At 36.0% G+C, this 1,153,433-nt stretch overlaps 1 protein-coding gene and 5 long non-coding RNA genes across 12 annotated transcripts; 2 read left to right on the top strand and 4 right to left on the bottom strand.

Moving 5' to 3' along the window:
- The first annotated feature begins 108,337 nt into the window (after positions 1-108,337).
- On the top strand, positions 108,338-118,367 carry LOC137476659 (uncharacterized). Its single transcript, XR_011000506.1, has 3 exons — positions 108,338-108,562; positions 114,055-114,233; positions 118,176-118,367. It is a non-coding gene; the product is annotated as an uncharacterized lncRNA (long non-coding RNA).
- A 254,659-nt stretch (positions 118,368-373,026) lies between these two features.
- Positions 373,027-859,673, bottom strand: LRRC4C (leucine rich repeat containing 4C). 7 transcript variants are annotated; one of them, XM_068193738.1, is made up of 7 exons: positions 857,902-859,673; positions 658,498-658,587; positions 579,840-579,979; positions 470,941-471,078; positions 426,087-426,219; positions 376,527-376,627; positions 373,027-375,678 (listed from the first exon to the last, which is right to left on the bottom strand). In XM_068193738.1, exon 7 carries the CDS (start codon positions 375,634-375,636, stop codon positions 373,720-373,722), a length of 1,917 nt encoding a protein of 638 aa, XP_068049839.1. In that variant the 5' UTR covers positions 375,637-375,678; positions 376,527-376,627; positions 426,087-426,219; positions 470,941-471,078; positions 579,840-579,979; positions 658,498-658,587; positions 857,902-859,673; the 3' UTR covers positions 373,027-373,719. The 7 variants fall into 7 exon arrangements, with proteins under 7 accessions (XP_068049839.1, XP_068049840.1, XP_068049836.1 ...); XM_068193739.1 differs by lacking the exons at positions 376,527-376,627; positions 426,087-426,219; XM_068193735.1 differs by lacking the exons at positions 376,527-376,627; positions 579,840-579,979 and having other exon boundaries at positions 857,902-859,667.
- Positions 859,674-877,448: 17,775 nt separating this feature from the next.
- On the top strand, positions 877,449-879,880 carry LOC137475895 (uncharacterized). Its single transcript, XR_011000118.1, has 2 exons — positions 877,449-878,266; positions 879,643-879,880. It is a non-coding gene; the product is annotated as an uncharacterized lncRNA (long non-coding RNA).
- Positions 879,881-993,579: 113,699 nt separating this feature from the next.
- On the bottom strand, positions 993,580-997,381 carry LOC137476658 (uncharacterized). Its single transcript, XR_011000505.1, has 3 exons — positions 995,998-997,381; positions 995,761-995,847; positions 993,580-993,660 (listed from the first exon to the last, which is right to left on the bottom strand). It is a non-coding gene; the product is annotated as an uncharacterized lncRNA (long non-coding RNA).
- Positions 997,382-998,507: 1,126 nt separating this feature from the next.
- Positions 998,508-1,000,164, bottom strand: LOC137476657 (uncharacterized). The gene is made up of 3 exons (XR_011000504.1): positions 999,902-1,000,164; positions 999,516-999,750; positions 998,508-999,396 (listed from the first exon to the last, which is right to left on the bottom strand). It is a non-coding gene; the product is annotated as an uncharacterized lncRNA (long non-coding RNA).
- Positions 1,000,165-1,001,757: 1,593 nt separating this feature from the next.
- LOC137476655 (uncharacterized) lies at positions 1,001,758-1,073,853 on the bottom strand. The gene is made up of 5 exons (XR_011000503.1): positions 1,073,773-1,073,853; positions 1,007,494-1,007,582; positions 1,005,843-1,006,137; positions 1,004,825-1,004,927; positions 1,001,758-1,002,581 (listed from the first exon to the last, which is right to left on the bottom strand). It is a non-coding gene; the product is annotated as an uncharacterized lncRNA (long non-coding RNA).
- Positions 1,073,854-1,153,433: the final 79,580 nt, after the last annotated feature.

The raw sequence follows: 1,153,433 nt of genomic DNA, 5'->3' as shown, positions 1-1,153,433 counted from the left end.
AGGCGAAATAGTAATGAAACAGAGCTAAAATCAGAATGTACTATGAAACATCCTACAAAAGAACACAACTAACCACTAATAGAAATTGTATTAAAGAATTAGAATAAAATAATTCAACACATAAGTAATATTTACATTTTTTGAATCATTTCACAAATTACTTTGGAAATTAACAGAAGCAATTATGTGGCTGGGGAATGGAGTATTTTTATTAGCTAATATTGACAGTGCCCATGTATGCTCTGTTCTCCATATTTTTACACATAAAATTCCAGATAAGCAAGGGGAAAAAAGGTAAGATTCAAATGATCAATTTTCCAGTCGAAATAGGGAAATAAGGTCAGTAATTTCTCTGCTACAAGATAATGACAGTTCCAACAAATAAACTTGATTTTCACATCACCCAACTCTGTGCCTTCCTTTTTTGAATCCAAATCACAGCATTGTAAAAGATGGTATGCTGTTAAGCAACAATTCAGTTAAACAGGCAAACCATCTATCATCAGCACTGAGTGATTAAAATGTCCTTGTTATCAGTGCTATCATCCATTAATTAAATTCAAGATCTGTTTCAACAGAGGAAAATCTGCAAAATGAGTTACAGCAAATTTGATAAACCAACTCCTAATTAACAGAAGCTGACATTTATTTTTTATTCTATTTTATCTTTTGTTTTAAAAAAGGGAATTCAAAATAAGATACTATGGAAATACCTGAAGATGAAAATAATAGAAGACTGGCAATAATATGCTCACTGTTCAGTTTTTAAAGCTGTCATCTGACAAATTTTAAAAATTTGTCATCTTTTGTGTCTTGGCCTTTTCTTAACATTTTGTGGGAAGCTTGAGATGTGCACTTTGTCTGAGATTAAAAAAACTGCTTTCTTCACTAAATTAAATCATATGGAAGTACTAGAGCATGCCATGTGGCAATAGTACCCTAAAGAGGAGCAGTAGTATCCAAAATCCAGAAGACTTTTAAAGACAGTAAAATTGTATGAGAACATAATCTTGAGATTTTGCTCACCACTGCAGTGTACAGAACAAAACAAGGAAGGTGCATGTCCATTAGATATAACATCTGGGAAGGTGAACAAGGTTTAAGGAAAATGAACTTTTCCTTTATTTACACCTACTCTGTCAATCCAGTTGTACACAAAGGAAAATACTTGGATGTATAGAATAAGCTTTTTCCAAATTTTTTTTACCAGTCTTTAGATTTTATTTTCTTTGAAGACAAGACTTTTATTTCTATCCAGAGACACAGAAATAAAACTAGCAAAACATTTGATAGATTCCCATTTCAAGTGCTGATTTATCTTCAAGAAATATTAAATTTTAATCAAATTATAATGATTAAATACTGTCAGCTGTGTTACATGTTCCCTTATTGGCATTTTTAGTCTTACACAGGGGTGTTATTTTTAGGCTAATGAAATCCTAATTTCTAAATCTTTGTCTTAATTTCCAAGTTAGCTTTGAATGCTGTGGCTAGTTCACATTTAACTCAAATTAATAAGTGATTAGATGTGAGGATGATCAGCCACAACACTGGGTTGAGTGAATTGTATTACGAAGAAGACTTTTCTTTCTTTAAATAACAAAGGTTTTACCTGAAGAGTACTTCAAGCATACTTTCTTTAAAAACTTTGTCAACTTCCTACAGTGAATTATTATTTAGAGGAAGACAGCTGTCTTCCATTTTGGATTGCTTTCCACATCTGTGAACTTGTGCATAATTGCATTAATATATATAGATAAATCTATAATATATGCATCCTAGCTGAATATGTTTCCTGTTTAGATAAGTACATTATCTTAATCTTGCATTTATTTAGTGTCTTAATGTCCAGGAATTTGATGTGAAATTCCTACAATTATAAGCACTTGCAAATAAATCAGGTTTTCCTTCCTAATTTCATAGTCATTAATTAATCTCACTCTAAGAGCAACTTTGTTCTACCTGAAATGCTTATATAATACCAATTATTGAAAGCACTTCCATGGAAAAATATCTGTGTCTACAGATTAATGACAAAATCATGGGCTTTTACTTTGCAGTATGATCTGTAATGAGTAGCCAAAACAAATTTGCCTGTCTAGGAGTTCTAGTGTGGGATTTTCTTCTTCTGTTCTCCATTCCTTTTTCTCTCCCTCTCCAGTCACTATTTGCAGTGTCAGATACTTTAATTTCCTAACTAAAAATGGCACTAAAAAGGAAAGTTCAACAAAAAGAAATTGCTTTGGTGGAAAGCAGATATACTCTTACAACTTCATAAATATAGGGATCTACTTCTACTGATGTAGAATACCCTATTTTTTTATGCTCACTGTCCTGCCTCCCCAGGAGGCCAGTGTGCCTTATGTAGTTGTCATGTATGTCACTCTTACTGCAGATCTCTCACTGTGGGTAGCATGTAATGTTAATCACAACATCTCCCTCTCCATTAGAGTAATTGTTTGTCTCTCCCTCCCTCCTGTGGCTGTTTATTATGCCTACAGTCTATCTACATAATTGTTATGGGTTGTAAATGAACATCTTCTCTCTTGGTAGCAATTATATGTGTAATTCTTCACCTAGTTCTCATCATGCTTATAATGGGATGATACTTTTGATGAGAAAATCTTGGTAAAAAAAAAAAAGAGGAAAAAAGGAAAAATATTTTTGATAAAACAAGTATATCAGATACTGTTTGGCCTTTAATGGTTGCTTCTGTCAAAGGAAGCAAGTTGGTCCCAGCTGTGGATCCTTCATGGTTTTAATTCTTTTAGGGAAATTGTTTCCATTAATGCCTATTTTATAAGAACCTGCTTAAACTTCCTGTTTCATATCATTATTGAGATAGGGTTTTATATATTTTTTTAATTAAAAATATCATAGCTATTTTATGAAAGAGATATTATTAACTAAGAAAAAAATATTTCCTCTTTGATATAATCACTGATTCAAATCCACCAAATTGAAAAGTCATAATTATAACAAAGCTATAGAATATGATTTTATGGCCACTCATTAAATACTACATAAATGTCGTATAAATTTGTCACATGGATAATCCCATTAGTAAAAAGAAAAAAAAAATCATCCCCGTGGTTTTAAATGTTTTCTAGTTGGCCAGAACAAAAGTCAAGGCTAAAGAAGAAAAGAAAGTGATCAAAACAGCAGTAGAGAAGGAAAAATCTCTACAGCTATATATGTGCAGTTCTGTTGGAGTTTGCCAACACTCATAGTAATGGAAGTAATTGTAGACAGAACTATGTGTGAAAATAGAACCACACATCAAACAGAACTTTTACTACAAAGCATATTCTAATAATTAACTTTTTTTTATTTTAACTAATCTGGCTAGAGGCAAAGAGAGAAAGAAAGACCCAATTTATAAGTAACTTACCCATTGCTTACTGTATTCTTTTAGAATAGGTCCTTGTTTTCAAACTTGGTTTCAGCTAGCTCTGACTTCTTTACTGTCAAGAACTTTAGCCCAATACCTTGGCAATTTCCTTTCCATCACTTCTCAGTCCTGTCTATTGGTTTTCTCCAGAATGTCTCACTATGAGTGTCAGACTTGTAGCTCCTTTATATGAGTTGTTTATACTTATGAGAGTCCTGTGTCTCTGCAAATTCCCTCAAGATGTGCAGTACCCTGGAAAGAAGAAATGGAACCCCTCATTCCAGAAGTACCAATCTGACCTAATAATTCACCTTTCAAGAGGAAATTGACAAAACACTCACCAAACAACAGAGAAAACCCTTCTGCTTCAGACTAGTCAACTAAGCTTTTAAATGCTGAACCTTTCTAGATTTTTGACTAAGCAAGATGTCCCACAGTCAAGGATTTAAACTAATCCTTTTTTTTTTTTCTTAACAAAGCACACAGCTTTTCAATGACAAGGATTGCTATCCCAAAAAATGTGATTGACAGCATAAAAACATTGTGGAACAGGAAATGTAGTCACTGCTGCAGTGTCTCAGAAGTCATTAATATATAGATTGTCAATCCCATGTTACATTACTTGAAAGCATATTTAAGTAAATAAAATCTCAGTTTGGTAATATACAGTGTAAATATTAAGCTAAATCAGAATTTTAATCTGTATTCTTGCTCTATGTTCTCTATTTAATTTATTTTCACTTGCAAGAGTCCATGAAAAATATAGAATTTAGTCTATATCTCTGCTATGAAAATATTTGCATTGTAATCTCTCATATCCCTGTTACATCCTGCAAAGTGACTAAAACTAGTTTGGCTTCACTTCCAAAAGCATCTATAAATGAAGATTTTTACTGAAAATTACATGAGATTATGAATAGATCTATAAGATAAGGAATTTAAGACCATAATTAGAAATAAAACAACAATGTAAATTCTGCTTGCCTCTATATTGTGTTAAAAATCCCAGTTTTGCCCCCTTGATCCTGACAAAACTTTTTAAAAAATGTTAAGTTTTATTAAGGGACTTCATACTTCCAGAATGGTGTGGGGGGCAGAGCAAAACAGAAGGACAATGAAAGGAAATAAATAACCATACTCCAAGTCTTCTTTATCAAAATCATATCATTTTTAAGTGTTGTGGAATGTAAGAGTTTGTTAGCATGAAAATGTGCTGTATCTAATTTTACCCTTGTACATATCAGTAGCCTAAAGACAGTGCTAAAACTGCATGTGTACAGTCAAAGTTTCAAATAAAGTTATTCAAATCTGCTTTTGTGTTCAAAAATGAAATCAGAATGGCAGTGGTTAGGAAGACCTGCAGGATTAAGATGGAATGAAAGCGTGAATTTCAGGTTTAAATTCAGGAATCAGGTGTTCTAAGTGAGTTGCTCCTCATTGAGACAATAAAATGGAGAACTTTGAAATAGTGCTGACATGTTGGCCTCCTTAGCTTAATAAGAATTTTCTTTTTTACTCACATATAAGTATATAGTTATTTTCAGTTGTAAGACTTACATATCATTAATGACAGACACATAAAGTGACATATTTATCACATGCCGTGATAAATTTTCCACATATTGATATTAATTAAAAGTAATATCTGCCTAAGGTACTTGTTAAATATTTGAAGTCATGCCTGAAAAAAGACTCAGTGCAATGTGTTCATATTGCTATGCATATTGGAACACACTGAGCTTTCTATAAAAATAGCTGTACAAAGTTATTAAAAAGCAATGTGTATCAGATATCTAATTCCTCATGAACTATAAAAATTTAGACCAAAATGCATTAATTACTTCTGTAGAGCCTTTTGGTTTTGTTTAAACTATTTTTGAGATTATTTTAAGAATAATAAGGGGAAAAAAAACTTTACAACTTCATATGATTTTTCATTAACCCTTTGGCAGAAATGTTTACCTTTTTATCTTTGTTTCACATAATTTTATATAGGAAAAAAAAAAAAAAAAAAAAAAAAACCTTGCCACAAGATAATCAGATACATATTCAAAGGCTAAAAAAATTTGGTTTTTTCAGCCTGGAGAAGAGGAAGCTTCAGAATAACCTTATAGTGGCCTTCCAGAACCTAAAGGGGACCTACGGGACAGATGGAGAAAGATTATCTACGGGAGCATAAAGGACAGAACAAGTGGGAATGGCTTTAACTGTAAGAGGTCAGCTTCAGATTAGATGTTAGAAAAAATGTCTTTACTGTGAGGCTGGTGAGGCACTGGAACACTTATGGCTGTCCCATCCCTGGAAAAGTTTAAGGCCAGGTTGGATGGGGCCCTGAGCAACCTGCTCTAGTGAAAGGTGCCCCTGGTCATGGCAGGATTTGGGTCTCTTCCAACCTAAGCCATTCTGTGATTCTATAACATTTAAGCCCATTAAGCCTTAAAACAGCAAGTTTACAACACTGTCTGCAGTCCTGAAGAGATTAGATGCCATTATCTACAAAATAACCTCCAGCAGAAATCTACCAGAGCTTCATTTCCATAAAGCAAATTGTGTAATATATTAAAGTTCATAAGAAAACTGCCATACAGAGTCTCAGATGATGCCTATCAGACTCTGTCATTCCATACATTTTGTGATCCAGTGAAGTTTGCAAACACCTATGTTTTAAACATGCATGGGAAATTTTATGAAACAGTGCACAAATAGGACTTCTTTAATGGAGATTCTCTACCCTCCTGCCCTGTGCTCTAGTCTAACAAGCCAATAGGTTAACAACATTGGCTCTGACAACTGTGCAAAGCTACTTAATATTCTTTTCATGTGGAAGCTGTTGTCTGATCATTAGTCATGTTTAGTTGCACCTGCAATTATTTTTTCATATATTTAATATGCCAATTTTATTGCAGTGACTGCTCTCAGGAGGTTTATAGTAGTGATTAAAGCAATGTTAATTGTTGCGTTCATTTCAAGATTGCTTCAATGTCAATGTGATCAATGGTGATATTGGGAAATGTCAAAATTTCCACAAGTTTAGAAAGCTTCAATTAGAAGTTGCTAACCGTTTTAAAACTTTGATTTCCAGAATTCAGACTCCATTTCTCTCGAGGTCTCCCCAAAATATCCTTTCATTAACATCCAGTGGTTTTTTGCAGTGTAAAGAATTTCCAAAGCTTCACATATTGTACAGGTTTATAGGTGAGCACATATGTCCAAGGACATTGTCTATCCTTGCTGTTACCTTGACATCATCTTTATTTCTTTAGAAGTCTGCCTCTTTTCCCCTTGAAGGTTCCTTTACAAAGAACTGATAACATCTGAGCATAGTCAGTGGCTGATATAGTAAAATAATTGATCGTGTTTGGAACTCAGGCATTTAGTGTTGAGAAAAAAAGATTGAAGGAAGAGTGGACTGTGAGAAAGTATTAGCTTTACACTGAATTTTGAGTATTTCTTGTAACATCAGGGCCTCAAAGGATTTTTTTGTTTTTTACTGAACAGGCCTCAAATTTCTTGCTAGCTGTACAAGTCTGCACACTTACTTTTAAAGAAAGAATCACTCAGACAGCCTAGATGATTGCTACAGAATGCAATAGATCTCTCAAAACTGGCATTTGAAAATAAAAACAAATATTAATGAACACTCTTGTTCCAGGCAGGCTGTCCAGAGCCATTTTTCTATAACATTTTATAATACTGTGCAATATAGATGTGTCAGTTCACCGAGGACCTCTCTGAAATTTGTCCTACTATGAAACTCAACTGATTTATGGGGGTTTTGTGGTGGCAGTCTGAATTTTATTTCAGCTTCTAACAGACCATCATTATGCTATGTAATGACAGTCACAAGGACTTAGGAATTTCCTAAAAATCCACTGTCCATTGCCTCAGTTAAGGGGTTTTTTTTTTTTGAATTTGTGACTAGAGCAGGTCAATATTAACAGCAGATTAATTTTCTTTCAGATTAGGCAGTTAGAATGGAATGTGCTGAGGATGATCTCCCACATAATTTTTAACTCTGACCAGAGAAAAGTAAAAGCCTTGAAAGAAATGAATTTGTTAAATTGGTAGCAGAGACAGCTTTATTGCAAGTGCGCAATGTAATAAAGGATAATTCTTAACAAAGTCTGTAGATAAAATGAAATTAATTATCCAGTCATCTATTTAGGGAACCTGATGAGGATATTTCAGTGGACCTGATTTAGTTTCTCTTTGTTTAGGTTCTTCAAGGCACAGTTTGTCTGTTTAATTGACAAATTTCACTCAATTTACGTCCAGATGAGAACAGCATTTATTGAATTGATTATACTTAACTGTCTTTCCCTGAAGAGGACTAAAGTCCCACAGATTCTTCATTCGCATTAGCTTTTTCTCTCAGGCTAGCAAGTATTTGTGTCCAGCAAACGACTGCCTTCTGCAGTTATGATGGCAATTTTATGGTCTATTTACAACAATATTGCATGGCGAAGTTTTGGCAGCAGTGGGGGATGCAGGGGTGATTTCCAGGAGAAAATGTCAGCAGCTTCCCCTGTGTTCAATGGAGGCAACACCAGCCAGCACCAAGGGGAGACTGTAACCAGCCAAGGCTGAGCCTGGCAGTGATGGTGGTAGTGCCTGTGGGAAAAGTATTTAAGAAGGGGAAAAAATGCTGCACAACGGCAGCCAGGAGAGAGGAGGGAGAATATGTGAAGGAAAGAGCTCTGCAAACACCAAGGTCAGTGAAGAAGGAGGTGGAAGAGGTGCCAGAGATGCCAGAGCAGAGATTCCCCTGCAGCCTGTGGGGAAGAGCATGGTGAGGCAGCTCTGTCAGTGTGTCAGTGACATTGAGCCTGGAAAGAACAGAGAGGTGGAAGGAAAGTGGTTTAAGATTTGTTTTTTACTTATTATTACCCTTTTATGATTTTTTAGCAATAAATCAGATTCTCTGAACTGAGTCTGTTTTGCTCAATCATTGAGTGATCTCACTCTGTCCTTACCTCAGCCTCAAGCCTTTTGTTATGGCTTCTCTCCCATACCCAGTTTAGGAAGGGGAATGATAGAGTGGCTTAGTGTTACCTAGCATCCAGCCAAGGTCAGCCCAACACAGTGAAAAAGAATATTTTATCTTCCTTTTAAATGCTAAAGTGCATATTGGTTTAAAGAATGAATTTTTTTTGGCAGATTACCTTATGTAGCTGGTTTATCCAGGTAGTTGGGACATAAAAATCCACTAAAAATCAAGAGTGTTTATTTTGTTTTTCCCTCCATCATATTGTATGAACTGGTTGCTTGAAAAGGTAGTGGAATGTAATCTTTCAGCCTATTGATCCCTCTTAAATTTTATAACTATATCCATCAACTGTGCTGGGTATCTTGGAGACAAAGACTAGAAGGAGGAGAAGGGGATGAGTTGGAAGAATGAGAACAGGGTACAAATATGGATACGGTGGTTCAATGGTGGTTTGTATTTTGATTATGCAGACACTCCTTTCTTCACATACTTACACACACAATGCAATAAAATTCTCTAGGAGCTGGGTGACAAGCTTATGGATATCTTTGGCCAAACCATTGTGTGAAATGTAAGGAAAGGTTCCAAGAAAGGTATAGGCCACAAAAAAATGCTGTTCATTGTCCTTTTAGGAGTCTTCACAACATACCTTGTGTTCCTCAAGAACGGAATGTGCTAATATTTCTTGCCAAAGGCAATTTTGAAAATTTTAATGGACTTTCAACACCTTTAAGTGCTTTTTTTTTCTCTTGTTGCTTGTATGGCTGGGTTTTTTTTGTTTGTTTTATTTGTTTTTGGGATTTTTGGTGGGTTTTTTCAAGTAAATGAAATAAATTTGATTCAACACAAATATATACTGACAGAGATGTGTCTCACAAAAAAAAATGTTAAAGTTATAGAGATCATCCTGAGTGTGAAGCTACCCTAATCTGTAACCTTTTGAAGAGTCCTTATTGTAAATTAATGTAACAATTTTAAGGGAGAAAAGAAAATGTCACCATATTTTATGCTGAATGTACACCTGTGTCCCTTCCCCTACAGGCTCACTGCAAACATGTTTTGAATTTAGGCTGTGAAATAAAACAGCTCCCCTGGAGATGTGCTTCTGCTCCTCAGTTATCTCTTGTCTAAACTTCAGAATAGACCTTGACAGCTGACACAGAAGTATTTCTAGCTCTAAAATACTGATGATTTAATATACACAAATATGTGATGTAATTTGAATCTTACACTTTGTCAAAATTTATCTGATTGACAATTTTCTGAATACATTCAGACACATTTCTTCCATGCAAACTCCCTAACTGAAGCCAGAAATTAATTCCCTCTGAGAAATGGTACAAGTAGATATTTATATACAGTTTTATTGAAATCCCATGCTAGTGTCAAGAAATTATTATTAAAAACCTAGGACAGGAGAGTCCCTTAGTAGTTTGGTTTTTATCAAACACAAACAAGTCTTTTTCTTCTAGTCTTGGAAAAGCTGGTCATCTGCTCTTTAGGCTTTTATATGAACTCATAATGTCAGAGTGCACTATTATTCTGAGTAGAAATTCACTTAGCACAAGTAGAATAAATGTCTTCTGGAAGCTACAACACAATAACAGTTTCCTTTTCAGCTGAGCATTGGATATGGATTGTACAGAAACATAATATGAAGACTATTAGAAGTCTCATTATTTACAAGCACTTGCTGTTCTAAAATGAAGCATCTTGACACCTTTCTACAATTTGGAGCTCCTTCTCTCCTATTTCCCTGATTTCTTGTCTTCATAACAGAAAATATCACAAATACTATAAGGTTAAAACTGTAACTGAACAATAACTGTATCTGAGCAGTTAATCTATCCAATCCAGCAAGTAAACAGTTAAGGAGGTTAACTATTTTTAGCAATAACTCTAATATAATTCTTATTTATTTTCTCATCATTGAAAGAGTGAAACTACTTTTAATTGCAAGTCAGTGAGACTCCCTTTAATTGCTGTTTCCCCCCATCCTCTGGAAGAATGACTAATTTATTGTCTTCACAGGTGCTTTTAGCAGGGAAATGTATCTCATTTGCCAACTCTCTGAGGACTTTGATGCAATGACAGTCAGCTGTCAAACCCAGCCTGTAAGGTGAGAGAGAAGTTAGTTGCCTTCAGGCTCAGCTTCATTTAATATAAAATTTGTGATGGTGGAGGTTGAAAGAAAGTATTAGATTTGTTTTTGATGAACTCAGTAACTACTTTACATTTCTGTTTTTCATATTGTAATTGAACTTTTTATTTGAGCTTCTCAGGAAGCAGCAGTTCTAACATTCTGATCAAGTTCTGCATAAATACTTGATCTTAAATGAATATATACAGGTAGAGGATGTCATGTTACATGTAGAAGTCTCCTTGGTCTCTTTGTTAGCTTGCTTAGGGAATGAATGAACTGCAGTTCTGGAACTTTGAAGTGAGCATGGCTAGAGCTCCTGGGAAAAGATTATACAATGAAGATAGCTATCTTCTGTCCTTGGACTTGCATCACTGATTGACTGAAGGTAGGTTTAGAACATCTTCAACTTTCGGTAGTTAGTTAGGAAAATTAAAGAAGACATGAAAGTCCTAGAGATATTAATTTATTTGGATAATCTTATTAAGTTTAGAAGGCAAAACACTTGAAGAAATACTTTAGAAAAACTCTGACTGACCAGAGCCCTGCAGATAAAAGCTCTTAAGTCATAAATGTGTACATTTTCAGAACATATGGTTCCATAAAATATGCAGGAGGTATAAATGCATCTTTTGATAAAATAGAACAGTTTCCAACATAAAACAGACTTTAGCATTAAATATTCTTAATAGTGCTAATTATTTTGAAAGATACTTAATGAATATCCAGTATTGGATATGAAGCCCAGTAAGTGGCAAAGAAAATGGGACGATAGCTGTAAGAGAAGATGAAATTATAATCAGAAATATCAGGGATCACTTTAATAAGACTGGGACAAGGCAATGTATTAAATTATTAATTGTTTCTATCAGTCATATTGTTGCCTGGCTCTTAGCTGTTGTCTTCTGTGGTTTTTCTTGCTACAGAACCCTCTGTGATATGAAATCCATTGTCATCATTTTATTTTATCACCAAGTTCCCTTGCCATCTCACATTGCTAGGTCCTCACAAGATATGTGCAATTGTGAAGAATCCCATTTCATTTCTGGCTTGTAAAATAATCTTTATATGAAATTCAGTCTTTTTGCTCCTCATGGCTGTTTACTGTCTTTTCAAAATCAATTTACTCATCATACCAGGTAGCTGAGAAGCATATGCAAATGTGAACATATTGCTACAGAGGACTTGCAGAAGTAGTTTTATTTGTGTATGTGCCTTTTGAGTTCATATAGCAAATATTTTGATGGGTAATAAATTAGTTTGCAAAGAGCTTTAAGAAAAAAAAAAAACAGCAGGAATGCAACTTGCTGTCACCGTTCAACTGCTCTTTTGTGTTGATATTAGCAAAGAACAGGAAAGACATGCTCAGGCTCATACCTGATCTTTGATTGTAATTGTGACTGTATTGCTCAGTATTTCCAAAAGTTTTAGCTAGCTTAGGAAATATCTGTTTCTTACAAACATAGCACATAGTATATCTTCAGCTGTGCTTGATAAGAACTTCTCATCTCTGCTTGAATAATGATTAATTTATAAAAAGGAAGAGCTAAAACTCAGGAGTTTTGAATACTTTCACAGTAAAGCACTGTGATGTGCCCTCATTTCAAGTAAAACACCTCAGTAAGAGTCTACATGCTGGCAAATATCTTTCCTTTTATTTCTCATTAGCAGTAAGAATGAGCGTTAATTGTTCCTAATTTCATTTTTGATGGATCCTTACCTAATTAGCATGTAAAGAGCTTTTACAAACATAGAAAGATGTCCTTATGCAGAGACAGAAGATGACTCATTGCCATTTTTACATATCAGCACAAAGGCATTGTAATAACAAAACAACCCATTTTCATATTCTTTTCTGACCTATCAAACATTGTGATTTGAAAGCTTCATTCTTGGAACCTGATATAATGTTAATGCAAGATATGTGGTTCTATTGTGCTGACTATTAATTAATCTTTATAATTATAGAATCTTTCAACAATAATCATGACGATAAGCTGCATTATAACAGTTGAAAGGAAAGAAGTGCCTTCATCTGCACTTGAGATTGAAATGCCCTCACTTGATGGGTGCTGGGGAAAGAGAGATATCAATTTACGATAATGGACTTATTCTTATGAAGACTGAAGTGTGACTTCACCACATCCTTTTTCTTGTTCTCTATCCAGCTTTTTCAGAGAAAACATTAATACCTTATTATAACAAATCAGCTGGAGAAAATCTTTCAAATTGAATCCTTGACATATACTACATGATGCTATTACTTTTCTTTCTTCAGAGAGAACAAGAAAAAAAATTCAGCATGTCAGTATAAAGACAGTACTAGTTGTCATAGATCCATTTAAAATAGTAAATCCTTTTTGTATCTGTATTTTAACTACTATGTAAGCCTATAAGACATCAGACTTTCCTAAGTGAATAGTTTTTTATTTCTTTTTCTGATGAAAAGTCTATTAATGCAGGTGTTACTGTATATGTTTGGCAGATAGATCTGTCTCCATCTGTCCACATCATACTTAGTAATTTTCATATTTTAAGCCTGGGTTATATTTGACCAGACTGGAACTTATTCCTTACATGAGAAACATAATGAGTGTAGATATTGGCTGTTTAAGTCTTGCTACATATCACAGCTGAAATCAATACTTGGAAAATTGTCTAGCTTTATGCATAGTGACATAGTAAAGAAAGTATTACATCTTTCCACTGCTAGAGGTAAATTAGGCACAGGGAAGAATTTGATACAATGATGCCTTGGACTTGTTTGTGGGGAAATTAAGTATATTTAGACTGATGTAACTGAGACTTATAACTGAGTTATATTCCACATAACTCATCAGATAATATAGATAATGTATAACAATTTATACTTTTAAAAATGTATAAATCCTTATACCATTTATAAGGAATTTGTAAACTTGTGTGTATATATTTATATGCATATATATATATATACATGTATGTTACCATGATCTTTCCGTTGCTTTCTCCAGCCCTTAACTAATATCTATAGCAGTTGAAAATTTCTTTACAGATTGCATTTAATCTTCAGAGTTGTAAATGCTACTGAAATTGGAACCACATGTTAGGATGAATTACAAATTCTGTAAAAACACTAGATTTTCTCTTCTGTGTTTTGTGTTATCCTCTACATAAGGCTGCTAAAAAATGCCAGCATTTTTCTTCTCACACATTTCAAAAGTAGTTAAAGTTCTTGGCACAAGTTGTGTAACTTTTAATGTTTCTTTCTATGTTTAAATGATAATTTAGTGGTGTCAGGTACTAATACTTTACCCAAGGAGGTGAGAAGAGGGTAGGAGATAGACTTATGTAAACTGGAAAACAGTCATTCTGCTATTCCAGGCTGCTCAGGGAAAAAAAAAAAATGGACTTTCAGCACAGTGTACAAAACCAAATGGTCCACAAGAGTTACCATTTTGCAGAAATTATCCAGCTTTGCGAAGAGAAGTTTTCATGCTGCCTTCTGGTTTAATATTGTGCACAGAGACTTTAGAAAATATCAGCAAGTAGTTGCACAAATTAGAGCCTGAAAGTCTTTCATTTATGGTTATTTATATAATCACAAATTTAAAGTGTTTAATTCCTATGGAAGGAAATAGACTAAAGAGACTGAAAGGCAAAACACTAGATTTCAAAACACTATTAGAAAAAACATGCTTTTGCTAAATATTAGTAGTGAAAACTCCTTTGAATTTAAAACTCTAGTGTTTCATGTTGCCTTTTTTCTAGTGAGCAAGGTTAGTATCAGACATAGACAGCATTCTTTCTTTTTCTTTTATTAATGTCTTAATTTTAAAAAAAAATTATCATATGAGTGATTACATTCACAGTTTGATAAAAAAATTTTGGAGGTCATAGTTTAAATATTTTTTGTTTCTTACTATTTCAGGATTTTTCATTCTAATTGAGCCATGTTATTACAAATATTCACAAAATCCCCCCCAACTCTCTAGTGTCAGCTGAAGCTGCTTAGGCATTTTGTTTCTCATTGACTCAGAGCAAACAAGTGGTTTGTGGCATTCACCCATTTGATGTGCAAGAACTTATTTTGTCACAATTATTGTTGTTTGTACTCACACAAGCTACTGATAGTCTTTGTTTTAAAAAGCCTCAGTGAAAGAAAAAGTAACTTTTGAGTCAAGGTGTGATTTTTAGAAAATTCCGTATTTGGTGTTTTTCTTAAATTATTTTTAATTAAAGAATGGGTAATTATTTAACTATAAATTCCACAAGCATATATTCTATTTAAAATTAAAAGACAACTATGCTGAGAAAATTAATATATATTTCAGTTATCCTTAAGCATCTGAATCTCATTGTGTTTCCTACTTTGCATTATGCTGTTTTGTTTTTGTTCCCAATTTTAAGCTACACTTATCTTTTATATGAAGGAGATAAACTGATATGTAAAGGAGCTTCATCTATATCATAATTTTATACTCAGACACTGAAAAATACAATATAATGCTTTTAGGTATCATTCCTGACCAAGGAGCATTCATTTTAATCCTAGTAGAGTTTGCCTTTTATTTCATGACTTCATCTTATTTTGGAAGCTGATTTGGAAAGTGGTTGCTTTTCAAAACACATACAAGACAAATGTCAACAATTTTGCTATCACAACAGTTTAACATGTGTTCCTAATTAATTCTTAAGCAGATAATCAGCTGCAAGTATGTTGTGAAACCAGATGGCCTAAGATTTCCAGGATATCTGGCAGTAAGGAATGCTTCATTATAAACCCTGTGTTGAATGCAGGCCTGCTCATGGGCATGCAGTGTGTTTTCTAATTGAAGGTGAACTAAATAACTTGGAAACATGAAAAATGGAGAAAAACATGATACATTTTCAGAGATTTTATTCTCAAGTATGTTGCTCTTTACTTTTTCCCTTAGGTAAAGTATGAAATGAGTGTAAGGCATTTCTTCTATGTCAAAACTTTTTTACATGTGTTTTTCAAGAATGCTAAACACATCCCCACTAATAATACTTTTATAGATATTCTTTAAATCTATCCATAGATAGTATTTCTGCCTTTAAAGTTAAGAAGCCATACCCAGCTGACAAATCAAAGCACAATACAACTGGCAGCAAAACAATTATATCAATTTACTATAAATTAATATAAACATCTATTTGTTACTAGCTGGAAGAGAATGGAATAGGCAATGATTGTACTTTTTTTTGTAGATTTCTTCCTAATATTTTTTTTAGATTTCCTTTTCTCTCTTCTTTTACTATGAAAATACATCTGCATACTGAGAAAAAAATATCTTCAGATTTTATGGGAATTACTGACAAAAAATGAGCAGTGACTAAGAAAAACTTGCAAGAAATGGTGAATAAAAGTGAATAAATAAAAGTTAAACACATTTTGCAGAGCAATACATTACAAGTCTGAATGAATTCTTACTCTGCTTAACCAAAAAGAGAGGGAGGTGGAGCCATTGCTGATTTAGCATTTAAAGCAATTTCTTATGTCATATTGTCTCTATTTTAAAAGTCTGATTTAATATATCCTCTATAAATTTACTTCAGTTTATAGCAGTCAGATAACAAAAATATAGCAATATGAAACAGTTTTTAATTTATGGGTAAAATCTCTCTTCATGTGGTTTATTGGAAACAGAGGTCTTTACTGGCAATTATTTTGGAGAGCAAATGAATGAAAAAAGATTAAGTGAATTTATTATAAAAATAAATTATAAATGGAGCTACTGTTGAACAATTACATTATATTATTGTTGTTTCTACAGTTCAATTAACTTCAATCCATTTATTATTTAAACAAAATTACCTGTTTGTAGCTGGTGGATCACCTAATTTGAACATAACGCATTACTAATATTCTATCAGTCATAGAAGAACTAAAATAAAATTAAAATAGAAACCCAACTATTCAAGAATGTATTAGGTAAAAGGCAACTTATATTTCAGTTCTCAAGGGCATCATGTTATGCTAAGAAAAGGCGAATTTATGCACTAACAACTTGGTACTTCTAACAGGGTGAGTAACATGCCTAATACTTATTGAAATGGCAGGAGTGTAGGTTCCTCCAACTTGAGTACATGGAACTTAAACACTGTATTTAAAGAAAAGTACTGAAATTATTTCTATTTTAGTGCTAATTTTGCACCAGATAAAATAAGAAGGATAATAATCAATATTTATGGAAATTGTTTCCTCACGATTATTGCATTGGTTTTAATCTCACAAATGATGTTATAATTCAAAAAGAAAATCTGGATCTGGGAGAAGGTCTGTGTGTAGTTTGGAATTTGCAATAGCTGAGGGGTTTTGAAATCTTTCATTTCCTAAATGAATGTTTTAACTGCAGAGCTGTTCCATATGGGGATAACTGTTCTAGAAGCCTGAATACTGACATAAGAAAAATGATACAGCCCGAAAGCCAACCCCATCCTGGTCTGCATCAAAAGTGTGGCCAGCAGGTCAGGAGGTGACTGTCTCCCTCTACCCCTCTCATGAGACCCCACCTGGAGTGCTGTGTCCAGCTCTGGGGTTCCCAACACAAGAAGGATGTGGACCTGCTGGAGCGAGTACAGAAGAGGCCATGAAGATGATCTCAGGGCTAGGGCCCCTCTCCTGTGAGGATAAGCTGAAAGAGCTGAGTGGGGTCGCTCAACCTGGAGAAGAGGAAGCTCTGGGGAAACCTCATTGTGGCCTTCCAGTCCTTAAGAGGGGCCGAGAAGTAAGCCAGAGAGCGACTTTTTACAAGGGCATGTCAGGGTGAGGGAGAATGGCTTCAAACTGAAGGAGGGCAGGTTTACTTTAGATGTTAGGGAGAAATTCTTTACAGTTCCCAGGGAAGTCGTAGATGTTCCATTCCTGGAAGGAAATTACAGCAGTGCTTGAGGAGTTGAGAGATCTGGTTTAGGCATCTCACTCCAGGACCAGTCACCATCTGAGCGGACAGTTACTGAGTTCTAAAATGTACTGAGTCTGTGTGTAGCAGCAACTAAGAACAAAGACATCTGAAGAAGAGGAATCTGTTAATTCAGAAGAAATAAAGAAGAAAGAAGCACTAAGAGTTCTCATACTTCCAAAACTGAAAATGCCTACAGATGCAAAAAGGGACTGGCTCGTTCCTCAGTGCTTTTCCATGGAATATCTGGTTTTCAATGAAAACAAGTGGAGTTAGTGTATTTCCTAATATTTGTGTTGTTTGTATGGGCATCACAAATTCTTCACATTAAATAAATGTTCAGTATGGTGGTGGAAAGATCACTGCTTCTCAAGACATGGTTTAAGACCCCTTTTTACTTAGTGTGTAATGTAAAGAAAATACAGTACTGGTTTCAGAAATATAGTGCGTCTTTTCTTCATCTTTGCTCTGGTCTTGGGCAGCTGGGGCGCGCCTGGCTAGGCACTGCCTTTTGGTGAGACCGGGGCTGCCGCATGTCTGGAGGCTCTAGGGCTGAGTGCTCCGGGGTGGGTAATGCAGCTTTTGTAGCCACACACTGAGAGAAAGCAAAGGGAGAGAGAAGGCACACCTTGTCCCGCCTGGCTGAGAACTGTTTATTTCCCACGTGGCCACTGCGGTGGCCGGAGTGGCGTTCCCAGGTCATACGTGTGACAAAATGGCGATTTGAACAAAGGGAGCATGGGGTTAAATAGGGGGCGGGCAGACAGGGGCGAAAGCCCCCCTTGCCCAATGGGGACAGACGACAGGGGAGTGACATGGACCACGGCATCCTATGGGAACATTACAGAGTTGGGTACAGCGTTCTGGGACAAATAGGATTACAAGGATGGTGTGACTGACATGGAACTTTCAGGAATAAACAGGGGTTGGCTATAAGATGGACATGTAAAAGCTCCTATGGTAGACAGCTTGGAGCAGACCATTGTGAGGGGGAAATAGGGGTACAGAGAGCCAGCCTAACTAAGAGTTATTAAAACCCCTAACTGAACCAACCCGGCATACAACAATGTAGTCTCTGTGGTGTTTCAGCATCTCAAAATTTAACAGTGAAAATGCTTAGCTATTCGTAAGTGGGGCAAACCAGTTATTTTATCTGCCTGATTTCTGACACTGGCCAATGACAGATATTTCAGAGAACAGCATAAATTGTAATATATAAAATACCTGCAGTAGTTGAATTAGCAAAAATTGTAGAGTTTAAGTTTAAACAAAAAGAGGAACATTTAGTTACTAGTCAGTAGGTAACCAGCTGAAACTAGACACTGAATCTTATTGCTATGCTTTGCCATAAAACTTCTGACTAATTATACACCATATCAACAATACTAATTTCAAGAGAAGTTGTTTTTCATTTAATCTACTGATTTAAATGCAGAGATAAGTGATTTCCTGATTCCTGATCTAGCATTCCTTCCTTTAATTTTAATCTAGGAAAAAACACTTCATTGCATCATCCCTTCATCACCAGCTGGGCAAGAGAGGGGATTGTCCTGCTTTGCTCTGCACTGACGCCACTTCACTTTGAATATTGTGTGCAATTTTGGTCACTGTAATGTAAGGATATTCAACTATTAGATACCATCCAAAGAAGGGCAAGGTAGATGGTGAAGGACCTTGAGGGGAAGCTGTGTGAGGAGCAGCTGAGGTCACTTGTTCAGTCCATCCTGGAGAAGAGGAGACTGAGGTGGGGGGGGATCTCATTGCAGTTACAACTTCCTTGTGAGGGGAAGAGGAGGGGCAGACAGACACTGGTCTTCTCTCTATGGTGAGCAGGACCCAAGGGAATGGCCTGTAGTTGTGTCAGGGCAGGTTTACGTTGGATGTTATAAAAAGGTTTTTCATCCAGAGGGTGTTTGGGCTCTGAACAGGCTCCCCAGGGAAATGGTCACAGCACCAAGCCTGACAGAGCTCAATAATTGTTCAGACAATGTTGTCAGGTACCTGGTGTGGTTCTTAGGGGTGTCCTGTGCAGGGCTAGGAGTTGAACTGAATAATCCTTGTGGGTCCCTTCCCACTCAGCATATCTGAGATTTTGTGTGATTCTTCTGCATTATTCATAGAAGACAAAATTATTTCCAGATTAAAGACCTATGGTATTGATTTTTAACTCATTTTTAACATCTGCAGTAGAAATTTCAAAATACCTCAAAGAAAAAAAGTAATGAAGGGTGTTCATCCGCAATACATATTCGTAGTATGGATAAAAAGGTAGGGATGAAAACACTAGTTAATTATCCATTGTCAGAGAAGAATTACCCTTTTTCAGGTTTTCCAGAATCTTTTTGCCACCTTACCTTTTGCCTGTTTATATTCTGATGCCTCAGTATATACTCCAAATAAGATTTACCTTCATTACTTTATTAATTTATTACTCAGGATGCCTGAATGGTATGTTACATTGTTGACTACAGATACTTTTTTTTAATGATTTTTACAAGCTGCTGCAGTTTTTCACACTAGTGAGGCTCAAGCACAACCTTGGCAATAAATGCACCACCCTTCTGGAATGCTGCCACTGCAGTGCATTTGTGTTGCTTCAGTTCTGACAAAAATTTACAAGTACTTGACCTTTTCAGCTCAGAAAAAAAACCTTACATTTCTGAATGCTTTTGCACATACGCTAATTTCAAATTCTGTTTTATAACAGACTATGAAATTACATGACAGAAACTAATGACATTAGCAATATTGGATTTGTACCAGATGAAATCTAGACCCTGACTAACTGTATTATTATGTATGATACATGAAAAAAAATATCAGAAGTGAGCACGAACTTGTGCTTTTTGGACAAATATAAAAAAAGGGACTCTGAGTAACTGTAACTGGAAATTATGCTTTGAATATATTTGACAAATTTGTTACTTTTTTGGTAATGAATATACAAAACAGCCTTCATGATTGCAAATGCATGTATATGATCCATAAATATTCTCTGAAGAGCTTGCATATGCAATTGTGGTTCTGTGCAAATTATTATTATATTATTATTTGTATTATTGTCACAATATTTAATGTAGTGATTTTCTGATTTTTTTTGACATGAGTGTGGAGATATCTCGGAGAATGTATACTTATTCTCCTTCTTCTGGATTTGCCTAAAAGCAGAATTATTAACAACAAAATTATTGCAGAGGGTTACTTTTTTCCCAACTGCACACAAGGAATTCACATTATTTCAGAAGGAAACTTTAGTCTTTGGGACCTCTGGAGCTGTAGAAAGCATATGGAAGGTAAAATGCATATCCACAATTAAAGTCAACACTGAAAACAGCCTCTGGATTGCTAGCAGTGTTACTCAGTGGAACAAGCAGAAGGGGGGCTGAGGCAAAATTCTGGAAGTCCTCCAATTGTTTCTGCTGCAGCCACTGTTGTCATCCACAAAGAGGAGCTGGAGACCCATGACAGTGGGGTGTATAAGGTGGTGTCTACTGCAAGGTGCCCAAAGAAAAATGAGGAATGATATTTTGGATATTAAAGTATTTTCTGCAGCTCTTCCTGTAACTGCAGTAGTGTTAATATCACATTATCCAAGTACAGATTAACTTCCCATCCAGAGGGCATAAAGCCTTTCGAGGAATTCCGAGCTGGCTGCATTGGCAACAAGCCTACTCACGGCAGTAACCCGACTGAAGGAATGTTGACAGGAGTATGTTGGTTTAGAAACATTACAGCATGGCTAGACTTCAAATCTGCAGTACAAAATAAAGTGTGTCATATAGTAGCCCTGTCTTCCACGGCAGCTAAATCAGATCCTCAAACCCTAAGGATGGGAGTAATTGTCCATCAGTCCCTGAACTGGGCTCTGAATTTCTTATATGAAATAGAAATAATTCTATCAGAAATATTTTAGTAAAGAGATTGCTCCTATTTCAATAGGTGAGTAGATTTGTCCTATTCTCTTTTCCTGACTAAAGAGGGAAGAAAAAATTCTCTTGCCTCATATGAGACCTAATAAAATTATGTCAGCCTTGTAACTTCTAAGCTAGATCGTCTGATTTTTATCCTGCTCTCATACTCCCTTTGTGTGGCTATGTGGTAACCCCCAAAACACAGATTTTTGATGAGTAGAAGAGTGAATTTCCATTAGTAAGAATACTTTTTTTTCCTTTTAAAATAATCCCTTTTTCCATCTAATAAAAATTCATGTTATATTGATGTTCATATTATGATGATTTTATCTCCAATAACATTGGTTTCTAAATGGTCAGAGATCACAAGTTTTGGAAAGAGCTGTCACACTCTTTTATTTCCTTTCATTTCAGTGTCATTGTTATTCCAAGCCTTTTGCTTGGTTAGCACACTGAATATGAGCACACAGATTCACAGGTTAATAACAGTAATATATTACTCTTTAGTGGTAATTAAGTAATTCAAGAACTAAAATTGTTTGGCCAATATTATTTTAATAATAAACTTTGCAAAACTTGCTGAGTATGAAGCATGAGACCTTTTCAGTAAAATCTACAAGTAGGCTGAGCATTATTTGCTTTCCGGTGGTGTTATACATTAAGCTTATAAAGAACTTGTAAATAACACTGAGTGATTCTGTCCAGAAATGTGAGGAAAACAACATTTTAAATAAATTATAAATTATAAAATTCAGAAAAATTGCAGAAGCTCTTGGAAACATCTGTTTGGATATTCTTGGTATAATTGGGTTATCTGGTTCTTAGAAAGCAAGTCATAAATTTGAGGCCATATATTTGTTTACATCTAATATATATGAAATTATTTCATATGAAGTTAGCTTTATCTGGGTGAAAAAGAAAAATTCTCAAAAATTTCCTAAAATGCATGGCAGATAATTCACAGCGGGATCTTTGTAAATAACAGGCTCATTCCCTTTTACCTCCAAATCAGATTATTTTATTTTTGGGGCATAACATTCACTACTTGTTGTTCCTACGTACCTTATCTGTGAGTTACTACCAGATGCTTAATCCTTGCATTCGTCTACATTTGTGTGAGAATTTGTTTTGAATTAATTCTGTCACTGCAGCTATAATTATCCTGTGTTCTCTTTTTTTCTTCCTAAGAGTCTTAATTAAGTTCTTTAGATGTAATTTTATCTCAGACAGGTGCTTCCTTCAAAAAGAGGGGCCTGTTTGTTTCACAAAGATTCCAAATATTTGGAAAAATTTGCAGCATCGATGTAATAATTACAGAGGGAGAAGAAAGAGAAGAGGGCAGAAAACTGAAGGCAGAATAAAGAGGAAGGAGAGGACTGCAAGTATGAATGGAGGGAAATGTTAAAGAGAGGTTAAAATGGAAGGTTATAAGGAAGACAAGACAGGCGAAGGGAAAGGAAAAGGGAAGAAGCTCAGTACTGACTTTCTAAAAATTCCTACATCGCCTTAGGTTGGTTTTGCAAATATACAGCTATTAAAAATTTGTGAAACTCAGGTGGTATACACTTGAGAAATAAACTGGAATAATAATGAAATTTTAAATGTTGTAAGGAATCTTAATTTTGGGAATCCTAGCTGGATTTTTTAACCTATCTAAAACACATATAGCATGAAGATCAATTTACAAACTGACTTTGCCTCTCTTGGAGCTCAATATGCTACAAAACTGATTTTAGATGCCAAGTGAAATATTTTATTATATTGGCTTAAAAAAATATTAAGATAACATTTCATAGTCTGGAGTTTCTTGAAGAAATCATATGAGCAGTAGCATGAGTTGGTCTCTAAGGAGGCAACACCCATTTGAAGATGAAACAGACAATCAGGTGCAAGATAAAACCTGCGCAAGGTGGAACTTATGGGAAAGGTCCAGACTGGTCTCAGTTCATGGAACAGTTTCATATAAACACTGAGGATACAGAGTGGAACTTGGGGAAGAAAGAGTAGAGGTTTTAACTTTGGTTTTAACTACCCTCTTTGAAGATGACTTGAATGAGCCATCTCAGTTACAGGCTGAGAACATCAAACTCTGTGGGTATCAGAGTCTGTTGGAAGCAAAAAATATTTTTCCAAGGGTCAATTAGGATTCTGGATTTAAGTATGATTTTCAATTGTTGATAGAGTACCTGGTAATTAAATATACATATAAGTAAACTCATGCCTAACATTTTAAAATTTGTTTGGTGTTTCAGTCTCCAAATAGTCCCATTGCAGCAGCTTCCACTCCATGGCAGAGTGATATGGTTGTAGTCTGCTGTGTTTCATTCCAGGGACAGCTGTATCCATGTCAGCTGGTGCATGGTGGTGTTTGGATTTGTGCTAGAAATATAGTGTGGATAACAAAGGGATGTTTTCATTATTGCTGACCGGTGCTTACACAGCCGAGCTCTTTTCAGTAGCCCTTTCAGTGAGGACATCAGGAGGGGATGACAAGAAGCAGGGAGGGGGCACAGCCAGGACAGCTGACCCCAGCTGACCAAGAGGACATTCCATGCCATATGGTGTCATGCTCGGCATATAATGCTGAAGGAACATGAAGGAAGGAAGGACCTTAGAAGCTTCATTGCTTGTCTTCCCGAGCAGTCATTACACATTCCAGGGATGACTGAATGACTGCCTGCCAATGGGAAGTGGTGAGTTAATTTAATATTTTGCTTTGCTTGTGTGTGTGTTTTTTCCTTAACCTATTAAACCATCTTAATGTCAACTCATGAGTTTTCTCACTTTTATTCTTCTCATTCCCCTCTGGTTCGTTCCTCCTGGCAGGGAGTGAGCAGGAGCTTAGTTATGGGCTGGAGTTAAACCACCATGACCAATTGCTACTTTAGACAGCTTTAAAAATAATATACAATGTTGGTTGGAAACCATCCAGGAGAAGCTGGTCCAATAATATGGAAAAAGTCACACCATATTTTTCTCTTTTATTCTTTTCTATTAATTTTCTGTATCTACTAAAGCTTATGTGGAATTCCTCACTAAAAATAAAAAATTAAAAATCTTCCTTGTTTTTTTTTTTTAAACCGCAAAAATTAGTCTCATAAGTATAAAGCTTCTATTTATATTACATTTTGGGCTGCTTGAAAAAGAAAAAAAATTGCTGAGATAACACAGTAGATGATCTAGAAACAATTAGGATTAAAAAAAAGTTAATTAAATCTGTCCTGAGATTTCCGACATCGATGAGCATCTGTTGTCTGTTCAACCATTCTGGCTGAGCAAACATGGGTCTAAATTTCTTTGGAATATTAATTGATTTGAGATTGTAAATTTTTACTATTCTTCTTTTCTCCTCCACTAGTTCTTACTTAGAAGACCCAAGCATAAGTCATTACAAAAAGTGTAAACAAAAATTTGTTCCTCACCAACAGTAAAAATATCTATCAGGTTCTTTGACTGAGAGCCAAATGAGTACTTAATAAGGTAATTCATGCCAGTCTTTTATTCAGTAGTGAATATTAGTGCACAGTAGTTTCTAACTTTCATCTGAAAACCAAATCTGTTTGTCTTCTTTCCAGCTGCATTGGCACCTAATCATCTCTGACAGTGAGAGCTGAACAACACAAAATATCTCTGCAGGTCTGAGCTGAGGAGGCCCAATGCTGCCTCAGCCCATTACAGAAACAATGGCAGTATGTAAAGACTATCAGGGGACTTTACCAAATTTAGATCCAATTATCTGATCCTAGCATTTGCATACTACCGCTAATTAGATTGAAGCAAATACTGTATTGAGGGTCATGACATATGTGTCTTACTTAACATGCCTTTCCTAGCAAAGCTGAGAAGCCTGGGAAATGCACAGAATTAAGAAAGCAGTTTTATCTTTAAGACAGGTAAATTCCAAAAACAGTGCTACAAAGAGAGACATGTGCCAAATAATAACTAACCATAGCTAAATTACTCCAAAAGCAAAACACTGCAAAAGATAAACACAGTTTCTAAACTGTATTAACATTGAGCTAATATTGGGAGAAAATTTTTATTCTCATGTGGCTCACATCCCAAATGGTCTCATTACTTAGTAAGATAACAGTTAATAGCAGTAAGTTGTAGAAGGACAGATTTCAGATTAATTCATGGCTGGGTAGTACTTGGCAGGAAATTGGTTTCCTTTTTTTAGGCCTCAAAGACAGCCCACTCCTTTAAAATCTGTTGTTGCCATAGATGGCATTTCACACACTGGAGAGTAAAGTGGTCAAACTCAGTCAGCTTCCCATATGAGTTTGTACCAGAGAAAAAAATCCCAGTTGCTACTAACTGGCATCTTTACTGGCACTTGTAGGAAAAATTAAAATTATCCCTTTTGCAGAAGCAGCAAAGTTTCTTGAAAATAAAGAATGTTGATAAGCCTAAGGCAAGGATAACAGTAGATAACAGTGAAAAATTTTGTACATGGATGCCTGAGACTTAACTAATGCAGTGCAAAGATTATCCAAAAGGCAATTTATCCAGAAAGTTATAGTTAAATATTTTGTCTGAACTTCGTGACACATACCAGTGTTTACAGTTCAAAAGACTCATCAAAAGCTAAAGACAGCTGAAGGTGTTATTTAGTACTTATTCTGCCCTTCCAAAAAAACAAAGCTAAAATTAATGGTTTCATGGTCTGTAAAATGATCTGCATCTCTGAAAAAGGCAGCAAAATAGAACAGGATGTAAAATATCTACATCCACTTGGTGAAGGATTTTGATGTCTTTTTTTTGCCAGTCCAGTGTTTTAACAGCACCAAAATAATTTGATCTCTGGGAAAGCAATGAGTTAATTGATATTAAAAATTCCTCTAGCAAATGTATTTCCTAATTTCCTCAATGAAAGATGCTTTCTTTCATGCAAATCTCTGGACAGATAGCTGAGCACACCAGAAGCTATTTCCTTTTAATTCATATTTATAGTGTATTTGTTGCAGATGGCTAAACAGGTAGTACAGTATTTTAAGCACTCATTTGTACATTTATAAATATGCTAAATTCTGTGTCCAATACAATATAAAATAGTGTGTATGTTTTTTGAGCTGTCTGATATCTTGCTTCCTGGTACTTCTCCCTATCTTTTAAACAGGAACTGCTGATTCAGAAGAAAATGACATTTGCTCTTTTTAGGTGGCTCTGAAAGAATTATAGTATATTCTGGCAGTAGCAAATGGTTAAAGAAAGTCTGTAGTGTTAATTACAGATAAATTTGACAAGTTCCACAGTTTGTTCATGCCAGAGCTATTGAATCTGCTTCATCGACAACTAGATGGACTTTTAAAAAATGTGTTTGATGTTTGAATTTGTTGTGCAAATTCATTCAATTTTTTTTTTATTTAAAACAAATTTTCACTGGTAAAAGCTGGTAGCACTTATATGGCCAAATTAGTAAAATTATGCATAAGCTTATATAATTTTAGTAATGAAATATGCACAGGAGGATAAAAGCTACAGCTGGTGCAGATTTTCTATATACATCCTTTTTACTAGTTATTCATGCAGCAATGATTTACAATTGGGCCCACTGTGCTCAGCGATGCGTTGTTATGTCACCAACACATGGTTGCAGAAATGACAAACATATTTTGTCCAATGAATGCATTGAACAAAGTTGCTCTGTAGAAAACTAATAAAAGCCACATTTATATGCCTGTGATAATCTATGTAGAAGGGATATTCCAGCTTGTTCCTTGTTCTTAAATTCTTAGTTTACTGTGTTATATTGCTAGAAGAGATATATACATCCCTTCTTTTACAAGAACACAGTATTTCCTCAAAATATTTCCTTTCTAGGCAGAACACAATATTTCCTCAAAAAACTAATAGATATGATACAAGCTAAATTAAAAAATTACAGTTTGACACTTCCTAGACTTTTAATGACAAGCATAATCAGACACTGCCCACAAAACTTCCAATCATTTGTTTTTAGAGCTGCTGTTGTACACTAAAAGTGCAAGAAGAAGCTATGCATGCATACCACTGATCACCCTGCTTTAAATAATAATAAATGATCCATTTTCCATGCAAACAATCCCAGGAAGCCATGTATCAAAAACACTCCAAAAATCCAAACTGTGCACTGTTGTGTACAAGTGGGAGAGTTGGTTCTTGTACATCTCTTCTCTGAATATCCACTCTTTCCAAATTCCTGTCTGCAGCTTTCTCAGCCATGATATATGGTTGTTGAGGAATACTGTCACCAGTCCCAAATCAGGGACTACAAAGCCTACAACACAGGAGCATTGTACTTCCACTTCTGTGGTTCTAGTGCCTTGCTGTGCCAAGGTTTCATGCTTATTAAAAGGAAAATAGATGGCTTACTGGCTTTGGACTCATGCTATCAACACAGGGACTGCCCCTGTATATGGCTGTACCAGCTTTGCTCAGCACTTGCTGAAGGATCTTTGTGCAGTGCAGACATGCCCTAGGTAGGATCCTATCCTAATTTTAAGGAAACAGCATTAAAGGCTAATGAGGATTTTCATAATGTAGATTGTTAAAACGTTAAAGCTTCAAGGCTGAGCTGTCAGTACAAGTCAGCTTCCAATTTTTGCAATTTTTACTACATCAGCCTTATCTTTCCTGGATTCTTGTGCTTCAACCTCTTCATAAATTCAACTAGTCTTAGGCTTATTTTTTCTTTCTTTTTTTGAATACAACTAGATAGATTGGACCAGTAGGATGTTGAAGCAGTAGTACAATGCTGGTCCAATTTAAAGGGTCTGTTGTGAGGACTGTGTTCAGCAGTGCATTGATGATGTGCTGGGTCATGTTAAAATAGAAGAATTGTCATTCTTGAATGTCACCCTGTTTTCTTCCTAGGGCTTTCTTTGGTTTTGCATTCTCTCTTCTAGTACCCATGTTGTACTTCCCAGTTTCATTTTTCTTTCTTCATTTTAGGGCTTGTGGTATTACTACCCAAGGATCTCTTTTTTCTCTGTATTTTTTCCTCCAATCTAAAACCTGCTGTCCAACACTTCTTTCTAAGAAGCTAAGATAAATTTGAAAACTTTTCAAATGAAAAAGAGTCACATTTTATAATAATGTAGACACCTTATAAATGAAGCAAAACAGCATTTATCATAATTTACCAGGATGAATTAATTATGGAGAATCAGAATAGTATTATAAAAACCCATTTTCCTGGGAGGACAGTACCCTGAGAGCAAAGTTTCAGATTCATCGTGTTAATTGCTTTTGATGCAAAAATACTGATTTTTAATTTTATGTGCATGCAATACTGTTTAACTCTGTACAGTTAAGATGGTGAAGTCTGGCACTTCTAGGAAATCTCTTACCCAAGGAGCAATAATCTGTGTGTTGGTGTCCAGGGCTTTGATATAAAATTCTGTATACTTATGTCACCTACCCGAAAGTGTCATTCATCTATATATTTTTGAGGCAATATCATCACTAAAATAACTATAATTTTTTTTATAAACTTGTTTAGTTTAAACCAAAGAAAAAACCAAGAGCAGGCACCCAAAAGCAGCATAATTTATTATACCGGTGTGATAATTTATATTAGAAAGGAGAAAAAAAGATTTATTACCAAAAATTGATTGCAACTTTTGAAGTTAGAAACACGTATGTGTTTAATTATGAATATATTAATTTTATGAAATTGACTGTTCCTGACTTTAACAAGAAATTTAAGCTTTTAAATTTTTGATTCTTCACTTAGAAGCAGGTTATTTTTGTTTAAAAACAATTTTCAATATCTTTTCAAAGATATTGGAATAGACTATATTCTGACCTTTACCCCAATAAGTGGTTATCTATTCTGTATAACAACATAGCTGAATGTTATATTACTTAATACACCTATTAACCTCTTTGTTTCTGAATTTCTGATAATTTCTAATTATCTGTTAATCTCTCTGTGAAGGAGGGGAGTCACTTTCCCAACATTATTGAATAAAATTTGTGTTTATGGTATTTGTGGATGAAAAGACCTACAGGAAGAAAATAGTGTTCTTGGAACAAAATTGCATAGAGAAAGTACATTCATTTTTAAAAATTAAAATATTTTATAATTATTTTTAGATCAAATGGTTATCTTATGTCTGTAACTGGGGTCATGATTGGATTGGGAATACTTCTTTTGACGTGTTTATACAGGATGTATTTAATATGATCCTTCCTCTGATGTATTAACCATAATTAGAGTCATAATATTAGCCTGTAAATGGATTGATATCTTTATTTGTCAGTGGAGAGCCATTGAGAGTGTTTATTTTGTGAATTTTTTAATCCCATTTTGAAATCACTTGTGGTTCTAGCATGTATAAATTCATGAAGCAATTCAATTCTAGAAAAAAACTATCTGTACTATAAAAAAAAATTCTTTGGTTTACAACAACTTGAATTCAAATACATGACAAGTTCATGGATGTAGCTAATTAACTGAAATCAAGATATGAAATCAAATATTAAAAAGTAGGATGACTCACAATACAATTCCTACTCCTTCAAATACCTGCCCTGTCCTATGTTTGCAATCTAGGTCTTGTAAAGGGGTCAGGAATAGTGGCTGCCTTTGAAAGATTTTGTGACTCTTGTAGTCATGATATTTTGTTTAGTAGCCTTGAGTCCTGGCTCAGTGTGCAAGGTGGGGCTATTCATCATCATACCCTAAGGCATAAGACCTTTATCATGTAATAAATCAGAATAAAAATAATATTACAGGAATAGGAATTGGCAATTTTGTGTAAATAATGAGAACCTAAGTTTATATTCATACAGGCAGTTAAACTCTAAGTTTAATTTGATGTGAAAACTTAGCTCATATTTAGATTGACTTGCATTGAAAATATTTTTTTTCTTTAGATTATGTACAGTACACAATATTATTAACAGCAGAATTGCTGCACTACATGTTTTCTTCAACAAACATTTAAACAGATATTAAGAACTCAGTTATCAGATACAGAGAAACAGCTACCAGGTCTGTTAAATGCTTTCTCTGTAGTTCCTGTAGATTTCCTTAAAGCCTTAAAAAGTCATTCATGTTGCAACATGCATAGAGGTTCCTTCAAATCAGTGTCAAGAATGTCAGTAAGCCAAGAAATACAGGAAATAATTACATATATCCTCTGAAATGATCTTAATGACCATTTCAGCTGAGGAAACAGAATTACAGTATTGAATAAAGGAATTGCATCTCAGTGTAAGAAAATAAGACATGGCTATCAGATTCCTATTAATAAACCTGAACGCTTTTTAAGTTCATTAGTAACTGCAGTCAGATAGAACTGTTTCTTCTCATTTGTCCTCATTTTGGTTTTGCCTTCTCCTTTGTCAACTGGACACCTTATGGAACAAAATGTACAGTCACATGACTGTTTTTAACTCAGCATACCTTTGTAACAGCTTCAGAGTTTTGGCTTGTTCAAACAAGCATTTCTTGCTCTTAATAAAAAAAAAAAAAAAAAAAAAAAAAAAAAAAAAAAAAAAAGATTTATTCAGAAATCCAGGGTAAGATGCTTAGCCCAGTTATGGTCATTTTGATATAAACCTGTCAGAGATTTCAAAGGTACTTCAATTTTGAAAATTTTGTTCTGGTTCTTGTAAAGTCATAGCTTGTGAGCTTATGTAGATCTACAGATAGACGTATACATGGTATAGTTCTGTGTTACCTCCACTGTTAGGGCTGCCATCTGGAAAGTGGCTGGGGAAAGCAATCAGAAATGCATTTTTGCTCAGGGCATAGATGGTAAACTGGCAGAAAACTCAGACTAAACTGGCAAAAATTCTTGGAATAATTTTGGATAAATTTTAATTTATTTAAAGAATAATTTTCAAAAAGATAATAAGGCATTGGTTATAAAAATTTCTAAGAGAGACCTCACTCCTTGTATTTTGAATAGTGAAATATTTCCCATGCAGTAGTTGCACTACTACAAAAATAGTGAAATATTTTTTCTGAGCTGCCAGAAAAGGACCTAAGGAAGCAACATCAAGAGAGTCTCAATATCACCTGATGTATTTGTCTGTCACTGGCCCCACTGGAACAGTTTAACTGACACACTTGCGCACTTGATTTGTCGGAGAGGGGCTTGAAAGAAATTTCATCTACTTCAAAATACAGCAGGTAGAGACCCAGTCTCCCTTCTGAGAATAAGCTTTAGCTTCTTGAACACACAATTGAGTTTGAAAGATACAAAGTAATCTCAAAAATAGGGTTCTGTTTCAGACCTATCCCATTTCTGATTAGACTGGAAATACTGTGAGATTATACCTTTGTTCAACAGTAATCTTTTAAGTGACAGTAAATGAAAATGAAGTAACATAGGATTCATTATATGAACTGTAATGAGACTTTCTCACCAAGTTCTGAAAACTTAACAAACTGCAAAGGATGGTAACTTTTCACTGAAGCCCTTAGCAAAATTAGAGTTTCCTTGTGATTAATGTGCAAAAGTTTCTCTGGAATTACAATTCAACAAATAAATTTGCTTCCTGTATAATTTGATTTGATTTTAAAAGGTGCATAATCAGTACTAACCATAATAACCAGATATCTGTAACAGTTTATTATGTCTCCAAGGAAGATCACCTTTTTGACTCACAAATCTCAGCACTGTTTGATAACAATGTCATTCATGGTTAAGAATTCTTAACTTTCGTTTTGTATTGAATTTCAAAGAGCACAATATTAGCCATGAACTTCAAGAAATGGAAAAAGGGAAGGGCAAGGGAGGTGAGAAGAAGAGAGAGGCATTATGAACATTCACTATTTGAGACTAAAAATATTGGACATTCAGAAAGTAAAATTCACTGTCCTGAGAAATAAACCTGAGAAATAAACCTTTCCTTCTGCATATGAAAAACTTCCATTTTTTGAAAAAAAAGTTTCTGGAACTGAAAAAAGTTTCCACGTCTATTAACTTGACCAGCACTACTGGAGCATGCATCTCTAATTTAATTCCCATAAATCTTTTTGCTTCTGTTTCATAATTACACAATGTAGAACATCTCTTCTGAGGGTAGGATAGAGGATGGTTGTTGTCTGCAGTCATTTTAAGCTTCCTGCATTTTCTTGGTTTTATCTAATCAGGTGTGAATTTTATCCACAGAACAACAGTACTCATAATACAAAATCAGAACACTGATAAAGGATTATATTCTAAGATGAAAAATTTCTTAAAGGAAAATTAAATCAAATAGGATTCCCCTTGTGTTTCTTATACTTGATATACAAAGACCTGACAGAACTTAATTCTTGCTCATTTATATACTTGGATGAGTTTTCTTCAGAGACTGTATGAAACTTGAGTTGCAGAATGGAAGTTTATTTTTGATAAAGCAGCACAATAAAACAAAACAATGTCTTTCCAAGAGTCTTGATAGTTTTCACATGATGTTATAAAAGCTTTCCATCCTTGCCTTGTCTCTTGACATATTCTTCCTTTGCTAAAGTTTGATCTATTATTTATATTAGTGGTCCCAAGACACTGTCTCTGCAAGAGAGAGGGCTGAGATTTCAGAGATGCCTTTGGAGACTAAAGAGCTTAAGTGTTTTGACAGTGACAGAATGCCCCAGGGTCCCCACACTTCTGCCACAATAAAAAGCCTACTACTGCAATCAGTGAGTAGCTTCACAGTTATCTATCCATTACACAGAAAGAACAAATAGTATATGTGTGCACTCATTGCTTCTTTGCTAGAGACTATGAAACTATTCAAAAACGTGGAAGTGAGTTTTTCTTGTTTTACTCTCCTGAGATTAGAAAAGCATAAACAGTTGATTTTTACTCTTCTTCTGTCTTTTTCCATTCCCTCCCCATCTTTCATACTAAAATGATTTATAAATGAGCTAATTAATTTATTTTAAAAAAGCACATTCCTTCAGTGTTCTCCTATGGACATGTGTTGTGACTGCAATACTAATTACTATACAGTATTTATTGTGAAAAACCTCAAATAACTATAGTTCAGAGATAGCAACAACAGGTAGGGGAAGGAAGGAGAAAGAAGCAGACTTCTAAAACCTCTAGATCCATAAAGAGCTGCTATGAGGTATGGCCAGTCCTGTAGGTGATGAAGAAAAAAGGCTCTGAAATGAGGGGAATGTCCTATAACTGGCAATTGCATTGAAAGAGGAAAGGAGGTGGGGAGGGGAAGGAAAATTCTTTTTTGTATTAGTAGTAGGACTCAGTGTCAAGAAACTGGTTAAAAAACCCTGACACAATTTAGAAAAAAAAAAAAAAGGGACAGAAATAGTAAAATACCTATAGAGAATAAATCAGTAAAAAAGTCATAGACTGCATATAAAGAAGAAAGATAAAAATGTCTATGTAGCACACAGATATATGGATTCCAAATTCAAGGTATGAGAGTATTTACTAGAATGAAGTCTACTACCTGTGTAATGTTCATGTAGCAGGCCTGTGTTTTATGTTTTTGGTGCCTGCAAGGAAAAGGAAAGAAACAGTTTTGAAAATGTGATGATTTGTGACTCATAAATGTTTGTTATTTTAATCTGTTAAGCCCTAGATCATTAAAGCGATTCTTTACCAGAATTTCCCAAATACAAAGCAGCAACTTTCAGAAAAAGATTGATGACTTACATTTCAAATTTGATCCTTCTCATAAGAATTTTATTTAACTCCAGCTCATGTGTCTGAAGATACCTCTCCAGCTCACAGACAAAATCCTTGCATCTTGAAGCTTTGATGTAAAATGTGGGATAGTGCTGAAAAGCCATTCAGTGACCATGTCACTCTTCAGAAAGAGACAGAAATGCTTTAGTTTTACAAAATTAGGTAGACTTTTCAGAATCCAGTTGAGCAGTCATCCTTTTTTTTTTTTTTTCAAAAACAGGCATTACTACTATTAAAAAAATGTACATCAGCAAGATAAAGTGCAAGTACAGTATGAGAATATTCCTCCTAAGATGTGTAAACTGGGGGAACAAAACATATGAATCAAGAAAATAGTAAAATTGAGAATTCTTGACTAGGTACAAAGAGCAGACCCAAGAATGAGTCTCATGGTACCCACACAAAACTTCCTTAATCAAAATATTTCATTTTTATTTAGAAACTGAAGTTTATGCTTCAGCTTCTAAATAAATTTCTTCCTTTTTTCCCCCCTCTGTTCACTGTTCACTGTTTAGTTCACTCTTCATTGTTAAGGTAATTGAAAATTCAGTCATAATGTGCAGTTTGATAAAAAGTATTAGATGAAGCAATATCTATAATTTCTGGTGAGGCCTTGTACTGTGACTTAAATCAAGTGAAAAGCGAAAGAGATTAGCTTGTCTAAGTGTTCAGTTATCAGTGATAAGTGTTTAGAAAATCAAAATAGGTATTAATATGTGTTTTGAAAGACAGTAATAACTTTACTGTCATTTGTATATCAAATGTCTATTCATGACAAAGTTCTATGAACTCTGAAGATTACTTAATATCTGGATTTCATGAACATTTTTGTTTAAAGACAGACAAGTGGAAATTTGTTCTACCAATTGTATGTGACCAATTATATATGAAATCATGTAAACAGACATTACAGAATGCTTCTCATTAATTATTCTGACATGCTCATCTACCTTTTTTCAGCAAGTTGGTTTTAATCTTTCATGATAGTAACACAATACTCACACACTAGAATTTAGATCCTTAGACAATCCAGGATATTTCAGTTGAATAAGTTTCTGATAAGTTTCTTTTCCCATAAACACAATGTTCTGCCTATATGACTACATGTGTCATTGGTAGATTGGTTTGTCATTAATGAGCAAAGGAAAGCTGAAGAAGCTCTTGTAAACAGCTTTTGACATGAGAAGGCAGAAAGAAGCATAAAACCTCTAAGAACACTTAACATTCAAGTATATGAAAGCATTCTTACAGCAAATGAAAAAAAAATACAAATCTAAAACACTCTCTATAAATTTGCCTGTATGGTTTTTTTGCATAATATTTTGCAAACTAAATTTAAAAAAAAGTTTCAAAATTTAAGATTTTAATGTACCTGCCCAAATATTAGTACATTCTTTGCAGGGAATAAGTTAAAAATCTAAATACACCTACACATCAGCAAAATTTCTGTATGTAGAGGTTTCTTTTCAATAGCATTCACCACTGAGTGATGAATAACTGGACGTGGAAACAGAATAATATTCTTTGTAGATGGTGAGAAATTAATATACTCTCTCCAAACAGCCTCCAGCTCTTATAGCTGATCTATATTAAATGTGCTTTGACCTAGAACTGTGGCAGTAAGGATATGAGCCTTCTCTGTATCAAGCTCATTAGAAACAGAGAAAAGAATGATGGCCACCCTACAATTTATTGAAAATTTACATGTGCTGACTAAACTGACTGTTGGAAATGAATCAAGATAATGACCAGATGAAGGGTCAGCCTAGATTAAAGCAGCACAGATCAGCACTTTAACACTGGTTGATTACTGTGTTTCTTGTTGTCCAACATTATCAGTGCCTCCACTTACCTGCTCCATTTGACTTTTTGCCTTCCTCCTGAATAGGATACTTAATTGAGCTCATTATGTGAAACATATAAGATCAGATTTGATGTTGAGAAGCACACTCCCACATTATGTTTACCTTCATATTTATCTGCTCTTTTCTTCCATGGTAATTGCATCTGTAATATCTGCACATGCCTACATGTATCTATTTTAGGTTTTAAAATATCCTAATAAAATCACTTATTTCATATCTGAAATAAAGGAAGTCTAATTGGAACATAGTGTAGTAGCCCCAGTTCAAAAAGAGAAGACAATGTTCTCCAAGGCTGTCCAGGACCCAAACTGCCACAAAATAAAGGGAGAACTTGCTTAGTGTAAATTTTACATCTAAAACTGTACTTGACTCTTCTATCAGCATTTTTAGATCTGCAAGGTTTTTTTGCACTTCCAGGAAAATGTGTGGGCTTGCTGTTACTCATACCCTTTTAAAACAAATACATATTCATTTTGTCTATTAATTTTTATTCTTGCCTATTTGAAGGTTCTTGTGACAATTCTCTCTATCTGGCATTTTCCCATCCAAAATCAGAAATTTTTGTGGCCTTTGGTTTGGTTTCTTTGAGCCATATGTTGATAGAAATTTCTGGTGAAACATCACTGACTTTGATGATTGTCTCTTCATAAATAGATTCATTCAGTAGGATTCTTTTCCCAAATAATTTATGCTTACAATTTGAATGCGATTGACATAAAAGAAAAGGAAAGAAGATTTTGCTATGGAAATAATAAGACATTTTCTTCTTTGGACTCTGAATATATCTTGTATGGAGAATAAGAGTGAGCAAATTACTGTGGAATGCTTTGGTCTATGATTACCTCCAGAAAAAGGTACCTGGGAAAGACAGATGTGTTTCTGATTGGATTTTGAAAATGAAATGCCACAAGAGAAGTGTCCTGGTTTCTGTTGTGGTAGAGTTAATTTCTCCTCAGTAGTTTTCACAGTGCTGTGTTTTATATTTAGAATGATGTTGATAATACACTGATGTTTTTGTTTTTTTTTTTTTTTGTTAAATCATGTTTATCCTATGTAATTTTTTTTCATTCTTTTTTCCTGTCTTTATTTCCCCTCCTTGTCTCATGCTCTGCCAAGTGAGGAGGTCCACAAAAGACACTGGGAGAGAGTATAGCCAGGAAATGTGCTGCAAACTGACCAAAGGGGTATTCCAAACCACAGAATATCATGCCCAGTGCATAAACTGAGGGGGGGGGGGTCACCCAGAAGTGAGGCCGATCTGGATTCCGCAAGAGGGGTCTGGCGCCATTCAGTGGGTGGTGAGCAACTGCATTGTGCATCACTCGTTTTTTCCATTATTATTACAATAATAACAACTAATTTTATTATTAATCATTATTATTATATTTTACTTCATTTTCAGTTATTAAATTGCTCTTATGGCAACATACAAGTTTTACTTTGATTCCCTCCCCATTCCACTGGTGTCAGAGGGTTGTCGAACAAGCACATGCATGGTGTTTTATCTCCAGCTGGGCTTAAAACCATGACAAGGAAATGCTTGATATAAGGGACAATATGGATTTTCACCTTCTAAACTATTACAGCTGTAAGAATTATGCATGTATTTTTTGGAATTAAGTAGCACATGTGACCTTATGGTTAGAGCAGAAAGCCCACCTAGTGAGGGGTCCCATAGAAGTCATGGTCATTTGCAATCTGCGAGAATTTTGCCATCAAGTTCAGTAAAACAAAGATTTTGTTCAAGGAACAAGTCCTAAAATAACTTCTTTCTCTTTATGTATTTCTTGTGGCTGACTTGATTCCACAGACTTGTGATACAAGAGTATTTTCTTGGCTTAAAATTATAGTTATACACTCTGCATTCTCCCACTGCAGAAGTAGAAAGTACAGCAATTTTACTTTGAAATTACAATAAGTAAGAACAGTTCTGTCATTCTGAAGGATGGCTGGTTCTTTTACTTCCTTTGATAAAAAAACCCTGAAATTCAAGTGATTTTAAATTCCTATGTGAAAACTAGGCACTGGACTCAAAGTTGTTGATAAATTTTTCTCTCACCAGGGCATCCAAATATGACAATATATGTGGGACCTTTTCTAAGTCTCATGCAAGCATAATAAAGGCATGCATGATATGTATATATGTACATACATAATATGTATCTACATATTTTCTGTTTGCTTTATCTTCCATCACTTACATTGAAATATGAATGTTTATAACCTGTCCAGAGATATTTAAAAGACGCCCTTATAGGAAATATAAGGTTATATTCAATATTTAGTTACCTATATCGAGGTAAGATTTTTAGGATTGGCTTTTCTGAAATCCAAGAAAAATTATGCATGAACTAACAGTTCCTATATAGAGCAATAGAACAATTTATAAAAAATAACATAATTCAGTATTTTTGCAAGTTATAAACATCTATGGCAATCATAATTACTATGAATGTCTAAATTTAGGATTATGCAACATTTAGCAACGTTATCAGAATATGTTTATATTGTAATTGATGGTAAATTTGGGTGTAAGCTGCTTAACAGAGTAGAGTTATAATGAGATGTATTCTGGAAAAATGCATTCAGTCTTAGCAGTAATAAATTCTATTTTCAGGCTTCCTATGCCAAAGAACAAACCAAACAGCCGCTATCCTGCAGTGATGTAAATAAGTAGCTTTCTGCTCCATATGAGGCCATTTTCCAAAGTCAGGATGTTTTTTTGGCTCATGATAGAGAACATATTTAGTGCTTATATGCACATACATAAGCCTGCCATGAAAAATGAAAGGTAAAAAAATTCCACACTAGTTACCCACACAGTTTTGACAGTGAGGAACTGCAATCACTTCCCCCTAAGTTAGTTTACCATAGAAATTTGCTGAAAAGGAAGAAAATTGACAACTCTGTAAAAAATATGGAAACAAAGACACCAAGTTGTTGTAGGTTGGGTTGGTTGGTTGGAATTTTAATAAATGTTAGTTAGGTTGGTTCTCCGTACCCCTATTTTCCCTCACAATGGTTTGCTACAAGCTGTCTATCGTGGGAGCTCTTACATGTCAATCTTGTAGCCACTCCCTGATTCTTCTTGAAAGTTCTGTATCAATCACCCCACCTTTGCAATACTATTTGTCCTAGAACACTGTACTCACCTCTGGTATGTTCCCATAGGTTGTTATGTTCTATGTCACTCCCCTGTTGTCTGTCCTCATTGGGCGAGGGGGTTTTCCACCCCTGTCTGCCTGCCCCCTATTTAACTCAATGCTTTCTTTGTCCCATAGCCATTTTGCCTTGCACCGCGCTGGAAACGGTTGCTCCGACCACCGCTGCGACCACATGGGAAATAAAAGTTCTCAGGCTTGCAAGCAAAATGTGCCTCTCTCGTACCTTCACTTCCTCTCAGTGTGAAGCTACCAAAGCTGCGAACCCACTCTGGGACACTCCGCAACCTTGGAGTGCCCGTCCACGTGGCAGCTATGGTCTCTGCAAGGGCAGCTCTAGCCAGGCTTTCCAGCTGCTTGAGGCCGCAGCAGGTGGAAGCCGCACCAAGTGATCAAGATAGATGGATAACTGACAGTGTGAGCAGCAAACAAGCAACCATACTGTACATATTTTTATTGCTCAATGAGAAGCACTATTACCCTCAAGAATAAATACATAGAAGCCTGGCACTATATCAGAATAAGAAAGTATGGGATTCACTTATACGTGTTAAATGGAGTTATTGCCAAGTGCACGCAGGTTACCACACCTGCTCACAATAAAGCACTGCTAAACAAGAAAGGAGGCTTGCAGGGTTTATGGAGGGGAGATTTGTGACTTGGGTAAGGCTGCAGCTGACTGAAAACCTACTAGAAAGAGAAGTGCAGTACAGTAATCTGCCTTATCATGAGGAGAAAGACCTGGCCCTTTGGTGGAATGAGGAAAGGAGGCCTTCAGAAAGGTGAGTTTCAGGCTTTCTCTGATATAAATCTTTACAGGTGGATGGTTTTCTTTCTCTCTGGGTATCTGCAGTGATCTATTTATATCTAAGGAAGAAAAAAGCTCTTTGAAGTTTAAAGGGGAGGATTGGCAGCTTAGTCTCAGACGAAAGTCTCGGAGGTGAAATGATGCTCACTAGGTGAAATAGTTAAAAGCCCTTGCTTTTATTATTACACTTTTATTTTAAACTTTTATGCAAAGAGTATGGGTTTCCTTATAATCTTTACTACCCAGGAAACTGGACTAAGAAGGAAGTTCTGAGACCTGCCTTCAATTAGAGTTACTTGAGGCAGATTGATTCACACATCCTGGGGTAGCAGGCTCTGGAAGGCATTCTTCTGATCCTCCTAGGGAAATTTAGTTGGTCTAGGAGCAGTAAAAGCAAGCAGATCATTGTTTTTTAAGAAGTTATTTAGAAATACACTTTTCTAGATGAAAATCAGTCCAAAGAATAAAATATATATTTTGACTAGTGATCACTTCCAATCAATACATTACCACCAGATCTTGTGATATTTGCTTGCACTTTGATTGCATCTCTGAGCTACTTCATAGCATTGTGTTAAATCAAAAAGGAAGAGTCTCTACAAACAGTTGAAACTGATCATATATTGACAGTTTGCACTGTTGGTGCAAACATTTTGCACTGTTGGTGCAAACATCTATAAGAATTCTTGCATTCATTTTGGTAAAATTTCATTATGAAATAAAGGATGAGGAGACAAAAGTTACTGATACCTATTAATTGGATGGTAGCTGATGATCCTCAAATGTCTCAGCTGGGCTATAAGTGCATATAATATTTGATTTTTTTCTTTGCTGGATTACTAAATGCTGAAATCAGAAGGTTTGTAACCTCCAAATCTATTGTTCGGATAATAAATTAAAAAAATACCCTTTCTATTTTTTCCTTTGTTCTATAACATTACATGGTAGTAACTACAGGATGCACATATATTCTTTTTTGACCGAGGGCATGTTCTAAAGAAGAGCTGGACCCTTAATTTCACTACAATGCTAAAATAGTAAACACTGATAAATTATACATCAACAGAAGGAAAATAGTAAGTTGTCTGAATAGACAATGAGACATGTTTATTGTCTGTTCTCCAGGGATGGATTCCTAGAACATCAGCTCATACCTGTTGGTGATGTGTGAATAGAGTTGTAGATTAATGCCTTATCTAGCACACTTAGTGTTGTAAACTTTTCACTTGGTGGAAGAGAAAATATCTATTTTCACCGACTCTATAGAAAAGCTCCTTTCAGGCTCAGCAAATAGCAAAAATATTACTTATTAAGTTATTAAGAGGTTATTCAATACTGCTCTTTTTTATTTTATTTTTCAATTTTCAATTGATAAACAATAGGGAAATATTAAGTATATTTTTCTTAGATTTTAGAGTCTGTGTGTTTGTTTTGAAAGAAAAAATGCTTATTTGTTTACCTACACCTTACGTGGTCTGAAGAGTTATGCATGTAGGTAACATTGCTCATGGGAGTGTTTTGGGGAGTAAGTAGATGCTCAACGAACAACCTTTGCAATGTTCACTGTTTTGTCTTAGACCCTAATCTTCAGGATAGCCAGATGTCTTTTTGCATGAGTTATTTTAATTTGTAGTCATGAATCATTGTCCTCTGGTGACTCACATTCCCTCATTTAAGCAATTAGAGAGACCAAATTATACCAAGGAGACACTCATACTTACACTAGGACCATTTATTTAGCAGACCAGTACAAAAGCTTCTTTCATCTTTGGGACCCATAGGTCAAGAATCAAATTTGACAATGGGACTGTATTTGCTGAAAAAAAAGGTGAACCTATGTTAAAGACAGATATTAGAAACACCAAATAGTACAAAACCAGAATGTTAACAGTGTGACTATTAGGAGAAAAGGAAGAAAAGATGGTGAAAAAAAATGATAAGCAGTATCTGAAGTATCTGAATGTCAGCACCTACAATAAAAAATCATGAAGGCTTTGTTACATATTGCAATATTTACCATATTGCAGCTAATACAAGTTTTCATCCATTGGCTGGCTATTCCCTTCTACTCTGTAGTATTATTAGTAATGAATGGGCTACAGGCTTCTCTGGATTGTCTTAGGAAAAATCCCTCACCAAACTATTTCAAATACCATTGTTTTTATTTATAAATTTTGAGAACAACCAATGCACAAATTCACTATCTTGACTTGGAGAAATATCAGTAGGACCTGAATTACTAGTTCAAATAGTATAGAAAAAATTTATGCATTCATGGTTAAGTAATTTGACTTTAAAAAAAACCATTAAAAATTCTTGATCAGATATTACATTAAGATTGATTTTTTTTAATAAGAGAAAAAATATTTTTAAACTCCTTTCAGGTTATATTTTAATTATTTAGACTTTTTTTATCTACCTTCTAATCAAATATCATAAAGTATAGAGAGCCCTCATTAACAGATCACTTTATGAAAACTAATTAATTTTGTGACTATCAATCCTAAATCACATACATTTGGAGGACTTCAGAGTTGAAGAAGCTATCTGACATCTGTGAGTAAATACCTAATACCTAAAGCACTATACTGTTGCATCCTAGGTTAAAGTAAAGAGCAGCCGCGCTATTCTGGTAATGTTAGTTAACATGAGAATGTTTAACTCCTTGTGGATTAACTGGCCTCTTACACAGTGAAAACAATGGATTTGTCACTGGCCAAAGGCTATTTTTTTCAATTATACCTAGAAAGCACATTCAATTTCTAAGACAGTTTTTCTTGTTTCATTAATATCCTATTTTAAACTGGGATCACTAATCAGATGTACCAGGACCCTTACTTTCTTGACAAATTTTGATAATGGTGAATTTTTAGGGGTTGAATTTAGAACAAATAATAAGGTCTTAGTGAGGTTGTTTTAAATAACACACTGCTGAAAAGAGAAAACACTAAGCTCATGAGTGTGCTGAGAAATAAACTGGTTTCTTATCTCTGTTTTTTTATTTCTTAAGATAAGATAAGTGTAAGTTCTTATCTTAAACTGGATTCTCATCATTGATTACCTGGAGAGTATATGAAGAGTCACTGGAATTAACATAATTAATGTCTAAGAAGGGAAAATAACACTGTTGATTTCTGTGTTTGTTCATTTTTATTATCAACGCTGTGATTTTTGAAGGGCATCAGCACTAAGAGAAATCAAAGATGCACTAATATTTATGATGATGCATTAAACTATTGTCATTAAACGAAGATCACTTAGATTCTTTCTACCTCACAATTTGTCTTGTGGTGCCCCCCTTATGTATGGAACAGTGTCCAGGCTTCAGTCATACATCCTCTTGTTCTACCAGTTAAGCCTTTGAAGCTAGTTTGTGTCATTAAAATGGGCCAGAGTTATGTCCACAAAGTTAGGCATAGGCTGCATGGCAATTACAGCAGCTGAGATGTTAGGGAGCTCTTCATACTCATCCTTTCTTTACTAATTATTGTAGTTTAACTGAGAGAGTACTGTTCTACGCCGTGACAGAACAAAAGATGAGACTAACGCTGAAATAAATTCCTGTCTTAGCTAAAGCTTGCACCTGCCTATGAAAAGACTGTCAAAACTTGAGACTTCCTGGATTAAAATTCAAGATGCATGTTATTCTTCTGCCATTCATTTGAAATTCCATGAAGATGAAGGATGTGATTCTATAACTACTACCATCTAGCCAAAGGTTTCTTGAGGTCCAAAGTAATAAGCCATCTGAAAAAGAGTTTGCTTCTTTGTTTCCAGAGCTCAGTGAAAACTGGTTGCTAGGTCACATATGTTGTGGGACAAAACCAGAAATCTGTATACTTAATTACTGGTGTTTTGGGTTTTTTTGTTTTGTTTTGTTTTGCTTTGGGTTTTTTTATGTTTGTTTGTTTTTGTTTTTGTTTTTTTTTTAAATATAGTAGGGTGATAGAAAGCAGAGAGATTAAGTATGCTGAAAATGCTTTCTTAAAAATCTTCCTGTCTGTTTTACAGAGGGCTTGCTTAATCTAAAGGTTCTAGAACAACAGATGTGTTTCTAATTACATTCTCGAAATGAAATTCTGTTATTTAGAGTCTGCAGCACAGGAAATATCCTTCAGCAAAGGGCAACAGCTGCAAAACAAAGAGATGAGCTTTAAACATTTATCCAGTGATTGGCAGGTTTTTTGCCCCCTTAGGCCTTATAAAGTTTATATTTATTCATGTAAAATGTAAAAGAGGCTTTTTAGCTGCTTTAAAATGCACTAAACCATTTGCCTATTCATATAGAAAGTGGCCTGTAATCAAAGAAGACAGTGGATAACCTGCAGTACAAGCTGTTGTGATTTAAATGAACAGTGTATTTTCAGGTAATAAATGTCTCAGTCACCCAAATACTCCTGTAAACAACGATATGCTGACATTATTCATCTGAAGAGATTCAATGTTTCTATATAGACAGTCTAACTTTTTTAATACATCCATAGTGGTCATTGATTTTGAACAAAGGTGACAAAAATATTAGTAGAATTAGAGACTAGCCAAAAAATTATACCCAGTAAATTTACATGTGTGACTGGTTATGTAACCAAGAGAAAATCTTCTGTGCAAAAGATATTTCTTGGTCATTGCAGTAAATACTTCCTGCCAGTTTGAGAAATAAAAGGTTTTCTGTATCAAACAAAACACCAGTTTTCCATTCACTTATGATTTCTGCTCACTACTTCATGGTCTTTGTTGTACTTTTTTTTTCGTGTTTTGTGAAAGGGAAAGAAATATATCTGTGTGAAGAAAACATTCTCTTTTTCTATCATTAGAATGAATAGATGTTGAACTAATTCCTGCAAGAACCATGTTTTAACTGTTCTCTGGAATGTCATATGGGATTGTTTCAAATACTATTTGTGGTTACTTGAGAAAGGTAAGTATTGTAAACCCAGATCATGGTGATCATCCAGTCTTTTGAAACACAGATTATGAAGAATCTGATATAATTTCTAGTAATACTTCATTGAAGATTTGTGGTAGAAAAGGTACTGGTATTATAATAGTATTATTATTAACTCTATTGAAGCAGATGACTTCTTTTCATAAACATTTCTCTCCCCCAACTCTGTCACCACAGAGTTCAAAAGAAAGGAAGCTTTTTGAGACTGTGGTAAGGCAGAAATCTGTAAGGCACAGAAGCTGTATTTTCAATATTTGCAAAACTAATTTAGTTGCATATGTTTTACAGTTGTATAAATTACATAGCAGCAATATCTAGTCTTAAGAATTTTCCATTTGAATGGTTTATTAAATTTCTTATGCACATATGCGACATATACTTCCTAGATTTTACTAAATACATATTATTGATGATTCAATGGCTATGAGATACAGAGAGATCACATGATTTTCTCATGCATGTCTTCTGCTAGGAAAGGACCACATCAATATCTTTTGTCTGTACAGAATTCCTCCCCCTTGCAACTTCAATTTTGCTCTACCAATACAGGATTAGAAATGTTGGACTATTAAAATAAGTACATAAGAGATTTGTGATTTCTGCTTCATTGGACTAAAATTATGTATTGCACAATCCATTTTTTGTGAAGCAGATAAGGAATATCAACTAGTTTTATTATGGGAAAAAATGCAGAGAGATCAAGTGAAAAATAAATTATTAATTACTTTTTAACTTTAGAATATAGTGTCTGAGTACCAAAAATACCCCTGGAAACAATTCTCTTAATAAAAGAAGCCTGAGGAACAGATGATGTCATTGTTTTGCAAAAAAACATAAGGAAATGGAAGAGTCTAAGTTGAAAATAGTGTAGAAAGGATGTGGGCATGTTCCTCTGTAAAACACATAATTTAAAAAAGGATACTTTCTCAGTATCTAAATTCAAAATTTAATCTTCTGCCTGCATAGGATTATATTGGCACTAAACTTTAGGAGAGGATGTTGGACAAATGCATGACACTGGAGAGAAACAAATAAAATATTATCTCCAAAGAGCATGTCAATGTCAGTGGTGCCCTGCACACAGCATTCAGGATGGTCACTGGTGAATAGCTGGGCTGGACACAAACTGCAGCCCAAAGAGCTGCCCCCCTCTTCCCAACTCTTTTACCTTGCCCCAGGCTCCTGGATCACAGATTCTGGAGGCTCGTCTTGCCAGTGAAACGAATGCAAAGAAAGTGTTCAGTATCTCTACCTTCTCTGCATCCTCTCTCTGACACCAGATCCCTGCTCTAATTTATTAATTATCCTTAGTTTTCCTTTTGATACTGGTTTATTTGAAGAAGCCCTTCTGGCTGTCCTTGACAGCCTTGGCCATATTTAATTCCAAATGAGTCTTTGTTTTTCTTGTCTTATTTCTACTTTGAAAATGTCTCTATATTCATTCCAAGTTTCCTGTCCCTCCCCCCACCTTCTGTGTATCTCCTGCTTGTGTCTGAATAATGACAGGAGTGTTCTTTTTAATCCAAACAGGTCTCTCTTTTCGTTTTGCACACCAGTTTCACTGGTGTGCAGTATCATGGAGTTACAAATTCCTGTGCTGGCTCACATTTAAAGATAACCTAGAAATAAATATCTGGAGGCAGGCAAAAGAGAGTTGTTTAAGACAGAGCTATCACCAATGAAACAATTTATAGAATTATACACTGCTTTCCCTTAAAAGAGTTCAGACTTTTATTGGCCACTGTATCACAGGTGAAATTTAGTATTTAATTTTGAAGGTAGTGACTCACAGTACATTTGGGAATATTTCTCCTCTTGTCAACATATATAATATTATTATATATATATGAAATCAGAGCTAGTACATATACAGCACATATACAGCCTTACCATGCTGCTGATTCTTTCTTTAGAAGTCACTTTAAATTATAAGGGTGTATATTAAATTATACCCTTTGCATTGCCATATTAAATGGCACAAATTCATGTAACATTTTGCAGTGGTGATTCATATTATTAAATTAAAACAGGAAAAAATGCTCTTTTCTTCCTAGAAACCTGGTAATTTAGTTATCATATAGTCTGTTTGGCCATTGCCCATAAATGCTTATGTTTCCTTGCATTCACCAAAAGATTTTTTTTTGAGATGCCACCAACTGTTATTTATCCTCAAGACATCTTTTTTCACCTCCATACTCAGAGAGACGTGTCAATGCAAACAAATCCTCACTGAGTATCATTGGTGTATTTGTGTTTTTATGAAGCTTCTGCTCAGATCACCTCTGATGAATTAAAATACCATCAGCCTTCTGAATAGCACAGTACATAGGAGCAGCCAGAAACTTGTGTAATCATAAGTCCTTATGTGGCAGACAATTAATTTTGGTGACAAAAGGCAAACAAATATTAGGTGTAACTACACTCATTGTAGGCTAGTTTGATGGGGTAACTAGAAATATTTTGAAAAATTGAACTTGTTTTCTTTAAGGAGAAGTTTCTTCAGAAGATCTAAGATTCTTTTGACTTTTTTGCTTTGGTGTTAATTCAAAAATGGAGTTTTATTAAAATATGAGTATATATATATATATATTGTAAAACAAAATTATTTTTCCATTATCGTGAAAAATCCAAATTAAAAAATCATGACTTTGTGCAAGGATGAGAAATTGCTAATAAACCAAAAGTAATAAAAGAAAGAGGTTGGCCCCTTTCCACTGTCTCATCCATGGGAATTCTGAAGAGGGTACAGAGGGTGAGAACAGAAGGAGAATATTCAGCATCAGTATTAAAATGTGATATTAATGTAAGCAAGTTCTCTAGAGTAATGACGATCTCACACATGATTTATAAAGCATTTTTCATCCCTATATCTCCTGTATTGCTTCTTTTTATGAGGAAAAGGACAAGAATATAATCTGCAAATGACATATAGTAAAAGGATACAAAACAATAGTAGCAAAAAATAGTAGCTGCAAATCTTACAGCCTGGGAGCACAACTCTTTTCTTTAAAAGAGAAATTAAAAGTTGAAAAAAAAAGCCTTTAGATTTGTGATAACTGTGGGTCCTATACTTCCCCAAACTCTCCTGAAATGCATCTACATTTTGTTTATTTTGTTCTGTGTTTTGGTAACAAATGGTCCCTCCACTTGGTCTTCCACAATTGCATTAAATATTCTTAGGTCTTGCACAAGATTGAATTGAACATTCTGATAATTAATACCATAAAATTAAAAATACTCTCAAGACTCAAAGTGGCAATCAGTGCAATTGCAAATGTGATGTAATATAATTGACTCATCATATTTTCCTTAGTTTCAGTGGCTCAAAAAATATTTCCTTTTATGGGTGGCTGGGCCATTGAAATTCTGAAGAAAATAAAAATTCATGACTAGTTGCAGACAAAGGCAAGAAAACCTATTTTTTTCAAGATAGGTTCCCATCTTACACTTTGAAACAATTACCTGCTCAACTTCCATTTTATCTCTTTCAATTGCTTTTGGAATTCACAGATGTCCATTATTCTAGATATCTCCAAGTAGCCTGGAAGATTACATCCTTTTTTTTCCTTTTTTTATAGTATAGACCAATATATAGTTTTTTGGGGCTGTCCATGCTATTAATCAGCCTGCGTGGAAAAGTAGAGAATGCTAAGTCTCAGTAATCTCTTCATACTGTTTTCTATAGCTATATTTCCTTTAACAAGCTCAAAATAATAATTCGTATTTCATCCTACATGTTCAAAAAGTAATTAACTGTTCCAGAGTCCTAAATTATTTATGCCAAAACTGTGGTGTCTTCTCTATATAGGAGATTCATAAAATGATTAAGAGTTAGATCTTTCAAAATTGCCTCCCCATCAACACTTCAATACTGAAGAGTGTTCATCATTTCTATTTACATTCCTTGCATTTCTAAATTTCATATTTCAGTAAAGTTGGAGTAACTTTATTCTTTAGCATATGCAAGGACATGAGAAGTAATATGTGTTTTTGTGTTAAGGAGGCAAAGTTCATCTTTTGATTACCATCTACTAACCTCAGCTTCCCCTGACACAACTTCAGGTCATTCCCTCAGGTCCTGTCTGAAAAGAGAAACCATTAATATCATTTTGAAATGTAAACTGAACAATTTTCCTCAAGTGAAAAGTATTTAAATTTGTTCTGATTTTGCCTATGTGTAAAAATATGTTTTCTTTTGTGTTTATTTGAAGAACTACACCTATCCTTATCAGAAGATTAAAAGGATAGATGAGGCAGCTGGCATATTCTGCATGGAGATATATAGATCTGTATGCATTTCTATGAATACACATGTATATATGTCTATTTTTATTATTTTCCTGAAAAGGTGCCAAATATTTATAAATATTTTATATTAAATAATTATTACATCATACAGTGAAAAAAATCTGTAAGAAATTTAATTTCTGTTTCTTCATTGTCCTATCTTGAGGTTTTTATGAGCAAGATGGAAAAGTGGAGACTGTCATTGTGAATATTAATTATAAGTAGCTCACAATTACTTCAAACTTTACCCTGCTTCAGTGTGTAGGGAGATTTTTAAGGAAATTTTCTTACTTTTGGAGATTATAATCCATGAAAAAAATGCTACCTAATTTTTTTTAACCTTATTTTTCTTTCCAACATTGGATTTCACAAATAATATCTCAACTTGCTCCAGTCATGCGAGATAATTTTAATCTGTGATTGAGTTTTGTGGAACTAGAGTGTGTGGGTTCTATCCTACAGTCTATGAGCATGAGCCCAATTTAACTGTTAACTAAATATGTTTTCTGAAATTTACCCATTGTAATGCTTAATAGTAAGTAAATTTTTTTAAAACCTCCCTTACATTATGTTAAATGACCAAGACTCTACACAAAATTTCACGTTAAAGAGTTATATTCAGGTCTTTCAATGTAAATTTCTTCTATGGAGACCTTAATGGCAGAAAAAAAAAATTATTTCTCACTTTGAGAGAAATGTGGATGCACTTTGAATTGGTTTTGGGTAAAAACAATCAGTGCTTTGTTAATTCTTGTGCTGCTAAACTGACTGGATTAATTCTGTTGTTTATGTATGTGTCTCACCTCCTGAAGCCCTCAAGGACTTTCTGCATTCATTTTTAAATACCCAGCATTTATAAAACATACAAAATACAATACAAAATAAGTATTATTTATGAATATAAACAAGATTTGTAGCTAAGTCCTAGAGATAATATGCCATCAGGGATTTGGAGGAATAGTATAACGTATGGTAATTACATGAAGTGAACCTCAAAGAACTGGCAAGTTTAAAAGGACCAGCAAGAGAACTTCAAAGTTCAACATTTACAATTGAGGTTGAATTTTGAATATCTCGTGTTCCACCATTTAGTCAGTTTTGTATAACAGCTAAAGGAAAAGGTAATTAAAAAGACATTAGGTTCTGCAAACATCTCTGATATTTCAGAAACAGTTTTCTATTATATGCCCATTTCTCTTATGATCCTAAGAAGGCTACTCTCATCTGGGCATTTATTTACTTATTTATTCCCATAAGAGTATGTAAGAGGGGCAGTAGAAAACTGGTCCCATTGAATATCTACTTATTTCTTTGTACTTGAGACAGAATAAGTACTGAGGGGAAAGAAGGAAAACCTTAGCCAAAGCATAAGTAAGAAAGGGATGTGTGTGACAGATAGAAAAAGGCAAGATTATAGAAAACAAGAAAAACCTGGAGAACAGGCAAGGTTACAAAAAAGCTGGAAGCCCTTGAATTTGCCATTGCTATATATTCTCAGGTTGTGGATCTAACAGTACTTTGGAAGCTCTTTTTCTCTCCTATCTTCGCCTTTTATTTTCTTCCCCAAATATTATATTTAGCATCTCACTTTCTCAACCCTTTTTTTCTTTCTATTATAATTTATCTGTTTTTAAGGCTCAAATCTTATAATCACTATGCTAATACAGCTGCCTCAAGTTTTACAACTCTTAAAAAAATTGAGCAGAGAATATTAATTTTATTTCATCTACTCTTCATTTCTACAAGGGAACAATTCAAGTAATCTGTTCCATTCCATTCAAAATGCTAAACTAGCTCTTACTCAAATTAAATGTCAGCAGAGATATATAGCAGCTATATGTTAGAAAATTATACTTTTGCACTTTTGTTTTGTAAGCATTCAAATATATTTTTATAAAAGATGCAATAATCGAAATTAATGAACACGCTGATAAGTATGATGGCCATAACTCGTCTCTGAATTACAAAATTCTGTTTCATTGATAAATGAGGACCCATCCTTTCTTTCAGATTGAAACTTTCACTGTTAAGATTGATTTTTTAATGTAACTATTTTGTTTAGAATTTTTTCTCGTGTGTGCAAAAATGGAAGTGCTGTGAATAGAGAAAGAAAACTCCATAAAATTATTTAATGAATGTTGTGTGTATGCTATTGAAATTTATTCCTGCACTTATTAAGTGCTCCAGTAAGTGAGTGAAATAGTGCGCTAATGGCATTCAGACTTTAATTTTAGTTACCTGAACTTAAAAACTTGTGCAAACAAATTACTGCATGCAAAAGCACAGTGAATTTTATTTAAATGGCTTCTGAATTTCTGAGTTTTAGTGGTTTATGGACTCATGATGGATATTGCTGCATTATTACCAATTTTGAATCCCCAGCAGCACCTTGCCAAGAAAAATCTACATTCCCTGTGCTTGTTATGGGAGCATACTAAAAGCTAGTATCTCTTTCCTCCTCACAGTAAAGACAGACTAATATTAAAGAAGTTTTAAGTGTTTAATAGGAAAGGAAAGCTGTTATATGTTGCATCACGGTTTGGGGTTTAGGTTAGGGGTTCTGATCTGTTAGCTAGCCGTGTTCTGTGTACCCCCACACACTCCCTATGTTTGTTCCCCTTTCCCCCCTCCATGGCTGTTCACTCTGGCTCCCTGGCTGTTAGAGCTTCTGCTGTGACCAGTCGCCATCCTGCCCGGAGGGTTCAGTGCCCCTCACTCCGAATTCCCATCCCCCGTCCACCCCAGAGCCCCGGGTCTGCCCCAGCCGTGTCCCTGTTGGGTGCCATGGTCCACGTCATCGCCAAGGTGCCTGCCCCCATTGGGCGGGAGGGTACCTGCTCTCCTCGCTCTCTCCCCAATATAATCCTGTGCTTCGGAGTGCCCAAGGCCGTATTTCCTCATGTGCAAGCTGGGAGCAGGTCGCGGTGCCTCAGTGCAGCTCCCTGCGAAAATAAAGGACTTTCAGCCTTCCACGCGTGAGGAAATTCCTTCACTCTTTACTGTTGTCTCTCACTCGCAGTGGCAAGGAATCCGCTGGCATGCCCGCCCGGACTGAGGCATGGAGCCGAGCCCAGAAACACGCGGTGATCCTGGGTCCCAGAGAGAGGTGACACTGCTCTAGGTGCCGGAGCTGCCCAGGGACAGGGAAAACACAGAGAGACGCCGCAGTTATATCTAGATCTTAAATTGTTATTAATTTTATTAAGTGGAAATGATCTCCCACACTCTTCACTGTTAGGCCCTGTGTTTGTCTGTCCTGCAACAGAAAAACTGTCCTGGCTCGAAGGTCCCAGTGGGACATTGAATGGAATGGAATAAATGAGAAAAGAAATTAAAATAAGGAACTTTTCTAAATATTAATTAAGATCAGAAGATGGTCATTGTACTGCCATTTATGGTTTCATTTTTGGATTATAATTTTAGCAGTGACAATTATTTTTATTTTTTCTTCTCTTAAGATTAGGGACAGTTTATGCCTTACTGTACCTGTAAAAAAAATTTATTTATATCCTGTCTACATTCTGTCCAGTACATGTCCTGTGGCAATTACATTTAACGGTATGATTTTATTCATCAATGTTTATGGATATGATGTAATTCAAGAACAGCACTCCTATTAGTGTGTGTAATAAAGACACAGACAGACAAATACTGTTGTGACTAGTGCTGTGAAGTGAGCTGTCTAAATAGAAAGGAGAAAAGCAACACTTTTTAAAGCTAGAGATTTTTATATCATTCACATAACCTCTGTGTCTGAATTAAATTTCAATGGATCCAGGCTTTCTAAATGGATTCCACAAACTTAGTTCTACCCACTCAGAAGCCAGGCATGAGTGCGTGGCAAGTGGAATGAACAGAGCCCATCCCATTTGCTGCACAAGTTATCTATCCTTTGCATGTGGCTTTTTGAGACAAAAAATAAGAAGCCCTCAAAGTTCTGTCTCTGTTCACATATAAGATATTGACATGTATTCCATCATCTCACAGGCATAACAATTTCCTTGAAAAAAGACTGTTGGCTCAAGTCATCAGTAAGAGGAAGAACAACGTATAGTTGAAATCAATGTTCTCTTTGGAAAACCTGATAAATGTATTCAAAACAGATTAGAGGAAATTAATAAAGCCCTCCAGTTGTCAGGAAAAGTTAGCAGTTTAACGGTAAGGTTTTATGTCCAGGTGGGTAGTCAGTTTTCAAATCCTTCTGACATAAATTATGAATTATCTGAATACTTTATCATAATGCCTCAAGAAAATGTTTGCAACTGTGAATATGTTTTTATAAACATTGAAAAATTGCCTTTTGTTAGCTCAATAGCTCCATTAAGCTGGGAATTGTGAAACTAGAGTTATTTGCATACTCATTTACTAGCAAATGTATCAACTTAATAGTTATGATGCTTTTCCATAAGTTAAAGACACCTCAATTCATTTACATACTTTTCAAATCTTGATTCTGCTATACCCATAATCAGACTGTTATAAAACCTGTTCTGAGTCCCAATTGACATTAAGAAGTTTGTTACAAGAGAGACATATGTAATTAGCTGTGTACAAGGTAGCATTTCAAACGAACTTTTGGCAATGAGTATGTAGACATCATCAGGACATTACTGAGAAAAAAAAAAATTAAAGCAGCCTTTATGATTGCTCAGTAATTTAAAGACAAAGGGTTTGGGGTTTTTTCCAGTTCATCATCTATGCTTTTGGAATATGTGGAGGTTTGGTGCATTTCATCTTAATTTTTTTTAAGCATGTGAGACTCAACAACTAAGTGAAAGAGACAAATACATGGTCTTCTCTTCTTCCCCTACATCATACTTGTATCCTCAAAAACTAGAAGCTGTTGGTATTGACCATGTTTGCCAAAGAGAGTGGAATTAAAAATTTATATTCCTTCAAGTATGATGAAGTTGATACCTGGTTAGAAGAGAGATAGGATATCTAGTTCTTAAGTTCATAGCTAAAGCACATACTTCATACTTGCATACTTGAATATGTATGGAGCAAGAAGAGACAAGTAAAAACTTCTGAAGTGTACCTGGGAGTGAAGTGATAGGAAATGCTTGGAAGAACACAGGGGCACAACACAAACCTAAAAAACCACTAGGTTTTGCTCATTCTACTATTGTAGCAGAATGACTTATGTGTCTTTTTTTTTTTTTTTTTTTTTTTTTAATTTTAACAATGAAGACTATGAGTAGCTATCCAAACTATGTTTTCAGAAATACCAGAGATGAGCCATGTATGCATTATGCTGTTTCTAGAAGAAGGTATTATGGGCAAGATTTATTTTATTTTCCATCCCAGGCTCTTTAAATAAATTACTACTGTGTATAAAATATTTTACTACCATATAAGGATCACAGTTGAGCATTTCTCTTAATATATAGACATTGTGAGACAATTTTTACAGTGTGTCTTATAAGTCCATCACTTAATAGAAAAAAAAAAATCTTGTCTCATGGCATTTCTTCTTTTTACTGACTGAAGTCTGTCTTGTGCATTCAGAAATATTTTTAAACCCCTCCCTTTATTCCAGAAGAAAACTTGTACTAACAGGAAGAGTTTACATATCCAAATTTAATTGAAAATTCTAGCCTTTGTGGATTTTAGCTGTGGGATGCAAGTGTGTTATAATTTTCTGCTGGTGGGTGTTTTTGTTTTTTTTTAGTGCTGTACCAACTTTACTGCATTCCTCCTTCTTTATAACAAAGCGAGGAAGTCTGGTTGTGTTGGGTATAAGCACAAACTTAATTTGGAACCATAGCAAGGCACCTTCCAAATTAGTCTGCTTTTACCTGTGCAAATTTTCACTTTTCTGTGTTTTCCTCTGAGTAAGGCAAGTGCATATCAGGCAAGTGAATATAGTAGAGTATAAATAATAGAGTGTTTGCCTGCTGCTTGCATTTATCTTGGTAGAGCTACAATAATATTGGAGAAAGAGATTGCAGCAGATTACTTTTGTATTGCCCTTTAAGCAGTATGACTTTGCATAAACCATGCATTTTGGCAGAATCTGCTAGAGGCGTCAGCTGGAAAAAAATAGATTAAATACCTTTAAACTTAGTGAGGATCTTTGTTGCTTGTGCAGAATTTTCCTGCTATTGGCAGAAGTTTCATATCGGCCTTTGTTTCAACAATAAATCATGTGCCAAAGTCTTTTGTCCTCATACAGGAGTGTGGCTTGTGGCTGGCTGTCCTTGCATCTATGACACCATCCTCTGGTTCACTGAGAACCAGGATAAGCTTTGACATTAATTTTGTAACGCATACAAAAGAAAGGTAAATATTTCTTTAGATAGATATTAAGGCCCCAAGAAGTTTAATTTACTATGGGAGATGAGTATTTAGCCAAAGTCTGTTTAAAACAAGTAGTGTGAGCAAAGAGGATTGTTCTCCTGTCATCAGTGATAAAGGGAAATTTAGGACCAAAAGAGTAGGAAAATTGAAGACTAGAATTTGAAAGACTATAGTTTAAACTCAAATGTCTCTTACTTCCATTTGATTTTATATTATTAAGGGACAATGAGCTATATGAAAACAGCTATATTGTTCCTCCAAATTTTAGTTTTATTCTTCTCATTTTTCTGAGTTCACTCTAAGAGAAAGGAAAACCTTTTGAAAATGGAGAACTCTGCTGAAACAGGAAGTTCTTCTTTGTTCTTTTCCTGTTATTAACCCAGCTGTTCTAATACGAATCAAAATATGATTAACAGGTCTAGTGGGCTAATCCAAGGCTTCATCCATATGTGAGTTCTTAGATGAAAATCTAGTCAGAGATTTTAAAAAATCATTTCAAACAATATGTGTTTACAATTATAATTTTTAAAGAATTATCTTTTTTTTACCATTATTAATTTTGATTTTTAAAGTGTTTTTTTTTTCTTTTTGGTAATGTAGAGAGTGAGAAAACAGTTATGAAACTTAGTCAAGTATATTTTGGTTTCTTTGTGTTTAGGCAAGCACAAGAGACCTTTTAAATATGCATAGACATCTATTGACTCCTGAAGATAAATTTGTTTGAGATATCATTTCATGTCACGAGGACTGAAAACAAACAGTACTAGAACTTTAGTCATAAGAAAAGCTTTAAAAATATCAGCTTTTGGCTCCATTCCTCATTTACTATGAAAAGGTGAATTGCCTCACATTGCAGGCACACTCTCACTTTCTGGAGTACAAATATATTTAGTTTAAAATGACTTAAATCACAAATCTCGATGGATTTTGTATGGCCCTAACCAGTTACCTCTATATTACTGTGTTCAGCTTTGGCAAAAATGTACCATTGACTTTGAAATTCCAAGAACAGATGATTTATGTTAGAAGTTATTTCTGATGTAATTTCACATCTCTATTCATACAGCATGAGGTCATGACAGAACTACTTTCATCTCTACAGAATGTTAAGATGATTATTACCTTGGGATTTTGAAAGTGACAGATATTTGTTTCTTCTTGCTTGTTTTATTTAAGTGGTCAGGCTGAAATAAATATAATCTGGAACATTTCTGTGTTTTCTCAGCCAGGCATAAAGTAAAAGTACATTTATGTGTGAAGTATACAAATATGTTTATGCAATTCCTCAAAGGTTTATAACTAAGAGAATGTAAGGTTTCAATTTTGCCTTAACTAACTTTTAAAGCTAAGCTTAATTTTAAAAATGTCTCTTTGTATCTGGTATTTATATTTATACTAGCTATTTGGATTAAACAATGTGAAAGCAATGAAAGCTTAAAAAGATAAGAACAATTTGTTCAGAGATGAAGATAACCAACAAGAAATCTCTTCTAAAACACAATTTAATCAGTAAGTTATTGTATATTTAAGGATTTAATATTTAATAAGATAATGAGCTCACTTGCCATTTGATGGTGTCACATTTGGAAAGTGCAGTTATTTAGACCTTTTTGAAGCAGATTTTAATTTTCTGTGAAATTCAAAAGAATGTAAGAAATAATATTATAGAAAATCTTGGGGTTTTGGTTGATTTTGTTTCATATTTAATTCAAAGCTTTAAAAATGCATTAAATAAGTAGATGTTACCACACCAAAATATATTATCACGCCTACAAAGTTCTTGAATTTGGTGGATTGACCTTGGCTGGAAAACAGGTGCATATCAAACCACTCTACCAGTCCTTCTTCACAGGAAAGAAGGAGCAGGAAATAAGGGGGAAGAAAACACACATGAGTCAAGATAAAGGCAGTTTAATAAAGCAAAAGCAATGGTTGCATGCATAAAAAGAAAGGAAAACAGAAGATTTTATCCTTACTCCTGATCAGCAGGCAATGCCCAGGCACTTTCTGGGAAGCTGGTTTTCAGCACACGTAGTGATTGCTCTGGAAGACAGGCATCATAAAAAATGAATATCCTCTTTCTTTCATTTAGATTTTACTGCTGAGCACATGTCATAAGGTATAGAATATCCATTTGGTCACTTTTGGGTCAGATGTCCTGGCTGTGTCCCCTCCCAAGATCTTGCCCATTCCCATCCTTGCTGGTGTGTGTGAGATGAATGCTGGGAGGACAGAGCTGCTCAGCAGTAGCCAAAACACTGGGGCGTTGCCAATGCCTTTCCAGCTACCAAGACACATCACAATACTCTAAGGGCTGATGTGGGGAAAATGAACTCTATCTCAGCCAGACCCTGCAGGCTGAACCAAAAAAAGAGGGCACATTCACCAACAAAGCGTAGAGTAGTCTGAAAGACATAGTTTTTCTCCATTTAGAAACTTTGGAGAAGGGAGAGAGCTGAATGTCCCTGAGCAAATTGTTTTGTAATTTCTGACTACTCTTCCTCAAACCTTTGCACCATTCCTTGCAGTTGGTATTTCTGCAAGCAAAATGCTTGAGAACAACATAGATACACAGGAGAATGAAGCAATAAAACAATTTCCTTATTGAGAAACCACATCACAATATAGGAACTTCATGTCATTGCTGGCAAGAGGTATTTGTCAAGCAGTACCAAGAATCTGGGGTATTTTTCTTTATTTTAGTGATTCAAAAAAGCTACTGAAATACTATTGTGGCTCAAAGGAGCAATCATGTTTAGTACAATGTTGCTTGTCCTTGGAAATTCCAACCTCATCTTGATGGCTCTTGAAAGCGCACAGAATGAAGGTTTGTTGAATGAAGTACTTCACTTGTCATTTGTGCATTTCTAGAAAAGCTGAAAATATTAAAAATTTCTAATCTTAGTAGGATAATCATGAGAGACACTGTGAAAATATAAAACAAAGACCCATATCTCCAAGTTTAACAGAAAAGAGTGAATTGCTAAAATATGTCTAAATGTCATTGAACATTGGAATTTTATGGGATTGTTGCTGTCTTACTGTAGATTCTTTGTTTATTTGTTTGAACTAGACTTTTTCATTAGATTAATGACATATTTTGTATTCCATCATTATTTCTTGTGAAATAAGTGAAATTGTCAACCTGTGACAGTCAAAGACAAATAGTTTATAATATCCAAGAATTACTGAATTCTGTTTAAAAAATCCCAAAACTAAATGACTTTTAATTCTGAAAAGTGAGATTTTAGTACAAGCAGTACTTTTGTGAAAACTTGCATTCTTTATCCTTCTGCATTTGTCTGATAGCATTCTCACAAGAACAAACTGAAAGCTCACATGTGAAGAGCATGCCTCTGTGTCAGTAATTTCTGTTTATATGGAAGGAGACAATTAAAACTTGATGCATAAAATTATTTATAATCATCCTGGAAGTTACAAAACGTTCTATGATCTTACATGCTGCCATAAAGCCTTATGATATTTTGTAGTTCCCAAAACTTGAGGTCACATAGTCAGCAAAAAAAACCAAAAAAAAAACCCCAAAAAAATCCATTAATGTTGTATTGCAGCATTTTGAAAAACAGACAGATTCAATTTCAAATAATATTGATTCCTTGGCTACAAATAAATTAGTTTAATATATATATTTGGACAAATTACTGAGATAAATTAACATGGACATTGCATTTCAGATTACAAAGCAGAAAAGAAGAATGTGATAAATAATAACTCTGCTGTGCTTTTTCTTTTTTAGCGATTTAATTATTGCAGTGCTGCTTAATGCTCAATTTAATTGTCAACGCTTTAAATTAACATGTAAAATTTAATCCAGCAAAACAAAATTCAGCAAACTGGATGAACCCTGCTCTCTTGGTAAAGATTGTTTTCCATTTTAAAGTACAGAGATTGTCAGAAAATCAAGGGTTTGGGACTTTAATTTATTTGTTTTAGCTTATTTAGTTTAAAACTTAAAGTGAAAATAAATGCACTCTTGTGTCTCCAAATTTTTTTTGTGTGTGTGAAATAGAGTTCTAATAAATTTTGTATAGTTCTGACCAGTAGTGTTATCAGTGCAGCATATGCTCCCAAAACTCTCCAGCAATGCTACACGATACTGATGTTCTTCCTGTCAGGGCTATAAGTCACTGCCCCTGAAAAATAGTCAAGAAATTGAGAAGTGATTCCTTAAACCACTGATCTGAAAAACCTGCAAATTCTGTCACCCAAAATCTAGGTTTTTTACTAGGACATACATTTTTCTTCTAAAAAATATTTTCCTTAGCAGGAAAATGCAATTTTAGGTCAGTAAAATGACATCCATTATGTAATTTTCTCAAGAAACCCTATAAAAGAAGATTTGAAATTTTCCTACATTGTTTATTGGTGCACTTGGTATTCCAAATGGGTATCTTAGTTGAACTGGATTTGTTTGTATATTTGTTTAACAGGGGTTAATGTGGTAGAAAAAGGCTCAAAAATGAGTTAAAATACCCCAAACCTATAAAATATTCAAAGGGCTTTCTTTACATTCTCCTCATTTAAGCCACCAAATAGCAAATTAATCAGTGTTGCCTATGCTGTACCTTAGAATCTTTTATAGATTTCAGTACATTATTCTATCAGAGCCTATGCAAATCCTGAAGCTATCTGTAACAGAAGTTGCCCAGATCTGTATTGTAGAGAAGGAAGCAGGGAGATCAAAAGAATAATCATTGTAAATTCAGGAAATAAAAGCAATTATCTCTGGATTCCCATCACTAATATGAGATTAGTTTAGCAACTTTTTCTTAGATTACGTTGTATTTTATTTTCTCAGCTCAAAACTTGGTCCATTTTCACAACAGTGTTTTTTTCCCTTCCCCTTTGTACCTCCCTGCTGACAGGTTAATCAGGTTACTTACATTAGCTGTGCTAGCATTCCACCCCATTTGACTGTGTTCAGGCTTCTGCAAATACCTAAGCTGGATTTTTCAAAAATACTCAGTGTTAACTTCATTCCTCTTCTGAAACCAGCAGATAATTGCAGTAGTGTGTTCAGTGGAGCAGACTTGAGCCAAAGTGCCTAGGGTTTCTGAATAAAATATTCTTGATATTGAGCAAGTTTAGAAGTTTAATGCCGCATTACAAATTCTCCACTGATACAGCATTTCATTTATATCGCTCTTACCATGCCAGAAACACAATGTTCATTCTTATTCTATTTCCTTAAAAGCTCTTCTTCTCAAGGTCTTGCTGATGTTTTTCCTTCCTTTCCTCTTACCTTTTCTGGTACTTCCAAGAGCTTTCCAGAAGAGAACACTGTGACTGCAGCACAGCCTTAACCCTCAGAGACCATGACTGTCTTTGGTAATTTTCACTCTGCCCAACACTTGATTGTCTGTTTCTCTAAATATGCAGCAAAGTGAATCTCACCAAACCAAACCAGTTTTACTTGGAATGTCAGTATCTTAAAAGAGGAAGAGCTGGAGAGGTGTGTCTGCAAGTTCTAAGTGGGATTTATATAAAAGTAGCCTCCCACTCATTTCTCTTCCTTTCAACCTTTAAGCTTTGCTATTTGTAAATGAATCTGAAAGCTAGACTGTAAAAATGGCATTAGAGGAAAATATTCCAGGAAATGAGAGTCATTCTTTTACCTCTTGAGTTCCAAAAGTGTGCAAAGCATCTAAAATCACAGCTTCCAGGTATCATTCCAACCACCACTTGGCAATGGAAAACTTACACAAATATCTGTATTATCACACAGGTATTTGCTGGCACAAACAGCTCATATGACCTGAAGCGGGAAATTTTTAAAACCTTCTTACTCATAGAAACCTCTTTAAAATATGTATATTTTATTTTACACTTCCCACAGTCTTTTTGTTTCTGTAAAAATCCCACAAATTTTGGGCCACATTTAGTGCCTATTTTGAGCTCAGATTTTTTAAAATTATTATGGATAAGTTAACCTAAAACTAAATTTAAAAAATGAAGGGTAGCTAAAGTGTTATGAAATTTTAAGAAAACAGAAATTCACCCCAGAAGGCAGGTGTAAAGCTTTTTTATGTAAAGCTGAAAAAGCAAGGTGGGAAAGATTCAAGAAATTGAAAATATGACATGGAATTGAATGCTGTCATGTTGCATTAGTATTACATAAGCATTACTGATGTATTTTCATAAGAATTATTTAATTAATTTTATTTTAGTAGATTCTGATAGAGTAGAATTTTTTTTAATTACCATTCTATAAAGAAAATTGCTTTTTAAGTTAGCAAAGCTGTCAACACCTTTTTCTTTTTTTTTTTTTTTTCTTTCCCAAAGATGCAAAGAAGGATTTTTCTCCTAGAATAAACTTAATAAATTTTCTAAACTGGAGTTAGGATTTAAATCAGTTTGCTAGTGAGAATTTTGTCAGAATCCAATTACAGAACAAAATGAGAAAAAATTATATTTGTTCTTGTTCAATTTACACTTTTATAATGCTTAAGCATTTATAATACTTGTGGAATCTGAGCACTTTTACCATAACAGAACATTGTAGCTATGATTTATCATAGTCTATTTGCATTCAGCAATTTCTTTGTAGTACAAATTTGCAAACTTGCAAGCCAGTCCATGAATTTTCTAATATCCAGCACTGATAATTTTTATGAAAACAGAAAATAAGATTTTTACCTTTTTTTTTTTTGATCTTACATAAACAATGACTTCAGAACATATCTCATGAGGCAGCTGGTGATACTTGATGCAGGATAGAACCCAGCTCACTCTGGGAGTCTGCATCTCCTGTTATTAATGAAGTTCACAGCAATTTGGAGCCTAATATTTTTAAGCTTGTTTCAGGTCAGCTGTTGACATGGATGAAGCAATGAAGCAATTAGGTAGTTAGGTTACATTACTCATGCAGGTTGGTGATCTTTTTTTGGCCATGATTTTTCTTTCCTACTGTCAAGCAGGGCCTGAAATCTGCTACTCACAAGCAATTGCAACACGGCAGAAGTGATTTAACACAGCAAACGTATCTCTGCCTTATGGTTGGAGTACTGAACTATGCTTCTATATTACCAAAGAGATTCAACTTTAGGGTTGAAAGTTTTCAGATCTCAAGGTGCTCTTAAATTCCCAGATAAACTGCTAGTTCAACTTTCTCATCATGATGCGACTTGAACTTCAAAAAAAAATCTGTTTGATACAGTTCTATTTGCTGGAATTGTCTGATGTGACAGTTTCTGTATTTTCCAGATATGGAATCCCCCAAAAGTGCAGGGAGATCCCAAAACTAGAGTGACTTTTGGTGAATCCAATTATCACATCTCATTCCAGAAGTGATTTGTATTTATTCACTCATGAAAATGATACCACATTTCTATCCTCACTGGCATCAATGATGGGCAATAATACCCCTTCTGAGTGATCCACCACAAGAAATGTGTTTCTCTAGTATTGTAGAGATATAATAAAAATATAAATATTATTTTTAAAGAAATTTTATATATATAAAGTGTTATCATTATATAATGTCTCATATATATAAAGGGTATGGTAAATATGTGTGTCTATATATACACACATATATATATATATATATATATATATATAGACACACATATTTACCATACCCTTTATATATATGAGACATTATATAATGATAACACTTTATATATATAAAAATTATATATATATATATATATATATATATATATATATATATATATATAGACACACATATTTACCATACTGTTTTTCAGTTCCTTTGAGAGTTTCATCTATTATATTTGAGGGTTATAAAACAGTGACTTTTCATCCTGCAACATTAGCTTCTATTGTCTTTAACATCTTTCCTGAGTCTAAATGCTCTAAATGCTGTCATCTGTGCCCAAAGAGGAAATTACATTAAGGTAAATAGCAAAAAAGCTCTGTATAGGCTCTTTAATTTATGAAAATAGACATGTGGTGATTGTTAAGGAAACAAAAAATGTCCACAACTTTGACCATGTACCTGAGACATTATCAAATCATTATAGACCAGAAAAGGAGATGAATATAAATATTTCAGTAACATGATAGGAATTTTCTGCCCTTTTCTGGAATCCTTTGAATGTACCTCTAATGGGATTTTTAATACTGAGTTTCATTTTGCCACAGAAGCATGTCTGTGATACATATTCACCAACTTTTTGATAAATATCCATACAGATTTATTAGTGGATTTGTTAATGTCTCTGCCAACTTGGAGTAGATCATGCTTCATTGTCAAGAACAGATTTAAATCTCATTAATATCCTGTGAAACTGTGGGAGATCTATCAGAAATACTGTGACCTACAACTAGAGTAAAACCCTTAGGAGAGCTGGTTTATTTTTGTTTTGCTTTGGCTCCACCACCTCATAGGGTAATAGCAAGTAGTGAGAATTGTTGTAATTTGTAACTTTCATTCAAAGGAAATTACAGGCATGCACAGCGTGCTGGCTTTGGTGCTCATTTGGGTTTTTTTCTGCAGCTACTAAAATGCTCCATTCTTGCCTGCTTCAGAAATCTCTTATTAAGAATCTGGTGATACTGAGTTTGTTCTCTTAAGAGAGTTTTGGATACCATTAAACACATTTAGCAGGGGAAAGAACTGGCTTCTAACAGTGATGTGCAATCCTCATTTCCTAGATAATAATCTAAAAGGGAGTTGTTTCAGAGCTATGAGGATTATAAAAGTGCACATATTTAAATAAACAGTTATGTCCAATTAGTGAGAAACTTGGAACATATACCTACCTTACCAATTTTGAACACAAATTAGCCATTAATATGTTCAACTAAGTTAATATTAAAAGTAACAGACTTCAAAGTTTCTATCACTGTTTTTTCCCCCTCATCTCTTTGTTAGTATCTGACAGTTTCTTCATTCTCAAATTATTTAATGAATTTCACATCAAATTAAAACATTTACTATATCCTTTCTGACATTGTAGTGAAAAAGAAGCAGGCCTGATGAAACATTCTAAACATGTATTGAACACACAAAACAAGCCAAACATACAAGCCTAATGCTTTCACTTTATATTTAAAGAACCATCTCCTTATTATGGTACAAAAATCATCAATTTATTTGTATTAAACCCATGGAACTAGAAAATGGTGTGTTTTGACACTTTCTGAAGTGTAAATACAATACATACCTGTCAGTCACTGAAGCGGGTTTTAAGACTAGGCCACAGCAATTACTCTAAAGACCGGATTAAAATACTGATTAAATAGATGGGGAAGTGGTTCCTCACAAAAGGCTGAAATTTTCTTTTTAACCAATAACAAATGGCTTTTTTTTTCCAAGCTTAAAAAGACAGTTTTTGTGATTTTGCTAATTTTTCTTTTTGTTTTCCCTTGGTTTTCATTCCATACAGATGCATCTAATATTTTTTGGAACCATGAAAAAATTAAAACCAGGTCAAAGGAAGAGACTTAAGATGTTGTGGATCTAATAAGCACATACACACTTTCTGTGTATGAAAAAATAAAAAAAAATCTTACAGATTACATTTCAACATATATGAGGGTTCCAATTCTGTTAGCCATACAAGAATAATATTCTCTTGATATCAGCTGTGAATTCCTTGTTCCTGAACTGTGTTTTGGATCTACCTCAGGAAAAAAAGTGACCTAAAAGTGCAACAGATTAATCAGATTAATTCAAAATTCTTTAATAATTTCCAAAAAGGGAACAAATAAATTTGGATTTTAAAAAAAAGTTAAAACTTTGAAGTGCACAATTTCAATTTTTCTATTCTGTGCCCTTTCCTTTGTGTAGAAATAATCTAAAACTCATTGCAAACTCAAAACAGTCTTTATCTCTTATTTTTTACCTCAATCTATACTAAATAAACATACAGACGAATACTAGAATTGATTTTTTATTGTATTCTCCTGTGTTCCATAAACCTGAATGCACTGAAATTCCATGCTCATCTGGTATAATCTTGGTGGAGAAATTCTAACAGGTCATTGCACTGTTGCACTGTTTATATAAAATAATTGAAATATTTTTATTTATTTTTCTTTCTGTTTTTTAATTTGAGGCAATAATTAAGCTTTCACTATAAACACTAAGTAAAGACCTTAAATGAACAGTGGATACCACATGCAATCAAAGAATTACAGTTCACCATTTTGAATCCATTGCACCCATTGCTTAGGTCAAAGTAAACTGGAGAGGAGCTAGATTTTCATCTGACAAATATACACCACCAAATGGGCTCTAAACTCAGCACCTTCATAGACCACTATGAAGGCCTTCTGTTCAAAGGTAATTATGAATAGTCGTTAATTAATGCAATATAGGACATCTGCCCAATATTTTATGAGTCAGATACCCATGACTTAAAAGGTGGTGTAAAATCATATGGGCAAAATTATCAGAAGTCTGACTGTTTTTGTAGAGGTGATTAAGAAGATTGAAGACTATCTCAAAACAATATGAATAAGGATGAACAGGGTAAATGCAATTATAAGTAGTATAAAGAATGTAGATTAAAAAAATATTCCAGTGACAACTACAAATCCTTTTAAGATTTACTCTGGTCCCAAGTTATGTGAAGTACATCCTGATTACTGAAAATTAAATACAGCAAGATTAAAATAACCCTTTAACATTTTGAAAGAATGGTTGGTACTACTGGGAATTAACAGGTAGAAGGGAAGAGTGTATTTTCCTATTTTTAACTTCTCTACCTTCTCCAGGAGCATCTGTCCAGAGGCCAACATAATGGATGGGCAATGGGTATAATTACTACATGAACAAAGGCAGAAACCTTGAAATCCAGCACTGTTTCCAACAAGGATTGTTAATAGATGGTTCAAAGGAGATACAAAAAACCTATTTAATCAGCATGAGTAAGTATGAGTAAAAAAGTTTGAATATGACAGTTATCTGTATATAAAATGTGAACAGAAATAGGTTTAAGGAAAAAAACAAAAGGTGCTCTATTTCATATCATTCAGCACTTCATTTAAATTGTTTTTGTTAAAATAACATTACAAAATTACATAAGAAGAGAAATAAAAACCTGGTCCTGAGACAGTAGAGGTAGTGGAGTCTTATAAAATTAAGATAAATAATTTATCCAAACAAGATTTATTTTATAAGCCAGTTAAACCAGATAAACCAGTTAAACCAATTTAAACTCCACTGACATTTGGGTCTTGATGTCCGATGGAGTTAACCGTACCTGATGGAGGCAAGAATTCTTGAGGTGTTAGAGAAGGAACCCCAGCACCTGCCGTGTCTCCCGCTCAGGTGGGGCCTCAGCCTTGGGGGGCTCCCTGCGGCAGCACCTGGCCCAAGGGGACAGTCCCCGACCAGCCCCGCTGCTCTGAGGGGAACAGCCCAACCCAGCCCCCAGCAGGGCTCCTTTAAACCCAGCCACAGCAGGTCTGGGCTCAGACGTGCTCACAGAAGCCCTGCCTGACCCAGGGACCTGTCCCTCTGCCCGCAACAGCCGCCCTACAGACACCATGAGGCCACACACCTGAAGCCTTGGCATGGCCGGGGTTAGGCACAGGTCACCCTCTGGAGAGACTGGACCCCTGCTGGGCAGGGACCTGCCAGAGACCACCCTCCTGTGAGGCTGGCTGCCCCAGGCCCCAGTACCCTGCAAACCCTACTTTCCCTGTTTGCAAATTTCCCGACTGCTTGGCTGCTGTGCCCAAAAAAAAAAAAAAAAAAAAAAGGATTTTGGAACGCACTGTCCTCTCTCAGCACTTCACTGATCTGGGAAAGACTCTGTTTCAAATCAGCAGATTACACACACACAGAATTTTATTACAGGTAATGGTATCTTCAGCATCTCCATATTAATGTGGCTGATAGTCTTTAAATGTCATCAGAAAGGCTTTTTCTATTGTTCTTTCAATGAGAAAGAATAGGAATTCAAGAGGAAATGCAGCCATGGTGATCAAATAAAATGTGCTACTGTTATAATAAATTCTGATCCAACAAGGATTAGAATAGATGAATAGATAAGCAGTATTTTCTGTAGTGCATGGGGACACCTATTTTCCATCACTTTCCTCACTAGCCTGTAGATTTTTGCTTTCAGTTGATTGAGCCAACTGAAAGACAAACAGCTACTTCCTTTGGCTCTTAAAATTACAGATGATTTGATCTAAGGAACAAAAATAATTGCTTTCACAAAACAAATGTTGTCTGCAGACTAAGCTATTCTACAGGCTTATGACAGTCTGTTTACTTTGATTTATAATCAAGATGTTCTTATTACCTTCATGCTTGCTTTCTGTCTCTTATGCTCCAGCTTGGATTAAGACCAAGAGTGATAGGGAATGATACAATGAAAGGCTAAAGCCTGGAGAAGATTGAATTATTTGGCTTCCACGGATGGGAAAAAAAAATAATGTGCTTATAAAAGGAGTGAGGCAAATGCACTGATTATTTTAATTATATTTTTATTTATGTGTTTGTTAGGTCAGACCTAAATTAAGACCAGTTACAGAACAAGCCTAAGGTCACTGAAAAACAATATTACATATTCAGAAAGACAAATTGTTATTGCAAATAGAACCTAAAAGGGCATAAATGAAAAGTCACAGTGAGATTTCTTGGTGCTGTAAAGCAGAGTAGTGTGAAAATGCCATGCCATTTGGCTGTATTTGCTTTGTTACTGTAGGAAAATACAGGCAAAAGGCATAGTATTCAATAACTGTCAGGAAGGCTGGAGACCAGGTATGAAAGTGTACCCCATGATGACTAAGGAAAGTTATATTTCATACTGGGGCTTATAGAATAAACTGCTATTAACTTACTCCTTCTCAGGTCTACTCCTCATGAAATGTCGGTGAGCTGAGAGCTGATGCTGCTCTTTGTATGTTACAAGGCTAATAACATTGGAGTGCCCTGCAATTTATGTAACGTGTGCTTTCTGTGGCAATAAAATGTCACTGAAATGGGGTTTTCTGAACAGTACAGTGGTGATCAGCAACAATCAAATCTTTTAAGTCCTTTGGAAAAGAGCTTTTTGTTTTAATTGTGTAAGGCAACACACAAACATAAATCCCACTGTGTTCTCTATACATTAGCTTGAAAATAGAAAAATGCACGCAGAGATATGGAAAAAGATAGAAACAAAATGTTAAATCTAACAGTGTAGGGCTGTATTCCCTTTCATGAATATAAGTTTAAACAGGATTTATGTATCCAGACATTGTAAGTCAAAGAAGTTCAAGAAACTCATGATTATGCTGACGTAAGCTTTATGCATGTAGAACAGATGTAATAAAATAAATTCCTTCCTGTAAATTATAGTGATTTGGTTTTTTAGCAGTTTTAGTAAAGAAGGGCATACTGATATTGTTATATAAATACTGTAACTCTCTACCAAAATCACAGACTGCATTCCAGTTATTTATCCCCTGAAGGGTGGACTTCCATTTCTCATGGGCAACATAGGTTGACACTCTTGGACTGATGCCTTGAACCGATTAAGCCAAGAAAGCCAAGCAGGTGACATTCATTTTTGCTTTGGAATCAGATAGAAATGAATGGATTTCCACTGATTAGACATTGCGATTCTTTTTTCCACTGTATCTTTAATACTCTCTGGTATACCTCCATGATGATTTTTTTTCTAAATTTAAATCTGGATGCCTATTAGTAAGTCTCTTAAAAGAAATGTTTGATTTTGAGGGGATCCAAATACTCACAAGCACACTCAAGAAGCAAACTGGCCTTTTTGAGTCATGCGACTCTTCTTAAATAAGTATTTTCTTATGATAAAGTTTCATCTATGTTTTTATGAGGTTATGTTTCTTTTAACAAGTTTGATTTTAAGTATGATGTTCTAAAAGAACACATTCAAAATATAAGATAGCAAGATCATTTGTGTCTATTAGCTAAATTAGTTACATGACTTACATTGAGTATGATTAGAAATATAGTAATAAACACCATATGTCACCAATACTGCAGTGGAAGAAGATGCAGGATCAAAACCATAAAAAAAACATGTGAAATGTATTAAATTAAAAAAAAAGAAGCAGAAATACATCTGCTTTTCAATTCTGATTTCATGAAAGACACAAATTCAGCAGGACAAACTAAAGGGAGTTTAGAGCAACAGGCCCAATCATGTGCCTAAAGCCAATATTGTTCCCTCAGAAAGAAGGATGAATAGAAAAGCTGAAGTTGCAGCAAGCTTAATGACACAAATGCCTTAACTACCATGGCCAATATTTACTTCTAAGTGTTCACTCTGCCATGTGCAGAAGCATTGTGAGATCAGAGAACAAAAAAGTCAAGGTCTAAACCAAAACTTTTTTCCAAGAATTATGACCTCTGTGCCTGATGGTTCTTTCCTTGATCACCTTCTGTATCCAGGGTGATGAGAAACCGCAATGTGGTAGCAATGAGGTCCAACATATGCCACTTAGCTGAAAAGTTATCTATAGAACTTTTCTCTAGTTTTCCATAAGCAAAACAATATCTACATGTAAAACAAAGAAATCTGTCATTATTTTGGTAATAAGAGATTATATTGGTTTATCAGAAAGAAGAAAACTACTCTCATTGTAACTAGATCAATACCCTAATAAACAACTCAGTATCTCAGAAGGCAAATAAGGATTTTGTTAAGAATCAGCTGTTTTCTGAAAGATTACACCTGTGTAGAGGAAATAATAATTGTCCATAGAATCAAAAGTGAAAAGAAATAAGCCTGTTTTTAATTGAAAGGACAGCAAGCAAAAAAATTCAAATGTAAAGTAGATAATTTATAAATCTCAGATCTTTGTTCATGCTGTCTATTAATTTAATTTCTCAATTTATGTGTACACTGAAGAAAAAGTTATGTTTTTCAGTCTCATTTGATTAAGAGAGGAAACACAGGCAGTTTCTAAATTGTTTGTTTTGGTAAGGGCTTTTGTGGGTTTGTTTTTTGATTGTTTGTATTTTTTTTTTTGTTTGGGGAACATTTAGCATTCTTGAAAGGGTTGTAATGAGAGTAGATGGTCATGGTAATCCCCTACATAACCAGATTGCTGTTCAGTGAATAAGATTGTCAGCTTTCCCTGCAGTTCAGCCATTTGTTAAATGCATGCATGACATTTCCTTAAAATCTGTAATGACACCCATTAATGCACTTTGTTTTAATGTATGTGCTCTGGGGGTAGACAGGAAATAGTAAACTTTAGATTTATTCATTGTTTCAGGTATAAAGTGAAAATTTAACTTTGAATGGAAGATATAATGTTTGCATTTTCAAATTTATGTCTATTTTGACACCCTCTGGGCCGTGACAAGTACCAGATGCTGTCAATACAAATTATAACACATAATACTCTGGTATACTTGAGTGAATTCAAGCATCCATCTCTACTTACTGCCTCTTACAAGGGCAACCACATTTCACATTTTCCCTCTCCCTTCTCATATTATCATCACCTTTATTTAGAAAAAAAAAAATTAATATATTACCTGTGAAAATCCCTTTTCTGGAATGTAATAGGCAAGTAACTTTGCTTTCTCCTGGAAGTTCTGTGCATGAAAACCCTTTATTAATCTTATGGATTTTGGTCCTAAAGGCAACCATGCAGTGAGAGTGGTACATTTCAGTCTTGCCTTTAGAATCCATTTATTTTATTGAGAATTTTTCCCTTTTTTCAATGTTTCAACCATTTAATTCAGTATTGCACTCTGATCATACCTATTTGCCAGGAATAATATGGTCATATTTTGCTGGGTTTGAAATTATATACAAGAAAATAGGTACCTTTCCTTAGTATTTCATTTGAAACAAAATGTAAAAGAGACTAACGGAACAAAATAAAAATATAAGCATCCAGTGATGCAACCTTTTGCACAGTACATTTATATTCACTTACAGATAATGAGAAGAGTACCATTAAACTATCAGCAATAATCAGGATGATGGCTATGGTGGGAGGTTTTTGGCTCCCTAATGGGAGTAGTACTGAGCTCAAATTGAATTAAATACAAGAGAGGGATAAAAAATGGAGTAACTTTTATGACAAGGTCTGGAATTTACCTGTATTCACCAACTACTGCTTATCTTAAATAGTTAATATCACTCTCCAAATGGCTTACCTTAATCAATGCAAGAGTGTCTCAAGACACTTGTTCCAAAGTTTTGAAGTCATTGGCCAATAAAAGAAAAACTCATTTAAGACAGATGGTTAAATGTGCCTGAGGAATGAAAGCAGAATTGAATACCATTATTATGAAATTCATTAGCTTAAATGGCTTAGTTGGTTTGAGGTTTTTGTTTGTTTGCTTGGTTTCTTTTGTTTTAACTCAAAGAAAGTATATCTGAAAAATATATATTTTTCTTAGGAGTCCCACCAGTACTTTGTGATAGACTTTATATAATTCCACCAGGAATTATAATTTGATTTTTTTTTTTTAATTATTCACTTTTCCTAAAAGTGTATGAACATAAGACATATACAGATAATTACTCACATGGATGCAAGACACACGCAAGCCCTGTCAGCCAGGTGTTCAGCTGAAGTTTTTGGAAGCAGCTGCTAGAATTTATCTACAGCATCATCCATGATGATAATGCAAATGGTGTAAGGGAAGCAGTTGGAAACTAAGATACCAGACTCCTCAAAAAAAAAAAAAGGAATAAAAATATAGAACACTGATGCTGCTAAAGGGCAACTTTGTTCCAATATTCCCACTCTTTTGCATAAAGAACAGCTGAAATTTATCACAAATAATTCCAGGAGTTTAAAGCCCAGTTAGTTAAAGAATTCTGGTCTTAAAAAATGTTCTCAACTGTGGGCAAATGAAAAAACTTTGTCTCAGTGAATACTGTTCAAAGGGCAACATACAGGATGATTTTAATTTCTTTGTTTATCAAATTTTGAATTGTTCATGTTTGTCAAAATATCTCTGGACCACTGGAGGATACAGAAACTTGCTGCAGAATGTTCTTGCTTATCTATGTCTATGTAAGTAGAATCACCAGTCTCTCCAAACATCCCTGTTGAAAACAACTGGAACATCTAGAGGCAATGTATGCTCTTCTTTAACTGGTCAGGAATACTTCATTTGAAAACTCTTCCTCAGATTTTTTTTTTCCTCTTATTAACTTCTGTTGTCTTTTTCAATACACTTTTATGTAGTTCACGAGTCTCTTTGGCTCTGTTTCTGTATTTCCATTCCAGATACCATTTTTATGTTTCTCCCATATTGTTTCAGGATCTTCTTACCAGTTTTGAGAAAATATAAAGAACGTGAAAGTTCTCATCTGATATGAAGTCTGAGCAAGCTATAAAATTATTATTTTTTTTTAATGTAAGCAGATATTTTCCAACCACAGGAGCTCAGTTTTACATTTATTCACATTTAATATCACCAGCAGCACACAGTGGAGCAGCATTATGGCTGAGTAATAACTCACTACAGGAACCTTGTCTCTACTAAATTCTTTCAGTACATATTTTCTTCTTTCCTTATACTACAAGGCCTATTATTGTAAAACACAAGTAATTACAGTCCAAATTTTCATGTCAAGTGCTCCCAAATAAAGTAAATATTCATTAGTAATGGGTCCTTAACTGCAAAAAAAAATAGTATACATAATAAAATAAATAAGGACTTATAATTTAGGGAATGACACCTAAAATTATCATGGTCAATTTTCATACAAGAATTGCAGACACTTAAGGACCTCCTAAATACAACCTGGCAAAGACAGCACAGAGTTAGCCATTAAATGGCACTCTGTAGGGCTGTATGGCATACTGGGAGACTGGACATCCCAAAACAGTATTCTGTGCCAGTGAGTCCCTCCCATCTCTCTCATGAAGGACCAAGCTTTGGAAGGGCTGAACACCAAAGGGTATTGTCTTACAAAGGGTCAAATTACCACAGAATATTACCAGGAGAAACTTGTCTGTTTGAAAGGCAGCAATTCTTAGATCTGTGTTTTTGTTGTCATACAGAAACCCTGTAATCTGGAAAAGACAAAAGTCAGTCTAGCAACCTCTCTGTGAAAGGTTTTCAACCCCTATACTAAGCTGGACACACAGAGAAAACCTTACACGAAAAAGAACCTTAACTACCAAACTTTTTTTTTTTTTTTTTTTTTTTTTTTTTTTAGGTCTATCTCTCATGCAGATATTTTTCTGCAGTATTATCTGCAAATATGCCTTAACTGAGACACATAATAGTGCAATTGAGTGAATTACAACCACCTTACTATTCACAATATGAAATTTCTAATGTGTTTTCAACATATTAGGGCACTGGATTAACATTTTCTATATACACATCTTCTGTTTATACACCCCTACATATGTATTTAATGTCAGAAAATAAATTTGGTTGTTACATTCTAAATAGTAGGAAAGGGATATATTGGACTAATGAAAATATTTCCTTTGTGACAGTGGTTGTCTTGTTTCAGCATTGGTAGTCACAAGGCATATTTCTCCACCACCATTAACATTCTTTTTCCCTGTTGCTAATTTCATTATTCCTTCATAGTTCTACTCACCTTTTTCTGTGTAATCCACTTCACTGATGTGGTCGGTGATATTCCATATTACAGAAATTCCTCTTATTTAACATATTAAAAGTTCAGCATATCCAGTCTTTTCCTGAAGCCCTCCAGGGATGATGACACCCCCACCTGCCTGGACAGCCAATTCTAATGCTTAATGACACTTTCTATGAAGGAATTCTTCCTGATGTCCAATCCGAACTTCTCCTAGTTGCCTGGGAGAAGAGGCCAACCCCCACCTTTCTACAACTTCCTTTCAGATAGTTTTAGAGGGTGATTAAGGATCCCTGAGCCTTCCTCTTTCCAGGATAAACAACCCACCTTCCTCAGCCATCTCTCATATGATTCACTATCTAGACCCTGCAGAAGGTGGGCTCTTATTAAAAATTTAATATTATTTTATGAGTCGACATATGCCTAGGAAATGTAGCTCCTTGGTTCTGCATGTTACTACTTTTTCACATTCGATTGTTTCTACTTCCAAACTTCTGAAACTGAAACTAAGATTAAAAAGCTAGCCAACTGCTATGCTTTCCCTTTGACAATGGAAAATAAAACCTATCTCCATATAGAAGACAAGAGAGTTCAAAAAGCAATGAGATTACCTGCAGAAGTGCTTCAAACAGTCAAAATGCCAATGAAGGCCATATTTTGAGCAGAATAAATAAAGGACCAAAATATGTCTGCAGTCTCCTTGATGGTTTCTCTCCATTTTGCAGAACATACCTGCTCAGTTCTCTTGCTCTTTTGAGATGATAAAATCCAGTATGTTTGGTATTTATTTTTCTGAAGGGACTGGGAGCACGAATATTCTTAAACCTTAAGAATCCAGAGTGATTTGCTGCTCAGGCAGCAGTTTCAGTAGACATAAGCTGAAATCATCATTTGCATTGTACAAGAAATTTCACCATGGAGGGCTGTTTCTTTAGATACACAGCCTAGAATTCAATGACCAATTCAGTAATAACTTGAATACAGCATTAATAATTCTAAAAGCCCATCCTACATATCTGTGTGTGTCTTAATAATAACGTGCATAGTTTTGTTATTGAAGAAATGTTGTGAACTCCATTGGATATCAGTTAAAATAATGGCAAATGAAATGGATATTGCCTTTGAAATATGAATGTGTTCTCATGTGGTTTTTTGTGATAATTCCATCTGTATCTAATAGAACTGCTATTTTAGTATCAGCATTTTCTCTACATAGTTCTGGACGTGCAATAAGATGATGTTATAGTATATTCAAACACATGCACATACCTAACACTCTTAGGAAACATTTAAAATTAAAAAATATTCGAGGTGCTAAAATAAATCTAAATGTAGATCTCTCACTTCACTGTGGAAATTTTCATTCATCTTGACTAAGGCTACTTTTATCCTCCTCCAGGTTAAAACTTCTAGATGTTAATCTCCTTATGTACCTTAATATGCATACCTAATAGCAAATTTAATTTAAATGGATGCATTTTGTGGAGATTAATGTCTCCAACAGCCCAATAACTTCCAAGTGTAAGCTGCCGTTCCTGCAAATAGAAGCTTAAGTCCTATTCAACACTATGATAAATAACTCATAAAAAGTAGTAGCTTGAAGAGAAAACCCACTGATTACATGTTTTCCCCACTCTTTTGTGGATGACTGCTCAATCTGTTTCAGGGCAAGACATTATTCTGACCAAACATTTGTAGATCTTGGCTTTATGTTGACAAGCTTTCCCAAGCTTCATTAAATTGTAGCCAAAAGCTTATTAAAACACATGGATAACAACAATTAACTTCAGTGTGGTTTCAGGCAAGATTTGAACTGGATTTCAATTGTAAAGCCATCAAAGCAGCTGAACTGGGAGTTACCTATAATGCACATCAGAAATGTAAATGTGCTTCACAGAATTCTATGAAATAGCCACATTATTTATCATATTTAATGCATTTTAAAGTCATAGAAAAATATAGCAGCAATAAAAAGTCATAAAGTGGTGAGATACAGTGCAGTCTATATTGCACAGTATATTGTTCAGAACGACTCTAAGAGGCTAGCAATAAGTCATAAGGAGGAATAGGCTAAATGACCCAGAAAAATTAAGTTAGTGGTCCCCATCAACTCAAGTACTTCATTCTCAGAAAAAAATGTTAAATCTTCCCAGAAGTGATTCTAGACCAAACTTTTCAGAAAGAATAAATTCTGAGTTAATTTATCATTTTTTCCCTATGCTCTGAGGTATAATCTTTATTCTGTGCTATGATTCGAGTGTTATGCTGTACTCTGAGCTGACAAATTTGAGTTTTTTTCATGTGTTCCCTATTCAGATTTATGTCCTTTGTCATTTAATATCCAGAAAATGGATCCTGAAAGTACAGATGTCACAATGCAGTAGTGTGCATTCATATTAGTTTAATAGCCTTTAAATTGCATTACTTATGAAAGAGTAAAAGAGGTTGACCTGTATGGTTTTAAGGTAAAGAAAAATAAATTAAAGAACCATAGCCTAATAATTAAAATTCCAATCCCTGTTAGATTTTGCAAAGCATCCAGAAGTAAAAAAAATCCCTATATTTTGGCAATTATCCATAGTATATTTAGGGTTTTTTTTAGTCCATCTTAATTTTTTTAACAACCAGCAAGTACACTGTTCCTCACCACTGTGCCGTGACTGAGACAGGGTCAGATTGCAGCTAGACTGCAGAATCCCTGGGAGCTGGGAGCAGAGGGGGCTCGACACTGCAGCTTCCAGGACCTGTCCCACTGTCATACTACAGAGAACAAGACTCTCCTAGCATAAGAATTCCAACATGGAGTATATATGCCTATATTAAGAATTCAGTATAGCAAACCTGTTGTTAATATTTTAGAGTCATAACAGTGAATTTATTCATCTATTAAATTGTGCTTGATGTTATGTGCAATTTATGGCAGAATTCTTTCTTGTTATTACCATGAGTACTCCTTTTATTAGCTGTAGTTAGAGGAATTATTTTTAAAATTAATATTAAGAAAACTACGAGCAGAATGGAATTTTAATTATTTATAATTAATAGCTTGTGTAGTTAATAGTTTATACATTCAATAGTTCTTAGTTAATTGCTAATAGTTTAAAGTTGGCAGCAAGGACACTGGCACCCTCGGCAAGGCTGCTGACACACAAAATCTCTGTGGTGTGCTTGACCAGTGGAGGGAGGGGATGCTATCCATGGGGACCTTGGCAGGCTTGAGAGGTGGGCTTGTGTAAACCTCATGGAGTCTGCTGAAAACTTTGTTGAAATTAAATATATTTCTGCAATTAATCTAATGGTGCTTTATTTAATTTAATTTTCAGGTACATTTCAGAATTGAGTTTCCAGCTCAAAACAAGGAGCAATGGGTGTCCTGTGATATTGTACAGCTCATCACTGATGACTAAATGGCAAGTTACTGAAAATAGCCATCATTGTACTCCCTTTATAGCAAGCCTTTGCTTTGAATGTCATCTAACATTCCTAGCAATAACATTCTGTATATGTTTTGATGTAAGATAGCAGAGCTCAATTGCACCGAATGACCTTTTGAAAATAATGATTTGGTGCTTATTCATGGTGCATCGTGCTCTTGAAATTACTGGTAATATTTGTATTGCTATCTCTGAGCCTCCAATATTGCACTGATAAATGTACAAAGTTGTACTGAGAAAATTTCTCCCTGAACTCTGGGGCACCCCAAAGTGACAGCAGATTATGTAGGTAGAGTTAGAAATAATAAAGAGAATGTCAGAATATCATCTTCCTCTTTTCACTTACCTGCCACAACCAGACTCTGCATTCCTCTTTTTCCTGAATCAGCTACCCTTGCACTCAGTTGGTGGATACTTTTCAGAAGAAACAATTTTTTCAATCTCTTTAAAGAAAGCCAAGGAAGAGAGTTATGATATCCATTACCTCAGAGCACAGGGTGTTTTGAGAAAAAACTAAAGGAAACATTTCTAATTCTGCTCCGTGTGCATGCAAGTCTGTATTCAAGAAAAATATTGCTCATTGTAACTGAAAATATAACTCCTGATGTCCATCTTGCATGGCAGCATTTGTCAAAGATGCAGTTTTCTCAATGATGCAATGATTTTGAAACAAAATATTTGGTTGGTTTTTGTTGTCATTTTCATTCCTATTTATGACATTTTTCTGCTCTTTTTCTCCAGGAGGAAGAGTTATGTGATTCATTATACAGATGGTGGGGTGAAGTAGTGCATTAGATTTGTTTGGGATAGGAATTATTCTATTAATTCCCATTTGCATAAAACACTCATCCCAAAAGCAGGCTTTTTCTTCAGTAGTGTACTATTGCAAATCAAGATGTCCAGGATGGTTCTGTGTGGCATTCGCATTCTATAGACAGAGAGACATAATTCTGTCTCTCAGGAGAAACACAGAGAGAAGAAGAGAAAACAATCTTTATCTCTGCTCCTTTGTTTTCCCCATATGGAATTTGGTATGGAGATTGTTTACCTAAAGTGATTACTTAATTAGATTCTAGTAAAGGTTGTTTAAGTTCAATGACCAATTGAATCCAGCTCTGTCTCAGACTCTCAAGAGAGAAGTCACGAGTTTGTGAGTTGATAGTTAAATAAGTAAGAAGTATGTATGCAGAATAAGATAGTCTCTCTTTAAATAGTATATTAATGTAATATAGTGTAGTTTTAACAAAGCTATCATTCAGCCTTCTGATCTAGAACCAAACGTCATCATTCCTTCTCAGTTGGGGTTGCCTTTTTTACTATAGTTCTGAGTTTTGCTTGAGACCAAATAAGGAAACATGGAGAGACTGGCATGACAAACTTTTCTTCTGTGACTATTTTACCTTCCCCCTCTCTTTCACCATTTGACTGCTGCTTGAGATTATCATGTCTCCTATTGTCTGACAACAGCAATGTAGGAAAAACAATGTAAGTAAACCCAGAGTTCCACAGGCTATTTTATCCTCACTTTACAGCTAGCATGAGAGTAGTTTTGGATAAAATGGAAATATGTTCTGAAAATGAGTCTTGAGGTCTAAGACATCTGATGTAGTAGGAAGGAGATATAAAATTATGCATTTTGCTTTATCCTTTGGCCAAAGGGAAGTCAGTCACACCATTTAAAAATTGAGTCTTAAGGAAGATAATTGTTAAATTTCTAAACCAATTTATGTGTTTAGTATAATTTATTGCTCATAATATTTAATTGCACAAGGCTAAAATTAGACTATTTTTAGAGTAACTTACGTAAATTTTCAGGCTTTTGAACAACATGCTCTGAGTGTACATCTGTGTGACATATTCACGAAGCACATCCAACTACCTTAACGAGCGCTCGTCTTACTGTCAACATGTTTGTGCCTCTAAGGACAAGCTGATGTTGTAGATGTTGCTTCCAGGAATCCTAACCCCATTTTTAACAAGTGCAGTGAATGACTTCATGTCTTCTGAGTTGAAATTTGTGAAACAAACCCACGTCCCTAAAATACGGCTTTAATTTAAAGCAAATTGGCCCTACTGTGCAGTGGGAAATTCAAGTCCTCCTTCTCCTGAATTCTCAATGGGCCAGGTGAGTTAGATAATGGATACAAAATTGTTTTTAAGGATTCTGTTCAATGTCATCCTGCCCTTTCATATGCTATTCTTCCTGTTTGTTCAAAATAAACAGGCTTTTAAGCAGAAAGGAAAAATCTATATCTGAATCCATTTCAGAATAAACTATACTCCCTTCTATGAAAACAAACTTTTTAGTTTATTTCTAGAAACTTATATTGTTCCACAACTACTCTTAGGAAGCCTAATCATGATAACAGTTTATTGCTAAGTTAAGTTTGTACATTTATTCATTCCCTCCTTTGAGTAGTTTTACTTCTTATGCCTGAAAAAAATCACTGAAAAAGGTAAAGTTTCAAACAATTCAGAAGTTATAAATGTTTCATAGTTAAAATATAAATATGATTATTTTGAACATATTTTTCAAATATTATGATGAAAATAATTTCTTGATGCTTAAAATATAACTATTAAAATAGCATTCAAGAAATCAGTGCTATATAGAAAGGGCATATATGTGTTATTTAATCTTCTTTAACCTGAAGGGATTAAAATATTTGTAACCTTATCTATGTAATCTAAGAATGATTTAACACAGTTATTAAAATATTTTCCAGAGTTGAGACATTATATTGTATTTCAAATCCCACTTTTAACCACAATGTCAAATACCAAGAATGAATAAAATATAGAAAGATTTTTTTTATTAAAAATAATTTTCCATTTTAATAAAATATCAATTGTTCAAAGAAAAAAAAAACCCTCAAAGGCCAAACTGCTGTCTTAAGTTGCACTCAGTCAAAACCCACTGAAATCAATGTACTATGAAATAATTGAAACTGATTTTCTTACCTGCTTTTCCTTAGTTAATAAGTCTCATTTAATTCATATCCATGAATTCTTCTCTGGGAAAATGTTCTAAATGTAGTCCTGTGACATATGTTGATATATTGATTAACTGAATACTGCCGAAGTTCCAGGAAGAGGGCGAGTGCACAGGAGTACAGGAAATACAGGCTTTGCTGGTCACTTAGACTGGTGTGCTGTGTAACCCTGGCACTCATTTTACTATTCCATACCTCTTTCTTTCTTTCCTTAGCATGATCATAGTTTTCTTTATTATGTTTTCTAGGTTATTATAAAAAAAAAACACCAGAACATAGAAACAGGAAATGCACTGATTTTGTCTGCTTTCATTTTAATGTACCTCTGGACCCACAGTATTTTATCTGGTGGATGTCATTTGATTCGGTGTTTGTAAACACGATTCTTCAAAGTTCAATGGAGAAATTAATTGCCAAGGTTTTAGCTTTCTTATAGGAGAGATAAGTACATGAAGGCATAATTTAAGTAAGTCAAAATATGCACAAAAGTAATTTCTACAGATTTCATCAAATTTATTTGATTCTTAGCTGTAACATGTCATTAAGGTGGTTTATATTGAAGTTTTAGAATACTGATAAAACTGAGGGTGCTAGATATTGTGCAAACAGCAAGAAAATTATCTGACATCAAAAAATATGCACACTGATGTTTGATGATGTTTTTAAAGTTTTAATTCTGTCTATTGATTGACTTTTTAAAATTTCTAATTCTGTCTACAGTTGATTGTACACTTGTCTGCTTAGGGCCTGCTTAGGTCTTTCTAATATATTTTTTGAGATAATTTTTTGTCTTCATTTTTCCAAAATCATATATCAAAACCTGATTTCATGTGAAATATAAGTTGGACACCACATATTTCAAGAATGCAGTTTGCTGCTCCTTGAAGCATTACCTTGTGCCGATAAAAAATTATAACTCGGGCTTTTGTCTTAAAATTCATTTTCTCAGGTAGAATAAGTAAAATTTAACAGAAGTTCTTATTCTTTATGGATGATTAACAAGACATGCCAACATACCACATATGCACTCAGATACTGACAATATTTTATTCATGACTCTACAGGTTCGGGAATTGCATAATTTACTGTGTTCATTAGTAACTTAATTATGATTGTGTTTATTTAGTTAGGTGCATAAATGTAGCCTACCTAAGTGTCCTTCACCAACATTAAACCAGATTTTTTTTTTTTTTTTTTTTTTTTTTTTTTTTTTTTTTTTTTTTTTTTTTTTTGTGGACTCCCAACCCCTTGAGCTGCGCAAGACCTGGCTGGATGGGAGCCACCTTGTCTAGTGAGAGGAATCTCTATCCATGACAGTGGGGTTAGAACTAGATGATCATTAAGGTCCCTTCCAGCACAGGTCATTCTATAGTTCTCTGATTTCATATGCTCTTCTGCACGTTAAAATTATATCAGGAATAAAAAGTTCATACTAAGCTCTGTAAAGGACGATGGTTCAACTTTCATGTAAAAGTTAAATGTTTCCTCCAGCCTTCTCTCCATGTTGCACTCACTGACTTGCTGAAAGGTGCCAGCAGAGGTTGTCAATGCCCTGAAAGTAGGAGGGGAAAATCAGATGGCAGGGCAGGAAGAAAAAGAGGAATTGTAAATGCTTTTCTTCAAAGACAGTTGACAGAGAACTTTGATCTAGTTTATACAAAAATGGAGCTTTGAAGAGCTTAGATATTCCCTACCTAATTGGGTGCCAAAGTTCATTATCATTCTCACAGTCCCTGACTATTCTAAAATTTGATATTTTTTTCCTAATGTTGATTTTTATCTAAAAAGTGCTGCAATGACTTTCCCAGAGGCAAGTTCCACCTTCTGGAGTACAAAGCATTGTTTTTGATTTCTAAAAGTCGTAAAATACAGTATCTTTTTCTCTTTGTCATTGAAAGCTTTGGGTTTGTTGTTTTTTATTTTTTGTGGATTTTTCTCTGGTGAGATAGCATTTTAATTATGTTTTAAATCTGAATTGCTAGGGGAACTTCTGCAATATGACTGTGTTTGCAATGTGTTTTCCAGCTGAGAAAGTGAAGTGGGGTGACAAGTTTTAGGTCACAGAATCTGCTGTGCAACTTAGACTTCAGTTCTGCTATAATTGTGTTAAATAGAAATTAAAAAATAATAGCTTGTAGTTTTAGGTGTCTCGTATCTGGGTCCTGCAGGGGAATACCATCTCCTTGGTGCTCTCTTCCACAGGCTGCAGGAGAATCTCTGCTCTGCCTGGAGCACTTCCTCCCCCTCCCACTCCTTTGCTGACCTTGGTGTTCATGCTGTTTTTCTGTCGTTATTTTTGCCTCTCCACTTTGCTTTCTGACATTTTTGCATTTTCTTAAATATGTTCATACAGAGAGTTTGTTCCTCAACTCTTCTGGGAGTTGCTTTTTATTTTTCAGGCCTACAACTACAATTATTTTCCTTGTTCTTGTTATTTTCTGAGGTTGTTTTGGGTCTTTTTACATCATTCTGTTTTTTACTTATCCTTCAAGATCCACAATATTGTCCCATCATGTCTATCAGAAATTATTTTTCCCAATCAGTTCTGATTTTATCCACTTTCTTTTGGCCTCATTAGTTAAAATCTAAAATATTCACCTTTTGAATTAACCTATCTCCAAGATCATCTGTGCATTTTATTCCATCAGAAATAATGTCTTCCTTTCAAGTATGCTTTCCCTTACATCTCTGCAAGGGAGGATTTTCTCTGAAATACCCTACTTGCTAACTCTCATGTTTAGTGTCTTGCTTCTACATGACACCATAAAAACTAGAATGTGCTTCCAAACTGGATTTATGGAGACAGAGGAGGAAGACAGCCTCCAAATTTGTTATGGTTAATCAGTAAATACCACTGCATAACCCTGTGATTATTTACAGGATTTGGTAATCTTCCATTTTGATGTGCATTTGTCCTTGCCAAATAACAACAGTTCACATATATAAGTCATTTGCTCAAACTCAGACAGGACTCGAATAATAGTCTTTAAAATTTCTTATTTTGAACCAAGAAAGCTGCTGTTATTTTGCAGAGTGATTTTTAAAAAAAACCCACATAAATAAATTAATTCATAAAACTTGCTTGTTTCCCTAAAGTAAATATCAATGGTTGTTTAAGAAAACTTCCATTGAGGCTAAATTAGTAAACAGTCCCATTTCAAAACTACTCATTAGTGGTTGGGATTAATTAGTGTGAGGAATAATGAGGTATCTGAACTAAGAGTACCAATAATTAAATTGATTGCATGAATTCTTGGATTAATAAAATCCAATTATTCTCATATGTAATTGGCACAAATTTTATTTGTACCTCCTTTATAATGTGTTTGCTAATGCCATCAGAAAGTAAGCAAAACAAACTAATTGTAAATTAATATGAAGTTCAATTAAACCTCCAAACCCTGCCAAGCCAGCTTTGTGTACAGATTAGTTCAAAGTCCTTATTTATCCATGAATGCATTCAAAGCTAATGGACGCAACAATATTCATTTGTGAGTGCATGACGTGGGGAAATTGGAACAGCATCTTTCATGTCTGGAGACAACTAGGTTTCTGGGTTCTGTAATGTTGCACATTTTTCAGATTGTGAGACCACAGAACTTTACTTTTTATATGAGGAACTATAACTGATTTATCAAATACCTAAGATTGATTGGCAGGAGCTGAAGCCAGTTTACAATATTCCAAGAGAGCAGGGGATATTTTTAGTTTGATTTCAAGAAGATTATGAAATCTTTGTTTCTGACAACAGATTCTGTATTGCTAATCATCATTGGAGAATGAGAAAGATCAAAGAATGTTTATAACAAGAACAATCTGTCCTAGAATGAAAAAACATCTCAAAAAATATAGATATGGAAGACAAAGAAAAAAGTCATGTTCAGCTCTCTCACTGTGATGGTAATCAAGAAGGAGGAGGATATCATGGTAAGTTTGATTAAAGAAATATCTGTTCAGGAAAGTGATGAAAAATGTGTTTGGGTTTTTTCTTCTAACTCACTACAAGAATCATTCACAAAGTAGGACCTGGAAATAATAGAAACGTTTAATTATTTAATATCTGTTAGCAAAGTAATGTTCAGATAACTTGAGATGATCTTGGAAAATCTTGGGATCAGCATTATCATAAGCTGTGGAAAATTATCAGAGAAACTGGTTTTTATTAAATTTTGATCTAAAGTGCTAGAATAACAGCAGAAATTATATTCAACTGTGTGTCTGATTTTATTGCTAGAAAGAAGTGATAGTAAAATGAAGACAATGGAGAAAAAGTGGATCCCAAAGACCTGAGGAGACTCATTGTTAGGGACATAGGACACTAATGGAAAGGATAAAGTGTTGTTGCAGACCTGACGGATATTGAAAGGAACTACATTAATTCAGCAATGGCAAACTGTTCCACATCAGGAGAAAGACAAAGATCCTAGTGAGAGATCCATAGGGCTGCCTTAGGAAATCTTGAGCTTACTAAAGTTAAAGATTGAGAAGACACATGAAAAAAAGGGGAAACTATTCAAAGTAACTCAGTCTTAAAGGAAGGAAATAATAAAAAAAAACCCTCAGGCCTAATACATGAATTTACATGCAAGAATAGATTTAAAATACAACAATAAGATGTATAGAAAATAAAGAAAATATGTTTATTCCTAGGTAGGAGGATATAATACTGATTAAGAGAAGGGTTAGGTCTTTCCTAACTTAATTCCTGTCAAAATATGTTAATTATAAACACTAAATTAATGGAATTAATTTTAGCAGAATAATATAGGATGAAAACGCTTATTGGTTTTCTTACCATATTGGAAACTCAGGTTTTATTAACCAGTACCACAAAAAAATGTAACAGTCTGATTACAGCAAGAAAGCAGCAAGAGAGGCTCTTCCATTTTGCAGTTTTATGGTATATTTCTAAAAATCCTCCTTTTTAAATTTGCTTTTTAACAGACTAATGTTTATGTCTTATTTGAGGATATCCAGTTGTAGTCTGCACTATCATAAACTGAATTAGTTACCATTTTTTTATGTGTCAGATAAAATTGCTATTATTACATGATTGTTTTGTTCTTATTCAGTATTTGTGGGTGGCAAATCATAAGGGGCTCCATTTTACCTTTCCAAACAAGAAATATCTAACCACAGTCTATTCTCTGAAATTTTTGCTTTTAGTCATTTGACAAGTTCATTGCACTCATATGAATAAATACATATAAATGTAAAAGTTACTGTTAAAAAAGAAAGAGTGAAGGAAAAAAGAAATGCCACCTTTTTTTTGGATGAGGAATATAAGGATAAAGTATACATAGGTAGCTTTTCAGGTTAACACTATCCCTTCAGGCTCTTTTGGGTTTTTAAAGTATTTTAAGTTTGTATGAAATATCTATGATTAAAAATAAAAAAAAAATCTGCTCTAAAATACTGCATGTCCAAATTGTCTGAGACTGTTCCTAATGAATTGTGGTGAAAATAGCAACCACAGATGTTTTGATCTGCTCTTGCTTTGTCTACTGCTTTATTAATTCATAGATATTATACCACAATTTTGTTGTTTTCCCACTGCTGCTGTTCAAATAAATTCATTCCTTTTTCAGATTTACTTTCTAATATGGAAAAATACCAAGTTTTTAAAGTTATCACAAATGCCTAATGCCGTCCTGATCACTCAGAGTCCATGGAAAAAAAAACATAATCCTAAACAGAGATGGTCTGATACTCTGCTAGAAGATATTACTGCTGCTAAGTTTAATAAAATAGGATTGACTTGCTCTCTTTATCATGATTAAGATCACATTCTTATAACAATCCAAAATGACACATTAAAAACTGCTACTGAAATGCAGAACTTGGAGACTCCATCCTCAGTTCAGTAAAAACCCTTTGCTGAGAGCCATTTGCTCACTCTGCTGCACTCAGAGCACAAACTCTCTTTTCTGTGTCATCAGGTTGAAGACACATTTCTAACTCTTTGAAATAGTCCTCAACATAACTTCAGTGTCAGAAAAAGCCCCCTTGGTTTCCTCCTGTCGATCACTACACCTTCAGTAACTGTGATATTGTCTCAATCCTCCAAAGAATCCATAGAAACTGTGCTAAAACTCCTGGAATTCCTGAAGAAATAATTTGACCAAAAAATTTGCACTGATTCATGAAACCTTACCAAAAAGAAGCAATGTTTATTAATTAACTGAAATACACCATACAAAGTCCTGATGTTTTCAGAATCACGCCCTACCTTAATTTGGACTCACTTACGAAAGTGATTCTGCTTTTCTTTCCCAAAGAATCTTCATTTCTCTGTTCTGATTACTGTAAAAATTAATAGCTGAACTGTTCACACTTGGATCCTAGGCTTCCAGTTTTTAAAATCATGATGTCCACTCATTGTTACCCAGGATGGGTGGGGACCTCTTCATTTCCATTCAGAGCAACAGAAGAAATAACATTCTATTACTCAGATTTTCAATTTTCTTGGACCTCTAAAAAAAAGGAATGCTCCCCAAGAAAGATTTAAGGTGGGTAATTTTACAGGCAGGTAAGTACATTCACTCAAGGACCTTGTTCAGAAAAACATTACAAAACTTCTCCATATTGTACATAAGAATTGTAATTTTCCATACAGAAAGGAAGAAGTAAATAATCTGTTTTATGATGAAAAGTTAAAAAATGAGAGCTCTAGAAATTCAGCCATTAAAGGAGCTTCTAAATGTTTAAAGGACAGACTATATTTAGCTTCTTGAAATTTCTTGTAACCTGAAAAATATCTTGGGAAATCACGGAGATCGATTTTTTTTATTTTGTATCATTTTCAGTTAAAGCTGAATTTCTCATATTAAGCTTGAGCACAACTTTTAAATCCATAGAAAGTAAAAATTAGGTTCAAGTCACAAATTGAATGTTGACAATATTCACCTATCATTTCTCTCTTTTTTTTTTTTTTTTTTTTTTATTAGGATTTATTCTGATGAGTCATACAGATACAATCACATGAAGGTTTATTTTCCTGGTGATGTATTCTTGTGGAGGCACAAAGATATCTATGCAGCCATCCATAACCCAAGCAATATTAATGGGACATTTGGAACATAGTACATCTGAAATACTGAGGCAGAGTTTATCACAAGTTGCCATGAATTTGGCAAATTTTTGGTCTTCCATTTAAATGAGGTAAAAATAATTCATAAGGCTGTATGATAAATAAGCAATTATTCAAAAGCCCAAAATATTTCTTTTTTGTTTATCTATTATTTTCCACTTACTAAATGGAAGCTGCCTTTGGAATACATAATTTATTAATTTTAAAAACTGTACTGATCATCTGTTGTACTCTCTGGTTGGCCACATACACACAAATGCTTTCTCCTCAAGCTGCAAAACCCAAACTTTCAGTAGTTCTTTGAAGTTGTTATATTTGTATAAAGCCAAGGTTTATCAGTCATAATTCATGAAGTATCTTTCAGAGTGGTAAGATGCAGAGTGTCAAGTAGAAAAATATAAAGAAAACACAGTTTGAGAACAAAATGCTTTTTTAATAAAGGATACCAACGATAATATAACAACGATGAGAACATTCTTTTTCTACTAAAATCCTGTCCTTCCACTTTTCTTGTTGCTCTTCTGTTCCCAATCCATGCAGCTTTTCAGTGAGCATTTGTTTAGTCCTGAACATTGAAAATAACACTCTAATGGCAGCATGCCAACTATCAGCTCCTCATCCATTCCAAAATCAGGATGCAAGCTCTTATCTCCAAGATCCCACTAGGACCAGCTCCACTGTGAAAAGTAGGATTTTAAGCATTATACTAAAGCTGCTTTGCAGTTAGGATTTAACCAAACACCTGATCTAAGTAGGCCCAATGGTGTTCTAGTGTTGGCTTACTGAGAAAACTATAAAATACAACATCATACACATTTATAAATTAGTCATTTGGGCTGAATTTTCCACTGATATCCAGAAATAGAAAGAGAGAACATATACTATGCAACCTTTTGGCAGAGCCCTCAAAAAATCCCATGCTGCACTGCTTGTTTTATCATCATCTACAGTGAAATGTGACTTTAGCTAAAGTCTATGACTTAGATCATCCTTTTTCACTAAAATCTGAGCAGATAAGTTTTTTGACATATTCTTGAAAACATAGGAAATAAATAACATTATTTTATATCTCTAGACAATATGCTTTAAAATTAAATTCCAGGAATAACCTTTCTGCTCCATGCCTTTCTCCTTCCCCTCCACAAGCCAACCACTTATTTTTATTTACTTATTTACACACACAGAGACTTGATATTGCACAGAGTAGGGCTCTGCAGGCCTTCCATTCGGAGTTACATTGCGTTAATATATCTGATAATTGCATGTTTTCTTCAGTCATTCAAGGAGTTCACAAGGTCTCATGAAAAACACAAAATATTTGGTGTGATGTTTTGATGTTAGACCAAATAACAGGAGAGGAAAAACATAATTTTCTATTTAGAACAGTGTTAACAGACACAAACAACTTCAGTCACCTGTTCAGACTACTAACCAATTGATAAAAAGTCTCAAAAGAAACAAAACACAGACAAGGAGCCCTCTAAGACAGCTGTTATGTCTAAATGAAACCATGGAAGTAGAAGGTTTGAGAAAATTGTGGCGTGCAGCGTCTGAGTTATTGTTAATGGAGGCCAGTATTAGAATTTAGATTAGTGTTATCTTTTGATAACACAGCAGAATGTCTGTCAAGTCATAAGCCAGACCCTGATCCTCCTAACAGAGGTTGTTGATATTCCTGCAGTAGGTCTCAATTAATACCAGTGGGAGGATAACAATCCAGTTTGTTTTCATTCAGGATAAATTGCTAAAAGGCAGATTTAAACAAAACAAAATTTTTTTCTATATTTGAAATGAGAACCACTTTATTCTTCCACCTGAAAGTTTCCCTTGTCTTCCTACCTAAGCTTGTAAAAGTCAGAGTAAATCATGAGGACTTTCTCTGTAAATATTCTGGCTTGGGAACATTTTCCTAGGAACTACCGGACACTAGTTCTAAACTTCCCTCATTAAGTGCATATGCATTGCTTCCCACATGATCACATCTAACTTTCCTTCCTGAAAGGGATGTTCAGTTAAAATGTAGGTACATTAGACTAAGGTACATTCACAGGACTCTAACTTAACATTTATAACTTTCAAGTACACAAGGTTATATAAGGACCCAACTCCTTAAAGCAATGACTGTCTTCCTCAAGGGCTGAAAACGCTCAGCTCTTATTCAAAAAGAACATTCTGTCATCATAGAACTGTTTGTATTGGAGGGGACTTTAAACATCATTCTGTTCCAACCCCTTCCTTGGGAGGGACACTTTCAACAGACCAGGTTGCTAAAAGCCCCATCCAACCTGGTCTTGGACATTACCAGGGATGGGACATCCACAGCTTCTCTGAGCAACCTATTTCTGTGCTTCACCACACTCACAATAAAGAATAATGAAAAAATATCTTGTTTTTATCATGAACAGAAACATAATACTAATGTTTTAGTACATAGAGCCAGTCTACAGAACGTGTGACTACACTGACATGTATTCTGAATATACTCCATACCTTTACGTTTCTGTTGGTACAACACACTTGACAGCAAGGTGAGTATTTCAAACATAGCTGTTAACAGAATTGATGATGAGACAAAAGATACCAATAAGTTACTAAAATATAGCAATGAAAAGATGAAGACTTCAGCTAGATGATGTGTATAGCACTAAATCTGCAATCCTCAAATCCTCTGTCTGAGATAACAGATTACTGTAAATCAACAAGGCAGGAAAGCATGCAAACATGATGTGCATTCCAACACAGATATATTCTCTTTGCTGTCTTCAAATCTTCCATAAAAGGGAGGGAGGGAGGGAAAGGAAAAAGATCCAACACAAAACCTGCCTTTAATTCTACTTCCAGCCCTTAGAACAGACATTAAAAGTAAATCCCTGATGAAAAATTGATGTGTTAATGACATTATAAACTATTTCTTATAAGCAGCTTGGTCCTTCTTTATATTTCAGTAAGCTTTTCACATGAATCGATGTCTGTTGCACCGGTGGAAGTTATATTAAAATTTATCTGGTGCATTTCTTTTATGTACTGTGAAAGAACTCTGTAGTGTTTCAACAAAATCCTTTAGCTATTTTCTGTTGAACAGACATTGGTGTCCTCTACAGAAGGAAAATTTCATATCCATCACATTGCCACAGCAAGCTATTGTGGGTTAGTTCACAACTTAATACTTCAGAAGAACTTAAACCTGTTCTTTTTATGCTGAGTTACCCCAAATGTGCTCATCTTAAATCAGTGAAGTACTGGGTAGAAAATAAGTATTTTTCCTCCTCTAGTCCAGTCAGAATTTCTCTAGCAGCAAGGACAGAAAGACATGACACAAATCTGGCACTAAAAATTATACACAAGGTGTGTTCACCAACACTTCTCAAAGGTGATAGACTTTGCATTCAATGTTTAGAGCCCATGAACACCTCGATTGGAAGAATAGAACAGATCATCTTGATATCTCTTGCACACCTGTGTAGGTACACAGTTTGTGGTAATTGGGAGTGGGGCTGTGGCCCAGCCTCATCCCCAGTGGGCACAGCTGTGAGAAGCAGGTGAGCAGCATTGACAGCAATGAGCCATGGAGTGCCCAGGTGCACTGAGCAACCACCAAAGGGAACAGAGGGCACACGGGTGCAATGCATGAACACGAGGGGTATGAAAGGCTGGGCTAAAGAACAAGAAGGGCAGGTACCTGAAGCCTTCTGGAGTGGTGTGGTATTGCTCTGTATAGGTTAAGCTTTCTGATAGTGTATGGTGATACTCTGTGGATTGTGGCTGTCTCAACTGTGGTATGTGTGGTGACACACCTATGCGCTGTAAATTTTGCTGTTCCCTGGAGAGGATGCAGCTCGTGTATTTTTTGGTGCTTCAGACTTAAGGTAAGGCTAAGCCATACAAAATAACAAGATATTATTTAAATAGAGCATTCTAAATTATGTTGCCAGTTACACTCTGATAGTGTTTGTCTCTCTATATAACCTATACTTGTGGTCAAAAAGCCCTTAGACCAGAACAGTTTTAGGGCTAATCTGTGCTCAATTCATTAATTAACTCTACCAAGTTTTAGCTAAGGCATCAGCTCTAATGATTCTGAGAAATGGCTAGTTATAGTTAAGAAGGTCAGAAACATGAAGTGACTAGTATCTTGCATTACTTGTGTATGTAAAGTTGTGTTAGACTCCTTTGAGTACCTCTGAAGGACTTTCATGTATGATCTCCCAGGACTGCTTTCCTGTCCTTGTCTTAATAACTTATATTTTTATATTATACCATGTAGAAATGTTGCCTAAGTTGATTACAGAGTATCCCTTTCCTTTTCTTATTACCAATTTCTGCTTTCTACTCAATTACTAGAGAAGACAGGTTCCTTTCTAGCCAATATTAGGAAGTTAAAAATGAAGTTTATTGCTTATTGGAATCACCAATGTAAAGAATATTTGTAAATTTTTGCCTATGTAAGGAAAATTAAATAACTTCTTCATATGCAAAGTAGAAACCTTTGTCTTAATTACACAAGACTTCACAAAGTAAAGACATGACACTGGCTGATCTTTTATAGCCACTGTTGGCTTTTTCCCAGAAATAAATGAAATGGATTCATTTCACATTCTCTTTCAAGATGAGACTATCAGCATCCAACCCACACACCAGAAAAATCTCTCAGAAAACACCAAATCTTTCATGGGCAAACAACAGCATGGGTATAAAGCAGTGGAGTATTTACTTGACTACTTTACTTCTGTCCTCTGCCATAAATCCCCATTAGTTGCAGCAAGGTAAAGAGCATCTTATTTGATGTAATGAGGAATGTTATAATTTCTTAAGTGTAACAAATGCAACTGTATTTATTGCAGCATTTGGCTTTACAAGTATCTCTTCTGTTTTAACTGATAGTACTGTAAATCTTGGAGCCAAAAAAATCTTTCTTCTTCTTCTTTTTTTTTACCACTTGCTTGGATTGATAAATTTGAATTTAAAAAATGGGAATAAGAGAGAAAAGAGCTGTCTGGCTTTGTGTTGCTGTTACAAGTACATCAAGTTGCAGCTAAAGTATTTAAATTATTTTTATTGGTATATCCTTGCATAATAATATATATATATGTACATATAAGATATAATTTCATAATATAACTATGTAATTAACATATTATAATGACATGTAGCATAATTTTATATATTTATATAAAATATATAATACAATACATATCCTGGTTATAATATAATGTGCAGATGGGAAAAAAATATTTACCTCAGTGAAAAGCCCCTCTTTTCAGAGATTGTGAGTTTCTTTACTTCTTTTGACAAGGACTGAAATTGTGATTCCTTGAGAGTTCCTGAAAATCAAAGTTAGGCACAAGAGGGATAACTGATCTCTTACTTATGTCTTTAACAAAAATACTACTAATTCCAGCAAGATCAGAATTTGGCTTTTAACCAGCAGGTTTGGACCTTCTGTAAATAGTCCAATTTCTCCTATTTAATACTTCCAAATAAAAGGTTAGTCATGCTCCAAAAATAATGTAAATGCAACTAAATGTTAATCTTCCTCTCAGGATTACATTGCCTTAAGGTTACACATTCAATTTCTTTAAAGATGTCTTCAGGCATATGTAACCTGGCTGTGCTTGGAAAAAGATCTGGAAATAGTAATCTAAAGTGGCTAATGCATTATTAATTCCAGAGACTAGATTAGAAAAATAAGGTAGCTTCCTGAAAAATTAAACTGAGATATACCTTGTCTTCTGTACTTTGTTCAAAGGATTTAAGAGAAATTGGCCAGAGATGTGTAATGCTAACAATTATATAGGGAAAACTATCATTAAACTGGTTTGTGTTCCTTGGAAACTATCCTTAATAAAGGATAAAATGTTTCTGTTCAGCTCCCAGATTGCCACTGGAGAATTGTCAATTGCTCCCTTTACTACTTAAAAATGGCAGCTTTGCAAAACTGAAAGGGATTTGAAATCAGTTGTCGTTTCTTCTTACAGTTTTCTCCATTCACATCCGTGTATCCAGGATGGCCTTACACACTGAGACAAGGGCTTTAGAGTGAAGTAATCTTTTCTTGAATAGCAGAAAAGGTGTCTGCAGTATAACATGTAACTTTCTCACAGGATTTCTGAAAGTTCAAATTTTTTCAAAATATTTTGAGACTCTTTATATATAGTTTCCTTGGAACTACAGCATTTCCATTGTCATATTAAAGCATTCATTACCTCTTTTTCCCTTGTACATGCTTCTCTGTTATTTAAAATATTTGAGGGGGATTATGAACACTATGTAAAATAACAACTGTCTGTCAGCATCTGCAGCTTGATGGTAATGTCTGTGTCAGCTGCACAGAAAGCATTTTGCAGGTGGCTGTGTGAAATCCTGCTATCCAAAAGGGAGCTGAGTCCTCCCTGGTTTCAGTGTTCCTGCACAGCTGATTTCAGTTACAACATTTAAGCAAGACTCGCAACATCAGACCATATGTTTGATAACTGAAACATTTGCAGCAGGGCAAAGCCTGGGTGTGTGTTGATCGCTTGGCTGCTGGGCTCTACATCTGCTGTAACAAAGAAAGTACATGATGAATGCTGCACCTCATCCAAAAGGAAAATTAGTACTTCTGAAGTGGTAATGGTCTGACAGTTTGTCAGATATTTTAAGGGGTGCTGCCAAAATCTGGTCAGCAGAGGATCTCCAGCAAGGATCAGCTTTAATGGGGTTGAAGTTACTTGTTACTGAATAAGAAAACATTGCAGCCCTGTATGTCTTATAGCACACAAAATTGGAATAATGTCCTTTTGTAAAAAAAGAGGAACTGCATGCCACATTATGAAAAAATAACCGTGCTTTACCCATTATAGCATCTTTCTTATAAGGATTAAAGCATGTTTTAATGATCAATAAAGAAGTTTCACCGTACCCTTCCTGGAGTCAGGCCTTTAAGGAACAGAGGGAGAAGAAAGTAAAAATATTTGCAAAGCTACATCAGGGACAAAACAAACATACTGAATCAGTACTTTCTGAGTATGGGAGCTTGTTTTTTTGTTGGTTTGGTTGGGTTTTGCTGATATTTTTAACTTAAAAAAATCTCATCACAATTTTTTTACATTTTTCATTATTAAAACAAAATAATAAAGTAGAAGTACAATTTTATTTAATGCCTAGTTCTGAGACTTTCTGTTCATTTAAAACCACATACTTTCAACAGCTTTCTCTCTCTTTTTTGTTTGTTCTTTACTTTTTAAGTAATTCAGATTTTGTTAATAAGGTAAATTAATCTACACTGTACAGTTATGGCTCTTCTTTCATTTATAACAGACACAATTGCCATATGGACTTTAAATTTTGTCATATTACAGAAGACAAGTTCAAGCCTATTATAGAGTACCTGTTTTATTTAAATTCTATTACATAGTGAACGAATACTTCAGAGGCTGATACTGTATACTAGTGCTGAAAAGAACTAAGAAATACTTGTTTAAAATGTAGAAGTACCACTTCACCCCATGGAAAATAATTTTAAATCACTATTTACTTTGCATGACAAATAATAGAAACACAAGTTCAGATGTTATAGATAATATTATATAGATCATATCCTTGTCTAACATGAACACACCCATAGCTGTTAAAAAGCTTAAGCATTTGATATTTTTGAACATTGTATTAATTTTTCTCTGTAAGTGCCTCTAAGGAAATTGTTAGCTTAAATATGGGTTTTGAGAGCAGAAAGAAATCCCACTCCTCCTTCAATATTACAAAGTTAGAGCTCTAGATTGGAGCAGAGTTTAGAAGCCTAGCTAATTTTTTTTTTTTTTTTACCAAAGGCACATTAATTTTTTGGGATTTCTTAGATATTTACCTAACAACTCGTAAAATTCTCCAGTCATGGTGTTTGTGGGTTTTTTTTTAGGAATTTGCTTCCTTATTAAAACAAATGAAACAACAGCCAAACCTCCTATTAAAGACTTATTGCTAATCTCATCTTATAGGTGCTGCATGTGCAGTGAGGGCACAAGGTCATTCAATACCTTCCAATATTTTCTTACTAAAATTTAATTACTTTGTGTCTGGCATTAATTGTGCTGCTCATCACTTCTGGTGAATATGCAGGCAGTTTTGAATATCTGCATTGCAGAACACCAAGCGAAGGGGCAGTTTGTAATTGACTCAAAATGAAATTTGCTTAGTTATCTGTGGGATGCTATTTGGATCTGTGCTATATTGCTCAGTAAAAAGGAATACCAGTGAACTGACAAAGTTTGATGATAAAAATTGATTCGGAAAACCAAAACTAAAACTGTCATGAGTTAGTCTTGTACTGACTGATTTGGCAATGAAATCCAGTGTCATTAGTGGTGAAAATAATCCTGTGAAGCACCAAAGTAGGGGTTTTTTCGTTTGTTTTTTTTTTTGTTTTGTTTTGGGTTTTTTTGTTTGTTTGTTTCTTTACTTGCTTAAAAGGATAATTTGATGTGTTACTGTCAGCTGAAAATTCAGCAATGTTAAAAAAGAGGTCCCAGACTGCAATTATATCAGCAATTATTAACAAAGGAATTGAGAAATGAACAGCAGAAGTGCACTTCTGACTGAAGCAAAATCCAGGGTATTGCATGCAGGTCTTTCAAAATGGATAAAATAGAGCTAGAAAGTATGGAAAAAGCCAGTAAAATGCTGAACTTATGGAAATTCTGATGTAAGAATTAAGAGCTATTTAACAGATGAGGGAACAGGGAGACTAGTCATGAATAACTTGTAAAAACAGAGCATTTTCCCAAAATGGAAGCTGCAAGGAGAAGGGTGCAAGTATAAATGTTTAGTGTTTCTTTTAGAAGTTTAAAGATTTATTTTTCCAACAGTATGCAACAGTGATTACTGCAAATCACTGGCACAAACATGTTTTTCATGATTACATGAATGGGTCAAAAATCCAAAATAGACAGTCTTCTTGAAGGAAAGGGAGTAGGGATCATTAAGTGTAAGATGCATTGATGGGCATATGACCTCACGTTCTCCAGAATGTTTGTCTAATTAATCTTATTTGTCTGATAGGAGTTTAATATGTACACAGGAAAAGAAAGCTTGATAGGTGTGTGTTGCCTATTTTTATGGGAACAGTAGACATTTGTTGTGAATGATGGCATGCGACAGAAAAAGAGAAAACTCTCTAGGTTCTTTCTCCCAAAAGATGGTCTAAACTTAAATTGGGTACCCTGTAAAAAGAACTCATGGCCAGATTATATACAGGTTATGTTAAGCAGAAAACTGCTTAACATGGGAGAATCAGTGGACAAACATATGTGTCACAATTATGTGAGGGAAGGGATTCAGTGCATATTCTGGATTTTTGAGACCTCCAGGTTTATTGCCATTGGTATTACTGAGAATAAAATTCAACCAAATGCGTTTTAAGAGGGACAGTTTAATGCCTATAGGAATTCCTTATTCTATTAATAACAAATAAATCTTATACCAGTTGCAGAAGGTCTTCTGTTCACAGAAAAAAATGTTTTGTCCTGTCAATAGCTAACTCTTTCTCTGCTCTAATCACCTTCATATTGCACACATAGTACTGGATTAATTCTGTCAGAGCGAATGAAATATTCCCCAATTACTGCATGTGTCACCAGGGCCAAGAACAATGGTCTCTGATGGAGCTGAGAGAGTTTTGCAGAAACCTGCTTGGCCGGCAAGTGTGCTCTCCCTCTTTATAGCTTACTAAGCTCATTATGTAAAGATGCAGAATGATCTCAAGCAAAGAAATTTAAGACTGAACACTACAAAAAAATTCCTATGATGATAATTCTGTGAGCTTCCTGAGAGAAATATGAAATATGTGCCATTGGACTAGGTAACAGATTGGTAAATGTGACCCAGGAACATCTGTCCATCTCTCTGGTATTGAAAGATGGTCAGATATCCCAAAGTGTCTTCTTCATCTCTTATTTCTGTGATCACAAGAAACCAATGGAATAATGCTCCTGAACCCTTGTTCATACATCTTGAGCTATTGCAAAATGCTTATTTGTTGTCTGAATGAGGACTTGGGGCCCGTGTTACCACACAGTTGTCCATTGTTGTGGTAAATGCCAAAGGATTTTAAGGCAGGGGGATGGGAAAACAAGACAGGCAGCAATAAAGATCAGTATAAACTGAGCCTGCCTGATTTGCTAAGCCCAGACTGCTCAGGAGAGCTTCTGCAGCTCCCTCTCTGCTCAGGGGAGGCAACATAGCAAGAGAAAGGAAGGCTGTGCGGTGGTAAAAGCATAGCTTAAGTGCTAGTGAAAAGAACGTGTGATGGTGGAGAATGTCTACGTCTTTTTCGTAGCTAAGCACTTGTTCAGCAATGAGGGACATTTTGGAGATAATGGATGAACTCATCGTGCCTGCTTATACGTGGAAATTCCAGGAGAAATTACCTGTTGGAGAAGAGCACAGGATATGAGAGTGGTGGTCTGGAAAGTTCATAGGCACACAAATGAAGGGAAAGGTTTTGGCGAGAAAACTTCAAAGGACAAGGACCAGGGTTAAGAAACAGTTATATGGGTTGCTATTTTGTGAAGGCTAGACGGTGTGAAATGGCAAGTGGGTGCTACTGTGAGCACCGATGCCCATGGTACTGAGCATTACTGTTTCTCCTGTGACTGTGGAATTCTTACTGTGGACATGTAACCAAGCCCACTAAGGTTGCTGCCATCTTTTTCTAGAATCTCATAAATTATGAGATGCAAAACTTCTAGAAAAAATTTTAGTTGCAGGCTTAATTACAAAGTTGTGAGTGCATTTAATTTTATCATTGCAAAAGACATTGTCCAAGTTTAGAAATGGCAAGAAAGGAAATCCCTTTTAGTAAATTTTTGGATCTTCTTTTCCTGAGGATTGGATAGAATTCTGCCACCCTCACCTTCATACCTATTAGCATATCCTGGGAAATTAGTCTCATAAAGTCTGCTCTCCCCATCATATTTTTCCATTTCTTTGATGTAATATTTTCTCCCTTTATTCCCATGAGTAGTGTCTGCAAAGAAGTCATAAACTTCTATAATTATTTTTTTTATTTTCAATGCCACATATATATAATCAGATCTTGACTATCTTAAGATGTCTTGTTTTCTGTGGCGCTGTTTTCTGATGGGTTGCAGTTATGTAAATGAGAACACACGAATTGTTAAATCTGGCTTGATTTGTTCTTCACAGATCAGTTTAGAATAATAGAAGTAAGCTGCTCATTTTGCAGCCACTAGATGCCTCATGGTAAGCTAACACCAGGACCTTTTTAATTTGAAATTCATAGCTGTGTCAGGCAGAAAGATGCTTTTATTTAACACAGGAAAACAATTGGATGCTGGAGGCACCTGTGTTCTATTTTCTCATCTGTCATTAATTCACTATGTGTCTTAAGCAGTTCACTTAAACCAAGCTGTTTACACTCGCTCAGCTAAATATACCTGAATAAACAGCAAAATTTTGCAATCTTTTTAGTGTATCAAAAAAATTACACTTCACCATTATGTGCTTTCATGCGAATTTGGATTCTTAACTATTCATAAATTTGAAAAGTTTAGAATGACAATGATTTTTCTCTTGATTTCAAATATGTTTCATGGTTATAAAATATTCACATTATAGACTGCTTTAATAAATGCTTGGCTTTCTACGGGGATATAATACCTTCAGATAAAAATATTATCTAGAAATAAAATACAATAATATTCATGGAGAGGGAAAATTTTTAGGGTTTAGGAAAATTTTGGGAATTAGTAGGAGCTAGCCATGGAGTTCTCTTCCTCCCTGTTCCATCTACCTCCCTCCAACAAAACCAGGAACTCATATCCTGTTTCCTAATCCCTGATTCTCATTAGTGATCAAGCTCAATGATGATTTTCTGTTCAGCAATGTTGAATGTTGCATCCGGGCACCAAGAGCTGGATCAATTTCAAACAATCCAGTTATTTGCATTTGACCAATCCTATAAGCTTACAAATCAGCGCAAGTTAGTTTTTTTTAATGAAGTCTAAAAATTTCTAAAACATATTTTTGGATCAGAAACTAGGCTTTGGGCTGGGCTGAGGCATTGGGTAATACATTCAGATTCTACTTGCAACCTTAGTCTGCATGCATTTGAAAATATTTTCTAAGCTCAGCTATATTTTAAATGAGGATAGTAAAAGTCAAGAATATCTTTAAAGCTTGGATTCATTCTGCTGATGTTACAAAAATATGAAATAAAAACACCAAACTTGAATTACACTTGTGTCAAGAGATACCATTTACTAAGTGCTGATCATACAACCTGTGCTCTGGCTACCACAAACAGATGGGATTAAAAAGCCCCTGTATAAACCCCAAGGAGCAGATGGATATGAGTACTCAGATCCCATTTTTCTTGACCCATCAGCAATTTCTCATCTCCTACCATGAAATTAAACTGACATGACCTTTTGGGTTTGACCCACTCGTCTTCAAGTCACTAGTTGTATGCTGTGTCTTGAAAATGTTTTCTGGCATAGCAACAAGTGTTGCAAAGAAAGAAAAGTGTTTCCACAGGCAAGAATGTTTAAAGCACATTTCTCTATATTATGTAAGCCTTTTTATATTGTTGTATCTCCAGATGGCAAGTTAAAATAGTCTACAAAAACCTAAAACTGTAAAACATATCTGTCACTTTTATTTCATTTTTGCATTTATTATATTTTCTTTTTTTACTTCTTTTAACTAGTTTATCAAGCCTCTTAGTTCATTCAATTTCATACAAGATTTGATTGTCCAAGACCAATACAGATATGGCAGATGTAGCTCCAGTGAAAAGACTGAGAATTCGTTCCACAAAATAATATATGTATAAAATCTGTAACAAATAATAATTTTCTTAATCAAACCTTACCCAAACTAGGGAATTTCTATTTTATTTTGTATCTATTTTTATTGTATCTGCCACTACAAGTTTAATTACTGTTCCAATGTGGACAGAAAATTTAATCTTATTCTTCCTGTGGACTTTAGAATAGGTGTCTCAAAACCACAAACTACTTCTTCTCCACTGCCCATAATACTTATTATCTCACCAGGAATCCCTTCAAGAATAATTCTTGGTGCTTTTTTTCTAAGAACATGTCTTTTAAGTAATCAGATCCAAGTATTTCTGTTGATTTTTTTCTAAAGTCAGTATTTTTCTACTTTTTGGTATCTCCTTACCTAAACTGTCTTGAGTCTGAATTTGTTAATCCTTCTGGGCCCATAGTGTTTGAAATATTTTCAAATCCTTCTTAATGGAATGGTATTGCCTAAATCTTCATTCATTGTTTCCAAAAAACTCTCCAAAAATTCCAGGAACTGTAAAACTTACTTCATATATTCGAGCCTAATAATTTCTTTGAAAACCAGAATTGATCAATTAACACCCAGCAATTTTATCAAAGATCAAATAAATTAGCATGTTCAGCCTTTGAATACTTAATTATGTGTAGGCATCTCTGTGGTTTTTTGTTAATTTCAGTGTAGACTGAGATAGCACTTCATGTACTTGTTACACAAATAATTTCTGTTTGAATTGGAGAATGAGTCTATTAGTCTGCCTCATTATGCAATCTGAAGAGCATGGAAAGGAAACTTCTGAAAAAAACATAAACAAAGAATCATGATTATACACTTATGATAGGTCCCAATTATGTTATGTCAGATAAAAGGGATTTGTGTCCTGAAGTTATATACATGTGAACTGGAGAAGTCTTTCAGCTGAGCACACACCGTCCCCATTCTGGATTTCATTATTTCCATGATGCCTTTCCAACATCAGATGTGTACAGCCACGGTAAGCCTTATTGGCTTTTCATACTTTTGAAATGATCCTTCAAAACCTGTTTTCTTCAAGTACATTCTGCCTTTCATAACAAAGGGAGACTTCTTGTGACCTTTCTTTTTTCCCCTGCTTCTGATTCATAAGCTAGATGATTGCTTCTGATTTACCCTTGACTGATCTTTAGTGTTACCTGTACTCAGCTGGCAACTTACAAGTTAGCCATGAAGCTAACCCAAACATCACCATACAGCAGAGTTATCCATTTCTGCCTCTTGGTGGGTAAAATTAGAACAATAATTCTTTTGCTTCTAAGAAACAGACAAAGATTTGGGAGGATTTTTTGTCCTTAGCTACAGTCCACCTAAAGTTAGTCATCAATCTTTAAGGAGTAGAACAAAGTATTTTATAGTAGTATTCTGACAACATTTATCAGCTAATTCTAAATGTTTAGACAATTCTACAGTGACTTGCTGTATTTCTGTAATACGCTGTTGAAACTGAGGCAATTTCAGTCAAAATATTGTATAAAGAAAATGTGTTGCCTTCTAACTTTGCGAGTTAAACCCAGGGCTCTATGGAAAACCCATGAAAAACTCCCAGCATCACTATTTAATGACCTATTCTCATTCTATATTCCTAGTTTGGTCATATTTTGAGTGAATGTGAAATAAAAGTACTGTTTCTCAATACTGCTATCTCTGGTTGGTTGAGACCATGAGGTTTATTTCCTAATTGATAATAAACCTTTTGGCTGATACAGCATGGAGTCAGATAGGGACAAGATTGAAGTCAGTAACTAAGCAGCAACAAAGGAACATAAAGTTTGAAAATCTTCAGAAAATTTATATCCATTATTTCTGACTTAAACTTCCTTAACCAGGAAGTTTCACATCTTTGTATGAGGATACTGATAAAAACCAAAAAAAGGAAAAACAAGGAAAAAAATAAAATCTCCCCAAAAAATCAAAATAATTTTGCATGTGTTAATGAGGCTCTAGAATGATCTCGCATGAGTTTGTGAAAGGTATTTCACAATATATATGTGTGGGAGGCTTAGGACGTGCCAGATACTTGCTGTCTTCTTTATGGTTTTATTTACCTCACAACTAGTGTTTTCACTTTAGACTTGACTTGTTATTCTTCTGCACTGATTATGTACTGTATAAACTGCAGGGGGAAATGATCTTTGATGGATGATTGCAATCAGGCTGATAATATATAATTTTGATTAACCAAGAGAGTTTGATTAATTTTGATGTTAGAATCTGAATAATCCTATGCTGGAAGAAAGAGCTGCTTGCTGTCATTTAAAAAGAGTAATAACATAGATAGAAGATTGTTTATTTACAACTCATCCAAATACTGAGCTGCAGCTTTCCTAAATTTTATCTGGAAAAGGTAAACAAGACAGTGCTGTAAAGTGAATTCGATATCAGTGATGTATTTACAAGAATATATGTTGTACACATTGTCTGTTTGCCTGAGCTCTCTGGAATAGCCCTCATTTATTTATGTTTCGTTTCTGAAAAACCTACAGTGACTATTATGTTCAGTATCATTCTTTCTACATTTTTGCCTGTGCTACCTGTGGTGCCATTCCCACAAAAGTCACACTAAGTGCAACACTGTCCTCTTTATGGTCTGTTATGTACTGTATGCATGTGTGAGAGTCAGTTTTAACTGGCAGTCAGATCTCTCTATCTATTTTTGTAGATTTTTCTTGGAATTGTTGAGGGTCATATTGCATATTTATTTCATCAATCTTTTTTTGGCATAATTCCATAATATGATCTTTCTATGCCTTTAATAAATAAAACAGCTATGTGTAGTATTAAAGACCAGGAGAAACAGTATTGGGCAATGCACACTACATTATGATAAAAAAAAAAAAAATTAAGGAAAGCAGCCCAAAAAGTTATGATGGGCTGCTGGCTATCATTTAAATCAAAACATGACCTTTTATTCCTATTAATTTGAGAGAAACTAGTAGGATAAGTGGTTATTCAAATAAATCAGGAGAGGTCCCTAACTTTGGAGCTGACACAGATTGTGGTCGAGTAAAGGGCTACAATTTTAATTGCAGCACATGTTAAATTCACATTACAAATTGCATTTATTTCTCCTGTATTCTCCTGAATTAATTCTGTGACAATAATTAACTTTATTTAAAAAATCAATATTCCAGTGCCAAACAGAATTACATCCACTGTGACAGAAAGACACTTATAATGCATTTAATGCTGTTTTATTGATTTAGTTGCTGTTTTCTACTGTAAATTTAAGCAGAATTGCCAGGGTTACAGAGACCAGAAGAAGTGATAAAGATACCTTTCAATCACCTTCTGTGCATTCCTGGATAGATTCAGGACATGGAACATATGTTCTAAACCAGATAGACACAAAGTCTATTATGAAAACAAAACCTAATAGTCCCTTCTGGCCTCAGTGTTTGGTCTGGCATATAGACATTCTCATCTCTATTACACAGAGCTGGAAAAAGTACACTGAAATTCTGTTATGGTAATATCAGCAGTTGCAATTGCAGTTTATTGGAACACTGCTAACTGTTGTCCTTTAAGGTTAGCCTACAGTGAAAAATAGAAGTACATTTTCACTGCTGCTGCTCCATACACAGCCAAAGAACACTGAAGGTTAAATACAAGTTGAATCACAGGCACGAGATATGAAATGCATTACAAGTTTTATTACTGCTGTAATAACAGTGAGGAACATTCCAGTTATAATGGATAAGAAACACTTCAAACAGGTGAGAAGATGCTCCTAAGGATAAATTTTAAATTAATTTGCTCATAGCTTTTGGCTGCAACACATGCATGTAAATACAGTGGCTTGCAGCAAAAAAATGAGCCTGCATTAGTAAAATTTAAAACCTAAGTAGTAAATAGTTATTATGAATTCTTAAGTATTGTTTGGAATGCCTTTGTGCCTCATTCTGAGGCTTGCCTGCCAGGCATTCCCACCTGCCCTTGGAAGTATGATATGAGGATGGCTGTAATCAACATTCCCCTCGGAAATAAGAAGCTTTGGATTGCAAGGTCTCAGTCAATTCATTCACTCCTTAGAATTCTGTGAACTCTCAGAGGTACTTTTCAGTATAAGCAAATAACACAGAATACTAGACTGATTAATACAGCACACAGAAAAGCTAGAGAACCATTTTCTAATTTAGATGCAAGAAAAAGCATCACATTTTTGTCCTGGTTTATAAAAAAAAAAGTTCTACAGTTCATTTTTATGGTTTGTAAAAGTTAAAGGATATTTTGATTAGACTATATTAATTTAAAATGCTGAAATCATGAGCTTAGAGACTGTGCAAGCTAGAACAGTTTAAATACTTCTTAAAAGCAAACTAGAATAGTTTAAATGCTTCACAACCCACTATAGTTATACATAATTTGAACCTGAAAAAAATCTCTTAGCTCTTTTTGAATCAAATCAGTAAAGATTGTGAGGGAGTTAAAAGCCAACTTTAAGACAAATATCACTAAGTAGTAACCATATAATGAATCTGAAAACATTTCTCTAAAATTTGACCTGTGATAGCAGGAATTTTGAAGAGGGGAAAAAAAAAAGCAAAACAGGCTTTTTTCTTTTTTTTCTTTCCTTTTGTTGCTTCAATTAAAAAAATCAACAAAATACAAACACATAAACAAAAAACCAAAAAGACTCCACAAACAAACCAAAAGAACAAGGAACCACCCATATTGTTACAACTTAAAATAGAAGTATAATTTTGTTTTTACTTATTTTACTCTCAGTACCAAATTACTAGTTCATATATACTAAAAACCACCATGCTGCATTTTCTGCACATTCTGTTATAGCAGGAACTGAAGGCTGCTTTGGCAAGAAAATTTTCTACTGTTTGAAGAAGTTTGTACCCTTGAGTTTCTTTTATCTGAACACTATCAGCATATCATGTCTCTGAGTAGCCAAAAAACCTCATACAAAAACGTTAAGGGGTGGTTTGAAGGCTTTTTAATAAAACCCATCTAATCAGATTCAAGTTACTAACTGCCTAGGCAAGAGTATGTTTATTTATTATCTCTTGCCTGTCCAACAAAGATCTAAACTTCCATTTTTCTGTTGTGAATTTGAATATTTTAAAGGAAATGAAATAATTTGGATATGATATAGCACAAAAAAGTCTAAGCTCTCTTTGCTAATGCAGTGAGCTGCCTTGAAATGCCCAGAAGTCAATGTAAACATTGACAGAGGCCTCCTAAACTTATAAACTACTCACAGAGCATGGAAAGCCTTTTTTCTAAGAATGCCAAATGAGTTATAAAGGAATGCTTTATTTTTATGTTTTCATGGGCCATTACATCTTTTTTGAAGCAGTGTTATTTTGAATGAGTAAGTTTTGAATGTATGAAAATACAGTAAGCTGAAGTTTATACTGAAAAAACCCATTTATTATTCAAATATGTCTTCATCATTCATTCACTAAACAGTATTAACCTTGGTCTTAAAATTGTGAGCTATGCTTCCACAATTTATTCAGGCAAATAGGCCTTTCAGGTTCTGGATGCAGTTTTAGACAAAATTTATCCATACAGGCATTCTTATTAGACTCTTGCTGTTTAATATAGCGTTAGTGATCTTTTCCTCCTTTTGCTCCATTTTTTAACACAGTTTCTGAAATATAATGGTGCTCTATTGTCAGGGAGAGATCACAGCTGCAAGTTCTGTTTTGGGTCTAAACATTGCAGAAGAAATAATTGCAGTGGAAATAGTTTTGATACAGGTTTACTTTTTTGAGAAAACCGTTGCTTTTAAGTCTGTTACTCTTGGAAGATAACAATGAGCTACTGGCTTCCAGATCCTGCAGCACTGAGAAATCAGAATCAACTGGTTCCCACCTATTACTGAAGTCCCAAGCAGTAATACCTTCTTTGAACAAATGCATGATTTTGTCACCATGAATGTTTGCTGCTCTGGCTGAATTCAGAACTAAAAATGAGCTTTAATGACCAAAATTTTGTTCTTTAAATATAGACAAGGTACCTGCAATCATCTGAAATATCTTCTTGTAGCTCAAAGGTGTAATAGTAGTGGCTAAAATATTATGACATGAGATTGCCGAGAAAGCTCAGGCTCTAAAAAGATTTATTTGAGAAAGCACAGGTGAAATAAGTCTTACCATTTCTTACATGTGCTGAACCGAAGGAAAGAGTTTTAGTTAGAGCCTTGCTCAGAATGACACTTTATGCTGTAAGCTAAAATCTGTGCCAGAACTGGGATGTGCAGCTAGTACTCTCAAGGTCTCCTTTTGACATTTAAACTTCAAGGATAAACCTTCATTTTATTCTCTTCTATGCTAGAAGGATTTTATTTACTGGAAGCAAAGCCTTATTCTCCTGTTAAGGCTCAGGGCAGCTAGTGTGGTTTCACATTACAGAAAAGCAGTAGGATTTTTTCATCTGTACAAAAAGGTACACACCTTTTCCTTTGTATCCCAGAAATGCACTACAGACTCCTCATGGTATTACACTTCCCTGTAGCAGGGCTGAACTGGAAAGGAATCAGGAGCACCATTTCTGGTGTTGCCTTGGTTGCCAGCTGACCACAGCCAACAATGAAGCATCAAAGTATTGCCTTCCCACCCCTCTGTCCTGCTTCACCCCAGCTGGATGGGGGAGAGCAAAGGTGAGAAAAAATTGTGGTTCAAGATAAAGATGTTTTAATAAATAAAGTAAAAAAACTTAAGGCATCATTCACCACTTTCCACAAGTAGGTCAATGTCCAGCCACTCTCAATGAAATGGTTACTTTAAAATATTAGCCTCTATTTTTCTGCATTGAATATGAAAAATAGAAATTATCACCAACAAGCTCTGCCACCTTCCTTGTTTTTGGGAGTTTTAGTATTTTTTTTTATTATTATTTCCCTCTGCCCCTCTGATCCTTCTCCAAAGGACTTACATTAATAAAATAAAATCTGACCTTATAAATTTTGTATTCAGTTTTACAGATCATGAAGTTTGAGCTATTCAGATAATGTCAGCAGCTATTCTTAATATGTTTTACCCAGTGTGAACTGACCCTGAACTGAATGTTTGTCACTAAGAAATAGAATGTTTTAATGAGTTTATTATTCATTGTTAAAACTTCTCTTTTTGGAATTTGTTTTCATACACATGGTTGAGAATGCTTTACAACACAGTAACTCAGAATGTGCAGGAGGGGTCAGTTTTTGTTGTATTAGCTACTTTCATGCAAAATACTGTACTTCAGGTCCTTTTTAAGTGCAGAGAGGGTTGTAGCTGAAAGAGATTTTAACTTTTGCCATCTAGGACTACTTCATCTTGTTAGTTTAGCCACTTGACACAAGAAGCCTGAACATATTTACAGAGATCATAAAATTTAAATAACCATTCTTGGGAGTGTTTTTTGTTCTAGATTACTGACATCTAACTTAGCCTGAGAGTTTAAACAAGTCACCTTTTCACTGTTCATTTTCTAAAAGATGGTGAAAAACCCATATACCTGAATGTTTTGACAGATGTCTACCTCAGGCATGTAAGTTTTTATGTTCTAAGGCTTTTATGTTCTAATACAAATGGTTTAAATTGATTTCCTAAAACATTTGGGCACATTAGAATTTTCTTGGCCTAAAATTCATGTGTGACAACTTCGCTTTCAAAACATCAGTTATTAACTTTAAGGCATAAAAATGTAGCTCTCTGTATACATTGGATTTTAAGATACAAAACTTATTTTATGCTTACTGCCCAAATATTTGGGCAAGAACAGCTGTTCTCATAGCTTTACCTTACAGTTTTCTGTGGGTCTCCTTTGTGTCTCTCAAAATTACGACACAAGAGGCTCTTGCCAGGGAGCAGAAAAAAGTGGCTTCTCTGAGCAGAAAATGGAGGTGGGAGCCAAGGAGAAGAGACAGGGCCAGTGCCCTCCCACGTGAGGAGTGCAACCCCAGTGTACCTGACAAGAAGGGCAGGGCAGATCTGGAGATCAGCCAACACTTCAGTGCTCAGTGAACAAATCTGCACTGACAGAGCAAATCTGAGCTCAGGCTCAAAGCTGAGCACAAACACAGCTGCCACTGGTAAGGATGAGCCTTCTTAAGGGTCAAGGGGAAAAGGTTGGGTTTAATGCAGCTCCCAAACAGGACAGTATGGGAGAACGTAAGCAAAGCTTCTAAGAGTTCTTCTGATGGAAGCATCTTCCAAGGTCTCACAGCTGCACCATATCAGACTACGGCCCAGAGGGAGAAGAGATTGCAGGCTCTGCTGATATAGGTAGAAACCTTACAGCTGTGAGGTACAGTGAGTCTTATTTAGACAGCGTAGAAGTGAAGGCTTCTCATCTGTTTAGGAAAATTTCAGGATCACTACAGTGTTAGAGTAGATTTGGGTAGCAGAAGATGGATGAGTGAAACTTTGATGTAAGGTAATGTAGCTCACAAGATATAGCAGGAAGAGGTTCTTTGCTTCTTGCACTCTCTTCAGCTGTTCTACTACATTGCTTGGTCTGGGCTATTTGCTTTCAGCCTGGGTTTAAATATGCCACTGTGAACAACTGAAGATTTTGTGCATTGAAAATGAGCAGCACCTGGTTATGCTGCATCATTTAGCAAAGCCATTTCTACTCAAAGATTACTTTCAGTTGTAAACACATGAAGAATTAATGAAGGAATGGTTATGAAAAAAAAATAATTCTTCATGAAGATGTTATTCTGACAACGTTCCGCGTGCCATACCTAGTCCTTGCTTGCTTACATATAAAGTCTAACTTCAAAAGGCTAAGTTCAGTGGATTTGAAGGTTGTTTGCTTTTTGTTTATAAGAATCAAAGAACGATTTTCTAAACAAAACCTTGCAGTATCAAATAAAATGTGAAATGCATTTGCTCTAATACTACATTTTTAATTCCCTTTTTTTTTTTAAATTCACTGGAATGCAGTAAAAGTACTGCGTCTTCAAATGCACAGTAAGTTCAAAACTCTTGCCTGGACCACAGGTGGCAGTACATGTTTAAATATGAACATATCTAAGCATCTTTTGTCAGTATAGAAGGAAACTTGATTTTTGCTTGTTCTGGTTCAGCTAAGGGAGATCAAATATGCTTCTTAGACTGTGAAGACAAACCTGAGTTGAAAAGTTGAAATATATGTAGTAAAGTAACATTGCACCATATGAGAATGTTGTAAAGTAACTGTGATTACAGAAAGTGATACTGTAGAATAGGAAAAGGTTCTGTTGTTTGTTCTGAGTTCTGACCAGCATTTTTTAGGCAGATGAATTACTTTATTAAAGCTAGACATGGATTAATTTATTTGTGGCCACATTCCTACATGTGCCTATAAGAGCTTGAGCATTTTTCTGATCTGCTTTGGATTTGTTTGCATTTTTCCTAAAAGTAGATAGTGATGGCTAACAGCTTTTAATATAACTACCAGAGGCTGACTCAAGATTTCAAGATTCTATTATTCTAAATTAAAGTATGCTAGAAAAACTTAGGGAGCTATCTGTGACCAATAAAAAAGCATTGGTTTTGTCATCTGAAGTACTTAAATAATACATCTGCACCAATTAAATACTTCCATCATTGTAGCACCTTTTACCATAGGTGGTCTGATAAATTCTGAGATATAAAGTAGTTAAAATGTTCATAGTGAAATCAGAAAATGGAAAAAAGTACTAAGAGAAAAGCTTTTAGGCTTTATTTTTACATTTGAGATTCATCCTTCATTAGCAAGGCAGCACCTAAGCATTCAGTAAGAGTGATGATGCAAGGTTTTCTTTTACATGCTAATCTTTCTAAATGGCCAGAGAGCATTATCCCATTACACCATTATCCCATATTCTTCCAGATATAATTTACTATTTCATTTTATAGTGTCAGGAAATAAGGGGAAAAAAAGTTATGTTTGCACGTATGAAAATAGCTGTAATATATTTTATTGTCTCTAACAGGAAAGGATCTTGAATTAAATTTCTGAAAAATACTTAAAAATCATTTTATTGCAAAAGTTTTTGTCTTATGTAAAGAGAGGCTGGTTTTTTTTTCAAGTGTGAAGAGAGTATCTGGCTCATAAATCTGTTTATAAAATGCCATCATGACACTACTTTCTGACTCCAATGACTAGCTTACTAGAAAACTAAATTTTAAAAGTGTTTATAGTGAAGAGGTTTTGTACATTTGTAATCTAATTAGGAAAGATTTTTTTTCGCCCTCCCCCCCCCCCCCCCGACATTTATGCAGAAAAGTTTATTCCTCTTCTGTCCTTATTTTGGAAGGTTAAAATAAAATGAATGATGATTAAAATAAAATGAGCAACTCTCCAAAGACCATATATAGGAGCCTTTCCTTAGCATTCTCTTGATTAATTCCTTTTTCTTAAATATATGCATATATTTTATGTTGGTATAAATGAATATATATGTGTCTGTGTGTGTGTATATATATACATATAAGTTGAATACAACATTACATTAAAACTCCTATCAATTCTCTATACAATGTATTTATCAACTTACCTCCTTTGGAGAAAATATCTTACTAGAAAATGCACAGTATGTCCTAGGACTGCATTTACCTTCTCCACAAAGCTTGACATTCAGTCATTGATTAACTGGTATCCTCAGGTTTTTTCTGGCTCTTCCACTTCCAATTCATCATCTCAGAGAAGTACTTTAGCTGTAGTGTCTTCAAGTGCTGAACTTTGAATGCAATATCACTACTTTTTTAACCTTTGTCCTTGTAGTATCAAGTCACCTCAAAGGTAATTAATTTTTAGTTGGTTGATTTTTTTTTTTTTTTTTGCTAGGTTTGTTTTGTTTTTCGTAACAGTGCTGCTGCTATTTTTAATCCTAACATATTTCATTAGTACTCCTGGCCTTTATGCAAACACCATTAATGAAAATGTGCTTAAAAAAAATCTCCAGATATAAAGATCTTGTGTAGATGGGATGTTGTGTTGTAGTAGATGCCTAGAAACACCAACTAGAAGAGTTACATGAACTTGTGTATAGCCACAGTGTTATGTTGTACATAAAGTCTCCACAAATTCTGATGTGTATACTTCAAACAGCGTGCCATTAAAAACAGTAGATTTTTTTTTTTTTTTGACACTGGGAAAGTGATTGGGAAACACTGGGAAAAAAAAAAAGTTTGAAATAACCAGTCCTAGCGCTCCATCTATGCAAATAGCTGTGTGCAAGTTTAAGTGGTTTTGACCTCTACTTACCGTTTTCCTAATTTTCTCAACAGAATGCATATTCTGGCAAGGATGGAACTCTTCCATATGTGTGATAGAGATTTTATTACAGCATAAAGTCAGCCTTGCAGTATAAGATCATCTCTTTTGAACACTATGTACCTGTGAAATTACTTTATTTTTACTCCAGAGTTTTTCTATGAACTAAGGAAATATTCTACATCCCACAAATTGCAGGACTTTCACATATTTATTCATGTAACATTCTATATCATTAAAAATATAAGTTCACTTTTTTTTTAATGTAAAGGGTGCAATAGGCATAAGGCATTTGATATCACATTTTAATTGAGAAAAGAATGGAATAGTCTGGCAATTAATAAATGTATCTGTAGAGTTTGACCTAATGTTAGTGAAAGTAGTTTAAATATTGAGATTTTAGAACTTCATTAATGCTGTGCCCCACTTCAGATGGTATGAGAAAAGAATCAATAACCTTTATTAGTGTGCATATATCTAAGAATCCTGCTTTAGGGGGGGTTTAGTCACATTTAGATTTTATTCCTATTGTCATATCATCAAAATAAAAAATGAAAACCTTTCCATTATATTGAACTTATGGCCTGGAGTTGTTTTTATTATTATTATTACATTTATCTTGATTATTGCAAATACAGAAGCACTGAGAAACCACTACAGCCAAACAATTAGTAGTACATCTTGAAGGGAGGTTTGATAAAAAATTTCATAATATAGGCCCAGTAGAAGAAAATTTTATAGCTGAAAAGTATCTGCTAATACAGGATATTGTTTAGTTGCTTTTATTTTAAAAATTAAATTAAAACCTAATCAATATAGAGACAGAATTTAGGTTGGTTTAGATTTGCTTCTACATTTTGAAATTGTTTGATGTCCACTGAGTAACTGTACTTTACTGTATTTCATGACTAATATTTCAGATTCATAATTCTGAATTACCTTCCTTTGGAAAAGTAAAATAATTTTTTCTTTCATTCATCTTACAACTAAAATATTACATAAATGCAACACACTAGAATGGTGCACCACAAACTTCTGTGTTCATAGATACTAGAAAAGCTCCTTGAGTCACCTACAAATCCACTTACATAAATACCTAAGACTGTCATAATCCCTCAGCCTGTGCAAAAGCCTGAAACTTTAGCCTGTTGGAGTCAGAAACTGTCCATTCTTCTACTTTATTAACCTGAGAGGGCTCTCAGTGCTGTGAAGGGGTGGTTTGAGCGCCGCTGATTACACCGCTGTGGGACTCGGTGGAGCACAAAGCTTGCCCTGTAATCGCTGTGCTGACCTGTGCTGCAGCCAGAGCTGGTCCTGGTGATTGCACAGGTGCTGCTCTCTGACTGGGGCCAGGCTGCCCCTGCCTCTCCAAAGGGCTGGCTGCTGCAGGGAGGAGCACATAAACACTGCTGGCAGCTGGAGTAAACAGAAAAAGGCTTGGAATTGATATTTTAGCTGAAAAGCACCGCTGAAATGTGCAAAAACTGAGATTGTAATGGCTTATATTAATAATGAAATAAGAGTATCAGATATGCTTTTTCTTTCTAGAAATAATTTCTTAATGAAATTTCTTTGATTTGGTTAAGCACCTTACACATGGTTAAGGGCCTAGTCATTAAAATTCAAGACTTCTCTCTCTACACTCATAGAGGTACAGTGGATACTGCCTAGAAGCTCTAATGTTTCACTGATTAAATAAAAAGGAATACAAAAACTTAGGCTATTTCATACAGTTTTTGATCTGTGTGCATAAGTGTTTTTTCCTGACATCCTAATTGTAACCAACGTCATTAATATCCCATTTACGAAGCACAAACTCGACAACAAAAAATAGTAGATGTTGAACCAGGAATACAGTTTACTGTATTTTTATTTTTGTAACTTCTTATAAAGAGGTAATTGCTGACCAAGCTCAAACATCTTTTACACGTCTAAAATCCAAAAAATACAAAAAGAAGACCAATGTCAAACAAAATATTTCGGGGTCAATGAGTAGGAACTCTTCTCCTGCATGTTTTATGGTTCCTTTCATGATTCAATGCAAGAGTGAAAAAGATCAGCACCGGGGAAAATGGAAGACTTAAAAATACTGCATTTTTCTAGTCCTGCTTGGTATATCTTGTTAACTTTTTGGCCTGTTTATGCATCTCTTGATAGAAGGCACAGTTTCTTTGTGGCATCCTATTTTATTTAAAATGTACTCATTTTAAGTTATTGTTTCCTCTGCTGAAACTTGTTACTGCTCACCCTCTCTGCCCTTCAAGTGAGAAACAGTAATTCATTAGACATAACTGTGATACAATATTGTGTATGCAAAGTAACTCCTCCTACCAGTGAAATTGCATTCCATGGAGGTGTTTTCATGGCAACCTTTTTTGAGTGACAGAAGAAGAAGAATACTCAACTAGCTAAAAAAACATTCTGTTGTTTAACATGCAATTTTAATATAGTAACAGCTTGCAGAAGGAGTGTTGTTTTCCAAAATGAACTAGATTTGTCACTTTTTAGGGTCTAACTGTACTTTCCTACCTCGTGAGATTAAGATGTGGTACCCCACCATATTGCCTATTATTTGTAATTCTTGTTCTGAATCTCAAATACAGAGCATGAAGAATTCTATAGCTTTTAAGTCATGCCACTTTCGAAAATGCTAAGTCTGGCAGCTGAGCTGCTCTCTTCTTTAGTTCTTCGTTCCAGGGCTGGAAGTTGATACTGAGTAAAAGCTGGATGAGGGAGAAATGATCGCATCTTTCTTCTGTGTTACTGACACAAGGAACTGAAGAGCAGCTAATGGGGCAATGGAAGTGATGGCACATTCTGTAATGGCAGGCTGATGAAGCTGCTCAACTTCAAATTACAAAAAGTCAGTCTGATCTCTCCAAAACTAATTTTCATCATTTTTTACCATCAAATGTCCAGAAAGCAACAGGTGTCAGTCTGTATTTAGAATGCCAGCAATCTCCAGAGTCAGTGAAAGGTGTGATAGTGAGGTGTGGGCTGCTGTAACAGGGACACGAGTGAATGAGAGTGAGGAATGCAACCAGCTGTCAGCATCCTGCCAACATGTAGCACAGAAATACTGCTGTCTACTGGGGAGTTTGTAAGCTACCGTCTCAGCCACTGAATATTAGGTGGTGATTTCACCGTACTGCTGAAATGAGAAGGAAGAAAAAGAAAAAGCTTTTCCTTTCCCAAATGTTCACGTAGTGCCACTGCTTCTAGACAGAAAGTAACAGGGACTGCAGTGACTGAAATTTCTGCCTCTCTTCCAGAGAAGTACAAATTCTGCTTCTGTTGGAGTGTCACTTAACAGTGAAAACTTTTCAGTGCACTTTATATGTTTTCACTGCCTTTAAATGATAATCGATGTCAATTGCCAGCTCATTACAAAGTTTTTCATGGATCATCAGAAATGCAGTACCTGGGGGCTGGCCTTTCTTCTTCCACTGAAAACCAATTGTACCTACTATTTACTTTGAGGTACAAAAATGTAGTCTACAAACTAGCAGACCAAAACAACGACTGCATCAGACTCTAATTATTTCTGTTGGAAAATTTTACTTTCTCTATGGCCATAAAATTCTCTAATGATTTTTATCAAGAAAGAATTTAGCGATGACAGTCTATCTAAAGGAACATCATGTTTAGATCTATGGGGCTTTTTTTGCTTTATATCACGAATCTCAAATAAAGGAAGAACATTGCCTTCTCTTTCAAACTCATGCCATCCTCAAAAATAATTACAGCATGAAAATTGGACACCTTTACTATGAACAGTTTTCTGCTTAATACATTTTGCATAGCTTAGTGGGTTTCTTGTTTTTGAGTGGTAAGTTTTTTCCTTTGTAATTTTGTTGTTTTTCTAGGACATTTACAATTTGTTTATGTATTAATTGTCTTGATGAAAATTGAGGTCAATTCCTTAAACTGTGCCTTTGAGCAGCCAAGAAGTTCAGATGAAGTCAGGAAAAAAAACCAAAGATGCATTTATGAACAGTTTATGTGGTTGTCCCCATATTGTAAATCAAAACAGTTCTATGACTTACTCAAGGTTGCACAGTATGAGCCAATTCACTGTGGAGTTGTCTAGCACTGAAGTGCTCAGTCATGGTTACAAAATACCTGCTCCAGCCTTAGGTATTTTTGAGAGCTTCAGATGCTGATAATTTGAGATTGTTCTGCTCATTCATTGATATGTGAGGAATTAAAGCTCACTGTGAGAAATTCCCAAGCTGGGGGACCTAAACTGTTAGGGTTTTTGTGTTTTGTTTTGTTTTTCTGGTGTAAGAGCAAATCTGTGTCTCAGATGCAGTACATATTCATTTATCATAGCAGAGGTCTGAGGTTTAGGAAGCCTGAGCTCTGAGAAAGAAAATATTCCTGTTCTGTGACAGCTTTATGAAACAAGCACGTTGTCATGCATTATTACTGAAGTATGCTTTAGTTCAACATGAATGCCATAACCCAGGCCACTCACTCAAATATATCAATGGATAGACCTGTTGTTTTCTGACTGCAGCCCTCTTTTTAGAAAAATTCCCCCTTGTTACTGAAATTCTAAAGCAGAAAGTAGCTGTGCCAATAACTGGAGCAGAATAAAATTTAAACAAGTAAAATTCACATATTTTTCTTATTTCTACTCCCCTCTCCTTTTTTAAAAAATTTTCTCTCTCTCGAGGCAGGAAGAAAATGAAGTTGTCTACCATTAAGCAAAGGACATAGTGAGTCTTGACTGTCATAGGGATCAAAATTAAGCCTCTGCTTTAAATAGGAGACATTGGAAATGCCTGTCTTTTTTGCTCGTTTCACACTGCAAATTCATCCTTCTGATTACTTACCACATGTTCTTCAACTAAGCCTGAGCTATGTATTTCTTTTTTAAGAAATATATGTAAATACATACATGTCAATTGAAAAATATCAGCAGTGGAGTTTTATGTTAATTTTAGTTTTAGTTTTTCTTTGTTTTCTTTTTTTAGTGGAGGAATTGTTGGTGGTTTTAGGGATTTTTGTTTGTTGTTCTTTTGTTTGTTTGAGGTTCTTTAAAGAAACAGTCTTAAAATTTGGATGAGAAATAAAATTTGAATTTAATAAAAGCATATGGTTGTACTTATATGTGGAGTATAGATTGTACAATAAAACTGTTGAAAGAAGTTTTAGTAGACTTTAAATGACAAGACTGAAATTTCTTCTTAGTTTTTGATCTGTGTAACGAATGGTAATTCAAATTGTATTTTTCATCACTGAATTTTGAAGTGTTTATTCTCTAGGCATCTCTTAATAGAAGTTATGTCCTATAATTCCATGTGAATTAATAATGAAAGCTTTATATGGCACCATAAACCAGAGTTTAAGAAATAACAAAGAGCAGTTAAAATCTAGAAAGCAGATATAAGGGCAACATGAAAAGAGCAGCACATATTAATTGAAGTTTTATAAAAATAAATCATATTCCATATGTTAGCTGTGGCTTTTCAAAGCCTATTTCTCAAGCTATCAGATAAACTGAAAATCTATAAAACCTCACTTGAATTGCTCTGGTTTTAAATGATGCTTTTCAAGGGGACTCTCCAAATACTTCAAGCCTTATAATGATTTTCTTCACAGTTCTCAACAAATTAGCGTGTTCTTTTGATAAGTAATCAATGGTTCTTACATGTACTGTACAAATAGAAAAAAAATGCTGTTGTATTACTGGAAAGGTGGTGGTTGTTTAGGGGTTTTTTGTTTGTCTTTTTTCCTCTCCCTTTAGACTTAAAAAAAAAAAAAAATCCATGATAGCAGGATTCCCTTTAGCTTATGAATTAATTTCATAACTCATTAAAATACCTAGAAAAACATCAGCTTGTATTCCTTGGGATATTTAGCATTGTTCTGCTTCCAGCAGCACCTTCACAGACTTGCAGAACTTTGGCATGGTCTTTAGAATGTGCTGTTTGACACCTGAGCGAGCAGTGCCAAATGAGATATCTCTGGTTATACCCATCCATGAGTTAGAAAATGCTTGAACACTGAACAGAGATCCCTGTGAACTCAATAAATGCTTTCTACTTGTTCATACTTGTAAAGTATTCATATTGATATATCCTGCATGCAATTGCAGATAACCCTTGGAAAATGCATTCTGCTCTGCTTTTTGCTTCCCACTTTTTTAATCTCACTGGGCCTCTGTGTTCTTCTCCAATATATTCTTGCTTCCTGGTGACTGCAGCCTTGGCCTCTGTCTTTGGTCAGAACTGCAAAGCTGTGATTGTGGAACTGAATAAAATGGTACAGCACAAAGGTGATGGCATTTGCATTTCCAGATTTGATGTACCTCCCAAGGTATGTCTGCCCTGCTTCCATTTCAGTTCTTGCTTCTATGGTACCTGTGAGTTAATGAAAATAAAAGAAGAAAGCTAATAATATATTCAGGAGACAAGAAAATAGTATGAATTCTACAAGGTGTTATTGTAGCTTTTTTGTTCTTTATTTTCAATTCTACCATTAATGAGGTTTGATATTCCCTCTAGGCAATAACTTGACATAAATCAAAAGAATTCTAATTACACTCTGAGAGAAGATTGATTAGAGCAACTTTTTCTTTAATTCCATGTTTGTTCATTTAGAATTTAATATGAATTTTTATTTAATTACTTAATGTTTAACTGGCTTTAGAGGAAGGCAATGAGAACAGTAGAAATCAGTTTGTTTTACATGGATACAGCATACACAGTCTGTGAGCAATCCTTTAGCTTCATTTTGAAGATTTATATTAGATAAAATGTATTTAATATTTTGCCATAATTAATTTTTCTTCTTTAAGGGCAATTTGAAATGGAATTTTTGGCTTCAGGGAACCAAATTGCAAAACCTGAGACAAAACCTGAGGCCTCCTTTTCAGATACTTCTATATGCTACAATACTGCAATTAGAGGACAGAACTCTTCCTCATGAACTGGTAAATGTGCTAAGAAAATTATTTAAAACATGCACACAGTTACACACTCATACACACACATGTATATTTATACACATACATATATATATATGTGTGTGTGTATACAGTAATATCTGATGTCTGCTGCTAAAGCTGGATCATTATAAGTGAGATTTGGAAACCTCAGTGAAGAACTCACTATGGCAGGATGTTCTAACTATAAATAACTTTTAAAATAATATATTGGAAGTTTTTCTTAAATCTAGTAATTTGTTGAGGAAATATAGCGAACATTCGTCCAAAGCCACAAAGAATGTTTAATTTATGGGGGTATTGAACTGGAATTTAAGAGTTTTAGGCTTTGACTTTCAGTTTCTTAATGTAATTTTTGTTATTTCTTCTGTACTAGAACCAGTACTTGCATTCGTCAATACAGACAATACTTAAGAAGGCATTGAGCCATTTTCTACTTTATATTCTAGCTCTGAAAGAACTTACATTTTTGATGTGCCTAATTCCCATGTTCTAATGATTTAATTTCATTTCAGACATGACTAATGAAACTTAGGAATCTGTATTTCATATTTATAGACTACAATCAGTTCAAATGAAAGAGTTTTTCTATTTACTTCCAAATTATGTATGAAGAGGTTTATTTATCCGACAGTATTTGAGGCAATTTTAAAAAAGTAACATTTTTCTCCTAGCAACATTAGTCTTTTGACTTTTCAACAGTGGACTAGTCAATTGAGTCAAAAAATTTTTACCTGAGTTGTTAGTTGGGAAAAAAAATTCCAAGGAGAAGCACTGGATAGACCATTATTTTCACAGATATCAATAAAAATGAAAATTTATAAGGGGGGAAAACCTCACCGTACATCAGTGTCAAAACTAGCATGGAAGTCCACAGTACATGTAGAATAGTGTAGAAAACAAAGTTGGTTTTGAGAGTGAAAGAATTTCTATCTGTCCTCAAAAACTGAATTTACAAGTAAACACCATTGGCAATTCATGCTGAAGTCACATTAACTCCAAATTAATTCATCTTGATTAATGTTGCTATGATGAATATCAAAGACATTAAAAATGATTAACCTATTTATTGCAGCATCTTGCAACCTGGAATAATGTTTTGTAGAACTGGCACTAGCGTTGTGCATCTGTCTTTTCTATTTATGTAGACCTAGATGCAGAATAATTTATAGGACAACTGCTATAGTTCTAAAAATGTAGGCTTCATGAGCTTGGCTGTCTCCACGCCTGACTGCAAATTCACTGGCACATGCCAACAGGCTTAGTGAATACCAGATGTGTTTCTGTTTCTTTGTTTTGTAAGCATGTGGTGTTATGTATCAATATATTCTTATTCCTGACTGCTAAAAAGTGATGAGCTTAATTTACATGCTTTAGGTTTCTTTTCCAAGGGTCATATATTAAAAGAAAAAAAAAGGTATATGCTAACCACCTTTATTCCCATTGCTCACCACTGGACTTCAAAAGATACTTTTACCTCTTTGAAGTTATCTAGCCCACTCAATAAGATGACTAGATACAGAAAAAGTTAGATATACATACAACTCTACAAGTTTGAAATCCTAAGGTACTATTTTCTATGATGTCAAAATTTTAATTACTTCTCAAAAGCTCCCCTTGGTGGAGAAAACAGTAGGGTAGTTTTTCAGTTGTAACAATACCCAGAAACAACTGATTTTTTTTCTTTTTTGGGAGATCATACAAATATTAAGGACTAACATCCATGAACACATTTCTAATAGAAATTAGTTCAGGAGATGTGATTTTACTAAAATAAATAGATGTGAAGAACAAAATATTTTTCTCTGTTCTTTTGAAAAAAAGGCTTATAAGAATATGGCATAGAAACAAGTAAACATTATTTATGAATAAAAGAATAATTCAGAAAAAAAAATGTCTGATGGCAAAGTAGATGAACTCTAATTATCACAATGAAATTTTTTGTGTTGGACATCAGGAAGAACATGACATATATTTTGGTTTACCATTTCTATAATTAAATGTGTTTTGGAGGTGAGGAAGTAGTGCCATACAGCAGAGAAATAAGTAGAAATGTGCTCTAGACAGCTGTGAAAGTTGAAGGGCAGGGAGGGTTGTTTGCTAATTTGTTTCTTAATGCAGGATGCTGTATTTGGGAAATGTTCATAAGAAGGATTACTTCTTTTCTTCAGCTTTAACTCAAGCACAAAATAATAGCATGTTAGAGACAATGTGTGTTCCATTAAACAATTACATTGCTTTACAGTGGGAGGAATTTTATATTCACATGTGCAGTTTTAAGGATTTCATCTGCTAGGGCCTGATGTTTTAAATCTGCAGTCTAAATTATTCAGGAAAAACAAATTTGTAAAGAATGTAGAGCTCATTAGTGTCCTTGGGTGCATCCTTGCTGTATTAGGTGAATAATCCCTTCACACTACTCCCACAAATCCCCCAACACTGGATTGAGAAAGCACAGAAGACATTGAAATTTCTTTCTGTTATGACATTATTATGCTACTGAAAGAAGCATGAAGGTAATCCATGTCTCAGAGGTGTCTGAGACACCTCAAAGCATTACTATTCCTGTAGTTCCTCTAGAGTTTAGTTAGCCTCACTGTTTTAGGGGAGGATTTTTTTTAATAACTTACCAGTAATTTTTTTTTGGGGGGGGGGGAGTGAGTAAGGGGTGGACACAATAATGGAGCATTTTAATAATGTGAAATGAAATACTCCCTGACCCACCTCAGGATCAGCTGTGCCATATGCACTGTGTACATGTCCAACAGCAAAAACTTGAAGTGAAAAATAAATAGGGAACATGAAGGTTCTTTTCATTAATTTCTTTCACCCATTAGATTGCCTTTTGATAGTTCTGACTTTGAGGAGAGGTCTATAACCCACACCTCCCATTTCACTGATGCTTGTCTGTACTGTAGCAGGGGAAGGGAGGCACTGTGAGGAGAAGTGAGAGATGTACAGGATTGTCTCCACATTTCACTAAGAGTGTCCTGGCAAAAAATGCTTTCTTAAAATGACCCCTTTAATAAAAAAAAAAAAAAAAAGAATTAGAAGAGTAATAAAGATAGTGAGCAAATGCTGCATTACTTCAAAAGGTAAGCATCTCCCATTTGTGCAGATTCAGGCAAATCATGGATGGATTTTCCCGTGGTTTGCTGCACAAAAGTCGATGATGTCCATGGAGAAAAGCTGTCCCTTGTGGTTAATATTGTGACCTATTATGCAATTACCTTACAAGAAATCTATTCCTAAATTATGTTCTTATAAGAACCCCTTGTTGCCCTTAAAATAAAGGTAAGGCCATGGCTGGTACCAGATGGGAGATGCCTGCTGGCTCCTGTCTTACAATGAGCTGGCTGAGGTTACTCTGCAGCCAAATTATATGTGCAGCTCATCACAGGCCTGAAAGCCACCCTGGATGTGCAGCCCAGCACAGACCTGCCCTTGCTCAGGGTTTTCTTAGATTTTATGTGGATCGCCAGCTCTGAAACCTGCAACAGTCTTCCAGTCAGGATCTATACTGTATCCATTACTAAGGAGTAAAACTTTGTCAATATTGTAAAAACAGAAAGGTGAAAATATGTGGGGTTTGGGTAACTCTAAAGTTGGCACGTATGCTGGGAAAATCTGTAGAGCTCATAGGACCTTATCTCATTCTGAATAGGACACCAGTCCTGTAGAGACATAGGCAGACAAGGCTGGAGAACAATTGTGATAACTGAATGTGTTCTAGAGTGCCTGGAGGCACAGAAGAATAAAATAAAAGTTTACTTTTCTGAGAGCAATTTTTTCTGCCTTCAAAAAAGGAGCTGTAAAAGGTAGTAGGAAAGAAATCCACTTAGTTCATACTGTATTTGTGCCACTGGACTTTGTAACCTTTCATTGACAGCTTCTCTTATTAAATCTTTTTCTAGCTTGTCTAACACGCTTTTTGGCAAATCCTGCATCATAAAAATCTGTAATCCAGAAGGTGCTTTGTGAGATAGATATAGCAGGTGCAGAACTGAGGTGCAGAGCTTGCTTTTGTTTGCATAGTCCAGGGTTGTTTCCTTTTTTTTCATTACTGCTGGAGGTAGAGAGGGTTACACAGGCACAAGGTGTGATTCTTGGGGATGTCCTCTGCAGGGCCAGCAATTAGACTTCAATGATCCTTGTGGATCCCTTCCAACTCAGAATATTCTGTCACTCTATGATACAAGTGTTTACTGCAAGTGAGAATATGGGCATCTCAGGAAAACGGGCAAGTTTAACGAGCTTTTGCTGAGATATATATAAAGATAGACACTTCTTTAGAACTTGTTTCATTTTTAAATCCTTTAATAAATGGAAATATGCCCTATGCAAAGTAATGCTCTATTTTTTTTTTTGTTTGTTTATTTTTGATTCCTCTTTTGATGAATCTGAATGGATTCCTGTTTGAACAGGAGCTTCTTTTGAAAACAATATTGAATAAAAATACACAATTACAAGAAATTCACCATAACAACAGTGAGTTTTTCTAATAGCTAATATGCACTTTAAACAAGGGGGATTTTGATCTAGTCTGTATTAATCAATCTACACTAAGTGATAACCACTGTAGAACAAAGATAACCTGGTTGATGGCTACCAGATCACGAAGCCCTTTCTTAACATTTCATTTCCAATTTTATGTTCCTTTTAGGATGCTACAGTAGCTCCTTGAGCTTCTTTTATTGTAAGGTTCTCTTCCCATTATCAACATTTGCTCTGATTTATTAACAACATTGTTACAGCACTAGTGAACAAATGTCAAATGAAAGATTATATGTTCCCTTTAATCTTACTCAGTGTTCTCCTTTTTGCCTATTCAAGGATACCATTTTTTATTTTTGACACAGCATAGCACTGAGAGTTTATTTTTCATTATCTGTGAGTCCTTTTTGGAATCATTGTTTCTTGCAGCAAATTTTACCATGGTAGGTTTTGTGATTATGAACCTTTTTTAAAAATATTTCTGTTATGTGACTTTAAATATGAATGTGTTGTAATCATCATTTATTAGTCTTCTATGTTTAGATTTCCAAGATAATCTGAAGGAAGGTCCTGAGAGCCAGCATCCTCCAATCTAATACTCATACTATTACTAATGCTAATGGTAATACTCTCAATCAGCAAGAAGTTTTCTCCCATATTTCTCAGGCATCATCCCAGAAATCTCTTTTGACTTCAGCCAAATTTGATACCTGGAGCTTCAGTGCAACATTGATAAAAGCCAGAGAATCTGTTAACCTATTTCTGACAATAACCCACTCCATATATTTAAAAATCTAGTCAGCAGGTGGCATAGCCAATAAGCAATAGATTTGTAAAAATAGAATGGGTGGTGATAAGGACTTGGCATCCACAAGGCAAGTGATTGGGTGCAATCTATTTGAGGTTTGCTTTAATTATTAGCAATAAATGAAGCTGACATTTTTGATGATACCACGTGACTCTGATAAAGACATGCTATTTAAGATGAAAAAAAGTTCTACATTTTCCTACTTCTTCAGTAACCTGCAGATAATCATAACTTTTAAAGATTTAAATTATAATAATTCAAATCTTCCCAAGAGCTATAGATAATATAGTCTAGAATATATTCTTATAAATAGGGCATTCCAAATTTTATCAAAATGATATCTTTATAACATCTTAAGGTGAATAAGTGGACCATCATTTTCCTCATATTTCTTTCTTCTGGTTCTTACATAATGTACATTAAATTAAGTTTAAACATTTTGTCTGACTATTTGGAGCTATTTACTTAATGTACTTGATTCTCATATGCTGTGGACTGAGTAATTGATTTTCTAGCTGAATATTTTCACTGGTGTCTATTCCATTCATACAACTGGAACGGTAAAAATGTCTGCAGTTTCTGTAATGGAAGATGCTAATGGCTGGATAGCTTCTGAGCATTAGAGTCCCCTCACCCTAATGTCACCTTCACATCTCTCGTACTGCTGGAAATTACTGACTGACAGGCAAACTCCATTACTCTGTGACCTTTTGGGTATTTTCATTTTTCCTTGAATCACAAGTACTAATATTCCTCACACTACTCATAGATTCCAGGACTGGAGTTGATCAATAGAGTTATTGCTACAATCAATCTGTGTGTTATCAAATTCATCTCCCTCTGGTAAAGTTTAGGTCTCCCACTCTCCTTCCCACTGACTGGCAAAGCTACACCTGGAGTAACCTTCCATCCTGAACATGTATTTGAGCTAGGAAAAGTCTTTCAGCACTGAAGCAGGAGAGTTTGGGTCTCACCAGAGGTTTGCTGATGTTATGAGGGGATGCACTGAAGGCATCTGACAGGCATTGGTATTTGCATGTACAGCAGTTTTTCAGTCTAATTCTGAAAACATCTATGTAATAGAAATTCCAAGAAGTCACAATGTGGCTTAAAAATAGGAATATGGAAATACATTCATTCCTCATAAAATTAGATATGATGTGCCCAAGGCAGCATTTCATTTGCAGGTTTTTTAATTTTCTCTGAGGGTGAATTTTTTCCAAGAGATCCAAGGTGCCTTTGTCTTACCTTTCAAGTATTTAAAGCAATACCTTTACAAAGCATCACCTTGCATGTGTTCTTCTACAGTCTTATATGGTATATGGCTATTTCTTCCCTAAACCCTATCTTTGTAAATTCTTCTTTGGACACACTAATAATTAGATTACCTAAAACAAAACATTTCTCTAGCTGTATCCACACATGGCAAAGGTACATCACCTTCTTACAGCTCTGGTGTTTGATGATGTGGCTTTGTGCTTCATTTCTTCTTCTTGCACTTTTAAGGGATGTAAATGGCCTAAGTCAATAAAAACATGAAACAGGGCAGGTGGACAAAGAAGAGGGCAGCATTGTGCCAATCTGCTAGTACAGTGTTCTTATTTACTGAATTATACAGATTGGATTAACATTTTATTGTGTGTCTTTTTGGTGGTTGTCTTTCTCAGATCATCATTTATATTTTTCATTATACTACTGAACCATCGTCAGCTTTGGGGCAAATTAATGATGTTCAATAATATGATTATATTTTGCTGCTTCCTGTAAAAGAAACTGTGCTAGCCAATTTTGAAATGTCAGGGTAGGAATTCACCTTTCCTGGTCATGTGTGCTACAGAGCATAACTAATCTCTTGAATATTTGCAGGTTTAAAAGTGTATTGTTCAAAAATAAGCTGATTTTTAATATCTCTTCCATGGTCAATAGAGAGATCTCTACTGATCTTAAATACTTGGAATGAGCGGGAATATTCAATATTCCTCAAATACTCTGGAACTACCCGTTTCACATCGTTAATTAGAAAGGGAGGCAAAGCAAACAGCTGTCATTTAGCCAATTAACCTTCAGATAGCTAACATCCTTTTTTATTGTGAAAGGTTTTGGGCTTTTATTTTTTTTTTTCTTCAGGAAAGCTAAATATATTATGAACTATATCAGCTATTTTGGAGGTACATGTGGATAAATCAGAGGATTGTAGTTTGTCAGTGTTAGAGATGCTGATTTTCCTATTGAGTTTATAAGTGATTTTAATTTCCATAATTATTGTTCCAATATAATTTTTGTTTTTCACCTGAAGAAAACAGCATTTTGAAAATCCCCAAATCTTTCTACTGGCTCTCTAGAAGACACCTAATCCTCCTCTGGTGTGGTTGGTGATTTAATCATACCCATCTCCAATAGTCATAGTGTATTCAACACCTCTTGTTAGCAGTGCAGAATTCACAAAAGCACAATGTGCAGAAATAAAGTGCTGGTGACTCCCTCTTAAACCATTCAGATAGTATGAGATAACAAATAATTGACTTAGCCAAATATTTGACATCACATGTACAAATGAACTAGTTTATCATGGCTAGTCCTGCTGTGTTTTCAGAGCAATGATTAATAATTATTTTGAAAGCAATTAAATCTTGAGGCATAATTTCAGTATTGACTATTTTCTCTCCAAACACAAAGAAAAAAACTTTTTGCTTTGCTGTTTCTGATAAAAGCAGGATGTTGTTTCATGCTGGATGCTGTTGACCACTTAATTTCAGCATCTTTACTGAATCTTGGTTAGCATATGATGTGAGATGAGAAAAAAATAATTTCCTCTTTCTTTAAAATATTTTAGACATGTCTCTTATCACCATTTTACTATTTTTCTTGGTGTTAAACCCAGTCTCTAAGGTGTGAAGCTCAATAAATTCAATTACTATACATGCCCAACATCAGTTATCAATAACTGAAGTCCATGTTTGTATAACTTTGTCCTTTTCTGGTGAGATGTTTGCTGTGAATATGACAAGACATAAACTTGTAAAGTCAGATTAATTCTCTTCACCTTTTCTAGAACTGCAGCCTAATCTGTGCAAAGTCTGATTTACTAGATTTGAACCCTTTTCAGTTCTTGAATATCCTCTTCTTCTAGCCAAATCCTAAGAGCATAGCCTTTGAGATCTTTGAACATTTCAGAACATTTGGGAGTGCTGTTTTGGTAATAAATGAAAATTCATCTTCCTAAGTTAACCTAAGTGCTAAATAACCAGTGCACTTGTTACGGACTTTCTATTGCCTATTTTACTTGCTAATTGATTTGGGGTCCATTAGCACTGCTTAGCAGACCTACATAACAGTGTATTAATAGATAAAGCATAACATTATATTAACTGATAATAAAAAAGGTGAATTGAAGCACATTTAGAACAGCTTAAGGACAGCATTTGGATGATTTTGGAAGTTTGTTATTCACACCTGTTGAATATATACTGATTTCTTTGAAGTTTTAAAAATATATCTAAGTACTTCAAACATTATTTTAACAAAAGTAATCAATTATTTTAATTTTAAAACAGCCTAAAAATGCAGCTAAAATTATTTACATAAAATTTTAGATACCATTAAGACAAATTAATTCATCTTTTTGCTAAATTCCAGATTTTCGGCATCTCTGATTAAGAGCTAAAAATAGAAGTCAAGAAACCATTTTGCTACATAATGAAATAATTAGTACTTCTGAAATAATTGTGTCATAATACTGCTGCTACTGAACATGATCTGCCAAATCGTTCTTTTTTTTCTTGAAGCTTCAGAATGAATGGTTTGTCTCAAACAAACAAACAAGTTATTCATTCCACAGGCTATAAGAAACAGCTGTGATTAATATATCTTCTGCAGCTCCCAGTAGTTGCATATAACATTCCAGGGAAAAGCAAAAAAAATCTTAATGCCTGAGGTGCTGTCGAAAACAAGGTCCTTTGAGGGGATCAAGTGAGCTTGATAATAACTGAGGAAAGCTGTTCCTGACTGGAGTGGAAGAAGTAACAATGGAGAGTGCAGAGATGAGAGAAAGAGTATTACTGATTTTCATACTGCTTTTATTCCCTTTCTGTCTGAGTTCCAACCCTGAGTCTGCACCTCTTTCTCTTTTTACATACGTGTGTGTGATAGGGGGCACATGTGGTGGACTTTTTTAATCTTTTTAAGATCAGTAGGTTTTTATTTTGTTGTAATGTATTTTTGGCCAGCTATCAGCTTGATGCACCAACTGGTAAAGGCCAAGTGTGAACTTGCTTGCCAACAGAGCTTATGCATTTCTGTCAATTTTTGTCTGCTGAAAATACTCTTTTCTGCAGCAGCCAGCAACAGCAAGAGCAGAAGCCAAGAATCAGTGATCAGATCTTTCTTTCCAAATTGTATCGTGTTGCACAGTTAAAACCTGGAGGGGAGGCAGATGATGTATCTCCATTTTTAAAAGACACTGAGACTTGTGTGAATTATTTTTGTTTTATTTCTGATTATTTGAAAATTTCTAAGTAGAAGGCAAACTTCATTGTTACAAACATGATGGCAAACAAATCACAGTCTGAACAAACTGAAGTATATGTTTTTAATTTCCTCCCAGTAAACCACTGATCTTTAGATTTAAAGCTTTGAAATGTCAGCTTTGCAAAGTTAGTAAATATTCTCATCTAATTATCACAGAGTAGATTGAGGTATGTCCTACCTAAATGTAAAAACATAAGATGTAGCTCTGAATTTGAATGAAGCAGCTTGAAAATATACACTTATGAAAAAAAGATATATCTAAATCTACAGAAACATTTGCACAGATTTCTGTGAATCAGGACTTCTGTATGTGGTGTCCTCAAGAAGTCATTTTATGTCATAACACCTGTTATAGATGTTTCTTCTTAGGAAAACTGTCTTCTAAATATAAGATGAAGAAAAAATATGTGTTATTTAATACTGATGACCAGAAAATTGATAATTTTTCTCTTTAGTCTGGAAAGTGGGGTTGTTTTGACTTTCAAGAAAACACTAAGGAGGTTAGGTCACACCCCCTTAAATCAGTTATGTTTTCATTTTGTTCAGAGTATACCCATTAAATTCTAAAAGAACTTAAAGAAAAGATAAAGTAGTAGTAGAAAATGACTAATCCTTTGATCTTGAAGCAAATTGTCCTAAGAATTGCCTAGAAAGTATAAAATATGAGTTTTTCTTTTTTAATCTGAGATGGCTTAGGCCAGTCTTCATCCCAGAGAAGTAAGTGATGTAAGCTGAAGCTGTTTTCCATCCCTCCTGTGCTACTGGACATTCAGGATTACAAGTTTCCTGGGATTCAGAGTGTGCTCATGGGAGCTGAGGCTTATAGTCAATTTGACACTCTCCTTTGAGAGTTCTTGTCCTTTTCCCACTTTTATGTGTTTTACCTAACAACAATTTAAAGCAAACACATAATTGAGACTGTAGAATTTAAGGTGATCAGATGAGATTTTTACAGTTAAGTTTTATAGCTCTCCATGAAAAACCAAGCTACAGTCTAGTGCTTCCCCTGGGCCCAATTAATCTTGGTTTCCTTTTTAGCAAGTGAACAACTCCAACAAGAGAGGTGCATACAGGTTGTTTGTAAAGGTCCTCTCAGGGGAGGTAGGAGATGCAGATTCTACTCTCCTGGGCAGGAAAGAAAACAACCTAAAAATCTTCTGCATCCTACACACACTTGAACTGCCAGACAGCTATAAAAAGGTCGAAACCATCACTAACAATTTCCTTCTTAAAGAACTTATGCAGAAATTGCCTAGTTTCGTGATCTTGCTAATGATTACATATGAGTTTAGAACGAAGATAATTAGCCAAGTCAAAGCTGCTGTAGTTAGAAACAAGATGGAAGCATAATTCTAGGTGGTAAATCTTAATACTTACCTTAACCAGATATTTCAGCATTTTTATTTTATTTTTAAAATTCCATGCAGGTCCTATTAATGGCTAATCTGTATGTTTTAATCTACTATTAATAAAAAGAAATGGTGAAATGAAGTTATAATTTAACCAGCTGCACTCATTTTGAATCAATGAATTTTAACACATTTAAAACTTCAGAAAACATTTCTGTGATAATGTTCCTTAACCTGTACACTGTAATGTATGGATGTGGAGGCTCTAAGAAAACTATGCAGTGACATTTTTATTCTGTAAGGCAAAGAAATTAAAAAAAAAGAAAAAGAAAAAATAAAATAAAAGAAAAGGTCATCTCCTCAGTCCCAATGGAAAATGCTGAAAAGTTCATGTTGAATATTTACATGTAAATCAAAATTTGGAAACTTTTGCCCTTCTCAAAAGATACATGAGTCTAAACAAGTCATTAACACAATTCACTTATTAAGATTTATTTGCTAATAGGGAAAACACTTCTGCAGCATTACTAACTGGAGGGCCACATCTGAGATTAGATGGATGTGGGATAATAATCATTAGTGCTCGCTTGTTTAGGAGTTTAAAACAATATGCATATATAAGTGACAGATACAGAAGAGCTAAAACATGAGTTATGAGCAGAAGCAGAGTACATACAAATGCTGTAATTTTCATAAAGCACAGATGAATACAAATATTTCAACTGTCATTGCTCTAAAAGCAAACAAAAGTACTGCTAAACATTTGAAGAAAACAATTTTTAGATAAATTAACTTTCCAACTAATAGATATCATTGCTTTCTAATTTCTATTGCCAACTGTTTAGCAGCATGCTGTTTATTACTTATCATAAATAATAATATTTTACTAATAGCTTTTTAATGAGCAATAAATAATAGCTTTATTAATACAAAGTGCTATAATTTGTTGTATTCTTGGATTTATTCCTCTGCTGCTTGCTATGCAATATTTTTTTTTAAAGTGGTCTTTGAATTTCTTTTAAAAATGCAAGCAATTCTACCTGACAGATATTTGCTGACAGACTGATACTTTAATGACATGAAGATCATGCAAGTTCTTTCAGTTTATAACTTTACTTTATCAAAATGTTTACTTTTTTGTTTGTTTGTTTGTTTGTTTTTTTGCATTGAATTTAGATTTTATTTGCCACATTCATTGGGATGGAAATAAAAAAAAACAGAGTGCAAAATATCTACTTACTAGGTCAATTCTCAATGGATGTCTAGCTTGCATAAAAACTACCATTCCATGAAAATTATTAAGTGTATGGGGAGAAATCACAGATCAAAATCCATAAAATTCAGAGGTTGCCTAATAGTTAAAATATCTGGGAAAATAAATTCAAGATAAAATTACTGTTATCATAATGAAAACCACATAAAATATGTTGAGCTTATTCTTTTTTCCCCTTCTCCATTGTGTCCATTTTCAATCAGTCCTCCCTCCAAAATAAGGCCCAATAATTTTGCATTTTATGCATAATTCCACTAATTCTTCCTCCAGTAGCTGAACACATTTAGGAAGATTTCATATCCTTTAACTGCAGCTAAGATACTGGCTGAGTGAAAGTTGAGAATAAATTAAATAAATACTTCAGATTCCAGTTCATGAATAGGATTTTCTCCCTAAAGTAGAGGAGAATCTGGGTGCATATTTTCTCTGAGATTAAACTTGAAATTCCAGTGGTCTTAACTATTATGCAATTTTTGACCAAGCTCTATGCAGAGATAAGAGTCTTTCTTATGGAAATATATTTTAAGGTACACTTAAGATGTAGGTATAGAATACTCTTCAGTTTTAAGCTCTGAAAACATCATATAAGATGCACATTTGTGCTATAGTTGTATTAGTATTGTCATGTTAAACTGGTAGCTGTCCTCAGTGGTACAGGATAATGACATGCAAAATTTTGTGTGTATTCTTCTTCTTTTCTGAGGAGATACTGTGTCTCCAATGAGACTTCATTTTCCAGTATTTTTATGCCTATTTAATTCTCCTTGTGACACCAAATGCCAATTTAGGAATGAATGCATGCCTGTGATAATAATTCTGGTTTTGTTTAGGGACTTTCTGTGGATGTTTTCCCCCTGCTCATTTGTGGGTTTTTTGGTTGTTGTTGTTATGTAAAATAATATACTATTTTCTTTTTATTTCTAATAGAATGCCCTTAATCTCACCCTAAATTATATTGTAGAAATTGAACATGTTTCTTCTGCTGACTGAAATCTTCTGGTATTGACACAAGTCTATATATTTAAAACTACCCTCTGGGGTGCACAGGAATTTTGACAGATTTACTGAATGAAGGCCCTGATTCTGCCAGCTATTTGGTACTTTGCTTTAGCTAAATAAAAAAAATTCCAGTGGAGGGCCACAGGGGTGACTAAGTGAATAAAATGTCTCTCTTATGAGGAGAGACTGCAGGAGCTGGACCTGTTTAGTCCAGAGAAGACTGAGGAGGGGATCTAATTAATGCATATAAATATCTCAAAGTCAGGTACCAAGGGGATGGTGCCTCCAGTTTTTGTGGTTTCAAAATCTCAGTGATGCAAATACTGACAAAGATAGTATGCCATATATATCAACAGATGTTTACATTAAGAAATTTGCATGCTTCATTACAAAACATGGCAGTATGTGAAGAGAGATGCTCAGGGCTTAAAATATCCCCTCCAGGAATAAGGAGATCTGTAAATCCCATGTATGTGAACCATGGTTTCTTATATTTTAGGTAAGTAGCCTAACCATCATTAGATATTTGTATTAAAGTATATCCTATCAAATATTCTTCAGCAAAAATTCTGTTCAGCATATAAAATTGATGCAGCCCAAGAAAAATAAAGCAACACTTAATATCCTGAACATACTTAGTGATCAGAAAATTGTTTTCTTATAATTCTTCTTATTATTTCCCTAAGAGATGCCTTAAAAGAATGTTGCTTTAGAACATGCAATTCAAATTCTCTGTGCACTCCTAGCATGGCTTTGTGATTGTCGAGGTACTGTCACAGATGGGCAAAATGCCAGACTGCAGTGCAGGGAGCATAGGAAGCAATGTGAGGACAAATATTCAGACTTATAAAGTTCAAGATATTTACTGAATTGACACCTTCATAACAGTGTCTCTAACCATAAAATACATAGCACCTGGAGGGGAACAGAACATAAGTGAATTTATCAATGTTTACCCTGGTGTCAAGAAATGGTGTTTTATTTATTTAAATGTTCACACAATCTCTTTTCCAATTATTTAGTTCAGACTGCTGGTGTCAATGAGTAAAATATCAGAAACCAGAGCACTATTATGTAATTATCAGATTAATTTAGATGTTTAATGATAAATATTAAATTATATTGCATCTTCACTTTCCCCTCTTCTAATTTAATCTTGCCTTTAAGAGTAGATAGAGTAAAGTTTATTGGCATCTCACTTCTGAGAGTACTCTGCAAATATAATTTCCTTCAATACAGAGTGAAATTAGATCACCCACATGGCTTCACTGAGTATTTGATTGAGATAATTTGATTTTAGATTATTACTTTTAATATAGAATATCTTGTTTTCTATTAAAATTGTATTATTAATAAATTGTAGCACACAAACAGAATAGTGGAAACAATTCCTGGATCTTCTAGGTGAAAGTGTATAATTTCAACACCTGGTATGCAGAATTCAGACCATCTTTTCCAAAATCTTTCCTGTGACTTTTTCAGGCATTCCAAAAAAGAGTATTTCAGCTCTTTAACTATCATACATTCTACATATATTATCATGTTTGTTCAACAAAAACTGTATTAAAATTCCAGGCATGCAAGATTCTTTAATCATCAACTCAAACCTTCCTAATTAGAATATTCTAATTAAAATAATTAGTCCCTCTCCCGAAGGGCTAACACATTGATCTGTATTACTTCTATATAAAGCCTTGAACTAATGCCTTTTCCAAGATGATGACCTATCAATAATAAAAGACCAAGAAGTAAATGCTGATTAAAGAGCTTTCTAGTTCTGCATGTAATTTTATTACCAGGTGTGTGTATTAATATTCTGCTGTTATTTTATCTTTCATACTCACAATCTGCTCTGTGTCTGCATCTACCTAATGGCTCACTATGTGTCTGCTTTATTTGGTGCACAGAAGTGTGTCATAATGTGGATATCTCTCATTTTCTTTCTCCTCCTCCTCTTTCTGGCCAAACGAAAACCCACTAGCCTGAAGGAAAATTTCCAAAATGGAAAGTGTCAGGAGAAAATTTCAGACTGGACAATTATTGTTTGGGAACTGAAAACTATACAGCTAATGTTAGGCAAATTTAATTAAAGACAGAGCTTGCCCTTCAGCATTTGTGTTCTGTGGGCTGAGCCACCATCTGTGGAAGGTTACATTTCAACTCACTGCACATATATTAAATCAAGTAATAATGAATAAAACAGCTGCAATACTGGGGTGTTGGGGTGGATGCGTTTCTCTCTGCCACTACAAAAGTAGCTGGACATGAAAATGTTCCAGGAAAAAAAAGAAGGGAGAATATTCCAACCTGCTCATCTCTGCTCATTGTTTTTACAGCATCTGAATATTAGAGAATTTTGACTTGTGCAGGTTTAACACCCTTCTAACAGCATATTTATAAATGTCTTTATCTAAATGTCAACATTCATTTCAGTGAAACATTAGTTTGATTTTTAAGTCTTAATCCTGGGAGTCTGGTACCTTGTGTCTATTTTTGTTTTTCTGAAGAATTGCTTCCTGGTTTGCACTCACTCTTTTGAACAAAATACTTAGAGACTTCATATATATTCCTAAATTCAAGGGTAAGCAACTCACTGTAGAGTTTCCAAAAAAATTTACAGACCTGAATCTTCTTTAATGAACCTAGAAAATAATCTACAACATCGAGTCAACACTTATAAAGGGAGAAGGGTAAATTTTCTTTTCTATATTTTTCCAGGTTATCACAGGATGCTCCACTTTATAAGGAAGGTAAAAAAATGCTTTTATTTTTCTTGATAAACAGCTTGTTGGCCAGTGTCTTTTTTCTGATTATCAGTATATCTGAAGCAGATGTGTTTTTTCCAACTTAAAATTATTTTAAACAGAATGCTTTTATACTATAAATATACCCTTTTCTTAAATTCAATAAAGTAGTATTGCAAACAATAATTTCTGTCAGTGAGAGCAGCCAGTACAATAGGTCTCCACTACAATAAAGCAACCATTATGGAATTTGTCTTTAAAATCTAAATAATAATTCATCTGTTTGAAAAGGAACACTGCCACCCTCTGTGCACACATTAGCTGGAGAATCTAAGATGAAAAAAGTGTATCTTTCCTATGCACAATCAGAAGCTCAGAGGAGAGGAAAAGCAGCAGAATGAAAGCAACTCAGGTCAGAGAAAGACTGAATATAAAGAAAATGTGGGAAAATATTAAACAGAGTTTTTTTTTACAGCTAATTCCATGAAAAGCAAGAAAAAATTGGCTTCTGTCTTTCATTCTGAATCTACTCTGCTGGTCCTCGTCTAATGCCGTAAATATTGTAATGTAGATATTTCTTGAAAAATTATGGAGAAGTTTCCATGTAAATCTGCAAGAGAATTCAACAGAGAAATTCAGATTCTTCTCACTTACAGTACAGGTGGTAGGATTCTTTCCACGGCCAAGGAATCATCAGTATTTAAAATGGTATAGTAGCAGCTGAAGCAAATTTCTTCAACTTTACTGAATTCTATTTTTTCAAATAACATCACTCATTCTACTGTTCCTTGTGTTAAGACAGTAGGAAAACATCCTGAGTGCTTTTGAAATTAATGCAAGTTGCAGGCTGTGCAGAGGGACTGTCATGCTGGTGATAATCCATGTAGGAATATTTTCATATGAAAGACATTATTAAAGTCAAAACAAAGGACATGTAGAACTGTAATTAAACTTTCTATAGTCTTGAATGGGAAAAAAACAAATTTATAGGATCAATATTTTCTGGCAAAGTAATTTTAAAAATTTATTTAATGATTTCTTTTATGCACTGGTTTGATGTGTCTATACTTTACTTTTAGAGTTATATGGTGGTAAGATTTAATTTAGAAACAAAAGTTGTTTTGAAATGAAAGCTTAATAGAGTTGATTCCATTAGAAAAACCCACTTTATTCATGGAGATTTTTCTTAGTAAGGGTTGAATGTTCTTCTTATTAGAATTTTAAAATTCTTAAAATGAAAGCTTGATAGAGCAAAATTAGGTTTTATTAAATATCTTATGGAAAAAAATGTTTTTTTCCCTTTCATGACAGAATTGTTAAAGAAACCTCTTGCGGACCTTTAAGGCAGTTTTTCATAGAGTACACCGAGAAAAAGGTGTGCTAAATTGAATTCTTGTCTCATGTGAAAATAGAATTTTTCGAATGGGAATAAATCTATGTAGTACGTGGTATTTTTGCAAGACTGAGCTGAAATCCCCTGCCATTATGAGAACAAGACTTACACAGAACCATTTCTGCTTCAGACAGTCCAATATTGCAAAATTTCAAAAAATATGCAGATAACAGCAGAGCAATAGTGTAACTTGTAGAAGCATAAAATCTAGGGTAAATATGCCTTCCCTGAGATTAAAGGTAGCATTTATGATTGTCTCTGGAGTTATGCTGCACAGAAATCTGTGTAGTCACAGCTAGAGTTCTCATCTGTCAGGGGTGCAGGCAGTGTTCTCTTACATCTTCCCAGCTGGAAGCTTCTTCCAAGAAGAAGGAGATGAGCAGAAGGAGTAAATGTCAATGTGTGCACAGTGCCACACTCAGGCCTTGTGTTTCTGTGATCTGGGACACACCTTAGATAGGCCAGACATGTTAACATTGGATGGGCCATGCCTGACCACATGGGGCAAGGCTGTTCTAGGTTGCAACCTGGCTGGGTTTATTAGCAGGGCTTTAGACTAGATTTGGTGAGGGAAGAGGATGTTGTTCTGAGTGTCAGAGGAAGCAGGAATCAACAAGGAAGTACCTGTAGATTATCCCAAAGGAGTTAAGAGAGGGCTCCCCCACCCCAAGGTGGAGAGGTCGATTTCCCAGCTGAAGTGCCTCTGCACCAGTGCACGCAGAGGGTGGAGTCCCTGCCCTGGGGGGCTAAGGGAGGTTGCAGCTAGGTCTTACAGGTCTCTTCCAACCCACACCATGATCCTAATTACACCATTGTAAATCTATTTATATCACTGTTTGTGCAGGATTTCTCTGCTGAAGTATTACAAATATTAGAAGATCCTCAACCCACAGTTCTGCAATTGGAAAGTTGTGGTACATTAATAAAAATTCTGTTTAGTGGTGATACTGCTGTCATTACACAGGGAAATTTTGACTCATGGTTGTCTATGAATTGGCATCTATTCTAGCAGCACATGTTCCCCAGTGTGGTGGCTCATCTCCCCTGTGTGCTGTCAGTGTGTTACCACTTGAGCCTGATGAAGGCTACACAATGCATGACTAGATGCCCTTTGTGCATCTGGGAGCAATACTATACAACAATAATTCTGTTAATAGAACATACTTTCTATTAATTTGTTTTCATTTTTAACATGTGTAACTATATTAAAAAAATGACAGCAATAAGAGGAAGAAGAATAATTTAATATGGGTAAAAGTGCAGCTTAGTCAGAAATTAAAATCATTATATTGAAATCACAGGTAGATAAAAGCAGTGCTTACTGCTTCCTTTATTCTAGTTTAAGTAATTTACCAGCTCTGTATCCTATTTATTGATTCTCTGAGCATGTAGAAGGAAAAGGAATTGAAAATATTTGATGCACTTTCCTCTATTTTTATCAAATTCATGATATTCAATTGATCCATTATTTCAAATAGTAGAAGCAAATAATGTTTGCTCCTTCTCCCTGATGGAAACACTACAGAGTACATCAATACAATTCTTTAGGAAACCTGGCATTTTTCAGAAGATAATTAATTCTTCAGATAAGACATGGAATTTGTACCATCCTTTAGCCTAGATTGAATCTTCAGGAGCATGGTGATTATGTTCTGCCACAGTAGGCATGATATTGTAATTCCAAGTCAGAGTTTTTTCTGTACTGCAAAATAGAAGTATTATATCTTTATTCTTCCCTTCAATTACCTCATTATTATTTGCTAGACCTGCAAATACACTAATGTGGGACAAAGTATCAAAAAAAAAAAAATCCACAAAAATTGTTCCCTCACTTCTTACCTCTTCTGATCTTTATAGGCTGTTTAATTCTTTTTTGGCTTTTCCTAAGAGGAAGTTCATCATGCTCTTCCCTAACAGAGGACATGCTTAAGATAGTGGTGCACAGGAGATGAGATGGATCTTATTATTCTCTATTTCCTCTGAAGTGTCTTAAAGAGAATCACAGTCAATTTATCAGGTTGCTGTTTGCAAGAACTGGATATTAACCTAACTACCTTCATCAAAATTACATCTGGATTTTTGTAAGGTCTCTGTTTACATTTAAGCATCTTGTCTGTCTTACTGAACATAAGCCTTCTGCTACCACAAAACTGTGTGCTTTTGCTTTGAAATGCAGCAGTGAAAGAAGAATCCCCATGCAAACAAAGAAAAAAATCCAGATTAAAGGAGAAATGAAAAAATTACATATTAGTTTGGTGTCTTTGCAAGATTTGAACATTGAAATAGCAGAAAAAATTATTCTTCTTGTATTCACCGTTGCTAAAGTAAAAGTTTTCAGGTGGGAACCAAATCCTTGGATATTATCTATCAATTGCATTGAGTGTAAAGAAATTACTCTGACTTACACAGGCTGGAGGTGTCACCCCGATGATTTCAACAGAAATGGAATAGATCTCTCATCACCACCGAGTAGCAATTTTTCTATTGGTGTCACAGTTTACCAGTCTAGAAGAATAATACTGGCCATCTTGCAGATACAGGGAGAAGAGTCCTAGTTTTCTTTTGTAGGACTTCTAGCAGCCTTGAGTGTATTACGCATGTATCGCCGTCACCATAACAACAGAAACAAATGAAGGTAGGTAGCAATATGGAACTTTTCTCTGTCTGAAGGAAACACAAAGCACATTTCAGAGGATAAAGCCTTGGCAGGCAAAAAAAAAAAAAAAAAAAATTCCTATGTCTACTCAGAGCTCACTTGAACCAATAGCAGACTGAGTTATTAGCTGAGAAAAGTTTACACTTGGAAGGCCTGAAGACGAAAAGTGGCTTATTTTTAAGCCACTTTATTGGTCCCCCAATACTGCAAATAGCAGCACTGTGCATGGAGTGCCAATTTAGCTTCAAAGAAACCAGGTATCACATCAAAAGCACTGTAGTCATAGCAGCACAGCAATTGGCAGAGAAAAAATAAAATCCTAGTAAGTAGCTTATTTCAAGGTAAGAAGAGCACAAGGAGTCTTTCTGTGCTGCTGTGCTGTACACTAAGGAGATGCCTCTTGGTTTGGGTCACTACCATAACTGAGAGTATTTTCTGTGGCACTGGGGGTCTGGTGCGGGATGGAGACAGTAACTTTTTTGTGACACATTCTCATTGCCTTCACATACTTGACATGTTTTGTATAAGAAAAAGTTGGAATTTGGGTATTTGCATTTTAAGAAATAATATTTCACTTCCTGGAACATTTTGATACACAGAGAAAAATGTCTTCTGTTAAAATCTATTTCCTCTAGTATTTGTTATTCTGCAGTTTTACTGTTTAAGACTCCTTACAGTTCTAACTCAGATTTTCCATCAATAAACACCAAATAACATGTGTTGGAAGTAATTATATAAGCTTTTTCTCACCCCTTGGTTCTTCTGAAATGAAATCTTTCAGATATCCTCTCAGGGCAGATTTGTTTCTTTTATCTCTAAACAGTGCCAAGCAGCTGGGACACAGAGCTAAGTAAAATAACATTTCTTATTGTATTGTCAAAACAATGCATAAAACTTAGACATTAGCATGTCATAGATAGAAAAAATATGTGCCATTTTGATGTCCCCACTTAAGTATATAAAGTATACTTAAGTATATAAAGTATACTTAAGTCTATAAAGATTTTATCCAGCTACATTGAAATATAAGATTTCAAGGCCCATACACAAGTTTTGGGTACTGTAGAATACTATAGATCTTATTGACTCCCCTTGGGAAGCTATGCAAAAAAAGTTCATTCAGGTAGCAATATTTTTGCTGCTATTTTATAGATTAGACGTATTTCTGTATATTTTTCAACTAATTCCATCAATTCAAATTTAGATTTTTCTCACAAGAAATAATGAATTTAAACTATGGAAAACTTTTCTGAAATATCCTTTCAGCATGTCAAATGTCAATAAAGAAAATAAATTGGTGTGGCCTTAATTCCAGTGAGGTTGAACTAAGTCAGTAGTACATCATTAAAGACTCAAATTATACATCAGATGATTTAAACACACAATTGCCAAGTCCAGCTCTAATTTTATCTTTTATTAAAAAATCCAGAACCCAAAATGCTCAAAAAACAAAAATAGCATATCTTTTTTCATTCTGCTTTCTCATTTTCAAGGAGAAACAAAGAATCCCTCTTTCTTTACCTCCCTATACATCCCTACCTTCATGGAATTGAAAAAAAAAAAAACAATAAGAATAAAAACAAACCATAGAAAAATTACTTCTATTGCTTCTCAGAGATTTCAACGTTGGTATAAGAGTTTCAGATTGAACAATATAATGCATGTAGATGGAACAGAATGGTAAATGTTAACTTCAATTTTTAACTTCCCTCTCCTGCATTCTTTTTTTATATACTTCATATACCTGAAAAAAAGGTTGAGAGAGAAACCACAGCTATGTCTTTTTATTAGGGGCACTCCATTTTTATTCAATTTGTATGAAATGAGAAGTAAAATCTTCATGTCACTCAAATAATTTCACTAGCCAAACTACACGCTCATAAATGTCAATCCTCCTGACAAAATTTTTAAAGCACCTTTTCATTTTGTTTAATATAATTTGTATTTTATGGAGCCTTACAACTATAAAAAAAGTACAGGCAGTTTTTATTATTGAATCTCAGTGATTTTTTAAGTTAATGAATTCCTACAGCAGTAACCTCTTTACAAGACTGGAATTTTTCCTTAGTGTCAGTATGTGTTTCTTTTCTTCTTGGTTATATAGTGAATTTTCAATGAATAATTTTCAAGAAGCTTTTCTTGTTTATTAAAATAAATTGGCACATGACTGTTAATTTCTTTGAATAAGGATACGACTGTAAATTTTTTCAGGTGACAAGATTTTGAGCAGCATGTACCTTCTAAATTATTTCTTCATTAATAACTAAGAAAGAGGAAATGATGTGCAGGTCTGTTAGATTTGACATTATCAACTTGCTGACTGATTTTGAGTGGCATTTACAGCGTGTTCTAGGAAACCTTTCATCACTTGAGTATTTTTTACTCAAAACTTGCTGTATTAGAATTACCCCTTTTTTGAACTGGATTGCAACTGGCCCAAGGGCTTTTGGGAATGCAACAGGATCCATTCCGTGAGTTGAACTAGCTGGATCTTTGTGTCATAGAGAAGATTGTATGGCTTCTGTATCTTATTTGCCCCTCAGAGATTAAAGATGTAAGAAGAATGAGGAGAGATGGATCTATTAATTCTAACGGCCAAATCACTGAAATTGGTTGTAGTTTAAAAATTATTGTTAATTTCTGTGTGTGGCGGAGGGTTCCAGAGGAAGTTAGTTCCTAGCTTAGGATTTGAGGATCATGCCTCAAGTTGCTGAATCTCAGCTATTTGCTCCGAGAAAAGGTGTACAATTAGTTATCAAATAAATACATTTAAAACATTTTGAAAACCACAAATGAGAGATGATTCTGTTACCTTGGGTAGACACAAATGCAATTCTCTTCATTGCTTCACTTTCTTTTTCTAGCTGCAATATTTGTGTGGGCCATAGCATTTTTAAACACCTGGCAAATAACAGTTAATGATTGCAGTATGCTACGTGCACATAATTCAGCTCAAAATGTTACCAATACATCCTGCCCTGTGTGGGCTTTCACCTTCCATAAAGGTTAATGCTTGGTCCATAGTCATGGATAGGTAATTTTACCTCATGGAAAAGGAATGAGACCCAAAATGAAAGGGTTCAGGGTGCAATGAAATCTTGGTCAGTCCAATGAATGGGGTGAATTTAAGTGTTAGATTCATCTCTGTGCTGGTACTGATGTGAGACAAAGGAGAAATGCATTTGCTACACAGAATAATTTAGCAATACAGCATAAGGTTATTGGTGATGAACACCTCAGAATGCAAGCCTCCTTCTCAGCCCATGATGGCTGCAGCAAGGACTTTAAACTGGGCAATTGGGTCATAGAACTCTAATTATCTCATGGCTCTCATTCATCTCAGTATGGATTTTCCTCCACACGAACTTCAACTCTTTGTCTTGCTTATTCTAAAATGTGTGCTTTCTGCATGTTTTGATTGGACCCTACAGAGCTTGAGAACGGTGTTTTTCTCAGAACTAATCTCTAAATTACTACACAGAAAAAATCTCAAATTTACTACACAGAAAGATAATGTTGTCACTCTGAAATGGAAGAGATATACAATTTAGGAGTAGGAACTTTAAGAAAAGGGGGTTTTTATGAGTCAGATATTTCAGAACGTGGAATAAGTAATTTCTTACTTGATTTAATAATCAGTTCAAAGTTCATGGATTACTCATTTCATTTTGGTGTGTTTTAATTATATTTTATGTAGTATAATACTAGTTTGAATAGACAAAGAGCTTTTGACTCTTTTGCTTTATCTTTCTTAGGAATTTGGATTTAAACGTTCCAACTTTACCTATTTCAGCAGGCCTTTGTTCATAGGCAATGTGCAAATATGGGCTGGAATAAGGCCTGACCTTCAGATGAAACCAATCAAAATACTTTGAGACATGAGCAAGGGTAAATTCTTGTCATTGTGCTTCTTCATGGTTGGTTCTTTGGTCCAAAATAGCATGGTGAGTTTGTGGCAAGCAAAACATAATGGCCATTATTCTGCATTAAAAAAGCTGCTGGATTTTACTGTCCTCTCTGCTAACTAATCATGGGTAAGCCATGACTGTTAACTAAGTTCTTAGTTATAATACGGGTTCTTGCTTTAAACAAGAAATTAGGTGCATTAGGTGCTTGGAACAAAGAGGACATTAAATTAAGAGTTATGTAATCTTTAGTAAAAAAGATACCTCTTTAGTCAGACATAAAAGTGCTTAAGCCAGCTCAGTGCCTCCTTGAAAGGCTTAAAGATCCCTGTTAAGCATTTCAGATTGTGTGCATGACTAGCATAGTTTAGTTTTAAGGTTCCAGGCTTTTGGTAAAACACCCTTGTGTTTCCTGTGCAATACTGGAATGGGGATTTTAGCTATTTAAAATTTGGTGTTCTGGTGGTTTGATGTTGGCTAGATGTCAGGTTCCCCCAAAAGCCACTTGGTCCCTTCCCTCTGGAGCTGCACAGGGGAGAGAATATATAGGTTCTAGAAACCAAAAAAGGAGGAGTATTGTAGGGAAAAGCACAATAATGTTAATAATATTATCATCCATTCTATAAATGCTGCAGAAGTGTTACTTCTAGGTATGTAGGAATATTATTTCTCTTATTCTTAATAATATATATCTAAATAACACGTCAAAAGCTGATTTTTGAATGGAAACTATTTCCCATTTAGAAGTATTTCAAAAGTAATTCCATTCCAATAGCCAAAGATTTTCTCTTCTCTGTGAAGTCTGCAATTGATAAAAGCCTAGAAAACAGGGAAAACAATTTTTTACTTTTGAAAGACAAAACCATTTTAAACAGACACACTGAAAAAGTATGAACCAGATTCTCAGGTTTTCAGAGTGCACACTTTGTGCTTTCAGATACTCCTCCTGAGTGATGAGGTTACAGTCATGCTTTCATGAGAAAAGTAGCATCACAGCTGAAGCAACTGCTAAAGCTCTGTGCAGATATTCCCTTTTCAGATCTAGAGTAACCACCAAATGTAATGTTAAAATATTAAAATCTACAGAAGAATTTAAAATGTAAAAGAGAAACCTGAATCTGGTCTTCAAGAAGTTGGTGGGCACTATTCAGGTTGCTAAAGATATAATGATTTGGTGGATTATAGAAAACAAAATGAGACACTTGGGTTTAAATAGCTCCCCACCAGTGTGATTTTGGGCTGGAGATCATGAGGGTTATGCATAATTCAAAGACACAGTTCAAGGAATTCATAAGTTTCTAGCAATGTCCACAGTATCACAAAATAGATGTTATTAAATTATATGTTATAGAATGTTTTTAATGTTTTTGTTGCGTTAAAAATAAGCATCCTTAACAATGAAGACAAAAGAGCAGAACTCTGAATTAAGATCAGGTTTTGCTTTACCTATAAAATAGCTTTAAGATTTGACTATCAGTGTTTGCTTCATCTAAAGGATTTTATTTGTATTGAAATTAAAACAAAATTACATATAAATATAATTTCTGTAAGAAATAAGTCAAACCAATTAATTGAATAGATTTGCAACATGGCAAGTTATCAAGAAAAAGAAAAAGCTGAAAATGAGAGAAAAAGGTTGTAGCAGATGAAGTGGAGACCAAATTTTTGACTTTCATAGACATTATTTCTGTTTGAGTTTGAAATCCATCCTGCAATTATACCAACATACTGCTTTTGTTCAAACAAAACTTTGAGATGCCAAGACCATACTGCTTATGTACATCATTTATACATGAAAGGGCTGAACCTAACATCTGAATAATCCAGGTTACGTCCAGCTCAGCAGCTGGTGCTTTATGTAACATCTTTGCTGGCATGACATGGGTCTTTAGCTGCCCCTTGTCTTCTTGTGTGTTACATTTTGTGATGAGTTAAAGAAATATGATAGCTTCCACCTGATTTTGTGAAAGACCAACCTAGGAGATAAAACTACAGGATATTATATTTCACTGAGTCTGGTATCTTCATCATCATCATAAACACCAAGTAAAGAAAAATGCTGTGGATTTTTTGTAGGGTAGTGACATTTACAGGGCTCCATCTATCATTCAATCTCTTCAATAGACTTGCCAAAAGCACAGGGAGCAGAAAAACACACTAAGCATGTAAGCAATATTTAAGGTCTGAATATACAAGAGCCGTAGTGCAGGATCAGAAAGGTAAGAGTTTCTGTCATTGGGTTCAAATGCCCAAAAGGTATGACAAGTTTCATCTGAATAAAACTGTGAATCAAAGGTGAAGTTTGATAAACTTTTGATATACCCTTGTGGAAATAAATTTTCTTTGCATGTTTAGGTCTAAGTCCACATCCATCCTTTGCTCTGGCTTTATAGTAAACTGTATATTGACTGTAGTAAATGCTGTAAGGGAGGCCACTTTGATTTTGGTTTTGATTGGTACTACTATGGACTACAAATATAGACATAAAAACCTTAGAGTTCTTTCATGGACATGACTTCAAAATTGTTCTCATATCTGTCTATTTTGCAATGAATTAATTTCAAATTTTGAAAAATTATTAATGACCACTGTCCCAACTGTTTATTGTCACTTGCCAAAACAAATTTTAAACTGATTTCAAACATTATTTTTAAATTTTAAATTGCAAAAACTGTTGAGGCTTTAAACTACACAAATTTTGTAACAAAAAATTGTGCCTCTGGCACTGTTTGATATTAGCATTAAGGAGAAATTTGACATGTTACTCATGCAAAATTTCTACTTGAATAAATATTCAATATTGCTAATAAGGAGTCAAATCTTAATTTGAAAAATATTCCTGTACTGTCTTTGATTTTTTTTTTCCTTCATGAAATGTTGAAAGGATAATTAATTTTTGGGAAGTGTTCTTTGCTCCGTTTTTTGGTTTGGGGTATTTTCCACACTCTTTGGAAGTTACTAGCACAAGTAGTTTTGCTGCTCTCTATAAAAATTGTTTCTTCTCACTTCACAAAACAGAACATAGTGCTAATGAGAAAACAGATTTTACAAGATCACCGATTGCTATTTTACACATTCATATTAAGCTTCAGAAAAACAAGTGACTTGTAAGCAACACAGTACACCTCCCTTAACTTATTCTCTACTTTTTTCCAATGAACATATGAAGATTGCCTTGCGCAGGGAAAATTTAAGAAGAAAATTCCTAATTAAACTACTTCACCAAGTGGTTGCATTAAAAAAAAAATAACATGGAATCATTAGCTTCTATAACTTTTCCACCATTCTTTTAGATAAATTGGTTAATCTTTATTTTCAATCACCTTGGTGGCAGTAAAGAGAAGAGCCTGACCGACCTGAATCTAACTAAGTACTGTCATTTTTGGTATGGTTAATGTAGAGCAGAGCTGTAATTTATTTTGAAGAATATGTATTGCTATCTGAATTTGCTAGTAATGTTATTTATGAATTGATTTTCATCAGTAAAATTTTATTAACTGAGATTGCCATAAAGGCGCATTATAGGAGATAGAGGGTTTTTCATAAAAAATTGCAACTGTTACTGTATTTTCTTCTCTGCTTCTTCTTTGCCAGCCCAAACCTGTCCCAGTGATGTCAGAGCACATTCAGAATTATCTGAACTAAGACGTGACAGTAGTTTTCACCATCATGAAGTGTTTCCATGATAGAATATATATCTGGCAGATACCTAAAGGGATCAAAAATCTAAAGTAAATGGTAAACAAAAGTAAACGTGAATTGCCAATACTAGTTTCTGAAAGCACACTTAGGAAATCCTCTAGAAATTGTAGTGTCAGATTAATTTTAGTACCTAAGCAAATCTGGTATTTGTATCTCTGGAAACATCAATTTGGTTTTGGGGAGATATTGTCTTCTGTAAAACAGACTGGGGAAATAATCAATGTATTGTCTCCATGGAACTTGCAAAAGTGATGTCTTCGTTTCCTCTGTCACAATTCAGTACATTTCCCATAGGGTTATAGTTAATAGGGTGAATTTCTGTAAACAAGCTTTAGCCAAGCTTAAGTATTTGCTACAAATACTTCCAAATACAAATACTTCAAAAAGTGTTTTCTACAGAAGCTTCAATTTTTACCACCACTACCACTGGTCATGATCAGTTGAAAACCTGCCACATCCCATAAACTGAAATGGAGCCATGTCTGCACCTGGATAGGGGACTTTGAGCTGCCACCTTCCCATTACAGCATCTGAATATCACTGAATGAGAATATGACAGTCTTTTCTTTGGCTTGTCAGTGAATGTTTGGCTAAAGGCCAAAATATACCTGGAATTGCAGATTTGTTGGATGAGCCATAAAGGGCTTGTAAGAAAATTTTACTCTGCTTTTCTTTACAGCATAGTCATTTAAAACCTAATATTTTTTACTAAGTGCTGACTAACATCTCTTTTCTTCCTTTAGAATCTCTACCAGAACTGTCAGTAGTTAGTAGTATCGTAAAGGTGCTATGCCATTTGTGGTTCCAAACTCTTGAATAATTCCTGACTTCCTGTTGTAATAAAAGCTGCATTCCAACTTGAAATGGCTCTTTAACACTAATGGTTTAAGTTATCCCTAATATAGATCTGCACACAAAGTTTTTTGGGCAAATATCATAGCTGGTTATGATTCAATTTCATATATTAATAAATATTGAACATGCATTGTACTTATATTCATTCATATTTGCAATGAAGTGCCAATGAAAAGAAGCTTAAGGAACAAGACTCTTCAGAGATTAAACAATGAGATATAACAAATACTACTTAAGAAGGTAATAAGTTTAATTCACTTATATGGCTGCTTTATTACCAGACTGTTGTTTTGTGATCTGCATGAAATGAAGGTCATGTTGTTATAGTTTGGTGCCTACACCCCAGCAGAATACCAGAGTTCAGTAATTGGGCTCTACTTTTGGCAGGCCCAGATGATAGCTTGGCTTTGCTTATAAATAACTGGCCCATTTTCTGGACATCCATAGTAAATTCCTCCAGAACCAAGAAGTATTTTTTGAAACTGGAATTTGCAGTGATGTCGTTTTATAGATGTTGAGTTAGTGAATAAACTATTGAATTCCTGGGCAAAACATACATCACACCTTCCATTAGCTCTAAATGTATAAAGGATTTAAAAAATTTTACTACTGAATAGATTTGGCTTCATAATCTTTTTTCCTTTAACCTTTATAAATTTAAACGATGGCAATTGCAACTAAATACTTATTTGCTCTTGATACCAAAGTTCTATCTGTAATCCTGCTCAAAATCTCTGATGTGATATATTTGACATTTTCCCATGGCTCTCATCAAGTTTGAAATTTGTTCCAAACCTATGCCCTTATGTTTTAGTTGTTTTTTTTTTTTTTTTTCTGGTCGTTGTTCCTCCTCTCAGCCCTTGGTGCCAATGAGTAATTGGCAGGGTTCATTGGTCTTCTGCACTAGCAGTTACAGGGTTTGCTTTCCCAAACTGCTTTATTCCTCTCTTGGCACAGGACAATGTGTACCCTTGGCCCTCCACACAAAAGCATGGAACAGCACCAGCAGCAGGCGCCGAGGTGGCAGCAGCCGGTTTGGCACCAGAAGAGGCAGCATCAGGAGCCTCAGCAGGAGCAGAGAACACTTTTTGTGCTCTCACTGCGTCACAAAGCCAACATGCTCTCAGCTTTCATGTGCGAAGGAGGTACTTCTGGTTTGATTAATTCTGTTTCAATTTCTCTCCATGGAAATTCTTATTTAAAGAAGGAAAAGAGGATGAAAGCTATTTTTTAATGTCTTTTTAAAAATGTATTTCAATCCTGCTATGCAGGTTTCTGTTGCAGAAGTACTTTGTAAGTGGAACCCACACACTTCTTTAAATAGATCAACCACACTAAATGAAATTAATTAAGTAGAACAGTACAAAAACAGAAACTGGAGATGAAAATAACAGTGTAAAATACTTAGTGCTTTCTTTTAATGAAAGAAAATATTACAGTGGTTTTTCCAAGCCACTTAATATTTGCCAAGTGAAACAACTCATTGCACTTCCCTAGTGAGATTGTTCTCTTATTTAACAGATCTCAGGAAATGTGTATTTGATATTCACTTTGTATTTTCACCCTCAATTTTACCATAAGCAGTGCTTTTACAAGCTTATAATGTTCCTATGTAGAGTGAACCATTTAAAAATTTAAAGCTTTTGCCTCATTCTTTTTAGAAAAATTATTTCATTACAGGAAAATTCTGATGGAGTAATAGGCTGAATCAAATTCCTACTGTAATAAATTTATATGAGTCATAAAAAGAATGAAGACTGCTGATGACAGCATTCCATCAATTTGTATAAAACAGTCAGTATTTTAAAAAAAATCAAGTAAATTTTCACATATTATGGTTATGTTGTGAATTACTCAAACAGTGATGTCTTTGGTCTTTCACCAGATCTAGATATTTTTACCTTCAGTATTCTTCAAAACAATTTCCAGCATTTCTACTTCTGTATAATAAATGCACATTTATATGAGTTAAACAGTTTGAACCCAAGTGAGAAATAACTGAAATGCCTTCAGTCTCAGTTCAGTCTGAAATCACTCCTACCTATAATTAATTACAGGTTTGTTGTATCATTCCTTCATTCTACCACTGAAATATGTTGAGCAAGGTCCCACCTGAGAATTTATAAGAAAAAAACAATATAAGTATTTTTACCAGGATCAAAGGTTACTGTATAAGTGAGAATAAATTAATTCTACCGCACCATCAGCACCAGCATTTCTAGAACATTACTTAAGGTGTGTTAGGGTGTGAGGGAGGTCTCTTTTTCTCTTACAACACAAAAAGTAGTTGCCACCTGTGTCTTGCAAGATATCTGTAAATTACAGCTTGCAGCAATTATGTTGGTGTTCTGCCATGCAATAAAATGAAATGCAGCAGTGAGTAGGACTTATAGCAGAACACACCGTTTTGGTTTCTACAGCTGATAAACAGAGAAGTGTCCATTATTAAACTGCATCACAGTTTTATGGAGAGGAAAATAATCAGGATTTGCTTGCACAAAACAAGAAAGCAGTGTCTAGCTTTTTATAATGATATTTGCTTAACAGAATGGTACATTTAAAGGTCAGCTTGATAATGGAAATAAGATTTCAAGAGAGAGCTGTTCCTTTACCTTTGTTGTACCTACACACAGACAGTGGAGTATTGAGTTTTGAGTGAAATCTCACCATTACCATTTCTTCAAATATGAGTTAAAAAAAAATCAAACCAAGCCAAAACAATTCTTTAGCATATATTCTACAGAAAAAAATAATTAAAAATCAACAGTTTTCAGAGGGTGAATTTGCAAAGACAAAACCAATAAAGAATCAGATCACATGTAAGTTCTAAGGGGATCTTTTAATATTGCGTTTATAAATAATAGTAAAGCAGAACTGACTTCTGGTACTCCTTTTTGGGTTTTATTTTTAGGTAGGTGGAAATTAACTTAAAGAGTATTTGCATTTTTCTCCATGCTTCTGCCCTTCCTTCCCCCTGTTTTCAGTTCGTTGGAAAAAAAAATCAGAGATGAGTAGATATGAACATTTTTCTTTTTGTATTTCCAAAATGAAAAAACTTCATGTTTTTTGTCAAGACAGATGTTTAGTCTTTAGCTCAGTTCCTATGGTTACAAAATTCTTCAGCATCTTCTGTAACAAACCAATATCAACTGTGAAAGTCTCAAAAATAAAGTACTTGACTGAAAAAAGATAGCACAGAAACAGGCCTAGGGGCATATCTAGAGCTACAGTTTCAGGAGAATAATTTCTTGAGGTCGACAAGACTAACATGAAACCTCTAGGTACAGTAAGCAAAGCAAATAAAGACAAGGGGGAATAAAATCAGTGACTCTATACCTGCTGCTTGACTCTTGCCCTGTATTTCATTCTGTAAGAATACTGAGAGTTATCTTGTTAAAGCAGTGAAGGATACTGGATCTAAGATGATATGGGTCAATCAGGAAAGCCTCTCCATTTTTACAGAGCTGGTAGTAGTCTGGTCTGTTCTTTCATGCTGATCCCTGGGAAAGAAATTATCTTGCCCTACTTCTTGAAGATTTCTTTGCAATTGCTTTACTGTCTGCAAGGACTAGGATTTCACAGTTTTCTCTGTTTTTCCCTTCAACATTTTATCTTTATAAGCATCCCCAGTACTGATGTTTCTTCATGGAAATATCCTTGCTGAATTTCTTCTGCTTAGAAAGGGTTTTTTCCCTTCTCTTATCTAATCTCAGTATGTTTTTCTTTAGCATAGGGGTCATTTCATCTGTTGTAAGACATCTTAACTCAGCCTTTAATAAGAACAGAAGTCCTCATTCTATATTACCATCTCTCAAGGTTTCCTTCAGTGCTAATGCTGCTTTCCCTCATTCCTTTCTTTTCTCTAAACACAAGATGTTCAGTTCCTTTTTGCTTTATCAAGAGCCTGAAGTTCCAAAGGAAGGAGAACACAAAGAAATTCATATCTGAGTCACTCAAAACTATTTCAGCACTTTTACAAATACTGCATTCAGTCTTGTTAGTTAATGATGACAGCCTCAGTTCTCTTTGTGATGGCCTTTCACTGCTTCTAGAATTTACATCAAACATTTGCAAATCTTCAGAAACAGATTTAAAATATTTACAAGGCTTTGAGTGTTTTACATTTACTGTCACCTTGTAACATTATTGATCTTGAATGTGGGTGCTTGCCTTGATTTAGCAATGCTTAAAATATTTAATGCCTATAGTTTGCTTTGAGTATAACAAAATGAAAGAAAACGTCATAAAGGAATAAAGAGTAAATTAACATGTTTCTAAAGAAAAACAACTTACCTCACAGCATGTAATAGAGTCTCACATAATGCTCACTGAACAAGCCTTTAGAAAGATTTCTTGGGAAGATAAATTTAGGAGCACAGAATGAAGGAAGAATATGTTAAGAATGCAGAAAATCTCTTCCAATAAGCAATGGACAAGAGGTGTAAAATGTAAAGGATTCTAAAGGATCTTGTAGTTGTGCTTTCATTAAATCGGAGTTTTTAAAGATCACAGTTATAGGCTTCCCTTGTTTATATTATTACTACTGCTTGTCTGTATTTAAATAGTAAGGATAAGATTGTTGCCCATGAAATATCTGCCAGACAGGTATACAATCACCTCTGTAGTACTGTCTGCATATGAGACACACCAGGTACTAAATCTGGAACCAGTTTGTGCCCTAAGCCCTTTAATAACTTGCAGAAGAATGCAGATAAACTGTGAAAAATACCTTTGTCAAAGTATTCCTCTCCTCTAAATCTTAGCAATTAAGGTAACCTGTTGCTTCTAATGTCATTAGAAATATTGGAACAAAACTTTTCATTTTGGTATCTATATGGATTTTAAAATTGAACATGCCTACATTCTTTGAAGCCTGAAACCATTTTTGCTATACCAGAGCAATTGAGCTTAAGGACCTACACCGTTCCTCCCTTCTGCTTTCATGTCATGTGTAGAGCTGAGGAAAAAGTGATCTCTGCAAACAGGAAACTATCTAGACTTGGGAGAGCACCATAATTTAATATGTGCTACTACAACATCCTCCAGCTTCATGATTTTTCACTCTAGTTTTATATATGGGATATAGGAAGCAGAAGTTCAAGTTCCTAGTGCTTGAATCACTAGTTTATTATCCACTTGTTAAAACTGATCGCAGCAGTGATGTTTTTATTTTCTTCCAAACATGGAAGATTATATTTGAGTTTATACCCATCATGACAAACAAAAAATCGTGAAAGTGGCAAAACCTTCCATGAAATATCTCTTCCCCTATTTGATTTGTCAGTCTATCTTCTTAGGGTCCACTTGAAAGTCTCAGAAAGAGATTGGAATATTTCATGTGTGGTAGAAAGTAGGCTATAAAATTATGAAGTTAGGAAAAATTCATTTCTTTTCTGTTAGCTTGTAGATCATTGAATCTCATTATTCTTCTCATTCTTCCAGTATCCATAAATGGTGAGCTGTGGCAACTACAGGTAGGATTTTAGAATTTTTATTATAATGCTTTTAGCATGTGTTTAAAAGTACAAAACCATAATAAGACTGTTTTAAGACCATAGGCAGCTTAAAGTGGTTCTTATTGTCTTTAGAAAACTATAACTTCCTGAAATGAAAATCAAACAGAAGAAAAAAAGAGCATAAATAAATAAATAAATAAATAAATGACACTGAAGTTAATGCAGCCAGGATCCCCAGACTGGTGTTTTGCTATCCAGTCTATCTATCAATCTACAAGTAAAGGCTAGCAGAAAGAAGTTGGATTCATATTTTCAAGTGTTTTTAAAAAAACATGTTTTAACAAGCATATTTGATGAAAATTTTCTACAACAGGTTTATTGATTTCTGAGTGATATTGTATCAGTTCAAACTAATCCATCATGAAAGTAGGGAGAGCTGATACTTCTTTTATCCTCCAGAAGGGTGTGCATGAATCAGTAATTACAAAGCATTGCTGAGCTCCTCCATTTATTTTCATCTTGTGAAGAGATTAATAGCCATCCTTGAGACACCACCTGCTTCCCATTCTTCAAAGGGATGCCAGGGGCTGGGAGGTCTGCTGGATGACTAAGGGCAAGGCAGGGTTTGATGAGCTAGCAGCACCTTTGGACTCAGGGAGGAAGAGGAGGAGAGACAAGTGTTAGTTTGTACACTGGATCCTCCCAAACATTCCATCCACTCCTTATTTTGACAAAGGTTTCCTGTCCTTCTCAGCTTAGCTGGTTGTCCAGAGCTAAGACAAAGAGATTGTGCTGTTTCAAAGAACTGTAGCTTAATTTCCTTTGAATGTGTCTCTCTTTGCTCACTTGTCACACCTCAACAAACAATATGTAAAACTTATTGCAAGTATAGTATTGTGAGTCATGAAATTTAAATTTGGAGAGCCATTTTGCATTCCATATCTCTATTTTCTGTGACTGCATCAGGTTCATGCATCTTTCAATTTCAATTTAACTTTAGACATGACATGGTTCTATGTCTTCTGTTCAAAGTCTCCCCAAAGTCAAAACCAAATGTTTAAGTACTGTGTGGTGTTTCCTTTGGATTTATTTTTAATTTTATTTGCTGTTGATGTTTCTTTTTTGCCATTTCTCAAATATGGGCAAAAGATTGAATATCTTGGGTAACATATTAAATGATTAATCTACAGTTCATGTCTTATTTATATTTCTCTGGATTATTGAAAGGATTGTTCTTCATTATCCTAAAAGGACATGAATTTAGCTCTGTTCTCAGCTGCAGTGAAGATGGTAACATTGGACCCAATAACTTAAGAATTCTGAAAAAAGGATTCTTGCAGAACATTGAAATTACTTATGGTTTACTATTGATGTTAGTAATACAGAGAAAAGATTTAAAAATTTACATTCCTATTTCGATACAAAGAGACCCCCACTTGGCTTAGTATGCTTGAGATTTTTGTCGAGTTTTCTATATTTATATTCAGTAAGGTGCACAAAATAATGTCTTGAATATTTTTTCCAAATTTCCTAGTTTTCATTCTTTAGTTACAGTTCAGCTACCAGGGTTGAGCACCACATAATCCTTTATATATTCCCAAAGAGGAATTTAGTAAAGTGCTTGTTCTGATGGTTAAAATGCATCTTTTGAAGTTCATCTATCTCACAATTTTATTTCATCAGTGGGGGAAAAAATTGAAGTTATAATGTACAGAATACTATTTTCAAATTCTTATAGTTGTTTTCACAGATGAAATTTGCATTGTGTTATTCTGGTCATGGTATGAAAAGAACTCTTCTCTGCACTGTGGAACTATTATCTGTTACTTCGACAGAAGCAGAATATTTTTTCAAAATATGATTACTGATTATTTTCTGCAAGCAGCCTACAGTGAAAATTGCTGACAAAAATTATCTGGCAAGATAGAAAAATAGATAGTTTGTTTCATAAGCTGAGAAATAATCATGAGTAGCAGAATAAGTAAAAATAATTAGTATTACACTTTTCAAGATTAGTCCAGTTCTAAAGGAACTAGCACTTTTTTTCCTTTTTAATACATTGTGAAACTTGACATGCAATAGGATCTTAAAATAAGGCTCTCCAAAGGTAGTCAATTTGGAATAGTAAAGTTTTGCAAGATTCATTTCTTCATAAATTATTGTTACTCCATTAAATCCTGAACAAATATAAAGATTTATTTTATTCAAAAGGTACTTTTCTAAGGTTTCTTACCTGTTTTCCTGCTTATGAATAACCTTATAATTAGCTGGAACACAGCTCTTATTTATGTATTTTAAATGACTCGTAGCTGTGACAGGAAACTTAACAATAGGGAAGACTAATTTTGTTTCCTGTATTCTGGTCATGCACAATTCACTAGCGACTCAGTAGACCCTTCTAGAGCCTTCCTCGTGCCAGGAGTTTTCTCTTGTCATGTTGATGACTTCCAACCTGTTTCATGGGGTTTAGGATCTGTGTTTTTTTTTTTTTATCTAGTATACTTTCTTCTTGGAAATAAAAAGACAAATGAGGTAATTGTGTATAATTTTGCTTTTATTGTTATCCGTATTGCATTATAGTACATCCCTGGGCAATACAAGTACTTACATCATGTGGATAACATTGCAGTGAACTTTCCTGGGTAAAGCATAGATATTATTTTCGTTATAGTTGATGAAAATATTATAGATTATTATTTGGTCACAGAAATCTGAGACATAGGATTCCTGCTTTGAGTAAAATCAGCCAAAGCATAAATCTGCAGACAAGTGATTTGGTAAATTTAGATTTTTTGCTTTTCTGTAACATGTGGAAAAAACTTCATTCTTTTTTCTCCTGTTGTACACAACAATTAAAAATTTTGTATGAAGCTGTTTCTATGAGCTGAAGGAAGTAACTGTGGGGAAGTGACATGTGATTATTTCCTTTGGCTGTGTCTTTGGCAACTGTAACATCAGTAAGATATTTATTGGGTGTGTGGGTACTAATATTTCTTTTACTTGTTTAACTCAGAGATTAGTGTTTTCAGTTTAGACACATTAAAATCACTGGTTTTGCCTCTCCTTCTGGAGTTATTAATTATTCAGATGTGCAGTCCAAGGAAGAACTCCACATAAAACAAAATGTTGCTGGAAACCTGAAATTTTGCTTGCTCATTAATATTTAGCACATAAAAATAAAAATATTTAGGGAAAAAAAATACCTATAGAAGTGAAAAGAGATTTGGAGCCTAGATATAGAGTATAATGATCTTTTTGTACAGGTCCTGTTCTGGACCAGATTACCAAGTATATGATCCAGCATCTGAATTTGTGGAAACTCTTGGCTTTAAAGCATTTTGAAGCACTGTATTCACTGTAAGAATATAATTTTGAAGCTGAAACAGGTGAAACTATTCATAGAGTTAAGTAGAATTTTTCAAATTTCAGCCTAAACAAAAATGACATGATAGCGCTAAAAGCGACATAGAAAAAAACTGGCATATTGCAAAATTAGTTATTTGCTACCCTTTTGTTTCAGGTCATTTCTCTCAAAAAACAAATAAATGAGCAATTATATCAAAATTATAAAGGTGGATAGAATGCAATTATCTTTATTCATTAACTTTGAATGCTCAATAAAAATGTCTGAAGACCCAAGAAATATTTACTGGATATCCTTAGAGGAGTTTGCAAATAGTCCTTCTACAGAGTTGGTATACTCCAATATAAAAATGTATATGGTACCTGAAATACTCATCAGGTTTCAGAAGTAAGCTATTAGATGTAATCACTCTAATATGCAGTGATAAAATGCTCACAATGAATAAATGTGCTTTCTGTTCAACTCTCTTCTTCCTCGGAATCAGTGGATTTTGGCTTGTCACACTTGCACAGCTGCTCTGTTTGCCTTCTTGTGCAAAGCTGCAACCACACACCATCAGCAGGGCACCACAACAAGCAATAGATGGTTAAGCCAGATCCATACAATGCAGAAATATTTTCCTTTTTAAATTACAAGCTCATTATTCCTTGTGTATGTGATAACAGTGTATGTCCAATTTTGAATGAACATGACTGCTCAGGTAATAGACTTCATCCATATTTTTATATGTCTAAGGACAATCTGGCCTATGGTATTGTTTTTGGGTAGTTTCTACATGTTGTTACACAACTCTAAACAAAGTAAAATTTTGTGGCCCCTACACAATATTGCCTTTCAACAATAGCAAGGTCCTTTTTCTTTAAAACACCTGTAAGAGTGCAGCTTCCTAAAACATAACTAAAGGCTTCACTGGCACAGCTGAGCCATAGGTGTGTCCCGCTGTGGGGGCTGACCTTGGCTGGAGGCCAGGTGCCCACCCAGCTGCTCTATCAGTCCCCCTCCTCACCTAGACCAGAGAGAGAAAATAAGATGGGAAACAACCTGTAGGTTGAGATAAGGCAGTTAACTATAGCAAGAGATTGTGTTAGATGCTAGCTCATTCTTTGCCTTTACTTAGAGATGAATACTAAGTCTTTTCTGTGTACTATTGTCTAAATATTCCTATGTATTTTTTTTTCCAAGTCCAATATTATATTCAGTTCAAAACATAATGTATAAGTTTTTTTTTTTATTCATGCAGGAGGATTACAAGCCTAATGAGCAACGTGAGTAATGATTTATAATTTAATACTGGTTTGAGGTTTATACTGAGTGTTCTAGTCACATAAGTTTGGTTTCATCTGTGCTCTTACCAATTATTTTTTCATGAGGATCCTTCACAGTTGCAATAACTTTGTCATGGGCAACTACATTTCTGCATTTTTACCTCTGCTAAAGAATAGAACTGTGGCCCTATAACTTAAAATTAAATTAGTTCAGAGCTAATTAATTATTTTCATAGATAAGAACTACTTATTATTTTTAATAACATTTATAAAGACTAGTTACAAAGAAGGACACATCCTAGTGCTATAAAACCCTCCCAGGGAATTTAGGACTGGGGAGTAGTAGAACCTGCAAGTATATATTAGAGGGTCTTTCTGCACTAGTTACCAGTTAAAATCCTCTCCTGGATTTTCCTCTAGGAGGAAATTGTTGGTGATCATCCAGGCTTTTGATCACATTAAAAAATTCTTTTATGGAAGGCATGCTGAAGATGTACACTATAATGCTACAGAAATTGTAAGGAGTGAAAAAGGAGACTTTGTTCTATATTCCCTTTGAGCAGACTCTGGCTATTGATTGTAATTAATGCATTTAAGAGAGTGCAAAACCTGGTTTTGCTACTGCCCATTATTTCAATGATCATGCACATTTTGGCATAGCAAAGAGGATATTCACCTTCTTCTGACAAAAGCACTTTATCTTTGTGATTATTCACATATGTCAGACTTCATTTGAAAATACATTATCATATGCATATAAATGATCCAGAGTAAAGCTTAGGAGAGGAATGTAGAAAATTCTACTATGAAAAAGAGAATTTGGGGAAAAATATTCAGAGAAAAAAATAATAAAAATTTGCACTTTTTTGCAAATCTCTCCTCTCTTACGATTCTTATATCCTCGTGACAATAGCAACACTTTTTTTTAATTAGGAATTTGTATGGCTCTAATTTTGCCCTTTCATAGAGAAAAGCTGACATGTTTGTATCATTTCAATTTTGGTGATAAGAACCCTTATTGTGTGGACTTTTTTCCCTTTGTTTTTCATCTTGCTGCCTTCTGGGAAATATATTAATACATGAAGCACTGGGATTAAGGCAGCTGCATTCTGTCTTTTGACTTTCTGCCAGCCTTTAAAAGTCCTAGAGTCCACAGAACTGCAGGCTGTTGTGTGAGAATAAGGCCACTATTCAGGATGAGGGATGATTAATGTCCCTGCACTGCTGCCCCAAGGAACTGACCTTTGCACGGGTGAAACCTGGTTCAATGCAAAATGCCTAACGCATTTTTCATTAAAATTACTCCTCATGGCTACAGAGTGACCAAGATATTGAATGGTTAAGTGAATCACAAAATGATCATTTTATGAATAAGTGTAAGCTCTCCATGTATGGTTTTTACAAACAGGAGCTGTGTAGGAACTGGGGCAAAGGAAATGTGTATGAGAAGGAGAACAATGCATAATGTATCGTTATTTTTCCTTTCTCTTTTATGTGTTCTTAATTCTCTCAGCTGTAATATTAGCAATTACATGAATCATGCTACTTGATGTTAACCTTCTCAGGTGTTATATAACAATAGTTTAGGAGCTTTATAAATCACTTTCATTAGGGCTGTGAAACTGTTCAATTATTCAATTTTTTAAGAACAAACTATTTTCTGGGTCTTCTTTCTATTGCTTTCTGCAAATTATCCCAGCAAATCTATCTATCATGCTCTGGCACTTCTACATCTTAACAACAATGCAATTAGAGCTCATTACATTTTTTTTAATTCCTTGTGATGTTTATACCTCATTCCCTAAGCATCCACTCTATGGGCTTCCTCATAAGCAAGCTCTGCGTGAGCAGTGTCTGTGTCCAGTATTTTCAGAATTTGTTTCTTCTATCATTTCTGGGAAAGTTTCTATCATCTAAAGTCAATGAGGGTAAGAAAAATATGCAGTAAAAAAGACCCTCAAGTTAGGCTAGCCTATCAGGTTTAGTCAATACCAGAACAGCCAATGGCAAAAAATATTAATGAATTTAATAGTTCAAATGGAATCCCTAAAGGTAGCTGTGATATTGATAAATTACTTAACATAGAATAGACATATAGAAAGGACAGCAGTCAGTAGCAAGGTTTCATTGTTGTACTTTTTCTCCAATCAAAAAACTCTATTTGATAAAATGACATTTCAATATACTGAATTTTAAGTTTCCATTTTAAGGAAGTCTTGACTCCCTGTATTCTTATAGATATGTGACATAATAGAGTTAGCAATAGGAAAGGAAGAAGCTCTACAGAGATCTAGGTTCTAAACACTGATGGCAGCTTGCGTGATTTTCTCAACTCTGTTTTCAGTAGCATTTTAACATTTGTGTCACAATGGAAAAGTAAAAGTTAAAGAATTTGCCTATTTATATTTAGGAGAGTAAGAAATGAATACCAAAGTTGTTCAAACTGCATTTTTAAACTAGAGCTGGGCTGCCTGAAGATTCCAAAGGAATAAATAAACACCTATATCAAAAAGCATAAAATCTTAAGGAACTTGAAAAAGCATAGCCTCAGAAGACTGCTGGGAGAGATCATGCTGCTTTTTGGGACTTATATTGAAATTCTGATAGCTTTTTTTTTCATGATAAATATTCTGTGAGATTTGCTTATTTCTTTCTACAGAAAAGTAACAACAAAGTTAACATTTTTTTCAGTAATTTTCAGTGTCATGTCTACTTGTGTTCCAAACTGTAAGTGTTCTGATGGCTGCAACAGCTCTGACCGGTATTTTAAATTAATATAAATTAATTTAGTTTGAACAGAAATAGTGTGGATGTAGACTTGATATAAGGAAGAACATTTTTCCTCTTTTTTTTGTTTGTCTGGTTTTGTTTGGTTGGTTTTTATGAGGAAATCATTGGATATTCTATTCTTTCTCTACCTTATCCAGAGATTTTATGAAAACCTACAAATATTCCATCTTTTTCCTTTACCAGAAAGTCCACATAATCATTCACCTCATTCCATGTTGATCACTAATTAATTCTAGAGTGAGTTCAAGAAAAGAAAGATATTGAAGGAAGACAGACAGCTGTGCTGCCTTGTGGCTCAGAATTATGAGTTCAGTGCCTAAAGTGCTGCTCTGAACTCTACCTAGGCTTTGATTAAGTGCATATGCTATTCACTTACTTGCTTTTCTGCAATAACTTTTTGAACAACTGTGCCTTTGTTTTCTCCCAAGTTGAACAATTATTCCCTGTATGATGAAAGAAGGAGAAACAGTCACAAAATTTGGTTTGCAATTTGACATTGGTACTGACATTGTGCCCTCACACTGCAAATAATAGTACTAGATAAACTGCTTAATTAGTCATGAAAAATAAAGGTCTCTCCAGGGACTTCACTTCCTATCGATTGTTTATAGTCACATTTATTCGCTCTAGTCTTTGTGAAATAGACAGTTACAATCATTATCTGAAACATAGGAAGCATATTTACTTTTAAAATGAGTATTTAATAATTTAACAGTACTCTAAAAATAAATTTAACACTCAAGAAAAGTGTTGACAGCCTTATAAATTGATTTGTGTCTTTCTCTACTGAGGCCACATCACTAACTGAAGTATAAGCTTCCATCATAATTGTCTAAAAATAAAGGCAGCTGAATTATATGCTCTGCTCCCTTACTGGTCTTTAATTAGAAAATTATACAGGAAGAAAGATTATACAGCTTAAATCTTCATGAAAAGAGAAAGCAGAGATGGAGGGGAAGAAGGAAAGATAACTGACAACACTTTCCTAATTATTAGATTTCATAATTGTTTATGATTAATTTTGTGGGTTTATGAATATACACAAGTTAACAAAATAGCTTAATGAAAGACACAGGATAAAATAACTTAAACAATCCTAATTTTTTTTTTTTAGTAGAACATTATTCTTGCCCCTAAATATGGTTTGTTACTGATATAAACAATATTCCATCCATATTGTTTACCTGTGTCTCAGGTTATCTATATCAATATACTTTTCAGAAATCCAGGATCTGGGTATTTCAGCTCTGGAGACAAAGCTGTATTAGCTGTACATGTGTTCCACTGAGTTTCAAACTAACCAAGTGTTTGTGGTTTATTTTTTTTTTTCAGTATAAACCACGGCAGAAAATACATTAATTTATATAATAGCTAAGAACACTTTGCTCTTTACTTTTAAAACCAGAGATTTGCAGTGGAAGAATATAGTTGGTAGCAATGTAGAATTGAGCAGAACCCCAGCTCTAGAACTTACGTACCAAAGAATTATCCAATGGCTGAGTTGACCATGACTGGCTGCTGCGATAGGACAAAGTTTAAAATCTGTAAGAATGAATCAGACCTTCAGAGACTCATTTTCCCCCAAAAAACTTCAAAAACTATCAGACAGTAACAGTTTTTATTCACTTCCAAGCCAAGAGTACATATTCTTAAAAAAAAAAAAATCCCAATTTATTTATTTGGTTATAATAAATTCACTTAATGGTGAAATATAAATACACTTAAAAAGACAATTAACTGTTTAGAGATCTTGATTCATAATTTGAAACCCTATTAAAATCCACAGTTATCCAACCAATTATTTAGGTAATTATTTTGACCTATATAATTATTGCATTAAAAAAGGATTTAAGCAAAAATATTCCTCAAGCAATTTAATTTTATTAGTGTAACATAATAAAGTAATCAGAGATGATAACAGCAGCAGTGACTTTTTCACTTAGGGTAAATAAAATGGACCTTTTTAAAATATATAAAAGTACAGAGTTAGCATTTATGATTATGAAAAATGAATTATAATTAAGGACCACATAAGAATAAATATATGCTTCCAAAGCACATTTATTTTGCACTTCTCTAAGCCTGTGGTGGTGGTTTCAAAAATCATAGCAGTACTTCTGTGAGACATGCTGTGGCCCATGGGAAAGCTAGGATGAGTTCTAGAGTTTTGAAGGATGGGAAGTGGTAGGCTATAAAATGGGAAGATGAGTTCATCTGTATGTTTTTGGGCAGTGATTATGCAGTTATACATATAAAAGCTTCAAAATTTACTGTAGGAAAAAAATCTCATTCTTATTAATTTTTATTTTATTATTTTATTTAATTTAATTGGGTTTTTTTTTTCAAAATTAGTTCCTCTAGCTTGTCTGTGAAATTTTAGATTCTGCCCCTTCTGGAGAGCAGTGGAGAACATATGACTTGGGAGCATATGGACTTGGGAGAATATCATAGGTTACACAGAAAAATATTCCAACCCACACATTGTAGCTACCCAGCAAAGTAAATGAGTAAGACCTGAATACTGTAAAGAGCTTTGCTTTGTCCAGAAGAGTTTAGGTCTTGAAAAGCCACTTTATATTTTTTTGTGTATATGTAAAAAATGAATGTAAGCTGTAAATGCACATGCAAGTACATCCGTAGAGAAACTACTTGGTAGAAAAGCCGTTTTCTTGAATGCCACTAATGATAATAATAATTTGTTTTAGAATAAAGCTCTTGATAAAGCAGTGTTTTAAGAGGTTCTAACTCTACCAACTTTCTCTTGATCTCAATTTTTACTCTATTACTTCTATTAATTCCTCCAGTGTCACAGTGAATAGAAACAGAATATATCCAGAGACTGCCTTTTTTTTCAATTCATTTCAAATGCTGATGCTTTCTATTTGAAGTAAAATTGCAGAGGAGCCTCTGCCATTTTAGTTTTCATACTTTTCACTGCTAAAGTACTGTGCAAATTTATGGTAAAATTTGTTAATGTTCCCAAAAGTAAATTTTTCACTTTAGGGAAGCACAATATTCTTCATCTGGGGACTGACTGATTGATATCGCCTGGTGCTTTATTCCCAAGCTGGAAAAGACAACATTTTTCCCTCCGAAGAATCCTTGTTTTCACTCTTAAAAGTAGTTATTAACTTGTAAAAAGAGCTGTCACTGGTGATTATAAGATGTCCTACAAATACTAACAAAGTATTTGTAGGGTATCTTGTAGAGGAATATCACAAATATTAAAGAAAAAGCAAGACATGAAATAGGAGATAAATAGTAGGAGACAGTTTCAGTCAAAGCATACTTGCAATGAGAGATGAGCTCACTTTCAGGCACAAGTCCTCATATTTAAGAAACTCCCTTTTATTGTAACAAGCAGTAGTAGCTTGTCTGCCCAGTCCATCTAAAGAAATGGATTTACAGGGAACTTAGGTTCCAGCTGATACTGAAGTTCCCACATACATTTGTAGGGAGTAGAAAGATTTCATATGGCCTGTACTATCTATCCTTGAGGAGTGATGACTATTCTAGGACAAGTCAGATTATCTCTATAAAAGTTAATTTGGTACAGTTCTCCTTTTGCAGATTCATGTTAACGCAATCTGGGGACTGGGAGACAATAGAGAAGACAATAAGCTGACTCTTGTGGGGGGAAAAAAAAACCCAACAAAATAAAACATAAAACAACTCTGATAAAGAAGCAGTCTCCTATAATGTATATTGAGAATGACTCATAAGGAAACTAGAGATTGATTTTTCTAAATGATTCCATACATATCTAGGTGTACTTCCATGCACATTGCCTGTTGCAGTCTATATGAAACCAATTTGGTTTTTAGGGCTGCTTTTGCATTGCGTTCCTTGTCAAAGCCCCAGCTGAAGATAAAACCCTGTGTAGGATCTTAAACCTGACTTGCTGTTACATTTTTTAAGTGGGCAAAGGTTGACTAGTTCTGCAGAGGAGTAAACATTGAACCTGCAAGTAAATAAAGAAGGAAATGACGTGGCCGGGCTGCTTGGAGAATTGCATCACTGTTCCCATGGTTTATGATTTTGTATCATGAAAAGGCATGGGAACTCCTTTTGGGTATGAGATAATAATCAGTTACAACGTAGTTTATGGAGTGGTTTACTTTTCTGAGGAAAAAAAAAATAAGGTAGTGCTGTGTACTTAATGATGAGCTGATGGTGATGTAGCTTTTTTAGATCTCTTGTACTTCGTAAAGCTACAATAAGAACAAATCAACAACCCCAATAAAATCATGTGCTATTTTACAACTTTTCATAGCCCCATATATGAAAAAAATAGAATGGCATAATTTTCTTGTCTCCCTCTTGCTATCTGAATAGTACATAAGTTATTCCCTACTGATATATTACAAATTGTCTGGAAGAATAGGGTAACCATGTTTACAATGGCTTCTGAGGCAACATAACTAATTTTTAAAGAGAAACTGAGCGATTTATTATCTACCCTGTCTACCTTGTATGTTCAGTGCACTTCTACACCATTAACTCATTTCTTTAAAAATTTATACAAGCTCCATGTTTAAATGAATTATAATGAGTCTGCCCCCCAGAAAGCCATCATGTAAACCTCCTCTATTCTTATTTTCATTTTTGATGTATTACAAAGGAACAACAAAAATTAATAGTATTACTCTGTCAGATTAAGTGAAAAGAAATATTAAATTTAACACATTATATTTTTTTACAATTTGAGAGAGAAGTATTTTGCTATTATCTCAGAAAATGAGTTTCAAAGTCAAATTATTTTGGTTTTCATAAATAATTTTAAAGACAATTATAAGAATGCTAAGTGACAACAATCTAACTAGGTTTGTCATGGATTGAAAACACCACTTTTTATAATATATTTTATAAAGTATGTCCTTAATAGTTTACTCAATCATAAACACAAATATCTTGAAATTCTAATTTTTTTTTAGAGAAGTAAACTTTGAATTTTCTATGTTTCAGCAAGAAAGTAAACTACTAGGCGGTTTCAGAATCAGTGAATCTGTAGTTGCTATTTTGAAGACCTCTGGTCTTTATGAAGACCTTTGTATTGAAAAAACCAAACCAAAAAACTTAAACCAAAACAAACAAAAAAACTATAAAGGGAATGGCAAAAGAAAAAGAATGGAGATTTTTTTTTTTTTTACCCTGGTTACAAGTGGACACTGAAAAAGATTTGAAATTGAAGGAATTCCAAGAACAGCTTGAAAAGACTCCCCCAAGCACATAAACACCTATAGAATAAAATCCTGCGTATTTTCCTAGGAAGGTACAGCAGAACTAAGAAGCACAAAAAAGAATGGAAGGAATGAGAGGAAAGAAGACTAGTTTTCCTCTTCCAAAAAAAAAAGACATAAAATAGGGGAAATATGATAGATATCCTTACAGTGAATTATATGATGAAGATAAAATCAGGTTTTGCTTTTATATTGAAAGAAATGAAAGTTACTTAGTAATGTCCTATGGTTTAAAAAAAATTAAAAATCAGTGCTTTTCTTTGTTTCTGCCTTAGAAACTCATTGCTATGGGCACTTTGGCGGCCAAAAGCACAAACAGATGCGAAGAAGGCTTATGTAAGTCTATAAAAGACACAAATATTGATCAATACAAAGCAGAACAATACGGATGCAATCTCAGTCAAGGAATTTCTAATCATGGATTAATGGAAGACAACACCTTAGTAAATATGATACTTCATATGTCTTGGGTTTTTTTCAGCCATTTTGCCTTAATTAGTATAAATTTCCAGAATAGGAGACTAGTCTGTAATTAAATTTTATCTGACAAGGAGTATTAGTTCTAAATTTCATGTAACTTCTACTATACATTCTTGAGACATGATCGTGCCTCATAGGTATGTGGAAAATTCCCTGAAAATAAATCCACGGCTTAGGAGCGTAACAGTCATCTATGTCCATGATTCATTCAAACACTTTCTTTTAAACTAATAATCTCTAAGGATTAATTTATTCAATGAGAACTGAAAATCCTGGGCACTGTACAGACAGCAATTAAGCATGGAGGGAGTGTTTCTTTTCATTCCCTTCTCAGACCCTTGGCTGGGAATCAGCATATTCAGAAGATCTTTTGTAGCCATCACATCAGAGAGAAAGATTTCTTGCAATCACTGGTTTCTTACAGAATATGCTGGTAGTACTTTACAGAGATTTGTGGGGTATAGAGTAATCCCATACTGAAAGCAAAGTAAACCAAGAACCTTTCCTAGTGAAAAAAAAAGGTTGCCAGACCATTTCTGAACAAAGAATTTGAAAAGTCTTTTTCTGTGAAGAACGGTTCTTGTCTGTAAGTTCTGCAGCACTGAGGATGTCCAGTAATGAGTAAGAAAAACTGAGGGGACTTTGCTTGTAGGGCTTCCTGGTGTTTCGACATTTCTTTGTAAACAGCCAGGCTGTTCATTGCCTCTATCAGCTTGAAAAAGCTGTAACTTATATCTTCTACGTTTTTTACCTTTTGAGAGAAAGGAAATTTGCAAATACCCCTTTTGTAGATGATGGATTTTGCATATGTGTTTTCTTCCTCATCTTTTAAATTTTTCCATCTGAAAAGCTTATCTACTAAAACTGCAGTTATGACTGACAGCAGTGAGACTTACATATGCCCCTGTTGGTCTTAAATGTTGAAGGTTCTGATTTTTTTTTGCACACCAAACACTTGTTTGTAAAGCAGAAAAATGAGTAAAATGCAGCCAGGCCATCAGCTGTTAATTGTTGCTCAGGTTTGAGGGAAACATGCTCCATCCAGAAGCACAGCAGAACAAATACACAGAAGTCTGCTTCTGTATTTGTATGTGAATTTTAAACTATGCTAATTTTATACATAACAGTTGTGCCAGGCAGACTCTATTTACATTATTCCTGTAGTTAGCAAGACATTGATATTTGCTGGCAATGAGTGTTTCCAGAAGAAAACCTGCTATTGTGGTGCCTCATTCCCATGCATCAGTCATATGTTATTATGGTTTGGGAATATCAATTAAATACAAGAACTGAAATTATAACAAATTACAGATCTTTTTCATTTCTCAAAGCTAGAAATTTGCAAAAGAGAAGTATAAAACAAAGCATGGTGAAAGGAGCTAATACATAACATTCAGATATTATGAGCTTGAACCGCTTACAATGTGTGGCTTTTCATGACCATAAGCTAAGATCTTTCTGTCACATGAAAGAGAAATAAAGAAGGTCTGATCCTTTTTAGTCCTAGCAACAGGCTAAATTAAAAGAAATCTGTAAAATTTATGCTACAATAAAGTGGTGAAGATGTGGTGCTTAATCTTTATAATCAAGTCCTGGATTTGATTGCATTTGGCTCCCTGTGTTTGTCAGAGACATTCTTCTTGTGGTCTTTCATTGCACAAAGACTACTTTTTGCAAAGTTCCTTCTATGCTTATAAAAGCATAAGAAATCTATTAGTTCAGCAATGCAGACCAGGACAGATGCAAATGTGGTGTGATTGGATACAAACAGGAAAATGACAAAGTTCAAAAGGAAGAATTATGAAGATCACATAACAGGAGGAAACTATCTGAAAGCTACAAATAGATTCACCATGGCACCAAATTTTAGTTGTGTACTTACATTAACAATTGCTGAGAATTTAAATCTGTGGAGTGAGACACTTTCAAAATGCATTTATGATCTCAGGTTGGATGAGTCTGGGCACTAAAATAATCATTCAGAGCTTTCATTTTGTATGTGCACCACAGACCCTTTATAGAAACATAGAATGTGTAGTTACAAGCCTACATTTTATCTGAAACTGCAAATCTAGAATTCTTAATAAAAAAAGTGACACTTCATATTCTTGTTTTTACTATTACAGGTGTGGGTATACCTTCTTCTCTAGCGGAGTGGTCTAACTTTTATTCACACACAGAAAGACAAGTATCCCTCTCAACATTTTCTTACCACATTGCGAACTGCATTTATCTTGGATTAACCACAGATTTCACATTTCAAAAAAAATTTTTCTTTCTCTTATTTGTATTTCAATACAGTTCGGATTTAATCAAGAGCTAGGCTTTGATCCAGAGGTAAGAACATCATTGGGGGTTTTTATCCTGGATTTCAACTCAGAATATTCCATGATTTTGCGATTCTGTGATTGCATTTCTAAATGGTCTTTAAAAAGCTGGCCATAGAATCGCTAAAGCTTCAAGAGACCAGAACCATACTGAAACATTCCTCGCCATAAGAGTTGAAAAAATTTTGAGAGTTATAAGAATTATTCAGGTAGATCAGAAGCTGGTAAGAGAGTTGCTGGAACAATGCCAGGAGGGGTGAGAATTGCCTACAGTTTCCAGGAAGAGACTGGTAAAGGAAAGACAGCTTTCTCAGAGGCTAGGTCACTTAAAGCTGATTAGCTATGGAGTAGATGGGGAGTAAAAAACAGCTTAGGATACAGAAAGAAGTCAGCAGGGCTGAGCCATGGAGAATAACTAGAAGAATATTATGACACAAAGGTAGGAAGAATCATGCAGAGATGAAAAATGTAGGTAGAAGTAGCTTGTACACAGATGTGACAAGATATACCTTGGTGAATTATTCATAGGAAGAAAAAGTGATGCACAGCTTATCAGCCTTTGATATGGGGAAAATGATCCATTATTGGATTCATGGATAATGGAGTACTTCATGAGGGCATATGTGTAAATTCCCTGGTAAGAAAATGTTTACTTTGTGTGATGTGACTATAGTATTGTATGAATGTTCTCCACAATAGTTATTCCTAGGTGATGTTTGCAAGACTCTGCTTTTAGTACTACAAAATATATTATTTGTTTACTATTTGTTGTTAAAATGCCCTATTGTCTCTGTTTTCTTTTTAGTGTTTCAATAATCTACAACAGCCCCTACAAATCACTGAAAAACAGTTCAAATAATCATTAGCAGGAAAATGGTTAGTTCAGCTAAGATGTAACATTTTTATTACAAACTTCTAATATTATTAAGGGAAATGGGAAAGGTACAGCTAAAAACTAAAAAAAAATTGCATTAATTTTCTGAAAATTTAATGCAAGTACATTTATCGAGAGAAAATGATGGTGTGTAAAACACCCTCCAGTTATACTATGCAATAAACTGAGAGAAAATATTATGCCTAACTTCACTTTTGAAAATTTACTCTCATGATGATCATAATGGAGACTTTCAATAGCTAAGAGTAATTTTTGCTTATGCATATTTTGTGCATTTCTATGAAACTGCTTTTTATTATTTATGAATAATCTATGTTTTGTGGCAATATTGTTAAAATACAACCAAATAAAATTCTTTCTTAGCATTTATTTCAGTCTTTAGAAATAACCTGGCTATATTTTATTATGTTGGGTACTATTAAATTAATTTTAGACATAGTAGAAATGTAATTTTTAAAATGTAGCTTATGTAATTTTTCTTTCTTGCCACAGAGTGACTGAGTATCTTGTAATACCACTAAACTGTCCTGCATCTCATAACAGAAAATTAATCGTTTAGCAACTTTATACTTATTTGTACTTTTACTATTCAACTGTGAAGTGACTCACAAAATTACTTCAATGTCGCAGTCCTCTTGTCTGACATAGAAATCTCAGTGGAGAGACAAAGGGTGTAAGGTTAATTCACTTTCATATGTGAATGGGAATCCTCCCTTTATTGTCAGTGATAGAGTTAAAAAGAAAAGCCATGCTATATTTAAATGTTGTAGTTGTAATATATTCATCAAATTGTTTGTAACCAAAATATCTTACTTTAAACTCTGTGAGAGTGCCTTGATAAAGGCCTCCTTTGATTTATAATAAGCACATTTGTTTTCTACAACTGCATTTAAAAAAAAATAATTAAAATTATCTCCAATATTGAGGAAATTCCCCTGGTGTTATCTTCCTGTTGGGGGTGGACCATCACTAAGGTGTCACTTTTGACTGTTCCTAAGGTGTGGTCTCATAAGGCATTTAAGAATATACATGCAGGAAAAGAATAATTAACTGAGAGTTTCTTAAACCACTGATATGCTGTGCTGAGGTCAGCTTTATACATTTGCTTACATTGACTCTACAGATTCTTTATGGCATCAGATGCCATTTGGAATGTGGTTAGAATTAATAACCATTGCAGGAATGGTTTCCATGATCCTTAGAAATTGTCTATAGTCACCTAAGTGTAGAATTTATATTTTTAGCTGGAATAAATTAGCTCATATTGCCATAAAAAATCCAGTAATACAATTAATCTTTGGAGAAAGTATGCTCCTTTGGGGAACATACAGCATATGAAATCCAACAGTATCTTAGAGAATCTTGATAAAAGATCCAAGAGACATTGTTCATAAAACCAAAGGAGAATGCAATTAAAGGCTGAAATTCCTATAAAAGAAAGCATTTCATGGGAGGATATAAGAAACAAGAATAACTTGGGATAACCTTTGATTGGTCTGGAGCAGACTTGGTTGTGAAAGATAGAGCTTAATAACGTTTTCTCTTGCAAAATTTTGAAGTTATTTTTTAAAAGTAATTTTCAAATATTGAGCAAAACAATTGGGGTCTTGTGCTTTGAGACTGTGTTACTGAATGAAATGTTTTCTTGAAGCCTTGGTTCCATTTGCTAGCACATTTTAGTGGCATTTCCTCATGGATTGTAAGGATTCTATCAGTACTATGACTTTTTGCTTCATTGAGGTGTGCTACCTTCCAAATACTCTCAAGTTACTGATGATCTGAGCATTATTCATCCACTAGTCCTGGATTTATTTATTCACTAATATGTCTATATGACATGGTAGCAATTTCAAGACCTTTTTTATTTATTTTTAATTGTTATTATCACTTAAATTAATTTTTAAGTTGTTCTTTGCAGTTTATCCCATGTTCCCAAGATCCAGGCAATAGGATCTAAAGACTGTGGCTGTTTGGAGCAGCCCTTCAGTCAGCCTACCATGGTCAGAAGTCCTGGAGGACATCACAGATGGAATGGTAGATGTAGCATGAAGTCCCTTGTCCAGAGGTATTTTTCTCATGATAATGTCCACTATATCAAGTAGAAATTCTACAGTAACATTAGGTATCCATTAGCATGACCTCTGAGATAAATAAGGTAGGCTTTTAAGACAAGCATGGTTTGTCCAAAGGCATAATTATAGAGTGCACTGAAGTGCCCTTTCTGATGACATCTGTTTGCTGATACATTTTGCTGCATCTTCCAAGTGGGCAATATTGTCAACATAATTATTGCTTAGGCAAAGAGGAAACTACTTCCATGCTAATCTAAGAATTATTTCATACTTTATTTTGTGGAGGCTGACTATACTGGCCCTCAGTTACCCTTAGATCGTTTATTGATATTCTGTGTTGCAAACCTGCAATTAGTAACTGTATCTGCTGAAAAGCAAAGACTAATTGACATCATTGGGTAAGCAAGAGATCAGCAGGGAATTTGCTAAGAAACTGATATTGTGACCTCCATCTTGGAAGAAAATAGGTAATAAGGAAAGGTGATCACAGTTAAAAAAAATTAGAATCTGTTTAAGTGGATCGAAACAAACCCTATGGAGAAGGATTGGTGGGTGCTCGTTGATGAGTCCAACATGATCTGGCAATGTCTTCTTACAGTCCCAAAAGCCAGCCACATCCCAGGCTGCATCAAAAGAAATGTGGGTAGCAGGTCAAGTAAGGTGACTCTACTGCTCAACTCTGCTCTTGTGAGATCTCACCTGGAGTGCTGTGTCCACCTCTGAGGCCCCCAGCTTAAGAAAAACATGGACCTGCTAAAGACAGTCCAGGGGAGGGTGACAAGTGTGATCCAAGGGCTAGAGCATATCTCCTGTACAGACAGGTTGAGAGAGTTGAGATGGTTCAACCTGGAAAAGAGAAGGCTCCTTCAGACCTTAGAGCAGCTTTCCAGAATCTAAAGGGGGATTAAAAGGAATCTGGAGAGGGATTTTTTACAAGCATCTGAAGTGATCGGACAAGGGAATGGTTTCTAATTGAAAATAGGTTTATATGAGATATTAGGAAGAATTTTTTTGCTTAGAGGGTGATGAGACACTGACACAGGTTGCGCAGAGAAGTTGGTGATGCTCCCTCCTTGAGGGTGTGCAAGGCCAGTGCTCAAGGCTTTGAGCAACCTGCTCTAGTGGAAGGTATCCCTGCCCATGGCAGGGGTGTTGGAACTACACGATCTTTAAGGTCCCCTTCAACCCAAACCATTCTATGATTCCATGATTCTCGAAATAAGACCTGGTATGTCCCAGGCACAGCCCCACCTCCACAGAAAATTTTCCTCAAATTTTCCTGTCTCAAACCAAAAGCAGGACTTACTCAAAAAGACAGGACAATAAAAACCATTTTGCAGATGGAAATGAACAGAGGTTGGAAAAGAAGGTGTTAAATATCTCATCCTTTTTCTCATTCTTTGTCACTATTTCCTGCCTGCCCCTTCTAATAAAGGATGGAGAATCTCCTCCTTTTCTTGCAAATGTACTTATAGACACACTTTTTTGCTTTCTTTCAGGGCAGAAGCCAGATTAAGTTCTAGTATTATTACCATAATACTTATGTTCTGCTGTCTACAGCCCATTTGAGTCCTGGGTAGAATTTTAAAATTTTCATAGTTTGATAAGTCACAATTTTTCTCATATTTAATGGTGTTGCACCTCCATATAATTGAATATTCTGAAAGAAGTCAGAACTGAAAGTTAAATTAACAAAAAATGTCTCTATGAACAAAATCAAAATATGCTCTTTTTTTTTCTTTTACATGATTAACTTTGAAATAGTTGTATTTATTTTACCATAAATACTAACAGAATTTTTATGATTGGCAGCACTGAAAAAGCTCAGGGACACCTACCTTAGCAAATATGCCATCTAGAGTCAGTTAGTATCCAGTTTGTAGGTAGGTGTGCCCTCTTTCATTCGGGGTTGTGTTTTCTGAGCTAAGAAAGAAATTTTATATCAATGTAAGTAGACCAGTAAATAATAGTAGACATTTTTTTTTTTTTATAACTAGGAAGCAAAGAAACATTTGCAGCATTTAATCATAAGGTCTTTGCTACAAGGATTTGCTAATTGACATTCATATATTTCTCACAAAATAATTTTGATAGCATTGGGTAATTTCAGGTCTTGTACAAAATGTGTTTTATGCATGATCAGATAAAGACAATCAAATTTTGTGCTTTGAGGTATATGCAGAGCAGTGTAAGAGCTGAAAAATGTACAAAACTCTCTCTCCTCTCAAGATAGATACCTTAGTGTCTATCACACTACTGGTGTCCCATTTTCTTTTGATAAAATTGAGGGTGAGGGGGAAATGAACAGCTGGGAATTTCCCCCTTTCTGTGTTAGTTATTGACCTAAGATTGTGGAGGAATGAGTTCGGGTACTAAATTAGTTGTCAAGATGTTATGGCATATATTGTGTTAGCACTGGAAAATAAAAAGGGAAAGTATAAATAAAATGACAAGTTTGATTAGGCAAAAGCTTAATACAGTATAAATAAAACATAAAAGCATATTTCCTGACATTTGATTCTACTTAAAATATTTTAACTACTTAGAAGTCATATTGCCTTATAACTATATTCTCTTTCCTTATGTACAGGAAAAATGAATGTCTCTCTTTTTCAATAACGGAAATCTGCCTTCTCCTCAGATTATCATATTCTAGCAGTAGTCGGTGGAATGTTATCAGTAAAAGAGAATTTAATGATCTCAATTCATCTGTGTTTTCTGTTCAAATTAATGCAGTGTTGGAGGAAGTAACCAACTTTAAAAGTACCAACTCAAATCTCAGCCTGTTGTTTCTTCCTTTGAGCCCAAGGTGTTAAATGTTACTCCCCCGCTTCTTACAGCTTCAGTGATGTGAAGAAATGTATTTTCATATAGAGAACACAGGATCCCAATTATGTCAGTCAGCTAAGGTATTATAAAGCCTTGAGTCAGTTGCAAATAACAGATAACAACATTAAAGTCAGTCTGTCTCATTACTCCAAGAGCATATGATGTGTTCCCATTCTTATAATTAAGTTTCTTCCTTTAAAATATTCCCTGAAATCTTTCAGTGGCATCCTCCTTAGACAAGATAAAACCTGAATGGTCAGAGTATCCTAAAGTATCTTTAGACCTTTTTCATAGTACTGTCTTATTGCTCTAATTAAAAGGCAGAGCTCCAAGACTTCTTATGCTAATTCAATTAAGGTTCTGGACTTATACTGAGGAAATTTGAGTTCATTTCTAGCTTTTCAAAGCCCTCTTTCTAATCTTGTCCTCAGATCATGCCTAATTTTTTACAATGATATGGTAGAGAATGATTGCTATTCATCAGTCTCAGATGATTCAAACTTTCATGTACTCATGCTGTTCAGACAACGCTGGTTGAAGCTACAGAACATCATATCTGTTAAAAACATAATTTATATGTTGTAGAGAAGTTTAAACAGCCTTTGGTGGTGGGAGGGTGGTGCCTAAACTGAAACCAGTATTGCCTGTTGTTTGTAATCCCAACCCTCCACATTTCTGGGCATGTTGAGCTATCTTCAGAATTAAGCATTTATTTCCTTGTTTTACCTCTTCCATTTAACAGCCAATGTATCTGACCACAGCTACATGCTTTCCAAAATCCATAGTGAATTACACCTTTTTTTCTCTTTGACATATGACACTCTTAGAGTTCAAAAATCACTGCAGCTACACTGAGTTTATTCATGGAGGGGTGAAGAAAATGATTTTTTTTTTATTGCTATGGTTTATATGATTCATGCAGTAAAAAGTTCACAAGACTGTGCTGTGTAAATACTGAGTTTGAAAGTACTTTTATCTTTCATCAATGCTTAAACATGTTTTCCTTAAATACACAGTGATATATAAAGACTCTACCAAAATTGCTCAGGATCTCAGTGTCTCTGCTAAAGCAGCATTTCAAGAGAGATGGTAGCCACAGCAAGTCGATGGCTAAATGCCAGTTAGAAAATTTTATTTTGAAAATACACTTCACAGTTCATTTCATAACCATGGACAGACATGTCTCCTGCCTCTAGAGGCAAAAAAAAAATTCTAGGCTAAGGAAACGGGAAGTATTCTATAAAGGCAGATGAAACCCTTTTTCTAATGTTTTATTTTTCAGTAGCTATTGCTCTTATTTGTGCAAAAATCTCTACAGATAAATTTCAGAACACCTTTCTTCCATAAAGGTCTACATTACATAATATATAAACCACAATCACTGTAACACCCTTTAGAGTGCCTTTTTTTTCTTGTCATTTTCTCTCCATTTTGTTCTTTGTTCTGTTTTCATTTTCTTCTTCCTTTCTTAGCTGAATATACTCTTCATAATGTTGAAGATATTAACATAATATAATGTTAACATAAAACATAAGGTTTTAAAAAACAGGTCAAAGGCTGCCAAAAGTTTAAACACTTACGAAGGCAAGTGCTACAGATATTCCAAATCATAATGTTCATACTACTAAAATTAATGAAATTTATGCTGAATTCCAAGTTTTGTAAGAATGCTTTTTGATATATCTGTGTTGTTCTGAAAATATCAAGGGATTCATCACACTCAGTAAAACCCGTATCTGTTTAAATTTTGTCTTAAAATTACACTAGCTCTGAGTTTCAAAGGCACAGCTGTATTTGTACAGCAGTCAATGAATATACAAAGTAAGGAGAAAGAACCAGGATCTCTGTGTCTGTCATTAGAATTTCCTCAGAAGATGGGGGAGAAGTAGAGCACTGACTTTAATTGTTTGTGCTGCAATAAAATAAATAAATACAGAGAAAATAAGATGGCCAGAAAGAAAGAACAAAAGTGAGCAGCTTACTCAAGAGTGAAGCTGAAACTATTCTTTTTTTGCCCTCTCTAACCTTGGTTCAGCACTGTAGGAGCATTTCAGCTTTTACAGCCTGTGACCAGGCTGCCAGCCCCAGCTCAGTTCAATGTTTCCATCTGCTTGCAGTCTATGGGTTTTCCACATCTCTATATATGTTGCTTTTCAGCTGAGTTTTGCTACAGTGTAGCCTGCTTTTGTTCTCTTTTGTGCACTGACTGAGGAGGAAAAGGAGTCAGTTTAATTAATTTATTTATTTTGATTAAAAGGCAATAGAATTAAAAATGAGCCAAAAAAAAAAAAAAAAAAAAAAACCACAAAAAAAACCCCAAAAAAACCCCAAAGCTTTGACTCCTATTATCAAGAGGAAATCAGTTGTGTCCTGGTCTCTATCTGGTCCTTTTATTAAGGTCAAAAGAATGTCTGCATCCAAGTCCTTCTGCCCTTCACTCTTGGGAGGTTAGACCCCTCTCTTTAATAATACCATCTTTTTTTGTTTGTTTGTTTTTGTTTGCTTTTTAAATACACAGAAGGAAAAAAAATATAATCTCCTTGAATAGAAAATATCATGCTTGACAGAACTTCTTTTTATGGTAGGGAATAGGCTGCTGTGACTACCAAAGAAATCTAGTTTCATATGCTGTAAGTACAGCCAGGAGAGATCCTGAAATAGGATATGCTCAATAGGACAGTCCCACTGCACTGAATTTCTGTTCTGCCACAGTGTGCATTGTCAAAAGTCTTAGTGGTTTCTTTTGAAAATATAGTAAGCCCTGCAGGGGCTTCATCACTCTCATTCCTTTACAAAAAACCCAACACACCCCCAGAAAAAACCCAAAAAGCAAAAAAAGCCAAACAAACCAGCCCCTTCTTCCTTCTGCCATCACAGAATACTTTAGGGAAAGATGATGTCCCTTTTATTTTTATGCACTGCAGAGTTTATTAACGAAAGAACTAATTCCTACCACCATGGCACCTTTAAAATCTTAATAAATTACAGCAATAATTTTCTGTTAGCCATGCTACTGATCCCATTTGGATTTAAGGTTATGGCTCGTTATATTTAGCATCTGCTTTATGCACACAGTTTTCTCATTATGAATAAATCAATAAATCAATTAGGGGCAGTGAGCTTTGCAAAGGCTTGCAGTAGAAAAAAATGAAGATTGTGTTAGTTAACCCGTGATGCATCAAGTAACTGTTTTCCTACTACAGGCCTATCCAGAAAGGAGAGAATACTGATAGTGTCAGGAGATGAAAAATAAGGTATCCCACACAACAGGGAAAGAGTTTGGCATCTCACTGAATAAGACTTTCAGGCTACCTGGAAGTTTAAATATGCTTAGGGATAGGGATCCTGGGATGGTTAACTCTTTTCTAAATCCATGCTGCTTTCACCATCCGAATGGATAAGAAAGTATGGGAAGATTACCTTCCTCATCCCTACAGAGGACCGGTTCCCCCTTTGTTGTCAAATTCTCAGGATTATGCTGGTTTCCATAGATGCCTATGTGATGGGAAAATACTGAAGAAATAATACTTAGAATTTTTGTACATCTCACATTTCCAGAGATGCAAAATTCTCACAAAATTACAGTTTGTGGGTTGTTTCTCCCACTTTGCCTCCTACCTCACAGAGAACATTTAGGTTTTTTCCCTAAAACCCATTTACAATTTCAAAGAAACACATATAGAGTTTTAGGGGTAGTTTTAATGTTCATAAAATGAAATTTTGTTTGAAATTCACATACAAAAATACCAAAAATAATCCATTAAAACCCTTTATAGTTGAAACTGAACAGTCCCCTGATAGTTTTCTGTACTTTCCCTGTCACTTCTTCCCTCTGCTCAGGTGACATTGTGTTTCCTTGGAACCAAGAAGATCAAAGCAACTTGCGACCTCAGGTGGTTCTTGTGTTGTGAATTATGGAAACAACTACAGCTGCCTTGGAGGCTTCCACATAGCCTGGAGTTTCAGCTGTAAATTTAGCACAATAGCATGATCTTGAGAGTCAAGGAAGGAAAAGCACTTCTGGGAAGAAGGGAGCCTGTGAATTTATAAATTGTCTAGAATGTACTAATACATTTAAATACTCATGAAAGCTTATCCTAGAGCTAATTTTTTATAGGCTTTTCTTTACATAAAATATAATGTATTTTGCTGTTCTTCCCCAAAAGGGCAAGAAAGTGAGTTGTCTAATTTGTTTCTGTTCTTCCTATTCTGTCTTTCATGTATAAACCAGAAAATAGTTCTTTTGATGTTGGTTTTTGGTTGTCTAGAAATGTTGCTCTTTCTACATTTTTCATTAAGCTAATAGTTGCTTCTCAACTCCTAATCTTATAAATTACGTGCTTCTACCTTAGAAAAAGAAATAAAAAATAGCCCACAAACAAAAAAACAAACCCGTAAACCAAGAAAACCCGAACCCAAATCTCAAAGCATTTCACTTGGAAATAATTTCTCTTTATAATATTACTTAGGTGTTGAAGCACTGGGACAGGATGCCTGGAGAAGCTGTGGATGCCTCATCCTTGAAAGTGTTGAAGGCCGGGTTGGATGGGGCTACGAGCAACCTGGTCTAGTGGAAGGTGTCCCTGTCCATGGCAGTGAGGTTGGAACATAATAGTCTTTTAGGTCTCTTGTAACCTAATTTATTTTCTGATTGTCTACAAGAATTTACCATAATTTTTTATCAAAGAAAACCAAAAGTAAATAATTTAAAGCAAAGGAAAATTTACCCATGACATTTGGTTTTGTTAGAATTTTGATTTTTTTTTAATCAATGATAATCTGCTATTTTAAAATATGGTAATATTTTGCATGTTCTTTGGATGTCAACCTTTGTCTTCCACAAAATATGATAAGTTTCTCCAGTACAAGAGCTTCTATAAAAACTTCACTCATTGTCATAAATTCTTTCTGTAAGTATGAAAGCCTTCATTTGTAATATTGCTTAATTTTTATGTTTATTTAGCTTTCTCTTTTTTAGTGTTAACTTTTATTCAGGACTTACTTTGCTTAATTTTTATGTTTATTTAGCTTTCTCTTTTTTAGTGTTAACTTTTATTCAGGACTTACTTTGACCATGTAGTAAAAAATTGAACAGAACTGGATATTCTTCTGTTCTGCTCCTTCTGTTCATATACCTGAAGTGTTTGACTCCAGTTCCTCAGAGTGTCTTTGTGAAAAAAAGATAAAATCTTTACACATTTTTTGCAGAATATGTGCACTACTTTAAAAATTATTTTTAATGGTAATTAAGGAACAGTGGCCTCAAGGCTTTGAAGATTTGCTGATTTGCTCAGGGCCTGGACTAAAAGGTTAATTTGTATACTTCTTCAATAAATCAAGAACAAAATCTCTTGCAGGCAAGTCTCTAAAGATATGTGATTTGTTTCTAAAACAGGTTGTATATCATGGTCATTTATGCTTGGAATTTGCTCCTGAAATTGAAGCTTTAGTAACACAATTCAAATAAAACAAATAAAGAACCAGAGGAGAAATAAGACAAGTTTTGAATTAGAAACTTTTTTGGAAATAGGTGGCTGATGTTTATATGCTTTGGGATGCTATTGCTCCCAGCACTTGAATTGCTGTGTCCAGGTCTTCCTGCTGGGATTTGTCTGTAATATGCCTTTGATAGAATTAGGCTAATATTCAAATAGATTTCCTGCCAGTATTAGTTCAACTTTCAAGTATGAAACCTAGAAATTCTTTAGTCCCATATGTTTCTTTTTAATTGCAACTCAAATAGTTCCAACTTAGACAATAAAAGCAAAATTTAATTATAAACTGGAAATATTTTTAACATATTTTTGCAAACAAACAAAACCAAACCCAAGCCCAAAACTGTTGACTTTGAATTGAGTGATGTGCATTTGTGCTCTGGAAAAGTTCACTTTTTGTGTACTTTTTTTTTCTAAAAAAATTAGGAACTCCCACAAATGTCTGGGATTCAAATTTTCTCTTTGGTGGATGAAAAAAATGTATTGTCTGTGAATCTATATTAGCAAATCTATTTATTTTTACCCCTTCATAGTATGACTTTCCAATCTGGAGGGATCAGACCCCTTCCTAGATCTCAGCTACCATGGTGCAGCAGAGCCCTGTAGCAGCTGACCATGAGATTTACAAAAACAGAATATATATATATATATATATATATATACATATATATATATATCCTATTTCTCCCAGATTTTATATCTATAAATATATATATATAAATACACACCCACTATTTTCAGGGAAGATAAACAGGACTACAGAGGGAAACAGGAGACTGAGATATAAGAGGTGCAACTCTGTCAAGGCTTTCAGTGACATGTCAAAACTGAAGTAACCAATTTTTTAACTCTTTTAGCTCTTTGGTCAGCACTCAGATGCTTTCAAAGGACAGAACGGATCCAGCTAACTCCTGAATGTTGCGGTTTAGGCAAAGGTAAAAAAGAATTTGTTCAAGCCCAGTGAACATTTTGCTAAATGAATTTTGCCCTGGTTTCAATATATAGAGGTTAAAACTACAGTTAAATGGACACAGTCTTTTGAAAATAACAAATCCAGCCATCTAATATTAATAAAACTGTTTCTTTTTTTTTCTTTTTTTTTTTTTTAATGTAGCATCTTGTGAAATAAGTGCTTATTAAGCAGGTGAGTATACATTTCAAAAAAATTCTAAGGCTTTATCTTCAGCGTTATCTGACTTTTAAAAATTGAGAATTTTCTGTTTTCTGAAAGTCAGTGTCTGGTAATAAAAGCACCATCTCACCTATTTTCTAGTTTCAATTTTATCAAATACTTGAGAAATAGAACAAACAATCCAGGATGTGTCAAAAAAAAATGCCCATGAGTTTATTTTTCAAATCAATTTGCACAGGAAATTTTGCATGAGTTAATTTGAGAAAATGTGCAAAAATTTTGACACTAAGAAATGGAATGATACTAAATCCATTGCATAAAAGTTATCTACTTTTAATATAAAGGTTATTTTACATTTTAATTTGTCTGGGTCACAAATAGACGTGGAAATCTGCTGCAAAATCTTTCTGTTATTTTGTTAAATTATTATTTATCTTCATGGATTCACTCTCTTCTGCCTGTAAACATCTGACAGGCATATTTCTATCTGATTGTGGCTTTAAAATCAAAGAAATTATATATCTCTCTTATCAGTTTTAAGTAACATGAGAAAAATATTATGTTAATAATAATGATAATAATAATAGTAATAGTCGTAGTAGTAGTAGTAGTAGTCATCCTGGGGTTTTTGACCAATATATCTGATATGGGTTATGTCTTCTTCACTTCTGTAGTCTGAATGATAGCCATGAAATATTAATCAGCAGCTCTGAGTACTGATGAATAATAATCATCTTTCCCTCAGGAGATGCTCATTCATTTCTTCATGCTGTCTTTATGCTGACATGAATCAGCGCTTGTTTAGAAAAGAAAGACACTACAGGAACCAACACTTCCAATTGTTGGAACTCACACATTCCAAATTAGTGCATGCACTTTTCACAATAATGGCAATTAAATACTGGAATGTCTACAAAGGTAGTGGATTCAGCACCTTTTCAGGTCTTTTCAATCCTGGATACTTTTCTAAAAATTTCAATATCAGGGACAGTTAAGTGAAAACATATTGGTTTGTGTAGTAGAAGAGTCAGCAGAAGGTGGTTCGGGAATTTCTTCCAGCTTCTTTTGGCAGAAAGAGTGTCTTGTGCTATGTCACATGAAGTTTTCATTGCACCATTTCATAGCTTAAGTGGAATCATTGGTGAAATTCTGGCAGCCCTCTAGGGTTCCTGAAGCTGAAGTCACCATATTCCTGGAATAACAATTCTTAAAGATTTTTATATTGCTACTTAAAATCCTACTAATTTCAAATTCACTTTTGTTCCCTACATCACCAGCTCAGGTGGAATTAGAAATTCTCAAGGAAAATAACTCTACAAACTTGCTGACCTTGTAGTCAGTAAAATTTTAATAAATAGCATGACCAGAATTTAATTTCCTCCCAGGATTGTTATATATATATATATATTATTTATTTCGAAATAAATCAAGCCCAAAGTTTGTAAGAGACAAAACATTTGAAGCATCAATATTTGATGTGAAACAGGACACAGACTAATGAGTTGTGACCCTTTTTGAACAGTAATGCCCATATGCCTCTTGGTTATGTCCTGGATACTTCAATATCCATTGACATCTGAGGATCTGGTAATTTTGGCTGAAACAGAGTGAAAACATGACCATTATAATATTATACATATAACCATATTAATATATTTATTCAGTAAATGTAGGTTTTAGTAACGTTCTTATATTTCCTAGATTTTTTTTGCTTGATTGTTTTCTCATTTCTTTTGGTAAAGTTTGTTGCAGAATAATCTAAATTCAAGATGTTCAATATCTACTTCTTTCCCTTTTCAAGATTATCATTAGAATGATACCTCAGTTTTTGGAAATTCTCAGCTCTAGTCAGCTAAGTAGAGAAGGTTCTTCTCTCCATTATTTTTATTCCCAGGATTCTTGAAACAATCTACATAGAATTCTCAATGATCTCTTTGATCTCTAAAGTAATTCCAAATCTTTAAAATCCTCCTAACCCATTTCTCTTCTTCAGACATCATTTAACTGTCAAGTTATTTATAGCATATCTCCTGACAGGAGCTCAGAAGCAGCTGTCTGTCATAAACCATTGGGAGGCTCTGGAGAAGCTGTAGAGATTGGCCTAGTAATAACTCCTCTGTTTTGGTGACAGCAAATTTGGCTCTAACACTGAACAGCCCGGCCAGGCTGTGATTGCTCACGTGGCTGTGCAGTCACCTCCTCCTGAGGGATGGGGACAGTGGCTGCACAAACACTCCAGCAGTGACATGCAAGGGGACAGGAGCAGTCACAGCACTGCACACAGAAGGAACAAGTCAGGCAGACACCTACAGACTGCCACCTTCTTAAGAGACCCTGGTCCTCAGAAGCAAAAGGTACATAAGTGTCAGTGCTGCTCTGTGAATCACAGAATTCCCCTCTTCTGCTCTCTGTGAAATCAGAAAATAATGTTATGCTCTGGCCTTGGCTCAGCTCAGCTAAAGGAATTTGTCATTTAAATCAAAGCAATAAGTTGTCAGTAACTGGCTGCAGAAATAATGAAATAAAATCCATTGTCTCTGTTGAAAACTTTGTGGTAATCAATAAAACAAATTTGATTTAAAAACATTTAAAACAAGAAAAGAAAAAAGAAAAGAAGGTTTTTCTCCAGTTGACTATTTCAACAAGGCATTGAGTTCCATTTTCGCAATCACTGGGTAGTAAAATTGATATACAATTAGAACCAAGGATTTATTGGTAGCATAACTAAAATCTAAAGTTCTAACAAATTACAGTTTCAAATTCAGCAGTACCTTTCCCTAGGAATTATCACTGAATGAACAGAGCCTGTTTACAGATATATGAAAAGTAAATAGTCCTTACCACATGTGCATAATTTTCTGTTTATTTTCATGGTCATTTTTGATGGAATGTTACTGTTACATCTTTATGCTTGCCCACCTCAGTTGCTTCATAATTCTTTGGCTGACATTCTGTGTAAACCTGTTTATTATAAAACCCCAAGCTCTGTCACTGATGCCCTTTGTGCAAGCTCACTGGGAAGTAAGACAACTGAAAGCAAGGCAGCTGACACACTGTGTTTTTGCAATATGCTTTACTTTTCTTGTGTTGATGCTGTTAAAAAAATATTCCAACACCTAAATATCTTTTGGGTAATACTAATTTCCAATATTATTAAATATTAATTTTCCCTGAAATGAGAATGGAGTGAAACATGGTGGAAAAACTGTTTTTAATAAACAAACCAAAAATTATGATATCTCTGCCTGTTTTCGTATACTAATTTGACCTTTGCTTGACAAAAATTTAAAAAGTGCACGGCAACTCTTTCAGTTTAGCAGATGTGGTATACACAGACACTGTTACTGAGCCTTAGGCTTGATAAATTCAAAATGTTCTATTATTTTTCTTGAGGTCACCTTTATTCATTTCTTAATTTCTTTTAGTCTCTAGGAAGAAGACACATAATAAGAGCTCTTCTTCTCTGACTTTAATTTTGGAAAGGGAACTCTAGGCCTCCTTTACTACAGTAAGACTTTCTCTCCTGATAAGGAATCTCAAAGTTCACCAGGTCAGTTTTATTTCCAAGGAAGTTTTGAGGTGCTGTAGGGCAAATGACAAGAAAATTTTAAGTTTAATTTATATGTGACAGAAAACTGATCTACACAGAAATAATTTTCATATAATGTAACCAATGTTTAAATGGTACTATACAAAAATATTTTTTTTCAATTTGATTGGAAAGGTTGTAATGAAATACTCATTTCAGGAGAGCTCTACAAAGACAGTTTATATCCACTTTTCTTGTTTTCAATGATTTTTTGATCTTGTGAAAACAATTCTGAAGTTCAGGAACTTATTGACTTACAATAGTGCAATTTGAAACTCAAGGTTTACCTTGAGTTTTACAGAAAGTAAATAACCTGAGAGTATGAAATTGAGAAACAACTGTTAAGATATAGACAATTTTTGTTGGGGCTTGAAAATATCTGCTGAGTTTTAGCTTGTTAGTTTGTATGTTTGGATTATTTTGCTTAACAGAGAAGTACCTCTTACCTTAATGGTGCCAGCTGAACAGCAAAGCATTTAAGCTTCAGCTCCTCTGACATTTTGAAAATTAATGGAAGTTTCAACACATAATTTCTGCTGGTTTAGATATGGTTGTTTGTATAGTCTAGATAAATTTCAGATGAGTTCCCAGATCTCAAACATTTATCAATATCTGTCAACAACCCAAAGTTTCAGCACACTTCATTTCATTTATAAAGCTGTTCTGGAGCACCAGTGTTTGTTTGATCCAGGTGTTTTCTGAGTGTTGTAATCTATGTTTTCATCACAAGGTTGAGCATTTTATTACATCAAATGCTCAACAGAATGGAATACTAGTGAAGCTGAAATACTGCTGTATTACATTTGTCAAAAGAAATCTGTTTTAATGAGGGAACTGAATCTATAGCCCTTGTTCGTTGTTTAGTTGACTTAATAGATTTTTCATATGGAAGAGAGTTTGTACTGAAAAATGTTGATTGCAAAAAAATCCCCACAAAACAAAATAATTTCAAGAGCATGCTGATGGTTTTGGGTTTTTGTTTCATTTTGTTTCCAGGGTTTGTTGGGGTTTTTTGGCTTTGTTGGTTTGGTTTTTTTGGGGTTTTTTTTTGTCTGTTTTTGGTTTTGTTTTGGGTTTTTTTTTTTTTTTTTTTGTTTGTTTTTTTTTTTTGGTTGGTTTGGGTTTGTTTTTGTGTGGTTGGTTTGGTTTAGTTTTTCAACAGTGATAAAATCTACATTTCAAAATTCCCCTGGCTTCTTTGCCATGTATGTCAGCCTGACAAAACTAGTGAAAGTAATGCCCAGCTCTCTCCTAATCTGCAGCCCCAGAGAGGTAAATGGCCAAAGAGTGCTGAGGCCATGCTTTACGCTGTCACTGAGCACTGGGATTTGAACTGCTCATATGGTGTGGTTTAGAATTAAGAAAAACAGACCTTAAAGGACTTTTACATACTCTGCTACAGAAATAAACATTTGGAAGACCTACAAGTAGTAAATTCTTCCAGGGTCATACTGTTGCAAACCTCCCAGGGAATTCTGATGTTTGGTTGGATTTCTGTGGCAGTTGGAAAGCAAACTATGAAATCATCTTCAGTAAAGATTGAACAGCCTGTCGACTCACAAAAGAGCATTGTTTAATGATGAAGCCTAAAAAACTATCTAAACCAAATACTTGTAAATTATTGTCAGCTATAAACCAAAATCAGGTGGTTTTTTTTTTGGTTGGGTTTTTTGTTTGTTTGGTTTTTTGTTTTTTTGTTTTCTTTAACCAGTCAGGTTTTTCAAACTAGATATAGAGCATTGTATGGTCTGATATTTCAGAATTGAGATAGGTGGATAATATTCAGAAAAAGTGTCACTAGTATTTTCCTATGAGCCCTGCAATCCATAGGATTTTATATTTATGAAAATTCATAAAAAAGTAATCAAATGGGGCACCACTTATGGATGTTGAAAGCCAAGCCCCAATAGTTTGATTGCCTTAAAATTTTTTGGAGAGTTCCTTTAAGACTTTGGACTCTCTGTATGAACTTCGGGAAATGTGGTAAAGCTGCCACTATCATCTGTTGACATTTAGAAACAAAATATTCTGTGTCAGTTCTGGATTTGACAGAAACAGGCTAGACACCTTGATTATCTTAAGAAAGGCTAGATTTGACACTATTGATAATCCTCTTTGTATTAATATTAGATACTATTACTGCAGAATAAACAAACAGGAAATGGCTCAGAAAAGACAAAGCTCTTCAAATACAAACATTTAATTTATTAGAAAAGGATAGAAAAATATCACCAATTACCATATGACATTTTTTTGAGTGAGGGATATGTGTGTATCCTTGTGCTGGTTTCATCTTCACTCACATGAAAGGAGGTTTTAAAGTGTCACACCAATGAACATGTAATATAGTGAAAAATAGTATTTTGTTTAATCACTTGTTCATATAAAAGTTGCAAGACATAACAACCTTTTAAAAGAAAACAAAATAGTCTAGTCCTCCCAGCTATTTTGTAACTCAGTCTTTTTCTTCTACATAAAGAAGTTCCTGGGATTTAGAGAATCCCACAGTTTATTTAGCCAAGTGTCTTTGCTCAATGGTGACTAATTTCCCAGTGTATGCCACTCTTTCAGAACTTGCAGCAGGGCTACCACCTTGATTTGGCACTCAAAGCCTTTAGCATTAAGGTAAAGGAAATAGTTTTCTAACTTTACAACCTTTGAGGCAAGCAGCTGTTTTCCAGGGTACATCTGAATAAGATATTCACTGCTGTGAATCAGATCTCCAATATTATCTGACATTTACTGTGCTCATTAAATCAGCTCTTCATCAGGACAACAAGCAATCTAACTAAAAACAAGGAGACAAAAAGCAGCTCTTAGAAATTAAAACCAGTAAAAATCATATCATTCTCTGGTTAACTTGAAGGCCAGTGGAGCTGTGGGAATTGATAAGCATAAACAAGCTACTGTTGCTGAAGAACTAGCTGCTTAAGTTTCAAAGATGGACAACATTTTGGAGTAAAAACCAGAAGCACGCAGATGCACCTTCTTAATTTTGTTTAATTTCATCAATTTGAAGTGCTATGTTGTCTAAAAGGGATGACCTATCTTGCTGAAGTAGCTGGGAAAGTACTTAATGCTAGGCAGAAAGACCAGGAAGCAGCTGTGTGTTTAATTTTAATGTGTTAAAGTGTTTAAATAATGTGTTAAAGTGTTTGGGGAGTTTATGTGTTGTCTTTTTTAATGTGAGCAGTTGCAAGCATTCAAATTGCTCTCACACAAAGAAGGTATAAACAAAAAATTTTCTTGATAAATTTCAACTGATATAGGCAACTGCTAAAATTTTTGGTAGCAGGTACTCATGAAAGGGTCTGTTGCTTTTTCCAGTATGAGAATTATCCTTCCTTTCCCTTTCTCAAACATTAAGGGGACTGTCCAATGTTCTGGCCTTCATAAGATAAGCAAAATGTTTCTGGTATTGTCTCTGGCTTGGCTATTCTGGTCATGTTAACATTGTCCATGGCAGAGTTAGAGGCTCACAGCTTCTGTCTGACAGGTGGAAGGATTTTGCCAGCACTGGGGGAAAGGATAACTCTGCACAGTGAGTCTGAATGGATTTCTATTTCATTTTAGGCAGATGGAAGAGGTTTAACTACATATTACAAACACAGCTTTCAAGAGCAAATTTTTTGGAAGAGACTACTCCAGTTTCACCTGCGGTGACTTTTCAATGTAAGAATACTGTTGCTGTTGGCAAGACAGCTGTATCAGTATTAACAATTTTGGGAGCCTTGCTAAGATGACATTTTCAGCGTGCAAAGTTAAGGGGCAGAGGTCAGAAAGCAACCAGCAGAACCAGAAAGCTACTTTGAGTATTGGTGATGGTATTAAATGAGTGGGAGAACCTACATGGTAACTTGGTTATACACGTTGATATATAGCCGCACTTTAAATGGCCTTTATTTCAGATCATGGAATGCAAGAGCACAGGGACGATGATTCATATAATGAATAAATTCTAAAAGTATCAAATGTTGTTTCCCTGTCATAGGTGCAGGATAAAATTACTTGGTATTCTAAATTCAGCTAGTAGTGGAAAATACAATATTAAATGACTAGCAACTAGTCTGGCAGTTTGTAAAAGGTGAAAAACCTGAATGATTAATGACAGATGAACTGTCCTTTAACGCACTGAGTTTATTTTCAAGGTAGACTTAAAGAAGTTTGGAGAGAAATTGTAGAAACAGACTTGTCATTTTCTACTTCTTCCCTGTGGAGAGAAACTTTTCAGTCTGGCACTTTTACAAACTCTCATGTAAAAGTCTTTCAAAGCTGCAGTCCTGAGACATTCCTAACTTTTTGACATTGATAAAAGGAAACGCTTTCTTAATTATTTATCCATATGTCAGAAATATGCAGAAAAGTACAGAATTATCATTTCCCATAGAGAGTGTTTTATTCCAGTGATCAAAAAAAGAAGATAAACAAGAGTTTTTCCATCTCCTGGTACTGCAGTTAGTATATAGACAAAGAGAGCACCTACTATGCCTTTGTAATAGTTTTCATACATTAGATGTTAGGCATCAGTGACAGGATGCTGCTGCCTCCTTGTCCAGGGACAATGGGACAAGGCATTTTTCTTTCATAATGTTTTCCACTTCTCTTTCTTCTCTTATAACATCAGATATTAACTGGATATTACAAAATCCAGCTTAATTGCATGATGCGTAATATCATTGAAAACTTAAGAGAAATGTGTTAAAAAGGACAAATTGGATTTTTTCCAAGTTCTAGTGTTCAGCCTCTGGTGCTCTGAGCATAAAACTGCCTTTGAGACTCTCCCCTCTCTCTCTCTGCCTTCTTATCCTTATTCTTGCAAGCACACAATATGGTCTTCTCTGGCTAATCTACTTAAAGTGTTATCAAATTTATTCCACTTATTGTAGCTGTTTCTGCCTATTATTTGTAACATCAGAGATATATGACCAGTTTTCAATATACGGAAGTCATCTTTATTAATTTTAAACAAGTCCTTAGCAATCCCTTTTGGATTTCTGTCCCCTTCAAGCTTTAATGAAAAGGAAAGGTACAGAAATATATGGCCATCACCCTGCTCACAGAAAGCTTAAGCTGCAGGGCTGGGTGCAGACTAAGGTGGGATTTCCAGGCAGCTGAATGCATTCATCAGGGCTCCAGGGACATTATCAGTCCCTGCAACATCTACCCCTGGCCCTTCTAGGAATAGAGCTGCATGTGCTACCCCAGCTCTAAGCTGTCACAGCTCAGTAAACAGCACACCTCTGTGATGAGATGGCTGAGAGAGAGCTGTGAGGAGCCTTCTTGGGGGCTGCTGCCCAGCCCCTCTCCTGTAGAGCAACATTTAGTCCATCCCTGAGTGTCATGGCGGATTTTTTGAGCCTGGCTTTGTCTCTTGCACCTTACATTGAATAATAAAATTATAGAATGGCTTCATTGGAAGAAACATTAGGGATCATCTGGTTGCCACCGCTTTGCCATAGGCAGGCACACCTTCTCCTAGACCAGGTTGCTCAAAGCCTCAACACTCTCTTCAGCTCTCTGACAGGAGGTTGTAGCCAAGTGGAGGTCAGCTTCTTCTTCCGAGCAACCAGCAACAGGATGAGAGAACACAGTCTCAAGCTGCACCAGGAGAGATTTAGGCTGGACATTAGGAGGAATTTATTCACAGGAAGTGTGATTGGACATTGCAATGGAATGCACAAAGAAGTGGAGGAATCACAAGAATTACCAACTTTTGAGGTGTTTAAGAGCAGACTGGGAATTCAGTGCCATGATCTAGTTGACAAGGTGGTGTCTGAAGATCTCAGAGGTCTATTCCAACCTAAGTGGTTCTGTGAGTCTGTGAAAGCCTTTTCCATGTCCTGGATAACCAGGTGTCCTGTTTCCCTCTGTAGAGGGCCCACATATTCCTTACCCTTTCTTTTATCACCAATGTACCTATAGAAGTTTTTTGTGTTGCCTTTGACATCCTTGGCATGATTTAATTCTTTATTGTCCAGACATAGAAGCCATTCCATGTCTCTGCGATGTCAATAAGCCCTGTAGGCACATGCATCTCTAACTCCTCCAATTCTCCTTGCTATGTACATTTGCATAAAGGTATGTAAGTAGGATCCCAGTGAAAGTGACTTACTGGCTGGTGTGACAGCAATTCCTTTGTTCTGCTCTTCAGATGATCTCCTGCTGACCTGCAGTCCCTGTCCAGGCTCTGATCATTGCTTGCTGTCCCTGGCACTAAATTAGTAGGAGAGGGATGCATCCAGGTTCCCCTCCCCTGTCAACTGACCCTGGGACCATCAGGGAGTTGAATCAAACCCAAGGGTATCTTCCTGCATCTGGCCTCAGTACTCTGCTCCAGAAATGCTTTTCTGTTTGGCTGCTCCTGGCAGCAACAACACCCAAGGCTGAAGCCAGAAATGATGGCAAACAAATGGCAACAGAGATGCTAGATATGTAGAATTCCCTTTGGCAGACAAAGTCCTCAGGGACTAGTTGGGAAACATCTATGTCACTGTTCTTGATGACAGGACCTCTGGCCTGAGGTTTTGAATATCATTAGGAGGTTTGGGTTTGTTTGTTTTTGTTTTTTGTTTGTTTGTTTATTTATTTATTTATTTTCCCTACAGAAGCTGTATGAGGCTCTGAAATAGAAATATTTGGTGTTCACACTAATATAAATAATAGTACGCATCACTGTACATGAATGTTACGCTGCAGTTGGGTATTGGCTATTCATTACTTATCTAGTGGTAATGAAAGGGCAAATTTTGTTCACATTCAGTGATAAGGGGGAGTGGGAGCTGTTTAATCCAGTGGCAAAAATAAGTAGAATGGGATTTACTGTTACCAGAGGGTATTTCTTAGAGGCTGACTGTTGTTTTTTTTCTTTATGCTTTTGCAACGTAAGGGAAAACTGCTGAAATGAGAGGGACACTGTTTCAAGGTCATTGTAAGAGTAGATTTAATACTAACTTAGAATGTATATTGCACACATTTGAAGTGGTAGGGATAATGAGCCCTCAGAACAGTCTCTGTTGACAATTCACTTGACAACACAAACCACAGGTTTGCTTTACTTCTGTGTAATATTATGGATTTTCTGATTTTGATTAGAGTAGCCAGATGTGGTGGGTCACACCTGGAGCTGATATGAGTACTTGAACTGGCTATTGTTTGAAGTAACCTTTAATAGCTGACACCACCTGGTGGTTTAATGATTAATCTGTGCGCTTCTAGCTTTCCATGGCCATGGATTATTTAGTTTAAGAGATTGAAGGAAGCCATGTTCAGCCTTGATTTTTGAAAAATATCTAGCTCTGAAGACCAGTAATGAGCTAAATCTCCATTTAAGGTCAAATTTTAAAGCTTTCCAAAGCCTTTAATGACAGACCCATCATCATATGAATTTTTTTCAGCGTTTTGTGTTTAATTGCCTTCAAACTGGATTCACATAATCTTCTGGCAAAAACAAAATAACTCAAAAAACATTACAGCTGTCAATGTTGAAAGAAGTGCAAAAGAGTAATATGTCTGTGAATGAAGGGAAATATTCTGAAACACACTTCATTATGTACACCACAAAACCGCCACCATTATTGTTGCCAAAGCTCAGTGAATACAAGTTTATCAAAGACCTGAATATCTCTTGCAAAGCTCAGAAAATTTGCTTTTAAAATATTCTTGATCTGTTTTGCACCTGTTTTGAATTCTGATTTTACTTATTCATTTGCTTGTTTGTTGCAGGGGCTTTTTCATTTGTTTCTAAATAAATCTTTAAAAGAAAGTGCATTAAAATTTTAAATTTGTAGAATCAACCTAGAGCTACAGAATTCAGAGCCTAACCCTAAGCTTGCTATGTCCCTATAATTTCTCTGAAAGCATTTTTTAATTTCAAATCATTATCTTAGTTGTAGAAACTTCTTTAGCTTACTGTTGCTTGATAATATGTGGCAATGAGCTTGTTTTGGGAGCTTTGAAAAAAACAAAAACCACCTTTTAATCCTAAGCTAATTAACAAATATGAAACACCTCCTCCAGACAGAACCTTGTTAAAGATAGAGGTCACCAAGCCTTTCTAATTTGCTTGTGATAAAACTGAAAAGTATCACATTTGGATTTGCTTTATTTTTCAGAATTGCATGTTCACATTGAAATAGATATTATATATGTGTGTGTGCAAATGTATTTTGCACATACTTGTGTGCTCAGATGCATATATACACATATTCATTACATTTCTGTTAGTAAAGACAAAACCGTTTGTTTCTGAAATGAAGAAACAGGAGTGTAATCCACATCCACCTTCTCAGGTTATGTTTGGATTCTCATAATCACAGTTCTACAATAGCTTGATATAATGAATGTCAAAGAGGTCATTAAAAAGCTACCAAGTCTAAACTTAAATATTGTGGAAAATAAGTTGAATTTAATTGCAACACACATTTCATTTGAAACATTTCTTGCTAAATTTTACTTATTTTTAGAAATCAGAGATAAAACAGCAACTCATAAACATAAAAATGCAATTAAAGTATCTGGCAGAAGTATCAGACGTATACAACTTACAATCAGTACAACTTGAGTGAATAGAAAAACATCACAAAATTTAAGTTAGTTTTGCACAGGAAATCAATATGGTACACAGGATATTAAATAATATTATTTTGTATGTTTTTGTATTAGATACAGGCAGCTAATTTAATGAAAAAGTTCCAAAAGTCAGAGTGGAGAAAGAGGGGAGAACACTTTAGTTTTTTTCCAACTAACATCTTAGCTTTTCTACAACTAGTTTTTCCGAATTGTAAGTATTAGATTTTCTTCACTTGGCTATAACCACACATTTGTCAGTGATAAATAGGAAATGTAAACTCTATAAACTTCAGTAAAAAAAGCTCATTACCTCCATCAAACAAGTGTTATGTTCAATGAAATAAATCCACTGCTGGTAAAATTCAAATTTAATGATATACATTAGAGATTAATTTTTTTTATGGTTTCAAATACTCTTAAACTGGATGAAGTTATAATAGAAAGCTCTTTGCTGAATTGATACTTCCTACAAAACATGTAATATGTTTTTGTGGTGTGTTGACCTTCAGTGGCTGCCACATGCCTACCAAGCCACTCCATTACTTTCACCTCAGCAGGGCAGGGGAGAAGAAAATGAGATGAAAATTAACTCACAGGTCAAGATAAAGGCCGCTCATCACTTTTATACTGTGTAAAATTTATCTAGAGATGGATGAGATACCTATTTGTGTTTAGTGTTTGTATTTTCAACCAGTACTTCAAGACTTGGAAGCTAAATTGTCACCACTTCCTTTATCTTCTCATGAGAAAAAATTACCATAAAATTTATCTGAGCTTGCAGATTTTCAGTCTTGTGAATTCTGGAGCTCAAAACTGTTTTTTCTGCATTTTCTATGCTTTCAGTGTTTAAATATGTGATTCATGCAAATTATTCAGTTTAAGAGACTTCACATAAGAGTCTGTGAAAGTCTTGGGTTAAGTTAATATCAATCCCTTTTGGCAAAGTAAGCAAGAGGTTATGGAAATATTGACAAGGATGGATAGATTTTTATCAACTGTGTTTTCAGTCCCTTAAAAATAAAAATCTGTTTGGAATAAAGCTCTTCCTAAGTCTAAATTCTTGCAAGATGTGGAAATAGAAAAAAAAAAAAAAAGGACAGGTTTTTTATTTAATGTGACTTTTCTGCAGATGTTAACATTTGTGTTAACATGTTAACACAAATAATGAAAATTAAATAACAGAGAAACTGTTCAAATATAGTGAGGACATTTCATTATGTCTCCCTAACCAGATATAATGAAATTAAAATTTCCTGTATGTCTTGGCAGAAGCTATCTTTTGACCTTTACAGCACAGCAAAACTCTTATCTATTCTTTAAAAGTACTTACTTGAAGAAGCGGCTCACATTTTGATGGTGAAAGGACTGTGAGCTGGGGTGTTTTTCCCCTTCCTCTACTGGAACAGAAGACAAAAGTATCAATTTTGTACTTTTATGTATATTACACATTTTTGAATGTAAGGTGGTAGAAATGCAATAGATCTCAGAGCTCCCTTGGATATGTATTTTTAAGTTTACTTTGAGACAAAATCTGATTCACAGAATCAAATGTTTAAACTGCTGCTTTTGCATTCACCTACTGTCAGCATTTATAAAGGTACAAAGAACATATAAAAGGTTTTTATTCAGCTTTTTATCTGCATAACTTTTTTATTCACATTGTATAATGTTGTAAAAGTGAAAAAACATAAAAGGAACCATAGAAAGAAAATATGAAGAAAATATTTAGATAAATTGTTATTTTATTCTTCTAATCTAGAGTCAAACATTGGACCACACAAGGCACCAGAATTTCTGAACAAATTAAATTTTATCTGTAAATGAAAAGGAGTCACCTGACATGGTTTTTAAGGCACTTTAACAGTGTTCTTAGTAATATTATTTTACTCAGCCATGAAGTGGTCAGGCAGTTAAATTGGATGATACTTGTAGGTCCCTTACAACTGAAATATTGTTATCTACATTATTTGCTTCAATTCAATTTGATGTGATTGAGTTCCACACGGTATCTTACCCTGTTATATATACACTGTTATTTATACTGATTCTGATTTTTCAAGGAACAGTATCATTAATGTATTACCTTTTTTGCTATTTTGGTTTTCTTTAACTTCTGTGGAAAGCATCCCATTCTGCATTTAATCATATAGAGATGTCTTCATGCACACAGACCTCCTCTGTACTGACACAGCAGAATTGAAATCTTAATTTGCTTTTGTTTCAAGAGAGCTATATATCTCAGAATAAGAATGCTACATAAAGTTCCATCACAAAATATTTTTTTAGATAACCCTCACAAATTTCAACCAATGAGGTTTCCATTGATTCACTGAATAACAATACTATAATCTGTTAAAAGTCACCACAAGAAATTAAGGTTTTTATGTGCTTTGTAGATTACCTTCCAAAATTATGTATGTGTGTACCTAAATCAAAATATGGTCTTCTCTAATGATAATCAGATCATTTTCTTTAGCTTATTTATCAGAAGCCAAAATAGAGATATTAATTTTAACCACCAATTAATATGCTAACCATTAGTCAGGAAGACCTAATGACCTAATCATTGGGCCATAATTCTTTAATTTATCACCTCATTCCCTGCAGCTGTTCACTGCAGTCTGCTAGCAAGGCACACACAGGCTGCTGCCAAGGCCAGCTCTGGGTGGCAGTGGAAGGCCCTGGGGTCAGGCACCACAGACTTCACAGGCAGAGGACACAGTCCTCCAGACATTTCTCTAGCACTTCTGAGATCTTTTGCCTGTGTGTAGTAGAAGGCTTCTTATTTCCTTATATTTACACAGTGATTTGCAATGTTAGGATTTAGGAGCATTTCATATTTTCCAGGAACCTGCTTAGTGGCTGCATTTCAGAGACTTAGAATCAAAACAAAATCCAAGTGTCCTCTGAGGACAGATCTGAATCCAAATTATGGATTACATTTCCTAAGCTTCAATACCTTTTTCTGCTCTATTTTAGAGTTTATTCTGATGAGGTAATAAATATTTAGGGTTCAAGGACAGAAAATTGGTGTTCCTGTTGATTTTACTGAAGTGATCTATAAAGCCTAACTGGTTGTGGTCATTACATATTCTACAATATTAATATTCATTGAATGTAGATACTGGACACTTCAGTGATGTGCCAAATTATTAAGCAAATAATTATTAAGAAAATATATACCATCAAAGATTAAAAATCAAAATGTAGTTTTTTTTACTACTGTTTTGCAGTTAAACAATCAACAAATGAAAGAAATGTATGTAAAGACCTATTAAACACAAAGTTGAAGACAAAGTTTAACATAAGATACTAAATTCCAAGTTGTTGGAAGTCTTACAGTATAAATTTCTCCGTTCTGATACAATTTTTTTTTTCCTAAGCATTCACAACTGTTTATTTTCAGAAACATGATACTAGGCTAAAGGAATTTTAATAGCTGTTCCTTACATTCTTTGGCTGAATAAATCAGTCTTAAAGAGAAAATTTTTAACATATCCGAAATGCAGCCTTCCCCACCATTAGTTATGCAATTGATACAATAAATGAAAGCAATTGCTTAGTTTGAATCTACAGAAGAATGTAAGTTAATGTGTTCTTTTTTAATTAATTCACCTTGAGATTTAATCAGCATACTGGATTCAAAAAAATTATTCGTCAAACACACAAACGGGAAGAAAAAAAGAGAAAAAAGTGTATTCTGTCCTTATCATTCCTACATTTTAAAATAGTATGAATTCTAAATTGCAGAGTTGTTACTTTCTGGTGTACTCAATAGTCATCTTTTAAAAGTGAGAACATTGCAGAACAGAGTCAACATCCTTCCATTTGATAGTGGTGGTAAGTGGCGCTGGAGTGTTTATATTCTTCCCCTGCATGTTCAACCTTGCATCTTTGACAAATGTGAGCATCCCAAGAGGGCACACAGTTCTTGCAGACCTGCTGTGATTTTCCATATATCCTGGAGCAGTAATACTCTAAATATTATGTGAAGCACTTACCAAGATATAGAATTGAATGATACAGGGGACCTTATGGGTTCAGAGTTGAAGGGTATAGATTCTTGGGTACCTCTGAATGACAGTATTTACATGAACATCCTGTGGCACAGGTAGAAAGTGTTTATGAAGTCCTGAATACTCCTGTAACCTAAGCTGTAGTTTTGCTCTCCATTCCCAGCAAACAATTTGCTTATTGTTGATATGGCATTCTGTTTCTTTGCAAATTTTTTCAAATGTCCTTTAAAATTTGCATGCATTCTCTGACTCACATCTATGTACTATTCATTTTTTGAATAAGCAAACTCCAGAGATTCAATTGGCAAAACCAAGGCCACATGAAATAAAAAAACATGGTTACACCTTCAATGTTCAAGTGATATTTAGACATACTTGCAGAACAGATCATATAATCTCTCTATTGGATCAATCAATCTCTGTATTGGGTATCAAAAAATCTATTAAAAAATCTGCATCAATCTCTATATTGGGTATCAAAAAAATTAAATCAAATAATTTAAACTGAGCAAAATAACTTATCTCTTTCACTCTATCATCTGTAGAGTGAAAGATTACTGTAAGAACACTTAAAAAATAAAATCAGGAAATGCCACCTGAATTTACCACTGATGATGATGCTTTACAAATCTATCTCCACTATTCAACAGTGTAAGTTTTAGCAAGTCCAAATTCTTTTCTTAAATAATTCAGCTCTCCTGCCAAAGTAATTTACATTGTATTTAAATTTTATTTTTTTTATTGTATATTCTAAGATTTATTCCATGGTTATTAAGACTGCAAATCTTATGTCATTGTCATTATCTTTTGCTATACTGTAAGCATATGGTTTCATAAGGAGGTAGAATTGTTTTATCTTTTCCATTTGGTTTTATGATCTGTGTTTCAAAAACTCTGCTAGAATTTCCTTATTCCTTTCCTCTAACTGTTTTGCTTTTCAGAATGCAAACTACAATCTACACATTTCCCCTTTAAAAATGTAATTCCTGTAAACAAGATTGAATTTACACTTTGAAATGTAAACATCACAAATTTTGGTTAAGACCATCTGAATAGTGTATTTCTGAGCTCCATTTCCTTTCACTAGCCAAGTGCTTAAAAGTAAACAAATGAAAATAATAGTTTGAAAATATTTGTTAATGATTTGGTTAACTTATTCCTGGAACAATTTAATGTTTAACTACTCTTATTTTTCTCTTCTTCCGTGTTCTTTGATTCCAAACAGACATGAAACATGGGATTTGTCTTGTCTAGTTTCAAATGTCTTGAGGATTGTCTCAATCTAAGCAAGAGCTGTATAAGCTCTCGTTATTGAGAGAAGTAGACATTGTAGGCAGACAGTTTGTCTAAGCTGTCTCAGATGCTCATCTTCAGTGAGATGAATCACTCCCTAAAGGTGTTTATTTCTCGCCATTGACTAAAAAGGAAGACTAGATGACTAGTTTAGATGACAACTTTTACTTGTCTGATGTTTACTTAGGCAGATCCAGCACAAAGCGCCCCGAAGCATTCTCATTTATGAGGCTCTGGAGTATTACTTCTTAGAATACCAGATTTCCAACAAAAATAGTCTTCATTTCCTGAGATGGACCACCTTCCCCTGCATTTCTTGAACTTAATTTTTATAATTTAAAAAACCAAACAAGCAAAAAAAACCAAACCACAAAATGACTTATTAATGGCTTGGCACAGAAGTATAATTTTGCCCAAGAATTTGGATTCAGTATTCTTAAGCCATATTGTAGAGAAATAAGTATTGTGAATAGAAAAAAATTAAAATATTATAAGAATACTGTCATATATTATAAGAATACTGCCATATTTTCTTGTCGATAGTCCCCTTCTGGGTCAAGGTTATGATAATACTGAATAGAGCAAAACTGCCTTACTATTTGCCACAAACTCACACTTAATCTTAGCTCTCAGTCACCTACAAATCACCTTTTTATATACAGCTTTTAAAGTTCACACCCTGTATTTCTTCTGAAAGTGATGGGTTAAAATATACATCCATAGAAGTAACCATTAACCAAAAATTCATTATTTTTTGTCAGTGTTACAAGGTTTAAATATTTCTCCTGTAAGTTCTTATAATTGCAATAATATGCTCATGGACAATATGGGAGTGCTCATCCAGTGCTGGCATGAGGCAATTTCAGGAAAGTTTACAAGTGTCTCTGGCAAAACACACACTTCAGAACATATTCAGGAAATTATGAAGACTGACAAAACTCCCAGAGCTCTTGCAAAGGGCTGCTGAACTTGAATTTCAAGCATTGTTAAAAAAAAAATCAAAAGAAAACTAATCAAAAAAATTAAAATACTACAGCAAAGATCAAACAAACAGCAAACAAAACAAAACCCAGCCTCTTGACTGGTTGTTTTTATATTAATGGGATTCATATTAGCCTATCTTTACATTACTGTAACTTTTCAGGTATCAACCACCTTCAATTGAGAATAAACTAAACCACACTCACTAGCTCATTTGACAGAATTATTTCATTATTCCAGGTCAAATCAGCTTTATCTGGTGGTCCAGTAACAGACTGATACAGCATTATTATAAATTTTAGATATTAATGTAAGTAAAATCATGACCTTAAATTTATCTTAGGGTGTAGAAGACTAGTTCACATCAATGTTTACTATTGACTCATAACAATGTTAATGTTTGTTCCCTTTGCAGAAATACCAAAGAATGCGCTAAGGAAACTGAGTGTCCCCCAGAGCAGAACAGGGGATTGTGGTCTCCAGGGAGGTTTCCTGAAATGGTGAGCTGCTGCAGAAGCACAGCCAGGGCCTGAGAGGATGGCACCTGCTCCCAGTCCCATAAGAGGTGGCTCTGGGGAACCTCCTCTGGCAGCTTTCATGGAAGGAGGATGGGGAGAATGCCTCTCTGAAGGTGGGGCGTTGCTTTGTCTGACTGCAGAGGTTCAAATTGGGCTCAAGACAGAATGGTGGGCACCTGAGGCAACTGTTAGAAGAGGTGGCTAGGTCACTATGCATCCTATTTGAGAATCATGGATTCCAGTGAAGTTCTCACTGACTGGAGTAGGGGAACTATTCCCCCATTTTTAGAAAGAGAAATAAGGACCTGGGGAAGGATATAGGCCAGTCAGCCTCACCTCAGTGCCTGTCAAAATCATGGGAACTATGCTAAGGCACATGGCAAACAAGGTGATTGGTGATAGTCAGCAAGGCTTCACTAAGGACACTTCATGCCTGACAAATTTGGTGGTCGTCTATGACAAGATGACAGTAATACTGAATGAGGCAAGGAGGATTGACATCATCTACCTGGATTCTTGCAGAGCATTTGACACTGTCCCACATGATATCCTCGCCTCTAACCTGGAGAGATGTGGATCTGATAGATGAACCACTCAGCAGGAAAAGAATTGCCTGGAAGGTTGCACTCAAACAGTAGGGTCAATATCTCAGTGTCCAAGTGGAGATGAATGACAAGTGGCATTCCTGAGGGATCAGCCCTGGGACCGACGCTGTTTAACATCTTTGTCATTGACATGGACAGTGGGACTGACTGCATCCCCAGTGCATTTGCTGACACCAAGCTGTGTGGTGTGGTTGACATGCTGGAAGGAAGAAATGGCATCCAGAGGGACCAAGATAGGCTTGAGAGTTGGGACCATATGAACTTCTTGAAGTAATTAGAAGTTTTACTTGCCTTTTCAACTCTAGGTAATACTCTCGTGTCATTTTACGTTGGTATTTCTGTTCTCTGGTCTGATAGGTCTGAAATGAATAACCTATAATATGTTTTGTTTTGATCAACTTGTCACCTTTCTCTGAAAAGAAAATACACCAAAATTACCTAAATTAAGGTATCATGAGCTGATGCCTTACATGAATTTCCAAAATGTTTAATATTCACCAATTATTATCAAGGTTATTGATTTTATTGCTAGTAAAAAGGCATTGCACTTTGATATAATGATGGGAAACTTGATGTTTGTAGTATTAGAAGATTAAAAATAATGTTCTTGTGTGTGAACTGTACTCTTGTTGCATACTTCAGTTAATTGAAGCATAGTAATAGCACTCAGAATAGCTCATTTGTTAACAAGCTTCTAAATAAGTTATAAACTCTGATGACCATTCAGTGTAATGTCTCATTAAAGCATATTGTTACTTTGATTTGGTTAATTATCAAAAATCAAATTTACAATCCAAATCCCTGGAGGCATTCCTATCTTTTTAGGTGCAGAAGGATAGAGGTTGCTATTATGTTTTCCTCAGAACCTTGCAAACAGCAGTTCATCAGGACTAACCTTTAAGTTATATGATGAAATAGATTGCACCCCTTGTCTTTCCAAAAGCAATATGAGCAGGTAATATTCTCTGTTATGTAACTGTAAAACAAAAAACAGGTCAGCATCTGCTCAACTGCTTTAATAATTACATTTGAAGCACTTGTTTAAGTTTAAAAATACATATCAGTACAACATACTAAATCAAATTGTACGAGTTCTGTTTTCACCCAAAGCAATAAGGTGACTCATCTATAGTCCTGCTGATGAAAAATGTGAAAGTTTGCCATAACCCACAAAGATTATAAAATACAGTCCAGAAGATAACATTTTAAGCACTACTTTTCTATTTCTATCCTCTACAGGGAAATAACTTGAACATTATTGAACACAATTCTGACAGCTTACTTTCGGTGTCCCAGGGGAAAAAACATTCTGCAACTGAACCAAATAGATGTATTTTAGGCCTGTCATACTATATTTTGGGGTGTGGCCTGTCAAGCAGATGAAACCAACATCCTGATCAATGCTTACCTGCAGTCATCAGGTAGAATATATCTCATGTTGCATGGGGAGATTGCTGGCTTTAAGCACTGAGCACAGGGAGATAACAGCACATATATACATGCATATATGTACATAATACCACACACATATGTATATGATGCCAAACAACATATACTTAAGACACTTTGTGATGGTGCATGTTCTTATGCATACTTGTAGAGTATTTAAAGGTCTATTTGCACAGTACTGAGGTGAATATGGTCCAACATTATTGCAGAATTGTAATGAACGTCAGTGAACCAGCAAACGGTCTGCTTAAGATCCACCTCAGCCTTTCTGTACAGCTGCACTCTGAAGAGATCCTCTCCATTGTGGTAGAAAGTGGACAAAATTTCACTTCCTCTGCATGAAGCTGCCCAAGGAGTCTTTATCTAGCTCCCATCAGGAAGCACACTGGCTGAATATGCAACCTTGAAAAGCACAAATGTAGCTGCTTGGTATTTAAAATTGAGGCACAGGAGAAGGTAAAAGTGGTTGTGCTTTACCATTGTGCTTTTCTAGGGATTCTAGCAATCAGTCCAGTCTGTCACCCCAGTTCATCTACCATATATATGTTAAACCTCGCTGATTAAAAAAATGCTAAAGTCCTAAAATTTTGGGCTTGAGGTCCTCCCTTCAAAGGAACTTAACCCTGAAAAGGGGCCACTTGAAGCCTCTCTTTCTAGTCACAGTGAAACACCTTCAAGAGCACAATCCAAAACTAGTTTCAATAGGTACATTTCAGTTTTTCTCTCGAACAAGCCCAGCTAATCAGATTCGTCTTTTTTTCCCAAGAATGAAACCCTGAATAAGCATGAATGAAGTACAAAATCAGAATAAGGTGTCCCAGATAACTATAAAGAGAAATTTCTGTGGAGTATTATCCAGGAATAACAGAGGAGAAAAAAAAATGAATAAAACTACTGTCTATAGAACTGAAATTTCTCTAAGTTTTAAAAGATGCCTATGATGCTGATCACTGTTATAATTGCACAAACTTTAAACATTCCTGCATTCAGTCAGTCAACACCCCTGTGAGGTAAGGGAATATCATTATCCTGAGTTGATAGACAAGGAAAATGAAGCTCACATAGCCCTATCAGAGAGACTCAGATCTTGTGTTTGGCTTTTAACCATCTTCTAAATTTTCCTGATAAAGAAAAGAATCACTGGTGAAATGTTAGACATTCTGAAGAGTGACTGTCAAAGCATTTTTCCTAATGATTAATTTTCCTTACTGTGAGGGGCATGGGTCAATCTCCATTATGGTAATACTGGTATCCCAACATCTTCTAAAACAGATCTTTTTTCTTCCAGAACCTGACTGCTTCTTGTAAAACTGACTTTTTTCCACTTTCTAGTGAAACTCTATCAAATTTCCTCAGAAGTTTATACGTATATTTATTGTTGAAGAGCCATAATCTTCAGAATGACAGAAATCACATTGTTTCAGTATGTGGAAAAAGGGGACAATCCTCTCATAGCCCTTGTCATTTCTGATAGATGATAGCACAAAGCATAACATGCTGAAAGAGAGGATTGCACTATTGGCCTTTGTATCTCCTGTTGTCATCCTAATTTTCTCTGAGACCACCACAGACATGACGTTTTGTATGGCTCACAATCCAGGAAGAGAAATATTCTGGATATTGGTAGCCAGACTTTAATTTTGCTGCATCAATAATTTCAGATAAAGCTCATAGTGATTAAAATACATTATTACTTGTAGACTGCTCTTTCTTAATGAAATTGGTTTCTATCCATTTCTTAATAGAAAAATATTAATCTAGTTTGAAAAAAAAAGTCATTACAATTGGCACTAAATAGCCCTTTTCAAGGCTGGAATCACCATGGTAGAAAGACATGACAAATACATTTGTTCCTCAAATCAGGAAAAATTGAGGTGTTTGAACATGTCCTTGGGATGCCTGGCATTGGCAATGCATGTTTACCAGAATGAAAGGAAGAATTAAAGGAATACGAATATCCACCATGCCATCTCAAACTGTGCTTTTCATAGACACAGACTCAATTCTCCTCTTTTGAAGTATAATCTATTTCTTGTTAATAGCATGCAAATACAGTAAATACAGCTGCTAATGTGTTATTCTGTAGTCATTTGTTGCACCTGATTAGGGAGAGAAATGTAAAAGGTTAATTTTCTAATTGCATACTCCCCCTAAATTATGCATATTATCACACCCATTGACACTCTATAATGGGCACTTTTTATTGCAGAGTGATTCGCTATGAAACTGTGTATCTTCATATGTTTTATTTTTAGTAAGCAAGAAGATGGAAGGAAGGAAAAAAGAATATCCATCCTACCAAAATTTCTTAACTCTGTCTGGAGAGCTTGCTGACAGGATATTAAAGCATTCCAAAAATATCTCTTCTCCCTTTCTTCTCACAGCTCATTTTTAATTTCCATAAAACTGTAATAAATTGAAGAGGAAGAATGAAACTGAGCTAAAAGACACACTAATGCTGGATGCCTCTCTGTAAAATTTTGAAAAGCAGCAACATCTGAAATGCATATTAAACAAGAATTTCCTCTGGATACAAAAGCTTGTCCTCCATGACAGAACTGCCTGAACTCACCAACTATAAAATCTTTTAACTGCCAGCCAGGTGATGACCACACCTAATCTGAGTCTTTCACACTCCTTGTGCTTTCTAAAGCAGGGTCAGTGCATTAAGATCAGTTGTCTCCAAAAGATGAAAAAATATTGTTTTGTTAGGTTACTAGCTATAACTGCCAAATACTATCTGAAATGGTGGAACAGAAAAGCAGTATGGACACAGGTGATTGCTAGTCATTTAGGATGTCTGCCTTTTTTCAGTCTAAAATCAAGTGGTTTATATTTGATAAATTTGTAATTTATTAAAGATAATAAATTAAACTGGGGAAAACAAACCTAAAAAGGGAAATGAGATAAAAAATTATGCGGATGTTTCTCTTTGTGTTTTTCCCAATCTCAGAATTAAAGTTGTTAAAACTAGAAGTATGTTAAAAGAGTAGAGCAGGGGAATGTTATGCTTTCACATAATTTGAGTCAAACTCAATCATAATAATATAACACTGTTATATATATATATACATGTACATGTGAATGTATACTTATATTTTTATCAAAAATAATTTCTAATCAAAAATTGTTTCAATAAAAATTTTCAACTATCTCTAATGAGTATATTAGCATAAAATAGAAATATTTAGTGATTGTATGATCCAAAGCTATGTTGTTCTAAAAATTTGCTAAACAAAATCCAGAGGACTGAAAGTAATATAAAATTTTGAAGTGGCAGATTAGACAGAGGAAAAAAGCTGGAAAAGATCTCTGAATTAGTGGAGATCATAGCCTTTTTTCATTCCCATTGACAATAATCCATTTTTCCTGTGGCACTGGCACAGTAGCAGTCCTGTTCTCCTTCCCAGACTCTAATATAAAGAGGGTTTATGGTCCTTTGCTACTATGTAACTTGTGTATCTCTTCAAACTTTAAGCTCTTCAACTATAAGGTGTGTCTGGTGTAGGCAGTGTATTTACTATATCTAGTCTTATGGAACTGAAGCAGGATGAACAAAGTGTTTAGTGTGTCTGAAATGGAGCTACTACTAATGGATACAGAGCGCTCTACTGAAACTTAGTTGAGTTACACCAATAAAATATCTGGCCCTTGCATGCTTTTAACATCAAGCTAAATCTCTGTTCTTTCCTTTTCCTTCTCCTCTTCAAAAAGGAATTCTGAAGAATAAACTCTGAAGTTTCATTGACTTTATTCCTGCCGTGTCAGTTTACCAAAACTTTAATACAGGAACAAAACTATTTCTTTCCAGCTTTTGATGTTTTGTCTTATGAAAATCAGCCAGTATCCTTCTCTCTGCTTTCTGGTGCATAATTCTCAGATTAGTCAAACAGTGGAAAAAAGGTGGTAATTCTAAGCTGATAATGACTGATGAAGGTAAGAGGACAGAAGGACAGATCTCCTCAAGCTATAGAAGATCAGCAGCTCAGGTGAGAAAGAAACCAAAGGGACTTTTCTTTGTTTTCAATTAAATTAAAGTTACATGAAATGCAAGTGTCAAAGCCTAAATGAGGCTTAATAATAACAACCCTTAGGAGTGTTTTTAAAGGGTTTCTACTCTATTACACTAATCAGTTGTCTAATTAATCCCAGTTGGGATGAGTAGTTTTTCATAAGCGAGTTTGGGTCTGTTCCAGTCTTTCATTATATGAGAGCTCTCCTGTGAGTCCAACATATTTTGGATAAAGCTAACACAAAAGCAAGCAGAGGTCATCTCCTTTTAGATCTTGCCTTGATATTCACTATGCTATTGGTAAAATGATCCCACAGTATTTCCTACATATATATGTGTGTATATATATGTGTGTGTATATATATATATATGTGTGTGTATGTATATAGCTATATCTATATATATATGTATGTAAGACAGAAAGTGTCCAGAATGGGAACTGCATCAAAAGTTAGATGAATTTATAGAATTATTAACTGACTTATTGAGACAGAAGTTTCAGGGAAAGTTTGCTTTTTAACATTCAACTTTATTTGTTGTCTTTTGGCTAGGTTGTGTTAGTTTAATACCAAAACTGGCTGATAACAGATAAACCCAATGAAGTGCATTCAAGGAAAACACTTTTTGGATGGTGATAGTCCCTGTGATTATGGGTTTATTATTCCTTTGTTGGTTCAAGAATGAAATTGATGTTGTATTTTTGAAGAGAAAAAATGGCCAAAAAAGAAATATAAATACCTACATTTGTTCTAAACAGTGTCAAAGAGACCACTACCCAATTACTGAATGTCTAGTTAATTATTTATAAATCAAACTCTTTTCCCCTCTGCCATGAAATTTCTTTGTATTTCACATTTTAGATCTTTCAGGAAGACAGATACCACCATAATTTACTGCCCTTGTGCGCACTTACTCACCAACTACTTTGATCCCTGGAGTAAGCACATTCATTCTAATGGAATTAGACAAAGCATGAATTTGGCCTGCATTATTTATTCATGCAGTAAATGCTGTGACTGTTCACCCATCAAATCAAACCCAGGATTCACATACTCTCCATTCCCAGTGCAAAGATTGCTAAGCAGCTGGTGCAAGAGGGGTGACTGAAGGCCAAGAACCTCTGATATAGCAAGGTTTATATGCAGTCTCCTGTGACTTGTATAGATTAGCTGGAAAATCCTAGAAAGCAATAATCAGCTACTGAAAATGCCACAAGAACGGGTATCATTACAGAGAAGAATCTGATGCCTTTCTTTAAATCTCTTGACATTATTTTGAAACAAATAAAATAGATGTCATATAATGCAAATGTGGATTGCATATATACAAAACATGGAGGGTCTTTCTTCCCCTTTATGATGTTGAATATTAAATTGCTAAAATTGCAGCTGTGATCATATCATAAAACTTTCTTGTTTTCTATCTTATTTCAAAGCTCTCAATTTTCTGTTTTCTCCTGCTGACTAATTTTAAAAATCCACATGAAAAATCCATTCATCTCTCCTGTATTTTTTTCTGTGCAAAAATTTCAAGAAATGAAGTCTCTAATGTATTTTGTTTCAGCAGCATATGAAACAAGATCACTGCTGAAGCTATTGACATATTTTTAAAAATTTCATTAAAACCTGTTCTTGATGCTTGCAATGCACAAACCAAATCTATTTGGTTCATGGAAGTTTAAGTAGTGATAGTGAATCTTAAGAGCTAAAGGCTAGTTGCACTGTTCTATTAGATTTCACAATACAAGATTTATTGCTTGTATTTACTATTAAAAGTGTTTTGAAAAACTTAATGTCTGTACCACCTTATTTAAAATAGCATTTAATTCTAATGAAGCCCATTTTATGCTGGTAGCAAAGCATACCTTATAATTTGTCATTTGAAGCTAATCTACAATGATGCAAGAAAAAGAAATAATACAGATGAGAAATAGAGGTCTTTTAATTTAGCTAAAACCATGGGTCACAGCAAACTAAGATTCCAACGCCTTTTCTGAACTTAAGGTTCAAGCATTTTTTCTCATACCTAAAAATTTGTTGGGTTTTTTAATAAGATTACATGATTATTTGTGTTGGTTTTAATTGATACAATCATCACTCAAAAGAATCTGAAATAAGCCTTATTCTAATGCTAATTTCATGTCTCATGAGTTTTAAATTGGCTGAGGATTTCAGATTTTGTCATCAAAATTTAAATCTTCTCACATGATTATATTCAGCAAATATACATTAATGATGCATCACTTTATCAAAACTGGCTTGAAACTTACTGCTCATCAGTCTTGCATAAAACTTCAACCTGTGTTCTCTGGGCCATCTACCACCATAATCATCCTGATGCCGTTAGAGTATAACTGCAACCTGTTGAATGGTTTTAGGGTTTAAATTATTTGATTTTTTTTTCATTTAGGGGTTTTTGAACATGAGTTACACAGATGAACAGGAATTTTGTTTCTTTTGTGTTAATGCTTTTAGTGACTAAGCAGTGTTACATTTCCTTGATAACTTTGATCACACAATCATATGCCTGTGAAAGTTCTAACATGGTTTGCTGCAACTTGAAAAGATAAAAAACAAGGATAACTTTACATAATCCTTTTAAGACTAGGAAGAAAATAAAGAAAGAAAAAAAAGGAAAAAGAAAAGAAAGAATTACTTTTTTTTTCCTGCAGATTTGATAAGAGTAGGTGATAAAAATTTCTTCCAGGCAACTTTCAGGAGTAAAAAGATTTACATCAGAATTTAACAAAAATTCTCAGACATGTCCAGTATAATAAGGAAATTTAAGCTACAGGTAGTCATCTATGTGTTTCCTTTACTAAAGAAATAATTTCTGCAGTAAGATAGCACAGTGTGTTATGCTTATCAGCTGCCACATGGGCCTGAGGAAAGAAATTTAAACCATTTCAGAACTTAATAAAAAATGTGTTTAAATACTTGTAATATTGTAGGAAGAGCAACTCTTGGATGGGCTTTTTTTTTTTTTTTTAATGAGTCATTAGCAGCTTTTGTTAAGGGAATGTTTTGGATAAGCCATGGAAAATGTTGATGAAGTTTATTCAAGACTAAAGTGACGTAAATGGCTTAATCCAACACAATGGTCCCTTAAAACCTCTGCTGGTGAATGTTCACTGGATAGTGAGTCTCCTATGTATTTGATTTGTGGCTTTTTCCAGCTACCAGAAAGTTTTGTATCTTTCATTACTGCATGGTTATCCAAATTTGTTTGGGTTTGAAACTCAGGCAATGAGGAATACATTTCTCTTTAATTCCAAAAAGAAAACATTGCTCTCTGGGATTATGTGATGATGGTCAAGTAGTTATTGAAATTTCAACAGTGTTCAGTAGTACTTTGAAGTCTTTTGTTTCAGTTTGTGTGGAGAAAATTGTTTGTTTATCCCATTTGCATGTTTGGAAACATAAATTAGTATCAATTGTACTTTCTGGTTAGTGTTTAATCTAATTCAGGTTTACCCCCATCTCATTCTGGAAAGATTTGCTGAGTCAGAAGATACCTGAAGATATATGTCTCTCCAGTTCATACTATTTTGAAAATGAGGTAGAAGAATACACTCATTTAATAATAATCTAATTATACATTTGGCTTGATTTGTAAAATGCAAGAACAAAAATGTATTTTAAATTAAGTTACTAAACTTTTAAGATCCTTGAAAAGCTTCAATGTTTATTTCAACTTACTCCTCAGACTCAGTTGACTCTGAAGCACTCCACTTACTTTCAGTCTTCTTTTAACTAAAAGGCTTCCTAAATATAGAACTGCTGGCAGGAATGTAATGGTAAAATGTCCAGTATGTCTTTAAATATCATGGAGATATTCTTTGTTTAGCCCTGCCAAGTGGCTGATTGCTGGCAGCTGAAACAAGGGACAGATGGCCGTCCAGCACTATCTGCACCCTATTGAGATGAATAAGTGACAATCTGAAAAACACTCAGAACTAATGTAAACTGGTTTAACCTCAGGAAACCCAGGAGCCCCTTAGGTTTCTTTGGAGATGTGTAGGCAGATTTTGTGCTTTTTGATGCAGTGTTCTTTGACAAAGGTCTCAGAGGTCTTCACACAAATGCAGCCCATTGTGGCCCAAGGACAAAGACAGCAAGCTACTGTGAAAAACCTGCAAGGTCAGTGCCATGCAGAGTTTGAGAATGCACCCATTCAAAGGCATTCACCAAACACATTGTTTTAAGATGGCACAGTACTGTTACTTTCTTAGGCCATATGTGGAACCAAACCCTGAAAGTTATCAGGCTGTTGTCCTAGGCATCTTGTCAGAAGAGATGGAAGTGGAAGACCGAACGATAACTGAAAGAAAAATCAGTAACATTAATGAGTGTAGGTGTATCAAATTTGAACTCAGAATTATTTAACAAAATACTTCTACCAATGGACTGGCACAATTACAAGCAGAAATAAAGGCTCTCAAGAATAGATTAATAGGAGACCTGAGGACAAGGACTTGAATTTTTGGTGGAGAAGAAGCTTAACATGACCTGGCAATCTGTGCTTGCAGTCCAAAAAGCCAACCCTGAGCTGCATCAAAAAAAGCATGACCAGCAGGCTGAGGAATGAGATTCTCCTCACCAGCTGCACACTTGTGACACCTGGAGTTTGGTATGATAGTGTACGTCCATGTTAGTTGTTGTATTACTCTTAAGTCTCAAACTAGTCTGTACTCCTGAAAATGAGGCTTCTTTGCTGGTAAAATAGGAGTATTAAATCCAGATTGACACTATCTAAGCAATCCATACTTCAAGAAAGTATTTATCAAGGACTCCAATCCTTTATGTGCTTTCAGTCTAATAAGATATTGGTTTACCCTCACTGACTTTGCTAGTAGTTTGAGTCCTGTTTTAAGTGAAGTCACATTCTTTCCTTTACCTCATTTCTTTGATACCCAGGGAATTACCACATTTAATGCCACATCAGAGATATCATCCTCAGGCTCTTCCAAGGTCTGGCCCATTGGTCAGTAGATCTGAGCCTTCCATTGCATTTCTTTTAGGATGTGTAGCTGCACAGAGTTTTCACAAGGTATTTCATGTTAACAATGGAAGAGGACATTCTGGCATATATAGAATGTAAAAACTCATAAATCAGTTTAATATGTCCAGTGGTACATTTTACAGGTTGTAAGAATGGCCACAAAGTTCTTATTCCCATCACTGTAACAACTGGTATTAGTGGGCTCTTACAACTACTTATTACTGGCTCTGCTATCTATAAAGAAAAAATCTATTGTTTCATTTCCCAGTTTTATTGGAATTAGAGGATTGACTGGGGATACCATCATATTTTCCCTGGTCTTTCTCAGTCATTGTCTGAATCCTCCAGCACCATGACATTAATGTCCTCTGATTGATCCTTCCCTTCCCTACTAGAGCATTAATTTTTCCAATGTCCTTGCTGTCTACAAACAGCGCATTGATTCAGGTCAAAAGGAGATGGCTTTCAGACCCCAAAACCTCTGTATATCCCTTTAACTTGTACTAATCTTTTTTCTTCTGCAGTAAAAAGGCATTCAATATAACCTGCATTTCCCCTCAATCAGGGCTATGAGGCAGCATGATATTTTCCAAATGTTGATAATTTCTTCCAGGATTCTCCCCATGTGAACCAACACATCATTTCCAATTCAACAAGACTGAAGTAGTAAATGTAACATGTGGTCAACCGTCTGACCTCACTGCCTGACTTAAAGACGCCTGTATTTTTTCTGTTTATATGTATGAAAAATATATATGTACATATATGCATATACCCTATATCACTTGTACTCATCTCCAAATTCATCAGCAAAGGTTCATGTTCCCTCAGGACTGAGCACCTACATGGGAAAAAGGGCTTCCACCATTTTTTACCACTTACTCTCTGCTCTGATGCATCAAAGGTACCTTTTCCTCTGATATCAAGCAGCTACCTGGTAGAAAAAAAATTCTTATATAATTTTTTTTTGTGCACACCATTGATTATTTCCCATGGAAGAAATGAAATATACTTGCCAGTCAAGGAATTCACACCTATTTTGTCCTTGCTCATGTCTCCAGAGCTTTGGCCCTTTGAGTCACTTATCACCTGGACACTGGAGAGAATGAGGTGGAGCACCTGATAAACTGGTTGATGTGCATGGGAATCCTGTCTGATCCCAATCTCCACTGCCTGGGACAGTAGGATGATCTGTTCAAGGCTTTATAGTTGTACAATCTAGGTCACCAAAACTGTTGTCCTTAAAGCAGGGCCCTTTCATATGGTGTGTGAGCCAATCAGCACCCTGAGTCCTGGGGGTCTTGGTCCAGCACATTATAATATAATTTACATACACAAATTACTCTCAGGCATATGTTTTTAAACATTATAATGATCTAAGGTAATCCAAGGTAGTATTTTCTTCCTATCAGCCACCACCAAGTTATTATCTAACTTTATATTAAATTCTGTTTGAATACTTCTGAAGAATTAATTGTCAACAAAATAAAAACTTAATGTATTTTTTTCTCCTGGGAAATCTTCACAGCTCCATTGCTCTGGCACCATATTGTCACGACTTCAAGACCTACCATAATTGCTGTGAGACTTTTTAAGTTCTTCTAACATCAACGCCACAGGCAAACCTCACTGTTAGTCATACCACTGATCAATTTATCTATTTATACACTGGTTTATCAATAAGGCATTAGTACAGAAAAATCTACTTAATACATGTGGGTTGCACCATGAAAAGTTATTAGCATTGGGAATTTCAATGAGTATAAATGAATATTTTAGAAATATGGCTAAGTACAAGCCAATTTCATCCTCATTGCAGAAGAACACTTGGAATTATAATCACATAAAAGTTTTCTGAATATATTTTGTCCTTGAACAAACTTGATCACCTGTTGCTGACCAACTTTAGCAAAAAAAAGCCACAGGACAATACACCTGAATATGGGATAAAACATTTTTACTCCAAGGGGTGTTGAACACAGGAAAAGGTCAGGGAGGTTGTGGAATTTAAATCCCTGGAGATATTCAGTTGACTGGCAGTCTTTGGCAGTGTGCTGTAACTGATCCTGCTTTAGCAGGGGTCTGGAAAAGAAGAATTCAGGGTGTCTCTTCCAACCTCAATCATTCTGTGTTTAGTAACAAATAATGACCTTTTCATTGTTAGTTACACAAGCAAAAAGCTATTTGACAAAAGAAATCATAATGACTGTGAACTTTGTCTACCAGGTTTACTCCTTCAAACTCCTTGTTCAAATGAAGGGCAAAACCAAATCAATTGAAAATATATTGCCCAGGATCCCTTCAATTTTTTGTGCATACCTGAAATATATTAATAAATACAAATATTTCAGAAAGGATTCATGTTCCCTGAGCACTAAAAGCTAAGGATTTTATGTAATTTAGGTCATTGAGATTGTCTAAAATCAGTGGGGAATTGTTTTAAAGTGAAATTAATGTCAATATAGGTGGAATCAGAAATAATCTCTGCTTTCTGTGGAAAGAGAAAAGACCAGCATAAAATCTATAATCTTGAAATTTCAATGCTTTTAGAGGACCAATGTTATGTCTAAATTTTCTTCCTACTGACCCGCCCCTGATGTTACTGTGCTTTTTTTGTCATTTGGTTTGGATTTTTACTGCTTTCCAACTTTTAAAAAATCAGAACAATCCTCTTCTTATTCAGAGTCTATATAAAGATAAAATTTTTATCAAATCTCTATTCATGTGTTTTCTACTTTAAGTCTTTGCTTCGTCTTAAAGAGTTTTTCAATATGATTATGTAGTCTACTATTTTTAATGTGCAGAATGCCTGGGAGTATATTCAGCCTGAATTCTTTGAATACATAAAAAGAAGAGACAATATTTTTATAATTCTTCAGTACTGAAAAGCACCTCAGAATTGCTGGGAGAGTGAGTGTGTTAGTGTTTAGTATTAAGAATAAGACTGCTAATGCTGCTCAAAAACTGTTTTAGGTACACAAGTAGATACAGGTAGGAAAATATTTTTAATTAAATAATTTTAATGAAGTAAAATTTCCCAAAATATTTTATGCCTTCTGTTTTGAGTTTATCCAAGCATTAGCATGAAAAACTAGAATGAAATTGTAAAAGCCTTAAGTTGTTCAAGTGTGTCAAGTTAAATGGTTAGATTTGGACTATTGTTCAAGTTACTTAAATATTATTTTAAAACTTTCACATTTACTTGACGTTTTCTAATTAGAAAATGTTTGAATTGCAAGTAAAACTTCTGTGAGGTTTTTTTTTTTTTAATTGTTATTATTGGTACAAACATGTATTTTAGACTTCAAGTAACTAGTCATGGTTTAAATAGTAATTTTCCTGAAATAGAGTGTTTATGCAATCTCACCATCAACAACTTTACAATAATTGTCAGCAAACCTGAGATACATATTATTTACATGGCTTTATCATTCTGGATCTTTAAGGATCCTCTGGCAAACGCTTTGATGAGTTAATAGATGATTTGTAAGGAAATGACTCATGTTAAGCTTTAATTTCACTTATAACAATAGCATAAGAGATTACATTGGTATTGCTTCCAAACAATGGGTAAATGCCGTGCTTAGCATTGTGTGCAAGCCTATTCAGAGTAATTAACAGGTGTGAATTGTTGTTTGCTGGGATAAGCCTCCCACTGCGCAGCACTTTTGCTGGCTGCAGGCTGCTTTCCTGCTGTATTACTGCTTCTAAACGAGTCAATCTCACTTTAATGTAAGATTTTACATATGTTAGTTCTTTGTACACTTGTCTGTTTTTAAAGTAGTTGAGGCAATAACAGTGAATCTTTTCAAAAAGCCTGTATTTCTGCAAGCTTCTGTTTACTTTGCATATCTCCAGCCTGTTTTGTTTCTCTCTTTTCAGCAGGGTTTTATTCAATTAAAAGGAACTGTTGTAGGAATTTGTAGGAATATCAGTATGTCTCCTTAACTGCAAGACTGAAGCCTGTTCTGTGGTTTATAAAATCAAAATCTGCTGCACTGGATTCTTAACCATGAGTTATATAAGAAAATTACAGAGATTACATACAAGCCTACAGACTTCTGTATCTATGGGCTCTCACATAGAATTTTTAATTTTGGTTTTGAAATTCTCATATTTTTTGCAAATTCCAGCGGGGTTCATCAGTAAAGACATAAAGGAAGTCCCCAGTTGTAAAAAGTTTGATGTTTTAGAATTTCAAATAAAAAGGCCCTCAACATTTTTGCAGTTTTGACATTAATTAATATTTCTTTATTTAAATTCCAGATTAAAACTTGTCCATAATGATTTTCTACTGTTTGTGTTCTAAATTTAGTTGAGGAATGGCAGGTCCAGATATAGAAAACACACAAACTAGTAACTTTCCCCATGTCCCTCTTTCACATCAGAATTATGTCACAGAATTGTTTTAAATGGTTTTACATTTCTATAATCTCATCAAAAGAAAAATTAGTGTCATACTAGTTGAATCTGTTTTTTTCATTTAAAACAACTAAGGTGTCAATTGATTTAAGTTATTGTAAAAATAACACCTTTACCACATTTTATATTTTGGTCTTCCTTGTTAGTATAGGTCTAAACACTTCTAGAGGTTATAGTTCATGTTTTTAACCAAATAAACTGTTAGGTAGTCTGACCTCGTTTATACCATCAATAATTTCAACCTCATAACTGAAAAGTTGGCCTAATTAGGAGATATGTGTAAATTTCTTTTAATGGGACCTCGGGACAATCACATTTCCTTGAACTTTCTGATACTGACTCACTGTGCTGATGACTTTTTCTGCCACTTTGGAAAATCCAGTTTGAAACTTACAAGTACAGATAAGTGATATGATTTGGTTTTGGTTGTTTTTTCCCTGAAGCCAATCTAACACCAGTACTTTATGGTGGCTGAAAGCTTGATGTTTTTGCTGATGTGTGGGCAGATCCCAGGGCATCAGTTTTCCCCTACTATCTCTGGCATCCAAGAAATACTGTTTTCCTGTTTTTAAACTGTGTATGTTTTTTCTGCACTCTAGTGTAGTCAAAAGGCTTTTTTCTTTCCCCTTTCTCCATACAAAGACTATTGTTATCTCTGAAATTCTCTGAAAAATATTGCAACAACTTAAATGTATTGTCCCTTCTCATATTTTAGTTCAGATGTCATTACTTGTTTTATACAAGAAAGAGCAAATCTAAATTACTACTACCCTCAGATTCCTTCCTCTGGAGAGAAAAATATATTTATGACACATTGTATTTTTTTTCTTATTTCTATTGGAGTGCTGGGTATCTTTGGTCATCACATATTTTGGACACACATTTGCTAGAAGACTGTAATCTGGACAAAGCATCCAAAGCTCCTTAGGACAGTTAAAGTGTTGATCTAAATGAGGCCAAAGAGATCCAATCAGGGTGTTGAACTCCATTTAAGGAAGAAATAATAAAAACCTTTGTTTTCTTTTGTTAGATGAGTGTGATTGTATTGTTAGACTGTTTAATTATTTGATAATATGGAATCTAATTTAAAAATGCATGGGATAGCTGTTTTTCCACCACCTCTATTCCAGAGTTCAGTTTAGTAACTAGCATTATTCTTTAGTTTTTTTTCCTAACTGCATCTTACAGTAATTCATCTGTTCTTACCTGAATCCTGTGGGGAATTATTTCTTAAATTGTGTTTCAGCTTTAGAAGATTAATGCAATGTCTCAACAATTTCACATTTGCACTGGTAGAGTTGAATAATGAAAAGAGCTGCTTCCTGAGTGTGGGCTCTCAGTGTGCAGCACAAAGTCAACACCAAGGCAAGATGTTTCTATTTGTAATTCCAATTTGTGCAAAGAGGGGAGCTGGGTGGGAAAATCTAAGAAGAAAATCTGAATCAATCTACTGCTTCTTACATTCAAGGCATAAATCAGTGCTGGAGGCAGAAGCTGAAGGGATACTCAGCTCAGGATTTTTGCTTTTTCTGGCTTCTGTGGTTTTTAATATGGCTGTCAGGTATCATGGTGATGAGTTCATTAGAGAGAGAAGGAGAGGATGAATTATTATTCCATCTACTAAAATCCCTTGACATTAGATGGAAATCTCTACTTTTCATCAAACAGCTTTACTAATATTATTGGACAGTGCAATATAAAATCCTTGTTTATAACACCAGAAAGAGCTCAATGTGTGACCGATGTTACATATGTACACCTCACCTTTTCAAATTGACCCTGGCTACTTGCTCTAAATAAGAATACCCAATGCAATGTAGTCGCTGCTCCTATGTGATTTCTGCATTACAACATTAATTTCTGGAGGAAAAGGCCCTCCTTTATACCCACTGAAATACCTTCATTATAAATTGAGAACATACCTTTTGCAATCTTGCTTTATTGAGAAAATAAAATTTCATGCATTTCTGTTTCTCTTTTTGAGGACATATGCTCCATAATGAGATGCCTGCACTTTCTTTAAGGCCAAATGTTTTGAACTCCTGAAAGGCTTTTATGCTGAATAGATTTTTTTTTAATCCTTTGGAAAGTTCTGTGTTTTGAAGCACATTGGACAAAGCTTTTGTAAATGTGCCTTCACTCAAAATAGAGATTCTCTATGTAGATTTATTACTATTCTTCATTTATGTTCATAACTGTTAATAATAACACTTCATGTATTTTTTCAGACAATGTACACATGCTGATAATTTATACAAACTGGTTAGAAAAAAAGGGGAAAGAAAGCTGTCAGAAGTATGTTCCTTTTCTTCTTCACTTACTTTACTCTCTCAGCAGTTTTATTCTCCTGTTTAAAAATGTGAATATTACATGTCAATTACTACAGAAGAGATTTATGAGATTTATCAATATTGGCTGATAATAAAAAATAAAATAAAAAAAAGGTTAAAATTATTTAGTCTACCTTGATCTATATGTTGGTCTGGATCACCATGAGGAATTATTTAATGAAATTATTTCACTGCCTGAAATATTTTGGAAAATGTCAGATGTAGACCTGTAGACAAAGTCATACTGAACAGTCAAAAATATTTAAGTAAGCAATAATTCAATCATTAGATATTTTTTCCAATCTCATGTACTCTCTCTCTCACTCTCTCTCATGTCAATTTCTTCTCGCTCATGTTAATTACCCAAGAGAAATACAGAACAAATACCTTTGTCTTAAACAGAAGAGATTGCTTTTGTATTTATTTGTGCATTGATAAATATTTTGCTGGTTTTGCAGATTTTGAAAGAAAATGTGTGTATTGGGAAATGGATCCTCTTTGTTAAGTGTGCAAAAAATAGACACTGACTAGTTAAACACTGGCATTAAGCAAAAATATGCTGCATTTCATTGTTATCATATTACATTCTCAACATATATTTAATTTTAAATCTCATTCTCAATTTTTATTCTCATTTTCTCATTATGTTTTAATCCTACTGCACCCTGGAAGACAAGATAAAAGTTGCTGCCAAGTGCAGTCATAAAAAGTGAGAAGGGATAAAGCATTTTTATTTTTCATTAAGAGTCTTTTCCCAATACTTAATAATGTCCTTTATATCCATCATCATACATAGCTACTAAGACTGGACACATCTATTGGCAAGTGGCTAATACCTGGATTTAGAATATGATATTCAGGGAGAGTGGAAATAGGCTAGCTGGAACATATCTCTGTAAAGACTGAAAATCCTTTCAAGAATCTCAGTAAGTTACCAGCTTGTTGTCATATTTGTAAATAAACAGAATTATTTTTGTAATAATTCAGCAGTGTGTGACATTTATTTTAGCTAGAGATCTGAAGAACAGCTTTAGGGCTGAGCAGTGACTATATAAATATAAACACTGAGACAAGCAGACAGATTTCCTCTCTATATCATGAGAGCACATGTTGTATCAATGCCAAGCCAACAAGCTTTATATACAAGAGAATGATTTCAAAAAAGAAAAAATAGAAAAGCAGCACTGACCTTATGAGCTTCTGGCATTCTCTCTTCTCTGATGAAGAGATGTTTCCTATCTGGACAGCACAGAAAAAGGTTTTATGAATAATTGCTTGGCATACTCATTCTTTCAAGTTGCCATGTTGTGCTGGGGTAATCGAGTGTCCCATTTCAAGTTAAGCTGGATTTATTGGGACAAGCAGAATTATTGACTGTAAGAAGAAAATTATAATATTTTCCATTGTTATGAATGCAAATAAATTTAATTTTAGAATATGTTTAGAATAAAATTTTGGTTTGGGGGAGTTTTTTGTTTTCTGTATTATGGCAGGGATGTGTTCTCCAACAAATTTAATATTTCAGGCATTGAATCCTGTAAGCATTACTCCTGAGTACTGTGAAAAGACTCTCATCTTAGTTCTGATCCAAATATTCTTGGATCAGAATATTTTTTGACACTGGCAGAGTCAAAAGAAGCTTGAGGAAATTCCAAGACGCTCAACCCATTTTTAAGTTAAGATTGACTTTAATGATTATTGCTCATTAAAATACCAATGTAAGTTTTCAGAAACACAGTTGGCTTTTATAACAATGCATACCCATATCAGTGAAAAGAGGGTATAGTATGTGGATATGTTTGACGTAGAGCGAGTGGTGATAAGAGTAAGGGGAAAGCTGTCTAAGTGCCAAGCCCTTCATGAGAAAAGCTCAGAGTATACTTCAGACAGAGTGGAAGCATTCAGCAAATTGTTGAAACCCCTGGTCTGGGACATCCCATATGTGTCTGCTGTCTAGCTGCAGAATTGCTCCAGGCACATTCGCCTCCCATGTGGACTGCCATAAATACCTTGTCAAGGCATGCAGATACCTTTATAAATTATGTCACAAAATGCTACTCCTATAGGAGAACCCCAAGGGCAGCAAAGCTTGAAAATGAAATCAAAGTGTAATGGCAGCCCCAGTACTGGAAAATCAAAATCAACATTAATGGATTTATAGAGAATGGAACAGAATAGTTATACAGCTTTTTCTCAATCTATTTTTTTTTGTCTTCCTGAATGCTTACTGGTGTATGTCTAATGAATATCTCTTGTACTCAGTAAAAGATGGCAAACCGTATGTGTCAGGACGGGCCAGCATACGGCTTCTTTTTTAGGGAGGTATATTGGTTTATTGACAAGGACTTGCTTGATTTTTTGCACAGGGGCAATTGATTGTTAGAAAGGCTGAAGATCTCTGTTCTATTCATATCTAGGTATATTCTTTAACAAAAAAAACTATCAGATATGAAAAAATATGTTTATCTTAGGCCTAGAGACATACACTTCTAAGCAGTATTCTGTAGCCAATCTGCTTCACATAAATCCCAGGATGTCTCGGTTTTATATGGCACAAAATTTATTTTTGTCTGAGTAGCTGGCGTAGTGTTGTTTTTTTTTTTTTTTTTTTTTTTTTTTTTTTTTTTAACTTAGTATAAAATAATGCTGATTACACCCTGAAATTTTGCTTTAAGATAAGTAGTGCTTGTCCTAGGTCAAGGACTTTTCAGCATCTTGTGCTCTGACAGGGAGGAGCTGCACAAAAAGATGGGAGGGAACACAGCCAGAACAGGTGACACAAAGAGGCCAAAGGGATATTCCATAACACAGAATGTCATGCCTAGTATATAGACTGGGGGGAGTTACCCAAAAAGGAGATAATTGCTGCTAGGTAGTGGGCTGTCAGTCAGGGGATGGTGAAAAATTGTATTGTACATCATTAGTTTCTCTACACTCTCTCTCCTCAGTACTACAATTACTATTGTCATTGTTGGTATGATCAGGTTGTTGTTGTTGTTGTTACGATTGTTACTGTTATTATATTTTGTTTCAGTTATGAAATTGCTCTTCTCTCAAACCTTGGGCTTTAAGCTTTCCCTCCAATTCTCCTCCCCACCAGGACAAGGTGGAGTGGAGTGAGTGAGCAGCTGCCTGGAACTTGGTTGCTGTCTGGGGTTAAAGCACAACATAAGGAAAACCCTAAGAGGAATGACTGAGTTGTGACACCAAATAGAAAGATTTAACACATGAGCAAATTTCTGTTCATACCATCTGCTGAAAAGGACCCAACAACCTCAGAATTTGCAGTGGAATCCAAAGTGTGGTTCATGGAAACTGTTTTTCCATAGGACACAGGGAGCTGAGCTCAGACCAGTGAAGCAGTATCTATAAAAGATTAGTTACAGAGCAACCTTGCTTTCTCTATAGACTATAATTCCTACACACATAAAGTAATAAAAATGAACATAAGAATGTTTCTGGTGCTTTATGATTTAGTTTCCTTTTTTTAGTGGAGGGAGGGAATTATGCCACTGATCAAAAATGTAGGATTGTTACTGCAAGGCAATGAAACTGCAGTTTTGCATTTACCATATCCAGGCAGCATCTAGTGAAACCAATTTTTTCAGGGCAAAATTATAATTGGCATTAAATCTTCATAATTTAGCATAGCAACCAGAAAACTAAGTCTTGATGCTTACCTCAAACGCTTAGATTTTTTTATTTGCACTGTTTGAATTGCAGTGCAGCCAAGGAGACCTGTGACATCTATCAGTTGTAAGCATTTCCACTAAGTAGGAAAAAATTACTAATAATGTGCCTTGAACCTAAATATAAGCATCCTAAAGTAATTTTAACTAACAACTATATACAAGTACTTCATAAAACTGTCATAACATAGCCAGACACAATGGATAAATGTTTTAAGTGAGCATATGAGCAGAGTAAACACCAGCAAGTGTGAATCACCAAGGACCACACATCTGGTCATATAACATTCTATACTCACACCTACTTTAGAATATAAAGGTTTTGTGATGAGTGAACTTGGTAAATTTTATTTTAAAATCTGATGTTAATGTGATGTATAAGTCCTCTACACTTCCACCACAGTGATATCTAATTCCCTGATTCATGCATTGTCTAACATATTTGCTTGCAACAAGAACGTCACGAGACATTTTGTTCGGTTTCCTGTTGAACCAGGTATCCTTATTTTTACACTGGGTCATTAATGTGAACACAACTTAGAGTTGTGGCCTTTTGGCATGGTCTTCCCATTTCTTTATGGCATATGGATGTTTCCTTCCCTTTCAGTAACACAGTTGACTAAAATAATAGGTTTTACCAAAAGCAGAGCAGCAAAAAGATATTCTCTTATCTATCCTGCAGTGTGGAAGAGGATAATAAGATAGAAAAAACTGTTAATTAGTAACAATTCTGTCAGAGGTCATTGCGGAGTTCCATTCTTTTCCCCGGCCCCGTGCAGTTCTGGTGCCTGGAGTGGCACCGCCTCTCGGTGGGACTCAGGCTTGCCGCTTTTCCCCAGATGTGCCTCCGTTTTGCGGTCCGGGCGGGGCTGGCCGCGGTTTCAACTGCCACGAGCAAGGGACTTTGGCAAAGAGGCGAAGAACTGTCCAATTCACCCACGAAGGAGGCTGAAAGTCTTTTAATGGCTGCGGGAGCTGCAGCAGAGAAGTCGCGACCTGCCTCCAGCGCCCACGTGGGGGAATGTGGCCCCGAGTTTCGGGAGGTGCGGGGTTTTATCGGGGGCAGGGCGAGGAGAGCAGAAGCCCTCTGGACAATGGGGACAGGCGCTGTGGCAATGACGAGGACCACGGTGGCAATGGGGACGCGACAGGGGCGGAACCCGGGCTCTGGGACGAACGGGGTTGCAGGATCAGGATGACAGACACCGAAGTCTCCGGACGGGACGGGGAGTGGTCACAGGAGTGACGGGCTGAAGGTCCAACAGTAAGAGACCCAGAGCGGGCTGCCACAGGGGTGAGAAACACGGGGGGTGCGCGAGGGTACACAGAGCTCGGCTAGCTAACATAGATTACAACCCCTAATCTACACCCAAATCCGGGATGCCACAGGTCATCTAGGTCAGGATAGTGCTGCTGTCAGATTTCTTAAAGAAAGGTTTCCTTTGAGTAAAGAGTTTTTATTCCTGTACATGGGAAGGGAGGTGACTGTTTCTTGCATCTCTGTGTTAGCAGCTATGAATGATTACAAAACATGAAGGCAAATAAATAGGAAAGTGGCTATTATGTAAACACAAGGGATGTGGAATTCTCTCTCTCTAGAGCTGCAGCTGTTTGAAAAATGTGTTTAATAAAGCCTCACACATTTTTAAACTGACTAGTATTTTAAGGCAGAGCAAGAGTAAGGTCCAGATCACTGTTCAGGTTCTTAACTAAGTCATCAGTTGCTTTAGAAAAGTTGTTGGAAGGCTGTACAAAACAAGAAAGTATTATTTTTTATGTCTCTTTGTCTTTCTCAAAATATGTGTATGCCTATGTGTATCTCATTACCTGCTACTGAACAGCATGACCATCCTATCAATGGTGTCATTTTACCACCTGCTTCCCTGTGATCACAGTTTATTAACACTTTAAGCATAGACTCTGTGGTTTAAATTTGCTAGTCTGCAATATGCAGCAATCCAGTTATCTATGTTTCAGAAATGTTGCTTTCCAAGTACCCAATGATTAAAAAAAAAAAAGAAAAAAGAAAAAGGAAAAAAAAAAAAAAAAAAAAGAGGGAGAGTGCCAGGCCATTTATTCTTTCTCCCGTGATTTTCTTTACATGGAAAGGCCTGACATTTTTATGCTATTTGCTCTCTGCTTCCAAAACATGGGTTCTCTTTCCATTTTTCTTTCTTCATGTAGATGTCCCACCAATTTGCAATCCATTTATTTTCTCTGTTTGACAACTCCTGTCACTTGTGTGCCTTCTGTGTAAAAACACACCTTTCTTTTCCTATTTGTTAGTCACATGCTCACGGTTATGCAAAATGTTAATAGATTCTGGGTGGCTATGCCATCACAGTGTTGTAAAATACTTTTATAGACTTATTTGCAACCTATATTTATGTTTGTCTTCAAGGCTCAGTAATACCAGTATCACCCTACCTAATGCACGTCATATTTATAGGTGTTGCAAGTCAGCTTTGGATGCATTCCTGAAGCCTTTTTATTTCCCAAGGTGTTAAGATGCCTAATATCTCCTGAGAGATGTATTTCAAAAGCATGTCTCTTTTGCTCCACTTTTCCAATAAGATTTCTTTTTTTAAGCACTAAATGATACTACATATTTAGGTAGTTATCCTAGGATTCCTCTGGCCTAACTTTAGCTTAGATTTGATGTCTTATTTTTAGATGAATATTCTCCTGTGCTTCATCCATAGTCAAGAGAAAGAGAGGCACAACAAGAAGCGATTAATCTCTTCCTAAAATAGATGTTTCAAGTAGGTGGGCTTCATCACAAGTAACTAGCACTTCAGCTGTAAAAAATTCAATCTAGATTTGATTAAAAAAAAGACATAGCTATCCATAAAAGGGAATTTATAAGGTTTCTACCCTTTCTCATGCAAACCATAAAAACTATAAAATTAGACTTTGGTTATATCATTCTCTATCATTCAATGTATGCTAATGCTCAATTTTCATTTTTACACTGAATAAATTAACTGCTATGCTATTGCAGGAAGCAGATGAATGATGCTGCTTTTTAAGGCCTATAAAATGGATCCATAATTACCCCTTACACAAGGTACAGACAACGTGCTAGGTAAAAAGTGACTTACTATTAAAACAGTTCAAATTTCACAGTAATGCAGAGATTGAAAAAGTTTGATTCATTTGTTGTCTTGCCAGTACTACTGTTGCTACAGCTACTGGTATCTTTGATAATCTGAAACATTTAGAAAAGGTTTCACAGGGCATCTTTTTAACTTAATGATTATCATGAAGCCTTGCTAACATTGCATAGGGGTGACAGAAGAGGAATATATTAATTAGTATCCAATGTAGCCTTGGACAGATGATTCATGCTCTATCAGGATGAAAGTACTTATGCTATTATTGTCTTTTAAAACTTGAATAAGAAAAATTTGTAAGTTCTGTTATCCTATCATGCAGTTCTGTAGTTCAGCTACTGCATTGCAAAACCTGAATTCTGCACATTTCATATTGTAATCATCTATGACCATAACTTATCAGAAAGAAAAGCAAGTATCTTCTAATTTTCCTCCTTAGAGATGATGGTAAAACTTCAGTTATTCAGTTTCTCTTTGCATTCCCTGACTGCAGTCCTTTCAGATTGCAACATGAATGTTTTTCCAGGTGAGAGCAAGCAAAGATTTTTTAGGTGCTACTCTGTAAAAGTATTACAAGCTGCCATTACCACACTCTGCTTTCAAACAGGGGAAAATTCTTCAGTTCATCACAACAGTTTGACATTTTTGAGTTTCATTTATGTTTTACTTTTTCTGATGACAAATCCGCAGTCCATGAAAGTTTCCATTGAATCTATTATGTGAATTCTACAGAACTGAGCAGATATTCAATGATCAAATGTGGTGACTTCCCTACCTGGTGATAAAATCCTCTTTAGGAGGTGTTTATCCTTGACTTTGATATGAATTTTATCCTTTTAGCTCTTACTGGCATGGAGATTTGTAGTATAACCACTGGGGACAGTATGAACAGAGAACAATTTGAAATAGCAGGGCATAAAAGCACAAGGACAAAAGGCAGAAGGCTTTGCTGGCACCCAGACCAACAGAGTAGTAGGGGCACAGGATATGCACAGGCAGCTTCTCAGGACACAGAACTAAAGAACAGAAGAGAAACCCAAGAAAAAGGGTCAGCCTCTACTGTGCGTTTTGTTTCTTTCACCTAAGAGTTTTCTCTCTGAAAGTCTCGTAAACATTTTGGGATTGTTTTTATTATTTTTTTTAAGGTGACTTTTTTTTTCCCCATTGAATGAATTGTTTGTAGGCAGATAAGGCTTACACCAATCCCAGACAAGCAAATTAAAAATCACATTTAAATATGGCATAAAACTAATCTTCTTTTTTTTATTAGTATTATTAGCTATATTGCCTATGACCTTTTGGGAATTAATAATGGCCAAATTGTATATCTTGGGTTGGTATAAGTACCCAAACCATCTCAAATTCTGTTTAAATATATGACCAAGTTGAAAGTCCTGAAGGCAGTTACATGAATATTCATTCAATTTAGAAACAACAAGGGTAGTGTCCATTGTTGATAAATAATTGTATTATGTAGCAGAAGTGGACAAGTCAAGTAGTTTAGTTTCATATTAGGCTGTGCACCTACTGTACTGTTGATTCTAGTCCAGATTCCTGCTTTATTGAGGCTGTAGAAAATTTGGAACACTATATGACAAACACTTGGAAGGCACTGGAAGAGTATTGATGCCTTGAGAGGCTGACCTAAAACAGAGACTAGACAGAGTTAAAAGAATAAAGTAGGTATTTATTAAAAGGCCTTGAAGGATACACCTTGGGTAGTACAAGAGCCCAGCCATGGCTACAGACAAGTTGGACCCAAAATGGTCACAAAATTGACAACCCATCACAAGGTTTCAAACTTTTATAAGTTTTTGGTCTATTTGCATACTGGAGTTAATCGTCCAATTACAGCTTCAGGTTAAGAAGTCCCATCCTCTCTGCTCTCTTCAGTTGCCCATTGTTTATACCTTTTGGCCCGAAGCTGTAATGGTTGTCCTTGGTCTCAAGCTGGAAAAGGATTGTTTTGGGTACCTACCCTGTGAAGAGAACTTGCTAACACTCATTATGAAGCTCAGAGCTACACACCTAGGCAGCACAGAACCTGAAATATGTGAAAGTGAAAACTTAAGGCATCCTGGGTTTGAAGTAACGTGAAGCTGCGCATCAGTATAACAGGGTCAGTATGTAGCTAGGTGGGTCTGGATTAAACTGGAGAGCTCAACTATCTCTCCCTGCCACCTACTTGCCTTGTAGATGCTGAGTATACCTCCCTTAAATCTCAGGAATGTAATGCAGAGTTTCTAGCCTCCTATTTGAGTAGGAAGATATTCCATGAAAAAGGATGGCATGAAGGGATTGAGAAGAGGCTGACCTACAGGCAAAAGAGTGGAGGGATGGACAAATACACATTACAAAAGAAGATAATTCAGTGTGTGACAGGTTTTTAAGCTGATTTTTCCACTCAGGTCTCATGAAAGACGTATGAAAAACAAAAATGATAAAAAAATTTTTTTCTGACCAGAGCATGATCCATATGGTAGCTTCTTCTTTGTCTTTTCTGCCAATGTTGCAGATGATAAAAGACTTTAATATTATTTTAAAATGTTGACATCTGGACAGCTCAAAGCATACAATAAAAAATCTCGATGTAGTTACTAAGTAAATGTTCTTACTTATTTCACTTTCTCATGTAAAAACAAAAAAAAGAAAGAAAAAAAACTTCTTGAAAATACTACATACAGTTACCATGGCAACAAAAGTTGCTCAAATCACAGGAGTCTCTGTTAGAATCTTTAAAATATATAATTTTTAACTCTGGCCAAGGCTCTTTACATATCAATTTTAATATAAAGTGATTATTCTCTCTCCAGTACTACAAGAGTAATAAACTGAGATTTACCACTAGTATATACTGAAAAACTAAGTGTACTACATAAATTTAAAGGAAAAAAGGGAAGAAAACAAGCTGCCTTGTCACAACCTCACATAAAGTGTTGGCTATTTTACTTAGTAAATGGTTCTAAAATACCTCAACAACCTTCTATAAAAATAAGATTTGGCATGGTACTAGACTGATGTTGGAAATCTAGGCCTCACTCAGTCACCAAACAACTGATATATATTACATTTCTGAATCATTCTTTCAAAAATCCACACAGTGCCATGGCATAGCACTTAAAATTATATTTTAGGAAACCTGACATTTCATTTGTTTTTACCGAAACTTTTCCCAAGACTTTGCCTGTTGCATCCCAGGTTTGGGTTCAGATTAGGAGTTCTGATATATGTTAGTTAGTCGGTTCTGTGCACCCCTGCTTACCCCCATGTTCCCACCGTGGTGGTCCGCTCCGGGTCACTTATCATTGGAACATCACCATGTCAATCCTGTAACCACCCCCCCTGTCCACTCCTGAGAGTTCTGTGTCTGTTACCCCTCTCCTGCATTCCCATTCGTCCTGGAATCCAGCATACACCCCCATCGTGTTCCCATCGGTTACTGTAGTCCACATCACTCCCCATTGTCTGTCCCCATTGGGCGAGGGGGGTTTCTGCCCCTGTCGGCCCACCCCCTATAAAACCCCACATGTCCCTTTGTTCGGGGCCACTCCTGCCCATGCTGGTTTGGGAACAGCTGCATCGTCCACCGCTGCAGCCACACGGGAATAAAGAGTTCTCAGCCATGTGAGCAGGGTGCACCATTCTCTCACCCTTTGTCTCGCCTCAGCGTCTGGCTATGGCAAGGCAGACCCACGCGGAGTCTCAGCCCTAGAGCTCCGCACACACGTGGTGGCCCCAGTCCGGCCCAGAAGCAGTGTGCCAGCCGGGCACCCCCGCTGCCTGGGACCGGGGGGAAGAAAAGCGAAATGTCGCATTTGCCAAATCCTGTTCTTCAGTATTTCTCTCAAAACAAATATCTTTCCTATCTAGCTGAGCAACTCTCATGTCACACAGATATTTCAGTCAAGGAAAATTTGATGTTTCTACAGTTTATCTCAGCCACTGCAGTTTAGGACACAGAGGATTCTGATTTTGGTTTAGTTCTTACAACAAATATTCCCGATACAAATTAATTCCAGATATATTCATTAAATGCTGTGATTAGGAACATTCATAAAATGATAGGTATCACAGATGAGGACTTGCTTACATGACAGCTTGTGCATTTGAGCAAAAGGTAAAGAAAGAAGGAAATACTGCCATGCAACATCAAAGCAGAGGTAACATTGTCTTTCATACTTAAACTGCCTATCTGTGAAGTTTAGAGGTAAAAACAGGAAGTGAACTAGATGATCTACTAAAGTTTCTTCTAAACTTTTTCTGTGATTGATCTGCTTTAAAATTTTCTTTCTGATCTGTTCCTCTAACACCTTTCTGTAAGTGTTCTACATACCTTGTTTCTTATTCCCTTGGATGTTCCAAAGGAAAAAATACAGTCCATTCAAACAAGAAGAAAAGTTACCACCCATTCAATTAAAAGTGTATTTGAATGTAAGTTAGGGAACAGGTTTTGCCCTTCTTCAGCTGAGAATAGATGAAAAGTTCATTATGAAATTGTCATATTAATGATGTCCTTGTTCCATATATATTTTAAAAGCGAGAAAGACAAAACCTCTGACAACATAATTCCATCAGAAAATACCTTAAAAGAATTTTTTATCCTCAACCCACACCTCTAAGAGAATCAATCTTTCTTTACCAAAAGACCTTGTTCTACCTAGTAATATTATTTTTGTCCCCAGGGTAGTCTCTGACTTTCAGAGTCTGACAGCTTCATCAAAGTTTTCGAATTACATTTTTTTCTCTGTTTCAAAGCAGAAGATTTTTGCTAACCTCTAACTGGAACCAGGGCACCAGCACTTAACCACTGGAGCCTGGTGATGATGACGTTTTTATGCTAACCCTTTCACATCAGTATTTTGTATTGTCTTTATTTTTAAACTATATTCATTACAATAGATGTAGGTGTTTGAGTCAGAAGATTGTGTAGGCATGAGTGGGATAAAAATGAAAACCATGTGATTAAATCATGGTTTTGGAGAATTCACTGTTGCATATAATGTGCTAGACTCAGACAGAAAAATGCTACTGCTGCTTTAAGGAGTATATGGAACAACTTCTGATTGCTTTGTGTCTGCATGTGTATGGAAATCACATCAGTATGACTCAGCCTTTCAGTGAATTTTAGCTGCTTGTGTTCCACTGCATAGACACAATATTTAAAGATGTAATTTAAATAAAACTGCAATTTTTCAAAGTCACAGAAATTAGACACACTTGGACATGGTGGCTGTTTTTCTTGGCCAGTTAAACTGGAAGATATCTGGTGCAATTAAAGAAATCTGTTGTGTTTTTAATGACTAAAAATCATGCAGAACACCTGTAACAGAATTTAACTTGAGTCAGACCACGACCCACAGTCCAGAACTTGGCTGTTCTTGGAGTTTAAGATGAGTGGGGTAAAATGGGGCAGGAGTAGAAACACCATGTCAGACCACCTACAAGACTGTTCACAGCTCCTGCTAATATACATGACAGGTAATTTGTGCTAAACCAAATACGTGTCATTAGAAAGGCTCAAAACAAACCATTACAGTACAAACCAGACAGTCTTTCATTCACAGAGAGTGTAGATATTCATGGTTTTTTTTCAAGCCACTGCCTTTGTAAGTGTTGTAAAGCTACTGTTTTCTGTCACATCTGCAAGCAAATTAAGAAACACTTTGAATGCATAAGCCTGAACATATTTCATATGAACTTTTTCCATAACGGGAATCATTCTAACATGCACGTGAAAAATAATGAAAAGCTAGTACACATATTTGCAATAAAAAACCTGTATGCTCAAAATAGGAGGTAAATATTTGAAAATAAAACTTCTTGGTATTTGTAATAATCTTCTTCCCCTATCAGTCTATAAATTCATCCTTGTAATTCCTTTCTTCATTTCCTTCTTTGCCATCATATTAAAGCTCTCATTCTCACCTTCAAAGCCCTGTGGAATATTATGTGACCTTATATCTCAGTATATCCCTCTTCATTTTGTTTGTGCTGCTGTAGTTACTGATGCCAATATTCCTATTCATATTTTCAGGCTTTCTACCATACATTTCCACGTATAGAAAACAATTAATAAAATTCAGACTTTGCACAGAGACTCAAACTCTATGTCAAAGAGAACTTTTCTGTTGTAGGTTGGGTTGGTTTAGTCAGGGATTTTATTAGTGTTAGGTAGGCTTATTTCTTGTACCCTTATTTTCCCTCACAGTGGTTTGCTCCAGGTTGTTTACCAGGAGAGCTCACCTGTCAATCTTCTCACTCCTCCCAAGTTTTCTCCTTATTTGGTTCTGTCAATCAGGGGTTGTCACTCCTTGTTGGGGTCAATCTTGTAACCACTCCCTGCTTCTTCACAGAAAGTTCTGTGTCAATCACCCCACCTTTGCATTTCTATTTGTCCTAAAATGCTGTACCCACCACTGTTATGTCACCATTGGTTGTGAAACCATATCTCGGTTTAACCCCATAGGGTGAGACAAGTTTCCACCCCTGTCCGCCCACTCCCTATTCTATCTGCTTCAATCTTTTGTCCATGGCCATTTTGCCTTGCAATGAGCTGAGAGCCATTCGCTCCGACCATGCATAGGAGAATGAAAGTTCTGTTTCACAGGCAAAGTGTCTTCCTCTCTTCCCTTTGCTTCCTCTCAGCGTGAAGCTACCAAAGCTGCGTTACCCACACCGGGGCACTCCGCAACCCTGGAGTGCCCGCTCACGTGGCAGCTATGGCCTCACAAGGCAGTGCTAGCCGGAGCTTTTACTGCTTGAGGTCGTAATGGGCAACCGCCGCACTTTTCTACATGTAGAGATTTTGTAAGAGAAATATAAGTATTATTAAATTTCAACTCCAAGCTGACAAATGTCTCAGCATGCTCACATTTTTTTTATTTTTATTTTTTTGGCTGAAATCTTTCTGTGTAAATCCTGGTAATGTATATTTGACAGAACACGTGCCAACTGGAAACTAAATTTCCATAGTTGAAAAGAGAAGCCCATTACGTTTTTTCCTTTAGCAATGCAGAGCTTCATTGAGGACTGAAACACAGTTTAGAACTCCAGTGCCCCTTACACATGTATGTGATGCAGTGGGGTATTACCTTTGTCTCTGGATCTACCTGTTGGTCCTGACTTTATATATGATCTTGGTTTAGTAGTGTGGCTATAGATAAAAATCACATGCTGTGGAGTATTCTTATGTTAAATCCAGACCGAGAGATTAATCTACATATGTAATTTCTGTTGTGAATAAAAGTGAGAAATTCTTCTGAGCTCAAATTCATAGTAAGTAAATGAGTTTCTGGAGGGCTCTAACTTTCTCTTTGCTGCAGAGGAAACTTATAGCATTACCAGGCTAAAATATACTCACTAAATAAGGAATTTAATATTAAAAACCTTCTGATTTTCCACCAGAATTGCTATTTTAATTAATGAAGTTATCAGCTAACACATTTTCATATTTCTTTTAAACCAGATCCCACTGAATATACAGAAATTTCATTCTGATAACAGTGTGTCAAAAAGGCTTTACATTGGTAGCTCTAGATTGGGGGTGGTAGCTTGTATAAAATTAGTGCAACTATCACTCATAAACACTCCAAGATTATAGGGGAGTGGAAAAGTCAGGATGAAATTGGGCTAGGATTCAACAGGAAGCATCAATTATGTGTGTCATCAGTGCCTTTTTATAAGCTAAATAAAAGTAAGCAGTTCAGTTTTGTTTATTTGTGTGCTGTTTAGCTGGTCACAAGTCAGAAATGGTAGAGCAAGAACCACCCTCCTCTTCTGTAGCAACAGTAACCTCTACTTCTCCATACTTGACATTGGAAAATGTTCATAATAATGCAAACACCAACAGATAGCAAAACAAATGCTGAGTCACTTTAGTTATTTATTCTTCATCCTTTCCAGAAGGTCTCAAGTAACAATCCACTATCTGAATCACCATCTTTGTAGCACTAAGTCAATAACTTGAAATGGTTCAGTGATCTGGAGCAGTACTTAGACTATTCAGCTGCAAACACAAATTACCTCATTAGTAATGATAAAACCAAGAATAAACTGAAATTTTGTGTGTATTCTTCAGCCAGTCCTTCATGGTATAGCAATTTGGTTGATTTCAGTTATTATTTCTGTATTAGATTCAGTTTGTACCTGACCAGGTTAGCATCAGACTAGAAAGCCTGGACTATCAGAGCAGACTCAGAAGAGAGAGGACAGCTGGTTGCAGGCTGCTTGTTCCTGCTTCTAGAAGTCCAGCAGGAAGTGGAGGGCGCTAGCACAGAAGGAAGTTGTGAGGATTATGTCTGCATGATGACAGGAGCTGTTTCTGGCAATCAAACATGAAAACAGCTGGACCACTAGCTGGTACAAACCCTCTGCAAAACTGATAGTTTCTTATACATAGTCTATCTGGTAAGTCCCTGAAGTTATTCCCTTAAAAAAATCCCTGGACTCTGAACCCTAATGACAAATTTGGGTGCCCCATGGCCACACTGGGTGCCATGTGCCCATTCCAAGTGCCCCATGGTAGCACCCTCTATCCCATTACCATGTTGGGTGCCCATGACCACAGCCACCTCAGGGATACAGCTCTGTTTAGGAAAGCACTGTAAGGTGGGGAAAAAACATTAAACCCTTTCCACACAAATGTTCTTGTTGAAATCACAGTTTGACTTCTTCCTTCATTATATGTTGCACCATTTCAGGGTTGCCAGGGAAAAATGTGCCACCAGGGGATTGTAGTATATCCTTAATATCCCAAGGAAAATTGCACATGGTATCTTTCATGTTTTTCTCACAGATGGCATCTATTATTGTGGTGTTTTTAAAAATTCCCTGAGGTGAAAATGGATGACAGCATCATCCTTTCAAATTGTCAGAAGGATAAAATTCAAAACATTTATAATAAGTGGATGAGAACTTTCTTATTTGTTGTGCTGTTGAAATTTGGTTTATCTAAATTCTACCGTACAGCCATCGCTGGGACCAACCCATGATATTTTCTGCATTGTCCTCGTGTGCTCAAAGCTGAACCCAATTAGCGAGTTCTGATTTAAGGGGCTTTTTACAGGACATTTTATTCTAGTTTCTCAGTCTCCATGTTATCAAAAATTCATATTCAAATTAATCTGAATTACCTCTAGAGTTCTAATACTCCAGTGCTAAGAATCTGGCAAGTTTTAAAGTCAGAACTTTGTATTTCAAGATTGCTAGCCTGCTAAAATCATGAAAGTTGGTGAGATATTAGACTAGGCTAGGTAGAAAGGTAGATTCACTGAATTCACATTACGTTTGCATTGCAAAAATTGTACATGCCTGCAGTATGAGCATCTCATATTTCTTAATTATAAATGGTGAAATAATTCATTTTATATATGTAGTACATTATTTTCTTTTCTTATTTTTCTCTCTTTCCCGTCTGCATACCATTGAACAAAGATGGGATCGGCCAATTTGTTTTTATTTCTTTTGTGATTACTGTTACTGTTGATACTAAAAGACTCAGTTGTTATGACTGACATCGAATCCTCCCTATTCCTTGTTTTATTTTATCCATGAGTTATGCCCTAGCTAACAGACAATAAACAGTTTGGGAATGGATTATTGTTCTCAGCCAGTTTGTACATAGCCCTACACAACAGGCCTAGAATTGATTGTGACAATTAATATTCCTGTGATGGGAATACTTAGCATATTTAACATTTGTAGAGCTATAAAAAAGGTCAGTTTGGAGGGATTTTTTGTTTGGTTTTGTTGATGTTTTTGTTTGTTTGTTTTTTTGTTTCTGGATTGCTGACTGAACAAGCCAAACAAAAAAAAGAGAAGAGGTGGAAGGGGGGAAATGAGAGGGGTTTCAGGTAAAACACTGCAACCTGAGAATCAAGTGCTTAGACTGAGCAACATGTGCTCCATGTACAATAACGGGAAACAGGTTTATTCAGAAGATGATTCATCCTAATTCTGTGAACAGCTATATAAAGATGAAAAATATTTAGAAATAAGTCTCTCACTTTTCAGTAGCTTCAGGGCTTGGAATAAAAATAAGTGCTCCTAGAGATGCAGATAGATATCTGAACATTATTATTTATTTGGCCAAAGTTAAATGCAGTAAATCCCATTTTAAATACATGCCTTAAAGGGTGTGAACATAAGTTATATTTATAAATAAAATACTATTTAAGCTGAAAACCATCTTTATTTTTTGGCCAAACTGATTTGATAAAAAAAAGCCAAAACCAAAAGCAAACCTTGAATACATGTTTTATGTGGATCATAGGAAAATTTTATCCAACTCTAGTACTTATTATAATTCCTGTCTTATTGCAGGTGTTAATTTTGTTATAGCTGATTGATTGATTCTTTCCAAACAGGATTCTGTTTTCTCATATATCATTATCCTCATGACATTTACATAATAGAGTCCAAGTATTTATATATGTGTGGCAGACTACTGAAGAAACAAAGATGGTATTTGGAATGAACAATGTGTATGTCTGGTATTGTGCTGAATTTTTGAGATAATTTTAACCAGCACTGCTCACAAGTGTGTGAACTATGTGTTTCTGAATCTGGGCTCTTATACACGTCTTCAAAAACATTTTGAGAAAAGTACTGCTGATGGCAGCTGCCCATCTATGGCTATTTTGAGCTATCAAAAAACTAAATTCTTATTAAAAGTCCATTTCCACCTACAACACTAATTGGACATGGGGGATTTATGCACAGATTTCTAAGGTGACAATACTTTCAAGATAAGGGGTCTCCAAGAACAATACCCAACAGACAAGATACAGTTTGCCCTAGATCCCTAATTTCTCAAATACAGTCTCCTGCAAGGCTGCTGATACAGGAATGCCCAGGAAAAAAGGAAGCAAGTGAAATCAGCTTTCAATTATAAATCCCTGTTGTCTGCATACACATGATGGAAAGGGTTGACATCATTGCTTTTTCAGTGGCATCTACCTCTGCCTCCAAAATAGCATTGCAAAGTCTGGAAGCAAAACACAAAGGCATCAGCAGCAATACAAATGATGGTGCACAGATGATCACATGGCACTTTGTGAAATTTTCTCTGTACTTAGTAGTTGTTGTAACTAATAGAAGCTCCAAAACTTGGTGTTCAGCTTGGACAATCATCCAGACCAGACACATCAATTTTGCGGCCAACTTAGTGTTTTTGGCATTGAAATACAGCAGAGGAATCCGATGGTTTTCTTTAAAAGTATTCAACAAATTGCCTGAGCACTTCAAAGATTCCTTTTCTGTCAGAAAATACTACAGTGATAGAGAAATATTGACAGTACTTAAGACAAACCTTTAGGATCTGGAAAATTACATTTTCCCTTTAGAATGTGAATTGCCTTTCACATCTCACATTATTTTTGAAGGAGAAAAAAAAGCAACAATTAGAATACAGTGTTCTAGACTGATCTCTCATGGAGGCATTAGCATAATTTCTGAGCTTTGGGCCCATCTCTAGAAAATTATGTGTATTTTAGTATTTAGGTGATTAGGACTATCATGAGAGATGATTAAGCACTAAAGAACATCAGATCTTAAGAAAATTAACTTGTGACAGCTTCCTTCTCATTACCTTTTTCATTCTGTGTTGTCAGAGTACAAGACAAACTGCATGAGTACATTTAATCACAATCCCTGCTCCTTGAGGTTACTGGTGGCCAGGTGGCAATGAACATGAGGGCTTTACCAAACAGGCATAAAGAAGGAGCAAACAAGGGTCTTGAGAAAATTCTTCATTAAATTATTCATATCTCCTGGACAGTTGTATTACAAGAGCACAACAAAATCAGCACACTGGTGGTATTTTATATTTTCTTGAAGGGTTTGGGATATACACTTAACAGTGGCACTATCAATAAAATCCGTGGAAAGGCATTAGCATTGGAGCCAACTTAAGTGGCTTTCTTAAAGGCAGCTCACTAAAGGTAAGAGGGTCTCTCAATAGGCCTGAATAACTCTGCCAGAACAGTTTCTCTCAGCAATACCAAGGGTCATGATGCAAATGTAAACATTTGTTTACTTTTTATTCTTGAAAAAGGCTAAAATGATCTTATTCTAAAGGGAGCAAAAAGCATCACAACACATGAAGCATCTAGTTTACAAGATAGAAATTATCATAATGATAAGGAATAAAGAAGCTGGAAAAGCAATATCATAGCAATAATTGCATCAATGTATATGCAGTATAGCAAAGGCATTAAGAGAACTGCTACTGATCACAATCCTGAATAACATGGCTATGAATTATGTGAGCCAGTAAAATGTCATTGCATTTCAACACTGTCATTGCTCAGGTACCTGCTAGAGCAGAATAGATCTAGCACATTATTCTCACCAGGTCTCAAAAAACAAAAAACTAACTACTCTCAAAAGCAAATTTGAACATATTGGTGATTTTTCTCTTTTTCTTGCCAAGGATTTCTCCTTCCAATCCCTTTAGTTGAACAGCCAGATTCCAGAGTGCACAATCCAGCTCGGTTCCAAAGTAAATGTTCTATTTTCAAAGAGGTATACTCCATAGTCTTTAGAAACTAGGAAGTTAAGGAACTGTTCACTCTTCTTATTATATGCAATTTTCACTTTGTAGCAAATTTAAAGCAGATTTCAGATTTCTCTGGCTAAAGATCAACATCTTGGTTACTTTGGTGTGATGGTGAAGACAATTAGAGTTAGGTTAAAGTTTACTTAAATTAGTATTTCCAAGATAGGAATTTGATCCCAATATCTTCTCTGTAGGAATTGCTTAAGCAGGAAGATTTTATAACATGAATGAAAATTTCTACACAAAGGATTGATTATGTAAATAAGAGGTTTAAGATACTGTCCTCAAACTGTTACCACCTGGTGTCTCAGAAGGAAATACTTTGTAACCGATGACCTTCTAAATTTAGAGGACTTTTTTTATCTTTTAACAATCTCCAATGTTTTAATGAGTAAAGTATAACAAATGACATTTTTGGTTGCCATAGCGACATAATTTTTCTTTTATGTTCCTAGGCTGAATGCCTTTTTCCTTTCCTTGTGCTTTGTTTTAGCAGGATAAAGGCTATAGCTATAATAAATTCAACATCATTATTCTCTATTACACATAAATGGAAGAAAAAGGATATATGCTCTAATAATAGAATATGTTCATACCTAATTACTGGGTGCCATTATTTTGAAGGCGTAACATTGGTGACAAGCATAGTGGCTTACTGTTCCACAGAGTAATTAATAGTGTTGTTTATTGTACTATAAGTTTTTATCTTTTGTCAGACACAATTTGTTAAGTAAATTAGATACTGAAATTCATGTGGTTTTAAAATATAGTGAATAATAAAGTATTAGCAAGGATTTAATGATACTGAAGTAGCTGGAGAGAAAAGTAGTAATCTGATGAAAACAGTTTCCATGGTAATGACTTAAATCTTTCAATACTGAAGGAAAAAATATCATAATTTAAAACCTGTATGCTTGTGTATACATTTTTAAAACAGGCATGCATCAGGCATGCGTCAACACTCTATTTCAGAAAAAAATCTTTCATCTTAAGATTTACTGCAATCCAAAGCATCAGTAGATAGACATTTCTGTCACGGAACATCTGTAATCTCTGCAAGAACCAATGTGTTTTTCTCTTCAGCAGAAGTGAGATTTTTTAACTAAAACCTTTTAAATTTAGGACAAAAAAAATCCACTATAGGAATTAATTCTGTCTTTATTAACCCTAATTGCATGTCATCATTAGCTATAAAGAGGTGAATCTTTTCTTCACCCTTATGGTGTCTAAATTTATTAGCCCATCAAACTATGGCTATGAGTCGTGAAATTCTTCTGCATCACAGAAATTTGCTTCCCTTGAAGTACCTCTCAATACATCAAACAGATAGAGAATAATTAATAATAAAAGTGACAAAGATTATAGACTTCAGCTTCCCAAATGTGATCTTAAAATATCTCTTCCAATTAGTAAAAAAAGCAACGCCTGCATTTGTTACTGTTTTTGAAAACAAGTGCAGTCTTAGCAAAATTTTCCATTTATGGCCAATTAATTTAAAAGTTTAAAAACAAAAATACAAGGTTTAGTTTATAAATGGTTCTTTCAGTTTGCATGGACTGTAAACATACTGTTTACACCTTTCCTGTTTACACCATTTCTATCCCAGGCAAAGCTTTGATTTTCATATCAGAAGAATTTGGTTGTTTCAGTGTTTCTGTAAAAGGAAATACAGCATGTTGATTTAGAAGATACTAATTTTAAATACTTACGACCAAGAATATTCTGGCTGAAATTTTGTTTCTGAAGGCTATATGAAGAAAGACATTTTTCTTCTGACTAGAGACAAATTCCATCTAGTGACTTAAAAAATGTATACGTGCTCTCTTGTCTTTTTACAATTCCCTGTGTTCTTCACACAAAGGGCATGACAACATTTCATTCCCTTACTGGGTGGTTTATCTTTGAAGAACAAAGCCATTGAGACTATTAAGTCTCTCTGGGGAATATCTAATTATTCAGTTGAATAAGTGGCAATGCTTATTATAATTATTTGTCCATACAAATAAGAGAAAGCACCTAAAATCCTTATTTATTTACTTTGGTCAGCAAATTAATTTGTGATCCTTTATATTAAAAAAAAAAAAAGTCATATTGGTGAAGTTATTCTAAGTCTGCATCAAGACCAACTTCACACCACAACAGAAACCTCACAATGGACTGGGAACATCAGAAATGAAAAATTTTATTTGCTGTCTATAGACTATAAATTAGAACTGTGTTTGCATTATGAGCTGACCTGAAATAAAAAACCTGGGAGGTTCTACAGACTGGATATCAAGGAAACATAAATTTTTTGCAATAACATTTTTTCAAATACTCTTAAATGCTAGAAACATGTAGAACTGTGAATGTTATTTTGAACAAATCAATTGTTCATTCATTTTAGTTAATGATAGTGGTATCTGTTAGAATTACAACTACAAATATAGAAATGTAGATTTGGTCATGGAGGGGTTCTAACTAATATCCAGATGAAAAACAGAGTCAAATTTATATTGAAATTATACTTCATGTTATTGAAAGTAAAGATCAGGAGTGAGAAAGAATTAGACTAAGCTCAGTCATTTTGTAATTAAATTTATCATTGATATTACTTACATTGCAATGCTCTTCAGTAGAAATTATCTAATACTTATTACAGAAATGTTATTTTCATATGAAGAATCACTCTGAAAAAATGTATTATTTCAGTCATGTATGACAGCATTAAAACATCTTTATAAAACAGATGCCGTTATAAAATAGATTAAATTAATAAAAGGGCTTTCTTTTGCATACAGTGACTTGTAGAAAGGGACTTCAACAGAGGCTAAAGATCAGAGAGAGAGAAAAAAGGGCATGGTCATCATTTTGTTAAGGGAGCCCTCCTTCTTTAGCCACTGTAATGTTCAGTTTTACTCCTTTTCAAGCCCTACCTGAATGAACAAAATTACATAACAGAAAGGGAGTGAAAACAGAGACCTACTGATTCTCTACGATGGCCTGTATATCTTTTTTGCAAGTATTTACTGCAAATGCTATATTGGCACAGCACTGAGGGATCACTGCTGATCAGAGTCTTTCATGCATCCTATAAAGAAGTCTCACCCCCACAAAATTCAGTCATATAACCAAATTTGTGCATAAATAATGAAAATAATCCAAATTTGAAGACAAATCCTCTGATAATTGCCAATGACAAAAGGATCAGAGCTGTTTTGATGCCTATTTGACTTGTGAAATGTATGAAAGCATCACTGAAGTACAGGCACTTTAAAAAAAAAAGTCCCTTTTTTTATTTGTACAACTTAGAGTGTGACTAGAGAGTTTGTTGGAGAAATAGCTGATTTCTGCCAGGAAATTCACAAGAGAAGGTTTTAGCATCTAGATTATTAAAACCAAACACATTCTTTCCTTCTTTTACTCATTCTTGTAATTCTGTACATCTATACCTTATACATACTTTTTGCAGCAATGGAATGTCTGTTGCTGAGAACTCATCCAATGTCAGGTGCTGCATTGTGCATCCTCAGCTAGGAGCAATGCAAGCAAACGCTCATATGTGCTGTCTCTTAGTCAACCACTGTATCCCACTGAGTTAAATGTGTAAAGCTGGATTGGCTAAATATTTCTCCCTGATGATCTTTCAAGGGAGTTCAGTGTCATAAAACCTACCAGAAGAAGGTAACTCTGTCTTGGTTCATACAGAAAAAAAAAAGCTTTCTCTTGAGGACAGGTTTGTCTGCATCAAATGAGACACATCTTTAGCAGAATAAGCATTGGAGAAGGGAAAGAAATGGAGCAGAAAGTTTAGATAAACAAATAAAGATATGAACTTCTTGATGTTACAAGTAGACAAGTTATTCCAAATTTAGATAGCAAAGAAACAAAGACCTTAGATGCTTAAAAAATAGGTCTCATGTCTGATATTTATTTATGAGCCAGAACCTCCTGCTGTGTGAAAAAGAAATGAGCTGCTCTTCCCTCATTCTAGCAACATATCACCTTCTGCATTCAGGTGTGTTTGGGTCCAGGAGAAACCATTAGATCACTTAGTTTCACCATAAATTACCACTTAGTGTATGTAGTCCCATTTATTAAGTCTGATATTTTTAATTGCTAGATTTACACCAGACAGAATTTGAAGTAAACATCTGGAATACCTGTGAGATTATTACATATATTTGGTTGGTGTTAAGTTAAGAAACAAACATACTTACCACCAAAAAGACACACCAACAGGTTATTTCTTTCATTTACTACAATGTTGATTATATTTCTTATGACTCAGTAGCTTGTGCTTTTGTATTCTTCGCAGATTTTGAGGGAAAATCAGCAGAAAAAAGCCTGAGGTGTTCTCAAGAGATGCTATCCAAATGATCATAAGAAGTCTGCTATGTACTTTACAGAAAGGCTGGAAAGTGAAAGCAAAACCAGAAATTAGAAATTTATCGGTCTAATCAAGAAGGAAGTTCCTGTCTGACTCTAAATTAAGTGAGCAATATAATCCTGAGCATATAAGCAAGGCAAATGAATCACTCTAGAGAGATTTTCATGCGATATCTAAAAGCTCATCTACCATAACATTTTATTTTCTTCTCTGACTTGCTCAGTAGAGAACCAGTGAATGTTTCACACCACGACTCAAATATTTCATCAGTACAACTTCATTTGTTTCATCCTGGTTGCTATCCCATGTCTCAAAGCCATCACTCATAGCCATCTCTGAGGAAAATCACTAATACAATACATATTTGGCTCATTCAGGTTTAGTTAAAAAAAAAAAAAGATAAAAAGGTAGCTTTTAACAACAAAACTTTGTGGAGCTACATTTTCTTTCTTTACTTCCATTTTACCTTTACAGTAAACCAAGACATAAACTATTAAGAAAAAAAAAAAAAAAAAACATGCAAAAGTCCCAGAAAAGACCACCTTATTTGGTACTCTAACTTAAAACTCCACGGAAATACCGTTGCATGCCTTTATGCCCTTCACATACACCAGACTAATACAAAAACATGTCTGTAGTGACTATATATAGATCCATTGTGACCTGTATTGCATGAACCTTATATGTTATAGGTTATAAAATGGAAATGGCCAAAATAAATTTAATTTTTTTTCCAATGCTGCAAACCTGAAGGTCAATTTTTTGAGCCAAAAGCTTTGAATTTGTGAGATTCAGATATTTATCTTTAGAGCATATAAAACTGGCCAGAGACCAATTAAAATGCACCAAAAGACAGACTTAAATCTTGGATTTCTACCCTTTTGCTACTTACTGGTTTTTTAAACAATTTTTAATCTTTGTTTTATTTCTCTAGTTTCTCCATTATCTTCATAGCTTAAGGAAATAGTGGATAAAAAGTGCCTGGCATGAGTAGAGATTTTTCAATCCAGTAACTTTTCTGTGACTAATCACTGTTTTAATAACATTTAAGTGATTGTTCTTCCTATTGCTACAATTATTTCTCCACTGTATTTAATACACTGGTTTAATAAAACTGAGATGTCTCTAGGGTGAATTTAACATTCTCACACATCCAGTATATTGTTCTAATGATAAATGATGTCGCCTTTTACTTCAGCAGTTGTTCCTTATGTTGATTAATTCAACAAGGAAGGACAATTGTCAATGGATTCTTTAGTGACAAGCAGGGGTTAATCACCTTTGATTAGATACATTGGTTTTAAATATTTATTCCTGTTAAATAATGCATTTCAGGACAATTATTCAAGCTACTCTTAATGAATAATGTTATGACTGTAACAACCCTGTTTTGATAAGTAACTTGTCTAAAAACCATCATCTTTTAGCCCCTATATGTATCTGTATGTAATCAATAAGTTGATTGAGAGTTGTTAATCAAAAGGTGTGAAATACTTTGCTGAATGCACATAAAGCAATGTAGCCTTCAGCACTTCAGATGTGCTTGGTTACTTGGGTTATGCATCTTCATTTTGGATTCTTGGAACAAGTGAATTCTGACTGGTGAATATCAATTTTCAGTGAATTTCAGAGATAAATTCTCAGTTGAAAGGAGTGATCAAAAACTCAGAGCTTATGGTTTCATGGTATGTATTTTTCTAGACCTTATCCAAGCACTTCTCAGTAACAAATTATTATTATAAAATGAAACCAAATATTACTCAATTTAGTAGTTTTCCTCAAAAATATTCACTCAGCAGTTCTTTCCCTTCATTGCAATTCGGGATTTGTACTTCAAATGTCAAATTAAAACTGATTAGTATAAAGTGTAGGTTTATCTGAAACTTGTCCATACTTAGAAAAATTCAATTCTTCAGTGTGATAGAAATACTATGTTGGAACTCATCTTCTTTTATGAACATAGTATTTCAAGTATTTTTCTCCAACTCATCATAAAGTGAACTATGTTCATACATTCTTCATACTGTGTTCATACATGTACATACACACAAAGTGTCCGTTCATAAATTTTGATTTCTGTATTTGAGCTATGTGGAGAAGCTATAAATCTGGATTACTTTGCTTCAAAGTAATTGTTTTCTCTTTCCTGGTTCAGGAAAAGTTTCAAATAAGATTAAGCCAGGACTTTTCTGGCTACTGTAAAAATCAACCCTGTCCAGGCTGCAGCTCGGACAGCTATGGATGTATCTTTATGTTTCCTGAAGTTCTGTATATTGGAGGAGCACAATGGGACATTACGACTATCTTGCAAATTGTACAGTTCAGCAAGACAAAAGGTTCTACATGGCAACTCAAGAATAGAAAACGAAAAAGGTTGGGGTAGGAGATGTTAATACTGCAAAATGGGCATCCTGTTGATTAAAGTTGTATGTGGAACTTTTTATTGGCATCATGCAGCTTAGGAAGCCACTTTTTTTAATCTTAGAAAGATTGCTAGGGGCTAAATCAAGTAACTTAAAGAGTTCCTATCTGTAGTTGTCATACTACTACAGTTTTTCCATGACTCAGTCTTGCCCTGATGGTGCTGGAGGGCAGATGTTGAAGTAGAACAGGTGTGGGTGGGAGATATGAACATAGAATAAGAATAATTTACAAATTTATTGCTTCCTTTTCAGCCTTTACATGTTTAGTTCCTTAAAATATGAGTAAAGGTGCATTGGAGAATCTAAACTCTGGACAAAAAAATACTCTTGTAATTCTTTCCTACTGCTGCTATATGGATAGCGTTATCTAGGAGGGAGGGAGGGAGGGAGGGAGGGAGGGAGGAAGGAAGGAAGGAAGGAAGGAAGGAAGGAAGGAAGGAAGGAAGGAAGGAAGGAAGGAAGGAAGGAAGGAAGGAATGTCCAAATGTATAATCCAAATACCCAAGGGTAGTGTACATTATCAAAGATTCATTTTTTCTAACACCACTATCTTCTTGATTAATCATGGTAAAAATCCCCCAAAATATTTTATTCAACTATCTTCTCTTACATAATTTAGAGATACAAAAGAAACTGTAGCAAAAAAAATCCTAACTGATTTTCTGACAGTAATATTAGCTGAAGTCCTATGTCAAGGAATATTTCTGCCTTTCACAGGCACAAAGATTTTTGTGTAATGAAATAAATATCATTGAAGTATATGCAGGGTTTAAATCACATGTATCTCAAACAGTGGTTGTTTTTTGCATGCACACAATGCAGTGTAGTTTGTAGATCTGTCACTTCTGCTTTCTGTTAGCTCATAAGGCTGGCAGCAGCAGAGACTAAAAGCTAACACAATCTAGCAAAGTATTTTGTGTCATAAACATTGCTCTAACATTCTGAAATGGCCTTGGTCCAAATTACCTAGCCTTGTTGTCCACATTTTCCCTTGACCTTAATGGGACTAGTAATATTTGGGTACTTTCATGACAGAATGAATTAGCTAAAGTTGCAATTAGTATACAATTATCTTCTTGTCACCAGGAGCAGGTGGGCCGGAGGAAAGCTTGCCTTCATGTTTCCTGAGTCAACACTGCCTGCAGAGGATCCCTGGTCACCTGCAGAGTACACTGTGGACCCCCACACCACACCAGCGTGTGGATCCCATACATATCCCTCAGCTACCTTCAACTGAACCGGCACATCTGTATGGTACAATACACATTGAAACAGGAAGAGCTTTGTCTAGCTCCATAAAAAAAGGTCTTCATAAGTAAAATGATTCCAGCACATGGCTACACTATTGATTCTAGGGTGAGTTTGCTTTAGATACTCTGAACAGTGGTCTGCCAAGGAACACGAAGCTCTCCTCTGGCAGCTGAAATTTCTGCTGTGATTTACGATTTCTGAACTCTGTGCAAATCCCGAGAGCGGCAGAATGATGTATCAGAATCATAAATATGTCTTTGGTAATGTGTCACATTAGCTCAAAGATCACAGCTGAATTCAGTGCAAGCTGTCTTGTCTTAAATTGATAAGAAAGGGAGAGTAGATATGGCTTTGATATGAGGGTGGTGTCAATTAAATATCTCCTCCCAGTGCACCTCTCTTTTCTCCTAAAGAATTTCAGATACATAATAGTGGAAAACATCAATTGTTTAAATTGTTTGTTCCTTTAATATTTTTATTCCCCATGCCTATCAGATCTTTCCACACATAACGAGAATATCAATATTGCATATTCAATACAGAGGATGAGTTAATGGGAATAAAACTCCCTCTCAGACTGGTTTACTTTACCTAATCCCTGTAGTCCATTAATCTTCCAGTTCTCTGAAGCCTTTTGGAAAAATTATCAAAGAAAAGCAAGCACAGACAGGATATGGGGAGTGAGGATCATTTTTTGTTTGTCTTGTCTTGTTTTCCCTTTATAGTGAGAGATTACTGAGCCAGAAAAAGCTATTAGGACCCAAACAGGGAGGTTTCCTTCCTCCTACTTATTTGGTGGGGCCATGACTGTGTCTCATTCATATTCTAGTGGATTGGCCTTTTGTGGCCTGCTGAAAAGCCATAAAGGCAATGACAGCAAGAATGACTGCATTGCAAGTGCACCCTTTCTCATTTCCATCTCTCCTCTCCTCTGAAACTGACATTATTAGAAAATCAAATGCAATGGCTGCAGGGGTTTCTGCTTTTTTCCTTTTCCCCCCCCTTTTTTACCCTTTTAGATTTTACTTCTTTATTTCATGCCACAACCCAGGCTCACTACATTCCTATTCACAGTCCAACCACTCTCTAGTGGGCACACATACATCAGTGAAGTCTGTCTCTCATTTTCTCTGTTTTTTGTTTGAATTTACTTATTCAAATCTCAGCTGCTTTTGTTAGATGACATTTAAGCTTGAGCAATATGCTTCTCTAATGATCTAATTCACAAAAAAAAGCTCTAAGTTTAAAAAAATTAGCTAAAGAAAAAAAGTGGGAAAAACCCTCATCACTATCCATACATTTAATTAACTCTGATGATGATTTTAAAAGTGTATTTACACGCTGATGCTTTCATTAGGATTGAAGCTTAATAGAATTATAAACTTAGCAAAGGACATCACTTGACTCAGGAAGATTATTTAACACTAATTATAACATGCAACTCAAGAGTGTAATGAGAATAAGCGGATGAAACATGCAAGAGATATTTAACACTAACAGAAACATGATTACATGAACAGCTCTCATCTGAAGATTTTGAGACAAATCTTATTTTGAGCATGTGCATGAAATACTAACCTAGCTCTTTAGGCACAAGTGCCTCCTAACTTGTTTTCCGTAATAGGTGTTAGAGTAGAAATAGTGGAATAGAGGTAGTGGATAGGCTTGTTAGTGACCTTTGCTGACTGACTGGACAGCTTTTGTAAGAAAAGAGCTAAAAAGGTCTAAAGCTTTATGTGAAGAGAAATAGCTAAAAGAATGATGTGGACAATTGACATGCAAATGAACAAAAAAAATCTCTACACTAGAATGGTGAATGCAGAAGAGCACTGTGGGAAAGATTGTGTTTCATGGTAAGCATTTAAACAGCATATATGGAGCAAATTAATGGGATGCCATGGCATTTACTACGCATTGGTCTTTCTATGCTGCATGGGCATTAAATAGCCTATGGCAGTTTCACTGCCAGCAGGATTTGTCCCTGAGTCCTTGACCAAAATTTGTCTTTGTTTCTCTTTCTAGGCTGCATGCTGATTTTCCCTGATCTGTTTGTTTGACAACATTTATCCCAGACCTAAATTTTTTTCAGTGATGACTGTGGATACACAGCTGTAGGACAAAATGTTATACAAAAGTTATGAATTAAAAATGCTGTTGTTATTATTATTGCTATTATTATGTCATAAACACAGAATTTGGACTTCCAACTAGCATTACTTAAGTTCTTAGATCCAGTGTTTGAGATTTAGTGTTCTTGTTCTGCTTCCTAAAGTTATCCTCTTAGTAAACAGAGTTAAAGCTTTCCTATTTCCAGATGCATGGCCAACTTTCCATCATGCAACAGTTCTGATTTCTCTCCTCATTAGAAGGCAGAATATTAAAAAGAAAAAAAAAGCATTTTTAATTAAAGGTAATAGGACTGCATTGGACCAATGCTAATTGTATAAACCTGTTTAGATAACATAACATAATGAGTAATACACCACCACCACTGAGCAAAATCTCACTTTGTGAGAGAAATTCCGGACACAAAAATTATTGGCCTGCATCAGGTAGACACTTGTGCCGAGTGTTGTTAAAATATATGGAATGTAATTGTTTTCTTTCTTCATTTATCTTCTGTGATGGTCTTTAGCCACTGTCTGTTATAAATATCACCCAGCTTTCACTTCCCAACTCAGAAAGGTGCTTACCAGCAGATAGTCAAAACAGTTCTCATCAGTTTCCATGAGATCTGGTGAAACAGAAGACTTTTATTTCCTCTACACATGTTTAGCTCCTTCTTCCATCAAAAGCCTAAAGAGGGCAAGATTGTGTCTCTATACACTTGACTTTCATGGTACATCAGAGCTGACTTGTGTATCTTTGGGGATTTGTAGATTGTTGCAGTAAGTAGTATGACTACTACCTGCAGACACTGCAAGCCACATCTTCATCATCAGTGTACCTCTTCTCCCAGGTTCAAAAAGGGGACACTCCTGTTTCTAGGGACTCATTATATGGTGCACTTTATTTCTTGACTTGGAAGCTCCCTACACAAATGAATCTCCATGCATTTAATCCCTCTGCCTAACGTACAAGTGTTACAAAGCTCCTGCCTTTGTCCTCAGCACCTGTCAGCATAAACCACCCACAGCCAAAAGAAATAAATACATGTGATACTGCAGCCCAGGGTGTCTGACAGCTGTTGGCCCTTTGGACACATGGAGAGCTGCTGGTGGGTGATGCTCTGGCATCCAAGCCCCAGCAGGACTGGGTGAGTGGTTCCTTGTGCAAAGGAAGCATCCAAGGCATGCAGGAACGGCAGCAAAGCAGCAAAATCCCAGCACTGCTGTTACCGTGGAGACTGAGAGAGAGAGAGAGAGATCTAGAGAAAAGAGACAGAGAGAGACAGAGAGACATAGAGACAGAGAGAGACAGAGCATGCAAATGTTGGGGAAAGGGTGGTGGGGGATGGATCAAGGGAGGAAAATAGGGAGGAACTACAGGAACAAGCATTTTCTGGCCTATTTTACATCTAGAGTTACCAGTTTGTTCTTCTTTACCCAGTCTTGCTACAATTCCCCGTCGCTCTGTACAAAAGGTCATATTTTACTGTTTTTATCATATTTGCCCCTTTCTAAACAGATCATCATAAGGAGTTTTTAGTGCTATCTTGCAGAGGTACCAGAAAAAGTGTGATTCAAAAGACACACTGATTGCAGCTTAATTAGACATTACTGCTTACCAAAAGTAACTCGTGCTGTATTATTGTTCCACATTATATAACAAATATTTCTGAACATTTCTTCAGCAGCTGTATGAACTTTCAGTAAAACTGAAGACTCTTCACAGGTCATTGTTACTGAGGGAGGCTGAGTAGAAATTCCTTTCTGCACTGTCCTTTCACAGTTCATATCTGTTCTTTATGTGCTGTATTCTGTCCCTGTGATGTCTTTGCCATTATGTTAAATGGATGATCTCTGTATTCAGACCTTAGAAAAGGTTAATGGTTATTACTGCTATATGGTCCAGGAGGTAGAGTTCAGAATGATAATTCAGATTCATGGCCATGTCTATTTACATAGATGTTTGTCTGAATAACAGCTGAGTCTCAACTGCCTCCATCAGCCCAGCTTAGCCCTTATTTTTCCCCATGCATACACAGGGCATGGAGATTCTTGTACCTGCTAAACCTGGAAACATGGAAATGCTCTGGGCTTCATTGCTCTTGGAGGAAAGCAGCCAGTACACCTCCAAGGCTGGACATTCTATCAAATATTTTCCATTTTATGGTTGTTTAATACATCAGAATAAATAAGGACTAGCATGAAAATGTCCAAAGGAAAAAAAAAAAAAAAAACCAAAACACATCATTCCCACCCAGTGGTTGTCATATGGTCCAAATATTCCAACTCTGAAAGAGCTTAGATGCACTTTTATATTAGAGAAATACATGGGAGTGAGGTATACTTGCTCACTTAGAGTGACATGACTGGCACTATCCAGTTATAGTTCCTCATGGATTTATTTAACAAAAATCCAGTTTGTAATTGTCAATACTTTTGCTGATTTTAATATTTTGGGCTGAGAGTTTCCCTTTAACATTCTGTTATCAGGCCAACCCATCTGGAACCTCATTTGAAATAAGAGAATCTGGTCCTTTATGGGCATTATTTTTTCTAGATTAAAAACTCTTCCATCTTCCCCATTTTGGACTTGTGGTACCTTGCTGCAGGATTGAGATAGAAGTTTCACTTTGGAGTTGGAGGTTTCTTAGGTTTTGTTATTGTAGTTTTGGCTGGGATTTTGTTGTTTTTTTCTCATTTAAGGAAGTCTTATTTTTAGAAAAAATATGAAAACCTCTGGAAAAATATTTCTCAGTAAAGCATTAATTTTTCAGAAAAGTAGTTCTGAAAAGACATATCAAACCATTTTTAGGAACTGTGTTTGTTAGCCAGGAGGGAAAAGGAAAGTGAAGGGGAGGGAGAAACAAAAAAATACTCGTGAAAGAAACTCAGAAAGCTAAAATATTTCCCTCAGCTGAGAACACTGACCAACATCTTGAAATGGATTCTCCAGTGCAGTCTGGATGTATTGTCTGGGGATGCTTAAATAATGAATTTTTCTTATATGATCACCTGGTTTAAGATAGGAGTAATTTTCATTTTTGCTGGGTACAGATGGCTGCAGTAATTTAAGAACCCTTCCTTGACAGCACAGATCGATGGATCTCTTTCATCTACCACTAGATGTCATGCACTGATATCTGTCCCCACAGTGTAGGCCAGGATTACAGGCACAGATAGAAATGTAGGAAAATTCTTCCCCTTAAGCCTTTTCAACTTTTTGTTGTAACTTAAAATATGAGAAATGTGACAACACCAAATCAATCGATTGTTTATTTTAGCAGATTTTTTGTCATGTTTTCTGAGTTTCTGATATTTGAAAATTGTTTGCCCAAACGTAAATTGACTATCTGAATGTTTATTATACAATGTCTACAAATGATCATTGGTGGTTTTCATGCTACTGTAAGCCAGAGGTAAATATTATAACAAATTTGGAAGCGAGTAGAGAGAATCTTAGAGATCAGTTGGACCATTAAATCTTTTCTTTCCCTAAGCATTGAACAATAACGTAATAGAAATCTAAGTTGCCTCTAGCATAATTTATCCCACCTTCCACCTGCACACATTTCATTTTTGGCTGCCTGTTTTGGTAAGATATCTCAGACATACAGTACCAGAACTGATAAATATTTACTCCAAAGCACCTTTCCCCTAGCAGAAAATGATTTATTCAATACCTTATTCTTTTCTTTCTTTAAGTTCCTTTTTACTGTGAAATAAGATTTTTTTTTTCCATTTCAAGCCAACGTTTTGGCAGGAAAAGGCATTTTGATTTTCCTTCTACTAAACAAATAAAAATCAACTATTTTCAAAAAACAATTTCTACAAGAAAATAAAATAATTCACCAGAAATATGCAGGAAGAAGTAGGGTTTTGCTAGTGGCTCTGCAAAAGCCTTATACCATTGTTTAATGAGTTAAAGTGATTTGCCTCAATTCATAGAATGCCTTGGTGACAGAAGCATAAATAGACCCCTAGCATTCAGATTCCCAGTCGTTTAACTGGTTAAATAGGTAGCAATATAATCTGAAGGCCCCAGCTCTCTCAGGTTCTGTTTGCTACTGCCTGACAATTCCTCCTCCCAAAGATATGTATAACACCCAATTTAAAAACAGACTAGATGTGTGGAGAACCAGAGAAAACCATGGAAACAAGATGAGGTTAGTGGCAGAAGTCCATGCACTATATATATATTGAATGTTGCAGTTACTTTGCTAAGCAACAGCTTAGTGTATGGTATAAAAATAAATGGTAGAACATTTTAAAATTCTAGATTAAAACAAAATGACATGTAAAAGCACAAAATCTTACTGGCAGTAACAGTACTACATTGATAAAAATCTTTGCTGCTGACAGAGTGGGACCTGATGCTGTTTGTTAGATTCTCAAGTGGCTCTAAAGGTCATGAAAGCCTCTCTATATAACATGATTATAGTAAAATAGAAAAAGGTAACTGACTCAATCCTCCAGTTACTGCTTGCTTCTATTGAATTGCTGTACTCATTTCTGCTTGATTAGAAACAAAATTAAATTTATTCCAATGCCAAGTTATTGCTTTTGTTTTTTCAAACCACATTAAAAACAAGATGAATATTTGCAGATAATATTCATATTTTGCAAGAAAATTTTTCTGCCTGGTTTTTATCATCTGATAAATCCATGAATTGCGATTGATGTCCCAGTCCGCTCCTGGTGAGTAATGGTGAAAATTAAGTGATGTACACTTAAACTGAACAGAGGTATGCTGTGAGTTAGAGCAAACAGTGCTTTTAAATGCTATGTTACCATCTCTCACTATAAAGGAACAAATTTTTTGCTAGTATAAATGAAAAACTTCATGGCACTGGGTTGAGCCATATGTGTCAGAACTAGTAGGAGAGCTGCTGAAAGGTCAAATATGCCAAGTACAGGAAAGTTTGTCAGAACCTGACAGAAATTCTTCAGCTGAAAAATCATCTGTTGGAGAATGTAGATTCCTCAAAATCAAATATTTAACAAACCACATTTCAACATTATCAAGGTCCTGACAAAAAGTCAGGAAGGCTCTGAATAAATCTTGCCTGCCAAAAACCTGTCAATAGCTGACTGCAAGGCACTTATCCATTTTCTTGGGAGTTACTTTGGCCAGAGTGGATGGGGCTGAAGGGCTTTTTTTTTTTTTAGGTTAAAACCTTGTGCCAAAAGTCTGCCTTTCTGTCAAATTTCTGCCCTCAAGAGGATTGTGGTCCCTGCCTTCTCTTGCTGTAGCCTTCAGGTTCAGCAATTCCAGCTTTTCGCTGCTTTAGAGGTTCTGAGCTGGGGCTATGTGCTCTGCTCTGCCCACCATGCTACCCCTAAAATGCTGCAGGAAGATTCTGTTTGCCTGCAAGGGCAAAGGTCGGTGAGCACCTGAGTGGTTTGGCACAGGAAATGCTGTGAAAACACTGCTGCCTTTGCTCTGCTGCATTGAGCCTGTGCACTCGCAATGCTCTGACAGCACACCTTGGTCTGTCAGAGACACTGGAGTGATTCACTCCTTGATGGGCTTGGAGAAGACAACACAGCTCTGACACATTATATGATATTTAACTTGTCACTGTTGCCTTAAATATTCCTAACCAGGCACTTTGTACAGAAAAGCGAGAAAGTCTTCCTGAGCAAGATAATTGAGGATCCTATAGCTATGTTCTTTTGAAACATGTGAAGAGGTTTATACAAACTGAATGATATTTAATAGATAGCTTGAAGCTGCTATCTGTAATTTAACATTCATCATCCTTGCACTTAGCACTGTAACTTCATTATATATGTAGAATAAAATAAGCCTTTTTTTTTAAGAGGAGAAAATATTTAGGTCTTGGCCTCTATCTTGAAACTCTTTGATATGAACCCCCCTCCTATCTCTGATCACCTTTCTATCAGACTCTGTGAGGTCCTAAGTGTCTCCCCAAAGAAGAACAGTCTCACAGGCAGAAAAACATCTGGTTTTGGGAGCAAGGAATAATATAACATAAGAAGACAGGGAAGTTTTCAGGTTATGTTTCTGCAACAAATGTATTTCAGGAAAGTTAATATTTATAGCTACGCTCTAGTTGATAATGCTAAAAGGAAATCAAATGCTGTAGGCTAAGCTTTATGCTTATGCAAAAGAGCAAGGCAAGACAGTAGGTTCTCAGCATGCTATGGAGAAACAGAACTGGAGCATCTTAGGCATAATAATCTGGCAAAGCCACAATGATCTCCTATTAGCATTTTTAAATTTTATTAATCCAAAAATAGTCTGTATATATTGAATTATGAGCATTATGAATGCTGAAAATTAGTTTTGATCCTAATCATTTTAGGTAGAAACAAGGAATGTTATCCCTCTTTCCTTTCATCAAACGAAACTGTTTACAAAGCCACTCTAAAAATTACTCTCAATCATTAGAAGTTGTGTGATACCAAGGAAAGTATTAAAAAATTATGAGGTAGAGTGCTTAGGCTACTGGCACTTTTCAGTGAGAATTATTTGGACAGCAAGCAAAAGCAATAATGTCATGCTTTGAAAAATAAGCATTTCTATTTTTATGTTAAAGCATTCCATCCATCTCCTCAAATGCTAAATATTACTGAGGAGAAAAGGCATAATTACTGATTACTTTATCCCAACATCTCACATTGCTCTTCTGAACTATGTGAAAATGCACTGTTTCATTATGCCTTGGTGAAGATATTTGCTAAGAGTTAATGGAATCACTTTATACAAGTTAAGTAAGCACAGATAATTATGGGAACAGATATTCCAGTAAGCACTACAGCCTCACTTAACAGGTGCCAGAGTTAAGGAAACTGCATGCAAAGGCTTCCTTATTGATTGAATGACATAATCTATAGGCATAGATAGTGCAATGGCCTCTGAACTGGGGGAAGATGTACTATCAACAAGCGTAAGAAGCTTTCATGATGTTTTTGGAAGTCACAAAGAAGCAGTGATTGGATTCCTACATCTCAAAATTACACATAGATATGTACCTAATTACTTGTCTTATTCTGTGGGAAATAGCAGGTGTGCTAAATTATCCATGCCTTGTATGAGTCAAGGAAGAGCCCTGATGTCTACTTTCTTCCTATCACTCCCTGGGTATGTTGTTTTTTCTTTTTTCCTTTCTAAATTTCTCCCTTAAAGAGATTGACAGCTTTGAACTATCTTCCCAAAGATCTGAAGAATCCAAAGAACAGCAGTTTCTCTAATAAATAATGTCACAGATCCCTATTGGTTTAAAGCACTGCAGAGAGCAGCCACAGAGGACTGGGGCAGCTAGAATCAAAGTCACCTTGATAGTAACGTTGTTAGGAAGCTGTTTTTAACTGCATGAGAGCATATGGTCTTTGAAAACACATGAAGAGACAAAAGTTAATAGCTCTATCAATTTCTCTACCTTCCCTTCCTCCTTAAAGCTGCAGCAATGCATACTATAACCGGGCACTTCAACCTAAATTTTCAGAAGTTATTGCTTTCCTTTACATTCAGTTCACACAAGGTGAAGTCACCTCTGATCTCTGTGCTTCACAGTCTGGCTGTGCTACCTGCACAACATCTTAAGATAGTGTTTAACCTACATGCTTTCCAGAATGCAAGAGAATTCAAAAATTCCCTCTCATGCTGAGTTCTGACTCTGTCAATCTCTTTCTTATAGGAAATGCCAGAGGAAATATTTTCTAGATGGAGTGAATGCACCAAAATCAGCTTGAACTCTGTTTACTCTCTGTTAGGAAACACCTCATGTATAATCCTTATATTACTTTGGCTGAGTATAACCTTTAAAAAAAGAGGCCAGATTATAAACAAAAGTTTTGATCATATCTCCATAGAAAATACAGATTTCCAGTACTGAGGGTATAACCTAAAAATAGCCTTCTGTGATGACAGTAGATTGTTTAGAAATACAATTTATACATTTTTTCAAGGATAAAAAAACCCAACACCAATATCACTCTCTGTATATATATCTATATATCTATATATATATATTCTTTACTCATGTTGTGATGTCCTAGCTAAATGTCAAGAACTAAGAATTTGGCTGGCTATATGTCCCTAAAAGGCTTTCCATTTGTGACTTTTCCTCACAGCTGCTTTATCTGAGATTATTCTCTATGCTTGAGTAATTCCTATTGGCACAGTTGTAGGCAAAGTGCTACTGTCTGCCAAGCTTCTGAACTAATCATTGGTGAGTGTAGTAGCCCAGGAGTGAGAACCTGGAGGCTGAAAATTTACATGAATCCATTTTTACTCTTCATAGCTCTGGCACTGAGCAAAGTGCACTAGAGCTTGATCTGTTGCATCAGCTTTGCTTTTTAAAAAATAGAAAAAAAATACATTTGTTGTTTTCATTTCTTTCCTATAGTGTGTGAGCATTTTGGGCTTTTTTGTTTTGTAATTTAGTTGTTCCAATTGTTATTTTTTACTATTTTGTATGAAGTTGCTATTTCATGTGAGCATTTCTGTCTGTCAATAGCTGTCTAAAAATAAATATCCCTAAATGAGTTCTGAAGTTTTCTCTCACTGCTATAGACAAACAGAGCAACAGAAGAAAATGTTGCAGATGAGCACTGAGTATTCCAGTGGAACACTCGAACTGGAGACTGAATAAACCCAGATGTACCTTTCCCCACTTGATACGGTGACCAGCCTGCAAAAAGTTAAGGAAGAATTTTAATTTGTGCAAACCTTAGGTTTAAGAAACTGCTTCTCTTCCAAAAAGAATAAGCAAATTAGAATGGCTGATAACCTGGGCTGGAAGAAGGGAGTGTTTAGGGCATCTGCCAAGGATGATTTGAAACACAGGCTGTGACTATTAGCTGAGTCAGGAAGAAGTGGGGCGAGGCAGAAGATAGCTTTAAATTCAATTGAGTGCCATAATCACCGATCCATTCTCAAATAGATCTTATTTCCAGCTCAATTCTAGAAAACATTCCCATGAAGACTTTGGTTACTTTGCTAAACCTATTCTTTTCCTAGAAAAAATATTCTGAATACAAATTTCCAGTAATGCCTATCTAGTATATTTTTGTATTAGTCACTGAGTCTTAGAAACCTGAGTAGTTTAGGGGAAAGTAAAAACCCAGCTTTCATTCTTTTCATGTATAGAAAATAAATTGAATTTTGTAGCAGTATTCAGGACCAATGCTGAGGTATCTAATATCTTATATCTTTAATATGTAATTGGAATAAGAGAATTTGATCTGCACAGTAAGGCTATACAGCATCTAGAATATACTGCATAATATTAATTGCTGTCAGATGAAGACAGATAGATTTTGCCTCTCCAGCTTCTCAGCACCTCAGATTCTGTTGACTTGAGTTTTGCTCTAGACCAGTCCAGCACCTTGCAGAAAACAAGCTCTATGGGTTTTTTTTTTTTTTTTTTGCTCCCTATCATTTTCTCCATAAGGTGATGCTTTCAATTATTGAGTTATTCTAGTTGGCTTTGCTGGAATGACTTGTAGTTTTCCCAGTGACATTTATGTAAAGAACAGACCATATTTTTGTAAGAATTATAATCATCTGTCTTATTAAAGATCATGCACATACATATATTCAATTTCCTGTAAGTATCAATGAAGTTTTTGACTATCCCAGCCTTCATTGCTGAAAACAACACTTTATATGAAAAATGTTCCAAATTTCCCTCCCTATGTATTGCCAACCATTCCTCTTTATTTTGTCTAGTGGGCTTCCTTAACAACTCCTGAACATTAGCAGTACCTGTTAGAAGGATTTAATATACTTCTATTAAGTTTTGTACCTGGGAGATTGTCACGTTGCATGGACTTCCTAATTACTTTCAATGATTGATTACTTTCAACTTGCTCTCCAATAATCTATTTTTAGAAATTTTCACTTTCTAAAACATGTAAAACAGCATGTCAGATGTTATGATGTGAAGAATATAACAAACTGATCCGCCAAGGAGTTTTACTGAAATTGATATTGCATCTGTAGTTCAAAGTCACAAATTTTAAAAGTATGCACCCGCAGTGTAATTTTTAAAATGTTCTGCTGTACGTATTGTAATAAAATTACTGTATATAAGAAGAATTTCACATTTTTAAGATCAATATTGGCAGTGTTTGTCAGAAATAACCTATTGAAACATGAAGATTTTTCCTACCTGGTTCTTCTTGTTTGGGGCACTGATACCAAATTTTAACATGACCTATTTAAAAAAAAATTCTTGTACTCCTATAATTATATAGACAGACATACTGTGCTCCTACTGCAAATGGGAAGATTACAAGATCTTTTTTTTAAAATACAGGTAGAAGTATGAGACAGAAATTGGATAAAACTATTGTTTAAAATCAGACAATAAGCTAGCAAATGAACCATAAGTAACACACAGGGTATTTCAATACCATGTTCCCACCTTTAAGTACTTCTTGCTTTTGATCTCCTTTGCCAGGTTTAGTTTACATTCTGTAGGAAGAAGTCCTACCTTTGATTTTAGTGCTCTTTGACTTTCTTTTGAGAATTTATTTTTAGTGAAAAGAGCATTTGACCTTGAGGTAATTTTTTTTTAATTCTAGCTTCTTCTGGTAAAGTTAGCAAAACACTGAGAAGAGGAAAGCTGTTATTATAACATGCTAAGTGCTGGGTTATTACACAACACTTGTAACCATCTAATAAGGCTTCAGTTGTTTATAAACAAGTGGATTCATTTCAGTGGTAAGGAATCAGTAACAAGAACTATCATGGCAGTCCTGACATTGGTGTCAACAACTGAGCAAGCATTGCACACCTGAGAACAACTCTTGTTCTTGGGTGTTGATCTTCTGGTGTGGATTGCAAGATACCTGGCACAATTTCAGTGTGGTCACACAAAAGTTTCCCTTTTGAAGAGACACTGTAAGGAACATAGTTTACAGCTCTGAATTCTTAATCATTTCTACAAGAATGAAATTTGCTGGAATTTTTGTGTATGGATGGAGTTTTGTGTTTTAAAAAACAAAAGGTAATGCTGAAATCTTGTCAACTTTTCCTCACATTGAAGAAAATCCATCAAAGCCTTGGTCATCAAAATAAGGAAATTATTAATAAGATAATAATGTAATTAGTATTGTACATAGATACTCCAAAATCAGTGTCATGAGATTGAAGTTTAGTAATCGGAAAGCAATGAGAAACAAAATACTCACCATTTAGTCCCACCCAAAGAAACACACTTATGCAAAATTTATTTTAAATATTATATTTTTGGTGGGGATGGATTTTAAGATCCTAATTCTTCACTCACAGAGGTTTACATAGGTGTTAAATTAAGCGAGATCTGCATGTCTTTTTGTGCCTCAATAAATCAAAGGAAATAATGCTTCTAATGTAACTCAGATGATCTGAGAATAAATCCACTGTTGATTATAAGAACTCAGACACTAATATAATTAGCAGTGCTCATAAGCTGTTAAATACAGAAATTAATTTACAATTAATGAGTTGCCAGCTCACTCCCACAACAGTGATTGCTTCTCTTCAATTTCAGACCCTGCCATGAAATCTCTCAACTACCTATACAGCCTAAGCTTTGACTTTAGATTTCTTGTAAGTTCCAGTGACATTTGTTCTGTTATTGCCATCCCTACCATCTCCTATTTACATTCATGTACTATTACCACCAGCAGACTAAGCAAACAGCAGTCAGGGCTATCTGTTAGGCTGACTGTGAGAGTCATTATTACGGTTGCTTAGCAGCCAAGAAGACAAGATAATACATAACTTTCATACAGGGAATGAAAGAGAAAGCAAATTTAGGCAGTAAGAATATTAATAACCAGCTAAGGCCCTAGTATGAAAAGTCTGAATCATGAATTATCCTGAGAGATAAGCATGAAAACTTTGTTTCAGCTTAAAAATATCTGTATATCCTCTATGAATTTTATTTCCTGCAAATGTAGCTTAATTTCACAAAGGGCTTTAGCATCATGACAATATGCTTTTAAGGTCTGTCCTTCCCTGGCCTCCTAGGCTCCTAAACTTATCTGCTAATGTGTAAATCTGATCTCTTTATCATGTAAATTGATAGAATGCTTTCTAAAAATGAAATTTAAGAGCCACATGGATTAAAAGTTATATATTGGTGAAGAATCAGCATGACTCACATCACAAAAATCCAGTGAAATTCATTGAACAAGTTGATAAGCATATTGGCAAGAGACATTTAGCTGGTGTAGTCTGCTTTGATTGTCAAATAACATTTTGCAGTCTTTCATCAAAGCCTCTTAAAGAAATTAGGCTGTCTAAATGAAAAGAAACATTTTCACATGGATGAAATTTCTGCAACATATAGGAAATATGGTGAGAGCATCAGCTTTTAAAGCAGAGGAACATCTCATATGTGGCTCTGCAATGGTATCTGTGTTGTTTCACATAATCACAAATTAATCAGAAAAGGACATGAAATGAGGGAGGTGGCCGAGTTATGGTAACAAATAAATTACTAAAGCAAAGAAATATGGTGGTCTGCAGCAAAGTAGGACTTCATAGCACTGAGTAACTTCATAACAAAAGAGCAGACAAAATGAAATATTAATAAATATTAAGCAATGCATATAGAGAGATCCATATTCTTAGTTTACTTGTATATAAGTGGGATCTAAACAAAGTATTATTATTTATGATTGTGATATGGATTTATAATCATAAATTCCAGAAAGTATAAAGCTATGAATAATTACTGAGAAAGCAAATAGAAGGCCAGGAACTATTTCAAAAGGAACAGAAATCAAAAGAGGAAGCCTTGGTATGCCGTAGCTAAATCCATGGTACATCTGAATCTGGAATACTTGTTCAGTTCTAGCCTTTCTATTTCAAAAGAATATGCTAAAATCGAAAAGATACAGGAAAGTCTGGAAGTGATGTTCAAAGATATGGTATGGCTTTTGTATGATGAAAAACCAGATAATTGATAGTTTTCCATCTGGAAGAGAAGGATGAACAGGGAACAGGGTGAAGATCTGTAAAATTGGAGGTGGCATGGAAAAAATAAAAGGAGTCATCTCCTAAAGAAAAAAAAAAAAAGATCATCATAGAAAGTTCAAAATGAATGAATGGAAATACTCCTTGATACAACAGCTTTTTAATCTGTGCAATAGTTTAACAGTAATATTTTGAGTGCTGAAACTCTCAAAAGCTTTCTTAAAAAGTCTAGAAGAAAAATATGCACATCAAGAGCTATTTAATACAAGACAAAATTAAATTCAGGAAGTCTCTGAACCTCAGATTGATGAAGAACTGGTGAGTGCTGCAGGAAAGGAGGTGGTAATGCCCACTTCTCTAATGCTTCAAGGCTATCCTAGGCACCCACGAGCAGTCACAGCTGAAGACAGAGTGGGTGATCTCTACATAAGGCAGAAGAATCATTTTCCTGCCCAAGGAAATGTGTAAGAATCCTTAGATGGTTAGCTTGGTGCAGACTGAGTTACTCTAGGGAGCATTCAGAAGCAGATTTTTAGGTGCTCAAGGAACTTTACTAAGAGGAAAAGGAGATGCTTTTGGAATATTGGAATATGGGCATTTGCCAGGGCCACATAGCAGCTAAACTGAGAACTGACCAATATCTCAGGCTTAGAAGCCTAAATCTTTTTATAGGCATAGCTCAGAATGTTTAATTCACATATTATATTTTAAGACATTAAATGCTTTGAATACTGAAGGAATCCATATCAGAGCAAATATTTTAATCCACTTCAATTTAAGTTCTAGCATAGTAGAATGTGCCTCTTCCCCTTCCTCCTCTGCCACCTACCCCCAATCTGGTCATGTAAGAATTTCCAAAGCAATGCAGGCATTAGGGAAAAAAAGTATTTTTTATTTTAGTTGCTGAAATGCTTTCTATGTTTATGCATTCCTTTATGGTAAATATGCAGCAAAATATATAGTAGCACAACCCTGAACAGCTTCCTTGCTCCTTAATACTTTAATAAATGTTCACCATAAATCTCAGCAACAGACTACACATGTCAAATCCATTTATATAGTGTCTGAGTAGATTTAGAGTCCAAAGATATTATGTTGACAGCATTACTTTGCTGATTGTAAACAAATATAAAGAAATCTGGGATCAGTTAAGAACCTTCTCTTATTTTCCAAGTCTCACAAAAAGCAAAACAAAAAACAATAAAACAAACACCCCCAAAAAAACAACAACAAAAAAAAAACATAACAAAACCAAAAAACCTTTGAGTTCTGATTAGACTCAACTGCAATCAGTATGTGACTAAAAGTATCTCTCCTTTTTTTTTTTTTTTACGTGAATAATTCATGATCAGTTTGATCTGTCAGTCCACATCCATCTCCCCATCCCCATTTCTGGTATTCTTTTTTGTGATTTAACATGAAAAAATATAGGAATATATAGAAATTTAAAATTACAGAGCTTTTTACTTCACAACACACACATATTAACTTCCAAGAAACCTGAATTTTTTTTGAACTGCTAAAGCTCTCAAGACACACTTTAGACCTTATGGATTCACCCTTCTCAAAAAAGAATTTATTAGGTAGATAATACCATGAACACTATTAGAAGCAGATGAAAGAGCTTAGAATTTAGAGGTTTAAGAGAGTTTTCCTCACTACAATTCAATGATAAAATTTATATTGATTTTAACATGAGATTATTGTGCTCCAAACCTTTGATGAAAAAAGAAAATTATTGTCAGGTTTTACTAGTGACAGTTCTGACAAAGAAGCCATGCTAGATACAGAACTGAAATTTGGCTTTCATTCTTCTTGTTTAGAGGCAATTTGAACATAAAATGAAGTAATCTGGGAACAGGGCATTTGTGTATGTGATATGAAACTCCTGGAAAGGCATATTGTGCAAGTGTTGTTTTTAAATCTATTCTAGAACTGGTTTATTCTGTAAATTTGTAAAAAAAAAAAAAAAAAAGAAGATGCAATGGTTAGGGCTTATATGCGGAAATATACCATCATAATTAGATTGGTATCATCATATCAGTGTAATTCTCTGTTAGGATTATCTTTAAATTTAATTCATTTTCATTTTTAACTACAGTAATACTGCATTAGTTATATATTAGAGCTGTTAAGGGTTAGATTAAAAACTATTCCATGCATATGGATCCTTAAACACAGCCAGAACCTTCTTTTTATTTCTTTTACATCAGAAAGCTGGTGTTGAACATGTGAGCAACATATAGCCATATATTCCTGTGTAAAACAGCATCTGAAACAGAGCTCTTGCTGACATGCCTGGTTTGGATCTGATAGTGAGACTTTGGTTCTGATCCTGTAGTCAGTTCTAGCTTTACTTTGTTAAGATTAGGGCACGAATAGTGGCTTGGAGAAGAGGTGAAGGGCACTAAGCTAGTCTCCCTTTGGGAAGCCTTGTCCTCCTTTTTGTTCCAGAACAATCAGCCAGGTCAGTGTAAGTCACAGAAAATTAGTTTGAAATTCTTGATTCCAAAAGGAAACAGAGGAATCTAAGAAAAAAATTGCTTAGATATCAAAATTGGCTAGCCAGGGCAACATATTTATGTATGAACACTTTCCCACTTCTTCTTGCCTGTAGTTTAACCTGACCTGTTTGCTTTTCTTTTGGAGCAGAATGGAAAAGAGCAAATGAGTATAGACATTGTTAATAAGGAGGCATCACCACAGTACCACTTCACTCCTGCAGAGACCAGAATTATTATGCGTGCAATCACATCCCAGCCTTTCCCTGACCCAAGCACTACAGAAGTAAGGAGGACAGTAAGACAGGATTAGTGCATTGACTGTGCAAATGGCACAAACTCAATTAGCTGTGTAAATTCAGGCACAAACTCAATCTCAACCCTGGTCTGAAAAAACACACCAGAAATATACAGATACTGTATGCCAAATCACTCAAATTTTGGACAACATAAAGGGATTTATCAGTTCAGATGAAAGTAACACAATTTTTTGGTTTCTGCTTTGCAGCACAGCAGTTTCAGATGAATTCTGATTGAGCTCTTGCTCTAATTAAAACCTGAAATTCAAGTTAGCAGTACAAGAAAAGAACTACCAGAACTACTTGAATTATTTTGCCTGCTGAACTAATTTCTGCCCTGAGTATTATCAGCAGTGTCTTTCATGCTGCCTAGTGGGAAACATCCTAAGACTCTCTTGGTGGCCATGTTAACACTAACTTGGGAAAAGAAAACCTCTGCCATTAGTATCCATATGTCTCTTTTGGCACCAATGTCATCAGATCTCAATGTGCTTTTATATCACCACAGATGCCTCTTATTATTAGTTTTAATTGAACAAATACTGTATCATGGCTCAGCAATTTGGTCCTCTGGAGCAATCACAAAAACACCTTTGGGGCACTGGCGCCAAAGGATGACATTTTTATTGGTTTCCTTTGCCAGCTTCAGCAATGTGCCTGCTGTTCCTTCATTCCACATCTAGGTTGTGTTTCCTTTCTTTATTCTTCTTTTCCACTCCCTTGTCTAGGGAATACAAAGCTTTATCCAACAATGTTCTCTGACAATTCCTCTTTTGCCCAAGCCTTAACACTTTCAAGAAAGAAAAAAGGAGAGAAGAGAAGAAAAGAGAAGAGAAAAGAGAAGAGAAGAGAAAGAAGAGAAGAGAAGAGAAGAGAAGAGAAGAGAAGAGAAGAGAAGAGAAGAAGAAAAAAAAAAAAAAGAAAAAAGAAAAAAGAAAAGAAAAGAACAGAAAAAAGAAGAGAAAAGAAGAAAAGAGAAAAAAAAGAAGAAAAGAAAAGAAAAGAAAAGAAAAGAAAAGAAAAGAAAAGAAAAGAAAAGAAAAGAAAAGAAAAGAAAAGAAAAGAAAAGAAAAGAAAAGAAAAGAAAAGAAAAGAAAAGAAAAGAAAAAAGAAAAGAAAAAAGAAAAGAAAAGAAAAGAAAAGAAAAGAAAAGAAAAGAAAAGAAAAAAAGAAAAGAAAAGAAAAGAAAAGAAAAGAAAAGAAAAGAAAAGAAAAGAAAAGAAAAGAAAAGAAAAGAAAAGAGAAAAGAAAAGGCACAAATCTCAGGAAAGTTGAGGTGTTCCAATTAGTTCTGAAATAGCATTTTTTTGTAATTTTTTTTTTGACTGATGATAGTTTGATGCAACGCAATAATTTGGCAATTCTACTTTCCCATGGGTCTATCTGGGAGGAAAACCCTGCTACAAAAATATGCATTCAAGAGTAACAATTTACTTATCAGTTCATTTCTTCTTTTTTAAGAGCAAAAAATTTTAGAACTGTCTGCATTTCATAGACACTAAAAGTTTTAATGAAATTAAGTATTTGATTTTAAAAAAATGGCATCAACCATCTCAAAAGGTATCTGCAGGTAGGGAAAATAAAATATTATAGGTTTGTATTTACTTGTTTTGTTGTTTTTTTTCTTTACCCAAAAGTGGGTATTAATACACAAAATTTAATATTTCAACAGGCAGCCTGTCACCTGATGGACCATGGATGGAATATAGGGAAATCCCTTCCAGCAACTATGAAAAAAGCTTCTGTAGATTTATTCAAAACATTTCTGGCAGAAAATTCAGCTTTAAAAATTCCCAAAAATCTCACCCCCAACTGTTCAATCCTATCCCAGTATCACTTTTTTTCCTCTTCATCTTTTAACAATTTTAAGAGCCTTAATATAAACTAGATTATTCAAATTATGATCAGAATTAAATAAACAAACACTCTGGAGTCTTCTTTTAAACCTGGATCATTTTGTGAATCTGCTTTTCAACACAATCCTGCGCACAGTTATGCTGACACAAGTGTACAGCTGAAAATTCTGCTGGAGAGCAGAAATAATCTACCAAGCATGAGAACTTCAGTTCCCAAAGCACTTTTTAAGAACAGGCAATTAAATTTCACGTGCTAAGACTCACAGAAAATAAGTTGGCCTACCACTGGCAGATCTATCAATGAACCTCTGGAGTCCAAAGTTCCACTCTCCTGACTAACTAAACAATACCCCTGAAAAAAAAGTGCCACAAAATATTTGCTAAAGGGTTTTGCATCGGTATGTAAAACTGAGTTAGTTCTCTTTTCTACCCTCAGGACCTAAATCTGATGTTAAGTACACCTTACAGTAATACTCTTTGCACTAAATAATGTCTAAGATAAGTCCTTGTCACAATAATTTCCCTTGCAAGGAATATATCAAGAAAGAAAAATCCATATTTATATTTGTTTAAATTTGTATCCCAAAGCTCAGCACAAATATTGCTCTCAGTTTTGTAGTTGGTCCACATTACCATTGTGAGCTCCAAACTTCAAGCTCACAGAAAATGTAAATGTGATCTCACCATTTGTGAGTTCTGATTGGCACTAGCTACACTCAGCCTAAAATTTGGATTATTGTAAGCATGTTTGTTTCTATTTTCTGTAGTGTCTTTCTTCTGATTTATTTTCACATTGACCTAGTTTTAAATATTTTTTCTTCCATTGCTTCTAATTAAGCTACTGCTACATCTTATGAGCTTCATTTAATTAAATTAATTCAGGAATTTATTTATATAACAAAAGATAACCAACCCACCAGGCTTGCTTTCCCAAATTCCCACAGCTCTAATAGAAAGAAAATTAGAGGCATCTATTTTAAAATTAAGTACCTGCAGCACAGTAGCATTGTAATAAAAGTATCAGAAATATTTTATAGATATTTTGGGGTTTTTTAAAACTTTTTCTTCCCCTCAATGTTTAGAATATGATTTTACCAATGATGGTGCAATAAGAAGGTCACCTGCTCTAAAACGAAAGTTCTGATCCACACAAGGTGAAGGAACTGTTTCTCACCTTCTAGGTTCATAACACATGAGTGAGAATTTTTGTTAGAATGACCTAGGATTCATACTGGAAGAGAAATCACATAATAGTAAGGGCGTAGAAATAATTTCATTTTCTAATATAAGTAAGATAATGTTTAAGTTGCAATGATGTAAACTCTGATCCCTGAGGGCTCTGTTCAGTGAAAGATTCTCAGTATTAGCACTGTGTAGTATCCCAGAGTTGGCAAACATCAATTCTATGCCAAAACCAGAGAAGTTTTATTTCACTGTACTTTGAAGTTCTATTTCTTTACAGTCAGGACATGCCCAACAGGTTTGGAGATAAAAAAAACACTTCCTAAATATGCCTTTCTTGGTAACAGACATCCTACAGGCAGATCTGGATTAAGCATTTCCATCATCACTGCAAAAAGTTATTAAGTGCTTGCCAGACAAGCAAGATTTAATTCCTCCAGCTGGATGCTGCCAACCCCTTTACAGCACATTGCTCTTGTCACAGTGTCTGGGCATAGTTTTAAAATACATTTACTTCAGCCTCAGTCTAGTGTGGAGCCTTTTCGCTTGTTTGCTTTTCTTTCACCCTCTTTCTCCCAGTACAGTGAAAGGAAGTTGTTAATAGGGAAGACCTTGATAAGCCATGTAAAGCCAGGATGGTTTAAGAGTGCTGATAATGATTTATTCATCTTTCCAATTTATTTATGAGAAATGAGGTTAGGGTTTTTTGGGGGCGGGGGGGAGTGTGGATGGTGGAGTTGTACAGTAAGAGGTCATTGCCTGCACTTAGATCATTGCAGTGACATGCACTGGGCCACTGAAGTACCTATGCAAACCAAACCTGGATTTCCATGCTACCTTCTCCCCAAAGCCCCTCTTAATCCCCTTCCAACAAAACCACTACCTACATCATAATGTCATTATGGACCATAAATGTGTAGGAACACATAATGTTATTATAGTATTGTAGAACATCCTCAGCTGGAAGGAACACATAAGGATCAAAGTTCAGCTCTGACAGTGGTGGCAACTTAAAAAATTATATTAAAAATATTTCTATGAAAAGTAAAGATGAGGCAGTTAAAGCAAAATTTCTGACAAGTGAATAACAGGAAGGCTATCTCAAAAATTATGCTAGGTAATGGTTTCTGATACCTGTACCATAACAGCTCTGATACGATTCCCTGCCATAGGTACACTCACATGGAAATCAGTAGCACTAATTTGAGAGTGAGGTAATAAATAAGGATTCTGGAATATTACATTGTGCTGCAATTAAAAGCAGAGGTAAATTGGTCAGAAACACGATTAAGCCCAGGGAGTATGATAAGCAGCTGGAAGCATTCTCTCACTTCACAGACTGGCTAAAGACTGATCTATTAATTCTATTTTTTCTGATCAAGTTCATCTGTACTTGTTTGTTTGCATTAAATATAATATTAATCACAAATCATAGGCCAACTCAGCTCTTCACTGTGCATTCAGCCATACACCATGGGCAGCGTTTTCATGAGATATTAAAAATTAAGTAGGGTTGAACTAGGTCACCCCCTAGGTGTAATGAAACCCCAAATGAGAAGGAGTCTGAATTATTTCTTCAGCCTACATATCTGCTTGGAAAATGGCACTTACCTTCAGTAGAATATTTGGACATAAATTATGTAATAAAAATAAATCCATAGAGAATAAAACTTTAAAAAATCGATTTTTTTTTTTAATGACGACTGCATGGAACATGTACCTTAAGTTACCTGGAAGTACCCTATTTGGCTCAAAAGTAAAATTGACTATATTTATTTATTTCCTCTAACAGACTATTTTTTAATGTTTTTCCTAAGTGAGCGAGTGATTTCTTTAACAACCCTATTAAAAGCAGATGGAGCATGCATACTTTGTCCCTTAGATAGTAGCTGTATACTCATTTCAAGAGTCTGTTTCCTATTTCTCCACCTCATAATGCAACAAAACAGTAGTTCACAAGTAACCACAAGCCTATAAGTATGGGGTTAATAGTATAAAGGTGAGAATATATCTACAGTGACAAATAGAACAGGGCCAGGCACTATTTCCCTAAGTCCAAGTGGCACAGGCTGTGCCTCTTCATGACAGAAGTTATCCCTGGGTCTTCTCTGGCTTTAAGTTATTGTTAGCCCTATTTTACTCTCTTAGTCCTGTAGGTATAGCAATCTAAGGGCACTGTCACTGTGCATTAACACCACTGGTTGTGGTGTGAAGGCTTATAATGTTAGCTGGGGGGGAAATTTCCAATAATATTGAATAAAATATAAGCAAATTAATAGCAAAGTAAGTAAAACTTGCAGTAGTCCGGTTCATACTGCCTGCTGAGAATGCTTGTTCCTCTCAGCCGTACAAAGATACTGCCTTGAAGAGCTCCATTCACACACAGCAAAGCTAAATAGAGAAGGCACTAATAAATAGTAAATAGACAGTAATAAATACTAAATAGCTTGTTAGTATTGTGCCTTAGTCTCTCTTATATTTTACATACATATAAAATATGTCGATATCCTGACCCCATGCTAGCTTAGAAATGAACAAAAAATTACAGCAATTATTTGAAATGAACTTTTCCCCATAAAGACCCTTTAAAATACGACTATTCTGAAGAATTTCCAGAACAACACAAGTGACTTTACATAAAGTGTCACACGGCTTTTCTAAACATCTGCATTCAAACTACCAAATATTTTAATGAAGATATTACTCATCTGGTTGTACATTTAGACTTATGGCTACAAGCTTTTCTTCATCAAACATCTCCTTAAAATAAATTAAAACCTATAGCTTTTGCTGTCTGTAACAAAAAATTTTCATGTAAATAGTTGCTCAAGTGAATAACAGTTGCTGGATTTGGATAATAATGACCACGTTTCTAAAAAATAATATGCCTTTAAGTACAGCATAGAGCAATGTTTCAATATAAAATGGAGACAAAACTCAAAACATGAAAATATTTTATAGAAATTAGTGAAAATTGTACTTCTTGTCTTAATTATACTGTTTTACAAGTAAAAGGACATGAATAATATTGGGATTTCTTCTCTGGATTCACAAATGTTTTTGCAAACAAGTCTTGCCCACTTTGTTAGCAGTTTACTTACATTTTTATTCAGTGTCTGTAATCCTCATCTGGTTTATAACCTGAAGGTGAGATACTTTGCTGCAGAATGCAGGGTTGCAGAGCTGTAGCACTCAAAGACAATTCAAGGCTCTCTTAATTTGCAACAGGGAATCAATAGATGTCACAGGATCACAATAGTGGGTGTGATGGCATCTCCTTCAAGATGGCATTATAGACAGTTGTCAGATAGAAGAAGGTACAGACAGGAAGATCTGCATGCTGATGATCCTAAAGTCCCTTGGAATGATAAAAACTTTGGCTGTACTTCACAAAATTGAAGGCAAGCTGGGAGTCAGAAAGTGAATCGAGGCCAGGTAGGAACCAGTAAAGCTGCAGAATGGGACTGCTTGAAGAAACTTAGAGCCAATGTAATTTTCATATCAAAGAACATTTTGGCTAAAGCCAGGACCCTGAACCTGTTGAAACCTCCCACCAGTAAAAACAGCAATCAGTGTTTCTGTACCTGTCTGATCATCTACGTACAAAAGACAACAGCTGCAGTAAATACATGTTGACCTACCAAATAAAAATGATCCATGTAAGTGTCTTTTGAGAAGTATATCTGGCACCCTCTGATGATGCTTCAACAGCCATGATTAAGCAGTGATAGCACACTGGCACAAACAATGCTGACTATACCCCTGCAACAGCTGCCAAAGGAAAAGACGCAGAAGCAATTCCAGCCTTTAGTTCTTAGGCTGTTAAAATAATAGTTACAGAACAAATGCAAGATGTAATTTTAAAAAAATCAAGTTTGGAAACTGCTGTTTTATCTCTTGGAAGTTAAAGAATCAAAAACAATGATAGCACTGGCTTTCCTCATACAATTGGTATAAAACATAATTCTGCTTCCAAAGACTACAAAAACATTAACACTTTAAGCACTGTAATACCGTTTTGACGTTTGTCCTGTGTACATCTATCTGACTATAGCAGAGAGACCAACATGCAGACTTTTCAGAATGATCTGAAATTTTATTACAATGATGCCCAAATTTGTGTTCCTCTATTTTTTACATGTGCATAAATGATGTTCTAGGACAATGCAAAAATTAGAGACAAAGAAATGGATTTACCAGTTCTCTCAATGACTCATTTTATTTAACGTGATATGTATTCCACTGTCAGTACCTGCCTCAGGAGTCGAAAAAAAAAAAATGGTGGCTAATACGGGGAAGTAAACCCTACAACTCTGGAAAGAGAAAAATCTCATAGTAAACAGTCCCAAGATGCCCATTTGTGGTTATGCAACATGACTTTTTTATTACAAAGGTTCTCAGAGTCCATACTTTTACCAGTTACTGCATCAATTGCTACTTGGACTTAATAGCCAGGAAAGGTCATGCTGCCCTGACAAGACTTTGCACTTGTTATCCACCTGTGGAGAGGGACGGGAAAGCGCAGGCAGCAGCTGCCATACCAGGGTGCATTCCCTGCTGCAGCATTGCTCTGCTTCATCTGCGTGTTCCAAAGACATTCAAATCTTACTTAAGCTACCAGTTTAAAGGACTGGTAAAAGCCAAGGGTGTAGGTATTACAGGATCTGGACCTTCAAGCATTTGTGCTTGAAAGTGAAAATGAATGAAACATCAACACACCTAAAAGCACAGGAAATCAGTCAAGGTGTCCCAGAAGCCCAAGACTGTTAGCACAAAGATATTATCTACTGACGAGGAGTCCAGGCTTCACTCATATCACAGGAAGGCTGCAGTAAATTAGGAATTAATGTTCTGAAGTTAATTAATTTAATTGATTTCAAGCTGAGTAAGGGAGTTAAGGCTGGTATTCAAACAGGGAGAGAGTATTTAAATTTAGCTGTCATTAGCAGGCACATATTGCATTCACCAAGTATTAAGTATTTTTGCTCTCACAGTACTCATTGAAGCCACTTGGACTCTTTTACACTTCTGTTTCCTTCAGCAGAATGGAGAATAGATTTATTATTTTCAGACAAACAATTAAGATAATACAATTTTAGGAAATAGAGGAGCCTATTTGATTGTTCTCCATGGAAGCTTATGGCATTGGTTGGGGTCAGGGGGCTGAACCTCATTTTATGGCAGATCTCACTGTTTGCAAGATAGGTCCCAGTCCTGAAAAAAACGTTCTGACACACAACAGTCTTTAGGAAATGCATTGCTTACTGGCAGCCATGCAGGTAGGATCAAACTAAATAAGAAAAGCAAAATATTTTAAATGTATAAAACACAAAAAGAAATGAAGAAAAGTCAGAGGAAAAGTCCTGTGATAAACAGGTGTTATTTCATATTTTTTCACTGAACTATCTTAATGATTGAAAGTGATTCTATGTTTTCCATCGTAGACATAAAATACTAGATAACCATATTGATTTTCTAATACAATAATCATATTCAAGGACTTTTTTTTCTCAATACCACTCTAAGCTTTCCACCATTGTCTTTAAATGAAAATATCATGACAGAATCTGTATCTAAAAAGCCTTCTTGATATTCATTAGCAGTAGACAAAAAAGGAAATTAAATAAAATTGAAGCTCTACAGAAACATGCAACTATAGGAACTGTGAAAAATCAATGCAAGGCAGTGACTAGGTCACTTCTCTTTTCAAAACAGAGTTAATACTCATGAACTAGTTTGCTTCACATTACTTATTACATAAATTATTATTAAAATTATAGTAAAGATAGATGCAGTATTATTGATACTAATAATATAGAACTTACATTTTATTGAAGAGAAGTTTAGGACTAACAGTTTACATCATTAGATTCCAGTGTTAATCTATTACAGATTTTCTGTGAGAACTGTACAATTACAAAATAAATAAGTGGAATCACTGAAATAACAATAATTCTCAGCCTCCAAGAGCATCTTAGAGATTCAGAGCTTTAATGCCTGTAAAGTATTTAAAGATGTCTGAGGAAAATGTACTATGTAAGTGCAGACTATTCTTCTTGATCAAGCACCATGTGACCGGTATAAGACAGACAGATTTTCAACGATCATACAGAAATAATGAAGCCATATAAAAATTTAAGGATCACAAATTTATGTTCTGAAATCTCCTTGTCTATTTTTCCTGTCTTTACTGACTGTGAATGTTTGTGTTTCTTTGGTTAAACTTTTGGGAACAATTTTTCTCACTTCAGTCTGTAGCATTCATATGCACATATCATACTATACATGGGGCATCAGTTATTAATTGGAAATGCCACAATTAACTTACAAAATGTTCAACATGCAGTCATAGTGTAGAATTAAATTACAATTAGTCTGGTTATTTATTGTGATTACTACTATTTTAATTTTTTTCTCATATTTCTAAAATGTATTTTTGGATACAAGGCCACATCATAAGATCTGATTTAATTTCCTGATTATAAAAATGTAATAAATGTTGTTCCTGCTCCATAGGCCTTAAAAGTACAGCATAAATTCAATGATGGAAGATGAATACCAAAACCTAGGTGAGAACTGATGAGAAACATTATAGAAGTACAGCTGTAATGTAGTTTAGCTACAACTCCATTTCCAAGATGTCTGTACAAGATTTTTTGGCACAGTTCAGCAAGTGCTTCAAGGATAGGAATCATTTAAAAACCATGCTACAGTTGTAAGAGGAGTGCAACATAGTGAGGACTTAACCTTTAAATATATTCTCTGTCTGTAGAGCCTGTGGTTTCACAGCTCTTACCATAAATCAGAATACCTCAAATGCACAAAGACAGGTTTGCTGGCAGCTGAAAGCTTTCCACTAAAGAAAACTGCATATTTTAACCTACTTTTAGTTTTGGGTTTAGGATTCTATCTTTATTTGAACCCCAAAAGGGTTAACAGTTGCTATATATCCACTTTCAATTCCTTATTCTCCTGCAAAATTTTTGGATTGCAGCTTTTAGTTGCAAAATTAATGCAATCAAATAACTGATTTGAATGTATTTTATACCAGGATGAATTTAGAGTTTGGAAACTTTAAAAGAAAAAAATTAAAAGTGTCAAAGAAACACAGCTATCACACCCCCAGTGAGGGTGCTGGAGGAAAGGACAGCACCTTGCAATGTCTGATCAACTTCACTGAAGTAATTACCAACCCCCAGTTTTTCACATCAATGAAATAATAAAGAAAAGAAAAATAACCAAAGTTATAATTTAAGTGCAGGTATGCAGTATTCAGACAAAAGATAGATTAACATCAGCCAAATGAAACCAGCAGGAGGGAAAGAACTGAAGAAAAAAAAAGTCAAATTCAGCAGAATGAAAACCAATGGAAATAGTGTCAAAGTTAACAATGAGAAATATATATGACCCAAATTCAAGTCATTGCTTTTCAGTTTAACTGAAGGAATAAATCCCTACAATAAGTGATAAATCATTATTAATTCCTTTGATGGAATCATGTTAAGGAGAAATAAGTATTTTTTGGAGCTGGTAGAACTGCCATGAATAATTCCATAGCATCATATTCCATAGAGTTTGTGGCCTGGGCAGATGAGATGAAGACCAAAACTAACTCATCAACATCCCTACTCTGATGCCGTAAGAGCAAGTAAGCTCTGTGTCTTTTTTAAAATAAAGCTTTAATTTTCCCCATTTAATATGCATGTCTGTTTGCTAGGACTTCTACACTGGTAGGGTGCATTTTAATGTGATTTTTTAAATTAATGATTTGAAATAGCAATTGTGAATTGATACCCATAAACTAATTGTAATTTTATGTACCTTATTTTGAAAACAACATACAAGTATTTGTATCAATCTAAAAGATTATTTTTATGCCTAAACAATAGTGATTCTAATATATTATTCCTAGTGCAGCCTTTTGAAGTTTTGTGTTAGGAAAAAAATGATTCACAGTTTATGCCTAACACAGATTTTCTAAGGCAGGTTATACCAAATAAACCATGGCAACGTCTAAACATGGTCTTGGACACTGAAGTTAAAATGGGAGATGAAAATTCTCGTGGAATTGCAGGAGGGGAAAGTGTGTGACTGAAAACTCATCAGGACAACAGTTTTATTGTATTTGGTCCCTGGATATCACAATGTCAATATTTGCCTCCAGCAGGAAATTCTCCAGCAGGAATGACAAAGGCACTTCATTCTCTGATTTAGTTCAGTTTGGGTTTTTTTTACATCCATATAGATCTCATGTAGACCAGTAAAACCTTACACTGAAAAATTTTATCATGAATGTAAATCAAAACATACAAGTTTTTCCCCATGTTCGATTACAGCGAAACTTTACAGCTTGCATGGTATTAATAAAGCACTGTTTTGGTTTTACATTAATTAGTGAAATCCTCAGTGATGTTCTGCAATTATGGAATTCTACAAATATATTTGTGCCTAATGGGCTGGAAAAAATTACAACTCTCTCAGAATAATGGGATCTTGATTTTTGCCCTCTGTCTTGAGTGCCTGCGGAAAGGCAATGAACTGATCACATTACCAGCACCCAAAAGGAAACAGACTGGAAATACCTTTTTAAAGGCACATTACAAAATCTTTAAAGAGTCTTCTCAGTCCAGCTGTTTCCAAATGAAATAAATAGGTGGGGAAGACAATATCTGGTTTCCCTCTTCCCCTCCCTGCTCCTTGATCATTTTCAGCTCTCAGAAATCCATACTTATTTCAATAATCTATATTTGGTTTGGTTTCTGTTGTTCTTCCTTTCAGCATGGACTAGAACACAAGTCAGGACTAAGCCTCCTTCCTCACCATGTGACATGACAGAGACATTCAGCAACATTAGTGCACAGGATGGGGATGTACTCCTGGAGTGCAGTTCCCCACTGGCTCTGCCTCCAGCCTTCAGAACAGTAACTCCTTGCCTTCTCTGCTTGAATTTTTAGTTAGTCTTCCTTATTTTCCTGCCATTACTGATGGAAATGATATCTTTCTCTAGTGCTAGTCCATGTACTATCTTTGTACAGGTAGGTTTAGTGCTTTTGAGTGGGAATAGATCCATACATTAACCTGCACTATCAATTTACACAATTTTATTCTGAATAAACTTTATCATTGAGTCATCATTTCATCATTATTTCTATCCACAAGCTTCTCTTAATGAAGAGGAAGAAAGATTAAAATTATTAATTTCTTTAATTATTTCATAGATTTTAATTCTTCACTTTGTACTTTACCATTATTTTTATTAGGAGACTGAGTAATTGGTTTGAAAAATACTTTCTAGGCTACTTGCATTTTCCTGGATACTTTCTAGGGAATTTCACATTTTTCCTATAGGAAACATGAATGAAGAATTAATTTGTCTTATTTGCAATTAGATTGTTTTCCCTCTAGATGTTTAGTGATTTTAATTTCTTTCTCCTTTTTGAGATGTCTCAGCTAATAACTCTAATAACATAGATGAAAATCATATAGAACTGGCCCTTAGCTGCAAAGTTAGAAAGTGCCTTGGAAAAAATAAACTTGTAGTTACTTTAGGAAAATATTAAAAAAAAATTAACAGATATTTCCTTGGTTTTAATGCAATGAACAAAACTCCTTTTTGGACTGGCTTTTATAAGGCATGAATGATCAGCATTTCAAGATGTTCAAAACCCTTCAAGTATGTAAAGCTCCAGCTGTGAAAAAGAAACAGGAAAAAACCCCAAAAAACAGTGTGAAGGGCTTGTGCTGCTGCTTATCCTGCTGTCATTGTTTTCTTAAGATTCTATTGAGAGTCTTGCTTTACTTATCACACCTCCTGTCAATGTTTCATTAGCATCCTCCTGCTCATATTTCCTTTACTACATTTATTCCTGTAAGTCAGATAGAGGGACAGCACAATGGCTCTTTGAAGTATTTGTTCTCATGTATTCCTTCATTATGAAACTCATTTCAGCTGGACCTCTAAATAACTCCTAAGCAGCAAGAAAGAGGCAGTACATCCATCACACAGTGAATACAAAGCGTTCAATGCAGATCTCAAATCGATTCTTTTGGTCAAATGCTAATTTTTATTTATTTCACTTCCCCAGGAGGCTTAGCAAGTAAAAATTATATTCATGCCAGTGTGGATTTATAACACAAGGAGGGAGATGAAATAATAAAGCTGAGCATACTGTATTAGCTATTATTCATAAACTATTTCTACTTGTCAGACGTTTACTATGAGGCTGAGAATGCAGTACTTCACCTCTCTCAGCTGATCATAGCTTCAAGTTCACCCATCACTACAACTGAGAATAAATTCCATGATGAAAGAGACTAATTCCTGTTTCCTGGCACACTCTGTACCTTCTTCCTAAACAAATCTTAGTTAATATTCTAAAGGCAGAAACCCAGACAATGTCTTCATAAACATAAAAATTTCCAAAGGAAAACAAAATTACTCCCTTCTGGGATTTTGTTCTAGATAGCCTTTTCTGAATTTGTTGCTGTAGAGAATAAAGCAAGATGGGGCTGAGGGAGACTTCAATCTCAGTTTAGATTTCTCTGTTCCTAAGTGAAGCTCTTTCATATTACCTATTTGATTTAATGTCAATATGCTGCTTGAAGTTCAAGTTGGGAAAAAGTGATGTCATATTTCAAAACTTTCTAGGTATACTTTCATCTTTTCAAATAACAGACTTTATCCACAACACTCTCTTTCTTATCTTCCTCAAAGCCCTCTATCCCCATAAAACCTCACCAAAAAAATTTGGCTCATGATAGTTTTCAGCTTTTGCCCACAAATAGACCTACACATGGTCCTATGTGTTATTTTTTGCAGACATAATTGTTTTAAAATATCAAGGCATCATAGCTTTTGGCATTCTCATATGCTTTTTTCTTTCTGCTAGTCATTCTACACATTTAAGCAGCTAAAATATATAGATAAAATTTACATATGAAACAGTCTGAAGAAGGGAAAGAATTTTAATTTGGTTTTAGAGTAATGATAAACAAAATGTGCTTTTTCTTGACCATTTGATCATTTTCAATTTGGGAATGTGTAATTAGATAATATTTGGAGTTAAAAATTAAGAAATGTGCGTTCCTATGTTTTCATTACTTCTCCATGGTGTTTACTGTCATTTCCAGTAAATATTCATACCAGCTGAATCTTGAAAATGTCTATCCAATAACATACAGAGATGCTCTGATTTTTTAAAACAGAAAAACCTTAACGGATGCCACAATTAAAATAAGACATCAGGAAATTTGAAACTGGTAAGAATCCCTTATGTCAATGGTTTGGCTCAAAATCTTACAGAATTTCTTTTGTCAGTGGCAGCTGAGTATCAGCTAAGCAGGCTCCAAAATGAAAATCTGTGGATGCATTTTGACTCATCCATCTTCCACTTTCAGGATTTCCACAGAGTATAAGTGACCTGAAGACAACATCTGATTTGGGGAAAAATGTATGCCAGTAGTGTGTAGTATTAATAATCAAAATCCAAAATATACCTCTTTATATATTGCTGTTTGTTACTATATTTTGTACATATGTTTTGGAATACCTCCCTTCATCTTAGGGATTAAAAATACAGAGACTAATCTCTTTACCTCCTTACCAATTTGATCTAATATTTGCAAGAGAATATTCTACAAACCATTGCAATGCTCCTAATACTACTGAGGGAAAAAAATAAGTGCAATCTGTTTGTTGTTTATAGATATATACACAGCAAGCCAGGAAAACCTGCTGGGGATTACAGGTGAATCTCACTGGGACAGTGAAGGAGACCCTCCCAGCTTTTTATGGAAACTGGCCTGTCGGGGAAGGGTGGTGGATAAAGCTGAGGATTAGGAGGCAAAACATTCTTCTCACAAAATTGGCAGTCATGCTTCTGAAAGTGTCAGATTGAATTCTTCTTGTCACCCAAAAATCTGTTGGCAACTGACAATCAGAAGTGGATTCAGCCATCATGGTTTGCCACTTAACATTACTGTCCAACTCCTGTAAGCCAGGATTTCATCATGAAGATAACATCTCCACTGAAAATTTCTCAACAGTCTCTTGCTTCTGTTATATTTGCTTCCTTTCATTTTTTCTGTTTGTGTCAGGACATTGAGGCATAAAACTTTAAGCATGTATTTTTAGCAAAAAGACCTGGCAACCCAGAAACCTGTCGGGGGTACTTTATTTGATGCTACGGTCTCAAAAGCCTCTGGGGATGTACGTGCTGGGCATTACTGTGTTTGTAACAAACCCCTCTGAGGGGTCAGTGTGCACCAGTTCTATTACTTCCTATCTTAATTTAGCTTCTTTCCTCTTCTTTACCCCTGAATGTGTAGAAATTTAGATGTCACAGTAGGCTGTCAAATAGATATTCCCTTGGGACTAACCTGTTGAGAGAATAGCTCAGGTTTTGGGAGTTAGGGTTTCATTTACCTTTCTGAAATTCACCATGGCTAATCATTATTGCCACTATTGTCTGTTATTGGTTTGCTACAGGGAAATGCCTAAAGAAGTTTGTTTTATTTGTTTTATTTGTTTTGTTGTGGGTTTTTTCGTTTGTTTGATTGTTTTTGTTTTGACTTTTTTTGTTTGGGTTTTTTTTTATGCCATCCCTCCTCTTCTATTTCCTGGGAAGGATAAATAAAGGAGACTGGTCTCTGCACTTTCTAAGATAATGTTACTTCCACAATTCATCAGAAAGAAGCACAAGTGCTTTGCATTGATAGAGTTTAGACTCCATGAAGGACCTTTATCTCCAGATCATATTCCACACAAAACCGAATCCATTCTGACTTTGTAGTGGGAAAACTCATTCCCTTGAGATGGAACAAGGACCCTACCTTTGCAAAGAGGATATTTGCTGCACTCTCAACTTGAAGGCTGGTGAGCTGGGGTTTGGGATGCTCTGTGAAATAGGCTGAGAGGAACTTGTACAGTAGCTTCTGGCTGAACATTTTGGAAAAACAAACAAACCAACAAACTCTGCAATATCACTTGTTTCAAGCCTTTGTAAGTTCTCAAAATTTCTCTTGCTTTCTGAATAGGTTACCTCACCACCATGAAGGTGGCTTGTTCCATCTATTCTGCAAAATAACCCTTTCCCTGAGAAGCTGGCAATCTCCAAAGCAAAAATCTCTTGGCACTGTGTGAAATTTGAAGCGTGTCGCTATGATGGGATCTATCACAGTAAGACAGGAACTATTAAGTGCTAGAAGGGATTAAATGCATTTATCTATCGTGATTTTGACATCTTTCATAATTTGCCCTTCCTACATAAGAAAATTCTGCATTTTCATACCCACAAAATACAACAACCAAAAAAAATCAAAGCACCAAAAAACCCACAAAAAACCCCCAAACAAACCCCCAAAAATCCCAAACAAAACAAAAGAAAAAAAAAGACCAAAAAAAAAAAAAACAACCAAAAACAAACCCAAAATACCAAAGCCCTGGGAGAAAAAGCAGTTTTCAGTCTTTTTAAGCCTGCATTTGTTTTCTTTCACTTTAGAGCCAGACAACAACAAGGTGGGGTCAATCAACTATAAAACTTCACTATTCTTAATGATAATGATCACTTATCTTCCACATTCTGGAATCCACTCTGTCTCTTGGACACAGACAATCTGGTTTGTTTCCTTTTTTTCCCTTTAAAAAAAAAAAAAGTGTATCATGAGGAGAAAACTGAAAACTGGTAGTTTTGCCTTAAGTGATTGAGTTTTGCCTCTGTGTTTCATGATTCATCAACACACCTGTTTCCTAGACTGTAACACTTCAGCCAGTGAAAGCATCAGCTGACCAGAGGGTAGTTGGAATTTTACAAGGAAATAATACTTTTTAAGATCAAAAATTATTTTAACATACAACCACTTTTTGATAACAAATATTTCCTATTTGATGATCTGCCTCTGAAAACTACTTTAAATCTTCATGCTTTCAGGCCTGGACTTCTAGGAAGCATGGGATTCTACCATTTTTTGGGACAGTAATATCAAGAGGGGTAGCAGGGAGTATATGATTTTTAACAGCTGCTTGAACATGAGCTAGTTCAAAATAGGAGCCTTTTTACTTGGAGACAGACAAGGAACATACATTTTTCTGCATCTGAGTGTCTGACCAGGTGCTTTTAACGTGCTCCTCCAACTCAGAAAAACAGTCTCAGAGCCTCAAGAATTATTTTCCCTCATAGAAATTCACTCAGCTTTCTAAGACCTTATGATCTGGATTTGCAGATTTGTTACCTTATTTTGTTCTTCATTTTTCTGAATATCCTAAAAGTATTCTGAAGGTTTGTGCACCCCAGGAGGTTTGTGTAGCTCACTATAATGCAGCAGAAGATTAGAAGTGATACCAGCTGTAATGGGGCTTATTTCTTATTGAAAAAATCAAACACGAATATATTGACTTTCCCCTGCAACACTTCATCAGCTATGTTTGTAAAATAGCTGCCTATTGGTATTAGAGATGATGGAGAGAAGAAATAGGAGAAAAATCCAAATAACTATTCACACAATATGGATATTCAGTACCAAAAACTGATTGCAGTCTCAGTGCTCACACAGGTTTAAATCCACAATCTCCTTACCATATAAGGAGTGGAAAGAAAAAAATTAAAAATCAGCATGACTTCTCTGAAGTTAACTCCAATGTTTGTGCTGACTTTTACTCTATTCCTGGACTGGTAATTTCAATCACCATAGATGAGTCACTCATTTGAGAGGAGGGTTGCAATCAAGGGATGAAGTGAACTGAAGAGCTAAAGGTAAATGTGTGCATCTTAACAGCTCTGCTGAATACAGTTGGATTGAGACATTTTGAAAAGAAATCAGGGTTAAAGGATGACCTTGTAAAAGCACTGGAAATATGGGACCACATAATCTAGCAGTGGTTGTACAGTACCTAAATAGGTTATGTTCATCCAAGTAATATTTTTAGCTTGTTTTTCATCTTATTCCAAATGTGCTTTTATGTATTTTTAGTCAAGCTTTCTGTCTCTTCATGCTGAAAAATTGCTGATGTTTTCACTCTGCAGAAATTGAGGACATTTCTGTTCTTTATGCCATATGAATCAGCAAATCTCCCTCTTAAGAGAAATTGAACACTTTCAGAATAAAGGAGGAATAAATAGTGATCTTTCAATTATTTTTTCTTCTGCTTTTTACTTAGCAGAGAAAAGATTAGTCCAAAAATTGTATCTATAACTTCTTTCCAGAAATTTCCAAAATTTTCCTTCTAAAGCTTATTCTCCCTCAATTGTTTGCACTTCTGGATTTTGTCCTATTACTATTTTTGAGATGATTATTTATATAGGAGATCAGTACAGAAAACTAAATCTCAGCTTTTGGAGGCGAAAAGCATGTATTTCAGATCCAAAGTTTTTCTGTTAGAAAAGATTAGGAATTTATTTTAAGCATACTTTTTCACATGCTTTCAGCATGATTTTTTTCAGTTCACTTTTTCTTTACAACACACACTTTGGTACCCTGTCTAGTTTGGTTTAGCATGTCATACATATAAAAGTTCATTTTCCTTTCTTGGTGCTACTTATAACTATATAGAATGAAAGAAATTAATATTTTCCTATTTTTAGTACAAATTTTTGCTAGTTTTAGTTGCTTTGTCAGGCCAATAACTACTAAAAATTGTTTGATTCTTTTTTTTTTACATATATATGTCACTATTTATTTGCCTGTAATTACATAAAGCATACTAATTTATAATCTGCATGTGAACAAGGTACTAAGAAGAGCAAAGAACAACAACCTCAACAAAAAAATCCCCTATTTTTGGCTTGCCTTCCTCAATATTTGGGAAAGTGTCCTACAGGGCTTTTTTCTGGAGGGCTGATGATCAGTACTTTTTTCAAATCATGCTTCTTTTCTGTGTTTCTAACTGGTCACCCAAAACATGAGTCAATAAAATGTCATTATTTCATTTGAAATGAAGGAATCCTGAGATTTCAATAGCATTCAAACCCAATTAAATAAAAGACTTGGAAAAGACTAAATCCCAAACCTGTAGAAAATTGCTTTTCACTTTAGTGGAAAGTGGCACTTTTACTTTAAAACTTCAGTGACTTACAGAAGGGAAGGTGGCAGCTGGGGGCTGCACAAGAAGTAAGACTATACAAGAGCATTATTTCCTCCTGAAATTTACAAAACTTTAACCCAAAATTCACATCTCCACTGTGAATTCTCTGTTCTTTTGACCCATCTTCTGCTTGCCCAAGCAGGAAGAAGTTAGGAAGTAGTATATGTTTACATTTTCATGTACATATACTACTGACACTCAACCTCATAACACATTCTGCAGAAGAGGAGTTTTAGAGGAGTTTTTGTTCCTTTGTTTTTTTTTTTTTTTTTTTTTTTTTTTTTTTTTTAAAGATGGTGTGGTTATATGCAGCCACTCTATGACGGCCTCTGAGAGAAGGCTAGTAATTTTTCTTTTGCCTTGAGAACATGTCTCAAGAACTGAGATTTCTGGGATTGACGGCCTAATTTAGGAAAGTCACACAGATAAATTGGGAAGACTAGACCTAAAAAATTATGTATATATGCTTCTGGGTACCACTTCTATTTTTTGTCCACCCTGCTTCCAATTCACAGGAAGAAATACTGTACAGGCCCTATAGTTTCCACTGTTGCAAGGTCAAGCTGAGTAATTTGCTGAATACCCCTAGCACCTCCCAGAATTTCAGTTTAGCTGTCCTGAGGTGACATTTATATCAGAGCTACATAATTTTATGGATCAGCAAAAGAACCAGGGCTTGTATTGTATCCAAACAGGCAAATGAAAACTAGATCTCACTTGGAAAGTGAGATGCTAAATAATCTGTGATCCTCCCTGTTGCTGGGTTGTGTTTCCTTCTATGCTCCTTGAGCACAAGCCAGCACACAGCACTAACGATGCCTGAAAGCAACTAAGAAGATAACAGCCAGACAGGATCCTCACCAACAGCTCATCAGTCTCCTAATTCTTCTAATTTCTCCCTATTAGATTCTTCCTTCATCTACACCATTTAAACCTGAAATTCAATTGACAGTGAAACCATTACACTGCTGCTCTATCTGGTAGCTGAATGGAGAACAAGGTCTTTTGCAGCAGCAAACTATTAAATGTGCCTCCAAGTCATTGACTAAAGTATTGTCTCTTTTTTAGGTAACAATAATGATACTAGCTGTGGCTAAGGAAGTACAAATGCAAAGATAGTCTTATGCATATAAAATACTACAAGAAAGAAAGTGAATATTTGAAATTGTTTTATGCTTCTTTGACATACCTCTTTTTCTCTTCTGTCAAAACACCATAGGAGAGAAGATATTGGAACTATATTTGCTGGAATTGAAGAAAAAGTGAATCTTTGAAAGAATTTCAATAACAACTTTAGAAACTGCATTTGAGAAATCACGAAATACATTTAGACAAAGGAGAACGAGCGGTGAGGCGAGAGTAGGCAGAGGACAAGTGGCAGACAGCAGGCAGTATTCACAGGTGGTGTGATTAATGTGCATTCAACGTACTCTAGTATTTAAGGGGTTAGTATAACAAATAAGTGTTTCTAAGAATTTGTGTTAGGCACACATGAACTCAAGGTGTGTTCATATCATTAATGTCACTCAGAACCATTCGCAGAATCACAGAATATCTTGAGTTGGAAGGGATGCATGAGAATCACCAAGGCCATGTTCTGGCCATTCACCAGATAACCCCAAGAGTCACCCCATGTACCTTAAAGTATTGGGGTGAAAAGAGTATTGCTTACCCCCATAGAGTATTGTCCCAACACTTGAACTCTGGCGGGCTTGATACTGTGATCACTTCCCTGAGGAGCATGTTCCACTGTGCAAAGCTTTGTAGTTGTGAGTATTTGGCATAATTTATTCTATAAAGGAAAATACTTGTAATATGTATTTGTAATATATAATACACAAGCGGTCCCTGATTCAAATTAGTACTCAGCATTTAGTTTTACTAAATATTTGCATTGGATTGCTAGCTTGTTTTTAGGTTGTGTTATTTAACCTACTCTCTTCTCCTTTTCAGTTTAAGCATTTTAGAGATTTATGATTTCCCCCCACCATCTTTCTGCTGTAGAAGAAGGTTTCAGCTCCTAAACTTGTTCTCATTTAACAGCCATCTCTGAGAAGCAAAGAATAATTTCACACAGAACCTCTTTCACTGGAAGTCATCCTGCACACAACATTACCTTGCTCCTGCGAAGGGTCACACCTGGTGTTCTACCACATTATCACAGATTATTCTGAATTGGAGGAGACCCACAAGAATCATTAAGTATAACTCTTAAGTGAGTGCCCCATACAAACCCACAACCTTGCCATTGTCAGCACCATTCTTCAATCAGCTGGTCTAATCTCAGTGGCATATTTTCTCTTTGACATTTTTCTACTATTCCTTAGAATTTAGAGTCTCTGTTTTTATCATTTGGTGGTTACATAGTCTGGTAGTCTTCTTTTAAAAGTCATATCAAAAAATATGCTAACCAGTGACAAACCCAAAATCACTTAATTGCTACCTTTTTTTTGGTATGTGTGTGCCAATTATTCACCAAATGACAATCTTTTTTTTTTTTTTTTGAGACTATTAGAATTGGTTACCATGGGTTTAGACTTTTGAGCTCAGAATAATACCTTTCTTAAAAAAAACATATAAATGCACAAAATTGAATTATGATTGATTGTCTACCATTGCTATAGCTGGTTTTCCACAGTTCATATAGCTGAGACATCTTCTGCAACTTAATTTTTTAATAATGTTGTTTCTGTCTGGTGTCTTGGTTTTGTTTCACTAGATGCTCTAGTTATTTTAAAACTTACATTTTGTTAAGCTTAAGTTCTTCATTATTATCTTTTTTCTCAAAAAGGATACATTATCTGATATGTCAACTTTAGGTATCATCCTCTACTTTCTAAAGCAATAACAAAATTTTAAAATGTTATTCTACTTAAACATCCTTTGGGTAATATAGTAAAAAATTATTTGCCCAGTACATATTCAGTTGTCTTTGTATATGTTCTATTTCTATTTTCTCCTCATTATTTTAACTCAGGTATTTATCATACTGGCTCATGCCTTGTGTACTGTTTTTATGTCCCATTCAGTGAAGTCTGATTCCACTCACAAACTGCCTCTTGAACAATTTCTGGTAGTTACACATTACTGAAAATAATTCTTCTTGCTCTCACGTACAATTCTGTTGGTTTTTTTCCTTTCCTTTATATGTTGTAAAATGCTTTTCCTTCTAAGAAGCACATCATCTTTGTACAACAGCAGAACATTATTGGCTTAATGAAGAGACAAAAATCTTGTTTCAACGTCTTCCATTGCTTCCCACACTTCTAGGAAGTTCAACCTGTATAACTAAGTACTCTTTTTCTTCCTGTGTTGAATTTCATAGGATGCTTTCACTCCATCATGATATTTACAGTGTAAGTCCATCTCTACAAAACAGTTGTCCAGTCTCTCACTGGAGTCAATGCCAACCTAATAAACAATGTAATCTAAAAAACAATTTGCCCAATCATCAGGAAGACATCAAAACTTGATGTGATTAACCTCCCTCCAGGCTATATGACTGTTCTACTTTTCTCATCTTTTGTAACTTTTCAAAATGGACAAGAGAATGTCTTCATAAACAGGAACAATTATTAATTTGTGAAGTGAATACTCTGTAATATTGTTCACCTCTCAATCCAAAATGTTCCATCAGCTTGAAAAATTTAATTGCGATTTTAAGTTCAAGACAGTAAATTCCATAAACCCTTATGGTGGTTGCAGACTTTCAGTCATAATCTAGATTTAAATTAGGAAACCTCCAGATTAATGGTTTCAAAATTATGAAAAATATTTTTACAAGGCTTCTTTCTCCTTATTACCTATATGAAGCCTATATCTTTAAAAGGAAAATCTTTCTGCCAGTGCAGTGTTTTCCAAAATTCTGTATAATTTTGTTAACTGGCTGGTTCTTTCTCCTAGGCCATTAGAAATATTAGCTTTAATCACACAAATATTACAAAAGCAGAATGACATAGTTCATTTATTTCAGAGGGTGACCTAATTTCATGAAGTTCTGAAAGTACTTTCATGAAGTATTATTCTTTTAATATCTTTGCTTTTTTTAGCAATTTAAACCTTATTAGGCATCGATACACTTAATTCAGGATGCTTTCTTTGTGCCTGACTTGAAACTTTCCTGCTCTTATGCATTTTTCCTACATATAAGCCTGTAGCTTTGGCTTCTTAATTAAACTGTTTTCCATACAGACAAAATGACATCAGCTAGAATGCACGAGTGCCCAAATCAACAGGTCGAACTGGACTTTTCAGGACCTACCAATGAAAACAGAAAATAAAGAGACAGCTTACTGTCAGGTTACAGTCTAAGTTATGTACTAATATCTTTTCAGATCCAGACTGAAACTGTCTCAAGAGTCTTATTGACTGGAATCCATTCTTACAGCCAAGTTTGCTGCCACAGCTGTGACAGCTTATTGCTAAAGCACAGGCCAGTAGCTATCTGTTTTCTTGCTTACCAGATTCCAGCTTGCAGCACAGGCAAAAGCCAGATTCATAAAATTGATATTGTTCTCTTCTCAAAAACTGGTAAGTGATGAGCTAGTTCAATTTGTTGCTTCTATGAAGATTTATGTAAAAGTAACATAAACGGCGTATTTTAAAAGTTTGAGAATATCCCAAGAAAACTAAGGGGGAGCACAGCTAGTAATTCAGGCTACCTTTAGTTGGGTTTAAAAAAATAAAATATATCTGTTGGAACTGCACAGCCGTGGGATACAGAAGGTCTTTCTATAATTCTCTTTTTAAACTTTCAATGTTCAAAAGACTGCAGCCATTAAAGATTGCAATTTCTTTCCTTCCTTGCAAACAGAACTTGGGGGCAAGGTTTCCATTTCATCTGTAGACCATAAAATCTCCCAACCATTTCTTCCTCTCCTAGTATAAAACTACTTCCAGTATAAAAGTGGAGTTATTTTAACTTTAAATTATGACTTCAAAAAAGTCATAAAATCAAATGATACTTTCCAGAAAACTGCTGTAAGAATTCCTTGGAAACTCTACAGGAAGAAAAGACAGAAATTGTTTTGATTTTAAGAGGTTTATTTTTAATCAAGCATTTTGCTGTTCATCACTGGTCTGAAATTCTCCTGAATCTAGAGCATAGTAAATATAAAACATTGAACACTGGACAATATCTAAATGCTCATAAACACAGTAGTGGCAATGCTTTATAAGAAAACTCCACTCTCAAAACTATAGATCTCTTTGCTATATACCAGTAACCAGATTTTGGGATATCTCTTCTGCAGCAATAATAACTTTGCATGGTACTGAACTACTTGCATGTTCAGCAAATGAAAAATAAGTAAATAAATAAATAGAATTTGGCTGATCTTTTTTTTTTCACCTTTCAATTCCTATGCAGCAGATTTTTGAGTGCTGCATTCCTGGTGCCAGCTTTGCAAACTTAAAAAATGGCAGAGGTGTAAGTTCATTATGAAATGGAACGTATTCAGAAGATAGGAAGTCAAAGGCGTTTCTAATGTTGTACAGATACAATGGGCAAAGGTTAGCCCTGCCAAAATTCTGATGTTGTTAAGATAGCCCAGAGAAGCCCACACATCCCAGGCACAGATCCACAGAATATTCTGAGTTGGAAGGGACCCATGAAGATCATTGAGTCCAACTCTTAAGTAAATGGTCTGAATGGCGATTGAAGCCATAACATTGATGTTAACATTGATGATAACATTGATGATAACATTGATTAGCACCATGACCAACTGGGCTAATTGTAAGGTAGACCTAGGCCTTCTGTGCAAAACCTGAAATTGTAGAATCACATCTTAACTATTGCTTGGAACTTTTACAGTAACATAAAAAGTAAATTAGCCAGAGTTTAAAAAAAAAATTGCATTCTGATCAGATTTCATAAATTAAGTAACGCTAGGTCAGCACTTAGAAAGAATAGACATGTGCTTGAGGAAAAAAACACCTGAAAAAAATTCAGTTCTCAGCACGACACAGACTTTGTTTTTCTTTGTCCTTAGGCAAGACATAAAGAATTTTGAGAGGTAAAGGTAGATCCTGGTAGCTTTTTGAGAACTTCTCACTCCCTCCCACATTACTCTCCAGTTTCTCTAAAGTGGAGCACAGAAAGCTATGTAAGGCATCTACTTCTCCCTGCATTATGCAAGACCTCTCAAAACAAAATCAAAAGGCAATTGGATACTCAAAAGAGACACATTTAGAACTAGCTGAGTAAAAAACTGAGCAATGGCCACTTTGGAAAAAAGCCCATCTGACATTCCTACCCAGAAAATTGCCTTCTACAGCCAAAATCTTTCAAAGATATATGAAAACTATTCTTGATATTTTAAGCGTACAGCAGAGGCTGAGAGAAAAACAGAGATAAGAAAATTGAGCCCTGATTTCTAGTTCTCATTCCTAGACTTGACTCTGTATTTCGCATCCATGTAAAATTTTGTATGCAACACTGCTGAATAGTTATTAAGAGCAAAATCTTCCTCATTTCTAGATAAATTTGTCAACCACAGGAGCATGAGAACTTTAATTTGTATATTGTTTGCCCACCACTTCAGTGAGAAAGGAGACATTTGCATGCTTTTAATAACAGCCTGCTATCTCTGAGCAGGACTTGATCAAATGTTCCTTTGGTTTGATTAGCACAACACAGAGCCCAGTGTCCACTTCCACAAAGAAAGGATAGCAGCAAGTTAACACTGACTAATTTAGGAAAGATCTGTGGGATTAAGTGAACTGACTGCAAAGCAAGTCCTACTAATATGCCTCCTGTCATATTTGAATATAATATTAAGAAATCAAACAAACAAAAAATCCAGCAAAGAGAGGTGGATTAAGAGAAGAGACTACTAGTAAATTGCATAAGAGACTACTTACTACAAGAGTATATTTCCTTTAGTTTCTCATTTTAATTTGGCCTCACTCAGGGTTATCAGCTGAATGAAGTTTAACACTGATGTAGCCAAGAAATAATCATTTAAAGCCTATGCATTTAATTGCTGAGAAAAATCAACTAAATGCTGAAGATAATTTCTAAATGGGAAGGGCATAAGAAATGTCAGTGCTAAGCATATTGTCTTCATGACAGCATCTAATTGCTGACCCTATAATCCTATTGTGCCAAATGACAGCAGATCTTAGTGATGAACTTCCTGATTCTGGAGAGCAAAAATTAAATTAAATCTTGGATCAGACTGCACTCGGATCAATGTGCTTACTGATCTTGATGGGCTTCATCCTCGAAGATACTGAGAGCTGCTATGGAGCATGAATTTTGTACATCTTCCAGCAGAAAGCTGAGCATCTTTCCATAGTCCCCAGGACCCTACTGGATAGGAATGAAGCTTCCTATCCAGGTCTTAGAAAATAGCTTTGGGAATAATTACTGTGTATTGTCTCCTTCCTCAGTATTTAGCATTGATGTCATCTGTCTATAAACAGATCAGCTTCAAATCAAGACTCTCAAAAAAATAAGCTCTAAGTGATTTTTTTTCAGTTCACAGCTTGAAATTTTTCATTTATATGAGACCTGTGTGTCATATGTCTCATATGCAGTGTGATGCCAATGCATATAGGGGTTAAATCAGCCTTTGTTCACCTGCTCATATCTCCTGCTTTTCAAATGGTACAGTGCACTGTACAATAGCACTTAACTGTGTTAATATATATGAATTTGTTTAAAACACAAAGATAATATCTACAGGACTAGTAAGTCAAATCATTAATGAATGTTAAATGTACCTGAACCTTAATTTTGCCAATAAAAATTAAGGATTCCAACATTCTTAGCCTAAAAATCATTAAAGGCATTAATTGGTGCGAGACAATGTCAGCTATAGTTTAGAACAGCAAGAAGAAAACAGAAAAGCCAATGCTGCTGTTGGGATTGCCTGCTTTTGCGTACTGCAGAAAGTGTTCCTGTGAATAGTCAGAAAAACAATGATATTTGTAAGTGATCTGAGATTTTACTAATTATACATTAGGTATACATTAGACTGGGCAAATTCTCTTTTCTCTTGGCATTTTTTTCAGAACAAAATTTGGTATCTAAGGCAAGACAGTTCAGCAATTTATTCACGTACTTCAATTACCTTTTGCATTTCTTTCCTTGATCTCAAATAGGACACTGAAGTGAAATTTTGCAAACATTTCAAAACTAAACATTTGTCCAATTCACATCTTATCATTCTATTTTTTAATTATTTTTATGCTTTTAAGATGCTTCATTTGGCTTCACTTTTTTCAATTATTAATTATCATTCAAATGAAAAACTATTTACAAGATATGTGAAACTCTTGTTGAAATATGCAGGCTTTGCCTCCTTCAGAACTCTGTCAGAATGTTTTCTAAATGGAAAATTTATCAAAACACATTCCTGGTTGTGATGAATATGTGTGTTCCATGAAGAAGGTGATCAAAATATTAAGCAGCTCCACTGTGAAGCTTTATTAATGTTTGATCAGCACTTTGAGAGCTCAGCTATAGAAGTGCAAATTGTTATGAATATGATAACTACAATCTCATACCAAAACAATGAGACAGGAAAAGTTGAAAAAAAAGCAGGAAGGTGGGAATAAAGATGAAGAACTTAGAATAACTTCAGGAATCTTGAAGAAGGTTTGTTCACATGGTAGAATTTTGGCCTATCAGGCTCAGCAGGAGAGAAAGAAAACATGGTCAGAATTTCTATGAATATAAAAATTATGTTTGGATTGTACTTCTACAAATACCTCTGGTGAACACCTGCAATGCAATTTAAAAAGATCAACCAGGTATTATTAAATACATTGCTCCCAATATCAAATAAACAAATGTCTCAAAGAACTGTTAATGGCAAATGTGGATTTCACATTTTTGAAATATTAGTTCTCACTTAACTAGAACATGTCTAGAAATTTCATACAGACCAGTCATTTCTTTCTCCTCAGAAATTTGTTTTGCTAGGTACTTGAGCTGAATAAAGGTTTCCTAATATCACAAGCATCAAACTAAGGCAGCAGAGGCACAAAGCAGGATACTAAACTATGAAGAGCTCCTTCATACAATAAGGTCATAGGGATGTTGCACTTAAAAATTATAAAGGTTGGGCTGAAACTGCTGCTGTGCAGGTATGCAAAACACGAGAAATCAAGCACAGGTCCCTTTTGTTCACGGATGTGAACTGGTGATAAGAGCTACCAGCATTTCCAGAGCACCAGCCCAGCTCTCCATGTAGCAAGAGAAATTGATCTTTGATATTTGACACGAGTGAGAAAAGGCTCAAATTTTGGTCCTCACTACAAGCATTTGCCATCTCCATGCCAACATTAACCCAACAGCAGAGAGACACTACTTTCAAACAACCCCAGCTCCTCTAAGGATTAGAATGTGCAGTACCTAAACGGAGAGCAGACAGTAATCTCAGCAACACCAGACATACAGCTTTCTCAGGAGCACAGTGTCATGTAGTAGTCTATGAATACTGTAGCAGTAGTCACGAGAGCACTGTTTTGCCGTATAGCACACTATGGAATACTGGCTGGGTGTATATGTTTTTTCAGGGAGATACTGCAGACTGATTTACCTTTCTGCCTGTCCAAATACTTGTAAGCTTTGTAATGACCAGAGCAGTCTTTTTTTTTAATCTACTATCTGTTTTTTTTATCCAGCACTTTTTTATACATACAGCAAAACTGCCTGAGCTCTGGTGTTCCACTAAATGACAACACATTTAAAGTTAAATTGGAAACTCATCTCCTGAAAATAACTAGATTAAAGAATTCCCAGTTCAGTTCATTTTTTCTTCATTTTCTAGTTTGCCAAAAAAGAAACACAGCAGACAAAATGCTGGTGCATTTACTAGCTGACTTTCCAAGTAAGAATGACACATTTTGTCCAGAAATGGCAAGTGCCCCAGTTTATACTGTAGCTGCCAACCCTCTTTAATATTCAGAGTCTAATGTCTGCACAGTTATCAAAGGCAGACACTTGTTTCTGTTCACTCAGGCGAAGAAATATTCCAGCTAAAAGTACAGCCTCCTTCCCTGGAGTTATTAAAAATTCTTCCAAATAAATACATGTTATTTAAGAAATAAAGAAAGAAAAAAAACCCTTAAAAGCTTTTCTCTCTTCTATCAGACAATGCTAGATTAACAGGCTGCTTTATCTTTTTGACATGACCGAAACCATACAAAGCCACCCTCTAACATTCATTTCTTTATTGTGAAAAATAGAAATCTCCTCCTGATCAAACACCTGATGCTTTGACTAGTGAAGGAAGAAAAAAGTGAACATATATGTCCACAGGAATGAACAAAATAAATTTATTGTTTTCCCCATGCACCAATAGGATTAAATTTTCCTTATTTTGTTCGAATAATATGAAGGTCATATTTGCAAAAAAGTAATTTCCTGACCAAAAGGGGAAAGAAAAAAAAAGTCTAAAAATCTGACCTCTGCTAAACACCTTATGTGATTCCTTAACTTCAGTTTCTACAGTGTAAGAGGCAATAATTGTTGTTGACCTCAGTGTTTCAGCACATATTTATCCAGAGAACTATGCAGTAGCTCTCTTGACAAGGTCTCCATGCAATAGGAATTTCTCAGTTGTTTCCCACTGCCTTTAGTTTTATGCTAGCAATGCACCATGGATTTTGATTAGACAGAAATATGAATTTGAAAAATGAAGGTATACCAGCACAGCCTTTGTATATCTACTTAAAAATGGGTAAAACTAAATTATTTAAAATCTGAATATAAAACATTAGTTTTGTTCAGAGACAACTGAAGTAAAAGAATGCATTTTTGTTAATTCATGAAGCATTTGGTAAGAAGGAATAACAAAAAAGTCTTTTGAGATTCCACTAAGACGGTCAATTAGATTGATGTTAAATTCTATCCTGAAAACATTCTAAAATGTTCAGCTCTGATGTTTTTACTGAATTGGAGTACAATGCCTTACTGAATCAAACCTACCTGAGTTCTCTGGAACTTGAGGGGCTTCAGGGCTCCCAGGACCCCTAAGGTCTAGTATGTTAATTAAAAATTTTGGACCATAAATAAAGGCCATTCATACTTGAAGAAAATAAGAAAATGTGTGATAGCCTTTTGTGGTCTTGTACATTTTGTCTAAGAACTTCTATGATGTATTATGTTCCTTTCTAGAACTGGATACATCTGTATCTTGATTTTGCTGTTCTTTTAGTACCTGAAATTTGAAGAAAATCTAAGGCTTAAGAATGATCGATGTTGGGGAAGATGAAATAGGGAAACCTTATAAATATGATTGCTTGGCAAAAGATTTGGAAAATACAGACATTGAGATGAGAACTAGATTTGAAATAGCAAACCTTGACTACTGAATAACTAGAAAACAATAGTATAGCCAGGCTGAAAGCAATCCCCCCTTCTGATTAAACAATGCCCTTTACCTGCAGATAGGTCCAAAGGTCAAATGGAATGCTCTGTCTCACCCCCAATGTATGGTTCATCCCACACCTGTGACCCTCCCCTGAAGTATCAGGTATCTGTGACCCCATTGGCCCAAGTCCTGCTCCAGCCCACCTTGAAGCCCCCTGATAAGGTGTGCCCAGGGACCGGACGCTCTCTTGGACCTTCCCCTGGGACCCTCACCTGGAACCCTCACTCTCTCTCTCTCTCCCTCTCTCCCTCTCCCCCTGGGCCTGCCACGAGTTGCGCCTGGCAACTCCAAGCAGGGCCTTTCCCCCTTTTAATAAACCACATTTTCTAAGACCTGACTTCAGAGATCTCTCATCCATCCAAACCGTCCTGGAGTCCCGCGCTCGCTACAGACCAGGTTCCAATATGTACAGTTAACCCTTTTTTCTTCTCCTCACATTATCCTATGGGTTAATGGCTAGGATTGAACCAGGCCTTATGCATAGAAAAATGCTATTCCTTTTCAAGACACTAGAATCTAGCTCCAATAAAAAGAGAATAATTGAAGATTTAGCTTATAAATATGGTGCTTGTAATCTCTCTCTTTGAGAAGAATTTTTTCATTCATTTAAAAAAACCCCAACAACCAAGTAGTCAAGTTAAGAAGAGAGCCCCAAGGACTTTTAAATAGACTTCATACTTCAGTTCAAGCTGGAAGTTCCCATATTTAAAAGAAACAGGTTTCTTGGGAAGTTTCTTCTAATTAAGAGATGAATTACTGAATCCTTTGGGTGTTTTAAAGAGGTATTAATGTAAAAAGTTCTTTTTTTGCAAAACTGCAGAAAGCTAGGGACTGATTGGACCTATTTCAACCCAAGGTGCAAATGGCTGTAGCTGCCAGGAGGCATTTTCCATGTCCTTTCATATTTGGAAATTACAAAATCAACGCCTTGTGGTGCAGCACACAGCCATCACAAAAGCCATCAGACTTTGCTGTGTGGCACATGGGCTGCAAATGTTAATAACTGTATTTTTCACTGTTTGATTTGAAAGATGGCTTTTGCTTTTCAAAAGATTGATCCTCTTCACGTTCCTTACATTCAGCAAGAAAAAATAGGTCCAATTCTGCCACCAGCTACATGCAAATAAGTAAGAAGATAATGTAAGCAATGTAAGCATGTAAGTTAAGCAATTTTCTTCAAGTTTACAAAGCTTTAAGTAATGGAAGTCCTTGCAAATTCTCCCACATTTACACAGATACTTTGCACAAGTAAGTTTTCTGGTTGCAAACACTTGAAATGTTCTTGTGTGAATGAAGTTTGTATAAGGAAATTATGAAACTATTCATAATTCAACTAAGGACTAGACCTTTTTAAATAAGACATTTTTTAAGGGATACTGTGCATTTTGTTTTGACTAACATCATGACTCTAACCTTGTGTTACCTGGAAAAAATAACCCCTGAGCCTGAAATATAAAACACAGAATCTGCCTCTTTTTCCATAAGATTAAAACACTTTAGTGATACCCATTTCAACTCCTCTCCTGCTAGTTTTTAAAATTAAAAAAGAAAACAAAAATTATATATAATTATTTAAAAAAAGAAAAAAATAGGAACAAAAGAATAGTGGATTTAGAGTTATCTCAATGCATCAATAATGCATTCATTATTGAATTTAATTTCAATTAACTCTATGAGATACCTACACTGAACTGTTAACCTTTGAGAATGGAAGGAAAGTAAATACTAATACTGTATCTGATTTTATGAACTGTTCTTTTTTTCATGTCATGAATCTCTATTGTTCAGTAAAAATGCCCAAAGACTTCTGTTGCCATTAAATTCATAAATAGTTGGGGTTGGGCTTTATGGGACAGTTTTAGAGTGTCATTCTATTATACACTGATACATGCCATCCAGAAAAATTCCTAAGTACTCAAGTTTAACTTTGCCTTCAAGTAAAATAAAGGCTGGTATACGGTGAAAAACAGTAATTCCTTAATTTGGATTAAAGCACATTTTAGGAAAAAAAACAAACCAAACCAAACCAAGCAAACAAGAACTACCACCACTCCCCACTAAAAACAAACAAACAAACAAACAAAAAGCTTAAAAAAAAAAACCACCAAGGAGAAACTCATGATAACCAACCAAAGCTATAAATTTTATCCATGTACAACATTAGGGCTAAATCTGTTACCTTTTGAAAAGAGAGAAATAACTTTTGGGGACAATTTGGATGCTTGCACCATAAAAATTCTTTCACTAGTGACCTTTAAAGCATAAGAAAAATCCTCCACGAAAGTGACTAACTCTTTAAAAAGCTTCCTTTGCTTTCAGACTCTCATTTCACTATCAAGTTGAAAAGCAAAGAAAAATAAATACAACAGTCAAGGTAAAAAAATCCCCAAGTTTGCTACTTCTGCTTCCAAAACATACTTAAATTGTCTTTTTCCCTCTGCTTCTCAAATCCCTTCGACACAAAGATTGTAAGCTTTTATTATTGTTCCCTCTGCTGCTTGTTTTTGAAATCCTTAACATTAAGAGGAGATGCATGATGTAGGGGTTGTGCTTTGTTCCTACAGCACAATAAACAGCAACACAAGTGGCTCAACTCCTTTTTTTTTTTTAAAGGATCCAGTTGGCAGCATTTAGAGTAGAACATAAAGTCTGAAGAATTTTTTGCTTTATCTCAGGCTATTTATTCAACAAACCCATGGACTAAATAATTGGCATTACTTCCTGCATTTCTTTGATTTTTCTTGTGGGTGTTGCAGTCAAATGCCTACAAAGTCTAGTCTTTAAGGTTCTGAGTGAATAGCCTTATGTAAATTGACTGATGATTCCACCAGAAGAATTCTGCTTTCTACACCTGAAATTTTCAAATTTTTCCTAAGGGTGACAATTGAAGAACTTTATTAGTTCTTTCTGTGATCCTTGTTAGAGAAGAAAAATTTAAGACCTTAGGAATTCTTGCTCTTTATTCTGAGAGTTTTGTTACTTTCTTCAGCCTCAGATCACAATGAACATCTGTTTGCCTTGGTACACTGCAGTAGTTTTCACCCTTAAAATGCTGAACTCTTTTTGCAAAATTATGATTGAGCTTTTGTCATTTCAGTGGTGGTTCAGCTATAATATTGAGCTGACTGGAATAAAAAGGTATAAAAATGATTTATTACAAAATACTTCTGTTGCAGGCAATGTCATCACTTTCCCTTTCTTTTCACCTACATTTACTAGAATAATTCAAAACTTGCTTCAGTTTTAAGTCTTCTGAACTAGTGATAAAACAATATGTGAATCTGGAAATACTGACAGGATGAAGTGAAAAAGCTAACAGTGGCAAAGAAAGTTTTTTTTCCCAATGAGGGAATAACAAATAAATAAAAAATAGTAAGTAAAATGTTCTATTTTCAAAAACAGAATCCAGTTTTAAGTAACACATTGTTGATATGACCATAAAAAATTACTTATGCTAATCAGCAAAGCCAGATTATTTAGTAAACCTTCACAACTGTTCACACTGCAGACAAAACCCCACAGATATTTACAGTAGTTACAAACACCTACACTTCCTGAATATTCTACCACCTCTGTGAGCAGAAGGTATGAATAATAATGAGAAGGATGATTTTTCAGATAATTTGACTTACATTTGTCCCCAGTTTCTGTCTTATTATCTGCTACATTTAGGGATCAACTAAAGAAGAAGAAATCATGAGCTGTTGAAGACAGCAATTCAGAGGACAGGAATAAGTTTTTGTTTAATACCCTGCCAATGCTGCCACTGTGAACACTAGCAATCAGGAATCATCAATGCCAAAGTCTGCAGTGGATTCAGTCCAGGGCTCCAGATCCAAAATCAGTCTGTCATTGACTCTTTGTTAATATATAAATCATTTACTGAAGCATAGCCAGTCAAAACAGAATACCATTTGTGTGCACGTGAAGGCCTGGCTGTTCCTGCCAAGAGTGACTCATGTTTAAGGGGTACAATGAAAATGAAGGCTCAAAATGCATATTTAAGGTCTGATTTTTTGTTGCTTGGAACTTGTATCCACATTTTTACCTGTGCAAAATACTGCTTGGTTGTTCAGAAATTAAAATACTTACATTGAGGTAGAAATAGTATGAACTGTTAAGGAATCCTGAAGAATACAGATTATACCCTGCATGTAAAATAACCAGCAAAAACAACACCTTAATAAAATTATTAGCATATATGAATGAGGTAAAAAATTCATGATTTTTCATTACATTTTCTGTATATTATTGCAAAAAAAAAATAGGTTTTATTAATTGACTCATATACTTATTGTTTTTCCAAGATGCTGTTCTAGCAGAGGTAGAAGAGAGCTGGACAGAACTGCATTCTGTGATCATCACTTAACACTGGCAAATGCAACCCTTAGCTGTTTGTTACATACAGTACTGTAATGGGCAAAAATATCTCTCAGGATCAGAGATGTATTTGTTACAGCAGCTGTACATGCATAACAAAGACACAGCCTCTCTCTGTGTGAAGGTTTATTGGTACCTTGGATGCAGATAGTTACAATCTTCATGTGCATTTGTAAATCATTAATATGGGTGCCGAAGATGATTGTAAAGTTTCTATGAACACTCCAATAACATTAAAAGTCACAAAGTAAAAGTGCACACTTTTCAACTATGACCCTGCATGCAAGAAAATAAAAATGCGATTCCGGTGCTCTGGCAGCAAAGGGGTGGTCATGCTCCACTGCAGCCTCAGTGACATTTCACTAGGACATAGCAGCACAGATGACAGACCGGAGATGTCTGTAAAACCACCACTGTATTTCAAGATGCCATCAGTAAAGACCCTCAGGATGATTCTGTCTGGACTATGCTTTAGGTTAAGCCAGAGAAAATCTAGTTTGGAGTTGTAAAGAGCAAAATCAAATACAACACCTTACACGCCTCCCTACATTACAGTGACATTAAGTCTTCCCCACCCCACCAGGTAACAATAGTGTGGCTGTACAGGAAACCTGAAATATGAATGGGACCTGCTGGTCTTGTCAACAACTATATTGACTCATACTGGTATTGATTCTTAGTCTGCTCCAAGAACCAAAGAGACAGAGAAATTGGGTGCCTGCAATATTTACAGAATACAGGTTTTGTTTATCATGAATCAAACACTCCTTAAAGTCAAAATTGGGAATTTTTCCACAAATATTATTCTTCTTTTTGGGAAGAACAATTCATAAGATCAATATTCTTTATCCACCTAAACTTGAGCAAATATTTTATCATGCTTCAATAAAGTTCATGACATGAACATTGAGATACAAACATTGACAGATCAGAATCTAAGAAAATTAATACAGAATTAGTCAAAATTAGTACTTTACTTCAGTTTGGGCAGTGAAAGGAGGACAACCAGTAGAAACCAGGAAGAAAGAGTAAAAAAACTGAATGAAAATGGCTTTGAAATTTTGTAACATCAAATCAAAGGGTACAATCTGTTAATTCACAGTCTTAATTTTGAGAATAAAAAGATTAACAAACACAAAAGAGAAGATGATAATTTGCAAAGATGTCCCACCCCAAGAAATGCAGACAACTGCTAATTTACTCCAGATTCAGTTCTGGTTCTGTGCTCTGTCATTAGAATTAAGACTCCCTCACTTTGATGCAGAGATAGAATGACTTAATGAAAAAAAAGATATGGTTTACTTTAAGATTTGTTGTAGAGAAACATCTCTTAAAACCATATAATGATTTTTATGACAAGTATCCTCAAACATCCAAACAGAATTCAATTTAGTTTTATACAATTTATTATATCAAGTCAATTCAAGCATTTTATTGAAAATATTTTTTAATGTTTATAATTTTAATAAACTTAGCATGAAATTCGGGTAAATTAAAAATGAAATGTGCTAATTTTCTATAATTTATCCATATCTGATTACATACAAGCAAGATACATATTTGTAGTATTTCCATGGTTTTAGAGTAGAAAGTAATGGAATATATTTCATGAACTCTGAAAAACTGAGAAAACCTGTATTGGATTATAAAACATTGGACCGTAACACAGCACAGAACTTCCAAAGAATTACAGAATTGTAGAGCGGTTTGAGTTGGAAGGGATCTAAAGGTCATTCAGTTCCAACTCTCTTACCATGGGCAGGGACATCTTTCGCTAGACCAAGTTGCTCAGAGCTACATCCAATCTGGCCCTGAACACTTCCAGGGATTTACATATTATATCAAACAGTTCTTTATGCAAATAACTCACATTGTCCAATCTTCATCAAAATTTAATCTCTGAATCATATAAAATGTTACTGAAAAAATACTTTTTTTGTTTCTTTATTCTCTAAAAAGAAGTCCATAATTCAATTCATGCATTTAACACAGAAAAGGACTGCTTTAGTTTTTTTAGTATTACTATCTTAAACATTAATTTAATAAGAAAGAATTTGCCATATCCAGTTTTTAAGAAAGTAACCTTCCATTAATGCATTTTATGCTCAAGCATATCATTAAGTGTAACTCATGTACAGCCAGGTTGGCTTAGTTGTATTATATGGTTTAATTATACGTATAAAGCTAAATTAAAAGACATTTTTAGGATATCCTGAAATAACTTTTAGACAGATGAAAAGTGTTAGAGAATGTTAGCTAAGCAGCCATGAGAGTCAAGTCATAATTATATGTACTGTGCTTTTTTCTGTTGTATTACGCGTGAACTGGACATTTAGGTGGACATTCCTCCTTGCAGTACAAAGGGTGTCACAGCTAAAGTCAGAAATATCATTAGCAGCTTGATATAGTGATATACTGTCAATTTTCAAATGTTTGACAACTGATCTTTTTAATGCAGTTTCATTTCTAACTACTACATGAACAGACAACAGGGATATTTCTTTTTCATAACTGATAACAAAAGACTATTGAGAACATTTTGCTATTTCCATCACTTGAGGGAGGAGTGCTTGCAGACAAAACACATTTCTTTTTAAAATATGAAACAATTTAAAAAACAAAAAACAATTCAAAACCACACAACCCCTCCTCCAAGCAAACCATTAACGGTTTTCTTCACTAAAGGATGCATTTATGCTATATTGGAAATTCACAGAATTGCTGGATTACCAACTAGTACCAAGATGCTAGAAAATGGAAATCAAGATATTTAAATGGATAATGTCTGAGGAAATTGGAATAATTTTTTGTTGCTTTGTATTGGCCATCACATCTTCTATATTTCTAAATTTTTTCTCTTCTAATAGCTAATATTTTTGAGGAATCCTATTCCTGTAATCTACACCAGAATATTTTTAAGATAATTGCATTTTCAGTCTTTAGGAAAATGATAATTTATAAAACTTCTTTAATCTCTTCCCAATTCTTTGACTAATTGTGGTTCTCCAGGATTGTGTCAGTGGCAAGACCTGATTGCAACGCTCTTAGATATCATAAGAACACTTTTAAAGTTTGTTTCTTTCCCCAAATTCTTCACCAAGGCAATACCTAGGCAATAAGAAGCTCACAGCTTTTTCCAACTCCACAAGAAGTTCCAAGGCTGCACTCTGAAATCTCACTGACATCTGAGAACAGATCAGCACTGCAATATTGCCATGTCCCCAGCAAAAACTCCTCACCATCAATAAAGATTTCCAGGTGCTTCTGGTAAGCCACTGAGGTCATATCAGAATGAACTGATTTTCATTATTGTTTGTAAAGTAGTCCCTGGTTTATTTATGTCTCTTGTTTTCCCACACTAAAAACATTATTATCTCCATTTTGAAGGAATTGATAGTTATTTTGTTTTTTAATGAACATCATTATAAACTTTCACAGTTTTGTTTCTTTATTTATATATATAAATATATATATATAAAATTGAGTATAATATTTTTAACAACTGAGTTCAGATTTAACTCTTTCAAAGCTCTGAGACTGACATTGTTTTAGTACTGTGTTTCTTTAAGTTTAACTTGGAAATAAAGTAAAATTTACCACTCACAGAGTAATGCTATATTCTTGGCAGTTATGCTATTGCTCTGCAAAGATGTACTCAGTGGATTCAGTCTTCAATTTATTCACATAGTAAATGAATTAAATGAGTAATGCATCTTATGTAAATGGGAGGTTATCAGGCTGTTTGGACCAGAGAGAGGGTAGCTGGTGTTCAATCGCGACCTATGATGAATGCAACTTGACACACATGGGATGGTCCTCTCCTTGTTCTTTCCACTCTGCCTCCTGGTCTGTCTCCTTTTCTCTGTAAATCAATTATTTTCCTGAGGGTAGAACAACCAAAGAATAAAAAGGGCCTTAACAGACCATGCAGCAGTCATTTCTAGAAAAAAAAGCAGTGAGCCTAAATTTAGTCTGTTTTGCAGTTCAGAGCTTCTATCTAGGGTTTATTAGCATACCATAAGATCAAGAATTCTGTTTTCCTCCTTGTTTTGCTTGAACCTTGACCTTATTCTCAGCATTGAACAGTAACTGGATTGCATAAACATCTATGACCCTTTGATCCAATTCCATCCAATTAAATTTACATAGTGCTAAAACATTCTTTTTTAGATTTCAGTTGTCTATCTAAATTTAATAACACACTTTACCATATTTTATGATATAAACATATGTCTACTGCTTGCATGTTGATAATACTAACATAGGAAATTCCACAATTATGTGATGCACCATCTTTTTCAAATCTACAGCTTTTTGTGCACATTCCATATGACTTTAAATATGTCTGGCACTTTTTGAAAGCATTTTAAAAACACTTATCTCTGTTTCCTTACATTAGGTTCCAAATGACTGTAGTTCCTCACAAATATTAAATACATAACCAGTGATAATGTATTTATTTATACATATATATATATATACACACACACATTGTTACATATTGTCTAAAGCATGAAAACTCAGTAGATTATGACTCATCATGAATTAAAACAGAAGATCTATTATAGAGGAAAACAAAAGCAGTGCCTTTCTCAAGGACAGAAAGAACAGGTACACAGTTTGTATGTCAGTGAAATATGCAGAACATTTTGTGATTCAAAGACTTAAAAGAGCCTTTAGATTATGGAAGATTATTATCATTGTTCAAGTTCACCTACGAGAAGGGCTAGAAGGAGGATCTGGGGAACTATAGGTCTCTCAGTCTGACTTTGGTGCTGAGAGAGGTCATGGAGCTGATCGTCCTGAGTGCCATCATGTGGCACGTGCAGGACAGCCAGGAGATCTGGCCCAGCCAGCACAGGTTTAGGAAAGGCAGGTCCTGCTTGACCAACATGGTCTCCTTCTAGAACAAGGTGACCTGCCTAGTGGATGAGGGAAAGGCTGTGGATGTTTCAGAGGTTGTAGAGAGGTGGGTCTCTTTTGCCAAGCAACAAGTGATAGTGCAAAAGGAAATAGCCTCAAGCTGAGCCAGGGAAAGTTTAGATTGCATATTAGGAAAAAAATTCTTCACCAAAAGGATTGTTAAGCACTGGTTTCAGAGGGAGGTGGTTGAGTTGCCATTCCTGGAGGAACTTAAAAGGAGTGTAGACATGGTGCTTAAGAACATAGTTTATACTTGTTGGACTTGATAGTAGTATGTTTACATTGGACTTGTTGATCTTAAGGTTGTTCTCCAACCTACATGATTCCATGGTTTGCTGCTTCATTCAGAGAATCCATGCTGTGATTGTGTAGGACTTCAAGACCCAGAGACTAATGTTGTATTCACAGATAGAGAAGCACCTTGAAAAGCTGATGTTTTTTTTTCATAAATTTCACTAGGTTTTTGGTCTGTAACAGTGAAATATTGTAACAATGAAAGCCACAGCAAATGAAAATGTTGGGTTTCAAACCCCCTCACACAACCCTAGAAAAACACAATCCACTCACAAAACTGTTTGAATTCATATGTCATTCACTATCCATGTTTTAGTCCAATACTAATTAATAATGGAAGTATATACCATCTAAATGTGTTTATATGAGTATTTATGTAATGTTTATGTTTCTCTTAATTTTTCAGAACTAATATTTGGCAGATTGGAGTTTATTCTGAATAAATGCAAAGCACATAATTTCCTATCACTCAATGCACTTTAGGCACTTAATAGCAACATTCAAACATAGAAGAAAATTGTTCTGTTCCATATTGCAAGGGAAGTCAGGGGCAAGGGGGGGTAATGGGGTGGGGAATGTAAACTTCTATGTACATTTTAATGCTTTCAGCAGATTTAACTAAATTTTTCCAGATTCTAAACTATATCTCTATGGTTGAGCAAATCTCTGGTAGAGATAAAATTCTGCAAATACATCTGTTTCTTAAGAAAGGTATTTATCTAACCACTCAGTGTAAATATCTGTGAAATGCTAAGCTGTCTCAGCTCCCTTCCATGAAAATGAAGGCTACTCAGCACCTCAGAGAATGAGCCTCAAGCTAATGCAGTTGATCACCCATTTCTGCTTACGTTTCAATGCAATTCTTTAGATAAAATAGAAAGAAAATCTTTAAGAAAATATTCAGTTGATAGTCTACTGCGAAAACTTAATTAAGTTCTTCATTTATCCAAAGATATCTGTACCTCACCTGCTCCTATAAAAGACTAGAGTTAATTCATGATACCTCATATGGCTTTCCAAATTACATTCATGTTTATGAAAACAGGAATTACCTGGAAGAAGTGGGAAAGCTGAGCATCAAACTTAAGCCTTTTCATAACCAATTATGTATTCATCCAAGAATCATATTTTCTAGTTCCATTAAAAAAAAAAAAGGCAAGCAAACAACAGAAACAAGTATAGGACATAATTATGCAGAAAAGAAGGCTTGACAGAAATTTCTAAATCAATATCTCAAATCTAGGGAGAGCAGAGAGTAATATTTAAAATGAGCTCAAAGTAGTCTGAGTTATTGATTTGATTCCACTACAGCACATTTCCAGCACTTCTATTCTCTGCGAGTCTTATGGGTATAATTATTCTGTCCTTCAGGAACTATACTGGTTAAAGCAAAAATGAAAAAATTGAATAAATTTTGTCTTATTTTTTTAGTACCATATTGCCCTTTAATACTGCGTAGGAAGGATTTTTTTTATCTGTCATTTTTACATACATAACAAAGAAGGAGTGATTGAAAGTGGGTAGCTCTTGACAATTTTCAGGTAGGCTTATTCTTTCATAAGCTGTGCATCCAGTATTCTTACATAAGCCTAGTATGCTTTCTGTTGTCAGGGCATCCCCAAAAATAAAGACAACAATGACTTCATTTTCTCCTGTCAGTTTTTCTACTTATAAGAGAGGATAAAAATTATACCTACCAGCTAACAAAACTACCACACATGATGTATGGGAGGATGAACTTGTTGACAAGCTACATTCTGGAAGCCTAGTAAAGATCAAACATCTATTTAAATTTGCAATGCATGTGGATTTCTATAAAATTGTATACATGTCAGTCCTTGATTATAAGCTGAAAAAAATAGTTGTTCAATGGTGAAATTCTCAATTTTTGCTAAATACAAAAGTAGAGGCTTACATTTCAGAGCTATTGAAAATCAGGACACCCTGGGACTGTGCAAGCCTGCTACTCTATGCAACACTAACACACATTCACAGGATTCACAGTAGCTGTCAGGACATTGTTCATTATACTGCTGATGGAGAGCGCTGGAAATTACATTACATTATGTGTGGTAGTCTCATCCAATGATGAATGGGTTTCATTCTTTTCTTAGGCCAAACAGCATCCGGCTCACACATTATTTTGTTTGAAGGTGCTCTAACCACGAAACTATGCAAGATGCCCTCCTCCTGCTTTAGTTAATACACTTTCCTAATTAGACATTAGACTAATCAGGCCAGTGACAGAAAATGCAGGACAGCTTATGTTTCCTCTTTAAGACCTACACAAAAGTCTTAATTAGTATTTAAAAATGTTGTAGTGTTAGTGTTTCTGATGGAGTTTTTGACTCCCTTGAGCTACACCAAATGTAGAAGAGTAGAAACATGAAGCAAACATACAGTACAACATCAACAATTTTGTACACTGGAAGTTCTCTGGGTTTTAATGGCTTATCCCTTGTTGTACCCCCCTGGTTCTGCTTATGGAATTTTCTGCACTGTATGAGGTGCTGTGTGCCATAAGATTTAAAACACACAATACACCAGATTAAGGCAAAAAACGTGGATATGTCCTTTTTGAAATTTTCACCAGGATCTATGTAAATGAAAATCTCTATCTCTATGTGAACCATCTTTAAAAACCTTGTTAGGAATTTTATTCTTCTTGTCTGAAAGAAATTGAAAAGGATTTTCAAAGCAAAGTAGTGAAAGTGCAGCATTCATTCTCCTTAAAAATAAATTCTCCTTCACTAAAGTAGACCCATCAGACATAAATAATCAGTAAGAATAATTTTTGCAGAAAAAAATTCAGTCATTTTCTATGTATGTGACAAAAGGACTTCATGCATCTTGATATGTTCATATTCATAAGCACATAGACATATATATATATATTACAATACCTAAAAATCTCCGACTATATGAAGTAAAAAATTATATGAAGTAAAAAAACTATATGAAGTAGAATACCATCAGGCAGGGAGCTAAGAGACAGATTTAGAGTCTGAGAGATTGAGAGATTGAGTCCAGTGACTATTTCATCTACATATAAATATAGTCCAGTTTCCAGATAGAATTATTTCTTATTAGCATGCCATGATTTTGTATTCTGATCAATTATAAAAATTGACTCAGTCTGTACAATATGTTAAATGTATTTTAATTCCACATTTGTAATTTTGCATACAAGTATATCACTTGATAGTAAGACTGTTCAAGCTGACTCTGCAAATTGAGATAATTTATGTCATACATCTCCACTAGTCTAGTCCTCAATAATGAAAATGTTTGACTTTGATTTGCTATTAATATTTTCCACCAATAAAACTCATTCCTCTGTCTTGGGAAATACTGATATTTTAGATGTCCTCATTTGTTCAGAAGACCTACTAAGCAGCATTTTTTATTATATTATCTTCATATTATCCCCACAGTCCAATCCTCATTCCTCTTTAGCTAACTTCAAGGATAATTTATGAGTATTTCAAACAGGTTTTATTGAGAGTCATCTATCAGTTGTAAAGTTACAGTTTCTATATGTTGCAATTACCCACACATTTGCATCTCCTCATTAGGAAAGATCCCAATTCTGCTGTACCTCATAAGGGCATATAAAATGATTTTACTAGCAGCTCAAATAACTTTTAATTTAATGATTCCAGAGACCTCATTTTCTCCTGGACAGTCTAAACTACCATAAATCACAGGAATCATGTGCCCTTTCTCATTTACCCCACTAGATTATAAAGTTAGTAAATTATAGTAGCCTGAAATGAGAATTTGGCATGGCTTTTTAAAGATGATTGAAAAGGAGGAAAATCCAATTAGTTTAGGCTGTAATGTAAACATTATGAATATATAGAGAACTTCAGAGGAAATAACAATCTTACACTGCTCATACTCAATCCTGTAATATTTAGGTGTTTCCAGCTTTCGTTGTATGTATTTATACTTGCATCTTAGATGTAAGGGTTCAAGATAAATGAGGATTTCTTCTTTGAATTCAGCACAAAAAATATAAACTTGTTTGTAGGCATGTCCTTTAAAAATGAATAGGAACATTCTTTTTCAAAAAATTCGTTGGTATAATATGTAAAGACTTGAACCTTAGTATCTTACATTCTTATTGGCAGTAATCTCTTAACAAGCAGTCATATTTTACTAAAAAAATGCTCTAAAATTTATTATGCATATAAACTTTATACAGAAATTACATATCACTGTAGAGAAATTAAAGTTTTATCCAGCATCCCATGAAGACAATACAGTATTTACATTCATAATGCACTTGTGGTGGCTATTTGAGTGTTAAGACTGAAGAAAACTTTCTTCTTAAATTGATTTATATTTGCTACAATAAGTAGACAGTAGCTAATGGAAATTATTTTGAAAGAGAATGTAATTAACATGATTTATCAAACTTTGGCTCTTTTAGAAATTGAATAAGTTAGATAAAGTGATTTTATCTGAAGTCAGTAACAATGTATAAGAGATAAAAAAATAATAATTTAGGAAACATTGAAGAAATTGTTCAGAACTGGAAAACTAAACATTAAGAATTTGAGGACTGTTTTCATTGTAAGAAAAAAATATGTATTCATCCAAGAATCATATTTTCTAGTTTCATTACAAAAAAAATACACCAAGCAAAGAACAGAAACATAATTATGCAGAAAAGATATTGGAACTATATTGGAACTATATTGGAACTATATTGGAATTATATTGGAACTAGTTGTTCCAATATAAGCCTCTGAACTGGACATTTAGGGTCTATACCCTCCTCTCAGGCTAGCAGGAACCAATTGTATACAAATATAGTTCAACTGACAGCATGTTTTAATCTTTGCCTCTGTGTGTGTGTCGCCACCTCTGTGTGTCTCCTTGTTTTCCTTATGTTTGGAAACAAGAAACCCGTGTAATTATTCCTATTAGCACTAAAATGGTTAAATAAATCTTTTACAATTTTCACCTGTGTCATTTTTGTCCTTTATTTACTAGCTTCTTTAATTGCAAAAACTGCCTGCATAAAGCTTTCTAGTGAAACCTCTGCATTTTCAGTGCAGTAGTCTTGACCTCCCTTTAGTTCCCATTCTTTTTCCTTTCCTATTTCTGCCTGTTCCCTTCTCTTGACAGCTGCTGGATATTCTGCCCTGGCTGCTGTGTGCTTTTACCTTCTCTCTAATTCTGCTGCAAGGCATAAATGTTCATCTCCTTCCCACCTGTGCAGAAGAGAGCATCATGCTGGGATGAAGTTATGAAATCCACTCTCTTCATAGTAGCCTATGTGGTTCTGTCCCCTGTCTTAATGACTCCAACAGGGTTGACAGGACACATGCTTGATAGCACACCTCAGTGCTGCCTCCTGTTTCGCTCTTCACCACCTCTGCCTCACCAAAGTGACGAGGTGGTGGGCAAGAAGCTGGGAGGGAACAGTCAGGACAGCTGACCCCAACTGACCAAAGGGATATTCCACACCATCTGATATTGTGCTCAGCAGTAATAACTGGGGGAAAGATGGAGAAAGGAAGGGACATTCATTTGTCTTCCCAACCAGCTATTATATGTGCTGAGGCCCTTATTCTCAGAAAGCAGATGGAGATCTTCCTGCTGATGGCCAAGTACTGAATCAATTCCTTTTTGCTTCACTTGCACACACATTTTTTCCTTTTTTTTTCATTAAAATGTCATTGTCTCAACCCAATTCCTTTTGTCTCCCTTCATTTTCTTTTCCTTCCCATCTCCTCTGACCTAAAGAGTGGGAGTTTAGCTGTTGGCAAAGGGCAACTGACCACATGGTCTGTTTTATATCCAGTCTAGATTTGTTTCACTTATTGACAAAAATTTATCTTCTGTTTCTATATAAGTTATTCCCAAGAGTCCCGGTCTTTTTTTCTTCCTGTGAAACATTTTTTTCTTTCCTGAAAAAGTCTCAAGACTTTAGTCAACAGTTTTCCTCATGGATGTCTATTTGAACACAGTTAAAGTAATTCTCTGACTCCTCCTTTCCATTAAACCTTACTTGTCACCATCTTCCTTGAAAAATCTGAACACCTACAATATCCGCCTGTCTTTCAGGTCCATAAAAAGAACATTGACTTTGACTGCAGTGCTTCATGAATAAGGTATGCCAAAATCCTCATCCTTTTTTTAAGAGGAATAAGATAAAGCCCTTTTTGTCCATTATAGCATCCATCCACTTTATTATTATTAGCTACCATCATATTCTTTCTCCAGAAAAATTCCGTCTTGACCCCCTTGTATCCATGCTCATGCAAGGACCATTTTCCAAGAAAATTTAGTGTGCGCTGTTTAAACATATATTGTCTAATGTACACAAAATACATAATTAGGCAGATTATCACAACTATAGTAGACATGAATTTAAGGCTTCATTCAGCACATATAGTCAGAAGGGTATTTAAGCATGTTCAGACAGCAAGACAGCAATTAATGAACTACTGAACCATACACAGCACAATGAGAGAAGATTTTGCCTGTTATTTCTTCAACTTTCCTGAATGCACACTTTCATAAATAATGAATCAGACAGCTATTATCTGATTTGCTGAAGAGATTGCAATATTTCAAAAAATGTCTTGCATCTCCTTTATGTTTCATTTTGATAAGGGAGCACTAAGTAAAAATCTAGACCCAATAAGTTATGTGTTATGTGTAGTAAGACAGATCAAGCAGCATGTTCATCATAAGGAGAACCTGAGAGTGCAGGAGATAACTCTGTCAGGGAAACTGATCGCTAGAACATTGTAAAATATAGTGTATGTTTATTTATTTAATACTGAATTGCTGTCTGGTTCAACTATACGCCTTCTTGTAAAGTCTTATTCATGTACATTTGTGGATGGTAGTTTTAATTCTCATAAATTTTGAAGAAAAGTTGTCTAGTGTATATATAAGGTCTTATATTCACAGGTGACCAAAAGTGTCTGTGGCACAAAAAAATCTTCTCTTTATTAAAAATAATATTATCTGTACAGTCAGCAATCATAATATAACAATGATTTGGAAGATGTAGGAAAGAGCCCACAATCTTTAAATAACATTTCTAGAGAAGAACATATGTCACACGTCTAGGTTCCAGATAACAGATGATCTGAATGTCCACCTACTTATAGTCTCAAGATACTTCTAGACATATAGAAGTGCCAGAAAACAGCTTACTATGGAAATAACTTATACCTTAAATTTGTCATCCTTTTTGTGCAAGTGTAAATTGCTACATCAACAAAAAATAACAAAGTATCTTTTCAAAGAAGACTAAAGAAAATGCTCAATTCATGTTGAATATTCACTATGACTATTTAGTTATTTCCTGTCTTCTGTGCAATACTCTGACCCCTTTTTAGTGTCAACCACTTGCTCTTGTCTACTGCGAGTCCTTAATGGAGACACTACCCCAAACATTAATGGAAAAAGAAAGCTCATCTATAGGTAAGACACACTTAGTCAACACTACATATCTTTCCTGACAGTAATGAATTTCCATTGCTGTTAAGCACCATTCATGCACTGCAAGATGGAAGATCTTAGCACTTTTATGAATTAAAGGAATAGAAAAAGGAATGGAATGGTATGGAATGGAATGGAATGGAATGGAATGGAATGGAATGGAATATCTGTAAGAGTCATACTTAATTTTTTACATTATCTCTGCTTACTTTTAACATTAACTTTGGTGTGTGTGTGTATATATATATATATATATATATATATATATATGCTTTTTTACTTTAGGTATGTAAATGACCTATGATTTGAAAAAATAATTTAGAGTCAGCAGAAATTACATCTGTGCCTTGAAACAAGAATAGGCTCCTACTGTTTATAATTGATTCATTAACCATGTGCACAATACTGTGGGCAGATCTTTAATTGCATTAGCTCCTGATGAGAGTCTGTCTCAGCATTTCTTATAGTGTTTACATTTTCTTCAACTTGTACAATTTGTGATGTGCTTATGTATGCATTACATGCTTGCGTAAGGACATTTCAGGTTCAAAAGGACATTATCTCCTGCCATATTAAACTAGAATACCAACAACTTTCACTTCCTCTTTCTCCCCTGCCTCCCTGTCAGGGTATTCACACTTTCAAGGTGGCTGCCCAGGATGTACATATAATGCATGTTTAACTAAAAAAAACAAACCAAACCAACAAACCCTCCGCCTACCAAAAAAAAATCCTAAAAACCCCCAGGATTTCTAGTAGCCAGGAAGTCACAGGAATAGTTCCCTATCATAAAATAGTGAGAAAAGTAACAGTTCTTTGCCTTACTTTCTCAACCACTGAGACACTTTCTGCCAGTTATTACTCATGGCCATGTCTTTACTGGAGTTAGACACATGTGCTATACTTAGCCTATAAAAAGACAGCAATACTGCTGCTTCCTAAGTGCTCAACTAGGTCAGAACATTAGCAGATATAAGCTTTTACACTTACTGAGAAGTGTCACTTCCATTGAAGCTCTTCTACATTCTAGAAAATATTTAAATAATCATTGAAGCATGGAGAATGAGGAAATGGCTCTGTAGCCAATGAAGCAGCATACTTGGAAGGCTTTCAGTCTGCTCCCTGCATCAGTATCTAAGTATAACATAATCCCAGTGCTCTTTGCAAACAGTTTTTTTCACAGCTGAACTTTTATTAGAATTAAACAACTTTCCTTTTCTCATTTACCACCCAAATGGACCATCCCAGGCCTTTTCCATTTATTTCTGGTAAGCACAAATCTCAACAGGATTGCTTGTGCTACTCAGAAGCTTTCTGGGATAATAAACAGAGAACAAGATGTTTCTAAAACAAAAAAAAACATTTTTTAAGTTTTGTTTTACAGTATAATTTTCAAAATGTTAAGACCACAATCCTATACTAATCATCTACTGCAGAACATTCAAATGTCCATTCCAAGTCCTAAATCAGATAATTATCATCAAAGTACATCTGTTTTCTAAATTGTATCACATGCAGCTACCATGGACCCAAAGGAGGAGTACACGTAGAAATAAGTCCACATTTTAATTTCAGAAATTCAGTTGAGCCAGCAGCTAGAAAGAAGTCCTTGAAAAACTTTTACACAATTCTTCCTTAATATGAACACCCATTTTACCAAATAAATAATTTTGTGTGACTAAAAATGAGAAAAGACAGGAATTTGAACACATTTTCACCTACTGTATAAAACCCAGAAATAGTAACAAATAATGTATGGGTGAATGTTACCTCTGCGTGATCTTACACTGTTTTAGTGCCTGAGGCAAGGAAGTAACCTATACTTTGTGAAATCTAGTGAATCAATCTCCTAAATTCATTCAGGAATGCATTGTCTTGTACAAATACAGAACCAAAACACTTTATTAAAACTTGAGGCAGAGAGACATTTTTTTCTGGAAAACAATAAAAGTAAAATGGAATGAGCCATGTGTGCAAGGGATTTATGTTACAATGTTTTGATCTCAGTGGAGGTTTTGCCTAATTAAGATAAGAAGTATGTAAAATTGTGGTTTGTATCTGTTAATCTCCTATCATATATTTTAATCTGGGGAGTGATATTCCTTGTCTCTGTTATTATTTTTTCTTTCTCAAAATGTTTCATATGTCTATAAAATCAAATACTTGTGTTTGTCATTTCACATATCCATTAACGCCTGAAGGAAGCAGAAACTCTTGCTCCTCTTGTGTAGGCATATATCATAAATGAGGAAAAGAGGTACTGTCCTGACAATTCAGTGCTTTCAAAATTTAGTGTTTTTCCTCTCTGAAGAAACTCCTGATTGCTTGACTTCCTGTGAGATGTTTATGGGGGTTGCAGCATCAGTAATATAGACTGCTACACTCTGGGCTTCAGACCCAAGAGGATTATTGTTAGCTAAAATGAGACCTGAAGGTGTTTTTCTCTGCAAAATATTCCAAAAGGGATCACTGTTGGCTAAGATAAACCTGGAGATGCTCTCTACAAAAGACTGCCAACATGACTTGACAAATGTCTTGAGGTTTAAGATGCTAATGGTCTATAAATATTGAAAAGAATTATTACTGAAGCAAGAAATTTTAATTGTTTGTGTTATTGACATGTTTTTGTGACATCGGAGTCACTCAAGAGTATTGATTTTCCAGAAAAAATATCTAGTAACAGGAATATAAAATATTATTCCTATTGAGGAAGTAAAAATAGCCCTGACAGGAAGATGCATTAGGTTATTTCTTAACATGTACACAGTTTTTGAAACACAAATTCCTGGTATAATATATATACATTAAAAAAAATAAGATAAATAAATATTAAAAAAAAAACCCAAACTGCTTCTCTGAAGAATAAATATTATGTAAGATAATATTAAAGTAGTCAGCTTTAAAAATCTTTAATTGTTTTGAATGTTTTTAAAAAAGAGATAAAAGCATATAAAAAGACTGCTTATAATGTCTAGTCCACTTGCAGCAGTCAATCCCAAAAGATGTAATTAAGACCAAAATTCAGATTTTAATAATAGATTAAAAATTGAAGGTTTATATAGTTGGTAATGCAAATTTTAAAAGGGTGAGGTGGAGGGGTGAAAGTGCAAGAGATAATTTTAAAGGGAATATATAGAAGTTAAGTGTTTAATTCTTCCTAAAATCTGAGCTCCAGGTTTATATATATTTTATACAGATAGACATTAAAACTATGAAAACCCTTACAAAATTGGAAATTAAACACTCTGGAAATTAAATGACATTTTGACATCGTGTACTATGCATAGATAATCTACAGCATAAAGACCATTTCAAGCATGTCTGAAAAAAGAATTAAGCTGAATCAGAGTTACCACCCCTCAAACACCAAGAAAACCAAGTAGGATGAAATGATTTCCGTTATTTTTTCTCCTACTTCTTATCTTATCTATTCACAATTACTAATTTGAGATGATAAAAATTTTCATCATTTTTAAATTTGTGTGTAAGATTTACAGATTCATAAGAGAAAATTCCTATGACGAGGCAGAAAAAATGGACTTAAGTTTTTTTGCTAAACCAATCATATTTGTGAAGAGCAAAGAGCTCACATTTAAACTTTGAAGTGCAAATATGTACTCATAATTAAACTTTTAATAATTCATTAACATTCAGATCTGAAACAGGAAACACATTGATATATGATAAAAAGGGAGGGCAGGAGGGAGGAGACAGGCTGGAAAGTCTGGGAATTGTAGCTGTATGACTGCTTTTGACTGTGGGCAAGGTGAATAGTAATGTGCAGCAAACTTTTGTCTCCTAGGACATTTAGTTAACAAGTCATTCCAACACCATTTTTGCAGAACAGGTACATTACCTGCTTTGTGGTTTCCTTGCAGAGAAGTTACCATCCTGTTGCTGTATGATTTCACGGTTTCCCCGGAATCCCAGTTTTCTCTCCTGAAGGTGTCCTCCCAAGTGTGTCAATCACTCCTCCTTTCCCCACCCTGACCCCTGCCAGCACTGTTTGTCACTCCTGGCATTCCAGAAGTGCGTCAAGTGATTGGGCAGATTCAAAAGATGCCCTCCACACCCAGGGGGGCATTGGGCCATCCAGGTGTCCTTTGTCCCCTGAGATGTCCCCTCCTGTACCTGGTTGGTGGGCTCCCTATCCCTTCCCCCCTCCCCCAGGTAAAAGAGAGGGGAACCACGCAGTCCAGAGAGTTCTGATGGAGAAGTGACCGAATTCAGAGGCCTGCGGGGAGTTCTGCTTGGAGCTGTTGCTACATTCAGAGGCCTGCGGACCAGAATAAAAGCTCTGGATTAAACCCTCCATCAGCACCGACTCCTTTCCTTCACCACAGCCTTAAAGGATTCTCCAACAGCAGGAAACCTGAGGAGCAGACCCTCTGCAAGGAAAGCTCCATCCTTACTGCCACCTGAGCTCCGGTTTGCCTGGACTTGTCCTCATGCACCCAGCTGCAACATCCAGCTAGCCAAAGGTGTCTCTGGGTGAAACACCACAGTTGCTGCTATTTGGTTCAGCAGCAGGGGCCAGACAAGCCAGGGCATGTCCTGTTCTCTATATTGGAGCCTCCAATATACCATCTGTGACTTGGAATCTGATAGGATGAAGCTCTTCACCATGGCTGACAAATCTAGCATAAAAATATGAATTTTGTCCTACTCCCCTTCCCAAAATTATTCTTTGTTTCAAGGAAACAAGTGGTGTGATTAGAATTTTTTAGATGTTGTCAGAGTTCACAAAAAGAAGGTAAATCCATACCAATGCTTCTCAATATATGTGTGTGGATTGGGTCTGTTTATTAGGATTTGTGACCTCCATCTTGCATTTTTAGACACTGTGAATACAGAAAAACCCACCCATTGACCCAGTTAGATGGTTATAATTTATGTGAGGATCATTCATGACATTTTCAAGAGGTCTGAAGAAGAGGTGTTCAGTTCTTGTGACCATAAACTTCAGCTGAAAAATTATCAGATTCAATATCTTACACTGATCTACTAACATCACTCTCTCAGTTGCTTCATGACAGTCAAAAATATTATGTGTTTATTATGAAAATTTTCATAATATTATGAAAATTGCTCTCTCTGAAAGCAAGCCTTTTAGGTCTGCCTTCAGTATAAGTATTTAATTTGCATACACTCATTTCAATTTGTGAGAGATAATCATGTACTTATGACCCTGAAAAAGACAAATAAAAGGAATGTAAAAGTTCAGGAAGGATCACCTCCAGATAGAGATTACACCTTTGAACACTTCAAAATGAATTGTAACTACGTTTTAAATCATCCTGTCATCCCTCTGGTATTAATACAGGTTTAGCTACTCAGGGTGCCTTTTTTATTAATGCTTTCAAGTCTCCCTTTGATTTGAGGAGCAACACAAATATTTCCTCATTATTCACTGTTCTTTCCATTCTTAAGATGTTGGAAATGTTATTCTTATCTTAAATACCTTTGAAGACAGAGTCTCTTAAATGTCAGAAATGAGGCAGCCTAGAAGAGCATGCAGGCATTGACAAAAAAAGGATATTTTCCTTTTTACTACCTATTTGATAAGTGTTTACTGCACATTCTGTGTGTTTCATGTTTTTTGCCCTACCATGTGAGCATGACTCCCGCAGTTAAAAACAACATCACGTTCTTTTGGCTCAGCCCTCCTGTGTTACATGTGGCTTGTGCTATCATTCAAACACAAAAAGGAACAAACTGCGTTCCAGCTGGGGAAAGTGTGCTCACTGCTCTTGAGCAAAGACTGAGAGCACTGTCCTGAAATTATAGAACAGCTGAGCCTGAGGAAGAAAGAAGCAGAACACTGAAGCCTTGGCTTTACACATCTGAGTAGTCTAAATGACTTGAGAGGTTTTAGTGGATTGGGTGACTTTTATTGTTTCTACAATCAGAAGGCTTAGATCTACTGCCACAATACTACCACAAAGTCAATGAGGCTCACCCAATAATTCCTGCATAAGGCATGAAACACCAAGCCTTGGGTGAAGAATGCAAATTTACATCCTTTTACTGCAACAGTTAGAAAATACAGACCTCACTTCCAATCTAAACTTATAGTGTTTACACTTCACTCTCCAGAGGTTCCATTTCTTGGTATGTTGGAAAGCCATGAATTATTAGACAAATCTTTCTATCATTTTGACTTTATTTTAGATTAATAGAAAAGAGCTTCTTAACTCTTTATAGAATTCAAAATTTTCTGTAACTTCTCATGGGCACACTAAAACTGATGCTAAGTTTTCATCACAGATAAAGCAGGTCGTGACAGAATCACAGAAGTCTGCAGAATTTAACAAGTGCGTGAATGGTTTTTTAGAAGCATTGAAACAATTAATGAGGGCCATAATGTCTCAAGCTGTGTTTTCTCTGACCACGAGAAACTGTAACGTGATCTGGCAAGTTTTATGAAAAATGAATCTGCGCATCATTAAAATATAAACCTATATGCATACTTGTAGAATGATAAACTTGGCTTACAGAAACGACCATGAAATTAAGGAGAGGTTTGAACAGTAAAGTAATTCTTTAACTGAAAATTAATGTTCCCAAATACTTCCCTATGATATTTGTGCAGCATTACTCATTATTGCCCAATTTTAATACAGCAGTAGATTGCATCTTGATGTGATGTTATCCTGTTCAATTGAAATCTTATTTAAGCAGTTTTGTTTCTCTGTTTTATTGCAAAGAAGTTTTTGATTATGTCACATAAACTGGGAAAATTTGTTTTATGTTAAATATTGGAGAAGAAAGAACCCCTTCAATTACAAAATTGCAGATGTCCTAGGTCGACATGTGTTGTCTTTTGGTTTGCTCCCCACTTCTACCATTTAGGCAGCAATGTTTTATTTGGAAAAAGCTTCTTTCCCTTTTATATGTGCCATTGCAGCAGAATGTGCCATCAAAACTAGCAAAACTAATCCCGCTTTTGGGATTTACATCAAAACATTTACATCTATATCAGGTTCATTTTGGAGATTCGTTTCTATTTATCAAAGTATTTGTTATTTTAATATACATTTTATTATTTTAAGCATCAGTCAGTTTCTTACATATTCATAATAAAACAAAGACAGTCCTAAAATGCTAGCAGCACCAAGAGCAAAATTTAATTTTCCTACAAGTTGAAAATTTTGGGTTGCAAAATTTTGTGGTGAAGACAGAGTAGGAGGAGAGCTGAGAGAGGTGAGTAAAGTGTGAGGGAAGAGGGGGAGGACATGGGGAAAGTATAAGAGAAGGGCTTTTCTCTCTTAACATTTCTTGTCTCCTCCTATCACCACAGATCCTGACAAAAGTAAAACCTGCTGTTGTCACTGCTGGGGAAGAAGAGTGGGCTAGATAGACCTTCAGTCCCACCTAATAGAGCATTTATCAGGTTCTCACTTTTTTTCTTCACTAACCTAAAAAAAGGAAAATTTTCTGGTAAGCACAGTAAAACACTGAGAAAAGTATACACTTAAATACACATTTTACTTAGACAAGTGTCATGCTCAAAGACAGAGAGCAAACCACAATGAAAAAAAAGTTAAATTATCAATCAAAGCTAATGATTTATTCAAATGCCAACCTATTGCCACTACCAGATTTTAACCACATGATCCATGTTCCCATGACTGTCTGTAGTCATGTCTGATCTCCAACACAGGACTATAATGACTGAGAACACAGACTAAGTAAAATCAGAACGAAGTCAATAGCAAATCCTAAACTGGAATTAGCACAATTCAGGACATCAGTCCCTAAGAGAACATTCTCTAACACGTAATTGCATAACAAGTCAATTTTATTTGAACTTTCTCCTGTTTTCATTATTATTCCAACCTAGAGCACAAGAATTGGATAAAGTAAACCAATAGTAATTATGACAGCAAAATACACAAATATAAAATAGGCATTAGTCCTCCCAAGTAGAGTATGGAAGGAAGGCCTGTGAGTCTCAGTTTCAGGTCCCTTGCCTAGAAAACACTGCTCACATTTCTGTTCTTTACAAATTCCTTTCTAGTTGATAACAATAAAATATTCTATTTAGTTATGCCAATTAATTAAGAATCCAGATGGTTTTGTGCCAGGGACATGTCTTTCTTATTACTAGTTCACAAACTTCTGTATCACTTTCAAACTTTGTCACCTATGATTTGATGTGCCCCTTCCAAGCCATGGATATTAAATAGCACATAGGCAATGACTTTGTTCACTCTCTGAAAATACAGCAAATCAGTTTGTGGTGAATTTTTCAGACCTACTACCTTGCTCTTTAATGTGTGCTACACCAAATTTGTGTTGTTTTTCACTCTAAATTAAAAAGTAATATTATACTATACTAGTACTACTGTGAAAATTCTTTACTCTTAAAAAGTTTCTCAAAGATCTATCATAGAGGGGGAATTTTTTTCCTTCCTTTTATCAATTTTCTATGAAGTTCTATTACATTAAATGCTGTAATTTTCCTTTTCTCTTGGTTAGCTATCCATTTCATACCACTTCTATTCTTAACCAATATATAATTTAAAAAATATGAGTGTTTTCAACTTTTTTTTATATAATAAAATGGTTTAATGTGACTCACAGAAACCTTTCACATTTTCCCTTTTGGTATTTTTTCTCTATATTTAGATCATAGTTCTTTTCCATAATGAAATCATACCTAATGAAAAGTTTTTCCTACACCTTGGACACCATCTTTTGACTGATGAATATGTAATCTATAATTTTTAGAAACTCTAGTGATATTTAACTATTGGTAAATATTCTAGCAAGCCTTTCAGATTAAAGTCCCCTATGATAATGAAGGTGTGCTATTTTCTTTTTTTTTTTTTCCTAAAATAACAAATATGTCCTTAGGGAGCCAGTCATCATCTTTCAGCCTCACACAGAGACTTTTCATATAAAATTATTCTGATTCCTGACTCTTTTCATCAACTAACACAGCCCATCTTCATTAATGTCAGGTTTGTCATATACATGCTCATAGATGAGTAATTTCTTTGGATTACAATCACCCCACAGAATTCCACCAATGAATTATGGTTTCAGTTCATATAATCCTTGTGACAAAATTTTGAATGAAATCTTTCATCTTTCACTTTTGCATTGTGTTTCAATGTTTTCTATCTCCACAAAGCACTTCACTATGAAACCACAGCTGGCAAAAAGAAGACCCTGGGAAATAATACTGTGCCACTCCTTTTTAATGCAGTTTAAGCAATGTTTTGCAGTCTTCCCATGCGATAATGGACTTCTCACCGCCCAGTACACTAAGCCCAGACTCCCCCTTCTCTCTGAACACGTGTCATTTGATGATTGCCAGTTATATTAACTGTGTTTGGTTCCTGTTGGCTCTTTCTTTTTTTGCTAGGATGCCTAAAAAGTACAATACCAAAAGCTCAAAAAGAACTGTGCTAATGGGATGTAAGTAGACTCTTAAAACCATATTTTCTTCAGTTCATTTTCTCCAAAAGTACCTTTCCTTGCTTTCATATTTGTTCCAAAGCTTAAAGTTTAACCTTTTCACACCATGGCCTATACATTCATTTTCACTGCCCAAATCAGTCTATTTGCAGCCTATTTTTACCTTTCTGAATTGATCCAACCAAAAAGACACTTGCTTAGCAGTTTCACTCTATCCTGTAAAGTCTGTGCAATCAAAGTGACAGTGACAGTTTTCAACCAAAGCAGAAGAGAATTCAATCAACCAAGTATATCACCCTGAGCATAGATATTCATTTGATAAACTGTTCACTATGACAGTAAGGGGGAACAATGATCATTTTTATGTACCTTGCCAAGCTGTCTTAAGAACTTAATCATAAAGCCTCAAATAATGACACAGTATGTCCTTTTCTTTTTACCCATGCATTTATATTTGGTGTAATAATTATTAATGCACTTCTATAACAATTAAGTCAGACAAAAATTTGCCACCCCTATTAAATTTATAACTAACAATTTTCCATAGGATGATGATGGAAACTCTGCTGATAGCCTAGTTGCTCCAAACTGAATTTAATCATGTCTCTTACCTAAGTAATAGTACACCAGATTTGTTCATGCTTAAGGCATTGATAATACTCCTGATGCTATATCACCCTTTAAAATATCAAATGTCTTTGGTAAGAATATAGTTCTAACACTCTGTCCTCTGTAGCTGCAGGGATACTTGAGAATGATGACTTAACATCATGACCTACTGTGAAAAGTGGGATCTAGATTATAAAGTCACTTTTATTTTATTTTTTTACTATAATTTTTCAATCAATGTCTGCTCTTAATAAAAAAAATGCTCCCTCTTAAGGATTCTTTACCAAATTAAGGAAACAGTTTGTGGAGGGAAAAGTAAAAAAACCTCCAAAACTGTAAAGAAAGAAAATTTACTGAATATATGTTATGGAATAGACAACATGCACATTGGAGCCTGACATTGTAAAAATACAAATCAGTATAGAAAATGGTCCTCAGGATCATGGGATGCTTCTAACCATCATTGTCAGAGAAGATATGTATGTCTCCCAGTGCCTGCAGAAAGAAACTTGGATCTGCAATAACCCAGAGTAAATTAATTATAAAACACAGAATGTAATTCACTGCTCTTCTTAGTGACAAGCAGATGCACCAAACTTTAACAAGTCAGGCCTTGATCCAACAAGATCCTTTCAAATTTTGAGTAAACACACCCAAAGTTTAACTGGTATTATCTCTGACTACATTTTTTTAATGTTGGAGGATGTGATTGTGTAAACTTAATTGGGTTTCTGTGGCTAAAAACAAATTTCATATAAAGGTGAAAAATATTTACTTTTCATATCATTCTGTCAAATGCTCATATTTGGATATTTCACAGAATTTCACAGATTTTTCTAGATTGGAAGAGACCTTTAAGATCATCGAGTCCAACCCATGTTTTAACACCTCAACTAGATTATGGCACCAAGCACCACATCCAGTCTTTTTTTAAACACATCCAGGGATGGTGACCCCACCACCTCCCTCTGCAGATGATTCCAGTATTTGACCACTCTTTCTGTGAAAAACTTCTTCCTTAAGTCTAGCCTGTATCTCCCTTGGCGCAGCTTGAGACTGTGTCCTCTTGTTCTATCTGTTGTTGCCCAGAGAAAGAGACCGACCCCCAGCTCACCACAGCCACCCTTCAGGAAGTTGAAGAGAGCGATAAGGTCACTTCTGAGTCTCCTTTTCTCCAGGCTAAACAATCCCAGCTCCCTCAGTCGTTCCTCATACGACTTGTGTTCCAAGCCCCTCACCAGCCTCGTTGTTCTCCTTTGGACACACTCAAGCATCTCAACGTCCCTCCTAAACTGAGGGACCCAGAAGTGGACACAGTACTCAAGGTGTGGCCTCACCAGTACCGAGTACAGGGGAAGAATGACCTCCCTGCTCCTGCTGGCCACACTATTCCTGATACTGGCCAGGATATTATTGGCCTTCTTGGCCACCTGGGCACACTGGTGGCTCATGTTCAGCTGACTGTCAACCAGCACCCCCAGGTCCCTTTCCACCTGAGCACTGTCCAGCCACATCGTCCCCAGCCTATAACGTTGCAGGGGGTTATTGTGGCCAAAGTGCAGGACTCGGCACTTGGACTTATTGAACTTCATCCCATTAAATTCTGCCCATCCATCCAACCGTTCCAAGTCCCTCTGCAAAGCCCTCCGTCCCTCTAACAGATTGACACACACTTCCAGCTTAGTGTCATCTGCAAATTTACTAATTAAAGACTCTAAACCCTTATCCATATCATCAATAAAAACATTAAACAGAACTGGCCCTAGCACAGACCCCTGAGGGACACCACTGGTGACTGGCCGCCAGCTGGATGCAGCACCTTTCACGACCACACTCTGGGCCCGGCCATGCAGCCAGTTCCTGACCCAGCACAGAGTGCTCCTGTCCAAGACATGGGCTGCCAGCTTCTCCAGGAGTATGCTGTGGGAGACAGAGTCAAAGGCCTTGCTGAAATCCAAATAAACAACACCTACAGCCTTCCCTGCATTCACCAGGCAGGTTACCTGGTCATAAAAGGTGACCAGGCTGGTTAAACATGACCTACCCCTCCTAAACCCATGCTGACTGGGTCTCATACCCTGGCCATCCTGTAAATTCTGTGTGATGGCACTTAATATAAACTGTTCCATTATTTTGCCAGGTACTGAGGTCATAAAAGTAATGTCATAAGCCAGGTACTGAGATGATAAAAGGTGAACTAGAACAAGCTCTTCCAATCAGTAAGTGGCAATTAGGTTATGTGACATGTTGTCAGGGATCATATAGTTCTTCATAATATAAAACCAGAGAATTGTCTGCCTTCATCAGACTAAAAGGAAATTCCTACTATCCCATTCCTAATGGAAGTGTACTTCTGCCAAGACAAGGGAATTTTAAGCACCCTGGAGAAGAAGTCAGAGAAGCTTATTCCAAATACCCATCATCAACACAAAACCACACTGTCTTCACACCATCTTCTCTCTTCCCTAAACAAAACCACAAATGAATAGCCACCAAATTCCCAATCCTTCTAGGCACAGCTAGACTGCAGTAACTGAAGTTCACATCCAATCAATGTAAATGTTATTAGGTTGTGTGTTCCATTTTGCCTGTTCTAGCTGACTGGATTGTTGAGTTAGTGTACAGAAAAGCAATGTACTTTGGTTTGCTTTCAAGGACTATGGATTACCAAGTGACAGAGTCATTAAAACAATTCCTAAGGAGAAAAAAATACAGTTGACACTAAGATTAATCTTGAAAAAAACTCCATCAAATTAAGTTGGCCAGAGGCACTGACTACATGTATTTTTAAAAATCATTATGAATAGTTCTTGGACTATTTAAAAATCACCCAGATAGGAAAGAAAAGGTAAGAAACAAAAATATATGTGCAAATGATCGAATGCAGAAGAACAAAAACTGTATTTGGCAGAAGGTCAATCTAGTATGAAACAGTAATACTAGCCATATGGGGGCCAAATATAAAGGGAAGGGAAAGAGCAGCAATTTCAACTCTTGTGCAGAGAGGATCAAAAGACATTTTATAAGACAAGATTATAGGACTGAAAAGAAGCCCCAGTTCTACCATGTATAAAGGAAGGAAACACATGACAGGTTTGAGTCAGACTGTCCAGGATCCAGGGTTACCTTTATACCAGAGTCCAGCAATGTGTGCAAATTCAGGCTCAATGAGTCGTTTCAGATTCCAAATCTATCATTTTCTCATCACCTTTGTTTGAATCCATGAAGTTCTATACAGTTTCCCTACTGGCCTTTCTGATGAGATTACCATAGTCCCTTATTCAAGACCATCACTACTAACAGTACATGCAGTGTCCAAAAATAGAGACAATCATTATATCAACCCCTATGGGATCCTGATAGTACAACCATCATAACAAAATAGAAACAACTGCTATGTAAAATTAAAATGAGACTTGTGGACAACTGCTAAAAGAATATCTTTAAATGGTACTTTTCTCTTCTAGTAACTTAATATCCAAGATCACACTGGAGATAATCCAAGATTTGAAGACAATTTTCTTTTCAATATAAAGATAAGAACAAAATACAGCATATGACCAGATAGAAAAAAATGCCTCTGGAAACAAATTATCCACCAACAATCCAATTACTTGTTGCTTGCAGAACTTCAGTCTGTTAATTATCTCTATTCATTCTGAGTAACTTCTTCATTACTGAGATTCATTACAAGACTATTCAGGTCTCTGAAACTATTTAACACCTTTTGTGTCCAAAAATTGTATAGCATCATCAAGCTTTCAAACCTCAAAGGTAGGGTTTTGTCCTTGGATATATTTATGTATTTCCTATTGCAGTCAAATAAGTTGGAACACAATAACTGATCCAACAGGGTTTTACTACTTTTTCAAAACTTAAAAGATTCTTCATGCATTTTTATTATTTCTAATATCATGTGAAGATTAGAGACAGTTTGATTCCTGTCTACCTAAATACCTGAAAAAACCCAAATCTAATACCCACATCAGAACTTTTTGATTTCATTATATTGGCCCCTCAATATGGTTCAGTACATACCCAGGACAGTTAAGTTTTCACATAAGATTATTTTTCGAGAATGTATGTCCATGTAAAGATTCAGATTTGAGTGGAGGTATTCTAACTGACACTCAGTATCAAAACTGCACTCAAAAGACTACAATCACCATTGGAATCTAAACAAAATTTAAAATTTAGCCATTGAATGTCCAGAGGAGCAATAGGATCTTTATTGCAACACAACAATTAGGAGCAACAATTAGGCATAAAATAAAAAAAACACATCTGCTGTAGGTTGGGTTGGTTTAGTCAGTAGCTCAATTAATGTTAGTTAGGTTGGTTCCTTGTACGCCCCTATCTTTCCCTCACAGTGGTTTGTTCCAGGTTGTTTGCCCCAAGATTTCCTGCCGCTCAGACCCGCAGTTACCTGTCAATCTTCTCACTTCTCCCGGGTTTCTCCTTATTTGTTTCTATCAGTCAAGGGTTGTTCACTCCCTGCTGAGTGTCAATCATGTAACCATCCCCAGAAATTTCTGTGTCAATCACTCCCCCTTAGCCTTTCTATTTGTCCCAAAACGCTGTACCCACCTCTGTTACGCTAACATTGGTTGTTATGATCCATGTCACTCCTCTAACGTTTGTCCCCATAGAGGGAGGAAGGTTTCCACCCCTGTCTGCCCACCCCCTACTTAATCTAATGCATTCTTTTGTCCCGTCACCATTTTGCTTTGCATTGCGCTGAGAGCAATTCACTCAGACCATGCATGGGGGAATAAAAGTTCTCAGGTTCGCAGGCAAAGTGTTCTTCTCTCGTCCCTTTGCTTCCTCTCAGCGTGAAACTACCAAAGCTGCGTTACCCGCACCGGGGCACTCCGCAACCCTGGAGTGCCTGCTCACGTGGTGGCTACGGCCTCACAAGGCAGCGCTAGCCGGCGCTTTTCGACTGCTTGAGGTTGTAGCGGGCAACTGCCACACATATCCATTCCCACAAAATAGCAAACGGAGCAGCTTTTTAAGAAATATTAAAGTTTGAGAGATGCCCAGATCTATCCTGTCAAAAACACAGAGAAAATAAAACTGAAACTAGAAGTAGATGCTATATTTACTCGGGATTCACAAGAACTGAAACAAATTTAATCATTTTGACTTTGATGAGAGAAGTGAAAACAAATGACCTTCATTATTTTCATAGCTGAACAGTCATCAGAGATGGGGAAAGTCGGGGTATTTATTCAGTAAAATAGCAAGCCAATGGTCAGTGGGAAGCTGAATATGAGTCAGCAGTGCCCTGGCAGCCAGGAGTGTCAGCTGCATCCCAGGGGACTTCAGGTACAGCTTCACTCAGCCAGACAAGGGAGGGGATTGTCCCACTCTACTTGTTCAGCTTGGAGAAGAAGACACTGAGGGGAGACCTCACAGCAGCCTAAAGCTTCCCCACTAGTGAAGTGACCAGAGTTGGGACCAAGGGAATGGCCTGAAGCTGTGTTAGTGCAGGTTTAGGCTGGGTATTAGAAAAAGATTTTTCACCCAGACGTGGCTGGGCACTGGAACAGGCTCCCCAGGGAAGTAGCACAGCACCAAACCTGACAGAGCTCAATAAGTGTTTGGACAATGCTCTCAGGCACAGGGTGGGATTCTTGGGGTGCTCTGTGCTGGGGCAGGAGTTGAACTTTGATGATCCCTCTGGGTCCTTCCAACTCAGAATATTCCATGATTATATGATTTATGTGTATATTATATATAATTTTATTATCAGAACAGGTATTAACCCTTTTCCTATGTTTCTGAAGCAACACACCCTTCAAGGTGGCTGTAGATTTTAATAACTCTGAATTATGTGTGAAAACATGTCACCCTTAGTTGCATATTAACTCAAAATGGTTCATCTTAAACAGCTAAGTGCTGAAAAGAATCCATCATCACCCAATTGTTGGCGTGGTTTTCTGAGAAGTCTAATGTTATAATCAAATTTGTCTCAGTACAAAAAGACAGATCTAAAATCCATTTGTTCATATCACAGAATTATTCTAACCGTGGGGATGGAAGTTGCCTGGAAAGGTAGGTGTTGTCTTCTTCATCTGTGTGTCCTAAAGACACCCTTCTTTTGAGAAGGCAGACTCAGTAAAAATCCCTGTAGTACCTTAGGCCCTCACTAAAGCAAAAAAATACTTTATTCATAAAGCACTCCTCAATCATGAAAATATCTCTGTACATTTTAATAATTAACCTCTCATACACTCTATTATCTACACGTCTGGAATTGTGTAGGCTATATAACCTACTTGGCAGTTGGATACTAACAACAATAGTGATACTGTTATTTTCTAATAACTTAGAAAACAATAATGTAGGCAAAACAGGCTTCTTCAGTACTATAATTCTCTTACATCCCAGCTTTTAAAAACACTAGCCCTGTTATTCCAAAGATGTATGGAGTTTTTTTTTTTAGCTAACTTATTTCACCTATTTTAGGCTATATTTGAAATAAAGCAAGATGAATTTCCATACTCTGTATCTTGCTAGCACCTATCATACTGTGTTACAGGTCAAATGAAGCCAAAATGACTAAGACAAGTTTTGCTTTTAGAAATGCATCGCAGGAAAGGAAAATTTTTCTTTTTTACCTGTTTGTCTGCTTTATCTCAACTGACACCAGGTAAGTGGCTCTGCAATGCTCTCTGTGTATTTCAGTGTAGACTTTCACTTACAGCCCAGTTCACAATCCTTGTTTTAATAGATTGCCATACGGTTTTTAATAGATGGAAAAACTCACAAAACCTTTTACTACATTTCAGGAGCTCAGAAAAGAAACATTTCTTTGGGAATTTAAACTTCATTAACAAAAAGATGTTTTTGAAGGTTTCCAGCTATGCATTCAGTACTACATTGCCTGATTTTTCCAAGACTGAAATTGAAGGTTTTAGAATTAGTACCTTAGAATTCTCAAATACTCATTCTGCTAGAAAAATATTCTTTTTCCCTATCCTCATGTGAATTTAATTGTTGAGAAAAGCATTTGAGTATCAGTCTAGAGGTCAAAGCTTTTTTTTCCAATATGCTAAAAGAATAATATAAGTAACAGCAGTTGAAGCATATCTTCCTTAACACTCCACATCAATATTACTGTGATCTATAAGAGGACATTTTTGACACTCCCACTTCCAGGGTGATAAGAAGGTTTGTGCAGACATCATGGAAATAGAATTTGTCTACTGAATCTTTAAAATCAATGAGTGTGAAACACAAAACATTCAGTATGAGTAGCAGACCACAAATTACATTTGTAGATTTAAGAGTCATGAAAAAGAAACCAAATTAGAATTACTCAATAAATAAGCAAAAAGACCAGCAGAGCCCTTCTTTCCTAGATAATCTTCTGCCTACAAATTGAAGACATTTGGTCTGCAATCTTTGCAACACAGTGAAAAACCTCATAAGGCTCCCATAGCTGTTTTGATATTTTAGAATAATTACTCTCCTTTATCATGTAAAGTTACTGGTTATCTCTGATGCTGATTTCCACAAGAACCTGAGAAAACATTCAACCCAATATGGACTTGGTCTTTCCTGCAATACTGTCACATAAAAAGCTGGAGAGTTAAAAAATAATTTAAGTGCACCAGAGATACATTCACGCTGCCCTGACAGCCACAAAGATGCCTTTCCAGGACTCTCTTGTTACAGTAAGTTAGGAGGCAGAGCTCACATTTTATCACTTATACTATGGTTTGACAGATATGATAATGCATCCTATTCCAGTGTTTATGAAAAACCTGCAACATGCCAAGGATGTCTTACAGCTTTGGTTGCATAACAGGCAGCTATGAGCTGTTGGCGTGAGCTATACAGAGTACCTTCATGGAGTTAGAGAGCTTAATTTAAAAATTAAAGTATTTATATGTAAGAAATACTTCTTTAAGATTGAGGAACTGCTAATACCAAGATGGAAAAATGTTTACTGGAGCAAATGCATTATATTGATATAAGAACAAGCTTCTAAACTTAGCTCCTTGAAAAGGATGTAATTTCCAATAGCTGATCAAATCAAATCTATTTCAAGATATATTAGTCAGCCTTCTTGGAAGTCTATAATTACTGAATCATTAGTTGGGTTGTCATATGCAAAATCTGATGCTAAATAGTTTATATTTCTTACATTTAATTTTTTTTCTAAATCATGCTAAAGAACACAAAATGAAATAAAGCAGTGTATGTGAATTAAAAGACTCACTGAAGTTTCAGCTCATTATTTTCAATGCCAAGAGGCAGAGACACAGACGATGTCGTTTCCAAATGGACATGTGTATATCTATTTAGGAGGAAGGACATGAATTCACAGGGTGGCAGTGTCAGCCAATAAAACATAGGAAGAAAACCCTATTAATCTTCCAGTTCTACCACAGTCCCAAATTATTTAAGCCATTTACTTCAACTTGCACAACTGATAGCTGCAGAACAGAGATTTGATGTTAAAGTCACTGCAGGTTAAAGGTTGGTAATTAGTCTTAGTGGAACATAAAAAAAGAGGGCAATGCAAGGTGTGTAAGGAGAGTTATTGTCAAAAAATGGCCTATGTGAATTTGTTTAAACTGTATAACCTCAGAAAATGTCAGTCTGAACTTTATTCATTTCTGTGGTTGCCTTTGATAAATCCAGCAAGGAAGCCTGACAGCCTCATGCCAAGTAACTGGACTGAAACTGTCCACCGAAGACAACATAAGTGAAAAGAGAAAGCAAAGTCAAAAATCCAAAAAAAGAATGAAGAATTTTTCAACTATATAATAAAAAGCATCTCTGGGAATCAATAAAAAGTTGAATGTTCAGTGTTATATCTCTGCCAGAGCATATAATTATCCTTGTGAATTTATTGTTAACAGAACAACACTAAAGGCATGCAGACATCTACTAGTAAATATTACAAAAGATTTAAGGACTCTGCTATTAAATTATTACTTCTAAACTTATGAGGAAATGGTATTGCCTGGGCATTTTTAAACTGCTAGGCCCTCATCAGTGAAGATAATTCATATGCATGTCCTTAACCTTGTGAATATCAGCAGCCTCTAGCAGTGCTCAGTTTCAAAGGTCCATTGTCCTTCAAGTTACACATTTGAGCACACAAAGAAAGGCTCCAGGCTCACAAGTTCCATAGCTCACACCTGAATCTAGAATGGTCACATCTACTTATCTGTTAAAAAATGCTCTCTCCTGATTATTCCCAAGGAATGTTTGACCTTGCTGGCATAGATCAAACCCCACTCACAGAATGTGCTAAGAGCTGCTCCCAGTTGTCACTTTGCATAGCAGAAACATCAGCTTGGGAACAAGAATACAGTTTAGGAGTGTTGACAAGAAAAGCCGTGCCATTCGACTCAGAGCCAGCAAACACTTTCTGGGCTAAGTTCACGAAGCATCTTCAAATATGGAGCCTAGTGATTGTCTTCTAGGAGACAGACTTTAGCTCCATCAGGCTAACTGAATGTTCACCTTTTTGTTTAACAATTTTTACAATTACTGTTATAATAAGAAAAATAAGAGAAGATCATCCCCAACTACAACTGGAAAGATTATCTTGTATGTAGATATAAACATTTCCTAACTGCACACAAGAAGCAGAGTAGTATTTTCTTGCAAATTCCTGAGCTCTGGGGCACAACAAAAAGGGGTGGTTGAATGGGATCATATGGTTATAAGCACCTTGTTTAAAGCTGGGGTTAAGTGTTAGTTTGCACAGAGGTACTTAAATTCTTCATGCATTGTACTGCCTTCCAGAAAATTCCAGAGAATACTGATTCCAGAAAATTCCTAAGAGAGAGTAGGTCTTAGTATTTTTTTACTGGGTCTATTCCAAAGTATTGGAAATGCATTGAATCTCTACTAAATACTGGGTTTGCTTTGAATTTGATTGTGTAGTAATTCACTTATTCAAATTCACTCACCTTACAGCCAGCATAATTCTTCTATTAAAAAAAATCTATAGATTTAACAGGGAATAACATACTTTGAGGTTTTCGTTAATATTGGTCTAGTCTTGGAGAGTGGCAGAAATGTATTCATTTTAGATTTATGAATTAATTTTAAATTTATTCATTTTAGAGGCACAAACTGGACTCAGTGATGTAATTTACTTAACTGAAAAACAAACAGAATAAAGATGACTCTAAGACTTGTCCTCTCATTATGTTACCTCTGGTGCTAGAATAAAATGGAAATGATACATAAGATTTAAACATACACTGAATGTAAAGATTAACACATTCAGTCTTCCTTAGACCAACTAGAAAAGTTGATTCCAGTGTTAGTGACTCTAAAACAGGACACTTACCAATTTTGCATGCTTTCTTGGGATTAACTCATAGATGCATTTTGTCATCATCCAGGAAAGAAGCAAATAAATTATGCTTCAGTGAAATTGGGTTGGCATAAGCAAAACATGTGCAAAGCCAGAACATACTTTGTTTTCCACTTGTAATTCAAGACTACAAGCCCTCAAACTTTGCAGTCTATGGAATATCTTTCTGCATTATCTGTATCTCTGCTCTACTTGTCTCTAGAGATGCTTATAAATGTGATATATGAGCTCATAAGGTGGCTGCTTCAGATCCTGCGCAGTTTAGGATCAGTGTAAATGTTGTATAAAGCAGACAGCAGGAATTTGGCAGTCACCCGCATGTGAATAATTTTTAAAATGAGGGTCAGAGGTGTAAAGTAGGAAAAAAAAGTTATTAGATCATAGTTTCCAACTTAGTGAGTTCTCTGTCCCTGTAACCTTCAGTCCTCAGATTGCTGAGCTGCATGAAGAACAGCACTCCTTACAGCAAAATAAAATCCTTTCATTCAAATACAATATATGCAGGATATTTCAGTGTAACTAAATTTAACACAACAGGGCATGTTGGCAAACACAGAGCACCAGCTGTCAGCACCCAGAGCTGACATGGTTATTCTTTGTTCAGTTAATTATCTAGGTTGGTTCATTGCTGTATTGCAGCCTAATTAGAGTAGAAGTTATGTGATCACTTCTTTCACCGATCCTCTGGCTCTGTGGGTCAAATCTTTGCTTCAGAAGTAAAAGTCTCTCATTTGTATAAATTTTGAGCTTTATTTTCCAGAGACAAGAACTGGGACTAATTTTCTCCTTGTTCATAATTGTAGTGACAGAATTTTTTGGGTTTTACACTCTTTAAGACTCCCACTTCATTTAAGGTCAACAAAGTTATATGTGGTAGAAGTGACAATTACACCTCAGACTTCCCTCTAGAGAATCAAATGCTCTGAAATACTTAGGTCCCAGGAAAAGAATTATTTTGTAATTGCTCTTTTGAATGTAGGATCTGTGTAGCTCTTGACATACCAATCACAGAGGGGACAGCCTCAAAAATTTCTTTGAGTTTGTTCACAACTGGAATAGTATGTAACAGGCTCTTGAAATTTGACAGGGATTGAAAGGTTTTGACTTAATAGGATTAAATAAGGTTTTGTGTTATCAAAAGCCAACCCAACCCACACAGATAATTTTTCTTTTCTTACTGAGAAGCAATGGAAATTTCATGAGACTCTACTAATGAAGCAAGATAATAGTGGATATTATTTTGGGATAAAAAAAACAAGTTCTCATAAACACTGAATCATGACAAGTATATTTCATGTACTCTGTATGGAGAATCCCATCATACATGTTGGTCACATGGAACTATTCAACTGAAAGATACAGATTTTTCTAAGATGCTTTGGGCTTTAAGTAATCACTTTTTACCTTCAGATTTCTGTCATTTTGTATGGATTTCTAAACCGACTGTTATTTAGCCTGGAAAGTTCTTGGGAAAAAATGAATGTGAATATATTGTGAAACCACTTTTAAGAAAAGTATTTATAAGGCACTTTCTAAAAGTATTATGAAGATTTTGAGGGTTTAATGGAAAGGTCATTGCTTGCATCTAGTTTTGCACATGCAAAGAGATGCTACTGAGGCACCTTGGAAACTTGTGTTTGTCCTTAATGAACTAAAAAAAGGGTTTAATACAGACACTTGTACTGAACTTCTCTCTGATGTGGTGCTGCATCACACATTAAGTAGTTATCTCTTCAATTTATAATATAAAAGTCCATTTATAGCACAGAATAATGGGCATATTTCATTTCCAATTAAGATTACTCATCTGTTCACACCCACTAAGATTTCTACTGTGCTTTTAATTTATCATTGCTTACTTTAATGCACCCAGTTTAATCACACTAGCATCAGGAACCAGATCATTATAACCAGAGCTGTACTGAACTAATTTAATCTTCCTGGGGGTGAAAAAAAGAGACTGTGAGAGAACATTTTAGATTCAAAGTACTTGGGCTTTTCTTTTTGTAACATTACTTACAATCTCATTCCATATTTCAAAATTGCTTAAAATGATGAAGCTGGTGTGCCAGTTTGACTATGCTGACTCCAAAAAATTGTCAGCTCTCCATCCAGAACCCTACAAAAGGAGGCAGATATACCAGAGAGAGTTGATTTGACGTAGAGCTCATATCAACAACAACAGCAAAAAGAATGCAAAGAAAGGATTAAATTTCATTAAAATTCCTTGGAATGATCATATTTTCTTTCACACATTTGCATATTTTAAAAGTACCACAGTTATTTTTTCAATTTCTGTGCAATAGTGATCCAGATTCCAACAATGTGGAAGATTGGGACTGAGGTGTTCTGACAAAGCTGCCTCAGGAGTACAAGAGAGTTACTTTAGAACTTGCTCAGGCCAAGATCAAAATAATTCATTGAAATAGCAGAGAGCTGCAGATAAGAATTACTACTGTTTGTGATACACAGGAGAGGTGAAGAAGCATGAGTCCTGACATTGCAAATACATGAAGGGTTTAGGGTAGCAGTGAATCACAGTAACAGCTGAAGGATCCCCTCTCACAATTTTCTGCTACAAAGGCATTTCCAGGACTTTAGTGTCATGGTTGAAAGATATGATTTTAGAAGTAAACACAATTTAGGGTTAAAACTTTGCTGCTTGCTTATTTAGCTCAAAATCTTTCACTCAAGGAAACAGAGGACTCAGGCTTGTTTCCTTGGTGAGAATTATTTTGCACCATGTAGTGGAGATTTATTCACTATAGCAGTTTGTCAGGAGGAACTTCAATCAGTAGAGAAGAAAGAAAAGTTATTTTCCAAGGTGCATATTTTAGGCTGCGAATACCCCCTGGTTTAGGAGATGCACTGTTTATTGTAATGAAACACATCTTAACTGCCTACAGTGTTTCAGGTAAGTCTCAGGAAAGAAGCGCAGAGCAAGGAAATGTTACTACGGTGACACTTGACTCTGTATCCACCTTGAAAGGCAGTCAGCATAAACAAACACAGCCTTCAGGATATAACCTGTGCAAAAATAACCACTGAAGAATTGAAAAAGTGTAACCTGGGATGGGATAATATGCTTATCTCCATCAGTAATGAAACTGTGAAACCTTAATACCAGTACCAGCTTTACTTACATGCATCTCTGCCAAAAAAGCCTAGCAAAGAAAGAAAGAAAGAATGTGAAGGGCTCACATGCATCAGCAACATGTCTCAAAGGCACAGAAATAAAATTTCAGAAAGTGTTTCAAGTCAACAACAAAATGCAGTATTTAAAGAGGAGTTGAATGAGAAAAAAAAAAAAAAAAAAAAAAAAAAAAAAAAAAAAAAAAACCAAACAACTAAGGTATGCTAAAAAATGTAGAAATGTCTACTCTTAAACACTTTCAAAGGCCAGAGATAAAGCAATGTACACAACACTGCAGCTCATGTTAGGAAATAAGGAAGAAGTACACATAAGCAATTTTCATTAGAATAAATTGTATTTTCCTCACAGGCTTTGTGGCACTAGTTGCTTGCTATATATCAGCTTGTTGCTCTACAGGCAATGAAGCTTTTCCTGTCAAACCCCGTCAGCCCTCATTACTTATGGTAATGAACAACATAGTTTTATCATTTGTCTCTTCTTAATTTCAAATGTTGTTGTATAGGAGCTGATATACTTCTTTCTGTTAAGCACCTGTAATTTTCATGCCAGTTTGAAATTCTTTTTCTTGTTCATCTGAAGTAGATGAAACTAGTCTTATTTTTTTTCTTGCGGGTGCTTTACAAATAGCATTATCTTTATGAGTTAAAGATTGTAGGAATATGGACACACATCTGTCACTCCTACAAATAGTTATCACCAGTGATTTACAAAATATTGCTATGAATCCTCAGATTATTTCTGCATAGATTTTGGAAGATTCCAAGGAACCACACACCAGATATACAAGTGAATTCCATGTCTACCTTCTTAGTTAGTGCCTGTTAGGAGAGATTTTCTTTTCCTTTTCCACAAAGAAGGTAGAGCCGTCATGGTCTTCTCTATGTTAAATACATTGCAAGGGTTGAATGGTACCTTCCTGCACTCCAAACCCATCATTATTCTAACAAAAGAGGTGGTACTTGAAGTTTCCAGAAATATTGTGGAAAGGCAAATCCTATCCAAATACCACAGGAAAGGACCTTGGGAGATAGAGAAAAGAATTAGAAAATAATAATTTAAATCATTAAATTCAAGACAAATCAGCATTTTGCAATAAACTGATCCTTCTACATTAATTCTGCTTGAGGTTGGAGCACACTGGTAAGCACAGGGGAGCTATGGGTACCAGGTGGGGGGTCAGTTCAGTGCTCAATAGTGCTATGAATAAAGAGAACTTGATTCTTAAGAGTTGTCAATCTGGCCTTTTCACAGAACATGACATTAATTAAATAACAAGACCAAAGTATTTCTCTGCCTCAATCACTCCATTTTTCCCTGAAAGTGATAGAATATAATTATGCTCACATATGTAAGAAGCTCCTGTAAAAAGCAAAATCTATTAATCAGTTAATCAGGCCACACTTCAATAGAACCTTTAATGCTGTGCATCCAGGGGTGCTTCACCAAAAGGCAAATTAGAAACTCAATTAATTATGAATTATTTTAATAAATTACTTGTAAGCCTGGATTTAAAGCAGATATACATATGCCAATGTATCAAATTATCATTAGTATGGGAACCCCAAAGCTATCATGAGCTGCAGCTGGAAGCTTCATAAATAGAGGAGGCTAAGGATTGGTTTAGTCTGAATCTAGAAAAAATCTGAAAGCTACTGAATTTTGAAGATCCCAATAGAAATCTAACCCCTCAAGTCAAACAAGAAGAAAGTATAACATTAACCATGCAAACTTCCCAGTGATTACCAGCATGCCAGATACTTTCAAAGGTACAAAATTTACTATAAAAGAAAAAAAATGGGTTTGATGGCTAGGAAAAAGAAAAGCTTACTACAGGACTGAAGCTAAGTAGGTCACTTCGTATATGCTGTAATATGAACACAGACTGAAGCCAAGTACATGAGTGAACATCAAAAAGCCCCTGCATCTTCCTTTCCAGCTGTGTAATGACTGTGCCATATTGTCATACCCAAAATGTGGAGCTCTTGCTGTACCACATTCCTGTGAAGGAATTTGTTTTTATGTAAGCACACTGTGTTGTCTTAAATGTAATTAAAAAAAAAAATTAGGCCTTCTATTGCTTGAATAGTTATAGTTTACTAGAAGCTTTGTTCATTTTACATGAGAAAAAAAACCTGTAATCTACAGTCTTCATAATTCCCTGAAGTACTCAAGGAACTATGCAGTCAAGGCAATAAAATGTTGTACAATGTCATTATTTATATGAGAAAGAAAATAATTTTACTATCTGTGGTACTTGGCTACCATCACCTTTGTGTCTTTTGGTTATATTTACATCCTCAGCATCCTGAGCACACAGTCTCACTCCTGTCAGCCCTGGTTTTACCCCTCAGTGCCTCCTTACCCTTTCCAAGACAGTGAGCACTTATAAATGGCTCTGACACCTTCCCATTGCTCTACTTTGTTTGATAAGGTGGTGAAAGCTGCCCCAGGCATGTGACCAGACTTTCAGAACACAGGAAAGGATGACTCAGGAGATGTAACACCACCTTTGATGGGGGAAAAAAGTAGAATGGAGAAAAAGAAAGTGAGCAAAATCTGGGACAATTTAATATTTAGCTGTATGTCACAGAGGCATAGAGCTCTCTGTGAGTATTTCTTATCTAAAAGATTTTCAAGGGGAAAATTCTTACAGCAGCTAATATTAAAATAACAGTCTGTCATCTTCTCTGTAGAATGTTGAGTCAAGTGAAAAACCATATATTGTCCCAAAATTGTTCCATTTTTTTTGGAAAATATTTTCCCAAATGCAATTTTTTTTTCTGGATAGGTAGTTTCATAACATGACATACTACTGTGCTCAACTGAAAGATTTCAAAGAATTACCAAAGTAATTGTTTTATCATTTTAAGTCTTCTAGCCCTGGGTTGCATGTGAAAGACATTTTCATTTTCTACTTTTATTCATGTAACTTTTGGTTTTTACTAAGTACCTTAACAGAGTTAATTAAATTACATTTTCCTCATTTTTTAGATTTTTATCACCAAAATTGCCCAGACAAAGTGGAAAAGATGAGTGACTTATGACCAAAAATCAGAAATAAATAGCAGGCTTTGTCAAAACAAACAGCTGTAGTAGTCATGGTATATTGGAACCAACCCATAAGAGAATTGTTACACTGTTGGAACAGTTCAAGGACTCAAGGGTAGGAGTAGAAAATGAAAACTTCTAGAGGGTGTAGGAAGAAAACAGACTTGGGGACATCAGAAAGCAAGTTACATTTGGAATTTATTATACCCAGCTGGAAGAGGCAAAAGAAGAACCTAAGTCCTGAAGATTTCCACAGCTTCATTTACAGGGCCATTAAAAGTTTAATTTACTTCAGGCAATGGTTTTTAAATTGCAAATTAGAACAAGGCACTGATATTTTAAATTTGTCCCATTGCTTTGCACTCATCAAAAGTGGTATTAAATCTCCTGAGGCCTTTGCATGATACAAATACCACCATTTTCATAGAGTGTTCTTCAGAAACTTACATTTACTTCTGGTTTGCACCTGATGAGGTGAAAGATATGAGGATGCATAACACAAAATGTAAACACAAACCTGGATTTCATGTAAACGTCAGTCTATCTCCAAAATCTGAAGTAAGAGTAGTTATCCACTTGAGGCATTCAAGCCCAGAGATAAAACTTATCATAAGAACCAGAATTAATAGCATATACATTATATCAAAGCTTTACTTATATGCATCACTGCCAAAAAGTCCTAGCAAACGACTTTCATAGCATATTAAACAGTATGCCTTAAAATCAACAGCTAGTCAAGTATGTTCTTTCAAAGGCCATTTCTCTGAATTTAAACACCTGATAAATTGTGGTGAACAAAGCATCCCTAGTGGAACACCTTAATACACTCTGATCTATCACCAACCTACTGTAAATTCTCTAATTTACTGTTCTTAGTCTGTTCTAGTTCATAAATTACATAATCAGCAGCTGCTGAACTGCAGTTCTAATAAGTCACTAGTGCTTGCAGCAAACCTTGTGCCAGGCTTTACATAATTTTGTGACATTTAGTAGTTTTATTATTTATCATTACAATTCATTTATTTGTAACCATATTTATTCTATCTTAGCCATGCTTTTTAAGTCAGACAATTATAGGAGCATAGTTCCTAGTTTTACATACAGTGCAATACACAAACAGGTGCCTTTTCCATCACTATCTTGATCTCAAAGGCCTGTGGTCATTTGTTGTCTAGAAGCACTCCTTCAGCCTTTTAACTTCCCATCACTGATGTTCCCAGACACTAGAGATGATGTCAAAGTTAAGCATGCTACCAATCACTTACTGAGGATGAATTGCAGCAAGGAATCTCTCAGCCTCAAGCAGTGACCTTGGGAGGTGCCCCCACTCAAGGGAGATCCTGGTGTGCAGCCTGCTGGTGTGCAGGACTGGCCCTGGGCTATCCACTGTTTATAAATAAGATGATTCATTTTTATTTGCATACCAGCAAGACATCTGGGTCTCTGACCCAGACAGCCCTTGGCTACCGTGCTGCCATCCATGCCCAAAGTCCAGAGTAAGCTGGACGCGGCAGTCACCACCCCCACTGGTGGCTGTGGCTTAAGCAGGACAGTGGAAGGCAAGGGAGACACACCATTACTATCCCTCTTCCTGAAGATGTTCCAAGGATGAATGGGGTAATCACAAATTCAATGTCCAACTGAGACTCAGCAAATGAGAGATGATGAATGTGTGGGCCTACATCTGAGGAACAAGGAACACTCAAAGAGAGTGAGAAGCTCTGAACTTTTTATTGCAATCAATATTTCCTATGAAATAGTTTGATAGCTGGTTGAGAAATGGCTGAAATTTGTCTGCTGTTCAGACCAATATGCCAATAGCCCAGGGGAAAAAGCAATACAAAAACACAGATTCACCAGGGTCATGCTGCCATGGTTTAGCACCCGCTGGCAACTGAGCCCTATGCAGGCCCTTGCCCGTTCCCACTCCCCTCTCAAGTGCAATGAAGGAAAGAATTGCAAAAGTGAGAAAACTCGTGGATTTAGGTAAAAACACTTTAATAGGTAAAGGCAAGCAGGGCCAAACAAGGAATTCACTCACCACTTCCCACAGGCAGGCAGGTTTTCAGCCATTCCCACGACAGGGGATCACACGTAACAGTTCCTGGGGAAGACAAAGGCAGAGGACTATTGGATCACTTGGTGATCCAAGTCCACAGACTCATGTCACAAAATTGATCACAATATATAAAAAATCAGATTATTTTGCTTGTTTGTTTTTGATAATGGTTTATGTTTTCATCTTGCACTATAATTGTTAATATAATAAATAAATTGTCTTCACACCAAAAATGATAAATTAAGAAAAAAGAAGCCATTTGAGAATTAGGATGTGTTAAAAAAGTTCAGAAATTCTATACAGCACAAATAATACTTCCAAACCCAGGAACTAACAAGCAACTCATTTCTGCAGTGCCTTTCTACTAAATCCCGTAATCTGAAGGATCCCTTTGACACTTAAATCAGTATGCATCGGCAAAACTAGCACAATGAAAGAATGCTTAAGTGGTCTAAGATCATACATGCTTTTATTTTTTTCTAGAATTAAAAAGAATATTTTGTGCAGTATGAATATTTACCTAAGCAAACTGGAAAGGTGCTTTTTCTGCCATTTACCTTACCTATAGTACGATTTGGAAAATGGTCATATGATCTTATTTCTGCAGAAAATGGGAAATCAGAGTTGAAAAACACCATTAAAAAAACCTTTTTTTTTTCTTGTTTCAATACCACAGGATTAAACTGTGTTACTCATTGACAATGGGAAGCTTATATTATGTCAAGAGTATGAAATGGGATGAATGCTTTTTTAAAAAGTCAATGATATCCTGAACTATAAGAATCAGGTTTTAAAATTTAGAAAGAAAATTAAGTTCAGAATAACCTCTGATTCAGGATGCATCCAAATGCTAAAAACAAAGACAAGAATGGATGTGGAAGTCTTATAGCTTTGTCTGAAACATTAGTTATTGGACATTATTGTATTTTTTTGAAATTACACATACACACACTCTCACAAATAGAACTTGGATTTGGTTCAGCACAGGGAAAAAAGCCTTGGTTTCTTGGGTTTTTTTTTTTGCATTCAGTTTATTTAGTAGTTATATAAATTCAGTTTATATAGTAGTTGAAGAGAATTTGAGAGAATTTAGACAAGTAAAATAGGAACAGAATGACTAGGACTATTCCATAAAATAGGTTTTCTTTAAATTTTCTGTAGTTCTATTTTTGTTATACTTTGTGAGATACATATGTTTGCTTCAAACATGGAAATTGTAATTAGGTATATTCAAAATAATTAGGCACTTAAAATATCTTTTGGAAAGGAAATAGCTAACAAAAAATTTGCCAGATTGTTAAAGAAAAATAAATTGATTCAGGCTTGACCCTTCTTAATTATTTTCTTTCCAATTGGGTGCAATCTGCTTGTATTCTCTTCAGAGTTGTGGCTTAAGATGCATCATTACAACACTACTCACAAATAAGAAACTTTGCTACCTTCTAATGCGCAGTACTCCTTGTTATTAAACTTTCAGCTTAACTGTATCTCAGGAGTAATGATCATTGATAGGATGAACTCTGGATGCCCATCCAGTTTGAAAACACCTGGATTTCAGAGTTCTGAAGTGTCTCTTTAGTTCTTCTCTAACTTCTGAAGCCAGAAACTGAAGAACACTATTTACTTTATTATTACTGAATAATAACTTCCACATCAGTGCTCCTCGGTAAAGCACAAAGATTCCTAAGTTAAATTCATTACATTAAAAACGTTGTTTAACATCAAGTAATAATAAAATAAATTAATAAACCACAAATTATGCAAAATTTAAAAAATATTATTACCAGATACAGAAGCACAAGTGCAAAATTGAAACAAAACTTTAGATATTTTTCTCAGCTTCCTTGCACATTCTGTGAGTTTTTAAGCAGAACAGTTTTAAATTATTGACTGATATTAAGGTGTTAAAGACATCAAATATTTCACTAATGATTCAATATTATTTATTGCTATATTTATGAGGAAAAAAATAATAGCAATGAACAGAATATCATGCTTGAAGCCATCTACTGTGCGCTCATCAAAAGATTGTTGCTTTAGAAAAATAATCAGAAAAAAAATTTGTTCCCCATAATGGCAAAATTAAAGATTTTTATATATATATATTTTTTTTTTACTTCCAAGACACTACTTATAAGCAAAGTAAATAAAAATTAGTAGAACACAGTCAGTAGGTAGTTTCTTACTCAGAAACAACAGATACCTTAAAGTGCACTGTGGCTGCATTGTTGCTATAATTTCCTTCATGTGCTTCAAGAACTTTATTTCCTCTCATTCAGCAGTGGAAATTGTTCATCTTGCCTGTCAAGAAATTCAATGAGTTTAGTGCTTGGCTTTAAAAAGTGCTGGGAACTGCAAAGATTAATACAAATGGAAATTCTGAATATACTCTAACAGTTATAGATGGAATACAGAAATGTAGTTCCTTAATTCTGCCTTGTCCATGATACCTTCAAAACAGATACCTTTCCCTCAAGGTAAAAATTAATACTTGCAAGGAACAGTGTCTGTAATTCTGTGAAAATAATAATTCTTTTTTATTCTACCCCCACTTTATGTGTGTGGAAAAAAAAATCCTTCAGAAGGGCATAACAAGTATAAAATCAATGAACTATAAAGCTGGATTTGTTTTTGTAGTTTATCACTCAAATGTGAGAATACAGGTTCAGAGTCTACTTTTTATTTGGCAGGCATAAAGTCCTTGACAGTCAACAAGAAACTACTGGAAATTACTCAACTTTTAAGAAATATATCAGCTTGTAAGACTAAACTCATTTTAATATTCACTAAACATGAATGGCAATTTTTTTATTTTTTAAAATTTCTAGAACCCCACAACTTTCTAATGGAAAATAATTAAATCCATACAAGACTCCCTTACCATTTCAGGGCAAATCATACCTAATCCTTTGGCCAACTGATATTTTTCTACTTTTCAACTAACTGGTCATTTCAACATATATGCTGCCTCACTTTAACTAAAATAAGGAAATTTTCAAAAGTGTTCTTAATAGAGTAGTAAAAATGAAAAGAGAAAGAAACCTGGAATGTACTTTAATTATTGATGGCAAAAAAGTGAGATAAAGGTGACAAACAATCTGTCCAGCCATGGTTATTTGATATCTCACTTTTCAGAAGTTTAAACTTATAATGCAGACTTTCCAGGGGGAAAAAAAGGGGAAAAAAAAACCAACAAGATACAAATAAACAAACAAAACCAAGAAAAAACAACAACAACAACAACAAAAAAAACCCAAGCAACTGCATATGCAAAAAAAAAAAAAGGTATTTGACCATCAATGACAATGAAAATTTATGAAAACTAGATCTTTTAAAAATCAGTAGTAAAAAAATCAGTTGAGTTGAACTCCCATCTAGGTCTGAGTAAATCTATATTTGTACAGCCCTGATTACTTAATGTCATTTAATTCAGTGAAATTTACATAATTTTTTCACTGATCTGAGATGCATTGAACTTACATAAGTGACTCTGAAACACATTTTCCTCCTGACTATACTGGTATAAATTAGGATCAACTTCAGAGAATTCAACACCAAGATCAACTTTAGACAAGTCAGCATCAAATTTATGAAGGTGTTATTAAAAGCAAATTCCTTTTCATTTTTTGCCATCATTCACCATTTAATGTTTGGTTGCTATTTACATGCAGAGCTGAGATGCAACAAAGATGTTCATCACGCTCTTTTTATTATTATATATTTAATTGCCTTTTCTGAGAGTTCCAGATGGATAGAATGGTTAAACTGAATTTCTTTATAATGAGATGGACATATTTAAGTCCCCAAAAAGTTTAATGTCATCTGTAATTTATTATCAAAATACATGACACGTATAAGTTCAATTGTTTTGTTTTTTTGGGTTATACATAGCTTTCAGAGTATTTGTAAATCCTGAATAAATCCTTTACTGCTCTATAAGGCTGCAAGCGATATGGTACAAACATTTATGAAAACATAAAATCATATTTGCAGGGAAAATTCTTCAAAATTCTGTGAAGATCAATGCTGTCCTTATCCTCAAAAGTATAAGGATGGAAAACTGAAGGTCTCTGAGTGGTCATTTCATTTTGGCTCCTCCTTTGAGTGGTGACTTCCTTGTGGGTTCTCATTCATAAATAATTTAAGTTGATATAATATAGTTATAAAACAAGAGAAAGCCTCATTCCAACCTCCTTATCGGCTAAATTCACTCCTAGTCAGTTTATCTCCATTTATTCTAGTGCTTAAATTGTCCTTCAGCTTAAGCAGTTTTCTTCATCTCTGATGTTTATCTTGTGAGACATTAATAGTGAACAATCCTCTCCCCTCTCAGTCTCAGCTTTACTTGGTTGAACATCACATTATTCTAGTCTGTAAAACAGGTTCTTTCTTCTCTTGATAATTTTATTTGCTCTTGTCTTTACCTGCTCTTCTTTGAATTTAGCAACCATGGGAACTTGCTCTGGATGCATTCTTACTAGTGATTTGTACAGTGGTATCAACATTTCTCTGCTTGTTCTGACACTGTTTTGCCTGTTACAGTCTGAAACTATATTTGACTTTTGAAAACAGCTTCCTCTTGACAAACTTTAGTCTTTTCTAACTGCATTCCCCCATGTTGGAACACACATTGTGGAACAATTTAATCTGACTTGATTAAAAATTAATAGGTCTGAAACTGTATTAGCATATGTTTAAACTTACATAGTATATGAAGTTGTTAGATTCTTTTTAACAGAACAATTATATACCTAAATTAAGGTGTTTGTATTCACTGAGACAAAATTTGCTCAACAAATTTGGCACAGCATGTAGTGTCCAGCCTCAGGCAAAATTTTGAGTGGCCTTATTTTATGAGTTTTGAAGAAATATTTTATGATATTGCTCTTTTCAATAGGATTTCAGTACTTCTGTTAGCTACAGTTCTTTGGATCAAAGTATTGTAATATTTTTTTAATAATGAACTGTTAAACCTAAAGGAAGCTTGAGCAATCATGGTGATTTGCATTGTCTCAAATATTTTTCGTGTGTAGAACATTTTTTTCACTCTATTTAAATCTACTTAAAACGGTGCTAATGCTTTACTCCGTGTGATCTCATTACAGCTCTCTGGCTAAGCTGGTAGAATAAAACACTTTGCGCTGAGGACTCAGAATCCACAGTGACATTAGAAATGGGGTTAACTTTGGACTGGAAACATGGCAGGATGACTTGCACAACTGGACTGCTCCAGTGGGTGGCTATAAATAGGGTTGAGCGTTTACGGATAAGAATCAGGGGAAAGGCCAGCAAGGCAGATATCCCACGGGGAGTCTGTTATAGACTGCCCCACCAGGATGAAAAGACAGATTAAATACTTTATAGGCAACTGGGAAAAAAATCTCACCAATCACTAGTCTGCGTTCTCATGGGGGACTTCCACTTACCAAATGTCTGCTGAAAGTACAAGATAGCAGAGTACAAGAAAGTAGTCTGGGAGGTTCCTGGAGTATGTGGCAGACAACTTCCTGACAGCTGTTGAATGAACCAGTATGGGGAGGTGTCCTGCTGGACCAGTTGTTTGTGAACAGGGAAGGACTGCTGGGTGATGTGATGGCTGGAGGCCATCTTAGACACAGTGCTCATCAAATTATAGATTTTTTCCAGACAGCAGACCTTGTCCTGTTTATGAGACTAGCTGAGACAGTCCTTTGCAAGGCAATCTTGAAGGGCAAAGGAGTCCAGGAAGGCTGGACACACTTCAATAAGGATATTTTAAAGGTACAGTAGCAGGCTGTCCACATGTTCCAAAAGATGAGCCAGTGGGCAAGAAGACCAACCTGTCTTAACAAAGAAATTTGGCTGGAACTCAGGGAAAAAAAAAAAAGTGCATAACTGTTGATGAAGGGGCAGGCAACTCAGGAAGAATAAAAGGATGTTGTGAGGTTGTGGTGGGCCAAAGTCCAGCTAGAATTTAATCTGGCTGTTGCTGTAATGGAAAACATTTTTTTTTTTTTTATAAACACATCAGCAGCAAAAGGAGGTCAAGAGAGAATTTCCATCCTTTATTGGATGAAGGGAAGAAAACCTAGTGATGAAGGATGAGGAAAAAGTTGAGGTACTTAATGCCTTCTTTGCCCCAGTTTTTAATGGCAAAACCAATTGTCTTCAGGTTCCCTGCCCCTGAGTTGACAACAGGGACATGAGGTAGAAGCAGGGAACAGTATGAAACCCCCATAATCCAGGAGAAAATGGTCGGCAACATGCTGCTCCACTTAGACACGCACAACTCTATGGAGCCAGATGGAATTCAACCAAAGGTACTGAGGGAGCTGGGGGTAGAGCTCAGCAAGCCACTTTCAATTATTTACAATGAGTCTTGGCTCACCAGAGAGATCCCAATTGACTGGAAATCAGCAAATGCGATGTCCATTTACCGGAGATGTTGGAAGGAGAAGCCAGGGAACTACAAGCCTTTCAGTCTGACCTTGGTGCCAGGGAAGGCCGTGGAGCAGATCATCCTGAGTGCCATCACATGGCAAATGCAGTACAGCCTGTGGATCAGGCCCAGCAAGTGCAGGTTTGTGAAAGACAGGTCTTGCTTGAATAGCCTGATCTCCTTCTTATGAGAAGGTGACCTCTCATATGAGTGGATGAAGGAAAAGCTGTGGATGTTGTCTAGCTGGACTTTAGTAAAGCTTTTGACACCATTTCCTGCAGGCAATAGCCTCAAGTTGTGCCAGGGAAAGGCTAGATTGGGTATTATGAAAAAATTCCTTCACTGAAGGATGTCAAGGCAGTGGAACAGACTGCCCAGGGAACTGGTGGAGTTCCTGGAAAGGTGCTTAAAAGACACATAGATGTGGCACTTAGGGACGTGGTTTAGTAGTGACCATGGCAGTGCTGGGTTAATGTTTGGACTTGATGATCTTAGAGGTCTTTTCCAAAATTAACGATTCTGTCATTCTGTGACCTCAACATGCTGTATAGGAAAAACTGCATTTTCTTCTCCACAGCCCAAGCCCCAGTGAAGCTTTAATGATCAATAGTGATTGACTTCAATAACTGTTAGTTAAAGCATCTACTGTGTGTACTGCAAAAACACTTGTGTATGACCTTCTCTGAATTGATTAAATATGCCACTGACTCAAACAGATCAGGATCCATATCCTTTTGCCTAATAGTTGCAGAAGAAAACAGACTATCCTAGGGAGCCACAAAGCAGGCATGCCAGGAGACAGGCTTTCCCTTACAAAGCATTTACTTAATTTAAATCTGGGGTGAAAGTAAGGTTAATTATCATTATGCCAGCATTTTGTTTATGTGTATCTACACAAACAGATTGTGGTGTTTAATTACACTGTACCTAATTTATTAAAAGCTTATATAATAGAGGAACAGGGAAGGGTTTTTTTTTCAGAGAATGGTTCTTATCTCAGGAAAGACTGTCATACACAGATTCATATGTACATATTTGTGTATATACTTTTAGTAATTAGGTGCAATATACACTTTTGGTAAATGCACACATCTGTATTGACAATTGAGGAACTTGTCATAATATTTTTATCTTATTTCAGCTTGAATTAAGAACACATGCAGTCTAAGTCACTGATTTACAGTTATTTTGATCTTCCAAATCTCAGTTTGTCTGTCTTTAAAGTTTCATTGCAGGTAGACATGATCTTTCCACAATAACTTATGGAACACTTGGGGCCTCTTTTAGCATATATGTATTACTACCTATAAAAATTAGTACATACATTGGAGGACATCGTTTTGGGGGAGAAAAGATTTACAAAATTGGACTGATGCATCAACCATAGTGGAACATAGCTGAGTAGTGAAACAGCAGATTGTTACAGCCTCCTAATTTTAACACCTATTAAGAACAATCTCTGACGAATGCCAGAAAATACAGTGCAAAATACTAGGCAGTCTCCTGCCACATGAAGCTTGAGTACAGGGACATAGTTTATTAGTGGGCTCAAGCAGCTAAAGGCAAAGGGTGTTTGATAGTGTTGGCAAAACCAAAGCACTTTAAGCCACCATGTTCATACAGAATGAGTTTGCAGACACCAATTATAGGCAAATTATCACTGCTGGTATCCCTGATAACTGACTGAAAAGATGCCAGCTTTAAAAGGAATTCCAGCACTTTTTCCAAGGCTTCATTCCCTCACAGATAGATAGGGAAATTATGGTAAAACCTTAGAGCCCAATTAAGTTAACAGACTCTTACTTGGAGCACAGGAAGCAGAACAAGGGTTTGTTCAGAACATAGCTCTCCATAGGCTATCATCAGTGGTTGCCACAACCACGTGGGTCCTTCTGTGCTAAGCTGTGCCACTGCCTCTATCATCACAATGAAGGCGGTACATGCAAAAATGACCTGGCTAATTAATCATAAATTGGACTAAAACATTAACAAGAAAGAAAAGTTCTGGTGCCACTTCTCAAAAGTATTAGGTTGTGCCCACTTTATTCTACTTTTTCCCATCAATTATGAAGCAGTCATTATATAAAAGTTTGGACTGAACTAACTCGCCCTACTTCCCATTTATCTCAGAGTGATGCATTTACTTTGGAAAACGTTGATTACAAATAGATAATCCTGAAATTATAAAAGTAACTATTGTGGCTATATTTTTAAAACACATTTTACCTTTTCATGTCTCTAGATACCTGTTCCATAATAATTTTCCTCCTCCTTGTGTATGAATTTCCTTATGAAACTTACATGCCTGTTTGGTATAATAAACCCTATTAATCTAAGATAAGTGGAGATAATATCAAATCTATTGAAATAATGAAGTTGTGAGAGAAAAGAAAGGGACAGAGGATTTTTAGCAATCAAAGATGCTGAAGATTAAATTCCATTCCCTTCACAGAAGGACCTCTCAATTCACCGAGAGAAGCCTTTGGGCTTTCTAGAAACCATTAAAAATTAAAAGACAACCTATCACTTACAGAGGAGGCTGCAATACTGAATTACTTGCTTGATCTAATCTTCACCATTTACCTACCTGCTTTATATAGGTATAAAGTTACCAATTCTGATCTCATTGTCAGCTCTAACCTCCATTAACTCACCTCAGCTTTGGTGAGAACACTGACCGCTGCTCAAGGTTTCAGTTATTGACTGAAGGATGTCGGGCCATCCACCTTGTTGATCCACCTTCTGCTTTACTGAGTTGTGCTAGGTGCTTCCTAGCTTTCAGTCAGGACTGGAGGACAGTCATCCCACAGTGGTGATTTCAGAAGCTTTAGGCAGTCACAGCAGTAGTCTGAGGCCACAGTTTATGTTTCTTGGCATTTTAAAATTCTTCACAATGACATTTGTGAAGAGAAAGATGATAATAATTTCCTACCACAGACATTATTTAGATGCTGTGATATGTCTGGTTCTATAATGATTACCACCAGAAGGACAGATAATTTGACACCAAGAAGCAAGCAACAGAGTTATTTTTGTTACAGGGTGAGCTCAGTACTCTGGAGAATGGTGTCTAGTGCAGAAGGACTTCAGAACTCTGACATGAGTGCTTTAAAAGCAGATAAAGGAGCAAATGCATAATGCATTCTAATAGGTACTTACATGTTAAATAGTGGCAGTATATTATTCTGAGACGTAGCTTTGAATTTATAAATTCTTTGGATTTATATATTTTTAAAGCTTTTTGATACTACTTTTTATAATTAAAGCAATGTGGCTTAAATGCACATAATAGAAAGTGGCAGAACATGCCAACACACCTTTGGGAACATGATTGTGTGCTACTTGCAGCTTTGTTTAGTCTCAGAGAATTAATGCTAACATTGATAAGCAACAATCACAAATTCAGGTCAGATAGTGCTGCTCTGCTTCATTCAGAAAAAATTAATTTCAAAGACTTACTCTGCTGTGGTCAGAAGCTTGAATTCCCAGGGCACTCAGACAATGGCCATCAGGGTTTCATCAATGGATCATCAAATTAATCTTTATTTTAATGCTAATCTGCATATGTACATGACATTATGGTGAGAAATGAGTACAGTTTCATTTGACACTTTGGTATCTGTAAATTACAAATGGATTTGTTTCTTGATAACAAGATTGGTGACTTTTTAAAAAAAACAATATTTATCTTCCTTTAGAACTCACAGGAAGAAAATGTATTAATCTCTTATTTTTTTTTTTTCAGGTCTATAAGGAGCAGAGCAAATATTTAAAGATAAATAAATAAATTTTGAATTACAAATGGATCTGACTGGGTAAACTCCAGAGACTTCTAACAAGATGCAGAGCATTTCACTCCTATGACAGTAGTTTGAAATTAGCCCAGGTGAACAGAGAGCAGGAGTCATTTTCATCTAATATCTGTTCAGCAGCCTACACAAGATGAGTTGTTGGGGTTTAATGCATGCATCTCCTTGGGGTCACACAGCTGCTTTTTAGAAACCAACATTAATCAGCAGTCAGCCTGAATTATGAATATGCACAGACAAACTAGCAGTAGTATGCAAATAATCCACATGGGAAAGGGACTACTCTAACTAAATATACGCAGCAGTACACTCCAAAGGATCTGCTGCAATTCAGAAGAAAAATCTTGATATCAGCACTGGTTTTTCTTTGAAATCATCAACTCAAAGCATGAAGCTCAAAAGCAATCAGAAAGGCAAACAGATGTTCAAAGTTACTAGGAAATATACAGCAAGAACAGGAAGAACTATCATTCCAATGATGTTAGTTTCACACCTGGAATACTATTTTCTTCTTTCATTGCCTCATCTTAAAATTACTGGAGATCTAGAAGAGTTCTTAAAAATGTTCCTAGAAAATACAAGAGAGCAATGATAATCCGAAGCTTGGCACTGATTGCAAATAAAGAAAATTAGTTAGACAAATTCTCAGTCTGAAGGAGGGTCCTTGAACAGGACATATGAAAAAAAAAGTGATATCATGGATGGCATGAAGAGAGAGAATCAGCATGTTTACTCCTTTTTTCCACATAAGAGAAAAACTAGGAGGCATTAATGAAATCACTAGGGAGCAGGTATAAAATAAACAGGTGAACTTTTCCATACTATACATAATTAAATTATGGAACACATTGCCACAGGATGTTACAAAATCCAAATGTGTTTATAAAGTGGCTAGAGAGGTCCATCGAAGTAAGGGCCATCAAGGATAATTAACACAAAGCAGTTGCAACCTCTTGTACTGGAATGCCCAAGCTGCTGATTACAAGTAGCTTAGAATATAAGCTTGGGAAAGTGTATTTCTATGCTACCATTTAATTTTCATGGTTTCTAGCAAGATATTTCTCCCAGGCATCTACCATTAGCTCTGCCAAGAGAGTCTTCTAGGTTGAATGGCGTGGCTGTTTCTACAACAGTCTAAAAAATACTACTTTCCTATCATTTTTGTAAATATATTCAAAGCAAAGAAGCAATTTTTTATTGTGGCAAATGTGCTTCAAAAGTATCCAGCATCTGATAAAAATGAGCATAGGAAGCAAAATATTCCTCGAGGTCAAAATACCTCTTAGAGGTTTTGTTCTTATTTTTTTTTGTTGGTTGTGGTGTGGGGGTACTAAATGAAGCTTTTTTCATCATTAATTCAAAGGTGCTATGAGAGCTGAATCTCTAAATATGCAAACAGAAAAATATATGTTGAACTTACTTGAGCAATAACATTAAATTCAGGGGAAAATCTGTTTAATATTTCAGGAAAAAACAAAAATTGCCTTCAGTATCTTGCACTTCATAGGAAAAAATATTTGTTTCAAATTTAACTCTACAAATGCTGATATTTTATAAACTCCTAAAGAATGAAAGCACTTATTTCAGATTATCTCCTGTAGTATCCACTATATTGTAATTTAGAGATGGATATGAAGTTCTATTCACACTGAAACTATCCTGTTCTTCCACAAAATGGAATTGTGTATTACAACATTTTTTTACCCTGTATTTTCAAAATGAGAATTGCTGCCTATACTTGTTATAGAGGAAGTTTCCATTTTCTGTCTCTTTGGAACTAGCTATGTACAGACATATCATATATTCCTTCTGTACTTACTTTCCCTGGTCTTTCAAGATTCTCAGTATTAAAACCATAACAATTATTTTTATTTCTTTGTGCGCTCTTGGACATAAGTCTATCCTATATAAAATGTAACCATCTAGTATTTTCTTCTTTTAAATCAATAGGTTGTGTTATCAAAGAATTTTTGAGCATCTGACATAAAAATGTCTTAATTTTGCTTCAACAGAAAGGACATCTCAATAAGAGTTGCGTATGGGCAAGACAATGGCTGGAGGAACAGGACCAGTTTTATAAGTCAATCACTTGTCCAGCATCCTTCTGCATGAGGGCTACAAACATTCATACATATATTATAATTTTTCTTAAAATCTTAAAAAATATAGAATAACAGCTCACGTTGAACTCATATCAAGAGGAATATTTAACTATTTATATGTTTAACTTAGGAATGTTTAACCTTAGGAATGTTCTATAGCCAAAATTTCCAAAGGAAAAGAAGAAAAATACAGCAGTTTCACATGTTGGCACTAGTAGAACAGTGCATCAGTAGAATTTGCCATTATTGTAGTAATCAAATTTGAATGTCTGGATCATTATCACACATAATGGATGGAAATTTTTTAAGTGTTATTTCTTTCTATTTGATCTGAAGTACTGTTATGCATCATGAAAAAGGATTTTTGAACCTGAAATCTAAACTCATCAGTCACTGGGAGCTGCTTATCTAGGCTATTAAAATATTTTTTTTAACTACATGTCTGGTTAAATTTGAAACTCAAATGGAGATTTTATATCTTCTAAATGTCAAGAAACAAGGGAGCTTAATCATATTTATGAAAGCTCACAAAAAGAATAGCAGATCAATACCAAAGAATGGAAGCCATTGACAACTGCCAAAACCACTTTAAGGCTTCCACAATGGGGAATGAAGTCCTAGTTCAAGGGAAGGAGTAGAAACTTTACGCTGAGCCTAAATAGCTTAATGAACAAACAGCAACAGAACAGGGAATACTTAAAGAGCACTATTCCTTCTAAAATATGGAGATGGCTTCAGTTATCTTCCCAAACAGCTACTAAGATTAAATTGTTTTAGAAAATGATAAGATATATTTGAAAATTTTGTGCAATCTTCAAGGAAGAAGATCCAATCTGGTTGACTATGGTGTGAAAGTTAACTTCTACAGAAATGGGCTTTAGAACTCCAGTCACCAGAAGTTGTAGATCTTAAAAAATATAATGCAGATGTTAATTATGTGAAGACGACAGATAATCTAAACCAACAGATAATGAATACTGAAACTATGAAGACTGTAGAATAAAAGGCCCTGAAAAGAGCACAAGTCTGTGTGGAACAGTTTTTTACTAGGCAATATTCTACAATCACTGCCTGTCCTTTTGTGACCGCGCTATCTTTCTCCAGCAAACATACCCATATTTGAAAACAAAACCCATCCTGTATTTACTTGTGTTCAATTAAATTGTTTTTTCAGTTATGATATGATAAACTTTTCTGGGTCTTTCATTACTATATTTATCTAGCAGACTGAATAATTATACAAATAATGTAGCTTATTTTCTGTCTTTTCCTTTGCCTTTTGTAAGACAGAAAATCTCACCTCATAAATTTTAAGAAATTATTATATAGAGAAATTAAATAAATAAATAAAAAAAGCAGTGTTAAACTCAATATATCCCTCTTGCTGGAGTGTAGGGACTGTCAATGGAGAGGGACATATAGTGATAGGACAAAGGAGAATGGTTTTAAACAGAAAGATTAGATGCTGGATTTAGACTAGAAGAGTCCAAAGCAACCTGATGTGGTGGAAAGTCTCCCTGTCCATGGAAGGGGTTTGGAACTAGGTGACTTTTAGGTCCCTTCCAACCCAAAGCAGTCTCTGATTCTATGAGGACTGTACAGCTCTGGTTTTGAGACCTGTTTCTGCAAATGAACTATGCAGCCCAACATCTGCATGTGTGACTATGGAACTGCATTAGTATGCAAGTCTTTCTATATTTCCATATATTTTTGCCTTCGGTTAATTAAGTTCTCCCTTGAATGTCTGACTATAGCAAGATAATCTCTGCTTTGCAAAGATTAACCCCATTAATACCAATTAACACATAACAAAGAAGGCTTTTAATGTTTTACAGCAGCAGGCTAAGGAGGATAGTTCTGAGGAGGATTAGAGGGGATCACTTGTATCTGTAGTTTATGACATCTCATTAAATAGTTTATAATAACCGTCAAACATTTTATAGTGATGAAGTTGTAAATGTTTAAGCAGTGGGATCCATTACTGCAGTGAAAAAGAATTTATCTCATACAGTTTAATACAAGGGAAAAGAGGAAAATTACAGGTCCTACAGAAAGCAAAGACTCAAAGATGGTATCAGCAGCATCACAGGTTTTCAGAATGAAATCTAGGTTTATTTCCTTGTTTATAGAAAAAAAACCCAACAACCTACAAAAAAACCACCCCCAAACAAGCAGCCTGCACCCACTTTAAAGCACTCACAATTCAATGGAGAAATTAGCTTTTTCCTATGGATAATGACTACAGTGGTTCAGTTTCTTCTTTGCATTTTATCCTAAGAAAATCTCTGCCCAATGACAGTGAATTAGTAAATTTTTCAGAATTAGAACTTCAAGCATTTTGTATTTTTTCATTGAAAATATCAAGTGTATATTTTTAAATAAAAACAATTACATTCTTCCTAACACTGAATTCTTATAAATTTTTACTTAATCAAGAATAGGATTTTTCTGTGATATGGATCTCTACAACAATAGTAAGGAAGGACCACTGTCCTGAGGCTTTTACAAGAGACATACAAAAACAGATATTAAAATGAAACCTTATTATACTATGCTTACTGAATGGATTTATAAACAGGAAAATTTAATATATTATTTCCTCAAACTCTACTATCTCTCCACTTTCCCATTAATGCACTCAAACTCAAAATATTGGAATATAATGTTATTGGACATTCTAAGACCAGAATTTATTTCATAAACAGCAACTGAATCAGTAGTGGTCTTTTTAGTTTTTTTTTCCCTTTCGGGCACAGAAGTTAAAAATATGTCAATGGATGAATGCATACTCAAATCCTTGGGAAATATATTTGATATTTTTAGTGCAGGCAGAAACTGAAAAACAAACTTTTTTTTCTCTGTACAAGACAGTACTTTTACAGGGCATAAGAAAAATAGAACCTTGCATATTTGATAAGAGCCAATTAATCTCCAGTCTAATGCTCTGTTCTGTTCTACTTTGCCATCCTCCTCTTCTACTGATATTTTATTCTTCTTCCAAAGATCTGAGAATATATTGGGCATGGAAGCTGCCACTCTGGCAGGTTTGTGCGAGGAGATGCTACTGTCAGGCCATGTCACACACACAGTTATTGCATTTCAGTAACTATATTAATTTAGCAGAGATACCTATATAAATACAGCGACCTATATAAAGTCTGCTTTGCTGAACTGACACTATTGCTGCTGTGTATTGCCTCAGAGCCCTCCTGCTCCCCCACTTCCTGCTTGTTGCTAGGTAACCAGAAGGATTTCATAAGCCAGCCCAAAGCAGGCTTTTGGATTTGGGCATGAACTTCAGTAATTTGTTAACTAACAAATACAGAAATCAGTATTTGCCATCAGACTTTGCTGGTAAAATTACATCTCGAGGTTGTGTGCGTATGTGCCCATTGCTGGCCACCAAGGCAGTCTTTTTGTCAGAGCAGAGCCATAGTGCCTTTTCCACATATTCCACAGGGATATCAGCTGTAACCATCTACTGAAAATTGCATTATCTCCTATCTGAACATGATGTACCTTCTCAGAATTTCGAGAGGCCATTATGAACAGTGTGCTATTCCATAACTGATATGTCAAACATGCTTTAAGACTTCAGATGAAACAACAGAACGTAAATAAGTACATAAGTTTGTGTATATATTTTCATACTTTCATGTAAGCATATCTCAGATTATTGTGGGAATACTGAAATTATGCATATGTATGTAGTTTTTCACTTCTAGCAGGATTCATAAGCACCTTTGAGAAAACAAAAAAAAAACTCACATGTGTACATCAACCTCCCACAAAAAATCTGGTCACAGCATATTTTTGCCTTCATGGTATAGCCACAAAGAGTTATAATGGCTATGTCGGAGTTTGTTAACCTCTCTCTAACTGCCAAAAGGGGTATTTTGCAGCAATTCACTTACTCAACTGGACAAGGTAGACCTGTATCATGTTCATTATCTTCCTTATCACAGAAGCACTCCCTTCAAAACTAATTTTGGACTTTCCTTCGACAGCATTTGCCACTGAACTTTCTAATTGACAGCATTTGAAAGCCTGGAAACTCTTGTGACCACTCCAGTCTTCAATGATCTACTTCAGGCATTTCCTTAAAAAGATAAATTTTCTAATAGACTAATAGTCCAAGGTTATCCCCTTGCTCTTTCATAGGAAAACATTAGAAAATCATATGACAGTGCAAATTAGACAGCTTCCTGCAAATCACAGATTTTCTAAGAGGTGATAAAAATAACACTGTTCAATCAATCACCTGGCTTTTGCTACATCCCATCACTTTAACAGCACCTCTCTTTATAAGAAATTCCCTTTGACTCTGTTAGACCTCTTTTCTCTGTTCCCTGAAAAGAGCAGAAGTGACAGAATTCTTCCAAGCCACAAACTAGCATTCAAAATGTGATACAATAATCAGGAACTGGGGAAAAAAATAATGATGCTCCACCTGAGTCCTCTGCATTGTTTGTATCATGTAAATTGTAACAATGCCAAACAATAAGCAAGTGCTCTACAGGTCCTGTGCTCAGGATAACATGCTTGCTTCCTAGCTGTTGAAATCACTATAAGGAGCTAGAATAATCTTCCTCACAACTGACAACAGCAAATATTTTCAACCCCCGGAAATCTAATCAAGCATGATTTAGAAAAACTTACTTTTCAACATACTGCATTTTAAATATGCCATAACATGCATGATTTTATTGACTCTACCATCTTTACGTGTCTTTGAATTAACACCAGGAATAGAATTCAAAGAAAGCAACCAACCAACCAAGTACAACTCCCCACTATATTTTCCCCTGTCCATGAAAATAATTTCAATTGCTTCTCTGTGTTTCAGATATGACCCTGAGTAGTAAAAACTTGTCTGGGAATGATGTAAACTATACACTGTCTAGATGATTGCAATTGTCAAGGGGATTGTGATGCAAAGTTCTCTTACCCTGGAGGAGTATAATTGCAGGTACTCATAATAGACATGAATGCTTATCCAGCTTTTTATGATGCTCTATGATCTGCTTTATTATTTCATAGAAATAGAAGAACAGAGCAAAATTTAAAACAAAAATGTAAAGTGGGAAGAGTGGCTAGAAATTTATCTGGAATCACACATGAGATATTTGGATTAGATCCTGAAGTGCAGCTCCTGTGAGGTCACTAAACATACTCAAACCTGATTTTCTGAGAATCTACACACAGAATTCTGTATCACCATCAAAATATCAAAGACAGAGCAACAGCATAAAATTTAGAAAGTCCTTGTGCCAAGACACAGCACCCATTGCTTCATTGTGGGCACACTTGGTCATCTTTTAGTATTGCCTGCCTTAGCACAGACAAACCACCAAGCGTCAAACACAGCTCCAGGGATCCCCAGGTAAAGGTTTTGCTCAAACGACAATGTAAAGAGCCATGCAAGTATGGAAAGGATTACTCATGTGTATAACAAAGTGCTCTCGTGTTTGGGACTCACATCAGCACAGGTGTTTCTAACTCTAGCTCAGAAAAAACAGAAATGTGTCAAGAGGATATGAAAAGCATTGTGTCATCATGGTAATTTCAGCATGACTTGAGTTTCCATTTAAAAATTTCTTTCAAACAAAGAAAACCTGATCTAAACAATATGTCACTGATTATTGTTTGCAGAAAACCCATGAATGGAAATGATTGTACACCTCAATCCAGGGTACTTCCAAAATAAGTAACTGCTTTTAAATGACTACATAGTTCTTAGAGAACAGAATTAACCTTGAAGACTAAGTTCATTAAGTCAAAAGAGAAAAGGTTGTGTTTTTTTTTGTTTTTGTTTTTGTTTTTGTTTTGTTTTTTGGTTTTTTTTTTTTTTTCATGGTAAAGAACTGGAAAATCTATAAAATGGCCAAATAGTCAACAAAAAACTTCCAGCAATTTCCAGTAAAACACTGATAGTACCTGTCATAGCTAGGAGTCAAGTTTGCAGAATACTGCATCCTCAAGTACATTTTCTGAAAATGAGTTTATGTCAGAGAAAATATTTTGCATTTGATATTAAGGATTAAGCCCAAATAATATGTTCCTTTAAACTGAAGCCATTCACGAGTAGAATTGTGCAGAAAAAATAAGATTTTATTTAAGAACTCTTGATAGAAAAAGCTTGAAAATTGTTCAGTGGATTGTTCAAAGATGAATACTTATTTGTAGCTCAGTGAAAGTGACTTTAAATAGTGGCAGAATTTGCCTTTGAAAACAAATATCCTGGAAGACAATTTTATATTCCTTTGTTTACTTTTTTTCTGGTGTTAGCTCCACTGAAAAGCTGCTTTCCATTGACAACAAAGAAAAAATTAAAAACAAATAAAACAATCATACCACTAAAAATTCCTGATAAGCTTTAAAAGGGTCAACATGGGATGAACTTTGCATGGGGCTTAATGTTTTTATTTTATGATATACTAAAGGGTTGGCACATCCTTCAGCATGATTCAGCTCTCATCAGGCCATTAAGATATATAAATATTTCATCTATTTCATTGCTTCTATAGTTCTTTCTATGATATTTGAAAGAATTTGCTTTCTCCCAAGAGTACGCTTTCAAAAAGAACAAATAAATAAGCCCGAGCTTTTTTTAAATTTTTTTTTTTCATTTACACTTAAAAGTTTGAGCGCACTTTGTGAAAAAGGACTACAGATTTGCCCCAAAAGCTTTATAGGCTTATTAAAAGAAAAATGTTATTCTGTTCACATGCTGCACAATAGAGAAAATAATGTTGATAAGACTGTTTTCGGTTTCATTGAAGACATTTATGAATGGAGTTCCTCACACACATGTCCATACTCACATTCAGCCTCCTCCCAAAGAGGCTCAATCATCAACCTCAAATCAAATAAACATATATTACAAGAAATTAAATCTGTGTGAGTGGTCTTCATAACAATACTCTTCATTAAAATACACTAATATCAATAGTTTTGCTCACAAACTGACAACTGAAAAAAAACCACTTCGAAAAAACTCTGTAAAGTCCAGTATTGTGGAAGGCAAATTTACACTGGCAATGAAAATCAACTCATAATTTATCTTCATTATGAAGGCAAACTTCCTAATAAGTTATTAATCTTATGTTAAACCAAAATTTTATGTTTTTAGAACCACTTTTTCAGTTTTAATCAGTTATGTAAAAGATACCTCACTCCTCTGGAGAATGTTGGCTTCCATTTTCCTTTTATGCATCTCCAAGTTTTAGTTACTTGTTTCTTGGAAGAAGTGGGACACTTGACATGATTTCATGTTGTAGGATCTCATCACCTTCTGCAGAATTCTATCTACCCTCTCCCATATTGCAACTTCATACTGCAGAAAATTGAGTTAACAAATTGCATACCTTTAAAAATTTTTGCTTTTCATTTTTACCCTTGTTCCTCTTCAAGGTTAGGTTAACAATCTGTCCATATTAACCACCTGAATGCAGCAGTCCTAGCAGGGCTTTTTTCAATTTGTCTGCTGCTTCCTGTTCTATTTCCTTGTTACTTCCCAATATTATGCTGTTTTTCTATGTAATATATCATATTTGTATTTGTTCTCACGTACATATGGAAGCTGTGCTCTGCAGTCAACTTTCTAATTTGGGCAACTCTAATCACAAACACTTCAAGCTATTTTAGCTTCAAGTAACTAAAGATGCACAAAGGCATATATAAATATACAAGAATACATGCATATATATATCTATTCTCATATATTCTTGTGTATATATATATTCTAGTATGTATATATAGCAAAACTGGGATTTGAGAGTGGGATGCATTGGAAAAAAATAAAACAATGAACATGCAAACACTTAAGGAATCAGAATCTTTGTTGCAGATCAAAGGTGGAACCACTCTCTCTTCTGTAATTCCTTATTTGCTAATTTTATAATTAACAGATAAAACTATTAGAGAACAAATTGTAACCTAAAGAATAATTTTTCTAAACTCTTTGTAGACAACAGTCCCATGCCAAATTGACCACTGGTAACCTTCATGTAGACTACACAGCACCTGTGGAATTTCAGAACAGCCCTCATCACAGACCTGGTCTGGCACTACTTTCCTTCAAATTTCAATTGCAAACTACTTGCAGCACAGGGAGGAAAAGTAAATTGAAAACTCAGAAAGATGAAGGAGAGCCAGTTCCAATATACAAGGCATGCTTGCTACCTGGACTTGAAAGTCACCCTGGTTTTATTGCTGGAAATCATTATACAGCCATTATAGAAGAGAAGGTGTAACACTCTTATGTATTCAAATTAAGGTACAGATTTAATTTACAGAATTTCAATGAGAAGTGAAAGTGGCTCTTTGCAGCACAATTCAATTCTTTTTGGTTACAAACATTCTCTGATGGGTGAGTTACGCTCTTTCTCCCACATTGCAGTGGAATTGATTCATTGGCAAACTGGTACAATTTAATCATTTCTAGTTTACATGGCTTACAGCACAAAAGAGGGTTAATATTCTTACAAGCTTGAACACATTTTAAATACAGTTTATTCAGAAGTGAGATTTCCAGTCTTTTGGGTATTGCCTCACAATCCCTGCTTCTATCATCAAATAATTAGTGTCCAAAATATACTCGAAGCTAACTCAGTCTATTTCTTTATCTGCTCTTTTTGCATTGAGGGATGCAACATAATTGTGTTATTTCAGGCAATAAAACAGTCATCCTCCTTAGACAAATAATCAAGCAATTTAAAATGTGGTCATGGTTGCCTGAGCAGACATATTCTGATTTCAAAAGGCCTGGCTACATAAACCTGAGTATGTTGTGCTTTTTAAGGGAAAATCCCTTCACAAAATAAATATTACCTTAGGGCATGGGGGGAAGGTATAGAGCATTTATTGTTTTTGCAAACATCTTGTCTGCTCTCTGGATATAACAACATCAGAAATTCCTTAAACTCACACACACACACACAGAATTTTCTGTCTGCTTACACACACAGGTTTGGGGTACTTGGGGGTAGGTTTTCTTTTTGTTTTGTTTTTAATCTAAGACTTTGAGCTGTGGACATTTTGTTAATTTATTATGATACTGTGAAAGCTATGCAAAGCAGTTAATAAATCCTAGAGATGAGAAAGTTGTTGGAGAAGGCTGGAAGACAGATGAAAGCTACAGTAAAAGGAGTATGTTCTTGATAGCATAAAATTTATTTGTACAGCCTTCACAGCCAGTCCTGAGGCACTGAATTCAAATGAAATTGACTGATGTCACACGTACTAGTTACCAAGTTAGAATGCACAACTTCATCTACCAAGTATTTGAGGTTCTTTGGTTAAGACTTGATTTAGTCCTCTTAAAGAGTTTAAGCCAGAGCCAGCTGTAGCAGTTAACAGATGATAACATTTTGAGTTGGACTCTTTTAAATGAAGTATCAATATCATATCAGGTAGTACAATTCTACTGAGTGTTTTAGAACACAAAACCCATAAGACAAAGGAGGAAGGGGCAGATGTCCTCCTTCTCCTTTACTAGTTTCCTTTTGACCATCAAATCTGATCTCCTGTAGGCTTTTTCTGTGTCGAGAGACATTTTCTAGATTTCTAAGATGTGCATCCCACTCCATTCCAGGACTTGGTCTTTGTGTCTTTCCCTTAGCCACAGGATCTGCCCTCTCAGCATTCCACCCAGCACCATTTATGCCTCAGGATATGCAGAGCTTCATTTGAAGGCAAAACCAGTGTGACCCAGCATCACAGGCCTGGGCTACCAGCAAGGAAAGGATAAAAAAGCAGGATCTCAGACATTCACTGAACAGCTTTGGTATTGTTACATATCATGAATCTCAAACTGCGACTCTATTAAAGTACAAATTCACTGTCCAGCACCAAGCAGCAAAGCAGCATGAACAGTGATTACATCAGACTGGTGCATCATGAGATCACCTATCCCAGTAGCCTACAGCCTGCAGCCCTGACAGCTCTCTCCTTTGCATCACACCAGCTGCACAACTTGCCCTCAAACCCTTCTACATCCTATTCTCCCTGGCTTCCTACAAGATAAGTCTTTCTCCTCATATTTTATAGTTGTAATGAAGTTCCCTTTTCTCACAGTTCAGTAGCCACACACAACTGACAACTGCTCAGTCTCCTTTATGGACAATTTTCCATTAAAAAGTTTTTTAATAAAAAAAAAAAAAAATACATCTGAATGCTCTTAAGTCAGCAAAATCCCCAGAAAACCATAACTGTAATGACAATAAGTCCTCTCTGATGTTTTTTAAAATCACATTAAATTTTTCATTTATCTCAAAAAAGAAACAATGCAAAACTAAATTCTAATCTTACCCACATGTGTCATTGATATTTCTTTCTTAACTCACATAGACAATGACAACAACAAAACCATATTTTCTTATATGTTATTCTTCTAGACAATCATTCATGATGGCAAAAAAAGTATTTTTAACCATTCAACTAATTTCTCCTAAATGAAGAACTGAAACACTGATGCAAATACTTTGTTAGTGACTTTTTGTCTGTTTCAAAATAATTTTCTTCAATGACATTGTCCAGAAACTTTCATACTTTGCCTTGTGAAAATGATTTTAGAGCAAGGAAAATTTGTGGCACTTTGGAATACATCACTGTCCCCCAGATTTTTCTCTGGGTTAGGCTTTGTTTGGGCTTTTTATTAGTGAAACAAAGAGCTACAGAATATAACTTTCCTTTTGCCTGCTCTGGGAAATGAACAATATTAGAAGACAATAAGTCAAATTTCCCCCTCATATCCATATCAGATTTTTATCATATGCTGGTCTGAGAAAATAAATCATTTTATTGTTGTCATACATAAGTTTGCCTCATTATATCTTCTTGATATTAGAACAATTTGCTGGTAGTAGCAATGAGAGAAGGTTAATCATCATGTAAAGAAAGACATTTAAAATGTTTAAGTTGTGCTGGTTATGCAAGATTTACTCAGTGACTCTACTGTTGATAATAATTTACCATTAAGCTAAGATTTTAAAAATATTTTAAATACAAACAACTTTCATAATCACTCATTCTCTTCAGCATTTATACTGCTCTTTTACACTTAGCCATTTTACTTGGAAAAAAAGAAAACAGTTTATTTTTAGCTTTGCTCTGAGCCCATACTGAGCCCAAAGATCTTGAAAAATTATTTAAAATACAAAAGTAAGAGACTTTTAAATATCTTTGTATATACTAAAATAATTTGTTGTCTAAACAGATAAGGGAAACAGAACTGATACTAGAATTATTTACAAAATAATTTCCCTCCCCTTGCTCACTGTGCCCTTCACTCAACTCAATGCTAGCTGCAAACTCTGTGACACCTGTGAGTTCCTAGCAAATCTGATTTTCTATCACAGAAAAGCCCAGCTCAGCTCAACATCCCTCTAGGGTCTCAGCAGGCTTGTTTCTCCTCCCATCCACGAGCTTCCAAAGCCTCCCCTCCCAAAATGTGCCCAAATATGTCCTGAGGAAAAGCCCTGGCAGAGGAACCCCCACGCCCCAGGTGTTCACCGCACTCACTTCACATCGGGAGGAAACAACCCAGACTTTATTGCAGCTTCCCTCTAACAGCTGAGGAGGAGGGGATTTGTAAACAAGTATTTGTAAACTGCCTGTAAGGCTCCCGTGGAAAGATGTAGCGAAGCAGTGAATGACAGCAATTCCTCCTTACCCCTACCAGCATGAATATCCACTCTGTTTACAAGACAGAGTTAAGTTCTAGTTTAATGTGTAATAATAAAGGCTTTCTGCCCTTTAGTTTAATCAATTTTCTTGAAGAGGGAAGACTTCATAGTCCATATTTAAGATAAGATTGAAACAGATAAGCCTGAATATTTCCTTAAAGGGCAAAAAATACCCACAACAATCTGCAAAAGCTTATTTATTCAAGAGAAGCCTTTTTCTGAGAAATAGAGAAGATATTACGTACAACTTTTCCTAAATTAAATACATCTCCCCACCCCTGAGTCTGTTCTGATTGTTTCATTCATGTGTGCCGGCACCTTTCCTGCATCCCTTCATGTTATTCTTAGAGGATGGAATTGCTGATTGCTTTGCCCTTTCGCTCAAAGCTAATGTTTGAGGAAGCTACAAGAGAAACAAGTGTGTTCCACTATTTGCTCATACCTCACTCCATATGACTGTACTGTCAATGCCTTTGGAATGATGTCACAGGTGCACAATAGGCACAGATGCATTATCCTTTAAATATCATAAAATCCTGTATTAGTTTTACTTGGAGGCAGTGACTCATTAACCCTTCCACTTGAAATTCTCAGAGAGGAGCATTTAATGCTTGAGAAACACAAGAGAAAAAAAAATAGTCCCACCCCAGCAAAGAGAGCAACAGCAGTAATAACCAAACATTCACGCTGCTTTTCCTTTCTGTGTTTCCCAACACATCTCACAAATGAGGAAATTGCTACAAAAATTGAAATGGAGAGTTTTTACATATTGATTACAAAGACCAGTGGCAAAACTAGAATTACCACAGAAAGAGATATTGACTTTTCCCCACTTTCAGGTACATAAACTTGAGTACTCTTTCCCACTGTTTATACATAAGGAATCATATTGTCCTGTAGTAGAGTGGATCCTCCAGACTCACTGCACTGTATTCATGGGATCAGATCTTACCTCAGGGCTAGGGGTACTCTGTCCACACCAGAACTTCTACCTTTGGTGAAAACCTCTTTCCTCCTTTTATTTTCCTCCTCTGCCACAGATGCCAGTGGGCAGCCTAACCACCCAAAGAGAAGTGCACTGCATCTCCTCTGCATCTGCATTGCTTCCAGAGCAGACCTGATGAAAAGCATAAAAAGAGTGGGTTCGTGTGTGTATATTTATGTGTGTATGTGTGTGTGTCTACAATAGAGGAAAGAATGGATTTATATTTGTTTTGAATCTTTTGTGTCTTGACTGATCTTTTTCTTGTAGTGCTGTTTACATGGGCACTTTATTCAAACATTGCCCCTGCCTATGGAACTAGATGATCAACAGGCCTAGATGATCCATAAGCTCCCTTCCAATCCATTCTGTGATTCTCTGATTATCTGGATGCACATATGTTCTGGAAGTAAAATCACCAACTTCTTTCTTTTTGCCATTACTTGTGTCATTCCTTGGAAACACCCTGAGAAATGAAATGGAATAAAAAGAATTAATTGTGTCAATTAGGATTGCAGAGAAACAAGATTATTAGAAGTTTCCATAGGGGATGGAGAGAGAACAGTTTGTATCTTAACAACAGACATATAGTGATGACCCTTTTAATTCTGCATAACTTACCCTGCAAAGACAGGATGTCAGCTATCAAATACTTTGCAGATGCACTAAGATAGAGCACTTGAAGGAAACTTAAATGGAGATATAGAAATTTAACCCAAGGCCAAACTCAGAAGCAAGAGGTATCAAAACTTATTACCCCATGATGAATATCCTGTGGTCTATTTGCAATGTGTCTGGTATGTGTCTGATAGAGTTTATATCTTAGAGTAAATGCCCAGACAGAGAACTGCATCTGTCCCAGAAGACTTGGAAGAGATGAACAATTCTCATGTGCTTCTGGTATATCCTTAAAATCAAAGCTGCAACACTGTCACAGCAAAGCAATGTGAAAGACTTGGTTCTCGGCCCATCAATTCTCCAAGGACTTAATTAACATTTTAAAAGAACAAAATCATTTTCCCTACTGACCCAATATAGCAACACATGTCAGATCACAACTTTAAAATTAAGCTAAGCAACAGACTACTACTAGTGGATTAGATGTGATGAATTTGCACAACTGTAAAATTTTGGCATCGTTCCTAGCAATGTGCTTCCATAGCTGTGCTATCAGTACTTAAAAGGCATTTCAAAAAAGACCTGTAATTATCTGTGATCAACAGAAGGAAAATCCATTTAGAAGTAGGCTGATCCAATCCTTCAGTGATATCAACTAAATGACAGTCTTGTGGCACCTCCATCAACCATGAATGAAATATGGTCACAGTAATCTAAACTTCCAATAGATTTCTGAATTTTTAAATAAAAAAACAGCTAAAAAAAAAAAAAAAGAAAAAAAAAACAAACCTCAAAACAAAAACCCAAACAGGTTTTTTTTTTTTCACTTGGATTGTAAAACACACTTTAGAGGAGACAGAGTATAATTCTTCTCCTCTTCAGAGGTAACATCTTCCTTTGTTAAGATATTAATTACTTCACTCTGTGCAGGCTGCTCTAATGACATCCTGCAGCCAAACCACAACTGCCACAGAAAGCTGGAAAGTTTGAATTTACCATGTTGTGCTGCTAAGCCTTGAAACAAGTGCTGGGCAGTCATACTGGTCTCCACTTCCGTTTACTATCGACACTTAGAGTTTGTGAGGATGAAAAATTCCTGATGACCATAGAGACTGACTCTCAATTAGAGACAGAGAATGGTACAACCAAAAAATGCTATGAGGGTACTGAATGAGACCAGATACTACCAGGAAATTTGGGATGAAACACAGCATCCTACAACCCTGCATCAAGGAGAAAATACACAATTAAAAAGACTCAGCTTTTTAATTAAAAAATATGCTGAATGAAAACTGTAGGTACAGAAAAAAAAATTGAAACTGTAAATAGAGACAAAGGAAAAGACTTCTAATCTGAAACATAATAAAATCTATTTAAGATTAATTTGATTAATGAAAGAAATCAGCATATTCATAACCTAAAGAATCATGAAACCAGTATAAGAAAGACTTATTTAGGCTTCCTACCCTTCTATGCCAGCAAACTAGAATGAAATTAAGAATGGACTGTTAAGAAATGAAATTAAGTAGGGAGATATAAATCTTGAAGGAAAATAATAAAGATATCTTGCACCTTCCAAAATTTCATCATAGAGATTATTTTTCTCTTTTATAATTTCCTTCTATTATTTTGTTAAGGCAAAAAAAAATACAAAATAAGACAAAGCAAAAGCATGCTACAAAATTGCCACGTGTTTCACAAGGCATCTTTCCTTTTTTTCCCAATATCCTAATACCAAAATGTTATCCTCATTTGAGGAGATAAAGGGGAAAAAATGTAGGCTCCTTCTTGGTTCCTAATGAAAAATATTGTATTACTAAAAGTAACTTCAAAGGATATAAATGGGAAGTTCTACTAAATGAACTATTTCACTACTGCCATCTTTGTCCATTCTATGAATTCCAGTGCTTCTTTCAGGTTGATTTTTATAAATCCAATTTTAAAATCAGGAGAAATTAATGCTAAAATTATATGTACATGCAGAAATTGCCAATTGGGTTTTCCCATAATGCAAATTTCTACTTTTTCTTTTGGGAAATTATTTTCTACTTGTAAAGTATGAACAGTTTATTTTTCAGAATTCCAACTTAAATCTCTTGCTACAGTAATCTTTAAGCATCTTGGTAGAACCTCATAACAACTTAAATACTTCCCTGTGACTTTTTTGACTCACACAAATCTAAGGAATGTTTCTTTTATTACTTTTTAAATAATCCCTAAAAGAGTTTCCAGTGTGATGTATTTAAAATGAATTCATCAATGGGTTCAACAGTGATCCGGCTATACCAAGGAAAACAATGCACAAAATGAGAAGGAAAGAATAGCTTCCCACTCTCCCTCAAATTCCTTCATCTTTTCAGTATATTTTTTTCTCCTCCTGTAATGTTTATTTTCTCAGGACACTTCCCTCACCATTACCACTACATTTTATTTTATTCCTCATTGCTAGGTTCAGCCCTTTATTATCTTATTTTTGTGTTAGGTGGACAAAAGCTTTTTTTGCAGCACAGAATTGATTGATTCCCCACAAGAGTGTCAGAAATCAGCAGGGAGTTGAAAAAATAAACATCCAGCGCCAGTGTTTCTCCAGGTAGAAACAGGAGGGGACAATATTTCCAACAATAATTACTCATGTCCATCCTGATGGAAACACTCCTGATATAAGAAATAGAATTTACTTAAAAAATAAAAATAGGAGAAAAGAACAATCTCTGTCGAGGGAGTTTTAGCAAAAGCTATGGAAGTTGTCAATTCCTCTGTTTTATTCAGTCTGTTAAGATTCATGGCGACTTTGTTTAGGTATTGGCTTTCTACAAATCTTAGAGCATTGCTATTTACTGTCTTTTTTTTTTCCTTAAATGTAGCTTTATACAATTCATAATCCTTTTATAGACTTAATATTCAACAGCATTGATAAGTCTTCTGAGTCTTTATAATTTTATCAAATTCTTGATTTGGATCTTTCTTCATCACAAAGAAACACAAAAAAAACCCCCAGCTCTTTCAGCTTGGAAGATAGTTGATTAACACATGCCATGTGACCAACAACCTTAATCTTATATACAATATTCAAAACTTATGCATTATTTATGAAACTGCTTAGCGATATCAGATAGGAATAAGTTGTTTAGGAATTAATGAACTTAAACACCAAGTACTGCAGAAGCCCTGCTTAGGAACACAACACTGACCTGTCTTTGTCTCACTGACCATTTGAATTCACTCCCAACACAGCCTGGATGGGTGGATGCCTCAGGAAGGCAGTTTCAAAAAATGGTAATTGAAAGCTCAACAGCAACGGTTAGCCCAGGAGGGCAAGGAAAATGGAAACCTGCTTGATATTAGTTGGGTACTGCCAAAAACAGAATTCATCTTTCCACCTCCTTTTTTGGACAACTAACTGTTATTTTGAGGAATTAAATGAGCAAACTGAATCAAATTGAATTGCATCTTATAGAATTAAATTAGTTATAGGGGTTGGATTAATTCTGTGGTCCACTAACTCCAGTTCTGTTTCACTAGATTCTCTCTTGGCTCATTTATTCTCCCTTATTTTCTTTTTTATATATTTCTTCCTTTATTCCTTTAAACTCACCTGTAGAATAATTTTTTTAATAATACACATATACAGACCCATCTGTATGCAGAGTATTCCAAGATAGTAAGATTGTTCCTCTTTTTAAATTTTTTTTCTAATTTAGTTGCATTTAACTGAGCTACTGTGAAAGGAATCAAAGTATTTTTTCAAGTCAGTAGAGTTCAAAATGTTTTACTAAAATAAAATAAAATTGCATTTTATATATTAAATTTGATAAAATTTGATAAAATAATTATTAATAATTAATTTGATAAAATATAATCCATGCAAAAACTTCTCCAAACAAAGATATTAATCATATATTGCTATAATGGCAGAGAATCAAAGAAATCAAGGAATCTCTCACTGCACAAGCAATTTCAAGTAGATTGAAAAAAGCCCCAGAGAGTACCAGACATGCACCTCCAATAAGTAGAGGTTGGATGATTTAAGAGAATTTCCTTTCATACTCTAAGTGAGAACTTTTTGCAAAGTTGAAAGCCCAAATTTTATCATATATGTACTGCAAAATGCAAGAAAAAAACAGAAAAGAATTGATAAAGCGGTTAGAATCCTTGCAGAAGCTGCATGATACACCAAAAAAGTAAATAATTGTTGAGTTTGCAAATTGTGCTGTTAGAAAATGTGTAAAGATTATCTGGGATATATAATTCCCATTTCTTGCTTTAAATCTTACATCTTACTGTTCCTTTCCAATTCAATAATATTCTCATTTATTCTGGCTTGTAGGGCTTTTTTTTCTGCTAAGAATTTCCATCTTAACAAAATATTTTCTAAGTTCTCAAAAATGACAAACTATTTTTCTCTTTCTTATTTTAGAAAAGATGACCATAAAGTCATCTGATGATATCATCAATTCAGGGTCTCTCCCTCATTCCAAAATTTCATACCTCACTGGATTTACATTATATGAAAGTTTTTGTCTTATGAAAGTCAGTCAGAATTCACTGATTTGGCCCTTTGGAGAGCACTCTGATTACCAGAGAATCCGGGTGTATTTTAGAAAAATGAGAGCAAGGAGTAAAATCAAGAAAAATTAAACTAAATATTTCCTTACTCATTTCTCACCTAACAAAATCATGGTTTATTCTTATTTAAATAAATAGCACATAGCTATTAAAGTACAGATCTCATTTGTCTTCACAGAATTCACACAATAACTAGGTAGGAAGAGAGTTTGGATGGAGATCATTGAGTCCAACCCATGCCCTAACACCTCAACTAAGCTGTGGCACTTAGTGCCACATCCAGTCTTTTTTTTAAACACATCCAGGGATGGTGACTCCATCACCTCCCTGGGCAGACCATTCCAGAACTTTATCACTCTTTCTGTAAAAAACTTCTTCCTAATATCTAATTTATATTTCCCTTGGCACAAGTTGAGACTGTCTTAATAGAGTTAATACTGAAAAATCTATCCTAGAATCAATCAAACCTATATTCATATTTTTTCAAAGCATGATTTTGCCATTTGTGTAAAACTTACTTACACTGCAAATCGGTGACTTTTTTTATTCTTCAAGTTTTCCATTGTTTAGTGTGCATTAAGCCTTACAAACAAATTGTGATTAAATGTGGCAAACAAATAAAAAAAAAATTCCTCATTTCTAATAATACACTGTATGTCTGGACCTGACCTATTAGCTGTTATGCTAATTATTGCTGCATCTATGCTCTTAAGTGGGGAGCAGTCGATGAAGTTATTCGCAACCGAAATCTCTTCTGCCCTGCTGTGCTCTTCCATCCACAAAATAGACACAAACATAGTGTTTTCCCAGGGCACCAGCATAAGTGAGGTTGCAGGCCAACAAGAATCGCAGATTTACCTGGTAGGTTTCCCAGAATTTCCCCAAACCCATTCCCTGCTGCTGAACCTCTGCTATGTCAATAGTGGTGGCTCCATGTGTTAGTTTTTTATAATACTAATATATAATATTATCTCTGTAATAAAATGTCCACCACCACCTTTGGACTAACTGCAGAACAAATTTTAGAAATGAGATTTTTCTTGGCGACATCTGCACAAATGAGAAAAAGATAAATTAAGTTGTTCTGCTAAGAAAAACAGAAACCCAGGCACTAAAGCCTAACTGTTTTTATTACATCTTGAAGATAAGGATAAATTATTTCTTCATTTGTTTCTTTTGGTATGAAATTGCAAGGTAGCTCCTAATAATCCTTCGACCTTCACCTCCTGGACTTAAAAAAAAAAAACCAGCAAGAATTTCAAAAATTATGTATTTAGGTCATGTAAAAATGGGATATAACCTTTAGAGAGGGGTGAAAAAGATGAAGAGATTTTCCATGCCCCTCATTGAAAAGACTACACTTGTGTCAGGCCATACCTGACTCATAAAAACTTGTAACAGCTGTTATGAAACATTTTCATAAGACTACAAAGCTGGTATAACAAAGTATAATATTAATTTACTTGTTTTTTCTCTAATTCTGTGATTGACCTGTGTCAGTGGGGACAGGGAATCTTGAAACGATTAAATATAGTTTTTAATGTGTTAGAATATTTTAGCAAAAAATACAATAATCTATTATTTTTCATACATTTAGCCCTTTTGGAAGGAAAATAAATGTCCATCTTCTATGATGAATTGAATGGAAATGAAGTGGTTTGCTTTTACACGTGTTAGTTCTGCATATGACAAGATTTGCAAGACTTGATGAAAATTCCAGAAAGAAAATGCTTTGCAATTTCTGTTTGTACAGGACAGCAGATAAACATCTTCAAATTCCATCAAATGAACTGAAGAACAATTCATCATTTCTCATGAGCCCACTAGAAAGCGATAGATCGTAATCAATTACACAATTGTTTTTGCACAATTGCTTTACATCACACACAATGTGGTCACCTGCAAGAGAAATGTCATTAGAACTTTCTGTCAGTTATGGTCTGTCATACAGGAGATAGAGGCTTCTTTCTTAACATTGTGGTCTCTGGAGCAGTAACAGCAGGCAAAGCAGGCATGTGATTTGAGCATAAAAACAAGGGAGCACGGCACTCCCTTCACTTTATTACAGAGCTCAGTTCATAATTTAAACTGATCTTTTCTAACTCACCTATTAAATTCACCTGCAAAAGTACTGAGTGTTTTGTAGAAGTAGGAAGGAATCGGAAATAACATCTGTGGTTCCAAGAAGGATAGGGAACATGACGGGAAAATCATAACGAATATGACTGACATGTAACAGATATATACTTACCCAACCAAACACACCCCAATGCTTTCCCTTTATGCTTATTATGAGCAAGCAGGAATATCTGGTTTTTTGATTAGCCAATAAAACAGGATTAACACTCAGTTAGAATGAATATATTGCTTAAAATAGTCACTGATATTATTTTGTATTACTGCAAAAAGGATCAAAAAGATTGTCACTGATCCAGTATTGTACTTGACAATAACTATACCTGTTTTCTTACAGGCCTCCTACTAACCTACTTCAGGGGTTAGTAAAATACTATGTGTTTATAAAACCATGTTGACCATAACTGCTTTCACAAATAGTGGTTAGAGTAGCCATAATTTGTTAACATAAACCCATTAATTACAGATTTAAATAGTCCAGATTTAGGTTTCCTGAATGGATTTTTTTTCGATTTTCAGATTAGTATTGGACAGACTGTTCCTAGCCAGGTGGGTAAATAACACATAGGAATGTGTAACTGTAGTAGTTTTGTACAGAATCTATCAGAATGCTTAAAAGAAATCACCAATTAAATACTCAATTGCACTTTGAAGAAGCAGGCAAGCCTAAGAATCACAGCTGCAATATTTTACATTCAAGTCCATCTTTGCCCTCTATTAAAATTCCCTTTGAGTAGATATTATTTTTCATGTAGCACATCAAAGGATAATGCCTTGCCAAATGTTTCTTAGAGATTGTTATAGAACTTTGGGTTTCATTCGGTATTACACTTATCAGACTCCTTGCAGGGTGTGATTCATTGTCACCTATCTTCACTGTGTCCTCTTTAAATCAGGCCTTTGTACTACAACATTCACTTGCAACCTTGAAACTGTGCATCCAACAGGAGATGTTTACTTCCTTAACCTATCAGAATTCCATCTCAAACTTACAGAATATAAGTATATTTTTCAGTGGGGTCTTCATCCTGCATGCTGCTCCATACTAGAAGGATCCAAACAGATTTTGCTAAGAATTTTATTAACCTGGCACAAGGCCCCATAAACCCTCAGTAAGGGTGGTTAAGAAAGAAAACAGGTGAAAAGACATTCGGAAATATATATGAGATTCCTTTTTTTCCCCTAATTTGAATAATCTAAAAATGCTTCTGTTCAGCTGCTAATGCATAAAGTTGAATTTGGCAGAAATTCTGCTTGGAAAAACACAATGTCTTGAAGTGTGTTTTCTTATGGAAAACCTTCTTTTTAGCTTTCAGCAAGAACAGTATACACCAGTCCTATACCAATAAGCTAAATCCAGAGAAAGTATATAAACAGAAAGGCAAAAGGTATGCATTTCCCATTGGTACATGAGTCTGAGTTTAATTTAATGGAAACTGGGTACTCTACAGGGAGTCTAATTGTCATGTAAATTACAGTGACTTAAAATATCCTCTGATTTGTCTGACTTTGTTCTTTCTCTTCTTTAAACCCAATTCCTCAGATTTCTTCCTTTGATTTACTCCATGAACAGCATGTTGATTTGATTTTGCACATAGGGATACAGCTCTTATTACAGGTATTATAATGGCTAAGCTTCTTTCATATTTGCGCCTAAAAGTCCCAGAACAACTGAACTGGAAACCACTAGCTTTGAGATAAAGATGAATTTTCTCATTGACAGTTATAAATAATAAAAAAAAAAACAGAAAAAAAATTCAGTTTTGTCTAATAAATTCAGAGACAACTGAAGTTCCTTGCAAAACTTTACTGGCATTGTGAAAAGCATCTTGTGATATAATAGAGATAATTGCAAACACCGTTAGAAGGAACCATCTCAGTCTTGCATTAGAAATCAAGCACCCTTTTTTGCCAGTATGTTGTTTTCATAAACTAAAATGAAAACTGTGATAACCTTCAGTAATGATCCAAAATGGTTTAATTATTCTCTTTAAGGTGATTGTGTTTTGGACTATCAGAGCAGATTATCATAAGGATTTTAATAAATTTTTGATGTTTAAAGCCACACTAAGAATGAGCTATATCCAAGTACAGAAAAAAACCAATATTTTATTTATAATCTTAGTTTAGTGTTTGAACTACAAATTCTGGTTCTAGAATTGCTTAAAAGATCATGGGTTTTATAGGCTTTCACAAGTAAATTAATTTTTGGTTTGATTTTTTTTTTACTTTTTTTTTCCCATTTTTTTCACAGAATGGTGCTTTTTGTAAATACAGAGCAAATCATTACATGGAGAAAAAAAAGGTTTACTTGTTTTTCTCACTTGCAAAGTTACTGTTATTACTCCATTCTCTGTTGAATAATTTCAAAAAGGGCATGAGAAAACAAAAGAAAAAAGAGAAAGTGACAAAATAGACCGAATCTCACCACTAGAATTCACCATAAAAATTCCCAAAGTGTAACAGAATTCTTACAAAATTTCCTAGATCAGTTCTTTTAGGGAATCAAGATCTCCTATGAAAAATATGGCAAATGGGAGTCAGGGTAGGTTGGGCAGGAAAACGGGAAAGAGGAGGGTAAATAACTGCAGCAAAAACAGGTTCTGAGGAATACACATAATTTTGTCTGCTTTAGATCACAATAGAATTTTTAATAAATAAATTTCTTTTTCTTTGTAAAGACACTTTTGAAACAGTAGATTTAGCCCAGTCATTTGTGTCATTTGTTTTATAAACCATCTTTTGTTGTCCCCCCACCCCACCCCTTAATGTCATAAATGTCTTAGATTTGAGTCTCTTGAACATTGTCTTTCGAGTTCATTCGGATCAATAACGGTTCATGCACTGAACTGTGTATTGAATTTATTGTGTTAATTGTTGTTGTGTGGTTGAAAGGAGATTTATAAGAGTTATAGTGATTTAAGTGCTCATGCTCTATTGCTGGCATGGGCAAATGACTCTCTATGGGTGTGTCACCTGTAAGCTCATCATCCACATTAATGATCTCTACAGTCCGTGTTGGAGCATGATGGTTTTGCCGGTGATGCTGTTTCCTCATTTTGTAGAAAATTACCAGCATCACAGCAGCCATGAGAGTGATAGCCACAAAACAACCAATTATGATTTTGGTAGTCTTCATAACCTCATCTATTCCTGGGATCCCGTTGTTTGCGTCTGTCACAGGAATGGTGAACGTTTTTTCTGTTGATCTTGTGCTCTGTGGAGTGAGTGAGGTTGTCATGTTAATGGTTTCCCAGCTGGTAACTGGTGTGGGCCCAACCTGCTCTGTGGTCTGTGCCTCATCCTGAGAAGGTTCCACAGTCTCTACCGTGACGGTTGAAAAGTACGTGTAACCAGGGTTATCCAGGGCAGTCACATTCAGCGTGGCAGAAGCCGTGGTATTCCCAACAGAGTTACTCACCATGCATGTGTACAAACCCGTGTCTTGCACAGTTACCTTGGTAAAATTTAATGTGCCATCACTGAGCACAGCAATCCGAACTCTGTATGCCCCATGCGTCATTACAGATCCATTTGGAGTAATCCAAGATACGGAGGTCAGGGAGGTCGATGCCCGGCATTTCATCTCTGCAGCCATGCCTTCTGTGACGTTGAGGTCTGCTGGTGGCTCCACTATGACTGGAGCATAACATGTGAAGTAATTCAGGTCCAGCTCACCAATGTACCTTCCTTTTAAACTGGGGGGCGTGTGGCAACGGGCACAGCATGCAGTGTTGGAGGGTGCCTTGTCTTTAATCCACCAGCTGAGCCAAAGGATATCACAGTTGCAGTTCCAAGGATTGTGATGCAAGTGGATCCTTTCTAGGCGGAGCGGTGTGAACAGGTCATGAGGCAGTAGTGTTAAATTGTTGTGTGCCAGGTTGATCTCTACAAGTGACTGAAGGTTATCAAAAGCATTCCTTTCTATCACTTGAATCTGGGATTGTATCATCCACAATTTCTGAAGATGCATTAACCCTTGGAAAGAACCTGGCCGGATGGCAGTCAGGTGATTCCCAGAAAGATCTAACTCATCCAGTTTTACAAGTGGAGTAAGGTTAGGAATCTCTCGAAGATTGCACATGGCAAGATTCAAATACCTCAAGTTGGACAGACCTTCAAAGGCACCTTCTGAGATGTATGAAAGCCTTTTCAATTCCCCCAAATCCAACCTCCGGAGAGAAGGGATTCTGTTAAAAGCATAAGAAGGGATGCTCTCAATGGGGTTGTTTCTCAACCACAGTTCCTTCAGTTTTGATAGGTATACAAAAGCCCCATTTGGGATAGTGGTCAGACGATTGTCAAAGAGTTCCAAAGTGTTGAGATTGGCCAGACCATTGAAAGCCCCTATTTCAATTGTTCTGATGTGATTCCTGCTGAGCTGCAGGATTTCTAGGTGCCTCAGATGCTTGAAGCTATTAACTTTAATGATTTGAATCTGGTTCTCATGGAGATTGAGTAGCCGAGTGTTGGTGGAGATGCCGTCTGGCACGTCTCTAAGATTTTTCCGTACACAAATCACTTTACTGAACTGGTTGCTGCAGGAGCAGACAGAAGGGCAAGTTTGAGCCCTTACTAGACCAGCCACCACAAGAAGCTGAAGAGCCAACAGCACCACAAGCAGGGGGTCAAATAGGGCCCTGTTAAACCTAGGACCTATCATTATCTGCTGTGGATGTAAGGTCATCTTGTTCAACATTCATAATTTATTTGGTGTTGGTCCTTCTGGAGTTTGAATTGTCTGAAAGAAAGGAAGAAAGGAGGAGAACATTAAAATAATCTCAAATAATTGTGCTGTCTTAAAGATTTCTCAAGTCCTTTCAGTCAACTCTACCAATTTCTTGAAATTCGATAGTGAGAACAGGTAGAGAATTTCTAATATTTTTTTTTTGTCTGTACAGATATGTATATCAGCTGCAACTGGCAATGAGATAAGAAATAGCCATACATTAGTTCTCCTGCACATTCCAATGTACAATGTACGTAGGTGGATGGCAGATAAGAAGTTCAGTCGCAATGAATACCTAAGAGAAATGTAACTCAGGGGAGAGTTGAAAGAAAGGAAAAGCATCTCAAAAGGCAAAAGTTAGTAACATAGGAATCTACTAAGATAGGAATCATCAGTGTATTCAAGGTGTTAACCTTTTTTACACATTACAAGACAAGACAACAGATAATATGAAAACAAATGGACCCTCCTGTCTGGTATGGGTAAAATTCTTTGTCTATACAAACATGATTCCTGAATGAGAGTTTAACTAGAAGTCTAAAACTGAGTGTCATGCAGATGACAGGGCAAGATCTTGCCTATAAGAATTAAAAAAAAAAAAAAAAAATCAAGACACATACTGAGCATCATCCAATTTAATGGATATGTTCCCTTCAATTCTTTTGTTTGGCACCAGCAGCAGAGAAACACTCATTAGCAAATGTGTACTGAACACAGAAATGAGAATAGCCATTTATTTAAATGCTGAAAAATATCCCTGTAGCTGCAGGGTTGGCAGTTTCACTGACACCTTGAAAAAACTCTCAAAAAATTCTTATTGCAAAGGAAAAAAAGACCTTCACACTACAAATTATCATTACCATTTTAACAACTTCAGTACTGATTCATGTGTGGCAGTTTTTATAGTCCCCAGCCTTCAGTTCATTTTCAATCTGCTGCTCAGTTCAAGATTCCTCTGTTGCTGAGATTAATGAAATTTCTTATAAATCAGCCAAAAGTGAAGTCTTAGAAATTAGAGAAAACTTAAAGCATATTTATAACCCAGAGAACCCAGATGGATAGTACTTATATATTCAGTAAAACAAAATGCCATAAGGCAACAGTTTTCCACTCCAGGCTCCAAATTGAGTCATTTTTTGTAAAACATAAAGACTTTTCTTAAAAAAAAAAAAAAAAAAAAAAAAAACCCAACCAAAAAAAGCACCAAACCAGGAAAATATATTAACTTTAATCTCACATCAATTCACTTAATGAAACACTTTTTTTTTCTAATTATATATTCAGACAATGTGTTTTTGATAATTCATTTCTGCATTTTTAAAAAGTCTGTTATAAGGGTTCAGAGCTAGCAAGTATTGTCATCTCATTTTTAATAATTTACTGCAGAGAAAGCCAATATAATGGTTAAAAAACTGTGAAGGGAACTAGAAAGTCTGGGCTGCATCTGTATGTTTGATCTCTCTATATGTGCTATTTATAAAACATCATTCTTGTTATGAAAGATTCATGAAACTAATGTGTTTTGCAACCTTGAGCAAGTCACTGAATTTCTCTCTCTGCAGCTTACACTTCTGTCCCATGGCTCTGGAGAACCCTGTGGCTGTAGTGTTAGATGTTACTGCTCCCACCCCTCCATCCCTTCCCTCTGCCAACACCTGCACTCCTGAACATCAGCTTCATGGGTTTAGGTTAATGTACTAGACTGGATGAGGGGTCACTGCTCTACACACCTTCCTTTTTCACTGCAGGCTCACAAGGTCACTCATCTCTTCAGAGGTGCTGAGCAGGATGTATGGAGAAACACTCTAACCACTAAAATTCAAGTTCGCTTGCAAAAGTCCAACTGCAGTAAAACTACATTCAAAAGGCAGGTGAAAAGGCCATAGTTCCCATCTTTCTTACACAGTTATGAAGAAAAACCTGTCGTTTTTCACAGGTCAAAAGAATTGTATTAGAGCCTAATATCAATTTTAGAGTTCTTAGTAAAGACCTGTGATCCATGAATTTTGCTGCTGAATAGTAATTAACCATCATCTGTGATAGTTAATTTGATTGTATTCACATTTTTGTCACCCTTTTTTAATTTCTTTTTTTTTTTTTTTGTGAAGTAATTTGTTTTTAGCTTTCTCATTTTCAAAATTCTTCTAAAACTTATACCCTAAGGACTTGGACTGAATAATGAATTTCATTAACAAGAAATAAAAGAGACACAGAAACATAACAAACTAATTATTTTACCATTGTACTGGTGCAATATTTTTGTCTTCACTGAAACTGGGGTGGGAACTCAGCCTGCTATGTCTGCCTTCAGAGCTGCCAGTTATCCTTGTGTACAAGGCTGCACATAGGGCTTGCAGAGGCACAGGAATCTTCTCAGACCAATGCAGTACTACAGGCCTGCTTTGTAGGATGTCATAGTTTCTCTGCCTTTCTTTTTGTGATTGTCTGGTCTCAATCCTGTACCCTGGATTCCCTAAAGGACCAGGAAAACTACAACATTTGTAGAACAAAAAAGTACAGAGAAATAAGAAAGGCCATGGGAGGGCAAGCACCCTCAACATCAGGCTGTGTATGCACCTAGGTCCCTTCAGCTGCTCTTTTCTATCCTCAATGAAGTTGATGATCCCAAGCCATGCTGCAAGTACTCCAAGGCACTTTCCTCCTATTCCAATTACTTGAACTTGAGGGTATCTCCCAACATTTCCTTTACCTAATTCTTCATCCAGAAAATCTTCCCTTTTCATCACTACACATACGCTCCATGGGGGAAAAAAATCATTTTACTTGCGTACATCATTACAACAAATAAATTTTCCAGCTATGAGACTGATCAGTAAATGTTGTCTAACCCAAACCAAAATGTTTCCATGTCTCAGTTGCAAAAAGATTTTTGAAAGAAATGCTTTTATCTTCTTAAGATAAATACCCTATATCTTTCCTATTTTTGGTTATTGACTGAAACAATGAATCATTCACATAGAACAGCTTTTTCCTTGAACTAAAGGTCGAAATCGCCTGTGGCTTTTACATTTACTGTTCTCCCTAGTCCTGTGCTAGGGATGTCTCAATCAAACATATGCCTCAGAACAACCCTCTATCAAAGACCTTCAGGGAAATCTGATACCATTGGGTTTCTGTAAAATTCAAATTTGTGCATATGTCAAATACAAGTTTGGTTACTGACTAATTGATAGCTTCTCTAAGTCTATAATTTTGAAGACAGTATCACCGTTTTGTGATACGTGAATACAAAGTTCTAGATATGTTTTCACATGTATTGGTATGTTTGATCTTTCTATGTCTAAGCCATATCTTGCTTAATATATAAGTACAGAATATCTATATTGCCATACCTCTGCACCATTTTCCAGGAGCCAGTGAAAGCCAATCTTAGCTTCCGCAGCCACCATTTGATTTAACTTTGGACTTATTTATATTACTTGATTTTTCTCCTGTTCTTTGGTAATACAGGAAGCAAAATGCAGTTTTCAGGAAATGACCATACTAAGTGGACTTGGTGATGCTAAAGTACATAGGAGATGATAACCCAAAAAAGTGACCATGACCAGCAGAAAATATACTGGGCATTACCTTGCTAGTCTTCACCTCCAGTTACTGAGGTTTGCATGAGGCTGACATATGGCAGTAAGATTCCTGGTGGCTGGAAGAATGTAGTAAAAAGATCCTTTGCTTATACTGGTTGTTTCCCAGAGTTCAGAGCTTATATATTAAGGAAGTCTTGGTGCAGGTATTTTATATCAGGGCAATTTTACATTATTAATATCTTGGAAATACCCTGGAAAAAATATCCAGCACAAAATCACAGTGGAAAATTAATTTAGAGCCTTGAAGGGTGTTATGGAAATATTTTAATGGGCTTTACATAAAGATCCATCTGGAGATCCGTACTAGAATAATTTGCTATTCAATTCCTATTTATGCTAGAGACACCTGAAGGTTTAGCTTTACAAGCCCACACATGGAACACAGACCATCAACCAGCTTCTTTAGTCTTTGTTGACACCTCTTTGTCTTCTAAGTAATTTTTTTTCATTTTTCTACTACGAAAATAGCAACTCTATGGTCAATTCAATATCACTAGTGCCCTCTGCTGTATAGACTAAAAATTTAGTTTAAAATGTTAAGAATTTCCTTACTGCACAGTCGGTTCCCCAGACACAGTACAATTATCAAATGTGTTTCCAAACATGGCCTTAAATCATCTGTGGCACTGCTCTAATTACCACAGCATATATCATCTGATTTTTTAACACAGTAATGTATATTCCCTTTATGGCCATGAAGACATTCCCAGATATATATGGAGAGCTGTTCATTTGGTTTTTCATTTGCGCAGAAATAAAAAAGCATTTTATGGAAATTGACATTTGATAAGCATGTTCTCCTCTCTATAGCTTATCTGACTCCCTGTTACTCTCGATGTACTACACATTTTTCTCTGAGCTAAAAGCAGTGCCCTCTTAAGATCCAGTGCAGAAGATGAAGCATGGAATGACAGAGTTAATCTACCTCTGCAGTTATGCACAGTACCGCTTTCCCTAGAGACAGCCTGAAGGATGCCATAGTTACCCAACTGAATGTAACTTAGCCAAATGTGAATGCTGAAGTGCCTTCTACCTCCTTTTGTTTTTTTTTTTTTTTTTTTTGTTTTTTTTTTTTCCTTTTTTGTAATTAGACTTTGGGTCTGTTGGGTCTGATGTGCTTTGTTCTCCCTTTGCTATACTACCAGGAGAAAGTTACTGTGCTCCCTCTTATTGCTGAAGGATTTTCCCGTAATGGGGGTCTTTGATAACAAAAGAGAAATTCCACACCATTTCCAAAGATCTGCCTAATGAGGTATGGCAGGTGGCAAAGATATTTCCCCAAGCTCCAGTGACCCTTAGCTGGATCACTGGCAGTTTAGTTGCTGTTGGCAACTCATGCTTTCCTTTCTGTCTTGTTTGTGGGTCTATGATAACAGTTTCAGCAGCAGAGCTGTGCAGTGCAAAGGCCATGGCTTTATCCCAATATATGGTTTAAGATACAGTATGATCTAGCACATTTTGGTTCATGCTATACCACTGCCATGAAAAAAATTGAGATGTGATGTTATATGTTCTATATTGAAAATATAGACAGAATTTATCAAGTATCAGGTATTTAAACTCTCACAGTAAAATTACATCATCACAAATACATCACAGTTAAGTCTAAGCTGAAGAATTATTAAATCACAAAAACTCTCCCTCAGCCTTTCCCAGAAAATTTCAGGATGAGAAGCATTCAAATAACTTTTTTCAAATTTTTTCAAGTTGACAAATATATGGATGCATTCAGAAAATGCATCTTTGCTTCACTCCATATAGCACAGTTATGTATGCTGTACCTCACACCCTTTTAAAGAGGTTTTCTGAAGGAAAAACCCTTTGCAATGATACCTGCATTTTTTCAGAGAACAAGCCACTCTACAGTTGCAAATTAAAAAGCAGATTTCCAAACATATGAAGAGGAGCTAGGTGCATCAAGCAGCTAATTATGCTGGGAAGTCTCTTCCGGTAGCTTCAGTACGAGAGAATTGAAAATAATTTCTGTATGGAACAGAGCTTGGAGTACAGCAGTAAAAATAGGTCCAAATCCCAGGATGACCTTATGCAGAAGTAACTATTTTGACTCTCTTTTCAGGAACTCTGAATGCTCCAAGAGCCTGAGACTGATCCCCTTTTGGCAGCAATGGCAGCAGAAGCAGCCAAGGGAATTTCAGTGTAGAGAAACGCACACAATACGCTTTAGCTCCACAAAGTACTGAAACACCCGAGGGTTAGCCTTCGTCCCAGAATAGAGACTGAACTGTGGGCAGGGAGTTCCACCGGGGTCAGAAATGCTCTACCAACATCTGCTCTGCAAATGCTCCAGAAGCCTCACATGTGTGTCCCCATATGGCTGTGCAGGGTTGGGCCGATGGAGCCACATTGCCAGGGATTCACTCACCATAATCTCCTGCCCACCTCACCTCCCCCTTTTCTCTCTGGAAATACCTTTCCACCTGGCTGAACCCTCAAGGACTTGAGCTCTCAGTTCGAGAGCAGTGCAAGCAGTTTGCATGCTGTTCCCTGCCCGTACACAATACAATGACACCATTCTCTTTTTCCATGGGATGCTTTTGTCACTAACAAAGGAACACATGCTATGCTCTTAAGAGACATCTACAATGCATCATCATGCAAAATCAGTGAAATAGTTTACAGTAGATCTCATATCTTCCTTTTCCTAATCTTATTTTTTATTTCTTCATGGATTGACTTCTGTCAGAGGTGCTTGGCTTTTTTAGAACAGATGAAACTATGAAACCCCATGTCTATGACTATAGAACTGGGTAACTTTATCTACATTGTTAAAAATCAGTTTTCCTTTTTCACTGCTATAGGACTTTAAAAGTCTCAACAACAGTTAAGGGAGCCATTGCAATAATGTGTAAAATCCTGTGAGGTTTCCAAACCTCGCAGTTTTTATCTATTTGTTTTTTATTTTCTTTTTAGTTAAATACAGTTGAGACCAAAGCAGGCTAGATAGACAGCCCTGCAATGCAAACTGATTACTCATGAGAACAGACAAATCAAAACACTCACAATGCAAATTATTCTCCTCTTTGCATGTTTCACTCTTTTGCTCTGGGACATAGTTCTGTGGCTCCTTGAAGCATTTAAGTGTAGGAGGCAGAGTGGATATTGCTGTAACATAGATACTTCCCAGTTCTCTCCTGCAAGCCTTTTAAGATTCAACTGAATCACTAAGATGGTGATCTGAAAGACCTAAATGTGATTGGACACATTCAATCCTCCTGAATCACCACTGATTTCAGGGGAGTTCAATCAAGGGTGAGTTTGACCCAGTCTGCCTTTTTCTTCTTGTCTTTAATTTTGTTATACAGAAAACAGCTTTATTTCACCCACCTCATTTTCCAGCATAATTCCATGTTTTCTCTCTCATTTCTTCCTAAGGTTTAAAATTTTCTCTTTAATATGAGGTAAAAGAAATGAATATGAAATTAACCTTTTAAAAATGAGAATTTGAATGCACATTAGTCCAAGCAAAAGTATTTGCATTTTAGCAAGAAATTAAGATATTTCACAGTGTTTGAATCTCAATCAGTCTGGTATTTCTCTTTATTTATAAATATAATTTTTCTCTTAAGCATCATTTGCAGTTTTTATCCTCAGTAAAACTAATTTCACAGGAAAATCATAGAAAATATCAGATGATATGCAATGAATATTTCTTTAGGACAAACTTAGATATCTTAAGAGGAATGATATTATTTCTTTGTTGTCCTCTCCCTGGATGTCACTCCACGGAGTCACGCCAAGGGTGATGAGGACAAAACAATCCTAACTTCTCTGTTCAGACTGTTCACAGTGGTATGAATAGGAGCAATCTATGAACTATTCACAATGACCTAAAAGTCTTTCATAAAAGCCACCACAATACAGCTTAGTTCTAATGCACTCAGAAACATTCTAGAATTTTAATTAGAATTAACTTTTAAGTGGGTTAATTCTATTGCATTAAATCTTAGTGTGGACATTCTTATTTAGAATTTAATTTAAGCTAAATTGAATCAAGGCCACTGTAACTTCAATTAAGAGTGTCCATAAAAGGATGTAATGTAGTTTAGCTAGTCCCTTTTCAAAGTCAATTTGGATTCATTTTCTTGAGACCCCGTATAGACATTAGGAACTTTTGTCCTGTATTGACTTGGGCTTGATTCAAACCAATTACATAAAGGTAAAAAGGTTTTCTACCTCATCACTGATCCCCCTGGGTTACTGAAGTTCCATTTTGATTCACTAATTTAGTTGATTAAATACATTTTCTCTGTCATTTTTTGTTTGTTTCATCTCGTATTTCCTTCTGAGCAGATATTTATGTAGGGGAAAACAGGCAACTGAACAATAGAAATTTTACAATAGCCTGATAATAAAATTCTCTTAATTACAGAAGTCTGTCATGGCACCTCATGTGCCAACCATGATATAAGAGGAAGTCATACAAGCACCTTCAAGATTTTCCTCTCTTATGGCAGAAATATCTCAGTGAGCAAATTAAACTGCACTATTTCTATAACTATGCTTTCTTCATTGTTTTTTCATTACTTATCAAACTGAAATCACAGATTCATGTTAGGAAGGCATCTGAAAAACACAACAAAATTAGCACAAAAACAATCCTTAATAAAAACTACATGCTGTTCTAAAGCACTGGTCTAAAACAATGCAGGTTTTAGTCCTGTCATATTGGGGTCATTTTTTTTGAAATATTACAGGTTTTTTTGGTTTTAGGAGTGATTGAACATCTATTTAGACATAGTACAGTGATACTTTATTACAAACAAACTAGTTTTGGTCCAGTAGAATATTATCAATTCTTTTACATGGAAACATTAAATTGTACATTAACATCCTTTTTTAAAATGTACTAGAACATTTCAAACTGGTAGGTAAAAATCTATTACTTTATGTAATATTAAAGTTTGTGTCTTTTCAAAAATGGAAAGGCAAAAATGTGCAAGGCTCGTGGAATCCAAGGTATTAGCCCTGATTACTTTCAGAATTTTCTCTCTACTCACAAATGATAAAAAGAGATGTGGGAAATGTCAGGTCAGAACAACCTAAGAATACATATACGAATGTAGCCAGTATAATGAAGTGAAAGAAAGGAAAGAAAGGGAAGGGAAGGGAAGGGAAGGGAAGGGAAGGGAAGGGAAGGGAAGGGAAGGGAAGGGAAGGGAAGGGAAGGGAAGGGAAGGGAAGGGAAGGGAAGGGAAGGGAAGGGAAGGGAAGGGAAGGGAAGGGAAGGGAAGGGAAGGGAAGGGAAGGGAAGGGAAGGGAAGGGAAGGGAAGGGAAGGGAAGGGAAGGGAAGGGAAGGGAAGGGAAGGGAAGGGAAGGGAAGGGAAGGGAAGGAAAGGAAAGGAAAGGAAAGGAAAGGAAAGGAAAGGAAAGGAAAGGAAAGGAAAGGAAAGGAAAGGAAAGGAAAGGAAAGGAAAGGAAAGGAAAGGAAAGGAAAGGAAAGGAAAGGAAGAAAGGAAGAAAGAAAGAAAGAAAGAAAGAAAGAAAGAAAGAAAGAAAGAAAGAAAGAAAGAAAGAAAGAAAAACCAATTAGAGTATATACGTGCACTTAAGAAAGTTTCAGCCTAACCTTAGAAACCTGGAATCTAGTTTTTAAAGTCCAAAACATAATTTCCTAAATTATAATATTTGCACTTGTCTACATAATGTGCCAATGCTGAATGATCTTGTCACACATGCACATCATCCTCTGAGCCTTGCTGAGCTCTGGACCTCAGCAGATAACATAAACAAGAAGACAAAAATATTTTAGTTTGATGAACATGCAATGCAGTGGCAGTTTTGTATACTTCTCTACAGTTTGGCAACAGAGATACCCTGGTAAAAGCCAAAGTAATTTTAAAAGATTTGAAGATTACTTCGATATTAGCAAATCAGAGAATTGTCCATTTCAGTATCATGAAACTGCAGTTTTTCCAAATGCACTTTGTATTATGTAAAACAGAAGAGACTGAGGGATGAAAGGAAATCATATTAAAGCAGCCATGGAAAACCTGCATCACTATTTTTTTGCAGTATAATTTAAAATAAGTATCTGCCTAAATACTTTTATGCCATGATGATGTGTCAAGAACAGTGTTTTCCTGTTTTCCTCTTTTAAGTGCCAAATTATTTGATGCTGAGTTGGAGAAGTGCTTGGTAGGTATTTCATAACCTTGAAAACCATAGGCTGTATTGTTAATATGTATTATTTCAAAATACCTTCTGGGAAAAACATACCCAGCTAACAACACACTAAAGCACCAGAGTCCATTTTGCATCATTGCATTTGTAGTGGCTAACTGAGTCCAAATTACTCCCTCATTCTGTTAATAAACAAAGCAACAAATAGAAAAAGAAACATGAGTTAAAAAGTTAGGGCTGCAAATAGCCTTGAGTATGGCAAATGATGGTTAAACTTCTTGTCCTTGTAACTATGGAAACCCCTTAAGGTAAGTGTGGAACACAGGCACTTTGTGGTCTCCAATTTACAAGCTGTTTATTTAATTATGAAGGAATATGAAACTGTTAGGGGTAATGCAATTATCCTACTGTGATAGTGTTTTGAAAGAAAAAATAGGTACAGAGAAATATAAGAAGTTAATTTTTTGGAAAATTACTTGGTTTAGACTTCTGTAAAACTGCAACACATTGTTTTTTACTTAAATCTCTGATTTTTTTTTTCCCCAAAGAGAGTGAGGAGCCAAAATTAGTAATACGACATTTTGCCATAATATCCCTCAGTAGATTCATAGTAATTATGTCCATTCTATGCTTCATGAACAAAACCAATGTCAGGGTGTATTTCAATTAAGCCCTAGGTGTTACCAAAGTGCAGTACAGCCAGAATAGCAAGCACATTATTACCAGCTCTATCACTGCTGGGCAATGAACAGGTCACAGGTTCTCTTGTGCACAGCATTTGTACACCTTTAAATATCACAAGTGGGAGAATGTTTCAATTCATTTTAGGAGGCAGCTAGTGAAATAAAATTAAGAGTGAAACTATGTGGTGTCTCAGGAGGACTATAACAACTACTTACAAGTATTTTCCTGGACCTGAACAACAAACTTTGACCTGAGAGTTCTGTTGTTTGGAATTGCATGACTATAGTGACCCCAGGGCCCTTGGTACACAGTGGGAGTTTTTGGCATCAATCCATCACTCACTGGATTGCCATAATTAGCTGTCAAACATAAACACACCTTCACAGGCCTCTGGGAAAAGGGTAATATTATTCTTGTTTACAGCTGAAGAAACTGAGGCAATAATAGATTGAATCAGTTACCAAAATTTAGGATGTGTATATAAGACACTTTGCAAGCGTGAGCTTCACATTCCACACTGGCCAGATGCAATATATGTATTACCAAGTTATCTGCTGCAAGCTGTTGACACTATAGATGGCAAATCTGAAGAAATACTTTGGGAGTTTGAAACTGCAATTTACAATGCTACTCCTACTTGAAACTCATTGGACGTCTCTTCTACCCAGACAACAAAGCACAGACATCAGTCTGGATCACTTGAGACACAGTCCAATCCTTCCAACAATGATAATGATAAAATTACTACAATGATAAAAGCTGAAAGAAAATTCCTTCCATAGGATTGTATAAGTGGCAAAATGTGACATTCATTATAATTTGGAGCCATCCAACTAAGAGAATGTAAAGCCCTTGAAAAAGAGCAACAGTTCACCTTCAGAGAACTAGCCTCAGAAGAAGAAAAGGGAAGACCAACTGGATTTAACTCCATTCAGCACCACTCTCTGTGCCCAGCTACCCAGCCAGGTTTTTACCCAATGAAGTGTTCACCTGTCCACACCATGGGAAGCTAGGAATATGCTGCAGAAGACAGTGCCAAAGGCTTTACCAAATTCCAGGAGGACAGCATTCACAGCCCTTCCCACACCCACTAGGTGGGTCACCTTGTCACAGAAGGAGATCAGGTTAGCAAAGCAAGACCTGCTTTTCCTAGATCCATCCTGGCTGGGCTGATCCCCTGTTTGTCCTATACATGCTGTATAATGGCACTCAAGGTAATCTGCCTCATGACCTTCCCTGGCATGAGGTCAGACTGATATAAACTCTACAAATCTCATTTTCATTAGCTATATTCTCTCACGTGTCAATTCTTCTCTAACAAACAGATCTTTCTGACCTGGTAAAGGACTCATGTTGTTTCAAGTATTACAGTACTGTTGAAAGATAATGTTTCAAAAATAGTTTCACTCTGAAGTGACTAATTACTAAAGTTTTAATTTCTAGATTCCAATAATTAGTTCATTAACTCCCAAATATCTTTGTATAGAGCATAATCACAGGGTCACACATTTGGATTTTACCTTAACAGGGAATAAACATCCTTTAGCTAGCTTACTTCAGTCAGGAACTGGAAGCAAAAATAACGAGACAGAACTTGGTCCGGTTTTATAACTGTGTCAACCACTTTAACATGGCAAAATTAAATAATTATATATTTTTATTTTAACCAGTTTTAATTTTATTCAAATGTTAAATTAATTCTGGAGTAACTTAATATTGGAGCATTGTGTTTCTATATGTGCTGAAATATGACAGTAGCAAAAGCCTGTCTCATCCATCCCAATGCATTTTCTTGAGGTATCCAAGACATAGTGCATATCTCTTCAGAATGTAATCTGATTCAAGAATTGATAACATACATCTGCCTAGCAAGTTATGATTAACAAAGAGAGCTTTGAATGAAGCTTGGTGAACATCCAAGGCTTTAAAGGAATTTGTGAGAAAATGTGGCAAATTATATGAGTTATTCCATTTTTGTCCAGAAAACCTATAAATGCAAGAATCATAAATTATAAAGATAGAATAGATGTTATCTCTATGGAAGTTCATACTAGAGGAAGTCTTATAGAGAAAAATAATAGATTACTTTTCACATAGACATGGTTTTAAAATTGATGAATACACCTTTATTTAATGGATTATCTTCCCTACACAGACTCCTTATAGGCTGCTTGTCAAAATCACTGGCCAAATTCAAAATATTATTACACCAATATGAAAGTCATATCAGATCCAGGAAAGCTAGCTTGTAATACTTAAGCAGATAATAATTTTCGCTACAGTGCTGTATATCTGCTTCAAGTTACCAACAGGCTCTAGTGCCCAGTATCAGCAGTGATACCTGCTTGTTCAACTGTTCAAACTCTTAAATGCTGATACAGTATTCTATGTGCATGAGCTCACCACACACTTGCATTTTTAACCAATTCCATGAGAGATAATCATAGGTAAAAATTTATTTCTACAGAAACCAAAGGGAGTTTTGCATATGGTTTCAGTGGAGTCAGGACTCCATGCCGTATATCAATGAGAATTTGTTATATAGTGCCAATTGCAGATTATTGCTGATGTAAGCACTAGGTCTTTGATGACATTCTTTTAGGATAGTTTTCTGGGATATGAAAATGTAATTTTCATTTAATTAAAACTGTCAGAGAATATAAAAGGAAAAAATAGTAACTGAGACAGCTCAAAAAAAGTTCCTATATATAGAAGTTGGCTATAAAAAAAAACAGTAATACAATATTTTAAAAATGTCAATATATTAATGCAGCTGATTTAAAGCAGCTGTCATACCTTTTGGTAACAAATAGCTTTCAGAAAATGAGAACATTACTGATAAAGACCCAAGTACTGAATTTAGTTTATTTTTTTCATTCTGTTCATTGAAAGATACAGAGTTACTACAGGCAACACATGATCTGGTCAATAGTTAAAGATAATAATAAAACACAACAAATCTAGTAAAGTTTTCATTCAATCTTATGCATTCTACATGCATAGCTATACCTGATACACCTAAAGATACCTCAACAATATTTTTTAAAAGCCACTTGTTTGCTTTCTATCAAGAAAGTACTTTCTGAATTTTTGAATTCCAACTGTTCCTCTAGCCTGAGCACATCAAAAATACAGTTGAAGGACAAAAGTGCTAATGTATCTAGTTCTCTCTGGCTCAAGATTATTTTCTGGATTCTTGTGCATTCTTCTTCCTACTCCAGAAAGATGCATGAGGACCAGGACATGAAATATTTCTTAAGTGTCATTAGCAGGCACCCATGTAAGCACTTATAATGCACATGGATAATGCGGTCTTCCCGTGAAGTATCTGAAGACTTTTGGCATCATCAGACACTCTCCCACCAGAGTATTTCACACCAGTTCCATGTAGTTGTGAGCTACTAAAAGCAATGATAAATATAATTACTAATTGGCATTTAAATATCAATGTTACACAGCATTTATAGCCCCAACACTGTGATGACTGCAGACCTGAATCACATGGTGGACTTTTTAGACTGGAAGATGACACAATTAACTGTAGAGTGGATTTTGCTATCTGCTTATAGGCAAATACATTTCTTTGCCTATTTCTAGATGTATCCACTTGTGCAAGAATGCCTAGTGGCAGCTATTACCAAGTAATTGTCTGTCATTGTCTGCCTTTGATCTGCAAGAATGGTTTTAAAACTTGGGTTCAAGCATCTCCAGAAAAGCCCCTAAATTTCTTTCTTCGTATTGCTATTCATATGTGCAGTACTTAAGAAAGCACAGAAAGTGACAAAATGTAATCACAGCAACTAGAACCACAAAGACTTCAGGGAATTCTGTCTCACATTCTTCACACAGAAGCACAGAGATTTCCTTTACTAGACCTGATTTCTGAACTGGGATCTAAATCTCAGAAGGATTTCATGAAAGACAGGACAGCTGCTGCGTATCAGAGATAAGGAACATGCACGGATTTAAGAATTTCCTCTAACACCGCAGCCATAGATCTAAATCTAAGCTATGACTAGCTGGGAGGGAATGATGAAAAAAAATATATAGGGAAAGGAAGTGATATACATAACACTTTCCTGTGGCTGCTCTTTATAATCTTTTTTCCTTTTCAGTAGAGTGAAGGCAACATTTTTCTCTGTAATTCTAGGAAATTGTCTGAACTTAGTCCAATTTTCCAGATGGGATAAACTGGAGTTGTTTCATTCAAGTCAATGAAACCAGAAGATTTTCATTGCAGTTGAAGGTTGTGATTCTTTGTACCCTCTAAACTAGACTTATCCATTCTTGAAAAATAAGCTTTCTTGGGACACCTTAGAGCAGCCTTCCAATACCTAAATGGGGCATACAAGAAAGCTGGAGAGGGGCTTTTTACAAGGGCATGCAGTAACAGAATGTGAGAAAGTGGTTTAAAATGAAAGAAGGCAGACATAGATCAGATATCAGGAATAAATTCTTTACTGTGAGGCACTGGAACAGGTTGCCCAGAGAAGTTGTGGATGCCCCATTCCTGGAGTTCTTCTAAGGCCAGACTGGATGGGGCTTTGAGTAACCTGGTCTTGCAGATGTCTCTGCCCACAGCAGAGGGGTTGGACTGGGTGATCTCTAAGGTCTCATCCAACCCAAACCATTTTATCATTTCATAGGTTTTTGAATATCAAGAGGTTCAGACATCCAACTGCTATGAAAATGAAACTTTTATAAAGTAGGCTTAGAATGGTAAAGACAAAACTAACTGTTTTAACCATGAAATAAAGAATTCTGATTGCGGAATGCTGAAAGAATAATAATCATACCTTAAGAATGGACCTTGGTTTAGTCCCCAAGAAATAAACGTTCCTTTTTCTGAATAATGAGGTATTTCCTTTCTCTCTTTTTTTCTTCCTTATTGCAATAAATTGTAGGGTTGAAAGCAAAATTATGAAATAAAAATAGCAGACATAATCCACATGAAGGAAAGAGAGGTTCTTATCTCCTTTACAATGTTGTCTAGTGTACATGAAATTTAAGAGGTTTTACATTGACGAATAGATGTTAATAGCTTAGAGTTATATATTAACTTTTATTTAGGTGTTTCCCCGTGTTTTAAATCCTTCACTGAGAAACAACATCCATCCATCCATCCATCCATCCATCTATCTATCTATCTATCTATCTCAGTTACTTTATTTCCCACTTAAACTGAAGCATTTCTGGAGAGACTCATAGCAGGTTTTTTATAGTTTACCATGTTATATCAAGAAATACAGAAAGCTGCTCTCTTCAACTGAAATCAAAGGAAAATTTTAGAAAAGTGGGCTATATATCTATGCTCAAATTTGACATAAAGCAATTAGGGCAAACTTCCCTAGCATTTTGGAAAATACATATTTGGAAAAGGATTTGACTCCAAGTGGAGTGGATTTCTCATTCACATCTATCATGTTAAAGAACAGTTATTTCTGTCAGAACAGCACTAGAACACTGCTGTAGAATTAGATTGGGAGAACAATTTTCTTTTACAAATTTCACAAAATAGCTTCTTGTAACTTTCCATTTTGTTCAGCAGATGCAATTAATCCTTTTTAGGAGAGATACAAATCTAGGTACCCAATGGGAAGAGACTGGTACCCTACATCCTTTAGCTAACAGTAAGCTAAGCACACTGATAATCTTTCTATCAGTATTTGCAGAAGTGTGTTCCAGACAGTGTCTTTTCCTTGGCATTTGTCCTGAGTGAGACCGGGTGTTGAGAAACAGCCATGAATTATCTTACCTCTTCCTCAGAGTAACCATCATTTGGTGTGATCTATTAACATTCAGTATCTGCTGTCCAGACTGCCCTGAGCAACATTTCTTAGTAACAGGTAACAAATTAATGTTCAGTGGCAGATACCAGATTTAAAGTCCACTCTATAGGTAACCACAAGAAGAGAGCAAAGCCATATTAAAATTTTTTCATTATACTTTACAGCTGTTTAAAGAGGGAACGTTTTCTGCAGCTACACAACACCGCCCAGCAAGACTTCAGTATACTGAAGTCAGCAAAACAGCTTAATAGTTCCTCCTTAATGTATAAAAGTAGCATAGTAAGGCACCTTTCAATTTAATTAAGGGTCTTCTAAGAATTGACAAAATTCCTTTCTCCTTCTTAAAGAATACTAAATCCTTATTTTAAAATTTAATTTACCTGCAATCTGGTGTCCAAGTTGTCAGAAATTTCTTTTTTTCCTTAAGTGTAGTACAAATTGCTAAGTAAGTTTAAAATTATATAGCAACAAAAAGACTTTTTTCTTTTAATGATTTGGGGTGCTTTTCTTCTCACCAGGATCCCTCACATTTTTACCAAATAAGGCTTCATTTCTCAAAATGAAATCTAACAAGCCATCCTTAAGAGTGAGAAATGCACTTACTAGACCATATTCAATTGCTCTTCGATGTTATTCTTTATCTCCCAATTTTTACTAAAAGGCAAAGTAAGAACATAGTAGGAAATTAGAGGAATTTTATTAGTCGTTGCTGAACAATACGAACAGACAATGCAAAAACAGCAGACAGTATACCTGGAAACTGAGCTACTGCTACAGAGCTACTGCTGTCTTCGTGAAATTCTGATTTTCAGACTGTTGATTCAAGGATTTTGAACTGGGCTTTGCTTCACCTTCCTTGCAGACTGCAAGGAATAATGACCCATTCCATTTTCAATCCAATGATCCTTGGCCATACCACTCTGCCCATTATATAGTGGCATAATCATCAAAAGCATGAATAAAATTCAAAGATCCATACTTCATACTACAACTAAAATGACCTGACTTTTTATGCTTCTGAGTAAAAGGTTCTTTTTTCTGAACACATGCTGAATTTTTCTATTTTTGGAATGTTCTCTCAATGGGAAGTTTCAATATCAATTCAGTGCATAGCGATCACTTCATTCAACACCAAATTAGTTATGGATGCTGAGCCAGTGCTCTGTGTCATGAAGAAAGCCTGTAGAAAGCCCTGACTGTGCTGTAATAGTGGTTACTGTCAAAAATAAAATTCATAGTCCAGATCCACAGCTTGTATAAATCAGTGCAGCTTCACTGGCACAGGCTCTGTCTCACTGCATCAATTTAAATAGTTTCTCAAACTCCTGATCCAACATTTTTGTACAAGTGCTGGTTCAGGTAACTGCAGGCCAAAGTACATACACTTAAGAAAAGCAACAATAACAACAAAGGATACCATCTCTCTTTGTTAACTGCTAATAAGCAAGATTGAAGATTAGTTTTTTTTAATATTTGTCTGGTAATTAGTTCATTATATTCTTAAGGAAATTATATTTAATGCAGTATTTCTCAAAAATGTTTCCACATTAAGCAACATCAGGGTTTCAAAGATCCTCTACAATAATTTCTGTCTCTGTCCTTTACAATGACAATTGGATTTCTGTCACAAGGAATAAACAAGAGGAGGTTCCCAGTAGATGTGGATGACAGCTATGAGGAATTCAATGCTTGATATGCATGGGAGTTTTTCCGCTGGAATGAAGACACTAAAAGGTTTAGATTATAAGTACTTTAAATTCCATTTTTACTCCTCTTCTGATGAATTATGACTTGCCAAAGCCATGTCAAAATTAACAAACCAATTCAGAATCAAAAGTCCCAAGTTCAAGTTTTCATTTTTAGTGTAAACCATGTTGTTTTCACAATAATATTAAATCCACCTTAGATATACTTTCATCAACTGGTACTAAATAATCAGCTGTTTTGAACTGCAGAAACTAAACTAATCACTTCATCTCCCCTATTTGCCCAGTCACCTCACTCAAGGATAATTCATGTGCCATTGACCAGTGAAGAGATTAAGAGGACTTTAGAAGAAAAGTTTGAATGTTTCTATGACACTGCTGTTTCCCACTTATCCCTTCAGGCAAATGTCATACCCCTTAACAGTATCACATTCTCTTATGAAATATGTAGAAATATCACCTTTCTGTTCAAAGTTACAGATTTATCTTAAACATGAGTTAACAATTGGAGAAGGTAACAGCCTTTCATTATTTTGAATGTTTGATTTTAGTGAGACCTCCCAGCACTTCAGTTAAGTTAGGAAAAAAATGCATAAAATTATCAGGACTGTATTAGAAAAAAGTACCCATAACCTTTGATGCTGATTCCTTTCTTACTCACAAGTATGAGCTACTATTTTTCTTTTACTTAAAGCAGGTGGCTGCAAAATCTGGAAATGCAAGAAGGCTTTGCCAAGAGAACGAACTTCAAAAATTTTTCTGTAGTTTAACACCTGTAGTTTATTGTCCAAAATGCATTTAAAAGTGCAATGTTGATACACTTTACAGTATCACTCAAAATGTTGGTATAGGGGAAAAAAATCATACCCACTTCATAGAGTAGAACTCTATGTTTGCTGGAAATGAAAGTAGCATTTTTCCAAACAAGTCAGTCTTTCAGGGACTTTTCCCCCCTATGCTTCCTTGCCTACATGTAGTATCAGATACCTGATGTATCTGAAAGATCAGTCTTCACAAGTTAATATCAAGCCTGTTAGAGAAAAACAGAATTCAAACTTGGCTTTTGTAAGCAGTGTAGGGACTTTTTTACACTGCCCCTTGTTCACTCACAGTAAAGCTGAGTGGTGTACGTGACATTTGTCATTACTTGCAACTCTTACGTGAACAAACTATGTCCTGTGCCACAGCTAATGGGGCAATTCCTGTAGCACTTGTAGGAGAACTTTTGTCCTGCAATACTGAGGATTATAAATTTATACCCTGCTGCTAAAATATGCTGTTGGGGTCATTACTCTGTCTGAACTAAAGCTGATTTGATCTTGAAACTCAGCAGAGGAGCTTCCTGACTCAAGATCATAGAGTAATAGTCTTTCTCAGAAAAGGGTCAGATTAAAAATAAATAAATAAAAAAAAAGAAATCACGGGGTGGGGGAAATCAAGAAGCTCATTTCTGCTAATTAATGCCACCACATCTGGCTCATTAGTGCCACTGACTCATGTGGTGTGAAAAACCAACTGAAAAGGTTGCACACCTGCAAGCTAAACATGAAAAATACTTTTTTGTAATTATAAATGAAATAGAATAATTGATTTATTGTCAATTAGTCCTCTGACTATCTGATATAACTTAAGTGGAAAATAGTTGAATGCAAAAAACATAGGACTTGTGAGGAAAAAAAATTTAGAAAGCATCTTCTTAATAAGCTGTTGCCTTTTTATTTTTTTTTTAATTTTACTTCATCTCCTCCCCTCATCCAAAACTACTGCCAACCGAACTTACTGAACAATAGCCTGTTATGCAATACCATGAAATGTACACAGTGGTTTTGATGATAATAAACTATTCAAAAGCCTGAAAATACTTTTTGCAGAGCCTGGGGATAAAAATCTAAAGAATATAATTTCTACAGACTTAACAAGAGAGTTTTATCCATCCTACAAGATAACCCCCAACCACTATCTAAAAGAAATAATTTTAGTTAGGTTCTGGGGAGGAAATACTGACCCCAGTAAAATATTTAGAAAAATACTTCTCACAAGAGGTTCATTACACTCCATATGTTTTAAGAAGAAAAGAAATGCAGTCCTGTTCAATTTGTAGAAGATCTCTATTCTTTTCATGCTTGCTAGATGCTACATCGGGTCCTCTCTCCCTCATATGTATTTTCTTGTGAGTCATTTAGAGATAAGCACAAATACACGGAGATTTAAAGGACCGAAGCCAGAATGCTTTATGATAATCAAATCTTTAATTCCTAAAGTAGGAGCAAGGTATCCACCTAATTTTGAGGATCTGAGCCAGAGCTACTCTTTGCAACTTGTTTTTGCATTGTTCATAGTAGTTTTCCTGGAGTTTTAAAAGCCTTCTTCTATTTGGTTCAGTTGAGTAATACACATATTATCTATTTCTAAGCTAGAAAGAGAGCCATGTTGTGATGTCCTCTATCCCTAATTTAGGGTCACCCACCCCTTTTATTAGTGTGTGTACTTCAGATAGAAATAACAAAAAAATTATGGAGCAGAGAAAGTGCAGATTTATAATATGCAGTGGATGTTTATGCAGAGGATCTGAAACCATTGCCAGTCCTTTGAGACAGTCCTGAGAGACTAGGATTCAACAACCTGAATATTGTGCCATGCAAATGAAACTGAATTGCTTCTGGGGAGAGGTAATGAAATGGGAAGATGAGTGTCTTCGTTACCATTTTCTATTTCATAGAATAATCATGCCTTAAAGCTGATGAGACCAGTTCCTCAGATACTTGTTTGTGGCTTGGGCTTCCAGACAAATCATGACATTTACAAGTGCTGTTTCAATCTGCTAAAGATGTTAGCCCAGCTGTCTATTCTGTTGTTAGCTGAGAGGTGAATATATAAATGTACCAAAACATATATATTTTATAGAGATACATACTTAAAAAGAGATGGGGACTGGAATTAAGATCTCAAAAGAGGAAATTAACTCTCTTGCCCACTGACTCACCCTAGCCTAGCCTTGTTTGAGGATACTCATGTGATCCATTAATTTGAAATCTAATTATTCTCTACTACTAAGCACAAATACAGGGAACTGCATGTACCCAAGGAGACATTTCAACGAGCTTTCCTCTGTGGAATGTCTGCAATACCTATTTTTAAATCAGGACCCAAGATTTTGCCTTCGCTGAAATGAAGCACAGCGAACCAAAAGAGCATTCCCTTAATTAGCGGTGTCTGTGTTGGGCCAGATACAAACATGAGAGAATTACATTCCAGTCCCCAGAATTACTCAAAATCTCCTTCTAATGTGTTTTGTTGAATTGGCAAATATACGTTCTTATGTGACTAAAAGCCCCACTTTAAAAAAAAAAAAAAAGTTGATAGCTCAGTGTTTTAATTACATTAAATTTTTAGTTCTAGTTTATCCTTTGGACTTAACAGCATAGGGAAAAAAGTCTATCAACACAGAAACAGATCTGTGTAGTCTGTCTAAAATTCACCCCAACTTTTCTAAGATGGATTCACATGGGAAATCTTCCTTTGTTGAAGACCTGTTTCTTAAAAAAAAAAAAAAAAAAACAGTTCTAATGGTGCAATTGGTACCATTATATCCTTGAAAAATACTATAGGTGCTGGATTAAGTGTTTCATTTGAAAACACATTCAGCAGCATAACAGAGATGTGCAGCTCACTGCAGCTGGGATTCAGCACGCACTAAGATGACCTCCTAAAACTGCATGATCAAAGATTTCATCTAAAAATTTGTCACCTATGGTTTTAGTCCTTCCGAAACCTTTAAAATGAAATTACATTAAACAGAACATTTTAGTCTTATTATCACTGCCAGCATAAACAATTCAATCAAAATTACGACAGCCAATAAAAATCAGCAAAGATCACAGGTCTTAAAAATTACCTGATCACTAGAACAGGGAAATCACTATCCGTTTCTAAAAACAGCTGTGGATGGGCTGTGCTTTTATAACCCATTAAAGGTATCTTAATTTGTACAGTTATCAGGGCTCCCCTATTTCACATTGGTGCTTCAGAGGAGCTTTATCTGAACACAGTGTTCCATAGAAGCAGCCCTGCAATCAGCAATAAAATATAATGAACCCATGTTAACAGCACAGTGTGCTAGTTTTAGCAGCATGTCAGTCAATTGTTTTGTTAGTTTGGCCAGGAAAATTCCAACTTGCCTGTAAATTCAAGTAGATAGAAAATACCTTTTTCTCCAAGTCTGTGCTGCAGATGTCATCTCTGGCTCTCACTATGTTTTTTCCCCAGACCAATTAAGGACAGCTTGTCATTATTGCTAAAGTCTTCCTAAGTCCAGCTCCAGACACAGAAGGGAGCCATGACTTTATGGTTTATTATGGAAGTAGCTGGGTTTTCAATTCCACAGGCACCCAGAGCCAGTCAAATAAACGCTTCCCTTCTGCCACACACAGTTCTCCAGTTACATTGTTAGGTGCTTTCAGCTTCATTTGAAACATCAGGTACTGGTCATTGCTTAAAGCAAGATGCTGGATGTCACGGTTGTGTGACCAGATCCAATATGGTAAAATCTCTCCCTGCAGGAAGCAGATATCTCTCTAGATAACTGCGGCTGCTGCCGTGCCCATCACACTGCGTGCAGTGCCGTGTCTGCAGGGGGAATTTATGGGCACACACTGCAGGCAAGGGAGGCTGGAAAGCTGGGGGCAGAGCAGCCAGGCTGTGGAAATATCGTGGATGGCCAGCAGTCCCCATCAGGCTGTACCGCAGCAGAAAATGAGAGCGTGAGGGAGCTGCTGACAGCCCACACACTGGATGATGGGTTTCTTTCTGAAATGAGGAAAGTAAAACAACACTCAGCAGTGATGAAAAGACGTAAAAGAGCAGCCCTGAACTATCACTTCTTTCAGTGTTGCAGGGACTGGCTCTGTGCCCAAGGCAAAATTACATCTAAGCTCTCACATGCAGCTGAGCAGCTGGGAGGGAAATGGTGGTGTGTACAGGGACTATCTGAGTTAAGTTCCCATTTCTAATTGATCCTAAAAGAAGCTGAAGATTCCAACCTCAGGATTCAGCCTCAATGTTATGAATGTCTTTTTTTTGCAGTCTTGTGCAGCCAAATGTAGTGTTGTGAAGTGATACCAGAGTGTCCCTATAGGACATGTAAAAGTCCTTATTCAGGAAAGCTGCAGCTCTCAGAAACAGTTCCCAAGTGCTGTGCTCTCACATCTGAGCTTCACTAAAACCAAGGAACCTCTATAAACACTGATGCCCTCCCCAAAAAAAGCAGCTGGTCCCTGCTATTCACCAAGAGGTATCACCAGGGTAGAGGCTTGTCTAATTTAATTGTGGGGGTCAACAGGCGTTTCCTGGTATTGTAACTATCTCAATATGTTTAAACACACAACTTTACTGAACTGAATAAAAGAGTGGCAAAGCCCTGCAATTCACAGCACACATTGATATATTTATTGAGATGAATTTAAAAGAAAACTCTGTTACACACAGGTTATTTTATAACTGCCATCTGTCAAGGAAATCTATATTTTTCCACTAGAGCACTTGTACTGCCCACTTTCAGGGATGGAAAAAATGGAAGAAAATCTCTAGGTTGAGCCAGTAAGGCAGTTCCTCAACTGTCTCCCTGCATATGAGGGCACATATGAGTGAAGTTGCAGATGGGCCAGCTCCAAGACAGACGGCTATTTCATTTTTTAAAATGACGAATAACAGATAACATTGCCAGCCATCTAAAGCCATGTTGTTAGCTGTTCTTTATGCTGAGTTAGGGTCACTGCCTGTGAAATCAGCTTGTCTGAGAATAATCAACATACTGTTCTCAACTATTTCCAGGGGAAACAGAGCTGGTTTTGTTTTCTGTCATTTCAAGTTTAATACTCTCTTCTTAATCTGAGTTCTAAAGGATCTCACAGAAGTGTCAACTCTGTGTTGCTTGATGAAGGAATTTCATTAGTCTAAGGTGACATTTTAGGTTTTGTTTAAATCATTTCTAGTGTTATTGCTTCCTGCAGAGAAGGATTCTTTTAAATCAACAACACATTGCTGTGCACAGTAGAGACCTCCCTTGGCAGGATATGAAAGAGAAATCACGTTCTGATAGCTATTCATACTCTAAAAGTGGGCAGAGAGTAATGAGGAAAAAGGCAGTAAGAGAAACTCTGAGCATGGACAATTTTTGCAGAAAGAGTAATTAGAAGACAAGGCATGTTCCAAAGTTGTTGATGAAAAGCTTTTCACATAAAAAAGCAATTAAAACTCCCGTGACCACAGTTCAAAAATAAATCTATGGCGTTTCCTTCTGCACCACACTTAAAACTAAGTATGTATATGCATAAGGATAAAACATGAGTGAATGCATTGCAACTTCATTTGCATCAGCAACATCCTTTAAAAAGAATTAGAAATATTCAGCAAAATATGTCATACAAGAAATGCAGAAAACTGTCACAAAATTCTTAAGACCACATCTGTCAAAGTCTGTCTCTATATTTTCCAATTTACCTAGCATTTCTACAAATTTACACTTACCCCTAGCTTGACTTCATTAAAATCAATGCCCAGTTTCCAAATATTATGCTATTAACTGTTTTGAAGCTGACTCTTCAAAAGCAAACTCAAGTGCCTGGACATAACATGCTCAAAATGTATATTAAAGTTGCTTTATTGATGGTGGCTACATATAAGATTTAAGCATTCAAAAAGGTAGCAAGGTACAGAAATTATTGACAAAACTGTTTTTCATATCTCCTAGTTCCCTGTCTTTTCAGCTCAAAGACAAAGCATTTTTTAAATTACTTGTTTTCATAGATCTCTTTAAAGCTTAAGTACTGTCTAAATTGTAAGTTTTTCCTACATACAAAAATTAATTTTTGTTTATTAGAAAGTTCTTGAAGAGCAATGCCAATCTCAAGAAAGAGATTATCAAAGCCATTTGACACATATTTAAATGTGTGTTCTTTAGTTATTTATATTTTCCATTAAACAAACAACTATTACAGGAATGAACTGTCAACAGAATATTTAATTTAAACACAAGAGATTACTTGCCTCTTTTTTAACCTTTTTTTTCTTTATATTTAACATTTTCCCGCAAAGCTCTGATCACAAATAACAGCATTATGTTGGCACATGAACTACAGAAACAAAACCTTATTGGTGTTTATTCATTGTCTGTGCTGCAGAGTGCAAAGTGCACATGCATTAGCTATAAAAATTCTGTCTGCTTTAATAATTTATGCTATTATTAGTAACACTGTGTGAGCAGGCATGTTTCCCAGGATTCCCTACACACAAGGCAGAGTTCTAAATTCATGTATGTCCTGTGGTTAGGCTTTATTATTGCATGAAAAGTAATAAATTAAATTAACATTTAAAAATATTAATGTCTCTATATAGACCTCCTCAAACTCAGCTGGTGGTGTTTGTCCTTCCTCAGGATGCCTTAATTTTTTCTTTTTAACAGAGTCATTCCTACTTCTTCTCTATTTAGGTCATGATAATGAATTATCAGCTTTGGTGAGTCATTGTGCTGCTATTGACAATTCTTAAAATTTATAATGAGGTATTATTTTTAAATGTTAAATTATTTTACCATCCTACAACCAGATATAATACTGTCTGCTCTTTAAAATGACTACTGGCCACAGGCATATATTGGAATGTGCTGCAGAAATTGCTACAGTCCATGTGTAAATATCCCCTTTTTTTCTGTTTTTAATAAAATAAAGCCAGACTTCCCTGAGAGTTAATGGTCACCTCCTAGATTTGATTTTATGCTTAGTGGGCTGAATAATAAGACTGGTCAGGAGTTTTACAAGACATTTTTTTCACAAAATCCTTGGCAATAAAACAAATTTGTCAGAGCTTCCAGTGGAGTGGGAAGTCCAGAAAGCATGTCAGCCCTTTTTAGAGATATTATCTAAGACCATCTCTCTGCCTGCTGTGGAGTGAGGGGCCTGGTGGTTTTGGAGCTTGTTCCTTTGAAATTCTATCTTAACCTAAATCTCCAAAATTCTTTTTGTCCATCTTTGCACCTAAGCTTATGTAAGAAAGAACACAGGTCTCCAGAGCAGCTCAGGAATCTTAATGTTTTAGTTATTTTTCCCACTTTAGTTTGCTTGAAACAGTATCTTATACTTCCTAGCACACATGGAATTTGTGAAGTTTATTCTGCAATTAATTTTTTTTTCTCTTATTATTTATTTTTGAGGTAAAGACTTTCCTCATCCATACAGTTTTACTGCAGAAAGAGGTAGGCACATGTAGGAAGAACAGGATGATCAGAGGATGGCAACGACAATTCAGATAAATGCATTCTGTAATGCTGGGAAACAGCTGTGCAAAGGAGGATTATGAAGTGACAGTGGTTAACTCTACGAAAACAATTTTATAGCAGTCAAAAAAGCATTTTAGCATAAGGGAAAAAAATAGAAAACAAAAGCTTTGCCATTTCCTCTTTAAATGTATTACTTCCACAAGACTTTTGACACTGTCTCCTGTAATATTGTCATAAGCAAACTCAGGAATTGAGAGCTGGATTAATGGGCAGTGAGGTGCATTGAGAACTGGCTGAGTGGCAGATTCCTGAGGGTCATGATCAGCAGCACAGGGTCTGGATGGAGCCCTGTCACTGGTGGTGTCCCCCAGGGTTCAATACTGGGCCCAGGCTGGTTTACCTAATTCATCAATGACTTGGAGGAAGGGGCTGAGGCCTCCTCAGCAAGTTCCCTGCTGACTCAAAGCCAGGAGGAGTGGCCCATACCCCAGAGTGCTGTGCCACCCTTCAGAAGGGCCTCGACAGGCTGGAGAGATGGGCAGAGAGGGACCTTCTGAAATTTAGCCAAGGCAGGTGCAGGTCCTGCTCCTGGGGAGGAATAACCCCCTGCACCAGCACAGGCTGGGGGCTGAGCTCTTGGAAAGCAGCTCTGTGGAGAAGGACCTGGGGGTCCTGGTGGAAAACAAGCTGTCCGTGGCCAGCAGTGCTCTTGTGGCCAAAGCGGCCATGAGATCCTAGGACATATTAAGAAAAGCATTGCCACCAGGCTGGGAGAGGTGATCCTGGTCATCTGCTCAGCCCTGGTGAGGCCTCATCTGGAGAACTGTGTCCAGGTTTCGCTGCATCTCTCTATATAAGCATTAGAAAATAAAAAGTATATGAATCACAACACAAAAATATTTTTTTTTTTCAGAAAGCAGGTAGTCATCCAGAAATGGATGCTAGGCAAGTTTTTGGAAGAGTAAACCAATAGGAATGATTAAATATAAATCTACTCCAGGCTCAGAAATTTATCTGAACTGGAAAGAGTTGGAGACTGATGTATACCTAGCTAGGGAGGAAGTATAAACAATTGACAAGTTCTAGGTCTTTAGCATATTCATATAATTCCTTATAGAAAAAGAATACCTGGTCCAGCATTACCGCCCTCATATTAAGGCATTCATCATGTTAAAAGCAGTTAGCCAGGTGACCTTGCATCAAAAACTGATGCAAGGAGACAAGCTAGCAGAATGACTATCAAGAGTATCAAGAGTAACACAAAAATAACATCCCAACAAAGTATTAAGTCGAAAATACTAGAGAGTAAATAAATAAATTATCATCATCATCATTATTATTATTATTTTGTTCTTTACCTATAATCTTTCCTGTATATCTACTGTGTGCCACAACAGGAAAAATATACTGAAATACATGTCAGACCTTTGATCTGACTTGGAAAGATCATTCCTGTGTTCCTTTTAAGTAGTTGGAGACCAGAAATATTAACAATATCATGCATTATAAGAAATATATTGATCAGATGTTTCAAAGGACTAATTGTCCTAAGTGAGAGACCTCCTACAGGAATGCAAAAGGGAGTAGGACATAGATATGAGAAGAAAATGGAAAGAATGAACACAAAACTGACTTTGTTAGACATGGGGAGGTTTACAATTTTGCTTTTCTGCATGAATTTGGGGCTTAAATATGAAATCAAGTGTATGGCTAAAGCCCAGAAATGAAAATGCAGAACACATCCCACAAATTATGAATGATGTTCAAGAAAAAAATGTCTTAAATACTTAGCATTGATGGCAGTTGGAGCCAAGAAAAGATAATTAACCCTGTTCTTATTGGATTGATATCTGCATTTGGAGTGGGATGTTTTAATGCTGTCAGTACAAACTAGTTACATTTACAATTTCCTTAAGTCTAATATTAAAAAAAAAAAAAAATAATCACAAACTTCAAGATATCTCTCTTAATTCAAGCAGTGTATAAATTTGTTGAAACATGGAGGTGTTTTCCAATAACAGAGCAAAATAGTAAGCAATCTAAAGATGGGCTAGAAGTCTGAAAGAAAAATTCTATCAAGTATTTCCAGTGGAACTCTACTAGTCAATACACTATGCTCTACCACAGTACAAACAAAATACCTAAGTAATAAAAGGATTCCTCACTATTTACCAGGAATGAAGACAGAAATACATAATTTTCCTGGTTTTGAACAGCTTACATACTGCCAATGCTACACAGTAAAATTGGATTAATAGAAACAGTGAATTCCTTTCCCTACTATTGGCCTTCAAAACTAACACTCATGACAAGAAAGCACAACAAACAGAAATATTTGATGCAAGAATGCTATAGACACATATATTCCAACATGTGCACATATTTGTATGCACACACACAAATTCTTGTTTCTCATTCCCACATCTTCTAGATTGTTTCTACCTCCTAAATCACTTTGGGAAAAAAAAAATCATGCTTTGTACTTTGATTATGTATTTGGCCAAAACTTTGATGCCAGCAGTAGAATTTGATCAGGTTTTCAATCCTTGATATAGTCACTGTAGCTATTATAGAATTGACATGCTAATTGCCACTGCAACTTATTTTGCATTAAATACCAATTCTTTATTTATACCTCAAGATTCAATATGGTAGAACATCTTCCAAATGAAGAAACTGAAATTTCAAAGCACAAATACAGAAACAAAGCAAAACCTAAAAATATGGAGAGAAGCCAATCCCTGAAAATAATTTACTTTTTTCCCCTATCATTTATTTTTATTGTATGGCATAATGTGGCCTGCTCCTAATCTCACAAGCCAAGAAGAACCTTGATACATCCTTATTCCCAATTTCACATATTCAACACAGTTGAGGCAATTTCTGATTGTCTGAAGGTGAACTTCCATCTCTTTCCATCCCACTGAGTCAGAGTTTTGCTAGTAAATATTTTCTAGCAAATGGTCCTGGGATTTTGGTTTCAGTTGGGTTGGGTTTTTTTCTTATTTTTGTTTTTTTACCTATTGCTATTCATTAAAAATTCGGGAGCATTTTATGAGAGTGCTGCCTAAGCACTAAACTTCATTAAATTTTGACTCAGTACTAGCCCAAATGTGGTGTTAGACAAATCAATGAAGTGGGAGCAAGGACATTTTCAAATATCTTTCTCCTATTCATCATAGACATGCTCAAATGATAACTCAATGGAAAACCTTGGTGTTTACATTCATTGAACTCAATGTTTTAGAGTTTCAAAGTAATTTTAGTTTCATGCTCCAGAGTCATATAGGCATTTTTGTGCACTCACATTTTAATTACATTGTTTTTCTTTCTTGAGGATCTTTCTCTTTTCTTTCTCAAGGACCTGTCACTAAGATTAAAATTGTTTTTCAAAGCACATCTAAGCAAGAAGGTGACTTTAGGGTTCATTATCTAATTGATCAAACAACCTGCTAATTAAATGTATCTGGGACTAATCAAAGTAGAGACATAATGCAGCAACACAGTGAAACTGTCAGCAAGGTGTGTGTGACTCCCACCATCAAGGCGAATGGAGCTCATGATGCTGCTTAATTACATTAAGATTTTCCAAGGAGCCTAGCCGAGAGAATTGGCTGTGTGTCTTATGTTGCCCTGGATATGTAAGACTGTGGTTTGGAAGTGCCTTGAGTCTTAGCAATAAGCTCTGCTTCACATGACTGCTCTTGCCAAGCTTGCTCAGCTCCTACAGTCTTGACTCAGCACATTTGAGGCTAGTGTAAAATCTGGGCTGAATGACCTAAGTGAATAGTCTTCTTCATTGTTCCACAGTCAAGGCCAGACATATAGATCTGCTATATCTCTAGTGTTCAATAAATACCCTTCTTTCTAGTGTTTAAAAGTAATGAGCTGCAATGAGATTTACACAAACTGCTTTGTGCTCTCCCTTAACTCTAAAGCCAGTAGTGTTTTCTTTTTCATTATGGCCTATCCCCATTCTGAAAGAAAAACAAATAGCTGACTAATCTCTATAAATCTGTTAATGGCAATGACTCATCTAAAAAGAAAAGGAGATTGGGGAAAATTCCACACTTTTTCCTACTATAAGAATAAACAGCAACTGTATCCTTTGAGGAAAGATTTAACAGTCTAGATTGATAGAATGGGTTGGAGACACATTAAATATATTCTTAGGTCTATCTGAAAAATAGGTAGGTCTCACTGACTGGAGGCTGATCTATTCAATCAAGGCTAATGTATACTTTGCACTCAATGTTTATGCAAAGGTGAACTATATTTTTCATCATAGGTATCATAGGTATCATAGGTATTGCAGTAACATCTGGAAGCGCAAATCATGGTGGTAATGCTGAGAGAATCTTACCCGAAAATTGACCTTAAAAGTGAGGACAGAGGCAAGAGTATTTGTCTAATCCCATGAAAAAAACCAAGAGCACATTTATGACCCAAGCTCTCCAGCATCAGTCTTCTGCTTGAACTTGTGGGCAAAACTCCAGTTGTTTAATGATGTGGATAAAAACTCTAAAGCATGGCTCTGCCTGGTGTCACTCCTGGTTAGTGACCAGTTGTACACTGCTGCAGTATACATTGCCCTGGAGTCAGCACAGTTTCCCCATTATTTTATAGAGTGGCATCTTCAAAATGGAAGAAATTAGCCACTAATTATGATCATACACCGCTGCCAAATATCCCATAATTTTTTTAGTATTTTCAAACTTTTCACTACTGCGAAAGATACATAGCAATAACCTCCAACAGAAAGAAATATCTTCTGCCAAAGAGGACATTTGCAGCCATTTGCCTGGGTAGAGTAGAAATCTCCAGTTATAATTCATATAGAAGTGTTTCCATAAGTCCAAGTATAATGGTTCTCACACTGTGCCTCTGAAGCCAAAACCAGAAATAGAAAATATGCTTTTATAAGCCTGAAATAAATAAAAGCAGGTTCCAAAGTAAAGATCTAATGAAATTCACTTCAGTGTCAAGAGAATAGGAGGTAAGGATAGAAGAAAAAAAGAAAAATTAAAAGCCTATGTTTTTAAACAGATTTTGCAGCCAAGCCAGACTTCAGGAGCTCTACCCGTAATTATATTCAGAAACATTGTAATTGTTCCTGGGAAGCATCAGCTGGTTTTAAACCACCTTCCTTCTGAAATTAGTTCAATATGTTTACTACTAACTCCCCCAAACTTCACTGATGTGCTCTGATTTGAATCTTAACCATTGTGGGTTTATTTACCACCGTGTTTGAGTTTACTCTCAAATCCAGTGTCATTTCAAAAACTCCAAAGGCTGTTACAGCACCAAAAATTACAACATAACCTTTTAATTGAAAGCATTTTAACAAGCAACAAAAATTTTGATGGCAAGTTCATGTGGATGTCAGGAAGAAAGCATGCACATATACCAATATAAGTTTGAATATGTATATGAACTAAAATATGAAATATAATTTTTTTTATCAAAGAAATGTCATACCTGACTTGCAGTTTTCAGAAGCAGCAGGCCATTAATCATCAGTGCTACTCAATTCCCAGTAGGTCCTTTCAGTTCTTTAGTTTTAATTTTGAGTTATTTGTACAAGGAGATGAGCAAACTGGATTTCTCTAAATGCAAAAAAAAGCAACCAAAAACCCCTAAACCAATCACCCAAACCCAAAATCCATATCTTAATACATAACTGCAAAAAAGCTTCTAAAAATTCAAACCTTGCAGCTTTTCTCTAGGTAATAGCCTAATAAAAAGAAGCATTAATTCAGAGACAGAAGTCGCCTGCTGTTTCAAAAATTTAGTACAACTAGAAATTCCACTCCTAGATGGTGTCAAGGACACAGATTTGGGGAAGGAGCTTCATTGGGTAAACCTGTAAGGTTTTAACATCTTTAGACTGGCAGAAGCTGAGGAGCCTTTTGCAGATTCAGCCAAAGGACGCTATGAGAATTTGTCTTTACTTCCCAATTAGGCCATTCAAGGAGAATTCAAGGAATTGGAAGGGCATGTAAAATAGGCTGTAACACAAACATTAAGAGTCAAGCAACAGTCTTCACACCCTAGAACCTGAACTACTTCTTTAACAAAAACAATGGCTCAACTTTCTAATGTTTTGCAATATATGAGACAGAGGAAACATCTCGGTTTTTCTGAATTCTCTGGTGTGCTACTGTAGTCAATCAGCAACTTTGCTTGTTCCAGGAACTACTTTTTCAATGTTTAAAATCTCAAGAGTTCATTAGAAAAAAGACAGAGAAAAAGAAATTTTTCTCATTTTGATTACAAAGGATTGCCATTTTGGGGTTTCTATCTCCCTAGAGGCTTCTAAAACTGAATTTTATAACTTTCCTTCCAGAGATTTTGTAAGAGAAAAAAACATTTAATCATCAAGTACTCCATAAATATGCTATTTAAAATATTATCTTATATAGAGTGAGAAAAGTTGTTTGTTTTTTTTTTAAAGAGTTAATATAGACCCATGGGTGGCAACTAGCAAAAATTAAGTCTGAGCAGTTTCACTGAAGCCAAAAACTTACCAAAGTCATCGTCTAATTAAAATGACTTTTGATTTTACTTTTTCTAGACTTCCAATAACATACAGGAAATCAAGAAAGCAAGAGCAGGAGATTTGTTTCTTGCTCACACTCTATGTCTTTGCCAAAATGTCACCTTTCTTCCTGTCATGAAAAGAGACATCTAGCCCTGAAATTCTGTCTTTCTTAGATGTTACAGCATTCAAGTGAGCACAGGTATTTATTGCACCAACATGGCAAATGTCTAGCAGCCTGCAAGTACACAGGAAAAGTGCATTTACAGGAGCGAGGCAGTCCTCCTTATGCTCTGCCACTGAAAGGTGGGCACTGCTGCAGAACATTAATAGTCATATATTAAAACATCTGGGGGATGTTACAAAGGAAAATAACAATAGGAGTTCCTGGAGGTTGGAGGGAACTCCTAAGGGATGGAAATAATACATTGTGATTTCAAAATTATTTACTTGGATGTTTTTTTTCAAAGGGGTCATTGCCTCTCCTGCTTCTAGCTAAAGCAGGGAAAGGTGGGATGCCTTGGCATAGTCACATCACTGACAAAACAAGGAGAATTCAGATCTCTGAATTCAGCTCGATTACAGCTCGATTTATTTCCTCTACAGCAGACTCATTATTTACTAAACAGGGAGTTGATTCACCCAAATCAGTGAGTACTTGGACTCATCTTATTCCAGCAACCTGCATTTTACATTTCTTCACAGTTTTAACAAATACAGTGTAAAATGCTCAGCCAAATGAGAACAGTTTTTCCTTTCAAAAAGCAAATGATCCTTGCATGATTTGCAGTTACTGCATTAATTATATTTTAAAAATCTATTTATTTATGATTTTTCTAAGCTACTCCAAAAGTAAAACCATTTAAATGTTGATTCCGTTTCAGTGCCCAAGAGAGCTGCCCCCAAGGAATCCCAGCCACTGAATCACTTGAAAACGCCCTTGCAAATTAGCAAGCATTGCACAAACACTGCTGGCAAATTCAATCATTTCTGTGTCATGCTGCATTGTTATCTCCTGCTCACTTAGAGAGCTGAAGTTCATTCTGCCTTGATTCCATGTAGGCTAGTGAGATGATACGAATGACTTGGGTTAAGTAGCACTAACTCCATTAATATTTAAATATAGAGAATAATAAAACCAGAGCAGAAAGACTTAGAAATTAAACTACCAACTACATGGTGCTTCTTCATGTTCTCTGTTTTTTAATATCCATCATCTCTTCAACAGTATTTTTCCATTTTAAATATTCCTTTGTATTTAATGTAGAGGTATTAGAAGAAAGAAATGCAAAAGATCAAGGTTCAAGCTACAGTATCTCTAACGTCTCTAAATCCCTATGGGCATTCACAGAATTTACCAGTGTTGGAATTTTGAAAACAGATGCTTTTGCCTAAACCCAGATATCAGCACCCTTTAGAGATGTTGTTATATAAGCACTTTCAGAAATCAGAGCCTTGATACAAAAAAATAAATCTCTTTATTCTTTGACTGATTGCTTCCTAAATTACAGGAAACAGAAAAATATTCAAAACTTTAATACCATATATATCTCTCCAACAACAAAGGCAGCAAAAATGTGTGAAACTATCACATGAACCCCATGGCAAAACCAATTCCTACTATAAAACTCCTGCAAGTAGCAATTTGTTAGTTGAGACTAAAAAATATAAAGAAAAAGGATAAAAAGACAAAGGACAAAAATCTAGACTTTAGAATTTATTCTCATCTGTTATAAAATGCTTCCTAAATTTTAGACTGTGTGAATTCATACTTATTTTGATCATGTTATAAACTTATCTCAGTGTTTTATATAGTTACATAAGCAAATGTTTAAAATGACTGTGATATTATTGCAAATTAAATATAAATACAGAAAAAAAGACTTTGCTCTGATTTTTTTTTCCAAGATTAAGAGACAGTTAAAAATTTTATTAAAAACAACAAACCTGCTACATGACTTTTCATCAGGGTTAAAAATGTTAACTCCCAGTGGAGCACTGAGGATATAATTAAAGTTTGCAGATGCTGTGTTTCCAACATTTAAAAGCATGTGAAAGACATACAGAATAATTTTTACTATAGTATTACAACTGCATTGTCTGAAAGTATATTAATATTTTCCCCATTTTATTCCCTAAACTCAAGTAATGCTAATATTGTTCTTAGGCATATTACAAAGGTTCTGCCTATTCTGTTATTTTAGTTTCATAAACTCACATAAATTGGTGTCAACTATATTTGTATATATAAGTATTATTTAATCCTTTCTTAACCAATAAATAGAAGTGATTAAGCAATAATTGGATAATGAACTATCGCCTCAGTTGTCTGCCCCTCCTAGAGCTAATATTTCAGCCTTAATGAAGTTACTCATCTTGCATTAGATATAACAGTGCCAGGCAAATTGTCAGTGATGCCAATAACCTGGCAATTTTACGAAAAGCCACTTCAGCTGTTAAATTGTCCTAGTTCTTCATTCTGATGAACTTGCTAGAGGAATAGTTTGAAAATAAGTTGATCTAGAAGTCTAAATAAGATATAAATAAGATGCAGTATTTTGCTCTAACACAGGATGAGGATGTCATTCTTGGATCCTGATCTTAAAAGTACTTAATACAGCCACGTTTTAACTTATGTATCAGATGTACTTACACCATGACACAAGAGTCTTGTCACATATGAAACTGAAGTCGATTTTAATATAGAAAGGAAATAGAAATGGACAATTTGCTGCAGAATTGCTCCCATATGTATCTCATGAAGTTTAACAAGGCCAAGTGTAAGCTCCTGCACCTGGGTCAGGGCAACCCCTGGTGTCAATACATGCTGGGGATGAAAGGATTGAGAGCAGCCCCGCTGAGAAGGGCTGAGGGTACTGGTGGATGAAAAGCTGAACAGGACCCAGCAATGTGTGCTTGCATCCCAGAAAGCCAAATATATCCTGGGCTGCATCCAAAGCAGTGAGGTCAGCAGGGCAAGGGCGGAGATTCTGCCCCTCTGCTCTGATGAGACCCCCACCTGCAGTGCTGTGGAGTAATATTTTATGGTACCGTACAGTATTATTAATAGTCCACATGTTCAGGCCTCTTTAAGGCCCTCAGTGCAGGATATATCCCTCACCTGTAAACAGCACATTTTCACTGCATGCTTCTAACCTGCAGACAAGGTTGAAACGAAAATAATCTACATTTTTCAAGAGGCTTATTTTAGGATGAAGGACTCTGGTGATTCATATGGAGTATGAATAATAAATCTTTAAAATTCTCTTTGATACATCTATACACAAGAAACAATCATTACTTAGAGGTGCATCTGAGAAGTGAAAGAACTTTGTCATAACCCACAGAGGGAAGCTCTAAGTGTGGAGAGAGTAAAACAAAGTATCATTCCCAAATCCATATGATATTGGGCTGAAACATAGGAAATAAAATAAACTCATTGCTATGGCTATTGCATATTTATAAAGCACCTTATAAATGGGAACTTCAAAGGGTTTTTCAAAGGATTCATTAATTAGTTCACAATAATCCAGTGAATTATGTTTATGGTATTCATTTTAAATTTAGGCAGCTTAAGAGACATACCCAAGAGTGTATATACAAAACAGTGGTAAATGCACAAATTGGGGTCCTCAATTCCCTTGAAGACTATGGGCTGAGACTTCAAATTTCTTTTATGAACAAGATAGTAAGAAGAAATATATGTTCTATCCATGAAAGAAGGTTTTGACCATCACAGATTTAAAAGTAAGTGCAATAAGGGATCAAAACTCAGTGAGGAGCAATGAGCATACTGAGCCTGGAAAACATGGAAAATAAATAAAATGTTTTTCCTCTGGAGTGTGATTTAATTATCAACGGACACAACAGCCTAACGTGAACGGTCACTTTCATAGTAGAAATGTGCTAGATATCCACCTGATCACAAGAGGTAAAATGAAGTGGAGATGATAATTGAAATGTAAAACTGGCAGATAAAAAGATGGCATAGGTTGCAATCAATGGGGGATTTCAACAGCTGCCCAGACAACTGCTGGAATCCATTACATTGAATTAAAAAATGTCACCAGTGCGGTAACCAGTCAGATTAAGTTTATAGTAGTTTGGAATAGAGAAGAGATCATCTTTCATTAGGATTATTCCTGTTTCATTTTAATGTAGTTGCCAGAATATCTTGGGAGAAGTGATACAGCAATATAGTTCCAATTTTCACAACTTGTCAGGTTTCTTCTGTGCACGCACCACTGTCATTTGAAGTACTTATCTACAGCATATATTTCTGCTGCAGCTTTGCTTGCAGCAATGTAACTGCATCTCCCACACTGCATATATCACTTAAGAAAGCAGCTAAAATTTTAAAATTAAGAATCTCTAAAACTTGATTACCACAGAGCTCTTTAACAAACAATATAGATGCCTATCTCCCTTTCTTCTGCTTGCCATCTTTCCCATTCTTTTCAATTCTAGATATTCACCATTGATAACTTGTTGCTTATTGTCCACACAAGTCTGGTCATAGTTCCTCTTCGAAACACCACACTATTTGAAGACATGCATTAAAGCAAGCTATCACTAAGACAATAATATCAAATCAAAGTTTCCACATCATCTTTTCTTGTTTCATCCAAAAATAAAAAAAGGCAAATCACAGTATTTTTAAATACTACCTCTTATTTTTTTCATCATTCATCTTAGAGGCTCTAGCTCCTCAATATCCAGCTTTTTGCATGTGAGGGTCATGAGTAAAGCAGCACTACTGATTAACTTTTCAATCATGTACATGTCCAGGTATTTTCTGAGCTCAGAGTTTAATAGGTACTATAACCAGAGAGAATGAAATGCATTTGCAAAGATTATTTGAAAATAATTTTCTATAATCTTGGTTTCAAAATGCAGCTAGTTTTTCTTTCACACTTATGCCAAATACCTAAGCCTTCATACATAAAAGTTACGATTGCAGCACTGCTAGAGATCCAAATATTAGAAAGCACTGGTCACCCCAAAAACCTCACAACTTGAAACAGAATATAAAAGTAGTTAGACCCTCACAGTATCAGTTATTACTTGAAGTGGTACAATAAAACTTCTGAGAATGCTCTGGGGCTCATAAAAACAGGTATTTAACAGAAAAGCACATGAACTGTAGTCAAAAGATGAAGGATGTGTTGGGTTGGTACAATACCCTGCAGGAGCTGATTTTGGTCTAAGGTTTAAACTTTCTGTCTGATTTTCTTGGGCTTCTTTCCTGTTCCCTCCATGTTATATTGGAACACTTTCCACATCATATGGAAAGTGTCATATACAAATGGAAAGATCATATACACATCATTGTAGTAGCCAAAACTGTCAAATTGATTTGTTAGGTGAACATATTATATGACTGAACACAGTGACAGACAAGAAACCAGAAAATAAAACATAAGAAAAGAAGAATCCCTTGTATTCTATAGAATGGAGAAGGCAAATACTGCATGACTGAACTAATTTCAAATTATAGTCATATCACATAAGTATCAAATTTTACCCTGCTATAAACTTGAAAAAAAATCAGTAAATTATTTTAAAAAATCAGAAAATTATTTTATTTCATTATACCAAGCCCACATTCTGATATTGAGGAATATCTTGCAGCACCTGAAAAAGCTTTTAAATTTACTAATAATTTACTTTGATAAGCAACAACAGCAAGAACATTTGAGATGAAATCAGATTGGGATCAATTCCAAAAAGATGATGGGAAAAAAATTAAGCATGCTTTTAAGTCTATATCCCTCCATGGGTAATATAGGTAAAAATGAAGCAAAGCAAACCAAGCAACCAACAAAAATTAAAATAAAATTTAAAAAGAAAAAAAAAAAAAAAAGAGAGGGAGAAACTGCAGTCATTTTTGTCCACTCATGGGGAAGAATACCCATTCTTTGTCAGTGATACGATCCCAAACTCTAGATTGGAAACCAAGCCCAACAGTTTTCAGCACCTTACATCATCCTCCCAAAATATAAAATTCCTGACAAGTCACAATCCTTACAGTGGAACAGGAGCCAGCTCCTCCTGTAGCAACACAGGTTTGGCACAGTTTTATAAAACACGTATCTCTGTCACTAAAACAGACTGTAAAGCTAGCTAAGAGCAAAAACTAGGTAAGAAGGCACAGCCTTTATGTCATCACTTGTCATTCCTTGTCCTGAAGTTCTGTCTGATTGGATCTCACATGCTCAGCTCCTACCTACTTGTGCCTAGTTAACTTGAACTGCTTAACAAGTTCTATGCATGCATGGCTTCACATTCCTGCCATAAATCTCCTAGCAATACCAATACTCCATTTCTCCTGATTGTGTTCCAAAGGAGCAGAGGCATAAGAGAAGAGCAGATGACACATTTTATTCACAGAAAGGCGACATCTGAGACCAAGTAGGGCACCAGATTAGTACGGTTTTCTCTGACTGTGAGTCGTAAATCCCTTGAAGGTCACACAAAGGTTAAAAAGAGAGCTATCATCGAGCAACAGCTCAGTCCCTGCAGGGCTGTGAAATAAGAGACACCATTATTACTTACACCAATTTTTACACTTCCCAGAAAACTCAAATTATCTTTAATTGCTGGAAACAGTTCAGCTCCTCCAAAATGAAGAAGTCAATAAGTGCAGTTGTTTTTTACTCCCCTGTCCTGGGGGGATTTGTTAATACTGATTAGTGCCGATCACACCAAAACAGATTAGCTGAGAGGGTCTTTAACTTTCAGAAAGTTAGCTAAATGTAATCAATAAAGTAAAAGATCTGGGGAGAGATGGCAAGGGAACAGACCATTGTTCCTCAGCCATTTCTCTTGGCAACTGTGTCTTTCTCTGGAAGATCCTGCCTCCTGTATCCCCAGCCAGGTTTCCATCCCCTGAACACACATTTGGTTGTGCTGGTACAATTCCACTCACTGCAGAGATTTCTGGCAAAGAGGGTTACAGCTCTCAGGTTAATAACAAGCCTTCCTATAAAGGCAGAATAGGTTTAAAATAGATCTTTCTATTTCATTGTGCAACCCCATTAACAGTCATAGGGGCAAACAGCAGGGACAGAATAAACTTAAGCAAAATGTACTACTCTGTCAGGATGGAGTGGAAATAGAGCCAGAGGACACAAGGACAAGGACTAATTACTAACTAGAACACCAATCTGGAAGACAGAATGACAGAGGGTGTACGGAAACCACTGTACATATCTGGAGTAGAGAAGGACAGGGTGAGTCAGCAATATAATTTTTTTTTTTAAATCATCATTCTAATGCAGACAAAAATCAATGAGATGATGGCAGAATTGTTTCCAAGAAGAATTGTTTTCAGTGTTTTCCATGAGGTTTTTAAAAGAACTAAACATGATGGGCCTCTTGAAGACTACAAGGATAGAACTACAAGACAAAGCAAATACAGAAGCATTGATTAAATGCAGAGTAAGAGTACATCAAAGGCAACCAAAAACATCTCTTCAGAGTTGCAGGAGGAAAGAAATGGAAAGCTAATCAATTTTCCGTTTAGCTTATATAACAATACCAAGTTAAAGCAAATGTCATATGATAAATGCATACCTCTTTCTTTTGGAGAGAAACTGATGGAGTGTAAAATATGCAAATAGCAGCACAAGCCAGAGCACCTGGAGTATTTAGTCCTTGACATCCCTTGTTTTTGTACTACCTACTGTCAGAGATAAAAAATCAGGTCTATGGAAGACCCCTCCTTTCTCAGATGCACTGCTAACCTCAACTCAATAGTCTGCTTCCCCTCCATGGGCAGATCTCCAGCTGTTTGTACTGGGAGTTCTGAGTATGCAGTGAAAGAGTTTTAAATTCCTAATAATAGCAGGGAAAACTGTATTATATCTAAAACACAAGCAATGTGCTTTAACTAAAACATACCAAAAAACCAAAATAAATTTCTTTCAGTTGCAAAGACAAGCACTCAAAAAATATCCCAAAATGCCTTTGCAGCTCCTCTTTCCCCTCTGCAACAAATGAGGCAAGGTCTGAATGGATGGTGAACATAAGGGAAGGAATGACTAAAACATGATCATGCACTTGAGAATATATAATAATATATATGATAATATATAATAATATATAACATAACATAACATAACATAATAATATTTATATTGATGCATGCAATATAACCATTCTATCCCTCCCACATTTTACTGGAAATATAAAGGATTTTCTACCATAGCAATCCTTACATATGTACTACATTCCTTTAGAAGAGGGGAAAAAAAGAAAGTGAATTATGGAAAACTTCTGGTTCAGAAAATGAAGAAAGTAAAAAATAGAGCCGTTAATGGACTGTGCATGCACACTTTTATTGCCATTGTCATAGAAGTAATGCGGCAAAAATAATTTAAAAATATTAAAATTTGAGTAAAATATTAAAGCTAAGAAATCTAAATTAACTTACCATTAATAAGTTTTACAAACCTCATAAATTTAGTTTCATTTTAATGCTCAAAATATTTAATAAAGATTTATGTAGAGAAGGGTAAGGATCAACATAGCTGCCTACATATCCAGTTCAATGAAATTCCTTATATGCACTAAATTCATAGGCATGACTAGGGAATATGGAGCTTTTTCAAGTGAAGAGCATAATATATAATAATGAGATTGAATTTGTCCTTTTCCTCTGCAGGGCACTGGAGATAATAACTGTGATGTCTTTGAAATGACAGCATGGCAGGTATGGTTCTAAGCACCATATACCAACGGCTCTGAAACTTCCCTCTGAACTGACATAATTTAATATTTTTTTTTTCCAAATAAAACTTAACTATTGTAGCAAAACCCCAGCTCATCTGCATTTTAAATTAGCCCACCTTATACTTCATTTAACTTGTTTACAACACTTCTGAATTTTATCTTTTATCTGTAGTAATGCAGAAATCATCAAAATCCATATATACAATTGAATTAACACCCAAGAATTTTCTGTCCAAGCTAGCATGAAAGCAAAATAAACAAAAATTCAAGTGTGTATATCTTCAATGTGTATATCTTCATATACCTGAATGGACAGGCAATATATTCTAAAGGCAAAGCTCCAACATTCCTCTTGAAAGTCAGAGAGTGTTTTTCCATCAGAATTAAGAGGTTTCAAATCAGACTAGTTTACCATAGTCCACTGTGTTGTGAAAATTTTCACTTTTTCCTATTCTCTTGTTTGTTCTGTGATAAATTCAGAGATCAAAAGTAGCAAATGCCTGGAAAACATGATAAAATCTGTTTCTGAGACTAAAAATTGAACCTATATTCTTCATTATATTAACAAAATTTTCTCTTCTGAGTGATCCCTAGGTTAGTTTTTACATGTTCCTTGATAATATTAATAATTTGAAAATAGAGGGATGAATAATGTGATATCCTATGAGAACCTAGAGTACATTTTTTAAGGAAGTCAGTTCTAAGTTTGATGGAACAAAGTCTCCTTGTTATTTCATTCTGTAGACAGCATAGCTTACAGTTTTAACTTCAAAATTCTCACCAAATTCCACATTAGATTCTACTATAGAAAATTCTCTGTTCACACTTGGCTCAGTGAATATGAAACTTTGGCAAGTGAGACAAGTAATGTCTAATATTCCATAAATGAAGGAAGCTGAAGAACACATTTAGCACAGTGGAATAGAAGATGCATGCCAATAAATTCAAGCAAAGCACTTCTAAATAGAAGCTTAGCTTTACATTTCTCACACATCAGATTAAACCCCAGGAAAATCTGATTTCTCTTTTCACCTTATAAAACCTTATTCATATTGTGTTTTTTAATCAAGCAAAAATAGATTTTTTTAATTTATTTTATTCTATTGTGAATGGCTGTACATCTTGTTTATAAAGATTTTCTTATTAGGCTTCAGCTGTTATTTGAATCTCATCAGCCTGTTATACTGGGACAGTGGAAAGGTCATCAGAACCACATTTCTGGTGGCATTTTATCTGAACAGAACCATTAGAAGGAAAAAAGCCTGGGAGTGTTACAGAAGAAAGTAGCAATGAAACCATACTTCACAAACATGGAGTTAAGAAAGGGTGCTAACCATCATTTGATTTTGAGCCACTGCTCAAGAGATCATCAGCTGGCACTCTCTGATCACCTGATTCTGACATAGCAGGGGCACAGCAATGGTGTCATTGCTTTGCACAAACACCTAAACCCAGCATATATTTTCTACTCTTTTGATGCTAATCAGGTAAATAAGAATTTTGATGTAAGTAAGTGAATGATCATTGATTTCACTCTGCAACCATCCAGGATGCACAAATTTTATATGCAGTTTGAATTTGGTTTTGCTATCACAGATCAATTCAATTCAGTGTGCAAGCCTCATTTTTCAATTTTTTCTTTTTGGATCATGACACCTTTTTTTTTTTTTTTTTTTTTTTTTTTTTTTTCCCCTGAAATTACATTGTTAAATGATCAGCAATTCATTATCAAATGAAAATTTGATACTGAATTGTTGATCATTTAAATATCAATATCAAATTACAATTCTACTTATAGAGTCCTTCTTCCTCATACTGGTAATTTTAAATTTAACTTTTAGCTGTAGTAAAAGAATGGATTATGATGGCTCCCAGATTTGTCACTAGTGGATATTTGACAACATTTATTATTATTGTGGAACTCAGCAGCTAGTTGCAATGCTTAATATATGCTTAGAAGAGATCAGGACAGAAGAAATAGGAAGATCTCTTGCTTATAACTCAAAACATAGTGGACTGCGTGTTGCCAAAACTTTAGTATTCCTAGCAAAACTAAATAGGGATACTTATGCAACTGAACAATATTTTCTAGTTTAGCTATTAATCCCTTGGTATAAAAAGTAGTACTTTATTTTTAAGGCAGTGTATGGGACTGGAGACAGGAATCCTTGCCTCTGTATGCAATGTCCATTACTGAGACAGCTTTTCTCTGTTTGGACATGTTAAGGTAATTTTCAATTGTAGTATCTCAGATCCTCAAAGAGCTATAAAGATATGCAATAATAAATTCTAAGTGGAGCTTTCTGTGGGGAAAATGGCCCAGATTTCCAGATCAAAGTCAGTAGGGAAGAGGTTCTACCCCCCACAACTTTCTTAATGCTGCATCTCTGTGTCTTCTTTGTAAAACTGGAGTAATGATCAAACAGAAGTTGCAAAGATAAATTACCTACTCATTTTCACTTATACTGCTTTTAAGCATGAAATTTTGCTATAGAATCACATTTTTGAATGCAATATTCAGAGAAGTTGAGCACGTCTGTGTTGCCTGGTTATTAAATATATTAACCAGTGCACTGTCATTTTTGTTCTGATGTAGTGTATTTTTCTGTATTCACCAGAGGCTCATTGTGTACAGAGTGTTACTTCATGTATCTAAAGGAGTGAATTACTCTGAAGCCAAATACTCTTGTATTAATCCCAGTAAAAAAGTTTTAAAATAAATAGAACTTAATAGCTGTAAATCAAGAGGATTAAATATATTGCTTCCCTCATTGCAGCATCTGAATGATATAGACTTCTCTTTTATTTTGGGCTCAAACAGCTCTTTTCATAAAATATCAAAGGCATTGCCATAACCTAATAATTTTAGAAAACTATTAGAAATAATATTATGACAAAGTATAATAATCAACTTGGCCAATATAAAGGAATGCTGCACTATATTAGAAATATATTCACAGTTTAGTTCTGCTAGCTGCTGTGTTCCATGTGGTACAACATCAGCCTAGTTTGTACTGATCATTTGCTTTATATGAAAAGTGCAGGGATTACCCTCAAAATAATTTTCAGGTTTTTCTAAGTCAGTTCAAATATCTATATGACTGAAATGAACAATGACTTACATACTGAATTAAAGCAATCTTCAACCTACAGAGGCACAGAATACCCAGGTCTGCCTGGTGATGTGGGCTTCCTCTTTGCCATCTGCTTCTAAGCAGGAGGAACAGAGAACTGTTCTGCCAGAGGGAATTCCTTCCCAAAGGCTGATACTTGGCATTCACAGTTCCCATAACGATGCTTAACAGAGCAGCAGGAAGAGCTCTCAGCACTCGTGTCTCGAGGTGCAGCTCCTTTTCCACTGCACACATATTCTTCTGACCTTTCACCTCTAGCCCTGCAGGCAGCCCTGCTGTCTTGCTGTGATGCATCTTGCTCCCCCACATAAGACAGGCTTAAAAAGAAAAAAGTTATAGCTAGCAAAATTTGAGATTAAGGCTTTATGTAAAGCAAGCAAACAGACCATTGTGAGGTAAAAGTAAACCCCAAAATCCACCATAAATCACCGTTCTAATCTAACATTACAAGTATGCTTCATTCACATCCCTCACTCACATTTCTTTCCATGTGCTATTGCTCAAAGGCCATATGGACATGAATTCTGTCCCTTACCCGTGCTTTTTGAGGTTCCACAGGAATAACTTCTATCCCAACTATTTTGGGTAGATTTAAATGTCCTGGGAAGTTCTAGCTGCAGACACCTTGTGTATGTAAGGTATGTTCATATGCTTTGTTAATAGTCATATTGCCTAACGCAAACTGTTGGATCTTCAATCTTCCAGATTTCAATAGCTTCATGATAAATATTACATCAGACACTGGATACAAACAAAAGATGTTATGCATCTGATTTCTGGTATGTTAACGATTTCTCACAGAGATCTCACCTTCTACAGCAGATGCAAGTGTCACCTCAATAAAAAACTGATCTACTTGATAGATTTGAGATTAAATTCTTTCCCTCCCCTTCAACTTGCTTTAATATGTTCTCTTCTGCAAGTAAAATTTTAAAGCAATTTAAAACTGATTTTTTGTTATCTATCAATTTTATGTTGCCAAATAACAACTAATGTTTTCCAAATCCCCAATATGTCAAAGGAATAAGGGAAAAAATCTATTTGGTATTCAGATCAACTCTTCCACACCCAGTTTTATTTTACTGTAGTCAAAGCAAAACTTCCTTGAAAGGAATTGTTAAAAATTGCAAGATATAATTCTGGAACAATACAGGAACCACAATATTCAGAGGAAGGTACCTGAACATCCAGTCCTACCAAGAGTAAATACCACAAACTGTTCTCCTTCAGTTTCAGATGACCAATTTTCTGCCTCCAATCATAACAGAACTTGAGAACTGAAAAGGGAAATCATAATTTATCAAACTAAGAGGAACATAATTAGAAATAAATTAAATAAAAACAGAGAAAAAAATAGAAAAAAACGGCAGATGAACAAAGTCTAACCCTACAGAGGTGAGGAAAAGAAAGCAGTAATTTGACAGACTGAATAACTGGCATTCTGACACACTAAGGGGACCAGCTTTTCAACCATTTTTTAATGAAAGAAGAATTTCACACAAGTTTAAACAAAAATAATATGAAACATAAGAAATCTATTATAAACAGTGTTATCAGCTGTGGAGAGAATAATTTAAATGCTATTCAGTAATGCAGGTGAAGGTTGTCTGGTAGCTCATCTCTTTCCTGTTTGATTTCTCAGATAATTTCAGAGATCCAATGGTCTATCCTTGTCATACCATAGTCTTTAGCCCTTTTGTGAAATATTGAAGGAATTGCTGCTGTCCTGTCTCTATTTGACTCTTAAGGGTTATTGACTTTGGTTCTGTCTAAGGGTTCTTTCTTCTAAGACAAAACCCCTGAGATCTCTTGGTACTTTCTTGTCTGCTAGCAAGGGGCACTGCCAGTTTTGCATGCTCATGCATTGTGACTGCAGTGTTATTAATCTCCAGCTGTGTAGAGCTAGTTTTGCCCGCACAAACATTCAAGAGATAAGCTTTGTTCTAAACACAGCTATGGGATTTGTTATGTGAAAAGAACTTCTGTTTAGCTTTGAATATCTCATTTCTTCCGTTTCGAATTCTGGGGCATGCCTCATTTTCAAAAGGAGATTTTCATTATGTTTAAGAACATAATTAATTCTGAAGCTGTATACACTTCACTTAATTTGAAAGGTTCGGACTTCTCCATAAATCATGGAAAACAACTGGTTTCTCAGCTGTTACAAACGGGAACCAAAACTAAACCCTGCATTGACTACTATGATTTTACTCTAAATACCCTCAAAGGGTATCAAAACAAACCATTCATCTTAAAATGCACCAAAAATATTGATCAAACAGACCAGCAAAATACACCCATTTGCAAACTGACCAGCCAAAGAAATGCACAGAAAGAGCTCTACTTGCTAGGACAATGTGAAACATTTGTCATTCACACTAGAAGCAGAATCTGGTTAGAATTCAAGGATATATACTTAGTACTGATATCAGATCAATATCACTAGAGTCCAATGAAGATGAAAGCCTCTTACTGAGAATATAAATTACCTTTTAACATCAAGATCTCAAGTTATATTAAAACAGTGCTCTTATCTTCTCCTATCTTCAGACAATATGGCATTTCAAGAATAGTTCACATGAAACACAATGTAAGCAGGGAATCAGAGACTGAAACATCAATCCATTAGGCTTCCTATTTCTCAGGAAGTCTTAAGAGTGGAGAAGTTCAAACTTCAGGTAATATGTTGCAGATGAAGATATCACAATGTCATCCCCTTTAATTTCAATTTCTTTCCCTATTTTTCTTGAGGGGTTGTAACTTCTTTTCCCAGTGTAAAGCCTGAAATCCAAATCATTCTCTATGGCATTGAGGTTGGATTCATAGAACCATAGAATATCTGAAGTTGAAAGGATCGTCAAGTCCAACTCCCTGTTTCTCACAGGACTACCTACAACTAAATCATGTGGCATCATCCAGATGCTCCTTTAACTCTCTTGGGCTTAGGGCCATGACCGTTTCTGTGAGGAAGCCTGTGCCAGTGACTAACCACCTACTGGGTGAGGAACCTCCAATTTGAAGTTCCCTTGGTGCAGCTTTATTCCATTTCCTTGTTTCTTGTTGCTGGTCACTAGAGAGAGGAGATCAGCACCTTCCCCTTTGCTACCCCCGCAAGGAAGTTCTAGACTGCAATGGGGTCACCCCAGCATTCTCTTCTCCGAGCTGAGCAAACCAAGTGATTTTGTATGCTCCTCATAAGTCTTGCTTTTAGGACCTTTCACCATGTTGGTTGCCTGTGGACAGAGTCCAATAGGTCAATGTGCTTCTTTAGAGGCCCCCAAAACTGCACTCAGTACTCAAGGTGGGGCTGCAGTGTAGAGTGGGACAATAATCTCCCTCAACCAACCAACGATGCTGTGCCTGATGTACCCCAGGACACAGCTGGCTCTTTTGGCTACCAGAGCACTGCATATTCAATTTGCCACTGACCCAGCTCCCCAGAGCTCATTCTGCAGGGCTGCTCTCCAGACTTTTTCTCTGATTTGTACGTACAACCACACTGACCTGTCCCCAGTGGAGAATCCTGCACTTGCTCTTGTGGCTCAAATTGCAGAAGTTTGTGGAGAACTGTTGCCTGTGAGATGGACTCACAATGGAGAACTTCATAGAGAACCATTTCCCTTGGGAGGGATCCCACACTGGAGCAGGTGAAGGATTCCTCTCCCTGAGCAGTGGCAGAAACAACCCAGGATAAACTGCTCATACCCCTATTCCTTATCTCCATGCACTGCTGGAGGAAGGAGGTGGAGCTGGGAATGAGGGAGGGATGGGGGAGTGTGTTTTTAATATTTATTTTGCCTCTTATTATGCTGCTCTGATTTTGTTAGTAATAAGTTCAGTTAATATCCCCAGTCTGAGTCTGTTTTGCCCATGAGGGTATTTGGTGAGTGATCTCTCTCCCAGTCCTTAATCCATTAAATGTTCTTTATATTTTCTCTCTCCTGTCCAGATGTGGAGGGGATTGACAGAGCAGCTTTGGTGGCTACCGGGCATCTGGTACCAGGCATCAGGGTCAACCCCACTGCACTGCTCATGCTGTACATATTAGTATAAAGGCATTTCAAATGTGCTCAGGTTTACTCAGCAGACTGATGGGCCTGCAAACACACCATCCCACAAACATTGGCATGCTACCCCCAGGCTTTTCTCTAGTGGGCCTGGTTTTATCCCTTTCTCCCTTCAAATCTAGCTTAAAGCTCTTTTAATGACACCTATTAACTATTGGGCAAAGATCCTTTTTCCTCTTTCAAGAAAGGACTGTCGCTAAAGCATCAGCAAAGGAACATTACAGAAGTTCCATGAAAATCTGCCCACATTGCAGGTAGAAAAATGCAACCAAGACGCCTGAAACACAGTAAAGGACTGACACTGAATCATCTGGATCTCAGGCCAGTTCCAACCATAAGCAAGCTATTACTGTCTTTTGTTTACAGTAAAGTACCTAAGAGAAATTGGTGCAATTATTTTTGTAAAGACTACTGGGTCCACACTAAAAAAAGCCAGATAAACTCATTTCTACCAGATAATAGAAAACCATATTAGGTCTGGAGAAGCTAGGTTGTTGAAAAGCAGATCATAAGCTGAAAACTATCACCACATGTATAAATGCAGGAGGCAAGGCCTCCCTTTCTTGTACCAAATCTTTCTTCTGTGACAACTTTGTGAAATGTAGTAGTAGTTTCTCTGAACTGTTTTAATGAATGATTGTCAGGGAGCTGGAGGGAGCTCACCAGCAACAAAAGGTAGGTAATTCCCAGACACATTTGAAAGGCTAACCTAGTATTCAACCAGCCAAAACATCTACACTGAGCAAAGAAAAAATATTTTCCCATTAAATGATATTTTATGGTTTTTCGGTGTCTCATGAGATGTGGGAATAGATCCTTACAGAAACTTTTGCATCAAAAATCCCATTTTATTTTCTACCAGTGTGATTTTACATTTTTATTTTTCTTGCAGTCTGCATACATTAAGGCACATTAATAAAGGGAAGAAGCAAGGCAGCCTGTCAGATATTTCAAAACATACCATGGGAAATGATTGGTTTAGGATGAGTGAACAAAATCGGTTTGTTCAGCAAACTTAATTTTAGCTGAGAACCAAGAAATGTGTGTATAGCATGGACATATCATAATTTAACTGGGCTCAAAAATACACCATATAGCTGGGCTTTTGGGACAGCAGAAAATGTTTTGATGCTTCATGGCTCAACTCTGCCTTTTAACATGAATGAGGAAGCATTACAGTTATTCTGAGGGATGACATATTTTTATTTTGCACATTCTCTTAGACTTCTGAAATGCTGGGAACAAAAACATCCATAGTTAAGGATTCAGGGTAGGAAGAGAGTCTCCACAAGCACAGTAGCTAAGGTGAGATTGAAAGAATGCAATAAAACAAGATTATGTACTTTTAAAAATTCAACTATTAGCTCTCCCTGTGAAAGAACATTTTACTCTGCTAAATTGTTATAGGGCTTATAAACTGGTATTTTCAGGGTTTTAATTTCTAGAAGGAATTTCTTGGGAAGTTACTGTAAATTTGTGATTTGTATTCTCTGACAGGTCCACAGAAAAACAAGAAAACCCCTGTAAGATACCGCATCCAAATTCTCTCTCACACAAGGATGTGAATTGAAACTCAGCACAGTTTTAGAAGCTCAGGAAAGATATTCAGAGGATGTTGTACACTGTACGAAGAGTCAGATAACAGCAAAGGTTTGTGCTCCCCTTCCCTACCAGTTTGCTGACATGCATTCCAGCATATCCATGGAGTCTGAAAAGCTGACTTGCATGACAATATCCTAACATGAATTACCTTTTCAGTAGGTTTACCGTCTCAGGAGGTGATGTTTCTCCTCGTTTCCCAAACTACCCCTGGACCTTCTCATCCTACTAGCCCATTGGAGACTGTTCCACAGAGCTGCCTGGACCCCCCCACAGCATCCACCCTGTGGAAGAAACACAGATTGAGAAACTGTGATGCAGCAATTAAATCTTCTCTAGACATAAATTGATGACATTGAGAGAGAATAACTCAGGTAGACTATACCAGGATCTAGAGCTGTCACACACAATCTGAGAAGGGAGGAGAGTTGTAAGATTACCGTGCCCCCTCAATATATGGCAGAACTGCTCAAGGCACAGTTATTTCAAGAAGACTTTTAAGGAACAAGTATAAGCAGAGATTTCAAAGGCAGCAATTAGTCAATAATGTGATCACCTAATCTTGCAGATGACAACCTTGCCTTGCCTGTTAGAAATGTCTGTATTTTTGCATACTAGGCAGTAATAGGAAGGGGGTGGTTACTTCTTTATTTCTGTAATGAGTAGCTTCATCATACACCATAGAGGACAAGGTAGTGGAAATTAGGCCTTTTCCTGTCATTTGTGACAGTGAAACCTGTCTGTGTACACCTCTTGAGGGCAAGGCATTCCTTCTAGCATTGGAAACTTTCTTCGTCTAGAGTGCACATCGTAGTAAAAATTAAAATTGGAAAAAAGTTTAAAAATCAATTCATTTGATAAATAGTTTAAAGTTATAGCCTCTATATACTGCATGAAATTTCTGTATCAGGAATAAGTAAAGATTATAAATAATAACCATGCATAAGATTTCATAACTTCAAAACTATGTTTTTTGTTTATGACAAAAGACAATTGAGTAAATCATGACTTCAGATAACTCATAAGTCACTGATTTTGCTTTTCAAAGACCTGGTGGCTTTCTATTCCTTTGGCCTTGGCTGCCTAGCAACCTCCACAGAGCTTTCTTAGTCTATACTAATTCTTGAGAGTTTTCATTTATATATTTATTTATGAGAATGTCTATAAGGAGGAAACAGAAACAAAGAGCTGTTTGTTCCTTCCTTCTAACAGTGAATTCCAAGCATGTCATCTCAGTGTCTCAGTGAAGGACACAGTCCTCAGTTCTTCAAAGAGGTACCTGCCTCCTTGATTTTGCTTGGGAACTAAGCAAATTTCAGTTTCTGTTAGACAAAAGCTTAGTCTCTGTAGGAAGCTACTGATGTAATAGGCACTGGTATTTCTTTCCCTCCCGGTTGGTTTGATTCATTGCTAAGTTTTTTCCACCCTGGATTCCTAGATGCTTATGTAAGGTTACTGTGCTCATGCAGCCTGCAGCTCTTATTTAACATGCAGACAGTTTGTGCTACTGCTCTGGGTCACCAACAGTTCCAGCATCAACCAAGCTCTAGAGGGAAAGGGAGATTATAGCTGATCTGCTGTGCCTGTGACTCAAAGCAGGACAATCTGGAAGGCTTGGATGGGACTGCTTGTTATAATAAGTAGTTTGAAGCAAGATATGGACTGTCTTTCCCTGAGCCAGCCATCAGCTTTGCATGGAAAAGACTATTTCCTCAGGGGTTTTTCTGTTGCTCTTTTTTTTGGTTTTTTCCTTCATTATAAGTGCAAATGGGGATGTCATAGAAAATATCTCTTTGCTACATTAAGAAAATACTTATTCTCTTGCAAATTCTATTCAACCAGCACTTTGCAAATACTTTATGCCCTTGCCAACACAGCAATCTCCTCCAATTGAAAAGAAGGGAAAAAAAAAAAAAAAAAAAAAAAAAAAGAGAGGGAGGAAGGGATAGTCAAATATATGCCCCGAAGAGCTTAACAGGCTCTCTCAAATGATGTGGTAAAGAAATGCCAGGTATTCATAGTCTGGAGCCACATAGTGGAGATGTAAGGGTTTATGTCTCACTGCTTCCAACCCTGAGCTCAGATGGAAGAGCTTGCATTTACTTCTGGATCAAACTGAAGCCTGAAACACAACAAATCAATATGTCTTAAGATATCTCAATATACCTTAATCACTTGATTTCATTTTTTTCTGATTAAGTTGACCTTTAGCTATGTTTTGTCCTTAAAAGACATGAAGGGGTGTCTGTGACAGAACAAAAATCTGAAACCAGATCTTCTAATTTCCACTCAATTTCTTACCAACAGAGCTATGTAAATAAAGGTTAGGTAGTTGTAAGCTTGTAGGATTATGGAAGCATTTTTAAATCTTGGTGTTTCCATATACTTATACATCAGTAAAAATTTACTCCCAATTCAATATTAGGGAACTAATATTTTTTTAAAAAATCTCAATATTGTAACAGGCAATAAAAATATTGGTATATTGGTTGGATGGTATATCGGTGTCCAAAGAAATAAAATAAGAGCAACAACATGAATGATAGGAATGATTCAAAAATAACCTGCTGGTTAAAAGAGTGACATTTTGTAGAGCAACTTATAAACAATGAAAATACCAATAGAAACTAAAATGAGCAAAATTATTCAATAAACAGGAGGAAGAAAGTTACTGGAAGGAAACAGAGATCTAAGATTTCTTTTTTCTATTCATAGGCTAACAATAAACAATTTTTTTTAGTTCCTTTCCCTCTGTCATTCCACACAGTAATGTAAATTTGTAGTCAGCAGAAAATATCTCAATTTGTACTCCTCTGAGTTATTGTAATACAAATAAATTCCAAATATAATCCAAAACTAAGTAGTTGCTTATTGAAAATGAATTTCCATACGTATGTTCATTTTTCACAGAGCATGATTATTATAGCAAAACTTGAGCATGTGGTGTTTCCTCCCCTTACAAAGAATGATCACAATTACATATGTTTTGAAATGTTAAGTCAAACTCTGAAAATAAACCTACTGAAGAGTAACAGAACCACAGATTTATGTCTGTTTTCTCACTTATTTTTCTGAGAAGTCTGTTTCTAATAAGTTCAACTGTATGTAAATAGATAATAGAGAAAAAGACTTCTTCATGCATTTTTATTAAAAAATATATATAATAGGATTTTCTACAGAATGAATAAAATTGAACCGTGGCAAAGCAGCTAGAAAAGGAAATTCAACCAGAGAAAATTAACTTTCTCAATGTATATGGAAAAGTAAGTTGCATGCAGTCCCATCCAAAATTTCAGAGACTACAATTAGGTACTAAATCTACTACCTTTACACTGGAAAAGCTCACCTGCCATGCTCCCAAAAGAAGTGTATACCAACAAGAGAGATAATCCTCCCTCCCTTCCTTCCATCCTTCCTTCCTAAAGAGAGAGATGTAAAATGCCTTTGGTTTCTGGATAGGGACTACAGAAAAATGAAATGCTAGGGAGGGTTTGGAAAAAGGTAATTACAAAGGAAATGAAGCTTTAGTGGGGAAAAGAGAACAAGAAAGTCATTGTCAATATGAAAGTATAATCTTTGCTTGAATACCTAACTCACCAAGGAGAATTGCAAGAAACCTTTTGAAAACAATCAATAGCATTATTCCAACACTCAGCTCCTCATTTCAAATGCACTGATTTTATTTCAGACTTAGGCCAGTAACTGATTAAAATTTGATCTAAAATATTTAAATATTTTCTAACAATTCCTTATGGCAATAAGTAAGAAAAACTCATTGAAGTTATAACCGGACTTTAGTAATTGTTCTCAAAGCAACCATATTTTTATAGATTGTAAAGGGATGAAAAAAGCTGCAGTAAAAGGAAGATTTCTTAAAGAAAGATTAAACATAGTAACATATGCTACCATGATGACAGTAAAGAACATAAATAAGCAGAAGAGAAAACACAGTTACCCAGTTCCTGCTATTTTTAATAAATATCACTAACAGGGTAACATTCAACTGCCAAAAGAAAGGAGGTTGTTATACTCTGTTGCTACGTCTGGCCCTGAGTTGCCATTCCAGAAGAGCACAAGTTTCTTGTACATTCAAGGCCTTATCTGCCTGCTCCTGAAGTCTTGGATACCCTAGGATGTGTGAAATAGCATTAGATTCTGTTATTTATGAATCTGAATCACTTGCAAGCTGTTCGTAGAAATGTGTGTGAGCTCTGGGTACTTACATGTTAAATAACAAAAGTAAAAGCAATAAAACAGAAAATCATAGTGTGCTATGCCCACATAAGACTTTCACCTGAGGGTACAAAGAAAAAATACTAGAAAGTTCCTTAGAAAAAGGTGTCTGTATACAAATTCTATACCAGTAGTAAATATGAAGAATTTAGAGCTAAATCTCACCTCTGAGTGCTGACTCACTGTGCAATAAAACAAGTGACTGGTGTTTCCTTGATGGTTTGAAAAGGTGTTCTTTCTAGCTTTCATTCACTTCAGGTTTTGACATATTCTGCTATTTCAGATCTCTATTTTATTTAACATGCTTAAAAGAATAGAACCTTTGTTAGACTTCAGAATTGGCCAAACCTCCAAAAACCCTGATTATTTATGGCCAAGGTCATAACTATGTGTTTTCCTGATCTTTTATCTTAGTTAGACCCTGGGTAAGAATAATTCTCCTGCATAAAACCTGTACTTTCTATATATACTGCACTTCTCCTTTTTCTTCTTTCAAGAATGCCAGATGGAAAAAAACCAAAGAATATTTGTATGCCTGGTATGCTAATATTTTTATATTTCTGCATTTGAGTTAAGCAGATGAGAATTAGGTAATTCTGCATGGCTATCTGTTCAAAACCACTTCAAATAAGGCATACTTTCTAAATTCTAAAATAATTTTCTCTCTGATCTGCTGCAGCAAAGATATTCACTCATACACTATTGATTGGAAATGTTTTTGTGCATCTAATCAATAAACGAGTTAATATGTGTTAAACCAATCTTCTAGACTATTTGTCTTGCTCAGCCTAACTAATACAAAGCTGTGAGTGATTCATTTCAGAGCAGCAGTACAGTGTGAAAACCAGACTGGTGTCTTTTTAATGTGAGTGTCTGTGTGTGCTTATAAACACAAAATGTCATTCAAAATATTTTTCCCTGACAATATTTCCCCCATTTTAAGATCAGTTCTATTGACTCGTAATAATGTTCTCCAGATACTCATCTGACAAAAGGCTGTTTAATTTATTTTTACTGTGAAAGATTTGACCTGGTTTGTTCATCTATAAATACACATTTTTGTGCTGTAGACACAAATATGCATTTGTTTTAGCTTTCATCACTGTTGTTTTTGTATAACACAGTGAGATATTCACAAACAGAAAGAAAAGAGATTGAAGAGCATTTGATAGTGTTTTCTAGCATTTTAAATTCAGCAAAAAAAAAAAAAAAAAAAAAAAAAAAAAAAAAGTGCCCACTTCATCAAGTGCTAAATTCAGTATGGCTGAAATGAAACAGGGAGTGGGCCAGAGAGAGAAAATCTTCATCTTAGGTGGAAAAACAACTCATGTTGTTGACAAAGCAATAGGATGAATGCTACTGAGTTCTATTGAACTGATAAATTTTAAACTTATATTCACCTTCCCTACTAGCATATCTGATGTAGCTCCAGCTTAGCAATTATTATAAGGAATTTTTCTATACCAGAATGTAATATCATCAAAAGAGTCTGTGAGGATCTTTATCTCTACAAAAAAAGAAAGTGACAGTCTTAACAGATCTAGAGCCACAGAAAAATTCAGAAAGCAATTTTGAGTTCCAGAGTCCTATTTTAATCACAGTAAGACACAAATCATTATTTTTGAAAAGCAGCTAAACCCATTTGTTTTTGTTTTCAAAATGAAAACTAAAATTTTCTGTTGTTATTATTTATGTGAATTATTCCTATTTTCTATTCCTCTGCTGGCGTATATGTGCTTATATCAAAATTTTACAAACCTTTCACCTACTTTATACCGTTTTGTAGAGTTTTCAATCACTAATTAGAAGTGAATTTATGCAAATCAGCTTCAGAAACAAAGCATGGAAGACAAATGTGTGGTACTAAATTACCCTTAAGATCTGCTGTGATCCAAACAATTTTATGATTCTGTTACATTAAAGGAATTACAGGATGCTCCTAATCACTAGTTCACGTGGATACTTCCTAGTCACAGTCCATTTCCCACATCAGAGAGTTTCCAAATACAGAAAATTTCAATTTTATTAATAACGCAAAAGATCCACCACCTTATTTAATCTATTTTCTGCCCTTTGTTCCCTCAAGGTTTTGTAAAAGAAAGTGACATCATTTGCTGGTATTGCACATGGGAAAAAAACTTATTCCCTGAGTTATCAAAAAGAAAGATTTTGAAAGGTGCCTGCTTTGTAGCTGAATAATTTATTTTAGAAGATTTGAAGAATATTATTTGTCTTATACTAATGAAGAACATGATTTATTTTATAGTATATGTGCAAAATTACGTAACATTGTTACTCTTGAGGTGAACGTAAGGTGGAGACTGATAAGCAGGGACTGAAGCACAGCTAACATTATTCCCTGCAACATACTGAGTAGAAATAGCTCAGTCTTCATTGCTGGCAGGTGGTATGCACTGTTACCTGCAAAAGAACAGGGAAAAATCTCCAAATTGTTATTGAAAACTGAAAAAAAAAAAAACAACAATTGGTGTAGAGCCATTAGAGATTAAAATATTTTGAGTGCTACTGCAACAGTGTAGTCTACTAGCACAAAGGAAAGCAGTTAAAAATATCAGTTGCTTTCTTATCTGCAAATTGTTCATAAATTAGTGATGTATTTCTCTGCTAATAATTATATTTTTAAAAATTTTCCAAAATTAAATATGGCTAAAAGCAAATAAAACCTATAAATTAACAGATTGATTATGTGTCATTGGTCATATAGTACAATGCTGCTGGTTCAGATGGGATGATCCAACTTTAACAACCAGAAACAAGGTTGAAAAATATTTGAACATTTCAGGAAAAGAAATTGAGGCTTTAAATATGAAAAGGACATAAAATCATTTTTTCTCCTTTAAAAAGAAGATGTTTTGGAAATTACGTTCAATTTAAAACAAGTTCTCTTCCCTCTGAAGAGTGAAATGGGAATAGTCACCACATCTCTACCAGGAACATTTGCTTCCTGTTACACTGATTACCAAGATGTGAAAAATACTATCAGTTCCAGCTCAGTACTCCAGTTTTCCAAAACTGTCAAAACCGTATTCATGCAAAAGAAGTATCCACATGAGCATAATGAAACAATCTGATAGAAAATGGCACAAACAACCACGGGCAGTGGTGCCCAGTTTATGAACCCTCATTAAGATACACGAACTAAGCTTGTACATTTTTCCCTCCAAAACATGCAGTGCCCATTTTCACATTGCAAATTTGGAACCAAATAAAGTTAGCATCCAGTAGGGCTTATTAAGTCTCAGAGCAGACTTAGACTTTGCAAGCAGGTTACCTGGTTAAACATTTTAGAAATATTTGCAAGCAGAATTTTATCATATCAAGTTTTAATTTTTATGGTCTGGGAATTACAGAGGTACCTGCATTATCTATACATTAATACCACCTTTTTATTGCAAATAAAGAATGGTGAAATTTGCAGAAATATCCTTTTTACCTTTTTTTTTTTTTAATTGTACGCTTAAATTCAGTCTACTTTTTTAGATACAGTGCAATGCTTGTGTAATAATCCATAAAATTTTGTTTAACATAATTAAAAGTTTGGAGTACCCACACACCCTAGGAAAAAAAGAAGATTGGTTATTTAAAAGACCAGCAGTGCAAACTTTCTTCTATTGAATGTAATCTAGTAAGTAAAGTAATTGAAAGGGACAAGGGATACTGAGTTCAATTCCTATTCAAGTTTGAACTGAAGCTCTTCTAGAAAAGAAGTTTATTTCATAGCACTAAGGTTGGAAAAGACCTCTATGATCAGTAAGCCTAACCATCAATGAGCACCACCACAATGTTCACCATAGAACTGTGGCCTCAGCTGCCAAAACCAGATGTCTTTTGAACACTTCCAGGGATGTTGATTTAACCATTTCCCTGGGCAGCCTGATCCAATGCTTGACAACCCCTTTTGTGAAGAATGTTTTTCCTAATATCCAGTCTAAACCTCCCCTGGAACAACTTGAGGCCATTTCCTCTCTTCCTGCCACTTGTTATCTGAGAGAAGAGACAAACTCCCACCTCACTGCAACATCTTTTCAGGTTGTTCTATAAGTGATAAGGTAGACTTCATGCCCCTGAAGCAGAATCATGCTTGCTAGCCATGTAAAATTTCTGGGGACAGAAGGAAAAGAGGGAGCACACAAGGTGACCATCTGGACATGGGAAGATAGCACTGGGTTCTGATTCCTTTATTTGGGATTATGACTATAGTAACAAGACCATATAAAATGTGCCTTCAAGATCAGTAATCCAAAACTGATCTGGAGATCAATTGTAGTCTTTGTAATCTACCTTTGACATTGCTCACCAGAGTATTACAAAGACCTTAATCTATGGATATTAGATACAATATACTGATTAGCATATTGAAATACATCATGGAAAACAAAAAGCACACTCAAAACATGGAAACATTTTGAACAGAGTCCAAGAGATTTCAGCTCAATTAAGTCTACAGTAGACAAAACCCCTGCATGTATTCTTGGTTGCCTAGTCATACTTCAAGAAAGATGAAGAGAACACCTCGCTGAGAAGTACCATATGTTCAGCCTCCAAAAAAAAAGACTGTTACAAGTTTTATCTAAATTATTATAGGCTATAAACTTTATTACTTTTTGAATTTCTGTCTTGAACATTCATAACGTTTTGTATGAAAGGCCATTTTTATCCAAGATAAGGGAAAGCAAAAAAGGAAGGAAAAAAAAATCACACCTTGTGTGACTAGAGTTGTCCAGGGCTGGACTGTACAGGAACTTGTGAGGCAATTTCTCCACAGGAAAGGGAATTGTGCTGCACCGCTGCTTAACTTGTCAAGCAGCAGCACACATTGATTAGGGGACCAAGTTTTGGACATGTGGTATAAAATAAAATCTGGACCATGGTTTATGCTTGTATTCAGTAATTAAGGAAATGCACAACAATTATACTGAACTCCTGAGTGGAGAAGAAAGAAAAAAAGTAAAATAACACATCCAGAAACAAATCGTTATGGACCTTTGCAAACATTTCAAACCACAACTTCAAATGACAATCTACACTGTAAAAATTTCAACAGGTATCAATGTATTAAAGATGAAATCTCATTTTTGCTAAAAAAAAAAAAAAAGAAATAATACCAAAAGAAAAGACCTATAAATTTGAAATTTGATAGCAAATTCCCATGATTTTTCCCCTTTCCTCAAATACTCTTCAGAAATAAAATTTAGTCTTTGGCTGGAATCCAGTATAATCAGTCTTTCAACTCGAGAAGCAGATACTGTACCCAAGCGACTAAAAATCCCTATGAAAACTCACAAACCCAGCAAATTATGCTGCTATCAGACTTCATAAATTGGAGTTCAGAGATCATCATATTTGCGACACATCTTTGTCTAAGATGGTGGGTTTAGTGGTTTAGAGAAATATTAAATTCTCTCATAAAGAATTTCAGACCTCCTCTTTACAGATCATCCTCCATATTTTCCCTGATTTCCCCTAGCCTGTGGCCAAAATCTCATCGCAGATGAGTACAGGACCCAAGCTCCTGACACGGCCACATAGAGAGAGTGATTCCAACATATCCATCTATTTTCTTGTCAAGGGTTACATGTTATTATCTCCAAAGTCTGTGTTTTCTTCAATTCGAATTGTGCAATACAGTCGTGAGGTGAAAACTCATATTTTGTTGACTTGTTAATTAAGAAAGTAGATGGAATACTTGAAACACGTATTACTAAACTTTTTTGTTGTTGTTGGTCCTGTCAAGAAGTTTAACACAATTTGTGAAAGCTTGGAAATGCTAGCTGTTGCATTTTTACTCATATTTATTCATTAGAAAAATCAAAATTAAGCAAAGAAAATTGGCATATAGTTCTGAAAGGCAGTTCTAGAATGAGATGGAAACTTGCAATCCCCTTGATTTTTATGCTTAAAGAATAATCAGTGCACAGAAAGAATACCTAATTTACAAATATTCATTCAATTCTTTGCTTATCAGCTAAGGTAGTCAGGAGAAATGTCATTATACAAAACTGATGTTTGCTTCAGTAGCAGAGGGAATGAGAACAGAACACTTTATAAACACCTCCAAGGAATTGATAAGGGATGACTGCAGTTATCGGCATCAGAGGCATACACAAGGAGCTTCTCACCCATTGCTAATGCCACAAGCTACCCAATCACTCCATCCATAATGACACCCACAGGAAAAAATCTGGGACCATACTCCGCATATTTCCAAAACATCCAGCACTGAGCATTTCTTCCTCCCAAATAGATATTGTAAAAGAGTTTCTAAGGAACTATTGAATGAATTTATATACTCATAATTCAGTTGATTCTTGACTGCTGACTTCTTCCAATGGCTTAGAGTTTCTAATACCTAGAAAATTTATTTTACTTCAGGTGAAAGAGTTCTCCCATCTGTGTAAAAGAAGGATGCAAATTCTACATTGTATCTTACTAAGTTCCAGATGCTCACAGACAGCATCACAGTGACAAACAAAACCTTCCTGAGTAATCACAAATATGCCAATAAAGTACAGCATATACAGCATACCTGGACTGTTACCTTGACTGACTTTCTATGTGTGAATTACTTCTTCAGAAGTTAAATAATTTTTGAGCTAGCCCACGGGTTTATTGCTTTTCTGAATCACACATACAGCTAGCTAATGGTTCTGATTCCCATCCTAAGAAATATGCATAGCACAGGAAGATTTTGCTGTACTGCAGGCATGGCAGGGCTATTTAAGCAAATGAAAATGTCTCCTTAAGAGCAGGTTTCTTTCTGTGCTTGTTGGCATCACAGAGAAACAGAGCTAATGCTACGCTCCTATGAGTGCTTTATGCATTCTGACAAACCAAATGAGGTTTGTCAGGAGAGGCTCTAGGCAGCATGGAACTGCTACAATTTTACATCTCATTGATTACCACAATGGGAATTGAAAATGGTTCTCTGCTTTTGACATGATATTAAAAATACTGTTGCAGATCTCAGAAAAATATGCAGGTCCTTCAATGAAGGGAAAACTTCGTACAGCATTGTTTCCTCTTGAATTTGAGTCAGGCCCATCTGACCTTTACAAAGGCTAATAATAAAGCAATAAGGTGACATGCAGTAAAGCATGTCATTCTATGAGTTGCTCTGCAAGAGGATGCATGAAACAAAAAGGCAGTTCGATACCCTGAGGCTTTGGGGATCTGCTTGTTTTGTGGTGTGTACATCCTGTATACTGCTGGCATTACAGAGTATGTGGGAACCCGCATGTCACAACAAACAATATTAAAAGAACAAGGCCTAAAAACAACTGTAAGAAAATTAAGATTTATTATTACTGTCACTCTGCCTTTGTCATTGGCTGGTTTGATGTTTTGGAGAGGTTTTCTATGAATTTTTTAGAAGAATGATTATTGCTTTTATACAAAAAATCTGAAATCTCTCCTGTTCCCATGTTTTCAGTGATTTATTTTTGCTGGATCCAGTAGTCTCCATCCACAGAATGTTACCATTTTATGAGGGACACTCTCACATTCTAAGCACAGCAAAACAACCCCAAAAGCATGGAGAATAATCTACAGTGACAGCAGTAGAAGTTTGTTCTACTCAGAGATTGCAAATGACATATGTAGTACCATGTGCTAAGCAAGCTGTGATAGACACTAACCCTTTGAGGTGCCTAGCAACCCTCTGCAGCATTCAGGAGGAAGAGAAGATTTTCAGCACTCAACAGAATTAAATTCTTAATAAACCTGTTTACTCAGAATCCTAGCAGCCCTCAATGGTCTCTAAAATCAGACAGAGGAAAGCATACTTAGCTCAAGACCAAATCATTAGTGACTGCAATCACAGCACAAAACCAATTTAATTTAAAAAGGAAATCTCTGTATTTAAAAATAATGGCAGGCTTATAGAACTTCCAGTGGACTGGTCAATAAACTGGGAATCATAAAAAATCAGAGCTCTGAATTTCATCACATCTTTCTGATATTTATACTATATAATATCTATATACAAATACCTATACCAATACTTTACATTTACATACAATTCAGATACATTTTCAGCACACACACCATATAATCAACAACTAGTATAACAGGCAACCTAATCAATGGAGTTTGGAATGATACAAAATTGAAAACAAGTTTCATTAAATTAATGACATCGGTGGTATTCCCACTTGAAATAGCCAATCACGGGAAGTTTGATGCAGAAATTAAACACAAGCATTTCCAATGACTCACATTAGGATACACTGGGATCCATGTATCAGCTAAAACCAAGTCTGTATGATAAAGAAACATGCCATTCAATAAAAAAAAGAAGCAAAAACTCAAATGGCACTCAAATACTTCCAAGTAGTCAATAAGAACTAAGCTATTTGTGAGGACAACTGGTAGTTTGATAAATAGCAGAACAGGAATAGAAAATCCCTCTCACAGACCAAAAGTATCTTTTGAGAATTCACAAATATCTTGTCCTTGCTGGACAATAATGTGATAATAATAAAGGCAATAGTCTGCCTAGAAAATCCAGTAACTCATCTCAGTAATCATCTTAAGGACATAAAAGACTAAGAATAAATTTGTGTAAAAATATTGTATTGGATTTCTTATTCCTTTGATATAAAGAAAGATAAAGGCAAATGTAATAAAGCCACAGAAATTATATAGTGATGGGACAAGCCTCCTGATTCCACTTGAAAAAACTGATTTTTCCAGTACAGAAATCATCTGCTACCCAAACCCAGAGAGCATTTAATTTTTCTCTAATAAGAAACTCTTTCACACAAAATTTTGTGATGTGTACAATTGCATCTGTGACAGCTGTTCTCATCTACTGGTAATTGGTCTGCTGGAAAGGCATTAATATGAACTTTAATACTAATGGAATCATTATCACCCTTGAGTTTTTTAATACATACATATATAACCTATCACCTACTATTTCATATGGTGATGGTGCTTCATAGAACAACACCTATTGCATACTTTTTGGTGTAAAAGAATACTCTTTTATGAGTTTTTTTTGTACATGCCATATACCTACATAAACTAAACCTTATAATACAAACAGCAACTTATTCTGAGACACAGAATATTAGAAAGAAGTAAAGAAATACTTTATAAGTATCAATTAATTATATCCATTTCTAACACAAATAAAGAGTTTTAGATTACCTATTCTTCAGTATAACTGGCTTCAGCTGCTCCAGAAGGTCATCAGCTGCTACAAAATGCCTGACCTGATGATAGCAGTCACTGAGAGTTCCGTAAAGGAAACAGTGAAACGGTAATTTCATTAGTATAGTTCTTACACAGAGTAGAGTATTGGAATTCCATAGAATCACAGAATGGCTGAGGTTGAAAGGGACCTCTGTAAATCATCTGATACAAAACCCATTCTCCAGATGCATTTGCCTCTGGCCCTGCACTAGTGCAAGGGGTTGTTCCTCCTCAGGTACAGAACTTTGCATCTCTCTGTGTTGAATTTCATGAGGTTCCTGTCAGCCCATTTCCCCAGCCTTTCAAGATCCCTCTGGATGGCAGCACAACACTCTGAATATGTATGCATAACACATTCTTGGGTCACTTGTTTAATACACTGCTAATTTTGTGACTTCACCTATTTTTTTCTTTATTTCTTCCTGCGAAATACAAAAACATTAATGCTTTCCCCATCTTCTTTTGCCATTTAGTGAATCAATAATATATGCATTATGTGTCTTTTTAGCAGAGACTGAATTATTTTCTTAATTTCTGGGAAGTATCTATCACATTACAAATGCTGCTACAAGGAAAAAAAAAAAAACCACTGCAGATTGGGTCTATTAGCCTCATCACAAATACTCTTCATCTGAATGCATTAAATCATATTAAAATGTGATATAATAAATGAAACATCTCCAATCTTATCTTGGATCTCTACTGAAAGTCTAGGGGGTCTAAAGGGCTGAATTATAACCAAAGGGATTTTTCGTTGTTGTTTTAGATGCTTGGGATTTTTTGTGAAAAAGAAAAGAAATAAACTAAGGCACTAAAGTTCTGATTTTGGGTACCCAGTGATGGAAACCTCATGGCCTGAACTTCAGGGTTACTGAAGTCCCAGTGAATTCAAAGTTAGGCATCATCAGTGTTCTGTAAATTCAGACTTTGCAGGTATTTAAACTTGGTTACTTGCATACCAACACATCCAACACAAAAAATTAAATAATGTATGGCACTCCACTCCTTTGAAAAAGGATTATGTAATTTTAACCACCTTCTAAGAAGTAGAATGAATGTAATCAGTGAAAATCAATAAACCATTTCATAAATGGAATTCTACAGATTTTTTTAGGTTTTATTACACTATTATTCACATTATTTTGTTTTTAAATTAATAAAAATTATAGGAGGTATGAAGCTTTGAATAACTTTGAAACTTTAAACTACTATGCATTGTTAATACAGATATACTGAATCTCATTTATGCTGGATTAGTGGCAGTCTCAGTGTAAAAAAATCTCTAGAAGAATGTTTCAAAGCTAATTGACAAAAATAAAAATTTTCTCTCAAATTTGCCTTCAGGGCAGAGGGAAACCAAAAACTTGTCCTTTGCCCCACTTCTTTTCCATTGACAAGGAATGATGGCCTCTGAGGAGGAGATAATGCCTGTCACCACAGCCTTGGTCATGTATATGGCCAATACTGGAAGGAATTTTGCATTCAAAGCATTATTGGATGACAAAGACTTTTTAGCAGTATATTTTACATTATCTTAGTCCATCCTTCATATACCTTACACAAGTCTGATGCAATCATGGGTGCCCAGCCACCCTAAGTCTAAGCAATCTTGTAACCAAAATAATAACGACAAGCAGGATATTGAGAGATGAAAGAGCAACCAGAAAAGCTCATTTTAGAAGGACAGATTAGTCCAACATGACTAGATTAAAAAATAAAAACAAAAAAACCAAACCAAAAACCCAACATAATTTTATGAATATCTGAAGGTTACAGATCTTGAGGAAAAAAAATTAGCATGATAAAGCAAGAATGAAATGCCAATAAAACAACAATAACATGAAATGAAGGTAATAAGCTGAATAGCAGCAAAACACTTCATGAGACTGAAATCTATCCAACAGAGACATAATTCTGTAAGGCAGGAATATTTGGAAATAGAGTAGACAAAGCATGAGACAGTATGAAACAATTGTGTGCTGATGACACAGAAGGCTAAATCATCTATATTTGCCTTTTTGTCTTTGAGATTACTTCTTCTAGTCAATCATTTTGGAGTACCACTACATTTCAACACCTCTTTCTTTCATTTTCTTTCTCCCTTCCTCTTCCTTTTGAAAGCACTATCAAAATAGATGTGACCTCATTTCCCTTCTTTTTCCTCTGGCTTTACAGGAACAATCTGTATAATCACTATGTTTATCCAAATGTTTTCACATTTGGTTCTTTATATCTGAAAACCTATTTTAAACAACATCTGGACACAGTGTTCAACAGTCCTCTCTTAAAATGTAGTTTTCTATAGTCACATGATTTTTATAAGGTCACCTATCACGAAAGTCAGTGACCTTATGAAAAAGTAGATGAATGAGTGAGGAAAGATTTGGGCTGGATAAAATGTTAAGTATCATGACTGTTTACCACAAGCATACATCCGTATACAAAGTTCATTCACAAAGAATAGACTAAGGCTCTTCCAAGGAGAGCAAAAAGCCTAGAAGCCTGCAAACATTTTAGAGAAAAGATTTAATGTTAATACAAGTCTAGAAAGTAGCATTCAAAAGTTCTTGATGACAGAAGAAAATAAATGCTTCTCTCTCCTTGTTAAAAAAAAAAAATCAAAGCAGTTTTTGCTTTACTGGGAAACTATTTGAATACAAGATTATCTGTACATGTTTGCTCTATATCCGCTAAAGGGGATGTGTAATGAATTTCTATGATGTTTTTAGTAATATTCAATCTTTTTCCAATAATTTTTTTCAAACATTTTTAAGTGTCAATGAAAAAAGGAGGAAAACTACAAAGATAGTTGCTAGTATCCTAGTAGCTTATTTTCTGTCAAGAGCTGCTAATATTTAAATTATTTTAAAGAAGTTATGACTCTCATGAAATGCTTATCACTTTTTCAATACAAAAATTATCTATTTTGAGTCTCTTGTAACAAGTGTCTGAAATATAAGATTTTTGTATCTCAATCCACAATATTTTCACTATTACACTCAATGTTAAGAAATGGAAATTTCACGTCACTCAATCAAATGCCAAAGTTTTTGGTCCCAATAAAATAAATTTTTAAAAAATTATTTGGTTTTATTAACTTGACTTTGACTTGTAGTCTGCAATTGAGGGATTATGAAAAATCTTCTACTGCCTTTTGTTGGGGTAGGTGCAATAGAAGAATCTTCATATGTAGAATTGTTTAAGAGACTAGATGGTATTTAGTGTGTAAGAGCAGGTTCTTTTAAAGGAAGTGAATAGTTCTCCACTTGTTTCTTCTCATATGATTAAAAGTGAGGCACAATTTAAACTACCTTTTTTTTTTTTAATTCTCAGCAGCTTTTATCATCCTTCTCACTTCAACTCCAGGAAAAATAACATTTTTTTGCTGATAGTCTGAAAGTATGATTTAAACTCATACACTTCACACCCTTTATTAAATTAGTCACAAACGCTGGTGGAATTGAGCAATTGGAAGAATGGACTGAAGATACACAAGAATGGAATAAGAGGGGTTCTGCATTTCTGGGACTGTGTGGGAAAGAAGATGTGATAGAAAAATTCACTAAATAAGACATTAAAAAGTAAACTAATAAGTAATAAATAAGTAAATAAATAATGAAGTAAAAATAAAGACTAAAGTAAATAATAAGTAAAAACAAAGTAAATCATAAATAACCTGTGGCCCACTGATACTTTGTATATCATAGGAACCTGCAGAATGCAGGAACTATAGACAGAAGAGCATACAAAAAGTACTTGGAATAAAATCTAACTTTGTATCTCTGAAAAACTATATGTACTGAGTTAAGTTTGGAAAAAAAAATCCCAAAGAATACTATGGAAGTATTGCTGGTTCATACTAAACACCAATCTAGTTTGAATTCCAAGGAGATCTTAGAGTTTTTGTTCTCTTATTTATTATACAGGAAAAGGAAACTTTGAAATTAAAAGTCATCTCAAGTAGAAATCCCCCCCACCCAAAAACACCCCAAAAAACCAGACCAAACCAACCAACAAAAAAAAAAAAAAAACCAAAAAAAAAAAAAAAAACAAACAAAAAACCAAAAACACAAACCAAACAAAAAAAACCCAAACAACCCTAACCAAATCACAATATTTGTATTCATTTCTGATGAACAGGAAGAAATGTTAAGGGCAGTCTATTGAAGTCAAGTAGAACCTGGTGGGTTTCTTGCCTTGGTAACCCTTACCGCCTCTTGGGATAGGCATTGTGAGATAAGTGAACGATCACCTTGGAAGAACAAATGGTTTAGCCTAACTTGACTGAAAGGCTCCATCATTTTTAAAGTACAGTTAAATAAGAAATTATTACCTCCAACCAGGATCATTTTAGGGCAATTATAAGGAGCATAATACACATTGGTATGGTATGTCTATTATGTATATATAAGGAGGAATTTTTCTCAACATTCCATATCTTATCAAAGGAAAAGGTTTTTTTGTTATCTTTACAGAACACCGAGAACAGCTAAAAAAGCTGTTTTACAATAAGTCCCAACTTGACAGATTTTTGAGTTTTATTTTTTTTGATCAGGTTATTCTCAACATGTTTTAGAAACCAGGAGCCAGTCCTCTGAGAAAAAGTATGAGTGGCAAAACTGTTATGATTCAAATCTAGCCTTGCTCCAATGGAGATATGGAGCCAAATAACTACAGCAACACTTGGATCCTTTAGCTGCCACATCCTGGGCCTAGGCCCTCAGTTCTGGCTGAAAATGGAAGGGTATCCACAATATTTACCTTTGATGCTATACTTATAGAATGATCAGTCATAACAAAATACTGTATATTTACTATACACCTGAAAACCAGAGAAACTATGTGAGTCTATCAAGGAAAGAAGAGAAAATAATGTGTTATTAAAGACAGTTATTCTTCTCCTTTAATGAAAAAGGGAAGCCAACTCCAATTTCTTGAATCTAGAAAGAAGCAATCTAAGCACAGAACCATATTTTTAAACGCCATTGCATAGTTCATCTCCTAAAAGAAAAGGGATTTTGAAAAAACTTAAGGCCTGAGTCAAGAGAAATATCTGAAAGTCCAAGGAGTGCAAATGTCTGCCACCAGCTAGGCTCGGTACAGGCATACTGACTGTTCAGGGAGAAACTCTGAGGGAGGGAGCTGGAAGGTCCCACTGCATGCCAGGCTGAGCACAAGCATTTCCACTCAGTACTTTGGGAGGGTAAATGGTCATGATGATTGCTAATAGTGCTTTCCATACAAAATTTTAATGATTTTATTTAATTGTAAAAGAAGCAACACTTGCATAGAGATATTCGCAAATATTTTCTCTTAAATGCACCATAAAATTAATTAGCAACTTAAAATAAGCAAGAATTAAGTAGAAGTTTAACAATTTTATGTAGTTTGAAGGGTTTAGGCACTCAAGTTTGAAAAAAAAGTCCATAAATCTTAGAAAAAAAGTAGAAAAAATAAACTTTTTGTTATCTAAATTTCCAACTTACAGAAAAAGTCATAGGGGAAAACACCAACAATGGTTTGATTTTTTTACATAATGGATATACTTTTATAGGTGTCATAAATTCAATTTTATATGTGTTATAATCCAATATTATGCACAATAATTAAATTTTTTAAATTAATAACCACAATTTTGAAAGAACAGAATGCTTAGTTCTAAACCCATTTTCATTTGTTTCCCAAGGGTCTAAAAGGTGCTGAACAACTCCAGCATCTAATGACTTTGTAATCCTATTTTGCACTTGGCTTATTATAGCACCTTGCATTTCTTTTCAATGGCTCAGTCCTGCACACTAGAGAGATCTAGTCCTGATCCAGCAAAGCATCCTGATTCCTGCAGGTTATACCCAGATCACAGACTGCAAAAACTTCTTTTTCAGCAAGGATGATAGAAGAAGTAGAAGGGAGAGCCTTAACACTGCATTGCCAACACAGGAGAAAGCTGAAAAAGGCTTATGTAAAGAAGGTAATAAAATGAACAGATTGCAATAAATTATTTTCTTTATGGATCAAGGCATTGTCTGATTTTGGACTGTACCTAAACTACAATTCCCTTCCTGAGATTCTTCTTGGATATTCCTTTCCTTACTGAAGGAGCTGAAGAATGGTTCAGTCTAGGTTTTCATTTACTCTCATCTGTATTGTCATCTCATGCAAAATAAAATAACTTGAATTTTCAAGCTGGGTTTTTCAGATAGGTGTGAGTCTTTTGCTTATGAACTAATTATACCTTTTAATACACTTTGTTTTCATATTCGAGTTACCATTATTTCAAGTGTTAGCGGGTTTTGTTACTCCAATTGGTATTAATTAATATGTTTCTAACCAAATAATAGTCTATAATATTTACATGCAACAGCTGCTAAATTTTGCTGCACTTACACTGTCCTATACAAAAGCAAGTATAAAATTATTGCCTTTTAGGAAAAGGGCTCCATTTAATGTTAATACCTCTGGGTTACTGTATCTTGATCACTCTGGTATTCCTTAAGTCCATTTTACCTGTACAACAACACAGAACAGTGGTAGAATCATGGGAAAAAAATATAGGAAATGACAACTTCTTTTAAGAATTAGCACTGTATTAAATGCCTTTGGATGAAGGAGGGATGAAAGGGGGAAATTATTCTTATAATGATTGGGGCACTCTATTACTCTATTTGGACTTAGATAGGATCCAATGCATCAATACAAACAATAAGAATAATTACTCAATGACTTTTAATTTAATTTTCTTGGCCAACTCTGGAACACTGCAAAAGGAACCCAGCTGTTCCTTGATTGCACATTTGATATTAGATGGTGTTATATTTTCCTCAGTGCAACACAGAGTTACTAACTAACACAGCAAGTCGGTTACTATGTATGTTCTCTGGAATACTCCGATCTTAGCAAATTGAAAAGAGATTTTATAAAAGAATCAGGTAAGGAGGAAAGATAAAGCAGACCATGGAAATTTTATACATGCCACTCTTACATACATTCAGCAAGACTGGACTTAGAGTACCTGTGTTGTGTATACATAGAGATTGGATCTAGCAATAAATGCAATTGCACAGTTAAGCTAAACTACATTTATCAGTTTTATTTAATAAGTGTTTGTACAGCCTGTACCATCAGACTGTGATCATTCATCTTCCAGTATATTCAAGAACACTGACATAATCTAACAACATAAGCTTTGAAAAGATAAACGTAAAACCAAGCTACATTAATTATTTTTTATTTGAAAGACAGGTCTGATTAAATATATGATTTATTTTATATTAGAAGTCAACAGTTTTTAATGGTATCATAGGAGCTGAAATCCATAAGAACTGCAGCTTTTGAGATTCTTTGACACAAACTATGTATGTAAAGTGTTCAGATATAGGTTTAGTTGTCTTGCCTCAAGAACTGGAGTTTGAGGGCTTCAGTTTATACCCTCTGCTACCACAGATAATGGTGGTAGCTAATTCCCATGCCTTCTGGAATAGTGGTGATAAAGAAACTAGAAACACAAAGTCCGTAAAATTTAAACTGAGGATTCTTTGTCCCAAGGCATTAATGTTGTCTGTGCTTGTTGTTTTAAGAGAATTCACCCCAGACCACCACTTCTTGCTTTTTAGTCATGGTGCATAACAACTATCTCTCATTGACTCAAATCTCATTCACATTTATTCAAAAAGAATGAAACTAACTAGGAATACCTATGTACACTGTTTGGGTAAGTCTACTGGTAGCTTGAGACAAAATACAATGATATTTAAAATTAATTTACATTATAAAAACCAGCATTTTTAAAAAATTTCAACACTTTTAAAATATTGCAGATTAGTATTTTAAAAATATTTCTGCTTTTGCACCTACTGCCTGAAGAATGATAAATGCTCAGTTTAATTTATTTTCCATCTGGTAACAGGCATTTACTTCCTTCTAAAGAAGACTGATGTGCTGATCCCATTTCAATGCAAGAAAGTATCACCAAATAAGGGCAGAATTTTCCATTTGCTTCTATTGGATTTAGGCAATACTTGTTCTGAAGAATGTTCTAGTTTTTCACCCATATTTAGAAAACGTATTGTGTACCATGGTGAGATAGTCTGATTCTTGCCAGATTTGAACAAAAAGGCAACACAACGTTAGATAATTTTAGTCATAATGATACCATTCAGTGGAATCACAGTTATGCAATGCTATGTTTTCACAGCATTGTGGAGTTGTGTTAGGATACTAATTTCTTGGCATTGTAGCCCAATTATTTTCATTTATGAACTCAGAGGGTGGAGGGAAATTTGCCATGCTAAAATTTGAAGCAGTCCTTTAGCTTTCTACTTTGAGTCCACTGTTGCACATACACTGTTCCCATAATAGCAGAACAACTCTGCTATTACAGAACAGGCAAATCAGATGGATTTAAAAAATAGAGGAACACTGTCAGGATTTTTTTGATGAACAGTAGAGGAGTTTAATGTGTAGAAAAGTCATGTAAAAAGCAGATCTGTTTTGTGGAATGCAAACCAAAGCAAAATGCAAAAAAAAGTACCATCTTGTTCTCTTCAGCAACAGAAGCTAATGCAGACATCTCTTAACCTAACACCCACCACAAAAATAAAGAAAAATAGACTATGTTTGGGAGACAAAAGTGTCACTTATTTTCTTTAAATTCCTAGACAGTCATGGCTCTGACTCATCCAATTTTCTCAGTTTAATAAAATATGACCCTGTGGGAGTAGCCTGTTGCAAAATTTACCATAACTATCTTCTTGCCTCCAATGTGAGAACTGAATTCTGAATATGTGGACAATTTCTCCTTTATTTGGTTAGTTAACTATTGAGGTACCTCTGTGTAACTTCTATCGGATCATTCTGGCAACATGGAATTTACGCAGTGCACAAAACTTTGATAAGGATCTCTGAATTAATGTAAATTTTCCAAGAGCTTTTAAAAAAATAATTAAATTTGGTGGTGGGGAAGGGAAGAATAAACCCAGAATAATTATGAAATCAAGAAACAATTAAGCAATTCACCAAAACTACTGAAAGTACCACAGCACCGAAAGACAAATATTCTACATTAAACTCAATTCATAAAAGATACTTAATGTGCTAAGCAGAGGCAAGCAAGCAGGTGATATCCATTTCAGTGTTTTGATTGTATTGTAACCTCCACAGATAGTCATAAATAAAAACAAAATAAAATTAAAAGTGAAAAAAAAGAAGTAACTTAACACTACATTTATTCCCTTTCCCTTAGTCTGATAAAATGTTATTGTACTGAATTTGCAATTTATAAGCAGTGATTTACGTATAAGCACAGTACACTTGAAACATTACATTCAGGCAAATTTCTGATCTTGAAAACCCCTTCTCAAATAAACAGTTTTTACTCATCAGACTATTTCTGATTCAGTAGCAGACATGCCTTCCTGTGCAGACTCATGGCAACTGACAATGTGAGAAATCAAAACATCACCAAGCCCTTTGGCTGTGCTGGGAGCTTTCTGGGGGTAGGTTGGTCACAGTAAATTGCCCTTAGCTGTGAATTTCACTTTCCTCCCGAGACTCTAAATCTCTTGACCTCTGAGTCACATTTCAAAGTCCACATACTCTTCATCTGCTTGTTTGCAGAGAAGGGAGAGGATGAGAGTCTTCAGAGCTAGAGAGGAGATTGAAAGGAGATGATGTCCTGGGTTTGAGGTAAAAAGGGACATCTCTATATTAATGGGGTGCTATAGAAACCTGTCCTCCATCAGTAGGAAGTGGTTCATCTACTACATGCATAACAAGCTGGCACATCATTTCAGATGGAAGCAATCAACGTTATGAATTATGATAAAAAGAAATTTATATCCCTAATGCTTCTGAAATTTGACAATAGTCAGAGTATATAAAATTTCACAGTCCAGGAAAAAGAAAAATTAGTGCTTTTCAACCATTATAGTATATGAACTGAAAATAAATTAGTAAGAATTTTGGTGTAAAGTATGTAGAAAGCCTGATAAGGTTTTGCTTGAATACTCCTTATATACATGTTTAGAGCTAGAATATAAAAACAATATTTAAATGAGCCTAGGTTTGCAATTATGTACTCTTAAGAGTAAGAATTTTTGTAGGCTTATAATCATGATTAATTTTAAGGAAAGAAATTTTAGTTAGTTTTTTTTTTTTTTTTTGTGTAATTCAATATATGCCCAGAGTAAAGTAATAGAAAAAATGTCTCTAAAAGTCTGAATATAAAATAGGGATATGAAATTGCTGGTAGATCAAGAAAAACCCTTCTTAGCAATGTAAAGACAAGAAAAAAATTGACCCATGCATCCAGAATTATTTAAGAAATGGAATATTTAAGATAAAAGATGCATGTATTTTTTTGTTTTCTTCTCTTACCCTGCACTGAAACACTCTTTTATGCATGGTGATACAGATTGCAATAAAAACCGTTTTTACAAAATGCCTTTTATTCAAGTACCTTTCACACAACTTAAATCTTATGTTCACAAAATCTCTCCTTAAATCCCACTCCCACTTCTTAAATTACATTAAATTTGTTTTGATATCTGAACTGTTAAAAATAGGGAGTGTTGGCTGCATACATTGTATAAGGATCTGTCCTGCAATTTGAGAATGCAATTTCTCGTTAAGTTACAAAGAAGTAAAAAGGAGCTTAGAGTCTCTGTGGTTTCTTTCAAACAATAAGTAAGAGGCCACAGAAAGGTCAGAGTTAAGAAATCTCTAGTGCTGCCCACTACAGTACACAACACTGACCATTCCACTCTATTTGAATGTATATCCTAATTGCATTTTCCTTTCAAAATGTATAATTTGAAATTATAGAGGGAGAATGATGTGAAACAAGATCTGATATGTTTTCTTGCTTTTGGGAGATGGGTGATAGTTTCATTACTTGTTTTGGAAAAAACTTATTCTTAAACCTTTCTGAAAGCAGTTCCTTTTTTACCTAACTGCCATGCAGTTGGTGTTATAAATCATTAGAGAGCTAGATGACTAATGTGTAGAGATTTATATCTGACTCCTACAAAAATTAAAAAAAAAAAAAATGGAAGCAGGTGCTTTGCTAAACATACATAAAAATACTATTTCCCTGCTACTTTTCCACAATGCAACCACAGTTGCAAAGGATCATCACTTTAATATGTCAGAAGGCCAAATACAATCCAAAACTTTCAAAAGCAATCTATCCACTTAAATACACATACATACTCTTATAGAAATATATAGCTTTAGCAGTGAAAGTAGTTCAGCTCATGCCAGTGAAACTAAACTGACAGCTCCTCTAGTACATTTTTGCCTCAATATAGAATCTGTTTTAGTTTCAGTGAGGCTTCATTTTGGTCCGTAGCTCCATCTGCATGGAAAAGCTGACAAGAACAGTGTTGTATTCTAGAAGTTTTAAACTTTTCATTAAAAAGAGCTACAGAAATGCTCGGAATCAGAATTCTCTTTCTTCCAGTCTCCTCACACATTTCTCCCCAGTGCCATGATCATTCACTGATAGTTCTAGTCTTCCAGAGACCTTTGGCAGCACAGTACTCTTTGGAAGCAAGTGTGAGAGAAAGAGCTTTGGAATTCTGCTGCCACTGAGGAGAGAGATGAGCTATTAACAGACAATATTCATAAAGACCCTTAGTCAAAGATTAAGGAACCGCCCTATCACAGTTAGATTTCCTAATAAGTAAACCAATTTTGTGTTGGTCTATCTAATCATGTGGCTGGTCCCAAGCTAGGTCAATGGTTTGAGAAGTAGTCACACCAACTTCTGACAAGAGAATTTGCAGAAGGACTGGGAGGGAGGTAATCCCAAACAGGATTTCAGTAGTAGGGAAAATTACTGGTTTCTGTTGTAAGGGAGCACTAAAGGATACACTCCATGGAACACACATGTGGAATAATGCATAAGGATTAAGATGGGGCATGAATTTTCAAAATGCTGATTACTACACTACCTACCTAGACAGATATTCTCAGTCATTAATTAACAGGGTTTTTGGATAATATAACCTAACATGCACTTGCTATGCCAGCAATATTATTGCAAGCTCAATGCAGGTTAGTGTTTTATACTCATGTGATGCACACTTTTGTCCTACAAACAAGCACATGAGATCACCCAATTCATTTTTATAATTCCTGCAAAAGGGGTGTTATTTATCCAAAGGCAAAGTAGAGGGTGCGAAAAGGAGAACACAGAAAAGAGTAGAGAGGAAAAAAGTATAACTGTCTCTAACCTCACCCAGAACTTTCCAACATTAGGAATGCCCTTTGTTACCTCAGAGAATACTTTCCCACATTCCAGGACCTTTTGAACTAACCACTGAGCTGTAACAGTGAAATGGTACTCTACTCCAGGAAGGCTCATGAATGGAGGAAACACAATTTATATGAAAAATTGACATGGACTACAGCATTCTAAACAGACAAAGTGAACATCTACCTCACTAGTAAGTATGAAAGATGTATATTTATTTTAGATTTCCGTCAGCAATTTTTTTCTGAAATGTTTAGTACAAACTGTCCAAGGAAGGTGAAGAGTAACTAGAAATATGAGAAGATTGCCCACTGAGACTGCATTTAATTTCAACCTATACTATAAATAACCTATACTATATATATAAGGTATTATGCAGAGATGCAAGGGAAAATTCACTTAATTCTTCCTCTCTGTCTTCCCAAACCTGAGACAGGAATTAGCAAAATAAATAAATAAGTAAAATCAAGTCCACAAATGGAATTATTTTAAGAAGACAGAAATGCACCTTTCTAGTCTGAAATTCTTAGCAGCCATTCACAGCAAGACAAGGATGTGTTCAAAGCAATCTTAAGGGTTTCTGTAAGCAGGGAACATGTTGGATGTACCATCCTTGACACCTCTATATTTAGTCTATTTCAGACCTGGAAAGTAGTCTGGCATCTATTGCAAAATAGGCATCAACTGACCAACTACTTCAGCAATTCATACCCAGATTAATATCAGAAGCCTAAACTGGATACAAGCTCAGAGACAATAATTTTGGTTGGTTTTGATTTAGATGTTGAACACATGGGTCAGCTTAAAAAATGGACTTCTTCAAGCTGAAGGCCCAGGCTGCTGAAAAAAAAGACAGTGTTTCAGAAGTACAACACCTAAAGCTGGCAAACCTCTACACTACAAAGAGAACTCGGAAGAAGGCAGAAGCTTGGTCACATAAATAAGTTTGTGGATTGGGTACCGAGTGAACAAGTAAATACAGACAGTATTTGCTCACCCACAGCAAAACAGCTTTTAAAATTCATCTTTACAGAACATTTCAGATTTGACAAATTCACAGATTTCAAAGGACAGTTTTCCAAGCAAGCAGAAGTCTGAGGCACTGAGTCAGAGTACTATCATAAAGCAGCAGATGACCCAAAAATTTCTTTGGTGTTCTGATAGCAATCTCAGCAGAGAAGGAATGATGGACTGCAGAGTGAAATCCTTTGGGGTATTTTGCTCATAGCTACACATATCTGTTGATGACAGGATTGGAAGCCTGGTTATAGATGCCCAGGCTACATTCCTTCTACCTGCATGTACAGGGACCTCAGAATCTTCTACTCTGCCTTTCTGAATCATCAAAATATACAAAACACCATAAGGCACACTTCACTACAACAGTTTTCCACAAAGACAAGGATCCCAAGAGATAGAGAAAATACTTCTCTGTGAATTTAAAAAATTATAAATTATTTTCAACATTAAAATGATGCCCTTAATTTCTAATATGAATTTATGAGACCTCAGCTTCCATCTATTGTTTCTTCTTAGAATTTTATTTGGTATATTACAAAACATTTGAATATCTATTTTTCCTCTTAAACTAATCACATCTGTTCTTGAGCTTCTTAATGAATAGATTGATGTTAAAGTACTAAATTTTTCCTTTTTATTCAGCTCTGAATATATCTGAGGCTTTATTCTTTTCAACAAAATTTTTAAAATGTGGACAAATTCAAATGCAAACAGCATTCCAGTTTTCCCACTGACATTGGTAAAATTACTATTCTGTTTCTTTGGAATGTCACAATATTTTTTAACAGTAGCACAGTGGGAGCTCATGTGGAAATTCTTGCGTGTTGCAATATCAAATTCTCTTCAGAGTTGGTTTTACAGAGGAGTGTCCCTCATTCAGAATTTGTCCTTCTTATATGTAACATTTAGCATCCAGTATTACTCAATATGCCTGTCTTATTTATCATGCTGCCTCACTTGGTCTCAAGGAAAAGCTTCTCAATTCATGTGATTGAAATCACATCACTATGGCCAATGACATTTAATTAACTGGCACTCTCTGCCAGCTCAGGATCAACAATACAACAAAAACCCCACCATACTTGACACTTTAAAAATGGCAAGAAATACATAAAAACTTTTAAAAACCTTTATATAATTAATCCTCTAAAGCAACATCACTCAGATATCCTCAGAGGCTGTGCCAGTTATGAGCACAGCCACACTCCTGGGAGTGCAGGCTCCCCTGCTTGCTCACTCTGCCTCTTGAGACATGGGTTTCTGGCTCAGGGTGTTCCCATGCTATCTGCCAATGGACAGGCTGGGAAGAAAGCACTCCCAGGTCATGCAAGCTCTTACAAGGTGCAGGTCACCCTGCGCAGTCACTCCACCAGATGGATGTTGGCTCCTCACAGTGCCCTGCACAGCTTAGTCAGACCAAACTGAAGGCTGCAATGAAAGGGGTCAATGTCTGGCAGCATCACAGAAGTGGATTTGCTCTGTTTCTCTGACTTGCCCAGCCATTTATGCTTTAAAAGCTTCATGCTTCTTTCAGACTTTTATTCAAGCTTTGTTACATGGGTTTTTAATTATTATTTTTGATTCTTGGAAGGATGTTTGTGCTTTTTTCCTAGTTTAGGAGATTGTTTCTTGTTTTGGGTTTAATTTTTTTTTTTGTTGTTGTTTTTTTTTTTTTTTTTCAATTCTCCTCTTTAGCATTCAGTTTTGGGAAATGTCCTCTCAGTTAGCTCAGTTAATCTTATTCACTCAGTATACCCTCATACCCATCCTAACAGATGCCCTTATCAAGGTAATTTTGCTAACTATGGGCTCTACACTTATATTAAATGTGATTTTCTGTCAATGATTTTTTTAGAACATTGCTATAATTATTGTAAAAATAGTTACAATATCTGTATAATCCATTAAAAACTATTTCCTCACAATACTTACTCTTAAACATCTTACAAGTGCTTCTAAGCTACTTGAATATCCTATGTTTTTTTAAAGTTTGAGTGTACTTCATTTCCATGGTAACTTCTATCTACAGCCAGACAGTATAAAAGGGTCAAATTGTTTGCTTGATAGAAAATAATTCCCATAATAACATACCATTGACATTAAACCTTTTCCTGCCTTAAGTTTTTACCAGTTGAAACCTGTATTGTATTTTCAGTTACTTTGCCTAAAATTTATGTCAGGGGAAATGGTCAATGGTTACAACATCCATCTAAGTTTCACATGTATCATTAGAACGTTTTCTAGACACATACTTCAGACAACTTTTTTAAAAAGTAAAACACTACTGTTGATTTAAGAATATTTGTCCCTTAATAAATATTCCCCAAAATCCTTTCACTTGCTTTCTCTTTTCACAATAAAAAAATGTAATATTTTTTCCAGATACAGAATAGAAATATTAATTGAATTATTCTGACAGTGATACATCACTACTGCCAATAGCTCTACACAGGATGTGGCCAATAAAAACAACAAAAAGAACAGCAATACTCCATTATTTACGGTGTATTCTAAGGCTAGCACACAATCACAACACTGCCCCCTTTTACATCAATTGTATTCCTTTTATACCTTAGTTTTTAATAGAGGTTGTTGTATGATTTCCTCCTTTTTCTCTACTATGTACTAGTTTGTTTTGATATAATTTTTGATGTAATTTTAAAACTTTTACTTCTTTTTCCCTTGTATCAAAGACAGACTCAAAGACAAATATAAACTCTTTTATGAATTGGGTATTTCCATGGCAAAAAAGTGTATTCCTAGAAACTGACCAGTTTATATTCACAGCCTTCGGTTTATATGTCCTTTCCAATCAATTTTTCTCATAATTTTCCTCAGGTTTAGAAGGTAGGTATTTTTGAAGCAGCATCATTGACTGCTTTTTATCTTTGATTTACCCATAGGCAATCATCAACTTCATCTTTCTTTGCCACAGAAAAAAAAAGTCTTATCTGGATGATATTTTAAATTAGATGCAATGCCTTTTGTGATAGGAATTTATTATCTATACTTCTTTGCAAATCTTAATGACATTCGACTACTGCTGCATGACATTTTAATACATATCCTCAAACCTGAAATTTCCCATTAAAAAATGCAATTATTTTTTCCACATGTTATGGGAAGTTACCTAAGGACTGAGCCGTCCTCCACTACGGTTTGATTCAGTAGTCTTTAACAGATACCTCCAGGCCTTCACTTAAAGTATGTAACTCAATCTTCAGGGCCAGACCACTCAGGAAAATGCACATTACAGAAAGAGGGATATCAACATGAACACTCACTGAAGGTGAGGTTTTCTGAACTCTTTCTGGTTCAAAGGAGAAATCCATTATGGTTTTAATTCCCTGCACCATATACAGTCAAAATTCACACGGGCGTTAAATGCAATAAAACTCTTATTGAAGTAGTAGACTGTGCACTGCATATGAGCAACCTGAAAGGCTAATGGGGTCACCATCCTTCCCCTCTGGTAGCTGTGTCATCAACAACTTTAACAAAAATGAACCTCAGTTTTTTAATGGATGTAACAAATATAAAAGCTTTCCTCTGGAAAAATAATATATAACCATTTATAGAAGAAGCTACCTATCCAATAAGGGGTCATAAACTGAGTAGGGGCAAAGAAAATCCTTGTAAAATCAAACAGCTAAGTCAAGAACCCTTAAAGCAGCATGCGGGCCCTTTGGCAAAAAAGCTCATGGAATTGAATATATTTGTGCACATTTCATTTGAAGCTTGAATGTATTGAAGGAGGGAAAAGTGTGATTCCTAAACCCACTTCCTTCTGTCCCTGTACAGCCTCTTCTAGCCTCTTTTAAAATGAAAACTATAGCATCTTTGTTAAACTGATTCTAATATTTCACAATATTCAGTTATTGGCATTCATAATTAATACACAGAGATTACACCATCCTAAGAATTGAGAATTCAGACATAAAATATCTAACTTTAATATCAGCTACTTTTGTTAATATCAGATCAGGTTTTGCTGTTGCAGTGAGATTAATTCATCAATTATTCCATTACACACTGATGAAAAAGATGCACTAACATCTGGAATGTCAGTAGGGATGGCAAAGGAACATAGAGCCTTTGGAAATTTTGAAGCCTGTAGCATATTAACTCAACATGGTATTTGGATCATCTTTTTATATCTGTAAATAGAAATGCTTATTCTATTATTTAGCTCTGGAAATAAAGAAAAAAGAAAACAAAAACCTACAGAGCAAGACCCGTCCTGCTGAAGTAATTACTAAATATCTGATTGAGATCAGTTGAAGTAAAACTATGTTTATCTTCTCACAATGACAGAAGAAAAAGAAATGTAAAAGGAATTAAACTGGTTGCATGGAAGGGTTTTTACAGAGCCAACAAGCTCATACACTTCACAATTCTAAATGATGACTAAAAAGTGGGTATTAGTGAATAAAAAACCCCAATTGTTTTCATTAATTCCTGCAAGGCAGAAATCTCTCTTACACCAGTTCATGGAGAGACTGTTATTCTCTTCTCTTAAATGAATAGTCCACTAATAGCTGTTTTTGGAGATCAACAAGAAAGTTAAATGTTGGTCTATAGCTGATGAGGATCCAGTATGATGAAACTTTCCTCCTCTACACCCTACCATAATAATTTCCAAATAAAACAATGGAATTTGATGATCTTCAGTAATCTGATGAGTGGGCATAGTGCATGAGAAGTGAGGTGAGTAGCCCCTATCCCAGACTCAGGTGGCCACCTAAATTCAAAGTACATGAACAGAATTAGTGCCTGCTTAAAGTCTTAACATAGTCTTTAGCTTAAGATCATGTCTAAGGTGTGATGATAAACAATGTGAGGAAATCTGCACTGTTATGGCTCTTGCTGCACCCCCCACACTGGTAACCAGGCTCTTTGTGTCCTTGGCTTTATTTCCCAGGTAACACAGCATGGGAGGGAAGAGATTATTGCCATGAAAGTGAAGAGAGACTTGTAAGCAAAATCAAAATGTGCTGCAGATCTGAAGGACACCAATTCTTTCTGGAGCTTACTACCACTGTTTTTCAGCATCAGGTCAGATCCTTTGGGCAATGACTCTTATGTATGGTGATATAAAAGCACCAACTCCTGGGCCTTCTAGAAGTCAGGTCATACTATAGTGTCCACACAAATATGAAAGGAAATCACATCCATATTTCTGAGGATTATTTTAAGGCACAGGATGATATGAATCCCATAATCCCATAGCTGTTAACTAACTGATCCCTCAAACACAAAGAGCATTAATGAATGCTCTGAATTGCTGCTGGTTTGCAGAGAAAACATCATTTATTTAACTTATCTTGCTGTGAAACTACTGAGTAAGCTTTATCTAGTTGCAAGTGAAATAATTGTTGATGGAATCTTTTGCTTTATTTTGAGGGCGGTTGGTTTCCTTTCTAATTCTGCTGGTTCCTGGTTATATTGCTCCCCCACAGTCCTGACATAACAAGTGCAAGCTTGGCAGCAAAACTATGGTAGATTTTATTCAGTGGTCTGATGCTGCCTCTCTCCCTTTCAGAAGCAGCGAAGGTAAATCTTGTCTTGGCACTGTAAAAACAGAATTTCAAGACTTTTTACAGTGGTGTTAGTATTTAAATTTATACAAGCTATGGTATATCCCTGAAATGCATTTTAATATGCCCAAGGAATAGATCCAGTCCTGGAAAGTTCATTGTTGTTTCTAATTGTCAGCGACTGCTACACTTTGCTTGCCTGCAGCTATCCAATTAACATATCACCACTACAGAAAATATTGTAACATGCTCCATGTCCTAACGACAACAAGTCTCGCACTCCACTTCTATCCCACAATTTCCTTCTAACTCTTTTTCCAATATATTAGCAAATATCAGCGAAGGGCATACAGGCAGATATGCCATCAGATAATGCTGCCTGCAAACACCTTTTCCTATTGCTGTGTAAAGTTCTGCTGTGGAGCTATTCCTGGTAGTTTAGAATATCAAGAGGGACAGAGAGAGAGGGAGATTGAGAGAGAAGCAAAGATCAACTCTAGAAGAGGAAAACACGTAACTTGTGCCCTGAGACATCACTATGGCAACATTTAAACAATGAACAGAAAGCCCTGCAGGATTCTGTTCTCGCTTCCTTGGATACCAAATGTAAATCCTGATTCTGTTTTATTGTGTGCATGCACAAGCTTCTGATTTTTGCCTTTTTCACTAACAGATAGCAAAATATCCAGGCCCTCTACCAGGAACTACGCATTAATTCCCTTCCATGTATTGCAGCTTGTGAATATGCAACTAAAACACATCACTAGCATAATCATCTCCCTTCTTGTATCCCCACTTCTACCCCTTAGGAGAAAAAAATGACCATGATAGTACAGTTAAACAACAAGTATTCTTTTTTTTTTTTTTTCTGAACAAAGTTATTAAATGACCCACTCTATAGTGTCACAAGCCAATCCCCAACACCTCCTGCCATGACAGGAAATAGAGGCAGGATCCTTTCCAAGGGCTGCTCCTTCTCTAAGCTGCTAGAGTCAAGCATGCTGCAAGGCTGCCTTCCAGATCAGTATGGCTGCTGCTATTCCTAAATCCTTCTCATCTGGGTTATCCTTGTGGGGGCTGAAGGAGGCTTGTTTTTGTTTATGACTTTCATAGAGCAGCTGGCAATGGGATGAAAGGCCTCTGAGAATACTAACTGAATACTAACCAGTCAGCTTCACTACTCTAGAAAATACTCAGTGGGTTCCAACTGCACATTTTCTGAGTAATTTTCATCCCAGACTGAAAACGGCACTAATTCCATCACCCTTCTTTCTCCCCTTGTTCCCTCACTAGCCATCAGAAATAAAAACATATCTCCAAGCCAACACAAAGCCACTCTGGCAAGACTGAGATGGAGGTTGTCTCTCTCTCCTGCTGCTGCTTAGTGCACAGTGCACTCCTTCAGTGAATATATTGCAACTTGGATAGCCTGGCTTGGGATTTTTCACCAGCAACAAGCTCTCGCAAAATGTGCTAAAATCCTGTCCTGAGCCCCATCCAAAATCTTCCTGCCTCATATTGCAGCAGCAAGAATCTTCACATCAAATGGGAGACAGCTTTTTAGGTCACAGACAAATCATTTTAAAGCCTACATATAGGAAGCCATAGCAACACCTCTGGAATCCCTTTGTTTTTCTCCACTTCCACATAATTGCTTGTATTGGCTCACATCTACAGCATTTTTTCTTGGGTCTCAACAAATTTGAAAGCCCATTTTTCACTTGTCAGTGGTATCAGGCTGGGAGATATTGTGACACAATTTGCCGCTCCAGCAAACTGAACCTGCTTCAATTCTAGATCAGTACAAATAATTCCTGACATGAGAAAAGACACAGAGCAGCCACTCCCATGCATTAAAAATTTACACTTTGCCTGAAGCTTGGGCTATGTGATCTCTGACCTTCTGGAAAACAATTAGACCAAACAGAGCAGGACCTTCCAATTCAGCTTTATCCTTCCTCTTGTACAAGCATTTAGTGCCTAAATATACACATAATTGTTCCTTGTACAGTGCTAAAATCCCAGCTGCCTGAGGTCATTACCAAAAATACCATCCATAGTTTGAAGAGGAGATAGCCCTCAGAACCAGCATGTGCCAGTGAATGACACACCTGTGCTCAGACACCACTGGCTGAGGAGATATGTTGCTTCTCACTTGGCTGGGTGTTTGGATGAATGCTTTGGCTATTTATTTTATGATTAGCCCTTTAGGCTCTGGATAAGTCTCAGCACAAATGCTGAGAAATGCTATACTCATTCCCACTTTGATATTGAATGAGTTAAACTCTGGGTTGTTCCATGTGTCTTTTGGCTACTGTATTAAGTGAATGATTCACTGAAGTGTGAAACTGTTGCCTCTTTGGAAGCAGACACACATCCCTAGCTTTTTAATGTTGACAAGGTTTGCCTATTTCAGCCCAAACTGGTGACTAAATTTTCCCAGTGCTTCTTTATCATGTCAAGAAAATACTCCTGCTAATTATTATACAAAATGAATGGGGCACCTACGACAGCTTTCTATTGGCCAAAACTGGAGTTACTCTATCAAATTTTCTGTTTATGTGTTCACTTGACAGCAATCCAGGGAAAAGCTTGGAGATGCCTTTTCCTTAGCCAGCTTCTTTTTCCTTCAGTAATTACTGAGCAGCAGCTTAACATAAATTTAGCTTTTCTATTACTGCAACTGCTGATGTAAGTGTAGCCCACAACAGGGCACAGACTTATCATGATACTTGCAGGAATGAACAGGAGAGAGTTTTGCACTTGTTTTCAGATACTGACAAACTTATTACCCATTTAGTGTCCCACCAGGAAACATAGGCCCAGAGAAAAAAAGGAGGCTAAGGCACTTCACACTAAAACAATTCATCTTATATTGAGAAGGATGAGAGTAATTTGAGCTGGAAAGAACAATTTTTGCTGTGCCTGCTTCCTTCTTTTCCTGAACACAACTGCACAAAGGGTCTGCTTTGTTTGCATGGCCAAATGAAAACTCCCAGAGATTTCCTTAGGAGCAGAATTGATTAATCCTTTTCAAATAGCCAACATTGAAGAGGCGTGACCTCCAAGCAGAAGCACATGGGACACATTTGAGAGGCAGAAGTTCTCATTTCCATTATGCCAGAAGATTCAGGACATTTACATGAAGTAACAGTAGTGATGTAAATGAATGAAGAAAGGGAGAAAAAAGGAAGAGGCTAATAATGGTTTATGTATTTATCCAGGGAAGTTACAGCTCTGTTTTGTCTTGTTCCATGCAGGCAGCTTGTGAAGTGAGAAATGCTGCCAGAAATTAGAAGAGCTAAAATCTGGATCTATCAACACTTCTTTCCTTCATGACCGCTCTACCCATTGCTGCTAGAGAAAAGTAAAATTAATAGCAAAGCTAGTCCTGCACCTTGCCTGCAAAAAAAAAACAACAAACAAACAAAAAACACAACAATAAAGCATTCCTATTTAATGGCTCATTTAATTACTTGTTTCTCCCTCTCCTTCTGCATCAGTTTTGGCCTAATACCTTCAGCTGAAGCCTTAACACATGAAGGCCAAGGTTGAAGAGGGCAGAGGTGAGGGAGGACAGAAGGGGAAGAAAAAGAAATAAATCGCCCTACTCACGAGCTATGCAGTCGTGCCAGGAGAGGGGACGGAAGTAGCACTCTTCCCCACAGGAAAACATGGACCTCTATTTTAAACATCATGTTATTCTCCCTTTATTCCACACTCCCACACGACATTTCTCCAGGAAGGGAGAGATATTTACTGGTCTGCTACACATCATTGCTAATTTCTGAACCATCATTTACAAGCCACTCTTTTAATTATTTTCATTACCAGTATAATAAAAAAAAAGTCTCCTGACACCTCAGAATCCTCTCACTGCTTGTCAATCAAAGTAAATCTCTTTCAACTGCCATGAAAGTCCAAGGGGACCCTGAAGGATTTACCACAAAATCACAAAGAATTTCCTAGGAGATCCAGAGGGCATGGGTGGCCAGTACAGCAGTTCCTTAAACTCCCCTTTAATAGGAGAATATCCTCTCTCTGCCTGTTACTGTCCTTTCTTACCAATGGGGTATAAAACATGTCATTTCTCTTGGAGCTGCATCCTCAAATTCCATTAAAAGCCCCTGCCCCACACCCCCCCCCACTCCCGCCAAAAGTCATCCTTCACCTCCCTGCTTGATTATAAAATGTTCCTGTTAATATACCATATTGATTTGCAATGTCAGACTGGACGCCAGCATTCAAATTAGAGCCCTGAAGTATTTTAAACACTTAGTAAATAAATAAACCTCCTCTGTGCATCTAATTCCATACAACTTGCATCCGTTTGTAGAAACTGGGCAATCAGGCAGCACCCCCTGCTCACTGCAAGGGCTTTCTCAAAAGATTTCTTTGCTAGCAAACATTTACAAATGTTATAGAGATGCACAGGCAGGTGTCTGTAACACCCTACCAAGGCTCGAGTTTTAGGAATTTGAGCTTCTGCAAGAATTCTGTTCTATCCTTATTGCTTCCCTATTCTCTTCCCAACAACACCCCTCCAGCCATTATCAAAATACAGCCAGGTTCTTTATGCAGGTGGGGGGAAAGACCAAGAAAAGAGGAATAAAGATGAAAGAAGAAAGACAATGGGGAATATTTGCTTTTCAAAAAAAAAAAAAAAAAAAAATGGAAAGTGTACTCACTGTATCCTCAAAGACTATCCAGCTGGAAATCCAAGTGATTATGAAAAACCAGGGTGGGGGAGGGGTTAGAAAACTATTTCATTTCAGCAACCAAACCAAAATTAAAAACAAGAAAGGAAATAAAAAAAAAAAAAAAAAAGGATATCCAATTGCAATTTCCCAGCAATTTCAGTCCATACAGGTGCCAATCCAACTCAACACTGCTGAACTCTCCCCCTCTGGCAATTTGCTTTCTTCTTCTCTGTCCTTATTTTCTCTGTGGCTTTCAACTTTTCTGCTTAAAATTTCTGTAGTGGTAATGTTGATGGTTGCCTTCACTGAAGAATAGTGGTTTAAAATAACAGGAAAAAAACAAAAATCCTTGAGAAGGATGAATGGTCCTTTTCCTTTCTGAAACTTTTCATTCCACTGTGCATCATTTGCCTAGTTTCCTTTTTCTGAGGTTTTCTGCCTTTCTGGCTGCACTGTTCCCCATTGCTCTCTATTAGTTTTTTCTCTGGAGAGCAGAAAAAACTGTATTTCCTTTTAAGCAATCCTCCATCTGTATTCTTTTAATGCAATTTTGTTGTGACACTTAGGATCCAGGTCTTGCCAGGCAATTTTCTTTTTCCCCCTTCTTTGCTGCACTATCAATTATCCAATCCATGTGTCTCCACATTAGAATGGGGATTCCCATCCTTCTTTTCCTCTATACCTCCACACTCCTTTATAAAATAATTTCCTCTTGCATTTAAATTTTTATTCCTGTCTGTCAAAACAATAAACTTTTAGTCTCTCTCCCCCCTCTCCAAAGATCTGATTAGATTTCCAATCACAACCCAGTGCGCAATTGGATTTTTGATTTCGGCAAGAAGCCAGCAATCCACAGCATCAGCACCCTCTCCTTGTTTCAAACTCCATGTTATATCCTTTTGCCTTCCCTCCAACTCCTCTGCATTTTCATAATTTCACGTTAAATGAAATGAAGGAGGGAGGGAGTAGAGAAAAATTCAAGGTTCCCACCAGCTGTCAAGAATAAATCCATCACCTCGTTATTTTTTAAACACTTGGGATGGGTATTTTTAACACCCACTCTCGCCTTCCCCCCCCACCACCACTTTTCAAAATCCTTCAGACGTTAAAACTCCCCCGATGGGGCACAAAGAAACCCGAGAAGATTTGATTTGTCCTTTTAGCTGTAAATTTCAGAAGCATACTTTGCTTTTCATTTTAGCTTCCTCTCCATCTTTTGTCCAGCAGTTATATGAATCCAGAAGCACAGAGATGGATAAACTTCTCTTTCTTTGAGGAGAGAGAGGGAAAGAGAGACAGGAAAAAGGATAAAAGCTCTCCCGTCTCTGCCTCCCTTTTCCTCCCTTTCTGTATTTCAATGCAGGTCTGATCTCATTTCCAAGCTGAGCCTGGTGTATTTCAGAGGTACAAGTTGGATTTCCCGGCTGCACAGCAGTGAGTTAGTCTCCCATCTTCTTCCACATGCCAGTTATCTTCCCCCTTTTCTTTCTTCCTTCCTTCCTGCCTCCCTCCCTTCCAAGATGACACAGTCCCAGGAGCGCAGCCGCTTCTTTTAGCTTTTAGTTTCATCCCTGACATGCATAGCCCTTCGCACAGCCGAAACGCTTCCCTCCTCCTATGAGCTGCAGCTTGAATTCTCCCCGTGTGAGCATGTAGGGACGCATGTATGTGTATATCCAGCTCCTGACAGCTGCTGCTGTTGCTGGGAGTAGCTCGGCGTTTCAGTCGCTCTGGCTTTCTGCTACTCCCCACCTTTCAGTGGCACCCTAGGATTTGCAAATGTCCCAGGGCCGGTCGCTCTGGCTACACTCCTCCTTCTCCCCTTCCGTTCTCTCTCCTTTTCCTCTTTTGCGTTTTTTTTTTTTTTTTTTTTTTTTTTTTTTTGTGTGTGTTTTTTTTTTTTTCTCTTCTTTCTTTCCCTCCCCCCGCTCCCTTTCTTCTCTCCCCCCGTTCCCTTTTTCTTTGCTTGTGATCAGTAAAATACAATTACCCAATTACCTCCCATCATCTTAGCACTGATTGGTCAATTGCATTAACACTTGATGTCAGGGAAAGGGGCCGGGAGCTGCTCCGACGTGGCATTGCTGCCACCTGCTTGACAGACTGGGAACAAACTCAGGGTTACCTTAAATCTCCGAGTCAGAAAGCAGTAATTGAAAAACAAGGGATCATCTTAAGGAAAGGAATGTCAAAACTCATTTTCTTAAAAGCCTGCCTGATTCTGACAGTTCAACCAGTATTCTCAGGTTCCAGCCCAGCCGATGAGGCAGAGTAAATGACAGCAAAATGAAATGAGGTATAAAGTTGCCTTTGCAAAAGAAGTACAGGGCAACCGGTATTCACGGGCACCAGCTCTGGTCACAGATACAGAGGCACGATAATAATAAGAAAAAAGGTATAAAGTTATCTTTGCAAAAACTGTAACAGTGAAAATAATTTGCATTGAAAGACAATCTGTTTTCCAATTACAGAAATCAATGTTTGTTTAAAACTTGTATGCACATAAAAATTACCTAAAATTTCATTTTGGCAGTTGTTCAAGGGCAAAAGCCTTTTGAACGGCTTCAAGGTTTCAGTGAGTTTAAGTCCTACCTTCAGTAAGCTGTGACAGCAATTCAACAATGCAATGTCTAGGAGGCTCACCAATCAAATCTGCCACATTTTGATTAGAACGACTTCTGACATGTATTTTGGAGTTTTCTGAACTGTCTCCCTAATTTGGGTTACTGAAATACTGACATTTTTTTTATGCTCTTACCTGCTTACCCAGGTATGTTAGATGTACTTATCTATATTACCTACAGTGCTCAGAATTGGGCTTATGTGTTGTTTGTCTCGGGGATCTAAGTTCAATGGAAATTCTACAGAAAATTTTGCATGTGTAAGGTCAGATACACTACTCACTTCATGGAAACAGAATATGGATGATTTATGTGCTGGCATTTGTCTCTCTCAAAATCAGAAAGATATTATTTATAGATTGAACTCCTCCAAATAACCCAAAAAATTAATAAGTCAGGTACTAATGGTAATTATAGCAAACTTCAAATATTAAGCAATAACTGAGCTATTCCATGCATATAGTAATATAACTAGCTCTTTGCTCAGTCCTCCCTCAAATAGTAAAGATATGTTTAGTATCCTTACTCAGGCTTCAGCTTTTTTGTGAAATTGACATACACGGAAATAAAATAAAGTTTAAGTTCTATGTCATATTAGAAGTTTTTCCAGAATTATAAAATCCATAAGTTAGCTGAATTCAGTCAAGTAACACTTACTGAATCATTAACATTGACTTTCAGATTTATTCTACTGACTCAACAGGCTTTCTGGCGAGAAGGTCCTACTAGATATAAGTTAAGCAACTGGAACCGGGTGCATTTAGCATCTGATCTTACTATCCCTGAAATCAGTGGCAAACACAAATGACCTGCAATGGGTGGAAGGCTGAATGTGTAGCAATAACAAATAACCCAAACCTAGCAGTCTTTCAAAAATGCTGAAAAAGTCTCTGGGTTTTTTTGAGGAAGGTTGCAAGTGTGGTAGGAGATGAAGTTGCTGACAAGTAACAATCTTTTTCTCAGTTGGTGAGCTTATTTTGTTCCTGTCTGATTCACTGATGCTGCCGGTGTATTTTGGGTCTACAGATGTCTTAGGAGAGTCTTTTTCCTTTTACTACTCAAAATCCAGAAAACCACAAGGTTTATCCCAGAAGGATAAAAACATCACAGTCTAATATGTTTCCTCCACTGTTTTTTCAAAAATTTCCTGAAAAATTTCCTGCTACTATTAAAGAATCTGTGAGTGAAAGGGAATGTTTCTATAATTGAATGAAACAAATATATAGGTGTCAGGTGTATTAGAAGATACACAATTTTGGGCATCCAATCAGAATCTGAGACCCAAACTCTGCTATAGCTACTGTATCCCTGTCGATACAAAGTGATGCTTATGATAGAAATGTGCATATTTTCAAATGACATCAAAATACACATTTCTAACAGATGACTGCTTAAATAGATTACATATTTCTCTATATACAAAGATAATATATTTGCTGGCATACGTGTGACTAAGCAAAAAAATATATCAAAACTACAATACGCTCTAGGCTGTGATATGATCTCAAAGTTTGTTATCTTTCATACATCAATTAGGCTTTATCACCTAATAAACATAGAAGATAGTGTGATTAGTTTCTTAGAACACAACTTTAAAGCAATCTAGTTTGCAATATTTATAGGATACCATTCCACGTTACATGAAAAAGTAAATATCCTTATACTAAACAAAATAAAAAAATATAATTGCATTATGTGTTTTAGAAGCATATATGTCACGTGTTTGTGAAACCTATTTAAAACACATATTTTGGTACCATCACAATAACTCATTTCTTAATCAAAGGTTAAAAGGCTATCATTAACTGTGGGGAGAACTGTTATCTATGTTACATTTTTCCTCTAGCACATTATATATGGTTGCCTTGAAGCAGTATTGTTTGTATATTGCCTTCAATCTTGCCCAATCCTGAGTATGGAAGGATAACAAAACACAAATGTATGTACTGGCAAATGTTCACATAATAAACACAAAGAACAGATTGTTATAAAGATTGCTACATAGATTCTTTTCCTTTCCAACAGACAAGGCCAGTTACAGAACTGTCGCTCTGTGTATGACTAGCACTGGAAGAGACTAGTGGAAAAGACCAAATATTCACAATATTCAGACATTTGGTGGAAGAGAAACATGGCTGAAGCCTAAGAGAAAAGGATTCTGACCCTAAACAAAGGAGAAGAGAAACATTGTAATTGAATAAACAGAACCAAATTTTGAGGAAAAATCAGTAAAACCAGACTGTTTTACTTAGACAAAGTGAAAAGCAATTGCAACATTTTCCTAAGTCAGTTGACAGTCCCACCTTCCTTTTAAATAAAAATGAGGAAATCATAAAGAAAACAGTGGAACATTATATTCTTTCTATTTTATATAATTTTGCTGACAAGAATCTGTTTGCATATGGAAAGAGTACTTGAATTCTCTTATAGCTTACTACTTTCAAAGGGGAATAAATCTTGCTGACAAACATACTTTTGACTGCACAGATCTAGGATCAAGCTTATTAATCAATTAATGAATTCAGTGGAGATCCTAAAACTCTCAGACTATATAAAATACATCAAATATAATCTAACAGAAAGAATGTAAATTTTCTGTTGTAATTGGAGCCCGCAGTACATAATTTCCTGTTTATGTGATTTCACTGATTATTGTTCAATTTTTTTAATACAAAAAGCACTAAAATCAGGTGCATACCATCGAAATTAAAAGCTGATTGATACTGTCTCATTTAGTAATTTTCATGGGGTTTTTTTTTCTGATGTTTACAGCTCTAGTGAGATTATTTTTTTTTCAGGTAATTTCTACTAGGTCATAGCAGCTTGGAAAAAGTAAAAGAAAAGATATCTTCCTTCCAGAAAAATCTGGATAAAATCACAGCACATGATTTTGGCACAGGGATGTGTACCTGACTGTTCAATAAACTAAACTCTCCAAAAAATCATAATAACAACTGTTTCTGATAAAGATGGAACTAAATGGTGGGTTTTGTTTTTACATTTGAAGGGAACCACATTCTCAAACCTTCTGTATGTTTATTGTATGTTCCTTATACAGTAGGGTAAATAAGCCAAATTTAGAATTGTTGTACATTTGTACAAATTTTCATCTTCCATATTAAACATCCATGACTGAAAACAGACTGCTGTTTAGAGAGACTTTCTAGAATTTCTCCTTATGGAACTAAGTCATATATTGTCAAAGTTTCTGTTATTCAGAGACAAAACCAATTCCTCATGCTGATCAAGAGGCATGCCCTTGCTGCAAAGAGGCCTAATGGTATCCTGGGCTGCATCAGGCAAAGCATTGCCAATAGGTGGAGGGAGGTGTTTCTTCCGCTCTGCACGGCCCCAGAGAGGTCACACCTGGAGTGCTGTGTCCAGATATGCACTGTTCAGTACAAGAGAGACATGGACAGACTGGAGAGAGTCCAACAAGGCAGCATGAAGACAACAGACTGGAGCATTTTTCCTATGGGCAAAGGCTGGAAGAACTGAGACTGTTTAGCCTGGAGAAGAGGAGGCTCGGTAGAATCTTATTAATGTCTACATGTACATGGAGGGAGGGTGCAAAGATGCTGGAGCCAGTGGTGCCCAGTGACAGAACCAGAGGCAGTGGGCACACACTGAAAGACCAGAAATTCCCTCTGAATATCATTAAACATTTTTTACTATTTTTTACTATGACAGTAAGAGCACTGACACAGGTTGCCCAGGGAGGTTCTGGAGTCTTCCCCCCTTGGTAATATTCAGAAGCCATCTGGACATGGCACCAGGCAATTTGCCTCAGGTGAATCTGCCTGAGCAGTGGGGATGGACTACATGACCTCAGAACGTCCCTTCCACCCTCAAGTATTCTATGATTCTGCAATTTAACAGTCTCTAGAAGTATTAACATAAAAGGAAAACAAGAAACCTCACACTTAACTGGTAAAAATATTTTTTCTAAAGTGCTTTTAGTTTCTCTTATTCACTGTGGGCTTGGGAGAGTTATGTGCTTAGCATTCAACTCTGCACTAGCAGAGGGTCACTTCTGTTTTCTGAAATGAATTATGCTTTGATGAAAAAAATATGAGAAAGAAAAACTACTAACAGAAAAAAAGTAAAGATTTCCTAATTCAGCTCTTGGAACTGTGTTGCAATTCTGACCAGGACATATAAATTTCAAGTGTTTTCATTCTATAACAGTTCTGAGAATAGTACCCAAATCCTGTGAATTTCTTATGCCACTAATTTCAAGCTTAGAATTCGGATTGAGAAGAATTCTCTCCTTTCCAGGACTGAGCGCCATTGACATTAAGCTGTTGTGAATTCATTCCATAGGGAGGAATAACTCCTTTGATTTCAATGGACCATCTCGAGATTAATGCAGGTGTAAACGAGAATCGAGCATTCTTCATTTTATATCCATGCCCCAAATGATATGTATTTGGTTTTCTAAATCACACAATTATATAATCATTGAGATGGGAAAATGCTAGTAGAGTGAAAAAGGAGGACTGTTTCTTTTAAATTGAATTTTTGAGAATGTAAAATTTAAGAATATAGACAACTAGACTTGGGCAGGAATGATCCATCTGTTTGGAAATAATATCTTTATAGTGTGACAGCCTTCCTTTCCCTCAGTGAATATTAAATAGAAAAATATGATACTTTGACACAGAGATGAATGTATCAGACATCCTAATTTCTTCTCCTGTGGAGTTATTGTGACTGGAAAATACAATTTCCACATATTGAGAATTAAATCCTAACCACATATGCTTCAAAACTTTAATGAGAGACAACCTAGAAACCATATTTTCCTACCTTGTCCTTATGTTTAGCATACATTTAAAGTGAAACCCTGATACAGGGAAAAGATTTACAATTTAACTTCTGAGCCAAAGAAAAGGTAACATTCAAGAACTCTAAATTTTTATCACAAAAAGCATAATGGTTTGCTTTAGCCATGCAAAGAACGCTACAGCTTTCAATAAACTGGGAAGGAAAATAAACGTTGCATAGAAAGGGCCATTTGTCAAAATAGAGAAAATAAGAAAATTTTGAGGGATAAATAACATTTCCAAAGGGGATAACTTTAATTTTCAAGATCTCTTTTCAGGTACATATAAAATAAATTACTTCAGCTAAATATCTTCAGCATCTTCTATTTCTATGTCCAACATTGAGGAATCATCTTTACATGAGAAAAAATTTTCACTTCATCCTCATTTGTCAATATGAACAAAACCTCCATACTTTCATAGTGATTTTTTTCTTTTCTGACTTCGTTTTCTTTTTTTTTTTTTTTTTTCCTTAAATTACTAATGGCTCAACCTTGGCCACCAGTAAACTTATTCTCTTTTTTTTTCCAGATTTGTCTAAATTCAAATGGATTCAAATGGAAATACTATAATGCATGTTATATAAGGACCTGATTTCTTACCGTTGGTGCTTGTAGGACTGCTGCTAGTGATGTGGACATCAAAAGTGTTATAGCCAGGACTCCCTGGAACTGTATTTCCAGAGTCTTTGCATGATCTCAAGATGGACACTTTGCTTACCTCCACGCCTGCCCCTCTACCTGTAAAATGGAAATAATGCATGTTTTAAACAGGAAGGACTCAGATTTATTTAGGGAGAGTAAAGTCTTCCAGTAGTGTCTGTGCATCACCTGAACCCATAATCACCACGATGTGCACTACACCAGGCAAGGCAGATTGGAAAATATAATGTAGCAAATAGGGTAAAAAATTCCATCCCTCTAAATAATTATCATTCTTTTCTGTACCCTAGCAGTCAATACTTTATATTAAATAATTTAAGATCCCTGAGCGTGTTGTAATATAAATGTACATTGACAGATGTTGACTTAAACTAGATGGATGAGAAGTCAGGGAATAATTTAGGACCTAGAAATGAACAAAGGCAAGAATAACTGTATTTATACTCACAAATGTTCTGAACTGTGGTATAGATTACTTAAAAAATTACTTTTCAGCCTTAATTTCTCTGAATTTTCTCATCAGGTGCTCAACTCTCCCTTCTATCTCCGCAAAAACATTAAAACTCTACATCATTTAAAGAGCATATGAAATACCTAATCATCTTTCAGTATCATCTTACAGAGATGGATGAAACACTGCAAGACAATGATGAGTCTCTTGAAACTCTTTTGGAATTTACTGGGTTACTGCCACTCCAGAACAGACCAGTAGTCTGTCTAGTTCACTGTAGTGTCATTTCTAAAAAGAATACAAAATCATTCCGCGACAGATTGTTCCATAACTTTCACTTCATAAAGCAGTTTAAGCAGAAGAATAGCCAAGACCAATTTTCATTGGATTTGCACTTAAGCCCTGGAAATGTTACAAGTGGAAATGGTAACTCTATATTTTGAGGACAATGAGAGGAAATAGGTTTAATATGAATAAACTTCTTTGTCCCCATCAAGGCAGGATCCTTCAAAAAGTTCTTAAAAAATCTGTGGTTAAGAACTTTACTCATTCTTTATTTACCCCACGTTAGACATCTTAATTAGAAGAAATGCTGTCAGTCAGAAGTGGTGAATGTGATGGCAAGAATAATGATTATTTAAAGAGTATTTATTTTCTTTAAAAATATTTTTATTTTATTATTCCAAATATTTTATGTTTATTGTATTAATAAACATTTTTTTTTTATTCAACGATAATTTAGGCTAAGTTTTCCTATAAACTCTCTGAACTTCATTCCCAGGTGGAATGGTACAGTGTTTAATCAATACTCACCTTACTGAATCACATCTGATCTTCAAGGTCTAGGGAAGAGTTTCTTGTTGAGAGGATTACTTCTGGTGATGAACAGCATAAAACACCTGTAAGGGTTGAAACATTGTTTTAAGAAGCTGCACATAATGATTATTATAAATTGTTTGAGTGTGGGAAAAAAACCAAACAAACCACAAGAAGTGATGCACAGAAGTCTGGATTTGATCCAGAGTTATACTAAATGCTTTTTGGTTTTTCAGATCTTCTATTTCTCTCTCCTTGCACTTTTCTCACAGCTTAGACTGAGGCTGCATTTCCTTTAAATTGTATGTGCTTTACACTCCTTTGTGCATGTCAGTGGAAGTATAAAATATGAAAAAATCTATAAGAGATAAGGAGCCCTACTGGCTTGAAAAATCACAGTAGTGGTAGTCTTTGAACAATAAGAAGGGCTAATATTAAGAAAATTAGAATAAGACGCTGAAGATAAATTTCCAAAAGTTCTTCAAAACTTAATGGAAAATACATTTTGTAAAAATCAGGAGGTCAAGGGAAATCATCTTTCACTTAAAATGTTTCAAGTGGGCCTTATTTTCAAAAGCAGCACAGCAATATTTGCTAAATCCAGCTCCAGTTAAAATGTGTTCTCCAAAGATGAGCCAACTAAAATGAGTCATCATTTTTGGAAAACACATTTAGTAACTCCATCCATGAAGGCATAGAATTGGAAGCAGGAATTAACCATCTATAATACTAAAGCACATACAATACATTTTACTAGCATTTCTTTTCTGAAAGAGAAATTTAGAAGAAAATATGAGGTTCAAAGAAAAATTTTAATGCAATCTCTGAAAAAATTAAGGCTGCAAAGCTGTTTCAATTTCATATTAAAACCTGTCCCAAGAAATATGATAATTAAAGACAAATCAGTTCGGTTTTTTATTTAATGTTCCTGCTCTCAGTTTTTTAGGAAAATAAATACAAACAAAATAGAAATCTATCATTTGTTATTTGTTGATATTAAAAGAAGCAATAAATATGTGGTTCCAAAGTGATCTTTTTTACAGAATTATTTTCCCTTAGCATTTTTTCAAGAATTCCCACATATATTGAAAATCACAGAATTGTATGGAAATTTCTGTTTCTTTTCCTGCATGACTAATGCAGATAGAAGAATCAAAAGTTGCTTTGTTTCTGCCTTTTTTTGAGATACATAACTTATGTACATAGATGTTTAAAATGACAAATGATAATGTTTAAATGCTTTAATGTTTAAATGTAATTGACATGGAGGTTTTATGGTCAGAAAGATTTAAGGAATAGATATTTATATAAATGAACATTCAAAAATGTGTGAGAAACAATTGACAAAATTTAGATATATATTTAAAAATAAACTAGATTTTAGATATTAGAAAATATGTACTTTTAGAGAGATCGATGCAGATTGAACTCAACAGTTTAGGATTTTCTGTTTGTTTGTAGGCAGAGCAACGTTGGCATTGTTCCTATTAAATTAATGTGTTTAAGATCAGAAATTCTTATTGTTCACAAAAGAACTTGCACTTGCTGAAATTCTTCAATGTAAAATTTTCTGAGCAATATCAGAGCATCACAGAACCTGACTTTATTATATGAACAAGATCTCTAAGAGATATTTTAAAAGGTGCTTAAACATGTGGATTTAGAAAATTCTGTGATTTACAGATTTTGTCTACATGCACTACTCAGCTAACTCCCATATGTCTTCATCTTTAGAAGCCTTCCAGAAAAGAATACTATTTTTTTGTTTGTTAATATAACAGAAATTAATAGGTGCTAAATGTTTAAGGTCCATGTGTAACCTTTAAGGGGTAAGGAGTATATCTTACAGGTAGTCAGCATCATCCAGGTCAGTTTAATCATACCGATATTGATGACTATCCCATTTTTGGAAAGACTTAATTTCTATTCCTTATTTCTTTTGGGCAGAAGAAAACGAGCAGCTTGTCACTATGGTATTAGGTGGGAGGCAGTACATGGCAAGATATGAGTCAGTCATTAAGCCTGCTGGTCAGTTAAAAAACCCCTAAAAACTCAAAACAAGCTGCAGCTTGTCATAGTTACTGGGGCAATTCTATGCAGAGAGAATATGCATTAGGCAATTTATTCACAGATGGGAATTTATTTCCAGAATATGCTAATACTAAGACAGGGAAAACATTTGACATACCTCTTCTGTACCTTGCTGCAAAAAACTTCAAATACCTGCGTTTTACACATTCCCACTTCAGCAAAGTGATTGATATTTTCTCTGGGCTAGTTCTGTATTATATCCATGCCCATCCTTGGGATTTTATTCTCTAAAGTATTTAAGTGGGATATTTATAGGGCAACTATGCTGATGAAGACCTTATATGCTAAGCTCTAGAATGACAAGAATTTCTGCTTTGGTTAAATGAGAGCAAGTATATAAATATATCTCAACCCTTTGTCACAAAAGTGTGTGGGAGAGGCACATTAGGCAAGGTGCTAGAAGTGAGGGAAGCTCTAACTACTTGCAGCTATGACACATTATTATTCATTGCATAGCATGTCACTCAGACTGTCATAATGCACAGCAGAGAGCATGCACATTATCAGTGCTGAACAGCACTGACAGGGGCTGCAGAAGCACAGGTCATTTGGGGAAAATACCTCTGTAACAATCCAGGCACAAGTTTACTGCTCTTTGTGAAACGGATCTGGCAACACAAGCAAGGGGATCATCAACTGGTTACTAACAATCAACAAAATTCATCCATTGCAAATGGAGACATATCTAAAAGGGCTTCCTGAGGTGGAGTTAGAATTCTGTATGCAAAGTAGTCACTAAATATCCAGTGATATATATCAATTGTGGAGAAAGTGATCTGAACAAAGAACAGGTCAAATGCTCAAATAGTTGCATGGGTACAAATGTCAGCACAGTGCTTTGCACTGAGGAAAAAAGGTTAATAAAGAGAAGGTAGAATCTGCAGGGTTAGAGAAAGCACAAATAGAAAAGCCTAAAATCACTCAGGAAGAATGAAAAGAGCAAAGTAAGGAAATCAGATATAAGCATCAGGTTCAAAAACATAAATACAAATACACAAAACAAATTATTCAATTAGACAAAGAAGGCAGTCTGAATTTCTTGAATAAGAAATTATCAAGTTATAGATATAAAAAAATCAAACTCAATTTTTATGTATTTGAAAATTAGCTTTTATTAACAGAAATCTGTCAAATTTTTTCTGACAAAAAATTGCTTCCTTGAATATTTGCAGACAATGAAATCACAATGTGCAAGTTTATTTTCCAGGCCCATCTTTAAAATTATTGCAATATTGAGATAACTTCATCAATTTTCCTGCTTCTTTCTGCTTTCTTTCCCCACATACAGTAGCGGTCTCTGTTTAGGGATTTTGGTTTTGCTTGACTTTAAAGTCAGGCTTTAGCAGAAATTCAGAGAATCCTCAAACAGTCTTACCAGGTCAGAAAACATTACTGTAATGATATTGCAACCAACCCTTCATGAGACTTTCAGGCAGCTAGTATCAGCACTTCCAAACCTAATCTATACTTCACTCATGATATTTATTTTAGAACACATTTGATAATATGATAAAATCACACAGTAATTTTCCTTGTTAGACCATGAGTTTGAGTATTAATGACTGAGGCGCAGAGCATTTCCTGGGAAACTACTAAGAGGAACTAATTATCATGCTCGCCTATCAAGAATGTCAATTATTTAGTAACAATATAGTATTTATCTATCTATAAAACCTTGTAAACGTATTACCTTTCAATGAACAAAACACCCACATGTTAAGTTGTATTGATGCAGGTCTTTTCATTGCAGTGTGTCTACAATTCATGTATAGGAATCATCTCACATACCTATAAAATGCACCAGCCTCAAAACTTCTAGTAGGTGTTTTGCAGCAGAACCACACAGAACATACACATCAAGAGCAAGAATTGGGATTTGTGTTCAATTTCTTTCAAAACTTTAGTAGGTAAAAGACAATAATGTCACCATCATGTCACCATCACTTTTTAGCATTATTCCAAAGACAATGATGTCAAAGGACCTGAACAAAACTTTCTAACTTGATCAGGAGTTTAATGGTCTAAGCATTACAAAACATGTTCCTTATTGTGTGACCATTTCCTAACTCACTGAACAATTTGAGAACAGTAAGCAAGCAATTTAGAACAACATGGCTGAGGGCAAAGGCGATATGGGAAGGTCAGGGTGAATATAAAAATGTAAACTAGAAAGGATTTATGTATTCATATCTTCATTAAAAAGTCAATTTCTTTCAATAAGCACTGCACCATGTATAATTAATTTTTCATATGGTTCACAATTGTTTTCTGACAGCTTCTGCCAAATTTTTTATAAAAACTACCTCATCTTTACACTTTTTATTGAACAACCAAGGAAGTTAAAGACAAAGAAGAGAGGAAAGATACTGTTGCAGAATGTAATGCTCTTCCTAGAACATTCTTGGTCTGGGTTTTGTTGGTGTTCTCTTTTGTTTTGTAGTTAGTTTGTTGTTTTTTTTTTTTTTTTCCATTAATATTTACAAGGGACAAATTAAATTACAGAGTCATAATTTTGGCAGGGAAGGCGTCATCCAGTCCAGTGTCCTGCTTAAAAATATATCTGATTAAAGCAAGAATCTCAAGGCACATCCAGCAGAGACAGACAGCACCTACAAGAGCCCACAATCTCGCTGGCATATTTTACCGGCTTTCTAACCACCCCAGAGTTTTAGGGCTTTTTCCTCTATTACTAATATGAAAACTGGAAGCTACAGTGAGAGAAGAACTGCTGAGAATGTTGCCTATGCTGTCCTGGGAACTGAATTCACCATTGCAATGCTGGTAATCAATGTCTATTGAATGGGAACATACTGCGTGATCTCAGAGGAGTAAGTAGCACCCGCTCTGCTAATCTATGCACTAGAAATGTTTAACAAGGAACAAAATATTATACTTTCAAATGTTAAATAAAACTATTGAAAAGGCAACCTTAAAACCAGAAGAGTGGGATCAAGGAATAAAGAATGAAGAGAGAGCACCTGTATCTCCAGTACCTCAACAAGTTTATCAGCTAAAGAAGTGATGATCTTTATGCAAATTTGTCAGCAGGGAACTGTGGGACATCTGGTTTGATTCTCTGAGTTTTATCAATATCCTGCTGTTCCTTGTGATACTTTGGTGTCCTGGACATATTCACTATTGAAAATAAAGTTAGAAGGAATTATCCAACATAAAAATGTTAATCTCAAATCCCAGTCTTTCAAATACACAAAGTATAACTGGTACAGTATAACTTTTACCCAAGTGTATCAGAAGAAGCTGTATTTTCCATTTCAAATTACACTGGATCATTCCAGATGAAACTGGCCTAATTTAGTCTACATAAATTTATACTATTATTGGATATGGCATATGTTTCTGAATTATTAGAAGTCAGACTAAAAAGACATTTCATGAAAGACAAAATGCAGCAAGTTTTAAAATCTTGATAAAAAGTATATAAAGGTTTTTCTAATACACTGATATGTAAGCTTAAAGTAAAATATTTAACTGAAATAAAATCATATATAATACAAGATTTAGTCATAGGTGATTTTTGGATATGAATATACTAAGAAAGAGATTTACTGAGATTATAAAAAGATCCTGCTTTTGAATGATACTGGAAAAAACTGTGAATGCATAAGACAGTTTGTGGTCAAACATGGTACATGTTCATTGAAACGGGAGGCCAAATGTGCACCAAGGATTTATTCTCAGACATTTCTAAAGATTAGAAAGATTTCCTACTGGACCTGCTCAAGCAAGTATACACAATGACTTTGTCAGAATTACTATCATAAGAAAAGCTGAATTGCAGGGCCAAAGGTTGGACTTCAATGACCCCTGTGGGTCCCTTCCAACTCTGAATATTCTATGATTCTATATTATTTATCCACCTATATAAAGTGACTGTCAGCTATTCTTGTTTTATAATACATACATATGTGTATATACATATACTTATTTTTTCTGCCCCATACAAGCAGAGTAAAAATAATTTTGTGTGCAAATATAGCTGTATATATTAACTTAGAGAAAATAACTTGGCGATACTGATAAAATTTAACAGATATCATATGAGGATAGAGAAAAATAAATTATCAGAATACATGAAAAATCAACTAGGGATCAGCATATAAGTCCAGTTTTTTCCTGACAACTGTCATTCTTATGCCAAAGTTCAGACAAGCAATGGAGATGTCTCACTGCCAGTCTTCCTCTGCTGCCTGCCAGCACTATCAAAGCATCAAGGCCTCTGAAACAAAACCAGCTGATGAAAAAACTAGAGCAAAAGGAGATGAAATTTTTTCCTTATTATCTCATTACCTGCTTACAACAACTGTGTATTGTAAAGGAGATTTATGTAACACAGTTTCATCAAGGAACTTACCCTGTACAGATTTCGATAAAGGGGAGACTGAAGCAGCAGAATTCACTTCTGGCTATGGATACCTTTCTTCATGTATATAAGATATGACAGCAGACTTGTGAAAGACTATCTGGGAGATTGCAGAGAGATGTTTTCACCTATGTCTACTGGTTTTCATATGAATTATACTAAATAGGTTATTTAAAGAGTTAGGATGCGTTGTCAACAACTCTTAAAATATCTGTTAGTAATAATAAAAAAATTAATATGAAGTCTTAAAAAAAAGCAAGAGTGATTGCTTTTGTTTATTCCTCAAAAATAAAAATTATAACTGTAAAAGACAGTTATAATAGACAGTTATAAAACCCCTGTATCTCCTCCAGAACACAGCTGATAGAAGAAAATAAGACTAACTTGCACACTTATTATTATAAATCATTCTTGGCACCTGTATGAGTTAAAGCAAAAATGTAGCTTAATTTACAGCAACAGAAGAAAACTGGAGGAGTGGTGGAAAAAAAAATTACTAGCTCTAAGAATATGTAGCCACAATTTCTTCAAACTGCACATTAACCTTGATTGTGATTCTAGTTCCAAAATGTTCAAATCACCAAAGAGAAATAAACTTGTATGTTCCCCATTCCAGGTAAATTCAACAATACATGAGTCAACTCTTGATTTTCTCCTTGCCTTCAATAACCACTCTAATAATACTCAAATCTGTTGCTATGTCACTTCACAGAAAAAAGTGGTTGCACACAGATTTTTCCAAACATTTGTATTTGTATGACCTTAAATTAAAACCCACATATTTTATGCCTGCATTTTTCAGGCTTATTTTAAATCCTGATACGTGCAAATCAATTCAACCTTGAATAATTCTCAAGCTACTAGAAAAGTACAAGACAAAATGAAGAAATTCTAATGTCACTTGAATTTGCCACAAATAGCCACCTTGCCACTAGAATTGGAGTAAAACCTTTGATTTTCACACATCTACTTGTCGGACTTGCCATGCTTTAATTGTCTATATGAAGTAAGTTACAGGGGGAAAAAATCAATTAATTTCCCTTAGCAAAAATTTCAGAATATTTAGCTCAGCGTGATTTTGTGATATTCTTGCAGTTACTTCTCATGGACTGACTCCCACATAACCATAAACAGTATGTTTACCTCTTGAAAGTCACTTCCATAATTTTAAGCCACCAGTTAAATTAATTTATTATATTTTCTGTTTGAGGAAAACAACTCATTTCTGCAATCTATGGGAAAATCACTGCTGTTTTGTATTCTGAAAGTCTGAAGACAGGCTGTAAATACTAGAAATATATTATGAATATTTTCAAGTGCAAACCAGTCTGTTTGCCATTTCTAAACAAAGAACAGGTTCATACTTTGAATACCAATACCAAAGATACAATAAAATTTATAAATAAAGTAATTTTATGAGGTTTGAATGTTAAAATAAACTTTACCTTGAATCTAGAAGCCCTCTATCCTTTTTTTATATTTAGAAAATTAATTCCTTCAAGCAGGTAATTTTTTTAGTATTCTACCTTCTCTCACAAGGTAGGTTGTCATCCTTTTTGATGAGCACTCTACATTTCTTAGGAAGAATTTAGTAATAGATATTCTACTACCTTATGGTCCAATATTTCAGTGTCTATATTAGAATGAGATTTCCAATAACAACATGGAAAAATGTGGTACAGTATAAACCCATATCCTACAGAAACAAACATATCCTGCCCACATTTAGCATGGATTGCCCTTGTTTGCAACAACTTCTCATGTGCTGAAAACTTTTATTTTTACGCCACTTCCATACCTCATTCTTCTCTTCTTTTCAATGTCACTTGTTTCAGTTCTTTCTGAAATGCCAGTTTTTGTAGACCTTCTTTCTCCTTATTGCCAAGATATGTAATAGCTCCTTTTTGAAGCTGAATTTCAAATTCCATTAAAGTCCTCAGAAATCCAAAGGCAAAACACTGCATACAAGATCAAACAATGTGCCTTTTGTTCTGAAATTATTTTTTCAAAATTGGTTTTAATAGAAAGAAAATGAGAGAAAATTTTAATTTATTTTGACACGAGTATACTTTTTCTTTTTGATTTTGAATTTAAAAGGATTAGCTGGAAGATCATACACATGTATGCACTCATAATTTTTGTCTTTCAAAATGAAGAAGTTTTACACAAACTCAAAGGTTAAAATGCAAACTCTTTAAATAACCTCAAAATCCTAATTATTAACAGATACACAACCTGCCCTTAGGAAATAACTTGTTCATATAAAATTGTTTTGCCAAGATTGCCATGTACACATTTAAAAACTACTTGTGAAGATGTCAATCAGTTTATAAGTGTTTTGTCCATATCATCAAGTACTTCTGGGTTATTTTCTATATCATATTCTTCATTGCTTTGCGAGATTCAGTGTTAAGTGACACCCAAATCATTCTAGTAGCACAACTATTATTTTGTTATTCAGATGGTTCTGTCTGTACTTAACATTTTGATTTTTCATCCACTTTTTCTTTGTCTGGTTTCCATTAATTTTTCCCATCTGAAGCTTCTGTATTAAACACAGTACTGTGTCTTAGAAGGATGAAAGACCACATACCACTTTAATCACACTTGCTTAAATTCACATAATCTGAACAATCCATTCCAGATACCCATATTTCTAGATATTTGTAATTTAGATCAGCAATTTAGGACAGAGAGAAAAAAAACCAATAAATATTACAGCAAAAAATGAAGATGGAAAAATGTCACAGTATGTGACTCAGAGAGATGATTTTCAGCTGTTCCTTCTACATTTGAAATGAGACAAAGTTGATGCATGACAAAGTACAAACAACCATTGCATGCAACGATGTCTCTGTCATTCCCATGAAAATGTCTGTGTGGGTTTTATTAAGAGAGAAAAACTGCCCTCTGAAAATATCTTTAAGTATATTGATGGTTTTAATAAGAGCATTAGTGCTGAGTATCATCCTACAGTGCTTTTCAGCACTTACAATACATGACTTTTTTAATCTTAAATAGTAAGAAGACCACATACTCTCTGTAACTGAATTTTAATGAGTAATATGTCTCTGGAGAGAAAGTGAAAAATAAAAATTCTGTTACTCAGCTCTTCACATCATCACTGATCATAAAACAACTCAAAAATCTGCATGTAATATGTAGGCCATACCATCTGAATAGGCATATATAGAAAAATTATTTGTCACACTGACACTTTGATATTTTTGGTGAGGGAGGCCACATCTCTATACAGGACTGAAGTCGAATCGGTTTTCTATTTTACAGATTTCTTTTAAGAATTAATTAATGAAAACAAGTGTTCTTGTAAATTTAACCATTCTAGGCTGTTCTGGGATGTTACAAAAAGATTCTGATGTGTGCACTTGCTGAGTGCTTGACAGAAGAAGGAAGCAAGGAGTACTTCCCAAAAAAAAGCACAGAGGAAAATAATTCTAAATATCTTATGTTCTATGCAATTCTCAAATCCACTAGGTTTTAAACAGAAAATTTTAGTACCTACAATTCTAATCAATAAATTAATTGCAAAATAATTGAGTTCATCTCAATGACTTTTTTGAATAATATTTCCAACCGGCAGTTAAAATTTTGTAAGTGGCAAGTCATAAATCAAAGGTCAAACAGGGTCTTGAGAGCTCTGGTATTCAAAAATACCCCACAGCTTTGCATCCAAGGCTTGCATTAGGAAACCCCTCAGTGTCCTACTAAATCCCAGATTTCTTGAACTCCTTGAATGAATCATTTAGCCTTGTTCAGGTTCAGTCCCTTCTCCTGTCGATGGACTTTCAACTGTAAATAAATTCTTTAAGGATTCCTGTTTCTTCAGTCAATGCAGTGATGTTAACATGACAGAGGCTTTTTAACTATGAAGGAAAGCTTTTCTTCTGCAATTAGAAACCTTATTCTAAGCTTTACATTTTCTCGCATTTTATATACAATTAAACTAATTCACTGCAGAGTTTTAATACTGTGTGAGTCACGCCTAATTGCAAATGTACACTCACTTTTGGAAAATCTAGTCCAAACACGAAGAGATACTTATGTTCATAGCAGCTCTGTTTCATATTGAAAATTATTTATAGGGAAAATATTCACATTAGCTGCATTTCCACATCCAAAAATCCCCAAACACCAATAATCCCATCCACCCTCTCCAAAAAAAAGCCAAACAAAAAAACTCCAAACATAAAAGCCAAAACAACTAAAAAAAAACAAATCAAAGAGCCCCCCACAATCCTTAGGAGGATAATTAATTATCTCAGTGAAAGGCACTTAGATTCAGAAGTTCTAAAAAATTTTGCATGAGAATTTTCTAATTCTCTAGTTTTAGGATGATCTGCTTTTTCTTTAATTTGAACACCACAGTAATGAAGACAACTGTCTGCCATGTACTGAAGACAGCTGTATGCTGAACACAGTTTGTATTTCAGTAACCACACACTACTCCTACTGTCAAAGATGCTAATTCATAAAGATATATACAGTACAAAACACAGTGGTGTAGAAACTTCCCAGAAGGCCTAGCAACCACTTACAAACCACTTAACTTTTACCTGGGAATTTAAAATAGTCTATGGCTCCTGTGTGAAGCTTTGCACGGTGACAACTTCATCTGCTAAGATAAAGCAGACCTCCTATAGATGAGTTAGCAGCAAGTTCTATGTAGAATAATTCCTATATCCCAGTGATAAAGTGTACATCAACTAATTACAGTCTGATACTTACTGACCACACCTAGAACATCTCATTAGGCAAGGGATGTTCAGATCTTTCAGAATCATCTCTCTGAAGCTCTACATCAGACAGGTCCTAATCACCTAACTTACAGGACACTTTTCTGATCTTGCACATACATTGCTGTTTATCAGAAGTACAGTTTTTCAACTTCACTGTAGTATGACAAGAAGAATAAATGAATAAACACCCACTAAATCTCACTATGGAACCGTTAACTCCCCACAGCCTTCAACATTTCAGCAACTAAGTTAGAAAGCCAAATTTACCACCTTACCATGCAATAATTTCACTCTTCAACCCCTATGAAAACAATCCCTAATTCGACAAAATAGGCAGTGATAAGCTTGGGGGGCAGAAAAATCAAGTAAGTTGTTAATGAAATTTTATTATTTAACTTAATCTATTAACTGGATAACTTGAGACATTTTTATTTTCTTCTTTAATTAAGAAATATTATGTTCCATACCATGAAGAGATTATTATTTAAAACAGTACTGCTTATGAAAATAATAGATCTGAAACTCCATTGTTTTAAGAAAAGTCTGAGGCAATTTCACTATGAAATTGCTGAAATATTCCAGGGGATCTAAATACTGAATTGACAAATCCAGTGGCCTTCATGAACAGCTACCTGAAATATCTTATGTCCAGTAAAGTTTCTTTAGTGAGTTACGTTGACATGCTTTCTATTTTACTAATTAGTTGATGGATAGCAGGAAAAACAGTAAATAGCAGCGGAAGAAAGTAAAGAAATTTCTACATTTACAGAGGCAAAAAAAAAAGGCAACAAATTCTGGCAAAAGCTGTAATGAAACTTAGCATGAAGTTACAGATGAAAAGCTAAAGGTATTTTTTTCTATTCAGTATTCAAAAAATCAGTCAGCATTAAAACTCAATTCTTGTTGCTGCATCTGCATGCATAAGAGTGAACATGATTTTTTTAAACTTTGTGAAATCTATCTCAGCAACCATTAATAATAACTACTAGGCATATTTATTTGGGATCACCGGGTCACAAAGGACATGATAAACATAGTGACACATTCTTGGCATGACTGAGAAATGAGTTTTGGCCTGGCTGAGGTCTCCCATATGTGTCCCGTAAGCCCAGCTAATGAGGCAGGACAATGATTAAACTTGGACGAATTAATATGACATGAATAGGAGAATCCACAGATGCAGTGACAGAGATGAAAGTAGGTCACATTCTCACAATTTAAATAGAAACAGTCTAGACAGCATTAGCATGAGCCTCGTAAGACTTGTACTGAAACCCTCAGCACAAATGTGCGACATCTACTATGGCTGATGATAAATATAAGAATAAAAAGCTAAGAAAAAAAGAAAAACTGCTTTGGCATTAGCTGTCATTCAGTGGATTGAAAATATTTACAGCATATCCAATAAATAGGATAAAAAACAACCAATATTACAATTATTTTGAGGTGATTTCCTTTCAAATGCTGGTGACTGCAACAAAAAAATATACATCTCCCTGTTATTTTACAGGAGTATTGAAAAGGCTTGTTTTCTCTAAATCTATTGGCAGAACACACAATTTTAAAAAACAAAAAACCCTCAAATAGCCCACCATAAAAGCTGTTGTATAAAACAGTAAGAGTTCCTTGTTCATTCTTTCCCTTCACCTTTACTCTTTGCTCTTTTTAAGAGGATAGAATGGTAATGTGGAATGGACACGTGAAGCAGCAATGACATGATGAAGACAAACAACTGAATGCCTAACATGATAAACGGAGATAGGAAAAATGTTCTCTGTTTAAATAAATGGAATAATAATGTTCACACAAAAATAACAACTGTTGATTATCATTCAACTCTTATATAATACATGGTGTGACCAGTTCCCAGGTGAAGCTTCTATTTAAAATTTTTTATACCTTAGAAACTTGTTCTGTGTTGTGCACATTCCTCTACCATGAAATGGAACGATGCAACAACCAAATAATTTTCAAAGTCATGGATGTTTTGTAATGTGTTGTAATGAGAGGATATTTTTTTCAGTAATAAACAGGTCATCTTTTTAGTGCCTGCTTGATCCGTGGCCCAATAATAGAAGTACTTACTAACAAAAAGATGCTTTTCAAATTGCATTACCTTCTACAAGAAAAGGTATTAAGCTTCATTTTACAGTCACGTTGCCATTTTGGATAGCCATATTCCACCAAAAACTGTACTAGGCTACCCCAACTTTATTTTTATCACTCCAACATTTTTATAAGAAAAATAAGATAAAGTGTATTGGTTCATTCGAATATAATATTGGTAATATTCACATTTTTTAGCATTTGTCCTTGATTTTTACATCTTCAAAAAATGTAAGTCTGTGTACCTTATCTATATTAGGTGGGTACAGAAGTACCACAGGACTCAAATCTTTAGTATATAAGCAAAAGAATATACTGGAATCATACAGCTTTGTGTAATTTAATCTAAACACATGCGTATTTCAAATAGGTTTTAAGCAAACCCATATTTTACATATATGAAAAAGTATTCATTTACCCACCAATTAAGTTCTATGGCTGTTTTAAGCACAGAATAGATAAATTTTCCCATCATTTCCAAATAAAAAGTTATGCTGTTTTCCAAGATGTAGAAGCCCCTTTGTGACACAGTTAAGAAAAAAAAATTCTAAATGGCAAAGAGAAATATTTCAGTTTAGAAACAAGGTAAATGCTCCTGTTTTAACATTTAGGATTTTTTTTCTGAGAACTATCATTAGAAAGGTAACAGTAAGAATTTGCCTGTTTTTTTTGTTTTTTTTTTTTTTCCAAAATTCATATTGTTTCTTATTGGAAATCTATTCAGTGCATTTAGCCAAGTACATGTATATATACCAGCTTTTCATTACTGCTGTTAACTATTCTTTCAAGACACATGCATAGTTTTGGTTTTCACAACTACAAGCATGGAAGCAGCAAGACTCAAATGTGGCAAAAAAATTATGCCATAAATCTTATGTCTTGAATATCTCAAGATGCAATACAGAGATAAGTGATGTCTTCAAACCCTCCTTGGGCCAGGAGAGCCTAAATGACTTGGAGAGTTCTAAGAAGTAGACTGACCTTATGATACACATCTCAAATGTTAGGCAAGTTCAAAGGCATCTGTCTTGGACACATCTTTATATGATTCTTAGTCATGGGTTTAAACCAAGATTCTCTCAGGGAGACTAAACAGCTGAACAGCCAGCTGCTGCAGAGCAGTATTTGGCATAGGTAGAACTGAAAAAGTTACTGACTATAAAGTGAACAGAAGAGACTGCAAATGTTCCAAATCCTTACAATCAAAACAACAGAATGTATAGGTAAAAACTTTTAGCTGAGTAGAGTGTGGCTTAAAGCAGAAGTAAATACCAACTGGTACATGGACATTTAGACTATATGAGTTGATATCCAGCTGTTCCACTTTCAGTTACTACAAGTTACACCAGAGTAGACAAGAAAGTAGACTTCTGTATTTAGGAAGAGTTGTTACTTCTTTTTCCTAAAGTCCTGAAAATTCTCTGGATGGGCCAATAACAAAGCTTTCCAATTTTACTAAAAAGTATTCTAAGTATATACGAAGCTGAATCATCTAGTCTCATAGACTGCCTTGATTCAAGCAGCACCATAAGGATGGCCTAAATTGTTACTGGTGTCAATAATTATTTCTTTTTAAAAATAACATTTAATGTAAAATATTATATTTTTATGAATTTGAATTAATATTCTATTCTAATGAATAGTAATGCCTCAGATAGAAGGATCCTCCCAGATTTCCAGGATCAGTGGCTGTATGACATACACACAGAAATTATTTGTCAGACACTGCTACATTAACTTTGCAGATAATATAAAACTATTTTGGCTTTCATTGCAAAGTAACTTTCTGGATGCATCTTTGCTCTGGATAAGTGAAATGAATAATGTCCTGATTTCCTTCACCAAAATACTTCATTTTGTACTCAACACTGCAACCTGGAAAAATACATCCTTCTTCATTTTCAGGAGCAGAAACTTTCAGCAAAACAAGGTCAGCCATATTTTCAAAATTTCAAAAGTTCACATTTGAAAAACCTCACCCATAGTATTTGATAAATATTGTTGATTATTCTCAGTTCAGCAGTACAGAATTTAATTAAAAACATATCTATAAAAATTATTCCTGGAACATTCCCAATGTCTCTAACAAAATTTCAGGGAGCTGAAAGCTACCTGCAGACAAAGATCTATATGCTATTCTATTATTTTCTTAGAAGTCACCTGCATCAAATAGGACAGCACTCACTTTTCTCCTCAGAATCACACCACCATGAATAATTTTTTACCGAGCAAGTTACATTAGGGACTGACAGGCCAGCAATTATGATTTCATAGATGAGGGTATATTATATTGATGTAGTGACAACACTATAGAAAACCCTCTACTATTAAGCCAGTGGGAGGAAACACTCCATCTATCCCAGCCAGAAGACAGCAGTCTTTATTGTCTATATGAAATAGATTAGCATGTTTCTCTTACCTCTCAAGGAAAAGATGCCAATGTCATAGGCAACATCAAGTTAAAGCACTGGCCAGCATTTTTTGCAGTGAGACACAGACTGTGACGCTCATAGAGAAAAAGGTTATGGTTCAACTCCTAGATGCAATCCCTCTGGAGACCTCTTATGGGGTTTACTGAATGTCAGAAGGTTTTGCTGCTAGACTTGTGCTGCAGATAGACAGCAGATTTTCAGCATACAGTTTGCCTTTCTATCAGCTTCTAAATTCTATTAAAAGTGCCTATGGCACTCCCCTGCTAGGAAACATTTAGCACTGTCAGAGACACTCATTCCGAGAAGTCATTTCAAGGCACCAGAGTGCTTTTTAAATCCTCTGCTGTGTATGCATGAGCACCAGAGCCTGCAAGTACCTGCACACAGACATCATCAGAAAGAAATGCTAATGACCTCCATACACTAACCTGGAGGTGACAACAGAAGTGAAACCATGACCTCAGTTATTTTGGTTACAGTTCTGTTGTTTTGAGAGAGCATTTCTGGCCATGTTCATATTTATGCAAGAGCCTTTTCCTCCTAATTTTGTTGGTGGTTTTTTTTTTTTTTTTTTTTTTTTTTTTTTTTTTTTTTTTTTTTCCCATATGTTCTTATGTTCTACTCTGGCAGTAACATCTCCCATGAACATACAACTACAACCTATCTGACATGCTATTTCAATTTCAAAGACTCATCTTGTCACTTCATCTACTGATATAGAAGCAAATCCATGGTCATACCAAAGCAAACAAAATCAATGGATTTTTTGACACAGTAAAAACCTCCAATCACTGGAGCATAACAGTGCCTTTCTGCTTGCCCTCATATTATTTACCCAGAAGAAGCATTTTAGGTAATCTACAGATTCTCCAAACAAGTGAATTGCAAGTTTTCTGAGTCAGGGCAAAGCAATGAGACTAAAGGTTTAAAATTTATGTGGAGCTCCAATCTTATACTGAGAAAATAAATGTATATGCATGTATACATGTATGTACTTAAAACACAAATAATAAGATTCCAATGAAATACAAATTATCTCTTGCTGATTATTATTGTCATTAGCCCATATTATTTTTATATGAAAATATTTACTTCAATTTCTTTCCTAAATTGAATACAAATAATATCTTTCCAGTAGGTCCAGTAAATAGTTATTTGTCAGAGATCCAGGTTGAAGTGATAGTAGTAAAACTGCAATACTGATATATATGTGGAAGCTTCACAAGATTTATGCATATTCTACCTTTATTTCTACTCAAAAAACTTTATAGGGACTAAAGATTCTTCATATTTTTCACACTGAAGTTATTAGTTTAGCTGGCAACAGAAGGTCCAAATAAGTTTTTAATTAAAGGCAAAGAAATAACCAAAAAAACACCAGAAACATTTCATCCCTCAAAACTTAATCAAGAAGCAAAGCCAGAGTGGGACTGAACAATAAATATGAAATATAAACATTCATTTACTTAACCCATTTGAAAGTGTTTTTCTGGGTACATTCACAACCACCAGTCAGGTTGGAAGTTAAACTACTACCTGCTGGTGACAGTTTGGTGATTTACATCAAAATAGGAGGAGATCTCAACTTCATGATTTCCAAGATGTTTTGAGAAGTGTCTTTTATGTAGACACTTCATGAAAGAAGCCAGAGACAGGGATTCCTGCTGACTCAGTTATTGCAGTAGAGAAGGAAGTTTTCTTTAGTTTGTAGTTTTCTACTCCAGTAGGTTTTAAAATATCTCCTATGATTCAGATAAAGAAAGAGGGCATAGAGAAGAACAATAATGCAAGATGCAGAAATGGTTGAAAGCTCTGAGATTGTTGAAAGGGAAAATAGTGGTTCATAAACTCCTTTGTCTTTTTATTTTTTCCTTTCAAGAAGAATGCTTTTATGATTGGAGCAGAATTAAATAAGGGTGCAATAGAAAACCCTGACCAACTGCCATTTTGAAATAGCATACTGAGGACCTTGCAGAATTACCCTGAAAGTCAGACAAACATCCTCCAACTATTTTTCTGTAATGGCTAGCTGCACAATTCATATTTAAATGTATGATTGAGAGGATTAAGAAATAAATGCAGTTTCAGATTATGAGAGCATTCTAGTCAATAGATTAATTTTATTTAGAAGACAGATTTGTTCCCAGGTGAAAAATATTTACATCTTGCAGTAGTTTTAAGTTAATTAAAAAAAAAAAAAAGTGAATTAGAAATACTGGTAATAAAGGATGTTTATTAGGTAGAGACATGTTTTAAAAGACAACCTACTTTTGGCAGTGTTACTAATTACTCTATCCTTCTTACACAATCTCAAAAGCAGGATGTTCAAGTAAATGAAAGCTACTGTATTTACAAATTTAAGAGGAATCCCAGCAGTCCTCCATCCTTTCATGTGTAATCACTGCTTGTGAAAGCAACTATTGAAGGCTGTGGCTATGCTGAAGTCACCTGGCTGTGTTCCTAACTGCACTCAGATGAAATGAGGCAGAGATGAGAATTACTGAAAATGAAACCTCTGCTATGTTCTTCCCGAGTATTATTCTGTCTTCCCTCATAAATCAAAGCTAAAAAGCTTCTCTGATTTTTCAGTGGTTGCCAGTAGAAACTATTAGCCACTCATATCAGGTGGGAGGCCAATATGTAATAGGATGTAACCAAGAATACTATTTTCCTAGAAATAACCCAACATGTAGAAGAGAAAAAAAAATAATTTCTTCCTGCTCCAAACACTCCTTATAATGTAACTGCATGAAATAAGGATGGGAGAAAACTTTTAGACCCAGGGCCTGAGATATCCAATATTAATGTCTTACTCCAGTTATGCAGGAGACTCACATTAGAGCTCCAGTGGTTTGCAGTGACAGTACAAACACCCGCTCACATGTCTGGGGAATGTGGGCCTAAAGAAAAGAGGAATCAGTTAACTCATTTAAATCAATCCCTTTGTGCTCCCCACTCAGTTCCTGAACACAGCCAGCCACAGAGCTGAGAGACAGTCTGCTGTTCAGGCTTCCACAACTGCCTGACCTTTCCTCTAAGCATATTAGCCTACAGCAGTCCAGCCTCAGCAGTGCTATGGGGCCATGGACTTTGCTGAGTTTTATCCGACAATCAGTGTTCTGAGCCCCAGGCAAATCCTTCAGTGCTGCTCTTCTTATCACAAAGTAATTACCTGGCCTTTCTTATGGCTGGTTTGAATTCATGGCTTGAACTCACTGAAAAGGTTACGGAGTCAAAAAATAATATCAGAACTTCTTTTCAACCAGTTTTCCTGACTTCATACCAGATGGAGTCAGCAACTTGAGAAGTCTGACAGGCAACTTGACTGAGTCTATCAGATGGTCAACTGATCACTTTCATGTTTGCCAAAACGTTTAGGGATAAAAAACAGAAGTATATTCTATTGACATTAAAATACATAGACTAGAGACAGATTTCTGAAATGACACAGTAAGCCACTCTGGAGTGGGAGGATATTTTGCATAAGAATTACAGACTTTCTCTCCAAGCAGACTGACTGTTGTCTACGAGTTAGACAGTTTCATGTGGAGTTTTAGTCAGGGCAAGTACTTTGTGAAACAGAAAAGAAGACATTTCTCTGAGGAGCTGATTTATTTGCTTTCCAAAAGACAGTAGTTGATTAATTAGATAGAGAAGCATGGACTAAGTCCTGGAATATCTGTATGCTATGCTTTGTCTTGTTCCAAGCACACTTTTGTTAATAGCAAGCTGTACAATGAAATCTGTGACATTTTCAGATCACAACTGGATTAATTTCAAACAGGTTCATATTCCTGGATTACCTGAATTTATTAATTTGAGATGCTGTCATACCCAATACAGATCCAATAGGATCCTTCAGCAACCTCTCATTGAGGGTCATCCTGCCCTCACCTTTCTTCTTACTAGACCAGAAGCTTAGAAAGAAGATATACGAAGCTATATATATGCTACCAATAACATTTTTGTCAAATATATTGCAACTCTAACGTTTCCAGATAATACAATATAAAGCTACATAGTAAAGATAGGAAATACTAAATTGGATGCATTGATATTTATCCCTTTTCACATTAAACGGATTTAAATTTAAAAATCAATGGCAATCCTCCCTGCCCATCTGTTATATATATATCTCAAATTCTAAGACCTAAGATGTAAAAGAAGATCAAAAATTCATCTTTTTTTTTTAGGAAAAAGCCCCCCTTCACATTACTTGTGAAGAAGCTTTTCTGAAAATATTATTTTGGTTAAAGTTATAGTAATTCCTATTACTGGATGAAGATAATGTGCAACTTATTAAAGAAATAATGTGCATTTCATCTCTACCCATATCATTTTTGCATCAAGAATTAGTTAAAAATATTACTTATAAGGTATTTTAATTTCCATTTTTCATAATGGGCTCTATGTTATCCTAATACTCTGGTTAAGATTTAAAATGTTGTAAAAATACTTGTTATATTTATGTCTGAGGAAAGCAGATTTATTTCTGAAAGCAAAAGCCCTCAAGAACAAAACATTTAAACATACAGTGTTTTTTTTTTAATTCCTCCCTCATTGTATGTAGCCCATACGTTGCAATTCACACACAGATTCTGTGTATAGTACATAAATATATTCATTATATATTGTGATGCATATAGAGTTGGCAGCATAATACATGTCTTCCATTTATGCAAAAAATAGCAAATAAAACTACTTATTTTAGGACACTAGTATTAAAGTTTACCACTCTTAGATTTTCCCACTTAAGGATTTTTATTTTTAATAAGATAATTCAATATAATATTTTTATACATCAAGCTACAGCTCTCTTCTCCCTCCTCTGTAATACGTACCATTGGGACTGATTTACGTAGATTTAATACGGTATCTGTGCTATATGAGTAAATAATTTCAATTTGGCCACCTGCCCCATATAATACATCTCCAAGGCCATACTCAGGCTTGCACTCAGAGGCATCAGGGAGGATGTCTAATGAAAGTTTATAAGGGCGGCAGATGTTCATTCATGCACTTTCATCTTGGTGAGATCTGGAACTTTACCACTAAGAAATCTAAGAATAGGAGTCACAAGAGCAACATGCAAGCTTCCTGCAAACACGCTACTAATCAGATCAGTATTAAAACTGGAAGGAATTTATGCGCAGACAATTCCAGGATCTTCTTTAGCAATTTACTCTTCTTTGCTATATTCCCTTTGTAATATACTCGTAAACAGAACTCAGAACTCACCATTAGTCATGCCCTTTTTAGGAAAGATGTGTAAGGCTTTTGAGGCTTGGAGGTCTCAATATAATCAGAGCTTTCTTACACTGAAGTATCTTCAAGTAGAACACAGGAATTTACTCAACTGTTTATGCCTGTTGGACCTAAAATTTACTGAGTAGAATGGTTGTTTAAGTCATATAAAGTGTTTAAAAAAAATAAAAATTACACATAAATCTTTATCAGATATTCAATAAGTGATACCATAAAATGTTGTGTCTCCTTTTTAGCAATGAAAGAGCATAAAAATATTCAAGTGCCTAAATTATTTAGAAGCATAAACTTTGTTTTCTGTAATGTAAATAGCACTGACAGACTTAAAACTAATTGGTTTTCAATGGATTTCTGGTTTCTATTTATTTAATTAATTTGTGATTATGAGAATTAGTCTCCTAAGCCACTTAATAACCATTACAAAGTTTCTATTAAAGAAAAATTAAATTCACAAGTATTAAATGAACACTTACATGACAGATACACTGAGGGATGAAAAATTATTAGAAAGCATTGATTGTCTGCTGATACACTTCCATTCTGGTCTCTGAATCATCATTTTCATACAAAATGTCCCTAACTATTAATCTTTCTAGGAATAAATATGAGTTTATCATATCAACAAAATTTAAGACCATCTACTACTGACCCTTTTGCTATGGCTTTTGCTTTGGAGTGGAGAAAGAAGATACAAGTAGGGACGTTTCACTGAAGGAAACTAGAGATTTAACATCTACTAAGATCCATATAGATCAAAATATAGATATAAGTATTCAGAGAAATAACCCCATAAGTCAGGAAAGTGTTTTAGTAATTAGCTTTTTACCACATACATAAAAAAATCTCATTGATTTCCATTACACAAGTGACTGTAACCTGATAGGAAAGACAATGGAAAAAATAATTTCATGAATTTTACTGGGATTTAGATTAAGTTTTTAGTGACCAACAGATCATAGAAAGAATATAATGTATCATGTTAAAAAGTCAGGCTCCTGCAACAATTATCCATTGTGAAAATATATTCACATGGTGTTCGCAAAACTTCCTTTTCCATAGGTCATTTCAAAGGACATGTACATATGTATGTTTTTATTAAAAGGTTACAGTAAAGGGAAAACACAGACAAGACAGCAGAACTTCCTAATTTTATTTTTCTAAGGACAGGCTGAGCTTCCTCCACAATCCATAACATTCAGTCAGAATAGCCCTTCTATGGAAGAGCAGATTAAAGGAACAGAAGAAGCAAATTATTCATGACTTTCTTAGATGTGACAATAACATTAAAATTCCTGTTCTTTTACATATTCCCCCTTCTATGCATTTGCATACCATTTTCAAGATAATTTGGTTTCTAGTAAAACACTTCCAGTATTGTCAAGTTTTCATTTTTGTTGACTTATTGTGGGCAAAGAAGCAGTAAAACAAAGTGAACAACCAACCTCCAGCTAGATATGAGCAAAATCAACCTCTTCACCATGGAGTCATGTCTTTTTATCTCAGAAAATTTCCACCTTCTTTGAGCTGTTATGCTTAGTGTTTTGTACAGCATGATTGAATGGGCAAATAACTTCAGACCAGAAATGTTTTTTCCTATGCCTTAATTAGCCACTTTGAAATGCATGGGGTTTTTTTTAATGAAAGAAAAACATTATGATATTATAAAAAATATACTTGCCCCAGAACATTGTTTTATCTGTTACAGTTGTTGTCTATCTGCTCTTCTTAACTTTATTCAGCAATGCATTTTCTTAAAACTGTTTTGCTGTGTTGTGTGACATAATAGGGATACAAACACTGTTAACCAGTCATGCCTCTTCATTTCTCTTGATGAATTTTGTTCTGATTCCCTGCCCTGACTTTATTAGAATCCAAATTAACAGAAACAGCCTTAATATCATAATTAGATAATACTGGCTAGATAAATGCAACACAGACAGTGAGAAACTAACTAAACCAAAAAAAAAACTAATCAGTCTTTTAATTCACTCATTCAAGCCTTAGCCTTTCAATCTTCTAGAAAAAAAACCCATAGCTTGTTGGTAAAATCTCCAAATCAATCCATTTGAAATTTTATCTGAGAAATGCTATAATGCAACAGAATTACCTTTTGGCTAAACCACTACCAAATTTCTCCTAAACTACAGCATCAAAATAGCATCTTCCAGGAGATGTGCTCTGTGCTCTGGCATTTAGTGACTAAGAGTATAAGTCAAATGAATAGATGGATTAGATAAAACTATGTTAAGGATAAATTAAGTATTGATAAACTTGATAAAACATTATATTACTCTGGTGTGCCACAGCACAATGACATATGGCAGAACCAAATGTCAATTTAAAATGCTGTAGTGTGCTACAGACTTGAGTCAGCATGGTGATATGACAAGAATCCTAAATAACAAAATAAAATAATTGTAAGAGCTGTCTCTAGAGTGAAAACTTCAAGCTTTCATTTCTAGTTTAGCCAAATATAAGACTACAGAACAAAAAAGCCCACAACACACCAAAACTAGACCCAAAAGCCAGTAAATGTGATTATTATATTTTCAGTTAATTCTTATCTCAAGAAAAATAATTCTATATTTAAATATTTTAACTCTTGCTAGGAATAGGGCTTAGGACAAATTTCAAAGGCAGAGTAGTAACAGACATTAAAATTGTTAATTTCACAGGTACAATCGTTGACACTGATTCACTCAGGAAGACCAGTCCTGAAGGAATCTCATGTATAAACGTACATACAGACAGTAAGAGAAGCTTTCTGCTTTGGAAACTGTACTAGAATAAGAGCACATTACTGAGATTTTTAAAATCCTGTATCCATAGTACTGCCTGGGTCCATTTACAAATCCTATTCCTAACTCACTTTTGGGTTTGTATGTTGGCAATTACATCAGTCCTTTAGTCCTTTAAAGAGATTCATTCTACAAACAAACCATGATCCTTTCTTAAATATTTTTTTATCTCGAAAGAGCTATTTAATCAAAATTAGCCTCATACTTTTTCAGTTATGGACATGATTTCTCTGCTTCTAGCAGAAAAATAAGACTCATCGAAACACAGTAGAAGCAGACAGGGTGTATGGTTAACAGAGTAACACAACCATTTTATACATCATATGCTGCAGTTGTCATACACATTTTCACTCTCATGAGAATAGAGTATACCTTCTACCAAAATGTACAATCTTCCCAGATTGTCAGGATTTGACAAGGGACTCATCTAAGAAAGCATTAGAAAAATAAAATAAAAATTATTTGTTCCATGTAAGCACTGGGAATTTGGATTTCAATTGAAATACTCTGAGAAATGAAGGCATCTGCTCTACAGAGAAAGCAGCAGCTTCCATTTCATACAGATCAAAGAGCAAGTAAGTGAAAATGTATTTTTCAAAGAAATAACAATAAAAAATAAAAAAATTTATAAGCTTGACTTCTACAGAAAAAAAAAAAAAGTGGTGGTTAGTATGTAATGCTATCTAAAATGGCTGCCCTGGAGACAGATATAATTTTCTTTTCTTTAGCCAGAATTCAAACAGAATGTCTCACAATCTTTCCAATGAACTAAAGCATGTAAGAACCATTTAAAGAGATGACAGGACATTAATTAATTTAAAAGCTCCTGAAAAGCCTGTTAGGAAGAACACTATATGAACAGAATTTTTATTGGAGCTATGACAGATATATAACAGATCTTCCACATTAGTTCCCCTATTTTGCACAGTCCTCCCAACAATCACTAACAACCACTTGTAAGCATTTCTCTCCATAACACCAGAGACTGCTCCAGCCTCTGGAATGGGACTCAAAAAAACAACCAACCAACAAGGTCCTTACTACTCTGATAGTGGGCAAAAATTCCTTACTAACCTCATTCACTGACTAATGATTGCCTGACACAACTGATGGCAGACTTCTAACACAAACCATACTTTCTCCATACATTTTATGCCAGCCATTTTTTTTGAATTCAAAGAAAGGGAAAGACACTTATTACTATGTTCCTCACACCTAAGACACTATGTCTGTAATGATACAATATTTATAATGTACCTATCTAATGTTTAAGACCTAATAAGTACAATGAAGGCACTGTGAAGAGACAATCAATCACATCTTCTCAAGAATATCAGCAGTTCAAACTTTTATCAACTTAATATGTCATTAGAAGACAGGAAGAAAATAACAACTACAACCAGAAAAAGGCCCAAACGTTTTTTAAAAAAGAAAATCAGGTTCTGTGAGATTTCATATGACCTATCTGTCAGGAAAGGGATCCTTTGAAGTCTAGGTGATGGTTTTAAGTACAGGCTAGATAAATTTGTCACGAATTAGTTACTATCTCCATCTTATTTTTGAAGATGGAGGTAGCCTACTTATCTTGTTCAGATCTCTTTCAATAGAGTCCAACTGATCCTGAATTATTGATATCCTACTCAGAGTAGGTTTCCTTGCTGTATAACACAGCAAAAACCTATTTAGTGAGAGTTACCTTTTAAAATACTGAATTAAGAAAAACTATGAAGTAGCTAAGGGAAGGTGCTAATTCTAAATCAGCGGACATAAAGATCTTGGATGATCATCACTGAGTTTCATAACTTAGGTAGGATTAATACTCCATACAGTCAGTTTTGGCTACTAAATATGAAAATAGCTGTATTGGCCATTTCTTAATATACTACTTCTAGCCATACATAGTGATGCCACAGCAGAAAACAAAAAGTTTCACATCATATTCAACTAACAAGTAATATGGAACCTATTTCCATAGCCTTGATGTCAATTTACATTATTGGCATTAAAGCTAAATGAATAAGACTCAGGACAAAATAAGCTAATTTCTTGCTCATCTTTTTCTATGGGAGTCATCTGAAGCTTGAGTTACAGTTTTCATATGTTAATGTAAAAAATAAATCAATATTTGTACAATAACAAAATAGCACATCCTCTTAAAAATATTGCCAAAACCTTTGATACTATAACAAAAATAGTTGATCTAGACAAGAAGCAGCATGAGAGATTATAATTTCTAGCTGAACAACAGTCTGAGTTAGAAACAAGCAACTGTAGACGATCTACCAGCTATGTACCTCTCATTTTAAGTGGCAATACAAAAGAATGGATAGATTCAAAATAGATGTTGGACAACTAGAATATAGAAAAGCACGGAGATCTGCTACCAGCCATCTGGAATAAGTTTCTTCTTACTTGCCTGAGTAGCACGTTTTAAGAATTCAAGTTGCAAACACATTGAAGTAACCCAAAAATCATTTAACAACTTGACATATAGATAGAGAAAGAGCCGAGGCAGGAGCGATGTATGTGGTTCCCAGGAGGATAATCCACCTGAGTTATAACATTTCCAAATGTGCTGCATAATGTAAGTATTAATAGGACACAGGTGCCTTTGCTGTTGCATAGAAACAGGTGCACTGAAGCGAATCAAGTTATTTTTAATAAAGTAATTTCCATTTTAGACAACATAAGGTGGAGATTCTAGAAACAGCTTCCAAATTCTGAAGTGCCTGTTGCTGCCCACTAACACACAAGTCTCCATATTTTGCAGAAACACATTATCATGTTGGATTAAACATCAGAACTGGAGACAGGATAAAACCCTGGTGCCAAAAAATTAATCCAGGAAACACTACGATTCAAGCATATCTACCAAGATAAAGATCTATAAAAGCAAAGAAATATTCCACTGGAAGTTTAACTGACAGACAAATTAAACCAAATTAAGTCCATGTCATAATCAGGAGAAGAAAAAAAAAGTAATTAGATATGCTATAATACTATCACTACAGCATAAAATCTAAATAATTTTGTAAAAACAGCACACTACCTTTATTGCAGACAGCTATAATAATATTACAATACAGTCTCAGGCTCTGATTGTAAAACAATGTTAGAGCAGTATTAGCTGTACTTGGATAGTAACATCACAAAAAACATGGTGTATTTCTGAATGCAATATCAGCAACATATTAGCCAGGCTGGAATCCTTTTTTCAGAGAAAAAATCTAAGCCAGCATCTAAGCTTGGCATGTAAAACCTCTAATGAACTCAACCGTTTCATCTCAAGCTCATCACTAGGCACAAAAATTATTGAAATGGCATGCTTTTGGAGAAAATCTGTCTATCATTGGTTCGAGTGGCTTCAGAACTAATCATAGTCTGAGGAAATTACCTACATTATAAGCAGATTGTTTTCTCTTTTTTCACTTAAACTCTTCTGAAACTGTGCAGTGTTAACAAACAGCTGTAGCATTCCAGCAGAGAAATAGTTCATTTAACTGCTAAGCACATGATAAATAGCTTCAATTATTTGCAGTCCAAAGGAGCAGTGTTTTATGCTGATTAAAGATTTGTTACCTTAAAGTCAGAACTATTTGCCCTATTAGCATTTTGGCTGCAGAATATAACTAAATTTTTGTACTAGATTTGATCTCTAAAATCCAATTCCTGGGATATGCCTCCCTATTTCTGCAGGATCCGACAGCAACCTCATTGCAGCTCCAGTACATCTCCAGTCCAAGTGTATTCAAAGCTTTTTATGGGACTCTGAAGGTAAAAGATTCCATAAAAGAAATCATAATCACAGTCTATGAAACATTATAGCCTAAAAATAAAGAAGAAATTGAGATGAAAATGAGGATACAGATGGGTAATTAAAATTTTGTTTTTAAATCTGTTATTACAAACCACGACCTGCATTAACCCTGATCATAAGGGAAAAAAATAACAATGCTTAAAATCATGAGTACCTTCCAGTATACAATTAAATACCAGATGCCGTCTACATCATGCAGTTAAATATCAAACACAGCTTTCAGAACCAGCGTGAGGAAATGGAAGACTTAGGGGATGGCAAATTTCAGGGTCATTTCTCATTTTTTGATTAAAAAAAATCATATTTGTGATAAAAGAAATCAACTAAGAGGGGTTTTCCTTAGTTAATAATAATTAAAAGAATTGGAAAAGGTAGCTTCAAGAGAAAAAGAATGACCTAATCCGTGAGCAGGGAACCCTTCATAATGTTGAGCCCTTCATTTTGCCATATATTAACAGCTTGTTATGATTTCTGGAAAGTTTATGCACAAGTTTCTTACTTCAGATAATGCATTTTTCTTACAATGAAAGAACACAATCTGAGAGACTCATTTATGTTTCTATGTCTGCTATTGATTTCCTGTGTGATTTTGAACCTAATTTCATTGTACATTTCCCCATCTGTTTTGAGAATGCTACGATACTACAATAATGAAGATCACGTAAGATACTAAACATATGTATTCCAGCCTTCCTTAGCAACAGAAAACTCATGTTTTTTTGCCTCCCTGGGATGATAACAATGGATGCGCAGTCTTAATATCCTGAGAAGAAATATTTTTATCAGGGACAGTGTATCTTGATTAATTGTATATCTGTAGAATAAAAATTAATTTCAGGGCCATTAGGTGAGCGCTTGTAGCTTTTTTTAGTTCAAAGCTCATAATCCAAAATTGTTAGAGTATTATATATTTTAAAAAAAGTAATTAAATATGTGTGGGTATAGAGTCTACACAGATAATGCTCATACACAGAAAAGACTTCTGTAAGAAGAACATTCACAAATGACATCCATCACACATTTGTGTGCCATACCTAGCAATGTATGTCCTGATGGGATTAAGTTCTTGAGACCACAGAGGTTAATCTGTTCATATTCTTGAAAAAAGCCAATTAATGTTAAAACACGATAACTAAGATCCATCTAACGTCTTAATTGTCAGTTTTTATATTCTTTGTCACTAGCCCTTTGCTTAATTCTATTCTGCACTCATCAGCAAGACCTCTAAAACTGCTTCTCCAAAATTCCTTAGGATAATTTTTTCATTTCCTGTAAACACAGTCAATATGAAAAAAAGGTATTCATACATTCTCTTAGGAAGAAATGCAGAATAAAGTTAACAGTATCATAAAACATAATTGACTGAATGTTGAAAAGTGCAAACTGAGTCAAAAGAAAATCTAAATATTCCCAGAGTTAACTACTTTTCCTATTACTTCAGGAATTTACAATGGTCAGCTTTATTACTTCACTTTCTCAAAAACTGAATAATAAAATCAGGACAATAAATGGATCCAATTATTTGTATAAAATATTGTTCTTCCAACAAAAAGAGCAAGACCAGTGTTTTGTATACTTTTCCATTTGCTTAAGCCAGTCTGAACTGAATGCAGTCTTTCAGCATGTTGAACGGGTGTTGCATTAAAACACCAAGAGTGCCTAAATCCCCAGAGATCCTGGTGTCGGAAAAAGCAGGTTTAAAGAAGGGCAAAGACCATTCTCTCGGTCATTATCATTCTCAGATGCAAGCCTGTTGCTCAGTAGGACATTCATGGAAACTACACTCAGCAGTGTCAGCTCTTTGAGAGATGGCTCCCTCCCTTAAAGAAAGGAAGGCTTTTTGAGAAAGACTTTCCTCCTCATTGCTTCTGCCTAAGACAGGAACAGATGAAGGTACCTCTGCAAACACAAAGGAGGACTGGAACCGTGGTCCTTCATAATTTTATCCATTGCATAGGAGACTCTGAACATTTTTTTGGCACAGTGAGCAAGATAAACTAGATTTATACTTTTCTTTAGTGCAGACCAAGGTATTTCAGGGGAAAGAAATTATATCTGTATACTCATTTGACAGTTAATGCAACGTAATATCATTACTAATGTTAGGCAGATATTAGTGCCTTATGAATTTTAAGTGTTCACTCTCCAGTTGGTTTGTTTGGGTTTTTTTTAACTCAGCTCATTTCTTTTTTGGTTTGTTTGTTTTATTTTGGGTTTTTTTGGGGTTTTTTTCCCTCTGAACATAGTCTAGTAAATAGGCTTACTAGAAGGGATCTTTCACAAAAATTACTGGTAGTCTGTAAATATCTGCAGAAGAATATTTTCAATTCATCCTATGTATTTATTCAGAGAAGAAACTGATTTCTTTCATATTTAAAAATTCAAAAACCCACATTAAGTCGTTGCTTACTGAACTACAGAAGAATTATTACTGTAATTTAAACACAAAATATTTGCAAATAACCAATAGATTGAAGAAGTTACCAATCTGATTTCAGACTGGTGAAAATGTGTTGAAAATAAAGCATTACTTACCCACTCAGTGTAATCACATTTTATCCATCTATTATTAGTATGTGGAGAAAATCACAAAAGCAAAACATAAATAAGACCTGTATAAAGAAGTTTATTATTACAGCTTGTGAAAGAAACCATCAGAGTTTATCTCTGCAGGTGAGTCTGGGTCTTCCAATCATGAATTAATTTGGAGAAGAATCTGAGTTACACAGTGAAATATAGCCTGACTAATTCTTAATTTCCATAAATTCAAAATTCAACCCTTTTCTTCCAAAACTTTAGTGAAAATTTAAGATGAAACTTCATCTAGTTTTATACAGTACTAGAAGAAATAATATTTTTAACTAGATTAATCCATTAACTTTTTCTACCTTTTATTTTCCTACATGGGTCTCATATCCTGTCACTACCTTTCAAAGAGCAAAAATACACGCACAGAAATTTTTTTCTAAGACTTATGAGTCAAGATGTGAGTATGATTTTTAAAGACAATATTACAAATATTCTTGTTAATACTTGAGACTAGAAAGGGCAGAGACTAAAGACATTTTACAAGTCATATGTACAAGCAATTACCTGGAATTCACAATCAGTTCTTTCAAGCCTAATTACAATATTCAATAACTAAAAAAAAAAAATAAATATTTCAGTCTATTCTTCTAAACAAATATCACAGAGATAATAAGTTGACTAATAATTCTTCTGTAAAATCCCAAATAAAGAAGTATATGGGAAAGAGAGTTTTTGGGTATTTTTTCTGTAGAGGTTTTGCAGTCTATAAATAAATACTTTGTAAATAAACAGGAATTACTTATGTTCTTAGAGTAGATGCTCTTGTGAGAAATGAATACACATGGTGAATGCAGAATGATGCAAGTTTTATGATCAGTACCCCTAGACTTCAGGCATTTGGGAAGGATGTCCCCACTTTTCCAGTAACAGCAGGAAAGAAGATTGTGAGACAAGATGAGACATGGTTTTCCAAATAATGTCTTAAAACAGCTTCCTTTCACACCTAAAATACTGAAAAATAGTTTACATGCATACAGGACAAGGCTGCAACAGGATTACAACATGCAGGCTCGCATGGTTTATCAGATACTATGGAAGTTCTCTGACACTTCAAACCCATAATATTTCACAAAGAACATGGAAAAGAAAAACTTACACAAAAGATAAAGCTCTGTCTGAACAGTTGCTTAAAAGACTTAATAAAATCTATTTTTTTCCTCTCATCTGGGTAGGAGCCATCATTAGTACCTAGAAGAAAACTATGTTTTATTAGTTAATCCCGATATTGTCCTAATGCTGGCAGCCCTGCAACGTAAAGATTGCAAATTACAAATTTCAGACTCTTGCCTCTAGGCAGATGAAGAGATCAATATTAGCTGTTTCCTCTTTACTCCTGGAAAGGTATGCACATGGAATTAGAGAAACACTTCAGATAATAGATTTTGGATAGATTTATACTTGTGTCGCTTCTTTGCCTTTTATCCCACCAGGATCTTAGATTACAACTTGATGTGTGTACAAATTTGACACAGCTACTTTCAAAACAGAAACCTCTGCTCTAGATAGACAGACATTGCCACTGATTTTTCTGAGGCTGTGAAGATGCTGAGACCAACCACGTACTTCAGTCAAGAGTAAAAAATCAACAAAACCAAACCACAGTCACCACCTCATAATCCACAATCCACACAATTAAATAATTAGAGTGATTGCTGAAAATGCTGCAAGCCAAGATAAACTCGGGGATTTTAGTGGGGGCCAACCCCAAGCCGACCATATTGTTTTTCTTGTTTGTCAGCATTTGAAAACAGCCCATCTATTTTCATTTCAACTTTCCCCTGAGGTATTTAAATTCCTTTGATTGATTGAGCTGCACAGCATTTATTTCTTGATTTATTAACAGCTAAACTAATTCTTCAGGAATGAAACATTTTAGTGTGCTAGATTGAATGAAGCCACTACAACTCATCAAGTTAGGGTAGACTGGTCTTTCATTTTTATTAGACTTCTTCTCTTTCTACCAAAATAAATACCAGCACTAGAGATTGACTGCAAAAAGTATTTCTGCACTTGTTAGCAACTAAAATCACATAAATTAATATTATTTTTTATTTCAAGAATAAAACTAAAAACTATTAGTAAGCATTACTTATATAATTTTAACACATAAGAAAAATTCCATTGTGCAAACCCAATTATTACAGAGAATCCAGTAATAAAACAGGCCAATTAATATGCCAGAAAAATAAAAAAAGTATGGTTTTCTTACAACTCAACAAGGTTTTAAAAGATTGGTCAGTTGAATTAAAGTTTAAAGTAGATATGCTGAAGTTTATTCAGCTCTTTGAATTGAAAAGAAAATTTTAAAAAATCATTTTCAAGTAAAGGTTCCAAAGGATTTATTGCAAGCAGTGTTCTTTAGAAAGAAAAAATGCATATTGTAAAACATGACATAAGTTTCTAATCATTATTCAGCTAAGGGATCCAAAGTTCAAACAATCACAAAATACTTGAAGGTGGAAAAGGACTCTGGAGATCATCTCATCTAACCTCTCCTCTCAAAGTAGGGTCAACCAGAGCAGGTTCCCCAGGATAACACTCCACACCCTCTCTGAGCAATGTGTTTCACTGTGTCACCATCCTGACAGCCTTTTTTTCCCTTTCCAATATACAAATGGTATTTTGCAGAGGTAAAAACATGCTGTAGGACAGAAAGTAGAAGAAAATTAGTCTTGATGGCTTTCAAGGGCTTCAGAAAATGTGAAGGAAGTTGAAATGTTCAGCTCAAATAATAATCAAATTCAAGATGAAAAATTCACATTTTGGGGGGATATTTAGAGGAATGGTGTTTATATAGTTTTATAGTAGGTATGGAAAAGCTTTCAACCTGAAAATTGACATAAAACTTCTGCACAAAAAATCTAGAATATTGAATTGAGATTTGCACCTTGACTCAGTTACGTCCAGTTCCAAAGGATCCAATAAATCAGTTCATCACAATTGTGGTCCACTGTCAGGTTATTTGGTGGTGGTACTTACTTACAATTTTCAGTGTTAAATTGTTCTGGTATTTGGGGCTGATTGTGCCTGCCTTATAAAAGAGAATGGCAGAAGAGTTATCTGTATTCAAGTTAGCCAGTTCAAAATGTCTGTTCTAAATCATAAAATTACTTGTTGTTCTCCCCTTGTTCTCCTGCCCTCTTTTCCTAAAAGACAGGATAACTTCTTTATTTCTATACCTGGAGCTCTGAAAATATTTCTCTGCACTGTCCACATGGATTCTGTGACTGACTAGCCCAATTCAGCCATTGCAGTTTATATCCTTTAGAGGTCATTATACAGCTCTCCCTTTGATCCTTTTTCCAAAACTCAATTCATTCTGCTAAGCTATATACTACATATCAGGTTCAATTAATCTTTACTTGTAAATCCTCTGACCTCTAATAAATCTCGTAGCTCTTATCCATACCTTAAAAATGTTTATTCTTTGATCCTACCACCTCTGCGACTTTAAGGTCAGATATTGATAAAGTTCAACATATGGGGAAGTATGCCCCCAATGTGAAGAAGAACACCAAAAAGAATGCATAAATGTAAGTGGAGATTGCCTCTCATCACTGCTTCCATCTGCTTTGAGAATGACACCTAATCATAAAGACAGAAAATCCAACAGAATAACAAGAAGGTAGAATAAAAATAAAACAAAGCAAAATAAAAATAAAACAAAGCAAAATAAACCCAAAACAAAACAAACAAAAAAACCCAAAACCCAAAAAAAAAAATCAAACAAAAAAAATTAGCTCTGTATGACTTTTCTAATTTTCAGGAGAAAACACGATTTGGCATTTAATTTTTATTGTTGCTATGAAAAAAAAAATCTGATACATATCAATAAAATCTAAATAAGATCTCTTTCCTCTGTAATCTAGTTTATAATTGCATTCCATTTGCAATCTAGCTTGCACTTGTATCTCCTACTGATTAGAATGTAGATTACTGCAGAGTATCATGAGGGGGACTAATTTAATCTCAATCCATGACCTTCCAAGATGGTTTAAAAACCTTAGCAAATTTACATCTATTAGATCATGAACTTCTCAGAAGAGCTGACCTATTTAAATACATATCTAGTAGAATTATTGTTAGTAACACACTAGGAGCAAAAAATGATTAGCATACCTTGCCATTATCCACTTTTTAAAAATAGATAAGCTGAGTCACAAAGTGCCAAGTGTATTTTTACATTACCAAAGTAATTTGTAAGAACAGATTTGTTCTTGCATACCGTGTGGGTACTTTACACTCAGATTCTACAGAAACAAGATTTACCACAGAGATGAAGATGCATGAATATATGTTAGGCCTGACAAAAACTGTCCCCAGTGTCTGCTGGCTGAGTGCAGGCTGTAACTTCTTATAAGCATTGTAAAGTTAAAATAGCTGTTTTTTTTCACAATACATGGGCTATTAGGAAGCAATCAATCTTGCTTAATGGCATCTTTCAGTAGCCAAATTCCAGCACAGAGGCCATACAGTGTAGTTGTTAAATACAAACTTGGCTAATTTAGACTAGTACAGACAACAAGTAAATATTTCAATGCAATTTCGTAGGATATCATTTTCTGAAATAGCTCCTCACCTCAAAATAGGCTGAAAGTAACTTTAAAGGTTTTGTTAGCTCTCTTAAGAAAGGTTAATCATTATAAAAGACTACAGGAGTTCACAACATATCTGCTCCAGAAACTGAGAGCCTCTAGCCACAAGCAAGAATAAATGAAGATTTGTTCACGTTCACCTGACATTCCTTGGGCAATTTCTGAATAAAATAAACTCAGCCTGAAGGATTGAGATTTAAAAACCTGCTCAGCTGCCAGTCATAACAGCAGCTGAAAGTCTTTTTCCTTGCCCATAAGAACACTCAATATGTTAAAGCGGTTACAAGGAACAGTCAGACATAGGAGCAGAACCATTCTGAAAAACAGAAAAACTGTTAAGGACACAAAGAAATTCTTCAGAAATCAAGGATGAGAATAACATGAACTCAATTGTCTACCACTCTGACATGTACAGAACTTAACATAAAAGACTATGCTTTGATTTGATGGTAATTATTTTCCTGTATTAGATGTGATGAGCAAGGCATTTTTGATGTGACTTTCAGAAAATGAGAACTGCAATTTCTTGTTGTATTTAAACAAACAAATTCAAAGGATGTTTTATTATATATTTTGATGTGATATTTTAATCATACATCAGTTATTTTATTTTTGTATGATTTTCCAATCTTCTTGCTGAAATCTTAAATCAATTTTTAACATACAGACTTTTGCATAATAAATTTATCCATTTCCATAATAGCTTAAGAAAGTAGCTACAAAATATGTCAGGGTTACTTTCAAAGAGAAAAAAACCCACAGCTTTTATAAGAAAAAATCCTGTTAAAATAATTTTTAATCCTCCTGTTGCTCTAATTTCAGGGAAATTTCCTCTAAATGCATAAAAAACTCATCCATTTTCTGTATTTTCTTCTTCAAATGTGTTTTTTTCCTCACAAAAGAAAACAAAATTAGAAATTGTCTGTATTCTGATTAGTTATTTTTGTTTGTTTCTCCAATCGTATACATATCTATCCATAGTAATGAAAGGGCTGAAACACAGCACAGGCAGCAAATCCATTTTCATAGTGTACAGAGATAATAATAAATCATCTTAAGGTCCAGGTTTATTAGAAATGACTGAAATACATTACAGGGCAGCAATAACTTCAATGGTTGGTTTGCCAACCAGTGGTGTGGAATTAAAAATGCATTAAAATTTGTAGAAAGGAAAGTAAATAGCAGAGAGTTTAGATTGGTTTTGACATAGTTAAATGAAGCATTATTTCTCTTTGTGTGGTTAATAAAATAAAACTCTACAGAATATGAGAAACATTTTCTTTTCAAAGCTGAAAGGTGAAAAAAAAAATCCATTATTAATTAAATTTAGTGCTTATTCCCTCCACTGCATGTCAATGATGCATTTCAGAAGAGAAGTGCAATGAAAGGTTCTTCTCTTCGCTTCTCCAGAAGCTATTTCTGTAGATTTTAACACGTGTGTTCTGTTCAAACTTTGAAGGTACAAGTGTAAAACAAACACATATTTGCACAGGAAGGCCAATTGTAATAGTAACATTAGTAATAGCAATTATAATATAATATAATATAATATAATATAATAGCACAATTATATAGTTAACCTGACTCTCACAAATTTCCCAAGATTTACCAGACCATTGCCCAAATTTTTCCAGAGGAGCAGGAAATAATAAGAATGGAGATATAGGAAGTACCTAGTTAAGATATACTCCCTGTATAAGGAAAACTTTATGGGGGTATGGGAGTTAATTTTCTAAGGGCTCAGTTGTCCCAGGGAAACAGGGTCTGGCAGTGAGGCTGAAGAGCTGTGCAGCTGTTGATCTGAGCAAAGGATTTTTAGAGCTCACAGAACCACACTTTTCAGTTTCTATAGGAACAGGTAAAAATGCCACTGACAGGGTGGTTTTTTTCCCACGCTAATGATTTAGGAAGATATCAAACTCTTTTTCTATACTGTCTAGCCTACATCCTAAAGGTGGAATAAGCCAATACATGTACCTAAATTATGTAATAGGCACCAATAAGAAAAAGTTATCAAAATGCTTTTCTTCAGCTAAGGGTCTAGGCATGGCAGAAGGAGGTAAATGCCTTTAATTTTCAGGACTACTTCAGCTATTTCTGACTACAGCCATTCTTCATTAGCTTTCAAACTACAAAGACATTTCTATCAGACAGGGCAAAAGGAGGGAAAAAATCTCTACTGGTGTAATTGGTCTTTTATGCTCATTTTGCATTGACCAAGCAGACTGCTTGGAAGGAAAGATCTCAAAGGAAGAAAGAGGTCATTCATTGAGGTCATTCAATGGAGAGAGAAGAATAAAATTTCAGAGGTGAAACATAATTAACCAAATTGTATTTGATTATGACATTAAGGTTATCAAATTGACTTTCATAGTGTCAGAGGCTTATTTCATAGTTTTAACTCTGAGCATGGTCAAGACCTTCTCTGTATGTATGTATGTATGTAAACACTAAATAAAACATCCTGAAAATATTCTTAGAAATATTCTGAGAAAAATCCTCACGACTTTCCTACTCCACCTCCCTGTCGACACATGTTATTTTCACCTATTTTGCAGGTTCTGCCTGCTCAGTTTCATGTTCCCTTTAAGCCATTTCTGCTGTAGAAAAATTATTGTGGTTGACTGTGTAAAAGTCACCTCAACAAAGAACATCAGCTTTTGCTATTCTATAGACTGGCCTCTATCCCACCTTACAAAAACCTGTATCTTTTTTTTTTTTTTTTTTTTTTTTTAACAACATATAACTGAAATTCTTGGCAATATTTCTGTTTTCAAACAAGAGATCTCCTGAACTCCCAATGATAACATTTATTGTGATTATACCAAATGGCAAATCATTAACTTCTTTACCAGTTCCAGTGCTTTCTTTTGGCAAATAAATCATTTGCAGAAATCCCTCATGAAACAAGCTCCTAACTCTACTCTCTCTGAAATAAACAAAATAATGTTTACAGGTACAATCAATATAAGAATACATGACTGAAAGATAAGTGGTTTTACTTAAATAAAAGAAAATTAAGCTTTTTCTCAATTAAAAATGCATATCTCTATGAACAGACATCAGATACATCATAATGAGAACTGCCTCTATGTAACATTAAAATAAATCCAGATTTAATCTATAAAAATATAAAGAAATTATGAAACTATCATAGGAGCACCAAAATTTTAAAGATCTGTTTAAGATTGGAAAACACAAGTTTGGTTTTATTAATTTTACTGCACAAACTGCACTACAGATACTCTAAGACAGCTGGAAATATTTAAATATGCAATGTGTTGTCAGCCTATGCAAGTTGGAGTACTAATCCCTCATGCTTCCTGTCATCAAGAAGACTCCAGAGGAGCAGTGGTTACTAGAAGTACACAACTCACAGTGATAGATGCTGGATTGCTTGAATCTTATCTTCATCTGAAAAAAATAAAAAACAAAACTCCAAAAAACCCAAACCCTAAAATCCCACCTAAAGAACAAAGCACAAATAAAAAGAAAATGCCAAAACACTTCAGATTTTTTAAACGTGGTGTTGGCCATTGGATTGGTCAGAAATATAAAGATTGCTTATACCGGTTTATATCATCAATTTCCATACAGGAAAATGTCATGATTTTCTTTCATTTTTTCTTAATTTTTCTTACAGTACTTCATAGAGCTAGAGGCATTACTGATAGACATCCCTAACACACCATCTATAATCACCTTAAACAAAGCAGGATGTATCCATCCTCATTTTTCTAAAAGACAGGGTGAAATGGAGATGTGCCTATTTCCTGTAACATTATCATAGTATGTGTAAGCAAGATCAGACTCTCGCTTGTCTTTGCATTCTCTCAATTCTCAAGATTTCCAAGAAAAATGTACATTTACCCTTTGATATTAAACACAAGGTCAGACAGAATAAGGGGTTGCAAATGTCCATTACTTTCCTGTCATCTGCTCAATTTAGGTTTCCAGCTGCCAGTGTCTAACACTGCCGCACCATTAAAAATTAAGGGACATTCGGATGCATTGATCTGTATCAAAAGCGCTCTAACGGGAAAGAAAAAAATTACAAAAGGCAGAAATCATAATTTTCCTAAAGTGTCAAACTGTTAGATAAAAATGTCAGAAGGAAGAAAGGAACAGAGGACTCCCTCAGAGCTGCCCAGATGTCAGTTGGTGCAAATAAGTTAATTGTTGCTGCATTCACCATTACTCCGAACTTTTGACCAGGCACCTTAATTTGCTCAGAAAGGTAAGCCATTCTAGAGTACACAAAGGGTGTGTATATGTAGATTTTCCAGGCAAATACATTTTCATTTTTATTTGGGGCTTCTAAAATAAAACTAACAAGGTGTGTATCGAGGAATAAAAATACGTTAAATATACCAGAACCAAGGGCCATAGCACAGAATTAAACATTGTAATGGTAAAATATTCTGCATATAATGGCATTTGATTAACTTTTTATTCTTTTGTATTTTGGAAGCTTTCCAAACAATTGAAACAATAGTACCTTTTTTTCTTTTTATCACATCTGGAAAAATCTATTATTTTCCAAGCACTAATATAATCAGTCTTAAATAAAAATGCTACCTCTATATATTTCTGCTTTTGATGGGCTTCTTTTGTTCTACTTCATATTTTTTTGTCTTTTAGAGTCTCTTATTACAATTTAACAGAAGAAAAAAATATTTCCTATATTAAGAAAATGTCTAATATAAGACTGTCTTTAAAAAATAAATTGTGTTTGAAAGGTAGTAGATATTATTGTAACTGCTAAGCCAATATAAATTGTATGTTCAATATATTTTTTGCAAACTGAATGTAGCTATAACTTTCTTGTTTCCTTAAAGCTGTTTCCTTAAGTTCATACTTAGCTTATACTTAAGTTCAAGTTCATGGCAGGGGATGAGTAAAAAATTCAGATTTTCAGTACAAAAGGATCATATTATCAAATTTATTTAGTCAGATAAAACCAGACGGGAAGCCAGAGAGGTTTATGGAAGATCTGAAACAACTACGAACTTGATGAAATAAATAAGATTGATTCTTGACTAATATTCTTTTTCTCAATGCCAAAACACATTTGTATATCTGGCATGTTGTTTTTAAAAATTGGAAACCTGTGGAAATTGAAATATTATTTCATTTGCCACCTCCAAAGAAGCAGCAGCTATACAAGAGGAGAGTTTGCTTGTATTATGCAGTAAGGTGTGTGCACCCTTAATTTAAAGTTCAGAGCAGAGGAATACTATCTGTACTAAATTATGCAAACTTAGAGAACAGTCATTTTTTTCACCTTTGAGTTTCTCAATTATTGGATCAGATATTCACCCTGGTGGCAAACAGTACATATTTTATTTTCTTCTAAAATACAGACACAGTAGAAATCTGCTTTTATTCAGTCACTGAAAGATTATGTTGGGATTTTTCCAAATTAGATGAGGGCAACTGGGATAAAATCACTTTTAGATAGCAGTCTAAAGACTTTTAAATCATGTTGACAGTATGTGTATGCAAATATATATAAAATTTTATTTTATAGGAATACTTCAAGCAATATTGAATTCACTATGATAATCACTACCTCCCGCATTAGAAGATTTTCTTTTAACATGCCTGTTTTCTAAACTGAATATAGTGCTTTCAAAAACACTAGTCAGACAATTATGAGTACAAAAAATCTTGTGAGTAGGACATACTGTTTATATATTTCATTTAGGCAACTAGTCTAATGCTGAACAACTCACTTCTTCTTGCCAGATAATTAAAGGTTTGGAAACCATTCAGATGCAGCTATAAGACATTATTAATGATAGTTCAGTAGAATGTATAAAGATTATGAAATACTACTGATCAAACTAAGAGTTGTAAAATGCTAAATGAACCTGCAGAGTTAACATCAAATTAAGTTTCTATTAGTCCCAGGTTTAGATGCACGCCATGTAAGGAATGAAAGATTTCCTAGATACCCAAACTCCTCTTTCTGCTTTTGTGGTGTGGTAGGTTTGTTTTTGTGACATAGTCTGGTGATATCCCTTCTGGTATGGGAGGTAGCCCTTACAAAAAGAACACAAAAATAAGACTAATACTTGTTGATAAAGTTCCAGGGAAAAAAAAAAAAGTAGTCAAACAAGATGAAATTACCCATCTCAAACTAGAGACTGGAACTGAACTGAAGCCATCCATGCCTCACAATGCTGCTGGTCCTCTCCTATGATTCCTGACCTCAGGCAACACCCTTAGCTACTGGATGGACATTTGCATGGATCATCTTGGATCAGCAGTGCTTCATGAATGCAAATTACCATGAATATACAGCCCAGAAAGCACTCTGCTGTGTAATGAGTACACCTGGTGTTGCTGCTATTTGTCTTCAGTTCTATATTCACTCAGAAGCAAAGCTAGCTCATTGTTCTTGCCTCTCCCAACATGCTCAACATGCCATTTCACTTCTCTTGTTTTCCAGGGTGCAATGGAAAAAACAGGCAACTGTATTACTGTATTGTAATGCATTATATTGCATTCTCTTCCCTTCTGTTAAAGTCAAATTGATATCTAGAACAGCTGACATGACTCTGGCTGTCTCAGTAGCAGTATCTCCCCACAATTTCCCCAAAGTAAATTCAAAGAACCTACTGCATGATGCAAACATCTCCCTTTTAATCACCATACTGACTACAAAACTTTCTCATTATCTCATGAACTTTTACTGTCCTGTGGGTAGTTGAAGAAGTAGTGCTACCTCTCCATTGCAAGCAAAAAATACCCTATACTCTGAGTTGAAAATTACTTTAAATGAGGCAGGTAAAGGATGTTTCTAAGGTTATCTTTAAAGGCCAGTTCAAAATAGCAATTTGGTGGCATAACAACTAAGTTTGATGTATATTGTACCCACTAAAATATACATTCTGCTCTTACTATCTACAGAGAAATATGTGGACATTCAGGAAGTCTGAAACTAAAGCCAGAATTAGCTTAGTACAGACATACACAGATGGGAAATACTTCAAAAACCTTAAATTTTGGTCTCTTTAGGGAGAAATTAATCCAGCAGAACCTACAATTCCAAAGCTCTGTCCTAAAATATACAGCTGTGTGGTGAGGTAGCAAGGGGTGTTGCTCTCTCACTACACAAACACTGATGGTGTAAATGGGAAAGCGGAGGAACAAAGTAACTAAATGCAGGGGGATGGCTGAGTGAAGAATAGAGTAAACAGAGTTGAACCACAAACTGTTGCTAATTTCTTCATTGTTTTAGTATTTTCAATGAATACCCATCCTTCTATTGTTGCCAAGTGATTGCCTATTTCAGTTTTGCAAAAGAAAACCCTACACACTGACAATAACCACTTTGAACCCCTTAAGGTTTGAAGCTAGCAGGAGTCCATTCTCCTCATGATAGGCTGGCACTGAAGTATTAGTTCATGTTATCACTGCTCAAGCAAGGGTCACTGAATTTTAGCATCACTGTGGCCTTTACGACCTTTTTAAAATTTACAGTGAGATGAGCCTGGGAGCTCACTGCACCATTATGAGTATCTGGTTCTTTTCCCATTTTTATAAAAGGTAAAGATAGATACTTGAAGCAGGAAGCTCTGTTTGTTGCCATGATGAGAAAGTCGATTAATTTAGTTGCACGTTTACCACAGTGATTTTTTAGCAGACTTTTCTTTCTCCGGCATGGTCACGAGTACTAAAATGTAGAGCTCTCCAGTGCCTTGAAACAAATTCAGAAGTTAGAAAGGGCTGATCCGACATAGTCCCCACAATCAGAAAGAGAGAGTGCAGACAGATCACACAGGCAATTAAAAGAGTTAAAGTAATGGAATCTGGCTTCTAGCTATGCCTTATGGATACCAGCTTGAAACTGTAGCATCCATAAAAATAATCCATATTCTATTAAGAGGGCTAAGCATTGCTGGGCAGCCTAGTTTTGTCCCTGTCAGAGACTGAACAATTGGTCTTCCAGACAATCATTAATTTAAAAGAAATGATCATTAAGAGTTTCTAATCAGCATAAACTCCAGGCAGTAAGATGAATTTTAGTTATAGTCAATATATAAATTTCCAGCTATTCAGATAACATTTTACAATTTAAGTAAATGGCTTTTGTCATGCTTGACTGCATACTTGACCCTGATGCTCCTCCCGTCCCACATTTTTCCTGATTGTTATACACTGACCTCTCATGATTTTTACAGTTCTGTGAGGTTGTGAGCAAAAGATAAAAACTCATTAACACTGTCAAAGACAGAACTTGTCAGGGTCATATGGCATATATCATCCTCGCTTCTCTGGGACCCCCACAATTTAAGTCTGCCCTCACAGTCAGCTAGAAAAGTGAATACTTCAAAATGACTCAGTGTTATCATTCAACAATTATTCATGATAGAATACAAGCTCAATGAATCAGAGTAGATATAAAATACTATCAAACTGTATTATATTACCGTAGATCACTTTCATACTGTCTTTTTAAAGTTTTCATTTCAACTTTCTTCAAATGACTTCATAAAGCACAGAGCAAGACATCAAAGATTATTGTGATGATCAATAAAATAAAGGCAAAATATTAGTAATCACAGTACTAAAGCAAGGCAATTACAAGTTAGAAATAAAGAAAACACTCACTAATTTGAAAAAAAAATAAGAAGAAGTACTTAAGAAATTAGAATACAGTTTTTATCCACATTTGAATTTGAGCAGCATTTACCATAATTTAAAATAACAAAAACACCAGAAAAATTGTGCAGATATATTAATGAACACAACTAACTCCTACTCCTTACAAAGGTTTGGTTTTAAATTTCTTTTGGAATTAATATAATTTTTTCTATTAGCTTTAAAAGCAATTTCAGAAAAACATCAGATGGGTATTTTCTCAGTAATGTGGTATATCAGATATCAAAACAGTTTAACGCTATAGAAGATTATGATTTTTTCACAGCATCTCCTACAGTAACACAATGAATTCAACCAGAAATAGATTAACTGTCTCTACTGCCCAAAACAAAACCCAACCAGAAAACAAAACATAAAAATACCTGGAAATCCATAGCCACATGTTGTGAGAAAACATCCAGACCCATCAATCACCACTGAGCTCTATTTACACATGGCTTTAATGGGCAAATTCAGTGTAGCCGTGCAGCGGACTAGCAGCATATGCTGCCCAACTGCTACCACCTCCATGCCGTTACAGGAAGCAGCATGTGCACACACATGCAAGCTGTGCCTGGTCTAAAGATCAATGTGGGCATCAAGTGATCCTCTGATTAAAAGCCACAGGATATCCCAAAGAACAAGCCCATCAGTTTTATGGAAACTGGATCCAAATATTTTTGGCTACTTTTTGCTACCTTCTATTGGAAAAAAGAGGAATCCCAACTCTTAATTTATTCTTTAACCCTCAATATATAAAGGAGTGTAGAAGATGCATTTTCATGAAAAGAAAGATGTACTCCTTTAGGAAATTCAGGCTTGTGATATGAGAAAACATAGTGCTTTGGAACCTGGTTTTATAGTCAACTTAGATCATTATTAACTAACCTCAAATTTTCTGAACACTGTTATTTCTATAGAAATGTATTTTCCTGGCCAGATAATCTATTTTCTGTTTCTTTGGCACTGTGAAAATACCTGATTCAAGGACAACAGAGAATAAATAAAAAGTTCAGTGACAGCAATATCATACATATCACCATATTAAGATGGAAAGATACGGGAAATCTGCATTTTCAGATTTTGAAGTATAGCTTTTCAGTGAATATTGGTGAACAGAAAGCTCCTGGCTAATCACTTATGCAAAAGGAGCAATATGCAGGAGAGTGACATTGTTGATGAACACCTCCTTCATGATATCTCTGCACCTAACATCCATTACAGTGGATTAATCCAATCTTTAATTTACAGAAAGTCTTTAGGTATAGAACAAGAATATTCTACTTGATGTGAAACAGGCAGTTGATTTTTTCACTCACATAATAGCTGTCTCAACTGCATTTTCCTATGCCCTTCCAGCAAGAAATGCCTTCACAGGCCAAAAATATTTCCTTAAAACTTTCAGTATTGGAAGAATGAGATGGTAACATACTGTGTCCCTCAAGCAGTGGGATAGATAAAGTAAAACTAATTCCATTCTAAATAAAACCCATTTCAGGTGGAGGGATGGAAGAGTGGAGTACCTTCCTAAAGAGAAAAAAATCTGGAGCCCCTGTGTTCAGGATAACTTCACTTCAGAAGGCTCTCACTTCTTATATGGTGTTCACAGTCTGATGATGATTCCAAAGATTTACCAAGTAGCTGAGGAGTTTTGGGAACAGTGTATAAGCAGGAAATATCAATGGTTCATCTATTTTATTACAAGATCTTATTGGGCTGAGAGCGTATTGGGATCTCAACAAGGTAATGTTCATCATTATCATCCTCTAGCAGGTGTGTTGGGTTTTTTCCCTGTAGCTGAAATTGCTCAAAAGTTGTGTCTCTCTTATGTACCCATAAACTCATTATCTTATGTAATAGATATCTTTAGTCTTCAGAAGGTTCACAGGCTCTTTTGGTTCCAGTCTGATGTCACCAGTATATAGGAGAGTAAACAGTCTAATCACTGTTCCCTACCATTCACTCCTCAGGCAGTAAATGCCATGTTTAAAAATCCATCCAAAATTTCCACTATCTGTATGTAGAACTTGCTTTCAAAAGCTCCTCTTTTCACAATACCAGTGCTTTCTTCAAAATCTGTAATTGAAATAAGTGCACATCTGTACTTGCAGGGTATTTTTGGTCTCTGCTGGCCTATTCATTTTATCTGCAAATTTAAAGCAATGTAGTGAGGAAGATTAATAAAGGCAGCACTGATATTGATGAATGGTTAAAAGCACTAAATAACAAGAAGGGATATTCCCTCTCTTCAGCTGATGCCATTTCCCACTCCCTGATCCCCTTGTCCCACACTGCCTCACATAATGTGTGACTATTTTTACACATTTCTGAAGAAGTAGGTACTTATTTAGCCTTTATAAAATTTTCCTGTAGTATTTAAGCCCATTTTTTGTCTTCTTTCACAGGGCTGGTAGAACTTAAGGAGGAAGATGAGCAACTAGGATCATGTGTATCCTGTAGCAGATGTCACGAATCACTGGGGTGGTGTGTTTCCCCACCTCCTCAGGCTGCTCTAAAATCTCAGGTATTCTCTTTAGTCCTCAGCTCTGAGTAATGAGTTAGGCAATATCACTTACCTTGACCTTATAAAAAACTCACGGGATAACTTGGGATATCTAATAAGTAATAGAGTGAACATTGCCATCAAACTTTGTCTTGCTAATGCAAATTTGTATTAAAATGAATTTTGCTGATACCTTTGCCAGTGCTTCATTAAGTGACCTAAACCAATCATTCATGACATTTATGTAAAAATCTATTATGAAGTAATCATTATAAATATATTACACTGTATTATTTAAGGAACTTCCTAACATGAAAGATTAAATGCATTTTGGTAAAAAGCACTTTTACTTTAAAAGAAGCCACGATCTATATCTATCTGGGAGATTGTCGTTTTATGTTATCACCAGAATTCTTGTGAACAAGTAGTTTAAATAAAAATGCATGATCACCTGCCATCCTCCATTTAGCTGGGAAACTATACCATGTTTTTCTATGTTGTATTCTTCATCACAAGTTTTTCCTTTAGAAGCAGAGAAAAAGACAAACAAGTCAAGTTCTTATAGTTCCAGACATTCCAGGATCTTCCTAATCCATATAAACCTTAAGGATGTGGTCTGGAGTTATTTCAAGCAGATGCGGATGATAGCTTCATATTTCAATGTCTGCAAAGAATCACTAAGTGAATCTGGTTTATTATTAGTCATAGGGTAAATGATGAAAATGAATGTGAGAAATTAATAGCAAGCACAGACAGACATCATCCTAAACTGTCATAGCTATGACATATCAATATGATTTTCTCCAGGGAAATGTGCAAATATATCTAAAATCTAACAGGCACAGATCCTGGTGTCCTTTATCTGAATTGAATATCTTAAAATTGAATATCCATCAGTACTTTGAAAGGCCATGGCTTCATTACCTTCTCAAGCAGAACATTTTGGAAAGAAGGCAGCTGTATCTGATCCAGGCTGCGAACCTATCCTATAGATTCAGGAAATTTCATTAACCTTGCTTTAGCTTGACCAAACTAGTTACAAGTTTGTTTTTACTGAGGCACAGGCAAAGCAAGTGTAACTTTCCTCAAACATATATGAGGTAAATGTAAAAAGACACAAAGACAACAATAAGCTTTTGTGGTCATCAACGTCAACACTTTACAGCTGGCAATCAAATCCATCCCAGTTTTGAAAGATGCCCATAGTTTCTAATGACTAAGTCTTCCAATGCACACATATTAAGGAATGCAAAATTTCTCTTATGATGTCTTCAGTAAGTTCAAAGTGATATCCAGGATCTGAATATTAGAAATTCCATGTGAACTCAGAAATAGCTAATCTATATTTATCTTTAAAAGAAAAAGCAACCAATAATTTGACCAACTCTGTTAGCCTGTAATTTAACATCTATTTTTATGGCAAATTAATTTTCCATCCAAAATAAAGATCTTCTTTAAAAGAGCTAGTTATGTCCCTTGGAAACTTATTTAAAATATATCTTGTTTTCATTGACATAAGTTTGCAGTGAAATTTACACAAATCCCTATTGCCATTTCTGCCAGTCTTGTTCAATTTCCCACACTCTGTCAGCATGTGTCAGGAAGAAAGTATTATGCCTTGTTAAATTATGTTACAAGTAGAACCTTCATCCCAAACTGAAAGGGAAATAAACTTTAAAATAGCATCAGCTAATAACCTCCAGTGGCTTTTCAAAATCCTGTCTGTTCTACAGAATCTAAAGTTCATCATTTTTACAGGCACCCAGGGACAGAGTCACTAAATTTCTGAATTCTCAGGCACAGGAGTATGGCCTGAAAGGCTGTTGGTGTAAAAGAGACTCCAGAAAGCACAACATCTCTGATCATGTGTATCTTAATTAAAACTAGTCAGAATCCTGTCAGATACAGCAGTGGACTTGAGTATTTGTTCTATAGTCACGCCTTGAGTGAGCAAGGATTTCGAGCAGCTTATAGCACCCCACGACACAACTTAAGAAAAGGAGGAGAAATTAATAAAAAATCTCAAAAAGCATATCTAGAGATTGCCATTACAAAACACACTGTATGTGATGACTTTAAAAACCAGCTGGGAATTAAACTCCAATTAAACTGCAGGTCCTGCTTTTATGACTCATGCACTCCAATGGTGAGTTGTGCTTTTAAGTGCATTATCTAAGTGCAAATTTTTGAGCAAGTCTTAAATAGCTGATAAAATAGGATTTACTAGAGAATCCTAAGGATTCTCCCTATCTTAGTTCTCAAAAGCATATAGACTACCAATATGTTAATTAGTTAGAAAGGTAAATTAAGATGCAGCTCTTCTGCCACACAGACACATCTACTTAGGTTCTTGAACTAAGCTTTAACCTAGCTGTTTCTGAGGCACTTTTATTCTCACTGAGGTTTTAGCAAAAACCTCCATTTTGTTGCCCATTTTGTATATATTTCCCTATACATTAAGAAGAAGAAAACAATTATATGGCATTCATCTCTTCTGAGAAGTATAGGGACAAAACAAGTAGAAAGCAATAAATACAGCATCTTTTTACCAGATAGCAATCTTTCATGTCTGTGCAATCCAGAAACCTACCTTTTAAACTATGTTATTGGTTTTTGTTTGCTTGCTTGTTTACATGTTAAGCAAATTAACATTTTAAACTGATTTCAGGTAGCATATCTGAGAGAGAAGACTAGAATGGTAATATAACTCGAGCAGGTAGCAAGCCTCTTTAAAATGGTTATTTTAAAAGAAGGGAAGTTGATTTGCCATACCTCCAAGCTTTTAAATTTTTTTTTTTTTTAGGTAAGGACAGTTTTGGTTTTTTTTTTTTTTTTTTTCTTATTACCTCCCAAAGACAAATTCCTCTAGAATTTGTGAAATTGCTATTTATATTTTTGCTACAAATGTTTTGGCCAGCACTTCCATGGTTATACTCTTTGTGTAAAAGTTCAGAAAACAAACTATAGATCTGAAACCATAACCAAATTTTTTAAAACAAGTTTTGGATAGTCTTTATGCTTAATCTCCTGTTAGCTGGAGCATAATTTAAAAAATATTTTTTCATAAGAGGCAGAGGTTCTAATAGATTTGGGAAGTTACCTGCCTTCTATATCATATGAGAATGTAATTTTATTTCTGTTTAGAGCATTTTTTGCTTTTCTCCCACTAACTGTTGTTGCATCTATCTCATTGTGGCACAATTACAGACCTGAAGGTGTCACGTTTAATTTACTTAATGAATATATGATAATTTATGTCTGTTCTGCTGCTTGATGGTGCATAAATGTTCAACTGGATTCTTCATCTTCAATATGTTTTCAAGGAAAAGATATCCTAAACTTGCATGGGTTGAGGTAAATGACAGTACTTTGAAGAGCAAAGATTGTCCAAAGGGTGGAGACACACATTGCCCGCTTTGTGACTTAATTCTCTAGATTACTTGAACAAATAACTTCAAAAAAGAAAATCGTCTCTATTCTAACTACTTTATTGTTAACAACATTTTAGTATTTTGAAGAGTAGTTTGTTTGTAGTATTTTACTGGACAATGATAAAAAAAACCAAAAGAAAAACTCAATTTTAACTCAAGACTGATTTTCTTAATTTTTCTTTTCTAAGAAATTCTACCAATAGTAACCATTTTAAATTTCTGTTCTTGGCTATAGAGAAGAGGAATCTATTATGGACATCATCCAGGGCTTGCTCTGGAGCTCAAAGTGTGAAAATAAATAAATAATGTCTTCTTTTATTATTATGTTAATTTTTTTTTTTTTTTTTTTTTTTTTTTTTTTTGTGGCAAGCCCTGCTGCAATTTACACTGATAAGAACCTTAGCATTTGCAGCAAGTCTTTCTGCCTCCTTGGTGCCAAACATCTGACATATTCTCTCTCATTCTCTTCCTTTACCTAAAGAGTTAAAACAAGATTTTCACAATATCTCATAAAGGTATATTCTAGCAACATCCAAGCTGGTAGACTTCTGAAAAATGAGACATCACATAGAGGACCACAAAACTCATCTTACTGGCAAAAAAATTCCCATAAAGATGGTGTGAATTCACCTTGGACACAAAAATGATACTAATGGACCAGTGACAGAAATGGACATGTAACTACTACTAATACTATGGCTTGGTCTACAAAGAAGTCAGTATCACGAGTGTGCAACTGAAGGGTTTTCTGGCAGCTCATTTGCAGAAAGTTCGGCTTTCTGAGCAGCTGGAAGAAATATCACAGCTGTTACAGCCCTGACAATCAACATGCTCTACTGAGGATGGCTGCTATGCAAACAGCCCTTTGTGGCATACACAACATACTCCATTGGCTGTTAAGTGGCAAACAAACCAGTTTGGGAATTACTACACAAAGAGCTGTCCTGCTGACACTGGAGAAAGCTGGTTCTAATCCCAGTTTTACAAGCCACACTTCATAATTAAAATCAACATGAAGTGCCATCAGGAAGATTTTAATTTTTTATCTGGACTCATTTAGTTGGCTCCAAATATATAGTAAATGACAGAGAACAGCATAAGGTATAATCTTCTGTGCAAAGTCCTTTAAAGATCTCTACTCAGAGGAAAGTAAATCAGAATGTACTGCATTAACATATGGAAAAGCTCATAGCTTTTCAAACACATACGCCCAAAAAGATAAGCAAGTCAGGAAGCCCCAGGTAGGTCCCACAATAAATGGGCATGCTAGACACAAAGACCAGAAACATGATGCATGAGTGATTCTTCTGGTTCAAGACATGTCCTCATCCGGAAGTTATGGCAGATGGGCCATAATGAACAGATTACTCAAGTGGGAAAACTAGAACTTAAAGGCTGGCAAATGAAGTACAGAATAAAAGACTTGAATATTATTTGAAGGTAAAGGTGGTAAAGGCGTAAACCGATGTTTATACAGTTGTTTCTCCCTTTAAGAATCACAAGGAATTTTATAATAAAGGTATCCCAGTTTAGAAAAGTACACCCTAGAAGAGTATTTTTATGGAAAGCCAAAGTGTAACTCTCTAAAAGACAGAACAATAAAGAGGATTGATGTTTTGGGGATTATTTGGGTTTTTTTGGCAGAGGAGAGAGTGATGGGAGGGTTAAGTGTTTTGTTGTGCTTATTTCCATTTCAGTACAACAACAGAGAGATGTCAGACAAATTTAAGAATACAAAACAAAATCATCAGGATTCAGAAGGAGGCTGAAATCTCAGGTTAATACTAGATTTCTTAAAAAATCTGCTGGTCAAATTCATTCTATAAGAATTATAAACAGTCATTATTTTCCAGCTGCTAAATCTTCAAAAAGTTGAGCAACAGCTATTGAGTCTCAACTTCTTAAAGTATCTGAAATCAACGTTCCTTTTGAAATATCCTCAGTGATAAAAATAACTGTCCCTCTCATATGACAGTTATAATACTGTGCTTACAATAAGGATTTCTTTCAGCAAGGATTTTTTTTTTAAGTACTATGAACTGAACATCCAAATTATTGTATTAAAGTGAGTTCTTTTCTGCTTATGGCTGATCATATCAAATATCTCATAGTCACAGTCAGTGACTGGTGTCCAAGTGGAGATCAGTGATGGTCCCCATGTGTTCCTGAAGTGTCCTTCTGGGCTTGGCACCAGCCCTGTTTAGCATTTTCATTGGTGACACAGACAGTGGCACTGAGCACATCGCCTGTAAGTTTGCTGATGACATCAAGTTGTGTGGTGCAGATGACACTGGAAGAAAGGGATGCCATCCATAATGACATTAACAGGCTTGAGATCTGGGCCCATATAAACCTCATGAAGTTCAACAAGGCCAAGTGGGAGGTCCCACACCTAGATCAGGACAATCTCAATACAGGCTGGTCCAAAAATGGATTAAGAGCAGCCATGAGGACTTGGGATGCTGGTGAATGAGAGGTTGGACATGATTCAGCAAGGTACACACACAGCCCAAAAAGTCAAATGTGTCCTGGACTGCATCAAAAGCAGCATGGCCAAGAGATTAAAGGAGGTGATTCTCCCCTTCTACTCTGCTTGTGTGAGACTTTACCTGGAGTAATGCGTCCAGTTCTGGTGTTCCCAACGTAAGGACATGGACCTATTGGAGTGTGTCCAGCAGACACACTGATGCCAATCAGAGGGATGGAGCACCTCTCTTATGAAGACAGGCAAAGAGAGTTTAAGTTATTTAGCCTAAAGAAGAGAAAGCTCTTGGAAGACCTCAGCATGGCATTCCTGTACCTAAAGATGGCCTACGAGAAAGATGGGGAGGGACTTTTCATAAGGGTATGTCATGATAGGACAAGGAGGAATGGCTTTAAACTGAGAGAAAGTAGGGTAAGATGAGACAGGAGGAGGAAATTCTTTACTGTGAGGGTCGTGAGGCACTGGAACATGTTGTCCAGAAAAGATGTCCCATTTCTGAAAGTGTTTAAGGACAGGTTGGATGAAGCTTTGAACAACCAGGTGTAGTGGAAGGTGTCCCTGTCCATGGCATGGGCATTGGAACTGGATGATCTTTAACGTCCTTGTCAACCCAAACCTTTTTATGATTATATGGTTCTATAATTTCTAAGATGAAAAGTGAAACAATATAATTCTTAAATGTTAGATTAAAATAAAAGCAATTTATCTTCAACCGTTCCATATTATTTATCATTAGAACAACACTATTAGGTACAAAATATCCTGTGAAAGCACAGTGGTCATAGCTCAAATCTTCTATTCAGAAAGCTCATTTAAATAATGAGTCTCTGTAGAATGTCAGCAATCTAAGAACACCCAAGAAATTCAACCAGATTGTGTGTTATTATATGGAATGTAACAAGAATTATTACTCTTAATTAAATATCGTAAATACAAAGAGCTTTGTTTTGACCTTATGAAAACCTTTGAGTTTTGAAGCTTACCTTCAAACTAGCTATTTATATCAATAAAAAAAATAAGGTCTGATTCTTCACCATAGAAATTTCAGACCTTTTTTTTACAAAGTGTTATCGTCATCACAGCTAGAAAAAAATAAATGTATGTGCACGCTCAGCTACAATTGCAAGGTAGTAAAGAATTTGGGTTTTGCAGTATTAAATACTCTATTTGCACTAATTTTCCTCAGATTACATTGTAAAAAAATATTTAGGGTAAAGAAAATTTGGATTGTGATCTAAATCCAGCTCCCAAAGATACCAAAACTTTCAGGTTCAGAAACTTTTCTTGTAGAAAATAATGAAATTAGTAGTAACATCTACTTTACCTAAATATTACAAGTAATAATTTTTAAATATCAAAATTACTGAGCACATATAAATTATACCTGTTCTGTTCTCTTCCTATCATTTAACTGGCATCCTAGACTTCTCAGTATGAGCTGTGGTTTGCTGTTTGCTAGTTTTACCCTCAATATTACACTGTAACAATTCTTTTTTATCAAAAACAACTGGCACAGAGTCAAGTACCTAAGGGGGATAAGTTTGGTGGTTTAGCCAGCTATGTGCAATGGAACGATTTATAGGTCATTCACAGAGGAGGTGGTGTCACTCACTACCTTCCTTAGTTTATAGTCAAACCACCTGTAATTATCTCACTGAATAGAAACTTTTTCTTAAGTATTATTTTCAGAGCACTACATCCGCTCTGGAAATAATTTCTTCTAGACCCTTTCTCCTAGATCTTCATACCTTGAGAACTTTCTAGTAATAAATGTCGCAGGTATTCTGTAAACATTCTGTTTCTAGGACAACTATATACTGATATTTGTATAATCTCACTAGATACACCAGATGGATTAATTATAAAAACAAAATTTGCCAAATAAACATTACTTCTTGTTTTATACATGCATTTTCTTGTCAATAACTTTTTTTTCCAAGTAAAACACTTTTGTGTAATAGCTTATTAGATTCCTTGAGAAACAAGTAATCCTTTAACCCTGAGGCATTTGGGCCATCATTATTTATCAACCACATTTACTAAAATTGACCAAAGGGCCTTTAGGATAACCAAAAGAGAAAAAAATACTTTAAAATGGCAGAATAGCATACATAGCATACACATTATTTGTTATTTGTGATGATCTTCCATTTTTTAGTCACACACAGAAGCAACTGAAAGCAGGAAATATTATGCACATCACGACACAGGCTGCGAATTCTGCCCCCACGCAATTCCTGGAAAAGGAGTAGCTAATTTCTTATTAATCTAGTGACCTCCCACAGTGTGTAGCTGCAGAATTTATTAATTCTGTCTTTGAATAGCCTTTTACTCCTTGCTATGTTTCTCTAGGTATAACTTTGAAAGTAATCTCCAATGTATGTACAGTACAAGATACATTGGAAAAATACTATTCAAAAGTATTAAAGAAGGCTTTTCATTATTCAAAAAAGGACCCTACTCTGAAATGTTTACTGTCCACAAAACATAGAGATATTGATTACACAAAAAATCTACCATCTCATCTGTTTTACGTAAAGGATTAGAAATTGTATCTGGTCTGGGTGGGATTTCAGTCTGTGGATATATCTGCTTTGATTCTTCGCTGATATTCACATCTCTTTGCACACATCTGACCTCTAACATTCACACAGTAAAGGGAAACTAGATTACCAGATTTACAACAATGAAAGGGGACATTTTCCTTTTTATTTTTTCTTTTTATTATCCATATTCTTTGACATATGGAGCTGAAACAAAATACAAATCCATCACTATGGAAGACACACATGCTTTGCAAACGATATATTTAGTCCAGAGCTGAAGAAGGTGTCCAAAACCTGACTTAGTACCTTCATTCCCTATAAATACTTTCACACAGCCTTTAAGCTCTATGCCCACAAAATCACAGCTTTCACTTATGTTTTTACATAATTCAGGTATGCCTTTTGGTTTTCTTTTATTCTTTTTCTTAAGAAAAAGATAGCCATTCATTAAAAACCACAAAATATATTCTTTCTGAATTTGGATAATGCGATATGATGCAGCTGACTTCCAAAATCACGCTGCTTATAGGACTTCATATAGGACTTTGCCCATATTTTCATATAGGCAAAAAAACAAATACAGGGAAAAGCAGACAGCCCAGAAGAGGTATGCATTTCCAAAGTATTTGGAGGAACTTTGTTTTCTCAGACACTCTTCCCATGCCATACATATTGTTGCATTCTCTGGAGCATGGAAGTTGCCACAAAGGTGTTTTATCTAGGAAAGCTGTTTTTAAATCACCCTCATATTCCTTCCAGTTTTTATCTGGCTATTACATGAACATGAGCCTTTCTGCGTCACTTCCCTTAAACTTATATTTCATCCTAGGTGTAAAGCAATCTTTAGAACTCCCCTGCTGATGCTTAGGTTGTACCAAACAAATACCACAACCAAAGGTAAGAATCTTCATCTGAATCACGATGTGCCTGACAGTCTGAAGTGGTGTGAGTTAATTACAGCCAGCCTGGATGTACACACATTACCTGGATGCTACACACAGAGAAGTTTTGTTCTGCTAGTGGGAAAATAAAATCAACACAAAACCACAACAAACCCTGATAACATAACTTCTCCCCACCTTCCTTCCCATCTTAACTATTTTTAAAAGAAATTTTTTCACCTCCCTACTTCATACACAATTTTGATGGAATCTGGAACATGAATGAGAAAGGAATAGGATACAACCATAAAAAGGCACATAACAGACACGATATGCAAATTTAAAATAGACAATTAAAATTCCTGAACTCCCAAACAACATTTTCACAATGTTACAACATGTCTAAATATAGTCTGATCATGATTTGTTTGGACTTTGGTAAAATGCTCATGCCTGCATCCCAGGAGGGCACACAGGTGTACTGCTGCCAAGTCATTCAGCACAGGTGAGGTTTCACCTGGTAAATACAATCAAAATAAAATCCTTGTTACTGTGTTCACCACACCTCTCTTCCTCTCAGCATGCTCTACAGCAGTGCATTTCACCATGCTCTTCTGCACAGAGTGCTGGCACTGCACTGTAGCTCTGATCTAGTATCATGCTTAAACATGTACTTAAATAGCAGAGACATCACAGAATGCATGAATGGGCTGTGAAGGGGTAGTGCAGCCTGAAGGGCAAAGCAGTCACCTGCCAGCATTGCTCACTCAAGAAAAATCTACAGGGCTGATCTGGCATATACATGTTCGTATTTAAAAGTAACAGTGGCTATTCCAAATGCTCACCCCAAAGTACACAAACCAAATGCTGTGCATCCTCTAGCAAATACCTCTGCTTTTGCAGCAGTAAATTCAGGTTGAAAAAAAAAATACTGCTCCTACTCATCAAAGGTCTTTCTTACACTGATTTCTAAAAGAATTCTTAGGTCCCCAAATACAATTAATGATCAGTTTTGAAGTAAGCTAAATCAGTCTTAGCATAGTCTGTCTGAAAGGACAGATTTTAGTCGTAAGAATAGTCTGGAGCTCAGATTATGCAGTGGTGTTGATTTTAATAGTATTATTCCTATCTACATGTTATATATTTCCTGTATATGTTCCCACGTTGTATTGTATAATGTTTTAAAAGTCACGCTGCTGAGGTTCTGTAGGAAATATGCTCTCCCACCCCCTCCCTGAACACACTGAACCAAGTAGAATCAGTGTCCTGGTTCTTAGTCATGTAACAGTTTCATGTGTGCACTGGGAGAAAACATATTGTGGGAATGACATCAACACTGCAGAAAGGTTAACAAAATATTTCCAAAGATAGACAGTTCTTCAAAACCCTCAAAGACTCACACAAACTTCCAATGAAACTATTCATATCTTTGACAAATTTGCACACTGATAAAGCATTCAGCCTATACTAAATAATCCCTTCTATTTCATCGAGAGATAAAATTCTTCTGCATTTTTTCTATAATATTTGTAGCAATTTCTCACTAAATAACATGATTTCTGCCTCAACCTCATATGGCCTTCAACATTTTTGCACAGTTTTGCTTAAAAAATGAAAATTATTTCACCTGAGTTTCTTAGAGAGACTGTTTCCTTCCAAATCACTTCCTTCCAAACACATAAATTTTGCAGAACAAGATGTTGTTCAAACCAGACCAAAGAAACAAAGAAAAAAAAATTTAAATCATTAATTGAGAATACTTCTCAATCCTCACACAATTACTTCTTTAATTGATTTAGCCATCAACAAGGGGGGTGGGGAGGGGGTAATTCTTACTTGAGATCTTGTGAGCCCTCCCCTGACAAGATCTACTTACAGAGATTTAACATGCAGATATGAAAGTGCTGGCCACATGAGCAAAGACTATCTGGGGATGTCCATGGGATCTTGGACAAAATATCTTGATGCGTCTCGCCCAGTGTTTTTGCACTACTGTTCTATTTCAGTTCTAGTTTGCATTTTAACAAAATATTTTCATTTTAGAAGTGACTGGTAATCACCACATCTGTAGATACTTCTCAATGTTGTTTACCAATTTAGATTAAAAAGATTAATCTTAGTCCTACCTCTACCTAGAATTCAGGCTATCTAAACACTCTGGTACCTACATGTATGTAGTCTGATTTCCAGAGCTGTTAAGGCTTGTTATTTAAAGAAATGATGACTGTTAAGTACCGAGCACTTAAAATCTAAATCAAGACATCCAGGGATTCTTGATTTCACTACAAACTGTCTTGTAAATGTAAGTGACTGGAAGCTTGGGGAGAAGTCATGGAATCTTAGATCATTCTGTTCAGTGACTCAGCTGGAGGCTGACATGGTGGTAGGCAAGCATCTCAGACTACATTAAAACATGTTAGAAGAGTCAGGAGTATTATAATTTTCCAGTGCACTACAGTCAAAAAATATTGCCAAGTCTCATGAACACCATTTTGGGAAGAAATACAACTAGAGACAAAGGTTAACCATCAAATATGAATGATTCACAGACATAGCTGTAGGCAAAAAACATTTTTGTCTATATATATTGGTAATATGAATTGGATTTATGAGTAGAAATCATATCTCCTCCAACTTAAAAAACAAAAAAATAGCACCAATAAAACAATTGTTTTGAGTATGATCATGTGACCCCACTAAATGGCAAAACATTCCTTTTCTCCCTGAGGGAATTCTGTGGTAGGTTAGACCAGGCGTGCTGTCTGACCTGGAGTATCCTTCCTTCTTACAGAGGCTGCATCATCTGTGAGACATCAGACCTGAGAGCATAACACTGTTCACACTTCTTTCACTTCAACCCCCTTCCTCCCACTTACAGCCCTGTTCTAGGCATTGTTTTTCACACATGAATGTCAGAAGCATTATAAAACTCTTTCTAGAAACACCAACGATTATAAAAAAGTGTCTCATTCTTCCCACATAGGAGCTATGAAAATGGAATTAATGTGATACTCATTCTAAGACAGCAAGCCTTGCTGAGAGTCAACATACACTGACAGCAGTTTGGGCTCAACGTCACACTGAGTTCACTTGGTTTCCAATTAATACAAATGCAATGAGCTTACTTTTATCAGCCTGCAATGTCACGTATCTATTTGATTTAAAGTGTTGCAAGGGATTCAGAAATCAGAAGTTCGTCACCACCACTTCCTTTCAACATTTCCAAGGTATTTTAGACCATTTTAGCTTAGGTTACAAGCAAGAATAATGGCAATTTTTTTCATCTCAGTGCTAATTCAATATTTCATGTCAGAGGGTACAATTGTGATGACAGAAACACATATGTTCCCCTGCTCTAGATCCATCTATTAAAATTTCCAAGTAGAGATGAGGTGAAATTCAAAAACACATCCAAAATAAGACTATTCATAAAAATATGCTATTTTCAAAAAGTATTTCCAAGAAAAGTCCAGATTTCACAAATGTATGTGTAATGCAAATAATTATGGCTTTACTCCTGTTACATTAGCTCACTGCAAATCATTTCACAGTTCTTGGTTAGCAGACAATTGATTATGCAATTGTGAAGTATTTTCTTGGAGGGATTTTCTTTATCAGTTTATGTTATTTAAATACTCTATTTCCTTCTGTCACAAGTTGGTTTTGTTTTCTGTCACCTACTGGGAAGTACAGTGTGTCAAAAAGTGACTGTTGGCTAGAATATGAATATTTTTTTATGATGCAGAATCTTAAATAATGTGTTTTTATCATTGTTATAATGCTTGTCCACTTATTGCGCTTTCTAGTATGGATTTTCAAACCATTTGTATAGAATACAAAGAATACTATAATCAAAGTTTTTATTTTTTTTCTCTCTCTCCAATTTTAGCACAGGCAGAAGTGCAAAATATTTTCAACAGGAAAGTACTTTTCTTTAGGTTCCTTCAGGTCTTTATACTTAAATAAAACACTGATGGTTATTAAGTGTTCTGCAAAAGGTATTGGAGACTACCTAAATCCTTTTTCCTCTTAATATCATAACTCTTAATCATGATAAAAATATTTTGGGTTTTTGTTTTGGTTTTTTTTTGCCTTTTTTTTAATGTGGTTGTATTTACTAGATGTTGTCCTAGAAGATAACGTACTCGGATTAATGCAGATTTTTTTGCTTTTAAAAAAAATTGCTAGTGGATCATATATTAACAAACTCTTACCATAGATGAAATGTAGGAATGTAAACATCAAGATCATGTACAGCTTTCAAAATACAAAAAACCACCCTCTATTTAAAATAAATAGTTTCAACTGCTGTGGAAATTGCTTGTTTATTGAATTCTCAGACTTAAAGAACAGAATCACTTCTTCAAAATGCAATGTATTTGCTTGCTTAAGATTGACATTAAGGATTGGCTTAAGAATATAAGTGAAATACTACCCAGTTTTAAAGTGTGAGTATCTTCACATAAATTTGCTACATCTTATGCAAGTCAGATATTATGTTTTTTATTCTTACATAATTTAAATGCTCTAAATCAACTTTTGGATACACCTAACTGATTCCAAGGACTACATTAGGACTCAAATTTTAATACTTTGAGTCACATTAGAGTCTATTAATTAGATGCCTGAGTAACCAAAAATTGATGGCAAGGATATATCCCTGAATATCAATTCCTCTCAATATGAGGAAATGAAAATAACTTTTTTTTAAACTTTGCCAAATAAAATAAAAAAAAAGTTCAGACTTTAGAATCTGAAAAATGTTATCACGCATTAAGAACTATCAGCAATGTATAACATCGACATTAAGCAAAAATGCAAATTCATGAAATAAGGACATTACACTAATAAAATTAAGTAATAACGTACATAATAAAGCTTACAACTAACTCTCTAGACTACAAATTCAAGTCACTCTCCAGGTAAAGATATTTAGCACGTAGTGACAAAAAGCATGCTTACCTGGCTCCCATTATTCCACAGTGAAGTTAATAGTACTGCTTCTCTACCTTACTGAAGCCAAAAAACTCCAAAAGTCATTCAAACTACTCTTCAGCAAAGCATTCTGATACTCAATACAAACACAGTACCAGCCAAGAATTCCTATGAGTAAATATAAATCTTAATGAAATTCACAATTAATTCATCTACTATTGGAAGAATAACACTAGGATGGGATTAGTGTGAATAAGACAAGAATCATAATCATAGAATGACTTGGATTGTAAGGGAAATTAAAGACCATTTTGTTTGGACTCTTTCCCTCCCATAAGCAGCGTCACCTTTTGCTAGACCAGGTAGCTCAGAGTCCATCCAGTCAGGCTTTGAACACTTCCACGACTAGGGCATTCACAACTTCTCAAGGCAACTAGTTCCAGTGCCTCACCACCCTCAATAAAGAATTTCTTCCTATTATGTAATCTAAATGTACTCTCTTCCACCTTAATAACATTCCTCCTTACCCTGTCATTCCATGCTCTTGTAAATAGTCTCTCTCCATCTTTGTTGTATGTGAATATTTACAATATCATGCTAATCTGACAATTATTTCAAGGTCATCTTTACTATCAAGACTCCTCATTGTTAAAGTGAACTCTACTGAAGTGCTTTTGCTACTCTTCATTCCTGTATCTCAGAGTGAAGAGCTGGATAACTTACAATATTCCATAAGTGCCTGCAAGGGCTCCACTCTGAAAGAATTTCATAAACTCCTCTATCAGGAGGTCACTTGCAAATACACCATGAAAATACACCATGCACCAAGTATGCATCTCATGCTTCTGTTTTATACTTGTCTGTACACAACTTAGAAGTAGAGTAAGACAGGGTGGGTGTTAGTTTATCCACTCTCTCACCCTCAGTTTCTGGTGACTGGGGGGGAATCACTCTTATCTTAGTACAACACGGTGCAATGTCTTCTGTCCAGTCCTTAAGAAGTCTGAGAAACCTGCAGAGAAGTGATGGTGGAGCACTGGAAACCCAAATGGTAACCAGGCTCCAGCAGGTTAAGTAGGGAGCAATGTTTCCCAAAATAAAACAACTTTTTTTGTTCTATGATTATTATGCAACTCTTTAGTCAATCATGTCTTTACTACAGTGATCCAACTCACACCTATTTAAATCAAATATATGAACTGTTATTAGTTAGGAATAAAATAGAACCACAACAGCTTCACACATAGTTGAACTAGACCAGATGAATCTCCTTTGTTTGATACCCTAAAAATGAGTTGATAGTCTACCTCTAATTTAGATCACAAATTTGGTAGCAATCAGATGTGAATAAAGGATGTAGAAAATTATCCATCATCTAGTCTCACAATCTGGACTTCTTTTCTGAGCCTTTATAGCAGCAAAGTGTTTTACTACTTTTATTACGAAATCTAGAGCTTTTCAAACACTTCCATACAAATGGAAAAGGTAGGTTATCAAGATCTTATGGTCTCCTGATGAGATCACAGGCATAACATGTCAGAAAACTATGGTCAAGTCCAGCTTCACCTGAATTGGGGCATACATTGTCACCCCAGATCATTTCAAATCACGCAGGAAAGCGTCTTTATCTCATCCCACTTTAAATCCTTAGTTTTTTACCATATATTTTTGCTTTCTTGATGAAAGTTTCATAAAACAATTTTTTTCTACTGCAGACTTTGGCTGCCATGAAATAATATTTAAACATGAATTCTATGGACAGAAATGTGTTGCATGCCAGATTGGTTCAGTTAGGGTCTTAATAAATGTTAGGTCGGTTCTATCTACCCCCATTTCTCCTTTCATAATGGTTTGCTCCAAGCTGTCTACCATAGGAGCTCTGTCATGCCAATCTTGTAACCACTCCCTTCTTCCCCACAGAAAGTTCTGTGTCAGTCACCCCACCTCTGTAATCCCATTCGTCCCAGAACCCTGTACACATCTCTGTTATGTTCCCATGCTGTGTTCTGCATCATTCCACTGTCGTCTGTCCCCATTGGGCAAGGGGGGCTTCCACCCCTGTCTGCCTACCCCCTATTTAACCCCAGGTTCCCTTTGTCCAAGTAGCCATTTTGCCCAAGCACACACCTGGGACAGCCACCGCGTCCACCGCGGCAGCCCCGCGGCAAATAAACAGCTCTTAGCATTACTGGACAGAGTGTACCTTCCCTCTCCCTTTGTCTCCTCTCAGCATGTGGTTACGAAAGTGGCCAACCCACACAGAGGCTCAACCCTAGAGCTCTGCACCACATGGCAGCCCCGGTCACCGCCAAAAGGCAGCATGTCTAGCCAGGCACCCCTAGCTGCCTGGGACTGGGGCAAAAGAAAAACCCAACACTGTGGAAATGTGCTGACCTGACAAAGCACTTCAACAGGAATCAGTCTACTTTTCCTTTTGCAGTTTACTGAAGATGTGGTAATTTCTGCCTGTATAGAGAGGTAAAACCCTTATTGAAGCTCTTTTGTTTCATCTCTCTTGATCACTGAGTTCTTCCATTCTGATCCCTTGATCTTATGGCACTTAAATATGGATATTTTTTCAAATCTCACTCACATAGCCTTTTGTCATGCTTACCTTTCTATTTTACCTCTAATTCCATCACTACACAGCATCAAAAAAAATTTTCTTTCTTACATTAGAGCACCCAAAGATGTTTCAACATCTGAAGCTTTCTTGTTATATTCCCCTGAGCTTTCCCCAAAGACGCTTTGTACAATAATGATTACCCATAAATATCTTCCAGAGCATTTTAAATTTGTATATATTCACACATATGTTTTCTGCCATCTTATCAATTTAAAAACTATTAATAACCTGCCTTACCCGTAGTCCTGACAGGCCACTAACCCTGGCATCAGTCAGGTGACTAGTACTTGTTGCCACAGAGACCACTATCAGTAACCACAAATTCCTCACATGTTACTTGCGGTGTTGGTTTTTCTCTGCCCGGCCTCAGGCAGCTGGGGCACCTGGCTAGCAGCGCTGCCTTTCGGTGAGACTGGGGCCGCCGTGTGTGCGGAGCTCTAGAACTGAGCCTCCGCGTGGGTCTGCTGCCTTCGTAGCCACACACTGAGAGAAGACAAAGGGAGAGAGAAGGTACACCTTGTCCCACATGGCTGAGAAGTGTTTATTTCCTGCATGGCCGCAGCAGTGGTCAGAGCGGCTGTTCCCAAGTGCGCGCATTTACAAAATGGCAGATTGGACAAAGGGAACCTGAGGTTAAATAGGGGGCCGGCAGACAGGGGTGGAAGCCCCCTCGCCCAATGGGGACAGATGACAGGGGAGTGACACAGAACACGGCAACCTATGGGAATATAACAGAGGTGTGTACAGGGTTCTGGGACAAATGGGATTACAGGGATGGGGTGACTGACACGGAAATTTCAGGAATGAGCAGGGGGTGGCTATAACATGGACATGTAAGAGCTCCTATGGTAGACAGCTTGGAGCAAACCATTTTGAGGGGAAAATAGGGGTACAGAGAATTGACCTAACATTTATTAAGACCCCTAACTGAACCAACCCCGCATACAACATCTCGCTACAGTTACTAATGGAACTTCAACTCTTTTCCTCTTTCCTATTTAGTCTCTTATCATAGTTTGTCTACAGCTCTGACTGGAGTTCTTTTGGGCAGGGAACACTTTTGTTTTCTGCCTACCCACTACATAGTATAATGAAGCTTTTTTTGAATTTGACTTTTCCATTAGTGTAAATAGTAATAATGATGCACCTAATTTCCAGTTGCTGATGGATGATCGCCTAATTCCAAATCATACCCAGGCACTCATGAAGGTGTTTGATCGCCCAGGTCCAAAATAGGGTCTCAGGTGGGAAGACATAACATGCAACAATTCTTCCTGACCACCAGCACCAGAGACTCAAAAATTACTATTCAAAAATGTTCTTTGAAGAAGCATTAGAATGCACTTACACCTTCCACTGCCACTTATTCCCTGTTTCAGTAGGAACTGGAGAGAAAGAGTGAATGATCTTGCTTTAGTTTCTCATAAAAGTAGTTGAGCGTCAAACATGGAACCATACTGAAGACACCCCTTTAGGGCTAGCCTATAACTCTTGTTTGCAGAAATGTTTTTCTATATTTATTGCAACATTTTTCCAAGTATAATTCAAATAATTTCTTGTGCCTTCCCAGGAGTTTTACATTCAGTTCAATTTTGTAGCAGAAACTCCTAAGAGACTTCTGGACATCCTGGAGATGTCTGCTGTACATGTAGTTATCTAATCCATAATTCATTCATAAAGATTTCAATGTTAATTGGAAAATCAGATTTTTAGCCTTATTTCTGTCTTGGACCTATCCAAGAAAGCAATGTTTCTTATACAATCTGGAGTGGCTAAACCACATAAGCCAATGAAAAAAGTACTAGGTGTCAAATTACGTGTTAGCACAGCGGTTCTGCAGTGCGCAGTGATACAGATCATACATGAGTTGCGCTGAAATAAACACAGAAAGAATCTTCTGATTGGAAACAACAGTTGTAAACCTACATCTTTATGTTATAATAAGATATAGGCAAAGAGAGAGAAATTAAATTAAATCTTCACATAGAAAAGCACTGATCAATACACAACACTGTAGATGCATTTTTCTCTATTCCTTTCATCAGTGTTTGGCCTAACTCCCATAGATCTCCCAGTAGTTATTAGATAAAACAATCATCTGCCTTTTCACCACTCTTACAGTCAGAGGCATCACCTTAAATAAGCTGGAATTGAACATGACATTTAATGTCAAGCTCAGCACTGCTAATGCGATCACAATTGTCTGTAGAACAACCTGCAGCATGACCCCTCTCTGACCTATGTGAGCTGTGAATCCTTCTTGGTGTCCTATTCCATATTCCATGCCAGACATTCTACACCACTGATAATGAGTATCTTTTTTTGCTCCATTTCATCCCCTAAGCATGTTGTTAGTGCCATTTCCTCAACACTACTACCGCTTCCTCCAGTACTTAACACATCTACACCTGCAATCTCACGTGAGGATGTAACAGTCAAAGCTTTTTTTCATGTGGTCAATGAGTAGTGTAGTTTGGGTTTTTTTTTTAAATTTATGAGGGGAAATAAAGAAATTTTATGCCCTTACCCATGAATGCTTAAAAAAGTTATGAACACATTTTTGTCTGGCAATAGCAAAGAGGATCCTTAAAGTACATGAATTAAGGCATCATCAAGGCAGGGAAAGGCAAGTAGAAGACACTGAATGGCAACAGCTTTACAATTTCTGTTTCACCAGGGCAAAAGAAAAAAACCAGCCTTTTTGAAAGGTTTATTGACATAGGATGTATTTGTATTTAATTATAAACTTATAATCTACTGCACTGCAGATGGTAACAAGGGGAAACTGCAAAGTGCTCTGTTGAAAGCCTGTCACAGAAAAGCTGTTTTGGGTTACCTGGTTTACTCATAGTTCACCATCCTTAAATATCAGTGCCCTGGAAATATTTTTTACTATTTCTAGATCTGCAGTAATGATGAAGTTCAAAGAAACCCATTAGAGTTTATTAAAAATTACACTGACTTTGGGGAGAAGGAATAGAATTCTATTCCCATTTCCAAGACACAAATGCAAAAAAGAAAACAGAAAAGACAACTTGAGACTTTTTACAAACTGTGCACAGAAGGATGAGTTAGAGTCCAAGCAGGTAAGATCCTGGCCAGCAGTGCTGTTTCATAGCTTAAAAAAGGTGAAAATCTCTTGGGATAACAGGTTGACTGGTTGACAAGTACAATGTTCATCATCGGGATATTAACATAACAGTTGGGGTGTCTGGTTGTCACTTCTTCAAGCAAGGGACATTTCAGATGGCTCTGCTGAAATCAGTATAAAGACCTCAAGAAATGTGGGTAGTCATTGCAAATAGTTGTTTGTATGATTTTCTGCTTCTCTAGGGATGAGTGTCTTAGTAAACATAGTTTATAGACAGAAAACAAATTGCTAAAAATATACACATGCCTTGGCCAATAGCAAAATATACACAGAAAACCTGATGAAACAATTCTCACTTACAGATGGCAGCAAAAAAGAAGCCAGCACTTTCTATTAGACCTTTAGAGGGGGATTATTTTTTTCACTCTGTTTAAATACCATTTGGGGACTTACCTCTGATTTAGTGCTTGGCTTGCCTGTGGAATTAAATTAAACAGATTTCACGCTATTCTCTTGTGTTCTGATGTCCGATGAAAAAACAAAAAAAATTTGATTAATCAAGATAATGTATTAACTCCACCAAGGACAAAACCTTAACCTTACTCTTATGCAACCATTTTAGTGTTTTATATTGCCACAATTAACCACCAAGAGCTTTAAACAGAAAATCAATAGCTTCAGCAAAATCCCAGCATAGCTATAATGTTCTTTGTCCTGCTGTAGGTTAAAACTCAGCTTGAAGGGATAATGCAAAGAGGTTGACACAAAAATGGTGGCTCATTTTTTTTTTTTTTCTTTCCCTTGTCATTATCAGCAGTGTTAGATGGTAACTTAGAATAGAGAGGACAAAAATTGGTTTTTCCAAATTATAATGGCAGACCAAATTCATCTGGACTCCAGTGGAAGCCAAACCTCTGACTACAAATATCTCTTGCACAGTGGTTCACAGGGGCATCACAGAGACACCTAGAGGGCCAAATTTGGTCTTTGATGGAATGGGTATTCATTACTTTTAGAAATAAAGGATATGATGGATATGACTTTCTGGAGTCTGTATCTTATCCTGGAGTGAGAGTCAAAACTTTTTAAAAGCCTGAAATAAAGCATAAAAGTTGCCATAATTGATGGTGTACCAAAGCTTTTATCTAAGCTTACCAAGGAATAAAATGGGAAGCCTGAATTTCAATACCTTCAATTAAGCAGGACTCTGACTTTTGTGAAAGCTAGGGACAACTAACTTATTGGTGTTTCCTGTTTTTACCAGCATCTTACGCGTTTCCTCAATTTAAGCCAAATGCTATTTTTCAAGAAACTCGCTTCTCGTAAACATTCTGTTTTGCCCTTAGTCACAGCAAGTTATTGAATATATTTGTTAGATAATTTGGTCCAGTTCAGTGAACTACAGCATATTCCTGAAGGCCACTGGTTTGAAGCAATTATTTTCTCACTTTTCTCAATTCCTTATTTATTTTGTGTCTCACGAACATTTCTTCAAGTCAGTCTGTTCTGTTTTCAAAAGAACTTCACTTTTTTCTAAGTCCCCTCTCTGCAATTGTTCTAACATCATTGCTAAATATACCACCAGTAATTGCATGAAATCTAAGGTTGGGTTTTTTTAAAAAACAGCTTCAAGTTACTTTATAATATTATTTTATTTACAAGTTATAATGGGAGCAGCCTACGAGAAAGATGGAGAGGGCTGGTTCTCAAGGGTATGTAGTTTAAAGACAAGAAGGAATGGCTTTAAAATAAAAGAGGGAGGGTTTGGATTAGATAATTCTTCACTCTGAGGGTGATGAGGCACAGAAACAGGTTGCCCAGAGAAGCAGTGGATGCTCCATCCTCGGAAATGCTCAAGGACATTTTGGATGAGGCTCTGAACAACTAGGCAAATTAGAAGGTGTCCCTGCCCACGGCAGGGAGGGTGGAACTAGATAATCTTTAAAGGTCCCATTCAACCTAAACCATTTTAAGATTCTACAACTGTAAAATTCTAAATCAAACAGCAGAGCATAACTGTGGTATATATGATTTCTGAATGCTAGCATATGAAGCATCCAGTATTAGAATAAGTGGCAGCACTGAAATTTAGCAACAATAAACTATGACACCTATCAAAAAACTTGGGCTGCAAATGATCATTTCAGAAGCTATTTTTAAGCAGGCTCAACACTCAATACACCACCACTTCCCCTCCACCCCCTGAGAGACAGAGAAAATGAGATGTCAGCAATCAACACAGTCAACACAGATTCATGCAGCATCTGACAGCATTTATGTTAATAGCACTTTCTTGTCCCACGGTCCAAAGAAATATGCTGTCAAAGCTCCACTTGCAACTGGGACATCTCACTATGGTTGTCTCATCCTCAGATGAGAATCTCCTGACAAAAATTTGAACATACAATTAAGCTTTCTTGTTTACCAGTGATTTCAGTGTTTGAGGAATCTATGATCCAAACTGAAGTCAGAGTAAAGATTAGTTTGCTGAAACTTTTTTGAGCCAGTTGGACATATGATGTTCTACTAAAATTTCCTAGCAGCTGATCATGAGGCGTTTAAGGAGGTTTTGATTCAATTCTGCTTCGCTAAGCATTAAACATTATATTTCTAGTCTCCTCAAAAGAAGTTTGTTTTCATGAAAGATATTTTAAGCCAACACTAAAAGATGAACAGACAAGGAAAATATTTCTACTTACTTCAAAGACTGCATTTAAACACCATAATTAGATGTCCAGATTATTGCAGAATTATTTCTGCTTACCTTGTACAATGGTACCAATTTTTTTAGCCAGGAAGAAAATTTCTCTGCAGTCAATCAACACACAAATGTCTCTATTATATTAAATTTAGGAAGCAAGGTGAGTTATGTTAAGCAATTCCTCTACAGCGTGTGACTTTAAATACTACAGTACATTCTTCTTAAGAGAAAGAAAGATAATGGATGTGAGATCTGGTAATTTTTTTTTTTTTTTTGGAACTATGTTAATTTGGGAAGAGAGGAGATATATTCATGTGAAAGTCAGCTGTTAATTTTTATTTCAGAATATACAATAAATGTTTGAAAAACATAGGTATTTTTCAAATTCAGATTATAAATAGTTCTTATTTGGAAAGCATTTTCTATAGGAATTTGCCTACATTCAAGTTCTGAAAAGACAAGAAATATTTGGAAAGCAAAGTGAAAAAAGTCAAGGCTGGCTTTATTTTGATTTTCAGTTTGTTAAGAGGGCCAAAATCAGGAGTACTGAGTAATTCTGATTTGCAATTCTACTTAGATTCTATATGCTAGAAAGTGCAAGACCCTTTCACTGTCAGAATCTCCTACAAGAACACTGTGTCATGCACTTGAAATACCAAATCAGTGTTTACACTAACACTAGGAAGTTGTTTTAAATGTTTACCTCAGGATACTGGTATGCCAAAATTATGTCATATGTCTATATGTAAATGAGTGCATTGATGTTTGACACCCCTGTAGCAGGCAGCTGCTTCACTTTTCAGGTCTAGGGGCTATTTCTAGGGACTCATGGATCTCAACAGTACTGGACCACCTTGTTACAGAAGAACTACAAGAACTGGATGTTTTTTTCCCCCCTACTAATATACTACTTTTCTTACTTCAAAAGAATTTTAGACAGTCAGGAATTTCTCAACACTCTCAGCTGGGGATAGCTAAAATATTACATTTTGCAATCTTAATCTTATTTTTTGATTTTTTTTGAGATAAATTTGCCAGTACTTCAAACTAAAAATCTGCTATTTAGAAAGTAAATAGTTTTGAAACAAGATATTTCAACACTTTTAGAAATCTTCTCCTTTCCATTCTATATATTATTTCAAGTTGATTGATTAATCAAAACTATTTCTGATGTAAAGAATTTAGTTTCAGCAAACAAAAAAAACAAAGTTTTGGCAAAGATACAAAATAAGAGCAATTTTCTACATTTAAGAACAATCTTCTCACTCCTAAGAAAATAAATTGTGCAATCTACTTATCCATATGAAACCAGCAGTATCGGGGATTGTTTCTAAGGAAATTTCCATGCACCATATGATGTACCAAGATGAATCTCTTAAGACTCGTTCATACTGCAGATGGCCACAACTAATACTGTTCTTCGAAAGTTATTTTGAAACTTAGAATGGACAGGCACAAGATTATGAGGGACTTTTAAACAATTAAGAGTATAGACACTACACTTAACAACAGAAGTAGGGCTGCATCTGTAAGATTGCTCCATGCTAGTTACATTTTGAAAAGATCAAACCCCAGGTTTAGAAATTAAAGCATTTATTAAATTGTTTATTAAAATATTTATTCAACATATTCAGCATCTTCCAGATGATGTGTCCACTAGTATAATTGATGACTGACAATATCCAGGATGTCTGTATGTCTGTCTACTGGGCAAATGCACTGAGGGAGCCTGATAGAGTATATTCCATTAGTTACTAATCTAGAAAAGATTTATTCTAGTGACTAAAAAAAATAGCCACTTTTGCAATTCTTTGAGACACCAATCCCTATTATTATGTTATTCTGGATGCTGTCTCATAGTAAGATTCTAAGTAAATAGAGTAGGATTCCCTACCAGATTCCATGAGGAATAAGACTGCTGGAAGCATGAAGGTTTAGTGTATGTTTGCCTTTCATCTGAGTTTTGCCTTAAAAACTAAGAGGACAGGAGGTGGGCTAATGAATTTCTTTAAGATTTATGTAACTAAATAAGCCCACTTCACTCCATGCAAATTCCCAGTGACTGCTGAACCACTCACTAATGAATACAAGCATAGGTAATTACATGACAATTTTCTTGAGTCTAGACTGTCTGCTACAGCAGTCAGTGACAACATGGCCAATGGGAGCATTAACCACGTTTTACTCTTTCATTCCAAAAGGAAAGGTCTTTCAAAATTGCTGTGTCCTTTTGCACATTAATGACTTCCTACACTCCATACATTTGCAAACGATGGTAGGTTGTGATATAGCAAAAGAGCGGTAAAGATGCTATATGTAGTAGTGTGGAATCTCTTTCTCAAGTAAATAGTTTATGTGTAGTACTAAATAAAGTGACAATAAATTTATAGACACACTATGTATGGTTGGAACAGGGAGTAGAAGATACTGTAAAGTAACATACATTTGTTTCTTTTCTCTTTGCACGTTAGATTTACTAGCGTTTGGAAGGAAAAAGAGGAACAGTTTGACTTCCTATACAAGAATACACAACCTTGGAAGTTGTTTAAAAATAAGAAAACTATAAGCTTTTAAAATCATTAACACCCAGAATAAAAAAGCTGACTTATACCAGAGGAGAACAAAGTATGAAAATACTTAAAATATTCCTTCATTTCCAGTAAGAATTGCCAGGGTCCATGAGGCCTCATTGAGCTCTGACAGGAAGACAAGCAGAGAGAGGATGAAGCCTGGAAGTGCCTTTTGTAAGGTTAGTCTAAGATCCTCATATAAATGGTCAGATACCTATAGAAAACGTAGAAGAAGTTAAAATATACCTTTTTCTAAATAGCTTTATGTTAAACAAACATAGTTTTGCCATGATGAAATTATTTTATTATAGAGCATCACAGTCTTAATTCAAGGGGGGAAATTGTAAAGCAAGAACTCAAATCAGACCTGCTGAATGATCTAAGCTGAAGAACACAACTGCATTCTGCGAACTGCTTCTACCACATACACCAGATTTTATCAGAGTGCTCAACTTGAGACTTTACAGATATAATGAAAATATCTATTACAAGACTGCATGAAGTTTATGAACTTAGCTACCCCCAGAAAAACTAATAAATAATTCTGTACTATTCTACTACTTCATTACATGACCACTGAACCCATGAATGAAATGAGCAGAAAAAAAGCAAAAGTCTCAAAACTCTAACCTGCTGCCTTACACTCTCTTTTTCAGTTTTCTGTTGCATAAACTGCCTTTTGTTTTGGGTTTAAATTATTCTGGTGGCTTTGAGCAGCTAATAGGAGAGCTTGTGTAAGATAATAAAAGAAGGAACCAAGCATGTCTGTATTTATTTGCCAGAACTAAATTAAAGCAGTTTAATTTCTGTTTTGGTTTTTTTTTTTTTTTTTTTTTTTTTTTTTCCCTCAACTCAGTATATTTATAAAGCAACACAGAAATGGCCTCTGACAGTTTACCCTGTTTTTTCAGGGAGATGAATAAGATAAAAAAATCCACTGTCTCAGTAGAGCACTCAGATTTCATTAGTGAAAAGGATGTCCTGTACAAAGAGCTGCCCTTACATAAACTTCAGCCATTTGAAATTATGGCTTATGTTGATAGCAGAAACTTTCCAAATGCTGAGAATAGATTACAAGAGTACCAGCAGTGATCTGGGCCCATGTGGAGAGTGTTTACAGTTTACATTTCACTTTCTCTGCACTAGAGGCACAAGACAGATGCAGGGAAAAACAGCAGCTTTGCCATCCCACGTGTCTTTGCAATCAGCCTTATCATTGATTTACTTGCAATTTCTTTGTAAACTTCTTCAGAAATCATTCATCCATTTTGCAAGCATGTCTTCAAGTGTAACATATACAACCTGAATACCAAAGAGCATTTGAATTCTAAAACCATGGCAAGAATTTTCTACTTACACTATTACTCATATAGATAAGGAACACACAGACCTTGAAGCCAGTGCTGAAATGAGTCGACTCGCTCGAAGCTTTAATGCCAGCCAGAACCATAAATATATTGTTTAGAGAAATTCAATGCCACAGAAGTGCATGACAAGTGGTTTATACTTTCTTTAGGTGACACATGTTTTATCTGTAAATAGTTGTAATCTCAGTGCCACACTGATCTTTTTGTTAAGCTTAAGTGAATATTTGCTAAATAAAGCTAGCCAATAAAGATCTTTTTGATAGCAATTGTGAAAAACTCCAAGTGCATCAGACTACAATAATTTTCTTCAGTACGGATTAAATCAATAACAGCTAAATCATTTGGATATGAAAGATGATTTGGGGCGGGTAAACCTTGTATTGAAAGATATTACACAGGATTAGCTATATTAATTTCAATTAAGTCAAAAACACAAGGAAGAGGAAAAATATAAGACAAATGCTTAAAAAAAACAGTGAACAAGAAATTTAAATACTAGTTCTTCTTTAGATGAGTAAAAAAAGTAACAGCTACAAAGTAAATTTTTTGTTAGGATAATAATGATATCCTGCAAAATATGATATTCTTCCTACAAACAAGTAATATTGAAGCTTAAACAAAACCACTGAGTATTACACACAAATAAATCTACCAAGATAGCCAGTATTTCAGATCGATATGCTGATAATTTTTATGGAGTCCATCACAGTCATAAATATATTTTTAAGTTATTATATTACCCTTTTATATATCAAAGGGTATATATTATATACCCTTTAATTTCCATGTGGTCCTTCAGTTTTATCCAAATGCTGCAGTGCACAGTCCTGTCTTCTAAGATTGAATTACTATGACAAAACAAAGTTTTAGTTTGCTTGATTTGCCCTTGCTTTATAAGAAACCAAATTGTTCTTACCAATGAAGATGACATTAAAAAAAACCCCACAGACCCATAAAACTAATTGGATACCAATCACTTATTATGTCTTATAGCATGATAAAATTTCTACCGTCTACTAAAAATTAAAGAACACAGGAAAATTAAATAGAGCATGGAGTAAGAACACACCTATACAGACCTTTTAGGAATATATTTTTAGATGAAACAGTATTGCCATCATGTTCAGGGTTGCTCAACCTCTGTAAACTGAGTACTCAGCACAACAAAGTTAGATTTCTAGAAACAGCCTGTCCCACTGAGGTCCTCCAGTCTGTGTAAAATAGAGGAACTCACTATTGGCATGTGAGCAGGAGCTTCCAATGCTAAAGTAAAACCAAGTAATACTTTGCATAGAAATGCAGGCTATTTTTGTATGGAGAGACTGTCGGATTTCCCAGTAAAGAGTGGAACTTACCAAAGGGAAAAAAAAATCAGAATTGCCTAAATATTGCACTATCTTTTAAAATACTACACTCCAGTGTGCTACCTACCTACCTTCAGCAAATGCTCTCTCATTTCCAAATTGCTATCTGTCAAAGAAGTATTAAGAGCAGGAAGGACTCTGGAGATCTCCAGTCAAACATCCCTGTGTTTGACTCTATATATGCAGATATAAAAATACATACACAAATACATGAAGGTTTACACACACACATATATATACATCTAGGTTTCTAAATTTTCTATTTGTGTTATCCTTAGAGAAAATACCAGTTGTTATTTGGTTGTAGACAGAAAGTTCCAACCATCTTCAGACAACACAGGGAAGGCTGAGGAAACAACCACATCACCTTTTTTTCAGGAAAATCTCAGCAAAGCTGTGCAATTGCCCATTAGCTGCTGACCATATATTTCTGAAATCTTTTCTCAGCTTCTCATTCTCTTTTAAAAGGCATTGTACTTGAAATCCCTATCACTTCATCCTGATTCAAAACAGCTCTGCAGCCAATAAAGTTATTTTAGTTTCAATACTTCTGCAGTGGAAATACGATACCTGCTTTTATAACTGAAACACAGTTATTCAGCTTATTTACTCATGGAATATTTGAATGGCAAGGGGACAAACCATTAAACTTCACAAAGTTTCACTATTTCTTTGATTGCAAGTGACTACTTGGCATCCTGATTTCTTATAAGGAGATATTCTGCTGTGTTTTGGTTTTCAAAAATGGTATGGAAACTGCTCTAGGATAAGCAGGCCTAGGTACACATAACTACAAATCTTCATTCTTACTATCTTTCCTTCTTCTACCTTAGTTTAGGTTTCTCAGAATTTGACAGATACTTTTTCTTATACAGGCAGATTTCCCTCAGGACTTTGAGAAAACACTATGCAAGAGAGGAACTGTTGTCATTAAAACCACCAGAGACCCATGTCTTACCCATTCAGCTGCAGATAATCTCTTTGTCATAAGTAAAGTTAAACTCATACACTGTAGCAGGTCTGCCAAATAAAACCATTAAAATGCTCCTCTGGCTATATTAATTTTAATGCAAGCATACTCACAAACACAGAGAGCTTCTTTTGCAGCCTTGGACATGTCCGAGCATCTTACAGTTTTGTCAGTATCCTGTATCACATCATCCATCATAGATACATAAAGCTACTAAGACAACTAAAGAAAAGGCACCAGGAGCATGGCTGGAGGCTGTGCATTTACTAGCTCAAGCTTTTTGGTTGCTCACTGAACTCATATACCTTTCATGGTTGATTTCTTTGGACAACTACCTATGGAAATTAAAATAAATGTTGGGTTAAAAATGGGCTTTGTAGGAGATGACACCTACAGTGTCTCCAGCTAGTTATTATACCTCAACAGCTTGAAGGTTTACCTTCTTCCTTTACCTGTATTTCAATTTACACAGTTTCATTCTCAATAATACATCATTACCTACTAAGCAAACTCCCCTGATAATCATGAATTTTTCAGAGGGTCTATGCTGCTATTTTTTATTTTCAGAGCTGAATCTAATATATGGCTATATTCTATTTTCTATTTCTGCAATACTTATTTGACCCTGGTATGATACAGTCTCTAAAAGACAGATCACTGCTCCTGCTGTGATAATGGATCAATATTTTGCCTGAATTGTACTGATTCTGATGGGATCCTGAGTGTTCTTGGTTGAGAAGTCAGACTGTTGAGGCCTAATTAAATAAAAATTATACCTGAAAAAAGGCTTCAGTAGTGTCAGTTGCTACATTATTATCTTCATTTGCTCTAGCTGAGTTAGATATAGATAGCCTCAAAATTAAAAGGTTTTAAACTATGTATAAACTTAAAATGCAGTAGAAGTCCTGATATGGAATGATTTAACACCACCAATGACAGAATAATGTTAAAACAAAACTTTTTTTTTTTTTTTTTTTTTTTTGAAGCATGGAGGATGCCAAGCACATCAATTAGATGATCTCTTCATGAGGAAAACCACAGACCTGTGGCAGTGAGATACACAATTTCCTGGTTACTTGACAAGGGCACTAATCACCCTATACACATTTTCTGCCAGTAAAGGATGTATACCATTCTTCCTGCTTATTACACATCATCTAGTAATCAAAAATTCACAGACTGTAACATCAACCCTTTTGCTAATTAAACTCAGGCCCTGCTGATGGGAGCTGACATTACCCTCTGCACAATTAATTTCTATGCTACTGCATCATGAAGTCAAAGAAAATATTTTCTGAACTTCCTGCCCCACAGCCCTAGGTTTCATCTGGAAATAGTTCTGTCTGAGCTACATGGATTACTAGCATAGTCAATTCAAGTGCTGACAGCCTTAACTTTTTTATCTAACTGGATTAAAAATTCTTAGGCTATGGCACAGAAATCTCATACATGAAATCACCAGAAATACTATTTAATAGTGGATATCTTACAGTGATTTCACATTTAGAGCTGGCAGCGCTAATGTCATTCCCTGATGAGAAAAGAGACATGGTACAAAGGCATGAGATGTAAGTTTTTTTCCCCGTCATCTTTCTTTTTTTTTACTTTTCACTTTAGATGTACAACAGGTGCTTGTAGGAAAACCACTACTCTAACTCAATCATACTCACTGAGATAAAATGCTAAGAGGCAGCTCTGGGGGGAGAATGACAAAACACATTTGCATAGTTTGCACTGCAGATTTTATTTAATTTAGGAAGAAAAGCCTGTAAGGCTTACTGCATTGTCAAAAGCTGTAAATATAAAGGTGCCTTCAGTATTTCCTCAAGTGCTAAGTAAAAGGTCCTTTGGATTCAGAGATTAAGTTGGACTGATGAAATCAGTCTTCATAGCCTTTCAAGCTGATCTTTGGAGGGTAAATATGGTATGGGTAAACTATATAATCTTGAAAAGAGCTTCAGTTACTTCATTGGAAGAAAATCTCATTCAGCTCTGGACTTCCCAAGTACAACCAAAAAAGTCTTGTTTGTGAATTCTAAAATATACACACACAATAATATTTTTTGCCCTTCAACGAAAAGTCCTAAATGCTAACAAAAAACACTAGATTACCACCAATACCTTCTTCCACATCTAAAATGTATCACAATGTATTGCATGCATATAACACACATGTGAAATAGTTCATTCAGTGTTTTCTTCTACCTTGGTTGATCCAAGTATCTCACTTCAATATGTATTCAAAGAGCTTTCTAGAACAGGCACATGATTTAATCATCAGATTATCTAATTGCTTTTTGAACAAACAGATTAACAGGGCTACTATCCAGATCTGACGCATGATTCCTAGACTCACTAAAAATAACATCAAAGAAGAAATGGAGTAAATAAAACAGCTTCAGAAGGAAGGCCAAAAATTATGAAAGGTATTTACCTCATATGGGAAAGGATGGATTATGGTCTCCTTTTCTTGTACATACTCCCAGAGTATTCTTACACAAAGGCAGTCACCAAAAATGAAGTGAAACAAGAAGTGGCTGCTAGCTCTCTGCTAGAAATCCAAAACTTCTTCATCTGTGGAGCAAAGAAAAGTGTCCTTTGGTGCAGCTGCCAGGTAGATCTAAATCCAATGTTAAAGTACATAATCTGTCTTTAAATATAAGTATTTCAGGAGTAAAAATGCTTGTTTACAAGTTGAAACTTGTTTTAGAGCCACTTCTATGTACAAGAAGCTTTTCATCTAAGTAATGAATAAACTCAATTTCATGAATTTCCTTCCATTTCAAATAGGTTTCAAAAGCCTAGTCTAGACTTGTCCTTTGCTCTGGCAACTCAATTTAAAAGAAATTTTAAAGTTACCAAAATCATATTTTTAAGGACCCTTTTTTTTAATTTGCATACTTTTTGTGCCAACGGAAAACCCATTACTTTTTTCATCTGACACTTACAGAGGTTTCATTTTGAACATAATAAACAACGAAGAGCTGAAGCTCACTTTTTCTCTTGTTTTAAATCTGTGAGAAACAGACATAGATGCACGAACTATAAACTATGAAGATAAGTGGTTCTACAGCTCAGAAACTAGAGCTGAAAGACCCAAAATGTGCTACATCATTTTACAACTCATGTTCTAATCTCAGTATTTGCATTTGTCTTCTTATGATATTTTCTAAGGGAACATTTCAGCTACTAAAATACGTAATAAACAGAAGTGTAATAAACTGTGAAATTTGTGCCCTTGAGCTTTGAAAATCTTCATCCAAAACCATGCAGTCAACACTTCCAGCTAATATGTTATGCAAGATGATGCTTACGATACCTGCTCTCTCAAATACAGCATCGGCAAGATACCATTCTGATGAGCAAAGCAATACTTGTGTGATGAACACACATGCATTCACAAGCTGCTTTCAGATGTATTTAGTTATTTAAATATGTAGCTATCTAATGAAAATCTGTATCTACACTAATCTTCAATTTCCAACAAAGTATTTTGCTGTTCTCATCATTGATCATTTTAACACTTTCTTATTTAGGTATTGGCTGTATCAGAGGAATTTCAGAAGCATTTCAGGACTAATTATTTGAAAGAAGAAAGGAAGGAATCAGAAACATTCTCTTTCTAAAGGCATTTTAAAATCCAAGCCATACTGAACTGACACAACATGCAGTCTGAAAAACACCATTACTGCCTCTTCTACAGTATTTCAACTTCAGGACACATCATACCCTTGCTTTTGGTGATGGAAAACCTTCAATCTATCCTTCCAAACCTAATATTGAACATTACAGAAAACACAACTATCTTAATTGTCCCAAGTTAGAAAAGATGCTTGGTGATAATTTCACCAGTAATAGTCTTATCTCTGACAAGAGCAAGAAAATCCTAGCAAGTGCTTCCACCAACAAGTGACTACGCTTTCACAAACTCTTTCCCCCAATTTCGTAATCATTCTACCAGAAGGATAGGAAAGCAAAGTTTTAGCATTTCTATTACCCACCAGATTTCCATTTCTCTATCCACATTCCAGAGCAGGATTTGTAACTAGCTAATACAGGTCTTATAAAATTCGAAATGTAGATGTCAGGATTCTTTCCAATACTAGATCCAGGAACGTACTCCCAGTGACATTCTCCAAACCTGAATAAAACAATTGCCTACCTGGCTTGGATACACTTGTGCAAGACCAACAATTTGTGGAAATGGTATTTGGTACTGGCTGGTCTCATGCCTGGTATGGTAAACCAAAATTATCTCCACAGTAAAGCATTCCTTAACGCAGTCAGACTCAACACACAGAGAACAGATTGAACACAGCAGCAGGTAACAGGACAGCAATCAGTGATCTGACTTTAGTCCATACTTTTCCCTTTTTCCAGTAACTGCAATTTGCCCACTGATTGTGACCCAGTGGTCACAGAAAGTACTACATGAAAATTTGGTTCCACAAGACGTGCTACTATTTATGGGTATTTTCAAAGACTACTGACAAGTCAGTTGCCAATTTGCAGCCCAATTTCCAAAATTAGTTTGGTTTTTGTTTTCAACCAAATTCCAAGTGTCTTAATACAGCCCCACTTACTTTCTGTGGCTACTTTCAGAACTGAACTTTTCCTTTCTGCTTATGTATTATGTCTGGTGTGGTAGAGATGACACCACTCAAATATAAATAATGCTTTAACAATATTGTAAAAAGGGTTCCAAAATATACCTATATTTTAAACTCTGTGCTTTCTCAGTCTGTATTTAACCATCATATCACAAAGAATGGGACAGCTTTCACAGACAGTAATTCTCCTATCATTCCTCATCACAGATCTGAATGCAGAATGATCATCTAACAAGGTCTAGCTGCTCCCCAAGTGACGAGGATACAGAAGCCACATGAGATAAAAAGCTTAGCAAGGCAGAGCACCATCACAGAGGTAGCAGAGATAATGGTCAAGTTCAACCAAGAGTGCAAATCAGCAGGGAAATGCATTGCCATAGGGCAGGTCCCAGATCAAACTAGGAAAGCAATCTGTGGGTCAGAAGCAATTACAGGTCATCAGGGTGAGATATTATCCAAAGGTCAGTGAGCAGGTTCAGAGGCACAGGACAGGTCAAAATAGGATGCTAGTCCATGGGTTAGGACCCAGAACAACAGAATCTGTGCCTGGGCATACAAATGGCTGAGCCAGCCAGCAACTAACACTGCCAGCACAGCTCAGACAGAGGCTGAAGTCCCCAGACTGAGCCAGCACAGAGCTCTTTTGTTTACAGACAGAGATATGGATGGAGACCACAGCTGAGGCTGCTCTGGGCCATTAGGGATATTAGTACACTCAAGGCCCTAACATGGATGATCTTGGCCACCTGCTCGTGATTTGAAGATTGCCTAATAATCTGTGGTGATTACACAGTTATGTGGACAATGCAAAAGAGATACTCCAAACTTGGCAACCCTCACTGGGAGAATTTCCCCAGAGATTCTTATCTTTATCACTCAAACAAGAGGGCAAAATTCAATTTAAGCCAAAAGCAGGATTTTTTTTTTTAAGTTTAAAATGAAGCACCCTCAATATATAGTTTTAGCTGTGCTAAGATAGCACACAAAACGAGATTAATAGAATTCAGATAAGCATTAGACTTAATAGGCTTAATGAGAACATGTGAAATAGAATAATTTTAGAGAGAGATAAATGCTCAAGCTCCAAGGCATATTTCTACCAGGAAATGAGAGAAGCTAAAAAGTTCATTCCATTATGATTCACTTTTCAGAATAGTCATGATCAGAAATGAGCACTTAAAAAACAAAGAAAACAGACAGCCCTCTTCAGTTTTTAAAAGGAGCAACTTATATGCAATACAAACTGTTCTCATACTGGAGGGCTTTTAAAGTTCCCCTCTCCTACTTACTGTTATAACTATGGATGCTTTTGAGATAGGGCAAATATATAAACACTACTATTCAGATGCCTAATTTCATAGATTGTCCAAGAGTCAAGAACTTCTCTTGGTGGATCTATCATTCAGCCTGTGTCTAATTTCCCTATTTGCGCAACAGCATCAGTAACATCTTTCTATTTCACAGTAGAACGAATATTTTAACATTTGCAATAGATGAAGATACTAAAAAAGGGCAGATGACAAATAAGGTTTGGATTAGAATTCACTAAAACACATGCGGACCACCAATGCTAAAGTTTCAGGCATCAGCTTACTCTCCCCTGACCAGCTACAGAACAGAAAATCTCATAAGATTCAGCAAGGATTTAGGATTCGGGAATCATAAAATATTCAACCTTAGGAAGACACAAGTGTCTGGGAATGACACTGTGTTGAGTGGGAACATTCATCTGCTGGAGGTAGGAAGATTTTGCAGAGGGAAGTGGAAAGGCTGGATAGTTAGGCCAAGACCAATGGTATGAAGTTTAACAAGATAGAGTGTTGGGTCTTGAACTTCAGGTACAACCACCCCAGGCACTGCTACATGCTTGCAGAAGAGTGGCTGAAAAGATGCCCAGCACAAAAGGACCTGGGGGTGCTGAATGTGAGCCAGTGTGTGCCCAGGTGGACAAGACGGCCAATGGCATCCTGGCTTGTAGCGAGAATATTGTGACCAGCAGGACCAGGCTGTACTTAGCACTGGCGATGCTCTACCTCAAATCCTGTGTTCAGTTCCGGGCCCCTCACCTCGCTGCTTGAGGCCCCTCATACTGAGGTGCTGGAGTGTGTCCAGAGAAGGGCAACTGAGCTGAGGAAGGTTTTGGAGCACAAGTCTCATGAAGAGCAGCTGAGGGAGCTGGGGTTGTTTAGACTGTAGAAAAGGAGGCTCAGAGGAGACCTTATCACTCTCTATAAGTCCCTGAAAGGAGGCTGTAATCAGGTAGTGATTGGTCTCTTTTGTCAGGCAACTAATAAAAGGAAAGAGATCATACCCTCAAGTTGCACTAGGGGAGGCTTATGTTGGACATCAGGAGGAATATCTTTACAGAAGGGGTTGTTAAGCACTGGAGTGCGCTGCCCAGGGAGATGGTGGAGTCACCATCCTTGGAGGCATTCAAGAAATGAAGACATTGCACTTAGTGCTATTCTCTAGTTAACAAGGTGGAGATACGTCAGAGGTTGGGCTTGTTGATTTTAGAGGTCTTTTCCAACCTAAAAGATTCATGTGATTGACTTTGTGTGTGATTAGGCTGCAAAATGCCTTGAGAAATTGGTCTTTATTCTGTGTTGACTTCATCCACATCCTACACAGATAGCCTTTTAGTCAGTTCCTTGACTTATTTCATAATGAAGACTCCTGAAGGAATGCACCTCATTCTTCCCTGGAACACTTCTCATAAGCTGCTAAAACACATAGTTCTGATGATTAGATTTTGTCTGCCATTAGATTTTATTTATGTTTTCATACTTGGAGGTCTGCTTTCTCAAAGCCAACCTCTTAGCTATAAGAAAAAAGAAGAATATTCTTTATTCTAATGCATTAGCACAAAGCGCCCCTTAATGGCCTGACAGCCTGCACACTAAAATGTTAGTCTTATTTGCATAACGAGAGAAGCAGGAAGTGTATAGAGACAGATGGGTGCATATTAATTAATGCTTGTAAGGCTGAGGAAAATAAGCAATTTCAAATTTGTAATACCCTCTTCCCAAACAACCTTGTCTTATTTACATTATAATATAATACTAGAAGACAGAATGCACTAAACGCATAAGGAGCTACACGTTTTATGTTAAGTATTTCTTGAAAGATATGGACAGGAAGATGCTCAGCCAAGACTGTTCCAGCTCAGCTCCTCCAGACACTAGCAGAGGAAAAAAAGTAATTTCTCACGTGCTAGAAATATCTTATGCTTAGAAATATCTAACAAAACTATGTTATTTAAACTTGCCGTTAGGTGGAGATCCCAACCAAAACTCACCAAATAATAGAACTCTAATGTTATTACTGAAAATCAGATCTGGGTGCTGATGAGACACCAGAGACGGATCTATGAATATTAAAGGTTAGGACGTCAATATAAAGACTTATTGTCCATGGTTTCCATGTATTCTATCATTCTGGTAAACAGTTACCATTACTGTGAAGCTCTTTCTCACTGTCAAATTAAACACAGCACAGCAGCTGTGATGCTGAACATGTGCCATATGCTATCTCAAAACAAAGCTTCTCAGGTACAACCAAACATCACATCTACTCCAGCTCTGAAAACTGGGGTGATGTCCCTTGCACATAACCAGCACATTATTGAATATATGATGTAAAGACTGTGGCTGCACTTCCCCAACAAAGTCAGTCCACATGCTGAAAGACTACACTAATTATGTCCATAAAGGGCAGCTACTGTGCTAGTGTATGCACTAGATATTGGCACACTAATGTTCTGCTTTTACTACTGCATTCTTGTACCATTTTTTCGATAAGCCTTCATTAAATACCTATTCATCATACTTCAGTATGAAAAGGGCAGATTTTGCATGATTTGAAGATGATGGCAATATAATAAGTTAGATGAAAGAACATCCTTGAAATTAGAATAAATTTTTCACAATTTTCAGGCTTCATTTCTTTTTTAGGCAGGAAGAACAGGATCTAAAATTGCATAACTGTATAAAAAAGCTCTATCACTGATATACAATACAGTAGGATGTTATTTTATTCACACCTAATAGCAACTCAGTGGACCTGTTCACATTTAGATGACTAAAGTCTAAAATCCTATAAATTTTGCTGTGAAATAATTCACAATGTGCTTGCAATGACTCTGAAAAAGTTGATAACTTGGAATTGTCCCTTCCAACTCAGCATATTCTATGATTCTGTGATTAAGAGTCCACATCATTTCCACCATACAGACCTGCTGTTGCTACTACTAAAAAGGTAAAATTAAGCCTTAAAAAAGAAATGGAAGAAAAAAAAAAAAAAAAGAGGAAAATGTAGTAAGAGGGAAAAAGAAGGAAAAAAGCTAAAAGCAGAAAAGGAGAAAAAAAAAAGACCAAGACAGAGAGAAAAAAGAAGGACAATAAAAGTTTCTAAAGTATTTTAGTTAGGTAGATCCTTAGCTCAGGGAAATGGAGAGATTTTTATTGAATAGGCAGCAACCATTTTAAAAATTAGAATTCTATCTGTATGTCATGTTTACTGCTCTTGATGAAAAAGTGACATAAATTTTTTTTTAGAAATATGTTTTTTCTTTCTTTTCAACTATGATCATCAGTTTTTCATTATGCTAAAAATGTATTTCCTCTTAAAAATAATAAAGAAATTTTTTTTCCTGGCAAGAATTTCTAGAGATGTAAAAATTATGTATGTGTGTGTGGATGAATTCATGCCTGCTATAAACAGGTAACCTATAGGTATATACTCAAGGTTCAGTTAGAAATAAATCAAGAAAAATATTTAGACGTGAAACACAATAGATTACCTGAAGTCTCATGAAAGCCTTTATTGAAGTGGAAAACATTGTCAAGCTTCTTCCCCCACTTTAGTCAAGATGCAGATGAGGTAGAGCTCCTAGGCACCTGCATGGCTTCCCATTCTACACAGCAGTCTGTCCCCCACTCTCCTGGGAAACACGGACAGCTGGTTACCCAGGACTGTGCACCAAGACAACATGGGATCTCTTGAAAGTTCATTGACCTGAAGGTGATTTCATGACACACTTTCAATTTCAACCTACAGAGGTTCCCAACAGAAAATAGTGACACAAGACTGGATGGTGAAACAACAAATGCCACTAGTTTAAACACACAGATTTTCCTGGGTTCCAAGTCCATGGGTTCTAGTTCACAGTACAAAATTTCAGATAGAAATGTCAGTTTAAGGAAAAACAAATCGATTTTTAAAAAAAATTCCTAACACTAAGTGTCTTTAAGCTTTGAAACACATAAAACTTTAATTTGACTGAATCAAATGCTAATTTATGTACCATTTCTTGTCTTGGATTCCCCAGTGCCATTTAGCTATCTACAGTATTATGGTAGTCATCCTCACTTCATTCACACATTCTCAGGCTGAGAAGTCTCTTTAAAATCTGTAGTCTTCACTTTTAGCTGTATATAATCCTTCCTTAAACACACACCTTCCCTCCCATTTTTAGTTTTTTTTTTTTTTCCCTTTGGGCTACCTGACAAAACTTTCTCTATTGGACTTTTAGAGCCTTATATCAACAACTCAACTCCATTTTTTGCAAGATGCTCCTACTCCCTTAAAACAGTAATTCTTTGAACCTAGTCTGAATTAAGAGTTGACATATAGCCATGTTGTTTTTTTTTTTCCATTTAGACAACAGGCTTCCAAACTGCAGATCATGTAACCTGTTAAATGTCTTCTGAAGACAAGACATAAAAAGCAAAAATATGACAAAATAATAAAAGAGGATTGACATATAATCTCAGCAATAATTCAGACTATACACAGATTGACTCCCAAATCTATACCTCAATATAGAGAAAGGATGATGCAGACAAAAAACATTAGTATATTTTTGTACTTTTCTTTATATGGGGGAAGGAAAAAAAAACCCAAAAAAACCAGCAAAACAATCTCAGACTGTTGAAAGCTGATGCTCTTATTGTACATGCCAAGACTTATTTAGACTATATCCAATTTTAAGACTCTCAGAAGATAACAACTAAGCTATATAGCTCCCTAGCGTAGCTGGTTAGTGTTAAAATGGAATCAAATACTGATCACTCCAGAAGTACTAGCAGTCAGGTTTTTAGAACTGTTTCTAATAACAGAGAAAAGATAGAGATTTTACATAGTGGGCAGAAAAACTAGAGAGAAGGGTGGAGGTGGAAAAGCAAAAGCATTAGAGATAGGAATAAATTCAAAATTGTTCTGTAGTCACTGGAGCACAAATGCAGCTCACATAATATCAGGAAGATTATCAGGCATTTCTCTGCCTCAAATTTTAAAAATAACATGTAAAATAATGTTTTGATTTGCCTCTGAAGACACTGCAGTCAAATAGATCCCCTAGCAGCTGTAGCACCTGTGAGTATAAATCACGAGATGCCCAGTAAAATTAGGATTTTAAATTAAACTGGAACAGTTCAGAAAAGAACAGTCTAGTCAGCTCTGAGCTGTTTTAATCTGCATGAGTAGCATGTGGGAAGAAGAGGGAGGGGGATTAAAAATGTTTATCCAAACCACACAGAGAGGAGCTGCTTTTTCCTCTGTATGCCTTGATAATAAACTTAGAAGATCTCGTTTCGCAGTACTGCTATACCCTTCATAACAATTGAATGTGGGTGCCTATTTTAAGCCTTCATTCAGATTGCTCCCTCTGAGATTAACAGAGATGCTGAAGAGTTTGAGCTCATCAGCTGACGAAATAGCTTGAAATGAGAACTGCTGGATCATGTTTCAATATTTATCACAAGTGCTGGACAATCACATATGTAAATTTATAAATGTGAACTCAACTCAGAATTTGAGAGTGTTCAGAATTATACTATAGCCATGCATAGTTTAGTGTTTTGATATTTCTCGGATGCTTCTGTTAAACAAACACAGGTAAAGTTGAAAAAAAAAAGAGCATGCACTGCTAACAGGGTTTTGAAGATGATCTTATTAATATATAGAAAATATGAGAAGGTCCTGAGCTGAAAGCTGCAACAGGAAATAAAAGGTTATTTTCCATAATACTCCCCAATATATGCTTAGTCTGCAGATTCCAGTGTTGACACAACTTGCACGTGGCTTTTAGAACAGGTTGCATCATCTGCTTTCTCCTTACAGAGGCAATCTAAAGAACGTCCTGAGAGACCAGACAATTTGAGCCTTTAAGCATTCCACTTTGTTCCAGTCCACAGCTGAGTGCATATTTAGAGGTAAAATAATATATTTAAAGGTAAAATAATAAATTTTACACAACAGCCCTTAGGTACCCTCAAGGAATAAAAGGCTGTATGCAAAAGTAAAGGATTATTTTGCTTGTTTGAAATGAGCTAAGATAGATAATAACTGGTCCCATTAAGCAAAAGAGATGTGAAAAACTGAGAGACTTTGGATTATGAGTTCTAATGCTTCTGCTATTACAGTCTTTTATGCTTAAATCACTACTACTTGATGAAGCATTTACTCCTAAATGACACTGTTGAAGACACTAATGAAGCAGGAGACCTGGTGAGTCAAATCAACATTATTAACTTTCAAAAGTTATCATCATTATTATTAATTATGACACAGAAAGTATAATACCTAACACAAAACTATCCAGAATGATGCAAAATTTTGTGGTTGTTCATTTGAATGACAGTGAGGCAAAGAAACATTAGGAAAATCTCTCTTTGCCTATATGCCTAGTCTATTTGCGTGACAGCAAATTTAATCATTCATCCATACCAAAATCAGCTATCTCAATTTATTAAACCTAATTGAGAGGGCTGGTCCTGAGAAAGCTCTTATTTATATAAAATTGTTTAAATGAAAGGTTTTTAAAGCCTCTGTTCATGTACACACACAAAATTGTTATTAATTTTGTGACTTTTTCAAATAATTGACAAAAGTTAATGTCCTTGCATTCTAAATCCAACCTAGAAAACTGTCATTTCAAAATCACAAATGAAAATATTCACCAGTAATAATAACTGAAATCAGTATTTATTTTTCAAGCTACTGTAACTCTTATCTCATTTAATAGCTGATACCACAAAAATACAAACACCTGGGAAATCATGCCTGTTACACAGCATTAACAATTTACAACCACAGTAGATCAGAATGGGAGCACAGATTCCTACACTCATGATTACATATATAATTTTTACATTTGTATTCATTCATGCACGTGGTATGTGTTAAATACTTAGAACAGAACTGTTGCCATCAGTATAAAAGTTTTGCATCCCTAGAAAATTAAAATAGTCCGATACTTGAAGTTAGAGATTATAGCGAGTCAATCAAACACTATTTTAATACAGAGATATCTTTGCTATATTTTAACATATTCTCTCGCTATACTTTGAAGATAGAATCTCAAGATGGAATATATTATTTGATTGCTTCTAAATTTTGAAGAGGATCCAGTGAAGAGCTCACACCAATACCAAAGAATTAATTTACCTATAAAAGATTCTAGGCCAGTTCTATATAATAAATGTTAATAATACAAATGAGAAAATGCAGAAACTATCAATATATTTGATTTGTTGTGTGATAAAGGTTATTTCATTAATGTACTCTTCTCTGAATTTTAGGTGTCACTTGGAATACTCTGCATATTCTCTTCTACAGTCCTAATTATTAGGTATTTTTCACATATGGGAGACTTGCATTCACTCCCATGACTGTGGCACTAAGGAAAACCAGTAAATACCCCAAGATTTTCAATATGAGAGATTTCACAAGATACAGTATGACTGCCACACAGCAAATCCTTATCCTGACTAGACCAGATTTTCTGCAGGCTTATGTCCCTGAAGTAGTGAAAAGCAAGCATATACAAGCAAAAAACCACTATAAAGTAGATGCTACCACACTGTCCCCAATCCTACTCTTCCCATTACAGTGATGCTTATCCATTTACACTTCAGTACCTAAACATCCTCTGCTCATGACACCCTTTACAAACCTAGAATAAACTCAATTTTTACATTAAATGGCATGGAGATAAATGCTCTCTGCCTTTTTAAGTGAGCAAGGAAATTATAAATTAATGGCAAAATCCAAAAGTATTGCAGCCAAAATGATCATCATCTATGCCCAAAGCCTCCTACTTTAACTGCATCTCCTCAGCTTGACAAATTGCTTTCTCTACCGAAGTCACCTAAAGATTTAATTTTGGTTGGAACATTCAGTTAACATTCAAGTCCTTTATTCATCTCCCCATCCCTTCCTGATTAAAAGATTATCTTTTTTCGTTTCAAGACTACTCATTTGTGTGAGCATGCTACTTAAATGTCAGGTTCATGACCCCTTCAGGTTACAGCAACTCTATGAAAACTCCAGCACATCTTCCAGTTGTGGTGCAGTGCAAGGATCTCTTACACAGCTTTTACCCTAGACCATTCTCAACTCCTTACATGACCCTATGAGAGCTTCTTGAAGACATTTCTAAGTCAAAATAATCGCTGCCTACAAGATTACAAAACCCTAAGTACTCACATTCCTTTTAAGCAAGAAGAATTCTCAGGGAGAAGAGAAATTCAGCTCTTATACACAAATAATGTTGAAGACCAAGAATATCTAGGCCATGAAATTATCGAAGCACAAGTCTTTGCACGTACACATTTGTATATGTAAATTATAAAAAAGGGCTACACAAAGTGTAGACTCCAAAAGAGGCCCATATGTGAGGTGAGGGACTATAGGGGAAGTCATATAAGGAGCGGCTGAGGTCACTTGGTCCGTTCAGCCTGGAGGAGACTGACAGAAGACCTCATCACAGTCTATGATTTCTTTGTGAAAGGAAGAGGAGGGAGACACTCATCTCTATCTGGTGACTGGTTTTGATAAGGAACCAAGAGAACAGCATGAAACTGAGTCACAGGAGGTTCAAGCTGGATATTAGGAAAAGGTTTTTCACTCAGAGGATGGTTGGGCACTGGAGCAGGCTCCTCAAGGAAGTCATGTCAGCATCAAATCTATCAGAATTTATGAAAGATTTGGACAACTCACTCAGGCACATGATGCAGTTCTTGGTGTTGTCCTGTGCAGGGCCAGATGTTGGACTCGATGATCCTTGTAGGTCCCTTCCAACTCAGAATATTATTCTATGATTCCAAGCACAATTGTTAAATGCTTTGTCTACTGGCAGGAGTTGGTCCTGAGAACACCCATAAAGAGCCACAGATGTTCTGAAAGTGAAATAGCTTCTCTGAGCTTTACAGCTTTTCATCTTTCTCTGTGGTTCTTGAAAGAAAATTTCTCACATATCAGAGTTCTTCCTTTCAAGCTGGCCCTTTACATGGGTTCTTACAACAGCCATTTTACTTTGTACAGACAAAAGGGAAACAACCTATTTTGTCTTCATCCAATTACTTTTTTCCCAGTGAAGCATTAATACTGTAGAAAGATCTTCCAGCAGCTTGTAAGTCCACATATACTAAAATATAAATCCTACACTGGGAAAAAAAAAAGAGGCATTTTTGTCAGAATTATTTCTCAGTGATTTCTGTAGTTCTTTGCTAGGGTTGTTTGGCCATCCATGTGTAACACAGCAAGAGATTGAATTCCACAACTATAATGAGCCACAGAAACAGAACAGAAGACATCAAAGACAATTGTAATATCATACCCTATGATGAATTATTGCAAGGAATTCCTTTCATACAGTTTCCAGATCACCCTAGAAAATGGAACAATACATCCCCAGCAATGAGGAGAAAAAAAGAAATCCTCAAAATATCATCACAATTTAGAAAAAGGACAGAACAAAAAAAGACAGCTGTACTAACATACTAACCTGATAGCCATATTAACTTGAATGGATGAGATTAAATTTCATTCTGATCTTAAATATGGAGAATAACTTAAACCTAAATTTACACCAACAAAATCTAAGGATACACCAATAAAACAGGAGAATTTAACTCCAGTAGAACTTGCTACCATATTACATTCCCTTGAGTTTTATCTCTAGTAATTTAAAAAGTGAATTTTGCAACTGCAGCAGAGAAAGGAGGAAAAAAAAAAAACAACAAAACCACCTTCTTGACCTCAATAAATGACCAGGAAAGCTTTGAAGTTTAAAATTAATACAAATAAAAGTGCAAATTAGAGTCTGCCAAGACTACTTTCAGCATCCTTTAGATAAAATGGAACATCAGATATCAATATGTTCCTACTTATGGCAAGAATTTTTGGACATTTTTACATAACCCTTATTTCAAATCTCACCATCAAACCATTTAGTTTCTCTGACTCTACTTAGAACCACACCTCATGACTTATTGCAGACCCTTTTCAGTTTATGATTGGTTATACGGTTTTAATATTGTCTTTTAAAATAGTTATTCTTCCTCTCTGATATGTTTAGAGAAAACCATCTTCTCTCAACTTCAGCTGGACTGCACTGCACAGACCATGTTGTCTCACATTCTCTAAACTGCCGTATCGCTCTCCCTACTCTGAACATATCTGAAATCACCTTATTTCTTCTTAACTCAATCATCTGATATGTCACACTACATATTGCCGATTAAAAAATAACACCAGTATTCCTCTAAGGCAGCTAATAATTCCCTGTGAATGCCTTCTAGAACCTGCTTTGCCATTTCCCTGCTACTTAACAGTGTCAGCAGATAGTCATTCTCTGACCAATATGTTCAGATTCCCTCCTTCTCCCACCACCTCCAACTGATAAATCCCCAGATTATACCTAAATTCCTAGTAGAGGTGTCCTCATGCCAGACTTTATTATTAGATTTCAATCTAGAGCAATTATTCAGAACAAGATCTCTCCCTGGTTTTCATTGTTGAATATCATCCATCTGTGCCTAATTACAGCTCTCACACTTTTGAGTGCAGCCTTGTCTAAGAAATAGTTTATTGTATTAAAAAGATATGCAGTCATATCTTTACCTCTACTCCTGAATCAGAAAAAAAGGTACAGGTTTTATGTTCATTGCCATTATTTATCTGCCCTTTACTAACAAATCAATATTCTTTTTTACTAGAGCTATTTGCACATTCATATATATATATATGCCTATACTTATATATATTTTGAAATGCCCAGCACATCAACACATACAGACCTTAAAATCTGAAGGTGGAACACAGTATCTGTTTAACACCTTCCTATAAAACTTTTAAAAAGTGTCTCCAAATGATACTTTGAAATTGAAATTACTGGAGAGGAAAGAATGCTTTCTAGCATTAAAATGTGTTAGAAATTTAAACAATGAAAAAATACATAAAGTATTTTTAAACAGTATAAAATATTGTTTTCACCTTACTCTGTCTGTAATCAATGTATTTTTAGTTCATTTAAGTACCTGGGGAATTATTAGGAAGTCATCAAAATGTTCTGTATCATTCACAAAATATTAGTTCAGCCTCAAGCTAGACCATTCAATAACATTTTCACAAAATTTCCAATAGAAATTAATGCACACAGTATATCCATGGAAAATGCTGAAACAAAAATAAAATGCCAAAAGCAGCAGCTCTTTTCTAAATTGCTATTGGGATTAATGACCTTTTTTGTATGAAAAAAATCCTTTCAAAAGTAATCAGCTCTACAGACTATTTAACAGAAATACATTTGGAACGACTGGGAACTAATCAATCAGTCTGAGTGCACAGAAAAATGACATGCTACATGAATTTGACACAGATTATATCACTTTGTTAGCAAAACCATTCAGTGGGCTTAGTCCAGTTGATGAGACTGGGGGACTGGGTGCTTTTCTATCTGTCGCACATGTCCAAAGCAGGACTGTATTCCTATGACATTTACAGAAGACCCACTGTAAGTTCTTTATTCAGAAGTACACAGGCATGAAAACTAAATTTCCAGAACTGTTATATGCATAATCTGAAAAATCTATGGTTATTTTGTAGCAGATTTCCTGTGCACTTCACATCCTCTCCCAACAAATCAGGTTCATAATAGATAATTTATTATTACTCTCGAGGGTCTTACCAAACAGGGTATGATGTTTGAATCAAAGTGGGGTGCTGAACATGTGCCAAGGAAGGCAGCAAAAGAACTACTTCATCATTTCAGCACTTCAGCCTTCTATTATGATTACATTGGCACCATTCCTAATGTATAAGTGAATTTAATCTCCAGCAGTGCTATATGGAAGGTATGCTGTATGAACCTTGAATTTTAATGTAAAACATTCTGGATAATTTTCCACACACTATACGAAAATTAGTGAAGTTCACACACTTGGCTGCCTCTAAATCTGAAAATGTCACAGATCTGCACGAAGAGTTGAGCAATTCGGAAAATTAATGACTGTCACATATGGCCATAAAATATTCCTAGTGAGTTAGTGACTTTAGGTTAGTGACTTCAGCAATGGAAGATGTTTAACTCTGCAACAAACCTGAACTTTTTCCTTTCAAAGTTACCTAACGCCCAATGCACTAGAGAATAAATACAGCATAACTACAAATGCAAGATTATTCCACCTTCCCTTACTTAATTTTTCACTGTTTTTCAACAAAATGACCATTGGAACATTAAGTCTTGAGGCCATTGGATTAACTCTCACTTTCCACTGTATCACCTGTCTCAGCTTTGCCCTCTCTTTTTATGTAGACTGGAAAAGCCTGGGAGGGCAAGGGAAAAATTAGCACTTCAAAAGTTGTTATATAATTATGTGGTTGTAATCACTCTCATTTTACCATCTCCATAATTTCCATAATTTCCTTTCTATCCCTCTGCCCCCATCACATTCTTCCTTATATCCTCTGCCAAGCTGTCTTACTCCTGTGTATCATAATCATTGTTAGGTTATCATCTATGTTACAAGGTACATGACAGCCCTATTAATAGAAAATATTTAATAATACTTTAGATAACAGTTAAAATGCATAGACGACCAAGCTTTCTATCCGTGCACCCTAGCTCACATCATCCTAAATTTAATAAGAGTTATTTACAGGTAAGTTGGTGTAATAGCAAATAAATAGAAAACCAGATAAAATGAAGTCTTCTGTAAATAAATGGTTTCACTTCAGCCCAGATCGACAACTTCACCATTGTTTCAGTCTCCAGCAGCCCCATCACCACAGCCCCTCTGCCCACATCACATAGCTGAGTTATGCACATTCCTCTCAAGCTGCCACACAACCAGTTTTACAAAACAGTTCATCTCTGCAGTTTGCAGTAGATTGCAGTACCTAGGAACCCTCTCTTGGCTGGAGGCTCAGTGAGTATCTCAGACTGCAGGTAGATCTGCAGAAATGGAAGATCAGAGGAGTAACTTATCAGTGTTAGTTCCCAAGGCAAGGCTTTCACTAGCAACTCTCCAAAACAGAACTACATACACAGCAGAGGTACATCCCCTCCTGTAATTCTTTTCATCCTAACAAAATTCAGTACTGACAGATGACTCAACTTGCATAGAGGATAAAAGATATGATGCTTGAGCTACCTTATGACTTGATGACCGGTTAAGATCCAGCCTGATGGGTCAGTTGCATCATTTTACAAGCATATCTTTAAAAATTTCATCAGCAAAGAAAGAAAATAATTAAAAATTGAAAGATTTTTGTTGTTTGGGCTGGTTTCTTTCTTTCTTTTTTTTTTTTTTTTCCTACATGGAAAAACCAGCATTTTTAACAAAAGAAGCCAGTACTGAAATATGTGTCTATGTGTGTACAAAAAAAAAGCAAATCATAGGTTATCAGCTTGGATATGCCACGCTTCATCTGATCATTGCTAGATGTGAGCAATGAAAACAGAGTTAATGTTCCATGGAGAAAGCAGAAGTGACAGTAATGCCCAGGAATGGACTTTTACACAAAGAACTCACTGGAAAAGCTCAAATGTCAAGTGTAACAGAAGTTTACATTACTTCAGGTTTTTGACTTATGGCCCATGCTTCCTTTTTTCCGATCCATGCAAACATATGCAGTAACACAACTCAAAATCTGGTTAAGCATAGCACTTTGTTTTTAATTGCTATCGGCAGAGTGAATAATCAGGACTTCCAGTGTGCAAGAAAATTCCTTGGAGAAAATAACTCTTATTCTCTCACCTTCATGGGGAGTATGTGCCTCGAGGATGGACAGATCACAGCACAGGCAAAATTCAACTGGACCTGATATTGTTAATGCTCCTTGCCTGAACTAGAAAGGGGGTAAATTCCAAAGGAGTTTTCTAGCCTTTGCCTACTCCCTACTGGAAAAGAATTTGTATTTAAAGCTTCAGCAGATCCCCACAGCAAAGCTTGTACTCAGTTTCCCCAAACATTTTATAGGTATTACCCAGCCTGTCCCTTCTGTCCTAATGCACTATCTCTTTATGAAATGCATTAATTAAAATACTGGGATCTGTAAACAACATGGCCGATCATAACACAGAAGATATATCTGAAAGCAAGCATGTTTTCATAATTAAACTAGAACGAGAAAAAGGAAAAGAAAACACAAAAAAATCCACAAAAAAGGAACACAAAAAACAAAACCAGGATTTTTCATAAGCTGAATTATATCTGCTTGCACACACAGCTCTCTAACTGTGGCTAAGGTGGTGGGCTCACAGGCTTTAAAATATAGCAGAATTTAATCCTTCTTTTATAAATGCCTATGACCTATTAGAAATCACGGGCCTGATTTTTAGAGATACTGAGCCTGTCTCTTCCATTTACTTTACCCTGAGATCTGTGTGCTCAGTCAATGCTCCTAGAAATCAAAATCTAGTAACTTTACATTATATTAATAGTCAGATTCTCTGCCTTCAAATAAAGTACACTGATTTATATTGGCTGAGACTGTTTCTCATGCTATGTTTCTGGATACTGCAGCTTCTCTGCTTACAGTAAAATAGAAATAAGATAAATAAAAAAATACAGAGATAAGACAGGTAAATGAGATAAATTAAACAATTGATTAAAATAGACATATTAGACTATCACAGGACTGCTCCCTCCCACAGACTCCTCTCCATCCTCTCCTGAAGATCATGCTGCTGCCTTCTTCATTGCCTTTGGCAAGCTGCCACTGCCAACTCCCTCTTACTCCCTGGTTCCTAAATGCAGTCAGCCTGACTGGACACAAGCTGACTTCAGGACATTTAAAGCCTTTGCACTGAAATTCTCAGTTCCTTGATTTAGACACACATATGCAGACTGACAGTAAACAGAATCAGCTAAATCAGCTATACTGTATCACAAAATTTATTACTTGACTTCATGATACTGAAATACCAGATTTTCAGAGGTCACTGTTCATGTAAATCTTCATAATATTCAGCCAATTTACATGAAAAGAATGTTTCCCTGTCTCTCATGGTTTGCATATACACACTAATTTTTCATTTTGGAGTTACACACCCGATTGTTACTTAGTAGTTTTGCCTTTTGGCCTATGAAAATTTGCCTCAGAATGATATAGCATGGTGTGGAAACAATTAAGATTGTCCACTCAATATCTACCAGAGGTTTTCCAGCATCTGACAATAAACTGACATGACTGAATGATTGCAAGAGACCATTAAGGACATGCAATTTTGACGCAATGTATTTGGATCTCAGACTAAGAGTTTAGGAAATTCCCCACAGTATCGCAAGGGACATTATGCTGTACACATGACCTCTTGCAAAACTCATTTCTCTATTTGCATGAATTTCATTTAAAAAAAAGGCATTAAAGGCATTTAATATTTAATTCTGGAAAGATGAAATGTCAGTTGTGTAAGTAGGAATCCTTAATCCTAGTTCTAAAGTATTGTACTGAAGAGAGACAGATGCAGACACAAACTCCTATGCCAAGAAAAGCTGTTTCTCCTGCAATTCAGAACATGAGTGAGCTTGTGCACTGGTGTGAGATTTGTTTAGATTGGTCAGACATTCACTTATTCCACTAGATTGCTTCTGCAGGGGCCCAGAGGAGCTGTGTGTGGCAGTGACACATGGAGCTCCTCCGTAAAAAGAATTATTTTCAATTGCATATCTATGTTTCAATGAAGGAGAAAGAGAAGATGCAGTGTTTTCTGTTTTCCCCTACTTTATACTACTTGTCAAAAGAAAAAAAAATCTCACTTTGTCAAGTCTATAAATCCTTTCCCCCTTAACTGTAAAGAAAGAAGATACAGAATTAGAAGAATTCCATGACCAACAAACCAAGTCTGAATTCTCTATCTTTTCTCTGTTAGACTCATCTCTCTCATCCATGAAGAAGGAGAGTCCTCAAATTTCAGAGAGGTACCTACCTGAACATGCTGACACACTCATGTTGCCCAGCCCCTCTAGAAATGGCTGCTGGTTGTTACAGATTTTCGTTTCCAGTCACCACACTTCCCACTTGAGCTGCTAAAAGGACCTTGAAACACTATTAGTAACCAGCAGCTGGAGATCAGAATAGTTTTAATTTTTTGCTATGCAGATCTTATACCTGCCATCATCCGCCACCAATGTATCTACATCATTTATTTAACACCTAGCTTCTATGTCCAATTTCTCTTCATTTTCTCATTTAACAGGATTTCACTTCCCTACAGTGAATGTTTATATACATAAGGATTTAAATTGGCTGAATTAACTGAGCTAATTTCTGTTTGGTACCACCTATCTAGTTTACCTCACATAGTTGTAAAATGAAACTCTGTATTTCAACTATGTAAAAAAAACAGAGAAAAAAATCCACAAACATTAAAACATAATGTTGTTTCAATTCCTTCAGTGTTATATAAACAGATAGGGTTTTTACTCATAGACTATGTGAAATTATAAAACTACTTGTTAATGGATTTAAAAAAGATTATTCCCATGTTAAAGGCTTGGGACCCAAATTCATCTCAAAAAATGACTTAACCCCTTTTTAGGTCTGCAGAGCTGGTGATTTTAACAACTTGAATCTCCAGACTTGAGAAGATATCTCTTCTCAGCATGGATATACTTATAGCCATGTGAGTTTTAGCAGTTGGTTTTTAGTGCTGTTTCAGTTGATGATTCACTTATTCTGTAGGTAGAAATAAGTATAGCTAATGAGATCACAGAAACATTCTGACAGCTTTGATGTGAATACAATCCCTATATTAGGAGCAGTGTGTGGGGGAGTAAAGGGTGGGATGTTCTCACTTGTAATTTGAAATAAGTTTGGTGGATCTCAGCACAGTGTATAGCAGACTGATGTTCAGAAAAATCACCAGTCACACTAAAATGGGCACCATTCTTAGGGATAGCAGCAAAAAATAATGATTAAATGGGCACAGTAAGATCAAAACAGACTTGCCATGCATTTGCTGAAAGTGTCTTCAGAAATTTGATGACAATCTCATCTGTACAATGAAGCTATGGTCAAGCCAACATCCTTAATGACAAATAATTTTAATTTCTAAAATATAAGTAATAAATTTTCAGATGGCTTAAATCTGCCCTGCTATATTGACTTCAGGAAAGCTGTGCTATTTTCCAGAAAGTTTTCAAAAAATATTAGTAGTTACCATCTACCTAAATATTTTATTTCTTCTTGTATGGCTATGCTAATTTAATGGTGTTTTTGTCTCAGAGGAAAACCCCTAAGAACTTGTTATGGTCCTCCACCCATGAACTACTCTGCTAATGCCAGTTTCCAAGGTACACTGTATGCATCTTGCACATCTCAGACACAGGAAGATTTTGGCACTGGTCATACATGGATCAGAAATTTTGTGATCCTCTTTTTAGAATAAAATAAAAAAATACATTTTATGTAACCACTCTCATCCACCACAAAATAAGTGAGCAGCACAGTGGCTATATGAAAACTCCTTCTCACATCTAAATGGAAAGGAGACTAAAGTTAGAAAAGAGCATTACAGTTTTACTCTTCACACTCTTCAAAGAACCCAGTAAAAACATGAAAATTTTAATGTGATGCAAATATTTAATAAATTAATAGTATTAAATCAAATTTCCTTTGGATGAAGAAATCTTCTAAGCTCTCTCCGGAATGACAGGAATGGGAATAGGTTCTGAAGACACCTTGGGCAAATGAAACAGACACACTGATCAGCCCCCAACAAGAAGCGACTGCCCCCTCTCTCTCTGCCTCGCATTTGGATCCACTCTGATAGCAAGACATCTAAAAGCCATTACCACAGTCCACACCATGACAAAACTTGCAGTTTTGTTATCTTCCTTTCATGATTTGTCTTTTCCTCAGAGCACTCTGATTCCCTATTAATCTAAATTTAGGAACCTTTCAACTGCTAATGAGTTGCATAAAAATCTAGTGACACTGGACTAAACTCGCCCTTGATAGGAGACCTAACCTACATTTGTGATTGAAAAGAAGAGGAAAAAAATATGGCAAAGCCCGCAGTTTTAGGGAAGTGTAATGAACCTAAATCTTACTTTGTAAAATCATTTAGGAAGCACGGGTTGTTTTTTAAGCTAAGGTTCCATAAAGACAATCCTTAATTTACATCTATTAAATTTTTACATATCTTACAAAAAAGCGCATGCAAATGCAAAAGCTGAACAAAAGCATTAATTTCTTCCCCATGATCCCACCTGCTTGTTACACTGAAAGGAGCACTAGTGTTAAAACCTGCACACAGCTTCCCAGTAATTAGAGTCAGTTTCACAGTCAGTCTTTATTTCCTTGTATCACCAGAGGCTAAAGGATTGAAGGTAGCCTAATTCAATGAAAGGGCAATTCCTCAGAGCACTGAAAAGATAATAATTACAGAATACTGGCTTGAACTAGGTCCACACACTGTCTATGTACACCTAATGTATCTGTTGTGAAGGACAGAAGACAGAGTGAGGAGCTGGATGCCATATGATCAAATGTGAGTGAATACAGTGCTACATTTCACAAAATCACAGTGAAATTACTTTCCTTCACTCTTCTCTCCACTCTGCTATTTTAGTTTTTTATTGTTTTGTTATATAAGGTATGCACATTGCTAGATCTATAGCTCTGTATAATTGTGGGAATAATCTCATGAGTGATTTTCCCAGTCATACTGGAAGTATTCCAGAAAAAACACTGCAGTAAACATGGCTTTAAGTTCCTTACTTATTTTTACAAAGACTTTTACAAAACCAAAGTTCTTATGGCCCAAATCTGTAAGGCTACAAGAATCTGAGAATTTCTTATTAATGAAATTGCTAAAGAAACATAGATTTATCTAATGCCATCAAGTATTGTTAACAAAGAATCTTAACCATACTGAGCAAGCTCTCATTTCTCAAGAAATAGGAGGAACCAGATTAATAATAATACTAAAATACAACAGAGCACTGTATTTTGATATTAGCACAAAATGCAAGACTATATTCTGAGGATTTCTCAAGTAATTTGGTACAGATTATTTAGACATAAATCTAGTGGATTAAAACCTTACATCAGGAAACAGGACAAATAGATTAGTGGACACTAAAATATTTCTATAAAGTTAGAGTCCAGTATTTTTCCAGGCATATACATTTCACAGAATTCAAGTCAATAATTTGTTATTTTTAAATTCAATTTGTTGCTGTTATCCATATGTCTAAAAAGAAAACCCTGTAAGTTTCATATATGAGTCCCATAGTGCAAAAATTCATTATAAAGCCTGATGGATGGGTGGATAGCTGAACTGTAGTTTAGTGAATTCAAATTAAAGTTAAATCATATAGACAGACTGAGTTTTGAAATGAAGGTATTCACAAGCGTATCTATCTTAAGTCATCAAATTTCCCAAATCAATGCAGTTTATATAAAAATTAGAAACACAAAAATCTCTATCAGCAGTGAATGATGAACAATGATACTTATTCTGGCGGCAGCCATGGTAAGAAGTTGATCCCATAGTGCAGGTGCAGATATGAGCTGCATCATGTTAATTTTTTATAAATACACATGAATTGGACAGTAAATGCTGAGCAACAAGAACACAGCAACATGGCAGACAAAGTAGAGGAAGCTATCAATCTAGACAACAATGGATCTCTGTACACCTGCAGTTTGCACATCAAAGAAAACTATTCCATGTACCATGAAAAGAAAAGCTGTAATGAGACTTTGTGAACAAGTCAGCTATAAAGACATTTGTGACAAATTCATTGAAAACATAAAGGCTGGTATGGGAGGAAAACCCGTATGGGACAAGATAAACCCCAGGAGGCAACTCCAACAAAAAAAAAAAAAAAGCTGTATTTTCAAATGCAGTCTATTATATTTGGTAAGGTAGGAGCAAATTTTTTCCAAGAACAAACAAGCTTGTTTGATAGAGAGACACAATACAGTAATTGAATTCCAAATAAATGTTAGTATAGCTAATTAAATAATTTCCAGCATTATTATTACATGCAGTCTTCAAATTATTTTTTCCCATAAATCTCAGCATATCACAAATATTTTCATATTTCTTTATATAGTTGCATGGGTTACACATTAATAGATATTTCTGAAGTCAATTACAACAGAGAAATAAGTGGGGCAGTAAGAGTTAGATTGCAAGGACATAATTGAAAATCTGAATTTCTCCATGTGCAAAATAGTTAATAGTCATCCTAACTCCTGCTATACTTTCTTCTGTTTACATGCCTTAACACCTATCCAGCTACATCAATAAGATGGCTTAATTTCTATTCCCTTTTTCTGAACATAGTCCTAAAAGTCAAGTACATGCCAGTTGCCCTTGGAGCTAACTTGTTGGCAAAAATAACTTTTGCCATATGAATATCCATCATTCAGAAGCTGGAGTGATCACCAATACCATTAAAAATGAAAAAAAAGATAATTATTTTTCATAATTCTCTGTATAACATGAATAGAACAATCTAGAAGGAATACAGTGAGCTTCCAGTTACTTCAGTCGATCACTTATCAATATAAAACTTCCTTAAACATATGTTAATTTGAAATATACTTTTATATAGTATATGAATATACAGAAATTTATTTTATTTAGCCATAACCATATCCATATATAAAAATATAGGAGCTGATTCCCTGAAATGCTTACTGCCTTAGCTTCTACTGACTTTGGATTTTCAGGAAATCAACACAGCTGGAAATCAGGTCAATGGCTCCAATGCATAACCACTTAAACCTAATATATCCTCCTTGAAGAAACAGGCATTGGCTCAGGGTAGGAAGAAGTTTTTTCTCTACTTTGCTCACAAGCACTTATACTCCCAAATACATATTGAATAGGTTTTTTTACAGTTAAAGAAATACATGAGCCTACTGAGGTTTTATTGACCCAGTAGGCTCTAAAAAAATCCCTGATGCTTTCTTGGCACTTGCTATCACTTGTGACCTTTATTTTCTAAGAAGGATTATCATTACTATCTTGCATTCTACAGCTCCCTACAGGATATCAACAGCCATATGTCAGCCTTGCTCACGGGGTTCTCATATACAACTCAAACAATTTTACACCTATTTCTAGTGTTCACTAAAAATTTTGCCCATTTCTTTCTGTATTAATTCCTATTGTTTCAATTGAATGTGGCCTTCTAAATACAGTTAAGCACACAATAACTTATATAAAAGATAGAGACGTGCTGGTATCAGTAATTTTAGAGCACTTAATTTTCATTAAATTACACATGTGAAGCCAGATTTGTGAATCAAGACAGTAGAAGATAATATTTTTAAGGACCTTTCTAGCCTTGCAACTAATCATTTGATCATATACCATTTTGTGTGATGTTCCTATGATAATGCACTTAACCATGAAGCTTTGATCTTCCCTTATACCCTCTACTTTGCTCATTAATTCCCTTCACAGTCTATAATACTGTCTCAAATGCCATGACAGAGACTCATATTCTCAATATTTATTTCAGTAATCTTCACTCCCATGATGTGGGAAATTTTCAGTCCTGAGTCTTTAAGTTCTAGTATCCCATGATTTTGCAACAGTGGAAATATGAAGGGTTGTGGGAAAAAAAAAAGAAATAAAGAAGAAATAAAAAAGATGTATATATGAAAGAGAAAGAAGTTATCCATTCGAGTGGTTGGATCTCAAATTGTAAAACATCTATGTGCAGACCAATAAGAGAAACAAAAGTCATAAGATTATTTTGCTACTTAATTATGTTACATTCCAAGATGGTGCCAGTTATCATATCTACATTGAAACACACGGCTATATTTTTATGGGTTTGATTTGTTTTTTGTAAACTGTGGCGAGGGAGCTATGAATTAAATAAATGAGGTATTATTAAGAACTGTAAAAGTTCTAAACTTACTACATTCAGTAGCTTTAGCAGTACTGATCATTTTCCTAAGCAATGTTATTTGTTTCCTGGTAAATGGAAACTTGAGAGGAGTCTTCCACAATAACAGTGTCATGTCCTTCCACAGGGAATTTAGACTGTAGCGATTCTAAGTACCATGTTTGATCAGCAACATGAGTGAGAACTACCTGGGATGGCAACAGGAAGAGTTGAAGAGGAACGGTCATTTGAGCCCCAAAGTTATTGTCACAACATAGGCAATGTAGTGCACAGTATAGTCCAGGCAATGCAGCCCACACCTTGAATCAGAAGTAGAGCTGGCCACAAACCTCATATGCCTTAGGGAACACACAATATCCACAGATTTACCTAAATATTTCAGACACTCTGGGAAATGAAAAACATTAATCTCGTCTATTTCAACTGAAATTGTACTCAAATTTTTACTTGTGAAAATGTCCTCTTTGACTACATTAAAAATACAATATATAGAAAATAAGATGGATGTAAAATACTGATGCTTATAATATTTGTCACTCTAATTATTTTCTTCCAAAATAATTAATTTTAGTATTTATAAGACATTCTATAATCCAACATAGTTTTACATATTGAAATGCATTTCTGTTGACTTTTAAATATAACTCTTATACCTTGATTTTTAATTTAAAATTATATGAAATTAAAAATTCAGATATCCTGGAACATGTCAGAATTCCTCTGCTTTCACATTTCATTATAATTCAAATACAGTCAAAGTTTTCTAGAGATTTTAAAACCATATTGAAAGACATGGATTCAGTGGCAAATGATATCTCTGAGAAGGAAGAAAACCCATGGGAAAAGCTTTAACCATAAATATAGGATATCTTGGGGACCAGGATAAAGTTTTACTGCTCTCGAACATTACTAAGAAAGTGAGAGTTCAAGAGAAAATAATCCCACAATCACATCAGTGAAATGTGCCAGTAGAAGCAGTGAGCCAGCCCCTGAGTAGAAAGCAGATTCACCTTCCTGCAGACGAACTGTAAGGAGCAGGTGTCATCATCTACTGGCTGTAAGAATTTAAACTGTCTTCCAAAATACCTTCACCTGCTGATGGCAGGTCAGCTCCTTGAGGACTAGCTGAGCACTTTCAGCCAGTTCTTCACATTCTAGAATAACAACTAGAATAACATTCCTCATGAATGTCACATAAGGTGACACAAAAGTGTTTCAAATATTTAAAAATATATTTGCTTTAGCTTTTTGCTTTTGACATTTGGACTTCTGTAGTTCTGCTATTTTTGCCCACCCCCTTTGGTCACACAGTATTTACTTTCTTCCTGCTTCTAAGTATGAGAAGCTAAAGAGTACCAGTAACCACTAATACTGAAGTTTTTAACATTCTCACCTAAGAATAGAAGCTCTTACTAAATTAGCTTTTGCTTTGAAATTTACCTAGTTAGAAAACTTTATGCAGGAAGGACTATTTTCCACGAAGTTGAGGATATATGAATTTATGATTGCAAGGCTACCATTCCACAGATTTTTCAAGCATCAGTCTTTAAGCATAGTACATTTATGGTAAATCTGATCCTTTGGAGCATATAAAAGTCTAAATATTTACAATATTTTTCATACTTTATAGAAGAGGATTTTGAGGACTATATGATCTGAATTACAAAGTCACAAAGTTGCAAAGTACTGAGCCATGATTTTCAATTGCTGTTTTGTACATAAAGCCTGCAGAACCTTCAAACATCGTATCTGCTTTTTTGACAGTGCATTGGTTCTCATCTTTTTCCTGGGGAAAATCTCTAAGGAAATTTTGCTGATGCAGATGACAAACTGTGAAAGGACAAAGGTTCAGCAGATCCAATTCATTACCCAACATGAAATTAGGGAAATAAATGCTATTGATACATCAACTGTTGATGGTTTATAACAGCCGTTATTTGTAATGTTTGCCTTATCTTCCCTCAGAAAAGGTTAGATGCCTAAGACTTTGAGATGCACTCTGGAATCTGACCCATTTGACACAATTACTAAGGCACTTCTCTTTATCTCCTAAGTGATGGAAGGTATAGTTCAGCCTAAGGGCTTTCTGAGACATATTTGAAAAGATTTGCTCTGTTGTAAATAAATTGTAGATGGGCCAAGTCATTCAGAAAGCAGATTAGTTTTACATAAGCCCATTGCTGTTCAAAAGATAGGAAAATTTTCAAGTTTATCGCCTTACAATTCCTCAAGTTAGACCAGCTGAAGAAGATAAAGTTACTTTTTGCTGTTAAGACTTTTATAAAGGAATAGTTGCTAAAGTACATATAATGTACCTGATTTTTTTTTTGCATTAAAATCTGTCATAAATTCCAATTTCTGCTTCCATCACAATAAAATATGTTTAAACACAGACATTGTTTAAAGCTAAGCCACCCATGAAAAAAATGGCAATATCATAACAAATATATTTAGTGCACTGTATTTTAAATTCTATAGGCTTGTGCAATTTATGTCCAATATTAAATAATAAGTTTTGTTGATCCTGGAGAACCTGCACATCTACCATATGAGATGGAGAGGGAAAATAAATAGATTACTGCTGTAATACATCCCTGCTATATCATGGCAAGCTGCAGTGAGTTGACCCTGGCTGGATACCACTTGTCCCTGAAGCCTTCCTATCACTCCCCTCCTCAGCTGGACAGGTGGATCTGCTCCACTGCAGGCTCCAGGGAAATCTCTGCTCTGGTGCCTGGAGCACCTCCTCCTTCTCATTCTTCACTGACTTTAGTGCCTTGCTGAGCTCTTTCCTTCATGTAGTCTCTCTTGTCACTGCTGCTGCCTGTTGTGCAGGTGGGTTTTTTAATCCCTTTCTTAAAACTGTTATCTCAGAGGCACTACCACCATGGCGGAGGGCTCAGTGGTGGGTCCATCCTGGAGCCCTATGGCAGCAGCTCCATCAGACACAGAGGGAAACTCTGGCAGCTTCCCACAGAAACCACGCCTGTAGCCCTCCAGCTACCGAAACCTTGCCGTGCAATCCCAATACACAGGCCTGGGAATTTCTAAGTTTACTCAGAAGATAACAGTTTGGGTAATTAGATAATATAAACACAATATATGCCATTTGTGCTTCCTCAAGCATTATAAAAATCTATATATTTCAAGTAGAGTTTTGTAGAATGTTAATTTTAATCCATACACAACAGTTCTCTTCTGCAGTGCAAAAAAGCCATCCCAGAATGTATTTTAAAAAATATTTTTGTAAATATAGGACTGACAGTGATAATACTTATACACAGACATATGATTTGAGTAATTTTATCTAGTAGCCAAGAAACTTCCTGGTATGACTATTCAGCAAAAAACACACACAAAAAACCCCCACCGAAACAGAAAAACCAAAACCAACCAACAAAAATACCAACCAAAAACCTGAAGCTTTAAGACATACAAAAATAAATGAGCAGAATTCCACCCTGTATCCAGGTGGTATACAGATTTGAGTTAGGAATTCTCACAGACAAGTGGCAGTAATAGAACACATACCTATAGTGAGATGTTAGTTTTAACTCTTTCTTTCGTACAGGGAAGAGAACAAAGGACTAAATATCAATTCCAACAGGTCTACATCCATGATGCTTTCACATTTATTTTGAAAATTTATTTTCTGTTTTCTATTTTGCCTTTAAATGAATACCAACCAGTGAAAATGAATTCTAATTTAGGTCATCACCATCATTACAAGTTGACCAAAAACTTTCTTGAAACACCTCTCAGCAGTCTCCAAAACATGACAGTCATCACTGCCCAGTAATTTCTATTAGCATTATTAGAAGAGATAGTGACATTCTACTATGAAGCATACTAAAACCTGCTCTTCAGTAAAATGATTTTCTATACATTTGAAAAAAAACTAAAAAGAAAAGAAATTATTGTTTAGAAGAAACAATATTCTTGATTTTTACAGACTCTCCTTCTTTGGAAGGAAAGAAAGATAATTGAAAAAATATCCTGATATTCTTATAATATCATTATTTCTAATTTTGTTAAGATTAGCCTTTTTTTTTATCTTGAAAGCTTTTTTTAAGATCTGGATGGTCATGGAACTCAAAACACAAAATAATTCTCACTTAATAGCATGATTGGATTGCGTGTAGGATAAAGTCTCAAAAAGTGCTAATACAAGGAAAAAGAAAATCAAAACTAATTCTTAACCTCCAAAAATTTAAAAAATCTCTTTAGCTATATGAAAAATGAAAATGTAAAATTCCCATTCCATCGCTGGCAGCCATCAGAATTCCATTTTCGCAATCATGACTGCACAAAAAAAAGGCAACAAAGCAAAAAATCAGGTTGAAAAATGTTCTGTACCCTAAATTTCTCTCATGATTCGGTATTCCTCAGTACAAATACAAAATACAGGACTGTGCTCCCGTCAGCACACACTAATATTCGAATAAAAAGCTCCATGCTTATTGCACCCCAAATCCCTTGGAATGCACACAGACTTCTCTGAATGTAATGATTAATGCTTAGCTCTATTTTATACATTAAGCACAAACAAATGACTACATGACTGACACAGATGAGTCACAATAAATTCATTCCCTATAATTTGTGTCTACTATCAGTGGAGAACCTACAGTTCCAAACTTAAAAGTCATTTTGACATCTGTCGTAAACACTGATAACCAATCACCCATTTATACACTTTTTTTCTTATAAAATCTTGTGTGGATATATGAAAAGTTATAAATGAACAGGCAAGAACAAAGTTTGGGAAGAAGGTAATAGCAGGCCTTAATAGACACACAGTATTAATGAATGAAAGAATGGAAGGAAAGTAATTTTCAAGTTACCTGTCCTCAGTAATTCATGGCACTGTTAATTGTCCTTCATGTCAAAGTGATGTGTATTTATTTTCTCAAAAGGTACGCTGTGTCTTAGGATATGTCCATATTAACAATCTCCATTGCACATTCCTTTATTTTCTGGCAACCTGTGCATGTTGAAGGGGGGAAAAAAAAGCATTTCATGTTGTGGTGTGTCTCATACTGACAGAGCATGAGATTATCATGTGCTATAGAATGAACATAAAAATCTTATTAATAATTATGAAATAAAAACAACTGTAAAGTGCAAGCAGTTGAAATTTCTTAGGCAGAGCTCCTAAAAATACCACCTATAAACAAAGAAAATAAAGAGAATTCATCTGGTTTTGACTTGAAGTTATAGTCTTTTCTGCTTTTCTTAATCAACAATAATTTCAATAATAATGTAGAACCTGCTTTTGAGACACCACAAAGTGGCTAGTCTATGTTACAGTCATTATCCCATTTACCAGACAAATATTTCCCAATTTACACCAGAACTCAATGGCAAAGAGAAATCACTATCCTTGTCTGAACTGCATACATTGAAATGCAGCTAGTTATTTTATTGTGGGTTGGGTTTTTCCAGTGTTTATAGCATTTTATAGCACTTGGCAGGAGCTGTATGTTCAAGGCCAAATGTACAACGCTAGGGAGCACCTGGGAACTTGAGAATTCTTTGTGCACAAACTCTCTCTGACAGTAGAGCTACTTCCTGACAGGAATTAAATGCCAGGTATCATCACCATGACATACATAAATCTTCCCTACTAGCTGGTGATCTGAACAGTATTTTTTTTTTTATCCCCTAGGACAAGCTTTTCATCATACTGATTCCACTGCAGTTTTATATATGTGTGACAGTCATTAATGGTTACTTATATATTTTCTTAATCTGGAGCTACTTTATAGTAGCTACAGGAACTACTACTTTATAGTAGTAGTTACTCTGCCGAGGAAAACAAAATTCTAAGGCAGGTGTGTACTATGTTAATTTTGCACAATGTAGCTATTCAAATACCTGGAAATGTAATTTCTCCTTTGGAGTAAAAAAGCATCTGGCAGTAAACAGAGTGGTCTCTAATTAATCAACAGATCACACACATATTTGACAAGTTCATGCCAAACATCAAATACTTCCATAGAAAATACGAAGTCACTTGAATACCAGAGAGCTCATTTCTGTGTTCAGAGGAAATGTGCGAAGGAAAACTCAGAGATGAAAATACAGTAACATTCCTTAATTTTAGATATTTTAATATTTGAAGTTTCTCTTATGTATCATATCAGCTACATATATAATACTTCTGAATTACTAGAATGGATATATCTAGTTAATATGCAACATGGATTTAAAATAAATGTTTTGAACACTTCTATCTTGTTTTCTCCTAAGGGTGATTTTCTGTCCCAAAGACACATTATCACTTGCCTTCATTAGCTTATTGTGATCCAGTGGGTTTATTAATTAACTGTAAATTTTCTCTGCTGATTGCTTTCTATGTATATAAGACAGATTATCTTTGGTACCTAGAAAAGCAAAATCATAATTTAAAACTTAATTGGAGGGGACTAATAGTTTCTTATAATCAGAAAGAATTTCTATTTGGGCACAGATGTTAAAAATACATTCTTTTTCATATTTATGAAAGATAAAAATAGAAATAGAAACACTGAATCTTATAAAAAAAAATAATACAACATATAGGAAATAGAATATAAAAGTAAAAAAAAATTCATTCTTAAAAGCAGGAAAAAATGCTTTATACATACACCTACACCACTGATATATTATTCATCTTCCATAATAAATGAGAATAGTCAGGGGACAAAAATAGACACAAGAGAGAAAAACCCATCAGACACATTCACAGTCACAGATTATACCACAGCTTAATTTACTATTATATAAGGGAAAACTAAAAAAATCACCACTGTTCTGAAACTTAATCAGTGGGATCATTTGAAAACTTCTTTGTAGGAAGAGACTATCCTCCTGTGCTGTATGAAGATCAGAATTTGGCTTAATTGTGCCATTAAAATGATGAGAACTACTCTGTCAAAAACCAGAAGGTACATATCATCTTGCAAATTGTTATTACAAATTACTAGATTTTAAATTAACCTCAAGATTTTGCCTGCCATTAATAGTTTATCCATGCCAAGGATGACATGAACTACCTTTGGCAACAGTAGACAAAGGGATCAGATGACGTTCCAGTCTGCAAACTAGATCACACACTTTTCTTCTTTGTACAGAGGCAGTGAAGATTATTCTATAATTACAGATGTAACAACCACATCACAGTAAACTGTTAAGGTAATTCTTCAGTTAAAAAATGTCTTAATCTGTTTTGTTTTTCTTTAATATATTACAGAATCAATTAGCACCAAATATTAATCCAACTTTACCAGCAGTTAGATGAGGTATTTCAACAACTACAGAGAGCTCACACTCACATATGCACTGTGTATTCTGATAAGTACCATCAATCAGTTCCTCTTCTGCTCTCAAACACAGTTCAGGGAAAAGGATGTTGGAACAGGAACTGGTGACACAGTGACTCTGACTGCAAAGGTTCTGTTTCTAATTCACCCATATGTTTAAAACGGGTCACCAAGGATGGGAATGGGCATTATGCTTAGAAATGCACTAAGCATAAGGATTTTATCTTTTGGCCTATGTTTTCCACCTGGAAAATGACAATAGGAATTCATTGTATACTTTATATTTGCATGTGTGAACAATAGACAGAACTATTTCTAAAATGCATATAACAATGATAATAACCTCATACAGATGTTTTCATAATAAAAGTAATAACAGCACTAATCAATAATCTTATTGTTAAACAAGTATTATAATTGCCACTGAGGAACTGCATGGAGTATAAATACAATTACACATGATGATAAATTATTGAAAAATTTTCCTTCTGTGTTTGAGATTCACTGAGAATCTTTGAGGTTGGAAGGGATTTGTGAAGACCATCTATTCCAAAGTTTCAAAGGCATGGAATGTTTTGGGGATGGGCTGAAGTAAGTATTGGTTTATTTGTTTCTCATCCTGCCTCTAACATCACAGAATACTATTTCCTGATCATGTTCCTACCACACAACGGCCACTGAAGAAAAGACTGATCTTTCATCTTCTACTAACACGATATTTTGTTGTCAAAACATTCTACTATAGTTGAGCAACCTGTTATTGCCTCAAAACTTTAAAATAATTTTTTACTCTTTAATTTCAAATTCTGATTCAGTTTTCTTTTCTGGTAGTTTGTCAGTGTACATATCACTACATTCCATTTTTTTTTAAAAAAAGTACTGTTTTTCAGTCTGGTGTGATTTCTCTGTTTCCACAGCAAAGTTTGCATGGTTATGAAAGGGCAAATTTTCTCATCTCTCACCATATTGTATTTAAATAAAGCCTTACTTCCACAGTCCTCCTTGTCCCTCACAGAAACTGCAAGGAACTGATGGTTCCATGCTGAAAAGAATCTGATTACCAAATGGATTAAGACAACATATTGCATTGTAGAAGTCTTGGCTGAATGTATACTTGAAATTTTACGGAAGCGACTCAATTGTTCCTACTAAAACAATAAATCATACATTTTTTTGGCATATTCTGAATGTGACAAAATGTGCACATTTATTTCTTTTACTTATCACCTAGGGAAAATAAATTAAAATGTGTTCGATATTTGAGAGACTTCTGGGACACTCTGTGAAGTTGATCCAGAACTCAACCATAATGTTTTAAAAAAGGATTACTGTTTTCTTTCTTGAACAATATTCATGTATCACACAGAAATATTCCTTGCACGCATGAACCAACATGCAGCTTTTGGAGATATAGTTTCCACCCATGTAAAATGGATTAATTAAAGACAGGTTGATAAACCATTCCTTTACCACTGCATTGGGAATAAACCACACTTTAGGCACTTTTTATAAAGATATTTTCTTATTCTGTCATTGCTTTGAACTGCCTGATTTCTTTTGACAGGGTATTTCTCCATTCCCAATGATAATTTCATTTTCCTCTCTATAAAAAACTTCTCTATTTCTTCATTCCTAACAAAACAAAAAGTGTGAGCAACACAACAGAAAGTAACGTTTATTGCCATGAACCACCTTTTTTCAACCCATTCCCTAGTGTCTGGCCTTGAATGGAGTCAGTTACACCTGTGCAGAATTAATACTACACAAAGCACATAGCAAGCAAATCAGAATAGAAAAGCTTTATACCCATCTTACTCACACAGGTATGGAAGATTACATAGGCTTCAAAACAGAGTGAAAACAGCTATAATTTAATTATGGGGATATTCAATCACAGCCCAAGATGCATTTGTGTCCAAAAGATAACAGGAGGAGAGCCTCCCCCACGTCCTTACAAAGGAAGCTGCATAGTTCAGAAAAAAACCGTGAATGAGCACCACCAGCTGATTCAGAGTGCTCTCTCCCAGGCACAAAAGGTTTCCTGAGAGGAAAGTCTTCTCGCATCGTGTTCAAATGTGTCCCTTCAACTCATAAATGTAACAGGAATAGCTTGAGGTGCAATAGCTTTGAGATAGACTGGGAAATGGGATGGTGCAATGGAAGTTCTTACTGGTTGTAAAGCTTTTAAATGATGTCTTATATATACAGTTTGCATGAAATTTCAATGTAAATACTACTGATATTTTAAGCCTCTGTGTAAACATTCCTAACTTTGACACTGCATTATATTGATTTAAGTCATTTTTAGCTAGCTTAAACTAAATCAAGATATGACACATTCTGGAACATGAATGTCTACACTGGGGCTTACACGGAAAGAACTGAAGCCATGAGTCATTACAGGGTTTCAGCACAAATTATATCTGGACTTAAGTAATCTTAATATACACTGTATGAGAGTATCTCTATAATAACATCTGTGAAAGATGCTGTTCAGTGAGAAAGTCAATACAGAATTTCCTTACCATAAAGAAGAGAACCAACTTCGGGACACGGGGAATAACCATATCATAATTAGTATTTATGTATGCAGATACTGAAACTATTTTTCAAACCATGATTGGCAAATTTCAATGTTTTAATTTATCAAGACAGAACAGTATTTAGCTTTAATCAAAAAAGTAAAGACTGCGAAAAAAAAAAAAATATATTTACACTGCTTAAAAAAACCTTTGTGTTTATTCATCAGCAAATGAAAAATATAAATCACAGAATTTATTTGTATACTCCTAGAATTCACAGACATCTAAAAACCCTAGCCCATACTTAATTAAGGTCAAAAAGGGACTATCCTATTCTCATAAATATCCTATTCTCATATCCTATTATCTATAAATATAACATGATTTCTATATAAATAAGCAACATTTTAAAATCAGATAAGCCTGAGTTTATGAAATTAATATTATATTTTACAAATACCTTGGAAACACAATTTGAGTCTCATAGTAGGAAGATATTGTAAAAAGTACTTATTATCCCTTCCTTACAGTGTGCTCAGAATTAAAGAAAAGCTGATACACATACTGCAATTTATGAATCTAAGACAGGTTTTTATCCCTGAGAAAGTCAAAATAAACCATGTCAACATTATTATATAAATATGACTGAAATGAAAAATGAGACAATAAGGAAACAGAACACCTGAAAAGCTGTAACAAACTTTTACAGAAATTTATATTTCTTATTGTCCTTTGCAGGCTTACAGATTAAGTTCTTGATATTTTCTAGTAAAATTAATCCATATGTACTAGAAATAGCATAGCTCAAGCAAATACCAATCTGTACCTCAATTTTCTCAAAAACCTTTGATCCAAACAGAGGTTTCTAACTGGATATCTTATCCTCTCTAGGACCCTTTCAGAGGCAGCATTATATGGAGAGTTGCCATGGAGTTCTGTTTATGTTCAGTATAACTTGATTTATTTCCATATATGCAGTTCAGAATGCTATACAAAGGCACTTCTTGAAAATACTGTCTTAGGTCGGTTTACCCTGCAGAGATTAATTTCAATTAAAAGACATTTTTCACATCATAAAATAACAGCAAACGCTTTTGGTAAAAGACCCAAATTGTTGGTTTTTTTTTAAATAGTATTTATTTATCTCAGAAATAAGGCATGCCTGTAGGAACATACTAAAGTAAATGGAAGACAAAAGTTTGGCTTTTTTCCAGAGAACCTACTGATTTGCAATCCCTTCCATCTCTGCCCAGATCCATCTGTGAATAGAACCTCCCCTCTAAGTGCATGAAAACACATATATGCCCTCCTTTAATAAATTAAAAAGATAAAAGTTAACAGAAGAATAAAAATTTTAAAAAATTAGTGCACAAACCATAGCATCTACTACAGTAGTTTCATAAATGAGAGTTTCTATCACTCTTTTGTCCATGATTTTCCCTATGTGTGAATTATTATTTCAAGAGCTTGTGAACTATTAATCATAAGTTATGACCTAGTATTATGGAACAGATGAGCTAAGGTGTGCCGGTTTTGGCTGGGATAGAGTTACTTGTTTTCACAGTACCTCTATGGGGTTGGGTTTGGATTTGTGCTGGAAGGTTTTGACAACACAGGGATATTTTTGTCACTGCTGAGCAGTGCTTACATAGAGTCAAGGGCTTTTCTGCTCCTTATCCCACCCCACCAGTGAGGAGCTGTACACAAGAGGCTGGGAGGGGACACAGGACAGCTGTCCCCAGCTGATCAAAGGGACATCCTACACCATATGGCATCATGTTCAGTACATTAGGGTAGAAGTAAGGGGCTGGCTGGGGAACATGATCAGAGTGATGGCATTTGTCTTCCTCAGTAAGCTTTACACATATAGAACCCCGCTAAGTGGTGACTGAATTCCTTGTCTTGGATTATTTGCATGCATGATTTTTGCTTTATGCCAGCCCACAAGTACTGTCATTATTGGGATTCTCTGGCCACCCCACTGCAGCATGCAGGGTGAGGGAGGCTGTGAGCAGCACTATGGTGCTTGGCTGCTGGCTGGGGTTAAACCACACTATGAGGATTACACATAACTGCCCTTGGAAAAATGAACCTGAGAAAAGATCAGCACACACTGCATCGATCCCTGCAGCAATCTGCAGAAAATGAACACACATTGACCAATGAGTGGAATAATCACTTTGTTGACAATTTCAGTGAAGTTCAACCTCTGCAACTAAGTGGATAGAGAGATAAAAACAAAGACATGATAAAAATAATCTATCTGTTTGCTGCTTTATACGATCATCTCCCATTAGTCACATGCATGCCCAGGTGGCCATGGATCAAGGATCATATGGCACTTCTGATCACAGTAGTTTCTTTGCCCTTCTGTCCACAGATAATACGAAAATATTCTACTCATCAGAAAAGTATTTCTACTTTGTAAAATGTTAAAACACCTTATTGTAATAATCGATATTGTTCACCCCTCTTTACTTCTTAATTAAATTCAGGAGAAGTCAGCAAATTCACAGTGGACTTATGGTCCCAATTTATACTTGCAAATATTATAAGGTCCCATGAGTATTATATAACTGCTGATACACCAGTTGCACATGACTTTTCCAAATGCATACATTGCATAAGAAGGAAAACAAAAGAAAAATAAATCACTATCTGAGATGGATGCAACGTATTACACACCCATTCAGAGACTAGATGGAAAGAGACAAAGATTACTTTTTCCCTGCTGAAGTAAACTTGAATTACCCTTAAAGTTAACCTTGGTAGGACATTAGAAATTTTATGAACTGTATTAAAACATAACAATTTTAAAAGATAATAAAAGCAGCCAATTTTATTATTTTTTAAAATCCATAACAAAAAAAATCAATAAGGCAGTAACATGATCTTTAAATCACTGCCCTATTGAAAAAAACACGTGTGCAGATATGTTTATAACAGTGAAAGCAAAACTGTTGCATAAAGGGAAAAAAATGTAACTATAAATTGCTTCATTGTATAGAGTCCATTAATCAGGCATGTAGGTGTCAGAGATATTTGGCATTGAAGTGGCTTGGCTGTGCAGTCTGGATATCCAGCATTATCATATGATGCCAAGAAATAAGATTATTCTATCCTCTTCATTCAGACTTTTTAGGAATTTAAGTAGATTCACCTGGAAAACCATAATTTTCTTTTGTGATAATTGCTATAATTTCTGATTTGAACATAGCAAAAGCCAAAGTCTCAGGAAAATAAAGAGGAAAAGAAGGAAGATGAAAGATTTTTATACAATTTACTAGCACAGACATATCTATATGTACACTCATGTGCACATATATACATATAAATATAAACATATAGACATATATACACACACACACATATATATACACAAATATATTATTCCATTTTATTACAGATTAATAAATATTAAAGTTACTCAAAAGCAGTGGGAGAAATGCTCCCATGACCTGCAGGTTTGGGAATTAAAAAAAAAAAAAAAAAAAAAAAATCATGAGATAAAAGTAATCCAAGACATAGATATACGTGAAATGTAATACAAAGCAATGTAGTTTGACTGAAAGTACATTATCCATCCCTACCTTGACAAATATTTTAAACAAGAAGACACCTGGGGTTTATTCATGCTTATTAAGTCTGATTGGTTTATCTGTGTTTATTCAAATATCTGAAAATTGAGAAAATAAATTGGATGATATTTACTAGTATATCCAAAGTCCTTTACTTACCGAGTAAAAAGGATTTACATTAAATAGTGAGGTCTTATAAACTGTATATGGAAGGACTAAGGTGAAAAGTTTAATGCTACTAGAAGTTACTGGACAACCAAGAAAACATGACCATAATGGATCAACTGGTATTGTTCCACTTTTAATGCAACTATGCAAAACCTAACCTGGACTTCAGTAGATCACAATGCATGTGTAAGGAATATTAATTCAAGCTGTAGAAGATAACAGGATTTCATCAAAAGAACAGAATCCAATCTTATAAGAGGAACTGAAAAATGCTTAGCTCATTCACTGTAGAAAAATGAAGGTTAAAAGAAGATACAATTACAGTCTATAAATGTATTGGCTTGTTAAAATTAGAAAGACAGAGAGAACTTTTAGTGTAAAGGGCACTGTCATAAAATCAAATGTGCATACCCTAATGCATTTCTTAATAAAAACAGAAAAGACTTCTGAACATTAAGGTGGTGCATTTTCTGTAATAGACTTACTCTCTGAGAAGTGGGGACAACTGTTCTTTCAAATTTACAGTCAACAAAATTCAGGGAATTTAGTTTCTTAAGATAGGCTGAATTGATTTTAAGAAAGGAAACACATGATCTGGTGGTGTTGTAGAAGACAGACTCAGTGTCAGTAAGGTGCTTTACAACAATAAAATCAGTTTTAATTGATTTTAGTCTCTGGTCAGATGTATTCTCATACAGGAATCCTCTTGACCATATTCACATACTAATTCTCCATAAGTAATTTCCAAAACTACACATTTCTTCAGTTTGAAAATCAGTCAGTGACATAAGCCACTTAGCATGTTCTATTATGATGCCCACGATTACCCTTAAAATACAGTATTTGCTTTGGAAATTAAAAATATTTATGACACTTACCTTTCAGAAGAAAAACAATGGCGGTACTTTAGGCATATAAAAGATATAAAAGGTCTGAAAACCAGCCAGAAATCCATGCAAAAATTGAGTTCTACAATTATTCCTACTTGTATAGCTGTTTACTTCAGTAGCTCCTACCATTAATCATTCCTCATCACCCCAGCATTACTGACGGATTTGTTATGGGCGGATACAATGATATGCATGCACATTGAGTAGGTGTTGCAATATTCCAGACATTTTCTTTTACTGATTACACAAAAAACAGTGAAAGTTGAACACAGAAACAAATCCTTGCTAGAATTTGTTTATTGAGGCTTTTTTTTTTCCTCTCCTTTTTTTTTTATAAATGTTTTAAAGTTGTGGCACAGCTCAACTCAAGGAGAAACTCCAACACAAAGTGAAAAAGACACCAAGATTAGCATGAACAACAAATGGGCTGAGGGGGAAAAACAGACTGGAGTTGGAAACCTTTTCAGATCTGCAGTGAAAACTTGGTGAGCACTAGATATAGACAAGTCATGATATCAACATTCAATGATTTACTGATTTATTCCTCTAAATATTTATCCTCAGATAAAATTGTGAAGGCCCTATTGGTAACTTCTCAGAGACAACATACAAATAGAAATGAAGGTCCTATTTCCTTTCCTCCCATGGAATTATTTTATATTCTATATCAGGAATTCATCTAATTGATTTTGCAAAACTAAATACCTACTCCTGTCTGAATCCAACACCCAAAGGAAAAAGAACTTTTGATTTATATAATTGGGAAGAGAATATAAAAACTTTGTTTGGGGAAAAAATACTCCAAGTTAAATGAAAACACATATATTAAATTGAATGAGAAAAAACTTAAGCATTAATGAGATTTAAAACCAAGGCATAGCAACACTCTCAAACACCTCTATTTCTTGTGCCTTCATAAGATTTCTTGATTTCTTGACCTATATAGGGCATGTATCTTGTTTAAATACCACATTGGAAAGAGTTGTCTGAAGCAGATTACCCAAAAATACAGTATATTCACTTTCTGAATATATTGATTGCCGTGGGCAAAAGAGAGGTGATGAAGTATCTTAAGACTTTTCATGCCATGGAAGACTACAGGAAAATAAGAATGTGAGCTAGAATGATAGAATGGCAGAGTCTGTAGACCTCCAAGGAATGAAACAGGCTGAGGTGTTAAAAAGTCCTGCTGTGTCAAGGATAGCTGAATTAAAGTTGTCTCGCTGCCCCAACAAATACTGCAACAACAGTCCCTGGAAACTGTTGCATTATAAGACCACCATCTCCAGTTATTTGACAACAAAAAGCCAACAGCAATAAGAAAAATCTCTCTTTGACATTACAGAAATTAAAGATAAAAATTACCAGGATCAGATCTATTGTTTATAATTTATAACCCTGTTTGGGGAATTATAGATACAATTCTTGAAATTCTAAAACCAAAATATAATTGCATGCTTGTTTTCCTCCTAAAGGTAGCATAACTAAGGAAAATAAAGGGTGCTACCTTTTTTCCCATGTGAGTTTCTCATTCATTTTTCTCTCAGAATGACTCCCAGGTTGCAGGAAATTAGAAAGTATAGATACCATCATAAAGAAAGAATATGTTATAAACACCTGTGTAACAGCTAAATCATGAACTTGTTCCATTTCCCTAGTACTGGCTTGAAATACTCATTCCCATTAGATGTTTCTACTTAGTTTCTGGAGGACACATTCGTGACACAATATCAATATCAGATACCTTTCTCTGACAGGTAACTCACAGACCTCTTCACTAGCAGAAATATGCTTATTCTTTTGATGGGCTTTTACTGTGCTAACCTTATATCAGCAGTCCTCTCCTCTTGCTCTCAGAATTTCTGAGATGACCATGTACCTGCCCGTAACAAGAATTCTCTACAGAATGGAGTGAAAGTCAAACCAATTTTGTATTTTAAACTTACTCTGCCTGCTGAATCAGCTCAGAGATATGATAGGAACAGTATGGAATTAGTTTTTTGATATTAATGCCTGACACATACAGTGGGACAGGGCATGGCAACTCTACATGATTTTAAACATCTAATTAATAACAAGTTGTCATAGGTATATTATGAAAAATTAAAAAAAGGATAGAAATACTATATCAAGAGGAAGCTTAAATTATGATCAACATAGCAAAGGAAGATAAATACTAAACTAATTAGTATGGTAAATGGATTTTATAATTCTTATTCTAAAATAATCTAAATTTGTAGAGGAATCTAGCTCTAAAATCTAACTATGTCAGATTCTCTATGCTCAGATTTTAACTCATCTGCAGGTATCATACATTGCTGTATGCTGATACGCAATGGACAACTTTGAAACTTAAAGATGTGGAGAACTTCTATAAGATTTGCACATGAAGAAGGTTTTTGAGGTACAATTTTCTGATGACAAGAAATAATAACAATGTACTAAACAGTAAGAGACATTTACTATACTTTATTCTCCATCACTGTTCTTTAACATATTTCTCTGAAAAAAAAAAAATCAATAACAAAATTTTTCACATACTACTGAGAACACTCATCAGTGTTTAGCATTTTAAATTCTCAGCATCAGTGCTGACAATATCACTGAGTCAAATATTATGGCTAGATATCTAAATGCTGAATAACTGCATGACTAAATACATCTGTATTCATTAAGGCTAAATCAATGATAATCAAAATTCTTGTTTGTGCAGCAAACAAACTGCTACTAGAATTATGGAAAATTTAGGATCTTAACAAGTACTTCTGTTTTCATACAGCATTATGCATTATCAGTTCTGTTGCAGGACTTGTTTTGAGAGATCAGATATGATGAGTGGAACTGACTCAGACTGAGACATGAATCTGCATCTGAAATGACAACCACATACTCTTGCTATATTTTCTTTGTGGGATTTTTTTTTTCTTAATATGAAGATAATGAGCAGAATTTGAAGTCTAATTACCTAAACTTGAATCATTGATTTCACATATCTAGAAATGCTGCTACAAAATGACACGAAGACAAAAAAGCATAACAATTGCATCTTCAGTGTCACACTGGAACACTTTGGCTAGATCTAACCTATTATCTATTTATTGCACATATCCTTATGTATCACAGAATGACTCACAGAGCTAAAATAATAATTTTTAAAAATATCTGAATTTCATGCTGGATTGACAGCCCTGGAGAGTCAAATTTTCTCCTCATCAGCAGTGCAGAAACAGTGTCAGTAAATGTACTACTAGCTCATTCTCATCACCACCCACTTGGAAGAGACTATTGTTAAAGGCAAAAGATTTCTTAACTTTACATGACAATGCCTGCAGCTTTGAGTCATATATGAACTCTTTTTAAGTCTTGATAAGCATCTGCATTTCAAACTGACTTTCAAAGAAATGAAGGGCAACTTGAATCTATGGAAAGCAGAAAGACAAAGTGTGCTGAAGTGATGAACCTCAGATTCTAGGATCTTAAATTAGCAGTCAACTTGCAAATAAAAATAAATCCTATGTTTCTTAAATAAGATCACAAAACAAATTCAGTCAAGTAAGTGCTGCAACTGTGCTAAAGTCAACACACCATTTAGTGAAGCAAATGATCTGGTATCACTCTTAAAATTGTGGACAAAAATAATTTGAAGAAAAATATCTTTCCTTTATCTCAAGAACAGGAATTGCATTACTACTAAAATTTCCATAGAGAAAGTGCTGTTGCATTTATCTATTTTAAGATAAAACTTTGATTGATATAAGTATTTCAAAAGTATACACCTATATGGACGCAAAGACATATGGCATTACTGTTCTGTGAAAAGGTCTTACTAAGATAGTAATTGCTCCTGCAAATGTAAAATAATTTAATTATAATCCATATAATCTAAATTGAATAGCTTCTGTTTCAAAGACTCAATTGCATGGTGCTAAGAAGCTTGGTAATTTCAATTAGAAATAGTATACAGCTGTCATGCTTCCTTTCTGAAACATGAAACTATCATAATGAAGTTCTTAGATTATTTTACTGTAGGGCATCATTAGTATCACATATCATACAAAAGAAAAGCTTAGAACAGTCTTAAAGATCTACTTACCTTTTACCATGTTTTTAGACATTCAGTCTCAAAAGAAACATTAATGGAAACACGATAGTGCCTTAGCTATATTCAAAACAAAAGAACTTATGATAAAAAGAAGAAACATGCAATAATTATTAAAAATAAAAACTGTCAACAGATATATGAATGCCAACAATCCAGAAGAATGTTCCTTCAAAACAAAAATTGAATCTATAATGATTTTCTGGCAGGAGTTGATATTTTTATGACGACTGCTGTACATAAACAGGATTCATTTAATGTCAAAGCACTTTAGCAGACTAAATTCATTGTGCATCATTTATATAAGACTTTAACCTCATATACCTCACAGAAAAAAAACATTTAGTCTTCCTGTAAAAATTATGTCCATATAAGCTTATGTTCACATGCCTGCAGAAATATAGTTTAATGTGTACAAGTTTGCATTACACTGACAGAGAAGCCTGTGAGACCTTGGTCACTCCTTGTGGCTGAGCCCCTGAAGCAGAAGAGAAAAAGTCTTAAGAATGGAACATTATTAACTCACCAAATACTGCCACATTGTATTTAAAGTTACACCTTGACTCAGAAAAACTTGAGTCAATATTATGTGTTGATACATAACTTAGTAAGGTCAAAGAAGACCTAACAACATAATGGTACCTGTTTGGCACCTCCAGATTGTGCGTTGGAAGTGCAAGATCATTCCTTTTAGATTCCAGATGCCAAGTGCAGCTGACTGGCTGCTTGTGATAGCACTCAAAGGAGTGTCAACAAAAATGCACAGATTTCCCATGAGCAGATTTCTACAATCATCTTCTGAGGTCTCTTCCCCAACTATATGAAACATAAGTTTAAAACAGCAGTTGAGGTTCCTGAGAAAGGACTGGTAGAATGAATCTTTATTAGAATTGACAATTATCCAGAATTAAATCTGGTATAGAAAGACCTGAGACCCTATCAGTGTCCTGCTTTCTTGAGTTCTGAAGAGCATGCTGGAGGGGCTGTTACTAGCAAAACGTTGCAAGGAAGGGATAGATGAAAAGTACTTGAAAACCCATGAGACTCTGTTAGTTTGTTATCCATACATTCCATACCTGAGAGAATTATGAGAGTTTTATGAGTGTTTTTGGCTTTTTTTTCTTTTTTTTTGTGTTGGTGTTGGAAGGGGTGCTTTAAGGGCAATGGGACAAGGGAGGGATATTTGTTAGCAACAGAAGGGTTGATCCTCCAATGAAGAAGAAAGAAAATATAAGAGATATTATATAAGATTAATTATGATTAAGACTAATTATGATTAAGAAACCTGCTAGGCAAATGAGACAGAAACACATCAACATGGTTACTTGAGTCAGAGATGCTCAGAACTGCTTTGGGGCACAGGACTAAAAGAATATTCAGGCCCCAGTCCATGCTTACACTTGAGGGGAAGGAGCAAGAGGAAAGGAAAGATATGCACACATAGGAAAAAAAAAAAGCTTCATCTGAAACATGCTGTTAATCGTTACGGTCATTATTGTTATGACATGGTCTACTGAATAACTAAAAAACCAAAGATGTCTGGGGTCAAGGTGTATGAGGCATTGTTCTATCACAGCTTCAATGTTTGATTGATAAATGATGTGTAGAGGGAAGAGCACTACCTACTGAATCACATATGCCACTAGTAAATATTTTTTAGTTCTTTTTTGAGTTTTGTCATCCAATGGTGCTCAGTTTATTGCAAAAGCCACAAATACACAAATTATTTTGTTCCAAAACACAAGTGAAATTTGATCTAGTTCAGGTTAGGCAATTCAGTCCACAGCATTTTCTTTATAGTCTTTTCACTTCCTGTTTGTGTCTCTGTTCTTCCTGCATTCAGTTAACCATTTTTATATGAACAAAAATTCAGATACATTAGATGCTGGTATAACTTTTATTTTGTTTTAACAGTCAATATGACTTTATAAACTTCTCAGAAATATCCATCTGAGGTGTAAGTCTAGGGGGGTGGCCTTGCCCAGCCAGGAGTTTACGACAGAGGGGAAAAGCTCTAGACTTGCAAGCAAACTTCTCAATATATTAAGAGGAAAGACGGGTGATAATGGAGATACCTATAGCATATACTCCACTTTCACAACCAATTAGCTGAACTAGCTTTGAAAATCAAGCATGAAACAAAGATTATTTTTGGGCAGGAATTTGAGCAATGTCATTCATATCCTGGTTTCCTCTCTGTATATCCTTGGATCAGTCCTCTGTGAAACTGTTGACCAAGTACATTATTTATGCAATGTTTGTGAGGAGGATGTTTAGGGACTCTTGCAGTCCTGGCAGCTGTTTGTTACAAGCTTAGGGAAAAATATTTCTGGATGGATTCCAAAAGTAGAGCTTGAAGCATTTTTTTTTCATGCAGACACATTAGAGTCAACACATTAGAAGGAAGAGCATTACACTGTGACAATCAGGTCATGGCTGGATGAGAGACTGAAGAGTTTTGCATCCTCCTACAAACTCAGGGGTTCATTTCCCAATCATTTCCCCTTCAGACACTTCTTTCAGTTCCTGGTAATGGTTCAAAGCTGAGAGGGAAGAGTATGCTAACAAATATTGTGGAAACACTCGATGAGATGTGTAGAGTTGAAAATGAAAGTAAATTAAAGAAAAGGAAAAGATCAATACATTTGGCAACCTTGTCACTGCACCTGACATGGTACTCTGGAAATCAAGAAGGGAAACATTCAAAACAGAAGTTTCATCCTGGTCAGCCCAAATGCAAATCTCTGTTTATAAGTATATAAATTCATTTCTACTATAACCTAAGTTTGTGTCCATATTACTTTTCTCTGACTCTTCAAGAATCTAAAATGTTTATGGAATCCTGCCTCTAAAAATTAGGTTAGGTCTTTGCAAATGTCACCTTTATATTGGTTAAATGAGTTACAAAATGTACATCTAAAAAAAAAAAGATATGCACATCATCTTTGAACAAGAAGCATTACATATTAAGTATGCATCCAAATAAAATCACTGTTGTTAATTTAAAACGCAGTTAACCAGAGTAATTGCTGAAAAGTCTCAGGAATGAACACCTAGAGACTTAAGAGGAAATTTTAGGCCTCGCTAGTTCAACAGTAACACTACTATTGACTTAATGGAATCAAGACCACTTCAGGTTTGAGCTGTAGATCAGACCCTGAAATCAAAAAATAGATCTCTATTTCTCTCAGGAAGAGTTCATTTTTCTGTGAGTCCATACTAATTTTGACTAGTGCATAACATTGGCTAAGACTTTTAAGAAACCTATTCGTTTACAGGAAGGAGCTGTGACAAACTACATAGCCTATAGTCAAGTGAGACGTGAAAGGTAAAGCTGCAGAGGTAAAATAGAGAAGAAAAGAGCTATGAGGCAGCTCAGGATTCAAGAGAAAAAACACTGATATGATAAAATGTATAAATACTTAAGGTGGAAAATAGAGCTAGAACATGGCAAGACAGGAACATCACAGACCATCCTATTCCAAAAAGCAGCAGCAGCTGACCCTGACCCATCCCTAATTGTCTCATAGTGGGTGACGAAGCATGTTAGTGGTCAGCCTAAGCTTATTGTTAATTCTAGTCAACCCTTCATGTCTCAGTCAACAAATTACTGCTTTTTACTTTTAAATGGAGCCCTGCTCACTCTCTCTTTCTGTAGAGCAAAAGCCATCCAGACTGGTCTAGAGAGTGAGACACTATCTTCAATGGACCTTAACCTGTTCTCTTGTCACAAATTATACCAGTCTCTCCCTGTCATGCCTCAAATGGCAAATGTTTTAATCACCCATAATTCCATCATAATTCCATCCCAATTTTTTTACAGTAACTGCACTATATTTGATGAAAATTGTAGCATAAATTATGCAGAATAATTAAGTTGTTGTAGAATAAATACCTAATGAAACTGATTTCCATTATTTGAGCCAATACAAGCTCAATGGTGCAACACCAAATGTACAAGAATAACAATGTAAAAATCTAAGGCATTTTTCTACTATCACATATTATTTTCCTTTTGGCTTGAATTATTAGAGGGAAACTTGGAAAGGAGGAGCAATGATGGTTATTTGCTTTTACTCTAAAACATATAACTTAATAATATTTTTTAAAGTGTGAGTCTCTATATTTTCCATGTTGTTCTTCCTTTTCACTGATACTAACAAAAGACATTATGAAAACTCAAATATTAATCACTTATTTGGACAAAGCACATATTTAAATGGTCAGTTATTCTATTCTACCGTTAAAAGACAAAGGCTTACAATTTTCTTTCATATAATACCTTTTAAACTGTGAGAATGTCATCATGCTCTTTAAAGGGCAGGAGAGAAAGGGCTGGGAGAAGCACATAATTCCAGTGCTATATCCCAGCACTGAAATGGATTGCTGCCAACTATAAACATACTTAATTCACGTCTTGTTATAAGAGAAGATGAAGGCCAGTTATTAGATACATTTATGCTACCATACAAATGTTGGCAGTGTTTTATAGCGCTGTCACATTCAGAAAAGCAATAACAGAAAATACTACATTTAATACAATTGCTCCTTTCCTATCTACAGAGAAATATCTCAACCACTTTTAACACTAACTTTCTGATTCTCTGAACTTTGCATAGCAAATACCAGTACTGGAGAGTAAAGTCTGATGTACTAAGCTTCCTCTTCCAAAATCATCCACACTATTTTGAACCAATTTGTGAAAATAGCTCTGTGAGCAGAATAGTGGGATGGAGGGTGGCAGGGAGTAGTGAACATTAACAAAGCATGGTCTGATAACTCCAAGTGATGAAACATTAGTACTTCCACAATACATAGAATAGAGATAAGAACTACACAATGATTCTTGAATTTGAACACTCATTTAAAATTTCAATCAAAATATATGAAAATGTCTAACAGTATTTTACAGAGGTTCTAGCTAAGTATAAACAATGTCCTTTTGTTTCTTTCCCCAACCTCAAATTGTAACCTAAATTAACAAACCATAAGAAGCTTCACAGGAGTTTGACCAATTCTACAAATGACAGAAATACACACAAATCATCTGTGTAGCTCCTGGTCACCATTTAAGGCAAATACACAGAAAAAGAAAACTGTGCTGATTTTGGCTGGGGCAAAGTTAATTTTCTTCCAAGTGGCTGATATGGGGTTGTGCTTTGGATTTGTGCTGAGCAGAGGGCTGGTAATACAGTGATGTTTCTGTTATTGCTGAGTGGCGCTTGCACTGTTTCAAGGCCTTTTCTGCTTCTCCCCAGCAAGGAGGCTAGGGATACATAAAATCTGGGAGGGGACACAATTGGGACAGCTGACTCCAACTGACCACAGGGATATTCCAGATCCTTTGGTGTCATGCTTGGCATATAAATCTGGGGAAAGAGGAGGATAGCGAGGGGACATTTGGAGTGAAAGTGTCCATTTTCCCTAGTAACTGTTGCATATGATGGGGCCCTGGCTTTCATGGGTATGGCTGAACACCTGCTCACAGGAACAGTGAATTAATTCCTTGTTTTGCTTTGCTTGGAGGAGAGTTTCTGCTTTACCTCTTAAATTGTCTACCTCAACCCACAAGTTTGTTCTCTTTTACTCTTCTAAATCTCTCCCACATCCCCTTGTGCAAGGCTTAGTTGCCAGCTGGAGCTGAACCACAACCCAAACAAGCAAAACACCCCCCCAAAAAAAAAAATACAAACAAAAAAACCCCAAAAAACCCTAAACAAACCCCAACCAAAAGAAAGCAAACAAGCACAAATTAATTCCCACTGCCTAATGTTAATGACCACTGACCACAACTACTCACTTCTAAATGAATCTGCTATTTAAGGAATGCATGTTTTTTGTGCTGGAGCCTTCAGGTTTAATTAAATATAAGAACAGAAAAATCTGCAGCATCCCTGATTATATGATGTAATGTCACATAAATCCCAAGTAAAATATGTATTATAAACTACTTAGTACCTTCACAGACCAACACACTTCAGGATGATTTGAAAATTCCCTAGAGAGATTTTTTATGAAATCAGTGTTTCTTTTAGTTAGCCTGTATAAATAATTTGTTATTAATAATTTGGAAAGTACAAATCTACTTCCTTTCTGCCAGGATCAATTTCCACAAATTCTGCTCTAGGAAAAATAATTATGTTACTACATCTATATATAACGCATAGTCCAGACTGTACTCTAATGGACAGCCTCTGTTTAATGGGAAAAACAAAATATTGCATCAGTCAAAGGAAGAGGTAGGCTCTAACTTGCCTCTCTCATGTAATACTGGACAAAAATGCTCCATAAGAAAAATCCTATGCTCCATAGGGATTTATTTGGGTTCTTTTCCTCAAGTGATTTAGAGGTACATACTGTATAGAAATGACATTTCACCATCAAAAAAATCTTACTCTTGACATGGTTTTATATTATGAAAATTCAATAAAATAATTTGGACCTTTTGGCAGATTGGCACTTTTCAGGGTCAAATATTCTTCTAAAAAAAAAAAAAACTAGAAAATTATTCATGAATGTGAGCAAAAGCATTTTTTGAATAACATCATTACCATGTTTTTGTGAGCAAAAGTAACGTGATGCTTTCTCACCAACATAATTATTTTATTTAATTAGGATTAATTTTAATTTAATTTTTTTAACTTGAGAGTTGCTGGTACTTTCTGCAGGCCACATAAACACTTTAAGACAATGAGAGCCTATAGAACTTTTCTTGTCTTTCTTCCAAGATAACAGTGAATTCAATTGTAATAAGCAAATCCATACCACAGACAGTCAGAATTGTGCCATTTCTTTCATTAACTCATCCTGACAGAAAAGTTGTGATGGTGGGCTACTCCCTTCACTCTGCAATGTGGAGTTTCATTTCATGCAAACTTGCATCTCACATCAAATGTCTCATTAAGCATATATGATTCATAATTTTGATTACCATTTTAATAATCACCAGCTTTCTGTAAAAATTGCTGTGCCAACAGCAGGATAAACCAGCAGTTAGCTATACCAAAAATTTTATTCATTACTTTGAAATCTGTTTCATCATCCTGTTTCTGATTCATCTGTTTATACCATCAGGTGGTAATTCACTAACATTACCAGATGTAAAGATTGTACAGGCTTCATTTTTCATTTGGACCCTCCCCCGTTCTTTCTATGAAATAGGTTTGCATACATTGCATCATCTCTTCCACTTATGTTCTCCTTTCTTTCTGCCCTTCATACTTCTCAAATTTCTTTTTCAGTTTGAATAGAGTGACTTTTCCAGCCTTTTTAAGTAGAGCTCAAATACAGTCCCACTTGAGCACGAGTTCCCTGTCTTGCAACTTTGGAAACCTGGCATTCCAACTCTGCACAAAGGTTATTGTCTTTTATGAAAACTGCACTGCTATCTTACTTAATAACATTTCAACAAAAAATAACCCTGGGAAGACATAATAAAACATTGTGCATCAAAAAAATGTTTAGCAGCAGCAAAGTGATTTTTTTTTTACTAAACAATGTGTAACCAAAATGCATAATTTCATTATTATTGAATGAAAGGGAAAGGGACTTTATGACTTTCATTAGTACTGTTTTAGCAAATGCAACTTGCTGCAAATTATTTACAGAAACCTGCTAATCTTGACAAGTTTTCTTTCATATAATTCACTTTACCACCAATCAAATAAGTTGCAAAAAAAAATCCTCTTTTTATTTCTTCTTATTTTTTTGATATAGGCAGGCAGGTAAAAGGAAAAATAAAAAGCAAGCCACATACATGATACATACAACTCAGCAATTAATAATATTCCTATTGATGTCCCAATTAAAAATACTCACTTGAAAGCAAACACTGATAAAAGACTGCAGGACATAAACTGTGCCAAACTATTCATACATTGTATTTGACACGATAGCCACCAATTTGACGTATGATAAAAAAATGAAAGAGGGAAAGAAGGAAAGGAACAACTATCAAATTTTTATGAAGGTTATTTACTTTAAGAAAACAACACAAATTGATGGTTAGAGAGGGATTTTAAAACATTACCAGAAAAGCCAATGGAGAAACGTGGTTTCTAAAGAGTGCTTTCCATGCTTGAAGAAAATACCAAATCACAAGTTCAATGTCTGACTTAAATTTTTTTTTTCACAGCTTACTTAAGTTTCCCAGTTTAGATAAAGTGCAAAGTATTTAGACTGAAGAGATTGAACCCCAACTCCATTTCAATCCAAGGCAAAGCTTCCACTGAGAACAATATTTCTGTCAAGTTTAAATATTCTGAAAGACCTTAATCAAGCTTTCTTCTTCTTCAGAGCATTCTGTTTGTTTTGCAGGGAGACTGAGAACTGTCTTCTGAAGTCTGTCTTGCAAAATATAAGTACAGACCACTGCAATGTTTCAATGTTCAAGCGTGTTCAAGATCGAAATTGTCAGTTGTTAAAAGTCTTATTTTGTTAGTAGACACTTTAACTTCCAGATTAAATACTCTGCATGACATGAATGTACTCTTTATCTCATTATGTACCTAATTTCATGAAAACATTAGAGTTGCTGTGGATGAATCACTTCTGTTTGGCTGTGACATCGATTAAGTTAGGCTGAGCGGGGCAACAGCTTCTTTGCTTGAGGTTAAAACGGTTGCAAAACATCCAGTCAAAATAAAATTAGCAACATTAATGCCATTAGAGACTCCTTTTATTTAGTGCTTCTTTTATTTCAATGTGTAAAACTAATGCAAAAGATGAAACTGAAGTACTAATGAAAAACATATGGTACAATATTTGTTTGTGGCAGAAGCGATGCTTAATTAATCTCCTATTACTCACTGTTACCAGTATATCATACTTGTAAAATGACATGGATTTTGATGAAAAACATACCTTTAGAAATGAAATAGCATAATAATTAATCTAGATCAGAACAAGTCACTTCAGTCTGCAAATATTCACCTCAGGATTCAATCTTCACCGTGCTAATGGTTTTATTAGATACCCATACTCACAGATACAATTACATAAACATGTCATGGTAATTAAGTATGAAACTACTTTTTAATTTAAATCAAAAAAGGTTGAAATCTGGCTTTGGTCAAACAATTGCAAAAAGCCCCTACAACTCTGTAACTTTCTGTTTTCCACCCTAACAACTTCTTTGCTACAGCTTTCCACCTAACAACAGAAGTAACATGTAGGTACGGCTCCTCCGCTGTCACTGCAAACTGCTGCATGGAAGGATATAGAATATTTTAATTCAAAACCATACAAACTACATTAAACTGCTTCTGGGATTCACTGAAAAATCGGTCCTATGGCCCAAGAGATGAGAGGACAGAGACTGGTCAAAAATACAGTTCAAAGCAGCAACACCTTAACTGAAGTCACTGTTAGTTTCTCTAGCAATTCCTTGGCCATCATCCACTTGCCTTATGATCTAGTAATAACTTCGGCTGACCATTATACACCATATGATAACTACATACAGCAAAACAATCAAAAAATGTCTTAGATTTCACAATCAAATCTATTCTTTACATATCTGCTTATTACTTATACTATCAAAATTACAGTGTACAAAAATAATATAATTTGCATGAAACAATTTTAAACAATGATAAATTGCACATGATGGAGAGATCCATAGAATAAGCTGAGTAAAAAGGGATCCACGAGGATCATCAGGTCCAACCCCTGGCGCTGCACAGGACACCCCAAGAGTCACACCATATGCCTGAGAGCATTGTCTAAACACTTCTGGAGCTCTGTCAGGCTTGGTGCTGTGGCCACTTCCTGGGGACCTCGTTCAGTGCCCAAACACCCTCTAGATGAAAAATCTTTTCCTAATATCCAGCCTAAACCTCCCCTGACACAGTTTATCTGATCAGAGAAAAGAGATTAGAGTCTGCCCCTCTGATTTCCCTTGCGAGGAGGGTTCAGGCCACAATGAGTTCTCCCCTCAGTCTCCTTTTCTCCAGGGTGAAAAGATCAAGTGATCTCAACCTCCTCATATGTTTTCCCCTCCAGGCACATCACAATCATTCACCAAGCTACTAGCCACTAAAAATGATCACTAATAAATAAGGCAAGAACATCAATTAGTTGACACCACATCAACTATTGTTAATACTACTTTGCATAGCTTTTTCTCTTCCAAACTGTTTTGGCATTATGCAATATGTTTGATTAATACTTAAGGGATTCAGGCCTGCAAGCAAATGTCATGCAACAAATCCTGATTTAATTCAGATACAATAAAAGTAATATAATAGACATTGTGTGCAGTAAATAAGTTTCATTCTTAGAAGGTACTGGTTCTAAGGTTTGATATGCAATAATGCAGGTACCAAAGCAAGCGCACATTATGATTTTTATATAGGTACACTTTAACAAAGTGCTATAATGCCACATGACACAGCGTTTTTTTTTTTAGTCACACATAAAAACAATGCATTATTAATTAAATTTTAAAAACAGCTAAAAATATAACATCACCCAAGTAAAATCACTAGAGTCAATAAGCAAGAATTATTTCCACTAGCTTTAAAAATATCTATTATCTCATGAAACACAGGGCATAGAGATATAAAATTCAGTACAGTTATATACCAATGTGACATATCTTCAGTATATAGAGGAAATTATAATGCACAAGAGAGGTAGCCAGGAGTAAGTTTTATGGCTCTTGATAGACAAAGATTAATTTCACAGAGCTAACACGTATTATAATGATATAAAAATCACAATAGTTCCTATTGCTATGCTGTCTTTTATGACTGGACCTCCGAGCACTTCACAAGCACTACTTGAAACAGCATCCCTGAAAGGTGGATACCTTTTATTATTTGGGTTCTACAAACTGGAAAATGAAGGCACAAATAATTATAACAGCTTGCCTCAGGTCACAGGGCAATCCATCAGCTAAACCAGAAATACAACTTTCAAATTGAAGTTCCCAGTTTTAATTCTTCTTTAATCCTATGTGCACAATAGTAATAAAAAAAAAATAACTCCTAACTAAGCACCTACTTCTGTCATTGAAATCAATAGCAATACTGCTGCTTTAATTGGTGGAAGTTCAACTGATGACCAAACAATGACAAAGCTATGTTAACATTTAACACATAAGATGGACAGTCTCCAGATGGCTCCTGAAAATCTCCAAAGAGGGAGACTCCACAACATCCTTTTCCAGTACTTCAACCTATACCAGTGCTGTTTCTGATGTTCTTAGGGAACTTCCTGGGTTCCAGTTTGTGCCCCTTGCTTCTGGTCCTCTTAGAGGACAATGCTGAAAAGAGCATGTCTGTCTTCTTTACAGTCTCCTTTAAGGTATTAATAGGCATTAATACATTTCCCTCCTGAAGTTTCTGTTCTCCAGACTAAACAGTCCAACTCTCTCAGCCTTGGCTTATTTTAACCTTTTTTATTTCCTGGGGAAATGGGTGCATGAATAATCTAAAACTCAAAACTGCAGAGGACTAGACCCCAAATCCAAGGATAAAGGAATTAGGCATATATTTAGAAATAATTAAATGCCCAAACAATTCCAATTATCAGAATGTAAACTATTTAGACAATATCGAAGTGACGCCCACTATTTACACCAATCATTAGATTATCCAATCTAACATCCTCTAATATTTTTTACATGAAAGCAGAGTAGCTGTCTACCACATATTAAGCAGAAGGTTTATTCTGTTTGTAGAATGGAACAAGATATTATTATTTTATAGCCACTTCAAAAAAATATTCATAGAAATATTTATTTCAAAGGCTTCTAATGTTTTACTAATGCAAACTTGGTTTTGTCTTCTCACAACCATATTTTCTTTACGTGTTCACTACAAAAATGATAGACACTCTTGTTAAAAACATTAAAAAATAGGAATATTTGAATAAAGTTAAAATGGAAGCCTTGTGTAATTTTTGGTTGAGTCATTCTTTATTTATCCTGAGAAACAAAACTAATTATTCGTCCAACCCAGCTGCTGTCTTGAAGCACATGCTCTAATATACCAGTAAACATAGGGTATATCAGATTTTTCTTTTCTAAATAAAATATTTTAGAAGTGCTTAAGAGGAAAAACCACCACAAATGTCTTAAAGGAAATGATCATTGTAGCGTAAAGGAAATTAGGTAAACAGGGTAGACTAAAGCACCTCTGCCTACAGAATCTTTTCCTCTGGTATAATATTGAGCAATTGCAACGTCATTATTCCAATCAGTTCCAATTATTTCAGCTTCTACATGTCAAGCATTAGCAGTGCAGAGTATAATGGGAATAGCACACAGCTAAATTCAAGAGACAGAACCAAAAAAAAAAAACACCAAGCTATTTCTTCTCTGCAAGAAAAAGCATTTCCTGTACTGGAAAACAGAGAAGTGTCTGTAAACAGATATGCCCATTAAATCAGTTAGTCAGCAAGGTCCCTTTCAAAAGAGCAACATGGAAAACATCTTCTCAGGTTTTACTTAACTTTCTGTTCAAAGGATGGATGTTAAGCCTCAGGGATCAGCTGGTGACATGAAAATCTATCTTCCAAATCACTCGGGTGTTTTTCAGTAATGAGTTCCCACTTCCCTATCCCTGAAAGGCATGGCAAATAGAGTCATAGATCAAAGCAGCGCATAGCCGAGTGAGTACAGCTATGGAAGCTAAAATGGCAAGGGCTGCTGTGTGGTAATGAAAAGGGCCATCACTAAAGATTTACTCTAGAATTCAAAACTGTCACTTTCAATTTGAAACAAGGGATCCATTAGCTTAGTGCACTTTTTATTGTTATTGATTTGCAATCTTTTATTTTCTTTTAATTTCAAACTGTCATTGAATGCACAACTGTTTTTTACTTCACTGAATAAGCCTTGATGATTTTGCTTTCAAATAATTATTCTCAAACCACGTTTTCTTCCTGTATCAGCTTCTTAATGAGTTTCATTTATATACATTTCCATTTACCTTAGTGATATTTTTGGCAGATTTGCTTTTAGCCGTGTCTCACCTTACCACAGTAGTGTTTTGTCACATCCTCTGGTTAAGCCAAAGTGGCCCTGAACAATTATTTCTTCTACTAAAGTGTGTGTGTGGGCAGGGAGTTAAAGTGCATGGATGCTTTTATTCATACCTGATTAAAAAAGCCAAACAACCTCCCATCTAACTTAAGTAAATTGCAAGGAAATCAGCTACTTTCCCCCTTGGTAAGGAGAAACTATTCAAAACAATACAACTAAAAGTGGCAGAGGAATTCCAGAACTGCAAGTCCCAAATATAAAAACTATGATAATGAACTGAGACAAATGTCATACTGAATTATATTTACACAGAACCCTACCAGATAGCAATAACTGATATTTGATCGACGCCTTTGCCCTGGTACACCCAGCCAAGCAAAACAATCCATATTTTTATCTAAATCCAGTGAAGGCCTGACATGTATACCTAAATTTCAATTAAAAACTAATATAAGGAGGTTATTTGTATTAACTTAAATACATTTGTATTAAATTAAATACATCCTTACAGGATGATTGGATCAGGATCATTGCTCCCTGCTAGACTGAAGCCAGTGTTGCCAAACCTTAATTTGAGAAATAATCTTAGCATAGTTTGAGATAAAGATATGGACACTTTAAATGGGTTATGACCATTCACTAGTATTAATTCTACTAGAATGATATTAATATAATCACAGAATCACAAAATGTGTGGGAGTGACCACAGTAGGTCATCTGGTCCAACCTCCATGCTGCATCAGGGTCATCCTAGAGCACATGGCACAGGATTGTGTCCAGACATATGTTCAGTGAGGGGGGCTCCACAGCCTCTGTGGGCAATCTGTTCCAGTGCTCAGTCACCTGCACAGTAAAGAAGCTCTTCCTCATGTTCACTTGGAACTTCCTGTGCATCACTTTCTGCCCACTGTCTCTTGTCTTATTGCTTGGCATCACCAAGAACGCTGGCCCCCATACTCTTGGCATCCTCCCTTCAGATACTGATAGACATTGATGAGGTCCCCTCTCAGTCTTTTGTTCTTGAGACTGAACAGGCCCAGCTCCCTCCACCTTCCCTTGTAAGAGAGATGCTCCAGTCCCTAAACCACTTTTGTTGCCCTTCACTGAACTTGGTCTAGTAGCTCCATGTCTCTCTAGTCCTGAGGAGCCCAGAACTGGACACAGAACTCCAGATGTGCCTCACCAGGGCTGAGGACAGGGGCAGAATCATTTCCCTCAACCTGCTGGCAATGCTGTTCCAAACACACCCTGCTGCATCCTGGGTTTGGGTTCAAATTATGGGCTTTTTCTTTGTTAGTTTTCCAGTTCTCTGTACCCTCGTGCATCCCCCAGGTTTTCCCCTACTCCTGCAATTTCCGCGCCCGTCTCCCCGTTCTTGCGGTCCTACTCACCTCAAAGCCCCATCTCCGCCCCTGCCGTGTTCCCATTGGTCGCTGTAGTACACGTCATCACCACGATGTCTGTACCCGTTGGGCGGGAGGACTGCCCGTCCGCCCTGTCCCTTCCCTATTTCATCCCACTCCTCGGCATGCTCGAGGCCATTTGCGTCCGTGCGAAGCTGGGAGCGGCTGCAGCTTTTCCACCACAGCTCTCGCAGCCAATAAAGCATCCAGCCGCCACACGGACGGATTTGGACGAATTCCCTGACTCTTTGTTTCTTCCCTCACGCCGACGGCGAAGCGCAGCCAACAGCCCACCCTGAAGCGCGGCAGCAAAAGCGCCCGGGAACTGCGGCGAGCCCCAGCCCCGACGAAAAGCTGAGACGCCCAAGCCGGGCGTTTGAGAGCTGACCGGTGCCGAGAAAAGTAACGGGCAGCCGCGGCACCCCAGGATACCATTGGCCTTCTTGGCCACTGCTGGCCATGGACGGCTTGTTTTCCACTAGGACCCCCAGGTCCTTCTCCACAGAGCTGCTTTCCAAGAGCTCAGCCCCCAGCCTGTGCTGGTGCAGAGCATTATTCCTCCCCAGGAGCAGGACCTGCACCTGCCTTTGTTGAATTTCAGATGGCTCTTCCTGCCCATCTCTCCAGTCTGTCGAGGCCCTTCTGAAGGGTGGCACAGCACTCTGGGGTATGGGCCACTCCTCCTGGCTTTGTGTCCGCATGGAACTCTGCCCCTTCCTCCAAGTCAGTGCAGACTTATTTAAACAACAGTGAGCCCCAGTATGGAACCCTGGTGGACAGCACCAATGACACGGGTCCCACCATACCCTGTGCTTCTGATTACATCCTTCTGGGATCTGCCACTCAGCCAGTTCTCAATCCACCACACTGTCTACTCATCCAGTCCACACTTCCTGAGTTTGCCTATGAGAATGCTGTGAAAGACACTGTCAACAGCTTGGCTGAAGCTGAGACTGACAATATCCACTGTTTTCCCCACAGCCATCCAGGTAGTTGCTCCATTGTAGAAGGAATTCAGACTGGTCAAGCATGATTCACCTTTAATGAATCCATGCTGACTACTCCCAATCATCATCTTGTAATCCCTGTGGTTAGAGATGGCCTCCAGAATGAGCTGGTCATTACTTGATCCAGGAATTGAGCTGAGACTGGCCAGTGGTTCCCTGGGTCCCCTTCTTGCCATTTTTGAAGACTGGGGCAACTTTTGCTTTCTTGTAGTCCTCAAACACGTCTCTCGATCACCATGACCTTTCAAAAATGACCATAAGTGTCCTCATTACAGTGTCCACCAGTTCTCTCAGGACTAATGGATGCATTCCCTTGGGGCCCATAATGGACTTGTGGATGACAAATTTTCTTGTGTGTACCCTAACCCAATCCTCTTTGACCAAGGGAAAGTCTTCCCTTTACCCTTCTAGGTCAGAGATTCCCGGGGGCTGATCTTGTCATTGAAGACCAATGCAAAAAAGGCTTTCAGTAATTGTGCCTCCTCTGCATCCTTTGTCACCAGGGCCCCGACTCCATTTAGTAATGGGTCCACATAATCCTTAGTTTTCCTTTTGTTATTGGTGTTTTTAAAGCAGCCCTTCTTGCTGTCCTTGACACACTTGGCCTGATTTAATTCCAGATGGGCCTTGGGCTTATCCCATTTCTACTTTCGCTGAAAACCTTCCTATATTCATCCTAGTGTCCCCACCATGTTTACAACTCCCGAGTATTTCCTCCTCCTACTTGAGGAATGACAGTTGTTCTTTATTCACCTATGGAGGTCTTTTCCCCCCTTTGCCCAGTTTTTTGCTTATAAGGATGCATTGTTCTTAAGCCTGGATTAAGTGATCCTTGAATATCAACCAGCTCTCTTGGACCTCCCTTCCCTGCACAACCTGTTCCCATGTGATTCTTCCAAGAAGATCTCTGAAGAAGCTAAAGTTAGCTCTTTTGAAGTCCACGGTTGCAATCTTACTTTTTTTCCTGCTTCCTCCTTAACCTATAGTGAAGTCCACAATCTCATGGTAACTACAGCTGAGGCTCCTCCGAACCTTTATAATAGTAAATGCTGCTTCTTGTAAATATATTTTATGATATAGTGATGCATGAATATTTTTCCTTTAAAGCTCATCTAACAAACCAAACCCAAAAGCGTTTTCCAATTTTGTAGCTCTTTCTGTGTCATCACAATAGGCCTGCAGCACCATCTTTTATTTTGTCATGGCCAAAAATCCAAACAGTTAAGCTGAACCATTTGAATTTGCTTCCAAAGTTCTCTTGTACTGGGTTTCTGTAGCTGAAAGTACTTGGATAAAGAAATTCCTGTCAAAAAATGCAAAATACTTCATCTGCAGATAACTTAGTTGATCTGCAAATTCTGAAGTCCAAGTTCTTCCAATATACAGCTTTTATGTTGATGAGATAGATGCAAACTGACACCTAAAAAATTACCTGGTGCTGAGAAATAAAAATTCTAGTTTAGACAAAATTTCTGGATTCCTGACCCTGAACAGACATAAAAGTTCTCATCCCTGGAATTGTTCAAGGTCAGGTTGGACAGGGTTCTGAGCAACATGATCTAGGCTAAAGATATTCCTGCTCATTACAGCAAGGTTGGACCAGATGACCTCTAAAAGTTCCTTCAAACCCAAACCATTCTAGGATTCTATGAAACTCACTGATATACACCTTCAGACTTTAAATATTTTACTGTATTCCTATCTTTTACCTTATTTAGAGACTTAATTGAAACATGAATATTCAGGTTCACTTTATAATCCACAAAAGAGAGATGCTTAAGCAGATCTCAAAAAGTGATTTTATAAAATTAATTCTCCCAAATAAACATACCATTAGGTCTTTCCTTCAAAAAAGGTAACAGTTATTTTTCTAAAGATGGTGACTCTGTAAAAAAAACAAACTTACCAAAAAACACACTCAAGAAAATATTATAGAAGTACCTGGTTTTGTCAAATAACTAATGTTTCTGTGTTGTAATATAACTCTTATTCAACAGCATGCTTTTATTTTCGAGTTATAATCAATTTCCAATAATATTTAGGACTCAGGATGACTGCCTTTTTCAATTTCTCTAGCATGAAGATTTTAGCCAATTTTAGATATTTAAGCCATGTTGAACTATCCTCTCATTATGTTTACTTTCTTCATGCTCTCTCTCACTTCATTGTAATCTGTATTTTAGATGAAGAACTACATTTGAACATAGATATTTTAATGGCAGCAAATCAAATACAATCAGCTACATAAGTTTTCTTTTTATTTGTTCTCTGATAAACTAGCATAATTAAGGTAGACAATCTTTCATTAAAATATTCCAGTTAGGAGTTAAATGAGGACTGCTGAATTTTTGCACAGAGTTTTCTCATATGATTCATTTGATAAATTATTTTTTCTGTCTTTCATTTTCAGCACTTCCTTTTAGCATATCTAAACCCCAAACAAAAGGAATCTTAGATTAAAAACAATCATTAGGAATGCATATTTTATAAATAACTGAGCCAATGAAGTGAAATGCATTATACAAAGAATTATTTTACAAAAATATGCATATTACCCTCTGATTTACCAGAAACCATACAAAGAGTGAAATAAAAGCTCCTGTCTCAAAGCATTTGTGTTTTTTTTCAAAGCTGAAAATTGAATTCACTTATGTGAAAAATTGCAAAGGTATAACAAAGCAGGTAAGATGCCTCAAATTTTCCCAAATTAACTTTTTTTCTCTCTCAAGTATTAGTTCAAAATCCCAGACACAGGAAATGCCTGAGATCTCACCTAATCAGAAAACTGAAGATGAATCAAATGACAAAGCTGGCAAAAATCTCAGGCCTTGATATTTCAACTCTAATCCAACAGAGTTTAAAAAAACCTACCAAACAAAAAAGTATTAGTTAACTGAGTAAGTTATGCCTCTGTATACTAAGGATGTTCAGGTATCCATTCCTTTGTATGCCAATGATATTTTAATGCACATTCCAGAGCATAAGACCTAAGATATTACCTGCCTATGATATTTAAGATATTACCTGCCTATGTAAAATGATACAGTTCAGCAATTCATATGCATTCGCTGCTTAGTAAACATACCCCTGATGATTCTCTGTAATGCTTTCCAGTCCCCAAATTTTCTTCTGAATCTCCTCACACTTTATGCCCTTAATATTACAAACAGATTTTCCAGAAATACATCTTCTGCCAGTTATTAAACAGTAATCAGGAAATTCCAACATACTGTAGTAAATTAAAAATATTCTTTCAAAATCCTCAGATACTTGGCTAGTCTTGGATTTACACAACATCAAGTTCAGCATGGATTGGAGACATGGATCCTTCCCCCACAGTATGAGAGACTCATGTACCAGATCTTTTGATTCTACAGTCGGGGCAAACCTATGAACAACCTTCAAAGACATAGACAAGAAACTAAAATTCATACAGACTCATTAGAAGAGCCTAATTTTATGAAACATTATAGTTTCTGCCCACTAAGGAATCCCTTTCTGTGCCTTAGGCTTTTCTAATACACAGATAACCAAATTTTCCTAGCAGATGACCTAAAATGAAATTAGACTAATTGTTTTCTACTTGTATTTGCCTTTCTTACTGTTAATGGCCAGGATTACTGCATATTTCATTTAGACATGTACAGAAAAATTTTTAGAAAACGTCAACAGTTGGCAAGTCTGCTTTCTACAGAGATTTTACAAATTTCTAAATGCTACCAGTACATAAAGAGATTTTATATTATAGCTATAGTCAACTGTACTACATTCCCTTTTAGAAGACAGTCTGTTCAATGTACATAAGTGTGCCTTTTTGAAGTGTATTTGACCATCACACATCTGATTTCTACAGCTGCATTTATTTTTCATTCCAACTTACACTAAAATTCATCCATGCAATCTTAGCTGAATTTACAGGAATTCACAGCTCATTACAAACATTTCATAAAACCTGTTTTGGTGAAGAAAAAGCTCCTAAAACAAAAAATGACACAAACTGACATACATTCTTTTCATCATTCAAGAAATGTGCACTACAATGACATATTTTTCTGCACAGATGAACAACAGAACTAATATAGACATCCAAAATAACCATTTTGGCAATTGCTTATGTTTTCTTGTTTCTTGTTAAATACAGAATTACTGCATCAGCAATAAACAAGAAGTTTAGCCTTTCTTTGCCTTCCCTTTCTGCCTTCCAGCACTGGAAGATAAATTTCTTTTCATGACACTGTAACTCCTGACAAACACAGAGAAGGCAAGTCATGGCTCAAAGCCACAGCTCCCAAAGCTCACTGCTTTACAAAGATATGGTTAGGTCTGAACTTAGCATGTTAGGTAAAAGAAGGGCACTGGTTTCATATGTTCATCTTACTTTCTCACAGGTCTTTCTCAATTTCCTCAGCTCTATACAATCTTATTCCTTAGGTACAGATCTGAGAAAGAATTCTTTTAAAAAGCAGCAATGCTAATGAGATGGGCTCTTAGCAGTTATTACCACCTGCTCTTATGTGGTTTTCACCTAAAAGAAGCTGGAATGTATTTTAGGATCAGAAAGCTCTGCTGCATATGTAATTCCTGTTCCTACCTTGGTCTAGATTGTCCTTAAATGGGTGTTTCCTATTATTATATCAAAAATGCTATTAACTAAACAAAATATTTGGCTTTGTCTACTTTTTAATGTATATATCCTGAAAATTAATTTGTTTCAGTTTCAGAAAGCTCTTTAGAAGTCTCCTTAATTTTTCTAATATAAAATGTAAACAAAATGTGGATGTGTTTCTCTCATTACACAGTGTAAAATTAAAGTATAAGCAAAATCCAAAGACCTTAATATTTATTCAAGAGTTATGCTTTCACTTCATCCTCTGCAGTAGTTCCTTTAAAATAAATATAATGGAAACATGAACATATATGACTAGGAATTGGCTCTAGGTAAAAATATTCATATAAATCTCTTATCAGTGATATCCAAAAGTTTAATTTAAAGGATACTCTTGCTTAGAAGTATTTAGTGTTTCAATAATTGATACAAATAATACAAAAATAGGCTAGTCATAAGCAACATATTGCAACAAAACTAATTTTTTTATTTGAATTTAAACTATTTTAGGTATATTTAGTAGTAGTTAATGTTTATTATTCAAAAATATTAATGTGATATAGAACATATTTACAGTGATTAAGTTTTAGAGTAACTTAACTATCCATCAACTTGGATAGGTACCATGCCATGGAAGGCAAAGGGTGCTGCTTTTAGAAGAATACCCATATAAAAACACTCTAAGAGATAAAAGGCTAAATCATATAATTTTACCTATCAGCTGATCTCTCTAAATACCATTTTCTGTAAGAATAATAGATGTGTCATCAGCACAACCAGTACTTCTTGCTCTGTTTCCAATTTCCATGCAATTTAAGAATTTATTTCAAAAAATCCCCTGCATTTGAACCAAAAAAAAAAAAAATCAACCACAAAAACCTCTGAAATTAAGCATTTCTCATGCATCTATTAAACCTGACCTGACAAATGAAAAATTTTCTTCTTAGAAGAACCCGAACCCATTTAATTTATATTTCATTTCAGCTTGGCTACAAAACAAAGAATTAAATTATGTGAATAAATTATCTGCATAGCTCAACATGTTATTGAGTCAAAATGTGAGCAAATGCAAAGCATTCCTCGACTGGGTGCAGTCAATATGCCAATAGTTGAATACCACAGTATAAAATGCTATTGCATAAAAAAGATTTTGCGGGTGATGGTCATATCAATTGAGCTAAATAAACCAGTACTTTATTTTTCAACAGCAGGAGATAGCTACTTGATAAAATATAATCAAATTTGATAATAACTAATCAAAATTAACAAACAAGTACTTCGCTGCTTGATAGCAAGCAAAGCAGGTTTATATTCTGTTAAGATTTTCCCTTTAGGATCTCACAAGTTTACAAGTACTGTAAGCATTTGGAAGAAAAGCAAATCCATTTCTAATTTTGATTATTAAACTAACAGACTAGCAAGTTAAATATTTGTTACACTTGCTACCTTTCAAAAGTAATTCCATGAGAACAAGTGATAAAAAAAGTAGAAAGACATTTTTGGTTGATTTCAACCAAATTTTATGAGTTTTTGAAGTGTGGAATCCATAACTTAAGCACAGGAAGAAGTCAAGAAAATATTGCTGGACCTCATAATTTTGAAAACAACTTGTCATATACAAATTTGATATAAGGTCATGCTACAAATAACAGTCTGAAAAGATGGCAAAGATGCTTCAGGGAAAAGATGTTTTCTCCATTCATCTCAGTGGAGCTGTTCACTTTAACAATCATCTCTAAAACATAAGAGTCAGTTTTAATAAGTTACTGGAGAAATATGATACGAAAGTCACAAGCCCATCTTCACACTTCACTGATGCTAAGAATAAGAACCTTGCAGAATACACAGGAACTCGTTTGCACTTAAAGTACTGCATTATATGCAACTTCAAATGGCGAGGGTTGTAAAGGCGGCTTTACTTGAGTAGAATAAATTTTGTATAGGAAAGTCCTGGGGGAGCATAATTCAGTGCAGCTCTATTTCAGTAACTGCTTCAGAGAGCAGATTAACTATCTTCAGAAATTTGCCTAGTCTGGCTTACAAAAAACTGCTACATCTACTCAGAATCTGGCATACTGTCTGAACATCTGTATTTTTTGGATGTCATAAGGGTATTGGTTGTTATTGAAATGTCTGCATTTCCAATTTCTTAATTGTTTTTAGATACTCAGAGCCTCTAAAACACTGAATTCCATCACCAGAAAATTAAATATAAGCATCATTATAGCTTATATTTATATATTTATATTTATTTTTCATTTATAAACTTGCTGTCAAATCAGGCCAATTGCATGTATTTTAGTTCTTTTCATTTGAGAACATAAATCTTCTTTATTAGTAGATGTTCAATATGTCAAATAAAAAAGTTTTATTTTTCTGTTTGGAATAATTATAGATGTAAACATTTGATAATCAAGTAAAAATAAAGATTAAATCAATAGGAAACTTCAAAAGCATACAGAAGACTCTCAATTGAGTTAACCAGTGGAGTTTTTTGTGAATGAGACTCTGAAGTAGTTGAGGAATATTCAGAATATGGTCCTGACCAGAACAGAAGTAGTAAGAACTACCAGGTATTCCTGTTTCTAGGCTCTTCCCTTGTTATTTGGATTTCGATGTCAAATTAGTACATTTAAAAACTATAAAATAATCAGTCATTGAAAAAAAACATAGGGGAAAAGCTCTGAAAAGTCTGAGGAAGTTTACTTTCTTTCAGTAAACATGTTGGTTTCCTGCCAAACAGTTAAAAGTCACTGTTCAGTTGTAACAAAAACTGTTCAGAGTAGAGAGGAAATGATCATCCTCTTGACTCTTTGCTAGTCAGAGGAAAACTCAGAAACATACAGCTTTATAGTTCACTGATCCCAACACTGAAACACGATCAACAGAAAAAGGCGTTACAATCCGGATAAATAAATACCAAAAAGTACCCTGGGGTTTCTGGATGGGTATATATTTCTCTTAGAAAAGGAGGGGGTTTATCTCTGTGGACATGTGTTGGTGGACAGAAGAAAAGTCAAGACATTATAATATATTTTAAGCAAAATAGAACAGCAGTATGGAATGGAAATATTGCTTGTTTTAGGGAAGTCTGCACCCTAGGAGCCCTGAGTCCCTAAGAAACTGGTTCATGCCATCCCGGATTGTGCTTTCACTCTATACAAGTTTTATTAGAAAACTGCTTTGAGACTGCTTTCTTAAAATTAACACTGGCACAGAAAGACTCACAAATGCTAACTAATATATCATTTGTTCTTCACTAAAATGAAAATTAATTAGATATAATCACCAAATTCACCAATCATTTTGGAGAAGGCAGAATATTTGAAAATAACTTTACATCATTAGTAATGCTGACAAGTCCTATTGTTTTAGCATATTTTGTTATGATGGTTTTATCTTTAAAACACTACTGTAAGAATGAATCTGTTTTGCAAAATTGTAATTTTTCATTCTTGGGAACCAGATTTTAATGCTGCATGTATAAAAAGGTGAAAGAAAACAAAAAACACCAAACCCTTACAAAGAATCCCCCCAACAAAGCCAAACAACCAAAACAATCACAAAACTTCTATCATCCAAATACTTGGAGATTCAGAATATAAGAGAACGGAGGTTTTTAGGATCTGATTCAGGGTTTTAAATGCTTTAAATGTTGAGAATGTTCAATTGTGCTAATTCAGTTGAGCACAGACTGTAACGTTCTGCATACTCAAATAAGATCTAAAGAATAAAATGCTATCTTATGCCAGGAAGCAGTTCTTGAAACACTTTAATATATGTTCTGACATGTTTAATTACTGGAATATTTTTCCATTGTATCCTAGAATCAAAAGTGGTTTTTTGCATAAATTATCACAAAGAACATAGTTTATAGTAGTTTATTTTTCAGCAGTGACTTAATTCCTATTACTCTAAGTAAGCTTCATTAAACTAATTGACTTAGCTGGAACCACTCACAGTAGTTAAGGTTTGCAGAACTGCAAGTATTAGCTGTACTGGAAAAGTTAAGAATAACACAAAGTATTTCTGCCTATAGTGAATAAAACTAGTAAGTTATTTGATTTATGATTCATCAAACTAATAAATTAGCTAAAAAACTCTAACTGGCATAGCTTTTATAATGACAGCTCATACAGAAAAAGAATATCAAGATTTATATTTTCTGAGCTTTCTGAAAAAAATCAGTAAGTGTATTTGTGACCATTCCATTTTCTTTTCTAAAACCACCAAGACAGATATGTTTCTGCTCAGATCCATTACTTACAAGGAGGAAGGATGGTCTTGTGCTTGTGGTCCACTCATAAATCTCCTCCACAGCTCTATGTCAGACTACTCATGCAACCTTAAGCAAATGACTTCATTACAGTGGTCCTCAGTTTCCTCATATCCTCTCCATACTAAAACTGCAATTTGCTTCTGCAAGAATTTTGCTGGGTTTGGATGGTTGAACATTATGGAGCAACATCAACATAATAGAGCTGCTCAATATATGTATTTTAAATACACAACTGGGTTTTCCAAAGGTCTAAGAGACTAGTAGTTATAATGTAATAAAAAATAAATAATCATAAATAATAAAATCAAAGAAATATACAGCTGTTAAGGCCTGTCTACTCAAGTTTTCCCTTAGTTATTTCTAAGTAAACAGATGCAACAGTATTTTATTAAATCATAACTTCATTATGAGGATAAATTTACTAACATTGGGCAACACACTCCAGAATATGAAGTAGGAAAGGAATAACAGAAATGTCAGCCCCTTCACTGATAAGCCCATTTTTATGAATAGATTTTCTTTCGAGGTTTAATTTTAATTACCATTAAATCAGGCTTCAGATTTTCCATCAAAATTCACTACCTTGACATCATCATTTGCTCATGTAGCTGTAAACACAAAGTGGATATCACAGTTCCGGGATATTTGAAGTAGTCTGCCATGCATGAGGATAAATAGGAGATGTCAATCAAAATTCAGAAAAGCTCATCTCTGATTCTTCATCAGAGGGATATCCTTGACAATAATAAGCTTCTAAAGAAATGTCATCCCAACCTAGTGACAATGCCCTGGCCATCTGTTACTTTCATTTTGAAGGACTTGTGAGTGCCACCAGTAGGAAATCACCTTTCTTTGCTTGCCAAAACTGCTTTAGATCCTCTGTACGTACCTTTATGTCTCCTTCTTCTTGTATGACTAATTTATGATCTGTCTCCTTCAGAGGCAATTCTAGCCTCATTAAAACTGACTCCTGTTGCCTTGGGTGAGCGTGGCTTCAATGGGAAAGCAACATCTGAGTGCACTGGTTGACCCAGAACTTAGTCTTTAACTCCAGCCCAATCAGTTGTCAGAATTTTATCAAAAATGAGACACATTGTAAGAAGGGAAAGTTTTATCCACATTACTTAATTAGATATGTTTTAATAAAGACGTGACCTACTGCCTCTCTTCCCACCTGCAAGCACTATAATTAAAGTTTCTCTAACAGAACAGCAAGCTATTTTAGGTCTCCTGCCATTAAAAAAAAAAAATGAATACAATTCTGCAGGAACTTGAGAAGTGAAAAAGGAAAATATGTCAATCCTAGTACTATGATAAATCTCTATTTTTTTTTGTGTGGATGCACAGTTAAACACTTAAAACAGTAAACAAACAAAGGTAGCATGTATTCTAGAAGTTCTGGTTGGCATCTCGGTCTTTTCCTCTAGTCAGTAGGAACGTTTGTTGTGCAGAAGTGTTGAAAATCAACACACATTTGTTTATTTAGCCACATATGGGTACTCAGGGTCCTTAGCATCAAAACCATCTGGACTTTCACAAGTTGTAAATACATAATGCCTCTTACTTATGTCAATGCATGTAAAAAAATATAAAAATCATACACATGATTCAGCGATGGTTTATTGTAACATGCAGGCGAACTCAATGGGAAGAATGATGATGTCTGACTCAGTTTCAGAAGGCCAAATGATTTTTTAATTATAATTATGCTATAATACATTAATATACCATATAAAAGAGGATACTAAAAACTACATGCTACTTTCTCTAACTACCATATCTAACCAACTCACTAGTGACTTTGTTTGCCAGAGTCCAGACACAGGTGGATCCAATTGGCCACGAGACTCAAACAATCCTCACCAGAATCCAATTAAGCAATCACCCCAGGTAAACAATTCTCCAAGCACATTCCACATGAGAAAAACAAGGAGCAGAAATAGAAATTGTTTTCTCTTTCTTTCTCTCTGTGTACCTCTATGAAAAATCCTGAGAGAGAAATGTGCTTGCCACAACAGTTTTAGGTATTAATCTATGTGCATGGATCTGTTTGAACTAACAAAAGAACTAACATGAAAGAAAAAAATACTAAACCGGTAAATTAATATAAATTTTATCTAAATGGAGACAAACTCAACTACCTCATTTTGTACAGGAAATAACTACCAGTGAATAACATTAAGAAAATGTAGAATGTTGCAAAACTCATTTTCCAACTTTGAAAATAACAAAAGAAATAAATTCTCAAAATTTATGTCATTTACCAAATTCAACACATGTTTGATAAATCCTTAACATGCCACATTGGGAGATTAATCCATTCACAAACACAGACAAAGCAAAATGAATAAGCAACTTTATCCTAAAACTGAGAATCTCTGCTGCTGATTATAGGTGATATGCAGGGGAACTGACTTATGTATATGAGAGTCCACAAGCATAAGGAGTGAAGCAAAAACTAATGTCTCTAGTATAGGAGGCTAGTAAGTTTTATTCCAGACAGGCCTTAGTTTTATTCTTAGTGTTATTTGAGGAGACTAAAAGTCAATGGGTTTCAAAGAAAGAGTTTGAACTTCATACCCATTTACTGACACGCTACATGAAAGACAATGATGAGATCAAGACAACCAAAAAAGACATGTTATGAAAAGCCACAGGCAGGTTGATACTCTCAGCACGTTCAAAGAAAAACATCCTGAGTCAGGGAGTGAAGGTGTTTCAAGTAAATGCTGTAAGACAGGGTGCCGAAAGGCTCAGCACAGAGCCAGCACTCACAGCAGCAGTCAATGTGCCCCTTTAAGCAAAACAGTGCCTGCTAACTGAAATACTGCATGGATTATAAGCTTAAAATCTCACGTGTAGAACTGTTGAGACTTCCATCACATTTCTGAGCATAAAACCTAATCTTATCCAGATATACCAACAGAAAAAATGTATTTCCTATGGTTAAATAATTCAACTGAACTTACTGACCTGTAAATATCAGTGGAAAATGGAATATTGCAGGTCAGAAAGTGACCTCAAGTCAGAATAAGCAGGCTTAATGAAAAAAGTAATTATGAAACCTTAAAGCATAGACTAGAAATTGTCTGTGAGACAAAGGAAATTGTATTTTTTGTCTACTCTGCCCTGGAAAACTCTCAACTCAAAATTATCTCTGTAATGGGAAGTCACATTTCTAGATAGCAAACAGTGATCTAGAATCTGTACTTTGTGACAGCAAATGAAACAAACAGCTGTTATTCACTTTAGAGAAGACAAAACTGAGGGATGTAAAAGACCACTGCAAAGAGATTAAACTACTCTCCATTAAACATTCTGGGTAGCTCAACAAGAAATATTATGTAATTATCACAAAGACAACACATTTTAGGGTAATTTCTACAAGCAAGAATTAGAACACATCACTAATGGATCACTAATGTTCTAAAATTCAGTTAGATTATGTTTCAGGAAGTACACTGCAGATCTTCTCTTCTAGAGGACAAGGACATAGAAATGTCCAATGATGGGCTGGAGGACTTTCTCATATCCATCTGTACATTTTGTACATCATTTTCTGGCGCTTAAAATCTTATTTAAATGGTAATTTTTATTTGACTATACATCATTTTCAGTAGTCCCAGAATGTGAAATTTGGAATCATCCACAGGGCAGATATTTTCCTCTCTCTTTTTCTCTGTTACTCTACTCTCTTACAAAAAGCCCCTCATTTCTAATGAAATTATAATGTTAATTCTGAACACTATACATTTCTTTTAACAACCTTATCCCCTGAAAAAAAAATTAGGGCTTTTAAGTAATGGTTTAACTTCTTCACTCTCTGAAACGGTGTAAGAAATTCAGGATTTCTTACTGGATTTCAGCTTTATTTAATCTTTAGACTTATTTAGTCCAATTATAACAACAAATGGGCTGCAACATTAAATGCAGAGCTTGTGTGCAAAATCCTTTGAGATATATATGTGGTGTGGCTGCTTTTATCCTTCCCTGCTAACCTTGCTGTTCTCCATTTCTCATGAAAGAGAAGCACTTTCATTAGTGCACTATTGCTATTGATTTATTTTCAGTAATATCCCTGCTAAGTATTTGACAGCATTACAAGAGGAAAGAAACAATCTCTTCTACAAGTAATGAAAACAGTGATATAGCCCCAGTAATGAAGAGCAGTAACATTACCTTTCAAAAGTATTCAGTGGAAACTTATCCAAAGCACTGAACTGTCCCTGCAAAATTTTCTGTCCCATGCTACAGTTGGATGCTCACATGAGTTTATCTCAGAACAATGCTTTACAAAGGACAAAACATAACATAGAGCAAAACCAGCACCATTTCAAAGGGTTCTCCCACTCAGAGCAACATAACCCTGGCCTCTGTGTAGCAAAACACACAATAGGAATGTTCACACTCAATCCCTCCTGGGATAAAACAATTTACTGTGCTAAACAGAGATACTAGTTCAGACTCTGAATGATTCAATCCATTTTAGAACAGGGAGGCAAAGAGTTATGTGAATTTGTATTTGTATTTTGATTTATGTTAGGGAAATCCAAACATATGCAGAAGATAATCATATTGGCTGTAAAAATCTAAATCAAATCAGAATCCAAAATCAACCTTCAGCAAAGCTAACAATTGCTGCATTACGCAGCTAGTATAGTCATTTTTCTTGGTAAAATACATGCTATTGTCAGTATCACAGGTCAAAACAGGCATTCGTTTATTGAGCTGCCTGCTGCGCTTGCTCCTACAAGTGGTCCCTTGCAAAGCAATATAAAATCAATCCTCCCAAATAACTCTAGTTAGAATTTTAACCAAATGAATCTGTCAGATGTTTTCCTTGCAATTATCCACCTTTTCATTCATCATCTTTCTTGAACACTGGATTGTCAGCTATGAGTCCCTGAAGTATTTCAATTGCTTTTTAGAGTAGAAACTTGTAGAAACTCACATTTTGGTGTTTGATGTAGCCTCCTATCTATGATTTGTCGGGAGGAGCCATCTTTCATCACCAAGGTTCCCTTTAGTGTGATGAGTTAGGATGCATGAGTGAAATAACTACAGCCCAGTAATTCTTTAAAGCAACCTTGAGAATTCACACCTACCTACCATAATAGGAAGACATTGGCATCAAGGCGGTCTCATCTTCTTCACCTATTTTAAAACTCTAAATGACAGTGGTGGGGTGACCCTGACTGCATGACAGGTGCCCAACAAGCTTTTCTATCACTCGCCCTCCTCATCTGGACAGGGGACAGTAAATATAACAAAGGACTCATGAGTCCAGCTAAGGATTGGGGAGATCACTCACAATTACCATCAGGGGAAAGACAGACTCAACTCAGAGAATTAATTTAATTTATCGCCAATGAAGTCACTGCAGGATAATGAGAAATAAAAACTAAACCTTCAAACACCTTCCTCTCACTCCCTGTTTGTTCCTGGGCTCAGTCTCACTCCCACAATTTTCTCTCCATCCTCCCATGACAACGGCACAGAGGGACAGAGAAGGGGCACTACAGTCAGGTCATCACATGTCACCCCTGATCTTTCCTCCTTAGGGGAAGGACTCCTCACACTCTTCCCCTGCTTCAGCATGGGGTACATTCCATTGGACACAATTCTCTATGAACTTCTCCAACATGACTCCTTCCCACAGGCTGCAGTTCCTGAACTGATCTAACATGGCTTTCCTCCACAGGGTACAGTCCTGCAGGGCCAGGCTGCTCCAGCCTGAGTTCCCTGTGGTCAGAAATCCTGCAGGAGCCTGCTCCAGTGCGGGTCTCCCACAAGTCCACAGGTCCTGCCAGGAGACTGCACAAGTGTGAACTTCCCACGCGGAAACAGCCTTCCTTGGACATCCACCTCCTCTAGCATGGGTTCCTCCATGGACTGAAAGTAGATATTTGCCTCACCATGGACTGCCATGGGCTGCAGGGGCACCGCCTGACTCAGCATGGGCCGCTCCACAGGCTGCAGAGGAATCTCTGCTCTGGAGCACCTCCTTCCCCTCTTTCTGCACTGACCTTGGTGTCTGCAGGGCTGTTTTTCTCACATATTCTCAGTCTGACTGATGCTCTGCAAATGGTATTTCTCTCCCCATTTTTGAATAAGGTATCACAGGGCTACTACTATTATTGCTTACTACTACTATGAGCTCAGCTTCAGCCAGTGGCTCTAAAGGTTCCATATGGCAAAGTTCCAGCAGCTTCTTACTGAAGCTGCCCCTGTACTCTCCAATCTCAAAACTTTGCCACTCAAACCCAATACAATGATTCTCATGTTTTATTTCTATCAGTTTAGACATCAAGACCATGAAGAAGACAGCATTTATTTTCCCTGGTGTATACTCTATTGTTTAGCACATTCACTGAAACAGAAGAATAGCAAGTAATTCAGCTTGCAAAACGTTCAGGCGAAGCACGAGCTCTCTTTGTACTGTGATTAGTTCTGACAATAAGCCATAGGTCCCCAGCACTGTACAACTGTTAACAGTGTTCAGTGCTGAGCAACCTTTAAACATTGCCACAAAGCAAACAGTTTCAGGTAGAAGGCACAAAAGGTACTCTGTTGGTATTCTCTTTTGACTGTTTGTATTTTCTAAGCAGATTCATGTGCTATTTAAAGTAATGGGACACTTTCATTTATGGGATATATTCACTAAGAAACTATCAGCTTCTTTCAACAGAAAATGATATCTTCTATCCATGAAAACAACTAACCAGACAGTATTTTCATTATACTTAGAAACCCTCCTTCCTTAACACTCATATTACCACAGAAAAACATTAGAACAAGAGTGACAAATGTAGAATGTCAGGCCATATTTTTCAGTGTCAAATGCATTGTCACTCATATCTGAATGCCAGCTATGGAAAAGAGGGCCCCCTCAGCCACCATGAAAATTCCCCACGTCCCTGTCAGGTACAGCCAGGTTCTTGCTGATGGGCTATTCTATCAAGGTTCTCTAAGGAAAGTAGAAGTTGCTTTTCTTTCACTGTATTTGAATGAAGACACAATAACACTTATTTTTAGCACACAGCAAGAAGCAGCTACTTCTATCTACTACTATATCCACTGTTTTGTCTTTAAAACTAAACACATTCGAATAGAGACAAGTTTCATAGAACAAGTACATTGTGCTACATTTCCATGCATGGATTTTTTTTTCCCATGCATATTTTACCTATTTTTAGCTTTAATTTTTAACTCTGAATAGTATTATTTACTAATTTTTGGTGGACAGCATATATGTATGTCATGGCATCATAACCGATAACATCTTAATATATTTTAAAAAATTAATTGCAAAACTTCTTGCTGTCCTACACCTTAAGAAGAAAACTTTCTAAGAATAGCAGAAAAACAGATTTATTTTCCACCTCTGAACTAGACTCCACAGAGCACATAACATCCCTTTGAAAGAGACAATGAGAACAAGTAGCATTTCTTGACAATTTTCAGTTTTGAGAAATACAAGAAAGATGACATACTACAATGGACAGAGTCAAAATTCTAGTGCTAAAGATGGCAAACACTGATGAAAGGGAAATCAGAAATTATTACAAAGACACAAAAAGATAAGAAATATCTAAAAGGGTATTACTAACAATATTAGAAAAGTTTCTCAGATTAGGTTTTATTATAGGCACAAAGACCTGTAATGTAACTAAACATAGCAATCCCAGCATCATTAAAAAAATAATATATATATATATGAGGATTGAACATTTATTGAACATAAGTTTTTTTTTTTTCAAAAAGAAAGTGACAATTAGGAAATATAGCAATCTATATTTTAACTCAATATATGATTTAATAAATAAAGAGGTTGAAGATAAAAGCTCATAACTAGAGGACTCTCAAGAGTTTAAAAACAGATCCATGACACCTATGCTGTAACATTTTATTTATCTCAGACAGAAGGGACTTTTTAGTGCAAATTATCTTTTTCAAATACTCATGGAGACCAAAACTTAAAATTTTCTGGTGACGTATTTATCAAAATTTCTGTATTTTTGTTTGAAATTCATGGCTTAAAACCTGTTATCTCTCTAAAATCATTTCTTCCTCCAAGAAGTGGAACCGCATAAATTTCTTCACAAGCCTCTCCCATATCTAAATTCTGAGGCAGGATAGGTCCTATCTGGGCTTCTGAACACAGTTTGGCAACTGAGAATATTGAGTACATGAAGTTATATCTTCATAAATATATTAAATCTGTGCTGACTAGCCAGCTTTTAATTTTCTGTTGAATTGTGTGTGACCCTACACAAACTGTAAATACATCATTTCTCACATGCTTTTCTAAGTGAAACAACAGGTAGTTAGTGAAACAACAGAAGTTATCACTGGCACTGATTGTCTGGACTAATGTATGAAAATTGACATCTTTAGGCAGTAAGATATTGAAAAATGGAAGAAGAAGGCTGAGTGATTTGACCAAGGCCAAATATGATGAAGCAGTAAAAGTTAGATTTATAGCAGAGTCAAAAAAGGCTTTGCTATATATTTAAGCTGGATGTTCAATGTCTTCATTTATATTTTTATTTAATTTGTTGGGTAAACTAGAGATAAGATTTTTTTTTTTTAATTACTATATGGCACATGCTATTATACCACCAAAAGTCATCTAAAATGAAGCAATTAGACCAAGTAAAACCTTTATCTTGAATTTTCTCATCAAGATCTTTCTCCCACATACCCATCTTCTACAATTATTTCAAATGTAAATAAAGTCCCGAAGTCAAGATGTACTTGAGCTACTGTCTACTTTTGCAGATTCAGTAAAACTTAAGAGATCAGAAGGTGTTTTACATCTATAGGATTCATGCAACTAAACTAACTCCAACCCTTTAAAGCTATTTCAAGCCCTAGCTGTTTCTGCTCTCTTCCAGAGCAGAATAATCTCAAAAGGTTTTCCCAGGGAGAGTGAGGAGAAAGAAGAAGATTATTGAAGCCACTTAGAGACATTATCACCTTCTTCCCAAACAGGGTAATTCAGTAAGATGATAGGCCTGTATTCCTTTCTAGTGTGTTCTTTTAGGAAGAAGGAGAGATTGCATTTTCTGTCAAATATACTTTTTTGTAAGAGATATGTGAGGGAGGTGTTAGGCCATTTGAAGGGTTCTGGAAGCATTATTACACATTCAGTCAAAGAAGGAAAACTTGACCCTCCAATGACCCTAATGCTTACTCTAGTCAGTGCAATAATATTTGCCACAATTCACCTGCTAAAACATCAGGCAGAGCAATGAAAAGAACAGATTCTCTTAATGCCACTGAGGTGATTGGTCTATCTTGTAATTCCTTTTGACACTAAAATGAACAGATTAAGCAGCAGGAAATGACACAGCAGCCAAATTCCAAACACTTAGTGCCCATTTCAGCTGGATTGCTGAACCCCTCCCAAATCGCACATCTGCAATATATGCACTGTCCAAAGAATCACTGATAATAATTTTGGTTTTACCTGATACACTACTATGTGGTTGGGACTTTTTTCCCTAAAGGAAAAACAAGACCTTTGGCAAAATAAAGAATCACTCATGCAGGAATTTTAGGGTCAATGTCCAAACAGATCTCAGATCCCTTTTCTCTACAAAATTATCTCCAGGGAAAATCCTCCCTAGTTACTAGCAGTACAAGGCCTATAATATGCAGCTTAGCAGTGCTCATTCAGCTTGATAAATTTATGATATATATATCATTTAACTGAAAAGGAAGCAGTAAGAGAGCACTCATATTATTGCTGTGTTCTCCACAGTGGCTAACCTATGGCTAAAATAAGAATTTAACTCTCTGCGAAACTGTATTTATAAAGTTTATTATCAAAATAACTTTCAGATAATAGACTAGAAGAGCTCCATTGCAAATGATAGTAACTGAGTACAAAGAAGGCAAACCAATCATCAATACCATATTATGGTACACCTGCACATTTAGTGGGGAAAAAATTAAATACTGTTTTTCTAATGTTATTTTATATATATTTCAGGATCTACAGTAGAAATCATTTTTTTAAAGAATTGTATCAAACACAAGATAGAGAAAATATTTTTATCAACAGCAGATAGTCTATTTCTAGATATGCTTTGCACTATCTGCTAAGTTTAAAATGTACCTTGCATCACTAAGTCACATTCTATAATGCATTCCCATTTAGCATGCCTCTTGTCAGGCTGGCCAGACTTCTTGGACAGCATCTCCTATATTTCAGCTTGAAATCTTGTGACCTATATTTTACACCATCCCAATACACACCACACACTTTGAGTTCATACACAACATACCATTTTCCATAGTGCTTAGATTTCCAGGCTCAAAACAGAAGAGCAGTACTAAATAGAGAAAACTGCAAAAAACAGTGGAGATGATATTCAGCAAAAGAAATACCAGAATCACAGATTTTTCACTGCTGGAATCTTTTAACTTCCCATTCACCCCACCTAACCCAAGGATTTCTGTTGACTTTTGCTCACTCGAGTTTTTGTCACTTGTAGCATCACACAGAGGATTGTTACTGAAATGTCATAGAAGCTGGTAGTAAAAACAGTAGTGACAGCATAAGAGGCAGCAGGATTTTCACTGCTTCAAACTCATATTCTATGTCATATAGCAAAAGCACAAAGAAAACTTGCGATAAAGTGATTGTGTGCAATAACATAGAGGAAATTAGAGGCAATAGGCATGCATTTTTCATGGAAAGCACTGAGTTTGACATAAGGGATATTTATTATAATTTCTGTTTAAAAGCTATAGAAAATAGCTCAAGGGGGAGGAAACAATTGCATTTTTTTAGTATTTTTAATCTGTCCAACTATCTGTTAGGAAAACTAACACTTCCCTAGAATACACCAAGGGAAGGCACATAGTATTTTACCTTGGTGACTCTAAACTGTTTGATTCTACATATGTGCTCCTCTTTACCTTGTAAACATCGTCCTAACTAAATAATCTTTAAGGTCCCTTCCAACCCAAACCATTCCATGATGTTCATGGGTTTTTTTGGGGTCTGGGGATTTTTTTTTGTTTGCTTTTTGGGTTTAGTTTTGGGTTGGCTTTTTTGGTGTTTGCTTGTTTTTTAGTTTTTTGGGGGTTTTTTTTGAGATAAATACAATGATATTTGGATTTCATAAATGCCTTCATAGGGTACTTCTACAGAACTTGCTCACTGGAATAAAGAAAATGTCATCACCAAGTTTCACCATTGCTAGTGTCTGATCTCACAGATCTTAAATCACATTGAAGGAAGGATGTGAATCTTCAAACCTTTTTCCAGAAGCTGAGGGTGTGGTGGGGGTGAGACATGTCTTTCCTTTGATGACATAGCAACAGATTGCTCCCCTCAAAATTCCACAAAAAATTGATTTGCTTAAATGATCTATGACCACTAAACTCCACAAAGAAAGAAAACCTTAGGGCAACAAGCCTCAAAGTACACAGGAACACAATTATGCATTTGAGTGGCACTATTAAAACCAGCAGTCCTAACTGGTTTTAACTATATAACTAAATGTAAAATTTATGGATGAAGGGACATTTGCAGTGCAGAGACTGAGAATTCAAAAGGGTGTTCCTATAGTTTCTGTATGTGGGTGTATATGGGGGAAGTGTGTTTTATTTAAATGCATACTGACAGTGAAAATGTAGCAAAAACATTTACATGTGCTTTTGGAAACGTTTTTCTTAATTTCTAATTATTTTCAAACTAAGCAAATGCTTAGGACTATATTAAATCCCAAGGGAATAATGTAAGCACTATCTCCTGCTTATCCTTCACATGAAAAGCCAATTATGTGAAAGAGTATTTAAGAGTATGAGGGAGGTAGTAGAATAATCTAACACTTTACCAGAAATATGGTTGGTTGCAAATATTTGCTTTCCTGGGCTGAAAAACTAAAATACAGGTGTTCTAAGAAAATAGCTAGTGCCTAACATCAGGCTTAGTTTTAGAAATTAAGGTCTTCAGGCTTTCAGTCAATGTTGGTTTATTTTAGTGCTATATATACAATCTCCATTTTCAGCCTTATGTGCACATGTAACAAACAATCTCAAATTGAGGAATTTCACAATCAAGCAAACACTTTGATGTCAGAATCACGTACACAAAAGCTTCCCTCAAATTCTTTGCTCTGCTTCCTGTTTTACTCTCCCACACTTTGCTTTTTGCCCCTTTTCTCAGATATTCTCTGCTCCTTCAGGTTTTCCTGCAGCTCTTTCTTAGCATCCTTGCTGCAGCCACAGCCCTTCAAGGCTGCTCCTACCCAATGTGGTGCCTCATTCCATGAGCATGTCTCCAGTAAGATGCTCCCACACCCTCAGCTGCCTCTTTCTTTCCTAAGCATTTTTCTGTAATGATGCCAGCACAGCAGATAACACTGTGGTTACTTTTGGGCCACCAAAGCAAAATTTACATGTTATTTACTTGAAGGAGCAGGAGAAATCCTGTGTTCTGTTTTCTCTCTGGTGCATTGCAACTGTTGCTACCACAAGGAATGATGAGAGACTGCTGGGATGACCAGTCCACATTTCTCAAGATGCTTTGCACTGAAAAACTGCAAAAAAAAAAAAAAAGCATCGCAACATATTGTTGTGGGATTTACTGAAATAAGTACAAAATAGATTTCTACAAATGAAATCAGAGTGGTGACAGAAAGACACTTTTCAGAGCTATAGGGAACCCATAGTCCATATGGTTTAGCAAGAAGATTGAGAGAATGGAATATGATCCCACTCTAGCTTTCACTCAGTAGGGTTATTGCCAGCTTCAAACACAATCTAAGTCCAAATTTACAGAAAAAAAAATAATTTCCAGACATTCAAAACTATTCATTTGATGCAAATTGTCCCTCTGAAAAGACATTGTGTACCTAGTCATTTCCAAATCAAGGGGGGAACAAAATTGATAAAAATACCTATTGAATTCTGTATGTGCAATTTTGTAATCAAAAATGTGCATATGTTATGACAAACCAGAGATGACACTTGTGGGCTTTGTAGCTAGCAATGTCTTTGGGGTTTTTTGCATTAATCTCAGGTTTCCATCTAAACTGTGACCCATAGTGCATGTGCTATTGAAATCTTTTCACAACCAGCAGTTCTCAGGATTTTAAATTGGAATTGGGGAAGAAGGGACCTATTCAAAATTCACACACACATGTTTTCCTTTATGTTTGTCAAGAGATTTTGAAATGGCTTTTGCTAACTGAAATAGCAGCTAGAAATACACTTGACATTTCACTCTTTTTTGAGTATTTTTAACCTTGGTGCAAATGTTTCATCTCTTATATTATCTTGTATGCTGGGATGCAGCTCATGAAAAATTTATCTACCATGTGGCATCCAATATTTGGAGATTATACCACCTGGAATCTATTTATTCAAACACACCTGGTGCTGTCTTCTCTTTTTAGACTGTATTACAACTTAGCTTTGCACTACCATGAATCAGAATTTCTGGACTGTAGAGAAGCCTGTTTACTTATTTCCCAGTAAGTTCCAGACATTTTGGAAAATGTCTGAAAATTTAATAATTCCCAGTGCCATTCTACTAGAGTTTCTCTACCAGCTTGAAGAGTACTTTTGTTTTTCTTTTGTAATTTTTTATGTTTGTTTCATAAATGCCAGCAAGGAAAAAAGGACTAGGCACGCTTAGTGTCAGAAGTCAAATTTCTGTTACTCCGAGCATATTTATGGCTTTGTTTTCTGTTTAGATTCACTGTTCTTCAAACAATTCCTCATCAGTGTGCTCCCAGAAGAAACCACAACCCCTGAAATTAGGGATTTTTTTTCTACAATTACATGACAGAAGGTACTTAAAACTCTGTGCACCTTAATGCAAGTCTTACTTTGGCAGTTCATAGAAATTCCCTCTGCTAAGGCCTGAACATCAAAAGAAAAGTTTATATGAGTTCATAGTAGATTCTTCATATGAATTAAATTATTTTTGAAAGCCAAATACCATTATAATTGCAATTACTATATATTGCAATGACTATAATGTACATCATTAGAAGCAACATTAATCCATTTCATCTTTGTCCTTCATTTCACAATGGAAAACAATGTGTGATTCTTTTCCAACATTTTGGCATTGTAAAGATGATGCTACAATATTTTATCAGCCCGCTTTTGCGAAGCCAATTGTTTTTTCAGATCACTGGGTAAAGAAGCAAGTTTATTTCAAAATTTTCAGATATTTTTTATAAAATAAGAGCCCAAGGAATAAAAAGGCCCTCACTGCTACTGTCAAAAAATTAACCTTTTACGCACTATTTTTAAATCATTCTCTCTGTAATTCGCTTCTATTTGTTATGCTGTCTCTGATATTGGTTTATCTTGAAAAGGAATTAAAAACCTTACATTTCTGTCCCTTTTTATGTTCATGAAGAATTACCAAAGTGCAATAGGTGTGTCTCGATCATCCACCTTGAAGCAAATACAGGGATATTCCCTTTAAGGTTTGGGTGGGGGGAGAATTCCTTCTCCCCTCTGCATAAATAATGGAGTCCCAAAGCAATTTGTGAGAACATTTCAATGTGAATTATTTGGGGCTAGCCTTCCTAAAATACCTCTGTCCTCATATATCTGATATTTTGATATCTTTTAGTTAAAAACAAAACAAAAACAAAAAACAAAACAAAATACCACCCAAAAAACCCACAAAAAAGTTTATATTAAAAATAGTAGCAATCAAGACTCTAGCAGACCACACACTACACCAATCTCCAGCACTCACCTACAGTGTCATCAAGCGCCCAATGCAAACTCTTAGTACCAACCTACAGCATTTTAGCATATTTTCTGTGTGTCTGTCATGCAATTCAAGCATGGTGAGTTACCAGAACTTAAATCACCCAGAATTCCATGGTTACTGCTCCCCCAAGACTCCTCAAGTCTGACCACGTCTTCCTTATTTGGCCCTAGCAAGTCTACTGGATCATCTTCCCTGGCCAGTTCCTCATTGCCTGTATCAAGATGCTCACAAGAGACCTGGGCTCTAAAGGTATCTTTGCAGAAGATGTTCTAATGCACACTAAAGATTAATGCTTGTGATACTGACAGTCTCTCTAGTTCTCCAGAAAGAGGCTTGATCTACTTTTTTTTCTTGATCGGATACCCATCAAAATGCCACACTTGCTGATCTGGTCCTTGCTTTTAAGTTCCCGAACAGCCCCTTGTCTTTCCTGAGACATAGCTACAGGCTTCCAACTGGACAGAGCACATCCCCTCTTCCATCCCATCCTGATCCTCTCAGCAGCATGTACACATCCAAAGCAGTCCTCTAATTATGTAACCTATCCTTTACCACTCTGTGATTCCAATGAGATAATAGCTCTGTGACTGCACATCGACTTCTCATTCCTCCTGTGAGATTCCCATGTTGCAGGCATTCATGCACTGCATAAATGAAGCTCAATAAAGGAAAATGCACACTTCTTGCATTTAGAATAGAACAACTTGTGCAACAGGACTCTGAAGAGAAAGAAGCATAACAGCAATATGTCCTTGTTAAAAAGATTACCTAAACCATATCAAGCAATAGAGCTGGTGTCAGTAAGTTAACACAAGTGATTATTACCCTCCATTCTGTATCTTTGGTACCACATCTTCAATAGCTTTAATTTTGAGATTCCAAGTATAAGATGCTGTCATGCCAGAAGGCATAACCATTCCTGTAAATTCAGTAAAAGGTCAGCAAGATACCTGGGGTACTGGAGAATCCAGTGTGCCAAAAGGTGCTGAAATAACTGGCTTAATTATATTCCTAAAAAAAAGAAATCTAATGTAGGATCTTATTGCCATGATGAACTATTTAGTGAGAAGGTAAAGAGAGACCGTCCAGAATTATCTGGAGGTACACAGTGCCAGGGTGAGAGGCAACAGACACAAGATGCTTGAAGGAAAATTCTAATTAGATAAAAGGGAAAACCATTTCACATTGACAGTGATCAAATACTGAAACAGGTGCCCAGAGAAGCTGAGGAATTTACATTTTAGGACATGTTCAGAATTTAACTGAACAAGTTTCAAGAACATCTTCATCCAAAATAAGCTGGTTCTGCTTCAAGTGTGCAGCCAGACAAAACAACCTCCAGAGGCTCCTTTCAACCTAAATTATTCTTGGATGATATCACTATTGAGGTCACTAAAACACTTCAGATAGTCAATTTTTTTCCTCCTCTTTAGTTTTATGAAAAGTGTTGAATTTCCTTCCTACAAAAGAGTCAAAAAACCACCCAAACTTCCTCAAGTTCCAATGCAAAGACATACAATGCTGCATTAATTCCTCATCTGCCTAAATATTAAAAGAACAAAATTAGGAGGTGAAATCTAGGAAAAAAATTCACGTGAATATATTTCATTGCCATAGGAATACCTATTGTGTATTTCTAAAAAAATGTGACTGGAAAATTCTCAGTGTAACACTTCTTCCTCACGATTTTTGTTTCCTGTAAAGTTAAAAAGTGGAAATAATGACAATGACAATGTATAGTTTAACCTTTTTTCTCTTTTTTTAAGAGTATAAAATGGTTGAGATATTTACCTATTTGGCAAACAGTCACAAGATATTATACATCCTGACAGACCTCAAAGTACTTCACAACTCTATAATAATAGACTAATTCCATTTACTACTGAAGTGCAGCCAACTATGAGACAGAACACAGCAGTGGTTTAACAGCACAGATGAACACTGTCAGCCCTTTAGATTAGTAGGTAGATGTAAATATCTTATCCATTTAAAAACCATAGGGTGCTTTGAGACAGAGTAGAATTAGCCAAACTTCTAAATAGCAAGGAAACCAGAAGTAATACCACTGGTTTTTGGAGATGTATTCCTTTTTTGCTTTTTGTATTTTCATTCTGGCATTGTTGTTGTTGGTTGTTTTTTTGTTTTTTTTTTTCTTTTTTGGTGAGTTTTTCTTTTATTTCTTTTTAATGTAGAATCATTAGAATGCCTTATTTGGCACAGACAAAATCCTTATTCCAAATGAATACTGAATTTGACCTGAGTCTAGAAAATATTAATTTCATATGGAACACATACTGATGTCTCCTTTGATGGCCTGCAGTTAAATCCTGACTCACAATGAACTAAACTACTGAGTCTGTTCTGATCCCAGTTCAGAAATGCTTTACTTTTGCACAATGCTTTTTGAAGTCCCTCAGTAAAGCTTAATGACATATACTCTTGGTATTTAAACATACAGGGCTCAATCTGTTGCTTAAGTATAAACGTCTAATGCTATTTGTCATGCTCCAGGATTATGTGAGACATTGTCAGGAGTCTGGCAGATATAACAGGATCTATGGGAGACTCATGCCCATCTGGAAAGGCAGCTGGAGGCTAGATTTAGGCAACTAAATCAAGACTCCATTGCAAATTTAAAAAGCATCAAGCTGGTGCTACACACACCACTCTTCCTACTGTTTCTGCCTATTTTATCTGGTGATAACAATTACTACTGAAGTGTTAAAATAAAAATTTTCTTGTTCTTAGAAACTGTAAGAGCTTCCTACAAGTGTATCAGTTAACAATTAGATTTCACTGGCAAAGAAAGTGTGTCTGTTTCTGGTTAGGAAGCGTGTCCTTAAAAAATTAAATCACCAGAAACTGAGGTTGAATTAACATTAGCAAGACAGAGTTCTATAATTAGTAGGAACAGTTTAATATTGTACCAACATTTGTCATGTAACAGAGGTTATAAGCTTTAGTTGGTGAGTTAATACGGCCAGTGTCATTGTTCGTTGAGTGCAACGAGACTGAAGACTTGTAGTCATAAGGACCAGTTTTTCATTTTTTGCATTCTGAAAAGATAGTTGAAGATTAATTGTAACAAATTGGAGAAATATAATTCATATTGTCTTATTTGGGACATTTTAAGAGTTAAATGTTTCTAATCTGAAATCAATAAGTACTGGAGAAATAATAGGAGTCAATTTTTCAACCATATAGCCTATGTTCCTTAAGTTCAATATGGTATGAAGAATGAAAGAAAAAGTAGTTTGTGTTTAATTTAGCTTGCTACAAAAGATGTTTTCTGCTTCCTTTTCAACATCTTAGAAGAGCTAATTTGTCTGCATCATTCAGCACCTATTTCTCTCTGATTTGTTCTTTCCTATGTCTCCATCTTTTCCCTAATTTCAGCACATATTTAAGGAACCCTGACATATTGATAAGAAGGTCAAGAGATTTGCCTCCAGCTCCTGTGCAAATATGTGAAAGAAATAATGTTACAGAAAGTCCAAATGGCACAATAAAAACTTCTTGCCATGGACTCATTATACAGTGTATCATATAAAGTTTATCAGTATGTCAGACTTTAGATGTGACTTTTTTTAATGTGGGCATGAAATAATTTCATACTTCTTTAATGCGCTTATAATTTAAAATTAGAGAGATGAAAATACAGATTTTATAGTAATCTGTCTTAACTTTGAAATGGATTCATGAACTGGATAAAAGATGGAAAACATTAAGTTGCCTTCATTCAAAAATTATTGTCAAATATTTACATAGCCACCAATCTTTAGGCAAAGTACCTTAAACTGTGGGGGGCTGTGGGTTTTTTAATTTGCCAAAAGGTCATAAAACAACTGATTTTTCTTCCATAGGCCATCTTAATTGACTGTAGTTGTACAAGAATTTTTTTAAAAGGCTCTCTCTTTAAAAGCTATATATGTGCTAAATAAAAATATTGTCCAGTAAGTGATCTTTGATGCAGTTCCATCTGAGAAACCTAAGTATAATTTTGGGCTTGATTTTTACCTTACTCTTAGATCGACATACAAACAAACAAAGTATACTTTCATTCATATTTGGTCATTTTATACTAGGGCATTACCAACCAAAGATGGCATCCATACCCTATGCAAACTCTTATCAAGCATCACAGCACCTCAATTGTGCTATTTGAAAATGAAAAGAATTACGATGTTAAGATACTTTATAAACTCTAGATATTATTTGAAGTGCAAAATGTTTTAAATCGATCACAAATGTAATGCAGCAACTAAGAATGTTAGCTCTCTTGTTGTTCAATATCTCCTATTCTTGTTTCTAGTAAAAACATGCACAAACAAGTAACTTGGGCTGCTTTTTGCAGAGGCAACACATCACCTTTTTAGGCTGCAACACAGCACAAACTCAAAACTCAGAGTATATATTTGCCCTTTCAGATATGAATGTTGTATCACACTCTTAAAAACTGAGCGCAGAAACTTGGGCTAAATTTGGTGTAGTGCAGAGAATGAAACAACACTTAACAAGTAAACCACAACAACCTAGCATCAAAGATACATTTTTTGGTTTGGGTAAATTTTTAATTAGGACATATTTCAGAGAGATCCAAGGGCTGGAGCTGCACGCCAGCAGAATACAGAGCACTATAAAAAGTTCCAAATAAACTGCAATTTTTATCAGTAAAGACCTGCGGTTGTAGAGCAGCAGGAGAGTTGATTCATCCATTCACTGATACCCCTCAATGCAATGTGCCCTGTTTAGTGGGGCCACAAAAGCTCTTGCTTCCTAAGAATTGCATCTCTGTAATCAGATTTTATCCTTCTGCACAAACACAGACACAGTGTGAATCTTCCTATAATCTGTCCCAGTTCTAAAAGGGTTAAATAGTTTCTACATAAAAATTAGTATTACTTATTTTAATTGCTTTTTGCAGTTTGTCTTCAGGTAAACAAAAAGTCACTGCAAATATTTTCCACCTAGAAAATTATTCTTCTTCTCCAGAAATAGATTATGGACTGTTAGATTATTTGGCCTACAAACTATTTACACTGTGCTGTTTTTTCTTTTTTGTAAAGGAATTGAACATTGTGGCTTTATTAGTATTAATTTGCAAGGCCTTTCCCTCTAGCTACAGTATTAATGCGGAAAAGAAAATGCTACTTTGTGTATACACTGTTTTCAATGTCTAAAATACATTTCAGAATTAGAAAAAAATCTTATCTTTTCACTTAAAAAATAAAAGCTGGCTAAAATATCTTTAAGCATAATTCTTTCTACACTGGGCCATGTCTAACTTTATAATCATTATTTTTTATAACTTTGTGAGCATTCAAAATAACTAAAAAATTACATGAAATGCAGCAGTCAGGCACTATTAGTTACATTATAACACTGCCTTACCAGTGATTTTTGGTATCTTAGAATTTTTTTGTTTGAGCTCAGCATAAGATGCAAATTCAACTACAATGAAAACCAGTACAAAAGATATATAAATATTATACACAAATAAAAGGCATGTTTTTAATTGGAATTAGTTTCAACATTTTGAATGGTTGGGCATAGCACAAATTTACTAGGGCCAAGGATGTGTGTGTGTTTTTTAAACCAATAGAGCCCACAACAAAGTCCAATTTGGTGAAAGCCCAAAAACTAAACTTTGTTCAACCCTGAAAAGAGCAGTGCAAATTTTCAAGCACAGTGAAGTAGTATTAGAAGAATTAAAAAATAATATAATCATGGCATGCTCCTTTAATAGAATAACTCCTCAGTGAATAGGATGTATAGAGTTTATCCAGTTTTTAAACAAGGTTTCAATGGTTGAGGCTTGAGGTGCACTGACAGCTTCAATAACTCCATTGCATTTGCATACTTTACTAATCTCCAAAAAAGGATTATAATCTTCAGGCTTATCAACTGAAATCCCTCAACAAAAGTCATCATAAAAGGACAAAATTCATCATAAAAGGACAATTACAGAACTACTGAATCTAATGAAAGAAAACTGGAAGTGACTAAAGGAAGTATCACTTTGTGAGCATGCACAGAGGCCATCTCCTTCCTCTGCACCAAGCCTGTTCTGCATGCTCAAGTATTTCAAGGTTCTAAACAGAGAATTTTCTTCTTTTTCCATGACTGAGAAACTACTATGGAAAGACCTTTGTTTGATTTGTGACATCTGTTTGGTCTTTGTTTCTGCCTTCCCAAAATGGATAAAATCAGTCAAAAAATTCATTCTTGGGTACTGCTGAATTTAAACATCTTTTTTTTAGCAGATTTCAAATTAGCTGAAGTTTGATAAAAATGAGCAAGGCAGAACATGAAATCTTCTTCATATAGGTTCTGCTCTTGCACACAGCTTCCAATATTCCAGCATTCCAAGGGAAATACCAAGAAGAATAGCCATAATGCACACTGCTGACACTCAAAAATGTCCTTTGCTGCTTCAAATTCCAATAATTCAACAGCTCTCAAAAGAGTTATAGATGAAGACTAAAATTAGCTGTAAAAGTTCATCCCATCACAGGCCTTTTCAAGTGTATTCTGAAGTGAATTATTAGCAGATGGAATTTGAATTTCAGCATTTGTAAAATAATTCAGCCCTGTGAACAGTGGGTTCTCTGAGGATTTCTTCAGTTTTTCTTATTAACCTCTCCCTGTAGAAGTAAGGAAAAAATTCTTGCATAATCTGAAAGCTTTTTCCCTTTTATATACTTGCTGCAGTGGTGACCACCATATGGATAAAATCCTGTCCTTTTAATCTCCTTTTACTCTCCAGTGTTTGTGTGTTATTGAATAGCTGCCTTACATTACCCCAGGGGAAGGGTTGTGTTTCAGTTCTGGATAATGGATCTGCTGTACCATAATAGTTTTTTACAATGATTTACCTTATCAGCAAAGCCCTTAAAGACTGACCCCTTCTGAAATTCCAGACTTTTACATGGTATCAGCTTGTTACATCCATTTCTACTATTAATCTCTTCAGTTTAATAGTTTTACTTAATGTAATATGAGGCATGAAAGAAAGCTATTAAAATGCGATACTCGCTGGGTGGTGCCCATATGGAATAGAGATTCACTCTTTCACAGGTTTCACCATATTCCCTTTTCAAACCATTCCCTGTTGGCCAAACCCACAGAGAACTATAAAGACCTTTTACATTTGTGTCATGGTTTGACACTGGCGCCATGCCAGCGCCCCCATGAAAATGCACTTTTCTAAATAATTGCTGTGAGATGTGATCAGGAACAGAGCAGAGCAGGCTTAAGCTTAATAAAAAAAGAAAAAAAAATCCTGAAAAAATTCACTTCCATATCAAACCACAACACTTTGTCCACAGCCTGACTACCAAGAACTTCTGGAATTAAGAGACACATTTTGAAGTTGATCCCAACTGCTCTGCTATTTTCAATGAAAGCACTCAGCAGAACAGCTGTTTTTAGTCATGTTTTTAGTCTTCCTTTTGCAGTTCTCCTCGGCAAGACCTACTGATTAAAGGGAAAGAAATGAAAAAAAAAAAGTATTTTCTCTCAGAAAATATCTCAAAAAAGAAGATACTGCATATTGAGAAAAGGAGAAAAATTAGCAACAAAGATATATCTGATAAATCAGAGGTCACTGGATCCAACTTCTTGCTGCAAGCAAACCTAGTCATAACTATCAGAAGCTGTCAAGCATTGTGATAAGAATTCTCCCTTTTCCCAGAAAGTTATCTCTTTTCTAGCTAGATTATGCAATTCTTAAAATACTCCATCAAAATGTATTCATGCCTAATTTCTCCATTTACCTCTCTGCCTGCACCGGATTTTAATAGATTCTTCCTGCTCTGGAACTTACTTGTGTCTTCATGTATATAGAGAAAATAAACACAGTTCCCTCTCACTTCTCATTTTTCTACCTTAATTATGTCATCTTTTCCAGACCTCCCTCATAAATGAAGCCATTACTCCTCTGAGTATTGTAGATGCTATTGTTTATTGTAATTTGAAATCATCACCTGAATATGGAACAAATAAAAGAGATTTTTACAGTACAAATTTATGACTGAATTTCTATTTTCTCTACCTCTGCTGGAAATTTGTCCTTCACTGCCTGGAAGAGTTTAAGATTCAATTTGCCTTGGGTGATCTTGTAATGACTGAGCCCCACTTAAAAGAAGTGATAATTTCCAAAGTTGCTGGTCTATCATACATGCTGATATGAGATATGAAAAGTAAGAGGAACAAAAAAAAAAAAAAAAAAAAAAAAAAAAAAAAAAAGGTAACAAATCAGACTATAAGAAAACAGTAGGATTTAAAAACATTTATACCCTTATAATACATAAATCGTCATACTTAAGTGTATAACTTTCATGCTGACTCCTGGAAAAGTATGTCTGGACTTTTCTGTATGGCAAGCAATGTATTCATACTTCAGATGGCAATGTAATCTTTGCCTACCTCTACAATAACTGAACAGTAATCTGATAAATGAAAAAGAAATAACAATTACCTGGCAAAGCTAATATTCAAAAGATGTCTCTAAGAATATTAAAAATATCCCTAAATGAGGATTCGTTTAAATTGCATTATAAAATTAGTATTGTACTATGAAAAAAAAATTATATTCAGCAAAGAGAGGAAAGTTGGTCAGCTCCTGTAACCTACAGCCAATACTTGTTGCAAGAGAAAAAGCACATGATTCATGAATTAGGGAGAGATGTGAATCACTCGACTGCTGCTCTTTAGGTCTATTTTGGCTAAAGGAATGTATTTTTATGCATTTTTGCCTGTTTTTGTGAAATGCCTTTTAGGGTAGCATGAACATCCCTAACAGACAGATATTTGAATAAGATGACTGTCAAAGCAACATATCACAAATAACACAAGGTTCATTTTCTTGTCTATGCAGACATAACAAAAAGTGAAACCTAGACATGCATTTATGTAAAATTTCCTCCAATTACAAAACCTCCACCACAGTTAAGCACCTCTGACATAAAGTGGTTAAGAAAGCTCAAAGCCATGCTTTTCATGTCTCCAGGGCTCCTAATAAAGCAACTTGAAAAACAAAGGAGCCCCTTGAAGGGGAAAGCAGATACAATCTCAAGTAAATAATGCAATCATAATAAAAAAGGGAATATTTATGAGTTATCTCAGAAACTCCCTCCTCAAATCTATTAATAGCATCAGGTTTTTTTTGCTCCTTGTATTTCATAAGCTCCAAATTCTGCTAACAGAATGAAGTCAAGTGTTACACAGAACCACGTGAGTAGTACCAACAGATGACATTGAAGGCAGATTCAAACCCAACAAGACAAGTCTTTAAATAAAACTTAAATCTGATCATGTAGGGGCCTGCCACCATTCAAGTGCCCGGCTGTGCATCTTTTCTTTGCACACTTCACACATATTACACCATGGACAAGGGCAGTCCCTCCTCTCTAGTCTGCACGAGAAACAGCAAGAAACAAGGTGCAGGAGCCACTGGGAAGCTGTCAGATCTCTGCCATTGTAGCAGCAGTTTTCCTTTGAATCAATATAGGGTGTTTAGTATGTTACAGTTTTGCTTGGAAAAGGGAAGACAGCATGAGTATTTTTCTGATCAAGTCTTTCAAATGAAAGACAAAGTGGGATGGGCAAAGAAGGCTGCTGGTGATCTGAAAATGAAAGTAAGGGGAATGTAATTCCTTGACCTGTAAATGGCATAAAAATAACTCTGTTTTTGTTCTCTGTTTAAAACCAAAGGAACTGAGCAGTCAGTGGCTCCATTTTTCCATCTTATGTACCACATGGTCTTACAACTGTAGTACTTGTTTTCAGAGCCACAAAAAAATATGTAAAACACAACAAAGATATTTCAAAGAAGATACAATAATCATAATATTGTAGAACTTCTCATTTTCCCTGTACTTTTTCTCCTCCTTCAGTAAAAAGAAGTATCAGCAAAACATGTACTTATTAAAACTGCAACTCGTCATCAGATTATATATCACTGGTGTGTTTCTGTGCCTGATGTTTGTCAAATTAAGTGGTGCTGATTCCAGAAAGAAGCCTCTTCTGAGAAATAATATTCAGAAGAATGATTTGGAGCTACATTACCAGCTTTGACTGAGAGCAATATACTCCATGATATACTCCTGCTTGTTCAGAAGCAAAACCATGTCTCATTTAAATTTTTAAAATAAAATATACTGCTTTTCCTTTCATAACTCCTTTCCAGCTGCGTAATCAAGTACCATCACAGCACTGAACAGTTTCAATATGGTCCAACCAGCACAGAGAAGTTTCATTCCCTCAGGGAGCAGCAAATTCACACTGGAGCATTTTGCAGGCACGTTTCCAGACTGCCTGCTGTCCAAAGCCTGGTTTGGATCTCTCAAGTGCTAACAGGATTTCCTTCCTGACCTTGAAACTAAAGAAAATTATAAGCAAGTCACTCTTGACTGAGAAGCAGCCATGGTAAATTTTGAGTGACAAAGGCCCACCCTTCCCCAGCAGTACTAGGCCAGTGCCTCAGATCATTTGGAGAGTGAAACACCAATACAATTATAGCCTCATCATCTTCCTGCTGCTGTTCTACAACTTTACTTTGCCAGCTACTGACACAAAAGCAAGATATTTCTCCCAGTTCTTCAAGGCTGTTTAATGAGTAATGAAAGTTGGTAATAGAAATAATTGTTATGTATACTGCTCCAAAACTGACAGAAGAAACACCTACGAGTATTATAATCCATACTCTTTTCCAGAAATAAAGAGATATAGAAGAAGGATGTTTAACTGTGCACAACTATCATCTTCCTTTCAGCATAATAATTGTTGTGTATCTCTATAATTACAAGATAATTATAGACCATAAAATTTGTACAGCGATTAACCAAAAACAAGATGATGCTCTATGCTGCCAAGACAAAGACATCCATCACTGAAGTTTCTCCCTCTTGTATTTGGAATTTCCCTCCATTCTATTTCTGTTGCCTTCAGCATTACAGTATATCTGCAACTCAAAAAAAAATCCCTGATTTTCAAAGTCCCATGTTAAATCTGAGTTACTCCATTATCTTAACCTTAATAGAATAGTGAAATGAGACTTTTATAATTATACTTTAGCCAAAGAAGCACATTTATTTCTAATACTAAGAATGTGTTGAATGTACATCCTGTAATAATAAATACTATAATCCTTACAGATATGCTCTTCACTAATGCCATTGCAGATACTCTCATTATTAACTCTACATGTCTAATCCCTTTCTGAATACCTGATTTCTGTAATTTCTATAATTATATAGATTACTCAGGCTAGCTATGCACCAAATATAATGGTATTTCCTTCTTAATGCTATTTCTCTATTCACTTTAACTTCCATTACTAGAATGGCACACTTATTTCTTCCGATGTGAGATTTTCAAGAGACATTTTGGATATATTCCTTTGAGGAAGAAAACCTCAGACTTACTATAAAGGTTTTCCATGTAGTGACAAGAACACATACAAATTAGCTTCCTATTTAACGAGGAATAATTTGGAACTCTGAATTCCTGCTCTATGTAAATACCTGTACTATACATACTTTACATCTACAAAGAGATAAAATACAAAGCTCATGGTACCAAAAGAAAGATTACAGAAAGCAACAAAAGATGTATGTACACAAACTGTATTGCCACTCTAATTTCTACTTATTTTTTGTTGAATGAAATTTAATGCAATTTGTCTTTTTTTTTTTTTTTGTAAATCCAAAATATGCATTTCTTGTATATTTGGTTGAAAAGAATATCATGAAGTGAGGCTAGAAGATCAACAGTTACCCTATCTTCTGTTTGTATTGATGGTTAAAATCCATGACTTACAATTGGTTTTCATGTAATCAAACAACACTTCCACTGTATAACATAACCACAGATATGCAACTGTCTTCATGAGTTTCAATTTGGAATCATATTTATATTTCTTTGGCAGGAAGCATTAGGAATTTCTCATTTTCTCTAGGGCTGTTTGGCCTAAATTCAAAGGATTTTTTGGAGTCACTGTCATCATGAAAGTGCTTCATTTATATTTACATTTCCAGCCTCTCCATGGAGGATGCTACTGAACATTTCATTCATTCCATTTTCACTGGAAAACTGCACACTGCCTGTTTTTCTTCTCTGTGACTGGAAAAGAGAAAGGACACTTATCCTTACAGTAAGGACAATCTGTTCCTTACAGATTTTTTGAACAACTTTTATCTAATGGCTCAGTCAGCATTTTCTGTTCCTGGTATTTGTGGGTTTACCCTTTTGTACACAAGACTGGCTCCATAGGTCTTATGGCACTGCATCCTCATTGAAATAATAAGAGCAGAAAGAATTCTAATTTCAATGCAGGAATTATTCATTAGCACCCTGTTACTTTTTGCTACTTTGTTAAAGCAAACTTGTTTCTACTTTATTTCTAATTTTTCATTACAGCACTTATTTGAAGGGATCAGAAATACTACTGAAATACCTTCGCAAATTGCATATGCAAAAAAAAATACTTTTGGTGACATGTTTGCCCATTTTGACTCCCAGAAAAAAATCAGTGGAGGAAGTTACTGAAAACACTTTTAAGCTAATAAAATTCCATTTCCTTTCACTTTGACTGAAGAAAGGAAGAGAAACTGCTAAGTTTATGCCGAAATTGAGCAACCTGGTCATTTTCACTGTTTTTTTTTCAAGATGAAGGATGAAAAGGGTCACTCATTTCACACTGCTATCTCTTGAACTTCTCAAAAATAAAACAAATGTGGCTGCAGTCCAAGAAGCTCAAGCAGTCATCCAAGAAACTGACAGTATCTTTCAGGAATGAAAAATGACTGTCAGCATGAGAGACAGTTCTTAGTTTGCCTGTCATTATTTACTTCTAAGGTCTGCCTAGTCTGGGGAGATGTCAAGGGAGCAGCTGTCAGACTGAAGGCAACAGAATTGGGAAAACAAGCTAAACTTATATTTGAATCATGATTGATCATAACCTGTACTATGCAATCAGATAAGTATAAGGAGACAAAACAAAAAAGAAGGAGCTGTGCTCTCACAGTTAAAATATTAGCAGTAGTATAGACTAATAGTTTAATTTGTAGTTGTTCAGAAATATCCTACAGAAATGAAGTCTCACTGAAAAATAATGATTTGCTGAATTTCAGGTCTCTTAAAGTATATAATAAACAATAAAAAAAAAAAAAAAAACAAAACCCCTTATTTATATTCGTAACTGGTTTGGTTTTCTGCACCTTTTGCCAAAGAGGAACAAAGCTCGAGAAGTACTTGAAACATGCTTATCAAATTTTCATTTTTCTTTACAATTCATCTCAAAGTATCTAATAAATAATCAGTGAGTATAACATCCATTTTTAAAGCTGAGGGAAGTAAGGGGCTCGTGTAACAAACTTCACAAATGCACTAACAAAATCTACTGGTGAGCTGAGAAAATGTTAAGCATTTCTACCTCACAGTCTAGGAGTGGACTACACCTTTTATTCAGATTGTTTTTGTCTGAGCTATGATTTAATCATGTATCACTTCCTTCACAGTGGAGCTGACTTCAGTTTATCAACTCAGTTGATTTCTCCCATCTAAAACTGATCAGGCTTCTGTTACCTGGGATTTTAAACTGATGGCTAATTCAAATAGTACACAGATCAAGAATTTTTTATTCCTTAAATAAACATGGCATATCAGAAATTTAGTTTTTGCGCATAGACAAAATACATTCAGACTTTTGGAAAAAGATCTTTAGAGCCATGATATAACTGTTGAATGCTCTTTTTTCAACATAATAATCTTGATGTGTTTGTATTTGACAACTTTCTGCACCACTGAAGAAATTTAAGTAAAATTATTCATTTGCAAACATCATTTCATTTTTCATTGTATTAGCAAAACATGAACATTTCAAAGAGAAAATTAAAATGTCTTCTGAAATTAAGTATAAATATCTCAAAGCTCTACAAAAAAGATAAATTAGGATACAAAAAAATTTTAAAAATGTACATCATGATTCACCTGTTCCTAGGTCTTACCACCTACCATTATTCTAATTGCTACTTTTTGTTGCATATAGGTTTCTCTCTCTCCCTCTAAAGGAGTGTACAGCCTTTTCTTTTTCTTGTTTCACAAGAACATATCGAGGCTACATTACCAGAATGTCAGACAATTTTTCACCTTGTAAAGTGATGTAAGGGTAGTGCAGCTTTATTGATAAACTGCAAACAATATTGAGTATGTGCAAAGATAATAGGTTGATTATTCACCAAATCTCTTAACAAAGTGCTGTTATGTGGAGTAAGTTGTGCTGGGTTTGGCTGAGGTGGAGTTAATTTCGGCATGTTCTGATAGCATGGGGCTGGTTAAGATTTTTACAATGCAAGTATAGATTGTTATTACCAGAACCAGCTTGTTACTGCCAGAACTATTCTGAGCTTCTCCATTTTCACAGCAATAAGCCAATAGCCACCAGTTTTTGTTCCTTCAGGAATTATTTTTGAAATCACAAGGTGTATATATAAGCATTATACAGCTTATCCTATCAGTAGAAAAGCAGGATTACTGTTTTCACTTAGTTTCTCCAACAGGTTTTGGTATAATTTTTAAGGTTCTCTTACAATTGACCCACAGTAGATTAACACTTGCTCACAAGTATCAAACAAGGAAAATAAATATTTAATGCCCAGACAGTTTATTAATGATACAACCAACAAACAGCCACTCTCAGTATTGTTCTAACCATTAAATACTGTCATCTCTATCAGATTAGTCTTGGTAGCATAATCAACATTAAAGCAATTCGTCTGGCAAATGCATCAGGATAATTCACTTGGAGTGTATCAGAAATGAAAAATGATCTCAGAAAATCTAGCTGGCTGTTCCCAGGGATTAAAATATATTACAAAACATCCTAAATCTTAGGTATTAATGCTGATATTACTCTTTCTGTATGTTTCAAGCTTCACATTAAAAGGAATCATGCCTATCACTGTAAGCTTTCAGAAAGACAAAGTAATAACAAATGAGAAGTTACTTAATTTTTTTTCCTTAACACCTTTGAGTGCAAAGCATTGCATGTACACAGTTCACCGGGGCACTGGGAAGAATCATTCTCCCTCAAATCTGCTAGCCACTCAAAAAAACATACAATGCTGAAACTGCTGTCTTCTTTACTTATTTATTCGGCATAATTTAACAATCAAACAACTCTGATTTGCAAATAGTATCTGGCTTTTACTTTTCTTGTGTTGCCTTTATCTTTGTGATCTTTCGGTGGGGCTTTTACTGACATTACCCCTTTTCATTTTACTCTCTTTGACCTAAAGAGTAGCTTAAGTTTGCTAGAATGTTTGTATTTAGTAAAACAGTTGTTCTTATGAGCTCAGAAGCCACACACTATGCAGCACAGGAGAAGTGTTCTCAAGAGTTAAAATTGAATTTTATTAATGTTTTTTTATAGTAGGAAACAAGACTTACACCTGTCCTGTAAAAAATCAGGCTCCTCTTCAATAGCCTCTGCCTGAGAAACAAAGGTTCTCCTAAGGGTAGGACTCTGGAGCTCAGCAAGTCTTATCAGGGAATAAACTCTACTGTCAGCTCTTCCTTCAATTTTTCATTACAAAAGCAGTATTATCCCTCTTGGGTTAAAAAAAAAAAAAAACAAAACAAAAACACAAGGAAAAACTGCAAAACATTTGTCATACACTTTTTCTTCAGAGCCAGACAGCATGTTTTACAAAAAAAAAAAAAAAAAAACTTGGCTACTATATCCTTTCCTGCTTTATTCCTCAAGCTTTCATTTGAAGCTTTATTTCTGCAATCTTTTGTAAACATTATTTCCACAAGTTTATTTTTTGGTGAAGGTCCTCTGAAGACATCCCAATCCAAAAATTCAAGAGATGGGACAGTCTAGTCTATTAGTACGTATAATGATCCTATTATTCCTGTAGAATTTCATCCATGAATTTGCCAATTTGTCAATACATTGACAGATAGCAATTCTTCCCCTTACTTATATTTAATTGCTTCTACCATCCCATTAATCAGGTTTCTTTGAATCTTCCTGTACATGTGGCAGACTTCTCTGGGTTTGTAGCCTATTACTTCAGCTTTGTCTTTCTGTAAATATATACTGGTTTTTTCTTTCTTTCTTTTTTTTCTTTTTAATCTAAAAATGAACATCCATGTCTCAGTTCACTAAGTTACCTTGATGAAGTATATTTAGGCTGGTATGATGACTTCCTTTATTAAAAGGAATATTATACTCAGTGATGATGCATCTCTCTTTCTATGCTGTAGACAAGCAAATGCTTGGGGCAGTTTTTTTTGAGAGCAGAAGTCAAAATATTTGGGGGATGGGATCCCCAATACAAAACCAGGGTGTCCCATCTGCAGTCCTTCCTTGCCTTAAACCAGCACCTAACTCTAACAGAATTGCCAACTGTGAGCTGAACAATCACAGAATCATTTAGATTAGGAAAGACCAACTGCAGCAAGCCCAATGAGCCACATTTACACTCAATAAATGCTAAATAATTTATGGATAAACACATGTAGCCTATTACATATTCAAAAAGAACATGTGAATGCTTTTAAAGGTATTTTTTGGGAGTTTTATTCTATGTGATGTAATCACTTTCTGTGTTTTAGCAGCAAAAGAATGCACAGAACAAAACACAGTAAAAGGTAAATCCTATAATGCCATGATGGCAAGAAGCATAATGCCGCCTTTGGAAAATATCAAGCATCTGATAGCATTCAACAAATAATTATCATCTGGAAGTATTATACAAAACAGGAATAACTGTCGGTAAAGACATGGAGCTAACACTCCATAAAGCATTTTTGATTTGTTCTATAAAGCTAATATTTTTCAGGGATACGTTGTTGGGTTTTATTTTCTAAAGAGAGAAAATATAGCACAGATGTAAACATCAATTACTCCATCCAAACAGAACAAAAGGTTACAAAGGTTACTTTCCCTTAGTGAAAACACAACACCTACTATGAACAGAGGTGAAGATAAACAGATTTCATTCTGGATTTATAGTATAATATATCTCCATCATCATTGTATCAACAGAATTTTATCTTTCTGCATGATCCACCACCTCTTAGTGTCACTGGATACTTTTTCAGTCCATTTTATACATCTGATGTGCCCTCTGGCTACATGTATCAGAAAGAGAGACTTTTGCACTTTGTTGGCCATTCAGGCAGCTGCTAATGAAAATGAAAGAGAATTGAAAAAATGTTCAGAATACCATGACAGAATTTCTATGAGTTCAAGGAGGAGTTAATGACATTGAAATTGAGTCAGTATGATACCAAAGCTACATTGTATTGCTCTTTACAGTGTTTTAGGGCCTAGGAGGACAATAAAACCAGGAAAATAGATGGCAAAATGAAGAATTACAAAAAATACCACTCTGTCTCATCCTGAATAACATCCTTCTCTATCTGTCCTCTTTTTTGTTGCTGATTCATAACATGCACTGAGGAGTAACAAACATACATTTGCTCTGGTTTGGCAGAAAGGGCACAGAAAGTGCAGGAAGTCAGAGCTTGCTGCTCATATTTCTGGTCTCTTTTCCATGTGTCTGGCTAAATGTTTCCATGGAAGCTTGAGAAGTGGCTCAAAATGGACTAATACGGTGAACAAGAAAGAAAAGTTGCTTTCTTTTATATTTTCTATTTTCCAGATAGGAAATATAAAGTAGGTATTCGCCATTTTTACACCACTATTTTTACCAGTTGTTTTCTAAGATATTAGCATTACAAATATGTACAGTAATTGGGGCATAAAACATGGGCATTTATCCAAGTTAACCACATTTGAAATAGAAAATCATCTAAGTACTTTCTAATAGAGATGCCACAAATATGAAGCTTGTGTAAAATCCCATCATTTGGCAAGTGATAGCTTTGTCTCATAGTACTCTGAAATAGAACTACTCCCCTAGGAAAAATCACAGCATCCTCAAATAGATTTCTTTGACACCCACTTTTCTAAAGTTACTTCAAATTTTTGAGTTTTTGACCCTTTTTTTTTTTTATTAAATCAGACCACCTAAAACTCACAGAAACACAGTTGTCTCAATTTGAGAAAATACAAGAGAGGGATATAAGAATATCTAATAGTTATCATCTAGGATTAGACCTGCATTGAGGTGTCTGTCTGCTATAATTCAGATCAGGACAGTAGAACAGACTACTCTTTATCTCCAGAATTGTTACAGTAATGGTTTTGGTCAGCTCTTTCATTTAATGCTGCTCTCCATATCCAAAAGACTATTCCTACCAACTATGTCCTAAGATGTGAAAATGTAGTCTGTCCTTGTATTGCTACTGACTCATTCAAAGCTCACAGGCTGATTGAAAAGGGCTGCTGCAGACCCTTACAGAAAGTGCTACCAATCTTTACTACTCTGGGCTCAGCCAAGGAGCTTTCCAAGAATTATACCCTCAGAGCCTTGAAACAGCTTGTGGAAGCTCTCTCATTCTGTTGCTGAGACATTTTGACTGTGTTCTGGAGTACAGGAGTGATCCATTTTCAGGCTCATGGTGTGCAGCAGCGGGGACATTTAAAGCTACACTGATGCTCTGATTCATCTCAGATGTGTTGAGGGTGACAGTAGCTGTATTTTTCACATTGCCTGATAACATTCACAGATTACTCTAGCCACAGGTCCCCCCCCATGACTTAAGATCTGTTGCATATCAAGTAGAAAACGATGCCGAGTTTAATGTGATCTAAACTTATGTAGGTGACAGCAACAGGACCGGGGTGACTGTTCAATAAAATATCTGCTTAACAAAACAGTTCATAGCATTTAATTCTTTTGTGTGGATCACCTTGTGAAATTTCAGGTGTTTCATATTTTAATGCACCTTTGCCTTTCTCTGTGCAAGAAGATGAGCTAGAGAATTATGTACTTTATCAATCGTACTCATTTTTGTACTCATATTCATTAGGCAACTGCTGGTGATTTGCCATGTATTTTTAGCTACATCACCTAGTAAAGAAAACTTCTTCACAAGAATTTATTTTACTATTTCAAATGACATTAAGTAGCTGATATTTCTGATAAACCTCCATTTTCACTTTCTTTTCTTTTCCTCTCCTACTATTCTCATTACAATGGGAGTTAATGTGAGGAAAGCATATGGCCGTGTCAGGTAGAATTATGTGGTCATAGCCATGCCATAATTAACACCATTGTTTTCTCAAATAGCAAGGCATGTTGCCTTAAAATAATATAATATACACATACACAGACCACCAGAATGACTGAGAATTAATTAACATAGACATTTTTGATTGTGGACAATATCTGTCCTCCAAAAGAACTAAATAGAATTAGGTAGCAAGCACAAGTGAGTGACTATGTGTATGGTGGATAGGATATTGGTAAATTAATATTCCAGAACTCTGAATAGATTTGGAATTGAATTTAGTGAAGAAATTAGTTTAGTTTTATTTTAGCCAAACAACATTACCCAAACTTAATTACTCTTCCCCAATGCTTGAAGTATTTCCATTTGCAGAAGTGACAATTCTCTAATAAAACTGGCAATGAATACCAGAACTGAAGTGATACATCTTCTCTATGACATCGATATTTAGATTATTTGGACAGACATATAAGTAAATCACAGCCTGACATCTTATCTTTGAGGGAAGCAGATCTGCTAGAAAAACAACTGTGTACAGCAAATGTAATACTATATACCATATTTTTACCTTAATATTTTATGAGAAGAATAATAACAATATTTACTATGGTCACAACATAAATGCATATGTAGAGCTGGAATTTATCTTCAGGTACAATGCAGTTTCCAGAGATAAAAAAGAGCTGAAATTCTCGGTATCTCACAGATACAACTTTACCATAAGAATTCTGTCCCTTTGCTCACCTAACAACAAATGCGGAATACACTTGATAAGAATCACTAGAGTATCCGACTTTTCTTTTAATAAAGCAGTTTGAAACATTTATCAAACAGAAGAATTGTAACAGAATGAAACTTCAACAAAGACAAGGACTGTCAGGATGCCAGTAAAACAGCAGCAACAAAGAAGCACCCAACAGCGGTTTTGCTATCAATACCTCAAAACGAGGGAATTTCAAACACCACTTTTTAGAACTGGGGAGAAGTGCAACTCTCTTACACCTCTTTGCTATACCAAGTTCAAAGTACTGTAAGACATATATCAAAATTTTCCCTCAAAACAAGATCGTTTCATCACGTATCTGGTCTTGGCACACACCTCGCTTCCAAACCCAGCTGCAGCCTCTCAGCTGACACCCGGTGCATGGACATCTGCTCCCCGTGCTAGGGCCAAGCTGCCAGCTGGGCGACAGCAGCCCTGCACCTCTGCAGCAGCCAGGCCAAGTAACAACTCTGGAAACAAGAGAAAACTCTCTAGCAAAGCAGCATCCCTGTGTCTGCACCAAGCAAACTTCCCTCTGTTTAGCAGAAAAGGAGTCCATAACAAATATATACAAAACCATAGTATTTTCTTATTTTTCAATCACCTATGACAGCTTTTACTTCTTTGGCCTAAAAGGTCACAGGGCCATATAACAATAAGGGTTTAAGAGCTAAGCAGTCCCTCAAGCCTGTCTGGAAAACCAAGAACACTCCAATCTGGGCAAATCCAAATCTAGAAGCGCTGCTCTGACATTTTAAAAGAGAGTCATGGAGAATTTCAGTGGATAACATGTTTAATTTTTTCATCTTCAGAAGCTGTTTATATGTAAATATATCAAAGCTCTAAGGACACCAGGGGAAAAAAAAAAGGCATTTGCCAACACTTAGGATATAACTTAAAAAGCTTCAGCTAACTGATCGGTATCAATGACACCAAATCTACCAGAAATATTTTAAATGGCAAGACCATAAACTGGTGATGTACAGGACATAATCTTATTCCTGTTCCAAAGGGATTTGGGTGACAAAACAATTTTGTAGTAATTTTACTGTCAGCCAGATCTGCATTCTGATCACTGAAAACCTACAAATGAGTCAGTAGAGCTTTCATTTTTGTGAATAAGGTTGTATTTAACATGTGATACATGGTATAAATAACTCATTGTACTAAGTTGCTGAGGATGAAAGTATCTAAGAAATGCAAATACTTGATAGAATTAAAGAATAGAAACAACAGAAATAAAGTTAATGTAATTTAAACACATGAAAAACTGCATTTAATATACATGATGGTTTATGACAACTAGATTGAGCTGCCTGTGGTTTTGATGTAGTCTAATCAAAGCCTTCTTTTTATTCTTTCACCTTCTGCCCTGGTTGTGTGGAAGCAGCTCAAACAATAATATTAGCCATACTGTCTCTCAGACATTAATGCTTGATACACTTCAAAACAATTTTTAATAAGCCCAGTACCTCAGCAGCCTGAGAAAGACTGAAAAAATTATGGCTGGCTCAAAATAACTGCGGGGTGTGTGGGAGGGGGCGGATCAAGTTCAGCAAAGGCGGAATGGTGCTCTGCCCCACATCCCATCCCCTTTGGAGCCTCTAGTGCAACTGTCAGTCACTGGCACGCTGGAAGCAATGTCCCACCCCTGTCCTGGAGCCCCAGTATAGCCCAAGAGTGGCTCTCAGAGCAGAAGCCTTTCCTGGGGGAGGATGGCCACAGGAGGCCAGAGCAGATAAAAAACATTGCCCAAAGGTGTACCTGGTTGTGTCCCTTATTACCAGGGCTTTGGAGGGAGCTTTTTCCTAATTTTTCCATCATAGTCTGGCCTTTGTATGATTTAACCAGAGAAAGGGATTCTTGGGACTGGACACTGGTATGTGAGGAGGTCCTAAAGCTGCTGGGTTTTGAGACAGGAATATATAAAGCTCTTGGCCCCATTCATCCAGAGGACCCTTTGCAGGCTGAGTGGGGTTTTGCTGTCCATGGGCTGTCAATTCATGTGTGGCAGCATGGACCAGAGGATCCTACTCATCCATCCAGTTTCAATTTCACTCACACAGCTTTAAGGATGCTGAAAAGCAAGACTCTGTAAAAGAAAAAGGGTGTGTGGTGAAATCAGCCCTACAAGAAGCAGCAAGATTTTAAGGCAGCAGACAAAAATACTGAGAGGCCCCTTTAAGGTCCTTAAGACAAGGATTTTGGGCACACCACTCCCTTTTGGGACACTCCCTGACAAAAGGGGAGTGTCAGGAAGTGGTATGCTCAGAGCATTACAGCCACGTTCACAGAAGGGATTTATTTTCTCCCCTCACCCCCCACCTCAAAAGGGTGTTATCAGGTACCTAACATTTGCTAGACTAAAAGCAGCAGAAGAAACTGAGAAATGTTGCTAAATTAGCAGTAAATTCACATTATCTTTGACAGTAAGTCTTTTGTTCTTCAAGCTGGCCCTAGAAACTAAAATGATAATCACAGTAGCCTATCAAAAGCCTTGATATAAGTGTCTTTATAACAAAAAAAATGTCTGCTAGAATGCAGCTGCATAAAGTTGTACAGTTGAGACTCTAATAGCAACCTAACCAATATGAGAATTCTGCAATGCAGAATGCACACAGAAGTGCTTGCTTGGGAGCTCACACTACAAATTCCTCACCTTCAGACAGTAATTGAAACTGATGAAATGGCAAAGATTTATAACTTCTTGAAACACCACCACTTCTGCCCCAAAGGAAAAAGTTAACCTCAGGCCTTCAGCCCTCCAAATTAATAACCAGTCCTTAGAACTTAAGGTCTTTATTAGGTCTTCAAATTTAATGTTCTTACTGTACCTCCTACAGTTTCCTCACAAATTTGCTTAAATAAGAAGAATTATTTAATTCCTAACAATAAACTTGGACCAAAATAAAAGAGCAACATTGTGCACATTTACAAGCATGCGTCAATATATTAGCAGCAAGGAAACCTATTATTATTACAAAATGCATGCCTGAAATTACAAGGCTTCAAAAGCATTTTTATTTCAAATCAGTTTTTAAAGAATATGATTTGTCTAACGTGTTATTAGGACCTCTTCAGATGAAAGGAGAAAAATGGATTAATAACAAAGAGCATACTGATTGAAATCTAATTTCTATTATCACAGCTAAATGATGTTTTTGCATGCAAGCTGAAGCTGCGCATTTTGAGATACACAGTCCCCTAACACAATGTCACTCATTTCTGCGCTCTTACTTAGAGCCGTTTCCTGTTGAATTGAAAATAACAGTGCCTCAAGTAACTACACAGTATAAAATGCTCCCAGTTAGAAGCCAAGTCTCTAACTAGAGAAAAGAATTAAATCAATCTTTCCTGAACAGTGTCTTCAGCTGAAGAATAATATCCACATAAAACTACTTTAAAATATTATGTACCTGGACTATTATCAGCCCTACTCATATGATTATTTTTTCCAGTCTCCAAATCACACAGCAATAAAACTCCTAACAGAATTTCTATTCTATCAAAAAATGATATTTTTTAACAACACAGAACAAACTGAATCAAGAGGAACTCTAGCAAATGAAAGATATTAAAGCAGTACAAAAACAAAAGAAACTTATCATGAGCTGCCCCAGGTTCACAGATCCTCAATGTACTGTCAATTACTCAAAAATCCCATAAGCTGATCTGGAATTTGGGAGTTAATTCAACCCCAGAAGTGAAGCCCCCTGAGTCAGACAAGCCTTTTAAAAGCACAGAGAGCTCCAGCCCCAACCCCATCTTCCAAGCCTTCAGGGTTCCTAGGAGCTACTAGCACCAAAACACCCCAGCTAAGGGCACCTTGTAGGCTTTGTGGCAGACAGCTTCCATGATAGAACTGCGTTTAATTAGCTTCTAGTGGAAAAAGCACTGTTATTCCTAAAGGTTATCAGGGAGCCAGTTGGGATGAAAGGCTGAGGACACAGATTTTGGTTTCCACTAATCTGTATTTTTTGATGTGAAAAAAAAACTCTTGCAAAATGTAGATCAGTTCTCACCCGTACTGACACCACCCTGTGGCTGCCAGAATACCTTTGATTGCTTCATGTGCTGAAAATCAAACACCTGCAGCACGTGTGTTTAGTTATCTTGTTAGCTCCTAGACTGAGGGGGGATGTGTAAATAAACTAGTACTGTGTGCAGCACAGCTTTTGCTAACCTTTTACAACAACAGGGACTAGAAGTCTTCCAAAAGGCAGACAGAAGAACCAGGCATTGTAAAATTGAAAGTGAAGTAATAGCAGAAAATGTAAGTGATGGGGGGTCACATATAGAAAGTTGAGGCTTCCTGATCAGCTACAGGCAATAGCTACAGTCATTTTAGGCCAACTGCAACCTAACTTTTAGTCTGCACAATAAAATGGTACTAAGACATTAAATGTTTTATTTCAAATTGATGGCTTCTATCACAAAATCTAATGACCATATCAAATAAAAGTATTCATCTTCCCAACATAATGATGAAAAATCTATTTTTTCCCTGACAATGAAAACCTTGATCTTAAATCCTCTGATGACACAAAGTATTTATGAATCACAAAAAAACTATCTAGATGTTGATAAAGGGACGCCCACTGATTTTATTTTCCATCAGTCTAATCCTCCAGGATTAGACACAAACATCTGTGTCAACTGCTCAGCTAAAACAAGAATTTTGACAGCACATGTTCAACTTTTTTGTCCAAAGGACCCATTTTGCAGCTTCTTCTTGTCAATGTTTCAGCAGAGAGCACAGACACACCACAGTTTCCATTGCATAGCTTTTACATCCCAATTTGAGAATCTTCACCTACAATTGAACAGATTCAAACCACTCTTTCCTTCAATTGATAATTTATTTGCAAAAATACCATTTTATATTAAGTAATTTACTTTTAGAGTTGTTGGAAAGTTCACCTGAACAAAGACAAGTTGGCTGGCTGTGTGTCAATCCTCACATTTAAGTTCTGACTTGTCACTAGATACAGCACATCACCCCAGCCAGTGACATCTCTTTTACTCGTGGACTGGAGCATTTCTAAAAACAGTGACAGAAATCATACTGAAAACACTGAAAACCAGGATGCTCAAAATCCTCTTTCTATGAGAGTGCATGACTATTTGGATGACAGCTATTCAGTCTCCCAACAGCGGAGCCCATGAATTGTCCCCACAACTGGCTATGCACAGAAAAGACCAAGACAATGCCTTGAACAAAGCTGGATCAATTAGCCTTTCAAAAGTCAAATGAATAACAGAGATCCAACATGAACCTCAACAACTGTGCCTTTATCAGGCAGGAAATGCTTATGGCAATGAAATCAAACATCAACAGAAGAAAAGTTAAGACTGTTGTTCCACCAGCAATACCAGAAACCATTCTGCTACTGAGCAGCGACATTGCTCCGCACACATTGCCCTGGGAAAGAGCAAAAGGCCTTCTCAGCCTCCCTTTCTGTACTAGTGCATTAAATCAGAGAAGGCCATTAATACTACTTAGAATCTCCTCCAAACTGACAATTTTAATCAGATTTTACACTTCTGTCACCCACTGTATAGTTGTGTTTTTGCAGGTCATACCAGAAAAGGTCACAATACTGCTATTTTGGGGGGAACTTAATGAATAAAGGCATTTATCTAGTGACAGATCATTAGGGGCTGACCAGGTAGGCCCCATAAAATTTTTTTTAGAGCTTTGCTTAACAATTACAATGGATTTTAACTTGTGCTGCTATGAACCTTCCTATATGAAGCTTACAAATGATTAATAGAACCTGATGAATATTAATGTGCAAAGTAAAATAAGTGGATAAAAATATCTTCCGAAAGGTATTGCCTCAGACAGTCTGTCACTGTACCTTAGCTGCTGCTGTGATTAAAAACATACATTAAGAAACATCTCTAACCAAAGGTTTCTTTGCTGAAATCAAATAATCACTACCTAAATTGAAGACATAGTCAGGGTTACAGGAAACTTTCACTTACATGTTATTCAGAAGACCCAAGGGAACTTCAGTCTGTTTTCTTTCTGAACCAATAAATAATCACAATTTCTTGCAATAAAGGAATTCATTTCTGAAAGACAAAAACAAAAAAATAAAAAATAAAAGGGAGGATAAATTATTCACAGGTTTTTTAGTAGCCAAACTGTGATAATACATAAAAATACATTACCACAGCTGGGAAATTTACAAGAACGTGCTACAATTTCATTAAAAAACCTGCATAATTAAATCTTTATTTGTAAGGGTAAGCATACTATTAATATTTTATAATACTCAAAGTATGTTTAATGTATAGGTTAGTGTCTCTTGAGCTGCAGGGAATTTAATATTTCTGTTTTATTTTGTACCACCAGGAGCAAAGGTTTCATTTTCAGGAAGCAAGTACTCTCAATTTCTACCAAAAATGCCTTTCACAAATAGTCTAAGAGAAAATGGACTCGTGTCCAAAAAACCCTAACATTTTTCTTATGTAAAAAAAATATCAGATTTTCCTTGAATATTAATGGGAAAAGGATCTGAAGAAAATCCTGCATATTATATTCCAGAGAACCTTCCTTTATCCCTTTTCAATATGTATTAATGAGAACACATGAAGAAAAGAAACAGGTAGGCTGAATAATAGACTCTTTCAGTAAAATCAGTTTAAGAGTGGAATAGGCTGGCAAGAAAATGAAGACTACACTATACATAAATACATGTGAATATATACTCTATATACAGTTCATTTCTACTGCTCTGATAGAAATTTAAGAGGGCATAACTTTCCCTATAGTAGGAAATTATACTGATTTTAAAAATGTTGCCTCATACTCCTAGTAAACAAACAGTAGTTAGCATGTCTTGTTTCTTATCCTAAAATAACAAAACATTATAAGATTTCCATCAGTGTTGTGGAACTTGCTGTCAACAAGGAATTTCAAGCATTTTTGACAAGTGAATGTATTCCTTCAGATTCCTGAATATTTTTAACTGAATAACTAAATTATTAGGTTTTTTTCCTTACTGTTTTTGACCCCTGTGAACCAGTACTCAGCCATCCTACAGATGAGTACACTAAACAATAAGGAAAAAAAAAATACTTAGAAGCTTTTAGTAATTTTTAACCTTTCAAGACTGAGAGAAAATATTACTGAGGGTAATATTTGCAGTGAGAGAATATGTTAGGTTTTGTGTACTAAGTCCACTCACCATCTAAAAACTCATTCTTACAAAGAAATATGTGATGGCACGCAGATGCTCATGGAATGAGTGCTGGTAGCATGATACAGCTTTCCAGTTTTGTCAGCATTTTATGAAACAGTAATTCTGACATGCTGCATTTATCTAGCCGTAAAGAAATACTGACTGGCTACAAGCAACTTGATTTAGTGGAAGTTGTCCCTGCCCACAACAGAGGGGTTGAACCAGATGACCTTTAAAAGGGCCCATCCGACTCAACCTATTCTATGATTCCTTTATTCCCAATAGCCCCTTGCCAGGTTTGATGACTTCAAAAGTCATGTATGGGTTCACAAAGAGTAAACAAAAGCATGAAACATGGTAAAATTATCTTCCCATGTAAAACTTAGGTAGCCTTTCCCTCACCAAAATTTTTACAAGAAAAAATTTCAAAAGATTCATTCGTGTGCAGCTCATCTGCTTTGACTCTCATAGAAATGTCTCCAGAGGACCAACTAAAAGATAACTTATTCCTACTTAAGTATGCAGCAGTTCAGTGCAGCCTCTCTGCCTTGGATAATGTAGTGAAGCTTCATTTCACATCCATGTGTGGGACCACATAATATTAGGTTTCCCACCTAAGAGTATGAGTGTGATTAGGGCCTGCAGTGACTACATAGAAATATCTAGCCCCTGGTACCATCTGCTTATTGTGAATATATAGAGTATGGAAGAAAAGATCATTAGAGTAAAAATATTAGAAATTTGAGTGAGAAAAAAATGAAATTAAACCAGAGAAATGTAAAATTTGGGAGAAAAAAAATCAATTTACTGACATTTAAGAAGCCATTGGTACAGCACATTACTGAAGATAATTCAGGGAAGAGGAAGATTATAATGGTTTTATGAAGAAATAAAAATATGAAGTCCTCTAAAATAGTTTAGTCCATTCTCAAGTAGTGACCAAAATTATTGCTATAAAACACGAAGAGCTGAAACCAATTATCTTCTCATGCAAAAACACTTTATGCTTTAATAATCTCTACTGAAAGTTTAACTCTGTGAGTTTAGGGGGAAAACAGTAAGAGTAGAAAGGGAATTAAGGTAAGATACTCTAAATATACAACCACATTTAATCAGCATGATGCAATATTGATGTAATTATAAAATTTTACACAAACATTAGTCAAGAGTGTTATAATTTGTGCTGTCTACACTGCAGAGGGTCTGAGTTTGGAACATTGCAGCTAAGAGAATTATAATGATTAAACACGGCAAGTTGAAAGACAGCAAAAGATGTAAGATATTTTCAACATCCACACCCCTAGAGCAGTGTCACTTACTTTTATTTACTAATATTCTTCAAATGCAGGACTTCAGAAGAATTCAACTAATAAACTAGCACATACACTAATTTACTGCAATAGAATCAAGGATGTTCAGACAGCCTTCTGCCTACTTGCCCTCTAGTTACTTTGAGAAATTATTGTCAGAGAACATCCATGGCAGTATTTTTCCATTGTTCTGTTATCCTTAATATTGTATTCCCAATATTTAAAACTAGAAAATAAAAAACACAAGTTCTTGCCTCAGCTGCAGTGACAATGAAAATAACTGCTCTCACTCTTCAGCGTAAAAACCCACACTACAAACCTTGGGTATTTTCTCTGGCTTTTGTTTCCTACTATCACAATTTTTGTGTTTATCAAAACTTCTCCAGCACCCATATATAAACAAAATGCCCCATCCACAGCTAAGTAGAAATATTACCATGTCATACATACATTTCTATTGTATTTGTACTTCTTTTTTATTTTAACTTGCCACTTTAGCAGCAGGGTAACGTGTTAAATGTACTTTATAGTCCTCTAAAAGCCCCAGCTAGGTGCAATGCTGACTCTTTTCAATTTGTCTGTCCTGCAAGTTCTCCAACACTAACAGTTTCTAGTTACTCAACTACTTCCAGGATATCACAATACAATAAATAAACAACATATATTTATCTGTGTTAACTCAGTTTCAATTATTTTTGCCTGTATTTTAACTCATTATTAAAAAAAGGCTTTTAATTAACCCTTTTTCATGATGATTCACTCAATAACTCGTCTTCTTTTCATCATCTTCCCTTTATAAATTCTTATAACTCTTTTTGTAGTTATAAGGCACATTTTGACCCAGCCTATCCTTAAACAGACATTTCTTCTCCACATAACCCCATCTCCATGTAGCTTTTCTACCATACTTTTTTGGTTTGGTTTGGTTTTTTTTTTTTTTTTGGGGGGGGGGGTGGTTTGCAACAAAGGCAACCCATAGCACTACCATGCAAGGTAAATGAAGTTTTCTAGATGACAGAAAGAGCAGCAGAGTTGACACAAGGCCAGCCAATTATCCCACAACAAAATGTGTTTAGTTCTAGTCAGTCCCCTTAAATTAACTCAGAGGAGCATAAGGTAGTAGTGTAGAGGGGACTAAAACAATGTTTATAATGAGTGAAATAGGGAGAAAATGTAATAACAGAGCTTTTTTTGCTGAAAAAAAAAGACAGAATTGTGCCAAATTTCAGTAGTGTTGGGTAAGCAGAAGGGCCAGTTAAGGACTTTGCTTCAGGTTCAATTTTCATCCTGAAAACGGGTTAGCATGCCTGAAGCTTATGAAACATCACTCTTGCATTTAAAATTTTTTCTTTCCCTTAAAAACATTAGAATGCAAACACAGCAATGTCATGGATGACTTTTCAATCAAAATCCCTCTGAGAATCCAGAACACAGCTAAGAGCCAACACAAGTGCAGTACAAAACAATTCAAGCTAGCACTGGTGTTACTAAACCAGAAATTTCAGAGGTTACGCAGCTACGCTGAATTAACTGGAAGAGTTCAGGTTTTGGTCAGTGTATTTCTATGGCTCCAAAGCTAAGCAGCAGATACTGTAACTACTACAGGAGAGCTTGGGTAGTTTTATGCTTTATCCATAAGGAAAGCTGATAGCTTCAAACTATCTTTCTAGGGCACTGCTTCCATACAGAGCCGCTAAGGTACAGTAGTGCCTACAGTTCACAAGCTTCTCTCCTTACAGCTTTGTTTGTTGTGCAACAAGAAACAATCAGTGAAAACTGCTCATAGGAAGTGAATTGAGTAGCACTTTGAGCTTCCAGGAGTCATACAGAGCTTGTCAGAAATTAGTCAACTTATTGCAAGTGCTGTCTGTGACTGCAGGAACCTTCATGACAGCAGGCAGTGCTGCTTTGGGGTTTAACAGTTACACTACATCTCACAACTAAATTACAAAGACTTTGCAATTTTTCTTTTGCAACACCACTAGAGAGACTTACTCTTTCCTAGTACACTGTCCTGCCCTCTTTCCTTAATCCTAATAAATGCATTAAACGATGCCAAGACCTGCCCAGACATGACATTATTGCAACCAGCCTATTTTCACAACTTATTGACATTATGAAAAAATGAAGAATCTTTTCAGAACCCCAAAGAGTGCTGTTGCCTCCCACGAAGAGGGAAGAAATAAATATGTTGTAGGCATTAGATTAGCTAGTCTTTCCTGTGTTTTAGCCAAATGCTTTACAATTCTATTTTGAACTTTATTCCTGTATTTCCCATATAGTTCAGGGCCAAATCTCTGGAGGAAAAAGGAAGACACAGAAGGCAAATTCTATTTCATTTCTAGCAGTCTGTGTGTTACTAGGGGGAAAAAACCACAGAATCAGGCAGGGTATTCGTGAATCCTGGTTACCCACAGAACTGAGCGGTTTGAAATCAATGGATTTTTAAGGTATCCTGATAAGGCTCACTCAAAATTTACAGGTTAACATATCCAAGATTCACTTGATTTCCCATACCTCCCTCATGAGCTTTGCCATGTTACTTCATCTTCAAATTTAGCAAAGGGGAAGTGAAAGATTCTTGAGGTTACTGATGGAGCATAGGTACATGGCTCAGAAAAAACAAGGTCAGTGCATAAGTTTAAGCAGGCTTTCCTAGCTTTCAGGTCTGAAACTGAAGCTCTGCATGTAAGTAAACTAATGTCAGTGTGGTTGCTGTATTTCTACACTCTCAAAAATTAGCAGAAAGGGAATCATATCAGTTAAAACAGACCTGAGAAAGCAACTATAGTTACATTTCAATTCTAAGACCATCTCATAATTAAAATGTAGGATGTTACTTAACCTTCTTTATTGTGTTAATAAAGATGTAACCCAGTTATTAGCAATTTCTTTACATTTTGTGAATGTAGCAAAGTGCTTTTTTCCAACAAGTGTTCAAACATGGATTGCCTGCTTAAAATCTAAACGCTTGCATGAAACTACAAACGTCATCAAAACAGTAGGCAACCTAAAAGCACTCCAGACAATGCCACGGGAACCCTATGTCATTCACGTATATTTTAAAAAGTATTTAAAAAAACAGAAACATAATGCAAGAACTTCAATAAAATAATAATCAACTGTCAGTCACAATAAAATTAGAAATCATAAGTGGATAGCAGGCAATAACAGTGATTTTTTTTCAGACCTCATGGGGTGGTGGTTCCCATGTAACTACTGTGAAACACATAGATAAGAAAAATAGAGGATATTTTCAAAAGTTCCTGCCAGTTGTCAAGAAAGATGCTTGTCAATATCATATCTAAAAGGCTAAAATGTTGAAAACAATTAGCAAATGGTAATTAAGTTCTATTATATATTTGCAACCATTTGATTTATTTGTACTCATGCCCCTACCTGTACATATGAAAATTTTTGTCATAACAGAATACATACATTTGCTAAAGTTAAAATCTGTACTAAGTTACAATTGAAATTTTGCTTATAATCACTGCTTTTAAACAGAATTAAAACCTTAATGTTCTATTCAGAATAGAAATAGTCTTATGAATAGGCATAAGAGATTTCTGTATCAGTTAAGTAAAAAGAACCAAAAGCACACTGTTGTACTGAAACAGGAATCCTAGGTGGCTTCCCAAAGCAGAGGGATTACATAGGAAAATAAATGCTTTCTGAAAATTTTCATATAAATTTTCAGATGTTGATTTGCCCTCATTTAAATAATCCCTTAATCTTATTATTTACATTGGTATTGTTCAAATTATACTTCATTTTGAGGATGTTTTAGATCAGGAAAGAAACTAGTCACTATTAATAAATCAAAAAACAAATATTAGAATATATACTGAAGTAAACTGAAAATCACATGGAAAATATATAAAGAATTTAAGTGACACCAACCCTTTAACACATAATTCAAAATTTTCAGTGGCACTGATTAGTTATATAACCTTTCAATAGAAAAATAAAACTATGGAGCTAATTGAAATTATTCAAAATGTAAGAAATGCCAGCTATGAGCTTGAAAGTATTTGTGAATTATCTATAGATGAACTTTAGGAACATTAAATAAAAAATTCAAATTAACAATATTATTAGCAAGCAATTATCAACTTGTTAATCAAAAATCAGTTCACAATTTTGACCATCACATTAAAAAAGAGCTAATTATTCTTCTGTAATTTCAGAAAACTACGCTGCTGTATTATCAGCAGATTCATTACAAAGCACTGCATAAAACCTTGTAGGACCATGTAAGCAGAATCCTGACTAATCCAGTCCAACAGCCAAACAAATAAAGCCAATAATATAACACTTATCACCATACTTTTGCCCTCACCTTTTAATTAGGAGTTTAAACAAGAATCAGTTTATTGCTAACTGAAGTCACAACAGCTGAAGAGTACCTTACACTGAAAGTCTCTGAAAAAGGGTCTGTAAGGAAAGTTTGAAAGATGATCAGAAGAAAGGAAAATTAATGCAGGCTAGAGATCATTCCAAGTGCTAAAAGAAGCAGGAGAGAAGGCATAGAGATGAATGTGAAAGAAATAAAGGAAGGAAATTATGTGTAGAATTGAATGAATATCACTTTTTAAACCCAGTAAGCAGCTGAACACGCACGACTGCCTGCTTACTTTTCGACCTGCTGTGTGAGAAGAATTGCAATGCTAAAACTGTGAAAAGTCATATGTTGGAATACATTAATATGACAAAAAAAAGTAGATGCATTTTATACCCCCTAAAAAAAATTAACTCAAGGAAAAACAAATTTTTTTAAAAAATATAACTAAACTCATTGCTCACCACCAGCTGACCAGTGTTCAGCCAGTTCCTAAGCAAGAGCAGTACCTGCTCTTTTCTCCCCCTCACTGTTTCATTGCTGAGCATGACACATTATGGTCTGTAATATCCCTTTGGATGGTTGTGCTCAGCTGTCCTGGCTGTGTCCACTCCCAGCTTCTTGTGCAGCCCCAGCCTGCTCACGGCTGGGCAGTGGGGGATGAAGAGCAAGTCCTGATTTTGTGTAAGTACTGCTCAGCAATACCAAAAACATCCTTGTGTTATCAACACTCTTTTCAGCACAAATCCACAAAAGATACTCTGAAGAAAATTAATGCTATTCCTCCAAAATGGGTACAAAAGCTTCAGAGGGTAAGACCTAAAAGACCTCAGCACTGAAACAAAAAGTTAAGAATTGCAAAGGACTCTGAAGGTGAGCTTCAGGTTGTATAAGGCTAGAGATCAGAGGGGATTTGAGACAGATATGTGAAGTGAATTTAGTAAAACAATAAGGGGAGTGATTTCGGTATGTACCCTGGAGAGATCTACTGGTTATGAAGGGAATTAGCTAGCAATACACTAGGAGAATATCAATTAATATCATTATTTTTATAGAATGCAGACAGTATTTCAGGAAGATGCCTTGCTGTTTGTTTTGATTTCTGTCCATAAATCTTGCGTATCAAACAGTCTTTTTGCAAATCTTTCAGATTCACTTAGAAGTGCTCCCACCCTTCCCTCCTGCTCTACTACCAAGTCATAATGGCCATTCTCTTTTTGTGCTGTTTTTCTGAGTCGTGATCTCATGCTGAATAACATAGTCCAATCCCCCATCTGCTTAAGATGTTAAAGTAGTTTTAGGAATATACCTATGAAAAATTATAGAGAATTGTATATAAAATTACATTTTCCCAGGTTTGAAATCTCATTCTATTTGAAGCAGGTTGCTCTTGGTGCAGAAGTATAAGCCTTTAGTGCAAGATCTACTTACAGATATATTCAACTCTTTTCTGCATTTATACTTTCCAAGATGTAACATATCATGTCAAAGTAATTTAATAAACATTACTTCATGTTTTTGTTCTCCATTGCTGATATCAACAAATCCTGGCCACCTTTCTCTTTTCTGCTTAAACATTCCTATGAAAATATTTATTAACTCTGGTCTCACAGCTAGGATTACGAATTTTCAGGCCAGCTTCCCCAGACACAGAAAACCTGAAGGTAAGGATGAGAGATAAAAATATGGTGTTATTAGTAAGAGGGAATCTTTCTCCTGGTTCTCAGATCTCAGGCAACATTCATCTCAAGATGAGACCTTAAAGTGATAGAAACACAGACCCAGAAAACTATTTCACATCAATACCCAAGATATGACTCTCTTATATTCTATTTTCTTCTGTCCTTTGAAGGAGCTGAGAAAAACTTTCAGACAAATAAGATACTTTAAAAATACTTATAATAGGCATATTTTAAAAGGGGAAAATGAGATATAGATTCCAGGGTTATAATGATTATGATGATGATTAAATGAAAGAACTACTTAAATGAAGGATTCAAAAATGCTGATCACTAAAGCAGGAAAATAGAAATGAACTGGTATTTTTTAATAATTACTTTAAAATTAAAGAAACACTTAAATCAGAAGTTTCTATGCTTATTAGTGTTGATTAATTTCTTATGGTGGGTGAAGAAAGGAACCCTGAAAAGTAAATTTGACATACTGAAAATTAAAGGAAAAAATAAATCAGTGAAACGGAGCTCTGATTTCCCCACACCCACTGCATTTTATCCTGAATATCTGGAAGATGAAAGAGACCTTAAGAATACTTTAAGGAAATAATTGTATTTCCTCAACATATATGTCTCTACCCTATTTCTTTTCCTTCTTACTGCCTGAAGGGGACAGACTAGAGCAACACAAGGAAAAATAATAGGAACTCCAAGCATATTTTGAGACACTAAATTAGTGTCAGTTGTGTTTTCCCAGGAGTCAGGCATTGAACCAGTTCAGGTTTCAATATTGCTTTCTTACAACAATGGTTGTTATGATGACAGTAGCAAATGTCAGGTCAAGAAACTACTAACAAGCTAATAATTGTTGCACAAGGACTCAGACAAATGTTCTTAACTCTGCACAGCTTTAAGTTTACGGTATGCTGGTAATTCTCAGTGCCAGCACTGCAAGGGCATGAATTGTCTATTCTTAGGAATAGTTTTACAGTGACTAACCTGTATTCCTGACAGTAGCAACTCACAAAAGAAAACTAATTTCCTGAGCCTTGCTCAGTCAAATTCTCTGAGTAGGAATAATCAGTAAGAAGACCTTGATCAGCCGCATCCTGATTCAAAGCTCAGGTACCATGGCACAGCACAAAGGCTCTAAACACATCACTCACACTAGAGCTGCAAAGCTGGTGCAGAAACCAGTTGATAAGTACAACATGTACTCAGCATGTCAATCCCAACACTTTCATACCCTAACTCATCCCTAGAGTTAGTCTTTTAAAAGCTTACCCAAAAGACCAATGCTCTACTCTTGTCTCTACCTGGTCATTACAAACACAGTCTCTCTTCCAGTATGAAACCTGACTGGTTTAGGCACTGAAAATGGCCAGAAAGATGTGCATGGCTGTCAGCTGCTGTGGGGTCCCAAGCAGGCCAGCTGCACTCTTGGCCCATCAGGACACTGTCAGTCCTGTTCTTACAAACTTTTCTGGGGCAGAGCTGCAAACCCAATTGAGATCAAACCATCAGCTCCTGTGTCTCTGGTTTGGAAAGGCCAATCTTTAGCTTAATTCTCCCTATTTATGTTTGATTCCAGCTTTGCATATATTTTACTGCCATCTCATTCTGTTGGTTTCCTATACCCATATTTATAAGTTTATATTTACTTCTTATTGTAGATTATAGATAGAATATATGACTCGCACAGAAAAAATACATTACATAACAACTACCTCAAGTTTTCAGTATTTTTAATTTCTAAATTTTTACAATACTTGAGTCATCTGATCTGAGTACGTCACAGGGCACCTTCATGGTTAGTTTATTGCTAAGAATACTTTTGTCACAGAATGTACTTCAGTTGAAGGAAAGCACAAAAGCTCAGGATCTCATTTATTCCTTCAAACACAAAATATAAATTTTATAGCTACATACTCAGACCTGAAAACAGTGAAGCATGATAAAAAGCTCCTTCCTAAAGGCATAGAACTTGCACCTTCAGGCAAGCACACAGAAAACTGATGAATGTTTAGTCAAACTAGCAAAGACTACATTAAGCAGGCATTTAAACATAGCAGTGATCAGAGGAGCATAACTTCCTTTTCTCCTCCTGCCTGACATGTGACTTATTTCAGCAACAGAAAGCATAAAACACTGAGAAGAAACCCATCTCCACAACAGCCTGTGGAAGATAGCCACTACATGCTTTGGAAGCAAATAAGAGCAAAACAATGTGCCCATGCTTTCAGTAGAATGTGTTTATTTTCTCACACTAAGAATCATGATATGAAGAGAGACCATAAATTTCTAAAAGTAGGCCTTTGTAAAGTTATAATAGAAGCTTGTGGCAAGTATCAAAGAATTTAACGAGACTGAGAACTTCATGTTTCAAGTTTTATCTAATATTTAATTTTTAAGGGCAAGGCAGACAGCTAAGATCTCTGGGAAAGGGCACACCATTAACAGCTGTTCCTGAATGTTAGTTTCAAGAACCTTTACCTGACACCTTTCAAAGCTCTCTGATGGATGCTGTACTGAATAAATGACCAGGCAATACTCTAAAGAATCAATTTGGGGCAGCATAAATATGTATTAGTCAAAACAAAAAAAAAAATCTGTAATTTGCTAGATAAATATTAAAAATAACTGCAACTTTATATCAGAGTACCTAATTTACCAGGATTCAATTAAAATGATCATAATAAACTCCTTAAGCAGAATCAAAACCAAAACACCAAAGAGCAAAAATATTCCACATTCTCTTTAGTCAATACTACTGGGCACAGAAGCAGCAAATGGAGATGTTTCATTTTAGGAGGGATTATTTACAGGATGCAGCACAGTATGTGAAAAAATGGATGGGCTGGTTGGCACAGTGGGGAGGTTATTACTCCTGCAAATTTACTGAACTTTTCCAGTATCCAGAGACCCCACACATAAGATGACTTACACTGCTGGCCTGAGCAGCACAGCAACAGGTAATTCATTACAGAGGATTAGGACATAGATACACAAGGTCAACAGACTAATTCAACTTCTGTGCTTCGATTTTATTTTGGTCAATGTTGTCTCTAAGAACATATTTTCTTGTCTGCTGACCAGTGCAGTGTTAGGATAAATATGAAAGTTATGAGAAATTTCAATGTCCTCCAACCTGATAGCTCTCAACATTGCTAAGATTGTTCTTGAGTCTGCCTAAATTAATCATTTTTTAATTTATTTCCACAAAATACATCATCTGCGGTTTTACTGGAAGCTAGTAACACTAGCCTGTTTGAAGGTCAGGAAAAAATATTCCTTCAGTTTAATTTTATATGTCCTAGAAACAGTTTCTTAGCCAGACTACAATGCTGATGGAAATTGGCAATTTTCAGAAAGATGAATTTTCACTTCTGCAGCTCTCTGTGAAACACCTTTTAATGTAAAGATTAATTGGAGCAGAAATAGCTCTGACTACACCATTTTATCTCGTGCCAAAACTATTTTGCCAGAGATTTTGAAACCCCCCCCCCCAAAATGCATATAATTCAGAGTTAACATAGTGGTATGGGAACAGTATATATTATAAAGAACATTTCTGAACATGCCACAGCTCTAAGGGAATTAATAAAAAGGATTTTAAAAGCGGTAAAAATGAGGGTTTCCCTGAAAGTAAAAAGGAGGGGAAGAGGCACAATATAAGAAGCAGGAGAGGAAATGTTTCCAGGATGTTGGTAAATTTTGATGCTTTGAAGATGTCTTGAATGATGAAGGCATGATATGTGGCATACAGAGAGTCAGAGAGGTGAATATCTGGCTGAGGGGTCAGTTTGCTCTTGGGTCAGCAAAGAAGAGCAGACAAACACTGCTGACAACAAAATCTTAATACAAAAGCAGAGAAAAACTCAGTAACTGTGGAGTTTGTCATACAATGCAAAAGAAGATTAATCCAAGAAAGAGAGCAATAGATGCTGAAATTTGTTTTATTTCTTATGTACTGAAGAGTTATGTCACCTTCATGTTGTACACAAAATGCTTAATCTTTACAGTCTAAACACTTATCTTCCATTACACAGCACACGTCCACACTATACAATTCAAGGTAATAAATATCCAGAGGAAAAGTTTCTTCTTATTTTCCTGTAATTAACATGTAGTTTTTTTTTTTTAACCTTAGAGGTTAAGCAAAAATTGCTCATGAAATTACAGAGCAGAAGCTACTCAAAATGTATGACAGATTCTGAGCAGCGGAGAAAAAGCAGTTGAAGAAAGAATCAAACAGCACCCTGTATATTCTGTATCTGTGGAACACAGAAACAGTTATTTTTCAGCAAAGAGGTACATTTATTTAAAAAATAAAGTTGTGTCACTGAACTGCATTTTCACTCACTTGATATAAGCAGCTCATCAGATCTACTCTGCATCTTTCCTGCATTCTAGGTAACTACAACCGTGCAGCTCAACAAAAAAAAAAAAAAAAAAAAAAAAAAAAAAAAATCCTTTATTAGCCATTTTTCAGTGCAGCTTTAAGACAGGCTGAGTTGTTTCACTAGCACAACCATGGTTATATTACCCCAAGTCATACCACATGTATGGAGGAAGGAAATAAACTCTAGCAGAGACTGTCAAGCACAGCAAATTTCCTTAAATGAGGGTAGACAGTTAATGTGTAGATTTGAGGCAGATATCACAATGTCAGCCTACTGAAAATGGAATACAAACAGTATCCAAAAATATACTATTAGCAATTAAATATCAATACAGGAAAATAATGAGTAAATTCTGTTCAAAGACTGGATTTTTAATTACAGACACTGTTTAAAAGTGAAATACTGTGGTAAATCACAATGTACAATGATTAAAATGCTAGTGTGATACTTCAAAATACTTTATTCTTGGCTCTAGTACGTATTCGCCATGCACAGTAATTCTCTGTCCTCAAAAGTTAGAGAACACTAGGAAGATTTTTTTTTTTTAGTACCCAAGGGAATTAGGAACTTCAATGACTTTGAATAAAAAATATTCTAAAGTCATGTAAACACATTATGAAATTCAAAATGGGGAAAAACAAAAATAAACAAACTTCATTTTGATGCTTGTAAAACTATCTTCCTAGAAAAATTTAACAAAATTGATTCAATTGATTTAATTTTATTCGAATATCACTTTGTATTTCAAGAGAAAATTGCTCTGCCAAGGGAATGTACAAATAAAGAGAAAGGTTTGATTTGGGAAGGACAAAAACAAAAACCCAAACAAACACCTTCCTTTGTGAGTTGTTCAACTCATATTACCTCAGTTGGACTGACTATAAAACTCTTTGTATTACATGCAAGACAGGAATAAAATTAAATACTTCTCCTGAAGGCTCTATGAAGCAGTGCAGCAGCCTGCTGAACTCAAAATATCTTTTGCTAAGAGTGTCATCAGATGTGCTGGAAGAATTGGAGTGTACAATCAAATTGAAATCACAGCAGCTAAAAGATTTTTATCTAAAAGGATGCAGCACTTTATCATTACTCACATCACCGTCTATTCCACGACGTATTGGAACAAACTTGAAACACAGTACAAACTGGAAAAAAAATCAGCTATGAGGAGAAAAGCATAAAAAACCAAATTCAAAAGCAGTGCTGTCTGTAATAATGTTTTGGTCACTTTGACATCCCTCAGTGGGAAATTAATAATACTGTACCAATGGTGATTTTAGTTCAGTTTTGCAAAAACTTGTCCATTCCCATACTAAAGATTTCTGGAACAGAACAGGGACAAAAAATACAGCAGAATACAATGCACAATTTGGATTTTCGTCATGTTTTCTGTATAAAACATTTTTAATTAAATTTAATTTTGATAAAGTTCCAGTGAAAACTAAATAGAGATTTGTGATATCCTTGCATGAATACAATTATTTATTGGGGGTAAAGGCCCCAGTTTAATAAACCAATATGCATTTCAGTGTAGAATACCTCACAGATAATGCTTCAGATATAGTTTCTGAACCGTTCAGGAGGAGAGGATAGATATTGTTTTTCAATGCAGTTAGAGTTTTGTTGTTGCTGTGGTAACAAATATATATTTACTTTCTGTTGTCATACCATGCAATTGGCAGGCTTTAAGCATTCAGATAGGACAACCAAGTTACCTCTAAGTTACCTCTCCTCTGCATCAACAACTTTCCATAAAGAAGGTGAAAAGAAGGGCTGCAATCACATCAAAATAAATTTGCTTGAAACTATGTAGATAGTTAAGCTTTCACAGGACAAACCACAGTAGCTGACTGGATCACAGAAGGATGTGTTTCTGCAGTCTTGAGTAAATAAAAATTGTGATCCAAATAGCCTTTAAAGAAAAATTTCCTTAGCCTAAAAATAATAATTAAAAAAAAAAAAGTAGCACATGGTGGGATTTCCAGGGGAGAGAAGGGTGAGGTATTTTCTGTGTTGTCCTTTTTTTATCTTCCATTCTGAGATCTCTCATGAAATCTGAGATGAGGCAAACTGCCAAGTCTGGCAGGAAGCCTTATGACTCTACTGAGAAGCAGTGTGTCCCCAAACTGTGGGACAAAACAACTCAAAATATAGTTAGTTTTGTGTAAAAGAGAACTTGTACACAAAAGCCTTTTTTTTCAGCTTTTAATTACTGAAAACAACACTTTCTCTCTCAATACAGAAAAAGATAAGAATAGACAGAAGCAAGTCCAGTCAAGGGCCACTGAGATGGTCAGTGTTAGATTCACTTGACCTGAGAGGAGAAAGTGAGAGAGCTGGGATTGTTCAGAACAAGTAACATGGGGGGCTGGCAGGTGGCAGGGACAGTTTCTACAGGAGTCTATCTTCACAGTGGTGTAAAGGAGGAAGACAAGAAAGGGCACACAAGTTGAAACAAGAGAGGTTCTGACTTTTCTGTTGTGAGAATAATCATGCTTTAAATGAGGCTCCTCACAGAAACTGCAGTCTTGGCGTCTCTGGAGATCTTCAAGCCTCATCTGGGTAATGCCAGGAGCAGTCTGACCCCAAGGTGTCCTGGCTGTGAGCAGGAGGCTTGACCTCGACTATCCTGAAATGCTTTATACATATGGAAAATTTCTATATTAAATATTTAGTGTTAATATGTGTGTACTATAAGTTATACAAATCCATTCCCTTAATAGCTTAGCTAAAGCAGTCTGAGAGCTTTCAATGTCCCCTTCCTGTGATCAGAAATTGGCAGATCTTAAGCTAGGATGAAGGATTCTTTTTGGAGAAAGATTGCTTAGTTTTTGGACACAGATTCATTACTTACAGATTTTTTTTCTCTTATCTCTTTAAGAGTTCTGCTCTTAAAGCAGTTAGAATTTATCCAGTTACAATTGCATTACATATGCTTAGTGTGTGTGTGAGATCACATTCTATTCTGGACTTTTAGACTTGGTAGTTTTGTCTAGGTGCAAGCACCCCTTCTTCAACTTAAACCTACAAGGCAACTTGATTTGTTTTCCTAAAAAACCTCTTTCACTTTGATAATAGCATGATATAAATATTCCTTTGCAGTAAATTCTACCAATTCTTTCAAGCCTATCTTTTTTCTGAGAAGTTGGAATCTTCCCACTAAGTAGTAGTCCTACTTCAGTTGATTTAAGATATTTCTGAAAACACTTCTTTTTTTTTTTAAACTTTGTAGTTTATGGTGATAATTAGAATATCCTGTGTATTACACTGATGTCTTCTCTTAATGAGTTCTGCTACATTATCTTCTGAATACTTCTTAAACATTGTCTTAAATTAAAATTTAAGCTGCTGGCAAAAGACTGAAATCTTGCTACTGAAGGACTCTTTCATCTGCATTGCAAATTAGCAGCTAAGAACATGTCTACTTGGAAATTATGTAGCATAGGTATGGAAATCTCACAAGGTCTAGGATGAGGTTATTCTTCCATAAAATCCATGAACCTGAGACATAAGCATAGCTTTACTTCACAATAATATTCTCATTACTTTCATAGGCTTACTAAATATTATATGATATTAAAAGAATATATTTCAAGGCGCAAGTCTCATTTCATTTTTGAAATTGTGTCCATGGTGCTTTATAACTGCAAATAAAATAAGATTTCAGTGATAAAATGTGTCTATGTATCCAGAGCTATTAGAATTCACGTGTAGAAATATGGGAAACCACCTTGGTTACATTGCAGGTCACGTCAATTGTTTTTTTTCCAGACCAAAAAAAAAAAAAAAAAAAAACCAAAAAAACCTGTAATAGCCTGTTTGAATTAGATTCAAATGCCTATTTTTGAATTAGGAATACATTTTTTTTAATATGCTTAAAATTGACTATAATTACTTTTGTTAAACACTGTTCTCAAAAAAAAAAAGAAAAATGAATAATCTATTTAGATAAAAATTGGCATGAACACACGTCATTACCGTAAAACAATCACAAAAAAAACATAGGAAAAAATGTTTATTGGCCTACACTTAGTGCTTGCTTGACTAAATTAGACACTAAACTGACTCAAAAAAGTTATTGTCCTGTTCTAGCCACTGAAATGAGTTTTGCACTTCCACTGTGGTTTCTGTTGCATTGGGGTAATCAGTCTGGATAGCAGCTCTGCCATTGGTAAGGTGGACAAGTGAGGATGACAAACAGCTATTTTTTCCACTATCATGTAGGATTTACAAAATACAACGTGATCATATCTTGTATTGACTGTACAGGCCATGCTTCTAAATGTCATCAAATCAAACCAGCCACCTCCCTGGATATTTGCTTTTTTCACCTCCTCACAGCAATAATGGCTGAACAGAACAATAAGATTGCCAGCATCTCCCCATCCAATGTTTTTTTGTTTGTTTGTTTTTTGTTTTTTTTCCAAACAAGGCTGGAGCTTCAAATCTGACAAAACAAATTAATTTGGTGGCTGCAATTCAGACCCCATTCAGGTAGCAACAGAGTCAATAAAACAATGCAAATTCAGAAATGTAGTGCTTTCCTTAGAAGACTGCATTAAGTAAACAGAAAAAGCAGGTCCTTGCTCTCCTGCTGAGGTTTCTTCACTTCACATCATTATAACACAACAATAAATCTGGCTGAGCACCTGCCTGTTGTTATTGGCTATAAATCCCACAGTATTACCAAACACTCCAATTTGATTTTAGCAAATGTCTGTTACTGATTTAATGCTCTGTGCTTCAAAGCGTTGCAACATCAGTCAAAGATGTATGGAAATAGTAAGGCTAACAAATCAGGTCCTGAAAAGGATTAGACAGTTGTCTTGAAAGTGCTACTTTGCATTCAGCAATGTTACTGATACCCACAATACATAATAATTTCGTAACTGGGAGACTGGAATCAGTGGGTCTTCCCCCCATGCAAAGTCTTGAGACCTTGGAGTGAACAGCACTAGTAAAGACAGAAGAAGTTCTACTGTGCCATGTTATATTACATGTTTTTTTCTTTGTTTTCCTAGTCTCATTTTGTTTCATATATGAATGGTGAGACCACATCTGCAACTTCAACAGAGAACAATCTATGTGCAATCTCTTCCTTAAGAACATACTTGAAAGCTATTCCAAGATTACCTCTCAATCAACACTTTGGTAAATTTAGCAGACTGCATTTCTCAAGTCTTTCACTGGTAATAGTTCCCAGATCACAGGCCTTGAAACTCTTCTCTGAATTCACCTCAGCAATTTGCATTTGCATAACAGGACAACCAATTTGGACATTAACATATAGGGCAGTTACACTGATGTACAGAAAAACAGTATCACCTTTCACGATCTTGCTTGATGTTTGCCTTCTAACTCAAAAATGTTTTTGAGATAGAGGATATTTAAATGCTCCCAAGAAACCAGCACAAGATCACATGAAGTAAAACATGAGGCAAGCAACTTTTAACTACTTAAATATTTCTGGCAAAAATCAAGAATTCAGATATTTACATGTTTATATTTTCTGCTTCATCTAATGCTGGAACATACAAAACTCATTTAACTATCCACTGCAGCACTGTGACTATTTCTACCAGAAATCATCTAACTCTACTTATACTGTCAATTAACAAAAGTGCATGATGTACATTATCATCTTTTCTATTATTTTCTTGTTTAAATTTGGCAGACTTTAAAATGTCACGTCAAAAGTTTGCTATTAGAGCAAAATTGTGATCAAGTACAATGTTGCTGCCTGGCTGTTTTCAATATATTAAATATGAACAGTAGAAGACATGTTGAGATGGTCTCACAAATATTGTAATCAGGTGACTTGCATTAAGTTCTAGTATTTCCTCAGCAATTACTGCATGTATTCTTACAGAGAGTGTATGTTTTAACTTAACAGAGTTTTATCTTGACCCTTTTTTTTTTTTTTGAAGGTATGAGTGTTTATTCTCTTCAATTATCTTTGCTGTTTGGGGTTTATATTCATCTAGAGGGTTTCACTTAAATGCCTTTCACTTGACTGCTGTTCTCCACCTCCCCCCTGCATCTCTCTGGTAAAATTTTTTAAATTTCCTATGGAGTATCTGACACACGTAGTGTTAATTTCCTCTACCTTCACAGAATGTACATTGATGTCTTGATTACAATTGAATGCTTCTGTTTCCCCCTTTAAGGCCTTTCTCTGATGAGGTCAGTTATGTAAAACTGAATGTAATTAACAAATGTCTCTGCAATACAAATATCTACTGAATTTCAATTCTGACCTAGCTTGACTTGCCACATTAATTGAATTAAAGTGGTTTCCTGGAAGGACATTGCTTATTGATGAGATGACCTAATCAAAGTTATCTTGGCAGGTATCCATAGTCAATATGGAGCCATATAGAATCTGGGGTGGGGAAGCAGTAAGATTGAAATTTGCTTTCCTGTTCCTTTGGAAATTAGGGTATTTCAATTCTTAAAGCATTCCTAATACAACTGCACGTAGCTCTCAGAGATATTGTGTCATTTAGAAGCTGTATCTGAAAAATTTCCTCCAAGGCTACTGACTTGTTTTGATAAATATAAACAAATCATGCAAATATTGCTATTGCCAGGGACTTCTCTAAGAAAACATAAGGTGCCTATAAAGGAAAGAAGTGGCTTAAGGGTTGGCATAATCAGATTTTGGGTTTTCAGTACTTTCAAGTAAATGTACAGGACTCAGGGAGAAAGCAGATGCAAAGACAATGTGTGCTTGGGCAGAGGAAGGTCCAGAAAGGTTAATCTTTTGACCAGAGGATATATTTCATGGCAACATAATACAGCCCAGATAGATTAAAAAATATTTTGCTTACCAAATTACTGGCCTCTTCATGATTGCTGGGAGACAGTAACAGAAACCCACAGAGAGACACAAAAATTATGACTAACCCTAAAAATTTATGAAGCAGAAGAATCACAGCAAGGAACAAAGGAGGGGTCCTCCTCTGCATGCCAAGCAGCTAAACTGATCACACGATAATCTAGGTGTTACAAAAGTATGCAGATCTACAGCAGGACCTAGTCACCTATTCCCATCATATAAATATGAAAATTAAGGAAACAGAAATAATTCAGTCTTGTGATAATTAAGAAATTTAACTAAATAGCTGTCTATTGGGAAAAGAATATTGTGTGAAGACTGCTTAGTGGCATATACAGTGTCCTATGACAATTTTCTGATACTTGACACGTTGCTTGATAACAATATTTTGAAACAGCACAGTTGTGAAACCAGAAGAGGGCAAAATCTTTCTACCTTTGGGAACAAAACACAGCTGAGGAGTTTTGAGGATTTAAACTAAATTTAAGTTCTCAGGAAAATACTGAGAGAAAAAAAAATTGCCATCAAAACAAAATGCATAACAACTAGAAATTTCTTTCTGCTACAACCTACAAGGTTTTATGATCGTTTCCTATACCAGCACATGAATTCAGGATTTTGATACTACCCATCTGATATGAACAGGGGGAAAAGCACAACATAGAGGAAAACAGATTATTACAGAGGCAAAATTACTCAGAGAAAATTTTCAACAGGCATTATCAATGCCATTTCAGCAAATGAAACAAATACATCTGTTGAAGTTTCCTCATGATTCAGGCCCACTCAATGTTTTCATTAATGATGAGGATACTGAAAGATAAAACAACTTTCAGTTCTAAGCTTCCAAGTGGTTGTCAACTTGACAATGTGTAACTACAATTTAAAGAACCAAGCAAAATTATCCTTAAAGGTGGATAATATTTTGAATCTAGGGTCATCACCCTCCTACACAAATAGTGTGGAAGCGTGGAAAAATGGATTCACAGAAAAGGATTTGGAGGTTTTTATTGTCCAGGAGCTAAAACTAATTTTATGCTGTTGTAAAGGCAGTAAATTGTATTTGGGATATACCTGCTAATACACAGCCTTGAAAAGGCTGGAAATTATCCTCTACTGTACTTGTCAAGGATACAGACTCACACAGACTATCACATCAAATTTCAGGCATTTCAATGAAGATTAGGATCAACTGCAGATAGTCCAGAGGAAACAGGAAAAATTATAAACAGATCAAGAGCTGTGAAAAAGGAGGAGGAGAGAAGAAAATAAAAGAGTAATAAGAGGTTATGATAAGTTTCCAAATACCTACAGAGCTGCGAAAAAGAGGATAGCATGAATTCATTTTCCATGCCTAGGGATTACATGACCAAGAGTAACACATTTAAACTGCATCAAAAGGCAGAACCAAGTTAGTCCTAAGGGAAAAAAAAAAAAAAACCTATCCATGTGGTAGATAATGCAATAAAATATAATTTGGAAATTGTGATGCCTCTGTCCCTGCAATCAGTCCCTTCAGAGGCACTTTGGCCTTCCACAAACATGGGCTGACAAAGACCTAATGAAGTCTGACAAGGGCAAATGCAAAGTCCTGCCGCTGGGATGGAGTAACCCATGCCAGCTGCACACAGGGCTACATCAGCAAAGTGACAGCCAGCAGACTGAGCAAAGTGATTATTTCCCTCTACAGCATTTGCGAGGCTCAACTGTTCTCCATGGGTACTTCGTGTATAAAACACAGATTACAAGACATGTTGAGGTACTGAACTGCACCCAGTATGAGTTAGAGGCTGATGAACACGATGGATAAGGAGGACTGAAAAATGAGGCTGGTTAGTCTTCAGAAGAGAAAGTTCAATGGCCATCTTACCTTAATGCCAAGTGGGAAGCTGTACAGAATAGAGACACCTGCTTCAACAGTGGCAGTGACACACAAAAGGAGATAAACACTGCAACAAGAGTCATCTGCTTAAACTTGCATTTAAGTTTAAAGTAAAAAAAATCACCATGATGGCTGTCAAATATTCATCTGGCTTCTCAGAAAGCTGTGTATGCCTATCTTTGGAAATACTAAAAAACCTGGGTGAGCAAAGTCCTCAACTGCCTGATCTCATCTGGCCATACACTAAGTAGCAGCTGTCCATGAAACCAAATTATTCTGAAAAAGAAGTATCAGCAATGACAAGCATACTTGATTGTATTCTACATCGTAAAGATGACTGCATCACCGTGAGCTATTCTGTCAGCTCTATAACTCAAAAATTTTCCATCTTGTGGGGAGTATTTTGAGGATATGTCACTTGACAACTGAGGATCTATTAGCAGACAATTTCACAGAATGACAGAAGAGTTGAAGCTGAGGGGAGGTCTGAAGATCACCCAAGTCCAATCTTTGTCTCAAAACTCAAGTCAATTAGAGCAGGTGGCTCAGGACTATGCGTATCTGGATAGAGGTATTATCAAGAGCACAAGACTTCTGGTGACTAATTTAGGTTCCTGTTTTGCAAGTTTGGGTCTCACATAGTAAGTCAAGTTTGCATGGTATGGATTCCTATCAGACCCACAGACTTTTGAAAATGCCCTTTAAAAGTGTCACCAGAAAAATGGACCTATCTGTAAATCAGAAAAATGCTTGCAACAACCTTGATACATTTTTATTTCCTTATTTTTACCATCATCAGCATCACTTACAAGAGCAGTACAGGGAATCTGATATCATCCCTCAGCACAGCTGGAAAATTTAACTCAATTTTCCCTTACATCACCCCTTTCCCATGTACTCTGCATGCAGTTATTTGTCATAAACAAATAAATTAGCCTTAACTGTTATGAGCAAGCAGAATGCTTTCAATTAGAGGTAGCACCTTCAGACTGTTCACTCAGCAGTAGGAGGACAGGAAAATGTTTCTGTTATTGAACTCCTTGGCACTGTCTTGCTGGAGGATATTTATTTTAATAAACACAAGGTCGTTATGCTGGCGTGAGGACACCACAGGTTCTCCCTAAGTGTTATTCTCTGATTACATGTTATCTATCTTGCTGTTGTATCTCTAGCTGAATTCTGTCAGCCTCAACTGAGCAGCTCCTGTTAAAATTAGAAAAAAACCTCAAGGGAGGGCAATCTCATAAACAGAGGAGTCTAATTCTAGACAGTTAGCAGACAGCTCCATATGCAGGAACAGCTCCAGTTCCTTTGTGCTGCTTGCTCTATCAAGCACCTGTCACCTCCCAGTAAGCTGCAAGAATTGCATCTATCTCTGCATACTAAGGACAAGGTTGTTGATGTCTTACTTACCTGTTTTATTTTGTATGCAGTATGGAATGTAGCAATGGAGGTGCTGATCATTAAGAAGCTTTTTTGAAAGTTGGAGTTGTTCGGATATTATCCTGACTCAATACGAACAAACAATTGCATACTCTGACACTTCTCTGTTGTAGACTAATTATACTGTCAGATCAGCTAATGCCACTCAGTTTTACAGATGTTTTAGTCAACTTCTGCTGCCACAAAGCACTAATTTGCCACAATGCAGAACAAAAGCAGTATGATGAAAACTCACTCGTGGTCCTGAAAAATCTTTTAAAAACGATCAGTGTGCCTCCAGTGAGAGTAGTCTTGTGACTACTTCTCTGTGTCAATGAATGGAGAAATAAATGCTCTTGGAAAATATTTGAGAGACCTCTGTCTGTGGTGAAATGACCAAGTAGTCTTATCTAACATTTGGAATGCAGAGGGAAGAGAATTAAAAGATCATTAAGGGGGAGGGACCAAAAAACTGAAACTCTCAAGCATTCACTTCCATTAACACATCACTTAGAGCCTGAGCTTTTCCTGAATCAAAACATTGAGACCATACTCCACCCTCTATCACCCTTTACATTGAAAAATACAAGGAAAACACCTTGATGGAATTCTGTTGACCTAACAGATACAGCAGTGACTGGGAGTTAAGTGAATAAGGGAGGGGGGCAGAGGGAATTTCTTTTTTTACTTATTCTAACCCAAGCAAAGTTTGGAAAAGAAATTATTTCAAGCTAAAATAAAAAAATATAATGCAGTATGTGTGTCAATTCTTGAATTAATAGAAAATGATATTTTTAAGACTTCAATTACTAAGTAGAGTATTTTTTTCTAAAATCAGAATGAAACTTCAAATGTTTATAGTAAACATATTGCTTAGAAAATTGCATCTATGACTTACTATTGCATTTGAAAATCATATATACACTGTGTATCCATTTTCTCAGGCTCAGAGAATGGTAAAAACATTCTCAACACTCACAGTAATATATAAGACTACAAATACTTCTGTGCTTCCTTCAAAAATGGCCAAAAATTCAGCAGCTGCCAAGAGCAATTAATCTTCCTGCTAACTCTGCCATTTATAACAAAACTTGTAATTCAAGAAGTATTTTTAATTATCTTTCACTTTCAGGCTGTCAGCCACTATGGTGATACATTGTATATTCTTTGTTAGCAATGATCTCTAGAATATCTGGTTTCTTAAACATTTTCTAGCACTTCAATTTCTTCGAGATAAGTAACTTGCTCTGTATTCTGGTGAAGACAGGCACCCAAGTTCTCATTTTCAAATTCCATAATTTTTCCTACACACACTCTTCAAGGAAAACCCAAGGCCTTTTACACCTGGAAGATTTAATGACAATGGACAATTCAGCCACAGAAAGAATTTCTCAGAGCTCTATGTTCAAAAGGTGCTTATAAAACAAGTTTCAGTGCATTTCTTTCAATACTGAGTATGACCATTTAACTATGCTTGCTGGAATACTCTGCAGTCCCCAAAGCATCAGCCAGAGCAAATGCAATCCTGTCATGTTTGCCATCAACTATTACTTCCACCTGGTACATCTGATACATTGATTTAACTCCCTTGCTAAACTTTAGGCACCCTGGGTACAAATGGTCTTAGCCACACAAACTGTTTTACAGTTAGGCTTTTTAAAATGTACTGTGCTGTGAATGTTCCTCTTTCTGATATTATTCATTATTAAACATCTCTTCTGACTCACTACACATGGTAAAGCACAATTGCCTGAGCTTTCTCTGTCTTTGTGTGCTTATTTTGCATGCACTCCATCTCTATCTACATATTACTATTCACATCCAGATCCACTCAATCCATTATTGTCCTTGCAGTTCCCACAGGTGATTCAATGTTTTGTAAAACAGATGCCAGATTCACATAATCATAACTATTATTGTTGTTATTATTATTGCGGCTGTTGTTATTATTATTATTATAGTAATAATAAAGGGAAGGAAGCATTGATGTAAAAGCTGAGTTTTTAGATGCAAACCTATCTCTTCCTTGGTTTGTTGCAGGTTTTACTTCAAAACCTTTTCCTACTCAGATGTTGAATCTGTCTAGAATCAAACATCCTTCTTGCAGACTTGCTGCTTGGCAGCTGAATCTTCCCTCAATGTATTTGTCCTTCAACATGCAAGGGTCCTGCTTTGAGTTCTGATTACTTTTTGTGGGGAGGGGAGTAGAGAATGGAAGATCTTTATAGTAACTCTTAAAATACTGGTGTACTACAAAAAAGTAAATAAGAAACAAAATTAGGATTATAAATTAGAAGAAAAATTTAAACTGTTCAATGTTTATTCAGGAAAACGTAGTAAAATTTTTTCAACTCATTAACAACTTATAAAAATTACCTAATGTTTATAAAAGAGATAAAAACTTCTTGATTGATTTCAGACCATAAGATGCAAATGTGGAATTCAGACCTGACAATGCCATTGCTGAAGTGCATCTCTCTTTGCACTGAAATCAACTTCTCAAAAAGCAGTACTCCTCTTTTGTCCACACTCCTATTGTACAGCATCACTCAGTCTAATGTCTGTGCTTAGTCACTGATATCATGCCTTTGCTTTGAGCTGATTTGCCCCAGCAATTAATTTAACCAAATTTGGAAAATACTTTAACAGCATCGAACACAAGGTATTGCATAAAGGGAGGAAGTGGGACACCTATTGTTTAATACAAGGTAGAAATTTAATAAAGAAATCCTCTGGGTAATCACATATTCCTGAATACTGCTGTGCGTTTTCATTTAATAGCTCCTAAACTAATTATTATGTAGCTACCTCAGTGTTTTGAAAAACATAACATTCAGTTATTTTGTGATTGCATGTTATTTTTTCATATCAACCTTGTCATTTCAAGAGGCCTTAAAACATAATTAAAATATCAGAGATCCTATGATTAAGCTGAAGAGAAGCTTGTGCTTTGAAAATTCATCATTCAGCTACACCATTTAATGGCTCTTCAGAAAATTTTAGCTTAAAAGACATTAAATAATACATATTTAATCAAGCAGCAAAAAGAACTGTTCCCATTTCTTTTATGAGGTATGTCATTACATTCAGCCATCAAGAACAACCTCTTTTGGGGCTGCTCTGTAAGCTGCTGAAAACAGCAATTCAGTATTTAAAAAAAAAAAAAAAAAACAAACCCAACCACAAAAAATAACCCCACAAAAACACCCAAGCTGGACATTTTTTGCAAGTTAGTCAGCCAAGTACCAACCCATTCATAAAGACAAGGAAGCAAGACTCAAGCAAACTGTCTATTCATTAGGCCATTCATTGTTCTCCCAAAGAAAGAACTTGCAGACACAATGCATACAACAAGAAGTAGCTCAAAATTAGGATTTCACTAGATGAAATCACCTAGAAAAGTCTAGATGATACATACATGCTCTCATAATAATAAGGGATTTATTTTGCGATCCTAACCCATCCATTTTTTCTAAGTTATATGTTTCAACATGAAATGATAAATTCTACATTAAAGTGGTAAAACAACTATGCTAATTTTCAATGACACTAGCCAGGATATGAAAACTGTATGTCAAAATAAATGTGGTTTCACTTCCCTTTTTTCCCAGACACACAAATCTCCAGCAAAATCTGCGCTAGGCTTCTCTACTGTAATCCAAAATCAAATTAGTAACCAAAAAATAAGGTTGTTTCAACTCAAAGTAGTATTTTTTTCATGAATTATCAGCAGTTTTGAAATCAATTTCAGGACTGAACTACAGGCCTTTGGAAAACACTAAATTAATTACTCAGCACTTCTCCATCAAGATGTGGTTGTCTAATTTTCAAGTTCAGATGTTTACTGGAGCATTTTTTCAAGCTGTTGCATTTTTATAACCCTAAAGTTAACTTGATAGGACAACAAGGAGGTCTTCAAGCTCATGTCAATAAAGATATCACTATCATCTAATAGAGTGGAATCATAGAATATCCTGACTTGGAAGGCACTCACAAGGATCATCAAGTCCAGCTCCTGGCCCGGCACAGGGCAGCTCCAAAAATCACACCCTGTGCCTAAGAAAATTGTCCAAGCACTTCTTGAACTCTGTCAGGCTGGTGCTGTGACCACTTCCCTGGGAACCTGTTCCAGTGCCCCACCACCTCTGGGGCAAGAATCTTTTTCTGATATCCAACCTAATAAACCTTCCTGACAGAGCTTTGTGCCACTGCCTCAGGTCCTGTCACTGGTTACCAGGGAGAAGAGATCTGCCCCTCCCCTTCCCCTTACGAGGATACTGTAGGCCCCAACGGGTCTCCCCTCAGTAAAAATTGTGTATAAATTATATTAGAGAATCCCACCAAAGAAACCCAACATAAGAATGGTCAGATTTCTAACACTTAGGGAGTCTTAACAGCATATTATGTGTTGAATGCTAACATTCTCAGCAAGAAAAAAGAAAGGCAACAGTCCACTTTAAAGGTCAGAGAAGAATATGGGAAAATACATATTTAATGTTTTACGTGAAGTTTTACATTAATAACTTTAGTCTCTTACACCTACGAATAACCAGTATCTTCTATTTAAAGTATGATTTATTTCAAAATTGTTTCTCCTCCTAGAACCACATTATGGACATTCTTACATATAATTTTAAATATTTCAAGTTTTCAATGGGATAAGATCATCCTAAGCAGTTAGCAACTCACAGCTGAATTGAGAAGATACTGTTAATTACAGTAGAGAGAAAAGATAATCTCAATGCTCAACATTCAAGTTGCTTGTAGATTTGAAAAATAATAAATACTGTAACAAAAAGAATGGATTGTACAGCTTTAGATTTACTATGTTCTTACCACAGCTGCTGGCTGAAAACACTGTCAGGGGTCAAAATTAGGAACTGAGACTTTACTGGATATCAGTTAGCGCATAACTATGGGCCCATTCAACTCACAAAATTCAGCTTCTGAAGGTTAATTTTCTAGCAATCTTTTTTTTTTTTTTTTTAATTATCTGTAATAAAAAGTGAAGGCACAGAGCAAAATATCTCAAATTATGGAAGACTACAGAATCAGTACAGAAATGCAAGAAATTACCATAAACCAAACGTACTCCTACTGGGAACTGTAGATTGTTAATGTCTCTTAAAACCCAGAAGCTATATAAAATAACTAGTGCATACCATTCTCATTTTGAAGATTGTGTGTGACTGGAAACATGGAGAACTTCTGGTTAGCTTGCTCAAGATATTTTTTCAGATCTAATGTTTGCTAAAATAAACACTAATGCATGAACCAAAGCTCAAGTAGCAACATCTTTAGGTGGCCAAAACACTAAGGGGAGGGAGGAGTTTTTTGCTTTTAAGATTTCTGCCAAATGCATGGAGATATAAGTGGGGGTTTCCAATTGCGTGCTACAGAATCCATGGGTTTCACAAGTTCTTTTCATGATTTCCCAATGACTCATTTGATGCACCAGCATACCTTTTATCTTCCTACAGGGATAAGGACTAGGTCAGAATTTAGACCTGTTTTCCCTATCCATTAGACTATTTCTATTTCCTTGATGTGACTGAGTTTTACTTTTCCTGACTGCTTTCACAAATGTGTAATTTATCTCAAATAGAGGGGAAAATATTACAGATTTGTCTATTGCAAGCATTTAAAAGTTAAGTGAGACCTTAAAATGACTTGAAATTAATTTGCTAAAACAAAGGGAGTAGTAAGGTTCAGGAACCTTTTGGTCAGCTTCACCTTCATTTTGTGAAAAAATAATTCCACACATATCTGAAGGCTAAATTGGTAGGCAATGACAAACCTACCACACAAACTGAACTGACATTAGTCAGAAGTGGGATGATAGTGCTCATAACCTTATCAGCCTCCTCTAACAGGAACCAGATAATGAGCTCAAAGTTAGAATGCTATATAATAGTGGCAGAGGACACTTAACCATGGATGCAAAATCCAGGGAATCAGTATGGACACGTGAAATGCACAATGTAAAATCAGAAAGCTATTATTCATGGAGAAGCTGACAAGCTTGAGCTGTAACTCTTACTGTCACCAACTGACACTCACTATGAGAAATGTTACTGATGTTAACTAGCAAGTCTTCAAAAGAGTCTGTATGGTGTAAGGAAACACCACTCTCACTTTACACTTGTAAACTGAGCAACAACAGATTAAAGTCTGGCTACAGAAATATCAGGATGTATGCACTATAGAAATCCAGTAAAAAATTAATACATGCTCCTAAAGTTAATAGAGCTACCATGGAGTGTTCCAGCTGTCTGCAGAAGAAGAAAGGTCATACATTTCAAAGATGCCACGTAAAAACTGACCTGTTTCATTTGACTTATTTACAAGGTCTGAGGTAAAAAGAAAAGTAGAAATCCTCTGCAGCGAGAGGTATGAATCACTGCAAGGACAAGAGGACACCCACAGTGCTACAGACAAGTTGAATGAAGGGAGCCCAGATGGCTTTGAAGTAAATGCAAGTTCATTTCTGGCTACCCCAGCTTACTTATCAATAGCAAGGCATAGAGGAGTGAGCAAGCCTACTGCACATCCATCATTCATATTCCTCCATTTCATTATAGACAGAAAATACACTTGCAGCATGTCAAGCTGAAATAGCTCTTGGCATGAGTCAGAGAAGAAAAACTATAAAAGATCAGCCAGGAGGAAATGCAAAATTGTTTAAAACTGGTGAAGTGTTTGTTTCTCTGAGTCTCTGGAAAAAGAAACTGCTTCATCTTGCAGAAAAGCAACTCAATTAAAAAAATACAAAATTTCTTATTTCCTGATTATTGTTTAAAAATATTATATTTTTTTAGCTTCCATTCCTCCCTATTAGCTGTTTGAGAGGAGGACAGACATAATGCAAAATAACTATTTCCTAGAATATATCGTCTCATTTTTCCTTTCATATCTTTATTTTTTTTCCAGGATTATCGTGGTTTGCTTACACCAAAGACATTAAGGCTGAGACAGTATTTTAAAAATACTGTTTAATATGTTTACTGGGTTTAGTCATGCTTTACTATGTCTAGAGGCTGAAGCACATAGAGGCTTTGCCTACACTGCCTGCTAAATGTGCTCTAATATCCTGAAATTCTGCTCCACTAGCTGTTGTGAACACCAGTGAAGAATTCTGCTGCTCTTTTTCTGTCTACACAGTACCTTCTGATAGAAAACCAACACACATCTCCTTTCACAATCCAGATGGAGGTAAATTCAGTCACCTCCCCATTGCTGAAACCACAGTCTGTAGTCATCAGATGATAAAATGAACCTAAAAAATCCTGATGTATTTATCCTTACTTTATCACTTCTTTTGCCTCAATAAAAGGACAGTCCAACAATGTTATAAAGGAAAGGCAAAGCACCTAGTAGCTAATAACTACGAAGAATTTAATATATAGCATAAATCAAAAGCCAGAAAAAACCCACAGAAGCAAGAAATTACCATTTTGAGGGTAATGAGAGAATATAAAAAGTTGAAAAATAAAACTTTCTGTGCAATACAACTACCTAATGTACAGCAGCAGTTTTTACTTTTTCTAATATTGCTGCTCACAGTAGATGAGGTCTCACAGGCACCAACTCTAATTACTCACAAATACACCCACTGCTATAGGGGTCAAAAGGCCAGATCAAATGATCACATAACTGATCCACTGTTAAGAGGTGTATAAACAAATATATAAAAATAGATAGGAAATAATAATAATGAAATTATAATGAAGAAGGAAAAGGAAGGAGGGATGAAGGAGGGACAAGGGAAGGAGGAGAAATTGACAGCAGACTGAACATGAGCCAGCAGTGTGCCCAAGTGGCCAAACAGGCCAATGGTATCCTGGCCCGTATCAGGAATAGTGTGGCCAGCAGAACCAGGACAGTGCTCGTGTCCTAGGAAATCTGGTGCGACTGTGTGAGTGTGCAGCTGTGACTGCTCCAGCTCAGGTGGCGTAAGTGTGACTGCCAGAGCAGCTCCTGGATGATGGGGCAGAGAAGTTTCCTTAACAGAGACCTTATTACTCCCTACAAGTACCTGAAAGGAGGTGGTTGTGAGGTGGGGCTTGGTCTCCTCTCCCAGGTAACAAAACTGGCAGGACAAGAGCAAACGGCCTCAAATTTTGCTGAAAGAGACTTAGATTGCATATTAGAAAAAAAAGTATTCACTGAAAGGATTATTAAGCATTAGGACACACTTCCTAGGGAAGTGGTGAAACCACTGGACTTGGAAGAGTGGAAAAAATGTCTAGGTTTGGTGCTTAGGGACGTGGTTTAGTAGAAGAACTCGCAGTCAGGTTAATGATTGGATGATGTGGTTAATGGTCGATAGATGATCTTAGAGGTATTTTTCAACCCTCGTGATTCTTTGAAATTTAATTTAAAAAATATTCCTCACTCAACAATTTTGTTGTGTATTTCATCCTATTGCCATATTTACACATATCATGTATAGTGTCCTCCATGCTTTCTTTAAGGGGTCATCCTTGGTTTTAAAGCATATCAAATAATTTGAAGATCTCATGAATACAAACATTTTTGATCCAATGCATTAAGCAACAACTATTCTAACAGTCAAATGCTCATTTCTATGACCTATCAGGAGGGTACCTACACCCAGCCCTTCCCTATCCATCCCATACATAAAGGAAGGGAGAATAGGCAACAATCCAGTGACTAGAGTACTAGTAAAAATTTGAGTACAACACTGGTAGGCTTCTATTGAAAATTCCTCTCTACAGAAATCTCCATTAATCACTGTATGTATGATAAAAATATATTTTTTTTAAATCCCCAAAGTAAACCATAAAGTCTCTAGCATCCTACATCCACAAAGTATTAGTCCAAAGTTCACAAGCTATGAAACATCCTAGCTCATAGGTGCGTCCTGCATTCTGCTATATACAAAATCAGACAGTGAAAAAACAACCCACAAAAAAGTTACATTTTTATCTTTCTCTGCTTGGAGAAATGTGTGTCGGGCATGTGTCAGATGTTAGTCACCACTGCTTAAGGCACATGTACATTGACTATGCAAATGAGGACAGAATATTCTATCTGACTAGAAAAGTCAAGTTTCTGGATTGGTCATCAAATCCCTAAACTCTCAAATTGAACTCAGACCAAAAAAAAAAAAAACCTTTGGAAACAAACAAACAAGTTTCTGCATGCTTTGGAGTTTTACATTAAGGTTTTTTTGGAAAACCTTAATTTCTCACAAGCAGAAGCTTGTACCCATGGTGAATCAACACACAACCATATCGTATATTGTAACAGAACTATTAATCTTCTTCATCCTTTCCTTACAGGAAAAAAAAAAATTTAGTATTTTATCTTAACATTGATATTTTTTCATTTCTTAATACACTGTTTGTTACTGCTAAGCTCTTACAAGATTTTCCTTCCTATTCCCATTGAGTGGATAGAGGAAGACAATAGTAACACAACCAGAAAGAAAAGAGATCTCCTGTATAATTGGTTGTTTTGCACACACACAGAATCAATCATGTGAGAGAACTACATCTCTGAAGAATGTAAACCAAAGGAAGAATCAGCATGATTTACATGCAGAAAGACAGTTCTGCAAAAATATTTTCCTATCACAAGGACTTGATCCCAAGCTCAGTAAAACTGAAAGTACTGTCACAACCATTCTGGAGGGATTGAGGATTCTGACTGGCACTTGCAGTCACAAAAAGACAACCTAGAAGAGGAAGAATCAACTATTAAGGTCAAATAAAACTGATACTGGCCATCTGAGACCCAAGGACTGTTTGTTTTGAGGGAGTTTAAAAGGAAGTGCACACCGTGGAACTGTGGCACACTCAGGCCAGTTTCAGGCACAGTGCTTAAAAGTGTATTGCAGTTCAATAAATAACCCACTTGCAATCAATCTTACCACAGTGAAAAGTAATTTTATTTAATGAGGGGAAAATTATTTTAATATTTCAGATTAATCTGAAGAAATGAGAACCCATCCAATTTTCCCTACTCTTTTTCCTAACTTCAGCCACATTTGACCAAGTATGTTTTTATTCAAGGGGAAAAAAAGAAAATTGCAACCAATTACAAATTTAAAATGTAATGCTCCATGTGTTCAGGAAAAAGTTATTGTAGTCCATGTAGTCCAAATTATGCATGTCTATGACATCAATACTTGCTTATAAGAATTGGTGAAAACTAGGAAAACATTTTTCCATCAGAAAAGGCAGCATTTTGCAGGAATATTGTGGGCAGAATTTCATGGAGAGCAATGTCAAAATTAATCACTATACATTCCCATTTAATTTCAATGTTGTTAAATTTTTTCTTTGATGAAGCAAATATTAATCCCTAATATATCCTTTTTTTGAACTATGACATAATCAATATCATTTGAAGTGTATGCAATAACATCTTTTGAAATGATCAAAAATTCCTTAAGAAACAAGAGACTCAGTTTTTCCTTTTGAATTGGAAATGAAAGAAAACAATGCCGATTTGTTGGGATTATAATACAATTGGAATTATGCATCATTGGAAACATATAACATTGGAAAAATAATTCAAGATTGTCTGTAACTTCAAAACATTGTTTGTGTCTAAATATATTTCACACTGAGAAACCTAAGAAAATTCTGATTTTTAGCATACATTAATATAAAATGTGGGTGTCCCACTATTATTGTATCAATAATAAAACCTTTGCAGTTCCAGTGCTGGTCAGTATCCAATGAATTTAAGATCATGATCTGATCACAAAGAAATGTTATCAACTATAGTGCAAGGTGAGTTACTTTTCTAGATATGTTGTTTATATATTATTGACATACATAGCTTATTATTTTCATGTTTTAAACTCCTAGTCTTTTATGTATATAGATGTTCATTGCCAAAGCTATTTCTTATAAGAAACTCAAATTCTGGATTTTCAGGAGGACATAAGAGCATATTAACGTTGCCTAATATTAGATAATGAAGTTGGGAAATTTGTCTCCCTTGACAGGGCCCTACATAATCCACAGTGAGCAAGAAAATCTTCAGAGAACTCAGACCTCTCCATTAGACTTCTGCTCATGGCCACCTGATAAAAGATCTTCTTTGTTCTTTTTAGATATAGAAGACTTTTTAGAGATTAAATTAACATACCTTTAAGAAATTAACATTCTCACCTAAAACAAAGAAGTACAAATACTCTTTCCTTCCTATCAGTTTAAACAATGCTCAAATTAGTACTTGTAAAAGAAAAAGAATGGTACCAGAATTGGAAGCCAAGACTCAAACATCAGAATTCCAGTCAAGATCAGGTTTAGGTTTTATCTGTCACTAAAGCATACATATGAAGGGATAGAACTACACCTAAGTGGCATTCACACTAATTGCTTAATAATTGAAAAGCACCTTCAGGACATGAAGTGTGTATTAAGTATTGCAAGCTCCTGCCTCTTTTCAAAAGAAAGTTACTAGTGCTTGCAAAAGCAAAAATGACTCCAGGTAATTAAACAACTAAGACCCCTGCCAACTCTGCAGTGTACGAGCCCGTACCCCAGTCAGAAGCCAGAACACTCAGGACCAATCCTGCTGAGCTGTCCTCATTACAACAGGGCAAACAAAGATGTTTTCTTTATGTTCTCTCAATAATTACATTTGATCTGCCTCACTGAGGATCTCCTGCTAGCAATGAAAAGTATGAAGTGTTTCAATGGGTCAGTCTCTAGCTGTTTTATTTTCATTTCAAACATAGCAGACACTTCCTAGGCAATAACCAGTGTACTTTCCCATCTTAAGCCTTTCCAGTGACAATGAGCCAATTACTCATCAACTGCAAGCTCAGCTAGCAATTTATCCTAATTTCCCAATGAGCACAAAGTAAAATGGGCTTTTTCTAAGACTTCAGATGTTCTGTAACCAGAGGCACTTTGAAGGTTCAAAGTTACTTCAATGATTTTCTTTTTCTTGCTCCATTTTCAATATACATTTGCTTCACAAACTGGCTGATTGAAAAGATTAAGGCATATCTCTTAACATGGATGCAAAAATAAATCCTTAACATGGGCTTATACAGACTTAAACCAAGATACACTAACTTTATCAGTCACTGTGACCAGTTACTTTCCCTGAAAAAACAGGATAAATTGTCACTGAATTGACAATACTTTCAAGTACAGAATTTATCTATGCAATTTTTCATACAGTATAAGCAGGTAAAAGAAAAAAAATAATCCATCTTAAATTCACACAGAGGGTCTGGATTGGAGAAAAGACACTCAAGTTTGTCAAGAACTGGAATTTGTTCCACGTGTGATTTCTGATATAATTATGCAACTCTTCTATGAAACAAACCACAAATATTGTAAAAAAAATTAGGACATAAATTAGAACAGAAATCTATTTCTGAAATGAAAAACTTTTGCTCCAATTCATTATGTTTTAATTCCGCAGAGAAGGAGGGTACTGACATTTCAAAACAAAGCATTTTCAGTAAAAAACTAAAAACCAGGGAGAAAACTTGTAAAGTGCATTGCTTGGTATTGCATAAAGACATATAATACAGTTTATGAAGACTCTGATGCCCAAATCCCCTTCAAAAAGAATGAACAAAAGGGAAATTTGAGGAAATTATGTAGAAAAAAAAGACATTTACAGAATTTTAATTTTTCACACACCAAATTTTAGACCATACAACAATAATCACTGTTGCCTTTGCACAAGTGGGAAGGCAAAATAATACCCAGTACATCACATCAATTACTTGAAACTTTAGACTTTAAGTGAAAATAGATAAATCTCACATTTCAATATTTTTTCTGAGCTCCCTGTCAACAACCTGCTGAGTCCTCCCAGCAGAGATCTCTAGTTGAAGAAAGGTAAGTTCATTGCAAGATAAAACATAAAATTGGAGGCCAGAAAACAACAAGCAGGATTTTCCAAAGCAGACTCAAAGTAAGGCAAGACAAACTGATTAGGGAGGTCATTTCATTGCTTCCTGTAAGAATTAGTGAAAACTCATAGAGCTTGTTTAAACTATATCTAAACAATTATTTCATAGCCTTTTAGTAGAGCTTCCAGCTTAATATGACCCAGCCTGCTTGAATCTTTGCCTGTTCAATGTCTTCCCTAGACAGTTCCAGGAACTGAGCCTGAGCTTAGATTCCAGTGATCATATTTCAGCAATGGGATGAGCATCCCTGAGTGCATGCACAGCCCAAGAGTACTGTCATAAATGGAACTCTCCTTACCAGCATTAATCTCTTAAGGCACATCATGGGCACTTACAGCCAGTGAAGGCTGGCTTTGAGAAGCAATAAGGCAATACATCTCAGAGCAAATGTTGCCTAAGCAGCTATGCACAGAATAATACCTTTGTTCCTCCACCACAGGCAGAGACAGATTGCAAGGCATGGTTAAAACATCTCTACTCACCAAGCCTTTGGCATCATGTCAGCAAAGAAAGTTACCACCACCACAAGAGTGCGTTTGACCTTGAGAAAAGCTTAGTGTTAACTGGTACCAAAGGGATTAGTAAATGAACAAATTTTCCAACACAGTTTTCAATTACTTTGATGAGCAATTAAAATGTTAATTAAAAAACAATCCAAAACTCGGTACTCAGAAGGTTATGAAATAATAAACTCTTGTACACTTGCGGCATTGGAAGCCCTAAGAAGGTCACAATGCAGCTGAAGCAGAGAGATGTGAAAGAGAGGGACTGTATTATACTTGGGGTTGTTTATTTATTTAAAGAGAAAAGAGTACCTTAAATACAGATGGCATTGTGTTTTATGAGTTAGACCAAAGATTTATATAAACAGTCACTTGGCAGATAGTGGCTTCAGGCAGAAACCATCACTCACTTAGGACAGGAAAAGAAACACCTGCACTCTGCTGTCACCTCAAGAAGTTCAAAGTTCATCAGTCAAGTTCTAAAATAGTCATGAATTGTTTAAATAATGAGATTTTTTTAATGGCTAAAATTTGGATTTTTTTCCTTTCAGCTATCATTCTCATATCTGCCATCAAGAGAACTAGAAACTATCTTCCATTTCAACTTCCTGCTGTGATTCTCATGCAACTGTAGAAATGTAGAACTTTTAATCTGAAGCAAATCCCTAATTACTGTGAGTAACAAAAAAAAAAAAAAAATTTTTTTTGAAAGCTAGTAGTACTTCCTCCTTCACTACATAGCAGTTAAAACCTGTTCAGGAGGATGAAGTGGCTCCCCTGTTCCTCCAAAGCTATCAGCTGAGATCCTGGGCGTTTACCAAGTCATGTTTTCCATCATATCTATAAATATTTGCTAGCAAAAAAAAATTAAAAAAAAAACCCAAACAAACACCACAAAAAAACCCCAAAACCACACACATAAAAACTCAAAAAAAAAAAATCCCCAAAAAACCTGAACCAACCAACAAATGTCAAAGTTTCATTGATTATATTGTTTTGTTTTTTTAACACTGCCAAGCTGCATTTAATGCAAGGTAGGAAATCGAACTCCTTCTCAGTATGCATTGACTCTATCATGGATGCTGCAACAAAGTGATTTTCCCTTAAATAGCCTCAATGATACGAAGTGCATTATCATTAAAATTAAAACAAAGCAGTAAGGTAACCTCAGCCTTCTAGCATCTTCAAAAAGCCACTGTGATTCACTAAAAGCAAACAAAAATTCTTCTTAGAAAAACATAGGTTCCTGCCATCTATTCAATAGCTGTTGTGTCTTGTGATTGTTACCTAATATTTGAGGTTAAAGATGGAGACCTTTTACATTCTTGGAAAAAAACTGTAGTGGTTCTCCTATGAAACAGTATTAGTTTCTTTTTCTATCCTATAAAATCATACTTATGGAAACACGCAGAATAATTTGCCCATGTCTTACATATTGGTTTATCCATCATCATTTGTTTATTTAAAAACAAATAAAATACTAGAGGAAATATTATCAGGAAGTCAAAAAGCAGAAGGCACAATAAAAAGATTTATACCACAAAATATAACTCAGACTTTGTCTCAGAAGTTAAATTCTTGTTCTAGTGATATTGATTCTGAAACTGCATTGGACTCCATGGTTACATAGACCCAGCCACAAGGCCAGAAAAATAATTTCATAAGTAGTCTCACTGAAGTAAGCCATATACTAAATTGTAAAAGCAGTTTAATTTAACCTCACTGCCTAGAGCAATTTAATAAAAAAAATGCCAGAAATTCTTTGCCTTACAGACTGAAAACCGTAAGTTATTACTGAAAGCTTTTATTTTTTCCTATTAATAACATTAATCTACAAAATAATCTGAAAATTAAAATTTAAATCCTTGAATTACACCTTCCACTTCAGTATGTTGCTAACAGTCCTTCTGATTAATAAATCTCCAGGGCTGTACTTGACAGCTGTAAAGGGACTCCAGTAACACTGAAGGAAAGAAATAAAACAATTGTCTTGATTGGAATCTGCCAGGTTAAACTTGATCTGTTAACTGTAAATAACATGAGTGGATTTTGGCCAAGACCTTGTAAAGATTGACACTTCAAATTATGATATAAATCAAATTAACATTTCAGAGAAACATTACTAGAAGCATACCATTACTTTTACTTGAATACATCTGCTGGAAAAAACGTCTGCTTTTCAACATTATCAAAAGATATTTTACTAAACACTGAAATGTTCTAATGAGCGGTATAGTGCAAAAGAGCACGGCTGCAATGATTTTTAGGGGTAAAAAAAGTCCCTAAGGTGTTAGCTTTCCCTTTATTTCATTATAAATCCCCTTAAGTCTGCTAATCCAACTTCATTTCTTCTGCATCATTTACGTACTGCATGTGAATTTTCATGCAGGTTCTGGCAGTTCCAGGTATTTTACTTAGCAGTGTCAGAGGATTCACACATTTTCTCTATGACACAAAATCCTTGTAATGCCACCTAAATAGTATTGTGGTACATGCTAAAACGATCACATTTCTTAGCTGACAAAGTGGACGTAGTCTTACACTAATGCAAGAGAATATAAAAGATAATATTATTAGCATACATAAGGAAAGTTGGTGGTTTCACCAACTTTGACTGTGAGTGAATTCCTAACACTAGTACTGATAAAGAGCATAAAAGAAAGTCATTGAAGGAGCTGACTAATATTCACATTTTTAATTTATGTTTTCATTACATATGCTAAGGAATAAGAGCCCTGAAGATAAAGAGGTGAGTTAAGCATCTCCCCTTTCCTACAAGGAAAGTCTTAGAGAAATAGGGTCCTTAAGACTGGAGAAGAGAAGACTCAGAGGAGAACTTACAGCATCTTCAAGTACCTAAAGGGGGCCCACAAGAAGGCTGGAGATGATCTTTTTACAAGGGCATGCAGTGATCGGATGAGGAAGAATGGTTTTAAACTGAAATATGTTTAGTTTCAATATTGGGAAGTAATTCTTTACTGTGCGGATGGTGAGGCACTGAAACAGATTTCCCAGAGAACATGCGGATGCCCCATCCCCGGCCAGGTTCAAGGCGAGGTTGGATGGGGCCCTGAGCAAACTGCTCTAGTGGAAGGTTTCTGCCCATGGCAGGAGGGTTGATGGGAACTTGATGATGTTCAAGGGCCCTTCCAACCCAAACCATTCTTTTTCTATCACATTATTCAAGACAGCAATCATTTGTGGGACTGGGGAATAATACTGAATATAAACTGCTCCACAGTACTAAGAACTGAACCAATTCCGCTGCTCCATATAACTTACACTAAACAAGGGACAGTACCAATAACTTTCAGTATTTTAATACCTAAAAACCAGCAAAATACAGTTTTTGTTTCTAGAAAGTCAAGGGCAGTTTCTGCCTAAATACAGCTGTTTTGTTAACTACAGTTTATTTAGGTCTCCATTAAAGAGAAATAGGATAGTGTTTTTGTATTAAGATCCACAGTTGGTTTAAGGGTGCTGCAAATGTATTTACCTTTTCTCTACCTTTTCTTTGTACTTAAATGAAATTAGTTATCCTTTTCAATTTTCATCACAATACCATATAAAATTGTTACTATATAGATTTTAACAAAGTGCATCTTTCAACCTAGGCCCACAGTTTCAAGCACATGTACTTCATCTGAAACAGGACAAGAATCATGAAAGAGGAGAGGAACAATCAGAACAGAAATAGAAAGCATCGTTATGGAACCCATAAATTTGTTTTATGAAATTCTGTTCTGTTTTGTCTTATGAAATTTCTGTTTTCAGACTATAAAACAGCAGATATCAGAGGAGAGGAACACAGGAGTTTCTTCCCCTTTAAAAATGTTAAACTGAGTAACTGCTTATTCTTAGAGATGGGCTCAAATTGACTTTCCTGCAGTCTGAGACTAATATTTTTTAGTTGCTTTGTGCTACAGTAAACATTTCTGATCTAGTTGCTATTTAATCTTGATTTTAGGTATAGAACACAATTTATCCTGCAAAGCATATCTATATGGTCTATATGGCCAAAATTCAGAGTTCTGATGCTGAGGTTTGAAGTCTACAGTTGCCGTGTGGATTAATGTTACATTATGATAATTATGTACATCAATGCTACATACTGCTCTTTTCCCTTTTTTTCCCTACTATCAATATCCCAAAGGTTCTGCTGAGATACCCTGAACTCAAAATGACAGTTTGGTTGGGGTTGTTTGAATAAAAAAGCAGAAGGAGAGGAGTCACCACAGAGAAGTCATGACCCATTTACTTCCAGAGAAAAGATGAGTAGAGGAAAAACTAGTTGGAGGTGGGAAAAAAAAAGAAAACAAAAGAAGGAAGCATGATAGTATGGTTGCAGTAATTTGCATTTCCTGCTTCCTTTTTACTGTAGAAAAATAACTTTGGCAAATAAAATACAGGCATTTCTATCTGCTGGGGCAGATTTACTTTCCTGTTCTATTTACTTCAGCTGATTGCTGATCTCATTCAAAATTGCTTCATTCTGGGAATACATAAGTTGTGACTCCTTTCCTTCATGTGCCATTTCATTTGTGCTCCTTTGGTTTTCTCTTCTCCTCTCCCCAAGAAATTTCTTTTCTTTCCTTCCTAACATTCTCCTCAATATCATTCTGTTTCATCTGCTGATATTTTAATATTGGATCATGTGAGCCAGACTATAGTTTTACAGCCAAAATATTTCACTTAACAGTGTAAAAGACAGATGGCAGAATTTGCAGTGTTTTGGTACTGATCGTCTTTTACTAACAGTCAGTACAAGGAGAAAACAAAAGGTTACTTAAACTTTTTCCCATAGACTTTTGGAAATATGTGGAAACACTGGGAGATCCTGGCAAATGTTTGGAAACTACCTTGTTGCAAAACTCAAAGATGCAGATAGAGTACTCAATATGGCACATTCATGAAAGGAAGGCAATAGGTCTCCTGCCTCTGTTACAGACATTGGCAGTACCTCAAGAATCCACCACTTCTTTTCTACAAGAGAAAGTCCCACTAAAAAGTTGCTCTTTGTTTACATCTTGGAGGCCATTCCTACATGTTTTTACCACATTACTACTATTTCTGATTAAGTGGATAAAGAAGGGAAATAAAATTTAGCTGTGTTTTGTAGGACATAAATAAAAAGGTGCAATGCTCAAGGGCAGAAAGATTTGAAAGTTAACCTTCTACCCAAAGTGTTTGCAGGAACTACAGCTTGCAGTGGACAGCCTGACAAATTGGTTTTTTTTACAGTTTCATCCTCCCAGATACTCCTTCTCTCAGGAAAGTATGAAGGCTGAAAAAAAAATGAGGATAAGAACCACATGGTATCACCATAAGGAGAGTAGGTGGAAATATTAAAATGGACATTTATTTTATAATTTGTATTTCCCCACTGCACCTCCCAGATTCACCCATCTTTTCATTCTAATGTTTCTGTGCAGTCACCCACCTGATTGCTGTGTTTTTCAATGCATAAATGGAGCCTCCAGTTTGTAAATGGAGAACACAATTGTACCAGAAATTGCATGCTGACCCATAATTTAATGTGAATCTGCACATAACAAATAGTAAACTTTGCAGCTGCTACTGCCTCTTTTGGAGCTTCCCAAGCTTTGAAAAAGAAACACAATTTTTAAAAATATCCATCTTGTGCTAACTGGGCATGGATTGGTAATTTTCAGTGAGATTGACACAATCACTTATAAACCACATAGAGTGGGGTTTGAACCAGTAGTGTTCTTCCATCACCCTTCCCAGGACTAAGCAACATGCCAACACCCAGCCAAAGATGTGAGAAGGTTCAGTTATTTTTTTGAGTTAGCACATGGCTCCAGGTCTAATGGGGGAAAGGAACCCCCTGCCTCCAGATTTTGGTAGAAAAGTGGAAGCTCACTTCCCAGCTAATCCCAGATTCACAGTTATAACATGGAACATTTCAAGAGCAGTAGCAGAAGACTTTGTCACATCTCTGCATATGACTTCCTGTCCACAAGCCAAAGGTCTGTACAAGTCTCCAGCAAAAGTCACTACACGCAAACTCCTCTTGTTATCAGAAATATTCTCTCTAAATTAGACCTATTTTAATTTTAACAATAGCCTTCTGCTATTCGATCGCACTTGCCTGTTTCAATTAACATCTGAAAATCTTCTCTATTCACATTCCAGAGCTTTAAAATGGCTTAATATCCCATTAGCTTTTGCACACATAAATTTAACATTAAATTAAAAAAAAAAAATTAGATTGCTGGGATGCTTGAAAAGGAGACAAAAGTGCAAGACTGCTTCCAATGCAAATGAAATCTCACTAAGACATTCACCTTTAACATTACTATCTATCAAAATAATAGGAATACGGATGAAAGATGCAGATCAAAGCAACCTTTCAAAATTGTCGATTACCATGGCTATTGCAGGACAGCAATTTTTATGCTTCTTTAGGCTGTCTATAAATTATGTATAGTTACTACTTGCATAGCAGCAATTTTATTTAGACCTCATTTCCTTAGTTTGCCTCTGAATGTCATGTGGTTTTGTTCCTTTAATTTTTTGTTCAATTACTGATTTTTTCTCAAAAGGCATCTGATGATGCAATACTGATCTTTATTTCCTATCTTTCCTCCACAGAAGACAAGGAATCATTTATCATTTTGCCTTTACCATAATGTCTCTCAAATCACCAACAAGCTCTTATGCTGTTAGTTTTCCAGGAGGCCTGTAGAAATGGTGCTCTCTGTTATACATCTTAGTGCCAGCAGAAGAAAAGAAAAAAGAACTCTTTCCATTTGTAAATGTAACAGATATTCTACCAAATCTTGCATTTATCATATTCTAGACAAAGTAAATTATCAGATTTAGTAAACAAGGAACTGGTAAGTCTAACCCTCATTTTCTTAACACACATAGAGTAAATGATAGCATGATGGAAAAGAAAATGTAAGACATGGAAGGTAAGACAGGAAATGTAAGACAGAAGAAAAGATCAAGCACACCATTTTATATAGATTCTTGGTATGATGTAGCAGCATTGCAGGGACTATTGCACATCCATTAGACATAAAATACAAACCCAGATATTAAAGTAAATCTCCATGGTCCAAAACACGAGTTCTTGTCATTATGTAGGACTCCCTTGGTGGAAGGGATGCCCTACACACACTTCTCCCAATCATAGCTCCTCACCTTCTCAGAAGTGATGCTCCCTACCACTTATCTGCCACTGTAGAGCTGTGCACCTCCAGGTTTTTTACATTTGCATTTGAACTTGATAACTCAAATAATTTTATGTTAATAAAAATAAGTGAAAAATGCTAGAAATCAGAATAAGAGTTAACTCTATATCACCATTCTGTAAATTAAAAATTAGTTATTCTAAATAGTAAACATTTTCAGTCATCTATGATAAAATAATAACACATTATGTACAGACCAGCTATAACCCAAGTGTTGAATAATAACTGAAGCAAATAAACTGCTCATTTTCAATGGTTCATTTCATTGTTGAAAATAATTTGCTAAAAATAGCTGATAATTATGAATGACTATTGCCATCACAGAAACAGGGATATATTAAAAGGTAAGAAGAAGAGGCTGCATTTGTAATTAATAGCACTGATAATTAATGCTTTAACTAGTCTGATCTGTCATGCATTTTATTCCAAGTGACCAGACTTGCTGTGTCTGAAATTATGATTTTATGCCTTAGAGTACAAAATGAAAACAGATCAGGAAACAGCAGCTTTTACAGGGCATGCAGAAGGTTCTAGTGTTTGTAACCATCTAATATGAAAGGTGTGCTGAGGTGACAAATGGGTCTCAATCCTGTTGGTATCCATGTTACACCTGACTGCTTCATTCCTTTGTTCACACACACGAAGTGCATCTAAGGAAAAGTGTTGTTGCTCTCAACCTGATGTTATTGCTAGGTGTTGTTTACTTGATGCCTATTAGCAAGCCAGCTGTACACTGGATCAAAAAACTCCTTATGGAAAAGAATCCTTTTTTTTGGTCAGTACTCTTTAGTTTCTAAACAGGCAGATACCAACAGATACCTGATGAAACTTCTCACCTTCTCTCCCATCCTGCTTTCAAAGTGCTGAGCATTTCAAAGGATGTTTTCTATCAGTGTGATAGAGATACCAAGAGCATGATGCTAAAAACAATGAAAAAAAAAAACAACAAGAAAATATGGAAAAAAGGGTTTTTTTAATTTTTGCATGACCACAAACTAGAATAAAATACTTCTAGATTTGATGCAAAATTTGATGAGTAAAACATAGTAAATTTTTAGACATGGCCATTTGTTAGAAAAGTTCCCAAATCCAAGACATTAAATATTATTGTGCGTGAATGTGAAGTGCTAAAGAACAGACAAAGCACATATGCTAAAGAGAAACTAATTTTCTCATGGACTGCAGAAAAAGAAGTCAGATGATATTTTATTTATTCTAGTGTACCATAAGAGAAAACAGTAGAATTTGTCATGCTCTTTTATCCCAAATATTCCATCTGAGTTCAGGTAGTAGCCAAAAGTTGGTTTCATCAGAATGCAAGTCATAAGCAATCATGCCATATCTCCCAACCTCTAGGTATTAATATCTATATGTGGAGATATTAAAGATTTAAGAGATTAGGGGATACAATAACTAAGATAAAGGCAAACTTTGGATTTACACAGTGACCCAAGTTATCTGCTTTCTAATAATTTCTTTCAGTTAGTTTATTTTTCTTTTGATTTGCTACCAGATACTAAATTGATACCTTTGTGGACTTTTTTGCTGTAAAACCTCACAAACATTCCTTCTGACTATTAAAAGTCATCTCAGCTTTTAACATTTCATATATAGCATCAAAATTTACATTTTTCATGTTGAAAATTTAGCCCTTACCTACACCAAATTTCATTTGCCACTTTATTATGCAGCTACTGAGTTGTGTAAGATCCTCCTTCAGTTCTTCAATTTAACTTTAGTATTTCTATCTACAGCCATCAAGAAGCTTTCTTACTACCAGTTGCACATTGTTCTGTATGATAGGTAGCCCTTGTTCTAGCACAAATATCTTTCAGTTCCCCTGGTGATCTAGGGAGCTGCTCATTTGTTTCTTTCCTGTGTTTCCAAGGTTTAAATCGCTGACTCACCCATTCAAGGAGTTCCTTTCTTATTCCCCTGCTCATTGCTTTGTACAGAGGGATTCACTTTATAGAAGTCATACTGCCCTTTCCTCCATGTATTTATCCACAAGGCCTTTTGCTTTTTGTATAGATTTTAGAAATTTCCACATACAGTTGTCCAAATCTTCCTGAATCCCTGTTTAGATCTTATATTTTGCACCTTACAACCTTGAAGTATCTGGGCAGCAGGAAGAAAGAAAACCCAAACTACATTTATTCGTTATGTGTAGTGTAGTTTTATTAATTCATCCTCACTTTCCATCTCAATTCTTTTCTGGTCCTGGCCTATTCATCTCATCCCTTGGTTTCACAGCCTCTAATGCTGACAATGCTTAGTCTCTAAAATGACTTTGATCCAGTGTAAGACCTCAAAAGCTGTCATTAACATGGGCAAATCAAGCAACAAAACATTGTCTGTCCTCTGTAACCCCATTTTTAGATTGTTTTACCATAAGTGTTTTAAACTGATCACATCATGCCCTGAAACATGAACAAAAGCTTTTCCACAGGGACACAGTATCAGTAATTGGTGCTTGTCTTTTCAAATTCACATGCCAAAGTTCTTCAATTGTGTTTTGTACAGACTATACAGTTGCTTATGAAGCCAGAAAGATCCAGAAGGACATTCATCCTCAGCAAATTTGTGTGGAGTGGACAAAAAAAAAAGAAAGCAAACAAAAAACCACCACCAACAAAATCAATCTTATTAATCTGTACTTCTCCCATAATATTTTTAACTACTAATTTTAATATTCAGTATAATAACTTAGTTTTCATATCCATTAGTTTAACATTCCATATATTTGCAAATGCGTGACTCAGACATGCATTCTTCAGAACTGAAAAAAAAAAACCACAACCTAATAAAAGAGAGGCCTCAGACAAGCAAGATAATATTTCATTGGTCTGGAGAGCTGTTGCAACTCTGTTTTGATTTATGGGAAATTCAGATACAGAATATAGAACTGATTTTCTGGAATTCAGCTTCCTTTGAGGATGTTGCATAAGGGTGTTCTAGGATGCACTGAACAGCCTGCTTCGAAGGACTGACAAAAAATCAGATTCACAATTATACCCATTCCTTTACAGATTACATTTCCAGAGCTGAAATAAAATAGACCTAAAAAAAAAAAGCTAAGCTGAATCATTAGCAGAGCTAGCAAAATAGCTTTGCAGATATGAAAAGCCAAGAATTTACACGGACAAAGTCATTCACAGTGAGGCAGTTTCTGTTACTACTCCGATACTCTCAGGTCTGTTGGATGTCAGCTGCTTAATCCACATATTTTATCTCACCTCCTTCCCCTCCTGATTTTTTGTTATCTCTTGAAATTCAAAGTACAGCACAGAATAAATGTGATCTTACACATTATTACCCTGTCTTTTTCATGCAAAAGAACACATTTTGGCAAATATTAGTAAAATTTCCAGTATTCCTCTCCCCCTACTCAGTGGCTAAATAAATACTTCACATTAATACTTAATATAATAGAAACTGTTTGAATGGTTCATGGCCTTGGAGCCAGGACATATTTCACATTGAAAATAAAATGCTGACCCAAGAGAGAAGACCACAGATTTCACATTGTGGAAAAGGAGGAAATCAAGGAAAAGAAAAGGACATAATTTAACAAGCTAGATGACTAAATTCATCCCTAAAATAGCTCTACTAAAGCAAAGGGGCTATTTCTAGCAACGATGAATTCATGCCAGAAATATCAGTTACTGGATTGCATTAGCAAACAGAATTTTACAGCAGCAAAAATTCCTTGGATCCATAGCAGTGAACAGAAATGAAGTAAATGTCTTCTAAGGCCACTGCATCAGCCTTCTGTGATGAACTTGAGATATATTATGCTTACAGTGTTCCTGCTGGAGTCACTCCCATCACCTTTCTGGGTAAATAAAGCAAGGGAAAGGACAAAGTGTAGTATAAAGAAATTAGGTGATAGAATTAAGATAGATGTGGGAAAAAATTGAGAACTCCTAGCTAGACAATCCAAGATACAAAAGATGAGTTATAAACTCTGGTAAACACATTGCCCTTCTCCCCATTTACACCAGGATGTGGTGAGAAACAGACAAGTTGCCACATTTAAGGAATAATAAAGAAAGTGATCAAAAAAAAATCACAAAAACTCAGCATGTGTTACGTAACTCCTCACTGCAGTATCCCAGTAAGTCCAACAGTAATTGTATCACCTCTATGAATATATGAAGTTCAACTACAGAGTAGGAATATATCTCCAATAAATCCCCTAGTAAAACTATATTGAAAAGTATGATTTATTATTATCATTTTTAAGGATCTAAAAACACTTGTTGCACAGAACAAAGAGGAATGTTCTAAACTGACAGCTTTGAAAGCATATAGACATTAGACAGTGATTTGAGTGGAATAAAATCTCAAAGAAATATTTACATACAGGAACAGTAACTCAATAGCCACCAACTCCTACATAAAGTCAAATTAGAGTAAGATCTAATTATTTTGGAAATCAGCTCTTATCAAAATAGATAACGACTCTTTGATAAAAATCTAAAACAACACAAAAACTTTTTGTCACTAAAAGATAAAGCCCTAAAAGACAGAAGATAACTGTTTCTAATAACACTTATTACTAGCTAGAAGCAGCAGGCAGAAAGAAGTCCTAAGTAGCATTGAAAGTATTATACTTTCATTTAGAATTGAAAGTTATCTGTCCTTTTGACTGCGCTACATAGAAATACTTTGAAAACAAGATAACTAGCATTTTAAACATTTGCTGTTTCCTAGACCTTCACTGATATCCACAGCCTTATACTGCACAATCTGTGAAAAATTTGTAAACCCAATGTGAAATATATAACCCAATATACATATACAATATAAATCATAATAGCTACTCACTATATTGACAAAATGCAGGTATTGAGCATAAAGAGGCTTGACGTGCAATTCAGTGCACAGCTATCATTCTCCAGTGCAGGCCATTTTTTTTCCATGAAGCTTGTAACAATTACATGTAAACCCCCGCATCTTGCTACAATGCTCTGCTCTTCTTTTACTGCAACCTCTGGAAGGTATCTCTTAGAATTCTAATGTTAAATTGGGTGAACCCCACTACATTCAGACAAGGTAACACTTGTATACAAGAAAACAAGGGCACACAATGCCCTTTAAATTTAGACAACACTTTTGTGCCCTTAAGGCATCTTACAGACTAAAGTACAGAAATGCAGCTGTAGGGTTTTATTCAAAATCAGCTTTCCAATTGCATACTTGCACACTTTACATCACACTGCAGCTGGTAGTCTGCTCCTTTGAACCTGGCTTGGTTGCATGTTGTGACCCAATGAACTGCTCAAGGACAGGGCTGAGAATAAACTCACTAAAGTAGCTGCATTGTACCCTCCCAGATCAGTCTTCTCACCAAACCTCACCAGATTTCATACAGGCAGGCTCAGCTAATCACTCTCTTGTGTGTATTTACTGTAAGGAGACACCTCAGCACAGGTCTCCACCAAATATGTGATCTAGGGGGGGTGGTTTCAGCTCCTACTGCATGGTGGGTGTCCTGGCCACAGGGAATCAGGACATGGGTACAGCGTAGTACCCAGCAGAGTTAAGCATTACTCAGTTCAGCCACTTAGACCCCTGGGTAACTGAAGGGAATCTGATTTAGGAAGAAGAGCAAAATGAACCCTGGTAGCTGGTACTCTGAGCATGTTGTAGGACTTTACCCTACAAAAGCAGGCTGCTTATTTAGTGTCTAAACCAGAGTAATAATCCAACACTAATGGCTGTTACTAATTAGACTTTTAAAGAGCTCACTGGGAATTTGTAGCTAAATATTACTGTGCCAAACCCCAAAGAACTGGCCATATTTTAACTGCTTGACTGTGGCTGAAGCAGACAGAAATAGTCTTTAAAAGTGCATAATTATTCAGCTGTGTTACTAGCTAGTAGTCAATGTTAATTATGCATTAAAAGTTAAGAATGTTATTTATGACTGTCCAGGGTAATATTTATTTATAATGTGTGCTCAGGATTTTTTGACAGAAGGCTGTCTTATATGTTTTCCATTATTCAAGAGTAGGAGCAGGAAAGAGGGTCCCAGATTTCATTTTATATATATGACACTCATCTCTTCCTGTATGGTAAATGTAAGCAGCCACACAAACTCATTTTTGGATTTAAAAAATATAATCAACAACCAATTAAAAGAGCAATTGACATGTAGATCTGCTATGCAATTGAAATCAACTTTAAACACTCCTAACTAAGAAAAGAGTATGTATGAAATATCTCCAACACCCTCCCCCTCATTGAGTTACACAGAAAGTCACATGATGCTCTGCAATGAATTCAATGCAGCAATCAGCTGCATAATCACAAGGTGATTTCACAAAAGACAGGGCTTTAACAAAGCAAAACAGATAAGTTTGATTTTTTTTTTAAACTTAGAATTATTCCAGATCACCATGAGACATAGCTAAATTTCTTTTTCCTGGATTTTGGAAACTCCCTTAAATGTACACCACATAGGTTGTGCTACAATGAAAACCTGCTAGGAACTGCTTTCCAGCCCACACTAACACAGTAAGAGACAGCAATACCAATTAAGTAGCACAAATTCTATATAATGCTTGATCTTGTGAACTAAGGTCAGGAAGAAGCATAATGGCTTAGCACCTTGCAAAGTCTATTGGCTACTTTTGAAATTAGATTTAACACAATGGCATTCCAGGGAGCTCTTTGGAAGAGACAGCAGAGAAGGGGAGAATCTAAAGATGGCAAAGACTAACAGACATTTCAGAGCAAATATGTTCAATGCTATGTTCAAGGGCATTGCATCAAAATCATCAATGCGCTGCAATCCAGAAGCAAAAAAGTTTGGGCAGGAAGAATGAAATCTAGAATTATATAAATAGAGACGTAAATTGGCCAAATTGTACTCACTACTGAATTTCTATACATCCTTTCAAGACCACCTAGCTTTTAAATAATTTAGAATAAATGCAAATTAACTAAAAATAGATATTTAGATTTTTTTTTTCTGCACAGGAGAGGAAGATATTTAAATCAGAATTCAAATGGCTTCAGATTTATTCAGGCCACCACTTTTGAGCTAAAGAAATCCAATAAATAGATTTTCAAAAGATAACAAACACCTGTTTCTTTTTGTTTCACCATAAACCCACCCAACACAAAATTGAAAGACTCCTGATTTTCAACCAGTTCTCAGTTATAAGTGTTCCTGGTCATTTCTTCATTATTCAAACATGCTTATCTTTGTCTACTCTAGGATACAGAGCACATACACTTGCAAGCATAACTACTGTTATTTGCAAAGTTCCTGATACAAAATCAGTAGACAAAATGACAGTGCATCTTTCCCTGCCTTTTCTTCAAAACAGAACTCTGGACTTTAACGTTCTTAAAATCCATTTTCATATTAATGCCTCACCTATAGTTACCTTCCACTGTCAGAATGGGTTAATGGCTGTCAAAGGGCAATGAACCCTACTGTTCTAGTGCTCCAGACACTACTGAAAATACTCAGATTTGGGTTTGCTAAGGTTATTCTGAAGGGATACAGACAAGTTTATACTCTATCCTTTTATTTTTCCCCCTCATGTTGCTGTTTTCATGATTAATATAAGCCCTTGCCTCTATCTTACTGTGAAACCTTCTAAGCAGACCTCTCTAACCTCAATTTCTTTTCATGGAGAGGCAAAATGACTGTGACGGGACAGCTAAGACAGCATTCTTTCATTTTCTCATGCCAAAATATAAATTGTAAGGACTCAAACTAAGCAGCTTGCAATACAGAAAGAAAGTATATTATTGCATCAAACCCTATCATGGAGTAAGCAGATTAGGAATGCTGGAAAACAAGCCAGCTTGAAATCCTTGCTGGCTATTTCATTTCCTACAGGATTTTAGAGGCAGTTCAGATGAAGCTGCCATCCTTGCAGCCTCCAAAACCTTTCCCTGTAATAACTTTCTTCTTTTGAAGATTAGCGAGTTTTTGCTAATAATTATGCAAACCTATCTCAAGAATCACAGGCTCTCATCTCTCACACCCCAGCCTGCATTTACTTCATGCATACCCTCTTTTTCATGTTTAAATGAAATACTCTTTTACTCCACGTGCAGATTCACAGCAAAGCTTTCAGTGTCATTTGCATACTACAAAAAGGGAGTGATACAACCTCCAAATGAGATATTGTGAACTTACCGAAAATAAGGATGTTAAAAATGTGAGTCTGGATGATATGAAAAATGCAACCTGCATAATCAGTTGAGAGCCCTTTGAATAGGGGCTGCAAATGCAATACACATTAGGTACGGCTGGAAATTTGAATGGTCGGCCTCATAAGACAAATTCACAGATGTTTAAAAGAAGAGTCACTAAAATGTCAATGGAAATGTGCTATCCAAGTTCCTGTTCCTAACAGAGATGGGTAACTGGCAGTACCACACACATCACTGACATCAGGTAATGTATGAATAACAAGTCATTCAAAAAGCCTTCCAAGCATAGTCTTTTAAAAGTAGGCTTCCAAACCCAAAGCATCTGCCATGGGGAACTGAATTATCGTTCCACTTTGCAAGATGTAAAGCATGCAAATCATTAAGATTAAAATACTTGTGCACTTGGACTGTGTGTCCCACTCTTTCAGATTGCAAATGTTGTCAAAAGGCAACAAAACATTAGTCCATCACCAGCCCTATAAAACTTTTATGGTAGCAATAATATATAAATCACTACATTAATATGACCACAGATTTGTGTAAATTATAACTGTGCTTTACCAGACATTCAAATTCTAATTCACAAACAAAGATGGATTTAATTCTTTCCCATGGCTAATTCTCCTGCTCAGACTTCTTGAACTTTTCCAAGGTTGGACATCACTGAAAATCTTTAGTCCAACAAATAGGACAGCAAACATACACAAGCATAGGACAAATGGCATCTTCACATCAAAGCACTGGTGAAACACACTAACTCTGCATCACTTAGAATAAACTCATTATTGCTCAAAATTATATACTTGCCAAACATTTTCAGAAAAAATTAAACATTCAGCATTTCTGAAAGCCAAGTTCATTTAATACACAATGGTTCTTTGACATGCTCCCTGCTACCCCAGCACTTCTCCTCTCTGTCCTGGTCTTTTCCATGTCAAAAGCCACAGAAGCTCCCTTCCTGTTTGATGCAGGATAAGCAATATTGGCCCATAAGAAAAAATGGAAAGGTCCTAACTCTGTCTATACAATCACTGGTTTCCTTTTCTTGTGTTCTATGTGTGTCCTTATAACACCTCTGTAACTAATAGCTATCATAACGCTCGAGCCTTCTGTTCATGATGGAGGAAGCCCTCAATTTCTGTAATCCCTGTATTTCTCTGCAGATATCTTGCTCTCCAGTCTCTTGAGAGCCTATTTATTTTTATCTTTAGCCATCACAGTACTGCTGATGCCACTAATATCCCTGTCCCCGAAACAGGAATAACCTTTATCCCCAAAAATGCAAGCAGATGTGTTAGTTTCTCAGTTTGCCCTCTGCTGCACTTCTAACTTTTGTTTTTCATTCCCCACCACACAATCTTCATAATGTTCCTTTCTGAATCATCACAGTCTTCATCTTTGTTCTGCCATTATCTGACTCCCAGTCCCTAATAGGGTCTCTGAGGTTTCTTTTTCCCTTCAGTACCATTATGGTCTCTTAAGTATCAGAACAGAGAGTCTGTATTCCCCATGGCAGATTCATCACTATTCTGCAAGGCTTTCTGAGCACGATGCCAGTTCTCTCTTTCCTAATTCTTATTATTAGCTGTCAGAAAATGAAATAATTCAGCTGTCCAACAAAACTTTCAGAGAATAAGCAGAAACAATTAATGGGAATGCCATAATGGTCACTGAGAACTGCTTATCTCCAACTGCAAGCAAGTGCTAAGGTGATTTAGCAGATAACTGCTATGATGACAGCAATTTCTCTCCTATTTTCTCTGACTTATTTTTCTGGGTTTGTCGTTATTTTAAGTTTTGGATATGAGAAAACATGTAATGTTTAGTTTTCCGACATGGTTAAAAGAATACAAAAATATCTGAAAATGCTCTAAAAATCAATCTAGATATTAACACTTAAGGAACTAAATGAGGAAGAGTAGGTAAGGCAACTTTCTATGAAAGAGACAAAGGCTTGTTTTACAATTATCTCCAAAGGCATGATGAAAATGAACATCAAGATGCTGAAGTAACCTGGAAAAGTTCTCAATGCTGGGGTCTTGCCAGGATGGCCTTATCATGCATTTTCCAGCCCTAGAGGTAATTTTTTTCTTTTTCCTTCTGAATTTCAGTACTTATCTAAACAATATTATTTCTGTACATCTGTACATCTCCAATGTCGTCCCGACAGTCTGACGGTTTTGGGGTGTTTTTGTTTTTTTTAAAGCACAAAGTTGGTCATTACCTCTTGACCAACCATTAGTTTCCAAAACTAATGCACAGATTAAACAGACTTCAGAAACATAAAAAGCAAGAACAGACTGATTTTTATCATAACAATTCCAGTTATCATTCTAACACAAGCAGCCTTTTTCCTAAACACAGTCATTACCATGTTAATGACAAACTAGGTAGGACACAAATGCAAGTGCTTTGTCCTACCTATGGAATTAACTACCAATCCAGCCATTAATTCTATAGCAACTACCATGCTATTGAGGATTACTGCTGACTAGTCTTTTGTCATAAAGCATATAGCAGTTAGACATAGCACTATACTTTTGTTATGAGATGTTTACATCATGACACTAATAACACCTTGCTTTTACCAATCCTTGCATTGCACAGGGAAAGAACACAGACCCTATAGTCTATGATGCCATTGGCATCTCCTCTCACACATGCTGACTATTTCATTCCATTCACACACATAAGTTCATCACCACAAGACAACAACAAACTTCTGGTAATGCATGTAAGTGGTTATGCTTAGGTATCTGAAAAAACAACAGGAAACCAATGATTTAGTATTATTTAAAAAAAAAATAAAATAAGCTAAGTTAGGTTGCTTACAGAGGAAGAATAAAAATGTTTAGAAATGTTCTAGGTCTCAATTTGAGTCAAATAATAGAAAAATAATTTTCCAAAGGCACAAAATAAATCACAGAGATTGAAATTCACACAGCACCTTCACTTCAGTTTTTCTGTCCTTGACCTTCGCTATTTAACATCAAAAATGTCAAGCAGAGACACCATTTCTAGAGAAAGACACATTACAAGAGCAATCAAAAGTACTTGCAGGTCCTTTGTGACAGAACAGGGTACAGATCCACAGCTTTCATTAAACTGCCTGGGTCAAAGAATCCAATGGTTTTGGATGTTCAGGAGAAGCTGTAATGTGGAATTTTCTATGCTGTCTCTTCCCACACCCTCTAAAAATCTTATGAGTCTTTTGTTGTTGGTTGTTTTATAAAAAACATATTGAGAAAGGGAGAGGGAATAAAAAGACAGCATATAGTGTCTTGCGTGAAAGTCTTACTTGCAACAACAAAGAAACTGAAGCACTGAAAATTCTTCAGAAAATAATGACAAAACAGTTTATTCTGAAGAGCAATCCCTAAATGTAACCAAATAAACAAAATAAAAACAATAGGCCACATACTAGAGACAAAATACAATCCAAATCAGATAGGCTGTGTGAGACACTGAGCTTTCCATGCGAGTTAAAAAAGCAGCATGTACCTTCTGGGAGCACAGCTAAGCAGTCAGAGAGCTGGTGTATTTTGGCCAGCAAACAGATAGGTGCTGACAGGGAGGCCAGATGGCATCCACCTAGTCCAAGTGGCTGGCTGCCTCTTGGCTGGCCACCTCATAGTGCTTCTATCACTGCAGCAGATACGCTGGCCTGCAGGTTAGTCGCAAAATTCTGTCTTGGAGCCTTGCTTCGTTTAGTGGGAGAGTCAATGGCAGACAGCATGTCAAGAGAAAAGGAAAAAGTGCAAGTCCTGGGAGACACAATCTGATACAGGGAACAAGGTAAGAAGAACAGAGAGGAGGATGTGCTATAGGAGAAAGGTAAAGCCTGTCACCTAGATCAGCTGGCATATTTAGCAGCTCACTTCTGCATTTGAGATGGAAACTTCAACAACAGAGGCTACTGACATTACAGCTCTTAATGGCTCTACCAAGTGCATTTAGAATACAACGCTTGACAAGGAAACACAGAACACATAATTCTCCCTCCTGTCCTTTCCCTCAAACTGCCAGAACTAAAGCTGTCATTCCTAAGCAGTCAGTAAAAACAAGACCTTTTTTAAAGATTTTTCTAGTATCAGATCAAGACACAATTCTTTTTTCTTTTTCCAGTTCACAGTTGGAGTTTTTTTCCAGTTCTCAGTTGGGAATCAAATTACTAGATAGTCTTGGAGACTAACTTAAGGACCTGTGATTGGTACAAAATGTACTTTGGTGGCTTGCAAAACAAATATTATAAATATATATTGGGAAGGAAAATCTTATCCCGTCTACTACTTCACCTTTCTAAGATCACAAGCAACTGTAGCCATGGCATTCTTGTTTTAAACATGATGATGATTAAATCCTTAAAATAGTCTTTGCTTTTATTTTTTTGGATTAGTGATAATAAGTATTAGCTCTTACTTTTAAGAAGCTACCCCATTTCCCAGTACATGGTAAAAGCAAAATGGCAGCACTGCTCGCTGGTCTCCCATGAGGATAAGCCAACAGAGATCGCCTCACCATCACCACTTGAGCTGATAACACTCACCTGTGGCAGATTATATTCTGTAAGGACCACCAGCCCTACTGCCTCTGAAAGAAATTTTCTGGTTTAACTTAGATGATTCAACACCATACACCAGAGCCTATCAAAAAACAGTTCTGCCACCTCAGCTGAGGAACTACTGAGCAATCACTGCAGAAAAAACTACTACACTGAAGAATAACACTGGCATTTGCTTCCTTAAGTGACTACCACAAAAGTATAGAGCAAAGTAAGATCAAGAACATGGTACTTCCTTTCTTCCCTCAAATAGTAATGTCAGGCAGTTTTGGAGTTCAAATCTAGTTAAACTGTCGCACAGGCATATACAGAGTACCCTGACAATAGTGAGTTTGAAAACGCCACTTCTTGCCCTGACGTCACCAGTTTTTATTTGTCCTGCAGCCCAGATATCTTTTCTTTTCCACCTCCTGAGGAGATACAGCCTCTGTTTCAAGGGTTTTTCATGTGAAAAACTTAAATCTACAGTACATTAAAATTTGTCTTCATTATAGCTCCTTTCCCAGATCAGTTATTTCATACTGCCTGAGTTTTTCTTGCTAAGTTGAAGAAACCAGAAGTTTCACAGTACTTGTAGCATTTCACTCATCTCAGTTCATGCAGTGAATATTGACACAATGGTGGTTTTATATTTTATACTTCATTGTTCTAAGTTTCTGAAGTAATGGTTCTGATCACAGCTGATGAAGGCCTGCGAAGTTCTCCCACTCAGGATTTGCCTCAGCACTACACACTAAGTGACTCAGTTTATTGGCTTCACATCTGGGTTGCTCTGGTTTAACTATCCTGGTCAGGCTCCCAGATGGAGTATCTTCCACTGATCTGGTGTAGCACTCCTAATATTCTTTGGTGTTCCTACAATAACTCTATAAATGCATGATTTAATACTCAGGTTTATTTTTTTCTTTAAAGAAAACATATTAAAAATTCTTTACCTTCTTATGCTGTGCACATATAACAAAAACATGGCTTCCATTCCATTCTTGATCAAGATTTAATCACTTGAATAGTAATGGAAAAAAAAAAAAAAACAACCACACTTCCACCAAATTAAAATGTACATACAAATACTCATCTGAAACACTATGATTATGTTTTTAAAAGTTTGTCTTTGTACTAAATTGCTCTCAAACCCTTTCTCTCTGGCAAAGCTGCCGTGATTCCAGTTCCATTAAAGCCGAACCCTCTATGGCTGTAGGATGTGTTGGGATGGGATAAAAAAAAGGAGTGCAATACTTTAGTGGCATATATGACAACCACTTCAAAGCCATAAATCCTACAAAAGTACCTCAGAGAATAATGATCAGTCAAGACTTTAATCATCAGCAAAAGCAAGTTGAGAGAATAAGGAGGGCCCTAAGGGTAATAGCTGTAAAATGAAAGTGTCCACCGAGCGCATTTTTTTCATTACAGACAATTGAGCCATTTCTCAACCTTGTTTATCTTTAGCTTTTCCTGTTAGACCAGAGGGAGAGTAAGGAATATTACGACCAGCTTCTTCCAGTGAAGTAGAAAGAAAAATGCCAGAAACACTTTTAAGACAAACAATGCTACTTTCACAGATCTGGTTATGTGCCCTTTTTGGGGGCATGCCTTCAGGCTGAGTTCCAACCCCCAGCCCCTTGAACATCCAGCATCTGGCTGAAATCCAGACTCTGTTCTAGGCCCAGGATACAGAGCGTACTTTGGGTATCCTAGCATGAATTTGTGAGTATTGAGACACATAATCTCATTATTTGCATTATCCCTAACAATCCTATTTTGTCCTGAGCCTTTGTCTGATCCTTCATGCAGTCTTCTGGCTTAAATTCACCCAGTCCCAGAAGACCTGGGAGATGTGACAGACACGTAGATTTCTGTAATATGGATAATTTTTGCCCCAACTTTGAAAACCTTATCACTCTTTACTTAGTACTAGGTAGAGATTAAAAAATGGAAAAAAATAATCTGGAGATTTACTTTCAACTGGAGCCTGAAATTTTATCTGAAACAACTGAGCAGTATTTGGTTTCCTCTTTATTTTTCCTGACAGTTTTTGCATCATAAATATCCTCGGATTTTTTCTCTAAATTATGCAAAAGTGAAACAGCTGATGTTACAATCTTTAGCAAAATGACCAGAACCACAAATACAAGCAGAGTTTTTACAAACCAAGAGACTAAAATTTTCATTTAACTTGCTTGATTATTAGTTTTTAATTATAAGTGGAATTAATGTCTAAAAGACAAATTCAACACTGTTCAATTTATTTAAATTCTGGCCATTTATTGATTACAAATGGACCAAAACTGATCAACAATCTGGAATTATATATTACTAACATTTTGCAGAATTCAGAATATTCTGAGTTGAAATGGACCCACAAGGATCATTTGATGAGTTACAGTTTAATAGCAGCTGAAAAGATCTATGTACAGTATACAGTCTATGGTTACACTGTAGCTGTATTTCTGGGATGTTTCTTAATCCCATTTGTTTATCTTAGAGATAAAGAAACACCAAGTGTGAAACAAAATTATATTATTATATCTGCCTAAATATTCTTACTCAAGAAAAAAAAAATAAATTACAAACTCTTTCTGGATAAATATAGTTTAGTGTTTTAAGTAAATTGCAAAGCCAAATGCCAGTATAAATTTAAACTACTCTTCTGACAGAAGAACTCAAACACAACAAATGCCTGAAACATTCCTAAACAGTTAAGATTAAAACAGACACCTAATTAAGCAACCCTAGTTAATGTAAAATAGCCTAGGAATATCCATGATTTTTCAATCAACTTGGTGTACTACTCTTATGCGAAGTTGTTGAAAAGTGAACACTTACATAAGATTCCAGGTTAATTTTGCACAATTCTGTGAGTTAGGACACAAAGGGAGTTGGTACTCAATTCTAAAGGAACAGAAATCACTGTAGAAACTACTGTCCTACTGTCTATCAAACTTGACCAAAGCAACACAGTTCTCACTTGGAAAAATGTAGACTCTGTTATTGTATCTTCCATTTCAGCCCAAATTAATCAAAGAAAAAATTGGTGCTTTTTTCCCCTTTCGGAACCATAATCTGATGTTGTACGTGCCCAGTAAAATGAACTAGATCACCTCCACCCATAAGGAAAGGATAAAATTCTTGTACATAGTGAATTTTTTAGGGACAAAATAAGTCCACCTTATTTTGTGTGGGGAAAAAGCACCACAAACAAAAGATTAGCTATTAATAGTGAATCAAAAAGCCAGATGAAAAATAGATGCAAATTGGACAAATTTCAACATCGTATTTTTATTTCCTTTTCCCCATATTTCAAGGTTTTTTTAGTGTAAATTTATTTAAGCTACAGAATATAAGATCATGCCTTTTAAAAAGTATGAAATTAAAATAAAAGGATTGTTTTCATAACAAACCATTTCATTATTAATTTTTCCAGCAAAATAAATATTCATTGAAAAACTCCTAAGTGATGATTATAGTCCTATGTCTTCTGAAAATATTGTTCACAATATTACATATCACAAAATGAACATATCACAATGTTCATTTACTGCTATAACACATAGTTAGCAGCTAGTTTTGCAGCAATGAAGGGTCTCAGTGGAGTTATAAACTTCTTAACATCACAGAAAATTAAGACAGGAAGAAGAAAAAGCCAAACCAAAACATTAATACAGCTTTTTAACCACAACTTTCTAGTCTATCAACAAGGGGGTCACTGTGGGAAGCTCTTTCTCCTACCGCCCAATTGCATATCCCTATTATGCCCCTGCAAAGATTTCCATTTCTTCAGGTGTGCAAAGCAATCAGTTTACAAGAGTGCAACCTATTAGAACATAGAAAGCCATGTGGTAGAACCTCATCTGCAGCAGGATATATGAGTGATTTGCTGAAAAAAACAAAGGGAGCTGTAGGGCTCTTTTAAATTTTAAACCAGCTATATTTGGTAAAAATGGCAGATCACAAGCCCTCTACTTTTTAACATCCCATTAAAAAGTAACCATTAGGCAATCATCTTGCCCTAAGAGAACTCTTTTTGTCTTTAAAAAATCTAAAGAATTAAATCTTCCAAGAAGAGAGAAAAATCGGTAATTTTTTTAGCACCTCAATTGCCTCATAGGCTCTCCACTTCCTTTTGCTCTCTTCCCTTGTACAACACACAGAAAAATCAATTCTCTAAGTGACAAACTATTGCAGTTTATAAAATATTAGGTAAATAGCAACAGAAGCACAAGAGCACTCAAAGTAATTTAGATGTAAGAAATAATTTGGGAAGGGATTAAGTGGTTTTTCAGATGTGAGAATCTCAGCAAGAGAAACATTTCACAACCACCCTGGTTTTGACATGCGATAGAAATCTTCAGGGATCACCCCTCTCAGATCATATTCTGCCATCTAGCAAGACCTCAGATATATCTAGGTCACATACAACACTCTGTCCACCCCCCCCATACACCTCGGCTGGCCCAACAACTGTAAATATTTTATCACAGAGCTGGCCTATTTCTTCAGGATATTTAGAATGTTAAATAATCATTTGGCAGTAAACAACTTATAATAAATGTTTTTCCCCCTCACTCTAGCCCTTTTGGCTGTTTCAGGGCAGAATATTGGATCTTCTTCCTGTCTCTGGGCCAAATGGAGGATTTCCTAATTTTAAAAGGTCTGTTTCCTCCCTACTACTAAGTAAGCAATTGAAAGTTATTGACAAATCCCACTGGCTAACAAATATTCTCTTAGCAGCATTAATTTGCTTTTTCCATTCCAAACATATTTATCCTTGATTTCAAAGATTCAATTTCTGACAAATATTCAGTGTAAAGCACCTACAACTGCTGGTCCATCAGGCTGTTCATTTGGCCACATGTCCCACTAGAGAGTTCAGCCTGGAGCAGTGCACTTGTAGCACATCATTCCCTTTTATGTGCCAGAAAGGGAAGCTGCAGAACTACAGGGGACAAACACTGTAAACCAGAGTGTGGAGGGGAAGAGCACATATCCAAACCCTCTCCTCTAGCAATTAGTCACAGAAAGAGCAAATCAAACACTTCAGTTGTATGTATTCTCAAGAGATTTGGAGTATGATTTTTAGCCAGTGCGTGAGAATTTGCCTTTATGAGAGTAGGAAAAGCACTCAGAGAACTCAATGGAAACATTTAAGATACAATTCACATGGCAGATGGAGGATTTCCTATAAATGATGAAGTGACCTTCAGATTATTCATATTATCATTCATATATAAATTGCAGTAAAAAATGTTCTTCCAAAACATTGGTATACACATAATGCCTATTTTAGGTACAGTACAAAATTCCTATGCAACTACTCACAAATCCAACACATTCCCTTGTATCCCAGCTCATGGGTACACATTACACCATGATGGATTTACTTAATTCTGTAGGGCAAGGTGCCTATCAGACATTCAAGATGACAAGACCACAAGTTGGCATTGGTGCTTGGCACCAATCGACAGTGGATAAAAACTATCATCACCACTTTGTCATCTTACTGTAAAACTTTCATGCCTTCTCTCTGCAAGTTCCCATGGGCAGCTCCTCACAACACTGATTCTTTTTCTTCTGCACGGTGAACTGACTTCTTCCTGTCCCTCGCACGACCGCCTGACCCTTCCTCCTCACAGCACAGCCAACAAACTCCAGCTCCCCTCTCAACTGGCTGAGCCACTCTTTTATAACACCCATCCTTACTGGACACAGCTGTGCCCTATTAAAGGCAAGGCTGCTCCTACTCTTTGTAATTAGTACAGCTGCAACTCCTCAGGGGCAAGATTGTCTTCAGCACTATCTCTAGTCTCCTACAACCCGTCCTCCCACAACAAGTCATTCCTTATATAGGGGGAAAAATAGGGTCTGAGAAAAAGCTCATCATTATGAGTGATGTTTTATTCCTTATTTCTTGTTTATTTTCTTTTCTTTCTCTCTTCATGTCCAAAGAAAGGACCAGATGTAAATGATGCAACAAATTATGATCACAAACAAGCTGCATAAAAATAAATTTGAAGAAAGAGGTTTTTTCTCTCTTCCTTCATGAACTGGGTAATATTTTAGGCAATATTTTAAAAATCCATAAGGTTATGTGCAAAATAAAGGAATAAAGCATGTTGCTTCTGTAACTAGAGGGTCACATCACTGTGAGACTGAAATGCTTGTCTCCCTCTACTGCTTCATCAGATAGATGACTAACAGGAATCTCAAGGGGCAGTCATAACCAGCAGCACCCTAGGTAGAGCCTGTCACCTGAACAGGCATGAAAGCAGGCAGAATGTCCTTTTCTGATGTCCCAGACTTCTTTTGCCTGCAGGGCAAAGCTGAGAGAAACTGAGAAATCTCAGTGTTGTGATACTCACAGGATAAAGATGAGCTCAGAAACAGGCTTTCAGTTTCTACAACTGTTCTCATATCTTGAAGCACAACACAAAACCACCAAGAAATAGAAAATTTTCTGTCAACATGTCTATATAAGTGAGTTTTAAAGTAAAGGGAACCTGAACCTCAGAGGAAAAAGAAATTCATTGTAATGTTGAGAAATTCATTGTGATGTTGCAAGAAGCCCCTCCTACCCCTCTCCCTCCCAGGGCACCCTCTTCTCTCACCAGAAGGTTGTGTCAGGGAAAGCTGTGGAAGCTTTGAAACTACAGATGAGGCTCAAGTTAGGGCTCAAAATGCTGCCTATACTTCCTCATAGCCTGGAATAGCTTTCTACAAGGAACTTAATTATATGCATGGCTGCTATGACAATGCTTTCCTAACACACAAACATCCATAGAAAAAGAAATTATTAGAGTCTGAGAAATATTTAGTCAGTGAATCTTAAATTGTACTCCTAGTTTACAAACAAAACAAACCACATGAAAGGCAGGTTCACTGCTTTGTATAAAATCAGATACAGATGCACAGAATTACTATAGCATGTGTTTCATTTCTAACATCTGTATTCCAGAAATTCTCCTAAACTCCTGAAGATGGCCTGTTTTGAAAGAAAAAAATTCCCCAATAAATTTCAAAGGAAAAATAACATGATGTCACATTATTGACTAGATTACATGTAGTCTAGATTGAATTGGCCTTCCTTGGTGATACAAGGGAAACAAGATTAAATAAAAAAGAACCTGTTAAAGGAAGAAAAACCTTCATCAATGCAAAATCACCTGACATATATGAATACAGTTTTTACTGCTATCAGGATGGATGGGGTGGGAAGGAGGAATGGGTTTTTGGATTATTTGAGAGCATTTGGGTTCTTTTGTGGGGGTGGGTGTTTATGTCATTGGTTTGGGGGTTTTTAGTTCCACTGCTGTTACTCAGAGAGACTGACAGTCTAATAAAATCTGCCTAGAACTGGATTGTAAGTTTACATTAGACAGCATGTGTTCTGTCATTATTACACTATATGGTAGGATAATGGTCATAATATACAGTGCCAGAGGCAGAAGAGGCTTCTGAAAATCACTTAGGAATCAACACTGCAGAATATAATCTGATTTTTTTTTTACTATTACTACTTATGAAAATACAAATTCAAAATTATTATTATTCAATGAGAGAAGCTATAACCAGCAGCACCCTGATCCAGGAACATATGGAAATGAGTCAGTGCAACAAGCTGCTGCTTCAAAAATACAGCATATCAGTCCCTTAAGAGGGCATTAAATTTAATGTAAAAAAAAAAAAAAAAAAAAAAAAAAAAGAGACAAAGCTCATATCCATTATCTAGAGGTGGTGACATAATACTCCTCAGGCCTCAAAGTGAAGCCATTTTCACTTAGGATGAGAAAACTGTGTGAAATAAATTCCAGCAAAATGTTCTAAAAACTAGAACAGAATGAATGAAACCAGGACTTATAAAGGATAAACTAAAAAAGTAGCTGAAATAAGGAGGAAAAAAAAGACTCATTTGCTTTTAAGAAGGGAATTTATTCTAACAGAGACAAACTTTTAGAATACATGAGACACTAAAAAAAATTTATGTTGAATATCTGATTTCTGCTAATGAAAAAAATAGCATTGAAAAGGGAAGGACTATGGGGGTATTTCTACAAAATTATTTATCTTTGATTCTTTAACCAAAAGTCATACTCAGCACCACAAAATCAAATTATTAAACACAGCACACCTATTTTAAGTATTGGTCACCTAAAAGAAAAGAATGCATGTGTTCATTCAAAAAGTGCATTGATGTCATAGTGGTGACATGAGTCTAGCTTTAGGGAAGACCAACAATTACTAGGCATTGGTATGCCTAGGAACAGGAGAAGTCTAGCTCTCTTTACTCTAGCAGTCCAAATTCTAAATGAGGGGGCAAATACAGGAGTGGGGCTACTGAAATCATCCAGGTTTGGGCGTGCTCTCCCCGTCCCCAGGGCTCTCATGAACCCTTTCAGTGACAGAATATTAGGCCAGATTGACCATTGCGCTTCTGGCCCAGAGAGCATTTGTTATGATTCTTCCACAACTAGCTTTTACCTTCCTTTTAGGCAATTGCAAAAAAGCCTCCCAGCCACAAGAAGGAGAGAATATGCAACTTATGAAAAACTTGCCTGGTTTCTGTGATACAGTGCAGCTTGTCTTGTCTGACTGTTGGCTTAAAGATAACAGGGTGACTTCTGTAGGTCCTGTGTTTCCCTTGTGCACTTCCACATCAGAAACATTGGTGCTTGCAGAAGAAGGAAGGGAGAAATAGTTCCTCTAACTTTCCTCAGGTGTGTTGTACATTTAATTTCAACAACCTACCCACTCAATCTGCTTGAAAACCTAATGCAGCTGGAAGCTACTCAGTCTGTGAGGAAGATGACAGCATTGACCTCTCATCATCATAAAGTCTAGTGTAAGATTCATATCAAATTCCAGTCAAGTCTTCAAAAATAAGGTTGCATGTCTTCCTAATGTTCAACCACAGTGTGAGTTCTCAGTACTGTATTTGATAGTGCTTTTCATAAATTTCTTAGCTTGATGTCATTAAACAAATCCACTTTGAATAGCTTACTCTCAGGAAAACATAAAATAAAGTTTACTAGCAAAATTACACTATTTGGTTTTTTATATTGGGCTCTGCCAGTAAGAACGTTCTGAACGTTCTTTGCTATTTCCTTTTCCAAAATAATCACTGTTAGAAAACCTCAGACAGCAGCTCTCATTTAATTTGTAATATCCGGCTTGAGCTCAGACATTATATTGTTTAAAGGGCACATACTGGAAATTACATGTAATTGATTATGGCTGACTGTAATCAAGTTAAATGTTTTGATAAAACCAAAGATGTCATCATTGTTCTGCACCAGACTTGGCATTGCATTTTCCTCCCTCTAATATCTGAATAATAAAAAGAACTAATCATTCAGGACAAAATACATCCAAAACTTCTTAAAAGGAAGCAACAGTCATAAATGTTGTTCTGAAGATGGAAATATCTATCATCTGTTGGCTCTGGAATTTAGATCCCTTCAAAACAAGCAAGCATGTGGAGGACTGTAATGCATTTAATACACCATAGAAGTGGTGTGTGCAAGGTGTGATGAATTACTGTGAATTAATGTTGCAATTTTCAAGGTAAGACCTAATTATATCACAGATGTATCATAGTATGCAAAATGCAACACTGCTGTAACCTTACCTAATTAATGTTTTGCCTGTTTGCCTGAGCTATCTTCCTTTTACTTTCCATTGGTAGTCAAGCAAAAAGGAAGTTTGAAAATTTTCGTTAGAAAAAAGCACATTAAAAAGTAGCTATTTAGGTCTCAGTTCATTTGTTGGGTAAGAATGAAAGGTAAAGCTAACAAGGAACTAAAACTTATCTAATACAAAAAAAAAACCAAACAAAAAAACCACCTAGAACTTCAGCCAAACATTCAATAAAAAATCAATATGGATACACTGATGCATGGCAGTGAATTATTAATCACTGAGAACTTGCTATATGTGGCTCAAGGCTTTTGGATTCAGAACAGTAAACAACTGAACAGTTTCCCATAGTTTATCAAAGTAACACACACAACTTCCCTTGACTAAGAAAAGGTTGGATACTGCAAGGACAGTACAGCACTAAGATTCTGGAAAGAGATAATGCACATTGTGTTACCATCTCACCTTCATGTTATCTTCAGGGCTTCCTGAATCACTAATTCCTGTTAATAGTCAGTCTGCTGTCACTGTACTGAAACTGGTACTGCCATCAAATCAACTGGTCTTACTTGAACATAGTCTCATGTTCCCACACTCAGTGCTATTGATCTGCTCTTTAGATTAGACACAACCCAGAGCAGAAACCAGTTCTGCCCTGTTCAAGTAGCACATGGCAGAGTTAGGTTAAGACTTCTGCCATCTCACAGTTGACAAATGCAGTTTTAGGAGTTTTTAACTCAACTGCAACATAAACACTTAAAACAAGTACTCATTTCTGAAATTACAATAAAATTATGAAAGTAAAAATATGCAAAATTTTGGGGAAATGGGAATTAGAGACTGCACCACAGCAGAATTCAACTAAATTTGCCAATACAGAAACAAATTCTGTGATTCTGGTGTACTACTATTATTCTAATAATAATAAATCAGGAAAATTCCAAGTGCAGTAGAAATTCCAAGTACCAGCAGATATGAGCAAATAATATTAATTAAAAACAAGGCCTCACTCTTAATTCAAAAACATCAGACCCAAGGTTCATATTCCATACATTTCTTTCCTGCTAGGTATTCTGCTGAATGGCTTTATTCCTGAAAACATTTGCCAAGATCATGTTTGAACTCATTTAATTAAAGTTTGTAAAGTGCTCTATGATCCGTCAGCAGAGTCATGCTACAGCAGTAAAGTATTATGTCAGACCTACAAAAATATGGACTTACCCATACATCAACTGAATTAGGTTTCTCTCACTAATTACTTTGAATATGATCTAATTTCCCACAAGTATTATATTTTGCTTAGAAACCACATAGGTAAACACTACTCTACCCTGTATCTACCACTAACTTAATTGCAATACCAGCTGAAGAATTTCTCCTTTTGCACATGGATTTAAAGATCTCTGTTGTTTTCATATGCAAGTCAAGGTTCACCTTCAAAGTATTAAGACTTCATCCAAGCTTAAGACTCTTTCTGTTATCTTAGCTGAGATAATTGATTTTCTTACTTCCTTTTACAGAAAGAATTAAGTACGATAATGAATTCCCAAGGAATACCCCTGCCTAAGTCAGAAATATTGAAAAATAATTGGAGAGATGGCTTATTTTTCTGAAACACAGTGTTATAATTTAGAGTTCAGTGGGCCTTTCTAAATGCATACAGAAAATGTGACATGGCCTAAATTGACAGCATCAAAGGCTAATGGAAAGAGCGACTAGACTAAAAAGGAGCATGCAATTACACTCCGAAGATGGGTGGAATCAATTCTCTGGAATTACAGATCTCAACTGCTACTAGATTGGCAAGTACTAGAGAAGCCATGTGCTGGGACTGGTCATCCCTCTGTCCATTTAGTTTTGAATCTCATAGCTTGCTTATGGAATAGAGCCTAGCCTGCTTAGGGAATAAGGAGGGCTGTTTTTTTCTTTCCTTACTTCTTAGGAGGCAAGGAGCCTTTCAAAGAGCTGTGTTTACACCCCACAGATAAATCTGTCCTTTTACCCTGAATTTCTGCCTTATACAGGACTTCCTTAAACTCCTTTTTCAAACCTAACATCTCTGTTGCTCAGCCCTCATTATCGTTATTCTTTGTCCCTTCTACCAATCTCTGTGACTGCACACACAATTTTAATTTTCTTCTCATATACTTGCTAGTAATTTCTCCTCCAATTTAATTAACATTTTACAAAGTCTACCTCTGTACTGCATTTAATACCACATCATTTCTGTACTTCATTTGCTTACCTTCACATTTAATATAGGACTAAATATATAATAAACCATCTTCATGGCTATATAAACCATCCTTTGAAATTGTTTCTTAACAATGAGGCAACAAAAAAATGGCAAATTCTTTACAGAAGGAAAAGAAGAGAGGGACTGACTACAAAACAGAGCTACAATACAGCTAGCTTTAAAAATCTAAGAATGTTTAAGTATTTTTGAGCTATTTGCACTAATTCAACATGAAATTTTGACAAGCATGAAAGGTACATAATGTTTTATATACACATTACTACCTGTCCTCTATGTGCACTAAAACTTTATTCTCTCTTCCAGTCCTGAATATATGTAAAATATACATTCAGCTACAGAATTTCCTATCTCCAACCTCAACTATTCTATGATTCTGTGAAATGCTATTATTTAAAAGTTCTTTAAGGGCCATATTTTACACAGTAAGCAATATTAAAAATAGATGCCATTTGCCTTCATACCAAAGATTTAAACCCCCAACACATACATAATGTTTAATGGAATCATAGAATATCCTGAGTTGGAAGCGACCCATCAGGGTCATCATGTCCAAACCCTGGTCCAGCACAGGACACTCAGAGTCACACAATGTACCTGACAGCATTGTCCAAACACTTTTTGAACTCTGCCAGGCTTGGTGCTGTGACCTCTTCCCTGGGGAGCCTGTTCAGTGCCTGACCACCCTCTGTATAAAACACCTTTTCCTGATACCCAGCCTAAACCTCCCCTAACACATTCCCTTGGGTCCTGTCACTGGTTACCAGAGAGAAGAGATAAGCGTCTGCCCCTCCTCTTCCCCTCACAAGGAAGTTGTAACTGCAGTGAGGTCTCCCCTCAGTCTCCTCTCCTCCAGGCTGAACAGAACAAGTGACCTCAGCCGCTCCTCACATGGCTTCCCCTCCAGGCCCTTCACCATCCTCATGGCTCTTCTCTAATCCCTTAATGTCTTTCGTATATTGTAGCACCCTGTAGACAGTATTCAAGGTGAGGCCACCCCAGTGCAGAGCAGAGTGAGACAATCCCCTTCCTTGCCTGGCTGGTGATGCTGTGCCTGATGCCTGCAGGACAGGGTTGGCCATCCTGGCTGCCAGGGTACTGCTGGCTCAGATCCAACTTCCAGGACCAGGACCCCCTGGGGCCTTTCCACCGTGCTGTTCTCCAGCATCTTATTCCCAAGTCTACAAATACAACCACATCTGAACTTAAATCATTTGTTTTATGCTCTTAAGCAGTCACTAGGGAGACTTGAAAACACCTGAGGTTTAGTTCTCAGTAGGCAAGGCACTTTTTCAAAAGGGCTTACCTTCTTATAATTGGACATTTTATTATAAGACTCAATACAGAATTTTAAATTAAAATGAAAATCCTATCTCTGGGAACTGAGATCACATTTATACACCTGGATCAGCAAGTACCGGTATTCTGTGTGTGGGAGAGGTTGGATTTTTTTTAAAAATACAAGGCAATTCTTCACTGAAAATTAAACAGATTAAATTACTCTTTTAATTGGAAATTGCACAAATAGAAAATTGCAGGGTGGTGGCATTTTTTGTTGCTTCCTGGGCTTTAGAGACATGCTCATATTCTGCCTTTACCCAGACAGATATAGACCATGGCAATAAGCAGTCAAAATTGTTTCACCAACAGTATTAGACTAGTATATTCCTTTTTTGTTATGACCAAGTTACTAAAGTGAGGAGACCTTGTTCCAGAAAAGCAAGGTAAACTCAATACAGTGCAGAAACAGGGAATTATAACAAAGTTTCATTTCTCCACTTCTGCATGCAATTTCTAATCTTCCACTGAAAGTCCTGTCAAGACTTCTAATCCTTTTGTACACCCTTCAGCAATTCCATGATTTATTATAAATGCCAAAGACCATTTATCTTAACCGGTCAAAGGAAAAGTACAAAGACCTCAAGTTTTTTTTTTAGTATCTTGCAAAGTATTTTCCCCCTGAAGAAAATTGTAATTGTGTATTCACTTATCCACTTAATGATCCACAATGATTTTTCACTTGGCAGGTGTAGTACCCATAAAACAAATGTCCACAGAAAATCCTCAAGTTAAAAGTACAACCTACTAGACAGACCAAAGGATACACAGCTCTTCAGACAGTGCTGAACTGGGATGCAGGAGGTCATTTGTGTGCCCTTAAGCTGCCACTTGTACATAAGAATGTGAGAATTAACATTCTTTTTAACAGGTAAATTACACTGAGAACATAGTTTAGCAGACTCCTTTGAACAAACACTTCACTGTGAAGAAACTGATAAAGTTTTATACATTTTTGAAGCACGTCTAGCAAGTGGCATAAAATATAGACTCCATTTATAATCTTTAATAAAAGTGTAACTTTACAGGACTACAGAATAGTCATTCAAAAAATGAATTTCTGTCTCAGATCTAAAAATAAAAATGTACATTTATTTTTCCATAATTACAACCATTTACAAATTTTCAGGGGAACAGCATGACCTAACCCTATAGAATAAGAGTGAGAAAATTGAGAAGAATGAAGTTAATTTCTATTAAAAAATTTTAAAAGGAAGGACCTTCTCAAAATCATAATCAATTTCTCCTAAAACCTTGAATGTCTGTTATATTACCCTCTCATGTATCTTCCAGGTCAGACAAAAAAAGCAAAATGCACAATAACATCAAAGAAGTATTCTTGTCCACATTCTGACAGGAGCTGTGGTTACTGCTTTCATTCAAAGAAGTGCCACGGTATCCACTTTGAACTACCCTTAGCATTTACCCGGTTTTCAGAGATCAGATTGCCCTGAAGGTTGAAGCTAAGTATCAAGTGATGATCGACAGATTTACCATTCAATTTTTTGATCTGTACATTGTTTTCCAGAGCACAGGTGATTAGAGATGCACTGAAGTATTGACTGCTTTGTTAAATCTTTCAGATTCAGTCTTTTTTAGCATTATTGATCCAAGGCTGAGAACAGTACACAGACCTTGGCAACATGGCCAAAAATAGGGACTACAGACTACTGAGCACGAAATGAACAGCTAATGCCTGAACTGCTTCTCATGGTGAACTGATACAAGGCTGCACCATGAGGATAATTGATATCTCCAAGTGGATCTGAAAATAATACTATTTCCAATTTCCTAAATTTTACATTACACACATGGAAGCTCTGCCTTTCCAGAGGAATACAGACACTACGCAGTATGGAATAGGTAACAGTTGTTGCTACCAAGTGCAATAAATATTGAACCAAAAATAAGAAGAGTAACTACTAAACTCCCATTGATTACATTTTTAATGGATGCAAGAACTCTGAAGACAGCAGAACAATAATTACTAACAATACATTTGAAACACGCAAATCAACTACAGATGTACACAAAAAGGGAAAAGCAGTCCTCTTTTATCTCTTGAGGGCTATCAAGGGAACACAAAATGTAAATATTCAATTGTAACAGATGTCAGACCTGATGAATATATCAATTTACATCCCTGAACAGATATTTTTAACAGCCCAGCAGGAGTGTACACATTTCAGTAAATATCCACATGTTCCAAAACTGAGAACATTTTTTATTTGTAAGAGGACCACTGCATTAGAAAGATTATTACAAGAAAATACTCATGGGAGAAGTCAAGCTTTCCTTTGTAATTAAACTTTATTTGAAACTGAAACAAAAGACTTCCTAGAAGAGACACTTGTAAAGCTTTCAAAACAGTTTTCACTCCTAACAGCCATGCAAGATTTAGAAAACATTTATAATACTTGACTTTGTTCAAAAGCAGAGAACTTTTTTGGTTCTTCATTTCCAGACCAAAACAAAAAAAAAAAATCAATGTAATAAGACAAAAGCAAAAACAATCTCCATGTTAAAAATGGTTTGGGCTTTTGCTCTACAATTCTCAAAATTCTTCTTTGTGTCGTATCAATTAGGTTGACAGCAAAAAACAGTGATACAATACATCAAATTTCTCTTTGTTCTATACAGACATTTTCATGAACCTGTTGTAAAAAGATATTATTTGTAAAAATACTCTTTGTATAAACTCACAATTGTTTGTGTGCAGCTTGCAAACAGTTCTAACATTGCAAAATCTTTTTCCTAAATTTATCACAACTTCTTCTGAACTTGTTTTGGAGGGATAAAAAGTATTTCTGAAATTTCTGATTTTTTCTCCACTATTTCAACCCACAAATATTTGAAAATTTGTTCCAAAGCAAGACTTAAGAATTCTTTTTATGGATGAACTAACTTGCTGCTCAAGGCAAAACTGACAGAGGAGCAATCAAAAGAAACAAATGAAAAGAAAGCTCCGACCCAGTGGGACAAACGTAGGGGAGATCTTTTTCAAACTTATGGATAAAATGTTAAAAAGTTAAAAAAGATTAATCTAAAGGAGAAAAAGCAAGCACAATCTCAGTTTCAGTACTTGAACTTCAGCCAGATATGAGAGACAGTAAAATGCCAAAACATAGCAAAAAAGAAAGCACTTGCTATAGTTACCATTTCACTTCTGAAGACCTCATCAGGGAATCAGAAGTGCTTTAAATGAGCAATGATTGAAAGGAGAAAGATTTGTGGATGCCTCTGCTTGTATCATGATCTAGTTAAGAAGAAATATGAAAAATGTGATACCAAGGACTTCTGTTCTAATTTCCTGCTAAGGTCCAGCCAAAGTGAATGCACTTTTTTTTTATTCATGCTGTGAAGTCAGCAGAAAAATTTTTACCTAAGAAAGAAAGGAAAAGCAGTGAGAGACAAAATAATTTCTCATTACCAGATGAAAATGCAATTAAACAAAATTAACATTACAAAGCAAGACAATTATTCATATAGTAAAATTCTCAAGGAGAAAAAAGAATATGCTTAAAACCAAATATTTTGTGTTCAAACTGACTCAACATCAGCAGAAAACTTGGAACCAAAGTGTAAATTGTGAAATTATATTTCAAAATAGTATATGAATTATGGTCTGGAGACCTACCTGGATAGGTAAAAAGGATTAGATTCGGTTTGGTCATGATGTGGAAAGAAAAAAAAAATATCATCTGACACATAGTGCAATATTGCAAGTCCTTTTTGGATTCATCTGTCACCTTTGAAAATTTCACCCCAAATTTCCCATTCCCTGCTAAGTGAGACTTCATTAATTTGATTTTAGCAATATGTACATGCACAGAAGTATCCCACAGGTACACACATGAGAAAAGATGGACTAGATATATCCAGCTGCCACCCCAAAGAATGCTCGTCAAGAACCAAATGTCCAAATATCTACATTATTTACTCAATCGAAAAATTGAAATTTAGCAACTCAAATGAAATACAGCAGGCAGAAAAACAGTAATAAACAAAAGTAATAAAATAATAAACGATAAAATAAAAATAAATTAAGAAACAATTTCTACTATCCCTACTACAACAAATGAAAACTTTCAAAGTCAAAAATCATAAAAAATATTCACTGAATTTAAAAATTATATATGGAATTCAAACACTTATAATTTTCTTTTGTGAGACAAATACTGACCTACAGAATCTAGAAGAGTTCCTGCAAGAGCCAAGATCTAATTTGCATCCTTTAGAAACTGTAAGATCCTAAAGTGAAAGAGCAAAACTTCCCATATAAGTCACCATCTACTCCCACATGGGCAACATGATTACTGTAAGCAAGTACAATATGTTATCCGTTTCCAGCACAATTTAAAGTAAGTGTAAGAATTCCTTAAGAAGAAAAATCACCTCACATAGGAAAAATATTTTGGGAAATGAACTGCACTGTAAAAAGAGACAGTGTGCAAATGCAAGAGAGACCAGTGAGGACTTTGGGATTTGACTTGAAATTGCTTGCAGCTGAAATAAATTTAAAAAGCCTGTTAGGAGACAATTTTTTTTCTGAATCTAAACGAACAATAATGAGTAGAAAATGACAGAATGAAGAAGAAGGATTTTAAAGATATACTGGAAACTTTCTTTTCATATCCTACTCCCTCTTTCCAGCCACACACAAAAAGAACTAACAATTTCAGCAGAAAAAACTTAAGCAAAACAAAATTTTCCCTCACAGACTGTAGAAACACTCAAAAATTGGCAGTTTTGGTGAATCTTCTTTACTGCTTCTCTAACTGCAAAAAGGTGGGGCAAAAGGGAAGAAACTTCTCTGAAAACAACCACAAACTTTTGTTCTGACAGAGAACTATAGAAAAAAATACATCCTTCTCAAACTTCAAAATTCAGTTATAAATGTTTCCTACAATTTTTGCTTTTTTTCCCCCAGACAAAAGTTCCAGAATTAGTATTTTAAATGAGTCACTTTGGTTTACTACAAAACACATCAGACCTTTGGCTGAAAAAGTGCCCATATACACACATCCCTTTTGAGTTCACCTGTTTTTTCTTAACATAATTCTATGCCTCATGAACACCAAAAATGGCTTTAAATTATAAACCAATCTGACTGATACAGAAATATAAGATAAAAGCTTGAAGTGTCAGACATTAGGATTTATTCCTCTCAGGAATTAAAAAAAAATTTCTGAATTGGTTTTAACATGTCCAATTCTATTTTCAATATTTAGATTCATTTATGTTAATGCCATTCAATACTGATTCAACTGCTATTAATTACAGAAAAGCAAGAGAAAAGTTAACCTTGCTCTAGTCACAGACATGAGCAAGGGAACACAGATGCATTTTTCTTATCAAGACACAACTCTCTTTACAGCAGCATTTTCTTGCAGTGATATACGAAGACCATTAACTGGAATGCAAGAAAGGCTCAGTGAATCTTATTTTTTAAAAAAAGGTGTGCCAACATACATCTACCCAAATGTGCAGTGCAGAAATGCACACGTGTATGAATTCAAATACATAGTGAGAATCCTTCTGTTCTTCAGAAAAAAAATTCTTGCATATGAATGGGAAAAAAAAAACATTTTAAAAAGCATATTTTCCAAATATTTGGCAAGAAATACAAAAAGAATTGAACACAGTAAGCATCAAAAAAAAAGCCATTATTAAAATATAGATATCTACAATCCCACAACAGTCCAATATATTAATTGTCAATGCTGCTCTGACTTCTGAGATTTTGTTTTCCCTTTAGCCTTAGGTTATATCATGCACCTGTACAACAGATGGCAAAGCTGTGGGCCACTGCTTTAAAGACCCAGCACAGGGATCTGGAGCCTTCTCCAGACATCTGTATAACAACCATGGGAATTTCCACCAAAAACCTAGAAACCAATTGTCCAACTCTCTGAAAAGGGGCATTTTTTAGTATGTTTTCAGTGGAAGATGAAGGAAAAATTGTAGATCCACTGACATGCTGGAAAACAAATTGGGATACTTAACAGTGAAGCATTTTCTGTGACTGCTTTGGCAAGAGTAACTTCTGAAGGAAAAGCAATTAGAAGAAAATGACACAAGATAAACAAGGGCAGGTCCAGATCACACAAGAGATAAGAAAAGAAACTAGGAAAGAAACACTGTAAATCTTATACTGGCCTCAACCCACCTTTTAATATGCTTCTATTTATTTGAACTTTCTTATAATTCATGAAACTTTGAATTATTCTGATTCATTTAGAAAAGAAACCAGAAATTTATATATAATTTTCCATTTTTATAATGGAACAGACCTACTCCTCTACTGGGTCTCACCTGTCAAAGTAGCCATATTTCAGCAACAGCTCAGTCCAAGCCTGCTATGATGCCAGATAGTGATTCTGTAGCACATTTTGTATCAAAGTGAAAAAATGCTTACAGGCTGACAATTTTGTGCTTCTATACTTATATCAGGTGAAAAGGCAGAACAATGAAAAGCTGTTCAAAGAAGACGACACATAGACTGCGGTTTGCTTGTATATGGTATTTACCAGGAGATCTCTCAGTAAAATGTAATAAACCCAGCATGTCCATTTTTTATTTCTACAACTTGTGAGGTTAAAAAATTGCTTATTCCTTTGCATCTTCTAGCACTTTCAAAGGATCAGTGTTTGTGGGAACCCAGACCTGTTGTTATTAGAAAGCCAAAATCTGTGACACTGAGCATTTTAGACCAATGCTTTATAGCATTAAAAATTAACATTTATCCCAAAACACATTGACTGTTTCTCATTAGAAAAAGATAACATTTTTGCCTATTTTAATTTTCCTTCAAATTTTTCTTCTCTCTATGTTTACTGCTCTATATCACCTGAAAAAAAGTGAAAAAAGAGGCCAGATGAAAAGAAATTTCTATAGTAGAAAAAGGAGAAAATATACCAGAAAATGTCTCTATTTTTTAAAGTTTCCTTCTTATTAAGATAAAATCCATGGAAAATTGGAGGAAAACTAAATTCAATTCATATTTTGTAGTTTAAAATACTATTTCTATAAGCATTACTGCAGGCCATAGTAACAAGTTAAACCAATTCAAACTGTGCTGAAGCACCAGTAGAGAACTAAACAATGGGTCAGAAAAACTGTACAATGATTATCATTATTTTAAGATTTAATATTCAAAAGACGACCTACCTTTTCTTCAACGTTGCTTACAATTAGAGACAGTACACCAGACAAAGCTTGTAACATTATTAATGACTAAATAGCTGAAAGGGGAACCTTTGAAATAAGTGACACAGACCTCCAAAAGGGTCTGTAAAAAGGAAACCTCAAATTAATTGACCAGTGTGTTAAATATTTTTTGTAGAATATCTCAGGATTCATGATTTTGCATAATAACATGATAACACCTGGGCAAGGTGGAAGAAAAAAATGAAAGAAAGTATACAAAGAAGCTTCTTTTATAGCATACATTGATATCAAACATTGTCTGATACAGACAGAAAAAAACGCTGCAAAAATGAGTATAGAAAAGATACAGGATTTCTCCTATGATCAGTATATCCTCACATAACCAGATGCTCCCATGTCCCTAAAACTGAGCACCAGTAAGGTTTTCTTTATTACTTATACAAATAATTATCTAATTATTAAGTAACTTCACCTACCTCCTAGAAATACAGTATTTTGACATCACCTCCAAAATAAAACTTCCTACAGGAATGTACCATCTATATGCCATATCCAACTTATACTGTCTGCAGTCAAAGTTATCCAAATAAATTTGGTATTAAAAAGCAATCTGTTTAGTGACTCAACAAGCTGGGAGAAGGTGAAGTTGTCTGAGTCACAGAAAAGATTCAACACTGTGCAGGCAGATTTTATTTTATTAACTAGAACAGTGTAGGATTTAATGATCTGAATGAACCCTCTATGAAATGAACTCAAAATCTTCCTAAAGTGAGAACATACACACATCCGTCAAATATAATCAGGAGAGTAAATGTACTGCACGTATGCACATGGTGCCTGTATTCTGACAAGTAAGAAAAAATCCAAAAGCGATATACATGGATTCATGGGATAAAGGACCCAGTTGTGTACTCATTCTTGCTTGAGATACATCAAACCAGAAGAAAAAGCATAAAGAGATTGTATCTAAAAAATAGGTTAGAAGGGATGTCCACAACAAGGTGCTTGTGATCACTTTGGCATCACTGGATCGAAGCAGGTAGAGAGGAAGATGGTTTCACTGAAGAGTTACAATTCAAGACATTTTAAAACCAGTAGTGCTGTATTTTTCATGGATATAATTTCCATGACCTTGGGGGCTTGGGAAATCCTAAGGCTGAGACCCAGAATTATTTTTTTCTGCTATTTGAGAAGATGCTAAAAACAAGTCCACTTTTTTCTAAACTAGATAAAGCACACACAGCTATAAGCAGGGTCTTCCCCCCTCCCTAAGCAAAGCATTTTTTTTTCAGAAAAGGTCATAATACAAATAATTTGACAGTTTTAATCAATTAAATAGTTACAACAGCCACTTAAAAATTACAATTCTAAACCTGAAGTTGACATTAAATTCATTATTTACTGATGAAAGTATATAAAGGACTGCTGCAGCTTTCTCATCAAATCTTAACAATAAATTGCACCTCTTCCCCAAAATTAAATTTCCAGTATAGCAGTTACTCATAATGCAAACACAGCAAAGATACTATGATGTGACATAGAAAGTTGCAGGAACAGGACAAGAAAACCCATTGCCACAAAAAAGAAAGTCTTCCAATCATGATGCTGGGCTGAGTCTCAAAAAATTACTTCACACATATGCCACAGGATTTATTACCTATGCCCCTGTCCTCTGTCCTCAACAGTTGCTTTGTGTTTGTTCCTAATCAAGGAGAAAGAGTAATACTTCCCCCATTATCTGTTTCTAACTCACAAGGCCTTCTTGGAAAAAGTGGTCAAAAATAGAATAGAATTTTTGAGTACAGTCATAACCTTCTCTAGTGGCTCAATGCATCAGAGAAATGAGACTTCTTTTAACATAGCCTAGTACCATACAAAACATTCCTTCCGTTCTTTTCACAAGAAAACAAAGCATGAAACCTACCTAATATTTCACACTTAATTGCACAGCAATTCCCACAATGAGGGACAGTGAACACTCATTATAAAGCCTACATCAGCTGGGACCATGAAAGTTTACCTACATTTCTCCAGATTCCCTGACAGGCTAATTTTGACTGTGCTAACTCCAACCATATTACAGCCACTCCAAGTTTGTTATTACTTAACTTTTGCCTAAAATGCCAACAGCTTTTGACATAAAACTTGTGTCACTTCTGAGAGACCTATGAGGTAGTGAACACCTTTGATCCACTGATATTAAATAAAGGATGCAAGAATAAACAGCAAAAAAAAATATGGTTATGTTGAAATACATTAACAAAGACTACTTACATTATCATAATCTTTAGTAGCTTAACATTTCAAAGAAAATTCATATAAAATCAATAGAAGTCAAGAAACAGATACAAAATATTATTAAAATATGGCAAAACTGTTAAATGAAAATATAGTTTAAAAGTATGGATGAAAGAGATTTTTAATCTTCTTCTTCAGGATTAATAATGAGCAATAACACTAGCAGCCAGCAGCCTTTCTCCCTCCAAATTACTCTTGCACTAGCAACAGATCTAATCCAGGTTGATTAGATCATTTAAACAAGGTAGACACTACCCTGAGAAGTCCTGCCACTCACTAGACTTATGTCAATATCAGCAATTTTGGTAAATAAATCAGCATGGAAAATGTCCCAGGAAATATGTAAATTGCTACTTCTTCTACTTACTGTATTACAATAGGTATAAGTATACAAATAGACACACACCATAGGTTTATCTGATGGTATCATTTTCTTTCTTAGTGCAAATAGATGAACCAAGTCACACAACATCACAGCATTCATTAGCATTTTGTGGTGGTAAGTTTTTTTTAATTATGTGCATGGAACAAGTAATAGCAGTGAAAGCATTTTTCTTATCAGAGTAAAAAAATGTAATGTGAGTATGCACCCATCTTTCTTTAGGGAAAAAGTTACTATTTTTGTTGGAGAAGTACAGCAGCCTAGCTGTTCTTTTGCACCTCAGAGAAAGAGAAACACATTGTAAGAAAAGCTTCACTGAAGCTTCTCTGCAGAATGAACAAACCAGTCCTTTGTGCTCCACAGGTAGCATGTTAATCACCTGCTGCAAGCTCAGGCTGAGCAGCTCTGATGCCTCTGGAGAGCACACTCCCAAGCATGGACAGTGCTATAAAATGTGCTATAGCATTGCTCGTGGGTCGCTCCAAGGCACATTTTTGAAACTCAAAATCCCAGCTATTTCTCTTGATGAGACTGGCTTACAATAAATGACATAGAAAAACAATAAAGGCAGAACAAAGGATGAATGAGAGCAATTATTACTAAGCAAAAAATGATGACTCAGATTAGCTCGTTGATGGATGACAACAGCTTGATAACTGAACTCATTGCATCTTCACTTTTTTCAGTGAATTTGTAGCAGTTATGGGGCTGTTCAGCCCAAATCAATTTGTTAGGAAATAAACTTTATTTGTTTAAATTGAATGCAACTTCAAAGCTGACTCTAACAGCTTTTCAGTATACTAGTGAGAAAAAGATGAAAATCTCTATACTGGTAATAGGTCTACTAACTCTCAACTCACAAATATAAAGAGATATTTAAAAAGTATGTATTTCTGGATGTCCCCATCAATTTCTGTGTGAGACACTGGGATATGCAAAAGAATTACATAAGTATCCAAAAACACAAGGTGTCATTAATAGAAACAATACATTGTCAAGTCCAGGATCAAGCATAAGTTGTCAAAGCCCATTATTTGCCAATAAAAGGGCTCAATAAGAAAACTTTGGAGAAGCAGATCTTCAGAATGTAATTCCAGCAGGCCAACTAAGATACAAGGTATAATCCATTTCAAAAAGTATCAGTAACCCACTGAAAATGTCCCTTGAAAACAGTGAGACTTGCAATAGGTGCTGAGAGTAAGTTGTAGCCACCCAAAAACCACACCAAATCATGAAACTGCATGACAAAATATTGATTTCTTTTTTCCCCACCAATTTATGTCTGTTAGGCAAGGAAGCTCTTAAAACCCATTTTGTAAACCCATTATATTTCTGTACTCTGGATCCAGTTATATCCACCAATATTGTGTCCTACACAACATTCACCTTTCACTTTGTCCTCTATTTCACCCAAAAACTCCTACTTGTAATAACTCTAAGCTTCATCTCTGAAGTAATACTTAACTTGCTAAAGGACAGCAGCTTTGGAAATGGGTACTGCAGGGGTTGCAAATAAGTTGAGCTGAAACATAAAAGACTGAGAATCTTGTGCTTCTTGGCACCAATGAAAAATTAATACATAGTTCTCTTCCTGGGAATATGAATAATCAAAGTTAAAGGACAGAAAATCTTTGCCAAAGCATCCCCTCAATTTAACCTCTGTTCAAATTTGTAATGGAAGTAAGTTTGCTTAAAAAAAACCCATCATCCCAAGTACTAGAATTTTCATGAAGCTTCCACCCATCACACTTAAGGAAAAAAAATAGATATTGCAAGGAAGTAGTAAAAATCTTTTCTTTACCTTCTTTCAATTTTCAACAACAATAACCTCTTCATTACAAAACCTTTTCTAGATATCAACTGAAAAATATCATTCTTCCTCTCCTATCCTGCCTCTGTCATTTTCTCTGTCTCATAATGCAGTTACTCTACATGATTCATAGCTATCCTGTGATTATTTTAAGATCTATGAAAACTGAGTTGTACTGAGAAGCAGTGCACTTAAGAGATCTGGTTTTTGCTGCCTACTATTTCCTGTGTCATTTTGTCTTTCAGAGAATTAGGACAGCAGGATTAGATAATGAATTTATAAGTAGGTTTGAAATAAGTAGTTAATATCTTTCCTCTATCCATGAAGAGTCATTGCTCTTTCTACATCACTCCTTTCCCTGCACATATAAAGGAAAATGCGTGTTGAAAAATCTACTGTTGTCAGATATCATTGCCTATCTTTGACCTCTGTTGAATTTTGCTCATAAGGCTCCTGCTCTGCTCCAGATTGGCAGATAGCACATAATGTATCAATGGGCAAGAGGTTTGTGCCTAAAAAACTAACAGTACTTTAGGTATTCATCAGATTTTATGCTACCCTGGAGAAGAATTACACAGGGTTTGGATTGTTTGCCACCTGTTCATTTATGCATTATTTCAAAAGGAAAATAAAAACTAATCTAAATGACCAGTTTTGTGATTTGAGCTCTGTAGGTCATTTATCTCTGAAGATTTTAAGATACTTTCACTATAGTAACTACCAATTTTTTTGTTATAAAATGCATGATATAAGGAAATTTTATTTTCAATACAAAGTTTCAAATAATAAGGACCACAAACACTTTTCGCTAAATGTCTGCAGCGCCCACTGATTTCACATGAGCAGTGAGTAGCCAAAATCTTGTGACTTTTTTGAAAGATTAAAGTGACAGCAACAAATCAAGTAACAGTCTGGTAAGCCAACGATCTGCTTGGGATTTTGTGAGGTAATTACTATGTATTATTCAGAATTTTACCTGCCCACTTATTTTCTTCATTTATTATCTGATTCTAGGACATCATATTTTTGCTATAGGCATTATTCAGAGAGGTGTAAAACAAGAAAAGAAGTGATAAATATATTTTATTTGCTCTACTCCTTGATATTATGTTCTTTCACTCTTGCTTCATGAGTTACAAAAGTAACTTTTGTGAAGGCAAGAAATGTAAAAGTTAATATTTGAAAAAGTTTTCTGAAAAGGACACTGTGAGTATTCAAATAGTACAGATAGTCCAGCACATATTGATTCTGACTTTATGATTAATGGGAGCTCTGAAACCTAATTGCAATAGTTAGAGAACAGTAGGATGGTATTACTCTCCTGGAAGCTGCCACCATTTGTGGGTCATGATTCTAACAGGAAGAAGTTAGGGCAGTATGAAATATTACACATTTATTGATATCTTTTGGTTCATCAACCCACTACGAATAAGAGATATAGAAGTGACACTTATTCTGTAACCACTACAACCTGAAATAAAGTTACTGACCAAAGGGAAATTTAGACTTGGGAGAAAAATCCCTTAGCTTTCAATCCTAGTTCTCTAGAACCAAGTATTCTTTAGATAAAAGGGCCCGAAGAAAGATAGGAACACTGTAAGAGTAATTCCAGCACTAATATTTTGATCTACCTATAGGAAATTAAAATACAGGAGTCATAAACCAAGGATTCAATCTTGAACTGATCAGTAGAGCAGCAGTTAGGATGCCTCTCTTTGTTCTGTCTCAAAATTTAGTTTCAGAAATTAAGTGGCAGTCAAGAATTTAGCAGAGGCAGAAAAATCTAATTACTGCATTGGGAAAAGAGGAAGACATTACGTAAAAGTATTTGGAATTCCAGTTGATCAAAGAATTCATTGTGACTTCCAGCACTGGTGTAAAATGGTGGGAATTTGTAATTCTAACCAGTTTGATAATTAGCTCACCTTTGTGGAAGTGTGCTTTTGTATTTGAATGTCAGGACCTTGCTTTGTGACTCTGGATACTGAGCTAAGCTTGCAATTCTGGAGAAGGTAGACTCCTAAAAAATCATAATGGAAATTGATTCCTTAGAGGGCTTATTAGTATGCTAAGGCTGAAGCATGCTACACAACTAGTCTGTCATACAGGTTTTGGAAATAACCTAGGCTATTCAGAGTTCAATCATGCTGCCCAGAAGCTGAATTTCAGACATGTCTAGATGTCATTTAATTCAGAGCTAACCCTGCTCAAAAAAATCAGAGATTATATAAAAATAAACTTTGGAAATCAACTGGCAATCAAGGTAAAATGGAAAGGGCGTGCAGGCAGTTCCATTTCATTGAGAGAATGAAGGGTCATCTTGTTCAATAGTGTTTCTGTTTTTCTTTTACCTTAGGAGTCTTAACCTAGAAGCTGACTGAACAACTCATTATATTTTCACTTTATAATTATAGCCTGACATCTTTGACTATTAAAAAACATTTATCATTATGAATTGTGAAATGATGCAAAATTAAGCAATGATCCATTTCCAATTTGATAACCAGAACAGCTGGAAGAAGTAATGATGATCAGACTGCTGTTCAAATGCCTGACTCTTTCATGCTCAAAGAAGAATGTTATTCCCTCTAAATCGACTTTCCATTCTTCTCTTTGGGTAGTTAGGGATGAGCACTCATAAGTGCATTGGATTCGCTTATAAAATGTAAAGCAGCTACTTAGCCCTACTGATCATCACACATTCTGTTACCTCCCTGCTTTTCTTTAAGTAACAGGACAAAAGCAAAAGTACAGGTTTTGTCAGTACTTTGATACTTAAATTTATTTATAAAATGGAAATGTGTGTGTCAGAGTTCATACATCCAAACGGAGAAAAGCAAAGGAAGTTCCCTTCTTCAGAGAAAGAAATGTGTTCAAAGATACATTCAAATTCTGACATACCTCCCAGCATTGAAAGTACTGCAGAGAAACTGCACATTCCACATACTGCTTTTTAACGTAAGCTTTCTTATGTACTATATTGCTTTTTAATGTGAGCTTTCCCTCATCCTCACCTATCTCTGCTTTCTTCTTTTACCCTCCCAAATCAGAAACCAGATTTATATAAAAAATAAATAAAAATGTTATGTAACTATTTTAACTAGTTGGGATTTTTTTTAATTAAACACCTGGATATATTTTAATGGACAATGAGAACAAACTGAAATAAGCATTCACTTTCCATTCTTCTTATGTGCGTACAAGAGTAGGTTATTTTCCCCACACTCATTCTAATTCTAATTAAGTCCTCTCAAAATCCCTGCTTCCTAATCATTCATTTCCTTTCCAAGCTTTCTAAGCAGAACACTTCATTCAAGTGACACCCATGTGTCTCAGTTGTTTTAATTTTTACTGGTTTTTGACACAAGCAGTACTGGATTATAAATGTATAAAGCTACATAAAGGCATAGAACATCATATTTCTGTTGTTTGCATATTTTGTCAGCATTTCATTTAAAGCTATGGAGCATTAGCATCCACATTAATTTTCAATGAATGTAAAGCTATTGCCAAGAAAGCAGGATTTCTGGCAACTCAACAGAACATGGTTTTCTCAACATCCAAAAAGTTTCTACTCAGGGAAACATCTTTTAGCTTTTATCAATATACTAGAGGCTTTTCCCCTATGTTTTTCTTTTAAGACCATGCTGCACTCATCATTACCTGTGACATATCTCCTCAAAGTATAAATCTCTAGTGAAATCCAAGTAACGTTGTAGACTGAACAAAGAAACTTCCAAAGTATGTTCCTTACACTAGCATCTATCCAGTGTACCTTTTACAGGGTGTCATCCTGCAGGAAGGCAGCCACTAGCAATTTTGCTAGTTAAATAAGAAATGCAGTGTCTGTAGTTCATAGAGAGATAAGAATGTACATGCTTTTATGCTTCTTCTTAACGTTATACTTTATGCCAGGGAAGGATAGCGTGGTTTTTTTTGGTTTTTGTTTTTTTTTTTTGGTCAAGGACAAGCCAGAACTCCACTTTTTTCTCCACAAACCTCAAACATTATGTTCCAGATCAGTTGATAGCATTTTCAGGCTAGGGATGGGAAATTCTTCCCAGAATGAGAGTTCTAGAACTACCAAGCAATCCAAACAGGATTGCCTATCTCAACTAGAGACTACCTCTTGGTCAGCACAGACAGTTGGTCAAAGAAATCATTATACAATTCCTTGGTCTCTGACAAGAGACCATAAGGGGGATACTCTAAAGGAAAACTTCCTGAAATAAAACAGGTTGAAGGAACTGATAAAATCAATTTTTTCTTCAGATACAGTACCCTGTTCTGATGTCAAGGGCATCCTATACTAAGCTTAAAATAATCTTAACTTGGTAAAACAATATATAAGACATCAAACTGCAAGATCTATAAAAATAACTTTAGAAAATTCATATTCCAAAATGCCTATTCAAAGATCTTATTCCACCTACTCAAAGATCCAGATGTGGAGACTACATTCTGCAGATGTGCTATTTCCTTACTTGATTATGAATTTGCTTCTAAGCTAGTGATGGCTTTCACATTTCACCTTCTACCCCTTCAAAAAAAAATACCCCACAATTTAATAACTATGCCCATAGCCAAGGAGCTTCCAGAATACCTCGTCACTGAAACACTGATGGTGTTACCAGGGACAGTAACTCAACCACTTCCCTGTTCTCTGGCAGCTGCAGCTCCCAGCCAATCTCAGCACTCTGAGGGCTTCCCAGCTCAGGAAACCTCCCCTTAGGCAAGTGATCCACCACTCAGTTGCAGGAAAGGCTGGTGCTGGAGCAGTTCAACTGGGTGAATGAAGGTATTGGCAAAGGATCTTTCTGAACCAGCAAATACTTTGGCATCTTCTAGTTTTTAATGTAAGATGTCATGAAAATATACTAATGAACACACAATGGGAATATTATTTGCTTGACTTAAAGAATTTCAAAATAATTTTTGAACTCCAGTTATTGAGGCAACTTGAAAATAAAAAGGTCAGCTTTTTAATTTAATCTTCTGTATGTGATGTTTGTGTTCCTCATTCCTGAGGAAAGAATCCACCCAAAACTGGTATCCAGATACCCAAGTTGTGTCAGTCATTAAAAGTAGAGCAGGCACTTTACTTGATGGAAAAAATGTATTTCAACTTTCATGGCAGAGACACAAAATATTGGACTGTTGTCACTTTATGTTATTTCTTCCCAATGATTCAAGCTAGTTTATAAGCTTCTTAGATCAGGATTTGTAGCTTTAATACCAAATGTCACACAGAATTATAGTCTGACATACAAATGTTAATATAACAACAATTGACCCTGTAGGCATCTACAAATTCTGATCTATCAATGGCTGTCAACACGAGTCAGTCAGTACTAACAGCAGACTTGGCATAAGTAATATTTCACAATTTTTCCAGCAGGTTAAAAAATATTGCTTTTCCCCATTCTCTTTTTTTTTTTTTTTACGGCTCTAGGTTCCCTCATCCTATTTACACCTAATTTTAGAAAGCATCTAAAGGGATTTCTTCTAGAATTTCTAAGCCTCCTTATTCCCATGGGTAAGTTTCATCCAATTTTCACTGAAGTCTGTCTCTGAGTTGTTCTATACTGAAGTCTTATGTAGCCACACATCTCTATGGCAATGCTCACAAACAGAAAGCAAATTCTTCTCAACAAGTACAGGCGACAATTTAAACAAATGACTAAAATACTTGCCAAACTAAAGTACCAGCCTTGCTGGATTGAAACCAGAAAAATTTAAGAATAATGAATGTGCCCAACAGAGTTTAAAAGGTCATGTTTATGAGCACATCACAATGTCTGTCAGCTTTCTGTAGGTCTAATCCAATTGTTTAAACTGTGTATTTTCCCCTCCATACAAAAAGACAGTAGGAATTCCTCATCAAGTTGAAAAAGCAGCTTGAGGCTTTCCCGTGTAAAGAACAAAATAGCTTTGAAAATGACCAGAGAGGGTTTCGATCAAAATAAATTCTTCAAAAGCCAGGCTAGCAGATATGGTTGATAAACCCCCTATATTTCAATAGAAGAAAACCTTTGCTGTGAGTATTTCAGACCAAAAAGTGCAATTATTCTTGGAGATGGTTTTGCATTAGTTTTAAATTTGAGAAAAAAAAATTACTTTAGAGGACTGGTAGCATCAGAAAAACAAAGCTATTTCAAGTGCAGAGTTTTTATAGGATAATATACTTCTACTGCACTTTATACTATATTTATTTTACTTTCTGGATGTGTAGAAAAGTTTATACTTTTTTCCATTAGATACATTCTCCTCAATGACAAAGCATTAGGAATGAAGAATGAACTTTTCATGAGAAAACACTGCTTAGGCTATGATAGGGTCAAATTCTTCCCCTTGAGCTCTGCCAACGTACCTTAAAATTTTCCTCGAAGCTCTATCCCTTGGAGTCAAGTTGTGCAGAAATATTCAAACTGCTCATCAAATGTTCTTCCCTGATGAGTGTTAAGAAATTTCTAGTCGTATGCGCAGATACAGAACCAAACATCTTTAAATTCTCTATAATAGCTATCAAGAAATCTCTCATTTTGTCATTATTTTTTTACTGATATGTTCTGAAAGCCTCAAAAAAGGTTCAACTATCCCAACAAGTATCTAATTTTCTTTAAAGTGTCTAAAGGGAAAAAAAAAATACATGTTTTATCTAAATCACTGGGTTTTTTTCAGTGCCAAAGATCCAGAGGAGATATTTAGATATGTCAGACACAAAAAGATAAACATATCTTGCTTCAGGCTTTTGTACAGCTCACAAATTTTTTCCCTCTAATAGATATATTTTTAAATAGATTTGAAGTCAAGCCTGCCTTCTAGCAGGAACTATTCAAGATTTATATTACTTATTAAAGACATTGCAATTACTAAAGACTATCTAAGAGGTGAATGATGGGCTTTAGATTATTTCATAAAACCCAAATACATTCCCTGCTGGTGATTTCAGCAGTGAGCCCAAGGACTCAGTTTACCACTGACCTGGGTACCAATTCTCTTACAGGTCAGCAAAAAATATTGAATTCTGGCATAGATAAAGGAATTTTTCCAGCTAAGTTTCTAGTCAATATTTTCCTGCTCAAAACTTAGAACGAGGTTTTCATCTGCATCCTGCTCAGTCTGCCAGCCTCTTAAAGCTATTTTTTACAAACTTTTGCATCCTTCTTTTTTTTTAGCCCTATTGATTCAGAATTCTTGCCCTCCTTTTATAGTTTTCTATTCATTTCTTTTGTAAGTTGTAATTTACCTACACAGAGTTCACCTCACTTTACCCTCAGTGAAAGCAGTCACCCCTGAAACAAGACCAGTTTGCTTGACTGCAGCCTCCAGTGCTTGTTTCACATTGCCTTCCCAGCTCTCAAGGCAGATCCTAAAGCTGTCCTGTGAAGCCCATCCTGGGAGTACAACAATGATGAAAGAATCAAGAATATATTTCTCAAAGCCATGTGTTACTTTATCATCGACTGTGCATCACAAAGTGCACAGAAATGACCATTTTGTGGAATTGTTGGAAAGTACTTCACTATTCTGGCTTAGCACCATCATTTCAGTACCTACTTTCTTTCTTGCACATTTTGAATTCTTTTGCTTCTACCTTCGGTTCAAGAAAAAGAAAACTCATTTCAGACTCCCTAGAGCCAAGTGAAAGGCTTTCACAGCTTAATACCCTTCCAACAAGTGGTATTATCTCATTTGTCATACATTAATTCAAGTTTTGGAGTTATCAGGTAATAGTGCAAACCTCAGAAACACAGAGAAGAGGAAACAAAGAAAAAACAAAATTAAAATAATCAATAGCTTTCATCCAGGTGCCAGAGCATTTCATGGTTCAATCTAATTCAGCAGAACTTTTGAAAATTCAGCACTTTAAAAGGTAGTAAAATATTTAATGGTAATTGAAAATTTGTCTACCTCTGTGTGGCCAGCATAGATGGATTCCTAATCAGTTTACTGAACTCAGTAACTTTTAAGGGAAAGTGCAAAAACCTTTTTACACTTTTTGTAAATTTATGTAAGGAAAGAAAGCTTTGTAGAAAGCATTGTACAGACACACCAAATACTTTTGATTATACTTCTGTCTGTGCTGTGGATTGAGTGCACAACCCTTAGTAACATGTATAAACAAATTTTTTAAGCTTTGGCATGGAGGTACACAGCAGTTCCACTTGTACACAACAAAAGTAATGATGCTCAAGAACTGTGAATCCCTGACTCCTTTTTGTTCGTAATAAGATCTGACACAGTTTAGTGAGAAACGCTGTAGGAAAGTCTGTATCTAGAAGAGGTGAAAAGGAAAGACAGCTTTTGGACTTTTGGAAGACAATTTTCTGAAATGCAAATTCAACCTATGGGAAGAAATTTAATCTTGAGCAAAGATGAAGCAAAAAAGAGAAATAGCGAAAAAAAATAATGAGAAAGAGGATGACTTTTGGAAGCAAGATTATTGTAAAAGTTGAATAGATTAACTTCTGTCATTAGTACACAAAAGGTGCATACAGAAAACTGAATTCCTTCTAGTGAAATGGGAAGGGTGTCAATGTGTAAATGAAATCACTCAGCCTGTACAGTACAAGCGGCAGCAGTTTTTAACACCAACTGTAAATAAATAAGAGCTTTCCCACTGGTTTAGTGACAATTATAGGTACTAGGTTAGCAGCATGAAGAAATTGGATAACCTGTGATAGGCACAGCCTGGGTAATGACAGGACAATCTGAAATGTCAGGAAACAATATGCTACATATTCCAACAATTTAAACCACTGTGAGGTATCACATTCACTATTGTTAAAAACCATTTTCATAGATGTAATTCCACTGTCTTCCATTTGATTTGCAAAGAAATTCTGACATGAAAAATTTTTTTTTTTTTTAAATTCTCTCCACAGAGATTCCCTTCCTACCCTCCTTTTTTTCTTCTCATTATCACCATGTATGATAGAGGTTTTCTGATAAGCAGCATAACTATTAAAAAAAGTCTTGGAGAAAAAAAGGTAATCTGAATTCAATTTATAAGTATTCAATTTGAAACTCAATATTTTGAGATTAAAAAAGAACATTTCAAATACCAATTAATGTCTTCGTTACAAAAGAAACTTTCAGACACCATATTATTTTGCATTAAGAAGTTTTTGGAGTTTTTAAATAATGTATTTCATTCAAAACATAACTTTTTTGAAAATTACCCAATTTAAAAGGAAAAAAATAAATTGAGTAGTTAAAAATACTTTAAAGAATGAATTGACACAATATGTCTCAATTCAGGTGTGAGGGAAGAACTGTTTTGGCTGATCCTGAAACAATCTTTTCCTTTCCATTAGTTTTCAGTTCTGCCTTCAAACTGAATGAATTTTTTCCTTCCTCTTCCACTATATTGTGCTTATCTGATTTTCCAAACTGCAGCAGGGGAGCTATGCAGAGAATATTTATTTGAGCAGGCTATTAGGCAAAGAGAAGAAAATGGCAAAAGCTGAAATAACACCAGACACAACAAAATTATGTTGTTATTCCTGCCCAGGGATTTTTAAATTTCATATCAATACTTTTTTAAATGTAGTAATTATCTCTCAGATAATGATGGGAGTGCTACATCTAAGTAAATTGTAAAATCTGCTTCTGTTGTATCAAAGCATGGTAGCAGACGCCTTTTACTTCAGACATCAGATTTCCTAATCAGAAAGAGAGTGGTTCCACCACATTTCTCATACACATTTTCTGTACAGTAGAATTTTCACAGGCTTCACATATCTTCAGTGCACTGCAATCACTGTGCACTCATGGTAGAGTTGATTTGCATACATACACACAATTCTGAAATTATTTTCAGAAAAAAGTAGCAGACTATTATATATGAAACCTGTGGACCTGATATTGTTGCTTATGAGGAATCACACTTTTAGAGGGATTTGTTAAAAGTCATCCAGAATGATGGTGGTAGACACCTTCTACAGCACAGTCCATTAGAACCCAGGTCATACCCTTTAGGTGTTTTCATTACTGACCCATATTACTAAGAGCAAAAAGACTTCCTGAAAGAAGGGCTAGAGGGGTTGGTAGTCCTGACAGACAATAAAGCTTCCATATGGCCAGGGCAGCTGAAGAACATTTAACAGTGTTAAAGCCAGCAAGAAGGACTGTGAAACCAACTGTGAGTTATGCACTTAATGCAAAAAGCAGCAAAGGGAATGTGGGGTTTATATGAGAGAACAAAAATATAGCAGTTTATAAATTATTAGGGTAAGGACCAATTTTAACTATTTTCAAAAACTGAGATTAACTTAACATACTAGATTCTAACTGCAATCTGAGAATAAAAATTCAGGAAGAAATTGTTGAAAAAGTACTGAATAAGCCATCAACAAACCAATAGCATTCAGCTAAGCAGAGAAAGTCACCCAGTTCCAACTGTAACTCACACAATATAGATTACAATCTGTCATTGTAGAGAATTCAAAATTATGCTAGCAAAACACCTAGACAGAAAATTTGTGAAGCCCAGAAGTCAAAGTCCATACAAAGAGCAGATGGAACTACACATGCTGACAATGCCAACAAAACCAATCCTTTTCTGTGCAAAAGCAGACAACCAACCCACTCACCTTGTGCTTGATAAACATTATTCCCACCCCCATCACTTAGACATGAGAGCCCTAAACCAGCATGTGTCAAACCTCTTTTCATTGATCTTCCAAGGAATATCTACCTCCTCCTCTAAATCTGTTTTCTCATCTCTCAGTCTTGCCAACAGTTACACAAAAAATATTTCTTATCTACTTCATGAATCTCAATCGTTTTATGGTAAATATACTGTTTGATCTTTCTCTTAAATTGCATCTTTTCAGTAATTTCAACTCGCACAATTCCCACAAATGGAACATTTTTTTGTATTATTGTTATCTTGGTAATTGCAACTGCACAAGGACCAATAGCCTGTCAGCCAAATACACAGGAGAAAACTTTATTGTGCTTATGGCTAAAATTATGCAATCAAGATCTATTTTTTTAATAGGTCATTACCATGCCTATCACTTTTATAATTAAAGTGAGACTCAGCTCCACTGTATACTCAAAAACATTGAGCCAAGTCATGGAAACGAATCAGCTTGTCAGAGCAGGAAGAAATTAACAATTTGCAAAACACTGTGCTCCAGCTTGGAAATGTGGAAATAAATGTTCACTTGAATAACTGATAATGTTTTTAAGTAAAAAAACTCAACCATGTTGTACAGATGTCTATCATAAAGGTAACATAAAACTTGGAAGGTGGGATACATAGAGAAAGTGTTCTTGCTCCAAGGGTACAACACATCACTGAATGGTATCTGGATATGGAGAAAAATCCTTTTCTGGAGCCCTGCACAAAAACCTTATCCACTTGATCCCATAAGAAATTAAAGTCTTAAAGTGAAATATTTTTGCTTAAAATTTCTTTCTATAAACACATTGTTTTAAAAAGTTCTACCATCTGTGGTTTTTCATGGTGTCTATCTTCATGATAAAACAACCTTGCAGTCTCAGGAGACAGACCAAAATGTCCTGAAATCCATATTTTTCTACATAGCAATCTACTGAATAGAGCATACATTTTTGTGATGCTTCCAAGCTTCTCTTAAGCATTTCTTGTCCCCAGCCTCAAAACAGCTTTAATTCCTAAAGATACTTAAGATAATATGAGTCCTTCCCTTTTTCTTTTATTTCTATTTCATTACTTAAAAGGAGAGAAAAATATATTTTTTTCTAATAGTTTGCTTCTTTTTCCATCAGGAATAAATTCAGCTTTTTAGGCCACTATTAAAGTATTAAAGCAAACAGAATCCTCCAAAAGAATTGTACAGACATGAGTGGAAGAGGGGTAAGATTAGAGATCACAATCTCTCCCCTCAGTCCTCACTGCAACTTTTACTGCAATATCCTGGCAAAAGTATCACATTCTGTGTCACTTTAGTTTCTGTTGATATATACCAGGGAAATTGCAATGATAGATATAAATTTATATCAATCAGTCTAGGCGTGTTAAAAAATAAAACTCCAAACACACATAGCACATAGTAATTTCATATAAATATAGGTTATGTAATAAAATCACACACAGAATCCATCTGTAATTAAAATTCTTCAAAATAGTCTAATGTCTCCTGTGGCATACTTATAGCAAAAAAAAAAAAAAAAAAAAAAAAAAAAAAAAAAAAACCCAAAAAAACAGTCCTGTATGAGAATCTTTAAAATAGATTTCCCTCTTTGAGAGAGGGAAACATAAGTCATATTTCCTACATGCCAGAATCAAAAACTGATGTATACTTTCTTTACTTGTATTCAGGTTTCATGCTTTATCATTCCCAGGTGTACTAAATTTTAAGTTACAAAAATCACTATTTCCCCACTTTTTCTACCAATACTCTGTTATTCTTTCCCTGGTCCAGCAGCTCATAAAAGCAACTGTCACTTTCCAGGCTAGGATTGTACTCCTACTATTTTCCTTCCTAAAGTTCATTAGAAAATCACAAATATACTGTTCAAAAGGTTGACTTCTAAACCAAAACTGAGGAAAGGCAGCACATTTCCTAGTAGGTACTAACACCTTAAGAAGGAATAAGTTATTAGTGTTTCCCCAGATTTAGTGAAACAATTCAGACCATAACTGAAATCCCGATGGTCTCAGTGAGGACCATATGATTACAGGCAAGTCCCATGGCTGCAAAAGGTTTAGCAAGGAAAACACAAGACCACTGGTTCTAAACATCTTATAAGATACACAAATGTATGTATACATGCAGTGTGACATGTATGTGACACCAGTGGCATTTTGTACCTTATAAGGTACCTTTGTACCTTACAAAGAATATTATAATCATTCCACCAACTCCAGATCAACAAAATGCAGAGAGAGAGGCAAACTCGTAATAACTGGCTTTACAGGTAATCATCCTTAGGTGTTTGCAGCACACAGCCTAGGACAAAACTCATTAATTCCATTCAGCGAAGACATGTTCTGTGAAACAAGGACACACCAATGTCAAAAAATCCCCAAGAAAAAGACTGTTAAAATACAAGTTCTAACACTCTTTTCTGAGTAAACAGCTAGCAGAAGATAAGCCTCTGAAGAGATGAGCACTGTGACAAGACTCAGAGAAATGTGACATTTGAATGTCTTCTCAAAGTTCATTCAGACTATGCAAACCTCTTCTATTTAAACAGTTTGTTCCAAAGCGAACTTCACCACAGACAAGGTGTCTGGCAAACAAGACCTTCCATTTTCTTTGCCTACAATTAATTAGATTTTAGTAGCAAATAAATTACAGTGAGCGCTTTCAAAATTCGGGGGACTTGCACTAATCCTAAATAAAAGATATGAAAGAAAAAAAATTCTCTCCTAAAAGATTTATGGGCTGTTTTTTTTCCAACTGGAAATCTAGTTTAGGGTACATGTCTAAAAGCAGTTGCATTTCTCAGTTGATTCAAACAACCTGTAGATTTTGGCAAAGAGAATTAAGACCTTGAGGCATGTCAGTATTATGTATTAGTATCTATGACTAGAAATAGCTAAAAATACCTGTTCTAACTGAACACTGACACTGATAGCAATAAATTCAATGGTCTTTCCAACTCATTTTTACCTGTACCTGGACAGCCACCCAAATCAGAACTATGAAATAATCTATGTTGTCAGTTTTTTTTTTTTTTGTTTTTTAATAAAGGATCATACCTGTTCTGGTTGCAGCTGGGATAGAGTAAGTTTTCTTCCTAGTGGCAGGGAGATGGCATTTTTGGACTTAGTATGAGAATAATGCTGAAAACACAGTGATGTTTTAGTTGCTGCTTAAGAGTACTCACCTTAAGTCAAGGACTTTTCAGTTTCCTAATGCGAAAAACTGGGACAGAGAATAGTGGGGCAGCTGATTCAAACTACCCAAAGGGCTAAGCCATAACATAGAATATCATGCCCAGTATACCTTGGATGAGCTGGCTGGAAGGTCCTGATTGGTGCTTGGGAACAAGCTGAGCATCAGTCAGTGGGTGGTGAGCAACTGTATTGTGCATCACTCGTCTTTCTTGGGTTTTATTTTTCTCTTTACCTCTTTTTGTTGTTTCGCTTTTCATTGCTAGTATTAATATAATTATATTTTATCATAGTTTGATTATTAAAATGTTTCTAATCTCACAGGTTTTACCTTTTTCCAATTCTCCTCCCTATCCCACTAGCAGGGGGCTAGGGTGTGAGCAAGGAGCTCTATGGCGTGTAGTCACCAGCTGGGGTTCAACCAGGACTGATAGTGAAGGGTAAATTTTTGGCAAAGGTTAGTACCCAGGAACAAACAGGTAGAGAAAGCAGCAACAAATAAAGTTTGATTGATTGATGAAGGTCCATGTGAACATCATCTGATGTGGATAAATAAAAGATTACAAGATACACACAGACTGGGATTCAATTCAATATACTAGAACTTCTTTACTAGGAACGCAATGTTTGTTTTTTGTATGTTTTAGAAATTTTATGATAGAATCATGGAGCGGTTTCTGTTGGAAAGAAATTTCAACAATCATCTACTCCATTACCCTGGAAGCCCAAGAGCAGGGAATGTTTAAAGAGAGAAGACCATGGCCAAAACTATGCCTTTAATCAATATTATGGAAAAAAAAAATCCATGAAAATATAAATTATTCATTATGGTGTCCCATTTCCTGAGTTTTTTCTCTCTTTCAAAAGGCTGAAACTAGATTTATATACATCCTTTACCTCTTATAAAATTTGCTTCCAGTTTGTAAGGATAAATCACAAACAGCAAGAATATGAGATCAGACCTTTCCAACAACCAACAGCTAAAAAGTTAGTTAATAGAAAATGATTTAGGTGAATCATTATTAAGTCTGTCCCTTCATTCTTTAAGCTAAGACAGAACATGCTGATAAGCAGCTTTTCTCCTCTCCTATGAATATGGATAGTGGTACAATATTTAACTTTTCATTAGCCCAACACTGTATTTGTGTAACAGGACCTACAGCATAAATCAGATTTGACATGCTACATGTTTATGTTCTGGTTTTGGGTTTGTTTTTTTTTTTTTTTTTTTTTTTCCTTAAGCAAGTTAAATTCTATGGTGGAAAAATTCTACACAGGTGCTTTTAAAGCAGAAAAAAAATTAACCTTAAACTGAGCTCTGAAATCCACAATTAAGGTTACTAAAAAAACACTAGGGTTTCATAATTATGAGGAGCATTACATCTCCTACAGCAGCAGCTACTGAATTTCAGATGCTAGACCAAATACTCACCTGTCCAAAAAGTGGTATCAGGCACCTATTTCTAAAATCTTTGTCAAATTGCAATACCATTAATTACCACTGACTTGCATAGATATTCTTCATTAAACTAGAAAATGCATTCAATGTACTTGCCCATCATTAGTCATATGTCCAAAGGAAATGATTACAAATCCCATGTTACACCTTACAGAAGAATTCAAACTGTATGGGTGTATGGCTGTCAATGCCCATCCTCACTAACAACATAAGAAGGGACAAACAGGTTTAAGGCATTATCAATCATACAGTCTGATATACACACTCTTGGGGAGAGGAAGTGGTTTTTTTTTTTCTAAGGTGAAATTTCAAAGATGGAACAGTCCTTACCAGTTATTAATCAGACAGTATAAAAATAGTCTAGGTGAAACAAACATTATTCCCATCACCACATTAAATTTCAAATTTATTAATAACTAGTAGATTTATTTTAATGACAATTCTCTACACCAGGCAAGATTGACAGAAATAGAAGCCCAAGCTGGCAGACACCTGGTGATCCAGAGAAGTGTCCAGTCACCAAACTGCTCAAGGAGCTGTTCTTTTATCTCAATATAGCGATATACTGCTGAAACTAAAAATGGTCTTAAGTGGAAGTAATGGCAAATTTTTTGAGAATTTTGTTTTCATTATATCTCAGTATTTTCATATAGCCAGAATTAAAATGTACTGTATTGCGGCATTTGCTCATTACGGCCTCAAGCAGCTAAAGCGCCGGCTAGCACTGCCTTGTGAGGCCATAGCCGCCACGTGAGCGGGCACTCCAGGGTTGCAGAGTGTCCTGGCGTGGGTTAGCAGCTTTGGTAGCTTCATGCTGAGAGGAAGCGAAGGGAAGAGAGAAGGACAAAACTGAGAACCTCTATTCCCCTATGCGTGGTCTGAGAGAATCCCCCTCAGAGCAATTACAAGGCAAAATGGCCATGGACAAAAGATTACAGCAGATTAAATAGGGAGTGGGCGGACAGGGTGGAAACCTGCCTTGCCTTATGGGGTTAAACCGAGATAGGGTTTCACAACCAATGGTGACATAACAGAGGTGGGTACAGCATTCTGGGACAAATAGGAATGCAAAGGTGAGATGATTGACACAGAGCTTTCATGAAGAAGCAGGGAGTGGTTACAAGGTTGACACCCCACAGGGAGTGAGTGAACAACCCTTGATTGACAGAACCATGTAAGGAGAAACCCTGGGAGGAGTGAGAAGATTGACAGGTAACTGGTGGTCTGTGCAGCGGGAAATCTTGGGGTAAACAACCTGGATCAAACTACTGTGAGGGAAAAGAGGGTTACAAGGAACATGTCTAACTAACATTAATAAAATCCCTGACTAAACCAGCCCAACCTACAACACTGCATGACACTATTTCTGCAGCTACGTTCTTGTCCTATATCAAGAAAGTACTGTGCAGATCTCAGTTTTAAATCATGAACTTTATTGGAATGAAAATATCTTAAAGCCTTAACCTCACCCCTATTTTCCATCCAGATATAACTCTTCCTTCCTTATCTCCAAGACACCATTAATATGCTTTGTTATGAGTTCTTTATATTCCAAACACAGACCTCTCCAAGTTGCCTGCACCTCTTCACTGTCCTGCCAAACAAGAGGATTTCATGAGGCAAGTAACCTGTGATTGGCCTCATTCCCATCATTGCCAGACAAAGCCCAACCACCCCATAATTCATCCATAAATAACAACAGGTTTGAACATCCTGCAACAGCAAAATATTTCTCGTTTTCCTATAGAATCTTGTTTCCTGAAACACCCTATGTGCTTCTGAATGCTGCACTGCCTAATCTCTTACATTTTTTTTTTACCTATGTGTGTGCTTTCCTTATAGCACTTTGAATTTATCTTCACACAGTTTTGTATATTTTCTTTTTAGGTCATTTCTCCCCAGGAGCCACAAAAATGTTACATTCAAACACTGTCTTCCCAAGCATCCAACAGTCCTCCCAAGATGCTGTCATGTACAAATATATTCATTATTACTTCACAGACATTCTTAATGAAAATACCAAATCAAAGGAATAAGAAAACCTTCTGCTTCTTTAATTGCCAGTAATAAACTTTTCCCCACCATGTTGACTAGGCACAAAGAACACAAATTAGTGTCTCACTGTGCTAAACGCTATGCAACAAACCAGCAGCCCTTGGAATAAAGCATTTTTTGATAGATGTACGCCAAGACAACAAATGGATACGGATCAAGAGGCAAAAAAAATATTTGAAAGTATAACTAAAATTTTTTGTAACACATCTGATATAACAGAATTTACACGTACAGAACAGAAACCCAGGAGAACCCATTGTGTGAGCTTGCAGCATATGTGTTGCCACACTGCATTGGCCTATATATATTATCCTTTTTTTGTGGAAAAACTGCTAAGGAAATCTGCTTCATATTCATAAATGGAGAATTCAGGTGGGAGACTGAGACCCAGCAGTCACATAACAGAAATTAAAACATATTTTGTGTGATGGACGGCACACCTCTCCCGAGTCTGTGAGGCACAAACATCACACTGATGGGCAGACACTGCATAATATGTTATCCTGTATGTGACTACACACCCTTTTGCTCTGGTCAACTGAAGCTTTCCCTGGTAAGGCTGTTGTTCATGACACCAGAAATGTCAGAGGAAAGTTTGTGTGTAGGGTGATGTTTATATATACACCCAAGTTATACTTCTATTTCCAGTACAGAATCTGCTATTGGAGGGAGAAGTACCATAAATCAGCTTCAGAACAGTGAGAAATTATTCCCAGTACCCGAGTGTACATATTTCAGCCATGTATAAGCGTGGAATAAAACAGTAGGTTTAGCAGATTCAAAACATAGAATCTTTATAACCTGTTAGCCTTATAGCACATGATGCAAAAAAAAAAAAAGAGGGATTTTTTTTCCCTTTGTGGGAGAAATAAAGACAAACCAAAAAACCTTATTCAAAATTCTTTTATATCTGACAATTAAAGCCTATGACCACAATGTTTAAAATAATGTATTACAGTTTTATTTCTTATGGTTTTGGTTGGTGGGGTTTTTTCTCTTTTTTTGTGGGGTTGAGGTTTTTTTTGCTTGTTTTTTAAGTATTCCCAGTGATCACTCAATGGGCAGACTGAAAACACCCAGAAGCACAGATTAGTTGAGGCTGCAAGTCACCTCTGGAGATCACCTTAATTCAACTGCCCTGCTCAAGGGTGATCATATCCAGGGGGTTTTTCAGTATCCCCAAGGATATTGTACAACCTCTCTGAGCAATATGCTGGGGAATCAATCACTGCACAGTTGGAAGTTTTTCCTTTCACAAAACTAGAAATTCCCGTTTTTAAAATTTATGCCCATTTCCTCATCTCCTTTCATCAGGCATCTGTTTTCCCTCCCATTAAGTATTTACATGTATTGGTACAATGTCAGTGTTAGGGAACTGTTAAGAAATGCGACAATTTTGATTGAGTGGAGGAGTGGAGTACAGAAGAAAACACAGCACAGCAGGTTTATGGAAAAACAACAAAACCAAACATTGTTCCCATAATGATTTTATATTCTCAATTACATATTATAAAACTATTGTCAATAAATAGAAAGTTCAGTGTTTGACATTGTGTTAATAAAACCAAAGTATTAAGTAAACCATGCTTATGAAACCAAAGTCTTCCTTCAAGGGCCCTTCTTTATAAAAAGCTGCATTACGTTCAGGTTGCTGGTTGTTTGGGTGTTCGCTTTTTTTTTTTTTTTTGGCTCATTTGAGCTTTATATGATAGAAACACTGGAGGAGGATTAAAAAAATCATATGTTTTTTTCCCCATAATTACCAAGTTCGCCCACACGAAGCAATTTTAACACATTTTCCTAAGCAGGTGTGTGTGACTGGAGGATCTCAGTGAGAGATCTGATCAGATGAAAGAGGAAATGTCCAGCACTTGTGCTGGCTTTAGGTTGTGTAGCACCAACCCTTCTCACACGATGAGATGTGTGAGCGCTCCAGATAAAAGGGGTAGGCACAGGGCTGTTGTGGCCTGCAAAATCAGCCATTTTGGATACTGAAATACATACAGGAGATCCCATTCCTTCATCCCGTACCTCTAATAATCTCATGCTCCGAGAGATGATCCCAGCATGACACCTAGTGGCAGCAGCATTATTAACCCCATCAGTGCCTTTTCAGAAGGTTCCTTACTGCATCCAAGAGATTCACACCTATTTTTAAGTTTGTTCTAATGTACCTAAAACATCTTGAATTCACAAAGTAAGTAAAAGCCAGAGTATTCTCAAAATCATGAAATTTCTTTTTTTCCTCACCTCCAGCCAGAGTTTACTGAGATATATCAGGACCCTTTGTAAAAAACTGAGACAAGCAAATATGCAGTCACTATTTATTTCTTCATAACTTTTTAAAATTCTGCTTCTGATAAAACTCTCAGGAACAGGAATTGCTCAACTAAATGGTCTTAATGAGGCTGTAATACTCTTTTCATGTTGAGATTCAATAGTACAAAGTTACTGCTTTATTCCCATAACTAAAGACGAGATCTATGAAAATATTTAAGCAACTAATTCCCCTACCTTGCTAATTCAGGAGACCTTGACATGAAGCCTGAAATATATCACACTCTTGTATGTATATAAACTATAATTTATAAAGATGGGTTTTATAGGCGTTATGTGTAGCATAATATGTATCAGAGAGATTAATGCTAATGGCCAGATTATGCACACACTCTCAAGGATGTAACTTTTTAAACAACAATAATATTGCCTCATATGGTCCAATATCTACTCTGTTCCCCAACTGGTATTTTGATATTAATTTTTAATCCTCTCATTGAAAAATAATTTATAGTATCAATATCATGGTGCTCACCTCTAAGATTAGTATAAATTTGGAATGCCCACAAATTATAAGGGAAATTATAGTTTTACCCAAAAACTGCAGGCTGCTATTATTTGACATAAAGAGTTGTACTGCCTAATTGTGTTGCCTGTTGTATTGGATTTACATGGCAAGGTTTTGGTAATGAGGGGACTACAGGGATGGCTTCTGTGAGAGGCTGCCAGCAGCTTTCCCCATGCCTGACAGAGCCAACTCCGGCCAGATCCAAGCTGGGCTTGCTGCTGGCCAAGGCTGAGCCCATCAGTGACTGTGAAAGCACCATTGTGATAACACATTTAAAGGAGAAAAAAACCAGAGCAGAGAGAGAAGTGAACATATGTGAGACAAAGAGCTCTGCAGACACTCAGGGCAGTGAATGAGGGACAGGAGGTGCTTCAGGCAGTGGAGCAGAGACTCCCCTGCAGCCCATGGAGGTCCAAGGTGGAGCACTAGGATGCCCAGAGGAGGGTGGGACCCCAAGCCTGTGAGGTCTATGGGAAGCCTGTGCTCAAGCAGACTCCCAGCTCATGAAGAGCTGCAGCTTGTTGGAAGGACTCTTGTTGGAGAAGTTCATGGAGGACTGCCTCCTGTGGGAGGGAACCCATGCTGGAGCAGGGAAGTGTGAGGAGTCCTCCCTTTGAAGAGAAAGGAGATGCAGAGACAACATGTGATGAACTGACCACAGCACAGCCCCCATTCCCTGCATCCTTACACTGCTCAAGGTGAGGAGGCACAGCATTTGAAAATAATGTTAAGCCCAGGAGCAAGGGATAGGTGGGGGCAAAGTATTTTAAGATTTAATTTCATTTCTCATTGCCCTACACTGAATTTTATGGGCAATAAATTCAATTAAAGTCCCCAAGTCAAGTCCATTCTGTTCATGACAGTAATTTGTGAGTGATCCTTAACTCAGCCCATGAGCCCTTCATTATGCTTTCTCTCCCCTGTGCAGCTGAAGGGGGAAGTGACACCGAAGAGGGATGTAACAGAATGGCTTTGAGAGCACCCAATGTCCAGTCAGTCAACGTCTCACACCTATGACTGAAGAAATATTGCTCCCCTCAGCTATATGGACAAGCAAAAGGCTATTGCAGAGATAATTTCCTTGTACTTCAAATAATTTTTTTTTTTAATTAAAAAGGACAACAATACCAAAAAAAAAAAAAGTCCAAACCACAGCAGCACTAAAGCAAGACTCATTAATTTCATTAAGTTTCCAGGTGAGAAAAGGATCTCATAATATCACTCTCTCTACAGCAGGCCAGGACTTAATAAAGCAAAACAATTTGAAACAACACATTTTTGAATTTGGGAAAATGCATTTTCAGACTGAAGTTTTGTCCTTGAGGTTTAGTGTTCCTTATTAATATATTCAAATATGCTTACAGAGTAGAAAGAAAAAAATTAACTAAAGATATTTCTTAAAAGAACAGCACTTTGGAATTTTTTGTTATTCTTTACCAACCTGTCAAACAATTACTAAATCCACAAAATAATCCAAGTGACCTTTTTTTGCTAGTTTTTTTTGTTTTATTTTCATTGAGAGGAAGAAACGGGGACTGAGCATATGTATGTGAAGGTGGTGGTATTTTTTTTCTTAGAACACTACAGTTACAAATCTCTTAAAAATACCTGCACACAATTGCTTGTAACAGCCTTATTTACCCTGAATTGTGACACATAGGAGGAACAGGTTCAGAGGAGCTCTGTGCCTCATCAGACTGGTTGGATTCTGGAGATCATGTGGCTTCAATGTCCAGGTGGTAAAGTAGTGTTGCTTTCCAGGGCATCTCATTTACACACCTTTCTACAGTCTTTGAGAAAAGTTTATGAAAAGCAGGAGCACAGTCAGTTTGCTAATGGTCATGTGATGCACAAAACCAGAAAACATTTGGAATTATAAAGACTTTTCAAGGAAAACAAGGCAAGGCACTAAAAGCCTCAACAGGCTTTTAGTAGTCAGTAAAATTCTAACCATTAAAAAAAAAGCAACAATGCAAAAAAGCAGCAAGTGAAACTACATTGAGACAGATGACCGGGGAAATAAAAAAAAATCCTTCCCAATGAGTCTTTAGGGGAAGACTGGCTAAGGGGAAGTCTTTCTTTCTAAATAAGTTGCTACAATGTTAGGCATACAAGATACAATCACTAAACAATTCTAAAATTTGCAAAGAGGATGGGATATTTAAAAGGAGGTTTAATCATGAGAGAAATTATATTCTAGAACAGACTTTCAGCAATAAGACTGGCACCTCACCCCTTTTTTTTTGATACAGCTACAAAAATTATTTTCAAGCAAGCTTACTACCCAATACCTAGACCTGATCTTCCTGACTCAAAAGATCCCCTTCTTGTCATATACCAATTATTTTAAATTTCTAATTTCTCTTTTTTTGAGAAATTACAAAAAGCAGTATTATAAAGAATGGCTAATTTTGGTGTTATGAATATTTAAAAAATTCCTTGAGGCTCAAACAAGTATCAAAACCCCCAGTGTGAAATACTCTTAACAAGCAGCATCTGCTTTGAAAGTATACACACCATAAAAAAAAAAATAAAATAAAATAAAAAATTAGTGAGAGCTGAAAGAAAAAACAGATAAATCAGGAGTACAAAACAGCAATAAAAATCTTTTGTTTCAGGTCACATATTAAGAATATGAGAACAACTGTATGTACTCTTTGTCCTATCTCTTAACAGTGACCAATAACAAATGTCTACAGAAAAAACCCAAAACCTGAATGATTTCTCCCCTGTATGTTCATTACTTCCAACAGCAAAAAAGGAAAGAAACAGAAAAACAAATCTTTTCATTTTTGATCCTACACTCTAAAGAACAAGATTTGCTTGGTGCACAATAGGGTTTGGGTTTTTTTTAGAAATAATCAAGTATGTATCTGTAGGAAAAGTCATATATAGGATACTTTAATTCTGGTAAGACAAAAATGCCAAAAATGGCATTAACAATGAAAAATAATTTTCAATAAATTGGCTATTACCATCATTTAAGACTATTTTAACTTCAATACATGAGCTGGTAAACTCTCTAATATGCTTACTTAATTTCCTTAGTTGTCTATTTTTAAATTAAAATTTTAGCAAACTATTGAGCTGGCAAAGAGATCCCTATTCAGATCAATTGCTTCTTCTACAAGTTAATGCCAAGTCATTTCACCATTTGGACATTTACCTCTAATAAATGAGTCACCACCACCAAAATACTTAATTGGTGTCACATGAAGAATTACTTGAAGAGCAAAATAAATGTCAGTTTTTCAGAAGTCTCAAAGCAAGATATGAGCAGTAAGACACATATTCAGAAGGCACTGTTCATCTCATTTAATTGAACCTTAAAAGCATAGGCACATAGCTTAAGTGTGATAAGCTTAATGAACTGCCACATTTGAGCTGCGTCACTGTAACCAATAAATCTCATGTTCTTAAAACTAGCCAAGAGACTTCTTTCCAACCCATCTGGACTCATAATGGATTTTCAGAAGAGCCCATTAATGTCCCTTACCATCAGCCAGCCATTAGCCAGAAATTAGCATCTTCACAGCTCAGCCAGTTAAATACAATGGGACAACATTTTAACTGCTTCAGATGTTTAACACACTAATCCATATTACTTGATTATTTAATCTAAAATGGCCAACTTTCAGTTCAGTGGATAAGGAACGCTTCCCTAACTGATGTGCGTGTGATTTTGGGGTGTAGCACCTACCAAAATTTCAGAATAGTGTGGGGCTCTAATAGCCCTGCTCCAGCCATAGCAGAGTGAACCTACCTTGAAAGCTCACCAGCAGTGACAAAATTAATTAAATCACATATCAAAATGTATTTTAGATGCCAAAGAATATAATATTTGATTTCAAACCTTAGAACTGAGCAAAAAAATTTTAATTTTATTTACTTACATATAATTTACAGATACCATCTAGGGAAAGTGTAAAAATAGAGACAATCAAATTAACGATTTCACAATACTTAATACAGGCACAATGCAGTTCAATTTTCATGCTTCACAGCAGAAACTAAACATGGACTTCAGAAAAAATTTTCCAAGATCAAAAACTTCCTGTCTTGGAGGGGCCTGAACATTTTGAAAAACACCAAATATTGTTTAGCCTCAAGAAGAAATAGGTAGATATGCACTAGTCTGAAAAATAGGGTAACTCCTAGATATGATCCTAACTGAAGTCTGGTTGAGTAACCAAAAACAGGAGAGGACTTGCCATTGTTTCTTTCTCCCACTTGCCTAGGGCAGCATAGAACAGGGGAAGGAGTTATTAACGAGGTTTTTCAGAGGTAAGTTTGTTTCAATCACATTTCACTGTAACCACTGTTGTTACCTTACAGAGCTCCAGTAGACGAAAACTGCTGACCTAATTTATAAGTGACTTTTCAGAACATGGAGGAGGACGCTGTCGGCACAGTGACAAATTAAGACTGAATTGCTACAGCCCCGTTAAAACTTGCTTCAAGATAAAAGGATCATCACCAAATCCTACTGAGCTGACTTTGTACAAGTACATGTTATACACAGTACATGAAGGTCTAGATCATTTGGATGTGACATTGTATAAGTCATCCATTAAAGCTCTGCATGGTCTACCACACATGGCTGTTACCAGTAAGAGCCAACACTCTTAAAAGCAAGACTGGTATCTTCTATATTTATAGACAGCAACAATGAAATTACCAATTTTTTTAAGCATTTTCATTGCTCAGGTAAGGCACTGAGGCAACATTAAAGATGAAAGCTTAATAGAAGTAATTATTAATAATGAGATATAAACATTTTAAAGTCAGCCTTTTGATCCATGTAATATAGTAGTCATTAATAGATAGGATTGAAATAATTAGGTTAATTTATTAGCATCTTTAATGAGATTATTTTTCTGACTTGAGATAGCAGATACACATTAAAACACTTCAAAGGTGAATTGCTTCACTCTGATCATTTGCTCAGAGTAGAAGGTTTATTAAGTTTCAATAGTATATGCTGTGAAGATACACTAGTGTACAACCTCTCTTGAAAAATTCAGATATGACAATGACAAAATGGAGAATTAGAGTGAGTGGGAATATCAGCAACTTTGGCCAGTTGTGACATTTAATCTGAGATTTCAAGATTATCCTCCTCTTTGGGTTTAATATCTACTGAAACTAGAGAATATTTTATATCTTAAACCAGAACTGGGATAACCTCAGGGCTGTAAAGATAATAAAAACTCAAACGCTCATGAACAAAATGCTGGAATCATTGGGCTATGACATCCTTACCACTGCTTACTAATGAGCTGAGGGGCCCAGACCTGAGACCCTGGGCTACGGGGAATCTCTCCATGCTTCTAGTCCTGCCGATGACAGGACCATGAGTACCTGCTGCAGAAGCAGGAGCCAGGACTCCTGCCCACAGCTGAATTCTTAGACCACAAGTGCACGTGCCAGTGCAACGCGTCCCAGATCAGAAAAGATTTGATAGTTAGAAATGAGAAAACACACAATACCACATTAAGGGACCTACTTTCTGTTTTTCTCACCACCAGTGTCTTAGGAACTGCTAGTGTCCATCTGCAGCCTTAAAAGCTTTGAAAGACCATTCATGGATTTCCAGGCTAAAGAGTTCTGATGTCTCAATAGACTAAAGAATTTCTTTGTTTTAGTGCTTCCCCCAACCCAGAAATACTGAAGTCTGACAAGTTTCAGAGTTGGAATCAGTCCAGGCAGCAGAGCTCTTTGTGCCTTCTGCCCCTGCTTTATCAGGTGGGAAGCAAACCAAACAGATCTCATGGCATAATTTAAATCATACATTTAACAAACTGTATTTCTATGAAGTACAAGAATCTGCAACTTCTTTCTAAAAGCCTTAAAGTGGAACATTCTTAAATTCAATAACAACCCTATTAAAAAACAGCATTCAGAAAAGATCAACAGAACAGCATTGAAAATTGAAATGAAATTTCCGGTTCAACTGAATAGGAACAAAAATCATGTGGACAGGATACCTTTGGAGGAGAAGCTAAGGAGCACGCAGTTCCTGTCACTGCCTCAGGGAGGACAAAGATGCTCTGGGGACAAGGTGCAGGAAATTTCACAGCTTTAAGAGGGTCTGGAAGTATCCCATACCTACTGACGGGGGACCTATAAGCTACAGGGTCAAGTCCAGAAGCAAAAGCCAAGCTCAGAGCCTACAGAAGTACATTGAGAGAGTGACCTAATTTTACTAGAATGAAAAGGAAGCCAAAGATCCAAGTAGATAGATGTCTAGAAATTTTGAAGACACAGACAGAGTCTATTGTAAAAATAATTGTAATAGTCCTTACATTTGGATAAAGGACATATAAGAGAAAAGATTGAATACTGAAGGCGTCACCTTCCCTGAGAATATCACCCAGAACTGTACTCTGAGTTTAATTTTAGACTACCTGCACCATGCTCCACCAAGTACTTATGCTTTCTGTGCTTACAGTTTGAAAGAACTATTTAACATCTGTGTCCAAAACAATAGGATCCAGAATAAAATTCAGGTAAATAATTTCATCCATATAGATTTAGTTCACACCAGCATTCAATGTTATGCTGTTGAATTTGTTCTTCCTTTGTTTTCTTTTCTGACAAGTATCTGCATGTCTGGATTTCAGTCAGAACTGTGTGGGTTTTCATAGAGGATTCATCACTATAGTAACCAAGAACAAATCACCAAGTGTGAGGGGTTTTCTCTTTCCCTCTTTTTTCTGTTGTTTTTTTTTACCTTTTAAACTGACAGTAAAGTGGAACACAGTAAAATGGTTCAGATTCTCAGAAGCTTGCACAGAATTCCAGTGACATTTGTGTTTATAAGCCCTCTAGGATCCACCAGAAATCCCTACATAAATAGAATTATGTAGGAATTTTCTGCAGTGCTTTAATCCCATGACTACAATAGAATGAAGTGTTATTCTAAATAATTTTTTTAATAGGGAGACGAGGGTGGATAAAAAGTTCTACTTGTGAATTTTCTAGCCTCATCATCCAGATGAAAAAATTGGATGATTTTGAGATAAGTCACAAAGCATATCAAGGATCATTGATCACTGGTTAAGCAGATGATAAAAAGTCTGAGCCAAACAACTTGAATAAAATCCTGGGATAAATATAGCCTGTCCTTTTTAATCATTTCAAGAAAGCATTTTAAGCAAAACAAGACCTATTTTTTCCACAGAAATATTCCTAAATCCAATGCTCCTCAAATATTGCATAAACTAAGCCACTGAAAACAGTATTCAAGAAAAGGTTTTAACTGAAAGATCATATGTTTTATGTGTATATCTGGATGTATGTCTATAAATAAATTTGTAATAAGACACATTAAGATCTCAGGCTCCTCTGTAAATAACAGATGAAAGCAATTGCCTAAGTTTCTCTCAATTTACCACAGAAAACTTTTATTTAGCATTTCTATTTATCTGCCAGCAGCGTTCCTTATTTTAATTCTCTTGCTCTTAAAATGAACAGACATGGACATCTTGTAAAATTATTGCAGAATGTACAATATAATGAAAAGAGTTCTTGTTCACATCCTTGCTAAGCTCCTAATAACATACAGTGCACTGAAGTGCTCGAGCAGGTATCAGGAGTGAGCTGCAATCAGACACAAATCCCCAACTGTGAAATGCAGCTCTAGGAACGTTTGACATAATGTAGTCCAAAAACTGAATGACCAAAACTATGCTTAACAAATAAACCCCCCAAGTCTGAAACATTGAAATCAATTTCAAAAATGGGCGTCTGATGATCAAATTTCCATCAACAACTATTATCAGCTAACACTGCATATACAGAGGTGTAGGGAAATGACATTTGAACAGTCATAATGACTAAGTTTTATCCTGAATGAAAGTTAAATTGAACCTACTCATATAGTCATTAAACATACCGGTTTAAAATGCAAATGTCACAGACTGCTTAATCCCATTACACAATTTCCACCCTTTACAAATTAGAATGTTTTCCTCCTGCAACCTTATCAGCACAGGAAAAATGTATCAGGGTAGGAGGGCTTGTACATTTACTTGTGCAGGCAAGTCAATCCAAAACAAGATGATTGCATTAGTAGAAAATATCATAGAGACAGAGCAGCTCAGGTTCAGTTAGCTTAGTCCAGTGCTTTATCAAGCAACAAAATATTTTAGGAATTTCACTACTATTAACTCATTCATAATGAAACTACTTTGCCATATCTGGTTAATTCAAGAATGCAGCTATTTGCATCCTGAAAAGATCATCATATGTAACACCAGGTCCTCCTTATAGGAATGAGATCTGGACTGGAATGATAGGATGCAGTAGAAGCAGGACATACAGGGGCCCAATGAAGTGACAGCATGACAGTAAAGCTACAGTGCCTTTTGTTCACAGCCTACAGGTTTGCATTAAGGAGTTGCTATAGAAATGTGGAGATAGAATCCTACATTCAGCTCCAGCACTTTTCTCTCAGTTGTCACAAATTTTTACATGAGCTAGCAATGAAAACTAGTATACAAAATACTATTTATGGTCATTTTGATCTGGTGAATTATGCAATAAATAAAAAGGAAAAGAGGAAAAACTGCACTGTTATTGATATATTAAAGCTGAGGATGAAGTGACCATTCTGCACAATCCAACTTCTGCTCTGCCTGTCAATACTTTGGCCTTACACTGCATTTAATGCAATTTAATGCATTTAATGAAAGTAAGTTTAACATGTATTTGGCTAAGACATGTTTTCTAAAAGTGACATAAATTACATCAAAAAATAAGAAAATACATGTTCCATGACACTTTATTTTAATAGTTCATCATGTTAATTCATGCTAAAAAGTACCCATTTCTAACTTAAATTTGGCCGGCCTCAACCTTCTAGGGTAATTATCTTCTTTTATCTCCATAAATGAGAAGGCAATTGTTCCCTTTTCCAGCTTGATTAGAAAGCCCCAGTATTTTGTAACAAGACATTTCCAACTATAAGATAGTTCAGGGTTTGTTTCTCCCCTCCTAGCGAACATTTCTGACTATCATCATACTGATTCTACTAACCAAAGGAGAGATATAAAAGACTGAAATATAATGAAATGACAAATAGAATGAAGAATGATATAGTTCTCAAAATACACCCAAATAGCACATAGAAAATAATGACTTGTCTAGTTGGCCAATATGATTAACTGCTAGCCAAATAAACATTTCCCGGGATGAGAAGATATGGGGGAATCTTTGCATCTAGAGGTTATATCAGATGGCCTCTGTTCTATAAATGTCCCTTACGAGAGTGTTTGAAAAAAATAAAAAAAATAAGCTGCATATGAATAAGTTTCAGAGCACATGAGGACACAAAGAATAATCACTGCTTCCCTACTAAGAAAACTGTATATTTGTTGAAATCCCTTGCAAGGAACTGCTGAAAAAAGCAGAGTTAAGAGTCTGCACACAGTTCCCCAAAGGCAGCAATTGGCTAAGAGGACACTGGCTGATTAAAATAGAGTCTCTTCTTTATCCATAAAAGAGTTATGGAAAGCGGAGATTAAGGTATAAGACTAATGGGGTAAAACAGCTAAACCTGTGAAAAAGCTGTACAGCTGAATGATCACCCCAAGGACCAACCCATAAGGATGAGGATTTTGGGTACACTAAAATGTCAGTATCCTGTCATATGAGTTTACCACCTTGTATTTCTGGAAAATATGCCATCAGTGTTAGTGGAATTAAAAAAAAAAAAAAAAAAAAAAACAAAAAAAAAAAAAACAAACAAAACTTCTTTTCCTTAGTAGCGTCTAAGGGAAGAAAAAAAAAAAAACAAAGCCCAAACAACTTTATTTAATATTAGAATATATAACAAGAAGAAATTAATGAAAACATTGACTCCATTAGCAGCCATCCTGTTCTTGTAAATAAGAAGAATTGCACAACAAAATCTCTCAAATATGGAAAATGTCAGATTAACAAACACCACCTCCTGAAAGAAAGCACCTAACTAATGAGGCCAGGTCTAATTTATGTCCACATTGACAGCTGTCTTAAAAACAGATTCACGGATTCCCGATAACATTCTTTCAAACCAGTTTCCATAGCAACTGCCACCCCATACTCCTTTCCCTAAGGCACAAAACATCTAATAAAATAATCTAATAAAATAATAATAATAGCAACAATAACAACAACAATACTATCTACTTCCACAATGTCTATCAGGAAAATAGGTTAGATTTCTTCTAAGAAACAAGTTTGACTCTTACAGTGGAGATTCAACGTATTGCAAACGCATTATAATGTATTTTTTTATTATTTATTTTGTTTTTTGAAATGGAAAACAGAAACACTCAACTCTCTAGAATCAGAGTGAACTGTCCTTTTCAAACTATTTGTTGCTGGTGGTAATGAATTTCAGGAAGGAAAGCAGACAAATGTATAAAAAGAGAAAAAGGAAACACAGCAAGAACAATCTAGTAAGCTATAATTTTAACTTGTTGGTCAGGTCCTGTCCATTATGAATCGATTTAGGCAGTCTTCCTGACAGCTGTTGAAAGAACTGGGAAAACCTGATAACTTTTCGAGTAAGTGATGCCCACTATCAAGATCAGTGACATCTATTCTTTCTTTGGCAGCAGTGATAAAGGAGTGTAGTATTTTCTGGCTCTCAGAAAATTCCAGGAGAGCTGCAAAACCAGATTTTTTTGCTACAACAGAGGACGAGAATTTAACCAAATAGTGCATCTGGTATCAAGCCTAGCAGAAATATCAGTGTATGATACCATAATAGTACATTATATATCTTCTCTCTATTCCCTCATGGGTTGTGCGTGACTCATATATGCCTCATGATGACTGTAAAACTGCTGAAAACCTATGCAATTATTCTTTCACAGTAGATAAATTAAACAGATATACACATGTCTTATAATGTACCTATTAGTGGGCAGATATTCTTGAGTTATTCCAGAATCTGGTATTTTGATTGTTGAACCTATGACAAAAAATATTTTCAGGTATGTTCTCAGGACAACATGCAGACCAACAGAACAGCAGCAATGAGAACAGGTACGTTTACACAGAGATCTAAAGATCAGAATTCAATAAACAACCTCCACACACACCCCCACACTTTTTAATACAACCTAACATCAGAGAATGGGTTCAAATTTCTGATGAGCAGAGTAGTTTGACTTGAAGTTCTAGATTCAGACATGTAGGGTCACCACCATCTTGAGTGTGTAAAAGAAGCTTAAGTGTGGAAGATATCTTAGTTTGGGGCTGGTTTGGTCAGTGCTGTTCATATCCAATCCTTTTGATCCAAAGGCAGGCTAAGAAGTAGTTTCAGATCTCTGTAGACAGACTTATACACAGCAAGCACACATATGGAAACAAGGAAAACCTTATTAGGAGGTTTTATGTTCTTATTAGCAAAGCTGAGAAAAAATTAAGCCTTAAAACAAATTTTGATTTCCTGCAAACAAGGCAACCAACAGTGAAATGGTCTGAAAGGTGAAGGAAGAGTTACACCATTTCCTGTGCCCAGAATCCAGGAACTTAACCATCATGCTGTGAATATGCTTTCTGGAAAGAGTTTGCAGTTTGTTTTTGAGAGAGAAAAATGCATATGCAGAGTAGTCTCTTCCATGCTTACGATCAGTAAACTAGTTCTTGAACATCTCCAGTGAGGGAGACTCTACAACCTCTCTGGACAACCTGTTCCGGTGATTGGTCACATACACAGTGAAGTTCTTGCGCATGTTCAGGTGGAACTTCCTGTGCATCACTTTCTGCCTATTGCCTCTTGTCCTATTGTTTGGCACCACTGAGAGGAGCCTGGATCCAACTTCTTGACACCCTCCCTTCAGATACTGATAGACACTGATGAGGTCCCCTCTCAGTCTTTTGTTCTTGAGACTGAACAGGCCCAGCTCCCTCAACTTCTACTTGTAACAGATGCTCCAGTCCCTAAACCATCCTTGTAGCCCTCCACTGAAGTTGTTCCAGAAGCTCTGAGTCTCTCCTGTCCTGAGGAGCCCAGAACTGGACACAGCACTCCAGATGTGCTTCACCAGAGCTGAGTAGAGGGGCAGGATCACCTGCCCCAACCTGCTGGCAGTGCTCTTCTAGTACACCCCATTGGCCTTCTTAATCAAACGTTCCAATCCTAATCCCCTCCTACTTGAAAGTAACCAGCTGCTTTGAAATACCACACAGTTAAAGCAGAACAGCATGTGATGCAAACCTTTAAGTAACTTCCCAAACAGGCAGCCCAGATAACACTAAGGGTAAAATATTGTAAATTCTCTACTTAATCAGGTGCAGAGAACAAAATTAAAGAGAGAAGTGATAAAGAGCTGTGAGGGAGATAAAATCTGAGGGAGTGAACTGGCAAGCCTAGAACAGTTCCCCTCTATGTGATTCCCTGCACACTGTGGCCATTTAAAAATTCAGAGGATCAAATCTGCATGTACAGCCAAGCAAGCAACAATAAATGAGCATTACAGTGATGCTGTTCCTTAGGAAGGTGTGAGCATGTCTAAAGCAGAATTCTTCAGCTGGCACTGACTGCATCAGTGTGTTACTTGCTTTGAGAGCACAGGTATGTTTTGTTTCAACAGGATGCAGCTATGGGTTTCTGACACTCAGTGCCATTACAGGAGGCTAAGTCTAGGCTACAAATCTCCAGCACAACCACTTTCAGAGAGCAGTAGAGGTGTGCTGAGGTTCTGCATATCCTATTCCTTCTCCATCCCTGGCAACAGCACATATGCATGATTACACACAGACATACACAGTAAACACGAGCTGCACTTTAACCTACAGTTTTGTTGATATTAGTGCTTCTCATGACATTGCAGATTTTCTCCCTCAGATGCACAGGTTCCCCCCATCTTACATCTATGTAAACTTAGCACTGGTATCTGCACAGTCTGAGTAAATTCTGAAGTTATTAATACTCTCTTTTCCCCCCAGCTTCCTTCCCCTAATTACTGTGCAAGAAAGAAAAGAGACTGAGATTACAAGAAACAGGTCGTTTAAGGATTCACTTTCTAGACATTCTCCAGCCTCTCTATACAAAAGCACTAACAGTGCCTGAATACTCGCCTGTTCTGTCTCTACCACTGATTTATTATAAAACCTTGGGTACTGTGACTTCCCTCTGACTTCTACTGTCTTCAAAATGCAATACCAAAGCTTATATTAATACTAATCCTCAATTCATATTAATGTTAGTGCTTATAGTGAAACTAAGACCTACATTTTTCTAATAAAAAAATTACTTATCTGTTGTGAAGATATTTTAGTTAATAACAATTAAGACACAACAAAACTTTGCTCTAAAATAGACAAAATTGGCAACAAGTGACAATATATCCCTCTTTTGTTATCTTTCTTGTCCTTATTTCCTTAGTAAGATAAACTTCACAGAGCCATTTTTAATAGTTCAGATACAATAAGAGAACAATAAAATTACCAACAGGCAGTAGTGCCATTTTACTCCAGTTTAACACCAAAGTAGTAATCTGTTCCAAGATCATTGTTATTTCTTCTTGAATAGATTCATTATCTCAGTTGTCCCATCAGCTATGGCAGAAGTTTATTGCTTTTAAAGCAAGAAAAACAGAAATAATGTCCCTATGCAGTTCATGAGACACACTGGATTTCATTTTGAAGCTCACGCAGAAGGAAATGCAAAGAGAGGGCAGACTGGTGGCTGTTCCTTGTACCATTTCTCTCAGAGAAGATGCACGGCAGCTCTGTGCAGCTCCAGCCCTGTGTGGTGCATGTTCTCCTAATTGAAGGGAGCATCTCTCCAAGCTCCCGTGGCAGGCTGCCTAGCCGGGCGCGAGGCTGGCTCCTGGCAGGTGACAAAGTGCTCTCGCTCCCCGGCTCGCCAGGCTGCAAGGGCACTGCTGCTGCCGAGCGAGCCGGGGGAAAGCGGGGGGAGCACCGAGGAGAGCAGGAGGAAGAGCAAAATTCCAGCTGCACTTGCTCACATAAGAGCTCCCTGTTAAACAGCCTTGGAAACAGCCACAGCACCAAGTTAGAGGAAGCCTGCACTGTGCCAAGTTGGCACCTGCTGGGGAGGAAAGGAAGCTGCTGGCGAAAAATAACTAGAAAGATAAAAGAGTGAGGAGTCACTAGAAAGATGTTAAATATTTAAAAGAAGTATGGAAAATGGATATTAGGTGCTGCTTTTGCCCTAAAACTACAGTTTGGTAGGAAATCCTCTGTTAAATTAAAAAAGCTGAGAAAAATCCAGCCAATACCATCTCAGATATTTGTCTTGCTAAAGTAAGCAAGCTGGGCAAAGCACAACTTGGTGGTCTGCTATGCAAGCAGATGGAAGGTTAAATTAAATTTCAGGAAGCCATGCAAAGACGAACATGGTGTTCTCCACTTCATAAAAGAAAGCAATTTCACTGGGAAATTTATCTTTTGGTATAGGTATAAAACAGAATTAAAGCTCTTCCTATTTATTAAAATGTTTAAGATGTCTCCCCTAGTGCCCTAAACCAATTTAAGCATTGCAACTGCAAATTGCCTACCAAAAATTCACCAGTGATTACATAAGTGTAGAGTACTTCTGTTCCTGGAGTCTCAGCGGTAACTCGCATAACAAGAATTCTATCACAATGGTTTTTACTCTTGTACCCAATAGCTTTGTATTTACAATCATTAAAATTAAAAACCCACATGCCACCACACACAAAGCAAGTGCCTTAAGTGTTTTTCAACATTTGAGCTAAGTAAATACTACCTACCTGTTAAATAATGTAAAACACACACCACAATTATCAAAACTTACCACCTGTAACAAACCCACTGCAGGACAGAACAGGTAAAGAGGTTATTCTAATGAGGTCAGCAGAAAATTCTAGTGTCAAGCTCTACCTCTAAAATTTAGGAACCCCTAACAGAGCAAGTTTAGGAATATTTCAGGCTGTATTCTAAGTATTCCACAATCACCATAATTTAGACAGCATGATCATTTGGACATTTTGCTAATTTGATTTGCAGGTTTTCTTAGCCAACATTAAAGAAGAGAAAACTTCTGATCTTTGATGGATACAAATCTATCACAATCGAGCAACAAAATTCTGATTTTACGTAGAAAATAAGACATGTTACTTTTGGTCATTTTATTCTGCCCCGCCAGATGCCAAGTTCAATTATTTCCTGGAGTTTCCTAAATATTTTCCCTGCTTGGACATTTCTATCTGCTTGTTACCACTATGAACAAAATTGTTCATAAAGATTCATGTAAAAAAGTATGAACCTAAGGTAATAGAAAATTCCTCTGAGGAGTTATTTTTAAATAGTGTTACTGCTCAGCCAAAACAAGCAATTTTGCTTGCATAAAAGGACAGTAAAGAATAGAGAAAAGGTGGGGCTGAGATTTATCAAAGGGACCATTGATGCAAACATAGGTATGAGATAAGTTTCAGGTAAGTGTTGTCTGAGTGAACAGAAATCAGTCAAGTACTGGCTACTTTGAGAATTTAACCTCATTTTCTCTTCACCTGAGAGATGTTACAACAGTGAAACAGGGACCCTTGGAAAAGTCACCAAATTAATCATAAGATTAATGGAGTTACAAAAATCTTTTGCCCAAGTGAAAAAATATCCATAAACTTTTTCATGCAAAAAGGGGCTATATCACAGCAGAAGTTTATGTAATATAAATAGACTGGTGAAATGGTGCTGCTGAGATAGAGGAACTAGTGGGAGCAGGGAAAGCACAAGGAGAATTTGTTATTGTTCTCATCGCCCAAGCTATCCAGTAATCTCATAACAACAAAAACCGCTAGTTTGAAATGGTGGGAGGAAAGGTCCCTTAGTTTTGTAGAAGGAAAGGAGGCAGGAAGAAAGGGACACTCCATTCAGGATCTCAGAATTGCTTTGTACTAAATGCACAATTCAAATTACTTGCATGTGAAGGTCAGACTTGGTGCCATGCATAAGCACAGTGCTTATGAAAACCTTTCCTTGCTTTCAACAATGACAAAATGAAAAATTAATATATCTACTGAATTAAACCTGATGTGGTTTAAAAAATGGAATCCATTCTGTTTTCAATTTTAATCATTCATAGCTCCTATTTTATTACACCAAGAGACAGAACAAACTTAAAATGCATTAACTTAGTTAAACAAAGCCTGCTTTTATGATGCAAATGCCAGTCTTCAGAGTTCAGTAAGTTCTTTTACATGTTATATGACTTGTCTACATTATCTCAGCTGACAGGTTTTTTTATAGCTCCTTTTTTCAGTAGGTATCAGGGTCTCTGATTCTACCACCCACAGCCATGCTGATCCAAACGTTATCTGTAGTTATGCACAGTTGTTTCACAAGCAGCTCCTGCTCTGCAGGATGACACATGGTAACCTTCATGTTCAGAGCAGCTCACAGGAGAAATCTTGCCCAGCCCTCATGGAGAGCACATTTTATTCCACATACATACACACTTAGCAGGTACAGCCAAGTACCTGAATTCTCAGTTGTTATATGTCAACAGCTCCATGTATTTGTTTCCTGTTTGGGAACTGAGGCACCATGAATTACATCACCTCTTCCTTCTCTTTGCTAGATGAGGTTAAAAAAAAAGTTTCATACATAGATAAACTTGCCTGGTTTTTCACTGGATCAAAAAAAGCAAGCAAATTAATTAATCAAAGTCAGAAAAAATCTTTTTAAATTACTGGGAGAATATATGTAAAAAATTAAGAAATTAATTATTCAAAGGTAGTGAATCATATGAACAAATACTGTATTTTAGAAACACTGTGACAAGAACTAAGAGTCATAAAAGCATCAGGCAGATATACTAATCCAGGTATTGGGAAAGGAACCAAAAAAACTGCCCCATTGAAGTGCTGATAATCCCTGTGAGAATGTATTTAAAGTAGTTGCTAATTAAGAGAATTCCTCCACTTTGAGCCAACCAGAGTAGTTTAACCCTTTAACATAGAGACATCTTATTCAGTAACACAAGAATTCCTTTAATTTTTCTTTTGCTGCAAGAAAAGCAGAGGGACTTAATTTTGCTATAACACAAGTAATAAAAGAGGAGACTATACTAAATAATGTCAACGTGAAGCAAGACTCAATGCCTTAGCAATGCCACAGTCCAGCATAAGCAACCAAACAGATTATTTTAAATCACACCACGCAAATAAACAACTTATTTTAAAAGGCAGTTTATGAAGACTATGTATGTCCTATGTCCATCTTGTATATAAGTCAAGAAGAACAATTAATTACTGGTCACATAAATCAAAAAGTAGCACATAAATCAGAAGTAGCATGTGTGGAAATGTAAGATGCATGGCCAGTACTGTGTGGAAATGTAAGATGCATGGCCAGTACTGATATGTACAGTTGTGAAATGGAAAAACAAGACACACATAAGCAACAAGACAGGAAAGAAGTTCCCTGGGTTGTGTTTCAGGGGAAGGATTCCCTTTTTCCTCTTCCACACTAGGTGGTCATAAGTCTACTTTCTCTTGCTCAAGTTCCCTCAGAAATGTTGTGCAAGTGATAGAGTAGTAATAATAGTACAAACATAATTAGGATACATTACACAAACTAAATTGTACACAAATGCCACACGTGCACAGCTTTTTCACTACAAACTGAAGAAAACCATGTAAGGAATTGTTTTGCTAGAATTCAGAGTAGCTTGAAGATTGCAGCTCTTTCCTGGCCTATTTATTCATTATGAGTTTGCAGTTTTGGAAAATTGTCCTTAATAATCACCTCCCTCAATACTCAGTGAAATGGAGCTATGTTTCACTACATACAATTGAAGATGTAGTACAGATAGGCAATAACTTTATAATGATGGGGAATAAATATTAAGTAAATTCCATAATCACATCATTAAATAAACTTAAAAGTATTTTAAACCTGAGCACAGAGAAAAAATAAAGATCATATGACTTCCAAGAAAGCACAAAATTCCATTACTTCTTCCCATTTGAGTGGCCTTCTCTTGAATGCAGAGAGCACAGTTACCATCAATGCTAGTCATGCGGCAAACGACTACAGAACCATTACTAACCAGGGATGCTTGTTACCAGAGGGACAGGTAGGCCTCCTTCTGTTGCAGTAAGGTAGAAAAATCATAAAGAAAGGCTTCATAAAATCAAGCTGCTCTCCTAAAATAAGTGGGTGGCCTTGTCAAGCTAGCACTTTGCAAGTTCCCATGTGAAAGCAATCCTGGTGTGAGCAGTTTGCTAACATAACAATCTATTCCTGGGTGAAAAACAACTAACACCTGTATAAACTGTTTTTACACCGTTAGACAGAAAAATGAAAGCTATCTCTCACAAACTATTTTTCCTGCACATACACACCAAGGGTTTGAATGACCAATAAATACAGAATAACAACCTGTCACTGACCAATAAAGTAACTGGCAAGAAACCTACTAACCAATTAGAGTCACACAGGAGGTCGGTAAAACTATATAAACGGGTTACATGAATAAAGGTGCTTTTTCCACCATGAAGAAAATGGAGTCCATGTGATTTATTCCCATATCCTTCCACCATAACTTCTATGCCTTCAGCCTTTGTTGTATGTCCCTCCTGCACTGAGTGTGGACAATACAGACCTCAGCACCACGCAGAGCCCCGCAGCAATGGCAGAGGAGGTGGCACAGGTGGGAGCTGGACATTCGCTGCCCTCGCTCAGGGATCACAGCCAGCAACACTGCATTGCAGCTGCCACTGCCAACTATGTCTGCCTCCCAGTCAGGAAAGTTCTTCTTCTGGGCAAAATCATTCCTAGGCTTATTAAGTCCTTACTTTTCACATGATGTGGCCACATTTCCCCAACAATTGCTCCAATCCCGATTCTTCCTTTTTCTAATTTACAGCTATCCCATCACTGAAAGAAATTAATCTAAAGTGCTACATCTAATCCGAAAGTTTCTCATCTCAAAACATCAGCTAAGATTTTCAAATAACTATAATACAGGTTTATCACTTTTGAAGGTACAAAACCATGCAGATACTATGTATAACTAATATGGCACCAGGATATACTTGTTCTCAGTTCTCACTTTCTTGGGATAGCAATGCCCCAGATTATCCAGAAAGTCTAACAACTGACAAGAAACGTGCCCCCCCCCCCCCCCCAAAAAAAATAAAAACAAATCCCAACAAATTCAAAGCAAATTAAAAGTAATATTTCCTGTTCTTTGAGAAAAACCAACATTTCAAATTACATTTTCATTTTCCGTTGGGATTACCACTTACATACAGTCATAATGTTTAATAATGCCAGGACAAAGAATAATGGATCAAAGTAAAGATTTTCCTATGCATCAGCCTGATTTTGGACTGTATGGAGTCTACCCGAGTCTCTGTAGGATTCTGTGATTTGTTCCCCTCTGCTGGTCATCCTACCTTTGAGCTATTTGTCCTAAAATATGACAAAATGGTTCATCCAAAGGTTTAACTGACACACAATTCTGGATGTCAGTCAGAAAGTCTAGTCTATGCATGTGGTCCTTTAAGGAATCATAGTTTAGGGGAAACAAATCAACAAACAAGTCAGAAAACCAACCCAGCCGATTCAAATTCAATTAAAGTGTTGTGATTCAGGTCTACTACACCCATAATTGTTTTCACTGTTTCTCAGTGGAGGGGAGGAGGAAAGGAAGTTCATTGAGTTATTTCTAGCACATATGGAAACAACACATCAAATCACCTACTAAAGCTTTCAGCTAGAAAAGCTACGCAGCAATTCAACAGCTTAGTATTTTCATTCCATACTTGTGGAACTACAGACATTATAATAGGAATCTTGTGCAGCATCTGACACTCAAGTGTGCTGTAATCAAAGATGTATCCTTCCTGAAATATAGATTTTCATCAAAACATGTATTTTGGTCAAAATACGTGTGATCAGACTTACAGAAACAAGAAGGTAAAATGAATAACATGTAGACATTTACATTAGGTGAAGCCCTGCATAGGTTTTTGCACATTTTATTTTTTACTTATGGAGAATATGATAGTTTTAGTGCTCCTTAAGTAGATCTTTTATCTAATGCATATGATGGGATTTTTTTTTTGGAAGCAGAGTGGAGGCTAGCTGCAACTCTTCACCTCAACAGTGCCATTGGAAAACATCCCCATCTTCAACATGGAAAACCTGATCAACTCTATTTAAACAGTAAGCAATTATCTATATTTTTGTCATCCAACCTGAAATTTTGAAGCCTTGGTTTTCAATGTTTCCAAATCGATTGAAGCAGATAAAGCAGCCTGAATATCTTATCATGAAAGAAAAAGATGAAAAAGTACATAGAATAAATTTATTCTAATATAGATCTAGTAGCTAAAAATCTCCTCAAAGTGCAGAAAGTTACATCAGTGATACCCTACTAGAAAAGCTTTAGGATGAATAATACAATGAATGTTGGAGTGAAAGAAAGAGCACAGACTGTTTTTGAGTTAAATCTAAAAAAAAGCAGCTTGGCATTTTTAAAGTAGTCTTCCATCTTCTGTGGCTAACTGAAATTGCCAGTCTTCTTACACTGGCAAATAACAAATACAGAATTATAACAGGAGAAGACAATGTGGAAGCCCAAAGTGAACTGTACGTCTGTAGAGGGTAGCAGTTCATTTCAACATGGAGTTCTAAAAAATTAGCAAAGTAGTAACACAAATGCAAGGTTTATCAAGACAGTATATGACTTTTTAACACTTCCCATGTATCCCTTTAAGGATTTTACTCTAGATATCATCACTCAGACCTAACAGAAAGAAACATCAGATATTTGCTCTGGAAAAACACACTGTGATTCTGAAGAACCTCAAACATTCCTTCTGGGATGTGCCCACCACACATAGTCCATCACCAGCTTTCTGCTTTGACTGCTTTTTATCCCTTTATCCTAGCATAAAGGCACTACTCTTTAGGGCCCCTTTTCAAACTCTCTGTTAATGACTTGTACTGGCTGCATATAGCAGGAGGAGTGGGAGACACTGAGGTCAGACAGCTCCTTCTGTGCCATCACCTAATGTGTACTAAACAGTTTCAGTGGAACTGAAAATTCCTAATGATTGCCATGGACTTTGTAAACATATTCGTTGCAGACAAAATAAGCTCTTGTGACGTAGGAGCCTGTAAAAAGGGAGCTTTTATGAGCTCATTTGCTGTATATTCCAAGTACTGCTGATATACTGCTTCTTTCCTTAAGTGGCATCTTGCATAAATAAAACTGTCATATTCATATTTATGCCTCAGAACTAGAGGTCAGCTGAAAAATAGTTCCACCACCAATATCTGAAGCACAGGCTGGAGAATTCTACATGGCAATTTTTCACTGTATTATCACATAGCAAACACAAAAGGGAAAAAAGAGATATTTCTTTTAGAAAATTTTATCTCCCAAGAAAGCTCATGCCCAAATAGTGAAAAGTAAGTGTTAGAAGAAAACAATCTGACAGCCACTGACTCTGCATAACAAATATGCCAGTGCACTTGAGACACCACTGTGAAAATCTTTATGACATTTATAAGGAAGGATTCTAAATACACACTGAAAGACAGCAAGGTGCTGTTTATCTGTCAATTTATTAGATGTGCTCATTAGTAGCAAGCTATCATAACTTAAACCATCCAAAATAGCTCACTCAAAAATATTTCCCACAATCCACTAAATATTCTGCATTAGTATCTACCCATGAAGGTAACATTACAGACAAAACATCTATTCTGTAAAAAGGGTGGTTTATAGTTCATAAACACTACTGTAAGAGCTCTCTACATAAAGATTATAACCACTTTTCAAGGACATTACAGATAGAATGATATAAATACAGAATTATGGTTCAACTGTGTCTGAAAAGGTTGACAAAGGAAGAAGGAAGAGACTCAGGAGCCTGTAAAAACACAGAAAACAAAATGAGGCATAGAAAAAGAACAAAAATATTCATTTGCACAAGGCACAAGCATCTTAAAATAGTTTAAATGCTTTGGCCATAAAGCCTGAGCTGTACTTTTTTGGCCAGGCTAAAGGACAGATGAGCAGAAATTTAACTCCAGCCTACAACTATCTGAATGGGAGTTAAAATTTACGTTAGTCAGAGATGCCTCTCTCCATACTGCCTAATGCTACAACTATAACCTGTTGTCACTGCTCTCATCTGGTTCTGATTAGAGAAAAGTTAATTAGGAGGGTAGAACAGCTAAGGGACAGCTGATGAAACCTCCACCCTCAGATTTTCAGCAGGGTAGTGGCACTGATATAGAGGAGATTGAGAGAGATACCCTTTAAATCATGTTTTTAACAATCAACAAAACACAGGAAGAATATGGACGGTAAAAAGCAAATACAGCTGATGCACATATGTGCAATGGTGCTAAGATATAAATTTTAAATTATAAAAATGACACCTGAAAAAAAATAAAAACTTTAAAGAAACCAAAACATTTTTTGGATTCTCTGCTTTATCATATATGCGAAACAAAACAACTCTTCCATCCCAAGTCCATACTACCTTCTTTCCTCTTTGACACTAAAATGCCAGTCTAAAGAACAACTTAAAAAAAAAAAATCTAAAGCATGAACTGAAGAAAGCTATGAAATATGACAAGCATGTTCCTTCTCATTAATAAAGAAATTGAGGTGGGAAAATAACAGTGAGAATGTTCTAATTTTAAGGAACACTATGAAATATTTGCTGTTACAAATAATACGAATGGCCTAACAACAGTATTGACCTAAGGCAGTTGATTTCATTGGGTTTAATGACCCATTACACACAGCAGCCCAGAGCTTTGCTCTGTGCAATCAGATCTAATAGACAGAAGCATTGTATCTATCACTTAGTGTTCAGAACCTGTTTGCTGTTGACTTTCTGAAGTTTATTTTTAAAATTCAGCTTTACATACTAAGTATCCTTCATGAGATATCCCTAATCCTCGAGTACATGCCAACTGAACAGGGAGGTTTGTTCAAGAGCACATTGTCTCACTGGCACCCCAGCGCACTACTAAATGTGACCTTGGCTCTTTCATGCTGAAAATGTTATTTCAAGGTGTGATGAGGTACATGAGCCAAGAGTACAAAATACTTGAAAAAGCCAAAGCAAAGATAATAGAAGATTGGCCTGTTTCAAAGAAAAATAAAGGCTGACTTCCTCATATCCCTGAGGGCTGCTGACCAGAAAAGGCTTATCAGCTGTCCCATCAGAGTCAGTAAATCCAATAATGCTGCCTATTGATTGCTCCTGATAAGCAGTACATATTTGCTGACATTTTATAAATCCTGTCTCTTTCCCAGTGATAAAAAGGATATTACCAAGACTGACATGAACAGGAAAGGGGTTATATCAGAATACACTGACCTTTCAAAGGCCACATGGATGTTCCCAGATGATTTGCAATTACTTGTTGACCTCCACAGGACATACATGGGGACTAGTCTCAGTACAATGTAGCTTTATGAAGTTATTCTATTAGGGATCTAAATAAAAGACTCTTGTGAGATAATATGGAAAAAATTATTTAAAAATGAATAGTAGGAAAATTATTTAAACTGATTTAGACTATTCAACAGTTAAGTGACAAAGTGCCTGAGTTCAAAGCATGGCATTTCTTATGGTGTGTTTTCTCACTTAAAGTATGATTAACAAGATTTGAGCATTTCACCTCTGAAAGACAGATGACATGTCTTCACTCTCAGTATTCATGCAAAGAATAAAGGCTGTAATACCTGAGTGCATGTACACAATCAGAAAAGCTATCATGTTTGGAGTGAAATTCAAATACAATATAGGCATAAAAGCAAGTAAGGTCTTAGTTGAGTAGCTTTATACTTAGAATCATTAATATCTAATTCCAGATATATCTAGTAATTCCCATTTCAGGCAGCGGTATTTGGAAGGATTTGGTACAAAAAAAGAAATGGGCCTTGGTAAGGAGGCCAAAGATCTGCCTCAGTGCTCCAGGTCTTTGCACACTTGCAGGAAACAGTTAGGATCAGCTTTTTCAGAAGGGTTTCAGAAGCTCCCAGTACCTACACCTTGTCTAAAGCACACCTTTCAGGGCCACATCTTCCCACCCTCTGGAAACTAGACCACTCATGGAAAGCCAGTTTCCAATAGATCAGAGATAATTTAATTATGCTTTAAGTACTTGTTCCACAAAATAGTCACATTGTCCATTTTTCAGTCTTTCCACCTAAGGCTAGATGCCCATTCACAGGTGTCCCACACTAGGCTTTAATGATTGTAACTATGATCACCTTTTTGTCAAGCCTACATATACCATATTAGTTTGATGTTCTTGAAAACTCCCACAGAGGCAGAGTTCAGGCTCTCTCTTCATGGAGTTGAGTTGACACACAGAAAGTGCTGTAATCACAATCTGTTTTAAATTGACATGCCACCATTGCATTGGCAGTCTTATTTACTTCTGGCACTTCAGTAGTTCTTTGATTTAATAGAAGTTCTTTACCATAGACTGTCTAATTCAGAAATCTAAGAATAACATAGGAATATCAATTAGACCTTAAAGTGTGAATAAAGTGCAAATGCTCCAAGTCATTATGCCTTCCACAGGTCAGCTTGTGATGCAAAAAAATATGGATCTGTCAGAAGTAACTAAGCACTTTATAAGCATACAACAAAGTCAACATTCACTGAGTGCTTATACTTTTTGAGAACATGCTGAGAGCACTTTAGTTCTTTAAATTCATAGAGTAAGTCAGTACAGCTGCTGCTTCTCAGCTGAAATAACAACAGTCAACTGCTTTTCTAAGATTTTCAAACACAAAAACTTTTCTCATTTATTTTAATGCCAGCACTCTCTATTTACAGATGTTAATTTGGTCTTTGACTTCTCTCAGCAAAAGAGAGACTTAGGAGAGAGAAAAATAAAGCATCTGGCTCCTGGTAACGGAATAGTTTTGCATGTAAGCTGACTTGCACCTTAGATAGCCTTGAACTCATCAACCAATCATTACTAGGGACAGAAAAGAAAGAAAGAAATCTTTCATATTCTGCTATTAGAAACCGGCAAATTCTTGCCTTCCAAATATGAAACCTGCCGTACATGAACATAAATCTAAGCATATAATAATCTTAAATTATTAAAACTTTATTAAAACTGTTGTAAAAATAGGACACAAAAAATAAAATGCTGAAAAAGAGGAATGGGACACAAAAAATAAAATGCTGAAAAAGAGGAATGGACTTTTTGAAAGGACAGGATTAAATTGATTAAATGGACATTCTGAATAGTCATTCCAGTCCTGCAGTTCTGCTATCAGGGCTCTCAGCTTCAGACTTGCTTGAATTTTCATACCTATTCTTCTTCTACAGACACTTTCCTTATTTACTAATTCATAGATTCAGCCCATACTATTCTGTGCAAAAGTAGCTATACATTACAAAATGCTATGTTAAGAGAAAAGTTGTGCTATTATATCCCATTACCAATATTAATACTCAAAATCAGAGCCTACCTTTAAAATTCAAAAATAACATTAATATCATAGTCAAACACACCCAAAGTACAAAAGCTGGTACCTATCACAGCAGGAATTTACTAATATTCTTTATCAACTTATGAAAATTCTATCTATTTTTGAAAACAGGGATATTTTCCTTTCTCATTGAAATTGAGGATTTGCATGTGGCTGACATCAGGGAGCCTTTTTTCTTCACAACACAAGCAATGCATTGTCTAAGAACAAATTTCATAGTCTGTTCATTCAAACCAATCACTTTTGTCAGCAGCATTGGTGATGTGTACTAAATTACCTGGCAGGTAGAGCAAAGAATCAGTGCTGAACATTAAATTGCAAACATTACTGACAATGGGAATTTGAAAAGGTAAAATGAGCATTTATTTCTGTGAAATGGGAGAGACAGAAAACAGTAATTTCTGTCTAATGCAGGACCAGGGTGTGTGATGACACCAACTGTTGCATTCAGACTCCACAGAGAAAAAAGGCAGAAGATGCTGATGTCCCACTCCACCATGGCCATGCCCAGCCACCCTGAAGCAGTATCTAACACCAGTTCACCTCGCCATGCCTGATCCTAAACCTCACCCAAGGGCCAGCATCCTAGCCCAGCCTTTGCCTGCCCCATGGAGCTGTCTGATGCCCCAGGGCTGGGGCTGCCCCAGCCTGTGCTCACTCCCACTCCCTGAACAGGGAGGTCCCACAGACCACAGCAATTTCCTCAGAAGAGGAACTCAGGTGATCTGACTGATACTTAGATACACTAGAAATTTCACAACTCATTCTTTCATTAGGAATATTAAACAAGTTCCTCCAACATTTAACTCAAATGTAAGCCTTTTGGAGAAGCTTTCCTCAATTAGAAACTGGGTTTTGGTGAAATTGTCTTCAGTTTTTTCTCACCAAGTACCCTCAAAGCAATAGGTGCTTTCATTGCCTGAAAACAAAATAAACAGAAAAAATCCATAAGACTATTAGCCCCAAGTAACTTGTGAGGATGTTTTTTCTTTCACATTAATAAATGTAATTAGTGCTGTGGGTGACAAAGCTCCATTTCTCTCTACCTTCTTCCTACTTTAAATATTGCCCAACTGCTACACAAACTATACCCTTTAAGCAGTGCTCTACTCCTCAGAAAAGACAGACTTATGGTCCAAGGCAGTCATTCAAAAAGTGGGTAAGGTCACAGACAATGTAAGTCAACCTATGTAATTGCAATGTACAGAAGCCAACTGGAGTCAACTGTTGTTGTACCCATCAGACATCTTGGGAATGCTATTCTGCTTCTTCTTGCTTTAAAGTTAAAAGAGTTACTGAAAATTGAAACTATTATTAAAGAATTAAAAAAGGCCTCCTTTGGCACAGTGCTTTGCATTTTATATTGCCCGAAAAAGTCATTGTCTTCTATATTTGCTTTTCTCCAAGCAGCTGCATTCACTGTAGAAACATTAACCAAGTATATTCTAGCCAAAAAAAGGCAAAAAAAAATTAAACTGTCTACAGTAGGACCGCTTACACTTGTATCAACACTGTCTGGCACCTTTCATTCCTCCCAAGAAAGCACTTCACACAGAACCTCCCTAAATTATTTATATTGTTAATGATTCTAATTCTAGATTTAAAAAAATAGTTCTCTATTCATAGTTCACAAGGAAAGGAGGTAGGTCTTTTTTTCTCCGACATCTGGAGATTTTTTTTAGCTAGATGTAACATGGGCCTAAACTTGATCTCAAAAGCCACTGCATGTGCCTTGTGCCAATCTGTACATAAAAGTCAGCCTAGAGGTACAGTCATGCTCCTCTCAGATTGTGCCACATGAACATGTCATTTAAACATTATTTATAAAGCTACAGTATCTTTTAAGTGAAAATATAATTCTGTAAAATTTGAGTAACAGGTGCATTCATGTGCATCTTCACACTATATAAAAATATATTCTAAGTAGAAAGTGGACCTACCACTCACAATCCTGACAAATCCTTGGCCAGTCAAAGAATTGAAGCTCTAAGGGTGAAAAACACTACAGGATTTCAGGCAGAAAAGGCTTTAATAGGAATGATCAACTGACTATTGCAAAGAACACAGAGGAACATATCTTCATAAGACATCCTTCTGGTGAGATTAACAACTTGATTTATATTTATCATCTTTGGAAAAAACAGTAGAGTTGTTTGGGCTTTTGTTTGTATACATGTATATGTGTGTGCATTTATAAAGCTAGTGCAAATATTAGGCCAAAAACCCATTCAAGAGTCCCCCAAAAGCCATAAATTCAGTTCTAATGTCAATCTTCAACTTCTGTGTGTCTAATGCACGCATTTCTTGACTACTACATGAAAACCAAATTTGGGTTTCCTGAATTTATGATGCTTGGATTGCCTACCTTTGTTTGATCAGAATTGATTTTGTCATTAAGTTTTCCTTTTCTCCTTTCCTCTCTGACATGAACATAAGACCATAAAAATAAATTATGAAAAGTCTTAAGCAAGACAGAAGGCTCTGCAACATCAGTCATTAGTGAATTGATTCCTCTATAGTTATTTCCTGACTGGGGTGGGGAAAGTCCCTTCCAACCTAATCCATTCTATGGTTCTAGGAGAATGGTAAATATTTTCTCTAACAGTTTATATCACAAGCATTTCCAGTAATGTCTCACAATTTCAGCAGGGATGCAAGCTAGCTCACAGATTATGCCATTTTAAAATAACTAACAGATTGATCAGCCCAGGAGTCTAAATTGCAAGACACCCAAAAGTATTGGCTCTGAATGCTCCTTTGTTTGTAGGGCCTTAGTCATACCTTAAGCCCAACATGGACAATGAAAGTTTATGAAGACAGTAGCAATTAGGGTCTCATTAGATCTATTCACTCAATCTTAACAGCCATGATTTCACACATCCAACAATTCATAATTTCAGAGCTTTTTGTTTACTTGACTTTCTTGAGAAACAACTCTCCCATGTCCTGGAAAGCTGACCACAGTGAGAGCATACTAAGCCAACAGACTTATAGATGCAGTGATCTCCAGCAGTGGCTGTACACTTGCCTGGGGAAAAAACAAAGTTCAATGAATGTATAGAACATATATATTTCCAGTCAATATGCTCCCAACTTTGCACTAATTTCACTGCAGACAGATCCTGAAATTAATATACTGCCAATATATTGAGCAGTTTTCATTTAACTATCAGCCATAAACTCATTTTATCTGCAACTGAATTTCATCATATTATTTTAAGATCACAAACCAGACTAGTCCCAAAGGACACCAATGAGCCAATTTTACAGCAACCATGCAGAGGGTTTGCCTTGGAATGGAAATGCAGAAGGTCATCGAATCTTTGTCATTTTTCAGATTTTAAAGATGCCTCTTTTCACAAAAGTGAGGATTTTTAATTGGTCCTAGAGTACTGGTCTTCCAGACTGAAAATATTTGCAGTATTGTTCCCCCTTACTGATCAAAAGTTATGTGATAGTACAAAACACACAAGAAGTGTCCACAGGTAAACAAAATCTGATTCAACTCTCCACAGATTTGGGTAGTAAGAGTCACCATAGCTGATTTGCCAGATAAGCTATTAACATTTTGAAAAAGTTTTTTTTCTGCATACTAATGAACACACCCTGCTAAATTCACTATATTTGAAGGCTACAAATGAGGCCAGTACAAAACAAGGAGAAAGGTTACCCTTTCATTAACACTTGAGTATAGTTTGTAAACTTTTTTTTTGAGACATATCTTCTTAAATAAACACCTCCTTCTCAAAAATAAGGACTCTCCTAGGAGACAGCACATGAGTCTTATCTTCCACAGACAGTAAAAAGTGTATTCTGTAACTGCAGACTATGCTCCTGGTTTACCATTATTCTGCAGTCCTTTCTTCTGCTTTCCAAGCCCATTGCACTCTATAAAGAAGATTGGCAGACAAGATAAGCTTAGGATAGTGCACCTCAAAAGAGGGATCAAGTGTGAAAGAAAGCACTACTGACCAACTACAGAATCCACTATTCCAGCTAGATATGAAGAGGCTAGTGGCAATAATGTACATTACAGTGCCAAAACCTGTGCCTTCTCAGATTAATCCAGTTTGTCTTCAAGTGAATTCAGAAAAGGTATAAGAAATCTACAAATAGGTTTTCTAAAAAAAAAAAAACAAAAAAAACAAAAAACACAATAATTAAAAGCTTCAATGTGATAGAGTGATTTGAAAATGATAGGGGTTTTTGCTGTCTGTGCAAATAACAAAGGGTTACATTAAGACCAAAGACATGCAAATTCACTGTTCTCCAGTACATTACCTGGACATAGCATATATTGCTCAATAAAGTGATACCCACAATAAATATAATGCTCTATAGTTGAGCAACTTAAGCAGTTAAAAAAAAAAAAAAATCAATCACAGAGATGGAGAGGAAGATATTTATTCAATGTTCTAGTTTCTGACCTAGCCTGGTGGTTACATCATGCTTGACTTTGCTTCTAATATTCAGGTTTTCATTCAGAAGATCAATATAAAAGAGAATATAAAAGATTTTTTTCTCATGCAGTTGTGCACCTCCATCTTGTCATTTCATATCAGAAATGCTGAATGCTGTTTTTTACATGTAAGATTACCTTTACAACATTTTCTTCGTTATATATTAAAGTATGAACATTACCAGAATAGCTTTCCTACAGCTACGGGATCTCCATATATTTCTAATATAAGCTGTTCATCAGCACTTTTATACTTAGGCAAAATGCTCCAATAAACTAATAGGAGCAAAAATACATAATCACATATCTTGATCTGACATTTCTTAATGATGCTCTGTTGTGTAAACAGAAAAAAAAAGAGAGATATGAAAGTGACCATACCAAGATGATTCTCAAAGAGCCATGGTCACACAAAACTGTTCTCATTTGTTAATGTTTTTTCTTTAGCTTTGCTTCTATTGACTAACCAGCAGAACCAAGTTTTTAGAAATTCATGACTGTGATAAATCAACTTGGCATCAAGTTTTAAGCTTCAGGGTACACTAGGCAGAACACAATGAGTCACTGAAGTAAAGCAAAGGGAGAGAAAAAATTGAATCCAAGCTCAGACAGGGAAGAGAGAAGGGTAAGATTTTGAGTTAATTATAATTGTATAATTTCTAAGCTAGATATGTTACTTGGTCTTTTTTGCACTAAAGTCTAGACATTTCTATATGAAGCTAAGCAGTTCCAGACATATCTGAAAGACAAACACAGCTTCTGGAAATGGTGCAGTTTATTGCCAGAGAGGAACAAAACAAGTGAAAAATACAAATTTAAGTGGTATATTTATAAGTATTCTCTCAGGTTTTATACACTGGCCTGGGAATAAACCAAAGAGCCTCCACAAAGTGGTAAAACCTAAACCTCCACTCTTACTGAGTGTTAAAGATCTGACTGAAGTGAATGTGGATTGTGTCCCTTATGTCAACAGGTCTTAAGAAGAAATTGAATAGTAAATATCTGCTAGTATCACACACACTGTCCTCTCTGAGTCATTACTTTCATTCATCTCACTGTATCTCAAATTTATAGAGATGCAGAAAAAGTATAAATATTCATACCATATAAGAAAACAAGCCATGCAGCTTTCCTTCTTAGTTAAGTATCAAATGTGAAATAAGGCTACAGATGAGTTCTGAAAGTGATACACTTGACATGTCAGTGAAAGCTGAAATAACAAATGGTGCATTTAAATCCTGAAAATGAACTGCATAACTTGTACAGAAACAAAACTGGATAAAACTACTTCAATAAATACCCTGAAAACTCTTACACTTGGGAGAGGTAAATAACATTACTAATCTTAACAGCAGCTAAACACTTCACAGGATCAGATCCAAGGAATCTGCAAATTCATGTCATAAAGCAGCTGGAGAATTTTTTTTCCTGTAAAATAACAAACAAAGTCAAAACTCTGGTTATGTTTCTTAACAACTACCATTAAACTGTGATAAATTAGATAGCTGATAAATCTGACTTTCGAGAACTCCATTTAAAGGCCTGTAATTCTAGGGGGAAATGTATCATAAAAAACTAAAGATGCATCTTGAGCTTGTCAACAGAGGTGTCACTTACCAGATCCTTGAAATGAAAGTATAGCAGAAATATAGCGATCAAAACTCAGTGGTTACATGATAATCTGAATTTGATAGTATTTAAAACCACTCAAAAATTTCAAACACAAAGTCTTAATTCTAGTTTGGCCTTAGAATTGGAAGAGAGGAAGAAAGTCATAACTACAGTAACTGTCCACTCCAAATAAAATGAGACTTGCCTGAACTTAACTTTTCTTGAAAATGCTCTTTGACGTCTAGGACCTCAGACTTTCAGGATTATCTTTGACTGTCTATCTCACACTAATGACTGGCCCTCAAGTTCATGACTTGAGTGCAGGTCAATTTCACTGAAATTTTTTTAAAAATACTTTGGGGTTTCTTTGGTTGGCTCGTTGTGGAGTTGATTTGGAATTTTTCTGTTGTTTTGTTGTGGGGGTTTTATTTTGGCTTTTCTTTTTTTAAATATAGCAAGAAAAAATATGAAAACATTCCAGATATTGTCCATGAAGATACTGCATAGCGTTGGCAAATTTACCTCTGAGCCTGTTAGAAAAGGAATCAAACCCAAGGTTGACCCAAGATATTGCATCACATGTATAAAACCAAAAAACCTGTTCTGAGTAGGAAGACGTGTTTAAATGCATTCAGACTCATACATTGAGTCTTCAGAGAAATATATAGTAAATAAATTACATGAGAAGCAGCCTTGTGCATAGCTTATCCAAATAGTCTAAAAAAACATTATTTGCACCTTATCAAAAATAATCACCTTCACTGAGAAATGCATAAAAACTCCAATCTCTCTTTTGCAGTCAAACAATTCCTTAAAAATCTTATACAGTAAGAAGTAAAGTGTCTAAAGATGCATTACACACCAGACTACTCCCCAGTAAAGAAGTATTTGGAAGAAATAAGGATTTTGGAAGTGAAAAGTCAGATGAAGCTGATTTCCTTATGTTACCTCCCATCACTAAGACATCAGGTAAAAGCCACCTGAAAATATTTTGAAAGTTAGCACTCAAATGTTTATTTCATTCTATAGTTTAAAACATTGCTTAAAAAATGCATACAACAAACAGGAGGATGGGTTTTGCTGATGATTTACTTTTGTTTCTTCATTACACAAAAATATTTCCACCTTCCCTTTCACATCTACTGAGACATTTACCACATCTCTTCCCCTCCACTCAGTTTCATTGCTCAACAGATCGTTCTCCATTTCCTCACTCACTCCATTTACATGATTTTCAGACTGCTTCCTTTGTGCAATTACTGTTCCAAGCCTTTACCTAGTGGCTTAAGGGCTCAACTATCTCATAATTGAAATAGTTCTGTAGTAAGAAATATTTTTAGAATTAAAACCAAAAACACAACAGCCTGTAAATTTATTAAAGACAGGGTCTCTCATACTAGTATATCTCATTCTGCATCAAAAACACATTTGAGATCCTGTAGGGTCTTTCCATTAGGCTTTTTAGAGCTAAGTGTCCACAAGTGTGACTCCTTTCACTCAGTGATATATATATATATATATAGGTATATCTATGATCAGCATTTGGTGTCACAGTCCCCTCTGCAAAACTCATTTTCTCATGGTTTATATCAAAATTTCCTGCCTTTCTTTTCCTAGCTTAATATAAAGATGGGCATGTGACTGCAGTATATAAATATATATGTACAAACATAACACATGCCTATTTAGGAAGTGAGCAGACTTCTTTGACTTCATTTGCTCTGTCACATAGACTCCCTGTTTTTGAGCTATGAGCACACACTGCTCTTAGCAGAGACAAATAAGTTCAATTGATGACATTACTGGGACTCAAGCATTTCTACCTGCATGCTCTGTTACTCCTCAGTTATATTACTCCCTACTGTATGATTTACACACCAGGTGTTTATCAGCCTTTTATTTTACTTTCCCCAGAAAAAAATATGCAAACTTTTTTTTTTTTTTTTTTTTTTTTTTGTTGCTGTTGTACAATAGCAATTCAATTCCTTTTCCAGGGCCTGCACAATGATTTCACTGAAGACCTCTAGGAAAGAAATACAAATCTTCTCTGTGCCTTCTGGTGTTGGTTACCATCTTTACAAGCAACCCAAGGAATGAGATCTATACCTGTACCCTAAGAGGAGTATAACATGAAAGATGGGCCAATGAGCTGGAGGACCATGACTATGAGCTTGATCAATCCCCAGTTGACCCTGTGTAGGACTTGCTGCTCCAGCTGGATCCCTACAAATCTATGGGGCCTAACAAGATCAATCTGAGAATGCTCAAGGTGCTAGTTAATATCATCACAAAGTCTCTCTCTCAATTTTTGAGCCATCTTTGGAATCTGGAGGTCCCTCCTCCTGCTAAGTGGAAGCAGGCCAACATTGTCCTGGTTCTTGAGAAGGGTAAGAAGGACAACCCCAGAAAATACAGGCCTGTCAGTCTCACTTCAGTGCCTGGTAAAAGTATGGAAAAGATTATTCTGGGAGGTATTGAAAAACTCCTTGAGGACAACACAGACCTTGGGTACAGCCAGCACAGCTTCATGAGAGCAAAGTCCTACTTGTTGAACCTGATTTTCTTCTAGGACAGGATAGCCCACCCAGCTGATCTAGGAAAGCCAGTAGATGTCATCTTTTTGGACTTCAGCAAAGCTTTTGATACTGTCTCTCACAGTATCATTCTGGACAAAACATCCAGCACACAGCTGGATAAACATATCCCATAATGGGTGAGCAACTGGCTCTCACTTGTCAAGCACAAAGACTTACAGGGAATAGGGTGACATGACATCAGCCTGGCATTTGGTCACTGGTGGGGTTCCACAGGGCTCAATCCCTGGCCCAGCTCTCATCAACATCTTCATTAACAACTTGGATAGGGGGACTCAAAGAAATACTAAGTTTGCTGCCAACATTAAATTGAGAGGAGCTGTCAATTCCCTTGAAGGCAGAGAGGCCCTGCAGAGACGCGAGAGAGTGGAGAGATGGGCATTCTCCAACCATATGAAGCTTAACAAGGGCAAGTGCCAGTTTCTGCACCTGGGATGGGGCAACCCCAGTTGTGTGTATAGATTAGGAAATGAGAGGCTGTACAGCAGTGCCACAGGAAAGGGACATGGGTTGACAGTGGATTATGAGTCAGCAGTGCCCTGGCAGCCAGGAGGGCTGACCCTGTCCTGAGGAGCATCAGGCACAGCATCACCAGCCAGGCAAGGGAGGGGATTGTCCTGCTCTGCTCTGCACTGGGGCAGCCTCACCTCAAGTGCTGGGGGCAGTTTTGGGTGCCACAAATTAAAAATAACATAAACCTATAAGAAAGTGTCCAAAGGAGGGACATGTGGATGGAGCAGGGTTTGGAGGGGAAGCTGTATGAGGAATTACTGAGGTCACTTGGTCTGTTCAGCCTGGAGAAGAAGAGACACATATGAGATGGCATTGTGGTCCTCAACATCCTCACAAGGGGAAGCAGAGGGGCAGATATTTTCACTCTTGTGACCAGTGACAGGACTAAAGGAAATGCCATGAAGTTTAGGTTGGATATCAGGAAAAGGTTCTTCATCCAGAGGGTGGTTGGGCACTGGAACAGCCTTCCCAGGGAAGTCACAACACCAAGTCTGAGTTCAAGAAGCATTTGGACTATGCTCTCAGATATATGGTGGTATTATTGGGAATGTCCTGGACATACACAGGAGTTGGACTCAATCATCCTGATGGGTCCCTTCCAATACAGCATATCCTATGATCCTAGGATTTTAAGACAGGAAAATGCAGGCTGTCACAGAAGAATGGAACATTTGAGAAACTGGTAAGGACTAGCAACAAGTTTACTTATGGTCTGGGCTGAGGTCCAGCATTTAGCTATCCCTTTAAGGAGTGCTCAGTGAGTTGATATGTCTGAAATACCTATCATAGAATTCTCCCACTAAAGTATAAATAACTGAGAATGCAAAGGGTCTCAGAACTATTATTAGAATCCAATATATTTTTTTAATAAAAATCAAATTATAATAGCCAGATTAGATGACAAGTTCTTTAAATCTGTAAGTTATCCTTCTGTTCCTGGGGAGTTTAAAGACTCACCTAGTGAATCTTTTAGCCTTGTCATCATTTTATTTTGATTAATAGCTGCATTTTTTTTTTGTTTTAGTACCAGGTATTATCCAGAAAACAACAGAAAAATGAGGACAGGGACACCTACCACAGGGATTTGTCATTTGTGCCAAACAAGAACAAATCCACAGCACTCCTACTCAACTTTCATTTTAACACATACTCCCCCTCTCATAAATTCAGATACCTAGAGGCACCTATCCTTGTATAAAAACTGGCAACTGCCCAATTCAAATCTGCCTTGCCTTAGAGTCAGCAAAGAGGGAGCAGCAGAAGCACAATAGTTATACATGCTCTGGTAGCAGCCTGCTGCCCATCCAGATCACACAGGATGTGCTTTAGGGAAGGTCAAACAGACTTCAGGTATTCAGATCCATTACATTTCACATCAGCAATAGCTTAGTCACAGGGGTCATCCCTTCCCTTACACTAGAACAATCTCAGTGGTGTGTACTGAAAAAGAGATTTAATTCCAACACCAAGTTAAAGTTATAAGCTAAAAGTCACTATCTATGATCCTATCACTGTAGCCTGCTTTCTCACTTTGGATAAGTCAGGATAAATTTATCTGTTCTGTCAATGAACTATTTGAGGCAGCTATTCCTCCTTTCACACATGGCAGTAAAATTTTGCACTGCAAAAAGACATGGATTTTTCTAAATTATGCAAGATAGTTTAATAATACAAATTAGACTAGATCAATACCCCATCAGATCACTTGTTAATGAAAGTCACATGAGCCCACCTTCAGTCCAGAGGAAAAACAATGAAACACTGCATGATGTAAAAAGAGCACACAAAAACAAACACACAAGAAAACCCTCCCCAAAACCCTCATCCACCCATAAAGAAGACATGTTCATATTGGAATGATTAAGTTTAGACTCAAAGATAAACTAACATACTATGTCAGTTTTAATATCAATACATTTTTTTCTGCTATATGTAATGTATTTTGCCAAATGCTTCTGCTGTTAATCACATGAATGCCATTTCCTAACATACCTCTCTTCTCTGCTTCAAAATAGTAGAGGCTACAGTGTTTCATTTTTCATTTGTGCCTCTGTGTGCGTCGAGGGCAACTAAACACAACACGCAAAAGCACAGCATATCCATGGGTATTGTGGTACATGCTCTGTTATTTTTCCTAATATAATTACTATAGCACAAAATAGAACCAACGAGGTTGAAGGTAATTGAGGTGATATGTCATTGTGTACTAATTTTAAAAGGGTATTTGCATTGGTGAATACTTCATTCAAGAGGCTCATATTTGAATCTTCTACAAAACACATGTAACTGAAAATCTTCAGTGGGGTTGCTTTTGAAGTTGTTGAGCTTGGAATAGATGGAGGCATGTCTCCTACTAATTTCTAAAGGCTGATTCTTGAAACAGGTTTAGGTTTCTGGCCACAGAAGCACAAACTGCTACTTGTTCCAAAACCAGCTCTTTCAAGATTTAGACTAATGGCTTAGCCTTTGACTCAGTCTACCTCTCAGTAAAATAGAGACAAAACTGATCACCTGGTTATGAAAAATTAGTAACCAGCACATACGGCTAAGCACTATAAAGAATGTAATTACCTGTCATGATTTAAGCCCAGCCAGTAGTCAAGTACACTCACTCACTCCCCCACTCCCATTGAGATCATGGAGAGAATCACAAGGATAAAAGCTCTTGGGTTGAGAAAAAGACCACTCTTGGAAAATTCTTGGGTTGAGAAAAAGACAGTTTAAAAGGGAAAGAAAAAGCTAGGCCTACAAGCAAAGCAGACCAATTAATTAATTCATTCACTGCTTTCCATGATTACTTGTAACAAAACATCTTTCCAAACATCCCCTACTTCCTCCTTCTTCCCCCACTATATGTACTGAGCATGATGCCATATGGTCTGGAATATCCCTTTGGTCACTTTGGGCCACCTGTCCTGGCTGTGTCTCCTCCCAACCTCCCATGTACCCCCAGCTTCCTCACCACCATGGCAGCATGGAAAGCAGAAAAGGTCTTGGCTCTGTGTGAGTTCTGCTCAGCAATAACAAAAACATCTGTGTTATCCACCCTGTGCTCAGCACAAATCCAAAACACAGCCCTGTACCAGTTACTGTGAAAGATATTAACTCCATCCCAGCTGAAACCAGCACATTACCATAATAGGAAATATTCCTAGTTAAATGACACCTAAAATATTGTGCCTTTTTAAATTTTTAATTAACTCAAAAAGGAATGAGTTGTCAAAGACTTATAGGAAGCATGATAACACTAGAATTATTTTGTTTTCTTCCCTCTTCTTCTCCTTTCCTGAACACTCAGCCTTACATTCCACTTATCCAATCTGATTTCTACGCATTTAGAGGAGCTACTGCCAAAATGAGTGGCCTGTGTCTAATATTGATCAGCAGCGACAAGAAAATGCCAAGTCTGGCACTTGTGTGGTATATTCCGTTACTGATCTGATGGTATCCAATCAGATCCAAAGCATTAGTTAAATATCTTTCAAAAATCATATTAAAACAGAATGTCATTCAAAATATTTTAGTACCATTTGTGGAACACTGATGTGCAAATAGAAGAAGCAATTTAAATTAATATTATATTGGAATCACTTTTGCAAAACTAAGAACAGTGGTCAGACTTGAAATGAGAAATTTATGCTCTTGCTTCATAGAAGCCTGTCACAGAAAAGGCAACCCACTGCTATATACATAGTCTTGGTCAAACAACCTACAGAAAAAGCAGTTGCTCTCAATTTCTGTCATGATTAATTTTAATAAATTACCATAGTCTGTGTAAGCCCCATGCATTCTATCCCTGGTTAATTCCTCAAAGCTTTCCAATAATGCTAAATGTGTTTTTTTTGAACTTAAACAGAAAATAAAGTCAATAATTTGTTTTACAACATCAGTATTACAACTAATGTCTTCAAATTCTGTTCCAAATATACAGATACTGCCTAGAGAGATCCATTTTTTTTTTCATAACTTTGGTCTCGTCTTTCTGCAAGAAAATCCAGTAAATAAATGAATTAGAAATGAGAATTAATTTAAGAAGAACACACGTCCCAAGACCAAGCCACAATGCAGGCTTTTGAAACAGACTAAATGTGTTTGTTCTTTGGCTTTAACAAGAGTAGCTATACTTGTAATTTCCCAATAATTTGATATTTAAACATGTTCACATAGACCCAATCAATGGTTTATCCTTAAGGAGAACTGCTGCTCTGCCAAGGAAATGAAGCAAATCCAGCCTTTCAAAAATCCAACCAAAGGCAGGTTCATTTTAGAGGGCACAGGGCAAGGGCAACTGGAACCTTCACATGCAAGCAGAGCTGTGGGAGGTTGACAATGCAGAAAAATCCTGAGATTTTATTTAAGGAAAAATTAAAGCCATCAGATTCTGTTTGCAAACTGAAAGCATCTTGTTAAAAAACACGACACGTCCAAGGCTTTATGAAAACATTTTCTTGTATTTGCAGCGAGGACAAGTCAAGTTATCTCAGATTACCCTCTGCTGAATGAACTAAGTCATTAAACTGGCATTTGCATTGAAAAGCTTTTCACAGGGTTTTCTGTCAGGCCTTTCAAACAGGGATGAAATGAATGAGGGCCAGCTTACAAATGATGCATTGTTGAATGTATGTGGGAGCAAACAGCCACCATTGTGAGTGCAGGTGGGAAAGAAAAATGAATAGACAAGGAAGCTCATGAAGACGAAGACTCTCATTATTGATGGGCGATGTGCATGTCTTTAATGAAGCTTACCCAATAAAAGATAGATTCTCCCCTTATCCTCCTCTTTAAAAATTAATTATCCTGAAAAATATACAACAGTGAAACATCTCAGATTATACATGCTTTTCTTTCGTCATTACACTACTAATTTATATCTAGAAATATCTTCCTGAAAGTATCTCACAGCATTTAAATATTTAAAAACTCAACTCAATCTCTTACAGTAATACCCTCATGGCCTTTTATTCAGATGAGGAAAATGAGGCAAGTTACCAACATGATGCAAGAACAACAACTTAAAACGTAGCACTTTTTAACTTCCATACTTCAGTTAAGGAATTAAGCATCAGCTGAAATTTTATCCTTTCTCAAGTAGGATGCAACCACATGCCCTAATGCCAAATATTGATACAAATAACAGCAAAACCAGAAGCACAGATGCTTCAATACACGGCATAGAAAATATTATCTTCCTGTCACAACCTTTTTCTCTGTAGTCTCAAATAGTCTTCTGCCATATTTTTCATAGCTGTTCATTAGTTTTCTCTCCTGTTGCCTGGTGGCAGGTTTCTTCCATATTTTCCTCACTGAAAAGACACACTTCAAGTCTTATTTGAAAAGATTTCTTTGCTATTCTGTTGTCTTCCCCCAGCTTTTATTTTACAGTAGAACATGCTTAGGCAGTATTTTCCCACTGTCATTTCTGGATCATTTACCATTAAACTTTAATTTTGCAAGTTGTTTGTATTTACAGGGGAAATGCTTAATTCTACAAATTTTCAACTCACAAATTGTATCTTGGTTTACTAAGAATATCATTACCTTCACTTGATTCTTGAAAACTGCCAATTTGATTCCACATCACCAGAGATCTTAACGACTGTATAGTTTTCCTCCAGATTAATATCATTAAACAGTGTGGGGCCAAGAACAGATTCCTGAGGGACCTTAGCAGTAATACATCTGCAATACCAAGACAACTGAGCAACTGCCATCAGAGAACCAAAAGCACCACCTTTACTACACCAACATGCGCATACAACACATCTTGCAAGGAGAAATAAGCACTTTACTGAACTTTTACTTCTAGTAGAAGAACCTACTGATCATTGAACTTAAAGGTCTAACCCAAAACTGATGTCAAGAATAGAGCACAGAGTGTGAATCCCAACCTCACTCCCCTAAGGTCTCTAAAATGCCAGGACTCAGACATAGCTCTGCACACCTTGCACATCTCTTAACTTTGTGTTAATTGCAAATCTCATTTGCTGCAGATCATCATGCGTTCCAAAGAGATTATGCAAGTCTCATCTGGGACTAATGAGTGAGTATGAGATTTTGAACTGAAAAGGTTCTAACTTCAAGTAATATCAGATATATTTGGAATTTAATTTAAAACTAAAAAGCTAACATGATTGTGCTTTTTAAAATGATTTTACGGATTAGAATTATAATACTTTTTACACTTAAAATGCAGGTCTTACTTTGAACATTCTTCCATTCTTTGTTCTTTTTAATCACTGATACAACACTATTAACCTTCATCTGGAATTTCCCTAATGCTCCAAGATTTAGGCTATACCAATTTTACAGATGACTTGTCCAGATAAGTTTTAAGATATCTTGCAGAAATTCAATTCAATATATGGATGGAAATCAAAGATTAAAAATATTCTACTTCAACAAAGACTACTAGGAAAATGGAAAAGAGTTATCAGTTAGCTATATAAATTAGTACTTTTCCAAAACAAAAATAAGACATTTAATCCTTCCTGAATTATAGGTAGTACCACTGGTTCTGTGTTGTTAGATTTATATCTTCTTATATTTCCTTTTTTCCCCAAGACATACATGCTTGTTTATAAAAAGAAGACATGCATTCTATTAATATAATACACATATTTTCAACACAATTTCTGTACATCATCCATTGTCTATTACCCTGAAGAACCTCAGTGTTATTTTATGTTTCCATTTGTAGTTACTAAAAAAAAGTACAAGTGATTTAAGATAAAATTTATATTTTTTTAAGATAAAATTTATATTTTTATAGTTTCATTGTCTCTACAAACTTTGTTTTGACCCATGAATCATGCTTTTTAAGATCATAAGCATAAAGCATTCTGGAAACACTTCCCAAGCATCATTTAGTCTTCTCTCCTAGTTCAGGAATCTCATCTGTTTCCAGCTGCACCTAGCTGCATTGAGAATCTGGCATGATTCCTTTTGGTTTGGAGCTTTCTTCTTGCACATAAGTCAAAATCCTATTACAAGATACACTTTTTAGTTCTGTCATGTTTTATTCCATCTGATTTATGTGCAGTATAAAACTCTTTACATTGTATGTAGGGGTTTTGAGCATGGAATTTGAAGTCTGTATAAGTGCTAAAGTTGTTTGAGCTGGGAGGGCAGGGGTCACCACTCACCACTGGCAACAATACATCTCTAACATATGACATGGAAGTCGAAACCATCTTTGTGATTTGGCAACAATAGGAAATAAACTATGCTTACATTTTATATTGTGAACATGCAAGTATTCTAGATCACTTGCTCCTGCTTACCAGGAATTTGGAAAAAGTAACATCATTTTACATGACTGCAACTTCATTTCTTTTTCACCTACTCAGTCTTTCTTAATGAGGTCATAAATATATATATTTTTATTTTTTTTTTTTTTACATTTCAAATACAGGGACTGAAATAGCCATATTTTAGTTACCACTTAGTCAAGATTAAATTTAGAAATTAGCAATCCCAATTAATCATAAAAATGGGAAGAAGAAAAATTGGGCTCCTAACACTGAGCTTAGCAATTATATGATTTCTTCTCATATTCTGGCAGGCTGATGATTGCCCTTCTTCCTTTTCACTCTGTGTTCTAGCCCAGGCCATACATCCTCAGCACTGCAGTCATGATTTTAGAGAGGTTCTGATCTATCTAGAAGACTCATTTTTTGAACACAATTTCCCTCTATGCTTGGCAGAAATCACAAGTTGTACAGGACCATTCTGCCACAAAAGACAAACCAAAATACATTAGCACCCTGTGTGCACCTGCTTTGTCAGTGATTCACATCAAGTGTCATCCTCTATTCATTGAACAGAAAGGAGATGCAGAATATTTGGGACAATTTTCATGTTTCCTATGGGGTCTCTTGAGTGTTCCATTTGTCTATAAATGTTGGGAGCAGGGGGCTGTTGAGTTTTTTGAGGGTTATTTAGCTTTTACCACCGTTCATTAACTCTCACCTACAAGTCACGGGCAATCTGTTCTCTGAGAAAGCTGTGCTTCACATTCATCAGAACAATTTCTCCTATCACAACTCTTTTGGAAAAGACTTCTTTTATTTTATTCACTTAATATAAAAATTCAAGTGAGGATTATGTGTTTTCTGGGAATATATCCCGGCATGATAGGTCTGAAAATGGAAGCCTCTATACAATAGCACTACACAGTATATCAATTATTAGAGTAGCCCCTATTCCTGGGGAAAAAAAAAATAAAAACCAAAACCTGCCACCACTTCCCACTTTCCCCACAAAACAAGAAATATTGCACAAATTGCAAACAATAGCCATGCCCTAGATTTATGCTAAAACTGCACTGAGCACAAGCCTGAATCCAAACAAGCCTCTGAGACCTTCCAAACATCCTTCAATCTGCTTCCCTGAAAATCCTGTTGGCTAACTATATTCACCCAGAAGCTACTCTCAAAACCAGACACTTCAGTACCTAGCTTCAGCCAACATTGTTGGCACCAAGATGTAAACAGCACTGTACTCTTCAAGGTCAGTAATTCTTCAGCAAGGTCCAACTTCAAAGACTGAATATTTAACACTTTGTAAACTAGATGCAATATTTTAATAACCAAATCAGTATCTTATAAAAATTAGCTGGAAAATAATGAATTTCATTTTCATGAAAACACATCAGAACTTCTAAGCTCTTCAGTTCCAAGCTCATAAACAGCCCTGTTTTGCTTACCGTTGAAATATTATGCATTTTAGACAGACATGACTCACAGATTTTATTATGCTCCTTCAGATCGTGTGCACACACATCCCCTTTATCTGTAACCCCTGTGGTCAAGAATTCACTGTGAATTATTTGTTTGATACTACAGCTTAAATGAAAAGTGTTATTTCAATACTATGCACAGCCCAGGTTGTTAAAAAAAAAAAATTTTAAAATCTTTAATATGCATATCATAAGATCTCTAATGTATGCCTCCCATCTCAGAATCACAGAGAGCAGCTCAGAAAAAGTGAGATTGAATTACTAAATGAAATGTTAAGCACTCTTGTCAGATTAACAAGCAACTAAACTAAACTGTGAAGACCCAACAGCACAAGAGTGTGGCACTCCTCTTCTACACAAGTTAACAAGAAGTATATGGAAGTGACACTCACAAACCCATAAACTTGACAGTAGGTGACAAAAAATAGAAAGGACTTTGTTACCAAGTCTGCCATCTGTTTTTATAACTCCCTATGTCATTTACATAAGAAGTAGATAAGACATTTAAATCAGAACTTGGTTGGACTGCATGTTAGTGGTACACCAGGCACTCATCATATTGGTGATGCCAGTGACTCACTGGGAGGAAGTACCTGGCATTAGGTGAGGATAATAAGGCAGCAAAAAACAGCTCTTTGTCAGTCCTAAGACCAAAAGTTACTACCTCCTCCTAGGTGTAACCATCTCTTACAAAGTGTGCATCTCAAAATTAAAACAGAAATGAGAGGCAAGTTGTCTTCAAAAATGGGTTCCATGATTACCTTAGATCAATCATTAATAAATCATTTAGTAGGTTAGTACTTAGCTGCAAGCTAGCCATTAACAATGAAGATACATGCAAGTTCAGTTTGCTAGAAATTAATCCACTACTGGATTAGCAAATATTTTACTATTTTGTGCAGCTACATAAACTAAAAACCAAAACATCACCACGCTATACCCCCAAATATACACAAAAAAGCAAGACAAGATACAGGTAGAAGCAAAGGAAAAAGCAGCCCTGCCCTTCAGCTGCATGTCAGTCTTAGCTCAACTGTGCAAGCACTGTAGTTCGTTGCTTTAAGCTGACATAAAACCTGTCAAGTTGCAATCAATCCATTGCTTCTGCCCTACCAATTCCTGCATCTTTCAGATGCTGGAACAAATCCATCTGAGAGTTAACCAAGCAAAACAAAATGTTTTATGTGCCACGTCTGTGTCCTCATCTTGCTCAACAAGTGGACACAGCTCCCCTTACTTCTTGACTGAGTGGCTCACAAAGATACATTAATTTTCCACTCACTTATTCTCCTATTTCTTTTACCATGTGAACACAAAGAGTCTCAGACAGCACTGAAGAACTCCAGCATCAGGCCATCCTGATGGCTCTTGTGAGGAAAAACTACATTCAATTTGCAATAAATACAGCACAATAGTTTGAAAAGAAAACTGAACAGAACCATTAAAACCCCACCATAATATCAACAAAAATGAAGAGTATTTCTTTTATAACCTTCCTTCCTGAACATTTTGAATATATTTGTCTTTTGAATGGGATGTTTTCAGTGTTATAAGCACTATGGGTTCATTATAGTTTCCATGATGCCCACCCCATAATTAACCTCAGTTTCATTTCCACTATACATGAGTGATCATTGTTTTTAATAAAGAAGCCTGTTGTTATTCAGGCTAATATAAGTCTACCTTAGTAACTCAAAACCAGTAATGTCTCTGTATAAAACTTTTCCATCACATTTATGTCATTTGTTTCAAACATTGTTTCAGAATTTGTCCTTGTCAGTATACAAAATGAGATAGGGACCGTTCCTGCTAATGTAACAAGGCACTTAAGAAGACAAAAACAGAGCCTGACACCAGTAAATGCACATGGAAGCACAAAGTAAGCCGAGTTCTTCTAAACATATTTTTTGTCACCATTATTGTCTACTTAGACTTTTAAAAAAAAGGATCCAGCCCTTTGTTTTGTACTTTTTCTATTCTGAACTAAAGAAATACATTAATAAGAACATATATTTCTTTATACCTGAAAAACTTCAAAACAGTTTAATAGGAAAAGTAATAACTGAAAAAAACAATAATTTAAAATCTAAGGTGTTTGCTCTGAACTTTGCTTTGAATTCATATTTTTCAGTGATTCAATGCAGCTGATTCTCTAAGTTCTTCAACTTAAATTCACTACCACAAGTACACCACTTGATATCACTGGGACCAATCAATTGCAAATTCAGTCACAGCAATTTTGTGGAGAATGAAGTTATCTGCAACATTACACTGTTATGCTACAAGTGGTAAGTTTCTTGCTGATGGAAATGGCCACTTCACTAGTACTCACATAGAACAGTAGTGTTGAGACTCATTTGCATGTACTAAAAGATGGCAAAGCAGTCACTGGTTTTTGACCTGCTTAGGTTTGTAAGTTTTTTTTAATATTTAAACATACAGCTTAAGCTGAGCAATTTGTCACACATTCTGAAAGACCAAAACATCAGCATTATGCTCTGACTGTTCCTTTTCTGCTCAAATTACTATATTTAAAAGAGCAGTTCCCTGTTCTAAGAAAGATGTAGATTAGAATAATTTCACAGTTTTCTATGATTCTTTGCAGCATTTACTCTTGAATAAGCAGAAGAGGCAATGTACAGAAGAACCTGGAAATGACTATATTACACCACTTTCACATGAGTAGAAGAGAAAGTAAATTCATCACATGGGGTCATCTGCCTAATTAGCACTACAGTTTTTCTGAGTTTATTCCATCTGGAGTACAGCAATTCCTGCTCTTTTCCTATTCTGCAGCATATTACCAATGTCTATATTATGTTGTCAGACATATGCAGGTGGCTGTCATTGGCATCAGTAGACACAAGCTTTCATCCAAGGGAAACACTGATTTTGATGAACAGCAAATGAACTACATTCTTTGTTCTTAATTTAGCAGACAGGTGTGGCTTTTATTAGCATTCAGTAAGACCTACTTTGTAAAATATAAGCAGAATAAACTTCATAAAAAGAACAGATACAAGCTTGTGCTTCATTTATGTCCTGGTACAAGCAGAAAAGCAAAGCAATCACCAGAACTGCTGCTTCCAGCTACAGTGAGATTCTCAATTGATGTAAACTGCACTAAGTCTGGCTAAGTCAAAGCAATTATTTGCTCAATGCAGCAACAGAAGCTTACTGAAACCATTAATATCACCATTTATAATGTCCTTTGAAGTTGGTTAATAGTACTTTCACAAAATAGTCAAAGTACAATTAAAGGACTGTGGTTTTTTTTTGTTGTTTGTTTTTTTGTTTTTTTATATTACACTGGCATTGGCAAAAATTCAGATCCACCAGCATGGCTGAGAAAGAAAGGTGAGTCAAAATGAAAAAGTAGTAATTCAGAACTCATAGATGTGCAAGTACACAGCTGTGGGGTAGACAGGTGAGTTAGTGTAAATGACCTAGTAGAGTCTGAAGTTACTGCTGCCTTTTAGAAATCAATCTTTGATCTGAAAGCACTTTTACATTAACTTTTTGAATCCCCCAAGTGTCTACCTAAAAAAGCTTCCTGTATCTCTCCAATTACTGTGTCACAGAGACACAGCCTGGACACAGAACACAGCCTGACACACAGAAAAATTCCATAAAAGCTCTCAACACTAGACCAGAATATGACTTGCCTGTCTATTCCAGCTGGATAGGACAGGCACTGGACTACAGAAGAGCACTGCCCTCTGGGCAGGAGAGATTAAGCAGGTTTTCAAGGGAGGAGGTACATTATAGCAAAGACTTTGCAAAAGAATATTAATCTAGGTTTGGAACATTTGCCATCGTTAAGTGCTTGAGAGGAACTCAATTTTCCAATATGAATTTTGCCTTATGAAAACTAATCTGGAAAAAAGCACACAAATTCCATCTCTTCACTTTCAAGGGTGGAGGACTGCATTTCTTAACAGCAGAAGACCAGACTTCAGTGTGACTTCTGTATTGCAACTGCAACAAGATTTGTAAATATGGGGTTTAAATGCAGCTTAAAAAAAAAAAAAAAAAAAAAAAACCAGAAACAAGAACTTGCCCTTTTTATGTGCTGTTCAAGTTATGTACTAAACCTTGCTTAAGCTCTCATAGAGATAACACTCAAGACTTGCAAAGCGTAAACTGAAAATCTGACTAATCTGCTTATATTTTTCATATCAAAAGTCAGTAGTCTCACTCAAATTTCATCCATATCTACACACATACAGTATGGCATGACAACATGCTCAGATTATAGCAAGGGTGTGAAATCCATTGCATACAGCAACTTTGTCAGGGTGCAGATCCCAAGGATTATTTATGACTGCAGCGGCCAACAGCAGAAGGAGATAAAATGGACTATTTAATCTGGTCAAAAGCAACAGACCTCATTCAATTATACAGATACACATAACCACCTTTTCCTATCCCTACACCTTTGCTTATTCTTTTTCATGAAATCATATTCTGGGACAATACATTATGTTCATTTCATGATATAGGCACCAATCATATTTTATTTTTTAGAAGTTGGGCTAATCTTTATGAATTTTCCAATAACTATGCAGTTGCATTACAGAGGATGCCTGTATGCAGCATGCCTCAAAACAAAACAGAACCCTACCAAACCACACCCTACACCCAACATTCCCATCCAACCCTTGCTGGCACCATGTATACTCAGAAGTCATGGGCAGATGCACTCCATTGCTATATCATGGATTACAGAACATATCTATTGCTAATTCCTTCACTAGGCCATGATGACAAAAAAAAATAGAATCCATCTAGAGTTCCACATTGAAATTCAGGGAATTTCTTGCCTTCACAACTGGAACATCAATACTTTCTTATTGTTTCTAGTTTTTCCCTTCTACAGGTAAATATTGTGATCAAAAAATGGTGATAGGAACATAGATTCAGCTACGAATGGACCATAATAAAGGCAAAGACCACAGGATATAACATTAAACTCTTCACAGTTCTTTTACTATATCCAAAAAAACACAATCTGATATTCCAGTCTCGGCTAGACTTGGCATTTTATTGCCAGAGTGTAGTCCCAGCATCAAGTTTGTCCATTTAAATTTCCCCTCATACTTCCACTATCCTTATTTTTGGTACTCCTTAACAGTAGACCCAGCAAGCTCTGCCCATCCCAACTCCAGTATACAAATACTTTAAATACAAAATGCAGCATGTACCTGATACCTGCTTTGTTATCTGCACTCCATTCTCAATAGCAGTCGCTAGAAAATGCCTGCATGAATCCAGATGGAAAGTGTTGAATAACATTTCCTCTTCCCACATCCACAAGTTATTCCCCATTTTCTCAAGGAAAATGATGGAAGGAGGGAAGGCTATAATAACAGCCTATAAAATTAAAACAAATTTTAAAAATTAGGTGGTTCCATCTCCACAAGCAAGCTACTCACTGATTTGTAGAAAGAGTTAGGAAGATGATAAATTTACAGCAAATTTAACATTGCAGGAACAAGGAACATACTTTATTTTTTGTCAAGGCAGATGATTTTATTTCTGGACTGGAAATAAGGAGCAAAGTGTGGAATAAAGGAATAAGGAAAATAAGGAACAAAGGAATAAGGAATAAAGTATGTTCCCAAACAAGGAACATACTTTATTTTTTATCAAGGCAGATGATTTTTTTTCTGGACTGGAGGTTTTCTGTCTTCCTTTGAATTATCTATTTTTGGTTTTCCTCATCATTGTTATCCATACCACTAAAAATGCAGAAGAAATCCATTCTGCAACAAAATTTTTCACAGGAAAGTCCTTTGTTCTTCTCCCCTCTCCTAAACACTCATGTCATTTATTTGGCCTCTTCTCTTTTAAAATCTCTAGTAGACACCAACACAGTAGTAGATTTCTACTTTGCATTAACCATCTAGAAGAAAAAAAAATTAAAAAGTAAGATTTTTTAAATTATCTATTCCAATTGTTTAACAATACCTCCTCTGGAACTTCCACAGTAAAGAACCATCCTTTCAGCTAGGCTAGCAAAAGAAAAAAAAAAAGAATAAAAAGGAAAACAAGATAGAAAGAAAAAAATCTGATACAATTGAGCACTCAGTAAAATTAACTACTATGTAATATGAAGTGGAGTTAAAACACCAACATCTACCTTTAGAGGCTGGCCTAAACATACAGAAGAGTAAATACCCAAGTCCATTCCTGTTTTGACTGCCATATACAGAACCCATCCTTCTAATCACACTTGCATTTCTTATCTTTTTTATACTTAATAAAAAATAGGGAAATCAGACTTTGAATCCTATTCATTCAGCTGCTGGGATAATTGAGCAAGGATGCTCAAGCGATGAACAGGAAGCAGTGTCAACAGTTACATTTTGTCCTGTGCTACTTATGCAAGGAATAGATATCAGCAAAATGAGCGTTTTTCTGTCCTTACTAGAGAAACAGAAATGATGTGATGAAAAGTCAATGAGCAACTCATTAGGGTTCATAATATGCTTTAAGCAGCACTGCATCGAGCATTATGATCCATTCTTCACATTAATTCAAAGTCCAAGAGAAGGTTTTAATATAAAAGGAAAAAAAAAACTTACTAAAAAATTGTTGTTCTTAGCCAGCACAGCCTCCACTAATGAATTTGTTGACAAAAGCTCCTATTGGTTTCATTGCTGTTAGTTCTATAGTCAAGTGAGCCAGCTGGACTCTGTTCTGACTCATGCAGCTTCATATCTAATTAAGTTTCATTTATGGACTCAAACTCCTCCAGTGGTTATAACCTTGCTGGAGACAGAGGGTCATTAACTTGCAAAAACCTTTTTATACGTATGCGTGATAAACAAAAATACCTACTTTTACTGTTACTTTTCAAAGCAAATATGTAATACTAGGGCATTCAACACAATGATTTTGGGATCTGAATTATTCTTTAATAATTATATAGCTCTATGTAGCTCTTTCCCAGATACTTATTTTTGCACTACAGTTGGCCCTTGCTTTATATATTCAGCTGCTGTTATTCTGATAATTGAAGAGTTAATGGAAGCCATTAATGAAAGAGGTAAAGGTGCATTCATTTTCTGAAATACTGTGAAAAGATCCTAGTTCTCAATTCAACAGAAATAAAAAGGTAAAATTTATATATATTTGTACTATAATCTGTACAAATCAACTTTCACTTATATTTCTGGAGTCTGTACTGGAAAATTAGTTTTAAATTCTGACTGGAAACTTTTACTGTCCATTTGTGATCACAAGCAAACTGATATATTCCTAATGAAAAAAGTCCCCTTTTTCCTCAAATAAGTGAGTGATAATCACAATAAAAATACACCATTTACTACTTTTTAATTCTTATTTCTGAATTTCTTAGCCAGGAAACGGTAGAAAATTAATTGATAGATAAATGTGCACATAATTTCTGTAAAAATAAATTAGTTCTGATAGCTCAAAGAAAGAAAATAGGCAGGTGATAAAGAATGGTGAAAAGACAATGAGATCTCATTTTTTAATAAATTTTATCAAGTTATCCATAGTCTCTGGTGTGCTGCCATTTTCAATATTGCATTGGGAAAATTAAATGATGGAAAACTGTAGAGTTCTCAGGTTTCTAGAATTATCAATTAAGGAAGACAAAAAAAGAAAAAATGAGAGAAGAAAAAAAAATAAAACCAGGAAAAACAAGTTCATCATGGCTTTAACTTAAAGCCTGTTCTTTAGTCTTTTGTCCACAAGATCATTAACTAGGTCAAAGTTTTTGATTTGTAATAAATTTCAACGTATTTTAAAAACTGCTAAGAGTAACTGCTAAAATTTGATCCTTCCAAGGTCCTTACTGATGAATTTTTTCACAAATAAATTATTTCCCTTCTTTTAATTTCATCATCTTCAAAATTAAGGTGCCTACACTAAAGCGCAAATGTTATGAAGATTAATTAATCGACAAAGAACTTCAGAGACCCGGTGTTCCAGATTCCTCCTGAAACATCTTGCTAGGTTATTTTACCATCCCTTCCTAACTATGTGACAAATAAAAAATTAAAAAATAAAATAAAAAAAAACCACCAACAACAATCAAAACTATAGAATTTGGAATTAATTTTGAGAAAGGATAGGTTTCTTTATTATTATTTTTTAATTCCTTCCAGAGTATTAGCTGAAAATCAAATATAATTTGTGGCAATAAGAGGACTCAATCTCAAAACCATATACTTTACATTTTAACAGCATAATCCTTTTATATCCCAGGCTATACATAGACATTAAAGTCATCTACTAATTAATCACAGATTAATGACAACACACATATCTGACTGAGCTGAAAGACCAGCCAATATAGTCACACATTCTTTATCATCTTTTCGCAGTCAGTTCCAAGTAACACAGACTCTTGCTAAGATATGGAGAAGTTTAATATAAAAACTGCATCCTGTGACTGACACATCATATTACTACATTCAAATGTATTAATAATTTTTTGGTAAGTTTTGGATAAGTCATGGCATGATATATCTTCATGAAAGAAGTATGAACTGAGTCCAGAATCTGGAGTACACCTTGATTTTATGTATTTTTATTTGAAATAATATTATTATCAGTATTACATATAATTTTCTCTGAAGGTAACTTGTCACTCTTTGGTCTTCATAAATTCCTACTGCTTGATGCAGACTAATTAGACCAAGTACCCACTTTAATCATTCAAACAAGCAGCTACATCTTATGGTTTAGTGTTAAAAATATCCAGAGGCACTAAAAATGTCCCTACAATTGCAACAGAGCTGTTTGTATGAGCCCCAAGTTACCTTTCTTCTCTCATGTCTCTGAACAAGTCTTTCCTTTTTGTTTCATGGTTTGTCTCTTTTATTGCAGGGTCTTCCTCTTCTACATGGTAGGACATCAGGAAAATACCTTTTTTTAAAGTATATTTAAACTATTAGTACTGTTAGCAGCTTACCTTTATTTTAAATGCAATGTTGAACAAACCTTGTCTTAAATCATATACTCTGACAGCAAAAATCAGAAAGCATACCACAGTACAGGCATTAGGGTGAGAAATACATATACTGGGCAATGTTAGGAATAGATTAGCTACAGAAAGGAAAGATAATATAACTAGAGATAGGGACTACAAAGATCTGTATTTAATGGCAGAGTTGCTTTGAAGATAATTTAGCCATGAACTGACACAGTTTGAACTTTGAGAAATTGCTTTAAAGATAGAATCGCTGACACCAAGAATAGTCCAGAAATACTCTTGGTACACAGGGCTCTCAGGAGAGGACTGTGTTGAGCCCAGACTGCTGAGCCCAGACTGCTGGGAGAGCTGCATGATCTCCTTCTAAGCATCCAGGAACTGAGGGGTTGAAGATGCCAACAGCTGCAGCTTCAGCTTGGCTAGATGAGAAGCTAGAAGTACAGAGGATTCTGCATTTGGAAAGGGGCTTGGGCATTATCACCAACAGAACACACAGGGCTCTGGTGTGTCTGTGTTTCAAGAGACCTGTAAGCTGAGAAGGAGGAAGCATTGCTCAAGACACTGCCAGAACGCGGTCTATCAAAGCCACCAGCCATGAGGATTGCTGGATGAGGCCACATTCTTCACTAGCTCATTTTGTTACTGTTACTGTCAGAAAACACTGGCACTCCGTTTTAGTCTTTAGTCCAGTATAATAAAGTGTATTAACCAAGCAAAGTAGCTGACAAGGTAAGGCTGAAGCAATTCATCAAAATTTATTATAGGTACAATATTACCAGTTGTGGACATATTTCAAGGGACCAGCTGTTGAAGTTGCAATCCTGTAATGGTCAAAGTCAGGGTTTTCCCAGACATTCTCCATTAGCACTGCTGTTGAGGATTCTGCATTCCAGAAACTATAGAATGATATAGTTTTTATTTCCCATCATTTGGATGGTAACAAGTCAGTTACCCATATGACAGCAGCAGTGACCACCTAGATAACCTAGTCTGATGTTCCTGGTGAGAGAAGGGATGGCAAGGTAAGTTATTGACTAAAGGTTAATAGGTAAGTCATCATACACTAAAAATCATTAGATAAGTTTTTTTAGGAAGGCAATAGTACTTCCCTAATTAAGGCATCTTAAATTATTTCTGATAAAGTCAACATTTCAAATGAGGAATCCCACTCTGATCTGTTTATACCACCAAGTGAGACAGAAGAATAAATAAGCAACATTGACATCTGTGTCAAAAATGTAAACACTTCAAAAGACATTTTTTACCAGCACCAGCAGAGAAGCACTGGTGCTTCTGAAGCAGAGAAACCTGTTGCACTTGAAGTAAAATCAAACTCAGCAAGACATAATTAATATTCAAATGCCTTGAGCACAAGCATAAGGCAATGAAAACAGCATAACCAGCAAGAACTGATAAGTACCATGTGACATTGTTACACCATTAATTACATAACCAGCAGCCAGCATTTCTAACCAAGCTAAACATAAATAGAATTAATTGCAAAGGCACAAACAGAAGCTTATTATGGAGTTACACAAATAAGATAGAGTAAGACATGCGCAAGTAGCAAAATCTGAAAGGTAACAAAAGGTGTCAGACAGGAAAGACATTCTGCTGAACTATTTTAGATTTCCTATACACATGGGCAAGATGTTTAGTGAAGCTAGCCAATAAGACCATATTCTCATTTTGGGAAGATCTATTTGTTTTTCTAGCCATTCCCACTGTGGCACTGTGACATGCAAATTCTCAATACCAGAACAGTTTTAATGCAGAAATTCCTGATAAAGTGTGAACTTCTTCATGAAGAAGAACAGCATCAAAAAACATCAAACTGAATGGAAAATAAGCAAGCAAAGAGAGTTAAGAAATCACTTATTCTGGACTGAAAAACATTCATCTTTATTTGTGCCTCCAAATGATCCAGTATAAAGGACAAATACACACTCTATTGCCTGACAGGTGTTAAAGTCCATGATCAGGCTGTGACAGATCCAGATTCAAAGTGCTGCTTTGTCTCAATCAGACCAGAAACTGCCTGGATTCTCTTAGATATCCCAAGCCAATAAACTACTCAATAGGCTATGAAAAAAACAGATTTTGTATGCCTCTCAATGCTGTTGACAAAGAAGTTATTAAAAAAAAAAAAACACAAACAAAAAAAAACCCTCCTTTAAAATTTTTTACTTAACCAGAAAGTTTTCTAGAAAAAGTTCATGCAATTGCTAAATGAAAGCATTTTAAAAAGGTAACTGATTCATAGTGGTTATTTGGTGCAAAAGGATACAAGAAAAACCATCAGACCACTTACAATATGAGTTTTCCTAGACTGAAGCTTTTCTCATTCAAAGCCTGTGCAGTATACTTAGTGTGCTTGATACTGAGTGATATTCTATAAATAGTTATATGTTGAGAGATAATTAGGTAGACAGTTTACTCTGATTTTTTTTTAATTTAGAAGTAGTTAGAATTTAACAATCTCTCATGACAACTGCACTAATTAACTGTGACGAGCCCTTTTTCTTCCTTTACATGTACAATAAATTTCCAATTAGTCCAAAAGAGAATCAGTATTGAAAAGGACTAAAGTGAGAATTAGTACCAAAAGTGGAAAAAGTTTTCTTATAAAGGATGAAACTGTACTGAAATATGGAAAATAGCTTTTTATTTTTCCTTTGCTATGTACTAAATTTTATGACCTGGCCTAAACCTGCTAAGCAATAGGACTTGACAAAGCACATCAAGCAGATTGTCAAACCACCTCTCACGCCAGTGAGAGAAATTGGCCTGAGTCCCAGCACCAAGATAACTAAGGCAGCGAAGCTGCATCCATCTACAAGTTTAACTTATGACTTTAAACTTATTAACTTACATTAAACAGACTGCCACACCAAGGGGTTGGTTATTTTCTCCTATGAATTTGCAAGGACAAGGCACTTTGGGGATCTTTTTTAGAGTATATTTTTTAAAGGGAAAAACATCACAAAGTGAATGCACCAAGCCATTGGGGCTGCCAACATCCATGCTCGTCTCATCAGGTATATTTTGGAGGGAAACCAATAAGCAGACATTGGTGAAGAAAACCCTTGTGCGCTTCAATGAATATTCATTACATCCTCTAATTTATTATCATGTTTACAGCCAAAACTGCAGAGCAAATTACATTCTACATAAGGTCCCGAGGGGGTTTTCATTTCCACAGCTTGGACTGGCACCAAAATAAAGCACATTAGAGAGAAATTGCAAAGAGAGCCATTAATATTTAATGGACTACTAACAGCAGTGCTCCTCACGACAAAGTCACAGGGCAGAGGAGGGAAGGATCATTCAGAACTTTGCTCCACAAAATTCTTCTCATTAAGCAAAATGAATTCAAACAGACAGCTTTCTAAACAAAGCAAACAAACAAACAAACCAGAAGAAATTCCCTCCACCCTCAATAAAAAAAAAACCAACTAAAACCCCCACACACAAAAAATGAAGGAACAACCACTCAATATTAAGTAGAAATAAACAGCAAAAATTGGACCCAAGAGATAACAGACAGTGCAAAGGAGAAATAAGCTTATTACAGGAGCAGAGCAAAATTTAAAATGCACACAGAGGAAGCATCACATGGAGAAAACCCAAAATAATCAGTGGCTGGGAAATGTAAATAAGTCGTAAACATGACAACGCTGAAACTTCCATCTCCTAGCACAGAAAAAGCTTCAAGCTGCCTGTCTAAGAGAATGGAATTAAAATACAGGGAAAAACAAGTGTCCAGCAGCTAGCAGAAATTTTACAGCATTAGCACAGATGGTATAAACTTGTAACATCTCTCTAGTGATTCAAACAGAATGGCTGCAGCAGCACAGTCACTGCAGATGGCATGATGGATAAGGATACTCACACTGGTCTAAATTCATTTTCAAAACTGAAAGCAGATACAGTAAGGTCACTTAATCCAGCTGTTTGTTCTCTTACTGCTGCTTGAAGCCAGTGAGGAAATCCCAACTACTGTTCCTCTAACACCAGGCAAAGTTATATTCATGTGAATACAGATTTTCTTTCAGATTCCAACTACAGCTCCAAAGTAGCCTCAGAACACAGACCAACAGCTATTGTTCATCACCTACTGGACAACCTCCCATTCCACAGAAAAATTCTTTGCTTTTATCCCTATTCCATTGCTCTTGCACGAGGTATTTTAAAAACCTTGATCCTTCTGACTGCCTGACCCTGTGAAAAACAGACTTAGGCATACTTTTTTCATACCTGCTTAATTCCATCTTCCAATTATTCTATTCAAATTACTTTTGAGATATCATTACCAGTTTTCATCAACAGTTCCTTATCTCTTTCCATCTACTTTTTACTTTTCTGTGGAAAGAATGAGACTGAGAACAGCATAAAACATTCTAAATTGAGTCAGTCTGAATAGCAACTAAGTGAAAATATCTTCTAGGCACAGATCAGAATTGACATCATGTTTCTCAGATGTTTAATATTTTCTCTAGGATGAGGATTATATTTGGTTTAGGTACCAACTGCTACCAGCTGCCAGGGGAACTAACAAAAATAGCTATAAAGACAGAGGTCAACACCAATTAAGCAATCGCAGTCCTTGTCTTTTTTGTCATACCTTTTTCTGATCACACAATAAAACAATAATTTGTATGAAAGAGCATTAACTCTGTGGGCATTTGTTACATTAACCTTTTCATTGACGGTTCCAAAGCATTATTATGCTATTTTGTGTTTGAAGTGTTCTTCCAAAAGAAATTTAATCTCATAAATGTATTTAAATTCTGATATATGCTGGGTGAAAATAACAGAATAAATCCCAAAACAATGTTGAAATTTTTTAGTCACATTACAGAAGTGTGTTTTATTCATGAAGATAATTGCTCTTAAAAGAACACAATATAAATAGCAAAATAAAGGTTGCACAATCACTTGAAGTAATTCAGTTTTAGATTTACAAAAAGCACCAGGTAGAGTCAGGAGTAAAAGTCCTTTCAACTTCCATCACTGAGGTACTAACAGGGACAGCTTCACCAGGTCCCCAGAATTCTGGCTTTCTTTTTTTTTATATTACAGTGGCCTTGCATTGAATCCTACCATTTATTATCAGCTGTGGGGCCATAAAGGCCTTTTACTGAGGCTACTTTTATAGCAATTTCTCAGTTGAACCTGTCCTTTTACACCCAAGCCCCAGAAGTCAGAGACTGGGCGCAGACTCTGGCTAGAGGAACTAATAGAGACCAGAGTCTGAAGAGCTGCTAACTCAAGCAGCAACAAGAAAAAACCTTCAGAAGAGCTGGGGGTAAATGAGCAATTTTGCCAAGCAGAAATGCGTTAGCATTAGGAGATGAGGTGACAGACAGAAGTAGTTCATCCCTAGGCAGAAGAGATTAAACTCCCCAAGTTCCCTGGGGTTTATAGACACCAGGCAGTAGAGCTGCCTATGATCATTCCAAGTTAGAAAACTTCCTTGCTCCACAAAATTTAAAAGCACATCGTACAAAGCCAATTAAAAGATACAAGACACTCAAACCTGTAACTCTCCTAAATCATAAGCTAGAGAGCAGGCATACACCTAAGATATTCTCCTGGAAAGAAACAGGTGGCAGTGGACAGACAGCAGCCAGCATGGGAATCCACATTCAGCTTGTGCTTCCCACACCCAGCCAAAAAATATTAATAATGCAGGAAAATGAGAAAATTCAAGGCAGCAGATTAGACCATTCATCTTCTACCTTGTAATTATCTTTCCTTCTGAATAATAATTTTTTGGAAGGGGAAAATACTAGTGAACAAGTAACCCAGCTCCTCAGACAGCCTCACAAGTGAGATGCAAGTAACTAAATCTTGGGGAATGATCTTTGTGTAAATGCAAAGTTGTCATGAAGATAAGCTGGTCTCAGTAGAAGAGGTATCAGATGTTATTAGAGCTAATTAGAAGTGATTTTTAGAGCAAGCTATGAGGAACATGATGACTTCTAGAAATAAACTGGTTTCCCACTAAAATACCAGTATGCCAAATTATCAGATAACAGATCAGGAGTAGGTTAATGTATAGAAATATAACCCTTCAGAGTGACAATCTCATTTTTGCTGTTCACTTTAGATAGATCTAGTGCACACAAGGAATGTTCATGTATAAGGCATTGTACTTGGATGAACTACAAATTCTCTCTTGGGAGAGCTACACAAATCTAGGTCAAGGTTAAGAGTTGGAAAAGTGTTTGAAAACAGATACAGAATAGAGGTCTTTTCTAGCTCCACATTTCACTGTGATTGAAAACAGTCTGATGCAGCCTGACTGTTGATACACTGAGTAGAATTTGATATTGAATCACAGACAGCTATACAGGGAAGGCCCACAGTGTTCAACCCCAGCTGAGTACATGTGGAGGACAAACTGTGATTAATGCCCAAAGTCAAAGCTGAAAACAGCTATTACAGAGTGGATTACACAGCAACCTAACGCAATATTGCCAGACATGACCCTCAATCAAGCCTCTCTCCTGAACAAAGTGATCAACACTAATCCCATTGCCATGCTATTATATCAGTAGACTCATAATCCTTCCATTCCCCCATACCATTTAAAGGTCCAAAGATGATGGCTTCTGGCCATTTAGAACACCAGAAGTTCCGAGTTGACTGAACATTGCTAAAAGTTCTAAAGATTCATTCTCTTGGAAAAATCTTAGCTAAAAATAAATCCCTCAACACCTACAGCTGAGAAACCATGCAGATATCAGCAATGGATGCCCTGAGCTAGCACATCCTTGTGCATCAATGAGACAACTGTATTATAAACACTATTTTTTATATCACATATGCTTAAGCAAGCAAAATGATTACAGACTACAGCCACATCACTCAATTAGCTAAATCTAAAGGAGAATTAATGCAAACAGGTTTTGGCAAAGAGATTTTATTCTGAACTCCCAAATGGAAGTTTTATTATTTTGTCTGGTCATATGCCAAAACATGACACAAAATATACGTAAAACACATGGAAAATGTTCTGTAGCTAATATTGCCTAATGAGAGCTTGAATCAAATTGTTTCCAAATGCAAAACATTTATAGCTCACAGACTTGTTTTGCTGATTTTTTTCTCTTTTGATTTGCTTTTAACCATAAGATTACAATTTCAATTATATTTAAGTACACTACAGAAGCAGCATTTACTAAGATCATTTTCCTTGTTTTTCTTCAATTGTCTAGGCCACAATTAGGAGTAAATAAACTTAGAACCTGGAATTCTTTAATTTTTTTTACAACTTTTCAGATTTGTTTCAGCTTTTGAAATCACTCAATAAAAATATGAAAATTAAATTTAGAATGATTTTTGTGTTGCATTTTAGAAAATAAAGGGGGGCAGGTTACTACCAAACAGTTAATAGGTGTCATACATTTATGCTCATATCTTTACAAAACCAATTGCAAGATACCAGTCGGCCTGCATATAAAGATCAATTTAGAATAATTTATTAGGTTAGACAACTCAATTTACAGCATACTTTAGCTAATCAATTTAAGAAAATATCTACTGCCATAAATATGATTCACCATACTCTAATAATTAGATGTGCTAAACATCTAAATAGTATAAATTATTTCAGAGAAGTAATCTTTCCCCTTCCTCGACTCTATAGGAATAGAAGGGCCTACAGTTTAGGCCAGAGTCTAAATGTTGAACTAGACATATTAAATGGCATAAATCCCACCCTGCATAGTAATGCTTTCAGTCAGCTTCAGTCTTCAGACCTTCTGCACCACAACCACCATGTCATAGATGTGTAATATTATCCACAGGCTTAAAGTAATTCAGTCATATAAGCAAAGTACAGTGAGTTTGAAATGAACCTAACTGAACTAAACAGCTTAAGTAACTGAAACTTACTTCAAAGATTTATCCCTAACTGTATTAAGGAAAACAGTGAGAAGCATTAACACATTCTCTGCCATAAGTACATTAGAAAAACCCTTGTGATGCAGTACCAGCTGTGCTGAACATGCACTTAAATCAGTTCTTTACAGTGTAGTTACTCCATAACATCATCACCAGGCACAAGAACCTCTTTGTCACAGCAATTTATCAGCTTCCAGCAGACCCCTCCTTCCCAAGACAGCAAAGCCCAGAGCCCAAACTACTGCCAAGTGCACAAGCACCTGCCTCAGCTGGGCTCTCCAAGGCAGGCTCAGCCCTCGTTCAGGCTGAGAGTCAGTCAGCCAAATGGATCCTGACATCTTGCCAGAGGGGAGGGCTCCTACATGCTTGCTTACATGCCATCTCTTCTCCCACATCTGCAAAACCTGCAGCTAGTGAAATATCTCCAGCTGCTCCTACCTTTATGCCTCTCACCGGCACTTGAGCACCTAGAGGGCACTTACTATGTCTGAACACATTTAATCAGAGCAAACTCAGTTCAAGGTGCTGAAAACAGGCATTCAAAACTCATCGACTTCCAACAGATATTGGATCATCATTATCAAATGGGAAAAGAGCTCGGACTTACAGGAGTCTGCTACCCATATTGCCACACTACCTCCTCTCCTTGGCGGAAAAATCCTTGGGACTTTTATACCACTTCTACCACTATTTTTAGAGTCTACAATAGCTGAATATCCTTAAAACCTTAATTAAGGCTAGATATCCTTCTAAGGCTATCCTGCCAATATGCTGTAAACTATCCAAAATTAGGTTCCTCTTGTTAGTTTCCCTTAATTTATTACAAGGCAGCTTCTACTGGTTTGAGACCCTTACAGTTCAGGGTTTACTAGCCATTCATTATGTTTCCCAGAACAGTTTCCATAAGCACTCCCATATTCACATCAACAGTATTTCACAGGAAAAAAATAGAATATATTGTTCCACAGATCAAGTGGCGTGAGTATGGTAAAGATCTGCTATTCCAATTCATGATATTGATAATGTTCACAGTTTTAAATCCTTAAAGTTTTAAAAATGAATGGCAGGACACTGAGTAGTTTTTTGTACTGCAAGCATTTAGTTTATTCAGATCATGAGGAATGTTGACCCACTCTCACTTCCCATGTCACAAGACAGCGAGTTTGCTGCTGATGTATGGCTAGGATGGTGATTACCACAGCAGCACTCCAGTTGTTTTCTCTGCCTTCAGCATGCCAAAAGGAACTTCTATAATTTTACATTTATTAGGCCAAAAGACTTGCTTGGACAGGCTTTCTTCAGCTGTCAAGCATGGATGGGTATAAATATTTATGAGGGCAGAAAAGCATATCAAAACCTAGTGGAGCTGTGAGGCAAGCTTAAACAATGCTATTTACAACCCATTAACATAAGTTGTGCTGTCTTTCTCAACTCAGTAGGTACAAAATCTTCAAGAGCTGGTATAATTTCACTGTGGTGCATCAAAAATGTCAAAGTTAATATTATTACATAAGCATGCACATCCTTACTGAAAGGTTTAAAATATGTGTAAGTAGAGACATTGCCCCAAGGCATTTCATTTTGTTTCAGTAGAGTTGAAAATGGTGCTGCAACTACAGTTGGGCTCTTTATGTAATGATCCACCAGCTTGTGTTGAAAGTTATACAAAAGCTGTAGGTAACAAGAACTGTGTTTGAGGGGGATTTTGTTATTTTATGGTGTCCTGAATACCTTGCTAAGGAATACATGGTTAGCATTCTGGTTTTCCTCTGGAAATTTCCCAGACTTGGCAAAATATTGAAACAGGAACACAAACAGGTTTCACCCATGCTCTAAATATGAGCCATTTCAAAAAGAAAGTCTGAATATATTTAGGGCACACAAGTATTGAATATTACAAGTAATTTTTTAAAATCAAATATAGGTACTATATGAGAAAATTTAAGGTAAAAGGATCAAGTCATTCAAGATTTTTATTTGACCATACACTGACTATCTAAATCAAAAGGGAATACCAGAGATGATAAAGAGGCCTTCCGAATTATTGCAAGGAGCAAGCAAACAGTTTCAAATCAAATTAATTTTTTCTCAGTATGAGATCAAACCTTTAAAAATTTTAAGATCTTCCTGTGTTTCTAAGAAGGGTTCAAAAACAACAGGTTGTTTCATATAAAAAAAGAACATTCATGTGAACACTGGACAAACATCTTCACAACAGTCTTAAGTGTGTTTTCTTTCCACTTTAGAAAATAGAGCAAACATGATAATGTGCTGCTGTTGAACAACCCTTTTAATAGAAAAAAGTTTTGGCTAGTTTTATAAATAGTTACTTTAAAATAACAAAACTTTTCACATCATCTAATTTCAGTGTCCCCTCACCCCCATCAGTATAATAAATTTTGGTATCACAATAACACCACATTGTTCAGCCCTGAAGAATTTTGGGAAACAGGCCTTGCGTGAAAAACACTTTTCATAGTATGTTACACTAACTTCACCAGCTCCTGCTTAGCTTGCAAAAATTTATGGAAAATAGTACACAGTACTGTGGCTGCTAAAGTCAAAGTATTCTTAAAAAAAAAAATCCATTTTATTCCCTTACCCTAAATGGTTTTGATTCTCCAGCAGTCTCACTTCTATGGGATTACTACAGAGATTCAGACTAGCTGCTTCCTTAACCTTCCTAGCTCAGCTGGTTTCATGACATTTTTGGATGCTGATACCCCAACAAAATACAGCAACCACCAGAGATTATCCATCTGAAAATTATAAGTAAACCCCGCTCCCATTTTCATTCAAAACTCAGCTCTTATTTTCACTCAAACAGTAGAAGCAGATGGGCTTGGAGGATTATTATCCCCATTGACCAAAGCATTAGAGAGGATATCAGAAAAAAAATATTTTAAAATCACCTAAGTAAGCTAGGCTGATATTAAGGTCCTCTGCTATGGTTTAATAGCACTGTGTCAACATTAAAAATATTCACAACACATTTTGAGTGAGAAATCAATTACCAGGATTTTTCTCTCAAAGTTGCAGCCACATGTCTAATTAAGAAAGAAATAGTCAATTAAAATTGCACAAAAGAAACATGGAAGAAAGTGTTGTGGGACAAAAGGAAAAATGAATGGCAATTCATCAATCAGGAATTAACAGTAAAAATAAAATAGAAACAAAAAAGCAGATCTTTGCCACTTAAAAAAAAACGTAAATCCAAAGTATTACACAGCTTGGAGAAAAACACCTTCCATCCACACATCACAAAAACAGATGTATAGTCATCATTAGGTCAAGCACTCGAGTCAGACAGAGACACTATTAAGATTTTCTCTTCAGATCTAACTCACTAGGATACTAAACTAGGACACTCGCCCCTACTGACCATTGTATTTTTTGCTACAGGAGTCAGTAGCCTATAGCTTTTGTGCCAAAAGCTATGGATGTGCTGGCAAATAGTTCTGCCAAGTAGGAGCTCCAACCCAGCAGGAGCAACTCGGCACTCAAATGGTACACATGCCAGCAATGCACTTCTGACTGTCCCCAGTCTGAGCCCAGGAACCGAGCACTAATTCAGTCCTGGAACACAGGAGATGACCTTGCCTCAAACAGGCTCACCTAAAAGTCAGGTTTTGTGCTCCATGACCATCTTTTGAGATAAACCAAAGGAAGGCAAGCCCAAACAGTGGGGCAACAATACCAAAATCAGTCCTGATGTAAATCAGCTCACTAGTGTAAACCTATCCCTTGCAGAAAACATGAGTGCAGCTTCTGACTGACATCTGGCCAGTTTATGTAGGGCTAGAAGTCACAGCATCACAAAATGGATGCTTTCCAGAGCAAATGACTTCCATATGCAAGTTACTGGCAGTATCTCAGATTCTTCATCCACTGGAACATCAAATAAGGCAGGTATGGTCTTCAGGAATAAATGACTAAATAAATCTGACTTAGCAGTGCTAATACATGTAGTGACCACCTCCACTGTGCAACTCCCTTTAAAAGCTTAGTTTTCAGTGTTCCAGCCCGTCCCCCCAAAAAAGTCTCAAGTCAACAATATGACCAGGAAACATTTCACTACATAAGTATTTTTTTCCTATAAAGCTACATCCAAATTTTCTATTCTGGACTTCTTAATTACAGACCTTAAACTCCATTATTCCATTCTCCAGAAGAAATCTGTACTACTCAGTGCACACAGTCCTATGGCTCATCAGTGGATGTCACAGAGTACACTCTTGTTTTTCATTTGTCACATATCACAGAAGACATAATTTTACATTTATACAGTGCTGACATTCAGAGTTACTGCAGCCACAAACACCACCTCTGATCTTATAACCACAAAGCCTCTTCCTCTCCCCTTCCTCCACTGCTTCTTACCATTCAGAAGGCAGTATCTATTAATGTGCCACAAGGCTGTTGAAATTCAAAACATAATGGAAGAGGATCAATGAAAGGGTACTCAAAATCATCCAAAGAGAAGGGAGAATATTCTCAACATTTCTGTTCCTCAGTTCAAGGAGTCGAATGAAAAGTTATCAAGGTCAAAGAAAAATATTATATTGAAGAGGCAATAGAAAAGCTGGAGAAGTATATGAGCAATAACTTAGGTAACTGAACCTGAATTTTTTTCTCTGATTGCCTAGAACCTGATGTTATTTACGGAAACCAGGAACAAAGCAGTTGCTATGAAATTACTACAATAATGTCTGGCAATAATGATATTAAATCCATGTTGTTCTAATTATTCGCAGTGTGTAATTTGGTTCTATCCTCAGTCTTGCTGTCTAAAAGCAGCTGGGCTTCCCTCCTTCCAGCAGAGCAGAGCATGAAGACAGAAGTCCCCTTTCATTTCTCTTTGTCATTCACTAGGTCACTGAACAGGAGGATACCTTTGGGCATAATGGAAGAAGTGGCAAGGCAAGTACTTTGCCTCTCTGAGTCTAAAAAACTATCTTGAAGCATTACCTGCAGCATTGTGCCACAATGAGCACTGAACAGACAGGAAAAGCTTAGCAAAAAAAACAGGACAGCTTAACTAGTGAATGGAGAAGACTGAAGTCACCAATGCAAGAAAACTGACATGTTAAAGGATTTAATAAAATATTCTGTGACAAAGCACTCTTACAGATTCAAACAATACACAGAAATAAATCCTTACAGAATATCAGGATGCCTATCACTAATAACTCCCAAATTTTGGGCAAAGCTTCCCCTCCCAGAAATATGTATAAACATTTTGTGGTTAGGTTTCTTGTACATAATATGGTAAACTTCCATCAATACTTGAGTTTTTCTTCAGTTTGAATTTACTTGTACATCTATGCAGCCATTTTAATTTAAAATATTCTATTAACTAGTACCTTTGATTTCTCTTGCCATCTATATTCAATTAATACCAGTGGCAACCAACTGAATGACTAAAAAGTAGAGACATGCAGACAGGGGAAGGAAGGTCATGTGCTTACTCTAAGAAACAAGGCTTAAGAAAAATTACAGTTAATTCTCTTTGAAGAAGTTCATTGAAACAAAGTTGAACAACATTGTTTTAGTTCTAAGTGGCAGAAAAGGTCCAAGTAACCATGATGAGAAAACAGAGCAATGGATTCCATGCTCCATTCTCCTCATAAAGCAAGACAACGTGTGGCAGGGTCGGAAGAGACATGGATCCAAAATCCACATAAAAGAAACAAATGTTTGAGGAATTGTAATGAAACCAGGACTAGAACTCAGAAAACGATACATGGAAGGAAAAAAAAATTATCAGGGGATGTTGATTAAAAGAAGAACTTCCAATGGAAATGGCTACTGTTGGCTCAAAAACCAATGCTGTACTTAGCATGTTCTTGATGGTGCAAGAAATATGACTTTGACAAAAAACCCTATATGGAACTCCAATTAGCTATATCATAAATAGAAAGCAATTCAATACGAATAATAAGGAAGGCTACAGGTCCATGAAGAGAGCTCCTTACTTCAACATATGGTGACATTACAGTGTAAATTACCTCCCCACCATTCTGTAAGTAGGCTTCATTTATTTTTACATTACAACTTCCCTCTAAAAATGTACACAACACTTTCCAATTCATACATAACTTTGTATTACATGCTCTCTTCACAACAAAAAAAAAAAGAAACACACAAAAACTAGCTATAGAAACTTCAAAAATATAAGGAATTAGAGGTCCTGAACTGGGCACCTCTATCTGGACTTGTATGCTTTCTGACTTCCAGTAACTTAATTTTGAGGCTAACTTCTCTATTAATACAAATATTTGATATGAAATGCATTTTTTATGAGCTTCAGTATATATTCCCTACATCTGCTACCTAAAAATCCATGGTTTATCACATAACTCTACAATTTTACTTGGTTCTGACAGAAGAATATTGTGGCTAAACACTCTCCCTGAACTAGAAAGTGTTAAGGAACAGATCTTCAATAATTTAGGCATTTTCATGAGCAAGTAAATATAGAATATGAAGGATGTATACAGCCTCTCATGCTGCCCAATATAACAGTTTGCTCAAGATTATAGCACTTCTTGCTAGAAGATCTATTTCTATTTCACTTTGATACAATTATTTAACTGGCTTGGGCATTCTGAAAGGATTGCCTTCAGCTTCCAGGCAGAGACTCACACAGGTGCTTAACTTCTTGGGCACTTTTGAAAAAGCAGTCAGTTTTTAATTCCTATAAAGCAGTGATAGCATTTCAAGAGACCAAACAGTAAATGTATCCTCCTCCTGTAAGCATGATATGTTTAGTAAGTAATTGCATCTCCCTGCTGACTACCCGTGAACCTTTCTTGCAAACCAACTTCAAGCATCACTCTAAAAAAAAAAAATCTAGGAATCAAGGCCACCATAAATCAATTTGGTAGCCTACAAATCCAGTCTCATCCATTGTTTTGTACATTGATCAGGTACAGAGATCAGAGATAGTGCTTTAGGAAAAGTATTGTAGACGAGGTGTCTTAGCAGCACACAAAAACATCTCTCAAACCTCACACCATTAAGTTTAAATTTCTAGCACCTGAGCTTTATAAGCCTAATGTTTTAATCAAACAAATTGAACAAGATTTAGAAGGATTACTGATGTCACTTCTCAGGCTGAATCTTTCCTGAACAGCAACTGGAGCAGAAGCTGCCTGTGAGAGAGGTATCATTTAAGCATCCAGCACTAATATCTGTGAATATCATCTATAACAGCACTTTGTACTCATGGGAAATTTCAGCTTCAGATGTCTATTGGAAATACAACACAGCAGAGAGGAAGCAACCCAGGAGGTTCCCAGAGGATGCAGAAAACAACTTCCTAACACAACTGATAAATGAGCCTACCTGAGGAGGTGCCCTGCTAGACCTGTTATAGGACACTGGTAGACAGAATCCCTTAGGAGTCAGCCCTGAAGGGCAAAGGAAAGAGCCCAGGAAAGCTGGATGTGCTTAAGAATCATTAAATGTTCAGGAGCAGGCTGTCTCCAGGCGTATAAAGACAAGTTGTCAGGGAAGAAGACCAGCTTGGTTAAACAGAGAACTTAGACTAGAGATTAGGGAAACAAAAGAATCCATCACCTCTGGAAGGAAGTTCAGGTACCTTGGTAGGAGTAGAAGGATGTCATAAGATCACTTCAAATTGCAGGTTCTGCAAAGGGTCATGGCCATCAGGTAGGTGCAGACACCTCCCATTGCATACAACCTCACAGTATCCCCAGTTAAACAGTGTAATTGGGGTCTCTTAAATCTGAATGGACAGGAGAGGTTCTTCTCAGCACCTGCTGGGTGTACATCATCATCCTGACACAAATATTGCAAATAGATTCCACTAAGAATTTTTCTGGCTCTGATCAAAGAGCAATTCGAATTTCATCCTGTTCCTATGGATATACTTGAACTTTTCTTTCAGGTAAGATACCAGGGTAATGCAAGGTAGCAGAATAAGCCCCCAAGATAATGGCTATTGTCTAACATGAATCTGCCAACTAAGTGATCATGAACATAGCTAAAGAGATTCACACTGGTTTTCATCAAAGTTGATGTTTTCAATAAAGCATGCCAGATAAATGGTTGTCCCATAAGTTAAAAATTATTACTTTAGAGATCATCTCACCACTGGGTTCAGAGTTAAACCAAGTATGATTTAGAAAAAGCACCTACAAAGAACATGTCATCGCATATGTGCCAGTGAATTTGGTGTCCCAGTTTCAAGAAGGTTAAAGAAACATTTTTTTTAAAACCCCAATAGCTACTCTCCTCTGTGATCATTTCTTCTGAACTCTAAAATTGCCTTCATACAAGTAATTTATGGAGTGTAATCATAAATAATGTATTAAGCATAAATACTATTTGTCTTCACCTGTGTTGATCTCTATGCTAATTTTTAGTCATAAAGTCATATGCAGAATATATGCATCTACAACTACAATGAGCAAAAATATTCTAAAGTCTCAATTGATTTTACATATTACTTTATTTTCACAATGATTAGCACACATCATTTGTTCATTGATTGATATGAAAAATTGGTTTCAGAAAATCATGTAATTGTGAGTCCAGAGAAAAGATCTAGATACAGGTAAAATGTCAAAAGTTGGTAGGATTTACAGGCAGCTCTCTTTATAAATTATTCAGTGGAAAGAGTATGTTTTTCTAGCCTATTTAGGTGCAGTAATAAAAATATTGAGATGATCATGCACCTATGGACAAATACTTTTATGAATGACATGTTACATAGATGACTTCACCAAGACTTTTAAAGCGTAAAAGTACAAAGAATTACCATCTTCATAAGAAAAATATAAATAAAAATATCATGACATAACTGGGGAAGGGGAACAACAGTGGAACAATTAGCACCCAAATATACACTGGAAAGTTCAAGTAATTACTTTTCCCCAGCTGTTGCCCACAATGTTGAAGCCTGAGCAGGCATATTCTGTAATCACACATGCAGAGGGACAATTAATTGGAAACACTAATTTGCTAGAGTACAATAGTTAACACTGAGTGTTACGTTGAACATCTCTAATTGTGCTAAACACCATCATAAATACTTCAGTCAACTAAAATATATTTTTACAATTAGCATGTGTCATATGTTATATTGTGTTCATAACCAGAAACATTTTAATGTAGGCTTAAGAACTATTGAGTTATGCAAATGTGCACCAATAATAAAAAGCAAAGTTTGCTTGCTTTTCTAGTGCTTTTTGCATTTTAAAGTTGTATTTTTCTAAGCATGTTATTAGGGAGCTGAGCAGAATTTCTGGTCCCATCTTATTCCATCAGACCTCCTTTAGTATTCTGATATATTCTCTCTGAATTTCCAAGTCCTGCCCAGTGGTGAATAAACAGAAAGGTAAAAACACCTTCTAAATAGAGGTAATAAAAAAAACTTGACAATTATTGCAGAAAAACTAATATAACAGGAAATAATTAAAAATGCGATAGGAACCCTGCAGAGAATTCCTCTCTCTGTGGCAGTTTTGTTTTGTGCTGCACATTCATGTCCTTTCCCAGTTTAGGATTTTTCTTTGGTTGGGATGTATGTGAGAGTGCTATTTCCATAGTACTGAAGTACAGAGGCTGGTAAAATTCATATAAAAGCACCAAAAATATACTGCCATTCTGGATGGCAATGGATGCATTATAGGACCAAAAAAAAATATATAACACCCATGGGTATCAAGAAGTGAAAAGTGACACCTGAAAACAAATTGTAATTTGTCTTTATAATCCTTGACATACAAATATCAATATGTTCTAAATAAATGAAAAATTTAACTTCACAAGATAGTTCAGATTAATCTAACCATTAGCATATCCTTACTAAGATTGTCACATGATCTTTGCAATACTTCTTTGGGAAAGGAATAGTCTCCCATAAGCTGACAAAAAGAATTGGTGGACTAGAGAGGATCAAAGTCATCAGTTATTCTAATGAAAGCAACAGTCTTCTTGCAAGTATAATCCATTCTAATGACTTTTTCTAAAACTGTCTAGTGCTTTTCCTCTACGTAATTTGTGCCGAGGAAAAACCAAGGAAGATTAAAACCTATTCCTACCTAAAGATCTACTACCTTATTTAACAGTCTTAACAGAGCAGTCTAACATTTTTTTCTGTCCCAGGACTGAACTAGTTAAATCAGTCCCAGAGAGCCTTTCCAGGACAACCTGTAGATATACCAGGTGAATTCAGAGGCTTGAGCTACTATTTCTTTTGCAGATCAGGTTCTGCAAAAAGAGAGAAGAGTTCAAGATTCAGGGTTTTCAACATTTTCAGGACAACTTAACTTTTCTTCAAAGGAAAGGAGGGAAAAAAATCCCAAAGACAAATGAGAATATTTTATCTAAAATATCCCAAGGATACAAGTGCATATAAGCACATGTAACAGTCACAGTGCCCATAAGGGAAACAAACCCTGCCATTGGCAAAACAGAAAACCAACAAAGCCTGCAACATATAAAAATCCCCACTATATTTACTATCTGGCTGAAGGCATTACTGCTAACACTGGAAAGAAAATAAGTATTCTCACACTTCATATTCAAGGAAGTGTTAACAGATTTATACCGCTGACACAGTCCATTTTCAATCATTTCAACACCTATAATACAGCAGCTGAAACTCAGTTACTCTGCACCCTGAAGACCACAGTCCTTAGCAAACAGCCAGTGCACACTCCTGTTGTGTGCTAAACTCATTATAGAGAATAATAGAGCACATTATTTCTTAAATTCTGTTGCCTCAGGCCATTCATATCATAAACCATAGGAGTTATGTCACCAATGCCTGAAACAGAAATGAAGCCATAATTTATGCATATTTTAAGACACAGGAGCCCCTCTTTTCACTTTACAATCTTTTAAAGAGCCCTGCAGTTCTAAGATACCCTATTATGTTCAGTAGTTCTGTAGTTTCTTCAGTATTTTATGTACAAGGCAGTCCCTTTTTTAGGTCATGGCACAACAGCTAAAGAGATATAGATGAGACAAGTGATACTAGACAAAAATTGTATGTGCAATATAAGCAATTACCACCATAACCACTGATATCTAAGATGTGGCCTCACCTGATCCAAGAGCAACAAAGACTCTTTAAAGCACAGGTAGGTGCCTGAAGGTGCCTTCCTTTAGGAAAGGTATCTTCCTGCATGCAATGGTCAGCACTCGGCACACAGTTGGAAGCAAGGAAATTGGTATGGCACAGCTTTTTTATAGCCCTATACTCAAAATAAAAAAAATATAACACTCCTAATTTTCTCTAGTTCTCCAGTTTCAAGAAAAATTGGCTTAGTCTCATTTATTCTGTTTGAGAAGAGCGGTGAGAGAAATACAACATATTTCTTTCCCACCCCATTTTCTCTATTTTCTTTTTATTGTTCTCAGGAAAAGGTTCAGAGGGACAACATAAGATTCTCAAACTATTTATGGAATATTCCAATGGAATATTAGGAAAAAATTATTCACTGAAAGGGTTATCAAGTACTAGAACAAGCTGACCAAGGAAGCAGTTGAGTCACCATCCCTGGAAACATTCAAAGAGAACATGTGGCTGAGGCACTTGATGACATCATTAAGTGGTGAACACAGTGGAGCTGGGTTAATGGTTGGACTTAATGATCTTCAAATTCTTTTCAAAACCATACGGTTCTATGACTCCAGTAACATGCCTCATTATATTACATAAATTCAGAGACAAGATTCTGCTTTTTCTTGGTTTATGGAAAACTCAATCACAAACATGCTCTCAATCAGCTCTGATCAACATACCTTCCATATGTAAGTAATTTACTTCCCCTAATAAGCCTTTGTAGATAACATATTGTAAAAAAAATAGTCCAAAATATAACACCCAATTCTGCTTTCATTAGTATATTGATTCTGATAAAAACATTATCATGAACTTGCTAAAATATTTTCACAATACAAACCATACTAGCGGATTTGGAACAGGTTCAATTAATACAATGCCTTCTTTACATCCCCTAAATATTTAGAAAATATGTTGGTGGTCAACAAATGCATCAGTGCTCTCTGAACAATAAAGAAACTCTGCTTTGTTCTTCTGTTCTACAATAGGAGACTTTTAAAAACTTTACTGACCTTAAGCACACAAATTCAGTTCTACAGAGAAGTCACCTTTAATATTTAGAAATAAGGCAACATAGCAACAAAAAGAAAGATTAAGAGACAAAAAAAGTTAGAACTCTGAAATCTTTACAAAGGTAAGAACAGAACAGCCTGAAATTTTCCATAGCGACTTTAACCAATACTTCGTAAAAATTTTTCAGCATACTGAAGGAACAGGCAGCAGTCTGATAAATCAACACCTTTTAACATCTAGTTAGGATATATAATGTCATGAACTCATGATATTTTGAGGTTTGTGTAGCTTTAACTTGATTGAAACTTCTGTGCACTTCAACATTACAATGCAATGAAACAAAATCCTGTGGAGCGAGCCAGCATCAAACCTACCTTAAGCTCACTTAGGTCTTGATCAGAAGACAGCCCTGCAAACACATGTGCATACATATGCACATTTATAGCGCTCAAGTGGGATTAAATTTACCACACACAAAAGTAAATTTCACTGTCAGTGTCAGAAGGGAAACATCAGAATTTAACCTCTTTATATTATTCTTGCAATGCCTAGAAGCAGGAAAAGAAAATTTCAATATGCACTCTGACCTCGTGCAATTTCAGACAAAATTACATTTGAAAAGTGTTAGATAAACTTTGGTAGGCAATTCTGATTGTTGAAAAAAAGGAAAACACAAAGTTACAGCCATCTCAGCAAGAGACCACTGTTGAGATTTGTTCACCACGATGTTCAGGTTTGGGTCCTTATTTTACCTAATCAAGGCCAGCAGCTTTCATCTGCTAAATTACTTTGCAGGAATCAAAACCAGAACCTGCATCCCAAGCTCCCACAGCAATACCCTAATCCCATATGGACAGCAAAAAAGAGGCACAAACATTTCATGGTTTTGTTTTTATTGTAAATTGCTGTGTCTTAGATTTTTTTTGTTGGTCATCTCTGTGCAATATCAGCTTTCAGTTATCTTCACAAAAACTTAGATTTGATTCTTTGTTAAGGTACAAACAATGAGGTAACACATTGCATATGGGGGCGTGTACTGGAAAAAGAATATGAAAGCTATAGTACATTGTAAATGAAAATAAATTGCTTTTAGGCCAACAAGCTATTCTTCAAGAGGAACAACCAAATAATTTATGCCTGCAGAGGTACTGTAAGGCTCATATTTTAGCAGACAAAATTTCTCATAATAATACAGCTGAAGCCCAACAGGAAGGATCTATTAATCCTTTGTATACTCCAGTATTGTTTATTCAGCCAAAAAAAGTGGCATAAAACATTAATGCCATTTTCTCACTCAAGGTTTTTTCACTCGAATAATTGAGGAGCTCTACTGATCAGATTGAGCATTGAAAGACTGGGAGAACAGATGGCAGACATGCAGTGAATAATTTTTGCATCAAGCAAACCTTCATTGTTTAATACAATCTATGCAGAAGAACATGCTCCTTTTGAAGCATCCCACTGGGCAGGTAAGAGTGAAGGATCAGAGTCAATTAAACAAATGTGCTTTCTATTGGCATCCAAAAAGTTATGTCTACTCCATCACCAGCCATAAAGGCTAAGTGTGTATTGTTGAATACAAAAGGCCCATTTCCATCTCTGAACTGGGTCAGAGTAACACAGGTGCACAGCAACTGAAGGAAAAGCATCACAATACTCTATTTTTGAAAAATCCTCTTGTTTCCATGTGTTGATATCCTTAGAGGTGGAAAGGTTAAAAGAGATCACACATCCTGTTCAAAAACAAGGCAAGTCTCTATTGTCAAATTAGGGAATGATGATTTTGCTCCAGTTCTTTACACAACTGAAGGTCTGCAAAATGCTACAGGATTCATATTAATCTCAGAAGTCTTGTGTTTACATCAGCCTTCCTGAGCTGTAAGAAGTCACTTCAGTACTGAAGCTCAAGACTAAAAAGATTGTGCATGATGACTATTGCTAATGCTCCTCTTCCAAAAATTATCATTTTGTCTTTGTCCAAAACTCCTTTAAGACTTCAGTGGCATCAGCACTGCCCCTTTTAGCAGAAGAATAAACATTCAGAACAAGGTTTTTCTTTGGCATTAAGCGTCATCTGCTTTAATATCTGTAGCTGTTGGGAAGGAAAGCACTGATAAAATCTTGTCTCTGTATTTGCCTCTGTTTATTGTTTTTGGAAGTGTTTGGAAAAAGCCAACCATTCAGAAATGTCTTCTTTTGCTGAAATTAGGACAGCATTTTCATAAAATAAAACCCTTGGAGCTCCCTAACTTGCTGTCCAAACTCTCTAAATGTCATGGGACCTTTCTACAAGGACACTACTATGACACAACCGGTAGGAAACTGTTCAGCAGTTTTAATAGAGATTTGTCTCTATCATAAGATGTGAAGGTGGCGGTGAATTTTAGAAGCAACCAAGTGAGCCATTCTTGAGTACTTTCCCATTTTTCAGCTACACTGCAGTAGGGTTATAGGAAGCAGTGCACTAACAGCACAATCCATAATAAAGGTAACTCTAGATTTAAAAGCAACTACTGCCTGAACACCCTCTCTCTGCCACATGTTAAAGACAACCTGCTGACAGTTGTTCCAAATATTTAACTCTAGAAACCACATTCTTGACGTGAGAAGAAATAGATGTGTTGCCTACAGCCCTGGATGACTAGAAAGCAATTTTCTTTCCTGAGGTAAGAAATTTACTCCATAATCACTCGGCTCTTTGGAGTGCCTGGCCCTTACAGTAGTGCCCTGTGACTGGATGTAGTTTTCAAAAGTAAACACACACACATATATATACACACACACACAAGTCCTAGCAGTTTTGCTGTTTCAAAAATAATAACCAAATCCCACAATAAAACCCCATATACATATTTCTAAAATTTTATATTAGTTAGGCCTTTTATTCACCATACAACAGGAATAGAGTATTTTTCATAAAATCTATCTTACATCAATTTTACATTCACTTGCTGTTTCTGGTTGTGAAAGAATTAAATATCATACTGCTGTTTGTGTTTCTCAAGGGAAGCAGTCTGAGATTGTACCTAACCATTGAGAAGCAGCACAAGAAGAAAACAACAAGCAACCAGTCTCATTTCCTAGACATACAAATTTACTATGACAAAGCCAAGGAAACATGTTTGAATGATTCTCAGAGATTTTTTTCTGCAAGACAAATGTCTCCACGTTATTGTTGCTCCAGTAAAACATGGGAAGAAAACAACAAAAAAAAATGTATAACAACTCAGACAAAATATGCTAGACAGTGACAAATAACTGATTAATTTAAATTGGACAGCTCTGGTTGTTGGCAGAAACTTGAAAACATTTTTGTTTTTAAACATAAAAACAGTGGCAGAATGGTCTGAATACAAGTTTTAACTAACATAGACTTCTAGGCAGTGTCAGTCAGCATTCAGGTTTGTTACACTGCCCACTTCCCTTGACCTCCAGTGTACTTATTTGATGTGCAAAAGAGGATCAAACAGAGCATTGCCAAAAGGGAAATTATGGCTGCCTGAGCTCTTAACCTATTGTAAGCACCTCTCTTTCAAAGTCAAGCTATGAATACATACACCACACTTCTGCAGTGCTGATAAAAGATTCCTGGTGCATCATGAAGATGAAAAATGATTCTCAGTCAAGAGGGAAATTGCCAGAGATGTCAGAAGACATGTTGCAGTGGTGCAAACAGTGACACAGACATTAGTTTCAATAATTTGACAGTGAAACAGTGCATACCTGAGCTGCCTAATTCTTTACAATTTTCCTTTTTTCACAACAAGATTTGGTCATTTAAGTTCTTCAAAAGCTGTATCTCTATTTTTCCCCAAACTCCTCCCCCCAATTTTATTCCCCTCCCCCCATCCAAAAAAAAAAAAAAGCACATAGATATTTCATTTCATCAAGGGGATTTTCATTAATTATACTAAGCAGAGTGATGATCTGGAAAGATCACACCAGACTTTCAGCATGCCCTCCCTCATCTAAGTACTTCTCAGCTACAATTGATTACCTTGTCTGTTAGGTTTGCATCATTCCATCAAGGGCAGCATGTGTGGCATCAACAGTGTTACTGATATTGTGATGAACCACATCCCAACCTGATATGGCCTCCATCGCATGTTCAAGGTACTAAACTCTAAGAGAGGTTGAAGCCTTTAGAGTGACACACTGGAAAGGAAGACAGAGGACTGGGGAGACCTAGGACAATAGTGGGTATTCCTGTGACTCAATGATGTAGCATAAAATAAGGATTACCCCTCAATAAGGGCTAATTGCTCTCTCACCAAGTTTCTCTTATTATGCATTTTTATGCACTTTAAATCTTTGCTGATGCAAGCTATGTTACATCCATTAAAAAAAAAGTACAATAAAAACTAAGCTACTAAAACATAATAGTCAAGAGTTTCTTGGAATTGTCCTTTGCTCATCTGCCTTAAAAGAAAGGATTCCGACGTGAAAGATATTCACGCGATGATCTGTGAAGAAAGCCACATGCATGCTTTAGCATACATGCTTACCTCTTATTCAAGAACAGTGAGCTCTTTCCAAGAGCTGTAACTATCCCAATACATATTCTATGTGTTTTATCAGATCCCCAACTACTAGAGACTGGTTCTTGTGTAGGCTACTTGGATGTTATTATCTGTGACAACAGCTCCCTACCTGGCACCACACCAAAACCTCCCCGTTGTGTATTTGCCCAAAACAGTAACCCATTTGCCCATGACTGTCTCCCATATCAAACATGTAGTAAACAACTGACTTTGCAGAGGAAAAAAAAAGGGCTCATGGGTGTCTGTATACAGGAGACAGCCAAAGGTTCAGCTCTCCCTCACTGCCAGGTTAGCAGGGGTCACAGACAGATGGTCTCCTTGTGCTGAGGCAGCTCAGAAAATGTTTCTTCCACTATGAATATAAATGGGTCTTGTCACTTTTAAAGTCTGAAATATTCCACTGGCACCAGTTCAACTGCCTCTTAGTTAAGAGATTTTTGTACAATAAATAAATTTGCAAAAGTGCTAGATCAAAATAAAAAAAAAAAAAAAAACAGTCAGCTTCTTCTGTCCCCATTTCTCCCATCATTACAAAGCACTCTTGGAACTCTCAATTTCAGGGAAATGCAAATTCTTCAACAATGAATTATGCAAGAGGAACAAAATACATGTGGGCATAGATATGACAGAAAAATCTTTTGCAGCACATACGGAGTGGCAAGGTACAGAGACAGTGCTCTTCACTCTTCTGCAGCTGAAGAGAGAATAGTTAAATTATACCTGTAGTGAGGTTTTATACACAGCCTTAAGCAACTCCACTTACAGCATCAACTCTGCAGAAAGTGACACGTGACTTCTGAGCCCTTGGGTACAGGACAACAGAAAGCAACCTGGATACATGGATACAAATCCCACTTAAGGTTACATTTGTTCTTTGCTGCAGACCCTACCAATCTGCTATGTCCTACTTCACACTTGGTGAAACATGAACACTTGTACCCTGCCTGTTCAATACAAAACCTAAGTTACTAATCGTCACTGGTGCTGACTGTTTTGACCAGGCTTTTTACCACTGGCACACAACAGATTGCAAAACTGCTCTTTGCACTGCATAGTGTAAAAGTCACAAGCAAGGGGCTCATGGTGGGTATTGAAATAGTGGAATATATTTCAGACCAAAGTAATAATCAAACATCTACAGATCTGCAAAATATTTCATAAAATCATCAGCATAAAAGTGAGAAGTAGCTAAGAGACAAGGTACCTCAGCTGAAAGGTGAAAAACCAGAGGAGATGCAGTACCTGGCAACATGCCATAGTACTACTGGCATTAGAGATTCACATCCTCATCGACATCATCAATATTCCAGCACACACACAACCTTTCACAAGCGTTTTTCATAGAAGGTACACAGGTTGATAGTAACAAGTCAATTTTTACCCTGGATCCCAGTAAAATGATAAAAATTAGTATAAAAAGAGTGCTCACAGGTTCTGGCAGAGTATAGAGGAAAACTTTGTTTTGCAGTATCAAGAACTTGGCCTGAAGGGAAAAGGAAAACAAGCAAAGCACGCAAAGCAACTTATTTACTCCTACTGTTCTTCAGTTGCAGCAGCTCCTTCAGGATAAAGACACTGCAATACAGTTATACAAGAAAATTGGAAGGACAGAGAAGTCCTGCTGAGAACTTATTGCAAGTGTGACACAAAACAGCAGCCACACAGCTAAGGAGGTAAATACAGCACGCCAAAAAGAAAAGGAGGTCAGCAAGTGGCACCGAGCAAAGCCGCCGGTTAGCGCTCACCGCGACGCAGCTGCGGTGCCGATCCCATTTTTGCGAGGATAAAGAGGGAAAAAGGAGCTGTTTGTTTCCCTGCCGTTACCACTAGGGACTCCCGAGCTCCTCTCCGGCTGCCGGCAGCGTCCTGGAAGCTGACAGCCGGGAGCGGGCCCGCTGCCGAGGAGCGAGTGCCGCAGCGCCCGGGAGCGCGGCCGCGGGGCAGCGGCATCCCAGGGGCGGCCGGCAGCGCTCTGCCCCTGCGGGCGAGCGGCGAGGCGGGGAAGGGCTTTGCGCAGGTAATTAACGCCATGAGGGCCACTAAGGAACCTGCTTCTTGATCTCCCGCAGCCTCTCCGTGCCTTTTCGTTCAAAGAGCACCTTCTCAGAGAGCTGATTGCTAGATCACGTCAGATGATGCAGCTTTAAATGTATCTCTTAGAAAGGTGCGCAAAGAACTATAAATAGAGAACCGGACTCCTAAAATAGATTTTTTTTTTCTTTTTGCCTACATCATGTTTAATATACTAAGAATCTTTCACACACCGTAATTTCTTCTCCAAGTCTGAACAATCTTTGCCCCTCAGGTCACACATGAAAGCACAGAATCTTGCAGGGAGAAATCAGATCTCTCCTATATTTGCATAGCAAATAGCACAATAGAAACACATTCTGGAGAGCCTAAGTACCAATGTAATAAAATAGCAAGTAAAAATATCAGTTAACACATGATATGTGAAATAAGTGACTCAACAGCCACAACAATAAGGATTTAGGAGAGGGGAAATGAATACTTTCAATTCTATTTTTAAAAATCCAAACCAAAAAGTCTAGGGAAAACACTTATATTAATTAGGATTCACATCAGAAAAAAAAAAAAACACACAGCTAGATGATAATAAGAAATAAAATTTAAAATTTTAATAGTGACACAAAAAGTATACAACAAAATGTTTTGTTCTACAACTGCGTACAGCAATGTCTCCAACCGCTTTAAAAGAAACATATCTCCAGACAGACTAAGAGTAGTAAATGTTTCATTTACAGAGCCAGTGCTTTACAGAAAGTTTTGGGCTTCCATTTTTTTCTGTTTCAGGGTGGTGACTTTGTGACAAAAACCTACTCACAAATCAGTGGGCAACACACCAAAATTTCTATTTCTAGCCCCAAACTAAGACCACTGGACTGCATTTCTCCCACAGCCAAAGTTTCAACACTGACTTGGTTCATCCTAGAGGCAATTACACAACTCAGTGCTCTAAAAGGAAAGCTGATTAGCATGCAGTCACATTATGCAGACTCCATAAATCTTAGCAAGCAAGCAGCTAAACACATATGGGAGATAAAACTGGACAGCCCACTTGGAGAAATAAACAAGGAGACTGCTTAGCTCCAGATGCTTGTGCAAGGCTTCTTTTCCGCAACTGATATGATTCCCACCTTGTCTCATCTTTGTTCCTCCTCTTGGTCGCTCAGTACTCTGAGACTGACTCGAGCCATGGGAGACCAGTTTTTTACTATGTCCTCCCACCCAGCTGCTTCCTAAGTCAACAGCTCTGCCATGGTTCTTTGTGAAGCAAAGGAGGACTTGCCTCTAGCTGAAAGAGCAAAGTAGCAAAAGCAGTAGAGCTGAATCTGAAATGCTAAGTATACCAAGACATCTGAGAGCATGCTTATGCACAGAATTCTTTGATTCACTTCCCCCACTCAAGCAACATCTCTAGTTGTTTTCCTCTGATAATGACAGTGCCATCTGCTCTTACCATTTATCTGGTATCCCTACCTTTTGAGTATGGAAACATCCCTACTCACATAAAGCATTATCAAATCAATTATGTTCTGTTTATGAAAACATATTCAGTTGCTGGAGGGAAGATCACATAGTTGTAAGCAAAGTGACTCCAGATAGCAAGCCACAAGATATTAGGAAGAAACAAAATCCTACATGTTTCATCACGTGACTATCCTTAGCAGCTGTCTCTTTACTCAACCAGGTTCCAGAAGAAATGCCTGCAATTTCCCTAGAACCAGTCCCAAGTAAAAACAAATCCACAGGTTTCCCAGCAATAGTCTGGCAGAACATACAAAGTGCACTGAGCCTGGGAATATTAATCTCTAGCAGAATTTGCCATGCTCTAGTTAAAGGACTATAATCTGTGAAGTCATCCAGCACATGCTGATGGGAATAAGGAAAAGTACATTGGTGTACAGATGAGGGCCCTGACTGCATTAATAAATATTGAAACTCTACAGCCAACTTCTCAATGCCAGCTCACTAGCTTCATGTAAGGGACAAATGTGCCTAGGGAGACCGCATAGTCTTCATCATTGGAGGTCTTTAAAAAGAAATTAGACATCTGCCAAAAATTATACAAGTACAGCTGATCATTCTGTGGACAGGCACCACTGACATCCTTTCAAACTCACACCTAAAGATTATCCTTTACTCTCTCCTAATTAGTAGCCTCCCAGTGGGTTGGTCTCTCCCTTCATAAGCTCCATTTTACCAGAAATCATTCCCAAAATGAATATAACACCTCCTTACATGAGACATCACAAAAATGTTAAGTAGACAAAAATCCTAAAAAGCACACCCAGAAGCTTTGTGTATTTAAGGTTGATGAATCACCCTAATAATGCTAATCAGGGTCAGTTCAGACAATTTCCTCAAAAGAGAGGCTGTAAAGTGGGGACTAAGGCTCACAGGATGTTAGCAAACCTAGAGAAAGGTGAATGATCTTCTCTATAATTATTTATCAGCACCTCAGGACTTGAAAGAAAAAGACCTGGCAAGCTCAAAAGTCAGCCCAGGGTGACAGGGACTACAGTTTCCCAGCAATGTCAGTGAGCAGCCAGAGCCTCATGATCATCAGCAATGTTTCATTCAGAGCTGCAGATACATAAAGTGAGGAGTGAGAAGGTGTAAAGTTAAAATATGATAATCTAAACAACATCAGTGCAAACAAAAGCCTGAGTTTTTAAAAGCTCAATTCTGATTTATGTGCCCAAATAAGTGTCAGATTATGAAGAGTCACTACACATGAAAGACTTCTGAAACAAATATGGCTATTATTGAATAATAAGAATTAGCACCACAATAAGAATTAGCAACCATGTAGAACTTCTCAAAGTGAATTCTGCTTGCTTATCCAAAAGGAACACACAAAGTTCAAGAAAATCCATTTCTAAGATCTCTTGATAACTGCTCTCAAGTCTAAAAGGCTCAAATATGTCACATGGTTTCAAGTTCAGTAGAGCTGGTCATAGCATATTTCAGTTAACTAGAAATAATAATCAGCTAAACATTATTTCTTAATTCTTTGTGATTATTTGTATAAATGCCCAAACAGCAAATAACACAGTTTATGATGCTTGGAAATTAATGTATTGAAATTCACTTGCTATCACCTTCCTCCAAACTGTAAGAGAAATTTATGTAGATATTTCTACATCAAACTAGCAGGATGACCAATACAAAGACTTCCACAAACACAATGTTATCTCAAAAAAACTTTAGGAAAAGAGTTTCCCATTTCCAGTACCTATTTAGCTACATTATGATTCCCAGTTTCCTGTGTCATACACATGAAATACATAGGTAAGGTATTGTCTTGCTCTGCCAGGTACATTCAAGAGAGTCAGCTGGCAACACACGTGCTTTCCTTTCCTAACATATGGCCCAATTACCATTTAGGCTACTATGCAGCAATCTTTTTATCAATTGGCACAAATAGTCACTAGAGCCTGGGCTCAAGTACTTATCTGATTACATATCTGCCCAGAGCTGTCTGCATAATAAAAAGTACAATACACTCAATGTAAGACAGGACTCTCCTGCTTATTACACATCCCATGTTTGGCTAGCTAAGAAAAATTAGAAGACACATGACAATTGTGTTAAATCCAAGTAAGCCGGTTTGTTTCATTTTTCTGCAGGCTTTGTTTCATTTTTCTTTGCAGAACAACAATCACTAGCAACTTGTCTGATAGAAGAGATCCCAGGTAAAAACTAAAGAACAGTAAGATTCAGGTCATGTTGCTTGTATTGCAAATACTGCACATTTGTAACTCCAAAAGTCAGTTTTCCCAGCATTCCTGGAACTTCTCACTTGTAAACAGCTTCCAGCACCTTCACTAAGGTGATCCATGCTACCTCACCTTGATTTTCAGAGCCACACCTGTGCTGTCTTGTCTTACCAGAGAAGAAAAGCTTTATATGTTTTGACACAATGACAGTCAAGATTTTTTCCAACTTTAATGATTCATTTTTAGTTACCGAATTCCCACAGGTGGTATGGAAATGTGAAGCCAAATCTGAAAGCCCCAGACAAAACTTCAGCAAAAGAGTCATATCTCCATTACAAAGGCCATATTTCCATCTCTTGTTTGTCATTATGAATCCAAACATCCACAAATTGTACAATGTAAGCTGTCATTTACTTCCTCTCAACCAAGAGACCTACAGATAGCCTCTGATGCATTTAATTAGCCCATATCCATAAGCACTTTGATAAAAAGCAGTATAATGTGCCAAGTATTACTATTGAGTAACCAGCAGCACAAAAGCATCTTGCCAAAGTACAGCAATAAGCTTGTCCTTTTAAACCTGCTCATAATAATTATAGCTGTTAACAACAGATATTGTTCAGCTGAATGAACATTGTGAGACTTCAGCAAACATCTCTCATCAATCTGACATTCTTACAAACATTCCTTGCTAAATGTCAAGTGAGATTTCCAGAGGGAAAGAAAAGTGTCTTTCTTCCCAGAAAAGGACAAAATTTACACAGATAAGAACAGAAAGTGACACAGAAGTGGAAGCAAATAACTGTTTTCAAAAGAGCTCTAAAATTACTGACAACTATACAAACTATTAAAAAAGGTCTGGTTCTAAGCAGGAGAAGGAATCATTTGCAGTGCAGAAAACTGCTTCTTTTGGACACTGATATTACTCTTCATAGCTAAAGAAGAAACCAAGAAAACAGTGATTTTTAATTTTTTTTTTTTTTTACTTCACACTTCTGTTCTAGTCCTTTGAAGAATTATTTGGAAGTAGCTTGCCATGTGTTAAACTGTTTATTCTTTAATATCCTAAACAAAATATAAGTACGTTAGTGGCACAAGATAAACCACGGTACATTTCATTATAATTTTGTGGTATTTGCACAATTCCAATATGCAGGTGGATTTTTCTGAAGGAACATTTATAATAATCTTGTTCACTGGAATACCCAGTGCTGCACTAGACTTCCACCAACAGAATACCCCAATATGTTGACCAATATGAAAACAGAATAAATGAGTAAGCATTAGCTAAGCAGCAAGATGCTCTTAAAGTGTACCCAACACAAACACACCAAAATCACCAATATTTCAGTGTCATTGTCTGTTTGGTCTGGGCTTTTTTTTTTTTTAATCAAAAGGATGCCGAAACATTTTTAAATGGTTATAAAGTGTTTTAAAGTGATAAATCTCTAGCATGCCTTACAATAAGCACCTCACTTCCCCTTGTGTATATTAGAATACTTTCCATCACGTGGATGTAGATTATTACCAGTAACCTATGTATTACAGTCCTCTCTGTGTGTTTGATTTGTGCCATAGCCTTTCACATATACACAAAGTCATATCATCAGCTGCCATTTAACAAGCTACCACAAGGAGTAACATTTTCAGAAAAGCAGACTGGTGGTTCTCAAAGAAATTTTCATAGTTGAAAGAAACACAGAAGACTACTTCCTACTTCCCTACTTCCACAATGCTTTTCAAAATACTCATGAAATACTTCAAGAATTGCTCTCTCCAAGCTTACTACACTTCATGAACACTTCCATTTAACAGATACAGATTTTTTTTAATGGGAAGGAAGAAAAAGCCACTTTATTTCCAGGTTGAATCTAAAATTAATCATGCTTACACACTTAGAATAAGTAGAATTGCAAGATTTTTTCCCCACTGATGGATTCATATGTATTAATGAGTTAAGAAATCACTTAGCCCATCTGTAAATCAAGCCACTGAATTTCCTACTACAAGACTAGTTCTACATGGCTAAGGTATTGTACTTCAAGAGTCAAGTGGATTAACAGAAAAATTGAAATAACAGTTACTTGAATTCAGTCACACACTCTGTTAGACTGGTAGTGAGGTTCACTATAGATGACTTTCCAAGTCATTAGAGTCTGGACATGACTGGTTTTCTGACAGTCATATGTTTAATTTTTATAGTCATAACTTCTATTTGAGCCAGTTTCAAATTGCCATAATTAAAGGAAACATCAGTATTTTGCAGCTTTGGACTCTGCACAAGTTTTAGCCCTTGGCCATAGCACTTTGCTGAAAAGCTTTCATCTAGGGTAGAACTTAGGATTTCAGGTCTTCCAAATTTAAGACCTCGTGACTTAAAAGCTACCTTAAAAGCCTACTAAGGTAAAAGTAATGTGATTGTGCACACCTAAACCTACGTGAATCATGAAACAAAGAGTTCTGAACATTTTACATTTGTCTGAATGGGATTTTAGTCTGATTTCTAAAGATAACTCTACCAGCTATTCTAGTGCATAAGCAGCCATAGAGCTTCCCTCTTTCAATGGAAAAGAATAATTTTTCATTTAGGAACTAAACAAGTGCTTTATAAATCCAAAGTACTGTCACTTACTTTCTGACACTCAACACTAACCAAATCCAACCTGAATAAAGAACCTTGTGCCAAAGAAATAAAAAATTTAAACTATAACAGGGAGGGGTATGAAGCATTTGTGTTCTTCCATCTCGGAAAGAAATGGATTAAAATTTTCATTGTTCCAAGGTCCAAACAACCATTATTCACTATAGTTACTAGATTGTTTTAGTCTCCTTCATCAAATCAAGAACCATATACAGCAACCTCTGCAGGGCTGAATGACTAGTGGTCACATTAGCCAATCCCGTTCCATGCAAAAAAAAAAAAAAGGATAAGAGGGAGTGATCAAAACTAATACACCACAAACAGAAGTTGCTAATTTCTTTCTCTGAACATTAAAGCCTTTTTTTTTTTTTTTAACTGATCAGTGTCTGAAGTAAGGTTAGGTTGTTGTTCTGTTGCTCGATTCCTTCCATACTCAATGAACAGATTCAGCAAAGTCGCTGTCACCAACATCTCTTCTTAACACAGTACATAAAGCCCTGAGCCTTAGCTAGCTCTTCACACCAAAGCGGGTAACAAATAAATTATATACCCGTATCAGAGACAGCACTGTCATGACAAAAGGGAGAGGTAATAAGGTCATTTCACCTATTTTTTATTGGATTTACATGCTTGCAATAAGCATATTAAGCCACAACACCACCCGCAGTTAATGAACTAATGAGTTGTTAGCACCACCTGCGCTTGCTCACTCAGCGGCACGATGCTGTACCGCGGTCAGCCCACCTGCCTCCTCGCTCCACTCTTCCCTGTGCAATTCGGCAGGAAAAACAGCTGGACCGCTACTCCACGAGCCCTGCTGGAGACTGTTCCCAAGGCTTGTGCTGCACCACGATACACTGAACTTAAAAGAGACGCTTCTTTAAGAGCTACACTTTGAGCACCTCCAGGTCTTTCAATCATGATAAAACTCAGTAAGGAGTCCAGAAAAAACAGCAAAGAGAAGAGATTAAAATATTTAAAGTAGAGATAGGCTCAATTAAATGGTCTTTAAATAGTGGGCTCCAGTCTTTCTAAAGACTTGCAGAGGAAGCTCAGTGGAGTAATGCCATTTGCCTTCTCTCTCTATGGGAGAGAAGGCAAATATCTGTGGTCAGTGAAACACCAAACTAATGTTTGGAGACAAGGCGGGTCCAACACCAGCTGAAACGTAATCTTTGCACAGGCTAAAACAAAAACAAAAAAAGTAATCTAAAAAGTTTCTGACAGTTGTTCACCTCACAAGTACAAGAAGTTTTAATGTTTTGGACAGAAAACCAGCTTCTGTTGTAGCATAAGTGATTATGGCAGGAGCACTTGAACCTTCTGAAATAATAGATGGTGTATATGCTCACATACACACTATTTCTAGCTATATACATGAAAACAGGAATGGATTTCTAAATAAATACTGCGTTACTCTCTGAATAAAGTCTGAAAATGTTTGTTTGTGTCACGCAGTGTTAATAGAACAATGAAGACAGCAGAGACAAGAGGGTTATCTGTATTTATGAAGATTTGAAGTCAAAAGGCAAAGTCAGTTCAAGTTATTTCATAAAATAAACTAGCCCAAAGTATTTTGATACAGACAAAACCTCATTCTGACAGTGACAAAACATAACAAGAATAAAGTGCCACTAATTGTATTATTTAAATAATAGTTGTATTTATATAGAGGGAGGTAGGGACTGTCTTGAAGGACTCAGTGCTGTTCCTTATTCAGATTTGGAATTGTAAATTATTTTTAAGCTTTCTAGAGGAAGACTACACATACATAGAAATGAACGTAAATATATTGTTTAAATTTTGTCTCTGTCATATCCAAGAACCTAAAATTTAAACCCCACATAGTTTCATCGTCTCTTGTGAATTTGCAAGTTCTTAGTGCATTGATTTCCAAAATCAGAAGTCAAAGCCACCATCTTTATGAACCATTTTAAACAAATCTTCTGTACCACAACAGATGTGAAGGGGAAGGGGTAAAATATTAGAGTGTTGTTCTGTGCTTCAGCTGTAAACAAGAGCCTAAATTTAAATATATTTGGTCTGTAAAGAAACACATACTAAGGTCGATGAGGGTGAAAACTTGCTTTTCATTAATAATTTTCCATTTTTGGATCCTCAAATCAAGTTCTATTGAAAATAACACAAACATTGGATGCTATGGGCTAATTCAACAGGAATGTGCTGTATTAATGTTTTATTATAGTCCATAAATTTAAGAGTAATCACTCGAGTCATATTACTTTTTGATGGAAGCCTATAATCTTCACATTCATTAAAAACCATATAGATCATCTTCAAGGGGCAGAGATTCCTGATTCCTCTAAATTTGTGACTATAAGTTTTAAGGCAACATAATCTTAACTTTGTTAAAACTCTTGCTAGAGGTGTTATTTTACCAAACAGTGCAATCAGAGCCTTTGCTGGGAACTGCTGGCTGGACTGCTGTCAGACCCCTAAGCCCTGGAGCTGCTGCATGATCCAGCTACTCTGAGTTCTACCAGCCCATGTCCTCAGAGCAGTATCTGTCCTCAAGTTTCCCTGTGCAGCTACAAAGCAATTAAAGCAGCTCAACACCTGTACGGGTTTTATAATATTCATCTCCATTCTTTAAACTGATCTCACAGTCCTCCTTTGTTGTTTCTACCCTTGGGGGAAACAGAATCAAGCCTGCAATTCCAGAGCAGGATTTGTAACACAATGTATTAGCATAAGCTGCTGTACAAACTGTGGCTGGATTGCACACCCACTGTGAACTGGGGCTATGCAAAACAATGGAAAGCAAGACACAGCCTCCAATACAGCAAGTCAGAACTTCATGGTTGATTTCGTGACTTTTAGTGACTCAACTCTCACTTAATCCTTCTCAAATTAATCTTGAGCCAGTGTGAAGGGAATGAGTCAGAAGTTGATTGCATATTTCATCTCCATCCTTACCAGCAAAGGGCATGCAAAGCAAGCAAAGAACAAGACTAAAATGATGGCAATATTTACAAACAAAGCCAAAACTAATGATGCTAATGACACAAAAGCTGCCCACTATCCTGACTTGGTGACCCACTTTTATTGCCCTCATCCAATGTGAAGAGCAGTTGCATCAGTCTTAGTGAGGGCTTGTTGCAGGTAGTTCAGATTCAGGCATCCCAACACAATCCATTTCTCCATCTGTCCTGCACTACTGCAGTGCAGTTTTAAACCTACTTAGCCAATAAAGGTAATGCAAAAGGCAGCAGCAAAGCAACATTGGTGTACTGATCCTCACTTCTGCCTGAGGAAGAGCTGCTTAATAGAAAAACTTTGGTACTAAAGGTCACAGGTAGCAAAAGACCAAATATCTGAACCACAGTCTTGGCCCTTGTAACAATGCATTGCTTAGACATCCTATTTTGTTCCAGTTCTGCCAGTTAAAATAGTTTGATCTCTAAAGAAAATAATTGCTTTATCTTGCAAAATGACTGCATTTTATCTGCTATTCAACAATAAATTCAAAAAAATTACTGCTTGCTGAGTGCCTGCAAGTAGAAATTGAAAGCCCAAACTTGTAAAAGTGTTTCCTCATTTGATGAAACTTGGGGCATCATATGTACAATGAAATGCCATTAAAGATATTTGTTACTGTAATGCAGAGAAAGCAAGTTAATCAGAAATAGCGTCAGAAGGACACAAGGTGGTGGCAGGGAAGCTTCTTTTTCTTTTGTCCTGAGGGGCACTAAACATGCACTGGGGAACAATTTACCAGCATAATGCAATTGCTCAATAACAGTTTTAGTAGTCTATACAGCACATAAATCTGTACACTCTTCACCCTACAGGAAAACTGGCCACAGAGAAGGCAAAAGCAACTAAGATCACAAAGTAGCTACATATGCCTGTAGTAGATCAAATAAGACTATTTTTTACTAGACTTTTTTTTATACTTACCTGAACTCTGTTAATAACAACAGGCACAGAAAAAGAGCCCGCTCCTTCTAAAAGGACCAGAGCGCTAGCCTAGATTTAAAGGCAATGCATATTTCCAGTACTATTGGGGATTATCACGTCTAATGGATAGGACAATGAGACAATTGTGGTGTATTGTTTTCATTTGTCTGCTAAACCAACAGAATCCAACAGACTTCTAATCTGGGACTAAAGCAAAGACAAAGCACATTAGTTTCATCTCATATCATCCACACAAACTCCTTCTCAATGATAACATCAAATCATAAAAATAAAATTGAGACTTTAGAGAACTGAAAAAAAAACCCCAACACCTCAAGTACCAGCCTTTAAGATGTGAAAACCAAACCACCATAGTATCACACTAGTAGTCTTGCTCAAAACATTTTTAGTGTAGGAGCATATTCATAATTTGTTACAGAAAAGGAAACAATTAAAGCACTTCTTTTGCTTTGTAGTATTAAAAATTCAAACAGTATTACACTAACAAAAGGCAATTTCCAGTCCCATTACTAACAATGATAAAAAGCCCATGTAACCTTAAATTCTTAATGTTTCCTAGTGTCTGTGTATTTATCCTACTAAAATCAAGTGGAACATCAGGGCCTTTTGTAGAAGACATGCTCTTCTTGCTCCAGTGACCTTTTCTCCACTGCTTCTTGTAGTGCTCAGCACTAGGCTTAAATAATTAAACAGGTCTCAGCCTGAAGTGACTTCAGAAATGCACCTGCATTTGAAAAATACTGTTTAGACAATAATTTGTAGAACAACTGGAGGTCAAATGTCTATTCTCATAAACTGATGTCCTTATTGGAAGTACCTACTCATTTCCATTGCCCGAGGGCCTGGACAAGATCATGCAAGGAGCCTTCTAGTACACCAATTACAGTTAAACAATATGGAAAGAAGAACAACCACCAGCAACATTCAGAAGTAAAAGATTTTAAGCTCATGCATGATTTCTACTTAAAAGAAGAGAGCACTCTCATTGTACAATAAGCATTAAACTAGGACAAAATAAACTTAGGAAATAATTATTCATGTTACATTTAGAAATGAATGTTATTTTTCTAAATAGTCATAAATTTAGAAAGCACATTTTGGCAAGTCATGGCTTTTCTCCTCCCTCAATAATAACAAAGTACATATCTACCAGCAAAGTAAACATTTATGAATATCAGAGCAGTAACTTTATTCATCTCTACTTCTGTTTTATCCTCAAGGCCATGACTTTATAGGCTGTCCTGTGTTCTCCTACATTCTCCTACAGTTTCCCTTCCCATATCCAAAAGCATAAGGAAAATGGTGGTTTTGGGGAAGCTTGTATCCTGCTGATATCAACATAAACATTTTAAGTTGGCTCAGTCCTAGACAGAGAAAAAGAAGTAGGTTTATGTCACAGAGATATAAGAGATAAGGAAGTTACTCTTCTCCACTGCTAGACCTCAGAATCTTCCATTACATGCCAGATGGAAAAATCATTTAAATGTTCATGATTCAAAGCAAAGCTTTGATTTCAAATGGGAAAATACAATATATAAAATTAAGTTTTTTGGACAGACTCCTCCTTTTCTCCTCTCTTTCTACATTCTGTAAGTATGTCTAGTAAAGCAAATAAATAATATAATATCATATAAAAAATTAATGTTCGGTGAGACAGGTGTGGAACTTCTCTTTTCATCTAAATGAAAAGAAAAATTGTGCATCTCCACCTACTTCAGACAAAGAATATAATAAGAAGAATTAAGGCAGATTAAGATACTCTTTGAGGCAGCTTAAGACTCTTAAGCACATACTCCCAAGCCAAGTATTTATAATACAAGAAGTCTCCTAGTTACCTCTCTCAACTGTCACTGTTGTCAGTATTGCATAAAGCTGCTTAAACTATAAAGCTGATTGTCAAGGGAATCCCAGTCTGAAGAGATCTTTTGTGGTCTGAGAGGGTTGTGACTTCTGTAAAAGGAGGGCATCGGGTTACTACAGCTAGCCTTGAATATCAATGACAAAGGAGGAAAAGGAAAGCTCACACAAGTCAGACTGTACTCTCTCTCCCTTATCACTCATCTAAATCACATGGCAGTTGCAGGGCAGGAAAGAGCCAAGGAGAGCCAGGGCAATCCTTGCTCCTCGAGGCCACTTTGCTCTCCAGTAAAGAGCACGGACATTGTTCTGCAGGTCACAGGAAAACAAGAAATGCCTCTGAGCAATGCTACCGTACACAGCCCACTCCACTGCGAGCACCCCTGCAAATTTCGAAGGCAAAAACCCATGTGGAACAGGTGTGATATGAAACGTGAAGAGGAGAAAGAAAAGTCTTTACTTCCCGATGACACAGGTTACCTGTACCCAGCCATACATTCCTCTGCATATTCTACAGCTGATAATATAAAGCTATTTATAATTTGTTAGTTTTTGAAGAGAGTCAAAGTTTACACACTTCTGGCATATATTTTTCATGGAAGACATGGCTGATTACATGAAAACTGCCATTGTCAAAAATTCTGAGGTCTAGTTCATGATCTCCAGAAATCACATTTTCTTTTCCAGTAATGAAAACACCATTCAGTTCTATTACATGATACAAATTTTCAATGTATTGGTCACTTGATTTGAGCCTATTTCTCAATACTTAGGCTCTTGCATACCAACTTAGTAAATTACCATTTCTGCCTGCCTCAGTTGCTTCAGGCTTTCTGAATTCAACTGATCTTAATGTTAACTATTTTTAGCTAATGAGAGGAATTATTGCATATCTGAAGAGATAAAGAACATGACTTTAATATTTACAACCCAATTGTGATACAATAACTAAAGAGTCTTTTGTGGGGCAGCACTTCCACCAAGTTCTGTTCCGACTTGAGTTTCATTTTTACGTAACATTTAAGGATAAATAAAATCCTTTATTTAAGGAACTGTAGCTCAAATTTTCTAGACAAATCCAAGCCTTAAGTTTTCAAATCTTTTCTCAAGAGAGCTCCAAATCTCTTATGAAGTTTTCATAATGCCACTCCTGTTATTAGCCTTATTCAAAATAAAAATGGAGACTTGAGACATGACTTATTTCTGAAGCATTCACTTGAAAAATTAAAAACCTCCACAACCCATTTTCTCCCAGCCAAACTGCCAAAACACACTTTACATGCAAAAGGAAAACTTTCTTCCACATGTAGTCTGAACAACACAATCCCTATTTCTATTCTTGTAAAAATAGGAAAGTACTTTTGCTTTTGAGGCAATCTATGAGTTCATCATATTCCACCCTCTTCTCTCCAGTTTTTCCTATTGAACTTTCTGCTTTCCAGAAGGCAGCTACTCTTGCAGCTTTTAAGTAGGCAGATTGTTTAGTTTCAAACTGCATCATTTTCCTGAAACAACCCAGGGTAGAGTGAAGATTTATAAGTTTACATGAAATGCACCTTTACCATGAAGGACCCCAGAGAAAATGAAAAATAGGTTGAAATGAATGCAGCCCCAAGATGAGAGCCTCTATAGAAAGGCCTAAACCTCAGAACATTCACCATTCGCTTCACATAATTCACTAATGATGTTTTCAAGAATGTTTAACTGATGAACAGTAAGTAGTAAGGGGGAAAAAAACCACATAGACTAAGAGGTGCCATCCCTAGATTTACATAATCATGCCAAAATGATGTCTGTAATGTATTTAATATGACTAGTATAGAAGCATTGCTGTTCTTTCTCATTTGCCAATTTATTGCTGGGACATCAGAAAAGACAGTAAAGTTCACACACTGGTAGACAAATTTCAAAAAGCAAAGATTCTATAAAAAAATATGCCCACTCCTTGATAGGTCCATGTTGCATTTTTTCCTACAGCTAAAAAAGAGAAAGGAGAGGGCTTCTAATGCTCCCACAGGAAGTTAAATGAAATTAAGCAAACATTTCCAAAAAAGAGTTACTGCCCTCCCTCTGCACTTGTCATCTTTCCTTCACACCAAATCAGCAGTTTGTTTGTTTTTTTGTAAGCAGGACAAATAACAGGACTGGAACTTATTCTGTAGTTACTAGTACATGCTGGACTTAATGGGTTTTTGACATAAATTTAACCTACTAAAACAACATCTAAAATTACCAAAGAGATTGGAATGGGCCTCATGGAAAAATCTGCTGGCCACGGGTCACAAGGTCAATGATATGTGAAAAATACATGAAGAGAAGTCCTTCATGGCTGCAGTTACGAGTTTCATTTAAGCATGCTTTTGTTTGACACCTTTCTGTTCACCTCCGCAAGGCACAGAATACAAAGACTACTTACCACTGATGGCCAGTTGAGTAAAGAAATTTTGGCAAATTACAAAACAATTGTCAGTGCAAAAAGTTTCTTCAATACACACTGGGAAGAGACCTAGATTTCTTGCAACAGTTCTGCCTCTGCAGTATCTGTTCTGACAAAGTCTCCAGTTTCTGAAGAAATCTCTGCCCACCATCCTCCCCCAGGATCAATAGGATTCTACCTTATGTAACCATTCTAAGTTTGGCAGCAAGAACTCTTACACAGCAGCATCTTGCAGATTGTGAGAACACCAAAAAGCTAAGTTTCCTCCTTGGCAAAACGAAATGGCTGTAGAAAACTCAGCATGCCATCGGGTCATTTGATCTTCCCTTTGAGAATTTCACCATTACTACCTGAGCAATCTGAGAAGTAACAGCCTCTGGAAGCAGATTCCCACCTGTATATATACACCATGCTCTCAACACTACTCTTTTGGGCCGCTCCTGAAAGCTACAATGTCTTAACATATTCTCTCATTTTTAAAATGTTTGCTATACAACTCAAAGGTACATTAACTTCTGCACTAATTTTAAAAAATATTAGGAACTCTTACTATTAAAGGATGCCTTGTTAGCTACCTCAATCTCTGAAAAGACAAATAATAAATAGCACCATAATGGGTGTCTTCCCTAAACAACCATATTAGCTGTCTTTTAGACAAGCTAAAAAATTAAACAAATCTCCCAAATAAATTTCACTTTCACACTTCCAACTAGGAATACTGAAATTGGTTTTAGAAATTGTATTTAATTTGGTTTAGATTCAAGACTCTTAACCAGTGTATTACCTATCACGTTTTCTTGCTAGCCTAGGAAAAGGAATTTTGGAGTCTCCTTCATTCCTAGACCTTATCTTTTGACACAGAATGAAAATAAATGGGAATGAGAGTAAAAGAGAAAGTGGGAAAGAGAGGGGTGGGGTGGTGTGGAATGTAATTTACTTCATTCACCTAACTTGTCAATTCAAAGGATGTATTTGTAACTTCATTTTTCTTCAACTGGAAAAAAAGTAAATTTTACTTACTATTAATTCTTCTAAAGAGTTAAGAACCCTAAATCAACCTTCATGAATTTCCAGTGATCAGAATATTTGTCAAAGTAGTATACCTTTATAAGCGACGTATCCCTGAAAAATTATTTTCTGCCTCCCTATTTCAAAACCAGGCCAGTGTCATCACATTAATGTAAGATAATATTGCAGGCCAACATGGTGAGTCAGCAATCAAAATGACGTGTTCTGCCTTCCCACAGAACTTGTTCTTTTGGTTTTAGTCCTGGAATTGCTGGTACATCTCCTCTCTCCCATCCTCCCCTTACACTTCTGTGCCACTGCATTGCTTCAAGATTGCCTTACCAGTTGTCAGCCCAACTTGTTCCAGAAGAAAGAATTCATGTGTAAAGTACCCTGGGTCTTAAAAACACAGAAACATGTGCTGGAGAAGGTTAATGCCTGGTTGGCTGACTTCAGCAACAAGAAAAGGAAGCTGCTCAATTAACTGGAACTAAGTGAAAAAGAAATTTCTGTTATCTTCCACTTATTCTTAAAAACAACATTTAGATAATTCAGCTTGTGAGAACCTCATTGTACTCATCCATAATCCTACTGAGACACTTTACCTATGACACACTTACTGCCAGATCTGTGCAGGCCTTCCTGTCAAATTCCAGCAAGATGCACAAAGCATAGCAGATTGAGCTCACACAAGCAGCCAAAGAGTACAGAAGAGAAAGCATTTTACACATTAGGTGAGACTGAAGGCATATGGGACATTACACTATGAAACACAATTGAAATTCCAGGATCACTAAATTGAAACAATATTCCTTTTATAGATTTGACTACTTATTTGGGTTTTTTAAAAACAAAAAACCCCCGCACGGTCCAACTGGTGCTAAAGTCTGTTCCCACATAAAACCTGCTAAAACTGAGTATTATTCATTTCCACTCTTACCATAAGAGTAACAATAGTATTAGGAAACAATATTGACCTTCCAAAAACATATTATGTTACATACAATATCATGTATAAGAGATACCAAAATAACCCCGAAAATAGCAAGTGTGACAGCATAATTAAGAAATTAGAAGCAAAATTCCAGAAAGGTTCTAACGAAAACCTACTAAACCAAAACAACTGGGGGAACATGGAAAGAGAAGCACGAGGTTTCCTCTTCAGTGAGCCTGTTTAAATGCCAAATAACAAGCATTTGCTTTAGTCTGCAATATAAGGAGATAAAGAAAAAGCATGACTACATAAAAAACAGATGATTATTAACAGCTGGACACCCTAAAAAGCAATGACATACTTCTTTTCCAGCACACAGGCAACTGTTCTTCCACTCAGTTTAAGGCAACAGTACTAAATTTTATTCTATATATCAGAATATATAGAAATGGGAGTGAAGAAAAATGTGTCGTCTCTTTCACCAGAACATGAAAGTTTTATCTCCAGGAAGAACATTTGTCCCCTGCTTTCATCCAGTCAACATCTCTGCTTTGATAGTCTCATTCAATGCTTCAATTCTAAAACCAGGGTAAGGCTCTAAAATCATGAATTGTCATCTCTTCTCACAAACACACTTTTGTTTTGGCCTTCATTGCCCAGAGACTGTTCCCTACAGTGAAAAGAAAACACAACCCGTTGCCTGGTGAAATAAGATTCCGATGCAACATGCAGTTGGGGATTGAGCAAAGTACAATGTGGGTAAACTATGGCAGACTGCATCCTGCCCAGAAAGAGATCTGGTTGTCATAATCATATACAGTAAATGCACATGCAGCACAGAAGCATCACTTCCAGAAAATGAGGGGAAACACACCTATAACCAGTTCTTCTTTCTTCCTTAATCCATCTTTAAAGCTATTATGCAAAACCAATGGGAAATAGAGGGACTGACTGACAGGATGCAATAATATAAAGTGATTTGATTACTCTGAAGCAGAGCCTTTTCATTAAGTTTTTAGCTTTACAACACAGGATCTATTACAAAGGTCATTATACTTCTTTGTACCAAATAGATCTGATGTGTCTTTGTATTTACAAATCTGATGTAATTCCCCTTTTTTTTTGCATACACACATATAGAAGCCCCTGAACATCTGGTTATTCAGTAGAACTCTATGTTGATCCCGGTCTTTTTACAGTATGTATCCCTCTATGCAGTATCTCAAAGAGATACCATATTCTTCAATATTAGTCATTCATATTCATATAATTGAAAAGGCATGAGTACCTAGCAATTGCACTTGGAGAAAGAAGCATCTTTGAAATGTATTTACAGATGGTTTGCTTACCTCCTTGGGAATGCTAAGTACTATCAGTGCAGCAATAAAAAAAAAAGCTCAACTACAAGAGCTCTGATTCTATTGCAGTGCAATGGTATTTTATTTCTGTTATTTAATGGCATGTTGGGAAAGGCTACAACAGTCATACTGTTACAGTAGAAACTGTATTGGTGGAAGGGGGTGCAAGGGGAGGCAAAGTGCCAGGCTTAAATACTGAGTAGCACCAGATCAATACAACTGATAGATCTCCAGAAATTCTGGAGTGCAATGAACCATACTGGATGAAGCATTTACTTTGGTCACCTGAGTGCTTAGTAGCACCCCCATCCCAAAAATTAATGGCCCACAGAAACCCATTTGTGATTGGCACTTTATACCAGAAGAGTTATTATTGTTTGTCCTACATATTGCATAAACTCTGTAGCCAAAAAAAAAAAATGAAAGCAGCATTCAAAAGGTTAATGAGAAGCAAACAGATGAACTTTCTGTAAGTGGATGCACAAATCTACAAATTTTTATTTTGCTACCTTCTCCTTTGGCTAACAGCAGCAGAAACAGCTTTTTACTTACATATTCATCATTTTAGAGCTGACTGAAATGCAGAGGAAAAAAAAACCTAGACAAGATTTATGAAAATATGGAGGCTTCTACTGAAGATACTGTACAAGCTATATTTCTTGCCCATTTGAGATACTTCCCAAATATTTTAGCTCGTTAATAAAAAGATTTCTTTTCCTAGAAATTCTAATACCTTTGAAATAAAAGGACCTTTCTAGTGCTATTTAGCTAACATTTTCCAGGAACCCTATAGATTATTATTTTCCAAGCATTTTTACTGTGCAAATGGCAGGAGAAGGAGGGGAAAAAAAACCAAAACAGAAAAGGAGGTACAAAGGGGATGCAAATTACAAGTACAGACTTTACAAACACCACACTCCGTATGCACCCAGTTCTAATGTTTTAGCATTTTTCCCCTACTTTAAGCAAGCAAGCAGGAAACAAACAAAGAAACAGAAGGGGTAGACAATCCCCCAGACTTACCTTTAGTACAGTCCCTCTATAAACTTCTCAGAGAGAAATTTAAATTCCTCCAAGTGGATATGAGTCTTAAAGCATTTTTCTTTCTCGAGTCACACAGAAGCAAAACAATTAGTTTTCAGAGGTTCCATTTACTGCTCTTCCATCCCCAGCAAAATGCGTCCAGGAGACTATGCCAAAAGTAAGCCCAGAACTCAAAGGCAATTGGAAAGGGAGCATAGGGGGCTGCTGAAGGACCAGATTGTGAAATTCAGTAGCATGAGCACAGAAATATCCTACTGTACAATATACCTGGCTTCTTGCTCACCAAAAAACTGTAGTGCAAACTGTCAGTAGTAGCCTCCAATAGCTGCTGTGTGTGCTGCAGATGGTATGTCTCACTGTTACCTTCCCAGATGGGTAGAGGATTCAGAGAGCAGCAAAACCAGGGGGTCGCCTCCAAACCAGGTGGATTGCCAGCCACTCATTCACTCAGTCCAATTAATCAAGACAAGAACAGCTCAGTCACCGGAGGTGTCTCCTTCCAGGGTGCACAGGATTATGGCAAGGTTATTAATCTTGCTTTGCTGCATCCCCCCACCCCCTACATTCAGCAGCCTGCACCGAGATGATTGCCAGCTCTGTCTCTGTCCCTGTTCTACTGCATTTTGCTCAGCCCTCTGTTGCTGCAAGTGAAACACAGAGGAGGGAGGAATACTAATAAGGTGGTTAGCTACAGTTTCTTTAAGGCATTCTACATACTGCGTGCGCCTGTGTATATGTGTGTGTGCATTTTCTATGGGGCTATCTGGATTTCTTGGCAGCTGAAATAGGACTTGTTTCTACATCAAAGTCTAAATTAATCTGGATTATCACCTAATGAATGTCGTAGCCAGCAATTGTATTTTACTTAGGATAAGAGGAGGACACTAAATGGTCTAGAAGATTAGGGTGGCAGCAGTAGTTACAGGGGGAGGGAGTGGGGGGTTGGTAGTGTAGAAACCACACAGTCAGAAGAGCATAATCAGTTAGAATATTTGTTCCAAACAGATCATTTTAGCAATGTTTTAAAAGTGATTATTATATCCTGAACCAGTTGGGATTTTAAAATCAGCACTTTATTATCCATCTTCAGATTATGCAGCAATATGCAGAGTCAAGTAAATATTTTTAGAAAAGAAAAGACTTCTGTCAGGAAAAGAAAAAATTAGAATGTCAGTGGAGGCAGACATCCAGCACTGCATTTATGAAGATGCCTGAAATTCCCTCCTTTAGTGAGAATTACTTTGCCAAAACCTTTCACTTATGAAATGAGTTTAGAGTTCTCAGTCCAAGAACCAAAACAGATTTTCCATATATTGCCTAAATAAGTGACCGGCATTGGTTCACGAACCTGAGTATTCTGCTGTGATAAGTACAAGTCCTAGCAGTAATTCACTCATGAAATATGAAAACAGTCATATTGCCTTTGCTTTCCCACAGGTAATTCAGACCCTCTGCATCAGGTTCAGGACGCAAATGCTGATGTCTCACTTGTCATCCATAATTTCAGCTTTTTGCAGCAGATGACACTTCAGACTCCTTCAGGAGACTGACGATTGAGACCCCTTCAGAAACATGAAAGCAAAAATAAACCATTCCTCAGAAGCTGCTCTGGGATTACTACAGTAAATTATGAGAAACTGTTAAGGAACCAGTTCATGGGTCTGAGCAGCCAAATACACTTGACAGAGCTCCCTAAAGAATGAGCTACATGAAATGAGTTTGGTGCATCATATCACAAAAAGACCTACCACCACAAGTTTTAGCTACCAAACTGTAATTGAACACAGTGGAAGTGCTTTGGGGAGTTTTAGGTACACCAACCATGGGATAGCTGGCAAAGCAGCCTGCAGGCACTGACCGTGGCAGTTGTTACTGCTACTGTAGCACAAAGGACTGCAATGCAACAGGGCACTATCCATAAGCACTGTGGCCACAATATTTAGTACTAACACGGAGTAAAATCTTCTACTGTTAAGTAAATCCTGCAGTTTTAACAGCCAGTGAACTTGCAAAGCCACACAGCATGAGAAGGAGGCTGTGGTGCCTGGAAAGAGAAATGTAGGACACAGTTTCAGAAGACAGAAGACCTGCACTGTTTCACAAATGACACATAACCACTTGGGCTTTCATTCACTTTTTCAGCTTAAATTTCTGTATAATTTAAATCTAAAATTATTTATTTATATAAAAGCCGACCGAACCAACAGGAGAATTTGTAAATTGTAACTGTTTTTTCTTTGCTGCAATTATTTTGCTTCTCCACCCTATCCTTTCTTCACACTCCATTCTATTCCCAAACACTGCATGACATCTTATGTTGCTGTTTTCTTGACTTGTGGATCTTGAAGAGAATTCTTACTCACCCACAAACTTAGACACACCTATCCACATAGGAACATGAGCAGCCACAGCATCTTGGACTGAAGATCCATCTAGTCTAAGTTTTGCCTGCATTGGTCACTGTCACTGATCATAAGATCAAGGGAAGCAAATGGTGGCATTTCCCACATACACTGTGCCAACCTTCTGTGCCACAAGGAGTTGCAAAGCCAGAGACAGGAGTGCTCTGCACATTTTAGTATGCCACTCACAGATTCATAGTCTTCTATCATAAGCAGCCTGGACTCATTTCTTCATGCTGAGAAGCCCTGATGCATTTACCTGCTCTTCATATTGAATTTGCTCTATTCAGGCAAACACTCATCACTAACCTTTTCCACATCATGCAATGACCAAAATGCCAGAGGAGTATAGCACTTCAGCGACACTTTCTACTTTGAGAGCATATCATTCCAGAGTACATACTAATGAAGCTAATGGAATGTTCTGTTGTCTAAGACTGTGGTATGAGTAATTTTGGTACTCTCAGATTAACAACTTCATCAGGGATATAACATTTATAGTTCTAACTAGTCAGCTAAGGTTTCATAAGGAAGAGCTCATGTCTAGACCAAAGTCCATTGTGGACAGCTTTTTCCATGACCTTTTTCTAGGTGTAGTCAGAATTGCTTGAGTATATTAAAAAAGCTCCAGAGCTAATTAAATCTATTCATAAATCTAATATTTACAATCCATGGGACTGGAACAACAGCAAAAGTAATTAAACTGACTTGCATTCTAATTTCCATGACACAGAATACATGTTAAAGAAGAAGGGAAAAAAAGATTAAATTTTGCACAAGAAAAAGTTGGTATTTTTGAAATATTCTTCATCATAATCCCAAAGGTTCAGGCAAGGACTTTTGTCCTACCTCACCTGTCCTTAGGTCATTTTTAAAGCCATACTACTGGCTAATTACTTTCATATTAATCAAAAGGAAAAAAACATTCTTTGCACTTCAAGGGGTTTCTTTTGCTTTTTGATTTTGCTTTTTTTTTTCCCCCAAAAACAGGCTGCACTTGGGACATCTCAGCACTCCCCTGATTACTACAGTCTTATAAGCATCTTTGTTTTTGTTCCCCAATTATGGGTAAAACAAAGGCAGTTACACAATGCAATACAAACCAGGTAGATATACCACTCCCTTCCCCCAGCCCACCTCCCAAGGGAAAAAAAAAAAAAAAAAAAAAAAGAGAAACTTGACTTCAGCTCCCTCTCACTCTAGCCCTCACCTCATTCAGCTGAATTTGATGACCTGTCAGTTAATATCAATATCACTCCTCTGAAAACTTCTGAAATTCAGCACAAGTGAAGCACACAAGCTTATTGCTCAGCAAAGCCCTCCACAGAGAAAGTACTGACCCAGCACACATGCTCCCACACAAAAAACCTCCAAAAGCCCCTCAAATATTTTTCCAATATTTCACTTTTTCATAATATTGGCATCATTTGATTTAGTGAGCCCCAGATTCCATATGCTATTTGCAACCAGTTCCCTTGTTTCCTCTGAATTTTCAGTTCCTTTATGAAGTAATAGTCATATTTATGAGTCTGATTTCCACACTGAGAAAGCAGTAGCAAGACCTAGCAGGAGTGAAAGATAACCCAAGAGGCCCCTGGAGATGGGCTGACGCTGGCACCCAGTACAACCAGGCACCTCTGGCTGATGAAGTTTGAAGAGTTACAGCTGCCAGAGGGCACACAACCCGGGATGAGCACCCTAGTGACAATCAGCAGAGAAGAACATAAACCAGTTTCTCATCCACCACTTAGTTTGGTACAGTCCTAACTTAAAGCCAGAATCAATGGGTGCTGTAAATTTATACACCGGCCTCAAAGCTACAGGGACTGTGAAGCTGCACATGCAGCTTCTCCTGACTCTGCTAGAGGGCAGTGGCAGCTGTTCCTAAGGAAGCCCAGCATCCTCTGCCACTGCTGGAGTTCAGACAACTTCAGAGCTGAACTGCACAATACTGAGGTTTTTGGAAAAGTGATCACAAAGATCTTTCTCCTGGGAGTTGAGAAGCCTATTATTAACCACAAAGATTCTCAGGAGAAAATGGTGAATAAAAGTGTAAAAGCAAACAAGAGAATGTATTATCTGGAGAAGAGAAAAATAAATTGCCAGCTAACTTGTGAAATATTTGCAAAGTTTATATTCAAGACCAGTGGTAAACAAATTCCTGCTGTTACAAGAATCTTGCAGACAATACTCTATCAGGGTCTATGCATTACTGTTGCAATAGACATATGAGTAATAGTAAAAATGGTATCATACTAAACCTTTCCTTCAGGGAAAAGGTACAACAGCAAAACTTCAGCAAACAGATTCTTCATGTTCTTTTTATCTTAAAACTCACAGTCACAATCTAGTGAGCAACTCAAGTGAGTTCCTCGGAACTTGAGAAACACACTAAGTACTACATTTCATTATTTACTGCCCTAAAATAAAAACAGGCTTTTTATATAGCGGCAGTTTGCTTTTTTCTAACCAACTACTTTGAAAAATTGCATAGCTTACATTGTGGGTATTTTTACTTCCAACAGACTTATCAGATTCCAACCTTCTGCCTAAAAACTTTAATTCAGTGTCTCAAGCCTGTAATTTCAGATTAATTTTGCAATGCTGAAATACAAATCATGATCACCTTGGTTTTGTGCTATTTGGATTCTATTATTTAAAGACAGATTTTCCAACTCTAATATCTTAGGCAAAAAAAACCCAATTTGATGAAGAGTTAGAAGTAAAAAAATAAGTACATGTTTCTTTACCTTTCTTCCTTCAAAGAAAAGAAGTTTAAAGCCTTGTTTGAAAGCATGAAAAACAAAGGTTGTTTCAGAAGTTCAGCTCATGAGAATATATATATCTCAAAAACCTATGCCCACAGACTCCAAAGCCTAAAATCCTACACAGCTGTTAATATTCTGATATATACCTGTTCCCTCACAACACATCTACTCCCTTTCCAAAGGAAACTATATTTTTTCCTTTCTGCTCAACAGAGCAGATAAAATACTTCTTTTTCTTCCTTCTTCCTGTCCTTCAGCAGCTACTGCTGCAAGGAGAATACTCCAATACACAGACCCTCAGCATGAGTTAATATGACCATTCTTTTCACATTTGCTTACATTTCTCTGTGACCATTTCTTCCTCCCTCTAGAGAGATGTGTTGCAAGAAGTGTGCAGTATGTCTTTTAGTGAAAAGAGACTTAAAGTAATAGTCTAGACTTTCTTCTCACATCATTGAGCACTTGGTAAAAACATCTGGATTGCTGCATATACAAGTAGCTGTAAATACTGATCAATGTTTACAAAACAAGATGAAAGTTACTAAACTAAAGCTAAACACCTTGAATTTATTTATCCTGTACTAAAGAAATACTGATACCAAAAAGATAACAGTATTACACTAAAGCATTTAAGTTCCCTAGAAGATTCTTCTTTTCTAAACAGCAAGAATATTTTGATTTTTTGATTTGGTCATAAATTTTTTCATGAGTTTTAACTTAGCAGACATTCAGGTTAAAAAAAAAAAAAAAAAAGAAAAAGAAAAACTGGAAGCTGCAATTACCACATATATCTTGAACCAGTATTTCAATTCTCAAATGCTTTAATTGTCCAGGAGCTTTGACTAACCTCTCCATACCACTTGTTTCCATCAGCAGTTTTTTATTTACATTGACTCAAGTTTTCTGACTTCAATTAGAAATGCCTGAGGCTTCATCAATATTCCTGCTCTCCAGAGACTATAATTTTCTCTCTAGCCCCAAATCCAGGTTTCTTTTCAAGTCTCACTTGTCTGCACAGGAATTCAGCAAACCAGCTTGAGCAATAGTGGGACTAACATTGCTAAACAAGACAAATATCAGGATGAGTGTAAAATTAGTTCTCCTTTGTCACAAAGGTGTTCTTTCTGTGTTTATCAGAACACTAGCAGATTACCAAGATTTTTGGAAGAATTCAAAATGTCTTCTGGTAGGTTTCTGACTGTGCAGCATTTCAGAAAGTTGCTTTAGAATCTGTACAAACTTGCAAGCAGACACTTCAGTCATTAAACTTTGTTGGCATGCAGAAACAAATTATAGTGAATCAAAACAAAAAAAACAATTTCAGGATTCAAAGGACAAAGATCTCAGCCTTTGTGAGTTTTACTTATATTCAGAAGAGTTTTGTGACAAGCCTGGTCTTTCACTCAAAGTAATTTCAAAAATGGTCCTTTAGTCCTTTCTAGTTTAATCCAAGCTGAGTCTCAAATAAGAGATTTCACTTCACAATGGAAATAAAGGCTTGTGAGCAATCAAGATATCAACATCTACTGCAAAATTTGCAAAATAAAAGCTACTTCCACTTCAAAACAGAGATGCTTAAACTATTAAACTAAACATTAATAAAACACAATTATAGTGTTACGACCTTAAGGGTTAGTCCTGCGCTCCATGACAAATGAAGCTGGCACATTTAAAGTGGAAAGCCTGAAGAAGAAAATAGTAACATGCTTAGGCTGATCAAGGAATGAGATCTACAATGACCATCTCTCTCAACCAAGTAAACCTCTGAGTTGCTGCACTCTAATGTACATTCACCAGCTTGCAGTCTAATTTTAAAGTTTAGACAATGGGGTCACCATTACTTTTCAAGTGAGACTGATCCAGAGCCCAATAGATCTTAGAGTTAATGGTGTAAAGAGCTGCTGCATGAGCACTGAGTTCTATTCCCACAAAAACATATGCTGATAGAAGCTGTTATCCTTAGATGACTCACTTTCCCATTAATCAATTTTCATCAGCCATTATAGCCATGTCCCTCACGTGCAGTGAAACATTTTTTGCACAAGATTTTCCTTTCCTCTTTATACTAATACCTACATATCACCATGGGCAACAGACAGCAAAAGACAGCTTTACTCATGCTAAATTTTAAGCTTACAGATAAGAGATCATTCTGAACTTAAGGCCAGCTTGCTTTTTTCTTTCTTTTTCGTCTCAGAAAAAAAGAGCATTTAACTACCCTTAAAGACAGGAGTCCCTTCTCTTGTGGTCTTATACCTATACGCAAGTTTTTGCTCTCAGACTCCCTTCATAGTCATGGTTTGCAAGACTACATACCTCAGGGCACTATAATTTCTTTTAGGTACCTCTATTTGGGAGTAGAAGACCAAATTCTCCCAGGCCCAGAAGTGCTTGAGTGAGTAGTTCAGACAGATTCATTTCATGCAGGTGTTTGTATTTGTTATAGAAGATTGTTGAGAACGATTAATCTGCAATCACATCACAGAAAGTACCCTGCCATATATATTGTCATGCAAATAGAAAAGCTCCATATAAAACCTAAAGGGTTCAATGTCCCGTTGGTGACAACCACGAGGAAAAAAAAAAAATCTTTGAAGTTTAGCCCTAGAGAAAGTTACTTTAAAAAGGTAATTGGCTGTTTTTGTTAAAGCTACCTCCATACTTTTTGTCAGTCTTAGAGCAGGGACATGATGTGCTCTGCTCGATAACTTGTTCTGGACCTACTCGATCTGGATGATACAGAGATTAAGGTTACCCTGTACTGCAGTCAATACAAAGACTTGTATCCCAGTTTGACCTTGATCCCCTGTGATAGGAAAGGTGTGTGCTAATGTCTTTCCAAACAATTTGATGGAAGAAGGTGGGAAATGGGTCCCAAAGTCTCTCCTAACTTTGGGCAGCAGGCTTGTTGCAGAGGCCAGGCAGCTTGGTTGCTGAAACAGAAAAGGCTCTGTACAAGCCCGAGTTTCTGAATTTTGGGATAAAATGGTAGGTTCAAGGGAGGAATATGGGGTAGGGGTTTTGGGAAGGCTGTAACTTCCTGGTACCTCAGGAAGTGGGGAAAGGAAGAGGGCAACATGTGGCCAGTTTAGGATAAAAGGAGGCTGCACCATCCAAAACCCTGAGAGAAAGCCACATGGCTGTGCACCTCCGTGGACTCTGTCCCTTTATTCAAAAGAAGTTGCAGGACTCCTCTGGGTCCTTTTTGGACATAAACCTCTGATGTTTGTGGATTTTCCTGACACCTGCTTGCCCTGGAGTCAGCCGCAATTACTAAAAGTATAATTTAGAGAGCCTGAAAAGGTCCATCAAATATATTTTGGACAGGTAGTGAAAACTGATGGAAATGGGTATTAGCTACCTCCTACCTGGCATTTTGGCAAGCCTGTTCTCTCTGCCATGGGTGAGAGAGAAAACAAAAAAAGAGCAAGGAGTGGAAAGAAAGAAGCTGTTACAGAAAAACTTCTCCCCATATTCTGTAAAATTAATGATATCTTTGAATGAACATAAAAACACCAGAAGGCATTGACTGGAGTGGTAGTGTAGAACATAAAAACAAAAGGGGAAAATGTCGGGGCGGGGAGAGGGGCTAGTGTAGGGAGAGATGGGACAAGCCTGAAAATTTGTGACTGAAAATGAAACCTTTAAAAACTGAAACAAATACTGCTTTGATATGAAAAGAAGGCTGAAGGATTAAGCAAGAGACAAAGCACAATTAAAGGCTTCACAAGCTACAAAACAAGAGAGGAAGTAAGCGTCTTAGGGAAAACTTGTAGAAATATCCTTGTTTAGAATACCAGCAATCCAACCAAGACTCACTTCCTTCAATAGTGCATTACTCCATATAATAACGTTCATCAAAAACAACTCACATGCATTCAAAGACTTAGGAGGGTCCAGTTGCCAGTTGCTACCATTGGCAGTTTGTTACAGGATCTTGGCTCAAAAACAAATAAATACAAGTATTCATAATTTAACCTAAACTGCAAATAATTTGTGTGAGACAAAACATGTGCCAAGTTGCCTGAATTAATTCAAGAGTAAGAAGAGAAAAAATTCTTAAATAGTAACTTTATTTGGGTCATTTGGCTGGAAACAAAAGACTGGCAGGAAACATAACTCTTAGAAGCATATGTAAACATATAGAAACTAAATAAGCATACCCTGACTTCTAATCAGGAAAGTTATTTTACATAATAAAAAGGCTTTCACTAAGAAAGGTTAGATGAAATTAAAGTAAATAAAAGTTTAGATTGTAAAACAGAAAACTATGCATGAAAATCAGATCATTTTCAGCTTTGGAAATGTCATTCAGAAGAAATAGCATAAGTCCTAGAATAAGTCTCACTTGAAATGAAGCTGGACCTAATGAATGAGTTAATTCATTTTTGATTGCTAGCTTCCATGGGCCAATGGAGAGAACGCAAACAGCTAGTGGGGTTTTTCAAAAAGACATGAGTAAAGAAGAAAAACGAGGATTTTTTTGCCACTTGGAGTATTAGAAAGACTCGAGCAAGAAAGCATTACATTTTATCTTCCTTTTCAAAAGGACTATGCACCAAACTGTTAACAAAAGGTGTTGATTTTACCATGCATAATAAAGGTTATTTAATTTTAACATTCACTCTAAACAAAAAGTAAAAAACTTTATAAATACTTTCTCATTGACAGTTGAGAATTTTACAGAACTGTAGCACTTTTGGATTATACATATCCTGTCAAGTACCTCCTTCAGGCTAAACAGTTTAGAAAAATTAATTCCAAAACTTCAGAAAGCAAAAATTACAGTAAAATTACTTTGATTTGCTAAGCACAGTGTAACAGCTAATCCACTGAGTTTTTCTATCATACTTGGACTCTAGAATAAGATTTTTTAATTTAGCAAGCAGCTCTCCCCAGCTTCAGAAAATTTCTGTCCATATTTTGGAAGCATTACAAACTTGTAAGACAAACATGCAAAACCTAAATGTACCCCATTCAAGAGAACGTTATTTGAGCTGGCAGCCTCCACCAAAGGGTGGAGGCCAAAGTGGCTGGAATACAGGGAGGCAAGAAGGACCAAAATCTGCAGGAACATAAAGCTGAATTTGCACTAAGTGATAAAAAGGAAAACTGTAAACATCAGAGAAGTCCAAAGGACTAGAGTACTCTTCTAAAAATTAGAGGATGCAGACAACTCACAGCTAGTAAGAAACCAGGTTCCCCACTGCCCAAGTGAGCTGCACCTACCCCCATCCAGCTGACCACTGCTTGCCACAAGTACCCTCAAATATGCTCCTCCAGCCTGACACAGATCCTTCACAGCTGCTGGTAGTTAGGATGTACTAAAGAGCGTGACATCCAAAATCCTGGTCTCCTTATATCATGGTTCTGATTTTTTAATCTGAAATGTTTTGAACTTCTGTTCCATATGTAAAATGGGCATCATATTACCTCCTTATAAGACAAAGAGGGGAAAATAACAGTGGAATATTAAGTCATTAAGCTCTCAGATGGTCTAAGGATAAACCCCATGGATAAGCCTTTTGCTTTGTGATTCTGTTCCCAGGAAGCCACTTGAAACAGTTGCAGTGAATAAGGTGCAAGGTCAGGCACAGCAAAACCACAAGTTTAGCAGTATTTAGAATAAAAACGAGTCATGCTGTCGCCAGCATAAAAAACACTCAAAGGTTATTCCTACAGGTCCAGCTAAACCACGAGGAAATCTGTAAAGGCCTGGGGCACTAGAGCTACTTATCACTTGTGGCTTAGTGGGCAAGATTTTTGTGCCCTCTGCTTCCCCCATTATGTGGCATTAAGAAGTCATCACAACTTGTATGTGCTTCAGTTATGCAGTTGTTGCTTGGTACTAATGATGCATTCTTAGAACTTGCATTTCTGTTCTTTTAGGAGATCAGTGGTGAATGATTCACTAACGAGCTTAGGGAATTTCCCAGTGTAACTTGTGTCTGCTATTTGTGCACACACAAACCTGCACTGGTTCCCTGAATAGGACAAGTGCTTCTGTAAGGTACAGTCTACTGATAAGCTGGTATAAGCTTTTTTTTTTTTTTTTTGCCTCTAACACTTACTGATATAAAACTATATTTATCAGCTATTTCTGTGAACCTACATATGAACACATTCCACACACCTGGAGCCACATTAAATCAATCCTGTGACTACGCTGGTTTGATTGTTATCCCATAAATATGAGCAGCTGGACTGAGCTGCTCAGAGCAGGAAGACGCAGAGGCCTTAGACTTGTGGAGGTGTTGCCACATTTTAGCCAGTTACTCAGTACAGCTGAGCAGAAATATTTTAGCCCCGTGCAAATTAAAGGTAAAATACCTCAGCACAAATAACTTCTACAGGTAATTATGCTCAAAAATTTTTGCATCTACTACCTTCTGCTAAGGCACAATACAGTTGTGTATACCTGAGGTCAGTACAGAACTGAGGGCACATTGTCTTCAAAAAAAGTAGTTTTAGTTCAAGAATTCTCTTCAGAAGAAGTTTCATAATCAAAATGTCATTGTAGAAATCAGTGTAATATATAAAATCTTAGGACTGTTGGAGGATTTTATACAGATAATGAGGGAAGAAGTGTTCTTTTACACATCAAGGGATTTATTTCAAGAATATTCCTGAATGCAAAAGTACTGGTGTAACTTGTGTTGGTCTCTAATCCAAGTAAGGATATTTTTTCATTTTCACATGTTGCAAAATGAAAAGAAAATTGTTGTATAGTTGTCTGAAAGTAGGATAGCAACTGGGGGGAAGGGGAGGAAGGGGAACTCTCTACACCCAGTTGAAAAATTCAAGTTCAGAAAGATTTTGTTTCTCATTAACAAGGGAAATATACTTATTTCACAGAAGAAAAATATTGATTATATATGTTTCACCTCAGGCTTTTAAAACAGCCATTTCAGCAAGCTGTTGTCTTGTACATAGTGGCCTTGATCCTGATCCTAGTGTCTCCATTAGCATTTCAGGGTTTATATCCACCTTTTTTTTTTGTGGTGGACAGTGAAGCCCAAGTAGCAGTTCTGAAAAAGGAAGGAAAAAGAACTAAAAGGAACCAAATCTTCAGAGTAAACATTGGCACCTGAACTGCAGCTATGACATCCACCATTCTTACTCAAAAAAACTAAAATGAGGTCTTCCTGTCACAACCTATATCCATCCAGGAAGATGCACCTCCCATTGCACACCTAAACACATTTCCATGCACTGATGCAGAAAGAATCTCACTATTAGGAAGTTACTGAAACTTGTGTTTCAGCCCTTCTCAGTGTTTTTACTGTTGTTTATCTACCCTATGTAGCAGGGATTTAATTTCTTGATTAAGTTTTCTGAAATTCTAACAGATATCTGTTTAAAAAAAATCAAAACCACCTGCAAAAAAATAGGTCAGTTCCTGTTAAAGTCTAGAAGAGCATATTGCACCTGAACAGGTTTAAGTAGTAGGAGCTGCAGCACTGCCCAGAGGAGGACATGAACTGCCCCAAGCTACTCATAACCAATTCCAGATGGCTGCAGTGCTGGTGTAAGCAACTTACTGACCCCAAAACCTCAGTAATGGGTGGCCTGCCCTGGGTCAGAAACAACCTTGAGGGACCCCAGCTGTGGGTCACAAGAGGAGAAGCAGATAGGAATGGTTCTGTGCTAATCCTGGATCCTGTGCTTCCCATCTCCATTCCAAAGGAATTGAGGAGCTACAAGTGAACAAAACAGAGGAAAGTAGGGCATAGGAAGTGGAGTGGCACAGTGTTAGACTTCAGCTGAACCCAGGGAAAGCAAGGGACAAGTCTTTCCTCAGGGTCGGTTTGTTCTGCACGCTTTCCTTCTCTCTGAATACTAAAATGAACAGCTAGAAAATTGGTTTAGTTGGTAACAAGATACAGTAAAAATTCTTCAAGTTGATTCTGTTTTGCTCATGAGAGAATCCATAGCACTGTATCCACTTCACTATGAATTAAGCTAACCCATCTGCACCTTGCTGGTAGTTAGTCACTGGGATCACAGCTCACAGTGCATCAACTTTATGAATCATACAGACAATGTATTCTTTGAAAAAGAAACACAGAAGTAATTCTGAGAAAGCTCATGACTTGCATTTTTTAACCTGCATTTACTGGATTTTTACTGAATTTACTAAAATTAAGCAATCACTACCATTTCTGAAATTAGTGGACACCTACAATTCAGTGGCTTCATTGAGCTAGTCCAGGTTTAGAAGATGGAGCTGGTTTCTCATCTGTCACTCATCATCACCATTAAATTCTACTGGAGCACCTAGAATCTTGCATACTAAGTAAATTTTATTATACAATCAGGTTCTGCTCCCCAGTGTAACCATGAGAAAATTGCACCTAAGAGGCAAGGAAACCATTTTAGCTGTAGATTCACTTCAGCAATAAAACTGAAAGTCTCACAGCCTTCTTGGGGAATCCCTGTTTAGACCAAGCATGTTTTGGCAGACCTGCACATCTAAATACACCCAAAAGAACCAAAATCTCCATTCAAACACACTTCTCCTATCTGGAGCCAGAAATAGGAGACAAAAAGTAAGTTTCAAAGAGATTCATTTTCAGTCTGGACTTGTGGAATGCAGTATAGAGGGTATTTGTATTACTGAGATAATGACATTTAGATAGTCATGAAAACAGATATTTTTTTTAACCCAATAAAGTGTTTTGCTTCCCTTCCTAATCAAGAAGTGTATACATGCACTGTATAGAAATTAAATTGAAATGCATAAAATTCATTGCTATCTGCATTTATTTTTCACCTTTCTGTTAATTTGTAGTTATCAGGTCCTATATTTCCACAAACATCTTGAAAATGTTGCCTTGAATTGTGTCTTGAAAAGATACAGATGCTAGTAACTAACTGAAAGTGGCTAGAGAAGAACTGAGATCTGCTGAGCTTGGGTATCTTCACCAAGTTGCAGAGTACTTTGTAGGGCATTTAAAAAGAAAAAGTCTTGGTCTATCTAAGGTGCAATTCCTTGCATAAGTACAAAACCATTTGGTGTAACTTCACTCTGTTGCAGTACTATCAGCAGCATAGCATCTGCTTGCAGAAACAAAGATCTAACTTATCAAAGGATTTCAGGCATGTACCTTCTAATTAGTTGTCTAACTCTCAATGAAATTAATAGGATATAAACACCTAAAGAATACAAGGTACTTTACCTACAGCCCACTCCCTAAAGAACCCAAGTACAAAGAACAGTCATTATAATTACCAATTACATTACAATTACCAATGATGAACACCCAGGTAAGAGACACAGGGTAAACATATTTAAGTACACTTTATGTGAGAGAAGAAAATGCACATATGTTGCAGTAAAGTGTGGCCACAGCTATAAAAACTTCTCATTAACCTGTGATTGAAAGTAATCTGATTTAACACAGTAATAGCAAACAGAGTCTAGGCTCTTCTATATTTGTCAGCCACCTTGCCCCTATTTCCACTCATTAGGGTTACAGTATTAGAAGGATCCTTTGGCCTGAACAAGCACAGCTATTTTTGGGTTCTGTGTTTTTCTTTCAGTATTTGAAACTCCAATCTACATGGACATTCCTATCCCCTTCAGAGTCTATACCTAAGGTCCAACGGAGGGTTCGCTTAATGCAGATTTTAGCAGTGACAGGCATGAGATTTCCAGAGGAAGTTGACTGAAAGGATCTAAGGTGCATTGCCATGTTTATTATTATTATTATTACAGCTAAAACGGAACTGTTATGGTTCACTTTGATTAAGTTCCAAGTCATCTTAAAAATATCATCGCATTCAGCCTTACACTGCATTTTTTGCCAATGTTTTTCATGAATCTCTGTAACACCTGCCTTTGCAGACACCAAATTGTATTTTTGCCTCTATATTTCTCCCCTGTTGAAAGCTTCTCATTTACAAATGGCAAGCTCTCTACAAGGCAGCAGGCTCAAGCTTGGCAAATTGTCATTCTTCAGGTTATCCTCCACTCTCTGACACTAAGTTCTTACCTTCATCAGAGAGCTTTCAATTCCCTCCTTACTTACGGGAGATAAAAGCCCTTATTTTCCTCCCAACAACAGGTTTTCATCTTCTTTATGTGCACAATAGATTTCAGCTTTCTTCCCCCCAGCCCTGCCAATTTCCCTAATTATCTGTCAGTGGTGCCAAGAGCTCCCACATCTATCATTCCACAGTATCACTCCATAGTCACTGCCACAGCTCAGCACCACTGCATCAGCTATCTGCACTCCAAACAGTTTCACGGCACTGACATGGGGAACCGCCTCTCACAGCCAAGTGTATCACTAAATTGCCCTCTTTCTTCTCTTTCTAAGCAGCTCCTGCTTGTCACTTCCAGCTGTCCTCCTCTGTCGTCATAGTCCTGCTACTATAGAATTGATTTCAACATTCCTCATACTGTTGGTATGAGCTATCATTCACACAGTTTAACAAATCTTGACAACTTTAAGACATGTTTCTCCATTCTTTTCTTCAGTGTTGCTTTCTACTTGCTGCATGAATTCTATTGTGCCCTGTAATCCATACCTTTATGAAAGCTACAGGTGAATTTGAAACACCCTAGCCTTTTAATTTGATACATTATTCAGACAAGCATTTACCTGTGTGCCTTTAGTGTACACGCTCTGTGAATGATTAAGGGAGGAGGTGTAAAGAGTGCCTGCAAATCCCTGGAATAACTCTTGTACATAAAATTACTCATGGATGTAATGATTTGCAGAAAGAAGACCATATTTTATAGATTAGGACTGCTCCATAGAATGCCTGGAACTGTTTTGAACCATGGGATATTAAATTATGTCAATATGCTGTTGTTTTTTAAAGAGTTGAAAAGAGAAGAAAATTGCTGTAAATCAAATAAAATGTTTCTGAAAGCCATTATTTTAAACTCATTTGACCACTGAATCAAATAATTCTGCCAGGATATTGAGTAGAAAGCTCTCTTTTTTCAAGCTGTCCTTAATGTTTCACAGCTATTTCCAAGCAAATTGTTTTAAATAAGCAAATATTCGCCCATTTTTATGGTGGTGATTTTTATGCTTCAAGATGGTCAATAAAAAAATATGAGTTACATTTAATGGAAGAGTTGGAGTCTTTGCTATTTAGCTTACATTTTTCTGCAAACAGAAGTCCAACAGGCTAACTTTGTTCTATCCTACTGCATTTAGTACTTGCAGTACTCTTCTAATACTAGAAGTGTTTATTGGTTTCTGTGTAGTGCCTCATGGCCTTAAAATTAATGTGATTTATGACTGGCAACATATCTGAGGTATATGACATAAGACAGAAAATATTTTTCAGTTCTATTCACAGTAGTTTTATATCAGAGTCTGTAACTTAAGCATCACTTCTATTTTTGACTTTTCTGAGTAATATTTTACTTCACTGGGGTGCTAATAGGGTTAATTCTTTAAGCCTTGATCCAAAGCCCAGGGAATTCTGTGGAAAGACTCCATTCAACTTCAGTGTGTACTCAATGCATACAATGCTTTCTTTAAGCTGCTTTGTGAGCCTTAATTGACAAATTATATCTAAACAAAAATGCTTATTTTGTTTTCCCTTACTTTGTTATTGATGTTTCATGCTGTATATCAAAGAATGAACTCACATAACAAAGGAAAATATTTTATAAAAAGCAGGCACAAGACTAGAATCTATTGCTTTCTCTATACATGACAGCATTAAATCACAGAGGGAGTACAGCAATTATATTAGCAAAGGACAAATCCTGGCTTCTTGCACAACTATCCATGGACCATTCTAAATATTGAGTAAATAAGTAGCTAGCTTAGAATATTTTTTTTATTATATCAGAATCAGAAAATACTTAGAAAATATTTAGGCAGAACAATTCTATATTGTATGCTAAGCAGTAGCCTGAGATCAATAACTCCCAAAACAGTCATCATTCTTGGGACTTTTCATAATGCAGCATTTGCAATGGGGAAAATTGACTCATGGATCAATGTAACTAGGAATAAATTATATGTTTGAGTTTTTTAACATAATATCATCAAACACAGCCTAGTGCCAGAGATATGGTTAGGGGCAAGAGGCCAGGTTGCAACCTTCCCATGCATTTGGGTATTTCTTGAAATAGAGATAGCTGCACAGCTTCATAGCCATGCCCATCAGCATTTGAATTAGGACAACACTCCCTTCTGGATGCCATCCAGATGGGTCTCAGCAGACTTGAGAGCTGGGCCTGTGCAAATTTCAAGAAGTTCAACAAGGCCAAGTGCAAAGTCATGCTCCTGGGTCAGGGCAACTCTAAACATGAATGTATGAAAGAAGCCTTGAGAACAAAGATTGTCTTGGGGGGTAGTTGCCAGGATCCATCCCCATACAGACCACCAATTGTTGTTGGTGGTGCTCGGCACCAGTGGTGGATGGAAACTGACAGTCACTGTTAGTCTACTATCTTACTGCAAGACTTTCATACCTTCTCTCTGTGAGTTCCCAGGAGCATCTTCTCTCAACTCTGACTCCTTTTCTCCTTCTTCCATACAGCCAGCTGGCTTCTACCTGTCCCTATCACAACCACCCAACCCCATCTATCCCTGGAAGCACATACTGACCCTCACTGCACCCAGCACAACAACCAGACCCTTGCTCAACACAACCAACTAACTCCAGCTCAACTAGCTGACCCACTCTTTTATAACACCCATCCTTACTGGAAATCCTTATTGGACACAGCTGTGACCTATTAAAGGCAAGACTGTTCCTACTCTTTGGTAATTAGTTCAGCTGCAGCTCCTCAGGGGTAAGATTGCCTTCAGCACTATCTCTATTCTCTCACAATCCATCCTCCCACTAGTAGTGATTGATGTGAAGCTCAACATGACCCAGCAATGTCAGCCCAGAAACACCTGTGTCCTTGCCTGCATCAAAAGCAGCATGGCCAGAGGGCAGGGGGAGGGGTTGTTCTACTCCCCACTGCTCTCCTGATACCTCATCTGGAGTGATCCATCTAGCTCTGAGGTCCCCAGCATAAGAAGAATGGGGGCCTGCTGAAGTGAGCCCAAATGAGGCCACAAAGGTGATCAGAGGGCTGCAGCACCTCTGCTGCAAAGACAGGACAGGCTGACAGAGTTGGGGCTGTTCAGCCTGGACACAAACAAGCTCCAGGGAGACCGTAGAGTGCCTTCCAGTACCTAAAGGAGACCTAAAAGAGTCTCTTTAGGTACTGGTCTCCTTCCAGTACCTAAAGGAGACCTAAAAGAGCACTGGAGAGGGACTTTCCACAAAGGCATGTAGTGATAGGACAGAAGGGAATGGCTTTAAGCTGAAGGACGGTAGACTTAGATTAGATATTAGGAAGAAATTCTTCTTTGTGAGGATGGTGAGGCACTGGAACAGGTTGCCCAGAGATGTGGTGGAACAGTTCCAGTCCTGGAACTGTTGAAGGTCAGGCTGGATGGAAATTTGAGCAACCTAGTCTAGTGGAAGGTTCCCTGCCCGTGGCAACTGTGTTGGAACAGGGGATCTTTAATGTCCATTTCAACCCAAACCATTATATGATTCTGTGATTCCTTCCTGTAGTACAGCTTTCCAACTACCTTCAGACTTTTCTTTCTGGCTGTGAAATTTCTGCAGTTGAGAAATAATCTTTCTTTTTATTTCTGGAGAAACTGCTACTTTAGGTTTTATAAACTCCAAAGTCCCATATATTCTCTGTGGTGAATATTTCTTCTAAAGGCAGAAGCTTTTGACATGACAACTGCACTAAAAAAAAGTAACTTCATGAATTCTATTGCACACTGAGAAAAATAACATTACCGCTTGATAGACAAAACTGTAAAAATTCAGATTTTGTAGTTTTTTACCTTTGGAGAAAACACTGATTTACCATTGTATATTTCATTGATGCAGTCCTGTTTATTTGCAGAGGCCATGAACTTGATGATAGAAAGAAACAAACAGACAATATATTTGCTCATTCTTTCAAAACAAGAGCCTTCAGAAGTTCTTTTACTTTACCACTTGACCTTTTCTGGGCCAGATTACCATCCTTCTGTTACTCTGCCCATGGTTCTTTGCTGTGTTTTCTGTTTGCTTTACCCTATGACTGTTAGAGCATCACCAAAGGTCATTAAAAGTCTCCTTTTATATGCAGTTTATTATTCAGAAAAGAAGAACAGATAGCCTTGATATAAGCTTTTTTTTTTTTTTATGTCTGTGTGCAGATGCCACAAAACCCTTGGATTTTCAGTTTTCAAGAGCACTAAACTTGTGTTCAACTCAATTTCTTATTCATTAAATCTACCTAGAAGGCAGGCACTTTTCTAGCTCTTAAAGTATTCCACCTCTTATCTAGGCTCTTGATGGGGTTAGAAACCTGGACCTATTTCAAAAACCTATATGCTAAAGGAAAAAATAAGTTTCTACTATTACTTAGTTCTATCAACTAGAATTTCTACTCACTATTATTTATTTGCCTGATGTATCATTCCCAGTTATTCAGTGTCTTCTGATATTAGAGTATTTTTACAAAATGTTTCCTGATATGTTATTCAAGCCTTAACCATATACTGATTGGGGTTTTTTTAACCTTCTCTTAACATCACTTAACTTTTTTTATGCCTAGCATCTATTGTTTTCTCTGAAATTTCTTTTATTTGCCCTTCTGAAAAAATTGTGTTCTGTTGCCTGTTTCCTGAAAATGCGGTGTTAACATAATTTTTGCCATGTTTCTCTAGCCATGGAACAAATTCCATTTGAAGTCTTTTATTGTTTTGGATTTTTTTAACTATAATGTAAATTTTTAAGATCAGCTTCAAATAACTATACCTGCAGTGCTACAGAAATAGGCAAAGGCAGACAGAAACATTTTTGGGATTTAACAGTAGTCTGAAATTTTTCTCAAAGTGATATTGTAAGTTTAAAATATTAAAAAAAACATTTTAGAAGTAGAAAAGGTATTAAGTTTGAATTTGGGGGTAGGTTTGTTTTTTCATAAGTTTGTCTCTGTCACTGAATTTCACAAGTCTACAATATGATCAGGGAATTCATGGAGCATTATTCACTGTCAAGACTCTGGATTAGAGCTCTGCTCCAATTTTCAGAAAAAAAGAAAATGACATTTCAACTTTAGTTTCACACAAGATTAAAATCTTTACTTCTAGACACAGGGAAGATAAAGTACTTTGAAAATTCAAGAATGAGGTAGACATTTTCAGCAAAACATCCACATAATAAAGAAGTTTTAAATTCATTTTGCATGTAAATGTTTCTCTTGTATTACATATAATTTTCTATTAAGGAATATGGGTCCTATAAAGGAAGATGTACAAAACTAAGAGGTATTATTGCAGTACTGCTTTGTATAATCTCAAGCTGAACAAATGTTTCTGATGTTTAGTCTACATCCTTATTCTTTAAAATCTTGATTGTCAAGAAGTAAGAACAGAAATTTCTCTACTCTTTTCTGGAACATCTTTAATCATTTGCAAATTTTAATTGGGTCTTATCACACTTCTCTTACCTCTTTGGGAAAACTTATAAAAGGAAAAAGTGTTTGCTGTGTTTTTGAAATTGATCCATATGTGCACTTTCTACAGCCAAATACACAAATTTCTACCAGTCTTTTTAAGGTAAAGGCAAGGGATATTATGTTATTCATGGAGTTGATAACGGAAACTTCTATTAAAACAATCTAAGAGTACATTCTTGCCTGTTCCTATGACTCATGAAACCATAAAACCTCTAGTTCATACCTGGCAAATTAGAGGAGAAAACATTCTTTATTGCTTTCCACAGGTCATTGGAATAACAACATAGAAATACAGCTCTTCTGTCATTGTTACATACTATAAGCTTTTTTCCTGGTGTCTCTTTTTTCAGACCAGCATTATAACACTAGGAATAAGGAAAAAGCACAGCTAGCACAAAACAAAATGCATGAAGCAAGGGCTCAGAAAAGGAACAAAAGAGTTCTTTTCCAAGGCTGCTGATCTGACCATTAGCTACAAAACCCTTTTGTACCGTTTGCAGTTCTGCTCATTCCCACCAGAGGGGGACCGAAGCTGCACTGTTTCAATAAATTTGCATGTAAAATCTTGTGTGATGTGCTGTGAAGGGGCAGGAGAGAGTTGGTTGGAATAAAAATTCAGGCCTGGGGCGTACAATTCTTGCATTTGCATTTTTCCATATAAAATTTGCCTTAGCTGAAAGGAAATTATTATAACTTTGGTCAAGTGGGCACAGAACTGAAGAGCTGGCATATATGTCCAGGAACATGAAATAAATATTTTAAAGCTACTAGCAGAAATTAATTGCTTATGAATACTGAACAGACATTGAGTTCTACTGATCTGTGCACCAGCACTTTATCCATGTATGTATTTTTGCTTGACAATATGGTTCCAAATATTTCTTTTCTCCTTTTCAAATTAAAATTCTCTTGCACCACACATATGAAGTCTTTAGTCTTAGACTAAAGTCTTTCTGTAGCCCAACTGAATAATAACATCCATTGCTTTCATTCTTTCTTCCTTTCAAATCCAATAGTCTTTCAACCACCCTCCTTTACTTCCTCCCAGGCCCAGGGTACGTTGAAATATTAATCACAAGATGTGTCAGGTTGGAAGCGACCACAGGGGTCATCTGGTCCAACCTCCGTGCTCAAACAAGGTCATCCTATGGCTCATTGCACTGGACTGTGTCCAGATGGTTCCTGAATATTTCCAATGAGGAAGACTCCATACCCTCTCTGGGGAATTTGTTCCAGTGCATGGTCACTCACACAGTAAAGAAGTTTTTCTTCATATTCAGATGGAATTTCCCCTGCATCAGTTCCTGCTTTTTGCCTCTTGTCCTATTGCTCAGCACCATGAAGAGGAGCCTGATCCATCCTCTTGATACCTTCCTTAGATACTTATGGGGACTTATAGATACTTATGGGGACCCTCTCAATCGTCTCTTCTGGAGGCCAAACAAGCACAGCTCCCTCAGTCTGTCCTCCTGAGCTCCAACCCCCTCATCATCTTCATAGCCCTCCATTAGACCCACACCAGGAGCTCCATGTCTCTCTTGTACTGAGGAGTCCAGAACTGGATAAAGATGAGGCCTCACCAGAGCTGAGTAGAGGGGCAGGATTACCTCCCATGACCTGCTGGCAAAGCTCTTCCTAATGCAGCTCAGGATCCCATTGTCCTTCTTGGCCACAAAGAGCACTGCTGGTCATGGACAGCTTGTTGCCACCGGGACCCCCAGGTCCTTTTCCACACAGCTGCTTTTCAGGAGATTCCCCCCAGCCTGTGCTGGTGCCTGGGGCCATTCCTCCCCAGGAAGGACCCTGCATTTATCTTTGTTGCATTTCAGAAGATTCCTCCCAGCCCATCTCTCCAGCCTGTCAGGTTCCCTCTGAAGGGCTGCACAGCCCTTCCTCCTGGCTTTGTGTTATTAGCAATATTCATTACGAGTGGGCTGACCCTGCTTTCACCTCCCATGTATTTCCTGCTTATGCTTGAATAATGACAGGAGTGAGGTGGATCTCATCTCTCCCTGTCAACTGCCAGCAGACAGGGTCCCATGGTTATGGAAACCAAGACCCTGTTGCCAACACCAGCAATGTAGCCTGTTATTTATTTCAGAAATCAGTTTCTCCCTCAACATTTACCATAACTGGCAGTATCAAGGAGAAAACTACCTCAGCACACAGAGCATTGTCTAGTGTCCCCAGAGCTCTGAAATCATGTATGACGATTTCAAATTTACCCTTGTTTTCATCAATGCCTACATGGAAGACTTACAGGGGATAATAGCCAGATGTGTTGGAGAAGCCTTGGCACTCCTTCTGTGATATCTCTGACTCAAGCCCCTGGCAGGCAACAAACTTCTCAGGACAGAGGTTAGGAGGGCAGGTGGGTGCCTCTGTCCCCTGCAGTAGGAAGTCACGGACTGCCATTGCTTCTTCCAGGTGATCCTGTGTGGCTCAGGGTGTGGTGACTCGCATCTCTCAGCTGCTTCTCAGCCTCTAGGAACTCCCTGCCCCACTCATACTAGTGTTCAGAACTTACTGTGGCCACTGTTGGAGTTGTTGTTGCCTTTGTCAACACTCGTCTTGCTGACCGACTCTAATTTTTCTAATCCTTTTACCAAGCATTGTTATTTAGGTTTTAAATTTCACAAGGCTATTCTCAGCACATAGTGGAACCTGTGCAAAAGCTTCCTGAATAATTATTCAGGGAGGTTCCCTGAGCTATATATAATTTTTGAATAGGTGAGGAAAAGTATGTCGCTGATTCCAGGTCTGTAATAACTGCATTACTTTAACGTTCAAGACAAATAAATTGCTCTTAAATCTTCATTGTTTATTTTTATTCAATCACAATTATATTCTGTGTTTCCTCTGTGTGATTTAATTCTAAATATGAAATACTGTGGCAAAATTTCCACTGTTTCATTCTCACTCCCTGAACAAGCACAAAAGGTTATTTCCAAACACAAGATGCAACATTTGTGTTTCGGTAACCAGAGTCTGGTAAGACTGTCTTTAGAGAGCTATGAACCATGTGTTGTCACATAAGGTCTCCTAAACACACCTTGGTTAATGCATTGAAATCTTGACCTGTGGCAAAGTCAATGCATTACATTCCTGACCTGTAACAAGATTAGAAATATCATATGCACATTCAATTTGAAGACTTAAAGTCAGATAACTAAACAGAAAATGTGCCATGATTTTTAATGTTTTTTAGGTATAGAGACATTCTGTATCCTCCAAACTAAGGAAAAGGTTTCATTTTTGTTAACCAGGTAATACACATCTGGGCACATAAAGAAATTCAAGTTTTTGTATCTGGTCTCCTGGCAAACCTTAAATGCATGCATGGACATGACACCACACAGCCTGAAAAGTCAGCCACTTTTAATGTTTTCAGCAGGGTTCCCTCCAGGAACCCTGAAAGGTAAATTGGCTGCCCATTCCCTTCCAGAACTCCTGCTATTCTTCAAGCAAGTTCAATGCCTCATACTGACAAAAGGCAATTGTCACATATGGTAACACCTATCTTTCCAACATCCATATGAGTATACTCACCTTTAAGAAGGTGAAGTAAGCATCTAAAATAGAATGAGAGAAAAACATAGACCCTCTTCTGAGTTAAAGAAAGATGAAAATATATGGGACAGAAACAGTTTATTCTTCAAAATACTGATCATTTAAACAGGCAACAGCTTTGTCTCCCTCTTAGTCTCTCTAACAAAATCTCTTCTATTTTTTTGATGGAGTCTTTTCCTTCAGAGTCTAATTAGTACTCATATCTGGGGGTTTAATCACAAGAGTCTTCCTTTCTTATCTGAGTCTTTGGGTTATAGTCCTGTGAAACCAGTTTGTACCAAGCTCAGCAGGTCTGATTTTATTTGTCCTCTGCAAACCTGCTCTGTTTAGGATGTCATGGTTTGACACTGGCACAATGCCAGCGCCCCCATGAAAATACACCTTCCTAAATAATTGCTGTGAGATGTGATCAGGAACAGAGCAGAGCAGGCCCAAGCTTGATAACAAAGAGGAAAACTTTATTAAACTACTACTACTATAAAAACCAGACACTAAATCCTGGATGAAAACCTTCCAAAACACCCCTCCTCCTCCCACCTAATTTCCAAACAAACCCAACAGTGAGACCCCACACAGGATCCTGATCAAGTTGCCACCCTTTAGATAATCAATACTCAGTCCATCAAGGGAGACAGGAGTATCTCCTCTGCCACAGACTCCCCAGGAAACACAATTGCCACCCTTGTGTCTCTATGTCACACATGGCAACCGCCTGGAGAAAATCTGCCATGGTGACACTCTCCTTTCCATGTCACTGTGCTCTCACCACCGTGCATGGACAGACTGCTCATAGGGCTCCTTTAAGGACGCTTTGCCAAGGACCAAGAAAAACAACAGTTCAGTTTCTCATTTTGGGACTACAGTCCCCCCCATTTCCCCCTGGGGCTGAGGGTCCAAGAACAGAGGTCTTCTTCTTCTCTTCTTCTCTGAAGACAGAGAGCCTCTCCACACCCTCTTCAACTCTCCTCTGTTCTCTCTACTCCTCTGTTGGTAATCACGGAAACAGGTCTCTTGGCCCATCAACGCACCCCCATAAGTGCAGCCTCTGTCAGGAGAATTTGGTTCAGTCTATGGCTAACAAGAAAAGTCCAGCCACAAGCCACTCCATCATCTCCTTCCAACTCAACAATTTCCTCTTCCATCATCTCGGATCCCAGACTGTCTCTCTTCTACTTCAAATCGAAGAGGAGTAATATTTTACAAAGCCTTCATTTCCCAGAAAAGGGTTAAGAGTTCAGACTCCCTGGACGGCTGAAATCTCTGCCCAGCAGCCGATTCCCAAGGCCAAGGCTGGGCACCTTCCCCTCCCTCCTTCTCCTCCGCGCCGGCAAAGCTACAGGTGCCGTCCGGACTCTCTGTCTCTTCCCTCTGAGGGGAGGACAACAAAGGCATCTCCGCTTCTCTCCACCCTTCCGTCCACAGGAGCTAGCTCGGTTCCAGTCCTTCAGCCCCCTTGGCTCACCTCGGCCAGGCCTCATGGCTTCCCCTCCCCCACCCAGCCCATGGGCTGGGCGGGGGAGATCTGCACAGCACCCTGACCGGAACCAAAGAGAGCGAGCTCTTGGGAGTTCCTGCTTTTAACCCCCTGTGTTCTCAGAGGCGTGTCCACACCTTCAGTGGTCACTCCAGGTGCCAATATCCAAACTTGACCACTCATTGGTCTGACCCAACTTCCTGAAAGAATTCACTTCCATGTCAAACCACAACACAGGACCACATAATAATAATCTGGCTAAATTGTCCCCACTCTAGGTAAAATATTTTTTGCTTAGAACAAAAGCATTTCTGGGGATCAAAGATACAATTCTCTACAACAGACTGTCTAGACTGTGAAGAGTACCATCCTTTGGATACAGAAGTCTGAAATTCTTTAGATTTGCCCCTACAAAATATGTTGCCACTGTGCCCACACTAAAGCCCCCCTGGCTTCGTCTGCCCAGCAGAGACGCGGTCAGCAGCGGGGGACATGCCCATGTTTGGCATGGCAGATTCTGGGAGCGGCTAAAACAGAGCGCTGAGCTATCTGCATTGTATGCAGGAGAGGCGGCGTCTGAGGAGGTAATGAGGGAGTCGACTCATGGCTGAGGGAAAAGTCACAGGTTTAATGCAAGCTCCAGGGAGCTCTGAATTCCATGTCCCAGCGGCCAAAAGTGGCCATGAGGCTTTCGCAATCACCTTAATACCAGGGGGGGGGGGGGGGGGGGAGACAAGAGGGAAGGATGACCACCAGCCAGTGGGGGAATTCAGGGGAGTGGAAGGCAGAAGGACAGACAGAAACACAAACCAATGGGGGAAGGTTAAGGGAGGGACCCCTGGCCTTCATCCACTCACTCGATGCCCAAGGTGGAAGATTTTGGGAGGGTGGGATTAGGAGCTGTGTGATGGACAAGGCACCAGGGAGGGGTGGCATTGGAGGAGCGGTAGGAAAGCTTAAGGTGGAACCATTGGGAGAAAATGGGGGGTGAAGGGGCAAACCATTTCAGAACTGTTACAAAGATATAAAAACACAATACAACAATATGTCTTGGTCAGCATGTTTTTCAGACAGCATCAATTGTCTCACTTCATTTCTTAAGGCTTGTGGCTCATTAGCATTCAGCAGAGAGCTGTTCTCAGGCTTGCAAAGCAAATCAGCAATGACATTTTCACTGAAGGTTGGAAGGGACAATTGTAACCATTCTGACTTCTCAAAGCCTCTCAAAATGATAGGTCAATAAAGAGTCACAGAATATGCAGTATACAGTAACTTCCTTCCCTGATGCAGTCACACAAAGACAAAAATGCTTAAAAAAAATGCTGCCTTTCAGTATTCTAATATTATTACATATATCTCTGAAAAGTGTATGTGTATATTCAATTGCCTTTAGGCAGAACCTTTGGTGTGCACCAGGTGGCTCCTTTAACTTCAGGTAGTTTGAATCACTCTGTAGAGCAGAGATCATATAAGGAAAAAATATTTATATATATTTTCAGTAATATCTAAAAAAGAAAGCAAACAGAAAAGCTTATGGGTTTTCTAATCTTGTAAGAGGTAAGTTTTCCTATCACTGTCCTTTTTAAGTAACTCATTTTACCATTTATTTTCATGTAAGGATATAGTGGGGTAAGTCTAGCATCCTACAGAATCACACTGGAAATCTCTCTAGGTTTGCATCCCTCTACACTTCCTCATATGCTTAAGTGCTAAGATATCTTATGCCAGTCTGCTCACTGAACATTTGGCATGTGAAATCATCCCAACTATTTCCTGGATAACTTCTCTGTCGTTAGGCTGGGTTACTTGAGAAAATAGTAATCCAAGCCCTTACTTGGTCTGAATTCATAATCTATCACAGATAAATGGAGTGCTGGTGAGCCCCAGCACTGTAGTAAAAGTTATATTTCCTTCCTAAAACCTATCTCCCTTATGAGAAATACTATATACACAGAGTTAATATGATCCCATCAGCAGCTTTTGTCTCTGTCCCAGAAACACAACACACTAGCAACTCTGTTCACTTTCCAGAGAGTCTTAAAATAAATATTATATTTAGGATGTATAACATGTCCCTCCTTAAGGCTGTATCTTTCCACCTCCTGCTATCTGTGATTTCATCACCGAAAGCCATGAAATGCCTCACTGATTGTGTTGCTGAGATTGTGCAGCCTGGTAGCAGGAACATCACCAAACAACATTGTACAAACACCCATGTGGATGCTCACGTAGTTATTTCTTCATGTAATGATGAAGGTCTTGGGAGACTGGTGAGGAAGGGCACAGTGTTTGTGCCAAAAATCTCCTTGCAATGGGGCCCAAAGGCAAGTCATAGAGTTTGTCAATATTTGTTTGTCATCAGGTGCAGTGCAGACATGCTAAAGGCAAAATAAAATCTGTAGTGTGGACACGCCTTACATACAACACTCTGTAAATTGAATTTGGAAATAATTTTCAGACAGGCAGCTGTATTGCTCAGATTTAGCTGCTTAACTTCAAACTCTCATGCCTGAGCATACTAAATGCTATCACCATTTTGTAATACTTTGATGAAACTAGAACTGGAGAGATAGGCAGAACCTGACCCAGTGGATGCACTGAATAGCTCTCAGGGAGACAATAACCAGACTTGGTCAATGACCGCTTAAAAATTCAAACAGCTTTCATTTTCATTGACATCTGACCTGTCTGTTTCCTGTTGGGAAGAGGTGATGAACTAATATGGATAAAACCTAGGTTCTTCCCTCTCAGTATTTCTAACATAAACCTTGTATATAGAGTTGCACTAAAAATTGTCACTTTTCACATAATCTTTAATAAAACAGGCTATTTCACAGTTTTTAATTTCAATAAAGTTACGATTTTGAAATGTGTTTCTGTTTATTACAGTTAAGTTACATTATTTAAATCCTTAAAAACAAAACCAAAACAAAACAAAAAAACCCAAACAAAAAACTAAACTCCCAATACTCCACTGAATTCCAGTAATAAAGGTGCTTTTCCCATTGGATCACTGCCCCTGGCTTTCAAGGTCAAGGATGGCTTTCACCTTTGGAGACAGTGCAACACCCTGCTGTATCAAGGTAAAGGTGATCTTAATAATCCAACATGGCTTTCTAGGGGTCCAAAGTCCACCAGTATGGAGGACAACGCATGTTTAACAAAAGCATGTAATCTCTAATGTCTTTAGAGATTTTCATCTCAGTCCTCAGAAAAATATGAAAAACAGTTTAACAGAAACATAATGAAACAGACTGGAACAGTTTGGAGTGTAAGCAATCTTTGCAATGAACCAGTGGTCCCTGTCTTTCAGCACATAATCTCTACTGTAAATGGGACCAGCTACAAACCAAGAGAAATTAGTGAAATACAGTATGCAAATATTGATAATACCTGTTTCTTGGTATAAAGCATCTAGCAAATGTACAATTTTTCTCTAGCCAAACCCTGCAAGCGAAACAAATGTTATTATGCCAGTGTTTATACAACAGTTCCAAATAGTATTAGCTTAGAATTGTAATAAAACACATTATCCTTCACAATAATCTTTAAAGAAATATGTTTTTAAATGAAAGTATTTAATAACAGAACATTAAATTTTGAAATTTGTTTTTGTTGATGAAATTAAGTAGAATGTTTTCATCCTTTAAAATTAAGTGCACAAAAAAAAATCTTAATTTTAGGACCACCAACAGTGATCATGCTAACAGCAATGGAAATTATGAAATAAGACACATAATTTTAATTCATGAGCCTATATCTTGTTCTACAATTTCCCTGTGCACTCTTAAGTGGGTAAAACCTTTTACAGATAGTGCCATGACATTTGTTTCCTGGATAACCAGCCTACAGTGTCCTTTTATGACACTTGTAGGTGCACCAATGCTGGAAAAAACCCTGCAAAGATATTTAATAAAATATGCAGCATAACTAGCTACTGGGGAGAATTTTAAATTGTATTTCTGTGCATTTTTAGAGTTGCTTATCAGGTTTATATAGATATAGAAAGACCAATTAACTTAGACACAATGAGTCCATGAGAATAACCTATGTAAATATAATGAATGAATTCTGTAAGCAAATGCCTCTGTGAAATAAATTATTCAACTGTTTTGGCAGACAGATTGTCCTTTATCTAATGCTTCAGTGGAAAGCAGAAGAAAATGCAACTGGAGTAGCCTTGTAACATAGCATATGTAAATCTTTCCTGAGCTATTCGGTGGCAATTTAAATGCCCTTAAGCATGGAGGCTGATGGTCTTGGTAATTGTTTTCCCAGTCATTTAGGAATCTTCTAATCATTCCTTAAATTTTGCATCAGTAACACCTGTACTCTTCCATCAGCTCGAACTTCTGTGCTGCTTTTGGGACTGTGGGCAGAACTAGCTGCTGATGTAACTCCAAATTTCACTGGAAAAACATGTGCGCAGACAGCTCTTGATTCAGTGGAGATGTTATCTATGTGTGAACAATGAATATTAACAAGTCTCCTCCTGCCGCGCAGATTTAGGTCGAGTTGCTTTGTACTGCTAAAGAAATGTCAGTATCTTCTGTCCCTCGTTTATATATTCATTGAATAAATCTGAATGGCACTTAGGGAATACACATTTGGATGAAAGGAACAATAGAAATTGAGCTAATTGAGTGAATTTAAATACAAATTAATTCATTTAGCATGATACAGGTATTTGAACAGGTATTTTCCTATATCCTACTCAGCCTCCTTTCACATATTGCTACTGTTATAAGAGACAAGATAAATCCCAGAAACTTTATCAGTTAGCAAACTTTCTTTTCTCCATGTGAGTGACAGAGAGAATCACTTGCTCTTTGTAAAGCTCTTATGAACAGTCTGAATCCCTCCAGCTGCTTTATTCATGTTTATGAGTATCAGCCAACTATGGCCCTTTTGTCATTAATAAAAAGTAATTAAATATCAATGTGTGTTTTCAATTTATACATCCAATAGTATAGAAATGACCACCACTATACAGATCCATTTCTTCACAGATTAGCCACACATACAACAAATATCTTCAACACTGTTATATCTGGAATTCACTTAAATGGAATGGCCCCGGTGTCTTGTTGACTCCAGCAAAGTTGTCATTGCCTACGAAGAAACAGATCCAACCTTCCAATAGGGAAAGTTTTACTGGCTTCTGTCTGGATAAGTGGCTGCAGCAGACCAGCACAAAAGTTCATCTAGCCCGGCATCCTGCTATGGGAGATGGCCATATGTGAGTGCCTGCCTAGAGGTCACACAATGGTGGCTCTCTGCTATGCTTTCCCAGCTGCAAGGGTTTGTGGCTTTGTGATTTCCTGAACCAAAAGTGTTATCTTTGTAGTTAATAACACCCTCATGGATCTATTTTCCATTCTAATTTGTCTAATTGCTTTTTGACACTATGTAAATGTTTAAGCATCCACAGTGCCCTGTTGCAAGCAATGCTTCAGCTTAATTACACATTGTGGGAACACAAAAAGCCTGATCTGCAAAGGGCACACATAGTTCCTGAGAGACTTTGAAGTTAGCCTGGCCTTTGGAAAGGATTTAGGATGAATTTACTGTAATGGGCTCTTAATGATTAGAAATGCCATCTTGTATGTTATCTGGGCTAGATATCTGCAAACTTTCTGAAGTGAGAGCTGTGGAACATATATAGGCTCCTGCACTGGATTTAGGCGCTTCCTTAATGGACAGGCTAGGTGAAGGGAAGAGACACCAAGAGCAAGGGGTGTCTGGGGCTGAACAGAGGGCAAAACATGGAAAGCAGAACCTGAGCTAGCAGTGTTATGTGAGAAAACTGAGACTGACCTTGGCTTCAGATTGTGGGCTAGTATTAACCATCTGTGAGATGAGGAAAAAGCTACCAGCATGCAAACTGTAATGGGAACAAACCTTGTATTTATTGTTATTCGCGGAAGTTTGTCATCTTTTTCTCTTCTTTTTCCTTTTTTTTTTTTTCCCCACTGAAAAGACTGTGTTAGGTAATGAATATCTGCCTCACAGAAGAGGCAGAAATAATGATCTCATATAAATGGATTAATGTAATGTATTTAAAAATGAAAAGGATTAAGCTCTTACTAAATTATTTAAGTCTGCTTATGAATATACAAGCAAGCATAGACAGAGTTTTTCCTTTTATTTTTTACTTGAAGATTGATTGCCTTTTAGGAAAAAAGGAAAGAAAAAAAGCCCATATCAAATAAGGATGAAATTGAAATCCTCTTTTATTTAACTAAACCTTCAATCTGTAAACAAATTTGACCCTTGTTTTGCATGGATATCATTAAAGATGCTGATTTCTGCATTCAGCCCCAGACATTTTTTCACCTGAGTTACAGGGAATGAGACTGGAACCTGAGCTCAGATAAAAATCTGAGGAGATTCAAACTTCAGCTCAAACACATTGTAAAGATGCCTGGATTTTCCCACAGATGCAGCTGTGGGACACTGTTATATCACCAGCATTTCTATAAAGGCCACTCACACTGAGACAATGACAGGTGCATATATTAACAATCTCATATTTAAGATCTGAGTCTTAAGAATTTCAGACTGAGTGATGCACAAATATATGACAAGAAGGATAGGAAGGCAGTGACAACCAAAAATTATATTTTGAAAGGGCTTCTTTCTAGCTCCATGTTTCGACCATTCAAACCCCTCCAATACTAACTCTAGAGATTGAAAAATTAATTTTAGTAGCTTTAACATGACAGTTGAAATATCCAAACAGGACCTGTTCAGCCTCTTAGGATATTGGCTGAATAGGAAAGTTAAAATTAATGAAACTTAGCCATCATAAAAAGATTATTTCAAGGTTCTTTTGACCTGTTTAAATGATGAAGCACCTGTATTTCTGAAGGCGAATTACAGAGAAATTATCTTCACTGAATATGCATTCATATGTGTTCTAATTCAAATCAATACAACAGAACACAGAGCAAAAATTGTCTTACATGGCACACACACAAAAAATCAATATGATACAACCTGACATCTTGTAACAAAAATGTTCAATTCTAACCAGCATCTTACATGTTGATTTATAACACTTTCTCTATTATAAGTTGCAACACATTTAGGCAATATTATTTTGGTACCAGATAAAGGTGTCAAAGAACCTCCTACACTGGAATTCCTATATATTATTTCAGAAATATAATTTACAACTCATACTACATCTGACACAAAGCAAGAGAAATTCTGAGGTGATATTTACTCTATACTCCAACAGAGAAGTGTTAGGTTCTCTTGCTACAACCAAACAACTCTCCATGCAGTCTTACCTGAAGACAGCTGAGCTAGACAGAAGACTTCAGTTTCATTCATTGACATGGAAAGCAAGTGGTCCAGAAACAAGTGATCCAAATATTCAGTGATTATTTTGACCCATAAATTGTGTACATTTTTTGATCAGACAATAAATTAAAATTACAAATATTGTCATGAAGTGACTGAAAATAAAAAGTAATTATCCTTGCATAATAAATACTATCTGAACTCTAGTAGGAAGAGTTTTAGAAACCCTATGTCTCGCAAGAAATTTTATGAAGTCTCAAAGCCTAAGGACTTTTCAGTTTTCCTAATCTCATTTTCCCTGTCAATTTGTGGAAGTATAAATTTCAAGTCTCTATAAAACCATCAAAGTTTGACCAGCTATTCTAGTCCAGCTCCAGTGTGTGGTATTTCTGCTCTAAATCCTGCTCCTCAGGATACCAACTTTATGATGAAATATTTTGGTTTACCATAGCATCATACTGTGGGTATGAAAAAAGGGAAAGCTTCAGCACATCAGCCAGCCAAGTAGAATTGATGTTCTCCTATATAACTGTTTCAGAAAAAAAAAAAAAAAAGAATCACTGTGACGATATAATGCAATTTCTGTCTTGGAGGTCTACCAGACATAAATGAACAAAACCTTAAGGAACATAGTTTATGCCCAGTGTTAAACTGCTCTGAACAGAAGGCTTGACTTGAGACCTCACCGATGTCCCTTCCAACCCAAAGGAGTGCCTGATTCTGAAAACTTGTTTGGTGCTCATAATTTTGAATATGGGTGGTGGGGGGAGAAGGGATTCTCTTAACTTTGTCCCTTAAATAGTACTAGAAATATACATAACAGTAGCTGATTTGAACTCAGAAATGAAATTTTTCTTTTCAACAGATGAAGAAAGCTGTGTCAAGACCAGCTCTCTTGAATTCAATGGCATGAATTCCTATGAGTAACATCAGAGTTAAGACTTCAGTTTATATGTGACTTTGATAAGCAATCACCATAGAAGCGCAAGCTGCTCCTATACAAATACTAAACATCACTGTGCGTCAAAAGATTGCCAGAACTAAGCTACCAAGCTGAAAAGGAAATTTTTTCTCATCCATAGCACTGACTTTGGAACTGTGGGGAAACCAAAGAACTCTGTTTAGTCACCATTTGATGCCTCATTTGGAAATAATTGTCCTATGCCGAGATTCAACTTACGGACCTGCAAAATAGCCATATTATGAAGGCTATAGAAATAATTTTCAGACACAGATGTTACGTAACATTGTAAGACTCATCTTTACAGCATTTCTAGTCGTCACATTGTATATGTGTGCCACTTCAGAGTGCCACTTCTTCATAAAGATAATGATGAAGAAAGAGAGGAGTATTGACCTTTTTCTAATTTCTCCTATCAGAGTTCACTATGAGCATAATTTTGGGTTTTTTCTGGAAAACTGAATACAGGAATTCAATCTGAAACTACTAAATACCTATCTGATTTTTGATAGTCACCTATTCTAAAATAAAATACCTTCAGATATTCTCTAGAACATATATCAGCAAGTTACCATCAGATTAGAAATTGACCTTCAAAATTTTCAAGCTGAAAGTAGGAATTTTTCTGCAATTATGTGTGTAGTTAACAGTATAAATTTCAGTTTGATTGCATTTGAAATTTCTTCAAATATTCTATGTGTTTCAGGTCCTTATGCTCTGCTATCAAAAATGTTATGAAAAGACATTTGAAGTCTGAATAATTATCTTATGTTTAAAAGAAAATAAAAATGAGATTTTCTTAAACTCATTTTAAAAGCAACAGTTCACATACATTTAATCAGTCTGACTCATTCAAGAAAGAGAAATAATGTCTTGTATGATTTTTTGAATGGGATACACTGAACAAGAGATTGGCCATCATTCATTTGGAATTCAGTTTAAAATTTTTGTTGATATGTTCAACATATATATTTCAAAATGATCTGGTGAATATTATTTGCAATTATGAGAACATTATTAAGGAAATTATTTTCTAGTATGAAAAATGTATAAAAACTTTTTTAGAAAAACATAGTTAAGCATTTTGCTATCTCTTAAAACAACCCATTGAAAGATGGCAACCATTCTTTATTTAGCTATTACATTATTGTTATTGTACAGATATTTTTAGGGAAATTAGATAGAGGCTACAAAAAGTAGTATCCTGTTTGGACAGCGCTGCTTCATGGAAAAAATTATTTCACAATAATTTGCACGTGCTGGAAACATTCCAAAACATTCTCTTAAAAAATTCAAAGTTACAATGCAGGATTGAATTTAGTATTGTTTCATCCTATGTTGACTCCTCATCTGTTTATATTGTTTGGTGTGTTTTGTCTACACAATTGAAACAAAGTACTTCAATTTTGGGATTTCTTTTTCCTCTGGAAAAACCCAAAAACCTGCCTGTTAAACATTCTGAAATGTCAGCTTTTCCACATTATTTACAAAATGTGAGAACTTCCAGACAAGTAGAATTCCTGGTTTCCTGCCAAAGCTACCTATGAAGTCCAGTATTCACAACAGTTTAAGGTGCGAATAGTGGGGTTTTTCCTGCTCATCCTTCCATGCTGTCATGACCAGGAACTGGTCAGTAATCACTTTAGCTGACAGTAAGTGTCTCCAAATGAGGAGAAACCATCAAAGGCTGGGCAGGTTTCTAGACATCATTTTCTTTACTGGTCAAAAGGGTTAGAACTTTCTTGAAAAAAATTTTGTATCATTAGGATTCTTTTCCCCCAGCATCTTTAGTTTTACCTCACCATAATCTTGTAAACATATTTTTTCCTCTTTGATTTTTTTTCCTGGAACTTCTCAGACCTCTAATCACTTTTCTAATGTATTCCATTCCTATTTCTGCCACCCGGTAACTACACATCAGCTGCCAAGTCTTTTTTCCTTGAAAGTATTTGCACTGTGTCATATTTGCAATGTGAGGAACATTATCTAAAAATAGAAGAAAGTAATAAATTCAGTGAAATAATTAATTTTTTGCTTTTTCTATCAGAAAATATTCCCTAACAGAACTTGATATATGAAATAACATCCCTTATTTTATTGGTTACTGTTATTGCTCACATACCTTATGGATGTTGTCGTTCTATAATCTTAATCCAATGATTGGTCCCTATTTGTTTGTATGCAATTTTCCATCCCATGTTATGCACAAGACATTAAAAAAGGGACTATGACTAACTTGTTTCTCAAGTTCTGGCAGCATTGCACAAAACAGAAAAAGTCAGTTTCTGCTGAAGGCAGTTTCTTGGAATCTATAAGTTTTTCTGTGAATTCTGTACTTGTCCTCCTGGTTACACTGAAAAGACAAGGTGCCAATGATTCCTGGCTCCATTCATGTTCAAAGGTCATACTTAGTATGAAGACGCATTATTTGGTGGAGTTCCGGCCTTTTGTGATATTTAGAGGGTGTTTCTTAGAACAGAAATTAATAATTTGGTTTGCAATGCTCAACAGTAACATTTATTCCTTGCTCATAAAAATAACACAGTTCCAGACAAAATTAATGGCACACAAAATTTTTTTTTTCACTTTCTTACTTCTCTTTTGTAAATTTCTTCCCTTTCTCCTAATTTCTAGGCACCAGTATAGTCCAAGCTCATTCTAAATTAAACAAATATCATATCCTTTTTCTCCAGACTATGGGTTATGTGTCCACTCTTGTTTCAGCAATGTTGCCTGTCTAATCATGAGTGAGTTTTTTAATGGAGTCAGACTGGCAAAACTCTGCAAAGAGAAAGCAGAAATGCTCCACTGTCTGAGACACAGAAGGATGGTGCTGCCAGGCCAATTTTAAAACTTTATCCCAATTAAAAGAGAAGATTTAATGTTGTACTTAATTTCAAACTCACATATTTCACTTGCACTTTTTTGGTTTTACTCACTATGAGTAAATAATCCACACAGAAGTTATAATAGAAAGTTCTGAGCAGCTTTTTGAAAAAAAACAGCTGCAATCTGTTGAATTAGCAAGAGCTTAAAGTGCTTACAAAACTGAGTAGACTGAGACTTTACTTAGAGAAGTTTACTCTTTTTCTGAGTTATCTCAGTAGCTACCCAATCTTGGTTATTGGCATGTTGTAGGTTGGGTTCGTTTAGTCAGGGGTTTTATTAATGTTAGTTAGGTATATTCCTTGTACCCCTATTTTCCCTCACAGTGGTTTGATCCAGGTTGTTTACTCCAAGATTTCCCGCCACACAGATCCTGTGTGGCGGGGATTGACAGTTACCTGTCAATCATCTCACTCCTCCCAGGGTTTCTCCTTACATGGTTCTGTCAATCAGAGGTTGTCACTCCTTGTTGGGGTGTCAACCTTGTAACCACTCCCTGCTTCTTCATGAAAGTTCTGTGTCAATCACCCTACCTTTATATTCCTATTTGTCCCAAAACAATGTACCCACCTCTGTTATGTCACCATTGGTTGTGAAACCCTATCTCGGCTTAACCCCATAGGGCGAGACAGATTTCCACCCCTGTCCACCCACTCCCTATTCTATCTGCTGCAATCTTTTGTCCTGGGCCATTTTGCCTTACAGCGATCTGAGAGCCATTCACTCAGACCACGCATGGGGGAATAAAGGTTCTCAGTTTCACAGGCAAAGTGTCCTTCTCTCCTCCCTTCGCTTCCTCTCAGCATGAAGCTACCAAAGCTCTAACCCACGCCAGGACACTGCAACCCTGGAGTGCCTGCTCACATGGTGGCTACGGCCTCACAAAGAAGTGCTAGCCGGCGCTTTAGCTGCTTGAGGTCGTAACAAGAGAATGCTGCAAGTGGTGCCCAAATTGGCATTCATGTGGGATTTGTATTTTGTCTTTTGATATTTTGATATTTTTGAAGGAAGAAAAAATCTAAATCTAACTTGGCATGTTGTCTAAACACAGAGCATTTATTCTACATGCTAACCATATAGCCATGATAAATGATTTTTTCCTCATTTAATATGGACCAATAACAGATATGGAGAACTCTTATAATGCAGTTAAAACTGAAGTTAGGTATTTTCTCTACCAAGCCAACAAAGCCAGCCCAAATACATAGAAGGAGGACTTCATTTAAGAATCAGATAAACATAAAAAGAGTCAGAGCAGTCTAGCAACTCAAGACAAGCATCTAATAAGCTGTTTTTTTTTTCAAATTGGAAATTAAGATCCTTGAATAAATGAACAGGTTGTAGTGGGCACAAGAAAAGTGTGTTTGCATGTGATAGATGATATTTCGTCTTCATTTTTCTAAAACCTGTCTGTAAATATGATGCATTTGTTTAGGAGATTTTACCTAGATTTTGCAAACACCATCTATCTCATATTCAGCTGGAAACATAATTTTGTGAAGTGTGTAGGCTAAATTTTCTGCTGGTTTTCCATTTGTAATTGCCCTCTATACTGATTATTTATGATTTTGCCAGAGGTAGAACAGCTGTATTTCATATCTACTTTTCACTTGCTCATTGTAAATAAAGATGTAAAGTAGTAGAGAACAAACTATATGTGAACCAAGTAAGAATCCTAATAGAATTAATTTCTGTAACTCACTGTTTCCTCCAGTACTCCTCCAAGATGTACTTTTGTGGTGAAAACTTACACAGCTGAAATGTTTCAAAGAATGGATCTGTTGTGATATCTTAGTATCTGGCTTGCCTGTGCTTTCATTGCAGTTATTCTGCAATTCTTTCATTGCAGCAATGAACTATTCATTTGCCTGGAACAGAGAAACCATGAGTGAAATGAATAAGTTATCCATGTAGTAAAAAGCTCTGACCCCAAGGTAAAGCATTTCCATGTTTCAGAGTAATGTTCAAGAGACCTTGGAAGAAGCAGATATGAAATTTCTGCTCATTCTTGTTGACTTATGCCCCAAAGTATTTAAAAAAACTATGAACATGTCAACATTTTATTCCAAATCTCTGCTTCTGTAATTTTGGAACTTCTCATTTTTTTCAGCATAGGAAGAAAAATGGACATCACCCATAAGATCAGAGGAAATTACTGTAGCCTTTTAAAAATAAATGCAGAAGGTGCCTGTTGCATTCCAAATTCATTCAGCAATATGCAATCCACAAAATGTAAGCTTTCAATAAGATCTTTAGTACAAGACTGGGTAGAGATGGGCAGTAATAAGAAAGTAGCTCGCAAGTTGGTAGTGAAATCACCTCAGCAAAATGTAGGCCATGATGTGTTAAGCACCCTTTAGATATATTTTAAACAGGAGCTGGGTGAGACCCAAAAATGTCATGTGGAGGTTGTTTATGACTTGAATGAAAGTGCTTGCAGGAGAGAAATTAGTTTTCATCACATCAATAGACCCGAGCTTCACTTCTTCAGGATAAAAATATATTAAAGAAAAAAGGTACAAGCCCTCAAACTCCCACAGATTTGGACCATACTATTTTACATCATTTCATACACCTAATGTGCTTGAAGTAGAGGAGTTGTGTGGAGCACCAGTTAGGGATTTCACTGTTAGAGGTAGCCCCTTGTGAAAGAAGTAAGGCTGTTGGTACTTAGCCAGTGCATTCACTGGACTTGGGCAGCATTAGCAAAATTATAGAGGAACTGTCAACTGAAATGGTGTCAGTGGTGATAAGACAAAAAATGAAGGAAGCAAAAAAAAAAAATCCTGATACCAAAAAAGACATTTCAACAGCAATAATTAACAACTATTATTTTATTAGAAAAATATGGTAACAGTAAAATAACAATTATTCAAATCACTCTTAACAAAAGCTCCATTTAAATTTAAGGGTGAATCAACAATGAAAATAATCATGAGACAATCCACAACATCTTGATTTAGACAAGTATCTCAAATCGTGCCAGAATGTATCAGGAGCTTCATTAAATTGGCATGGGACTCTCATAACTGTAGGATTTCTCCTAAGTCATGTGTATTTGTCTGCTGTAGTATTCACAGCAGCCCTTCAGAGATAATTTTGATAGAGCTCTTGTACATGTTTTGAAAAGTAAAGATTCAATTCTTACTTCATACAGTGGGAAATGACAAGTAACCTGCTTGAGTCTCCATGACTTCTACTGATGTCAAACCTTCAGTAGAACAGATTGGACATCTGCAAAGAAAATTTAATACACAATCAAAAATAAGTGTCTAGCAACATCAGAATGTCCATTGCTGATCTAGAGTCAAATCAGATATAGTTCTCAAAGTACTTCTGTTAAATAAGTTTTTTATTGATGTTTAACTTTTAACAAGCAGATTATCTGTGAACTAATGCGGCTTTACAAATATTTATTTCTAAATGTATATTTTGATTTATTAAAAAAAAAGTCCCTTGAGGTGAATTTATTTTGCAATTAGATTCCACTCGACATCATACTGCCAGCAACTACCTGCAAAGGAAGGGAATGTAAATTTATAACTGCAAGTCTATGCTATAACATAAACACTAGGGAAACATCCAACCCATTATATTAGGAAGGCTATAAACAAAACCTCATCACAGCTAATGTGCAACTGTCAAAAGACAATGAACAGATTTGCTTTTCACAGCGCCACAGAGGTTAGCACAGTCTGAAGCTCTTGTTGGGATTTGGGAAGGCTGGACATTGGCAACACCTTATCTCCTGTGCAAGGCATTCAGGCAGAGGAGAGAAATGTCATTTGGCCCAAGATCACCTAAACACTGGTGTATAATAACTGAGGTGGTCATACCCAGAGCAGGCCTTGGTATGTAACTGGGCATCAAGGCTTGTTGCTGAAATATAGTTTCTGTTAAAACTATCCTCTGTTGTAACATTTCCTGTTTGTCCATCCAACACTTGCAATTCTGAAATGTGAAATCTAATATCAGTCATACCATAGTTTTTATTCACAAACTTTAGAGAACTCTCTCTTTAAGGGAGATGTCATCCCTTGGATTCCATTCATGAAGATGGGCACAATTGTAGTATTGATAATCAATTTTCTCTTTGCCAGCATTGCCCAGAACTGGATGAGGCACGGTATTTTCTGAAAAGTCTTCAGTATTATCACTAAATGGAGAGTTTTGACATTTGACGCCAAGTCATTACCCCATATGCCTGAATGCTCTAGTAGCAAGCTCCTAGAGTAGTTTTCATTTGAACTTGTTCATTAGGTATGTTTTCTACTGGGATTGATCCATACCTGAGTCAAATTACTTTAATACTATATGTCACGGGAGAATCAAGTGACACAAACACAAACCATAAAGCCTTTAGAGGTTAAAATGCAAATTCACTGCCAGAAATCCAGAAATTGCACGCATATATTCATATATATATACACACACATATGTGTCTATGTGTAAGTACGTACATACATATATATTAGTTAAGCCTTTCTGTGGTCTTAGGGACAGAAAACTGTCAGCTGGTTATTCCCCACTGAAGAATAGTATCCTGGTAATTTGGTTATAATGTAAGAGTGTGGAATCAAATTCAGAAAAAGAAAACAAACACATTACTATTTTTAAAAAATGAATTTGTCAAAGGAATTAATTCCCCAGCCTCCAAAAGATTACAGTCTGACCCTTTCATACTCTGGTCAAGTACTTCTGATGGATTATGACACTTTAATTAATAAGCAGCTTGCCTTAGGTAGAATTGTGAAACTGCATACTCTATTGTCTTTTGGCTTCTTACAGATTCCCAGCTAAAGCTGCAAGAAGACCCAGGACTGTGGTCCATTTTGCCCCTTATCAGTCATAAAGAAGACTCTCTGCAAAGTATTTTTCACTGGTCATGATGGGAATTATCAATTATTCAGTATGTTTGAGTGGACTAGATATCTAAACCTTGTCTCCTTTAGGAGAGTAACATCCCTGCCTCAGAGCTGAAAAATACCTTCTAGTAGCTTAAGCCAACAATAAACTCCATTTCCTTTAGTCTTCCCTTCTTTGTACTGCTGTGTCTATAGGAGTTTCCTTGCCAGGAAAGAGTCAAGTAAAAGAAACTCACCAAATGTCTAGAGCTCAATACTTGCACTCTCCTGACATTTCTCTTGATTCCATAGGAGGGAAGTGCTTAAAGACTAGTGGTTTTATCATGGAATTTATGACTACAATTCCTAAGGCTTTGGATTACACAAGGATCAATATGGTTATAGGGACAAAAAATCTTCAGTCTCCAAACTTGAAATTCCACACAGTTAATGGAAGATGCTTTTTAGAGGCAAAACAAAAGCAGGGAGGAAATCCATTTATATCGCACATATTCCCATACCATGGCTTTGAGTAAGGTGTCATATAGAAATATGGGGAGGAGGCAGGGAAAGACTGCAGTGTTTTAATGCTGCTTTTTAATTTATTTGTATTATATTATTATATTGAAATATTATATTGAAATATTTAAGCATATATAAATCACTCTAATATTTTTCAGCATTTTACAACAAGGTGTAAGGTTCAAAGACATAATGCTAAATATTAAAAATTAATTTTAACAAACTTTTAACTTCTCAGACTCATAAACAAAATAAAGATTCTAACCCAGCAAAAATATTCCATTGAGACAGTTGGACCAGGGAGAAGTGTAACTACTGTGCCCAAAACTAGCAGTTTACTGATCTGCATGAAGTCATAATAGATGTTTGACATTGATACTAAATTAGTCACTTCATGTATTCTGTATATCTTTGAGATATACTAATCATAATATGTTAGATTCTGATGTACCCACAAACTGAAAGCAGAGCATTTGAACAGTTCATACTTTTAAGAGAAGGACGTATTTGTTGCTTTACTTTCTTGTTTCTAAGAATGTAAAAAATTCATTTTTAGTACCTTTTTTTTTTGTTTAATGGCATGACACTCCTCTCAATATGCATAAAGGCAAAATAAATACCAAAAAATACAGAGCCCTAAACTCTTCACACCAATGATCTATTCAGGTATAAACTGATAGAAACACATCTCTTTTTAAAGCAACATTAAAAAATATTCCAGCTATAACATGTAAAAGATTTCAAATGAGTTTCAGGTTCTATACTGGCTCTGAGTCCCACTGAAAATCTCATTAACTATATTTTCAATGAATTTGATCCATGAAGTCTGTTATAAATAGGCCCAGCAAAGTCATTTTCAGATGAAAGTGTTTCTCTTGATGTGATTAATTTTTAAGATGGGTCTCTGTAAGTGCAAAGCTTTCAAGTTACCAGAATCTTCTACAGCACACAATCCACTCCACATCTCCAAAGGTTTATTTATTTTAAATTCTTTTCCTTTCTTCCTAGCTGGTTACATTTTCTTCACTAAAAGCTACTTTAAAGTCATTTTTAAAAGTGTCAAAGTCCTATCTTTTCAGTGACTCTTTTTCTTTCTGATATACTGTATTAAGCAGCACACTGGGAATATTTCAAATTGTTTTGGAACACAGAAATCATTTTGTCAGTGAGGAGTTAACACTGTTCAAGTTTTTACTAAAAATTAAAAAAGAGTCAAAATTCTTTACCTAACCCCAAAAATTTTCCTGAAGTGCTCAAAAGTATCTTTCTTATGTCTTTTCTAGTAATTGTTTATGTTAATTATATTGTAATCTATCAATTTTCTTCTTGTTTCTAGAATTACAACATGCAGAAATTAATTTAGAGTTTGACACACATAATCTAATCTTAATTACAATGTGTTTAGAGATGTGCTGACAGATATTTTGCATTTATAACTATTAGTAAATTTGTCTTTATTGAAGACCTCCCCAGAACAACTCTTTCATCCTCTGTTCACCCCTGAATCACATTTCTTCCTGAATTTCACCCTACTCTATTCAGTCCCACAGTGTCTCACAGCAACACCAAGCAGCTTTTCTCAGCCTAGACACACTCCCTTTCCACCCATCTGAATCTAAGGAAAAAGAGGGTTTTGATTCAGTAAAACCAACATCAGGTAGAACTACAGAAAAGTGGTGATATTTACATTCTGCCTCTATGCTTCACTTTTAATGATGAAATGCTCTCAGGAGCCTTTGTGGACACATACAGAATAGGAGTTAACTTGTCTCTTGTATGACAGATGAGAAGATGTTACTCCTTCCCATGGCAGGGCACTCACTGTTAATTGTCTAGCTTGTTAGGATGCAGTCAAAGGCTACATACAAAACTTCCTTTTCCTCAAGCCTCTCTTCTTCACCAAGTCTTTCCATAATGAAGCTGCCTCCCTCACTCCTGCCAGCTCTGGTGCTCAGCTACAGCCACCTCTGCACTGAATACAGGAGACCCTTGCTTTGCTGCACAAACAACTTTGGCACTTTTTCAACAATTGTTTTAAAACGTTTCTGTCTGTTCTGTCTGATATTTACATTCAGTCTTTATGAAATAGGAGTGAATCTGCACAGAAAATGTACAGAGAAATATCATCCTTCTCTGAAAAGTACATGGAAAACATGCATGTCTATAATCTCAGCAATATGTGCACTTAGTAAAACCAAGATCTGCTGTTGAGTGGAGGAAGTCTGCCTAGGAGTTGCATAAGTGCTCCCTATTCTTCTTCAGTACAGAAAGACCAGAATGGGAGAGAATTTCTCAACATTTTAATAAATACTGTCTCCACTGAACTTTTATACCTTCTCTGAGGGGGTTGAAGGGGATAGCTATGATCTCTCCTCTGGTGCCTGCTTTGCCATCCAACACCAATGTCTGCATGTGCCTAACCAAGAAACACGGATAAACAAAGGTACTTCAGGAAATGTGGTTTGCTGGAGGAAAAAAGAAACCATATGGCAGCCCCTTCCATGCCCTTACAGACTGTAAGACTATACAATAAATATTTCTGGGTAGCTGAATTCTTTCAAGATGTTTCCCATGTTTGAGAAAAGAATGATCAGAAAAATTTCATTTAGTGAGGTTGGGAAGCCTGCATTATTTGAAAGAAGGAAAAAGAGTTCCAGACCTTGAATAGAAAGCTTGAAAGGAAAATAGTAGAGAAAAACCTTCAATTTTTCTGTTACTACCTCAAGAGGTTTTTTGTTTATTTATGACAAACTAATAAACGGATCGGTTCCTTTTTTCCACAATTTTTGCACAGCGTATAATAGCCAGAGATCTATAATCTGAAGGTGTAAAAAATAGCTAGATGTTATTTGATCCACTCAGGTAAGACATTCTCTTCTTTGTCTCCTCAAGTAAATTCAATTTCTTCACCTGGGCTGCAGTCTCCAGCTTTGCCCCAGCAATTAAGGAGTTATAAAAATCAGAGTCTTTTCATTTTGGAGACAGGTTTCACTAAGTAGTTAGTCACTATGAGTCAAGTCAGAAATCTTTTTAGAGAGAGAGAAAGCAGACCTTTTGCTGCTAGGCTGACTGTCCACTTGCAGAGAAGAAAGAAGGGTCTCATCTCCTTATACTCCTCAGGTGGTAAGTTACCACTGAGATGATGTGAAGAGATGAAACTCTCCTTTCCTGATCTTTGGCTTTATTCAGGATACAGATGAAGAGCTACAGCAAAACTTCCACAAATCATACATAAGTCCTTTCAAAAAGGTCAAGTAACAAAATGTGAAGGAGGTAAAAATGAGAGGATGGAGTGGAGTTCTGATGATTCCTCAGAAGACTAAGTGGTGGCAAGCTTACGGCACAGCATGTAGTGTTGTACTTTTACGTTAAAAATAGAAGGAAGTCATTCTGTCTGTGTGAGGAAGGTCTGATATTAGTGATGTGTTTCTCTCCCATACCATCTCAGTTTAATTGTTGAACTCAGGTCTGAGAGTTTATTTTTTCACCATAACTACTTGTGTTCACATAGCTGATTTTTAAATAAAACTTATTATTAACTTTAAGAATCTGAAAGATTATTTAAGTCATTAAATTCTGTACAAAAGTTTAATCGATTTCTAAATAATAAATCAACTCTGGGTGCTCTTAATAATCTTGGTGTAACACATTTCAATCCAGAAGCACTACAAAGTATTTATCTTTAATGAATAATAAATGAGACATTGGTATTGACTGAACAAATGATTAAATATTCAATCAGTAAGAGAACATGGGAATAATTTTTAATTATTAATAAACTACAGATTTTGCTTGTTAAGTGCAATCATCTTTTTGCATGAATGACTTCTCTCAGCTGTCATCACGGGGCAGATGAATACAGGAGCTCATATTGGACACCATCTGTCTCTGAGAAAGAAGAGTTGTTTCACAAGGTACTGGAGGTCTAACAAACTCTTTTTTTCAGTGCAGTCTTTGGTTCTGAAATCCTGCTCTAGTACATATTCATATTTATTAGAAAAAGACAGTCACTGGGAGCCACGAAAACTGATGGTCAGCTGGCCAGCCTGACAGAAAGTTTGATCTGTTGTGTTTCTGCTGCAGCTTTTTCATTGGCTGCACTTCTTATGATTCCCTAGGGAGTTTTTCACAGTAAGATTTCATGAGAAGTTCTTAAATTGCCTGAAGCAAGGCTATAACCAAAAATATCCCTAAATAACGTTTTTTCCCTTCATTGGCTACCCTGAGGCCTATAAAGTTATCCATGAGCTACTTGAGTAGAGCACTGTGGTCTTTGTCTATATCTAAACCAATGGTCCTTCCAAAATAGCCCATCCTCTGTTCTCCCAAAGCCATACTGACACCACTAAGTCCAAAATCCACACTGGCACTAGTGCTACCCCTCCTCTTCTCTCAAAAAAAAGGGTTTTTTAATTTAGGCAAGGAAAAAACGCCTCTGCGTGCTCTAGCAAGGACCAACACCTTCAGCTGTGGATGAGCAAAGGCCCCTCACTATGAATTCTGCCATAATAAACAGCTGTCCCTCAATGCACACTGCTCCCCAGTGAGCCATGGCAAACCTCTGCTTACTGTAAAGAAAGAGTTTGTATGTGCCGGTTCATAACTTGCTGTTCCTAGCTTTCACTCAGAGCAAGTAATGGATACTTTACATTTATTCATTAATATAATGCTGCAGAATGTCATGTAGCACAATCTGAGAATTGTATAAAAATCACCATCTGAAACGAGATTGTTCTGACACCCCCAGCCTACAGCTACCTTTTTGCTCAGCTGAACTGATAAGAGTGCTTTAATTGGTAGCTGTCCTGGAGAGTAGTCTGAAAGTAGATTTATGTTCAAAAACAAGCCTGTCCAAAGCAGCTATTCCTTATCCATGTACATACTTGCTATAGTATGTTTGAATCACCTTACTTTGTGACTGAACAAGTTTCCTTCTGTTAGATTTGAAGGGCACAGCCACTAAGCTACAATTAACTGGGTCTTATTTTACTTCATTAATTATTGAGTTTTCTATCCATGTCTCAAACACAAAACCTTCATTAGACCTGGTGATTTTTTTTTCTTCTAGAAAGTACTTTCTTTGTTAAAACTCCCCAACCTTTAACATGAATATAGCAATTTGATTGGCATTTTCTTAAGGAAAAGTGAAAAAAAATTCTTCATAAGGGAAATTGTTTTGTTCTAATCTTTTTGGAACAAGAGTTTTCTTTTTTTTTTTTTTTAATATTGAAGTGACCTTTCATTTTAAAGTTTAGAGTTAAGAGAAGTAAAAAGAAAGCAAACTTTATAATGAAAAATGTCTTTCAAATTGATTTTTTTCCTCATTTCTTACAATTAGTAATGGAAGACAGATTACCAAAAGAGAAAATAACTGTATCACATACTTCTAACATTCTGTTATATTTATAATTACAGTCTGAAAGGTCTCACCCACTGTTTCTTGAAGACCAAGAGCCTGAGAACACTACAGAGCATGCAAGGAATGGCAATATTGCCACAGGGATCATATATGGGCCTATTCCCAGGCCCGTCATTGTCTCTGAGCCTGACTATTGGTAGGACAAATGACTTCCTACATTTCCACAAATCCAGCACAAAATTACTGATATTGCTCTACTTTTAAGAAATATTTTTACTTTATATATATATCAAGCTTCTAATAACTCTGATGTGAATTTTAGCAAGTTAGATGCATCAAAATTTGTATTATTTTATCAAATGTGATTTAGGTAAGCATCCACAATTAAGCATTGTACCATGAGGCATGATACTTAGTCTTTGAGGATTTGTGCTGAAATAATTATGATCTATGGGGCTGATGACATTCTAGAATTCACTTGTAGTTATACAGAACAAAGGTAAAAGGAAGGTCATCACATCTCAGAAACCTGAAGAATTGTTTGGGATTTTTATGTATTAGAGACTGCAGAGACTGGGAAAGCTACACAGAAGGATGCATTAAAAATGAACCTTCACCTCCATTTTCATTCTTCATGGAGTTTTCTTAAAACTCAGTTCATTGAACTTGTGCCAGAAAAATGGATTCATGAAACTTGAGTCTTATTTTAAATCCTCATTTTTAAGGATTTATTTTTCTATACTTGTGTAAATGTAGAACCGACAAGGGTGAAGAACTGAACTTAAACTCTTCTTTGAAGTGTCAGTCACAGAAGATGTGGTCTAGTGAGCTTCCAAGCTGATTCTTGCAACAGTTTTAGATCAATGGGACCAGTTCAAAAGTTAAGAGTTATTCATTTTGGAAGGCCACAAGAGCTACCTGTCCTTGCTTGTCTCTCTTTACCTGTCCAAATTTAGAGTACCCTAGAGACATTGGGGTAAACTTGACTGGGGAGAGGTATCATCCTGACAACACACTTCAAATCATTCAGCAAATCTGGTCTTTTTCCTTGGTAAAGTGAAATTCTACAAGCTGTTTTACAGAGTTCTGTTCTAGGAAGGAATTCAGTCAAACAAAATGGAACTTCCTTTATCTGCTCAGGGCAACTAAAGTAGAGCTTAATGTTTTTTGTGCAGCCATTTTGGATCAGCATGTCCCATTTATAATAAAAAATTTTCTGGTGTATCCACAGGAACTACATATGGCCTCAAAAAGCACAAGGGATGATTTTGTTGTTGACAATGTTTCAGTAGCCAATCTCCCAATAATCTATCACAATCTTTCTGCAATCATACCATGCCAGAATTAATACAAGAAAACTGAGTGGAAAAAATTTGAATGCATTCATCAGGCAAATTAAGTTCAATCATTAAATATGTCATAATGTTTTATTTGATAAGGCTTTTGAAAAATTAGAATTAGGAAACAGGGCTAGAAATCTAATAATACTTTGGCAGCATTGATTTCTCATATATACATTTCCAATATAAACTGAGTATATCAGTCAATGACTGCAAAAGACAGAAGGGTCTAGATATAGTTATATGTAACACTTAAAAAACTACAAAAGACATTACCTCTATAATGCTTATCTCTACAGATTTTGTCTTTGCTAATATTGTGTTTCTGTACTTGAAAAATATAACCTGAGAAATACATTTCCATGGCGCAACTAACTGTTTGTAGCAGTGGATTTCTTTGCTAGTAGCATCCATGGTCTCTTGCTTTGGTTAGCTTTTGAGAAACAAGGTGGTTCCGTTGTTATTTTATTCATGTTTTGCAGTTTCAGCTTAAAAAAACTTAATTAACATTATATCTATGCTAACAAACACAATAGTTTGAGTGAAGAGCTATTTTTTTCTACACAACGCATCTGATTCAGAAATTACATTTTATTCATTATAACTTTCTGGATTAGTTCTATTTATCAAATAAAATATTGGAAGATGTTCCATCAGATGATCCTGAGGGCAAAAAAAAATTTTGATATTGGCCTCAAATATTTTAATTCTTTCAGATATGCCTTATTTAAAATAATAAAAAATAGTAAAGTGTCAGACTTTTCTGTGCTTGAGAAAAAGAAAAAAAAAAAAAAAAAAAAAAAAAAAAAAACCCAGAGCTGGAGCTCAAGAAAGAATATTTCCAGGAAATTACATAAATTGTAATAGGGTCATAAAGAAAGGATGCTAAAAGAAAGATAAATATAAAGCTGATGAAAGGAGAAATTTTTTAAACATGATACGTCATTAACCTGTGGAACTTGCTGCCATGGTATATAATTGAGGTTAAGAGCTTAAATGGAATTAATAAAGAATTATACATTTACATGGATAATGAGAATCTAGACATGATAAAAATTTACTAGAATGTAAACCTTCGTACCTCAGGGCAGAAGTTAACTGCTAAAAGGTAGCAGCATGAATGATTCTTACAATGTCCTATGACAAATGTATTCTGATTAAAACCTAAGTTTTTATCTTGTTAATTCTACTGGTATACCATGATAACTCTGTATTTGTCTGCACTTGTATTTTGTTACTTGTGCCATTGATTTCCAGAGAGTGGTAAACCTTCAGTTATCCTAGTTTCTCCTAATATCCCTCTTGGTATGCAGGGAAAGAGAGAGCTCATTTTAATACACAATTTCAAATCTAATTTGTGGCACTTTTGGAGTCCCTGCTGCATCATTATAGTGATATCTAAATCTAACGCACACTTAAGAAAGGAGGTGTAAGGAGCTAATAACAGCAGTGGACAAAGAGGAACAGTGACATGGCCAGACAAAAGACAGATCTGGAAAGTGACAAAAATGTCACAGAAATGGACAAGGGGAACTAAAAAGTGGGGACAGCATTGAATGGATACTGACAAAAAAGGAAACCTATGTGACTTTCTGGAGTCATGGATGTCTCAAAAGCTGTCTCAGGCTAAATAGAAAGGAATAACTGTAGACAAAAATCTGAACAGTGAAAAGATAAAAAATTGTAAGCTGTTAGTCATCCTGTCCCCACCCTTTCCCCCCCCCCCCACCACCACATTTGTATGAAAGCATTAGTAAAGCTGCGCAGACCAAGTACTACCCTTGTTTTGTCAATGGATATAGCCTGCAAGATGCATTCACTAACAGGCTTTGGCCTGTTGCTATTGCTAAAGTAGCAAATCAATACATTTGTTTGCCCAGACAAAAATTGAGAACCTACATGACATAAAAATATGAGGTCCTTTGCCAAGTCAAGTCAGGCCCTGATGGATCTGGAGAACAAGATCCTAGAATATGTCTGTTCTGTGTGAAAGAAGAATGATTGTATGTAATGTAGTGATCGCTCCTGGAAGCCTGGCAGATGAAAATTTAGGTTAATGTTCCCTGGAGACATGGCAAATATTAGGTGCTACATTGTTAAAGTTCTCATTGCTAGCATTGCAACCACATGTGGTCATCTAGAAAACTAACTTTGTAGAGAATTTTCTAAATAAACTCCAATCTGTTTTATCTCTATACAACACATTTAAGGCAGTTCAATGAGAGGAGGATGAAGACCTCACTCATAAGCTGGTGACCAGAAATACTAAGTGATTATAAAGCAAAGGAGTTGGGATGAAAGGAGGCCTCTGAACATCTTGCTGGAGAATTAGGGACTGCAATCATGGTGAATCCAATTCAAATCAGCCATGGCTGCTGGGCAGTGGTATCTCCAGAAGAAGTTAGATGGTGCCTGAAACATCTGGCCAGGACAGACCTTCATTACAAAGGGGAAGACACCCTATGGAAGTATAGAAACTGAGGACTGAAAAAATGTCTGCAATGCAGAATATTAGTATTTAAAGATGTTATGTACATTTATCACATTTGTCACTTACCATTAATTTAAATTCCCTTTATGCATCTGTTCAGGAAATAATTAGAATTTTATGCTGCAGTAAATATGCTTGTTCATCCATTAGTGCAAAATAGAAGATTAATTGCAGTACAATGGGAATCAGGACTACCGTATTCGGAACTACAGCAACAAGGGTGACAGCTGTGCTGCCCACATACTTTGCCTCAGTAAGCTTCAAAGGTTCAAACCCAAGTATAGATGAGAAAATAATTAAACTCCTGACAAGGTAGGGCTATCCCTGTACATGTGTGTGTGACCAGACAGACAACCAGCAGAACAACAAAAGATCACATGGAAACTAACGAAATAACATTTTCCCAAAAGTTCTGTTTATTAGTTATTCACCTACTTTTATACACATAGCTTTATATACAGAGATTCATAGTTTGTATCAATCATTACATTTTACAGAAAAATAATCTGAGCTTTCTTTAAATACCTGTGGTAAAATTCCAATGTGTACTAAGATATCGTAAGGCTATATTAATTTGGCAATAAAACTCTAGAAGGCTGAAAAAAATCATAACTGCCGCTAGCTGAAAATGACACTGTAAAATCAGAGCCAAGACCAAAGATAATGAGTTGGAGAAAAGAGGTGTAGGCAGCAAAAAAACACTGTAAAACTTGTCCTGCCTCACTGCGTTTGGCTCAAGACAAAGGAACAGTGTGGTGATGGACCTACCCCCACACCACTCTTCAGTCCTAAGGTGTTTATGAACATGTCCTGGGTATACAAACCAAAGAAACATGAGATTAGTCCTTTCCCCAAAGAAAACATCAATCCAAAAGCATACCCTAAATGAGGATCTTTGTAATGGCATTTGTCTGTGGGGATTAACTAAAACCACTGATAAATGCTGGGAGAATGTTTAATCCCAACAAACCAATCATATATGATTAGCCAGGGTGGTTGTGCAATTAAAACCCAAGTTTTGTAACTGGATGATTCATATAATTCCTAGTTCATTATATCAAATAATCTACAAATGAGATGAGTTTTGGCTTATTAAACGTTAGAAATTTAGAGATATTTTGTGATATTCATGACAAGTAAAAATCAAATATAAATTGACAAGATTCTTACAGGGTTGGCAACTGGAAATCATCTATTAGATTCAAAGTATATTTAGTCTTTTGTGGCTGCTCAGTGGCCCCATTGCCCTGACTAAAGATAAAGCATTTTTACTGCCACAACTTACTTGAATAATTTTTTGCAGACAGTGCAAAATCCTCTTTATTTAAATTTGTTGGTTGACTCACTTTGTGGCATATAGCTGGGGACAAGGGAAAAGAAGGTACCGCTCAAATTCAGAAGTAGCCATTTGCCTTGCTTTTAAAGTGGATTAATGTTTCAGATGGGTGCAACTGTCAATAGGAGATTCAAGTAATTTCATGTCTAACATTTCTCTAGTTTATATTTTTTAAGGACACATTTGTCTATGCTACTAATTTAGTGCAATTATCAGAGACTAAAAAAATAAAATCATGCAGTCTGTAAAAAGGAGCACTGAAAACAACCTAATCCAATTGACTTTGATGTGGTAAATTTAAGTCTAAACAAGAATTTACTTTATGTGAATAAAATATATAGACCCAAGATACAGATTGGTGTGAAGAACCTGCACAACAGAATGTGAAAAATGTAATCCTAACAAAAGTATTTCATGCCTAGAATAGAGCAAAACAGTTTACAAAAGAAATCAAGGAAGAATTGGCTATCAGGGCACATAGGCTGGAAACCAAACTTGACTCTCATGATGAAGACTGGTATTACAGATACTCATTGAACTGATGGCTAACAAGATCTGCCCCAAAAGGACATCTGATCGTTCCAGATTGTATACTAAGGTATTTTTTATTACTGTGCTGTAGTTGCACATTCATTCTGCAAACTATGTTTTGCCATAGTTCAACTTCAATAACTGCTATCAGAAAAATGGATTTTCTTTTCCAGGGTGTGTTGCAGTGTTTATTTTCTTTGGTCAATCTCTGTATTATTATTCAGGGTGTTAATATTGGCTGATCTTTCTCTATTTGATTAACTTTATAAGTCACCTCTCTCCCCCTCTCCCAAGGAATGAAATTAAGAATGCATTTTTTCTCATTCTGTAACTATTTATGAGCATCACAGGTAGATTTCTGTGGGGCTTAAGCAGAAACAATCTTGTGTAACTTCTTATGCTGTTTCAAAAGTAGCCATGCAAAAAGAAGGGTGAGGAGAGAGTATACCCGTTAAAACAGAGTTCTTTTGTATTGCAAATAGAGTTATCTAACAGATCAGTTGGCATGAAAATGCACCACAATTCCATGTGCTTTGTGGGAAGATGCAGCCTGGAGGAATGTTATTAGAAGCAAATATTACTGTTTCACACATAAAGTGAAGTACTCAGCACTTTAAACTTCCGACAACTCCTTCCCCCGTAATGTTGCCAGAGTAAAGCTGTGAACTAATAAGGACCGCCCACAAATTGTGGGTCCAGTGACTGAAAACACTGCACTTAATTCCAGTACATTAGGTTTGGCTGCAAACAACTATTTCCAGGATCAATCCTGAACTGTAATGTGTAATGAAGAAATAGATGGCAAGTCCCAAGTTGTGACCATATGGAGACAGGCAGAAGAAACAGCAGAAGAGAATGTTCCTTTTGCACTACATCATTCTGACATTCTTTCTCACTATGAAGAATCCTTATAACACAGGCAAGTCAGATTTGCATGATTAGTTTTCTTTATGATAATTAGGGCTTAAAATTACAACCCTTTTATTGATTTTTAAGGTCAGCAAAATACAGTTTTATCATCTGAATTCTAACTTCTGTCTAACAAACCAGAGAATTCTATCCAATCATTCTTGATTTCAGGACAATAATTTGTGCCTTCTTTGAATAGAAAAAGAATGGACAATTTTCCAAAGTAATATTTTGCAATGGTTAATTACCCTTACAGCTAAAGATGCAGGCCATATCTCCAATTTTAATTTTTAAAATTATAGACATAATTTATTGCTATATATGTCTTCACTATACTGTAGACCTTCTTCAATATCTAATTTTTTTGTTAGTGAAGATGCTATATAATTATTTATCAACTCTGATTTTTTCTCTAATCAGTTAAGCAAATGAACACATTTAATCTCTCCATTCCTTTAATTCTTCAATTTCTGTATTTCCTTCACTCTAACTGCCTTTCTTTTAAAAATACATTTAATGAGTTATAAGCACTTATAAGTATAAATAATAAAATAATTAATTTTCCTTGATTAATTACTCTTTCTTACTTATCCAAAATTTATGTATTTCCTTTTGTGCAATAACCTTAAAGTAAGAAACATTCTAAGAGCCAAAACAAATCTAAATTGCTGATTTCTGTTACTGTTAGTATGAGCAGTTTTATATATTAAACATATTGTCACAACCTCCACCACATATTAAACTCTTTTGAGTGTGCAGAAAAGAACCAAAAATAATTAAAGAGAGAGTATTGGCTAAAATGCCATAATAGCACTAAACTGTTCTTTTTATCAGTAACCAGCAGGATATCTGGCACTGCTCAAAGCATCTTTGATGATTTCTACTGTAGAAATTGAGAAAAAAAAATTGAGATAAATGTACTGCATAACAGTATTTTTGTTGGAAATTATTCTTGTTCCACATATTTACATGTGATCCTGATAGGAATGTTCTCTCCAAAATTGCTTTCTGAAAAGCTAACTGATAAAGCTGATTTGTTTTCATTGACTTCATTTTCACCACAGGGAGTACTGCCTATTAATGGAAAGAAAATCTTTATGTCCAGTCACAGGCTGAGGTTCCCATGGAAAACAGTTGTGTGGAAGAATTGTTAGCATCCCTAAAACAAAATACATGCACACTGCTAGAAGAGTAGGTTGTGGTTTTATAATAGTGTTTTGCTCATTTGTTTGAGCAAAGTTATTAAAAGACATGACTCAGAATAAACTTGTGGGACTTCACTGTATTATGAAAGGGGGCCTGAGCTTGCTGGAAGTGTTCTGACCAACCCAGTACTCTGTAGTTCACAGATACGCCATCTGATGCTTAATTTATTTTTGTATGCTTTCCTCTACTCTTCTTTTTTCTTTATTTTCTGCTCCCTAGTTATTGTTCAGCGTTCCACCCACCTCAGCAATGTGGGTTTATTTGTCACTATGTATGGGAAATTCATCTTCCAAGTCCACTCCTGCCTCTGAACTACATGGAAAAATGCCTCCAGTCCCTCTTCTAGCCAGCTCTCTTGAATGAGTCATTCCTAGTTCCAATATAGTCTGAATTGACAAGAAGAAATTAGAATTTATCACTTTACTGATAGAATTAAAAAGCAGCATCTAGTCTTTGAGTCTTTCCTTGTCTCCATCTTCTATCCCATGACTTCCCTATGTATAGCTCAGCATCTTGTCTAATGGGACTACTTTTGCCTTGTTGAATTCAAGATCAGATTAAGATGACTGTATGTAGACAGATTAAGATTTCTCTATGTAGGAAAACACTGTTATATAAAGCCTTACTGCTCATGAAAGAGTTTTAGGATCTGCACAGCTCATGCACTAAATTCTGCTCAGGTATTCAGTTTTGATTAATATGATTCCACAGAGTTGCCATTCGCATCAGGTCTCAAAGTCCATAATTACAAATCCCACATTATGCCACTGTGTTTATCTAGTGCATTATATACACTACAGCAGGAAGGTCTACCATTAAATATCACAGTAACAGTTTTGAAAAGGAGTTCTGAGGTAGATGCAAAGTAATTTTTTTTAATTGACTGCTCACTAACATGGTGTTACAGTTAATGTGTGTGCAACCCTCCTTATTAAAGGCAGGAGTTCTCCCCTTTTATAGATTAGTGTTAAAACTTCTCTTTCAGAGGCTCTCGGTGCCAAGAAGAGAGAAGAATGGGACTAGGGAATATTTATCTCCTGCCTCCATTACCTTGTGTTCTGGCATGGCACTTCAGTCCTAGTCAAGGCCAAGACAGTTTGCAATCTCACATGTCATTCTAATGGACTGTAATGCTGCAGGAAACGTTACATTACCAATAATGGTTCCTGTAAACGGTTTTTGCTTTTTTTTGGTTTTTTTTTTTTTTTTTTGAGGATTTTTAGTTTCAAACGTCAAAAAGAATTACAATAAAGTTGTGTCATTTTCCATGCTATATTCAGAGCCACTAGATGGTGGTATGCACTAGACCTGAGGAAAAGTACACAAAGGGACTGATTAATGTGCTCTTCCACTGTCTGAACAGGAGATTTTTCATGCCTCACTTTCCAGTCTTCTTCCAGCCAACCCTTTCCCTATCAGTTATTTATTTAGAAGGGTGATTATGACAATTACAAATCTCAGTTGAAGTTTTTCCCCAGCTTATTGACTGAGTTTGCATGACAATAAGATCTCATTTTGAGATAAATCTAAAAAGCCAAGAAGATGATGAAAAATCAGAGACAACTCACATGCATGCAGTGAAAAGAATAGGAGATAATTATGTGCAGCTTGGCTTACAAAAACTTTACTAAGTGTCATTAGATATAAATGTTTTCTGCAGTTTTAATGATAAAAACTGTATATTAAATACAGATGATCCAGTGACCCACCTTTTTTAATTAATAGGATAGGACCAATATATTCAACATTTTAAGAATTTGTGTTTACAACTTTCTTCAAATTTAACTTGTATGTTTCTTCATACTGGATTATGATAGACTAAACTATCTATAGCTGGCTAACATAGCTTTCATCTGGGACATGGATTTTGGTCACCTCTCCTCGAGTCTGAATTGTAAGGGAGATGTGTAAAATTTCAATCTATTATTCTTTTCCACCACCACCCAGTTGGAGTTTGGGACATTAATACAGAAAATAAATGGTAGAATAAGAAATTTCAGGACTGAATTCCCAGGTACTACAGCTACATGGTGATGTCATGTTTCCTCAGCCCTTATTTGTATTTTCCTGCTACTTATTTCTCCTTGTTCCATCTTTGTTTCTGTCAGCCTCCATCTAGCTGTCTTGGATCTGCTATTCAGCTCTGCCAACCCATGTAACATTTCTATACAGCCTAATAAAAGACCCCAAGTTAGAAGTCTGAACTGCAGAGGAAAGTTGTGTGCTACCAAAGCAGTAGAAGAAAACACAGAGATCCACAGTATAATGCACTTTCAATTTCAGAGAGCCATAACACAAGACAGGATGATGACAAAAATGAATTAAATAATCACTCTATTTTTAGAAAATGCAATGATAGAAAATCAATAATACATTGAAGCCCATTAGACAAATGTCTTGTAATAGTAATCCTGTTAAAGAAGAGGTGTCATTTATACAACTATTTTTAATTCTTATTTTCAATCTCAGATGAATTATTTCAAATTAGCAGGATACAAATCAATTGCTGTAAATGACATTTGAAAAATGTGGAGCAAGTCTTAATGGGAAAAAAAGCTTTTATATTAATATAATGATGATTAAGATTCTTAACCTATTCGACACTATTTGTAGGAGAAAAAGCTTGTTTGGCATTCAGCCACAACACATAACTTGTGTGAGACATATTTTCCAGAAAATGGAAGATAGAAAAAAGCTCAGCACAGGGAGAAAGAAAACAGTTTTAGTGATGTTGTTGCAGCATAAGTGATGAACTTGCTTGAACCTTTGCTACTTGTATATTCTTTAATTCGATGGAATAGATTTCTTTGCCCATCTCTCCATTTTAATGATGAGCACTGCCTGGCTGTTTAACTGTATTTTGACAGCTATTGATTTGTGGCAAACTGATGGAGCGTTGTAGCAACAAGGTAGCAAAGTTCAAGAAGCAATATCATAGCAGGAGAGAATAATTTCATTTTTGTATCAAAACTGATTTCACTAACTACCATAGGCATATTTATACCTGCATACTTCCAGAACTACGTATGTGCATCCAAGTAGCATTACCAGCAATCATGAAAACAAGATTTTATCCAAGTGATCTTTACAGCTTTTCTTGTGGTTGAACAGGTGACAGTGGATGCCAACTAGTAAAACAATCTCTTCTTCTCTTTCTTTTAGGTAGATTGCTCCCTAATTAAGGGGTCATTAATCTCTCTGATGCTATGAGTCATCAGTGCTCCCCACCTGCCTTTCCCCATCCATCTTCTACCCCTCCCTGCACTGGCATCCTGATGACTGCTAATATTGGAACCATTAAGACCTGCCATTGTTTTCTTCAGCACCTTCCAAGGCCAGCTGTTCCATTCTCCCTTCATACTTACCCACTGCTTCTGTTATAGTTGTCCACAGAACAGCAGGCTGGGAAGCATCCAACTGCCAGGTTGACAGAAAGGAGTGGTAGTAACACAAATAGACATGTTAAGGCTGATAGTTCTTAATGGACATCAATCCATCCTGATCTTCATGGAGAACAACTGCTTCACTTAGGTGAATCAGAGGCATAGGAGTATTGTGGTACAGCTACAAGGCTTGATGCCACCTCTTGGAATATCAAGAGCGTAAACTCTCAGAAGTCTCAAAATGTGAGTTGACTGAACTCTTACTACTCATAGGTAAGAGTCAAGGGTATAATTAACAGTGGAATGGTGTATAAAAGCCAACTTCATAAAATAAATGTGTTTGTACAGTTTCAGTGTATAATCACTTCGACACAAACCTGTTGGAACCCTGGTTACTGAGAATTTTAGACTTGCTGTGCTAACAGGCACTGACCCCCAAAAGAGCACTATATTTGACCTGAGGCCATGGAGAAGGCTTCCAAAATTAAATGATAAAAGTAAGATTATGAATGTATAGTTTGAATAGAAGTGTGCAATATCACATGGCAGAAAACTTAGAGTTTAAGGTTTTAGACTATAGTAATATACATAAAACAAGATGAAAGTTTTAAGGCAGAGATTAGCCCTTCTTCTTCATCTCGTCTTCATGGGTTTGGGTGATATTGTGTAATTAAATAAAAAAGTCCCCATTACAAACCACAAGCAGTTAGTTATTGAGTCAAAAGTAAAAATAATTTAAGTGTCATTTCATAATTAAACAGTTTATCTTTAAAAAGCCTTGTAAAGAAAAAGATACAGCTCTATTTTTAGTTTAAGTACTGTAGAACTCACAGTTTGTGAGGCTGTAATATAAATAAAAACTAATAAACATCTGAGTTCAAATGAAAAATGCCGTCTCGCACATTTAATCACAACCTTAACAAAAAAAACCCCAAAAACTCTGCACAAATCCTCTTTAGTTTTCTATTGAATGCAGCATATAATGGTTCACATTTCTTTTCAGTATTCCTTAATGGGTAAAAGGAGTTGGAGTGTCATTGGACGACAATGAGAAGTCATAAAACCCTCACAATGCTGCTCTGTAAGAAACCTTATTCCACACAAAATATGACAAGCATTCACTGTTTTCCTTTCCTGTAAATCCCTACTGAATTCACAGTTTTTTCAAATGCCGTAAAAATATGTGTTTAGATTATGTTTTTTCCTTGAAGTGTCAGAATATGCCATGAGAAGCAAAAATTATTCTACCCTTCTTCTTCTCCTGCCTCTTGCTTAGCGTCACATAATTAACCCATTGTATAATGAGGAATTAAGGCTCTGCCAGAACATACCAATGAGCTCTATTTACATCACCAGAATAGTATACATGGTAGAGTAGTAATCTCAGACCTTTAACTGGCTACCATGCTTCCCTTGTTTAAAACAAGTTATGACACATCTGTAATGCTAGTTGGAGACACCCTGACACTGGGTATTTAATAGTAAAAGACAAATGGTGTTGTTCAGTAGTCAAAATAGGGAGTCTGGGACTGGGTTTAGCAAGATTTGTTACCTGAAAAATTTCTTGTGCACCAATGAAATAGAGGGAGAAGATATTTGAGGTATTATTATGGGAAAGTGTGGATAAATTAGTGTCTGTATTTTGCATATTGATGACAATTAGACTCAGATGAGTCCTTCTTTGTTTATATTAGCATAAAAATAAATAAAGGCTTAAGGGAAATAAAAAGGTCATTTTCTTCAACAGCACAAATTAAGGAGGAAATAATAAAATTTTGAAGTAGATAGTGGGGCAAATAATGGGGAAAATGAAGTTCTAATGAATTACAGCATTTGCAATTAGCATTTGCAATTAATGATAAGCAAATATTATCATTTACTAATATGATTAATAAATCAAATAATAATCACTAGGATGAGGATGCATTTCTCCTCAAGGAACTGGTTCTGTTGACCCATACAGAAAGCTGAAATATTCAGAAAGCTCAAAGTGTACATTTACAAGTCCTTTTTGAACACTTAGTCACCATCCCCACTTCCTCATCTCAACTAATGGCATGGAGGAATGGCATGAATTATTAAATTGGAATTTGGCTTGCTAAGTAATTGTGTTGTGCTTTTTTCATTTTTATCTTGTTTTGTAAATGTTTCCCTAGAGTCCTTATTTGGGGGATGCATTTTTGAAAGACTGTTATGCTCAGTCAAGCTGTGGAAGGCATTTTAATTAAACATAAATCACTTTTGCTCGTATGTATTTGTATCAGCTGTGTGGACAAAGATCTGTGTGTGTCAAAACAAGTATAGAAAAAGCATCATGAAGTACTAAGGCATGTCCACTTAGCACTGTCTGACAAGGTGCTACTCCACTACCTCTTCAGGGGAAAGCTGTAAAAGCCTGAATAGCTCCTCAAAATTGTTCACTGACTGCCAAGGTCACCAAGGCAGGAGGACAATTGCAGTAGTAAAAGGGCAGCAGTTGAAAATGGCACGACAACCATTCAGGAACAATAGGAAACAAATGAGCTCCTAGGGTCGGGATTAATATGAAATACTGACGTCAACCAGTGTGCTACATGTGCAGTACAGAGTGGATAGGACAAGATTTTTCTGTAAACTCAAGTACCAAGATACCTTGAAAGCACTTGTAGAAATGAGAAATCAATAATAATAGCAATCACATTATCTGATGGATAGAGAATTGGTTTGTATTGCTTTATAGCTGCTAATTTGTCCTGGCTATTTGTGAATGTCCAGCCCAGATCCATCAGTGCTCCCCTGGACTATTCCAGAGTCTAAGAAAACTAAGTGTGTAATTTTTCTATTAAATACATCCTATTTTTTCTTCTATTTATGTTCAAGCCATAGTCTAAGCTAATATTCCTGTGTTGATCTCTATTGATAGTCAGGGTTTATCTTTCCCTGTATCAAATTTCTGTATTCATTTTTATTCTTTTGCATTGAAAATTGTTCAGGAAGCTGACTGTTTCTGGTTTTATGAAGATATGGACACAAAAAGCTGCAATCTATCAGTGATCATCAGTCAGAAACAAACACCTTTGTAACACAGACTTATAGTAATTGTTCATATTTCACAGCAAAAAGATTTGCTCTCCTTGGGTGTGCACATTCTTTTCAGCCTATTAAATGCTACCTATTCTAGTTTAACAACATAACATCAGCTTTTAATTTTACCTTCCATTTTCACATAAAACACAGATTTTGCAACCACAGCATTTAATTCCTAATCCATGGATGGCTTACAGAAATTCTTGAGGTAAACACATTGAAACAAAATCAAACAAATTCTTGACATTAGGACTTTCAAACCTCTTTGTCCTTCCAAGAATTTGTGCAAAAGTTACACAACTCAGACATCTAATCTAGATTGCAATCACTAGTCCCAAACAACTGAGATTCAAAGAGATTTTAAAAAGGCATTGGTTAAATGTCACATATGTTTTCAAATTTTATCACCCTTTAAGAAAGATGCCGTATAATCACATCTGCCACCTACACCACAGCCCATAAAGAGCAGTTACTCAGAGAGCAGATTGACTGTATTTCAATTATTAATACATATTCATATCTCACCTGTAAATGGTAAAAGACTGCTTAACTAATTCATATTATTTTACTAATTTACATGAAAGAAAAAAATATTGTTTGCACCTCCTTCAGAGATTTGCTTTCTTCTGATTTTATTTCTCATCATTATATTTAGGCACAGTCCGGTCCCCTCTTCCATAAAATTTTGCTTATCTGTCTATGTGCTTTCTTTACTTGGGTCTATCCCATTTCTCACAAAAGATCTATACTATGACTCAGAATTTAGCAGGATTCATCTTCCGTTCTGCTTTTCAGGGAATAGAAAGCATTTGACAGTGGGACATGTTTCTATGTCTAAAGCACTACTCTTTAAACTTCACTTTCTCATTGTAAGTCTCAAATTCTGCTGATTTGAGATACACAGGAGAAATTTCAGAAGCATTAAAGATCTATTCCTACCATTAAAAAAAGTAATCTCTGCTGTTTCATTCTGTGATACAGAAAGGAAGAGTGAGAAAGGTTTCCATGAAAGACTGATGAGACGGGTGAAAATAAAAACAAACAAACAAAAAAAAAAAAAAAAAAAAATCTGTTAACAATTCATATATAAGATCTCCAGTAATCAAATTCAGTGAAGTCACCCTACATATAGATGCATGAAAATTTTCATTAAATAAAGATGATATTCATTATGTTTGGCTTCTTAAACAACATTTCCCTGTAATTTACTCTTACTTATATTAATTAAAGTGTAAACCTTTTATAAGGATACTTGAAAAATTGAGATCTAGCTGTGAACTACTCTGGTTTTCCAGCAAATTAGTTGGTGACTTTGTTTGGTCAAAGTTTTTTGATGCCTGTGAAGAAGGCCAGAGTTATCTCACTGAAAGAAAATTAAGAAAATAAAATGAGAAGGTGAGAGCCATTAGTTAGACAGTTTTTTTGATGACTGAAGCACAGATAAAGGGGTAAGGAGATCTGGTTTTATGCTTGGCTGAGCTAGCAGTTTCCCATAAGCCCTAGCAAATATTATTTAAAGAAGATTTCTATTTCTTGGGCATTATGAGATTAAGTTCATCAGGGATTGCAACGCCTTTTGAGATCATATGATTTATAACTTTATAAAAGCGAAAAGTATAATTAGAACTTCCAATGATTTTTGAAGTGAAAATAAAACACCTTTCCTCATGCTAAGCCTTTTCACTATGAATTTAAAATGCTCAGTGTTAATGATGCTGCCTCAGCAGGCACTTGCAGGATTAGATCCAACCTCATTGTACTTTGATGGGGATAGCTCTTTTCCATGGTTCCCATTTCTATAAGGTTCCATAAGCTGATATTTTTAACCAGTTAGCAGAGATTGCTTGAACTGAGGCTGTTCATCAAATGATTCCATTTTATCTAGTAAGCCATGAGAAAAATAGTGTTTGTTACAATTATGATAATATCCACATATCATGCTCTCAGACCAACAGTAGATGTGTCTCTCTGCTCTAAAATACTCGGCTCATACTTCTGTTTCCAAACAGAAGAGAAGATTTTAAACACAAATTTATATAGCATTTCTGTGGCTTCTGTAAATATACTGGGCTTCCATTAAAAGAAAAATCACCTTGAATTACAACTACAGGTCCAGTTCAGAAGCAGTCTTGCTTAAAGCATTCCACCCTGTGAAAAGCAGTGTGTTGAGTAATTATGCTGAGAAAAAATACTGGAAAGGTTTTTCTTAACCTTTTAATCATACAGTCAATTGCAGCCAAGTTCTCCAGTTTTTCTAATCCCTCCTGTTCTGCTTACATAGTGCATTCATATGCTGGGGATATTGCCTCTGTGATCTGAAAGTATGCCATCCTTGGTGTGTGCATGCATGCAAGCATATTCTGGCTTCTGTTCTAAACATTTTGGCAAGATCATAAATGTTAATATTGCATGAGCAGTAGCAGGTTTGGAGGGTGATGACTATAACAGGCAAATGCAGGTGGAGTAGGAAAAAGCCATTATGTACATAGCAGGTGATAAATAATAAAATACAACAAAAATCACAGGCATACTTTGTACAACATTAGTGCTTCTTTCTCTTCCTTCTGCCAAATCCCCAATCCCATATGGGCAAAACCAGTCAAGTAAGCTTAGAATTGCCACTGGAGTCCCCTCTGAACTCTCCCACAAGTAAAGAAGTATCCTTATTACAATAATTTTTATAACTGAAGAAAATCTCTGCTTTAATGTGTCATTCCCTAACTAGGTTTCCTCTTATGCTCCTTTAAGAAGTTTTAGGATACTGCAAAACATAATTGTAATAGTCAAGTTCTGAATGTTTCTACTTGTTTCAGCTTTACAAGAAAATTTATTTACAGTAATAAAAAATGTTTATTTTTGAAGAATTTTTATACAGCATGTACACCTCTCATAAAACGTTATCTCCATTTGAACTACTGAAAGGCAGGACAACTGAGGCTGTCCCAGAATCAAATGGACACTTCTTCTTAATCACCAAGTGATATATTAACTTTTTTATTTATAATTTTTTTTCAATTTTTTTCCTCCTATATATATGTTCGTATGTATGTTCCCTAAAAAAATAACCTAAACTTCCCTGGAAATCATGCTATTTGAAAATTTGGGTTTATATACATTAAAATAAAAGCACTGTTTAGTAATTGTTGACTGTTAATTTTGACTTTAAGAATCCTTTATGGTATTTGAATGTAGTGTAGAAAAGTTCCCACAAATAATTTCAGCAGCTAATTGCCCTAGAAGATGACTTCTGAGAGGAGGAATGGATTAAAATATTGCTTTGGGTTATTCACTTTGAGGTTTCACCTAGAGCCAAATGACCATTCAGAAACAGAGAGAAAATAACCTGAGGTAAACACTTTCCCAGAAATATCTGAACACCTTTATGCCTTGTGCTGCAGATCAAATGAATCATATGAAACACAGCTTTTAATAGAAACTGCAGGAGAGTCAGGGGGAGAGGAAGACAGACACCAGCACCAGAGAAGAGATTTAGGAAAGCACTGCAGTAAATGTGCTGTGTGACTGCTAGGAATCTGGCAAAAAGGCATTTTTGCTCAACACTGTTGCTTCTCTACCCAGATGACCATTAAAAAATATTTTATTTGCATAAAAATATACAACATCCAGATGATATCCAAGTGTCTGTGAATGCTTCTGGGTTTTTTGCAGAGCTTGGAGGGATCACCAAATTCAGGAGCTCAGGTCTAGGAGTTCTATAAAGTGAGCTGGGGTGACTCAGGGAGGTGTTGAACAGTTTATGACTAGAACAAAACACACAGAGGTGCAAGCCTATGCCAGTCCATGATGTGCAGGAGAAAATAGTCATCTCTTGTCTGCCTTTGGCTTCAGGATCATTCTTGGATTCTATGGGTGAGCTCCTCAGGAAGCCTGATAATAAATCTAGGACAGCTTCACTTTAGGGCTTTTTTCTCTGGATGCACTGACCTTTTACAGAGTGAACCTGCACATTAATTTCATCATTATGACACAGTGAGGAGAGTCATGAGGGAAATCAGTGCCAGTCAGGAAAAAAACACATTATTACTTAGCCGCAGTTCTATTCCTCTGTTGCTTCTTGCCAATTTCTGAAATGTAAATCCAATTTGACTGTTTTTCCAGTTAGAGAAAGAAACTAGTACTTTAACCTTTAAGTTAAATATTTTTTTCTTCAGACAATTCCAGACTAACAATATCATAAAGTGAACGTGCCTGAGCACCTAGAACACAGTCTCAAATTAAGAGAGTGACTGATCATCAAGAAGATTAGTACAGCAAATGTTACTTTTCCTATGATTGATTATACAATTTCCTCAGTAATGATATTCTAGTCATAGACCAGGTGCAGTCTGCCAGAGAACACACACATTTTATAAACTAAGTGGTCAGTCTTCAACAAATAAAAGCAAAGCATGATATTAAAAAAAATTAAAATTAGGGTAAGATGTAAGATTTATTTCTCATCACACACTGAAACCTGAATGTGTATTGAGAAATGCAATCCACTGTCCTGGTAGCACATAGAACAATGCAGACTGATAATTTCATTGTAGGTATCTATGATTTATAACTTATGGTTTTAAGGGTGGGCAACCACAAAATTGCAAATCACAATTTTTTTCCACCTCGGTCAGGAATACTAAGAAATTACATTTTTTCTCTCTACAAGTTTTAGTTAGGTCTGTAAGAAGCAGATAAGTGAACACAAAATAGAAAAAGATAAGATGGGCTGAAGGATTTCCCATCTCTTTAGCTCCTTCATTTCTTCTATTCTAGATGTGTTGTCAATGTGGGAATTCAAATCCTGAGACCTGTGGAAAGATGATTTTATGTTGAGTGTGTTCCTGACTGGGTTGTTGGTGGACTAATTGACCTCTAGAGGCCCCTTTTCCCTGATCCTGTGATGCAATTCTATCATTGACTTTCCAGGATATATCTTCTTATCAAAATTGCAAGTAAGCAGGCAAGGCTTACAATAAGTCCCATTTAATAGGACTAAATAACTACAGTTGTTCCATAACCAAAAACCTTTGGAATGTATTTTCTTTTCACACTTCTTGAAATAATTCATTTATTTTTTTCTGTTCTGTTTAAAGTTGTTTTGGATGGGAAGTCCTGGGCAAAAGAACTAAGAGAAATAGATCATCAATGTCAGTTAATCATTACCACATGACTGCCAGCAGAAAGAGTAATAGCAAGTGGCCACTTAGAATATGAAAAGAGGAAATAAGAGAACTTCAGCTGAGATGCAGAATTTCATCAGTGGAAAACTTGAAATACCAGTCGGGACTTAGTAGTTGCAAAACTTCTCAAAATATTTTTAAAAGAATACATATAGTCCAAATGCTTTCTAAAAGCTTTAGAAAGCTGGGGTAAAGGGCTTATTCTGGAGTCCAGAAAGAGCAGGGTGAATGCAGATGACTGTTTAGTTTACTCTACCACTGGGATCCTGATGATGGGCTCAATCACAGACCATCATTGATGGATCAGTTAACTGAAGATATCTCAGAGAAAAAATCATCACCTAATCTGCTGCAAAGCATGAAAATAGAGATTAGGAGGGATCACAGAGAGGGACCAGCAGTTTGTACAGAAGGTTGTGTAAGAAGGGCTGTGCATCTTGTAGGTCCACAGCCCAGGGAAGTGCTCTATTCTCTGCCAGGATGGTGGGCACTTGTGTCAGAGATAAAACAAGCGTTTCTACAGAGAAAGCCCCTGAGATGTCTGATGCTTCTGCCCACACTGGACTGGTAAGGAAGGTTACTTCAGTACAGATGGTAGGTTGCAATGAAACTTTGTCCCTTTTCCTGAATAAAATACCAGTACATGGAAAAGATCTGCACAGGTTGATGATGTATTTCAGGGCCTCTTTAAATGCTGCACAGCATTAGAGCAGCTGAGGAAATGGATCAGTGGTTACAGAACTTTGCTCCTGTGGCAGACACCACAGAGAACGAGGCACTTTAGACCCTGGTGAGCCACAAAATCAGGACTGTTCTTCAGTCTACCCTCCAACATCACAACCAAAGCCAGATCTGAAGCTTGAATAGAGACACCCACAAACAACGACTGCAACGACAAACTGTACCAGCAGCTCTCAGTGGATACAGCAGGAAGAAACGAGGAGTGCTGGCAGAGAGTGACTCTGTTAAGAGACACTGAAGTGCCCATGTGCCACCCTGATGGGGCTGAGAGAGGTGCTGTCCTTGGGAAGCTGAGGCTGCAGTGATGCTGACAGGGTGTTAACGCGTTGCCATGATCACAGTCTGCTCTCCACTGCTACTCTTTGCTGTGGGCAGGAATGACACTGCAAGCCAGAACCTGGGCAGAATGAAGGAACATAACAAAGTCCTGAGGGTTCAAGTGAAAAGTTCTGGTGCCCAAGTTATTTTTTCTTCCATTTTACCAGTCAGAGGAAAGGGTGCAGCCAGAAACTGATACATAATGCAAATCAGCTTCTGGCTTTGTGGCTTGTGCCATCATGAGAGTTTTGTTCTATGAAAATGACTGGGATTAGAATATTCCATTTTCTTGAATAATAGAGTTCTAAAGTCTTAAAGATGGGCATTAGACTAGGTCTGATTTTGTCATAAGCTGCTGTTTGAGCTCTTGTCATATCTGGCTAAGAAACATTTAGAATATCTTTAGTCCTCAGACAAAACAATTTATTTGTTCATTTAAGTGTATCCTTCATGTTTTGAACTTAATGATTCTGAGTTTAAAATATGATAGGCCCACTTATGAAGTTAAGCTGTCATGAGCACAGTCCATGTTTGTCCTCAGAATCATAACAGGTGGCTCCTGTATATATCAGTGCATTTGTCCTTTTAAATGGCATGTGAGGAAAAGTAATCCCTGTAGTCCATTCTATGTAAGTACTCTTTTTAAATTGCTGTTTTATTTTACTGATATAGAGGAACATAAGAAAGAAGAGTAAGATGACATTTCCTACTCATGTTTGGTTATTTAATGTGTTACTCTCAATCTGCTTTTAATATACTAATTCAGAATATACTGAGGAAGTTAAATGGGAAAAACCCACAAAAACTTAAAGTTGGAAAGGGAGCATGAATTGCATGCATACTACTAAAATTAATATCAATTTTTCTATTTATTTTGATACTTAATTTTCAGTTTCTTTCTGAGATTGCTTCTTTTGTTCACCAGATAACACCTGGAAAAAAGCTTTACGGCATTATCTTTTTGCTTAAAGAAGAAAATTAATGGTTATAGTACCTGATTTAAAAGAGTAAAATAATTATTAATACATTTTAAATGCTCTTGAAAACATCAGGTAGAAGAAAGAAATATTTTGAACAGCCATAAAGAGAACTCAACAATTTGCAGAGGTTTTCCTTGTTGCACCTTAAGTAACTCTGCGTTTGAGTGTAAGAGTGTGACACTGCAAGGGAGATATTCATTCTATTACTTCATTAAAGAATCAGGCAGGGGGAGAGGATTTCAGACACAGCAAGAGTTTCAGCATTTCAAATTTTAGTGGTTTTTTTTTTTTCAGATATCCTGTGCCCAGTTTTACCAGGATTCTAAATTTCCCATGATCCCTAATACTTTAAATATCCTCTTAGCTATTTCTTGCCATTTTTCTGTAAGCAAGGTTATGTGAACTGAAGTGAAGGAAAAATCTCCCAAGTACCTCTTCTAGGGGAAGGCTTATGCCAAATAATGATTTCACATATGAATCTCTGGGTCAGATCTCTTTTCACCCTTGTAAAATGCCCTTTGGTATTTTCCAAGATTTAGATTGTCCTTAGACTACAGCCTGTGGTCAGGATTTAGTGAGATGGAATCTCACAGTCACTTATTCTCAAAGATGCTAAAGAAAATGAAGATCAAGGTGAAGGTTAACTATGCTATTTTTAAAAAAAACATTACAAAGGATGCAGGGCAGTGGAGTCACCTATACATCTTTCCCTTCATTAGAAACAGTCTTTAATGTCCCTGAAGCAGACAAACACAGAATTCTTAGCTACAATGCAGTTCTATGTGCCATGAAAAGAAAGTACAAAATAAATTGAAAATATAAGAACATGCTGCAGTTTTAAAAGTTTTCTTGCACAGGCGTTTCTGGACTTACAAAACTCTTTTTATTCTACTACACAGAACAAAAAAGTGGAAAGCAGTTGAATTATCTATTAAGTTATTTACATTTATACAAGAAATTAAGAGTTCCCAAGTTAGCCTTTCATACCTTTTCCCCTGCTCTGTTAGGTAACTCACTGTGTTTGGTGCCTCGGGATCAGTCTCAGGAGATGATCTGAAACCCCTGCTGTGAGGTTGCCCAGAGAGCTACACAGTACTCTGTGGTGAAAGGAGTGCCACAGCTGTGTACAGCAGCAGTGAGGGAAGTGGTGAAAACTCTGTCCTGCTGCTTCCCTTTGAGAAGAGGTCTCTGCAAATTCATTATCTGACTGGAAATATTTCCATGTCTGTTTCATGTCAAGGAAGTGATGATGCTGTTGAATAAAGAGTAAGATGAGTCCTGAGCGTGTTGTTCTTAGGAGAAGAAAAGCTCAAATCTTTTGATAAACAGTAAACCCTCTGTCCCACAAGGTTTAGCTAGAAGGTTTTCATATGGCTTCACAAATATGGCTGAATTTTTTTCTGTATGAAAAATATCCAAACTGTGCAAAAAGCAAGCGGATAAAAATATCTTTTTTTAAACCATGCAGCAAATCTTGATCCTTATTTATGTATTTTTTGCAATCTTAGTTGCTGAGAATTTTAGACTTTCTGTGCTGAAAGGCACACACCCACAGGAGAACACTGCATTTGACCTGAGGCTGTGGAGAAGACTTTAAAAATTGATTGATAGTACTGGGATTACTGGGTACGTAGTTGGTTAGAAGTGTGTAATATCACAGGGTGGAAAACTTAGAGTTTGGGGTTTCAGAATATAGAAATAAATATGAAGCAAGATGGAGGTTTTAGGGTAGAGACATGTTGTTCTTCTTTACCTTCTTCTTCCTTCTTCTTCATGGGTTTGGGTGATGCTTTGTGATTGGACAGAAAGGTCCACATTGCGGGCTTTGGGGGACCAGTTATTGGGTTAAAAGGGAAAATAATCTAGGTGACCTTTCTTAATTGAATAGTTTAAATTTAAAAGACCTTGTAACAAGAGTCAGTTAGTCATGTCGTGCCTTGTTAGTGAAAAGCTGCCGAACTCATGCTTGTGAGACTGTTTCACTGATGAAATAGTAAATACCTGAGTCCAAACATGGAATGCCATCTCGAGTGCCTTCAATCCCAACCTCTAGAAACCGATTTGTATTCATGCATATATATACATATATATATATATATATACATGAAAAAAAAATCAAAATAGCCCTTGGTTTATTGATTAAATTTGGGAGGTTGAGTCCTCTAATCACTTGACTATTTGCTGTGCAACTGTACAAGATTTTTTTAATATATTAAGGAGTTAAACAAGAACTATAGGAGACTTGGAGACTTACATGGAAGCACAGACAACTCCATGGTTCAGAGCTTTAACTAAGTTTTAGAAATGCACATTCCAGTTTGGAAAAATAATTCTGTAACTTGGTTTGTAGCTGGACAAAGGCAAATTTGCATTTTTTCTCTATTTCCTTCCAAGCAGAGTTGTCAGCTGAGATCAAAGAGCTGCCAGATTAACACCAAGTTTCAGAGCTCTCTGAAAGTTTATTATCCAGGTTTGCAATTTTCCACCAAAGCTTGCTACACACAGGAATTTGTAGATGCTTATCCAACTCCACAGCATCCATCAGCTTATATAACAGTTATGAATGTTTTGGATGTCTTAAAAGTGGCAGACCAATCTTTTGCATAACCATATCTTGCATAAAATTAATTATATAATCTGGTTTGTGGCAATTTTTAAATTGCAAATTAATTAGCTCCATCTGGTCTGTAATTTTCCACTTAGCAGGTAATAACTTTTAAAGCATCTGTTGCTTCTGAAACAGATAAGACAGTATTGAGTATAGCAATTCTTATCTGTCAAAGTTATCTGGTTAGACAGTGGTGATCTTGATTTTTGAGAGGTTTTTTTATATGAGATCTTCACTGTACTGAATTCTAAATGTCTTCATTTGCCATAAGTGCTTCTGGCTCATTACTTGCTGCTCTACTTGCTGTTGATTAATGCAAGACATTTTTGAAGCTGGAAATATGTGATTATTACATCTTTAATCTAAAATAGACTGACTAATAAAACTGCTTTATATATATTTCCTGTTGATGGAAAATCACTACTACTGTACTTCATGTTGAGAAATAGTTGAGGAAGGGGAAAAGCCCTGTATTTCCTAATCATAAATTTATTCATTCACAAACAGGAAAGTTACATTTTACAGCAAGGTCTCATGAAGGACTTTGTAGACCTCCTGAAGATAAGACAAAGTTTTGTGGAAAAGGAAAGAAAGCAGATTTTTCCTTTGACTTTAGCAGTATACCTTATCTTCAAGACTCTGAGGCAAATTCAGATCTTCAGTAATCAAGTTTGTCAATTCTTTCCAAAATCACATCTTGATTTTCTGTGGTTTAGATATATCTTTTGTAACTGTATTTAAAACCAGGTCCTAGTAAAATGGTTACTGTTGTTATATATAACTGCCATGGTGTAGGAATGGTACTCCTCAGTATAGCGCTCCCACTGAGATGCTCCAAACCACACTCTTGCCCCCTCCATCCCCCTGTGAGTGGCCTAGGAGGAGAATTGGAGGCATGAAAGGTAAAGATCATGAGTTGAGATAAGAACAATTTACTGGAAACAGCAGTGAGATAAGAAAATAAAAACAGCAGGTAATAACAGGGTACAAGAGAGAGGTGGGCAAATCACAGGGAACCCCCCTGGCAATAGACAACACCTGACTGCTCCCTCCTTCTCTATGCTGAAGAGACCCCTTCCCTTTGGAGGAGAATCCCTCCCCCTGTCCTTTGCAGTGACATCAGGTGGTGCAAAATAACCTCTGGGTCCTGTCCATGCACCCTCCTGGCTACTGCAAAAATGAACTATGCCCTGGCCAAAACCAGGACGATGACAATGTATCCTTTGACTGGAAATTCTGCAAAATATTATGGCTCCATATTTGTGGTAGACAAATCTGGGTGCAGATTAGTTTTATAATTTTAGATGTAGATTTCTGAACAGATGTTTAGAAGTTCTTCTGAAGCATACTAAAACTTGAATTTTTGGAGGCATATTTTCTATAAATCTGGTGAATATCCCTATTTTCTGATTCTGTCATATGTATTTATTACCACTTATTTATCATGTTTTTAAATATACCACAAATTAGTTCATTCTAACAACTGTTCCTATTCACAAAGATGATTTATTTTCCTTGAGGTTTGTGACACTAGAGTTAAGTGGTTTACCTGATGGCTTCTCTCTTGCAAAGAAAATAACTTTCCCAGATTGACATTTGTACCAAGTTGAAAGCGTTCTTTCTGTTTTTTGAGTATCAGTGGCTGGTATTATCCTGGCCATAATGAAATGTATCATAAAACTCCAGTGCTTTGACATACAACAAAAGAAGGATTCATTTATGTCTGTGCTTCCTGTGTGATATTAAGAACCTTGGGAATCCAGACTGAAAACTTACGTGTCAGATAACCAAGTTTCCTATTTACACATATAATGACTGACTTAGAGGTGTACACTGGTGCACTGCAATAGAAGGTGCTACTAGGGAAACTAAGAAAATTTTCTCTGACAAATTATTTTACAGGTGCCTTGATTTTCCACCTTTACCATACAGTTCTTTTCTGATGTCTTATCAGAAGTTTAGTCAGAAGCAAAACTGTATTTAATCTCACATATTTGAACTGAATGCATGATAAAGAGCATGTTTTTGCCACAAGGAAAGTGATATTACCCACTGACCCTTGTGGCCACTCTTATCACTCATTTTTCATCTCATAAATCTAAACAAAAGTGTGGTAGATCCAAATACTTGGACTAGTGACACCTTTGTCTTAACTGGCATTACTTGGTTTTTCTAACATCATTCATCAGCATGATTTAGGATTAAATCACATTAGATTCCTTTCACATCTTGTGAAATAGTTTCTACCTCCACAGGACAAGGCATTTTGGAGAAGCTCACACTTTCATTTCTCACGCTATTTGCTTTGACCTTATTAATTCTCCTGGAGCAGTTACAGTTCAGCACAGCCAGAATGTAGCCCATGTCAGGTCTTCAGTTTAGCAGCATTTTAAAGCTGTTCTGGACATTTTTCTCTAATATGTGTCACTGCTCTTTCCATGAAAAACCTTTAGCTCCAGTAAAACTCCTAGAGCTAGTTTGTAGTGAGCTGGATGGTGTCTGTATCCAACACTGCCACCTTAAGCATGGATAAAGCTCTGCTTTGGTATTTGTGATTCTTTCTTAGAGCAGTCTGAGTCTTGCAAAGATGATGCAAAATTTTACCAGTAGTGAGAGCTGATGAAATTCTACTTTTTCCCATTTGGTGAAAACCTTGGAGCACAAAACCCGATAGTGTTTCCTGTCTTGTATGTATTTAATGAACTGTTGGTAAAAATGTCACACTTGTGATAAATCATGCTTTATGAAAAAGAAAAGACCACATAAGTGTCACAGAACTAATTATTTCCGTTAAGTAATACAATTTCTTTTGTCAAAACTATGGGCAGCTGAGCAACTGATTTTCAGAAAAAAGTACTTGTGAAATCAAAATCCAGACAGAATCATGATATAAGCAATGCAAGCAGAACTGTAAGAATGGGGTTTTCCACACTGGAAAAAAAAAAACAACCAAACCAAAACAAGAAAATCTCAACCCAACAAAACACACCTCACTTGAGTCTGACCAGGAAACATTAAATTAGGGGTTTGTATGCAAACATTTCAGGTAGGAACCTTACTGTCCAGGTAATTGCTCTGGATAGACAACATTCTCAGAGCTCAAAACTCAGACTGCATGCCTTGCCAAACTGCTGTAGGAATCCCTTAGTTTTGGTGAAAGCAAATTCACCAAATATCACTTGAGCAATATTCACTCAGGTAATTCAAAAATGCCCTCCAAACCACTTCTATTTCCATGCTGCCTGGGCCAGTAAAAGCAGATCTATTAAAGACCATTTGCTAACCATAAGAATTATGTACCTGAAATATGATAGAAGTGCCCACAGAACACATTTAAGCAATGCACTTAGACAAAATGTTTAGAGACTTGCTAAAAGACAAAAAAGAACTTAAAATAGTTGCAGAAGGACTTTTCTCAGTTCATCTACTTGTAACCAGAAAAGGAAGAATAACTTCAATTTGTGAATCATTTGAAGATAACAATAGGAAATGGGAAGAACAGCATTTTTGCTAAGGCAAGAAGTTTAGTTCCTTTAGAAATATTCATAAATCAGCCTTTGTCAGGGGAAAACCAATAAGCATAATTTCTATGGTAATGTAAATGTGGGAAGTACCTGAAATGAAAGGAAATTTGTGTTTTGCCTCTCAAGACACAACTAACAAATGTGTGTGGCAAAAAAAAAAAAAAAAAAAAAAAACCAAAAAACAAATCACTGCTTTTTTTTCTGGGGAATACTGTTTCTAAAGACAATGTGTCAGACATTCAGTTATTCTGTTGGGGTTTTCTTAATTTTTAAAGATGACTCTGTTTTTCACATATCTTCTTGGATAAATCATATTATCTGATGCTTATAAACCTTGCTCTTCCTCCTCCAATGGGCTGCTTTATTGACTTCCATTATTTTTGTTGTATGATGTGTGAAAACAGGCTTCAGCCTGTCCCTGGAAGCACAACCAGTTCCTTGGGATCCAGTTGGATTCACCCTTTAGGACAAAAAACAATCCTCCCAGCTGCACTTACAAACATGTGTTTTGTGTACTGTTCTGTTGACTAAAAGGATATAGTTTGCTCTAAAAAAATAAAGCATATAAGAGTGAATAAAGCAAGATTCCTTAAACAGCAACAACATTTAGTTTCTGTAGAAGCAAGAGGCCTGGCTTTTCACCAGACTGAATTAAGACAGTAGGAGTGTAGACTTCAGTTTCCACTGATGAAGTTAACTACCAGGAAGATACCGGTAAACCAGACAGCTGGATCTTCTTTTTATTCAATTTAAATTTCCCCTTCTATTCCCAGTTAATATTTTTACTGCCCTTACCAATGTTCTTATCCTTTACCTTTGGACCCTGCAAAGGCTTCAGCCTCTCCTTTGGAGAGTTTTCTTTGTAAATAGAGAGATAGCCTTAGCCACTCTAGGATTTTAGCTCCTTTTGAAGTACAATATCTTCAGCTCGCTTAATACCTCTGGCTGAATGACTGAGCAGTTTGTCATGTCTCATCTAATGATTTCTCACACTGAACATACGGTAATGCTGCACTGTGCTCTTAAACAAAAATTCAGCTAGCAGTCATATCCTGCATTTCAAGCTGTGATATTCAGCAGACCTTGAGGCTAATGTATTCATAGCTGATTATTTTCTGGCATATATTGGATGTCCAAAGTGTCCTGAGGAACCCTGGAGGCTGTCAGATTGGAAGATGAGGTAGCTGGGTGACATGTTCAGCATGCGCTCCTGAGATGAAGGCAAATTACTCCAGTTATTACACAAAGAATGCTGTTATCGCTGTGAACAAATATCTCTTCAAGCCACAAATAATGGCTAGAAACCTGAACTTTTACAATCAATCCATTAGGTCAGGATCACTGTAAAGAACAATTATATCTTAGATAGAACTGAGCGCCATAGCTGGTGTATTTTTTGCAATGAAGCAGTCCACAAAATGGTAAGATAGGTTAAAAGACTGAAGTCCATAAATACCAAAAAGGTTTATCATGTATGTTTTGGAGTTCAATAAAGTAACTGCAGTTCTTGTAGCTCTGCTTAAACACCAAATTGTTACAGAATCTGAGGGCATCTCAGCAGAGGCACGCTGTACTATGCAAATCTACTTTAAGCCCACGGCAAAATCCTGAGTTCCTTCTCTGAATGTATAAAAACTTTATAATCTGTCTCAAATCAGTTATCTTTTTGAAGACAAAAGCACCTCGAAACAGTCTGAGATGCTTATCCTTCCAAAGCATTACTCTGGGCACTGAAATGCTTTACTTCAGGAAAACTGGCAGAGGTGACAAAGCTTTCTCTTATGCCAGTTACCTCTCAGATTAGAAGAGATGGTGAGCAGAATGCTTCTGTACTTTGATTTTCTGCATGAAAAGGTCTTTTTTCCTCTGGAATTTAGGAGAACACAAATGTTGCCTGCCTGGCGCTCAAGGTGTTTGACTCTAGGATTAGCTCACAACAATTACCATTCCAACTCCTATCCAGTCAGAGCAAAGGCTCAAGGAACATTAGCTTCAATGGTCAATTCAGATGGGATAGGCAAGGGGCATGAGGTATAGGACTAAGCCATAGACATGAGAATCAGCTTTTTAAATATCATGGACAAAGTAGCTCAAAGAGGCAGAGTAGAAAAACAGGAAAAGATCTCGTGAGTGAAGTCAAAACAAAACCCACTCATAATGGGGGTGGGGGGGTGGAGGGAAAAGAAAGAAGAGTTTGATACAAAGCAGAAGGAGTTAAGGGAAGAATATAAAGAGACTAAAAAAAATAACTGTGCATTAGGAAGATTTTCTCTAGTATTTATGTCAAGGAAACAAGCAGGTGAGGAGTTGAAAGTAAGCTGGGATAAGAGATGAAGACAATCTGGCAAGACAGGAGAACTTCATCATCAAAAAAAATTAATCTATATGCACTCTTTCCGAGGTTATTCACACAAGAAGCATCTTAAAATTGCTTCATTTCTGAGGAAAATTATCTTTGCTGTCAACAAAGGCAGTTTTGCACTTCCCCTTAACAAATGTGGAAAAAATGTATTGACTGCCCAGTACACAACAGAACATGTCATTAAAAAGAAGCACCATTGTTTCGAAGGTGAAAGTTTCTTCCATTTAGTTAGTATACTTGAGATGGGGAAGGAGAGCACATTTCAGGAACTAAAGAAAACTGTAGGTTTCTTTGAAGTCTGCTTCTATTCCTCCAACATTAAGACTGTGTGCAAGTCAGTTGCAAATAAAAAGCTGCTCTGAAAATCCCCTGAACCCAAAGGTGACTTAAAGAAACCGACATTCAGCAAAAACAAAACTCAGTCGTCCCCTTTGATCACTCCAGCCAGCTGCCCTAGGCGAGTCTGGAGCTGTACAAAGCTGCCTGGAGACCTCAGCCAATACACCAGATGTCACCCAGAGACAGAAGAGAGAAGATAGATGGGGGAGGAGAGAAATTTTCAAGATGAATTTTTGAGGCTGACATTCTACAGAGGAACATCAGAGGGTATAAAACTCATCATCTTTGTCTATAGAAACAGAAAGTGAAGGAAGGAGAAAGGGACAAAGCATTCACAGAGACAGCTGAGAGCCTCAAGAGAAAGACAATTTCTGCAAATAGCCCCTTAATGTTTGGTTTATGTCTAGGTCAGGATAGTAACCATAAAATGTCACCTCATCACCATCTGCAGTCATCACAGAAGTTGTAAGGGAGTATTTGGACCCATTCACAATTGCCTTGCTCCCTTCCTGTGCAAGATTTACTGCTCTTTAACTCACATTTTATTTTGTCTTTCCTGCATTCATTTAATTTCAGTGTCACTGCATTTATTCTCTACCATCCACTCTCCTCAATAATTAATTCCTCATATCCACTGCCCTGTAGATACAGTGGTTTCAGTTGGGGAAAAAATTCAGGTAATTATGAAAACCACGACATTACTTATGAAAACTAAAAGAACAAATGCTTCTAATATGAATGCCTGGGAGACAGACTCAGAATTGAATTGTCATTTTCCCACTTTCTTCCTATATCTCCTTCTTCAGAAAAAGTTTTCATAGCATGTGTCATGATCCAAAAGCAAAAGCAAACTCAAATGTCATGGCTGAAAATGACATTTCAAAGAAGTAGCACCTGCAGCTGGAATAATTTCTACCATCTCTAATGTGTTTGATTCAAAGTTTAGGATACACTGTGGCTTTCTATGTTTTGTGGCTGAGATGATTTGAATCATATGGTGTCCTCCTTTCCTACCAAGACCAAACAGAAGGTCCAGAAATTGCTTTAGGTGGGTTAGAAAAGGACTAAAAGGGGCAAATCAGGGCAAGGAGCCTTTACAGTGAGAACAGTTTTCATGCAGGGAGTTCTATAATTCAGCAGTACAAAAATCTTCTGCCAATTTAGATGCTATCACATCATCAAACCAATCTTTGGAAGCCCTAAAATTGGAGGGAAGTAAGACTATCTGTTTATTTTCCTGGTCTTTACAACAGAATATACCCTTGATTCTTCCCGTATTCAGTCTTGAAACTGCCACAAACCTAGCCTCTTAAAGCTATTAGTTAGTTTTACAGTCAAAAAATTGAGAATTGTGAAAAACCTCTACTGCTTTAGAAATTCTTCAATCAAATAAAAAATATACTAAGTAGAATTCAGCTTTGGATAAGTCTCACTTAGATAGGTAGACATATATTAGATCTTCACCTGTTGTAAATGGTGTCTCTGTTATCTGATTAGCACAAATCTCATGTTCCTACCAGCTTGGATTGGCCAAGCCAAAGCTTCTGGTTTTTAATTTTAAGATATTTCTTAGAAGATTTATTTGTCCATCTGGATAAAGTCTTTACCAGTGAAGAAGTTTCAGAAAACTTTTGTTAAAGGTATAAACTTGTGTCCCACTTCATTGCATTTTGGATTACTTGATCTTGCTTGTCCTTGCATGGTATTTTAACTGGATAGCAGCCAGAAGCAGCCACAGCAATGCGATTTCAGGAGCAGACACTTGCTGGTATATTATGTCACCTCAGTCAGTGGGCTATTAGGCTGGCTGGTTGAGAAGGGCTGGTACTGCATACAAGTACATGTTACTTTCTAATTTCCCCGCATGGGACTCCAACAATGAGCAAGAACTCAGATTTCCCTCTCTGATCCCCAAAGGCACTGTGTGGATGATGCAGTTTTTAAAAGGACCCTGATGGTGCTAATTGCTAATCCTACTAGATTTTCTTATTGAACTTGCTACAAAGAATTTTATACTTATTCTTCATAATTAAAGAGAGAACAGGAGAAATAATCTTTTGTTTCTGGCCCCTGTCTGACTCTTTTCCATCCCCCAAATTGTCATTTTGGTTTAGTGGCTTTAGATGTGTGTTTCCATGCTAGCCTAAATCAGTGTTGCTTGGGTTACAATTTTTAAAAAGTGATGTGACCTATAAAACAGGTCCAATTTCTTATTACAAAGGATTACAATAGTCTGATGTGACTGGCAATTCATATTGCCAGCCTTATTGCTAAGTGGCTTGAGCAAAAATGAGTCTGCTGTTCCTGGAATTTCTGTTCCTGTTCAATGGAGTCTGCAAGAAGGGATTTAGAGAGGACAGATAATAAAAAGAGGGGCAGAAAATCTGAAAGGGAGAGTAAACTCCTCACTTCTGCAATATTATGAGTTTTCTTTAAAAAATTCAATTTTAACTGTGTTGATGGCTGCTTTGTCTCCTCCATGTCTCTGCCCCTAAGTTCCTTCTACTGGTCTCAGCTTTTTGCCTTTCTCTAACTTCTCACTCAGTGGTGCCTCCCTAGCCTCTTGAGTCTAAAGCACATGCAAGCTTCAGCAGAGCCTTTAATTTCTGATATGGAAAGCAGAGATTGCCGCAGACAATGTGTGCCCAATCAGGCCACCTTATTTGAGTACTGCTTTCAGGTCACAGACACAGTATTTCAACAGTCCTGTCGTATCTGAGTTCCCAAGTTACCAGCTCCTACCCACAGCAAAGGCATATAAGTCCTGAAAGTATTGATGACTGGGTAGAAAAAGAGAGAAAGTTAGAAATGTAGTCATAAGAGTTCTGTCCTGGAGCCATTGAATCTTGTTAAAATAGGCTTTCTGGGATTTGCTGTGTCAATTTGAATTGAGAAGTGCCCTCTTTCACTTCTTTATTATGCCATCCATCTTACAGGCAGTGATGTGTAGTCACATCTTGTAATAGATACTTCCAGCAGGATTTCACTGCTGTGAACATGGCTTTGCTTTTCCCCCAAAGAACCACAGTAGCTGTACCAGCCTGTCATTTGTAATATAATTTAACAGAATGACCTCCATGGAGGAAAATTCATTTTCATACAGAGGAAAGTTGACCTAGGCATGACCATAGAACAGGCAACATGTAACTGACAATTGTGGTGAGGGCACCCTGACTGGCCAAATTCACCCATCTTGGAATGAGCCACATTTGTGTTTGCTCTTTACTTTTAATTATCAAGAGGGGATGTGTGGACAGTAGAAGCCATTTGACTGTAGTTGCATGTAAGGAAGTTCACTGCAGTCTCTTGTCTTTGGAGGAATGGTGATGGAATACGCTTGGAGCTATAATCTTCATTAGAGGCAATCACATATAGAACAGAAGTGTCTAAATGCCATAGCTTCTGTGAAGCTCTTTTGTGTGAAATGGATGAAATGACAATGCACACAATAGCTTTCAGCTATTCTTTAATCTAAACTGTTCCTTACAGACTCTTCACATTTCTTAATTTTTCATTCTACCTAACTACCTTATATTGTTATTTCCTACCACTGTCAAAAACCAGGTGTTCTTAGCAAATTTAAGAGTGCCACAGCAGTATGTCTCCTTTTTCTCCCACTCTTTCTCAGCAATCACTCCCTTTGTGGTGGTTTTCCAGTGCCAGGCAGCAAATCAGCTGATCATTTTGGAGGAGTGAGGTATATGTGAAAGACTCTTCCAATGATACACTCCACCAAGCCAGCTCCATTTCATCACAATTGATGCATGAGCTCATAGAGGAAAACAAACACTCTGTTTAAACTTTTTTATTGAATGTGCAGTTTTCTTTCCAAAAAGTAATTTTAAACTAAGAGAAATGAAGAACTCCTCTGTATCTTACACTGACTCCTTTCAGCTGCCAGGACTATGTCCCGGACCATCTAAGAAATATTTTTTTTCTTGCTATAAGAAATGTGATACTAAATTAATCACTCACATTTATACACAATCTTCCATCTTGTTAGGAATCCAAAGTACACTGGAAAAAATATAGGGATATTTTGGGCTTGTGGGAGCCTGGCACTTCAGAATATTAACTTACACCTCTTCCTCTTGCTCTCAGAGAAAATTTCCCTGTAGCAGACAATGAGAAAGAGATCTGAAGAGAGTGAGTGGGCAAAACAAGACTGCATTCACTAATGCAATGCAGCCATTTAATATGGTAGGCAGCAAACAGCTGCTGTTTAATTTCTTGCAACTACTCTGAGTAGCTGATTAGAATGGGAAGTGATTAAGTCTCATGTATATGGCCAAATGAAGGTTTGTGTAAAAAGAACACAATTCCCCAATGTTTTGCCATGATATATGCATACAGAGATAACTAGGACATTGCTTAATTTACAAGGCTAATATTTAATAAGAAATTTATCTACTGGCAACTACTAGCATTTGTAATGGTTAGCATAGTATTAGGTGGCCCAGTTTCTTTTGAACTGTTCTACTTTTCTGTAAGAGGAATGGCATAAGAAAGGGTTTGAGCATTTTCTTGGAGAATTTTGTACAACTGGGATTTGCTGTTTGATGATTCAAGGCCATTTTTGATACAGAGCCAAGAGCACCAGTAACTAGACAACTATGTGAGTCTAAACTCTGAATTGAAATGATAGCTGCAAAAATTAAACTATCACCATCACTTATATAATTTCCCATTTAGCATCTTATCTTGGTTCTTTGCTAATGATGCAATTATCTGAATGCCCCTCCCAAACCCAAAAACCTAGTTTCTGACATATGTAAAAGTTTTTAAACTCCTTAGAGTCTTAAATTTACCAAGATTTCACATCCTATTTACCTGGCTCTTTGCAAGGTCTGCTTCTTTTATTGCTCATGTGTTCACACTCATACACTGTATAAATTGTTGAAAGTATAATGCCTTCTTTTGAAAGATATTGTTGACACTATGAAACCAATAAATTTAAGATGATTTTGTGCTATAGCTGGTAATTTAGATTTAGAATGATAATGAGCACTAAAAATAGGAAGAAAACACAAAATACACAGTTACAGCTAAATTACCCGAAAGTTTTAGTCACAGATCATTCATTTTCAATATTAATAAAATTCATGGTTGCAGTTAGAATTAAGAGAATTAAAATTTTCATACTTATCAACGGTGAGACTCAATGTCAGATCAGGGACATTAAAAGATTATTTTTACTTCTTCTGGTCTAGAGGAAGCTCCCAGCTCAGGAAATGGGGCTGGGAACTGTGTTTCAATGGATGGCTCATACAGCTATGCTGTGTGTTGCTTCCTAAATATTCAGAAACAAATGTTCTGCTGGTCTTCCTCTGAGATAGGATCCTGGTCTAACCCAGTATGAAAATCTCTGCTCTTCTGAAGGATTTGGCATTAGGAGGTGCAGAGAATGAAATAGCAGGAGTCATTAGGTTGTTTGACAATACCTTTATTATTACCATGGAGGATGCGAGAGCAAAACAAAAGAAACTGGTTTGTATAGAGGACACTCTAAGATACAGTTTACAACACTGTTGGTTAATAAAATACATCTTGAAATTACATATGGAAAACACTACTAAATAATTATATTTGTTATTCTACCAATATAGTGTTTTTCTCCAAAGTGCTTCCTCATTGAAATAACCTTATGGAATGCATCTGCCTTTCACAAAAAAAAAAAAAATATTTGTGAATATTTTTTCTGCTCTGGTGTGCTATTAAAGCCTCAAGGGGTGAGGCTTCTGCTTCTTCCCCTCACAGTAAAGAATGTTTCCCTTTTATGAAAATTCTGCAATTATTCAGCTTCAATTTTTCTTTTCTCAATCTAATATCTGCACTTAGACACCAAGACATTTATAACTAATTTTCTTTGCTGTTCTTTATACTATTGAAATACTTGCAGCTGGCTCCCTCCAGAAGGAACCTGAAAGCAGACTGGTGTATATGTCAAAGGGACAATACGGGCAACAGGGCTCTGGACTAAGGGAGCAGAAATGTATTGACAGCACAAACACATTTTCTGCTTAGCACTGGACTCATCACTGTACCATCAGAGATAAACATTAACTCTAAAGCTAAATAAAGGCCAACAGCCTGTTGCCTATACCCATCTTCTAGCTTCATTCATTCTGTTTATAAACTGTAGCCTCCTAGTTCACAAGCAGACTATGTATTAAATAAGCCTGATAGGGTTTCCATTTTTTTACCACTCAGAAAAACTTTTTATTAAAACAAAGAAGGAAACTACTCACTTCACTTTGGATTATATTTCCAAGTAAATGCAATAGTCATGCAGAAGCATCTTTAAAAGAAATTATTTAGCATCACTGTTGCCAGCTTGTAACTTAGCAGTTGTATGTTTGTGTTTCTCAGGATACAGAAGTTTACTACTAACCTGGTGTCTGATTGAATTTGTCATGAGACACTGAAGAAGAATCATTAATATTCAAGGCAGCAAAAAGGAAACAGTTTGTGGTGACAAAACAAAAACCTTTTTCTAATCAACTCAAAACCTGAACACCTCCAGAGTGCCCCAAGCAGTTCCTGGGAGAAATGAATGTCATCTGAAAAGCCAGGATATATGGCCACTTAGCTAGACTGAACTCTGAGACACTTCACCTGAGCAGTCTGAGAATATTTTGCTATCTTTTTTCACTACCTTGAGGCTTCTTTCAATAAACAATTGATTTCAGTTTTTAAGTCTGTCAGCACACAGTTCTTTTAGTTAGCAATGAAATGCACATAGTGATCTTTAAACTATTCTCATAAAGAGTTTGGAAGCTCACAGGCCTGTCTCCCTATTAAAGGAAAATAGCATCCAGAAGTTATGAATTATATTTTTACAGTGTCACATGGAATCTTTATTTTTACTAGAGAAAGTAATTATTACCAGTTGGAAATCACTTATCTCTGCAATTTACTGCTGGTAAGAAAGCAAACAAGCTGTTAATTTTTGTCTTGTAACTGTACGACATAAATATAGGGCATGTTTATATACTACATTTTTTTTCCTTGATGTAAGTATCTTTTTTCTTTTTTTAATCCATTGTTCCTCATTGCACAAAATAATTCCTCAGAAGGAAGGTTCCAATCTTTATGTGTATTTGGAGAGACAACGATTACAGTTAAATTAGGTTGATAGCAATGGCTGCAGGTAATACTTCTGAAGTGAGAAATTCAAAGAGGGCAATCCTGAAGCCAAGTATAGCTCTGCTAAAACCCTTTATGCTAAACAAGGTCATGCAGTATCTTACTTTATATTTCAACTTTATATTTCAACTACGATTAAACCTTGTGCTTTTCAGGTAAGGAATCCTCTGACTAAAATAACCATTCCAGGTATTAGAAGACTTTGATTTTCTTTCTTTTACTAATGCTCCATTAACCTCCAACATCTGTTCTCTTTGTGCAAAGTCAGGTCCACTAACATCTCCCTTCTCTTCTGTTCTAGCAGGAGCAGTCATTTTTAATAAAGTTGTTATCCTTTCTCTCTCCAATTCTCTCCTCTACAACACCATCCTGGTGTATGAGTGCATACTGTGCCACGGGGGATCAGTAGTGCTGCTAAGGCATTGCTTTTGCTTTGTTTCAGCACTTCTTGACACTGAATCAGTGCACTACAGGTCCATTGGAAGTTTTCAGTGTGAACTGATGCCTCCAGCACTGCATGTGAAAAGCTTTGGTACAGCCTAAGGCCATGGTCATGGATATTTGACTTAATTTGTCACTGAATGGTAGTAGAAGCCAGAGACTTAGAAGCTCTTAAAAGTACTTTGTCTCATAAGTTGCATATTTTTTTCCTGGTGATTCCTAGACTGCTGACAAAGTCATGTAAAAGTACTACCTCATCTGCTACCTAAGTAGTTTTCCCTTGAAGCTTAAGGCAACAGTTAACACTTCACAGCACCACAGTGCACTGCAAGAGAAATTGAAGGACATACTGCAGTCTGTGTGCTGGCAAATTCCAGATCTTTTGCATTCTGTGTGAGAAACTAGAGGCCTGGCTATGATATTTTGTATGCTATATTGTTGTTATTTCTAGATGGTATACTCTATTGATGGCTTTAATTGCCTGTACTACTGTAATGATGACTGTACTACTAACACAATGGATTACTTCAATTCATGAAACTTAATAGCATCCATGGAAAACATAAAAGTCGCATGTAACATGTAAACATGCAACATGTAAAAGTTGCATTTTCCTCAGTTCAGAAGAAGATCATTCCCCAGGGATAGAATTGCAAACCACTCAGAAGAACTTCATAATTTCTAGTAAAATTTAACTTCATGTTTTTGCTGTCCTGCCCTCATGAACTGTGATAAATCACAGTTCCTTAATGCCTATGAGAAGTTAGGGCTGTCTTTTGATGTCTCATCTAGTATCAACAAGGGGAATACAGACCTAAAAAGACTTTTCTGCAACTCTATTCTTTCAAGTATCCTTTCTCCTCACCATCTTATACATATTTAGTTATTTTTTGGGATGGTTGTCTATTAGCTATAAACTAGATTTTGGCAACTGTTGACCACAGGTATATCCAATTCCCTGTACTCTCTGGATGATTTAGAGAGAAGATGAGATACCAGTGTAGGATTTTCTGGAGAGGTAATAAAAGAGAAATTAATCTGCCAGATGAAAATTCTTTGTTGTCAGCATTTCTCTGAACTGAAGGATTAAATGTATGCTGCATTCTAAATGGAAAATATGTTTACACAGTTCTGTGATTAACGGCCACAGCAGTGCTCCGTGCTGTGTGCAGCTATGTGCAGCAGGTTATTTATAAAGGATTTCAATAACCCTAGGCAACCCAGAGTTCAAATCTGACATCCAAACTTTGGGGTCCTTTGAGATCCGTATATAAAACAAATCTATATTCTTGAAAGGTCTTCTCTTTTTGTAAGAGATCAAAAAATGCATGTGTGATCTTGTAGGGAAAGCACAGTACTCCAGTCAACTGGAATTTCTTTCTGTTTCCTTTACAAAATTTCTGGATTACCTAAGACAAATAATTTCTGTATTCCAGTTTGCTAATGGTTCAAATATGAAGATAACATCTCTGTTTAACAGATGCTTTCTGAGATACTCAATCGATACACAGGCTGTACACAGTTGTTATCCAGGGCAGCAGTGACTGCCCTTGGATTCAGCCATGCTCCAGGTGCACATGGAGAAGGCAGCTTTGGCCAGTCTGGCAGCACCCAGTTGTTGAGCAAGGCAGGCAGCTTGCTGGGCTACTGGAGACAGCAGTTCAGGGAGGGCTGTTGCCTGGAAACACCCAGGTGCCTGGAGTGCTGTGCGACATCAGCACGCTGATCCTGCTTAGGGCACACTGTGGAACGGCCTTAATTGCTACATGGATAATCCACCTAAAGCTAGCTTCTAACACAAAAACAAGGACCAGTTCCAAATACAACTTGTCGTTTTAATATTACCTAGCATCAAATAGGCAGATTCCCAAACCAAAGGTACATTCACTGCAAGACTTCATTAAGCAAAAGACAGGAAAGTGAACCACACCCATATATGTGAAGATTGGCAATGAGTCAGTAAGTGTTTAGCAGCTGATGAACCAGTTCAGGTGTAACCTCTGGCATGGATGAAAGATGATTTGGATTTTTGATGTGTCTTCAGTATTTGATGAAGTACTCCCACAAAAATTCAACTGTGTTTGAACTTGTTCCTTCTAAAGCCCTGGAAGTATTTCTCTGTGAAGAAGTTTCTGTGATATAAAACAGTCTTAATGGGGGGTGCTCTTTTGCCATATGGGGCACTGACACTATTCTGAGAGATACTGCTGAGGTCCTTAACAGATCTGCACTGCACCTAGCAAGAGGCCAGCAGCAACGTAAATCTAGATCATGCCTTCCACAATAAGTGTTGTTGTGGTTTTGTTGATTGCTGCAATCTTCATGCATCCTGCACTGAAGGATTTATTAAAGATTCTCCAGGGTGGGAAAAGTTCAGACAGAAAAGTACTGTTTGGTATGGCTTCTCAGGAGGAGCTGTGAAAATAATTGATTTTTTAATTCAGTAGCTAAACTTTAAAAACTCCACTTTTGATCTGAACCAAATGTGGCATGTTTTCTTGTACTTATTTTCATTTAGACAGCTCCTGCCCTCTCTGCTGTTAGGAATCCCAGTCTATTTAGAATAAAAATATTTTATCTTTACTGTTGGCAAAACAATCAAAATCCAAACACTTCCAATGTCATTACTATATCCTCCATTAGCATTACTCAGTAATCAGATCAAATGACACGGGGGAACTCATTTTGACATTGTAAATAGTCTAGGGATACTGAGTCCAGAAAGTTTACTATTTCCAAAAAAAAGAGAAAAAAAAAAGAAGATAAAACAAATCCCCAAATCACTTAGCTCTTTTTACAGCAGAATCTGTGAAATGCCTCTGCTGTACAGAGGAGGAAAAGAAAGAAGCTGTAAATAAGTCTCAGGGATGAGCCTATGCATCTGTCCTGTGTGCCCTTATCAAAATGCTGATTGTATGCTCCATATCTGCATCCTTTTCCTTCACAAGAATGCAAGTTCTGAAGACACAGAATAGATCTGAATCATCAGGGAATATGTGTGATGGGAAAACAGGAAATAAACCAACTTTTTAAAGTTTTAACTATCACAGTAGCATTTTTAAGTCAAAATAGTCAGAAGAAAATTTCACATTGTTTTTAATAAAGTTTCTCCCAGCAACCTGCTTGTTTTCAAGGAACTAAGCAAAGCAATAGCGGTGATGAAAATTGGCTCCAGCAGTCTGATATATCATAGCTCTTTGTGTTTGTTCAGGATGAAGAAATGGAAGAGGCACTAACAGGAATGTCTTGCTCTCCCTTCCCAATTCCTGGAAATGGTTCTGCTCTTCCACCTGTGACAGTAGGTATTTTCTGCTTGTTTCTTATGGAGAGGACCTCACATGAGTCACTTTGGAGCGATGCTAGGGGAATGGAGTTGATAAAGTGTCTTTGTAGCTGTTGAGGGATTGGAGTGTGCAATGCAGATCAGAGGCAATGGTGAGCTACAATCTAGCAAAATGACTGAGCACCAGAGGTCTAATTCTGCCTTTGCGCATCTTTTAGCCTTTTCTCCAATTTTGCCTGTGGTGTAAATTGTTAATTTGGAAAGCTGGGATCATAAGCCTGGCAAATTCATGTGCTAGATTCTTCAGATTCTTTTTTCCTTGAGAAAGAGGAGATTTCCAGAAAATGAAAATTAGGATTTTTCCAAGAAGTGAAATTTGTTGATCAGCAACCTTTACTTAAAAATGTACTTCTATTGTTAATTTACCACAAAACTCATTGATTACTCTGGTATTAAAAAAAAAAAAAAAAAAAAAAAAAACCAACAAAAATTATTTCCAGTAATGAAGATTTTCCTTATGCCCTGAAAAGAGCTATTATAACCAAGTAAGACACAAATGATAGATGAAGCAGCAGAATTCAGAACTAAAGGCGGTTTCATCATTTTACATAAGAGATTTCTGTTCTTTTTTTCTAAGTTTCTTAGATGGGAAGTGAGTGGTTGAACTTCAGGAAGTTATAAATACCTTTGAGGAGGAACTACTCATTCAAGTAAATAGTTAATATTCTTCAGAATAAACAGCTAAATTGGTTACTGAATGTTCATTTATTAGGAGAACAACATAGGAAACATTCATTGCCCAAATCAGAAACAATCTCTGGCACACAGCATGAAAAAGTACTGTCCTGCAAACATAGTGATCCAACATGATGTAACACATAAAGTAGATAATGAATGAGTCTGCAATTCAGCTATACATGGATCCAAAGGCAAATCACTTCAGTCACTTCACCTTCTTTTGTCACTGTGTGACAAATTACTTTTGCTTGTAAGAGGATTACCATTTGTAGACACTACTACTAGTAACCATTAAAAAAAAAACCACACTAAAACTTTTCTGGAACATTCTCCAAGTCAAGCAACACAGGGAAACAACATGTACAAGAGGTTTTTAAGGAAACTTCAAAACCCGAGGGATTAAAAATACATATAAAGATTAAAAGATGACAGAAGGGAGATATCTGTTCCCATTTTTATTGGTCATCTGATTTCAGGGCTTCACTGCCTTTACAGGGTATCTGAACTTTGTCACATAACTTTCTAGGAGCATGCTAATAGTATCATTCTTCTGCTGCTTGCAAAATATGGATTTTTTTGTGGTTTTTTTTAAAAAAAAACAATTACACACACACACACACACACACACATATATATGTACATATATATATATATATATATATATATATATATATATATATAATAGTAGCAGAAATTCCTCCTGGAAAGGCCCAAGTTGAATTTTGATTCAGTATAGTTGATACAATACTTCATGTTTCACTTTCATTCTGATTTAAAACTACCGAACTTAAGAGTTAGACACTGTTGGACACAAGGATCCTTGTGGGTCTGTTCCAACTCATAATATTCTGTTATTCTGTGGATTGGCCAAAACATAAGTTCATAAAAGGTTGCTTTAAAATATTTTTTTAAATATATAGAAATAATATAGATTTTTCCTAACACTTTTCCAATTGAAAGATCTCTTTATGGTTAATTAGTGTTTAGATAAATACTGTATTCATTTCCTTTCCCTAATCTTCAACTGGCAAAAGAGTATCTAATTAGAGTAAGGTCAGATTAAACTTTCAGAGGATGCTGCTCTCATCTGTAAACAGTCTAACCACCAGGTCTTTCCACAGTCCTGTTGGATGTGGGCACAAACATGCCTGTGATGCAAAGAGCAGGAGGGAGATACAGGCACTTCAGCTGCACAAAGCATGTGGAGAATTCTCAGAGTGTTCTGCACTGCTTTTAGAGAGAGAGGAGACACAGTGAAAAGAAAAAATGTTTAATTATTTCACATTTAATTAAAAATAATCTTATTTAATTTTGATTGACTATTCAGGCAAGTTTCTGTTTCCCAACCACTCTCACCCATTCACAGAAAATCAGTTCCTGACCCTGGCCCACACAAGGCTCCTCTGAAGCCAGTGTCAGTCTCTCTGTTGACTGTGGTGAGTTTTCTCATCTATACCTGTAAAAAGTTGGTTTGTTTGAATCTTTGAAGGTTGCCATTCTTTTCAAGACAAAATATGGATGTCGTCATGAGGACAACCTCTCTCATTTTTAAAATGAGAGACTGATAATATATGCTTATAGAGATGACTGCCGGTAAGGCATCTAAAATAGGAATAAAATCAGGGAAGATTTTGTTGGCATTCCTTTTATTTATTCTTGAGGGACAGAAAGAAATCCCTCAGCCTTTGAAAAGATCAGGGTAGAGTGATGGATCAGGATTGAGGTAATACTTCCTGAATATGAAAAACAATGTCTGAACTGTTCTCTGGTGGATCAATTGTAAATGCTTAAAAATTAAGCACTTTTTTGAAGAATGATCTTAAAAGTTTATCTTCATCTCTCTTGCTTCTCATAATCTGCTATTTTTCATGCTTAGACTGAATCCCAAGGGCTTACTATACATATTCAGCTCACAGGAAATCTTATTATCTTTCAGTGCTAGGCATCCCATCCCATTGTTGTGGCAGCAACACAGGCTACCTCTGTAAGATTCTGTATAGTATGTGATTTCCTACTGCTGTATAAGCATGAATCATTCAAACAGAAGAATACAGCAGTTCCTCCTGTGGCTCATTTATTTATACAAGTCAAAGTTTTGTATACCAGCAATACAGTGTATTATGTGCCTGGGAAAAAATCTTGGCAGAAGTGAATTACAAAAACCATCCAAACCAGGGAAGTTTCTGTTCAGCACTTTGAAATGTGAACTCTCTGTGATCTACTCAATTTGTTCCAAGACTGAAATGCTTTCAAATGAAAAAAACCCTGCAAATGGAGCTCCAATCACTGTAAGTGGCACCAGAGAATCATTAAGAATGACAAGTGGTGTATTTTTACAGTATATTTAGAGAATTCTTGAACATACACAATACTTCTCAGCCTCCTTTATCTCCTATATAACTGTCAAGTCTTGCTGATGAGATTGCATGCTTTGCTATTCCTCCCTAGTGTGGTACTTTGAATGAAACAGCTTTAAACTTTTTCATCTACTCTAAATGTTGCCTGGGTCATGAATGGAGCAGCAGCAGAGCTGTGACTACTGAGCAAACACTAAAAGGCACTTACCTGTACACTGGAGTTTCTCATCTGCCCATACTGGTCACATATGTCAGCACAGTATTATCACAATTAAGCTATAGTGAGGTTCCTTGGGATCTTTGTGGAATAACAAACAGTGAGTGAGCTCCTGTGAACCCTGGGATTGTGCACTGAACTACAGTACTGGCAATAGGCCTAACAGACTATTTGGTAAGGTAGCACACTATCACAGGATGTCCGACAAGAAGACTGAGAGAGTTGCAGTGAAATGCACATCAGCCACCAAACAGACATTGATAAGATGAAATTATCTGTAGGACTGCTAGACAGTAACACTTGGAAAGGTGTTCACAGTACAACATGGTAGTTTACCATTGTAAATTCATGCAAAAAGCAAATATGTGAGCTAGCTATATGCGCTTATAAAAAAAAAAAAAAAAAGAAAAAGGCAGAATCCGTTAACATAACATCTCTCATAATTTGCTGATCTGTGCAACATTCTGTAGATGGCAGTGTGGGTAAACCATCGCTGAATTTGTAATATTGCAGTGCTTGGCTTTTGTTCATATATTGCTGTGTTAAACATCAATATCTAAGGTAGCGCAGACGGACTTTGTCAGTAAGAATACACAGGACATTTTTGGAAACAGGAATCAACTCAGTGTTCATATGGGAAAGACCTCCTGGGACACATCTGCTTTTTATACTCCAGCTAGTTTAGATCCCAGTTTTCACTTCCCTTTTTACGACTCATGGGAAACCTAATTTTGAGTTGTCTGGAATACAACTAAAATTAATACTTGTACTTCTATAATGGCTTACAGTGCTGAATCAAGCTGTAACAGTAGAATGGTTTCTGATTGCTGCTGCTCCCTTTCCATTGCTTGGGATCAAATTCAAGGCACAGTTTCTGAACTAAAAGTCTCTTTACATTTCTGATCTTGGGAATATTCAGTCCCAGTTCATGGCCAGAGATCAAGTCCTCTCTTAGCAGGTGATCTGGGATTTCCAGACACATCCATGGGTTTCATAGCCACACTGTTGGTGGGTCAGCCTAGATCTGGCCAGTTCCAGCACAAAAAACACAAGTGTTTTTTTGTTGAGTTTCTTTTCAGAAGAATTCAGAATTCTGAGATCCTAAAGTATTGCCTTACACCACTTACTGGGATTAAAACCGTCATGGCAAAATGAAGAAACCTGATGCACGCCACATATACAGACAGACATCGGGAGTCTGAAGTGAATGTTTTAAAGCCCTTCATGTAATGTACCTGTATGCTTCAATAAACACAAGCATTTTGAAAAGTCTAGAGACACTTAAACTCATCATCTAAATATATATCTGAGACAGAGAACAAGGGCTCATTCTTAATTTCTTTCATCTGCCAAGTAAGAATCCTCATATATTTGAGCAGCATTTTGGGCCTTAATCTTTAAAGATTATGAAAATCTCAGATATATTTGGAGTCCAGAGAAGGAGCCTAGGACCAGGCAGTGGCCTAGCTGTGAGGCAGTGGGAATGGGATCCTCAGTGGGCTTTAGCACTAGACCCTCATCCCAGGTGAGCTCCCATGGGGTGGGGGTCAGCTCTGTCCCAGGCCTCACCACAGTGGTGCTGTGGAGTGTCACCTGAAGACCTCCAGCAGGAGGGGACTAGCTTTGGGCTGTGGTGGCCTGGGCCCTGCTGTCAGACCCCCGGGAGAATGTGGATGTGCTCAGGGCCCTGCCCCTCAGGTGCACTTCCAGAAAACGTCAATCCTATATAAGGTGGTCCTTATTTTAAATTAATGCTGACCTGGTGTTGATTTATTAATGAGAGCAATTATTCTCATCCACCAAGCCATCATTGATGGAACTCAAACAGTGTAAAACATCTTCTTTTGCAATATAAACACAGACCGCGAAATCTTTTTAAAGGAGAACCCATTCATAACATGCAGCATGTGTGCCTGAAATGAATTGATCTATAATATTTAACAATGATGATTGATTTGAACACAGAGGCAGGAGACAATTCATCAGTTTTTGTATCACCTTATGTAGCATCTCCATCCTATACATGTCAAATTGTCAGAAGAATAAAAATGAGAACTTTTGGCACTTGAAAGGTAGAAATTGAACTTTTCGTTGCCAGGATGCTGTTTTATTTACAGATTCTTTATTTAAAATGGGCAAGTTCATATATTTATAATGAAAAGTGAGCTGAGGATATTGAACTTCAGCAAATGGAATAGCTATTAGGCATATCCTACCTTCAAAAGCAGGATTCAGGTTCCCCGGAAAGAGTCTTAACCTGAGACATAAGGCTTATGCTCTTATCTCATCTTGTGAAAAATATTAAGGTGACAGCACAATCTAGACTTGAACTTTCCATTTTGATGTAAAGTTAGCATATTCATCAACCCAATGTACCTTGTGCATTTATCCCTCACTGACATTCATTTCATTCTAAGGAAATTATACATTTCGCTAAATCCAAACCAGATCCATAGACACTTCACATAGCATTTGCTTTTACTACACAAAATCTGCATCCAAACTTGACCTCGGTTGTAATAGATTCTTGGCAGGTCAAACTTACTGTTCCATAGGGAATGACATGGCTTTCCCTTGTAGTAGTACTTTAATTGAATTTAGCTGCTATGTTTCTACTGTTTATTGAATTAAAACTCATGAATATCACAGACATTTTTTTATTGTTGGTGGTATATAATTTTTGTGGTAAATATTCATCTAATTAAAAAAAAACAACTCCAGAAAAAAATGAAGTGCAGAAGAGAAAAAGCTTAAAATTTTGTCTCAAGTTATTTATTAATATTTAATATCTAGTAGCAAAGGTTCTCAAGTATGTTTAAGTATAACGCAGAACACAAGCCTACTCAGTGGGATATTTTAGAATAAAGTGTGGACTTATATATGTAGCAACCCTTTCCTGCTAGTCATTCATTGTAGGAAATGTTTATCAGAACATCCATTCCTTATGTGATTTACCCATGATCCACCTATCTTCTCCTCTTCCTTCAGCAAACTTCCTAGCTCTATCCTAAAAAAATTTTGTAATTATTTTCTTAAAAAAATCTCTGGTTTATCTTGGTGTTTATTTGGTTACTAGGTATCTAGTCATCCCTTCATAGCTGCCTGAACACAGGGAGTTTTGCATAGGGGAAGTACCAGAGTGATGACTTATTGGAGAGAGGGTCTGATGCCCAGCTTTGATTGGCTATGTCATACCAAGATGTCCCCTCCTTGTCACACTACAACATGAAATAACTCGTGCATTCACTCAAGATGCAAAAGAAGGAAAAAGAAGGGAACTTTATTTCTGACCTCGCAATATATAGAATTCCAAAAGTGGCAGTGGATTGGAGGATGAAATTACCACCTCTCCAACCATACTAGTCAAACCAACAGTCCATCAATTCTCTCCTCCCACAAACAAGAATGCAAACAATCGTTATTTACATGAACATTTGTGAGAAACTCCAGTAGAAATATGTAAACATCAGAAGGCATAGGAAACTTTTAAAAGAACTTTAAAACTTTTAAAAGAACAAGGCGACACCTCCTCTCACTTCAGCTCATGTCAGATTTGTACTCTCCCTGCTTTAATTCCAGGTAGGGTTGCCTCAAACACCTAATGACAGTCCAAATTCAAAGTGGGCTTTCTCTTCAGCATATACCTGCTCAGAGGGCAAGTGTGATCACATGAATCCCTAACACCAGGAGAAGGCTTAAGTCAAATATGTTTGTGATGCCTCTGTTCATTTAAAAATAAGTAGAAATTAGAAATACAATTAATTTTGTTATGCTCAGAACTTACCTTAGCAGGAAAATATTGTAGATATTTTAGTAAATTCTCGTTGTCATTCCTTCTGACCATCAAGATCTGTATCTCCATACCTAGCACACCGTTTGTTCTTGCTTGGCTGTATCTGACACTCAGCTCACAGACCCTGGAGCTGGCTCCTGGTAAGCATTTTATTTTTTTTAATACGCTTTTTTATATTCAGATAAGATTTTAGTCTTGGTGTCTTTAATTTTCTAATAGCCATCTGCTCATATTATTTGTTGTTAAAATTGCTGGGTCAATTATAAATACAACAAACAGGTATTTTTTTCTTTTAAAGACATGTGCATAAAAAAATCTGTACATTGACAGTGGAATGAGATTTACACTATTCTCCGCCTCATTTCCTGTACAGAAAGGAATTTTAATGACATCTGCTAAGGCTCTATGCCAGAGTTAATATACAAGTAGAAAATAGAAGCAGGCCCTAAAATTTCCAGTTAACATCATGCAAAGTGAACAGAAGACTTACCTCTTTATTTTAAAGCTGAAAGTTAATGTCTGACTGACTTTAAGAAGGAGTGGGGATGTAGTCTCATCATCCTTTATTTGGTATAAATGTATTTAATAATAAATAAATGTATTTAATGTATTAATGTATACATATTAATGTATAATGTATAAATGTATTTAATGGTGTTTTTTTAGCACAATTACTGAAAGAGTGGTTGTAATTAAAATAATTATACACACACAGAATGTGTATAGTCTAAAAACAGGTTTTGTTTTTCTTTACAGTAGAGATTTTATTGGCTTTTGAAACATGGTGATGATATGATATATAAAACTGTTAATAATGAGTGCTTGAGATCACTTTAAAAAAGTCATAAGTGAGGGCATGAGTAAAAACCAGATGTAATATAAAGGAACAGCATGATGAATTTCATTGGCAAAGTTCACTCTACTGCTTACTATGTGGTTAAGGCACACCAAGGGAAAAAATGCTACCAAAAAAATCCAGTCAATCAATCCAACGTGAAATATGCCGAGAACTATGTTTGTGTGTGTGTGCTGAAATTAACCAAGAACTCTGTGTGTGTGTGTGTGTGTGTGTGTGTGTGTGTGCGCGTGTGTGTGTGTGTGTGTGTGTGACAAAAGGACAGGAATGGCAAGAATGAAAAAGGAATATGGCCTAAAGGTTTGACAGCACTCAACAGTCGTTAAACTTATATCTTAAGCTTAACAATTTAGCAAAGGATCAAGACTTACCAGCATTCACTTAGCTTATAACTTAGCTTATAACTTATATTAAATTTGTTTTCAGGCCTAACTCACTTAGTTATCCGAAGAACTCAAACCTCTAAGAGAGCAGCATTTCTCCCATATCTGCCATAGCACCTGCATCCTTGTATGCACACAGACACAGGGTCAGTGCAAGGTGCCTGTGACAAACTCCCCTGGAAGGCAGTGAAATGCTCACCTTGGATGCCCTTGTGTCTCCTGAAGGGGCAAAGGGCTGGGCCTCGAGGAGTGGGGGTTTCAGCCCAGGATCCATCGTCGTTCAGCAGCCTCTGAGTACAGCAAACAAGAGCTCGCCGGCTCAGGGGGAGGTGGCTCGTCACCCTCGCTGCGGCCCAGGAGAGCTCCAAGGATCTCCTTTTGGATCGCTCTCCACAGGCCGCAAGCGAGGACCTCGGTCACAACAACGTTTCTCCCGGGCCGTGGTTTGGGAAACTTTCTTTGAAAGTGCGAGAGCAAAGACGTTATGCCATTCAGGCAAGACAAGCAGTTTCCAAGGCTGTTCATAATAAAAAAGCAGGAGCTGGTGAGGCAGCAGCAGTTTCTGGGAGCAGACGAGGCTCCTGAGGCACTCGGGCGACGCTGAGCCCAGGTGCTGCTCGTCAAGGCTGAGGCCTAACGAGCGCTTCTGAGATCCTGGCGCGGCCTGGAAAGGGGGTGTGATGTACAACCTTAAAAACTAAACCTTCAGTAGCAAGTTGCAACTATGTCTGACTGAATCTTATTTCTAGCTATTTGCACTAAATTTTGTGTTAATTTAGCTGCTTTTTACTGTTTACTTTAGAAGAAAGCAAGTTTAGATTGTTTGTGGTGGGGTGGGTGTATGATTGAAAGAACCTGGAAAATTATATATTAATTTTTTATGACTGTAGTAAAACATTTGACTTCTACTCATATTTCTCCTTGATTTCAGGAAAAATAGTTTAGAGATGCATGTTATATCACTGCATGCTCTAAGTTTTAAAATTGATACATGAAAACTGTCCCCAGCAAGGTTCAAATCCATTCTAAACTGACTTCTATTAACAAATCGTTCCTCTTCTTTGTTCTCTGTAAATAGCTTTTTCATAATGGCAGAGACTATAAGATTGATTTTGATAAACCATTAGATCTAGAGCATACATAGAGGTAGCCCTGTGATAAAATCCATGGATTTATTCAGCAGGGCTTCAGACTTCTAATAGGGATGCAGGTTCTCTATAAACTTGTAAACAATTGAAAAATCAGTGCATCAGACTTGCATACCAAGTGGAAATTGGTTCTAAAACACTTAGTTCTCACTTGTCTTATAGTCATGCTCTTAAATCCATCTAAGTACTATTAGTGATCACAAAAGTCAAGGCTTAAGACCAGGCTGACCAAACTTTCACACATCAAAGAGGCGACAGATAATTAAGATTCAAAGATGCCAACAAATGACTGAATAACTTGCCCTTCTGTGATAAAGCTGGGATAAACTCCACAGTACTTCTCACATAGTAAACAATTTTTTTCTTTCAAGATTATATCATTATAATGTATGGCTATACAGAACAATTTAATTTTTCACTCACAGCAAGTTGTATTTGGTAAGTATTGTACAAGACATGTTCCATACACTCATTTCCACTTGTTCAATCTTCTGCTATCTTTTAGTCCAGAATGATAACAAGTTGTTTACATCAACTAGAAGAATTATACCTGTGCATATACAATATACATATTACCCATGGAGGGCTGGCCCTTCCTGAGTTAGTATTGCAATTTATATCATGTTCTGGTTTTGTTTCACAAATAACATCTTCCATCAAACTGACAAGTCCTTTTCTTTAACTTTCGTCCATAATAAATACCCCACCTCTTAAATCTGTTTTCATTAGCAAAGACATGGGTGAGAAAGAAAGGGCTGCTATGTGGGCAGAAGATACTTTCATTTTCTTTAGCTATTATTGAATGTTTTTATTTGTGTTTTTACATCACTTCAGCATAGTGCACCTTATTATGACTGACAGGTCTGCAATGGGATATTTTGCTGTTGCCATCAGGTTTCAGAAAAAAAGAGACAAGTTTTTCTTGTTTTGACCTGTAAGCATTTGTCAACATTGGACATAAATTATTGTGTATCTTTCAGCTACCAGTTTCTTGCCAGACATAAGTAACAATTGCCTACCTTGTAACTGATCCAGTCTGGATTGCTCAGTTTTCTGAAATTATTTTATCTGTTCAGATCTTTAGTGAAATTCCTGCTCATCTGCCTGGAAATTTCCACTCACACAAGTACGGTGTAAGGCTTGTTTTAACTAACTCCACGCTTTATTTTCTTTGAAATTACATGGAAATGTTCTGCCTTCTAGAATTTTATGTCTTCAAGCAGAAAACAGTGTATTAAGTATTAGAAAAAGGTATTTTAAAAATTTATATTGAATTAACATAGCTGGCAAAATAGTGAAAAAACAACAAGGCCTTTTGCTGTAAACAGTGTAATTAAAAGTTAATTACCTGACAAAGAGTAAGTGATATCAAAGAATACTAATACATTAAATGAGAAAGTACCATATCCAATTATTAGGAAGCTGTTACTGTCTTAGACAACAATCATAATCAAATAAACATACAAGTGATCAATCAAAAAATAAAAAAAAAAAAAAAAAAAGAAAAAGCCCCATTCAGAGGTTAATTTCTAACACTAGCTCAAAAGACTATTTTGCAGACTGGAGAGAAAAAGCCAGTTGACATACACTGCACTGAAAGGTGTCATGGTAAATACAGAAGCAGTAGGCTGTATTGCATACAGAACATTTCAAGTGAGTAAATGTGAAATCAGCTGGGAAAGAGCTGAGTATACAATGAATTGCCAAAAAGATAAAAATATCAGAATTCTTGCATTTTTGTCAAAAGTGACAAGAAAAAACAAACAAGCAGACAAACAAACAAACAACAAAAGTCCACAGCTACTGGAGAAAGATAAAGCAGAGAACAGGCACATTTAATGCTACTTTATTTACTTCTATGTGAGCTAAAACCCTTCAACTTGGTTTTGGATTAGATTTTGCTAGCAAAAGAAATAGGATGCCTTAGCATCCACTATTTGGTCAATGCTTTATAAATCAGGGCTACTCTAAAGCTCTGAAAAAAAGCAAATCTCTATCTGTCATCAAGACCTTATATCAGGCTGAGAAACTGCCCCGACCCTCTTAGAGAGCCACTGCTAACAGCAGTGGGATTACAACTGCGACCCGCTCCCCCTTTCTCTCCCTAGAGAGATATATTTACTGTTGTGTATCAATTTGCATGCTCATTTTCAAGCACTAATCACTTCTGAAACAAAGCTAAGATTTTGCATACAGTTGATATTTGTACTTTTGTTCGAGGGGAATAAAAACATTTTTAAAGAAACCTTGGCCCACCTCAAAGTTTATAAGGCGATTGCTTGGATGGGTAAATTTACCCAAGAATGGAAGGGTTTGAAAAATAAATTAATTTTTTAGGGATATGATATAACGTAAATGCTTTGTAATGTAAATGTTTTGTAAGGTAAATGGTTTGTATATGGTTGTGGTTATAAAAATATGCTCATATAAATGCTTCTTCCTTACTTTTGACAATGGTTGGTTACATAATCCCCACAAAGGCTTTTTTTAAGCAAGGTTTTTTATATGCACAGGAAAGACTTCAATGGGGCTGACATGCACAGTGGAAGACTCCTGCAGCTTAAAGGGAATAGTACACGTATAACCATAAGATTTAAAAGCTTTCTGTTATAGCCCTTTGATTAGAAAATATTTTAAATTAAACTGGAATATAAAGGTTGCTTTTTTCTACCAAAAAAAAAACCAAACCAAGTAACAAAACAAAAACCCTACCAATACATGTGTCTTTTCCATACCATCTCATTGCCAGTTCATTCTAGTAAAAAATTATTTATGGATAAACTCTCTGAACTGGTAGGTTCAGCTGACAGTAATAAAAAAAAAGATGAATACAGATGAATACATCAAAGATGAATACAGATGCTAGAAACTAATTTAATAAATTAAAAGAGAAGATAAAACCTTACTTCATGGTACATGTTTGGTATTTTGAAAATCACAGTTAAACAAGCAGAATGTGAGATTGTCTTGGGGGAGTAACAACTAACATTGTGCTAACACTGTTAAATGAGGAGTGTTTGTCTCCTTCATCTTTCCAACAACTCAAAAGCTTTTATAGCTCATGTAATATTCAATTAAACATCAAAACACATTTCAAGCTGTATTTAGAAATCACTTACTTCAAATACTTTGATAATGTATTAGGTCATATGATGGTCCAAAGGATCCGAAATTATTTGTTAGGAGCAAAGAATTTTAATTTTTTTTTTTTTAATTTCAGAAAATTTAAAAATTATTTAACTTTCTTGCATGTTCAAGTATGAATTCTTCTATGGAATGGAATTTCACCTCCTCATAGCTTTTATCCCCTGACTGATGAACCTAAGGTATGCTTTTTTAGCATGTGTTGTTCCGTCTGACTGCTTAGATTTTAACTAAGTTCAGAACTGTTTTTCTAATACCAGCTGTCTACCTATCACTGTTGAATAAATAAACACTAGAAAGACATATATAATCTGAAGGTAGCTGGCTGATTACCATTTTAAGCTCCTTGTTTAGTAAGGCAAACCCATTTCTACCTGGATGTGCTGATTGGCATTAATCTGCCTTCTGAAACATTTAACAAGCTAAATTATTATTTCTGATAAATGTTGCAGTTATGACCAAATCTTACAAGTATCTTACAGCTCAAGACAATACTCCATGAATTACAACTTAGACTTTAATCTAGAACTGCAAAACCAAACATATAAAATCATCTGTCAATACAGATTATTTTTCTTCATATTGCATAGAATCTTCCTTTTCCAGGGAATCATGTCAAACTAGGAATGTGAAAAACTATTTTGTACTGTTTCATTGTGGATTTGATCCTTCACTGAGTTAGTTCCTGTTATTCCTTAATTAAAATGGGGAAAAAAAAAGTCTTTATATAGGTTTCTGTAAAAGTGACATGAAGAGTTTGACAAAACTCAAGATAAATTTGTAAGCTATTTTAGAGTTGCTATAGCTCTCCTGAGGGAGTTGCCAGGAGCTGGCAGCTCATGTAACAGTGGCTGATGAGACCTGGGCAGGACCAGGAGTGATAGCAGCCATGTCTCCTCGCAGAGCTAAAAGAAGCCCGTAGGCAGCATTAGTTACGGGTATTAAATCCAGCTGGCAGACAGTCACAGCAGTGTTCCCTGGGGCTCAGTGCTGGGGACAGTCCTGTTTAATATCTTCATCAATTACCTGGACAAGAGGACTGTGTGCACCCTCAGTCATTTCCCAGATGACACCACGTGGGGCAGGAGTGTTGATCTGCTGGAGGGCAGGAATGCTCTGCAGAGGGATCTGGGCAGGCTGGATTGATGGGCTGAGGCCAATTGTGTCAGCTTCAACAAGGTGAAGTGCCAGGTCCTGCACTTGGGTCACAACAACCCCATGCAGAGCTCCAGGCTGAGGAAGAATGGCTGGAAAACTGCCCAGTGGAAAAGGACCTGGGCGTACTGGTCCACAGTCAGCTGAACATGAGCCAGCATGTGGCCAGGTGGCCAAGAAGGCCAGTGGCATCCTGGCCTGTATCAGCAATAGTGTGGCCAGCAGGACTAGGGTAGTGATTGTCCCCCTGTACTCAGCACTGGTGAGGCAACACCTCAAGTCTTGGGGCCAGTTTCGGACCCCTCATGACAAGAAGGACATTGAGGTGTTGGAACATGTCCAGAGAAGGGCAGTGGAGCTGGGGAAGGGTCTGGAGCACAAGACTTAGGAGAAGCAGCTGAAGCTGGGGGTGTTTAAATTGGGAAAAAGGAGGCTGAGGGGAGATCGCCCTGCCTCCTCAGATGCATCAGCTCGAGCTGTTTCTGTGTTATTGCACTGCGAATGAAATGCTCTAAGGAATACCTTAAGGAATATCTGAGACTCTATTATGGGAGCCCAAAAGTTGAGCTGGTAAGGAAATGTTTTCTGACTGTGTGAGTGTGGGGTGTGCAGGGAGGGAATCAAGCAGGGCTCCTGTCAGCTCACTGGAGCTACCTGTGCGAAGGGGCTTCAGTCCCAGCAGTGAATGTGTCTGGTGGTGGGACTGTGACTGCCAGACTGCCTGAATGGTCAGACAGGGAAAATTCCTCCACAGATTCTTTGATGTAGGCCCAATACCTCTGCTTAATTTTATTCTTGGGGTGATTCTCATGACATGCCCAAGGTGAGCGTATATAACTCATGCAACCTAGTACAGTTTTGATCTTATGAAACTGCCTGCTGTGTTGCAAAGCTGAGTGATATTTTAAATTCAGGAATGCTGCACACTCCTACAGGACTAACACTGGAGTGTTGTGCTTTCTCACAGAGATTTTACTTTCACCATCATCAATCTTGTAGTGCTTAAACTGAAATAATTATGATCTGTTTGAAAACACAGGTGGAAATCACAGCAATCTACCACTGTAGATTAGGATAAGACATATTAAAAAGGAGCTAGGAGCAGTACCTGTCATTCACTGGAGCACTGAACATTAAAACCCCCATTAAATTCACACTGCATCATGACAACAGGTGGCTGTTGTTGGTAAATCTTGGTCTTCCTTCTTTTCTCAGTTAACATACTTTTGTTTCTCCTACATCACTAAGTCATTCAGGATGATGGGAAGTAAAATTCTAACTGGTTTCATTCAAGATATACAAAACTCAATCAGAAGACTAAGAAATTTTTCTTAGTTTAAAAAAATTGTCATGTATATTTTTTCAGGAAGCCACTTTTTTTAGAAGTGACCTTTACCATTAATAGAGTGACCTTTACCATTAATAGAGCTTGGAAGTCTCTATCTTTTTTGTATTTAATCTGAGATATCTTTAAGTGAATTTTTTGGAACTTGCCTGAGTTTCCTTCCAGTTGCCAGTGTTCCCCTGCCTCCAAAATGAACAGCCACATAACCTCCACATAGGTTTTTTTTAACCATTGGTTTCTGGATTTGCACAGTTCTAAGAGTCAACAAATGAACATCCATAAAATCTTTACATGGGAGGTGTTCTATAAAAATGTAGCAATACATATCTATTTTCATCAGTGGCTACTGAAAGGCATAATCAAAAAATATTAACATTCATCTAATATGCAGATAAACTAAATAATATAAATAGAAAATCTTAATTCTGTACACAAAAATGGAACAGTTCTGGAAAATTTTCCTGGTATTGGGTTATTAACGTAATGTAGAAATCGTTCACACTTAAATAAGATGGTAATTATTTTCAAGCAGAAGCAGGTTGCTATGTAACAGTTCTTCACACAAACAATCTTACTTGCAAAAAAAAACCATTATTATTTCTGCCAACTCCTTTGCAGAACAAGGTTAGTAATTACTCTTTATCTATAGTGATCCACAGAAACATGAAAATTAACGACTTTTTATTTTGATATTTACTTTGAAATCTCTATAAAATTGCAAAGATTACAGGATTTTTTTTGGTCTGCATCAGAATCTGAAATCTGCTTTTCCCAAGGACCACTCACTGTTTTTGTTTAATATAGGATGGGAAGAACAACGCCTCACAAAGAATTTTTTGTTCTTTTTGTTTTTTTTTCCAAAAGACTTTGACTCATGTCCTTGATGTAAATTGACACTTTAAACTTGCTTCATGCTGCAATTATGTCAGCGCTTTTATCCTAACAAATGCTTACCAATGTATTGGAAACAGCTCTCCAAGTTTTAGCAACCAGCTGGCAGCTGCTGCATGTGTGGTTCTGACTGATAACGAGGTCCCTGCATTTCCCCAAGCCAGATGCAAGCAACATTAAACAGGTGGAGTAGGTGGTCACCAGAGAGGGGAAATATGGAACTTGTTTTGGTACTTCTGCTGGAATTCTGTGGTGAAATTCTTCTGGGTAACCTAACCGAAAGGCTCAGCTTTTTCAGCCTCCAAAAGTTGTGTGCACACGTGCGTGTACATACCTAAGGCGGAACAGTAAAGTGCAAGAAGGGAATTTGACTGACATTCCCCCTGAGAAAGCTAACATGTTCTATGATAACTGTCAGCTATGATAGCAGGCTTTGAGAACTCCAGGATGTCACTTACAGAGTGTCATTACTAGAATAATTGCAATTACTGGTACACAAAATAAAGTCTTCAGCAAAGAAGTGCAAAAATCTAAGTGCTTTGCTGAAAGATGATGATAGGTCTTGCACATCTGTGGAGAAATTTGCTACAGATGATCATGGTTACAACACCTTTTTTGTGTGTGTCTGTGTGTTTTCTAACACTGCTTGTTATTTACATAAATTCTTCATTAATAGATGAAAAAACAGTTAACAAATGTATAAGATGTACTATTGCATATTTACTTTTTCTGTTTTACAGACATGCAACTTGCGGCACAAGGGGTTAAAAATAAAATTCTCAAAGGTTCTAGCAGCAATGTCCTACAGCATGGACTGGGCTGAGGCTCTATATTGGTGCCAAATTAACTGGTTTGAGTACTCTGACTAGTAACAGAGGCCTCAAAAACTCCCTTCTAAGATACAGAGCTAGTTGACATGGGATATATTGCTTCAAGGCTGCAGGGCAGTTTCTCTCTATGGTCTCATGTTGTGGCTTGCTTCATGTTGACAGTCCCACAGATAACTCAGGTGACCATAGTACTGCTTTGTGTTATGTGGACATATTTTAACATACAAATTTTGAGACTAATTTAATCAACAACAGGAAAAAATAAATCAGGAACCTCTGTGCAAGAGGAAGTGAGGCTTTCAGTTCTCTACGAAAATTTGTGACTTTGACTTTTTTACAGTATGCCTTTAAATGTTTAAATGTTATTTAAAATGCACTAAATTTTAAGCCTAAAACCTTAAGGTACTTTAGATTATTTAACACTCATCAAAAGTTCTTATCCAGATGAAAAAAGAATCCCATAATGTTACTCTCTCAAAATGGAATGGCAAATAGAAAAAAATTTTAATATTCAGAAATAATGATCATTAGTACTTTGCTGACCAAACACTTACATGCAAACCTTTATACTTATGTACAGCTCCCTCAGTACACACTCACAGGTTCAGGCCAATGACTAAGTAGCCTCTGAAAAACATCAGTATTAAGCATGTAAACATTATATGGACATTCTGTCTGTGAAATTTTATTGGAGGTTTTGTTTTACTACACCTGCCTGTGGACATCTAGATGTACATACATTTGCCTCAACAGTATTTTCCTTAGAGCTTCCAAATGTATGAAAAAGATGTTTGACAAGCCGTGTGCAAAAAAGAATGGGAGGGAGCATATGTTTGCTTGCAAATAATTTGTGGTTTTTCTTCCTCCTGTTCTTCAGCTAATTTAGAGTTGTTTGGAGAATTTTCCCTCCTATTTAAAATGTATAAAAGCCTTGCAAATCATCTCAGATATTACAGTACCTGGAACCATGCCAGAGCATCACAAACTAAAGTTCATCTGCCTGCTGATTCAATAATCTTGGGATAAAGATGAAATCAAGGATTACACATAATAGTCTTTCAGCATCTTGACTTGCTCAGGAATATCAGCTAATGGGCTGAGATGCTTAATTCCACTGAGCAAGAAGTCTGTGATTGGTGGATAAAGTTAGAAATGGCTAATTGCTACAGAAGATCTTACTGAGAGCTCACAACCACTGATTATTCATGGCAAGAGCCCAAGGGATCTACCACATTGCTTCTTGCTCTTGCTTCTAAGTAGATGAACATATCAGTCCCTATCAAGTACTAAAAGCCTCAGTGCTATCAGAACTGTTTAGACAATGCTACAATAAGAGGCAGGATGCAAGTAGCTCTCCTGTTCGTTTTGAGTGTGGTAACAACAGTGGACACCTATGCCGTTTAGTTGTGGTTACCACCCTTTAGCACTGGAGTGTACAATGTTAAGCTCAGAAAAACGGAAAAGCACCCTAAGAACTTGCTGTTGAAATTCTAATTGCATGCTCAAGGTATTTACCTGAACACTTACAGCAGACCAACAGCTGGAACATCAGACTAGTTTTGAAACCTGGGGAAGTTTGATTACAAGGGATATTTGGAGGCCATGTGATCTCCAGTTAGCTCAGAAAACTGAAGAAGCTAATATAGATTCCCTAGACATTCTTGAAACCAAACACTACCTGGTATCCTTTCCCCTTGTTTTTCTTGAAAGGACACACTGCCAAATACCCCACTAAAGGATCTCAGCCTCAGTGGCAAGTGCCCCTTGTGATGGAACCTGGATTTTCATAAAGTGCATGGAATAGTAGATTTAGAAGGGAAAAGGCTGACTTGACTTAGTTTTGAAAATTTGGAACACTCAGTTTGGTGCACTGAGCTTTCAGTATCTTAGGGGCAAACTCAAAGCTTTTAAATCTATCCAGGAATTACTTGGTTTTAGGAGTGCTAATATGCATCAAGCTTCTCATCTTACATATTCCCCCAAGCAGTAAGTTAATACAGCATTACAGAAGTTGTGGTAGAACAAAAGCATTTTTACCCTGTAGCAATTAGTTGTGGTTTAGTTAACAACTACTTAATTGTTTAGATAGTAACATAGAAACCTTATATTCAGAATAGAAATTTGCAAAGGTAAATTATAATATTGCAGTCCCAAAATAAGTTTAATGTTTTTTTTTTTTTAATATACACATCATTTAGGATTTCAGAAGTGATAAATACAAATGATAGATATTCTCATTTTATCTCCTGCCAAAATCTCTTCTTTTCCAGGAACACCAATCAGCCATCTAGAAAATATAATACATAGGACCTCAAAAGTATACACCCTGGCTTATATCAGCAATAATGTTGCCAGCAGGACCAGGGCAGTGATCATTCCCCTGGATCTGGCACTGGTGAGGCCACAACTCAAATACTGTGTCCAGTTTTTGGCCTGACAAGAAGCATATTGAGGTGTTGGAGCAACAAGCTGATAAAGGATTTGGATCACAAGTCTTATGAGGAGTTTGTGAGGGAGCTGGGGCTATTTCACCTGAAGAAAAAGAGAGTGAAGACCTGAAAGGAAGTTGTACCCAGATGGGAGTTGGTCTTTCTCCCAAGTAACATGTGACAGGTGAGAGGAAATGCCCCCAAGTTGCACCAGGAAGGTTTAGATTGGATATTAGGAAAAAATGCTTCACTGGAAAGGTTATCAAGCATTGGAACAGGCTGCCCAGGGAAGTGTCTGAGTCCTCATTCCTGAAGGTATTTAAAAGACATGCAAGTGTGGCACTTTGGGGACATGGTTTAGTTGTGGACTTGGCAGTGCTGGGTTAACAGTTAACTTATTATGATCTTAGAGGTCTTTTCCAACCTAAACAATTCCATTATTTGCTGGATTTTTTCTTTATTTTAAGAAAAACTTGAGAGAAATGAAATTTTAATTAAAAAATGTGAACCAATAGAATTAGAAGAGATATCTACAGAGAAGTGAAAGGAATGAGAAAGCCTTGCATATTTTAATTGGGAAGAACAGGAGTGAAGCTGTTTGCTTCTATCTACCAGCAGCAAACAAATTGGTAGAGTCCCCAAAGCTCAAAAGGACATGTAAGGAAGAGCCTTCTCTTCCCAGCAAAGAAAATTTCAGGCCATGCAATTGAATTAAGCAAATAATAAGAAAGCAAATAAGTGTTCAGGAATTCAACAGAGCTCCAGCAGGAGGAAATGCTTAATTGAACAAAGGATGCCTCTGTGTCTCAGCTCCTGAAGTGGTTACTGTGCTCAGCCCACCGTCAGCATTGTCTGTGCTGGCCCCAGGGTGTGTGAAGGCACTGCAAACTGGGAAGCTGAGCTGCACTTGGTGTAGCAAAAAGACAGATCTTCAACAGACAGTGAAAAAATAGTGAGAGATAGAAAACCCAAAGTATAAATATTAATAGCACAACATTGGCTCTTTTTCTGCATACCCTGCAAGAATTTCACTATTAAACTTGGATCTGAAGTGTAGCTGCTGACCAAGTCTTTGTGAGACAGGAGCTAGAAAAAATTTGCATCCACTGGGAAAACAAGCAAGTTGTGTCCCTACTTGAATAGCATTGTCAGCACGGCGTCAATGTCACCATGGTGCTGTCATTTTACTACAGCACAAACAACACAAGATATATAGGTTATTATGAGTCACAATGGTAAGCTCGAACCCTGATCCCTTCAAAACACATAATGTGTTTTCTGCATAATCTGTATACTTTGGTTTTATCTATTTGATTAATGAGGAAACTAATACTCATTTGCTTGACACATAGGGCCGGTGAGACTAAAAGTTAGATTTGTGATACTTTATTTCAACATATTTTGCCTTTTAAAGTCAATCCCAAGGGGAGACTCCTTCAACTAATTAATCTTCCACTCCATGAACTCTGGTGAAAATAGGCCTGCCTTGTCTCATTGCCTCTGCTTCAGCCCTCAGAGGCACCTAAAGGTAGATTTCACAACTCCAGTGTACATTATAAGAAATGGTTCCCTGCCCTCACGGGGCTCTGAATGAAGGCGATAAAAGCCATGTTAGAACAGGCAGTCATGCATTGGGATGTCTAAGGTGGCTATCCCTGCTGTAACAAAAGGAGAGTGAAAAAGCAATAAATTAACAATTACCAGAGAGTTTTCTCTCTTTGATGTTCAGCAGCTTTAGGACACATTATTTGTTTCCTTTAGATTTCCCCAGATGCTGGCTTAGCATTCCAATTAATCTACTGCAATTTTTAATGATTGTGTCATATGACAGAATGTAACCTTTAGTTATGTGTTTTCAGCTGTCTCCAAACTTTGGGGGTAGGCACAAAAATTCAAGATTTTTTGTCCCTTTATGACTTTTTTCCTCTCTGTAGCAAGATGATTTGGATTACAGTCCATTATTTCATAAGCAGCACAGTCTCAGGGCTCAAATACCTTTCCTGGAGCACCAGTGAAAAAAGCTTGTGGCATTCAGAGTCATTCCTCTTTCAGATATTAGAAAGTGCACTGTTCTCTGGCTCCTCTTGGACTGAATGTCATTGATTTTGTTCAGTTCCTGTCTCTAATCTTTGTACATCCTATGTTTTAATGATATGCTAAAAAAGTTCCCAGTAGGATATGGAATTGTGCCTCCTTGTGGAGCTTTCAATAAACTTTTCATCTGTAAAGAAGCTCCAAGATAAATGTAGAAAGAGAAGACAGTAAGGACAAAATTTAGCCTCTATAAGATAAACACACAATAAAGCCGTTTATCTCTGGTATCCACTAGGCATCTTATCAACTCAATTGGCTTATATCCTTGCTAATCTTCTACTCTGAAATGATAGGATTTTTCAAAGCTAAATATTAAAAAAAAATCTGGCTTTTTCTGTCCTTGACATTTCTGGTCAAGGGCTTCCTTTATACATAGATGATCCTGTACTCCAGATAACTTCACTTATGCTCTGTGGAAGAGGGAAGAAAGAGGCCAGTTGTTTGTACACATTGCTGCATTCAATTTTACTGCGCATTCTGAATCAGAGTCTGTGCAGCAGGGAAGACACAAGCTGTTGTATTGGCACCTGTGCTCAGAAACTCTTTAGTGAGAACATAGAGGACAAGCTCTTCAAGTTATGCATAAATCCTATTAGCATGGTCAGTTGACCACACTGATGTTAAATCAGCAATTAAGCCGGACAAAACAGTGACAGTATCTGTATTGTCAAGGCTGTCCTTCTAATGGAAGAAAGATACTATTTTTTGTCAAAATGCAATGGCATTTGTTAAGGACAACCTGACATAAGACCAGAATATCCCAAAGTACTCTGTTACACTTCTGTTGGCTTCTTTTAAAGCCTGTAGAACTGGTTGCAAATTCACATAAGCCTTTAATTGATGTAAATAAAACATAGGGTATAATCAAAATAAATGTATAAGTGCCTAGAATTACTGCACATGTTAATCCATTCAGAGGAATTAACTTTGCATTTATAGAGCTAAATAAGAATTTATTATTCAGCCGGCAATTTCACACCCAGCTGATGCATATCCACTCCTGTGACCAAGGCAGCCCCCCATTTTCAGTAATTGTCATACACTCTGGCACAGAGCAGCACTGGAAATGGAGTTGTGAAAAGCTGCTAAAAGCACCTATTTGCACATCTTAATTTACCATACTCCCAAATTCTGGCCCAATCTGTAGTGGAATGGGGTTAACTTTTAGTGTAAGAAAAGTTCTCATGTTTTTTGAACTCCAAAAGCAATACTTTGAAAATGGCTGCAACTGAGAGGCTGATCTAGCAGTTTGTGAACTGTGCTGTGTTTTAACCATCCACATTTGGAAGCCTTCTTTTTGTCATGTATGCATAGACATGAAAGAATTTACAAAATCCATTTATATGCCATTTGTTCTGCAATGTGGTCTTTACACTTTGTTTTGACTGACAGTTCAAAAAAAAAAGTATATCATTGTGGAACAAAAGAGAAGGAAAATCTTTTCATGAAATGAATGAATAACATGACCTACTTTCTAAGTGTATAGAAATAGGGAGATTAACATTTTCCCACCTTCCTGAGGTGTTCTCAGGTTTTATAAATCTAGAACGTGTTATGGAAATATCACATATTATGTGGGATGCTGCAATCTAGATAAAGCTATCCTGTTAGTCATAGATATTTCCAGACTCTCCTGTTTTTCTGTCTGAGAGTTTCTGAGATTTTTTTATCTGAAGCAAAATCTGTCCACATATGACTTCTACAAACCAGTTAGACCCGTCAGAAGTGAATGAACTATTGCTGAAGATTTTTCTTGAACAAAGGCAAAGTTTTGTTACTTTAAAAATTACTGGTTTTTTTTAACCTCTGAAATTACATATGTGAGGTACAAACACTGTAAAGACAATACACTTGTTTTCCCAGAAAGTAAAATCACCAAGGTCCATCTATGAATGGGGGAAAAACAAATCTATATTAATAAAACAGATAAGCTCTAAGCCTTTTATTTGAGAAAATTTTACACTGGAGTGAAAGTGCCTTCATCATACTTTGGAGAGTCAATGTTTGTATTATTTAGAGATGTTGACTAAGTGTTCAGCTATGTACATCCAGAGGCTAATGCCCAGAAATCATGGGTGCATACCAAGTGTCTATTTAAAAATCAAGTACATTTGAGTTACAGAAAAGCAAGAAAGACCAACACAACTATTAGCTTTTAAAACATTCCCTTTAATGACTTGAGATCAACTTAGTTGTAATGAGACACAATTTGAGGAAAAAACTATGAGCTTATTACTGTTCTTATAATTAAATTTTCTGAAGAAATATTGATAGATTTGAGTAGTCTTCACATACATATCAAATGAGGTTCTTTACTTGCATGTGCTTTTTCCATGAAAGGGTTAACCTGGAAGTCCTGGAGAAAAGAAAATTAATCTTGCTACTTCCCAGTTCTTCAGTAGGGTGCTATTTACATTGGAGTGCAAGAAAAAAAATCTTATTTAAAAACTGCTAATTATCCCATTCATCCAACCATGTTTGTTAGTGATTAATGTTGGGGTCAAAGATAAGCACAAGAATGTTCTTCTGACTAGGAGTTCACACACAGAAATAGGGCCTCAGTCATACCAATTGCTGACCAGTTACTGTTGTGGCAAATATGCACATTCCATCTAATTGTGTACAAATGGATATTCTTACTCAATAAAATGAAAAAAAAACCATAACTCAGGTAGAAACTTTTAAGTTGTGCAACAGGAGTATTAGGCATATACTCAAATCTCAAACTGAAACAGCTCATTGAGGATATTCGATTGTTCTGTAAAAAAAGTCACTTTATTCACTTGGCTTGTTATTGAAATAGACTGACAGAATCTGTGTAGTCAATAGTTTCCCTTCCAGGTAATTGATTACTTGCATCCAGTCTCCTGAATTCCTCACAGACCAAAGGCCTTGGAGAATCCATTTAACTGTGTGCATATTTTAGTTTCTAATCTATTGACCAGCATAATAGCATTAATTTGTCTCTGCAGTTTTCTGTTGACATAATTCACACCTGCCTTGTAACCCCTGAAAAAACCTTTTTTTTTAATGAATATAGAACATCATAAATTTTCTAAAGAGCAGAGTTAAATTCTTCCAGGATTGACTTCTTTATTTTTTGTATCAACACCCATAAAGAATTATTTTAAACTCTTCTAGGATTGATCTATAGTAATCTCCTTAGTACACCTTAGTTCAGAGAACTTTCTGACTGTGTCCTAAAAAGCTAAATCAAAACCAAAAGCTTTCAGCTGTGCCTTGACATTATAAAAGTACAAATAAAACTCAAATCCTACCTTTAGTCTTCAGCCTGTTTAGACCATTTCCTTTGTCTTTCCTTTAAACCTTTTAGGCCTTGCAAAGTCCTCTAAGAATACTGATAGAAGAATAATGATAGAAGAAAAGGAAGCAAGGAGAAAAGCTTTGTTACCTCTCTCTTGGCCCAAAGACATATAATGAATGATTTGGGTTGGAAGGGACCTTAAAGATCATCTAGTTTCAACTCCCCTGCCATGGGCAGAGACACCTTCTACTAGAGTTTGATAATTTTAAAATAATAAATAATAAAATCTTCACTAATTCTTACTGTCACTCCTGCTACAGGCTCTGATGTTTCTTTCACCTATTACTGTAGTATTACTTATCAGGCTTTGGTGTTATCAGCCTGGAACCTCAAAGGGTGACTCTAATAGTTCCACTTTATAGCATCCTTTCAATGACTGAACGGGTAGAGATACAGGCTTTTTATGAAGAGTTATTAGGCAACCTACAACAGATAACAGCACTAGAACAATTAGCTGCATTCATCAAGATCACCTGAACAAGGAACAGCGTGTCAGACACATTTGTATCCACTTCAAAAGAGAATATAAATCTCAATATATAAGTTTAGAAGACTTATTAGACTTTCATGCCTTGACAAGTGTTTTATTTTAATTTTGTTCTACACCACAATGAGTTGCTGACATGCAGTTATTTCTTTCAGTCGTGGAATCAAGCCAGGTTTTTTTGCAGTCGTGTCTCCTGGCCTAGTGATAGAAAAGAGGATTTCTATAATAGTGTTCTAGAAAGGGGTAAAAAAGACAGATACAGTGAAGAGAAACAGTTGCATACAGGACCTGACAGAGATCAGTTAAGAATGTCTGTCATTCATTAATGTTGTGAGTCTCCAGACTTTCTTCCCTTTCTGAAAAACATGGTTAGGAAGAGAAGATTAGCATTAACATTTCCAAGCTTCAGTTCATCTTGTAGGATTAAAATAATTAACCACTTTTGAACTATACACAATTAAAGGCAAATTAATAAATTGGAATACACTTAATGCTAGAGGCAATTTTTAAGGACACCTATGGTTACTGAAGGGAGACAATGAGATAAAAAAGTATTATGCAATCTATGTTGAGGTCCTTGTTTATCACACATTACCTGTAAGACTGAGGAAATCACTTTGAACAGGCATTGTTTCCAAGAGTGATTATTCCATAAGGTAGCTATGCAAGCTTGAAGTAGGATGCTCAACAATTCCAGTGTGTTTAGTATGATTTGTACTAATAAATGCAAACATCTCAAAGCTCAGTTTCAGTAGTGTTTTTTAGCAATGTCCAAAGAAACCAATTCATGTAACAATTTCTTGTCACAGACTTGCTCAGATCACTTACCAAACTAGTGTCAGAAATTTTAAAACAACTCAAAGATCCCTGATCTCACTACAGTCTACAGTGATATTTCATAAAACAGGGTAAACATTACAAAGCTACACAAGTAAATGAAGGACACAGATATCTTCCTTATCAAAAGGGAGAAATAGGTGACAAGAAATATCAATCTGAAATAAGGAAAGCACCACAGAGACATTAATGTGTGCCATTTACTTTAATTAGTGAGTGGCTATCTGCTGTTCTAACAAAAAAGGCACTTCAACAAAATAGAATGAACCTGCATGACTCCCTTGGCAAATGCAGAGCAAAATAACTTTCTTATTAAAAGGATATAAATTTCAGCAGAAAAAAGACAAAGACAAAAAGGATAAGAAATGCACCCTCAAAAAATATTCAAGTAAATTACAAGATGAATACTGTACAAATGCAGTAATTTGAGAATACAAACACTTTCTCTACATCATCATCACAATCACAGCTGCAAAGCACTTGCTAATGTTGCGGCAGATGACATACCTTTCATTAAAAATTTTAAAATAGCTTTTAATATTTTAAACAGCAAAGAACTCTATTAAAAGGAAAAGTGTTTTGCTTGCTAAGAATTTCAGGTAATTGTACTGGACATCTAATTCAATTCTCTGAAAATTATTAATTGATCTTTATTCTCAGTATCTTTCCTTAGGATTTTCTTATATGGGAAACATCATAGTGCTGGGGGAAGCACTGCTCTACCTGTGTACTAAACAGCTCCAATTCCAGTGTAGCCACAGCTCACTGACTTCCTTTCAGTATGGAACTCGCCTGCCAGTGTAAGACACACCAATTTTAAGACTTTGTTCTTCCATTTTCTGCCTACAGCGCCACATCTAAAGTGCTTACTCACTTGCTTTTGAACTTCTCACTTACACATTCTGTTTTTAGTCTTTGCTTTTCTCAGTCTTGGAGTCAAGTAAGATCTCCAATGCTTCAATTTACAGTTCTGTAGGGAATGTTAACATCCTTTTACATTTTTTTCTTGATTGGTTATCTTTTAAACCATAAACATGTACTACAGTACAAATGACTCTCTTGCTACCAACAGTAGATTCTGTTTGTGCTTGGATAAAACAACAAAACAGGACTGTTATTTGCCTAGAGAATGTAGTCCAAATGTTCAAATTTCAATGAGATGTCTATATTCATCCGTTTGATGTAAGCCCTTGAACTTCATCCAGGAGTTACAAAGGGGAGAGATGAGCAGAGATTTTGAGGGGAGCAGTCACTAGGGATGCTCTTTACTGAGTTCCATGATTTACTTATATATGCATAGGTATCCCTGCCAGTAGGATCAGAGATCTCTGAGACTTGGGGAGAACCCGTCAGGAAAAATTGAAAAAAAAACAAGCCAACCACACAAAAAAAACCCCAAAACCAAGGGAAAAGTTGGCTCCAGATTGTCTAATGCAATGTTCCAAATTTTAGCAAGACTGAAGCACTGAGTAAATCTAATGAAACTGAAAACAAATGGTTACAATTGCATTCCTTCTTTTAGGATGAGGAAGAAGTCCCTGCCTCATTCCAGAAGAAATGAATGTAATAATGCCTTAGGTGGCAAAAGTCCTCCCAAAAGTCTTATTACAGCAGGGATGATGGGGGGAATCAATTGTCTTAATCTGACTTTAATTAATTTTATAACGAGCATATAATTTCACCCTCCTGCAGTACAAAACCTATTAATTATGAGTATAAGGACACAAACAATAAAATTGAAACAAAATTAGGACATAATTTCCTTTCCTTCAAGTGTTAAATAGAGAAGGAAAATAAGGCAGTAGCTCAGAGCTTTCTAACTGGTGCCTGGTTAAAAAGAAACCATACAAATATCCTGGCACAGTTAGCTAAGCATACAGCGCATTTATTTTTCTGATTTAAATATTTTCTAGTTCCTCAGGTTGTTTTTGGGTTTGTTTATTTTTTTTTTTTGGATACACATTTAATTATCTAAAAAAATATCCCATTTCAGCCCTTGCAGAAAATGTCAGTCTTTCTTCAAGGCAAGCAAAGTAATGATATGCAAAGGGCTGTATACATACAGAGAAATTTGAGATATTACAGGATTAAAATATTTTGCAAATGTTTATCAGTTTGCTACAGTTTGAAAGAAGAGAATAGACTTAGCTTGAATGAGTCTTGCAGATCTAAAGAAAAAAAACCTTCAAGCTTCTTATTCTTACTGAATTTCTTAAGCCCAGATTGCTAGCAAAGATCAAATATAGATACTTTATTCAGATGACTGGTATGACCAGTTACATCAGTCTCTTAAATTAACATCTGTCCAGGTGCTATAGTATACTTCCTTTTTCACCCCCCACCCTTGTCTGTGTCCAACAAAATACTGTTTTCCTCTGCCTCTTCCCCTTTGGATAGAAACAAGGATGCCTAACTTCTGGACAATGTAGTAAGCGTGGATTGTATTGGAATGGATCATTAATTGTCCTGTGCAGCTCTATGAATAATTTCCTACAGATAGTGTATATATATATATATATATATATATATATATATATATATAAATGCATTGTGTTATTACTAACTAATAAATGTCACCTGAAATATCACCTAGAAAGCAGAATACCTTTCTTGCACTAAGTCATTTGTCAGCCTGCACAATACTGTGACAAAGCTCTGGTCATCTAAGCAGCAACTCAAATCTCCGCAGTAACAACTGGAACAGAAATTAACCTTTCCCAGACCGGTTTACCCCTGGCAATGATAACACCTGTCACATCATAGCTATTTTTTGGCCACCATAATTCTCCTCCTTCACCATGATCCAGAAGCGAAGAGAATGTCCTAATTTTCAATGAAACAGATTTATAATGGTCAGCACTACACTTCAGCAAAAAAAAAGCAGAATACATAGACTTGCCAGTTTTTCCCAACTTGCTGTTTATTCTGGCAATAGTGCTGACAAATATTGAAAAAAACACTGACATAAGTTATATCAAAAGTTACATAAACATTCATCACAAGTTTTCATTTCCTGAAAGTGACAAATCTCTTTGGAACTTTCACTTTGACATTATGAAAGGGAGAAAAATACCCCCTTCCTCACAGTTACACTGCTTTACTTTTGACCTAGGGAAATTATACTGTCAAGAATTACAGAGGATGGCATGACAGCACTTTGCCTCTGTTGTATCTGGGGAGTGGAAAAGGGAAAGGGAGCAAAGAAGAGAAGGTATTCATGAAAGCAAAGATGCAGATCTAGCTAGAAAAGCACTTGCAAATAAATTATTGCACCTGCAAGGCTTGTGTTGCTGTTGTCCAAAGATTTGATTCTGTTTGTTGGGTTGTGGTAAGGGAAGAGGTGAGTGCTATGCTTGGTTTTTCAGAGCATTCACCACAAAATAGCAGACTCTACTGTCACCTAGTATGGGATGTATTGAATCCAAATGACACAGCTGACAAAAAGAGTTATGTAGCTCCATGAGCTTGTGTACTTTATTGCTTACATTAGCTCCTGAGAAGAGAAAAAGGTATCTCAACGGGCTGTAAATCTTCACTGAAGCTCTTCATGACATTGTCTCCTTGCATTAGGGAAAGTGGAGGCGACATGTGGTACCTGCCTACCATGAGTACGACCAGCATGAGATGTTTCTGATGCTCAGATACCTGAAACTTCTCACAGCAAACAGCCAGAATCCAAGCATGGACTGAAGGGAATAAAATTGCCAATACATCTTTTTGGAGACAAGTTTCACTTCTCATTATCCACATGGCTGTATGAAGTCTTCAGAGAAAAATCTAAAATTCTTTACAGATTCATATTAAAAAAACAAGAGTTTGTACCAAAAAAATTCAAAACATTTACCTTATCATTCTTCTCGTTGATAAAGCAATCTCTAAAGATTGCTGACAAAGCCTTACAATATTTAGTTTGCTGTGCAGTTGCTAGCCTAACAGCTGCCAAGTCACAGCACTGCCTCCTAATAATGCCTTGTTAATGAGTGAGCAGGTATAACTTAGGGTAGTTTAGTCACAGTGGAGACATCAGGAAGGCATCCAGCTACCAGTATAGTAAGACATGTGGCTAGATTGGGCAAGTTAGCTGGAAGAAAAATACCGCTGTTTTTTAGCCCACTGAGTCACAATTAGTAGTCAGCATTTTGATGGTTTTGACATTTTCTGATTTCCTTTGGTATTCCTGCTGTCTGATGCCATCAATCCCAGCTGATTGCAAAACTTAGGCAAATTGCAAAAAACAATAAGAATTAAGTACAAAAAGCACATTTCACCATTAGTAAGTTCTGGCCATTATCTGTCACAAGCCAGGGTCTCTGATGGCACAGAAGATGATTTTGCCTCTGTATCCACATCTGACAGACCATCACAGCTCTATTTGTGGTCTCTGGTGTCCTGACTTACAGTGTGTTAGCTTAGAATCACTCAGACTGAGTAACTGTGGTATTACTCAAACTCCTTTTCAAGGGTCAGCATCTTCCTGTTATCTTGTAAATCTGAGGGGACTAAGACTTTTTCTTCCTTGCTAAAGAAAAGATCTGGAGACGTGTCTTTCTTCTTCTTAGGAATGCTTGCTTCTACTGGTAAGACTTAGAAAAACAGGAAATCAAGAGGGCTAAAACTGTGTAGCCCTGTTCTGTCATGTGAGATGGGATTGATTTAAAGTGTCTCTTGAACATTCTTCTTACCAATTTTGTTATTTCCACTTTATGATGTCTGACTGCTGTGTTACTAATGTCATTAGCTCTGCTGCTGGAGCATGCTGCCACGCACATCATAAAGTTTCATACACGTGCAGCATTATAAGCATGACAATTTGACATCTGCTCAGTTTAAAGCATATTTACAAGAGCTTACACAAACCAGGGGAGTTTATCCATCTTTCTTTCAGAGATTAGCTTTGGTAGGCAAAGCTAAGAATAAATGTATCCTATGAATAGGGAAAGACTGTCACTTGTTTCAGCAAATCGACATAAGAGCTGTTTCCTGATAGCACTTTCTGCTTAAGCTGTGGATGTATAAAGCCGCTGAAGACAAACCAGCTGGCTGATAGCTGTGTGCAGTGCAGAGTTCTCATCTAGAACATACAGTGTCAAAGTAACAGCAACTTTGCATTTCAGTGCTTTACATAACTAAGTTTTGGCATGATAATGAGGCTAAGGTGAACAGTGCTCAATATTCTTTGCTCCGTTCATACTCATCAATTATTCTCTCCCCGAGAGACAGTCACATACACGATGTTGTTCTAACTCGCCACAGTTCACTGTTGTTCTAACTCTCACAACTCTCACCTTAGTAACTTTCAGGAACATCCTTGCCTGTTTTGTGCTTGATCTGCAATTTGAAATATGACAGTGCATATTGAAGGCATCCTTTCAACAGATTCACCCAAGCTTTGCTTTGTACAGTTACTGCATGGTTTTTATGTACATAAGTAGATTTATGGTGGTGAATAATTCAAAGAGAAGGATCCATTTAGTAGTAGAGAGACATGATGTACTCATTTTATCTGCTTTGGTAAAGTTATTTTCCATTACAAAATTTACAGAAATTATGTTCACTTAAATATTTAATAGTATGCAGAGACATCAGCATGTATTTTCCTTTGAAAAATACTTAATTATATCAGTTTTAAATGATGAAACTAAAGCTAAAATTATTTAAATTAGGTTTAACATGGGTAAGGAAGTTTTTGGGAAAGTGTTTTCTCAGCATCCTGCAAACACTATCCACTGTTCAGACTCTTAAGTGCAAAGCCCCATAATAAAACCCAGCCCATAAAGACAACATCATGAAGCTCTGTTTCCCCAATGAGCCTGTGTACAGTTTAGTTGAATTTAGAAGTCAGAAGATTTGCATAGACATGTACACATACACAGATACTATAACTAACTTCACTGCAAATTCTCTATAATCACTTGGTTCTTTCTTCTTCTGTCATCTCTTCCCTCTTTGGCAAAATAACAGCAAAATGGAACACTATTTTATTGTTAGTTTGTATAACAGGAGGTGAAACAGCTGAGTCTCTAACCTGGAATTAAGATTTTGATTTTGAGATAAACATTTGGTACATTAATTGGTACCTATATTCAATAATCTGTTTGGACTTTTAAGGATATGTAAAGACAGAGGGTCTGTAAGCTGTGTGCACATGTGTGAATTCTTTTATTTGCATTTCCAGTTGGCTAATGTGAGTCAGCACTGGTCCAGAAACCACATACAGCCATATTATCAGACCACTGTGGTCAGATATGCATTTCCTCTGCTGCATTCTAACGGCGTGCTTAAAGATTGTAAATCAGATATTTGCTCAGATACTTTACTACATAGAACTCCTGTAAGAGAGTTAGGTTACCCCTATGCACTTTGATATTTCAGCAGAAGAAAATAAAGCAAGTGTATTAGTCAATGTAAATCTGCATGGAGTTTCATAGGACCAAATCAAAAGAATCATTATATTCCTTTAATATGACTGCATAACAGAGAAAAAAGAGTTTTAGGAAGTGTTTGCTACTTCATTCATATATCTTTTGGGTGTGTGATAAGGAATCTTTCCTGGATCCTCTCCAGTTTTAGTCTAAAAAAAGGAAAAAACCCAGTCTCTACCAGAAATCAAAAGAATAATCTCCCTACTGTGTCAAAGTGTAACAAAAGTTTCAAGTGCTTTTGAGAGAAGGTATCATACTGATGCCTTCAGTTTCAGCTTTCATATTTTCCAGATTCTGTACTACATTAGTATATAACTCTGAACTTCATACAAAGTGTTAGCAAGTTCTCCTCACAGTTTAGTCAGACAAAACAATCCTTTTCCAGTCCAAGAACCAAGGATACCATTACAGCTTCAGGCCCAACAGGTATAAACAGCAGCAAACTGAGGAGAGCAATCTGGGAGGATGGGACTTCATAACCTCAAGCTGTAATTGGACAATTAACCCCAATATGTAAGTGGACCAAAACTTATAAGAGTGTGAAAACTCATGACCCCTTGTCCATCTTGGGTGTAGCCTCGGCTGGGCTCTTGTACTGCCCAAGGTTTATTCTTTGAAGGCCTTTCAATAAATACCTACTTTATTCCTTTAACACTGTCTTGCCTCTGCCCTAGGTAGCCTCTCAAGGCATCAATATAAGGCATTCTGCTTGATCAGATTCTCCACCACCACCACCACATCCATGTTGCACCTGGTACTTGATAGAATATGACAAGCAACCCTGACTGTTCACGCGATCTGGCATCTACAAGTCTTCCACTGTACCTTTTATGTCTTAACCTTTTGTGTAAGCACAAATCCTTCCTTCCCAGCAATTGCAACCCCAGTAAAACTGTGTATCAGAACACATGAAATCTTAGAATACAGTGCAGCTGAGTGAAATGGCTGCAGACTCACCACAGCAGTCCAGTACACTTCATGAACAGCCCTCTAGCACACTAGGGTTACCAATAACCCAGTAATCCCAGCCTAGGACACTCATAAACAGCACCTTTGAAAATTACCACACGCTTGGAAATAACCTACAAACTAAATACAAAACGTATCGTTAAAGGACATATAATTTTTCCTAAGTATATGAAGAAATTGTTCCCAAAATTACAGTATCCATTGTTACCTGATTTTAAAAGGCAACAGAGACAGAAACCTTAAAGTTTCTGACAACAAAAAAAATTTCAGTGATTAAGAAGGTTACTTGATATACAGGTTAGATTTCTACCCTAAGTCTCTATTACTGCTAACAAAACCTCATTAAACCTCAATAGATAATTATTCGTCTACTTTGGTGTACAAAGTGTTTGTATATAGCTTATCTTTTAACCAGTCCATTTGTCATAGTGTCCTTTTATCTTTCTTTCCAAATCTCATGCTGCCATTCCACATTTTCTATACAACACTAGCAGAACAGGGCACAATTGAAAAGTATTGAAAAGTATTTCTATTGATGTAACTGGCATGTGGCTCAGGTGCATGATCTCCCTCAGCAAATATGAAAAAATTACACTTTTCTGTCAGTATAATCCATTTTCCAGCTGAGTCCCAAAATGATTGTTCTTACTGAAGAACATGTGGGAAAGGTCATCAAGAATAAAAGTTCTCTATGGGATGTTTCCACTTTGCCTCATAATTAAATCCTTTAAACTCTGATACTTCATTGAAGTTAGTGTTAAAAAAAAATTTTGACCTTTATACTTGGCTTAAAAAATAATTAAAAAAACAGTATCTTGCTTTGTTCTTCAAGAAGTGCAGACAACACATTTTGCAAATTGACATTCACTGTCAAACACCATTCTCCTGAGGCAAGATCAAAACAATACAGCTAGATATATGTACCTGAGCTGCAAATGGAGTTTGTGTATCCAGACACTGTATAGATAAAGAAAGCAATCGCTAAGTAGCAGAATGTCATTTTAAACCTTGGAAATCATTACAGTTTATCCTTTCCCTCCAGGAAAAAAAAAAAATTGTTCCTGAAACATTCAAGTGAAGTTGGAACACATTTGTTTCTAGGAGAGGAGCACTGTAAAACCTACATCACCCAAGGAAGCTGGAGGAGCTGGCAGTGAGCACGGCTGTCCTGGGCCCCGTGCAGCCCCTGCAAGGCAGCAACCCAGCTCTGGCCCTGCTCCCCACTGGGCCTTCACCCTCACCATCTCTGGTGTCCACTGGGAGCAGCACAGCCTGTGACCCCAGTGAGATGACAGTGCCCTGGGCACAGCTCCGGTGCTGCCACAGGGCTGGTAGTGACAGTGCTCAAAGCCCCGACGCCTTCCACTGTTTGTTCCTACTCCAGTCAATGCTCCTGTCCAGCAGGTAACCACACTCAGCTGGCCTCAGGACCATGGGCAACTTGCGGTCATTAATTAGCAAACCAAAATTATCCGTACTGTGTTCTACACTCATAAACACCTGGGTAAAAATCCTTTCTTCATTATACTTTTCTATTATAGTACCAGATATTTTCATTTCATTTCTCTCTCCAAACATATATAATTCAGCCACTTCTGGTAGGAGAGGCTGGAAAACATCCAGCAAAGAGCAAAATGATTCCACAAATAGTGAAAAAGCAATTAGGTAAAAAGTAGTTGGAGAGGACCTCACTAGCTCTAGGCCAAAATGAAAAAAAAAAAAGGATAAGAAAAGCTTTCAAAATCCAGACCCTAATTTTCCTGCTATAATCTGCTTGAGATGTTATTTGCTTTAGTCTTTTATCATCATACTGGTGGGTTGAGAATCTTAAATCTCTTCTTATCTCTACATTTAACAATACAGGTGAAGATAATCAAGTTAGTGTATGAGCAAAAAACATAACTGAATGAATTAACATCTCTTCTACCATTAAAACTCCCTGTGTGAAGGAAAAATATGGCAGAAAGTTACTTATTATGAGTTCTGTTGCCTGGCTGTTCTAATAACCACACAGGACATAGTCAACTACTCTCTCAGTAAATCTGTGGGATAAAATATATTCATTATATCTGCCTCATAAAACTACACAGAATTTATGTTGTAGAAATTTGGGGTAATTATGTTTGGTGATTCCTGGTCAAGAGGCCAGTCCTTTCACAATTTCATAATGCATGCCCTCTGCAATAGTCTGCATCTCCACAGCACAACCTATGTTACCACCTGGAAAACTGGTCAAAAATCTATGCTTCCTTTCCACATCATTAATGAGGCCTCTGTCCTGGCCTTGCACAGTGCTGCTGGAAAAATAGCAATTTCAAGGGCCTCAAATTGTGCAGAGCCATTGGAAAGATTCCAGTCAGATGGAATAACAAATGTCGTGGGAGTGAAAGATGCTGCATCAGACCCTCACAACATGACAGGGTTGATTTTCATATTTCATTTTTCATTTTTGCAGGTGAAGCAAGTGTTGTCCTGTGGGAAATGTGCGGTTAAATAAGGTACATTCAGTAAAAATTTCAGAAGTACCTGATGGGGGAGAGCCAGAAGGTACCAGTCACTCAACAGCATCACAGACTGAGGACATACCTTGTTCTAAACTGCCCCACCAGTGGTTTTATTCCTAAGACAATTCAGGTAATTCCACAAGAAATGAGATGATGGAAGCTTTTTACTAATATAGCTGGTTTGGGCAGATGTAAGGCTTCCACTCTAAATTTCAAGAAAAATTTAGTGTTATTTTTAAAATTATTTCAGCAGAATATTAAGAAGAAATAAGGCAGCCAAGAAAGAAAGAAGATTTTGATGTCCAATGAAAGAAAAAGCTGATGGAGAACACTGGGGATCAGAAAACCATTCTGTAATTGAGACTTCCATCCCTGTAAGTGAAAAACCAGGTATCAAACATAAATACATCAACTGAAAAGCAGACATGGGGAGTGTTAGATTAATTTTTCTCCTAGGCTTCATCACCACATTTGCGCATCTGTGCAGAAGAGAGAAACGCTTGAGAATATGGGGGAAAAAAAAAAGGAGAAACAATTCATTTTTAAAGACCTATTTACCACTGGCAAGAAAAAAAGCAACAAGTATAGGTATCTTGGTCATGGTAAAACTCAGAGAGCTATAGTACATTTTTTTTCTTGTGAGAGGTAACCAAGAAGGATAATTAAACCTCAGAGGCATATTTTTGTCTCGTGCAATTTTTCTTTGAGTAGAAAACAAGCTTTGAGGCTGCCCCCAGACACTTTTAAGTTTGCTATAGCCACAAATGCACACAACAAATGAAGACATTGCATTGATTTGTACCTCTGTTTAATGAGAGGAGGCACCTTAATATTCACTAGGGACAAAGCACCGCCAGAAAAAAAAAATAAAAAGGAAAGAAAACCCTTGCAATTCTGTACTTAATGGAGTAAGAAAGAATGTTTTCAGGAAATGCAGGGTTTATTTTAAGTCATCAGCTGAAGCAGCCTGCCTTGCCTTGGAACAAGTGCATTTGCATGAATAGCAGCTGCTTGCCAGCTTTCATGCGAGGAAAATACTAGAAATATGTTATGTGGAAATTATTTTTTAAATGCTGCAAATGCTTGGTTCTGAAATCAGCAGCAGTACAACAGAAATATTTTCTTGTATAGAGTTAATTTCAGTGCATTTGGGGTGATCATCACACCTTACAGTTTACAAGGCCTTCCAAGAACCTATGTCAAAGTGACATTCACATATTTAAGTCTCACATTGTAAAGCCTTTCTTGTTACACAGACATCCGCAGGAATTAGACTCAAAATTATCCACTCCCCTTCCCACCAGCCCTGCCAGCAAGAGAGGGACAAGGGCAGAGACTCTGGGTTTTGATAATGATTCACTGAAAACAAACACAAATGGAATAAGGAACACACAGTAACAGCAACAATATTAAGAACAAAAGTATACAGAAATAAAGGTTCTTTCCCAAAAAAGTTGTTTACCACCTCAACTTAGTTCCGTGTGGTGACCAGGACAAAGACAGGATTGTGGCTGCTCCCATTGCTAGTGTTTCCCATCCCCAAGCCCAAGACACTGGAAAACAATGACAGACAAAGCCCCAGAACCAGATTGTCTGTGTTGTACCATCGCTTTTCCAGACTGCTGTGGAAGCAGTGCTCAGCTTGGCTCAGCTTCCCATGCCTCATTCCACTGCTGCTTCATTTCTTGCACCTGCTCCTGGTCTGCCATTCCTCCTTTCCCAGTCCTTTTTCTTAGAACACCTTTGGACACGAATCTTGTCCTTTTTCCTTTAGCAAGTGTTTGAGCATTTCTGAAAATGGTAATAATAGTATCAGTTTTGAAGTCAAGACAAATGGCAGATTTTAAAAGGTCTCTATCTTTGCAACAATAAAAGGGATTTTATACAAAATATGTTTCCTTTTCAAAGATGTCAAGCAAATCAAAACCTGTCTTCAGAAAGAACCATGTGGATGCAGAATTTCAGGAAAGCAGGAATAATAAGTCCTGAATTCTGAAGTACTTCATGGTTATCTTCAGGGGTTTAGTGTAATTATACACAGCTAGAAGAGAATCTGTGGAACAGTATTCTCCATTTGTGATTCTCTTGTAACCTTTAAGCTATCTTTTTGCATTTATTGCAGCCTAATAAATGCAGTAATTAATGTTACTCCTGGTTTTGGTGCATGTTTTGTGTATTAATTCTTATTTAGTTAGTTAGTTTTCTCCAGGAAGCAGTATACCAACTTTTGGGAGTACAGAGATAGCCTGGGGGTTCTTTCAGCTGAGCACAGCCCCAGCATTAAAAGGATATTATCATGGAATAAAGTTGCCGGGAGGCAAATACTATTTATGAATCCTCTGGTCCTACAGTGCTTTAATGATAAGAAATGTCACTGTGGCATATTGTGCTGAATAACAAACATTCCTTACCTACCCACTTTAAAAGTGCAGGGAGCTGAGGCTGCTGGTTATCATTAGAAAAGGTATTCTGGCTTTTCTTCTTGAAATTGCACTGAAAACTTTCCTGTTAATTATGTCTGTGGTGGAGCAAAGAGTAGGAAGTTCTGAAAATATCTACAGTAGGCACATGAAATATAGTTTGACTATTTAAATTAAATAAGTTGTAAATATAACTAACTTTATTTCAGAGAAAATTAAAAATGTAATTAGTTAACACTGCTGTGTGACAGCATTCACTAAATTGTTCATGGAAAAATGCAGGAGGATACTTGGTGTGTTTACTGGGATCTTTCTGTTATGTTAATGATGAGCAATACAGTGGTGTTCTGTGTAAATAAAGATACCACTGGAAAACTTTCGGACATTTTCAGGGTTGTATTGCATGCGTAAAAGGTTACAAAAACGTAAAGTAGGGAGTTAATAAAGACCTTGAGCTAACTTGATAAAACTCTTGCTTTTTCTAGTATGGCTTTTTTTTTCCCCCCAGTTTAACTTGCATTAGTTTGGGAAAACCCTTAGCTGAGCTAACATGAAGTGCCTGTTCAGAGGGCAAGACCCACTGATCCTGCAGTGGAGTCCTGGTTCTGAGAAATCAGGCCACAGTTAATAGCTGCTGCTATCATCACACCAGTCACTGCATCACACATTCAAGTCTTGTGTCTGCAATACAATTCCTGTGCTATCATCTCATGAGTCTTTTGTGATTTTGCTAATTCTGTTTCTTTTCATTGGTCTGAATTGTGACTGCACCTCCTTCCCGTACCTGTGTTTCTGCACTGAGCTATCATCTGCCTAATCCCTCTACTCTAGCAGTGCTTCTCTCCCTGCCCAGGAAACAGCTGGAGGATTTGAACAGTGTAATGGGTCGTTATAGGACCTCACATGGAGGATGGAGAAGAGACATTTCAAAGCTGCCAGACAATGGGGTTGGATGGAGTTCAATTATGCCAGTTTTGCATCTCCTAAATACAAACCCTGGCTTCAGTTAGAGAATCACAGAATATTCTGAGTTGGAAGGGACCCACAAGGATCATTCATTCCAATTCTTAATTGAATGGCCCAGTACAGGGATCAAACCAGCACCCATGGCATTATTAGCACCATACTCTCACCCACTGAGCAAATCTCAGTTGCTGCCAGTATCTATCTACTTCTGTTTTTTTTTTTTTTTTCTCATTTGCCTTTTTACATCTGTCCAAAGAAAACACCACAAAGCAAGTATTCCTTATTAAATTTACTCATGCAAATTCATTTTTTCTACAAGCATGATATGAAAGCTACAGAACACAGACAAAAATTATTCAAGAGTGTATATATGTAAAACAAAGATATGCTCATTGCTCTTTGCAGTATGGTAACTTAGCCTACTCAGAGATTATACAAGCATTTGTACAAGCAGTAGCTCCACAGTCTATGCAATCTTCTGCTTCTATATATTGTTGTATGCACAACTTGGAAATTAAAATTTCTTCAGTTTAATTACACAAATGTATGCAGAAGTAATCTCAAGAGGAGAAAACACATCAATATATTAATCCATCTGAAAACATGAAATGAATGAATGAAATGTGAGGGAAATTTTAATGCATTACTATTGAGAAAATCATAACTCTTTGAAGAAGTGTACAGAAGACTGTCCCAGTGGACATGTGGTTCATCATATGAGTACCTAGCATAGGTGAAAAAAAACTTTGGAACTCTGTTCATTGGTCAGGGAACATAATAAAACTAAGAACAAAAGTAAAAATAGAGAAAACCAAGAACCTTGCACAAACAAAAAATAACCAAGAAATTAGTATTCCTAAAGAAAAACATCATTGATTAGAGTTATTATTTTTGAAAGCAAATTTAGGGTATTTGAATGGACTTGAACAGATGATCTCAAGAGGTTCCTTTTAAATGAAACGATTCTGTGATTCTGCAGCTTTGATCCTTCTCTGTGGACACATGCATTTCGCTTGGCAGATTCAGTAGGACAAACCAGTGTATCATGGAGAGTGAGTTAAATTATAATCATTTAGTCACAGGGAGAATTAAACACTGACAGATATCTCTATCTAACTGCTCATGCATGAAAGAAGACTATAAATAGCCATCAAAGAATTAAAATTGGAATTTATGTGAATCTTAAGCAATACTTAAATTTATTACAGAAATAAAAGTCACAGTAGCTCATTTTATTTTCGCTCATTTCCAGGGATAAATATATGGATGAAGCATAGAAAGTTGCTGATTTAGGTTTATTGCCCATCTTTGTAAGTACTCAAACTATGTTTTGACGTATATTTGAGATATCAAAGCACTGGGTGCAGCAACAGGGTCTAATTGCCCTGACCAGCCTATATGCCCCTTCTTTTTCAGTCTTCTTATGCAACCTCACCCCTCTTCCATCACAGTCCTTGGGGGCTGCCCTGCTACAGTGCACCTTGAGCCAGCCTTCCATAGAAACAGCTAAGCTGTGAGAAAAAAACTGGGAGATGCCCCACCCTAAGCCTCCATGTGTGCACCCTACACTCTTTGGCTCCAGAGCTACAGTAAAGATCATGCCCTGGCCCCTGGTCCTTGACTGAGCTGCACCATGGGTGTGCCATGTCTGCCTGGTACCTTGCCAGTCCTGACCCTGCTTTCTTGACTTGACTCCCTGGCTTGACTCTGGACCCCCATGGGATGGAGCCCTTGTCAGAGAGGTGCCTGTGCTGCCTTGCTGTCAGCTCACCTTCCCTTGACGGACAGCCCCCTTGTTGCTCACTGGAAAGTTTTGTACTGAAAACAGAGAAGACAAAAGAAATCTAGAATCTAGACACCTGTGTATTAAAAAAGGTGCATTTCCATGGCTCTTAATGATGTTGTCCAAAGTCAGGTGTTTCAATTCTAAATTTTTGGGCAACAATTTCAAAATAGGGATATTTTTCCCTCCACTCCTGTTCTATGCTATAACCCATATTCTTTCTAGCTGAACAGCTGGTGGTTTTATGCTTTTGCAAGTTCTAATCAGGGTCTAAAATAACTTATCATAGGATCATAGAATATTTGGGCTTGGAAAGTACCTTTAAAATTCCTCTGGTCCACCCCCTCTGCAATGAAGAGCAACATCTTCAACTAGATAAAGTTGCTCAGAGCCCTGTCCAACCTGCCACTGAATGTTCCCAGAGAAGGGACATCCACCACTTCTCTGAGCAACCTGTACCAATGTTTCACCACTCTTGTTGTAAAAATCTTATATCTAAACTAAATATTTTCTCTTTTAATTCAAAACCCCTACTCGTCCTATTGTAACATGTCCTGCTAAATTTTTTCCCCTTTTTCTTATAGGGCCCCTTTGAGTACTGAAAAACTGCAATAAAGTATTCCCTGAGCTTTCTCTTCTCCAGGCTGAATAACCCCAACTCTCAGTCTATCTTTGTAAGAAAGGTGCTCCAGCTCATTGACCATCTTCACGGGCATCCTCTGGACTGCTTCAGTATGTCCAGGTTCTTCTTACACTGAGAATCCCAGGGCTGGGTGCAGCACTCCAAGTAGGGTCTCTCCAGAGCAGAGAGGCAGAAACCCCTCCCTCGACCTGCTGGCCACGCTGCTTTTGATGCATTTGATTTCTGGCCTGCAAGTGCATATGGCCAGGTCATGTCCAGCCTCTCATCCACCAACACCCCCAAGTCCTTCTCGGCCAGGCTGCTCCTGAACTGTTCATCCCCCAGCCTGTGTTGATACCCATGGTTGCCCTGGCTCAGGTGCAGCACCTTGCACTTGGACTTATTAAACCTCATGAGATTCCCATGGTCCCACCTCTTGATCTTGTTCAGGTTCCTGTGGACACCATCTCATCCCTCAGGCATGTCAACAGCAACCACTAAGCTTGGCGTCATCTTCATGGAAAGTAATATCTTCAATGTCCATAGAGTAAAAAAGGAATCATAAAAGTGATGTCATTATCATAGCCATTAAAGAACTATGTAGATGGTTCATAGATTCATCTTCTTTTTCAAGAAACTTCAAGACATTCCTTCTAAATTTGATTGACTATTTTAATTATGCATTACTCTGAGAGCTTTTATTATTTCTGATGTAATTTAACTGCATGGTTGTGAGGGAATTAGAAGGTTTTGTTGAACAGCCACATAAAAATTAAATTAATTTTTATTAAACTGTTACCTCTTGATGGGATCTTTCCATGAATCTTCCTGCAGGTTTCCAATTGACAATGAACCACAGTGCTGTTTCCTCATTTAAAAGATGCCTTCAAATTTCCATTGCTTCACAGCAGATGTTATTGTGGTCATCACATTCCTACGAATAATCCGCCAGCTTTAGAAAATAGTAATGATTTGTTGTACCATACCTTCCATGGCAGCAGTTATGGTTTCTCTCATACTATTCATTTTTCAAGGTTGATTACTCTAAGTGTTTTGGGGATTTTTACTGTAAAAAAGTCACAAACAGGATGTAAGCATACTATAGGGAGAATGAGGGACTGAGTTGAAGGCCCATCATCCCTACAGAGTTTAGTAGCATTAAAGGTGGACTCCATCCACCTTTAGAGTTATATATTTTTTCCTAACACTTCTTCAGGTAGAAAATTTAATGCATGAAGCACACACATACACACATATATATATATATATATATATATATATACATATATATATACATATATATATTCATATATATATATATATATTTCAGTGTTTAGAAATATTCCTCAAGTGTGAGTAACTTCTAATTTTATTTGCTGAGACACAAAAGAGAAGCTGTTTTTAAGAATGGTAAATAGTTTTTTCCTTTGAGATAGACTATCTGCTGGGAAGAAAACATTGACGTAATTTCTCTTTTGGGGTTTCTTCCTGCCCTTCTGTCAGGAAGCCAAACTTTGCTTTCTCCCAGGGAAATACACGTGATATAAATTCACCACATAACATGCAGTTCCTTACTGGTAGATCTTGTCAATATGTGGGTAGGTCTCTTGCCTTTCATGCTCTGTTTCCACATCTGCTTGTGTCTGTTGCCTTTGCAGGCTTTGGTGTGTTCTCTATCTTTCTTCACACTGATTCTTCTTACATTGAAAATGACCACAAGAGTAGGGTGAAATACAGATCATTTGGTGCCCATTTTGGTTCAAACCAGTATATGAAAGAAAAGTTTTCCTGTGATGTCTTGCCTACATATTATTACAATGCAGACAACTACTGCAGCCTCCTGGCACCCGTGGGCCAAATAAACTGTATTCATATGCAACTCATAAATAAGGTTACACACTTGCTAAAGGGCAAAGTGTATTTTGTGGGTGTATTTACCCACAATTAAGACAGCAAATGCAAATACATACTTTTGTGATACTAGGAAAAGATAACATAAGAAAATGCTATATGAATTATCTGTTTTTTCTGGCAGTTTTATCAGATTGGTTCCATAGAGAAGGTGCATCCTTGTATGCATATGCATAGAATCTGTTTTCCTTCAGTCACCTTCTGGGGAAGAGCCAGATTTGTCCAATGAATCTCTCTGGGAGCAAAGGTAGAAGTCAATTGGACCTAATATCCCTTCTGTGTGCTGCATAATACACCATGTAGATAAAGGAATCCAAATTGTGTAATAAAAATAAAATAGACTAATAACAAAAGAAATAGAACTACTAGAAAATAAGTTGATTCAAATTTTCCAATTATACCACTAACTGGATAGCAAGGTCTCTCAAACTTGGTAAATCATAGTTTGGAATGTTTATTGGTGGGCAAAGGGTAACTATACAACTATTCATTAAATTGCAATGCTTTCAGATCTAATAATTCTTCCTAATCTGTTGTCCTCTCCCCTCTGCTGTCTGTAAAAGTCCTGTTACTGTGCCTGTTCTGAAAAGGAAGTCTGTAGATATTAACATATGAAAGCACACTCTGATTGATGCTACCTGTTGCCTGGGAATGAAATTGCTTGATTAAGGAAATGTATGGATTTGGCCAAATTTAGCTGCTTTGCTTTGTGTACCTGATACAGAGATGATCACCCTCATCCTCCCCTTCCTTCCCACGTTTCAATGCAAGATGGATGGAAATGATATAGGAAAGGGTGTGCTAATCCCTCACATGAAAGCAAAGAGATTCCAGGGGGCCACTGAAAAAATTATACTTGTACCTACTAGTATTCAGTCTGCTCATTGCTCCTCACAACAGTGCTAAAGTGATTAAATGAGATTAATTTTTATAATAAGAAACCTTGTCATATAGTATACCATCATCAGTTGTACTCACTAGAATATACAGATATTTTCATACCCTTGATACATGTACCCCTGATATGTATGACCTCTGAATTCTCTGTTTTTTTGATCTGAACCTTTCTGATGCATATTAAACAAACATTATGCTTAAAGTAATCAGGGGTAGGGTTTTTGTTTGTTTTTCTTCTGAGAGGATGAAATCTCTGAAAATCGTCTGTATGGAGGAAATTAAATTCCCCTGTTCTCAGACTAAATCTGAACCTGATGTCACCCTCAAATATTCATGCATGTAATTTAATGGGCTCACTCATGATGTACAAGCAGCATTTAGCTCAGTTGTAATATATAAGATACAACAACGTAAATAGATCAGGATTATAATAGATATAGTTTTAGAAATAAAGAAACTGAAACAGAGGTGTGATCATCTAACCAGGTGGTAAAAGTAGAATTCTGGCTTCCTGAGCAGAGGTAGTTGAATGGTTGTCTGCCCTGAAAAAAAAGTCAATATTTTAGGAAAAAAAAAAAAAAAGCTGTCTTTGTTTTGAAAACTTAGGGGAAAAAAAGTAAGATTTTCTAAATATGGAGAAATAAAATTTTAAAAAAAATTATAGAAATGTTACACTTTGCTTAAACAAATGAGTATAGGAATCCAAAGCCTAAAGCCTCCAATTTCAACTAAAACTCCCAGTGCTTCTGATTTCTAAGCTACTGCCCATACCAAGGCAAAAGGAACAAAAGACTGCAACAAGTCTCAAGATGGCAGCTGAGTTACAAATGAGCAACAATATTTGAAAATCTTGACTTACCAGATCCAGAGTGAGACACATCCCAGCTGTATATCCCAAGATACAGCTCAGATCACAAAGGCAGAAAACCTGGAAAAACTACATAACCTGAAAAGCCTCACTTCAGGCAGATCTCTGACCACTTCTAGATGCTTTGTCAAGGACCCTGGACCCCTAGCCCATACCTACAGTTTAAGTTTTGCAGATGGACATGTGAGCCACGGGCCACAGAATCCCAGCTGCAGCAGGAAACTAAGCAGATGCCTTAGGTAAAAATCTTTGTGCCAACTGGAAAGGAATAGGGCCCTTGGCCCCCAGCTGTGTATGCCACCGATCTGGCCAGTAGATAACATAAATATCCACCTATTTCTGACAATATGAGACTGAGACTTTGGTTCTGAACAGATATGTTTCCAAAATCCTGCTTTTTGCAAACATTCTCAAAAGCTTTCTTTTCAGTTCTGCTATGGAACAAAGAAAATAAAATTGAAGACATTGTCACAAAATGAAATTGTCAGCTTTGGTTAGCAGATGTATATTTCATTGCCTTGTGCCTGTCATTAGTAGCTCTTTGTAGGAGTAGAAAATGAGCCTCTATTCACATGGCACTTTGGAAAGTGTGTAAATGTTATCTTTTATGGGAATAAAAAGAGTTTCCTAGTCCACTTTAAAATGAACGCACTATTGTTATGAAAAAGACTTCGGTAGTGGGGACATAATGACTGTAAGTCTGGAACAAATTTATCATAATGAAAAAAATGCACCCACTTTTCCCAATAATTCTCTTTCATTAAGGCAATCTTTGGCTGCTTTACCTTCGTGAATCTACCTAGGTTTCCCACTTTCACAAATCTTTTTCCCCCAAGACAGCTCTGTAATGAGAGTGAAGTGTTTTTATTATTGCTTTTGTTAATCATCCTTCCTGCATCCTGCAAAGTGCTTCTTACTCTAAACTGTGCCAGAATTATTGGGGAATTAATCAATACTTGTAACCAGTCATGATCACAGCTGTTAATCACAGCTGTAATTACCAATTGATTAATTAGTGCAGCCCTGTTCAAAAGTCAGGAGTCATTAAATTTCCAGTACCCGTAACTTTAAATTCAGCCCAATATCCACAAAGCTATACAATTACATTTCAACCCACCATAATTTATTTTAAAATGCATTTTATTAATAACTTTTAATTATTACGGTGTTTTCCAGTAACCCAAACTGAATTCTTAGTCTATATATAGTTTCTCACTGCATACCCACTCTAAATATAATAATTCAAAAAAAATCCAATCTGCACATGTTTAGGGACCTTGCTTTGAATTACCTTTTCATTGTGATAGATGTTTTAGCTAAAGAGCAACATTTGGGTGCATTCCAGAGGCTGATACACTGAAATTATTCACTTTCTTCTGTGAGTGAATGCAATTTATATTAGCAAAACAGCATTTCATTGTATTAACTTAGGTACTGGCTTATTTTTACTGGACAGTGTGTATCATCTGACTCCTAATTCACGGACCTTTTTTCTCCATAGTTCCAAGCAGAAGATTCTCAGAATCCATTGCTTGAAGTTTTAACAGGGTAAAAGGAGGTAGGTTACCTGTTACAAGAGAAGCACATTTCCTTATGCTTTCTAGTTACTTAGAAAATTTATAATATTTTCTGTAAAATCATCAGTCTGCCTTTGCTTTCATGTTCCATTAAAATAACTTTGATTAAAATTCAAAGGTCAGTCCTTGAATTAAAACACACAGTTCTTAATTTGAAAGAGTACAAACTCCAGGCAGCTGTAAGAATACTAAACATAATCTACTTCACTTGTCTCATAACTTGTGTTTGTTTGTGAATTTTGGAATACAATTTTGTTTAGCAGCATGTGTTCACCCCATAGGCTTTTCTGCCTATGACATCTACCCTGGTCAGCTTTTCTTTCTCCTATTTCCTCTTCCTGTCCTCCTCTTTCCTTTATAATCAGCAGCTCCTTTCTGTCATCAGATACAATCAGTGATCTCTTACCTGATTGCCATATTCTGATAAGGTTTAGACATGAGAAACTGATAAACCATTGCTCATAATCATCTTCTTCTGAAAGAATGTAGTATTTGACAGTACCACCACCACCTGTTGCACATCTCATATTTTTTTTTATTCTCAACCAAGCACAAGGATTTTTCCTATCATCTCCTAAGTCTTTTCAGTGACAGACAAGAATATTGGGGAAAATTAGTCCCCAATAAATTAGTGTCTCCAATCCTTCCCAGTGATCAAGTGAAAATAATACCCTGCTCATAAACATATCTGCCTGCCTTAATCACCCCAAGAAATCAAAAAAGGTTCAGCTAATAAGTAAATACAAAATGTTTTCATGTAATATATTGTTGTAACAAATCTAAAAATCTTTTAAATGGAGCTAGGAAAAAATATTATTTAAGTTTTATTTCATATGCTGTATATTTCCAATATGTTAAATACTATTTCACCATCTAATGGACACTAAGAGAAAATAAATTGCTTTAAGAATATTAGGAATACTTATTTTAGCTAGATCAAAACACTTATATATTTTAGCCTGATTTAAAGATATTTAATGGTAGCTAAACTTTATCTTTCTATATACATCTGCTCATACAAAAATATATCTACTGACTGACATGCTGTACCACTGGGCCAGAGGTAGTGGGTTTTTTGTTCCAGACATAGTTACATTATCACACAGCATGGTTTTCTCTTACCTCTCAGCTAGATAAAGCATAGTAGGGAAAATAGAAAGTACTGAAAACATAATGGGTGGATCCCTTGGATTTCTTGACAGTGTTACACATTATATCCATATTAAAAGCAAATAGTTTTAGCAAGGATAATGGTGTCTTACAAAGAACATCCAAGGAATTAGGGGCTACTACCCAGTGGCTGAACAGCATTGTAATATCTCTGCAAGCTCTGAAGCTGGGCTATGTCTACTCTTCTCACTGGATCTCTATCGCTGCTACTGATGTCCATCCTGAGTGCTGTCATTACAGCTTGCAAATTGCTAAGCCATGCAAATTCAATGCTCCTGGGAGCAGAATAATAAAGGTTATGCATTGTTAAATGCGCCAATGATTTAATTCCCGTTTCCCTCAGCACAATTTTATAGTGGATGCCCATTCAGCCTCACAGGGAAAAATAAAAAGGGGTGTTTTCAAGCAATATCCATCTAAAGGATGAGGTGTCATGGTCCCTTGGCAAGTGACTACTTGGATGGCAGAGCAGTTTGATTTGCAACAGTTATAAAACAGCTATTTCTGACCCTTGAGCGTAGCAGAGTTAATTACGGTAGTAAGCTGTTTGGAGCAACTAATTTATATTGTGATGCCTTAGTTGGCACAAGAAAGAAGAGATTTGTCAAAATATACTAAGACAACTCCCCCAAATCTTACTTTGTTTTGTAACTCAACAGTAAAAATCTCATTTTGTTATGACAGAGACAGAATATAATCAAGGGAAGGTGTGTCTTCCTTGTCCTTAAGGCCATATTTTCAGTTCCAAAGCGTGTTAGCTGACAGGCCAAACATGTTGTGCAGAGTCTTTCAGAATAAGAAGAATGTTGGGGTTTTTCTTGCTTTCACAAGAACTACAAGTTATAGAATGACAGTCTTTTGGCTAGGCTAGAGAAAACTTTCAAGGCTAACTGTGTAACAAATGAACCACCCAGTCCTACCTGCTGCTCACTTCATCTCTTGCCATCAGACTGTAGAGGTACTAGTGAGTTAAAACAGCTTTTGCCATCATTCTCTGGCTGGTAACCCTGTTGAATCCTTAAATAAGAAGGAAATGTTATTGACAAGAATGCACAATTTGTTTGTTTATGCTTTAAAATTGATTATTAGAGAAAATTGAATCTTGAAGGTCAGAGAATTAGAAATATTGGGTTCTAGCAAAATTTTCAGCAACTCACTTTTTCCATCACTGCTTCCACTTCACAGTTCCCACAGGAGCTGTTACCCACAAGTTGAAAAAACTCTTTCAGTCTTGAATCATTATCTATTGTCTGTGTCTTCATTTGGTATCCACCTGACACATGAGCAAAGAAAAAGAGTATTCAGGACAGCAAACTAAACATTTGTTTCTATCACCTATAAGACCAGATAACTGAAAATGGGAGATGGGAAACTAATTGTCTTTTTGTTCTCTGTATGTCAACTCTCCCTCTTCCCTTTCTTCTGTGCCACAAGTCTAGAGGCATTGTCCTTCTCGACCTCACCCACTCCTCACAGTACCATGGTATTGTGCATTATCTTGGTTCTGAGAGGCAGAGATTTCTGCACATGCATTAACAAGAGGTCTCAAGGCACCATGTAATTTTTCACTGTGAATAAAGCATCATATACTTCAGTTTATGAACCAAGCTTCCCTGTTGGTCTTGTTTGATGTCTGCCTAGTGGAGTACGTTATGAGAGAGAAAAACAACCTTTCTCATTTTTCTGTTTAATAGGTTTTATTTTCCCAGAACAGTGGAATATCAATAAAAAGTGAAGTTATTTTATCACTGTTATTTACCACAGCATGGCACTTTATGCTTTGTTAATCTGTAAGACTCAGTTTTGACACAGCACATCAGCTCTTATTTTATAAACAAGATGGACAATCTCACACATTTCAACAAAGAGAATAAAGGATCCAGATGCCAAATTCCTAACCCCAGTTAGCAGGAAAAAATGTCATTATTAATAGACAAAAATTAGGGCACAGACTTTGTCTCCATTTGAGAACACACAGTCTGAGCAATGTATGTACAGATTTAACATAGCGCTGATCATCTTCCTTTCACGATTCCAAATGATTAATTGGATCCGTGAAAATGAGGCAAAAGGTCACCCCTCTGGCAGCTAGGCTGTCAAAGTCACTAACTACTTTGATAAATATGGGCTCTGATGACTTCCCGGGGCTGTCTACAGCCCATCAAATATTCTTATGCATATTTTAAAACATAATTTAACTTCTCATATACTTTATTTTTAGTCTTGTCTGTTCCTACAAACAGGAGGATGTAAACAGAGTGAGAAAAGAGTATTTTAGAACTAAAGTCTCATAAGCTTATATCAGAGAAGATCTGTCAGAACATGTTTTTAAATCAGAGAGGTTAATGAGGATTTGTATGCCAGAACGTGCAATTATAGAATGTGTGGTTTGATTGCCTGTCCTGGTTTTAGCTGGGAGAGAGTTTATTTTCTTTGTAGTAGCTGGTACAGTGTTGTGTTTTGGATTTAGTATAACAATAATATTGACAACACATTTTGGTTGTAAGTAGCACTTCTTCTAAGTCAAGAATTTTCTGTTTCCCAGGCTTTGACAAGAAGCAGGTGCACAAGAAGCTGGGAGGGAGCATAACCAGGACAGCTGACTTGAATTGGCCAAAGGGATTTTCCACACCGCAGGATGCCACATCCAGTATGTGAACTCAGGGAGTTGTCTGGAAGGTGCTCAGGGACACTCAACTGGTGATGAAACATGCACCACTTTTTTCTTTCAGGTGTTATTTCTTGTCATTCTCTTATTTCCATTAAAATTGTTACTATTATTGTAATTGCAATATTTTGTTTTGTTTCAGTTATTAAACTATTTGTATCTCAATGCACAAGACTTCCATTCTTCCAATTCTTATCCTTGTCACAGGAGAGTGGGGAGGGGACTGACCAAGTGCCTGTGTTGCACTTACTTGCTGGTTGAGACAATGACACTGTACTAAGGTGAGGAGAAGAATTTTTATTAAATCAGTTGCAGTTTCACAGCCCTACAAAAGTAAAAGACATATAGTAGTTAGATTTGGAATAAATGATGGAACACATCATTAATATAATTTTGTTCTGACAAATGTTGCAATATCTGTACTGTCAGAGCTCTGACATCTGTAAGGATGTGCTTAGTACTCACATTATTGTGATTTATCTCACAGGAATAAAAATTGTACTGTTCGATTCTTGGAAAATTATTTCCAATAAACCAGTGATTTTTAGGAGCAGAATAATCAGACATATGCAGCCACTGTACTGTAAGCATAACTTAAGAGACTGACTAAAGAAATAAACAGAATCACCCAAGATTTAATCACGACCAGGTAAGCAAACCAGGTCATAATTATGTAATTGCTTTCCCTTACTAGGGTTTCTAAGACACTTTAAGGCATGAAAGGGCACAGTAGATGTTCTTCTTCTCAATCTGATGGTAAAAACTGTTTCCAAGCCACAGGCATGGAAAACTGAGCACTGTGTGTGCTTTGGTATGCTATCATACTATCCTTCAGAATGATGCCCCATAACATGGCTCTGTTCAACTGTTTTATGGAAGAAGACACTTGAGCAGAGAGGAAAAATAGTCTGTATGGGTTTTAACTTACAGAAGGCAAAAATATATTATGGTGGAATGAATATAATTTTCTTACAAACTACTCCAAAGCTGTATAATTTGTGTGTACAAACCACAACTTTTTAATTTCCTGTGAGGAACTAAGGCTGGAATTATTTGTATAAGGTGTGCTTGCTTCTCAGCAGATTCTGCCCTCTTCTCCATGCATATGCTGTCCTGCCAAAGTATGGCCAATTAATAATGTCTCTGGGAGAGGGAGAGTGGTCTTTTCCAACTTAATGAAATGGAGCTTTTCTGTAAAGAATTGGAAAGTGCATCCCTCCTAGGAGAGACCCATCTGACACCTAAAGGCTTGTAGTAAGTATCAAAGCAGGCTGTTGCAAATTTCTAAGGGATATAACATTATTAAATGAGACTGAAGGAGCCAATGACCTGTGTGCTTCTATGCATGGCATGGATGTCAAGACCTTTCGTAGAAATACTCTTATATATTCTGTGAAGCTCCCCATGGAAGAACTGAGCACTGTGTCTGCAACCGAGATTCTACTTGTAAAAAAAAAACAATGGAGGTAATATAGTATTTGAGAAGCACTTTTATGCCTAAAAAGTTTTCCTTTAAAGTAAAAAGCACCAGAAAGCTAGTTTCTGCAATAAATGCAATCAAAACTTATTATAATGAAGTAAAATCTGAACTTTACCAAACATTAACAAACTTCTATGGGGAATCAATACCTCCCAGTGAAAACAAAGTATTGGCAATATATCACTGTATCAGTGCAGAAAATGGGTTCTTGGGCCAGTATTTTATACCCACTAACTGAGACAAGAGTTTCCCATGTCTCTGTACCAACAAGAGGAATATGATCTCATTGTATTCATTTATACAGTTTTGGTCCAGGTAGCAACTTCCATTTCCTGTTGTCTTGATTGTGTCTTCTCTAAGTGCTGGCCACTGGAAAAGAGGAGGCCTGAATTGGTGAATATGTTATACCTGATAAAATAAACTAGAACAAGGGAAGGAATAGGAGTCTCTCATCTTTCATTCTCTTTCAGAAATACAATTGACTTGCAGACAGTGTAGGGAACTAAGGGAACTTCAGCCTCCCTCACCTTTATCTTCCAAGATAAGCTGGTGTTGCAAAGTAATTTGTGACCTTTGTGGTTCACAGTCTCTCTTGAGACGGGTCCATGAAATTTCTTGGGTAATGCTGAGCAATGCTGTCTCTACTGTATAGTTCTTAGAACAGCTTATGCCATCCAGTTCAGATGCGTTTTGCTGTTCTTTGGCTACTCTAAGGAAATATATTAGCATGACAGTCTCCTAACATTCCATTGAACAAGGACACTTGGAAGAGAGGAGTAACTTTATTTCAGTCATGGAACTTTCACAGATCCCTTTCTCATACAAAATGAAAATAAAGACTGTAACAAAAAAAGTATAGATAAGATTTTATCAGGATATGGACATCAGAAAAGTATGAAAAGATATTTTTAACCTTCTTCAAAGTTGAAGTATACACTGTGTCTTCCTCTTTCTCTGTATGCAGTTGGCAAGCTATAGCTGAAATGTCTTGCATAGCCTGTCCTCAGGAAATAAGAGTTAGCTGTAGAGGCATGGAAGTTCATGAACATTCACTCTTGTCTGATATTTGCTGTTTCAGTCTTTCAAAAATCAGAAGTCATGATGAATATGGTATGACTGACTTGCCATCTGCTTATGGTGCAGCATGTGATATATCACTTAATCAAAGACTCATGAGAAACCCTGTGCATGCTTCCCAGCAAGTGCTATTATCTGATCTCCTGGAAAAGCCCATCATACCTGCAACTTGCTCAACATAGGAACACATTTTCTGAAGCTTCATTGTTAAGTGCTGCCCAGGTCACTTTCTAACAAATGGCCATTCTGAACAAAGAAAGCAGCTATCTCTGATAATAAGAGGCAAACTATTAATGCTTCTTTTGTTATTCACTATCACATCATAGATCACAATGAAAATTCCTTAGACATCATTCATGTTCAGTAATTAATATTTACCCCTATGGGAGAAAGCTTGGTGACACTTAATATATGTGTATTTTTTAAGGTCCCCGCAAAATATATTTCAAACATGGTCTGCCTAGCTAAGGAAAGAGGAAGAGATGATAGAAAAGAAAATTCTAGGGCAAGTGCTAATCCAATATTCAAAAGTAACCTCTCATTCTTTCTTGTCCATCATAAAAACCCTCAAGTCAAATGAACTGTTCAACATGCAGAGATGCTGTAAGATTTTTCTCAAGTAATGTCACTCTCATATCTCAGTTTGCTCACCTGTAGAACTGACACAATAACTTGCCAGCTGTACTACAGTCAGTGGGATTGGTGAGCTCTCTATCTTAATGGCAGTGGGTTTGTTGTCCCATCATACTCTTGCATCCTCTTTGAACGAAATGGCAAGTCCTTAAGGCTAAACAAGTCACCTAGGGCATATTCCACATGTTTACATAATTATCTGTGTTTGAATGCACATGTGTTTAGCAGTTAGGTGCTCTGCTGCTTAAAGATGAAAGTACATAGCTCTTTTTATATACAGGGCTCCCTGCAATTCCACATTAGTCAATGAAAAGGATATAACTGAATGATAAAGGAGCAGCAGTCACTGTTCAAATTATTTATAAGTCATTCATTCATCTTTATGTATAGGGCTGTCAGGGTTTTTCCACTCATACAGAAGGAAAGAAAAACCAAGACTTGGTGCTTGCTCTTCAAAGAACTGTGCAAACATTAACTAAAACCAGGTGGAAGATAATGATAGAAGGAAAGGGCCACACAAAAATTAAGTTTTAATACAGCTTTAAATATAGCTTGTTAAAAAGAAAGTATAAGAAGATTAGAAAGCAATTTGCACCAAGACTCTCAATATGTTATCATTTACCCTCCTACAAATCAAGTGTAAATGTATATGGGAAACATGCTTTTGATCTGGTGGCATTACGCTCACCCTTTCCATTGGGGTAAAGTAGCAAAGGATTTGACAATATTGAGTCCAGGTTATTAAAGACAACATTCTGAGAGATATGGTGAGTAGATACACCATTTTTAAGAGAGGTAAAATTGACCTGGATATCCTTTAATGCCTAAGACCCAGAAAACAGGATGAATCTATAACAGGAAAGGTATCTTTTACCTTGTTTCTCTGTTGTTTTCAAACTCAAGCTGTAGCAGAAGAGCTTGTAGGCAACTTTTTTTTTAAATAAAAAGTCCAAGATTCATGAAATAGCCATTGACAATTAAGCAGCACAACTGAAGTCTCCCTCTTCAAAGGCAGGTCAGAGAAGCAGAGAAATATGCAGAGTTGGCAGAGAGCCCTCTGTCATATTTGTCTTCTTCTGTTTACGTTTTTTTTGGTGAAAGCACTTCTGGCACCACTCTAGTCCTGATAGAATCATTGTCATAATTCCATGTGTTCAAATTTTCTGTGAATTTTTTTTGGACAAAAGACAAGGTGGAATCAACCTCTGAAGCATCTGGAGCTCATCTCATCAATAAAACTATTTCGATAACATGCCATAACTAATTTTCAGATTCTTGAGTTTTGAAAATCTGATTCTAGCTTTAAGTCCAGCTGGCTGCTTGGGCCATCATTTGTTAAAAAAAAAATATCTGGAGACAGAACCTTGGCTGTCAGGACAACTTTCTCTGTTGTGTGCTTAGCAGTACTGTGAAAAATTTGCAGTTTTGCAGTTTTGATCCTCAGTACCAAATAGACTCTCAAGGTACCCCAGGGAAGCTGTTGAGTTTGTTAATATTGCATCATTGACAAAGACAGATAAACCTCTTTCATTCTTTTCTATTTTTGGCAACTAATTTAGAACACTATCTTCCAACTCTATGAATCATGCCTTCAAATATATTTCAAATATACATCCTCCTGTCTAGAAGAGGAAAGGGGATCTCTGGCAGCAAGCTGGCCAGCTTGGTGAAGCAGGCTTCAAACTGAAAGACTAGGAGCAGGGGATCCAAAGAGACAATGTTCACAACTTCACATCCAGCTGGCCCACCAGAGCAGTGACAAATGTTCCTTATCTGCCTCCCAAGACAAGATCCAGAAGGCAAACCACCTGAGGGTGTGTGTGGCTGTGGTGGAGCCTCTTGCACCCTTTGTGGGAAATCTGCACACTACCTCTCTGAAACACCTGTACACCAACACACACAGCATGGGGAATAATCAGGAAAAATGAGAGATCTGTGTGAGGTCTCAGGGCCATGATCTCATTGCAGTTACAGAGACATGGTGGGATAGCTCACATGACTGGAATGCTGTCATGGATGGCTACATCCTTTTTAAGAAAGACAGGCCAGCAGTGTGAGGTGGTGGAACTGCTCTTTATGTAGAGAACAACTCTTTCTCTCTTTATGGAGAGAACAACTGGGGTGTATCGAGCTCTGCTCTAGGGTTGCATGAAAAACAAGAAAAGAGATTATAGGTAAGAATTCAAGGACAGGCAACATGGGTTACACTGCTGTGTGTGTTTGCTACAAGCCACCTCATCAGGAAGAGAAAGTCAGATTTCTACAGTCAGCTGGAAGGAGCCTCTCTCACAGGCCCTGGTGCTCATGGGGAGCTTCAGCCACCCTGCTTTCTGCTGGAAAGGCAGCTGGGCACACACTGTCCAGGAGGTTCCTGCAGAGCATGGATGATAAATGACTTGGATGCAGGACTTGAAGGTACACTTAGTAAATGTGCCAACAAAAATAAATTGAGATGAGATGTTGACTCCTTCGAAGGCAGAGAAACCTTGACAAATTAGAGAGCTGGGCAATCAAGAGCCATGTAAAATTTAAGGGCAAGTGCCAGATTCTGCATCTGGAATAGGGCAACCCTGGATGTATAGACAGACTGGGGAACAAGAGGCTGGAGAATCCCCCCTGTAGAAAGGAACCTGGGGTTCCTGGTCAATGGCAAATTAAGTATAAGTCAGCAGTGTCCTGGCAGCCAGGAGGGCCAACCCTGTCCTTGAGGGCATCAGGAACAGCTGGGCAAGGAAGGGGATTGTCCTCTCTGCTCTGCACTGGGGCGGCCTCACCTCGAGTGCTGGGGGCAGTTTTGGGTGCCACAATATAAAAATGACATAAAGCTATTAGAGAGTGACAAAAGGAGGGCAATGAAGATGGTGAAGGGCCTTAGGAGCAGTTGAGGTCGCTTGGTCTGTTCAGGCTGGAGAAGAGGAGACTGAGGGGAGACCTTGTCTGAGTCTACAGTTTCCTCACAGAGGGCAAGCAGAGGGATAGGCACTGATGTCTCTTCTCTGGTGACCAGTGACAGGGCCTGAGGGAATGGCATAAGGCTGTGTCGGGGAGGCTTAGGTTGTATATCAGAAAAAGGCTTTTCACACGGAGGGTGTTTGGGCACTGGTACAGCCTCCCCAGGGAAATGGTCACAAACACCAAGTCTGACAGAGTTCAAAAAGCGTTTGGACAATGATCTCAGGCACATGGTGTGATGCTTGGGTTCATCCTTTGACAGGGTCAGGAGCTGGACTTCAATGATTCTTTGTGGGTCCCTTCCAACTCACGATATTATACAATTCTATGATTCTGTGGTGAGGTTTTGTTTGGTTGTTTTTTTTTTTAAGTTAAAGATTTCAAATAATTTTATTTTGGAAAGTCAAATAAAATAATGCAGAGGAGGCCACAAAACCGAGAGGCTAGAAATGCTGTTTTCAGAAATTTGGCTACAGGGGCATGTTCTCTGTTCAAAATAAAAACATCATTGTTTAGTGCAACTGTTTAAATAGCCTGTCCTAAATAAAGCAGAAGAGTTAGCAAACTTAGGGTTGCACAAGGCTCAGTCAGGAAAATGTCTGGAGCACATCTTTTATTTAGCAAGGAAAGGTAGAACCATTCTATCATGTTCTGATTTTTCAGATACGTGCTACAAGTGTTACATGGCCCATTGGAAATTACTATTTCCACATTCATATAATCTTCTATTATCTCTGCTCAGTCATTGTGAGGTAGCCTAATCTATTCCTCACCATACAGACAATTCTTTTCTAACCACGAAATAGCATTTCCCATTTGGATTCTGATACCCAGCGATGGGCTCATTTGTTTAAAGACAGTTTCTACATACCCTACTAAAAAAATGTCATTTTGCAGCCAGGAAATTTAAATGCTTTCCCAACCTCTGAGTTTAACCCATTGGTTGTGTGTTTATGGGCTTACGTATACATATAATTGTTATTTAAGTCCATGGCATAAATGACAATTACAAAATATTGCAGAGACTGCATGACAAGATGTCATAATAATGATTTCAAGATTTTTTTTTACTGCTGAATTACTAGTAAAAATCCATTTATGAGTCCTAAGTTGGAAAGCACTTGCATAGCTGCTTAACAGTGTATGTATTCAGTGGGAATGATCTACAACTAACCTAGTTTTATATTGGTATTAGATCAAGGTGAGGTAGAGATGGCTCCCATGGTTTTCCCTCATATGAGGCCATAAGGATAATGTGAGAACACCTGGAAAATTGTCTGTAAAAAAAAAATCCAATTATCACTTGCAGTAGTGAGGTGAATGAATAAAGGGACTCTCTTATTTCTTATTACCATACTTATACACCAGGGCTTTTTGAGGACTTGTGCTTGTAGGTGTTAGTTAATTTGTCTTATGCATCATCTCTCATTGACATCTGACTTTGCACGTCATTTTCAAACGTCTGTTTGGCTGCTCCTAAATCAACATCTAGTATCTTGTATGGATATACAAATGTAAACATAGAGACAAGCTTGTAAGAAGATTACATATAATGATGGCTTGCTAAGATCAGAACAGATATTTATTACAAATAAAAGGAATGGCCAGTTTTCCATAATAACAATGATTTCATGGAAAATGTAGACCTCCATAAGATTATAACATTGACTCCAAAATTTGGAAACTGATCACCTCTTGATCAGGAAAGCAAACCAAAGTGTTTGTTTTGGGGATGGTCTACATTCAGTCTATTTATTGATGTAAGTAGTCACAGTGCCCTGGGAAATCACTCTATTTCTGACACCATTTATTTCCATACATCCCTGAAGAACGACTTCTAGTTAGACTAATGTGGCAACTCAGCTTAATGCTATGGGAAAGGGGATATATTAACATTATCAATTAAAAATATAAACATAATTATATGTTTCACAAGAAATTCTGGTATTTCAGCTTGATTTTTGTTGAAAACAAATCTTAAAAATCAAAATTTCCCATGGGGGAGAGAGAGATAATTTTACATTTTTTTTTCTTGGCTGTCCTTAGCCAACTTAAACATGGAGGGAACACTTGGAAGTTTGATTTAGAATTAAGTTCTGTGCTGGCCACAAAATGAGCACCTACTCTAACACTACAACTCATAGGTTATATGAGTTATATGATGTTAGAGGAGGTCAACAAAGTCTACTTACCTGGCCCTCTACCTGCTCTTGAATGCCATTTTTCTTGAGATGGCCTTCTGGCAAAAGACTTCAGGCTACATAAATTATTCTGATGGTGACAGGCTGCTCCTGGCTGCCTTTTTCATCATTCTGAGGTGCATTGCTCATGTGCTACACACTTTCAAGTGCTCTGATAAGTCTCTGGGGGAAAATGGTGGTGAAGAACAGGCTGGTTATCACTGTCAGAGCCACGAATCCATGAATCCTTCCGCCTGACTTTCAAATTGCCTGTGGGCCAGATAATAGCTGGAAGTGCAAACCATCCCTGTTGGAGGAAGACAACAGTTATCCTTTTTCCTAGGACAGTTATATGGCTATTTGTGTTCCAGCATTTAGGTATAGGAGGTTCTCAAGCCTAACCTGAAAGGAGGTTGAAACAAGGTGAAGATCTCTTCTCCCAGGTAACAAGTCACAGGAAATGGCCTCACGTTGTGCCAGGGATGTTTAAATGTTCAAATTAGACATTGATGTTTAAATTAGACATTAGGAAAAAATTCTTCTTTGAAAAGGAAATTAGGCATTGGTATAGGCTGCCCAGGGCAATGGTCTAGACACCATGTCTGGAAGTCTTCAAAAAACATGTACATGTGACAATTAGTGACATAGCTTAGTGGGGGACTTTATTTACCTCAAATAATTTACTGCACAGATTGCATGATGAGACTTTTGCAGCTAAAATTAGTAAAACATTGGAATGTTAAGGCTTCTTCAATGGTGCTATACAGTATTTTTCAACAAATAAATCAATTTCCATGTAGCTGAATCCTAAATGAAAGCTATTTCTGAGTTTCCAATCTGTCTATTTCAGTCTTCCATTAATTTTCCAGCTTCACATGATACTGTGTTAATATCTCCCAATGTTAAAATACTCCCCCTAAAAGGACATTTTTCTGATATTTTATGCCTCATTTGTAAAGACAAGCACAAGAGAGAAGTGGAGTTGATAAAATAATCAAAATAAACAATGGCAGCACTCAAAAGGACACCTACAGGACATCAGAGTTACCAGCTCTAGGAGATGAAGGGAGCAAGTACGTGTCACCGCACAGGTTGGATTGAGCTGACTTAGGCATGGTCAGCTGTGCTTTCTGAGGCTTTAGCACGCAACCCAGAGGCACGCTGGCCTTGGCCTTTATTAACAAATGACAGGAAACACAGACTGCTAAAACATGGCATGGAATTATATAAAAACATTGTAAGTTACTGTTTCAAAAACATGGAAAGGGAAGCCTGATGGGAGACAGATGAAGTTGAGCATCAATTTAGGGATGAATGGCTGAATTGGTTATATGAAGGGAAAAAGAAGATATATCTTCCTTCTTCACAAAATTGTCTTTCTCTAGGAAATATGGAATTATTTTTGAAAACCCCAAAAGTTGATAGCCCCTCTTTGGAGTGCTGTGGTGATAAGCTCATTGGAACACATTGTTCTTGTGAGCATTGGGCAGGGAAAGAGCTAATTTGTTCTTTTCAGAGCAATGCAAAGATAAAAAGTGTTAATGCAGCAGTGCCACAGGCATCTCATTTTTATATGGCGTTCTCTGTAATGTGAATTACAGTATTCATACTGGACTCCTCAAAGTAGAACATGAGAGTTTCAGGCACTGATCCATGCTCTTACCTGAAAGCATTACAATGACAATTTCATGTCAGCTTGAGTCCCAACAGGGCTTCAGGTTCAGCGAAACCATGGAAGACACAGTCAAAAGGCTGCAGAAAGAAATAGCAAAGAAATAACAAACAGCTGGAAAAAGGCAAGCAGCACTTCTGCCTTAAAAGGGCTTGAAAAGATAGAGTCAAGGACATTTTTGTTTTTCAAAATAACTCTTTCATTTAAGTGACTAGAATCCAAACAGTCATAGGAAAAGTTAGCAGTGTAAAAATCACTCCATAATACATTTTAAAAAAAAAAATCTGTTGCATTTCCTTTGGTAAGTGCTATGTTCAGAAATAGTTTGAAACAGCTGTAACAAGTGGAAATGAATTCTGCCTTGGCCACAGTAAATGTTTGTTGCATGCATACATAACGGAAAGATTAGATACAAATTTTATAATGTAGCAGAATCACTTATCTGCCTCGTAGACTCATGACTATTTGAATTGAACATTTGTGACTGAGGAAGCAATCTTGATCTCCTCTTATTTCTTTCAGTAACTGTTGAGTTTTGATGCTTACTTCCACAAGGAAGTAAACCTGTTAAGAATTTTATTCTTATATGAAAAATAGATACATTTAATGAGCAAAAGACATGAAGCAGAATTTGGATTTTAGCCTGAGGCAGAACTGTGAGACAAGATCTACAAACGTGAATTGCTCTTGTATCTGAAGTGCCATTGGTTTTCTGTTACATGCCATGAATACTTTAAGCTGATTACTTGTTGCCATAATACAAAACCAGCACACATAAAAAAAAGTGAAAGGAAGAGAGACAGAAAGAGAGGAAAGGCAGGCAGGAAGGCACCTGACCCTATAAATACTAATGGCAATGGAAAGTGATCCAACATGTGGGGTGCTTATTAGAATGAACTGTGAGTGTTCTGAATTAAATAGATCATTAAATTCCCTGACAAATTGAGAGTTGTAGTCTTTGAAACAATGATTTATAACATATTCAGGCTAAAAAATGAATTCTATCCTGTGTACAATGCAACCTATGAAGTTATATATGCAGCTGCATTAAAATTGTGTAGATGGGGGCTTTTTTCTCAACAGAGAAAAATAGGTAAAGTAGAGAAACCTGATTCTGAGTTAGAAGTTGATTTGTGGTTGAGGTGCTAGGCTTGTATTTTCTTAAAGGAAAATGAGAAGAGGTGAACTACAGAAATACTTAAACAAATGGCATTATAGAGTCCATTTTTCCTAGAAGAGATATTTAGAAAATGTAAAAGGAAGTAAGACTAGTCTGATATTTTCTGTTATCACTGAATTCATGTGGATTAAATTCTTACTTTAGATGAAAAGGAGATCCTTCAGCATTTTAACCTCATCCTCTTACTTTTAATCTGCATTTTTCAAAGTTTTAACATGGAGGTAATTGCCTGTCACTAGTGAATAAGTAAACTACAGAAAGAAAAAACAGCTTCCCCTTTTGGTCACAAGCTAACAGTATTGGGACTGGACAATTTAATAATTATATTACTGGCTTAGAAGTTAACACCCTGCTGAGGCATTTATAATTCTTGGGGTACTTTCACACAAAGACATTGCTGCAGTAGGTTATAACTGGCTTACAAAATAAAGTGGTTTTCTTGCAGTCAGCGGCCTTGAGATTTCATTGTTGTAATCAAACAACTAAAAGCAACTCTGAATACTCGATTCTGTACCACAAGACAGCCTCCAAGACCAACCAGTTCCCCAGACTGCCTTTCACCTGCCTATTTTCATGAACACAGGTTAAAAAAAAAAAATAAATAAATAAACATGGAAAAAAAGGAAGGTGCTTTGATTTTTCACAAATTGTAAAATCTGAACTGCATACCAGAGAAGTCTTCAGCAAAACCTTTGAAAATGTTGGAAACTTCTGCACAGGGGGATTGTCCAGACCTTCAGTTATTCATAGCATCATGTTAATTAATAATGATTTGAGCAGGACAAATCTATGCCACACAGGAACAGGGCTGCTGAAATCTTTGACTGCAGAAGTCCCCATGTTTCTCCTATTTCAAGTGGTAATTTTCTTACCACATTCTACAGAAAGCAAAGTCATGCACAGTTGTGCTTGAAAAGCCATGAAATGTGGTTCTTCTGGAGTGTAATTAGAAAATGTTAATACCAATGAGGAAGCTCTCAGATGCTCAGAACGCCATTTTTTCTTTATATATATACATAATGTATAAATTTTTCTATAATAATAAAGGATTCAAAGAAACATGTGAGTGTCTCTTTATTTTTCTTTTTTTGACTTACATATTTTGAAATTTATGCTAAAATATAGCAATAATCAAGAAGGTGAAAATAATCTCTCTTTCTATACAGAAAAACAATGATTTGGGGTTCTAAACATACAATTGAAAGTGCAGACATCCACTTTCTTGGGTTTCATTATGATTTATTTTAGAATGGATATTTTGATAAATGATTGAGCAATGAGTTAAATGGAAGATTTGTTCTATCTCCAAACAAAATTTTCAGGTGAGTTATCCCCAGATGTGTTAATTTCAAATTGAGTTTTGAAAATCAATAATTGCAAGTATTTTTCACCATCTTCTTTTTCCTACCCCATTTGGATGCATTTGTATCACACTTAAAATGTCAAATTACAAAGATTATAATTTTAATATTTGTGTTCCCCACTGAAGTTTTTAGGGAAATGCTCAACATATTCCTTTTCAATAAGCTAAAATTTGGTATGGCAGAGTCAAATGCACTTTACCACAAAAACCCTGATTAAATCCTAACTAAACATTAATCCAACGCTGTCTGAACAGTCTGATGGTAGTTACTTATGTCACACTGCTTTCAGCAACAGAACAGATCCTTCTAGGGATGGATTAGAAGTAGAAAGGGACCAATCTATCCTAAGCAGACCCCTTCTGTTCTAGAGTGCATTCAGCCATTAAAAGACAGTCAGTCCTCCCTATCCTCCCTGTCAGGCTTCTTTCCCATGGTTTTTTTTTTCTATTTTTATGTTTATGGATTTTTAAGAACCCAATAACCCAAAGAAAAGCAGTAACTTCCCCACAGTGGGAAGGGAACCAGTGGAATCTCACAACAGGCCTGTCTGCACTGGCCCTCTATGACAGATCACTGTCAGCCTCTTTTACATCTCTTTCAAAGCAAAATCTTCTAAAAAATTCATATTATTGGGTGATACCAATGATGAAGCAATGCAGAAAAATTGTCAGAGAAAAATATAGTATTTGTTGTTTAATGGCAATTCAATCACTTAATATTTTAAGTGTAGATTAGTAGAGCAGATTCATACTGGACACCAATAAATTTGAACAGCATAAGTGAGCCTTACTTTACTTGCACTGACAGCAGTTAGGTTTTGCTAATAAAGGCTACTCATCTTCTCCCAGTTTGAAATAAAAATTTTAGAAAGCTCCAAATAGTGAGGGTATTCACAGAAACTAGCAACTTCTCAAGAGAGCTGGTCAGTTTTCCTCTGTTTGTACATTCCATTTACATCCATGATGGCATGTTTTAACACTACAGACAGGAAAAAAAGAAATCAGCATTTTGTTTTAAAGCACAGCTACAACAGGAAATCATTGTCCATTACTTTACCTATCATATTTCTAGCTGGGATTTTTTTTCCTTTCTTTTTTCTTAATGAGAAAAAATAAACAAAAGATATTGCCACATATTTCAAACTGTAAGCTTTTAAAAAACATCATTATCTGTTTTATGTCTCCAGTTACAGGAGTAGAGCAGCACACAGGTGCTGTGTAGGGTATTTTGTAGCCTCATTTATTTAGAAATTAATCTCACCTGGCAAAGTAAAAACTATTTGCTATTCCCAGCAGTGATGACCTAAAAAGTCAGCATTAAACAGTATTTGTTAGACATTTTGTAATATAATCAGGTCTCTTTACTGATGCTTACTGCTGAGAAGGGTATAAAGGCTCTCCCAGAGAAAGTAGTGGAAACTCAGTTTCAGCAAATCACTTAAGCAGGTGCTTATTTAAATATGTGTTTCAATTTAAGCAGGTGCTTATGTTCCATCAAAGTAAACTAGTCTCAAAAATGTACTTCAGTGCTCTGCTAAAGCTAGGCCAGCACCTCGATTAAAGCCTAAATTTGCAAACACTTACATTTCTGGCTTTTCTCTAAAGCTCTTTGAGAATTTCAGAGCCCCAGATTAGATGTTATGCATCTGCAATGAACAAGAACATTTCCTTCCTTCAAATGAAATCTCACTGGCTGATGAAGAAAATACAGTTTAACATTTAAAAAATGATAAATCAGAAGTGAAGTTTTACCTCTTCTGTATTAAAAAAATGCTAGGTCGAAAATGAGCTTTCATTCCTCTAGCAAGGAGAATAACCATGCTTGTGAGGAATATCAGTTGTCTAGAAATGTGGTGTTCTTACCACTGAGTCACAGCTGAGCCAGCAAACAGATTTCTCACTTCTTGGGATCTGCAAAGGCCCCTCAACCTTTTCATAAAAGCCTGTGTTTCAGTTCATACCCAGCCCAGATGTCACTGTCAGTAGCCACATTTGCCCTGATAAAATAGCCCATTTCTTCAGTAATTTCAATCTAGAAAAATAGCTCATTTATACAGTTTATTAACCTCTGTACTGGCTCAGAGTTACCATATTTCATAACATGAAGAGGGTCTGTTTCATAAATTCCTATTTCTAAATTTGTCAGATAAACTGATGGGAGTTATTCCTGTGTGGTGATGGTAGAATTAATACCGGTAAAAACGTATAACAAATATGTATTCTGAGCCACGCCTCTGCTACAAGGAGTTTTGTATATTTACAGGTGAGTAACTGGGTAAAGGAAACTTATATTTATGAAAGAAATGCAAAGAGGGAGGAAGGAAAAGAAATTTCATTTAAAAGTACAATTTGAATATTTTTGTGCCAATTAAACAGTGTTTGAGGCTTTGGAGATGTGGTTTCCTGATGTCTAAATGATTTCTTCAGTCTGAGTAATTTAACTTCCAAAAATCAATGCATGCTTCTGGATAAAGTCTGCAGGGTCATAAGACACACAGATGTTAAAAAAAAGCAATACTCTTTCTGTCTCAGACATCCTTCATCAAGGATTTGCATACACCCAGAAAGATCAAATTTCTAATTTGTACAGTATTTGGGGATTTTTGGAGATGAAAGGCACCATTCAAATGTTAGCTATTACCATTGCAGGAGGCAATCTTTACTATCACAGTAGGGGTAAGTGCTATAATTAGTGCCAGATAGCGTTGTTACTGTTTTTCATTTATATATAACTGACAGTTCTGAAATTATCTTGAGGGGAAAAGCAGAAATTATTTGAGAACCTATTCCTGACTGTGATCCCTAATTAATGGAATGCATTATCCCTTAGAGGCATATACTCTTTTACCTGAAATATTACAGTAGTTAATGTTAGCATGAATGACAGTGTATTGCTCCTTATGTGCCATGGGACACTGAATATGATACTGTACAATTTTAAACTTTTACTTTCCTTTGAACTTCCAGGTTCAAGCTGCTACTCATCCACAGCTGTTCTGAGCAAGGTGTGTTGATTTATGTAGCAGTCATTATTACTGCCACATAATCGAGAGGCTTGAAAATATTTAACATCAATTGACAAACTCAGTTTACTTTTTCATCTCTTTTTTTTCAAAATAATGGTGTATATGGCTTTTTTACTTGTATATGAAACTTGACATTACCATGTTTATTTACCTGCACTCCGTAATATATAATTTATTATATATTACAGAATTAATTATATTTTATTATAAATTATAAATTCATTATAATTTATTATATATTACAGAAATGCTCACCATGCTGAAGGAAAATTTCTCCTCTTCACTAAAACACTGAAAAAACCTCGGTATGACATAGACAAGCAGTAACAAAACTGCAGTAAAATTAGTGTAACTGGTAGCTTAACGTTTTGTCATATGTGTAGAGAACATTCAACACATTCAGCAAATGTATTATTTACTGTGAAAAACAGTAACACGCTCTTACAGTCAATTATTTTTGATAACTTGTAAGAATAAAATCCAGTGGACACCTTCCCATCTCTTGTTCCTTGTTTGTATAGGGTAAATTTGTGAGAGGACATGCGCCAATAAATGTATTTGTCCTGGTTTGGGGCAAATTTGGGAGAGAACCCCCAAAAGGGTTCCTTTAGGAAGCAGATTCAATTGGCCCCTCCCTCAACTGGTTCAGGAAAAACACTTATTGGAGAAAAGTGGAAAAATCTGTTTATTAAACAAGAAAACTTAAGCAATATTAAATAATAAAACTTCTTGCCGCTCCAAAAGAGAGACAAACTCAGAAAGTCTCTTCTAGGGGCTGCAGCTCGGATCACCCAGTCTCCTATGAGTCCCTCTGGCGCTGGAAATGCCGTGGCCCAGGCAGGGCCAGTGGGCCACAGGTGCGAGCTGCCGGAGCTCCTCTGGGTGCTCAGTCCAGAGCAGGCTTAAACAAGTCCAAGAAAAAAGAACACCACAGTCCAGGGAACTTCTCTGCCTCAGCTAGCTAAAAATTAACTAAAAGCAAAGGAGAGCTCTGTCCTGTTGTCTGTCTGTCCGCAGACAACACAGTCCAGGAGCAGGAATGTGGAGGAGCGAGTGCAGTTTCTGAAAACAAACTGCGCGCATCTCTCTCCTCCTCACTCTCGGAACAAGCCTTAAAGGTGCAAAACTTATTATTCAGCATAACCAGAACAGACGACTGGGGATAAAAGCATCATACAGTCAACCCAGGACAGTCCTATAGCACTAACAGCAGTTAAACTATTTTGGCAGCAGCCCGCCAGGTACTTATGATCTCTAAGAAACATCTGTTTGTCGAGGAATCATAGAACGGCCGGAGTTAGGAGGGACCTCAAACTCCGAGTTTAGTTCCAAACTCCCTGCCATGGACACGGATATCTTCCTGTAGAGCAGTCTGCTCCATCCAGCCTGGCCTTGAACACTTCCATCTTGACATTTCTGATCAGCATATGAATCAATATTAGGCACAGTATGCACTGTAATGTAATGACGGTACAGATCCATGCCAAAGGACTATCTCAGGTGAATATTTTCTATGAAATATGTGACTGTTTCCTATTTAACTTCTGATAAATCATTTAAACTGCTTTGATACTTGTCATACTGTATTTTAAGGTACAACTTTTTTCAAATTTATGAAAGTTGAAAATACAAATGTGTTTGTGGCTTGTTTCAGTGAAGTTTGAAAAACTTATGCTTTAATATCTTTAAAATACCAGATATTGTACAAACTTGATATTGGTGGATAAAAATATTGACAATATTTTTATAGAAGCTGGGGAAGTTCTCTAAGTCCCTCCTAATCCACTGAGCTGTCTTTACAACTTCAAGAACTGTTGCTTTTCTATAATAATTTGTCAAATATAGCTTTCATTGTGCCAGATGATATAACTGCGCTATTTTCTCATGAGAGGTATTGTCCCATGTAAAGAAACTATTTTGTTAAGGCCTCAGAAGACCCACGCTAACCATGCAGAAGACCCAAGCTAACCATCACTTCCAGAACTTCTGTGACTGATACAGAAACTGGCCATTTCTCATTTAAAAGCAATAATGGAAAATTACTCATAATTTTTATACTTCTGACATAGATAAGACATCCTTGATTCTGTAAACCTTTCACATGCTTGCTTGTTTTTGCACTTCTGCGGGTTCCCACGAACAATTTGCTAATTTTAAACTTTACATTCTGGCTATGACTTATTATGCAAGTATCATATCCTTTTTTGCAAATTATTTACTCTACCATGAGTCTGATGGTGTGCACATATTGAAGGTAGGGGTCCTTTTGCACCATAGACTTGTAGATAAAATGTTCCTGCCATGTTGTGGGATACATATGTATGTGCAACCCAAAACACATCCATATTGCACTGTAAAATAATTTTCAATAGGCTCTTCTATCACAGTCTAGTGTTAAAGGTTTATGATTCTCAGGCTTTTCTCTCCAACTGAAGCCACATTTTTGGATGTCTTTCATATGCATTTTATATTTATAAATGTCTCAGGAATTGTTAAACTTCAGTTCATTATGCAGTGAAGATAGCAAAATTGTAGCACGTGAATTTCACAGATTTATTCTAAATTAAATTTTCATTACTATTCCTGGGCTTTTCAGGTGTCTTAATATACTTTGAGAGGTCTTGCAACTTCACAAAGTCATCAGAAGCAGCAAATTTCATTAAAAATGTTACCCTTTGGTTCAGGTTATTAATGAGGATGTTTAATAAGAACAGGCACAAGATCTTGCACTACCCTGTTATTAATAACATTAATATATTTAATACTTGGAAACCACTCTGCTTTTTTATGACATACTATATCTTCTCCATTAGGCTGCTGTACTTCTGTTGTGCAGCAAGCAATTGAATTTTGTACTGCATATTTTGATTTGTGCTAACACCCCTATATACCAATCTTACTAATACGCCTTACATTTATTTATGTAATAAATCAAGCTGCCCTGCATCCCTATTTTTTTGCAAAATATATTCATATGTCATTGCTTCTGTATCATGAGCGGAGATTCATTTTGGGTTGATTTTTCTGCTGGCCTGGCAAAATTATAGTTTTTGCAAAGTAAACATCTTCTTTCATGACACATCCATTATGACAAATGTTAAAAACACTTTGCTATGAAGTGTACCTAATTTTTAATTCAATTTTATTACATAGAGTGTTCTCTGGAACTCGCTAGTAATTTGAAGTATCTGGTAAGTTCTGTAACAGCCAGTCTAACACCCACATGAACAGCCAAAGGTGCTTTCTTTTGCTTTTAATGATGCGCCTTCAGTTTAAATCAGAGTTCTGTGTAATTCTCAGAACAGTTAAATATGTGTGATTTCCATCATTAGCATGAGAGTACACTAAAGCTCAAAGTGATTGAAAGCAGCCCTGCAGAGAAGTACTTGGTTGTGGTGGTTGATGAAAAACCCACCATGAGCCTGCAGTGTGCACTCACAGCCCAGAAAGCCAAACTAATCCTGGGCTGCATCAAAAGGAGTGGGACCTGCAGGGCAAAGGGGACTCTCCCCCTCTATTCTGCTCTTGTGGTTTCCCACCTGGAGTGCTGTATCCAGCTCTGGTGTCCCCAACATAAGAAGGACATGAAAATGTTGGAGCAAGACCAGGGGACACCATGAAGCTGGTAAAAGGGCTGGAGCACCTCCCCTGGGAAGACAGGCTGAGAAAGTTGGGGCAGTTCAGCCTGGAGAAGCAAAGATTGCAAGGAGACCTAATGGCAACCTCCCACTATCTGAAGGGAAGGGGAGGAGGGGCTCTTTCAGGAACTGTAGTGATATGAGAAGGAGTAATGGGTACAAATTGAAAGAGGGGAAATTTAAGTTAGATGTTCTGAAGAAATTCCTTACTATGAGAATGGTAAGACACTGGAAGTGTGTGGCTGCTGAAACCAGGTGGCCCAGGGAGGTTCTGGATGCCCCAGTCCTGATAGTGCTCAAAGCCAGGCTGGATAAGGCCTTCAGTGACCTGGTCCAGTGGGAGGTGCTCCTGCCCATCGTGGGGCTGATGTTGTAACAGGTTAAGGGGACTGATGGGGACTGGATAAGTTTATAGACCATTCCAGCCCTTAACATTCTATGATTCTGGGTGATGTGCCAAGAATCCTCTAGTGAGCTAGTAGCAAATCTGTTAAAATAACTGAGAAATCCAGATACACACTGTATCTTCTGATCTTAGCTGTTACAACATTACTCCAGCTTTTAACATTCATCCAACAAACTTCATCTGTATATTTAAGAGTGTTATACTAAAATATTCTAATTATTCATTATGATTAAGTGCTTTTATTTGTACAAGTATTTATTTTGTGCAATTATTTAAAGTACTTGCTCAGTGACCAAAAGTTCTTAGTATTTACCTGTGGAGGCAGATTTTCTAGAAAGCACAGCAACAGCTGACCTCTGTGTAGCCATGTGATTTGTACTGTAGCATTGGTATGAACAAAAAGGAAGCAAGAAAGGCCAAAGAAATGCATTTTCTTGTGCCATTATTTGTAGGTGATTTAAGCCACTGCTTGAAAGAAGTTTATTCTCTCTCTGTATTAATGCTGCTGAGTGCTAACTGTGCATGAGGTGTTATTTGCACGATGCACCAAAGGTCACAGGATTGCTTCCTTTCTTGAGTTTCTGGACTGTCAGTTCATCCAAAAAGGCTGGGAGACAGATAAAAAATGCTGCGGGGTAGCAGAGATGTTGAAAATGTTTCCAAAAATGGCTAGCAAGCCTATGAGCATACTGTGGAATGACCTCTACCTCCATGCTAAGAGCTCTGTCTGTCACAGGAGCCTCTGCCAGCTCACCCAGTGGGTGGTTCAGGATCAATGGTTGTCTCCTGTTGGGGGCTGGTCTGCAATTCTCTGCCATTTCAGGTATTGGCAACCGATTTCTGTCTTGCCAGAGCTAAAGAGTCCCATCAGCTATTCAGTTGAAGGATTTCATGCTGCTAGCTATTCACTTGCAGAATGCTGAGACATTTGGAGCTGACTGTGAGAATATCTCTCTCCTTTAATGCTCTGAAGAGTCTGACTGTCACACACTGCAAATTCAGAATACTCATGCACACTGAGAGAACACCTTGGCATGAATACAGCACTTATCCATGCAAAAAAACAGAGTTAAATATTTTGTTGCATTCTTATATATGAGAAACTGTAATGATGAAAGAGTGAAAATATGTTTAAGTAATGCCATAAAACTCATACAAACTACATATAAATTAAAATCTATCAATAAAAATCTATCTTTCAAATTATAAAGCCTTATACTATTTAGTGTCATATACTTAAGTTCAGTGTTAGTTTTACTAAGGAACTGGATGACATTTTTCTTATTGAGTGTGAAATACAATATCTCTGCTTATCAGAGATTCAAAAAGTAATAGTAAATGTACTTTAAACAAGTACAAAATCAGAATAGCCTAAAGAGTTGTATTATAGACAACTAGTCTATATAATAGTCTATAGTCAATATAGTTGTATTATAGATCGTTGTAATAAGATACTGCACTTGTGGAAAAGAGGCCTCAGATCTTATGTTCCAGCAGGAGCAATCTCCTCCCCTGTTAGTCCTTTTCAAGCAAACTCAGTTAATTCCTCATTGTCTCCTCATCACAAAAATTGAAAATTACTAAGTACCTTTTCTTCATAGTTGTGAATCTTGATCTTTGAAAATAAAAACAAGATACAACGTTCTGAAAACAAAATCTGATTTCAAGACATCCTGTTTCTAAACAACTCAAAACTATAAAAAGATAACACTTTAAACATTGTTAGAAAGGCCAACCATTCATCCATGTGCATAGGAGCCACTAACATCAACAAAGTTTTTGTTCTTTTTAGGATCAAGGCTTGGCCTTCTCTGAGATTTTCAAATACTTTTGTGACATGACCACAGAGAGAAATACTCTCCCAGTTTCTATTTCTGGGGTTGTTTTGTTGGGGTGTGCTGCAGGTTCAGTTTCATGGCTGACTGGGCTTAGTGAACACCAGCCTTCTGAGAAGGGCTTTAGGAACATCCTGGAAACTGAGTGGCAGATGGGAAAACAGTTTTTGGCAGCACTGGTTTTCTAATTACTGCAAGAAGAACCTAGCATCATGTCTCTGCCCCAAGCAGCTGTACTTTAATTTGCAATGGAAAAAAATCCAATCAGATCTGGTTTTCCCCTTCTCTTGACTTAATCCTGTCTTGTTTTATTTTTTTTAATGTGATCATGTTATTTATTTAGTTTAATATTTTAAACTAAGTTTCCCTGGATTTTTCCCCCAAGGAGTGACTGCCAAGAATTTCCCTCTGATGGGATTACTTAGAGATTAGCCACTGCCAAGAACTTTCCTTTAGTACGATAGGATTATTTAGGGAACAAACTCTTGTCATGTTCCATCTTCAAAAATTGGGATTCCAGGGGCAGGCCAAACTGTTCAAGCTGTAAAGTTATAAGTGTTCCAGGGATGGCTCAAAGTGAGGGCAACATGCAAGAAACTGATATTTCAGGGTAGTCAGTAAATAAATCTACTGTCTAGGCAGAAAACATCAAACTCCCCAATTTATCATTTCAGATGTAAATTAAGGTGCATATAAAATGAACCAGAAGGCTTAGGTCTGTGGCAAGTAGACAAGCTGATGATTCCTTTCCCCAGTTATAGTAACCACCAGAGTTCCCATGAACTGAATTTGATTTCTTTCAGACTTATCTTGCAGTCAGACAGCAATTACACTCACAGCATGCCCATGTGCCCCAAAACATCACTTACAAATAAAAATGGTTCTTGCCATTTTCATATTAACCATGTGTGCTCCTAGCTTCTTGTCCTGGTTCTGGCCAGGACAGTCTTAATTTTTGCAGTAGACAGGAGAGAGCATGGCCAGGACGTGGAGGTTACTCTCTACTACCTCCTGTCATTGCCAGTGCTGGGTACCCATAACAAACATATTTTATATATATATATATATACATATATATATATATTTGTGCTTTTGAGAAAGGACCGCAAGAGTTTCATTTAGGTACAGCAACAGTTGTTATTTGTAAAAGGCCAATCAGAATGCGTTAAGCACCAATTTTCTTGTATATTACATTGCAGAAGTAGAATTTATTGTATAGGCTCAATTTCTTTATCACTTGGTATATGCACATCGATTCAAAAAAGGCCAGACTTTATGTGCCCATCACCTGTGTAAACAAGCCTAGCAGACTTGTGATGTAAATGCTCACATTAACATGAAGGCAAAACTCCTTTTCTCTTAGAAGTTAAGAGTTTTAGAATTTTCACTTCGATTTAACATTATGAGTTCTCAATTATTATTTCACAATATATTAGTAGTTCAAAAGGAGGCATACGCCCTCACAAAATCTATTTTCTACTACAGAAGTTGGCTGTAAAACAGAAAGAGCACAGTGAATTGATTTTGTGTGCCCTACCAAGCAGCACCCAATTTCACTTTTAATTAGATGAAATTTATGTGTGTATTCTATTACCTTTTCTTTTTCAAAGAATCATGGAACTACAGTATTTTTAAGACAGTGGAGAAAGCAGACAGAAGACTCCTGCTATCTATTCTAGGTTCCATTCTACTTTCCTCACCCTTTCACCAAACTGGTTTTTATTAAAACACAATATTTCATTAAAAGCAGTTTATATACACTGCTTTTTGACTTAGAAGGGTAGTGAGAACTCTCATTGTTTAAGATATTAATATATCTAGGGCTTGAATAGCTTTGTTACTGCAGTACCCAGGTAGTTCTGAAGCAAAGGTTCACCTACCCTGACCTGCATCTTAAATAGACCTATAGAAGCACTGATTGCAAGATAGCAAGTATTTCACATATTAGTTCTCTAACAAGTAGTTTATATTAACTGAGCAAAAAGCATTTTTAGGGCTTATATCTTAAAATAAAAGTTGGGTTTTTTTTTTTTTTTATTTTAGACTAGAGACAGAGACTTTATTTAAACTTATCATTGGTTTTCGACCGCTATTATAATTCACTCTTATTGCCCTGTTTTACAAAATGGAAAGTGACTTAATTAAAGACAAAGCCAGGATACAATTAACATCTACAACAAAGCTAAAATTTGAAGTCCTGAAATACAGACTCAAGCATAGACTAAAACCAGACTGAAGCATAGGCTAAGAAGAGACTGAAAGTGTCCAAACAAATCTTGTGCCAAGACACAAGTGCTGATGGGCTAATTTCCATTCAGTACAAATAATAAGAGTTCCTAATTTTCACCACCATTCCTAAATCCATGTGTGTTCTTCTCTACAACAGCTAAATTCCTAATGGGAATGGCTAATAAGTAGATTAATATTTTTTTCACCCAATAAATGTGTTTACTAATAGGGAGTGTTATCAAAATCATATGAAAACATTTTAACTAACTGAAAGTTAAGACAACTCATATTCTCCCATAAATAGGATTTTGCTGTATAAGAACCCATTAGAACATAGTTTTTTTCAATATTGATTCTATTTCACAAATCATATGGTTGAGGCAATAACATTGCCTCTGTTGCTATAACTAAAACCAATGTATTTGCAAAACACATTCTGATAAGACAGTAAAAAAAAATACTATTATTTATTGTACCATAACACCCTTCCAGCTAGAAGAAATTAGGAATAAAATTGCATTATACTTTGTTTTAAATCTTTGCTTAATGAACTTTCAAACACTGTCAAAATATATCCCAAGGCAATGATTTGCCTGTGTGAGGCAGCAATTTTTCAGTTTCCTGTTCAAACTTGGTATTTTTCCACATTTGAAAGTTCTCAGCAGAAATAAATGGGAGCAGGTGTAGGCTCATCTTATTAGTTCTCTAAATATTTGGGATGTGTGATGACTGTTTAGTTTCATAGAGAGTAAAACAAATTTAAATATTAAAAAATAAACAATCTGTTTTAGCTCTGGCTTTAATGGTCTTTTTATGCTCCAAACATAAATATTTACAGACTCTAAGATTCTAAAGGGATGGAATAGTATTTTCCTGAGAGCATACACAACATACTGTTCCATCCATCACCAGTGAGGAAAAGGTAGAAGTATGTTGATGTCCAACTGTCAACACCTGTAATATCTGCTTTATACGGGAGAACAAAATATAGAGCTTTCATTAATTCTGCCCAATCTCTTATGAGATCACTCCATCACTCATTCAGCATATGAATGTTGGACGCAGCACATAGTGCACCTAAAGTATTACAGCTGTTTGACAGCTGAAAAGCACATTTACAGAGACACCATTATCTCATGAGTCTGACTAAGAGAGGAATCTTAGCCCTCCTAGAAAACTAAGATTAACCAGCATTACACAGGATCAGGTGCAACATGCCCCTAGGAACACACACCAGAATAAATGGCAGTCTCTGAGGTACCTGAAACTCATATTTGACAAGCATTGATTTACACAGAACTGTGAACTACATAGATTTCCAACTGGCAATTACTGACTGTTATGTCTCCCTCTGTGTAAGAGATATCTATCACAAAGCCTGATAAGACAGTAGGAAGACTAAGGAAAATAATGGTATTGAATCCACAAATGGCACTATGGACCACAGATAACTATACTAAAAATCTCAAAACAGAGAAATAGTCTAAACCAAGTATTAACCACACTACAGCAATTCTGAATTTGCACCACAGTAATCATTGTTTAAACCCAATGGGCAGAGTTCCTGACCTCTAAACCAGTATGATTTTGTGAGTGTGATTGCACCTGTTTCAAGACCAGCATGTGATCACTCTGCACAAGTGCAGAGCCAAAGTGCAATTGAAACTGTCACATATATGAAAAAAACAGCCAAACAAAAAAGGTAAACCTGAGTACTGGTCAAAATTGCTAATCATATCCATGACAGTGAAAAGACATTTTCTGATAAGAAATGCTCTTCCTTGCTGAGAGTGAGCAAACTATCGCAGCCACAATGCAACAGAAGATCCCAAATTAGGAAAGAGCTAGCTCCAAGCAGTTATGAAGCTTCACCTGTGGGAAGTATCAATTAAAACATTCATCCTTCCTCTGATCTCCTGAGTGGCACACAGGCATATGCACACTCCAAGAGATCTGTAACAACACTGACACATACAGAAGGCATTCTCAGAAGGAAAACATCCCTGCAGAAGAATGTGGCATCTTCAATTGACACAAGTCTCAAAAAATGTTGAAATTCAGCAACTGGAAAGAGAGTAAGGGAAAATAAATACTTCTAGCATTTGGAGATTCCTCTCTTTTCATTTTTGTTTCCAGTGTTATTAACTAGAAGACAACTCATTGTTTTTCTATAGTTACAATTTTTCATTAATTAAATGCTTCATTATGAGTGGTCACAGGTAAATCAGACAGAATGTAGGTTTTGCAAGTATCAATTAATCTATCCTTTGGTGTGCAAGTCAGTCCTGTCCTCCTCTAGGAATAATGAACATTGATAGGAAGAGATGGGCAATAAGGAACAATAAGGAATTTATATTTTTTTAAGTGTTTATTCAGGAAAAAGGAAAAGTTACAAGGAATAAGGGAAATTTCTTAACTCAAAATGAAAATATGACATAAGATGCCTTCCATGAGGGATGCTTGAAAAGGCATAAAACTATTTTTATTCAGGAATCATTTCACGATGATTTTAAAGTTTTCATTGGCTTCTTAATAGACCATATTAAGTCTTAGAAGGCCAAAAGTACTGAAATGGAGTCTCTCCTTAAACTCTCTTACATATTTAATCTACTCCAGAAGTTACATATATTATTAAAACTTCAGATCCTGGAAAGGGAAATGCATTCTTTTTTTTTTTTTTCTTTAGGCCTTTTTCCATCTTTCATTACCCTGCTTCTTTTCCATTTTATATAAGATATTCATTTCTGATTAAATGCTTTGGGATCTATTTCTTGATTCAAATCTCTGCTTTGTAATGTTACTCTAGTCAGGAAACATTTATGGCAAGGAAAGAGTAGCTGGGAGTAACTTTAGATTGAATATTAATCAATGATATACAAATAAATTACACTCAAGTCAAATTACAGTCAGTCTGTAGGAAATATAGCAACTACTTTAAAATTGTCACCTCCTAGAAGAAGGAGAAATGTAAGACATTAGATAAGTATGTACAAGTGTCTATCATCCCAAATAATTTAAATTGCATACAATATATTAAAAGTCAGAATATGAAAAAGGAAATACAAAACTCTAAAATCAGCCTTACATAAATATTATTTACTAAGCGCAGTACCCAGAACTTCAGAAATAACTAAGATAATGTTTCCTATATAATATTAAAATAATATTTGTAAAAATCTTCAGTGAATATTAGTTGTAGACCAACAGGAATAATCTCTTGAAAAAGGAATCCGTTATGATTACCCAAGATTGCAAATAACTTATAGCAACATCCTATTGGGCACTTTGTGAAGTTTCCCTTTAGGCTGATGTATAAGGTTGCTTAATGAATATAAAATTTTTCTTTTCTATTAAGTAAAAAAATAAATTCCTCCATATGTAAATTGCAGCACATCTGTGCTTCAGCTATTTCTTGCATCACAACATATATTGAAATTTAGACTCAAATATGATGTCAGAAATAGTTTCAAATGAAATCAAAGAGAAGAAATACTACTTAGAATTAATTTTTTATTTTCCCAAGACACTGGTCTGTACTCTTCATGAAAATGCAGCCAAAGTCATTTTATGATCACAGGGATCAAGCCTCTGGTTGTTCATTAGATGGTTTTGTTACTGACTGCATGTTATTTATCTAGTCAATGCTCACTGGGAAAGCAGATCACTGTTTTTACCAGAATAAGGTAAATCCTCTGGATTTTTCTATCAGCTGTTGACTACACTATATTCTTCAGACCTATACTAATTTTTCTAAATAGGATACATTCAAATAGTCCTGTGTAAAATGTTAATCAGACTGTCTGATGGTTGGTCAAAGCTTATACTCTTTGATAATTAGCTCAGTTATAATGCAGCAGCCTGTGCAATTTGAAATGCACAAATCTCCAAATGTAGTTATGATTCTTTTGGGAGATAATACAAACTCTACCAGGATCTTTATTGTGCCGTCCTCTTGTTCTTTTCTTTGTCACTGCTAAATTCTTAAAATAATACTCACTCATACAATATTTATTTTTAGGTATAAATAAAAACCTCTCCAAATTAAAAACAGATCTGTTTAGAATTAAACGGTATGTGACAGTAGGAAAAAAAGGCAGGAGGCTCACTATTAATAAGTCTACAGTGCTTTAGTCATACCTGACTCATTCTCAGAATGAATTGTTCAATAGATGAAATTTTTCTTTTTTGTTGTCTTTAAAAACAAAATGTAATTAATATCATGACTGATATTGATCACATTTGATGCCTACCTGACACCCATTTTGTGGGCATTTTCTGGTAGGGGTGACAATAGCAGAAAGAACTTTTCAATTACATTTCTTTTTCTAGCTGTCATTATTAAGCTGTTTCTGCTTCCTATTTCTTGGTGCTACACCACTGCAAATAATAAGCATTAAACCTACTCTCTTTTCTTAGAGGAATGAATTGCTAAGCAGTCAGAAACTTTTCTATTTAGCTTGAAAAGTATTTTGTAAATATATCAAATTTAAGGGGAAAAACTAGAGATTTTGGGCACCAGTTGGGTGACAAAGACTGGCTGCCAAAGCCAATGCATGGCAACATATCATTCTGCAGGGTGAGCATTAGTGAATGGCACTGCTAGGAGAGCATATGATTCATAGCACAGTATTAATGCTTGTTGACATCATTCTACAGTTAGGTATTTGTTTGCAAAGGTTGATATTTATCCCTCAAACCTGTCCAAATTCTCTAACCAAAACTCTCTGAACTCTGCCTCCATTTTTCCTGCACTCTGTGCAGGACGCTACAGTTTTTACCAAGCAAAACTTGGAAGATTTCACAAGAATCAGGAAAAGTGAGAGCTATTGCTCCTCCTAACATCTGATAATAAAATTCAAAGCAGAGAGCAATGCTTACAGATCTTCCAATTCTTTCACTGGTTGAAAAATCAGTGTGCTTATATTATTCTTCCTCAGTGCTTTTCTAATCTGTTCCTAATAGTACCCTGCAAGTAAGACTCCATGATCTCCCCAGACCATTTCTTGCATGTGTTGCTGTCGACAGAGTTAGAAAAGGAAAATATTTTACCTTGAAATACTGGCTACAGTTTAAGAGCAGATTGTCCTTTTCTCCTACAATATTGCCTGACCACAATATCTCCGCTCTCTTTTTTTCTTCTAGACTATTTTAGGTCTTGCACTTTTCATTTTGTATTATTTTCTTTCACACAAAGATAATATTTAGAATCTCTTATTGGAATAAAAATACTACAACATTGTAGTTGCTCTAGAAAATGAAGATTGGAAGATAAGGGAGCTGAACAAGAGAGAAGGAAAAAGATTGAGCAACACAAATTGTACAGAGAGAAGTAGAATTGTGTGATTAAAAAAACCCTAGATCTTGTTCCTTAACAGTGTTTGACAACAGATTTCGCCTTCTTTTAAATCTTTTCTAAAAATCAACTTGATCAGACCCCCATATGCCTGAGTAAATGTTATTTAATTATAACTAGATAATGAGTTTTCAGATTCCATTTTGCTCTGATGTTAATTTTTGCTAGGTCCCTAGTAGACATGGTATAGAGATTAATTATAACATTCAAAACAATTTCCTATCTTTCCTAAAAGAGAGTTTCTTATTTCCAATAACATCACGCCTAATTATGTTTTATATATATAGTATTAAGGATAGAAAATAACAATCTTTTATCTGAAATATTTCATTAGTGATTTAAGCCCAGTATCTCCTAATATTAGAGTAGTACTTATTTTTATAGGATTTTTTTTTCACAAATAATTTTACAGCTATGTACTTCAAGCATCTCCAACAAAGATAAAAGGAAAAAAAAATTGGATTCTTTTCATAGAGGGATTATTTTTGACTGCTATGACCTAAAACCATTTGTAGAATTATATTAGTGTGCAAAATTTGTCAAATTAGGACATGATTTGATTGTCATAGCATGAAGAAGAGAGTAAATATCTAGACATAATTATCTACTACAATTAGAGATGCCTTGGACATTTCTCTGAAATCATGAAAAGAAAATCACAGTTTATCACTCTCCCATCAACTCAGTTGAAGAGAAATTCCTGACTATTTATTTGTCATCCATGTTCCACCAATTAGCAGATTGGAATCTCTAATTTTCAGAATATTTTTATACCATACATACAATTGCATTGGAAGCAAACCCTGCTACTGTACAGGGCTATGTACAAATATTGGTTTATAAAGAAAATGGTTTCACATAAGGCACTTAAATTTTCTTCTACCTCTGCATGCACTTTGCAATTACTTTTTTGAAGTTACCCCTCAATGTGTAACCATGAAAAAAAGTTTACTTCTGATTTGGGGTTACTGGATACAGTGGATACTGCTGCAAGAAAACAAAGTTATCACTTCTCACCTCCCAGAAAGCTCTGTGTAAACAGTTATGCATGCCACAGCTTGGTCTCTGAATATGAAAATCTTGAAATAAAAGGAATCCTACCCACAGAAGCTGAGAAAGAGAAACTCTGTGAACTGTAATTTTATGGTTCTTGCAGCATGAAACTGCATAGCTGGAGTATTCGAACTAGGGTTTCTTCAAATTTTATCAAAAGAAATAAGATTTTGAGTCTTTTTCTATAAAATTATGTATTCACAACAGATAATTAGTCTATTTGATCTAAATCATCACTTTCTTAACTGTGAGATGTGCAACACACACTCTGTAGTTCTGCAAAGAATTCTATATGACTGGGTCTGGAATTCTCTTAGCAGACAGCTAGCTTGTGATTTAAGCAGGTATTAATACAGTTCCTGTGGGTTTGATTGAGATAATGAAGGTGCTTAAATTTTGCAGAGACTGTTAAATTTATATTTCCTTACTGAAATAGAAACACTCTGCTCCTATCCTCATGCAAACATACTTAAGGATATGAAGATCTAGACAGAAGACTTGACTTAAACACTTGGTAAAAGGTGAATGTGACTGAGACATTATCTCTGGATTAGAAGAGAAAAGGAGCACATAGAAACAAAGATTATTTTAATCCAGCCTCAACTATGGATATGACTTTGTACAGGAGATAGAAAACCCAATCACCACAAAAAAAAAAAAAAAAAAAAAAAAAAAAAAAAAAAAAAAAAACCAAACCAACGCAAAAACCAACCAAATGAAGACAACCAAGCAAACAAGAACAACAACAACAACCCCAAAATAAAATAAAGCAAGCAAACAAAACAAACAATAACAACAACAACATTTCCCCCAAAAAACAACAAATAAAAAAACAATCAATAAAAATAATAAAATCCCAAAACCCTAGGAATGGATTTTGGGACAAAATGCTGACTGACATTTTGATGCTGTAAGCCCACTGAACTTTTTCATTCTTCTTCTGATAAATAGAACTTGAATCCAAGTGCCCAGCTGTGAATTATTCTCTAAAATAGAAAGGTCAAGAGCATCCCATGATAACTCTCTCAGTCTAAGATTAGCTAAAGACCACTTCATAAATGAATTTCACTGGATTTCATTATAAGAACATATTAAAATGCGCAGCAAATCTGTAATGCAGAGTAGGATGAGAAGAAACTTGTAGAAGAAAAACACATGAGGTGAAGGATTAGTCCTAGACCCTACAAGCATATGAAAAATAAAAGGTGAGGAAAGGCTCAGTTTTAGGAATACTTTGCTAGTGAGACAGCAGGCAATCTGCTGAGGTCAGACAAACATGTTGGCCTAGACTGACATTAGAGACAAGGATGGCCTAAGTTTGGAATGATGGATGAAGATGATCTAATGCAGCTTAAGGAATCTTTTCTGTCCAAGCTTGAGTCTTCTGTCAGTGCCTATCTTCATTTACTGAAGTGAGACACCACTGACAGGGGCATTACTGGATAAAACTTCACACAGCTGTACAGTTCAAATTTGATCTTAACAAATAGAAGGAAACTCCAAGCTGTAGGATCTTTTCATATCAGACATATATAATCAAGGACTGGGTTTTTTTCTGTGAGCCAGTTGATTACATTTCAACACATATACACAGCTGTCCTGCAAAATTGTCACAGAAGCTGTTCATTTTACTTGCTACAACACACATGTCAAATACTTAATGTTCATGATCAATAATTCTAAGTAAATTGCAGCTGAAAAAAAAATTTGCACCAGCCTAATACCTGAAATTAATTTGTAATATGCTTTCCACTGAAAAGACAAAAGTTTGTTTGAAATATCAGCTCGGCATTTTATTTCATCCTGATGAAACACATATATTTAACAATATGTGAACGCAGTCAGCTGAATCGTATCTGGCATACCACACTGGCATACCACACAGACAACTCAATATGAAATAAGTTGATGGGTTGCAGTGTACTTTGGCAGCAATGGTGGCATAAAAAAATCCATTGGCAGTGTCTCTGTGAAATGGCCTTTCAGTATGTTCTCATCAGAGACCACATTCTCAATGCTCAGTGATGTGGTGCTGATAGCTGCTTTCCCTTCTATTCCTCCCTGGCACAAACAACTGCTATGTCACAGATGCTTGAAATTAGATGTTAGGATTACAAAATGAGGAAAATCAGAACAATATGCATGTACTTTAATAGTATGCATTAATAACTTAGCTACTGGGTGACAGATGATGTTGGTTTTATACTTTTTTTATCAGACAGACTTTAGTAATGAACAGTTTCCTTTGCAATACTTATGAAAAGCAGAGGTTTCTATACAGATATTAAAAACGTACACTCAAAGAAACAGCAGACAAAATGCTAGCAAACATCAAAAGATTAACTGTAGCAGGACACCTGTGTAACCTATCAAAAATAAATCACACAATTTCTCTAAACAGACATTATAAATTGAATATAAAACACTGGAACAGAGCCTTTTAGAATCTTATGCTTACAGTGAAACTTGGGGAATGGGAAGTATTGATTGGTGTACTATCTTCTTTCATATTTCCAAATCATGTCAGTATTTCTACTAAAATGACACATTTTGAGCAGCATAACAATTTTACTTACATTGTCATTAGGCTTCAGACTTAACATCTCTATTACATAACAGCAGCCATTCACAAAGTCATAAGCAGCCATTCACAAAGTCCATAAGCTATTTGCACAAACTCAGGGAGGTAATGAAATAAAAGAAAAGATAAATTTTCAGAATGGAAAGCCCGTACTTTATAAATTCCCCTGTGGCTAGCATAGCTTTTAAAATAAGTGTCCAAATGTAACATCACTTTATATGTAGCTTTTATTCTGAAAAAATGCCATGCTCTGATTTTTCAAGTCACAGTATTTTTAGGAGGAAAGCTTTAACAAAGCAGAATATTGGACTACATATGTTTTTACATTATTCTTCCATACGCTGACTATTCATTCAGTTCCGGTATGTCATCTTAAAACCTGTTGTAAAATCTAAGATGACAGAGGTGAGGATAATAATAATAACTCTGATAGGAAAGAGCTACCATACAAGGAATGACAAAATAAAGCTTTTCAATTTGGAAAAGAGACAGCTGGAATGGGCTCTGTCCTAGATGTCTACAAGTCATAAAAGGACAGCAGAAAATAAAACAGCAGCAAAGGGACTAGAGGGCTGTCTGGGAAATTGTCAGGAAACTGCTCTACACAAAAGGCAGAAAAGTACTTTCTGGTGTGATATTAATCTGTGGAACTCACCACCCCAGGTTCCTAGGTTCCAGAAACCTATGTGAGCTGAAGATGGGATTAGGGAAATTTACTGAGGATAGTGCTCTCATCAGCTCTTAGACATAGTGCAGATTCCGCTTCTGCTGAAACATCTCATAATAACTCCATAAAAATTAACCCCTGGAAACTGTCCAGATATACAAGGTTTCTGCAAAGGTCCTGATCTAATTCACCTTTCAAAGTATTCCTATATCTTAAGAGTCAGCCTAATCAGTATGGCACTTCTCTGGTTCCATATCACATGAAGTGAGATGATTGCTCATTTTGTCATGTAAAGCTGGTTGCTTTGCAGTAGTTCAGATTTTCTCCACAGAGTACTTGGAAATTAAGCAACTTCATCATCTCTTCATGTTTTTCAAACAGTAAGTTCATACATCTATTTTTTCTTCTAATAGTCATATAAATAGAACTATATTTCAGTCTGTAGTTTAATTGATTTTTTCTTAGATGAAAATAATATAGAATTTATAAATAACTCTCTAATTGTTAACCTGTGTAAATATTATTGAAAATATATTTACAATGCAAAAGAAAATAGGTCAAATTAAATAAAGGGTATAGACATGGTTTGCTGGAGAAAAGCATTTTCACATACTTAATTCCCCAATCAGAAGGGCATTTAAAAATACCCTTTTACAATATGTCTGTATTTAAGATTAGGGCAGCATGATCCTCTTGAAAATTTAGTTACATGCTGTCTTTTTTTAAACACATTCTTTTTGTTGTGATACTTCAAGTAGGATAGCATCATATATGGTTTCTAGCTTCACCATAATAATATCCTTAATTTAGAGGATGCCTCAGTTGGCTTAACGGTCATTGTAGCGCCTTTTTCTTGGTCATACTTACATCTTCTGTAACATATTTTTCCCAAATGTATGCACATTCTTGCAGTCCCACTGCAGTGCTTCCACTTATATCATGTAGAAGCAGAAGTGTTCCCTGTCAGCTTGTTAACAGCCTTCATATCCGGAGGCTATTGTCATATACATGTTCCTAAAATACTTACGAGTTTGCAGCTTAGCTAAGGATAGAAAAAAAAAAAAAAAACAAAAAAAAAACTGGTATAATGTTTTTATTTTCTTCAACTAAAACTGACTTAATTAACTAAGTGAACAGTAGAGTTGATGGCAAAATATGATTTGAATGCGCTGAATATATCCTTTCTGCATTTCTTGTAAAGACTGTAAAACATACAGGGTTCCCTGGGGCAAGAGCCGTGTCTCTGTTTATTCTGTAAAATGCTTAATACAGGAGGAACCTCAAAAAAATTACAGTTTACAGTTCTTTTCAAGTATTTCCTTCATTATGTTTATACTGATATTTTAAGAATATTTAATCCTCTCAGTCTTGGAGGTTTTCAGTAATTCACTTAGGAAAGGAACGCACACAAATGCAGTGAGTGCCTGGGAGAGACTCATGAACCTATGCAAAAAACCAGTGCCCAGAATTTTCAGAAGCCTGAGTTTCCCAGTATGGTTAGAAAACCACACAACATTAATGCACAAACTGCTTTAGATATTAATCAAATGAAAACACATGTTTAGCATGGCAAATAAGACCACAAAATCGTGTCCTATGGGATGCCAACAGGGAGCTGCTGTGTTACGGCAGCCCAAAACCCATGCTCAGTGAAGCCTGGGTAAAGTCTGCAAAACTCTGTCTCTGCCTGAGTCCTTACTTTGGCATGCACTGCTGGCATGTGTTATCCTCAATTTGCATAAGAAACAAATGATGTTATAAACCTGAACATTCCATTTCCCTTGACAGCAATCTTTCACACACTCATGGAACATGTGCAATGTGGAACAAGGTGGAGTTCTTTAGAATCACTCGTCTTAGAGAACTGAGATGATTCATCTCTTAACTCTGACATACCCTTCTTTAACAACCCCGGCAGACATTTTCTGTATAAATATTATTCACACAAACAGTTGTTCCACTGATGTTTTGCAAAACATGGTGTCAGTTTTAGAAGTCCAGTAGAGGAGAAAGATTTTTTTTTTGTGTGCATGTGTCTGTCTGCCTGTGCTTTTTATCTTCTTTCAAAGGTAACAAGACTCACCTTACAGGAATCTTTAAAAATAACTGTCAAATGCATAAGTTCTTTCTATATTTGGCTGCAATGCTCGGGGGTAATTCTTACAAGTTTCATAGACTTGACCTGTCCTGTCAACACTGTTTGCTGCCTCCTGGTTCAGAGCTGTACAAGCACGCATGGAAACTGCTGCATCTGCTTCCTTAAACCTTGGGGTGGCACACAGTGATTATATCATTCAGGCAGAAGAAATGAACCTAGTAAATGAAAGGAAAAAGGGATCAAAAAAGGTTCCATTATATACTTTTTGAAAAGCAAATAACCCTAAGCAATAAAATTAATTGAAAGGTCTGCATTTATTGCTTTTGTTGTCCATATCTCAAGTGGAAAAATTTTAAATTAGTTGAAATTTTGCCTGCAACAACTGATTTTTACATTTTTTTACTTGAAATGTTTCTTATAAACAGAGTATAGGTAGCAATACATTTTGAGAGGTGTTTTAAATAAAAAGGTCTAAGTGCCATAACAATTTATCCATAGTCACCAGGAAAATAAGTCATGTTCCCTTTTAATCCTTGTGTCATTGTAAAAGTAACTTCTTGTTTCTTCTTGGTTAGTATGTGGACATCTTCTTTCTAGTTCCATAAATACCTTAAAAAGCAGAGAAGAAGTTTTAATATCAATTCAGGAAGAACTTTTTCAAGATTACATTTTATTTATGCGGCAAGGCTTTGGTAGGAAGGGTGTAGTGGGGCTGCCAGGGTGACTTCACTGCTTTCTGTGTGTTAATTAGGGTCAGATCCTCCATTTAGGTCCCCAAAGCTGAGCCTATCAGTGATGCTGGTGGCACCTCAGCAACAACATATTTAAGAAAGGGTAAAAAATTCTGCCCAGCAGTTGTGGGAGAAAGGAGTGAGAAAAATATGAGAGAAACAGCCCTGAAGACACCAAGTCAGTGAAGAAGAAGAAGAAGGAAGAGGTGCTTCAGGTGCTAGAGCAGTGATTCCCCTGCAGCCTGTGAAGAAGACCATGGTGAGGACTGAATTATTCTGAAGCCCACATCAAAACAAGTTTCTGGAATGAACTGCAGCACATGCAGAGGAGCCCACAGAGCTCCCTGGCCCAGAGAGCATCGATGCTGGAACAGGGCATTGCTGATAAACAGTTCTTCATGGAAAGGACTCATGCTAGTGCAGTTTTTGAAGAAAGATCGACAGGAGTAGTTTGTGAAGGACTGCATCCTGTGGTAGGGACTCCACACTGAAGCAGGGAAGAGCATGTGGAAGAAAGAACAGCTAAGAGTGCTATGAACTAACTCTAGCCCCTTTTCTCCATACCACTGTGCCACTTGGGGCTTGAAGAAATAGAAGAGTTGGGAATAAGGGAGTGAAATTGAACCTAGTGAGGAGAAGGGAAAAGAGTGGGTTTAGTTTTATCTCTTTTTTTCTCACTATACTACTATATTTTTAAATGTGAATAAATTGAACTGATTTTTCCCAAGTCAAGTCTGTTTAACCTGGGCAAGTGGTAACTGATTCCACTGTCCCTATCATGAACAATGAGCTTTTTCTTATTTTCTTCCCCCTCCTGTTGAGGGAGAGTGAGAGAGTGGCTTGGGGGGTGTCTGGCATTTGACCAAGTTTAACCCACTAGAAAGGAAGAAAAATTTCACTTTGTTTGCCTAGAGTAGAGTTTGATGCCATAAAAATGGTCATACTATAATTTTTATTTAGGCTAATACATCCCTCATCTGCCTCCCACTGTTTGCATTTACTTAGTCTACACAGACTATGCCCAGACTATGAACTGATTCCATCCATCCCATACCTCTTCTGCTGTAGCCTTAGAGAAGACAGAGAACAACCATTAAAGCAGCACTTTACATTGACAGCCAAATAAATACTCGTCATTGCAAAAGTGCATGGCCTTTGCACTCCTGTTCCCTTTGACTCAATCCTCATTTTATCCACACTGCTCATGAAAAAGATCTTAAATATTGTGTCTAGACTGAGCCATGGGAAAGATTTAACAGGAGAAAAAGTTTCTGCTTGCAAGAATCTTCTCTGTCAATGACTTGTCATTCTCGGTAGGCTGTTGCAGAAAATCAAGGAAGGAATTACTAAAACTCTGCATTTAGAAAATCACCTTTACTTTTACGTTCTGGAATGTTTGGAACATGAGAACGTTAAAAATGCTAAGATGAGCAGCAGCAATAATAAGCTGCTGCAAAGATGAGCACAAGTGTTGACAAATTTCACATTTCTATCAGAAGTTTTTGAGACAGACTTTGCAATAAAGTCATCAAAGAAGTATCCTAGTTTTCCTTTTATTATCCAGAGTAATATGTAGCTCAAAAAAGAAAAGGAAAATGTGATTTTATTTTTCAAAATAATATATTTTCAAATTTATATTGTAATTTCTTCATATTGTTATAGACAGTACTAGATCTGGTGGAAATGGTGAAAAAAAATTGACAAGACAATGAGTGAAATTCAAATCAACATATAAATTGAAGCTCATTTTTTATAGGAAAAGAGTAAGTAGTAAACTGGATGCAGTCAACGACACCTAGTTCAAATATCTTAATGAAAGAAAGCCCAGCAACAGTGTCATCTGTGAGGTTCTAACACAAGTGGAATACTGCTTTCTTGGCACAAATTTAACTTGATAGTGTTTTTCCTCTGCTATGCTTCATGCTCCATCTGGTCACTGGTTAACCTTCCTCTTTCTTATTTCTTTATTTTTGTGTTCTACATAAAGCTTCCTTAAAATCAGCTACTCTCAAATGAGCTCCTAGTTCTTTCCTCAATATAGTATTTTCATTTGTACTGCCTCCTTAATTTATGTTTCAGTTAATCTGTTCTCAGTACTTACATTCCTTCCTGTCACATGTATTTACTATCCTAGGCTTTGGCAGCTAGCTGCAACCACAACCACGTCTACTGACTGTGTTACCACAGGTTATTGCCTATAAATGATTTACAATCAAGGAATCAAGTCAGCACAGAGGGAGTCCAAACTCCTCACTGGGACACAGCACGTAAGAAAGCCAACCTCTCACACAGGGCATGCAACACTGAAAAAAGTCTGTCCTCCAATTATATCTTTCTCTTCCAAGAAGAACACTAAATATAAGTAGGAAGTGATCAGGATAGTTCATCAAAAGAGAGTCGGAGTCCCTCCTGTCATTTGTGTATATATACCTCCCATTTCAGTTCTTGATGAGACCACCTGAAATCTCAATGCATCTATGTCAAACTGTTTTTAAAGTGAAGCCTTATTATCTCCACACTTCTCTCAGTTTTACAGTGCTTCTCTACAAAGAATGCAGAAGGTTTTCTTTATACCCTCACCATTTCTGTACAAAAAATCATGATCAAAGTAAAATTTGAAGAAACTAGTTGATTGCCAAAGCTAAATATTTTTTGAAAGCCAAATTAATCCTTTGAAATGGATCAGCAACAAGAATTTAGGCATTAAGTCTTGATGAGCTGTCAGAAGGGGACATATTTGATATTTGTTCCTCCCATAAACATTACCAAGGTAGTCACCAAAGGGCAAGCAGTTAAGGTTTTTTGCAGCCTGACAATGCATTCTGAAAACAGAAGTGTGTGACACACAGTATAGTGTGTTTCAACTAATGCTATTGCAGAGAGACTAGGTGGGCAGCAATTCCATAGAAACAATGTATGGATTATAGTGATTCAGATACGAACTCTGGGCCAACAATATCATGATACTGCAAAGACTAATAATCCTACTAAGAAGTTTAAACAGAGGTAATATGTTATATGTATGAAGCAATGATTTGAGCCCTCTCTATCCTTGCAAACCTGCCCTTTCCAAGCATCCTGACCAATTCTACATAACAGATTTTAAGAGAGTAGATATGGGGGAGAAAACAATGGTAATTGAAAACAATCATAAGTACAATAGCTGAATCTGTGATGAGAGAAATGGAATGAGTGTGAGATGATGTACAAAAAGAGGTAATATGACTATGTTGGTGATAGGCATTCCAGTGGTAAGGATAGTGAGCACTAGTGTAGACTGCTTGCAGACCATGAGAGGCTTCAAATAAGTAGAAGAATGTGTCTCAGGAGTGATATAGGCCCTGCCTTCTGACAGTGAGGAGAGACAATGTTCTCCAAGGTGCTTACAATCTCTTTCCTATGATTTATCTAGTTTTCATAGAATGAGCTCTTAATTTATTAATGCATTCAGTTATTAACTTATTTATTACCTCAGTGTCCTCTGTATTCTAAATATACTGAGTCATCTCAGCACTGCCTATTTTGTTCCCAATGCACACTAGATATTTCTCTTTCTCATGTATGGACATTTAAACTGACTCTAGAAGAAGAGCTGATCTGATTCTGTGTCAAGTTCTGCCTCTTGTAAAATCAATAATTGTTATGTTAACAAGCCACTTTTAATGAAGAATTAGACTTCTTTAGTCTCAACATATCTGCACTAATGCTCCATTTTTCATTCTCACGTTTTGATGATTCAGTGCTTAAATATGTTACCATTTCTTTAGCTAAAGTGGCTTCTTATGTCAGACAAGTGTTGGTATACTGCTACTCTTCTGATAGATGATAAGCCATGCTCTGCTGAACCTCCTAATTGATTTGGTGAAACAACTGAAGTCCAGCTGCTGACTTTGAAAAACATGTATTTAGCTTCTAAGAATACCCAGGAAAGGGTAATTCTATTACCAATCTGACTGCAATTAAAATTCTTTCATGTAACTCTCTGTACTTTCGACTTTATAGTTTGTGTTTTCAGAAGTATATCAGCAGTACTAAAAAGGTTTGACACCTCAACCAGTCTGCACCCTCATCCCATTGATCCTTTCATTATCGACAAATCTATCTACTAGTGTGAGATATTAATGTTCTGTCAGCTACCACATTAATAAACAAAACTGCTGGAATAATGAAGAAAGAAATCCATATAAGGAAATTTGGATCAAACCTGGATTTTCTGTGAAGCTGCATAGCTCAAGATTTTACGACTTTGCAGAGACTTTACAGATCAAGATTAGCAGGCAGAAAAATGTGGATGCGTTTGTAGTGAGTATATGCTAGAGACTTACTGATTAGGAAAGAGACTTACTGATTAGGAAAAATGAAGAAATTAAAAAATAAATATGTTTTTTAAAGTTCTCCAGCTGTGTATTTGTTTGTGAATCATCAAAATATTGACTGTTTCTCCTGGCAATTCCCACTGGAAATATGGTCAGTAGGCCAGCTGGATCAAAAATTAAATTTAGTCAATTTAATTTTTACACAAGTCAGCATGGGTATATGAAGAGGAAATCATACTTGACTGAATAAAGAAGTCTTCTACATCAGATAGCTCCCTAAATACACTTAATCTCTTCAGTTTGATTAAACCATAATCTGGGTGTTTAAGTTGTGGTGTTTCTAAATTATATCAGCAACCCTTTGCCTGTGCTATTGACAGTGTAGAAAGTTAATGCTGGAGTATCTCAAATATGTGCATTGTGCTTTCACTTTTAAAAACAAAATCTGCATTTTATCTTCTTGAAATTTTAGTTACAAGAAAAGCTTAAATTATATCTTCTCTGTTACATTCAATTGGTCTTTTAAATCTCATCTGGAGAACTCAAGTTTTGTATCAATTCTACTGAAAAAGCTGTGACAAATATGCAAACCAATTATTTTAGGTAGAGCAGAAGCTTCAATTTCAATTTTCTTGATTTAAATTAGACTTATTTTATCTATAGAAGATCTGATATGTTAAAAAGGCTCAAATAAAAATATTTCTTGAAAGAAAAATAGCTTAAAAATGTTAATAATATTTTATTATTTCTATCACACCAAAATGAATAAATTAGATGTTCAGTGAGACGGACCTGGCCAAATACACTATGTATATTCTGTTTCACTTTCAGACAAGTTTGTAAGACGACTAAAATTTGATTCAAAGTTAAGGAAGTTAAAAATCTCCCTACTTTTATTCATGGTCCAAGCAAAGTGGGAGGCACTTCAATTTATAATGGATTTTGTGAGCAATGGCCCACATCTTCATTTATTTTTCAACATGAGTCAGAATTTTGGTGGTTACATTTCTTGACAGAATTCTTTTAAAGATTAATGTACTTTAGTGCACTGAGAATTCTTCAGTTAAATCAGTGTCCTGCCTTGAATATTTAAAAATTAGTCAATGGGTTATATATTTCTAGAATTTATTGTTAATTTTTAGAGAGGAGTCATCTATATTCTGTGCTATGTGATATCCTTCTAGGTAACATGACTCTACCTCTGCTAATATATTCAAATCCATAAAAGTAGTCAGAGATCTTTTGAAAAGATCTGTCAGAGATCTTTTTAGTAGTTTACATGAAATGAACTAGTTCCTCAGGCATTCTCATAAAAATTGCTACCAAAAGTGACATCCTTATGAATGTGCACCACTGCTACTTAGAGCAGATCCCTGGAGGCTGAAAGTTCAGACAAATGGTGCTGCAGTTCAAATGAAGCCTTCAATTCTGTCTGTTCTGTTGTGTTCAGCAAAGGAGTGCTTAGAGCTCAGAGTTTTCAAGGTCATCAGTTTGGCACCATTAGGACAGAATTGAAAAACACCATCCTATATACATAAGTTACAATTATAATGTCCTGTAGGTATGGAAAATGTTCTCAGCACCCTTCAGACTTTTAAAATCTTTATATAACCTGTATTAAAAAATTTGCTTGTAATATCTTAGATAAAGAGACCAATATATTCTATCATGTACACAAGGTTATTTCATAGCTTCTCAGTGTCTTTGAAGTTCATTGAGTGCCCAAGAACGGACATGATCTGCTACCATCAATTGATGAATGCTAATATCCTCTTTACTGAAAGTTTCATCTTACTTTAGGCTGCAATAGACATAGATATACTCTTGTTTCCTATCTGGCAGACACTTTTTTTTCTATGGTAAGAAGAAATCAGATTATCAGATCTCATCATTTGATCTCATTTACTGTGTTTTTTGCAAAGACTGATAAAAATTTAGCACAAGTGACCCACAATGTTATTGTCTTGCCTTCTAAGAGATTGATTGTTTCACTTATAATTACTCAGCATTTATTTAGAATTTTACTTGGATTTATAGCTTCAGACATGGATTGTGTAGGCAAAGATGACACATTTTTTTCTCGAGAACACTAACAGTGAATTATCACGGGCTCTGTTAGAACCACCTCCCAGAAAACATGGTACAAAATCATCTTACTGCATCTTGGCTTCATTCTGCAACTTTACCTATTATTGCTGGTTCTGCATTCTGCCCACAGCTGACTATTGCTCTGTAGAATCAGTTGTCATTATGCCTTTACATATGACTGCTGTTTCTGAGAGAAGGGCAGTCATTCCCTTGACTACTAGTGGTAACAGATAACAAGAATTAGAAAGGATGGATCAAAGATAATTTTCAGTGAAAGAAACGAAAGATCTGTCAGAGTTTCACTCAGTAGTTGCAGTGGAGGTGGTTATAAGATCTTCAGGCTTGGCCTTAGAAAAAGCCATACCACAGAAATATCTATGAAACAAAGAACAGAAAATATTTCAGCATCTTCATTTCAGTACCTTCTTTCAGCATAAAAAGGAAGACTATGTGTGGGTGTACACAAGGGAGTAGACTGCTAGGAATTGCACTTGTGAAGCAAAAAGCAAGTCCAATACTTCTAAAGCAAAAGGGTAGTGTTGTTTGCATCCAAGCAAAGCTGTTGGAGGTATGAGTGAAGATCTATCATTTAGACTGATATTCTTTCAATACTAAATTAATCCTTATCTCCTTCTTCCAATGTGAAATTAATCCTTATGTGGTTGACACAGTTCTACTTGGGATGCAAGCTTACACTGAAATAAGGAATCACTGACCTACCTAACTACTCGATCTTAGCAAAGGCGATCTGTCCTTTTCTTCAGTACATGAATTTTACTACATGTATATTTACTAATACAGGACATTCAGGAAAAAACAGGATTAGAATTAAAGTAAATTTCTCTGCAGTTTCTGTCCTTGTCTGAAATTACAATACAGCATTGCAATTTTATTTAAGATACTAAATAACAGTTATATACTAGAAATGGCTGAATTTCCATAAGAACTGATATGTTATTCATATCAAGTTGTTTCCTAAGATTATCTTCTTGGGTTTTATCAGACACTATACAACAAAGATTAGTAGCAATCTAATCTAGTAATGAAAGCCTCATGATTGTTTATGAACAATTTATTTCAAAATACTTTTTACTCCTTGATTAACACCTATTCACATAAACACTGCAGCAATATTACTCATGTAAATAAATCATCATAAAAGGTGTCTAATACATGTCTAGAATTGCAATTCAACCTGTTGGTTTTCCAATCATCAGTATTAAAAGTTTAATATAAAATCATTTGGGTTTGGATATTTTTTTTTCATTCTAATAGCAGATTAAATCAGAGTGGAGTGGTAATATCTCTAAATTATTTCCCAAATTGGAATTCTTAGTGTGCCTCATAGTTTTAGCAAATAATAATAGTAAAATTATTTCTAAAATCACCAAAAAGATACACCTTTAGGCCTATTGCCAAGATTCAATCTGCTCTGTAATTGTCCTCTAATATTTTTGCTGTTGCTGCAGACCAAATGAAAAGTAGCTGGCCACAAAGGGCAAATCACAGGGAGACCTGGTGCCATTAGTAATCAGAGGTGATGATTAGTGAGAATGGCAGGGGAGACACTGAGTGCTATGTGATTAAAGAGAGACATACAGACACAGAAATGTGGGCAGTGCAGGAAGGAAAAAAACAATTAAAGCCCAAATGATACTCAAAATGTTTTGAGCTGTAACATCTGTATGTTAAGACCATCTTGTGGTTAAAACCTTGTCAGGTAAGTAATCAGTGTATTGGAATTATTCTCATTATTTCAAGTGCTTCCTTCTCCTAGTCTCATTATTTTCCAAAATGTTTTCTTTTTACCTGCTTCTTTTACTTACTTCCTTTCTTTTGACTTGTGAACGAGTGGGAAGTGTGAGACTGACAGACAGAGGGATCAAAGTCTATATTTGTCTTTCCAATAGGCACAACGTGAGCTGTAACTGAACAAAATTTGTCCTTGCTACTGCTTGCCAGTCTGCCCCATCTGTGTTGCAGCCAAGTCAAATCTCTCAGAAAGTGAGAAAGTTCCACTCAACTGGTCTAGCTAATTTTTTCACCCACTGCTAAGCAAGGCAGAGTATCTACTGTAAACATTGTAATAACCCGTGTTGTCTGGATCCTTGGCATAGAAGGAGATCAGGTTGGTCAAGCAGGACCTGCCTTTCACAAATCCGTACTGGCTGGGCCTGATCCCCTGGATGTTCTGCCTGTGCCAAGTGAAGACACTAAAGATAGTCTCTTCCTTAACCTTCCTGGGCTCCAAGGTAAGGCTGACAGGCCTGGAGTTCCCTGGATCCTCCTTCCAGCCCTGCTTTTGGATGAATGTCAGATTTGGAGACACCTGGAACCTCCTCAGTTAGCCAGGACAGCCGTAAATGATTGAATATTGGTAGACTGCCCATCCTGTAATGTTTTGGTGCAGGTTGGTAAACATGAAATTGGGATCCCTTTGTTTTATGGGCTTCTTTTATTGTTGGGGTTTTTCTTCTTTACAGTAGATTCCACATAAGCGGTTATTACCTGGGCACATTAAAAGATGACATAACAAAAGCAGTTTAGTATGAAAATCTAGATTATATGAAAATTTAGATGTGATCTGTGGTGTACATAAACTATAATAACATGAACACTTCTAGAGAATCTCTTAGACCCCTTCTGGGAAAAAAAAAGTTGCTTCTTTACAGCAGAATACCCAGATTTATAGTTTTCCCTGATAAACAATGAGAGTATAAAATAATCTATAATATCAGCATGGTGCTCATCTAAATTATGAATAACTGGAAAGACTGTGGGACACAAAATCGATGCTTTCACAACACAGAGATTTCTTGCCTACTTCATGAACCTTAAAGTCTGTGAAATACACGATTTTTGGAGAATATATGCACAGCTGATAGTTTTTAAATCTCAAAGATAAATATCAAGATAAAATGTACAGTAATATTTTGATATATTTTTCCATCTCTAGGCCTTTAAAACATACACAAAGAAGAAAGGAATCATGATATATGATACATCAGGGATGAACTCTTGTCTTGGGAATTTTCTAATTGGAAGAAACTGCTTCATCCTTGGGAATCTTGATTTCGAAACCCTTTCATACTCAGTGGGTAGGCAGAGATATCCGGTTCTGGCTTGTGTTACATGTTATCTCTTTCTTTTCACTTCTTTTAGTTCCTCTTCTCTCCATCCACTCCAACTTTAGTTGCCCTAAAAGAAAGTAAAAACGTTTTCTTTGACATGATAATGAGCTGCCTCTCCCACACACCAAACTTTGCACTAAGCAATGTAGACACACAGGGTGAAATGTGTCCAAACAAGCCCTCTCCCAAGTGAAGCAGAAAGCCCAAAATAGCACCTGCCATTCAAGGTAAGATTATTAGATGCAAGTTATATGCATCATTTAAAATCATTAGCTCTAGGAAATAATTACAGTTTTTGCCATGACCTTGTCCCTCATGGTACTTCATCCTTAAGGGTTATTTAATTAAGGCAGAAGGAGGATAGCTTTCCTTAGTGATTATGCATGAAATTTAACTGACATAGTGATATGGAAAGAATCCCTTTCCTCCATTCTCAAAAGCCCTTTACTTCCTCAATTTTGATTGCAGTGAAGCAGTAGAATGAAAACCTTGCGAGACAGACTAGAAAGGATGTGAAATTTTCTTTGCTAACTACCTTTAAGAATAAACTTGACTGTTCATCATGAAGTGCATTTTTATCAGTTTTGCATTGTTCAAGATGGGTGAACTGAATGATATCCTGAAGTTCATTACAGCCCTGTCTTTGAACCTTTATCTCTAATAAATAAATAAATAAATAAACATAGCTTTCTGTAATCATCTAATCCAATTCTACTTCAGTTATCTCCCCATGATTGCAGTGGGCATCCAAAATATGTGAAAATCAAACCCATTCCTCTCTAGCTTCCAGATTTATAAACTTCCCTTATGATCCAAAATGCATGCATTTTCCTTTTTTCTTATGCACCAAAATTTGCAGTAAAACCTCTGGATTTGGATTTTGGCTGAGACTTGATGATCATCTGTTTACCGTTTTGAGTTTAAAAGTTTTCACTGACACGGTTTCCTACGGCCCTCTTCCCAGAACAGATGGACTATAACTAAGGTTTTGTTCAGAAAACTAAAGGTTTAAACTAAAGTTTAATTCAGAAAACTAAGATATGCATGTTTATTTTTAGTCCTAAAATTAGGACAGACTCATTTTGTGTTCTTGATAAAGTCTCTTAAGGGTTCTCAGCTCAATTTTCCCAAAAAACACAATTGACATTTACTATTTCATGGACATAATAGAGCATACTGTTGAGAGGTAGAACAGGACATTTCCAGCAGTATATTTACTGTCACATAGGCTTTGCTGTTATCAGACTTCTAGCTAAAGTTTATCAATTCATGACACTTGAAAAGTTTAAGGAACTCAAGAGCTTTCCAAAAGAGGAGCTACTATGAGACATATAGAATTTTAGAGCAAAATGACCAAAATTGTTAAAAAATTTAAAGCAGAAATATTTGAATATCATTGGAAATTTTAAACTATAGGAGCACAATGAAATTTTGAGATGTTGAAAACATGTGGCTGAAAAAAGTAACAGTTGAAACTGTAGTCAGTACTGGATTCAAAAGAAGGAATTTTTAAAGACTACAGCTGTCCCTCTCCATATGCCATTGTGAATCAATTGAGGTGGGATGAAGCAGCATGAGCTGAGGGAACTTAAGGAAATAACAGCTGTTTCATTAATGGTATACCAGAGCATTTTTGCAGAAGCATCATCTAAGATAAAACTTGCTCAAGGGAATAGTCTTAGAAAAGAGGAAAAAAAGATAGAAGCCCTCAGTGCTAGTGTACAGAGGCAAAAAGAAAAAAGTCACATAGATCAATTTTAGTTCTTGTAGTTCTCCAGAAATAAGAGCTCTGGAGGCAGAGCACTGCTTCCAAAAAGCATAAGCCTGTGGCTGCAGTAGACAATGACTGCAGAAAAGTTTTCCAGAAAAAATTCTCATTATTCTCTTAAATGGCCATTTTGTGGTTTTATCAGTATGGCCTGATTCCACAAGCTCTCAGAGGAAAGGGATAGAAGCTGAACTATGAAGTTCAAATTCGGGTAATATAATAAAAAATATGAAAGCGTGGAACATATTTCAATTTTCAGCAGCTATGTTGCCATTGTTTTAGAGATCACCCAAATTGCTCGGCAGCATTTAAATTAAAACCTAGTCTTCAATGAGAAATATAGCATAAAGCTGGCTCCTACCTCTGTCTATTTAATTCAGGCTGTCAGCAGTGAAGCTGATTTCCCTGCTCTACTCTGTATTTGCAATGAGGTTTAATAAATATTGACAGCAATTACACAGAAATAAGACTTTAAACAGGCCCTATTCAATCCTCAGAATGGACAAGATGCATAATGAATATCTACACCCATTAGAGAGGAGGCTGATTCTGAGAGATAGCCTGTCTCAGCTGAAAGTTTGGACACTTTAGAGACTTTCAATACTGTGTTACAAGAATTTCTTCTCTGAAATTCTCACCCTTGCCTGTACAAAAAATGTAGCCTTTACATTCTGGTTCATGACAGCTACAATATGAGCTGGTATGTGCTGTACAGGAAGCAGCAGATGCTTTACACTTCCTTCATTTTCAGGAAATTCACAATGAGCCTTCTATCTTTCCAGATGCTTTTTATCTCAAGGGACACTGATCATATATAGGATCTCAATAGGGAAATCTTCATGGGAAAGAAGATCCCTCATGGGTACCTCAGATCTCCACAAATGCTGTTTTCAGGCATTTTTGGTATGGTCACAAATATTAATAATGCTGCATACCTTTTTTTGAAAAGTAGGTAGAGTTGTACATGTGAATGGGGTCATTTTGCATGTACAGTGGAAAATTGCATAGGTGTTGGGTAATTTTCATAAACACTTCTATTGAATTCTTCCTAGCTATATTTTAGAACATTTAAATGGGGAATACAATTGTGCACTCATTCTCTAAATTATTAGATCTTTCATTTATATAGACTATTATCAGAAATATAGAAACAAACTGTTATTACTAATCCTTAAGAACATTTCATGGATATCAAAAAACATACAAATTGGTCAAGTGGGATATACTGAAGTCTGAGGAACTGCTGGAGACTAAGTAAGCACACATGATATATAAACATAAAGTAATAACCCCAGCTGACCTTCAATCTACTGATAATTCAATCTGACAGGAATTTTCTGGTATGGCTGGCAAGGAAACTGATTACCTTTAGGGACAAAACCCAAACTCATGATTTTAGGCTGCATTGAATTTAGACTTTTATTATTAAACAAATGGAGTAGAGACCAGTAAGAACTCACTTTTATAGTTGAGACATGGTTGATATAGCCTAAACCCATGAATTGTAGAAGTCATTAAAAAAAACAAAACAGTGTGAGGCTTATTACTCGAATGCTTAAGCAATCCAAGTAACACAATTTCATAGCAAAGATAAAATAGCAAGTAAACAAAGAAACTGAAAGCAAAGAGAAATGTCAAAAATAGGAGATATTTTTCACAGGAAAGGCTGAAATAAAGAAATCCTCATATAGGAAAGCAGAAAAGTAAGAAATGCCAATTCTTGGCAAACATTTTGAAGTCTATGTCTGTTAGTGTGTAAATTGCTTTCCTTGTAATTACAATGTTTGAGTGACAAATTTTGCTGAGCATTTCTCAAATGAATTAGATTTCCTAGCAGGAAGACAAATTTCACAGAAGGAAAAAGCAATTCCTTATGTAGTGTACATCTGAACAAGAAAGAAAATCCAGTCAAAATCATTCAGAAATTATCTGTTTGAAAATAATTGTTATAATAAGTTTAATATATTTTAATCTATATTTTCTGAAAACTATTCTATTCACAGAATACCTTTCACTTGCAACAAAGTGTTTCTTATGCTAGAATTTTTAAATATAAAGAATAAGAGAGAGAAGTTCTGATATATGACCATATATATTTTTCATACTCTTGATTTGGTTGAATCCCTCAGTATCTTTTCACTTCAGTGGCATTTTTCCATTCTTACACCAGTTAGCAGGGAGGAAAGTATAGTTTTGTATGAGATTTACACTCTGTGTCAATGTAAATGGGACTCATAAAATTAAAGCAATATTCACACAGATACATACATATATGTATGTTCACATACATACATATACACACACATATCTAACAATCACTACACATATCTAACAATCACTACTTCACATTGTTGTGCATTACTATATATTTATATATTATTATAATACTTTAATATGAAATTAGTAATCAATTGTTTGTTAATTTTAACTAATTAATAATATAGTTAAATATTAATATTTTCTATTCTTTTTATACACTTTTTAATGTTACTTTAATATATATTTCACTGCTCCATGCTCTGCCTTTACTGCCTGAACAAGAGTTAGGCATTTGTGTACACCTGTATTTTCCTGGAGTTATTTGCCCTGGCCAAACATAGCAAAGCACCTCTGTTTGCAAAATTTTAATGCACCAGTAGACACTTCACTAGCATGTATTTTGGGGCAGTCTCTCACCACAGCCTCTTCTAATGATCTAAAAGCCACAGGAATTTGTGTACTATGCTAAACCTCCAACACAAGCCAAATGCTGTGTCAGCACCAATTCTAGTTACTCTCCTTGAGGCCATTAGACACACATGGTGAGATTTCATTCCCATCATGTTTATAGTTTCAACATTGCCTAAGGGGATTATAAGAACTAGTCATGCCTGTGTGAGTCTTGTGGCACAGCTCAAAGAATATCCCTGAACTCAGGGCAATATCTTTTTTTTTTCCCCTCTAGCTACAGTAAATAACACTTTGGTATTTAAACATAATTTGCAGTATATAGATGTTGAATGAGAGAGAAAGGGAGAATTTCACTCAATGTGATTGCAAATAGAAACATAAATATAAAAACAAAATTATTACCATGCTACACCTTGCTCCTCCCTGATTTGAAATTTGTGGAAGTTGTCAAACCTTGAGAACTGCAGAGTTTCACTCAGAGCTGGTAGCTACTGAGAGGGAGGTAGATTAATTTCTGAGCATGCAGGTATCTGGTATTCTTCATTGGGTTAAGAAAGGAAGATTGAATGAGAGTTCAGGATGACCTGGAAGTGGCAAGGTGGTACCAAACAGAATTTCATATTGCTTCTTCAGTTTTACAGTGCAGCTCTTGACATAGATACTATTAGGCATGAGTAATGGTATCACTGTTTATACTGTAAGCACAGAGACACCATTAGGTGTATTTAAACAATCCACCTGGCCATTCAATTCTTTTGCCACAAGACATTGAGCATAATGTTAACAAAATAGCAAAAGGCACAGTCTGGCAACTGGAGAAGGTACCTTCTGACTTTGAAAACACCTTCTTCAGACTTTACCAAAGACTTTGTGGCTGTTTCTATTAAAACCTTGAAAGCGTTTTGGCAACTCTTCCTGTTTCACCTATTGGAAAACAGGAATTAAAGAGATTCTATTTTAAATTTGTGCAATATTACAGGGAAAATTGGAGGTGACATTCTTCATGAATATGGCTCTTGAGTGAGAAAAATCAGGAATACATTCCTAATTTTTTTATTAGTATATAACTTTGTTGTATAGGCTAAACACATTCTTACACAACACTTAGTGATTTACAACCTTAATCATTATATTGATAACTAAATGTTGCCAAAGAATAATCAATTTAATATATTTATTTCACACCAGTGTAAAACTTGAGCACTTTTCACACATAGGACATCTAAGGTAATTTTTTTTTAATCCTGTTTAACACTTGATTTAAAATAAAAATATTTCTTTTGGAACATAACTGAAATAGCTGTCAGTGGTTCTTCAAAATTACAATAATCTGTTTTTAAATATCCCATCTTTTTATTTCTTGACATTGTAGATGAAAAGGTTGTGCCTAGATCTAGTGTCTTTTAAGAGAAAAAAGGCTGTTTTCACTAAGTGTCCTATTTCTGACTATTTTGCATTCTAAGTCTGTGGCCACCAAGGATTTTACAGCTGTCACTCTGCAGCACTTTGTGGTCACCTGGAGTTTCATTAACAGCAACAAGAACCAGACACTTGTGCTCTAAACCCACAAATAATTGTTACTACATATAAAGAAACAACTCTGCTAATGTTACAAGCAAAGGAGCAAGAAAACAATGGCAGATCTGAGTAGTCCATGTGCATCTAATCATGGCTAGAACCTACATTAGCTAGACTCATTATTAAATGAAATGGAATTTTATATACTAATCAAAATATTGTAACAGAGAGCTTGAGATCTTTATATGTCATTTAATAGGAGGATTTGTCTTGCTTTTAGTAATCCTGAGGCCTAAAAAAAGAATTTGAATTGATTTTATTAGACATATTTACATCTTTCAGCCCAAAGCTATACTATTGCATAGTCAGCATGTGTGATTTAAATCCTCTGACAGAGAGAATCAACTGAGGTAAAGAATCTTGATTAAACATTTTTGTGGCTAGGTAGGACACCCCACAAAATAACTGACAGTCAGAAACCTTCAAATTATGTCAAACATAATTTTGTTTTGCAAATCAATTTTGTAATGCTTAATCATCCCTCTGGTAAGCAACTATTGATTTAAATTAAATCAGAAAAGTTTACATGCAAATCAAAACAGAATTAGTTGGCTGTTTAGAGATAGCTTTCTTCTCTACTCACAAAAATGGTGATCAGAAAGTGAGAAAGAAAAAACATATACGTAAGTGAAAGAGAATAAAACAGGAAGTCCTTCATCTTGTCAGAACTATTTTCCAATTTGTACTACATTAATTTAGGGAACAATAAAAATCATTCATTTTTTTTTCTTGAACACTCCTATCCAGTCTGATCCTGAACAGCGCCCTTTATTTTCAGCACAATACACATGTTAAAACTTGACCTAGTCACAATGTATCTAAAACAAGACTCCACATGAACCCAATCACATTCACTAACCACCCCCCTGTTACAGATGAGAAACAGATTCTAATTTTTTCTGTTTAAATTCTTTGCTAAGAATGTAGCTGTCCCAAAAGGGAGCATTTCTGTTTCTGCCTACAGCTAAAATTGTCAATTCTTAACACAGTTTCTTGTGCTTCTGAACTGACAGTCCTAAACAATGGGTTCTCTGTACAAAATCCAGAATCACTACAAGTTTTTTTCCTAAGTAGCTACGTAGGAAGTACCACAGCCTAAAAGGAGGATCTTTGCAGGTTATGTATAGCATTATTTGATTTCCCTTCTCAGTCTTTTATCTGACAATGCTAAAGTGCGTAACAACCAGTTTTAGTTTCCCTAGTGTGGTCTGAAAATCAAACATATTTTTCTTAGAAAATGGTTTCAAAACTATCAAATCCTGCCCTAAAGCAATCATCCAGGGGCATCTTTCTGATTCTTTCTGATCTGAGCTGATTTAAATCGATGATCAAGTTTAAATTTGCTTCACATTCCTGACTGCAGATATAAAGGAACAGGATTAATTTTATTTTATTGATCTTTTTATTTCTGGGGTATATCAAATTTTCACACACATGCAGTAAATTAATGTTGCGTCTAATCACAGGTATGGAAGAACCTAAACACGTGCAGATTCAACATAAAATTTCCCATGATTCTATAGAAAAAGTTAATGGAAAATCTTTCTGTCTTCTCTATTTTCCTACTTTTTATATCACTAATTGATAACATAAAAGGTTCAGTACCTACAGAGAGAATATGAAAAAGCAAATAACCAGTTTTATCAAACACAAGTTTTAATGCAACACTTTGCATTTCATCTGCTGTTATATTAATTACATCAAAAAGCCACATATCTCAGAGTCAAGTTTTTCTACTTTGAGGAGTTTTACCTTGAAACATACTACCTTTGGTGCACATTTTTTTTTTGGGTTTTTTCCCAGATAAAAAGTAATCATCTGTTCTTTAGACTATGCTGATATTCAAAGAGTCAGTATTAAAATCTTGCCCCTAAAAATGGGTCCTAATGCATGTCTCATTTCATGCAAAAAAAAAACCACAAACAAACAAAGAATATGATGATAAATTGACAAGATAACATTTGAACCTATCAACTTATTTTAAAAACCCACATTTAAAAATTCAAGTATTTATCCAGATATCTATTTGTCCAGTTTACATTTCATCATATCGTATATTTTTTACAGTATAAAAATTTGAGATTGTTCTATACTGCATTTTTTTACAGTACACATTATCATAGAGCCTTAATTAAACTCTCCTTCTTATTTTTGCTACACAAAAGATATTAAATACAAATTCAGGTCCAAATGAGCTATATTTTGGCTATAGATTTCAATTTAGCCAAATCATACTGTCTATAAACACATCAAACCACTGTGCCACAACAAGAAATGAGAGACGAGAGGATTCCTTAAGAGCTTTTCCCAACCAAAGCATTATCCAGACAAGACAAATGGGTGTATTTGCACTTATAGACTAAGAGATGCATGAAAGAATAGTAATACAACATAATTGTACCTTTGTCCATAGTAGCTTTGCAAAGACATTTCATTCCTGGCTGTCATTGGCCTGTGTTTTTCTGCACCATGGCTCCCAGGCAGCTGAGTACTCTAATGCTGGCTTACAGAATGTGCCTTCAAAGCAAAAGCCACCACTCATGCTGAGTGCTGCACAACAAAGGATAGTAGTAGGAAAGGTCACAAAATTCATTTTCTCTAACAGTGGAGGTATTCATCCAAATAAGAAAGAATGCTGCATTTGATTTGCTCCTCTGGTATTTTTAGCTGTTTTTGCTTCCACCTAAAAGGCTAAATAATCACATATCTAAACCATTCACACTGATACATCTTTAATAAATGCATACAGATGAGAGGACAAATGGCAGATAAAAGATTTAGGAAAATACTTTTTGAAGTAACACAATTTATTTTGTAGTCTTTGAAAAGCACCTGACAGCAATCCACAATGGCTTGCCAGCCTAAGTAGCAGTATAAGGAGACCAAAGTAGTGCTGCAAATTATGACTGGAACTGCAAAGCTATAAAGCTTAACCTTTTGCTAGTAGATTCAGTCCCAGTGCCAAACACAGTTAATTACAGATTTTTAGAAGAACTTCAGTAAAAATGGCTCATCCATTTCTTCTCAAAAATATGTAAACATATTTGTAATTACAATGGCAGGTGAAGAAACCTGAGACCTTTGATTATCCAGCAATGATGGAACAAAAAGTATCTCTTTAAAGTCATTCCTTCGTAAAGAAAAATATTTCAGTAGAGTAGATGTGTGTATCTGTTTCTCCTTATATTAGGTTATAAGTCAAATATGATTCCTGTCCCCCAGAATTTTAGCATTCTTCTTATTCTATCAGAGAACTTCTTGGGGTTTTTTCAGGTTTTTTAAGGTATAGAGCCACAACATTCTAAGATAGCCCTCTGGACAGTAAACAAGGATTTATTATCACCACACTGAAGAGCCTGTGTTTTACCTGAGAAAGAATAGAAGGCAAGAAGACATAAAGCAGAATATAGGCTGGATTCAAAAGCAATCAGTCTTCCCTTTGTCACCCTGACCCTTTTAGTCAAAAGTTTTTACTTACTACTGCAAAATGGCGCAGCTCTGCACTGCTGTCAACAATCAGCTCCTTTAAAGGAGGCAGGGATATTTTAAAAACTACATTTTAAAAGAAATCAGGAGCTGTTTATTCCTGTAACCAGTAATTCATTGTCTTCTAATCTGCATTTACACACACCCAGATACACCCAGCGGGCAAGGGGCAGGCAGTAGCTGTCACTTAGTGGTAGATCATGATTTGGGAGCATATTGTTTGCCAACCTTTAAGTCCCTAATAACAACAGCTTTTAATTCTTGGCTTATTACAAGTGGCAGTGTGTTGTATTGGTCACTGGGTTTAGACCCCTCAGCAATGCTGCAGGATTTACTGAGTGAGTTGGGGTCGTATTCTGCTTACTAGGTGTCTCTCAAGTCATCAGCCAGATACTTCCTGGCACTGTTCCCTCAATAGGGATAATGAATCATGACAGTTCATCTCAAATTGCCCAGCTCAAACATTTAAATGTCTGCCACAATCTACCAATGAACCCATCTGAGTGTCATTGGGGATCAGTGGGAGAAACTTATAAATACACATGGGGTTTGGCAGCATGTCAGGCTCAATATATCACAACAGCTAAGATGATACAGTTGTGCCTTCCCCTCCCCTGTCCTGTGGTGAGAGAAGAGAATACTAGCAGTGTGATATCACCAGGGAGTGAAGTGGTGCCATCCTGCACCATTTGCAGCATCTCACTTTGTATTCATCCACTTTCTTATGTGTCATTTTGAAGTAAACTCTTTTTTTTCACTAAAGTTTTAAGCTTTGCAAGAAGTGAAATGAACTTTTTAAAAGTATCTTTCAGAGGTATTTAGGAAATCTTTAGCATTCTGATTAATAAAGTTAATACCCATTTGATTTCCTCGTCTATACTAGAACCACGATAGACCGGCATGAGCTCATAACAAGCCAATAGCTCAATTTGCTAATGGAATTTTTTTATTCAGTCAGAGAATCTTAAGTACTACCGACATTAAGTAGTTGAAGGACAAATAGAAATGCCTTAATATGCAGCTCCAAATGGCTACATATTTTCTCCCAAAAGCCTTGAGAAGCAATTTGAGATAAAGACCTGTTCATTTTGGAAGAGCATTATTGCATCTTTGGTGCTGTCTATGTATGGACGCTTACAAATATTGAAGACACATGCTTTATTTCCAATCCAAATGAAAAAAAAAACCCAAACAACAAAACCCACTTTTCTCTGAAGAAGCTACTGTGACCAAACAAAATTCACTTCTTTTCCCTTATGGTAGGGGTAATAACCAGTAGAGAGAAACTTTTTGATAACAGTAATGTCTCTAGACACACATAATGGGAAAGAAGGCATGTTACAGCTCATTTACTTATAGCACTTATGTGTTAAATTGCAGGTGACCTAAAATAGAATATAATTCTTCAGAAGAGACAGCAGTGAAAGGATTTTGAAATCTATCCCAACAAAATTGCTCTTTGAGTTAATATTTTATGGCTCAGTATTAAAAGAATTATCCCCATTATTGATCCTGCCTATGTGGTATGGGCAACCAAACAGAACCTAGTAATGCCCTCAGTTTTCTCCAGAAGACTAAAATCCACTGGAGGAGATTTCTTTAATATGTTATTCACAGAAGGTTATGAAGAGGATTTCTTCAACCAGCTTGCAATTCATTTTCTCCTATGTCAGCAACTGTGCAAAAGCTGGAAAAAATATTGTCAAAATGAGAAAACATTCATGTAAGACTTGCCTTTATGAGCCCCTTTTTTTCAACAAAAAGTCCTAACTTTGATATTCAGAGACAGAACAGAAAGTGTCTTAATGTAGTGGCAATACGCTTTTGAAATAAAACTTTCTCTTAACCCAGTTTGTCTTGTGTTGGTCTCTTTGCAGAGAAATTCTAAGACATGTTAAGTAGATTCTTTTGGGAGGGAGCTAAACAAGATTCTCTGGTTTGAGTATGCACCATATTATCCACGCTTCTTCTCAGGAACAGAAGAGTTGCAACCAAAGACTTGTGTTTTAGACGTAACTGTTTGCATAGTGAGGATAACTGATCAAGTGAAAAGAATAGATATAGTACCAAGTAAGAATCCCAAACTGCCTATAATGTTGTTGTAGAAGCCTCAACACCTTTTCTTGTCTACTGACTTACTTCCACCACACTAAATTGCTAGCTACTGTAGATCTCACTACCAGAAGTTACTTTTTTACAACTCATAACAAAGTGAAGTGCTGCTGTCATCTCAAAAGGTATCAGAAAAGCACTCATTTTCAGCCACAGTTCCAACTTCTGTTAAGGATCTTTATCTTTCTCACAAGGAAGAAGGATAGCTCTAAGAGGAGGGCAAAGGGACAGTAATGAAAGGATTCCCAACCTAGACTTGTATTTGAAAGCATTTGAAAGTTATTTCAACACATGGGGAATTCCGCTGCCTTACTAAACTTTAGGATTTATTTATATCCTTTTCCTTTACTTTTTTTCCTCTAATTTATCTTATCTCCAGATTGTCTTGTTTTCTCAAAGAGCAGGAAATTTCTGCCTGTTTTTCCTTTTCCCCCTTGCCCTGAGTGTGATCTTACAGAATGCTCCTTACAGTTAAATAACTGTATTAACAGAAATATTTACACATTGCCTTGAAGCATCAATGCAACAACTTTTGTTCCTAACCTAGTCTAAGAGACTGCACACTTCTGTATGTGCATTAATGTTATTCAGCTTCTTGTCTTGTAAGCACTGAAAATTATCTGAGCCACTATTCCAGTGGGCTCATTTACTATAATAAGACCCCAACAGAAGCAAGCATATCTTGAAATTCCTTTAATGACAACACAATTATTTTATAAACAAAGAATTAGTGCACTTTCACCAACATGACTCCTAACTAAAGCCAACTAAATTGTTATACATTTGTAAAGAAGACAGGTTTTGTTCTCAATCACTGTTAAGAACAAAGGAAGGGAATATATGAAAAGTAATTGGTAGTTAAGTTTACATGCAAGTAGCAGTCAAGCAGAGAAGATATTTGTCTCAGCAAAATCAAAACATAAGGAAACAAATCAATAGACATTACTGTGTGAGAATAAACTAATTAAATTTTGTGTAAAGAAAGATGAAAGTACATGCAACTCCATACATAAAGGACAAAGACATGAGCAGATGCAAAGCTGGGATTCTCCTCAACAGCTAAATGGATAAAAAGTCAAAATCCACATAGAATAACACTTATACAGAGAGCTGACCAGTTCAGCTGCAAGACAGGGAAACCACTCTGGCTTTAGGGCACAATCTATTAATGAATAAAGTAGCTCACAAGCTGGAAAAATCAGAAGCAGGCAAGTATTCAACACATATATCATACACATGCATGCATATGTACACATCTGTATGCACACATAGCCTTCCCAACTGACGTAATTATTTTGCTTTCAGAATAGGACTCCATGAATTATTTGTTTCTTGCTATTATAAATAAATATTTTTATTTATTAAAATAAAATTTCTGGCATTTTCTCAACTCTTGATTGTATATTAAATTGTTGTATAGATTGTGTATAGAATTTTTTCAAAAACCTACAAACAGGTGGTAGCTCAATTTTTTCTATGGTCACAGCTTGTTTATTTGCCAAGTTATAAGGAGAACAAGCTCCTTTTGGTATTTACTCAGTTCCAGTACTTATATACCTCATTCATAATGGCTGGCTACCATTCTGGAAAGACACTCTTGCCTGTACAGGAAGGAAGAACTTAGCTTCATATCCCATTAATGAAAGCTCAAAAACATTTAATTCAATTCTCCACTGAAGCCAGAGAAATGTTTGAATAATGTATGTGCCTTTAATCCATGGCCCCTTTGCTTCTCCAGTTCTGTCTCTGCCTTGCTCTTGTTTTCCTGTAGCATTTTGAATCAGAATGGATTATGCACAAGGGACCTTCATGCACTGCAAGCTATTTGGGAATTTAAACAAAGTCCTCTAGCTTAATTAGCCTTCTCCTAAGGTGATAAATGCCATTTTTTGATGTTGCAAAGAGGTTTATGGCCAAGCTAATAACTGACACTTTAACATATATTTCCTGAGCTGCAGTGACAAACACATCATTTTCCTGGCCTCACTAATATAACCAAGTGTTAACTCACAGTACAGACCCTGAAGGAAATGTTACAAGAGGAATAACAGCTTTGCTGCATTTGCATACTCAGGACGCACAGTAATGACTGTGAGTATTAAAGCTTGTTACAGCTTCTTCAAGACTGTAAACAGGGAACATCTTTAACTGACAGAACACCTAAGAAACTCTTAACACTGCTACTCTGCTTGGAATGATAATCTATCATGAGAAAGCAATTTTAAAACTAGGGGGCAGATGAATAATTCAGTAAAAAATATGTCAGTCACTGAACAGACAACAGAAAAACTACTGCTTTTTTGTTATTGTTAGAGAGGGATGAACAGAGGTCATATCAGCATTTCACAAAATAATAAACAGGTTTAGATAAATTAAAATGGGAACCCTTTTGACATAGTATCAGAACACAAGGACAATATATATATTTTAATGACAAAATAAAAATCTTTCTTAGATGAAAATTATCCTGTGAAGTTTCAGGCTACAAAAATTGCTGAGACATAAGGTTTATAAGCCTAAAAATATGCACTAATAAGATTTACACCACAACTGTTAAACAGAGGATTTTGTTAGGAAAGCTCCACTTTATGTAACTAAACTGAACTAGTCAGGCTAAGTGCCTATGTATGCATGTGCAAGCATGGCATATTGCAAGCATGCACAGACCTGCACACACATATATGTAGTGGGATGAGGGAATGGGAAGAGGATGGAATTAATGGTATACTCTTGATTTTGACCACTCTTTTATGTTCTTTTATCTCATCTTTTCAATATTCTGCAGTCAGGAGAGACGGCTTGATTTATCTAGGCAGTTTAGCACTTTGGAATACAGAATACATTTTCTTAAAGTGATGTTTCACAACATATTTCTCTTATAGAAGAAATCAGAGAAATATATCCCATGGTTCCTCCCTTGTAGCTTTACTTCTCATTCTGCTCCCTGTGACCTTTTCCAGATTGTTTGTCCTCCATCTCTGGGAATTTATCTTTCTAATATTTAAGAGTGGGATGGGCCTGCAGAAAGAGGATGTATTACTAATTCTAGAAGTGAAAACCATTCTGGTTATATTACTGCTGCCAAAATCTTTTAACAAATGTAAGTGTTATTTTTACTTTTCCAGGGAATATTTAATGAGCATCAAATATTCATAGAGGACAGATAATATTTAAACGACATCTTTAAAGGATTAAAAATGTGCAACTCTCTCATAGTGATTACTACATTAAGGCCTACAATACATTTTCATTAGGAACAAACTGTCTCCAAGGTGATAACAAGAAAAAAGATTTCAGAACTTTCAGTACTATTTGTACAAAAGTTCATACCCAAACCTCGGTCTTCGATAGCTTTCATGTTAACCTCTCTCTGCCTGTAATCAAACAGCAGCTATTCTCATTCTCACCCATGATTTTATTCTGACAGCCTGAACTCTATTTGTAAACGAGAACACAGGTAATGGTACAGGAGACCTAAAGCTGACTGTGTGATTACATAATATTTTAAGATGTTAAGATAATAAAACTCTGTTTAAGATATCTTTCAGTAAAACACAAATGTGTCAGGTTTTTTGAAGAAAAGTATTTTGCCAACCACTCCAATAAGAGGAATATAAATTTTCCTCTTCTTTTTATGTTTCTTCTCTTCTTTCTGTCAAACAGATGCTTTGAATACCTCCGGAATATTATTGTGTACACTAGGAAAGAGCTGCCATGCTTCCAAGCATACAAAGCTCTTAAAGGTATAACTTCAAGAATCAGAAGACTAGGGGATGTAAGGTGTAGTACAGAAAAATACAAATATGCTTGTTTATAGAATATAAATCCCAATAATTGATACCAACTACTGAATGAGGCCATTCTCTTGTAGGCACACAGTTTGTGGTCATTGGGAGTGGGGCTGCAGCTGAACCTCATCCCCAGTGGGTACAGCTGTGAGAAGCAGGTGAGCAGCATTGACAGCAATGAGCCATGGAGTGCCCAGGTGCACTGAGCAACCACCAAAGGGAACGGAGGGCACACAGGGGCACTGCATTAACAATGAGGGGTATAAAAGGTTGTGCTGAAGACCAGTAAGGATGGGTCCTTGAAGCCTTCTGAAGTGGTATGAGGTATTTTCTGTACAGGTGAAGTGCTCTGGTATTGTTTGGTGATGCTCTGTGTATTTTGGCTCTCTCAATGGCAGCATATGCTGTGGCATTCTCCCAGTTTATATTTCAGCCTTGCTACTGTTTTTCTGATAAAAGAAAGGAACAAGAAACTGTAGTTGGGGTAAAACTCTACACAAAAGTTGTGGTGGCTGAGAAGAAAAAAATTAAATACCTAAAATAATAGATTATTAAAGCCAAAGCAGATGTGCAAAATACCAGCTTCCCAAACACCCAATAAATATCTCAGAGTTTCTGGGAAGCTTCTTACCAAGTACATATTTCTTTTTCCTCTTTTTTTCTTATGAATCTGAACTAGAGATTCATGACAGCTAATCCTGACTTTATTTTTCTTAATCAGTGCTCAGTAAAATTATTCTATCTCCTCCTCATGTCTATGTGTTGCTAAAATAAGGATAGCAATCTTTGGTGCTTGCAAACACTTATTTTTATTGGGAGAAGGGAATATTTGGTCTACTCAACTCATTTTATCTGCTTTGCTTAGAATTTCCAAATGAAATCAGACTAGAAAATTTAATAGACTGTATTTAAATTGTTAGAGCATAGGACAGAGATACCTTGGCTATCCTGAAAGTATTTACTCTCATTTGCTCAGTAAGCCAAATTTCATAAAGCAATGAGGAAGGTAAGCTTCCAAAATGCTCTGACAAGAGTTAATTTTGCTGTTACTGGAGATGCTGAGAAAATTCCTCATGTGATTGAGCCATGGAAGTGCATTTAGTCAGCTTTTTTGTTTTGATTTGTTCTTATCTCCAGCTGTCAGGGGGATAGTGGGGGACAACAAAGAGCAAGGCCAGAGTTCTTGCCCAAGAATATGCTATCTCCCTTCTAACGCTTCCAGGACTAGGAGTCCTGGAAGTACCTTTGGTAAGTACTTGTTTTCTGCACGTGTGAGAGACTGAGTGGAAACAGAACAGGTAGTTAAAAAAAAAAATCCCCTGGGCAGATTCTAAATACATCCTTCTGTGACAAATTTTATTTTACAAAACATGGGCAAGTCATTTTACAACACTTCTCTTTTCTACTTGCTGCTAGTAACTTAGATGATACAGAGATTGCAATCATTTTGGAGAAACAACTGTGATTTTTTTCCTTTCATGAGGAATAGAAATATGCAAGTGGAGAAGTGGAAGATGAAGTAGCATAAAGAAAGAGAAAAGCTGATAGTTTCATGAGACCACAATAAGGGTCTTCCTGTTTGAGCCCACTGCAGAAAATGAAATTGTTCCTTAGTTTCTCTCCTTGGCTATGGTTCTTGTTCTGTATTTCCAATCTGTTCCTAATGAGGCAAAAAATTCAGGAACTAAACACTATGCAGAACAATAATGATGAAGAGATTTACTTTAATATCAGGCAGGTTAGCTATGGAGTAGTAAACACTACCATTTCTGTAGTCTATCTGAAATATCCTACATTTATAGACGCACTTGGACATATAGAAGTGAGAGGTGGTGTTTTCCAAGCCTGTATATTAAGAACATTGTCATTTTTATTGAAGAGGTTCTTTACCCTCTTGCATTCCACACCACAGGAAAATCTTGGCAAGAGGATGAGATATGTGGTTGTCACATTCAGTGAAATATAGTCAAGGGATCTGCTACTGGAAGGACTTTGGTTAGAGCTACCAACCAGGCATAATTAAAATAGAGGTTTTGGCTCCCCAGATAGTCTTTCCTTGTGCACATGTATAAATATAGATCTTATTCAGATGTTCTCATACAGCATCGGCCTTCTAAGAACCACAAGGTGCTAAGTGATGAAACTCAGTGAATAGGTTGGGCATATCCTGAGATATCCATGATTTTCCACCTGTAAAGGAGGAAGTTTCCAATTTTAGAGCCCAGCTATTACCAGCTGTAACAACTGTGTATTTGAGATGCTTTAGGCAAATTATAGAGTATATTCACTTTCACAGGATGCATTGTGAGTCTTGCATGTGCTGAGATTGTTGGGACTTAAAATTTTAATTTTTTAATTATGGACTTAAAATTTTAACTGTACAAAGACCATATATTGTCAAATTTTAAGGCTTTGTTTAACAAGCTTTAAGTGTCTTTGAGTCAATAATTTACTTGTTAAATTCCCAGGAGGCTGGTAAATTCCCACAATGGTCTACCATTGGAATTGTCCAGTGTTTTATAGGGAGAGATTTGTATTGCAAAGAGAGGAAAAAGGGAAGGGCAAATGCATTCCTAGACAGGGAAACTACTGAATGTTTATAGCCTAAGAGTATAAATAATCAGGGGGAAAGCAATTTTGAATCTATCAACCTTCTTATTAAAAACAGCTAATCAAAACCTACAATTATCAGACTGATTCATGCAATGGGACAGAAACCTCTTTATGCCTGGAATAATCATCAAAAGTACTGTTCCCTTTATGCTGGGAGCAGGATCATTGTTCTGCCACTAACCTCCTACAGAGGTAGCCGAAGATCTGCCAGTTATAGAGATTTACTCATCAGCAGGTGTTAAGTCATCACTCTTTAGACTGTGTGACTTAGACCAAGACCCATAGATTTCTTGATTAGGCATTCAAAGCTTGAGTTATGCAGCTTGCTTATCATGCAGCTGCTTTTCTCTTACATTCTTTTGCAGTATATGTTGGACTTCTAGTACAATAAAATCACCCTGGTGAGTTTCCAGGGACAGAAGATCTCCTAGAAAAGGAAGATGTGGAAGTACTGGCTGTTCAATCTGCCCAATCCACACAGGTATTAGAGCCAGCTGGCACAGACAACAAAATAGAGCAAGCCTGCCAAAAAAGGAATTCTGCAGCTGAAAATGCTGAAGGGCATTTGATGAGAGGCATGTAGTGAAAAGAATCTTGCTTTTCACCCTGCTTATCAAGTAGGGCTAATCATGCTAAAAGTGTTACTTCATACTTTCACAGATACTTTCCCTCTTACCTTAGCCATGAACCTGTTCTAACTACGCAGAAGAGTTGGAAAACAATATTTGTCAATTTGCTTACATTTATGGAGAATATCTGTGGCAAGGGTGCTATCTGAGCTTGATTAGTTCTGAAGAATGTATTTCATTACCCTTGGGTTATGGCAATTTCTAGTTCAAAAACCCCATCTTTCACTGCAGCAATCTCACATTTAAATTGTGCTATTTAGCTCAAGCATTGGAAATTGGGCAAATTAGGTATAGCTACACAGTGCCCAATTGGAGGTGAAAAAGAAGGCTTTTCTATTTTACTGGTGGTGTAAATGCTTTTAACCCATCTTATTCATTGATGTCATCTCATAAATGATTGCAGAGAAAAATATTATCTAAAAATGACTGCATAACTTCTGAGTGTAATGGAGACATAGAATGGATTTCTCTAATTCTAATTCTTCTGGGTATACCCAAGGGTCTAATTACATCACTTGAACAGCTCTCTCGGGCATACTGTGAAGGCCAGTGCTTTTACGCTGCTAACCTCCACTCATCTGTATTGGATTCCTGTTCATACTGGTATTACTGGCAAGTTGTTAAAGCCAGAATCCTCTTATGTCACCAGACAATGTGTATGCCTCTTACACAGATGTTATAGACTTCTGATATAATACAGATCCCAGGAGATCTCAACACCTTCAGCAGCACGAATCAGAGTGAAAACATTAACATTTGTCATCCAGACCATTACTGTCCAACTCTGCCTCCAGCTATGCAAGTACCACAACATGAGCAGTAACATTTACATCAGGTAGTTGAGTGAGGTCTTTGTGTGTGTCCTCAAGCAGTTTAGAATATAAAGAAATGTTGATCTGTGCTAGGGGGTTCTGTCCTGGCATACAGGGACATACTATATAAAATGAATAAGATCAAGTACACACACTGATATCTTCTCAAATTAAATCTTATTAAGAAAACTTTCTAAAGATAAGTGATGTATATTAGATTTTAGTTCAGGCAATTATCTATTCATTTTGAGGCTCTTAGCTCTTCTGCACTTATTTTTATTGATTAATTGTCATTAATGCTGCATAAACACTAAAAAAAAATTGTCTTTTACACAGACACTTTACAACTTATATATGATACTAGATATCATTACAAAATCTGCTGAGTGGAATCCTGAGTAGGGAGACTCTTCCTTTACTTTCATGCTTTCATTGATTTCTCTCCCTGATTCTCCTAATCTCAGTAAACTAAGATTACATGTGAAAGAGGAGTACTTACATTTAGAGATGTAGTAGAATTATTTGGCAAGGCTCCTAACATAGATGTTAAATGTTCTCTGCTCTTTACAAAGCACCTGTCATTGAAAACAGATAGCTCTACATTTTATTGCCTTTGGATTTGGCAATTGGTGGAAAGTTACGAGATCACTACTGTCAGAGGCAAAAAAGCAGTTCTTCTGTACAACAGATGTAGTTCTAAAAGCATATAGTTACCTGCCAGTGAAGAAACACTCAAATAAGCAGCAGGAATTAGTGTATACTTTAAATAATTGGAAAGGTTTGATTTCTTGTGCTTCAGAAAAGCAATCTCTTTCATACTCCATTCAGCAGTGTTGGTATTCAATGAGAACATTAGATTGTTGGTTATATTAATATAATTTCTTTATCCTGATTTCTAGTTGTGTATCAAATATCTGATAGAAATGTATCTGCAGATGCTCTGCTGTTCCATCTTTGTTCATCTCTTGAGACAGGTACTTATCAGAGAAAACATATCAGATTTCGTGGCTGCTGAGACACAGGGTCTCACCCCTATGTTAATCCTGATGTGAATTTTAGCTTAATATTTCCCTAGAAAATTAAAAAAAAAAAACCCTCTGCCTTTTGGTCTCCGATAACAGAAATTGTTTTTCACGGGTCACAGTGTTGATTTTGAGTAAAGTATACATTCTGTTCTCAGATATGAGACATATAAAAAACAGACTTGCATTCTGTGAGGAACAAGGTCACAGGGATGTTTAGTTGATAAATGCTCTGTTTTGATGCTTTGAGTTCTTAACTCTGCTGCTTTGTCTCTAATCCACTTTTGAACCTGGGCTGCTGGGGAAAAAAGCTGCTATTTCTGTGCTAGGAAGGTCGGACAAGTGGATTAACATGAGAAAAAATATCAGTAATCTCTTGATTTTTCCATTTCCCAGTTTATCATATAACTGGGGAAATATTACAACTAATCTTTTAACCCTTTAATGGGGCTAAAGATGCAAGTATCTCAGATGCAACTCTACTCAGAGTGGCTGTCATATACTCTGTAGGTTGGTTTTGTTTTTTGGGGTTTTTTCTTTTCAGGAGAAATGTTTAATGATTACATTTGGTACAACTTTGCTTTTGGTGGATCTGGTCCTGCCTATCTGAACAAATGCATTGGTCAAGAAATCTTTACAAGTACAAGTTCCTGACTGACTGTTTTCCATTCTTTCTAATGCACTTTGGTGCCATAGTTCTTCTGATGGGTTCTGTGTGCTGGCAATTACCCTGATTAAAAACTCATTGGAGAGTTTCTAAGGTGACAGCTTTAAATTTTAGTGCTCCTTGTGATTTGTGAAAAGGCATGCACATGTTCTCAAAGCACATGAGAGGTTATTTAAGATGTGGCAAGCCCAAGTATCAAAGTACAAGAATGCTAAAGAAGGAATTTGTGCTCTCCAGGTATTCTTGGCAAAGAGAGCATGCTCAACATCAGCAAAGAACATTCACTGTTGTCACATTCACAGTAACAAAATTATGACTAAGAACATATTCAGTACACCAGATTATACTTGTGTAGCTCAAATTCTTGCAGGCTTAGACCTGCAGGAGCCGCTTCTGTACATTAGATCAGACCAAAGGTTCGTTACAATTTTGTTGCACATATATGGTCATTCAGAGGCTGTCTACAAGGTAGGATTTTGATAGAGCACATATTATGAAAATGTTCCTTCCCCATCTCTGTCATTTCTGAACCCAGTCTCAGTCATGGCTCTAAGTACGCCTCCCTCTGGGGTACTTGAATTCTCCTGTAGGAAATGTGTTCGGAGGTTTTTTAACGAACAGGACGGGACTGCTGGGATATGTTCCTTGAGCTTTTATTGCAGCATCAGCCTCATTACATGGTTGAGACAATAGAAAGATGGCAAAGCCTCACATACAACCATCAGCAGCCAAAGATTTCTTTGTTACAGAGCATTTAAAAAACTTTGTAGCCAATAACATATTGCTAAAGCTTACAGACAATTGTTCTAGTCAATTACTAAAAGTTCACATACACCTGTTTCACACAATGCTTGCTTGTCTGCTTTTCCATTAACAATACTTCATTATTAAGCTTATAAACTTCTGCTATCTTGCTAAGCATATTTTTCTGCAGTCTTAAGGTCTATCTTAGCCAAGCCTAAAGCTCAAGCTATTGTTTCATGTCCTTGCTTGCTGTAATATTGAACCTTTTCTACTTTCAGACTTTGCAGCTACTTCTGAGTTTTCTGTTCTTTCTATTTCTAAGGCCTGCTTCATGGAAGTCTTCTTACCTTTACTATTTCCCACATTTCCCCCTCTAAACACTAAAAAGAAACCCCCTTAACTTTGTTGCTTATTAACTACCTTGTGTTACATAGCTCTACTGTAATACATATTAATTTTTGCTTGTTTGAGGCGCCTGTCTTGTTGGCTTTAAGTGTTGCTATTTTATACCACAGCAATTTTAATGTTGTAAAAGATCTGGTCTATTCAAAGAATGTAAGTCAAACCCAGTAGTAGTTACTATTTTTGATTTTCATCACATGGGGCACCATTTGTGTTCAGAGGTTTTTCACGAACAGGCCTGATTTTACAGATTTCTAGAAGTCTTACTTTTACTATTTCCCACATTATGAAAATCTCTAATACCCTTGTTTGACTCTTCATTTTCTGGTGGCCTAAAGGCACCATATGCTACTAAGATGATAAAGGAAAATATTTTTGTAGCTTAACAGCTGAGAACATGCTAAGGTTATTTATTTATTCTAAATGCTGAAAATCAAGCTGTTTTTCTGAAGTGGGATGAAGCGTGCCTTGTGAGGCGCTTTTTTTGGGGTGTGTTTTCAAATGGATTATAATATTTAGAGAAGAGGGTTATATTAATTGGGAAATTACCTGCATAATAAAAAGATGTTATTATTAAAGGAAGAAAAAGAAGAAATAAAATTGCAATATTATGGTACCATAGGAGTACTGGAGAGTTAAGATAACCTGTCAACCAGATTTTATTCCTTACCTTTCATCCATGTCTTCTTTTTTTCAGCAAAAGAGATTGAAATTAATCAGGATATCTATCCAAATAGATTACACTGGTCACCTTTGAAAAAAATAATTTTGCGCTACATAGCCAGCCTATATTTGCAGACAGTAAAGACCAATCCAATACATGTGAATAAGTATTTTTTCTAAAGCTAAACTGGTACAGATTCTTGTCTTGCTGTCATTCTCCTTATCTCTGTTTCATTTGAAGAAAGCAGAACAAATGGCATCCTTAAATTTCCCTGCCTATTTTGTCCAAAGAGACTTAAAATTTATGGGGAGTGGTTTGTTTTTCCCTACTGCTTCCTTTCATTATTTTTATTCTTTTGTCTGCCTGCTATGATAAACACTTTTCACAAGAGACTAAGGGTGTAATTAATTGCAAAAAAGAGCAATACAAAACATCCTAAATATTGGAGGCACCTTTTTCTACTTTTTTAAAATCAGAACTGTCCAAGAACTTTTACTGCTGTTCAAACTTTGTGTCAAATTAATTTTAAAAGTCAAAACATGCTGACAAAAGCTTGTTTCTAGTCATGAGGAAGACTGCTATTGCACTTAAAGATGAACTATGTAAATTTATTCTCTCTATATTCCAACAGGAAAAATAAATGAATAGCCTTCTAAATAAGGGCAAGAGAAGAGAGTAGAAAGGAGTGTCAATTCACCAAACCAATGAATAATAACAAATATGGCAGCAGCATTTTAAAAGACTGATATATTTTCTAAATAATATTCTAGAAATGAATTTGTCAGAAAGTTGTACTTCAGGAAACAAAACACGTCTTTTGCTTTGTACATGAAAAGGGAACATGGTCTCTGTCATATGTTTATATCACATTAATCAGTCGAAGCAATATAAACTTCTGCTACTTGTACTATCTGCAGATCTATGGAAATTAATTGCTAGTTAAATCTAACTATTCAAATTTAAACTACAGAAAGTTTATTATATGTCCAGTATAGTTTGTTAGCATGGAATTCTATCTTATCCAACAATACTATAGAAATATATGTAATACTATATATATAATACTATATAAATATATATATTATAGATATATAATATTATTAAGAAAATGCCTTGCATTACTGTGTAAAAATCAGCTGAACATTAGAAATGTTGGCAAAATTGTGCAGAGCGACAGGAGAGGGAATTTTCCCTTCCAGGTCACTGTGGACATCTACAATATAATATTTAAGAAATAATATTGATATGAACTTACAGTCAACAAAATTTAAAAGAAGTTATGGGAACTTCAAGTCAAGTTTGGACAAATCTTATTTCTGACCATGTAAAATAATTTTACATGGCAAAAATGGAGAAAATGTCATTCTTAGATGCTGGTAAGAAAAAATGGGTATTTTTTTCATTTAGGAAGCAGTTCAGTTTAAGCAAATTAATTTAATTTCAGACACATTCCTTATTTAGTCAGAATTCCCCTCTCTCAAATATTCACACAAAAACATAGATGAAGCTGTAAGCACTTTGCAGAAAAACTACAAGCACAATGGAAGACAGGAAATGCAGGGAAAAGAATGAAAGAAGTGATCCAGTTAGATGTACAACTAAGCAGCAAACCTTACAGAATTTAGGTCACCTCTTCAAGGATACTATTAAGCCACCATTTATTTATATCTTTATGCAGTCTGTGTCCCTCAAAACCCTAAATATAAATGATGGAACTCTACCTTTCAGGAAAGGGAATGAAATCTTGAAATCGGAGAACAAAGTCAAACAAACACTCTGCAAAGGAGATATGATTAAAACCAAGGATATCAGAAGAACCTGGGAAATTTGGAAATGGAGTGCCTACAACCAAAAGGACTGAGAGGAAATGAGATGCAGTGAAAAGGACCAAAATTACTCCAATTCAAATGCTGAAATCAGGGAAGAAATGTGAGGAAATAGTGAAGAGAAGACTTTGAAGAAATTAAATGCTACCACAAAAAAAAAAGGGAGGATTTAGAAACCAAGTGAAAACCATAGAAGTGAATGGGATGACAAGAAGTGCATGGAAATGCACCGAAGCTTGCCCAAATAATCCTCATTGAAATCACAGTACATTTGGCAAGACAATCACCCTACTCAAAGCACCCTATCTTTATCCTTTTTCTCCAAACTTTATATACTGAGCATGATGTTGTTTGGTCGGGAATTTTCATTTGGTCATCTTGATCAAGCCTGAAGTGTGCGGCCATGTTCGGATGCAAGGCTACTGCTAATTATGCCTGAAGAAAGCTTTATTCAGCTTTCATGCACTTAATAAACAAGCCTTTTTCTACTCAACAGACTACACCCAATTTTACAAACAACTTATTAGACACCCAAAAACACACGTGTTTTCTTTCTTTTACTGTTTATCCATTCTATTATCTGATATTTAGTCTTTGTACCTAAATCAATATTGTTGTGGTAGCATGAGAATGTTTTGCCACATTGATTTCCCATAGTACTGCAATGTCACATTAGCTCAAGGTGAAGATGCTAGTAAGATGAGAGCAATTATCAGAATAATAATGAAGGAATTATAAACCAAATTGCATGTAAGAAATTGAAATGTTGTTTGAGTTCTTGGGCTATTATGAACTTAGAGATCAAATCAAAAATCATTGTTAACATCAAAGGCGTTGCATCAAATCATCCATTTCTTGACAAAATCAATATCCTTTAACGTGTTAGTGTATGAAATGAGTGTTGTAATCAAACACACTATTGTTTTATGGCATCAGCTGAGTATCCTAATGCTCTGTATGATATTTTTTTTTCCAGTGTTCTTATTCTTCCCTGTTAGAGACAACTGTATGTGGGTGGTTGTGATAGAGAAGGAATGTGTCTTCATATTTCACAGAAAATATCCGGAAGCAGACCATATGTCTGACAGTGTCTAAAATGAAAGGTAAAAGCTTCCATTATGAACAACCAAGTGCTTCTTTGGGATATAACTACAGGTTTGTATTTATGATTTAAACCATGAGTTCATCAAAGTAAAAGCAATCTTGTTACTGGTTATAAAGAATATGGCTGTGCTGTCAGGTAATCTTGCAGTCAAGCTTGCACAAAGTCTTTATTTATCTGATTGTTCCCAGTGCAATATTAGCTTGAAAACTGGCTTAATGTTAGAAGAGCATGGATGCTGGTAAAGAGCTGTCAAAATGCAAGCTCGTGGAACCTATGAGGAAAACTCTAGCCAGCAACCTTCATTTTCACCAGTGCAATGCTGGCTATGGGCTGCTGCTCCTGTCATGAGGGCAACATTTTGCAGAGGTGGTTGTTCTGACACAAAATTTTTTCAACAGTTGTGTCAATGTGGTCACAAGAATCAGTCAGTCAGTTAAAACACCTGAACCCATCTGTTCTGAAGGTCTCAAACAGATCTGTTGCATAATATTGTCAGAGGGCCTAGTCTGGCATAAGACTCATGAATTTAAGGTCAAAGTAGCGTTAATTAAACAGCATGCACAGGGCCAAAATTTCTATTGGATATTTAAAAAGTTTAGTATTTCTTGATTACATTAATGACTACAATGGTGACTTATGCTTTTCTTTTTAAGTTAATCTAAATAATTCTGCTTGTGAATTAATCTGAATATCCAAAAATAACATCAAAAATGTGGAGAAGTACTGGGAAAAGTCAATGCATCAACTAATTATGTGTCTTGCCCTCCATGACGATATAAGAACAAGTCTTTTATTAAGTTTTATTTACTGTGTTATACACTCAATATCCAAGAAGTTGTTTAACAATGATTTGCTATCCGTTTCTTTACTAATGATTTCTAACATCGTATTACTTTTTTGAAATTGCTACATACTGAACTGATGCTTTTACAGAGCTGTGAGTCATAACTCCATCATTTCACTCCTGAGTGGTAATGGCCAGCACTGCAACCATCATTTTATATATGCAAATAAGTCTTATTTTTGTTTGATTGTTTTTTATATTTATCTACACTAAATATATTTTTTTATTTTATTACCCATTGAGTTTTATAAAGTATATAATTCTGTGACAATGGTCCTCGTCTAAATTATTATGAAAGTGCCATGAGCAATGTAATCACCTTAAAATATGTATTCATTTCCAGGTAATTTGCAAGAAAATAGAGTCAGGCCCGTTTAAATGAGCATTCTTTGAACAAAATAATCTACAGTATTCTGGAAAGAGCATAAAAAATAAAGTAACAAGAGAAGGAACACTTTGAATATTCTTCCAGAATCCAGCAGTGTATCATTTGAGAACTTCATCAGCTAGAGGTAAAGATCTTGTATCTAGAACTTCAAGATGAATATTTTGTCTATTACTTTGCTTTGCAAATCTATCTAAATTTTCATCATACACAAGCTTCCTTAGGAAGCCCAGAGTGCAATCACTTCTCCATATTTGAAAAAAATAATTAAAACAAAAAGTAATTGCTCAAATTTTACCTGTCAGTCATCAAAGAATATTTTCCTTGTTTTTTTGGCCATGCCACTTCAGATGATTCACTGATATAATAAACCCTTTGGAGGTTTCTCTAATGCAAAATCAAACTGGGTTTTGGAGAGTTAAATTTAAAAATCTGTGCTGTCTTGTTCCAGTGGAAAGCATTTATTTCAATGCTTTGTGTTTTGATAGTATCTCCATATGTTTCATGGTATGGATAATGGTCCTTGTAATAGTATAATCTGAACATCGTATTGACATTCATTTATTGTAAGGAACTTAGTGAGAATTAAACTTCAGTGTGCGTGTCAGGTAATATGAAATGGCACATGGGCATACCTGTGAGCATAATCACTGCAGTAAGGAATTTTGTTTCAATAAGTCAACCACAGAAATTCACAGAAAGCATACAAAGGCCCAGCATTTTTCTTTCAGCTCCTAGCATCTTCAGGACTGATGAAAACAACATGCAAATGGCTATAAATAATAGGGTAAATAGAAGTTAAAATAATTGTACCTGATTTGAGAAACTAAAAAGTTAAACAATCCACATGAAGTCACAGGACTTTATACTGCAGCTGAATTCTGCTTTCTGATTCTATAATCAAGTGATGCTATCATGCTTTCTGTAATTATCATTATTGCCACTGTGTCAGAAAAAAGGTACTGAACACAGAAAGTTTTGTAAACTTTGTTAGTTGATATCTTAAACAATAGCTTCCAAAGTAAAATAAGAGGGTATGATTATCTTGAAATTTTCTGCTGTAGAGAGGAAATGGGGCCTTGATACATGCTCTGTTCTTAGGCATCCTGGAATCCCCACTTCATAGGAGGGAAATAGATGAGAAATAGTTCCGAAATGAACTCAATTGACCTTGGCAACAGGCACACTCGTGGCTCTGGGAGTGGAGAACAGGGCAAGCTACTTAATCCTCAGTGTCAGAAAGCTATTAAATCTGCTAATTACTAAATTATGTGTTCAAATTCTCAAAGGCAAGCATAAGCAGTAATGATTAACCATTTTGCAAAGAAATCCTTCCGTCTCTCTCTTCCAACTGTTCCTGGGTATTCCCAAAAGGCAAGGTTTTCACACAGGAGCAATTTCAGCTAACTTAATGTCGCACTAAATGACAATGATAGCCTTTGCTTCCTCCTTGGAGATGGTGCATTTATGATTCCCAAGTGTCAGGCTGTGAGACTGGACACTGTGTTTAACACAGTTATAACCATGATGGTATGAAATTTAGATAAGTGAATTTATTGTCAGAGCTGCCACTGGGGAATGGAGAGGTAGAGCAATTTCTAGTCTTGCTTTTCAAAGGTGAAGAGGTGAAAAAAGAAAAAAAAAAAGAAAAAAAAGTTGAAAACTATTTCCTGGTGTAATTGTTAAAATCAACTACTAAATCTCAGGATATTGCAAAAGCACAATACCCTATAGTGTCACAATAAATGTTTGTGAGTTTTCACCTTTGAAGAGGAGGTCATTTTTGCCAGAAAGTTTTTGACATATTCTACACAAAAACATCTAAAGAAGAACTAAAGAATTTCCTGGGAGTCTTTTCTGACATCTTTCCCAAAGCTCCAAGAACTCAGCCTGCTGAATTAAAGCACATGAAGAGGTTATTGTGTAGTCCAATGCACAAGAATAAACCTGGTTTTTTTATATGAAAGTTAATCTCTAAGTGTCAATAACTGGTCAATGCAACATCACCAAACAAACTCAGCTGCATTCTTTCCAGATAATGCTGTTCCCTTGCAGATTTATTATCCTCTCATACATCACACCAGCAGGCTGCTGGAAAGAGGAAGAGAAAGGGCTCCCCTAGAAACATTTGATTAGCCTTTAATTAAACTTCTACTTTGCCATGGAGCATCCATGTAGTCAGAGAGAAGGCATGAAGGAAAAGCACAAAGGAACACAACTGAGGAATAGCCCCTGCAGGTATGTCTGCCTGCCACTTGGTTTGCATACTCCTTTGAACCCTACTCTTTTGGGGTTAAAATGAAGAAAAATTAAATTTCCTGATTTTTATGAAGTTTTTTTTTTGTTTTTTTTGTTTTTTTTTTTTTTTTTTTTTTTTTTGTTTGGTGGTCTTTTTTTTTTTTGCAACTAAAAGCATAATGAGTTGTTCAATAATGAAGGGTCAAAACAGATGAACCAATTTTGCAAGAGTGCTGAACTACTGTGATTTGACAACTGCATTGCAGTTCATCTCCTGTGTTCCTTGTGTCTGTTAGTTCAGCAAGTGTTGACAGTTCAGAATCTGCAGGACTTGGTATGCAGATGAGTGAAACTTCACTGTATGAAGCATAATTTTAAAAGAAAACCTTCATTATCTCTACTGTGAAATATCCTGCCACTTTGAGCATATTTTTTTTTATTTCAAGATTTTTTGAACAGTTTTTCAGCACTCTGCAAGATTTACTGTATGAGGAAAAAGACTACAGAGAAATATCATTTTTCATTACACTAAGCCTCTATCACTCCTGTCCACACAGCACACATCTATTCTCTGCAGCCTCTCTTTGCACTGCGGTTTGAAACACACAGTAAGTTCAAGTGCATCTGTTGTTATCTCTGGTGTTCAAAGATATCTAGATATGTATTACACTTATAAATTGGTGTCATTAATCCTTTGAGACAAAACTGTAAAAACTAGAATATCTTTTATCTGAATTTGTGCTTCCTTTTCTTCTGCTTAGAGTGTGCTGAATCTAAAATGGCTTTTCATAGGATTTAAAGTCACAGGTGCTTGTGATCATAAAGATTGAATGAAAAACATAACTTCATTATGTTCTTTCTTGATTTTTAACATAAGTGCTTGATTGCTTTCCAAAAATACGGCAAAATCATCACTGCTAGGAGCACATATCATAGAAACACTGAATCATAGACTGGCCTGGGTTGAAAGGGACTTTAAAGATCACCTAGTTCCAACCCCCTTCCATGGGCACCTTTCCCAAGACCAGGTTACTCAGAGCTTCATCCAGCCTGGCCTTAAACGCTTCTAGGGATGGGGCATCCATAACACCTATATGCAATAAATCATGAGTGTAATATGCAATACCAGAATGCAATGTGTTGTAGCGTCATATGACAAAGTTGTGTTTCATTTTTACCTCACAACAAGTTTCTGCCAGCTATAAGTTTCTACAGGACTTACTTTTCCAGCATTCAAGTCTTGAGTAACTCTATCTGCTCAGAAATACAATACAGCATCTTATTCCTCTTCTTCACATCCATGATGGGGCTTCCTACAATAGTAACAGATGGGAAGACTCGACTCAAGATTCATTCATATTATCTGTATTTAAAAATTATGGAGCTTTATTGATTATTTCTTAACCTTGATAGTGTTGGGGATTTTTTTTCCCATGCCAAAAGGTGACCCCTTATTACACCATTAAGTGAAATTTTAAAGAAGGCTGAGAATCTCTGGAACAAAACATTGCTATAAAAAAATAATCAACAAAACCCAAATTTTATTGGAACATTTTAAAATAAACATGCTTTGATGATTTAATGGGTTTGTTTAGGGATGAAAGTTTATTTTGGGAGATGCACAATTTGTAAGTGAGCTACCTAAGAAAGTGTCCCATCAGAATATTTAATAATTCTTAATATCTTTTATGTTTATAGATCAGTGATCTTTGTTCTTAAGTTCCATTAAGACTGTCAAGACACATGCAGGTAATTCTGATACAGCCTTACTTACTTACTTATTTTTCTTAACTTTTATTATAAAAAGCATATTTTGAACTTCTTGACTTCGTCAAGTTCTCACCTGGTAAATAACTGTTTTTTTTGCTAATTCATATGGAACTACAGTTGTAGTAAGATAACATTCAGTGACAGGAGTTAATAAATGACCCTATATACAAAATTTTAAATATTATAACTGGAATAAGTAACAAGTGGAGGGTCATCACTAACAGCTTAAAGAGTTAATCTGTGACTTTACCAGTAAAGATTTTTGTGTAATAAAGTTAATATATGTGCATCTTTCATTTATTCATCCATGTATATGTGACAGTGCCCTGTTTTTTACCCTCACTGAACCATTTCCAGAATTTCTTCCCTAGTTTCCCCATTTTTCAAAATGTAATTTAAAACATCTCTAGGTTTCACAGACAATAGGAGAATTATCTAGTATTTGAGAAGTATCTAGATATAAAATTCTTGGGTATATTATTGGACTTTCTTGTTTTTGTACTAAAACAGGTGCATTGACACAGCTCTTTGCAGCATCTTTAAGTATCCAAAATACAAGGAACAAAAGTATTTTTCCAAAATACATTCTACCCTCCAGCTTCTGCAAGTCTATCCTCACGCACTTATGATGTTCCTACAAAACGTGCTAGCATGAGCAATGGATTGAAAACTTCTAAAATTGGCTGGAAATACCATATAATCCTGTTCCCAGTTTAATGGAATAGGGAAGCACTGAAGAAATTGTCCAGACTAAATTCAATGAAGGCCTTTCACAGTTAAAGAGCAGATCCTTGGCAACAGACTGCATTTCTCAGAGAGAAAGAAAATGGATTTTCATTCTCTAAATGCTTAGATTATAAATATATTTAGTGTATTTGAAATTAGCTCCTGCAAGTATTTTGCCCTATGAGTCAGTAGAACTCCACAGACATTTTTGTTGCTGCACAGTGAGGTGCCATAACAATGTATATTGTTTTTCGGTTTAGTGTGTGTTCTTTCTCTCAATGTGAAATATTATGAGACAGCAGTGGGTTCATTTTATCTGGGCTATCCTGCAGTTGCCTTGTGATTCTCATTTTATTGGCTATGCAGAGAAGATGCCATTTAAAATTTTAATTGCCAGAGAGGGCTGTGAAATATTCACTGAGATTTACTGCTTTCCCTTTGTGATGTACCTTCACAGCAAAGTGACCCTGGTGGTTAGGAAGCATATTGTATAAATGGCAATTTAACGAGGGCTTGGAGACTATGAGATCCCCAAAGAACACTTAAGTTTTAAATTTTCTTGTTATGGAGTATTTTATGAAGAAATCCTGGCAGGAATTCCAATGAAGATAACCTGGCTCTTTAGCCAGAGACATTATAAAAAAAGGATCAAAATTCTTAGTTAATACTGTAAAGACAGGCAAACTGCATATCCATGAAGTCCAATCTTATTGTTTAACTAAACTGATGAAGGGAGGCACTGACATGAAGAAAGAACTCCATTTTGAAGATGTAAATTACCTGCACATTTTTGAGTTATTGATGAGAAATCTAATCGCAGTATTCATGATTCACAATAAGAATAATTGTTCAGAACATAACAAGTATGTTGATAGCTCTTATGTTTTCAAGGACAGCATAATGCATAGTAGAAGTATTACTTTAATACACAGACTTTCTAAAAAAATTTGAATTCTGCCTCTAATCTACTGCATTTTCTGCAAGGGAGCTAAACCATTTCATTCATTTTATTGCTTGTTAACTTTGAAACATAAAAATGACCATTTATATGTTAATATTGAGTGTTTCACTACTGATCATTTTTAGGAAGAACTTGCTTAACTATGCTCAGTTCTGATCCAGTACTGATTCCACTGTTTACTGAGATGTTAAACTGCTGTACTCCTTTAAAACAACTTCTGTTGTGGGTTAAGCCCAGGAGGAAGCTAAGCCCCACCCATTCACTTGTTCCTCCCTTCAGTGGGAAGGTGAAGAGAAACATAAGGGTTAAAGGTAAGAAAAAACTGGTCTGTTGAGCTAAAGGCAGTGCAATAGGCAAAGTAAAAGCTACAAAAAAAAAAGCAAAGTAAAATAAGGGATTCGTTCACTACATCTCATCAGCAAGCAGGTGTTTAATCATTCCAATGAAAGCAGGGCTACATCCATGTGCAATGGTTACTGGTGAAGACAAAAGCAATAACTCCAAGAGTCTTACTTCCTCCTTTTCCTTGACTTTTATTGCTGGACATGAAATTATATGATAAGGAATGACTATTTGATCAGCTGTGGTTAACTGTGCTTACTGTATCTCCTCCCAGATTCTTGTTCATCCCAGCCTACTCACTGGCAAGGTTTTATAAACTAAACAATTGTATTTACTAATATAGAAGAAATCTAGTTCTGAAATGAGGGCCACATGAGGCTCTTCAAAGAATATCCCGTTTTTATTTACACTGACAAATTTCTGCTAAAAGATTTGTTTCAATTGTGGAATCTGTTTTTTCAACTGATTGAAAATTACCTGCTTTTTTTTTTAAAAAAAAGGGGGGGGGGGAAGTTTTAAAAAAAACTTTCAAAATGAAACATTAAAAAAATCAAAAGGCTGTGGGATGAAAAAAGATTTTTAATTTTCAAGAGTGTGACTCAAAACTCTAATTTTTTTCCAGGAAATTATAAATATATTATTTCTTTCAGATTTCCAGATTTGGTAGAATATTAAAAATACAGATATTATCCTGAAAATTAAAAAGATAATGTTTTTTCCATTTTGAGCAAGAGGACAAATTATATATGGGTAGATACTGGGAGTACCGATTTGAAACCACTGTTAGAAAGAGGTTTAGCCTAATTTAAACTTCAAATCCTGTGTGTCAGATAAAACAAAATCTTTATAAATAATTATTTCTCAAAATTCAACCACTGAAGTAAAGTATCAGAATTAACAGAAATAAATGTATAAAGTCACCCAGAGTTGGTTCAGCAGACTAGTTTTGTCATTCTGGATAAATAATCTGTATAGATTTATCTGAGAAAGAAAAATAATTCTATTTGAGTGTTCTTTGGGATCTTTGGATGAGGAAGAAAGTTTAGCTTTGGAAGTGTGCATCAGATTATTACTCAATAGAGACTTTGTATAAGTTAGAAACAATGCTCAGGTGTTTATATATTATTAGCATTGTCAAAGGAATTAGATTTTTAGGTCTTGAAAGATAAGAGGATATATAAATCAACCTGGTCACATATTACTAAGTGTTGTCAGCAGTATCTTACCTAAGCTGGAGACATACTTTGTTTAGCCAGAAACATATGAATGAAGCAAGAACAAATCACATGGATTTAAGGTATTTTGACTTAAGGACTGGGAAGACTAGGTATTTTCAACACAATGAACCAAGCTCAGAATGATAAAATTTCAGTATAAGGAGGTGATCCTAGTAGATTTTAATTAATTAAGTCACAGAATAAAATTAATACATAAAACTTGTCTATTATGTACGTATGGAAGATGAGAACTACTTGAAATTATCAAAACTGTGGCCTTCCAGTACCTGAAGGGAGCCTACAGAAAGAAAGATGGAGAGGGACATTCTACAAGGGCATGGAGTGACAGGACAAGGGGAAATGGTTTCAGACTGAAAGAGGGTAGGTTTAGATTAGATATTAGGGAGAAATCCCAGAGTTGTGGACACCCCACCACTGTGAGCATTCAAGGCCATGCTGAACGTCGCTCTGAGAAACCTGGTCTAATGAAAGGTGTCCCTGGCAGGACAATTATAACTAGATGATCTTCAAGGTCCCTTCTAACCCAAGCCATTCCATGATTCTATAATTCTATGGTTCTATGATCTTGAATCTTTTCATACATTCATCATGTTAAATCTCAAAGAGGTAAATTCATTCGGTAAAATACATTTTTAATATAATTTCCTGAAAGGAGTGAAAGTTTTTTTCATATCTGAAAATACAGAACTGAACCCCCCGCCCCATTTTTGGGGTTTGGATTGAGAAGTACTAATGAAAAACATGATTTTAATTTCAAGAATCTTAAAGGATCAGTTGCCCATTAGCCACTCAAAGCAGGTTATGATTTAAAATTAGATTTCTACCAACTGTCAATTTATTGTAGACTTTAAAACTGTCCTCTGGTCTGCAGCAGACAGTACATCCAGTTGATTGAGAACTAGTATTGTGGCATGGCCTTTGAAAAATGAGTATATTAGCAGATGAGAATATCTCTTGTAATGTGTTGAGCTGTAGGATGGCCGTCTGAGCACTTCAAAACAAAGGTCTTTCTTATTAAAAGTCTTCAATGTTAAGGAAGTTTCTCAGTATAGAGCTTTTGAATAATAGAGATAGTACTTTTGATAGTTTCTTTTGTTAAAATTCTTTGTAAGTTCTATTCTAGAATTTAAAATGCTTATGATTTATGTTGCTTGTATGTAAGGGCTTTCCTTTTTTGCTTTCATTTTTTTCTTCCATGCAGTGGATGAGGGTGCAAGTATCACAGATTTTATGACAGAGTTGATATTCAGCCCACTAAGAAGCTTTCCTATTCAAAACTAGAAATAAAATTTCAGGGCTAAAAGATACTTTGCAACTTGATTTTATTCCCTGCTTCAATCAGTCCTCTTAACCTTGGAATGTCTTGATCTCTCTCTGTTCCTGTCAAATGCCAAAGGATATCACACAGAAAAGAGAATACAAACTGTTACTGTAGCTGCTCTTGAGTTCTTCTATGCATGTACATCATAGTGCTTCCCCTCCATCAGGACTTTAGATAGCAATTTTTCAAAGAAGTCTCTTGTGCTTTAGCCACTACCATACAGATTTCTGTTGCACTTCATAAACCACGTCTGTGTAGAAATATATGGGAGCCATCCATGTGTGTATATATGCACCCAAACATGGATACATTCTGGAAAATAAATCCCTTGAGACTTTAATGATGCTTAATTCAATCCTAGTTTCTTCCTATCTCTCTGGAGAAGGGATTAAAACATATATATATATTCCCAGTTTTGTAAGAAGATTGGAGTTCTATTTCTTTTTTATTAATGTATAAGCACTTCTAGTATGCCCAGAACTAATGGCAAAGATATAGAGACCACTCTTCTGAAATTCTTGTGATCTGAAAATAATTGCATGGGAGGTAACCTTCAGAAAAAGAGAGTAAAGAGGACAAAACTGGAATGGCTTTATTATATTTCATAGGTAAAGAATTGGTTGGAAAAAAAATTAACTAATAAAAAGTCCATGTAGCTGACAGACAAACTGAAACCATTCCTCAGTCTGATTTTGACATGATCGAAGGTGATAGATTTTACAAAATGTTTTCAGAGTTTAAAAGGTGAGGGAAAGTCTAGGGAAACATGGGAACTCTGTAGATGGAATTACATGAAAGAACTTTGAATAAAAAAGATTATATATTATCTTCTATTTTTTGAAGTATAAAGATGTGGGAAAACTTAATTGGAGTAGAATGCATAGTAGAGGTAGGGACACTAAATCTTGATGTTGCTACTAATGGAGAGTCCATGGAGGTGTTGACCTAAAAAAGGCATAGCATTGCAAGTGATGGGAGGAAAATCAGTGAAGAGAGATTTTAAACTCTGTACTTTTGCTGTTCTTTTACCACAGTAAGTTCTACAAAGCTTTCATTGAAAAATACATTTATGGTTCTCATAGCTTAACTACAGATACAAATAAAGCACTAGAAAATGTTTTCTAAAAATACCCGCACAATACCTTCCTTCTATGTTATAGATTTTGTAAAATCTCCCTGATTTTAAGAATTGTTTTGCTGCATTTTACAAGCTTTTACTACAGTTTTAAATGCATTTAGAACACGCAGTTGTCACAATGCAAATGTACTTTGTAATATGCAAACATTTCCAACAAAAATGACATTTGTTCCCCAAAGTTTTCCTCTATTGCCTCTCAGCATGAAACATGTATTGGTTCTGGCCTCAAGAGCTGCATTCCATTCTTCCTCCATTTTAGCAGGTGATAAATCAAAGGTGACAAAGTAAAAGTGAACAAGTGAGACTCCAGGGAGAGGGGTAAGGTAGTCTCTTCTAACTGGCTGGAAAAAAACAGCTTCCAAACAATTAAATTTCAAACTTAAGAAAGTTATACAGTGTTAAGGAGAAGATTGCAAGAAGATTTGGTGCTTTCCAATTGTTGTATTTTCTCAAGAAAAGAGTTTCTTTATGAAAAGCTTGATTTTTTTTTTCCCTCTGATTTACTTGTTTGATAGTTTTTAACTTCATTCTTTGAAGATCTTCTATTCAGTATCTGCATCTTTTTATCATAGCACATTAATAAAGACATGAAAATGACTTTCTATCTTATTCTAACCTGTTCCTCTGCCTCCTACTGGACTTCTAAGGAGTTGTCCATCAGTTGACTGTCAGAAGTTGCCTTTTTAATTCCTGGGAAAACTGGAGAAGAGGTAAATAGATAAAAAAAAGTCATTTTCTGACTATGCATTCAACTGAAATCCCCAGAATCCATCCTGGCAGGGTTTCCTCTTTGCATTTATTCTTTTAAACCTTTGCCTTCCAATGCAGTAGTTTCTTACTTCTTCTTAGCAGTTTGTTTCTGGGGCTGTGCTCCCTCTAACATAATTCGCACAGTATTATTTTAATCACTTATGCAACTTAAAAGTTTTTGACCTACTTTTCACTTTTACCTTCTGTCTCATAATTCCCCATCTAAAATTCCTTCTTTTTTTTCCTATTAACTTGAATCTCTGGGGAACTATATACATGTCATGACAACAGTTATATTTTCAAATTTACCACTTATTGATCTTATCAGTGCTTAATCCTCATAGGCTTTCTGCCATTACCAGTTATTTATTGTATAATTTTTTTTTATTTATATATTTTAAAAGATCTGGTGGAAACCTATAACATGAAGGGACTAAATACCTTAGTTAAAGGTTGTTTTCAGTGGCCTGTTTTGTGATTGTAAAGATTAGTAGAAAATGTTTAATTACAGAATTGAGGAGTTGTCTGTGAGAAATAAGAGATTCTTCCTGCTCTGATCTTAATTGTGACTAAAATAAACTACATTAATCATTCATTTACTTCAGGTTCTTAGATTATTAAGGGATTGAACCTCTATGAAATAAATTTCACTGTCAAAAGCACAGAGTTGTTGATGCCAAATGAGTACCTGTCTTTCCATGTTGCTGCAATCATTGACCATGGGCTAGAGAGGGAGGATTCAGGACTTGGCATGGTTCTATTTTTCTTAAATATTTTGTCTTGACTAAATTGTATACATGTGTTTCTGCTTTTGAACTGAGTATTTTATATTATACCTTTATAAAGAACACTAAAATAAGCATTACCCTTCAGCTCAAGAGAAAGGACTTCTCTTCCTTGATATTATTAATGTTCCTGAAAATCTTGGAAATGTATTTCACAAGTCTGTGTCTCTGTTTCCTCAAGAGAAAAACAGGACAGTTGTTTTGGAAAATAGCGTGTTCTACCAGCTAAGATTACTTTGATGTTGTGTTTTACAATAAAAGAATAAAATAGAGTTTTTCTCATGACTAGAAAAGAGCTGCTAATAGTGAAGGATGAAACTGTGCAACAGCATGTATTAACTTCATGAATACTTCAGTCTAGTATTCTATTTCAGCTCAGAATTGAGACAATAAAACTACTGAGGGATCTTAGACAAAATAGAATTACATGTTTTCAGTCTGCATTTTTCATTATGACTAATAAATCAACCCCAGCTCCCTAATACATGAGATTTTGATTTGGGAACAGGAGGGAAATGTCAACAGCTACAGTTGGGGTGTATTTGTATCTGTAGTTCTATTCAAACAATGGAGAGAGATTTTTTAAAGCTAAAAATCACATACAGTTTACAGGTAATAATAGAACATTACAACAGTAGGCCAGATTTCTTGCAGAACCTCTTGACACTTTTGTACTGTTACTTCTTCAACCTTGCACTGTACAAGAGGGCTCATACCCAACTGTAACCTTCAAGATCTAATTTCTGTGGCACAGGAGAAATTCTTTCAGCTTTTCCATGTTGTTTTTTGGCATAAAAAAATAGAGGAAATTAATACAGAAATAATAAAATTGTTATGTCCTGAAGCACATAGTTTAGCCAGGGTTCAGTAGCTGATTTTTTGTACTACTATCCATCTGGAATTTCAACATGCATATATTCTTTCTGCTTTGCATTTTTGTGAATGGAAGAAGAGAAAATTCATTTATTTTTCTGAGATGTTTTTATGTCAGGGGCTAAATCAAGGCAGAGCTTTGACTAAGATACCTATCCTTCATCCTGAGATCTGGGCTGATGATCTTACTATGGAGATAGTACACATTGTCCACTTATTTGTCTGTATTGAAATTTTAAGACATAAACACAGACATGTAATCTTCAAAACTGTGGCAAGGTCTTAAAAATGTTCCCAGAAAGGGGGTTCTTTTTCTGTTGCCTATCAAATGATATTATTTGGTTTTACTAGATAAGTCAAGATGCAGGAGTGTGTCCCGGATATAACATATTCTTTTTCTTGAACTGCAATGCAATTATATAATGGATGACTTTATATTGGTAATTGCAGCCAATTCATGTAACAAGGAGGTTAACTGTAGAAGTGAATTCATCACCATCTCATGAGTGTCATAGTCAGTACATGGCAGTGTCATTATTCTGAACAAACATGTCTTGCTATTTGTACTGAATATACACTTCCGTAGCCATAAGGTTAATTGCTTGGTTTACAATTTTTATCACTTTAATTGCAGAGCAATTATGCTGTGTTCAGTAGACTAACAATAAATTTTAAAGGTACCAACAAAAAAGTTTAGTATCATGGAAGTCTCATAATGTTGGCTGTTCTAACGAAATAACTACAATCTAAGCATAGTAGTTTAGATCTTGGGATGGAGTATTTCTCAAATCCGGCCCACTCCCTTATTTTTGCTTTAAAACCTGTCACACATATATCCTTCTCAAGGAGTATTTAGAGCTCCTTTTCCAAGATAGGGTTGACTTTTTTGGGGTGTCTCTTGGAAAACGACATGGGAAGAATCCCACCTGGTCTCTTTCTAGCAGTAGATGTCAGGGAAGCCTTGTTCATGTCAAACCAAACAAGACAAGCGTATAGAATTAAATACAAATGGCACAATTTTTTTCCTTGACAGAAGTAAAGCAAACCTGACCTAGAAATATTCCTGACTTAGGAGATGTATCCAGCTCTTCTTACTTAAAGAGAGGCAGATTTAATATAAAGAACTTTCCCTAAGGAAGAGGAAATATGTATAAAAGTAGTGGAAGGCAATGGGGACATTAATATCCCTCACAAAACTATCAACATCTATCAGGTATTAATTTCTTTTTAAAAATAACAGAACCATCATCTTGTTAAAGAGAGATTCCCAAACCACCAGACTCTCATATTATGCCATTGATCTGCATATCCTTAAGTGAATTCCCAGTATTCCAGTATCATTGACTGGAGTATTTATTAATTCTCTGTGTGTTTGTGCATATTTGGCAGCTGCTAAATGGGTTTGGCACTTTTACCCACAAGCACCAGAGGAGAGTTGAACCCTCGGTTAATTGGCATTGTGACAATTATAAAAGTGTTGTTCTTGTGGAGGAAACAGATAGTTGATTTAAAGACAATTAAAGCCCTGATCGAGCTGGGGCCCATCCTCCTCTATATTCATTATTTAGATAGTAAGTTGGCAACGATTGTTGTCTTTAGCAATGGAAGGAAAAAGAGAAAAGAAACTACCTGTGCAGAAGAAAGGAAGTTTGTAAATGGAGCTTGAGGAAGCAGTAGAGCAGTCTGGACAGTAGAATGACTAGTGATTACAGGAGCAAATGATGTCAATTCAAGTGGCATACTAGCCTTCATTAATTCCACTGCACTATCAATAGGCTATCAAATTCTTCATCCTGTGGAATGACCCTGATGGAGCATAACGCCTTTGTCTTCCTGGCATTATGTTTCTATACAAAACCCTCCAGCTACAGATCTGCACATTCTCACAGATGGGCAAGGCACACATTAACAAAGAGAGAGATTTCAGCTGTCACTGAGTGAATTGCCTTTCCAAAACTGGTTGCAACTGTATGGTGTGGGATTGTTTGTTTACTATTCATAAGAGCAAGGTCTACAGATTTTGTAACTCTTTGGGAACAACAATCTTTCAGGAGAATCAGGAAGAATATCAACAGTTCTTTAACACTGAGAAAACAGATTGATTAATTTTGTCTGATTCTGAAAGTACATAAACATGGTGGATGGGGTAGCTTGATTTCAAATTGTAAAGTTTGTGTTCCGTCTAGTAGATTTAGGTGATGGATGGGAACTGAAGACAGTAGAGAAAATGAAAAGGTAAAAATTAAACATCTAAGGTGGGTCAAAAATTAATTTGATAACACAGAAAAGAGGTCTAAATAATAAATAGAGTGGATGGTGTGCATAAATCAGTCTCCATTTTTAGGTGTAATACAACAATATTAAAATCAGGACAAAACTGATTATGTAAGTTTGATATATAGTCAGTCCACTCAGGATCTATCTTGTCTGTGGGGATTAAAAATTTCCTAATAGTCCTTTTTTCCAGGAGAATGCAGTGACAGAAGGAGCCTCTAACAGTAAATTAGTTCAGAAACCTGACTAAATATGCTCATTTGCAGTACCCTGGGTTGCAATGCAGACTTCCTGCTTCCTACAGAATCCTGCAGGCATGTATAAAACACTCTAGGTCAACATCTCACCCCTTTTCCTGTGACAGCAGGAAAATCAGGTAGGCATCTGCCATAAATGGAAGAACGTCCCTTGATGGAAGGACATTCTTTCATGTCTTAAAGCCAAAATAACCAAAATAATCCCAGAAGATGGCAGTGAAACCTGTCATTGTTAACATATGCCAGGTCATACAGCTTCTGCAGGGGTCAGACAATTCAGGCAGAAAAATAGATGTCAGAGTACTGATTCTTTCTTCACTTTCCTTTTGGTATTACTAAAATGTTGGACCAACTATTATTTAAGAACCTGATTCTGCCCAAATGACATTACAAATGGATGACAAGACATCCAAGAGCAGATTTCAAACTATGGAACCAAACTACAGGATTAGGTAGATTTAAAAATATAAAATACTGTAAATAAACAATAAAGAGATAATAAGTTTGAAAAGGGCTCACATCTATCATGAGAACAGCACAAGGATGTGATGGCAGTTGGAGCTCCACAGATCAGACCCTTTTCCTTCCATTCTGTCCTCTGCCTAATGATACACCGAAGAAATGTCTAAGGAAAATGAGGCAAGGATTGCATAAAGGAGGCATGGAGTCTGAGAGATGGAACAAATCCAAGAAGATTTGATCAAAGGAAATGAACTAAAGCCTATAAACGGGTAATGAAAAGTAGATGACTAGTAGTAACACTTGCAGATGACTTTTTGAAAATTAAAACAACCTAGTTGGTATAGAAAAAATTAATATCAGTCCTTAGAGTAAATTATTTTCTGGGCTTGCCACTACTTTGGTTATACAGCTTCAAATATTATAAGTATCTTCTGATGAAATCCTTTTTTTACATTTAGAAGTCATGTTAAAATAAATACAGTTCAGCTTGACAGGCACTCACCTTCTTCCTCCACCCTGCCTTGTGCTGTTCTGCCATTCTTTTACTGCAACCCATCTGTGAGAAAAAGAAATCCTTTTATTAGGGGGTAATTTGTCTTGTACTTGTGTCAGAGACATTTACCATAATGTGTTTGTTTGGTATAAGAAATTACAGTGATTCTCTAAGTAAATATAAATATAAGTCTCCCTGTTCTTTTGAGAGCTTTAAAGTTCTTCTAAAAGTTTTCTATGCCTTTTGATGTTTACATATTTCTACTGGAACTTTCTCACACTGTTCATATAAATAATGATTGTTTTGCACTCTTTTTTGTGGGTGGAGAGAATTTTATGGACTGTTGGTTTGACCAGTGTGGTTGTAGAGGTGACAATTTCATCCTCCAATCAACTGCCACTTTTGAAATTCTATATATAGTGGAGTCAGAAAATAAAATTTCTCTTTTGGTTCTTTTCTTTCCTCTTTTGCATTTGGTGTCCCTGTGTGAGTTATTTCGTGCCATAGTGTGACAGATATAAATGTAAATAAATTTAAATATGATAAGTATACTTTAGATTGGTGTCTCAGGCACTATAGTCATTTTTTAGTTTATAACCAGAAAACATTAACCACTGCAGTTTCCTTATTGTGATTATTTTGTAGTGAATATATTGGAACTGAATATTAATTTTGAGCCATTTTGAACACTCCTGTGAGGACAGTCAGAACAAGATTTTCAGCACTTTTGTCTTTCCACAATCCTATAAAGAGTTTTAATCTTCCTAATATAATTTAATATACATTGAGATGATAATATACTTTTAGTGTATTTGGTTACAGTTTTGGCTCAGATTATATATTTTGTTATTTTAAGAGAAACTGATTTAGAGCTTCTTATATAATATTTAGTGGGACAGAAAGAAGGCCAACCCTGTTAAAAAACTTCTTGTTTGTTGAGGTATTCAGTGACAATAATGAGATCTGTTAAAATCTCAGTTTTCAAATCCTGAACTTGCATTCCCTCTTGTGTATGACTCAGAGGAGTGAGTCAGTTTTGTATCACAGTAGGTGCTAAATTATTTAGTACCACTGAAAAAGCCCCATCAGGCAAGAGTGAGAAAAACAAAACATTTGTCTCCTTAAACCAAAAGGTCTGAGCTGGATGTGCAGCACTGGAATTTCAAGCTCCTGCTTTGGATTCCTCAAGGATCATTCCTATAGTTCTGTAGCTATTGTTGGTATCCAGTCTTTCTGTGTTATCTCACTTTTTGTGTACAGATGAGGTGGTTTTGTGTGTTAGAATTACACAATTTGTTTTCTCAGCCCCTTAATACACTGTCTTTAAGCACATCCTACAGGAAGTCCTATGAAGGTTCACAGGATACATTAGGTAGGGTAAGGGCTTCACACCTTCCTTGAGCCAGCTCACACTAGAGGGTGTCAAATAAGCTGCATTTTCTACCAATGTGTCCTTTTATCATTTACAAGGGTAATTCTGCAGTAACAACTTACCTTCAGAGACAAATGCTTGCTTGTTTAAAGCACTTGGTGGATATATGGCCCAAGTGTCTCCTTTTACTGGATCCTGTATATGAAGGACAATTTCATGCCACATGTTGTGCTTAGATGACCACTTGTTTTGCACTGGACATAGTTAGGCTCCCTTGAAAGTAACAATTTTACTTGCCCATTGTCAAGACTGACTTTAAATCGAGATCTAGATGTGGCCCTATAACCCTACTAACACCTCTCTAAGCCAGTGAGCTCACAGCACTGGATTAAGGTTGATAAATATATCCATTCCAAGATATCTCTGATGAATACCTTCCTATTACTTCCAATAATATCATTTCCCTCTGTGGACCACAGAAAATGAGCCACCACTAAAAGCTGATTGAAGAAACCCCACCATTCCTTCAATTCAAAACCTTAAAGAGTTCCAGCAGCAGTGCTGTAGTTTCCCTTAAATCCTAATTACAGTGAATTAAATTACTAAAATGCTACTAATTACTTTTTAATTTCAAGAGAGATGTTTACAAAGCACAGTATAATGAGTAATACAGTACTTCAAATGATTACTAATGTTGCCATTTTGTCTGACTTAATCTCAATTAGTATAAATCACAATGTCATCATTGCTAATTGCTATTCCTTTTGAGCAAAATGCTAATTTCTCTTTACAATCATACAATTGCTGTTTGTTTTCCCCTTAAATTATTCCATTTAAGAGGCCCTGATAAAATGAGTGTTCAGAATATTTATTTTCTAGAGCTCAAGAAGAATAAAGCATGAACTGAGGCTTTTAGAGTTTATTTTTCAGTAGTTTTAAGTTCATTTTTTCCTATAATAAAAAAAAGCTTTCATCTCTCAAATGAATCATCAAGCAAGATGTAAATTCCTATCAAACTGTATTTTCAAGAGATTTTGCTTGGTTTACTGACAGAAATTTACTTTATTATCCATCTCTGAAAGGAAGATTTGAATCTTTTCTTCATGAGTAAAATGCTGTATGCTTGGCTGTAGCTGTACTCTTACAAGGTTCTTACTGTACCTGTGAAAAGCTGTCAACAGAGAAAGTTAAAATGATTTGTCCAAGGTCAGAGAATTTAAAAGGGGAGTGGCACAGCTGAAACCACCATGAAGCTCGTTATCATACTTGTGCACTAAAGTACTAGTGTGTGCTCCTGCTCTCTAAAATTCTCACAGAATTGGATGTCAAATGTTCAGGTCCCCTGAACAGGCATTGCATTGCAATGCCAATGGATTTATCTTCTGCTGCTGTATAAATGGATAGGACATGGGACCTTTTATCTTCACCATTGTTAAGTGAAGTCAACTCCCATCCTTGAGCCATCAGAAATTACTAAAGCTCCATTTGTGTGCTTGCAGCATTGGTGTGTCTTTGTGTGGGTTCAGATTCAGTCATGTCATGGCATTTCCTCATCTTTCTCTCTCTGTATCATTATGGAAATAATTTGATCAGCAGGGCCCATTAAACTAAATTGAGCTGGAAAGAGGTGCTGGAGAGTGCCAGACTATGCTATTGCTTACTGTAAGACATCTTTATACCTTTAGATCAAAATTAATACTCCAAAATCTAGTCCACTCTGCTACACTTATTTCTACAAATATGTGTGAAAGATTCACCTCTCTGTCCTGAGAGTTGATGGAGCAGAGTAGATCTAATAAGCTCGTATACCTTTCAACAGCCTTTTATTGAGAAATCTGTTAAAGGAGTCCTCTGGACTGTGCCCTTTCACTCCTGATACAACACACAAAGTCCTCTGAAAAGGGCCCAGTATTTCTCTTTCATTCAAACATTTCACTAAATCCTGGGTGCTTAGACATAACAATTGTAATAATTTTTAAGGCATATTTCAGGTCGCAACTCCTCTGTCTTCCAGGAATGAGCAAAGAATTAATTTCTTATTTCCTCCATGCTTAGGTTTTAGGTAGAAAACATACCAGTAAAAGTACAAGTAGTACATTTTCCCTATGGTTTGCTTCTCGACTCTGCTTTGGAGGTATTGTTAATACTGAAATTTCTATTTTGAGAAGAGTGACAGGTCTGGAAGGCAGATTGTCCTTATGGCATTTTTAAGAATTCATTTCCCAAGTACCCCAGAAAAGAAACAAAAGGGGTGAAAAGCACTTTATTCATCTCTCTGTTGACCAGCTGCTGATCCTGAATCACCAGTATTAGTAGAATTACCAAGGCAATTGATGACAATTTTAATCTAGCTTCCAGGTAGGAGTGCATTTGTTTGTTTCATTAGTCTGGATACAGAACAGCTGTAATCAGGTCCTTGCTAGTTGCTGTCACAAACATGGTCATACAGGAGTCCTACCTTTTAAAAAAAAAAGCTCTTGACAGTCAAAACCCAGTATAGCCAGCTGACCCTTAGGTCTTAAAAGAAAACAGAGTTCATTATGTCAGCATAAGTACTCCTGTACCTGTGAAAATCAAAATGGGCAAAACTTAAGGTAGTCCCCACTATTTTAAGTAATCACTTCAGAGAAATTCCATTCTCAGATAGAGTTTACAAATACAGAGAATTTTGTCACTCTCTTCAGTTTGAGCAGGTTGGGGAGCAAAGGGCATTGTAGTTGATCTACATAGCATTATTCTGTGCATTAAGCAGTCTTGTTTCCCCTCATGTAATACTTTCCTTGTAAACTTAGTGAGTCTCTGTGAAGGCAGAAAGCTTTATTTTTTTCCCAGCCCTCATTATAATGCAGTCAAATTGCCCTTCAAGATATTTTTCCATGCTGGTGGCTGAACTTCAACTTTCACACTAGCACAGGCAATACCAGAAGGACCACAGCAATGTTGATGTAAAGAGTGGGATTTAAAAAAATTGCTGTGTCTAATCATTTTGCATTTTTTCAAGATTGCACAATAAATAGACTAATCAATCTTCTAAGAAAACATGCCCCAGAAAGAACTGCACTGCAGAATAAATAACACAGGTTTTATTAGCCTTGTATTCTACTTGCTAATCACCTATCTGTAGCAGGTATCTGAAGGGCATAGCAGAGGTGACTAGTCACTCTCTTGAGATACTTTACCTGTATTTTGATAGATTTAGTTACTCTCTTGAGATTCTTTACCTATACTTTGATAGATTTTTTTTTCCTCAGGTATTTTCACAGTTTGGGGGAGTGAGTGAACATCAAGAGATTAGAGAGAAAACTGCATATTATTTTTATTTTATTTTACAAAAAATGCTTCCCTCTCTTCCTGCTTTGTTTTGAGCTTAAATCAAATATGTAAACCTGGTATTCCTATGGCAAAACTTACTGTGAAATTATTAGCAGAATAATCTTTTTTGTCTTTCTGTTTTCCCATTTTATCTGTCACTAGAAAAATTAAGTGGCACACAAAACTCAAATTTTATGTTGTATTTCTGTTTTCATATAAACGAAGAACTGGAATTGTTGGTTTGCTGCATGGTAAACAGCATATGCATTTTGATTCCTGCAGTAAAAACTCTGTTACATTTGTATACAGATTAACTTTTTGCATTTAACTACTTTGTAGCACTAAGTCACTTAACTAAATCATTGGATTTTCACGTAAATGACATATCAAAACACTGAAGCTCAGATAAAAAATATAAAACTTAAATGGTCTCTAAGTACACGCTATTCAGCACAGGGACTCTATTGCTGTTGAATACTAAAATGAAAAAGTAATTTGTGAAGGTCAAATCAGGACTAAGATCTGGATTCTGAGATTTTCTTGAAACTAGATGTATTGCTCATATTCAGCTCTAGCAGAAGACATTCACTTATGAGACTTTGCTTTTAGAGATGCCTGAAAATGTTGGAAGAATTAATGGCTTTACAAGATACTGAAACATCTCTTTGGAAAGCAAAGGAGCAAGTAGTCACTGTATAATTGCAAAAGGAATCTATTTTCCTGGGGAAATCTTTGTTTGAAACCAAACTGACAATGAATTAACCAAATAAAACTATCCCAAAAGTCTTTAATTAGAATGTTTTCTATCTGAGTAGGAACAAAAAGCAAATCCATCAGATTTAGGAGGCAAGCAGAATCTTAAGAACGGAATATTACTTTCTGTGAACTGTGCTCCTGTCTCAGTGATCCTGAAGACCTCAATATTGCACCTGTGAGAATTTCAGTGTAGTATCTTCAGTTCATAAAGGCAGCAAATCTGTCATTTATAGTCATTACATGGTTGCCTATGATAACAGGGATTAGATGAAATGAGCAAAGAAATCTGTCTTTTTCTTATGTTCCTAAGAAGCAGATATTGCCTCAACTATTTTGAGGATTCCTTAAAGGTTAGTGCAATCTTGTCCTAGTTTAGGCTGGGATAGAGTTAATTTTCTTATTAATTTTCTTATTTCTTTTTTGCAGTGTATGTTCCCTGTTGGAATTTACCTCCGGTGGGAACAGGGCTAAGGTTATCATGTTGCTGTACTTTGTAACACTTGCTTATGATGTGGTAGAACTGCTGGTAATGAAATGACTCTGGTATTTGTATCCAGCATTGCTGTGGTCTCCGTACTTTGTGGGACATCAATCTGCACCAATTAATAATTACACTTTTAAACTCAGAGGCTCAGCCTATGGAGGAGACATTCCCACAAGTTTAGTGGGAAAGGGGATGCACCATTTGAGAACTTGGAAATTTCTTAATATCATTGAGTTATTGAAACCAACATGAGCCTATTGCTAGGAACTAAGATGCTTTGCTGAATGAGTTCCAGAGCTTTTCTAAGGTTTAAAAACTGTTTAAGAATATCACCTAGCAATCTGCCCTAGACTGGGTAACTCTGAGTGGTAGTGTACAAGGGATAGAACAGGCACATGCCTAGGGCTGAATGCCTTCAATTTTTTGGAACTCTACCCCTGAAAAAGTCCAGAATCGGAAAAAACTAGTAAAATATTTAGAAAAAATATGCTGTCACTCTGGCAAGTCCAGAGAGACACAAATCACTGCAAGGTGCTGGGACCTGACCTATGCCCACCAAGCCTTCTTCAATACTATTCAATACCCTCAAGGGGAAATAAGGTCTCTGTATCTGAAAACACAGTGACAGACACTACAGCTACTGCATGTCCTGCGGCAGACACTGTGGCTACTCCAGCCCTGACAGGCACTGCACTGAACAAGAGAACCAGCCCCTGCCAGTATCAATTGCCCCAGTACACGAGAAAAAGTGACAATGAAAGCCAACTTGTTTAGTAGATGTGGATGAAGCAGGACCACCATTAGAAAAGGAGGATGAGGCATAACAAGAGGTAGCCACTTGATCTCTATCCCTGAGTGAGTACAACTCAAAAAGATTTCAGCCATCACCCAGGTGGGCTCATTATGTATATATTCTATTTCCATTATTAAACAGTTCTTAGCAAACTCCACAGGTTTTACCTTCTTTCTGATTATCCTCCCCTTCCCACCAGGGTGTGTATGTCTATCAGTGAGAGTGGCTGTGTCTTAGCCACTTAGCTGTCATCTGAAATTAAACCACAATGCCCTACAAAATTGCAAGATTATTATGAGATTGAGAAAGCCCCATTAGAACTCTACGATTTGCTGAGTTTATGGTAATGAACACTAAGAAGGAAAGCATATTTTCATAATTCCTTAATTATGAAAATTAAATACTTGCAGAAATTCTGTTTCAAAGTGACCTCTGAGAGGCTTTAGATTCTGACTACTCATGTAAAGCTCTAGATCAGGTTAGCAATGACCTTGTTCAGCAGGGCCTTGAAAATCTCAAGGATGGAAATTATGCATCCTCTCTAGGTAGTTTCTTCCCTTGCAATCCAGCTTCCTGATTACTTCTTTTCCCCCAGCACCTATTCTAATCATGCATAAATGATAAGTGGCTTTTGCACCTCTTTATACTGGTTTTAGTGAGAAGAGTTAGGCTTCACAGTCCTTGGAACTAATCCCTCAGTATCTCCATATCCCTTCTGAGATGGAGAGCCAAAAGTAGCCACAGTATTTCAGGTATGGTATCAGTGATGCTGAGTGGAGAAAGCTGATATCTTCCTCTGGTCTGCTTGCTATGCTGTCCCTTTGTGTGCAGGCATGTAGTCCATAGTAGTTCCATACAACCTCCTAACATCCCTATATCACATACAGTCCTCTCATAGTCTAGTGTGTGGTTTCCTTTACTCAGACAAGACTGCTGTGTTGATTGATATTTAACCCTATGTCCACCATCAGCCCCACATTCTTTTACAGCAAGGCTGATATTCAGCCAGTTGATTCTCAGCCCACAGTGTTGCAGAGGGTAACCCTGAACACATAATTTTCCACTTTTCCTTCTTAAACTTCAAGATTTCTATTGGCACAACCCCTGTTTTACAAGGAATTATGGATTGATTCTCTGCTTGTTGTGCCAGCTACTTCCCCTACCAGCTGGTAGCTCATTACTACTGGCATTCCTCAGGGGTCACTACTGGAACTGAGAGTGTTTATCATCTTTTTTACTCATCTTGGTGAAGAGATGCATGTACCATCAGCAAGTCCATGAATTGTGGGTAGTTGTTAATGCACTGGAGTGTACAGCAGCTACTCAGAGACCTCAAGAGACTGAGTCATGGGCTGACAGGAACCACACAAAATCCATAAAAACCAAGAGCAGAATCCTGTACATGAGGTGTAAGCAGCAGGCAAAAAGCAACAGGCAAGTTGCTATAAAGCAGCTGTGCAGAAATGTGCAGAGGGTTGCTCATGAAGAACAGGCTGAGTTTGAGTTAGGAGTGACTTAGACAAAGCAGGCCAGCCACAAACCAAGCAGGTGTAGCAAGACTGTAGTTTGAGGGGAGGGATTATTTCCCTTCTATTCACCACAGGTGGGAACACATTTGTATTACTATGTTCAGTTTTTCTGTATATTTAATGGATGTTGTGTGCACAGGGATTTTCCACATCACATGAGACTAACTTTTCCAGTCGATTGAAGCAATGGGAGAATTAACAGGGCAGACAAAACATCCAGTTCAGCCTGCTAAACACATTTACACCTACTTTAACCCTGACTCTCTCTCTCTCTGGTGCTGTTTTCCCAAAACAGCAGAAAGATCCCTCCAGACAGAGCCAAGGGCATGTTTTTGGCATTGAATAACATGTTGTCAAGATGAATCTATTACTGTTACTGGAAATTGCTCCTCAGTCAATATTAGCAGACATTGGTGTCATATCTCATCAGATGGTGTAGTTTCAGAAGGAGAGGGAGAGAGATGTTACATTTTAAGTCTTTATTTTAGTTTTGTTTTAGTTCTGCCCCTCAGTGGGTGCAAGTGTTTTCTAAGTGATATCTAAAAAGTTGCAAATGTTTTGCATTCTGCTTTCTACCCTACAAGCCTTGAAGAATATTTTGCAATCCATTCTGACAAAACAAGACAGATGACCATAAAAACTCCCATGTCTTGTGAGATTCTGTTAACTGGGGGATGATAACAACAGTATCATTATTTCAATTACCAGAACTAAAAATTCATCCACAGGAAATAGGAAAAATATTCACTGGAACTCTTTAGCATGAGAATTCCTCTACTCTGCAGTGCTTCAGTATTTTAAGGCAGGTGGTTTAACTGGAAGGAGTAGCACAATCACAAACATCACACTTACAGGGTATTACCCCCATTACCCCTATTATTTGCTGGTCCTTGTTGGCTTTTTTGCTCATTTTTTTTCTTTCCTTGTTGTGATAAAGGGATAGTACAAATGAAATTAAACAATATGCAGGTAGAACTGAATGGATAACTAAAGCTCCTGATTTGCTTCTTCATTTTCCCAGTCACTAGAACATAACATTGGCTAAGACTGACATTTTATTAGAACTAAGTTCTTTAATAAACACTTGGAATATATAAGTTCTTGTCCGTTATCCTGCCACTGAACTATCAAATATTAGGTTTCTTTCATTACCACTGGCAATAGTTTCTATCTTATGTTCTAATGAAAGGTAATTTTTCTTCAGCTGACCACACTTCAGCTGTAAATACACACTGAGATTTTATCACCTGTTTTAGGTGTTCTGGTTATAAATGACAGAATTATTAATGTCTGTGAAATCAGTGAGTACCCTTTAAAATATAACCAGAGTAGAAGAATTGAAGGATTTGAAGCAGGTAGCTGTAGAGAGAGTTAATGTCTCCCCCTGAGCCTCCTTTTCTCCAACTTCAGCTCCCTCAGCTTCTCGTGACACTTGTGCTCCAGACCCTTCACCAGCTCCATTGCCCTTCTCAGGATGTGCTCCAGCCCCTCAGTGTCCTTCTTGTAGTGAGGGGCATAAACCAGGCACAACACTCAAGGTGTGGCCTCACCAGTGCCAAGTACAGGGGAACAATGCCTGTTTTGGTTCTGCTGGCCACACTATTGCTGATACAGGCCAGGATGCCACTGGCCTTCTTGGCCACCTTGGGCACTGCTGGCTCATGTTCAGCCAGTTGTCAACCAACATTCATAAACACTCTTAAAACCATGAAATTGGTTTCTTTCCAAAAACATTTCTGAGTAACATAGTTATGTGGACCATAGATGTTCTCAGCAGCGGTAAAACTGCATGTCACTCTTGCATGTAGCATTATTACTTCTAAAAGTCTGTACATAATTGAATGAAATAAAAATCTTTGTTATCTAAAGTACTGTAGTGTATGAGATACACTTAGAGAACAAGGCTCTGCAACATATTTCTCTGTGCTAGGGTTTTATGGCTGTCAATAAAATGTCAACCACTGATCCAGTGGCTATATTATCTGAGATTCAATTACAGTGGATCAATGTTGGATTTTTAACAATAACCTTTGCATCATGCTGAAATGCATCTTACACCACATACCTAGTACCAATCAACAGCATTGGTACTGCTAACATATACAAATGAGAAAAGAATGAAATTATTCAGAATCAACTTCCAAATGGCTAAGAAACTTTGAGCACTAAAGTCTGTCCCAAAGAAATAAATTTAAAAAGTAGAGTTTGAAAATTTCTCAAACACTTCCCATATATTTTCCTTTCCATACATATATTCAATCACCCACAGAAAGATCCTGATTTTTAAATAGAAAACAACTCTTTTTTTTTAGTCAGACCTTGATGTAACATAGAAATTTTTTCTTCTAGCAGTTCATTCAAAAGAAGTCTAATTACTCCAAGGAACACAATTCAGTATTTTCACGCTTTTAGTTGCAGGTTTATTTCTCTCTTGATCTGACTGGAAAAATGAATCACAACATTAAGACTTGCATTCAGTTTTTGTTGCAAGGTTGATGACTAATGACAAAAAAATGAATTATTTTCTTTCAAAGAGGAATAGTAACATGATTTTACACTGGTCATTTATGTCCACCTGTGATTTTGGGCACAGACTGTGTGTTATCAATAGCCAGTAGTGGACACAAAGTTCTTATTGCAAGTCCCAGGCATTGAAGTATCATTATGATGAGAAATTGAAAATTCTCTTAGTTTCATAGGGAACTTCATACAGGTTTAAAAGAGTAGTGCCAGAGCATATTGTTTTTTTCCTGATTTGTGGTTTTTCACAAAACTTTGATGGATCTATTAATTTTGTTGTTTATTTTTTATACGTGAAAGTTTTCTGCAATACATAAAGAGAGTCTACTGTTCTTTCCTATTCTCATGTCCTGTTGTCTTCATCCCTGAATAGCTACGGAAGATAAGAAATAGGAAAATTAGAAGAGAAGCATTTATCACGAGAACCTCCCATGTATTTTGGATTGTTTAATTTTGGAATTAAAAGCTGTGAGTGTTATAGTGTTTTAACTTATTTGTATGTATGTATTTGTAAATGCCATTCTGCACCATTCAAGGCAAGGCTGCAACTGTTGCATACTCAGAACATTTTTCCTCCTGACTCTTACTCTTTGTGACTCATACTGACATAACTTTATTATAGAAAGAGTAACTCTGTAGTGTCTTTTTACAGTAATGATTAGATCAATCAGAGGAAGATGATTTAAAGTTTCCCAATACTTTTTATAATCAGGGATCACCCTTTCTTTCTAACCTCTCATGTGGTGGTTTGAACAAAGCCACCAAAACTATGCTGTTCTCTTTGTCTTAAATTACTCAAAAAAAAAAAAGCATTTTATTATATGTCCCAAGGTGTACAGCTGTACCTGAGTACCCCTATAATCCCTGAGATATATTAAAGATAATGTAAAATGAGAACAATGTTAATGTTGATGGTGGTGGACAGGTGTCATTGGGAACAAAACACAATAGGATTTATGTCAGCCCTTGTGCTTAGGCAGAAATGTCTCTGCTTTTTCTCGCTGGGTTATCATTTGTCATCAGATTAAGATACTACCTCCTGACTCTAAACATCTCCACAAATCAGTGGAGATGATTAGTAGTCACAGTGATCACAAAGTGCTTGTATACACTTTCTCACAGTGCTGCAGAGTGACAGCGACCACAGGTGAGCACGTTTATGCAGGCTCAGGTGAAGGCTCTGCATTTACACAGAGGGGCTGTGCCAGTGTATCATGTGGAAATAATTCTCTCTCTCTCTGAAATGTAATGTAAATACGAAAGCTAAAAGTGAACAGTCCAGTGAATACATGGATTTTCAGGGAATGTGTTTTATGTAAATTTAGTGGTCGACTGAGACAAACTAGGACAAATAACCCCTAGTCTTTCATTCAAGTTTGCTTTCATTTGCAGTGAGAAGGTGTGAAAGGCTTTCATTCTTAAGTTGATGCAGTACCTAGTGTTTGTGGGTGTAGTCATCAGTACAAGTTTAAAATTGTATTACTTGCCAGAGGATTATTCAAGGGCTAGAAATCAAGGATGAATTAATATTTTCTCATTTCACCCAGTTAAAAGGGATAAAAAGGGATGGCATAAAGAGGTTTCAAAGGCCTCCTTTGGGGTCTGTTCAACTCTGTAAGCATAACCTGAATTCCAGGATGATTTAAAGGTGCTTTCAGGTCCCCAGCCACAGAAGTCATAACTGAAAGGTCATGTAGACCTGGGCCGCAGACCCTGGTCTACTATAGATGCCATTCCTGTAGAGTGAGAAGTTTGAGCATCTTCTCCTCAGGCTTCAGAGAGTTCCACCTCTTCTTTCCCCAGAGACTCACAGACTGCTGGGAAAGCAATTTTGGGTAAGAAAATACTGCAGAGCTAAATGAGCATGTTTGAGCCTTCTCCTGCCAAAAGGAAGAAAGCTATGCCTCAGAATCCAAGGGGTATATCTCCTAGGCATCTGTGTCTTAAATCATGCAGGACATTCTTTCTCAGGATCAAATTAACCTCTTCCCTCCTTAAAGTACTCAGGTGAAGAGAGAACCTTTAATCTGGTTGAAAATCTATATTAAATCAGTGATGTGTTTGAGAACATAGTCTTGATAGGAGTAAATACACAGTCTTGATAGAATTAAATACTAAACAATTAAAGTGTACACAGAGATAGTTCTCTCACTAAATTCAGACAGCTGAAATGCCACAAACAGGCTTTACTGGTATAAAAGTTTGGAATTGACCCCAACATCTTTGCTTTCACCATACAAGTTACAAATTTGACAATAATGACCAGGATAACAGCACTCACATTTTAACATTAATCTGTCATTTATGTCTATGTAGATATATTCTTTTTTACTGTACAAGCAAATGTCTAGTCTGAGACATATGGCCTCAGCCAAAGTGACATTTAGTTCAAGCATCATGCATCACTGACACTGCTCACAGAAAGCTATGGTACTCAGTTTATGAAGACAAACAGATCAAATCCTCTTGTATTAGCTAATTCCCTAAACTGAGCTCATCTTTAAAAATAAAAAAAGAGAGAAGAGCTGTGCCGTGGAGATTCCTGCAACCTTTAATGAATACACTAAAGACAAATAAATTACTTCAAAGTATTCACACTTAAGGCTGTTGTTTGCTTCCAGTTTCTAGCTATCTGCAAGAATGTTAATCTAATTAACAATTTGACTTCCTGTCTTACCTTCCTATCTCTCTTCTTCCTCCCTCAACACCACCAGCACCACCACCACCCAGGAAAGTGATTATTACAAAGACGAATAATTCTGAATTGTTCATTTCTGGATAAAATTTACACTTGTGCTACTTACAGATGGAGCACTCTCTTGTGCTTCAAGAAACCAAACTTGACATGGAAAAATCAAAGATTGCTGCCAGAGAGCTCTTAGATTAACTTGGTCAAATCATTAAGCTTTTCTTGCAGAGAACATTGAGACAGAGACATCTGCTTTACTAAGCTTATCTTAGTAGCTACTGGTTTCAAAATTTCACAAGATCAAATGGATCTCAGTGATTGCTCTGCTGCAAATATACATCAAGAGTAGACCTACTTACTTTTTACTTGTAAGTCTATCCAAGCTACTTCTTACTTGTTGGCCTGTGGAATGTTTCTTAGTCATTAAGCAATTAGGTGTAGAAAGATCCCAGTTAAAAATTATTGCCATAAAATAAAGTGCTGTAAATACTTAGTAGGAGTTTCTACATCATACTTGTAGAAAAACTACAAAGACTTTTAAGAGGAAAAGAAACACATGCACCCACATCTAAAACTAATATGCAGTGTTCTGACAAGATATATTTAGAACAGGTTTCTCTGGTGTCTGAGACACAACTTTCATTTTCACAGTGGAGGGGAATTATGCTTTCTGCAGGCTCAGGGGAAGAGGGTGATGTCACTTGTAAGAGGCAGTATAAAACCAACAGTAATTATTCATCTTTGTGCCATGATTTAGCCTTCTTTCTAAATACACTTATTTTTAAAACAAAGACACAAACAATGTTGTATATACATCTTAAATCAGAGCTTCTTTATCTAAAATATATATAGTGTAAACTTCCTCTGGCCATTGGGCGGAAATCTCATGGATTTTCAAAAGCAGGTGAAAGAGAAACTGTATGCATACTTAATTTTATTCACGGTACTTAATCAGGAGCTATATTAAGTGAGGCACACATTTTTTGTAGTTCCCTTGGGCACAGTAGTGTGTTTCTGGGGATACTAATAAGGGTCAGAATGTTTTTTCTTCATCAGATGTTCATAAATCCCTTTCTCCTGCTTAGTTAAAACTGTGCATTCTTTATTATAGGAAAACACAGAGATTTTAAACTTTCTATGCTGAATGACAAGATCCTAACTTTTTCCTCCGAATGAACCATTAGAAGAACTGAACTTCAACCCCTGCTTCACACATACTAGCTGTAACTTGAGATTTCATACAAAAAACTCATCTTGTCAATTAATGGGGTCAAGCACAAAAAGAGAAGAAATTGATGTGAGAGCCCAGAGTTCACCAGAAGTTATGTTTATAGCAGGATTCTTTTGGCCTTATTTGCTCATTCTATAAAATTATGTATATAAATACTTAATGCCCTTAAGGACTGTTGTAAACTTCTACATTTGAAGAAGATGTGATGTAATACATCGATTTCTAATTAATTTTAAAATTTAAATATGAATATCCAGCTCCTTGTAGAATGTGCAAACAAATATAGTTAGGTTATTCTTTTATACAGACCTTATGCATAGCTGCTAACAAATTATCTAACCAAGTTTACTAGCTAATGAGCATCAAGATATTCTATTTAAAGTTCAAGACATGTTTCTGTTATTAAATGAGTTTTTTTTTAATGCCTGATTTAATGGAAATGCAGGAGTCAGGTACATTCAGGGTAATACAAGCATGACAATTACAACGCCTGTGCAGAAATGTGGGGACTTTCAACATAACGTAGATATTCCTTCCTCAGCATGTATTACCAATTACAATATACTGTTGTGAATATATACCACTTTTTTTAGCTATATTGCAGTTAGTTTTTGGCAAAGAAGCTTAGCTGCCAGCAATTGCCAATTTTGCTATTAAAAGTGAGGTATTTTTATCAACATTTTCTACAAGATTTGGTGGAAGTTTGGTCTTACACTTGCAAGCACAGTTTGGTCTTACACTGCAAGTTTGAGATGGATACTTTTATGAGGCTTCAGAAAGCCCCAAAATTCGGGAAGAAATGTGACCTTGTGATTATAAGGAGAAGGATTGAGGATTAGCAGACAGGGTTTCATACAATTTATTTACTAGAAGAGAATGTACAAAAACAAGAACATATTTGCAAACATTTACCTGACAGCTCTTTCCCCAGTAGATTTAATTGAAATACTGATGCATTTTTAATGTGGAAAAAAATACAGCCAGTGATATTGCACTGGTTGATTGCCAGTGATTGTCAGCCTCTACAGGTAATTAAACATCCATTGTACTTACAGACATCCAACTGTGAAGAAAGCACTAAGAAAACTGCAACAGAAGCAATGACATTTACCTCAGAAACACACAGTGGAGTACTTTTAGACACAATTCAGTCCCTTTAAGTTTCATCTTACAAATTAAGCAAAACACTCTTCATTTATTTATTCCTGAATATGTTTTGTTCTTGTTTTCAGTAAATAACCTTTCTTGAATCTTAGAAAGTAGCAAGTGGCAAATTCAGTAATTTTTGCTTTCCTTTGCTCTTTATCAGGGTTTGCTGGCAGAAAACAAACTGTATCTACTTTTTTAAATGCAAGGCTTAAGACCAGAGTTTGATGACATTTTTTTACAAACAGTAAAATGAAATCCCAGTCTCCCAGAAACTGCAGAATTCAGTTAAACCTCTGTGAATATTTTCAGCTCCAATAGAAGGGGAAATTATATTAAAAAGATGGAAGTATTAATTTCTTTCTCGATGGCTGAAATGTTTTGATGTTCATCTGACAATAAACCTTCTCAATAATCCTTTGACAGCAAAAAGAATTTTTAAAATTACCAGCTATTTCATATTGGATAAGAAAAATGCCAGAAAGGTGACCTGAAGAAAGCTGTCTGCTTTATTGGTAGATATAATTGTCTGCAAATATTTCTACTCTCTACACAATTTTTTTATTGTTTGATTCAGCTTGAAGTGTTTTCCTGAGCTGTTCAATTTCTCTCTTGCACCAAGGGCCATTTTTGGCTGGCCACCACAGTATTCTCCTCCTGTGTTTAGAGAGCCTGCAAGAACAGCCAGACATAATGCTTCAAGGACAAACACAGTACTGTTTCACCCAGAGGAACTTTTTAACATATGAGGCAAATCTCACAGCATTTGGATTTCGGTTTCAGCTGCCCTTGTATTCTGTTCTCAAAATTTTTCTCACACAATCACGAAAACTCATCAGAGTGCTACACTGTGTTTTATATAGAAGAGACAGTTAAGCATTTTTGTGATGCAAAGTAGGGAAATGTCTATGATGAAAAGTCCTAAATACACAAATACAACACAAAGAAAAAAAAAATGATTGCTCTTAAATCTTTTCATATTAAGAAACACACACTGAATATTTTCCAAACTGTCAGGCTTCTACTGCTTTCTCATTATAGGTGTTTTCTCTTGCAATTCTGGCATATTGATACATTTTCAGATACCTCTGGTGAACCAGTCACATTTGTTTTGTTAGGCTAAGTTATGTTGTTTGTTTAGCTGCTTTCAGCAATTCTCAAAAATTTAAAATTCTCCTCAATTTAAAATTAATAAAAGTCTGGGTTACGACTACTAATATTAATAATAATGTTAAATCTTTTAGATGGCTGAACAGCTCTTTATAAGGAGCATTGATATGGTGACACTTCCTCTTCTTTATGAAAGATAATTGGAAACTACTTCCTTTCATATATTCTGAAATTTTTTTTGCTAGCTTTTTGGCAGCAAAACACAATAGTCAGAGTAACATTCAGTTGAAAATCACTGTAAAAAAATAGTTTAGACATTAAAAGAGAAGGTTCTGGAGTTGGATGTTTGGGTTTGGATTTTTAATTTTTTTTTTTTTTTTTAGTGAAAATCTGAGGTACATATCATTCAAAATCACAATTTTTAAAGTAAAAGTTTTACCAGTAAGTCTTTAACCATGTGTAACTTTAATAAGCACTCTGTTGATAGATTGTATTTTTGAGAGCAAAGCATGGCTAAGTTCTTTCAAAAACACAAGGCCTGAAAGCAGGCCTTCATTGTGTCCAGTTGTTATTCCAGAGCACTACCAACCAATAATACACCTCCTGAAGAAGAATTCCCCACACCTTTAAGGGAAATTGTGTGCAAATGGAGACAACCTAAATTTTTGTCTTACCTCGGAAACTCTGAAAATTTTCTTCAATCAGGAATTTCATGACTGTCCTTACTTCTCAGAACCATCCCCAAACCTGAAGTACACCACCAATAAAAACAAGGAGCTCCTGAGACAGAACTTTTTCTATCCTTACATATGTCAAAAAGGAAAACCCTGTATGTAACTAAGACAAGAAATCATGGAGAGGAAGAGAGAAACATGAGCATGTACAAACCCAATGCATCTCAAGAGCATGTCGGGATTGTTAACCTCATCTGCTGAAATCTGCAGATTTTGAATCTGAGCTGTAAAATATAATAATACTAGCTCAAATTTTCATGTTGTGTTTTTCTCCAGTTATATTTCTGATGTATTATTTTTATTTTCTGGGATTACAGTGCATTATAATACTATATATTTCATTAGGATGCATTCCTCTTTCAAGAATTTCTATATAATTTAAAGAGGACCAGCATGGGGAATGTGATTTAGATACCCTAAAGTAACCATTTCTGTTCTTCTAATAGTAAAATCCTAAGAGCCATTGTCAAACTTCAGAAAAAAAAAATCGACTTGAGTGAACAGCTTTGCCTTTGAGTGAGTCTTTTCATTTGTGTGAGCTGTTAGATGTTGTTCCAAGCCCCTTTCCCTGCAGGATACAAGGCTAAGAAGGATTACTCAATCTTCAAAACCTCACTGGCTGAGTTTATGACACAGAATCCTCTAAATTCACTTAGAAAGCAGACACTTCTGGGGTGCTTCAGGCCCAGTTTTAGTCTCTCTTGGTATTTCAGTTGGCAAAAATGCTGTCAAAGGTGAACTCTACAACCAAAGAGGCATTGGAATTATGAAATATTGCTGGCAGCCGATTGACCCCAAAGTCAAAAGTTATAGTTAGGCTAATTTCATGAAATATAAATTCCACAATTTTCTTTTCTCACGTAAGGATCTCTGTGCCTCTGAGACTTTTTCGGAGTCAAGTAGCAGACTGATGGGCTCTTCTTCAGATAAAAAGTAGCATTGTTCTGTGATTTCAGTGAAAGTCAAGGTTTTTGTTTCTCTGTTTGTAAAATCAGAAATAATCATACTAAATCAAATAGGAGTTTACTGACCATTAATGTTTTCAAAGTGATTCTTTTCAAAACAGGAAAAATGTATCATTATTTTAAAAACTGCTGATTTCATAGATGTTGATTTATTCTTTACTAAGATTTCTGATCATTTCAACTTCTGTCTTATTCTTTATTCTTGGATAAAATGATGGATCTTCCACAGAATTAGCTTCACTTTAGATGAGGCAGTGTCCTCATTCTCTTTACTGGGAAAATATATTATCAATGGTAATATGCAATAGTTTCTGATGCACTTCTTCTGATTTCTTATGGCAAAAAATTGTCTCTAAACAATGTTACAGGGCTTTTCTAGTATATCTCAGTACTGACTAGAAGGAAATAAACTTTGGAAAAATCACATCTCATTCAGTGGGTGTAAGGTAGAAGCACAAACCATATAATTTACCCACAAAGATTGGGAGCAAGAAGAAATTACGCTTGCAAACCTGAATCACTGTTCCCTTAGTATATCTGCTCTCATTTTTCACCTCACAACACCTGTCCCTAATGAGACAGACAGTGGAATGTAAGCCTAGACACAATGGAATACAACATAGAACACACAACAGAACCAGGCATTTTTTCAGTGGAGACATCAACTGATTACATTGTAAGATTGAATGCAAAACTTTATTTTCTGCTCAATAGTGATTTTTAGCTTCTTTTATCTTCCTGCAGGAACTATTATCTAATAACTGTACCCTCTAATATTACCATAATTAATACAGATAAAGAAAGAAAATGGTCAGTAGTTCCGGTTTAGGTGTTGGCTATGTTCCCCTACAATATTTGTGAATATCATTAAAGTTCCACATAATTCTTGTGCCTCACTTAGATTCCCTTTCTCATCTCCAAACAAGATTTGATTGCTTCAGTTTTGTTCTGATCCTCTGTGTATGGCTGAATATCATCCTAGTGCAGGACTGTTGCTGACAAAACAATCTCCTCTGCTTTGTCCAATTTGGCTGCAAATTACTAAATCAATGTGACCTTCAGAAAAATCTCCTAGATGATTATTCTGTACCCTTGACTGCCAATATGAAGCACTTCCGATTTACCAGAACTCTTCACAAAAAGCAATTCACTAATTGAACAACATTTCAGTGTTGGGGAAACTGAGAGAGTTCCTGATACAAGATAACACAGAAAACAATATTCCCGAAGTTACTATGAAATTTAATATACTGTTACAGTCATGCTCAGGCTGCCTGGTCCTGCCAGAAGCTAGACTGTGCAAAATCCCATTTTACTTCTTGGTTTCTCTACCACTCTGCAACTTTATATCCATTTTATTATTCTTATCCTCTAATTCAGTTATGGCAGAAAGCTGTACAAAGTTCTGAACTCTCAAGGACCTCAGGCCCAGCCTACAAACATACACATTTGATTATTTTTTAATAAGTACCCCCACAGCAAGAATAGAGAATCAGGGCATATTTAACATTACATTTCAAAAAAAAATGGGGTAAAAATGGATTAACAGCTTAGTGTTTCAATTAATTTTATAAATTTCAAGCTGCACACTTTTAGGGACAAAATCCTATTTTTATCTAGACCCAGAATAGAGCAGAAATTTGCACTATATACATGTACTATAGTGTGCAGTGCCTGAACGAGTATCCTTCACTACAAGGATGTTGAGAACAGGTTGTCCAGAGAAGTTGTGGATGTTCCATCCCTGGAAACATTTAAAGATAGACAGGGCAGCAACCAGGTGCCTCTGCCCATTGCAGTGGGATTTTTAAGGTCCCTTCTAATCTAAATCATTCTATGATCCTGTGTCTCTGATGCATCCGTTACTTATCATTGCTGAAAAGGAGACAGAAAAACTGGAATGTGACACTGAAACAAGTATTGCAGCTCCTGTGCTCCTGCTGACTTCAAGGGTAAAGGATATTTTGGGTAGGTTTTACTGCTCAAATCTAAATGACCACTCTGGCCATTAAGAAAGGCAAAAGTTTTTCAGAGAGACCCACTGCCCCACAGGACTTCAACGGACAGCTATTTTAGGGAAATGGGAAAATATATATTTCCTAGTTTTCCTAAAAAACTCCCAAACATTTAATTTCAGATTGTGATTTCATCTTTCATTTTCTTTGGTGCATCATTAAATATAATTTCTAAAGGCAACTCAGTAGATCAGACACATTAGACACATCTAACTAATTTGAGCCTTTTTTTGAATATTTTTCATTTTCATTCATCTTCTTCTTTTCTTTCCTAAAACATTTGCCAAAACCCATTAACTTCTACACAGAAGGAGAACATTTTGGTCATTATCCTTTGATCTACTTTTCCCAACAAGCTGACTGAATCCACAATGGCCTCCTTTACCCCTTTTTTCCCCTTTCCCAAACATTTGCAGTCATTCCTTTATCAAGCCATGTTGGTAGATCTTCATCCCAGGATTAAGAGCTGAGCAAGTAATTTTTAATAACTAATTCATTCAAACAGAGATTTTTTTCCCCTTGTCAGGGATTGTGTGCCAGAAGATCTTGATCTGAATTTGTTAAATAGTAAAACATTTTGATATCATTTAAATTTTGTTAATTTCTACTTGATCACAAAGGTTTATGCTGCCTATTTTGTGACAAATTTAAAAACATCATGGAGCAGTGATTGTTTTATGTGGCAAAAATGAAGGTCTCAGATGCAGAAAAAGTGGACTAAAGTATGAGTGAAAAATATGAATTTTCAAATCTCAAGAAATTCACAGGTATATATATGTATTTCTCTCAGTCACTCTAATCCTCCCACACCCACCTTAATTGGAACTTCAGCCTATGGTAGCTTTCATCATAACACTTTTTCTTGTGACACCATGAGTCTCTCTCCACAGTCATGCATTTGAATCTTTCTACCAGTTTTCCCTGTTCAATCTATTTCTAGTTGATTTGGAGAGCAATAACATCGCAGGAGCCCAGACAACATTTTTCACAGGCTACATATCAAAGCAATTTCCAAATGGACTGTTACAATATGCTGTTGTATTTCCTCTGTTCTCCAGGAGTGAGACCATTGCAAGAAGTCAAGAAAGAAATAATAATGGCAGCAAGATTACTGATGTACAATCATTGCATTATTGATAAACTGAAAGATATTTTACCAATTTCTTCTTGATCAAAACTCTTGCATTTTGCCAGGTTTCCAAAATACTGAGAGCCTAAATCCTTGGAAATTTTGGTAGGACTATTCTGTTTCAAGAATCTGAACTACCTTCATATTACATTAATGAAGCTTCTTCGTCTACAGCAATGTTATATGGAAGTGAAAGAAACATTTGAAAGTGAAATAAAGTAACTGCAAAGGCAGTAAGAGTGCAAAGAAATCACTGAGGTCTACACATAGACTACCTTGTAAAGGGAGAAATTTTGATGAGGGAAACAGAGTCTTTCTATCTCAGAAATGTAGTTGATCAGCATTGCTCAATTAGTGTTTTTATCAGTGGGATTTAAAACAGAATTCTGCCTGCAGTTTTTTAAGATTTAAGTGTACTGGCAAATCAGTCTGGTGACTAAATCTGGGTAAAGAGGAGAAGAAACAAAATTGAGAGGTGATGATTCTGTGTCCTAGTTGCTGTTCTGCTACTGAGCAGCAGTGTGACCTTGGACAAGACATTTAAAATCCATGACTTACTGCTTCAACTGCCAAATTAGACAAGGCTGACCTGCCTTTGAGGGGGCTGGGAGCTTCAATTTTTAACATCTTGGTGCAGAACCACTCAAAACTGCAAAATAGAGGCATTCATTGTTGTAGCTTTAAAAATTGAGACTTCAGCTCAGTAGAAATTAAAAATCAGTGCTTTCTTCTTGTAACCCTGGGGATGATGACATAGATCCACTTGAGTAAGCGCAGGAAGATTCTGGGAGATGGGCAGAATAACAAATCACAGAATAAATGAATGAACAGAAACATCCAGCACAAGTTTTCCTAGCTGTCCTCACCTCTGCTGCTTAGATTAATAGGGAACAATGAAGTAAACAGTGCTGGAGGACAAACTAAGCAGCAAAGAATTGTAACTGACAATTTGCTGCTAAAATACATAGTCCCTTGTAAAACCTATTCGTTAATGAAGTCTCTCTACCAGCATAAAAAATAAATACATGTACAAGAGAGGGAAGCAAAATCGAGTAAATACTCTCATTTAGAAAACTCAGCATCATGCAGCATTTAGTCTGTCTGCTATTCAATAACAGCAGCACATACAAGTAACTTTTCTCTTTTGTTATTACTCACCTGGATCTATTAATCATCAGATTACAAACAAAAGATCAAAAGGAGAGAGGAGAAGTGATGAGCCTATTTCTCCCTCGATGCAGCTCTGAGGCAGGCACTGAGCCCCGGGAGGGGCACAGAGCAGCCTCCCAGCCCTGGCAGCGGGGGACCCCAGCAGGGCTGTGCACGCAACAAGGAGGTTCACTCTTCTTACAGCAGAGGGGGTGCCATCAGCAGGACCCTGAAGTCACCTTCCTTGTCAGCCAAAGATTTTAGTCCAACACTGCCATCTATTGCCTTAAATTCCAGATTTGAAGGAGGCTGGATATTACAGAGCGGCCCCAGAGGTGAAACGGTCCCAGATCTGAAGATATATGTGGCACCCCACTAGCCAAACACTGCAGAAGTTACAACCTAAGACACATCCTTTGCCCTTTCAGCCCAAGTTTACTGTCATGACAGGTGGCCAGGTCAAGGCTGAGTAACAAAAGAGAAGCTGAGCAGGCTGGACATTAGCAGACAAGGCAATACGAAAAAAGGAGAGGTACTCTAAGTGTTTCATTCCAATGAAACCCTTCTGAATCATCCTGCATTAACCTTTTAATTACCACACTGAACTGGAGATTTATCCAGAAGATGCACAATGGAAGACCCAGAAGAGCTCACTTCAAATGGCTGTCTTGTCAGAGCAATACCAAATAATCCAAAGGTCAAAGGATGAAGAGAACTTCTTGTACAAATTACTGTCTGGTTAACAGAATGTTAAATCACACTAAAACAATACTGTAGCTGAGTGTAAATGCAGGCAAGTGCTTTTTCCTCTTTTCAAAAAGCCTGCTTGCAAAGTTCAAGCTGCTATCTGTTCCGTCTGGAATGTACATTTCTGAATTCATTCTTGCACACCATTATACAGATAGATAAACATAGATATGCAGAAATAAAACAGTGTTGCTTCCAGACAGATAGAAGGATTTTAGGGCTGGTCAAAAAACACAGACCCAGCTGCAGTTTGATGAATCCTTCAAGTTTCTCTTTTGAAAAAAAAAATAAGTTGTGTACTTCAGTCTCCTGGAGAAACAGATTTAATTAGGCCCATATGAGGAGAGAGAAAAGAGAATTAGACTTTTGTATTGTCAAGGAGTTGACCAGAACACTAAAATGTGTAGCATTAACAATATAAAATCTTTTATCCACAGGAAGGCCAGGTACCAAAAGTGTAAAATATTCAACTGAAATGAACCTGTTTTTTCCTTTCTCACACAGTTATTAAAAGTCCTACATTAGATTTAACTACTTTATAAGGTTTTGCCTTTTGAAATGGCTTGTTTAAATCTCTCTTCTGACCTGCACTAGCTACCCACATGAGCTCAGTCCTACGAGAAAACACATTAACTCTGGGGAAAAGGCCCTAGAGTTAAGAGATAACTTATAGGGAGGATATTCTAGGCCAAATGAAGTCGTATTTAATCTCTCTGGGAATTCTGGAGATACACTGGAGAATTGTCACTAGGATAATTTGCAAAAAATGTCACTCAAATATTTTTATGGTGAAGGAGCCCTTCACAGAAGCAGCCAGCTCCACATCTCCTGTAGGCTCCCTCAGCTCACCTGCCCCTCGTCCATTCTGTTTCATACTTTAATTTTAATTCTATATTTTTCTACATGAAAATTCTTTTACAATTCATCTTCCTCACAAAAAATTATTTTGTTTCCTTAATTTTAATTCTGCTATGAGGGCTTTCCCCAATTTATTTTGCTTACCTACAATTGTTTTGATTTTATTATTTTTTAATTTGAGGAGGACTGTAGAGGACCAATGAAAGAGAAAAAAAAAAAACAGTGAAAAAGTGAGAAGAATAAAAACAGACACTTGGTAATGGCACTAAATAATTTTTTAATAATTAAGGATAAATTGAAGAAATGTTAAAACAACTGAAATTCTTAGGACTCATAGACTCTTTTGTATCCTAGGCCAATAAAACTTAGCGTGAGTTCAAACTTTTTCCAGCCCAGGATATTAAGAAAATTACTCTCTCTGGGCTCCATTCCTATAATAATACATTGAAGATTTATCTGCTTCTTATGTGTGTTCATGAGTGAAACTTCTGTATTCTATCATATATGGGGATTTATCTTCATCTAAGATACTATAATGCCCTTGTTTGGATTTATTAACATTTGATCTTAAGTACTCATCCAGAACTCTTACAGTCCCAGCTGATGTTGAGTTGCTAGGACCCAGCTGACTACAAATGAGTTGCCTTTTCTAAGATATCACTGCTCTCCCACATGACTTCCCCAAAGGAATAATTTTAACATAGCTTCCACTAACCACCCTTCATGTACTATGTCATGTCTAACACTGCTGTGAAAAATAAGAGTGCATTCAATTAAAGTATGATTTGACAGTCTAAGCCAACCAGTATTTTCCCAATACAGATGCTCATATGTAAACATTCCAACCATAAGGTTACTTATTGACTTGCCCTGTCAAAAAAGCCTTTTCAGTTTTGCCTGCATGTCTTACTGTTTCCAGGTATTCAATCCAACAGCTTCACACTACCTGAAAGTGAAGGAAGAAAAATGAAAAAGCACCAAAAATTTTAGGCAATGCAAAGCACAAAGAAAGACCTCTTGTAGCATTTTTAAGGGTAGAATGCTTACATATTAATCCATATGGGGTAAAAAGGAGAGGTTCCAGAGGCTTTTAGTGGTTGTTGATTTTGGGAAGGGGACACTTACCCAAATGCTGATTTCTGTTATCTAAGATGATAATTCCCTTTCTCTTTTCTTCCACTACCCAAAAGAGCTGGGTTTTCTTTCCTAATGCTTTGGAAGCTTGAACCCAGATATACTCAAATATTTTAGTTTTCCATGAAATTCATGTAAATGTGCTTAACATGTTGACCAAAGGTATCATTTCCTAATTTTTAACAACCAAAGGGAGTAATTTAGTTACAGAGATTCAGCTGTTTGCAACATTTTGTGTTTCTGTAGGATCCCTGGAATCTAGTTAACTGCAGCCACAACCTTTGCAAGTGCAGAAGTTGTCCAAAAGCCACCCACCCACATCTTGGGTGATCTCTTATCATTAGGTGCAGTGAGCACTGGGATGAAGATGGATACTCCTTTCCTCTGGCACTGTGATGCCAGACACTACTGGTTTCATAGAGAGGGAAAACTGAGCTTTGCAGCCCAGGTGACAATAACATCCCTTAGCTCCAGGTGTTACCTGGACTCTGGGGAGCATGTCAAAGGCCTTTTACCCCACCAAGAACCAGGTTCTGTCAAACCCCACAGCAGTGCCTTTCAGAGCCTCTAGTCCTAGTCTGTACCGTAAGCACTTCAGTCAGTTTGTAAACAAAACACAATGAGAAAAAAGAACACTGAAGTGGTTAGACATGAATCAACATGACTGACTCTGTGACAGGAGTTTCTGCCTCATGAGAAAAAAAAAAAATCAGACGGGGCATATTCATAGCCTCTATTCCTAATGTTTCTACAGCAATTTTGGCAACTGGTCTTGTAGAATTCATTTCTTCCAAGTCAGCTGGATCTCACACTCTGTCAGTTTTGATCTGTAGCCTCCTAGATTAATGCAGCATAAACAACTCCAATTATCACAGCTCATATCAAAGATTTTGGAGTAAGGATAATTGAGTCAAACTGTGCCACTGAGAGAGACATACACAATGGCATCAGGGTGGTATTTGAAAGTCTCCCAAAAATCACAACATATGACTAGAAAAAACAATATATTTAAAGGTATTCAATCTTCTTTTGATTATTTTGAAATACTCTAGCTGTCAGTCAATAGAAAAACTCTAGACTTTTTTTGTGGTAGATTCAGATTGAAAAGATTTTTTTGGTCTAGGTATTTTAAAAATACATGTGGAACATAGTTTTATTCCAGTAAAAAATACATTTTCTATGAAATAGAAAAGTGCATTTTGCAAAGATAAGAACTTCAAAGCAAGTAGTGAGAAAATATCTGAACCCAGAAGATAAATATCTGCAGAACAATATGTCTCATTTTATTATACAATTTTTAAAAATCTTATTGAAATAGTATTTCTGGAAACCTTAAGAATAATTTTTATAACCAAAATTTTTCAGTATGTAGAACAGCAAAACAACACAACATTATGTAGCTAATGTTAGAGAATTCATCACATTCTGTGGTATGTTTGGTTTTCTTATTGAGTAGCTCCACTTAAATCATCAAATGTGTGATATAACTAATGTGATAAGGGCCAAAGCAGCAGCACAGCAAAAACAAATTACAAAGGAGTGGATCCCTGAATGTGAAATGTCAAAGGTGAAAGAAAGTTGTTTATCTGGATTCTGCAAGAATACTCATCTGCTTGAAAAACATTCCTTTTTTTTTTACCAGACAAATAGTTCTTACTGGGATCTCCACCTGAAATATAGCCTGCACTGTCTTAACTGTTGGTGCCTTTCCTCTGGCTAATGAGCTTTTCCACTGTTGAAGGAAGAGAAACCTAGCTGTGATTCCTTTTAGGAAGCTGAAAGTCCAAGTAGGTAGAGAAGAACAGTAGCCACAGTATGACAGTGATGCAATATGTTATTGTAGTATATAGAAGGACATCCACCTAGTTGATCAGAATAATCTATGTAGTTCCCAACAGGAGTAGCATAGAAAACAGTATATTTATAGAGTGAAATTTTATGAGCTAAGACACTTAGTAATTTAGAAGTTATTATTTTCTACTGCATCCATGAGAACAGCATAATGATGGAATAATCAAGAGGCATTTTCATTGCAGTTTGCAAAAGTAAAATCTCTAGTGTCCATTTTAAATAAAGCTGAAAGGAAAGGGCAGCACTTTGTCCTGCCTTCAGTGGAAATGCTACAGAGAGAGGTCATCAGCAATGTAGCCTTTCTATTATATATAGCACATTTCAAAAGTCTGTACAATAGCCTGGATTGTAGTTTGTTTCACTTTACAGCAAAAGAGAACTAGAATTTCTTACTAAATCTCAGGGACAAAATTATGTCCAAATAAACTACTCCAGCATACTCCAGCACACCTGGTTCTATGACATTCCAGTTCCCCATACATGTGCATGTCCACTGCTGGTACTGCTGGCATACATGGTAAAGTTTTTACATTTTCAAACACTCTGATAAAGTTCTTGGTAACATTTGGTGGACTGCAGTAATTGCTATGCTAAGCCAGAAACTAAAAAGCGTAATGATGAGCGTGTAACCAGAAATGCCAATGTGCCTCCAGGGGGACATAGGAGATCTGAAATGTGTCCCCTCAGAAAACTAGGCTTAAAGAGAAACATCAAATCTCCTCTGTCTACCTGATCAACATGCAGCAGATGGACTTTTTTCTGTCTCATGCTATTCCTGTCTCTTTCAGATATACAGCAAAAGGTCCACAACCATCAATACATTAGGTCATCTCCTGTCACTCAGCTGCAAGACTCGTATCAGACAGGAGAAGCCTTGAGAGTTTTCTTACTTGTCCCGTGCTTTCCAGAATCTATCACCTGGTCACAGTTCTTTATGTAAATTCTGGAGCTTGATAAAGAATTATGTTTCTGCTCCTTTAACAAAACTCTAATCTCTTCAGCATTTGTTATGCTGTCTCCAGTGTGCCTCTGCTGAGCATGGTTTGCTGCAGGACTGGGAATTACAGGGTCTAATTCAATACTGCTCTGCACTACAGCATTTATTATTTCTTCAGGCTTTTCCTTTCTTCTCCATTAAGTGGAGGCAATCTTAAATCACAAAGTATGTGACTATGAAGCATTTTCTGATTCAAACTTCATATTTTGTTCCTTTTCAGAAAAGAATCTTTAGGCAGGAAAGCATCTTCAAAATAGTAAGAGAATCCCTCACACCAGTGACTGACAAACTGTATAAGAAAGCTAGAAATATACTGAATAGCCTTTCTTCCATCATATCATAAAAACTTTGGCATCCTTTATTTTGCCATTCATTTTAGAAAGTTTTTATCCTTGAAGAGAAGCCAGCTCACACTTCAGCTTCTATCTGGTGGAAGAGAGCTGGATGATTGTTGAGATCAATAACTGAAAGTGTAGCTTCTACTTACAGAAATGCAGCTGCTGTGTGTGTGTTAGGATGTGAACTGCTTTATTACCTCAGATTACCAGCCTACCTTTCTGCTAGTCACATACAGGTACTTGGGAAAAGTGAGAACTGGAAGCCCTTTTAGGGGCCTTTACTTTGACCCCATTGCCCAGCCGTGATTTTGAGCTCTGAAGGATATGTCAACAAATAGATTAGGGGGTTCTCTCCTGTCTACCTATGCTACATAGGAGCTTTTCTGTTTGTGTTACATATTTACCAAGAAATTAAATTCTTTTTCTTTTATTCCTCTCAGTAATGGAGTTTGAACTGGGACACAGTCATGCTGTACCAATGTCTTGGATCTCTCCTCAGTGAGTGCTAAAACTATTAGTTTTCTTTTGGGCTGAGTTCCCTCAGTCTAGCAACCAATGGCACTGGGACCATTCATTTATGTTGGATTTATTATCTGTGGTTACCTGGTTGGATCATTTTTCTGCATGCTGAAATGGAGCATAATTGGGCTATTTCTCATTACAAATGGAGTGTGCCTGTACAGAAGGAGGTTGGTCTACATCAGGTTTTGCCTCACTATTTTTAATAGCTTCCGCAGAGAATGGGTTTCACTTCTCTGTTGGGGGTTTTTCCAGACTAATGTTTTCCTGATTTTTTAGTGTCACAGAAATTGGTCTCTGCCATATTTTTATGAGAGGCAATGTATAAGTCCTGGTCATTTTTGCATTGCTTCACAAGGTAAACAAGAAATATTCTTGTAAGAATATCTGAGTTTATTTATTTTAATACAAAATCAGATCACAATTCCTGGGAGACATTCCAGCCTGACAGTTCCTTATTACTATTATAATAAATAATATCACATCATATCATTAATATAATTATAATATTATACAGTTCTGCAATATATTAATGTCTGATTTTAAATTGATATCTCCAGCAAAATGAGAATTAATGTAGCTTGGTTGATTAATAAATTCATCATAACAAGACTTCTGTTTTAGTGGCCTGTGATGCCTGAGTTTTTTCTTTTTTTACTATGAGGTATAGGTCAGAGGCATGCTACAACAGAAGAGAAAAATTTAGAACTTTTCATTAAAATCAATCAAAATCTTCCTCTTTGAGCATGTGCCTTTGTTTGGGTTATGTTTTCCTGGTGATTCTTTGATTCACAGCTAAGGAAGGGTCAGACACACAGGGAGACAGGCACTGTCTTTATTCCTTTAAGCCATTACTCTCATATAAGCTACTGAGTAAATGTGAAAGACAGAGCACAATAGTTGCAAGCAAATCTGCTTTCCAGCATATTCCTGTGCTAGGCATCTGATAAAGAACACAGATGTTCACTTTACATACTCTCTGTGTTGGACCTTTGGCAGAGGTGTATGTCTTCATGAAAAGTGAGTGATTATTATAACACAAAATGAGACCTGAAGAAGTCCAAAATACAACCCCTTCCCAGGGACTGTGAAAACAATTAATTCTTCTCCAGCTACAAGCAGCACAAGGAGATACCAATATCTATTGTGCTTTTCTTTCTGAGAGCATAATGGAAGCCAAAAGCAGGAATGCTTCCAAAACGGATCACAGAACTGCCTTCAGGGTAAGTCAAAGAGCAAATATCACAGAACCATTTAGGTTCAGGCTCTGGCACTTGGAGCCTTTGGGAGAAAATTCTCCCCCTCCACTCCACCTCACCTGAAATACCGTGTCCACCTTTTGGGCCCCCAGAACAAGAAGGATGTAGACCTGTTGGAGTAAGACCAGAAGACAGCCACAGCAATGACCAGAGGGCTGGGACACCTCCCCTGTCAAGACAGGCTGAGAGAGTTCAGGTTCAGCCTGGAGAAGAAAAGACTCTGGTGAAACCATAGAGCAGCCTAAAAAAATCCTACAAGAAACTCAAAGAGGGGCATTTTATGGAATAGAACAAGGGAGAATGGCTTTAAATTGAAAGAGGAAAAGTTTAAATTAAATATTTGAAATAAATTCTTCACTGTGAGGATGGTGAGGCACTGGAATAGATTGTCTTGAAAACTTGGTACTCCATCCCTGGAAGTGTTTAATGTCAGGTTCAATGGGGCTTTGAGCAACCTGGACTAGTGGGTATTGTCCCTGCCCATGGGAGGGAGTTTGGAACTGCATGATCTTTAAGGTCCCTTACAACGCCAACCATACTATGATTATTTGGATTATTGACTGTCAAAAGCTGGGAGTATGTATCATGGAAAGTGTGTCAGACCAGTTGTTCCTTGGAATAGTCCAACATGGCTATCAAAGTCTATAAAGTCAGTCTGTAACCCAGTTTCCTTCTTGCTGTATTAGCTTTATATTTGGAGGAGGATGTATTTTAAGGAAAAGATATTGGGGCAAAAGAGCATCAAGGTTCATTCAATGAATGATAACTCTAAGGATTGTCTATATATGTTTTCCTCTATCTCTTTTTGTTGTAGCCAATCTAAAAGTAAAAAAAAAATAGCTGTAGATGTTCACGTTTTGTTTTAGCTGCACAGATAAATTAGAGAAGGAAAATAGAGGCACAAGGAAGGAATGTGGCTTCTCCAAATAGGTCAACGGCAGAACCAGACAAACACTTCCACTTTCTATTCTATTACTTCATTTTAGCTTCTCCATTTGCTATACCCTAGTGACAACTGTTGTATGGCAAAAAGTGGCTTGCAGTTTATCCTGAAGATCAGTGGATTGGTAGCTGATAGTCAGGATGAATCCCTCAGGACTCATTGATGAAAGATCCTTTAAAACCAGGGCACTTTATCATGGTTGCTGATTGCACCTGTGACATTATTGCAAAGTCCTGCTGGGCTTCAGATTTGAAGTCACAAGAGTCTCTGTAGGGCAGAGTCAATCATTTGTATTGCATTTGACAAACAGCACCCATGTTTCAGCTCACTGCCTCCTGCATCAGCTCTCCTTCTAATATGATTTATACTTTATTTCCATGCACAATGTATTGCAGTAATCCAATTCCCAAGTCAGGCATGGGTAGTAGCAGCAATGTACTCACATCTGCAAATACAAAAGAAAGTAATTTTGGCATAGGAAGGTATAAGCATGTCTAAAAGTATTCTTACAGCCTTTCATCTTCAGTCTTATGTCACATAAAGAAAATATAGAGCACTACACTGATGATCTGAAGGACTGCTAAAAGCAAAGAAATGCACAACTACATTGTTCATTTTTTCTCTAACAATACAATGAATGCAGGATTGAGAGATGCTGCCCTCTAATTAGGTTAAAAATTGCATATTACAAGTGCTAAGCCTGATTTTTAATTTTTTTTCCTCCCTTACTTATAGAAAATTAATGTTGCAATTAGTTGCACTGAGAACAAACTTAAATGTCTAACCTGCCAGAGATGTAGCCAAGCTATGCTACCTCTTTGCATTAATGCTGTCTAATAAATAGGTTTCAGGAACACACATTCATTAACATTAGAAATGCTTTCAAAAATTAATCTAGCTCCAAATTTGCTTGTTCCAGCTGATACGGTCTACAATACTTAAATATGCACAGCATGCTTATTTCTGTCCCACATTTCTTTTAGTGGAAACAGTTCATAGAAATAATTTCAAAAACTTATTCTTTTACAAAAGAAACCCCCCAACTTTGCATTCTTAAGGAAGAGATCTACTCTTACTTTACATCAGCTTACATTTCACTGACTTTAACAATGTCTCTCCTTATTTTCATCAGTCTAAAGGAGTTCTGAAACAGGCCTTAAATTTGTATTAATTTGTATAAATGCATACTTAATTATGACGTAGACTAACAGAATATGGCACACCACTCATCATGTATTTCTCTCAGACAGATTTTTGCCCTTGTACGCTTATTACAAGCCCTGCAATTTTGTGTGGGATTATTTCCCCTTGAAATCCCAGTTTACAGAGTTATATTATTTTACAAGAAATCCAACTTTCGTTTTTCTTTTCAGAAAATAAACTTCAAGTTCTCATGGCTGCTAGGAGACATTTGGAAAGGTTAATCTGAAAGGATCAAAAACTAGAAGGCAAATAATATAAAGATCCCAAGGGATATTACTTTTTAAATCTCATTACTTTTAAACTAGTTTTATGGGATTAAAATTGCAGCTGGGGAGATTGAGGTTAAACATTAAGGAACCCTTCTGCTGTAAGGATAGTTAAGTAGTAGGACAATTTTTCTAGAGAGCTTGTGATTTTCCACCAGTGAAGGTTGTAAGAGCAAACTGGACAGGTTGCTACTCAGGAATGTTTAAGCTCTCATTGATTCTGCTTTAAGACATGGAATAGTAATGAGGCCATGTAGTGAGTTCATCTCTAGCCCCATTTCCCATAGTAATGATTTATGTAGCCTAACAGTTTTAACATGTTGGGTTAACAATGATAAGTGCAACATTGCTCCATCTAAACCACCAGCAATCACTGCTTGCAATGCATTTCTTACCAATATTGCTAATAAAAATATTTTTTTTAAATCAACTTCAGTAGGAAAAAAGGAACTGATCCACTTAAAAAAAAAAGCTGGAGTTTTCCCACAAAGTCCCTTCAGTATATATTCTAAGGGATCTCTGCTCAGGATATTTTACCATTCCTAATGGACAGACTTGTTTTCATTGTTTCTATTCTCAGCTAATCGTCTTACTTTGTTATTATACTATTATGTCTTTATTTCTAGGATGTTCATTTTTTAAAAAAGTTATTCAATTGTGGTTTTTACAAGATCTGTTGGACAGTGGCCCAGCTGACATTTAAGGTGGCTGCTTTCTTATATGAAAATAAGTTTACCTTATTCAGTTAGCAACTGAAAGTTGCTTAAGTTTACCTTATTCAGTTAGCAACTGAAAAAACCCAGGTCACTGAATACTTTGGTGATGACCTTTGAGGTGATTTGCTGTGTGTGGACTCTCAGACTCTCTTAGCACAGAATGCATGCAGTCCTCAGCATGTATAATATGTGCCCTTGATACAAGAAATCCTCAGAAATTTGCTGGCTATGTAAGAGAGAAGAGAAGGATCTAGAGGATTCAAGGTATTATTTTCTGCCCTACAGCCTGAGGTCAGAGAACGTGGCTGAGAACCTTGGAGTGTGGGAGATACTCCAATAGACACCCCAGTAACTGGATTGGTATCTTGTATACCTAATACGAAGTGTAGAAAAATTACATGAGGAACATTTTTTTCCAGTAGATAAATCAAGAACTTTTATGGAAGAAAACCTTAGAAGCATGTGTAATGCTGAATCTGTAAAGTTCTGCACTCATTCTGGATATTGAATGAGCCAAAGGCCCTACACAGAAAAAAATGTACATCAAATCTCCTGATAAAATGCATAAGACAAAGGAAAGTTGAAGTTACCTGTCCTCAAGCAAATCAAGTACTAGTTTGCCATCAAGCATTGCTTTGCTTCATGTTATTAACCTAAACAAATTGTTCTGAAGACATCCCTAGAAAAAAAAAATATGCACAATTCTTAGCATCCCCCTCCCAATAGGATGCCAATAGGATTCTGCTATCAGTCTTCAAATGAGGTCTTTGTCCTTGGAGCTTATTATGGTTTATTTGATCAGAAGGAGACCTTTTATTTGTGTGGTTACTGTTTCTGAATTGCCAGAAAGTTACTTGCTCTGGGTTTGCCATGCATGAGGGAGCTCAGTGAACCAAGTTCTGCATCTCAAAAGCTGAGCGCTTCCTAACATATTGTGTGCTCTGTAGGCAGAGGAAACTATCTCCCATGACCCAAGAAGTGGTTAAAAGAGCTCCTAGAGAAGATCTTCTGAGGTCTTCTGCTGACTCCAGAACAGCAATTCTGTTCTTTCAGTGCCTGCTAATAAAATTGCCTCAGCAAATCCTATGCGTTTCTAATGCTGCCCTGCTGGTGTTTTGGGCTGGGCACAAGTTTTTGGTAGAAATAAATACACAAAAAAGGCAAAGCCTGAAACTGCAAATGCAACATATTTTGCCCCACCCTTAATTATTAAAGAAGTTGAGTGTCTCAGCTTTTAAATAAAAGGAATGCTGTATTCAATCTCTTTAACTTGAATCTCTTTCTATCTTAGGAGACCCAAACCAGACATTGAAGAATCCAAATATAATGTGGTCAGTACTATTAATTCAATTTCAATTTGTCAGTTCCTGGTACTCCACTGACTAAAGAGTGGAGCCAAGTAAAAGGACCCATTCATTACTGGACATAAAATATGGCTTTTGTTTTAGTTAGTAATGTTTTTATTCACAGAGGATGAAAAAGTTACCGAGAATCAATAGAACTACTTTTTCTTATGCAATAACAAAATTAATGCTCTTCAGTGGAAAAAGATGCAGTCCTTCAGAAATGTCTTTCTCAACATCTCTCTTCTGAAACTTCTCACACTCTCTTGAGAGTTTTAAAAATTCAGCCTAAGTATAAAAAAAGAAGTATGCATTGTTCTTAGGAAGGGTTATAAAAATGAATCAAAGCAATATGCCTTTTGTTCCTACAGCAAATAGACCAAAAGTGCAATCTTCCTCATAAAAATGTAATTTGCTAAATAGACAAAAGAAACAAAGATCCTAAACCTGATGCCATTTAAACCTGTCTAAATCTGAGTAGCCATGTTGTCATTCAAAATCCTCAGACTCAGATAGTGGAATTGAGAGAAGATATTGAATGAAAACAAAGTCTGTAATTTAAAATTCTCCATCTTTCTACAATGTAAATCCCTCTCAGTGCCATAAGTCAATGGATTTCCTGTGAATGTAGTGTAACATGTAATTTCCCTTCCTTATCTCTAAATACATTTAACATAACAATAAAGCCCAAATTCTTTTGAGGAAGAGGAGGTGAATCTACTTCTGAGCATTTTGGTTAGTTTTAAGGTTAAGTAAAAGTAGTTTATTAATATTTGTAACATTCTAATTGTGAATAAGCCTTAATGGGGATGGACTGGGAGTATGAAGAGTAGAAAAGCCAAGGGTTGATGCAGATCTTAAATAAGGCATCAAGGCAAAAGCAGGACTTAAGTAGAGATTAGAACAAGGAAGAAACTTGAGGAAAACAACAGAAAGAAGCCTTGGGTAGGCATCCTGAGGCACCCAGAGCTGAAAGATACAAGACAAGATGACCTATCTCAGAAAGGTGAAACAGGTCTCTTTCAGAGCCATCCCTCTGGTGTAATGATATTGTGGGAGTGCCAATGGCCATTGCTCTTAGACTTTGCTCATCCTGGTGGCATTAAGTGATACCATGACCCCCATTTCTCACCATGAGTTCTGAAGATATCATTGGTCAACTCCAGGCAGACAAGCATGCAATAGTGTCTTTTTGTAAAATAGATCTTAACGTCATGTACTATTGCTGGCTTGATTCCAGTCTATCTCACTACAAAAATGCTGAATTATCAACAATCTGTGTTTTGTATTGCTGTTGGTGTGCATGTGCAGAGTTACATTGGAATGCAAGCTCAAGTCCACAACCTGTTTCAGTTCTAGGATAGTCTGAGTGTGACAGAATAGCATTAACATCTTCTTTGCTAAAGTGATTAATAGATTAATAATGGTAGCTGAGTGCTCATAGTGATTTATGTGACAAGCCAGTTAATCATCCAGGTATAATAGTACAGAATTAGGAGCATGCACTTCAGAGTAGGGTCAAAATCAGAGATCAGGAAGTCATTTAACAACCGTAGGAGAAGATGAAGAATACAAAAGGTGAAAGGAAAAGAACATCTTGAAATACGTGAACACTGGGAAATAGCTTCTCATATTTTTCTTCTAAATTCTAATTTAATTTTGAGAGCTTTGAGGATCATGATGACTCTGCATCATAAAAGTCTCTAATTTTTATTTTTCTTTAGAGGACTATCTTGTGTGCACTTCTCCCTCCCAGCACAAATGCATAATTTGTATAATATTGTGAATAATATGCATAAATCATATAGCCCCAAATACTAATATTTGGAGAATGGCTGTAGGAACCCAAGCACTGCTATGCAAAAACAGTTAAATTTGTATTTTTAGGCTAGTTTGTCCTAACTACTGCATTGTGTCTGAAGAAAATAAATTGTAAAGAAAATTATACTGAGTAGAAACACAGAGCTATTGGTATTTTTAGAGCTGAATTTGTCTGGAATATAGTGACAAGATCCTTGAACCTGTATCAACAAGCACTGGGTTTCTAGAAGACCTTTAATGGATTGTATGATTTCTGTCACTAACTAGCTCACTTAGTGTGTAAAACTTTTTCTTGTTACTCCAGAGAAGAAACTCTTCTCATGATGAGTATTTATTTCATTATAAAAGCAAGTATTTATTTATTTAGAATGAAATAATAGAGTAGAATAGAATAGAATAGAATAGAATAGGTTCAATTGGAAGGGACCTACAAAGATTATTTAGTCCAACTGCCTGACATTTTCCAGACACTAACAGGCTTGGGGCACTGCTCACCTCTCTGGGAAGCCTGTTCTAGTGTTTGACCACCCTCTCAGTAAAAAAAATGTTTGTTAATACCTAAACCAACCATGGTGTAGCTTTGAACCATTCATGCACATCCTATCACTGCATACCAGGGAGAAATGTCACAAAATTAAGTCTTTAGGATGTTTTGACCCTATGTGGCCAGAAACAAGATGGTGCTGAAAGAACCCAGCAGCAGGAAAATAAAAGTAAAAACTTATGCCATACAGGGGCCAGTTTACCCCTGTTATGCAATAAGCACAGTGTAGAGTTTAGCTGCATACAATTGCAGATGAGCTGGAGGTCAGCTTCCAGAGAATAGAAATGCTCTTAATAACATAACAGAGTAAAGCCAGAAAAGCACACCCAATGTACCATTTCTGTCCTGAGTTTTCTCTGCCTGAAAGTTGAGGGCTGAGAGAAACTAAAGAGGTTTCTTGACTAGGAAATAGACAAACCAGCAGAGAAATTATTAATGCCAAGGAAGAAACTAACAGAATGCTCTGATTGTACAGAGACCCAAAAGTACTGAATAAAGATGTAAGAGAGAAAACTTGTCTCAATAACCAACCAAGGAATAAAATTTAGGCCATATGGCTGATGCCAAACAGCTGTCTAAAAAAGACACATAAGCCTTTGCCCTTATACCATCAGTGTACTTGTTCAGAATAATTAATACTCCTTTAGGAGCTTAGTGAAGACTGTTATTTGGATTTGCTTTGGAATGTGAGTTTTTCTGTAGAATATAAAATATTTTAATGCTTTTGAGATTAATAAGATTCAGTGATATTTTTATCTGGGAGAAAGCCAGCATCTAGAGAATCCTGGCAAGTCTTGAGGGAGAGGAAGAGGTGTTGGGTTGAAGATTAAAAAAACTCAACTCCAAACCAGAGGAAAGTGTAGGGAAAAGTATACCCAGAAGTTAATGCAGAGAGCTACACAGACAAATCCTAATAACTCTGAGGTCATCATCAATACCATCCTCACAAACAAGAAAAAGAAACAGAGATGAGAAATTCATACTTAACTGAAAATACCCACATGGAAAGATGCCAGTTTGAACTGTGACTCAAAAACAACAGGTCAGGTTGAAAAACTTCAGGAGATAACATAAGCTAGTAGCACAGATTGGTTGGCCATTTCTGAAATCAAAGCTCCATCCCTATATAATACATTACTTTTATTATGCTACACTACTTACTAGAGCAAACTAATGAAAAAGGATCTTGTAGGTCATTAAGGGACTAAAAAACTAAAACAAAATGTTAAAAACTTTTATTGAAAAATAATAATACTGCAGACGCCGGCTCGGCATATTACAAATATCAAAAATACAGCAGAAAAGATACATTGACCTCACATGAGAAAAATGCCTCCTGAGGCAAATCAGGCATAGATAGATACTTTTGTGTCAACTACAAGACTTGGTACTTATTCTAGATAATTTTTCTTGCTTCTCTGGGAAGCTGGTATTGGAAGATCTTTAGAAGAATATGTAGTAAAGAAAGTTTTCAATTAAGTTTTGGACAATGGATAGGGAATAAAATAAGTAGAAAAAAAAAGGAGAGAAGTTCAGATTCCATTAGGTATATTGAGAGTAGAATTGGTGAAACCTGGTTTATCATTCATAGAACTGATAAGTGTAATCTTAGAAACTAGATATAAGGAAGGATATTCCTTGATGAAAGGGGGAATTTTTTTACAATGAGGGTGGAACACTGAGACAGGCTGCCCAGAGAGGTGGTAGATGCTCCATCCCTGGGAATATTTAAAGTCAGTTTTGATGGGGCTCTGAGCAACCTGGTCTATTAATTTTGACTGAGAAGAGAGAATGTGGTTAGACTTCACCACAGAAATAAACCCCTGGCTGTCCACATTAAAAGAAGAATTAAGAGGCATCCCTTTGCTCTTACAGCTCCTGCATCCACAATGTCTTCTGAGTGGGCAGGTGAAATTACAGGCTGGGGTCTCCCTGACCCCAGCGCTGCTCCTGGCTCACACTGATGGTGTGTGCACTCCAGAAGGACATTCTGAACTCACCCAGGCAAGCCATGATCTCTGCAGGCTGGCTGATGTGACTGCCAGTGACACGCTGCTGTCACTAAGGCAGCCTATGGCTCTGACTGCAGCAGCCCATGCAGGCTGGTGGAGGCTGTACTGGAGCATCTGTCATCAGCAGGACCTGGAGCTTGTCCCCCGCCCATGTGGGGCAGAGGCAGAAGAACACCCATTTCAGTAAGTGTGTCTGCTCTGAAGGGTTGCTTGGGGGTCCTGAAATATACCTTGTCTTGAACTCCAGCTGTGATTAAACTTGTTTCCAGCAGACAGCAACTTAACATAAAACTAGCAAGAATAAAGTGAGGATTTTGACGAGGTGTCATCTGAAAGATTTTTCCAGCACACAGGGACACTATTGGAGATTTTTCAGTATAATTCCTAATTTGACAGGGACTAAAGCTGAACCCTTGGTCATTCATTTTAAATTTAAACCTTCCTGGGTCACTATGCTAAAACCACTCAGGATAATTTTTAACACAAGGAGTCAAAGAAAAGATCAATGTAATTTAACTTGAAAATCAAGGCTGCAAAATCAAGCATCAATTCTGAGAGGTGGATAGCATCAAAATGCCCTCTGATGAACACTGAAGATAAGGGCATAATAAAGCTTTCATAGCAAAGACTGGGCAGTGGGATTTTCTTTTACAAAAAGCAGAACATATTATAAATTCTCACCCTACTTTTCCGAGTATTTGGAGATGGATTTGTCATGTTGAAATCACAAAGTAGTGCTGTAAACACTGTTTTAATAAACTAGTGCACACTTCAAAGTCTGAATTTTCAATTCTTCTTAGACATGATATGGAACAATTTTCAGATGGAAATTATCTTTCAATTAGCAAAGATAAGAATAGGAAAAAAAAAGTAGTAAGGGGGTAATTCTGCTGCTAAGAGTGTTGTCCTAAGTTAAATACTTCACAGTTATAGAGAAATCAAATGAAAAATAATAGCCTCAGTAGTCTTCCAGGATATGATATGCTGTCTTCAACTTTTGGAAAAATACAGGAGATTCCCAGTTACAAACTCAGTGAACCCAAAGTGAGCACTAAAATGACACAGAGAAAATGTAGTATTTGGGAGTTAATGTGCAATATTATGCGTAATGAAGCATCTAAGGTGAGGAAGGGAATGTTTTATAGTAAAGGAATTGAAAATTATATAAAATCAAAAAGACAATTATGAAAGTCATCAACAATTTAAATTCTATTATGAGTAATCTTTAGTGTGAAGGTCATTGTATCTTCAAGGTACCAATTTTCCCTTTTGCTATCTTTCTCACAAGAAGAAGAAAAGTTGTCAAGATGAAACTCAGTTCTTGCTCAAAAATAGACCTGGGAGCTTCCAAATGCAAATTGATTGCCCAGAAATAGAAATCTTATAGAACCATGGAACATGAAGTTCGTGTAATCTAATTTATGTCCAACAACACTTTGTCCAAGTCAAATACCATGATTTGCGTTTTGTTCTATGCAACCAGACAGTGGTGACACTGTTGTAATGGGTAAAATGTTCCAGTGTGGGTTCTTCAAACATCTTTTTTCTCTAGAAAAAAGGAAATATAATTTGGAATTTAAAAAATTACAGTGCATTGACCCATCTTGCAGGTGTTTTTTTAAAATTCTTTTTAGCCCCTACTTTTCATAAAACATAGAAGGGTCTGAGTGTATCATATACATCAAAATAAGTATAGTTAGAAATGCACAGCATTATGATGAATGAATGAATGAATGAATGAATGAATGAATGAACGAATGAACAAATGAATGCATGCAGACCTTCAGGGACAATGACCATGTATCCCATACTCTCAGAGAAGGTAGAAAAAAGTCCATGAGGAGAAGCTTGTTATATCAGGCACAGAAATTAGCCTGATCTCCACATTTTCAAATGGAGTGTACTGGTATATTTAATATGACATATTTAATTATTTGTCTAAATAATAGGCACCCACACATGCCTCTTCCAGATCCAGTGTACCTACCATTATCTACCATTGAAATTGTTAGTTCATTAAAGCAATAATATCCAAAAATGTAAGCATGAAATCACATGTATTTAATGTATTCAATGACATCTGAACCAATTCAAGATGTCACTAATTTGCTCAAAGTATCTGTTGGTCATGGATCCAATTTTGGCAATGCCATTCAGTGGTGTCATTCTGACTGCAGCTTGAAACATAAACAGTCTGCATATGGTGATATCAGGGGTCTATTTGTGGATCTATCTCCAAACTTCGCTGCATCACTGAATCTGCATTACATCATCTGAGAGGGGTCTGTGACCCTCTGCTCAAGTAAATGGATGAATTTAAGCCAGTGGTAAAGAACATTTCCTGTTCTTTTCAAGGCTGGATTATTATCTGGGAATTACAGACTGGGACACTGTGATGCAGCCTGTTTGGATTCACTTTGTTGAGGGACAAAACAAACCTGAGGGAATTATAGGTAGAATATAAATATTACCTACACGGTAATTTTTCCTGTCAAATTCTCCTCAAGCTGGTGTGTTTTTTAATCTGTTCTTATGTAATTGGACTCAATCATATTTCTGAAAAAAGCAAGACTCTTCAAAACCATGAAATTCTCTGCTATTGCTTAAGAAGTTCATTTTGTTGAGCTATGACTGTTCATAAGATAAACTGTAGATGTACAACACCAGGCTGAGTGTAGTCCCAGTGCTAACTGATGAGTCTTTAGCCTGCTGACTAGATGATGCCACAGCGTTGTTTGCATCACCACACGGTGGACACATTCCCCTATGGCACCTCACCAGACTGGGACATGGTTAGATGAGGCTTCCAGAGCCAGTCAGTAGTTCCTGATATTAATGTGCAACAGGGCACACCTTTTCAGTTCTCCCACCTTTCACTGGTGTACCTAAGCATGCATAGGTACAAAGAGTATAGCCAGGAAACAAACTAGAAATGCATCACTTTTGCAGCCACAGATAAGTATTTGGTCCTGTCAGCAGAGACTGTAACTGAAAGTAAACACCAGTTCTACTGAATATTCAATTTGTCCCATAACATGTCAGTAAAAATAACAAAGATCTCTCTTGCTATAAATAATACAGATTACTCTTTCAGAATTTCATCACTTCAGCGAGGCTGTCAGAAGTGTGTAAGGCAAAATGCCCTGCAATATCAGTATTTCATACGTCACATTGACACTCTCCACAGCTTTTTCTTTAGGCCTCAGTGGTTACAGTGAAGATGGGTGAGGTGGCATTAAGTAACTCAAGTGCTTTACTGCCAGCTTTCATTTCAGATGAACTTATTCAGGGACAGCCTCTTCCTCTGCCATAACATTGTACAGTAGCCAGCTCTTATCTCTCAGCTCTTACAAGTACTAGAGGGAACAAAATAATTCATACTTGATTTTCAAAAATTTATTTTGGAGCAACTTTTAATTAGCAATTAATGAGAGGTCTCTGGAACAAAAGGGCTCATATCTACTAAAGAGATATCAAATAGTCACATTAGAATGGGTGAGAAATGGGATTTTTGTGTTTATACATTTCTCATGCCTTTATTGCATGACAGGATGACCAAGGCACAATGCCTTTGTGCACTTGGATTCCTAACACTGTATAATAACACGTCTCCCTAGCAACACAGGCTACTGAAAGCACATCAGGTTTGTCCTCTGCCCACTAAAATTTCTTACTATAAAATACTGAGTTGAGTTCAAAGTCACGCCTTCCCCTAGAACCATTTAATTGTCTGGACCTGGCATATCTGAAATTTGAGCAGGAATGACAGTTTGGTCTTTGAACCCTTCTTGGTGATAGGAACGTTCATGTGTGCAGATGAAATTGCCTTGGAAGTTAGTGTAAAGTTGTCATTGAACTGTCCCAGCAGAAAATGGCCATCAAAAATCGCATTTTTCCCAGACAAAATGCAAGGTTTAATTATTAAATTTGTCTTTTCTAATGTATTTGTCTTTTCTAACAGATATCGAAGAAAAGTAATACACCATTCAAAATAAGACATTCTGGGCTTCCTTTTACAGAAGAAGGGCAAGACTACAAGATGCATATTGTAAAGGGCAATGTATTGTCAAATCCTCCTAATTTATTAACACAAGTGAGATCAAAAGCTACTTCTAGGGCAGCTGATCCACATGAACTTTTCCACTCTTCTCAGGCCCTTAGGGGCAATCTTGGATTGGACAGACAGAGGTAGAAGGCACAAGATAAAGCAAAAGTGTGAAAAAAAGGTTCAGGGAGAGAAATAATGAGTCAATGAACAGTTAATCAGGAGGGCAGATTGTCGACACAGCTCCTGCATGCTCTAACTGCATGCAGCAGCAGCAGCAGCTGTTTGCTCTGTGCCTAAAAGCAAAAGCTCTTCTGACATCATAAATTCCACTAAAGAATTTTAGTTATTTAAAAGGTGATTAGATTGTAGTAATTTATTCTAGTTTTATTACAATGTTTTTTTCTTTAGGGATCCTAAAGGGTTGTTATTATTTCTCATAAAGCACTTTTACTCCCAATAATCAATATCGATTTTAATACACCATATTATTGCTTAGATTTATATTCTTGGTTTGTGTGGGATTTAGGTACTAATATAATTAAAGAGAAATGAGATAGAGTGCTCTGCTTGGAAGTTTCACATTAAAAATAATTAGCTTTTCATCTCATTTCCAGATGATACAGAAACATTTACATTGAACTGTTTATATTGAATATATTTCTTCTGTTCTTCTGAGTTAAAGAATTTTAGTAAATAAGGGATAACAGGGCCTTTCTTTTGGGAACATCCAGGTAGCAATAAAGGTTCTTCATCTAGCTGAGGTGAGAATTAGGCCATTCAGAAATTTGAGATACCCAGTTCATTTCCAATGAGCTATCACATGTTCATTGAAACCAGTTAAATAATTCAAGCAATAAATCTTTGGCCAAAGCCTTTTTTTTTTTTTATGAGAAACTTTATGCTAACCCTTTGTGATAAACCCTCTCTCCCATATAATTAAGTAACCTGTTTTTCTTTGCCAAACCCATATGTTTGCTAACTCAGTTATGTCCCATAGCTCCCACTTAGATTTATCTGCCCAGATTTTACCACAGTCTACACAAAACCCCCCAAACCCTTGGCACAGAATCTCCTACAGAATACTTTGCAGGGTCTTCTGTTCTGTGCCCTGCAGGGATATATTTTACATATCAGAAATGTGATGGCAATGAAAGAGAAGCATTTTTCAAAAAGAAATTCAGCCTTTTACTTTCCATGCATTTGAGGGCAAGAATATTTTTTGCAGAAGATTTCTTTTTAAAATAAGAGTTAAAGGAAATGTAGTGCCCTATCTTTTGCAACTAGCTGATCTGATATGTAATTACTGCAGAGACAGTCAGAAGTAATCAGACTGAAAGAAGCAGAGAATTGTTTTTCTTTCTTGGAACAAATGGAATGTGCTTCAGTGCGATGTGCATTCTGCTTTTGGTTTTGTTTTTGTTTTTTTAAAGATGGATACTAGATTAAAATTAACTTACTTCCATACTGTGAATGGGTAGGGACACCAGCTAGAACCCAATGTTGCAATTAAACCAATTTTGCACCTTTATTTTATAAATAATCTGGAAAGCATCTCAAAAATCAATAAATTATATGGTATTTATCCTTTGCCATTTATATAGTGCTATTTACAGAATTAATTCATGCAGGTTTCCAAGGACTTTCAAAATATACATTGAGAAGTTACTTTAAAAAGCATCAGGAAACAGCCATTTCAAGTATGGTATATGGAGGAAACTAAATGGTGAACACAGTACTAGATGTCAACACAACAAGTGCAAAATAGTACTCAGCCCTTTTACACTGCATAAAGCAATGGGGTCTAGATCTGAGGTGAGGCATCTAAGACATTCTGATAGTCACAATAAATAGCAGTAAAGTTATAACATTCTGTCATGGCTTAACCTCAACTGGCAACTAAGTACCACACAGCTACTGTTTCGCTCCCCCATACCCAGTGAGATGGCAAAGAGAACCAGAAAAAGGTAAAATCCATGGGCTGAGATAAGAACAGTCTAAGAACTGAAATAAATTAAAATTTAATAATAATAATGATGAAAAGGAAAAAAGGGAAAGAGGAATTAAACACAAATAAAATGAGTGAAGCACAAGACAGCTGCTCACCAACCACTGGTCAATGCCCAGCCCAACCCCAAACAGTGGCTGGTACCTCCTGGACAACTGTCTCCAGTTTACAGGCTGAAAATTGCAGTTACAGCCCAAATCAGGAAACACCCTCTTTCAGAATTGTAAAAAAATGTAAAGCAACTTCTTGTTCATGAAACTATATGCTATATTTTACAAGAGTTCCATTTAAATCACATATCATTATATAACAAATGCTCTTGAAAATCTCCTGACTATAAGCCAAAATGTTAATGAAACAACAAAGTACTTGGAAACACGATCTTCCAGATCATTTCCAGTCTAAGCACTAAGAGGCCTGATCCTTCATAGGCAGCTCAAGTACAGAATTCATGCTTTCCTCATTGTTCTGTCAAGGGAGAGATAGATGTGTTAACAAAAGGACTTCACTAATTAAGGAGAAATTAAATCACAGTCCTATCAGTCTGTTAATATACTGAAATTTACAGGAATAGGAGGACCTCATCCAATTTACTTTTTTAATATAGTGTAAATACATCCAATCACTTCACTGAGGCTTAGATAATGCTTTAAGTAGGTAGGAGTAGTATGTAACTCCACTGCACACTTTGCATTATGACAGCAAATCACCTTCCCAGAATAGACTTCCGAACCATGAATGAGCATTGAATGCCAAATTGCCATGGATTTATGACATAAATTCCCATTTATTCTACAGGAAAGCATAACAGAGGAATATCATAAGGGAATCATAACTCAGCATGCATTACTCTTGGTAGCTTTGCAGCCAAGCTTTGCTCTGGTGTTTGCATCTCTGGGTGTTCTTTCCAGGGGAGAGAATAGCATAGAGGCTACACCTGCAGTTCTTGGTAAATGACCCTTAATAAAAAAAGTCTCTGAACAGTCCAAATCACTGCTTCACTCTATTCTCACTCAGGTTTATGGACCAAAATGTATTATCTTTCCCTTGTAAGTCATTACAAAGTATATAGAAAGTTACCAAAGCAAAACTCCAGTGTGCTAGCAAACAGGATGTTTATTCAGTTGATCCAAAGCCACTCACTGCTTGGAACTATGGCTTTATGATAATCTGGTTTGTTTCTAACTTGAAATCTAGAGCCCCAATATTCCTGTCTATAACTAGGTTTTGGTATCTATTAATAGTTTATTAATTGTTAAGTAATTATTAATAGATGTGCCTTTAATACAGAATTTGAACTCCTGTTTAAAATTCTACTATGTACTGTCCTCTTAACAGCCAAATAATTAAATTCTACCTATCTAGCTAATCTAGTCAGCTAATTACTAATGTGACACTATCTCAAGAAAATGAATGGTACCAATCTGCACTAAGTTTCTCTTCTGGTTACCCCCTACACTGCGGTTCTGCAACATAATCATTTGGCTTTTCAGCTCTAACCTTATTGTAGCAAGTGCTATCACTTTATCTATGTCCTTTAATGTTCCAACCATGTTATTGATTTGCAGTAAATAATAGTTGCACGAGCACAACTCATGGGACTGCTATAGGCACTTATCACAGTGCACTCTTTACCAGGCCTCTGTGGTGCCATTTCCTGTGGCTTGTGAGAGTCACCAGGGCATTTCACAGATACTCTGAAATTATCTGTCACTCACATAAGAAGTTAATGAAAATATTCCAGTACCAAAAAAAAAAAAAAAAAAAAAAAAAAAAAAAGAAAAAAAAAAAAAAAAAAAGAAAAAAAAAAGCAAAACCCTGAAATTAAAAAAAGAAAAAAAAAAAAGAGAGAGAGAGATAATAAACCTTTATTTATCCAAGGAGATCTGTTTTCATTTACAAAAGACCCAGGACATTCAGCAATAGCACCTTTCTAAAATATTAGCCTTTCTTGATTTAGTCTGCAGCAGTGGTAAAACTGGAAGGGAATGTGATAATGGAAGCTGGTTGTGAACACCAGCAAAGTCCCCAGGGGGTCCCACAGTGTATTCCATCTGCTACAGTTCTACAAGTTAGTAGAGGAACAGAATTTGAAACTTACTTTCTATTCTAACAAGGGAGGATTGTTTTCCCAGAGCTGTATATCCTCAATGTTTCCAAACACAGAAACCCTATACTTGGTTCCAATACCCAGAATTGACAGGATTTTTTTTCTTTCAAAGGCCACCATCAACACAAAGGGATATTTGCTTTATAGAAAATGAGTCCTTCCCTAAAATGTTTGTAGCTGAAGTTAGAAACATCACTATACATGGTGTTTCTGGTCTAATAATTGAATTTAACTGATTTTATTTTGTGACAAATTAGCTATTGAATTAAAACATGTTTTTCTTGGTGGTGAGGGAAATTCTATTTATAATTTAATACAAATTTCTGTTGCTGCTTTCACTATATCCAAACATTCACCAAAATACTCATCCCTGTGAATTGCACATCTGCTCAGAAACATTTACCTTCTGAATATTCACTTTTCGCAGCTTTTGGTGAAGCTCATGATGAATGGCATGCAATGGCATAACACCTGGGAGAAATTGCTTATAAAATCCTAATACTTTCTGGATGGATGAAAACTTTTGCTAGTGAAAAGCAATTTGAATGGTGATGGGTTTAAGATATAATCTATGCCAATAGAGAGCAGCTGAGTTAACTCACATTTATTTTGGACAATGATTCATTTTACCTTCCTAGGCGCTATGAAGACACAGCTAACTAGCCATACAGTTATGCCTACGTGACTTGCATGTCTAACTTGCTTCTACTGATATGTTTTGGCCCGGTTTTCTTGTATGTTGTGACAGATGTGGTGTCACGTATGTGGTGTCCTGTTCTCCCAAAGCTTAAAAATTGGTCTACACTCATGTAAAGCAGCGTTTGCTACTCACTAGAACTGGTGGTTGGTGATTCTGGGCCTTAAAATCAATGTGAATGATACAAAGAAGCTATAAGTGCTCCTCCCATCAAGCACCTCCCTCTGTAGCAATTTGTAACATGATTCCTTATTTTCTTGTCTCCAAGTGCAATTATAAATTTGAAAGTAATCTTATAACAGATTATACCCAGAGACTGAATAAAAAGAAAGGAACTTAAATTCTGTTTTCACAGTTAATTTGAGAGACTATTGTGCTGTACAAACTATTCTCTAATAGGCAGAGAAAAACACAGTTTTTATTGCACAAATGCATTAGTATGAATAAAACAAATGATATCTCAGATGCATTAGCTGGTTGTTTATTCTTTAGCAGCTCTCATCATAGCCTTAAGTATGATAGAATAAATTATCATATTTTCCTTTTACTCTTTAAAAAAGGCGGCCAAAAGAAGCAAGAATGAACTTCAGAGAATTAGATTATAAAAGCAATGGTAAGGCCATAAATCTGTGTTTCGATCTAAACCATATATAGATGGCTTTTTACATCAGTTTTTCTACACAGGTTGAATTAATCCTCACTGAAGGGAGTGCAAAACAAAATGCAAAATACAGCAGAGTAGGGTCTTTGTTAACCTTGCAACAGAGACATGCTGCACTTTTAATGTGTTAGCAAATGCTATTGTTCCCACAACAGACTACAACACTTGTGGGTTAACCAATATATTGAGCAGTGGAATTGACTTTAAAAATGTAACAACAGCCTTTTACTCAGTAGATTTTTTTTTTTTTTTTTTTAATCAGGCCTAAGATGACTATAGCCAGAGTTCTGGTCACAATCTGACAGTTTTATATATGAACACCAGCAAAAAGGCTGGTGATATGACCATGCTGCAAATTTAGTATGATGTATCTGTCATTCACTGGCTTCTTATATGTGGATTATAACTACAATTCTGTGCCTAAATTATGATTGGAAATGAAATGCTCTCTTATATTACTTGCAGTTCTCCTTCGTATTGACAGAGGTAAGTATGAGGAAAAGAGTTTGGTCTTTATTTAATAGAATAAATCCAGGTTGATGGGAGAGTATTTTTTAATAAGCCTTCATATTGTACAAAGAGTTAATTTTTTTCTGGTAGCAGATGAATAATTCTATGCAACAGAGACCTGGTGCTGGCTTTGCTTTCCGTTGAGGACGTGACTGAGTACAGTGTTCATCTCAGTAGAGGTGCACTTATATTGGAACAAAATAACCCCATCTGCCTCCATTTTACAAAACATTTCCCCCAGCTATTCAAAAAGAATTTTATATTTTTATTTTATAAATGTCCAAATTTTTATTAGGCTTCTTATAAAAGAAGTCTAATAAGAAACTGTATATTAGGCTTGTTATAACCTGGCAAATTTAAGGTTGAATAAAATCTACACCAAAACACAAAGCTATTATACTCTTAAAAATATTTTTTTACTAGACTTTTATATTTACTGAGAAACAAACTACTATCAGATTACACTCTCCTTTTATTTAATCCTCTAATAAAATTAATTTTGGGAAAAGATATTTTTCACAGTTTTGAAGAACTCAGATGAAGTTGCTACTCTACTGTAATATCTACATCTTTGTTCCACCAGAACTCATTTCTGTTGCATGGGAAGCAGAAGTGGATGAGAAGATGCAAATTACAGCAGAGATTACAAACTACTTCCAGCAGACTCCTGGAAAAATTTCTCTGCTTCTTTCCTTGATGAACAGTCCAGCCTTTTGTGAGAGCTGTAGATGTATGAAGAAGGCACACATTTAAAAATGGTGCATATGTGGCAGCTTTATAAATGTCAATGATAATAGAATTGGTACAATACCTAATGAATAGGCACAATTCATTCTATTTAAGACAGAGTCCAAACAATATGATGTGGGTAACCATAGGGACTACTCTTACCATAAGATCATGGACAGCTATAGAGCAAATAGTGAAGGAAAACAAATTAAAACCATTTAAAGAAAATGGAATAAAATGCAACATTAGTTCACTAAAGCCAGCTCACTTCCAGCTATTTCCCTATTTCTTTTTAGTAAACATCTGATTTTGATCAATGCGATCTTGTAGTAAGCTTGCACTTTGTGCATTTATCACAGTTCACCCCCCACAAAAAAAAAAACCACCCAATTTCTGTGCTACAAAGAAGAGATATTCACATTAATTTCCCATTCAGATAAAACTTCCCACATCCTCTTACATTTCATATACAGTCGCCATGATTTCTCCACACTGTCCTTTTAAATGTGATTGTGCAGAATTTTTTCTGAGTTTAAAACACCATTTTGTCTGGTGACAGAGGTAGCAATGGTTGGCAAATGTTGAAATGTAAAGAATTCTTCTCCAGGTTTTCAGATATTTAAGGAAAAGGCTGCTTATACTCTGAATACAATATGTGTTAAATAGATCATCTGAATAGTGGAAGCAGTGCATTGCCAGTCAAAAGAGATAGTATTAAAATAAATGTGCAAATTTCTTGCCTAAAATAGTGAGGAACATGGAATGACTGATGGAGTAGTTTACAAGAATCTGCTCCTGTGTGTATCTTTTGCTTAAAAGAAAGATACAGTGGTGGCTATTTTCAGGTTCTCTATATGCTCACTAAAAGCCTATGGTGGCTGAGAGCAAACCAAACCAGTTAAAACAAATCTTTTTGTATCAATAACTAATTACATCCTTGTTCTGCCTCAGTAACATAGATTGATAGTTCCATTATAGTGTTTAATTAGAATTGTTTTTAATTTATCCTTTAGGAGTGGTCTAATTGGTGAAGGAACAGATGTTACAGGTCACGTGGCACCAGCATGACAGCGCTGGTACAGAATGACCAACTGGGCTGTGAATGCCTTCCAAAATCTCTTTCAAACACAGGGGTGAAGGGGAGTTTGCAGCATGTCTGGTTTCATTTGCAGATATTACCTGCAAAACCTGTGAGGTTCAATCTCCTGCTGGGATGAACTATAAATTTACTGACACGGAGGAACAGTCAGTAACTATTTTTCATTTTCGTTTCTTTGGCAGCTGGTAAACACAACAGATTCAGGACAGCAGGCAAACAGGACTCTATTTAGGCCTTTCTTTGTGTAGCTTTTCTTTTTGTCCTAAGCATCCTAAGCACAGAAAAATGATTTCTTTTTTTTTTTGGAACCACGCTCTATTAACACTGACTCACAAGGGAGACATAGTATTAGGTATTTGACCATAACTCATGGATTACAAGTATGATTTCAGGGAGATGGCATGACATTTATGTTTGGAGGAACTTTTAGACCAAAGTCCCAACCTTCTGAATGGTGAGGCTGAATAGGTCAACAGATCCTTGAGCCTGTCCCAAAATTGAACTAAACAGGAAGAGGAGCTTTCAATTTTTTAATTTCAAATCAGAAAGACCTAGAATTTCAAAGCAACATAAAACTCCTCCAAGTTATGTTCCCACAGAGGAAGCAATTATGAAGAGCAATGCAGGAAAAGCAGTCATTTGGCATGGGTAATTTCTATCTATTTTATAGTCATTTTTGTTAAAAGCAGAATGCAATTAGAAAAGTATTGGTTGATAATTATAAGAGAAGCAGCATAAAATGAAATGTTCAAAAGGCAGGATAGCTCTCACTCAAATATCCCAGTACTGAAACTCAGATTTATCATGTCACCATCATTCCAAAAGATACCAATTGCTCACAATAAAGTAAATGATGTATGTATGTCTGAAGTAACTACTGAACAGACACTGTTGAAAAGCAGCTACTACAAAGTGAAATGCAGCAGCTATTGAGCTGTATCTGCCAATCAACCATTCTGAAAGGGGGAAAAACAGAATCCTGAATGCAGCAGAAATATTGGGAGAGTTTATGTCAAATAGTGTGATTACTCTGGTGATTGCAGAAAACAGCATCACACTATGATTTCAAAGGCAGAAGAGATATGTCTCATTCAAAAGGATGCCAGGCTGCTATTAGTTAGAATGGGTCTTTGATCTAATAAATGATGGGGTTTTTCTTTACATGCATCACAGTTTTATTCCACCAACCTCCTGAATGTTGGGTATGTTGGTGGCAAAGTGGGATACTAATGTCCCTGAGACCTTTTCACTGCTGCCTAAGGCCCTACTGACCAGACACACTCTCACATGGTGTGAGCAAGTCTCTCCCAGGACCCTAATTCTGACTGGAAAGCATATACCAAATGTCAGGTTTTTACCAAAATGTAAGTGTATTTGCCTCAGTCCTGGAGATCATGTGAGGCATTTTAGGTTGCTGAACCTAATATGCAAATGCTGTTGTATCACAAATGATCCTTCATGAATTGGAATGACTTATCAATATCACTCTAACTAAGAACTGTTTTCATATATTAATAATCTTTCCACAGTTAACTGGAGCATGACATTGAACAGCAGGAAATGAAGCAGAAATCAAACACATAAGCTGATTCTCTGGCACCTATCTTACAAATACTTTTGAGACTATCCATTTGCTGTATACTTGCAATTAGATTATATTTTGAGAACTGGGGTTTTAATCTCCTAGAGACCTCAGCCAAAGCTTAGCCCAATTAACACCCAAACAATATCTGAAACAGTACTTCAGTATTTAGTTCAATGATCTGCATGAAAGAGAAAAGCACTGTAATTCTTTTCTCATTAGATTTACGTGAAGATGGATTAAAATTATAATTTTCAACTAGGAAACACAAATTCTACCTCTTAGGAGAAGTTTTTTTTGAGTGTTTGAATGTATTTTGAGATTACTGAAAACAAAAGTATATGAAATCCACTAAGCAGTGTATGCCATCTCAGAGAGATTTCACAAAATAAAACTTTCTGTAGAGAACAGAACAATGTATATCTTTGTCTCAGTGCACATAAACCTTGCATTAGCTGCAGGTGACTCTCACTTGAGTATATAATGACTTGTGCTTCCTCATTAAAAACTGATACACTTCAATTTTTAAGACATTTCACTCAATCTATGTTTAGCATGACCATAATACCAAAAATTTCTATTAGCAGGGAAAATGCAGCTGTCATTTAATACCTCCAGATTTCCTGAAGCTGCCCATGGTTCAAGAAATGGAAATAGTAGATAAATGCTTTTTCTCTATGAAAGAAAGAAGGCTAGCAGCTACACAGTAATCAAGAACTTCTGTGATTAACGGAGAGTGCTCCTAGAATTTTCTGCATTTTTTGCTTGCCATTGTGAGCCAATTGTAGTGGAGAAACAGAGAAGATATGAGCATTGAGGATTTGATAGATTTGACAGGCGTATTAAACAAGGTGGTGGCAGATCAGCCTGAAAACCTATTTCTCAATATCTTTCACTCAGAAAAATATATATTTTCTCAGTCATTAGTACCAAAGAGATACCAATAACGGCAAACAGACTAAGGCAAGTGCAGAGACCTGTGCATCATTGTCTATTGTAGCATTTAACCATGAGTACCTGAGTGCATTAGTAAAAGATCATGTCTGGCTGGCACTCGGATGGACAGAGAAAAGTGAAATTAAAATGCTGTTCTGACACACAAAGAATTGTCACAATTAACTAGCAAATAATTGTACTGAAGTATTGCGCTCTGAGTTTTAATCATAAATGTTCATGTGTTATTTGCATTGACTCTACAACTGGAAGTAATCCTGACAGTAGATGATGTTCTTTGTCTAGATTATTTACATCAAATAACACATAAAAGTCATTCCAATCAAATTTTATATATATGCAGTATAGGGGGGTCCCTCTCACTACTCCCTCAACAAGTTTGCCTCTTCTGCCCATGAATTTTACAATAAATCTCAGATGTCCTGTCCTTTCTCTGTAGTTGATTTCATTGCAGGGCAAAGTATTTCAAACCTTCATATTTCCACATTAGAAAAATAAGATGATAATGAATATTCCTGTCATTTCAACTGTCACTGAGAAAGCACCATATAGTTGCTTCCAGATCAGTAAGGCAGCAGCAAGCTCGTTGACTCATAGCATCTGTAGGACTTGTGATCTTGTTCGGCAGTGAGACCAAATAAGAATCTGTGGATAGCAGCAAGCTTTCTGTAAAATACTTTACAAAATCTTTCATTCTTACAGGTTTTGTCACTCAGTTTTACAGAACCATGAAGAAGCAGAAGCTTAAAAAATCCCTCAAGATATGGGGGGAAATATTCCAATGGTTTTCTTTCTTCCCTGCCTTTTCCCTTTACTGTGTCCTCAAAATCAAATTAAAAAAAAAATGACCCTTTTAGAACAAACTTAAATTCTAGAAAAACGTTTTCATTTCAGTTGTGTTATAAACATAATTAATAAAGTTGTTTGTCTGCCAGATAAGACATTCTTCATTTTGGAGAGGATAAAATTAGATTATAGAAATTCAAAAAGGGTTTGGGCATCACCTTTCTACATGATTTATGGCACATCTATCACAGTACAACCCTTCCATAAGGGATTGATTGATTTATATTTTCTTTGGAATCTGGATTAATGGCTCACCTCTGTTATAAAGAGTAAGTTTAAACAGTAATTAAATTTGCTTTATTAATGTAAGGGGCACAGAAATCTCTCTTCACAAACACCAATAGTCAGAATTGGCTGAGAATCTTGTTACCTTCACTAAACTATTTCCTTCCAGGGGATTTCAGTCACCTCTCAAAGAGCTCCTAAACTGCTCCTGGTAACTCTCTATTTTGCTGTGGCAATGGACTGTGCCTCTAATTCCTTTTCTGATGATTAGACAATGGATTTTCTTCCCTCTCCCACATAACTTTGCATGTAAGTGGAGCAACATGTTCCTCTTCATGGCCGTGCTACAGAAGACTGCAATGAAGTTGTGTATACTGTTTGTGCACACATGACTATCCTTTCCCAGGTGTCCAGCTTCAACAGCAGCTTGAGATGCACAGAGTAGTGTTTGTGTGCATGTCTGGGGGTAGGGGAGTGTATATCTTGGTGGTAATTAGTTTCCCTCAAACAATGTTTCCTGCTTCATCTGCAGAGTAGCAGGCAGGTAGATTACAGTTTAGTGAATTACACCCGAGGGCTCTCTCTAACCTTCAAATGTGCTACCATATTATTTCATTTTCAGACAGTTTAATACACTTCCTGATCATTAATATGATTTTAATATCTGACAGTGCAAAAGGGTAATAATGTCAAAGTGGCTTAAAAAGCAGAAAGAATAAAACAGTTGTCACCATCAGTGATTCACTGCTGGCATGTCATGTCTAGAAAATATATTTTATTACCCTGGTATGTCTGCACAGCTCAGGGAAATAATCAGTCATTCAGCTCTCAGACCTGTAAAAATTATTTTAATTCTCTATCTATTTGTTCCCACCCTTACCTGTTCTGCTAGCGCTGTGCCAGATGCATTCTGTGACCAGCAGGTCCTATTCAGCCTCACATTTGCAGGCAACTCTCACTGGCTGCAAACTTTCCTCAGTAATGTGATTGAGAGATATAACACGTACCTGGAGAATTTGGGGCTCAGGGACAGTGACTGACAACAAACCATCTCTGTGTTTTGTTCAAGAGTTCCAAAAGCATGACTCCATACCATCTTTCTGGAGACATTTTTTGTTTTCTTCATAGTTGTCGTCCTAGTTTGCCCTGTGTTTCCTTTTACATTTTAGATTTTTACTGAGATTTAAATATATACTAGTGGTTCTCAGGTGGTCACACTAGTTCGCAGACATGGGCACTTCTGCCTTCTGTTCTCTCAAGACCCATCTGATTTAAGCGTAGTGGGAATTGGTACAGGGGTCCTGTGCTGCCACAGTTCAACATCAAATGCTACATAACCATGCCACCATGGCATTGCACCTTCACAAATGAATTTCAGCCAATGAGCAGGACAGTGTAGACAATGGTCTACATGCAAAGCCATAAGGATACAGCAAAGTTGTACAGATAACATCTGTATGGGATTGTAATAGCCTCCACTTGCAATTCAATTCACTTAACAGTCATCTCAGGAAACTCTGTCTTGGACAATAAAGGCTCAACATCAGACTTGCAAGCTCTCTGAGGGAAAATCTGCCTTTTCTCTTGTGTTTTAATTGCCAAAGGTTACAAGACATAGAAGGACTCAATTGGGTGACCTCTTTCTATTATCAACATTGACCATTCCCTCCCACTTTTTTTATATTTGAACTAGTTAATTAACTCTATGGTGACCGTTGCTTCTACCTACTTGGTTAAGAACCCATATAAAAAGGAACTTGTTCACTTACTTTGAAAAAACAGGTATGCCAGAAAATCAGTTTCCCAAATTTTTCTTTCACATTCACAGTCAAGTGACTCCTTCAGAGAATGGGAAGCAGTATATAAGTTCTGAGTTCATTTGGTGTGTTTTTTGAAAAGCAATGTACCATATATAATTAAGGGCTAGTTATATACTTAAAATAGTTTCTTCCAGTTTGCTTGATTGAAAAATCTGGCTCATTTGTCCTCCTTGAAAGTCTTAAACTCAGAATAGCTAGGAAACCCAAGATTTTAAATTATGATAGAGAGGTCTCCTGAGAAGATCCCCATGAATGTCTACTGTGTAGCAGCTACTCACAGCTTTAGCTAAGATGAAGCCTCTGCCTTTTGACAGATTCTGCTTTAGTCTCAACTGTCTTGGCACAAGTCAGTATACAAAATCACTGTTCCACAGCCCTGGTTCCTGCACACAGCACAAAGTGTTAGTTGGTCTTACAAACTTGACTCACTTGACTGCTGCAGTTTTCACCTCACATTACTTTCCTGTTTGGCGGTAATAAATTAGATGATCATTACAAGCAAGAGGATTATGAACATAATTAACAAATGAGGTTGTTGAAGGATTTATTGCTCTGACCTGATTCTTCCCTAGTTTCCCTAAGAAAAAGCATCATCCATCTCATATTTCCCAGTAATTAGCTTTGTCTTTATAGCATTGTAAATACTGCTTTAATTACTGCTCTATTTAGCTTAGATGAGATTCAATAGCAGTAACTTAAATGGGATTCTTGTGCTAACAATTTTTTTCCTTTCCTTAATTCATTTTATTCTTAACTCCTTTTAAGATAAACACACAGCAAAGATTGGCAAAGGCATCTGGATGTGTTTTCATTATTAAAACCTTGCATAGGTCTCCTCTAAGAAGGAATGAATACTGTTACTAGACAAAAAAAGTCTACTCCCACAAGCGACTGCCATAATGGATCTGTGCTGCTCTACAGCTGTTTTCTATTATTTCACAAACATAAAGAGGCAGGCACTCAGCCACAGAACTTAAGCAGAAAATTTCTTAGACTAATAGCAGCTCCTAGCGCTGTATATGCTTTGTACCACCCACTGTGTCTCTATCCATCCATACTCAATGACATGATGTAATTTCAGTCTAGTAGATGTCATCAACCTGAAATTCAGATGAGCTTTTGAAGTTTCACACAAAGACAAGGTTAAGCAAAGGAAAGCAGCACAGGAGAGGAATGCTGAGGTTCCTCACTCTTAGCTCAAAATGTGGTTAATGCAGAATTCACATGGGAGCCTCATTCAGTGGAGCAATAAAATGTGTCAGAAAACATGTTGTTCTGATTTGGGAATATAAATTCACCAAGAGTTCTCACTCCCTGTATCATATCCAATCCAGTGACAGACATGACGTGATAAAATTAACCTTTCCCTGTCTCTGAATAAGCTTATCAAAATTTGTGTGTTTGCTGAAAGAGAATGGTTGTATGCTCACCATAAGAACTGTTGGGGGCCTGTTCTGCTGGTGGAGTAAATGCTGCTTTCTCCTGACAAATTGCAAGACGTTGTGATAACTTTAAGAGTGCAAGAAAGCATGTCTACTTACCTGATGCTCAGAGAGACAAATAAAAGCACTCCACTCCTCTTTTTCTCTGTCTAAGCAGATGGTAGCTATACAGTTTGGGGCTGGACTGAGTTACTTCCTATCAGAGATATTTATTAGGTTCTGATTTTCTTAAAGAAATGTGTAAAACCTCTTTTCTTTAAACAGTTGTTTAAAAATAGACTAGACAAAGCCCTGAATTCGCCTTCATGGAAGACAGCACCAAGAAAAGTTCTTTAGCTCTTACGGGCACAGTTAAGTCATGAGGGACCAAGTGTGTTTAGTGTTTTAGAGGTTCAGAAGTATTGATCAGCTTTTTTTTTTTTTTGCAGGGCCTAGAGAAACATGAAGAAGTAACTGAAATTGGATTGGAATTGTAGCCAGGTTTTGTACAATACCATAAATAATTACACTGATTATTTTCTTAAAGGAAGCCTTTTTCAGGTACTACTCTCTCACACAGCATAGCAAGCTGACTCCATTCTCTTAAAAGATCAAAGTTTACAAATGAAGTAGAACCAGTCAATAGGAAACTTGAAAACATTAAGAAGACTGAAAGACAGTAGTTTAGAGATGCATTTTCATATCATGCCAACATTGCCTGTGAAACTATGCAGGCTACTCAATACTTCTCATTTAAAAAGAAAAAGAGGACTGTTACAAAACTCTGCAAATCAAATTTCATTAACTAATTACATTTTGCCCATTTGCTCCTGCAGCTGACTGTATGCCTTCACTTCCAGTCCTAACATGCTGCAACTTTTATTCTTTACACAACAATCTGAAAAAACCACTCCTGTCAATACCAAGTCAATTTACTAAAAAGATGTGTGAATGAGATCTGAAAAGTTCTATTTTCACTCTAATGGCACTTACAGTGGGGAGTACCCTTTGAAGTGCAGCACTGGTGCCCCCAGATCCCTCACTGTTGAAAAGAGGATACCCTTGTATCTCTACGTACTCCACTACAAAGCAGAGTTATTTTCTTGCTATGCTTCAGCCATGACAGAAGGGGCATTCATTTATAGAAAATCTATTTAGTTATTTTGAGAATTCCATATCAAAGACTCTATATAAAACTGTGGACCTATCATGAAGTATAAAGGAGCCTTCTTGTAAAACAGGCCTGACAGATTGAATATATTTGAGTGAATGCTTCATATGTGACATAGTTCAGCTAGGAAACATCCAGGTTTTAATCCTCCTCACCTCCATCAGAGATTTTGTACCACATATTCTGTATTATCCTCATGCCCCCATTTCTCTTCTATCAAATTCATTTACCTTCCCAGCAATAGAAGGCTGGAGGTGGATAAAAAATGTGCCTGCACAGCCAGGAGTGCTCCAATGCCATTGTAGTGTGGGCATAAAAATCAAGGAACATATGTAGAGGCAGCTGCTCGCAGTTGTGAAGACATGTTAAAAATATGGGACTGTTGAAAATAGATTTTATAGCTGGGGAACTATATGTTTTTATTGTATACTATATGAATCCACAAAAAGTGATGCTTTCCATTAGCACATTTATTCATAGCTCATTTACAACAGAGTAATTCTTTCATGCAACAAACTAGAAGCTTTATGCCTAGTCTTTTGTCAAAGAACTGTAAGTTTGTTGCACTAAATCTGACAGAGAAGCCAGACAATGACAAGGACTGGATCATTACAGAGAAGGTTGAAAGGAGTTCTTTCTTACCGTGAATCACTGGCCATATTTCAGTACACCATGCACAGCTTCTTAAAGGAAAGACGGGAAGTTGTGTTGGTGTCTGGAGTTGAAATCTTAGCATGGATTGTTTAAAGGAAGAAGAGAAACAAAGTTTGAGATTCTCCTGTGAAACAGTGGGTATGCACCCTGTCCTCCTGGATTATCTTCCAAATAGCTCATCTATATCTTCTTTCAAATATGTACCCTACAGACCTTCAGATAACTGTCCTCCAAATTTAGTTGATGAGACTTCTATCTTTGAATGAGACTTAGTTTAAATAAAGTGAGTGTTATAACAGAGAAGATGAGAGAGAATATTGCTGAATTTACTACAATTTGAACATTTCCATTTCAAAGAAATCCGGGAGTTTTAACAGAAGAAATACTAGAATAGCCAAAGACTAGTAAAGGAGAAGCTACATACCCCATAAGCAGCTTTACAGAGAAACAATGCAAAACTTTCTTTAAAGGGAAAAATTACTTATTTTTGAGTCAGACGTACATTGTAATGTCACTGGCTCTGGAAACTTAAGTGTTAATTTTAGCATGGCCCCCAATAAATACCCTTTTCTTGTGAGAGGCCATGGGAAAGGCATCCAATTTTGTCAGTCTCTTGATGTACAAAATGAGTAAACAAAGTGAAATCAGTACCTTGTAGAGATGCTGGAAGGATCACATCTCTAACATGATCAAAGCACTTTTAAAGTGTGTGCACTTTCATTACAAATTAATTGAGCTATTCCAGGGAGAGGGAAAATAAGATGTAATTATTATTTCTATGTCTTTAAATCATGTTCTAGTTTGTAAATTAACATAAAATATGAGATGGGGAAACTGAACCGCTGTCTAACTGGGAAGAGTTAACGTTGCAGTAGCTGTATGCACTAAGTGTAAGGCTTCAATGATATAGTAGATGAGAGTCAGGGCAGAGAAAGATATGATAGTAGGAACCCTAGGAGTTTCTGGCAATGGTTCTACATCAGATTGTGACAGTATTTGCACCAGCAGCATGTGCTCCACTAAAAATCACTGGTGTAATTAGTATGGATTCAATTGACCTATAAAACCATAGAGAACCTGTTAAGAAAGAGTTTCTTCATCCAGAGCTGTAAATCTCTGCTTTTGACATCAAATTTATCTTATTGAAAAGTTTATGGGTACATGCAAATACAGGTAATTGCCTTAAAACAGATGGAATAGTCATTAAGAGAAGTCATATACGTGGGTAAACAGCTAGCAAGTAAATCTTCCCCACTAACACTTATCTTCTCCCACCTGTAACAATACAGGACAGCAGAAATATAAGGACACAAAATTTTACCTCTTGATTATTGATTTGGGATTCAGAGCAGATGAAGCAGATGTTACCTTGATGAAATATGCAGAGTATTTAGACAGTCCGTTTAATCCGATGTCACTGTCATTGGTAGTTTCATCAGAAACAGAAAATGAATAAAGGAATATATGTGATTTCTAAGAAAAATACACAAAGGAAAGCTAATTGTTAGTAATGTTCAATGTGATTTTATACCATATTCTTCTGTGGGTAATTTGGGGTCCTCAATCACCAAGAATAAATTCCCATCACTTTTATAAATATCCTAAGTCCTTTGGCATCTTTTTCAAAAGTACTCTCTTAGAGCATAGTAGAAATTCTATTATATTTCCTTCTAACTTTTATTTCTTCAGATCCTATCAGCAAGAACTAACCTGAAAAACTGACAGACTTTTCTTATCAGTGTTATGTTTTACCTGGTCTTTGAGACTAAATCAGAAAAACATGTGGTACAGTCATATACCACCGCTGATATAATTCTGATCTTTCTAATCCTTCTCTCTTCATCTTTTTTGCTATCAAAATCATACCAGTAAATTTGTATCCAAAAAGCACCTTGAAGATGTAAAACTCAGTACAAGTGCTAAGTATTTAGCACACAGCAATATCAGCCCAGTTAAGCATTCACCAGTATCATTGAAAGTCAGCTGCTGAAACAGAGATGGCAAGTACCTTATCACCATTCAGCCTGAGCAGGCTAATGCCCCTGTCCTCCAGTAGCCTCATAATTCAATATCTACTACTTTTGGTGAAATTTCTACTTGTCTCTAAAGTCAGGAGGCTGTTGCTCTCTTCCTCACCACATTATCAGTCTCTCAAATGCCCCACATTTCTGACTACATAAAGGAATAATTCTGGCTTTTCAGAAAACTGAAAATAATAAAGGCATTAGCTTCTAAATCAGTGACATCAGTGTCTGGGAGTAAGAATAACTGAGATCCAACCTCCCATTGTCATTCATGTTTACCCCTTTCTCAGCCATTCAGGGTTCCAGAGTGGTAGCACAAGGCTGCTGGTCAAAACTGGGCAGAAGCAGCCAATTGAGAACAATGCAGCAGAGCTGTGCTTGGCACCAGAGGAGGGTATGTCCTGTTCTGGTCCCAAAAGGACAGCAGGAGGGCCAGGGTTTCTCCAGTCTAGTACTTGCCAGGGGGCAACAAGAGCTAGCTGTCTGTGATTAGGGGGTCAGGGCAGGAGCCAAGGGGAGCCTTACACAGATTGTGTGCTCACCAGCTGGTACAGTCCTGTGGGCAGCTGAGTCAGGCACAGATAAGGCTCTGCAACAACCCCAGGCATGGCAAGACTTTGTTTCCTCTGGGCAGTGCTGGCAAGTCTGCAGGAGACAGCTGTACTGTGAGGCTGAGGGATATAGGCAGAACTGGAAACAAGCACCTCCACAGCACAACACAAGGAAGGGAAGTCCTGACTTGAAATAGAGCCCCTGGTCCTGACAACAGCAAAGAAGGAGGGTGAATAGAGGTCCCAGCTGACGCTGTTCATAGATGTTAGTCTTTTGAGTGCCCTCAGGGTTGTGACACCTTTGCTGACCTCACCTCACCTTAGAACAAGGGGAAAATCAGTGATACTTTCAAAAATATCCACTAACTGAGGAAACAAATGTAAGGATTGTGCAGTTTTGCATGAGTGCTCAAACATCTGCATTATTCATCTGGCCCTCATCACTACACTGAGCTCTAGGGAAAATTTACAATACTGTCAAAATGTATTACTTACTGTGTCTGTACATTTTATAGGTCAAACCACTGTCCCTGTTTTACAGGTAGGATTTCAAGGATCAGGCAGACTGCTGGCATGTCTGCACAATGCAGTGGGGTGTAAAGCATACCTCCTTGAGACAGCAATGCTCAAGGCTGCTTCCAAACCAGAAGCAGTACAGTTTCAGCACAGCCTCTGTACAAATACACTGCTGTGATGAAAGACTGAACTTATGAGTCTGGCATAGCAATGTCAAATGTGGTCAGACTGCTTTCAGATCTCATGATTCTCCTCCTCACTAAGCAATGCTGTGTGAACATTTCACAGTTTCCAATCTCCATGCAGTACTTGACTGTATGTTGCAGGCATACTCCAAGGGATTCCCTCACAAGTGTTAAGGGAGTTGATGGCAGAACAGGATTTTGGGTTTGGAGTTTTCCAGCTACATTAGCACTGGCTAATGCTGGATAGAAGTCCCCTCCTGAATTTACTGAGGGACCATGGGAATAGCTGTAGGAAAGTGAATATGCTGGAGGTGAACAAGAGGTGAGGCAAATTTTATGACAAATTGTGTAAATCTTCCTGTTTGGTTTAAAACAGAAACCTCTCTTAAGTCTCATTCAGATAAATAAGTAAAGTTGTAAGGAGAGCTGGAGATGTGCAAAATTTACTTGTGCTGGCTTTACAGTGGTATTTTTGAGACTTATTGAATGCACTCCTTTATTTACTATAATATAGTTTCGTATATAGCACCAAGACATCTTGGAAAGAACTAAAATGAGATAATGATCTCATTTTTCTTGGATTTTTTGATTTTTTTTTCAGTAGGACAGTGAAATATGCAGCACTCACAGCATAGTATTTCAACAGAGTTATTTTGTCCTGGAAAAAAATAAATAAAGAAAAAACCTGTAGGTAAAGTCTAGCCCTTCATTTGAGCACTCTGTTCTTTTTGGATAAATTACAAACCTAAGAACCCTAAGGCCTTGAGCATAAAAAAACAGCTTTCCATTTCTAAAATTTTTTTTCATTAGAATATTTTCCCAATATTTTATTCTATTAGTAGGCTTCAGAGTAGTGTGAAGTAATGAATAAGTTTATAATGAAATGCATGACTGACTTTCTTTGATTTGTATTGGAAGTCTGTCAGTGTTAGCATAAAATGCCCAGGTCAATAAATTGCTATAAATCAGCATTGATTGTCAATGACAATGATGACAGCCATTCAATTGAATTCATTTACACCAGCAGGAAAAAAATCAGTGGTTGGCCCCCATACTATCAAATCAAATGCTGCTTATAGTATGTATTATCGATATATGATACACTTATGCAAAGTGGACATCTCAATTTTCACTTAGTTTGCATTTTTTAGAGCCTAAATTGGATTGTCTTTGGGGAATCAATAAAATCAAAGTAATAGAAGGGCAAAAAGATTCTAAAGCATTCATTGCTCAGATTTTGATTTTTGAACACAAGATACAAAAATCTGAATTTGTAGCCAAAATCACTTTCAGGTTCCAGATGGTGTGACATTTAGCCTTGCTGTGTTCCCCAGCTGTGTTCACTGACACTGAAGGCATGGATCTAGAAAGACCACTGTTTATTGCACAGTACAATAGCAAAAATAGAAATAAATGTAATTTAGTTTTAAATAGTGTAGCAGTTTCTTACCAGAACTTTAGTCAGCTCATAATCTATTTAATGCTTTCCCTGAAAAGTAGTCTGGGCATGTATTAAATTGCTGCAGTGCAAGATATGTCACTTTTCATACCACTAAGTTTGTTTTTACCACAAGAATCTCTAGAATTCATTCTCTGAGCTTTTTTTTAAATGTATTTTTATATGTCCTCAAAGCAAAACATTGCAAATGAAATGGCATAGTTGTGATTAATTTCCTGTGTATAGGGGTGTCTGAAATTGTACCTTAGGAGTTTTCAGATTTGTCTCTGCAAACAAATCCAAAATGCTGCTCACTAGTTCATGACTGTGGAGGTATTTTAAGATCAGACAGGGCTTGCTTTCAGGGTATGTTTATTTTTTAAGAAAAAGAGAAAGAAAATTTCCAGTATACTAAAAATAGTTAAACCAGCTTGCATAACACAAATTAAACTGAGAGCATACAGGGTACTACCTGTTCTTTACAGGACACAAGAATCTTTCTTCCACTAATAGTTTATCATAACTAGTCCTGTGTTGTCTTTGTATCATCATGTCTGGGCATATTTTAAAAACAGGAGCAGTATCAATAATAAAAATGTATATTTTCCGTGTAACTCACACAGCAATTTATGTCTGCAACTGCTAATACTCAGCATGCAATTCATGCAAGGCTGTCCCATGTATAAAGAATGCCTGCTACTGGCTCCTGCTACTTCACACAGCCAGAAACTGGCATAGAAAAATACCACCTATATATGCCTGGAATATGCAAGCACTATGGAAAATTCTGCACTATGAAAAATACAGAAGAGTGGCAGGTAAAAGACCAATGAAATGGAATTTAAATGTTTGCACTCCTTCTAAGCACAGTACTAATGGGGAAGTAAAGGGAAAGAGAAAGCGAAAAAAAGAAAATATGACAGACTAGAGTTAAGCACTCTCTCTATTGCAAGTCACCAGCCACTAGACTACAAATCCAGACTTTTCTATTTAGTACTGAATTGTGAATGATCCAATTTTTAAAAAACATTTCTCTAAAAGCCAGGAGAGGGATCTGAGAGTAGGGTTTTGTGGACATGGGTATATTAAATAGCCATTACATGAACTAATTTGAAGTAGCTAACCTTCCTAGAAGTTGCACCTGATTTTTTCACTGACTTCACCAAGAGTTTAGGATTGTTGGTTTAGATTGGTTGTATCAGTCTGGCTATTTGCACTTTGCTTTGTTAAACTGCATTCTGTTATTTCAGACCATTCCCCCAGTACGTCAGGAAAGTTTTGAAGCCTTGTCTGATTGTTGTCATGATGCAGTACTATGTACAAATTGAAATAAGGATTTTTTTCTAGTCATTCAATCAGGTACAACATACTAGACATGATAGAATACAGTCACACACTGCTCTCTAACACTGAAGTCTAGTTGTGTAAATTCTGGTACTTTCTTCTTACCCTTAAATCCTACTATCTTTTTAGACATTGTGCGTAAGTGTGATTTAGTGTATTCACTACTTGTTGTCATTCACCTCCTGACAAAATTTCCAATGTTCATAAATACTATTTTTTGATTATTTATTCAAGTACTTTATGAACTTGAGATTAAGCTGCTGGCTATGTCACTGAGCTTTCCTTTTTCTTGCTTAAAGATGTGTCCTTTCTAGGCTTCTGATGCCTTATCTGCCTTACATGAGTTATCAGATAACAGTTAAAAATTTGAGACTGTTTCAGCCTCAGGTTATTTATTGTAAAATTCAGCAGCATGAGTCAACTTCTGAAGAGAAAGCAGAAAACTACCAAGCATGAAAATCTATTGCCTATATTTTATCTTTCATTTAGCTTTCACCCTGAAGTGATGCAGACCCATACAGAGTTTCTTAAAGTTTGCATTTTGCTTTCCATCTTTCCCTTGTGGCTGGAAAATACAATCACTTTATCTTTTTCACTTAAGCTTAATCCTACCTTCACATATCTCTTCCTTTATAGACAAAAAATTATTAAAATAGCTTAAGAACTTGTTGAATCACTTGTATGTGGATTGCTGGACAAAGCAATAATATCCCAAATTGAGGTGCTCTGAATAGCCCCAAGGAAATTCTTTTATTAAATTTAGGTAAGTGGTCTACCTCCATCCTCTATCCTGCCATTTTTCTTTCCCAGGCTATATGTGTGTATTTGAAATCTCTTGTTATCATACAATATTTTGCTATAGATAACCTGTTAAGTAGCCACAAAAGGCCTCATCTATAATACTATCTTAGTTTACTGATCTATAGTACCCCATGTTGCAAGATCCATTTTTTTTGATTCCTAAAGACTTTTATCATGTCTCTTGTAAGCATCCTTGATGTACAAGGTGAAATTTCTTCATTTTTTGTATCTAACCCTTATTAATCAGTCATTATCTTTGCATTAATATTGCAGCTTGCCAATTATTCTGTCAAATATACTCTTCCTAAAGGAAGTGGTAGCATTGATCATATCTTAAGAATACACATCCTTCTTTGTTCCTTACATCTTTTGAAGACATCTTTGAGTTATAATTTCTTCTGCTATTTTATGATCTGTTATCAGCAACTGCATTCCTCTTTCTCTGTCTCCCGAAACAGAGATTTCAAATGTCTGTCAAGGCCATTTCGAGGCATCTATCACAAACCTTTTCCCATATTACTTTAGAGTCCCTTTGATTTGAACAATGATCTTTTTTTAATCCAGATTTCAGTATAAATATTTCAGATTTTTCTTTATATGTAATGGAATTTAGATTT

The sequence above is a fragment of the Anomalospiza imberbis genome, chromosome 6 (genome assembly GCF_031753505.1).
Source record: "Anomalospiza imberbis isolate Cuckoo-Finch-1a 21T00152 chromosome 6, ASM3175350v1, whole genome shotgun sequence".
Classification (NCBI taxonomy): domain Eukaryota; kingdom Metazoa; phylum Chordata; class Aves; order Passeriformes; family Viduidae; genus Anomalospiza; species Anomalospiza imberbis.
The sequence above is the reverse complement of the archived record's forward strand: the minus strand, read 5'-3'. Positions and strand labels throughout refer to the sequence as shown.

Bases quoted from the DNA above. Each gene is read 5' to 3' on its own strand.
- LRRC4C (XM_068193738.1), bottom strand. From the start codon at position 375,636: ATGTTGAACAAGATGACCTTACATCCACAGCAGATAATGATAGGTCCT.